Genomic DNA, 1082992 nt, shown 5'->3' with positions numbered 1-1082992 from the left:
ACATTCTACTTTGACTCAGATTATAGCTGTTCCAATATGCAAACAGAACATGATCAGTCATTCTTAAGGCACTTACTTGCATTTTCCACAAACCTTGTCTTTTGTTTTAGTCTGATCTGCTACCCAGGAAGTGCAACTCCCCCAGGCAATGAGGAAGAGTTAAGGAGAGAGTGACACTGAAAATATGGTCTCACTTGATTTCAAACTAACAACAAGATAGTGCTGGGTGTCTGCTGCAGAAATTTCTGATGAGGTCTGCTGCAGAAGTCTCTGATAAAGTCTAACTGGGAGTAATTATAAAGAGTTCCAGTCTCCTTACCCAAAGAAAATGTTTTTTTTTAAACAGAGGGAGTGCAGTAGAAGTTTACCAGATTGACTCGTTGGATAGGGTGGAGAGTGGTGAAGAGTTGCTCTATGAGGAGTAGTTAAGCTGATTGGACACTGTAATCTCTAGAGTTTAGAATAATGAGAAATGAATTCATGAAGGTGTATGATAATTGTACAAAGCTAGATCTTTACCCTGGTTGGGATTTCCAGAACCAGGAGTCAGTCTCAAAATAAGAGTTTGGCCTTTCAACGCTGTGATTAGAAGCAATTTACAACCAGAGTTCAGGGAATCTTCAGAATTCCCCATTCAAGAGAATGACTGAGCCTCATAGAGGAAATTTAAAATGGAAATTGATAGATTTATTTTAGATAAAGGAAGAAAGAAATTTGGGGCCAGTGCAGCAAAGTGAAATTGTGGAGAAGATCAGCCATAAATGGTGGAGGGGCAAAAAGCTAACTAGCCTTTTCCTACTTCTTTTTCCTATGTGATATAAGAAAGGCTTGATACAAAAAATTCTGTTTGTATTGGATGTAAAGAAACTTGAAAGTGCCCAGCACAAAGTTGGCACTATGGCATCCCCACCCTATCCAGGACTGTGATGAATATTCACTTCCTGGAACAGGGGGCCTCTTGGTTTTCCAAGCTTAGCTTTCTAAACACAGCAGTTGTCTCTTCTAAAGAGCAAACAGTTATAAGTTAAACTTGTAACTGTATTCTTTGTTTAACTTCTGGTTGTAAAAGGGAGCTAGTCTTCAGTTCATAATATAAATGGAAAGCAGTAATCAACTTGAAATTTTAAAACACAGCTTTGCAAATAAACTCTGTCTATGGAGCAGCTGCTGGCTCACAGCACCTGTTTTATTACTGAAGAGGTTCAGCAAAAGGCAATGGATTATTTAATTGGGCTTGTTTCAAAATGGACAATGCTGGCTGAGTTGTTCACTTCAAGGAAACTTGACGACCAGATGGAGATAATCACTTGCATATCAATAATGGATCTATTAATAAATTGAAATGATTTATATACTCAAGGAAGTTAGCTTCACAGCACTCAAAGAAGCTTTTAGATCACTTATGCTAAAAGGTAACTCAAAGAATATCACATATGTCTGTAAAGTCACACACACAAGTGGCAATGAAACTGAATAAGTGAAGAGAGCAGTTCAGGTTTATTTGGAATATGGTAAAGAATATCAAGAAGCATAAAGGAAACACCAAGTGAACTAGAATCCATTCCTCAGCCTTTGATTTTTGCAACGGACGACTAGTTCATCTAATTCATTGGTACGTATGTGTTTTTAGCTGATAGGAATTGCACCCTTGTTTTGGAAATACTTTGTGTTTTAGAAATGGTTTATAATATAGAGGTCTTTTATAAAATATAAATTGTCCGTGAGTTTTAAAAGTGTTTTAAGAATGTTATTTGGATTTAAACATGTGTCACTGAAAATAAATTAACTGTGTTTTAAACTATTTTGTTAGCTAGTACGAAGGGGAACCCACTGCTCAAATAGTGGGTATTGGCAGCAAAGTTCACTGTAGAAAATAGACAGGGAAGTGAACTAGTCATTCAAGATTGAGTTGTTACAGTATAATAGCCCTTTAATGAGGGTGCTCGTGGCTATTTATACCATATAGAGCTCAAGGTCTTCATTTGAGTCTAGAACTTCATGGTCAGTAAACCCAATACAGTACTATACAGGACAAACAAGCTAGCCAACTCCATTAATGCACTCCTACACTTAATCAGCATTTAATGGCCCTTTGCAATTTTCTGTTGCAGTTCAAGTAGCTCTGACCAATAGAGTAATAGTACCTGGAAACATGCCTTTTGGCTCAACTTATGGCCATTTAAACTGATACCATTTTTTCACATTTAGTCCATATATCTTTAAACCTTCCCTATCTGTGTATAACACTACAGTGCCATGCTACTGCAGTATTCTGTCCGCTATTACATGACTGATTGCAGAATGGGATCCTGGCGTAAATGACAGCTATTCCACAGCTGCTGATATCTCTGAGAATGTTAGACCCCTGCTTAAGTCCTTGCTTCGTTTCTTGTGATCAGCCAATTGCCTGTCAGTTGGCCAGCCCAGCAGTCTGTCAATTAGTCTATACTAGGTTCAGAGGTTCTTGAAGTCATGCTTCAAGCCATCTACAGTCTCTTCCATTAACAGTTAGTTCTCTTAGACCAGATAATCTGCAGTCACTTTATGGAGCATGTTACATGACTTAAACAGCCACGAGTACAACAAAGCCAGCCACTGCAATGCACAAGAATGCTTAAATGATATGATATTTGATGTGATTTTATTGATAAGGCTGGAATATTTTGTTTATCAACTTTGTTCATACATTATAACCGAGATAGTCCTGCCATGATCAGTGATAGCGGGAAGACAAGGACTATCAGAATGTTGGAGTCATTATGTCATTGAGCAAGTGACAAATCTATAAAAAAAAGGCTCCTGTAGTGGAGGCAGATGATATTGATTTGTTCAAATACAAATTAGATTTATTTCAGAAGTACATTTAAGATACAGCATGTGAGTATTTGAGACAAGACATGGTAAATGTAGATACTAGGGAGGAGAAAGGTGATTTTGAACATATGGATTACTTAGCTCTTCACCAGACTGGTTTTCTCATGAATCATTGGGTCTGCTAAATGATGCTATGGGATGTCAACAACTGCATTATCATTGTATCATGTGACAACCATGATGGTAGAAGGTGAACTTAATAGACATTTATCTATTCTCATCCAGTGCTCCCAATGTTCCTCCTGCCCCCCCGCCGCGCACACACACGCACACACACACACACACACACACACACACACACACAGTGCACACAAAGAAGATATTGTCTCTTCTGTGATCTCCCTTTTAAAAAGAATGGATTTGGGTGAATATTTCTTACAAAACCAATTATAATTTAAAACACAGCGTCAAATATTCTATGTCATATGATTGCAATACCAGTGAAGCCATGAAGCTACCCCTGCATAACTTAGAGTTTAATGATAAATTAAGAATAGCCTATTTTCTAATGTTTCCTCTTAATTCTTTGCTTTTGGTCATGTTATATATATATATATAATCTATTTGATTTCATCTATGTGATTTTGAAAACATGTACCCAGCTGTCTGAAGGTGTATATCAAGTCTTCAAATGTGCAGTAAGTAAGCAGGCAACACTGGATTATATTGATTGCAAACATTACTCTTCAGCATTTGGAATTTTACTCAGAAAGATTTAACTTTCTTGTCAATTTTTTTTAAAAATTGAAATAATTTGGTCTCACAATTACAGAATTGAACAGTTTTGTACACTTAATGTATTTTTATGGAATTTCTTCCTGTGCAGTTTCATCAGTCACTTAACTCAATGAGACAAGTTAATTCCTCTTGAAAGTACAACAAGAAGGAATTGCATACAACTATGTTAATTGCTTGTAAGCTTTTACTTGTGGCACAATTTCCAAAGGAATTGACAGTCTAGCAGGCTGCCTGAGCGCTTATTAAACTGGAATTTGCACCAGTTTTCACTGATGTCCTTTAAGCTCAATTGAAATGCAATATACAGCACAGCTTGTCTGCTGTGAAGGGAAGAAAGAACTTGCATTTATATACACTTATTTCATGCTTTCTCTAACCTCAGGACATCCCAAAATGCTTCAGAGTCAATGATGATGTATCTGTTTTGAAGTAATGAAAATCTGCAATATAAACTACACTGGGTGAAATTTCAGGTTTTCATCTCTGGGACGTTTCACCCATGTTGATTTAGCTTCTTCAGGAGATGAATCAGTTGGGGAAGTGTCCTTGACAGCACAAATCATGAATGGCCTGTTAGGAGAAAAGAGGTTTGACAGCAAAATGACCATTTCTCATTTTATATTAAATTTCTTTTTATCTAAGGCAATCTGAAGCCACCACTTGAAGCTTTAATTTGCTGCGAAATTAATACCCTGTTGAAGGATTTCAAAAATATTTTTGTCTCTGTATGTATAAGTAAATCTTTATATGTTTTATCTGCAAATTATAATTTCTTGTTTTCAGTAGTTCCAGTACATTGAGTGACCTGTGATCCTCAATTACAAGTTATTTCACAAAAACGTAATTGCAACAAAGAAAGAGCAGTCAGTGCATTAGATAAATGTGGTGCACATTGGATTCTGTGTGATAAATGTTATTTCTTAGCCTAATGCTTGAGACTGAAAATGAGGCAATATATAAGAGAAACCAAATTATGTGACTTAAGTAACTGATTATGCAGCCTACTAAATTCAGATAGCCTGGACAAAGAATGAATCCATGAGTAAAAGGATTCAGCTGAGTTCTTGGCAGGAAATAATTACTCTTTTTTTGTCTGATCCCAATCCTTTATGTAAGTAGTCCTGTTAAACTCCAGGTGCAATGCTGACAGAGCATGGTTTGGTTGGTGAATTGCCAAGATTTTATCAGGAAAGGTGGAGGCTTGCAACACAATTCCAAAATGTAAAATATTTTTGACAGGAAGCCAGACATCATGCTAATCCCTTGCTTGGATTCCAATTAAGCTGAGATGACTTTGGAGAAGGAAATAGGGAAGGAACCAAACATTGCTGGGGTTGGGTGGGGAAGATCCATTCTCATAACTTAAGGCCATGGGCAGTGGTTTGAATTCAAAATAATAAATAAACCCAACAATTTCAGATCTGCTTAGAGAATAAATCCAAAAAGTCCTGGGAATCGTATAGTGGCTTGGCAATATGCAATAAATCAGAATCAGAATTAGGTTTAAATCACGAGCATATGTCATGAGATTCCTTAAAAATGCATTAAGTGTAGAGCACTCCGGCAACAGTGCAATGTAATACATGATAAATATGAGAAAAAAGAATTATGGTATATATACACAAATTTATGTATATACATTAAAAATCAATTAAGATAAGTAGTGCAAAAACAGAAATTAACAAAAATTAGTGAGGTAGTGTTCATGGCTTCAACATTCATTTAGAAATCAAAAGGAAGAGGGTAAGAAGTTGTTCCTGAATTGCTGAGTGAGTGCCTTCATGCTTCTATACCACCATCCTGATGGTAACAATGAGAACAGGACACATCCTGGGTGTAGTGGGGGTCCTTGATGATGGAAGTTGCTTTTCTGAGGCACCACTCCTTGAAGGCGTCATGGATACTGTGGGGGCTAATACCCATGATGGAGTTGACAATGTTTGGAGTGATCCTGTGTAGTAGCCCATCCTGCCCCCATTCCAGACAGTGATGTAGCCGGTCAGAATATTCTCCACAGTACATCTGTAGAAGTTTTCAAATGTTTTAAGTGACAAACCAAATCTCCTCAAACTGCTAATGAAATATAGCTGCTTCTTTATAGCTGCATCAATATGTGGGACCAGGTTATTTCCTCAGAGATATTGACATCCAGTAACTTGAAATTGCTTACTCTCTCCACTTCTGATCCCTCTATGATGATTGATTTGTGTTCCCTCATCCTACCCTTTCCACAATCAGCTCTTTGGTCTTGCTGACATTGAGTGCAAGGTTGTTATTGCAACACAACTCAGCTAACTGGTATACCTTCCTCCTGTACGCCCTCTCATCACCATCTGAGATTCTGCCAACAATAGTTGTATCATCAGCAAATTTATAGACAGCATTTGAGCTGTGCCTAGCCACACAGTGCTCTAGCTAGTTTCAGTCCCTCATCTGAATGGTCCCGTTGACCTAAATTTGAACATCATCAAGAAATGGACTGATTGACTAGATAAGTCCTGACAAGAGTATGACAGTTCTTGTTGAAGATGAATCTGGGAGGGGGCTGAATATGAGGCTCTGATATTGGGTGGATCTTTCATGGGACCCCCATTGTGGGAACGGGTTAGCTTGGGTGCTATAGAGAGGACTCCAATGCATTCTAGCTCACATGTGATGCTGTAAATGGAATTAACTCATCCCTGGAAATATTCTAGCTTTATTTTTGTTATTGATTTTTTCCAAGATGTAGGCAATCCACCAGGGTTGTACTAGGAGATAGGTCCTAGATGAGGCACGCAGCTTAAATATAATATTTAAATAAGCCATTCACCTCCTGAGAATGAGTTAATTGTCTTCCCATTCCTCCACTGATTAAAATCAATGGACTGAAGGCAATTCGACTTGGGATGAGATTTAAAAAAAATTAACATTACACCTGACTGCAGCCCAATGATTTTCAGTGGTGAAGGTTAACTAACCTTCTGTTCGATGAGTTAGTTACTCCACAACTTTTCATGCGATCTTTAAAATTAACCATGGGATAAACTTTGCACAAAATAATGAATATCATGGCAGAATGTTATTTGACTTATTTTCTACCAAAATATTATCTGTAGTTAACATTTTTTGATTTCCATTGAATTTAGTCTTATTTCATTCCAGAGCAGTTTCTGTATTAATTCCAATGATGTCCAAACTAAGCCATCGTCAAAGGGGATAAAATAACTTTCTCAATGGTGTAAGTGACCTGAGTAGCCAGCAACAGATCACCAGTCAGTTTCTAGGTTTGATACATTATTGTTCAAGATGAAAGATTACAGATAGAAGCAGATCATATTGCTAAAAATAATAATTTTACATTACACACGGTCACAATTAAGCTCATGTGTTTAACACACTGGAGTTGAGTGATACGCACTTTATTAGCTTACACATGAATAATAACAATTTGCTCGAGTTGCTTCAGAAACAGAATCAGGTTCAATGTATCTGACATAAGTCATGACATTTGTTGCTTCGTGGCAGGCACAACAAAATACTTTAAGTTAAAAGAAAAATCCAAAAGCAATCCAAAAGAGGAATGGCAAGATAGTGTTCATGGACTGTTCAGAAATCTGATGGCAGAGGGGAAGAAGCTTTCCTAAAACTTTGTGTTGTATCTTCAGGCTCCTGACCTCCTTTCTGATGTCAGTAATGAGAACAGGGCATGTCCCAGATGGTGAGGATCCTTAATGATGGACATCATTAAGTCTACAACCCTCTGAAGCCTCTAACGCTGCTGTACATGGGCATCTGTATATCAAATGGTGATGCAACCAGTCAGAGTTCCCTCTATAGTACATCTGTAGAAATTTGCTAGAGTACTCGGAGGCAAATTAAACCTCCTCAAACTTCTAAAGAAGTATAGCCATCAGCAAGCCTTCACTATGAGTGCGTCAATAAAGTGAGGCCAGGACAAATCTCTGAGATGTTGATTCCTGGGAACTTGAAGATTAGTACTGCTTACTCCTCCATTTGGATTGCTGTGTACTCTCCCAACTTCCATTTCCTGAAGTCTACAATCAATTCTTTGGTCTTGTTAAAGTTGAGAGCAAGGTCGTTGTTGTGACACCACTTATCTAGTCAACCTATTTCACTCCTGTACCCCTCCTCGTTGCCAAGTGAGATTCTGCCAACAATAAAGTTCAAAGTAAATTATCAAAGTACATTTGTCAAAAAGACAAAAAAACTGTGCAAATACAAAAAAGGAAAAAACAGTAATAAGTAAATAAGCAATAAATACTGAGAACATGAGATAAATAGTCCTTGAAAGTGGGTCCATAGGTTATGGGAACAGTTCAGTTTTGGGGTGAGTGAAGTTGAGTGAAGTTATCCCCTCTGATGGAAGAGCCTGATGGTTGAGAGGTAATTACTGTTCCTGAACCTGGTGGTGAGGGTTTTCCTTCCTGTTGGCAACAGTGAGAAAAAGAGCAGGCCTGGACAGTGGGGTTCCTTGATGATGGATGCTGCTTTTCTGGACTGCACTCCATGTAGATATGCTCAATGGCAGGGAAGGCTTTATCCACGGTGGACTGGGCCATATCCACTACTTTTTTGTGGGATTTTCCATTTAAGGGCATTGGTGTTTCCATACTAGGCCATGATGCAGCCAGTCAATATACTCTCCACCGCACATCTATAGAACTTTGTAAAAGTTTTAAATGAAAATTTTAAATTTTAAATTCAAAGTTTTAAATGTTGGGCACGTGGCCAAGTGGTTAAGGTATTCGTCTAGTGATCTGAAGGTCGCTAGTTCGAGCCTCAGCTGTGACAGCATGTTTGTGTCCTTGAGCAAGGCACTTAAGCACACATTGCTCTAGTGTCTGTGTGAGGAGTGGCGCCCCACACAGTCTTCCAACCTGCACCTTGTAAGGCATGAAAATGCACAACACAGGCCTCTTATGGTCTGAGTCAACATTCCCTCCCCCCCTCCCCTCCCCTTTAAATGACACGCCGAATTTTCGCAAATTCTAAGAAAGTAGAGCCACTGCCGTGGTTTCTTTCTAATAACACTTATGTGCTCGACCTGGGACAGATCCTCTGAAACAATAACACCGAGAAATTTAAGGTTGCTGACCCTCTGACCTTCTGATCCCACAAAGAGGACTGGTTTCGTGGACCATGGGTTTTTTTACTCCTGAAGTCAATGATCAGCTCATTGGTCTTTCTAACATAGAGTAAGAGATTGCTGTTGTTGCACAACTCAGCCAGGTTTTCATTCTCCCTCCTATGTGCTGATTTGTCACCACTTTTGATTTGGCCAAAGAGTGGTGTCATCAGCAAACTCAGATATGGCATTGGAGCTGCACCTAGCCTCACAGTCATAAGTATAAATTGAGTAGAGCAGGGGGTTAAGCACACAGCCTTGTGGTGCACCTGTACTGATGGTGATTGTGGAGGAGATGTTGTTGCCAATTTGAACTGGCATGTGATGAAATCAAGGATCCAGTTTCACAAGGAGGTATTGAGCACTAGATCTTGAAGTTTATTGGTTAGTTTTGAGGGAGTGGTAGTATTGAACCCTGAGCTGCAGTCAATGAAGAGCATCCTGATATATGCATCTTCACTGTCCAGATGTTCCAGGGTTGAATGAAGAGCCCAAGAAATGCAACCTGCTGTTGACCTGTTCTGAGAGTAAGCAAACTGAACCAGCTCCTCAGGCAGGAGTTGATACATTTCTTCACCAACCCTCTCAAAGCACTTCATCACAGTGGACGTCATCACTAGACAATAGTCATTCAGGCAAGTGACCATGTTCTTCTTAGGCACCGGTATTATTGTAACCTGCTTGAAGCTGATGGGTACCTTAGGCTGATGAAGCAAGAAGTTAAACATCTCAGTGAACACTCCAGCCTGTTGATCAGCACAGGTTTTTAGTACTCAACCATAAATATAAATATCCGTATGTGCAAATAACCATAAATACAAATCATCATTCTAATTTCAAATCACTTCCATTATTCCATCTTCAGAATGGCTGGACCAAACATACTTGCTCATTCCAGCTGACAAGATCAATTCCTCCAAAGGCTGCAGTCCCCACGTTTACATTTCCCACACTTTATTCCCATGTTCCCATTTTCTAGGCATGGGATCAGTTCTTGACAAACCACTAAGGCAGTGTTTTCCAGCTGTACTGTGCTCCTTTGTTGCTATCTTGTCACTTAGGCCCAGGCTATAAGCTTTTGTGATAATTTGTATCTTCCATAAATCCATGGGCCTAGCATTATCATTGTAAACTATTCCTCTGTGCTGTAAGCTAACCTTCAACCAGATTCCGTAGTCTTATTGTGCTGTTCTTTTTACCTTGAACATCTAGTTCCCAGTTTAACCATTTGTATTCTGGATCGTAATTTCACAGCACCAGATCATGATGCAGAAAACAGCAGAAATCTGTGATAGAACAGGTAGAGTGGGGCAGCCTCATCCTGCACTCTTGCTCAGATACATTGAGGCATGCCTAAACTGCATGGCGTTGGCATGGCCTTCAACATGACTTTTATTCTTATGGCAATGATGATGGTGGAGTCTAAAGCTCCAGTTATAGAACACCTCTCCCATCTTACTATCAAGCCTTCGCAGATCTTATATCATTCTGCTCAGATGAGAGGAGATGGCTCCATGAGTTATTGGGAGAACATGAAATAAAATGGTATAAAATTCAAGGAAAAGCAGCTGTCTAAAAACTGGAGTCCACTTCAGAAATGTGGTCTGCAAAAGATCCACAATTCTGGTGATTGCAGCCAAAAGCTGCTTTTCACCCTTCCTGGAAAGATGAGCTCCTCTGAATATGTTTTGGCAAACACTGGACTGATAGGAAAAACTATGCTTTGGGTTAAAATATTGCATTAACAGAGTGCAATATTAACCTTTTAATGAAGGAACTTTTACAAACTGGTTAGGAAATGCCAGAGGCTGATTTTAACTCTCTGCCCACCTTTTCACTCTGTTGTGACTGGGCAGACTGGATTAAATCAGAATTGATTCATCCAAGTCAATGAACAGTTTTAAGCTGTGACCTGTTTCTTACACTTGAACAACAAATCAATTTTGAACTATTTAAATTTCCAATATTTGAAATTGAAATACAGAGCATTTTCTGCAATAAATTGAACTAGAACATTAATCTGTTCTTATTATCATCAGATAGCATTGGTTTCATTTTCAAGCACTTTATCCTATTTTCTTTTATACATTTACATTATCAATTCCCTTCGGGTAGCCAAGCAGAGCTGTGCCAAACCTAGATTAACATTTCCTTGTAGTTAATCTCAGGACCAGGACAACATATGAAAAGTTTTGAACATTAGAATCAATTGTTATCGTAATCATTTTCTTTGAAATAATTTTGCTTTCTTGTTTTCACTTTGCTTTATGAAGTCTTTCATTAAAAAAAAACTTCGGTATTTTATCTAACATTAAAACATCTCTGTATATTTTACCAGAAAAAAGAGCTTGTATAATAATTTAAAACGTATCTTCAATATTGCTCCACTGCTTTCAACGTTTGATTCTTTCTAATTCTGTTCTGTTATTTGGCTGAGTGCTACCATAACAACAACCTCTTACTCAATGTCAGCACATCTAAGGAGAAGGAAACCAAAGGTCCATGAGCCAGTCCTCATCAGGGGATCAGAGGTGGGAGAGGGTCAGCAACTATAAATTCCTCAGTGTTATTATTTTGGTGTACCTGTTCTGGGCTCAGCACGTGAGTGCAATTAGGAAGAAAGCACAACAGTGTCTCTACTTCCTTGGGAGTTTGCAAATACTTGGCATGACATCTAAAACTTAGACAAACTTTTATACATGTACAGTGGAAAGTATATTGACTGGCTGCATTACAGCCTGCTGTGGAAACATCAAAGAACTCTGATGGAAAATCCTACAAAAAGTAATGGAAACGGCCCAGTCCACCACCAGTAAAGCCCTCCCCACAAACAAGCACATCTATATGTAGCAGAAAAGCAACATCCATCATCAGAAACCCTCACCACCTAGGACACATTCTCTTCTCACTGCTGCTATCAAGGAGGAGGTACAGGAGCCTCAGGACTCACACCACCAGGTTCAGGTATAGTTATTACCTGTAAACCATCAGGCTCTTGAACCATAGGGGATAATTTCACTCAACTTCACTTGCCCCATCATTGAAATGTTCCCACAGCCTATGGACTTACTTTCAAGGACACTTGATCTCAGGTTCTCTATATTAACTACTTAATTATTTAGTATTATTATTTATTTGTTTTTGTATTTGCATAGTTTGTTGTCTTTTGCACATTGGTTGAATGCCTAAGTCAAGTTGACCTTTCATTGATTCTATTATGGATTTTTTGAATATTCCCACAAGAAAATGTGGGTTATTTATGGAGACAGATATGCTCTTTGATAATAAATTTACTTTGAACTTTGGAGATATGAACTAACAGTATTAACTTATGTCTCAGGTTACATGATAGAACATGATATAGTCCTGAAGAAGGGTCTCAGCCCAAACTGTCGACTATTCCATGGATGCTGCCCGACCTGATGAATTCCTCCAGCATTTTGTGTACCTTGCTTTGGATTTTTGGTATTTGCAGAATTTCTTGTTTTTATGTTATAGAAGCTAGGCACATAGAAAAATACTACACAGTTAAGGTTACTTCCCAATCTGTTAAACACCTCAAGCATAATTCAAGGAGGATTCTGGTCATATGCTGTTCATAGCTTAATAATCAAGCTCTTGCGTCTTAGTCAGAAACATAAGGACCCAAACTCCATTCCAGTGACTTGCACACAAAGGACAGTGGTGGCTATTCTAGTGCAGAACTGATGAAATGATGCGTTGATACTAGGCCTCGTCCTTCAAGAAGGATATACAAAATCCCTTAGTATTTCTTTTAAGACAATTAGATTTTTTTCAAAGGCTTGGTTAACTTTACCCTCCCTGATCATCATCATTAACTGCATTGTTCAAATGCAGTTCTAGCAACTTACCGCACTCAAATTGAGCTTCAGGCTGCTAACCATCAAGGAAGATACTTAGGAAATATTTTATTGGCTCTGAAGCACTTCAAGGAATTGTAGATTAGAAGGAGGAAAACAGAGACTCCAGCTTGCTTACTTCAGCCACATCACCAATAATCTGGACTTTGAGTGGATAACCTTTCACTTGTCAAGCTGAACTCCACCTGTCATGGCTTTGCTCACTTACTGACTTCATCTGCATCTGTTTTTCAGCTACTCACTGTCACCAATATAACTTTATGCAATTCAGATGCATAGCTCTCAATTCTTTGACCCAGCTTTCAATATATATGTGTTATACGGGGGTTGTTGATGAGCGGACCCAAATGCAAGACACAGACACTGAAGTACTAGGAACAGGACTAGGTTTATTGAGATAGCAAGGTGAGGAAGGAAGAAACGATGCTGGACAATGACACAGGCCCTGGACGAGACTAGGATTCAGGGCCTGGGCTAGGACTTAGACTAGAAACACGAGACCTGGGCGGGGACCTAGGAACGAGGACTCTGGAACCAGAGCCTGGACAAGGACCCGGAACCCGGGTCTAGGCTAAGACTCGGGACTAGGATTTTGGCAAGGACAGGACGTGTACTCCAGCACCAGGCTGGGCGAGGCACTGGAACTAGATGAGGACATGAAGCGCAGATTTGGACAGGGCTGGAACACGGCGCCTGGACTTGGTCTTGGAACACAGGAACACAGAGCCTTGGACTTGGACTGGACATTCAGAGATTTGGACGTGGACTGGACGAGGTACTTCAGTGCAGGACAAGGTACTCCAGGGCAGGACGTGGCTCTTGGACTGGGTTTGGCTCGGATCTTGGACTCGGCTTGGTTAGGATCTTCGGTACGGAGCCAGGACTCCTGTAGGACTCAGGGCCGGGATGACAGCCAAGGACACTTGCCAAGGGAACTTCCGAGGTAAACTGCCAAGGGACTCCTGGACTGGACGAGAACACAAAGCCTTGACTTGGACAGGAATGGAACACGGCGCCTGGAACTTGGAACACAGGAACACAGAACACAGAGCCTGGACCCCTCCTTGGGAACAGGACTTAGGGCCAGGGCTTTACACAGAGTCAGGACTCCTCCTTGGAAACAGGACCTAGAGCCGGGACTCTTCTTTGACACAGACGCTAAACACGGGGACACAAAGAGATAGTTCCAAACTCAATGATAGATAGTTCCTTATCTTCTCATGGCAAGGCTTCGGTCTCACTCCTGTGTTTGAGAGGTATTTATGTGCTAGCCTAAAACGAGAATCAAGTGCATCAATTAAGGCACCCAATGGAACAAGGGAAAACAGGAAAACCCGGAATAAGGATCGATGAACCAGACCGTGAACTGGAATACAGATTTCACGGACCGGACCATGACAATATGGTGGAAAGTCAAGGAACCAGTATACATTGTGAAAAACACCTACTGTTGCAGCTTGCAACCAGAGGTGAACATTTAATCTCTACAGATTGTCTCTAACAATTATCAATCCATGTCAAGTTACCACAAAATCTATGTGCTTTTTTTCCTTCTAAAACAAAACCTCTTGCACGTAGATATCAGTTACCCATATTTTACAGAAATTCAAGTTCTTCTTTAAAACAAAATCACTTCCTCAATAGCATGAACAGAACCAGTCTTATTAGAAAGTGCTTTTGGAAGTTCATTTTGTAAGTAGCTGTAACACTGCAAGGCATTACTATAATTTGAAAGATTTGATAATGAACAGATTTGAAGAAAAATGCAAATCTGCTACAAATGTAAAGGACTGCTAAGAACATTTGGTCTTAAATTTAAATTAGCAGCATGTTGTTCAACTTTATTGAAATGCAAAATGTAATGTCGTCCCAAGCATGCAAGTTGTAGGCTCCAGGCAAACCATTGTTTCATAAAACATGTTAAAAGTGCACTTTGTAATTGTCAGCAGCAAACCGTAAAATTGCATTCTACGAAACATGCTTTGTTTGGCTCTAATAATGATTCAGGGTAATGAATTTGTTTTCATCATTGGCAACGTTCTTTTCGGCAGTTATTCTAGTGTTGTTATGTCAGAAAATGAAGCTTTTCACTGAAGAAGCAAATCACACTTACAGCCTGGCATACAGTTTATTTCTATTTTCTGTAACAAAGTTAGGATTATCTTTGATAGATATTAGTCATGGAAAAAGAGTATTTACAATTGTATTTTACAGTATTTTGCCAGATAACCTCAAACAACTGTTATACAAAGGAAAGTATGAGCATGTATATACATAATACTATTTAATAACCTCAAGGCAATCTGAAGTAGTTTGCAAACAACTTTGGGAATGTTGTGATGATCACTGATATGAGCAACTGCTATAATTCACTTGCATACCCAACACAAGTTTCATTACTCAATAATCCGTATTGGTGTTCCCAGGAGCGGCCAGGATATGGGATAAATTCAAATAACATCATGTTTTTATCTTTGCTGAGACAGATAGATAGAGCTTGATGAGTCAGGTTTGATAATTGTAGAAAAGCAGTGCCTGGAATTATGATCAGAATAAAAGGATGTAAGTAATTGGAGCATGAACAGACCAAATGACATCTTTGGCCTATTCTGCCATTCAACGGGATCACTGCCTTGAAAGTAATTATTGTTTCAACCTCCACAACTTTTCTGTGCAGAGAATTTCAAAGATTCACAACCCTGATTAATCTGCTCCCATTCAACTCATTGCTGACTACATGTCAGATTAGTACTGCCTCCTGGTTCTCATCATTCAGCTAGTGTTAAACACCTTTGCGTCTTTGTGACTGGTTTGCTCCTGTCTAATCCAACTTGCTCATCTTCCAGCCTCCTGCATTTCTTAAAGAGGAGACTGCAACCAATGGTAGAAGTTATGCTGCAAAGTGCAAGGAGTTCTGGAAAAAGCAAGAGTTTGTTCAATGCAGTATCTGTAGTCTTGATCTCTAGGATGGAGAGAAGAAACAAAGTCCTATACCTGTGAAGAACCAGCAAGCTTTTGTGGAAACATTTGTGGAGAACACAAAGTATAGTTCCAATTGATGCAATGCAGTTCCGTATAAAGTTCGAGAGGATCACACATCTGGCTTCAAATATAAATATAAACTTCAAATCATAAGCATCACCAGCTACTTAATTTAAGCATCACCATTAACTTTGGCTACTGCTCAACGTATAGTTCTCTCCATTATTACCATTATAATGTATAGTTCTCTCCATTATACCAGCAACTTGACCATTCAGCATTGGGATTCAAGATTAATTTGCTGCATCACCCCCTCACACACTTATCAGAATTCCAGGGCACAGACCCCTGTGACTGCTCACATTATAGACAACATAACAGTGGCAGTTTACACCTATCATGATATTCAAACTGACTGAGCCTCTGTAAAGGTGTTGAAACAGACAAAAGGCCCATAACAGACTCATAAAACATATGGGTAGTTTGTTGATTTGCAGCTGATATTTGGGATATTTTGATATACTAATCTGCTTTCGAATAATAATCTTTCTAAAAAGTAAGCTTTTGTTTATTATTACAGCCAAACAAATGCTGTGATGTTTAACAATAAAGACAGGGTAAGATATTTCCTTTTGCAGCAAGTCTCACTGGCTAGTCATGTTTATATTCTCCCCTCTCCTCCTCTGCATCAGCATAGGAATTAGTTGCAGTCCAGTGCGAAACAGAGGCAGCAGCATCCTGAGGTAACTAGAGTCAATGTGACCGGATGCATTTGGGAATGTGGCAGTCCTTATGAAGTCAAACAATTGTGTTGTCTCTTGCTGCCTGCCAGAGAACATGAGATGAATTCTGCTCTCCAATGGAAGATTGTAACCTTCCTAGTGTAAGCAAAAAGGTGCAACATGTTGGAGAGAAAAAACATGTTTTCGCTCCTTGATCTGGAAAGACCAGCAAGCACAAAACAAAAATGATGGCCACTCCAACATTTGCAGCCCTAGACAAGCTGTTTCCAACACTACATTGTAACTTTAACTGTGGCCTTGAGAAGCTCCTCATCCCAAGAGCTGCCTCACAAATCTCTCACATAGGAAGGGTTTTGAGTAAAGTTGCCTTCGTGAATAGGACCTTCTAATGTTCATTCCACTTCTCCTTAGCAATAGCTTGCCTACTTCACAGAACCCCTCGTTTTTCTCCTAACCATGCTGTGCTTAGAGCACAATCATAACTAAAGCTTTGTGCTACAAATGAACCCTTAAAAACAGTAATGCTATACCTGTAAGGAAGTACACTTAACCCTTATACCTCTAAAGTCTTTGGGCTTCTGTGACAATGTCCAGTCAATGTCATTGTTCCTCTGAGGCAGCTCCAGCTTATATAATGTCCTGAGAATCATCATAGGTAGATAAGCAGAATAACGTGTCTAGGTTCGAGCTCACTTCCTGCCTGCAGTCTTTGCAAACTGTGGTGCCCTTTGGAAACACCCAGGAACGGTTCAATACCCTGCACTAATTAATTAGCAACAGCACTACAAACACTTTGTTCTGTTAAATATCACAGATGGCATCGGATGAGGGAGGGCAGAAAAGATGAAGAAAGAGGACTGTTTCTACTGTCCAGCGTTTCATCTTCTGACTATGCTGACCATGCATGACTTCAGCTGTATTGTTGATATTCAGTTTGACATCACAGGCATCACATGAACAATGCAAATTCACATCACAATATGTTAACTCCTCAGACTTTTCAGATGCAGGAATATCTTGTAAATTCATTCATTCATTGAGTTGTACAGCAAATAAACAGGTCTTTCAGCCTATCTTGTCTATTCTGACTGAGCTAGTTTCATCTGCCTGTGTTTTATCCATATCCTCTTGAACCTTTCCTATCCACGTAACTTTCCAATGCTGTATTGTATCTGTCCATACAACTTCCTCTCACAGTTTGATCCATATCGACAACAGGTCCCGACAACATCCCTGGACGTGTGCTCAAGGAATGTGCTGATGTATTATCAGATGTCCTGACAGACATTTTCAACATCTCCCTTAGTCAAGCTATTATCCCCAGATGCTTCAAAACCTCCACAATCATCCCTGTAGCAAAGAAATCAGTTGTAGCCTGTCTGAATGATTACCGTCCCATTGCCCTGACCCCCATAGTGATGAAATGGTTTGAACGGCTTGTCAAGCCTCATATCACAGCCAGCCTCCCCTCATCGCTGGATCCTCTGCAGCTTGCTTATCGTCCAAATCGCTCTACGGAGGACGCAGTATCCACCACACTGCACACAGTTCTCTCTCACTTGGACAACAAAGACACTTATGCCAGAATCCTGCACATTGATTTCAGTTCAGCGTTCAGTACCATCATCCCGCAGAGACTTGTGGAGAAACTGTCGCTGCTTGGCCGTAACACTGCCATGTGTCGCTGGAGACACCACAGTCAGTCCGTGTTGGCAGGAACATCTCTGACTCCATCACACTGAGCACTGGATCCCCACAAGGCTGTGTGCTTAGCCCATTGTTGTTTACACTGCTAACACATGACTGTGCAGCCAGATTCCAGGAGAAACTGATCACTAAATTTGCAGATGATACCACAGTGGTGGGACTCATCAGCAAAAATGATGAAACTATGTACAGGGAGGAGGTCAAACACCTAGAGAACTGGTGCAGGGATAACAACTTGATGCTTAATGTCACCAAAACCAAGGAGGTGATTGTTGATTTCAGACAGTCTCAGCCTGAGCACACACCCCTCAGCATCAGCGGCTCCACAGTGGAGAGAGTGGAAAACATCAAGCTCTTTGGGGTGCAGATCTCGAACAATCTCACCTGGTCCAGGAACACCACTGGGATTGTGAAATGGGCCCAGCAGAGATTGCACTTTCTGAGGAAGCTTAAACAAGCATCACTCCCCACTATCTTCTTAACTACATTCTACAGAGGCGTGGTTGAGACTGTGCTGACCTTTTGCATCACAACCTGGTACTCCAGCTGCAGTGCTGTCGACAAAAAAGCCTTGCAGAGGGTGGTTAGGGGAGCAGAGAAGGTTATTGGGGTCTCCCAACCTTCTGTCCAAGATCTCTTTCAGAGTTGATGCCTCCAGAAGACGCGGTACAACATTAAAGACCCCTCACACCCTCTCCATGAACTGTTTGTTGTTCTGCCAAAACTAAAACCACAAGGCTACTAAGCAGTTTCCTCCCACAGGCAGTCAGACTGCTAAATAGCTGCTCCACCTGACTCTGCTTTGGACACTTTTAACTTGCACTGGACACTTATAACTGATTTAACTGACATGTGGCTGTTGTGTTTTACTACTTATTGTTATGTTTATTATTTAGTGTTGCATTTGTTATGTTATGATTGCACTGCCCCTGAGAAACGCTGTCTCATTCTGCCCTGCAGAGCTGATGTATGGTTAGAATGGCAATAAAGTTTTTTGAATCTTGAATCTTTGAATATACTCAGCACCCTCTGTGTAAAGAACCTGGCTTTCATGTCTCTTTAAATCTTTCTCTCATCATATTAATGCTTTGCTCGTTAGTTTTAGGTTCTTATACCTCTATTGACTCTCTATTCTCTCCATGCTTCTCATAATTTGAAACATTCCTATTAGGTCTAACCTCAGTCTTCTTTGCTCCAGGGTAAACAGTCCCAGTCTATCTAGTCATTCCATATAACTCAGTCCTCCAATCCAAGCAAAGTTCCTGTAAATCTTTTCTGCTCTCTCTCTGCCTTAATCATACCCTTCTTATAGTATGGCAACTAAAACTTCTCACAATTTTCTATGTGCGGGCTAACCAACATTTTGTTCAACTGAAACATGGCATTTCAAGTCTAGTACTCTAGCTGATGAAGGTAAACATGCCCTACATTTTCTTCACCTGACTACGTGTCCTGCCACTTTGAAGGAACTATCTATTTCTTACTTCTAGGTCTATCAGTTCCAAAGTGCTCCTCAGGGCCCTGACATTCACTATGTACATCCTGGTCTGATGTAATTTCCCAGACTGCATTACTTCACACTGATTCAAGTTAAATTCCATTGCCCACTTTCTCAGTTGATCAATATTGTGTTGCAACCTCAGATAACCTTCTTGACCATCCACTCTACCACTAAATTAGGTGTCACCTACAGGATTATTAATCACGCCACATACTGTATATTCGCATCTAAATCATTAATTGATGCCAACATGCTAGACATTAATAATGAAAGATCATATTTGATGCAGACATGCTTCAGATATGGTAATAGTGTAATTCAGACCACAAATAGGCACGTGCAGGCCAACTCCCAAGTAAATCAGTATTGATGCTACCACACCAGAGGCATTGATGACTGACACAATCACTACACCTCCAACCTTGTTACATTACCAGCACTCGCTGCTTCATTACTGCACTGCATATGCAAGATCAAAGGTTACTGAATCTGACCATCTGCTAATTCCTGTTACTCACCAGGCTTTTCTTTCCAGGATTGAAAATGGAGATATCAACACAAGATATTATGAGACTCTTTTTAAAATTGTGAATATAGTTTGCTAGCTTATTTCTATCAATAATGAGAAATTCTCCCACTAAATTACATTCTTTAGAACATAAATGACAGACACTCGAGACATGCCTATTGGTTTTATTAACAGTAAACATTTTAACAGCATCAAGGATCCATGCTTTTGTATGCTGCAGCCGTTCTGATTGTGGATCATGGCTCTTCTGGGAAATCAGCTGGGTCAATGATTGTCATGCTGTTCAACAAGATGTATATAGCGTGTATCACTGTCTGTCTGTCTGTCTGAAAATTGCATTTTGTCTTGCAATGCTATTTTATTCTGACTCACAAAAAGAAATCAATAATTTATAATGTTAATATTAGATTTACATTCTTATTTGGAAAATAAGTAACTTTTATCCATATTAAACATCTTAAATCTGACACTTGTGACGCTTCCTGATCAGCCACACTAGATTGTGGGAAGCAGTTAATCTATATTGCAACAGTAACTGGATTTTACCTGTAACCTGCTTTCTTCCAAAGTGGAATGATTGATCAAACACTCAGGCATGATTTAAACTAATCAGCCCTGATTCTGGGCTTGGCCCCAAATTCAACTCTTTATTCCGTTCCATTGATGTTGCCTGACCTGCTAAGTTCCGCCAGCATTTTGTGTGTGTGTAACTCTCAAACTAAATCAGATATTTTCTTACACCATTTAAGTTTATTTTGTAAACATAGGATTGTTTTTGCTTTTGATGCTGTTTAAATTGTTAATGTCAATGGCTGCAGATTGTGACTTTCTTCAGTTTAAAGCTGACTTATACCGCTATTTTACAGAAGTGGTCACTGGAGGGCTTAACATAGAACAGTACAGCAGTTCAGCCCAAAATGTTGTAACGAACCAATTAAATTAGTAACCAAATGGCTAGCTAACCTAATCTTGACATTTTCATCCTATGAAAAAAACTCTGATCTTTCTACCCTTTGTCTTTCATAATCTTCTTATCAGGCCACCACTCAGCTTCCAAAGCTCCACAGAAAACATTCAAGTTTGTTCATCCTCTTCTTATAGTTGATACTGTACTGCCTAATCCAGGAAATAACCTGGTGAATTTCTGCATCCTCACAAAGCCTTCACCAACAGCATGGCACCAAGTACTGAAAACAGTTGTCCAAATGTGGGCAGAATAATGTGTTTTACACTTGCAAGACAACTTCCCAACTTTTATGCTCAAAAGCATGACTGATGACTTCCAAAGCGCAATACCTCGCATGCATCCACATGCTGCCATTTCTCTGCCCATATTTCCAACTGACCGTATCTTGCACAACTGGTCCCGATGAAGGATCTCACCCTGAAACATTGCCTCTTTATTCTTTTCCATAGATGCTGCCTGACCTGCTGAGTTCCTCCAGAATTTTGTAAGTGTGTTACTCATATCTTGTTGAATCTGTTGTCAAGCTGCCACACTATCCACAACTCCACCGATTTCTATGTCATTGATAAATTTCTTAATCATCCCACCTACACTTTCAAATCCGAATCCTTTCTGTCATATATAACAGAGACACCAGCACTGAAACATATGGAACACTATTGGTTGCAGACCTTCAGCTGGAATAACACACTTCCAGCATTACCTCAAGTGCTCCCAGGCCAATGTAATTTTGAATCCAGGTCATTGAACATCTATGTGCCTTAATCTTTTGGATAAGCCCACCACAAAGTACCTTGTCAATTGATTTACCAAATTCAAAGTAGGCAACATCCACTACCATATACTGACTCACCTTCATTATCTCCTCAAAACGTTCAATCACATTTGTAAGACATGAACTTCCACATGCAAAGCCACGTTGGTGATCCAAAATTAGTCGAAATCTTTTTGATACATACACAAGTAGATCCTATCCCCAGGAACCTTCTCCAATAACTTCCCCACCACTGTTGCAAAGTTCAGCAGCCTACAGTTTCTGGGTTTGCCCCTATCGCCCTTCCTCAACAAAGAAAGAACACTGGTTATTATTTGGTTATCTAGGACATTGCCTGAGGTTAGAGAGGAACCAAGGTCACTGTATAATCCTTAACCATTTCCGTTAATAGATCTCCTCAGGACCTGGGGACTTATCCACTTTTCAAGCGACCCAACACCACCTGCTTCTTGCTATCAACATACCCTAGAATATCAACAAACCTATCTCTGATCTTGCTTTTCTCCTTGCTGAGTACTCATGCAGACTATTCATTTTTGTACCTCACCCACCTCATACTGTATGGTTCCATATAATTCTTCCTTTTGTCCTTCAATGGCCCTACCCTTTTCCTGGTTAGATGTTTATTTTTCATATATTAAATGTAAAGGCTTTGGGATTTTTCATAATACTACTCACCAGAGACATGTCATGGCCCTTTTAACATTCCTGATTCCCTACTTTTTCCTTGCTACCTTTATATTCTTCAAGGACCCAGCCAATTTCAACTTACTAAACCTTACCTATATAGGCTTCATTTTTCTTTGATTGAATTTTCAACCTATTTCATCATCCAAAGTTGCCTCTTCTTTCTTCCAACAGGAACAGTAAACGAATGATTCACCCCATGAATCCTGACAATGTCTCTAATATCTACAAGGCTCTAATCAGTTGAAAGATTGACTAATCAATAGTTGTCTGGGGGAAGCTGAGTAACTTGGACCTGTACAAAGTTTCCATCATTAGTAGCCTTACTTTGTCCCTTTGTCCCTTCATGGAACTTGGTATAAACCGAGAATAGCAAAGTTCAGGTTGTTTGAGATCATTACAACCATGGCATTGTACTACTCAAAAGGTTTTCAGTATCATTCAGGTGTAACAAAATAGAAGACAAATGTTCTGTATAAAATTTTACAATTTCATCATACCTGTCACACAGATGAATTATTCCCCTTAAAATTCACCAGATTTTTACCTTCATCTTGTAGGGGAAATCCATCATCATCATCAAGATATTTTAAAAAAAATTAATACTTCGTGAAACAAAACTCTGAATAACTTCTCAATGCCATTGCTATGAACATATAAAAGGTGCCATGATACTAAAGGTTGAATTGGAAGTAATGTGTTATACAATTATTTTAGGAGGTTATTTTGAAGAAATGCTCTGCCCAATTTCATTTTGAAATGTCAGTAACCAAAGCCAATTGTTTTTGATTAACAAGAGAAGTCAAGTCAAGGTTGCAATTACAAAGCAAAATTCTTCATTTGTTGTAAATCTGAATTAATGGTGCTAGAAATACTCAGGTGTGCAGAGGAAATTCAATTAGTGATTCAAGGTCATGAAAACAAATGAGGCATTAATTCAGTTTTTCTCTCCATAGATGCACCCCGATCTACGGAGCATTGCCAAGATAATATTTTTTATTCATCTGCTATTGATCTGAATTATTATGTTAGGGAAATAAGATAACCAAAGGGCTATTTATCCTTGAGGCTGTTACTGTTCTCGTCTGATCATCAACTTGTTAATGTGCTAATATTGATTCTGATCACTTTTCCTCTAATGTTATTGTAAAAATTTGATTTGATTTTGATATCTCTTGCAAACTTCTATCATACTCAATTTTTTGCAGCTCTTTTTGCCTTTTAATATTGGCTTTTCTTTTGATTTTGTTATCTTTACCTCTTCCATCACAAGTGACAGTTCCTTTTCTTTTATTGGTGTTGAAATCTTTCCCTTTGGGGATTTGAGCAGTTTCAGAGTCATCTTAAAATATATCTTGAACTCCTTCCATGTTTTGGCTTTGCATTTACCCAATACTAGATTTGTTCAATTCACCATGGACTTTATTTGTCTCACCCTGAGCAAAGAATCTTAAACAAATGTAGAATCTTAATTGTTCTATGTTTATCCTTTTGAGCACCAATTTGCACTCAATCTTATTATGATAATTGTTGGATGTATGTGCACTCACAAAATGATTATAATACTTGTCCAGACAATGCTTCGATGATGTTGATAGAAACTCAAGAATATTGACTGTGTTTCAAGTGGCTGTTTAGTTTTTGCATGCAACTTGGAAATTATGTTCCCCCCATGATATTGTTATTCCTGTTTACATCAGGTACAGTAGGATTCATATAGATTAAGTAATCTTAGTTAATGCACTTTATTTTGAGAATAAATTTTAATTACACTGTTCTGATGCTAGAAAGCATGGATATTTGGCTTTGCAACAGCATGTGATTTCAGCAGAATGCTTTGTTCTGGACAACAGTTATCGCTTTGTTGCTGAGGTGATGGTTGAAGATGCTCCTATTCAAGTGAATGAAAGGTAGTGAATGTTCATCAGAATCCCCTTCTAGGGCCTTGCAAATCAGACAGGATGAATGGAGACAGGAGGTAAGCCACTCTTGGTGCCATTACAACTCAAGACAGTCCTCTGTAAGAAAGTTTGTATGCCTACTCATGAATCACGTGACCTTCTTCCCACAGTCTGAAGGCATACTGGCTGGTAGATTAACTGGTCATTGTAAATTCTCCTGTGATTAGGCTAGGGTTAAATCAGTATGTTGTTGGGTGGCATGGCATGTTTGGCCAAAAGCTTTTGTTCTACACTAAATAAATAAATAAATTTTTGGCCTTACATTTTGAGTGTGTGACTTGTGATTTATTCAAATGGTTTTTACCAAATTCCATTAACCAAAAGCTTAACAAAAACTTCTGAACACTATTTTTGGTCCTGTGACCTTTTTGGACAATGTGAATTTCTTATCAATATCCATAGATTAAAAGCAGTGTTGAAAAAAAATGGAATTATCAACATGTTGTTGCAATTAGTTGCTTCCTGCACTGTTTTACCTGGTTCTGTTTACCCTGTACATTACTAAAATAATGCTGACGGTATTTTTTTTTAACATCAGATGTTTATGTTTCGCTTTTCCTTTTCTAGTTTGCTTCTTTCACTACCTTATAAACATTCACTACCTTGTTCAGCAGTCAGCAAAGTATAACCTGTTAAAAATTGTGTGTATGTAGGGATAACTATTACAAGACTTTTGATTGATAACCTGGCCTCCTGCATCTTAATGTACTAGTTTTCTTTTCCTAGTTGTGTCCATTATTCCAACTTGGGTAGAGAAGATGTAACAAACCATTATTATGGTAAATATGTCACCATACTTTTCCTTCTCTCTCTTTGATGGAAATCACTTGCCTTTCTGAAAATACCAATTACTGGGATTCAAACTCACAATCTGTAGTTTATATGCATGCTTCTGTCTTTCATCAGAAGGCTGCAAGGGATATTGTCAAATCTTTCAGGATTCAACATAGCTTACAAAATTAAGGTGCTTACCTTACTGAAAATGTACATCTTACAATTTCTATAAGGACAAAATTATTTCAGGATTTTGGTAACTTTGTGCTCCGTCTTATCACTATACATGAACTGCATGAAAAAGAATTGAAACTAACTGCACTCAGAATCTTAAAGGGGATTCAATTGGATCCAGACACTGTGTGTACGGGGAGAACTCTATTGCACATTTTCACCTATAAAATCCATTCTGAGTTTTATTATCTCATCCCCCAAGCCATATGGAAGAATAGGACACAGCTGGCTCCCTTCAGTGGAACTCAACCCAATTTAAAAGAAAATAAATTTCATTAGTTTCCTCATAAAAATGATTTATGTTTTGATCTCCTCAAGTGCATGCTGCTATGGTGTAGATAAATTAGGAGCTTAAAACATTACACCTTATGGACTCCCCTGCCTCCATTTCATCTTGTGTACTCTAGTTAATAAGTGATATTATAATCACGTGTAGCCTAAAATTTTATTTCTTCAATTTTTCCCAATGACATCCATATTAAAACAGCTCAGCATGTCTATCAACTGTAGTAGAATTACCCATTAAAAAACAGCACTCTTATGCTGTGTTCAGATAGAAGCTGCAAATGTTAGTACTGAGAATCACCATGAGAATTGTGACTTTAATCAACAGCAATGTTCATATTATCATAATTTCAGTACCACATACAAATATCATGAAAAAAATGACATTCAAAAATGGAACTTCTTGATAGATTGTTTGCATAAACCAAATATCTTTCAGGTACAAATGATTAAACAGCGTTATCACAAATAGATTGCTTTCAAAGATAGACACCTGGTTTAAAAATAATTGGGCAGTATGATTGATAGACTTTCTCGCATCACCTGCAAGTGATGTTTGATGAAATACTGTTGATCTGAGACAACGAAAGGGAGAGCATTATACTGATTTATGAAGTAGCACTTTTTGATGAATATCTCCCTATTAGGACATTTATGGTTCAATTAACTTTTGCACAGAAGATGTACATAGTGTATTCCAATCAGGCTAAGCTGGTCTTGGTGATCAAGAGGAGTGTTTGATTCTCCTTGAGCTTTGGTTATGTCCTCCAGTGACCTAAGGCCAAAACAAAACTTCAGCTTACTCATACAATACTGAGAGAATCTAGTACTGTGGTGGTAATGTCTTTAGAATATCTCAAGATCCCATGTGCTTATGGAAGATGATATTATATATCCTATAGCATTATTTCAAAAGGAGCAGAGGTATCATCCATGGTGTCTAGCCCAATTAAATTTTTTGGGAGGTTTCAATTATCATATCTGTTAGGCCTTTTTGCAGATTGACTGGTTTGCTAATGTACAACAGTATATTAGGTATTCTGAGGGAACTGAAAGCTGTTATGTAAACATTGCATTAAAGTGTTTCCTCATAGCTTTGAATAAAGTTCCACTGGTTGTATTCTGTTGATTTAACGCAAGCCAAGTAATTTGTAAATCTGAGCTACTCAGGAGCTCACAATGCAACCATCCACCCTATTAAATTCACCTTCTGAACTGAAAATTACTTACAATATTTATCAAAAATATATAGATGGCACTAAACTGATTCAAGTATTTATATACTTGATCTGGTCATTTCGCACTTCATGCTATTCCCAGAATGCTGATGCAACTAGAATTTAGCGATGGTCACGCCATTATCATTAGAATGGAAGGTGGTGGGACCAGATCGGTCGAAGGTGGTTTGCCAATTGTTATGTGGGTGTCACCATCAGCATCTGAGTACATAGAACAGTGCAGCACAGGAACCTTCAGTCCACAACTTCTGTGCTAAACACAATGTTAAATTAAAAGCTAAATCTCATCTGTTTCTTCAATACCATTATCTTATCTGTTTCTACTCCTACTACTACTGACAGCCCATTCCAGACACCTAGCTCTGTGTAAAAACCTTGCTCTGCACATCTCCATTAAACATTCCCCTGCTCATATTCAATGGATATCCTCTAATATTTGATATTTTTACCTTGGGAAAGCGATTTATTATCTACCTGAAACACAAGAGGTTCTTCAGATACTGGAAGTCTTGAGCAACAAACACAAAATCCTGAAGCATCTCAACAAGTCAGACAACATCTTACAGAGGATTAAGCAGCCACCGTTTCAGGCTGAGACCCTTCATCAGGTCTCTAATAAAGGCTCTTGACGCGAAATGTCAACTTTTTATTCCCTTCCATAGAAGCTGAGTTCCTCCTATATTTCATGTGTGCTATTATCAAAACTATTTATGATTCAACTTATTTACTGAGAGATATAGTGCAGGAAAGGCCCTTCTAACCGAACGAGCTATGCTGCACAGTAACCCACCTATTTAACACTAGTTCACTGGACAACTTTACAATAACAAAATAACCTGCTAACCGGTACATCTTTTGACTGTGGGAGGAAACCTACGCAAAGAGCTACAAGTTCTTTACCTACAGCCCTGGAATTGAACTTCAAACTTCATAGCTCCCCGAGCTGCAAAGGCATCACACTAACCACTGAACTACAGTGAAGCCCTAATGACTCTCATCCTCAGTAATGTGAAGGTTTAAAAGAAAACAAGAATGGAGATTGCAGCCATCTTCTATCAAAAGTCAAAATCAAGTTTATTATCACTGACTAACAGTGCCTATAAAAAGTATTCGCCCCCTTTGTAAGTTTTCACGTTTTATTGTTTTACAACATCAAATCACGGTGGATTTAATTTGGCATTTTTGGATAATGATCAACAGAAAAAGACTCTTTTGTGTCAAAGTCAGAACAGATCTCTACAAAGTTATCTAAATTAATTAAAAAGATAAAACACAAGCTAATTGATTGCATAAGTATTCATCCCCTTCAAGTCAGTATTTAGTAGATGCACCTTTGGCAGCAATTACAAACTTCAGTCTGTGTGGATCAGCTTCTATTAGCTTTGCACATCTGGACACTGCAATTTTTCCCCATTGTTCTTTACAGATCTGCTCAAGCTCTGTCAGATTGCATGGGGATCATGAGTGAACAGCCCTTTTCAAGTCCAGCCACAAATTCTCAATTGGATTGAGGTCTGGACTCTGACTTGGCCACTCCAGAACATTAACTTTGGTGTTTTTCAGCCATTCCTGTGTAGCTTTTCTTTATGCCTGTGGTCATTGTCTTGCTGGAAAACAAATCATCTCCCAAGTCTCAGTTCTCCTGCAGAATGCATCAGCTTTTTCTCCAGGATTTCTCTGTATTTTGCTGCAGACATTTTACCCTCCTCCTTCACAAGCCTTCCAGGGCCTGCTGCAGTGAAGCATCCCCACAACATGATGCAGCCACCACCATGCTTCATAATATGGATGGTGTGTTTTTCTTGATGTGTGGTGTTTGGCTTATGCCAAACATAGCGTTTAGTCTGATCGCCAAAAAGCTCAATTTTGGTTTCATCAGTCCATAGAACTTTCTTCTAGCTAACTTCAAAGATACCACAAGCATTCTGTCAAACTCTCTAGCCAAGAGTTAATGTGATTTTTTTCAACAGTGTCTTTCTCTTTGCCACTTTCCCATAAAGCTGTAACTGGTGAAGCCAGGTAACAGTTGTATGTGCAGTCTCTCCCATCTCAGCAGCTAATGCTTGTAACTCCCCCAGAGTTGTCATAAGTTTCTTGGTGGTCTCCCTCACTTGTCCCCTTCTTGAATGGTCACTCAGTTTTTCTGGACAGCCTGCTCTAGACAGATTTACAGTTGTGCCATATTCTTTCCATTTCTTGATGATTGACTTAACTGTACTCCAAGAGATAGTCAATGACTTGGAAACCTTCTTGTATCCATCTTCTGATTTAAGCATTTCATTAACTTTTTTACAGAGTTGCTTGGAGTGTTCTTTTGTCTTCATGGTGTAGTTTTTGCCATGATACTGACTCACCAATAGATGGACTTTCCAGATACAGGAGTATTTTTACTGCAATCAGTCAAGCACCTTGACTGCATGCAGGTCTCCAAAAACAGATTTCTATTTAACTAATTATGTGACTTCTAAAACCAATTGGCTGCACCAGTGATGATTTGGTGTGTCATATTAAATGGGGTGAATACTTCTGCAATAAATTATATTGTGTTTTATATTTGTAATTAATTTAGACCACTTTATGGAGATATGTTTTTACTTTGACATGAAAGAGTCTTTTTCTGTTGATCAGTGTCAAAATAAGACAAATTAAATCTTCTGTGATTCAATGTTGTAAAACAATAAAACAAGAAACATAGAAACATAGAAAATAGGTGCAGGAGTAGGCCATTCGGCCCTTTGAGCCTGCACCGCCATTTATTATGATCATGGCTGATTATCCAACTCAGAACCCTGCACCAGCCTTCCCTCCATACCCCCTGATCCCCGCAGCCACAAGGGCCATATCTAACTCCCTCTTAAATACAGCCAATGAACTGGCCTCAACTGCTTCCTGTGGCAGAGAATTCCACAGATTCACCACTCTCTGTGTGAAGAAGTTTTTCCTAATCTCGGTCCTAAAAGGCTTCCCCTTTATCCTCAAACTGTGACCCCTCGTTCTGGACTTCCCCAACATCGGGAACAATCTTCCTGCATCTAGCCTGTCCAATCCCTTTAGGATTTTATACATTTCAATCAGATCCCCCCTCAATCTTCTAAATTCCAACGAGTACAAGCCCAGTTCATCCAGTCTTTCTTCATATGAAAGTCCTGCCATCCCAGGAATCAATCTGGTGAACCTTCTTTGTACTCCCTCTATGGCAAGGATGTCTTTCCTCAGATTAGGGGACCAAAACTGCACACAATACTCCAGGTGTGGTCTCACCAAGGCCTTGTACAACTGCAGTAGTACCTCCCTGCTCCTGTACTCGAATCCTCTCGCTATAAATGCCAGCATACCATTCGCCTTTTTCACCGCCTGCTATACCTGCATGCCCACTTTCAATGACTGGTGTATAATGACACCCAGGTCTCGTTGCACCTCCCCTTTTCCTAATTGGCCACCATTCAGATAATAATCTGTTTTCCTATTTTTGCCACCAAAGTGGATAACTTCACATTTATCCACATTAAATTGCATCTGCCATGAATTTGCCCATTCACCCAACCTATCCAAGTCACCCTGCATCCTCTTAGCATCCTCCTCACAGCTAACACTGCCGCCCAGCTTCGTGTCATCCGCAAACTTGGAGATGCTGCATTTAATTCTCTCATCCAAGTCATTAATATATATTGTAAACAACTGGGGTCCCAGCACTGAGCCTTGCGGTACCCCACTAGTCACTGCCTGCCATTCTGAAAAGGTCCCGTTTATTCCCACTCTTTGCTTCCTGTCTGCTAACCAATTCTCTATCCACATCAATACCTTACCCCCAATACCGTGTGCCTTAAGTTTGCACACTAATCTCCTGTGTGGGACCTTGTCAAAAGCCTTTTGAAAATCCAAATATACCACATCCACTGGTTCTCCCCTATCCACTCTACTAGTTACATCCTCAAAAAATTCTATGAGATTCGTCAGACATGATTTTCCTTTCACAAATCCATGCTGACTTTGTCCGATCATTTCACCGCTTTCCAAATGTTCTGTTATCACATCTTTGATAACTGACTCCAGCAGTTTCCCCACCACCGACGTTAGGCTAACCGGTCCATAATTCCCCGGTTTCTCTCTCCCTCTTTTTTTAAAAAGTGGGGTTACATTAGCCACCCTCCAATCCTCAGGAACTAGTCCAGAATCTAACGAGTTTTGAAAAATTATCACTAATGCATCCACTATTTCTTGGGCTACTTCCTTAAGCACTCTGGGATGCAGACCATCTGCCCCCTGGGGATTTATCTGCCTTTAATCCCTTCAATTTACCCAACACCACTTCCCTACTAACATGTATTTCGCTCAGTTCCTCCATCTCACTGGACCCTCTGTCCCCTACTATTTCTGGAAGATTATTTATGTCCTCCTTAGTGAAGACAGAACCAAAGTAATTATTCAATTGGTCTGCCATGTCCTTGCTCCCCATAATCAATTCACCTGTTTCTGTCTGTAGGGGACCTACATTTGTCTTTACCAATCTTTTCCTTTTTACATATCTATAAAAGCTTTTACAGTCAGTTTTTATGTTCCCTGCCAGTCTTCTCTCATAATCTTTTTTCCCCTTCCTAATTAAGCCCTTTGTCCTCCTCTGTTGAACTCTGAATTTCTCCCAGTCCTCAGGTGAGCCACTTTTTCTGGCTAATTTGTATGCTTCTTCTTTGGAATTGATACTATCCCTAATTTCTCTTGTCAGCCACGGGTGCACTACCTTCCTTGATTTATTCTTTTGCCAAACTGGGATGAACAATTGTTGTAGTTCATCCATGCAACCTTTAAATGCTTGCCATTGCATATCCACCGTCAATCCTTTAAGTGTCATTTGCCAGTCTATCTTAGCTAATTCACGTCTCATACCTTCAAAGTTACCCCTCTTTAAGCTCAGAACCTTTGTTTCTGAATTAACTATGTCACTTCCAAGTAATGGCAGTGAACACTTTTTATAGACACTGTATGTCATGAACTCTATTGTTTTGCAGCAGCAGTAACATAAAGGATTATTTCATTAACATCAAATCTCTCCTCCATCTCCAGCACTCCAAAGAAAGCGAACCAAGTATTTCGACCTCACCTTACAGCTCATACACTGTTGTCCTTACAGTAGCCTGGTACATCTCCTCTGTGACTTTTCCATAGATTCCAAAGATCCTTCTGTAATGTGATGGCTGGAATTGCACTTAATTTTCTAAGTGCAGCCGAAGTAAAGTTTTGCATGGTGTTGTTATTAGAATGGCCAAATGTTCAGAATAAAGTTGCACTTCGAGACTTATACTGAAAGGAAGGTCAGTGTAGGAGCCATATACTGTACCTATGTATTGCCTGTCTGTATTCCATTTCTGTGTCCCATTCTCTGGGTTAAGGTAATTTGTCATGTGGGTTTGTCTCATGGGTTTTGGCAACAGTTAGCAGGTGGTATGTGAGGTTGGGTGGCGGTTAAAATAAATGAACATAGTCACCTGTTTACTTGCTTAGTGACTTGGTGGGGGGCAGTTGAGCAGGAAGTCATATTTTTCAATGAATGCTCGTCCTTGTTTGAATTTGATCTCATTTTTGACTGTTTGTCTTTGACTACTCATCCTTGTTTGAATTTGATTCAATTATGCCCATTTCACTCATTTTGTTTTACTTGAATTATGGAAGAGTTGAATGATTTTATTGTTGGTTTGTAACAAAGGATTAGATGTACTTTTTTGACTTGGAATTCAGTTTGTTAGAAGCATGTAATACAGTGCGATACTCCCTCACTGAAACTCCCAGTGACTTTTAGTTTGATTTCAAGTAGTTGCTACATATTTGTCCATGAAACAGTTTTTATACTGAGCAAACACCAGTTCATGGCAAAGCTTTCAGCACGAACTATTTCATACAATGTTTCATGTTCTTGGTGAAGAGGATTGCTCAGACCTCTTGGTGGTAAAGGAATTCCAACACAAAGGAATGCAAAGAAAAGCCTCCCAGTTATCTGAGATAACTATGATCACAACACTGAGAAGGTACGTCAGCAATAGGAGCAGTTGAAGCAGCAGGCCTACTGATAGATTTGTGTTGCTTCATGCTGTGTACTTGTGGATTGAACACGGTTTGAGTGGTCAGTGCTGCCGGACCATTGGGACCTGTTGCTCATCTGCCTGATGGTTCATTGTTCTTCTTCTATTGAAGTGCTAAAGGCCCTAGTTTGCTGTTTGATTTGCAAAGTTTGTAAGCACTGAAACATTGTTCTGGTTGTTGTTGCTGTTGTTCCTTCTCATGCCTTGTGGCATATTGGGCAGCATTTTTAATGCGTCCGTAGCATTTGACTGTTTATTATGAGGCCAAGTTGCTCGCTCAGTGCTCAACCCTGCACCGATGGAAAGCATGCAAGGAGCCGGCCAGATCCAAACTCGTGCCCATTTCTCTCAGTCTGTTGCTGATACTACTACACCATCAGCCGGCTATCTGTTTGCTGACGTTTGAATTGAACACAGATCGTTTGGTTTGGCTGGTGCACTGTGGATGCACGAATCGTTTGTTTGTTGCCTGTGTTGATTGAATGGAATACCACCAAGACATGCCTCACCTTCCAATAGGGAATACTTCTGAAGTTCCAATGCATATTGTGAATCTGGCTATAACAGATGTCATATGAGATGGCAGTGTGTCACATCTTGAAACAGAAGAACTACAGAGCTCTGCGGCAGAAACCTTCTGTATCAACTACCTCCTCTGCAAACTTTAAGGAAGAGTCTGATTTAGCCGCATTAATAGCATGTCAACAAATATTGAAGAACAAATATGTGGTGGATGGGCAAGAGGACCAGGTACAGAAAAGGAAGGAACAGCTTAAGTTGGAGGAAATAATTGCCACACATATGGCTAAAGATAATGTGTCGAGTGCTAAAAGTGTTTCAACAGCTCTGTCCAATGGCATGAATTACTTTCTTGAAAAGGCACAAAGAAAAACAAAAATACCCAACATCAGTGCTGATTCATTTGTTCCTCAAGTGTCTGGAAACATGAAAGAAATCCTCAAGTAGTAGTTCAGGGTGTTTACTTTCAGCCTGTACTAATGAGACACACTGAACCTATGTCACATCCAACAGTTCAAAGTGCTCATGGGGACATTCACTGACAGCATGGAAACAGTTTGCTTCAGACGATAGATATCAAAACAACATTTCTGATATTATGAGGAAGTAAAATAAAATAACATCATTATTGGCACAACAACAATGACTTTCATCTTTTGCCTAAAAGAGAAATTCAAATCTGCGGAAATGATCCATTGCAGTATCATGCAGTCATGAAAACCTTTGAAGCAGTGTAGAAAGCAAGACTGACAGCCATAGTGACTGCCTCTATTTCCTTGAGCAGTACACTAGGGATCGTCCGAGGGAACTTGTTAGAAGTTGACCCTAAGGAGGATATGTCAAAGCTAAGGCTTTATAACAGGAACATTTTGAATGAACAGAAAATTGCATTGGCCTACATAGAAAAGGCTCTTTCATCAGTATCTATCAAATCTGAAGATGAGAAAGCTCTTCAAGATATACAGTCTTTTTCTTACAGGCTGTTGCAATGCCATGAAAGAAGTGTAGTACATGTGTGAGCCAGACATGGCTGCTAATATGTTGACAGTTATAAAGAAATTGCCCTATAAGCTTAGGGATAGATGGAGAACAGCAGCCTGTGAACTGCAAGAAAGGCACAATCATGGGGGTACTTTCATTGACATTGATAATTTTATTGAAAGGCAAGTAAAGATTGCAACAGACCCGATGTTTTGGAATATATATAAGTTGCTCCATCACTGGCAATATGCAAAGCTGTGAACAAACTAAGCCATAACTTTGTTCCAGAGCTAAAGGAAGCAGCTTTGCCACTACTGTGGCCACTGTAGGAAGTAAAGCTAAAACTGAACCTGGAACTAAAAGAAGGGAAATGTCTCATCAGCTAAAAAGATTCATCTGTTCTGCGGGGGTGGACACACATTGGATTTCTGCCCTCAGTTGGAGAAAAGGGCTCATAGTGAGAAGATTGTCCTCCTAAAGGGAAATGGTGTCTGCTTTGACTGTCTGTGTACAGGACACATCAGCAAAGATCACAGAAAGGGAGCAGAGTCAGAACAAGCCATGAAGAAATCAGACACAGGAGTGGGAAGTGTTCTGATATCTAGTGGCCTTACAGGGTATTGTGATCATGATTGTAAATTTTCTATACTTCCAGTGCCAGTCAAGTCTAAGAAGGGTAACAAGATAGTGGTTACTTATGCTTTCCTAGATTAAGGAAGATCCAGCAATGTTTTGCACATTAGGCCTCATGAACAAGCTAAATCTAACAGGAAATAGGACACGCATTCTCTTACACACCATGGGTCAAGAAAAGGTTCCGAGTAGCTACATTGTTCCAGGTTTAAAAGTGGCTGGCTTAGATGGTGAAAACTATTGTGAAGTACATAATAACTATACACAGGAAAGTGTGCCTGTCCACAGAAGGAACATTCCACGACAGAGGGATCTCCAGCGATGGTCTCACCTGAAATGCATTCATTTGCCAGTGATCAATTCGAAAATTGAGTTGCTACTAGGAACAAATATGCCTAAAGCACTGGAACTGTTGCAAGTGATTTGCAGTCTTAATGGTGGACCCTATGCCATCAGAACAATGTTGAATTGGACTGTGAATGGACCACTGAAAGGAGACAATGGTGATGGAAGAGACGGTGCACAACCAGAGCTGACAGTTAACAGGATCTCAGTTTTGAACGTGGATAAACTTTGGCAGCAGGAGTTTAAGGCACACTTCCCTGAATGCAGTCAGGTTGAACAATGTGGTCTGTCAAGAGAAGACTACATGTTCAGTGAGCTGGTTGCAAATTCTGCAAAACTTGTGGATTGCCACAACCAGATTGGTTTACTGTACCTTTGAGAAAGAATAAGGTTAACATACCAAATAATAGGAAAATTGCAGAACAGTGTTCTCTAAATCTAAGGAGTAGGTTTAAGAGGGTTTTGTGATTTCACACTGCTTTCATGAAGGATGTCATCTCCAAAGATTATGGTGAGAGTGTACTTGTAGAGGATCTGGAATGCAATGATTGGAAAATCTGATATATTGCACAACATGGTGACCACCACCCCAGAGAAAGGAAACTCCGTGTTGTGTTTGACTATGGAGTGACTTTTCAGGGAACATCACTTAGTAGTCAGTTTTTACAGGGACCAGATTGTATTAGTTCAGATTGAAGTCATGACCAGAGTTAACCAGATTCAGCAAAGAATCAGTGGTGATCACGGCAGATGTTGAATCAATGTTTCATCAGGTTAAAGTATCAGTGGAAGATGCAGATCTGCTGAGGTTTCTTTCTTGGCCTGATAATAATATCAGCCAAGATATGGTAGACTTTAGAATGGTGGCACATTTCTTTGGAGCAACTTCATCACCATGCTGTGCTTAGGAAATGCACAGAAGACAATGGAGAACAGTGCAGCCGTGAGACCGTGGATAAGGTTTTGCATTGTCTCTATGTTGATGTCTGTCTTTTGTCAGTGTCCTCTGAGGAAGAAGCAGTGTCTCTCTATCAAGACTTGTATCCATTCGCACTAATGTTGGCTTTCAACTCACAAAGTGGATAAGCAACAGACACAGTGTGCTAGCTGAGATACCAGAGGAGCAAAGAGAAAAAGATATGAAAAGTTATCTTGATCAAAATATTCGTTCTGTGGAAAGAGTACTGAGTGTGCAATGGTGCATTCAGTCCGATACTTTCAAGTTTACGATCATGATCCAAGAAGGACCACTCTCAGATGAACAGCGCTTTTATCATGGGACAATCTAGAGCAGCTCCATTGAAGTCTGGTTTCATCCCTTGTATGGAGCTCACTGCTACTATGGTGGCAAGCTGTATGGAGATATTGTGGAGGAAGGAGTTGCAAATGCAGTTTCATGACTTAGTGTTTTGGACTGATATTACTTCTATATTGAAGTATATCAAGAATGAAACTTCCAGGTTCCAAACCTTCATTGAAAACAGGGTTTCAGGAATTCTTAAGGTCTCATGGGCATCTCAATGAAGGTATGCAAACACCTCAAACAAATGGGCAGATGTGAGCTCTAGAGGTCTGAAGGTGGAAGCATGCCTATGAATCCCATTTGTTTTGGAAAACACCTGCTAGATGATCCAGAAGTCAAGGGAAGTGTTTCAATGAATGTTGTGTAGGCTGAGATAACATTTATAAACCATCACATTTTGTCTTGGACAAACAAGAGAAAATCTGCAGATGCTGGAAATCCAAGCAACACACAGAAAATGCTGGAGGAGTTCAGCAGCACAGGCAGCATCTATGGAAAAGAGAACAGTTGATGTTTTGGGCCAAGACCCTTCAGCAGGACTTCTTGAGGACCTTATAAGGAAGACAGTGGCCTGGATACTTAGATTTAAGAACCTGATTTTGTCTCTTAGTCAGAAAAGGAAACAATGGATCATGGTACGTGCTCAGTCTGATGGATGAAAAACAACAAAGGTATTCTTCAGAGAGACAGATGGAAAGGGCCAAAGGTCAGATTGGCTGAGTATGTTTCTCAATGGAGGAGTTCAGAAAGGCTGAAATAGAGATCACTGGGTTTTGCCAAAGAGATTTCCAGATGAATTCTCAAGTTTGCAAAAGGAGTAAGTGTGAAAAGTAACAGCCATATTTTCAAGCTCAATCCAGTACTCAAAGATGGTGCCTTGAGAGTTGGTGGACAATACAGTAGATCAGCTATGTCTGAAGAGTCTAAGCACTTGCCCTAGGCCAAAGGAAGAAGCTTTTAATGAGACCTTAGTTGCTTTGTTTGGACCAAACACCAACATTGGCGGAGGGCTAAGCTCTGTTTAAGTGATGAGAATGACTTCTCCTGTGGTGTGTCCCGGATCCAAATATTTCTCTGAGAGAGAGGAGGACACATGGTGGTTTTGCTTTCTCTGCTGGCTTACCATGCCAAGGAAACTGTGGATTTCTGATACATCATAGGTTGTTCTATGTCCCATCATCCCGCCAATTTGTCTGGATCTAGTTGCACTCCCTCTGAGGACATTTGGTAGCTAAGAGCCTCAGCTTCAACTTGCAAATTCGCATTTCTTTCTGTTCTGGGTGATTTCAGCCTGTTTTAGCTTCTCCAAGGCAGCTTCCACTCTTTGTCCATGTGGCAGACTACTCCTTCCAGTCCCTCCAAAATTTGCTTCATCGTCATCTGAAAGAGTACAGGGGCTGAGGAGATGCCAAAAGTGAATTTCTTGAAGGCATTGTGCCAATATGGTGTGATAAAGGTTGTGAGCTTCTGTGACTCAGGAGCTAAATTGAAGTTATGATGGGTCAAGGAGTACTTACCACAAAGTTACAGGAACATCAGAAGTGAGCAGGTATAAAGTGCGCTTTCCTCCCAAAAGACATTGTGCTTATATTTGATGGCACAGCACCTCACAACTCATGCATCATGGGAAGAGCCATTCAAGCCTCTCCAGACAGACGTGTGGCAGATGAGCAGCAAGACCAAGACCAAGTGTCTGGACAGGCCTATAACCAATATCTGTCTTCTACAGGAGGCCGAGGTTTGAAAAGCAACAGCTACAGCTCAAGTGACTTCAATTCATTTGGCTGTTTGACTTCATGACATTGACTTACTGAAGTGACAGAGAGCAGTGTTAAGCATCACTCTGTACAGGGTTAAATTCTTGTAACCTCTGGTCTGGATGACTGTTACATGATTTGTTTTAAACAAGAAAGAAGTAAAAAGACATTTACATAATTGCTAAAATATGTTGATAATATGTAAATGTTTATCCTTGAAGGTTTCATGTCTCCTATTTTGTTCTTTGTATTTGTAATTATTAGTGTGTTGTAGTAATTAGGGGCTGCAATGTAGAAGCCATGTATCTATTTATTGTCTGTCTGTATTGTATTTGTGTTGTGCATCCTCACTTTGGATTAAGGTAATTTGTCACGTGGGCTTGGGCACAGATAGTGGAGAGCGCAATGTTGGATTGTGGCTAAAATAAATGAATAAAGTCACCTGATTAGTGGCATGGAGGGGGTGTGTGTAGGGAGCACATATTTTTAGATGACTGCTATTCCTTGTTTGAATTTGATCCAATTACACTTGTTTTGCTCATTTAGTTCGACATGAATTATAGAAGAGTCAAATGATTTTATTGCTGATTTGTGATAAATAATTAAGCATAGTTTTTTGACTTGGAAGTCAATTACTTTGAAGCACGTCATACAGTTCAATACTCCTTCCCTTGTCTCTCAGTGATTTTTAGTTTATTTTCAATTAGTCGCTACGATCAGTGAGGAAGATAACACTGTTCTATGATGTCACACGGGAGGAACTCCTGAAATATATTATAGAACTCAAATCATTGGAGCCCTCCCGTCATCGGGTCCTTTTTTGAAATGGATGCAACATTAATTCTCAAAAGGCCACTTGAAACCACATTTAGTTGAATGCGGCTAAATTTTAGGAGTGTCACTGTTACTGCAGTTCTTTTATTAAACAGTTTTGTTCAGGGATGATTGATCCTGAACATGGCTGGTTGAACCATAACCCTAACCTATGCATCTGTTAAGAGTGCCATCACTCCTCGTGATATTTTTCTTTATCTTGCTGTTAACTGAAAGCATACAAATTGATTGCATTGAATTTTTCCCGTCATTTGTGAACTTGGTTTTCCCAGGCAATTTTCGCTTCATTCAGTTAATTCCAGTTCTGTCATTTTACTGACATAGCTTGTCAAAGTAATGATGAGTCTGGACCATGTGTTTAACATTGCAGCCAGAAAAGGTGTTGAAGACTTTAGCCTTTGCGCTATCTGCTGCACTCTTTTCTTCACATGGAGCCAAGTTGAACTGGTTGACTGTTGGGGGTCTCTGGAGCATATACAAATGGATCACTTCATGACTACCATCATTACTAATATCAGGGAGGAGGTACAGGAGCCTGAAGGCACACACTCAACATTTCAGGAACAGCTTCTTTCCCTCTGCCATCAGTTTTCTGAACAGTCCATGAATATTACCTCATTACTTTGTTCTGTTTTTGCACTACATTTTTGTATTTCTTATTGTAATTAATAATCATTTTATGTATTGTCCTGTACTGTTGCCAAAAAATAAATCACTACATATGTCAGAGATAATAAACCTGATTCTGACTCCGACTTTTGGCAGAAGATGGCAACAATTTCTTTATTCTTGGCTTTTTGAAAAATCTTTACATTACTGAAGATTAAAGTGTTCACCATGCTTCCTCCATTAATCTTCCCCTCCTCCACTATCACGAAATCTAAAGCAGGTCCAAGAGGAAGTTTTTTTTTAAATTCCTGCAAAGTCACAAAGGCAAACATAATACCCTAGCCGCATATCAACTCAAAAATATTTCATGGATATTTCCTCCATCTTGAGCATTTTCACCTGCCGTATTTAACAGATAATAAATGAGGAAAAATTCAGCACCTGCCCTATAGGCACCAGAAGTGTTCATTCATCATCTATTTTTGTCTCATTTCAACCCATTTGGCATTTCACCCTAATTTGTTTCCCATTTCTTCAACAGACTAGTAAATGCTGGCAGTCTGCAGTCTCCTTGCTTATTGCACTAGGCAGATGTATGAAGGTGCAAAGGGGAGATATTAGCAAAAAGCATTTTATTGCCATATAATGCTCTGTTTAACAGATAATGGAATAGAAGGTCACCATTCACCAGATAATTTGATCAATAGTTCATACCTGATCTTTTCATCTCAGCACAAGAATTCTAATTGAGACGAAGCATTTCAGTAGTAACATATCAGTCTGCATGAAAATAAAGAAATCAAAGGCAAATGATTGAAAGGTGATTGTAAAATTATCTAAAAATGCAAAAAAAAAACAAGTGGAGCAATTAAGATGCTTAGAAATCCTATTTGGGAACTATGCTAAAATTAAATTTTAAAAAATAATTTGTGAAAATCATAACTACTCATCTCCTCCTCACATTAAATGCCAATTGTTGTTTATTCACAACTCCTTCACATTTCTCAGAATACAAACTCCAGTGTACAGACATGCTCTCACTCACTCACACTAAATGCATAACAATTGTTGTTGGGTATTCTACTCCGTTTCCTCAGTTCAGCTTGTTTGAAGTGAATAGAATAGAATTTACGAACCATACACTACAAAGGTATTACTATATTGAGTGCTTAAGAACAAGAATCCAAAAACACCTGCCCATACCTTTAATTGACTCTTCAGCTTTATAGTGCAGTGTACTTTGGTCTGACATCTTTGGATCCACTGATCAAAGCTTTAACTCCATCCTATTTGCTTGTCTCTCCATTGGAGAAAAAGCCTATTACCAACATTTTGGAACTAATTTTGTAAACTTTCTTCTCTCACTTTTGCATCATTCAATTTTCAGTGTATAGCACACCTATTATTATGGATTCAAATCATACATGAGACAAGAGTCGAAAAAACAAGACTGATAAATTAGATCAGCACCAAGAGCAGCTCATCTGTCAGAGGTGTTCTCTTACAGAGATGCAGCAAAATTGAGTGACTGTGTACTCTCTCAGGCAGTTAACAAAAGGCACAGAATGCTATTCACTGCACAGGAACAATGCTAAAATCCTGGCCAATGTTCAGCATTGACCAATATAATTGAAATAAATTATGCAGTCATTATCATGTTAGTTACTTTAGGAGTTGTCCTCTGATAGATATTTTCCAATAACAAAACTATTTTGAAACTATCTCATTTGCTGTGAGGAGGAGAACTTTGGGTTAATGGCATTTTTAAGACATCAGCAGTTATTAAAATTATACAGTACAGAATTAGTCAGTTAGCCATCCATGATCAAGTTGAAAAAGTACCCATCTATACTAATCCCATTTACAATCACTCCAACCATAGCTTTCTATGCCTTGGCAGCTTGATTATTCTATTAAGTGATAAAATTCATGCTCAAGGTACTGCTGAAATACCCAAGGTGAGTTCATGAGCTATAATGTAAACTAATTAGACATAAGTGTATTTATTGCCCAGAACCAATTGCCATTTAGACAAGTGGGCCACCTTGTTGAATTATTGTAATCCCTGTGTTCCTACATGGGAAACACCAAGTTTTCAGGCAAGGAGCCATGTAGGAATGCTGACTCATTAGCAAATCTGGTTGTTTGATTTGATGAAATTTGGACATGCCTTCTAAGATGGTTAAACCCTCACCTCAGTCCATGTACATAGATTCAGATAATCTGCTATCTGACCATTTAGAAATACCAAATGATTGGTCATTTTACTCAACAGATGATGTTTGCCAGATTTCCCCAACACTGACCAGGGCCCAATACCCCTGCTCCTATGAAACTCACTTGGTTCCATTGACCATGTTACTTTGAAACTTATCAGGTTCACCAAAATGCAACAATGAACCACTAAATTAAAGAAAATTAAAAAATGACATCCAATTGTCCAGAAAATCTGCTTGCTCAGCACCTCAGAAGTTCTGAACATGCCAGATTAAAGACACAAGAGATTCTGCAGATGCTGGAAATTTTAAGCAACACACACAAAACATTGGAACTATGCCGGATAATTTTGAAAACGAAGATTTTTCTCTTCATTTTGTCCTCCTGTCCACACTGAGCTGGCGTTTTCAGCCCCCGAAAACGGAGATTTTCGAAAACACTCTCCAGAGTGAATAAATCTGAAAACGCTTAATATCCGTCGTAGTGTGTACGGGGTAACCGGAGACATTTTAAAATGCTGTCATGACAACACCACAACAACAATGCTTTTTTCTGCTTCTGCTTGGTACTGCGCAAGCTGTTATAACGTGCAGTCGGTGTGAACGGCGTGAGAGTTAAATTGTAAAGGGAGCTTTTTTGACTATTTAAAAATGTTGTCATGACGTGCCGGAACAGATGTTCGTTGTTTTAACAACGAAGTGAAGAAGTGAATAAGTATACTCACTTCGCCCTGTTTTCTGTCCTTGCTTGTATGAAGGTGGTTTACCTATTTATGCAAGTACTTCTCTGACAATAGATGTGTAACAGTCTAATGTAACATTGTATGAAATACAAGATAAGGTTGATGCAGATGTTTCATACATTTAACAAGGTGCTTTATTAATGCAACAGAGTTAGTCAGTTTTTCAATGTTCGTCGTCAGCCGGGTCATACTGTCCGTGAACTCCCTGTCGGTTGCCTCCATACGCTCCAGTATTTTTTTTAAGTTTTAAGTCCTCCTGCGCGACAGCCAAGAGCAATTCCTTTTAAGTTTTTCTACTCTGTAACTGGACAAACGCGCACAAAGTATATCGTTTCCTCTTCGCTTGTTTCCTGTGTGTGTCCTGCGCGTGCCCAGTAGGAGGAGATTCGCCCAAATATCCGTCTAATGTGGACGGAGATATTTTGAAAAACGCTTAGTGTGGATGCCTGTCGTTTTTACTCGAAACCGGCGTTTTCAAAATTATCCGGCATAGTGTGGACGTAGCCTCAGATCTGTGGAATGGAAAACACAGTTGGTGTTTCAGGCCAAGATGTCCTGATGAAGACTCTTGGCTCAAAACATCAGCTCTGTATTTCTTTCAATAGGTGCTGCCTGACCTGTTGAGTTCCTCCAGCATTTTGTATGTTGTGCCAAATTAATGGAGTTTTAGTATAGTCTTGTGGCTTAAACCAAAGTGTATGAATATTGCAGCCATAGTCTGTTGTTGGGTGTATATTTAATCCTTTGACAAGGATACCAATCAAGCAAATTTCACCAAAGTTAGAATAGGTCTTTGCTGTAATTTCACAGAATTCTACAGATTGTAGAGAAGATTTAAAGTGGTCAGATGGTGAACCAGTCATGGGAGTGTGTCCATTGCTTTTTTCAGAATAACAGGAGCAGTCATGCAATTCTTTTAATTTGTTGACAAAATATTAATCTTAAACTACATTAATCTTAAATCTAAAGTGTGTTGCCTCAAATCATAAATACCCAGTTAATGAGGACATTATTGTCACAACACATTTTAACAACCAGTCTTTAAAAAGCTAGTTATATCTTTTTTTTCCATTTCAACTAATTTAAAAGGTGACATCTGTTATAGCGTTATCTGCTATGTCTCTCCCTCCCACCCTTGGCTGCCTAGAAGAGCACCCATTTTTTTCCAAATCAATAGCCAAATAGAAATGCAAGGTTCCATTCCTACTCACGCTAGACTGTTACATCCGATCATTGCTTTTCCCTGAGCCACAGCTTTGCTGTTAACAACATTTGATGCATGCTTTATAACAGCACATTGGCTTTTATATTGCAGCTATCTTTTGCCCTTCCACTCACCCCTGCTGTGATGAAAACTCTGCATTTTAAAAGCCTGTAGATGTTATCAGTATCACTGAGAGGAAAAGGCAACCTTTTTGAGAACATAATTTTATCCAATACTGTCAATTTCTATTTATTCTTTGGTCGGAATAAAAGAGATGTAAAATTTTCTTATTCTGTCTAGAGTGGACTTTGTCTGGAGTCAATCCTTGCCCTCAAGCCAATAATTTTTATTGAAATATAAAAACAGCATACTATCACTGAAAGGGAAATAAGGATAGATAACTGATACTGGCCGGAAAGTAGACATTGTGCAAAGATATTACATATTGCCCAGCATGACTATCAACCTTTTAAACATTATCATGTTGGTTTTACATAACAACCAACTGAATGAAATTTCTGCATTTTATAGTAAAATTTCAAAGGTTAAAAGTGCAGATACTAATTAACTGCTCCTGTAGCCCAAGGTAAATTAGATTCAAAGCAATATAGTGCAGATACAGGCCCTTCAGCCTAATCTATCCGTGCTAACCACAGTGCCCACCTAGACAGACCCCTGCATGCACATAGCCAAGTTCTTAAATTATACAATTAGTCTTGCCTCAACCACCATCTGGCAACTTATTCCATATACTCACCGCCTTCTGTGTGAAAATTTTGTCCCTCAGATCCTGTTTAAATCTTTCTCCTCTCACTTTAAATATATGTCCTGGTTTTGACTCCTCTACCATGGGAAAAAGACTGTTGCAGTCCCTCTTATCAATGCCTCAATTTTAAACACTTCTGACGTCAACCCTCATTCTCACATGTTCCAAAGACTAAAGACCCAGCCTAACTGACTTCTCCCAAAAGCACAGAGTCTTCCATACTGGTATCATCCTGAAAAATTCTCTGTACTCTTTCCAGTTGAACCATGTCTTTCCTATAACAGTGTGACCAAAACTGTACAAATTACTCCAAGTGCAACCTCATCCACAATTTATACAATTGCAACATGATAACTATTCCTATACCAGACATCCCACCTCTTCCGGAAGTTCCGGGAGTCTCCTGCATATTAATAGCAGCTCCCTGATGCCCGCAAATTATATTACAATATCCTGGAAATGAGAGGGAGAGCAGGAGCGAGAATGAGAGCGGGAGCAAGCATCCTGATTGGTCTCTCTTTGTGATAAGTAGACCTATCAATCTTCTCTGTAGGCGGGCTTTACAATCGACCTCTATCTCCCCATCAGTTCAGTTTAGTGTCCTGCATCGCCATGGCAGAGTGTTTCAGAAAAAGAAAATATGAAACGCACTTCACCCCAGACTACACTAGAGTGTACCCCTGTCTGATAGTGGTCAAAAATAATGAGAGTGTTGCTCGCTGCACTGTTTGCAACAGTGACTTTTCTATTGCCCATGGTGGGTTAGGACTGTAAAAGACATACTGAGGTGAGTTTAACAATGTGTCATTCATTCATTAGCATAGCTAACGTTATTTAAACTAAGGAGCTGCTCTATTGATGTCCTAAGTGATGAGGCCAAACTCCCTGTAGACGTGCTTAAAGTTGTAATAGAATTAAAAATGACTCCATGATAATATATAAGTACATATTTTAATGTCACATTTTCTGCATATATGCAGTTTGCAGATTACAGATTGGTTTACAGATTAGACAAAATCACTAAACAAAGTATTACATAAGACAACATAATAAGGATACACCTTATGCTTTAATTTCTTTTAGGGACCACAACATGTTAGGGAGACTAATCGCAGGGAAGGCTGCTCAAGTATTTCACAGTTCTTTTCAGCAGAGCCACATCACAGTACAAGGAAAGTTTGCAAAAGAAATAGGAAAGCCATTTGCATTAGAGTTGAGATTGCCAACAAAATACTCAACAAGGAATATATATATGTAAATAGTTTCAATATGTGTCAAATAAACTGTTGTGTTCTTTCATAATCAAATGTCCCATATACATGGGCCCTTGGAGGTCAAACGGGGGGGGTGCAATATATGGGGTTGCGGGGGGCAGGGGTGCTACTTCCCTGAAATGAGTTTTTGCAGGGTGGGATGTCTGCTATATTAAGTGCCCCAATTGAAGGCCAACATGCTAAATGGCTTTCTCACAATGCGATCTACCTGTGCCGCCAGTTCCACTGTTCCATTGCACTCCCTAGTGCTCTACTATTCATAGAAAAAGTTCTACAGTACTTTGACTTTCCTAAATACATATCCTCACACTTTTCTTTTGAATCCATTTACCAATTTTCGGCCCACCTCCTTATCCAACTGATATCCCCTTGGAATGTATGATAACCTTTTTTCACTGTCAACACCTCCTAGTTTCATGTCACGTGCAGACTTACTGATTAAATCTCGTGTATTCACATCCAAATCATTAATATAATTTTTAAAAATACAAACATCCAACACCAACTCCTGTGGTAAACCATTGGTCACTGGGTTCCATTCCAAATAATAACTTTCAACCATTGCCTTCTGCTCCTCACTTATGAGCCAAATTTGAGTCCATCTAATTCTCCCTGGATTCCGTTGGATCTAACATTCCAGACCAGCCTACCATGCAGGATCTTGAAGGTCTTAAAGTCTAAGTATACAAAATCTATTGCTCTACCCTCATCTAACTTTGTTATCCTTTTACAAAATTCTCTAAAGGTTGTCATGCATGACTTTCCATGACAAAGCTATGCTGACTCCTCTTAATCAGACTGTCTATCCAAACACTTGTGGATCCTGTTCCTCACAATTCCCTCCACTAACTTCCTTAGGTACTCCCATCTAGGCTTGCTCAGTCAATCAATATTAACTACCTTCCATTTTTCATGAATTTCATGCGGCTAAAGACAAAGTAGATATGTCTGTAAGAACCTTCACAGTTTCCTCTTTGGCCTTCCATAGAGTCCAGAAATCCACTTGGTCAGGTCCTGGGGATTATGCACCTTAATATGCTGCAAGGATGCAAATACCTCTTCCCTGGTAATGTGAAAGATCTCCAAAATATCTCCACCTGTTTCCCTTATTTCTAAGGCAATCGTATGTTTATCCTTAGGATGCAATAAGGTGTTGACATCTAAGGTGGGTCTACTCTATCCTTAGTACTTTCTTACTCTTAATATATATATTAGAACCTTTGGGATTTTCTTTAACCTTACCTGCCAAATCCATCTCATACCCTCTGTCTCCTGATTTCCTTCTTGATTGTATTCCTGATTATAGAATCCTGACTTACTTAATTCTGTGTATAATTTCTTCTCTCTTGACCAGAACTTCAATATCTCTTCCCTCCGGGAGAAGGCTCAGGAGCTTGAAGACTCGTACAGCCAGATTTGGGAACAGCTTCTTTCCAACTGTGATAAGACTGCTGAACAGATCCTGACCTGGACCTGGGCCGTACCCTCCAAATATCTGGACCTGCCTCTCGTTTTTTTTTGCACTACCTTACTTTCCATTTTTCTATTTTCTATTTATGATTTATAATTTAATTTTTTAATATTTACCAATTTTTAATATTTTTAATATTTGATATTTGTAATCCAGGGAGCGGGAAGCGCAGAATCAAATATCGCTGTGATGATTGTACGTTCTAGTATCAATTGTTTGGCGACAATGAAGTATGAACTATAAAGTATGCGGGGTTCCCTAAACTTGACAATTTTACCCTTCACCCAAATGGGAACATACTACTACTAGACTCTTGATATTCAAGTTTGGAAACTTCCTATTTGTTATTCACTCTTTTCGTTTCAGACAGGCTCACCTAATCATCCTCTGCTGGATCCCATCTATTTCCCCAAAATTAGACCTGCCCAGTTTAGGACGCCAACCTGTGGACCTGACTAATCCCCACACCCCCAGCACTATCTTATGCTAATAGAATTATAGTCACCAGAGCCAAAGAGCTTACTGACTGCCAGTTCCATTACTTGGCCCAACTTATTCCCTAAGAGGAGGTCCAGTACTGTACCCTTCTGAGTAGGGCCCTCTATATATTGACTCAGGAAATTTTCCTGAACACCTTTCAGAAATTTCATCCCACCCAGAGCCTTAACACTCCAGATAGGCTTGTCATACCAGGGAAGTTAAAATCTCCCATTAATGAAATCCTATTATTCTTCCAACTATGACAAATTTTACTACACACCTGCTCCTTGGAAGGGGGGGCATTCTCAAATACATACCCGCCGAGTGATCATTTCCTTCTTGTATCTAAGTTCTACGCGCAAGGCTTTACTTGACGATAGCCCCTAGAACATCATCTTTAAGTGCTGCTGCTACATTGTTCCTTATCAAGAAGGATTCAACCGCTCCTTGCTTACTTGCACCTCTGTCACACCTAAAGCATCTGTATCCTAGAATAATAAATTGCCAACATTGCCCTTCTCCCAGCATATTTCTGTTACGTTTATAACATCCCAGTCGTCAGTGCTAATCCATGCTCAGAGTTTGTCTATCTTACCTGTTAAACCTCAAGTTTTGAAATAAACATAGGTTAACTGAATATTTTCCCTTCTTTTAGCGAGCAACTGGCTCTCCTGATTACAAGACTTATTTTTGGTGACTATTGGTTTATCCCATGAGTTGCATCTGCTCAGAGTCCCACCTTTGCACCCGCAAACCACCCCCCCCCACCAATATTGGGGTAATCGTCTTGCTTAAACTTTCCCATATAGTATCTGCATATTTCCCTGTGAGGATATTGGCCCCACTCCGGTTGAAGTGCACCCCGTCACTCTTGTACAGGTCAACTCTATCCAGAAGAGATCTTAGTGGGCCAAGAACCTAAACCCCTACCCCCTGCACCAATCCTGAGCCAGAAATTCATCTGTCCTATCCTATTTATGACCTCACAGGAAGATGGCAACAGAAATCCAGAGATCACTGGACTCAAGGCACTTTAACATCTTACCCATCTCACTATGCTCACTCTACAGGACCTCATCTCCATTTTCCTGATAATGTTTCTACCAACACGTCCAACAACCTTTGGCTGTTCACCTTCTTCCTTGAGAATTTTCTGCAGCCACTCAAGAGATACCCTTGACCCAGGCACCCAGGATGCCACACACCTGGCATTTCTTTTCCAGCCCCAGGATCTCCTGAATGACCCCTCACCATAGGGTCACCTGTCATTGTTGCCCTGTCTGATTAAACCTTTCCCGTCTGATCCTCAGAACTAATATCAGTTCCAGAGACCTGATTACCACAGCTATCCCTGAAAGATTGTAGCCCTCAACAGTATCCAAAGAGGTATACTAGTTTGTAAGTGGACTGGCTGCAGGGGAACTCTTGGACTACCTACTCCCCTCACTTTTTCCTGGTAGTTATTCATCTATCTGAAGCCTGTACCTTGAGCCCGACCATTTCAGTGAAATTCTCATCCCTAAGGGTCTCACTCTCTGAGTACAATTAACTCAAGCTCTAGTTTCATTTCCTTGATGCATTATGACAGGAGTTGCAGCTCTATGTAGCTCCCACAGATGTAGACCATGAGGTTCCCTGACTTCCCACATTGTGCCAGAAGAGCATTTCACTGCCCGAACTGCCATTCTGCCTGCACTGAATCAAGGACTAAGAGTCAACAGCAAAAATAAAAACTTTATCTGTGCCACTTCACAAAAGCCTCTTTTCCCCATTTTTTTGATTTTTGCTTCAAATTACTGCTCCCCTTAACCTTACCTCATTTTCATTGGATGAAGTGCCTCCGAATGGCCAATCAATGAGACTTGCCTTTTGAAAATTCTTGCTCTCACCCACTTATTCAACCTCTTCACACCAAAGCCTACTCCTACATTGACACAATGGCCAGTGTACTTGACACAGTCTCTTTTCTAGCCCCAGACTTTCCTACCTGTCCCCCCACCACCATAGAGTCACTTATCATTGTAACCCTGTCTGATTAAATCCATCCTGTCTGAACCTGGCTGCTGATAATTAGTTAGTTAGCCAATCACCTATTAACTAACAGTTAGTTGGCTTACCTCTTACAGTTCTGCAAAGTGAAACTCACAAGCAAGCACCAGGACTCAACTCTTAAACTCTCCAAGTCCACATCCTGTAATATGAAACTCAAAAGCAAGCACTAACAGCAATTACTTGTAATGAAAAGCAGTAGAGAATTACAGTTGAAGGAAATCTGTCATAAGCCTAGAGAGTACTCAGCAGGTTGGGCAGCTTGATGGTTTGCAGAAAGAATTGAACTCAGTGGAGTCAATGGTACAGGTCTCCATTTCTCTCCTAATGATCAAAGTAACTCCACTGACAAAATAACTAAAGCCAAAGTGTAAGACACTGCTATGAGAAACTTCTACAGCGATGTCTTAAAAACTGGTTTCCAATAACCATTTTTTTCAATCATGCTACATCTGACTTCAGCCAATGGTGATTCCCTCTTCCTCCTCTCCAATTCTCAGTTTGAAACATACAATGCAATCGTTGGTCAAAACTCCAGGAGTGGGACAGAAGTGGGGTTCTAAAAGGTACCACTTCTGGAGTTCCCCCTCTCCTTTTGACTTTTCAAGCAAGGCTGAGATCTGGAGCCAAACACTCCTGAAAAATTCAAATTAGTAATTTTACAGTAATCAAATTAGTAAACTGTTAATCTCTTGAGATACTGCCCGACCTGCTGATCATTTCTAATATTTTAATTACACATGGAATCATACCTCTTTCCTTAACTGTCTTTAAAGCAATTTTAAGATTGATTTGTCTTCTCCATGAAAAAGTTCACATTTTCCGATCAAATTTCCGGCAGATACACAATTTAGCGCATATCTGATTAAATATTATTGATCTAAAACACTTAACTTCCCCCATTCCTCCCACCCACTGAGATGCTGCTAGACCTTTTAGGAACTATCAGCTCATTTTATTCAGACTTTCAACGTGAACAGCAGTTTGCACTTCGAGAATTGGCGAGGCAACTCATTTACTCTCTGAAGAGATTCTTAGGACATAATATTAATTATAATTCACTTCATTTATTACAGTCAAAACATTTGTCTTAAGCACCTAACTACTGTACTGGGCATAAGCCAAGCTCATAGTTTGATATAAATGATGTTCTTCCAACGTAGCTTCTTATTGTACCGGGCTTCAAAAACAAACAAAATTTTAAAAGAGACAAACACGTACATTTTTATCATCTTGTTGGATTCAATTCTGATAGTTTAAGACTATATGCTTATTTAAATTGATTGGTAAATAGGGATGAAAGATTTCATTTCTCTCTTCATCTCACTGTTAGTTTCAATAATCACTTTACCCTGGGCTATAATTTATAGTAAACAAACCTTTGATGCAGCTTCATAGCATCACATGACCTTTCACATTGCAGCAAATCTTCTGCCCTTACATTACTCCCTGCTGTAATAGAAAACCAATATTTTGATACCCCACAGAAGAGAAGGAGGAAGAACACAATTAGGTTTATTATCACTGACATATATTGTTTTGTGGTACAACAACAGTGTAAGACAAAAATTGCTGTAAATTACAAAAGTAAAGTGCAAAAGGAATAACAAAGGTAGTGTCCATAGTTTCAGAAATAATAAGGTGATGGAGAAGTGGTTCCCAAAATGTTGAGTGAGGGGTCCTCAGATTCCTATACCTTCTCTCTGATAATAGTAGCGAGAAGGGGGCCTGCCCTGAAATGTGAGGGTCCTGATTGATGGATACCACCTTCAAGGCACCACCCCTTGAGGACGTCCTCAATGTTGGGGAGGCTTGAGCCCATGTTGATAGGGGTGCTCCCAACAAATGACACCTGGGTTTGTGTGCAGGCTCAGTGGAAACACTGGACACAGGTTAAACAGTAGGATTCATCTTGTTGCCCTCACATGACAGTGTCATTACAGAGAACCAAATTATGAAACTGCTTCATCACCTCTGACCACACCGGATGGAACAAAATTTGCCTATTCAGGCACCTCCCTTACCATCACTTGGTCTCCTGGCTATGGGAGGACTATCTTCTTTCCCTTTGAATTTCTCTGATCATCAATATGTGGTTGATGTTTTGCTTGGCCCATCAATGCGTTAAACTGATTACAATGGTCCTTCTCATCACCTTTACTGATTTGGCTCCAGTATGTCCTTTCACTTCAATTGATGAACGAAATAAGTATTTTGCATCAGTCTTCACTGTAGAAGACACTAGCAGTATGCCTGATGTTGTGGTGTATGAAGGAAGAGAACTAAATGTAGTTACTATTACAAGAGAGAAGGTGCTCAAAAAGCTGAAAGACCTAAAGGTACATAAGTCACCCAGACCAGATGAACTGCACCCTAGGGTTCTGAAAGAAGTAGTGTTAGAGATTGTGGTGGCATTAGAAATGATCTTTCAAAATCATTGGATTCTGGCATGGTGCCAGAGGACTGGAAAATTACAAATGTCTCTCCACTCTTTAAGAAAGGAGGAAGGCAGCAGAAAGGAAATTACAGGCCAATTAGCCTGACCTCAGTAGTTGGGAAGACATTAGAGTCAATTGTTAAGGGTGAGGTGATGGAGTACTTGGTGACACAAGACAAGATAGTACAAAGTCAGCATGGTTTCCTTCAGGGAAAATCCTGCCTGATGAACCCGATGGAATTATTTGAGAAGATTACAAGTAGGATAAATAAAGGGAAGGCAGTGAATGTTGTATATTTGAACTTTCAGAAGGCCTTTGACAAGGTGCCACACATGAGGCTGCTTACTAAGTTAAAAGACCATGGTATTACAGGAAAGTTAGTAACATGGTTAGAGCATTGGCTGATTGGTAGGAGGCAGTGAGTGGGAATAATAGGATCCTTTTCTGGTTGGTTGCCGGTGACTAGTGGTATTCTGCAGGTGTCAGTATTGGACATGGGACCACTTCTTTTTATGCTGTATATAACTGATTTAGATGATGGAATAAATGGAGATTGGTGGAGGGGCAGGTAGTGTTGGAAAATGCATGGTCATGCACTTTGGTAGTAGAAATAAATGTGCAGACTATTTTCTAAACGGGGAGAAAATCCAGCAATCTAAGATGCAGAGGGGCTTGGGAGTCCTTGTACAAACACCCTGAAGGTTAACTTGCAGGTTGAGTCAGTGGTGCGGAAGGCAAATGCAATATTAGCATTCATTTCAAGAGGTCTAGAATACAAGAGCAAGGATGTGATGCTGAGGTTTTATAAGGCACTTGTGAGGCCTCACCTTGAGTATTGTGAACAGTTTTGGACCACTCATCTTAGAAAAGATGTGCTGGTGTTGGAGAGGATGCAGAGGAGGTTCACAAGGATGTTTCCAGGAATGAAAGGGTTATCATATGAGGAACATTTGATGGCTCTGGGTCTGTACTTGCTGGAATTCAGAAGGATGAGGGGAGGATCTCATTGAAACCTTTCAAATGTTGAAAGGCCTGGACAGAGTAGATATGGAAAGGATGTTTCCCATGGTGGGAGAGTCTAGGACAAGAGGGCATAGCCACAGGATAGAGGGGCATTCTTTCAAAACAGAGATACAGAGAAATTCCTTTAGCCAAAGAGTGCTGAATTTGTGGAATTTGTTGCCACATGCAACTGTGGAGGCCAGGTCGTTGGGTATATTTAAGGCAGAGATTGATAGGTTCTTGACTGGACATGGCATCAAAGATTACAGGGAGAAGGCCGGGAACTGGGGTTGAGGAGGAGATAGAAAAAAGGATCAGCCATGATTGAATGGTGGAGCAGACTCAATGGGCCAGATGGCCTAATTCCACTCATATGTCTTATGGTCTAATTTCTGTTATCTCATGTTCTTCTGCTGCTATCTTTGCCCTTTGACGAGCATGCTCATTACCTATCTTACACAGTGTGTCTATCCCAGAACTGTACCTGTATTGTTTGGGCAACCCAGAAATCTACAGAAAGCTGTACTCCCCCAATCTCAAGTATCTGAAGCTCACTTCTCTCTGCCCTCATTATTTCAGCCCCCACATTGGTAATGTAAATCACCTCCCCATTCCTGGGGAAGGGTATTTCACTTCTCATCCTCCTTCACTTTAAAGAGAAAAACCCTAGAAAGCCTTTTCTTTCCCCCTATTTGAAGATAAACTACCTTTTCTCATAAGCTGTGTTTTTTCTTTATTTGGAGATATAGCATGGAACAGGCCTTTCTCGTCCTTTGGGCCTCCCCGTCCAGGATGCACCTTGGTAAATCTCCTCTGGCTCTTAAGCTCAACCTCCCAACTAATGAAGGACACACCACATGATCCATTTGCCACTTTGCAGCCCAGCTCTGCATCCTGTCAATGTCCTGTTGTAACGTATGACTACTTTTTACATATATATAAAAATATCAAAGAGTAAGGGTTCCAGAACAGATCCTTGCAGAATGCCACTATTAGCTGACCTCCAGATAGAACATCTTCCATCTACTACCTCCCTCTGCCTTGTATGGCCAAGTCAATTCTGGAGCCATGCAGCCAAGTTTACCTGGATCTCGTGCCTTCTGACTTTCTGAATGAGTCTACCATGGAGAACCTTGTTAAACACCTTCCTAAAATCCACAATCACCACATCCACCACACTACATTCAATCTGTTTTATTTTTTCATCAAAAAAGTCACCAAGCTCGTAAGGCATCAACTTAATAATCTCAAACAAAAAAACATTCTCCTAAAGCTACCTAAATATTTGTGACTCTCCATATCTTTCCAATTTACCCTGGACCAGTCATATAGACAATATGCCAAGAAAGCACATAACTATCTCTACTTTCTCCAAAGGCTGATGAAATTCAAGATGACGATTTTTATACAGTAGATGTACTATAGAAAGCATGCCAGCTGGATGCAACCCAGCTTCGTACGTCAATTGCTTTGCTCAAAATTGCAACTAATTGCAGAAGGTGGTGAACACAGCCCACTTTATCACACAAATTTCATTAATTCTGTCTGTACTTCTTGCTGCATCAAGGAAGCAGCCAATGCAATTAAGGACCATTCCTATCCATTCAATTCTCTTTTCTTTGCCCCCATCCTCCCATCAGGTAGAAGGTAGAAAAGCTTGAGCACATATCACCACACACAAGGGCAGCTTCTATCCTACTGACTCTTGAACAGACCTCTCCTACACTAAAAGATGAACTCAATCTCCCCATCCATATTGCTGTGGTCCTGGGACTGTGTACAGAACTTTCTCTGCAACTGCAATACTATGTTCCGCATTCTCCATTTCTTTTTACCTTTGCTAACTTGTGCTACTCGTATATATAATGATGTCTGGAAAACATGTAAACAAAAGCTTTTTGCTGCATTTCAGTACATGTGAGATAAATAAGTACATATCTGCCCACATTCTTTGTATTCTGAAAACTACACACACTGACCATTGCACACTCTTGCTAAGCTTCCTCCAACTGTTGGTAGCTTATGAATTTTTGATTCATTTTTAGAAATGTGCACATGATGAAATTAAATATGGAAAGCAGCTGGAGGAAATTATACCTATATTAGAGCAGATCATGACAATTTCCAAAAGCACACAGCTTCAACAAAACAAAAGGTGCAAACACTTGAAACTTTATGCAAAACAGAATAGGCAAGAAGTGACATGGCACATAATGAACAAACTACCAGAATTGTCAATACCAAAGCTCTGTGATGTTCTTTATAAGTTTATCTAGTGCTCACTAAGAACATGCTCTTTACCCAAGTTTTTGGTTATTTGTTCCACTTTGTGACTTGTATACAAATCTGCATTCTTTAAGCATTTTGGGATATTTCATTACACAAAACATACTGTATAAATGCATTTCTATTCAGGCGCCAAGCAGACCATGATGAATTCTGGATAAAATGGCTGTGGTAGAATTAATTCAAAGTATTGATAAGCAGACTTTTGTTAAGCTACTGTAATTTCCTTCCACCCATCACTTTGCTAATGATTGAAAAGGACCAACAATTGCTTTCTTATATTTTTTCCTTTCACAGGGAGAGTATAGCTAGGAAATTTTGGTATGAATAACAGCACTGTCCTGGAATACCTCAACTGTGAAAACTTAAATGACTGAGTTTTCATCAATGCAAACAAACTGTATATCAATAGGTAGAAAATTAACCTTGCTGTAAAATAGATAAATAGCCAGACAACCAAAATGTACACCTTCTGCAGCTCTATTTGGAACTTCCCTTTAATTATTTACTCCCTAGATTCATTGATCAGTGGATTCCAACTTGAAACTCTATGCTCAGCACCAATCACTGCACAATGATGGTTTAAAGATAATGCTTCACAATTTGAATTGAAATTTAAACTGAATGGAGAGTGATTGATTGGTTAGAGTCCCTGAAATTGATCTTTAATCCAGCTAAGTGAAAGGAAAGTGTAGGGAGTAATTTTTATGAAGTACTCCTATTTTCTGGAGAAAATTACTTTCTCACTGGGATCTCTTAAAATTGCATGAATCTATAGAAAGTTGAGAAGCTTCGCTTTCCCTGCTGGTTGTGACTTCAATTACATGCATTGTCCAATAACTCCAGAAGCAGCTCAACTGAAAACAATTAATTGCAACTTCAAAGCAACCTAAAAATCTCCAAGGCCTACTAATCCTGCTACAATGTAAAATTCACATTCTGGGTTGTCTTTCTTAACTGATTTCACCAGAGTGGATGAGCTCTGAATGACAAAACCTTAGTTTCACCCTGGTGGTATTGAAATTAAGGGGCTGTGATATTGCTTTATTTGTTATGGGAACAACAGCAAAATTTGTGCCTTTCAAACTTTGCAGCTGAAAATCCAAGTATGTCAGAGATTAAAGGAGAGCTGGATTGTGCTATTTTTCATTATATAGTTATTCCTTTAATAGCAAACACTGGAATAAATTCCTGAACAGCACACAATCACAAATAATTATTCTCAATGTATATGACCAGATAATTGTTTTCTTTAAATTAAATTGAGTAAAAGGTAAGAATAACCCAGGATACAAAAAATAAAAAATTCAAAACAATGACACAGAATCTTGCAAACACAAGGGAATCTGCAGATGCTGGAATTTCAAGCAACATGCATAAAAGTTGCTGATGAACGCAGCAGCATCTCTAGGAAGAGGTACAGTCAACGTTTCGGGCCGAGACCCTTCGTCAGGACTAACTGAAAGAAACTGAAAGAAAGAAAAAAAGCTAGCTCTTCTTTCAGTTAGTTCTGACAAAGGGTCTCGGCCCGAAACGTCGACTGTACCTCTTCCTAGAGATGCTGCCTGGCCTGCTGCGTTCACATAGAATCTTGAATAATTTCGTTTAACATCCTAAGTGTAGCCTCTACCAATGGAATATTATTTTACTTGTAGCATTTTCTTGATCTTATTAATTTTATAAAAGAACTTCTGCTTTGTGATCCTCTAAAAACCTTGACCGGTTTTATCCTACCTAGACAGGTTTGGACTGAACTCAGAGACAGGTGCAAGTGAAAATTACTTGCAGTAGATCTTAGCTAATGAATCGGCAAGTGAAAAGCAATTAGCACGAACATACTTTACAATTGTGAAGCGTTTAAATATCCCCTGTAAAATATTACACACCTTTCCACAAACTTATATAAATTTTAGAAAATTTCAGAAGTTTTCATTTGTTATTCAAAACCTTAGCTTTTCAATTGTGAAGTGATCAATGTTATAATGCAAATTTGTAATTTGTTTTTCCTGATTTTCACACGCACCAATGTAAAGTGAAAAACCTGTCTTGCATACAGTCCATATAAAGATTCATCTATTATCGAAGTATACAACTTCGAAATTCTTCAATTCTCTGGGTAGCCATGAAACAAAGAAAGAAAAGAGAGAAAGCACAATCATCAACCCCACCAAGTCCCCCTCCCCACAAAAACTGAACAAAACAAAATGGCAAAACAGGCATATTGACCCCCAAAATCCTCCACCTTCCACAAAATAAATGAGAAGATCAGGCAAAAAAAAACATAGAATATAAAAATTTTAAAACTGAAAAATAGAGTCTGTAGTCCAAAGTTCATATTGAAAACACAGAAGAAGCCTGGACAATACTCTACAGCAGCAAACTCTCCCCTCTCCGGTCAAATGACAGGCAACCGTTCAAATGAAGGGCTGCTGGCGGTCACCCCCTGTACTCACTTCAGTCTCCCTTGTCACTTTAAATGATGAACAATGGAAGCTTTAATTGGAAAAATTGAGCCAATCATCAGCTTGCGTCCCGGCCTGCAACCTGCCTGATATGAGGTTCATGCACGTTGCCTCCCGGAAACTTCTCGGAGACCACAGAGCGCTGGAACACCCAAACAACCTCCAAACTTCAGCACTCATCTTGATGTTTCATTCGCCCTCATCAATTTAATCAATGGACAATGGAAGCTTTAATCAGTGAAATGGGGTCAAACATCGGCTCACGCGCCATCCCGCAGCCTTCTTGCCACGAGGTTCGCTCACGTTGTCTCTGCCTCCCGAAATCCTCTCAGAGACTGCAGAGCGCTGAGCAACAAAATGATCTCCAAACAGCCAGGCATGGGCTCCAACAGTTCCAGGATCACATTCAAGACAAAAAACAAACTTACAAAATGTTGTAGCGTGGATGAAATTACTGGAGAGACAGAGTCACTGGTAGATACAAAGCAGCTTCTTTATTTGATACAACAAGGTACAGAAGGTATCTACGTACCGAGACGCTTTCCATAGAAAGGTCTGCTAGCTAAAATGTGGGCTCAATATTTATATGCTAAACACAAAGGCAATCGCTACTTAAAAGGTTACAGACAATGCTTCCTTTTGAAGTTACATACAAACATCACACCTTCAGATTTCATCCTTTCCTTCCGACGCCAACATGTCTGTGTTGGTATCCACAGCCTTTAGTTCAATCCACAATACATTTATTTGGCATTTTACGTGCTAACATAGAAGACAATTAATATTTATAATGTATAGATAAGACTGTCTTTGAAACTACAGCATCAGGCACAGGAAGCATCTGGTATTTACACCTTTTTAGGAAGCCCATTGTGGTGGACTCAATCCACAGTTCTTTGTCAAACAGTTAAAATAGAAGTCTGGTGGCCAAAGTCATTTAAGTGTTAACAAATCATCTACCCAAAAAGAAATCCACTCTCACAGAAGACATAAAAGTTGTGAAAAAAAAGATTTCATGATCTATCCAGGAGATGTTGACCAAGGGAGTGTTGCATGCAGATGCCATCTTGACCACTGGTGTGACCGTTGGCATAGATTGGGAGTTCCCAACCTTTTTTATGCCATGGACCAATACCATTAAGGGGTCTGTTCGAAACCCTGGATATAGATCAATTCATTACAACAGAGCATAGAGGTGGTACAAGATAAAACAATAACAGAGCACACAATAAAGGGTTTCAATACAGAGAAAGTACAACGTAGATTATGAAGTCAAGAATTCATTTTATCATATTAGGGAAAATTCAATGATCTTACAAAAGCAGTTTAGAATCTGACCTTCAGCCTGGTGGTACATGATTTCAGGCTTTTCTGCTCGATGGGAGCAGGATGGAGAGAAAATGCCTCCAGTGGGATCTTTGATTATGCCAGCTGCTTCACAGAAGCAGTGAGAGTTGTAGACGGAGTCCATGCAGGGGAGGCTGGCTTCTGTAATGTGTGGAGCTGCATCCATAACTCTGCACTTTCTTCCTGCCTTGGCCAGAGAAGCTGCCATTCCAAGCTGTAATGCATCTGGATAAGATACTTTCTGTGGTGCATCGATAAAAATTCACAAGGATCGATGCCAAATTTCTGTAGTCTTCGGAGGCTTCTCAGCAAGCTTTCTCAAATGTGACGTCATCGTGGTTGGATCAGGATATTGGTGATTGGTGAAGTTCACACCGAGGAACTTGAAACTCTCAGCCCTGTCGACCTCAGCATTATTGATGATGTAAACAGGAGCATGTGCACTGACCACCCCCCCAAGTCAATGTTAAATTCCACTGTTTTGCTGACATTGAGGGGAAAAAATAGTTGTTATAATACCATGTTATTAACTCCTATGTTGTGTTCCTGTACTCTGACTCACCATTATCTGAGATATGGCCCACTACTGTGAATTGAATTGAATAGAACTGAATTGACTTTATACATCCTTCACATACATGAGGAATAAAAATGTTTATGTTACATCTCTGTCTGAATGTGCAATATGCAAGTTATAGTTATTTGTAATAGATAGTATTTACAGTAAGATATACAACAGAACAGTCGATATAGCCTAGAAAATACAATTGTGTCAGCATGAATTAATCAGTCTGATGGCCTGGTGGAAAAAGCTGTGGTATCGTATGCAAACCTGTGGATGGAGTCTGAGCAGAATCTGGCCATGCAGTTATGAGAGGGCACAGCCTTCTAGGGTGGTAGTGTTGACAATCATCATGGCCGAGGCATTGTGGCCTATCCTTATTGATTGCAGTCTGCTGGTCAGGAAGTCAAGGATCCATTTGCAAACGGATCTGTTGATTTCCAGGTTTTTGAGCATGGAGAGGATGGTTACTTGGAATAGTAGGATAAAACTGTGTTATTCAACAAATTTCTGGATGTTTAGAAGTGTTACTTAGTTTGATCTATTTTAATAGTTGTATGCTTAATTACAGAGTAATGTCAGAATTTATGATGACATTCCATTCAACAGAACCGATCGAAATTCATTTTTTAATTTAGCTATATTTGTGCACTTACACAGTCAAAATTAAAACCTGTGACATTAACTGCCACCATCTATTCTCTGTTCAACAGAGTAGGTGATATTTTATGTTCTTGAGCTGTTCCACTAAATTGTTTATCTAGGGAATGCCAGTGTGACCGGGCATATTGTGACTTTTGTTCCCAGTGTCACTTGGAAGGATATGGTATTGAGTTTGAATCAGTACTGGGAGGAGAATGATTCATTTCTTCTCAGTAAATAGGACAGCATCCCTTTCACTATCCCACTTGGGAACTGTAAAAATAGACAAACTCTGATCGTTTTAGAGATAAAATATTACCTTGTGTCCCTAATGTTGTAGGTTAATGTCCAGAATAATTACTTTTATAACTTAATTTTCCTGCTCTTTTTTAGCCCCACACAGTGACATGGTATCTCAGTATCATGTGACTGGGCCACAAAGGCAGAGGTTCTCCACACAATGAGATCAAGGAGACAACAAAATATCCCAAGAGGTGACAGGCAGATGTAAGGTTCATTTCAGAGATGGAAGAAATGAGAAGCAATATCAACTAATATTCTGTCAGTGGTAAGAGCCCACAGTCTAACCATGTTTTTACATCAGATATGAAACAAATACTTTTAGATGCTTTAGACACCACAAAACACTTCTCAACCACTCATTGAATCATTTGCCAGATCGGCACACAAGCATTTTGTGCACAGTAAACTGCTACAAAGTGCAAAGAGCAATAGGCTACCTGAAAATTTCAATGACCAGACCAAGTTCTGGTTTAATAATTTCCCCTGAGCTGCCATGTTTCATCAAGAAAAATTGTTGCCATTTTGTTTCTCACTATTTTCTGCCATATTGTTCCAAATATTTCAGGTGCTCCACAGTACCTAGCTTAAATAATTATTGTCTAAGAGACAGGAATGCATTTAACTACACCTAAAGTAAATGAGACCAGGCACTTGGAAAATTAAAGCTGCTTATTGTACAAATACATATCTCAATATCCAAGCCCACACTAAGGAATCAAATAGTTCTGCAATAATTGAGTGTAAAAGATATTATTTCAAATAACCTTAAGATAATTTCTTCACTTTTAAGCTCTACATCTATGTATAAGACACAGGATATTATGTCCCTTTTAAAAAAAATACATTCCTAACATTTCCAACCATCTTCAAGAATTTTCATAATATTTCCCTTTTCAAATCGTAACCTTAGTTTATCTTGCTTAGCTTGAACTTTCCAACAAATTGTATCAAATCATGCTTCCCTACATTAAATTTCAACTATCAAGTACCGATTTCATCACCCTCTCAATGTCCTTTCAAAATTTATCACATTTTCCTTACTGCCAAGGCACATACGGCTTATGAAATTTTAACATGTACACCCAAGTCTAAGTTATTAACTTTGAGGAAAGCACTGCTCCTGCCTTCAACCCATGGGAAATGCTCCTCCAGACTGAGTCCTCCTGTAATCTAAAAAAATATTATTCACCATTATTTGGTTTCCTTCGTCTAACCCAATTCATTACCTGGGACACAAGTGGCCATTTTCTCCCACAGGTATCAATATTCCTTCATCTTATTTAACATCTTTTGCAAGTTGATGCAGAATTAAATAATTGCTCCCCTCAATTATTACTTCACAAATCTCAGTCAATTTAGTTAATTGTAGAATTGCTATCGGCTAATCCTGGGTGGCTTTTCTCTGAATTCACATTAATCAAAATGACTATCGGAGCAGATCTGCAGCAGATGTGCCCATTACAGGACAATTCTAGGTTAGAGGCTGGAGCACAGGCTGCCATGCAGGAGACTTCTGGCCAATGGGCTCCTCATAGAATTCAATGGGGCAGTGCAAGCCTCCACAGATTTCCCAGATTTCCTTAGTTAGTTTTAATCTGCACTTTAATTAAAATTTAGAAGTATATATTATTTAAGTAGTTTTATCTTCAACATTTTAATTTCTCCTATGCCCTGAATAATCGCATCTATTTGTGAATATTAAAGTCATTCAAGCAGGTCTGACAGCTGGTAAAATAGAAAAGGGTATTTGTAACTGCTGCTGACCATTTGCCCTGGGAGACGCTCTACATCACAGCAATGTACTGGGAGCTGAACTCTTACTGGTAACCTGTATCCTGTATCACGGTGGAAGGAGCAGCGTGAAGCAGGTTGCAATGTGTGGAGAACTTTGGGTACAAAAGGCCACCACCGTCAAGGTGAGTCAGGTTGGCCTGTCTTTATAATGTGTTGATGTTTTGGGGTTCTATTTAAAGAAAGAGAATACCCCCGTTATCCACGGATATCAGAAGATAATTGGCAACTTCCACCCTTACTTCTAACAGCAACCTAAAATTCTCCCCAAGTACCCCTAAAGCTTTTCTCGAATCAAAGATTACAGTGTCCATATAGATCAACTATTGCACTCTGGCATTGGCAGCATCAACCATTGGTTACATGGTTATAACCAATGCAAAGTATTTGTTTATGATCTCTTCCATGCCAGCTGTTGCCTTGATTGGATCTCCTTGATATCCAGTCCTCATGATGCCAGCTTCTCAAGCTGCCACTGTGGGGATCAAATTCTGCTCTAAAGGATCAGTTCAGCCTCTGGACAACTGGCTCATGATGCTTCTCCTGTACCCCTACAGAGCATGTAAGTTGTTAGTCACTAACAATTTGTATCCAAGCAAAAAAAAAATCTTAGTGGAATATAGCTTGCTGGTAAGCAGGTTAAACTTCAAAGTTTCAGTCTTTCTCCCAAGTTTCTTTGGCTTGTTTACCAGTTTCCTTTCCCTGAATATTTGAATTGTCAAGTAATATTTTTAAGACAAGACAAATTATGAACTGAATTGACTGTATTACTTAAATCTTTCATATACATGAGGAAAATCTTTACATTACAACATTACATCTCTGTCTAAATGTGCAATGTGCAATTTATAGTAATTTATAATAAATAGTATGAACAACAGGATAGTCAATAAAACATAGAAATACAGATGTGTCAGCATGAGTTAAGCAGTCTGATGGCCTGGTGGAAGAAACTGTCCTGGAGCCTATTGGTCCTGGCTTTTATGCTGCAGTACTGTATCCTGGATGGAGCAGCTGGAACAGTTTATGGTTGGGGTGACTCTGGTCCCCAATGGTCCTTCGGGCCCTTTTTACACACTTGTCTTTATAAATGTCCTGAATAGTGAGGAGTTCACATCTACAGTTGTGCCTCGCTCTCCGCACCACTCTCTGCAGAGTCCTGCAATTGAGGGAAGCACAATTCTATACCAGGCAGTGGTGCAGCCAGTCAGGATGCTCTCAACTGTGCCCCTATAGAAAGTTCTTAGGATTTGGGAGCTCACACCTAACTTCTTCAACTGTCTGAGGTGAAAGAGGCACTGTTGTGCCTTTTTCACCACACAGCCGGAATTTACAGACCATGTGAGATCCCTGGTGATGTTTATACTGAGGAACTTAAGGCTGTTCACCCTCTCAACCCCAGATCCATTGATGTCAATAGGGGCTAGCTTGTCTCCATTCCTCCTGTAGTCCACAACCAGCTCCTTTGTTTTGCGACGTTGAGGGTGAGGTTGTTTTCTTGATACCACTCTGTCAGGGTGATGATTTCCTCTCTGTAGGCTGCCTCATTATTATTTGAGATTAGGCCAATCAGTGTAGTGTTGTCAGCAAATTTAATTAGCAGATTGGAGCTGTGGGTGGCGACACAGTCATGGGTATACAGAGAGTAAAGGAGGGGGCTTAGTACACAGCTCTGAGGGGCACCTGTGTTGAGGGTCAGAGGAGCAGTGGTGAGGGAGCTCACTCTTACCACCTGTCGGCAATCTGACAGGAAGTCCAGGATCCAGCTGCACAATGTAGGTTGAAGACCGAGGTCTCTGAGCTTCTTGTCAAACCTGGAGGGAATTATGGTGTTGAATGCTGAACTGTAGTCCAAGAACAGCATTCTCACATAAGCATCCCTCTTCTCCAGATGTGTAAGTACAGTGTGTAACGCTGTCGATCGGTTGTGTCAGTAGATGAACTGTAGGGGTCCAGTGTGGGTGGTAGCGTGCCGCAGATGTAGTTCTTGAGCAGCCTCTCAAACCATTTGCTTACTATGGAGGTGAGTGCGACAGGACGCCAGTCAATCAGACATGTTACCTTGGTCTTTTTAGGTACTGGAACAATGGTGGATGTTTTGAAGCAGGAGGGCACTCTACACTGGGAGAGGGAGAGATTCAAAATTTCTGTAAACACACCTGCCAGTTGTGCCACACACATCGTAAGTACTCTCTCTGGGATGCCGTCCGGTCCCGTAGCCTTGCAACTGTCCACTCGTTGGAAATACCTGCGTACTTCAGCCTCGGAGATAACTAAGCTGCCAGTTGCATCATCTGCAGGTTTCCTCAGGGGCTCAGTATTGGTGAGATTGAATCAAGCGTAAAAAAGATTTAGTTTGTCTGGGAAAGAGGCAGCGATGTTGGTAACTCCATTGCGTTTAGCTTTGAAGTCTGAGGTGGTGTACAGACCTTGCCACAAGCTGCATGTGTTGTTGGTGGAAAGTTGTGTCTGGTTTTTGTCCCTGCATTGTGTTTCATTGCCCTAATGACTTTATGTAGATCGTAGCTGCATTTCTTGAGTTCCTGTTGGTTACTGGCCATGTAAGCTCTGTGTTGCATGGTAAGCGTTGCTCGCACGGAACTGTTGATCCAGGGTTTCTAGTTTGGATAGACCCTGACCAATTTCTGGGGGACAACGTCCTCAATGCATTTCTGGATGAAACTTGTGACTCCATCTATGAAATCAAAGACATCCTCATCATGGATGACATTCCAGTTGACGTCATCAAAGCAGTCCTGTAGCATAGAGGCTGATTGGTCAAATCAACAGTGGACAGTTTTAACTATGGCCACCTCCTGTTTCAGCTTCTGCCTGTACTTTGGCAGCAGCAAAATGGAGGTGTGATCTGATTTTCCAAATGGGGAGGTAGGGCAAAAGAGCACTTTGTATGTGTTGTGGAAGGGAGAGTTGCAGTGGCCAAGTATGCTATCTCCTCATGTGCTCACCAGGATATGTTGACAAAACTTCGAAGAGACTTTAGCCAGTGATGCTCTATTAAAGTCACTGGCGACGATGAAGGTAGCTTTTGCGTGTGCAGTCTCCAGGGTGCTGATGGTCTTGCACAGTTCCTAGCGAGCCAGCTCCGTATCAGCCTGCAGCTGAGTATACACCGCTGTGATAATAACAGCCGTGAACTCCCTGGGCAGCCAGAAAGGTCTGCACAGCAGCACAAGGTACACCAGATCCAGGGAAAAAGAGGATTTGAGAGCATGCCCATTCTGGGGGTCACACCAAGCATTATTGACCATTAAGCATGCCCCACCTCCTTTACTCTTCCCAAAGAGGTTTTTACACCTGTCCCCCCAGAACAGGGAAAACCCAGAGGGCTTGATGGCGTGATCCAGTATCTCCTCCGTCAGCCAGGTCTCCATGAAGCCCAAAATGTTACACTCATTTGTTTCCCACTGGTAGGAGATTCTGGCTCTCAGTTCGCACAGTTTATTGTCCAGGGACTGAACGTTAGCCGGGAGTATGCTAGGGAGCGGCAGCTGATTAGCACGCTGTCTCAACCTCACCAGGACGCCGGCCCTTCTCCCTCGCGTCCGGCGCCACTTCTGAGGTAGCGGCAGTGTCATAGGTGAGCATCCCATTGATCGCGTAAGCAGGGGGTCCCAGTGTAGAAAAGGCATCATCTAGTGGGTAAATGTCATCTTCCCGATGTTCAGAAGAGTCAGTCTATCATATCTGATGTGACTATCAACTACTTGAACAAGAAATGCGAAGGAAATCACAGAAATTAACAGCATACTGTAAAGTTGGAGTGGCGTCGTATGCAGTGCCGTCTTGTATGGAAATTTTTACGGTGCAACTTCCTGCATGAGCTTCTTTGAAGAGAAAAAAATCTTTTGGTAACAATTTTCTCCTTACAGATCACTTCATCCCTGCAGTTCTGTTTAGTCTTGCTTTACCTTGCACTGTTAACCCTCAGGTTTTGAAACACCACCCTGTCTGCAGCAGTATATTATTGTGTGCTGTTAAAAGAAAAGGAGTTCAGAAGCAGTGTGCTCTGTGCAGCCACTCTACGTGCAAGTCCTCTCCAGGTTATAAAGGCCCGAATTATGGACACTGTAAATAGAAGGATAAGCATTTGGGAGGCTAGCATCATAGCTGGGGATGGATTTGCTATTTTCTGCAGGCATCTTCCACTGGGTGGAATTGGAAATTTCCATTTGAACTATCAATTCACTCCCTCCTCCTAGCCACAACAATAGGAATGTGGTTTCTCACTGATTCCATGTGGCCAGTCTTTCCATGCCTGATCACTTTCCTGTCAGAGACTTGTCTGTGATCCTCTTCCACACTTTGCATTTGTTTATTGCAACTTGCAAACTATATACACTTGTTGTGTTTATGGTTCTACTAATCAAGCTTAAATTCTGAGACTTTGGTTTTAATTATTGTTTTGAATAATTGGGGGATAAAGTCACATTCATTAAATATAGGATTAAATGTAACCCTTTCTTTAAAGCCAAGCTGTTAGATAACAGTTCCTGAGGTGAATAAACAAATGCTGCATTTTACATGAATTAATGTACAAATACTGAAAAGTAATATTAATTACCCTTCAACCATCAAGCTGCCGAACCACCGTGGATCATTTCACTCACCTCAACACTAAATTATTTCCACAACCTAGAACTCACTCTTAAGGACCCTACAACACATTCTCAGTAATTTACTTATTCATTATCATTTGTTTCCTTTAATTTGTATTTACATAACTTGTTTTCTTTTGAACATTGGTTGTGTGCAGTCTTTCCACTGATTCCATTGTATTTTTTGTTCCACTGTGAAGGCCTACAAGAAAATGAATCTGTGTAGTATATGGTGGCATATACATACTTTGATAATAAATTTACCTTAAACTATGAAATTGTCACAATGGCAATTTGACTTCAGGTTATAAACCCTGAGATTCAAATCTCACTCCAAAGATTTAAGCACAAATATTTCAGTTGACTCTCCAGTGTAGAATACTACATTGTTGATCTGCTTGCTTTCAGATGAATTGTTAAAGCAAAACCCCTTTCACTCTCAAGTTAAAAGTAAAATACTTCGTAATTATTTTGAAGAGCAGCATGAATAACCATATTATCTTGACCGTCAGGTTTCTCTAAAACACTAATCACGGAAACAGATTGTTGTCATTGCATTGCACAGTCTGCTCCCACAAGTACTAAAGGTTTTCTGCTGATTTTTCTACATTATAACAGCACCTACACTTAAAGTACTTCATCAAATGTAAAGTACCTTGAGAAATACTGTATTCAGGAAAAGTACCATATAAATGTAAGCTTTTTTAAAAAATAAAACTTGCTGGAACATTCAATTTCAGAATATGCAACTTCACTTGTGATTTAAAAATGATTTCACCAACCTAAAGGAAAGTTCATAAATTTTACAAAACAAGTTGTATATAGCAGAAAAATGTATTTTTTTCCTTTTGCTTACCTTAAGGGCATGTTTGTTACTCCACAGAGGTCTTAAATGGACACAATTCAAACCTTTTAATATTCCAACATGTTATGAATGATTTTGTTTGCAAAATATTCCACCTTCCCTCAGGCATGTATACTGAAACCTTTTAAAATTCTCTTTTAATTGTGAAACATTGAGTTAACCTGCATTTTAAGTGCTAATGAATATCTCTAGGGTGGCATTACAGACTTCTAATAGTCCATCTTCCTTTTGACAGGGCTCATGTTTGCACATGGAGCTTATAAAGAGAGTGATTTGTAAGTGCTACAACATCATAACTTCCTTCAACAGTCAGGGAGAATTGCTCAGACGGTTAGAAGAAATTCAAATTTACTTCTTTAAATCACTAAAACCAATTATTTTTCCTATTGAACATAGCATAACTGGAACATTACATGAATGCGGATGAATCCATGAGGTCAAGGGTCACATGGTAAGAAGTCAGAGATCAGTTTAGAAGTAATTATGAACCTAAAATGATATTGATGAGGTGCAATCAAGGAATAGTGTCCACACCTAAACCTTTCATGCTAAGCTGCATCCCATTTTTATATTGGGAGATCATATGAATCCCATAAAATAATTTAATAATTTCAGTGTCTTTGTATTGGACTTTCAGATAGTGCTTACAATGATAAATGTAGCTTTTAGTTAACAAAATACTGGTGTGGATTTTAGCAACTCCAGGGTTTTCAGTAAGGAATGGAAAGGTGGGGGGGGGCAGGTAAAGTATTTCCCCCCCTTCTTAAAACGTTCCAAGGTTTTAAGGTACCACCCCTCCAGATCAATGGAAAGAAATAAAGATCATTTCAAATTCTAAAATATTCACAAGTGTTCATGCATACTGACAAAGCCAAAAGCAAGTGATATTACTGAACATTTATAATTCAAAGTCTGCAGACACACGTATTATAGCAGTATCACAGTTTCTGACGTTATTAAATCTTCAGTTCATGATTTCATGTTGTAGTTAAATGATGAGTTCTATGTGCTGTTATTAGTTGAACATCCCTATTAGTTAGCATTTCAATGCTACCTATGCCAAACTGCAACAGGCTTTCAGAAAATTGCTCAATAATATTCAAATTTTCTAACTTTCACTATTCATCTTCAGCTGAATAAATCACAATGAATATTGTCATTGGATGGTTCATGTATTTCATTTTAAGTTATGCACTCTGAAGGTATGATGTATGCATCTCACGGCAGTGCATGCATGGATAGACAAATCCGGTTGAATGAGGTTTGTTCTTGGAGCATGTTATTACCCCAAATTAACTTGAATGTGCTGGAAGGGATGGCGGGAGGCAAAATTTGGGGCTTGATATTACTGCAGGAAATCAAGAGATTCAAAAGATCCTGGTAAGATCTTTTTCCAAGGTTTTTATTATTTTGCTTTTGACAGATCCATGTAATTAGGCATGAGGTGAACTTGAAGGAAACTATTTCAGCTCCAGTAATCAAAGGGCTCGTTCAGCGATGGAATCTGGAGGAACTGGTAGCAATGGAGATAATATGGAAATAGGCTACTCAAGGAGGAGGCTCAACATTAGTGCAGTCTCGCTCACTTTCTAGTGTGAAGAAGACCTTCAGAAAGCTATATTCTCCAATAATGGAAGGAACCATGATCAATATAACTGTGTAACAAATACACTATTGTCCTCAAGTTAAAGGAGAGTCAGTATTATAACCATATAACAATTACAGCACGGAAAAAGGCCATCTCGGCCCTTCTAGTCCATGCCAAACTCTTACTCTCACCTAATCCCACCGATCTGCACTCAGTCCATAACCCTCCAATTCCTTTCTTGTCCATATAGCTATCCAATTTAACTTTAAATGACAACATCAAACCTGCCTCAACCACTTCTGCTGGAAGCTCGTTCTACACAGCTACCACTCTCTGAGTAAAGAAGTTCCCCCTCATGTTACCCCTAAACTTTTGCCCTTTAACTCTCAACTCATGTCCTCTTGTTTGAATCTCCCCCATTCTCAATGGACAAAGTTTATCCACGTCAGCTCTGTCTATCCCCCTCATAATTTTAAATACCTCTATCAAGTCCTGCCTCAACCTTCTATGCTCCAAAGAATAAAGACCCAACTTGTTCAACCTCCCTCTGTAACTTAGGAGATGAAACCCAGGTAACATTCTAGTAAATCTTCTCTGTACTTTCTCAATTTTGTTGACATCTTTCCTATAATTTGGTAACCAGAACTGTACACAATACTCCAAATTTGGCCTTACCAATGCCCTGTACAATTTCAACATTACATCCCAACTCCTATACTCAATGCTCTGATTTATAAAGGCAAGTATACCAAAAGCTTTCTTCACCACCCTATCCACATGGGATTCCAGCTTCAGGGAACTATGCACCATTATTCCTAGATCCCTCTGTTCTACTGCATTCTTCAATGCCCTACCATTTACCATGCATGTCCTGTTTTGATTAGTCCTACCAAAATGTAGCACTTCATATTTATCAGCATTAAACTCCATCTGCCATCTTTCAGCCCACTCTTCTAACTGGCCTAAATCTCTCTGCAAGCTTTGAAAACCTACTTCATTATCCACAACTCCACTTATCTTAGTGTCATCTGCATACTTACTAATCCAATTTACCACCCCATCATCCAGATCATTAATATATATGACAAACAACATTGGACCCAGTACAGATCCCTGAAGCACACCACTGGTCACCGGCCTCCAATCTGAAAAACAGTTATCCATCATTACTTTCTGGCGTCTCCCATCCAGCCACTGCTGAATCCATTTTACTACTTCAATATTAATACCTGACGATTGAACCATCCTAACCAACCCTCCATGTGGAACCTTGTCAAAGACCTTACTGAAGTCCATATAGACAACATCCACCACTTTACCCTTGTCAACTTTCCTGGTAACCTCTTCAAAAAATTCAATAAGATTTGTCAAACATGTCTTTCCATGCAGAAATCCATGTTGACTGTTCCTAATCAGACCCTGTCTATCTAGATAATTATATATACCATCTCTAAGAATACTTTCCATCAATTTACCCACCACTGACATCGAACTCACAGGCCGATAATTGCTAGCTTTACACTTAGAGCCCTTTTTAAACAATGGAACAACATGAGCAATACACCAATCTTCTGGCACCATCCCTGTTTCTAATGACACTTGAAATATTTCTGTCAGAGCCCCTGCTATTTCCACACTAACTTCCCTCAAGGTCCAGGGAATATCCTGTCAGGACCTGGAGACTTATCCACTTTTATGTTCCTTAAAAGCACCAGTACTTCCTCTTCTTTAATTATCATAATTTCCGTAACTACCCTACTTGTTTCCCTTACATAGTCATAGTCATAGTCATACTTTATTGATCCCGAGGGAAATTGGTTTTCATTACAGTTGCACCATAAATAAGTAAATAGTAATAAAACCATACATAATTAAATAGTAATATGTAAATTATGCCAGGAAATAAGTCCAGGACTAGCCTATTGGCTCAGGGTGTCTGACCCTCCAAGGGAGGAGTTGTAAAGTTTGATGGCCACAGGAGGAATGACTTCCTATGATGCTCAGTGTTGCATCTCGATGGAATGAGTCTCTGGATGAATGTACTCCTGTGCCCAACCAGTCCATTATGTAGTGGATGGGAGGCAATGTTCAAGATGGCATGCAACTTGGACAGCATCCTCTTTTCAGACACCACCGTCCGAGAGTCCAATTCCATCCCCACAACATCACTGGCCTTACGAATGAGTTTGTTGATTCTGTTGGTGTCTGCTACCCTCAGCCTGCTGCCCCAGTACACAACAGCAAACATGATAGCACTGGCCACCACAGTCTCCTAGAACATCCTCAGCATCGTCTGACAGATGTTAAAGGACCTCAATCTCCTCAGAAAATAGAGATGGCTCTGGCCCTTCTTGTAGACAGCCTCAGCGTTCTTTGACCAGTCCAGTTTATTGTCAATTCATATCCCCAGGTATTTGTAATCCTTCACCATATCCACACTGATCCCCTGGATGGACCTTACACAATTCAATATCCTTCTCCTTGTAAATACCGAAGAAAAGAAATTGTTCAGAATCTCCCCCATCTCTTATGGCTCTGCACATAGCCATCCACTCTGATTCTCTAAAGGACCAATTTTATCCCTCACTACCCTTTTGCTATTAATATAACTGTAGAAAACCTTTGGATTTATTTTCACCTTACTTGCCAAAGCAACCTCATATCTTCTTTTAGCTTTTCTAATTTCTTTCTTAAGATTCTTTTTACATTCTTTATATTCCTCGAGCACCTCATTTACTCCAAGCTGCCCATATTTATTGTAGATCTCTCTCTTTTTCCGAACCAAGTTTCCAATATCCCTTGAAAACCATGGCTCTCTCAAACTTTTAACCATTCCTTTCAACCTAACAGGAATGTAAAGTTTCTATACCCTCAAAATTTCACCTTTAAATGACCTCCATTACTCTATTATATCCTTCCAATAAAACAAATTGGCCCAATCCACTCCTTCTAAATCCTTTCTCATCTCCTCAAAGTTAACCTTTCTCCAATCAAAAATCTGAACCCTGGGTCCAGTCCTACGTTTCTCCATAACTATATTGAAACTAATGGCATTGTGATCACTGGACTTGAAGTACTCCCCAACACATACCTCTGTCACCTGACCTATCTCATTCCCTAACCGGAGATCCAACACTGCCCCTTCTCTAGTTGGTACCTCTATGTATTGCTGCAAAAAACTGTCTTGCACACATTTTACAAACTCCAAACCATCCAGCCCTTTTACAGAATGGGTTTCCCAGTCTATGTGTGGAAAATTAAAATCTCCCACAATCACAACCTTGTGCTTACTACAAATATCTGCTATCTCCTTACAAATTTGCTCCTCCAATTCTCGCTCCCCATTAGGTGGTCTATAATACACCCCTGTAAGCAATACTACACCTTTCCCATTCCTCAATTCCACCCAAATAGACTCCCTAGGTGAGACCTGTAATCTATCCTACCAAAGCACCGCTGTAATATTTTCTCTGACAAGCAATGCAACACCTCCCTCTCTTGCCCCTCCGATTCTATCGCACCTGAAGCAACGAAATCCAGGAATATTTAGTTGCCAGTCACACCCCTCCTGCAACCATGTTTCACTAATAGCTACAACATCATATTTACAGGTATCAATCCATGCTCTAAGCCAGGGGTCCCCAACCTTTTTTGCACCGCGGACCGGTTTATTATTGACAATATTCTTTATTCTTGTGGTCCGGCCGACCGGGGGTGGGGGTAGGGTTGCCAACGGACAAGAGTAGCAATCAAATACGTTGTGTTTATACTGAGAAAGACTACCATGATTATGAATCCTTGCATGGGCACCAGCGCGCATGCGTGTATGTGCCAATTTTTTTCTACAAATCGTTTCTGGTGATTCTGTTCGGGGGGTGGGGTGTTAATCACGACCGGAATATAGGTGATAAGTGGCTAATACACTCAATTTTGTTTGTAAAAGGGTTTATCTAATGAATTTAATATTAAACACACAGCGCATATTTTCCTCGCATGAATATAGTGATAAGTCACTTATAAGTCAATAGCATCATAATATTTTAAGTAACGTCTGGATATTAAACATACAGCACATATTTTCCCCGTATGAACAGATAAAATCGTTGCAACACACCAATATCGCTGAATCAGTGGGAGCCCTGGGCTTGTTTCCCTGCAACAAGATGGTGCCATCGAGGGGTGATGGGAGACAGTGATACTTGAAGGAGGTTCCTTATGTCCAGTCTATTCCGCAATTTAGTTTTCGCTGCATTCATTGCAGAGATATATTGGAAATGGAAGCAACGTTTTCAGTGCTTTCGTGGCTATCTCAGGATATTTAGCCTTGACTTTGATCCACAATGCCAGCAGAGATGTTATGTCAAACATACTCTTCAGCCCACCGTCATTTGCAAGCTCGAGGAGTTGATCTCCTTCCCGCGCTGACCTGGATGACATGCGGGTAATGACCTCGCGTGCGTTCAAGCTCTACAGTGGTCGTGACAGGGAATGACGATAGGTGCAGCTGACTCAGATCGCCAAATCATATTGTTTTCTTGCGGCCCGGTAGCACATGCTTTGCGGCCCGGTGGTTGGGGACTACTGCTCTAAGCTCCTCCACCTTTCTTACAATGCTCCTAGCATTAAAATATTCTTTTCATATACATTAAGATATACTGTTCAAGCCCTCATACTGCTTTCACTTAGGCTATGTCCACACTCTGCTGGACAATTTTGAAACCGAAGCTTTTTCTCTTCATTTTGACCTTCTGTCCACACTGAAACGGCGTTTTCTGCCCCCAAAAACGGAGATTTTCAGAAACGGTCTCCAAGTGAATAAATCTGAAAACGCCTAATATCCGTTGCAGTATGGATGGGGTGACAGGAGCTTTTTAAAACCGCTGTCATAAGGTGCCGGAACGGATGGCGACAGCGCGGCATTTCATTGTTTTCTTATTATTATTCTTATTCTTATTATTACTACTTTATTGTCACCAAAAAGAGCACACAATCATCACAGCGATATTTGGTTCTGCGCTTCGCAAAACCTAACAATTTCAGAACATACGGCAACGAGACTGAAGCCAGAAGAGTTAGAAATGTACTCACCAAGTACCTTGACCCAGAGCTTACTGAATAAATAAGTATGCTCACTTTGCCCTGTTTTCTGTCCTTGCTTGTATGAAAGTGGTTTACCTATTTATGCAAGTACTTCTCTGACAATAGATGTGTAACAGCCTAATGTAACATTGTATGGAAATACAAGATAACACAGATGCAGACATGTTTTATACATTTAACAAGGTGCTTTATTAATGCAACAGAGTTAGTCAGTTTTTCAATGTTCGTCGTCAGCCGGGTCATACTGTCCGTGAACTCCCTGTTGGTTGCCTCCATACGCTCCAGTATTTGTTGTTTTTTTAGTTTTAGGTCCTCCTGAGCGAGAGCCAAGAGCACTTCCCTTTAAGTTTTTCTACTCTGTAACTGGACAAACGCGCACCGCGTATATCGTTTCCTCTTCGCTTGTTTTCTGTGTGTCCTGCGCATGCCCAGTAGGAGGAGATTCGCCCAAATATCCATCTAATGTGGACGGAGATATTTTGAAAAACACTTAGTGTGGACGCCTATGGTTTTTACTCGAAACCGGAGTTTTCAAAATTATCTGGCGTAGTGTAGACGTAGCCTTAGCATATTCTATCACTTTGCTTATAGGCTGACCTAGCACACCCATATATTTTCACGTACTTTCATCTGCCATTCCCTCTCACAATGACAGTTACAATAGGTAAATTGACACCCCATTGTGATAGGCACTGCTTGACCTGTTGAGCTTCTCCAGCATTTTGTATGTTGCATCAAATTGTGATATCCAGTTTAGCACATACCTTCTTTCTCAGGCTATGTCCCACTAGACCGGATAATTTTGAAAACGCCGGTCTCACGTAAAAGTGATAAGCATCCATGCCAGGCGTTTTTGAAAATACCTCCGTCCACATTAAAACGGGTATTTGGGCGAATCTCCTCCTACTGGGCATGCGCAGAACACATCTACAGAAAACAAGCAAAGAGGAAATGGTATACTTGGTGCACGTTTGTCCAGTTACAGACTAGAAAAACTTAAAAGGAAATTGCCAAACGACGGACAGCTGCTGGCTCTCATGCAGGAGGACTTAAAACTGAAAAAACAAATACTGGAGCGTATGGAGGCAACCAACAGGGAGTTCATGGACAGTATGAACCAGCTGACGATGAACATTGAAAAACTGACTAACTCTGTTTGGTCCTGACGAAGGGTCTTGGCCTGAAACGTCGACTGTACCTCTTCCTAGAGATGCTGCCTGGCCTGCTGCGTTCACCAGCAACTTTGATGTGTGTTGCTTAACTCTGTTGCAGAAGGATTTGCAATGATGAGGAATATGATGACTCCCCCCCCCCCAGTACTTTTCACCGCCACAATACCAGACTCACAGCCACTACAATAGCTACACATACGGATACACAGACCCCTGGGTGGCCCCACCAACATCTTCCCCACTCCCACAGAGGAGTCATCCTGGAAACATTTCCTACAGCCATAGTCTCTTCATTGATGAAAGGGATGACAGGTTTTTCAAAACCTCCGGTTACCCCATACTCACTACAACGCCCAGCCGGCGTTTTCAGATTTAAACACTCTGGAGAGCATTTTAGAAAAGCTCTGTTTTCAGGGGAGGAAAACGTTGTTTCAATGTGGACGGAGGGTCAAAACGAATAGAAAAAGCTTTGGTTACGGATTTATCCGGTCTAGTGTGGACGTAGCCGCAGTCACAAGCCTATTGTTTCTATTCCAGTTCCAACAATGAGGGTGTTCAACCGCAAGGCTAAATTGGAGAAGCTGGAGTTGTTCTTCTTGGAGCAAGGACGTTGAGAAGAAATTGCAGAGGTGCTCAAAAGCATGATAGACAGAGTTAGCGGGCAGATGGCAATTCTCATCATGCTGTTTGCCACTAAACTCAGGCCTGCATGAAAGCCTGGACTGTATCATTATAGGAAATGTAAATATAATCATAAATTGTGCAATAACCAGCAAACCTCGCCATAGAGTTTATATGCAGAAAAGGTCATTGAAGAAGGAATTATGTAGAGAGAGGACTCATCACTGACCTAAGGAACTTTTGTCATGATATCCTGGGGCTGGAATAATTTGACTCCAACAACCACGATAATCCAGAGCCAGGCTTCACAGCAAAAGGATGAGCAGAAATGAAAAGGCTGAAAATACTCACACATACTGTCTCCTTCCTTCGAATTCTGCATAATTGTCATTTTCAGATTTCCCACACCTACTTTTTTTTGCGTTTTGATGAGTGAGACAAGAGGTTTCTTCACTCAGAGTGTGATAAATCTTCGGCCATCTCTGCGTAGAAGGCTGTAGAGGCATAGCTGCTGAGTATATTCAGGATAGAAATCCATGTACTTTATGTGTAAAGCATGTAAGGCATAATGTGGTCAGTGTGGGAAAGTAGCATTGACGGGAACGATCAGCCATAATTGTACTGAACAGCAGACCAATTGAATGGCATGCTCCTTTTTTTAGACCATAAGACGTAGGAACAGAATCAGGCCATATGGTCCATCGAGTCTGCTCCACCATTCAATCATGGCTGATCCTTTTTTTCCTCCTCCTCAACCCCAGTTCCCGGCCTTCTCCCTGTAACCGCTGATGCCATGTCGAATCAAGAGCCTATCAATCTCTGCCTTAAACACACCCAATGACCTGGCCTCCACAGCTGCATGTGGCAACAAATTCCATAAATTAACCACCCTTTGGCTAAAGAAATTTCACTGCATCTCTGTTTTGAAAGGGCACCCTTCTGTCCTGAGGCTCTGCCCTCTTGTCCTGCACCCACTTCTCTTCCTTCAAACACGACAATATCAGGTATATGTAGGTGTCTTGTGACTTTCAGCTGTGGTTATCAACTAGGAGACCTCGAACCTGAAGGAGCTGGGTGAATGGGATGTGTCCTCCATTGCACAGTGGTCAGAGTCTTGAGTGGTCAGCAACTGTGACGTTTGTCACTGTAACAGCATTTGGGTGAAATTCTGGGACTTGGGGACCTAAGTGATAGGGAAAGGTTCAAACGGTTAGGGCTTATTCCCTGGAGCATTGGAGCATGAGGGGAAAGTTTGTTAGAGGTATACAAAATTGAAGGGCATTTGTAGGGTAAATGCAAACAAGATTTTTCCCCTGAAGTTGGGTGCAACTAGAAACAGAGGTCATGGGTTAAGAGTGAAAGTTGAAATGTTTAAGGAGATTGTTAGAGTGAGTTTTTGGGTAGATGATTAATTTACACCTAAATGACTCTGGCCACCAGGCTTCTATTTGACAAAGTACTGTGGACTGAGTTCACATCAATGCATTTCCTAAAACCTGTAAATATCAGGATACTAGCCAGACGCTGCGGATGAAAGTGTGAAGTTTACAGGTAGTTTTGAAGACGGTATTATCTATACTTCATAGACATGAGTTGTCTTCTATGTTAGCACGTAAAATGCCAAATAAATGTATTGTGGACTTAACTTGCATTCCTAAAAGCTGTGGATAACAACCCAGACATGTTGGCGTCAGAAGGAAAGGATGTTTGTCTATAACTTTTTAAATAGTGATTGCCCTTTGTGTTTACATATAAATATCGAGCCCACATTGGGCTAGCAGAACTTTCTACCGAAAGCGTCTCCATCCATATGACGCCTGCTGTACCTTATTGTGTTGAATAAAGAAGCTGCTTTGTATCTACCAGTAACTCTGTTTCTCCGGAAATTTCATGTACGCCACAACAGAGAACATGAGGAGAAACTCCTTCACTCAGTGAGTGATGCAAACATGGAATGAGCTGCCAGGTGAAATGGCAACCTTCTTACTGGCTCAGTCTATTTGATTTTAATATTTGTCAACACATACAAAATGTCAAGATATATTTTTTGCAAATATGTCTTGACATTATCAGGAAAGTTGGCTATTGTTCATTCCTTAATACTGATACTGTCATTGCATAAAGGGCCTCCATGTGGTGTGTGCACCGAGAGCCTGTTGTATAGGATACAGCAGTCTCCTCCAATTCACTGCATACAGAAATTCATCACTGTCTTGTTTACTTTACAATTACACAAGAGTCATAGTCCTGACCAGCAGGTTAACAACGGAGCCAAGGTGAGTTAAAAAGCTAGGTGTCAAACAAGGCTGCATAATCTCCATGAACCCTTGTGCAATCTTTCTCATTGCAATGCTGTACTTCACCTGTTACAAAAGTCTTCTGGGAGTAGAGCTAATCTTCAAAACTAATGGGAAACTATTCAACTGTGGTGCCTACATTCTTGAACCATGATCAGTTGTCAAGCTGCAGTATGCAGACAGGTTTTGTATTTACATGCCCTTTGATGGCCAGGGTTCAGCTCATCGTCAACATGTTCACAGACCTTGTGCTCAACATCTATAAACATAGGTCAATCAGTACACAGTTGCCAAGGTACAACTTCCCCCTTACAAAAGAATACATAGCAAGATCTTGGTAAGCACAGAACAATTCTCTAGTCTTCGGACACAAGATTCAGCAGATGTGAGACAATCTTGAACATTACACACAAAATGCTCAGTAGGTCAGGCAGCATCCGTGGAAGGTAATAAACAGTTAATGTTTTGGGCAGAGACTTTTCATCAGGAAGTGTCGGCCCGAAACAGTGACTGTTTATTCCCATTCGTAGGTGCTGTCTGACTTGCTAAGTTCTTCCAGGTTTTTGTATGTGTTGCTATAGTCTTGGAGGCACCTCTTATCAAAGAAGAGCTACGTTATGGACCATGTGCATGCTATACAACAAAAGTAACATGAGTGAACAGTTATCTCATCCCACAGCTAGAAGATCAGCTTTAAGTTATGCAGCCCTGGCATGCCTCGCTGTAAAACGTAATTAACAACATAAAGAGGAGGCTTTTATGAACAACTCAGTTCTTTAAGATCAGTGAGTCCAGACTATGGTTGCACCAAGCTGACGTGGTTACTGCACTCTTCAGTCATCTATGCAGTGTGGAAGATCAAAAGTGGCATCCTTTGCAGTGAAAACTAGTCTATTCCAGTCACTCTAAGAGATGAAAAAGTGTGCCAACTATAGCAAAGGCGATGGATCCTGACAACTTCTTGAGTGTAATGCTGAAGTTTCATACTCATTTGAGTCCCACCAGCCAAGCAGTTCCTGTACATCTATAATATTGGCATCTATTGATGACATACGTTCGGTCTGCAAAGAGCAAGGCAAAATCTTTTGAGCCAATTGTTGCCTGATCAGCATGCTTATAATCATTAGTAATTGAAGGGAGGTTTCATCTACTGCTCTCAATAATGCTTGGTCAAGGAACTACCAAGATCATATACAAAAAAAACTGAATTCCATTGATGTAATTTATATGACTACATCTAATATAATGCATTTTTTCTCAAGATTTTCCCAAATGACCTACATGTTGAAATCTCCCATGACTACCATAGCATTGCCCTTTTGACTTGCCTTTTCTATTTCCTGTTGTAACCTGTGGTCCACCTCCCAGCCACTGTTGGGAGGCCTGGTATAACTGCCATCAACGTCCTTTTACCCTTGCAGTTTCTTAACTCAACCCACAAGGATTTAACATCTTCCAATCCTATATCACATCATTCTACAGATTTGATGCCATTCTTTAACAGTAGAGTCACACAACCCCCTCTGCCTACCTTCCTATCCCTCCAATATAACCTGTGACCTTGGACATTCAGCTCCCAACTACAACCATCCTTCAGCCACGATTCAGTGATGGCCACAACATCATACCTGGCAATCTGTAATATTGCAACAAGATCATCCTCCTTATATCTAATACTACATGCATTTAGATACAACACCTTGAGTACCGTATTTGCTGTTCTTTCTGACTCTGCATCTCTAATGATTTGATACTCAGTTCTTGGCTCCATCCCTCCCCCTCCTGTCTTCTCCTATCATTTTGGATCTCCCCCTCCCCCTCCCACTTTCAAATCTCTTAGTAACTCTTCCTTCAGTTAGTCCTGACGAAGGGTCTCGGCCTGAAACGTCGACTGCACCTATTCCTAGAGATGCTGCCTGGCCTGCTGCGTTCACCAGCAACTTTGATGTGTGTTGATACTCAGCCTGTTGGCTGCAGCTAAATCCCATCACCTGCCTACCCTTCCTGACAGTCTGACTGCACACTATCTTTACTTTTTTTACCATCTGTCCTCCCCTGAGTCCCTTCACTCTGGTTCCCAAACCCTTGCCAAATTAGTTTAAACCCTCCCCAACAGCACTAACAAACATGCCCACAAGAATATTTGTCCCCCTCAGGTTCAGACACAACCCATCACACTTGAACAAGTCATACCTCCCTCAGAAGTGATCCCAATAATCCAAGAATCTGAAGCCCTGCTCCCTGCACCAGCTTCTCAGCCACACATTTAACTGTCAAATCATCCTATTTCTACCCTCTTTTTATTCGAGAGGGTTGTCACTTGGGCTAATTATTAAGACAATGAGTGAAGGGGGGTCTTATTCTCCCTGATTGATTTGAGACACCTAGGTAGGATGGCTGAGCTTCATTCTCTACACCTTCTGATGCAATGCGGCTGCAAGTCTCTGCAGAACGAAGATCAGCGTATTAATTTTTAAAGTCCAGTTTACACTGACCCAAGTGTCTTTTTCTTATATAATTAATACAACTTCTAAAGAAAAAAAAAGTAAAAAAAAAACAGTAGAGCAAAGCCTTTCCTGGGAAAGGGCAAGTAAATGGAACATCGACTTAGACCATGAGAGGCCTACGTCGGGCATTTTCATGCCTTACAAGGCGCAGATTGGAAGTCTGTGTGGGGCATCACTCCTCGCACAGACACTAGAGCAATGTGTGGTAAGGTGCCTTGCTCAAGGACACAAACACACTGCCACAGCTAAGGCTTGAACTAGTGACCTTCAGATCACTAGACAAACACCTTAACCACTTGGCCACGTGCCACACCAAGTAAATAGTTTACATATTTTGGTAGTGTTGTTGTGTACATGGTGCTATTTTTTCAGCACTTTGCTTCATCATTTCTTGATCAACTCCCCTAATCACCATTATGTTCTCTTTAACTTGCAGGTGATGATTTTGAAGAAACTCAGGCAATCTTTTGATGTTCCATTAAAGTTTAAACCACGTTGTATTATAGTTCTAATTGAGCAATTATCATCCATTAATAGAAAAACTGCTGTTATGAGTTTGCACACCAGCGGCTGAAAATGCATGAAGAAAAACAATGGATTGGACATAGATTCCCAAAATGCAGACCTGTTCTGTGGTTTTGTGCTCATTAGATTAAAATCTCCATACAAGACTCTTTGGGAGGGACTTTACAGAAGATTACATTTATTCTTCATCTTAAACTATGAAATTATAATAACTGAGGATGTTCGTGATCGCATTATTAGATGTTTACAACAGTTGAGAAAAAAATAACAGAAATTGCAAAGAAAATAGAGTGTCAAGGAAAGTCAGGTTTAATGAATTGGATGAACAAGGCACATCATTAGTTGAAGAATAAAACGTTCCCTATATTCCGTACATATCTGGATGCAAATACAAGATGTATCATTCGGACATTTGCAGAGAGCATGAAAATTGAACATCAGAAGCATAGTCTAAAGCTACCACACATCATTGATGAGTTGGTAAAATAGGTTGAGTAACAGCAGATGAAATTTATGTTGATAAATGTGATGCAATTCATTTGAGTGGACTACAGATGAGAGGATATACAATGGTAGAGCCTGTAGGAGCATTGAGGAGCAGAGGAACCTTGGGCAACAAATTTCTGTGAAGGTGGCAGCATAGAGGGGTAAGGTAGTGGAAAAGGCATATGAGATGCTTTCCATAAGACCATAAGATATAGATTATGAGAACAGTCAGTCCTCTTTTATTGTCATTTAGAAATGCATACATGCATTAAGAAATCATACAATGTTCCTCCAGAGTGATATCACAGAAAACAGGACAAACCAAAGACTAACACTGACAGAACCACACAATTATAACATATAGTTACAGCAATGCAAAACAATACCATGATTTGATAAAGAACAGACCATGGGCACGGTAAAAAAAAAGTCTCAAGTCCCAATGGACTCCTGAGTCCCTGATAGCAGGCGGAAAAAGGGAGAAACTCCCTGCCATAAACCTCCAGGCACCGACAACTGCCGATGCCTTGGAAGCAGCCGAACACAGCCGATACTGAGTCCGTCCATTTGAAAACTTTGGGCCTTCGACCAGCCCCTCTGATACAGCCTCCCGAGCGCCATCCTCTGCTGAGCACCTTCCACCTCGCCCTGGCCGCCGAAACAAGCAAAGCCGAGGATTCGGGGCCTTCTACTTTGGAGATTCCGGTTACCACACAGTAGCAGCGGCAGAAAAAGGAGCAGAAGTAGGCCATTCAGCCCATCAAGTCTGCACCACCATTCAATCATGGGCTGATCCAATTCTACCAGTTATCTCCACTCCCCTGCCTTCTTCCCATACCCTTTGATGCTCTGGCTAATCAAGAACCTATCTATCTCTGCCTTAAATACACCCAATGACTTGACCTCCAAAGTCGCTAGTGGCAACAGAATTACGACCCTCTGACTAACGTAATTTCTCTGCACCTCTGTTCTAAATGGACGTCCTTCAATCCTGAAGTCATGCCCTCTTGCCCTAGATTCCCCTAGAATGACTTTCCTTAATTAGCCCAGGCCTAGATTATAAGAGGTTACGATACAATTATATAAATCATTGGTTGGACCACAACCCAATTATTGTTTATTTATTTGAGATATAGCATGTAGTAGGCCCTTCCGGCCCTTTGAGAAGCACCATACAGCAACCTGCATGCCCCTGATTTAACCCCAGCCTAGTCACGGGAAATTTCACAATGACCAATTAACCTACCAGTGGGTATGTGGTTGGACTGTGGAAGGAAACCTGAGTATCAGGAGAAAACCTGTGTGGTTGACGGGGAGAATGCACAAACGCCTTGCAGGAGTATGTATGTGGATTGCTATGTCATTATACCTTACCTTTTTCATTCCTCGTGCTTTCTTTAAATAATATAATTTCCATTCTTACAATAGGAAGGCAATTACACGGAAATTCACCAGGAATTTTCCCTGGGATGAAGCATCTCAATCACGGGGAGACAGAATCTCTTGCATTTGCTTTCCTTGGATTAAGAGAGCAGGTCTCATTGAGTAATTAAAATAAAAGAGGGGCCTGGATCATGTAGATAACAAGGAGCTCATCTTCAGATTGGAATTGTCTAAAACCAGATAAAATAGTTTGTAAGCAAGGTTTAGATGAAGAATATTTTCAGTCAAAGTAGAATTGGAATCTGCAACGTATTACCCCAGTAAAGTGGTAGAGGCACAGATTCTCACAACATTAAGTACCTGGGTGAGCATTTCAATTACCAAAGCTAAGCACTGGAAAGTGGAATTGTTTTGAACAACGGTGGGCTGAAGGATCTGTTTATATGCTGTATGACTGGTTTCATGAATTTGCATTCAAATGACTGTACTTGAAATATAGTTCATTGGTTGTGAGATACACTTAATATATCCCTTTTCTTTTCATTTTCAAGGGCTAATTTTTCAGGAAATTGCACTTATATCAGTATTTTTATGGATGCTTCCTAAAGGTTATTAGTACAGACAAAGTTCAAAAATGTGAAGATCAAAGTAAATTTATTACCAAGATATGTACATGTCACCAAAATGCTACTCTGAGATTCATGTTCTTGCAAGCATTCCCAGTACAACAAAGAAATACAATAGAATCATTGGAAAACTACACACAAAGACTGACAAATAACCAATATGCAAAAGACAAACTCTGTAAATACAAAAACAAGAAAACCATAGAACCATGGAAACTACAGCACAGAAACAGGAAACTACAGCACAGAAACAGGCCTTTTGGCCTTTCTTGGCTGTGCCGAACTATTTTCTGCCTAGTCCCACTGACCTGCACATGGACCATATCCCTCCATACACCTCCCATCCATGTATCTGTTCAATTTATTCTTAAATGTTAAAAAAGAACCCGCATTTCCCACCTTGTCTGGCAGCTCATTCCATACTCAGACCACTCTCTGTGTGAAGAAGCCCCCCCTAATGTTCCCTTTAAACTTTTCCCCTGTGACGAAAGAGGGTTACAAAGAGTACACTGAGATTAAGATGTTAACTGTCCTGTGCTGTCACCAGTGGGATCAACAGCTGATCTACCACCTGTCTCCAGGAGAAAGAGAGATAAGGAAGACAATGGAGCAGCATTTGGAAATGTTAATGAAGAGACGGGAGAGTTTAACGGAAGGAGACACGGTCTGAGAGCTGTCAAGATCGGCTCCTTTTTGAACCCTGAACTGTTTGAAGTGTGATGGACAGGTGATACCCCAGCAGGGGGATAAAAAGGGACAGGTTCGCTACGCAGGACACACACGACACCACGAGGTAACGAGACCTTGGAAGCGGTGCGCCTCCCGCAAGTGGGTGGGAGTTTTGGAGGGCTGGTTGCGGGACCAAGCCATAGACCCACAGGGTGGAAAGGTACGATCGGCGGGAACCTGGTGTGTGTCCACCTTTGCCTGGGTGCCAGGTTCACTGCAGAGGAACGATCGTATCTGAAACGGAGGGGTCACAGTCGGTGACCTCAGAAGACATTACAAAGGGCTCGCCCGAAAGCTGACTGCGAGGAATATCGAAGGTCTGTGTGGAAGCCGTTTTGAATATTCATTCGCTTTCTCTCTCTCTTTCCCACGGCAGTGATTGCTGTGAACTGAACTGAACTCAATTGAACTGAACTTTGCGTCACTTTGAAACTGGTCATTTACCCCTAGACGACGATAGAGCTTGATTGATCCTATTATCCTAGTTCTGTGTACATGTGTGTTTATCATTGCTGAACTGTTGTATTTATTATCCTTTTGATTAGAGTACTGTGTTGCTTATTTCTTTAATAAAACTTTCTTAGTTCCAGTAATCCAGACTCCAACTGAGTGATCCATTTCTGCTGGTTTGGCAACCCAGTTACGGGGTACGTAACACCCCCTCACCCTTAACCCATGTCCTCTGATTTTCTTCTCCCCTTGCCTCAGTGGAAAAAGCCTGCTTGCATTCACTCTATCTATACCCATCATAATTTTATATACCTCTATCAAATCTCCCCTCATTCTTCTACGCTCCAGGGAATAAAGTTCTAACCTATTCAACCTTCCTCTGTAACTGAGTTTCTCATGTCCCGGCAACAACCTTGTAAACCTTCTCTGTACTCTTTAAACCTTATTTATATCCTTCCTGTAATTTGGTGACCAAAACTGAACACAATACTCCAGATTCTGCCTCACCAATGCCTTATACAACCTCATCATAACATTCCAGCTCTTATACTCAATACTTCGATTAATAAAGGCCAATGTACCAAAAGCTCGCTTTATGACCCTATCTACCTGTGACGCCACTTTTAGTGAATTTTGTATCTGTATTCCCAGATCCCTCTGTTCCACTGCACTCCTCAGTGCCTTACCATTAACCCTGTATGTTCTACCTTGGTTTGTCCTTCCAACGTGCAATACCTCACACTTGTCTGCATTAAACTCCATCTGCCATTTTTCAGCCCATTTTTCCAGCTGGTCCAAGTCCCTCTGCAGGCTCTGAAAACCTTCCTCGCTGTCTACTACACCTCCAATCTTTGTATCATCAGCAAATTTCCTGATCCAATTTACCACATTATCAAAACAATAATAACAAATAAGCAAATTACAAATAACACGAGCCTTGAAAGTGAGTCCATAGGCTGTGCAATTAGTTCAGTGTTGAGGTGGGTGAAATTATCCATGCTGGATCCAGGGCTTGATGGTTGAAGAGTAATAACTATTCCTGAACCTGGTGTTGTTGGACCTAGAGCTCCTGCTCCTCCTTCCCAATAGCAGCAGTGAGAAAAGAGCATGGCTTTGATGGTGGAGGTCATTAATGATGGATGCTACATTCTTGTGTCAGCCCTCCTTTTACATAAGTGTACTCAGTGAAATGTGTATGCTGAAATTCCTCACTCTGGGTAAGGAGGCATCTGATTTCCATGGTAGTTTGATTATTAACCTCTTAAAAATCAGAGCCAGAAATCAGATAATTTGTGTTTGGTTAGTACATGCATCTGGTGATTAAAGCAAGCAAATATTTTTCATTGAGGGGAAGATTAGATATGTCTGCAGGGTATCAATTACATCCTTCTGGGGGGGGGGGGGGCACTGTTGCCAGTTGCTGCAATATTCAGAAAAACATCACAAATGACATTGGGTTAATTTGACAATGCAATGGGGATTACACACAAGCATAAATACCAACAGGAATGTCTGGCAACATATTAATTCACAGAAGTAAACAAAAATATTGATCAAAAGTACATCCCATCACCAATTTGCATGCTTCATACCATTTGATTCCAAGTGTTTTTAAATAATACATCCAACCATTATAAAATAATTACATCTGATTTATATGCATTAAAACATCTTATTCATTAAACTAACATATTAAATCTCTGGGCCACTTTTTAATAAGGTAGCAAATTGCTTTGAAAATTCCAATTTGGGTAGGTCTAATAGTTTTCCCACACAAGCATATCAAGATTCAAGACTTTTTTTAAAGATGTAATTCCTAGGAATAAGATGAACATTTCCTGAATGCAGTGATATCAATTCAGCGTTTTCATGCTTATCTAGAGACACTGAATAATTGTGTACAAAATGAATCAAATTCAATATCTTTCATGCTGACATCAAAGGCTTAGATGAGAATGACAATAAGGGAGACCTGAGAAGGCTTCTGCAGAGGCTGTTATGCAAAGTTCAAAGTAAATTTTATTATCAAAGTACATATATATCACCATATACAAACCTGAAATCCATCTTCTTATGGGCATACTCAGCAATTCTGTAGAACAGGAACTATAACAGGATCAATGTAAGATCAACAGAGTGCAGAAGGCAACAAACTGCCAAATGCAAATATAAACAAATAGCGATAAATAATGAGAACATGAGATAATAAGATAAAGAGTCTTTGAAACTGAGATCATTGGTTGTGAAAACATTTCAATGATGGGGCAAGTGAAGTTATCCCCCTTTTATCCAAGAGCCTGAAGGTTCAGGGGTAGTAACTGTTTTTGAAGCTGGTGGTGTGAGTCCTGAGGCTCTTGCATCTTCTACTTGATGGCAGCAGCAAAAAGAGAGCATGACCTGGGAGGTGGGGATTTCCGATGATGGATGCTGCTTTCCTATGACAGCGTTTCATTGACATAATGTACAGATGCCAGGATCACAGTGGAATTGGTCCCCAGCCTCTCACAATATGACAATAAAGTGCAGTCCTGATCTTTATCAGAGCAAAAGACCACCCAAGTGCTACACATGCGCTTACACTCCCTCCCTTACCACCATTCAGGGCCCCAAACAGTCCTCCCAGGTGAGGCAACACTTCACCTGTGAGTCGGCTGGGGTGATATACTGCGTCTGGTGCTCCCGATGTGGCCTTTTATATATTGGCGAGACCTGACGCAGACTGGGAGACCGCTTTGCTGAACACCTACGCTCTGTCTGCCAGAGAAAGCAGGATCTCCCAGTGGCCACACATTTTAATTCCACATCCCATTCCCATTCTGACATGTCTATCCACGGCCTCCTCTACTGTAAAGATGAAGCCACACTCAGGTTGGAGGAACAACACCTTATATTCCGTCTGGGTAGCCTCCAACCTGATGGCATGAACATCGACTTCTCTAACTTCTGCTAATGCCCCACCTCCCACTCGTACCCCATCTGTTACTTATTTTTATACGCACATTCTTTCTCTCACTCTCCTTTTTCTCCCTCTGTCCCTCTGAATATACCCCTTGCCCATCCTCTGCGTTCCCCCCCCCCACCTCCTTGTCTTTCTTCCCGGACCTCCTGTCCCATGATCCTCTCGTATCCCTTTTGCCTATCACCTGTCCAGCTCTTGGCTCCATCCCTCCCCCTCCTGTCTTCTCCTATCATTTTGGATCTCCGCCTCCCCCTCCAACTTTCAAATCCCTTACTCACTCTTCCTTCAGTTAGTCCTGACGAAGGGTCTCGGCCTGAAACGTCAACTGCACCTCTTCCTAGAGATGCTGCCTGGCCTGCTGCATTCACCAGCAACTTTTATGTATGTTGCTTGAATTTTCAGCATCTGCAGAATTCCTGTTGTTTACCCAAATCTAGTGGCCAGGTAATGCAAGGGGGTAGTGAGAGAACACATTTTTTTGTGCCAGGGTTTAAGAGCATGCCTGCACTATCATAGCAGAATAAGTTATTTTTCTGTCTCCACAAGGCAGAGGTGAAGGGCATTCAACAAATCACCTTAACCCAGTGGTCCCCAACCACCGGGCCACGGACCAGTACTGGACCGCAAAACATGTGCTACCGGGCCACGAGGAAACGATTTGACTCAGCTGCACCTTTCCTCATTCCCTGTCACGCACTGTTGAACTTGAACATAGGGTTGCCAACTGTCCCATATTAGCCAGGACATCCCATATATTGGGCTTGTCATGTGTGACGCCAAGCAGAGCTACCGAATGGATGATGCTAATAAGAGAGATAATGGAAGACAATGGAGAAACATTCAAAATGCTAATAAGAGAGAAGAGAGAGATTAACAAGAAAGAAACACAATTCAGATATTGACAGACCGTTTGCTTTGAACCTGAACGGTTTGAAGTTTGATGGACAGGTGATACCCCAGCAGGGGGATAAAAAGAGCAGGTTTGCTAAGGCACAACTCCACGAAACCCTGGAAAGAGAAGTGTGCCCCCACAAGTTGGTGCGAGTTTGGAGACCCAGTTCGCGGGAAATCGGTCAGAGGCTCACAGGGTGTAATGGTACAATCGGTGGGAACCTGGGGTGTGTGTCCGCCCTTGCTTCGGTGCTGAGTTCACCGTGGAAGAACGATCGTATCCGGAACAGAGGGGCCACAGTCGGTGACCACAGTGGGATCAGAAGACATCAAAAGGTCTGCCCGAAACTGCATCTCTCACACTCTCTCTCTCTCTCTCTCTCTCTCTCTCTCTCCTCCCCCCAATGGTACAACAGTGATTACTTCGAACAGCACTAAACTGAACTGAACTCTGCTTCAATTAAGACTGATCATTTTACCCCTAGACTGCGATAGAGCTTGGTTGATTCCTATTACCCTGTTTCTGTGTATATGTGTGTATTATCACTGCTAAGCTGTTACATTTATATCCTTGTGATTAGAGTACTGTATTACTTATTTCTTTAATAAAACTTTATTAGTTCCTAGTAATCACAGACTCCAACGAGCGTTCCATTTCTGCTAGTTTGGCAACCCAGTTACGGGGTACGTAACATAAGTGGAGATCTCGTCCGGGATTTTGAACGCCAAAATTGGGACTGGGTAAATTGATTGGGTTAAAATTCCCGAAAGAAAAAAAATGGTACAAACAGCAGAAATGGAGATTGAGGAATTTCTAAAGGTGCCAACCTTGGAGGCATTAGAGGATGCCAGGAAATCAGAATTGGTAACTGTTGCCAAACGGCTGAATCTTTTTAAGGGGAAGCCAACAATGAGGAGAGCAGAGATGCACAGAGCTATCGTTGAGCATTATGTATCTAAAAGTGTGTTTCCTCACAGGGAGCTGGAGGTGTTGTCTATGAGCAAACTTGGTGGAGAGGCAGTGCAGCTGCAGATGGAAACATTAAGAATCGAGCACGAGTTCCGAGTAAAGCAATTAGAACGAGAAAAGAAGCAGCTAGAATGGGAAGAGAGAGAAAAGCAGCTAGAACGGGAAGAGAGAGAGAAGCAGAAGGAAAGGGAGTTTGAGCTGGAGAAGTTAAGGATAGCGCTCGAGAGGAGCCAAATGCCAGACCAAGGTGGAGGGTTCAGGGCGACCCAGAAGGTTAGGTTGGTTCCCCCATTTGAGGAGGCTGATGTTGATCGGTACTTTCTACATTTTGAAAAAATTGCTGCAAGTCAGGACTGGCCGAGGGATAAGTGGGCTGTTTTGCTTCAGAGCGTACTTAAGGGAAAGGCTCAACAAGCTTACTCAGCATTGTCAGCAGAAGATGCCCAGAGGTATGATGTGGTGAAAGAGGCTATAGTCAGGATTTATGAGTTGGTCCCGGAGGCATACCGGCAAAGGTTCCGGAATGTGACAAAGCAGAGGGGCCGCATGTATTTAGAGTTTGCCTGTGAGATGCAGATGTATTGTGAGCGTTGGTGCACCTCGAAAGGGGTCACTGGGAATTATGACAGACCGCTACAGCTAATACTGATTGAACAATTCAAAGGTTGTGTCCCTGAAGGTATGAGGCCCTATCTAGATGAGAAAGAGGCAGAAACCTTAGCCGCAACTGCTAAGTTAGCGGATGAGTATGCGTTAACACACAAAGCAAAGTTTACCCCGAGTAAGAGCTATCAGAAGGGTAGTCGAGAGGGCGGAGAAAGTCCGCTGGAAAAGCCAGAAAGTAAGCCGGAGACTAGTGAGAAGGATAAGGAAGACAGGAACAGTTTGGTAGGAAGTCTCCTGGGGTCATATGCTATAATTGTGGGAAAGCCGGTCACTTTGCGTCCAGATGCTTTGCCCCAAAGAAGGAGACGGGGAAAGGAAAAACAACGACTCTGACTGGCTGTATTAAGCTGGCAAATAAACCGTTAGGGGAGAAGAGGTCTGATAGAGTTCAGGAAGGGCGCGAGAAGTTTATTTCGGCTGGATTGGTGTCAGTGAAGGGGGGGTCAACCCCAGTTCCAGTACGAATCTGTAGAGACACTGGGGCTTGTCAGTCATTGATCTTAAGGAGGGTGTTAGACTTTAGTGCAGAGACCGAGACTGGGGAGGTCAGTGTGATGAAAGGCACACTGAAGTAGTACCTTTGCACCAGATACACCTAAAAAGTGACTTGGTCTCCTGACCGGTCACGATAGGGGTGAGGCCTGAATTACCAATGGAAGACGTGGAGGTCTTACTCGGTAACGACCTTGTAGGTGGAGATGTGTACCCAGCAGTAAAGCTGACGAGCAAGCCTGCCAGGACTGAGGACCCGCCCATGGACTCACAGATTTATCTCGTTTGCACAGTAACTCGGCGCATGTCGAGAAAGGTCAAAGCGGATGTAGATTTAGCTGAGACGTTGTTACCAGCCTTGTACCAGGAGGGGTTAGAAAGTGAGAAGAAGGAGCATAGTGGAGCAGAAGGAATTGAGGGAGTTGAGGTAGATTTATCATTAGCGAGGAAGGAATTCATACAGGCACAGGAACGAGACGAGGAGCTGATGGTTTTGACGGAGACAGCTCTCTCCGAAGTAGAAATAAAAAGGGAACCAGTGGGCTATTATGTGAAGGAGGGAGTACTGATGAGGAAGTGGAGACCAAGTACCGTGCCCGTGGATGAGGAGTGGGGGGGTGGTACACCAGGTGGTAGTGCCGAAAATTTATAGGGACGAGATTTTTAACCTGGCCCACAAGATACCCCTCGGTGGACATTTTGGGTGAGGAAAACAGTCGATAGAATTATGAAAGAGTTTTACTGGCTGAACATGAGGAATGATATTATTGAATATTGTAGATGGTGTCATTCCTGTCAGGTGGTAGGAAAGCCGAACCAGGTCCTGCCTAAAGCGCCCCTGTGACCGATACCCGCTTTCTGGGAACCTTTTTCCTGAATAATTGTGGATTTTGTCGGTTCCCTGCCCAGAACTGCGAGTGGGTGAGAGTATGTGATGACTATGATGTGCGCCGCCACCAGGTCTCCAGAGGATGTGCCCCGGCAAGCGTCAAGGCTCCCGCAGTGGTAAAGGCGCTTGTGAAATTTTTCACTACAGTGGGGCTGCCAAGGGAAATCCAGTCAGATCAGGGGAGTGTCTTCACATCTCACACATTCTGACGGATGTTGGATGAGATGGGAGCAAAGCAGATTTTGACCTCCGCGTACCACCCGGAATCCCAAGGGGCGTTGGAAAGATTCCACGCAACATTAAATACAATGATTAAAATTTATTGTCAAGAGAACGCTAGGGACTGGGATGTTGCCTTGCCTCTCTTCTTATTTGCCGTAAGGGACACGGTTCAGGAGTCATTGGGGTTCAGCCCATTCGAGCTCGTCTTCGGTCATCAGCCCAGAGGACCTCCGACCTTACTGAAAGAGCAATGGTCCAGTCCGACAGTACAAGTCAATTTGATTGATTATGTTTTAAAATTTCATGAGCGGCTTAAAAGGATCTGTGACCTTGCCAAAGAAAATCTACGACACTCCTAAACTAAAATGAAACAGTGGTATGATAGACGTGCCTGCGAACAAGTGATTCAAGTGGGCGATAGGGTCTTAGTTCTGTTTCCAGTGGTAACCAACTCCCTCCAGGCCAGATTCCACAGTCCGTACAAAGTGATTAAAAAGATAGACTCTTTGAATTATGTTATTGAAATGCTGGACAGACGTAAGCCGACCCAATTAGTACATATTAATATGTTAAAAGCTTACCACGATCAGAAAGCAGATCTAGTCAGTGTTATCACAAAAATAAATGAGGCTGGGGTGCCAAATGATAAGAGGAAAACCATTTGGAAAAGATAAATATGGTGCCGAACAGATTGGAGAACTCTATTGTTTTGGCCAACTTTGCTGATAAGATCTCTCACTTAACCCCTGAACAGAGCGAGCCGCTGATAAAGCTAATTAACCGGCATGCAGATGGATGTCCGGATGTCCTGAGGAGATGCAAGGGGATGGTACATGATGTTGCATCAGATCAGCCTATTAAGCAACACCTCTATAGGATGAACTTGGAGAAGGGCAAGCTAGTGGAGAAAGAAATTGAACACATGCTAGCCACAGGTATTATTAGGCCATCCAAATTGGAACGGGCTTCTCCCTGTGTGGTTGTTACGAAAACCGATGGGAGCATACGATTCTGTACAGATTACAGAAAGGTGAATGCCATCACAAAAACTGATGCTTACCCCATCCCAAGGATAGACGATTGCATCGATAAAGTGGGGAGAGCTAAGTACATCACAAAGATCGATTTGCTGAAAGGGTACTGGTGCGTTCCTTTAACCGACCGGGCTAGAGAAATCTCAACATTTGTCACTCCATCCGGGTTATACGAGTATAATTTTTACCTTTTGGCATGAAGAACGCCCCAGGGACCTTCCAAAAGATGATTAATTCAGTGATAAAAAGGTTAAAGAATGCAGAAGTGTATATTTACGATTTAGTGGTCTGGAGTGACACGTGGGAGGAGCGCATTGTGGCAGTAGAGGAACTGTTTAAATGGCTGTCTGAAGCCAACCTGACAGTCAACCTCGCAAAAAGTGAGTTTGGCCACGCTAAGGTCACTTATCTGGGGTATGTGATAGGACAGGGGCAGCTGGCACTGATGCAGGCTAAGGTGCAGGCTATCTCTGAAGTTCCCATCCCGACGGACAAGAGAGCTCTGAGAAGGTTCTTGGGGATGGTGGGGTAATATCGGAAGTTTCGCAAAAACTTTGCGGATATTACCTTCCCTCTTACTAAGCTCTTGCCGAAGAATGCGAAGTTTGTGTGCAACGACCTTTGTCAACAAGCCTTCGAGAGTCTGAAGGCGATTCTGTGTCACCATCCTGTATTGAATGCGCCTGACTTTTCAAAACCCTTCTCCCTAGCAACAGATGCTAGCGACGAAGCGGCAGGGGCAGGGCTGTTGCAGACAGACAAAGAGGAAATTGAACACCCAGTGGCTTATTTTTCTAAGAACTTTAATATCCATCAGAGAAATTATTCCACTGTGGAGAAGGAATCACTGGCAATCATACTGGCATTACAACATTTTAAGGTTTATATTTGTCCGGCACGGAAACCACTGATAATTTACACTGATCACAATCCATTAGTGTTTTTGGCCATAATGAAGGATAAAAACAAACACTTTATTAAGTTGGAGCCTGGTATTACAGGAATTTGATATTAAGATAAAACAGATAAAAGGAACTGACAATGTGATTGCTGATTGTCTGTCAAGGTGTTAAAACTTAAAGTTCTCTGTATGCGCCGAATAGCCAATGACTACCTATGTATCAGTGTGTATCTTATAACGTGCATTCATGTCCATAATTTTTACCCCGGTAAAAATCCTTTTAAGGGTGGGGGTATCATGTGTGATGCCAAGCAGAGCTACCGGACGGATGATGCTAATGAGAGAGATAACGGAAGACAATGGAGAAACATTCAAAATTCTAATAAGAGAAAAGAGAGAGATTAATGAGAAAGAAACACAATTCAGATATTGACAGACCGTTTGCCTTGAACCTGAACTGTTTGAAGTTTGATGGACAGGTGATACCCCAGCAGGGGGTTAAAAAGAGCAGGTTTGCTAAGGCACGACACGCCACAAGACCCTGGAAAGAGCAGTGTGCCCCCACAAGTTGGTGGAAGTTTGGAGGACCGGTTCGCGGGAAATCGATCAGAGGCTCATGGGGAGTAAAGGTACGATCGGTGGGAACCTGGGGTGTGTGTCCGCCCTTGCCTGGGTGCCGGGTTCACCACGGGAGAACGATTGTATCCGGAATGGAGGGGTCACAGTCGGTGACCACAGCGGGATCAGAAGACATCAAAAGGTCTGCCCAAAACCAACTGTATCTCTCTCTCTCTCTCTCTCTCTCTCTTTCTCTTTCTCTCTCTCTCTCTCTAACGGTACAACAACAGCAATTACTTCGAACTGCACTAAACTGAACTGAACTCTGCTTCACTTAAGACTGATCATTTTACCCCTAGACTGCGATAGAGCTTGGTTGATTCCTATTACCCTATTTCTGTGTATATGTGTGTATTATCATTGCTAACCTGTTACATTTATATCCTTGCAATTAGTGTACTGAATAACTTATTTCTTTAATAAAACTTTATTAGTTCCTAGTAATCACAGACCCCAACGAGCGTTCCATTTCTGCTGGTTTGACAACCCAGTTACGGGGTACGTAACAAGCTAAATTGATTTGTCCCATATGGGCCCGCCCTTGTCCCGTATTTCCCTTGCTAAAGTAGACCGTTCCTATGAAACCTTTCGTACAGAAGCAATTACCATTAATTTATATGGGAAAAATTTTTGAGCATTCCCAGACCCAAAAAATAACCTACCAAATATCACATAAAACTTAAAATAATACTAACATATAGTAAAAGCAGGAATGATATGATAAATACACAGCCTATATAAAGTAGAAATAATATATATAGTCGGGAAGATTAAGCCAAAACCGATTTGTGGAAAAAAATCAGCACGTAGCACACGTCACATATGCGCACGTCACGCCTGTTCACACAGGTGCCCGTGCAAGGCTTCATGGTCATAGTAGTCTTTATTGGGGTAAACACACGTGTCCTGGGATTTGACTGCTACCTTTGTCCCTTATTTGGGAGTGAGAAAGTTGGCAACACTAACTGTAAAAGACATGTTGAGGTGAGTTTAACCCTACTTGAACACCACCCCCCTCAGGTCGGCCGGTCCGCAAGAGTATTGCCAATATTGAACCGGTCCGCAGTGCAAAAAGGTTGGGGACCCCTGCCTTAACCCTTTTCTCTATTATTCAGCATCAGATTACTGATGTACAAATACTTGCTGATAAATCCCTCAGAAACAGAGATGCCATCTGCAACAATAAGCGTTGCCCATTATTTATAATAGCAAGAAATTTTTTCAAGGAACAACTATATTTAACTTAGAAATTTATGTATATTAGGAATTTGCTGTGCTAAGTTGGTCATAGCATGACATAAAACAAACAAAACTGTTCAACAATTATAAAAAACTTATATAAAAAATAAAGTTAGATGTTAAGGTACAGATATGGAATAAATGTGCATAAATACATTATTACCAGCATGTACTTAGAATGTAGACAGCATTATAAAAAGTGGTTTAAAGTGCTTCATGCATCGCACTAATTTGTAAACCTGACTACTATAACATGTAACATACATCAAAGTTGCTGGTGAACGCAGCAGGCCAAGCAGCATCTATAGGAAGAGGCGCAGTTCGACGTTTCAGGCCGAGACCGCCTGAAACGTCGACTGCGCCTTTTCCTATAGATGCTGCTTGGCCTGCTGCGTTCACCAGCAACTTTGATGTATGTTGCTTGAATTTCCAGCATCTGCAGAATTCCTGTTGTTTACTATAACATGTATCTGGTATTTTCTACAATGATATCAATCCCTCAATTCTGACAGCATAGGCATCACAAGCAAGAGAAGAAAGCATAGAGGAGGTAGCAGACACAAACATGTTTGAACAACCTATCCCCATACAGACAAAAGGGACATGTATTCATATCTCAATTTCTCAAACACTTGCTCTTCTCCTTGCCTGGGAAAAGTCAGCCAAACTAAAGAAGATGAAGACAAGCCCAAGGAGAGGTAAGCATTAGGTGAACATTAGGCACAACAAATTCTAATCTCCACAGATTACAAAATGACTAGAAGAAAGCTTATTTTTTTGGGGAGATGCAGCCACGAATATCTTCTGGGAATTCTAGTTTCCTCACACAGTCCAAAGAAGTTTCAGTTGATAGGTTAATTGGTCATTGTAAGTTGTCCTATGATTAGGCTAGCATTAAATTGGGGGATTGCTGGGCAGCACAGCTGAGAGGGCCTACGTGCCGCTGTATGTCAATAAACAAATCAAGTAAAATTACTTAATAGCCCTGATATCCTCAGTATTACCTTACCACTTTTTTCACAGCCCAAATTGTATCGATACGGTTAGGCTACAGCAAATGTTCTTCTATAAAGTGAGTAGAATTTTATGGTACGGTCAATACACCCTTCAATTATATTAGATCACATACAATTATGGAAGTGAATTACTGCCTTATAACTGGAAGGGCAAGGTTCAAGCCATCCCATTTGACTGCACATGACTAATAGGAAGACTTCTGTCATACATTTTATTCTCAAAGCTAAAGCAGTTCTTCATAAGTGAAAAATCACAACATTAGGCTTAGCTTTCAAAACTGTTCCATGATGGAAATGGTTTGGCTGAGCATATTTCAATGAAAGAATTTTTAATATGACACAGCAGCTGTCATTATTAGTCCCTCTCCTCCAGAAAGGAGCTTTATCTCAGAGAAATAAACTACTGCCATCAAGGAATCTTTACCTTCTCAATCAATTTAGCTCCCTAATTAACTCTGCAGGAACCTTCATCAGCCAATGTCTGTCACTGCAAACAGGTGTTATAGAATAGTTGTAATGAGGTAGATCAGAAGATCTTCTTGTAGTAATTGCTTGAGCTAATGCCAGTTGAAAACTATAATGGTTACCGATTGATCTAATTTAAAGCCCGATCTCAGCAATAGTCACATCTTTCAAAGCAATAAAATAGAAGCCTGAGTAGCACACTGACCTCTGGTCTGAGGTGTTCATGTTGTGCAAAAATTTGGGAAACATGAGCAGGAGCAGGCTGATCTGCCCGATGAGCCTGCTGTGCCATTCAGTAAGGTCATAACAAATCCAATGTCTCTCCATATGCAGCGTTCTGGGGAGAAAATTCCAGAGATTCATTTCCATATGATGTTTTTATATATATTTCTTATTATAGTTTAAAGCATTTTTACATATTGCACTGTGCTGCTAGCACAAAACAACAAATTTCACAACGCATGTAAGTGAGAATATATTGGATTCTGATTTTGAAAAGTATTTGTCTTCCTTGTTTCAAACAGGCAACAGCTTATTCTGAAACTATCCTCCCTAATTATTGCTATCCCTGCAGTGTGAAATATGCCCCTATCATGTCAATCGCACTAAAAATTTGCTTTGTTGCAGCAAAGACACTTCTTGTTATAGAAACATAGAAACATAGAAAATAGGTGCAGGAGTAGGCCATTCGGCCCTTTGAACCTGCACCGCCATTTATTATGATCATGGCTGATCATCCAACTCAGAACCCTGCACCAGTCTTCCCTCCATACCCCCTGATCCCCATAGCCACAAGGGCCATATCTAACTCCCTCTTAAATATAGCCAATGAACTGGCCTCAACTGTTTCCTGTGGCAGAGAATTCCACAGATTCACCAATCTCTGTGTGAAGAAGTTTTTCCTAATCTCGGTCCTAAAAGGCTTCCCCTTTATCCTCAAACTGTGACCCCTCCTTCTGGACTTCCCCAACATCGGGAACAATCTTCCTGCATCTAGCCTGTCCAATCCCTTTAGGATTTTATACGTTTCAATCAGATCCTCCCTCAATCTTCTAAATTCCAACGAGTACAAGCCCGGTTCATCCAGTCTTTCTTCATATGAAAGTCCTGCCATCCCAGGTATCAATCTGGTGAACCTTCTTTGTACTCCCTCTATAGCAAGGATGTCTTTCCTCAGATTAGGGGACCAAAACTGCACACAATACTCCAGGTGTGGTCTCACCAAGGCCTTGTACAACTGCAGTAGTACCTCCCTGCTCCTGTACTCGAATCCTCTCACTATAAATGCCAGCATACCATTCACCTTTTTCACCGCCTGCTGTACCTGCATGCCCACTTTCAATGACTGGTGAATAATGACACCCAGGTCTCGTTGCACCTCCCCTTTTCCTAATCGGCCACCATTCAGATAATAATCTGTTTTCCTATTTTTGCCACCAAACTGGATAACTTCACATTTATCCACATTAAATTGCATCTGCCATGAATTTGTCCACTCACCCAACCTATCCAAGTCACCCTGCATCCTCTTAGCATCTTCCTCACAGCTAACACTGCCGCCCAGCTTCGTGTCATCCGCAAACTTGGAGATGCTGCATTTCATTCCCTCATCCAAGTCATTAATATATATTGTAAACAACTGGGGTCCCAGCACTGAGCCTTGCGGTACCCCACTAGTCACTGCCTGCCATTCTGAAAAGGTCCCGTTTATTCCCACTCTTTGCTTCCTGTCTGCTAACCAATTCTCTATCCACATCAATACCTTACCCCCAATACTGTGTGCTTTAAGTTTGCACATTAATCTCCTGTGTGGGACCTTGTCAAAAGCCTTTTGAAAATCCAAATATACCACATCCAATGGTTCTCCCCTATCCACTCTACTAGTTACATCCTCAAAAAAATTCTATGAGATTCGTCAGACATGATTTTCCTTTCACAAATCCATGCTGACTTTGTCCGATGATTTCACCGCTTTCCAAATGTGCTGTTATCACATCTTTGATAACTGACTCCAGCAGTTTCCCCACCACCGACATTAGGCTAACCGGTCTACAATTCCCCGGTTTCTCTCTCCCTCCTTTTTTAAAAAGTGGGGTTACATTAGCCACCCTCCAATCCTCAGGAACTAGTCCAGAATCTAACGAGTTTTGAAAAATTATCACTAATATATCCACTATTTCTTGGGCTACTTCCTTAAGCACTCTAGGATGCAGACCATGTGGCCCTGGGGATTTATCTGCCTTTAATCCCTTCAATTTACCCAACACCACTTCCCTACTAACATGTATTTCGCTCAGTTCCTCCATCTCACTGGACCCTCTGTCCCCTACTATTTCTGGAAGATTATTTATGTCCTCCTTAGTGAAGACAGAACCAAAGTAATTATTCAATTGGTCTGCCATGTCCTTGCTCCCCATAATCAATTCACCTGTTTCTGTCTGTAGGGGGCCTACATTTGTCTTTACCAGTCTTTTCCTTTTTACATATCTATAAAAGCTTTTACAGTCAGTTTTTATGTTCCCTGCCAGTTTTCTCTCATAATCTTTATTCCCCTTCCTAATTAAGCCCTTTGCCCTCCTCTGCTGAACTCTGAATTTCTCCCAGTCCTCAAGTGAGCCACTTTTTCTGGCTAATTTATATAGAGTTGTACATGACAAAAACTGGCCATTCAGTCTACCACTATGATGTTGAATGCTTTCCCCATCTGTGCTAATCCCATTTGCCCACATTAGGGCTGTATCCTTCTACACCTTGTCTATTTAAGTCTAAATGTCTATTTGTCTAAATGCCTCTTAAAAGTAGTGTTTATATCTGATTGCACCATCTTTTTACACAGGTCTAGGAATATGCTTCCAAGACTGGCTGTAGTGGCAGAAACATTAGGGGAACTTAAGATACTATTAGATAGGCACATGGATGAAGGACAAAATGGAGGACTATGTGGGAAGGAAGGGCTAGATTGATCTGGAGTAGATTAAAGGGTTGGTGCAACATTGTGGGCTGAAAAGCCTGTATGTGCTGAACAGTATGTTTTATCTTCTCTGGAAGCACATTCCAAATATCTTCTTTGAGTGCAAAACCTGCTTCTTTTATCACCTTCAAATCTCTGCCCCCTCCTCCCTCACTTTTAGCTATGCCCTCTAGTTTTTTGATACTCTACCATGGGGAACGGTATCTACACTGTGTCTCCTCATTTCATAAACCCCCTTCAGATTGACCCTTGGCCTCCTTTGATGTAGGGAAAACAAGACCAGCCTATCCAATCTTTTCCCATAATTCAAGTATTCCAATTCAGGAAACAACTTGGTGAACCAATTCTGCACTCTCCAGTGTCATCACATCACTGCATGGTCCTTTTTAAGTGTAATATATGTTAGACCCAGTTTGTTCAAATCTCTTTATTCATTTACCCCTTCATCCCAGGAATTAATTTAGGGAATCTTTTATGCACTACATTCTCTTCCTTCAATATGAATACCAACGCTATGTTATACTCTGTGTTCATTCTTACGACAACCACATAAAACACTAAAAAAAACTTTCCTACTCTTCTACTCTATGTACCTTGCAATAGAGACTAATTGTTTCCATTCTATATATCTTCAGGGCTTCTTACATTTTGTCTGTTTTCATATCTTCTTATTCTTTACAATGTTTTAGTCAACCTTTGCCAATTTATAAAAAATATCTAATCTTCCATCCTATTACTTAACTTTGCAATAGTGTTGCAGAATTTGATATCAACCTTTAGCCACAGATGGTGCACGTTTTTCCTGAAGCCTCTTTCACGAGAATACAACTTTACTGAGATTTATGAAATATTTTCTCAAACGTCTGCTGCTGCTGCTGATGATGATGCACCACTTTACCCTTTAATCAATTTCCCTTGTCAACTTCAGCCAACTCTGTCCTCATACAATTGTAATTGCCTGTATTTAAGTTCAGCTTACTAGGTTCAGAGCCAAATTTCCCTTCAAACTGAATTTGAAATTCCACCACAAGACGATCTCCCTTTCCTAAACCATTGCTTATTGTGAGATTATTAATTAATCCTGTCTCATTACACAATATCAGATCTATAAACACAAGCAATTTTACAGATGCTGGAGATCTTGCACACCATGCACGACATGCTAGAGAAACTCAGCAAGTCAGGCAAACTCTGGAGGGGGATAAGCAGTTGAGTTTCTGTCCAAGACCTTCAATGGCACTGGAAAGGAATGGGGCAGAAACTGGAATAAGAAGGTGGAGGGAGAAGAAGGAAAAATAGCCTTTAAGAAATTATTCTGAATACACACCGTGAACACATTCTCAAAGCAACCTTTGCCAAATTGATTATTTAAACCATCTAAGACTATTGCAGTAGCTTTCTTATGGCCCTCCCATAAAATAAGCTGAAAAATAGCAGATGGAGTTTAACACAGACAAGCGTGAGGGGTTTCAGTTTGGGAGACAACATGGAACATAGAACATAGAGTAGTACAGCACAGTACAGGACCTTCGGCCCACAATGTTGTGCTGACCCTCAAACCCTGCCTCTCATATAAGCCCCCACTTTAAATTCCTCCATATACCTGTCTAGTAGTCTCTTAAACTTCACTAGTGTATCTGCCTCCACCACTGACTCAGGCAGTGCATTCCATGCACCAACCACTCTCTGAGTAAAAAACCTTCCTCTAATATCCCCCTTGAACTGCCCACCCCTTACCTTAAAGTCATGCCCTCTTGTATTGAGCAGTGGTGCCCTGGGGAAGAGGTGCTGGCTATCCACTCTATCTATTCCTCTTATTATCTTGTACACCTCTATCATGTCTCCTCTCATCCTCCTTCTCTCCAAAGAGCAAAGCCCTAGCTCCCTTAATCTCTGATCATAATGCATACTCTCTAAACCAGGCAACATCCTGGTAAATCTCGTCTGTACCCTTTCCAATGCTTCCACATCCTTCCTATAGTAAGGCAACCAGATCTGGACACAGTACTCCAAGTGTGGCCTAACCAGAGTTTTATAGAGCTGCATCATTACATCGCGACTCTTAAACGCTATCCCTCAACTTATGAAAGCTAACACCCCATAAGCTTTCTTAACTACCCTATCCACCTGTAAGGCAACTTTCAGGGATCTGTGGACATGTACCCCCACATCTCTCTGCTCCTCCACACTACCAAGTATCCTGCCATTTACTTTGTACTCTGCCTTGGAATTTGTCCTTCCAAAGTGTACCACCTCACACTTCTCCAGGTTGAACTCCATCTGCCACTTCTCAGTCCACTTCTGCATCCTATCAATGTCTCTCTGCAATCTTTGACAATCCTTTACACTATCAACAACACCACCAACCTTTGTGTCGTCTGCAAACTTGCCAACCCACCCTTCTACCCCCACATCCAGGTCGTTAATAAAAATCACGAAAAGTAGAGGTCCCAGAACAGATCATTGTGGGACACCACTAGTCACAATCCTCCAGTCTGAATGTACTCCCTCCACCACGACCCTCTGCCTTCTGCAGGCAAGCCAATTCTGAATCCACCTGGCCAAACTTCCCTGGATCCCATGCCTTCTGACTTTCTGAATAAACCTACCGTGTGGAACCTTGTCAAATGCCTTACTAAAATCCATATAGATCACATCCACTGCACTACCCTCATCTATATGCCTGGTCACCTCCTCAAAGAACTCTATCAGGCTTATTAGACACGATCTGCCCTTCACAAAGCCATGCTGACTGTCCCTGATCAGACCATAATTCTCTAAATGTCCAGAAATCCTACCTCTAAGAATCTTTTCCAACAGCTTTCCCACCAGACATAAGGCTCACTGGTCTATAATTACCCGGACTATCCCTACTACCTTTTTTGAACAAGGGGACAACATTTGCCTCCCTCCAATCCTCCGGTACCATTCCCGTGGACAACGAGGACATAAAGACCCTAGCCAGAGGCTCAGCAATCTCTTCCCTCGCCTTGTGGAGCAGCCTGGGGAATAATCCGTCAGGCCCCAGAGAGTTATCCGTCCTAATGTATTTTAACAACTCCAACACCTCCTCTCCCTTAATATCAACATGCTCCAGAACATCAACCTCACTCATGTTGCCCTCACCATCATCAAGTTCCCTCTCATTGGTGAATACCGAAGAGAAGCATTCATTGAGGACCTCACTCACTTCCACAGTCTCCAGGCACATTTTCCCCCCTTTATCTCTAATCAGTCCTACCTTCACTCCTGCCATCCTTTTTTTCTTCACATAATTGAAGAATGCGTTGGGGTTTTCCTTTACCCTACTCGCCAAGACCTTCTCATGCCCCCTTCTTGCTCTTCTCAGCCCCTTCTTAAGCTCCTTTCTTGCTTCCCTATATTCCTCAATAGACCCATCTGATCCCTGCTTCCTAAACCTCATGTATGCTGCCTTCTTCCACCTGCCTAGATCTTCCACCTCACTTGTCACCCATGGTTCCTTCACCCTACCATTCTTTATCTTCCTCACCGGGACAAATTTATCCCTAACATCCTGCAAGAGATCCCTAAACATCGATCACATGTCCATAGTACATTTCCCTGCAAAAACATCATCCCAATTCACACCCGCAAGTTCTAGCCTTATAGCCTCATAATTTGCCCTTCCCCAATTAAAAATTTTTCTGTCCTCTCTGATTCTATCCTTTTCCATGATAATGCTAAAGGCCAGGGAGCAGTGGTCACTGTCCCCCAGATGCTCACCCACTGAGAGATCTGTGACCTGACCCGGTTCATTACCTAGTGACAGATCTAGTATGGCATTCCTCCTAGTCGGCCTGTCCACATACTGTGACAGGAATCCGTCCTGGACACACGTAACAAACTCTGCCCCATCTAAACCCTTGGAACTAATCAGGTGCCAATCAATATTAGGGAAGTTAAAGTCACCCATGATAACAACCCTGTTAAACCAGGGTAAGACTTACACGGTGAGAAGCAGGGCATTGATGAAAGTGGTAGAACAGAGGGATCTGGGAACACAGATCCATACTTCCTTGAAAATGGCATCATAGGTAGTTAGGGTCATAAAGAAAACTTTTGGCAAATTGGCCTTTCTAAGTCAAAGTATTAGCGACAAGGGTTGGGATTGGGAGTATTGCGTGCAGTTTTGGTCACCTCCTTGCAGGAAAGGTGTCAACAATGATGTTGCCAGGACTTGAGGACCTAAGCTGTAGAAAAAGATTGAGTACATTAGGAGTTTATTCCCAAGATTGTGGAAGAATGGGGGAGATTTGATAGAGATATGCAAAATTATAATGGGTATAGATAGAGCAAATGCAAGCAGACTTTTTGCAGTGAGGATGGGTGAGACTAGAACTAGAAGTCACGGGTTAAGGTTGAAAGGTGAAAAGTTTAGGGGTAATGAGGAGGAATTTCTTCACTCAGTGGATGTGGGTTTGATTTCAGCATTTAAGATAAATTTGGATAGATACATGGATGGGAGGAGTATGGACGGCTATGGTCTAGGTGCAGGTTGATGGAACTAGGCAGATTCGAGGTAGATAGATTTATTCTATCTGTATTCGTCACAATTTTGTTTGGCAATGGACTAGATGAGCCAGAGGGCCTGTTTCTGTGCTTTAATGTTCTTTAACTCAATGATTCTATAAGCAGAGAGGACTATATTTTAATATCCTTTTATTTCTCTAGCATGAATAATGGACCTGATAATAACGAGGGAAAATATTTTAAATATTTGGTTGTTCCAAAATGGAGAGCTGGCATTAGTCATCAAGACCCAGCCAACTTGTAATTCACGACATTCATCTAGATGCTCAAACAACATGGATGACTTCTGTCCAAAATGAGAAAATTATTGTGTGCAATATGATGAGAGATTTGAAGACAGCACTAAAAGAACTGGAATGTATTTGTTGAGTTCCAATACCCCTTCCAGTTACGAAGATGAAAAGTGTTCACTCCATGGGACATGCTACTAAAAGACCTTTGAAATATGCCCAAGGGCAATGTCTAAGTCTCATCTTGTCCATAGTAGAGTTTTGATTGAATACTATGGATTGTCACACAATAATTTGCAATACAAATCAAGTCAATTTACTCCTTTAAATATTGCAGATTTGCTGGTAAACATGTATGGAAATCATTCCAGCTGTTTGTTTATACCAACTAATGTGCTTCTAACCAGGAGCAACATTTGTGTAACTCAAGCTTGTGTAAACAAGCCTATTAAGTAAATGGTGCACTGCCTTGAATACCTAATAAAATCCATTGGGATTTCATTATAATAGAGCAACATAGATCCATAAATAAAGTAAATGATGCAAGACTAGCTGTTGAGTTTTCTTCCACATTTTTGGCACTTTGGTGAATACTTAATAAAGTGGATTGTAATCTTGCTTTTCTACAGTAGTGTAATTATCAGTAAGCTTTTGACTGTGTTATTCATGTTATTTAATGAAATGAGGAAAAGTCACATTTCAAGTCAGTTGTAGTGAAAGCCTAGATCCTCCTGACAATACCATCAACTCAGTTCACTGAAATCAGAAGAAACCATCTCTGCTCTTCAAGTTGAAAGCTAAACCTTAAACTTGTCACTCTGCCAAAGAGACGATGAACTTGAGGGGCTGGTACATGGCTTCAGTGACAGAAATGACATTCAAAACTAATTTGCAAGGAGCCGTCCTGACCTAATTAGATTGCTAACAATGTGTTTCATGGAACCTCTAACACACAACACACATTTAAAGGAGGGAGAGCGGGTTTGACGAGATTTGGGAAGAAAAATAAAGATAACTTTTATGTATTCATACCACAAACTTAATCTAACAAAAGCAGTTGAACAACAGTTTGCTGCTGGTCCTTGTTTGCTCCTGTTGATAATCAATGCAAGGCAGGTAAGACAAATAGGGAAAAGGGCCCTGCAGCTTTAGTACAAATTACCAACACGTATTGACAGTGAACATTCTTAACAACGAAGAGGCAGTTGACCAAATATGGCACTAAGGACATTTGCTGTCAATGAGTCAAAGGAAAATTAAATTTACTGTCGGACAGCACTTTAGCGTAGTTGTTGCATAAAGCTTTACAGTGCAGGCAAGTTCAATTCCCGCCACTGCTTGTAAGGAATTTGTACATTCTCCCCACGACCATATGGATTTCCAACCACAATCCAAAGACGTACCAGTTGGTAGGTTAGTTCGTCATTGTAAATTGGCCTGTGATTAGGCTAGGATTAAATTGGTGGATTGCTGGGCGGTGTTATTCGAAGGGCCGGAAGGGCCTATTCTGTGCTGTATCTCAATAAATAAATAAATAAATAAATTCATTAAAATGTATATATCTCACTATATACCACCTTGAGATTCATTTTTTTGCAAGGCCTTTACAAGAAAACAAAGAAATACAATAGAATTTATGAAAAACCATATGTAAACAAAGATTGGCAAATAACCAGTGTGCAAAAGAAAACAAATGGCGGTAATATAAAATGAATAAGACTGGGAACATGGGCTGCAAAGTCCTTGAAAGTGATTCTGTTGATTATGGAATTCGTTCAGAGCTGAAGTTATCCAAGTCAGTGTGGAAGTTGTGGTAAGGCAAGGGTTAAAGATCATAAACAGGCAAGCATTGCCTGAGGCAGCTGTAGTCAAGTGAGACCTCATGTTCTTGTTATTTATTGCTTATTTTTTATTTATTATTATTATTTCTTTCTTTTTGTACTTGCATAGTTTGTTGTCTTTTGCAAATTGGTTGAATGCCCGGTTGGTGCAGTCTTTCATTGATTCTATTATTGATTTATTGAGCATGCATCTGAGGGTTGTATATGGTGACGTGTATGTACTTTGATAATAAATTTACTTTGAACTTTGAACCTTTGAAATGAGACCACTAGAGTCTGGAGACACCTCTGCTTACTGCAGACAAGATAGGCTGGGGTGACTACAGCAATGTGGACTCGCACCAGATGAGTGAGGCCCTCTGTAGTGAGATTTTTCCAGAAAGGCCTTCCTAAAACATAGTGTCAATTTACATAGTAGGGGTGCCTGAGACAGACAACACAGGAATAAGGGATGAATGTGAAACACATCCAACTACTAAGGGGCAATTGCTTTACTAACATCAAAATATCATCAGTTGTCAGCTTGAAGTTTAGGTTGACTTTCAGCACCTCTATTGTGAATAGCAACTGATCTTACAAGTAAGGAATTCAAACTTATGCAACTTACCAAATGGTCAATATCTGTAACTGATAAACCAATTCTGTATAAGAATAACGCAAACAGCAGGAATCCTGACGAAGGGTTTCGGCCTGAAACGTCGACTGCACCTCTTCCTACAGATGCTGCCTGGCCTGCTGCGTTCACCAGCAACTTTGATGTATGTTGTCTGTATAAGAATAGCAGTTTTTTGTCCTGGCTTCAGAACAGTGTGGGTAACAGGGGCCATGCTGATCTCCTTATGCACAAGTAAAATAAAAGGAATGTTTGAGTCGTAAGAGTGTGTCTGTTCTGTACCCAGTTACTTAAGTTATTTTATTATTGCTGACCACTGTTACTTGGAGATCAGACCGAGATGGCTAAGCCTTAACTTAGTTGTATGGGAGAAAGGAATTTAGCCCTGCTAGTCGATCATTCGTAAACCCTACACTGCTCATATTTGAGCAAGGGTCTATGTTTGTTGCTAGAATGCAAATTTCCTTTTGTGTGGAGTAGCAAAGGTACACCAACACCTTATTCGCTGGTGTAGGAAAGCTGCAGCATTAGAAAAAGGCAGCCATGCTCCAAGTTTCCAAAACGTGTGAGTCTGCGTGCGTGCTTGCACCCTGATTGTGTGTGCATGGAAGTTCCCTGTTCCGGACCTCTAAAGGACTCTGGTAGCATGCATGTTTGCACCACAAAGTATGAAGTACGTTGAAGTCCGTGGAATGGACTAAGTGAGTGTCTGCAGACATGTTGTTAGAGAAAGGAAAATGTGAGATTACAGTAAAGTGATCTGTGTTTGTTTAATGTAGATATGAAATTCAAAAACAGTTAGATGAATCCTGTAAAAAGCAGAGCAAGTGAGCCAAATTTAAAGAATTAAAATACATAGAAAGATTAGGCAAAGTATAAAACTACCTCAGTGTTTGAGAATAAACAATTAACACCACAGTTTGTGGATGAACTGGATGCTTCCCCATGCATCTAGGCCCACGCCAAGTGATGTCTCTTGAGAAGTCTGTGAAGTTGGTGTCAGCCGGTACCTTACCATAGGCAGCGGTTTCCAATAGAGTCAGGAAGCGGAAGAATGCAGAGGGGATGGGTGAAATGTTGACTTAATTGTGCCTTGAACTGATCTAGTAGGAGCCCTAAAAAAATGCTTCCCTTGTGCTATAGATTGGCACAAAAAAAGGTGCCAGACAGAAGACAATGATGTCAATGAATATGTGGACCGTGTGTGCAAATCTTTTAAAAATTATCAAGATCAATTCCAGAAGTGGGGGCGCCCATCTTAATTAATGTTAATATAAATAAGTTGCAACTTAGGTTAAAGGGAAAATACTCTGTTACTTGTGAGAGAGTTAAGTAAAATTCCCAGTGTTTTACAATATTGTCAAAAGCAATTACAACATTAAAGCTGTTAAGGGGAATAGGGACAAAACGTACGTGAGACTTTCCGGGCTGCTCCATTCTAGCCCCTGGGCAATACCGTACATTATTTAAAAAGTATTGCGATGGCTGCCCGATACAATTTGAATGGTATTTTAACTTACAGATTTGCTTTGTATTGTAATCAAAATTGCTAGTGACCAAACTTTGTCTAATCAATACCAATAACTAACGCTTAAAAATTTACTGTAAACTTTGGTTTAATATTACCTACATTATACGCATATGGCTCAAGTGACCCACTTGTGGCTGGTAATTGTTGTTTTGAACAGCGGAGATGCTCAGATAATATCATGCTAAATCCGAAATAAATTCTAAATGGGTTTTACAGTTCTTTGATCCAACAAACACGGAAATGGGACGATGGACACGGTAAGGGTTAAACATCGGGATGTCAGCGAGGGGTATATTTTATTTGCAGACAGCTTGGCTACTGGGCTCGAAGATGCCCTCCAGCACCAGCACGATAGACTATGCAGTCTATAAGTAATCCGTCCCCGAACAGCATTTAAGAATTTGGACGATTTTAATTCTGCCCGTTGTAACATGCCACGTGATGTAAACCGGCACGGATTTTTTTCTTTGACAGCTTTTCCTCCCGATCTTATTTCCTGGAAAAATAGTGGGAAATTCTTAGTGGATAGGCGGTTCCTGCACATCATATAACAGCAGAGGCAAAACAGCTACCTTCTCTCCTGTGCTGTTTTTTTTTTGTTTTAACAAAAGCATATGTTCTTGCAGTGGTGCTGTCTGTAACGACGCTGAATTGCGTTATGCTTCAGGACTAGCACATGGCAATGGACAATTAAGGAACAATTAATGGACAATTGGTTTCTCACCTCTTCGGAACTCCGATATAACGCGGTGAACAATGAACCTTCTCCCGTTTTTAGAATGCTTACTGCAATTGCTGTTATAAACTATGCGGCTCATACTAACGAGAAGGATGAAATGACTGAGAGAACAAACGAACGAACAAATGCTAAAGTAACAACAGCAGATCTTTTAGGCCACATAGCAGCCCAGTGTGATCAGGCTGCCTATTCTTTCCAAATTCTTTTAATAAACTGCTACAATTGCAGTGCGTCACTGGCTGAAAAGACTTTCCGGACTAAAGAACAGAATAGGCAAGACTATAAATGATGATAGGTATAATCAAAAATGTTCTCGACCATCACAAGAAAAGTAACAGGAAGAGTATAATTTGCTAGAGACATAATCCTGAAAGACACTGTCAGTATTTGCTGCCGCTGAGCTGTCCCCTTGGAGGATATTTTTGCATCTGAAAATGGACTTCATGCAGTACCTAAATGTATGACTCGTTATTTTGTTTGTTATCTTCGTGGTAAAAGCTGATCAAACTCAGAGAAATGCTGCTGCTAACTTTTGAAAATATTTATTATGAGAATTTATTCCTAGGTTTGGGATCCCTGAGAAAAATCTCGTGAGAACGGCCCTCACTTTACGGTGAAGTTAGATGGGTTGATGAAGCCTTGTAGGGTAAGTAGCATTTCACCTGCCCTTCCCACCATCAATCTTACGGGGTAGTTGAAAAGCAGATCGAGATTGAACTAAAGAGGCCAGCAGTGCTTCTACTGGCCCTCATGTGCGCCAAACTGCATAACAGATCTATCTCCACATGAGATGGTTTTGGGATGCCTCTCTATTTTTAATTAAACAGATGAACATCCATATCATGAGTGAAAGCACATTACAGTATTGTATAGCACTAACACAAGCTCTTAAAGGTTCCCATCTAGAGGTACCTGAAGTGCAGAAGATTGTGCTGGCTGCGGAGTATCAGTCCTATCAGCATTGAGATTAGGTATTGGTGCGAGCCTGCTGACAAAAGAACTGTCTGGATCCCTGCTGGGAAGGTCCATTCCAAGTGTTGCTGACTACATATGCTGCTTTAAGGGTCCAATGAAAGCTGACATGGATGCATGCCTCCACATTGATCCAGTGGTGCCACGACACCAGGGATCAGGTGGCTAGAAGAACATTGATGACAAGGACTGATGGACCGAATTCTTGATCTTTGCTATGTGCCACCTTTAGTAACCTCTGTGCGTTATAAGTTTTGTGTAATCCGAACATCTATTTTCTGCCTAAATGCAGAAGTATCTTACCACATTAATATTCCTGACACTTTTCTTTGCCTTAGATATGAATATGCACCGTCTGGTTGTTGGGTGTGCTCCAGAGAGCATCTATACATTCAGAACATGGCTTGCCAATACTGTTAATACTCCTGAATAATTGTAATTTTGATTCTGTGTCTTACTTTGATAACAAAACTACAATTGTAAGGAAGAACAGGACTGCACGCCCATAGGAATGCCTCTTGCCAATGCAACTGTTTTGAGGGAGAGTAAGAACCTACATAAAACAATCGATTACACTCCCCTCAGCCCCTGCTCCAAAGCTGCTTCATGGGGATATGGTAAAATATGTCACTGTAACCATCAAGGGACAGGACTGGACTTAGGTAACAGTACGTGCAGTGTCGAAACTACTGGTGACACTCCAAATCCCATTAATGACACTTACTGGGTATGTGCCTGATTGGCCTATCAGTGGTACCCCTTCTAAAATGGGATCCCTGGCCTGAACCAAAGCCATGGATGGGTTGTTGTTTCCTGGCCTATGGAATACCACAGATGCACCACCTGTTCACTCCCTCTCTACATTCTACTCTGTTGGGCTGCCACTGGAGGAATATGGAGACTATTTTTGGATTGAGGTATTCCTGTTCTGGGAACCTGCCAGGCTGGTTTGTGAAAGCATTAAAATAACCTCAGCATTGCTGGAGAAACTGGCTACTGGCACTGCCTTAGTACTACATGATATGAGCCAGCACATCAACGACGTTACCACCAAAATGCTGGCAATCCACACTGTGGCCCCCAAAATCAACTCGCACTAGAGTTTCTGTTGCCTGGGAGGCGGCACTTGTGTCATCATTAGCCAGGAGTGTTGCACATACACCCCTGATATCAGCAGCCAACTGTCAAAGAGTTTCAGAGACACTGCGCTATTGGAATTCAGTAAGGTTTATGTTCTCCTCTAAAGGACAAAGTGGAGGGAGTGTGGAACTTGTGGTAAGGCAAGGGTTAAAGACAACGTCCAAGCAAGCATAATCTTGGGCAGTTGTAGTGAAGTGAGACAGCTGGAGACATTTCTGCTCACTACAAACAAGATAGGCTGGGGTGACTGCAGTAGTGAGACCTCTGTAGTGAGACTTTTTCACAAAGGTCTTCCTAAAACCTAGAATTCTTCCTAGCATCCCTTTATACAATAGGGATGCCAGAGACAGACAAGATAGGAATAATGGAAGCGTGAGGAATTCTGCAGATGCTGGAAATTCAAGCAACACACATCAAAGTTGCTGGTGAACGCAGCAGGCCAGGCAGCATAATGGAAGGATGTGAAACAGACCCAACAAATAAGGGACAATTGCTTTACTAACTTCAAAATATCTTCAATCGAAACTTCAAGCTGACAACTGACTTTCAACACCTCAGTTGTGAATGTAAATTGAACTTGCAAATAAGGAATTCAAACATATACAATTTACCTAATGGTTGATACCTGTAACTGAAAAGCTAATTCTGTATAAACAAATAGCAGTTTTCTGTCCTGCCTTCAGAACAGTGCAGGTGTCTCGGGTCATGTGGACAAGTGAAATAAAAAGAATGCTTGAGTCATAAGACTGTGGGTGTCCTGGGCCCAATTAATTTTTTATTATCAGCGACAACACCGGTTCAGTAGCCTAATGGTTGTAGTGTGGCGACCCACTTTCTGGCACACACGAACCGGCTCACAACAGCGCGCGCAGGCAGAGGGCCGGCCCCAAAAAGGGCGCCAGGCCACCTTCACCAGCAGGGGGAAAATCCTGCGCGCAGAAAGGATCTGGGAATATGCATTCCCCACAGCAATCCCGCCCAGGGAGGGTGGGAACGGGAAGGCTTTAAAGCGGGCCGCGAAGTTTGAATAAATCTCTTTCATCGCAACTCTAACTCACCGACTCCGTGTGGTTATTCTAGCGCTGTGTGTATCACACCGCTACAAGTGGTGACCCTGACAGCCCAAATGATATTTGGACCAGAGATGACCGACGCTGCATCTGTTCACACAGTTTCGTTAAAACTGCCAAGCTTCTGGACGCTGCGACTCCAATTATGGTTTGAACAAGCAGAAGCACAATTCCACATTCGGCAGATAACCTTAGAGTCCACTCGCTACTACTATGTGCTGAGCTCTCTCGACCAGGAGACAGCTGCACAAGTTGAGGAGTTTATACAGTCGCCCCTGGAGGACGGCAAATACACAGCATTCAAAGCCCTGCTCATAAGGACTTTCGGACTCACACGGCGCGAACGAGCACGCTGCTTAATGCACCTGGATGGTTTGGGAGACAGGCCGCCGTCAGCATTAATGAATGAGATGCTGGCCCTGGCTGAAGGACACAAACCCTGCCTCTTGTTTGAGCAGGCGTTCCTAGAGCAACTGCCTGAGGACATATGCCTGCTACTGTCCGACGCAGATTTCAGCAACGCCCGGGAGGTGGCGGCCCGAGCAGATGTGCTGTGGAATGCCAGGAAAGAGAGAGGGGCATCCGTCGCACAGATCACCAAGCCGCGTGCCCAACGACAGATCAGACCAGGCCTGGCAGCAGAACCTACAAAACCCGGCGACGGGAGTGAGGAGCCCAACAAACAATGGTGTTTCTATTACCAGCGGTGGGGCACCGAGGCCCGCCGCTGCAAACCACCCTGCAAATTCCCGGGAAATGCCAGGGCCAGTCGCCGCTAATGGCTACGGCGGCTGGCCATCAGGACAGCCTCCTGTATGTCTGGGACAAGCAGTCGGGGCGCCGCTTTTTGGTTGACACCGGAGCGGAGATCAGCGTCTTACCTCCAACGAGTTATGACACCCGCGACAGAGAACCGGGACCCACCCTGAGGGCCGCTAATGGCAGCACAATACGAACCTACGGCACCCGCACTGTGCGGCTACAGTTCAGCTCCAGCCGGTTCACATGGGACTTCACACTGGCCGCCGTGGCCCAACCACTGCTGGGGGCAGATTTTCTATGAGCCCACAGCCTGCTGGTCGACCTGCAAGGGAAGCGATTAGTCCACGCCAAGACTCTTCAAACATTCTCCCTGGGTGAAGCACAGTTGCCAGCCCCACACCTGGACTCCATCACGCTGTCCGACGATGAATTCACCAGGGTCCTGGCGGATTTCCCATCAGTACTGACACCGCAGTTCATGGCAGCCATGCCCAGACACGGAGTACAGCACCACATCCCGACCCAGGGACCACCCCTCCACGCCCATGCTCGAAGGCTTCCCCCGGACATGCTCCGACTGGCGAAGGAGTTCAAGAAGATGGAGGAATTAGGGATCATACGACGGTCCGACAGCCCATGGGCCTCCCCGCTTCACATGGTGCCCAAGGCAACGGGGGGGCTGGAGACCATGCGGTGACTACCGCAGACTGAACGAGGCTACAACGCCAGACCGCTACCCTGTGCCACACATTCAAGACTTTGCAGCAAACGGTGCAAGGATCTTTTCCAAGGTAGACCTCGTCCGGGGATACCATCAAATCCCTGTACATCCGGACGACATCCCCAAAACAGCACTTATCACCCCGTTCGGACTTTTTGAATTCCTCCAAATGCCGTTTGGTCTAAAGAATGCCGCACAGACTTTCCAGCGGCTAATGCTTTGCATTCATCTATTTGGACGACATCCTCATAGCCAGCAGTAGTCGGCAGGAGCATCTGTCCCACCTCCGCCAGCTCTACTCCCGCCTGAGCGAATTGGGCCTTACAATCAACCCAGCCAAATGCCAGTTCGGACTCGACACCATCGACTTCCTGGGCCACAGGATTACTAAAGACGGGGCAACCCCGCTGCCTGCCAAGGTAGACGCGGTCTGCCACTTCTCCCGACCCAACACAATCAAAGGCTTGCAGGAATTCGTGGGTATGGTGAATTTTTACCACCGTTTCCTCCCCTCAGCAGCCCGAACCATGCGCCCCCTGTTCACCCTGATGTCGGGTAAGGGCAAGGACATACCTGGGACGAAGAGGCCGCAACCGCTTTCGTTAAAACCAAAGAAGCCTTAGCAAACGCCGCGATGCTAGTGCACCCCAGAACGGACGTTCCTACTGCCCTCACGGTGGACGCATCCAACACAGCGGTCGGTGGAGTGCTGGAACAACTCATCGAGGGTCGCTGGCAACCCCTGGCGTTCTTTAGCAAACACCTACGACCACCCGAACTCAAATACAGTGCTTTCGACCGGGAGCTATTGGCACTATACCTGGCAATCCGGCATTTCAAGTACTTCTTAGAAGGTAGGCCCTTCACCGCGTTCACAGACCACAAACCGCTTACCTTTGCATTCACTAAGGTGTCCGACCCCTGGTCGTCCCGCCAGCAGCGACATCTGTCCTACATCTCTGAGTACACGACGGGCATCCAGCATGTCTCGGGAAAGGACAACGTCATGGCTGACGCACTTTCCAGACCTACCATACAGGCCCTGTCCCAGGGGGTGGACTATGCAGCGCTGGCAGAGGCACAGCAGGCAGATGCTGAGATCCCCAGTTACAGGACTGCAGTCTCCGGTTTACAGCTTCAAGACCTCCCCGTAGGCCCAAGTGAGAGGACCCTACTATGTGACGTAGTTACCGGCCAACCCCACCCCGTCGTCCCAGCAGCCTGGCGCCGGCGGGTTTTCGAGTCCATTCACAACTTAGCACACCCCTCCATCAGGACAACCGTCCGGCTGGTCGCCAACAGGTTCGTGTGGCATGGGCTGCGTAAACAGGTCAGTGAATGGGCCAAAACGTGCATGCAGTGCCAAATGGCCAAGGTGCAGCGGCACACCAAGGCTCCGCCGCAGCGGTTCGAACCCACCCGCCGGAGGTTCGACCACATCCATGTGGATATCGTGGGGCCCCTGCCAGTGTCGCGAGGAGCGTGGTACCTCCTAACTATGATAGACCGGTTCACCAGATGGCCAGAGGCAGTCCCGCTCAGCGACACCATCTCCGAATCCTGCGCCCGAGCACTGATCGCAACCTGGGTAGCACGCTTTGGGGTACCAGCCCACATTACCTCCGACAGGGGTGCCCAGTTCACCTCCAGCCTGTGGTCGGCTATGGCCAGCCTTTTAGGAACACAGCTACACCACACAACTGCCTACCACCCACAGTCGAACGGACTAGAGGAGCGCTTCCACCGTCACCTAAAATCGGCTCTCATGGCCCGCCTGGAGGGGCCTAACTGGGTGGACGAACTTCCCTGGGTCCTGCTCGGAATCCGTACGGCGCCCAAGGAGGAGCTACACACCTCGTCGGCCGAGTTGGTGTACGGCACGCCCCTGGTCGTCCCAGGAGAGTTCACACCAGCCCTCAGGGGGCAAGAGGAAGAACCCACAGAGGTCCTGGACAGACTACAGGAGAGGCTCGGTAACCTGGCCCCCATCCCCACTTCACAGCACGGACAGAGCACGACCTGTGTACCCAAAGACCTGCAGAACTGTAAGTTTCTTTTTGTACGATGGGGCAGACGCCGGGCACCGCTACAGCGGCCCTACGAGGGACCGTTTAAGGTGATCAGGAACAACAGGTCCACTTTCGTGCTGGACATTGGGGGGAGAGAGGAGGTTTTCACGGTGGACTGACTCAAACCGACCCATGTGGACTTGGCACAGCCGGTCCAGGCTCAGGCACCGCGGCGCAGGGGCAGACCTCCCAAACAGAGGCCGATCCAGACGGTGGACATTGGGGGAGGTATCGCCGGATCTGGCGGGGGGTTATGTGGCGACCCACTTTCTGGCACACACGAACCGGCTCACAACAGTGCGCGCAGGCAGAGGGCCGGCCCCGAAAAGGGCGCCAGGCCATCTTCACCAACAGGGGGAGAATCCCGCGCGCGGAAAGGGTCTGGGAATATGCATTCCCCACAGCAATCCCGCCCAGGGAGGGCGGGAACGGGAAGGCTTTAAAGCGGGCCGCGAAGTTTGAATAAATCTCTTTCATCGCAACTCTAACTCACCAACTCCGTGTGGTTATTCTAGCACTGTGTGTAGCACACCGCTACAGTAGGGCAATAACTGTTCCTGTATATGGACGTGTGGGACCTAAGGCTCCTGTACCTCCTGCCTGATGTTAGTAGCAATACGAGACCGTGTCCTAGATGGTGGGAGTCCAGGGAACCAGGGGGAAAGGGCTGTTGAAGTCATTTCCTAGCACAAAAAATGCAAGTGGGTGCCACAAGGCTGTATTGCTGTCCTCTATTTTCAGTAGCTTCATTAATTCCAGGGAGTGGGAAGCGCAGAATCAAATATCGCTGTGATGATTGTACGTTCTAGTACCAATTGTTTGGCGACAATAAAATATAAAGTGTAAAGTATAATTCCTTTAGTAGTAATGTCAACTTTTGCTGATGGCTATGCAGAATTCAGTCGTGTTCATTGATCACTTTATTACTTGAGATACAATGTTTGTATGTATCAGAACCTGGACTGGCAGAACCTTTCTGCCATGCAAATCCTTGGGAGTGGGAAATATCTTCAACATGAGAGAGTTCAAGCATATCTGGTTGCTATTTAGTGGGGCAATACCAATGTCTTGTGGGAGTTTACCAATGTCCAGAAATTTAAATAAAGCACACACGTAATGCTGTGGCTAAAAGTGAAAATCAGAGCCTGAGTGTCCAGTTTTAAGTGAATTACTTGCACCATTAATAAGCACGTCAGAGCTGCTGCAACATTCATAAAGTTCATTGCCATCTTGGGGGAAATTTCCTCACATGACTGATACCCGATCCACTTCTCCAAACGTTCACCTTTACCTCAAGTAGAAGTATATTGATGACATGAATAAAAAAAGAGATGGAATCAAGAGCAAAATAAAAGAAGACTAGAAGAATTCAATGGGTCAGCCAGTTGCTGTGGAGGTAAAGGTGCATGCCTACATTCCAAGTCAAGATCGTGAATCAGGAGAGGGAGCAAAGAGAAAGACTCTCATTATACAGCAGTATGACAGAGTGATGGGACAGAGCCTGATGGGTGGTAGGTGGAAATGGATGGGGAGAAGAATGATGAGTAGATGGAGCCAGGTGGTGGTGAAGGGGATGTGGGGATGAGTGAGGTGGAAAGGTGAATAAAAGGTTAAGAAGGCTAGTGGATGGGTGAATGTGTGTATTCTCAATGTGTCTGTGATGAACGATAGCTAATAGTGTGAGTAGAAACCAGTTCCATTCATTTAACTATGGGGGCATGGACTAAAATTAGGAGCTAGCTTTTGATGATAAAGCTATATCTTAGCCATGTACTTAGTTATGAAGTGCATTCAAGGGCTAGATGCTCTTTGTATTTATCTTGTCCTGTGAATGAAGACTGTTGTATGATCATTAAAGTAGCTTAATCCTGACTTCTTTAATAAACAACCTGAACCAAGAAACTCTCACCTGCAAGGAGGGGGTAACAAGTGCCTTCAGAACACACTCCACGCTGACTTGGAAATATAGTGCTTTACTTCATAGTCATTGGGTCTAAATAGTGGAGGTCCCAAGCTAACAGCATCATGGGATTACCTTCACACATAACTGCAACAGTTCAAGAAGACAGTACAAAGCTACCTTCTGAAGGTCAGTTAGGGATAGGTAATAATGCTGCTTTTGTCAGGGACATCAGCTTCATGCAAATGACATAAAAATAATCTATGTATCCACCTTGCTATTAGTTTATTTATCGCTGTTTTAAGAGGCTGGCAAAGCACCAACTGCAAAACAATCAGTGAAATGATTACCCTTTAATGCTACTCAGGCCTGGCACTCACTTCAATATGATCCATCCAGTGCCTCCTAGAGTCAACAATTATTTTCAATTAAATGTCATCTGTTATCAGAAAGTGACTTATTGGTTGTTCAATTTAGTCCACACTTCAGCTTCATGACTGAATGTTTTGAACATTTACAGATCTGGGAGAGGTCTTGAACTGGAAATAATAATGGTTTGATATAAAATACATGATATAAAATGGTTTGATTTTACAAATACTGGACCATTTTTATTTACAATCTCAATGGCTCATGACATATGGACTCTTCTAAATCAAAATAATTCATCTGTAGTTAGTTGAAGTCTTTCAGATTTTTATCAAGTAAAGATGATCTGTTAGTTTAATCACTCAGAAGAATATATTCTCAAACAATGTGCATGTCTAAAAAACAAACCATTAGAAAATCTGTCACTAGCATTATGTGATTTTTGAAGCAATCAAAACTTCTATGCATGTAATGAGAATTTTTACTGTGGTCCACCATGCGTGCAATGCCATTATGTACAATGGCCACTAGGCACACAGCAATGATGTCATCTGATATGCAATACATTCTTCATGCTAGTACTGATGCATCTAATCACCCAAAAGTATTTCAAAAGTTACCTGGGCATTGACTAGAGGAATGCATTCTAATAAAGGGTGAATGCTTGCTTAAGCCCAAGTTAAGGTATCATCCTTAATTGAGTGTGCCAATGAAAGGGCCCATTAAATCTCTGATGATATCTCTAAAATTAGAGGAAAAATCTTTTTAATTTCTTTGGCACAGTGGGGTTATGAACCTGGAGCCAATCTCTGATGTTCAATTGTCTCCTAAGGAAATCTGATCCAAGACCATCTTAAAGCTGGTTATTATTCAAGATATGATTTTAATGCATGGTAGACTATGGAGTGCACCCAGTGGATGATGAAGACATGGATAACATAAGTTCTACAACATAGGTTCGGAGGCAGAGACAAAGGAAGGCAATGATTTGAAGGTACTAACATTAAAGGCAGGAAGAGAAATTCAGCCCTCCTTCCTGTTCTACCATTCAACAAGATCACACCTTTTAAGTCACAAAAATCAAGCACTTCTGTACCAGCTAGTCTATTAAAGTAACACACAAAGTGCTGCAGGAACTCAGTAGGTCAGGCAGCATCTATGGAGGGAAATTGACAGTTGATGCTTCAGACTGTGACCCTTCGTCAGCTGGACCTGTCCAGATGAAGGGTGGCAACCTGCAATGTTGGCTGCGAATTCTTTCACCTCTTTGTGTGTTGCTCCAGGTTCCAGCATCTGCAACTTCTGATGTTGTCGTAAAGCTTCCAAAGAATATAGAAAGGCACGCAAAACTTTAGCAATCTGCATGTAGAATATTATATCCACCACTTTTCAAACATTTTTAATCATGCTTTCTATAAATAGCACCTTTGTGTTGTCTAATATCAAGTTCCACTGTGTAAGATAAAGAGATGGCTTAGTTTGGAACCTGAGGTTCCAAAGTTGAAGCACTGACATTAGCTATAGGTTAATTGATAATATGCCCTACTTCTTTGCATGTGGTTAGTGGTAATTAATTTTGTAAATGGCATCCTGTATGTGTCCCATTGGAAGTATACACTCATTATGGATGACATAGAACACAGTCTGAAGCACAGAATAATAATAATAATATTTATTTACTTCTATATTATGTATTGCATTGAACTGCTGCTGCTAAGTTAACAAATTTCATGACACGTGCCGGTGATAATAAACCTGATTCTGATTCTGGAAATGGCATACTGCAGAGCTTAATTTAGCCCCCAGCATGTTTTGGTTTGTACTCCCAACATCCAAGTGGAAGAATTTTCAATTCATTTAGGATGGTATATCCGTCTACAAGACCACGCTGGTGAAGTGGGCTTGAGATGTGGTGTGATGGGTAAACTTGCACCTTATGAATTTTTATTGGCATGAGTTGGCTGGTGAAACAAATAGAAATTCTGCGTCAGAGGCTTATTTACTTTCAGTCAGCTATATTGTCTTTCAAAGGTCCCAGGAGAGCTTTGGCATTTACAGAAAACATCTGGGAGAGTGTCAATCCTTTTATAAGGCCCCCCACTAAAAAACCATGTTTGAATAAAATGGTCCTGCCATAATGTATGTAAATATGAATGTTTGTGCAAATACCAGGAGACATAAAGCATTGTTATTCCATTTTTAATAAGACAAACATCCATGTTCTGAAAGATCACAAGGTCATTTACACAACACGTATTAGTAGCAGAAACATTCCAAAATGACTTAGATAATACAAGAGAGTTACACAGGTAGAAAAGAAGTTTGCAAACCTTACATGGTTCTTTCAATGAAAAGACATGTTTTAATCACCTGAAGGATATATCTGCATTCTTTTGTTGGTGATAGTTAATTTGTTATCAAATAGTATGACAAACAGTTTCTAACTAATACCAGTGACTGCAAGCACCATATATGCACGTTTATTTCATGATAACACCACACCACTACAAAGTTAAATAATTTAACAGCTGTTCCAAGGGGAATTTGCACTATCCAAGTAAGCATAAAAATTAGGAAAAGTTCTCTGTTAAACTTGATACAAGTTTTCAAATTTTCTCTTGAGAGGACTTGAAATGATACGAACACTGATTACGATTAGGTCTACATGGTAATAACTAAGCCGGGTCTAGTGAAAAGGACAGTTTTAAACAGAGACAACAGCTATATTGTAACTTGCAGAATTTAGCTTATAAATAACCTGAAAACTGCAGTCAGTTCTTAATTCATTATACTCTTGTCCTCAATTTTATTTCAAAAGCAACAAACCTGTTCTCATGTTTTTTGCTTCAGTATTATTGGCAATAGAAATTGTTCATATATATACTGGCTTTTCTGCTAATCTTGCAGTATTTCAGTCCAAAGATATTATAAAATGAAATATGCCATACAGAACTAAGGTTAGCCATCAGGTTTTGGTGTGTATAATTTTGGTGTGTGCATAATAGCCATTATACTTTGGTTTATTAACATTCCAAAAATAAAAGTTGGCCAAATTAAGAAGCTACTCCCTTATTACAGAAAATACAAGAAGCGACTTTGCATTAGGAGTAGTTTTATTGAATCAGATAATCATTAGGGCAGGGCTTCTTATAAAGCTTAGCATGATTGAAGTCAGCCTTTTAAAAATATTAAATGGTTCATTTGCAGTCATGATGGTGGCTATACAAATTAACTGATTAATTATCATTGAACATCTTGATAAAGGTAGAATTATATATAGCCGTGTATAAACCAAAGCTCAAAATGTTGTCATATTTTAAAAAGTTGTGTATTTTCTATCTGTACAACTTGCAAAAGACAAATGAAAATAGGTTTGTTCCCAACAAGACTGAATTCCATTTTCTCTAGAAATCAAACTACTGTAGAATATGAATTTAAAACAGATGATGTACTTTTATTCAGATTTTGATTATCATTTACTGGAAGTAGTACTTAAATGTTTACTTCAATAGTTGCAGAAGAATGTCAAAAAACTTTCCAATTGATATAAATATCTTCCCTTTTTACAAAAATGTTGCAAATTGATAAATCTTTCAAATTAAAACTTTGCCAGCACTGTTAAGCAAGAATCAATAATGAGACATATAGGAGCTATCATAATAAAAACTTTAACACAAGTACAATTACTTCACAATTATTCACTGATAAAAAAAATTGAACCTACAGCTTTTCAAAGTATACCAATTTTCTGGGTGGCGACATGTAGTTTATTTAGTTCAACATCACAAATCTATGTTTTACATGTTTTATACACAATATAAATTCACACATGTGGCTACTTCTTAAATACATCTAGTTTGTTAACAAAAAGTAATGCTTCAAGGTTTTCATTCAAAACATGTAGAAGGAATATTCTTCTTAAAACACTGATAATTTGTTGAGAATTATCTTTCAGCAGTCCCTTCTGAAATTCTAAATGAGTCCCTAATTACAAAATGTACATTGTGGTCTTCTGATTTGATAATCATACCATATAATGAATACAGTCATTAAATGCAGAACATTGGGAGAAGAACTCGTGTGAAGAAATACACAAGGGCCTTGTGCAAATCTAATGGTGGCTTAACATGTACAATGACGTATGGTCCTGACACCTCAACTGCACCATAGGTGTCAGCTGATTACTTGAACAGTAGAACTTCATTGTTCCAAGCTTGCCTGCAACAATCATTTGGATTTCCAAATCAGACTCCCACAAATAATTGTCACTTCAAATTGACATGAAAATTTCAGACAGTTGAAAAAGTGCAACTATATTACATTGAAAAGTGTACTACTCAATTAAAAAAAAAACAGGAATACAATTTCTTGTCCCTTCAGCTGCCACATCCTTGCAGTAAGAGGCGTCAACAAAACTGGTGTTGGTCTCTTAAAGTAATTATAGTTCTGCAGGTTCTTAATTTCTGAGTATATAGGATCACACTCCACAAACTAACCACAACAATAAGGACTTAAATCTGGTAATTGCAACAAGGGTTTCTGTCAGCAACTGTGAACCATTTCTGTTATGAACCTACAGATTTATATTTTACATGGACTCTGCACAATATATTTCTCTGAATAAAGAATTTTGCACAATATATCCCTCTGCAACCAATGTGCTCTGCATCTCAAATTTTATCAAATATTGTACATCTGTTAAGCGTTCTTTATGGGCCATGATCATTTTATTCTCTTATCTTAAGCATTTGGCGATCTGAGTTAATTCGAATGTACCAAATATTCAGTTGTATCACAAATATATTAAGAAGGCAAGTGAGGTTCATGAACATGTTATTCATGCTTTAACTGGAGAAGTGGCTATCGAACTTCCATTTCCATCGACATCTTTCTCTTTATTTCCACTATACTGTCCAATGAATGAACCATCTTCATTAAATTCCCCTTCTGACCCACCATCTCCATATTCTGCCAAACTGTCATCACTTCCTGTAGGCTTCACTCCATCATTGAGAGACTGTTGACTTTCTTTCAAAGGTTTATCTTCGTTGTCACTGAGAAAAAAAAACTGCTGTCAGAAAACCAGTGCACAGCATATTGATGACAGTGAGCTATAAATTCTCTTGAGATGCATGGCCTCTTTCAAATGAACTGTTTAACAATCTCTCCACTTTCTGCAGGGATTGCTCCCTCTGTGATTCCCTTGTCTATTTGTCCCTCCTGGCACATAGCCCTACAAGGAACCGAAATGCTACACCTGCCCATTCACCCCATCCCTCTCCTTCATCCAGGGCCCCAAACAGTTCTTCCAGGAAAGGCAACACTTCACCTGCAAATCTGTTGGGGTCATCTACTGTATCCGGTGCTCCTGATGTGGCTTCCTCTAGACTGGTGAGACCCAAAGTAAATCGGGGAACTGTTTTGTTCAGCATCTCCGCTCCATTCACCAAAAATAGAATTTCCTGATGGCTGACCATTTAAATTCCTATCCCCATTCCCATTCCAATATGTTGGTCCATGTCCTCCTATTCTGCCATGACAATGCAACTCTCTGCGTGGAGGGGCAACACTGCATATTCCATCTAGGTAGCCTCCAACCTGATGGAATGAACATTGATTTCTCCTTCTGGTAATCTTTTCCTCTTCCTCTTCCCTCTCTGTCTATTCCCCCCTCTGGCCTCTTACTGCTTCTCCTCACCTGCCTAGGACCTCCTCTTAGTGCCCCTCCTTCTTCCATTTCTCCCATAGTCCACTCTCCTCTCCTGTCAGATCCTTTCTTCTCCAGCCCTTTACTTTCCCCACCCACCTGGCTTCACCTATTACCTTCTGGTAAAGGGGCTCAGCCCGAAGGTTGACTGTTTATTCCTTTTCATAGATTCTACCTGAACTGATCAGTTCCTCTAGCATTTTGTGCTTATTGCTCTGGATTTTCAACATCTGAAGAAACTCTTGTGTTTATCATCTTTCACTCTTTGTTTGAGGCATTAATAATCTTTTATAATAATCCTTCAATACTTCATCAGAGAATACTAATTACTTGGCATCAGAAGCATTTGTAATTTGCCTTCCATGTCAGGCATTTCAAGTCCATGATAATTTCTTTCAAAGGTTAAGTGTATAGCACTAGTATTGATTATATTGATTGGGAAAAAGCAGCTCAACATTTTAACATTTTCATTGTTGATAATTTTATCAAAAGATAGAATTCATTATGTAAAAAAAAAATCACTGTTGGTCTACATTCTTTGTATAGTTTGAACCCCCACTGCAATATTAATTTACCAATATTATATTATGATGGAATAGTATCATAGCAGTTAGTGCAAAGCTATTACAGCTTTTTGTAGATTTCAATTCTGGTGGCATCTATGAGTAGTTCATACGTTCTCCCTGTGAAACACGTGGGTTTCCTCCAGGTGCTTCGGTTTCCTCCCTCAGTCTAAAGACATACTGGTCGTAGGTTAGTTGGTCATTGTAAGTTGTCCAGTGTTTAGGCGAGTGTTACAAAATATAGGTGGGTTGCTGGGCAGCATGGCTTATTGGACTGGAAGGGCCTGTTCTGTGCTATTCCTCTAAGTAAATAAATAAATAAATATTAGAAAATGTTGCCCATAACTGCAGGAAATTGTAGATGAGCCAGAAGATGCTTATTTGGTAGTACCTTCAGTCCCAAATGGTCTAAACTTACCTATACTACGCCACACACTAGTCCCCCTATTCTCATTAATTGCTACCATTTTGTACACTACCATGCATACTGTAAGTCTTCTAATTTTCATTTTCCATTTTATGCATCAGAGCTGCAAAATGCATCAATGCGATCTACTACCAACATTTCACAAGTTTTACGTGTTGAGCACTCCCTTTCAAGGGAACCATTTAAAAAATGTTTCCTTTGATCTGTTAGTGGCTCTCTTATACTTATGTTTTTCTATGATATTGCTTTATGATTTCTCGATTTGAAAACTTGCTTGCATAATTGTATTCATTAGTGATACTCTTGTAGATGGTTTCTGCATACTGTGCGGCTTTGTGTCCAGTGGAGACCAGCCGAGCCCAAACAATGAACACAGTTATTTAGTCAATATTTTTCTGCTGCTTATATCTACCAGCACCATCCTCAGAATTGGCTTTTATTCCAATCTCTTATTTTGATACTTATATTAAGCATCACTATCAATCATTAGCTAAACATTTATGTTTCTATCACTCTCTGGCAATTACTTGTCTTTTCTTCTCTGGTTTATTTCCCATTATGAGATCGAACAATGCCTCTACCTTCTTTGAACATGCATGCTGTGTCAAAACAAACCCTGTACAAATAGTAAAAACTCCAGCTGCATCACTGCTTCTAATTATTCTCTGGACCAAAGGCACATAGTTGAGCATGGTTATATTTTTGTTGACTTTAACTCATTTTATATATTTTCAGCATACTACTTTCTTTACATCTATTGGATGTTAACATTAACTGATGGTGGTCGGTATTGGCAGCTAGATAAGTTTATTTCTATAGCTGGTTACCCTTTCCATCTGTATTTGTAGACACTTCATGAAACAAATCAATGCTGACTCTGAATGAATGGCTGGCAAGCTCCCATCTGCTTTTGAGATAATTTTTTACTTGCACGGAATTACGAAATTTCTGAGTTTTCACCATTACCATCTATCATTTTCCTGCCCACCCACTGGTGCTGTATTGTTGTATTTTTAAAAATTGCTTTCCTTTTTGTCACTGGTGGAATATCGTATTTAAAGAGCAATTCAGGTTATCATCAGGGATGTGATTTCTTATATTAAATATGTCACAAAATTTTTACATCATCTGATTTGCACATTTTTGTTCTGAGTAATATAATCTTATACAAAACATCCCAAAGGTAATGTAAATGCTGTTTCTGTGCAGATCTGAGTAATAACAAATCATCTGGTACAATAAATCATCTCCTCTAATGATAATTTGTGCCCCTTTGTAGGCTCTGTAGGTAGGATATGCAATACACTGTGGAAAATAGCTTAATACATGCCAATAGCATATATTTCACATTATCAGCATTTCTGGGACATAATCTGCTTGTCTGCCAATAATACACAATGCTTTAGGTTTTTACCCCTATTGTCACGTAAAGGGAATTGTGCTCTGCATCACACTGCAGCCAAGCAATTTCTTCAGAACAAGAATCCCTGTGCACAGCCTGCAATGACATTTAATTTCTTGGAACAGTTGCAGAAAGTGAGCAGCCAGAAGGACTGAGGCAGAGTGGAAAGTAGGGAGAGGTGCAAGTATGAATTGAGAGGAGACTAATGGAGCTTACTAAACTGTAACATGTAGCAGGACAGACAACAGATCATGAGGACAATCAAGTCTGCACACAGGATTGTCACAGACGATGTCCAATGTCAAAATACTATATCGATAATTGACTCCTAAAAGGCAAATATCAAAATGACTACCCCGTTCTCCATTTATCTTAATAACCTTTGGTAACATTCTAGCCAGGTACTTATCAAGATCTTTTTTGAAGTGGAATTTGATAGTCTCAACAGGTTTTGCTAGCTCTAGGCATTGTACTCCTTCGACCATATATCCTCTCCATTGCTGTTAAAATCCATGTTAAATACTCATTTTATACGTGTACTTCCATTGCCTCTTATAGTTTTGAACATTTGTATTAATTTTTAGCTTATTTTTCTGTTAAACTGATGACCAAGATGACTGAGCCTGATATAAAATGCTTCTAATGCTTCCACTGTCTCCAACTCTTGGAGACCAACTTTTGGCAGGGAATCTGTTCCATTGAATCTATAAAAGGTGAATAAAAGATTGCAGCATCACTGTTCCCACTGCAGCAACTGTTTCCTACACAGAATTTTTTGAGGATGTAACTAGTAGAGTGGATAGGGGAGAACCAGTGGATGTGGTATATTTGGATTTTCAAAAGGCTTTTGACAAGGTCCCACACAGGAGATTAGTGTGCAAACTTAAAGCACACGGTATTGGGGGTAAGGTATTGGTGTGGGTGGAGAATTGGTTAGCAGACAGGAAGCAAAGGGTGGGAATAAACGGGACCTTTTCAGAATGGCAGGCAGTGACTAGTGGAGTACCGCAAGGCTCAGTGCTGGGACCCCAGTTGTTTACAATATATATTAATGACTTGGATGAGGGAATTAAATGCAGCATCTCCAAGTTTGCGGATGACACGAAGCTGGGTGGCAGTGTTAGCTGTGAGGAGGATGCTAAGAGGATGCAGGGTGACTTGGATAGGTTGGGTGAGTGGGCAAATTCATGGTAGATGCAATTTAATGTGGATAAATGTGAAGTTATCCACTTTGGTGGCAAAAATAGGAAAACAGATTATTACCTGAATGGTGGCCGATTAGGAAAAGGGGAGGTGCAACGAGACCTGGGTGTCATTATACACTGGTCATTGAAAGTGGGCATGCAGGTACAGCAGGCGGTGAAAAAGGCGAATGGTATGCTGGCATTTATAGCGAGAGGATTCGAGTACAGGAGCAGGGAGGTACTACTGCAGTTGTACAAGGCCTTGGTGAGACCACACCTGGAGTATTGTGTGCAGTTTTGGTCCCCTAATCTGAGGAAAGACATCCTTGCCTTAGAGGGAGTACAAAGAAGGTTCACCAGATTGATTCCTGGGATGGCAGGACTTTCATATGAAGAAAGACTGGATGAACCGGGCTTGTACTCGTTGGAATTTAGAAGATTGTGGGGGGGATCTGATTGAAATGTATAAGATCCTAAAGGGATTGGACAGGCTAGATGCAGGAAGATTGTTCCTGATGTTGGGGAAGTCCAGAACGAGGGGCCACAGTTTGAGGATAAAGGGGAAGCCTTTTAGGACCGAGATTAGGAAAAACGTCTTCACACAGAGAGTGGTGAATTTGTGGAATGCTCTGCCACAGGAAACAGTCGAGGCCAGTTCATTGGCTATATTTAAGAGGGAGTTAGATATGGCCCTTGTGGCTATGGGGGTCAGGGGGTATGGAGGGAAGGCTGGGGCGGGGTTCTGAGTTGGATGATCAGCCATGATCATAATAAATGGCGGTGCAGGCTCGAAGGGCCGAATGGCCTACTCCTGCACCTATTTTCTATGTTTCTATGTAAATATCTCAGCTCTTTCTTGTCCCTTAATTTGAAATAAAATAAATAGGTAGTGGATGTGGAGACTATGTTACCATCAGTATTGTTAGCGTCCATTTATATTACCAAACAATACATTATATTATTTGATACAGAAAATAGAATATTGACTGATACAGCATATAAACTGTGGAAAATAGCATATACATTTCAACAGTATATGTTTCACATTATTATCTTTACAGCACATCATAGCTTTAATTTTGTCATCACAAGACAAAACATCCACTAATCACTATGAATAAAACCATTTGTTTAATTCTTAACATTAGCACTGGACAAGTACGGTTCTACCAGCGAAAAAAAAATCTAAAACTTCTCTGTCCATTGTTAGGCATTCTTTTGGCCAGTGGTTTTACAGTTGTTGCATGGATTTCATTTGCTCTAACAACCAAGAGACAGGTCCAGGTTAAATGAGTGCCTTACAACTATGCAGGTTGGTTAGTTTAAAAATGAAGGATTGGGTGTAAAAGTATCACATAGTATAGGTCTTGGCTCATACACTGGCAACTGCTCATTCTTTACGTTATCAACATTCCTAACAATAATCCCAAAAGTAGAGAAATTAACCTCTTCTATCACATTTTCCCCAATGAAAACAATTCTTGTTCCGTAAACAATGTCTCATTAATCAGAGATAACATCCACTGAGCTTTTCTGCTGCAATACATCCAGCTGGTGGTGAAGATAGGGTATTAAGCGTGCACCACATAGAATATATAGCTCTGATACAGGACATTCAACCCATTCTTGCATTTATATCCAACTTGAGGCTCCTCCAGATTTTCCTCAACTAACTCTATAATCACAGCCCTGTATTAATTTGACTGCATATTAAATGCACCTCAAATTTCAAAGTAAATCTATTTTCAAAGTACATATATGTTACCATATAACAACTTGAGATTTATTTTCCTGGAAGCAAATACAGGGAAAAAAGAAATACACTAGAATTTTACAAAAATCTCTATATAAACAGATAAAGACTGAAAAATGCCAATGTGCAAAAGGAGACCAAGTGCGTATATGTAAGTAATATTGAGGATTTGAGTTGTAAAGAGTCCTTGAAATTGAGTCTGTTGATCACAGAATATATAACTTCCTTTGTGGAATTCAATATTCACATCACTCTCCAGGTAGAGATTCGCTTTGAATTCTCTACTTAATTTCTTGGTGACTGTTTTATATTGTTGGCCTTTGATTTTGATTTTCTCACCAGTGAAAACATTCTGTGCTGGTGGGGAATAAAATATTTCATAATTTTGAAATCCACTATTTTCATCTCTCCTCAGGCTTCCCTTTTCCAGAGTAATAAAACTCAGACTGATGATCATCCTTTCCTCACAAGCTTTACCTTGCATTTCTGGAAAATCTTTTGTTTTCCATCCTCTTTATTGCCTTTACAGCCTTGATGAAATGATCAGAATTGTGCTCAATATGCCAAGTGTACCGTAACCAGGATACAATGTAAGCTTCTCCACAATTCATTTTTAAGCCTCTAGATATGATGGTTTACTTTAATATGGCCATAATAAACATATAATGCTATTTTTAGTGTTTAGTGTGTTTGCATTTCATGATCATTTGTTCCATTGATGATGAGTTTGTGTCTTTCACTGATATCCTTATTTTTTTCCTGAACGGCACAGATAATAATCTAGTCAGATACAGTGGGTATCTCTTTTGCTTATTTTATCACTTGGAGCCAAGGGGAGTAGTGTTGGGTCAGAGAGGTGTGGTTCGAGAGGTAGGCTTCATTCCAAATGCTGATATATAGAAAGCTCTTAAACTGATGCAATGTAAATCAGCCTCTACTTCATTTTAATTCCAGATTTCCCAACTAACTTTTTGAATAGTATTTAAAGCCCTGTCCCAAGCATGAGATTTGAAGCAGTTGTGATTTTCCAAAGTAATATTCCAATGGAATCGCAAAGGACAAAGACAGTACTCCCCATTAGCTGAACACCTCTGGATATGATACCGAGAGCTGTGTTAACATGGGGAGGAAACACTGGTACCTATTGCTACCTGTTGAGCAGGGTGTAATGATATTAGGGCCAATGTAGGAAGTGAATCAATGACAAGCAGGGAACCAAAGGTCAGACCAAAGGGTGAGGAACACCACCCAACTTTATGATGGTTTCTTAACAATCAACTGGAGCTAAAGGACTGTGCACTCATTTTGACTGAAAACCTGTAAATTAAAATGGACCAAACTGGCAGCTACAGCAAAGAAGCCATTATCAGCTCTGTGTTAAGACTGTGAGATAGTATAATAGTAGTGCTTTCATTAAATTACCTGACTGGTAAACCACTACACTTAATGACCTGTGCAGACATACCCCAACTTCGCTTTATCTTCCTATCCCTCTGTTTTTTCTGTTATGTGCCTTAATTGATGCTAAAACACCTCCTTCTTAAAGGCAGCTCATTGTTCTGTAACAGTTTTGCATGTCAAACTTTGGTTACAATTTACCCTGGCTGCAACACTAGTAAATCCTATGACATTATGATCACTATTTCATAAATGTTGACCTATCACATCCCCAAGTACAAATCTAGCAATTGGAACAGGAACATACTTCTCTTGAAAATTATATTGCAAATGTTACCACGAGGAAATCTGCAGATGCTGGAATTTCAAGCAACACACATAAAAGTTACTGCCTCTCACTATACCCCTTGCCCATCCTCTGGGCTTTCCCCCCTCCCCCTTTCTTTCTCCCTAGGCCTCCTGTCCCATGATCCTCTCATATCCCTTTTGTCAATCACCTGTCCAGCTCTTGGCTCCATCCCTCCCCCTCCTGTCTTCTCCTATCATTTTGGATCTCCCCCTCCCCCTCCCACTTTCAAATCTCTTACTAGCTCTTCTTTCAGTTAGTCCTGACGAAGGGTCTCGGCTTGAAACGTCGACTGTACCTCTTCCTAGAGATTCTGCCTGGCCTGTTGCAAATGTTACCGAAGTTCTTCATGTTCTCTGAACTTAATGTGCAGGAAAATCACAGAAAATGCAAGAACTGTAGTCCTCCATTATAAACAAGTGAAAATCTACAGGTGCTGGAAATTGAAGCAACACACACAAGATGCTGGAGGAACACAGCAGGCCAGGCAGCATCTATGGAAAAGAGTATAGTCAATGATTCTGACTGAGACCCTTCATCAGGACTGGAGAAAAGAAAAGATGAGGAATCTGAGTTAGAAGGTGGGGGGATGGGAGGAAGAAACACAAGGTGATAAGTGAAACTGGGGGGTTAATTGGTGAAAGAGGTACAAAGCTGGAGAAGGGGGGAATCTGATAGGAGAGGACAGAAGATCATGGAAGAAAGGGGGAGGAGTGCTCCTCTCCCATCACATATCACCTTATGTTTCTTTCTCCTCTCCCCCTACCTTCTAACTCTGACTCCTCATTTTTTTTTCCAGTCCTGAGGAAGAAGGGTCTAGGTCCAAAACACCAGCTATGCTCATTTCCAGAAATGCTGTCTGGCCTGCTGAGTGTCCTCGATTATAATTATTTTTAGTTTTTGCACTTTGTTGTAATTTCTCTGTACATCTCTCCTGCATCTCTGCCACTCACTGGTGGCATCCAGAGTACTGATTTTAGCTCTACCCAACCAGATTCTGTCTCTAACGCCACCGACATCCTTTCTGTGCAGTTCTGTTATACAGTATAGTAAAATTGTGGTAGTTGGCTATCCATGAAATCCCGGTGATTCGGCATCTGGCTAAATAGGTCCCTCTAACACACTGGGACACTGGTTCCCATGCTCCTCCTCACACTCCAGAGTTTCTGTTCCAACACTCTCCACCATGTATCGTGGTCCTAGTTCCTGCACTCTCAGTAACAGACTAGGGCCCAGATACATGCACTCCCTTTAAATTCAATCGAGTCCTGGTTCTTACACTCTCTTGAAACTTACCTGGTTCTGTTCACACTGCTTACTTGAAACTTTGTGGATTCATTGGGTCATACAGATTCCTACTTCACTGTATACCATCTAAATTAAAGGTAAATAAAGATATCTGGAAGTATAATTTGGTTCAATATCCAACAGTCCATCAAGCCTTGGTTGTCTACTGTATATATTAGAGTTTTGAAGGAGGCAGCTTTATAGATTGCGAATGCTTTGTTTGTCATCTTCCAAGTTTTAGTGGTTCTGGAATTGAAGTGTGATCTTAAAAGGTGAGAAAATAGGGAAATTAATGGTCAATTAGCCTAATTTTAGTGCGATAATGCTGGAACTGAAAAAAAATGAAAGTTGTAACAGTAGAAAGCCTTGAAAGGAATCTGTGGTAAACCATGTTTATGGGTTGTAACTGGGTTACCTGTCTGGACATGCCCCTCTGCTGACTGTTCCTGTTGCTCCTCCCACAGACCCCTGAATAAAGGTGATTGTGTCACTGCTCCTCCCTCGGTCCAGAACAGATATTCAGCATGGATGTGGGTCCAGTTTACTGTTAATAAAAGCCTTTCAGTATTTACTCTACTTCCAGTCTTTTGGAGTAATTGATAGTGCATCAGAATCAAAGGGTTAAACAGAGTTAATATGGATTTCTGAAAGTTAAATCATGTTTCATTTATCTATTGGAGTCCTTTGAGTATGTGATTAGTAGAGCAGATAAGTGGGAATCAATGGATGGAGTATTTTGATTTTTGGAAGGTTTGAAATCAACTCTGACAAAGGATGTTGGTTAACAAGGTGAAAGCATATGGCATGCATTGGGAGTGTGGGGCTGAGCGAGTGACATTATAATTTAGATAGAAAGTGTTACCAACCGGAATGCAGACAATGAGAATAGATGGATCTTTTTGTCATGCTCTGCCTAGTCAAGTACCATAGGGTCTGGTGCATGGATCCAGTAATTCATCATTAATATCCACAATTTGACCATACAAGATAAAATGATTGAGTAGAGTCAAAATTTACATAGAGAAAATGGAAACCATATTTGACTAATCTGTTGTGAGAATGTATTTTAGTGGAGTTGCTGAGGGTAATTCAAAGGAGGTGGCATTTGAACTTTCAGTAGCTCTCAATAAAGTCCTGTGCTAAAGGTCCATGTAAACCAGCACATACTGACTGTTGGCTAATAGACAGAACACAAAGGAATTGAGAGGAGAGGAGGTTCTGCCTTGCCAGATGTGACAGGGCTTTGTGATTGGATTCTAATTATCCACAATCTATATGAATACTTTAGCTAAGGGGGCTAAATATCACATTTCCAACTCTGTCAGTGACACATAGCTCAATGGGAATGTAAGAGATGATCAGGATATAAAAAGACATCAAGAAGGTATGGACAAGCTCAGCAAATAAACATCAGCTTGGCAGATATAGTACAATGTGGAAAAATATGAGGGGATTCACTGTGTTTGGAAAAACATAAATACTGAATATTTTATAATGGTGAGATATTAATAATGTCGATGTTAAAAGAGACATTGCTTTGTGTATGTAAGATTCTGACAGCTCATATGCAGGTATAGCTGGCAGGAAGAACAGTAAATGGTATGTTGACCTTTACTGTGAGTAGACGTGGTTACAGGTTTAAGGATGTCTTGGGGCAATTATACTGCAATTTGCTGAGACTGCGACTGAAATACCATATACAATTTTAGTATCCTTACCCAAAAAGTGATATGTTTTTTTTTATTGAGAGAGTGCAGTAAAGATACATCAGACTCGACCTGGGTCTATGAGTCTGTGTCATGAGTCCTACACATTGTTAATTGTTGTCTTATCAAAAGTCGTTAAGGCCTTGTGCTTCCTGTCTAAAATTGTCAAGTTCATTTTGATTGGCACGGGTTTTCCGTGTTCTGTGATTATTTAAAGCGGACTCCCTTTTCCAGCTCTATCGCAGGATCCTTGTGTTTCGAGAATGATTCCCCTTATGGTGTTGCTCAATCAAGCCACCAATGTGCTGTTAAAATTTCCATGAATAAACTCTTGTTTCTGTCTCTAGATGGGAGTCTGTAGTTCCTCCACACCTGGGTTCGGTCTGTCAGCGTACACCGTGAGATTGAATTCCATTGGGGAAGTTGAAGGCCTGTTGTCTACAAGTCCAGAAATCCACTGGAGGCTGTAGGCCAGTCTTGGGGTTTGAGGACTGACCATGCATGTGAGTGGAAGGTAGGAAAGGGGCTTGGTTCTCCTGTTGTTGTTTTGCTGCTGTTGGTGCATTGTTTTCTTCTGAGCATTGTGGGCATGCTATGTTGCTGCTGGAATCTGTGGTGACCCTTGTATGCTGCTCCCAGCACATCCTTGTGTTGTCGTTAATGCAAACAATGCATTTCACTGTATTTTTCAATGTATGTGTGAAAATTAAATGAATCTGAATCTGAGTCTTGCGATGTATAGTCCGTCCCTATGCAGAGAAATTCAGGAGGTTTAGACTTTGCCCTTTTGAATTTATAAGAATAGGTGAATGTATTGAAATGTTGAAATTATCAGAGGATTTAATGGGATAGAAACGGGGAGGCTGATTCTGATAGCTGGGGAATTTAGAATTGGAAGTCACATTATCAAAATAAGGTGTAGGATATTTACAACTGAACTGAGGAAAAATTTCTTCACAGAGGGATGTAAATCTTCAACATTCTCTCACCCAAGAGCTGTGAAGACTTAGTCATTTCCTGCATTCCAACCAGAGATCCATAGATCCATAGATTTCTGGATACTAGAGGAATCAAAGGAAATGTAGAGTGTGTCAGAAAATGGCACAAACCCATAATCTTGTTGAATGACACTGCAGGTTTGAGGGACCTACATCTGGTAATAATTTTCTTAAATATGTATCAGTAAGTATGAGTTATCCTGTACAAATGTACATAAGTCTCTTCAAGGCTACTCTGCTGTTTTGATTCTAATGTACAGTATGTTTCAGGGCAAATATCAATACCTGAGTCAAAGGCGTGTACCATTCTATCATCATTTGGACTGAAACTTAGGCTAATGGAAATACAATGGGGCAACACTTCCAGTTAATGATGAGTATAGTTAGCTTGTCACTGACATTGATGTAAAATACATTTAATTAATGGAATTTCTTCAGCAGAAATATGCAGAGAAAGCTCGTCCACTACAAGACCTGCAATAATTGGGATCTAAGGCCATTAAAACCTATTACATGCACAGTTCAAAACTAGATTTGCAGAAATTAAGATAAAAAACTTCATAGCCAGCTTAATACAGTTCCATGACATGGTATGACCTGCCAAAAAATGAGAGATTCTGAATGCTATAGAGTGAAAAGCATTCAAAAACAAGAATTAAAATATCCAAAAATATCAATTTTCTAAAAGCACACTTATAATTGTAAACAAACGAATGTATTAACACATACAAAACTACTTCAATAAATCTAAATTAACAAAATTAGTCCCTCTAGTTAGTCCTGACGAAGGGTCTCGGCCTGAAACGTCGACTGCGCCTCTTCCTATAGATGCTGCCTGGCCTGCTGCGTTCACCAGCAACTTTGATGTATGTTGCTTGAATTTCCAGCATCTGCAGAATTCCTGTTGTTTTAGTCCCTCTAAGCTATTTTTACTTTCAAAATAATAAAGGTGAACTAGGGGTACATTTTCTGCACTTCAACTTCTCAACATGTGGAGAACCTTTTACTAAATTAACTCCTGGAATAGGTGGTGAATTGCCACAAATTATTAGCATTTCACTGAATTTCAGCTCTGTCTGACAGCAATTTAGGGATTTACATGCTCACATACGAAGGGACAGAAATCCCAAATTTGCCATCCATTATACAGGATAAACCTTGTGTACTGTATGTTGATAGTATTGCCAAGTCTTGATATGTCTGACATATAATTCATATATTGACAAAGAACAGAGAAGAGTACAGAACAAGAATAGGTTCTTCAGCCCATGACGTGTGTGCCAACCATGATACCACATTAAACTAATCCTATCTGCCTGCACATAGTCTATATCCCTCCAATCTCTGCCTGTTCATGTAAATGTCTCTTGAATATCAATTGTATTCTTGCAACACCTCCTCTAATAGCACCTTCCAGATATTTTCCACTCCTTGGTAAAAAAAAAACTTGCCTGGTGAATCTCCCTTAAAGTTTCCTCCTCTTATCTAAATATTGCTGCTAGCATTTAACATTTCCACCACTGGAAAAAAGCCGAGTATCTACCCTAGCTATGCCTTACATAATGTTATATATGTCTACCAGCTCACATCTGAACCTCCAAAGCTCCAACCCTGGAACACAAACCAAGCTATTCAACCTTTCCTTGCAGTTCATACTTTGTAATCCAGGCAACATCCTGGTGAACCTCTTCTGCACCCTTTTCAAAGCCTCCATATCCACCCTGTAAAGCAATGATCAGAACTGCACAGAGTAATTGTAATGTGGTCTGGCCAAAGTTCTATCTGACTAGCTATCTGAATAATAATGAATGCAGTTAAAATTTGTTTTAATCTGGAGGAAATTTCTGAAGTAATTTGAAAAAAAATGTCAGGAATCACTAGCCTTATTGTGGAAATAAAAAGAATAGATTATGACCATTGAAGAATTAAAACGTGTTGATGATATTTTAAATAATCCACCAGCAAATGAATTAAATTAAATTTTTACATCATTATTGCAGAGCTTGCACGGAGGGAAATAGTGTGGAAATTCCTTCAATACCCAAGTATCAGCACATTTGATGAAGAAAAAACTTAGATCAACAAGAAGAACATTTTAAAAGTCATATCAACAACAAGTAAATACTGTTACTTACCTTTCTAAAGATCTGTATCCAATGTAGTTAGCATAAAACAAAAGTACATACTACATTAAACTTAAAGACTTTTCTATGCAAAGAAAATTGTTCAGTCATAAATTATGACAAATTCCAACAAATGAAATAAAATGAAAAGATAATATTGCAAAGTATCATAATTTATATTTATGTAATAATACAGGATGCTTTCCTTGTTAATTATCTCATCAATAAGGGAAGGATTGTTCATCTATTTGCCATAATGAAGGGGATATTTTAAGAGAATTGACTTTCTGTTACCAAATACATTTTTTTTCTCATGAATGCAAGTATAACATAAATTTTATTAGTCAGTAATCTTTGTGCAATTTTCCAGATTTTATTTTTAACCTCCAGAGAGTTACCTAGATGCAAATTGGCCAGAATTTCAGTTTGGAAAAAACATTGTGGTTCCACAATTGCTTATGAATGCTGTTGCAAAGATTTCAAAATACTTCACAACACACAAATTAATTGTGCACATAGCAACATTCTACAGATAGAATTGAGGTTGAATGGTAAATTAATTATATTGGCCATATTGGCCAAGGAAGTAACATGAGATATGAAACAGAGAGAAGCATACGATTCTTTTGAATTCCACTTCAACACCTTGGTTTCCATGTGAATGAATGAAAAAGGCAGAAAGCAATTTACTATCAGATCAGATGGATAATTACTCTGATGTGGCACGATGATCAATTGTAAGAGACATTTCAAACCAAATATATTTCTGTCAATCTTTCTGCTCGTTTTTCCTGATAAGATTGAATGCATAATTAACAATCGCTACAGGTCAGGAGTAGTCACTATCTGACACAATTTAACTGGAAATAACCATAGCTGATTAAGACACAACTCAGGAAATAACCATGATAACCTTTCAGTTGAAAATTGATACACAAGGTGATCAATATTTTTTATTTTACATTTAGATAAAGAATAAAAATAAAAGTTTCAATGACATTGAGAAAAGGAAGCTTTACAACCTAGGCTTTTTATCTAAACAATTTAATCATTGGTCAACTCAAGCGCATGTCTGTGCTCCAACTACTAAATGTTGTGAAATGCGGTTTGACGTTGCAATCTATTTTAGATGCTCAAGGATATTGTTCCATTTCCCTAAAGTAACTCCCAAAGCTAAATAAGCATTTCTTGCACACCAAGTCAAAACTCAGACTAGTTAATCTGCTATTAAATACCTAATGGATTGTAATATTATTACCAAGATAAAACACAACTTTCTCCTTAAACTTCTTTAATATTACATTAATTCTTTAATTTGCTGCAGGTGTACAGGTATCTAGTAAAATGGGAAAATAGAAACAAATTTAAACTTCACATTTTCTGTCATGTGAGTTGGACTGTCCGGTGCAGAGCTTGTTTGGTTATATTGGGAACAATACTGCAGGAGTAAGTCAAATTTAAATTAGCTATCAGTTTTAAGATCTGGGACAAATAAAGATCTTCACAAGCTGTAAAATGAAATAAATTGCCAGTTGTTTCATGTAATGGTAGTTCATACTGGTGTGACAGGGATAACTCAAAATAGTACCAAAAACGTCCTTCCTTTTGGCAAATGTCCATTTAACTGATGCACTGCTTGGATGGGGCTGAAATGCTGGGAGCACTCAGGTACTTCCCGAAGCATGATGAGTTAGGTGGAATGAAGTGGAAGCGGTAGGTAACCATAGGTTAAATAAGAAATTTATTAAAAACATACATTCATCCTTCATGATTCATTTGAAGGGTTATGATTATGGTAGAAAAAAATTAGTAACACATGCTTAACACAAAACTGGGTGAAGTACCCCATCCACAGGTTCTGCTTTTGTTTCCTATTTCACTGCTGTATTGAAACAGGTTCTAAATTCTAACTTACACATAACACAAGTTCCAATTAGGAATCTGGACTTGGCTAGATTTCAAAGAAGATACTGGTGTCTGAAACTAGTACCTCACTCCTGATCTAGGCTGCGGGAATCAAGCAGGGCACATATTACATTTATTTTTTCCTAAGTTCCTTATGCCGGGTACCTTTGTCTAAAAAAAAACACTGCATTCTTTTCTGTGTTAATCAAGTCACCACTGCAAAAGTAGTTTAATGCTTTGAATCAATAAAACTGTATGTGTTGAATCGATTTTCCCTTTTTTGCTACACTGTAACTAAGATGCAGTCATGAAGATAACATCAAAATCAAGATCTATACATGTTAAAGATGTAGCATTTAGTGAGAAATGTCATTTATTTCTGCAGTCATAGATCCAGGCTGTCATGGTAGCAGGAGAATATTGATAAATAGCAAAGATGATCGTGATTATCATTGATCATTGAGAGGTGAAATGTTAGCTTTATTTGATTGAATATTCTGTCCCATGCAGACAGTTTAAAAAATGGTGAAGGAAAATTAAGTGCGATCAAAATGAGGGGCCAAAATTGAATTGGCGTGGAAGCGATGTGGCAGATTAAAACCGTACCTATTCAAATTCGTGAAAGCAATGCACAAAATTTGTGCTGTCCATCCATTTTCTATAATTTTAGCATCCAGCACTGCGAAGTGCACCGTTGATCACCTTGTTGCATCAACAGGGGATGGATATCAGAATGGTTGGTATCAGTGCAAGGCAATTTGTGCTTATTAAAGGCAGCCTTCACCTCTTAAAGCAGAGGCGTCTTGTGCCTGGAACCGGCGGTCATTCCAGAAATCTTTGCAGATTGCTGAAGGAGATGGCAAATTATAATATGCAGCCTGGCACCAATTATCAGGCACAATCTGGAGGCCCTGATGACTTATTCCCATTCAAATCCTCACTCCTTTATTCCACAGCTTGCACAATTCACAAAATGTGGCACTGCTGATGGGAGTAAAATGCATATAATAATAGACCTCACGTTATACAGAATTGAACAGAGGAGCCCACAAGCATGTTTGAAAACTGCTCCATGCCTGGATGGGTCCAGAGAGACCCATCACACAACAGGGCTTTATCTGAGGTGGCCTGGTGCACATTGAGCACCATCATGAGTGAGCAGACTTTGCTGCCAACTCTTCAGAACGTTGCTCAGGAGCAGGAGCACGAGCAGCTGTTAAATGAGATGGAGATCATTCCAGATAAACTGATTCCTAAGCTCCGGAACCTGGGCCTTAGCACTCAGATCTGTAGCTTGATCTTCAACTTACTCACAGACAGGACCCAGGCTATAAAAATAGGGGACAAGCTCTCCTCTACAATCACTCTGAGCACTGGTGCCCCACAAGGCTGTGTACTCAGCCCCCTGCTGTACTCACTGTACACCCATAATTGTGTAGCCAAGTTTCCATCGAACTCAATATATAAGTTTGCTGATGACACAACACTTGTAGGCCAAATCTCGGGTAATGATGAGTTTGAGTACAGAGAGGGAATTAAGAACCTGGTGACGTGGTGCGAAGATAATAACCTATCCCTCAACGTCAGCAAGACGAAGGAATTGGTTGTTGTCTTCAGAAGGAGTAGCGGGCCGCATGACCCCATTTTTATATTTGTAATTTTTATAGATGCACTGTAGAAAGCATTCTTGTAGGGTGCATCACAAACTGGTATGGAAGTTGTCCTGTCCAAGACTGGATGAAGCTTCCAAAGATCGTGACCAGAGCCCAGCACATCACACAAACCAATCTTCCGTCCTTGGACTCAATTTACACCACACGCTGTCCGAGCAGTGCTGCCAGGATAATCAAGGACACGACCCACCCAGCCAACACACTTTTCGTCCTTCTTCCCTCCGGGAGAAGGCTCAGGAGCTTGAAGACTCATACGACCAGATTTGGGAACAGCTTCTTTCCAACTGTGATAAGACTGCTGAATGGAACCTGACCCGGATCTGGGCCGTACCCTCCAAATATCCAGACCTGCCTCTCGGTTTTTTTTTGCACTACCTTACTTTCCCTTTTCTATTTTCTATTTATGATTTATAATTTAAATTTTTAATATTTACTATTGATTTGTACTCCAGGGAGCATGAAACGCAGAGTCAAATATCGCTGTGATGATTGTACGCTCTAGTATCAATTGTTTGGCGACAATAAAGTCAAGTAAAGATAGACAGGAGAGGGAAAATGTTTGTCTAGGCTGCGCATGAAAGAACTTTGTCCATGCAAAATAGCAGCTGAATCCCTACCTCCCCAGACATCAAGAGTCCCACTGTCACTGACCATCCACAGTGCTAAAAGCTATTGTAGATGTTTTTAAAAAAATCTACAAAACATCCATTTTGTCAATACCTTTTACATAACTTTCCTAACTAGTTCTCCAATATCATGCTTCACCTCTCTCTTAGTTGAACACTGCTCACTTTCAAAGGAGGAGACAATTAATGTGATCAAAGGATGACCTCAAACAGCTGTTATCAAAAAAATATTTTCAACTCTGTTCCTCAAATGATCTCCTACTGAAACATTCTCCAATTAATTGCTCAAAATTAGACTGAACATTGCTTCCTTTCTTGTTGTGCTGAAAGTACACAATTCAAGAATCACTCCCACTTCTATCATAAACATTTTTATTAAGCCAGCCTATTTTAGGATCATTAAAGACTTTAACTATCGCTATAGTGTAGTTCTTGCATGTTTTAGTACTTCATTTGCAAAGTTCTTGCTTATTTTCCTTCTTGTTACTTGGTTGCATTTAATGCACTTTGAATCAAATGACTTCATTTCTCCAGAAAAATACTGAAAATATGCAAGTTTTTTAAAAATGTATTTACCAATGCATTTCCCTGAGACCAATTCAGAGACTACTACATCTTAGGTCCTGTTTTTAATGCCAATTCATTGATTCCAAAGTGGACCATGACTTCTGGCTATTCCTGTTCTCCTTCCTGCACACTTTCAGCAGAGTTCACATCAGGTGAGATTAGTGTGAGAATGGACACAAATGCCCATGAGTTGTTTTGTCTACAGAATTATGGTACATTTTTAAAGAGCCAAAGGTATGCTCAAAACCGGATTCCTACAAGGTGATGTTCTTTACCATTATTTTCAGTACAGAAATATAGTGTGCAGCTTCTAGACTCTGGTTCCTCCTGACCTGGCTCAATGTATGCCTCACATGGATTTCAGATACTTCTCAAGTTTAAAGTCCCTAAGTTTGGGTTGCCATATTCTATATTTAGTATATGTGAGTTTACTTGAATTCCTGTTTAGCACAGGGAGAGCAGACATTAGACTTAGCTCTACTACAATGTTGGGAAAAATATCATTCCAATTTAGTTGGTTCCAGCTTCTTCTTCTAGTAATGTTTACTGGCGGTTGGCAGACCAATGTAAGGTGCATTACCGCCACCTACTGAGAATCATTCAAGCACACCTTGCTTCTCGAAAGTCTTCCCCAACCTCACCATCCCTTTCACATTGTGTCACTACAACTCCACATAGAACTATGAGCATTAAAATCCCAAAATCATTAGCTAACAATCTATTAGCATTCTATTGTAAGACTAAAAAGCAGAAAAAAAGAAAAAAAGGAAAAAAAAAACTATCAACCCTTCCTTGAATTCTAAACATTATTTACCCCTTAATCATTAATTCAGAATCAGGCTTATTATCACCAGCATGTGACATGAAATTTGTTAACTGAGCAGCAGCAGTTCAATGTAACACATAATCTATCAGAGAAAACAAATAATAATAATAATAATAATAATACATAAAATAAAAATAATAATAAACAAATAAATCAATTATGTATATTGAATAGACTAAAAAACATGCAAAAACTTCTAGTCAAGTCTTTCATCTCTAGATGATTTTCTTGAGCTTTCAACATAATCTTTCTCTGTCCTGCTTTTACAAACATTTGTAGTTTGTGCTGTATAATTTATCACATCTGCCATGAAAGTGACAAACAATCATGCACTTTACACACTGTCTTTAAACTAGATATTAATAGGTCCCATAGTTGGCGCGTGGCCAAGTGTTTAAGGTGTCGGTCTAGTGATCTGAAGGTTGCTAGTTCGAGCCTCGGCTGAGGCAGCATGTTGTATCCTTGAGCAAGGCACTTAACCACACATTGCTCTGCGATGACACCAGTGCCAAGCTGTATCGGCCCTAGTGCCCTTCCCTTGGACAACAAGAGAGGATTGCAGCATGGCCATCTGTCGGTCTTCCATACAACCTTGCCCAGGCTTGCGCCCTGGAAACCTTCCAAGGCACAAATCCATGGTCTCACGAGACTAATGGATGCCTATAATAAGTCCCATTGACATTGTCGTCTGTACTTTCTCCAGAGCCCTATGCATATGATGTGCCCATTCCCACCTGAACACACTGCACTTCCACAGCTTTATTAGATACAGGATATCCTGCATAAGCAGAGCTATGTTCCTCTCCACAGTTGCTAACTTTATCCAAATGCCTTCTGCACAGTTGCCATAATCATGTTCTCCACCACATCTACATCAGTGTTTTTTACCCTTTCACACCGCTGCTACATGACCAAACTTCTGGCATTGAAAACATCTCAGAGAGGATGGCACATAGACTCGAACATATAACTTAAGTTAATCTAGTCCAGCAACTTTTCCCCATCAAATGTGATCAATTTGAAATACCTCTTTAAATAGATGTCAAGACCGAGAATGAATCAGGGCACAGAAGAACATAATCAGGGCATACCTTTTCGACCTAGGCTAAAATGATAGCAACCATCTCAGACATGAGTACTGATACTTTGCATGATAATCTTTTCTTAATAATTACCTGAACTTTGGAACACAAACAGAAACACCTGAATGAGCTGTCATGGAGCATTTGAGCCATTTGTGCAGATATGTATGAATCTATAATATCTGCCCTGCATATATTGCTGAAATTCCTGTACTGCTGATATACAAAACACAATCTTGATCTTTTCTTGAAGGCTCAAATGAACCACAGGCAAAGGGCAAAACCATGGGGAAGTCCACATTAAACAACCCAAGATTTTGAGCCCATCCAGTTCCCATCCACCTAAAACTGAAGCCCTTATGAATACAGTGCTCCCAACACGCGACTAATGATGATGATAGTGGAAGACCAACTTTATGTCCTCTTATGTTAACCCAATAAACCATTGCTAACTGTAACCTGCATAGATGTAAAGGTACTGCACCCATTTCTACCAGTAATGATGAAATTGGGGATGATTTAATAACACTATAACATAATCTCAAAGCTTGTGCTTGAACTTTATTCACTGACACATAAGCAATACATTCATAATTAAAGACGCATCTGATCAAAGAAATATACATTTTCTTAAGTGACCTCCTACTCACACCCAAGTCACACCCAACTAAGCACCTGAGCCAATTAAGGGCCTTATTTTACACTTCTCTAGATTTTTATTCACATGCACCTTCCATGTTAACCTTGTGCCCATCCACATACCAAGAAACTCTACCACTGACTGAATTTTAAAGAGTTATACCATATAACTTGAGATCAATTGAGGGTGTAATGTTCCTTTAGAAAAACAAATAACTTGAATTTTTACAACAGAAAAGTTGAAAATTTAAACCCCCACTGAGTCCTCATTCCTCCAATTCATTAATAGCTGATAGCATTATCCTAACTATATAAGAGCAGGGATGTGATGTTGAGGCTCTATAAGGCACTCGTGAAACAACACTTGGAGTATTGTGTGCCGTTTTGGGCACCTTATTTTAGAAAGGATATAATGACATTGGAGAGGGTTCGGAGAAGATTCACGAGAATGACTCCAGGAAAGAACGGGTTACTGTATGAGGTACGTCTGGCAGTTCTTGGGCTGTATTCCAGTAGAATGAGGGGGGATCTCGTAGAAACATTCCAAATGTTAAAAGGCCTGAATAGATTAGGTATGGCAAAGTTATTTCCCATGGTAAGGGGGTCTAGGACAAGAGGGCACAACTTCGGGATTGAAGGACGTCCATTTAGAACAGAGATGCAGAGAAATTACTATGGTCAGCAGGTGGTAAATCTGTGGAACTTATTGCCATGAGTGGCTGTGGAAGCCAAGTCATTGGGTGCATTTAAGGCAGAGATAGATAGATTCTTGATTGCCCAGGGCATTGAAGGGTATGGGGAGAAGGCAGGGAAGTGCGGATGACTGGAAGAATTGGATCAGTCCATGATTGAGTGGCGGAGCAGACTCGATGGACCAAATGGCCTACTTCAGTTCCTATATCTTATAGTCTTAATTTATATTCCTGCCTTTTTTCCACACTGCACCATTATCAGCACATTACAATTTGGAAATGTCTGAGCCGACATATAAGAAAATATCATTATTTGTAATACAGGTGCACACTCCCTTATCTGAAATTCTGAAATCCAAAAAGCTACGAAAATCAAAGTTTTATTCGCCGACAGCTGACGTCACTCAGGTGTGACTTACTGAAGAAAATAGTGTCGGAACTACCACTGTATATAATTTAAATAAACAGAAAGACAAGCTACTGAAGTTTTATAGTGACAATGACAGTGACGTTCTACATGTATTCCAGTAAGTCATTTACCATGTGTTTGATTTGGTTCGCTTGAAGGTGTATATTTTTATGTTTTATTGAATGTTTTTGTTGGAAATAAAATTTCTCTTGTCATTATTCTGTAAACAATACAGTATAACAACTATTTACATAGCATTTACATTGTATTAGGTATTATAAGTAATCTAGAGATGATTTAAAGTATACGGGAGGATGTGTGCAGGTTTGGTGTGCCACTGGGTCCTAAAGTCCACTGTACTGAGCCAGGTTAAATAAGGGACTTGAGCATATGTGCTTTTTGGTATGGGGGGGGGGGTCTGAAATCCGAAAAATTCTGAATTCCGAAATGCAACTGGCCCCAAGGATTTTGGATAAGGGTTTGTGGACCTGTATTAAAAAGGAGTGGACTACACACATTCCCCTGTGGAGAACCATTCAAACTCAAACTCCTGAGAGAATGTTGTATCTTCCTATCACTAAAAAAATCGTGAATCCAATTGGACATTCTACCACCTATTCCCATCTTCTCCGGTTTAAGTAGCAATCTTTGTGTCCATAACGTATCAGAAGCTTTCTCTACATCAGAGTAAACTGCTACCACTAATTCTTTATTAACTTGGGCCTTCCAAATATCGTATTCCAAACTTAACACTGAGCCGATGGTCATTCTCTCTACAAAATCCAGATTGGTATGTAGATATTCCTCCACGATTTTCCACAAAATAAGAAAGCTTTTACACAACCATTTGTTCCATTGTCTTACATAGATGTGGTTAGCAATATAGGTCTATACCTGGAAGGATCAGATTGATCTTTACCAGGTTCCAATTTAGGGATAACAACCACTAAATTCCAGGAAGCATGAGGTCACGCTTCAACCCATATTGTGTTAAAGAATTTCAAAACCAACCTAGTTTTGAATCCAATAATTGTGTAAACATATTATAACAAATACCATCTTTTCCAGGTGATGCCTGATCAGCACCATTAATAGTCCTTTTAAGTTTGGACAATGTAATTTCAATATCCAAGCAGGAATTGGAACAATCTTTTTTCTTGGTAATTAGAGGATTGCTTTTCAAAACTGTTTCCCTAGAAGACCTATAATTTTACATAAATTGGCTGAAATATGTATACAGATATATGTTTTTGCTAATAATGCTGCCTTTTCAGAGTCAGTAGCTGCAACCACCTCCCCACCATACAAAGCCAGTAGTATCAAGTTTTCTAAATCCAGCCATTTTCTGTATCATACCGCAAGCCTTCCCCACCTCTTTCCCAATGTTGTCACAGTACATTCTTCAATACATTTTCTTTGACCTTCTCACTATTCTAACTATAGCTTAAGCATTTTTATATTGTATGAAAGTTGAATAGGAGTAACATTGCCTGATTTTCTTAAAAGCTCCTTCACAGCTCTTTTGCATTCATCCATTCACCAAGGAATAGCTTTCCTTTTATTATCTCCCAACAATCTAGGAATTGATTCTTTAGCTATTGAGTTGAGTACAGAGCACAAGATATTATTACTCAACTTGATATCCTCCAAAACCAAATAATCAGGAAATCTAATTCACATAAATCATAAAATACATCCCAATTTACCTTATTAAAATTCCATCTGGGGATATAAGATACTTTCTTCTGATATGCATCTATTCCCATTGTACAGATAATTGGAAATGATGACTCCCCACTGTTGTATCATTATACCATTCCTTGTTACACACATCCACCACATCCTCAGATACCAGCGCAAGGTTTATAGCAGAAACAGTGTTATTAAATGAATTAATCCTTGTATTCGTACCGTCATTCAAGCACACAAAGAGAGCTTCCACAACTTACCCATTCACATTTGTGTCAATACAACCCCACATAGCACGATGAGCATTAAAATCCCCTCACCATATAACCTTATTTTTCCCCATTTCCACCCATGCTTTCCAACATATCAGGTGTTAACCTTTCAGAAGGGTTATAAAAATTATTATTTGTACTTTACAATTCTTTCCTCATATTTTAACCACCATTGACTCAGAAACAACCCAATCACCATAACTCAATGTGCTATCCCATTTTTGACAAGATAGCCACTCTTCTTCCGTTACCTATTTTCTGACTGCATTTTATATCAACAGAACCTTGTATCTTAAAATTTAGATAAGATTATAACTAGAATTTCCCGTACACATATAACATTAAGTGTATTTGGTATATCTTCAATAAATTTCTTAAACTCTTGACCATTAACTAATTGGCTTCTAGCATTTCATTGTAAAATTGGAAGAACAATTACCAACATTCTTGGAAGTCTGAACTTCATTTATTTCTCCTTGTAAGGCATTATTGATAACCTCTACAGTTAAGACTTTTATCTCCAGACATTTTTCTACAGCTTTTAATATAATTTTTAATTTCTTCTGTCCTATTTTTAGTTTGTGCTGTACAATTTCTCACATCTGCCATGAAAGTGACATGCTGCCTTTCCAAGCTTTCTTATATAGAGGACAAATAAGCAGAGCTATGCTCTTCTCCACAGTTGCTACATTTTAGCTTAACGCCTTCTGCACAGTTGTCATAATCATGTTCTCCACCACACCTACCACACTATTATTTACCCTTTCACACGGCTGCTACATGACCAGACTTCTGGCATTGAAAACATCTCAGAGGGGGCAGCACTTGGACTCAAACCAGGTAGCTCATGTAACCTAACTTAACGCTACCTAGCAACTTTTGTTTTCCATCAAAACTGAAAAAGCTGTCTGTTCTTACTCCACCACAAAACCCTTTTAAACATTTAGCATCCACTACATTTCCACTGACTAAATTATTTTCAACTTGTTCCATAGATACATCTAGAGCAGTGATTCCCAACCTTCTTTATGCCATAGACCCCTACTATTAACTGAGGGGTTAAAGGACCCCAGGTTGGGAACCACTGATCTGCAAGCACTCCAGAGATTACTCCTCAAAGCCACTGTCACTCAGTATAATTCCTCTGTATTACTTTCCGTCCTCTCACTGTTTTTTAACTGCAAAGCTTTCTCACACTGCTCCTATCTTTACAAAATACTAAGTGCCCCACCTCTTGAAAGCTTTGCCACCAAAATAACTCCTAATGCTTTTTTTCAGATCCTTAATTTAATCAGATTGATATCAGAAACAGATCCACATTCAAAACTCAACAATAACTTAAACTCTTCCTTCCTTCTTTCATTTAAATCCTGTCTATTGCCTTCATCAGTGGACAACAAAAAGCCACTACAATCCTCAATTGGCTGCTTATTTTCCCAATTCCCAGAAACCTACCATATGCCTTCTCCAATACAGCTCCTATCACCCAAAACCACTTCCTGTTTGCCAGTCTTCTCCATTGCTTCCTGCATTTCTATCCCCTCTCCTGCCTGAGAAAAATCTCCCATCATCAGGCTCAGTCATTTTCTCCAACCCCAATCAACAGCTCAGAGTCCCCTGAGCCAGTCTGCCTCTGCACCTGGGAACAATGCCTACATCTGCCCTCCGCACACTTACCCAAAGCCCTAGTCGGTTCTTTTGTTTACTGCTTTTCCTTGAGCTTTGTGGATCCTTAATTCAATTGTTATTCAATGAAGCATAATTGTTTCTCTCAGGTCTGTATAATTGGCAAGTATCCTTCTGCTTATAACAGTTTAATTAAAACTCAATCAGTCCCATCAATAGCAAGCCACAACTATTAATTCCTGGCCATGCTTACTGACAACTGTTAATTATCACTGACTTATATTTTGAGTTTTACATTAATGAGCTATGTTCAACTCCGGCTCAGCTGACTGCACTTTACAATAATGACGACAATGATGATAACGTTGCTAACTGTTAGAATGCGGTCAATTGCACTGCAAGTTCTGGTATCTACGTCTGTGCAAATAAACAGAAAAGCCCAGAAGTCGATGCAAGAGGTTCCCTATTGCTTCACAGGTGTACTGGTATACTTTTCACTGATATATGTGGCACTGACATCAACGTGACAATGTAAAGCAGAGGTACTTATCCAGTTATTCTTTGCTAAAGTTTGCAGAAATGCTTAGGGATGATGCATTGGAGAGTTTATGATTTTTTTAACTATCAAATAAACAATCTGGAAAATTAATTTTACAAGTATAGGGTATTATTTCCTCAGAAGATCGTCAGTATTGTAGATTTAAATGAAGACTAATGTCAGCAAGGAGTATGATAGTTTTAGTTCACCAGAATGTGGAAAACTAGCTATGCCACTTACCTCTATTTGTCACTCTCACAAGTTCCTGTTTACAGATGCAGCACACCTCTTTGCTATGTAGATTCACAAAGCTCAGGTACTATCCTATCATCACATTCATTTCTGAAACAAAAAGTCTCAGCGAAACAGATGTAGGAATCCTAAATATTGTACCAGTCAGATTGTGGATATTGGATTACTGTTGCTATGTAGCCAAGCTAAAAATGGTCATTTATGATATCTGAGTGGTTTCTGATCTAATTTGATTTGACAGGCAGTTTAAAAATAAATAAAGTTAAAGTGCACGGATTTAGCCGAAATTCTCTAATGAGAAGGGGCTGCAACAATGCTTGCAAAGTGTTTAAACATGCCTGGAATTCAAGTAACAAAGCAAAGTTTAATTAGTCAAAAAGTGATAGAACATAAATGATAAAGGTATTTCAAGTTCTCTAAAAATGTTTACCCATATTCTCCAAAAGTCTCGTTTTTCATTGGCCGTGCTTCTGGATCTGCCCGGGCATCTTCCTTATCTTTAACTGGAGAAGTAAATAAAAATACAAAAGATATCATATATCAAACTTTGACACAAGAGATATGGAGATGCTAGAAATCTGGATCAACACACGCAAAGTGCTGAAGAAACTTAGTGCATCCGGGAGCACCTATAGATAAAAATAAAGTTGATGTTTCAGACTGGGACACTAACAAGGAGGACGGCAGAAAAGTAATGGCTGGTGTTTCCGGGGGAAATTCAGAAGGCAGAAGAAAGATGCACCCCAACGATGAAGAAGTATTCTAAAGGGAGGATGAGGTAACCTGTAATGGACAAACGAAGTCAAAGACAGTGTAAAAGCAAAAGAGAGGGCATGTAATGTCGCAAAAATTTGTGGGAAGGTAGAGGATTGGAAACTTTTAATAACCAATAGAAGGCAACTAAAATGCCATAAAGAGAGAAGATGAAATATGAAGGGGGGCTATCCAATAGTATAAAAGAGGATACAAATATATCTTTAGATACATAAGATGTAAAAGAGAGATGAGTGGGGATATCGAACCAGTGGAAAATGACACTAGTAATGGGGGACAAAGAAATGGTGGAGGAACACAATAAGTTTTACATCAGACTTCACTGTGGAAGACACTTGCAATATGCCATAGATTGGAGATTATCAGAAGACAGAGATGAGTGTAGTTGCTATTACTAAGGAGAAAGTGTGTGGGAAGCCGAAATGTCTGAAGGTGGATCAGATGGAATACATCCCAGGGTTTTGAAAGAAGTAGCTGAAGAGATTATGGAGGCATTAATAATGATCCTAGACACTGGAACGGTTCCTTAGGATTGGAAAATTGCAAATGTAAGTCCACTCTTTAAGAAGGGAGGGAGAAGATAATAAATTATAGGCCAATCAGCCTGACTCAGTGGTTGGTAAGATGTTGGAGTTTGTTATTATGGATGAGGTTTCGAGGTATCTGGAAGCACGTGATAAAGTAGGCCAAAGTCGGCACGGTTGCCTTAAGAGAAAACATTGCCTGAGAAATCTGTTGGAATTCTTTGAGGAAGTAACAGGCAAGATAGTCAAAGGAGAGTCAATGGATACTGCTTATTTGGATTTTCAGAAGGCCTTTGACATGGTGCCACAAGTGAGGCTGTTTAACAAAATAAGAGCTGATGGTATTACGGGAAAGGTACTAGAATGGTTAGAAGATTTGCTGACCAGCAGGTAGCAAAAATTGGGAGCAAATGGGGCCTTTTCTGGTTGGCTGCAAGTGACTAGTGTTGTGCCACAGGGGTTGGTGTTGGGACTGCTTCTTTACACATTGTATCTCAATGATTTAGATGAAGGAATTGATGGCATAGTGGCCAAATTTGGAGACAAGTCGAAACCAGGTGAAAGGGCAGGTAGTGTTAAGGAAGCAGGGTACCTTCAGGAGGACGATAAACAGATTGAGGGAACGGGCAAGGAAGTGGCAGATGGAATATAATGTGGCAAAGTGCATGGTCATGTACTTCGGCAGAACGAACAAAGGTGTCAACTAATTTCTAAACATGGAGAAAATTCAAAAACCAGAAGTGAAGACTGTCACAGTGGCGGGGGATTGGGAGCAACGGTGAACCCAAATGCAAGACACATCTTGTGAGGTTAATTAGATATAGTTTATTGTTCGATACCAGGAGAGCAAGGCAGGAGCAGGAATAGCAAACTGGACAAGGACTCAGGATTATGACTAGGCTGGGACCAAGGGTCTGGGCTTGGACTCGGAATCGGCTCCCAGAATAAGAGGAGACATGAAGAGGCTAGGGTATGGACTCTGAGCCCGAGACTGGGCAAGGACCCAGTACCTGGGTCTTGCCTCAGGCTCGGACCCCAGAACCAGACATGGACATGACATGGGCTAGGGAGAGGAAGAACATGGGAACACAGAGCCTCAGTCTCGGGAGAGCAGGTACATGGAACCATGGACACATACACAGAACACAGAGTCGGGACCCCTCCTTGGGTACAGGACATAGGGCCGGGACTCACACACAGAACAGAGAGCCGGGACCCCTCCCTGGGTACAGGACATAGGGCCGGAACTCATGACCCTCTGCGGGGCAACAGCAAGACAGCCTGACTTACCCCACGGAGGCGAGGCCAAGACAAGACAGAACATGACCCCCCCCCCGCGGGGCAACAGCAAGATGGCCAGACTTATCCCCATGGAGGTGAGGACCAAACAAGACAAAACATGACCCCCGTGGAGCAACAGCAAGATTGCCTGACTTACCCAACGGAGACGGGGACAAGACAAGACAAGACGAACACGAATGAACACCAGACAGTACCTATTTAGCTCCGGTGATGTAACTAGACCAAAGTGCAGGTGGGGGCTGCAGACGAGGGCTAGCGGCGAGAGGGGCAGAGAAGGGATTCAGACAAGGGGGTAGGACAGGAAGCACAGACCGACAGGGCCAGGACTTGACTCAGAACTGGCAAGCCTCCAGGGCCAGGACTGGACTTGGTGCTTGAATGCCGCCAGGATCAGGACTTGACTTGGTGCTTGAATGCCACCCGAGCCAGGACTTGACTTGGTGCTTGAATGCCGCCAGGGCCAGGACTTGACTTGGTGCTTGAATGCCGCCAGGGCCAGGACTTGACTTGGTGCTTGAATGCCACCCGAGCCAGGACTTGACTTGGTGCTTGAATGCCGCCGGAACCAGGACTTGACTTGGAGCCTCCGGGTAGTGGCGAGCTCTCGACTCGGCCCGGGAACAGAAGACAGCAGTTCTTGATTCCCTCCGGTGGGTTAACTGACGGACCCACCTTGATGAGGAAACTTTGCAGGCTCACTTTGGTGAGGTAACTGGACTGGGTTGCTCCGGTGAGGAAGGGCACAAATACCGGCACTCGCTTCGGCAGAGACTAGGCTTGCTCCGGCCAGATGATATTGACACACCGTGACTTTGCAGGCGCTCCCGCACCGAACGGCTGAAAGCTGGAGACTATAAACTACCGGTTCAGCCGAGTGTTAATTGCCTCTAATCACCAAAGTCAAGGGACACGGGAAAACAGGGAACCAACGGTCCAGATCGTAACATAAACAAGCTAAATTTAAATGGACCCCGATCCGGACCATGACAAAGACAGACTCAGGAGTCCTCATGCAGGATTCACTGAAGGTTAACCTCCAGATTGAGTCGCTGGTAAGGAAGGGAAATGGAAGATTAGCATTCTTTTTGTGAGGACTAGAATACAAAAGCAAGGATGTACTGCTGATGCTTTATAAGGCATTGGTCAGACCTCACTTGGAATATTGTGTACGGTTTTGGGTCCTTTTCTAAGAAAGAATGAGATGACATTGAAGAGAGTCCAGAGAAGGTTCACAAGAATCATCCTAGGAATGAAAGGGTTAACACATGAGCAGCGTTTGATGGCTCTGGGCCTGTACTCACTGAAGTTTAGAAGAATGAGGGATAACTCATTGAAACATATCGGATATTGAAAGATTTGGATAGAATGGATTTAGAGAGGATGTTTCCAATAGCGGGGGAATCTAGAACCAAAGAGCACAACCTCAGAAATGAGGGACGTCCATTTAGAGTAGAGATGTGGAAATTTTTTTTTAGCCGGAGCATGGTGAATCTATGGAATTTTTTTGCCACAGATGACTGTGTAGGGGAGCACTTTGGTTCCAGTGATCATAACGCCATTAGTTTCAATTTGATCATGGACAAGGATAGATCTGGTCCTAGGGTTGAGGTTCTGAACTGGAAGAAGGCCAAATTTGAAGAAATGAGAAAGGATCTAAAAAGCGTGGATTGGGATAGGTTGTTCTCTGACAAAGATGTGATTGGTAGGTGGGAAGCCTTCAAAGGGGAAATTTTGAGAGTGCAGAGTTTGTGTGTTCCTGTCAGGATTAAAGGCAAATTGAATAGGAATAAGGAATCTTGGTTCTCAAGGGATATTGCAACTCTGATAAAGAAGAAGAGGGAGTTGTATGAAATGTATAGGAAACAGGGGGTAAATCAGGTGCTTGAGGAGTATAAGAAGTGCAAGCAAATACTTAAGAAAGAAATCAGGAGGGCAAAAAGAAGACATGAGGTTGCCTTGGCAATCAAAGTGAAGGATAATCCAAAGAGCTTTTACTAGTATATTAAGAGCAAAAGGATTGTAAGGGATAAAATTGGTCCTCTTGAAGATCAGAGTGGTCGGCTTTGTGCGGAACCAAAGGAAATGGGGGAGATCTTAAATAGGTTTTTTGCGTCTGTATTTACTAAGGAAGCTGGCATGAAATCTATGGAATTGAGGGAATCAAGTAGTGAGACCATGGCAACTGTACAGATTGAAAAGGAGGAGGTGCTTGCTGTCTTGAGGAAAATTAAAGTGGATAAATCCCCGGGACCTCACAGGGTGTTCCCTCAGACCTTGAAGGAGACTAGTGTTGAAATTGCGGGGGCCCTGGCAGAAATATTTAAAATGTCGCTGTCTACGGGTGAAGTGCCGGAGGATTGGAGAGTGGCTCATGTTGTTCCGTTGTTTAAAAAAGGATTGAAAATTAATCCGGGAAATTATAGGCCGGTGAGTTTAACGTCAGTAGTAGGTAAGTTATTGGAGGGAGTACTAAGAGACAGAATCTACAAGCATTTGGATAGACTGGGGCTTATTAGGGAGAGTCAACATGGCTTTGTGCGTGGTAGGTCATGTTTGACCAATCTGTTGGAGTTTTTTGAGGAGGTTACCAGGAAAGTGGATGAAGGGAAGGCAGTGGATATTGTCTACATGGACTTCAGTAAGGCCTTTGACAAGGTCCCGCATGGGAGGTTAGTTAGGAAAATTCAGTCGCTGGGTATACATGGAGAGGTGGTAAATTGGATTGGACATTGGTTTGATGGAAGAAGCCAGAGAGTGGTGGTAGAGAATTGCTTCTCTGAGTGGAGGCCTGACTAGTGGTGTGCCACAGGGATCAGTGCTGGGTCCATTGTTATTTGTCATCTATATCAATGATCTGGATGATAATGTGGTAAATTGGATCAGCAAATTTGCTGATGATACAAAGATTGGAGGTGTAGTAGACAGTGAGGAAGGTTTTCAGAGCCTGCAGAGGGAATTGGACCAGCTGGAAAAATGGGCTGAAAAATGGCAGATGGAGTTTAATACTGACAAGTGTGAGGTATTGCACGTTGGAAGGACAAACCAAGGTAGAACATACAGGGTTAATGATAAGGCACTGAGGAATGCAGTGGAACAGAGGGATCTGGGAATACAGATACAAAATTCCCTAAAAGTGTCGTCACAGGTAGATAGGGTCGTAAAGAGAGCTTTTGGTACATTGGCCTTTATTAATCGAAGTATTGAGTATAAGACCTGGAATGTTATGATGAGGTTGTATAAGGCATTGGTGAGGCCGAATCTGGAGTATTGTGTTCAGTTTTGGTCACCAAATTACAGGAAGGATATAAATAAGGTTGAAAGAGTGCAGAGAAGGTTTACAAGGATGTTGCCGGGACTTGAGAAACTCAGTTACAGGGAAACGTTGAATAGATTAGGACTTTATTCCCTGGAGCGTAGAAGAATGAGGGGAGATTTGATAGAGGTATATAAAATTATGATGGGTATAGATAGTGAATGCAAGCAGGCTTTTTCCACTGAGGCAAGGGGAGAAAAAAAACAGAGGACATGGGTTAAGGGTGAGGGGGGAAAAGTTTAAAGGGAACATTAGGGGGGGCTTCTTCACACAGAGAGTGGTGGGAGTATGGAATGAGCTGCCAGACGAGGTGGTAAATGCGGGTTCTTTTTTAACATTTAAGAATAAATTGGACAGATACATGGATGGGAAGTGTATGGAGGGATATGGTCCGTGTGCAGGTCAGTGGGACTAGGCAGAAAATGGTTCGGCACAGCCAAGAAGGGCCAAAGGGCCAAAGGCCCTGTTTCTGTGCTGTAGTTTCTATGGTTCTATGCTTCTATGGACTGTGCAGGCCAAGTCATTGGATATATTTAAGGAGGAGGTTGATCAGTTGATCGTTATTCAGGGTGTCAAAGGTTAAGGTGAGAAACGTGTGAGACTGGATGTTAATTACTTGGATTTTCAGAAGGCTTTTGATAGCGGGTCACACATAAACAAGACAGGAGCCCATGGTGTAACAGAAAAGGTACTAGCCTGGATAGAGGATTGGCTGACTTGCGGACAGCAAAGAGCATGAATAAAGGAATAAAATTGCACTCAACTTCAGTAAGACTAAAGAACTGATTGTGGACTTCAGAAAGGGTATGATGAGGTAACAGACACCAGTCCTCGTAGAGGGATCAGAAGTGATGTCAGTGAGCAACTTCAGGTTGCTGGGTGTCAATATCTCTGAGAACCTAACGTGGATCCAGTATATTGATGCAGCTACAAAGCAGGTAAGTGAGCAGCTATATTTCTTTAGGAGTTTGAGGAGATTCGGTATGTCACCAGAAATACTCACAAATTTCCACAGATGTACTGTTGAGAGCACTCTAACTGTCTTCATCAGCTTCTGATACGGGGTGGCGGGGGGCGTCTACTGCACAGGACCGAAGTAAGCTGCACGGAGTTGTAAAATTAGTCAGCTCCATCATGCGCACTAGCCTCCATAGCATCCAGGACATCCTTAAGGACTGGTGCCACAAAGAGGGGGTCATTAAGGACCCCCACCACCCAGGACATGCCCGCTTCTCATTGCTACCATCAGGAAGGAGGTGCAGAAGCATGGAGGCACACAGTCAATAATTCAAGAACAGCTTCTTCCTCTCTGCCATTCAATAATTTTCAGAAGGCCTTTGATAGATGGCATTGAACCATGAATACTACCTCACTACTGGTGTTTTATTTCTATTTTTGCACTACTTACTTAATTTATCTATTTAATATAGAGTTACTGTAATTCAGTTTTATTTATTATTATGTACTGAATTGTACTGCTGCCACAAAGTTAACAAATTTCACGACACCTGCTGGGGATGTTAAACCTGATTCTGATTCTGAAGAGGGATTTTTATGTTTGGTTGCTGGTGACTAGAATACCTGGCGTTCCACAGTGGTTGGAGTTGGATCTGCTACTTTCACATTACACTGTATGTTAATGTTCTGCATGATGGAACTGATGGCTTTCTGGTCAAACTCCATGCAGCTTACTTCAGTCCTGTGCAGTAGCGCCCCCCCCCACCCCCTGACCCTGTATCAGATGGTGAGTGCTCTCAACAGTACATCTGTAGAAATTTGCAAGTATTTTTGGTGACATACCAAACCTCCTCAAGCTCCTAAAGAAATATACCTGCAGATGACGCAAAGATAGGTGGAGGGGCTGCGATTATTCAGGGCAGAGGAATGCAGCATAGGGAAGTGTATGATCATCCTCACTGGCGTAGATTCTTTTCAGAAATTGGAGGTGCAAAGGGACTCAGGAATTCCTGGTGCAGGATTCCCTCAAGGTTAACTTGCAAGTTAAGTCGGCAGTAAGGAGTGCAAATGCAATGTTTGCATTTATCTTGAGAGCACTGGAATATAAAATCAAGGACAAAATGATGAGGCTTAATAGGGCATTGTTTAAACCACATCTGAAGTACTGAGAACAACAGGAATTCTGCAGATGCTGGAAATTCAAGCAACACACATAAAAGTTACTGGTGAACGCAGCAGGCCAGGCAGCATTTCTAGGAAGAGGTGCAGTCGATGTTTCAGGCCGAGACCCTTCGTCAGGACTTGCAGTCGACGTTTCAGGCTGAGACCCTTCGTCAGGACCCTTCGTCCTGACGAAGGTTCTCAGCCTGAAACGTCGACTGCACCTCTTCCTAGAGATGCTGCCTGGCCTGCTGCGTTCACCAGCAACTCTAAAGTACTGAGAGTAGTTTGGGGACCCATAGCCAAGGAAAGACCATAAGACATAAGACATAGGAGCGGAATTAGGCCATTCAACCCATCGAGTCCGCTCCACCATTTCATCATGGCTGATCCCAGATCCCATTCAACCCCATACACATGCCCACTCACCATATCCCTTGATGCCCTGATCAATCAGGAATCTATCAACTTCTGCTTTAAATATGCCTACGGACTTGGCCTCCACTGCAGTCTGTGGCAGAGCATTCTACAGATTCACCACTCTTCGGCTAAGTAAAATCCTCTTTACTTCTGTTCTAAAAGGTTACCCTTCAATTTTGAGGCTGTGTCCTCTAATTCTAGATACTCCCACCAGAGGAAACATCCTCTCCACATCCACCTTATCTATTCCTTATAACATTCGGTAGGTTTCAATGAGATCCCCACGCATTCTTCTAAATTCCAGTGAGTACAGGCTCAAAGCTGCCAGACACTCCTCATATGTTAACCCCTTCACTCCCAGAATCATCCTCATGAACCTCCTCTGGACTCACTCCAATGACAATACATCCTTTCTGAGATAAGGGGCCCAAAAGTGTTGACAATACTCCAAATGTGACCTGATCAGTGTCTTATAAAGCTTCAGCATTATCTCCATGTTCTTGTATTCTGTTCCCCTTGAAATAAATGCTAACATTGCATTTCTCTTCTTTACCACAGACTCAGCCTGTAAATTAACCTTCTGGGAGTCTTGCATGAGGAATCCCAATTCCTTTTGCATTTCTGATGTTTGAATTTTCTCCCCATTTAGATAATAGTCTGCACTTTTGTTCTTTTTACCAAAATACATTATCATACATTTCCCAACACTGTATTCCGTCTTCCCTTTTTTCCCCATTCTTCCAATTTATCTAATCCTATTGCAATCACATTGCTTCCTCAGCACTACCTACCCCTCCACCTATCTTTGCATCATCTGCAGACTTTGTCACAAAGCCATCAATTCCACTATCCAAATCATTGACAAACAATATGAAAAGTAGCGGTCCCAATACTGACAACTGAGGAACACCACTAGTCACCGGCAGACAACCAGAAAGGGTCCCTTTTATTCTCATTCGCTGCCTCCTACCTGTCAGCCATTCCTCAATCCACACCAGTATATTTTCCGTAACACCACAGGATTTTATCTTGTTAAGCTGCCTCATGTGTGGCACCTTATCAAATGCTTCCTGAAAATCCAAATAAATGAGATCCACTGCTTCTCCTGTGTCCAGCCTGCGTGTTACTTCCTTAAAAAATACTAACAGATTTGTCAGGCAAGATTTCCCCTTTTCAGAAACCATGCTGACTTTGTCTTATTTTATCATTAGTCACCAGGTACCCCAAAACCTTGTCCTTAATAACGGACTCCAACACTTTCCCAACCATTGAGGTTAGGCTAACTGGCTATAATGTTCTCTCTTCTGTCTTCCTTCCTTCTTAAAGAATGGAATGACATTTGCAATTTTCTGATCCTCTAGGACCATGCCAGAATCAAGTGATTCTCGAAAGATCATGACCAATGCATCCATTATCTCTTCAGCAACTTCTTTCAGGACTCCCCGATGTAGACCATCTGGTCCAGGTGACTTATCCACCTTAAGACCTTTCAGTTTGCTTAGCATTTGAGTAGATCCAGAAGATTTATAAGAATGATCCCAGGGATGAAAAAGTTAATGTAGGAAGGTGTTTTATGACCTCGGGTCTGTAGCTGCTGAAGATTTAGAAGGTTGAGGGGCAATCTCATTGAAACCTATTGAATACTGAAAGGCCTCGATAGACTGGAGCTGGAGAGGATGTTTCTTATAGTAGGTGAGTCTAAGATCAGAAGGGACAGCCTCAGGATAGAGAAATATTAGATTAGATTAGATCCAACTTTATTGTCATTGTGCTGAGTACAGATACAAAGCCAATGAAATGCATTTAGCATCTGACCAGACAAGCAAAGAATAGTGTTATTTACAAAATAACTGCGAATAAAAAAAGTGCTACAGCACACAAATATAAAAGTACTGAGACAGTACAATACGGATGCAATACTGAATATCGCTTTAGAACAGAGATATGAGGAATGTCTTTAGCCAGAGGGAGGTGAATCTGTGAAATTTATTGCTACAGATGTCTGTGGAGGCCAAGTCATTTGGTATATTTAAAGCAGAGGTGGATAGGTTCTTGATTGGTCAGGGTGTCAAAGGTAACAGGGAGAAGGCAGCAGAATGGTGCAGAGAGGAAAAAAAATCAATCAGACTTGATGGGCAAAATAGCTAATGTTGTTCCAATGTCTAATGGCCTTATGTTCTTAAAATCAGAATAAATCCATGAACTTGAAACATGAACAAAGCACTATGAAACCAGCATCTTATTTCTGTTATCTATGTGCTAATTGACATCATTAATATCACCATTGTTTCTATTAATTTGATCATTTTTTCCAATCGATTACTCAAGTCAAAGACTTAAGTTATTACCATACTGACTAAACAAAAATGTAGGTTAAAAGGAACATCACCATACTGCTTCAATTTGAAATGAACTTTGCCTGTATTCAAGTTAGTTATAAATTCAAGTAACGTTTTGTCTCCCTTAGAAAATCACTTTTTTATTGCATTTTAATAAGCAATTAACAAAGTGTATGAATAATTGATGGCCTTACGTTTTTGTAATGAATTTAGAGATATTTTAGAAAATTCACAACATCACATACTGGACAGTATCTGTAAGTAGGCCATTACAGGGAACCATTAATGTGATGGTTTTCATTCTAAATGTTTACAAAGACACCTTCAACAATAGACTTCTATATAAATGCCTGCTGATATTGAAGGGAAATAGCATGCTCAAGGTCTTTCAGAAGTTGATCTGCAATGATTTTACATAACAGTATCTTGGTTAAGGATAATCTCTTGGTTAAAGGAGATTAGAGGATGAGGTTAATGGTATCATTTTCTCAATTTATTTGTCAAAATAGATTTGGAAATAAAATGGTGATTTTGGAAGCAAGGCCTGTGATGGTGGTGAAAGAGGAGTATCTCTAATGTACCTGCTGAGGAACTTGGGAGCCTCCATTCCAAAGCTGGACACGGTAATTTATTTTAAGAAAGATGCTGCAGAGCTGTTGCACAGATTCTAATTTCATTATCTATGCAAAAGTGATACAATGAAACAACCATTAATTAATTGTAATTAGATGATATTTAATTGTGGACTATTGAAGGGTTAAATCAAATTTTAAAAGGTACTATTTTCATGCCTAACTATCCAGACTAATGTTTAAACCTGTTCTGATGACCTTTTCTTTCCTCTTGGGCCTTACGTTCCCTCAGTTAGAACCAGCATACCTCCTTTATATTTGTAGTCAGTGTTTTTTTGTACAGTCATGCATGCAGAATAATAAAATTTAGTGCATACCTGAATATTTTCCTCCTTTGTTTCTCTTTATGAAGCAAGCAATTAGTAAAATCAAGGTAAGGAGAGCCACAGCACACATTAGGCCAATAAACCATCCTTGTGTAGAAATTCCTCTGTGTATTCCTGCATAAGCTGTGGTGGGCCATATAATTAATCATTAAGAAAAGAAGCATTTAGTAGAATTAAATGATCATTTTAACCATCAGAAAAAAAAGATAAAATGCAAGACAAATTGTTACAACTTTATGCAATTGTTATGTCATCTATCATTTTTACCCATCAGCCTAATCTAAATGTCAGGAATTGTTACATTTTGGAGATTTAAACTTTCATAATAGAAAATGATTATTTATTTTATATATCCATGCAAAATATGTCTAACCTGGCAATGAATTACAAGAATAAAATTTCACATGCTTCAATGGGAAATTATACCCTTGAAATATGTTTTATTGGAACAAACACAATCATTGATGTCATTTGGCACAATGCCCACATTAAAGGGTAAATGAGAAAAAATGCAGGCAAACTCAACTTCGAATTTACTTAAAGAAGAACATAACTCATCTACATTCCAAATATAACCTGACTACCGAGAATGATTCTTGGCCATTGATATCATTACTGCAATGACGTTTAGGCAGTGGACAACCAGCCTTTGGTTCCCTTCTAACTCTATTCTAGATGTCCATGAAGCCACATAAGACCTGAGAAAAGCAAGCTGTCACAGTTACATCCTGAAAATACAATTATGCGTAACATTGTGTGTAATAACCATTTCTTCCCTATTAGATAAGAATTTAAGCAAACTGTTCTTGACATCTGCTTTACAAATACATAAAAATTATTCAGGGAATTGAGAATAGGTTTGAAATTCAAAAGGAATCCTGAATTATACTGTGTGCTTGGATATTCATTAGGTTGATTCATTCACTGCTATCTCATCATGTATGAATTTGGCTTGAAATACCAGTCATGAATGAATTATAAAGCATGGCAGTAAGAACCAGTCAGGGGAGGGGAAGGCTCAGCAGTTCATGCACAACAATGCTCATAAGTTAACAAAAAGCAAGTTAATCTAACAGAAGAGCAGCAAAGCATAAAGAAAGGCAAAGAACTAAACATAATGTGCAGCTGGACCTTTGTCCCAATATAATTCATGCAAATATGTGCTTTCCTGTACCTTGTGCTGACATGGTTATTTTTGTAATCTTAAACATAAATATTTGTTTCCATAGCAACAACAATACTTTTAAATACAAGTTTAGATTTCCCTCAGTGGCGGAGCAAAACTTAGCCAATTGTATTGGGCTGAAAGGGGTTTGAGAGGAGACAATGTTGGAGGGATACAGCAGGAATTCTGCAGATGCTGGAAATTCAAGCAATACACATAAACGTTGCTGGTGAACGCAGCAGGCCAGGCAGCATCTCTAGGAAGCGGTGCAGTCGACGTTTCAGGCCGAGACCCTTCATCAGGACTAACTGAAGGAAGAGTGAGTAAGGGATTTGAAAGTTGGAGAGGGAGGGGGAGATCCAAATTGAAAGGAGAAAACAGGAGGGGGAGGGATGGAGCCAAGAGCTGGACAGGTGATAGGCAAAAGGGATACGAGAGAATCATGGGACAGGAGGTCTGGGAAGAAAGACAAGGGGGGGGGACCCAGAGGATGGGCAAGGGGTATATTCAGAGGGACAGAGGGAGAAAAAGGAGAGTGAGAGAAAGAATGTGTGTATAAAAATAAGTAACAGATAGGGTACGAGGGGGAGGTGGGGCATTAGCGGAAGTTAGAGAAGTCGATGTTCATGCCATCAGGTTGGAGGCTACCCAGACGGAATATAAGGTGTTGTTCCTCCAACCTGAGTGTGGCTTCATCTTTACAGTAGAGGAGGCCGTGGATAGACGTGTCAGAATGGGAATGGGATGTGGAATTAAAATGTGTGGCCACTGGGAGATCCTGTTTTCTCTGGCGGACAGAGCGTAGGTGTTCAGCAAAGCGGTCTCCCAGTCTGCGTTGGGTCTCGCCAATATATAAAAGGCCACATTGGGAGCACCGGACGCAGTATATCACCCCAACTGACTCACAGGTGAAGTGTTGCCTCAATTGGAAGGACTGTTTGGGGCCCTGAATCGTGGTAAGGGAGAAGCCACACTCAGGTTGGAGGAACAACACCTTATATTCAGTCTGGGTAGCCTCCAACCTGATGGCATGAACATCAACTTCTCTAACTTCCGCTAATGCCCCACCTTCCCCTCGTACCCCACCTGTTACTTATTTTTATACACACATTCTTTCTCTCACTCTCCTTTTTCTCCCTCTGTCCCTCTGAATATACCCCTTGCCCATCCTCTGGGTCCCCCCCCCCTTGTCTTTCTTCCCGGATCTCCTGTCCCATGATCCTCTCGTATCCCTTTTGCCTATCACCTGTCCAGCTCTTGGCTCCATCCCTCCCCCTCCTGTCTTCTCCTATCAATTTGGATCTCCCCCTCCTCCTCCAACTTTCAAATCCTTTACTCACTCTTCCTTCAGTTAGTCCTGACGAAGGGTCTCGGCCTGAAACGTCGACTGCACCTCTTCCTACAGATGCTGCCTGGCCTGCTGCGTTCACCAGCAACTTTTATGAATATTGGAAGGATAATGGTTTGCTGCTGGTAATGATCTGCTGGATACCATACAAAAAAAATGTTGCTTTTTCAAGGAGATGGCATAATTGGCAACTGGTCGTGTTTATTGACTGAAGATCAGGCCAGGAAATGCGTACATTTGCCAGCCAAATCTGGAATGCAAAATCGGGTTTTGTAGGTCATCCAAACAAAGAAAGTGTGAGGGATGATGATGGGGAAGTTATTGTGAGTGAGTCTTACACTTCAGTCATTTTGGCCCAAGGCCTCCAACTCCCACCAACACTGTTTCCAATCCCACAATGAGCTCCGCCACTGTTTCTTCATTCTGTTTTGTTTTCGCATCTGAAAAGATAGCTGACTAGATTTTAAATGGGACCAGTGCCTCACCTTTTCCCCTGGTTTCTATAACATCTTCAAAAATGCTAGTGTTATCAAACCAGTTCTTAGCCATAAGTCGGATTGTATATTCAGTTCCAGGTTCTAGCCCTCCTAAGATGTGGAAATTTTGTGAAACATTTACTGCGTCTGAAATCTTCCATTTACCTTTACCTATGGAAATTGCATTAAGAAAATTAACTCCAACACAATGGTCAGGATTTTAAACCCAAAACAACTCAAGAATAGGCAAGTTAAAATATAAAATTTAATGCCACACTTAACACTGCATTCTAATACTTTTTAAAATGCCATCATGGGCATATGTTATTGGTAACTATAACAATACATATTAAAAAGGAAAAATACATTCTTTTAGTTATCATAAAACATAGCCTGTAGCTGCTGCTAATTTGAGAGCAAGTTATAAAGAAGTTAACTGTGTTGATCTGCTTCATTAATCATAGTTAGCAGGGCTAGTAGGAAAGCTACATTAATAGGTCCAGAGGGATCGCTCTACAATTTCTGCAGAATTAGAAATGGAGAACAGCTTACGGTTATTCATGTATGCAACATAAAATTCAGAAGCTGCATGTCCCATTCCTGGAATCCAGCTGATGTTTGCATATGTTGCACTTACAGAAGAACTGATGTTCAGCAAGACAGGAACTATTGAATAAGTAACAAGACAAGCAATATTCCATTAATGCAGCATTGTTATTTGCAGATAGAGGAAAGTGAAGAGGAGAGTTAGATTACAACTTTGTCAATAGCATGCACACTTTAGGGTTTGTAATTAAAGATCAGATAAAGCAGTGCTGGGGAGCTGCTTGAAGCTGATTAGATTCCGGCCTGAAAATCAACAGTAAGTGCTTGTTTGTCATGGCATTTAAATTAATTTTAAACCCTGACATACTGCAGGATGAAACAAAGCAATAACTATGAATCAAAAACAATAAACATTTAATTTTTACAAATTAGTTTCTATTGCTGCCTGACAGATTAATCTTTGAGAAGAATGACAATGCAGGCTGAATTAGAGCTAATTGATACAAGATCAAATTCAAATATTTTCATTTGAAATTTAGAAGCTCCAGAACATCCAACACCACAATATTCCATTCTGCAGTAAAGTGTCAGCATACAGCAAGCTCCATAAAAAGAAAACATGTCACTTTGATCTTATTAGTTGATCAATTGAAAAGGTTTTGCTAAGCCCAAGGGTACAGATTCAAACAAATTGTTATAACCGATGAGATAGTAACTGAATAAAAGGCAGACTCTGCAACGCCAAAATCATAGAATAATACAATGTTTTATATGCCACTATTACAACCATATTACCAGAACAATGTTTGATATTACCAAACTTGTCACTGAGGGCTTTGCAGAACTACCACTGAAGGCTACACAGAGAAAGAATTTTATTGAGTACAAGGAAGTGATTGCTGATAGAAGTGCAATTTAAGCAGTAGTTTAATCCAGGCCATGTTTCTTCAATAACATAAAAAGAAACGTTGTTTACTGGTATCTCAGCCTTCAATATAATTCAATGTTATGTTAAGATAATGCTGTTAAACATAAACTGAATGTCCATTAATGTTTCAACAGTATACCCTTCATGTACATGTATTTAAAGAAGTAAACTATCATATTTTTATGAATATTTTATCTTTCTAAGGTGTGAAAGATCCTACATTTTAGAAGTGTGAATGAGTCACATTGCATTTACGCACATGTAAATGATCTGCTAGGAATTGGTTGTCTAGAGTTACATTTTAAGTTATGAATAACTTTGGCCCGTGGTTTAGGCCATATCCATTTATATATCATTAGATAGAGCATTTTGTAAGTCCTAGTTTGAAAGGGATCTAGTTCTTGCAAGTAGCTTCGTTATTATGGTCTCTATAGTAAATTTCATCTGTGGAAAAAAGATTGACACAGCAGGAACAAATTGCAGATCTCTATATGAAACTTCTTTGGACACTGAAAACAAAATCACAGTGCTTGAGATCATTTCCTGTGTTGTGCCACAAAATTTGGCGCTGCTGAAATGCAAGCTATTATGGTCAGAAGACAGAGAATCATTGGCAATTGGGATGGTGGGGAGAGTGGTAATGGAAAGGCATGTAGAGAGATCAATGACACCACTTGAATAACATACATGTCACTATTCATTTTACCATGTATATATTTTCAAATGCATTTAAGCAGTAAGAACAAAATAATTAATAGTTTATCCTAGGGGTTTCCAGTGTCCAAATATATAAATAGTGAATATTGAAAGTTTTCAAGCTTCTGTGTTGTGACTTGTGTCAATTATGACCTCTACAGCATTTTGTTTTACAGATCACTACTACTAATCAGTAAACAACTATTTAATACCAGTTCTGTGAACCTATCCTATTTAGAAACTGTAATCTTAAGGTAAAATATGACATATAAATACATTATTTGTGAACTTTCTTGACAAGAGCATCAGGTTCCAATTACTGTGGCTAACAAAATGAGCAGTTACAAATCACTTTGATTTTCAAGTAAATTAGAAGATTTCATAACCAACAAAAACTACTTGAAAAATCTTTTGCTGCGCTTATCTCTTTCCTTAGTTGCCACGTCACACCAACTGTAATTCTTGTATTCATTATCTCAGTTCAATCATCATAAAACTATAAGGTGGCTTACATTCGGCTTGTTCGTTTTCTCTGATCATTCCACACTTCTGCAAGTGACTGCTAATTCACTGCTAATGTAACCCAATGCCATGGTCACACTAACTCCTCTGTATTTACTAGGTCTATCCTCACAACTAGATTTGAACAAGGGAATAATATTTGAAATTTTCCTACTTACAGGCACCACTCCTGAATTTGTAGATGTTTCGAAGATTATGGCTTAGGCCCCAGTAATTTCCATCCTCAGCTTCCAGAATGGATGACACACTCAGAACTAAGGGTTTTTGTCTATTTTGTGCATCAAACTTTTCCGGACCTTTTTTAAATCAATTTTCAGCCCAACAAAAATTTCAATATCATCTTCCTTTGTTAAATTAAGTTCCACAAGGTTGCCCAACTACACCAGTTCATGGCCAATTTTGCGATTCTCCATATACATACCGTATAAGTGCTGGAAAAATTTTGGAGAGAAGAACAGGTATACTTTTGGCTGTGCTTTGCACCAGAAGATTCAACTAAGCACAGTCTCTTCACCTTTTCCCAAACCATCAAGGTCATACTTAATTTTGCACTGAATGAGATTCAAGCAATACTTTAAAAAATCTACATGGGGGTAAACCCAGGAACAGTGTGGATACTAGTTTTGATAAAGACTAAATGTTGCCATCAATGTACAAGTTACCTTTTCAAACAGCTTTCAGAGAAGGTCAAGATTTTTAATCATGTTAAGGGAAGCAGAAATTACTGCAATACATGGCTTTGTTGTGAACAATTTTAATTGGACTCTCACACATCATTAACATTGCACATTATTTGAGCCATACATTTCTTTTTTGTGTTAAAGTGACATTAATGTTTTACAGTGATGATATGACAAGCCAGCAATATCCTTATATCTTTTAACATTGAGTGAAAAAAATTGTCATTTTCTTTCATTTGTTGATTATTTATTGCTGCCTGAAGCAAATCATTTCTAATTCCATCAAAGGTTAGTAATTGGTGATTAAGCTTTTTAAACTGCACTTGTACTCCATCACCTGCCTTTTTGTGAATAGGAGGAAATTATCCTCTGAAAGATGGAAAAAAAATGTTAAAAAAAACCTAATTATTAAAAATTTTCATATGAATAGGCGAATTGGAAAGGTCAGGTACAGGCCTAATCAAAGCGGTGGGATGCAGGCCTCAATGCATACCGAAGTGACTAAAACTGATGATGATATAAGTGCTGGGCTGAATCAGAAAGGTTGGGTACAGGCCAAATTGAGATGGCGGGGTCCAGGCCCCAAAACGTACTGAAGCAAATGGACCCAATGTCTGGATGACACTTTAAGCGCCTGGCTGAATTAGAAAGCTTGGGTACAGGCCAAATCGAGGCAGTGGAGCTCAAGCCCCAGAGTGGAAGTGACTAAACCCAATGTTTGAAAGAAAATTTAGGCATCAGGCCAGATTGAAAAGGATAGGGTGTCAGGACTCGAGGCAAGACATGGGCCAGTTCAACTCGCTACTCTGTGAAGTTTACTAGGATCTGCGCTGAACTAAGGATCAGTGAGCAGACGTTCTTTGTGGTATTCAATTCAGAACACTATTCGCTTGCATTTATTCCTTGTATGACTTGTGTTTTTTTCCCTCTGCACAATATGTGTCTGGCGGTCTTTTTTAAAATAGGTTCTTTTGGGTTTCTTTGTTTTGTGGCTGCCTGTTAGGAGACGAATACATTGATAGTGTGTTTTGAACTTTGATAACTTCAGTATTGGTAAATGTTGCACAATACTGTTAAATTCTATAGAATTGAAGACAATCTCTGATTGTTGTTACAAACCAATATAAAAGGAATGCTTAATTCAAATACTTCAAAAAAAATTGGCCTTAAAAAACCTTTAACACAAAAAAACAATCTTTGAACACTGAATAGTTTCATCAGACCTTTTTGTTATTGGATGTTTCAGATAAAATGCAATTTATATTTAAGTCCTGAAGCTGGATATACGTATAGGCCAAAGATGAAAGCTAACTGGAAAATAAACCAGTTTATTTTGAGCAAACTCCTTTAATTTAGATTTGTTTAAATTTTGATGTTAATTGCAGAATTGTAGAACTTGTAGGCCTGATATTTTATTTAACTGACATGGAAAAGAAAATGCAGTAAAATATAACAAAACAAATTCTGAGGTAGAGTTAGTTCAGAATAATTTATTGCAATGATCATTAATCTGTGAGGAAAATCAACAACCAGAGTTCAGCCTCAATAAAACCCAGCTGGATTTACTTTGCTCTGACAATGTTATCTCAAATATAAATTGTACAAACATTTGCAGAACATTTAAGAAAGAATTTAAGATATTAACGCATGTCAACAAGATAATGTTATGACAGGCATGGGGCATTTCAACATGCAGGTAGATTGGGAAAATCAGGTTGGTGCAGATTTTGGATCCCGAGAGACCAAATTTGTAGAATCCCTATGAGATGAGTTTTTATAGGAGATTGTAGTTCAGCACACCGAGGGACCAATTATTCTGGATTGGGTTTAAAAACTCAAACAACAGGAATTCTGCAGATGCTGGAAATTCAAGCAACACACATCAAAGTTGCTGGTGAATGCAGCAGTCCAGGCAGCATCTCTAGGAAGAGGTACAGTCGACGTTTCAGGCTGAGACCCTTCATCGGGACTAATAAGTCCTGGCGAAGGGTCTCAGCCTGAAACGTCGACTGTACCTCTTCCTAGAGATGCTGCCTGGCCTGCTGCATTCACCAGCAACTTTGATGTGTGTTGCTTGATTCTGGATTGAGTGTCGTGTAATGAACTGGATTTTAATAGGGAGCTTAAGGTAAAGAAACCCTTAGGAGTCAGTGTTAAATATATGATAGAATTCACCCTGCAGTTTAAGAGGAAGAAGATAAAGCCAGGTGTGTCAGTATTACAGTGGAGTAACGGGAATTACAGTGGCATGAGAAAGGAGCTGGCCAAAATTGATTGGAAGGGAACACTAGTAGGGATGGTGGTGAAGCAGCAATAGCTGGAGTCTCTGGGAACTGTTTGGAAGGTGCAGGATAGATACATCCCAAAAAAGAATAAGTTTTCTAAAGGCAGGATGCACAACCATGGTTGACAAGGGAACTCAAAGCCAGTATAAATGCAAAAGAAAGGTAATACAATAGAGCAAAAATTAGTGCGGAGTTAGAAGATTGAGAAGCTATGAAAAACTCACAGAGGTCAACTAAAAAAGCCTTAAAGAGCAAAAAGATAAAATATGAAGGTAAACTAGTCGATAATATCAAAGAGGATATCAAAAGATTTTTCAAATGTATAAAAAGTAAAAGAGAGGTGAGAATGGAGATTGGACTGCTGGAAAGTGATGCTGGAGATGTAGTAATGGGGGACAAAGAAATTACAGATGCGCTGAATAAGTATTTTGCATTAGTCTTTATTGTGGAAGACACTAGCAGTATGCTGAAGTTCAAGAGTGTCAGTGGGCAGAAGAGAGTGCAGTTGCTATTACTAGCTAGAATATACTTGAGAAGCAGAACAATCTGAAGGTGAATAAGTCACCTGGACCAGATGGACTACACCTAAGTGTTCTGAAAGACGTAGTTGAATAGATTATGGAGGTATTGGTAATGATCCTTTAAGGATCACTAGATTCCTGCATGGTTCTGGAGGATTGGAAATTGCAAATGTCACTTCACTTTCCAGGAAGGGAGGGAGGCAGAAGAAAGGAAATTATAGCCAGTTGGCCTGACCTTAGTAGTTGGGAAGATGTGGGAGTCAATTGTTATGGATCAAGTTTCAGGGTATTTGGAGGCACATGATAAAATGGGCCAAAAGTCAGTGTAGTTTCCGTAAGGGAAAATCTTGCCTAACAAATCTGCTAGAAGTCTTTGAAGAAATAACAAGCAGGACAGACAAAGGAAAATTGGGGGATGTTATGTACTTGAATTTTCAGAAAGCCTTTGATAAGGTGCCACACATGGAGCTGCACAGCAAGAGCCCATGGTATTACAGTAAAGATTCTAGCATGGATAGATTATTGGCTGATTAGCAGATGGCAAAGAGTGGGAATAAATGGAGTCTTTTTCTATTTGGCTGCCAGTAATTAGGGGTCAGTGTTCAGGTCACTTATTTTTACATTTTATGTCAATGATTTGGATGAAGGAATTGATAGCTTTGTAGCCATGTTTGTGGATGATACGAGCATAGGTCAAGGGGCAAGTAGTGTTCAGGAAGCAGGTAAGCTGCAGAAGGATTCAGGCAGATTAGGAGAATGGGCAAAAATGGCAGATAGAATATAGTGTCCATACCGCATTCTGGTACCGCTCTCAACCCTTCTCTTCTCTCAACCTCTCCATCACATCCCTATTGTGCCCTCCTCCTTCCCTTTCTACCATGGCCCACTGTCCTTTCCAATCAGATTTCTTCTTCTTCAGCCCATTTCTTGTTTGGCCTATCACCTCCCAGTTCCTCTCTTCAACCCCCCTCCATCACCCACTCACGTTCTCCCTCACCAGGTTTCACCTATCATCTGCCAGCTTGCACTCCTTCATATTCTGGCTCTTTCCCCCTGCCTTTCCAATCCTGATGAAGCCCCTTCGGCTGAAATGTCTACTATTTATTCTCCTCCATAGATGCTGCTAAACTTGCTGAGCTCCTCCAGAATAACTTGGAAAACCAATAATTCAACGGTAGAGTTCACATGATGCATAAGATCCCCAATGTGCTGTAAAAATCCACCTGCAATGAATATAAAACATAAAGTGATGATCCCTTGATTCTGTAACTCAAGTGGCTTTCTACAATACCTCTTCATTTCCTGAACAATACCACTTTGCACGCTCCTTGACCTTCGCACAAAATATAATGTCCTGTGATCAATTACACTCAGCAGTTCTGAACATTCATTGAGATCTTCCCATTCTCTAGATTGTTGCTGGACATCAACGGTGGCCTGTCAGCACGCTAAAATTGTTTGAATTAACTTTGATGAACCAAATTCAATGATTGTGTACCACCCTTCACAAACGTTTTCCCACACAATCTAATGCTTTCCCATAAAAGACAAAATGGAGCTTCAGGACAAGGTCAATGCAACACAGATGTTTCATCTCATGTTGTGACCCCCTATCCCTGCCTCATGAGCTTTCAGCCAGAAGTGTCTATGATAGCTCAGATTGTGCTCCTTTTCGTCAAATGGTTCCAGGCAAAAATATCGGCAAACAGAACAACACATCCCTGAACATCATGTTTGTGCAATGACACCTCTGTCACAGACTCAGCATTGAGTCCAATGCAGAGCTCAGTTGTATGAGCTGGGCCCTATATTTCACATTTGGCTTCTTCTGCAAATGATTTTTATATTTACTCCAACAGTTTTTTATAAAACGCTTCTGATTACCAGAAGGAGTTGAAAAGCCTTTTGACAGCCAGCTGCTAGAGCCCGCTGTGGGACCTCGGGATCCTCTGCCTGAAGTCGGCTCACTACTCTGGAACAGCTCTGAATAATTGTTAGCTGTGGCAGCAAGGTCTTGAGTTCAATTGGTCCCATGGAGCCGCAAGAGGTTAACAAAACCACGGGGAAGAGTCACGAGACAATAAACAACTACGCATTGTCGATCATACACAATCATTGGCAGAAAGACATGACAGCCACGGCATGAGTCCTAATTATCTCGCAGTCATGTGGCTGTAATTGTTGAGGCGAAGTATCTCTCAACATCCCTTTGCAATCAAGCATAGTGATTCGATACACATGACATCAGCAAACTTCTGACTGAGGCATGACAGAAAGTACAACAGTACCCAGCCCTGCAGAACCTTCTGTAGAATACTGAGATGGATTCCTTCATATCCCCTGTCATTGCCTTTGTCTGCCTAGGTGGGTCTGACCACATGCTCAGCACCTCAGTGTAATCTGCAGCAGCCTCAGCATGTAAGGTTCCCAGTTGTGGTCTCCTTCGAGGCCCGTTGGGAACATGGAAAACCTTAGATCTTTGCCATGCCAGCTCCTAACTGGCGGCAATGAATGTCTTATGGCTCATCCAAATACTCCCCTCCCTCCAACCAATTCTACTCGTCCTTCAGGTTGTCAGATGCAAAGACATACTTTGGTCATCCACATTATCATCTACTCCTGAACCTATCCTCTATTCCCCCCCTCTGCTCTTGCTGCCTTCACATTCTCTGAACTGTGGGCAGGAGGATGGAGGAGATTTCCCCTGACACAGCAGCACAGGTTGCCCACTCAGATCACATTAAAACATTACCTGGCAGAGTTTATGTAGCCACTGTCTGAGAGGTTGTTTCTACCTCTCTTAGCCTTTGTCCACATGGAGGTGGATTATCTCCTTCAGTCTGGTGGGATACACCAGAAAATAGGAAGAGGAGTAGGCCATCAGGTCCCTGAAGCCTGCTTTATCATTTAATATGATCATGGGTGATCTACTGCTGGGATCAACTCTTCCATGATGCCACATCTCCATTGCCCTCAATCTCACAATCTTTCAAATATTATCTACTGTACCTTCACTTTGATTCAGCCTTTTCAACCCTCTGTGGCAGAGATTTTCAGAGTGTCACCATATTCTCTGAGAAGAAATTTCCGTATATCTGTTTTCAATTTCCCAAATCTCCCCAATTTTGATATCCTCCCACTAGCAAAAACTCCGGAAGTCCTCGGAGCAGAATAAAGCCATTTTACCTACTGATTAAAAAATATCAGCCTATATGATCATGGCTAATTTATTTTACCGCTCAACCCCATTCTCCTGCCTTTTCCCCATAACCTTTAATTCCCTGACTAATCAAGAACCTAACTGCCTTTGCTTTAAATATACCCAATTACGACCTCCACAGCCATCTGTGGAAAAGAATTCCACAGATTCACAACCCTCTGGCTAAATAAACTCCCCATCTCTGTTCTAAGAGACTTCCTTCTATTCTGAAGCTGTGTCCTCTGGTCTAGGCTCTCCAACTATAACATCTTCAACATGTCCACTCTATCTAGGCCCTTTATTACTGAGTGTGTTTGAAATCCCTCCCTACCCCCCGCCCACCCCAATTCTTCTAACTTTCAGCGAGTACAGACCTAGAGCCATCAAGTGCTCCACAGATGTTAAACCTTTCATTCCTAACATCATTCTCTGGACACTCTCCAAAGGCAACTCAAAACTGTTCACAGTTCTCTAAGTGTAGTCTGATCGATGCCTTGTAAAGCCTCAGCATTACACTGTAGCTTTTATATTCTAGCCCACTCAAAATAAATGCTAACATTTGCCTTCCTTACTACCGATTCAACCTGCAAATTACCCTTTAGTGCAGGGGTTTCCATCCCAGGGTCCAAGGACCCCTTGATTAATGGTTAATGGTAGGCATCCATGGCATAATAAAGGTTAGGAACCCCTGCTTTAATGAATCCTGTACAAGGACTCCCAAGTCCCTTTGCACCTCCAATTTCTGATTTTGCTCCCTGTTTAGAAAATAAAGGCTTATGCCTTTATTCCTTCAACAAGAGGCCTGACCATTCACTGCCCTGCACAGTATTTCATCTGCCACTTCTTTTCCCATTCTCATAATCTGTACAAATCCTTCTGCACACTCTCTGCTTTCTTAACCATACCTGCCTCTCCACCTATCCTTGTATCATCCAAAAATTTAGCCGCTAAGTCATCAAATCTGCCATCCAGATCATTCAATTTATAACATGAAAATTAGTGACTGAACACTAACCTTTGTGAAACACCACAAACCAGAAAAGAACTCCTGTATTCCTACTCTTTGCCTCCTGCCAATCAGCTAATCTTCTATCCATGCTAATATCTTTCCTGTAATACCACAGGCTCTTACCTTGTTCAGCAGCAACTTGTCAAAAGCCTTCTGAAAATCTAAGTAAGTAACATCCACTGATGCTCATTTGACTATCATGTCTATTATTTTCTTAAAGAATTCCAACAGATTTGTCAGGCAAGATTTTCCCTTAAGGAAACAATGCTGACCTCACTCTATTTTCTGGTGTACCTCCAAATTTCCCAAAATCACTTCCTTAATAATGGACTCTAACATCTTACCAACCACTAAAGTCAGGCTAACTAACCAATAATTTCCCATCTTTTGCCTCCTCCCTTCTTCAAGAGTTAAGTGACATTTGTGATTTACCAGTCCTCTAAAACCATTCCAGAATTTGTAATTCTTGAATGATCACTAGCAATGCCTCAACAATCTCTAAAGTCGCCTCTTTCCAAACCCTGGGATGTAATTAATCTGGTTCATGTGACTTCAGATTTCAGAATCAGAATCTGGATTTAAATCACTGGCATACATTGTGAAATTTGTTTTGTGGCAGCAGTACCTTGCAAAACATAATTTTAAAAACTGTAAACTACGATAAGAACTATATATATATACAAAATTAAATTAAATACTTAATGTAGAAAGAGAACAAAAAAAAGGGGAAAAAAATGGGTTCATTGTCCATTTAGAAATCTGATGGCAGAGGGGAAGAAGCCATTCCTAAAACGTCGAGTGTGTGTCTTTAGGCTCCTGTACCTCCTCCTGAATTGTAGCAATGGGAAGTGGGCATGTGCTGGGTGATGAGAGAGAGGGGTTCCAAATGACAGATTCTGCCTCCTTGAGGTATCACCTTTTGAAGATGTCCTCGATGCTAGCAAAGCTAGTGCCCATAATGGAGCAGGCTGAGTTTGCAACTTCTTGCAGCTTTTTCCAATCCTGGGCATTGGGTCCTCTATTTCAGATGATGATGCAATTTGATTTGAATGCTCTGTAGAAATTTGTGAGAGCCTTTGATGGCATACCAAGTCTACTCAAACTACTAATGAAATATAGCCACTGTCGTGCCTTCTTTGTAACTGCATCAATAGGTTTGGCCCAGCATAGATCTTCAGAGATGCTGACACACAGGAACTTGAAACTGCTCACCACTTCCACTGCTGACCCCTTGATGAAGACTGGTTTGTGTTCCCTTGACTTTCCCCTCCTGAACTCTACAATCAACTCCTTGGTTTTACTGACATTAAGTGCAAGGCTGCGGCTGTGACACCACTCAACCAGCTGTATGCTTGTATACCTCCTTGTCACCATCTGAAATTCTGCCAAAAATAGTTGTGTGATCTGCAAATTTATATGTAGATGGTGTTTGAGCTGTGCCTAGCCACACATTCATGGGTGTTGAAAGTGTACAGCAGTGGGCTAAGCACACATTCTTGAATTACGCCAGTGGTGATTATCAGCGAAGAGGAGATGTTATTTCTGATCCACATGGACTGTGATCCCAATTGGGGATAGATGTCAGTGTAACTGGGTGATAGTTGTTGAGGCCGCTCACCCAGCTCTTTTTGGTCACTGGTCACTGCCTTTGGAGGCAGGGGAGAACCTCCGACTGCAGCAGTGAGAGATTTAAGATGTCTTTGAACACACCTGTCAGTTAGTTGGCACAGGTTTTCAGTGCCCTACCAGGAACGCCTTCAGGGCCTGTAGCTTTGCAAGGGTTCATCCTCATGAAAGAAGTTCTGACAATAGCTTCTGAAACAAAGATCACAGGATCACCAGATGCTGCAGGGATGCACATAATAATGTTTTTATTCTCTGTTTCAAAGTGCATAAAAGGCATTTAGCTCATCAGGGAGTGAAGCATCAGAGCCATTCACGATGTTACATTAGCTTCCCAATCTTTCACCTTTCCAAGCACTTCCTCCTTAGTAATAGTGACTACAATCACCTCTGTCTCTGCCAGTCTTGAATTTCTGTCATGCTGCTGGTGTTGGAAATAACTCAGAAAATATATAGCTCAGGTGGTTAATGGTTGGGTTGAGTTGCTCTCAGATCTTGGCAATCCATTTGCAAACATCCATACAAGAAGACATCATCAGTGCCCTGTTCACTTGTGCTGTGTCCCCCAAATGCTAGAGTTTTATATACTTATCAATCAGTTGATTGACTGTCATTATGGAAACTCAGTTGTAATGTAGGGAGGAGATCTCGTCGCTGATTGGTTGCGTAGCGAACTCTGTGTTTTGTCTGGAATTTTGCCTGCATTGGCTTATAAATGGGATCAAGGACCCCTCCCTACATCACAATTGAGTTTCCGTAATAGTGATCAATCAACTGATAAGAATATAAAAGCCAAGGCAGGGCTGTGGATAATGAGGGTGATGAAAACCAGCATTTAACAAAATTAACAGATGAATAAAATAAATTAGCCCAAACCCACCTTCAGTAGCTTCTAAACTTTGCAGTCTTTCTGCAGAATGTGCATATGAAATCTTGCAATTAAGTCAGCGTGCTTGCTCTACAAATGGAGACAGGCTATATCACCATCTGTCCAGAAAACAGCCCTTTCAGTTTATGTAAAGCAAAGCAAAGTTATAACTGGTGGAAATCTGAAACTACAAAGAAAACATGGGGAATATTCAGATAGGGCTGAGAACATTGCACTTCATGAAGAAGGGACAGCTTGTGAGCAGGATGTATTCTTATTAGAGTTTTTTTGCTGTTGGGTCTTGTTTCGCCTTGGAGGAAAAATTTCTTCACCATTTCCTGGTACATCCCACAGGAAAGATTGCTTCAGGTAAACTTCAATTTGTTTTGGAAGCTACAGACTGCTAATCATTTTGGCCAATTTGGACAATATTCTTCTATTTCTTTCTACTGGATGATACCAAAACCTTTCAGCTCAGGCCTGGCCCAGAATTAGTTCCATATCCAGATTAGGAATTCAATGGGGAAAAAGGTGTCTCTTACTGGTTCTCCATTTACAGTATTTACTGGACTTGTCATCAAATGTGGGACTGCTGACAACCCAATTCTGCCCTCCCTTCTTTATGGTCACTATCCAAGACAAATTGTTAAAAAATGTGGTTTGATGTTGTGTAATGTTGTGTATAACTGAGTGGAATAATTAGAATTTAATATTCAAAAGCTGAGATGAAAGAAACAAAACATGACAGAAACAAACCAGATAAATACATGTCAAGAATGCAGAATCCAACAATAGCAAAGTCAGAAACAAGTATGTTACTGTTCATGAAAAAAGGAGTGGTTAGTCAATGGAACAAGCATCATGCAGCTTCTGACATTTACCATGGATGCACTCCAAGATCAAGACTTGTATTCCACCCCAAGGTTACACTATGTGTGGCCGCAAATTAAAAGTGGCAACATTGCAGTCATTGTTGGTAACTCAACAGATGAGTAAAACAATATAGCAGAAGTGCAAAGGAGAAAGGGTGATTGGTACAAAACTTGGAATTAGGGTGCAGTTGAATTGATCAGCAGCTAGCATCCTTAATTTCTCCACATCAATGTAAAATGTGACAATGCTTGGATCTTTATAGCTAAGGTGCCTGAGACCTTTGCACAGAATTGTAGTAATTTTATGTAATGCACTGCACTGCTGACACAAAACAAGTATATCATGACATATGTGAGTGATGATAAACCTGATTCTGATATAGGTCTCTATTGTGGACTGTGAATGGGAAGGAGGTAGCGAGAGGGCTATCATGGTTAGTAGAAGGGGAAGGGAGAGGGGAGGGAATGGGAAGCACCCGTTGTGTGGGGGCATGGCGTATTCTGCCTGTCAAAAGTTGCTCTATCGTGATTGGTTGGTTCATACTGCAGCTGCTTTTCCCTGGTGTCCAGTTTCAGACACGCCAGGTATAAAATAGCACGTAGAAGAGTCTTGCTTTCTCTTCTTTTGTTTAAGGCAAGTGGTACACATGACCATTGGGAAGGTATGCTCTAGGCACACTTTTACCTAAGTGCGCCTGTTGAATGCATGTCTGTTGAATATTCAGCTTTGTAGTTTCTGTAACCTGGGGCATGAATGTTGGCTGAATTTTTATTGTTTGTAAGTAAATAATTAATATACATATTGTCAGTCAGTGTTTTCTATCTCACTCACTAGACCCACAAACCTGATTCAACATTATAGCATCAGAGAGATATTTTATGAAGATTAATAAACCAACTGTTTGGAATCAAATGACCTTGCTTGGTGTCTCAGGGTGGGTGTGTCTGTACGCCAGCAGTCCCACTCCCCTCCCCTCCCTGTCCCATTCCCCTCTAAAGGCCCTCCGTCCTTGCCATCTCATGATCCATAACACACTTGTTTCTAACTTTTCTATTATTAAGCTCTGTACTCTTGATATGTATAGTTTCCTGTCATCGTTTGGCCTTTTCACCTCAACTCTTGAAGATCAAACTTACTTTAACAATACCACTCAGTCTATATTACTGCCATTTGAGCTCAGCAGCTTATTAAATAGATCGCCACTTTATGGTTTTCCAATTTTTAGTATGCCACACGCAAACACTGATGCATCAATCATACTAAGCAGGAGTAAAAGTTAACACTGAAGGACTCTGTGGAATTAGTAAATAATATATCTACATACAATATGGAAGGTTTGAACGTGTACAAAGACCTCAAGCAACAGAGTGCCAAATTCAGTAATGAAAAGTCTGTGAATAAATCAAAAATACAAGACAGAATTTGGCAAGAGGAAAAGGCCAGAGAAGATTAAAGACTTACATTAAAATATAAACATTACAATAATGGATGGGATAGGTTAATAAATCATTATTTGTATTGCAAGATGAAGAACACAATTAAAAGAAGGAAGATGATGGTGTGAAACAATTTTTAAAGATTATTTTCAAAGTTGAAAGTTTAAAATAAATATATTATCAAAGTGCACATATGACACCATATTCAACCTTGAGATTCATTTTCTTGTGGGCATTCACAGTATATCCAAGAAATGCAACAGAGTCAATGAAAGACCATACCCAACAGGATGGACAAACAACCAATGTGCAAAAGACAACAAACTATGCAAATACAAAAGGAAAAACTGAATAGCAATAATAAAAAAAACAATAAATTATGAGAACATGAGCTAAAGAATCCTTGAAAGGTTTTGGGAACAGTTCAGTGATGTGGGGAGAGTGAAGTTGAATGAAGTTATCTCCTCTGGTTCAAGAGCCTGATGGTTAAGAGGTAATAACTGTTTCTGAATTTATTGCTGTTATTGATTGATTTTGCTGACCAGAAATATTAGAAGAAAATGTTTGCGAACTGCACGTATATTTGCATTTCGATATTTTATTTGACTAGTTACTTTTTTAGCAAATAAAAATTTTGAGCTAATAAGTACATTTCACAGCCAATGATCATTTCAGACACAACCATACTGTGAGGACATGTCTGACTCACAGGAGATGCAGTGCTTCAATTATATAAGTAGGATGTGAATGTTCAGCTGTGTGTTTATTGGTTTTAAGTGACTGAAATCAAGCAGCTGGTAGCTTTGAGTAGTGCACTTTACACTGATATTAAATATTTAATGTGGCCATAAAAGGCTGAAGCACCTGGATATATGTTTTAAATAAATTTATTTCATGCGTCTTTTAAATTTCGCATCCACAGGCCAAAGGGCGAACAGCACATTGTTGAAGAACAGCTCATTACAGTATTCCCTGCTGGTGAAGGCAGAGTGCATTGTTGAATGTATAGTAATTAGCTTGGGTTCAACAATGTGCTTCAATTCACAGGTAACTTTCCATCTACTGTCTCAAACTGCGGCGTAAATGTAACTGAAAATGGTGACTTGATAGAGACATTTAAAACGTTGTAATGCTTTTTGGAGCACATGCTGCATTAAGACAGCATTTTAAGCAGGTACAGGAGTTGCTGTTAACAACTTCTTAAATTCCCAAGTTAATCTTACAATTCAGGATCAATACCAAACTGTACATTTGCATAATTGTGCCTGACTGTACATCATGACCTGAAATAGTTAGCTTCCTTTGTGACAAATGAAGTGTGCATGCAAGTTTGATTTTACTCAAAATAATTATAACAGCTCTAATGATGTATTAATATTTTAGTAGTAACTCAAAACATTTTCCAAGAGTTTACCATGAAGGCATAGTATTGTAGCGGGGTGGTACAGTAGCATATAGGTAAGCACAATGCTTTATAACGTCACAGATCAGATGATCGGGGTTCAATTCCTGCTGGTGTTTGTAAGGAGTTTGTTTGTTCTCCCTGTAACCCTGTGGGTGACTCTGGGTGCTCTGGTTTCCTCTCACATTCCAAAGACGTATGGTTTAGGGTTAGTACATTGTGGGTATGCAATGCCGGTGCCTGAAACATGACAACACTTGTTTAATGCCCCCAGTACATCTTTGGACTCTGTTGGTCACTGATACAAAACGACACAGTTCCTTGTGCATTTTGATGTACATGTGACAAATGAAGCTAATCTTTATCTTTATTTATTTACTAAGAAATTGGATCTCATTCTTTTTTTGATATAGTAAAGAATTACTATGTTTGATGCCGATGCCCAATCAGTTTATGGAATTGGCTAAGAAGATATCAGAAGTAGTGGTAGTGTGACTTGTGGGACTATTCTGTTCAAAGCATCTTTTGGCATGTCGCTGTGCATCTTTTTAAGAAGAACCCACTTCCTAAGTGTGTACTCCTCCATGGAAGGCAGATAGCAGGAAAACATGTGAGAGCTTCCATGAGGAAACAGGGGAGAGAAAGACAATTCATATTGAAACAGACCCAGTTTTTGACATTAGAAAAGTCAGGCGGATCTTCCTGGGTGCCGGGGTGACTAGACAGTCCTGACAAACTTTAAAGATGAATGTGCAATTACCAATGCAGCAGTTGCAGTCCCCACAGTCCTGGATGCCCCCTCATTATATATAAAGTACATAGATTCTATGAAAATGATGACTTTGCCAAGCACAGTTGTAATTGAAAGTGGACAAGGAAGAAATGTGTTCATCTCCCAGACGTAGGGGAGTGGCATGCATTGTTCCTCTTGAGAAGAAAATGTGAAAGCAGGTGTAAGAAAGATCTCTTGATCGTTATTTAGTTTCAGCAAATGGGGTTTACATCCATAGAGCTCTCAAAGTTGCAGCATAAGTTTATAAGGTTATTAAGAAGGCATGTGATGTGTTGGTTTTTGTTAGTCAGGAGACTGAGTTCAAAAGCCACAACATAATGTTGCAGCTCTATAAAACTCTGGTTAGACCACATTGAGAATATTGTGTTCAGTTCCGGTCACCTCATCATAGGGAGGATGTAGAAGCTTTAGAGAGGGTGCAGAGGGGATTCACCAGGATGCTGCCAGGGATAGAGAGCATGTTTTATCAGGACAGGTCAAATGAGCTGGGACTTTTCTCTTTAAAGCGAACAAGGATGAGAAGTGACTTGACAGAGTTGTACAAGATGATAACAGGCATAAATTGAGTGGATGGCCAGTGTCTTATTCCCAGGGCAGATATGGCTAATGCCGGGGGCATAATTTTAAGGTGACTGAAGTAACGTATAGTGGGATGTCAGAGGTAATTATTTTACACTGAGAATGGTGGATGAATAGAATGCTTGCCAGGGGTGGTGGTAGAAGCAGATACTTTAGGGGAATTTAAGAAGCTCTTAGATAGGCCATAGACATACGCGATACTACAGATGCTGGAAATATAGAGCAATACACAGAATGTGTTGGAGGAGCTTAGCAGGTCAGGCAGCATCCATGGATGGAAATAAACACTGAATGTTTCAGGCTGAGACCCTTCATCAGGAGTTAGGTCAACTGTTTATTCCCATCTGTAGGTGCTGCCTGACCTGCTTTGCTCCTCCAGCACATTGCTCATATTGCTCTTAGATAAGTGCATGGATGATAGAAAAATGGAGGATTATGTAGGAAGGATGGGTAAGATTGTTCTTAGAGTAGGTTAAAAAGTCAGCACAACATCGTGGGCTATAGGGCCTGTATTGTGCTGTAATGTTCTAGATAAAAGTCTTTGGGGCTTCCCTTTCAACTTTAAATTTGTCTCATAAAGTCTACAGGATTTAACTGAGTGCTGACTTTTGATCGTAGCATTCAAATAAACGCTCACTCCAGTCATGCAAGCAACTGCAGTGAACTTGGCAATTTCTCTCAGGTCTCCGGGAAGTAGATGACATCCTAACAGTCAGCTTTCAGCTTCTGGGCTGTGTTAAGATGCTGAAATTGTCCAGCACTTTAGTCTCTGAGGAGAAATAACTGATGTGCTGCTCCTGAATACGTCAATCACCATGCCATGAAGGAAAATCTATAGTTGATCCTCATACAGGGAGTGGAAACCCTTTTTATTGAGGAAAGGTTATTATTGGGTGCTATTTTGGCTGCTGGGATTCCAGTTGCTTCAATTGTATAATCTATTCACAAAATTATTGCCCAGGTAATAGCTCTGATGATGTGGCGAGTAGTGAATCAGGACATGCCAGAGATCTGATGTTGCCATGGGGAAGGTCAATCGTGAAGAAATTGAGAGTCAAAATAGCTTTGACTTCATGAAGAGAGCTGAAAGAGTGTGTGGCCAAAGACAAAAGCTCATTCAGCTTGGAAACAGATCTTTCAGTTCACAGAGTCGACACTGACTACAAAGCACCATATATACTAGTCTCCCAAAATTTCCATCAGCTTCCTTGATCCTCACAAGCATTTACACATGTTAGAAGTTAGAATGGCCATTTAACCCTTTGGATGTCAGAGGAAACTAGAGCACCTATAGGAATCCATGTGGCATGGAGAGAAAGTGCAAACACCACACTGGCAATGTTGGAGTTCAGGACTGCACCCAGGTCTCTGGAGATGTGAAGCTTCAGCTCTACCAGCTGTCCCACTGTGATGACAGGCATGGAACCCCTACATTATTTAATGGAAAGGTCCAGGAATAACTGTACTGCTTCAAAAGACATTGGGAGTAAGCTCTTCACTGGTGGATTTAAATCTGCTTTCCTCCTGAGGCTACCGACCCAAAACAAGCCAGTGCCGCAATCACCCCCTCCATTAATGGATTTCATTCAGTAAAATCTCTTCAGAGGCTCCGGATAAATGCTGGAAAAAACCTCTCGCAATTAGCTACAGCATTTTTGTGTTCTTTTAAGGTACTTAAGCAGTCACTCATTTTACTGTGAACTCTCCTTATGATCTAAAAAAACATAAATGTACCAAGGTAAACCGTTAGATTTACTGAGACTGTTCTTTCATTTTTAAATTGCCCAGAAGAACTCTTTTTTATGCAACTTAGGGTGGAAATAACTGTTGTGCATATCAAGATGTTGTTAAATGTGTGTCTGAGAAATGCAAAAAATGCCAGATGCACTACTGCCATAGTCATAGAAAACTACAGCACAGAAACAGGCCCTTCAGCCCATCTATTCCATGCTGAACCATTTAAACTACCAAATCCCGTCAACCTGCACCAGGACAGAGCCATCCATACCTTTTCCATCCATGTACCTATCCAAATATCTTTTAAGTGTTGAGATTGAAATCGCATCAAATACTTGCACTGGCAGCTCATTCTGCACTCTCACCACCTTCTGAGTGAAGAAATCTCCCCTCATGTTCTTCTAAAGCATTTCTCTTTTCAAGGTGGCTGCACATTTGATCGCAGCGGCTTCTCTGAGGTCAACCAAAGGTGTTATTGTTCTTTTTTAGAAGTTTTTTTTATGATCACAAGACCCCACACCATGTTAACAACTTAAAGTCCTGAAGGCCTACCCCATCAATGAGTTGCTCGTTGGTGGACAAACTGAAGGAGCTGGACGGTGCAGATCATGTTGCTGCCTGTGTCAGAGAGGTGTTGGTGCATGAAGGAGACTAACAGTGAATGATTATCTTCGTTGCTTTTCTTGTGATCACAAGACCATGTTGGACATTGTTAATGCGGAATGCTGCAAGTCTTATTCACTGATTTATTGGTGGATGGCAGGGGCGGTTGCCGGTGGAGGCATGTGATCTCAGTTGTGGCAAGGAGTAGGCCTCAAGCTGTGGTGTCACCTGTTTACAACCTTCAGAGTCAGTACACTCCACTGAAGGTGGTGTCCAAGTGTAGTCAGTGCTGTCCCTTAGTGTTTGCTCAGCTGAAGACAAGCTGTGTTGTGTTCCACTGCAGATTTCTGCAACATTCATGGACTCAGGGTTTTAGACCACATTTTTTTTAATGTGACTGTATTTTACCATTATCTTGTAGGAACTTGCTATCTTATATAAGCCTTGTGCTGTGTCTGACTGTTGGCACTGTGTTTTGCACCTTGGCCCCAGAGTAACACTGTTTCGTATGGCTGTATTCATGGGTATTCATGTATGGTTGAATGGCAATTAAACTTGAACTATGAACTACAAACTAACCCAAAACTTTGATTTGTAGTCTCACCATTCTGAGTGGAAAACGCCTGCTTGCATTTACCCTATCTATACCTCATAATTGTGTATATGTCTGTCAAATCTCCCCACAATCTTTTACATTCAATAGTAGAATCTCAATCTTTCCTTCTAAGTCTGGAAATATCCTTGTAATTTTCTCTGTACTTTTTTCAGTCTTATTTACATCTTTCCTGTAGGTAGGTGACCAAAACTGCACATAATATTCCAAATCAGGCCTCACCAAAGTCTTATGTAACTTAAGCTTAACATCCCACCTCCTGTATTCAATACTTTTGATCTATCAAAGCCAACATCGCAAAAGCTTTCTTTACAACCCTGTCTACCTGTGAAGCCACTTTCATTGAATTATGGACCTGTATCCCCAGTTCCCTTTATTTTACCACACCCCTGATGTTTACTGCAGAAGACCTATCCTGGTTGGTCTTCCCAAAGTGCAACATCACCTCACATTTCTCTGCATTAAATTCCATCTGCCATTTTTCAGCGATTATTCCAGCTGGTCCAAGTCCCGCTGTAAGCCACAATAGTCTTTCCAATTAAGCACATTATCCTCCAGATCATTGATATAGATGATGAACAGCAATGGACCTGGCACCAATCCCTGTGGCACTCCAATAGTCACAGGCCTCAGTCAGAGAGACCCACCACTCACTGGCTTCTCCAATAAAACCAATTTCTAATCTAATTTACTACCTCATCTTGAATGCCAAGCAACTGAACCTTCTTGACTAACCTCCCATGCGGGACCTTGTCAAATGTCTTGCTAAACTCCATGTAGGCAACATCCACTGCCTTGTCCTCATCCACTTTTTTGGTAACTTCCTCGAAAACTCCATAAGATTGGTTAGACATGACCTACCATGCATGAAACCATGCTGACTATCCTTAATTAGTCCATGTTTATCCAAATACTTATATATCTGGTCCCTTAGAAGAGCTTCCAATAACTTTCCCACTAATGATGTCAGGATTACTGGCCTACCAATTCATGGTTTATTCTAAGGGCCTTTCTAAAACAGCAGAACAACATTAGCTATTCTCCAATCCTCTGGTACCTCACTTGCCGCTAAGGGTGATTTAAATATCTCTGCTACGGCCCCTGAAGTTTCAGCACTTGCCCCTCACAGGGTCTGAGGGAAAACCTTGTCAGGCCCATTTGTTCATCTTAATTTGCCTTCAAACAGCAGGAACCCTCTCTTCTATAATCTGTATAGGGTCCATGAGCTTGTTGCTGCTTTGCCTCACTTCTAAAGACTTTGTGTCCATCTCCTGAGAAAGTACAGATGCAAAAAAATCCATTTAAGATCTCCCCATCTCTTTTGGCTCCATGCATAGGTTACCATTCTGATCTTTCAGAGGATCTATCTTATCCCCTGCAATCCTGTTGCTCTTAACATATCTGTAGAAACCCTTAGGATTCTCCTTCACCTTGCCAGAGCAACATCATGCCTTCTTTTAGCCCTCCTGATTTCATTCTTAAGTGTTCTCTTGCATGTTTATACTCATTATGTACCTTGTTTGTTCCTGCTTGCCTATACTTACTATGTACCTCCTTTTTTTCTTAAGTAGGGCTTTAATATTTCTCAAAAACCAAGGTCCCTAAAACTTTTATCCTTGCTTTTTATTCTGACAGGCACATACATGCTTTGTATTCTCAACATTTCATTTTTGAAAGCCTCCCACTTACCAAGTACATCTTTGCCAAACAGTCTGTCCCAATCCATACTTGCAGGATCCTTTTATTTTACCATCAAAATTGGCCTTTCTCCAATTTAGAATCTCAATCCAAGGACCAGACCAATCCTTTTCCATTATTACCTTGAAACTAATGGCATTATGATCACTAGATGCAAAGTGTCCCCTTACACAAATTTCTGTTGCCTGCCCAGCCTCATTCACTAATAGGGGATCAAATATTGCATATTCTCTTGCTGGGATTTCTGTGGACTTTAAAGACACTTTCCTGAACACAGCTGACAAACTCTATCCCAACTAATCCTTTTGCATTATGGGAGTCACAGTCAATATGTGGAAAGTTAAAACCACCTAATATCACAACTTTATGATTCTTGCAACAGTCTAACATTTCTCTACAAATTTGTTCCTCTAAATCCAATGGACTGTTGGGTGGTCTATAATATAGCCCCATAAATATGGTCATACCTTACTTATTCCTGAGTCCCACCCATAAAGCCTTACTGGATGAGTTCTCCAGTCTGTCCTGACTGAGCACTGCCATGACATTTCCCATTACTAGTAATGCCAGCCTTTAATTGTTCCTGCTCTATCACATGTAAAACAACAGAACCCCAGAATACTGAGCTGCCAATCCTGCTCCTCCTGCAATCATACCTCACTAACGGCTACAACATTATAATTCCATGTGTTGATCCGTTCCGTCAGTTCATCTGCCTTTCCTGCAATATTTAGTTCATTGAAATGTACACAACTCAGAACATTAGCCCCACCATGCTCAAACTTTTGATTCCTGACTTCGTCTAAGGTCCTAACAACATCTATCTTTACAATAACTCTAAATCTGTTCAAGCACTCTGGTTTCTATCCTCCCACCATTCTAGTTCAAAACCCTCTCCCCCTTTGCAGAACTAGTTAACCTTCCCTTTAGGATATCAGCGTCCCTCCAGTTTAGGTTCAAACCATTTCTTTTGTAGAAGTCCTATCTTCCCTGAAAGAGAGCCCAATAATCCAAAAATCTGAAGCCCTCCCTTCTACACCACACCCTAGCTATGTCTTAAACTGTATGATCTTCCTATTTCTGGACTTAATAGCAAGTGGCACAGGTAGAAATACTGAGATCACTAAAAACAAAAACAACAGGAATTCTGCAGATGCTGGAATTTCAAGAAACACACATCAAAGTTGCTGGTGAACGCAGCAGGCCAAGCAGCATCTATAGGAAGAGGCGCAGTCGACGTTACAGGCTGAGACCCTTCGTCAGGACTAACTGAAGGAAGAGTGAGTAAGGGATTTGAAAGCTGGAGGGGGAGGGGGAGATGCAAAATGATAGGAGAAGACAGGAGGGGGAGGGATAGAGCCAAGAGCTGGACAGGTGATAGGCAAAAGGGGATACGAGAGGATCATGGGACAGGAGGTCCAGGAAGAAAGACGGGGGGGGGTGACCCAGAGGATGGGCAAGAGGTATATTCAGAGGGACAGAGGGAGAAAAAGGAGAGTGAGAGAAAGAATGTGTGCATAAAAATGAGTAACAGCTGGGGTACGAGGGGGAGGTGGGGCCTAGCGGAAGTTAGAGAAGTCAATGTTCATGCCATCAGGTTGGAGGCTACCCAGACGGAATATAAGGTGTTGTTCCTCCAACCTGAGTGTGGCTTCATCTTTACAGTAGAGGAGGCCGTGGATAGACATGTCAGAATGGGAATGGGATGTGGAATTAAAATGTGTGGCCACTGGGAGATCCTGCTTTCTCTGGCGGACAGAGCGTAGATGTTCAGCAAAGCGGTCTCCCAGTCTGCGTCGGGTCTCACCAATATATAAAAGGCCACATCGGGAGCACCGGACGCAGTATATCACCCCAGTCGACTCACAGGTGAAGTGATGCCTCACCTGGAAGGACTGTTTGGGGCCCTGAATGGTGGTAAGGGAGGAAGTGTAAGGGCATGTGTAGCACTTGTTCCGCTTACACGGATAAGTGCCAGGAGGGAGATCAGTGGGGAGGGATGGGGGGGACAAATGGACAGGGGAGTTGTGTAGGGAGCGATCCCTGCGGAATGCAGAGAGGGGGGGGGGAAAGATGTGCTTAGTGGTGGGATCCCGTTGGAGGTGGCGGAAGTTACGGAGAATAATATGTTGGACCCAGAGGCTGGTGGGGTGGTAGGTGAGGACCAGGGGAACCCTATTCCTAGTGGGGTGGTGGGAGGATGGAGTGAGAGCAGATGTACGTGAAATGGGGGAGATGCGTTTAAGAGCAGAGTTGATAGTGGAGGAAGGGAAGCCCCTTTCTTTAAAAAATGAAGACATCTCCCTCGTCCTAGAATGAAAAGCCTCATCCTGAGAGCAGATGCGGCGGAGACAGAGGAATTGCGAGAAGGGGATGGCGTTTTTGCAAGAGACAGGGTGAGAAGAGGAATAGTCCAGATAGCTGTGAGAGTCAGTAGGCTTATAGTAGACATCAGTGGATAAGCTGTCTCCAGAGACAGAGACAGAAAGATCTAGAAAGGGGAGGGAGGTGTCGGAAATGGACTGAGATCACTACCCTGGACATCCTGTCCTTTAACTTAGCAACTAACTTCCTGAACTCACTTTGCAGAACCTCATCCCTCTTCCTACCTATGTCATTGGTACACGTATGACGAATCTCATAGAATTTTTTGAGGATGTAACTAGTAGAGTGGATAGGGGAGAACCAGTGGATGTGGTATATTTGGATTTTCAAAAGGCTTTTGACAAGGTCCCATGCAGGAGATTAGTGTGAAAACTTAAAGCTCACGGTATTGGGGGTAAGGTATTGATGTGGATAGAGAAATGGTTGGCAGACAGGAAGCAAAGATTGGGAATAAACGGGACCTTTTCAGAATGGCAGGCAGTGACTAGTGGGGTACCGCAAAGCTCAGTGCTGGGACCCCAGTTGTTTACAATATATATTAATGACTTGGATGAGGGAATTAAATGCAGCATCTCCAAGTTTGCAGATGACACAAAGCTGAGCGGCAGTGTTAGCTGTGAGGAGGATGCTAAGAGGATGCAGGGTGACTTAGACAGGATAGGTGAGTAGGAAAATTCATGGCAGATGCAATTTAATGTGGATAAATGTGAGGTTATGCAAGATAATAAGAGGAATAGATAGAGTGGATAGCCAGCGCCTCTTCCCCAAGGCACCACTGCTCAATACAAGAGGACGTGGCTTTAAGGTAAGGGGTGGGAAGTTCAAGGGGGATATTAGAGGAAGGTGTTTTACTCAGAGAGTGGTTGGTGCGTGGAATGCACTGCCTGAGTCAATGGTGGAGGCAGATACACTAAAGAAGTTTAAGAGACTACTAGACAGGTATATGGAGGAATCTAAGGTGGGGGCTTATATGGGAGGCAGGGTTTGAGGGTCGGCACAACATTGTGGGCCGAAGGGCCTGTACTGTGCTGTACTATTCTGTGTTCTATGTTCTATGTTATCCACTTTGGTGGCGAGAACAGGAAAACAGATTATTATCTGAAAGGTGACCAATTAGGAAAAGGGGAGGTGCAATGAGAGCTCGGTGTCATTATACACCAGTCATTGAAAGTGGGCATGCAGGTACAGCAGGTGGTGAAAAAGGAGTAAGGTATGCTGGCATTCATAGCAAGAGGATTTGAGTACAGGAGCAGGGAGGTACTACTGTAGTTGTACAAGGCCTTGGTGAGACCACACCTGGAGTATTGTGTGCAGTTTTGGTCCCCTAATCTAAGGAAAAACATACTTGCCATAGAGGGAGTACAAAGAAGGTTCACCAGATTGATTCCTGGGATGGCAGGACTTTCATATGATGAAAAACTGGATCGACTAGGCTTATACTTGTTGGAATTTAGAAGATTGAGGGGGGATCTTATTGAAACGTATAAAATCCTAAAGGGATTGGACAGGCTAGATGCAGGAAGATTGTTCCCGATGTTGGGGAAGTCCAGAATGAGGGGTCACAGTTTGAGGATAAAGGGGAAGCCTTTTAGGACCGAGATGAGGAAAAACTTCTTCACACAGAGAGTGGTGAATCTGTGGAATTCTCTGCCACAGGAAACAGTTGAGGCCAGTTCATTGGCTATATTTAAGAGGGAGTTAGATATGGCCCTTGTGGCTAAAGGGATCGGGGGTATGGAGAGAAGGCAGGTACAGGGTTCTGAGTTGGATGATCAGCCATGATCATACTGAATGGCGGTACAGGCTCGAAGGGCCGAATGGCCTACTCCTGCACCTATTTTCTATGTTTCTATGTACCTATATGTACCACGATCTCTGGCTGCTCACCCTCCCACTTAATAAAGCTGAGGACTTGATCCAAGATGTCCCAAGCCCCGGCACTTAGGAGGCAACATACCATCCGGAATCTCATTCTTGTCCACTGTACCTCCTTCCTGTTCCCCTAACTAACAAATCCCCTAATACCACAGCTTACCTCTTCTCCCCACCTTCCTTTCCGAGCCACAGAGCCTACTCAGTGCTAGAGACCTGATCGCTATGACTTTCTCCTGCTAGGTTATCCCCCCAACTCTATCCAAAATGGTATTTCTGTTGTTGAGTGGGATGGCCGCTGGCTGTTAAATCCCTTTTACCCTCCTGACTGTCACTCAGTTTCCTTGTACTGCACCTTGGGTGTAACTGCCTCCCTATATGTTCTGTCTATCCCCCACTCAACCTCCCAAATGATCCGGAGTTCATACATTTCCAGCTCCAACTCTTTAAATAGGGGCTGTGGACAATTCTGATTTGATGGAGACAGACGTGAAAGCACAGAGGAACATCTGGAGAAATTTCTGAAATGCTGTTTCGCTGCTGCTATTACTGGGCGATCGAGAATCTCCAGAGGGAAGGCCCCAAAATCCCTGGCTTTGCCTGCTGCTGGTGACCGAGGCTGAGGTTGAATCGATCGAATAGAGATGGTGCTCGGTACTCAGTGTCGGAGGGCTGATCGGAGGCTCGAAGTTTTCGGACGACTCAGAGTCGGACGGTGGTCGGGCATGGCAGGGAGAGTTTTTTCTAGTCTCTCGTCTGCGTGAGAGGTGAGACATTCGAGAGACTGAACTTCTTTACTGTGCAATGGCCTGTTCTTCATCAAGTTATGGTATTGTTGCACTGTTGTAACTATATGTTAGGTGGTTTTTGTTAGTTTTTCAGTCTTGGTCTGTCCTGTGTTTTTGTGATATCACACTGGAGGAATATTGTATCGTTTCTTAATGCATACATTACTAAATGACAATAAAAGAGGACTGCGTGTCCTCATAATCTAATGCGGAGTGGAAGAAGCTGCAGCTGGATGCAGTTCTTGCAGATGGAATCATCAGGGACACTGGAGATCTCCCTGCCTTCCCACAACCTGCAAGAACAGCTATTCAATATCCTGCCTGGCATTCCTGATTTCTTGAACTGTGCAATTATAAGGAGGGAAACTATAAAAATACTGAAAAAAATCTGCTTATAGCTTTTCGGCTTGTTACGTACCCCGTAACTGGGTTGCCAAACCAGCAGAAATGGATCACTCAGTTGGAGTCTGGAGTACTAGAACTAAGAAAGTTTTATTAAAGAAACAAGCAACACAGTAATCGAAAGGATAATAAATGCAACAGTTCAGCGATGATAACCACACATGTGCACAGAATTAAGATAACAGCATCAATCAAGCTCTATCGTTGTCTAGGGGGTAAATGACCAAATTTCAAAATGACTCATTCAGTCCAGTTCAGTTCGCAGTAATCGTTGCCATGGCGATGGACAACGTGGGGGAAGAGAGAGATAGAATAGGAACAACTGATCATTCAGAACACTGCTTCACTCACAGACCAGCGAGATGGCTCACAGACCAGCGAGATGGCTCACAAACAGCTTTTGGGCGGGTCCTTGGTGATGTCACCTGAGGTCACCGACTGTGACCCCTCCTCCAGATGCGGTCGATCCTCTGCAGTGAACCCGGCACCCAGGCAAGGGCGGACACACACCGGGTTCCCGCTGATCGTACCTTTCCACCCTTGTCGTTGTCTGGCACTTCTCACCCACTCGTGAGAGGCGCACCGCTTCCAGGGTCTCGTTACCTCGGGTGGCGTGTGTCCTGCCTTAGCGAACCTGTCCCTTTTTATCCCCCTGCTGGGGTATCGCCTGTCCATCACTTCAAACAGTTCAGGGTTCAAAGGGGGGAGCCGCTCCAGACAGCTCTCCCTCCCACATCCCTTCATTACACATCTCCAGACGCTGCTCCATTGTTCCTTATCTCTCCTTCCCCTGAGGGCAGGTGGCAGACCAACTGCTGATGCCACTGATGCTAGCCCAGGCCAGCAAACATCTTAATTTTATGTGTATTCTCGTAACAGGCTCCTCTCACTCAAGCCTCTCATTGCTGAATCCTTGAAGAAATAAAGCCTCAAATCCCCACTCTAATACTGTCCACTCCAACAAAGGCTGCACTGTTTGCCCCCGGCCTTATTTGACCTTGCTAACGAATCTCAATCTCTAATTGGCCGCCATTCAAATGATGAATCTCCCACAAAGCACTGCTTTTTAACGCACACTCACTGACACGCGAAAGTCACCTCTTCTCTCACTCTCGATCTCTGATTGGCTACTGTTCGCTAATGTGAACAGTGTGAAGAGGGTGCAGATCATGTATCTTGGGCAGTATTTTACCATGAAATAATTGCTTGAAAAATCTTATTCAAACTTCACTCTAATTTATGGTTGGTTTGCACATTTATAATGTTTACGTATGATTTTAAGTTCTGAATATAAGCAGCATAAAATGTATATGTTTTTGAGTATTTCAGAGATACTGAGAGGCATTTGTCATGGTCTTACACACTTCCATGGATTCGGAAACTGTCTCAACTGTTTGGAAGGCAGCAAATTGAACCGTAATTCAAGAAAGAGGAGGAAATTGATGAATGATGAAACTGTTAGTCAGCATCAGTTGTCAGCAAAATGCCTGAATCCATTGTTAAAAATGCTGTAACTGAGCACTTAGAAAATCATAATATGATTAGCCAGAGACAGCATGAATTTTGAAAGGGAAATTTGACAAATGTGAGTGTTTATGTGCATATAAACCGGCAAGATAAATAAAGGAACAACAGAGGATGGAGTCTGTTGTATCTCAACATTGAAAGTGCATCTGGCATGTTCCTGTGAAGAAAGTTGTTACTTAAAATAAGAATTCATGGACTTGGGGATAAAAGTAGAGCTGGTGATTTGGTTCAACAAGGAGAAAGAATAAGTTGGTCTTTTTCAGCTTGACAGACAGCTACGTTCTTCAGTTTAGGCCCTCAACATTATAATAACACTAAAAACTGATAAAAAGGCAGCATGTGTTATTTCCAGATTTGCTGATGATACCGAACTATTCAGAAAAACTGAACTGTAAGCAGGCATGAAGTATTCAAAGGGCGGTGGATAAATTAACTGAAAAAAAATGAGAAAGTGGCAGATGGCACATTTTAAAATGAAAAACTGGTCTGAAAGAAAAAGATACGCATTTGCAGAAGGATCCTGATGCTTTAGTTTATGAGGAGGAGAAAGTAAATGAACAGGTCTAACAAGCAATTTTGAAGGCATATGGCAGGTTGACATTAATTGCAAGGGAGTTCAATTACAAGGGTAAGGACAATTTTCTAAAATTAAACATGGCTTTTATTCTATTGTGATTTGTCAATGCAAAGGTATTATTTATAGTGGCCATTCAAACTATCAGAATGGTTTTATGAAAAGGAAGTGTGGGCCTTGGGAAGAAACAGAGCTCCTGGGGGAAATGGCAGTGTCGCAGGAGAATGTGCAAACTCTGAACAAACAGCATTGAAGGTCAGCAATAAACTAAAGGGAAAAGGATTGAGTGTGTAGAAGGAGTGTAGTGGGAACAGAACAGTGAATACAGATGGAATAGAACATATATAGAACAGTACAGCACAGTACAGGCCCTTCGGCCCACAATATTGTGCCGACCCTCAAACCCTGCCTCCCATATAAGCCCCCACCTTAGATTCCTCCATATCCCTGTCTAGTAGTCTCTTAAACTTCACTAGTGTATCTGCCTCCACCACTGACTCAGGCAGTGCATTCCACCCACCAGCCACTCTCTGAGTAAAAAACCTTCCTCTAATATCCCCCTTGAACTTCCCACCCCTTACCTTAAAGCCATGTCCTCTTGTATTGAGCAGTGGTGCCTTGGGGAAGAGGCGCTGGCTATCCACTCTATCTATTCCTCTTATTATCTTGTACACCTCTATCATGTCTCCTCTCATCCTCCTTCTCTCCAAAGAGTAAAGCCCTAGCTCCCTTAATCTCTGATCATAATGTATACTCTCTAAACCAGGCAGCATCCTGGTAAATCTCCTCTGTACCCTTTCCAATGCTTCCACATCCTTCCTATAGTGAGGTGACCAGAACTGGACACAGTACTCCAAGTGTGGCCTAACCAGAGTTTTATAGAGCTGCATCATTACATCACGACTCTTAAACTCTATCCCTCGACTTATGAAAGCTAACACCCCATAAGCTTTCTTAACTACCCTATCCACCAGTGAGGCAACTTTCAGGGATCTGTGGACATATACCCCAATATCCCTTTGCTCCTCCACACTACCAAGTATCCTGCCATTTACTTTGTACTCTGTCTTCGAGTTTGTCCTTCCAATGAAGTGGGAATGAAGTGGGAATGGGGCTGAGTACTAGGTGGAGTGAGATGGGAATCAGGTTGAGTATTAGATGGAGTGAGGTGGGAATGGGGCTGAATGTACAGATGGAATGAGGTGTACAAATGGAGTGAGGAGGGAATGGGATGAGTATACACAGAATGTGGTGGAGATGGAGCTAGCAGTACAGACAGAGTGTGGTGAGGGCCATCGTTCGGTGTAGCCAGGAGTCAGAGACTGCAGTATAACCAGTGACATGGACAGATGTACCCAAAGAGGGCAGGGGTATAAGATCTGGATGGAAAGGGTTTGAGAGTGGAAGGAACTCACAAGAAAGTGCTGCAGGTGCAGATAGGGTTACAGATCAAGAGGATGGTTGAGAAGAGAGAAAACCTTTTGGAGGTGTCTGTGTAATAGACTGTGTAGTTGGCACAATGTTTCTGTCTGTCTTATAGAAGATGAGACTTTTTATTTTATTTTGTAAACAGATCTTTTTTTAGTGACATGAGTCATTGTAAAATTACATCATTAATGACTAGCAAGCAATGTGTTTAGCTAGTAGTTAATATAGCACTCACTTGTAGCTGTTTATGTAAAGTGCTTCTCTCTGGAAAAATAGCTAAGATCACTGATCTGCAATTTAGAAATCAAGCAGTGAAGATAAAAACTACACGTGTACTTTTCAATGGTCTCTGCTTTTCACAGCTCATTATTTCCACTGCATCTTGTTTTTTTGTTTGTCTCAGTTATTGGTTGGCAATAATTCAGGAGCAAACAGACCACAACAGTTTTGAAATCTGCACTTCCTGATTGATGAAACACTCCTCTGAGCAGCCAATAATCAGCAAAGCTGTTCACCATTACGGATCACCCAACCATTCCACAGGAAACCATTCTTCACTTGAACAAGGACAGAGTAAGCAGATTCACATAAATGCGCTAGAATTTAGAAGAAATAGCGATGATCTCATTGAAAAATGTAGAATTTTTGTGGGACTTCACAGGTTAGATGCAGAGTTGGTGTTTCCCCTGGGAGGAATGTCAATAAAAGGAGTGGTGATTGAGAAAGCAGATCTGGTGATTTCCCTGTTGCAAAGCTACAGGATGGTTGAATTATGTTACCAAGGTGGCTGACATGTGTTTCGTTTTAGGCTCTGATTACACATGTAGCCCTGTCTGAAACAATTTACTGGAAATCATGAGGTAGTTTCCAGTAACTCAGATATTGGTGCTTTGCCTTATATGGGGTTGTTATTCACTTGTAGGGAAGGTAAGGGAGACACTGAACCATACAAAAGAAAAGTCTTTTCACGGGATTTTTGTAGCTTCTTCCTGGGCTGGATTATGACCAGTACCTGGTGACCTTGATAATCATAGAAACCATAGAAACCATAGAAACCATAGAAACTACAGCACAGAAACAGGCCTTTTGGCCCTTCTTGGCTGTGCCGAACCTTCATGTCTTGTCAAAATATTGACACTGCATGGCAAACAGATTCAGAATAACCCATTGTTGATTGCTAATAAGTATTACTATGTATTGCATGCACCATTGAGCTTGAGTTATTTGTGGAGCACCAAATAAGGACATCTGAGTTTCACTCTTTTAGTTGAGGTAATTTGGATTTGAGGCTTCAGTTAAGAGTTAAGTTAGATTTGTAAGTTAGCATTTAAGACCATAAGACCATAAGATCATAAGATATAGGGGCAGAATTAGGCCATTTGGCCCATCAAGTCTGCTCCAGCATTTCATTGTGACTAATCCAATTTTCCTCTCAGCCCCAATCTCCTGCCTTCTCCTCGTATCCCTTCATGCCCTGACCAATCAAGAATCTATTAACATCTACCTTAAATATACATAAGGACTTGGCCTCCACAGTTGCTTGTGGCAAAGAATTCCACAGATTCATCACTCTCTGGTTAAAGAAATTCCTTCTCATCTCCATTCTAAAAGGACGCCCCTCTATTCTGAGGCTGTGTCCTCTGGTCTTAGATTCTCCCACCATAGGAAACATCCTCTTCCATCAAGGTCTTTCACCATTCAATAGGTATCAATGAGGTTACCCTTCATTCTTCTGAATTCCAGCGAATACAGGCCCAGAGACGTCAAATGCTCTTCATATGACAAGCCATTCAATCTTGATATCAGTTTCATGAACCTCCTTTGAACCCTCTCCAGTTTCAACAGAAATTCCAAATAAAACTTGAGATATAAATTCCTTTCTCCTTTTAATTAAGATTTTTGAGACTGTGACTACTGAATAGTTATCTATAAGAAAGATTTTATTTTGTTATTGCCAGCAAAAATATAAATTTGTTCATTTTGAATGTTTCCCTTCAAAAAACCCAAAAAATATTTCTATAAATTATGCTCTGGATATATCACAGAGCACCAGTAATGATACAGAAGAGATTCAAACCAGGAGAACTTTATTTATTATGAATGATTGAAGAAGTTGTAATTATTTTCAGTTTGGAAAGACGAGGCCAAAGGCAAATTTCATTAGTAACTTTGATGTCGAGATTTAAGGTCATTGACTGAGGATTTGCGAGGGAGTTTAGAAAAGCTTAGATTGATCCAAACTGTGATGAGTCTATAACTCACTACTTGAAAGGGAGGCAGCAGCAGAGATCTTAAGTTTTTAAAAAAGTAGCTAACTGAGCACTAGGTGTAGTTTAATGTACAAAGTTGGTCCAACAAGTAGAACTGGTATAATGGGAGATTGCTCTTATTTTTTAGCATGAAATCAAATCAGCCAGACTGCCAGCAATATTACTAAAGCATAGAGATTTGTGACACAGTCTTCTTTGATAATCTTGCTGGTAATTAGGAACTGAGGAAGTCTCTCTAAACTTGTATAACTCTTTTGTTTCGCTGTTGGTTGAAAAGTTACATCAACTAACATAAAGACACGATCCGCTGATAACAGACCATTAACCAAACTGAAAAATTATTATTTTTATTAGTTTGGCATGATTCCATCAAGTGTGATGTATTTTTCCATGTTTCATATCTAAGGAGGCTGACGGACCAAGGCTGCTTTAACTATTGTTCTATCCAGCTCTGCTCCCTACAACTGTACAGTGTGCAGTGAATATATTTGCATAACAGCTATTTATTACTTTTAACATGATCTACTATTTCAAATAATGTCTATGCCTTTGGTTTCATATTTATTTAACTGGAACAATGGTTTAATCTTCAAAATCTCATCTGAAATGTTCTGTGTCATTTATTCCACCATGCAGCAGTAGTTCACGGTGCCAAAGGCAAATGAAACAGTCGCTAGAATTTACGTATCTATAATAAAGATGATAAAAGTGGATTAAATGTTTTATGTTCAGTTCTAAATGAACCGAGAAATCATGGCCTTTTCACTGCAAACGTTCTACATGAAACGCAGCATCCAACTCCCATTAACATAAACTGAAGCAGTGGCATGGAAACAATATCATAGATCACCTTATAGAATTAGATATATGAGCATTTTATATACTTGAACACATGGCATTTGTACTTGCACTGGGGAAAACAGCATATAATCAAATAACCTCTGTTAATATTCTCACAACCAATAATGTATCTTTCACAATTGGTTTGATTTTGCACTAATGCCGAACAAGGCACTCAAAAAAACTAGCATATCAAGTGCTGGAATCCCTTAAGCTGCCTAACCATTTTGCAAAATGTTGTGAAAATTTGTACAGTAAGCAGCAATGTTTCATTCATATCATTGCTATAGGTTACAATTACCCAATTGACATTGTCAAACTAATATGGAATGACAGAAACTCACATAACTCTCTGCTTAATACATGGGATTAGTGTAGATAGGTACAAAGATCCCCATGGAGCTGAAGAGCCTGTTTTCATGGCTCAAATAACATATAGAGTGGTTTTCTAACTATTTTTGAAAGGTTTTAGCATGAAGGATTGCCTTTGTTTCCAGCTATTTTTGTTTTCATTCTTCTTAAGATTGCTGATTTAAATCTATTTAAACTAATGAAATAGTTTTGTGGAAATTTTAAATGAAATTGTTTGTTTTTGTCACTTTATTAGAGTTGAGATGTAGACTTATCCATGCATGCTTTTGCCATTTTGTTTATATTGGATATGGCAATGAATGCCTTAAAGGATCGTATATTCTGTGGTAGCTTTCCTTAAGGGGAAGTTATCACATTGCAAAACACCGTCTCCTAAAATGAAGCTTCAGCATTAAGTAGGCACACAATTTCGAGGTAATGGTGAGCTGCCCATGATTGCTGCTGAACTTATCTTTTGGAGATTCAGTGATGTTAACTTGAGCTCTGAAACAAATCTGCCAATCAATGGGGAGACCATGCAAACGGCAGGACATTGTGTAACATAATGCAATCATGTGTGTATGTTTGTGTGTGCAAGATCAATTATCTCTACAGGAGAAGGAAAGAGGAACACCTGAACAGGTCACATACATGAAACAGCAGCAAAATTACCAAATGATTAAGTCATGGTCCCTGATTTAGCTGGCTGTTGAGATTGTCAAAAATGTTAAATGCTTCTGCATGGATCTGAAATTTAGAAGTACTGGAAAGCATTAAAATAATCAATTAATAGACATCAATACAATTACAAAGCAAAATAAATTTGAGATACAGAAAAACACTTAATTATTTAAAAACATTTGATTATTCAAAAGTTCAAGCTTAGTTATTTAAAAAAAGGACTGTTAATTCCCTAATAAATACCTCGCTCCCATGCATTAGCTCTTCTCCTTGCATATGAATGGGATCAGTGAGCCAATTCCCTAGGATAAGTGCTGGGAAATTGCCACACGTTTAGAATCACCACTGGCTACGGTTAGAGAACCATACACAAGAAACAGCAGACAACTTTAGGACGTGGGTATTCAAGTTTGGGATCCAAACTTGTTGGCATTCATATGTGAGTTGTTTGCAGAACCACTGGCATTTCTCAGAAAGGCCCAGCACATTCTCTTTGATGAACCTGCTATAATTTAATGATGGTTTCACAGAAAATTCACTTAAAGCACTTTAAGAGTCCCAAATAACACACTTTAAAACTGTTCCTGGGACATTTAAAATAATGTGCTCTTCATTATTTTATACTTTCCCTTCCTGAGTGTCAGCAGTTTTGCAATTAACATTTTGTTTCAGTAATAGATTAGTACTATTTTGCTTCCTTTGAAAGACATTTCACCCTAATGCAGTTAAGGAGGCAATTTGGCTCCTCAAGTCCATTCAATTAATTCATGTTTTAGATAAGATTTCATGTGACCTCTTGTATTCATTACAGATGTGAGATTCGGGAGTTATGTTTGTAAATATCTTTCTGGCTCAATTTTAAGATTTTGCCATCACATTCCTATTTATTCAATATGTAAATCATATTGCTAAATTCAGCTGAATATTTGGCTGTCTTTATCTTCACTCAATTTATTATTAAAATGTCAGATCTGACAGCAAAATTCCAGGGCAAAACACAACCTGACAACGAGAGATCAAATCCTTATCCTTCCTCTGTGGCTCCTACCTACTAAACAATTACTAATCCATGTGTAAGTGCCACATGAAATTCTCTTTGCTCTAATGTTTGATAATCTCTTGTGCAATACCTTGTAAAATGCCATCTAAAATAGATACTGAACACATCTGTAGTCACTTCCTCAGTTATCAGACATTCACTCCATTTATTACTGTCTCAAAAACAGTTAGTCAGACATGATCTATCCTTCACAGATCAATGCTGACTCACTGATCAAATGCTCACTCACTCCTTCTTTGATCATAGATGTCAGTAACTTTCCCATAGTTGGTATTAAATAGTCTCAGTCTGTGATTCTGATTCCCTTGTGAAATAATCAAATAACCTTTGCAATTTTCTAATCCAAAGGCACAATTTCCATGAACTCTAGAAAATCCTAATACATGTGTAATTTCTTCATATAGTTCTTTTAAGCTCCTAGGAAACTTTACCCTGGACAATTTATCTGTGTTGAATTCTATTATTTTTATCATTACCATGCCTTTAAATATTAAATGCATGAAAATACTCTCCATGAATAGCTTAGGTTCAGTGACTACTTTCATTTTGTGCTTTTCCACCATTATGAAAGAGGGAACAAAATACTCAGCACTCCACAATCTAATTGCATCTTGTTATTAAGGTTATGGGTCTGTAACACATGCACAGATGAAAGAAAAAGGGTAGACAAAGGAATTAGAGAATATATCCTCTTAATTGAGGTTTTGAATTTAGAATTTTGTATGCCTATTTTTCACATGGTCATGTTTTAGTTAATTGCTATGTCTGTAATTTATCCAATTTCATTTGCCATTTTTATGAAATTATAGACCAAGTAAAATGAATAAAACAGAGAGATTTACTATTCAGAAAACAAAGAAGACATTTTTATAATCATCTGCTCAAAATTATACATAAAGAGTAACACTCAGAAATATTTTAAGTTTTCAATTAGATGATTAAAATACGAACATACATTATGGTAAAAACCCAGCTTGCAAACTTTTCCTACCTCCTTCCATCACTGTTGTTCCCTCTTCTGTGATAAGTTTCCCAGGTCCCGCTCTTGTGTAAGCAGTCAGGTAGAACTTATATCTGCTGCTTGTGTCTAGGTCAGACACTACTATCTTGGTTGTGTTAGCGTCTGTGATATTAATCGTCTTCAAAGTACCAATTTCTTCTGTGTCATTAACTGTAAAATAAACCATTTAATGATCAGCCTTAGCTATCACATAGTTCAGCAGTTCAGTTTGTATCTGGGAAGTGCAAAGAAAAGAATTTCATGTGTTAATTCCCAAACTAATTGGCGTAAATAAATGGCTTCAGGAAGACAGTGCTTTTGTTACCCTGTTTCATTTTCTCATTCTACTTGCATAATGGTTGGATCACCTATGCTTTCCCTCCCCTAGCAGGTTGGTTAATGCTCACCTTTCACTAAAATAGCGAAGTATTGATTAACCTAGTTGCCAAAGAACATCCTCTCTGTTCCTTTCTTACCTTAAAGTGAACTGACTATAAAGTTTCAAAAGAGTACTATGGCAACTGTGAAATGTGATTATAATGTGTCAAAAGATTACTGACTATAATGTGACAAAAGTGGATCAAGTTGTGGTGAGCTGCAATTCAAGTGGCTTTATCCAATGTTACCAAATCATCTTTTTAGGATGCAAATTAATTTAAATAAAATGACACCTTGAATTATTCATAGTTATAATTCAGCAAATGTTTCCAAACAACTTCTCTGATATAATCACTTGAAAAGCTGGTGAAGCATACACCGAACAACGAAGCTGGTATTTTCAGCTTTATAATTAGTGTGTAATGAAGAGCTCGTTTGTGAAGAGATTATGATCACTGCCCAAAATGCTCAAGATGCAGAGTGGTGGCCAAAGTGATCACTGCCGAAGATAGCTCTTTTTGGAAAGTATTGGAGCTTTATTTCAGTTTGCAATGAAGTGAGCAATTATAGCATATCAATGTGCTCTTTCCTTCCCAACTTTGATGTCTGATTTACTTTCAAACATAAATACAACCATGTAAAACAGAAGTCCAGAATTATTAAGTATAACTGGATGCACCAACAGTGGTTTGAAGTGAGAGTGAGGACTAACTATCATCTTGAAAGACACAGAAGATAATAATGCACTCAAGATGTATTTAATATGGACATTGCTCCAGAACTTAATTTAAGAAAGAGATATCCCACGAATTATGATTCCTGCTGATGTGCTCTGCTATTAGTCTCATGAAAATAGGGATTGTTTTGTGAGAAATTAAACCAGGTAAATCAGAATTTACCTCATAATATGGAGGTAACATTATTCCAAATTATTCATCTTTATCACCACCGAAGACATGTTAAACCATAGTTCCTCACGTTTCAAATATCCTACCACTTCCCAATGGTTATCTTTTTCCAGATATATTTGAAAAGTTCATGTGCTTTCACAACGACAGGGACAGCAACATATTGCAACCAAACATGAGTCTGATTATGCAAACATGAGGAAATCGGCAGATGCTGGAATTTCAAGCAACACACATAAAAGTTGCTGGTGAACGCAGCAGGTCAGGCAACGTCTCTAGGAAGAGGTACTGCCAACATTTCAGGCCGAAACCCTTCGTCAGAAGTAACTGAAAGAAGAGCTGGTAAGAGACAGCCCCAGACAGTCCTTCCAGGTGGGGCGACACTTCCCTGTGAGCCGGCTGGGGTGATATACTGTGTCCGGTGCTTACGATGCGGCCTTCTATATATTGGTGAGACCCGACCCAGACTGGGAGATCATTTCGCTGAACACCTATGCACTGTCTGCCAGAGAAAGCAGGATCTCACAGTGGCCACACATTTTAATTCCACGTCCCATTCCCATTCTGATCTGTCTATCCACAGCCTCCTCTACTGTAAAGATGAAGCCACACTCAGGTTGGAGGAATAACACCTTATATTCCGTCTGGGTAGCCTCCAACCTGATGGCATGAACATTGACTTCTCAAACTTCCGATAATGCCCGACCTCCCCCTCGTACCCCAACATTCATTCATTCATTCATTCATTTATTTATTTATTTATTTATTTATATACACACATTCTTTCTCTCTCTCTCTCCTTTTTCTCCCTCTGTCCCTCTCACTATACCCCTTGCCCATCCTCTGGGTTTTTCCCCCACTCCCCCTTTTCCTTCTTCCCGGACCTCCTGTCCCATAATCCTCTCATATCCCTTTTGCCAGTCACCTGTCCAGCTCTTGGCTCCATCCCTCCCTCTCCTGTCTTCTCCTATCATTTTGGATCTCCCCCTCCCCCTCCAACTTTCAAATCCCTTACTCACTCTTCCTTCAGTTAGTCCTGACGAAGGGTCTCGGCCCGAAACGTCGACTGTACCTCTTCCTAGAGATGCTGCCTGGCCTGCTGCGTTCACCAGCAACTTTTATGTGTGTTGCATGAGTCTGATTATTCCCAATCACTACTAATATGCAATAGATGGTGTAGTCCTTTCTGGCCACGGATCCTGAGGCCAAATGGATACATTTTAGATCATTTTGGCTCAGTCCAACCAACACACTACATATTGGAGATTAAAGCTGGAACTTTGTCTTTTTGACACAGTTCTGCACAAGGCTGTACTTTGTTTTAATTTTGCAAAGGGAAAATTGTCTTCAAGTAAAAACACATTGACAAACAAAAAGAGAAACGGCGGAATTACTCAGCAGGTTGGGCTGCATCTGTGAGTAGTAAAACAGAGTAAAGGTTACAGGTTGGAGACCTATACAGTTTAAACCTTTTGGTTCTGATGAAGGATATTCAAGCCAAAACATTAACTCTGCTTCTCCTCTCATCAATGTGCTCATAGCTGCTGGGTGCTTTCAGCCTTTGAGTTTTATTTTAGATTTCTAGCTTCTACAGCATCTTTGAATTTCATATGGCTAAAAGATGCACTTCCTGCATGCATCTTGAAAATTATTCAATTTTCAAGTTACAGCCTCACATTGTGAAACCAGAAATGGGAAAAAGGCTGGAGAATGGGGTTGAGAGGGATAATATATCAGCCATGATTAAATTGCAGAGCAGAATTGATGGGCCACATGGTTTAATTCTGCTCCCATGCCTTACGGTCTTGGGTTTGTGGACTGCAATTCAATACATCATAGGTAACTGTGAAGCTTCATAAAAAGAGAAAATACTGAACCACTTATTCTTAAGTAAAGACTTCACACCTCCTGCAGAATGGATGTTTGAAATTTTGATGAATGAGTCACACGATCTTCCAATAATTAATGTAAAAATTTGGAAATACCGCATCTAACACACACACACACACACACACACACACACACACACACACACCCCCGCGCAAAACCATGAAATCTGCAATCCAGAGCATAAGCTTCAGCTCAAAGCTCCCCAACCATGTACATACAGCAATGAGTTGTGGAGAATTACTAATAACTAATCAGAGCAGCAGCTATCTTAGCCTTTTCCTGAGGTACCCATCATCGTACAACCTGATAGAAAAGTTTATAAGATTGTGAGAGACATAGATAATACCGATAGTTTGTGCTTGTCAAAATATCAAATACTCAAGGGTATGCATTTGAAGTGAGAGGGGATAAGTTTGAAGGAGATGGGTAGGGCAATTTTCGCCTATACTGAGAGTGGTGGATACCTGGAGTGTGCTGCCATGGGTGGCATTAGAGGAAAATATGGTAGAGGCATTTAAGAAACTCTTAAGCATATTTTTAATTGTTTATTTAGATTTTTAAGGATGGTTTTGCAAATGGAGGGGGTGGTTTAGGGTCAGGTTAGAGTTTGGTTAGGGTTTAGGGACAGGGATGTAGGAGAATTAGAGGTCGAGCTAGAGTTTAAGTCACTGTTCCGTTTCTGAAACATAGAGATGGGACATCCGCGGTTGGATGCCGAATGTTGAACCAGCAGAGAATGGACGAGATCCCACCAGGTCAGTGAGTTGTCGGTGAGTTCTGGAGTCACTGTACTGTGCCGGCAGGAGGAATGAGTTCGGATGACCCCTTGGGTTCACAAATCGATGAGACTGGAATTCAAGGAATAGTGTTCAGGTTCCTGTTACTGAAGAGTACGGAGTTCAGTGGCTAGTGTTCATTGATTGGAGTGTCCAGGATCGAATCCTGAGGGTCAACTCAGAAATCTAGATGTTGAGGCCCAGAGGCCCGAACCAAGTCTATGACTCTCTGAGGAGATCGAACCCCAGGGTCTGCAAGCCCAAACCTGCTGGAGCCTGGAAGGCTAACCTTGGTTAGATAACTGAGTCTCTGTGTGGTGGGAAGGAGAAACGAGGCTTGTTTTGTTGTTGCTTATTGTGCTCTGTGTTGTTCTGCCGAGCATTGTGGGCATGTCTTGTTGACACTGGAATATGTGGTGACATCTCAGGGTGCGTTAGTTGTTAATGCAAACAATTGACACATTTCACACTATGTTTTGATGTACATGTGTCTAATAAACATGAATCCTAAATCTTGAAAATACAAAGAATGGGGAGATATGAACATTGAATAGGCAGAAGGGATTAATTTTAGTTAGTATTTAATTACAAATTTAATTAGTTTGGCCAAACATCATGGCTTAAGGGCCTATTCCTGAGCTATGCTGTTCTATGGAGGCCCTCACCGTTCTATGCTCTATCGCAGAAGACTCATCATTCACTTTCATGATATCAGCAAATTTCTGCAATAATGAGTTCAGCAAAAGTTATGATGCCAAAAAAACCTCTGTGGCTCACTTCTGAGAATTAGCCACTGCAGTCTACATTGTTCCAGAATAGCTAAAATACCGGTCATGATTGTGACAATGTGGAATGTTGTCGTGATCACAAAAAGGTGAAATCAAAACTGGCCAATGATAATCCCCTTCTTCCTAACCTGAAAGGTGAGATACAGCATTGTAGGCAGTCCATGCTAGAATCACTCATTTGCCAATAAAATGCACCAACACTCAGTCTGTTTCTGTCAGAATCACTCAGTAGATATCACTTACAGCACTGGTCCAACCAAGGACTAAAGGACTGGGCTCTACAGGTTAGGTTGGTCTATCTGCTTTCCACATCACGGCAGAATTTGAACGGGTTTGACATCAGGGTATTCTGGTAAAACTGGTGTCAATTAAAGTCTGGAGAAAATCCTGCATTCATTTGATTTACACTTGGAGCCTTGGAAGAAGGTTGGGTGGATGAAGGTGAATTATATCATCCTCAGTAAAGTACAACAGAGCTTATGATGTCTTAGGCCAACCAATTTTATAGCTTCAACAGTGACTCTAAGGTCAGCAGTGGCGATATTTATTTTCAGTTCTATTGGTGACACCTTATATAATAAAGCAGTTTGAGAACATAAGCTGCAAGTTTGGAGTACATTCAAAGCTGGGCTACAAAGTAACAGGAACCATTCAGATCACACAAGTCCTAGGCAATCATCATCCACAATAAGAGAAGGGCTAACCGAATCCTTGTGACATTCATCAGTGCTGATGCCATCAAATTCCCCTCAATCGGTATTACTGACCAGAAACTGAACAAGAATAACCATATGAACAATCAAGCTCCCAGTTGATATTCAGAAGGTCGTGGATCATTTTCTGACTGTCGAAGGTCTTTCAATTGCCTGGATTGGAATGGCTTAGGATACACAAGATCATTCTGCATGAGTGTGACTCCAACAACACCAAATAACTCAGTTCCATTCTGTATCAAGCAGCCTGCTTCACTGAAGGCTTCTCCACCCACCTGGCTGCCTCAGTCACTGTGAGTTTGGTGGTTACCTCCTGTGGGATACACTGGTGGCTTTCAAATTTTTTCTCAGTTTCACTCAATTTTATTAGCAAGTTATCTTGTCAAGGGACCAATGTTTAATCAAAGGAGCAGAGACTGTGATCCAATTTTTAACATCACACAACCCATTGTGGCCCTCAATTTAAAATCGCAGATATGATCCACAAAGGCTTCCTAAAAATGTAACATTTAGCATCCTGTGGGCAGCAGGCACTGGGCGACACCACTACCCACCAAATTCCTGTTCAAATCTCACATCATATATTGAACAATTATTACTTCATTATCACTGTGGTAAATTCTTGCCCAATCACCAATCAACTGTGTTACTCTTTTCTGGAAGATCTCTCAAAGGCATTGGAAACGTCAAAACATGCTTGATTGAGACAGCCACATATATACAGGAATATAAATATATATAAATTTCAGAACTCTCAGATGCCTCATTAGGTGTGCAGAAATTCATCTTATGGCTTCAAATGCTTCCTTTTGTCTAGTACCTTGCCACAAAAAGTCAACATGACATGCTCTTCTTCGAGATGGTTGAAATTATTCCGGAATTATGGCAGAATTTTTTTAGCCTCATCAAACAGCTAAACTGCATGCTTATCAAACTATATAGGTAATCTGAGATAATGGCAGAGATGATGAAAGTTTACATAGACATTGTAGTGCTCTCTCTGCTATCCTGCATGAAATTAGCAGAAACAGAAACAAACTTGTTCTTGTTTCTGGAGTCAGATGAAATTACACTTTCAATATTGAATGCATGGATAAAACTTTTCAATATTCCATCAAAAACTGGCTTAAATTGATTGATGTGGTTCAATAACATAAGAAAATCAGTATGTGCAGCACAATTTTTCAGCTGCAATAAAGTACCAGTTTAACTGTGCAACATTTGCCTGAGCTACTAAATTAACAGGACTATATTTTAAACATTCTAGGCAGAGTTAAAACACTCTGCTAGATTAATAACAAAACTGGGATTTGGAAGCAATGAAAGGTCAAAGTTGTGCAGAAGACTTCATCAGATTTCCTGAATCTGAATCATTTCCTCCACCACCCACACAGTTGCTGCAGTGTAGATCATCTACAAAATATACTGCAGCTACTTGTCCCAGCTCCAGCTGCATCTACCAAACACACAAAGTTGACCACCAAAATGGACAAAGGTTTAGAAACAACTTGCAGGTCTCCACCATCCCTAACCATCAGGTTACACACTATGGAAATACATCACTATACCTTCAACATCATGGTGTTTAAATCCTGGAACATCCCACGGCAAGGTACTTTGGGATTCCATTTACCAAAAGAACCACTGCAGTTTAAGAAAGCAGCTCAACACCAGCTTCTCTGTAGTTAAGGATTGGTTAATAAATTATAAGTTGACCAAAACATCCTATGTAGGCAAATGAATAAAGTACAGAACATGAAAACAAAAATCTGTATTTTAAGCAGATTTAAACATCTTCCCTAACATTCTCATTTACAGGGAACTCGATCTTCCAATTACGAAGAGGACAGAATTCCTAATGCATAATAATGTCTCTACGCATGAAGATCAAGAGAGGCACCAATTTGATTGGGTATCAGGGAAAGCCACGGTACAAGTAAACATGCGATATGAAAGAAAATTCCCAAAAGTGTGCTTTTCCACAAACAATTCTGTAAACAAATACGTAGACCTCGATCCTACTTATGAGCTAATGTGGGCAGAATTCCAGACCACAATGAATTAAGTTCACCGCACAACCAATCAGTGACGAAATTTCTTTTCCATATCACAAATGAATTTCCAAAATGACGATCAATCAGCTGATTGATATGTATATAAAGGCAAAGCATTTTGAGGACACACCACTATTAACAGCACACTGACGATGTCTCCTAATATGGTAACAAAATGTTTGCAAGTAAATTGCCAAGATCAGAGAACAAATCAATGCAAGGATAATAATAAGTTAATATTTGCAATGTGACAGTTGAGTGTTCCTGTAGAATATTTTTGACTGAATGCAATCTGATTTCTTCACATAAATTACTAATAAGTGTGAAATTATGCTCTTTTGCATTCTCAGAATGCCCAACTGCTTTATAGGCACTTTCTTAAGAGCAGTTACGATTCTGATATAAGAAATACAGCTTCCTACTTGTCCAATGAAAACTTGCTAGCAGTAATGATAATAATTGGCCGAATTTTCTGTTTTATTGATGTTGACCACAGGATAATTATGTGCCTGAGAGAGCTCTCTGATGTTTTTTGTTATGATGCAGTAGGTTCTGTAACTCCAAACTATAAAATTAATTGAAAGGAAACATGGAGCTGAGAAACCATGTATTAGATTTGTTTTTACTTTAAGGGAGGTGTGCGTGTATGATGTGGTGGTGTGATGACGTATGCCATTCACATACTTTTATGTATAACCCATAATGAATTATTTAAATGAAAAATAATGCTTAATCAAACAATACATTTACAATAACTACTCAAAATTAGTAGTATTAAATGCACAACACGATCTTAAACATTTAAAAGGGAGAACAGATACAGCTTTGGATGAACAATATATTTAAAAGTGGACTACAATAGTCAACCAGGGGAGATGGTAGAAACAGCTACTATAGCAATGTCTAAGAAACATTTAGACAGACACAGGAAGTGAGGAGAAATAAAGGGATACAGACTATTTTACAGGCAAATGGGATTACTTTAGATTCACTTCATAGTTGGCACAGACAGTGTTGGCCGAAGACCTCTCCCTGTGCTGTACTGCTCTATGTAAAGTTAGACTCTGTAGAATTTGCAGCCATTTCACTTCATTCCATTACACCAAAATTATGAAAATATAAAGGCCATTTCTCCAGTGCAAGAAAAGAAGGCTGCTGCAGACCCCTTAACCTTGAGGATCCTTTTCCTACAATCTCTTCATGTCATTGATATCCCTCTGACTGCTGGCCAGTGTTCCAGATTTGTTATTAAGCTGAACTCAGAATAGATTTTAGGAGCTAAATTCACTCCCCACAAGAAATAAATACCTTTCTATTGAATAGTCATACAACATAGAAACAAGTCCTTGGCTTACCAATCATCAAGCAACCATTTATATTAATCTTATGCATTTTATTTTCCTTGCATTTCCACAAGACTGCACCCCACCACCTATACACCCCCACCCCCCCCACACACACACACACACACAAAATCTTCTCTCATTTGTTAGAGTCAAATTACAATGGACAATTATAGAGGCAAATTGGTTTACTATTGTCACATGTACCTAGGCACAGTGAAAAACATCTTGCATACCACCCATACAGACCAATTTATTACAACAACATTGCACAGATCATAGTGGAAGGAAAAATAACAACTCAATGCAGAATAATGTGTTCCAGTTACAGAGGAAATACAGTGCAGGCAAACATAAGGCGTATAGTCAGAGCAAGGTAGACTGAATTGAATTAAATTTACTTTATTTCTTCCATCCTTCACATACATGAGGAATAAAAATCTTTACATTACGACTCTATCTGAATGTGCAACGTGCAATCTACAGTAATTTGTAATAAATAGTATGTACAACAGAATAGTCAATATAGCATTGATGAGCCTGTTGATCCTAGCTTTAATGCTACGGTACCATTTTCCAGATGGTAGCAGCTGGAACAGTTTGTGCTTGGGGTGACTCATGTCCCCAATGATCCTTTGGGCCCTTTTTACGTACCTATCTCTGTAATTGTCCTGAATAGTGAGAAGTTCACATCTACAGATGCACAGGGCTGTCTACACCACTTTCTGCAGAGCCCTGTGATTGAGGGAAGTACAGGTCCCATACAAGGCAGCGATGCAGCCAGTCACGATGCTCTCAATTGTGTCCCTGTAGAAATTCCTTAGGATTTGTGGACTCACGCTAAACTTCTTCAACCTTTTGAAGTGAAAGAGGCGCTGTTGTGCTTTTTTCATCACACAGCCAGTATGTAGAGACCACGTGAGGTCCTCGGTGATGTTTATACCGAGGAACTTAAAGCTGTTCATGCTATCAACCCCAGATCCATTGATGTCAGTAAGGGTGAGCCTGTCTCTGCTCCTCCTGTAATCCACAACCTGAGGTCACGAGTCTATCTTGTCATACTATGGAATCATTCAAGAGAGATAACAGTGCTATAGAAGCTGTCATTGAGCCTGGTGGTATGTGGTTTCAGGCTTTTGTATCTTCTGCTCAGTGGGAGAGGGGTGAAGAGAGAATGTTGGGGTGGATGGAGTCTTTGATTAGGTAGGTGCTTTACTGAGGCAGGGAGAAGTGCAGACAGAGTCCATGGAGGGGAGGTTGGACTCCCTGATGTGCTGATCAGTGTCCATGACTCTGGGGCACTTTGGAAGAGCAGTTGCCATTGCAAGCCATAATCCATCAGGATAGAATGCTTTCGATGGTGCTTCGATATAAATTGGTAAGGGTCAGCCTGCACATCTTTGGGCTGAGGGAGGACATCAAAGTACCCATTGGTTCATAGAGAGAACAAGCAAACTCCATACAGACAGGACTGGAGGAGAGAACCAATCCCAAGTCAATGGAGCTGTGAGCTGTCTCACTGTGCTGTTCCATGTCCACTTTCTGAGTGCAACTAACCACTTATCCCATCAGAGCTCCAGATTTGTGAATAAAATAATCCAAATCAGTGGCTAATTAATGACAACGTGGAACCATTTAAATGTACCTAAGCTTTCTATTGTACTTTGAACACCAATTGATTTAAAAGCAGGACCTGCCTCAGACTTACATAGAATATTACAGTAGTATTCAGGCCCTTCAGCCCACAAAGTTGTGCTGACTTATTAACCTACTTGAGGACCTAAGGTCTTCATGCTGATAAGTGATTCTAGAACTCTTAACACAACAATTTTCAACGTGTATGGTGGCGGGCAAGGAAATCAGATTCAAGATCAGATTCTTTTTGATATTCTGTAAGTACTATTAAGATGTCAGTGGTGAAGTTTTAACATTTTTAATTAGTCAATCCCAACAGCGATAATAATCTGGCAAATAGCATCTATTAGCTCGGCAGTAATTGACTCATAGAACATAGATCTGATTTTAGAAGTTCAGTTATGAAAGGGAATCTGGGATGTTCTTCAGAATAGTGGATTTTATAAGCATATTTTAAAAGGAATCTTGAGTCAATTCAAAATACACCAAACACATGCCATATCTTATACTCCCGTGATTTCTAAACTGGTTTGATAAAGGTCAATTTCTGTCCTTGAGACACTGATAATGCCAGGCAGAAAATGCCATTGTGCATTTTTAACAAATCCACAAATATTAGAAGGATTTTGTATGCCTAATTCATCACATTAAGCTCAATTAATCTGAAGGCATGATGTTAAATCCATGCAAGAAATTTATTTGAGACCTGAAATGTCACTTGAATCAGAAATCCAATTATGATGCAATTACTTCAAAAAAAACTGTTGAAAGATAAATCGATAACCAGTATTGAAGGGAGAATGCAACTGAACAGAAATTAAATGCTTCCAAATATAGAATTTTCACATCAAAACCTGGATCTAAGTGGTTAAACAATGAGATTGACAAGGAGACGAAAGAAGAATGGAGGTCCTATTACTGAAACATTAAATTTAACTAGAGCTAGTTGTGGAACAACATAAACTAATATATTAAGACATTCCTAACAGATCCATAAGTGAAAATCAAAAGATGGGGATATATTGTCATACAATGAACAAAGATGGATCAAGTGCTCATGGGGCTACTTAATGATCAAATGAGTGAGATAAACATATTGTCATATCATTATAGCACTCTCATCTTCACTGTAGAAAAAAAAATGCCTAGAAAACGGATTAGATTTGGTGAAAAAAGTACCAGCCCTTTAATTAGAGAGGAGCAGACTCTTCAGTCCCGTGAGCGTATTTCACCATTTAGTTTGATTGTGGCTGATCTTGCCTCAACTGTACTAAATTATTATTAGAATATTTGAGTGTTTCAGGGCAACCTGGGATGCATAAAGAAAACTAAATTTAAACAGCACAGAAAATATTCAGCCCATCCTGTCCATTGCAGCATTTATGCACCACTCTAGTCTCATCCCATCTCTGCTCATTTAAATCCATTCATGTGGCCCTCTCCCTCATGTTTGCATCGGCTCCTCTCAAATGCATTTATACTAATTATTTCAGTAACTCCCTGTGGCACCAAATTCCATATACTCACTGCTCTTTATATTCCCATAGTTCTGTAAATTAATCTCAGTGTTAACCCATTTCCAGAGTGCAGGTAAATAACATGCAGATGCCAGTCTTTAAAAATTAAACTTAGAAGATGTAGATAAATATAATTCAAATCAGACTTAAGATGTAAGATCTTTATTTCATTCATAGAGATTGTAAGAATATCAACAGTTATTGACCATCTTTATGAGGTCTTGACTTAAGATAGCTGATGAAGTTTAACGGCTTTGGTTGGCTTAGACTCATAGGTAGTTAAGACCTGCATAGGTAGTTAAGACAGTTTCCAAAGGCGAAGGAGGTGAGTGAATCAGATGGACCTTTAGTTGGACCAAAAAAAAAATCACACACTGTAATTCTGAAATCAAAACAGATAAAGGTTGAACTGAACAGATCAGGTAGCATCTGCGGACAGAAACAGAGTTGGTGTTTCACGTCAAGGTCAGAATGCTTAGGTCAGAATTAGAAGACTCTCTAGGTCAGAGTATATATAATCAATTAAGTAGTGCAAAAGTAAAGCAAAAAGTAGTGAGGTAATGTTAAGGGTCCATTGTTCATTCAGAAATCTGATGGTGGAGGGGAAGAAGCTGGTCCTGGAGGCTTCTCCACCTCCTTTTTGATGGTAGCAATGAGAAGACAGCATGTCCTGGGTGATGGGGTCCTTAATGATTGATGCAACCTTCCTAAGGCATTGCTGGGTAGAGTAGTGCCCATGATGAAACTGGCAGAGTTTACAACTTTCTACAGCCTTTTCTGATCCCGTGCAGTGGCCCCCTCATACCAGATGTTGATGTGACCAGTTAGAATGCTTTCCATAGTACGTCTGTAACAATTTGTGAGCATTTTTGGTGATAAAACTAAGTTTCCTCAAACTCTTCATGAAATATAGCCACTGTCGTGCCTCCTTTGTAATTGCATTAACATGTTGCACGCAGGATAGATCTTCAGAGATGTTGAACTTGAAGCTGCCTACCATTTCCATCGCTGATCCCTCGGTGAGGACTGGTATGTGTTCCTTCGACTTCTCCTTCTTGAAGTCCATAACCGATTCCTTGGTCTTACTGACATTGAGTGCAAGGTTGCTATTGCAACACCATTCAACCAATTGATCTATCTCACTCCTGTACACTTCCTCGTCTCCATCTGAAATTCTGTCAAAAGTAGTTGTGTCATCATCAAGTTTATAAATGGTGTTTGAGATGTTCCTAGCCATACTTTTGTAGGTGTAGAGAGTGTAAAGCAAGCAGTGGGCTAAATACACATCCTTGAGGTGCACCAGTGTTGGTTGCCAGTGAGGAGATGTTATTTCTGATCCTCACTGACTGTGGTCTCCTGGTGAGTCTATCAAAGATCCAGTTGCAACGGGAGGTACGGAAGCCCAAGATTTGGAATTGTTGATTAGAATTTAGGGTATGATTTTGTTGAATGCTGAGCTGCAATCAATGAACAGGAGCCTGATGTAACTTTGCTGAATCCAAGGCTGAATAGAGAACCAGTGAGATTGCTTCTGTTGTAGGCCTACTGTGGCAATAGGCAAATTGCAGCAGGTCCAGGTTCTTGATCTGACACGATGCAGTCCAAAGTTATTAAGGTAACTGTTATTTTTCAGCAGTTGAAGACAAAAGAGACAATAAACAAAAGAACAAACTTAAAATTAAGTTAAAAAATCATATTGGTTTCAAGGTTTATTCATTTTATAGCATTCTACAAGAATAAAAATATATCAAAAGAAAAGTACCAACTAATGCCAACGTTTATTGAAATCGTATCATGACTAACCAGTTGGAGGATACAATACAGTTTGCAAAGGATGATAACACAGTGATAATAAGTTGTATCTCCTTTTGGAAGGTATTTGATGAAGTCTTTCACAAGAGACTTATGATGTATATGAAAGTACTTGATAAAAAGCAGGCTGGCTTACATATAACAAAAACTGACTCACAAAAGGAAACAACTGTAATAATAAAAATAGTTCTAAGCAGGAAACTGCAACCAATGAGTACTTTAAGAATCACAAAATTTCAGGAATTAATTTTAGTTTGATGTAAAGCAAATCTTCAGAGTTTCCTTCCCTAGTTAAACATAGAAACATAGAAACATAGAAAATAGGTGCAGGAGTAGGCCATTCGGCCCTTCGAGCCTGCACCGCCATGTATTATGATCATGGCTGATCATCCAACTCAGAACCCCGCCCCAGCCTTCCCTCCATACCCCCTGACCCCCGTAGCCACAAGGGCCATATCTAACTCCCTCTTAAATATAGCCAATGAACTGGCCTCAACTGTTTCCTGTGGCGGAGAATTCCACAGATTCACCACTCTCTGTGTGAAGAAGTTTTTCCTAATCTCGGTCCTAAAAGGCTTCCCCTCTATCCTCAAACTGTGGCCCCTCGTTCTGGACTTCCCCAACATTGGGAACAATCTTCCTGCATCTAGCCTGTCTAATCCCTTTAGGATTTTATATGTTTCAATCAGATCCCCCCTCAATCTTCTAAATTCCAACGAGTACAAGCCCAGTTCATCCAGTCTTTCTTCATATGAAAGTCCTGCCATCCCAGGAATCAATCTGGTGAACCTTCTTTGTACTCCCTCTATGGCAAAGATGTCTTTCCTCAGATTAGGGGACCAAAACTGCACACAATACTCCAGGTGTGGTCTCACCAAGGCCTTGTGCAACTGCAGTAGTACCTCCCTGCTCCTGTACTCGAATCCTCTTGCTATAAATGCCAGCATACCATTCGCCTTTTTCACCACCTGCTGTACCCGCATGCCCACTTTCAATGACTGGTGTATAATGACACCCAGGTCTCGTTGCACCTTCCCTTTTCCTAATCGGTTACCATTCAGATAATAATCTGTTTTCCTATTTTTGCCACCAAAGTGGAAAACTTCACATTTATCCACATTAAATTGCATCTGCCATGAATTTGCCCACTCACCCAACCTATCCAAGTCACCCTGCATCCTCTTAGCATCCTCCTCACAGCTAACACTGCCACCCAGCTTCGTGTCATCCGCAAACTTGGAGATGCTGCATTTAATTCCCTCATCCAAGTCATTAATATATATTGTAAACAACTGGGGTCCCAGCACTGAGCTTTGTGGTACCCCACTAGTCACCGCCTGCCATTCTGAAAAGGTCCCGTTTATTCCCACTCTTTGCTTCCTGTCTGCTAACCAATTCTCCACCCACATCAATACCTTACCCCCAATACCGTGTGCTTTAAGTTTGCACACTAATCTCCTGTGTGGGACCTTGTCAAAAGCCTTTTGAAAATCCAAATATACCACATCCACTGGTTCTCCCCATCCACTCTACTAGTTACATCCTCAAAAAATTCTGTGAGATTCGTCAGACATGATTTTCCTTTCACAAATCCATGCTGACTTTGTCCGATGATTTCACCGCTTTCCAAATGCGCTGTTATCACATCCTTGATAACTGACTCCAGTAGTTTCCCCACTACCGACGTTAGGCTAACTGGTCTATAATTCCCCGGTTTCTCTCTCCCTCCTTTTTTAAAAAGTGGGGTTACATTAGCCACCCTCCAATCCTCAGGAACTAGTCCAGAATCTAACGAGTTTTGAAAAATTATCACTAATGCATCTACTATTTCTTGGGCTACTTCCTTAAGCACTCTAGGATGCAGACCATCTGGCCCTGGGGATTTATCTGCCTTCAATCCCTTCAATTTAACTAACACCACTTCCCTACTAACATGTATTTCACTCAGTTCCTCCATCTCACTGGACCCTCTGTCCCCTACTATTTCTGGAAGATTATTTATGTCCTCCTTAGTGAAGACAGAACCAAAGTAATTATTCAATTGGTCTGCCATGTCCTTGCTCCCCATAATCAATTCACCTGTTTCTGTCTGTAGGGGACCTACATTTGTCTTTACCAGTCTTTTCCTTTTTACATATCTATAAAAGCTTTTACAGTCCGTTTTTATGTTCCCTGCCAGTTTTCTTTCATAATCTTTTTTCCCCTTCCTGATTAAGCCCTTTGTCCTCCTCTGCTGAACTCTGAATTTCTCCCAGTCCTCAGGTGAGCCACTTTTTCTGGCTAATTTGTATGCTTCTTCTTTGGAATTGATACTATCCCTAATTTCTCTTGTCAGCCACGGGTGCACTACCTTCCTTGATTTATTCTTTTGCCAAACTGGGATGAACAATTGTTGTAGTTCATCCATGCAACCTTTAAATGCCTGCCATTGCATATCCACCGTCAACCCTTTAAGTGTCATTTGCCAGTCTATCTTAGCTAATTCACGTCTCATACCTTCAAAGTTACCCTTCTTTAAGTTCAGAACCTTTGTTTCTGAATTAACTATGTCACTCTCCATCTTAATGAAGAATTCCACCATATTATGGTCACTCTTACCCAAGGGGCCTCTCACGACAAGATTGCTAATTAACCCTTCCTCATTGCTCAAAACCCAGTCCAGAATAGCCTGCTTTCTAGTTGGTTCCTTGACATGTTGGTTCAAAAAACCATCCCGCATACATTCCAAGAAATCCTCTTCCTCAGCACCTTTACCAATTTGGTTCACCCAATCTACATGTAGATTGAAGTCACCCATTATAACTGCTGTTCCTTTATTGCACACATTTCTAATTTCCTGTTTAATACCATCTCCGACCTCACTACTACTGTTAGGTGGCCTGTACACAACTCCCACCAGCGTCTTCTGCCCCTTAGTGTTACGCAGCTCTACTCATATCGATTCCACATCTTCCCGGCTTATGTCCTTCCTTTCTATTGCGTTAATTTCTTCTTTAACCAGCAACGCCACCCCACCTCCCCTTCCTTCATGTCTATTCCTCCTGAATATTGAATATCCCTGAACGTTGAGCTCCCATCCCTGGTCACCCTGGAGCCATGTCTCTGTGATCCCAACTATATCATAATCATTAATAACAATCTGCACTTTCAATTCATCCACCTTATTAGGAATGCTCCTTGCATTGACACACAAAGCCTTCAGGCGCTCTTTTACAACTCTCTTAACCCTTATACAATTATGTTGAAAAGTGGCCCTTTTTAATGCTTGCCCTGGATTTGTCGGCCTGCCACTTTTACTTTTCTCCTTTGTACTTTTTGCTTCAACCCTCACTTTACACCTCTCTGTCTCTCTGCTCTGGTTCCCATCCCCCTGTTGTGAACTAACCTCCTCACGCCTAGCCTCTTTAATTTGATTCCCACCCCACAACTATTCTAGTTTAAAGTCACCTCAGTAGCCCCCGCTAATCTCCCTGCCAGGATATTGGTCCCCCTAGGATTCAAGTGTAACCCGTCCTTTTTGTACAGGTCACGCCTGCGCCAAAAGAGGTCCCAACGATCCAAAAACTTGAATCCCTTCCCCCTGCTCCAATCCCTCAGCCACGCATTTATCCTCCACCTCATCGCATTCCTACTCTCACTGTCGCGTGGCACAGGCAGTAATCCCGAGATTACTACCTTTGCGGTCCTTTTTCTCAACTCCCTTCCTAGCTCCCTATATTCTCCTTTCAGGACCTCATCCCTTTTCCTACCTATGTCATTGGTACCTATATGTACCACGACCTCTGGCTCCTCAACCTCCCAGTTCAGGATATCTTGGACACGATCAGAAATATCCCAGACCCTGGCACCAGGGAGGCAAACTACCATCCGGGTCTCTGGACTGCATCCACAGAATCGCCTATCTGATCCCCTTACTATCGAGTCCCCTATCACAACTGCCCTCCTCTTCCTTGCCCTACCCTTCTGAGCTACAGGGCCAGACTCTGTGCTGGAGGCAAGGCCACTGTCGCTTCCCCTGGGTAAGCTGTCCCCCCCAACAGTACTCAAACAGGAGTCAGTAAAGACTGACATCTTTACTTGTTGAAGTCCAAGATACGGAATGGAACTATGGGGACCCTTTCCGAACTATTTAAAAAATCTTTGAATTGTTATTGTTATTAAAATATAGATCTGGGCCATTATTATAAAACACTATATGGTAAAGTACTCTTTTAATTCTCTTGTTTTTTTTTTACCAACCAGCTTTGTCTTGGCAGTGCGTGTAGATTCTTTTATATAATATAATTAACCATATTATTGTATTTTGTAATTCAATTTATCTTATATGATTGATCATGAATACAGGATACCATGATTGTATCAGTGTGATTTATATACAGTGCATTTTGTGCTATCTTATTTTGATTTATAATAAGTATCCTTATGAATGCTGTATTTGTGTATGTGAAATTTAATAAAAATATTGGAATAAGAAAGAACAAAATATGGAATGGAATATATTTGATTAAAATGATCTTACCTATTAATTGTCAAACAGGATAACATAAAATTGTTCCGAGCCATATGCTTTGATGACAACTCTACTCATTACACTATATTTATTCTGGGGTACAATGTTAACTCGACAATAACATTTTCCATCACCTGCCATGTGACTTCCTCAACCTTCCCCTGTCCATCCATATTGGCAATAAAAAATATTTCCCAATTCTGATACTGGTAATTGTGGGCAAAATGCTGACTTGATACTTATTGTTGGTATGTAGTTAGCGTTGACCTGGAGAGAGGACTGTGAATAAGAACCAAAAAAAAAACGCTATTGAGAAGCAGCAGGAACAAGCCACTCAGTTTCTTGAGCTGTTCTGCCATTCAATAAGATCATGGTCTATCTTCAGTGTCACATTCTTGTATTAACTTCACAGCCCTTGATTCCTACAGTATCTAGAAATCCAGTGACTTCTCTTCTTCATTGACTAAGAATCCGTCTCAACATTTGGCTCACCTTGACCATGAGGCCATTTCTGAGCATCAATTACATCAAAATACAAGCCACTGTAGGAAATCAGTGAGTTCTGCAGCATTTGTGGAGGAAAGTGGGAGGATCTTGAAACATTGACTGCCCATTTCCCTCCACAGATCTTCTCTGATCTATTGAGTTTCTCCAGCAGCTCATTTTTTGTTGCTCCAGGTTCCAGCGCCTGCACCTGCCGATGCCTCTGGTCATCAACTGACTTATGAAGGTGACCTCCCTTCATTTTGAGCATCACCTTTGGTAGTTTAACTCAGGGGCTTCACAAAGCAGCTACTCACCAGGCCTCTCAACTATCAATCATAACCAAACCTGTTTCTCTCAGTGCTCCTCCATCTACAGAGATCAAATATCCTATTTTCTTTACCCCATTAGAATAAACCTACCTATCCAAGCTCTCTTGACAATTACAGCCATATTCTCAACCTCTTTGGCACTCTATTGCTTCCGCATCCTTCCTCTAATGCAGATTTGTACATAATAATTGAATATGCACAGCGTAGAATATTTTAACTGGTTGCATCACAGCTTGGGTATTTACATGCCCAGGAATGTAAAAAGCATACAGAAAGTGATGGATGCAGCCCAGTCCATTATAGGCAAAGACCCCTTCAATGCTGAGTACGTTTACATAGAACACTGTTACCAGAAAGCAGCATCCATTATCAAACAATGCTCTCCTCCACCAACACCATTCAAGTCATCTATAATATGAAGAATTTGAAGGTATAAACAATAATCTTGAATGTTACAATTAAAATGATGATTTGGAGGATGTAATCACTGAAACATCATATGACAGAAGTCCATTAACCACACTAGGTGAACACTGATTTACAGTCAATCAAAAGTTCAAGGTAGCGTTTTTTGAATGAATTGTACTAATTCACAGTTTTATATGATTGTATTGGTATCGGCAGTGGTCTAACTTGTTCCACATTTAATTTAAATACATAAATTGTTATGCAGTTAGATGATAATTTGTCTTTCTTACACATTTTTAACTACTTCCATGAAACTTTGATTAATAGTCATAGTCATAGTCATACTTTATTGATCCCGGGGGAAATTGGTTTTCGTTACAGTTGCACCATAAATAATAAATAGTAATAGAACCATAAATAGTTAAATAGTAATATGTAAATTATGCCAGTAAATTATGAAATAAGCCCAGGACCAGCCTATTGACTCAGGGTGTCTGACCATCCAAGGGAGGAGTTGTAAAGTTTGATGGCCACAGGCAGGAATGACTTCCTATAATGCTCTGTGTTGCATCTCGGTGGAATGAGTCTCTGGCTGAATGTACTCCTGTGCCCAACTAGTACATTATGTAGTGGATGGGAGACATTGACCAAGATGGCATGCAACTTGGACAGCATCCTCTTTTCAGACACCACCGCCAGAGAGTCCAGTTCCATCCCCACAACATCACTGGCCTTACGAATGAATTTGTTGATTCTGTTGGTGTCTTTGATCCTCACCCTGCTGCCCCAGCACACAACAGCAAACATGATAGCACTAGCCACCACAGACTCATAGAACATCCTCAGCATCGTCCGGCAGATGCTAAAGGACCTCAGTCTCCTCAGGAAAAAAAGACGGCTCTGTCCCTTCTTGTAGACAGCCTCAGTGTTCTTTGACCAGTCCAGTTTACTGTCAATTCGTATCGCCAGGTATTTGTAATCATCTACCATGTTCACACTGACCCCCCTGGATGGAAACAAGGGTCACCGGTACCTTAGCTCTCCTCAAGTCTACCACCAGCTCCTTAGTCTTTTTCACATTAAGCTGCAGATAATTCTGCTCACACCATGTGACAAAGTTTCCTACCGTAGCCCTGTACTCAGCCTCATCTCCCTTGCTGATGCATCCAACTATGGCAGAGTCATCCGAAAACTTTGGGACAGCTAATTGGGACAGCTGTTTAATGGAGGAAAAATGTATTGATCCAAATGAGTCCCAATTAACTGGAATCCACTCTGCGTGCATGTATGTATTTTCTTTAATGTGTCATTTGCGTTAACAACACAACTGAGGGATGTGCTTGGAAACCCCACAAGTGTTGCCACACATTCCGATGCAACGTAGCATGCCCAGAACACTTGGCAGAACAACATAAATCAAGCAACTAAACAACAACAGCAAAATATGCCCCTTTTCTCCCTCGCACCCACACAGGGAGAGTCCTCCAACTGTAGGACTCTGCAGTCTCCAGGATTCAGCCATCAGGCTGTGACTTCTGGACTTCCGATTGACCTTTGGGCTCTGATCTATGGTCGAGCCCTGGACGAGCCAGTGATGGGATCCTGAACTCCAGACTCAAACTCCGGTTGCCTGACTGACCAACTCTCGTGGCTCCTGCTCGCCTGGACCCACATAATCCTAGGACAGCCTGACGTCTGCAGATGTCCTCCGTCACCTATCTATGTCACTGGCCTTCAAGCGCAAGGGAGCCTGTCCTCAAACTCCTCCACATTCCTGCCCCTAAACCCTAATCTGACCACTAATTTCTGCACATCTATGATCCTAAACCCTAACCTGACTTCTAACTCCTCCCTTTGTCCCCAAACCATCCTTAGAAACATAAAAAAATCGAAGTCTGAGCCATGATCTTGATTGAGACCAAAGCTCAGCACCATCTTGAAAAAAGGACCCAGTACCAATACCTGTCAGAAAACATTCATCCACCTATGCCTTCTATCACTCAAACAATTTTGGTTCCAATTTGCCAGTGCACTTCAGATGCCTTATGTGTTAACTTTATGAAGCAGATCTTTGAGATTCAGGGGATTCTCCGGGTATTTCCAGATGCTTCCGTTTATCCAGGACTGGTTATTTTGCCTTCTAATTTTCCTCAACCAAGAAATCCATGTTCCATTTTACTTCTAAATTGCATGGCTGAAGTGATTGCTTTAGTCGAATCAGTATTCTTGATCCTGGCATGGTATGCCTATATCACTCTAATCCACTACTCTGAAATACTTCAAAATTTAATACATCTTCTGTTCCCACTTTGGCAGCAAAGAGATGTAAATTTATGCACTTAAGTAAATCTGGCATAAAAAATCTTGCTAGATGGACACAAAAAATGCATCAGTTCATATGATATCTCTGAGACCATAAGAGTTAGGAGCATAATTAGGTTGTAGGACCCATCAGGTCTGCTGCACCATTCCATCATGGCTGATTTCAGAATCAGAATCAGAACGGGATTTAATATCATTGGCATATGTTTTTTTTTAGCCCTTAACTCCGAGTGGAGTCATCGGGACGGCGTCATGACAGCGTTTTTTTTTTAGCAGGCTTTCTTATTTTTACGAGGCCGTGTTGCTAGCTCGACGCTCAACCCAGCACAGATGGAAAGCATGCAAGGGAGCCGGCTGGATTCGAACTCGGGAGCCTTCGCGCTGAAGTCCGGTGCTGATGCCACCTACGCCACCAGCCGGCTGGCATATGTTATGAAATTTGTGGCAGCAGTACAATGCAATACATGATAATAAACAAAAAAAAACTAAATTACAGTAAGTATATGTATATAAATAGTAAATTAAGTAAATAGTGCAAGAACAGGAATTAAAAAAATAGTGGGGTAGTGTTCATGGGTTCAATGTCCATTCAGAAATAGGATGACAGGGGAATAAACTATTCCTGAATCGCTAAGTGTGTGCCCCCAGGCTTAGGTACCTCCTTTCTGACGTTAGCAATGAGAAGCAGGCATGTGCTGGGTGGTGGGGTCCTTAATGATGAATTATAATCCCTCTCAACCCCATTCTTCTGCCTCTTCCCCACAACCTTTGAAGCCCTTACTAATCAAGAACCTAACAACCTCCATTTAATGAATGCAAATCTGATGCAGAACTATGGCAACCTGACTTAACTCCTATTGGTTCTCTGAAATGGGTGAATAAGTATTCAGTTCACCGATAACAAGCAATAAACACCGACCTAGCTTGAAACACACACATCTTGTGAATGAATAAGTAAAATATATTGTTACAACGTGATCCTTTCCTTTGCTCATACATTGTTTTATGATTGAAAACTCAAGTGGTTGCAATTGCTAAATCTGAAAATAGCCGTACTATTCAATGTGATAATGACTCTGGAAGAACAATTGCTTAGGATCATAAACCTCTTGTTTTCATTTTGGTATTGTCATTTAGAGAGCTAACCTTGTGCAAAATATTGCACAAAAGACATCATCTCTGAATGACAAGGGAAAAAGCATGAACGAACACACATCATCTCCAAGCAGTTCAAGTGGTAAAATTCAAGAGGTTTTTTCTGTCAGGTACATGTGTGAATGGAATATTACTACTGTATACCTACCACACATTAATCCATGCTTTAGTGCTGCCCACATCATGTGAATCGAGGAGTGAGCTGCTTCATTATCTGAGGTGTTATAAATGGAACTGAACACAGTGGGATGACTGACAAACATCCTAAAGGAGGTCCTTGCTAAAGCAGAAGATAATTGGACCTTGGCTATTGTCCTAGGGAGCACTAAAGGCTGGGATGACTGGTTTCTAACAAACCTCATGTTATTTATGACTCTATTAGTAAGAATGTCTTTGATGCCACAATCACGCCAATGTGCCTTCCTCTCAAGGACAATAATACCATCTCATCTTTTGCTGTCAGTTCATCTGTCCATGCTTCCACCAAGACCGAAATAATAACTGAAGCTAAGTATTCCAGGTAAACCCTAATTGTGCATCAAAAAATGACTATCAGTGAGTGATGGCAAGTGACATCACTGAGCAGTTTCTAGGTACATTTTGAATTTTCAAATAGGGCACATTTGAGCAATTTTCCACACGGGTAGATTTTGATTTTTAAACTATTCTTGATCAACCTAGTTGGAAGTACAGCTAGATCTAGAAAGCAAGCCCTTAACATGCCTGCTGACACACATCAAAGTTGCTGCCTGGCCTGCTGCGTTCGCCAGCAACTTTGATGTGTGTTGCTTGAATTTCCAGCATCTGCAGAATTCCTCATGCCTGCTGAAATGCTTTTGAATGCCTTCGCTGTATATGATGCTCTTAACTATTTGCCTCTGTTGGTACTCTGACTTCCCAGTGTACGCTATCAGCCCCTCACACCCATGAAATGAAAATCCAAAAAAAAAACTACAGATGCTACAGATCTGGATTAAATAATGAAATGCTGGAAATGCTAAGCAGATCAAGCAGCATATGTGAAAGATGTGGGAAGTTAATGTTTAAGAATGAAGACCCTTCGTTAGACATCCCCATCAAAGAAGCATATAGTCAGTCCTTGGCATCATCTTCACTGGCTAATGAGTGATGGTTGTATTGTGGAATGACTCTTTGCAGACTACTTGCACAGATCAAAATTGTGATGAAAAGTGCTGCCATCCAGGAAGTGCAACCCCTAACACTTGCTGCCCTGAAAAAGAGTGACATTTCATTAAAGAAATTGTTGTTATGGAACAGGGACTGACATATGATATTTTATGGGCTTCTAGAAATAACATTAGGGAGATTGCTAACTTTGTTTCCAACCAGAAAAATGCCACTGACAAATTATTTCAATTTCGTTAAATTAATTTCATTTTCAAAAGTAATACTTGCAATGTCGTTAGAATACTGATCCAGCAACGTGCTCCTGTCCCCTTTGCTGGGGATGATGCTGAATCTAAAATACACGGCAAATGTTTCTCTTTAGGATTATGTCACTGTTAATCATCAGACATAATTGGCAGGTTTCTGTGACACACAGACAGTCCTTGGCAGGAAGTATATTTTCATCAATTTACAGATATAATGAATAAATCCCCAGGAATACAGTTTACTGTTAGCAGAAAATACTACGCAGATGGGAAGTGCTCTCTCAAAATCACACAGACTTGTGCAAAACGGAAGCAGAATTGAGTGGTCATGAATTGTTTAAAAATATTTGATAATTGCTTTTTATACCTTAAATACATAATTAATAGAAACTATAACATTATATATCTCATTTTCTCCTAAATAGTTAATTAGTTTTACACTCATACCATATTTTAAGATCGCACTTAACAAATTGAAGAATTCACTGCCAGACACATGAAAACATTACTAATTTTCATCACAATAACAAAAAGAGTTGAACAGATACTGGAAATCCAAAATCTTCAACTTCCCCCATATTTTAAACTCTCCAAGATCTGAGTTTCACACACATGGCTAGTATTTAATATCCATTACAAAAGTTGGTTATGATCTGGATTGTTCCCATGGTTATAACAAATTCACTTCCACAATACAATAGGGAGAATGCCCATACGTAGACTCAGTGATAATGAAAGTTTGTATATTGCTGTCACAACATTGAGAGCCAAAGAATCTGTACTGTTCTGTAATGTTCTATGTTCTCTAAGTCAAAGAATACAGAACATGCAACTTGCTGATGAACCTGAAAGGATGGTGTTCCTGGCCTGCTCTTGCCCTTCTTAGATAAAGAGCCTGTCGGGTTTGGCAGATGCTGGTGAAGAATCCTCAGTGAGTTGTTGCTGGCACACTTTGTGGCCACAGTGCACCAGCAATGAGCTAAACAAAAAGTTAGGGTGAAACACTGAGTGTCAAACAAGAAGACTGCTCTATACTTGTTAAATTTCTAACTACTACCAACTCTGATGAGGCATGTTTTATTTTTCACAGACACTATTTGACCTGCTGCACTTTTCCAATATTTTACTGGCTTTGTCATATGTTTTTGTTATTAGCTGTAGAGGATGGATCCATTTTCATCTGAGAGAGAGTTTAATATAGTGCACTAGCCACATGGAGTCAAAATGACTAATTTCTCATAATGGGGTGTTTGCCATACAATTTACTTCGGAGGTTAAACAATTAATTCAAATGGCTTGAAGGCAAATGCATTGCAATGGTGAAAGTGCATGACAATGTTAATTACAAGGACAAGACTACCCAAAGGCAATGCATGAGTTTCAATGTGCTCAACTCCAAATTATTCTCTTCTAAATGCACCATCATCTTAAACAGTCAGAGGGAGCTTGACATTCTTGCATATACCAAATAAACAATTATACAAATTCTGTATATAGTATAATTGTGAAAGAATTACCGGACACCGCAGGCTACAGCTGAGATTTCACCCATGACTGACAATGATGCAAAGCTGATTATGTCAATTGATTCTGTCATTTTCACACAAGTGAATACTACAGCAACATCTCACATATGGTAACTGACAATATACAAATCTTATTTTTACATAATTGTGCTCTAATATACGGTTTTACCATCTATACATTAAATAATTATAAAGGTGCATTTTCTGGCATGGAAAGACAAATAATCCATTCAGAGTAAACCAGAGACACTCAAAGTGCAAATGAATTTGAATTTAGTTGCTGTTTTACCAATCATAAACTCATTTTATTCCCTCTTTTACAGTAGTCTAATTAGATGATGAATCACTCTGAAACTATGAAAAGGTTTTGGGTCTTTGACTGAATAGCTTAGAAAATCATTCCAGCGGCAAATCTTTTGTAATTTAATCCATGATCACAACAATACATCTTCAGTGCTGAAATTAAATGTTTTCTGAAAATAAATAAAGAAATATATACAGTAGATGGTTTATGTGAATTGAAATACGTTTGCTGCTCTCTGGATGGTTTGCCTCTAGCACTCAAAGAATGCTGGTTAATTAATGAGAATGGGAGAGTTTCATCGTGCAATGCCCAGCAGGGCGAAAAAGAAAAACATTTTACTAAGATGAAACTTAATTTGTGGTTTTTCCCTATTAGTAAAGCTGACAAGAGAATTGTTACTGACATTAATACTTCTCGTGGAAAATAATCTTTATTATATTGTTAAATGGTTTCAATTTCTATTTACAGCTAATAATATAAAATAGACATTGTTGTCATTTATAGCATGTCAGAGTTACAATTACAGCACAGAATTTGATTCTGACTAATCAGCTATGAAGTGACGACACTTCGGGGGTGCTTCAAAGGCTGTATTGCACTTTGGGGTACCCTGCGGGCGATGGAAGATGCAATATTAGATGTAAGAGTTCTACTTTATTCCTAATGAGAACATAGCTTAACAGAAACGTACAAGAATTAGTTTGTACAACAGTTGTTTTTGCTGGAATAGGAACAATGCAGATAATAGCCATTCATTCAAGCTGAAAACAAAGGGTCTCAGCCCAAAAGTTGACTGTTTACTCATTACTATAAATGCTGCCTGGCCTGCTGAGTTCCTTCAGTATTTTGTGTGTGTTGCTTTGGATTTCCAGCATCTGCAGGTTTTCTCATATTTGTAACATAGCTCCATCTTCGTCACTTTGCTTGACACTTATTGAGATATTACCCCTTTATCAAGTATGAACATCATACATCGTAGCAACAATTTCAACTGCATATCTTTCAAATGTTAAATTGAAATATTAATACAAATGTCAATAAGTTACAGGGAAAGGTTGAATAAGTTAGATCCTTATTTCCTGGAGCACAGGCGACTGAGGGGAGATTCAACACAAGTATACAAAATTATGCGTGGTATAGAATGGGTAAATGTAAGCAGACTTTTCTCACTGAGATTCGGTGGACTAGAACTAGAGGATGAAAGCAACACTTTCAGTACGCTGGATGAACTCAGCAGGTCGGGCAGCATCAGTCAGAAATGATGAGTCGACGTTTCAGGCTGGAATCCTTCCTCAGGACTGAAGAATGAAAGATGGGGAAGGATTTGAAGAATGCTTGTAGCGTCAGTTGAAAGACCAGTAATTTGAAAGATAAAGGGGTGGGGGAGGGGAAGCATTGCCGTCATAGCCCTGAAAACAATGGGTAGTAGAAGAAGGAGGCGGAAGGAGCTGGGGGAGGGGGTAGAGTGAAATAAGGATAGAGGAAGGGAGGGGGAGGGAATTACCGGAAGTCGGAGAATTTTATGTTCATACCAAGGGGCTCCAAGTAATTACCAAGTAATAAGATCCCCTCTCATTCTTCCAAACTCCAGAGAACATAGCCCCAGGCGACTCATTCTCTCCTCATAGGTTAACCCCTTCATCCCTAGAATCAACCTGGTGAACCTCCTCTGCACTGCATCCAAAGCCAGTATATCCTTCCTCAAGTATGGAGATCAGAATTGCACACAGTACTCCAGGTGCGGCACCAATAGTACCCCGTATCGTTGCAGCATGACCTCCCTGCTCTTGAATCCAGGTGCCTCACATGTCTGCCCAGGTACCATATCCGGTGTGGACATTGGTGACCATGGTTTTCCATATAGATCTATCCCTCGTTCTTTGGATGATTTCCATTTCCTCGATGTGTAACCACTTGGCTAGGCTTTTGATGTACATAAGCCGAGATCTTCTTCTTGGTTTGCTCCCCTCGATCTTTCCAGAGAGTATGAGTTTTTCTGGTTCATCTTTCTGCATGATGTGTCCTAGGAATCTGAGTTGTCTTTCTCTTACTGTTAGTACGAGTGATCGAACTGCTTGGGCTCTTCTGAGAACTTCTTCATTTGATGTGTGTGTGGTCCATGATATTTTTAACATTCTCCTGTAGAACCATAATTCAGCAGCTTCTAGTCTCTTTTCCATTGCTGGAGAAATAGTCCAGCATTCATTTCCATAATTCAGGATAGAATAAATGTAACACTGCATATTCTGTTTTTAGTGTACATGCTCATCTTTCTGCCTGTTAATATGGTCTTCATTTTTTGGAAAGCTTCTTTCGGCATTGTTATTCTGTATTTGATATCTGTGTCGCACCTGCCATTACTTGTTATTAGGCTGCCAAGATATCTGAATTTATTGACTTGTTTGATGTTTGTATTTCCGATCTTGATCACACATTGTGGGATGTTTGTCTTTCTGGAGATGACCATGCTTTCTGTCTTCTTGGTGTTGATTGAGAGGCCTCTGCGATTACTTTCTGCTGCCACTATAGTGAGTAGTTCTTGAAGTTTTGTTTCTGAGTCAGCTATTAGTACGATGTCATCAGCATATCTGATGTTATTTATATTATGACCTCCAGTTGTGAATCCTTTGATGTCTTTGATACTTCTCAAGATACTTTCATTATACAGGTTGAAAAGGTCTGGCAAAAAGACACAACCTTGCCTGACTTCTCTCATGATATTCACATACTCACTCACTTCTCCTTCTATTCTGATGGATGCTGGCTGGTCCCAGTATAAGTTTCTTAAGAAACATATATCTTTCCATCTATGTCAAGATATTGAAGCATTTCCAGAAGATCTAGGTGTGTGACAGTGTTAAAAGCTTTTGTATAGTCAATAAAAAATAGGTAGGTATCTTTTTGTACCTGGATGGCTCGTTCACAGATCATCCATAGCATGAAAATTGCATTTCTGGTTCCAGTGTTTTTGACAAAGCCACATTCTGGTACCTCACATGAGGCTGCTTAATAAATTAAGAGCCCATAGTATTACAGGAAAGACACTAGCATTGATAAAACAGTGGCTGATTGGCAGGAGGCAAAGAGTGGGAATACAGGGGACCTTTTCCAGTTGACTGCTAGTGACTTGTGGGGTTCCACAGGGGTCTGAATTGAGACAGCTTCTTTTTAAGCTATATGTCAATGACTTCGCTGACAGAATTGATAGCTTTGTGACAAACTGTGCAGACTATACAAAGATAGGTGGAGGGGTAGGTAGTTTTCAGGAAGTAGAGAGGCTACAGAAGGACTTAGACTAGGAGTATGGACAAAGAAATGGCAGATGGAATACAGTGTCAGGAAGTGTATGATCATGCACTTCAGTAGAAGAAATAAAAGGGTAGACTGTTTTCTAATGGAGAGAAAATTCAAAAATCTGAGGTGCAAAGGGACTTGGGAGTCCTTGTGCAGGACTCTCTAAAGGTTCATTTGCAGTGGTGAGCAAGGCAGATACGATGACAGCATTAATTTCAAGAGTACTAGAATATAACAGCAAGGATGTAATGTTGAGTCTTTAAAAAGCACTGGTAAGTATTATGAGCAGTTCTGAGCCCCTTATCTAAGAAAGGATGCGCTGACTTTGGAGATGTTTCAAAGGAGGTTCACACAAATGATTCCAGGATTGAAAGACTTGTTCTATGAATAGTGTTAGATGGCTCTCGGCCTCTATGCACTGGATTCAGAAGAATAAGCACAGTGAAACCTATCAAATGTTGAAGGGCCTTGATAGAGTGGATGTGGTGAGGATGTTTCCTATAGTGGGGGGGACTACTGTCCTAATTCTGCTCCTATATCAAATGGTCTTATGGAATAATAGTTTGCACAGACAAGAATGGGCCAAAAGGCCTTTTTCTGTGCTGTAATGCTCTATGTCTCTATTTTTATGACAAGTAATCTGATGATATTTGAACTTTTAGCCTGCAGAGATATATGAATAGTAAATGCAGAAATATGTGAGTTTTGTTGAATGTAATTCAAAAGTGTAATAAATCTGCTCATATCTATGTCCGAAATGGTGAATTTCAGCTCCTCACAATAATGGGGGTGGAGCCTCACTCATAGTCATAGTCATAGTCATACTTTATTGATCCCAAGGGAAATTTGGTTTTGTTACAGTTACACCAACAAAGAACAGAGTATACATATAGCAATATAAAACCATAAATAATTAAATAATAATATGTAAATTATGCCAGGAAATAAATCCAGGACCAGCCTATTGGCTCAATGCCTCACTCCTGTCAATGCTGGGGGTGGACTTTCACCTCATGTCAATGCTGGTGTAGAGCCTCACTCCTGTCAATGCTGGGGGTGGACCCTCATGTCCTGTAATGTTGGGTGTAGAGCTTCACATCCTGTCAATAATGGGGATGGAACCTCACATCCTTTCAATGTTGTGGGTGAAGCCTAATCTCCTGCCAATTCCGGGGGGGGGGGAGTGGTGTGCAGGTGGAGCCTCATCTCCTGTCAATGCTGGGGTGAGGGTGGAGCTTCTGTTCTTTTTAATACTGAGGACAGAGCACTGCCTCTTGTTAAAATTGAAAACTAAAAGTACATTTAAAATCTTTTACTGTGAATTTAAGTGAACGAAAACAAATTAAAATAAAATGGTCAAAGAATTTGAAAATATGGAATGATATTTCCAAGGGAAAAAAGTAAAAGAAGTGTAAGTTCACCTGCTTCTTCTAATCTCCAAGTCTGACTAGTGTGGTAACTGAAAGGGAAATCTTAGCTTCACTGTCGGATTCCTCATGTGGAGTTCAGCAACAACGAAATGATAAAGACACTGGCATCTGTCACGCAGCATGTCGTAATTTTACACAACTCCACATCAACACAGCTTGTAGCTAAATGCGAAAGGTTAGTTTAGACCACTGACTGCTGCTGGTACAATTTTTTTCAAGGTTTAAATAATATTAGTTATGTTTTATTCTTGTTTTACTTCTGAAGTGGCAGTAATTAGTGGTAAACCCTTTCTCAAGACTACAATATTTATACAGGCATGACCACTTGAAAAACTTGTGCCATTACACTCAGTGGTCACTTTATAAAGTATTTATCTCCTGTACCTAATAAAGTGGCAACTGAGCGTATGTTTGTGGTCTTCTGCTGTAGCCCATCTGGTTCAAAGTTCAACATGTTATGTGTTCAGAGGTGCTCTTCTGCACACCACTATTGCAAAGCATGGTTACTTGAATTACCATCACCTTTCTGTCAGTTTGAAACAGTTGGCTATTCTTCTGTGACCTCTCTCATTAACCCGGTGTTTTCAGCCACAGAAATGCTACTCGCTGGATTTTTTTTTGTTTCTCACACCATTCTCTGTAAGCTCTAGAGACTGTTGTGAGCAAATGTCCCAGGAATCAGCAGTTTCTGAGATACTCAAACCACCCAGTCTGGCACCATCAAATATTCCATGGTCAAAGTTACTTTGGACACATTCCTTCCCTCTTCTAATATTTGGGCTGAACAACAACTGGACCTTTTGATCACATCTGCAACTTTTATGCCTTGAGTTGTTGCGACATAATTGGTTGATTAGATATTTGCATTAATGAGCAGGTGTACAGGTGTACCTAATAAAGTTGTCACTGAGAGTATTTATGCCCATTTAACTCTTGGCAAAAAATAATCAATATTAAGGTGGAAAAGCATACTGGAATAATTACAATCTAAAACAAAAGCTGCAAAAGAATTTGCTGAAGAGTATTTATAAGAAAAGAAAATCAAGGATATGTGTAATGAAACAGGAGAAAATTGAGACTGCTTGTACGAGAAGAATCTAACTCTCAGATAATAATCTGTTCCAGTATTTGCGAGAATGAAGGAAAATGTTGCAGGACCAGTGTTACTGACAGCCTTGAGCTTTAGAGCTGAGTTATGTAAAGAAAAATACATGATTTATAAATAATTGGTTAATGGGATTCATCAGGTATTCCAAAGAACTGACCAACAGAGTGCATCAAATGTGCTGTTGAATAAGAAAGCAATATTGTAACATATCTTGACACTAACTAAATTTGAGCCATTTTATAATCATTAATTCACGACTATTCAGGCTATACTGTCACATTTACATCTTGACATAGCTGAAAGCACTAGAGATGATAATCGTGACTAAACACTGGGAGAAAATAGGAGGCACTGCATGGTAATCTTGACTACAAGAAAATTGGAGTCACAGCCAAAGGCAGGAGCTTTCATTTAGCCATTTTAATTTGTTTGCCAAAATTCAAACCAGGAGGCTTTTTTTCTGAATGAATGCGTGTGTACTTTGTGTTGTGGGATGTCAAAGCCAGTGCACAGAAGACACTTTCATCACTCAGAACCAGCCAGAAGCTTGCCCTTATCAGATAGAACTCAGGCAAGGTGGAAAGATTTTTTTTCTTTCATTGTTCTTGAACCCAAGCCTCAGAAGAAAAGTCCAGCTGCAGTATGAATTTTCACTACCACACTTCAATCAGCTCAGTGGCCTCCCTGAGTGAAAGTTCCAATTAGTGCTGAATTATGGATGGTTAGTGCTGTGAATACAAGCTCACTTGGAAATGGATTGAAATAGCACAATGTCATTTCTTCTGCCATCTCCAGAGGGAGACTTTCAATCCATCAAGCTGGGTACATTTCAGATTTGGACTGCAGAAGGGAAAGAAATATATCACATTTTACCCAGTCATTCAGCTTCACTGGTCAAAGGTTTTTTATGCAATTACTTATGTTGTTTCATAAAGAGTTCTTCACTATCACAACATGCAATTAAAAAGATGAGAAAATCTGCAGATGCTGGAAATCTAAAGCAACACAGAGAAATTGCTGGAGGAACTCAGCAGGTCAGGCTGCATCTATGGAAATGAATGAACAGTCAATGTTTCGGGCCAAGACCCTTCTTCAGGACTGAGAAGGAAGGGGGAAGATGCTAGAATTTAAAAAAAGGTGGGGGGAGGGGAAAGAGGCTAGCTGGAAGTTGATAGGTGAAGCCAAGAGGGTGAGAAAGGTCAAGGGCTGGATGAGAAAGAATTTGATAGGAGAGGAGAGTGGACCATTGGAGAAATGGAAGGAGGAGGGGATCCAGGGGGAAGTAATAGGCAGGTGAGAAGAGGTACAAGGTCAGAGTGGGGAACAGAGAGGGGGAGGAGGATTTGTTTATTAGAAGGAGAAATTGATGTTCATGCCATCAGTTTGGAGGGTACAGTGATGGAATATAAGGTGTCACTCAGCCACCCCGAGGGTGGCCTCATCTTGGCACAAGAGGAGGCCATATATCGACACATTGGAATGGGAATGGGAATTAAAATATTTGGCTACGAGAAGGTCCCGTTAGTAGTGGATGATGCGGAGGTGCTCTTTGAAGTGACCCTTCCCACCCCCCCCCCACCAATTTACTTGGGTTGTATCAGAAACACCAGGCAGCAGACACAATAGACAACCCAGCAGATTCGCAGGTGAAGTATTGCCTCTCACCTGGAGGGGGTGTTTGGGGCACTGAATGGTGGCGAAGGGCAGGTGTACGTGTGTATTATGTGAAAACTGGGATTAAAGACTTCTTTAGAGTTTGACTCTGAATTGCTTATTTTTAAAAAGTTAGGTGTACTCTTTTAGTTCCAATTTCATTTCCAATGCACATACAATAGATGACAAGATTTCTTTCTGGTAAGGAGGTGGATTGGGTTTAACAGCTGTTAGCTATTTCAAAGGGATTGTGAAATCAGTTTGCATATAATACTAATTTAACACCAACTCATGAATGCCCTCCCTTAAATTTGCAGAGGAGAATATCACCTTTCAGTACTCTTGACTCCCACCATATTGTTCAATGGGATTAACAACATTTTCAATTTTGTGCATGTTAATTTTTATTTTCTGTTGCAATGATTCGGTTATTTAGTGAGTATTTAAACTTAATGAAGACTTTGCAGAGTTGTGTATGGATGATGAAAGACTTTGTCTTGACTTTGAGGTTCGTTGACAAGCCAATATCTCCAAGCATAAATGCAGTGGTAGGCAGTTTACTCCTCTTAGCAATCTCTAGCCCATGATTACTGAAAAAAAAACTAGGTAGTTTATGAGGTGGTCTGTCGGATCCACCACATATGATCAGCCTTTGTGAACTCCCGATGCATGGCCTTGAGGTTCTCAGTACCATCCTGAAGGCTAATTCTCTAATACTGGAGAAGATGCATGCAGGATGGTCATACAGCACAGAAACAGGTCATTTGGCCCATCGTTCCATGCTGACCTTTTTACCCATGTACATTAATCCCATTTACTTGGACTAGGAACAAAGTATTCAGAAATTCAAAGCCATGTATCAGGAACTCTCTGGCATATTATCAAAAGGCATTAACAACAATTTTAAGTTGATGCATGTTAGTTTTATTAGCTGCTAAGATATTCTGGTAGTTTCTGGAAATGTTTAAAATTACTAAAGTGTTATAGGGCAGATGCTGAAGGATGTCTTGAATTGAGGTTCCAGGCCAGTGCCTTCCAACAAAAATTCATCGGAAGGAAATTCCACAGGTGGACATGGTGACTGAAAAAAAGTGAGGAGAATGCCCACGGAATAGAACAAGTTGATGCAAGGCAGGATAAATGGCCAAAGGGGTGAAAGCTTCTTCTGGGCGTAATTCTCCTCCGTGAATGGAAGACAAAGACCCGAAGTCTGAGGAAGCCATCACTGAAAACCCTGAAGCACTTGGCAGATTGGGCTTCAGGATTGATGAAAAGTATCTTCGATATGGGGGAATAGCTCTTGCCTCCAACTACCAGACAAGCAACTGCCGCACTGGAGGAGACAGCCAAGTTTGTGCCATATCGACCCTGAAATCTATCCAGCCATACAGACAACAAGCCAACTGATTATTCCCCGATAGTGACCATATTTTCTGACATCTTTCACTGCATTACTGCATTTGCTTGGCCTCAGGAAAAACGAGAACACAAACATTTCAACAAAGTAAATGGAGAGGGAAGATCAGACAGGTAGGTATGGGTTACTCAGTGCAGGTGAATGAATCAGATAAACTGAACAGGCACTTACCTCCTAGATTTGGTAACATCACCTGCTAATACTTAAAAGGTTTTCTGAGACCCAGAATAAAATTAAAAAAAAACTCCACCCTCCAGCATTGACAGGAGCTGAGGTTCACCACTTCAGACGTAGAATTCCTCACCAGGTATGCCTCAGGCGCAGAGTCAACCTAATCAACACTTTGCATGCAGACCCGCGAAAACAATGGCAGGGACCCGAGTGAGTTGACTGGATGTAATTTGTGTAAGCTTCGATTGAGAGTAATCAAATCACCATCCCACTAGCCGTCACATATTGTCTGCAAAAGTTATAAACTAAACTAGCTGTCACCACGCACCACTCTTATTCTCCCTTATGAATTCTTCAGTGCACCTCCAAAGGATTTTGGGATTTCATCTCCTTCATTAGCTTGACATTAGCTGTCCTTTCTCTGGCACAGTGCCATTTAATTACAAACTAATGTACTTTAATTCCATGCACCATCTCTTAAGAATGTAGCTTTTGAAAAGGCAGCAGATGAAATTCACTGGGATTTATGTGAGGAAGAAGTATGGTATAGAGACTAAAAATGCTGTGACTGGATTTCTTAAACCAGGTAAGGTTAAGGAAGACTTAACGCAGGTGTTCGAATACTGTGGCAGGAACAAACACGACCACAGCCAACATTAGTCATATTGAGGGATGACCAAGGCTGTTGCTGGAACAGCATGAGGGTGCACACAGACTGATATTGGGTAGCACTGAGATGATGCCTGGGCCAGCACTGGACATCCACTACCTTTGCACAATGCTCATTTCTTCTATCTCGCCTATTGGTAATTTAGATTGTCAACCCACTGGTAAGTGCTGTCAAATACTGTAGTTAATTTATTTGATTCCATAACCTAGAGTGTTATTATGTGGAAACCAATGTTGACTCACTGACACCTATACACCATTGTCACAGGATAGTAAAGCTTTCACTGTATTTCCCACTGTCAAACTGAGTAACATCTTTCAGAATGTATGCAAGTAAATAAGTTCTGAATAAAATTGTTCATTCATCGACTCTTGAATCTTCCTGGTGAAAAAAAGTTGGAATTGTCCCCAGATGGCCTTGATCAAGTCCAAAACACTGCAAAACTTAGACAATACTGTCAGAAATAGGGAAATAAGGAAAGCAATGAGCAAAATGCTGGAAGATCTCAGGGAAGATTTTTCATTCTCCTTCTCTTTTCATTAATTTTACTGTTTTCTGTTGTCTTTGTCTCCTTAATGTTTGTAGTAATAGACAAACACCTCTTATAATACTGAGTTTAATAAAATAAGAAATTGCTGAAAACAGTCAACAGGTCAGGCAGCATCTGTGGAAAGAGAAACAGAAACAAAGTCCTATCTATTCATCCTGCCATCATTTCTGCAAGTTAGCATTCCATTCCTTCTCGAACTTTTCCAGTTCTGTTGAAGGATCTCAGAACTGAAGCATGAAATGTTTTCCTTTCCATAGATACTGCCTGACCTGCTGAGTATTTCCGGCATTTATTTCAGACTTTTTTCTACATTTTTCTGATTTTCTTTCAAGTTTATCTTTTATTTGTTAATAGTTCTAAAACTTTAAAGGTAAGACATGTTGAGAAGCTTAGCTAAGTTAGTTAAAGGTGGAAGAAGTGTTGTCATACATGTAAATCATACATTTTCTGCTTTTTCTAATAAACGTGATATTTAAACCAAACTTAGATTTAACAATTACCTAAGGAAATGCTGCGAAACACTGGAGAGCAAAGAAGTATGGAAAATTTTCTCCACACCTTTGCTTTGCGCACAAAGTAGCAGAAATAATAAATTGCCTTTTGTCCGCTGCTCGCTGAAATAATTTAATGAAGCACAGTCTGGGTTTTGAATCTTCACTCTTCCTAATGTTAACAGCTCAGCTGCATGCTGAATAAGCTCTTTAAGTTAACATAGAAACTACTTTCATTCTTAATTTAGTGACTAAACCTGTGGTGAATCTTTTTGACAAGAAGAAGTGGAATTTTAAATGATGGCACTGGCTGCTGGTACAGCAATATCAGAGAACAAGTTTGACCATGTGTATATTTGAGGAAGGAGCTTTATTTTTCATTCAATAGAAATCTGTTGAAGTTGGGCAATCACCAACTGGTTTTGAATTTAAGATACACACTGGTAAACTTTCTGTATCTGAGTCACATTTCAAGAAATGAAAATCGGAAACTCGACTACAATGTATGCCTACAAAACCCTGGCCTGACCCTATCACAGATATTCTTTTGGTCCTATCAATCATTCCACCCACCTTCCAACTGGTTTTCTCCCTTTCCCTGTTCTGACAAAGGGTTTGAAGCATTAACTCTATTTCTGTTTCCTCAGATCCTCAGTAGGTCAGACAGCAACAATGGAAGGAGAAACAGTAATTTTCAGGGATGGATAGGACAAAAGGAATATCAGTAAAAAGGTGAGGCCAGTATTGCAATTGTAACAAGCTGTAAATGAGGTAATCTCATCACTGATTTGAATTGTCCTTCTTCAATAAGTTGGCAAAGCTTAGCTGCTAGGGGCAAGGCATTTTTTATACTGTGTATTTAAGTCAGTTTATGTGATTTGTATTGACTTTTACTGTATAAACATCCTTCTCAACATGAGAAAATAAATACATCAGCATTTTAATTTTTAAAACAACATTCTCAAAGTGTTAATGACTGTACCTATCAAAAGCATTCATAATAATTCGGTTGCCTCTATCACATTGCCAGCCCTTGAGTCTGCAGTGTATAAACACATCCACTGGTTGTCAGGGCCATTCTGCATACACAGTAGGCAGGCTACACTGAGATGGTTCCTGTGTTATGTAACTAGATCAGTGCTGGGAGTTAGGTTTCTTCTATAGCATAAAAGGAGGCAAAGGAAGATCTGCCCCACAGTATCCATTCTGTACACATATTTTACTGTTTACGTTCAGAATGGGGTTACCATGGGGGGGGGGGGGAGAATAGAAACATGAGTAGACCACTCAATCTTCAAGCCTGCATCTCCATTCAATATGATCATGGCTGATCCAAGCCTCAACCCACCGCGCCCCCCCCATCAGTTCTCCAAAGGCCTCCACCCCTTCATCTTTCAAGAATTTCTCTATCACATCTATAATTATTTCCAATATTCTAGCCTTCAGGTTCTGGGGTGTAGAATTTCAGAGATTCAGCACTCTCTGTGAGAATAAGATTGAAAACAGGATGATGTGTAAATGCATTTGCCTTGATGGAAGAGAATAAAGCAAACAACTGTACAAATATGAACTTGTGTCATAAGTTCAGAATTCTCATAACTCTGGGCAAAAGGCAAAGTGACAGACTGAATGAGCAAATAAAAACAGGTCTTCACAGGCCGCCTGCAGCAAAATCGACTAAGAAGAATAGAATTCTGTCTCGAAGGAGGTCAGAAGTGGTGCATATTTCTAAACGATGATGTAGGAGCAGAACTTCATCAATAATTCAAGACAGCATGAGTTGAAAAATCTCTTGGAATTTCTGAACAAGTTGTATCAGAAAGGGCCTTAAAATTACAAAAGAAATCATGTTCAGGGATCTCATTTTTAATTTGTGTTAGGATGGAAAGGAGTAGCTGTAATCATTCATAAAAAAAAGCCAGAACTTAAATATGCATAATCTGAAATGAGAAAAACAAATAGTTATCAACTGGCCAAGGGATTAATCTCACTTGCAACATTACGCACATTACTCAGTTGGATAGCAATGAACGTGGATCTGGGAAGCTTCCTTTATTGTCGTTTCCAAATATGAGTAACCAAGATGTTTAAAAAAAAATTGAAGTCCATTCACAGAGGCATTACTTACAATTTTAACACTGCACATGTTTGATACTTTGTCAAAGCATGAAGGAACATCTACTTATAATTCAACTGAAGTTAAACAAGACTGAATAACTTATTTTGTTACATAGCACACTCAGAGTGTAAGTAAAATAAAATGTTTTTTGATGGTTTAACATATTAACAATTCCAACAAGACCTTGTTTAAATGGTTAGAAGGAAAGTTCACCAATTACTTTGGATTGAAAATTTTTGTTCCTGTCAGAGTACAATTGACAGACTAGATTTCCATTCTTTCCCAATACTAAAGGTGATTATTCTGATCTCCTTTTGCCAATTACTCTTAGTTTTCATCTTTCTCACTCACAGTAGTGTTACTCTTGAATATTTATATGAGCTGTGGAATCATTGGGGAGATACAGAAAATAAGCGGGCCTTTTGGCCTGCTGAATCCATGCTACCCACCAATTTTTAAACTAATCCGACCCACAGCTTGTATTATTTTCACCATATCCCCTTCAGCTCCCATCCACAGATTCTACCACTTCCCCTCAGCTTTCCTACATATTAGGGGAATACTTTTTCGATGTGGGAGGATACCAGAACACTCAAAGAAGACGTGTGGACTCAGGAAGAACATGCAAACTCCACGAAGACCACAGCCCAGGTCAGGATCAAGCTGTGAGGCAGTAGCTCCACTAGTTGCGTCACTGTGCCTTTCCTCAATTTCAACTATAAATCCACTATGTTATTTAATCAAGATTCGCATAAAATCAAATCATCATTCTGAATCATTGAGGAAATAGGAAAATTGATTGGAAAAAAACTTCCTCAGACACTTAATTGTTAAAATGTCTGCAAATAGGTAATTGCAGGGGAAATGCATTCACATTAAAATGGCCTAATATAATGTGCTTACATGGATATGATTGTAACAAAAAAGCAACATAATGTATGAAACTTTGGCTAAGAGAGGAAAAGAGAATTGTGATAAAGTGCTCATATTTGAAAAAATGTCAAATTGTAATGCTTAAATAAAATAAAGGTAGATTTGATTTATAATGTGCTAATCCATTAGGATTGTGGACAATGAATTTATCCATTAAAATTTGACTGATAGTACTATTTTATCACAGCTATTGCTCAGCAGCCATATGACCCAATACATAAGCCTTCTTCAATTGGAGAGTGAATGTGTCCTTAAATACACATTAGAACTCTGCTAACCAGCCTCTGCCAGCTGGCTACATTTTTCACGTTCCTGAAGAGCAGATGGAGCTGACATTTCCCAACATAAAATATTGATGGTGTATCAGTAGGTTGCTTCAGAGCAGTTCAGCTTCATTTTGAAGTTTTAAAAGTTCACTTTGCAGGCGTTGCAATTTTTGAGACTTCCTCCTGAAGTTTCTCTCAAAGCAGATTATGAAACCCATATTCATTGTGGTCACTCGGTATTATGGAGAAAAAACAGCAATCAGAATCTATGAGAATTTCATATTCAATTCAAGATGGATGCAATTCAGTCAAAAGATTGTCTCTAAGTAAAACTAATTTCATGTGTACAAAAGCCAAATTGGATTACATAGAGTGGAAAATTAGATTGAAAGGTTTGTCTTCAGATGAACAGCATTTACAAAAATGTTCTATAGTTTTCAAGAATGAGCAGCAAATAAAAAAATGTGATTCAACCACAGAGTTAAGGAGGTTATAAAAATAGTGAAGGTTTACGTTATCAAAAAATATTCCATGTAAATATGAGTATTGGGTAAATTTTAGAAAATAATGATAGGATAATTGATAAAAAATGCGAGTATTAAGTATATGAGCAAAAAATATAAAAGAATTTAAGAGCTTCTGCAACAATGTATAAAGAAACAGAATAGCATAATACATTTGTTTCCCTCTGGAACAGATTGGAGAAATTATACAGGGAAATGTAACAGTGGTTGTAATAGTAAAGAAAATACAATAAATGAACCATAAATACAAACAAACATGAGTGATTAACATTAGTAAAAAGAATATTGGAGAAATGTTAGGGGATTAAAAGGCACAAACTCTCCTCGACTAGATATCCTGCACTCTACAAGAGTTGGTTGCAGAGATGCTGAATGCATTAGTGACATTTGACCAGTCCAGGTTCACTGGAAGGCTGCAATGTAACACCACTATTTAATAAAACCATTTAAAATACGGATTTGCTGAGCAGTTCACCTGACTTCAGCTGTCAGCAAAACGGGGAAGCTATTGTAAGGAAATGTTAGGAGGGCACTTATAAAATGATAGCAGCCAAAAAGTCCTAATATTCAGTCAATCCTAAATTTCATTTAACCAGTGTTTTCTTTTTCATATGAATGGAACCCAGAATTCCATCACAATTGTAGTGTAAAGGTGCATGGTTTATTTGTCAGATTGGTGTTGCTATATGAAAGGACATATGTTTCAACCCCAGTGGAAATGTATCTGCTGATCACTAATGAATGCCTGAAAGGAGGCAGTGAGCATGACGAGGAAGTCACCCATGCCATTCACCACCATCCTCACAGGGGACCTTGCATAAAAAGGTTGAGAAATGCAGCACTATTCTCCATGCCAGCTTCTGGGAGGGGTCCCCGATTCATAAAACATAAGCTGCACGAGATGGAAGCTGTTATCAGTGCCACGGTGAAGCTGCCTGTACCTGGGAGCAGTATAACAAGTGTCAAGTCTTCACTTGATTCGACACGGTTTGTGTTGGGACCAATTCTGTGCAGAGCTGTTAGTTTTTAAGTCGAAAAGTGGTGCAATATGGGTCTGGGTGTGCAGTTTACTGATGGGTGAAAGGCAGAAAAATATGACCTAGTTTCAACGGGCAATATACGTCACATCATGTGTGTGACCTGCCTTGATGTGTGCTACTGCTTTTCCACAGAGTGAAGTGCAAGATTGAATTTCTCCAACCTCAAGTGGAATCCAGTAATACTTGAATAAAATAACGTAACAGTGAAAAGGACTTAATTTCATGTTTAGCTGGAGTCAAAGTGTTTTATATAAAGGGAGTTGTGCTTGGCAATTTATTAGAATATTTAAAGATAAATAAATAGGAATATGTTACTTTCAAAACTCATTTGTTAAGGCATCTGATAGGGTTGCTCAAGATAAGGGTTTGGAAGGTAACATATGTATTACCAGATAGAGATCCTGGTGATAATCTATAGTGCTGTGTATAGATGTGGTCTTCTGACTACAGGAAGGATATACTTACAGTACTTTGGAGTCAAAGCATTTGAGATCATTAGATTAATTCCTGAGATGCTGGAATAGTCCCATTAGGACAATTTGAGAGGAATGAGTCTTATTCTCTGGAGGTTAGAACAGCAAGAAGCAATCTAATTGAAATTTATAAAATTCTTCTGGGGCCTCATAGGATGAATGCTGAGATGGTGTCAGGAGTGCAGTCAAGAGAAATTTCTTCACATAGCTGGTTGTAAAGTGAACATAATCTACAGTGAGACTGATCTACTTTCAGAATCCATGGAATCTGGGGAAATAGGAACAGGGTGGGAGGTCCAGAATCAATTACTACCTTTACAAATGACAGACAAGAAATGAGTGATGGTGTGAGTTTTGCTGAACAACTGCATAACTCCCTGAAAGTGGCATTACAGGGTAGACAGAGTGGAAAAGAAGGTGTATGGTTTGCTTGCCTTTAGCGGCAGAGGTTCTGAGAATAAGAGTTGGTACAACACGTTACAGCTGCAGAAATTATTTATAGTGACTTACTTGGAGAACTGTGTGCATCTCTGGTCTCCGCACTATGGGAAGAATGTGATTAAGCTCGAGATGGTGCAGAAAAGATATACAGGAATGTTGCCTGGACTGGGGGGCTTGAGTTATAAGGAGAGACTGGATATGTTAGGACTGTTTTCTCTGGAGTGTAGGAGGTTGAGGTATGACTTAAGGGAGATTTATAAAATTATGAGTAGCATAGATCAGATAGTTATAGTGTTTTTCCGAGGGTAGGGGAACTAAAACCAGAGGATATTGATTTAAGGGAGAACAAAAATTAAAGGGTATTAATGGGGGAAAAAAATTCACATAGAGAATGGTGAATATATGAAACAAGTTGCCAGTTATAAATGCAGGCATAGTTATTATGATAAAAAGACAGTTCAACATGTTCAAAGATAGCAAAGGTTGGGAAGGATATGGACCAAACACAGGCAAGTGGGATTAGCAGATCTAGGTGATTTAATCAGCAGAGGTGAGTTGGGCCAAAGGGCCTTTTTTGTGTTATATAACTTTAAAAGTCTTTTTGAATCTAACTATGAATATTTCCAGGTATCTTCAAGAGATAAGGGTTATCACCAAGGAGAATGAATATAGAAACATAGAAAAATAGAAAATAGGTGCAGGAGTAGGCCATTCAGCCCTTCGAGCCTGCACCGCCATTTATTATGATCATGGCTGATCATCCAACTCAGAACCCTGCCCCAGCCTTCCCTCCACACCCCCCGACCCCGGTAGCCACAAGGGCCATATCTAACTCCCTCTTAAATATAGCCAATGAACTGGCCTCAACTGTTTCCTGTGGCAGAGAATTCCACAGATTCACCACTCTCTGTGTGAAGAAGTTTTTCCTAATCTCGGTCCTAAAAGGCTTCCGCTCTATCCTCAAACCGTGGCCCCTCGTTCTGGACTTCCCCAACATCAGGAACAATCTTCCTGCATCTAGCCTGTCCAATCCCTTTAGGATCTTATACGTTTCAATCAGATCCCCCCTCAATCTTCTAAATTCCAACGAGTACAAGCCCAGTTCATCCAGTCTTTCTTCATATGAAAGACCTGCCATCCCAGGAATCAATCTGGTGAGCCTTCTTTGTACTCCCTCTAAGGCAAGGATGTCTTTCCTCAGATTAGGAGACCAAAACTGCACACAATACTCCAGGTGTGGTCTCACCAAGGCCTTGTACAACTGCAGTAGTACCTCCCTGCTCCTGTACTCGAATCCTCTTGCTATAAATGCCAGCATACCATTCGCCTTTTTCACCGCCTGCTGTACCTGCATGCCCACTTTCAATGACTGGTGTATAATGACACCCAGGTCTCGTTGCACCTCCCCTTTTCCTAATTGGCCACCATTCAGATAATAATCTGTTTTCCTATTTTTGCCACCAAAGTGGATAACTTCACATTTATCCACATTAAATTGCATCTGCCATGAATTTGCCCACTCACCCAACCTATCCAAGTCACCCTGCATCCTCTTATCATCCTATTCACAGCTAACACTGCCACCCAGCTTTGTGTCATCTGCAAACTTGGAGATGCTGCATTTAATTCCCTCATCCAAGTCATTAATATATATTGTAAACAACTGGGGTCCCAGCACTGAGCCTTGCGGTACCCCACTAGTCACCGCCTGCCATTCTGAAAAGGTCCCGTTTATTCCCACTCTTTGCTTCCTGTCTGCTAACCAATTCTCCACCCACACCAATACCATACCCCCAATACCGTGTGCTTTAAGTTTGCACACTAATCTCCTGTGTGGGACCTTGTCAAAAGCCTTTTGAAAATCCAAATATACCACATCCACTGGTTCTCCCCTATCCACTCTACTAGTTACATCCTCAAAAAATTCTATGAGATTCGTCAGACATGATTTTCCTTTCACAAATCCATGCTGACTTTGTCCAATCATTTCACCGCTTTCCAAATGTGCTGTTATCACATCTTTGATAACTGACTCCAGCAGTTTCCCCACTACCGACGTTAGGCTAACCGGTCTATAATTCCCCGGTTTCTCTCTCCCTCCTTTTTTAAAAAGTGGGGTTACATTAGCCACCCTCCAATCCTCAGGAACTAGTCCAGAATCTAACGAGTTTTGAAAAATTATCACTAATGCATCCACTATTTCTTGGGCTACTTCCTTAAGCACTCTAGGATGCAGACCATCTGGCCCTGGGGATTTATCTGCCTTCAATCCCTTCAATTTACCTAACACCACTTCCCTACTAACATGTATTTCACTCAGTTCCTCCATCTCACTGGACCCTCTGTCCCCTACTATTTCTGGAAGATTATTTATGTCCTCCTTAGTGAAGACAGAACCAAAGTAATTATTCAATTGGTCTGCCATGTCCTTGCTCCCCATAATCAATTCACCTGTTTCTGTCTGCAGGGGACCTACATTTGTCTTTATCAGTCTTTTCCTTTTTACATATCAATAAAAGCTTTTACAGTCTGTTTTTATGTTCCCTGCCAGTTTTCTCTCATAATCTTTTTTCCCCTTCCTAATTAAGCCCTTTGTCCTCCTCTGCTGAACTCTGAATTTCTCCCAGTCCTCAGGTGAGCCACTTTCTCTGGCTAATTTGTATGCTTCTTCTTTGGAATTGATACTATCCCTAATTTCTCTTGTCAGCCACGGGTGCACTACCTTCCTTGATTTATTCTTTTGCCAAACTGGGATGAACAATTGTTGTAGTTCATCCATGCAGCCTTTAAATGCTTGCCATTGCATATCCACCGTCAACCCTTTAAGTGTCATTTGCCAGTCTATCTTAGCTAATTCACGTCTCATACCTTCAAAGTTACCCCTCTTTAAGTTCAGAACCTTTGTTTCTGAATTAACTATGTCACTCTCCATCTTAATGAAGAATTCCACCATATTATGGTCACTCTTACCCAAGGGGCCTCTCACGACAAGATCGCTAATTAACCCTTCCTCATTGCTCAAAACCCAGTCCAGAATAGCCTGCTCTCTAGTTGGTTCCTCGACATGTTGGTTCAAAAAACCATCCCGCATACATTCCAAGAAATCCTCTTCCTCAGCACCTTTACCAATTTGGTTCACCCAATCTACATGTAGACTGAAGTCACCCATTATAACTGCTGTTCCTTTATTGCACACATTTCTAATTTCCTGTTTAATACCATCTCCGACCTCACTACCACTGTTAGGTGGCCTGTACACAACTCCCACCAGCGTCTTCTGCCTCTTAGTGTTACGCAGCTCTACCTATATCGATTCCACATCTTCCCGGCTTATGTCCTTCCTTTCTATTGCGTTAATCTCTTCTTTAACCAGCAACGCCAGCCCACCTCCCCTTCCTTCATGTCTATCCCTCCTGAATATTGAATATCCCTGAACGTTGAGCTCCCATCCCTGGTCACCCTGGAGCCATGTCTCTGTGATCCCAACTATATCATAATCATTAATAACAATCTGCACTTTCAATTCATCCACCTTATTACGAATGCTCCTTGCATTGACACACAAAGCCTTCAGGCGCTCTTTTACAACTCTCTTAGCTCTTATACAATTATGTTGAAAAGTGGTCCTTTTTAATGCTTGCCCTGGATTTGTCAGCCTGCCACTTTTACTTTTCTCCTTAGTACTTTTTGCTTGAACCCTCACTTTACACCCCTCTGTCTGTCTGCACTGGTTCCCATCCCCCTGTTGTGAACTAACCTCCTCACGCCTAGCCTCTTTAATTTGATTCCAACTCCCCAACCATTCTAGTTTAAAGTCACCTCAGTAGCCCCCGCTAATCTCCCTGCCAGGATATTGGTCCCCCTAGGATTCAAGTGTAACCCGTCCTTTTTGTACAGGTCACGCCAAAAGAGGTCCCAATGATCCAAAAACTTGAATCCCTGCCCCCTGCTCCAATCCCTCAGCCACGCATTTATCCTCCACCTCATCGCATTCCTGCTCTCACTGTCGCGTGGCACAGGCAGTAATCCCAAGATTACTACCTTTGCGGTCCTTTTTCTCAACTCTCTTCCTAGCTCCCTATATTCTCCTTTCAGGACCTCATCCCTTTTCCTACCTATGTCATTGGTACCTATATGTACCACGACCTCTGGCTCCTCACCCTCCCAGTTCAGGATATCTTGGACGCGATCAGAAATATCCCGGACCCTGGCACCAGGGAGGCAAACTACCATCCGGGTCTCTGGACTGCGTCCACAGAATCGCCTATCTGACCCCCTTACTATCGAGTCCCCTATCGCAACTGCCCTCCTCTTCCTTGCCCTACCCTTCTGAGCTACAGGGCCAGACTCTGTGCCGGCGGCACGGCCGCTGTCGCTAATATGAAATAGTAGATGGGATAAAGACGGGATAGCAAGATTTGAAACAAAATAGACTTCAGGAGGAGGAAATTGGAAGTCCATGAACCAGTACTCATCAGGAGATCAAAGGTGGAGAGGGGCTGCAACTTTAAATCCTACAAAAAGTAGTGAATATGACCCAGTCACACCAGCATATACATCTACATGGAGCATTGTCTCAGGAAAGCAAATTTATCATTAGGGACCCCATCACCCAGGACATGCTCTCTTCTTACTGCTGCCATCAAAAAGAAGATACAGGAGCCTCAAGACTCACACCAACAGGTTCAGGACCAGTTATGACCTTCAACTATCAGGCTCTTGAACCAGATGGAATAACTTAACTTCATTCAACGTCACTTGCCCCATAACTGAACTGTTCCCATAACCTATGGACTCGCTTTAAGGACTCTTCATGTCTAGTTCTTGATATCTATTGCTCATTTATTTATTATTATTATTCTTTCTTTTTCACTTTCTTTTTATATTTTCACAGTCTGTATTTCTTTGACTCACGCACTGGTTATCTGCCCTTTTGGTGCAGTCTTTCATTGATTATATTATGGTAATTGGATTTATTGAGTATGCCCACAGGAAAATGTACTAAATAGGAAATTTACTTTGATCTTTGAACTTTGAACAAAAATGGGATTACATCCTGTGAAAATAAATAAGTCACTAGAAACCTGGATTAATTGTATCGGGGAAGCAACCCAAGAAAGAACAGAATTTCAGACTGCAGTGTTTCAATCCTGCCTGGCTGCATGAGTTGCAGGAGACTAGAACACTGATAAGTTTATATAATGTTTTACTGGACCCTGGTGAATATTGTTACAGATCAGATCTCTACCCTAAAAAGGATATATCTGCAATAGAGAGAGTGCAACAAAGGTTCATTCCATTTCTGGAATGGAAAGGATTACCTTTTCAGCAGAGATTAAGCAGACAGAGCCAAGAGTTTAGAAGGAAGCAAATCACCTCATTGAAATTTACAAAATTCTTTTGGGTTTTGACAGGATAGATTCAGTGTCAATATTCCTCCCAGCTGGGTATACAGCACAGTCCATCACAGGAAAAGCATTCCCCCATCATCCACTGGTGTGGATACCTCAACAATAAAGGAGGACTGCGTGTCCTCATAATCTAATCTAATCTAATCTGAACTGTTTTCACAACCTTCAGACTCACCTTCACGGACTCTCCAACTCATGTTCTCAGTATCATTTATTATGGACATATACATTTATTGGCACAATTTATCTTATTTTTCACATTGATTGTTGGTCAGTGTTTAATGGTGTAATAGTTTTAAATAAATCCTATTGTATTTCTTTATTTTCCTGTAAATGTTTCTGATTCTGGTTCTGAAATGCCTGCAAGAAAATGAATCGCAGAATAGTATATAGTGCTATATACATACTTTGACCTTGAGGTGTCACAGTCTCAGAATAAGGGAATGATTATTCAGGACTATCGAGAGAAGAAATGTTCATGCAGATGGTGGTATTCTTTTGGAATTTTCTATCCCAGAGGCCACGGAACCCCAGTTACTGTATATTCAAGGCCAAGACCTATTTTTGGATATTAAAGGTAACAAACTATGTGGGATTATTGCAGAAAAGCAGAGCTGAAGTAACATATATAGCAAAAGTTTCCAAACAGAGCTCCAGGCTTACCAAACAGCAGTCACAGGCCTGCAGTTGACTGACATTAAGTTCAGGGAAGTTGGGGTTTCTCTCCTGTCCGGCAATTCAACCCACCCTATTGTGCCCGCAAATTGGAGATGGACAGTTTTCAACTCCATACATGGCCTCTCGCATGCGAGCCCGAATGCCTTACAGAAATTGGTTGCACTTTGTTTGGCAAAAGCGTGATGGTAGCCCCTAACTAGATCAACTTTAGGAAAAAAATGACTTTCCGTCTCAGCATGATGAAAAGTCTTGGACGTGCGGGGCTGGGTAGCAATCGGGGATGGTGTCCGCGTTAAGGTTAGGGACTATACGGAGGGGTGAAACCCAGAGGCTATTCAACTGGCATACAATGCCAAGTCTTTCCATGTTGGAAAACTCTGCCTTCACTCTTGCCAGTTTATCTGAGTCCGGTCTATGCACGCGGGCATTGACTGGTGGGCCAGTTGTGGAAACGTGGTGCTCGACCCCATGTTTTGTGACTAGAGGAGAATGTGTGCTTGTTGATGTTTGGGCATTCACCCAGCAGTCGAGTAAACTCACATTCCGTGATGCATGCTCTTGACAGAGTTGTTGTGGGGAACTTACTGGGGGAGCAGGATAATGATCAAAATCCTTGACATCTACAAGCTGGCAGTTCTTAAGATCGACTAACAGTCCTTGGGCACACAGGACATCTGCACTGAGCAGAAGTCTAGCCACTTTAGCCAGGATGAAGTTAAAGTTAAAGTCTGTCCTGCACCTTATAGGCTCATCAGGCCGGTGCTTACGCCGGTTTCCGTGGCGTGAAGCGACGGGGGTTACGAGACTCCCCCCTCCCACGCCCCCCTGGATAGGACGCCAGTCTATCGCGAGCCAGGATGAAGTCCCATGTGTTACGTCACTCACTGAAGTAGAGCATCACCTGTCATGTCCCATAAGTCTGGATCCTGCTACCGTTGGCACCTCCAGTGAGGTTTTGTCGCTCTTTGCCTTCTCATCAATAGGTGATGCCAGCAGCACACTCACTTGAGCAGCAGTGTCACACAAGAAGCAACACCCTGAAAGGGTGTCTGTAATGAATAGTAAACGACCCGGGCAGCTGAAACCCATGGTGTTCACAGATCTCTGATGTCCTGGTACGCTAGCACTACCAAAGCTGCAAGGCAGTCAGTATTTTCTAGCGTTCGTACCAAAGCGAGTGTGGTAAAAGCACAGACTCAGTGTCGTCTGTTTTGTAGCCATGTCCTTATTTTGGTGGCCTTGCCGATCAGGGTTATTGAGGTAGGAAAAGGAGGAAGAATGTTGCATCGCTGCCTAGTTGAGTGTAGACTATCAGTCATTTTAGCAAGCTCTCCATAGTCCTTCACAAGTGCATTAGCGAGGGCTATGTGAACTCAATCAGGCATTTGCTGCATGAGGAATTCTTTAAAAAATAAAACAAGAATAGTGATTTCCCAGGAGGGACAGCATATGGTCCATTAGCTCTGAAGGCCTAGCATCACCGAGATCGGGTACGGAGAGCAATTGTTTGGCTTGCTCAGACTCCAATAGCCCAAAAGTCTGTAAAAGATGAGTTTTCAGTGATCGGTACGGACTAGAAGGGCCGAGATGGCCTGTTTCCGTGCTGTAATTGTTACGTAGTATTAATCGCGTATATAGGTGGGTGTTCAAGCAGACCAACCACTCCCACAGCCATGGAATTGCTGAGCAACACTACCACGTAGTAGAATTTGATGTCGTCGGCACTGATTTCTCGTGAGCAAGCTGGGCCTGAGCTTGTACAAACCAAGTGAAGGCATTTTGCTCCCAAAACTCCGTGAGTTTCAAAATGACTGTGTTGGCTGACATGTTCAATAACTCTGGAATTGTCCTAGCGCATTGGGGTCACCAATGTAGGTTTTCGCAAATAAAACGGTATGAGGCGTTCTACGTTTAATGATACGCATAACACATTATATTGAACTCCAAAACCTAAACACAAAAGCATGCTAAAAGTCTTTATGTAATAACGTCATCACATCAGAGTAGCCTCTTAAATAAAAACCCCTACTCAATGTCGGTAGTTATGAATTATGTATATTTCTCCCAATTACTTTACCCTACACTATATGTGATATGTGCTGTGTGCTGTGTGTCTGTCCTACACTATATGTGATATGTGCTGTGTGCGGTTTGCGCCTTGGCCCCAGAGGAATGTTGTTTCTTTTGGCTGTTTGCATATATATTGTTGAATGACAATTAAATTTGAACTTGAACTTGAGCATTGAGCTATAATTTTTTCATTTAGTGACCTGATCGCATCAAAACTATACTTGGATATGTCATCAAAGTGCAGTGACTTTGGGTATAGACCAAATGTGATTTGGTTGGGTAGCTCCTTTTCAACTGGCATAGGTAGATTGCACCAAATGAGCTTTGAGTTGAAAAATTTCTCTCATTCCATGGTGATAAGCACAGGTTATTCTGGTCTGCTGATAATGGTATTATTGAGTGTCATGTTGCTGTTCAGATTAATGAACTTTTCATGTGGGAAAGGAGGAGATTAGGAACTAAAATTGATTGAAATTATAGGAGTAATTATGATCTTGTGTCAAGTGCCTGTAAGAATAGTGGAAGTAGATTCAAAGATTTCTGAAGGGAATTGAAAATGTACTTGAAAGCAGGAAAATGCTATAGAGAAGGGACAGGGGAGTGGAAATAATTGAACAGCTCTTTAAAAGAGCCACTGCAGGCGTATTTGACAAATGGCCTCTTTTTGTACTCATTACTCTATGATTCTATAAATAAACAGGAAAGCAAGACTGTTTTTATATCAGCTGTCATAATTTGCATTCCTAATCACATGGCTCCCAATATTTCCATGGCCAAATCATAATGGATTGAGATAAGGGAGGCAAATTTAGTTAAGCATATACTGGGAACTGACTCAGTACACTTGCCTTCCTGTAGCTGAATAACTAAATTAATAAAAGCACCATCAGCAGTAAATTCTTTCACAGGAATTTTTTTGGGCTAATACAGTCTGGATTAAGAAGGCAAAAACTAGCAAGGTGGAACATTGCTGACTCTACGAGAAGAAGGTATGTGTGCATTGAACACAGTTGCAATGTCCTCAACAATTCTAACTGTCACTGTCAAAAGATCATCTAAGAATGGCTCCACATAGAGAAAAGTAGCAAACAGATAGCCAGAGAACATGCAAAAAGCCCTTCTTTGTTGTGAATGGGCAGATAAATGGCTGACAAAGTGGCTTTTAAATCACCCTATTGAATTCTGCAAATATCACAATCCTGAGAAAATCTAGAAAACCCTCTTTCTGTGAGATAAACGAAAGGTCAATGTAAGTGGCAACTGATTCATATTCCTGATAAATGCTATTAAAGGCCACGAGGTAAGGAGCTGTTATCTGGCAGTTTCTCAAGGAAGGGTATTTTTACTTGATGTTTCTATCTTGCAGTATGCTGTAAGGCTGAGAAATGGAATGTATGTTAAGTATTTACCAAATTGTTTGACTTTCAGTAAAACATGAAATCTGCCCATGTTAGGATCTTGCCTCTCAGTCTAAGAAAATAGCACCAAAATGTGAATCTTTGTGTCAAAATGGATCATCTTGATTGGTTATATAAATAAATTACTGGGTCATATTTTAATGCCTTGGAAGGAATTACAGAGTCATAGCGTCCTGGAGCACTACAGCACACAAATAGGCCCTTGAGCCCATCTAGTCTATATCAAACTGTTATTCTGTTATTCTCCCTAGTCCCATAGAGGCACCTCAGACCAAAGCCCTCCACACACCCTCCCGTCCACATACTTATCCAAACTTCTCTTAAATGTTGCATTCAAACATTTCCACTGACAGCTCATTCCACATGTACACCACCTTCTGAGTAAAGAAGTTCCCTCTCAGGCTCCCCTTAAATAATTCACTTTTCACCCTTAATTATGACTTCTAGTTTTAATCTCATCCAGTAATAGTAGACAAAAAAATTGCTTGCATTTACCCTATCTATATTACTCATAATTTTGTATATTTCCAACAAATCTCCCCTCATTCTTGTGCACTGCAGAGGATAAGGTCCTAACCTATTCAATCTTTCCCTATAATTCAGGTCTTCCAAGTCCCAGCCACATCTATGCATATTTTTTCTGTACTCTTTCAATCTTATTGATATCTTTCCTGTAGGTAGGTGACCAAAAGTGCACACAATACTTCAAATTTAGCCTCACCAATGTCTTATACACCTTCAATTTAACATCCCACCTTCTGTACTCAATACTATGATCTATGAAAGTCAATGTGCTAGAATCTCTCTTTACAACCCTAACACGAGCAAATCTGCAGATGCTGGAATTTTAAGCAACATACTTAAAAGTTGCTGGTGAACGCAGCAGGCCAGGCAGCATCTCTAGGAAGAGGTACAGTCAACGTTTCGGGCCGAGATCCTTCATCAGGACTGACGAAGGGTCTCGGCCCGAAACGTCGACTGTACCTCTTTACAACCCTATCTTACCTTTGAATTATGGGTTTGTATTTTTGTGTGGTTCTCTTAAAGAGCTATTCAATTATTTCCACTCCCTTGTTTTTTCCTATCACTTTTTCCCACTTTCCAGTATATATTCAATTCCCCTCAGAAAGCTTTAAACCTATTTCCACTATCCTTCCAGGCACTTGACATAAAAAGATTAGAATTTTTTTTCAAAGATTGACTTTATTTGTCACATGTACATTGAAACATATAGTGAAATGCATTGTTTTCATCAAATCAAATCAGCAAAGCTTGTGTTTAGGATAGGTTGCAAGTGTTGTCATATTTTTGGTGCCTCCTGGAATATTTGAAACCCTCTGGAAGCTTTCAGAGGAGCAGTTCTTAGGTTTGTACATAAAAAGGTGAAAATGAAACAGCCTCCTAAAAGAGACACAGTGATCACCATATACGCTTAATCTGCACTTATTGACTGTATAACAATCTCATTCGCTGCAATGATTTCAAGCAGCACTAAAGTTGATAGCTTCAGTTGAAGCTTGGTTGCATCGATTCAATTAAGAATACAGCTATTGAATGGGAGATGCATTATGCTGAAGTAAATCCTGATCATCATGCAGGAAGTCAATCTGATCAAGAAAATGGTAAAACATGGCATAATGTATGTAAAATGGAAAGAAGCTTTCAGATTGTGTATAACTGCTCAGAAGGGGAGGATATTGGTAATCATCGAGGGGTAAGGAGCTGGAGAGATCACTGCAAAACTTTAAGAGATATCACAAACTTGGTTCACATGGGTGCACCCCCAAATACCATATTCCACTTGTTACACGATTAGCACCAATTTCTTACGACTTTCTTACTACTATTCTTCCAATAATATACATCAGTCATGACCCACATATGCCTTCCATTTCTCCTCTCCTTCTTAGGCAGAACCTTGGTTTTCAGGATGACTTACATCCATATCAGATCTGCAAGTACAGGGGTGGATGATGAAGTCCATACGGGAGCTACAGATATTGGGGCAAGATTTAATTAATGGGGTGTGATGGCAGGTAATATTGCAGGTGGCTCTTTCTGTCTTGACCTTTGGACTTCTGAATTCTCCTGATGGAGAGTTTCAGGGTTACAGTCCTTCTTCACGTGCTGTTTCTTCATTGGAGCATTTATGCTCAAGTATTCTCATGAGTCAGTGAGGATGGTACATTTTTGCAAGCAAGTATTGAGATCATTCTTGAACTATATTTTCTATCCTGGTAATCTTTGTTCTGATGGTGCTTGATTTGTGAATTTAGTCTCAGGGTTGTATGTTCCAAGTTCAAGTTTAAATTTCATTGAATGTCCATGAGTACGGTCAAATGAAACAGCATTACTCAACAGTCAAGGTGCAAAACAGCATGAACAGTCATACACAGCACAAGGCACATATAGCACATATAAGACATCTTTAAAATACAGTCATACAAAGAAAATGACTGCAGTCGACCACAATACAGCTTATCTTCTGCTGAGCGAACACTGTGGGCAGCACCAACTCCAGCTTGGATGTTGCACCACACGGCCTCTGTAGAGCGTACTGACTCCGATACCTCTCTTCTGGTCAGCGGTGAACAGGCGACACCTCGGCCTGAGGCACATTCCTCACTACAACTAAGGCCATGCAGATCCCTTGCTGTCTGCCGCTGCATCTGCCAATAAATCAGTGAATCGGACTTGCAGCATTCCACATTAACAATGTCCAATGTGGTCTTGTGACCACAAGAAAAGTGACTAAGATGACCACTCCTTGTTGGACCGCACTCCAACTCTTCCGACAGCTCATTGACACAGACAGCAGCACGATCAGCACCAAGCCCAGCTCCTTCAGTTTCTCCACCAACAAATAACTCACTGATGAGGTAGACCTGCAGTTCTTCAAGTTCTTAGTATCCAGCCGGGTCTTGTGATTGTACAAAAGTACATTTAAAAAAGGCAATGACACCTTTGGTTGAACTCATAAAAGCTGCTGTGATCAAATGCTCTGCCAACTTATTGGAAGCTTGTAAACTATACAGCTGACTATTTATCTCAGTCTAATTAGAGCTTTGATGCTGGAAGTGTTGACATGGGGGAAAGCAATGATGTTGATTCACAAATCCATGGATATGGAGTATTTTGCCGAGATGGTACTAATCGCACCTCTCCTGTAATTTGTGATCCTGCCATAGGTTGCCATGTCACAGAATCATTCAGCAAGGGTGGAAGTGCATGTGTGGGGATAGGGGGAGGGTGAAGGTAATCACCACTGCCTAGTAGAACTCAAGCTCCCAATTCTATGCTCCATTCTGACCTCACAAATTTAATCTCAGACATTTCACAAGTTGTTCCTGCTGCTGGCTATTCAATCACGAGAGACAAATTGCCCAAATAGATTGTCCAATGATCATTGATAGAAGACTTGGCGCACTTGGCCCCGGCAGAACTTTAGCTATATGGGGGAGAGTTTGTGCTGAACCTTATGGTGTGGGACCCAAAGCCCCCATACACCCTGCCTAATGGCAGCAGTGAGCAGAGAGCATGGCCCTTATGGTGGGGGTCCTTAATGATGGAAGCTGCTTTCTTGTGGCAGCAGTTCTTGTAGATGTGTACAATCACAGGAAGGTTTTTTCCTGTGATGGATTGGGTGGTATCCAAAACTTATTATCGGTTTTTCCATTTTTGGGCATTGGTGTTTCTATATGAAGCTATAATACAGCCAGTAATGGTCCCAGATATTGCAGTAATAGCATTAAAGATACTATCCCTGGCCATCCAATACAGTCTCTGTGCCTGACTTTCTCACTGATGAATATGACAAGAGGAAATTTTCCTGTTTATCCAATAGCAAGTATATACCTTGCATTATTGGTTTGTACAATACTTCAGTTACTACACTAGTAAATATTCATCCAATGCCTTGGCATGAATATTCCCATGGAGTTACACATTTGTCAACCACAATGACTACACTTAGGCTTTTAAGAAAGTAGGGAATAAAATCGGAGCTAACAATTGCCATACAAGAATGTATTGTGATGACCATCAACAATCACCAAGCTGCAACATATTGCCATATTTTATTTACATTGTTTCCAGCACAATGCACAATCTCTCCCTAAAGCTAACATACAGAACGAGGCTACCTCACAGACTGCAGCCAACGGGTGGTCTTTTTTCAGTAAATTATACAGACATTAACTTGACATCCCGTTGGCAATAAAAAGCTTAATCTCAGTTTTACAAGACCATGTAACCCTCTTGCTTCAACACTTTCACCAGGAATTGCTGAATATGTCAATTATCCTCTGTACCAATTTAAATTCAGAACATCCTTTTCATGTTTCAGACTAGGCTTAGTATTTTATGTGCACTCGAATTAGAAAAAAAATACATAAAATTCTGCATCCTTCAGATTCTTAAAATAGCACTAAAATGATCTGACCTACATTTAAAAGCAAACAACCGAGCTACAGTGATCAACATTAAAGGGAAGTATTTTTTTTATACATTAACATCCAACGAGATGTAAGATACATTTATTTTGACATTAAAAATAATGCCTAAATGATTCAATTGTTATATTATTTTACTATTCATGATTAATAGGCTAATCATTTAATTTATTAATAGAGAGAACAAACAAAAGATAAGTTTAATTAAGAAGTAGAAAATGCTGTAAAATTGAAAGATCAGTTATCAGTCTTAAAACAAAAGATGAGCAAAGTGTTCCAACTGTTTACTGATATCCACCAGATTGCTGTGTAGTTTTAGTATTTCCTTACTTCAGCTAAATATTGAGCTTTTTAGTTTCTTGACTTAATTGGCCTTGTATGTTTTAATTTCCACCAATGAGTAATTACAAATTACAGGCATTCACCAGATACGCACAGGTTTTGTTGCATCATTACGGGCAGTTTATCTTTCCTACGTAGGGTCACAGTTTGAGGATAAAGGGGAAGCCTTTTAGGACCGAGATTAGGAAAAACTTCTTCACACAGAGAATGGTGAATCTGTGGAATTCTCTGCCACAGGAAACAGTTGAGGCCAGATCATTGGCTATATTTAAGAGGGAGTTAGATATGGCCCTTGTGGCTAAAGGGATCGGGGGTATGGAGGGAAGGCTGGTACAGGGTTCTGAGTTGGATGATCAGCCATGATCATACTGAATGGTGGTGCAGGCTCAAAGAGCCGAATGGCCTACTCCTGCATCTATTTTCTATGTTTCTATGTTTCTATCTCAGCATATGATAAAATGGTGTAAGGGTTCTAAGATGAAAACTTTTTCTACTTGCATTGAATAATCTCCCAATCGCCTCTGCAGATTATACTCCAATTAGCTTTAATGAGTGAGGATCAAATAACATTCAATTGATTGGCTGAGGTTACAAACTTTGAGAGAATGAGTGTATCAAAATGTATCTATCTCACTTTACTTTCACTGAGACCAGGAACAGTAGGACTCTGATACAAAGTAGTAATAGGTTCAGAATTAGCTTGCATGCAGAAAGCAGAGAGTGGTATCAGATGGGAGTCCTGATGAAGGGTCTTGGTCCGAAGCATTAGGCTTGCACAGATGCTGCCTGGCCAGCTCAGTTCCTCCAGCATTTTGTGTGTGTTGCTCAGATAGAGCATATCCTGCCTGGTGGTTGGTGAGCAGTGATTTTCCACAGGGATCTATTCTAGGACCTGTGCTCATTGTTATTTTCATCAATGACTTGGATGAAAAAGTGGAAGAGTGGGATAATATGTTTGCAGAAAACATAAAGATTGATGGTGTTTTGGGAAGTGTAAAAGGTTGATATAGGTTACAAAGGGGCATTAATAGAATGCAGAGCTGGGCTGAGAAGAGGCAGATGGAGTTCAATCTGGAAAAATATGAGGTAATGACACTTTAGAAGGTCAAACCTGAAGGCAGAATACAGGGTTATTAACATTGTGGAGGAACAGCAGGATCTTGGGGTTTACATCCATTGATCGCTCAAAGTTTCAGCACTAGATGATCTGTGGTTAAGATGGTGAATGGTGTGGTGGCCTTCGTTAGTTGGAAGATTGAGTTCACAAGCCTGTACTGTGCTGTGTTCTATGTTCTATTGTAACTCCAGAGGATGCCCATGAACAGAAGAAAGAAATGGGATAGATTTTAAAATCATAGATTCAAGAATTAGAGGTAAGTTAGGCAAAGGATATAATGGCAAAAATTTATATTTCATGGAAGTGGGATTAACCTATATTTCACATTTTCAGCAGACAAGGAGAGGACAGGTCAAATTGTAAATTTCTGCAGTTCCATGGAATTTGTAACATTACAAGTAACAAAATGATACTTCTTCCCAAAAATATGAATAGTTCCAAAGATGTTTGTGGGATTCAGCTCTGATTCTGACAAGTTCTATATTAAAGGACTTCTCCTCACTTTGCCTGCCTGCAAACATTTGTTTCACAAATCAGTTGTTGCTCCATGTTCTTGATTTTGCATTTAAGCTTGGAATCAGAAGTTTGACCTGTGATTCTTTCCCAGCTCGTTAACTTTGGGCTTGGATTGCAGACTTCCCAATTAAATCATTCCCTGTTGAATTATTCCCTATTTTTGAAATGCACTATCTAAATGAATTTCCAGTGTCTTAAGATTGACGTGTGTGCGGAGCATTTTTCCACAAATCGATTCCTCCAGTTTTCTTGCACAATCTCAAACCCTTCAGAGTCAGAGTTGATAGCATTGACATGCTGAAGTAATTCACAGGAAGTTGCCTCCACTGTGAGGTTTTTCACAAAGTTGCTATGGGCTCAGTCAAAACACTAATCTCTCTGCATCAAGGATTCCCAACCAAGGGTCTACAGACACCTTGCTTCATGGTATTCGTCCATGGTATAAAAAAAAGTTGGGGACCCTCTGCTCTAAGTTAATAAGCTGTGAGTTCAAGTTCCATTACAAAATCTGAGGTGATGACTCCAGAACTGTACTTACAGGAATGCTGGGTTTCACCTGAGAAATACATTAAAGCAGAGAGTTGTTGCATTGTTGCACATGGCATGCAATTCAACAGCCTTCTCTCTCCATTACACAGGTGATTACACTTCAATTGTACTGTAATTTATTGGCTGTAAAACAATTTTGGATGATTTGAGATTGGGAAAGTTGTGATATAAATGCAAGTCTTCCTTGACTTTTGGATGTTAACATTGCATGGGATACAGGCTTTGTTTAAAAAAAAATGCTTTTATGCCAAGTATAAAATTACAGTTCATAGAGATTGGTTGCTGGAAACTTTTCCTTTCCGCTATACTCTACCTGACCACTGACTTACAGCTGGTGCAGCACGGGAAACAAACAGGGGAGAGAGTGGAATCAGTGCAATCTAATGTGAGTTGTTTGTTTACTCATCTGAGACTTAGGAAAAGTTTCCAGTGTTTGAATCTGTTTTACTAGTCTTCTTGTACGGCTTTATGTAAACTGCAATCGAGAAACAAAAGTGCAGCAGGCGTTTAGGAGCACCACTGCTAACATATTCCCCTCCAAATCACATCAACCTGAGTTACAAACACGTGATATGGATGTTCCTTCACTAGTGCTAGAACAGAATTGTGGAGTTCTCTTTACAGGAGTAACACTGTTAGGAATATTGTCACCACATTTATTTTATGAACATTTGGACCTTTATTTCAGCAGTTTTAGAAGCAAGCTCACCAGTGCAGTTAGGACAGGTAGCACTACCAACATCCCAGAAATGAACAGAAGGAACCCGCTGTAAATCTCTCTTCTACTGCATACATTCAGAGAGATGAAGTTTAGTTCATAACAAGGTCCAAAATTTTGCTTTAATTGAGCTGTATCCCTTCCAGTCAACTTTTATTTTATTTGTCGTATACAGTGAAACATACTCTTCTACATCAGCAACCAACAAGGGTGTGCTGGGGGTAGCCCACATTCTAGCATCAACACGGCCCACCCACAGTGCTTGGCAGAACACTCAAAAGGAAAATGCAAACCCTCTTGGTCACCCATTTGTACGACTTCGGCAGTCCACCTGTACTTTCAGAAGGAGCTCCACACACCTTGAAATAGCAGAGTGGCAGTTTTCAGATACAGTCCATCTGCAGATAAATCTACAACCTCTCGTGTCAGTGACAAAGAGTTCCTTCAGTTATACAGTTACTCACCATGCAATCAATTGTGTGAATTTCCCAGAGCGTCAAATAGAAATTATCTTTTATTCTGCTTAACAATATTCGACTGAAGAATTTCAGTGTTTCTCCAGTGCAAATACCAATATTTGCTTTGAATTTTATGGCCCTATTATTTTATTTTCATTTAACATATTCAACAATGCATACAGTGCATCCAATCCTTGTAGTTCAAAATGTTCAAGAGAGACAGAGGATTGTCAGAGGCAGGAAGCTAATGAACTGAATAAGTCCTGTTAGCCAGTTAAGTAAACCCCATAGGCGATCCCACTTTCAGTAATCCACAGCCTTGTAAGTTAATGTACCTCAAATAGCCTCATAAAGTGTACAGCATTCAGCCCAGTCATCCATACTGACCAAGTTGCCCACCTGAATTAGTCCTGTTTTTGGCCCATAACCTACTAAAATTTTCCTCTTCATGTACCTAAGTAGTTCTTAAAATTTTGTAATGCGCCTGCCATTTCCTCATTTCACATATCCACCCAGCCTGTGTGAAAAGGCTGTTCCTCAAATCTCTATTTTTTTCTGCTCTCACCATAAATTTTTGTCCTCTAGTTTGAACCTCCCTTGAGTCACAGCAACATCCTTGTGAATCTTTTCTGCACTCTTTGCAGCTTAATGACATCTTTCTAATAGTTAGGTACAGTTGAAGTCAGAAGTTTACATAGACCTTAAACCGTCACTGACGAAGGGTCTCGGCCTGAAACGTCGACTGCGCCTCTTCCTATACATGCTGCTTGGCCTGCTGCGTTCACCAGCAACTTTGATGTATGTTGCTTGAATTTCCAGCATCTGCAGAATTCCTGTTGTTTGAATTTCACTTAGCTTATTTTTATATCACTTTTGTTTTTGGTTCTCTTATTCTATGTATTGTATTTTCTGCTATCTTTTTCTTTTAGTTTCCACGCCAATATTTTCATAGATTTAGATCCACTTTCATAGTGTCTCTGTTTCAGAAACATTAAATTTTTTCTAATGTCTTCCAAGCTATTAATTTCATTCCTAATTTTAAAAAATTTCCTCTAGTGTATCCTGCGCCAAACTCAATTTGTGTTTTTTTTCTAGTTCCTTCAGCTTATTTTGTAATTCCTCTAATGTTCTATTCCTTATTTTTTTTCTTATATGAAGATATCGCTATAAATTTCCCTCTTAAGACAGCCTTCAGAGTATCCCATAGAATGGGAGGTGAAACCTCTCCATCATCATTGAATTCTAAGTAAAGACCAATTTCTTTTTTAATTTGTTCCTTAAAATAGGGATCATTGAGTAGACTTGAATTTAGTTTCCAAATTGTATTCTTTGGTTGCAGGTCAAAATCAACAGATAAATATATAGGTGCATGGTCACTTACATCTATTGTCCCAATTCCACAGGTGATTATTTTGTCTCTATCTTTTCCAAATGCTATGAAATAGTCTATTCTTGTATATACAGAATGGAGGGCAGAATAATGAGTGTAATCCCTTCTGTCGGGGAAAAGGTCCCTCCATATATCAATTAGACCAACATCCTCAAAAAGAGTGTTAACTTTCTTATGTAAGGACTTTGTTTCAGTTTTTCTATTGGAAGAGTCTAACTTTGGTTGTAATTGTAAGTTTAAATCTCCCCCACATATCAAGAGACCTTCTGTTTTCATTACCATAATATTAGTAATTTTCTGGAAGAAACTAATATCACTTCCTGGGAGTGCGTATATATTCAATATATTCAATAAAGTAACTGGATTTCCATCTACCTTACCACAATATATCTGCCCTTCTTATCTCCCATTTCAATTACTTTTTCAAAATTTAGCTTACTTGAGATGAGAATAGGAACTCCTCTTCTATGTCCTGATTTATATGAGGAGAAAAACAAATAGTGAAGCCCATTCTCTTTTATTTTCCATGCTCATTATCACAAGTGAGTTTTCTGTAAATATACTACATGGGCTTGTTCTTTTTTCATTTTTGATAGAATTTTACTGAGCTTGACTGGATTCAACAGCCATTGACATTAAAAGAAATGAATTTTACTTTGTCCTTAGCCATGTGTATTTGTCTGTTAGTATATCACTGAAATTTGCAGAATATAACTTAATCGATCTACTCCCTGAACAAATAAGAGCCAAGAAACGCGAATAATAAAAAAAAGTAATGAAGGTGTGATTCCAAGGCTGGGGTCTCTAGATGACCCTGGGTTGGGCTAGAAGAAAAGTCTAACCGTGGGGGATAGCCCCTCCTACCTGTGGGTTGAGGGCCCCCCTTGCAGTACCTATAAAAGTAAGTAAAAAAAACTATGTCCATTACACAGAAATGATTTCCCTGTGTATTCCTGCCATGTATATATTCTCATTTAGGTGGGGAAAAAGAAATGAATAAATGAATTTTTAAAAAATTGAGTAATTTAAAATCCACATTATAACACGTATTTCTCGAGATGGGTATATCACCGTCTATTTTTGCTTCCATTTATTTTATCAGCACTTTTAAAGTTAGCCAAACCCTATGGCTCTTCTGGAGGAGGTGAGGGCTGCCCTTGGAGAACTGACAGCCTCTTCCTAATATTCTTCTCTCATCCTGCTCCCATCCCCTGCTTTCTCAGTTCTCTTACTATTTCCCAAGCATATTGGGATAACTGCTCAGCCAGACTTTCCCTTGGTTTGACCACGCTAATGGGGCAGTCCTCTGTTGTTCATGTCTGTAGTCGCCTCTTCCACCGTCTGATATAGTCGTATCCCTTCTTGGTAAAATACCCTCAGTTTAGCAGGGAACGGGGTTTTGAATTTAATCTTTTCTTGCTTTAATATTCATTTCACTTCGGAATACTCCTTCCGTTTCTGTAGGACCGCCGGGGGGTAATCATGATCAAAGTATATTAACTTCCCGTTCCAAAAAACCTCTTCTTACCCCAGGCCATTCATACAATCTCCGCCTTGCTCTTGAATCAAAGGAACTTAAGTACTATTGGGTGCGGTTTACCTTCTCTGTCTCCTGAAAGCCATGGGACGAGCGAATGATGTGCCCTCTCAATTTCAATCTCCATAGTCTGGGGAATCTCCAGCACGTCCTGCAGCAGCTTTTCTACAAAGCCTATCATCGACAATCCCTCCGCTCCTTCGGGAACATTATAGACCCTGATATTTTTCCATCGCAATCTTCCCTCCTGGTCAAGCAAATTACTTTCCTGTTGATTTAATATTTTGTTGTCTTACTTAGTATCTGTTCCACGTTTTACACGCGATCTTCCACCTTCTCAATTCGGGTCTCTGCCACCGGTATTTTCTGATTGACGTTGGCGAGCTCCGACTTTATATCATTGAGTTGCTGCTTTATATATTTTTGGACTTCCCTCATCTCCTCCAGAATCCTTATCATATTTGCCATTTCGCCTGCACGAGGCCCATCGTCAGCTTCACCGCCACGTGCACATGTAGGAGAGCCGCGCGCTGTACCTCTCTCTTCCATAGGCTCCACAGTGCTGCTTTTTTTTTAATCTCCATTCTTTTTCCCCATTCTTGCTCTCCTTATCAATTCAGATATTTTTGCAAGATCTTGTATTTGATGGAGTTATGGGGCAAAATATGCGTTTTTCCGGAGGAGCTGTTGATTTAAGCTGCCATTCCGAATGATGACACCACCGGAACACTCTGCCCACAAATTTTCTATCAGATTGAGGTCAGAAAATGATGTCAAGTCTGTTTCATCCTTGGGAGCAATTTCCAAATGCCAGAAGGTACCACGTTCATCTGTGCAAACAATAGTACGCAAGTATAAACACCATGGGACTACGCAGCCGTCATACCACTCAGGAAGGAGACGCATTCTATCTCCTAGAGATGAACTTATTTTGGCACGAAAAGTGCAAATCAATCCCAGAACAACAGCAAAGGACCTTGTGAAGATGCTGGAGGAAACAGGTAGACAAGTATCTATATCCACAGTAAAACGAGTCCTATATTGACATAAACTAAAAGGCTGCTCAGCAAGGAAGAAGCCACTGCTCCAAAACCACCATAAAAAAGCCAGACAAAAGTTTGCAAGTGCACATGGGGACAAAGATCTTACTTTTTGGAGAAATGTCCTCTGGTCTGATAAAACAAAAATTGAACTGTTTGACTATAATGACCATTGTTAAGTTTGGAGGAAAAAGGGTGAGGCTTGCAAGCTGAAGAACACCATCCCAACTGCGGATATTTGGATATATTGAAGCAACATCTCAAGACATCAGCCAGGAAGTTAAAACTCGGTTGTAAATGAGTCTTCGAAATGGACAATGACCCCAAGCATACCTCCAAAGTTGTGGCAAAATTGCTTAAGGACAACAAAGTCAAGGTATTGGAGTGGCCATCATAAAGCCCTGACCTCAATCCGATAGAAAATTTGTGGGCAGAACTGAAAAAGCGTGTGCGAGCAAGAAGGCCTACAAACCTGACTCAGTTACATCAGTTCTGTCTGGAGGAATGGAATAAAATTCCAGCAACTTACTGTGAGAAGCTTGTGGAAGGCTATCCAAAACGTTTGACCTCAGCTAAACAATTTAAAGGCAATGCTACCAAATACTAACAAAGTGTATGTAAACTTCTGACCCACTGGGAAAGTGATGAAAGAAATAAAAGCTGAAATAAATCATTCTCCCTACTGTTATTCTGACATTTCACATTCTTAAAATAAAGCAGTGATCCTAACTGACCTAAGATGGAGAGTGTTTTTTTAGGATTAAATGTCAGGAATTGTGAAAAACTGAGTTTAAATGTATTTGGCTAAGGTATATGTAAACTTCTAGCTCCAACTGTAATCTCACCTAAGACTTGAACACTTGTAACATGATGTTCTAGCTCTGTACTCAATGCCCCAACAGATGAAGACAAACATGCCAAATAGCTTCTTCACAATCCTGTCCATTGTGTCACCATTTTTGAGCAACTCTGTACTTGTAAAAGCATAGAAGATTCTGCAGAAGCTGGAACTCCAAAGCAACACACACAATGTGTTGGAGGGACTCAGCAGGTCAGGCAGCATCTATGGAAATGAATAAACAGTTGATGTTTTGGGAAAGGACTGTCTCCAGGACTTGTACCTTAGGTTCCTCTGTTATACAGTATGCTCCAGAGCCCTAACATTTATTTGTAAGTTCAGCCCTGGTTTAACTTATCAACACCATACTTTTTCAGGTTAAATCCAATCTGGTATCCCTTGTCCCAGTTTCCTAAGTAGTTCTTAAATCACAATAACTGTTTCCACCTCTGCCAGCATTTTGGGCCAAAATGCTTCTTCCTCCTTTCCCCAGCAAATTGTCTTTCATCTGGTTATGACCTCATTGCCAAAGGAAACAGGATCCACGGATCTTGGCTCATACATTAGAATCACCCCAATTAGGTCTCCATTCAGTTGTCCTTGTTGCAATGAAAACAGCCTAACTTTAGCTGATCTCTTCTGCACGTGACAATGATATCAGCTCAGGATACCCTTTGCTTGTAAGTACTTACTGTGCTCCTGTTCTTGGTTCTGGAATTAGATGAATAGTAATAATGATGGAAGAACAAAATTTGCAATATATAAAGGAATATTTAGTCATTTTCCTGACAAGGCACATAGTTCAAGTGCTAACTTCCACTAGGTAGTATGATGAGGATTTTATTCGGGCTGGCAATTCTCTGCATAACCATGAATATCTTCTGCATGGGTCTTCTGTGAAAGAGAGTGACATCAGCATTCACTTCATGGAGTGAATGTGTCGGACTGGCATTGTTAGAAATGTATTTCCTCAAAGTCAAGTAGTCAATCTACTGTCAACACAGTAAGTAGGTATATAAATCTGAAAGATAAGTGAATCAAAAGGTCTTGATTCATAAGCTCCACGAGGCCTTGAATCATACAGCCACAAGACATTAAGAAATATGAAATAACAAGATCACCTGTTTCTTTCTCGGAGACCAGTGAGACTGGTTCAGTTGACAACGTAAAATTCAGTAAGAAATAGTTTTAGATTTGTAGCTGACTGGAATGTGTAGATTAGAAGAGAAGCACAGGCTTTCTTTATTACATCAAGTGCGAGCAGTGAACAAAATCATTAGATTTTTCCTCAAATCAGAATTGCAATCAGTACCAAGGACTTCTGAGATTCTCCAGAGCAGTAGTAAATTGGAGTCTCCGACTAACAGGAGGGCGTGAGACTTGTTCTTTCATCAATCATTCTAAATTATGTTTTATTGTCTACTGATCAATATCCATCTGCTATGGCGGTGGTAGATGCAGATACATTTAGATAGGTACATGGATGATAGCAAAATGGAGGGCTATAAAGGAGGGAAAGGTTAAATTGATCTTAGAATAGGTTAAAAGTTTGGTGCAACATTGAGGGCAGAGGGAATCAGAATCAAAATCGGGTTTAATGTCACTGGCATATCTCATGAAATCCTATTAGTTAGTTTCCGTGGGCCAACCAGCACTTCAGAAACACCTACACTTCTTTCTAAAGAGATTCTGTGGATATTTAGTTTTAATCAGATCAAATCTTCCAAAAATTCCATCCTTTAATACATTTATTGAATTGTGTAAACTTGCACAAAGAAGTCCAAGATGACCTACTTCTGCATAGCTTTTTGAAAGAAAGATAGAGAGATTATGGTAGAAATACCTTGATACTGCCAAGTCCCTTAAAGCCCTCAGGACATCTCAAATAGACTGACAGCCAATGATATACTTCTCAGCAGTCACTCTTACAATATAGAAAATGGCAGAAACTGTAAAATAGCAATGATCAAATAATCTATTTCAGTGACATGGACTGAGCAATGAATATTGACCAAGATACTGGAAATTCATCTGTTCTTTACTGGAATGGTGTTCTGGGACCTTTTATCTATCCAAGAGCCATGTGGAAATGTGGTTTGACATCTTAACTAAAATACCTCATACTGTACAGTGGGGAACAGGGAGGAGAGATAAGTTCTAAAGTACAAAATAAGTCACAATTTTAAATGTTATTCCATGGGAGAAGTCAGACTGTAGATGTATCAAAATGATCAACTAGAAAATTCAGAACTGAAGTGCATTACCAACTATCCCCCTGAACGACACCATCCCTCCACCCTCGGGCATGCATGCGCATGCACACACGCACGCACATGGACACATAGGCGCGCGCGCGCGCGCACACACACACACACACACACACACACACACACACACTCCTTCCATATAAATACAAAGCATTAATGTATTATGCATGCAGACAGCATATTTTCCTCAGCAACTGTTGACAAACTAAATGTTGAAATCTGCATTTTATTCTTCTCTATAAGAACAGGCACAAAAAAGGACATCACTGTTAAAAATAAGATGACTTGCAAATTTAAATAATCTCAGATTTGTTTAAAGGACATCCTGGAAATGATTAATTTTCAGTAATTTAAACAAAGAAAGTCTTAAAGTATAAATCCATTGAATCCTTTTGCAATGTATGCAGGCCAGTCTACTATTCACCGTAGAAAACATTCTGCTATTCTGAATCCAAAGAGCTCATTATAGTTGAATTACGTAAAGGTAGACTAATATATTCAGATAAGACACTACTGTTTCTAGTGGGAATCTGGTTTCAGAGACTTTGCTGAAAGAAATAAAGATTTTGAATTCTAAGGTATGTGTAACTAAGTGTCATATGGATTTGGCTGATACAAATGTAAACTGAAAAGCACTTTGCAGATATTCAGCTACTTTGGAAATGCCACAGTAATTCAGCCATTGACAACTCTGATGTCTAAATAGCTCTTGCGTTCAACTTTTGGTAATGATCTTTTACAAACAAGTTATATTGCCTTTCTACTGTAAATAACCTTTTGTAAAAATGCTATAGAAGGAGAAAGAAATGCCAGTGCCATTACAGATCAAGAGATTCATAAGTACTCAGAAGAAAAGCAGTATTACAGCTAAAAATATAAATGACCATACAACATGACTTTATATTTGTTCCACTTTGGTAAGGCTTCTAATAGTTTGGATAATTCCATCTTTTCTATGTTACCACTCCATCAATGCAAATCAATATACTACATCAGAGAAAAGAGGATTTTAATAGATAGAAGACTTGCAAGTGAAATTATCTGCTTCATATATAATGTTGCTTGAACACCTTGGCAAGCAAAGTAAATGAAACTTCATTGATAGATGACTTCATAAAGAAAAGTTATTAAAGATACAGTAGTTGATGCTGTCATTCCAGCCCCAGAGCAAAAATCAATCAAATTAGACACTGATCAAGAAACTTGGAAAGGGGAAGTCTGATAGTCAATATAATTAAAAGATCTCAATGATCTAAAATTCACACAGAATTTTCTTTTAAATGTAGGAGACCTCAAAAAAGAGGCAATGTAAATCATCAGAAGCATGACTCACACATCCTTGAATCTGTGGAAATCCAAAGAGGAATGGACCTGCCTTTTAAGTACATTGCAACTTTCAATATTACATCTCGTTGATCTAAATTGTAAGAGCTGTACAATTGCAAAAGGCAATCTTAAGCATTATCGGCAGGTGAAAATTATGTGTGTGCTTGTACTTTCACCTAACTTAGCTACTACCATTTCATTTGCCACGCATTCAATGCAACCTTTGTAATATTTTGCTGACAAGCATCTGTTGGGAATGTGTGACAAAGCCTGACCCAATTTGCCAAGCTGTGCAAAGTAACATTGAGAAATACAGACTGATAGCTTTTCATATGGATGCTATAAATCGACCCAAGTTTCTGTCTGGTTTAATAACATTACTTGAAGATAATGTTTGGTATTCAAGTGACAGCTGGAGAATTAGACTATTTGCTTGCAATTTGTTTTAGCCCTGCAGCCATTCTGCTTTAATTTAGCAAACATCCGTATGCAATCTAAAATCAAATCCAATTATGAGAAGCATTATGAATTTCTGTGAACAGCTCAACATAGTGTCAATTTTCACAATAGCCCATCACGAGGATTTGGAAAGGAATAACTGATGTAACTGTAACAATATATTATTTAATTTCTGAAAATAATTTTTACAATTCTGGTAATAGGTCATTCAGAACATTCTCAATTTCAAGTTGCTAAAACTATTAAATAATGGGCTACTTATTCCAAACTAGTGTGGAAAAGATTAGCAAATGCCATTGTCAATCAAGTTAGGCAATTGTATTGTTGACAATGATTAATATTGAATTGAAGAACAGAATATTTATGACTGTGCTCCACTTACTTCCTTGTTTTAGCAAAATGATCCCGCATTTATTGAGAACAGTTGCAATGGTTTCTTTATAAGTTCCATTTTCTCTATTTAATAAGCTGTTTCTTGTGTAATTCACTGTTGTTTGCGCTACAATCAACTGGTGGTTGCAAGTCCAGTCTTGTGCTCCATGTACATCAAGATCATACACCTATGCAATTCCATGAACAGAGACTCCGTCATTATGGGGTGTTAATGAACTATGGTCTGTAAAACTGAAAACTATAAAAATTATCTTAAACATCCCTGAAGGATACTAGCGAATTAGCTGGATTTATATGACAATTTGGTAGTTTGTAGGCATTAATATTCCTGTTTTTAATTACATTTTGATAATTTAATTTAAATTTATTGTTGCAACAATAGTCTATGAGTTCTAGATTGTTGGTTTAGGTATCTAGATTTCTGTCCGTGAAAGCCACTGACTCTGGCAGGGACGATAATTGAGTCAGAGGAACTAGTAGTGAGTATAACAGCAAAGTTCTAAAGACTGAGTGCGGAAGACAGAAGGAAGAAAGGGTGGGTGTTCTATCTGCCCATAACCACATTTGAGTGCTGATGATGGATCAGTCTCAACATCTGGAGAAGATGCTTTGCATCCCTGACAATACAATAATGTTTCAGACACTACTGTGCTGGTATAGACTGAGAGTGGCAGGATGCCATCTCAAGTGAGTAAGCATCTGCTTTGATCACCTCTGTCTTCAGTATCTTTTGGAGTTTTTGAAAAGAAAAACAAATCCTGGTCTGATCCACAGAGCTTCAGGTTGCACTGAGCCCATTATGTGGTGAGTTGGATGGCAATCCCAGTATTGTTCAGGACTGCCCCTTAAGGAAGTGGTGGGAATTCATATAATGAGCTTCTTGAATTGCAGTGGAAAAACAGATGCAGCAGGGCTTTGCTTTCTGTTGCAATATTCCTCTACTGTCATAAGTACAGAAGGAAATAGAGTTTCTATCTTACTGGCTTCTCTGTCTTTGACACTCCCTGTCACATGTCACTACTCCTGCCATGATCAAAGCCTCCAACATGCAATCCTTGACAATTGGTTGCTCATTAAATCATTTGAGTTTTTCTGATTAGTGATTTAGGAAATGGTGCTGTACTCTCAGATATTCATGGGAATTCTGACCCTGATTTGAAATGACAGACAAGAGAAAGTGTAGAAACAGCTATGCAGCATAATTTGCCATTTAAAGCCTTGGGGAGCAGTTGTAGAAAACTTCGTGGTGAAGACTTATGAATGGATTTGATTAGAATTTATTTCATTGTGTTGATTTCTTACAATAGGACCTTTTTAAAATAACAAGACACATCACCTGCTTTTCAGAATTGTCCTTTTAATTTCAAAATCTTGGACTCTGTAGGATTCATTTCTCATAGTGATTACAAGTTTAAAAGTGAAGTTATTCAAGAATAATTGCCAATTTGGAAAATTATAACAGCTCAGTCTTTACATTTGAAATGATTCCTTGTTTCATGAGAAATACTGTCATTAGCTATTATACTATTAGATGCCACCTTTAAAGTCAATGCATTCGTATTAGTATACTGATCAATTCAAAATGCTTATGCTTTTTAAATTTGCACGTCCATAGATATTCAGTTTAAAAATGCTAGCTGTGAGAAATTACTAAGTCTTTAATTCTAGATTACCACAAAGAAGACATAAATAAGGGTGGATACTCGGCCCACCAAGCAAGTAATCGCAGTCCCACCTCTCTAAACATTTAGCCTTGTCTCAAATAATTCCTGTCATCTGATTCAAGGTCCATTCCAAACACTGCACTGCACTTATAGAGTGAGTCAGGGAGATAATAAGAAATGTACGAGCAGTAACAACTTTATTAGGTACCTCCCGTATCTAATAAAGTGGCCACTGAGTGCATGATTGTTATCTTCTGCTGCTGTAGCCCATCCATTTCAAGGTTTGATGAGTTGTGTGTTCAGAGGTGCTCTTCTACGCACCACCGTTGTAACATATAGTTATTTGAGTTACTGTCACCTTCTGTCACCTTAAACCAGTCTGGCCATTCTCCTCTGATCTCTCTCATTAACAAGGCACTTTGCCCACAGAACTGCTGCTCACTGGATGCTTTTTTTTAAATTTTTCACTCTCTTCTCTGTAAAGTCTAGAGACTGTTGTGAGTGGAAAATCCCAGGAGATCAGCAGTTTCTGAGGTACTCAAACCATTCTGTCTGGCGCCAACAATCATTCCACAGTCACAGTCACAGACACAGTTAGTTAGACCACATTTCTTCCCTGTTCTGATGTTTGGTCGGAACAACAACTGAACCTCTTGACCATGTTTGCATTCTTTTATACACTGAGTGGCTGCCACGTGATTGGCTAATTAGATATTTAGATTAACGAGGTGTATAGCTGTACCTAATAAGGTGAGCACTTAGTGTATATGGTGCTGGAGAGTGGGTAGTTGCAAGGAGACAATTTTCAGCAGTGTTTCTGCTGGAGCCTCTTTGACCCAGTCCCAGCATTAAGCATTCGTCCTGGGTCCGTCCCCCAATTAAACAGCATGGACAAATGAAGGAATGCACAGCAAAATTTCTGCTCTGCTAGTTAAAGACACATTGCAAGCATCAGATTTGATTGATTCTGTAGTTAACTACATGGAGAAAAAGAGCTCAAAATGCACTAAAGCTCACCCAAGGTTCAGTGGCCTCTTTACTGGAAAACAAAATGAAGCTTGAAAGCTGGACATGCTCATTACAATCATTGCCAATGGAAGGAAGAAGCCTGCTCCAGATAACAAAATAGCAGGCTGTCACGAAAGAGTCACGAAAAGCATATGGATTCAGTGCTTGCAAGCAAGTTAAAAATATCATCATATCTGAAAAGCTGTGCATTGTGACATCCAGTGTATTACTCCAGCCTTTCAACTGTCTGCTAATGCTCTCCAAAACGTTGCCCTCACAAATTTTTACCTGGTGATCAAGGAACAGATGGTGAGCATTTGAGAGGCAGTGGGAAGTTCAGATCGGTGGGTATAGAAAGCTTTAGGCCCAGTTGGATCAGTTATTGCACCTTGACAGCCATCAGCAAGCCGAAACATAAGCAGAGAATATATGGTGCCCTGGCAGCTATCAAAGCCCATACTGAGTGATACTTGCAAGAAGATGGAAACAGTTTCTCTCAAGTAAAACAAATGCCTGCTAAAGCATGCACTGCATAAAATATTTCCGATGGCATATATGCTAGTTCTGTTGAGGTAAAGATTGGATAATTGTGCTGTGCATAAATAAAAAGCAATCAAATACAAGACTTCACTGAGGAACTGCACACTCTGCAGACCATCCTAAACAGGATCCACAAAACACTCATTCAGCAACCCCTTGGAATGGCATTCAACAGACCACAGAATGGCTTATATCAATTAATTTTTAGCAGTTACTGGTGGGGTTCTAGTCACCTAGCTATTGGTAGGATGTCAGTAAACTGAAGAGGGTGCAGAAATGATTCACAAAGATATCGCCAGGTGCTGATGCTTGAGTTCCAAGGACAGACTGAAGGAATGGAGGCTGAGAGGTGACCTTATAGATTTTTATAAAATCATGAGGAATGGAGATAAGGTGAGAGGTCAGTCTTTTTGCTCATTGTAAGGGATAGAAAGTATAGGTTTGAGGTCAGTGTAAAAAATTTAAAGGAGACTTGAGGGGATATATTTTCACACAGAGAGCAGTGAATATATGGTACATATATGGTGAATATTGGTAGAAGAAATGAAAGGGTTGACTATTTTTTAAATGGAAAAAATGAGGTGCAAACAGACCCGGGAGTCCTTGTGCAGGATTTCCCTAAAGGTTACTTTGCAGGTTGCGTCTGTAGTGAGGACAGCAAATGCAATATTAGCACTAACTTCAAGAGGATTAGCATATAAATGCAAGGATATAATGTTGAAACTTTATAAAGAACTGGTGAGGCCTCACTTGGAATATTGTGAGCAAGTTTGGGCCCCTTATCTTAGAAAGAGTGTGCTGAAACCGCAGAGGGTTCAAAGGACATTCACGAAAATGATTCTAGGATTGAACCGTTTGTCATATGAAGAGCATTTGATGGCTCTGGGCCTGTATTCATTAGAATTCAAAGAATAAGGGGTTACCTCACTGAGACCTATTGAATAGTGAAAGGCCTTGATAGAGCAGATTTGGAGAGGATGTTTTCTATGGTAGAACTTAAGACCAGAAGACATAGTCTCAGAACAGAGGAGCATCCTTTTAGAACAGACATGAGGATGAATTTCTTCAGCCAGAGTAGTGAACCCGTGGAATTCATTAGCACAGGCAGCTGTGGAGGCCATGTCTTTATGTATATTTAGTGCTGAGATTGGTGGATTTTTGATTGGTCTGGACATGAAGGGATATCTGGAGAAGGCAAGAGATTGAGGCTGGGAGGAAAATTGGATCAGCCATGATGAAATGGCGGAGCAGACTCGACGGGCCAAATGGCCTAATTCTGCTTCTCTCTTATGGTATATGGTCTTATGAAGACAAAGCATTGGTGGTCTTTGCACCCCTAACTTGTGCTAATGATCAAAACTAAACAGAATGTAACTCTCTATCGACCTTCTAGAGTTACCAACGTGTGGACATTAATGAGCATCTCCAGATCTGAAGTGTATCTTCAACAACTGATAACAGGCTCAGTAAGAACTCTGGTCATAACTTGGCTTCCGGCCCTTGATGGCTTGGATAATTCAGGGGAGTTATTAGTCCCTGTGTCAATTCCACTGAATATGATCTACTCTCCCATATTCTTCCTCTCTGAACCACAGGGAGCTTGTTCTTCTCATCACCATCCATCCCACGAGTAACCACATCCAAGAGTTATTCACTGCCATGTCCACCATGTGGAATATGATGCCATTAGCAAGCACACATTAACATTCCCTCTGCTTTCAGCATTTCAAAGGATCCTTTCCTTCTACTGCACAATAGTTTACTCCCCAATCGATCCCAACAATCTGCTTTTTCTGATAGCAGCATCCCGTAGGGGTGAAATCTGCCTTTTAACATTTCTCTCACCTAGATCTCCAAAAATACCTTTCAAATGAAATAAAAATGTCCCTGCTCATCTTTCAAGTGTATTATAATTACTGCTTTTTATGCAAAAAATGTGATGGAAATAGAGTAACCACATGTCAGGACGCTAGAGTCAGTTTGCAGGCAAGACCCAGAGCTTCAGAGAACTTCCCATTTTCATTGCACATTCCACTCCTGTTCTGAACTTTGCTTCACCCTGTTCCAGCAAAGCACAACTTAAGCTCAAAACAAAGCACATCATTTTTCATTGCAACACTTCATGGACTCAACTTGAAGTTCAGCAATTTTACATGATTTTAATTGACCATTATTTTTATTGGACAAGAGTCTTTTTTTTCAACAATTCTGTTATTTTTTTCAATGACTCCTCCTTAAGATCTGCCTTCATTATGTTTCCCTTCCCTTTGCAATCACAACAACAATCAACAACTTTGTCATATAATCTCTTCTGTCTCCCAAGTATTAAATGACATTTGCTTGGATATTGAATCAAGTTTTTGCCCAGTAAATTGAAAACTAAATCAAATGTTTTTCAAATCAAGTGCATTTCTAAATCAAATACATGGAGGAATATCTGGAGAAACTTCTGAAATGTCCGGTTCGCTGCCGCTACTACTGTGCGATCGAGAATCTCCGGAGGGAAGGCCCCAAATCCTCGGCTTTGCCTGCTGCTGCCAGCCGGGGCTGGGGTTGAAGCACTCGGCAGAGATGGTGCTCGGTGCTCGGTGTCGGAGGGCTGGTCGGAGGCGCGAAGTTTTCAGACGACTCAGAGTCGGACTGTGGTCGGGCATGGCAGGGAGAGTTTTCTTCCTTGTCCCATCTGCATGAGATGTGGGACTTCCGGGAGGCTTTGAACTTTTTTTTACCGTGCCCATGGCCTGTTCTTCATCAAGTTACAGTATTGCTTGCACTGTTGTAACTATATGTTATAATTATATGGTTTTTGTCAGTTTTTCAGTCTTGGTCTGCCTGTGTTTCTGTGATATCACACCGGAGGAATATTGTATCATTTCTTAATGCATGCATTACTAAATGACAATAAAAGAAGACTGCGTGTCCTCATAATCTAATACAGTAATCTAAAAATGTTGGGATTTACTGTGGGTTGTACATTGCCTGCAGTTTTTCCGTTGCCTACTCCATCTAGTACACAAATAGGCAAAGGTGCCTGGGAACCCAACGACTAGACATATGACACGAGAGCAAATTAGGTCATTCGGCCAATCAAGTTTGTTTTGCCGTTCCATTGTGGTCAATTTATTATCCCTTGCAATCCCATTTTCCTGCTTCTCCTCGTAACCTTTGACAGCTTGACTAATCAAGAACCTAACAACCACTGTTTAAATATACTCAATTACTTGACCTACATCTGTGGTCATGAATTCCACAGATTCACTACCCTCTGACGAAAGAACTCATCTCTTTCTAAATGGCCGACCCTCTATTCTAAGGCTATGTCTTTTGGTCCTAGACCCACCCATTATTGGGAAGCCACCTTCTCCACATCCACTCTATCTAGGTCTTTCTATAGTCGATAGGTTTCAATGAGAATCCACCTCATTCTTCTAAACTCCAGCAAATACAGGCACAGAGCCATCAAATGCTTCTCATACTGAACTTTAATCCTTTCATTCCCAGGCAACACACACAAAATGCTGCGGGGACTCAGTGGGAAAGTCATCATCTATGGAAATAAGTAAACAGTCGAAGTTACAGGCCCAGACCCATAATCAGGACTGGAAAGGAAGGGGAGAAGTCACAATAAGGTGGGGGGAGCGGAGGAAGGAGTACAAGGTGCCAGGTGATAGTGGAAACTGGGAGGGGGGAGAGGGAGTGTAAAGAGCTAGGTATTTGATTGGAGAAAGCGATGAAGGGCTGGAGAAGAGGGAATCTTATAGAAGAGGATAGAAAACACATGAAGAAAGGGAAGGGGAAGAAGCACCAGAGGTTGGTGATGGGCAGGTAAGAAGTGAAGGTGTGAGAGGGAAACAAGAATGGGGAATAGTGAAGAAAAGGAGGTGGGACACTAACCGGAAGTTCGAGTAATCGATGTTCTGCCATCAGGTTGGAGGCTACCCAGACAGAATATAAGGTGTTTTTTTTAAATTGAGATACAGCTTGGAGTAGGCCCTTCCGGCCCTTCAACCCATGTCGCACAGCAAACCACAAACTTAACGATAGCAAAATAATGGAACCATTTACAACAACCAATTAACCTACCAACTGGTATGTCTTTGGACAGTGGGAGCCAACAGGAGCACCCGGAGGAAATCCTCACAGTGATGGAGACAGCGTCCTTACAGCCAGCGTTGGGAATTGAACCCAAGCTGCCTGTACTGTAAAGCGTTGTGCTGACCACTACACCTCGATGTCGTCCCAACATGAGTGTGGCCTCATTGTGGCAGTACGGGAGGCCCTGGACTGACTTGTTGGAATGGGAATTGGAAGTAGAATTGAAATGAGGGGACACTGGGAAACCCCCCTTTTTATGGCAGATGGAGCAAAGGTGCTTGACGAAACAGTCGTTGTCAGGAGCATTGGATACTATAGATGATGCCAACAGGCTCTCAGATAAAGTGTCGCCCCATCTGGAAAGACTATTTGGGGCTCTGAATGGTAGTAAGGGAGGAGATGTCCCCTCAGAAGCAGTGACAAAACAAAGAAACCCAATAGAACCCATTAAAACAAAAAAAACTTGTGCAGAAAAAAACAAATCGTGTAAACAATAGAAGTAAGCAACAAACATTCATAACTAAAGTTCATGAAAGCAAGTCCACAGCCATAAAGCCAGTCATCAGTGTAGTCTATCCGGGAGCCTATTAGTTGCAGGCCACAGCCTCAGTTAAGCTCAGAGATCAGTAAACCTCGTGGAGCAGTGAGCTGAACTGACCCACCCTTTGCCTCCAGCCCCAACACCCTGACCTTTTCAATTTGGCCCAGCACTTAAATCATCCATCCTTGGGTTGCTACTCGCTCACTGATTCGGGCCTGTCACTTCGATACGCTCTCGGGTCTGGTCCCCACTACCTCAATTTGGCCTGTACCCAACCTTTCCAATTTGGCATGGCTCTTAAGTTGGTCAAACCATGGGTCTTTCCTCACTTTCAAGCCCAAGCCCAAGGCCTGTCATCTCGACTCTGTCCTGCCTCCATTCGCCTTGCCACAGATCTGCAGCATCAAATCACCTCCAAGTCCGCTCCAGCAATGGCCAAACGTTGGCATATTCCTTGCTCTCAGGCCCCTGGCCCGCCACCTCAATTCAGCCTATGCACATCATGCCACAAATATACTGTACCTTTGAGAATTCAGTTCATCCCCCAAAAATGCCAAGTCGTACAGGCAGTTCAAAAGCTCAACTCAGAAAGGGAAGTTACAAGCTATTGATTGCAATGATCGTATCTGAGAAAAAGTGTGATTAATACAGAAGTTTACAGCTTTGTTTGTTTCGATTGTTACCAGCAAATCATCGTTCTGCTTCACCAGCGCTATCTTAAACTTGATGATTTCTTTCAGAACCCGGGGGTGTAATCCATCTGGTCCAGGTGACTTATCTACCTTCAGACCTTTCAGCTTCCCAAGCACCTTCTCCTAAGTAATAATAGCTATACTCACTTCTGCCCCCTGACACCCTCTCATTTTTGCAATATTGCTAGTGTCTTCCACAGTGAAGACCGTTGCAAAATACTTATTGTTCATCCGCCATTGCATTGTCCCCCATAACTACCTCTCCAGCATCATTTTTCAGCAGTCCAAAATCAATTCTCACATCTCTTGTCCAATTTACACCTGCATATGTAAAAAAATCTTTGGTATCCTCTTTTATGTTACTGGCTATCTTACCACCATATTTCAGCTTTTCTCTCCTTATAGCTTTTTAGTTGCCTTCTGTTGGATTTTGAAAGCTTCCCAGTTCTCTAACTTCCCATTAATTTTTGCATTATTATATGCCCTCTCTTTTCCTTTTATGCGGTCATTGACTTTCTTTGTCAGCTATGGTTGTTTTATCCTCCCTTTAGAATACTTCATAATCTATGGGATGTATCTATCCTGTGCATTCCAAATTGCCCCAGAATCTCCAGCCATTGCTGTTCTGCTGTCAACTCTGATAGTTTCCCCTTTCAATCCACTTTGGCCAGCTCCTCTATCAAGTCTCTGTGATTCCCTTTACTCCAATGATCACTGCCTCCTAAGGGTTCCTTTACCTTAAGGTGCTAATCAAATCTGGTTCATTACACAAGACATAATCCTGAATTGCCTTACACCTAGTCGTCTAAACCAGAAGCTGCCATCTTGTAGGCACTTTATAAGTTCCCTTTTTTGGAATCCAGCATCAACCTGATTTTCCCTCTCTACATGTATATTGAATTCCTCATTGACTATCACAACATTGTCCTTTTTATATGCCTTTTCTATCTCCTGTTGAAATTTATATGCCACATCCTGTTTGGAGACTTGTATATAACTCTCATCAGGGTCTTATTATCCTTGCAGTTTCTTAACTCTTAAGATTTTCCATCTTCTGATTACAATATTGATGTTAAGGATACTATCAAAACGAGCTATTCAAGTGCAAAAAGATGTGTTTGTTTGTTTTATCGACAACACAAAAGCATTTGATAAAGTGAAGCACAATAAGTTATTTGAAATATTATAGAAAACTCTAGATCTGGATTCGAAATAGCTCCGCCTAATCAGACATCTGTACTGGGAACAAACTGCTGCTGTAAGAATAGATGGAAAAATGAGTCAGTTTACGAAAATCAAGAGAGGCGTTTGTGGTAAACCATATGAATGTTGTAACTGGGTTAACTGTCTGGACACACCCCTCTGCTGACTGCCCCTGTGGCTCCTGCCACAGATTCCTGTATAAAGGTGTTTTCGCTTTGCCCCTCCCCAACAGTCCGGGGGCAGACACTCACCCTGGAGGGTCATATTGTACAGCGAATAAAAGCCTTTCAGTATTTTACCCAACTTCAGTCTTTTGGAGTTATTGAAGTTGCGCTTCAATTTTATTCGCTGTACATTTTAAAGCATGGAACACGCGCTGAGACCCGACAGGTTAGACCTCAATCCGCAAACGCTTGAAGCTGGAAACGCTTTCGAACTCTGGCTGGCCTGCTTCGAAGCGTACCTAGAGGAGATTAAAGCGACCGACCCCGTAGCGAAGTGCAGAGTTCTACTCTCCAGGGTCAGTCCACGGGTCTATTCGATAATCAGAGACCAGCCGAGCTACGACGGCACGATGAGTGCCCTCAAAGGACAATACCTGCGGCCGATAAACGGCGTCTATGCTCGGCACCGCTTAGCGACAAGGCAACAACGGCCCGGGAAATCAAGTGCTGAGTTCGTCCAGGCCCTATGGACACTCGTGAGAGCCTGCAATTGCCAGGAGCTGATGGCAGCACAGCATGCAGAACTCCTAGTGAGACGCCTTTGTCATGGGGACCAGGTCAGTGAATGTGCGCCAGCAGCTGTTGGAAAAAGCCGATCATACCTTAAGTTCGGCGATCGAGCTGCTGACACACTGGAGGCCGCTCTGCATAACTCTGAGGCTCTCCAGGCACGCGTTCCCCCGATGGCCTCATGGGTGCCACAGACCCCACAACCCGCCGGCGAATCGACCTCGGCTGCCGCCAGTCGCGAGTCCCTGCAACCCGCCGACGAATCGACCTCAGCTGCCGCCAGTCGCAAGTCCACGAAGTGCTACTTCTGCGGATTGGAGAAGCACCCCCGGAAACGCTGCCCGGCCCGAGAAGCTACCTGCTCCAGCTGCGGAAAGAAGGGTCACTTCGCCAAGGTCTGTAAGACCAAACGGTGAGTGGGATCGAGCAGCGCCGCGTGCGAGACGTGGGGGCCGCCATTTTGCCTGCCGCCATCTTCCCTGCACGCCGCCACCACGTGCGAGACATGGTGGTGGCCATCTTGGTCGGCACCCCCTCCCACTGCCTACGACTAACAGGTGCTCACGGGGCACCCCACCGCACTGGACCAAGACAGCGATTCAACCCTGGCTTTCGTGACCCTCGACCAAAGCGCTCCCCACCAGCTCGCAAGGTCAATGATGGACATCCTGGTGGAGGGGCACAGGACAAGCTACCTGTTTGACACAGGCAGCACTGAGAGTTTTATCCACTTGGACACGGTGCGGTATTGCGGACTCGTGATACGGCCGGTAAGTCAGAGGGTCACCATGGCTTCCGGGTCGCATACAACAGACACCCGGGTGGGGGTTGTATAGCGACGCTAGTGGTGCAGGGCACAGAATATCGAGACTTTATGTTACTGGTTATGCCTCAATTGTGTGTGCCCCTGTGCTATTGGGTCTCGACTTCCAGAGCCACCTGAAAAGCGTGACAATGGAGTATGATGGGCCCCTCCCACCAATCACTGTTGTAAATCCCCAGTTTTGTAGGGATACGTCACGTACCCCGCTACTGACCACACACACACACCGACCCGCGCATCCCACCCAACATCATGCCAACTGCCACACTACCGACGCCACTTGCGGCCTCTCCACCCTCAAGATCCCTCCCCCACCGCTATTCACCAACCTGACCCCCGACTGTAAACCTGTGGCAACTAAAAGCAGGAGGTACAGCGCGGGGGGACAGAGCTTTCATTAAGTCGGAGGTGCAGCGGCTGCTCAGGGAGGGGGTCGTTGAGGCAAGCACAAGTCCTTGGAGGGCGCAGGTGGTGGTTGTTCGGAACGGGGAGAAGAATAGGATGGTCATGGACTATAGCCAGACCATCAATAGGTTCACGCAGCTCGACGCATACCCTCTACCCCACATTGTGGATATGGTCAATCAGATAGCACAGTACAAGGTGTACTTGACCATAGACCTAAAATCCACTTACCATCGGCTCCCCATCCGCCGGGTGGACCGCCCTTACACTGCCTTCGAGGCGGATGGCAGACTTTATCAATTCCTGCGCATCCCCTTCAGTGTTACGAATGGTGTATCTGTCTTCCAGAGGGCAATGAACCGGATGGTAGATCAGTGCCAACTGAAGGTCATGTTCCCATATCTGGATAACATCACCATCTGTGGTCACGAGCGGCAGGATCACGACAACAACCTCCAAAAATTTCTCCAAGTGGCCAAAGCCTTCAATCTCACCTATAACAAGGACAAGTGTGTATTCGGGACCACCTGACTTACTATCCTTGGGTGTGACGAGGAGAATGGAGTCATTGGCCCTGACCCCGACCGTATGCGCCCCTTGTTGGAACTCCCTCTTCCCAATACCCTCAGAGACCTCAAAAGGTGCCTGGGCTTCTTTTCATATTACGCCCAATGGGTCTCTAACTACGCAGACAAGGCCCGCCCCCTGGTCAAGTCCACCACATTTCCCCTCTCAGCTGAGGCCCGCGCAGCCTTCAGCCACATAAAAGGGGACATTGCCAAAGCAGCAATGCATGCTGTGGATGAGTCCATTCCCTTCCAAGTAGAGAGTGACACCTCCGACTTTGCGCTAGCTGCGACCCTCAACCAGGCGGGAAGACCAGTGGCGTTCTTCTCCCGTACTCTTCAAGGCCCTGAAATTCGGCACTCTGCAGTGGAGAAAGAGGCCCAGGCCATAGTGGAAGCTATTAGGCACTGGAGGCAATATCTCGCCAGCAAAAGGTTCACCCTGCTAACTGATCAGCGCTCAGTCGCGTTCATGTTTAGTAACCAACAGCGGGGCAAAATCAAAAATGATAAAATTCTGAGGTGGAGAATTGAACTCTCCACCTTCAACTATGACATCATGTACAGGCCTGGGAAGCTCAACGAGCCCTCCGATGCCCTATCCGGGGGAACGTGCGCCAGGGCGCAGATCGACCGGCTATACGCCCTACATGTAGATCTTTGCCACCCGGGGGTCACCCGGCTTTTCCATTTCGTGAAAGCCTGGAACCTGCCTTACTCCCTTGAGGAGATCAGGATGATGACCAGGGAATGCCAAGTCTGCACAGAGTGCAAACTGCACTTCTACCGACCCGAAAAGGCACAACTCATCAAGGCCACCCGCCCCTTTGAGCGATTGAGTGTTGACTTTAAGGGCCCCCTTCCCTCCATCGACTGCAATGTGTACTTTCTTAACCTTATCGACGAGTACTCACTCCATCCGCTCCCTGTCATGCACGGCCACCAATGCCACCCCTCATGAGCGGCTCTTTTCTTTTCCCAGAAAGTCGACCACTGGGACCACCCTACCAACATGGCTGACGTCCCCGGGGCCAATGCTGCTCCGGAAAAATGCAAGGAGCAATAAATACTCCCCGATGGTCAAGAGGGTTCACTTACTTCATGCGAACCCTCAGTATGCCTATGTAGTTTTACCTGATGGGCAGGAGGACACAGTCTCCATCAGCGACTTGGCGCCCGCAGGAGCACTGGGCCCCAACCCTGAACACTCCGTGGTGACTATTGACCCTGTACCCACGAGACACCGCGCACTCCAAGCCCTATACAGACACCACACGACACTCCCATACCAGGCGCGATGCACACGCACGAGGGATTAACAATGCCTAACGTGCTGGCAATTCAAGTCAGGCCGGAGCCAGCACAACCACCATTGCCGATACAATCACCGCCGGTGTTACGTAGATCACAGCGACGGACTCCACTGCCTGATAGACTTGACCTGTAAATACACTTGTTTTAAATATTGTCAGTCACTTCACCCCGCGGGACTCTTTTTTAAAAAAAGGAGGGGTGAATGTGGTAAACCATATACATGTTGTAACTGGGTTAACTGTTTGGACACGTCCCTCTGCTGACTGCCCCTGTGGCTCCTCCCACAGAATCCTGTATAAAGGTGTTTTGCCTTGCCCCTTCCCCTCAGTCCGGGGGCAGACACTCACCATGGAGGTCGTATTGTACAGCAAATAAAAGCCTTTCAGTATTTTACCCAACTTCAGTCTTTTGGAGTTATTGAAGGTGCGCTTCAGCATTAGACAAGGGTGTGTTTTCTCTCCTGATTTATTTGATGTGTATGATGAAACAATATTACGAGAAATAAGAGACATCTTGGGAATCAATCTTAGGACATCTTGGCAGTGAAAACATCAATAATTTCAGATATGCAAATAACACTGTTAATTGCAAGTTCGGAGGAAGAACTACAAAACTTAATTGATATAGTTGTTGAAGAAAGTGCAAAAATGGGTCTATCAGTTGCAAAAAGACAGAATGTATGGTGATATCCAAAAAGAAGGAGAATCCTATCTTCAGGTTGAGAATAAACGGGGAAGACATATAACAAGTACAGAACTTTTGCTACTTAGGAAGCTGGGTGACATCAGATGGCAGGTGCAACATGGACATCAAAAGAAGAATAGGGATGGCAAAAGACACCTTTACAAGAATGAAGAGTATACTGACCAATACTAAACTAGGAATGACAACCCGCCTCAGAGTACTGAAATGTTACGTTTACCCAGTTATGTTATATGGCTCAGAATGTTAGACAATACCTAGTAACATGAGGAAACAAATTGAAGCAGCAGTGATGTGGCTTTTGAGGAGGTTGCAAAGAATATCATGGACAAAACAAATATCCAACGAGGATGTCATGAACAGAGCAAACAGAAAAAGAGAAATAATGTATGAGATCATGAAAAGGCAATGTAACTTAGTCATAGTCATAGTCATAGTCATACTTTATTGATCCCGGGGGAAATTGGTTTTCGTTATAGTTGCACCATAAATAATAAATAGTAGTAAAACCATAAATAGTTAAATAGTAATATGTAAATTATGCCAGGAAATAAGTCCAGGACCAGCCTATTGACTCAGGGTGTCTGACCCTCCAAGGGAGGAGTTGTAAAGTTTGATGGCCATAGGCAGGAATGACTTCCTATGACGCTCTGTGTTGCATCTCGGTGGAATGAGTCTCTGGCTGAATGTACTCCTCTGTCCAACCAGTACATTATGTAGTGGATGGGAGACATTGACCAAGATGGCATGCAACTTGGACAGCATCCTCTTTTCAGACACCACCATGAGAGAGTCCAGTTCCATCCCCACAACATCACTGGCCTTACGAATGAGTTTGTTGATTCTGTTGGTGTCTGCTACCCTCAGCCTGCTGCCCCAGCACACAACAGCAAACATGATAGCACTGGCCACCACAGACTCATAGAACATCCTCAGTATCGTCCGGCAGATGTTAAAGGACCTCAGTCTCCTCAGGAAATAGAGACGGCTCTGACCCTTCTTGTAGACAGCCTCAGTGTTCTTTGACCAGTCCAGTTTATTGTTAATTCGTATCCCCAGGTATTTGTAATCCTCCACCATGTCCTCACTGACCCCCTGGATGGAAACAGGGGTTGCCGGTACCTTAGCTCTCCTCAGGTCTACCACCAGCTCCTTAGTCTTTTTCACATTAAGCTTCATTAGACATATAATTAGGAAAGAGGAGTTAGAATGCATGGTAATTATGGGAAAGATTGAAGGGAAGAAAGCAAGAGGAAGACAAAGACAAATGATGATGGAGACAGCAGCCAGAGACTGGAAATGAATACCAATGAATTGATCCACTTGACCTGAAATAGGAATGTGTGGACCATGGCAGTCAAAGCTCAAACTGGGCACGGTACGTGATGATGATGATGATGATCGTATATCAACTCTTTGTAAGGATTTGATTTCATTTATACCAACAGTCAACCCTTCCCCTTTACCTGCCTGCCTGTCCTTTCAACACAACATGTATTTTTGAATGTTCCAACTATGATCTTCTTTCAGCCGCAAATCACTGATGTCCACAATGTCATACCTGCCAATCTCTAACTGTGCTGCAAGATCACCTATCTTATTTAAATATAATACCTTCAGTCCTGTATTTATCACCCTTTTTGATTTTGTCCCCAAGGTACAATTCAACTCATCTCACTGACTACAATTTTGCCCTATCATTTGCCCATCTTCCCTCACAGTCTCACTACACACTGCATCTATTTTATACCAACTGCCCCATCCTCAGCCCATCACTCTGTTTCCCATTCCCATGCCAAACTGGCTTAAACTCTCCCCAACAGCTCCAACAAACCTGCCCACAAGGATGTTGGTCCCCCTTGGTTCAGGAGTAACCTGTCCCTTTGCAGAGGTCATACCTTCCCCAGAAGAGATCCTAATAATCCAGAAATCTGAAATAATGCCCCCTGCACCAATTCCTCAGTGACATAATCATCTGCCTAATCATCCTATTCTCACCCTCACTCATGCATGGAACAGGCAGCAATCAAGAGGTTACTACCCTAGAGGTCTGGCTTTTCGGCTTCCTACCGAAGTCCCTATACTTTCTTTTCAGAACCTCCATCTTTTTCTTATCTATGTCGTTGTTACCAGAACCTCTGGTAGCTCACCCTTCCCCTATAGAATGCTGTCAACCTGATCTGAGACATAGAAAATAGGTGCAGGAGTAGGTCTTTGAGCCAACCCTGATCCTGGCACCTAGGAGGCAAAATACCATCCAAGTGTCTTTTTCACATCCACAGAACCTCCTGTCTGCTTCTCTAACTCCTCTGAGACACAGAGCAAGGCTCAGGGCCAGAGACATGGTCGCTGCAGCTTCTCTCAGTAGATCCTCCCCCGCAACAGTATCCAAAGTGGCATAGTTATTAGTTGGGGAACAACCACAGGGGCACTCTGCATTGGCTGCCTTTTCCCTTTCCCTCTCCTGGCAGTCACCCGGGTACCTGCCACCTGCCACCTACAAAGAACATACTACTAACTCTGCCGCCATTATTAAGCACAGTAGCTATGTATGAATAGACAAAGAAGCCCGTTGAGCCCAAGCCTCACACTTTAACCCTAGTCCACTCCTACAATGGTCACTCTGCGTACACTTCCCTTGATCTTATTGACTTAAATAAAATTTATTTCTGACGAGACTTATTCCTTCCAAACAGCATCTGCCCTGCAACAAAGAAACATATCTCTCTCTCCTCTTTCTCTCCTCTCTCTGATTATTCCACCATTTTGCATGATATTCCACCACATTCCATGAGTCAAGCAACACTCACGAGATACTAATGCACAAGTTGGCCCTCAAGCCAAGTATACTGCTGAAAACCTGCCTCAGGCAGGTTGTTCCCTTTAAGTAATGCACGTACAGATCTCACCTTTCACCTGCTATTGCCCAACCACACAGAAAGTAATCCTTACAGCCTGTGATCCTTGTCAATCTCTCCAAACAATGATTTGTGCACCCAACTTCTCCTCCTCTGATGATGAACCACATCCCCCCCCGTCCAAGAGCAATACCTTGTCCCACCTCATCAACTAATTAGTTAGCACAGTCCTTAATGGCACTCTGAATATATGGTGCTCTTACCATCTTCCTGGACTGAGCACTACCATCTCATGAAATAACCTCTGCCGATCGCACAAACTCATAACCATGTTTTGAATTCCATTCCCATTGCAGTTGGCTACTCTCCACAGTAATCAATCTCGCCACCCCTAACATGGCCTGAACCTCTGTTTGTTGACTCAGCAGCACTAAAACAAACAAAGGACTGGTTTTTCAGATTGCAAATCCTCATTAGTAACAAAGGTGATCCTTGCATTATGGAATGATTGTGTTCCTAGAAAGCTGTCTCTATCATAGGGATGTTTCTTTCTTATATTAATGGATTTTATCAGTGATGACAAAGGCATCAACACTGTTATTTAACAGCTGAGGCCAACAATAGATCTGAGGGATGAACAAAACTGATACAAAAATAAAACCACATTCTGTCAATTTTCATTTCTAGTCACTCAATTCTGTGAGGCAATAATACTTGGAAATGACATCACTGTGTCTACTGGTTTGTCAGTCACAGGTGAGTCTTTCCTTTGCTACGTGCTTTCCAGTCTGATGACATATGAATAGATGCCTCAGAGTGCAATGCTGTACTCCACATCTTGTGGAAATTGAGGTCGGCAAGGGTTAAAGCCAACACCCAGCCAAGGATGACGGTAACGATGTGTAGTCATCCCCAGACAAGGGAGACCTTTGGAGTGAGTCCCTCAGAGCCAATCTTGCTTGTTGCAGATGGACAGGTGACATTGACTATGGCAGTGCAAAATCAACCTAGAAGAACACAGTTTTCCTTTACACAGTGCCAGAAACATAGAAGACAGGAATAATAGAAGGATATGAAGTACACCCAAAAACTAAGGGACAATTTCTTTACTAACTTCAAAATATCATCGGTTGTCAGCTTGAAGTTTTGATTAACTTTTAACACCACTACTGTGAATGGTGATTGATCTTGCAAGTAAGCAATTCAAACATATATACATCACCAAATGGTCAATATCCATAACTGATAGTCCAATTCTGTATAAAGGTAACAGTTTTCTGTTCAGACTTCAGAACAGTGTGGGTGATGGGGGTGATGTTGTTCTCCTTATGAATAAGTAAGTAAAATATGCTTGAGTTTTAAGACTGCTTGTGTTCTGGGACCAGTTATTTTAGCTATTATATTTTATTAACAGTGATGACAATCTGCAAGGCATTTTCTCTTACAGGCAAGGCTTGTAGATTAGGGAATTGTTCAGTAAGTGGGGATATTAAAGAAAGGGATGGAATTAACTGGACTTCTTGGGAGAAAGGTGGTGTAGAAGGATTTCAAAGGATCATGGATTAAATTGCAGTGACTTGGTAATTGAAGTGCAGTAAAGACTGAGGGATTACATTAAGGACCTGGCCATGGTTACTGTAGTTCCTCACATGGCAAAAAAAAAGGAAGTTTGAATCCTATAAGGAAAAACTTCCCTAACCTAAATGGCTGTAACGTGGGAGTTGCCTATATGTGATACCATGGCCCTGAGTGTGTGTAAACTTATTAAAGGCCTGCCAAGTATTTTCTATAATTACATTTTCTGTATTCTGGTATTTAAAACAAAACAGGGAAAGTTGACTGAATACTGAAATGATAAGGCAGGAATATCTCTTTAATATCAGAGGGCATGAGTTCAAGGGGATGTGAGGGGTAAGATGTTTATTTTGTGAGTTGTGGATGCCTGGAATGTGCTGCCTGGTATTGTGGTGGAGGCAAATACATTTTGAGGCTTTGAAGAGCTATTTGGATAGATACATGGATGTAAGGAAGAAGGAGGGAAATTGACATGGTATAGATAGGAGCAATTAACGTTTGGGTTTTGTTTTTGATTTACTTCTTAGCTGGTTCAGCACAACATTGTGGGCCGAATGGCCTGTTCCTGTTCTGTACTGTTCTAACCGACTGCCTTAATATTAATAACTAATTGTTGTGAGCTATTGCAATGAGGCAAACATTCTTGTCTCTAAGTTTAACAAATCAGTTCAGATGCTACCACCTACAGTCAATGGTCAGAGTACAGTACTGAGAAGCTATTGGGACATTGACGTTCAACCCATTTGTTCCATTAGCTGCAATATTAAGATCAAATTACATTATTTCAAAGAAAAGTTCCAGAAATTATATTAAGCACACAAACTAACTGGCTTCCAGTGGGGGAAAAATGGCTGTGATGTATTTTGGATATCTTGAAATTGAGAAAGGCGATATATAAATGTAAGTTTTTAAATAAAGTTATATTTACATCAATATCTATTTCGTACAATACAATAAAATAAAGCAGATGGAGTTAATTTGTAAAATAGTTCATTTAACTGCATTTTCTACTTACTCAGTTGGTACTTAAGCAAATAGCCAGTCAGAATGCCATTTGGTTTTGCTGGAGGTCCCCACATCAGAGTCACTGAGTTTTTGGCAAAGTTCCCAATTCTCAGAAAAGCTGGCTGTGCAGGGACTGTCAAGGCAAAGCAAAATCATTTTCAATTATAGTTCTAGGTTTCAGTCTCTATTAAGAATAAAGAAAATTAAAGACAAATATTTTCAGAAATGACAAATATCATACTAAGTAATTTTTACCATTTTTCCTAATATTAGGCATATCAATACGTTACATAAAATTCCAATTATTAATTTTTAATTAAACAGAGTTAATTTCTGCTGTGAAAACAGACACACCTTCACTGCTTCATAAATCATGTCATTAATACGGCCCATAAGGCATGCATTATCAGTGCTACACTGATGCTGCTGGATAATTTGGCATTAATGAAGCCAATGTTTCAATTTCATGGGCCACAATAGAAACGGTCGTAACAAGATAGTGATTTCTTGTTTGGTGAGTTTACTGACAGCAATGCAGGTCACCCATCAACTGATGCAGTTTTGGAACTCATAAGTTGCCTTCAACACAAATTGTTCATGATTTTATGCAAATAAAGTGGATGCATTAATGCAATAATAAAGATGTATCTCATTAATTTGCCATGTCTTTTGGAACTCCTCCTGAGCTGATATATATTTAATAAACATGTCTTTCTCGTTGGCCAACATGATAAGATATTAATTCATCAATTACTTACATCAACGGATGCTCACGCATCATGTTCTGGTTTGAAACCTCATTGAAATGGACAGGTGATCTGAAAAGAGCACTTTTCATGGCTGGAGAGAAACAACTCTGACCAAACTGCATTGTTTTATTCATGTGCTTTGAACTATTCAGCAGAAGAAAAAAACTTTCATTCAGTGCAAACACGAGGAAATCTGCAGATGCTGGAAATTCAAGCAACACACATAAAAAACGCTGGTGAACGTAGCAGGCCAGGCAACATCTATAGGAAGAGGTACGGTCAACGTTTCAGGCCGAGACCCTTCCTGATGAAGGGTCTCGGCCCGAAACATCGATTGTACCTCTTCCTATAGATGCTGCCTGGCCTGCTATTTTCACTCAGTGGCCACTTTGTTAGGTACCACGAGTACCTGGTAAAATGACCACTGACTGTACGTTTCTGGTCTTCTGCTGCTGTAACCCACCCACTGCAATGTTTGATGTGTTGTGCATTCAGAGAAGCACTTCTCTGCGCCATTGTTATAACGTGAGGATATTTGAGTTACTGTTGCCTTCCTGTTAGCTTGAACCAGTCTGGCCATCCTCCCTGACCTATCTAATTAACAAGGCATTATATGCAGAGAACTGTCACTCACTGGGCGTTATTTGTTGTTCGCACCATTCTCTGCAATCTCTAGAGACTGGCGTGCATGAAGACCCCAGGAGATCAGCAGTTTCTGAGATACTGAAACCACTCTATCTGGCACCAACAATCATTCTGCGATCAAAGTCATGTAGATCACATTTCTTCCCCATTCTGCTGTTTCATATGAACAATAAATGAACTGCTTGACCCGTGTCTGCATGCATTTATGCATTGAGCTGCTGCCATATGATTGGTTGATTAGATATGTGCATTAACCAGCAGGTGTACAGGTGCACCTAATAAAGTGGCCACTAAGTGTGTATTGCATGATTCAAGATTTAAATTATAGAAACATAGAAACATAGAAAACCTACAGCACAATACGGGCCCTTCGGCCCACAAAGTTGTGCCGAACATGTCCCTACCTTAGTAATTACTAGGGCTTACACATACTCCTCTATTTTTCTAAGCTCCATGTACCTATCCAAAAGTCTCTTTAAAGACCCTATCGTATCCGCCTCCACCACCGTTGCCGGCGGCCCATTCCACGCACTCACCACTCTCTGCATAAAAAAACTTACCCCTGACATCTCCTGTGTACCTACTCCCCAGCATCTTAAACCTGTGTCCTCTTGTGGCAACCATTTCAGCCCTGGGAAAAGCCCCTGACTATCCACACGATCATTGCCTCTCATCATCTTATAGAACGTAGAACATAGAATAGTACAGCACATTACAGGCCCTTCGGCCCACAATGTTGTGCCGACCCTCAAATCCTGCCTCCCATATAACCCCCCCACCTTAATTTCCTCCACATACCTGTCTAGTAATCTCTTAAACTTCACTAGTGTATCTGCCTCCACCACTGACTCAGGCAATGCAGTCCACGCACCAACCACTCTCTGAGTAAAAAACCTTCCTCTAATATCCCCCTTGAACTTCCCACCCCTTACCTTAAAGCCATGTCCTCTTGTATTGAGCAGTGGTGCCCTGGGGAAGAGGTGCTGGCTGTCCACTCTATCTATTCCTCTTAGTATCTTGTATACCTCTATCATGTCTCCTCTCATCCTCCTTCTCTCCAAAGGGTAAAGCCCTAGCTCCCTCTGTCAGGTCATCCTCCTCCGCTACAAGGAGAAAAGGCCGAGTTCACTCAACCTGTTTTCATAAGGCATGCTCCCCAATCCAAGCAACATCCTTGTAAATCTCCTCTGCACCCTTTCTATGGCTTCCACATCTTTCCTGTAGTGAGGCGATCAGAACTGAGCACAGTGCTCCCCAGTACAACAAGATGGACTCTTGACCATTCAATCTACCTTACTATGATCTTGCACTGTACTATCTGTACTGTATTTTCTATGTAGCTGTTATGCTTTTATCCTGCATTTTCACTATTTAGGACCCTGGTCAGACCCCACTTGAGTCGTGGTTTATAACTTTCATTTTTGTGAGTCCCACATTCCCCATACAGGACCTCTGAACTGCAAGCTGTCATGGAAATTTTACTCTTTAGTGGGAGGAGTCCTAACACTGTAAATACCTGCAATTTATAGTAGGAGCTATGATACTGCTCTAGCAGATTATCAACACTGGACTCAAGACAGGAGCAACTTGCTGATCCTGTTCACTATTCCAGATGGTCAAGGACAATCTGCTCCTTTGTAAATGGATGCCGACTGTCCTGGTAAGCACAGCTTCTCTTTTTGTTTTGAATGGGAAAGGGAATGTTAAAAGAAGTGCTCGACAAGGGACTTAATAATCTGCATGATGCCTGCAATATCAGCTATTAGGCAAGGTGTAAGAGTTGCATGGCTTAAATTAACAAGGCAGAAGCTGTACTTGTGTCGTCTGGGCTGCATATTACACTTCGCAAGTTTGGCCAATTCCATTACACTTAGAAAGTTGGAAGCAAAGGCAATGTCAAACTCTCTTCAGCAAAAAGCAAAATGCAGATATTTTACTCGCAATGTTATGTCTAAGATAGCATTTGATAGCTAAGATAGCTAAGAAGCATTCACTGTGCCTGTCATGGTTAACAGAGGTAATTGGCGCAGTAGTATATTGAACACAGGGAGCTATTAAGATTTGTTTTCATTTATTACATATTTATAGAAGGAAACCATAAGGTACATCACGTCCATCCTGGCCAAAAGCAGGCAATTTTGGTGACATTAGGAAACTTATTAATTGTGGCTCCTTCTAGTGATTTATTTATTCCACAGTTTGAGCCAAGAACCAAATGTTACAGAACTCCTTTGCGTACAACATAGCTCCTCCTGACGTAGCTTTCCAAACTGAAGTGGATAAATTTCAATATATGTTTGAACAGTTAAGGTTTCAGCTGTATTTGTAGGTAAATGGGGAAGGCGAGACCAAATGTAGCAGGCACATTCCCAAGCTGGAAGTTAATTTAGATAATAAGCAACAAATTTCTTCTCACAATCTCTTAAAGTTTCTCCTGTTATTTTAAACAGCCACCTGCAGTGTATGGAAACCAACTGCACTTGAGGCTCCTTATTTTTGCTTCCAGTTAACATCCTAAACACAAGAGATTCTGCAGATGCTGGAAATCCAGATAACACAAACAAAATGCTGGATGAACTTAGCAGGTCAGGCAGCATCAGTGGAGAGGAACAAAGAGTCAATGCTTCAGGCCAAACCCATTCATCATGACTGGGTTAAGTAAAATCCTAAAATCTGCATTGATTTTAGCTGGGCTTGGTGCATGGCATTCCCAGGGCTATACATGCCTTATTCATCTATTCTGGTGAAGGAAGACATCTCATTGTATCAATTTTAAAATAATTTGCTTTGGTGTTTCTGCAATATCAGGGTTGAGAGCTCAAGCAGGTAGTTTCCAAATCCCCAAAGTTAAGTGCCTTTATAGGCAACATAACAATGAGGAATCAAAAAAATATTGTGGATTGCTTTAAAAAAGGTTTTCATAACAGGTGCCTTTGATCCACACACTAATTTGCGTCAGCCGGCAAGAGTTGGTTACAAAGAAGCTGAATGCTCATAAAGTGGAATTTAAACGCAAACAACAGGAATTCTGCAGATGCTGGAAATTCAAGCAACACACATCAAAGTTGCTGGTGAACGCAGCAGGCCAGGCAGCATCTGTAGGAAGAGGTGCAGTCGACGTTTCAGGCCGAGACCCTTCGTCAGGACTAACTGAAGGAAGAGTGAATAAGGGATTTGAAAGTTGGAGGGGGAGGGGGAGATCCAAAATGATAGGAGAAGACAGGAGGGGGAGGGATGGAGCCAAGAGCTGGACAGGTGATAGGCAAGAGGAGATACGAGAGGATCATGGGACAGGAGGTCCGGGAAGAAAGACAAGGGGGGGGGGGGAACCCAGAGGATGGGCAAGAGGTATATTCAGAGGGACAGAGGGAGAAAAAGGAGAGTGAGAGAAAGAATGTGTGCATAAAAATAAGTAACAGATGGGGTACGAGGGGGAGGTGGGGCCTTAGCGGAAGTTAGAGAAGTCGATGTTCATGCCATCAGGTTGGAGGCTACCCGGACAGAATATAAGGTGTTGTTCCTCCAACCTGAGGGTGGCTTCATCTTTACAGTAGAGGAGGCCGTGGATAGACATGTCAGAATGGGAATGGGATGTGGAATTAAAATGTGTGGCCACTGGGAGATCCTGCTTTCTCTGGCGGACAGAGCGTAGATGTTCAGCAAAGCGGTCTCCCAGTCTGCGTCGGGTCTCACCAATATATAAAAGGCCACATCGGGAGCACCAGACGCAGTATATCACCCCAGTCGACTCACAGGTGAAGTGTTGCCTCACCTGGAAGGATTGTTTGGGCCCTGAATGGTGGTCAGGGAGGAAGTGTAAGGGCATGTGTAGCACTTGTTCCGCTTACACGGATAAGTGCCAGGAGGGAGATCAGTGGGGAGGGATGGGGGGGACGAATGGACAAGGGAGTTGCGTAGGGAGCGATCCCTGTGGAATGCAGAGAGAGTGGGGGAGGGAAAGATGTGCTTAGTGGTGGGATCCCGTTGGAAGTGGCGGAAGTTACGGAGAATAATATGTTGGACCCGGAGGCTGGTGGGGTGGTAGGTGAGGACCACGGGAACCCTATCCCTAGTGGGGTGGCGGGAGGATGGAGTGAGAGCAGATGTACGTGAAATGGGGGAGATGCGTTTAAGAGCAGAGTTGATAGTGGAGGAAGGGAAGCCCCTTTCTTTAAAAAAGGAAGACATCTCCCTCATCCTAGAATGAAAAGCCTCATCCTGAGAGCAGATGCGGCGGAGACGGAGGAATTGCGAGAAGGGGATGGCGTTTTTGCAAGAGACAGCGTGAGAAGAGGGATAGTCCAGATAGCTGTGAGAGTCAGTAGGCTTATAGCAGACATCAGTGGATAAGCTGTCTCCAGAGACAGAGACAGAAAGATCTAGAAAGGGGAGGGAGGTGTTGGAAATGGACCAGGTAAACTTGAGGGCAGGGTGAAAGTTGGAGGCAAAGTTAATAAAGTCAACGAGTTCTGCATGCATGCAGGAAGCAGCGCCAATGCAGTTGTCGATGTAGCGAAGGAAAAGTGGGGGACAGATATCAGAATAGGCACGGAACATAGATTGTTCCACAAAGCCAACAAAAAGGCAGGCATAGCTAGGACCCATACGGGTGCCCATAGCTACACCTTCAGTTTGGAGGAAGTGGGAGGAGCCAAAGGAGAAATTATTAAGAGTAAGGACTAATTCCGCTAGATGGAGCAGAGTGGTGGTAGAGGGGAACTGATTAGGTCTGGAATCCAAAAAGAAGCGTAGAGCTTTGAGACCTTCCTGATGGGGGATGGAAGTATATAAGGACTGGACATCTATGGTGAAAATAAAGCGGTGGGGGCCAGGGAACTTAAAATCATCGAAAAGTTTAAGAGCGTGAGAAGTGTCACGAACATAGGTCGGAAGGGATTGAACAAGGGGTGATAAAACCGTGTCGAGGTATGCAGAAACGAGTTCGGTGGGGCAGGAGCAAGCTGAGACAATAGGTCGGCCAGGACAGGAAAATGAGTTCGGTGGGGCAGGAGCAAGCTGAGACAACAGGTCGGCCAGGACAGGGAAACGAGTTCGGTGGAATTTGTTCAGATTTATGCAGTGCAGTCATTATGCAAAGGAATCTCAGCAGTTCAGCTGACTACATCCCATTAATTCCTGCACCTTTGGGAATCACAATATTCTGAAAAGCCACATAGTTTTTTTTTCATGTTGATGTCCATTTTCCATGAGGAAGAAGTTAAAATTGGTTTCTGAAGTAAACCTGGATGACTGCACCAACAGTATGCTGACATCTCCAGTTGAGGTAATCAATTTCAATTACAATAAAAGCCATAAAGGGAAGATGCAGATACTAGAAAGAATCTCATTCTCTTCTGTAATACGGGAGCCCTATGCATGTGGTGTGAGCACTGAAGATCATGATTTGAAGAACTTTATCTGTTTTGTTCTGTTTCATAAGAAACCACATTTCATCTTTGGGAATCAAAGTGAAGACTGGGTAGCCCCCAAATTTGCTACTTTTCTTCACAGTAGGAATTAAATTTCATATTGGTGCCAATTAGTCTATTGGTGTTATTGAGAATGAAATAAAAAATGTTTACTTTGCAAAAGATAACAAAACAAATTGAAAGATACAAATATGCTTGTTTTTTTTTCAAATTTTACTTTTGATTCAATTCAGTGGTGTTTATTTGGTCATTTTTATTGAACAGATATTTTCATTGAAACAAGTGTATCACTGTTAGGTTTCAGTAAAAGTAGCACCTGCATTGAAAGTTAAACAAGAAAATCAACATATTCAAAATGATAATCATTGCCACCTGAGTTTTACTATTCTATGACCACCTATGAGTTCCCAAAGAAAGACAATGACTGGTGTACTGTACCCACACAGGAAGACAAACTGTCAGTAGTCTAGGCACAATATCCACAATTCAAATGCTGGTTACTTTAAGGAAAATGAATGGTTGATAGTATTGTAAAAAAATGGTTAAAGTATTATAGGTGTAAAAACAACTTTTTTAGTAAGTATACCTTTAAGTTTCAGATAATCCTCAATTTACATATATTCATTTTATGAATTTTCGCCAGAATGCCATTGAGTCTCTTTTATAATGAAGACTTTCATGGTGTTTTCTGACTATTTGAACACACAGTACAAAACACCTACAATACATTTGGACCAGCCGGTTTAGCTTATGAAATTGTTTCTCAGAGTGTATTCCTTTGCAAAATGAGGAATGGTTGCATTATCAGTTAAAATCACAAAAAAAAGGTGTAGATAGAAGCCAAAGACAGAAGTCAGGGGAGAAGCTGTAGTGTCTCTATATAAACAAAACTGCATAACAAAGTCTTAACAATAAAACAAATCAGATTCTGCCTTGACAAATGCTTTTAAATTGCCTTTAATGCCTATCCCACAGTTAAATCCAGCTGCTGCACCCAATGAGGAACATGGTGCATTGTCACACTTGCTATCCTGTTGTTAACTTAACAATTGGTGTGCTTCTTGCTATTTCAATGATATCTGGGTGTTAACAAGCATCATTTATTTGGTACACCATCGATCTAAAACATAATTAAAGAAGTTTTCTGTTTGCAGTTACAAAACAATCTAATTTTGACTTTGCAATTCCTTTATCTCAGCTGCTGATATAATAGTTGCAAACACGGCCAAATTGTTCCTGAACAATGATATTTGTATCATTAGTTTCCTTACCTTCACTTGACTCAGTCTCAGCACAGAGTCAATTTAAGATGGTCATGGCCATCCCAAAGGAAACCTATGCATTTAACATCCCCCAGGTGAGTCCCAGACTTATTCAGACTTCTAGTAAGTCTGTAATAAGATGAGAGACAGCTGCTGGCACATCTGTGTGCTCCACCAGTACATTCAAATGGGAGCAGAATGATGGGATTCCAAGCTCTGTGCATCAGATGAAAAAGTGGAACTAAATTCACAGAAGTAATAAAGTTATTTTACTTTATATTATATGATTCCCATTTTAAAAATTTTTATTTATTTTTATTTTTTATTATCAAAAGCAATCTCATTATTTTTAAAATCTCTTTCAACATCAGGAAAACTTTAAACTTGTCTAAAATTGAGATAACTTTGCCTGGTGTGGAGTTTCTGTGCCCACCTCTGCATCCTGTCTGGGAATTACCAGAAATGGCCCCTGCAGTACACTGCTTGAGATCTATTTCCTACTGCAACCTTGCCAGATATGTCTAACGGGTCAAGGTGAGCCTTTCTCATTCAGCTTAAGTAATTATGGGTGAATAGAAACCATGGATGGTATGTCTAGGCAGCAGATTAAACCCAGATGGAAGATCATTTTTATTTGCAGCTGCTGTAACCTTTGTTCAAACCTGACCTGCAGGGTGTTGTCTAGGTGAAGTTTGCACATATTCCATGTGACCCTGTGGATTTCCTCAAGATGTCTGGTTTCCTCCCACATTGTAAATATGTGAAGGTTGTTTGATCAACTGGCCTCTGTAAATTACCCCAGTGTGTTAAGGGGGGGTGTGGGGAGAATAAACTGGTTAGGGTAGAATGCTTGATGATTGGCATGCAGTGTTGGGCCAAGGGTTTATTTCAAAGCTGTATCTCTCTATAACTCTATAAACTTAAACTTAAAAATACTTTAGAAATAAGGGGAACCAACAAGCCAACTTTATTTGGTGTATCATGAATATACTCATATACAGAAATCAATTGGAATCAATTTTCAGTCTCAGTCTGCAGGTTATACAGAAAGTGCCATTATTCTGTTTCAGAACTCATTTTAGGAGTATATTCCAAGACCCTTCATTATCTCCTACTTTACATTACAATTGAAAGTAGAATGTTTAACAAGCACCCTCGGGGGACATTATTTATTCAGCAATGTCCTCAATCTTATCCAACATATTTTTCTCCTTTGCACGCAATAAATGCAATTTGCAGTTAAATTCTTAAGGAAAAATATATAAGGGAAATGAATCTGTTTATGCAGTTAACTTGTATTTATTTATGACAATAGAGATTCAACTGCATCCAGATTTTTGAATTACATGTGATTTACAAGAAATCACAACATATTTAAGTTTGGCTCAGCAACAATTAGCAAATGATGAAGAAGATAATTTACCTCCTTCTGGAGTCTTGAAATGGATAGATCCACTTTGTGGCCCATCACCCCTCCTGTTAAAAACCATCACAATCAGACTATATTCACTGTAGGGTTCTAGACCTGGAACCATCCCGTGGCTGCGTGGTCCACTGAAAGTAAGGACGTGCTTTTCAGCGTGTCGCTTCCTTCTTTCCAACAGGCTTCTTATTTTCCAATATACAATCTATTACAGATAAAAAAAATCTATTACCTGTAAATTCTATCAAAAGATGGCACAATATGTGAAGAGTTAACAATATATCCTGCAGAAATGATTTAAGCACCTAGAATACATTTCAGCAAAATACATTATTTCGACATGTTTGTAGTTTACATCTGCAATTTATTTTCATACACTCAGTCACTATTCTTAATATTATATGAATAAGTGATAAGAAAACCAATAACACACACGAGATGACCATCATAAATGTCATACCATTAACATCAAATATTTGATTGCATATATTTTCAATCAGTTGAATTTTCACATATTTAATTATTGTTCTCTTAATAGTCTGGAATTGTATTTATTACATGAAAAACTTATAATTTTACTCTTAATCCAAAGAAAACCAACTTTTAAACAATCAAATTAACTTTAACAAATTGTTTTAAACCATTTATTGATTACACTGATTTATGCAACTTCTTCAAATTAAAGCACTTGCCCGCATAGGAGGTTAGTTAGGAAAATTCATTCGCTAGATATACATGGAGAGGTGGTAAATTGGATGAGACATTGGCTCAATGGAAGAAGCCAAAGAGTGGTAGTAGAGAATTGCTTCTCCGAGTGGAGGCCTGTGACTAGTGGTGTGCCACAGGGATCAGTGCTGGGTCCATTGTTATTTGTCATCTATATCAATGATCTGGATGATAATGTGGTAAATTGGATCAGCAAATTTGCTGATGATACAAAGATTGGAGGTGTAGTAGCCAGTGAGGAAGGTTTTCAGAGCCTGCAGAGGGACTTGGATCAGCTGGAAAAATGGGCTGAAAAATGGCAGATGGAGTTTAATACAGACAAGTGTGAGGTATTGCATGTTGGAAGGACAAACCAAGGTAGAACATACAGGGTTAATGGTAGGGCACTGAGGAGTGCAGTGGAACAGAGGGATCTGGGAATACAGATACAAAATTCCCTTAAAGTAGTGTCACAGGTAAATAGGATCGTAAAGAGAGCTGTTGGTACATTGGCCTTTATTAATCGAAGTATTGAGTATAAGACCTGGAATGTTATGATGAGGTTGTATAAGGCATTGGTGAGGCCGAATCTGGAGTATTGTGTTCAGTTTTGGTCACCAAATTACAGGAAGGATATAAATAAGGTTGAAAGAGTGCAGAGAAGGTTTACAAGGATGTTGCCCGGACTTGCGAAACTCAGTTACAGAGAAAGGTTGAATAGGTTAGGATTTTATTCCCTGGGGCATAGAAGAATGAGGGGAGATTGGATAGAAGTACATAAAATTATAATGGGTATAGATAGAGTGAATGCAAGCAGGCTTTTTCCACTGAGGCAAGGGGAGAAAAAAACCAGAGGACATGGGTTAAGGGTGAGGGGGGAAAAGTTTAAAGGGAACATTAGGGGGGGCTTCTTCACACAGAGAGTGGTGGGAGTATGGAATGAGCTGCCAGACGAGGTGGTAAATGCGGGTTCTTTTTTAACATTTAAGAATAAATTGGACAGATACATGGATAGAAGGTGTATGGAGGGATATGGTCTGTGTGCAGGTCAGTGGGACTAGGCAGAAAATGGTTTGGCACAGCCAAGAAGGGCCAAAAGGCCTTTTTCTGTGCTGTAGTTTCTACGGTTTCTATGGTTTCTCCCGAAGGTGCTTGATTTTAAGAGCCTGTCAAGTGCCCTGTGGTCCTGCGCACCCGTATTTGTTAATTGTTGTCTTATCTAGAGTTGTTAAGTCCTTGTGCATTCTGTTTAAAGTTGTCAAGATTATTTTGATGGGGACAGGTTTTTGGGGACTGTGTTTATTTAAACCAGATCCCCAATTACTCAGATAGTGGAGTCATTGTGTGCTTTGAGAACAATTTGCCTTGTAGCGTCACTTGGTTGAACCACTGATGTTCTGTTAGAATTCCTATGAATGAATTCTTGTTTCTGTCTCAATGTGGGAGTCTGTCATTCCTCCTCCGTACCTGGTTTCAGTCATGTGTCAGAGCACACCATGAAGGACCCACACCACAAATGGACCCAGCAGAGGTTCAACAGCAGCTTGGACACTAGTTGGCTGTAGGCAGAAGTGCCTTCTACCTCCATACTTGTCCCAAGGTTATGTTCTGTGCTGCTCTAGTCTACGTTCAAGGTGGTCAAGGTCTTCAGAGTCTTCCATAGCCCTCCAGACTTTTGAGGATTATGCAAGTTTTTGAGGATTTTTATACTCAAGGACTAACACTGTTCCAGATGTATGTGCAATGATTTCAAGGTTCTTTAGAAGAACCTGACCTGGAGTTACATTCTGACTTCAGTCCTTTGCAAGAATGGGACCCGCTCTCAGAGCCTCACGACTGGCTGCTTTTTGATGTCCCAAGGACGCAGCCTGGAAGGCTTGCATGCCTTCAGGGTGCCAGATTTTCGTGGCTCTGGAGACGGGTTGATTCAAGGCCAGTGCCCTTGACTGAGGTGCCACAAGAGAACAAGGAACATCGGGAGGAGCAGATTTGCTGCTGTGGGCTGTGTGTCCGGAGACCTGAGCTCTCTGGGTGCAGTCCTTGGAAAAAGTGAAGCAGGAGACTCTTAACATCACAAATCAGTGAGTTGTTTGTTATGCCTCCCCTCTCACTCTGAAATAGGGATATCACTTTTTCCCTTATTAGGGAGAGAGAGAGAGCCAGTGGTATGTTGAATTACCGGGTGAATGAGTAGTCCTTGGGGTACTGCAAGCCTGTGTCTTTATTCATGCTTTGCTGCATGTTTTAGTGCTTGGTGGGGGGCGCCCTGCTTTTTTGTTGTGGGGGTGGGGTGTGTCATTGCCTTGATGCTGCTTGTGTGTTGGAGGGGGGAGCTGGTGGATGGGCTTTAGAGTTCTAATGTTTAACTGTTGTTCATTTTTTTGGGGCACTTCTGTGTTTGTGGATGTTTGTCAAGAAAAAGAATTTCAGGGTGTATATTTTATACATTTCTCTGACACTAAATGTACCTATTGAAATCTATTGAAATTTACCAGCCCTGTCTCAACTTCCCCAAGGCTTCTTGGGCTGTTAGCTGCTGGACTTCGGGAGGGAGGTACAGTCATGTGCCTTGCAGGCCTGTGCACCTGTATTTATTAATTGTTGTCATACCTGGAGTAATTATGCCCTCGTGCTTTCTGTTTAATCTTGTTAAGTTTATTTTGAGTGGCACGGGTTTCCAGCATACTGTGCTTATTTAAAGTGGAGTCCCAATCACTACAAATTACGAGATACTTGTGGTTTGAGAATGATTTGTCTTGCAGTGTCACTCATTTGAACCACTGACATTCAGTTGGAATTCCAATGAATAAAGTCTTGTTTCTGTCTCAACATGGGAGTCTGTCGTTCCTCCACACCTGGTTTCAGTCATCTAACAGCGTGCACCATGGTGGAGCCTCCTCAAAGGCTCACAAGTAGTACAGATTAGTAGAATGCTGATCAAATCACTTTGAAGCATAACCAGTTCTGGAAGTCTGTCTGGCTTCCGGCACCGTGATTTACAACTAATAATGAAAGTTAATGAAATGCTGGTGTGTGCTGAGCCTAGTTTCTACCTGAACTTCCTTGATGCTTTGCACGGCTTAAAACAGTGGAAGTAGAAATTCCAGATCACATCCAAAAACACAAATCAAAAATAAAATTGCGCAGATGTTGTAATTTTGATATTAATTTGAAAACACTCAGCAAGCTTGGCAACCTATATGGAGAAGGAATCATGGTTATTTGTCTCTCTCTCTACAAATGTTGCATGACCTGGAGAACATCTTCAGAATCTTTTTTTATTCATAGTAATCTCAACCCCAGATTTCTCCCTATGGACTCTAGTCTGTTGATTGGTCGGATCTTGATAGTACTGGAGATTTTTCCCTTATTTGTTAAAAAAAATATTATTTTCAAGAGATGCAAATTTGTCATATAATCTGCACCATGGTTTTCACAGTGCATTGATGCAGAAAGCATTTGTAAAGAACCCCGCCCCCCCACAACATTCCTTGCCTCTAGCCCTGGGGATTCTGATCACGGTGATGTATACAAACATTCACAACCTTATACTTTTAATGTATATGATGGAGAAGCACACATCTATACCGACATCTGAAAAGAAGCACAGACTGAAATGAAATAAAGATTCTTGCCTTTGCTCTGTCACCAACAAATTGGTTTATTTCTTCTCCTGTGCCAGTAATTTGCTGGACACAATTCCATGGGGTGAAATTAGTTTCACATTAACCTCTGGAATTGAATGTTTCCTCCTACTGTGCACATAATCCTCCAGGGTATTAATTCTATCACTCTAAACCAGCTCGAAGGTTGCAGTAAAAAGGGTGAAGCTTCCACAGTTCACAAATTGAGATGTTCTCAGAGGCTCCACCTGGCATCACCAGGGTGTCAAAGATGGATTCAACAATAAACTAAATGAAGAGCATAAAATTCTGAACTTGACCCATGTGTTTTCCACGAAATTCTGAACTTGACCCATGTGTTATCCGCTGAATACGTGAGAAACACATGAAGCATTCAATATGTATACATTTAACAGTGCAATTAATCTTATTTCACAAATGCAAAGCTGTATTCCTTCAAATTATATCATAACATCATAAGACCTAAGAGTAGAATTAAACCTGTGTTGCCCTTAAGGCATTTATTTGACTTTGTTGGGTCTATGTTTTAAATGATTTGTTTGTAACTATTTTCTAGTTAAAGTTAATGGTTGATAATTATGTTACAGTTTAACAAAGGTAGATTCATTGTCTATGGTATATCGCGGCATGTGATGTCGTCACCTCTGGTTTCGCCGTGTCTTATGTATAACCTCCGGTTCGGAGTAGGTGTGAAGGTGGGTGCCATGTGTGCAGCATGATCGTGAAGAGCTCCGCTTCTACCCACAAAGAAACATTATAGAAGCAACGCTGTAAGTTCATAAGAATGTATTTGAAATGAAAATATTAGAGTGGTTTCTGTTAAGGAAGTGGCGGTTCGGGTGGTGCGCGTGCCAGCTTTTCAATTCCAAACGCAGGGTCGGCTCGAGCCCAATGGCGGTTTGACGCCACCCCCTCGCCCGCTACTTGAGGTGGCTGGAGACACTCGCTAAAAGAAGAGAGCGTGCGTGGTCTCCAGAAGGAAACAGACGCTGTATATGTTTGTATTTTTTTATCAACAGTTTTCACCATACTATGTTAATGTGGAAGAGTGAACAGTAAATGGTTAACCTTACTACGACTCTGTCTTCATTGGCTCCGGTTTAACTTGGTGTTTAGTCAGAGTTTCGACAGACTGCACGAGAACACTACAGTCAAAAAGGCGGAATCATTAGATCTTTCAACAAGTGGTACGACGGCTTCGCGATCAAGCATCAAGTTGCTTGCACTCAGTGCCAAGAGCAGTAGGACGTCGACAAGTGTGGCTGCCCTCGCAAGAGCTAAAGCAGAAGCCGCCAAGGTGCGAGCGTCATACATTAACCAAGAAGCAAAACTGAAAATGGAAAAAGCTGCCAGCGAAGTGGAAAACTAGAAGGAAAAGGCTGCCAGAGAAGCGGAAAACCAGTTGGAAAAGTCAAGGATAGATACAGAGTTAGAAGTATTGACGCTACAACGAGAAGCTGATGCGGCCACGGTAGAAGCACAAGTGTTGGAAAACACTGAGGAAATGCACGTTCTAGACGAAACAAGAAAATCTGTGTTAGAAAGGGCCAAATTGGAATGCATCAGCGAATATGTCCAATCTCAAATGGACCTGCAGATTCATTCCCTTTCTCCATACTTGCCTGTTGGCATCCCATCTCATGTGAAATCACAGGGAAGCTTCGTTGCATCGTGTCTACCTGGGGAAGACAACTCACAGTATGAAAGGGCTGACTATAAATACTTCCAGACACCAAACTTACCAGATCCGGCAAGATCAGAGAGAAAGGCTGAAGTCAGAACATCAAATTACATCATGAACATACATGCTCAGTCATATGTTTCCCGACATATTCCCCCAACTAGCACGCCACCTGCAGCAGAACCCTTGGCACAGTATTTAGCGAGATGAGACCTCGTCAATTCAGGACTGTACCAGTTTGACGATAAGCCTTAAAGTTACCGTGCGCGGTACTCCACATTCACCAGTGCCACCGGCGGAGTCCGGCTCACAGCAATCCAAGAGTGGGACCTTATGACTAAATGGCAGGGAAAGGGATCAAGTGAACAAGTGAAACGCATACGCTCAATGTACGTCAACAACACCAAGCTAGCCTTACACAAAGCATGGGAGAGACTTTTGGACTGCTATGCAGCCCCTGAAGTTATTGAGAGGGCGCTATTTTATTGGCTGGACAATTTTCCTAGGGTGTCAGCCAAGGACCACACTAAATTACGAGAACTTGGGGATTCAAGGTGCTAAAGAAGACGGCTATTTAACTGGCCTGTTGTATCTGGATACTTCACATGGAGTTGGACCAATTGTGGACAAACTTCTATTTGGGCTGCAGGAAAGATGGGTGTCTATTGGCTCAGAGTACAAGGAAGAGAACGGTGGTCGATTCTCTCCCTTTGAGTATTTAGTAGATTTGTGTGCAAGGAGGTGAAGAGGTGAAACAACCCTAGCTTCATGAATCAAGGCAGCACCACAACTCACACCAACCCAGTCAAACCCATTTTAAACAATTTTGTCATCAATAAACCCATCTCAGTGCATAAAACCGAAGTCTCCACAATCAACGATGACCCTAGCACAACAAACCCCATCCCCTCAAAAAATGCAGAATGTTTCGAAACAAACCCTTTGATGAAAGAAAGGCCCTTCTCAAGAAAAACAGAATATGTTTTAAATGCTGTTCTTCTACCTCCCACCTCGCTAAAGAGTGTATGTACCCCGTAAAGTGCTCGGAATGTAACAGCACTAATAAAGATGGAGCCATGCATCCCGGCCCGTCACCACAAACTGCCAAGGCTCCTCCACTCCCACAAGAGGATGGCGGGGAGGGAGAGCATTACTCTGATACAACTATTATCAGTTCGAGCTGCACAGAAGTTTGCGGTCCAGGTCAGTCAAGCCGTTCATGCTCAAAGATCTGCCTCACTAAGGAACACCCTAAGAGAGCCAAAGAGAAGGCCATCAAAGCCTATGTAATTCTGGACGACCAGAGGAACCGCTCACTAGCGAGACCAGAGCTCTTCGAGTTGTTCAGTGTATAGGGTAATCCATTCCCATACTACCTCAGAACTTGCTCTGGCATCAAAGAACCATCTGGCAGGAAGGCAGAAGGCTTCTAGCTCGAGTCGCTGGACGGCAAAGTCGTCATCTGTCTCCCTCCACTCTTAGAGTGCAATGAGATCTTAAATAACCAATCCGAGATTGCAACGTCAAGCACAGTGCCACAGCAGCCCCATCTCCACCACATTACCAAGCACATCCCAGAACTGGATACGGAAGCAGAAATACTCCTGCTACTCGGAAGAGATGTTCTTAGGGTGCACAAAGTCAGGCAGCAGATCAATGGACCACACAACACCCCCTTCGCCCAACGTGTGGATCTGGGCTGGGTGGTGATAGGAGAGGTGTGCCCTGGCAACGTACACAAACCGACAGTTAACACGCTCAAGACTAACGTGCTAGAGAGTGGCCGCCATTCAATTTCTCAGCCCTCCACAAGTGTTGTGTGTATCAAGGAAGCACAACAAAGGCACGAGCATAGTAATAAGTAATTGAGAAGACATTGAGACAGTCAGTCTTCGCTCAAACTAAGCACGATAATAAACTTGCTCCAACGGTGGAAGACGCCATCTCCTTAAAAATAATGGACACAAAGGTCTTTAGAAATGAAGCGAACAACTGGGTCACCCCACTACCATTCAGAGAACCATGCCAGCACTTGCCAAACAACAAAGAGCAGGCAGTCAACCGGTTCACATCTTTACAACGAACCCTGAAAAGGAAACCTGAGGCCAGTTACAGAGGTCATTCTACTTCCACCTAAAGACTGAGCTAGAGACTAAAGTTCTATAACATGTTTATAGTGACCTTACAAAGGTCAGGCAGGGAGTGTGTTGCCCTTAAGGCATTTATTTGACTTTGTTTGGTCTACATTTTAAATGATTTGTCTGTAACTATTTTCTAGTTAAAGTTAAAGGTTGATAATTAAGTTACAGTATAACAAAGGTAAATTCATTGCCTATGGTATATTGTGGCATGTGATGATGTCAGCTTCAGTTTCGCCACATCTTATGTGTAACCTCTGGTTCGGGAAGGTGTGAATGCGGGTGCCATGCGTGCAGCATGATCATGAAGAGCTCCGTTTCTACCCACAAAGAAACATTATAGAAGCAACGCCGTAAGTTCATAAGAATGTATTTGAATTAAAAATATTAACGCGGTTTCTGTTAAGGAAGCGGCGGTTGGGGCGGTGCACGTGCCGGCTTTTCAATTTCAAACACGGGGTCTGCTCGAGCCCGATGGCAGTTTGACGCGATCCCCTCGCCCGCTACTCGGGGCGGCTGGAGACACTCGCTAAAGGAAGAGAGCACGCATGGTCTCCAGAATGAAACAGACACTGTATATGTTTGTATTTTTTTATCAACAGTTTTCACCATACGACGTTAATGTGGAAGAGCGAACAGTAAATGGTTAACCTTACTACGACTCTGTCTTCATTGGCTCCGGTTTAACTTGGTGTTTAGTCAGAGTTTCAACACACTGCATGAGAACACTACATGGCCATTCAGCCCATTGAGTCTGCTCCGCCATTCCATCATGGCTGATTTATTAATCCTCATTCCCCTATCTTCTCACCGTAACCTTAGATGCCCTTACTAATCAAAAAACTATCAATCTGCTTTAAATATATTCAATAACTTGGCCTCCACAGAATTCTGCAGCAATGAAATCCACAGATTCACCATCATCTAGGTAAAGTAGTTCCACCGCATCTATATTCTAAAGGGGCATAATTGTATTCTGTGGCCGTGTCCTCTGTTCCTATATTCCCTCACTAAATGAAACATTCTCTTCATGTCCACTCTATCTAGATCTTTCAATATTCAGTTGGTGTCAATTAGACACGCGAACCCCCTCCCCCACCCACTTTGTTAAATTCCTGTGAGTACAAGCCTACAGCCATCTGGATTGAATTTCATCTATATCTATAACATAAGTGATCCTGCAATTATGCTTCTACTTTAAAAGTTAAATAAAATGATTTCATTGGAAGGATTTAAAAAATCGAAACCGGTCTGGTGCAATGAATTCCCTTTTACTCTTTGTGTTGTCCTTTCAACTCTAAACCAGGCTTGTTTTTGCAGCTCAGATTATTTCAAGTATAGACCTGTTTAAGTTCTACTTAAAAAGAAACATTCTCAATTGCTCGCACAAAATGCTGGGGGAATTCAGCAGGTCAGGCAGGATCTATGGACAAGAGTACAGTCAACATTTCGGGCCGAGACCCATCAGCAGAACATCCAGCATTTGCAGATTTTCTCTTGTTTGTGATTCTCAGTTGCTAATGGCTTTAAGACTAAGTACAAAGCCATTGATAACCTTACACAGAGCAAGCATGGATGGTTTGTGAAATGAAAAATATTACAGTTTTCAGGTTATTGTCATTTAGTTGTCTTTGGTGATCTGCTGTACAGATATGCAAATATTTTGGAATAACAATTAATTGGATACTATTCACCCTAATATTAAATTAGAAATTATAGCTCCTGCTTAAGGAAATCTCACAAAGTAAATACGCATTGATATATTCTGTAGCATTGAATAATGATTTTGAAAATTTAGTTCCACTCCATAGGTTGTCTGTTTCACCTCAATACCTAACATCACCTGTCCCTTCATTCTTTAAATTCTATGTTTTTGTTTGTTGCCCATGACAATATATGCAGAATTTAATATCCTAACCCATACTTCCTCCTCTAGACTCAAGGCAGCTCAATATGGATTTTGCGATCTGGCTGAAGTGCTGTGGTATCACTTATTCTGATAGTGAAGGGTAGAAAATGCTGTACTAAACGACATCTCTGAATTCCATTAGTATCACCTCAATGCTAGAAAACATTCTGTGACCTGCTATAAACATAATGAACAGTGGAAGCTGCTCCTAAATCACTGAAAGCTAAATCTGGGTCATTAACCCTTACTGCATTTTAGCCAATATTTATTTCTGTCTTTATATTCTCCCATGCTGCATTCATGAAAGTACATGAACATGAGTAAATCACAAATGGTGCAATTCTGAAACAGAGACAGGCTATGTTGGAAGCACACAGTATGCCAAACAGCCTGAAGGCCATATGAACTTTCTCAGCAGCTGGCAGTGAGTTGTGTGGTGTGCACCACCCCTTCACTACAGGTGCACGGTTGAACCATTATCAGTGGTTAACCCATTAAAATGGATTGATTCAGAAAATACCCAAAATTATACTGAATTAATATAATAGTTGTTTCTTTGACTAATGAATCTCTTTGCTGTCAACAGATAATTTGAAGCAATAATCCTTGTATTTACTGTTGCTTTTTTATCTCATTTTTTTCTCCCCATCAAGAAAATGAAGCAGTTGTAAGAAGCATTAGAGAATAGTAAATGTACTTATACTGTACTGTATGTGAGAGACTTTTAATATTTAATGTAAGCATTATAGATTATTGTTAAAACAGTAAGACAAAAGATTTCTGCAATGCTAGAACCTAGAGCAAAAACAATAAACTGCTGGAAGAACTCAGCATGTCAGCAGCATATGTAGAGACAAAGGGATGGTTGATGTTTTCAGCTTATTCCCAAACGTCAGGACTCAAAATACTAACAATTCCCCTGCCTTCCCAGAAGCTGCCTGACCTACTGAGTTCTACTACTGATAAAACACTTGCTGAATTAATTTGATCAGTCAAATAAATGAATAGAAACTTTATTTAGTTATGCATATGATCAATACATCTTTATACGGACTTCTTTGTTGAAAGTGTGGATTCAGGGATCAGCCCAACCTGGTAATCAATGTACCTTCCACAGTTAGGGCAGATGCCTTTATTTGTCTCCCCCAGAAACTCCCTTTCACTGCTGGTCATGTCTTTAATGGTCTATTTCTACATAATCTTGCCAAGCAAATGTTACAAGTTGATATATCCCCTTCAGAATTAGGTTGTGAGCAAAGAAAGATAATTGAAGATTCAGGAAGGTTCCGTGTTAAGCATAAGCAATATGTAGAGTGGTCCATGAAGCTGCAGGTCCAGTAACTAAATAGTATAGTTTAATAGAAAACATGATACGTTAAATCTAGTTATTTGTGAGTACAGCAGGTCCATCAGAGAAGGTTAAACATCATGCTGTGGGTTAATATTGGGTGCTGTAGTTTTGGTGATGTCTTTAGGGGAATCTTTACACCAGTTGTTCATGTTATCGAATATTCCATTTGAAAGACAGAGGTTGAATCTGGAACTAGCTCTCAAGAAGCCCAGATAGGGAACCACTGATGCTGTCCTCTGTCAAACCTCTTTTCAACAGCACAGCACTCTTTTCCTGGCCAAATGAGAAAGAATTTCTGGGAGAGAGACACCACTGGTGGAATAATTAAAACCAGAATGGATAAACAGCCAAAGCTAGAGGAACAACAAAATGTCAAATACTTGTAACCAGATGATCATTGAATATCATTTTTTTATTGTTAAAGTGCACTTATGTATTCACCTTAGTAATGCTAAAATAGCTGTCTGTGCCTTTAAGAGAAAACGGTGATGTCATTTTGCATGGGTGAAGTCGAACGAAGAGTTGCCATGTTCTAGAAAGGACGACATTCGAATACTTTTCCCAGGTTTGGTGAGGAAAGATTTTCACAAGTAAGTTGATCAGTGCTGGATTGTGTAATTGCGAAGTTCCTTAATCGACCTACTAGGGTGAGTGAGGAGAACTCATTTCAAGGTTTAGCCTATATATGTTTGGAAATTAAGCATGTATGTGCCACATAATTGTCACTAGCATATTGGTTTTGTATATTTTGTTTCATTTATTTTCATACTGCATACATTACAAGGGTGTGGCCCAAAGTTAAACTGAGATTGTCATAGTGGGAACTGTTCTGTTTTAAATTTATTTCGTAATTTTTATTTTGATACCCTCCTTCTGCAATAAAACATCTAAAACAGATGAAGGAACTTAAGACTCGAAAAAGTATTTGTTGTCCTGTGTGTGTATTTTTCCCCCGGCTACAAAATACTTGTAGAGGAGGAATTAATCTCAGAGATTAAGTATTAGAAGTGGCATTAAAAATAAATTTTAAAATGGAGGTACTTCTGGACTGGAAGTCAGTGCAGACCCTAATCACAGGATATGATTTGGATGAGCCAGGCTGTAGACTGCTGTAATTTTGTTGACTTCAATTTATGAAAATGCATTGGAATACTCAACTCTGGATGGAACAAAAAATTAATGAACAATTCAACAGAAATCTGCTAGGACAAGTTGCTGTTGGACAATATTTTTGGAGTGAAAAGAGTTATGAATGGCATAGTGGTGTAGCTTCTAGAGCTACTGTCTCACAACACAGGAAACCAGGTTCAAAACTGACCTCAGGTGCTCTTTCTACATTCCTCTGTGTCTGTGTGGCTTTCCTCTTGGTGTTGTGGTTTTCTCCCACACCCCATATACATGCATGTTGGGAGGTTAACAGACTATTATAGGTGTGTGGTAGTATCTGGGGCTGGGGGAATTGATGAGAATGTGGGAAAATAAAATACACTGGGATTTAATATAGGATTATTGTAAAAGAGCAGTGTTTTCTCAGTGGTATTGGATTGGCCAAAGGACCCCTGGTTCTATACTGAATTTCTTCAATTCTATGACAAAATATAAACACAAATTGATGCCAAATGCAGTTTCATGTTTGTGTATAGTCTGGTCCATCTAATACGAGGGGTGATTGATGATAAGTTCGTAGCCTACAGTAGAAGGAGTCAATTTTACAAAACCTAGCACATGTATTTTTCAACATAGTCCCCTCCTACATTTACACACTTAGTCCAGCAGTCCTGGAGCATATGGATCTTGGACCTCCAGAAAGTGCCCACAGCAGGGGTGATTGATAATTTTGTAGCCTAAGGTAGAAGGACTTACATGCACATGCAGTTCAACCCTTTGAGTGATTATACAGAAAGTTTGAAGTTAATAACTCATCGCCTTCTTCCTTAGGCCACAAGCTTATGAGTTATTAACTGATGAGTTATTAACCTCAAACTTTCTGCATAATCACTCAAAGAGTTGAACTGCATGTGCATGTAACGAAAACTGTATAATTCACCTCTTTCTAACTTAGGCCACAAACATATCAATCACCCCTGCTGTGGGCACTTTCTGGAGGTCCAAGATCCATATGCTCCACGACCACTAGACTAAGTGTGTAAATGTAAGAGGGGACTATGCTGAAAAATAAATGTGCTAGGTTTTCTAAAATTGACTCCTTTCTACCTTAGGCCACAAATTTATCAATCACCCTTTGTATAATTGTCAAGGAGGTGGAGACTGCAGGACAGAGTTTGATGTGCATGGCATCAATGTCCCAGTACTAACTAAGAAGAAATTTAAATCATTCAGCACTGAATGCCTGACAAGTAGTGTGACAGATCAGATAATGCTGAGAGGCTGCTAGAAGTAGTGCAAACTTGGCACTGGGTGTCCTCCATTTACTTGTGAAGGCTAACATATTTACATATGTCAGGTCAGAGTGTAGATGAGATATTTGCAGGAAGCCAAGGAGAATTCCTTGCAAAGCATGAAAGAGAACAGAGCAAGATGTAGCATTGGAGTGATTCTCTGGCTATGACTACTTAGAAAATAATGGGGCTGAGTGAGTCAATCCCACCCAACTATCTGGTAGAGAGCAGGCATTGGAGGAGGACAGTGAGGTAAAATTTTGCAGAATATTGCATTATATGTGGGTAATGTCATTGTGCATAAATGGTACTATCCTCAAAACAGTCTGGTCGCTGTCTCACCAAAAATGTTTGACGCTTTCCATGAATTCAGTACCTTCTGTAATAACATTCTGCATCATCATTGATTAATTGCTCCCTCTTTCCCTGAAGGTTTCTTCTTTCGCAGTGTTCATTCTGTTCTGTGACCATCATTGTCTGAGGCTCGGTAATTCACATTCCCTGCCTCAATACTTTTACCGCTACTTTACTCCAATTGTTTATTTGGACAAAAAAAAATTCTGATGTCACTTCTTCAGAAAAAGAAAAAAAAAGAAAATCAATTGTTTTGTTTCCCTTAAGTAGCTCATTTAGATTAAATTTTAAATCAAAAAGGAGTTGGAGAAATAATTTACCAGGTAAAATAATTGGCTCAATCATAGGATTTTCCATTGCACTGTTAATTAGCTTAAACATAACTGATCAGTCCTCAGGCTTAACTAAATGAATGTAGTTCATAAAGCAACTGATATACTGTTCAAAGTATTCTTTACTATTCACAATATTCCCAAACCACTTAGTTCAAATTTCTGTTTTCAGGTAATTGTGATGCAGTTGAAAGGATGTCTGGAGGTATAAAATGTCTGTACAAGGGGAAGTTGAAGGGGAATTATTCTAGTTAAAATGCAAGGTTGATAATTTATGCAGTAACATTCAGCAATTTAACAAAACAAAATTTTGTAAAGGAAGTTCAGCTATTTACTTAGTGCAATCTTTAGAATGTAATTTGCATAATGAGGCAAGCAAAAGATTTAGTGATGTCAATGACCAGGCCTCTGTGGAAACTCCACCTCACTTTCCCAATATATCTTCTGGCAACCTGAGACAGGGCCTTGGCTGCATATCTCATTGCAATTTAGCACAGAGCAGACTAGATTTGCTCAATGCTCCACTAGAGAATTAGCTGGGGTTATGTCCTGAAACAGGATTAAAAGAAAGGGTGAATGACAACTTTTTTTTCCACTTGTTACATAATGCTGTAGTAAAATAAAGAAGACACGCACAAATGCATCATGTGCAGTTTTGAATCAAGGATAATTTAAAATATGTGACTACAAAAGAAAGAGAGAAATATCTCATTCAAATAGTAGTCATGGAAAAGATCCAAGGAAGTCGGATTTGTTTTTTCTCTGAGGGAAAATATGTATTTATTTTATTTGGAATAGTGGATGAACCAGAGTGCATAAAAAGGTGACAAAATCAGATTAAGTTCAATATTATACACTCAGGAGATTCTGCAGATGCTGTAAATCCAGAGTAACACACACAGACTGCTGGGTGGGGGGGGGGGGACTCAGCAGTTCAGGCAACATCTATGGAGAGGAATAAACAATTGACATTTTGGGCTGAGAAATCTAATATTTAATATTAGACCGACCAAAGAGCTGGTGTGGTTGCAATTGTCTGTCTTTGCAGTGCTGCATTTCATTTACTAGAAATAATAACTGAACTTGTACTGAGCTGTGGTCTTGGGGAAAATATTACAAAGGACTAGTTAATCTACATGCCATTCTGTAATAGCACCATGCAAGACAAAAGTACATTTCTCTCTCATCACATAAGCCAGACACAGTTCATGCAGCTGCCTTGTAGATTCAGTAGAACCCTCTTAACATAGAAAGCTACAAGACCAGGCTGCCTTTGTGTCAGCATATGTACGGATGAAGGACCTTGTTCCAGAGATGCTCTCTTTGATGACAGGGATAACTCCAGAATAGCCTCCAAAGATATCTCTGATAACTAGGGCTTTGAGTTAGGACCAAATGCCCTGACACTGACACCTTGAAGGATGCATATAGAACCAACACATTTTAAGAGCAACGATGGATACTTGTTATCTTATCCAAATGCTGACAATGAGGGTAGTTGCTAGTACAGCATGAGACAGGATGTACGAGAAGATCCCTGGAAGAAAGTTACCACTGGAGGTAATGTAACCAAGACATTATCTGAACAAACAAGAGTTTTAGACATGAAACCACTGGGCCCATGTGACAACGCAGGGACAGAGTCGCCAAAGGTGACTTCTCATGTGCCTTTGTCTCTTAAAATGGCAAGAAGTGATAACCAAATGTCTATACACTGCTGGAGATATTCTAAATAGTTATATAAGTAGCATAAAGTAAATAGATCTTTAATTAGGCATAAAATACATGTTGCTCAACTAGAAAGAGCTTTTGTATTCTCCGCCCTTGAGATCAGTCCGCTCCCTGCTGCAGCAGATAACAAAATACTTCACTGTTCAACCTGAGTGTACTCTTATAATTTATTCTATTGTTCTACAACATGATAGATTAGAATAGAAATCAATGCAATCATAATTTTTTCAAACGTTTTAGAAAAGTTTCGCAAACATTTTCCCAGAAACATGAAATAAAAGTTTTTTTTTCACACATCTAAAAGGTAAAGCTGAGTATTGGGGAATTATGAAAGTGTATAAACGTATGAGATATAATATTTCACATCCTAATCTATCTATTTAGATAATATCAAGGGCATAAGTTATTCAAGTAAACTTCTGCTACCCAAAATATGTTGGGTCAAAGTGACACGTTGTGTCTCAGTACAAATTTTAACCTTTGAAACAACAGGTTGGATCAAGGTTGCCTTTAACCAGCAGTCTGAAGAGAGCACCGGCTAACTGGATGAGAGCTGAAAATCAGTTCCAGTACATTTGACATCACTCTCTACTGATGGATTGCCATCAGAAACATAATACGTATGAGCAAGAGCAGACCAACCAGATTTTCCAGTCTGTTCCACCGTTCGTTAAAGGCAAGGCTTATCTGCTCCCTCCCACCATATCACTGGTTCCACTGATATCCAGTAATCTAGTAACCTCCTGTTTGAATGGACTGAATTGCATGCCATCCAGTGAAGAGAATTCCAAACATTAATCATGCACTGAATGAAGGTATTTTTCCTCATGAGTCTATTAAACTGAGCAGTTGAGGTTAGGGATGGGGTGTTACATCTGGCTCCTCAGCATGACAGCACGGCTGGCTAGAGTAAGAACCACAGTACTATTTTTGGAAATGGAGTTTTCACCTTCACAAAGAAGGGGAATGAATATCAGTTAGATAGCTTTATATTATTTTGTCAAATTCCAATATTTCTAATGACTTGTTAATATTTTAAGATGTTTAAATTGAGCTTATATTTAATTACGTAAATTTTTACTTAAATGCATTGGAACTGTTTTGAAATATCTCCAATGTTACGCATTTTAAACAGTATCAAAAGCATTTGATAGTGGGGGATCTTTCCCTTCAGGCCAATCCAAAATCACCTGGCCCCTTCTTGCTGTAGCCAGCCATACAGTGCGTGCAGAGGGTCAGCTGGCATTTCCAGATGAGATGTATACAGGTGAGTGAGCAAGTGTCAATGAGTTTGGGCAATTGGCCAAACCAAGGGCAACCTGACCTAATGTGCTATTTGTTACAGATTACTGAGCAGTCCAGGCCTATCTGGAAACTAACTATCGACTATGATTAATTAATAAATAATAACAACAACAACAACAATAATAATATAATAATTACTATTATTGTTATACTATAATAATTATTATTATTATTTATAATTAATTATTAATTACGCTCTAGTATCAATTGTTTGGTGACAATAAAGTAAAGCAAAGTAACTCCCGGCTACTAAATGAAAGCCAACATAGTGGAGACACAAATGACTGCAAGTACTAGAATCTAAAGCAACACCCTGCTGGAGAATTGTGGATTAAAAAATATTTATACAGGAAAAGAAATAGTCAATATTTTGAGTCAAAACTGTGTATCAGGACTGAAAGTGGAGAGGGATCGTAATTAATTATAAAGAGAAGGGAGTGGGTTGAAACAGGGACCAGTAGGTATTTGGTAAACTGAGGAGGGGAGCAGCATGATGGACAGATGGAAAAATGTGGGGGTTATGGATTAATGGAGGTGGTATTAATCCATAATGAGATTGGTGGAATTAATGGGCATAAAGGGAGACACCTTTACGGAATACATAAAGCTGTTGGATTGATGGGAGAAGGAATTACGTAAGAAGAGAAGAGAAGGAATTATATTGACTCGACTTAGAATTGAGCATACAATGCTTAATTATACCTTATATCTTGTTGGAAAACATCGCTCTAGGGTGTGTAGGTGTTGTTATCATTATGAAACAGTTGAACAAATTCTTTTACAATGTAAAGCATACAAGGTTGAAAGAAAGCAAATGCAGGCTGCGCTACTCACTTTGGGGGTTGACAGTTTTCATTTAAAAAACTTTACTAAGTTATGATAGTGACTTTAATTCACAATATTGTCTTTCATTATTTAAAATCTGTACTGCTTTTTGGGGTAATTTAGTTTTCAGTGGATCGAGAATTAGTAGGGATTTCATTTCCCAACTCTCTACACCAGTCCAGTCGACGGTGGTAATGCCCCTTAAGTTGGACTGCCAACCACCATTAAAAGTCAGAAGAAGAAGATTGGTGGAAGCAGACAAGCAAACAAAGACAGATGGAGCCAGGTGGTGGAAAGGGAAGGTGAACATCAGAGGGTTAGAAGAGAAAACACAAAGCTTACCAATGCTGGAATTTACAGAACGTGATAATGTGAGACATTGTGGGAGAGGTGAAGGACAAATGGAACCAACTGCAGAAGGGTATACAGTGGATGAAATGTTTTGGTTCTGGGTAGATGAAATCAGGAGAGTAAGAGGACAAATATAGTTAATAGAGGGCTGGAGTCTGGGAGGGTTTTGTGGAGGGGCATAGGTAGATTGGAAGGACAAAAATGGGACTGGGGGGGCAGGAAACAGGATTTAAGTGTCATCTGAAGTTAGTGAAATCAGTGCTCGTACCATTGGGTAGTAGACTGCCCGGGAGACGTGCTGCTCCTCCAGCTTGTGTCGGGCCTCATCCCGGCAATTGGGCAAACCAGACAGATCATTATGGGAATAGGAAGTGGAGTTGAAATGGCATGCAGGCAGGAACTCAGGATAGCCACTGCAGATAGAGCGAAGATGCTAAGCGGCCAATGTGTAGAGCACCTGCACTATGTCCACAGTGGCCATCCCAGGTTCCTGGTTACATGCCACTTTAAAACCCCTTCCCATTTCCACAGCAACCTGTCCTTACTGCTGCGGTAAAGATGCTGCCTGAAACTCATAATCAGATGCAGAGATTAAGGAGATAGCATTCAGCTGCGTCTCAGTAAAAATAAGATGATAGATCTAATGATTGAGCTCCAAGCAGCTCTCTCCATTGCCTTCTGCATTAGGATAACAGACAGTCAGAACATCTCTTGGAATGTCTCTCACTGCTCAGAACATGACTCTTGCTTTACCCGTATGACACACAGTAAGTAATTCAAGTCTCAATAAATTTCAAAAGAGAAGCAGCAGGATACAATCTAATCTAGAAAGTCCTGATTCTGGATTGATTTATACTCCTCTTACATTGTAATTGCAGAATTTCTGACATTAAATTCTCTCTTACAGACACTGAATGTAATTGAATGCACTCCAGGAACTGGAAAAATAATGTCTTCCACAATTCTCCTAAAAGACCAACTGATGTGTGAAAAAACATCACAATTATATTGCTCAAGTCATTTAGAGAATGTTTTCAAGTTGTTTACAGTAAATCTCATTATTTACTCATATTCACTAGTTATTCATGAAATAAAATTGAGCAGTACATAATCTACAAAGTGTTGAACATCAATGATCTGCAAAGAAAAGTGACTTTAATGTCACAACTGTCTCTTCAAAGTGGAATTTTATTGCAATGCTAACTGAGATACTATGAAAATTTGCAGCTGGATCGATCCCCACAGGATTAATTATATTGTTGTATGAGAATCCCAAATCAAGTGTTCTTCTGTCCATTCAAGGTCAGAGGAAGTGTCAGGCAGAAACATGAACTTAGTCCTATTTATTGATTCCTATTCTACAGTTGTCAACCATTATTATGAAAGTTTTCTCTCCTTGAGAAATAGATCATCAATCACTACATAGCACAAATCAACTGGAAAATAAATGATTTTGTTTTTCTTCAGTTTTACTTTCAGCAATTTGATGAACTATTTTATCTGTTAATTTCATTAAACATTAGCATACTGACAACTATAACTGATCAATGGGAGGGGTAGACTGGCAGGATAATTTCAAGTATTCGTGTCAGTAATTTTTTATTACATCTTTGTGGGAGTTGTGAGGTAAACTTTTAAAAAGTGGATACTGAGAGATAACTTGCAGCAAACTCAATGCTGCCTGGATGACTGGAAAGAGCACACTGAGTTTTATAGAGGTATCGGAGGCACAGACTCCCTCTTAACTCTGGTGCTTGAGCAGACGACCACTGACGCACTGGCAGTACTGCTGCCAGGAAATTCAATAATGTAATGTCTATTTTTACGTGATTCAATGTATGTTCAAAATCAATCGTTTCTGAATGTCCATAGTGCACAGCAAAACTCCAATCCTATGGTAATGTGCACATATCAAATCTACAAATAGAAGCTGCTCCTCATAGCTCAAGCAACATCAGTTCAATCCTGACCTCGGGCACTGACTGAATGGCAGTTGCACATTTTCATTGTGACTACAGGGGTTTCATTCATGAGTGCTGGTTTTCTGCTGTAATCAAAGACATAGTGGGAATACTGTTCTGAGCTGCATCTATTTCACCGCAAGGAGTGTTGTAGGAAAGGTGGATGAGTTAGAGTATGGATCAGCATGTGGAATTATGACAGAATAGTCATTAGTAAGACTTGTTTTCAGGAGGAACAGGACTGGCAGCACAGTGTTCTGGAGTTCAGTTGCTTAAGACATGATAGAGTGGGATGGATTAAAGGGGGAGGGGTGGCATGGCTTGACAAGGAAAATGTCAAGGCGGTGCACAGACAGAACAGATTGGAGAGCTCGTCTACTGAGGCTATATGGGTGGAAATGAGGAATAAGACAGGGACGACCACATTAACAGCATTATATTATAGAGTACCCAATAGTCAGCAGGATTTAGAGGAGCAAATTTACAGAGGGTTTGCAGACTGTTGCAAGAAACATATAGTTGAGATAGCAGGTGATTTTAACTTTCCACATATTGACTGGGACTCCCATACTGTAAAAGACTTAATGGCATAGTTTTTGTCAATGGGTTTAAGAAAGTTTTAGGCATAATATGATTAGCAATAGTCAGCATGTCTTCGTCAAAGGCAGGTCGTGCCTTACGAGCCTGATTGAATTTTTTGAGGATGTGACTAAAAACCTTGATGATGGTAGAGCAGTAGATGTAGTGTATATGGATTACAGCAAGACATTTGATAAGGTACCCCATGCAAGGCTTATTGAGAAAGTAAGGAGGCATGTGATCTAAGGGGACATCACTTTGTGGATCCAGAACTAGTTTTCCCACAGAAGGCAAAGAGTGGTTGTAGATGGGTCATATTCTGCATGGAAGTCAGTCACCAGTGGTGTACATCAAGGATCTGTTCTAGGACCACTACTCTTTGTGATTTTTATAAATGACATGGGTGAGGAATTGGAGGGATGGGTTAGTAAATTTGATGATGACACAAAGGTTGGGGGTGTGGTGGAAAGTGTGGAGGGCTGTCAGAGGTTACAGCGGGACATTAATAGGATGCAGAACTGGGCTGAGAAATGGCAGATGGAGTTCAACCCAGATAACTCTGAGGTGGTTCATTTTGGTAGGTCAAGTATGATGACATAATATAGTATTAATGGTAAGACTCTTGGCAGTGTGGAGGATCAGAGGGATCTTGGAGTCCGAGTCCATAAGACACTCAAAGCTGCTGTGCAGGTTGACTCTGTGGTTTAGAAGGCATACGGTGCATTAGCCTTCATCAATCGTAGGATTGAGTTTAAGAACTGAGAGGTAATGTTGCAGCTATATAGGACCCTATCAGACCCCACTTGGAGTACTGTGCTCAAGTCTGGTCACCTCACTACAGGAAGGATGTGGAAACCATAGAAAGGGTGCAGAGGAGATTTACAAGGATGTTGCCTGGATTGGGGAGCATGCCTTATGAGAGTAGGTTGAGTGAACTCGGCCTTTTCTCCTTGGAGCGACGGAGGATGAGAGGTAACCTGATAATTCATTGTGTGGATAGTCAGAGGCTTTTTCCCGGGACTGAAATGGCTAGAATGAGAGGGCACAGTTTTAAGGTGCTTGGAAGTAGGTACAGAGGAAATGTCAGTGGTGAAGTTTTTTACACAGGAAGTGGTGAGTGCGTGGAATGGGCCGCCAGCGACAGTGGTGGAGGCGGATATGATAGGGTCTTTTGAGAGACTCCTGGATAGGTACATGGAGCTTAGAAAAATAGAGGGCTGTGGGCAACCCTAGATAATGTCTAAGGTAAGGACATGTTCGGCACAGTTTGTGGGCCGAAGGGCCTGTATGTGCTGTAGGTTTTCTATGTTTCTATGTTTCTAATGTATAATAGATTCCAGTTTATTGAGGCACAGCAGAACCAATACATTTGTCCCAATAAAGTGCTTGCTCAATTACTCGTAGTTTCATGGAAATAGTTAAATAGGTATAAGAAAAAGATGAACTACCGTTTAACTGAGTAACAAATAATGTATTTAAATGAAATACAGAATAAATTAGAACACTAGAAGTTAGAGGACTGGAAAGCTGTTAAAAACCAACAGAAGACAACTAAATAAAATCATAAAGAGAGAAAAGATGAAATATGAAGGTAAGCTGGCCAATAGTATCAAAGAGGATACCAACATTTTTATCAGATATATTTAAAGAATAAAAGAGAGGAGAGAGTGGATATTGGGCTGCTGGAGAATGGTATTGGAGAGGTAATAATGGGGGACACAGAAATGGCAGATGAATTTATTAAGTATTTTGTGTCCGTCTTCACTGTGGAAGACACTAGTGGTGTTCCACTAATTCTAGAGTATCAAGGGGCAGAAGAGAGTGTAGTTGATATTACAAAAGAGAATGTTTCTCGAGAGCTGAAAGGTCTGAAGTTAGATAAGTCACCTGGACTTGATGGACTACATTCCAGAGTTCATAAGAATGGTAGCTGAAGAGAACTTGGAGGCATTAGTAATGATCTTTGAAAAATTCTGAGATTATGGAATAGGTCAGGAGGACTATAAAATTGCAAGTGTAACTCTAGTCTTTAAGAAAGGAGTGAGGTAGAAGAAAGGAAATTATAAGTTGGTTAGCCTGATTTCAGTGATTGGGAAGATACTGTATGCATTATTAAGCATGAGGTTTCAGTATACTTGGAGGCACATGCTGATGCAGGCCAAAGTTAGCATGGTTTCTTTAAATGGAAATCTTTCTTGACAGATCTGTTGGAATTCTCTGAAGAACATATTTCTTCAGCGGTATGATCGGGGTATGACTGTGCAAGTGCGTAGACGTCAGCCAGTCAGAACAGTGAGAAGAGATTAAAGGGAGATGGCTATTTCTTCAGTGGTTTGATTCGGGCACGACTGCGCAAGCGCATGGATGTCAGCCAGTGAGAACAGCGAAAAGAGTTTAAAAGAAGACACCTTATAGTGCGGGTGCCAGAGAAGCGGGCGATGGAGTAGAGGGAGACAGAGTAGGAAGATTTTTAATCAAGGGGGCTTAGGCGTTCATGGGTCGAGGCAAGGTAGGTTGCCTGAGTGGAATACAGACAGGAAGTATGTGTGTGAGGCTGGTTTTCTGTGCTCAGTGTCATATGTGGGAGGTCTGGGAGACTTTCAGTCTCCCGGATAGCCACATCTGCGCCAGGTACGCTGAGCTGCAGCTCCTTAGGGACTGTGTTAGGAAACTGGAGATGCAGCTCGATGACCTTCGTCTGGTCAGGGAGAGTGAGGAGGTGACAGAGAGGGGCTACAGGCAAGTAGTAACACTGGGGCCTGGGGAGACAGATAAGTGGGTAACAGTCAGGAGAGGGAAAGGCAGGAGTCAGAGGCTAGAGAGCACCCCTGTGGCTGTACCCCTTGATAATAAGTACTCCTGCTTTAATACTGTTGGGGGAGACGGCCTACCTGGGGGAAGCAACAGTGGCTGCGTCTCTGGCACAGCGTCTGGCCCTGTGGCACAGAGGGTTAGGGAAAGGAAGAGGATGGCAGCAGTGAACGGTGACTCTATAGTTAGTGGCTCAGACAGGCGATTCTGTGGACGCAGGAAAGAACCACAGATGGTAGTTTGCCTCCCAGGTGCCAGGGTCCGGGATGTTTCTGATCACGTCCGAGATATCCTGAAGGGGGAAGGAGAACAGTCAGAAGTCGTGGTACATAGTGATACCAACAACATAGGCAGGAAAATGGAGGAAGTCCTGAAAGCAGACTACAGGGAGTTAGGAAGGAAGGTGAGAAGCAGGACCACAAAGGTACTCATCTCGGGATTACTGCCTGTGCCAGGTGACAGTGAGTATGAGAACAGAGTGATAAATGTGTGGCTGAGGGATTGGAGCAGGGAGCAAGGATTCAGATTTCTGGATCATTGGGACCTCTTTTGGGGCAGGAGTGACCTGTACAAAAAGGATAGGTTGCACTTGAATCCCAGGGGGACCAATATCCTGGCAGGGAGGTTTGCTAAGGCTATTGGGGAGAGTTTAAACTAGGATTGCTGGGGTGTGGGAGCCATACTGATGAGACGGAGGAAGAGGCAGTTAGTCATAGTCATAGTCATATTCATAGTCATAGTCATACTTTATGAAACCCGGGGGAAATTGGTTTTCGTTACAGTTGCTTCATAAATAATAAATAATAATAGAACCATAAATAGTTAAATAGTAATACGTAAATTATGCCAGTAAATTATGAAATAAGTCCAGGACCAGCCTATTGGCTCAGGATGTCTAACCCTCCAAGGGAGGAGTTGTAAAGTTTGATGGCCACAAGCAGGAGTGACTTCCTATGACACTCTGTGTTGCATCTTGGTGGAATGAGTCTCTGGCCGAATGTACTCCCGTGCCCACCCAGTACATTATGTAGTGGATGGGAGACATTGACCAAGATGGCATGCAACTTGGACAGCATCCTCTCTTCAGACACCACCGTGAGAGAGTCCAGTTCCATCCCAACAACATCACTGGCCTTATGAATGAGTTTGTTGATTCTGTTGGTGTCTGCCACCCTCAGCCTGCTGCCTCAGCACACAACAGCAAACATGATAGCACTGGCCACCACAGACTCGTAGAACATCCTCGGCATTGTCCGGCAGATGTTAAAGGACTTTGGTCTCCTCAGGAAATAGAGACAGCTCTGGCCCTTCTTGTAGAGAGCCTCAGTGTTCTTTGACCAGTCCAGTTTATTGTTAATTCGTATCCCCAGGTATTTTTAATCCTCCACCATGTCCACACTGACCCCCTGGATGGAGACAGGGGTCACCGGTACCTTAGCCCTCCTCAGGTCTACCACCAGCTTCTTAGTCTTTTTCACATTAAGCTGCAGATAATTCTGCTCACACCATGTGACAAAGTTTCCTATCGTAGCCCTGTACTCAGCCTCATCTCCCTTGCTGATGCATCCAACTATGGCAGAGTCATCAGAAAACTTCTGAAGATGACAAGACTCTGTGCAGTAGTTGAAGTCTGAGGTGTAAATGGTGAAGAGAAAGGGAGACAAGACAGTCCCCTGTGGAGCCCCAGTGCTGCTGATCACTCTGTCGGACACACAGTGTTGCAAGCACACGTACTGTGGTCTGCCAGTCAGATAATCAAGAATCCATGACACCAGGAAAGCATCCACCTGCATCGCTGTCAGCTTCTCCCCCAGCAGAGCAGGGTGGATGGTGTTGAATGCACTGGAGAAGTCAAAAAACATGACCCTCACGGTGCTCGCTGGCTTGTCCAGGTGGGCGTAGACACGGTTCAGCAGGAAGACGATGGCATCCTCAACTCCTAGTCGGGGCTGGTAGGCAAACTGGAGGGGATCTAAGTGTGGCCTGACCATAGGCTGGAGCAGCTCCAGAACAAGTCTCTCCAGAGAGAGATTTGTGTTAGCTCACAAATAGAGAAAGCTTGGAGACAGTGTGAGAGGGAGAATAGGCAGATGATAGAGAAGGGATGCGCTCAGACCGATGGTTTGAGATGTGTCTATCTTAATGCAAGGAGTAGTGTGAACAAAGTGGATCAGCTTAGAGCGTGGATCAGTACTTGGAGCTATAATGTTGTGGCCATTACAGAGACTTGGATGGCGCAGGGGAAGGAATGGCTACTTCAAGTGTCAGGCTTTAGATGTTTCAGAAAGGACAGGGAGGGAGGCAAAAGAGGTGGGGGTGTGGCACTGTTGATCAGAGATGGTGTCAATGAACTACCCCTTATATCCCATCTGGGTAGCCTCCAACCTGATGGCATGAACATTGACTTCTCTAACTTCCGCTAATGACCCCCCCCCCGTACCCCATCCGTTATTTATTTTTATACACACATTCTTTCTCTCACTCTCCTTTTTCTCCCTCTGTCCCTCTGACTATACCCCTTGCCCATTCTCTGGGAACCCCCCTCCCTTTGACTTTCTCCCCGGGCCTCCTGTCCCATGATCTTCTCATATCCCCTTTGCCAATTACCTGTCCAGCTCTTGGCTCCATCCCTCCTCCCCCTGTCTTCTCCTATCATTTTGGATCTCCCCCTCCCCCTCCCACTTTTAAATCTCTTACTAACTCTTCCTTCAGTTAGTCCTGACGAAGGGTCTCGGCCTGAGACGTCGACTGTACCTCTTCCTAGAGATGCTGTCTGGCCTGCTGCGTTCACCAGCAACTTTGATGTGAGGCTGTACTTGATCTGGTATTGGGAAATGAATCTGGTCATGCATCAGATCTCTCAGTGGGAGAGCGTTTTGCAGATCGTGATCACAATTCCATCTCCATTGGAGAGGAATAGGAACAGACAAGTTAGGAAAGTGTTTAATTGGAGTAAGGGGAAATATGAGGCTATCAGGCAGGAACTTGGAAGCGTAAATTGGAAACAGATGTTCTCAGGGAAATGTACAGAAGAAATGTGGCAAATGTTCAGGGGATATTTGCGTGGGGTTCTGCATAGGTATGTTCCAATGAGACAGGGAAAGGATGGTAGGGTACAGGAACAGTGGTGTACAAAGTCTGTTGAAAAGCTAGTCAAGAAGAAAAGTGGGGCTTACGAAAGTTTCAAAAAGCTAGGTAATGATAGAGAGCTAGAAGATTATAAGGCTAGCAGGAAGGAGCTCAAGAAAGAAATTAGGAGAGCCTGAAGGGGCCATGAGAAAGCCTTGGTGGACAGGATTAAGGAAAACCCCAAAGCATTCTACAAGTATGTGAAGAGCAAAAGGATAAGACATGAGAGAATAGGACCAATCCAGTGTGACACTGGAGAAGTGTGTATGCAACTGGAGGAGATAGCAGAGGTACTTAATGAGTACTTTGCTCCAGTATTCAATGCAGAAAAGGATCTTGGCAATTGTATGGTTGACTTACAGTGGAATGAAAAGCTTGAGCATGTAGATATTAAGAAAGAGGATGTGTAGGAACTTTTGGAAAGCAACAAATTGGATAAGTTACCGGGACTGAACGAGATGCACCCCAGGCTACTGTGGGAGGTGAGGGAGGAGATTGCTGAGCCTCTGGCGATGATCTTTGCATCATCAATAGAGACGGGAGAGGTTCTGGAGGATTGCAGGGTTGCGGATGTTATTCCATTATTCAAGAAAGGGAGTAGAGATAGCCCAGGAAATCATAGACCAGTGAGTCTTACATCAGTAGTTGGTAAGTTGACTGAGAAGATCCTGAGAGGCAAATTTATGAACATCTGGAGAGGTATAATATGATTAGGAACAGTCAGCATGGCTTTGTCAAAGGCAGGTCATGCCTTATGAGCCTGATTGAATTTATTGAGGATGTGACTAAACACATTGATGATAGTAGAGCAGTAGATATAGTGTATATGGATTTCAGCAAGGCACTTGACAAGGTACCCCATGCAAAGCTTATTGAGTAAGTAAGGAGACAGAGGATCCAAGGGGAAATTGCTTTGTGGATCCAGAACTGGCTTGCCCACAGAAGGTAAAGAGTGGTTGTAGAGGGGTCATATTCTGCATGGAGGTCACTCAACAGATGTGTGCCTCAGGGATCTGTTCTGGGACCCCTACTCTTTGTGATTTTTATAAATGACCTGGATGAAGAAGTGGATGGATGGGTTAGTAAATTTGCTGATGACACAAAGGTTGGAGGTGTTGTGGATAGTGTGGAAGGCTGTCAGAGGTTACAACGGGACATTGATAGGATGCAAAACTGGGCTAAGAAGTGGCACATGAGTTCAACCCAGATAAGTGTGAGGTAGTTCATTTTGGTAGGTCAAATATGATGGCAGAATATAGTATTAATGGTAAGACTCGTAGTAGTGTGGAGGATCAGAGGGATCTTGGGGTCCAAGTCCATAGGACACTCAAAGCTGCTGTGCAGGTTGAGAAAGCATACAGTGCATCAGCCTTCATCAATTGTGGGATTGAGTTTAGGAGCCGAGAACTAATATTGCAACTACAAACGTATATAGGACCCTGGTCAGACCCCGTTTGGAGTACTGTGCTCAGTTCTGGTCACCTCACTATAGGAAGGATGTGCAAACCATAGCAAGAGTACAGAGGAGATTTACAAGGTTGTTGCCTGGATTGGGGAGCATGCCTTATGAGAATAGGTTTAATGAACTTGGCCTTGTTTCCTTGGAGCAACGGAGGATAAGAGGTGACCTGATAGAGGTGTATAAGACGATGAGAGGCATTGATCGTGTGGATAGTCAGAGGCTTTTTCCCAGGGCTGAAATGGCTAGTACGAGAGGGAACAGTTTTAAGGTGCTTGGAAATAGGTACAGAGGAGATATCAGGGATATGATTTTTATGCAGAGATTGGTGAGCGCGTGAAATGGGCTGCTGGCGACAGTGGTTGATACAGATACGATAGGGTCTTTTAAGAGACTCCTGGACAGATATATGGAGCTCAGAAAAATAGAGGGCTATGGGTAACCATAGGTAATTTCTCAGGTAAGGACATGTTCGGCACAGCTTTGTGGTCCGAAGGGCATGTATTGTGCTGCAGGTTTTCTGTTCTCTATGTTTCTAACAGGCAGGATAGACAAAGGAGAGCCAGTGGATATTGTTTACTTAGGTTTTCTGAAGTCCTTTGACAAGGTGCCACATATGAGGCTGCTTAAGAGCCCATGGTATTGCAGAAATGATACTAGTTTCTGATTTGATAGAGGTATACAAAATTATCTGTATAGATATACAAGCAGGTTTTTTCCACTGAGGTTGAGTGAGACTAGAAGTAGAGAACATAGGTTAAGAATGAAAGGTGAAATGTTTAAGAGGAGCATGATGAGGAATTTATAACAAGCTTGGGGCTGGTTGCTTATTTATCTTTATATATACTGGAAAATTTGATGATTGTGAATGGCCTACTGTGATTCTTGGTTTACTAGTTAAAATTTTGAATTACCATAGCAACTAGCCTTGTTTTATTTCAGCTGCCTTCATATTGAGATAAAATGTTGATTGTAAGATTGTGAAAATATCACACAATTTAAAATCCAGTTCAGGTAATAGACATAAAAATCTATTATACTTTCTGGAATATTTCAGCATATTCCTGAAAAAGGCTATTTAAAATCTGTTTTAACTAAGTCTGTTTTTGTACCATTTGGGGTGAATTTTCGTCAGTATACGTTCAAGTAACAGCTTGTGATGACTGATGAATTTAGCAAAGTTCAAAAAACAATCATTTCACCAGGAAGGGAAGAGCAATGCATCAAAAATGTCTGTGGAGAAGCAGCTGGACACACCTGTGTGCGACAAACTGAAAACATGTTCACTTCACACATTAATCAGAAAGATATATTTAAATTAATAAAATTAAATTTGTCACAAATTCAGAATGATGAAAATGCCCAGAAGATGCAGATGTTTGATCTATGAACCAACAAGTAATGATAAGGATGATTAAAATTCATATTTGGTCAGTGGAGCTAATTGCACACAAGTCCTCTTCTCATTACTACAATCAGTGGGGAGGTGGAGGAGCCAAAAGATCCAAACTCAATGTTTTAGGAACAGTTTCTTCCCCTCTGCCATTAGATGTCTGAATGGTCGATGATTACTGCTTCGTTATTCCTCTTTTGCGATCTATCCACCTACATCGATATCTCATTTTAACTTATAGTAACTCTTTCTATCTTCATCTGTGCTGCTTCCACAAAACAATTAATTGCCTAACATATGTCAATGAAATAGGGACCCTATTCCGATTCTGATTCAAGTCTATCAGCCACATGCTGCACTCACCTCTCGCTTGTTTGGTTCTATTTAAGGCAACGGAACTGAATGTGTAAGAATCCGTGCAACCTCCTCACAGACATTCTGGGCCAGCAACCAGATAACTTTTCCATTGATTTTCCCTTGACATGAACTGCAAATAAACATGCAAGCAATTTCCTGAAAACCCTAATGCCCCCCCGGTTGAATCTTTTATTCCAACTGTAGGAAAGCCAGACTAAACTGTTATAGGATAAGGTTAGTCAAGGTGAGATTAGACTGGTACATGACAAGGGCAAAAATAGCTTCCACTTAGATATCTCTTATTTGCATCAGGTCCTGGAAGCCATCCTGCAGAGCTGAAACAAAAATATCAGCCAAGAAACATTCCCCAAGTAACACATACAAAATGCTAGAGGAATTCATCAGGTCAGTAGCATCTATGGAGAGGAATAAACAACTGACACTTAGGGTCGAGACCCTTCATCAAGTAGGGCAGAGAGGAATTTTTAAAAATCAGTGAAGTTTGCTTAAAAAATGGGAGATTGTAAAATCTTCTGGATGCGAAGGCGAGGAATTGACACTACACATACATTTTGTGATTGCTGCTTTAAGGAAAGCTTCCATGCCTTTCCCCTCTGAAGTCAAAGACCTAAGCATGTCGTTCTATGGATAGCAATGACCAACCAAGGCTACAGCCAAGGGCACATTTTGAATCTGAAAAATTGCCGTTTAAAACTTGCTGATTGTCATTGCTTATCTTTACACGTACACCCAACTTCCTTTTTATAAAAAATCTTAATTTTACAAAATAACCACTTACTAACATTTCAATATAAAATTTGAATATTAATACGCTAGGAAACATTAGGTCAAAGTCATTAATAAATAGAATGACAGACAATGCTTTTGGAGAGCTGAAAGATGAGGACAAACACTTACTAAAGTTTGCATATTTGCATAATTCAACATAATTTGAAAGAATCATGCAAAATAGTGTTTTGATCTTTAGGTTTTCTTGCTTGTCTGTAGATAGAAATTCTAATATGATTTGCTCCGAGCCAACATTGTATATTCAACTAGAGTCATAGAGTCAGAGGAATATAGCATGGAAACAGGGCCTTTGGCCAAACTTGTCCAAGTTAGTCCCATTTGCCCTATATCCCTCGACAGTCATCTAATTCAAATGTCTTTTAATGCCGTTTAAAACAGAATAATGAATTTGAAAGCCGTTCGAATTGCTAACATGGCTTGTAAACAGAAATAAAAATTCAGGAGATATTTATTCTGCAGTGTTTACAAAATTGTGTTAACTAAGAAAATTAAACTTTATTATTTCCTGTGGATAATAACAATTTAAATTGTCATTTTCACAGATTATTAATATCCATAGGGAAAACATTTATTTAATGCTATTATATCTTCTTGAATATTAGTATCAAGTAATTTTCTTTTAAAAAAGAGATCCATCAAAAACACTTGGTGATGTGCCTCTTATGTGGACAACAAAAGAAAATTACAATTCCATGAACTAATTAAGCAACGATGAAAAAAATGCTAATTCATCCACAGTTAAACTAAATTTTTTGTGAACTCTCCTCCACCTATCTTCATTCTTGAAGTAAAGGCCTACATAAGATTTCCCTGACTCTCTGAGACTTCGGAAGCTAAAACCAAACAGATAAAGTGAGTAAGCAGCCACTGCAGGGTTCCCTAGTAACAAGTATAACCCTTTGGATACGACTGGAGGGCAAGGGGACGACTTGTCAGGGCAAACTAGCAGCTGCTAGGCCAGCGGCACTACAGCCGTCTCTGAGGTGCAGCAGGGAAGGGTAAATTCAGGAAAAGTGGCAATAATAGTTAGAACATAGAACATAGAATAGTACAGCACAGTACAGGCCCTTCGGCCCACAATGTTGTGCTGACCCTCAAACCCTGCCTCCCATATAAGCCCCCAACTTAAGTTCCTCCATATACCTGTCCAGTAGTCTCCTAAACTTCACTAGTGTATCTGCCTCCACCACTGACTCAGGCAGTGCATTCCACGCACCAACCACTCTCTGAGTAAAAAACCTTCCTCTAATATCCCCCTTGAACTTCCCACCCCTTACCTTAAAGCCATGTCCACTTGTACTGAGCAGTGGTGCCCTGGGGAAGAGGTGCTGGCTCCCCACTCTATCTATTCCTTTTATTACCTTGTACACCTCTATCATGTCTCCTCTCATCCTGCTTCTCTCCAAAGAGTAAAGCCCTGGCTCCCTTAATCTCTGATCATAATGCATACTCTCTAAACCAGGCAGCATCCTGGTAAATCTCCTCTGTACCCTTTCCAGCACTTCCACATCCTTCCTATAGAGAGGCAACCAGAACTGGACACAGTACTTCAAGTGTGGCCTAACCAGAGTTTTATAGCGCTGCATCATTACATCGCGACTCTTAAACTCTATCCCTCGACTTATGAAAGCTAACACCCCATAAGCTTTCTTAACTACCCTATCCACCTGTGAGACAACTTTCAGGGATCTGTGGACATGTACCCTCAGATCCCTCTGCTCCTCCACACTATCAAGTATCCTGCCATTTACTTTGTACTCTGCCTTGGAGTTTGTCCTTCCAAAGTGTACCACCTCAAACTTCTCCGGGTTGAACTCCATCTGCCACTTCTCAGCCCACCTCTGCATCCTATCAATGTCTCTCTGCAATCTTTGACAATCCCCTACACTATCCACACCACCAACCTTTGTGTCGTCTGCAAACTTGCCAACCACCCCCTTCTACCCTCACATCCAGGTCGTTAATAAAAATCACGAAAAGTAGAGGTCCCAGAACAGATCCTTGTGGGACACCACTAGTCACAATCCTCCAATCTGAATGTACTCCCTCCACCACCACCCTCTGCCTTCTGCAGGCAAGCCAATTCTGAATCCACCTGGCCAAACTTCCCTGGATCCCATGTCTTCTGACTTTCTGAATAAGCCTACCATGTGGAACCTTGTCAAATGCCTTACTAAAATCTATATAGACCACATCCACTGCACTACCCTCATCTATATGCCTGGTCACCTCCTCAAAGAACTCTATCAGGCTTGTTAGACACGATCTGCCCTTTACAAAGCCATGCTGACTGTCCCTGATCAGACCATGATTCTCTAAATGCCCATAGATCCTATCTCTAAGAATCTTTTCCAACAGCTTTCCCACCACAGACGTAAGGCTCACTGGTCTATAATTACCTGGACTATCCCTACTACCTTTTTTGAACAAGGGGACAACATTTGCCTCCCTCCAATCCTCTGGTACCATTCCCGTGGACAACGAGGACATAAAGATTCTAGCCAGAGGCTCAGCAATCTCTTCCCTCGCCTCGTGGAGCAACCTGGGGAATATTCCATCAGGCCCCAGGGACTTATCTGTCCTAATGTATTTTAACAACTCCAACACCTCCTCTCCTCCTCTTCTGGAGAATATCAACATTCTCCAGAACATCAACCTCACTCATATTGTCCTCATCATCATCAAGTTCCCTCTCATTGGTGAATACTGAAGAGAAGTATTCATTGAGGACCTCGCTCACTTCCACAGCCTCCAGGCACATCTTCCCCCCTTTATCTCTAATCAGTCCTACCTTCACTCCTGTCATCCTTTTTTTCTTCACATAATTGAAGAATGCCTTGGGGTTTTCCTTTACCCTACTCGTCAAGGCATGATTGAATGATGGAACAGACTCGATGGGCCAGATGGCCGAATTCTGCTCCTATGTCTTATGGTATGGTCTTATGATAGCAGACTCGATAGTTCGGGGGATGGATAGGAGAAATTGTGGCCGCTAAAGAGACATCATGATGGTGTGTTGCCACCAAGGTGTTAGGGTCAAAGTTGTTTCAGAGTGGCTGCAGAAGATTCTCAAGAGAGAAGGTGAGCAGCCAGAGGTGGTGGTGCACATTAGCACCGGTAACACAGATACATAAAAAGGGGAAGTTGTCCTGCACAGCGAGTATAGGGAGTTTTGGAAAAGGCTAAAGAACAGGACATCCAAAGGTAGTAATCTCGGGACTACCCCCAGTGCCACGTGTTAGTTAGGGCAGGAATAGGATAATGCTACAGAAGACTGAATGGCTGAGGGGCAGGGATTCAGATTTTTGGATGTTTGGGTTCACTTCTGGAGAAGGTACAATCTGTACAAAAGCGAGAGGTTACGTCTGAAATCGAGCAGACCAATATCCTTGTGGGCAGGTTTGCTAAAGCTGTTGGGGAGGGTTTAAACTATGTTTTCAGGGTGATGGGAACCACAGTGAAAGGGCGGAGGATGGAGCGGTTGGTACACAAGTCAATGTAGTGTGTAGTGAGACTGTGAGAATGGAGAGGCAGATGATAAGGCAACATTGCAGTCAGTTGGTTGAGGTGAAGTGTAACATGGGGGGAAAATGGAAAAAAGGTGATGAAGTTGTTATATTTGAATGCATGCGGTATATGGAATAAGGTAGATGATCTTGTATGGCGGTTAGAGATTGCCAGGGACGACATTGTGGGCATCACTGAGATGTGGCTGTAAGAAGATCATAGTTGAGAGCTGAACATCCAAGGATACATATTGTTTCGAAAGGACAGGCAGGTAGGCAGAGGGGTTGGGTAGCTCAGTTGGTAAAAAAATGGAATCAAATCCTTATTAGAGGTGACATAGGATTGGAAGATGTAGAAACCCTGTGGGTAAAAGCTAAAAAAAAACTGCAAGGAAGGGTAAAAAGACCCTGATGGTAGTTATATACAGGCCCAAACAGTAGCCAGGATGTGGGATATAATTTCAAGGGGAAATCGAAAAGGCAGGTAAAAAGCGCAATGTTATGATTGTGATGGGGATTTCAATATGCAGGTAAATTGGGAAAATCAGGTTGGCGCTGGATTCCAAGGGAAGGAATTTGTAGAACGCCTGTGAGATGACTTGTTTGAGGAGCTTGTTTGAGCTCACTAGAGGAAAGGCAATTTTGGATTGGCTGTTGTGTTGTGAACCAGATTTTATTAGGGAGCTTATGGTAAAGGAGACTTTTGAAAGCAGTGATCAAAGTATGATAGAATTCACCCTACAGTTAGAGAGGGAGAAAACAAAGTCAGATGTATCAGTACTACAGTGGAGTAAAGGGAACAACTACAGAGGCATGAGAGATGAACTGGAGATTTTGGGAGCAATTCAGAATAGATACATCCCAAACATGAAGAAGTATTATAATGGGAGGATGAGGCAACTGTGTGTCAGGGGAAATTAAAGACAGCATAAAGGCAAAAGAGGGAGTATCAAAAATAGCAAAAATTAGCGGGATGGTAGAGGATTTGAAAGCTTTCAAAAACTAACAGAAGGCAACTAAAAAAAAGAAGCGATGAAACATGAATTAAGCTTGCCAAAGGGGCACCAATTTTTTTTTTCTGATTTATAACAAGTAAAAGAGAGGTGAGAGTAGATATTGGATCATTGGAAAATTATGCTGGAGAGTTAAAAATGGGGCTGAAGAAATTGCAGATGAACTTCATAAGTATTTTGCATCAGTCTTCCCTGTGGAAGACACTAGCGTATTCCAGAAATTTGAGAGTGTTGGGGCAGAATTGAGCGTAGTTGCTATTACTAAGGAGAAGGTGCTTGGGGAGCTGAAAGATCTGAAGGTAGATAAGTCACCTGGATCAGATGGTCTATACACAGAATTCTGAAAGATGTAGCGGAAGAGATTGTGAAGACATAACTAATGATCTTTCAAGAATCACTAGGTTCTCGAATAGTTCTGGAGGACTGGAAAATTGCAAATGTCACTCCATTCTTTAAGAAGGGAGGGGGACAGAAGAAAGGAGATTATAGGTCAGTAAGCCTGACTTCAGTGGTTGGAAAGATATAGGAGTCCATTATTAAGCACGAGGTTTTGGGGTACATGGATGCTATGATAAAGTAGGCCAAAATCAGCATGATTTCCTGAAGGGGAAATCTTGCCTGACACATCTGTTGGAATATGTTGAGGACAAAGGAGAGTCAGTAAGTGGATGTTGCTATTTGGATTTTCAGAAGGCATTTGACAAGGTTCTGCACATGAGGCTGCTTAACAAGGTAAGACCCCATGGTATTGCATGAAGGATACTAGCCTGGGTAGAAGATTGGCTGATTGGCAGGATGCAGAGTCAGAATAAAGTGGTTGGTATTGTGACTGCTTCTTTTCATGTTATATGTCAATGACTTGGATAACAGAATTGATAGCTCTGTGGCCATGTGTGCAGACGATACAAAGATAGGTGGAAGGCCAAGTAGTGATAAGGAAGCAAAGAGTCTACAGAAGGACTTGTACAGACTGGGAGAACAGTCCAGGAAATGGCAGATGGAATATAGTGTAGGGAAGTGTGTAGTCATGTACATAGGTAGAAGGAATAATAGCACAAACTATTTTCTAAGTGGGGAGAGAATTCAAATATCAGAGGTGCAAAGGGACTTGGGAGTCCTTGTGTAGGTTTCCCGAAGGTTAATTTTCAGTTGAGTTGGTGGTAAGGACGGCAAATGCAATGTCAACTTTCATTTCGAGTGAACTAGAATATAAAAGCAAGGATGTGAAACTGAGGCTTTATAAGACATTGTTCAGACAAAGTTTGATGTCAGAGGTGAGTAAATTGATGGAAAGTATTCTTAGAGATGGCATATATAATTATCTGGACAGACAGGGTCTGATTAGGAACAGTCAACATGGATTTGTGCGTGGAAGGTCATGTTTGACAAATCTTATTGAATTTTTTGATGAGGTTACTAGGAAAGTTGACGAGGGTAAAGCAGTGGATGTTGTCTATATGACTTCAGTAAGGCCTTTGACAAGGTTCCACCCGGAAGGTTAGTTAGGAAGGTTCAATCATTAGGTATTAATATCAAAGTAGTGAAATGGATTCAGCAGTGGCTGGATGGGAGACGCCAGAGAGTAGTGGTGGATAACTGTGTGTCAGGTTGGAGGACCATGTCTAGTGGTGTGCCTTAGGGATCTGTACAGGGTCCAATGTTATTTGTCATACACATTAATGATCTGGATGATGGGGTGGTAAATTGGATTAGTAAGTATGCAGATGATACTAAGATAGGTGGAGTTGTGGATAATGAAATAGGTTTTCAAAGCTTGCAGAGAGATTTAGACCACTTAGAAGAGTGGGCTGAAAGATGGCAGATGGAGTGCCTGGGTTTCATCTCCTAAGTTACAGAGAAAGGTTGAACAAGTTGGGTCTTTATTCTTTGGAGCGTAGAAGGTTGAGGGGGGACTTGATAGAAGTATTTAAAATTATGAGGGGAATAGATAGAGTTGACGTGGATAGGTTTTTTCCTTTGAGAGTGGGGGAGATTCAAACAAGATGACATGAGTTGAGAGTTAAAGGGCAAAAGTTAAGGGGTAACATGAGGGGTAACTTCTTTACTCAGAGAGTGGTAGCTGTGTGGAACGAGCTTCCAGCAGAAGTGGTTGAGGCAGGTTCGATGTTGTCATTTAAAGTTAAACTGGACAGCTATATGGACAGGAAAGGAATGAAGGGTTATGGGCTGAGTGCAGGTCGGTGGGACTAGGTGAGAGTAAGAGTTCGGCATGGACTAGAAGGGCCGAGATAGCCTGTTTCCCTACTGTAATTGTTATATGGTTATATGGTTCACACTTGGTGTATGGTACGCAGTTTTAGACCCCTCATCTCAGAAATGATTTGCCGGCATTGGCGAGGGTTCAGAGGATTTTCACGAGCATGATTCTGTGAATGAAAGTGTTAATGTATGAGGAACTTTTGATGGATCTGAGATTGTTCTTGCTGGAGATTAGGAGAATGCAGTGGGGGGGGGTGGAGGGAGATCTCATTGAAAGACTACATACAGAGTGGATATGGAGAGGATGTTTCCTATTATGGGTGAGTCTAGGACCATAGGGCACAGTTTCAGAAGAGCGTGATGTCCATTTAGAACAGAGATGAGAAGGAATTTCATTAGTTTGATGGTGGTAAGTCTGTGGAATTCCTTGCAACAGACGGCTGTGGAGGATAAGTCATCGAGTATATTTAAAGCAGAGGTTGATAGGTTCATGGTTAGTCAGGGTGTCAAAGGTAAGGGAGAGGGCAGGAGAGAAGGGTTGAGAAGGATAATAAATCAGCAATGATGAAATAGTGGAGATTAACAATGTGCTGAGTGGACTAATTCTGCTCTTATGTCTTTTGATCTTATATTTTGGTTCCAGTACATTTTCCAAATTATGGACAAAATTGACTTTGAGGCCTCTGTTAAAATAGACCCCGTTCATTGCAGCTTGTGTTCTGTTTTGGCTGAGTTAATCTTGTGCTTTATATCCTTCATGTTATTTCTTGACTTTAGTAATTTAATTTTATAAACTGCAGCATCATATACTGTATACTTTATTATGTTTTTTATCATCTATGTTACCTTCAAACATTAGTGCACAAGCATCCCAGATATCTCTACTTTAAAGCATATTTTGTATAGTCTCTCCTCATAGTTTGTACTAAAGTATACTTTCTGTATTAAAATTCAACTCTTATGTGCCTATCTTTTCCACCATCCTCTCTTGAAGCCAATTGCTATTCTTGTTAATGTTCACTGAATTTCCTGGTTTGACATATTCTTCTGCTTTTGAAGTACTGTAGACGCGCCTCACAATGTCCAAACTAATCAAGGAAAATTCAGCAGTTTCTCATTTAGGCTTGGCTAGTTGGATCAGCAGACAATGCTTTCCCCTCCTTTCTGCTCTAGCATTACTGAGCCCATCATTTCCAATTATTCAGTTTCCCAATTATTTAATGTGCTCTGTTGGAGAGTGCTAAATAATACAATATGAACTCTCTCTGTCAGTATTCAATGGGGAAATAATTCTTAAATTTAGAGTCTAGTTAATTTTTACCTTTGGTATTCATTTTGTTGCATTAGATCAAAAAAAATGCTTCCTTTTGCATTTACACTGTTCTGCAACAAAACATTTTTTCATTCCATATACATCATTACACAATTTTTTATGCCTTGACTTATTTACATTTTATCTTATTGAAATACAGTCTTTCGGCCCTTTGAGCCACACTGTCCAACAATCTCCCAATTTAAACTGAACCTAATCATGGGACAATTTACAATGATTAATTAACATCCCAACCCGTACGTCTTTAGACTGTGGCAGGAAACCAGAGCACTTGGAAGAAATGCATGTGGTCAGAGGGAAAACATACAAACTCCTTACAGGCGGAAGCAGGAATTGAACCTGCGTCGCGTGTACTGTAAAGCATTGTGCTAACCACTATACTACAAGTTCAGCAAATTATTTTATTTGTTGATGAATGTATTTTGAAGGCACAGCTTTCAAGAATGCAAAAACATTAAAAAAAAATTAAACCCCACTGGAGATACATTGAGAAATTAGAATGAATTTACTCAGAATCGGGTTTATTATCACTGGCATGTGACATGAATTTTGTTAACTTAGCAGCAGCAGTTCAATGCAATACATAATCTAGCAGAGAAAAAGGTAATAACAAATAAAATAAAAATAATAATAATAAATAAATAAACAAATAAATTACTGTGAACGTATATTGAATAGAGTTTTAAAAAAAGGTGCAAAAACAGAAATACTGTATATTTAAAAAAATTGAGGTAGTGTCCAAAGATTCAATGTCCATTTAGGAATCGGATGGCCAAAGGGAAGAAGCTGTTCCTGAGTCACTGACTGTGTGCCTTCAGGCTTCTGTATCTCCTACCTGATAGTAACAGTGAGAAAAGGGCATGCCCTGGGTGCTGGAGGTCCTTAATAATGGAAGCTGCTTTTCTGAGATGCCACTCCCTGAAGATGCTATGGGTACTTTGTAGGCTAGTACCCACAATGGTGTTGACTAGATTTACAACCTTCTGTGGCTTCTTTCGGTCCTCTGTAGTAGCCCCTCCATCCCAGACAGTGATGCAGCCCGTCAGAATGCTCTCCACAGTACAAATATAGAAGTTTTTGAGTGTATTTGTTGACATGCCAAATCGCTTCAAACTCCTAGCCACTGACTTGCCTTCTTTATAACTACATTGATAGGTTTAGACCAGGTTTGATCCTCAGAGATCATGACACCAAAGATCTTGAAACTGCTCACTCTCTCCAATTCGGATCCCTCTACGAGGATTGGTATGTGTTCCTTCATCTTACCCTTCTTAAAGTCCACAATCAGCTCCTTCGTCTTACTGACATTGAGTGCCAGGTTGTTGCTACGGCACCACTCCACTAGTTGGCATATCTCACTCCTGCACGCCCTCTCATCACCACCTCGGATTCTACCAACAATGGTTGTATCGTCAGCAAATAGAATGATGGTATTTGAGCTATGCCTAGCCGCACAGTCATGTGTATATAGAGAGTAGAGCAGTGGGCTAAGCACACACCCCTGAGGTGCGCCAGTGTAGATCGTCAGCGAGGAGGAGATGTTATCACCAATCCGCACAGATTGTGGTCTTCTGGTTAGGAAGTCAAGGATCCAGTTGTAGAGGGAGGTACAGAGGCCGAGGTTCTGTAACTTCTCAGTCAGGATTGTGGGAATGATGGTATTAAATACTGAGCTATGGTCGATGAACAGCATCCTGACGTAGGTATTTGAGTTGTCCAGGTGGTCTAAAGCCGTGTGGACAACCATCGAGATTGCATCTGCCATTGACCTATTGTGGTGAAATTGCAAATTGCAATGGGTCCAGGTCCTTACTGAGGCAGGGGTTCAGTCTAGTCATGACCAACCTTTCAAAGCATTTCACCACTGTAGATGTGAGTGCTACTGGGCGATAGTCATTAAGGCAGACCACATTATTCTTCGTAGGCACTGGTATAATTGTTGCCTTTTTGAAGCAAGTGGGAACTTCCGCCCATAGCAGTGAAAGGTTGAAAATGTCCTTGAATACTCCCGCTTGTTGGTTGGCACAGGTTTTCAGATCCTTCTCAGGTACTCATTGGGACCCCCCGCCTTGCGAGGGTTCACTCCCTTTAAAGACAGCCTAACATCGGCCTCTGAGATGGAGATCACAGGGTCATCAGGTACAGCAGGGATCTTCACAGCTGTAGTTGTGTTCTCCCTTTCAAATCGTGCATAGGAGATATTGAGTTCATCTGGATGTGAAGCATCGCTGCCATTCATGCTACTGATTTTAAAGTTCATGGCTTTCAATCTCCATCCATGGATTTATCTTGGTTATTGAAGAAGTTATGTTCCAGGTACCACAGATACTATGTTTGGGGTGGGTAAATAGGTCAGATTTTGCCCGGAACTGCCACAGTCCATATTAATCTACACAACCTTGCTGCAATCTTGTTAACCCAAGACATCCAATGTGAAGCACATTGAGGAACCCTTTGCCATAAATGCCCCGAAAACATTGAAGTGGGCAAAACCCGACCTCCTGCTTTGCTGAACCACTGATTAGTCTTGGATGGTTTGTAGTGTAATGTGCCAAACATAATTGAGCTTCCAGTGCTTAAGTCTGAGGTGAGAGTACACAAATTAGGATTGTATTCTTTGACATTCAAATGGTTAAATATTGTTTTGATTGAATATTCCAAGAAATTGCACAGAGCTGACAAGAAAATATTTCCACTGTTCGGACAATCCTCGGCAAGGGGCAAAATAAGAGCTGGGATTCTTTGGAGTAAAGTTAAGATGAGATCTCTTTTCAAAATGGTGGAAATATTTAAGTCTTTTCTGCAAAGGTACACTGATGCTAAATTATTGTTATTTTTAAGTATGAAATTGATGGAGTTTTTTGTTAATCAATGGCTGTACTGGTGATAGAGACAAAAGTATGACATTAGGTTAATGATCCGCCATGATCACTTAAAAGAGCAAGGGTCAAATAGCTTGTCATTCCAACATTCTTTGGACCTTTCTATTTATTTACCGTGTAGTCCTCTACGTTTGTACGAATGGAGAGCTTGACTTAGTATCATTGAGTGATACAGCATGGAAAGAGGACTTCAGTCCGACTTGTCTTTGCTGACCATGCTGTCCACCAAGCTAGTTCCATCTGCCACATTTGACCCATATCCCTCTAATCCCAAGCTATCGATGTACTTACCCAAATTTCTTTTCAATGCTGTTATTTCCAATAACAGGATGCCCAAATCAGTACACAGTAGACCAATTGTGGTTTCACCAATGTCTTGAGCAACTGCACCATAACGTCCCAACTCCAGTATGCATTGCACTTCCTGATGAATGCCAGCATGTCAAATGCCTTCCTCATAACCCAGACCACCCGTGACACCGCTTTCAGTGAACTGTGTACTTTTCATCTTTGGTCCTTCTGTTCCACAACTCTCCCAGGGCTCAATCATTCACTGTATAAGATTACCCCGGCTAAACTTCCCAAAATGCACTTTGCACTTATCTGAACTGAAAGCCATTTGCCAGTCTTCAGCTTCTCTTGCCTACCTGATCATGACCCCCCTGTAGTTTTCCACTATCTACGATATTATTTATTTTATCACATAAATTTACTATCCATGCCTTGAACATTTGCATCCAATTCATTTAAATAAAGAATGAACAGCAAAGGTCACATCACCAATCCCTGTGGCACACCATTAGTCAAAGGCCTGCAGTTGGAGAAACATTTAATTATTACTTGCTATTTTCTACCATCGAGCCAGTTATGAATCCAGTCGGCTATCTCTGCCTTAGCTCAATATCAAAGAAGACCAACAACATATTATCATATTATTCTAGCAACTTCAAGCATTATTGCATAAAACTCTTTTACCCATCTTTTTTAGGGCCAATATCACCAAGTTATCTAAACTCATGGAAATAAGATTCTCAACAATGGACAGCCTATGGCAACTGGAAATTGCATTTGTGAGTACTCCACTGAAAAATTCTACATCATATGAGGATCTATATCAATGGTAGATCCAGGTATGAACTGCAGGGTGGATAGGGTGGGGAAAGTGTTGACTGGCGTGGAACCTGAGCTGTGAAAACCAACTGACTGAGTTCAGCCAACACATTAGCGGGGGGTTAGGTAGTGTTGAAAGAGTGAAGTACCAACAGAAAAATAAAACTGAAAAAAAGTGGGGGAAGGTGCTGGAATCAGCAATCAGATCATTTGACATAAAGTTGATTTATGGCTTGGCTGACAGAGCAATGGGAAGTATGGGCTGAAGAATTGATTGGTGAGGTTGGTTATAGGCCACCGCTGTAAGATGGCATGAGTAAAGCTCTGTAGGGGAGTAGATGGTAAAGTTGGAGCCCAAGGTACAAAAAGGTCAGGATAACAAGGCCAGATTCCAAGAGAAGGCCTCTGTTAAGAAAATGAAGTGGGTCACTTTCCACTTGAGGAAATCAGTGGGTCATGCTTGTGTGATACAATGGTGAGAAATGGAATCTAAGTGTGCATTGTAGGCCAGTGGATGCCACTGCACATGTTAAGTGTTTGTTGGGTACTGTGAAGACACCAGGGCTGCAAGTTGGATCATTTGATGGTCCACTTGTATACTGTATCATTTTGCTTTAATAAAAAGGAAATCACAATTTCCTCTTGATTCACTTGTTATTAAAACTCCATAATACAGCATACAAGTGGACCTCTAAATGAACCAATTTGTGGACCTGGTGTCTTCACTCCCAACGTGCAGTATCACAATCAACAAATAATTTAAACATACTCCAGGTAGAATTGTTGACTTCCTACCCACTGCAAAGAACCACTTCATTCTTTGCTATACAGGAGTCTTCAAAGGTCTAACAGTTGCATCAATGCATCCACTGAAGAACTACTCATAATGCATAACACAGGGGGAATTAGTTGTGGTTTGCTAATAGGAAGTAAGATTAATAGAAATTGCTAGTAAATAAGCAACAGCAGAGAGAGGTAAGAGTTCAGCAAAGAAATGAAGCTTGGTTTGAAATGGAAGCTTTTTGAGGCTTCATTCTGCAATACCCTTAAATAATAAGTAAATGCTTTAAGCATGGATGCTGTTCTGAGCACTCTGAAGAAAACAGCTACAATGGTGGCACTGCAGCAACACCAGACACTGCAGATGACGTACAACTGAAAGCAAGACAGAATCATCTAGAAATACATCACGATTGAAGAAAGAAGCAGGGTTACCTGCTTTGAGGAAGGACACCAACCTAAAACACTGCTTCTCTCTCCACAGATTCTGCCCAACCTGTAGAGTATCTCCAGCAAAGTTCCATTATATTCTTTATTTCAATAGCTGTCTCAGCAGTTCAGTTAGTTGAAATTTGAGAATTTGGACAGCTCTGTGAAGTGAAGCAGTTTCAATATTCAGGTAGAGACAAGTACCTAACTTTACCTTCAGTCAATGTCAAGGCGGCCATTCCAAGGATGAGATGCTTTGGCATCTTAGGCAACTGGTTGCCCATTTAGTTTTCTCCTTCATATGATACCATTGACAGAAACAAAAGTGGTAGCGTTGTAGTTGGTGCCTTATGGACATCTGAAATATTTGCGTAGAGTTTTCTTACACCATCTGTCAGTTTTCAAAATAAATTACTTTTCAATTCAAATACACTAACTTGATGGCAACTTAGGTGTCAAAGTGAGGTCTTGCACTTTTGGGAACCACAGCACCTGGCATAAGTCATGGGTTCAATCCACTGAAAGTAAAACATTACAGCTGTTCCTGGCAAACTAAACTCCAGGCACCTGATGGCAACGTCAGTGGAGAGATGACTACCTTATCTGACATATGTTACCGGCAATGGTTTGCAATCAGCCTGCAGCATAAAAATTCAATGTAGTGGAGATTTTAACCTCAATGGACAAGTTGGTCTCTCTGCTGAATGTCATTTGAAGTTCTGCTTCGGAAGATGTATCTCTCTCAGGTGAAGTACAGAGAGCAAAGAAAGATTCCTTATCGAAGTAATTGTACCTAGGTCGATTTATAAAAATTCTTTGAGTGCCTGTCAGGTCCCTGTCATTTAAGCATGGCACCATGTGAAAAATGTTCCTTTGACAAATTCTGGTCAGCTAATTGCAGGAGCAAAATAATCTTTATGTTGAGAAGTGCTTGTGCGGGATTTTGGTACATAATTGATAAACACAAGAGATTCTGCAGACGCTGGATATTCAGAGTAAACAGAATAAACCATTTTATTTCCCCTCCCCATTCTCATTCCAACGTGTTGGCCTGTGGCTTCCTTTACTGCCATGATGAGACCACTCTCATCACCTCATATTCCGTTTGGGTAGCCTCCAACCTAATAGCATGAACACCAATTTCTCCAAATTCCAATAATTTCTCCCCCATTTCTCTTCTCCCCATTTTTATTCCCCATTCTGGCTCCCCTTTTACCCGTTCTCTTCGCCTCACCTACTTGTCACCCCTCCCTGGTGCCCTTTCTCCTTCCATTTCTCTCTTGGTGTACTCTCCTCTCCTATCAGATTCCTTCTTCATCAATCCTTTGTGTTTTCCACCTATCATTACCCAGCTTCTTACTTCATCCCTTCCCCCACTCACCTACCTTCCCCCTCACCTGGCTTCACCTATCACTTTCTAGCTTGCATTCTTCCCTCTACACCCACCTTCTTATTCTGGCTATTTCCCTCTTCCTCTCCAGTCCCATTGAAGGGTCTCAGCCCAAAATGTCGACTCTTTATTTCTCTCCATAAAAGCTACCTGACCTGTTGAGCTCCTGCAGCATCTTGTATGTTTTACATTGGTACCAGAAGAAATTTGTATACCAGAAAGAATGCTGAATTAACAGAAAAATAAATCAAATATTCTGACTATTGGAAGACATTGTAATTTGGATTAAAATTGCTTGTGATACTCTGCAGATGAGGCGGTTTATATATGGGGAGAGGAAGATTTCATGTTTCAAGTCACTGAGCTCTGTTCCTCTCTGTAACGATGCTGCCCGATTTGATATGTATTTCCAGCAATTTATACATTTAATTTCAGATTTCCAGCACTTACTGTTCTTTGTCATGGAAATCAGGATAACTGGTGTGCAAACAGAGCCAACAGAAGCTAAATGACAGAAGGATATAACGACATCAACGTAGCCCCACAGGAAAGAGATCATTTGCTCTCACTGAGGCTATTACCAAGAATGTCATCATGGTGAGGTCGAAACTGCACAAGGTGAGAGTTTTCTTTGTCCTTTCATATCCTAGTTTCTGCTGTCTTCTATTTCACAACCCCCTTTAATTTATACAGTATGTTCCCCCACCTCTTTATTTCTTCATTCATTTATTGAGATACAGCGCGGAATAGGCCCTTCCGGCCTTTCAAGCCATGCCGCCCAGCAATCTCCGATTTAATATTGGCTTAATCACAGGACAATTTACAATGACCAACTAACCTACCAACTGGTGAGAGGAAACCAGAGGCAATCCACGTAGTCACCGGGAGAATGTACAAACTGCTTACGGGCAGTGGCGGGAATTGAACCTGGGTTTCTGCTACCGTAAAGCACTGTGCTAACCACTACACTACCGTGCCACACCACACCTCTTCTTTCCCTTCTTCCTCTCATTAGCACTCTGCCCTGTATTTCTTCTCGACAACCAAGGAGAGTAACCTGGCTGGGCATTAATAGCGGAACGATAAAAATGAAGACATGCTGCTGCTTAATTAAACACTCCCGGCTACCCACTTGGGTACTGACACTGCAGATGGGAAAAAAAAATCAAATAGCAAGTGATGGAATCTGCAGCTGGCAACTTACCAGGCAGGAGTGGCCTGGAGCCAGGGTGGGCAGGAAGGATGTTACAGGTGCCAGCTGGCTGTAGAACAAGGTCATGCACAAGTTTTGTCGCGCTGCACTGACAGGAGCATTTCAATGAGGCAGCTTATGGTTACTGTTAGATTTTTAAATTGCTTACAGCGCAAACCAACATGATTCATTTATTATGAGATCTGCAGAACAAGACTGTTCAACAAGTCAGACACATGATCCATGGCATGCATAACATTACTAGAGCACATGAGACAACAGAGCCAACATCTGTGTATCGCTGCAATCTCCTCTCTACAGAGCTGATTCTTCCAGCTCACCTCAGCACACTGAGTATCCTCCAATATTAAGAAGTAACCAGAGACTTATTGAAATATTTATGTACCTTAAAGATACAGTTTTGGGCCACTTTGATCCATTTGACTCCACATCTTTTAATCATGAACCTGTGGACTATCAAACTAACCTGTGCCATCACGTTGCTACCTGGGTGTACAGTAAGTTTACTGAGTTCAGAGAAAGGATCCATAATTTGAAACATTAATGCTGTTTCACAATGTCTCAGACACATGATCCAGGAGAAACCCTAAGTAGTAATAAGTATAATGGTCCAGGGGAGACAATGAGAGACCGAAGGACGTGGTGCAGGCGAGACAATGAATAAGGCCTCAGACAAGTTTGGCATTACTTGTGCTTAACCATCATCTTACCTCCCTCATTCAGCAGCACTGGTGTGCCAAATCTGTGGAGAATTCAGCATCCAAGCACGGAGTCCTGATCAACATGAGCCATTAAAGTGCACCAATTTCCTTTGCCTGAACAAGCCAAACTGGTAGGTCCCAACACTTATCAGCTTGGCTTGTTCGGGCAAAAGGCAAAAAATCCAGGCTGGAATCTTGTGCCTCACTGCATAGAAGCCTCATGTTTCATGTCTATGGATTTTGTCAACAGACAAGTATTTCTTCTTACCTAAGTTCTTTATCTGACAACTGAAATGCTTTTTACTGCAATTGCTTCTCGACCAGTATAGTGCAAGCTATACTTACCCAATCTTTTAATTAAATCGTGACACTGGTATTGATCATGCACTGGCAGTAATGACAAATGCAACTTGATGACCTATTATTAACAAACAGCTCAGCAAAGGTATATCCTCAACATACGCTCAAACAGACCGCAAATTATTGGGGTTGTCTCTTGCCTTTCTTTTCCCCTTCTTTCCCTCCTCCACCACTGCTACAGTGCAGTCGGTGCCAAGCTCTGTACTCCTATAATGGTCAGCTAGAGCAGCAGACATCCATGGGCCTTCAAACCTTCTCTGCCCAGTACTGCAGGTCCCTTCCAGTGTAATTTGGGCAGCAGAATAATTGGTCTGATCTCCTGTTTACCATATGCTGTTTCTACTCACCTATAGGGGTTGCACACCAAAGTTAATAGCCTTATCACCAAATGCCCAGCCATGTCACCCAACAACTGCCATTTGTTTTGAAAGAGAGGTTCAAATATTAAATCCAGACAGGTCAAACAGATTAACAGTCGGGGAACTGGGTACCGAATGCTGTATTGATCTGTGTATGTGCACACACACACACACACACACACACACACACACACACACACACACACAACACACACACACACACACAGAGTTAAACAATGAGGAAACAGAAACCCCTCTGACCACACTGCTCATGAAGTGATGTAGACTTAACATGCAGAAGTATGCAATTCTGTTAATGCTCAGTCCATTGCTGCTCCGTTGGAAATAGAAATTGAAACATCATAACCAGTGTTGAAGTAGTAAGGGTCATTGAGATATGGGGAGAACAGACTGTCCTGGGCTACAAATGGTTTGTGTTTTTACAGATGTCCATAAGTCAAGTTTGTCTGTAAGTCAGAAAATATGGTAACCACATCTCCACAATATTGTAATGATTTACGTTGATAAGGGCCAATTACCATGAGCATATATTTATTGTCTTTCCTGACCTAGTAATAATGGGACTGAACCAGGATTTTCCCGTGCTCAGTGACTGGTTTCGATGGGTTTTGAAGTATCAGTGCATGTTAGATTATTTAATAAGAGCACTGTTGCTCAAGTATCAACAGAGGCGATCACTTGTCAGTTTCCAAAGCAACTCTCTTAAGAGGCTTCAGAACACATATTTTTCAGAAGTATGTGTTCTAAAAAGACAATGGTGTTTGATTACTATGGGGAGGTTATATGCAAATAGTTTTTTTCCCCAAGTCTGCAACTCGTTTGAATTTAGTAAAGTCTATGAGAGCTCATTTATATGCACCAGGGTACTATAGTCAAGGGCCTGTTGTGAATGGCAAATTGCAAGACATCAAAAATACCTTCAGCTGTAGACTGGAGGAGCTGGATGCTTGCAATTTAAAGTCATGATAAATCTCTGGAGTACATGCCAAATATCAGTGATGACACTTTAAACAACATGCAGCTACTTTGCATATTGCTCCTCCCTTAAATATACAAAATTGCTTATTCAATATAGGACTAGATATGACCTCCCACTGTGAGGCTTTCTTCCCTTCCCCTTCTCCTGTATGCACTAAAATGATGGGAGAAGTGGCTCTTTCTACCCTGGGTTTTTCCTTCCCATCCCAGGCATTATGAAACAACCAGTCTCTTACCAATGCTTACATTTGTTGCTTCTTTTTCTTCTTGACCATTTTATATTTTATGCAGAAATTCCCCAATATAGTTATTCACAGGTGAATCTCACTCTTAGTAATTCATCCCTTATCTCTGCTCTTTGATCGCACATAATCGAAATTCTGGATCCCATAAAATGATTAACACCAGCAGTCATACAATATCATAGAATCCTTACCCAGCATTAAAAAAACAATATACCCACACGTGCCCAGAATTAGAGAGGAGATTTAGCACAGATTATTCCCTTGTATGTCTGCCTCCAACTTTAGAGATTGATTGTCTTATATTTCTCTCCACCTTTTACAGTTGCCTTGCAATTCTCGGAACTGGTCTCCCTCTAAATACATTCTGAAATACTGCAATCGATAGCACTGTTGTTGTTCCAAAAAGGCACCAAATGGAGATATATCCCTTTATTTTTGAAGCTCAAATTCATGACCATTCACTGGAAAGTATAATTAATTATGGATCTTTGGCAGAGGACTTTTCACAACTGCCAATGAGATTATGTTGGCAAGCAACTGTAGAGTACTGTCAAGTCTAGAGTTTACAGTGTTCTGGGAATATTTTTAGCATCTTTTTTTAATATTTTTATTGTACTATCTTTTCTGTTGATAGGATGAGTGGTCACAAAATTGGTATGCTACAGCAGGAGTTGCTCAGTGAAAAGAATCTTTAAATACTCGTTAATATCTGTGATATGGCTTTTTTTACTGTAGAGGCAAATACCCAAGGCAAGATGAATTTTGAACTGGGTTTGCAATGGGCAGAGAGTGAGGTAACCACAGAGAATGATATGCATTGGGTTTATTATGTTGAGAAACCATTAGCATTTTGATGTAAAAAGAGAATCTTATTTACCTACACTAGGAATAGAGATGCAAATGAAGCAAGTATGATGACAAAAATAATTAAAATCAGTTTTGTTTTCTCTTTGCTCTGACTTTTGCAAACCAGATGCTACACTCTATTTATTTTTCTGATTGCAAAGGAAAGTGGAATACTTTCGGTTCTGGGAGAGTGACATTGAAAGGAAAGTTTTGATTATAGTTTTATTCCCTGTTTCAAATAGGGACATCACTGGCAAGACCAGAATTTATTGTTCATCACCAGTTGCCCTTGAGATGAAGGTGAGTCAATGTTTCAAGATAATTTGATTTTCATTTGTGTTTTTTTTTCAAAGACTTAAAGCAACTTTAATCATGTTTAAATTCTTCTGGATTAATGTCTCTGATTATCACTGACATTTTAATACCCCTGTTAAATACTTAGACAGTAGATGAGACTCCTTCTCAGGGCTGGTTGATACAGACATCCCACCCTGCAAAAACCCATTTCAGGGAGGTAGCAGCATCAATTTGCGGGAGACTCCCGGGAGAGGTGGGATGTCTGCAATAGAGTAGCTCCTTAGCAGCTGGCCAGCTAGTTTAAATAATGCTAATGAATGAATGACACCTGATAAACTCACCTCAACATGTCTTTTACAGTCTTAACCCACCACGGGCAATAGAAAAGTCACTGTTGCAAACAGTGCAGCGAGCAACACTGTCATTATTTTGACCCCTATTAGGCAGGGGTACGCTTTAGTGTAGTCTGGGGTGATGTACGTTTTATATTTTTTTTGGAACACTCTGCCATGGCGCGCTCTCTCTCTCTCTCGTGGTCGCTCGCGCGCTCTCTCTTGTTTTTCTCTCGCTCGCTCTCAAAAAAATTGATTTCCGTGATATTGTATATAGTTTGTGGGCATCAGGGAGCCACTATTAATATGCGGGAGACTCCTGGAAGTTCCGAGAGAGGTGAGATGTCTGTTGATATTGCAGAGGTAGGGCTTCAGTGGTAGACTGCCTGGGGCCCAGTTGTCAGTGAAGCATTACTGCTCCTTATTGCCTGACTCCAGGAATGAAAGGGTGAAGGCGAACCTCACTGTGGCTCTACACATCCATATTAATTCAGCATGAGCTAGACTGAGTACAGGGTTTTTGTGATTCAGCCGAATTTTGTGTATCTCTGACCCAGTATCATCAGTTAACAATCAATATTCCATAAAATGTCCATTGCCCAAGGAGTTGACTTTTGTAGGATAATAATTGGCTCTTTAGTTTCTCAAAGTTGATCTCCAATTACACCAATACTTCCATAAAAACAAAACCAGGATTAAAATCATCATTGCCAAGATAATTAAAGGCAGTGGAAATATTTGTAAGTAAATGCAAACTAAAATGAATTTCCTTAATGTTTCAACAACATCTAAAGAGAGCCTAGAAAGTAGGCAGCTTGCAGATCTTATCACTGTAAATTTTTATGATACTTATCACAAAGCCAAACCATTACAGCAATTAAGTGGAGACAAAATCTGTTCTGATAGTACATAGTTTATTTCCACATGACAAGAGGAAACAACATTGCTTTATTTTCTTTTACTTTCAAATAAACAGTACTCTATTGAGAAACACTTTTATTTCAGTTCCCCAAATAGTTTGACTCTATGAATGAAAAGGCAATAAAGAAGGGATATTTCTGTGGCTGCAGCCAGCTATCAAACACAGATATAAAGACAGTTTATGTAAAAATGTCAATTGATTTGATTTGAAATGCCAATCATCACATCAAATGCTAATTTACTTTTACGCACAATTGCAATTGTCCTATTTTTTTTGAATTTTCTTTGGTGCTTCTCAGCTGCAAAATAAAATTATACACCTGCTCAGTACATTATTTTTCTCTCTGTCTACGGTGACAGACTGTAATTCATAGCTGTAAAATAGCCAGGAATTACTGAATTCTTTGTATTGGAACACACTGTCATCGGCTGGCAATGACAGTCTGGCAGTTTGTTCTTTTCTTGTTATCAAAACATCATACAGGTTTGTGTAGGTCAGCATAACCCACTGATTGCAGGCGTAAATCCAAAAGACATGCCATGTTGTTTCTGCCAATGCTCTCAAAAAGTATTTTCTCACCCAAGCAAAATTATTACCTCAATATTGCAGTAAATGAAAATGGCAACAGCATATCAGACAAACTGACAACGTGGCTTCTAACAGGTTGCTAAATAAGGAGGTCACCTTCCTCAGATAATATGAAGATTCTTCAGCAGAGACAGCAGAATCAGTTACATTGTTTCAATGCTGTTTCAATTAATATCATTAGCTGATGTAGAAAATATATAAGCACAAATGGAATCTTCACATATCACTGTGTATGTCTGCTGCTGTGAATTATGATTAGAGATTTGCCTGTGAAGGATATTATCCCTTTACTCATTTCTCACTGTACAGCAAAAGAGTAACCTGTCATTGCAGAAGATTGAATTTATATTTTAATTTATAAACTGCCTGTTCATGAAAGTAAGTATTTACCATGTATAGTAATAATGACAAAATGTGTCTAAACTATGTTAGAAAATTCAATGCAGATATTTACACTGGAAGTAATTTTTACACTTCTAATGTTGGACACCACCTATTCTTATCTCCATAATATTGTCTGTCTGTTTCTGAAACTCTCATATAAATGTCTGTTACATTTACTTTTGGTATACCAATGAAAGCAACCCCATCTCTCTAGTCCTGCTCTCAATAAACTTGAAGTCATTCAAAATACAGTTGTTCATATCCTATTTTAGAATAAGTGTTGTTCATCAGTGCCACGTGTACTTACTGACCTTCAGTGGTCAATGTGTCAATTTTAAAACTCACAGCCTTGTTTTCAAATCTGTGCCCTTCAAAATCTAGCCTCTTACTCATCCCCAAATTTAATCATGACACAAATGGTGAGAGTGTCATCAGTGACAAAGGTCTAAAATTCAAGGGATATGCACAAATATATGAACTGGGAGAAGACTGCTTGGTCCTCAGCATTTCATAAGATCATGGCAAATTTGATTGTGATTTTATATTTGCAACCTCATCTGCCTACACTCACCTTTCACTTTTAAATTCAAATGTCTGTACATTATAATGGAGTCATAAGGCAAAGATTTTTACTCCCTCACTTGGTGGGATGGATGTAAGATTTAAATAAATTCTAATTCTAATTCTTGTTTATAAAGAGTCTGTCTACAACTACCTTAATGATATATAAAAAATAATTTTTCTCACCCCTTAAAGAACAGATTTCCAAGGAACTTAACATTTTCTGAGTGAAAAACAGCTTCATATTAGTCGTAAATAAGTGACCCTTTATTTGAAACTGTTATATCCCTTCTCCACCTCCACTTCAAAACTATCTACCAACAGGAAACATCCTACACTTACCCATCCTCCCAAGACCCTTATGATTCAATCAAGTCCTTCACACTGATATCACCAAGAAAACCCACACTTATTTTCTAATCTACTCATGTCAGTCAGCTACAATTCTAAAATTAATTGTTTCTTAATGATTAGGTTACAGGGAGGATTTTGCCTTTCCACAGAACTAATCTTGCTTGTTACTGAAAATCTTATCAGTCATGACTTTACTTTGCCAACCAAAATGGTTTTCCTCATCTTTGAAGGAGAAAACAAGAAAGTAAGCCTTAATGGCTTACATCTGCACTGTCCAAGTTCTCATGGATCTTATGCTTTATCTATTTTTGAACTAACAGGTTTACACATTACGAATATTCTGAATGGACAACGCCATTCCAAGTAAAAAGTTCTATCTTTAATCCTCTCATTTCATGTACTTCTCTAAACTTCAATAAATCTCACTTATCCTATCTCTCCTTGTGAGGTGACTTGTCCATTCTTATCAGTCAAGGAAATCTCTCCATTGTTTCTAAAAGATTTACATCTTTTCGTAGATGGGATGACCAACATTGTGATCAGCATGCCAGGTGAGCTTTCACCAGTGCCATATAATACTGAAGCAGAATGTTCTACTTTTGTCCTCAGTACCCTTCATATTATCAGATGCCAGTCAGTTAGTATTCCTAATTACCTTTAGTAGCTGCATGTTGGCCTCTTGTGAATCTTGCTCTATGAGGCCTCTATTAGGGTCGACCATGTCTACAGTTGTTGGCACAATGCCGCCAGTATGCAATATAAGGCAGTATGATATGGAGGGTAAACTGCTGCTCCTGCAGCAGGATCTCCCACTCCATGCAGCTGAAGAATCCAAAGGAACATCACAGACGGATACAGTTTGGCACCAGCGGCATTACAGCTGTCGCCAGTCAAAATTCAACTCAATATAGGACTGCCTTAGGGACTCCAACTCTGGATTTTTCCACCAGGATTTACTCCTGAATCCTTCCCCAGGAGTGAGTATAGTGGCAAGACAGTGGAGCTTTGAGATCACAGTTTTCTTTCTCCTAGGTGAGTTGCCAACCAGAGCTGACAAGCCCATCTGCCTAAAGCGATTGGTTTTAAGGTGCCAGTAACCCGCTTTTTCCCCTTCTCCTTTCAGTAGAAATGGTTCTACCAGGCTTCATAGCTAAGCCACACATGAAGGCCAAGAGCTGGACCTTGTTGTCAATCTTACTCGATAATTCCCAGATTCCTCTGCTTCCCTGACTCCGTAATCTCTCGCCATTGACATATTATGCTTTTTCATGCTACTGTGGATAATTTCACACTTTCCAACCTAACACTCCATCTGCCAGGCCTTTGTCCACTCACTTAAATTTTCTATATCCCGTCATAGCCTCTCATGCTCTTCTTACAATTTATTTCCATTGACGTATTGACAGATTTTGCAATCAGCAAAATCATTTATATAAACTGTAGAATGCTGAGGCCCAAACACATTGATCTCATAGAACATAATATGCTTATCAGAACAAAAAAATTGCCTTTTCTCTTTTTATTGTGAGTCAGTCTACTTTCCAATCCAACTTATTACCTCTTTCACAGGGTTTTATCTTCCACAATAACATTTGTTCTGGCATGTTTATTAAATGCCTCCAGAAATCTTATTCCATCAACCACTTCTAGTTTATCCATCAAAACTTATTCCTACAATAAATTGATCAAACATGATTTCTCTCTCATGAAACTACCTTGACTTTGCATGATAGCTCTGTTTATTTTCAAAGTGTTGCTCTATGTTTTTTTGATAATAACTTTAACATTTTCCCACTATCAGATGTTAACGCGCATGGATCTTGCTTTCTCTCTACATTATTGAATCAGTTACATCTTTTATTTCCAATCTATTGGAACCTTCTCAAAATTTTGGGAACTTTGGAAACGTAAAACTAGTATATGAAATATTTCACCAACCGTAAATATCATAATTTAGTATTTGAAGTTGAAGTAACTTGAAGTTAGTAATTTTCCGAGTTTATTTTCTCCCTTCTAATTCATGGAGTACAGCTATTTCTGGGATGATAAAGAGATGGGTGATGCAAAATGCTTGTTTATTTATCATTTCCTTGTGTTTATAAACAATACTCTAGATCCACTTTCTACAGGTCCAACACTCACATTGACAATTATTTCCTTTTCAAAATATCTATAAAAACTTCTGATTTGTTATCTCACATCTTAAGATCTGAAAATTTACATTTCTTTTCCAGATTTATCTTATACTGACATTTTAATCATTAATTTTTTAGTCACTCTTCATTGTTTTCATCTTCTATTCACTCTACAGACTAAATAACTGTCTCTGCACAATTTATCCTTTCCTTTTAAGTTTTACAAAGATGAAAAACCACACAGAATTTCAAATTTACAGATTTGAAATACGTTCAAATTTGGCTGGTTAACCTAATAGCCTTGATAAAAATTCTGAAACTTTTTGATCATCTATTGATAAACTGTTAACTGTTCTCTCATTTTACATTCCGGTTAGTTAAAAGTTTTTGCATTTTTTCCCAGGCACATTTCAGATTTAGTCTTAGAAAAGAAGGATAATTCTTGTAACCAGTGTTCACCAAGCCGACAACTCTTTGCTTTGCATCATCACTGTTCTGATTGAAGTGTCAAACCTTCTACTTTTAACAAGCTCCAAATTAAACATGCCGTCATTGATCACATGCCAGAATCTTTAATCAGTACTGTGATCAGAGCAAAACAGGAGAAAAATTAACCAGTTTCCCAATCCACTAGATACAATTGACATTGTCTGTGAACTACAGAGCACGATTTATGATAACTAACATACCACATCCTACATATTCCAGACACATAATACTTTGGATGGAAGGAAATAAAGAAACTGAAGTACCATGACAACGAGCTAAGAATAACATTTGAAAAATAGTTTGAAATGCCTTCAGAATTAAGTTTCCATTCCATGATGGAAACTACATTTGAAAATTCCAATCCACAGAATTAGGTCTGCTAGATTTTAGAATGTTAGACGCCTAATTTATACACAACACCACCACATGGCAAACTCTAACTCATGAGATGGAAATCATCAATCAATTCAGGCCAAAGTCTCACAAATCCCCTGACAGAGAGAAATATTCAAAGTCAGTTGTAATGGCTCTGGAAAAATGGCACAATAGAAGCACCTAACTGATAACTTTCCTACTTTATATTGCTCTGGAGTGGCTCAAGGAAACAAAGATAGCCAAGGACTAATAAGTCAAGTTTATGTAAAACTTTTCAATAAAACATGAATCTGGAGTTCATTTATTGTTCACAAGTTGCAAATTCCATTGCTTCTGACAGAAAGTGCATCCAATTTATTAAGAATCTGCATATGATATTCAGTGTCGGTCCAGCCATAATTACAAAAGATGTTGAAAGATAACAGTTATTCTGCAATTCCAGTATGCTTCTTTTCCTTCCCTCACAGTGGCAAGGTAGGTTTTCCCTAGAAAACAGAAATTGTTCTACCAGCAAGAGGGTATTATTGAAATGGATGGCAGGAATAGAATTAACATTTTGCAGCTATGCATCTCCCCTGAGTATTCCCCAGGTGCCAGTGACAGATTCTGTTTGGATACATTTAACCCCTTTTTATTGGATGAATGCAAGTTACTAAAGATATTGCATGATGTAACAAATACATTTCGAAACACTCTATGAGGCTGAATGGGGTGTATGGGGTGTCTATGGAGGGGTAGCACCTCTGGTGTGGCGGGAGGGGTCCTGCTGTGTCCTTTTTTAGGACAGCTCATCCACCTTTGGTCCCCACCTGGCGCTCAGCTCTCACCTGTGGCTCCAAGTAGCTGTAACAGGCGCAGCAGCCACACCCCGGTAAACTGTCTCGGCAGACGGGCCAAACCAGGTGAGGGTAGCCGACGGGTCTTTGATCCTCGGTGAGGTAGGGGATCTGTCTATCCCAGCATGTGAAGTCTGGCCCTGGCAGATTGAGCGGAGGAGATCGATTAATGGTCCAACGGTCAAGAAGTCAGGCCCAGCAGGCGTTGCGGAGCGCTAAGAGCACGACAAGACACTTAGACATCCTGGTCATCCACTGCAGCAGGAGAGGTCTCCAGCCGTAATGGTTGCCTTTGCCACTGGATCTTCTGCCAAGAGAGTGGGATTGCCCCTGTGCAACGGCTGTTCCACTTAAAACTCCAACACGCACAGGTGTCTGTTGTGTGATTCATCTCAGCCCAAACTCAACTCGCCAAGCAAGCCCTGTGGTGATGGGGGAGTGGCGAAGCAACAGGTGGAGATGACCACGGGCAGTTGTAGTCACAAACCTGCACGTAGGTGGCCTTTGGACCAGTGGTCATTCGTCTCTGTACCCGGGGCAGCAGAGATGTCCAGTAGCATCCAGGGCGACCGGGCAGCCCTTTTAAGGACAGCACTGTCCATCCTCGCATGAGGGAGAGGGTTAGAAAACGTACCCTAAACATTGCCTGCCCCACAACATCTGGCTAGCTAAACGCAGCTGGTGGATCATCTCCTTAGCGGTCAACATGCATCAGGAAAAACAAATCAAAGAAATCTCATCTCTGGAGCCTGGAACATCAGTACCTTGCTGGATAGAGACAAGGTGGCAAGGCCTGAAAGACGAACAGCACTCATAGTGGCCGAACTTCGCCGTTATTGCATTGACGTCGCTGCACTCAGTGAGACCAGGCTTGTGGACCAGGGGAGTAGGTTTTGTAATCAAAACTGCTCTGCTGAAGAACATCCCTACTCTACCCACTGGAATAAATGAACGTATCATGAAGTTCTGCTTTCCTCTCAGCAAGTCCCGGTACATCACCATTGTCAGTGTCTATGCACCAACTCTCATGAGACCAGACGAAGACAAGGAAAGTTTCTACGAGGATCTGGACCAGACTATTCGGACAACCCCCGCCAGCGACAAACTCCTCATCTTGGGCAACTTTAATGCCAGGGTGGGGACAGACAGTGACAACTGGGACGGAATCCTTGGGAGACATGGGGTGGGAAAACTAAACAGTAACGGCCTGCTGCTTCTGAGCAAGTGTGCCGAGCACAATGTGTGCATCACTATCACGATGTTCAGACTTGCAAACAAGTACAAAACAACCTGGATGCATCCCAGGTCCACACACGAGCACCTATTCAACTATGTCATAGTATGCCAGCGTGACCTTCAAGACGTCACCATCACCTGGGACATGTGAGGTGCTGAGTGTTGGACAGGTCACAGGCTGGTTCGGTCAGTCCTCAACCTGCACACAGCCCCTTTGCATCGTATGCAACCAAAGATTGTCAGAGTGTCATTCAACATCGGCAGACTGCAAGACCCAGGTCAAGTCTAACAACGTACTTAATGAAGAACTCTCTGGCAATTCACCGCTTGTGGGAACCTGTTCTGAAAAGTGGATGCAGTTCAAAGATGTCATCACGCAGACTGCAACAACTGTACTCGGACTGAAAACCCAAGTGCCGGTTTGATAAAAACCATGAGACCATTTCAGCAGCCCTTCAGGCCAAGAGCAAGGCCAATGCAGACTGGCAGAATGACCCGTCATCTGTCTCGAGAAATGCAGGGCGAGTGGTGGCAGAGAAAGGCTGAGCAGGTGGAATGCTATGCAGACATGCATGGCACCAGGGAGTTTTTCAGAGCCATAAAGTCAGTTTATGGTCCTTCTAAATCAGGATGCCCTCCCTGGCTGTCATCTGATGGGTTGAGCCTGATCAAAGACCAGGAAGGACTGAAAGACCGCTGGGCTGAACACCTTTCCGACCTGCTCAATAGGCCGTCCACAGCTGATCCTGATGTCTTACAGCAGATCCCTTAGCTGCCAGTTCTGGATGACCTAGACCCGCCGCCCTCTACTGATGAGATTAAGAAAGCGATCTCACAGATGAACTCAAATAAAGCAACAGGGCAGGATGGCATTCCTGCCGAGATCTACAAAGCATTAGGCCCAAATGCCTTACAGGCGTTCCAAGACATCCTGGAAGACATCTGGATCACAGAGGAGATGCCTGATGACTTGCGCGATGCCCGCATCGTGTGTGGCTCTCTACAAAAACAAGGGAAACGAATCAGACTGTGGAAACTACAGGGGTATCTCACTACTGTCCATCGCAGGCAAGACTTTTGCCTGGATTCTCCAGAACAGACTTGTCACTGTCTCGGAAAGGAACCTCCCGGAGGCACAGTGTGGCTTTCGGCCAGAACGGAGTACAGTAGACATGATACTTGCTGTGAGGCAAGTCCAGGAGAAATGCATCGAGCAGAACAAACCTCTTTACTCTGTCTTCATTGACCTGACAAAGGCATTTGACACTGTAAACAGGGAGGCTCTCTGGATCATCCTGAGACGTTATGGATGCCCGAGGAAATTTGTGATGATGATTCAGCTGCTCCACGACGGAATGACAGGACAGGTCCTTTGCAGTGGTGATACGTCAGCTGTATTTGCCATTTCCAATGGGGTGAAGCAGGGCTGTGTACTAGCCCCAGTCCTGTTCAATCTGTTCTTCACTTGCATGTTGTCACATGCTGTCCAAGGTCTGAGGGAGGGAGTGTACATCAGGTACCAATTGGACGGCTCTCTCTTTGACCTTTGCCGCTTGAACGCACAGATGAATTGCCTCCATACAGTCATTCAAGAAACCCTCTTCGCTGATGACTGTGCGCTCCTGGCGCACAAAGACAGTGATCTGCAGTTGATGCTGAACAAATTCTCAGACGCTGCTACGCCCTTTGGCCTATCAGCCTGAACAAGACTGGAGTACTTCACCAGCCCGTGCCAAACACCAACCCCATAGTACCAAAAATCACTGTTGACTACACCCAGCTGACAAATGTAAACAGCTTCAAATACTTGGGAAGCATCATCTTGAGTGATGGGTCTTTGGACAAAGAAATTGACTCCAGGATCAGCAAGGCCAGCCAGGCTCTGGGGAGGCTGTGTACCGGAGTGCTCAATCAACACAACGTCCGCATCTCCACAAAGCTGAAAGTCTACAGAGCTGTGGTCATCCCTTCTCTCCTATATGGATGTGAGATGTGGACTCTGTACCGACGACACATCAAACAACTGGAGAAATTTCACATGCGTGCCCTCTGCTCTATCCTTAGCATTCGCTGGCAAGACCGTGTCTCCAACTTGGAGGTCTTGGATTGCGCGGAGTCCACCAGCATTGAGTCCCCGATCATCAGAGCCTGGATGTGGTGGGTGAGACACGTCATCAGAATGGACGACCACTGTTTGCCTCGCCAGCTACTCTATGGTGAACTGGAGACCGGAAAGAGGCTGCAAGGTCGTCCACGCAAGCACTACAAAGACGCTGTGAAGGAAATCCTATGCTACTGTGACATCTCACCAAGGGAACTGGAAGCTGTGGCTGCTGACAGAACCTGCTGGCGAGTCCTATGCTATGAAGCCTACACCAGTTTTGAAGACAGGCACTGCCAAAAGCTGATGGAAAACCGTGAGGGGCGTCACAGAACAGCAGCCACAATTATTACAACAACAGACTTCCAGTGCCCCCATTGTGCTAGACTCTGCGCTTCCAGACTGGGACTGCAGAGCCACCTCCGTGTCCACAGATGAACTGCACCGCCGCGTGTCTTCTTCCAATCCGAAGGATTACCACACGAGTCTGAATCACATTTGTTATTTTATCACCTGAGTCATACTGTATAAATTAAGGCAAAGCCGGGCGGCATCACCAACTACAACTCATCCCTTCCTGATGAACAATGCATTCTATGCATGTTTTGAACAGATGGAGACTGGTATATCACCACCCACCCCATCATCCTCTAATGCAGCTGGGCCCACAATTACCGTTGTGGACATAAAATCAGAATTAGGTTTAATATCACCAACATGTGTGGTGAAATTTGTTGTCTTTGTAGCAGCAGCACAATGTACCACATATTAATAGAGAGAAAAAAAATCAAGAACTGCAATAAGTATATATCAAGCAGGAAACCTCATCCTGTAAATTTCATTGAATAGGTAAGTTAAGTAAGTACTGAGAAAATAAAAATAAAAAGTAGTGAAGTAATGTTCTTGGGTTCAATGTCCATTCAGAAATCAGATGGCAAAGGGGAAGAAGCTGTTCCTAAATTGGTGGATATGTGCCTTCAGGCTCCTATACCTCCTTCCTGATGGTAGCAATGAGAAGAGGGCATGTTCTGAGTGATGAAGGTCCTTAATGATGCCTTTAACATCCTTGGAGATGTGCTGGATACTATGAAGGCTTGTCCCCATGATAGAGCTGACTAAGTTCACAACTTTCTGCAGCTTCTTTTGATCCTGTGCAGTAGCCATCCCCCCACCCTCCATACCAGGCATTAATGCAGCCAGTTAGAATGCTTTCCACGATATATCTGTAGAAATTTGTGAGCATCTTTGGTGACATACCAAATCTCCTCAAATTCCAAATGAGGTATAGCCGCTGTCGTGCCTTCTCTGTAGCTGCATCGATATGTTTGGCCCAGGATAGATCCTCAGAGATATTGACACCCAAAAACTTGAAATTGCTCACTTTCTTCACTTCTGATCTCTCTATGAGGACTGATGTGTTTTCCCTCATCTTATCCTTTCTGAAGTCCATGGTCAATTTTTTGGTCTTACCGACGTTAAGTGTAACGTTGTTGCTGTGACACGACTCAGCTAGCTAATATATCTCACTCCTATGTGCCCTCTCGTCACCATCTGAAACTCTGCCAGCAATAGTTGTATCTTCAGCAAATTTATAATTGGCATTTGAGCTGTGCCTAGCCAGATAGTCATGGATGTAAAGAGAGTAGAGCAGTGGGATAAGCACACATCCCTGAAGTGCGCCAGTGTTGATGGTCAGTGAGGTGGAGAAGTTGTTTCTGATCTGCACAGATTGTGGTCTTCTGATGAGGAAGTCAAGGATCCAGTTGTAGAGGGAGGTAACAGACCCATGTTCTGGAGCTCAAAATTGTAGGAATGATTGTGGTAAACGCTGAGCAGTAGTCAATAACTGCATCCTGATAAAGGTATTTATATTTTCCAGGTGATCCAAATTCGCGTGAAGAGCCAATGAAATTGTATCCACTGTAGATCTAATGTGGAGATAGGCAAATTGCAATGGGTCCAAGTCCTTGCTGAGACAGGAGTTAATCCTAGCCATCACCAACCCCTTTTATGTATGTACGTATGTATGCATTTATTTATTTATTTGGAGATGCAGCACAGAATAACCCTTCTGGCCGACTGAGCCGTGCTGCCCAGTAATCTACTGATTTAACCCAAAACTAATTATAGGACAAATTACAATGACCAATTAATCAACTAACCAGTACATCTTTGGACTGTGGGAGGAAACCGGAACACCTGAAGGAAACCCACTTGCACACACGAGAAACGTACAAGCTTTCTTATAGAGGATACTGGAATTGAACTGCAAACTTCAGAGAGTTAACCAGTGGAAAGCATCTGGCCTGGATTTTGTACCTGGTCATGTCTCAGATGCTGTGTAGATTAGCTGGCAGGTGTACTGTAGACTACTGCCCAGTGGTTCTGATATCTACTGTCATGAAGTGCTTTTAAAAGCTGTTTATACTACATATTAACTCCAGCCTCCCAGACATCATTGACCCATTGCACTTCATCTACCACTAAAAAAGATCTATAATAGACATGATCTCCCTGGCCCTGCGCTCATCTCTGAAGCATATGGATAACATAGACACCTACATTAAACTATAGTTTATTGACTACAGCTCCACCTTCAAAACTAAAGTTCCAAGCAAACTCATCCCAAAACTCTGAGACCTGAGAGTCAAAACCTCCTTCTACAATTGGATCCTTGACTTCCTGACCAATAGACCACAATTAATAACGCAGCCACACATCCACCACAATTGTTCTCAACGCTGGTGCTCCACAATGTTGTGTCCTCAGACCCTTTGTCTATTTCCTGTAGACTCATGACAGGGTGGTCAGATTCTGCTCTAACTCCATCTACAAGTTTGCAGATGATACCACTCTTGTGAGCCATACCTCGAATAATGATGAGTTGTAGTACAGGAAGGGAAGAGAGAGCTTAGTAACATGGTGTCTTATTAACAATCAATGTCACCAAAACAGGGGAGCTGATCATTAACTTCAGGAAGGGGAGCAGTTCAAATGTTCCTGTCATCATCAATAGTGCTAAGGCTGAGAAGTTTGAGAGCTCTTACTTTATAGGAGTGAACATCACCAACAGCCCGTCCTGGTCAAACTATGTATATTCTATGACCAAGAAAGCTCAGTAATGTCTCCACTTCCTCAGAAGGCTACAAAACAATGGCATGACCCTCCCAAACCTTGCCAAATTTTGCTCAACCACTATGGAACACATGCTTGGTGTGGTAACTGCTCTGCCTGTGACTGTGAGAAACTTTTGAGGGATATGGACATAACTCAGCACATCACAGAAACAAGATTCCCCTCTGTGGACTGTTTTTATTTCTCACTGTCTCAGTAATCAGCCAGCATATTCAAAGACAACACTCAACCTGAATATTCCCCTTTCTCCACTCTCCCATTGGGTAAAAGACACAAAAACCATAAGACCATAAAGGACTGGAGTGGAATTAGGCTATTGGGCCTATCGGGTCTGCTCCACCATTCAATAATGGCTGATTTATTTTCCCTCTCAACCCCACTCTCCTGCCTTCTCCATATAACTTCTGACACCCTTACTAATCAAGAACCTATCAACCTCCACTTTAAGCATACCCAATAATTTGGCCTCAACAGATGAACAAAGCTGAAGGCACATTCCACCAGGTTCAAGGACAACTTCTTACCTGCTACTTTAAGACCATTTAATTGTTCCCTAGTATTATAAGATGGACTTCTGACTTCACAATCTACCTTTTTATGATCTTGCACCTTATTGAAGACCTGCAGTGCACTTTCTCTGTAGCAGTTACACTTAATTGATCATTCTGAAATTGTTTAATCTTGTACTACCTCAGTGCACTGTATAAATTGACCTGTATGGGCAGAGAAGAAGACCTCAGCGCATACGACAATAATAAATCAATTCACATTCCAATTTTTCACATTATCAATTTGTACAGCTACTTAATGCAAAATCAACAGTTGGTGTACTATTTAAAATATTTCCTATTTTCTGAACAAATTCAGTAAACTTGCTAAAGAACACTAACAATTAACAAAAAATAATTTATAACGTTTGTTTATAAAAGGAGCAGGGTGGAACAGCGTAAGTATGCCGGACTTTTAGCCTGGAGGTCAATGGATTGAAACCATCTTCTGCTACATGCCTTAGCATTCAGACACCACCTGACCTGCCGAGTGTTTCAAGCAATCTTTCTTTTTTTCCCAGTTTTCCTGCTTTGCAGTTTTTTTTTTGATTTTATTTTGTTCTGCAGAGAGTGATTCATTTGAAATTAGTTTGGTATGCTGGAGCATTCTTTTAGCAAAGGCACTGCTTAAGAACTGAGACTGTGAAGAAAAGATGCCTTTGGAATATATATGCATCTGATATGAGATCTGCAAGCAACTGAATGGATTTTATGTATATGTTTGGAATTACATTTGCAAGCTATTGAAAGTATTCTTCTTGTGAAATGGAGAAATGTTGCAAAGAGGTAATTTGCATTAATAGAAAACAGTAATGAATCCTGTCCCAATATTAATAAATACATGATAATAACCCAAGATGAGATTTGGTGGAATGAGAAGGGACAAAATCCTTCCTGTGAAAATGTAATCTTTTTCTTCAATTTGGTGAGTTATCTGATTGTATGATGGCTTATCCAAGAGTCAACAAAAATAGATATTTTGTTACACTTCTACAATTTACATATTCTATCATGACCAAAATTATGATATATCAAATATACCTTCTGGCCATGTCAAGTTTCCTCTTTACTGGTATTAACCGTAAATTGTCTCAGTGTGATGATTAAATTAGTATTTCCCTATATTACAATTCTTTAGTTTGGTATAACATCTTACATTTAGCATTTCATTAAAGGTTATGAGATATTTCTATTTACCCATTTGATGCAGATAACCTTGAGCCAATCAGCATATATTACATATCCTTATTGCATCTCCAAAGGTGCTGATGCAACACTGGCTCCATATGGCCCAAGTGTACCCACAGTGTTGTTGAATTTGGGAGTCCCATGACTTTGACCCAAGGAAGTTAAAGATAGTGATACATTTTCAGGACAGAATGGTGTTTGAATCGGAGATGAACTTCTATTATTGTACCGTGGAGAACATTCTGGCAGGCTACATCACTGCACAGGACCGAAAGAAGCTGCAGAAGGTTGTAAATCTAGTCAGCTCCATCTTGGGCACTAGCCTACAAAGTACCCAGGACATCTTTAATGAGCAGTGTCTCAGAAAGGCAGCATCCATTATTAAGGACCTCCAGCACCCAGGGCATGCCCTTTTCTCACTGTTACCATCAGGTAGAAGGTATAGAAGCCTGAAGGCACACACACAGCAATTCAGGAAGAGCTTCTTCCCCTCTGCCATCCAATTCGTAAATGGACATTGAGTCTTTAGACACTACCTCACTTTTTCAAATAAACAGTATTCCTGTTTTTAAAAATCTATTCAATATACGTAATTGATTAACTTATTTATTTATTATTATTATTATTTGAATTTAATTTTTTTCTTCTGCTAGATTGTGTATTGCATTGAACTGCTGCTGCTAAGTTTCACATGCCGGTGAAAATAAACCTGATTCTGATTCTGACGTGCAACTCAGAGAGGAAACTGCTTGCAGGCATTTCCATGAGTTTACTGGTTGTTGTGGAAGAAGTTCTGATGATCTACATGCAGTGCATTTTGTACATGGACAGGCTAAAGCCACCGTACACTGGCCATGGAGGGAGATTAGGTGCCAATCAACTGAGCTGCTTTCTTCTGAAATGTTTTGAGTGTTGGAGCTGCACTAGCATTCTATAACACTCGTAACTTATTTATGGTAGAAAGGCTTCAGAGTTTCAGGTGTCAGTAAATAACCAGGGGCACCCAGCCTGATAAAGTATTTATAATTATAAATTCTAAGTGGGCCCTTCTTTATACCTCAATGAATAAAAGCTTGCATTGATTTGCCCTGTGTCAGCTGGAGGAAATACAACGCCTTTTGCATTACTTATCAAACAAGCATGTGATATAAATAATGCTACAGCAGGGCTTAAAAATTCTTTAGGGTATATAGTGTGTAATTCTTGCTCAGCAAAGCATGGTTTGCAATCATCAAAGCTTGTGACTTATCAATCTTCTTCCACTCTCAAATGCATTATTGTAACATTTTTGTATTACATTTAAGCAGGAAATTGCATGGAAATGATAGAAGAATGGACTATTATTACTGGAATTGTATGTGTAAACCAAATACATCAGTAGCAAAGTGTAATCATGATTACTTAATATTTTTCCCCTTCAATCTATCTTATCTTCCCCACCTAAAAAGAATCAAAAGTTCAAAGTTATAACAAATTTTATTGTCAAAGTACATATATGTTACCATATATAACCCTGAGATTGATTTTCTTGTGAGCATATTTAACAAATCTATAGAATAGTAATTATAACAGAATCAATGAAAGATCAACCAGAGTGCAGAAAATAACAAACTGTGCAAATATAAATATAAATAAATCGCAAGAAATATGGAGAACATGGCATAATGAAATAAAGAGTCCTTAAAGTGAGATAATTGGTTGTAGGAACATTTCAATGATGGGGCAAGTGAATGTAGTTATCACCCTTTTATTCAAGAGCATGATCGTTGAGGGCTAATAACTGCTCCTAAACCTGGTGATGCAAGTCCTGAGGCCCTTGTTCCTTCTACTTGATGACAGCAACAAAAAGAGTGCATGACCTGGGTTATGGGGATCTCTGATGATGGATGCTGCTTTCCTATGACAGCATTTCATGCACAGATGCTCAGTGGTTGGGAGGGCTTTACCCATGACATACTGGGTCAAATCTACTATATTTTGTAGGATATTCCATTCAGAGCCATGCCAGGCCATGAAGCAGACAGTCAATAAACTCTCCACTACACATCTGTAGAAGTTTCTCAAAGTTGTAGATGTTATGCTGTACTCCAAAGGAATTAGAGGTGCTGCCGTGCTTTCTTTGCAATTGCACTTATGTGCTGAGTCCAGGACTGGTCCTCTGAAATAGTAACACAGATAAATTTGAAGTTACTGACCCTCTGCACCACTGATCCTCCAATGAGGACTGGCTCATGGACCTCTGGTTTCACCCACCTGATACCTATACTCAGCTCCTTGGTATTACTGACATTGAATTAGAGACTGTGGTTACACCAATCAGCCAAATTTTCAGTCTCCGTCCTGTGTGCAGATTCATCACCACCTTTGATTTGGCCCACAGCAGCAAACTTGAATATGGCATTGGAGCTGTGCTTGGCCACAGAGTAAAGTGAGAGAACAGGGGGTTATGCACACAGTCCTGTGGTGCACCTATGTTAATGGATATCATAGAGGAGATGTAGTTGCTAACCCTAACTGACTGGGATCTACAAGTGAGGAAATCCAGGATCCAATTGCATAAGGAGGCATTGAGAACAAGGTCTTTAAGCTTATTGATTAGTTTTGAGGGGATGATGGTATTGAATGCTGAGCTGTAGTCAATAAAGAGCTCCCTGATGTATGCATCTTTGCTGTCCAAATGTTCCAGGATTGAGCGAAAAGCCAATGAGATGGCACCTGCTATGGACCTGTTGCTCTGGTAGACAAATTGGAGGGGATCCAAGTTGCTTCTCATGCAGGAATTGATATGTTTCATCACCAAACTATCAAAGCACTTCAGCACTGTGGATGTAAGTGCAACTGGCTGTTAGTCATTGAGGCAGGTCACCATGCTCTTCTTGGTCACCGGTATAATTGAAGCAAATGGGTACCACAAACAGCCGAAGCGAGAGGTTAAAGTTTTCAGTGAACACACCAGTCAGTTGATCTGTAGGTCATTGGTACATTGCCAGGTACCCCAACTAGGCCAGATTCTCTCTGTGGATTTATCCTCCTGAAGGTGGCCTGCACATCAGCTTCAGAGATTGACATCATTGGATCATTGGAGGAAGCGGGGTTTTGCGACGGTTTCTCCATGTTCTGATGGTCAAAAAGAGCATCAACGGCATTGAGCTCACCTGGGAATGAAGCCCTGCAGTCTCCCATGTTGCTTGATCAAGCTTTGCAGGAGGTGATAGCATTCAAGACCTGCCATGGCTGTCGAGCATCCCTCATTGATTCAAGCTGAGTCCGGAATTTCCATTTCACCTGTGAGAAGGATTTCCTGCACCTCTTGTAGCTTTCTTGGTCTCCAGACTTGAACGCCTCTGATCTGGCTCTCAGCAGAACTACTTTATATCTGCAACATTTCACTACTAACCCAAGGATAATGAGGTCAATAGTAACATATTGAAAGCCATGTCAGCAAAGATGAAAACAAATATCTTTTAAAAAATAGTAATTTTAAATCTGTTCAGGTGAATGATTTGCCTTGATAGCCTTTCTGGTCATCTCAGGTTTCTGAGGTCAATAATGCCATTGGAAATTGACTCTATCTTCAATCCTAGTTGTAATGCTATTATCCCAGTCCCACCACCCTTTCATAAAATCTTCTGATTTACAAGCTGAAGACAGCCTAACTGTGCAATGATTACTTTCTACAACCCCTCACCACTATTTTTCTTTTGTCACTCTCTTTTTAAGTAGCGACTGTAACCTAATCAGTATGGTGTAGAAAGAGCTACGGGACATTGCAGAGGTAGATACACACACTCACTCAGATTGGCATTCAGAACCACCGATGCAGATACCAGCATTGCATTGCTTATAGACTATTATACAGTCAGGATTTGTTGTCCATATGGTGAGTCACCAGCCATGAGTGACTCACAGCCAAATTCCCCAAAACATATATGCAGCTGCTATTTTATTTGACTGTTCGGCAGCAAAGGACACAGATTAGGATTCTGATCAAGCAGGCCAGATGCAAAGGCTGATGTACATCCACAATAAGATGTCTGGATCACTGGGATGCCTGCCAGAGCAGCTATCTGCAACTTCATTAAAGATCTAACAGACTAGCTCAGATACTAACAAGCAGAAGACAGGTACTAAAGGTATACACCAAGGTGATCAGGTGACATTTATATGGTATTTAAGATGGTTTGGAAGAATGTATTCTGTTGGCTTTTCCTTTGATGTTGTTGTAAAGAAGAGAAAACGGTGTTCATCAGCAATGAAAGGATGTGATGGGAATGATTACTGAAAGAGGAATTGGGATTCTCTTTACTGCAAACACCGTCTGATTATGTTGGTTACAATATCCCAGCCAAAGAGAAATTACTTGTGATATTTCTTTACTTCTTTTTTTCTCCTCCTCCTTCCTCAGGGTTGCTCTCTCTGACCGAAAAGCTTCGTAGCGTTAAGCAGACCATGAATATTCATGGAGCACAAGGCACTTTGAGTGTCGGCCAAGCAGCAGAATGATTAACTGAACAGAGTGGATAAGATAGAAGGGTGTGCACATTTGTTTCACTCTGGTGTCAAGATTCTTATTGCTCACTGATAGTCCTTTACACCCAGAGGTCAGAGCAGTCAGTCAAAGAATGAATAACTAGGACTGATGACAAGGTACTGTGCATTATGTGCTGTGCTTAGCAACATATCAGCTAAACAGTGAGAGAGTGTAATTTCTCCTGGCTGAGGTATATCTGAAAGTAAGACAGATTGTATCAGCAGCACAATGTGCATGCAGTCATTGGCAATCTGCACCATGGGGGAACAATTCTACTTGATGCACCGGCTGCTCTCTATTGAGCAAGAATGATATGTATTCATCTCTGTTGAAATACAGCATCAATAATATTTCTTATGCAAAATAATTGCTCAGATATCAACAAGTCCAGCCTTGAAAAGATCCAAATTTAACACTCATCATGACCTTAGCACCTAGAGGCAACACAATCTGCATGTGAAACAATGGTTGGAATTGTGACTGGAATATTGTGGTGTGTAATAGTGAGGATATCTTCAATCATTGTTCTTTGGACCAGTTTGGCTGGAGAAGTGCTTTGTCTGTCCTTGATAGACATGTGTAAAAAATTCTCTCATCTTCTCCCTCTCCAAGCAGATTGTCCAACTTTATCTGCCTTTTGTTTATTTTGTCATATCCAGATGCAAGTAGCTTTTGGAGATTTTGGAGTATTATTGAGATTTCAGCCTTTAAAGTGAGCTGGACCCAGCAATACAATTTAAAACTTGGCAACATTCAGTGGAAAACAACTGGCAAATAACCTTCAAGTAGTTGAATGTCATTAAAAAAAAAACAATAGTACCTCTGGATATAGGTTTAACAGTACAAAGTTATACATAGTATGAGATTGAAAACGGAGTTTCTACACTATTTTACAGATTAAGTCTTGGTAATCACCTGCAATATCTTTCTGGCCCAATATCAAGTTGATTATGTGATCTGAATATGATTGCACTTTAAAGTTTTCTGAAATCAAAATAACTCTAGTTTCAAGACCCTAAGACCATAAGACACAGGAACAGAATTAGGCCATTTGGCTCATCGAGTCTTCTCTGCCATTCAATCACGGCTGATCCTTTTTTCCCCTACTCAGCCCCACTCCCCGGCCTTCTCCCTGTCACCTTTGATGCTGTGTCCAAGAACCTATCAAGCTCTGCCTTAAATACATTCAACAACCTGGCCTCCACCACTGTCTGTGGTAATAAATTCCACAAATTCACCACCTTTTGGCTAAATAAATTTCTCTGCATCTCTGTTTTAAATCAATGCCCCTCTATCCCGAGTTTGTGCCCTCTTGTCCTAGACTCCCCTACCACGGGAAACATACTTTTCACATCTACTCTGTCTCGGCCTTCCAACATCTGAAAGATTTTAATGAGATTCCCCTTCTTTCTTCTACATTCCAGCAAGTACAGATCCAGAGCTATCCAACGTCCTCATATGATAACCCATTTGTTCCCAGAATCATCCTTGTGAACCCTCTCCATTGGCAGCACATCTTTTCTTAGATGAGGTACCCAAAACTGTTCACAATATTCAAGGAGCGGGCTCACTGGTGCCTTATAAAGCCTCAGCTTCACATCCCTGCTCTTCTATTCTGGATCTTTTGAATTGAATGCTAACATTGCATTTACTTTCCTCACCAACGACTCTACCTGCAAGTTAAACTTTAGGTTGTTCTGCACAAGGACTCCCACATCCCTTTGCATCTCAGATTTTTGAATTTTCTTCCTGCTTAGTAAATAATCTGTACAACTATTTCTGCCACCAAAGTACATGACTATGCATTTTCTACCATTGTAATTAATTTGCCACTCTCTTGCCCATTCCCCTAATCTGTCTAAGTTCTTCTGCAGCCTACCTGTTTTCTCAACACTACCTGCCCCTCCACCAATCTTTGTATCATCTGCAAGCTTGGCAAGCAAGCCATCTATTCCATCATATAAATCATTGATGTAAAGAATAAAAAGAAGCGATCCTAATACCGACCCCTGCAGAACACCATTAGTTACTGGCAGCCAACCAGAAAAGGATCTTTTTATTCCTACTCACTGCCTCCTACCGATCAGCCAATGCTCTAACCATGCCAATAACTTTCCTGTAATACCATGGACTCTTAACTTGGTAAGCAGCCTCATGTGTGGCACCTTGTCAAAGGGCTACTGAAAATCCAAATATACAACATCCACTGCATCCCATTTATCTATCCAACTTGTAATCTCCTCAAAGAATTCCAACAGGTTCGTCCTGCAAGATTTTCCCTGAAGGAAACCATGCTAACACTGTCGTATCTTGTCCTATGTCACCAAGTACTCCATAACCTCATCCTTAATAATTGACTCCAACATCTTCCCAACCAATCTGGTCAGGCTAACTGATCTGGTCTATAATTTCCGTTTTGCTGCCTTCCTCCTTTCTTAAAGAGTAGTGTGCCATTTGCAATTTTCCAGACCTCTGACACCATGCCAGAGTCCAATGATTTTTGAAGGATCCTTATTAAAGCCTCCATAATCTCTACCACTACCTCTTTTGGAACCTTAGGGTACAGTTCATCGGATCTGGGTGACTTATGCATCCTTAAGGTCCTACAGCTTTTTGAGCACTGCTCACTTCTCTTCCCTCACATCCTTGAACATCTGGCACACTGCAGTTTCTTCCACAGTGAAGACTGATGCAAATTAATTATTTAGTTCATCTATCTCCTTTATTATTTCTCCAAACTCATTTTCTAGCAGTCCTATATCTACTCTCATCTCGCTTTTATTTTTTACATACTTGAAAAGGCTTTTACTATATACTTTGATATTGTTTGCTAGCTTGCTTTCATATTTCATCTTTTCCCCACTAATGATTATTTTAGTTTCTGTTTTTAGGGTTTTAAAAGCTTCCCAATCCTGTGTCTTCCCACTAATTTTTGCTTTGTTGCTCTTTTGTTTTTACGTTAGCTTTGACTTCCTTTGTCAGCCACTGTTATAGTATTTTGCCATTTAAGTATTTCTTCATTTTTGGAATACATCTATCCGGCACCTTCCTCATTTTTCACAGAGACACATGCCATGGCTGCTCTGTTGTCATTCCTGCCAGCATTTCTTCCAATTTACTTTGACCAACTCCTCTTTCATTCCACTGCAACTTCCTTTACTCCACTGAAATTGTGCTACGTCACACTTTACTTTCTCCCTAGTTGAACTCAATCATATTGCGATCACTGCCTCCAAAGGGTTCTTTTACCTTAAGCTCCCTAATCACCTCTGGTTCATTACATAACACTCAATCCAGTAGATCTCCTAGTAGGCTCAATGACAAACAGCTCTATAAAGCCATCTCATAGGCATTCAACAAACTCACTTGCCTGAGATCCATTTCCAACCTAATTTTCCCAATCAACCTGAACGTTGAAATCCTCCATAACTTAACCCTTTTGACACTCCTTTTCTACTTCCTGTTGTAATCTGTGGTCCACATCCCAGCTCTGTTTGGAGGCCTGTATACAACTGCCACCAGGGTCCTTTTATGCTTGCAATTTCTTAATTCAACCCACAAGGATTCAGCATCCTCTGATCCTATGTCACATCTTTCTATTGATTTGATACCATTCTTTACCAGCAAAGCCACGCCAACCCCTCTGACCAACCTTCCTATCCTTCCAATACAATGAGTAACCTTGTACAAGTCTTACGGGTTCACCTCCTAATAGGTCAGCTGGTGGCGCAGTGACATCAGCGCCAAACTCCGGAACGGAGGTTCCAGGGTTCGAAGCCAGTCGGGCCGCTCCCAAGAACGCTTTCCATCTGTGCCGGGTTGAGTGTTGAGCTCACAACTTGGCCTCGTAAAATAAAGAAAAATACTGCGAAATGTCTGTGTGAGGAGTGGTGCCCCACACAGCCTTCCAATCTGCGCCTTGTAAGGCATGAAAAGGCCTGAAGCTGGCCTCTCAGGACTGAGTCAACGTCATCATCATCATCATCATCATCATCATGCTAATATCTGGTTCAGGACTATCATCAGTTCAGGGAGCAAAGTGTAGCATTAAACGCAGGGCAAGATTTTGCAGATGAACCAAGCCTTTCATCCCATATTACCAAGAACAGAATAGTCTTGTATACCCTGTATTAGACACAAAGTACTGAAAAGTCATATGACATTTTGCACAACTAGGAATGAGGTTCAAACAATTGTATAGGGTTTCTTTTTCATGTAACTGCTAAGGCTAATAAAATGGCTTCTTTGTAATATTAACTGCTGATGTAAGGTGTTCTCTATAGCAGCATATTTGGGTTATGATCATAGATTACTTGACTTTGGAATGCCATTGCTAAGCAACAGAATAGATGTTATTCTTTCTTGTGTGTGAAAGCTATTGTTTTTCGCAGGCTTTGGTCAGAAGGCGCGATGGGGACGGAAAGAGGAGATGTGATGCTGTAAGCTGGGCGATGGAACAGACCCCGAGCGGGAGTCCGAGGCCCAGGGTCATCGGCGAGGAGAGGAGACGAGGACAGACTCGTTTGGAGCATTTGTTCGACCACCAAGGGTGGTCCCATTCGTGGGTCGACGGAGTTCGGAGGACATCGACTGGAGGAAAGGATACCTGATTTGTGAGATCCAACAAATTATTTGTGCACAGAACTGATAGAGTTACTGATTTGGTGCCTTTATTGTACGTTTGTATTTGTTTCTACTAACCCATCACCGAGAAATACTTATAAAGTGTAATCATTTAATCGCATATGGTGTACTGTCTGTTACTTGGCGGTGTGGGGTACATCAGACAGCATCCACACAAACTTGATTACCCAGTTTGGCAGGGTCAAAGGCTGCTCCCCCTATGTGAAAGTGAGCTGAGCAAGCCTGAGGCTTCCCAGGAGGCTACAACGTGGGTTGTTCGTCCGAGGATTTGATTCCGTTCGATGCTGTGTTCTCGCCTTGTTTAAATTATGCATGCTGTGGGGGCAGAAAGCTGGCGTGCCTCTGTGGGATTACTGGTTATTACTGCATGTGTGTTGGGTGGGGTGGCTGTTGGTCTTTGTTTGAGTTCAGACTAGCGATGATGAAATTGCGGTGGGACTGCCAGTGTCTATTGGTGCCCCAGGTGAGGCGGGCCATGGGCTGTCCATACTGTTAGGAGAGAGAGGAAAGAGTGGTCTGATTCGGAGGTAGTGTCTGCGAATAAATGTTCCAGCTATGGCAGGCTCCGCCTGGTTTTTAGGATAATGTCCACCCCTAAAGGGGCGGAGGCGTAGGCGGAACAGACCTCCCGGTTGTTAGATGAGTGGCAGTGCTCAGCTGAGGGAGAGCGACAGGGACTGGTTGGAAGTTTGGATAGGCGGGCTGTTGATGTTGTCAGAACTGTCAGGTTCAATTACCCTGTAGTGACAGCTGCCAGTTATCTGCAAGCGTGGGAAAATGCGTTTGGTTCGACTGGTAGTAAAATGCAGCACCTGGGGGGATTTCAAAACATGTATCAGGAGATTAGCTAAAAGCTTGCAGTGTATCTTTTTTGGCTAGAGAAACAGCTAAATTGGTTGCAGTGCGGGGGGTGGGGTCATTCAGCTGATCAGAGAGGTGTCAGGAAACTTAGAGGAGATTCATTGGGGGAGCTGCCTGGTTTCTCTTGGGGGAACACATTACCAAGGAACTCCCAGAAGATAAACACCCTGTTTCTGAAGGCCTAGTGGGACCGCATTCCCGTGGGTCATTACGGATAAATGGAAGCTATGTTAAAGCCATACTCGACACCAAGTCACCGGTCGAGTTGCTGTACAGTTCGTTTTACAACCGGTTTCTGAAACATTTACCCTTCATAACCTTCAGGGCACTGGAGATTTAGAGTACCAGTGCTGGTAATTATCCAGACGACAGTTATTGGTCAGTCAAACTGGAGTTCTTGGAGGACAAGGTGGGGGTGTCTGAGGTTCGTGAATTGTTAGTGCTGGTGTGTCTGGACACTGTTGAGATGGGCAGCATTTCGATTCTGAGTGAGGAGGCGCAAGGGGGCCTGCCAGGAGGAGGCGGGTGAGAGCTGTTTGGAGGCATTATCTGTGCACCCAGTGTTTCGAGCTGCTTGTGAGGTTGTGTGTAGCAGCATTGGGCCTGTACCGAATTTAAACAAGAGCCGATGGTGGTACGGCCCAGAAGAAGTATCTGAGGGTGAGACCCTCTTAGTGGACGCTTCGATGTACCACGAGGTGGGGGGTGGAGTTGACCGCTGAAGAAACCTCGGTGAGAGAGAGGTTGCGGCAACTGGCCCCTGCAGAGGTGGAGGACGCAAGCAGCGTGTGTGTGGGTTATAGGACCCTGAACAGGCGCACTGTCCCTGACCAGTATGCAGTCCCGAGGGTCGAAGACGTGCTGGTCTGTCTGAGTGGTGCGAAGTGGTTAAATGTGCTGGATCTGAGGAGTTGATGGTGCTAGATCCCAATGAGTGAGGCCGACAAGGAGAAGACGGCTGTTATAGGTCCCCTGGGATTCTTCCAGTCCAAAAAGATGCCCCAGGGCATATCCGGAGCCCTTGTGACCTTCCCGCAGGGCATGGGGAAGACCATGGGGGATGTGGACTTGTTTGGAGTTTTGGTGTATTTGGATAATCTCCTAGCACTGGGATTCGCCTTGGACGACTATGAAGCGAGGCGAGTGAGGGATCCCGGACGACTAGGGGTTAATGAAATAAAACTTTCTTTGGATGAGTGCCAGGTCTGGAGAAGGATGCAGCTCGTGAGTGTTCTGCTGAGAGAGGAGATTTGCATCGCTGAACTGAACGCCCAGAGATGCAGGCTGGAGACTGAATGCCGGAATTTTAGGACAAAGATTGAAGAATTGGAGTCCACACTCGTCAAAGTGGAGATGGGGAAATGGAATTCCGAGCTGAAACCGTGGTCATTTACTGATGAAGTAATCCAGAGAGATAAAACAATGACCAACCTTCTAAAGGGTCAGCAGAAACTGGAGAAATTGATCCAGAACAGCTTGGAAGCTGGGCGACGGAATGGACCCTGAGCGGGAGTCCGAGGCCCAGGGTCTTCGGCGGGGAGAGGAGACGAGGACAGACTTGTTTGGAGTGTTTGGTTGACCACTGAGGGTGGTCCCATTCGAGGGTCAGCGGAGTTCGGAGGACATCGACTGGAGGAAGGGATACCTGACTCGTGAGCTCCAACGAATTATTTGTGCACAGAACTGATAGAGTTACTGACTTGGCACCTTTATTGTATTTGTTTCTACTAACCCGTCACCAAGAAATACTTATAAAGTGTAATCATTTAATCGCATATGGTGCACTGTCTGTTATTTGGCAGGGTGGGGTACATCACACAGCATCCACACAAACTTGATTACAGTTTGCTGGGGCCGAAGGCTGCTCCCCGTAGACGAAAGCGACCTGAGCGAGCCTAAGGCTTACCAGGAGGCTACACAATGAACAAAGATTTGTCTTGGGTCACTAACACCAGCAATCTGCTCATTTCCACATACTGTATGCACCTCTATCCGCTGAAGACAAGAAACTAGAAGTGCAAATGAGAATATAACAAGTGCTTTAAAGACTAGAGAGCCAAGATTATTTTCTCTCCTATACAGCCTTGATTAAGGTATATGTCATTGTGTGATAAATGGACTGTTCATGGAGCATTTGGTCAGTCTGTAAAGAAGATAAAGGAATTTATTGTGATGTATTTGTACTGCCTATTGATCCCATTATGAAAGCTTGCTAAACTGAACTATTAAGTATTAATACATGCTTTGTGGAGTTATTAAAACTAAATTGCTGAAGCTGCATAGATCTGTCTTGGCAGGAGGAAAGAGTTCAGTCTGCAGAACTATATCTCTACACATAACTTTACATTTACTTCTCTTTGAAACAAATGCAGCACCATTTTCATAATAAATATAAATCAGTGCAGAAATTATGACAATAAAGAGTGAAGAATAATTCGCATTTACGGAAATCAATATGTTTGCTTTTGTGATTAATACACAACAATAATACTTTTATCAGTTGATCAACTGAACATGCTTGGTGTCTGGACTCACCCTCTTTTCATCCATACTAACTTCCTGCAGATTAATTGTTCATTTATTTCAGTTGTTAATTTACAACACACCAGGAGGCTACTTAGCTTATTAAATCTATGCTAGGTGTCAGAGATTACCTGCCCTGATCCCCTCATTTTATTTTCCCAAAAATTCTGTATCACATGTCTATCAACTCCCTTGTGATTCGTCCGTTACTCATCTACACTTGGGGAGTTTACACATACTAATACATTTATCAACCAGTGTGTATTTGAGATGTGGGAGAACACCGAGTACATGTTGCAGGAAAATCATGCAAACCCCACACTGCCAACTGGGAGGTCAGGAGTGAATACTGGTCAATGGTGTGTGGCAACCTTTCGCCTTTAGTGGATTCACATAAAATGAGATAAGCTCATCTCCGGTCAAATTCTATAGGAATTGGTCTGAGGTTTTAATGATATGTCACTGTATCATTATTGATATTCAAAGACTTTTTAAAACCATTAAAATCACCACAAAAAATTTTAAAAACTAATTTTAAAATGATGTGAAATTTATTGGAAAAATTAAAACTCCTAATACGCAGATTAAAATAACAAAATAGGTTAATGATAATCTAAACCTATGATCCTCTCTGAAACTCCACATTGATAAATCTTCATTCAAATGATTGGGACCTCTCAGCCCAACACAGGATAGCACAGAATTTCAGAGGTTAATTCCCCAGTGCAAAGATGAGAAATCTACTTCAATTAGATTAATCTGGACACCACCTAGAATCTACCAAGAGAGTATGGTAGCAGATGGAGTGACATAGCTCACCCTGGACTCACAGTAGACCTACATAGATGCAGCTGTACGTAACTATGAGCTGTTGAGCACTGGCAATTCCATTTGCCTGCCACAACCATTTGATTCAGCCCAATATTCTTCTCAACCAAGCAAGTTATTTCTAGCAACTGCAAAGGTATGTTGTAATTTATTTCTTCTGTGCTGTAGAACCTCATGTTGGATATGGTTTAGAAGGTGTGGGGAGAATGGGACCGGTTGTTATGGAAATATCTCCAATTATTTCCATGATATATCCCCAGCAGCCATGCTCACATTCTCCTTTCGCTAGTCGGAGGCATCTCAAATGCTAATCCCCTTTCCATTGGACATTTCCCAAGTGTTTGTCATTCATCTGGAGATAGTGTTATCTATTATCCTACAAAACAGTAACATGTTGGCACTGGTGCTATACACACAAAATGATGGAGGATTCAGCAGGTCACCCAGAATCTATGGAAGTCAATGAACAGTTCATGTTTCAGGCTGGAACCCTTTTTCAAGACTGGAAAAGAAGGGGGAAGAAGCCAGAATAAGCAGGTGGGGTGATGAAGGAGTACAAGCTGGGTGATGATAGCCCAAGCCTGCTACCTGATATTTAGAGGCATGATTCAAATCTGGCTTTAAACAAGTCCCATTTGTTTATTATTCTACTTCATTCACCATACTGGAAAGTCCTCTCTAAACATAACAACTTGCGCATATAGCTCCTTCCTGGACAGACAAAACAAGGCTATTTTTCAGAGGTACCAATGGCAATTTATTTGTGGGTTATTGAATTCTGAAAAAGCAAAACTAAATTTCACTGTTCCTTTTACAATGTTTCTCTGCTATTTCATCAAAAGCAATGCGAGCAAGGCTCTTTTAATAAGAAGAGAATTACTCTTTCAATGACTACCTTATTTTTCATTTGTGATTAAATGGGCCTTGGTCACACATTATGTCCTGTGATGTTGAAAATGATATATTACTCAGATTGCACTTACAACTTACTTAACATTAACAACTAGCGATTTCTTACTGTAAACTCTGTGGATTATGCATGTATATTGCCGCCTAAATTCAAGAAGCAATTTATTAAAGATAATGAATAAACATTTTTATCTGCAACACCTCCATAATAATGCAGAAACACATTAACAATTAAAAATGATGAAGTAGAGAATTTACCTTATAACCTCCCAGGTGACCATGAATTGTTTCCTTTGGTACTTCTGACCAAGTGACTTTAATTAAAGTACTGTTCATGATTTCAACAGCAACATTCAAAGGAGCCGCTTCAGGGACTGTTGAAACAAAGGCAGAATCTCAAGATTATTTTGGATCTCTGTGAAATAACATGACATTTTATATCTATATTATGTTATCATTTCTGCATTTTTAGTACAAATTGTACTAATTAGTACAACCTTATAATAGATTCCTTAAGAATAGAATTTTCAAGTAAAATTTTATTGTTGCATAAACACGAGGAAATCTGCAGACGCTGGAAATTCAAGCAACACACATCAAAGTTGCTGGTGAACGCAGCAGGCCAGGCAGCATCTCTAGGAAGACGTACAGTCGACGTTTTGGGCCAAGAACCTTCGTCAGGACTAACTGAAAGAAGAGGTAGTAAGAGATTTGAAAGTGGGAAGGGGAGGGGGTGATCCAAAATGATAGGAGAAGACAGGAGGGGGAGGGATGGACCTAAGAGCTGGAAAGTTGATTGGCAAGAAGATACAAGGCTGGAGAAGGGAGAGGATCATGGGCGGGAGGCCTAGGGAGAAAGAAAAGGGGAGGGGAGCATCAGAGGAAGATATAGTGAAAGGGACAGAGGGAGAAAAAAGAAAGAGAAAGAAAGGGTGAAAAATAATAAATAAATAAATAAATAAATAAATAAGGGATGGTGTGGGTAAGAAGGGGAGGAGGGGCATTAACGGAAGTTAGAGGAGTCAATGTTCATGCCATCAGGTTGGAGGCTACCCAGGTGGAATGTAAGGTATTGTTCCTCCAACCTGAGTGTGGCTTCATCTTGACAATAGAGGAGGCCATGGACGGACATATCAGGATGGGAATGGGACGTGGAATAGAAATGTATGGCCATTGGGAGATCCTGCTTTCTCTGGCGGACAGAGCGTAGGTGTTCAGCAAAATGGTCTCCCAGTCTGCGTCGGGTCTCGCCAATATATAGAAGGCCACACCGGGAGCACCAGACGCAGTATATCACCCCAGCCGACTCACAGGTGAAGTGTCGCCTCACCTGGAAGGACTATCTGGGGCCCTGAATGGTGGTGACTGGAGGAAGTGTAAGGACAGGTGTAGCACTTGTTCTGCTTACAAGGATAAGTGCCGCGAGGGAGATCAGTGGGAAGGGATGGGGGGACAAATGGACAAAGGAGTCACGTAGGGAGTGATCCCTGTGGAAAGTAGAAAGAGAGGGGAGGGAAAGATGTGCTTGGTGGTGGGATCCCATTGGAGGTGGCGGAAGTTACGGAGAATTATATGTTGGACCTTGAGGCTGGTGGGGTGGTAGTTGAGGACAAGGGGAACCCTATCCTTAGTAGGGTGGTGGGAGGATGGGGTGAGAACAGATGTGCGTGGAATGGATTCACTGTATCTTGAAGGAGACTTTCTTGAAAACACATTACAATGACAGTTGAGAATATGCAAAAGGCAAACATAACTTGTATTTGGTCAAGCAATATGATTGATATAAATTATTGCTTAAGATCTCTTAACTGCATCTCACGAAGGATTGAAACTTTGCCCAATTGATCAGAAGCTCAGATGAAGTGAAATAAATTCAAATTTGTTGCCAGTCATAATGAGTCATGTTAGAAGATAGCAAGTGTTATATTTTAAAATGTATCTGACCATTTTAAACTGAAGTTTTATTCATTTTCTACAATTACTTGCCTCCTGGGAAATATTAGTACATAAACTAGCAATTGAAGAGCTACTGAGGGGTTAAGAGCAGCTTTTCATCAGATTAACACAACTGCCTACTCACACTCTGGCCTTAGAATTAGGAATTAATAAAATTTGTTTAACTGATCAACTGTGCAGTGTGTCACTATGATTATTTTCATGAGCCTTCCACGAAGCTCTAAAGGAAAGCCAGGAGAAGGGAAGTCCATTACAGTAGGTTATATTTATAGGAAAAGTTGTTTGTGACCAACAGATTCTTCGTCAGGAGATGCATTCATAGCATGACTTAAAATTTTAGTTGGGTTGTTACACTGTCAGAAAAAAAGTCATTTTTGTCATCTCTGAAAAATGCCTCATTTTGCTTGAGAGAGAATATTTTCAAATTTTAAGGGGCAGGAAGTGTTGAGGAAGGAGAGAGTCTTGAATGACTTGAACAGATCAGGTATACAGGCAAAGAAATGACAGATGAAATGCAGTGTAGGGAAGAATATTGTCATGCACTTTGGTAGAAGGAATAAAGACACAGACCATTTTCTAAATGGGGAACAAATTCATAAATTGGAGATGCAAAGGGACTTGAGAGTCCTACTGCAGGATTTCCTAAAAGTAAACTTGCAAGCAGTAACAAGGAAAGCAAATGGAATGGTAGCATTCATTTCAGGGGTCTAGCATATAAAAATACAAGGATGTAATGCTGAGGCTTTATAAAGCATTGGTCAGACTGCATTTGAAATATTGTAAGCAATTCTGGGCTCCATATCTCTGGGCCCATACTCATTCGAGTCTATTCGAGTGAGGGGGGAATCTCGTTGAAACCTACCAAATATTGAATGGTCTGAATAGAGAGGACATGCTGAGGAGATTTGTAATAGGGCAGGAGTCTAGATAGCCTCAGAATAGAGGGATGCCCCTTTAGAACAGAGATAAGGAGCAATTTCTTCAGCCAACGTGTGGTGAATCTATGGTATTCATTGTCACAGACAGCTGCGGTGGCTAATTTATTGTGTATATTTAAAGTGGAGACTTACAGGTTTATGTTTAGTAAAGCCATCACGGGTTATGGGGAAAAGGCAGGAGAACCGGGTTAAGAGAGAAAATAAAACTAACATGGTTGAATGGCAGAGCAGCCTCAATGGGCTGAATGAAATAATTCTGCTCTATGTCTATTGGTCTTACATTCTGAGCCTGAAATAATCTATTACTTACCCATTAAAATATCATTTCATCAGGTCTATGCTTGTCCATATCAGACCCATTTCACCTTATGCTTGCTGTAGACCAACAACTTATTCTTTCCCACTCTCTTTGTCAAACGTGCTGATCAATTTGTTGACTCTTTAGGCTCTGACTGGCTCCAAGGTGAAAACGTTCTAAGGGATAGAAGCTTTACTAGAAATGCAGTTGCTTCTGGGTGCAGGTGTTCAGGAGCGATATCTTCCTGTCTTGCATTTTTTTGCAACCTCTAGTGCTCCCACGGGCGAAGGACTAGCTCCTTCATTACGTCCTCACAGGAGAAAGCCAAGCTGGATCATTTCCTCAGACTGAACATATATGTAAATATCAGCCTTTTCATCAGAGGTTGGGCATTGTAATTTTTCAAGAGAGAGATATGTGTTTGAAGTTCCCTCCTCCATTCTCTAGTTAGCTGTTAAATTATCTATCTTCATTCATAGGTAGGAGTGGCAAGTGATCTTCTACATCAGGAATCTGCATACATCAAGGCGCACTTCATTGTATCATCACAACTGTAGTGCAATCCACCTTGAAAGGAAGTTATAAATATATGCTTTCCTCTTGCAAAGAGAAATGTACAGTTCAACATTCCAGATCCTGCAACCTTATTGAAGAATGAACATACTTAACTACACCAAAGGTTAGTTATTTTTTGTCATGAAAAATGTGAATAATCAGAGAGCCACATATTGATTTCAAATTAAACTGATTAAATGATTTGCAGCTATTATTGCAATCAGAATAGTTTATTTTCAATTTCTGGTGTTTGATTTTCCTGTGAACAGAAAACCTCTGCATCAATTTTCACTCAGCAAGTCCAAAAGAGAAATTCCCCTAACAGAATATAGAAACATAGAAAACCTACAGCACAATACAGGCCCTTCGGCCCACAAAGTTGTGCCAAACATGTCCCTACCTTAGAAATTACTAGGTTTACCTATCTCCCCCTATTTTTCTAAGCTCCTTGTATGTATCCAAAAGTCCTTTAAAAGACCCTGTCGTATCTGCCTCCACCACTGTTGCCAGCAGCCCATTCCACACACTCACCACTCTCTCAGTAAAAAACTTACCCCTGACATCTCCTCTGTACCTACTCCCCAGCACCTTAAACCTGTGTTCTCTTGTGGCAACCATTTCAGCCCTGGGAAAAAGCTGCTGACTATCCACACAATCAACGCCTCTCATAATCTTATACACCTCTATCAGGTCACCTCTCATCCTCCGACACTCCGAGGAGAAAAGGCCGAGTTCACTCAACCTATTCTCATAAGGCATGCTCCCCAATCGAGGCAACATCCTCGTAATAGGGAATTTATATCCAACAATGTACTGTAACCTGATAACAGAAAGTGCTGAGAGAGAGTGTTGTTTAAGAAACTCTGAGATAGGCACATAGATGATAGAAAAATGGAGAGCTATGTTGGAGGGAAGAGTTGCATTGATCTTAGAGAAGGTTAAAATGTCAGCACAACATGGTGATCCAAAAAGGCTGCATTGATCTATGTTCTGTAAGTTTTATTTCGTCTAACCTCACCTTCCTACGGCATAGAGGTATTGCTTGCAGCACAGCTGTTCAATCTAATCACTTTTAAGACTCCTTGAAAATACTGAATCTTTCCTGTGGTCTCCTATAAATACTGATTTCTGCAAAAATAAAGCTATAAGCCAAAAATCCTGCTTCCAAAAATCATGCCCATGAGACAAAAATGTGTTGCAATTGTATAACTCTTTATCAGTGCACATCATGAGAGAAACAACTCACAATAAACCACTGACAGGAGAACAGAAAGAAAATGACTTTTGAGGTGATTCTCAAATCTCAGGTAAAGTCTACAAGTCACCTAATTGAACTAAGAGGCACTTCTGAGGTAAAGGATCAAGAAAGGTTTTCTTAATTTGTTTAGGAAAGCATAACTGAAAGAAAAAATAACAGGTGAACCAAATTATTGTTTTCTGATCTTTCTGTGAACAGATAAAAAAGTCAATCCTCCTTTTCATTATGGTAATCCCTATCTTTAGATAAGAAAGACTTTATGTCGTACATTTCAGTACCCGAGGGCATTTAACAGCACATTTCAGTCAAAGAAGTACTTTTGTAGTTGCTGAGGTAATATCAGAAACAGTTAAAAACCGAAAACTGAGTTAATAAACTTAAACTGAATCATTATTTAAACTACTGCAATTAAAAAAACTGGCATTTCTTTTTTGCAACACATGTGAAATTAAATTGTTAAAAATCAGAAACTGATAAAGAGGAGGGGAATGTTTCCTTAAATGCTGAGAAAGTCAATTAAATGCTTTACTAAACCTAATTATGGATTGCTTAGATCATACTGATCCAAGTCATTTCAATTTACCTCAAATATCTCCAGGAAGTGTTATCTATGTTAATACTCCCAGGACAATGATGGATATCCACCAAGAAAATAATAGGAAATTTATTTATTAGCCAAGTTAGATAGGCCAAAATTTAATTTGGGCATTCATAAATTAACTGATTGTTACATGTTTGGACTTTGATCTCTGAGAACTACCATTAGAGAGATTAGTGGATGGAATAACATTATACATTATACAATTATTGCTGATAAGACCATTCCTAATTTCCACTACAAAGGTGACATAAACTATAGCAGTCCTTTTTGTGAGGGAAACCCCATTGTGTTGTTAATTACAGAGTTCCCATCTTTCCCTCCACTTCTCTACGAGAATTTGACTTGATTTTCATTTCCAATTACATATTCTGGTGAAAATCAACTTCACTTTTGATGATGTGTCTACAACACATCACGTTTGCCTAGTTTTCCTCTGCCAGACCACACAGCACAAAGAAGGACATCCTCAATGCAAAGATGCACTTTTTTTTCCCAGAAGGTCTGGTGGTGGTTCTGCCTCTTGGTATATCAGGTATGGATTTTTTTGTAGCAGATGAGAATGAGTTTAAATAGATTTGCCCCTTTCTCGATTCACTCTTGACTCTTGTGTTCCCTGACAGCCAGCTAATAGTGGTACTAGTTAGTCAATTTTGATGGAGGGCATCGAGCATCTCATCCGTTGTACGTACAATGCCTTTGCAACGCTTGTTGTATCTTTAATTATGCTGTGGCTCTCATATAATGGAGGGCAGGAAATGAGGATAAACAGGGGTTTGCTTTGTCCAAGTTGAAGCTTCTGGATTCAATATTTTAGTAATCATGCTCATTCCTTACTGAACGTCACCATGCTACCAGCTTTGGCAAGGCTACCTTGTGTGTATTCAAGGACTGTTGTAGAAACACCAAAAATAGGATCAAGAGTGGGCTAATCAGCCCTTTGCATCAACTCCACCATTCAGCTCAATCTGTCGGCCGTGCAGCAGATATGACAATTGAGCTCGTGGATACACATATGTCCACTAATTATTATTTCATTGTGATGGCATTTAACTCCATTCTTTTCGTCGTAGTACTTGTTGAGACTTGCACAAAGCACAGCAACGTTTTGCTGCCTGCTTGCATTCAGCCTTGCTAGAGAAATTGGACTTTCGAGTCAACTGACTCTGAAGAGTAGTAGTGTTCTTTTTATATTTAGATAGTCCTTTCAGCCATAGTGTTGGCTCTGTTTTCCATTTGAGAGTTTTAATTAACGGCCCTGTTTGGTCTAGCGTTTATTGTTTTCTTTTCCCTCTAACTCTGTTTGCATTAAAGTCTGTGAACTGTCGACCTGCTTCAGAGTCTCTCATTCTGCACTTGGGCCATATCCGAACGTTGTGACACCATCATGGCTTATCATCCATTCAGTACCCTCTCCCCAACTGTTGCCATCTCCTTAAATCCCCTTAGAATTAAGAAATGTACCTACTTGCTTCTTCAATATATTTAATAACTTGGCATCCACAACCTCCATGTTGGAGAATCTTACAAAATCACTATGTGCTGGGTCACTACATTACCTCCCATTTTATTCCTCCATTCTACCTGTGAAAATGGGCTTAAATGACCCAAACCCTCTGAGCATCTCAGTTATTTAAGACTTCCAGACTTCATCAGATACAGAAACAAAAACTGCATTCAAAACCCCAGATGGTATCTCATCAAGGCCTTGTAAGGCCTCTTACATCTGTAATAAATGATTCTGGGATGCTATTTGAAGATGCAATACTGTGTATACAATTGTCAGAATGTTTCTTGATCTATCTGTCGAGCAACTCTTCCAGTTCACTCACAGGCTCACAGAGAACTTTGAAAGGATTACAGAGTTGGAAATAACTTTGCTGCATCCCATTCCTATCACCTATGACAGGTGTTCACTGTGGATTCATTCTTGTTTTGTTTAAGTCGAGCTTGCTAGGGCATTAAACATTGATCACAGGTCTGGAGACATTCAAGACCAGGGAAGGATAAAAAGACAGATTTCCTTGCCAAGAAGAACAGCACATTAGAAGATTAATTAATTATTTCCTTGATGAGCCTTTTATATAGCATGCACTTTATCTGGTGCCTTGATCACAGGTGAAAACAGTACAAGATTCTTCAAGAGATATATTCCTTTGTGATTTTTGGCCACATTAGGACACTCACTAGTAGTGCAATAGGAGCCCGCAATGTTACAAAAAAAAAAACATTTTATGAGGAGTGCATCAATCAGCACACCCTTGGGCAGTTTAGAATTGTAAGCTTTCCAAATGCACATCTGTATAATGTTAAAGATTTTCATCAGCAATGGCTTCAAGAGTATCACAAGAAAACCATGAATTATTCTCCAAATAAACTAGGTTAGTAACTAGTCTCCCATTAAGATGAACTTTAAAGGTTCCGCAAGATGGTACCGGGGCACCACGGTGACATTTTGTGGGCTACAGATAATACTTCTAAATATACCTTTACAGCATGTCATTTCCCTTTAAGCAGTGTACTTTCAAATCAACTTAATGATCTACAGGTTTCATGATCTTCTGAAGTACAGAGCGGACCAGCAGGTGTGTCACCTTTAAATGGAAGAACATTCGTTGCCATGGCTGGAAGTAGGGTGGAAGTGAGATTCCAAGCAAGGCTACGGTGCAGAGGGATGAGCCCAAGATTGTCCTCACCTGCGCTGATCAACTGGCTGGAGTATTCACTGAGATCTTTAAACTCTCACTTCGGCTGTGTGAGGTACCCACCTGCTTCAAGCAGGCCTCATTTATACCGCTGCCCAAAAGGAGAGTGATGATCTGCATCAATGACTGTTGCCCAGTAGCATTTACATCCATAGCGATGAAGTGTTTTCAGAGGTTGGGGACGAAACATGTCAATTCCTGCCTGAGAATTGAGTTCAATTTGCCTACCGGAGCAAAGGTCCACAGCAAATGTCATCTCATTGGCTCTTAATCCTGAACAAGTGGATATAATAAATGCATTTATCAGGATGCTCTTTATTGACTACAGAGATCCTTAATCTTGTGCTTCGGCAGTCTGAGATACCCTCTTACTTCAAGCAGGCTTCAATTATACCGGTGCCTCAGAATAACCTGGTAATCTGCCTCAAAGACTATTGTCCAGTGGCACTTACATCCACTGTGATGAAGTGTTTTGAGAGGCTGGTGATGAAACATATCAACTCCTGCCTGAGAAGCGACTTGGATCCACTCCAATTTGCCTATGACAGCAATAGGTCCATAGCAGATGCTATCTCATTTGCTCTTCACTCAACCATGGAACATCTGGACAGCAAAGATGCATGGTAGCATTGTGGTTAGCACAATGCTTTACAGCACAGGTGACCCTGGTTCAATTCCCACCACTGCCTGTGAGCAGTTTATTCATTCATTCGCCCCGTGACCGCATCGATTTCCTTCGGATGCTCCAGTTTCCTCCCACAGTCTAAAGACCTACTGGTTGGTTGGTTAATTGGCCCTTGTAAATTGTCCTATGATGAGACTAGGATTAAATTAGCAGCTTGCTGGTCAGCCCGCCTTTAAGGGCTGGAAGGGTCTCTCTTTTTTTTAATATAATTTTTATTGAATTTTCAAAGTAAATACATAAGAAAATAATATCTACCCTCCCCCTCCCCTTAACCCTCCCCCCGATATATACTCCTACCTAAAGAGAAAAGAAAAAGAGAAGAAAAAGAAGAGAACCGCCTGAATATTGGAAGGTTTGCACATGCTCCATGGGATTAAAAACAAATATTATATATATTTGTTACTTTCCCCAAGGAACCAAGATCTTTATCATCAGAGCTGTAAATAAGGGCTCCAAACATTCAAAAATGTTTCATATTTATCTCTTAAAATCTAAAACATTACTTAGCTTCTCAACTCTCATAGTTCCCTGGGGAATCTCTTTGAACTTCACCATGTTGCTATGTGTTTCCCTCCCAATCATCCAGGCAAAAAGAAAAAAAAAGATAGATAAGATACAAAAAAAGAAAAAACAAAATACCCCCCCCACTAATGTTGTGAGTGAAAAGGTACACAACACTACCCCCCCCCATTGTGCGGGTCGTGGCTATTGCCATACTTGCACACATGAATAACGTAGCGATTGGTCAGTATTTCATCCAGCTCCCCGTAACAAAAAATTGTATATATATATATTAAAAAAATTAATGTCATTATTCCCAGCTAATATTCCTCAAATTTTAACCTTTCTTCCCCTCCCTCATATAATTAATAATATATTTATATATTCATCAGCCTAAAAATCCAATAGGCCTAATCCTTGATTAAGTCTTCATCTTCAATCCATCTCACTCCCCTGGGTTTGTTCTTGTATCTGGTGAATATTCAAAGAATCTCGCACAAACTTCTCCGCTTTCTGGTAATCGTCAAAAAATCTTTTTTCTCCACCAGCCAAAAAAATCTTCAAGGTTGCAGGATAACGCAATATAAATTGATAACTGTGATCCCATAGGGCTTTTTACACTGGATTAAATTTCTTCTTTCTCTTCAAAAGTTCATAACTTATATCAGGGTAGAAAAAAATTTTCTTCCCTTCTATCATCAGTGGCCCTTTTCTCTTCTTGGCAGCTTGGGCAGCCACCTGTAGAATCCTTTCTTTGTCTTGAAATCTTAATAATTTTATTAAAATTGATCGTGGATATTGGTCATCTTGTGGTTTTGGTCTTAGAGCTCTATGTACCCGCTCAATTTCAATTGATCGGTCTTCCTCTTTCATTTGCAAGGTTTTCGGGATCCATTTTTGAAAAAATTCTATTGGATTATCTCCCTCTATACCTTCTTTAAGACCAACAATTTTAATATTATTACGTCTACTAAAATTTTCCAACACGTCCACTTTCTCCAAGAGTCGATTTCTTTCCGTGTTCCAGACAATCAAATCATTTTCTGTTTTTTCCAGTCTATTGTTAATATGCTCCATTGTTCTTTCCATCTTCTGAAGTTTCTTATCCATTTTATCCTGTCTTTTCATAGCTTTATCACAGCACATCTTCACATCTCTAAGCTCTGTTCTTAATTTTCTTAGTTCAGCCATTAATTGCAATAAAGCCTCTCTTATGTCTCCGTCGTCTCCTTTAATTCCAGTCTCTTCCAATTCTTCCTCCTCCTCTTCATCTGTATTCTCTGCGGTATCCAATTCTGACTCTGAGTCACTTTCAGTTGCAGTGGCCGTCGGTTCCTGTAGTTTAAGTTGTGTCGATTTGCGCATGCGTACTTCTTTGCGCATGCACATTTCCGGCATCTTCTTCCGAGAGACCACTACCGCGGCCATTGCTCCCTGTTCTTCTACGCCAGAGATAAAATGCGTCTCCTCCGAAGGAGATCCAACCTGAATCCGAGGTTCCATCGTTGCAGTAGGCCCTTTTTCCTTCCCATCTCGTGGCGACTTCACAACAACAGACTTCTTCTGTTGCGGTTTACGAGGCATATCGTAGAGTAGTCTTACGAAGTTTATAAGTAGTTTTCGGGAAGTATTTATTAACTTTACTTTGTTTAAACGGTACTTTGCTGATTTTTTACCGGAGAGCTGGAATTACACGTCTCAATCCCACGTCATCGTATGGTGCCCCCCCCCCCGGAAGGGTCTCTCTGCACTGTATCTCAATAAAATGAAATAAAAACATCAGGATTCTTTTTATTGACTACAGCTCAGCATTCAATACTGTCATCCTCTCAAAACTAATCAATAAGCTCCAAGACCTTGTGCAATTGGATCCTTGATTTCTACACTTGCAGACCCAAGTCAGTTTGGATGGTAACATCTCCTCCATGATCTCCATCAGCACAATTGCATGAAAAGGCTGTGTGCTTAGTCCCACTTGCTTTACACTTATGACTATGTGGTTAAACAGAGCTCAAATACCATATTCAAGTTTGCTGTTGAGGGCTGAATCAAAGGTGGTGATTAATCAGCACATAGGAGGAAGATTGAAAATCAAGCCGAGTGGTTTCACAACAACCTCTCGCTCAATGTCAGTAAGACCAAGGAGCTGATTATTGACTTCAGGAGAAGAAAATTAGAGTCCATGAGCCAGTCTCCATCAGAGGATCAGAGATGGAGAGCGTCAACAACTTTAAGTTCTTTGGTGATATTATTTCAGAGGACATGTCCTGGGCCCAGCACATAAAAAGCACAGCAGCACCTCTACTTCCTTAGAAGTTTGCAAAGATTTGGCATAACAAAACTTTGATAAACGTCTATGGATGTGTAGTGGAGAGCATATTGACTGGCTGTATCACAGCCTGGCATTGAAACACCATTGCCCTTGAATGGAAAATCCTACAAAAATTGTGGATATGGCCCAATCCATCACGGGTAAAGCCCTCCCCACCATTGAGCACATTTACACAAAATGCTGTTGCAGGAAAGCAGCACTCATTATCAGGGACCCCCACCACCCAGGACATGCTCTCTTCTCACTGCTGAGGTACAGGAGCTTCATGATTCACACCACCAGGTTCAGAAACAATTATTACCCCTCCACCATCAGGCCCTTTTATCAAATGGGATAATTTCACTCAACTTAACTAGCCCCTTCATTGGAATGTTCTCACAACTCATGGACTCACTTTGAAAGACTCTTCATCTCATGTCCTTGATATTTATTGCTTCTTTCTTTTTGTGTGTTGTCTTTTCCATACTGGTTGAATGCCCAAGTTCGTGTGGTCTTTCATTGATTCAGTTATGGATATTATTCCATTATGGATTTTTTGAGCAGACCGCAAGGAACTGAATCTCAGGTTTGTATATGGTAATATATAGTTACCTCGAAAATAAATTTAATTTGAACTTTGAACTTTAATGGTGGATTCAGTGCTAAATTTAATAAGCAGCATATATTGGAAAAACTGTTTTCATTATCAATAATTTTCTTTGACTGGATGGATTTCATTTCTGCTTTCATCTAAACAACTGGACCTGTAATTATATCTTAACATGTAATTTAAAACAGAAAAATAAAGCAATCCACTCAGGTAGATGCAATTCGTTGATACGGAACTCTTGCTCGAGATCTCTATCATGTCTGGGGTAACATCACCAGTAAGTCTCAAGGTATAAACTAATTATTTTCATAGTCATCCTGAAATTAGCTTTTACATTTCATTTTCTCTAAACTTTCATTTGTTCAGGTGCTCTGAAAGTTTGAATAGACTGAAGAAGCATTTTGCATGTAGCTATTTTTAATTGTTTGGAGTTGCTGATTTGTCCATTGCTAAGGATATCCTACAAATACATAAATGAATGATGCTGTTATTTCAAAGTTAGGACAAAAAAGGCACACCTTCAAAATTCTGTCCCAAGAAAAGACACATTGAGCTGCTCTGTGTCTAATTTGGCCCCAGCCCTAACAATACTGCAAGGATTATTGGGTTCAATTGCATTGCGCCTCTTGCTTCTGAACTTGACCAGTGGGTTAAAGAAAAGTCTCTGTTGAGTAGACATTAGCCACTGTACACTCAAGATTCTGCTCTGAAATACGCTGACAAAAGACAAGGAAAAAGGTAGAAACCTGCCACCGATTGAAGTTGTCAGGGTGATGTGATGTGATTTGAGACTTTATCCTCAATCTTAAGAGTCCAGTTGGTGTGAATAGCCTCAGCATCACTTGATCTATCCCTCAGATTCTCATTTGTCTCAATGAGGTCATCTCTCATTTTTCTAAACTCCATTGAATATTTGTTAATCCGACATATTTTCTTCTCACAGAACAACCCACTAATTTATATGGTAATTTGGCCAAATCTATGCCACACTTACTCCAAGTACATTCTTCCTTAAGTTCAGAGCTACAAGCTTCTCCATATAAGGCCTCAACACAAGCAACCATTTGCCTTCTCAGCTGCTTGCTTTCTCATGAACCACACACCAAGTTCCTTCTAGTAGATTGAAATCTGTAAGACTTTGTTATAGTTTAAAGGGAATGTTCTGTTCTTCTCATCACCAACTTTTCAGCACCTCATCCCTCTTTGTATGCAATTTGATGATGTATGGCTGCTTTTCTAAATTCTCCTGATGATTGATACATTTTGGCAAAATTATAAACCTCTTTAATGTTAAAGCTTCTTAACTGACCACACCTTGCACAGCTGTTTTATTTCTATTTCGCCCTAGGGTGGATATTTGTAAAAAAAATGTTACTATATTTCTTTAAATTCTTGCCATTGTTAATCTATGGAAACCATTCAATATTACTTCCTAAAACATTTTAACCAATTCTGTATTTGTAATTGACTTTATTTGAAGACTAATTTTCAACACATCTTTCTCTCTTGAATGGCACATAAATTTCTGTGATATTTTCATTAATATCCCTTAATGGACACCTTTTTCACAAGTTTTGCTTACTTCACAATTATTTCACCTTCCTGCTTTGCTGTATCCATTAAAGGGAGAATATGAGACCTTCTCAAAACAATTTTTCCTGTCCTTTGCAATCAATTATCTCAGCCCACAATAGTTTCACTTCCTTTCCATTTCCACATAATTTGTTTGAAGTACATTCATTATGCATCTATCAAGTAAACTTTATATTCCCTGAGATTGAAGCATTGCAAAGAAGTTTGTGAAGATGTGTTTCAAGATGGTGCCAAATGTCTGTAGTTTCCTGCTGACAGTTCACAAAACTACTTCTTTTACTTCATCTTTCAAATATGATTCTACAGCTTAGCTGCGTGTGGTTGGGAACTGTGTTTTACTTTGTGATGGTGTGTTTTTGGGCTGATTGAGTGATCTGGTGTTTTGCTGTCTCCAAGGAAGTTCAGCGAGGTTAGTGTTGTGTCCGATATCGAGGGAGAGTGCATGACACACGAGGATGACAGCCTTGCAGGAAATTCAACTAATTTTATTGATAATACTGCTTGTGGGAGAGGCTAACTGAGTGGTATTGAAATAAGCTATTAATTACCACAACATCTCCCCCCTTGAAAAAAAAAGAAAAGCTACAAATTTACTTCTTGTCCACAGAACTGCATTGAAATTACTGTCACTGAAATTGACCCACTTTACTCAGAGCACGTAAATCATGCTCCTTACATAAACATAAAAAAGATTGCCAACATTACAACTATCTTTCTCTTTGTTTTTAATGGTCTCTCTCTCTCTCTCTCTCTCTCTTCATTTTTAGCAAATTATTCTTTCAGAACAGTTGGGAGTGAAGTGTGCGTACTATTGGCCTGTAAGCCTGGACACGAGGCACGAACCCATGATCAACTCCATTCCTTCCTTCCTATTGAGATGGCAAGCAAAGTTGAAGTTAAAAAAGATGAAAGTGGAGTGTGAGCGGGTGTTTGGCACCTTCTGCCTGCATTCAACCTGTCCTCCTCTCCCTCTTGCTAGCTACTGTTGAAGGAAGTTGCAGGAAACTTGGGTTATGTGTTACAAGAATTGATTGGCAAGGCTGTAGATTCATTTTGGGGGACTTTGAGGTCATTATTGCATGAGTTTCTGGACTCTTTTTTTGTTGGTCATCAATGGTCTGATTGCAGCGATTGATGTAGACTGGGGCGCATCATTGAAGAACGGCCTTGCAGTCTGCAGTAATGTAGAGGCTCACACTGAACTGAACTAAACTGAATACCACTGGACTCCTGGTTTGATGTTCAATATTCTATATGTTGTTCACTTCCTTTTTGTTGTTTACATAATTTGTTCTTTTTTGATATGTTAGTGTTTGTTGTTTTCTTGAACAGGTTCCATGGTGTTTCTTGGCTGCCTGAGTGAGGATGAATCTCAGAGTTGTATTCTGTATAAGTACTTTGATAATAAAAGTACTTTGAATTTTGAAACTTCATATCTTTGAATCTTTGAAGTTCATCTGATTAAACACATCAAAACCATACCAAAGTTCAAAATTCAAATAAAATTTAATATCAAAGTACATTTATATACAAACCTGAGATTCGTTTTATTCCAGGCATACATGGTAATTCAAGAAACATAACAGAATCAAAGAAAGACCGTACCCAACAGGACGAATAAGCAATGTGCAAAAGACAATGAACTGTGCAAACACAAAAGATAAAGAGAAACAATAATAATAATAGTAATAATCGAATAAATAATAAACATCAAGAACATGAGATGAGGTGTTCTTCAAACTGAGTCCATAAGTTGTGGAAACAGTTCTGCGATGGGGCAAGTGAACTTGAATGAAGTTTTGCCCGCTGGTTCAAGAGTCTGATGGTTGGGGTAGTGTGGAACCTGAGGCTCCTGTAATTTAGAAACATAGAAACATTCGTCACCACCTTTAATTTGGCCTTCAGCAGCAATCTTAAATATTGTATTGGAGCTGTGTTTCACCTCAGAGTCATAAATATAAAGTGAGTACAGCAGAGGGCTAAGCAAACAGCCTTGTGGTGCACCCATGCTGATAGAGATGGTGAGAGTGATGTTGTTGCCAATCCAAACTTACTGGAGTCTACAGGTGAGGAAATCAGGAATCCAATTGCACAAGCTGGTATAGAGGCCAAGGTTTTGAAACTATTGATTAACTTTGAGGGGAATATGGTATTGAATACTGAGCCCCAGTCTATAAAAAGCACCCTGATGTACATATCTTTGCAGTCCAGATGTGCAAGGGTTGAGTAAAGAGCCAGTGAAATGACATCTGCTGTGGACCTGTTGTCCCAGTAGGCAAGTTGGAGTGGATCCAAGTCGCTTCTCAAGTGATAAGATATACACTGGTGGTGGAGACTGGCCAACCCTAAAATTATAGTGTGACTATTTAAGAGTGAAAATAGGAAATGGTGTTAGAACCAGGAACTTCATCTGTAATGATTCATTACAACAACTGATTTTTTTACAAGGCAAGTGATTAATTTTTGAGTAGACGTGCACTTAAAAGGTTAGGAGCACTAGGAAATGCCTGCAGGATTATGTATATGAATTCAATGATTAATATTATCAAGAAACTTTACTTCATGCATTTTTGAACTAATTGGGTGCTATGTTTCATGACATACGGCCTTCTGAAAATCCAAAGCCACTATGTCCACTAGTTCTCCTTTATTTATTCTACTAGCTATGTCCTCAAAAAGGTCCAGGAGGCTTGTCAAATAAGATTTCCATTTCATAAATCTATGCTGACACTTTTTTACCCCTTGATGTTTTTTCAAAGTCTGTTTTAACAAGCTTTATTATGGACTATGTTGTTTTCCCTATTACTCATGTCATCTTAACCAGTCTGTAGTTCCATGCCTTCCCTTTCCCTACATTTTTAAATAGTGGGGATATGTTTGCCACCTGCTAATATGCTAGAACTGTCCCTTAATCTACAGAAGTCTGGAAGATGACTACCACTACATCCATTATTTCTGCAGCTTACATTGTCCATTACTCTGCGATGCAGATTTATTAACTTTTGGTACCATTAGTTATTCCAGTACTATTAGTTTATTCTTGCAAATTTCCCTTTCTATTTCCTTTTCATTGGAGCCTTGATCCCACCAGCATTTCTGAGAAGTTATTTATGTCCCCTTCCATGAACATAGAACAAAAGTATTTGATTAATTGCTCTGTCATTTCTTTATTCTCCACTATAAATTTCGTAGTTTCTAATTGTAAGGAACTCACATTTGTCTTCACTAATCTTTGCCTTTATTAATGAATTATAAAATCATAAAAATCAGTGAGTCAAATTGAAGTAACTTAATGGAACTGTTAAATGAACATTTATTTTAGGAATACAAATGAACTGGACTGAATGTGGTTGTCAAAGACAGTTGTGAAAAGTGAGAAAGAGTGATGTAACATTGTAGAGACGATATTTCACTTGCATGTACGTGAAAGAAGCCTAAAGAATGCACAATGAACACGCATGGTGGAGCATCAGAGATTTGCCAGACTTGTCCTGTATATTCGAAACACTTTGGATAGTATCCAACAGCACTCAGTAACAGTTCATGTAATGGTAGTCACCTATCCAACAGCTGCTCCAACATAGGAATTTGCTCTATAGTTCATTTACCTTCCACCATCCTCGTTTGATGGGCTGACACAATATACAGAGCTGAAGATTAGTCTTAGCAATTAGATCCTATTCATTACTCCTCATAAACCAAAAAAGAATATAGCATAACATTATTGAGAACTAAAAGTCCACAATTCCCTTGTTCCTCTTAGTTACTCCTTTTTTTATATATTATTTCAATGGACTCTCATGCTCATTTCTAAAATGTTACTAAGTGTGGCTTGCCTGGCAAGTTGAAGTTGTGGAGCTTGCAGTATGGACTGATGCCACGGATAATGTGGCCGCTAACTGTCTATGAAGTGGCAATGTCCCACGTTGACGCAATGGAACGGAAGATCAACAAGTATGTGAAGAAGTGGCTTGGAGTACCGAGCAGCCTCACCAATGTTACAATCCACAGCAGCCAGACAAAGCTTACCAGCCCAGTGCAATCCCTTGTTGAGGAAGTCAAGGTAGCCAAGGTAAGATCATTCTTGATGCTTCGAGACTCAAAAGACCCTGTCATCAAGAACACCCAGCCAGATGTGAGATCAGGCAGGAAGTGGTCAGCCCGTGTAGCAGTTGATGAGGCAGAGTCTAGATTGAAGCACAAGGAGACGGTTGGGGCTATCCAGCTAGGCCGCCAGGGACTTGGATGGACAACCCACAAGTGGTGGTCATCTTCTATAGGTAAGGAGCGCCGTGAACTTGTAACACAAGAAATACGAGCGGTAGAAGAGGAGAAGAGGTTAACTAAAACAGCTGGCCTGGCCAAACAAGGGGCTTGGACCCGGTGGGAAAGTGTTGAACAACGACATCTATCTTGGAATGTTCTGTGGCAGATGGAACTGCTCCGCATTTCTTTTCTATGCAGAGCAGTGTACAATCTGCTCCCAACACCTGCCAACCTCAGCACCTGGTATGAAGATAAGACAGACAGGTGTGCTGCTTGTGGCGAGAAGGGAACACTTCAACATATTTTGAGTGCATGCAGAGTCAATCTTTCCAGCGGCACGTACACTTGGAGACATAACAACATTCTCAAAGTTGTAACAGAAGTGGTTGATCAGAGAGTACTGCAGCACAACTTATCTCATGCCCCATGCTGCACAGAACATCGCATATCGTTTGTGAAAGAAGGCTCCAAGTCAAGGGTGTACAGCGCAGGCTCACGATCAAGCATACTTTCTTCAGCCAGTGATTGGTGTGTCAAGGCTGACCTGGACGGGAAAGGCAGTTTCCCGGAGCAAATAGCTTTCACAACATTGCGTCCAGATATAATCGTATGGTCTGACAGCAGTAGAGAAGCGGATATTGGTGAACTCACAGTCCCCTGGGAAGACAACATCGATGAAGCCCATGAGCACAAGTTAACCAAGTATGCAGAGTTAAGATCAGAGTGCAGAGACAGAGGGTGGAAGGTCTCATGCTATCGATTTGAAGTAGGCTGCCGTGGGTTTATTGTATTCACTCTCCAGAAGTGGCTGCGTGACCTTGGCTTCATTAGAAGACAGATCAAGTCAACCAGCAGGGCTGTATCTGAGGCAGCAGAGAAAGGATCAGCATGGGTGTGGACCAAGTATGTCCAGAGGGGCAGATAGTCAGACAGTGTATACATATCTTGCAAACCCTTCAGTAGTTGCATAGACACCTGAAGAGCAGACTATCTGTTGGATGGAAGTGACCAACAACTCTGATAGAGGCAGATGCCAAGTTTTTAAGCTTACCAGTGGGAGGTGGTGCTTTAGCACTGCTGGCCCACCACCTCGAGGGAGCCTTGATCATAAGCGGGCCGAAACTCCTGAAGACAGGTGGCAGATCAACTGATGATCCCACTGGTGATAGCACAGGACAGTTAACATCTTAGTCCATGTGTATTTTGTAACTCTTAAGAACTAATGGTTTCTATCTAGGGTGCATGCTCAGTAGCGTGCCCCCTTGTTCCTTCACTGCAATGGTTGACAAGCATGGAATTATTATATTTCAGATTTCTCTAGAAAATAGATACATCAAGTCCTAGAGTTGCATAACACAAAATTGACTCTCCCCACCCCATATCCAGCATGTCCATTTGTCTATCTACACTTATCCCACTTGCCAGCACGAGGGTGATTGTCCTTCTCCGCCTTGTTTATTTAAGTCCCAGTCTAAATATCTTTTAAATACATAACTTATATCTGAATCCCCCCCCCCCACCTCCCTTGCCAGGTAATTTCTGATACCAACAACTATATCTGTCAAAAAAAAATTACCGCTGAGATTCTTTTAAAAATTCCTTCCTTTCATGTAAAACTTGTTCCTTCTTGTTTTTGATAACCCCCACCAGGGGAAAACATTCTGACTATTTAACCTCTTTATGTGTTTTGTAAACTTGTACATTTATGTCAGGTCACTCCTCAACCTTTTTTCTCCATAGAAAGTAAGACCAACCTTTCATCTCTCTTCCTTTAACTAAAGTCCTCTAATCCAGGCAATATCCCAGCCAATCTCCAGTGCAATTTCTTCAGCACAATCCCATCCTTCGTATCATGTGGTGAACAGAATTAGACACAATACTCTCATGCGGCCTCACTAGTGTTCGGTAAAAAGGCAACATCACAACTTAACTATTTTATTTTTGTCTCTCTCTCTCCCTCTCAAAATTATTTAGTGCATCAGACGTATCATACTCCTATTTGATTTCCCAAAGTGTATTGCTTTGCAGTTTGGTCTTTGTAAATAAACTACAAATTGCCAACATTTGTGATTTATTTTCTGGGCAGAATGAATGTGATGCTGTTGACTACAAATGAGGTCATCTTTGCAAATGGAACAGGTGCCATACCTGCCCCTACACCTCTTCCCTCACCAACATTCAGGGCCACAAACAGTCCTTCCAGGTGAGGTGACACTTCACCTGTGAGCCTGTTGGGGTGGCCTACTGTATCTGTGGCCTCCTGTATATCAGTGAGACCTGACTCGCTTCACAGAGCAGCTACGCTCCGCCTGCCAGAAAAAGTGGGATCTCCCGCTGGCCACCCATTTCAATTCTACTTCCCATTCACATTCTGCCATGTCAATCCATAGTCTTCTCTACTGCTGCGATGAGGCCACACTCAGGTTGAAAGAGCAACACCTTATATTCAGCCTGGGTAGCCTCCAACCTGATGGCACGTACATCGATTTCTCAAACTTCCGCTAATTGCTCCCCCACCCACACCTTCACCATTTCCCACTCGTGTTTCCTGTTCATCACTTCCCTCTGGTGCTCCTTCCCTTTTCCTTTCTTCTATGGTCTTCTACCCTCTCCTATCAGATTCCTCCTTCTCCACCCCTTCATCTCTTTCAGCTATCAGCTGAAGTCTTTACTTCACCCTTCCCCCCTCCCAGTTTCACCTATCACCTACCACCTTGTACTTCTTCCTCCCCTCTCTCCAACTTCTTGCTCTAACTTCTCATCTTTTTTTCCAGTCCTGATGAATGGTCTCCACCTGAAATGTCAACTGTTAACTTTGTTCATAGATAGTTCCTCCAGCACTTTGTACGTGTTGCCAGCACAAGTTGCAAGGGGTTTTCCCTATGGATTCACCAATGTTGTTGTAAGTATATTATGCTCTTATGCAGGAGCAGCAATTTTTATTTTGAATGATTATAGCAGTTACATTTCTGAGTTATATTTCTGTAATTTCTCTTCAGCTTTCTTTAACTTTGTAAAACTGACCTTGCAATCACATGTAATTTTTACTCAGACAAAGTCGTTGTTGCCATTCAAGGTGAGTGACAAGATATCACTATGTAAATTTGTATCTGATTTAAATGGACAAAATAGTTCTGAAGAAATTGTGCCAACATATCAATGAATCACATACAAATTCCACAGATCAGTGTAAGGACTAACGGTTTCAGCAATTGACCTTTGATTTTTCTTACTGTAATGTTAGCATACCAATGTTCACAGGAAGATGGTAACAAACATAAATATAAACCAACCTGGTCCCTTCTGGTTTTAATAGCTGGAAGCAAGTGATCAATTTGCCTCGGGGATGATAGGCCTCATTCCTAAATATAATTTATCTTTTATTGTTTGAAAGGCTGAATCCAACAGAGCATTACACCAGTGCACGGGGGCAGCATGAGCCCTTTCCTTGTCCCTTAGCAATCCCACTCTGCTAACTTTCTCAGCTTGTTACACTCAGCTCTGCAGGCAGTCACTCTTGGACTACCCATCTCTCCAATGGAGCAAGACAATTGTGACCTGTTGAAATGCTAACCTACACTATCTGAGTCCAACTTCTAATCTGGAGTTGGATGCTGTTCGGGGACAGGCGGAGAAGGGCTTGGATGTGAGTGATCAGTGTTTCTGTAGCTTATACTTGACAGGACTCTTCCCCATTCCGCCACTACCCTTCCACACTTAGTGTCCTTCTTGGCTTATCTCTGGATGTCTTTGTGACCAAAGTTCAGCCAGATCATGGCTGTAGTTGAGAAAAAAAAAATCTGAAACAATTGCTACAGTTAATTTGTCAGGACCCGAATGAAAAGCAGAAAGAACTCAACTAGTCAAGTAGCATCTGTGGAAAGAGAAACCAGTCAACATTTTAGGTCAGTAACCTTTTTCTTATATATTATTCATTCTCTTATGTTGTCTCCCACATTTTTCTCCCACCTGGTGGTTACCACCAGTTCCAAAAGAAATTTTAAAAACAGGCAAAACAATGTTTGATGTTCTTGGGTGTTCATGTTTCTACATTATAGAGCACACTTAAATCTTAATTGTGAACTTAATACTGAAAACAGTACCAAATGTTATTTATTGCTGGACTGTGGATGAAGTTGTCAAACCTATGTATATGACCCGTCCCTCATTCCCAAGAAGACAATTAAGAGTTAAGGACATTATGTTTAACTGGAGTTGCATATGGATGGCTGTCTTCTTTCATAATAAACTAGTTGGAATTTTAGTAATGTTGAGCCTTTTCAGGGTCAGATTAGTCATTGTGCTAGCCTAATAATGGCCAGATTATTGAATTTAATTGCATAACATGCCTCAAAATCATTTCTGGTATCCTGCTCGAATATCACCAGAACACTGTAATCATATGTTAATGGAAACACAAGAAATTCTGGATATGCTGGAAATCCAGAATAATACACTGTCAGTACCTTCAGCTGAACTTTGTCTTTTTGTGTGTTTTTACCCTAGCCGTCAGTCTGTGGTTTGTATTGCCATGTGCTCCTGCTCTACTCCGGCCCCTGTATTACTGAGTACTCCGCCTCTCACCTGTTTCTCATTATTACCTGTATTGCTGCCACTTCTGTCTCATTGTGCTCCACCTATCATCTGCCTCTCTGTTTATTGCTCAGTGTATTTCAGTCCTGTGTTTTCACCTGTTTGTTGTCAGATTGTGCCAATGAGCTTTCCTGAGCCTTTCCAGCATTCGTATCTGTACTCTGTCTGTCTGAATATCGACTCTGCCTGTTTCTTTATTCTGGTTTTTGGATTTCTCTGGATGTTTTGATCTCTGCCTGAACTTTGATGCCAACTTTGTTTGCACCTCAGGATATGTTACTCAATTAATATCACTGTGTGCACAGTACTGGGTCTGCGATTGGATCCCTGCTCCAGCGTCCTGACATATAAACAAAATGCTGGATGAACTCAGCAGTGCAGGCAACATCAATGGAAAGGAGTAAAGAGTCAATCACCTCTCTCTGGTGTCCCACCTCCTTCCCTTTCTCCCATGGTCCACTCTCTTCTCCTATCAGATTACTTCTTCTGCAGACTGTTATCTTTTCTAAGTTTCACCTCCCCGCTACTCATTTCACCCCCCCCACACCTACTTTCCCCTTCACTTGTCATCAACTAACACCCTTCCGTTTGTACTCCTTCCCCTACACCCCCCAACCTTCTTATTCTGGCTTCTTCCTGCTTCCTTTCCAGTCCTGATGAAGGGTCTCAGCCCGAAACATCGACTCTTTTATTTCTTTCTGTAGCTGCTGCCTGACCTGCTGAGTTACTCCATTATTTTTGTGTGCGTTATTCTACATGTTCATGTATAAATGGTTCTAAAATAGCTCTTATTTTACACAGTCAGAAGGCATTTCTAATGAAAAAATCTTGCAAATTAATGTAGATATGAACTAAATAGGAACACATTTTTCAAAACTGATTGGAATTTTGCAGTACTTTTTAAATATACAGATGCTTAAAAGCACAAATGAAGTAAAAAAAAGATACTTACAGTCCTCTCCTGAATATCCTGTGACAATCTTTGGATGAGGACCCAGTCCAATATCATTCAAGGATTGTACCTTGATGTCATAAGGTACAAATGTCGGGGTATTCTCGACAAGGTGGTGATGCTTACTGCTTACATATTCATGCCAATTTGTGTCAACACCTTGTCGCCTCCAACTAACTTTGTATTTCAGTCCGGGTCCATTCCAATCAATGCGTTTCAGTGGCTGCAAATCAGGCACAGAGAAAGTGTTAGTGGCTTATGAGCAAACTATGGAAGAGTCTCACCTATTTAAAAACATAGGTTCACTTCCAAGCAAAGCTTGTTTCAATATCAAAGCTTAAAGAAAAACAAGCATAAGTAGAATAAAGGATTTTATTAGCAATATAAGAAATATACATGGGAAATAAGGAAAACAGTATTTTGTATTTGTCAGGAATAATAGCATTTTGTAAACATTGTAAACACGTTGGGTAGCAAGAATAAATACATGGTTGGTTCAAATATATATGGACTGAAATAATTTCAGTGTACACAAGCACCAGCTTCTATGAGTGTTTGATTGAGAATGCAATCCCCATAATCGATTAAAGTTCCAATACCAAAAACTGATGAAATTATTGTAAGAAAACCTCTTCTTAATTTCAAGTTCAAGTTTAATTGCCATTCAGCCATACATGTGTACAGAAACAGTGTTCCTCCGTGTGCCAAGGTGCAAAACTCAATACCAACACTCACAAAATACACAGTTATGATAGCTGAAAAAACATACAGTCACAAAAATGTTAATAGTATAGCCCAAGTCCCTGAGTGCAAGGTACATGGGATGTTGTCCTGGAGAATGTCTCTACAAGAGCAAGCACACAACAGTTCCTCATCATGCAATTTATTTGATAAATTATCAATTTTTTTGTAATGTGCATAATTGATGTAATAGAATTGTGTGATACATAAACTCTGTAAGCAATTTCAATTTCAGTCTATGAGGCCTAAATGTGCTGGGTGACTCTGATTGGAACTGCTGGCCTTTAGCCACTCAGTTAAGTTAATCATGGACTGGTGGGCACATCCTGTGGTTTTGAGACATTCTAATAGATTATTATTAATGTTAATACTATTTTTTGCAGCCAAGGCTTCAATGTTGGAAAAGACAGATTAATTGCCTAGTACGACAATATTGAATGAGATCGTACATCTTCTTTGGGTATAAAAAGACTGGTCTGATCCTGGAAATGTATCAAAGACTCAGAATATACTGTAAATTGTAAATTAAATCAAACTATAATCCTAGATGCTGAAATAACTGTGATGTTGTTATTAAACAGATCCCAGCTGGTGCAGAGAAATTGTAATATTTGGAAACCAGAGTAATGTTTGTGCTGTACCAGGTTCTGCCAAATTAATTATACATATCCTATTACCTGCAGTAAACCTCATTGCTCAATCTTTAATGGTGTTAACAGCATAGATGTTGTTAACACCAAGCAGTTTCTGATAATGCATCTCTGGTCTCACTTCATCTTCAATGATTCTGGCAAGCGGGAGTTAATTACAATTCACTCTGTCTTATACAGAGTGACACCATGATGATTTATTTGGCTTAGGCAACTATCAGTATAACTTGTACAGGTTTCCTGTGGAAATCAAAATCTGCAGCTACTGGAAATCTGAATTATAAACAGAAAATGCCGGCATCACTCAGCATGCGGAAACCGAAACAGAGTTCACATTCCAGATCAAAGACCCTTTGTCAGAACTGGGGAAGGTAGAAAATAAGCTTGTGCCAAGTTAGAAAGAGGGTGAGGGATGGATGTTTTTATATAATTGCCCAAAATCCAGGTAACCTATAAATATTTTTCAGCAGGGATGGATGAGAGTTCAACTTTTTCTCATGTACATAAATTAACCGTTGAAAGAGGAGCAAGGTTTCTGAGGATCTGTACGATATTTTGAAAGCTACTATTTTGCTGCTGGGGTTTCTAGGTGAATTGAATACCCTTGCTTTTGAAGGGTTTGCAGTTACTTTCAATTTCTAATGCCTGTCAATACGACTAACCTGCTCCCATTATCTATGAAGATCAGTAAACTCTCCTTCACTGAATTTGGAAGAGAAGAAAGCAACAAATTATAAAAGATACCTTACATTTACAACTGCGGACTCTGTGATGTCAGAGAAGAGTGGCCTTGCGTGTGCCCCAGCAACAAGTGCGGCTGCATGCTCAGATATATCAGTACAGTGCTCTTGCCAGAAAGCAGGAAAAACATTTCATCCTTTCAAGGCTGAAGAGAACAAGAAGCCTCCAGAAGGACAAAGTAGTCCTACTGGACAGAAGTGGCAGAGTCTAAAATTTTCAGGATGCTTGGAGAGAGAGTAAACCTTGAATTTCAGTACATTTTGCTTTGTTCCTTTTGATCTGAAAATCGTGTTGTCTGCTTCATTTCCTCCTCCCTCCCATAATATCCTGATCACTTCTGATCCCTTCCCACTACCTTCTTCACGTTCCAGAAGCAGCAATAGTTGCTAACCAGAACACAACATGAAATCAATCTGGACCTGCAGCTGAAGTCTTACTAGAGTGTTGGTGTGGACTTAACTAGCCAGCAAGTGGGAAACTGAAGGATAAGTATTATCTACACCGTAATATTGTTTACAGCGGGATAGACTCATTAAATACATTATCGTTATCCATCTGTGGAAGCTGCAATGATGTCATCAGTGAATAGACAGTTCTTGACACCTAAGCCTCCCAAAATTTTAGCCTTCAGCCATACAGGGTGTATTTGGCAGTGTGTTGGGAGATCCAAAAATGACATGCAATATCAGGCAATCAGTGCAGCACACCAGTTGTAAATTTGACGGAAAGTCAGTTTTTTACTTCATTAGGAATGTGAGGGAGAATCTCGTCCATCAATTATTTCCTTGCATTGCTAGAGGGAGCCAACCAAATGATAATGCTCTTTCATTTATCATATTCTTTGTTTCCCTAAATCCAATGTAAGAAAATGTACTGTGAAGCCCACTCGTACATAAGAAGATAGGAGCAGGAGTAGGCCAGGCAGTCCTTCATGTCTGACCCCGTAATTCAATACGATCAGGGTCAATCTGCTTCAGATCTCATCTCTTCTGGGCCAGTTCCCCACAGCCCTCAACTTCCTGAGCTCCCAGAAATGTTCGTAATTTCCCTTTTAATACCTTCAATGATCTGGCCGGAATGACACTGGAATAAAGGATTCTGGAGATTCTTCACTTCAAAGTGTAAAAGTAAGAGGAAGATCTCCATTCTAAAACAGTCCGGTCATCCTGTAATAATGACCCATCATTTGAGATTTCCCCATTCAAGGAAATGTTTCCACATCTCTAACTTACCATATCACATCAGGAATTTAATTGTTTCACTAAGATTTCCCCTCATTCTTCTGAAAGCCAAAGAACATGCATAAAATTTCTCAATTCCTAAGATCTAACCGTGAAAAACCTCCCTGTTACCAGAGCCTAACCAAACAGAGCTCACTCCTACCTCATAGTCTGATTGAGACAATGGCCTTCCACCGTTTCAACCAAACAATATTATCACTGCCTGTGATTCGTACCAAGGGCCACTTGCAGATGAAGGACTTGATAATAAAACAAGCTATTAGTCTTTATGCCCACAAAACTACTAGATTTTCATGGTTCACTCATATCTTTCAGGGAGGAAAATCCTCCTCCATACTTTGTCAGATCTAGATGCAAGCCAGACTCCCCAGTATGGTTGACTTTTAATGACCTCCAAAATGGCCAGCCATAACAGAATTGCTACCTTGAAATAAAGAAAGGAAAAAAAAAGCAGATGGACTAACTGGCATCAATTCAGGCACAGATTTTTGATGCACCAAAGTCATTCCCATCCCACTTGGCTTTGTGAAGTCATCCTTCACAAACATCTCGGAACTGCAGTTTAAATTAGCAGGTTTCCCTGCAGACAGGTCAAACAATAGCCTGACATTGCTGAACTCAGAGGATTAGAAAATTGACACGAGTACCAGACACCTTTGTCACAGTCCCTGCTTAGATATTGCCTCACTGGCTGGAAAGATGAGTCAGAGTGTCGAAGTAGTGATACAAAGGCTGGGATGGGTAACCTTTTGAGTACTTAACATCAGCCCAGAGCTAATGAAGTCCCATGACAACTGAATCAACATTGCAGGCAAACTGCTTCTGAATTATCACACACTGTCGTTCTTTAGTGGATAGACCAGTGCTATTCCATGTTAAATAACACTTGGAAGAAGCACTGAAGGAAGCCTGAGCCACATGGGAATTTAAACTACAAGCTGACAACCAGAACTGTAGGCATCTTGACATGATAATTCAGGGATGACAAGGGTAGGAGATCTCAGGGGCAACTGAGTTATTATTGCAGAAACATAATTGTGTGTATTTATTTATTTACACCATTACAGTATAAAACTTCATTTGTGTAAATAGTTGATGGGTCTGGCAGTTTTACTTCCTTTATCAAAGTGGAAGCAGTGCAGTATACAGAAGCTTGCATTTAAGAACTGGGATGTACTCTGTGATCTGACCTTCATTCTTTGTTCCTGCTGCTGCTTAATTGATAGCTAATGCCTTTAGTAAAAGATGTTCTGTTCATAGCTACATCTGTCTAATTGCCCGTGTAGCAACATAAATGCAGACACTGCACAGGTGTGGGTAATTTTTTTATACATATATATCACAAAGATTAAGATTACAATTCAGCTGCTTTAGCACTTCTCCTTCCTTTCCCTCAAACACAGCTAAAATTCCTGAATCTCTGTTGTGCTTTTTCTGAAATTGCTTTTTCTGCAGGTCCAAGCCTATTTGTTTTCCTAATGTTTCCAAACCCATCCACTCTCCATGCAAGTCAATTCCTGTTTGATCTAATACCATCAAAGCCGTTGACCACTCCAGTAAAACAATCTTCAACAAAGTTGCCACTTACAGTTTTGCCACCTTTGGGGCATTGTCTCTCTCTTTATAAACATTGATCCATCTGCATTCTTCAAAAAAATTAACTGTTCCAATTTCCAGCATTTCTCCTCTGATATCCAGAATGGTGGAATTGTATCTGTTATGTTCCAGTCTCACTTAATCAAATTGTATTCAGATTTTGAATTGCTTTTTCCAACTCCTACATGCAGAAATCTCCTGGTGATTTATCTTTGGACCTATTTTTCCTCACCTACATGTTCAGTATTGTGTGTCACGTATTCTGAAGGTACATCAAATGTAAACACTCAGCTATAACTCACCAGCACGTCTTGGGCCACATGACTGACTAACAATTGCCGCAGCATTTACCTGACATACACCATTGGTTGAACACAAATTTCCTACAGTGTATGAAGCTTTAGACTATGAAACCTATTCATGCAATTACTGCCTCTGGCAGTTAATAGAACTAATGTAATACTGTTTGCAAATTTAATGCTGTGTTCAAGTCATGTAAGACCATAACACAAAGGAGCAGAATTGAACCACATTGCTCATCAAACCAGCTCCACAATTCCATCATGGCTGATTTATTATCTCTCTCAAACCCATTCTCCTGCCTTCTCCCTGCAATCTTTGATGCCCTGTCTAACCAAGAACCTATCAACCTCCACTTTAAATATACTCAATGATCTAGCCTCCACATCCACTTATGACAATGAATTCCACGATTCACCACCCTCTGGCTAAAGAAATTCTTTCTCATCTCTGATCTAAATGGATGTCCCATTATTCTGAGGCTGTGCCTTCAGGTCCTTGACTCCTCCATGACAAGAAACATTCTCTCCACATCCACTCTATCTGGGTCTTTCAATATTCGATAGGTTTGAATGAGATCCTCCCTCATTCTTCTAAACTCCAGCAAGTACAAACTTAGAGCCATCAAACACTCCTCGTACATTAACCCTTTCATTTCCAGAATTATTCTTGTGAACCTCCTCTGGATCCTCTCCAATGCCAACACATCTTTTCTGAGGTAAGAGGATCTGTCCTAGGACCAGCATGTAAGTGCAATTATGAAGAAAGCATGGGAGTGCCTCTATTCCCTTTGAAGTTTGTGAAGATTCGACATCACATCTAAAACTTTAATAAACTTTTATAGATGTGTGGTGGCGAGTATATTGACTCTTTGCATCATGGCCTAGAATAGATACACCAACTCCCTTGAACAGAAAACCCTACAGAGAGCCATGGATATGGCCCAGTCCATCATGGGTAAAACCCTCCCCACCATTGAACACATCTACAAAGGGCACTGTCACAGGAAAAGCAGCATGCACCATCAAGGACCCCCTCCATTCAGGCCAGGAACTCTTCACGCTGCTGCCAACAGAAAGAAGGTACAGGAGTCTTAAGACTCACGCTGCCAGATTCAGAAACAGTTATTAACCCCTCAACCATCAGGCTTTTGAACCAGTGGGGTTAACTTCACTCAATCTCACTTGCTCCATCCCTCTTCTCACAACCTGTGGACTCACTTCAAGGACTCTTCATCCCATTTTCTCAATATTTATTATTTATTTATTATTGTTTCTTTTTTTTTTCCCTTGTACTTGCATTTTGTTGTCTTGTATGCATTAGTCGTTTGTACATTTTATATGGTGTGTCCTTTCATTTAATTCCTTGTATTTACTGAGTATGCCCACAAGAAAACAAATCTCAGGATTGTAAATGGTGACATACGAACTTTGATAATAAATTTACTTTGAACTTTGACATTTGTAACTTGGTTACAATACTACAAGTGCAGTCTGTTCAATGCATTATTAAGCCTCAGCATCACTTTCTTGCTCTTAGTCTCTATATCTGATTTTCTTGTTCATAAATCCAGTCCATCACCATTTTCATCTCTATGACGTTACTTGTCCATTGTCCTGTCTCAGCTGATCTCCCTCTGAAACCTTCACATGCATTCAGCACATAACTACATGTTAGTCAATCTCCCATCATCTACACTGCATAAACAGCGCTTATCCAAAAATCTACTACCTTTATCTTCAGTCACCAGAGCATCTTCATTCCTCATACCTGTGCTTGCTGATGCTGCCTTCTGGTCTCATGACATCTCAATTTTAAAATTCTTTCCCTGCTGAAGGCCTAAATGTCCTGATTTATAGCTTTGAATAACATCAGTGCAATGTTTTTCAGGTACACAAACCTTATAGATCTCTGTGCTCCCTAACTTCTAATCACTGACATAATCCTGATTTTAAATCCTTCTTCTCCCTCTGAGGTGCTCCCTCAGGGAAAAGGATACATGTTCCCAATCCAACTTGGAGGTGGTTGATGAGGTCAACGTGGGACCTGCAGACAAACATGTATTGGGCAGAAAGGGATCAATGGGCTTGGTTGGTGATAATATATCCTCCTCGTTGACGATCAACACTGGTGTACCTCAGGGGTATGTGCTTAGCCCACTGCACTACTCTCTATATACACATAACTGTGTGGCTAGGCAAAGCTCAAATACCATCTATAAATTTGCTGATGATACAACCATTGTTGGTAGATTCCCAGGTGGTGATGAGAGGGCATACAGGAATGAGATATGCCAACTAGTGGAGTGGTGCTGCAGCAACAACCTGGCACTCAACGTCAGTAAGAAGAAAGAGCTGATTGTGGACTTCAGGAAGGGTAAGATGAAGGAACACATACCAATCCTCATGGAGGGATCAGAAGTGGAGAGAGTGAGCAGTTTCAGGTTCCTCGGTGTCAAGATCTCTGAGGATCTAATCTGGTCCCAACATATTGATGTAATCGCAAAGAAGGCAAGGCAGCGGCTATACTTTATTAGGAGTTTGAAGAGATTTGGCATGTCAACAAATACACTCAAAAACTTCTATAGTTGTACTGTGGAGAGCATTCTGACAGGCTGCATCACTGTCTGGTATGGAGGGGCTACTGCACAGGACCAAAAGAAGCTTCAGAAGGATTAATCTAGTCTGCTCCATCTTGGGTACTGGACTACAAAGTACCCAGGACATTTTCAAGGTGTCTCAGAAAGGCAGGGTTTATTATTAAGGACGTCCAGCACCCAAGGCATGTCCTTTTCTCACTGTTACCATCAGGTAGGAGATACAGAAGCCTGAGGGCATACACTCAGTGATTCAGGAACAGCTTCTGCCCCTCTGCCATCTGATTCCTGAATGGACATTGAATCTTTGTACTCTATCGCTTATTTTTTAATATACAGTATTTCTGTTTATGCACTTTTTAAAAAAATCTATTCAATATATGTAATTGATTTACTTGTTTACTTATTATTATTATTATTTTATTTATTTTTTTTCTCTCTTCTATATTATGTATTGTATTGAACTGCTGCTGCTAAGCTGACAAATTTCATGTCACATGCCGGTGATTCTGATTCAGTATGGCATTCTCCTTTCACTGATTGTGCTTAGCCTACAGGTGTTTCTGTCAGAGAGACTTCAGGTATTCAGCGCCTTCCATTCTACTCTTCCACCACCTCAAAGAATATTAGGTCAGAACTTCCCATTGGTCAGTGAGTATTTCTTCAAGGAGACTTGAAGAACATTCTTGAATTATTTCACTGCCCACCAGGGAATGGCTTGCTGTGATGGAGTTCATGGTGGAGTGATAATTCTGGGAGTCTAACAGATGACATAGCTGAATATCAGACTGGCTGAGCTTGGTCCAAGTGTTCATGCTTGTCCAGGTACATTTATCCAGCCAATGGGTGTAGATGATTCTCTGGATGTAGATATTGTGCTATGATGTGCCAGCTGTGGATTGTCTATGAAACCCCTTTTTACTGGGCATCCATAGAAACCTAGTTCGTTACCCCCTCGCTAACAGCCACTGGAGTCAGCATTGAGAAAACGACCTTTCTTGTACTTCATGCACGTAGGGTCAGTATGACATGGATCCCACCAAAATCAGGGAGTTGGGATGTTTCAACCACTCACATCCCGGTCTGAATGAATACTGTGCAAATACTGCCCACTTGCAATTATCCATCACCAAGAAATAACAGATTATACACAGCATACAATTATAAAGAAGGTGGATTTATGAATGTCGACTTAATCAAATTGCCTTAAAGAAGAAAGAAAGCGAAAGAAAAAAAACAGTCAAATATGCACAAGGTTGGAGCTCAGATGTTCCAAAAGCTGGATGTGTCTGTTTTACTCAGGGCGCCAACTCCTATTCACCGATCACTGGTAAAATTTCCCATCTTAGGACTCCATCGAATCACGCATTCCAGTTGCCTTGAATCCTCTGGCTGGTTCTCTCGAGCCTCTTCTCTCTCCATCTCCCACCGAAAAGACTTCAACCCACCCCAGTGTTTGTCATAAAACCTCTTTGCCCAGCTTGCTCTAGAACCTTCTCTCAATTCCACCATTCTAATTTGCTGACTCAACATTCCTAAGCTGAACATCACAACCCCTTATCTTTAATGGTAACCTAAATATTACCTGAAGAACACGCTGCTTCTACAGAAATCCATAAATGAACCAGACACATTACCAGTAAAAGCAGTAACACCAGGGCATTATTCTAGGAGTCTAATAGATGATATGGCTGAATAACAGGCTGGTTGAGCTTGATCCAAGTGTTCATGCTTGCCCGGGTACATTTGTCCAGCCAGTGGGTGTGGATAATTTTTTGGATGTGGATTTTGTGCTTTGAGGTGCCGGTCTGCGGATAGCCTACATCTTCTATGTGTACAGTAAGGGGCAAACTAGTGCTCAGCAGGGGAACAATGCTTGCTACCAGCTTTTGAGTTCTTGGCCTTCCAACTTTTTGTTCCCTGGACTGCTAAAGGTGGCAACACTGGAATTTAGGTCGTCCAGTAGCCCTAATTTGTGCTGCCTAGATCCCAAGTTCTGAGATCACCTACACAAAGCTCTTTGTCTTTTCGTCTCATCCTTCAGGAAGCTCTTTAAATTCTGCCTCATTAACCAGGTTTTTTGGTAATCTCTTCTGGTCATTTTTTTTTCTTTAAATGGCTCAGTGTATAACTTCTGTTTGATAATTCTCCTGTTAAGCATTCTGGGCCCTCTCAGTGTGGAAAACACTATATAATGGCAAGCTCTTGCGGGAAAGCATAACCTGCAAATTGTCAAGACTTATCTCATTACATATTTAACAAAAGAAGGAGAAATCAAGGTTAATCTACTTTGAATACACCTGGAAGCTATTGAAAAAAAACTTTTGTTGTGAAATGATATGATTTTAAAATTTATATAACTTGGCAAAGCTGTTTCTATTTCTTGTGAAAAACTTTAACTTATATTATGATCAACTAGATTTTACTCCCTAGTTAATTCTTTAAAAAATAACATTTTAATACTATTTTGCAAAGTTGGTGCTCAGAATAATCTTAAAAATCTTAATTTATAATGTACAATTGAATGGGTAACAAATGAAACATTTATGGAATGTTACACAAAGAATCTTTCACAGTATGTACATATCAAAGTAGATTTATTATCCAAGTATAATACCATATAAAACCTTGAGATTCATCTTTTTGCTGACATTCACAAAAGAAAGAAACACAATCAAATCCATGAAAAACCCCACACAACAAAGACCGTCAAACATGCACTGGGTGAAAAAAGAACAAATCATACAAACAGGGAAAAAGTAAACAAACAATAAGCAGAACATGAACTCCAGAGGCCCTGAAAATGAGTTCACACCCATGGAGCCAGTCCGCCGTTGAGGCGAGTACAGCCCATGGCCGCTGAGAAAGAGTCAGTTCAGCGCTGACAGGACAGGCTCAGGTGGGATATCCCGGCTGACACGGAGTAGTGAGCTGAACAACAAGTTGTCCCCTGTCCTCGGCCTTGACGCCTAAATCTTTTTAATCTGGCTCAGCACTTTATTTATTTGTTACTTTACGCATTAAACTACGGCTTATATTCAATTAAAGCAGACTACTTCTTTTACAGTGATATTATTGGATTATTAACATCGTGAAATTATCATCAGTTTGTGCTACAAATGCTACATTACTGATAACATTTCAACAAGAAATGTCATCTATTCCAGCACTGCAAAGAAATCGGCTCTCTAAAGTACCCTCATATTTTCTTTGCTTTTGTTCCACTTTAGTACAATCAACACATTTTTTGCAAAGTAAATTTTAGTTTAGAGTTAATAGATGAATATGACAAAGTACAAAGTACAGATCCAATATTTCCATTCATGAAATGCCTATGCAATATTGTCCTCAAGGATTTGTCTTTTATGCTGAACTAATAGATGGGACATTTTCTACCTTATCTTTTTTCCATTCCATCTGTCACTGCATCAGTAATTAGTGCAGGGCAGAGAGCTAAGCTATACAGATCTTACATCAAACAGATCAAGCAAACCTAACTTTATTTACCTAACTTTGGAATATACGGCTAATCAGACAGAGGTTTTATTTTATTTATTATTACATGTTTGACATCAGTAGTTTCAATACCCAATTTCTCTCATTCAAGTTGCATCTGGCAGATTGAGTTTTCAAGGGAAACTCAAACCACTTCAAATTACATCACCTTTTGATCAGTTATTCCTGCGCATATCATAGTTACATCTTGCCAGCTGTCCTGCAGATCTGCTCCATGCAGATCATTTCAGCAACTGCATCACTGAACTCTTCAGTGACAGAATGCTGATCCACCAAGTTTTGGAAGTGGGCTGAACATGGTGTCTGGCCCTGCAGTTTTTTCAGCAACTACAAACATTAGAACATGAGGAATAGCAGCAGGAGAAGGCCATTTGGCCTGTCAAACCTGCTCCGTTATTCAATAAAATTATGGCTGATCTGGCCATGGACTCAAAGCTATCTGCCTGCCTTTTCCTTAAAACCCTTAACCTATAACCCAATAAAGTGAGAATAAGGCAAAAGTGAAGGCGAGTGCAGAAGGTTACCAGATTCTCCAGAATAAATAAAAAGACGGAAAGTTTAGAAAAGGATAAGAACTAAACTTCCAGTAACATGGGGCAAAATTGAATAGATTGATGAATATAGGACTGAAAGTGTTACATTTGAATGCATGCAGTATACGGAATAAGGCAAATGATCTTGTTGCACCGTTAGAAATTGGCAGGTATGACGTAACGAGCAACAGTAAGTTGTGGCTGAAAGAAGATTATTGTTGGAAGATCATTGTTCTGAGGATACAAATTGTATCGACAGGACAGGCAGATAGGCAGAGGGGATGGGATGGCTATGTTGGTGAAAAATGAAATCAAATCCTTAGAAAGAGGTAACAAAGTTAGGAGAATCCTTGTGGGTAGAGTTAAGAAACTGCAAGGGTAAATAAAAGACCCTGATGTGAGTTATATACAGGCCTCCTAACAGTTGCCAAGATGTGGGATGTAATTTACAACAGAAGATGGAAAAGGCATATCAAATGGGCAATGTTATGATAGTGATGGGGGGTTTCATTATGACAGTAGATTGGGAAAATCAGATTAGTACTGTATCCCAAGAGAGGGAATACGTAGAATACCTACGAGATGGCTTTTTGAACAGTTGTAGTTGAGCCCACTAAGTGAATGGCAATTCTAGATTGGGTGTTCTGTAATGAACCAGATTTGATTAGGGAGCTTACGGTAAAGGAAGCCTTCAGAGGCAGTGTTGAGAGAATTCACCCTGCAGCTTGAGAGGAAAATGATAAAATCAAATGCACCAGTATTACAGTGGAGTAAGGGGAATTACAGGGACATGAGAGGGAGGCTGACTAAAGTTGGTTGGAAGGGGACACTAGCAGAGATAATGGCTGGTCTTTCTGGGAGCAATATGGAAGGCAAAATATAGATACATCCCAAAGAAAAAGTATTCTAAAGAGAGGATGAGAGAACTGAGGCTCTCAAGCAAATTTAAAGAAAGTATTAAAAGAAAAGGGAGGGCATAGAATATGGCAAAAATTAGTTGGAAGCTAGAAGATTGGGAAACTTTTAAAAACCAGCAGAAAGCAACTATAAAAGCAATAAGGAGACAAAAGATGAAATATGAAAGTAACATAGCCAACAATATAAAGAAGGGTACAAAAAGCTTTTTCAGAGATACAAAGAGAGACAAGAGTAAACATTGGACAACAGGAAAATAGTCAGTCTTCACTGAAGAAGACAACAGCCGTACGCCAGAAATTTGAGAGTGTTAGGGGGCAGAAGTGAATGTAGTTCCTATTACTCAGTGTTCTGTAAGAGGCAGCTGAAGTGATTGGTGAGGCACTAGTAATGATCTTTAAGGAAATAATTAGATTCTGGAATGGTTCTGGAGGAATGGAAAATTGCAAATGTCACTCCAGTCTTTAATAGGGAGGGAGGCAAAAAAGGAAATTATAGGCCAGTTAGCCTGACTTCAGTGATTAAGAAAATGCTTGAATTCATTATTAAGGATGATATTCAGGTGACTTGGAGGCATATCATAAAATAGTACGAAGTTGGAATGGTTTCCTGAAGGGGAAATCTTGCCTGACAAATCCATTGGAATTCATTTGAGGAAATAGCAGCCAGGATGGATAAGAGTGAGATTATGCTAGTGGTGTTCCGCAGGGGCTTGTGTTGGGACTTCTTCTTTTAATGTTACATGTCAATGATTTGGATGATGGCATTGCAGCAAAGTTTGCAGATGATACAAAGATTGATGGGGAGCCAGGTAGTGTTGAGAAGGCAGGGTGTTTTCAGAAGGGCTTAGACAGATCAGGAGAATTGGGAGTGTAGGGAATTATGTAGTCAGAACTTTGTAAGAAGGAATAAAAGCGTAGACTATTTTCTAAACGATGAGAAAATTCTGAAATTAGAGTTGCAAAGGGACTTGGGTGTTCTTGTGCAGGATTCCCTAAAGCTTCCATAAAGATTGGAGAAGCAACATCTCATTCCATCTAGGTAGCTCACCTGATGGCATGAACATTAATTTCTCCAACTTCCATTTTTCCATCTCCTTCCCCACTTATTCTATTCCCCACTCTAGACTATTACTGCTTCTCCTCACTTATCGATTACTATTCTCTGGTGTCCCTCGTCCTTCCTTTTCTCCCATGGTCCACTCTCCTCTCCAGTCAGATTTCTTTTTCTCCAGCCCTTTGCCTTTTCCACCTATCAACTCCCAGCTTCTTATGTCATTTCCCCTCCCCCACCCACCTGTCTTCACCTATCACATTTAGCTTTCCCTCCTTCCCCTCATTTTACCATATTCTGCTAACTTTTCCCTTACTACTTAGTCCTGAAGTGTCCCTGTCCAAAACACAGACTGTTTACCTATTTCCATAGATGCTGCCTGACCTGCTGAGTTCCTCCAGCATTTTCTGTGTGTTGCTCTGGTTTTCCAGTATCAACAGAATTTATTGTGTTTATTTAATAAGGTAGCCTCTAATGATTCCCTGCACAGGCAATTCCACAGATTTACTACACTTAGAAAAGCAGTTTCTCCTCATTGTCCTTCATCTATCCCAGTGAATCTTGAGGCTATGTCCCCGAGTTCTAGTTTCATTTATCAGTGGAAACTATTTTCCTGCCTCTATCTTCTCTGAGTATAGTCCCCAAGTGATTCAGTCTCTCCTCATTAGCAAACTTCTCATCTCTGGAATCAACCTTGTGAACCACTTCCAAAGCCAGTATATCTTCCCTCAAATAAATAGATCAAAACTGCACACAGAATTCCAGGTGCAGCCTCAGCAATACCCTGTACTACTACAGCATAACCTCCTTGCTTTTAAATTTCATCCCTCTAGCAATTAAGGTCAAAATTCCATTTGCCTTTATGATAATCTGTTGCGCCTGTAAGCTGATCTTTTTCTGATTCAGGCAAAAGTACTCCCAAATGCTTCTGCACAACAGCATGCTGCAATCTTTCACCTGTTAAATATAAATCTGACCTTTTGTACTGTTATTCTTTCCAAAGTGAGTGAGCTCAGATTTACCACCACTCTACTCCATCTGCTGGACCCCTGCCCACTCACTTAACCTATCTATATCTCTTTGCAGATTCTTCGCATCCTCTGTGGAATTTGCTTTTCCTCTCAAATTAATGTTATCAGCAAACTTAGATAGGCTACACTTGATCCCCTCTTCCAAATTTTTAACGAATATTGCCCAGCACTGACCCCTGTAGCAGTCCACTCACCACTGGCTTCCAACCAAAGTAACACTCATTTATCTAAACACTCTGCTTCCTATTGGTTACACTCATGTCCCCATCTACGTTAATGGAGTTGTCGTGGAGCAGGTATCAAGCTTCAAATTCCTTGGTGTCCACATTTCCGAGGATTTCACTTGGTCCCTGAACTCCTCCAACCTGATCAAAAAGGCACAACAGCGCCTTTATTTCCTGCGGAGCATGAAGAAAGCTCACCTCTGTCCCAGGATACTGATGTACTTTTACCGCTGTACCATTGAAAGTATAATCACCAACTGCATCTCAGTGTGGTATGGCAATTGTCCCGTATTGGACCACAAAGCACTCCAGTGTGTGGTGAAAACTGCCCAGTGGATTATCAGCACCCAATTGCCCACCATTGAGAACATTTACCATAAATGGTGCCTGGGCAGGGCGAAAAGCATTATCAAGGATGCATCTCACCCTAACTATGGACTTTTTAACTCTCCTCCCATCCCGTAGGCACTACAGGAGCCTCTGCTCCCGCACCAGCAGGCATAGGAAGAGGTTCTTCCCTGAGGCTGTGACCCTGCTGAACCTCACGTCACAGCGCTAAGCAGTATTGCACCCATATTATACTGTCTCAGTACTTTTATATTTGTGTGCTATAGCACTTATTTTTTATTCGCAGTTATTTTGTAAATAACACTATTCTTTGCATTTCTGGTTAGATGCTAACTGCTGTTCATTGGCGTTGTATCTGTACTCGGCACAATGACAATAAAGTAGAATCTGATCTAATCTAATCTAATCTAATTCTCTATCCATGCCAATACCTTATCCCCAAATCCATACATCCTTATCTTATGGATAAATCTTTTTGTGGCACTTTATCCTTCTGGAAATCCAATATCTACCTGTAACCACTCTATCCACAATGCTAATTATATCCTTAAAGATCTCCAATAAGTTTGTTTAACAAGACTTGCCCTTTGTGAATCCATGCTGTGTCTGCCAGATGGAGCCTCTTCCATCCAGATGACTCAATATTTCTTCCTTAATGATAGCTTCAAGTATTTTATGGACTACAGATGTTAAGCAAACTGACCTACAGTTAACTGCTTTTTGCTTACACCATTTATTAAACAGTGGCATGATGTTCACCATCTTCCTTACTGCTAGGACCTGCTCAGAGTCCAGAGAAATTTGGTAAGTTATCACAAACGTGTCTACTATAACTTCCACAATGTCCTTCAATACAATAGGATGTGCCCTATCAGGAGCTGGGGACTTGTCCACATTCCGGCCCACTAGTTTCTTTCATCTTGGCCTCTTTCGTGACAAAAATTTTATTAAGGTCCTCACCTCCCTATGACAACTTATGTTGCCCCCCACCCCACCCTGCCTCCCAAGGTTCCAGATTTTTCCAATCTCCTTTATTTTTTGGCTGGGCTGCTAATTAACCATTGTATATTGCCCAGATGAAGAGATGAAGACAGTTGATAGGAGAATCAAGGAGAATAGTGGACATATGAGAAACAGTACACTTCAGGGTTAGCGAGGGTGGTTGGGCGATGCAGGTGATGTTTTTGGGTGGTGGAGCAGTCCAGTTTGTGTGTGCTTCAATTGTAAAAGGAAAAAGCTATTTGAAAAGGTAATATTTTTATTGTGTCAGCAATTCCAATGAACTAAAAGTTCAATGCACATCTTGGTATTTCAGTTACTCATTTGAAAAAGCCATTGCTAAAGTGTATATTCAAGCACTTTATTAATCAAAACAAACATCAAAAATACAGAGAGCTATGTTAGTTCTTTTGGTCTCCCTGACTATTCAAGTTGCACGCTCTCTAAAATGTATTGGGAACCTTTGAATCTCAGAAAGGTTCTGAAAGATAAATCATCATATTATGTCTTCTAAAGATCTTTTCAACAAAAAGAGGTTCCTAGAGTTATTATAAACTAATTGGATTTGCAGCCTGCTGCATGCCTTTGAAATCACTTTGGAGAACTCTTGAGAAACAGTGAGCAGTCTGTTTTTGCAATATTGGGATGTTGCTTCTTTAATTGGTTTGTCATCTCTCGCTATACCTCTATCAGTCCTCTTGGTAAAATAAAATTCGAATGTTCTTTAGTGGCCTTCCCTGTGACTCATTCACCAGTTATAAGTGAAAAAGGACAGTGGTTATTTTGCTTTTAAATATCTTCCCAGACTTTAGGGCATTTCTAATTACAATTATTTCTCTCTGAATAATTTTCCAAATTGTTTAAGCTCAGTTGAACTTCTACTTAAATGTCTGCATTGTTTGATATTATGTAACATTTATTTAAATTAAATTTGCAATACTTCAAAGGCATTTGACAGCAATGAGTAGTCAAAAGTTTATCATGGTCTTCCAGGGGCAGAATCTTGGGATTTGCCCCCCGAGACTAGTCACCATTCAGTGTCCTCTCTGATTCCCTGTCACAATCTAAGGTAAGAGAGTTAGCTTGCCAGTCCTCCATACCTGCATCAGGCTGATGCGGTAGAAGGCCGCTATAGTGGTGAGTTGGGATAGCAGTATGATTATTCACCCATTATTGTTCTCCATCAAATAAATCAAAAGCTTCTAACTTTCATAAATACGAAGAACTTTTCAAAACTACTCTACATATTTAAACTAAATGAGTAATTAATCTTCATCTATGAAATGCTTCTTCCAGAATGAAAGTTTCCCATTAGATTCTTTTTCTGGGCCAGAGATGGCAATGTACCTGGCGCATTACATCAGTCAGTTTCAGCTCCTATCCCGGAATGAAGAGGCAATCCAGTGCCAGGGGATGTTGACAGATGCACCATCAATTACATACCTGAGACTAAAGGTAGTACAGCACCCCTTGAAATTTCAAGCATTGTCATTTGAACAGCTAGATGCCAGTGGTTCTGTTCACAGCCACCAGTATGTCCCAGTGAGATCCATTCTGCCTTGAAGTTTCAATTTTACTATAGCTAAGTTTGTGACCTTTTAATTATTTATCATCCGTTAATTTTTTGGTACCTGGGTAAAACTTCATCCTTACTTCTCTGTCCTCTCTATTAACATAATAATGTTCTAGTCAACAGAAAATGTCTTATTTAAGACAGATCAATACTGTTGACTAAGTTATTAAAATATTTTAAATCTTTCTGGAAAGCAAAAAGTTGCAGATGCTTGAAATACGATTTAAAGGGGAAATGCTGAAAATGTTCAGCAGGCCAGGCAGCATAAGAGGAGAGGGGAACAAAGCTGGATTTCATCAGCTTTTCATCATTTATAATAAGCAAGAGATATTCATCTCCAATTAAAGATTATTGACTAAAGTGTTACAGATTCTGCCTGGCATGTAGAGTATGATCAGCACTTTCGCTGTTCGTTTTAAATTCCTTTGAATTTGCATGAATAAATTTCCACTTTTCCCTGCCTGCTGTTCTGTTATCTGCAAATCTGAAGTCTTCGAGAATCTGCAGAGGCCCATCTGTGGGGAGGTTGCACCTTCACCTCACAATTGCATTTTTTCTTCCCAGTGATCTGGTATCTTCCCACATCTTAAAGAGGTTAATTGGGCATTGTAATTTTCCCCTCAGGTGCAGCTGGGTGATAGAGACTAGAGAGAACCAGACCATGTGCATCATCTCCTCTGTTTAAGCTCTATCCTCTATTCTTTTGCTTTAAGTCCTTTAAATGCAAGTTATCTTCCTTGCTTCATTGCTTCAGGATTTTATGGTCATCATCAAGTAACCTGCGAAAGATGGCAACTCACTACCTTGTGGTAAGTACTTGCAGAGCGTAAAGGTTTTCTCTCGTGAATTGGAATCTCCGTAGATGAGGAAGGAGAAGATACGTTTGTAGAAAGAATAAGCCTCACTGACTAAAAAGCTGGAAAAAAAAGTCTTTGGCAACCATTATGGCATGCCCCTGGACTTGGTCACAGCTCTGAATGCTTCTGACATTCAAATACATTCAGAAATTATTAACACAATTAAAAGAATCATTCTCTGAAAAATAAAAGCATTGAAAGAATATAACACAATATTTTAAAAAATAATCTCTCAAAGAGCTAACAACTAAAAAGAAACTATTATATTTACTGAAACTACTTGTGGTTTCCCCCTTTATTAAAATCAGTGAGAAAGCTTTCCTATTCCTTTCTTACACATGGAACAGATTTTTATGACAATTTTTCCATGTAATTGCAGCACAAATTTACCTAATATTCTCAATCACTGCAAACAAATTACCACTTAACAAGTACTCTTCTGCTAAATCACATCATTTGACAGCCAGCAATGATTTCAATTATTGGTAAATAATGTATAAAATATTTTTCAACATTTTTTGAAATTGTTGCATTATTTGTCACTCTCATGCAGTGTCAGCTCTTTTAATTGATTAAGAGAGATGACACTGCATCAGAGATTGAGAAATTAGCTTTGCCAGTACTTCAAGAGAAGTAGGTTTAAATCAACTGTGAATGCTAATGGACGAGTACTCCAGTCATACCAATCAAGGGTTTTCTAAAATAATTTGGTGTACTGGATTACTGAGAGGTATAAGCCTCAGACTGACTGAGAGCACAGGAAGAGGCAGGACTTCTGGGTCAGGTTAGAACCATTCAGGGTGACAAGGGTAGAATGGGGAGGTTGGATGGCAGGGAACTTTACTATAAGGCCTGATATCACAGAAAAATAACCTTAAATGTATTATTTTACAAAAGAAAGGAAATAAAAGCAGATATTTCCAAATCCAATACACACAAAATGCTGGGGAAACTCATTAAGTCTGGCAGCATCTATGGAGGGGATTAAACAGTTGATGTTTTGGGCTGAAACTCTTCATCACAACATGCCACCTGATTATTCCACTCCATAGACGCTGTCTGACTTGCTGAGTTCCTGCAGCATTGCACAATGCACAAGACATCATTTACACTAACATACAATGCCTATAAAGGAGTCCGTTGACCCCAGTTTGGACTCTCAGATCACTCATCTGTAATGTTAATTTCAGCATACAAAGCAGTGATCAAATGGGTCAAACCAGTTCTAAAGTGGTGAAAGCGTGGCCTGAGGGGGCAATCTCTGCACTGCAGGACCGCTTTGGTAATAACAAACTGGAGAATGTTCAAAAGGCTGCTACCTATGGCAACCATGGTAACATCGAGGAATATGTGGATATTATATGTGGATATATGCGGATATACCAGCTACATCGAGAAGTGTACTGAGGATGTTACCTCAGAAAGCACATCCAGGTGAGTGCAAATCTGAAGCCATGGCTTCCTGCAGAGGGCAGTGCCAGGCTGAGTGATTGTGATGCTGCTTTTAGATCAGGAGAAGCAAGTGCTGTGCTTTTGCACTCCATTCAGGAAGGCAAAATAGGAGCATTCTCTGAGAACTTACAGTCACTTCTGTGATTCCAGAGACACAAGGTGCATGTGGCAGGGAATTCAGAGGATTACAGACTACAAGTCTACCCTGCGCGTCAGTGACCAGGATACTTCGCTCCCTGGGAGGCTGAATGTCTTCTACGCCCAGTTTGATGTGAAGAACAAAGTGCCGGCGAGGAAAGCAACTCTTCCCCTAGAGGAGCAGACACTCCAACTGGCTGAAAAATCTGTTGTTCTGGTTAACAACAGATGGTGCAATCCGGGTCATATTACGATCGAGGAACGTGTTTGTAGACCGGATATTGAACTTTTTACTGTTGGACTTCGGCCATATTCCACCGAGATACAACACTGGGCGGCACGGGAGGTCGTTCCTGCCTGTGGCCATCGAACTTGCAGCTCCTCCCGTGGAGGATCAGACACCCTGAGCCAATAGACTGGTCCCGGACTTATTTTTTATCTGGCATAGTTTGCATTTTGTTGTTTGATTGTTTGTGGTTTTTCGTATTGCTATATGTATGCTCTCTTCTTGGTTGGTGCGGCTGTAATGAAACCCAATTTCCCTCGGGATCAATGAAGTATATCTATCTATCTATCTGAAGCTGATGTGAGGGAGACCCTGGCCAGAGTCAACCCATGCAAAGATGCAGGGCCTGATAATATACCAGGTCGGGTTCTGAAAGACTGTGCACCCCATCTGATGGAGGTGCTGATGGATATATTCATCATCTCTCTGGAACGATCCATTGTCCCCTCTGTTTTCAAGGTAGAAGAAGAAAGGTGACAGTAACCTGCTTAAATGATTGTTGTCCAGTGGCATTAACATCAATCATTGTGAAATATTTTGAGCGGCCAGTCATGGAGCACATTAAAGCCTTTCTCCTGGCTACACTGGTCCCTTTCCAGTACACTTACTGCTCAAATTGATCCTCTGTTGATGCAGTAGCCTCTGCCCTCCACTCTCTCCTGTCTCACCTGGAAAATGGGGTCTCATATGCCAGATTACTGTTTATAGACTTCAGTTCAGCATTCAACACCATCATACCCCAGAAACTGGTGGAGAAACTGTCCTCGCTGGGTCTCAACTACTTCCTCTGCAATTGGATACTGGACTTATTAAGAGTAACGCCACAATCAGTCCCTGTGGGAAGCAATGTTCCTCATCCCATTACACTGAGCACTGGCGTTCCCCAAGGCTGTGTGCTCTGCCTGCTGCTGTTCAGACTGCTGACGCATGACTGTGTCACAGGGTCCAGCTCAAACTGTGCCATCAAGTCTGCAGGTAACACAACTGTGTTTGGCCTTGTCAAGAAAGATGATGAGATGGATTATAAAGAGGAAGTGGAGCGGACGGTGGATTAGTTGAGAAGTACAACCTAAGCTTGAACGTGGAGAAGACGAAATCATTGTGAACTTCAGGAAGGTGCAGACAAATCATCTGCGAATACATGTCTCCTCCATAGAGAGAATTAAGTGCACCAAGTTCCTGAGAGTTCACATCATGGATGACCTCACCTGGTCCTTTAATATCACCTCCCTGAACAAGAAGGCACAGCAGCACCTCCATTTCCTAAGAAGATTGAGTTAAGTGAGACTCCCACCAACCCCTCCCCCCATCTTAATTGTGCTTTACAGGAGCACCATTGAGAGCATCCTGACAAGTTGCATCTTCATCTGGTATGGCAGCAGCTGAGCATTGGACCAGGAGGCCCTACAAAGGACTGACAGAATAACTGAGAGGATAATAGAGGTCTCACCCCATCCACTGGGGACATTTATCAGGTGTGCTGCATATCCAGGGCCCTTAGTATTACTAAGGATCTCACCCATCCATCCAGCACCCTTTGGACATTCTACCATCAGGCAGGAGACTACGATGCATAAAAACAAGAACAGTCATGATGAGAAATAGTTTCTTCCCCCAGACCATTAGGCTTCTGAACTCCCAGCCGCATCACATTCGAGGTGGCACTTGTAAATCTGTTCAGTACCTTACAATATTTAATACTAATGCACTTTAGTTTGTTATTTATGTGTGATTCATCTGTAGATTTTAGCCTTACCTTCAAAAGTTATCATGAATTATGTGTACTACAGGCTTTACAACCTAGTTTGAAGAAATTTGTCTCATTTCTATATCCATTATATAGTTATATACGTTACGTATATGTATGTAGTTAAATGACAATAAACCTGACTTGACACTTGACAAATTATTTTCTCTAACTTTTATCACCCAATCACATCCCAGGGAAAGAGATGATTTCTTTCATATTGGCTCTACATTGGACATTAAATTTTCTTTCATAAAAGGAATTAACCTCATGGGCCTACACAGCACCTGAAAGAGCAACCAGAGAAAAGTTTTATTCTTTTACACTGAATTGATTGGACACTTCAAACACAGCTTTACAACAGGTATCTGACCAAAAACATCAAAGAGAGGGAAGTCATAAAGGGAGGATCCTGTGCCAACAAGATAGTTTATCCAAAATCATGTATGCTCAGTGGAGATAAAAATTGGATGGATTGATGGAGTATGACCATTCAGTAGATCAAACGTAGCAAAAGCAGTGATAAAAATGTGTTGCCTGTCACCATGTAAATGAACAGTACTCAGTCACTGCACTCCTTAAAGAAGAGAAATGGTTTACTTACTTTGTGGAACAGACTCAGAATGAGAAAGGGACCATAAAGAGAATTATAGAAGAACAGGTAGTTCAGAAGGGGAATTAGAACAATTGTTAGGGAGGAAGACAGCAACTTACACAGTCTTAGAGTGCTTTTCCTCCTTCGTAGGTCCACTGATCCAGATTGGTTCCTAACTTCGGGTGTTGTCTCTGTGGTGTATACCTGTCTCCTAGGTGCTCCACCCTTCTTCCAAAGGTATGCTGACAGGTTAGTTGACTGGTTCTGTTAGTTACCTCTGGTACAGATGGGTGGTTAGCGATTCAGGGTGGGGCTGATGGGATGTGAGAGAGATTGCAAGGAAAATAAGAGGAAAAGTGGGATTGCTGGGATTGTTCTGTTAGCCGGCATGGATTGTGGAGATGAATGACTTCCTTCTCCGTTGTATTAAGATATGAGAAAATGAAATAGGGTATGAGAATAAACATAACAAATGGATCAGGTTAACAACAGGAATTCTGCAGATGCTGGAAATTCAAGCAACACACATCAAAGTTGCTGGTGAACGCAGCAGGCCAGGCAGCATCTCTAGGAAGAGGTACAGTCGACGTTTCAGGCCGAGACCCTTCATCAGGACTAACTGGAGGAAGAGTTAGTAAGAGATTTGAAAGTGGGAGGAGGAGGGGGAGATCCAAAATGATAGGAGAAGATTGGATCAGGTTGTTGGGATTAGTAGTCTGGCAGACACAGGTGGACTGGAGACAGGAGTCCTCCAACTGAGTTGACTCAGGAATAATGGGGTAATGGAGGGGATAAGGGGGCTGTTGCAGAAGCAGAGACAGTATGAGAAGCCAAGTATTTATTTCCAATGCAGATTCAGATACAGTCAAGGTTCTTAAACCATTTATTGATCTGGGACATTTGTAGATGTGATATGCCAATTACTCTGCATAAAGAAAATGGCTGTTTAGGTTTCAGTCTCGGCCGTTGCGCCAGTTGCTGTTTTCGCTGGGTCTCGACAGCACCTGACACAATAAACCAGAATAACTCCTGAATGTTTTGGGACCTTCATAGGATGGATGTTGCAGCTTAGTTGCGATGGTTCTGAATTGATTGTGTGCGAGCTATGAAACGCAGAATTTCCAGATTTGCTCATGGATTTGGCACACTGAATATGTCAGCTCCCTCCATTCCTGAGGTCCAGCAGGATTCCAATGGGAGATCCTGGTCTTGCTGAGGTTCTCGTGCATTACACTGGGTTAAACGTGGCACTGCATCTAAGATCTCGTTGATTGGGCAGATGTTGAAGTAATTTGGATTAGAAGACAAACATCTGTCCACTGTTTCCAATTGTTTAATGTTTTTAACATTTGTACCATCTTTTTTACTGAGTCAAATTTCAATAGATTTTAAATGTCACAGTCAGGGATAAATAAAGTTCTTTGAAAGTCAATTTCTGCTTTTACAGCAATAAAAAATAGGAGGGGGTGAAGATGGGGTGGGGTGGGATGCTTTCTAACATTGCCTCACCCTGCCATATGAAATATCCTGTGCGCATGCGCCGGTCGTGCATGCAGCCTGTTACAGCCGTTCCAATCGGATTCTTACTTTTTTCTTCTTACTTTTTAACTTACGTTATTTTTTGTATTTTTTTTCACGGTAACACGTCTAAGCTGCACCCTCTCTAACATGCTAGTAGAGAGCGTTTTATTTGGATTTTTAGCGCTGGAAATAGTTACATCCCGACACGCGGAACAGAAGCATGGTTGCGTTGTTCATTCCAGGGACCAGCTGCTTGCGCTAATGCCGGCCGGTTTAGTGAGCAGAGCGGCGGACACCCCTGCTGAAATCTGGAGGAAAACACACAGAGGATGCAGAGGGGGATCACAAAGTCGAGGAAAGAGGACCGGGTCGAGGCAACAGAGACTTATGGAGAAGAGGAGTTCAGTGGGTAATAAAATGGACGAGTTCACGGCACTAGCCAGGCATCAGAGAACATTTCGGGAGTGCAGTGTTATGTGTTTCACTGGAACGGTGCTGCTCGAGGACATACCCGATCAAAACTTCTCCACGAACGGCTTCCAGACCATTCCGGCTGACCGGAAGTGCACTGAGAGTGGTAAGCGTAAGGGAGTTGGGTGCTTACTTTTCTGGTTAACAACAGATGGTGCAATCCGGGTCATATTATGATCGAGGAACGTGTTTGTAGACCGGATAGTGAACTTTTTACTGTTGGATTTCGGCCACATTCCACCGAGATTCAACACTGGGTGGCACGGGAGGTCGTTCTTGCCTGTGGCCATCGAATTTGCAGCTCCTTCCGTGGAGGATCAGACACCCTGAGCCAATAGACTGGTCCTGGACTTTTTTCCAACTGGCATAGTTTGCATTTTGTTGTTTGATTGTTTGAGGTTTTTGTATTGTTATATTTATGCTCTATTCTTGGTTGGTGCGGCTGTAAAGAAACCCAATTTCCCTCGGGATCAATAAAGTATATCTATCTATCTATCTTACTTGTGCTTCTGTACTCAAGCCAGGTCATGGCACATGGAGAGACAAGGACAGTGCGTCTGAGCACAATGTGACTCCTTATGTTTGACCTCAGTACTTTTGTAACCAGTACCTAGTTACTATGCAGCTTGACAAAACATTTGTTCAAAAAATGTAGAGAACAAGGAAAGAAACAAAAGGCCATTACAGTTTATGATCACTCTCATATACTTTCAAGGCTTTTGCAAGTATGTGCAAGATACATCATGATCATGGCAGCCTTGGACAGTCTGGAAGTATTATCCAGCAGCTGTGAAAAGGCTTTGTGTAGTGTAAAAGATCCATAAAAAAACAATTATTTTTATTTCCTGGTTTACTTACAAATGACATTGTAATCATTTAACATTATCTGGAAGTTAAATGCTGTCTGAGCCTCAAAGGATTACAGAACAAAGATCCCATTGATCTTAAAGTTTGAGCTTCATTTCCCTTTTCTTGGTCTATGTGTTAACATCTCCCTGCAAGCCAAATAAACCAGGCATACCAAACATCATTCAACGGAATGATAAGTGCAGGCTCTTGCAATAAAGGTATTTTTTTGATTATTACATTAATTGTTTTGTGTGTGACATGATTGTGCTTCACAGATTTTGAACATCTAAAGAAGGTTTTCTTTCATTTTAATTATTTGTTGCATTTGGGCAACAACTCAAGCGGAGTTAAGAGGGTGACAAGTTGCTGTCTCTTTGAGATAATCTGTGGAAACAGCTTAAATTCCTATCTTTAATGTCTTTTTTTTCTTTTTCAAGGTGGTTGAGGTTCTATCAAGGTCTGGTCTGTAACGGCACTAAAAATGCATTTTTTATAATTGCAGATGAGTTCCCACTCCTGGAGCTTGCCGGCTGGGTGTTTTTCAACATTCTTCAGCCGTGGCTTGGAAGAAGGCGCCTCTGGGGTGCGGCCCACACGGCCCTGTGAACAACACAATTCCAGGCCGATGTTACCAACTGAGGCGTCATGGGAGAAGGAGCATCAAGATTTTGCTGCGGCGGATATATGGATGGAGGTCTCTGTAGCTGAGTGATTGCACACTCTCTCTCCTTCTCTCGATGAAGGGGAGAGCTTGTTGCCAATTCTCAGGCTGGAGAATCTCAGAATAATAAGTGGCGGGTCAACTGTAGCACAGTAACAGCAACTGTTAGTCTCCCCTCTCGCTGTGAAATGGGTGACCTCTCTCTGTCTCTTGCTGGTGATAGAGAGAGCCTGAGGCATGTTGAACTGTCGGGTAACAATAGTTGTTGTTGACTGCAGATCAAGGCCTCTCTTGGAGTGCTTTGCTATTGCTTGGTGGGTGGTGGGCACTGACACTTTTTGCTGAAACAAGTGGTGAGGGGGGAGGTTGATGCATTGATGCTTTTCTGCTGCTTGCATGGGTGAATAGGGAGAGAGAGCTTTGTGGTTCTAATGTTTTTCTTTGAATGTTCTTCCGTTTCTCGTGAATGTCTGTGAAACTAAGTATTTCAGGTTGTACACTGTATACATTCTCTGATAATAAACACAACCATTTGTTAAGAACCTGGACCTGTTGCAGTTTGCCTATTGCCACAATAGGTCTACAGCAGATGCAATCTCAATGTCTCTTCACACGGCCTTAGATCACCTGGACAATATAAACATCTTTGTCAGGATGTTGTTCGTTGACTAGAGCTCAGTATTTAACACTACCATTCCCACAATCCTGATCAATAAGTTACAGAACCTGGGCCTCTGTACCTCTCTCTGCAGTTGGATCCTCAACTTTTACAGGAATGTGTGCTTAGCCCACTGCTCTACTTTCTCTATACTCATGACTATGTGGCTAGGTATAGCTCAAATACCATCTATAAATTTGCTGGTGTTCTACCATTGTTGGTCGAATCTCAGATGGCGCTGAAAAGCATACAGGAACAAGATCTCCCAGATAGCTGAGTAATGTCACAGCAACAACCTGGCTCTCAATGTCAGTAAGATTAAAGAGTTGATTGTGGACTTAGGAACATTGAACCAATACTCATAAGGGGCTCAGAAGCGGAAAAAGTGAGCAATTCTAAGTTCCTGGGTGTCAAGATCTTTGAGGATCTAACCATGGTCCCAACATATCGATGCACCTATAAGGAAGGCAAGACAGTGGCTATATTATATTAGAAATTTGAGGAGATTTGGTTTGTAAACTAAAACATACAAAAAATACAGAGGTACTGTGGAGAACATTCTGACAGGATGCATCACTGTCTGGTTTGGGGGTGGGGTAGCTACTGCACAGGACTGAAAGAAGCTACAGAAAATTGTAAAATTAGTCAACTCCATCTTGGGTACTAGCCTCCGTAGTAACAAGATATCTTCAAGTAGTGGTGCCTCAGAAAGGCGACATCCATCATGCAGTACATGCTCACTTCTCATTGTTACCGTCAGGAAGAAGGTACAGAAGCCTGAAGGCACAAACTCAGTGATTCAGGAACAGTTTCTTCCCCTCTGCCATACGATTCCTAAATGGACATTGAACCCATGAACACTACCTCACTTTTTAAAATACATAATTATCTCTGTTTTTGCACTATTTTTAATCTTTTCAATTTATACTTACTGTAATTTATTTTTTGTTTCCTTCTTTCTATATTATCATGTATTGCTTTGAACTGCTGCTACTAAGTTTACAAATCTCACGACACGTGCCAGTGATAATAAACCTGATTTTGATTCTGATAGATGTTTGTGGATGTCACAGCGCTTCACAAACATTTATTAGTCCTGATCATGCTCCCAATTTGGCAACCAATGTTGGGAAAGAGTTTCACCAACTGGCAAAGCTATCTTGTGAGTGCAACTGCTGACTTTACTGTGGGAGACTCTATGCTGTTCTCAACCACATCAAAGGGCTCCCAGTGGAAGAGAGCACCAGGGTGGGCACATTGAACAAATAACCTGGCACATGGTAGAGAGCCAACAAATCTGGGGCATTGGAAGGACTTCCCCAATATTACCTAGTTTTGAAAATAGAAGTTTGAATATTCAAAATCTTGGCACGTAAGCTGTGCTTTCATTGTAAATATATAACGGCCAAACTACTCATTCACTCATCCATCCCCCAAAATATTGAGGTAAACCATGCTTAGTAACAACTAAAATTGTTTTTTTTTTAAATTTGTTTATTGAGATTCAACATTGAATAGGACCTTCAGGGTCTTCGAGCCACGCCACCCAGAAATCCCCCAGTTTAATCTGAGCGTAGACATGGGACAACTTACAATGACCAATTAGCCTATCAATTGGTACGTCTTTGAACAGTGGGAGGAAACTGAAGCACCCAGAGGAAACCCAACCAATCATGGAGAGAATATACAAACTCCTTACAGGCAGCGGCGGGAATTGAACCTGAGTCGTCTGTACTGTAAAGCGTTGTGCTAACCACTATGCTACCGTGCCACCCACATTCTCTTTGATCACCTCATATTATCTTTGAACCCACTGGCAATATGTCAGTTGTGTAGGAAATGAATGATTGGGCCTCTGAGAGAGTAATGATCTAGAGGGCTACGTTGCACTCATTAAGGTAGTCTTTTGGACTTTCATAAGGTCTTCAATAAGATGCTAGATGAGAGATTACCGAGGAAAATTGTAGACAGTAAGATTGGGGCTATATGGTGGTATTCATTAATATGGATAGGCTAATGGACAGAAATAAGAATAGGAATAATGGTCATCTTCAGGTTGGGACATTATGACTAGTAGGTTACCACAGAAATTGGAGCTGGGACCCCATCAATTCACAAGATCTGGATGGCACTATGGATTGTGAAAAGGGCACAAGGAAGTGAAAGAAGGATTGGCATGCTACATGGATGAAAAATGACACAGCAGATAGAATATAATGTGGGAAAGCTAAAGAAGAAAAGTGGAGCACTTTTATTAATGGTGAGAGAATGAATGATTTTGGTGTTCAGAAGAATCTGGACATCGTTGTGCATGAAACAGTGAATAAACAATTGGGAAGACAAAGGATAAGCTGTTTTTTATGTTAAAAAAAGACTGAGTACAAGAGTAAATATTGCAATGATGTAAGAATATGCCTGTAATACTGTGTGCTGGTTACCCTACTGCATTAGTGTTCTGAAGCACGGAAGTCTGTTATATTATGGAAATGACTATCCAGTGTTCAAAATTGAAACTTTTAAAGCTTTGTCAAATGATACAGGAACAACTTATGAAAAAGTGGAACAAAGTAGAGATCATAGACAGTGAGTCAAAACATCAGTTGTGCTTGACAATCCAAAAAATAGGCTCTGTTTTCAATAAAAGTAAATGTTTGACAGGTTGATTACTGAGATGGAGGCAAAATGCTACCCCATGAGGAGAATGAGAAAACTGGACCTATATCCTCCTGTATAGAAGAATGATTAATTATCTCCTCAAAATAAATAACATTCACTCAGGGCTTGGCAAGGAAGATGTAGAAATTATGTAAGGGGTTTCTTCTTTTATGTTACTGTTATATTAGAATAAAATGGCTTCTTTGTTATATTAACTGCTGAGAAAGTGCTTCTCTCTCGCAGCTTGTTTGGGTTATATTACTGATAAGAGCATTGTATTCATTTGTTAACCAATTGGGATAGATGTTATTCTTTCTTGTGTGTCTGTAAGCTATTGTTTTGCAGCCTTTGGGGCAGACGGCAATGGGGACAGAGAGAGGAGACGCGATGCTGTAAGCTGGGCGGTGGGACGGACCCCAGGCGAGGAGAGGAGATGAAGACAGACTAGTGTGGAGCATCTGATCTACCACCATGGTTGGTCCCAGGCGGTGGGTCGAGGAGGTTGGAGGGGATCGAAGGGTGGAAAGAAGACTCCATTAATTGAGCTCCAATGGTTGTGCACGAAGTGGCTGAACTTTGATAAGTTTGGTGCCTTTTACTTTCCTTTTATATTTTATCTCTATTAGTTACATAGTTCCAATAAGATCTATAAAGTGTGACCAATTAATCGCATATCGTGTATTGTTTGTTTTTGGCGGGGTGGGGTACATTACACAGCATCCACACAAACTTGATTACCCAGTTTGGCGGGGCCGAAGGCTGTTCCCCCTAGACGGAAGCGAGCTGAGCGAGCCCGAGGCTTACCAAGGGGCTACAATTATATTTCCAATGGTGGGATAACTAGAAAGAATCATAGACTCAAAATAGTCAGTTATTCAGGACAGAGATTACAGGGGACTTTGTTGCTCATCAAACCTATTTGGAACTTTCTTCTTCAAGAGGGCTGTGGAGTTTCAATTTTCTGGGATATTCAAGAGTTCCAGGTATTAAGGGAATCAAAGAAAATAAAGGGTTAATGCAGGAAAGAAGCACAAAGGTCCAAGATCAACCACAATTTTATGAAATTGTGAAGAAAGCATAAAGGATTATTGCTTTCAGTCCTTGGATTCTATTTCTTAAACAGCATCTGTGAAGTACTGAGGATCCAAACAACTATGTTACTTCTTAACCAAACTGACAGAAGGATTGTGGAATGAGCAACTCAGATGTCTGAAAGTGATGCAAATTTTATTGATGAATTCAAAGGCAATTTAAGAAAAAAAAGGCAGAGCAAGAAAATTGATTGAAGAGAAAAAAGAGAACATAATATTTCCAACAATTTAAAACTGAGGAATGAGACTCCATACCTTCAAGCATTAGTTTCTAAAACCAAAGGGTGCCCAGCAGAAACTACTGTTGTAAAATTGCTATGCAAACCAACTTTCTTCCCTATGTTTATTTAGCATGTGTGTAGAGGAATTTCATCTGATAACATATTCATATTATCTCCCACAGCTCACAGAGGAATAAACCCATGAGTTCCATTCCTCCTCTTCTTATATTCCTGCAACAATGTATTTTACACATACATCCAGCAATAAGGGAAAATTTGTAAAATGTGTCCAGCATTGTTTCCAGGGTCAATATATAGAAGACCCTACTCTGGAAGGTACAATACCGGACATCCTCTTAGGGAACGAGACGGGGAAAGTAGGGGAAGTGGCAATCAGGCAGGGCTTTGATTCTCATGACCCAGCTTACTTTAGCTTTAAAACGGTGATGATAAGGACGGGATAGGTCCCCAGATTAGGGTCCAAAACTGAAGCAGGGTTAATTTTAAGCAAATTAGGCAGGATCTTGCAGAGGTTGCTTAGGTGAGCCTGTTTGAAGTGAAGGCAATGAAGAGAAGTGGGAGACTTTTAAGGCTTTGCTATCAAAAGTCCAAGAGCAGCATTTTCTTGTTTGGGCAAAGGGTAAACCTTGAATGTTTAGGGAATCTTGGCTAATGAGGGATACTGAGGCTCTGGTGAAGGAAACAAAGTATGAGGTCAGAGGTGAGTGAGAACTATGAAAAGATTAAGAATACTCTTAAGATGGAAATCAGCAGGATAAAGAAATGATGTGAGGTAGAGTTGATAGGTAAGATTTTAAAAAATCCCAATGGGTTCTACAGCCATATGAAAAGTAGAAGGATGGCCAGAGAGAGAGAGTAGGTCCCATTAGAGATCACCAGGCCTATCCATGTCTCGAGTTGTAGGAGATAGATGAGTTTTTAAAGAATAGTTTTCCTCCTTGTAGTGTACTGAGGAGAAAATCATGTTTGCTCAGGCAATTAAGGAAACCCATGGAGCTGTAGGGACAAAATTCCCATCACCTGGGAGGAAGTATTTGTAGCCTTACAGCACATTTATGATGGGCAAATTCTCTAGTCCTGACCATGAGCAGCCTTGGATTTTAAGTGAGGCTAGTGAAGATATTGAAGATAGATTCTAAGCTGCAATATGGGTTTATTGAAGATAAAGGAACTAGGAATGCAATTTTCTTACTACAAATGCTTTCAGAAAGGGCAATTGAATATCAAAATGATGTCTTTTTTATTGATTTCACTAAAGCATTGGACAAAATGCAACATGAAAATTTATTTCAAATTCTCGTGAAACTAAACACTGATGGAAGGGACCAACAGCTGCTTCAAAATTTATATTGGAAAAATTGTTGGTAATATAAGCAGTTGGACTAAAATCAAAGAGGAGTTAGACAAGGACGTGTTGCCTCACCGGAATTATTTAATATCTATAGTGAAATGATTCTCAGAGAAATAGAAGACCTCGATGGGATAAAAATTGGAGGTGTTAACATCAACGATATAACATATGCAGATGATACCACCCTAAAAGCAAGTGCTGCAGAAGACCTACAAATCTTTTTTCCCAGATAAAGTAGTACAAACAAGTGCAGATTTTGGTGAAACCATCAACTGTAAAAAAAACCAAATGTATGGTAATATCAAAACAGCAGGATACACCCAACTGCCAATTGTACGTCAGTAACCAAGAGATTGAACAAAAGACCAGCTTTAATTGCCTTGGTAGCTTTATATCACAAGATGCTAGAAGTAAAGTAGAAATAGAAAGAAGAATTACCATTGCCAAACCAACTTCCAAAAAATGAAACCCATTTTTACCAAAAGATACATTTCTATGACAACAAGGCTAAGGCTACTAAAACGTTACATCTGGTCAATCTTGCTATATGTTTCCGAAACATGGACTATAACACCAGAACTCCAAAGAAACTTAGAAGCAACAGAAATGTGGCTTCTTAGAAGAATGCTGAAAATATCATATAGAGATGGGCAACTAAGGAGAGAGTACTCCAACATGCCCGTACAAAAAGATCTTTAATGACAACATTAAATGAGAGGAAACTTAAATTCCTGGGCCATGTCATCAGAAAGGGAGAAATAGATTGCCTTACATTACAAGGTCGTATGCATGACAACCTGCCTCAGAATACTGAAATGTTACGTTTATCCAGTTATGTTATATGGCTCAGAATGTTAGACAATATCTAGTAACATGAGGAAATGAATTGAAGCAGCAGAGATGTGTTTTTTGAGGAGGATGCAAAGAATATCATGGATGAAATGAATATCTAATGATATGTCATGAACAGAGCAAACAGAAAAAGAGAAATAATGTATGAGATCATGAAAAGGCAACGTAACTTCATTGGACACGTGATTAGGAAAAAAGAGTTAGAATGCAGGGTAATTATGGGAACGATTGAAGGGAAGAAAGCAAGAGACAAATGATGATGGAGACAGCAGCCAGAAAACTGGAAATGAATACCAATGAATTGACCCACTTGACCCGAAAAGGAGTGTGTGGGCCATGGCAGTCAAAGCTCAAACTGGGCACGGCACCTGATGATGATGCCTGGGAAACGTGGAAGAGGAAGGCAAAGAAGAAAATATATGGACACTAACAGATCTAAGTGTGCGAGATAGCATTGACGCTGCGAGGGATTGTTCGATGTGGAGAGCCATGATCGCCCAAGTGTGTAACATGCAAGGCACATGAAGAAGAAGAAGTGAAGAAATTGTGGAACTCTTTGTGGAAATATTAGCTTCATTGTTAGCCACCGGAGTAATTTACTAAAGAAGGGAAGTTGGCTGATGTTGTTTCATTGTTCATGAAATGTAGCAAGGGCAAGCCAGTGAACTACAGGCCAATCAGCCTGACAACAGTAATGGGGAAGTTCCTGGAAGAAATTCTGTGATACAAGATCTAACAGTATTTGAACAGACAGAGTCTGATTAGGAAGAGTCAGCATGGTGTTGTGCATGGAAAGTTGTGGTTGAGTAACCTTCAAACTTTTTGAAAAGTAACCAAAATTGAGATGACAGTAGAAGTGTATGCTGTTGATTTGAACATGAGCAAGGCTTCAACAAGGTCCCACAAGGTAGCCTGCTCTAGAAGGATAGATCCAATAGAATCCAGGGAGAGCTAGTGAAGTGGATTCAAATTTGGCTTGGATGTAGGAATCAGAAGTTGGTGGTTGAAGACATTTTTCCTCCTGGATTAGAGGCAGGAGACTAGTGGTGTGCTAAGAGGGGGAGAGGTGGTGGTCAGTGCTCAGACCTTTCTTATTCAATGTTTATGTGATTGATTAGGATTTCTTATGTTCTTATGTGAATGCACAAGGCTTGATCAGTAAGTCTGTGGACAATCGAAAATTAGGTGCTGTTGATAGTGAAGAAAGTTATCTTAGATTACAGGGAGATCTTAATCAGTTAGGAAAGTGGGCCAAGGAGTGGCAAATGAATTTCAATATAGATAAGTGTAAGGTGATGCATTTTGGAAAGTCAAACAAGCATAGGACTTATACTATGAATAGTGATACTAAAGAGACTAATGGAACAGAGGGAGCCAGAAGTACAAGTACATAAACAAGTGAAAATCTACAGATGCGGAAATCAAGGTAATGCACACAAAATGCTGGAGGAACTCAACGGGCCAAGCAGCCTCTATGGACGTTTCGGGCCAAGACCCTTCATCAGGATGATTCTCCTTTGTCTATTCAGCTTGTTTTTTCTTCAAAGAATTCTAACAGATTTGCCAGGCAAGACTTTCCCTCAGGAAGCCAGGCTGACGAGGGCCTATTTTATCGTGTGCCTCCAAGTACCCGGAAAACACATCCTTAACAATAGACTCCAACATCTTCCCTACCACTGAGGTCAGATTAAGTGGTCCATAATTTCCTTTCTTCTGCCTCTCTCCCTTCTTGAAGAACGTAGTGATATTTGTAATTTTCTATTCCTCCACAACCACGTCAGAATCAATTGATTTTTGAAAGATCATTACTAATGCCTCCACAATGTCTTCTGCCTCCCCTTTCAAAAATTTCTTTTCACAGGGGTTGGCGACCCTCTGCAATTCTCTGCCTCCAAGAAAGAATTGTGCAATCTAGGCCTTTAAAATGGAGGTAGATAAATTTTTAAACGAACAAGGATTGAGGTCGATGGGAAATTGATATAGAAGAGGAGCTGAGGTCTGAGGTAGATCAGCCATGGTCATATTAACTAACAGAGCAGGCTTAAAGGGCTGGGTAACATTCTCCTGCACCTTTATTTCTGTGTGTTCTTGTCTATATCCACTCAATCTCTCCCACATGAGCCTCTGAGTGAAATTGCAATGACATTTGCACATAAAGGTGAGCACCATTAGCATTGCTGCTATTTTGACAGCAATTTTTGACTCACTGTTCATGATCTCCACTTTGTTCTACTTCTTTCATTACTTGTTCCTGTATCATAATGTATCATTTGACAAGACTTCAAAAGTTTCAATTTTAAACCCCGGGCATTGATTTACATAATGCAGCAATCTTTCGTGCTTCAGAACACTAATGTAGCGGTGTAATAAGCCAAAGCACACACAGTAGTCAATTAGACATGCGGACGAGAAGATAATGTTCAAAACAAGTTAAGCTTATACACCCAAGGCAGCTGGGTCCTTACGCACAAATGAACAATAACCAAGACACTAACTGAGCTTAAATTACAGCATTCTGATTCTAAATCTTAGCTTGTTCCTCTCTCACCTCAAGTATTTAACTTTCCAGACAGGAAATATTTTTCTGATTGACTTCAAAGATTTGTTAAATGTATACCTTCTTGTTTTGCTTGTCCTGATTTTATATGATTTACTGAAACTGTGTAACAATGGAACTACCCCAGGCTTATATTTCTCTTTCTGTTTTTTTTTACAGTATCTTTCTAAATGCTATAACAACAGCAGATATCAAAGTAACATGACACAAAATGCTGGAGGAACTTAGCAGGCCAGGTAGCATCTATGGGAAAGAATAAACAAATCAATGTTTTGGACTGTGACCCTTCATCAGGATGAAGGGTCTCAGCCTGAAACGTCGACTGTTTATTCCTTTCCATAGATACAGCCTAGCCTACGGCATTTCTCCAGAGTTTTGTGTGGAGCCTCGGTTCAAAACATCGCCTGTTTATTCCTTTCCATCGTTGCTCTCTGGCATGTTGAGTTCCTCCAGTGCTTTGTGTGTGTTACCTTGGATTTCCAGCAGCTGCAGATTTTCTTCTGTTTGTGAACGTAACACAACTTGTTTTTTCCATTATCAATTCACTCAATACAGTGATTTTTGGGATTAGGACATATACATTTAACAATTGACTTTGGCTACCAGTCTGAATATATATTCTGAGTTTAATTTGGAGTGCGGCTCTGAACAATGGGCTCCTCTGTGGTGGCCAGTGCGATCATGTTTGCTGTTGTGTGCTGGGGCAGCAGGCTGAGGGTAACAGACACCAGCAGAATCAACAAGCTCATTCGTAAGGCCAGTGATTTGTGGGGATGGAACTGGAGTCTCTCACGGTGGTGTCTGAAAAGAGGATGCTGTCTAAGTTGCATGCCATCTTGGACAATGTCTCCCATCCACTACATAATGAACTGGTTTGGCACAGGAGTACATTCAGCCAGAGACTCATTCCACCGAGATGCAGCACTGAGCGTCATAGGAAGTCATTCCTGCCTGTGGCCATCAAACTTTACAACTCATCCCTTGGAGGGTCAGACACCCTGAGCCAATAGGCTGGTCCTGGGTTTATTTCATAATTTACTGGCATAATTTACATATTACTATTTAACTATTTATGGTTTTATTACTATTTATTATTTATAGTGCAACTGTAATGAAAACCAATTTCCCCTGGGATCAATAAAGTATGACTATGACTATGACTAAAAGCCTTGAATCCCAGTCCAGACAATGATGATAAAAATTCATTGAGATTTATCTGCGGTGTCGATGTGAATCAGGAGGTGTGAAGGCTGTATGTGGTTTCAAAGAAAGCATCGTTCATACTTTGTAAATATGGACATCCTATGATGCTTGGCACATAAAATATCAAGCCTTACGTTGTGCCAACAGACCTTTCCACTGAAAGCATCTCCATATGATGCCTGCTGTACCTTGTTTTGTCGAATAAAGAAGCTGCTTTGTATCTATCAGCAATTTTCTCATGCAACAACAAAAATGTCAGTTCAGGTTCAACTGGAAGTACAGAATCATAGATGTTGGGTTCTAGAGATATGACTACATCTGGTCTGACACTACTTAAGTAAAGTGCTTGACCATAAGAGGTGGCATCTTTCAAATATGGCATTGAACCAAGCTTCAATCTTGTCTATGCTGTCAAGCCTTGGGGGAATTATTAATATTATGACACTCTTAAAAAGGTGTCATGCCTCACACCAACTGCATGAGAACTTCACTTTTAAGGTTCATGGGATCTCACTGTCACACTGTGAAAGACTGTGTTGAAAACAACAGTGTCAGAATTACTCTATTGACATGTTCTCACAGCCATCAACATTTAGCTCTGTTGGTTTGATCTTGGAAGCAGCAGTTAATGGGATAAGCGAGTCATCAAGCCGCTATGGAGTGTTGCTGCTGCATGCATGCATTGTCAGAATGATGGGGGTTGGTATTAGAGAATGCGCCGAACTGGTCGGTGGGTCTGGACAAGGTATTTTGCTTGTGCAGGTGCACCAGGAGAGCTTCTAGTCTGCAGCTGGATGTCCCTGCTGAGGAAGCTTCCGTAAAGACACGTCTACACTCTCTGAACATTCACTGTTTTGGGGAAACTTGCAATATAAGCAAAGGCCTGAGCCAGTCCGATGAGCTGAAGGGGAAGTGAGGGTGGGATACAATGGTCAGTGAGGGCATGATGGGGTGAACTGTGCTGCACTGTCCATGTACTTCAGACTTTGGGTGACCTCCCTATTACAATAAAGAATCAGAATCAGGCTTATTATCGCCGGCATGTGACGTGAAATTTGTTAACTTAGCAGCAACAATTCAACACAATACATAATCTACCAGAGAGAATAATAATAATAATAAATAATAATAAATAAACAAATAAATCAATTACATATATTGAATAGATTTTTTTAAATGTGCAAAAACAGAAATACTGTATATTAAAAACATGAGGTAGTGTCCAAAGTTTCAAAGTCCATTCAGGAATCGGATGTCAGAGGGGAAAAAGCTGTTCCTGAATTGCTGAGTGTGTGCCTTCAGGTTTCTGTACCTCCTACCTGATGGTAACAGTGAGAAAAGGGCATGCCCTGGGTGCTGGAGGTCCTTAATAATGGACGCTGCCTTTCTGAGACACCGTTCCTTGAACATGTCCTGGGTACTTTGTAGGCTAGTGCCCAAGATGGAGCTGATTAGATTTACAACCTTCTGCAGCTTCTTTCAGTCCTGTGCAGTAGCTCTTCCATACCAGACAGTGATACAGCCTGTCAGAATGCTCTCCATGGTACAACTATAGAAGTTTTTGAGTGTATTTGTTGACATGCCAAATCTCTTCAAACTCCTAACAAATTATAGCCACTGTCTTGCCTTCTTTATGACTACATCAATATGTTGGGACCAGGTTAGATCCTCAGAGATCTTGACACCCAGGAACTTGAAGCTGCTCACTCTCTCCACCTCTGATCCCTCTATGAAGATTGGTATGTGTTCCTTCGGCTTATCCTTCCTGAAGTCTACAATCAGCTCTTTTGTCTTACTGACGTTGAGTGCCAGGTTGTTGCTACAGCACCATCCCACTAGTTGGCATATCTCACTCCTGTATGCCCTCTCGTCACCATCTAAGATCCTACCAACAATGGATGTATCATCAGCAGATTTGTAGATGGTATTTGAGCTATGCCTAGCCACATAGTCACGTGTATATAGAGAGCAGAGCAGTGGGCTAAGCACACAACCCTGAGGTGTACCAGTACTGATTGTCAGCAGTGAGGATATGTTATCACCAATCTGCACAGAGTGTGGTCTTCCGGTTAGGCAGTCAAGGATCCAATTGTAGAGGGAAGTACAGAGGCCCAGGTACTAAAACCTCTTAATCAGGATTGTGGGACTGATGTTCCTACAACTAATGCTCTTACTTTAAAAAACTCTTTATCTCATTATCTCACGTTCTCGTTATTTATTGCTTTTTTTTATATTTGCATTTCCACAGTTTGTTGTCTTCTGCACTCTGGTTGATCTTTCATTGAATTTCCTATTATAGTAACTGTTCCATAGATTTGCTGCCCATAGGAAAATAGAATACAGGGTTTTATATGGGGACATATATGATAATTATATAATATGATATGAATATAATAAAACTTACTTTGAATGTTTGAATGATGCTAAAGCTGGGAAGCTGAGGGAGGTTATGACGGACAGAAAATTCCAGGAATTTGTCACAGGAGGTTCAAGAATGAAGTTGGATCTTCAAGCAGCACAGTTTCAAAGAAAATGGCATGGATAAAACCAAATTATTCTGTGAGCAAATCAGAATTGCTGCTTTTCAGATCAGCTGGACTGAACCTCTCATCTGTAGATGAATTCATAGTGTTACATGTGATTGAGTGACGTTTGAAATTGGAATACAATAGCAGCTCAGGGAAAAGAAAATCTTATGAACATGTCAGGAGTTAAATTTCACGATGGAAGCTAGGAAACTCAGAAATGTGTGCAAAATTGCTTCATCTCGTGTTGCAGTCAGAAGACTCAGAAAAAAAGTTGCTGAGACAAAAATTCATCAAAACATTGACTGCATTTCATATCCAAAGGTATTATGTCAGAGCTGAACTTTTTGAGCAGGATATACTCTAAAAGAGAAATCCAGAAATAGTTGTATATGCAACACAAGCTTTTCTTCTAGATCCCTGTATATTACAATAAGTCAAGTCAAGTCACTTTTTTAATTGTCATTTCGACCATAAACTGCTGGTACAGTACATAGTAAAAACGAAACAACGTTCCTCCAGGACCATGGTGCTACTTGAAACAACACAAAACTACACTAGACTAAGTGAGACAACACAAGGCTATACTACACAAAAGACAACACAAAAACTACACTAGACTACAGACCTACACAGGACTACATAAAGTGCAAAAAACAGTGCAATTCCCAAACCAGGAATAACACTAAACTACCAATTTATCACAGAAATATCAAGAAAACTTTGATGTGTCTGGCTTTGTAGTGGCGAACATCAGGGGAAATACTCCCAAACAGTTTTTAGTCTGGTGATGAGCTCAAACCTTTTTCCATCAAAAAGTTGTTGTACAAATAGTTAGCCATCAAACATTAATATATCAGACAAACAGCGTGAAGATGGAACAATCAAAAGGAAAGGCTGAATCAATGGAATTACCATGGGTTTAATTCTGGATGACAAAGAGGGTTCAGCGAGAAAGGGCAACTTACAAGAAGATATGGGTAGAACAAGAGTGTCTAACAAAATAAATCTGCCTGAAATCAGCTTGAGCTAAAGATTAAGGAATGTTCAGAGTTAAAATGACAGTTCGCAAGGCAGCTAAGAAATAGGTAGAGAGGAAGAAATGCCAGGAGCTGTGGTTAAAGATTAAAAGGGACAGAATACAACAGTTCTAGTAGAAATATTTTACTTCACACCTTCAGTAATTTCATCTAACATCTTATGTCATATTTGTGTTTGTTACTTTGTGGCATGCAATCAGATTCTAATAAGCTTTCACAATAGGTGGAATTCACAGGAGAAGCTACTTACGTGTAAAGCAATTTTCAACTGTAAAGCAGTGTGTTTTTGGGAATTGTGTGAACCCTGAGCCAACTCCCTCTTGTCCAGACTTTGGTAAATCAAAATACCAGTCTGTGCTCCTTCTTTCTTCATGCAAACAGAAGCTGAAATGGGAGAATCCAGCATACGAAGATAAAAACTGTGGGGCTTCTATGCGACTGCATTATGTCAGCAGACTGTCCATGTTCAAAGGCTTGTTCGGTTTAAGATGGTGCCAGTGAAGAATAGCAACAACTTGCTGGTAGCAAGCAAAACAAATATACAAATTTCTTTATTAATCACATTTTTTTCTGGTAAACGGTCACTGCCATCAGGCTGAGTATCGGCTGAATCGAAGTGGCTGGGCCGAGGCCTAAGAGTGGGGAATAAGCCTTTGCTGGAGTGGACTTAGAGGCGATTTGATGCGGCAGAACAGAGTCAAGGTGAGCAGAGGAGAAGCACAGTCAAGGTGATGGGGCCCGGGCCTGGGCCCGGGCTCAAGAATGAGGGATGATTGATTTAAGTGCCAGGCTAAATTGGAGAGGTCGGTTACAGGCCAGGTCGGGGCAGTGGAGCCCGAGACTGACAGCATATCTAGTGGCAGAGTCCAGGTCCGAGAGTGAGGAACAGCCCAAGGTTTGGATGATTTAAGTGCTGGGGCTGATTAAAAAGGTTAGTGTGTCAGGGCTGGAGTCGAGAGACAGGCTGGTTCAGCTCACTGCTCCACAAGGTTTACTCATCTCTGCACTGAACTGAGGGTGTGGCCTGTGACTAATGGGCTCCTGGACCATCTGCAGTGATGACTGTCTATGTGGCTGTGGACTCACTTTCGTGAACTTCAGTTCTGAATGTTAACTGCTTACTTTTATTGTTTGCAGAATTTGTTTTTTTTCTGTACATTGGGTGTTTGATAGTCTTCTGTTTTAATTGGTTGTACTGGGTTTCTTTGTCTTGTGGCTGCCTGTAAGGAGACAAATCTCAAGGTTGTAGACGAGTATACATACTTCAATAATAAATGTACTTTGTAAAGACTCAAAGATCAATCTAGATGAGTATGTCGTCGCCACCATGTACTTTATCAGCAAGAGTGTTGAGGACAATGCAGGTGTTCCCACTGGAACTGCAGCATTCAAATTAGGTGACTCTGACCTTTACAAGAAATCTAGATCTGACCTCCATAAAGCTGAACACATCCTATTGTTACCTTGATCAGGTAAGGCCCAAGTGTGGAGTGAGAAATATTGAAGCAGGTCGATAGTTCACAGACTTTAGTATGAACAGTGTTAAAGGGAAAATAAAAGAATAAATGCTAGGCCAAACAGGGCTGTTAACTAAAACTCTCAAAAGAAAAACGAAGCCAACATTGCGGCTGAAAAGAACATCTAAACATCTAACGTATACCGCTAGTCTTTAGAGTCAGTTGATTTGAAAGTCCAATAGCTCAGGGATGGCCGAATGCAAAACAACAGTGAAGCTTTGTTATGCTCTGTCCAAGTCTCGACAAACACTACGACGACAAGAATGGAGTTATATACTATCACGATTAAATAATAATTACCAGACACATTGCAAATTCACAAGTGCAATTGCCGTATCTACTGCACTGACGAATCCGTGGTTGTGACAGGGCCCCCAACTCTAGGCGCAGCCCCTGAGGCGCCACAGACTTGTGTCTGCTGGAAGTCCCGGATCAGCGAATAGTGCAAGATGTCCTTCGCTGGGATCCAAGTACGTTCTTCTGGGCCATACCCTTCCCAGTCTACAAGGTACTGGACCTTACCACGTACCAGGTGAGATGCCAGGAGGTGCTGCACAGTATAGACAAGGGAACCGTCTACCGGGTGGGAATGAGTGGGAGGTTGGGTGACTGGGGCCAGGGGAGAGGTAATAACCGGCTTGAGCTAGGAAACATGGGATACTGGGTGGATCTCCAGTGATACTAGCAGATACAATCTATAGGATAGGGCACCTTGTTGACAGACTTTTCCATTACAAACGGTCCCACGTAGTGTGGTGCCAATTTCCGGTTCTCGACTTTCAGGGGAAGATCCCTTGATGCCAACCAGACCTCCTCTCCTGGCCTGAATGGCCTTACCTGTCGATGGAGTCGATCAGCCTGCGGGGAATGCTGTTTCTGGGTACACAGCAGAGAAGCTGTGGCTTGTCTACAGGTGTGCTTGTAGCGCTGGATCAGCTGTTCAGCTACATCAGTCTCCTGATCAGGGAAGAGCAGGGGCTAGAATCCCTTCTGGTATTCAAATGGAGACATACCAGTGGAAGACAACTGGAGGTTATTGTGGGCAGTCTCTGCCCAAACCAGTTGGGAGCTCCAGGACGTGGGGTTGGAAGAGACAAGACAGTGCAGGGTTGTCTCCAACTCCTGGTTCACTCTCTGAGTCTGGCCATTAGATTGGGAGTGGAAGCCTGACGAGAGGGTGGCCATGGCTCCTACAAGAGAGCAGAAAGCCTTGCAAAAGTGGGAAGTGAACTGTGGTCCACGATCAGACGCTATGTCTTGAGGAAAACCATGGAGCTGATGGGAACTTGGGGAGCGCAATGAAGTGGACAGCCTTGGAAAATTGATCCACAATGAGCAAATTGGTGGTGTTTCCATTAGACGGGGGCAGACCAGCGATGAAATCTACTGAGAGGTGGGACCAGGGGCGGTGGGGCACAGGCAGTGGACATAACAGACGCAGGACACTGGCGTGATGTCTTGTTCCGAGTGCAGGTGGGACAGGCAGATACAAAGTAGTGGACATCCTGGGACATAGATGGCCACCAAAATTATCTCTTTATAAACTCCTGAGTCCATTGAATTCCCGGATGTCCAGCCAGATGGGAGGAGTGACCCCATTCCAACACTCTCACAACACAGACAAACAGCCAGTTGGGAGGAACTCCATCCGGGCCTGGATCTGATTGTTGGGCGGCCCTCACCCTTGCCTCTATTCCCCAGATTAGCGGAGCAGCAATATACGAGCGAGGAAGAATGGGCTCTGGATTGGCATTGTCCTCAGATCCGTCGAACAGCTGGGAGAGCGCGTCGGCCTTTGTATTCTTGCTGCCAGGACGATAAGTGAGGATGAAATTGAACCGTGTGAAGAAGGGAGCCCATCGGGCTTGACAAGAGTTGTGTCTCTTAGCATCCTGAATATAGGAGAGGTTCTTGTGATCTGTCCAGACCAAGAATGGATGCTCTACCCCCTCCAGCCAGTGCAGCCATTCCTCCAGGGCCTCCTTGACAGCCAGAAGCTCCTGGTTCCCAACGTCGTAATTCCTCTCGGCCAGAGCCAAGCAATGGGAAAGAAAGGCACAAGGGTGCAGCCGGCTATCCGCAGACGTGCGCTGAGAGAGGACAGCCCCAATGCCTACATCGGAAGTACCCACCTCGACAATGAATGGCTGAGATAGGTTTGGGTGTTTCAGCAGCAGGGCGGCGGTGAAACATCACTTTAGCTCTGAAAACGCTGGGTCGGCATCGTCCCTCCAGTGGAATCCTGCCGAGATCTTCTTGGTGAGTGCATTAATTAGAGCTGTGATACAGCCGAAATTCTGGATGAAGCGGCGATAAAAGTTCGCAAACCCCATGAAGCAGCATACCTGTTTGACTGTAGATGGTTTGGGCCACTCTGCAACTGCCTGAACTTCAGCAGGTCCATTTGAACACTGGATGGGGTAAGTATATAGCCCAAAAACAACACCTGGTATTTATGGGATTCAAATTTTTCAGGCTTGGCATACAGGTTATTTTCAAGAAGGCGTCTCAGTACTCTCCAGACATGCTGGACGTGCTCTTGATGAGAGCGGGAATAGCGGGAATCTAAATACACAAGCACAAACTGGATCAACATATCCTTGAGCGCATCGTTAACCAAGGCCTGGAATACAGTGGAGGCATTGGCCAGACCAAAAGGCATCACCAGATATTCATAGTGGCCATTAGAGGTGCTGATAGCCATTTTCCACTCATCCCCTTCTCTTATGCAAATCAGATTGTAGGCATTGTGCAGATCAATTTTGGAAAACATTGTTGCTCCCTGGAGATGTTCAAATGCAGACGCCAGCAAGGGAAGAGGGTAGCGGTTCTTCACAGTGATGCTGTTCAGGGACCGATAATCGATGTGGGGATGGAGCCTGCCATCCTTCTTGCTCACAAAAAAGAAGCCAGCTCCTGCCGGTGAGGTTGACCAACAGATAAACCCCATGCTCAATGCCTCATTAATGTATTCCTTCATGGCCACCATTTCAGGATGAGAGAGGGAAAAGAGTCGGCCCTGGGAAGGACTAGTGCCAGGTAGGAGATCTATGGCATAGTCGTATGTCCAGTGTGGGGGCAGGGTGGTGGCCTTTCTTTTATTGAAAACACCAAGGAGATCCGCATATTCAGCTGGAATCCCAGACAGGTCCACATCCTTAGCTGACACAGGAGGGGATTCATGGGATGGAGCTTGAGATGGACCCAGACAGGTAGACAGGCATGCCGGTCCCCACTCTTGATCTCTGAAGGTACTCCAATCGATCCATGGGTTATGTCAGGATAACGAGGGGAGACCAAGTACCAGTGGCAGTTCAGGTGAATTAACCACATAGAAAGATATTTCTTCATGATGGTTGTCTTCAAGTACCAGTTGGAGGGGTTGGGTGGAAAGGTGGATCTGTCTGGTTCCCAGAGCCCGACCGTCCAGCGCCTTAACATTGATCTTTTCTCTTAATTCCAGAGTTGGAACTCCCCATCTTTAAGCAAGAGAGATGTCCATAAGATTCCCGGCTGCACCGGAGTCAATAAATGCCTGAAGTTCATGGGTCTGAGACCTTCACGACAAGGAAGCTGCGAGCATTACAGAATTAGGGGAAGCTGACTGAAGAGAGAACCGACCCGTCAGGATTCCCCTCCCTGCTGACGGGTATTCTCTTTTACTGGGTGCTTGGAACATGCCGCCTGGAAGTGTCCTGGATCACCACAGTAGAGGTAGGAACCTGTTCTCCGGCTCCGCTCTCGTTCCATCTAAGGCAGGCGCATGTGCCCCACTTGCATATGCTCCTCCATGGGCTGGGTGCTGGGTGGTGAGGGAGGGGGAGAGGACAAGGAAAGAAGGTGATCTGGCAGCACGTAGGAAGTTTGAAACATTCTTTCCCTGCGCCACTCAGTTACCCAGTTGTCAACTCAAATAGCCCGATTAATCAAGTCATCCGGACTATCCTGCTCGTCCCGGATAGTGATCTCATGCCAGACCCCTGCGTTCAGTCCATGCTGGAAGGCAGTGATGAGAGATCTCTCATTCCATCCCGGCCCTACTGCAAGAGTACGGAATTTGACTGCATTTGAATGGCTCTCACCATTCCCCTACCTTGGCGCAGGTCCAAGAGTCAGTGGGCAGCCTCCTGACTTCATACTGGAAGACCAAAACCCTCCTTAACTCTGCCACAAAATGGCGGAACGACTGGACCGTGGGGTTTCCTTGCTCCTGTAAAGCGTTGAACAGGCTGAGTGGAGGTCCGTCAAGAAGATTGACCATGTCTGCCAATTTTCGTGCATCATCACCAAAATGACCAGGCTGGGCTTGGAATGCCAACTCGCATTGGGTAATAAAATTCCTGCAAACATCGGGATCACCAGAATATCTGCCTGGTGGTGGAATGCTCGGTTCGTGAACGGTCGTGGGAGTCGGCTCTGGTCCAGGCGCGGGAGCAGGAGCATTAGTAGCAGAGATTGTTGGGCAGCAAAAACGGAGGATCTGCGAGATGCTGGGAGTGGGACTTAGGCGGCCTGGAGCTGCTGAATTGAGCTAGCGAGAACGTTAATGGCTGTCCACTGATGCTGGCTGTTCACAGTAAGTTCGTGACCGGCAGCCGTGAGTGCGGAAATCGCAGACACCTGAGTCCGACTGTCTGTGGTGAGCTGTTGAATAGCTGCGGCTCGGGACAATAGCTGTTCCTCTAAGTAAGACTGGGCTTGTCGGCACGAGGTTATCTGCCTCATTGCCTCTGTAACCTCACTGAGAACAGATTCCTACCTGACCAATGAATCTCATGGCCAAGGTCAGCTGCTGTCTCTCTGCTGGGTTGATCTTTGTGGTCGAGACTTGCTGTTAACGTGTAATGGCCCAAGTGCGGAGTGAGAGACACTGAAGCAGGTCGATAGTTCACAAACTTTAATACGAACAGTGTCAAGGGGAAAATAGAACAATAAATGCTAGGCCAAACAGGGCTGTTAACTAAAACTCTTAAGAGGAAAACAAAACCTACACTGCGGCTGAAAAGAACATCTAAACATTAAACAAATACTGCTAGTCTTCAGAGTCAGTTGATTTGAAAGTCCAATAGCTCAGGGAAGGCCGAATGCAAACAGCAGCGAAGCGTTTCTATGCTCTGTCCTGGTCTCGACAAGCACTACGACAACAAGAATGGAGTTAAGTACTACCATGATTAAATAATAATTACCTGACATGTGCAAATTCACAAGCGCAATTGCCGTATCTACTGTGCTGCCGAATCCGTAGTTGTGACACCTATGCTTGCTTTAAACAGAAGGGGACTGATGTGTCACCAACCACCCCAACAGCCTCCAAAGTATCTGAACCAACAGTTAGCATTGCAGATTAGTCTTCCAGAGAGTGAACTCATGGAAAGTATCTTGCCCAGATCACACCACTGGCCATATCCTTAAATCCTATGCAGATCAGTTGGCAGGGATGGTTACAGGCTTTTTTAACCCCCACCTACTTCAACATGTGGTTCCCACTTGCTTTCGGAAGACCACCATCATTTCATTACCTAAAAAAAATGAGGTACTGTCTTAATGACTACCACCTAGTAGCTCCTACATCCACCATCATGAAGTACCTTAAGAGGCTGGTCATGGCATGGATTAACTCCAGCCTTCAAGAAAAACTCCACCCATTGCAATCTGTCTACCATTGAAACAGATCTACACTAGTTTGGGCAGTAAATACACCTGCATAAGACTACAGCTCCACCTTCAAACTGTAATTCCAAGCAAACACATCACCAAACTCTAAAACCTGTGAGTCCACATCTCCTGCTGTAAATAGACCCTTGACTTGCAGAGCAACAGACTGAAATCAGTAAAGATAGGCAGCTACACCTTTAGCAAAATTATTCTCATCTCTGCTGCTCCAGCCCCCTATTCTACTCCCTGTACACTTGTGACTGTGTGTTCAGAATCTGCTTTCTCTACAAGTTTGCAGGTGATAGCACCTTAGTGAGCCATATTTCAAATAATGATGTCAGAGTGCGGGGAGGACAACTTTTCCTTCAATGTCAAAGAAACAAACCAAGTGGTCCTTGATTTTAGGAAGTGGGTGCAGTGAACATGCTCCTATCCTCCTCAAAGTATTGAGGTCAAGAGGGTTGACAGCTTCAAGTTCCTAGAAAAGAACACCACCTATGGCTTGTTCTTGTCCAACAATGTAGACACCAAGAAAGCTCACTAACGCATCTATTTCCCCAGGTGGCTAAGGATAAGGATGGGGTATGTCCAACATCAACCCTTATCAATTTTTATCAATGCCTCATAGAAAGCATCCCATCTGGATGCATCATGGTTTGGTGTGGCAACTGTTCCATCTGTGATTGCATGTACATAGAAACATACAGTAAAATGCATCATTTGCAGCAATGGCCAACATAGCCCAAGGATATGCTAGTGCCAGCATAGCGTGTCCCCAACTCACTAACTGTAAATCTATGTCTTTGGAATGTGGGAGGAAACCACAGCCACCAAGAGGAAATCCAAACGGTGAGAGGGAGAAAGTACAAAATGCCTTACAGACAGCGGTGGGAAATGAACCTGGGTCGCTGGTGCTGTAAAGCATTATGCTAACAACTACACTAACACGCCAGCCCTGCTCAGCTTACAGAGAAGCACATCACAGAAACAAGCTTCCCCTCCATGAAATCTGTCTCTATTTTTCACTGCCTGAGTAAAGCAGCCAGCTTTATAGCCAAGAGACCTCAGACATTTCCCTGCAGTCAGAGGATACAAAGGCCTGAAAGCTAGTACCATCAGGCTTAAGGCAGCTTCTACCCTGCTGTTATAACACTACTAAATGGCCCCCTAGTATTGACTCATGACCTTACAATCTACCTCATCATGATTTGCACCTCATTGTCTGCCTGCGCTGTAGTTTCTCTGCTGCTGTTGTATTTATACAGCATTCTGTTATTGTTTTACTACCCTATGCTACCTCAATCCACTATGTAATGAATTAATCTATATGAGCAGTATGCAAGACAGGCTTTTCACTGTAATAATGCCTTTCATGTGACAATAATAAATCAATTCTAATTCCAATGTTTATCCCCAGGACCCTTACACACTAATGTTTGAAGCAGCTTGCCAAGTGAAGAGTATCTCTCAAACTTCCAAAAGTATTGCACTGGCTGTAGAACACTTCGAGATACCTTGAAGCCTTTTGGCAACAGCAAAAAAATATATAGTTTTAACTATGTGGGAGAGAAGGGAAGTGGGTTTCATTTAAAATATGTCCTCAAAGAACAAAGTCCTCAAAAGTCAAGGATGTTATATCAGTCACTCCACTCTGCTATCATCTTGCAATTGGCACAGGTCATTTTACACATGTCTTTAGGAGGGAATAAACACTCCATGTTTTGGACTGAGACTCTCATCAGGACCTAGCAAAAGGTTTCATCTGAAATGTTGATATGTTTATTCCCTTCCATTGTTACTGCCCGACCTACTGAGTTCCTCCAGCATTTTGTCTGCTACTCTGGATTTCCAGCATCTGCAGAATCTATTGCAGTTACATTTGTCTTTGAAATCTGAAGTATTTCCACAAGGCCAATTTAATAATCTTATTTTTCAAAATGCTTACATGTTCTTAAACCCACAAATATCAGTCAGTTGGCTGAAGTGTTAACTGATTTTTCTTGAATGTTTGCTATTTTCCACATACCACTGTCATGCTGGGAAGGATGGCAGATGCATTTGAGTTGCTGAATAATAAATTCTATTTTTATTCTTCAGAACCTACAAAGCCAGCCCAACTGAATTTCCAAAGAAGCAATTATTTTAAGGTCACTCTATTCCTTCCACAAGAACAACCATGCAGCTTCAGCCTTTCGGGACTGCTTTTGCATGAAAAAGGACAGTCAGCACCATCTGGCCAAAGGGAATGAAATTCTACAATAGATAGAAAGGCATCTGTAAGAATGGAACCAAATCCTCAATCAAAAAAAGTGAGCAGTAGCTGAAGACCATATGATATAATTATATCCAGCAGGAATCAAGCCACATTAAAACGCATTGAACAAGAACATGACTTGCATCATGTATTAAGAAATACATTTCACAATACACCGCTTGAATTACTCACAAGTTTCACATTTTTTCTCTGATAATGGAAAAACAGAATCCACTCTTTCTTATTGGATTCCTCCTTCAGTCCTTCTTTGATCTATCATCCTCCATCCATCTTTTAACTTCACCCCCCCCACTTCCCCAGACACCTACAGTATCTCCCGCCTCACTTGGCTTCACCTATTACCTTAAACCTTAGAACATAGAAATAGAAAAGTACAGCATAGGAACGGGCCCTTTGACTCAAAATGTTGTGCCGATTGGATTAAATTAGTTATCAAATGGCCGACTAAGCTAATCACTTCTCCCTACACCAATCTCCATATCCTTACACTTTCTTCACATTCATGTGCCTATCTGAACATTTCTTAAATGTCCTTAATGTTTCTTCCTCTACCATCATCCCAGGCAGGGTGTTGCGGGCACCCACTACTCTCTGTGTAATAAACTTGCCCCTCACATCTACCTTGAATTTACCCCTTTTCACTTTAAAAGCATGCCCGCTGGTATTGGAAATTTCATCCCTTGTAAAAACATATTGTCTGTCTAATACCCTATTTATGCCTCTTATAATCTTATAACCCTCAATCGGATCTCCCTTCAGCTTTTGCCACTCCAGAGAAATCACGCCAACTTCTTAGTCATAGTCATAGTCATACTCTATTGATCCCGGGGGATATTGGTTTTTGTTACAGTTGCACCATAAATAATTAGATAGTAATAAAACCATAAATAATTAAATAGCAATATGTAAATTATGCCAGGAAATAAGTCCAGGACCAGCCTATTGACTCAGGGTGTCTGACCCTCCAAGGGAAGAGTTGTAAAGTTTGATGGCCACAGGCAGGAATGACTTCGTATGACGCTCTGTGTTGCATCTCGGTGGAATGAGTCTCTGGCTGAATGTACTCCTGTGCCCAACCAGTTCATTATGTAGTGGATGGGAGACATTGTCCAAGATGGCATGCAACTTAGACAGCATCCTCTTTTCAGACACCACTGTGAGAGAGTCCATTTCCATCCCCACAACATCACTGGCCTTACAAATGAGTTTGTTGATTCTGCTGGTGTCTGCTACCCTCAGCCTGCTGTCCCAGCACACAACAGCAAACACGATCGCACTGGCTACCACAGACTCGTAGAACATCCTCAGCATTGTCCGACAGATGTTAAAGGACCTCAGTCTCCTCACCCTTCTTGTAGACAGCCTCAGTGTTCTTTGACCAGTCCAGTTTATTGTCAATTCGTATCCCCATGTATTTGTAATCTTCCACCATGTCCACACTGACCCCCTAGATGGAAACAGGGGTCACCGGTGCCTTAGCCCTCCTCAGGTCTACCACCAGCTCCTTAGTCTTTTTCACATTAAGCTGCAGGTAATTCTGCTCACACCATGTGACAAAGTTTCCTACCGTAGCCCTGTACTCAGCCTCATCTCCCTTGCTGATGCATCCAACTATGGCAGAGTCATCGGAAAACTTCTGAAGATGACAAGACTCTGTGCAGTAGTTGAAGTCCAAGGTGTAAATGGTGAGGAGAAAGGGAGACAAGACAGTTCCCTGTGGAGCCCCAGTGCTGCTGATCACTCTGTCGGACACACAGTGTTGCAAGCACACATACTGTGGTCTGCCAGTCAGGTAATCAAGAATCCATGACACCAGGAAAGCATCCACATGCACTGCTGTCAGCTTCTCCCCCAGCAGAGCAGGACGGATGGTGTTGAATGCACCAGAGAAATAAAAAAACATGACCCTCACGGTGCTCGCTGGCTTGTCAAGGTGGGCGTAGACACGGTTCAGCAGGTAGACGATGGTATCCTCAACTCCTAGTCGGGGCTGGTAGGTGAACTGGAGGGGATCTAAGTGTGGCCTAACCATAGGCCGGAGCAACTCCAGAACAAGTCTCTCTAGGGTCTTCATGATGTGGGAGGTCAATGCCACCGGTCTGTAGTCATTGAGGCCACTGGGGCGCGGCGTCTTCGGCACAGGGACGAGGCAGGACATTTTCCACAGCATAGGAACCCTCCGGAGCCTCAGGCTCAGGTTGAAGACATGGCAAAGTACTCCACATAGCTGAAGGGCACAGGCTTTGAGCACCCTGGTACTGACACCATCCGGTCCTGCAGCCTTGCTTGGGTTGAGACATTTCAGCTGTCTTCTCACCTGTTCAGCTGTGAAGCCCACCGAGGTGGTTTCATGTGGGGAAGGGGTATAGTCATGAGAGCAGGGTGGGGGACTGTGAGGAGGGGTAGGAGGGGAGAGTGGAATATGTGTTGGTTGGGGGCCGACAACAGATGACTCATGTGGGGGATGGGCAGGGGCCACAATGTCAAATCTGTTAAAGAACAGTTTAAGTTCGTTGGCCTATGCCCTCTAATCCAAACAACGTTCTGGTAAACCTCTTCTGCACCCTTCATCTTTCTTCCTATAATGGGGCAACCAGAACTATATGCAGTACTCCAGATTCAGCCTAACTAGAATTGTATAAATAATGATACTGTGTAACTTGCTGACTTTAGAACTCACTACCTTGACTAATAAGGGCAAGCATGCCATAAGCCTTCTTAACCATCCTGTCAACCTGTGTAGCCATTTTCAGGGAGCTATGAAGTTGGACCCCAAGATCCCTCTACCCATCAACAATGTTAAGGGTTTTAATCGTGTACTATTTACTTTTGACCTACCAAAGTGTAACACTTCACACTTGTCCAGGGTAAATCCCATCTACCATTTCTGTAACTGATCTACTGTATATCCTGATGTATTCTTTGCCAGTCCTCTACACTAACCACACCACCACCAATCTTCATATCATCTGCAAACTCACTAACCCACCCATCTACATTTTCATTTTAGGTCATTTATATGTATCACAAGCAGCAGAGGTCCCAGTTTAGATCCCTGTAGAACATTGCTAATCACAGACCTCTAGCTAGAGTAAGTCCATTCAACCATTACCCTTTGTCTTCCATTAGAAATCAGGTTCTAAATGCAATTTGCCAATTCACCATGCATCTTAATCTTCTAGATGAGCCTCCCATAAGGGACTTTGTCAAATACCTTACAAAAATCCATATAGGTAATATTCACACCTCTACCCTCATCATCACCCTTGTCACCTCATGAAAGAACTCAGTCAAGTTACAAAGGCACTAAGCCATGCAAGCTCTCCCCAATTAGGCCACCGTTTTCCAAAAGCTCATAAATCCTATCCCTAAGAATTCTCTCCAGTAACTTCCCCACCACTGGCATGAGACTCTCCAGTCTCTGGTTTCCAGGATTATCCCTGGCTCCCTTCTTGAATAATGGAGCAATATTAGCTACTCACCATTCCTCCGGGACCTCACCTGTGGCTAGAAGGTATTGGTCAAGGCCCCAGCAATCTCTTCTCTTGCCTCATCAATAACCCGGGATATATCCCATCAGGCCCTGGGGACTTATACACCTCAATGCTCTTTAAGAAACCCAACATCACATGCTTTACCTCAAAATGCCCTATCATATCAAAACGTTCAGCACAGATCTCCCTATCCTCCACAGCTTGTACTCCTTGTCCTCAATCCACCTTTTTATTCTGGTTTCTTCCCCCTTCCTTTTCAGTCCTGATGAAGGGTCTTGGCCAGACACATTGATTGTTTGTTTCTCTCCATTAACACTGCTGGACCTGCTGAGTTCCTCCAGCAGTTTTTGTGTGTTACTCTGGATTCCCAGCATCTGCAGAATTTCTTGTGTTTATTACAAAGCATAGCTGAATCTCTTACGGGTATGATACGCCATTGTAATTTAAGCTCTTTCTCATTGTGGGAGTAAAGGGGGCCTGTGTCTGGATCATTTACCTAGCTGTTCGTGTCCAGCAGAGAAATAACTTACTCTAAAAGCATCTTCATCTAATCTGAGATGTAATGTCTGCAGATTAGAAGAGTGGAAAAGAAATGCCGCTTTGGAAAATGGAAAAAAATAAATCTGATTTTCCTCCTTCTTTACTCCAAGCATCATCTGCACTGATAACATTAGATGCATGAGTTTGAGCTGAGACAATCTATTAGTTGATTTGTATAGTATTCCTACAACAGAAAAGATAATCAATATAACGAACTAATAGCATCAGGCTTCAGGCAACAAGAAAATTGATTCCAATATATAGAAACAAGGAGAAAACAAACCACTCAATGAAAATAAATAGAAAAAATACAAAATGGGGCTTCACGAAGAAAAGGAGTCATCCAGTCACAGAAAATGATACATTAGATATGTTTTATCATGTATTCCCCACTAAGCATATAACTTAAGCTTTTTACCAGTGTCAAACCTCTTCAGGAAATGAGCTATCAGATAAAATCTTCATTTTCTATGGGAAAGCTGGTGGAGAATGCAGAACACCAAGTGGGTGTTACAAGGGCTAGGTTTTCCCCACTGTAACGGTCCAGATTCACTTACTTCCAAATGGCCAAATGGCCAACGAAGATGATTGTCAAGAGATGGTTGAATTGTAGAAGGTGGAAAGGATCCAAAAGCTATCAGGATATGGGTCGGATAAATCACTGGAAGGTACTTGGAGGGTCCAATGAAGTTGAAACGTATACTGTAGCTTGAAGCTGGTTCACCGAAGTTTTCGGGTAGTGACAGTTTACCAAGCAGTGATTGGGTAACTCATGAAAATTTAAAAAAATATATGTTTCCAGAGCACCATACACAAAATGATGGAGGAGCTCAGCAGGTCAGGCAGCCTCTAGGAAATTAATAAACAGTCAAAGTTTCAGGCCTAGAACCTTCTTCAGGACTGAAAAGAAAAGGGGAAGATGCTAGAATAAGAAGGCTGGAGGTAGGAGGTGAAGTAGGACCAGTTCAAAGGTGATAGGTGAAGTCAGGTGGGTGGGAAAAGTAAGAGGCTGGAGAAGAAGGAATCTGATAGGAGAGAAGAGTGGAACATAGGAGAAAAGGAAGAGGCTAATAGGCAGGTGAGGAGAAGAAGTAAGAGGCTGAAGTGGGGAATAGAAGAGGACGGAAAATGGCGTGAAAAAGTTACCAGAAGGAGAAATCAATTTTCATGTCATCAGGTGGAGGCTACCTAGATAGAATATAATGTTTTACTTCTCCATCCTGAGAGTAGCCTCATCATGGCAGAAAAGAAAACCATGGACCAACATATCAGAACAGGAATGGGGGTGGAGTGGAGGTGCTCGACAAGGCAATCCCCCAATCTATGTCAGTTCTCATCAATGTAGAGTAGGCTGCACATTATTCTTAGCATTATTCCTAAGGCATGATGACCCTATCGCACATTTTGGGAATAATGAACTGAACAATTATGCCAGGTGAGAACTAACCAAGGCTTTATAATGGATTAGCACAATTTTATTGCTTTTGTGTTTATTCCCCTGTTAATACAGTTTGGTAACATTTTTCTAAGCTTGTCGAGCCACCTTCAAAGAGCTATGTGCAAACAAAACCAGAAGACATAACAGCAGAAATAGGTCATTCAACCCATCGAGTCTGTTCCATTATTTGACCAAGGCTGATCTATTTCCCTCTCAACTGCATTCTCCTGCCTTCTCTCCATAACCTTTGATGCCCTTACTATATCAAGAACTTATCACCCTCAGCTTTAAATATACACAATGACTTGACCTCCAGAGCCACCTGTGGTAACGAATTCTACAGATTTACCACCCCCTAGCTAAGGACATTCCTCCTCATCTCTGTCCTAAAGCGATGCCCTTCCATTCTGAGGCTGGGCTCTCTGGTCCAAGACCCTCCCACTTTAGGAAACATTCTCTCCATGTCCACTCTATCCAGGGCTTTCAATATTTGATAGGTTTCAGTGAAATTCCCCCTCATTCTTCTAAACTCCAGTGAGTACAGGCTCAGAGCCTTCAAGCTTCAATACTTCTTGTTCATTATAGCAATACCATTAAGCTCACATTACTTTTTTTCTCTTCTCGACAACTTGTGGCGTTTTTTTTCCCTACAGAGATATTTCAAATAAAAGTAAGAATGCTTGATTTTCACTGATTTTCTTAGAATTTGTGTTCCCTCCTAACTTAATTTTTTTTTATTTGTGGCTGAAATAAACAATGGATCTGGGGGGGGGGGAAAGCTCTACAAAAGTGATATTATAAAAGTATTTATCTATCTGTTGCTTCATTTTGCAGGGACTAATATGTGAGTCCAGTGGAACATCACTGTGACAGCACCCTATTACACAGGCTGAAAAATGCAATCACCAGCTCAGGTATATCCACAAGGGTGTTTATTTAATGAGCTGCAGAATAATACACCAGTGACATATAGGGAACAGATGGCCAGAAGCAGGTGGTGACTGTGAATGAGGAAATGCTGTGGCATCCATCTTTCCTATTGAGAGAAGATATCTGGACTTCATTAGTTCTGCTTCTAAATGAACCACGCTTGAAAGTATAAATAATTGCTCCAGATATTGCAGTCTTCTTACGCTGCAACAGCTGATGAATCCTGTGTATATATGATGGATGGGACTTCAAAACTATGGGTCGCTGAATAGTTCACGGTTAGTCCTTAGATATTTGAGGAGCAACCTGTGCTGGCAGAGGCCCTCTGACAAGTGAATGGAACAAAAGCAAAATGACATTTCTTTCCTCAGTGCTTATTTTAACTAACAAACAGGTTTCAAAAGTTAGCATTTGGCTGATTTCAAAAGCTAGCATTCCGTTTACTTGGCCTGACTGCATCGCCAAACCCCCATTTCTGTGCCACAATATTTAAATGGGCTGCACTTCAGGTCAAAATGTTGGCAGAACTCTGAAGTATGGAGTATGGTTTAATAATGAATTCAGTTCATGTTGTTAAGTCCTATTCCACAAATCATACTTTCCTCTGGAATTTGCTTCATCCTCTGCCTTATGCTCACCCACAGCGCTTTGTCTATCAGACTTGATCTCTGTTCTTATTCCTATGGAACTAGTGTTAACAAAATCTCTCATCTTCGGCCTCATCTTATTTTAATATTTCCCCACAACAGGAGGCCATTTAGTCTGTCAAAGCTGTTAACATACAGAAGAAACCCCATTTTCTCCATATGCCCATCAACTCTACCACCCACTGACACTCAGGGCAATTTATAGTGGCCAAAAAACCAACCAACCTGCATGTCTTTGGGATGTGGAAGGAGACTAGTGAAATCTAAAGTACAGCTACAAGTACTGTCCACTCTACTCACTTCAAACATAAATTATTTGCAAGTTCCTGGAAAAGACCTTAACTTCCCTGCTACACTTCTGTTTTGCTGTGATTCCCATGACTATGTCCAAATTCTCCACAGCTCCATGTTTAAATCACGTAAAACGCTGGAGAAACTCAGATGATCAGGTAGCATCTAAAATGGACAGTTGACCACAGCCATGATTCTTCATCAGTACTGATGAACTGCTGGGTTCCTCCAGCATTTTGCGCGTGTTGCTCAAGTCTTCTAGCATCTGCAAAGTCTCTTGTGTGTCCATGTTTAAATGCCTCCTTTTGGTTCTCTAGCCCTACTGTTCCAGGCTCCGCTAAAGTCACAAGAAACATTCTAGTGTCAGTGAACACAATAAACTAATCCTCCTTATCCTAAACAATATGGCTACAGTTCAGCCCAGTTAGTTACATCATCTGCTTCTAAGTTATTATCTGTTTTCTGTCTGGCAGGAATTGTTCTTGTTCAGGGAAGTTTTATCCATTGAAGGCCATCTATGATGTGTTCTTTCCACACCCGCATCATTACCTTTGGAGGCTTTGCAAGATGCTTTACAATGTTTCATCCATTTACTCATGAATGGCATCAGCCAAAAACTGATCAAATTCCACTCAGATAGCAATGATATTCAGGAGCAACTCAGCATCAACTTCCTTTTCAACACATTCTCTCTGATGTGTCACTGGGCTGCTTGGCAATGCAATATTAAATGGGCAATCATTTTCTGACTAAGCGGTGAAAACACTGAAGCCACTGAGAAAATCTTCACTTATGGTGGCTGTTTCCAACTTGGTGATGAGAAAGAGAGCTTACAGCCTTAACAACAATGAAATTCCATCATAAACCACTGCATTACCGAGATAAACATCATCCTTGTACCAGCACTCTACACTCCCTACTCTTCAGCTTGTCAACTGTTAAAAACCCTCAACCATCAAATTGTTTGCCAGCTGTTGGTATAGTAGCATTCATGGCGAGTGGTTCCATGTTCAAATCCAGCTGGCTCCTTGCATGCTTTCCATCTGTGCTGGGTTGAGTGTAGAGCTAGCAATTCAGCCTTGTAAAAACAGACAAATGCCAAAGAAATGGCAAGGTTGCCACTCGATGTGCCACAAGGCATGGAGAGGGTAAACAACATCAAAATGTTATCTTGATCTTTCTACCCAAAATTCCCTGACTAATCTTCCATCTTCCAAAAGATCTAAATTTGTAATTCATATCTTTTCTGCCCATATCATAACTTGTGTTCATCCATTACCTCTGTTGTTTCTAAACACTCCCTGCTCAAAGTCTGACAACAAAACAATTTTAAAATAGATGTCCTTGTTATTTAGTCTTCCTAAGCGCTTTAACTCATTCACCTTCTCCAGCACCATTGACTTCTGAGATCTCTGTACTTCTAAAATTCTAACTCATGTATGTCTATGTAGTTTCCTTTTCCAGATTCCAATTGCTGCTTGGAGTCCAACAGTTATGATATCATGTCAGCCAAACGGTCAAATATATAAAAATATTCCTGCAGTCCAACTGTCACAGATACCAAACCAGGAGGCAACAAAATACAATTCTTCGTTAACTTTTAGAAGTCTTTTCCTGAATGCTGATTAAGTGGGAATAATTTACGGTGGAACCAGAGAAATTTATCAAACTAGGCAAAAATATAAATATTTATATGAAAATCCATTATATTTTGCATTATTTATGTGAAGGAATCACAACTCACATTCATTAAAATCAATGCAAGAGCCAGAGATTTTGATCAACAGTAATTATGGCTTTGTAAACCTTAAGGTTCTTACAGTGCAACTTGAAATATATCAAATTAAGCTCTTGCTTGAATTTGAGAGAGCAACATAGATTCTGGAGAGAAGCTGGTTCACTGACAGCAGCATCAGGTATTCTGTGTTAAATTGTGCATGCACAAACATCTCAAAGTTGCTGTCAGCTTAATGGTGCAATGATGGCAAACATCGATGGTTTTGCTGTCAATTCAGTATGAAATCCAGGCCAAAATTAATGATACAATGAAAAGATGAAGCATTACCTTCATTCTCTTTCCCACAGCAAATACCATAACTGTTCTTTAATATCTTGAAAATGTTAACAATTATGAATGCTCCCATCTCTCAAACTATCAATAACTGGATGACAACAAAGATTCAGATTTCTGAGCATGGATGACAAACAAAACATTCGAGATGTCAGGGACTGGACAAGACAAATTCATTTTAAAACTATTCCAAAAGACAAAGGCTATATGGTATATGCAAGTGAGGTGGTATAGATAGTGTCTAACAATCACATAATCACTGAGTTCAATGTTGTGATATGCATACAAAGACAACTTGAAGGCAAGGCTCTTTTCATATGAGCAACAGATCAACAATTTTCATGATATTTTCCATATATATTCAAAGGTACTTATTCTCATACTGAGAATGTTTGTAGAAGTCTCTTGGTATTCTGGAAGTTTGTTCATTTCATATGGCAGTGTAAGTGGTCCTGATGTTTGAAATTGTTCTATGCGGAGTGTGTTGATTATTTTAGTTTATGAATTGACCCCAAGATCGTGACTGAAGCATACCATGGAAACTGACTGAGCACGTAGTTCAATAATATCAGTTTCTTGAGAGGATCTGAAAACAAAAGGCTTCAGTGGTTTTCTAAGGAAAAATAAAGCAGGATTCTGCGTGGCAATACAGATACCCAACACAATTGATACACACCCACTTCTTAATGCAACGTCATCCCTGATTACAAGGTGGTTGACAGAAACTTTTTCCCAGGACATAAATGGCTAATAAGAGAGGGCATAATTTTAAGGTGACATGTCAGAGGCAACATTTTTACACAGAGAATGTTGGGTGCATGGAATACACTGCCTGGGTGCTGGTAGAGGAAGCTACATTAGGGACATCTAAATAACATGGATGATAGGAAAATGGAGGGCTATGTAGGAGGGAAGTGATAGGTTGATTTTAGAGTAGGCTAAAAGGTCAGCACAACATCGTGGGCTGAAGGTTCTGTACTGTGATGTAATGTTTTCACCATCACTCAGAGAGCATTTGTTGGGAGTTGTCTACAGTCAGTGGATTTTCAAAGGATATGAGTTGATCTCAAGGAGAAATACATGATTCTGACAAGGATTAAATGAGTTAACGTTGAGTGGTTGTTTCTTCCAGTGGGAGAGTTCAGAACAAGAGACAAAGTTTAGGACAAAGTGTTGGCAATTTATAGTTCTAGAAGTATTGTCTTGGAGATTTTTGGAACTCTCAGTTTCAGGCAGTTGTGGATGCTCAGCTGCATATATTCAAGCAGAAATCCACATGTTTTTTCATGCTCAAAGAATAGTGGATATGGGATTTGGTGGTAAAGTGGCTAAAGTACAGAATCAGTCATGATATTGAGCAGTACAGCAGGTTTGAGGAGACAAGTGTCCAACTTTGGCTATTATTTAAGGTCTCCTTACATTCTTTTAAACACAGGCCCTTACTCTCACACTTACTTTTCTTTTTCTTTTGCAAAAGACATTGGAGAGAAAATAAGACTCTGTTGTAATTTGCAATTAATTTCTTAAGAATTGGGTAATTAGGAGATCAGCAGAAGTCTCATTATGTCTGGCCACTGGGAACAGGGAGATGTTTCTTGCAAGCTAACCAGCATCTGGCAAGAAAACACAGAGTATACAGAACTCAGATAAAGCACTACTTTAGGTAGCCACAACTAGAGAGCAAAATAGGAGTTGATTGGACTTTCACTCACATTTCTCAGACCAACATGAACAATGGGCAACATAACAATATAGACTCTCAAGAAAAGTAATCTGCACAGAAAAAAAACACTCTGGAGAAATAAAAGAGGCAAAGGAAGAAGATAATGAAGAAAGACAGAGTGATGCAGAGGCCAGTGGACCCTAAACTATTTTGGAGACTCTGGCTGGCACTTACGAAGATGATCTCCTGAACTGTATCTTCAGTTTATCTTGAAGTGATAAGCCTGAAGTTTATTAGCATAAAATTGTAAGGAAATATTCTTCACCTCTGGGTTACTAGCTGGTAATATTCAGATGCAAAGAGATCTGTAAAGTGGGCTGCTACAAGAGGGAGGCAACAGGAAACTTTTACATGTCAATACTTGCATATAATGAGCGGTGTGCCTCAGGGACTGGTGTTGCAGTTCAACTACATACAAGGCTTTTTAATCACTTTAATTAGGGAACAAATAATTGCTTATTTTACTAATGACAGGGAGGAAAGTAAATTGTTAAGAAGACAGCATTAGACTACTAAGGGGTATAGGTAAGTTATGTGAGTATGTTTATTTGTGTTTTTAAGTACTTCATCAATATTTGGATTCAGAGCACATATCAGTCAACTGTCAAGCCTGCTTCACTATTGAAGATCATGGCTGATCCAAGTACAACACCAACAGCTCTTTCTCACCAATCTTCAATAAAATTGCACCCCTTGCATATCAAGGCTCCATATATCTCTGCCTTGAACATATTCAGAAACTCTTCTTCTGCACCCTGCACCGCCTCCTTTGAAGAAGTGAACTCTAAAGACTCACAACTTTCTAAGAGAAAAAGAAAATACTGTTGCTTCAACATTGACTTGAAACCCTATGAAGTCCCATGGCATCAGGTCAAACATGAGCAAGACCAGGTCTGATGATTATCTATCATTCTTCCTCAGTCTCATCCATGTAGAGCAAACATTGGTAGAAGGTACTTGGTCACAAGAATGGTAGATTTCATTGTCCTTCCCCTTCCAATGACCAAACATTGATTATGCAGAAGATAAACACATCTGATGATATAGAAATGAAGCAAAAAAGGAAAAATCATGAACTCTGCACCTAGGGAAGTCAGTCAGAGTAGCAAGTCTCATTCTCAATGTTGTCACTGCAGGCTAGCAAAATTGGTGACCCTTGCAAAGAAGTTATCAATCAATAGCTTCATATTTGTTTGTCACAAATGGAAAATCACTTCAACAGTATCCTGGAGGAATCAAAACATCTAAATGTTGAGAGCACATAGGGAAAGAACTTCCAGACTAGGGTGGCATATAACTTGGAATCACACATGTTCAATCTCTGTATGTGACATGTCTTGATGATGGCTTGCAAAAACAGCGTCCAGGTAATTTGTTCTCTTGTAATGGGTGACGGAAGCATTGTTCAAAGGAAGTTCTTCTGTGATAGTATCACCTCTTCTGGCAAAAAGATTTTGCCTTTGGGCTCTGCCTTCCTTCTCTTAGTTGTTCTTGAAACCTGGTAGGTCTTCTATTGTGGCATCCATATTGAATATAACAGTCAAACTCTCATAAGTAACAAAATATTTTTGATTCTGACATAGCTAAAATACATTAACAGAATACAATGACCTGCTCCCTACATCCACCCATTACCAAGACAAATTTATAAATAACTAAGGTCCTATTAAATGGAATTGCAATTCAGATCTGGTTGCTTCTGGGTTATCATACTGTATATTAAATGCGTGCTTTCCAGATTAGCCGCACTAATGACAAATGACCTTTACAAAGAGAATGATTTCATAACCATGTATAAATAAACAAAAATTGTAACTTAATGTCAAAGTAACACATAAATGCTATGATTGTGAATCGTGATCAAAATCGCCCACTACTATGGACCTGCAGTTTAAAGAAAACATGCACTGCACAACTGCATTTCATGTCCAAAACTTACAGTGTTGAAGAAATCTCAATAATATATAAAGTAATCTCACAGAAGACCAACTGTGAACAAGTCCCAAGAGTAGGTAAGAACCCAGCAAAGTTTATTTATTGATACATACTGTATTCCAGAGAAATGCAAGAGCTTGTTGCCAAAGCTAGAGAATATTTGTAATGATAAAAGATCAGAGAGGAGGTGTTTTATTCAACACTAAAATGGCCAAGGAGATGTTCAACGGAAGCAGACAACATTATGAGCAGTGGAAAAACAATTTCCTTTTGCAGAGCTAACTTGCTGATGCAGATTTAAGCCACACACAGAAAAATTGCTGGTGAACGCAACAGGCCAGCAGCATCTATAGGAAGGGGTACAGTCGATGTTTTGGGCCAAGACCCTTCGTCAGGACTAACTGAAAGAAGAGATAGTAAGAGGTTTGAAAGTGGGAGGGGGAGGGGGAGATCTGAAATGATAGGAGAAGACAGGAGGGGGAGGGATGGAGCTAAGAGCTGGAAAGTTAATTGGCAAAAGGGATATGAGGCTGGAGAAGGGAGAGAATCATGGGACGGGAAGCCTAAGGAGAAAGAAGGGGGGAGGGGGGAAGCCCAGAGGATGGGCAAGGAGTATAGTGAGAGGGACAGAGGGAGAAAAAGGAGAGAGAGAGAGGGAGAAAAAGGAGAGAGAGAGAGAGGGAGAAATTAATAATAAATAAATAAATAACGGATGGGGTACGAAGGGGAAGTGGGGCATTAACGGAAGTTAGAGAAGTCAATGTTCATGCCTTCAGGTTGGAGGCTACGCAGACAGAATATAAAGTGTTGTTCCTCCAACCTGAGTGTGGCTTCATCTTGACAGTAGAGGAGGTCGTGGTTAGACATATCAGAATAGGAATGGGATGTGAAATTAAAATGTGTGGCCACTGGGAGATAGCTGGGTAGCCTCCAACCTGATGGCATAAATACTGACTTCCCTAACTTCCAGTAATGCTCCACCGTACCCCATCCATTATTTATTTATTAATTATTATTATTAATTTTTTTCTCTCTCCTTTTTCTCCCTCTGTCCCTCTCACTATACTCCTTGCCCATCCTCTGGGCTTCCCCCCACCCCCTTTCTTTCTCCCTAGGCCTCCAGTCCCATGATCCTCTCCCTTCTCCAGCCTCGTATCCCTTTTGCCAATCAACTTTCCAGCTCTTAGCTCCATCCCTTCCCCTCCTGGCATCTCCTATCATTTCAGATCTCCCACTCCCCCTCCCACTTTCAAATCTCTTACTATCTCTTCTTTCAGTTAGTCCTGATGAAGGATATCAGCCCGAAATGTCGACTGTACCTCTTCCTATAGATGCTGCCTGCTCTGCTGCGTTCACCAGCAATTTTGCTGCGCGTTGCTTGAAATTCCAGCATCTGCAGATTTCCTCGTGCTTACAGATTTAAGCCAATTGGTTGGAGGATTAGTGGGAAACTGAGAATTTGTTTCTTGTCTAAGAGTGGAGGGGACCTGGAACTCACAGCCTGAAAGGAGGGAGGAAGATACAAAAGCATATTTGAAAAGTAATTTGTTAAACAGCAGTGTCAGTACCATAACTAGGTAGCATATTTAGTGCTATTGATGCAGCCCTGATCTTGGGTGATACCCTTAGGGCTTACACGTTCTTCCACTGATGATGTGGATTTCCACCAGGTACTGTGTTCATACGTCACCTTCCTGAATACTAGGGTCAAAATCTTCAGCCAATGAAACATAAATCCCAACAAATAAACTGAGAAATAACTGGAAATCAGAGTGAATAAATCAATTTCACATCATATACAGAAAGGCAAAACCTTTATTCCTGATTCAGTATCAGAACGAAAAAGACTCTGCAGTTCAACTTAACGTACAAACCAGAGAAGTTGATTGGCAGTTATAACCAATTATCACACTGTTAACAAGGTTAATAACAGGACTAATTTTCCTGTGACTGGTTTTAATGAGCAATTAGTTTGCAAGTCAAACAAGATGTTATAAATAGAAACACTTGGTGGGTTGGAACTTCAGGCATTTCAAGTAGTCAAGAAAGTGTGACATTGACGTTAACTTGTATTTTGTGGAACTTGGCTGTGAACAGAGCACCAACTGAAGAAAAAGCAGCCGCTGAGATTTAGTAAGGACATCAAAGATTATGGAGAAAAACCAGGAGAATGCAGTTGAGAAGAAAAATAAATCAGCCATGATTGAATGGTGGAGCAGACTGGCCTGATTCTGCCCCTATCTCTTCTTGTCTAAATATAAGATGCAGAAGATCACTTGAACCATAATGCCCTTGCTAGGGAAAAAAAAATGTTATGAACTAATCCCACATCCTGACACTTGGCCTGGTTCCTTAATTTTCATATTTTGCATGAAGAAAGAAGAGGCCATTTAGCCTATCAAACCCAAATCTGTTCCTTTCCCACCACCGCATAATCAGTTCTCTCTCACACGTCCATCATCTTCCCACAAATTGCTTGCCCACTCTTACCCTCTGAGACACTTACAGACACTAATTGGTCACTGAGCATCACTTTGGGAAACATCCCAAAGCATTGTACATAAATGTTAACAAGCTGCAACACTATAATTCTTCCTTCAGGGGTATACTTCCTCAGTACCACACTTACTCTAGGAATCTTGTGTGAGAAACAGAACCAGTTTCAGGACATTCAACTCCTTGTGGTTCATTAGGATCACCATCAATCTTCTGCCTGAGAAACACTTGCTTGCATTAATCTCATGTACTTATTATTAAAGGAGTCAAGAATGTTAGACAAAATAAATATATATTAGTCTTAAATGAGGCAGCCATATGGAAAGCATTGGGGAATGACTTTGAGAGCTCAGGGCCAAGAGCATTGTTAGGGTGATTATATTCAAGAATGAATCCAGTATTGGTAGAGGGTGGATATTTTGGAGGGTAGTGAGTCTAGAGGAAATTATGGGAGGTAAGTGAGGGTAGGAAGGTATTGAAATCAGTTGTATTTGAGGGATTGCTCAGCCAAGAAGATAATGGGTGTGCCCACTTCGCACCGAGATGATACTTTAAAGTTGGAACATAAGCTTCAAAGTTGTTAATGGCAATATTTTGGAAGAGAAATGGTGCAAAGCACTCTGACATATTCAGGATGACAATTTGAGCTGCAGATGGTTGCCCAGGGGCAGATTCAGACCAAATTGGCGTGATAGAAAGATGCAATTTGATTGATCTAGTTCTGAGTTATCACAGGTTCTAATGATGAATGCAAAGGAATATCAATCAACCTTTCTAACACATGTGTAAAGTCTTGTTTCTTTAAGCTTTGAACATTTTGAAGACTTTAAAAGTAGTGAACATTGAATTTCTTTTTATTTACTTTGCCTTTCTGTCTTTTCATCCTTCTCCTATTCTTTCTTTCTCTTTTCCTTTTTGTATGATCTGTTTCCCATTTCCACCCCTCCTCTTCCTTAATTTGGCTCAATCTGTATGTCATCCCTCACCTCTGCTCAGTCAATCAATCACTTTACTCACCACACCCCTCTTTAAACTGTTTTTATGCCCCCCAGTCCTGGCGCAGAATTTTGGCCAAAACATTAACAATTCACTCCCAGCACCCATTGATACTACTTGACGTGTTGAGTTCCTCCAGCATATTGCTTGTTGCTCCGGATTCCAGCAACTGTCACCTCTTGTGTCTGCAGTGAATTTATCTGTTTTTATTCGCTTTCCGACTCAACGCTTTTTGCATTTATTTCCCAATCCCTAAACCTCTTAGGTTAAGGAAATCCTCTACTCACTTGCTTGTTTTCTCAGATTTCACATGCCTTTTGCTTCCTTATTGTGCTATTACCTTCTTGCATTCCCTGTAGAAGTATTGTGAGGTGAAGTGTGAAAGGAAAAAAGTCTAACTGTGAGCAATCTTGCTAGATGGCTAGCCAAATCAAAATATGACCAATTATTCTTGTGCATATGCCAGGTCAGGATTGGAGATGCTTACTGGTGTTCACAATGCCAATCCAATTCGCAATTCTTCATCAGATTAAATCCATGTTCGTCTGCTGCAAGACCCAAACAGCATTCCAGGAATACAATGGTAAATGAAAGCGATCTTCATGCACAAATATGACAGGCAATGGCTATCTTCAACAAGACAGGATGTATTCACCTACTCCTGGCATTACTGTCACCAAGGTTCCCACCATTACCATTAGAGACTCACCTGCATCAGACACTTAAATACTGCAGCTACAAGAGTAAGTTAGAAAGAGGGTATCTTTTGATAAGTGACTCATTACTAACACTCCAAAGCACTTCGACCATCTACAAACTACGTCAGGAGAGTGATAGAATACTCTCCACTTTCCTGAACAACTGTAGCTCAAACAAGATGAATACTATTGGGACATTTAAAAGACTCTTAGCTAGGCACATTGATTTTTTTTTAAAGTGGGTTGTGTAGGAAGAAAGGGTTAGGTTGATTGTGGAGTATTTTATGTAGATCAGCACAGCCTAATGGGCTGAAGGACCCATATAGCATTGTAAAATTCTACATATATTCTATGTAATACTCAAGAAGCTTAGCACCATGGAGCACAAAACAGCCTATGTTATTGGTTCCGCATCCATGACCGGAAACAGTCTCTCCTCCACCACCAGCACACAGTAGCTGCAGTATTTACCATTTACAAAATGAACAAAATTATTTAGCCAGGCTACTCTGTCAGCAGCTCCCAAACCTGTGGGCTTTTATCAGCAACAGGACAAAAAAATGCTAGATAACTAGGAACACCACCACAATGATATCCTTCAATCACTCACTGTTCTTACTTGAAAATATTAAAAACAAACAATGCTGCTAGGTCTAAATCCTGGAATTCAATCCCAAGTATTACTATGACTCTTCAGGGAAATAGTCCACCATGACTTCCTGAAGGTAATTTAAGGATGGACGTTGCTTTGTCAATAATCCCTAAAATTTAATAAAAATATTCTCCCTTAGAACAAATTGCTTATCAATAGATGTTCTTGAATTTATACAATTTTTAGTTCATATTTTGGCACTGTATTCCTTTTGAGAATTTAATCACTCTAATTCCAGCCCAAAAGATATTCCAGCTAAGGGCATTTTTATTATGTACTCTTTGCTGAGACTTATAATTCCTCAACATGAGCATTATCAATTATTTTAATGTACCAAATAAACCAGTGTTATCCAGGTTAAACTACAGTCTACAATTAGTGGATTTCATGAATCAAGGACAGGGAAATCAGACAAATCAATTGTCTTTGACCCCCCCCCCCCCCATTTTGTGAACTCTAAACTGATTTTTGCTCTGGCAGAAAATAATCAGATCAATTGATTGTGGACACAAGGAACTTCAGGTAATGACCTGCTAAACTTGAGACCATTCTCAGATGTTTATTATGTAAAATATCAGACCTACCAAAGAAGCAATCTGTAATCTTGTTAAACTCTGTCTGGGTTGCCTCATTTTATTGGTTTGGACCAGTCAGATTTGAAGGCACAAATAAACAATGCTGGGGTGGCAGAACCATGAAACAATGTTGGTTGTAGCCCTGGACTAGAACCAGTAAGAAAGTGACCCTGGTAGGTCAGGTGACCTTCAGCCAATGGGATGGAGATCCACTATTTCAAATAATAATGAACACTATAAACGTCAGGAGCTCCGAATATGTAGGGGTGATATCTCTCCAGCAACCAGAGATCAACCATTGTAGAAAAGGAGGACCCCATGGTCATGTGGATATATTAGAACCACAATGAAAGCCTGGCTAGTGTAGACTCCTTTCCCGCAATAATACCTTTTCTTTTCATTGAGTGTTCATGGAAGGTCAGAGATTCTAATGGGGTGCACACAGATAGTTAGTTCGTGAACCCACGTGCTTTTTAGTTGAGACAATAGAAGTTACTCGTCAGTAAATACAGATAATTACTTCAAAGGGTGATTCTTGTAACACCACCAATAGTAAACATTGTGGGAGGCCATTTGGCCCTTTGTGCCTGATCTTTCACCTTGGTGCAAATTTCATCCATGTACAGCTATCAATGTGATTGGTCAAACCACAGAAAGTAGGAAAAAGTGAAAACAGTAAAGAAATCTGAGACAAATCATTAAGCAGAAAGCACTTTAAGGGCCTGGAATTCTCAGATATTCTCTTATTTTGCCTGTAAATGAAAAATCAAGGAGGAGTTCACTGGGAAATAACACAATCCGATTTACTATAGCACATTGAAAATGGAGGCAAGATTGAGAGTAATATTCAGAATGTCTGCATTGGAGTGATAGGAATTGTTCAGTAATTGAAACTAATGAACTGCTGAGAAATCAACTAACCTATTTTCAAGAAAGTTTAGCAATGGAGGCGTTACTCAAGTTGCATATGAAAAGAGAGGTAAAAGGTCAAGGATCTCAAAAGAATAAAGACATAAATTGAACTCTGCAATTTGTTAACTGACCTTGCAAGAACAGCCTTCTTCAAATTGTATTGTGTCCCATGCTTGTAAAAAGAAACATTTCTAACCTCTGGTAACATAAAGATTAAAGGAATGTATAGTGAGCTAATCCACAGCATTCTCTTCAAGATACTAGACTTTGCTAGACCACTCAGTCATTCACATGGTGAGTTCCTGATACAGGCAGCATTTTGTCCATGATTTCCACTGATGAGATTCTAATCTCACTGCTTTACTTGGGTGACTTCACTGATTGACAGTGAATATGATTCGTGAGAGGCAGAGTAAAGGTAGCTAACCAATATCTATCCCAAGGAATATTTTTTAAAGAAGAGTTTTGGCAAAAAAAACTTCCTTTAGGCGGTCTCTAATTTCTGCACTGACATGGAGTGAGATTCATGAAAAAAAAGAAAATAAATATTAATATGGAAAAAATTCTTTTAAACATATCTAACAAATTTAATATTAATTATTAAATTTATCTTGCATCATACCATATTCTTTTACAGTCTGTAAGTGTATCCTTTTGTATACCACTACCTCTGTTATTCATATAACTTTACACGCATATATCACAAGACTCCAGTTTCACTGTGGAAGCTTATTCAAATCAAACATGGAACTTCGAAGTGGGTGCATCGATCTCCACAGTTAATTCAAAATATTTTATCCTGATATTTTTTTCCATGAATAGAAATTATGATTTGAAACAGATTGTAAAAAATCTAACTTTAAAGTAATCATTTGCAATTTTGGATAATGATCAATGAACTGAAAAGGTAACATAAAGTATTATCAATCTGCTGTAATACATATTGTTATATTTATATAAATGTCTGCTGATTTTCTTTATTGGATTTGCAGAAATTCAATTGGAAGATACTGCATATTTCACAATACTGTGCAGAGATGATAAAGAAACTTCAATATATTTTATATTCTGATACCTGTACTTGAAGGTGGTATTGAAGAATTTCAATGTAAGTAATAAATGCATTACAACAAGAACATTTTCTTACCTCCCATGAAATTTTCATATTGTCGATATTTGTTCCTTCTCCTTTGACGTTTTTTGGATTCTTCTCAGGAACTAAATAAAACATAATCAATTAAATAAAGAAATTCAATCTCCATAAAATGGAAAAATGTCTATTATATGTAGGTTTATTTAACATTTGGACAAATTTCAGACATTTAAAAACTTAACATTGACTATTGATAAATATAATTGTTCTGTTTTTTTTTTAAAAAGGAATCCACTGTTGCTTTCACCTATATTAAATTGAATAAAAGGTAGAAGCATTGATATAGTGTTTAAAGATCTACTCTAATATGATGGATTGCTTAATGCAATAATAGTTTGGATCCCGCTGGAAAAATAATGGTATGTTAATGATGTATGCCGTTACTAACTCAAAAGCACATTCAGGGAATGAGAGATATATCATGAATTATTAATCTCTCAAATGAAAGTTGCCAGTTTACGTTCCACCATTTGCTTTGCATAAATGGCATCTCACCCATAACTTCCCTGTTAATTTTCAGAACTTGTGAGTTACACCTCAATCACTGACTAGACTACCTACTTAAAATTGGCGATTAAGAGTGTAAATACCCTTTTAATAACACATTGATTGTTCACATAAAGCCAAGTGAACCTTCAGACATAGTTTAGTATCAATATCATAATTCTGTTTGCAAATTAAATAATCCTGAATTTCAACATAGTTCCTTATTTTCCTTTTATGTTTATTTTCACCTTTTAATAACTGAATCTTTTTTTCCCTCTCTCTATTTCTCTTTCTACGAAGGTAGGACAGCAATGGTGCTTGGTTGCTACCTGTAGGTAATCAAATTAAACCTTGAGTTTCTGCTGTCAGAAGTTACAGGGAAAAATCAAAATCTGGTGACATAGGTTGTGAATTTTGTTGTTTTGTGGAGAGTAGAGCATTGGGCAAAGCATGGATCCTAAAGACGTGCCTGTGTTGATTGTCAGTGAGGAGAAATGCTATTTCTGATCCTCACCGGCTGAGGTCTCCTGCGGAGGTAGTCAAGGATCGAGTTGCAGAGGGAAGTACAGAAGCTCAAGTCTGGAAATTGTTAGAGGCAGGCAACACAGTTCAACCTTCTGCTGAGCCTTGAGAGGCTTCAATCCAGAAATAAGCTGACTACCATCAGAACACATCTGAGATATGACAATGGTCAGATTTAGTCCCTTAGCAGTGAGTGATGTAAGGGGGTGTAGCTAAGACCACCAGGGCAGAGATGGACAACCTGTTGGAAAATAACTTACTATGGCAGAACAGAACATTCCATCCTTTCCATACAGGAACTTCAGACCCTGGTGTAGGTAGGAAGAACAGGGCACAGGGTGACCCTATAGAGCTAGGGCTGTTTACAAACTCATACTTACTTGGATCAGTGTTGAGTGTTCAGTATATTTGAAAGTTAGGATGATGTACTGTTTCTATTAAGTCTAAAAATACCATGCTCTATGTGTTCTGTAGTGAGTTAGGTGAATAGGCTGCAAGTACAAGATCAATGTAAATTAATGTACTATTGTTTGACCTGAGAATGGTAGTCTAAGTTTTTGTTCCACAAGGGGATGGTCCTTTACACTTAACGTCGACAAAAGGCCCACTGCAAATGTGCCCCTATGTTACCACATTACCCATGATGCTAGAATTGTCATGGAGAGACAGAGAAAAATCCAAGATTCAAGATTGTTTAATGTAATTTCCAGTACACAAGTGTAAAGGAGAACAAAAAAATTATTACTCTGGATCTGATGGAGCACAAAAATAGCACAATAAGATAAAGTATATAATCATAAATAACACAATAAATCTAGATCCATAAGACAATTCATATACACAAATTGATTGTATGGCAATCAAGTGCCGCTACATACAGGAATATCTGTACACAAGGTGACTCTTGTCAGGAAATGATAAAATAGTGGTGATGGGGGTGGGTGATGGGTGGAGATGTGAATCAGCCTTACTACCTGGGGAAAGTAACGGGTTTTCAGAAAACACAAAAGGACTTTTCATATCTTTTCACAAAAGGAGTGAATGGGTTACCATATGAGGAACGTCTGGCAGCCCTTGGGCTGTATTCCCTGGAGTTCAGGAGAATGAGGGTGGATCTCATAGAAACATTCCGAATGTTAAAAGGCCTGAACAGGTTAGATATGGCAAAGTTATTTCCCATGGTAGGGGATTCTAGGACAAGAGAGCACGACTTTTAGAAGAAGGACGTCCTTTTAGAACTGAGATGCAGAGAAATTACTTTAGTCAGAGGGTCGTAAATCTGTGGAATTTGTTGCCATGAGCAGCCGTGAAGGCCAAGTCATTGGGTGTATTTAAGGCAGTGATGGACAAGTTCTTGATTAGCCAGGACATCAAAGGGTATGGGGTGAAAGCAGGGGAGTGGAGATGACTGGAAGAATTGGATTAGCCCATGATTGAATGGTGGAGCAGACTCGATTGGCTGAATGGCCTACTTCTGCTCCTATATCTTATGATCTTATCTTGATAGGCATTTCATGGTGAAGGCAGGCATTGACGATGAAATTCACTGCTGCCTTTTGTGCACTGGAGAGTCCTTCATTAATTGGGCAAATGGGTGTTTGAAGGTTAAGTCCTCAGAATGACATACCCCACATGGTCTATTGGTCAGTGATGCTAACCTCCCTATGTTTCTGACAGTAGGCATTTCACTGTACTGGAAAGGTATCAATGGAGCTGCACAAAACTCTTCAAATTCACTGGATGGATAAGCAAACCAATGCCATTCACTGCTAATGGAACAACATTCACAATACTGAGGTTCCTCTAACACTTGATCAGCTACTTTAGGCAGCTATATCTCTTACATGCCAGAACACCAGATTTCTAAAATGTTTTTTGAAATGTGTTATGCTTCAAGAATGTAGTCAAAGCCTTAAAAAATGCAATACCAGTTCCTGGGAACCCCTGGGAAGTGACTGCTCAAAGGAGAAGCATCAGGGATGGTGTTGAGAACTCACTATCAGGAGCACACAGAATTATTGAATAAGAAGACCATGACCTCTCAAACTACCCACTATCCTGCCCTGCTTTTAGAAGGGACTGCACTTCTTGCAATGGCCTGATCAGTCATATCAGAACACCCAGCCCCAAAACAGATGGAAAACAAGTTATACTTGATCGAAAGGGACTGCCAAAGGAGAAAAGATTAAGTACCACGGGATCTTCTCCCTCCACTTGTTAGAAGGATTAAAGTTTAATTTCCCTTCTGATTGTCAAGACTACATTTTGTGCACTCATTTCTGGAATAATACATCAAACATACTTCTCTAATACAAGACATATGTCGTAAGCAAATTTTAAAGACCATCCTTAGCTAGCTCAATTTTTATGATCCTATTCAACACTGACACTTCAAACTAACTCCACCTTCCACAGGATTGTTCTTTGGAAAGGCACTCAAGTCAACCTATTGAGGTGGATGAGTGATATGGTATCAGTCCAGCTGCTTTGTGACAATTAAACCAGAGATGGTATTTCTTTTCCTGCAGTGAAACCAGAAAACAATGTTTGAAGCTTATGGGATGATGGACATTGAGGGGTTGGTGTGTGTGGGGCAGGAGGTGGCAGTGGAGGGGGTTGGCAAGAGAGGAAATGTGTGAATTTTGTTCGATAGTCTTTTAGAACTTGAGTTTAGGGATGCATGGTGCCCAATTTTCTAGCACAGCTTTAACTGGCATCAGAGAAAATTTCATATGTTTGCATCCCATTTTTTTCTCATGACCCTCATCTTCTATATCACACAGATTCATTAGTTGAAAAAGCTACACATGATCGAAGCATACACATCTAGTTTGCAGTCCGCCCCTACCATGACCCCTCTCTACTACCTTCAGAGGGTCAAGTATTCCCACTTACTCAGACAGCTGAATTCATTGTTAAGTCAATGCTGTTCACCCAGTCACCCATGGGCACCAGCTCAGATGGTGATCCTTGCTGCCTTCTTTAACACTAGCTCAGCTGCATGTATACGTTAGAGCTTTTTTGTATACTGTTGAAGGTGGTACGGGTGCAAGCAGAGAGATTACAGATATAAGTGACAGTGAGATTCCAGCTTCCAAGAGAACAAGTCACCAGGGGCTTTCCTTTCAATTATTTGATAGAGAATTACAGTGAGGTAGTTACAAATACAAGACGTTGGGCAGATATAATGGAATACTTGGTTCATGGGCAGGTTTGCTTGAAAGGTCAAAAGCTATGGGCAAATTCAATTCCAACATTGCCCACTCCTGTGCTAGATCTCATTCTTTTTGGCAAGGGAATTGGAGGCTATTCCATAACACACTGGAACATTCACCATCCACCTTTTTAATAGGTGACATGGTAGTGTAGCGGTTAGTGTAACATTTTACGGTGCCAGTGATCCAGGTTCAATTCCCGCTGCTGTCCCTAAGGAGCTTGCACATTCTCCGCATGACCATTTAGGTTTTCTCTGGGTGCTCTGACTTTCTCTAAATTCCAGAGGTTAGGGTTAGTAAGTCGTGGGCATGCTATGTTGGTACCAGAAGCATAGCAACACTTGCCGGCTGCTCCCATTCTTGGAGCGTGCTGATCATTGATGCAAATGACTGTATATTTTAGTATTTCGATGTATAAAACTAATTTTAATCCTATACGATGTCTCAGTCTGCATGGCAGTAGGGGTAGAAAGCCACCCAAAGACTGACTGCTCCTACAGAAGCTCTGGCATGTAATGTCAAGATGCCACCATCGCGGCTCTGGATCCCATTGCTGATAGGGTTGCTTAGTTTGAGATGGTTGCTGGGCAACCCATTCCTCAATAGGATTGAGAACCAAACAAACTCCTGATGCTAGGAATCAGAAATAAAAACTCAAAATAGTGTAGTGTCTTGGATCTGAACTTTATTCCTTATTATACAGATGTTGCGCAACATGATATTTTCAGCATTTCATGTGTTTACTTCAACGGGACCTACTGTTATTGCCTCAAGGGTCTGGAAATGATTTGATGTTCTGATGAAGGGTCTCCACCTGCAATGTCGACTGTTTATTCCTATTCATCGATGCTACTTGACCTGCTGAGTTCCTCCAGCATTTTGGTAGTGCTACTCATGAGAAAAGCAATTGAAAATCCAGCACTGTCTTCCCACCTTTGCAGTTGCAGCTAGCCAACCCAGTCTGCTTTGAAAAGACTGGGAATAATAATGCAGTCTGGAGCCGGGCTTTGGCAGAGAGCTACCCTTCAAGGTTATCTGTAGCCTCCAGCCGTTCATCAGTTATGTTGGAGCCTCTGAATAATACTGATTGGGAGCAGCAAGACAAGAAAAGGCTTTTGCAAGACAGATACCATCAGCACTGTATGTATAAAGTAACTCATTTTGCTTAGGTTGGATGCTTATATGGTTTAGAATTTGATATGGCTTGGTCTCATTTTGAAGAATTGTGACATGCTGAATGTAAGGAATATCAGCAAAGGAAAGAAACATTCTAAGATGTAACCCAAAAATGGAGGGACATTGAGACGTGGCCTAGTCAGTACGTTGAGCAACTCAGGGTTGAATCTGAAAGTGCTATCCTTGACCCTTGTAGCAAAGGCTCTGCAATTGGCAGCTGCTTTTGAATAAGTCTTATTTGTTGTATTAATGCATTTCATCTTTGACTCTTGGTTCCTGTTCTGCGGTTATTAAAAGCTTAAGACACAAGAGGAATCAGACAGTTGATGTCTTGAGTCTGTTCTGACAGACAATTGTGTTCCTGATCCTTCTCTTTCTTATCCACTTAACTCATTTGTAGATTAAATTTCTGCAATGTTGGTGTTTATTTTTACAACAGATAGTCATCAGAATTATTTACAATTTTATGCAAGTTTGCTCTTACTTCTCCAAAACAATTTGCCTTGTAAAATTAAAATATAATTTTCTTACTTAAGAAGAGAGAGAGAGAAAGGAGGCTGGAGGCAGTAGACCCTTCTGACAAATATCAGTTGTTGAAAGTTACTGAAATTCATTATCAGAGACAGAGACTGGGAACGTTGACAATGCAAGCTAACGAAGCCAGCACTTGAAGAGTGAGTCATACCCGACTAACTGCTGAACCTTCTGCAGTGTTCACTAGTCTGCATGAGGAAGTACCTATGTATTACATATATAGACTTCTTTAGGGCTTTTGATGCTGAAAGCACACAAAATATTTGTGATATGGTTGATAATTGGCTCTGAGGTGGGCAAAACAGAGAGTCGAGGTCAACAGTGTATTCTATGACTGCTGAGATGTGGCAAGTGAATGTAATGAACAGCAGCATTTCATTACACTGTGACAGAAAGAATAAAATCCCATTATACATTCCAGTCAAAAAGACTCCTTTTTAGTCAACCAATTAGATTTTCAAAACACATTTGACAAAGTTCTGTGCTTGATATTGGTGGGTGGAGTCGACTGGCAATCATGAGAAATGAAATTCACTTGGAACAATTTGATTGAGGGATAAAATGGTTAGTATTTTCAGATTTTCAGTACAATGGCAAGTTATATTTAAGTGTTTGGTAGACAAAGGCAATTGAATTTAATTGTAATAAATATCAGATGGGAATTAAGTCACAGGGGTGGACCAATTAGATAGAATTTGGAACTCAAGCACCATTCATCCAAAACACTCTCACAAGAGCAAAAAAAAATCAAAAACTTATTTTCTTTATATAAATCAGTCAAACGCAACCTCATCTCAGGGATTATTGGCTAGATACAGAAGAAGCTTTATGATGACTCACCAGAATTAAAGAACATAACTAGCTAAGAATGAAGAAACTTGATTTTTTCCCCCAGCTAATGTTGTGCATAAGGGATATGAGCCAAAATGAAGCATACTTGTTCTTTTGGGTTTATGCCTAGCTTATGCATTATTAGCTATAGAACAGACAGGCTGAGAGTAATTCCTAATTAATTCTGTAAGGCACCAGAATATGTTTTAAATGGGGAAGGTGAAAGACAAGTAATTTTGTCTAAATTATGATTCTTGTTGCATAGTTATGTTAACTATCTAATTGGAGAAGCCTCTTATTTCAAAACCACCAAACTACTTATGTTCCAGGCTTGGTCGCTGTGCTTGAATATGGTAACCGATTTATCCAATTGGAAGCATTTCTGTTATTTCATATAGGACCATGAGACAAAGAAGCACAATTAGGCCATTCAGCCCATCAAGTCTGCTCTGCCATTTCATCCTGCATGATCCATTTCCCATTCAACCCCATTCTTCTGTCTTCTCCCTGTAACCTTTCACTTCCTGACCCAATGACCTGGCCTCCACAGCTGACCGTAGCAATGAATTACACAGATTCACTGCCTTCTGGCTAAAGAACTTCCTCCTCATTTCTGTTCTGAATGGACACCCATGTATCCGAGACCACCCCCCCCCCCCCACTTCCCCAATATTAGAAACATCCACTCTATCTAGGACTTTCAATGTTCAATAAGTTTCAATTACCTCAACCCTCAGGCTTCTAAATTCCAATGAGTACTAGCACAGAGCCATCAAATGTTCCTCATATGATAACCCTTTAATTCCTGGAATAACTTTCATGAACCCCCTTTGAACCCTCTCCAATGTCAGCACATCCTTTACCATAGCATTGGAGATGGATAGGAACAGACAAGTAAGGAAAGTGTTTAATTGCAGTAAGGGGAAATATGAGGCTATCAGGCAGGAGCTTGGAAGCATAAATTGGGAACAGATGTTCTCAGGGAAATACACAGAAGAAATGTGGCAAATGTTCAGGGGATATTTGCATGGAGTTCTGCATAGGTACGTTCCAATAAGACAGGGAAAGGATGGTAGGGTACAGGAACCGTGGTGTACAAAGGCAGTTTAAATCTAGTCCAGAAGAAAAGAAAACCTACAAAAGGTTCAAAAACCTAGGTAATGATAGAGATCTGGAAGATTATAAGGCTAGCAGGAAGGAGCTTAAGGAAGAAATTAGGAGAGCTAGAAGGGGTCATGAGAAGGCCTTGGCGGATAGGATTAAGGAAAGCCCCAAGGCATTCTACAAGTATGTAAGAGCAAGAGGATAAGACATGAGAGAAAAGGACCAATCAAGTGTGACAGTGGAAAAGTGTGTATGGAACTGAAGGAGATAGCAAAGGTACTTAATGAGTACTTTGCTTCAGTATTCACTACGGAAAAGGATCTTGGCAATTGTAGGGATGACTTACAGCGGACTGAAAAGCTTGAGCATGTAGATATTAAGAAAAAAGATGTGCTGGAGCTTTTGGAAAGCATCAAGTTGGATAAGTCACCGGGACCGGACGAAACGTACCCCAGGCTATTGTGGGAAGCGAGGGAAGAGATTGCTGAGCCTCTGGCGATGATCTTCGCATCATCAATGGGGACGGGAGAGGTTCCAGTGAATTGGATGTTTGGGGGTGTTGTTTCATTATTCAAGAAAGGGAGTAGAGGTAGCCCAGGAAATTATGGACCAGTGATTCTTACTTCAGTGTTTGGTAAGTTGATGGAGAAGATCCTGAGAGGCAAGATTTGTGAACATTTGGAGAGGTATAATATGATTAGGAATAGTCAGCATGGCTTTGTGAAAGGCAGGTCATGTGTTACAAGCCTGACTGAATTTTTTGAGGATGTGAGTAAACACAATGATGATGGTAGAGTAGTATATGGATATCAGCAAGGCATTTGACAAGGTACCCCATGCGAGGCTTCTTGAGAAAGTAAGGAGGCATGGGACCCAAAGGGATATTGCTTTGTGGGTCCAGAACTAGTTTGCCCACAGAAGGTAAAGATTGGTTGTAGACAGGTCATATTCTGCATGGAGGTCGGTCACCAGTGGTGTGCCTCAAGGATCTGTTCTGGTACCCCTACTCTTTGTGAATTTTATAAATGACCTGGATGAGGAAGTGGAGGGATGGGTTAGTAAATTTGCTGATGACATAAAGGTTGGGGGTGTTGTGAATAGTGTGGAGGGCTGTCAAAGGTTACAGTGGGACATTGATAGGATGCAAAACTGGTCTGAGTAGTGGCAGACGAAGTTCAACCCAGATAAGTGTGAGGTGGTTCATTTTGGTAGGTCAAGTATGATGACATAATATAGTATTAATGGTAAGACTCTTGGCAGTGTGGAGGATCAGAGGGATCTTGGGATCCAAGTCCATAGGACACTCAAAGCTGCTACACAGGTTGACTCTGTGGTTAAGAAGGCATACGGTGTATTGGCCTTCATCACTCATGGGATGGGATTGAGTTTTAGAGCCTAGAGGAAATGTTGCAGCTATATAGGACCCTGGTCAGACCCCACTTGGAGTACTGTGCTCAGTTCTTGTCGCCTCACTACAGGAAGGATGTGGAAACCATAGAAAGGGTGCAGAGGAGATTTACAAGGATGTTGCCTGGATTGGGGAGCATGCCTTATGAGAATAGGTTGAGTGAAATCGTAGGTCACCTCTCATCCCGCGTAGGATGAGAGGTGACCTCATAGAGGTGTATAAGATGATGAGAGGCATTGATTATGTGGATAGTCAGAGGCTTTTTCCCAGGGCTAAAATGGCTAACACGAGAGGGCACAGTCTTAAGGTGCTTGGAAATAAATACAGAGGAGATGTCAGGGGTAATTTTTACACAGAGAGTGGTGAGTGCGTGGGATGAGCTGCCGGCGACGGCGGTGGAGGCGAATACAATAGGGTCTTTTAAGGGACTCCTGGACAGGTATATGGAGCTCAGAAAAATACAGGGCTATTGGTAACCCTAGGTAATTTTTCAAGTAAGGACATGTTTGGCACATCTTCGTGGGCCGTAGGGCCTATTGTGTTGTAAGTTTTCTATGTTTCTATCCTTTCTTAGATAAGGGGTCCAAAACTGCTCACAATACTCGAAGCTAAATCTTGCCAGTGCCTTATAAGGCCTTAGCATTACATCCTTATTTTTATATTCTAGTCCTCTCAAGGAGGAGAAGATGGCGGCACGACGCAGCTTGGAGCGACCACTCCAGTGGTGATGTCTGTTAGGGTACTGTGCACAATCCTGATTTGATGGAGATGGACATGAGAGCATGGAGGAACGTCTGGTGAAACTTCTGAAATGCCTCCTTCACTGCTGCTGCTACTGTGTGGTCCAGAATCTCCGGAGGAGAAGGCCCCAAGTCCTTGGCTTTGCTTGCTGCTCGGTGGCTGGGGCAGGGTCGAAGCGCTCAGCAGAGGATGGTGCTCGGAGAGGCTGTGTCGGAGGGACTGGTTGGAGGCTCGAAGTTTTTGAACGGACTCAGAATCCGCTGCGGTCGGGTGCTTCCAATGGTGCTGAATCGACAAGTTGGCGGCGCTTGGAGGTTCATGGCAGGGAGAGTTCCTCCTTTCTGCCACCTGCGTGAGATGATGAGTCTATCAGGACTTTGGACTTTTTTTTTACCATGCCCATGGTCTGCTCTTTATCAAATTATGGTATTGCTTTGCACTGTTGTAACTATATGTTATAATTATGTGGTGTTGTCAGTTTTAGTCTTGGTTTGTCCTGCATATTTCTTGTGATATCATTCTGGAGGAACGTTGTATCATTTTTTAATGCATGCATTTTTAAATGACAATAAACAAGGACTGAGTGTCCTCATAATCTAAAATGAATGCTTACATTGTAGTCGCCTTCCTCATCATTGACTCGACTTGCAAGTTAACCTTAGGGAATCCCTGCACAAGTATACCCTAGACCCTTTGCAACTCAGAGTTTTTAAATTTTTCTTCCTGTTTAGACAATAGTCCTTGCTGTTATTCCTTCTACCAAAGTGCATGACCAAGATCTTTCTGACACTGTTTTCCATTGTCATTTCTTTGCACATTCTCCTAATCTGTTTAAATCCTTCTGTAGCCTCCCAGATTCCTCAACATTACCCGCCCCTCATATCAATGACAATCTTGGTCACAAAGCCATCGTCTCCATCATCCAAATCACTGACATGCAACATAAAAAGAAGCGGTCCCACCACAGATCCCTTGGAACACCACTAATCACTGGCAACTAACCAGAAAAGGTTCTCTCTATTCCTACACCTTGCCTCCTTCCAATCAACCAGTGCTCTATCTATTCTAGTATCTTTCCTATAATACCATGGGGTCTTACCTTGCTAAGCTGCCTCATGTGCAGCACCTTGTTAAAGGCCTTCTGAAAATTCAATTACACAACATCCACCAATTGTCTTTTGTCTATCTTTCTTATTATTTCCTCAAAGAATTTCAGCAGATTTGTCAGGAAAGATTTTGCCTTAAGGAAACCATGCTGACATTGGCTTATTTTAACATGTGAATACAAGAACCTGGAAATATCATCCTTAACAATCAACATCAACATCTTCCCGAACACTGAGGTCAGCCTAACTTGTCAATAATTTCCTTTCTTTTGTCTCCCCCCTCCCCCTTCTTGAGGAGTGGAGTGACATTTGCAACTTTCCAGTCCTCCAGAACCATGCCAGAATCTATTGACTCTTGGAAAGTCATTACTAAAGCCTCCATGGTCCCTTCAGCTACCTCTTGGAGTGTAGTCCATCTGACCCAGGTGATTTATCTACCTTCAGACCTTTTCTGCTTCCCATGTGCCCTTTCCCTAGTAATGCAACTGCAGCCACTTTTGCCAACAGACAGTCTTGAACTTCTAGCATCCTACTAGTGTCTCCTATAGCAAAGATTGATGCAAACTACTGATTCAATTCATCTGCCATTTCCTTGTTCCCCATAACTACCTCTCCAGTGTAATTTTTCAGTAATACAATATCTACTTTTGACTCTTTTTTCTTTATATACAATATCTGAAAAAATATATACTTTCTTCTGACAGCTCTTTGCAGTGTCTTAAGTCAGCTTGGTGAAATTGTATGAAAGCATCAAATATTGAAGTACAGAGGTTTTGATTGATTGCTATGCTGAGATTTGTAAAAATGTGCAGAGTTACTGACTGATCACAGGTCCTTCATGGTCTGCTAGGTGGTCAGACATCCTCCATCAGGGATTATTTGCAATTATCCAGCCACAGTTGGTGAATCTAGGACTCACAGTGAGCATAAAGAATGGAACAGTTTGATTACTGACAGTGTTCTGCCTTGCATGCAATGAACAATTATTTTCTGAGATCCAGTCGTGCTGAAATACAGCTCAAGTAACATGTCATTATTGGTCCTACATATTATGAAAGTAAGTTAAATTTATAAGGAATCCTGCACTATTTTTGAAGCAATACACACTTACCAATTCAGTGCAAAGCAAATCGTTGGTTTAAATCTATTTATTTAATCTACCTGTCAAAAATGAGGAAAAATATTTGCCAGCATGTAATACATTCGGATAATATACATACAACTGCAAGAATTCTCCTTTCCTCCTTGGTGCTTTTATTTAGAAAGATATTTTCAGGAAAAATACTCAGTCTTTTTTGTCTGACATTATTTACCGGAATGACCAATTTAAATCTGGGTGGAATTTTCAATTGAATTTTAGATTTTAAGTCAGTAAGGATCAAGAGTTATTTTAGAAATTAACTGACAGGAAGGTAGGAATGATTTCCTTCCATTATTAAGCAATCAAATTCTCCCCCTCCCCCCCCCACACACACACATAAAAAAACACACAAAGGATTGAGACTATAAATCAATTAACATATTCTTAAAGGAAGGGCAATATTTACTTGGCAATTAAATGAAAAAGGCAGAAACAGAAGATTTTATATATATATTAGAACTGACAAGCCAATACCCATTAGGATGAATGACATTCTTGTTTCTGTATTTCAAATAAACAATGTTTTTTAAATTACTTAGTGTTTATTTTTTTTTAAATATCTTCCATATGGAATGGTAGGTTACAGGATGGTTTACCTTTGACAAAATGATATTGGTCCATAAGACATAGGAGGAGAATTTGGCCATCCGGCCTAACAAGTCTAATTCACCATTCCATCATGATTGATTTATGATCCCTCTCGACCCACTCTTCTGCCTACTCTCTGTAGGGTTTGATGCCCTTAGTAATTAAGAACCATCAACCTTCTCTGAAATTAGCCCCCACTGTCATCTGTGGCAATAGATTGCACAGATTTAACACCCACTGACTAAGAAATCCCTCCTCATCTTTGTTCTAAAGCAGGTGTTCCCAACCTATTTTATACCATGGACCAAAACCATTAATCGAGGAGCCTGCAGACCCCAAGTTGGGAACCCCAGTTCTAATATGATGTCCTTCTCTTCTGAGGCTGTGCCTACTGATTGTAGTCTCCCCCACTATAAGAAACATCCTCTCCATGTCCACTCTGTCTAGGTATTCCAGTTTCAATGAAATGCCCATTCATTCTTCTAAACTCCAGTCAGTACAAATCAAAAGCTTTCAAACGCTGCTCACATATTAACCCTTGCATTTCTGGGATCATTGTCATGAACCTTCTCTGGACCCTTTCCAATGCTAGCACATCTTTTTGTAGATAAGGGCCCCATAATTGCTCACAATACTCCAAGTGTGGCCTGATCAATACCTAATAAAACCTTAGCATTATATCATTGCTTTTATATTCTTGTCCTTACTAAATGAATGCTAACATTGCACTTGCCTTCTTTATTACCGACCCAAACTGCAATTAAACCTGTTGGAAATCCTGCAAGAGAACTCCCAAATCTCTTTGCACTTCTATTTTCTGAAATTTCTCCCCACTTAGAAAATAGTCTATGCCCCTATTCCTTCTATGAAAGTAGATGACAATACAATTCCCTACTCTGTATTCCATCTTTTACTTCTGCGCCAATTCTCCTAATCTGTCTGAATCCTTCTGCAGAATCCCTCATTCCTCAATACTACCTGCCCCACCATCTATATTTTTTTATTGTCTACAAACTTGGCCATAAATCATCCATCATCCGTTATCCAAATCACTGGCATATGACATGAAAAAAAAGCAGTCCCAACCCCAATATCTGCAGAACATCACCAGTCAACTAGAAAAGGTCACCTCTATCCCTCCGGCCAGTCAGCCATAATCCAAGACATTCTTGGAGGTTATGAAAATTAACAAATAACATTACTGGCATTGAGTTAAAAACTAAAACCATTTTTATCTAGTACTAAGTCACAGGGATGTTTTCAGCAACTAATGAAATTTACAATGTAGCCACACTTGCATCTGCAAAATAAACAAATGAGTGATATGAACAGAAACAAAAGAAGCAGTAGATGCTGGAATTGGGAGCAAAGGGAAAACTGCTGGAAAAACTGAGTGGGTCAAGTAGTACACACAAAATGCTGGAGGAACTCAGCAGGCCAGGCAATATCTATCGAAAAGAGTAAACTGTCAGCATTTCAGGCTGTCTCTTCATCAGCACTGGAGAAAAAAAGATGAGAAGTCAGTGTAGGAAGGTTAGGGGAGTGGAACAAAAAGTACAAGGTGGTAATGATAGGTAAAATCAGGAGGTGGGAGGAAGTGAAGTAAAGAGCTGGGAAATTAATTGGTGAAAGAGATAAAGGACTGGATGAGGGGGGAATCTGATAAGAGAGGGTAGACGACCATGGGAGAAAAGGAATGAGGAGGAGCACCAGAGGGAGGTGGTGGGCAGGTCAGGTGATAAGGTGAAAGAGGGAAACAGGAATTGGGAAGTTCAAGAAATCAATGTCCATGCCATCAGTTTGGAAGCTTCCCAGACAGAATATAAGGTGTTGCTCCTCCAAGATGAGTATCAGATACAGCTGATGGCCCCAAATGACTCACAGGTTCTCATTCCAGAAGTAATCAGATATCCTCCTCCTTCAAAGAAAGGTGCTTCCCTTCCTCCACTGCCAATGATGCCGTCACCCGCATCTCCTCCATTTCGTGAATGTTTGCCCTCACCCCACCCTCCTGACGCCACACTCGGGATACGGTTCCTCTTGTCCTCACCTACCACCTTGCTAGTTTCCGCATCCAGCACATATTTCTCCGTAACTTCAGCCATCTGCAATAAGATCACACCACCAAGCACCTCTTTCCCTCCTCCCCCCCCCGACAACTTTCTGCAGGGATCGCTCCCTTGTCCACTCAGCCTACCCCACTTATCCCTCTCCTGGTACTCATCTTTGCAAGCGGGACACCTGCTACACCTTCCCCTATACATCCTCCCTCACTACCACTAAGGCCCCCAAATAGTCTTTCCCAGTGAGGCGACACTTCACCTGTGAGTTTGTTGGGGTCATATACTGAATCCGGTGCTCCTGGTGTGGCCTCCTGTATACCAGTGAGACCTGATGTAGATTGGGAGACCACTTTGCCTCGCACCTATGATCTGTCTGGCAGAAAATGCAGGATCTCCGGGTAGCCAATCATTTTAATTCTACTTCCCATTTCTATTCCAACATATCATCCATGGCCTCCTCTACTGCCACAATGAGGGCACACTCATGGTGGAGGAGAAACGTCTTATATTCTGCCTGGGTAGCCTCCAACCTGATGGCATGAACATTGATTTCTCAAACTTCCAGTAAATAACCCTCCCTCCACACTCCTTTACCATTCCCCATTCCTGTTTCCCTCTCTCACCTTATCTCCTTACCTTCCCATTGCCTCCCTCTGGTGCTCCTCCTTCCCTTTCCTTCATGATCTTCTACCCTCTCCGATCACATTCCCCTAACACCCGCCCTCTGTCCCTTTCACTAATTAATGTCCCAGCTCTTTACTTCATCCCTCCCCGCTCCCGGTTTCACCTATTACCTACCAACTTGTACTTCTTCCTCTCCTCCCCCCATCTTCTTGCTCTGTTTTCACATCTTTTACTCCAGTCCAGATGTAGGGTCCTGGCCTGAAACATTGATGGTTTACTCTTTTTCTTAGAAGCTGCCTGGCCAGCTGAGTTCCTCCAGCATTTTGTGTGCTTTGCTTTGGATTTCCAGCATCTGCAGATTTTCTTGTGTTTGTAGGTCAAGTTGTGTTTGTGCAGTTAAGTGGATTTGGGTTGAGATTCTGTAGCAACCAAGTGAAGTACAATACGTGACAAGGTTTCACTCCCAGATAAACTCAACACCTTTTATGCTTGCTTTGACTGACAGAACACCCTCACTAGCTCCCACAGCCCCTGGTAACCCAGTGAGTTCAGTCTCTGAGGCTGACATGAGAGAAACCTTTAGGAGGGTGAATCTACAGAAAACATCCTGTCCAGTTGTTGTGCCAGGCTAAGCACTGAAGACTTGTGCTAATAAAGTGGTGGGAGTATTTACTGATTCCTTAAATCTCTGGCTTTTGGCAGTCTGTGATTCCCACCTGGTTCAAGCAGGCTTCAATCATACCAGTGCCCGAGAAGAACATGGTAACCTGTCTGAAACACTATTGCCCAGTAGCACTTACATCCACTGTGATGAAGTGCTTTGAGAGATTGTTGATGAAATATATCAACTCCTGCCTTAGAAGTTTGACTTGGATCCATTCTAATTTGCCCAGGTCAACAGCCGATGTCACCTTGGCTTTCATTTAGCTCTAGAACATCTGAGCAAGGAAGATACACATACCTAGATGAACTTCATTAACTACAGCTCTGCATTCAAGACTATCATCTCCTCAAAACCAGTGGTCCCCAACTTCTGGGCTGTGGACTGAGACATTGCCGCGAAGAATGCAGCGTTACAGTGGTAGCCGGAACGCACCCAGCACATCTTTAAGAAAAAAGCCAAAATAAACAAGCTAATTAATTAGGTGCCACCCGGCACATAAATGTCGGCCCAGATCAGAGGCGATGCAATCGGCAGTACCGCTGCATTCTTCGCGGTAATGTATCGGTCTGTGGCCCAGAGGTTGGGGACCACTGCTCAAAACTAATCAAGTAGCTCCAAGATATACCCCTCAATACCTCCTTGTGCAACTGGATCCTCATTTTCCTCACTTGCAGACCCTAGTTAGTTCAGATTGTCAATAATATCTCCTCCACAATCACCATCAGCACAGGTGCACTACAAGGCTGTATGCTTAGCATGCTGCTCTGCTCACTGTATACTTATGACTTTGAGGCTAAGCACAGCTCCAATGTCACATTCAAGTTTACTAATGACACCAAAGGTGGTGATGAATCAGCATACAGGAGGGAGACTGAAAATCGGTTGAATAGTGCCACAACAACTTCTCACTCAAAATCAGGAAAACAGAAGAGCTGGTTATTGACTATAGGAGGAGGAAACCGGAAACCCATGAGCAAGTCCTCATCACGGGATCGGAGGTAAAGAGTGTCAGTAACTTTAAATTCCTTGGCATTATCATTTCAGAGGATCTGTCCTGGGACCAGCACATAGGTGCCATTACAAAGAAGGTATAGCAGTGTCTCTACTTCCTTAGAAGTTTTCACAGATTGTTGTGTCATCTAAAACTTTGACAAATAGCAATGGATGCACAGTGGAAGTATCCAGTCTGGTTGCATTACGGTATAGCATGGAAACACCAATGCTGAAAAATAGAAAAGCCTGCAAAAGGTAGTAGACACAGGCCACTCCATCACAAGAAAAACCCTCCTCAATGTGGAGCACATCTACAAGGAGCGACATCACAAGAAAGCAGCATCCATCATCAATGACACCCCCCACTATTCAAGCCATGCTGTATTCTTGCTGCTGCTTTAAGAAGCCAGTACAGGACCATTGGGTCACACACCACCAGGTTCAGGGACATTTATTACACTAGAACCATCAGATTCTTGAACCAGCGCAAACAACTTAACTTGTTTCAATACTGAACTGATTCCACAACCTGTGCTCTCAGTTTCATGGACTCTTTGTGAAAGGAAAATCATGTCTGACGAATCTCATAGAATATTTTGAGGATGTAACTAGCAGAGTGGATAGGGGAGAACCAGTGGATGTGGTATATTTGGATTTTCAAAAGGCTTTTGACAAGGTCCCACACAGGAGATTAGTGTGCAAACTTAAAGCACACGGTATTGGGGGTAAGGTATTGATGTGGGTGGAGAATTGGTTAGCAGACAGGAAGCAAAGAGTGGGAATAAACGGGACCTTTTCAGAATGGCAGGCGGTGACTAGTGGGGTACCGCAAGGCTCAGTGCTGGGACCCCAGTTGTTTACAATATATATTAATGACTTGGATGAGGGAATTCATTGCAGCATCTCCAAGTTTGCAGATGACACGAAGCTGGGTGGCAGTGTTAGCTGTGAGGAGGATGCTAAGAGGATGCAGGGTGACTTGGATAGGTTGGGTGAGTGGGCAAATTCATGGTAGATGCAATTTAATGTGGATAAATGTGAAGTTATCCACTTTGGTGGCAAAAATAGGAAAACAGATTATTATCTGAATGGTGGCCGATTAGGAAAAGGGGAGGTGCAACGAGACCTGGGTGTCATTATACACCAGTCATTGAAAGTGGGCATGCAGGTACAGCAGGCAGTGAAAAAGGCGAATGGTATGCTGGCATTTATAGCAAGAGGATTCGAGTACAGGAGCAGGGAGGTACTACTGCAGTTGTACAAGGCCTTGGTGAGACCACACCTGGAGTATTGTGTGCAGTTTTGGACCCCTAATCTGTGGAAAGACATCCTTGCCATAGAGGGAGTACAAAGAAGGTTCACCAGATTGATTCCTGGGATGGCAGGACTTTCATATGAAGAAAGACTGGATGAACTGGGCTTGTACTCGTTGGAATTTAGAAGATTGAGGGGGGATCTGATTGAAACGTATAAAATCCTAAAGGGATTGGACAGGCTAGATGCAGGAAGATTGTTCCCGATGTTGGGGAAGTCCAGAACGAGGGGTCACAGTTTGAGAATAAAGGGGAAGCCTTTTAGGACCAAGATTAGGAAAAACTTCACACAGAGAGTGGTGAATCTGTGGAATTCTCTGCCACAGGAAACAGTTGAGGCCAGTTCATTGGCTATATTTAAGAGGGAGTTAGATATGGCCCTTGTGGCTACGGGAATCAGGGGGTATGGAGGGAAGGCTGGGGCGGGGTTCTGAGTTGGATGATCAGCCATGATCATAATAAATGGTGGTGCAGGCTCGAAGGGCCGAATGGCCTACTCCTGCACCTATTTTCTATGTTTCTATGTTAATTCATGTTCTTCATATTATTTATTCCTTATTTATTTATTGTTATTATTTGTGTTTTTTTGTATTGCAGTTTGTCCTCTCTTGCACATTGGTTGTTTGACAATCTTTGTGTGTAGTTCTCAATTGATTCCGTTATATTTCTTTATATCTACTGTGAATACCCACAAGAGCATGAATCTCAGGATAGTATGTGGTGACATATGTGTACTTTGATAATAGATTCTCTTTGAACTTTGAACTGTATCAGTCCTGAAGAATAGAAGCAGTTCTGTTCCTCCTGACATCCTTATTTATACAATTCTGTATTCGTCAAGATAATGAAAGGTGACATTTTTGACTCTGGGCACAAAGTAAGTGGATTAAGCATTCTCACAAAGACAACAAGAATAATAAATCCGTAATGAGTTTATTGATCAGTTAAATGATCAATCAACTGATAATTAATCTTGGACTTTCTTCCTTGTCAATTATCTTCATCTGTTTTGTGATAACATTTCCACTTCTGAAACCTCGCTGGAATGATTCACACTTACTCCAAGTAAATATTATTCATGTGTAAATCCTGACAAAGACCAATGAGTCTCATTTAATTCCAGTGAATTCTATATTTTTGGGAAGAAAATGAATGTGACAAATGAACTACCTACTCTGCAAAATAGTTATTTTCCTTGCAATGTCTCATACCATTAGTGAACACACGACTTAACTTAAGTTGTTTTAAATTATTATAAAAGTAAGAACATTTCTTCATTTTATAAAGGAACTGAGTTGTTATTTTTAGATAACAAGTTGTCGATTATTTAGAGTCCATTTCAACATAATGAAATTTCATAGACAGATTTTGCCAGAAAATGTATTGTCCTCTATTTTAACCCTTCTCATGTTAGGTAACCCAATTACTTGATCTTAAATTGCTACTCCAATATAAAGAATAATATGTCTTTATATTGGTCATTAAACAACTAACTGTAGAGAAATTTCAATTTGTTTCTAGATTAAGAAGATTTTCATTCTTTATAGGCAACCTTTACAAAGCTAAAAATCTGTATGGTAAGCACTAAACAATCTGTAAAAATCCAGACTGCATATTGAGGAGGGGAGATGAAGAAATGTAGAGAGGTGCATTACTTAACAAAGGCCAGGAGAAAGGCAAAAAGTAAAAACAGAGAATCAGAATGAAAAATCAACAACAGAATGAGATACGAAGCTACTAATATAGATCAGCTAGGTTAATGAATATGAATCAGAGAAAACTAATTGAGCACAAACACATCTGGTCTTTTCAAAAAAGTCAGAAGTTGAAATACCCTCATAAACAATGATTAAATTTTCTCAATGTACAATCTGAAAATTTTCCAAAATCTTAGCTGAGAGAATAAATACTTTATATTGCTAATCTTTGTTTTTATGGTTGTAACGCATTGTATTTTTCAAGTTTTACTTTAATGAAAGAGGATTAAGCAACTATTTGTCTTTACATACCTGCAGACTCTGTTGTGTGGTTTTCTGAAGGCACACTCGGATGACTTTTGCCCACTTTATTTACAGATAATACATGGAACTGGTAGGTTACATAAGGGGAGAGTTGCAACACTACTGAAGTTTGATTTCCATTAACTCTAGTCTTTTCATGCCATCTTCCAGGTTCAAATGTATTTTCCTCCACAATAAATTCTATAAAAATAATGTTTCACAGGTGAAGAAACCCAGTAAGTAACATGCAAGTCAGCAATATATAAATAAAATGGTGCAGCTGTTAAAAATCTAAAATAAAAAATACTGCTATAAATACTCAGCTAATGAAACACCTCCTGGAGAAAGGAACAAGATAAAATTACAATTTGCTGAGCTTTCATTGTAATTCAATTATTATGAGAAATAAATCAATGATAGTTTGCTTGAAATTGTATACCTTGATAACTAGTCTATTTTGGGTCACAGGTGAAAATTTTATTCTGAGACAGCAATTCATGATAAAAGCAGTATTCCCCAGAAACTTGCTGGACTAACACTTCACATAATGGAGATCTGTCATTCTTAATTTGAAGCTGTCATATTTGCTTACTGTTGAATGAAAACTTAAGTTACAAAATTATGCACATTCCATTTTAATCTGTTTGCATATTGTAATGAAATTCAATCATATGTTAAGCACAATAGAAATATGTTTTCCATCAAAAATACATGTAAAAGTTAAATAATTCTGACTGGCATGTGATATTTGCCTCAATCTATTTCTGCAGCAGAAAATATGTTAACAACCAAATTTGGTGTAGATGAAAATTATTACAAATGACTTTTAGCACACACCTCTGATGGTATTGTCAATAGTGAAAGGTAACTATTTCCTCCTTTTGCAGGTAGCAACGTCAACAAAGACTTTCTTCTCACTGTTGAACCTTCGTAAAAATCCAATGCATCTACCAAATAACCTTACTCCAAAGGGGATCCTTTGCTCTTGTTCAATTCTATCCCCTTCAGGCTTAGCTTTTGCTACTTTATACAAAGCTAGGAAATTGTTGTATAACCAAAATAGTCCTGTGCAATGCATTCTGCTCCATTCTTTCATTACTTCATCTGCAAACCCAATGTCATCTAAACTAGAAGAATTCATATCCATTTACTGAGCATCAGATCCAAATCTGAGCTTCCTATATTTACCATGATCTTTCTCTGAGCATCACTTAAAAAAAGAAAAATGTATATCAAATATTAAGCTTTACCTACCTGTTATAGGAGTATTGTGGCTATAACCAGGCTCCCATGTTAATCGTATACTCCGGTTTTGCAGAATAGATAACTTCAAATCTTCTGGTTGCTCTGGAACATCTGTCAGAAATAGTGTTTTTAAATGCCAATAATATTTGTAAAAGCAGTTCATACTTAATATTGAAATCCAAATGTATTAAATATTCTATGAGTTTTGCTCAAGGATAAATTTACTTTTTCGTTTTTGCTTTGAGATAATAATAAAGCCTTCCAGATAATCTATAAATAATGAAGCAAAAATGCATAATAATGAAAAAAAATCAATCCTTATACATCTTCTGTTTGCTTCATGTAGTTATACCTGTGGTACTAATTATGTCATGTTGTTACCAACTTCCTGAGATTAACAAAAATCAATACTTTGCCTTGAGTTGAAATGGATTTATTTGTGGTGTCACAAGCTACCAGCAGGGAATGAAAAAAAAATCTGAGGAAAAGAAATCAGGATAATTGTCTTGTTTGTAAATAACAGAACAATTTGTTACATTCAAGTTCCAGACGTAATGAACAGTTATACGATGATGAACTACAATAGATTTCTCAATAAAACTGCTAAATAGAAAAAAAACTGACAGCTAATAACTTGCCTGTTCGAAAATATATTATTTATGACTTCCATATTTATTTAGAGATCTGGCATGGCCACATCACCGAATATGTAACATCAATTTTGCATGTTTTATATTGTTAAAATCCTCTTACATATACATACATCCACCAAACTTTCTGCTTAGGCAGTTTACAGCAGCCTGTTAACCTACTCATGTGCCTTTAAGATAGGAAGAAACCAGATCACCTGAAGTAAACATGCTCTGTCACAAGGAGAAGCACAAGCCGCAGACAGACAGCATCCAAGATCAGTATTCACTAGAGCTGTGGGCTGGCAGCACTTGCTTCTCTGCTACTGTGTCATTGAAATCAACACGGGAAGAGAGCATAAGTGGGCTCTATACCAGATGGTTGATATAGTCCATCCAGAAAGGTAAGTGAATCTAGAGTTAGGATCCATGATTTCTACCATACATGGACAAGACTTGCTTTTGCCATTGTTGGAGATGTTTCATGCTTGGTCTCAGCTAGACAAAAGGCAATCATCACACAACATTGAAGCAGATAGGTGATGCAATGATCAACCAGATGTTAAATAAACTGGCATCTTTGAGAAGATTAGAAGTTTCCAAGATACAAGAACAACATTTAAAAAAACCATTTGTGAAGTAAAACTAATGAAAGATATCTATTGATTTTATTGGAACAGAAAGAAGTGAAGTCACATACAGCCAGTGAGGCATGAGTAATGTTAGGACAGTTGAGATGTATGATATGGCCAAAGATGTCGAAAATCATTGAAGGATCTTGAGAAACAGTAAGTTCTGTATTTAATGGCGACTGCAATGAATTAATCTCAGTAGTTACTGAATACACTGATTTAGAATGAGTCAACATAAATAGTAGCTGTGTAACTCAAAAAATGATTGAGTTATAAACAGGTCAAATAGTATATGTGGATTAAAATTAGGTTAGTGTTTCAAGATATTGACCTTTCACAGAAGAATTAACAATTATTTGGTGAGTGTGGGTCAGTGTGGCTATGTTCTTAGAAATGCATTCAGGAGCTTAATGATCTAGAAACATCAGTTCAAATTTTTGGTAGCTGGGGAATTTAATTTTGAGTAAATAAATCTGGAATGATAGGTCACCATCAGTTATGGTACTGGATCAATAAACAGCCATCAGGTTCACCAACATCCCTCACGGAAGTTAATCGGCCATTTTTACCGAATCTAGGCTGTAACCAGCTTCAGATCAACCAATGTGATAGACTCTCAGCCATTCCCTAAAGTGGTCTAGCAAGCCATATATTACATTCCCTACACAAACATGTCAATAACTAAGAAAAAGAGATCTGACTTTTAAACATTGGTAGGAATTCCAAATCTTGCTTTCAAATTTTCTATGCACACAGAAGTAATATTCTTTCATTACACTAAACCTTGGCTTCTTGAAAGTAGAATTTATGTGTGATTGACATTAAAGTAATGGAGCTTAGTATTTCACTAAAACACTTGTGCCAGAGATTTTACGAACTCAGACCCTGGATTAACAAAAGCCATGTAGACTTCTGATGAACTGTTTAACTTGCTTAATAAAGCAGATATAACTCCCTGTATTATCATTACTTGCTATACATGTTTAATATATTACATACAGAATACAAGTAATGAGCACACAATACAGAAAATGAAGAGTTGTTTATTTCTCAAGATATGCATTGTTATTTACAATGTTCTGAAAGATATGCAAGTTTTCATTATTTCCACTCTTGAAAAATTCCGCAATATTTTCAAGAAAAGGTATAAAAGCACCTCTGCTGAATTTGCTGATCTAACTTATTAAGACATTTGGAATATCTGTCTTTAAAATCCCCTGGTAATACATTAAAAACTTGGCCAGAACTCCCCAACTGCTTGCAAGTGTTCTCTGCTGTAATTGGGATATTTGAACTTTGGTTGAAAGAGCTTCATTTGTAGAGCTGATATCTTTGGGAGCTGGATAAGTCATATTTACCATGAACACTGCAAGAACACAAGAAAACAAGAATGAGAGTAGGCCATTAGGCCCTTCAAGCCTGCCCCACTGTTAAGTGTGATCATGGTTGTTCTACGCTATTCAATATGATCATGGTTTCTCTTTTCAAGCAACACACATAAAAGTTTCCGGTGAACGCAGCAGGCCAGGCAGCATCTCTAGGAAGAGGTGCAGTCGACGTTTCAGGCCGAGACCCTTCGTCAGGACTAACTGAAGGAAGAGTGAGTAAGGGATTTGAAAGTTGGAGGGGGAAGGGGAGATCCAAAATGATAGGAGAAGACAGGAGGGGGAGGGATGGAGCCAAGAGCTGGACAGGTGATAGGCAAAAGGGATATGAGAGGATCATGGGACAGGAGGCCCGGGGAGAAAGACAAGGAGGGGGAACCCAGAGGATGGGCAAGGGGTATATTCAGAGGGACAGAGGGAGAAAAAGGAGAGTGAGAGAAAGAATGTGTGTATAAAAATAAGTAACAGATGGGGTACGAGGGGGAGGTGGGGCATTAGCGGAAGTTAGAGAAGTCGATGTTCATGCCATCCGGTTGGAGGCTACCCAGGCGGAATATAAGGTGTTGTTCCTCCAACCTGAGTGTGGCTTCATCTTTACAGTAGAGGAGGCCGTGGATAGACATGTCAGAATGGGAATGGGATGTGGAATTAAAATGTGTGGCCTCGTTTCTGCATACCTCGACACAGTTTTATCCCCCCTTGTTCAATCCCTTCCTACCTATGTTCGTGACACTTCTCACGCTCTTAAACTTTTCGATAATTTTAAGTTCCCTGGCCCCCACCGCTTTATTTTCACCATGGATGTCCAGTCCCTATATACTTCCATTCCCCCATCAGGAAGGTCTCAAAGCTCTACGCTTCTTTTTGGATTCCAGACCTAATCAGTTCCCCTCTACCACCACTCTGCTCCGTCTAGCGGAATTAGTCCTTACTCTTAATAATTTCTCCTTTGGCTCCTCCCACTTCCTCCAAACTAAAGGTGTAGCTATGGGCACCCGTATGGGTCCTAGCTATGCCCGCCTTTTTGTTGGCTTTGTGGAACAATCTATGTTCCGTGCCTATTCTGGTACCTGTCCCCCACTTTTCCTTCGCTACATCGACGACTCATTGGCACTGCTTCCTGCAGGAATGCAGAGCTCGTTGACTTCATTAACTTTGCCTCCAACTTTCACCCTGCCCTCAAGTTTACCTGGTCCATTTCCGACACCTCCCTCCCCTTTCTTGATCTTTCTGTCTCTGTCTCTGGAGACAGCTTATCCACTGATGTCTACTATAAGCCTACTGACTCTCACAGCTATCTGGACTATTCCTCTTCTCACCCTGTCTCTTGCAAAAACGCCATCCCCTTCTCGCAATTCCTCCGTCTCCGCCGCATCTGCTCTCAGGATGAGGCTTTTCCTTCTAGGACGATGGAGATGTCTTCCTTTTTTAAAGAAAGGGGCTTCCCTTCCTCCACTATCAACTCTGCTCTTAAACACATCTCCCCCATTTCACGTACATCTGCTCTCACTCCATCCTCCTGCCACCCCACTAGGAATAGGGTTCCCCTGGTCCTCACCTACCACCCCACCAGCCTCCGGGTCCAACATATTATTCTCCGTAACTTCCGCCACCTCCAACAGGATCCCACCACTAAGCACATCTTTCCCTCCCCCCCCACTGCATTCCGCAGGGATTGCTCCCTACACGACTCCCTTGTCCATTCGTCCCCCCAATCCCTCCCACTGATCTCCCTCCTGGCACTTATCTGTGTAAGCGGAACAAGTGCTACACATGCCCTTACACTTCCTCCCTTACCACCATTCAGGGCCCCAAACAGTCCTTCCAGGTGAGGCAACACTTCACCTGTGAGTCGGCTGGGGTGATATACTGCGTCCGGTGCTCCCGATGTGGCCTTTTATATATTGGCGAGACCCAACGCAGACTGGGAGACCGCTTTGCTGAACACCTACGCTCTGTCCGCCAGAGAAAGCAGGTTCTCCCAGTGGCCACACATTTTAATTCCACATTCCATTCCCATTCTGACATTTCTATCCACGGCCTCCTCTACTGTAAAGATGAAGCCACACTCAAGTTGGAGGAACAACACCTTATATTCCGTCTGGGTAGCCTCCAACCTGATGGCATGAACATCGACTTCTCTAACTTTCGCTAATGCCCCACCTCCCCCTCGTACCCCATTTGTTACTTATTTTTATACACACATTCTTTCTCTCACTCTCCTTTTTCTCCCTCTGTCCCTCTGAATATACCCCTTGCCCATCCTCTGGGTTCCCCCCGCCATCTTTCTCCCCGGGCCTCCTGTCCCATGATCCTCTCATATCCCTTTTGCCTATCACCTGTCCAGCTCTTAGCTCCATCCCTCCCCCTCCTGTCTTCTCCTATCATTTTGGATCTCCGCCTCCCCCTCCAACTTTCAAATCCCTTACTCACTCTTCCTTCAGTTAGTCCTGACGAAGGGTCTTGGCCTGAACCGTCGACTGCACCTCTTCCTAGAGATGCTGCCTGGCCTGCTGCATTCACCAGCAACTTTTATGTGTGTTGCTTGAATTTCTAGCATCTGCAGAATTCCTGTTGTTATGGTTTCTCTTTTGTACTCTTTCTCCATATCCTCTATTCCTCAATATAATGAATATTTATCCACCTCCATTACAAATACTTCTACCAGTCATGCAGCACGGAAGCAGACACATCAGCCCAAACAGTCCATGCCTACTAATTTGCCCATCTAGGCTTGTCCCATTTGCCCTCATTTGGCCAATATCCCTTTGAACCTTTTCTATCTGTGTACCTGTCCAAGTGTCTTTCAAATGTTGTTCATTTACCCTTCTCAATCACTTCCTCTTCCATCACCTACTGTAGCAGAGAATTCCAGAGATTCACCATACTCTGCCAGCCCCTTGTCTTGTAGCAATGTCTCCTTCTTCAATATTGTCCCACTATTGAAAACATCTTAATATATAACCTGCCAGGCCCCTTAGGGTCTTCCATGTTTAAATAAAGTTACTCATCATTCTTCTAAACAGCAAGGAATACAGGCCCAAATGATTAAGCTTCTCTTTGTAGGACAGCCCTTTCCTTCCAGGATTTAGTCTAATGAATCTCCTTTGTACTGCCTCCAATGTTACTATAAATTTCCCCTATTTGACTGTATCTGGTTGTTTCTCAGCAGAGCCTTCAGTTTCCTAATTTTGTCTTCTTAAAAAGTTTTTGTCTTGTTGAGCTCACTTTTTTATACATTTGCCTCAGCTAAGAGGACCCGGCTTTTCTTCCAATCCTATGTAGCCCACTCATCTTCAATATCCATCAATCAAATTGAAATTCTTTTCTGACTTCTTCCTCACCCTGGATATGGTCATTTGTGTGACAAGAGGCACCTCTGCTCATCTTTGCTTATCAGTCCATTTCTGGACTTTGCCGCAAGTCCTTCACCTGAATCCAAACTGAAGATAATGTAATAACTGCAAAGTCTGTGCTGTTATCTTTGAGCACTAGTATCTACTTAATGGAGGTTGATTGACAGGTATATAGCATCCATGTACCAACTATGTGCTATGCATTCTCTTCTACATATCTACAAACACCACTATCACCAGAATTTTCTCTCTGCTTCTGAAAATCTTTTCTCCAAAGCCACTCCTAAAAATCTTCTCTCCGAAATAATCAGCTTCAAAAATTCTGAACACTTCAGTCGTCCTGGTGAAGGCATTCCCACAATGGCATACAATAATGAAGGATGGTTGATTCCAAATCAGATGTTATGGTACTTGAACATGGTGTTTTATGACAGGGAGATGGAATGGATAAATTGTGGGCACAGGGACTTTATATATAGGTTTTGCCGATTGGGCTAGAATTGTCAAAACAGAGAAATGTCAGACGAGAACACACAAGTAAATAAATTAGATGGGTCTTCTTACCAAGCCAGTGCTTCATAAATTGTTTCCAATTATGAGAAGCTGGTTGACAAGACAGAACAGCGTGCTTCAGAATAAAGTGAACTAATTTCTCTTGGCATACAGAAATGCATCATTACTGATGTCTCTGATGCAGAAAATAGCTGATCCTCACAAATGTGATTTAAAGGGGAAATGACCAATCAAAGATTCTGAGTGACCTGATTCCAGCTGGAAATTAGCATTATTACACTCCACTCAAGGGAAAGAAAAACAATTTCCATATGCACAGCTCTGATTAAAAAAAACACAACTCTGCGATTGGATTTGTAGGTCAATCAATTTTAAAATAAAACATTGAAAATTCAACAATCTTAATCTTATGTATAAAATAATCTAGTCCCAAGTTTAGTTTGCAATCAATAAACAGTTCAAACATTTATTTAAGACTTGGGCGTTTTTTTAGGTGTGTGACAATAAATCATAAATATCAGTGATTCTGTTGGATTTGCTTACAGACTGCTTCATCCAAGGCTGCATATAAAGCATAGACCTGGGTAATGTGTGACTAATGCTTCAGCTGTTAATTGCGAGCCATTCCATTCAGCATCCAAAGCTGCCACGCTGCAGACTTTAAATGAGGATTCATCTTCTACAACTGATCCTCTTTGAATGATACAGTGATGCTTACATTTTGCTGAGAGGATCATTCTCACAACGTATGCTAGTTCACACCACACACATGGCAAGATTGAAGAGGATTTGCTCATTGTAGCAGGCACAGATCTGGAAAAAGGTGCCCACCTTAGCAACCATGAAACGTTTGTTTTATACTATTTAATCAATCAAGTTATATTATTTATTAGTCAATAGCTGTGTTATTTTTATCCAGCAGAATAGTGAGAAATCATTTGATAAATGAGAAAAACAAACATTCCAAAGTTGGTTATTCATATGTCATCAAAGGTTTGGGGGAGTAAGGACTTTTAATGTAGAGCAGAGAGCCCAGATCAATTAACAGTGGCATTATATATAATAACTTGGCGTCTGTTGCTCTGTCAATCAATAGTTTACGATACCACCCCTGAGTGTGGAGTAACGTGGATGAATCTTGACCTACTGGAAATAAGGATGTTGAGAGTTCAGCTGACAGACCGTCTCAGGGTTCAGCTGCCGGCACAGAGGATGGGCTGCAGTAACCCATGGTGACATGGCTCGTACTGCGCGGATACCAATGTTGGGAATGCAGAATTACTGTGTGACATTTCACTTCTTTCCAGTGGAGAGAATTTTATCACAGTTAAAAAAAAGCTATGTCAAAGGGTATGTGTTGGAACTGAATGTGGATTGATGCAGGGCTTTAATTTGGAAAAGAACTGAATACACTTTGGCAAGTTTAAACTATTGACATCCAGAGCTTATGGAGGAAGGACAAGGGGATGTTATTGGTAATCAGTCCATTCGGTTGAAGGCATCCGATCAGGCCATTTGATTGAAGGCTGTTGTGATAATTACCAACTCCCTTTTAATGCCCTGGCATCAATGAATATTCTCCAATTGATAGACCCCTCTATATTTCTCTTCCACTTTGATAGTGATGATTGAAAGAGCCCATTTCAAACCATGGATATATGAACTGATTTGTCTACTCAACTCTGGCCCAGTTTGTTCTCTTGTGCCAAATGCCATCTGGTTTAAGCCTCTCAAAGGAAAAATAATCCTTCTTAAATTTGAAGGGTATTTTAAAGATTTTTTAAAAATACTCTGCTCTGAATTCATAAAAGATACACACATCCTCACATTTCCTAAAATATACATAATTGCCTTGTGAGCACACTTAGAAAGAGTCAATTCTATTTATTAAAAAAAAAAATAACTGGCTCCCTTCATTGTTTTAAGATTAAAACCACCTAATCCTAATATGGCCTCCTGCCAGTATTGCCAATAACTGATCAGGCACAAAGCAAATTGTTGATAATATCTTGCAATTACTTCTCTGGTTTGCAATGTGATTTACAGGAAGATGCTTGGCATTACTGTCTGCACACCTCCAACAGTGCCCTTAAGTCAGCTACAGGGTCATCAGCCAGGAACAACCATTCACTGATGTTTTGCTCCTTTAACCCTGGTACACCTCCTGGTGGTGGAGCAGTGGCAGGAATGTCTCCCTGCCACTCTTCAGCTCTCAATGGGGTTAGTCAGTCCCCCAATTTGTGTCTTTCCTCCTCAGCCACAGCCAAAAGCTGCCCTTTTTTGCCTCTTCAGCCAACTCTCCGGTGGCCCTCCTGAGTCTCGCTCCAGTCATGGCCATATCATGGAGTAACCTTGTCGTCGATGTGCTGATGAAGCCCCAGTATCCTACCTCCAAAGGATAGGTGATGGTCCTCCAGCTATCTTCCTTACACTTAACTGTCAGGTCTGAGAACTTCAGCCTTTTCCACTCGCAGGCAGCCTCCATACCTTCCTCGCATAGGATGGTTAACTCAATGAAGAGGACTGTTTTGGGCAGACAAGGACCACAGCACTATGTCTGGGCAGAGAGATGTGGTGGTGATCTCCGTGGGGAACTGTAGCTGTCTGCCGAGATCAGCCCTCATGTTCCACTCCTTATCTGTGGAGAGGAGACTTGAAGGAGCTCTTGAGTGGTTACATTCAGTGCTTTTACCAGCATTAACAAGTGGGATGAGTTATCATCCCATTGGGGAAAGGCAGTTTCTTGCATCCTGCCTGCAGGTCTCTAGGATCTCTGCCAGCTTCTTTAGGATCTGGTCAGCCACCATCTGTAATGCCCTTGGGACAGCCCAGACTTGCATCCTGCCAGGATGTGTTGGAGGTTAGCATTGGTAGCATCACATAGGGGGCACCTGTCTTCACTGCCGAATTACTGGTGAAGATTTCGGGGGCAGGTCAAGGTATCATAAGTTGCCCTGATGAGAAAGCTGAGTCTGGCTTGTGGGGCCTTCCATAGGTCAGACCAGCTGTATGACCTGTTGATGATGCCCTCCCATGTTAGTCATCTTTTCTGGCGGCCCTGTGCCACTGCCATCACCCTGTATCACTCCTGCTCTGTCCTTGTCACCTCCTTTACTACCATGGCTTTCCTCTCTTTCTTCCACACCTTGGACCAGAAACGTGCTGCCTTCCCCCAGCCAAGTTCTGCATGTCCAGCCTGTACTCTACCAACAACCTCCTGGTGTTGCAGCCTGCTGATGGCCTGGTTTATTTCAGCTTGAGCTCTCCATTTATGCAAGGTATGGATTGCGGCATTGGCACTCTTCATGAGCGGGTCGGTGGACTCACTCAGCTCAATGACCAGTCGAGTTTTCTCCTGCTTGCACCTCAGGCTGACAGATCTAAGTGGCAGATGCAACATATTCCTCCCAAAGAGGCCAGTGTCCAAGAAACACCAAGGTAGCCTCAGCCACCTCCAAATGTACAAGTTGGTCATCCCATCCATCCTATTGTCTGTTGATGAGGGAATTTTACACATTTTCAGGTGCCACATCACCCCTTGGTACAGTGTGAACTGTTAGCACCACACTTTTTACTTTCTGGGTAGCTGGGTCTGGTTGAATTAGGCCAGACCCTCTGCAAGCTGTTTCTGTGCTACTTTTCCCATTTGCCCATCAGAATGCACATCAAAATACTTCAGCAACGTAGAACTACACAATTCTCAGGATTTATCTTTGAAGTATGGCCTCAAATACCCTTTTCTAATCTCTATCGTCTTTAATTACTGGCAGTAACAAAGGCTTTGGCTTTGTTATCTGTTCAGCACCCAGCCAGGAAAGTGGTTGTATCACAGGATTCAGTCATGACTATGGGCAGTTCTCAGGGTTTACATAACTAAACTCAAACGATGACAGATCTTTTTGTTCTCAATACCAGTTAGGTTGGAAGTACTTCAGAATTCAGTATCTAAATGAATGGTTGAGAAAGCAGTGAGTCAAAAACCATTATACCGACATTGCTGATTTACAGGTTATATAATGCTCAGTGCATTCTATTGTTTTAAAATACTTGAAGTGAAGATTAATCTGTGTTTGTTCTATATTATTGGCAACTGACCCCCATGATTTATCCAGTACTATAACAGAAGTGGCATCACACAATCCAACTGATTCAGAGTTGCCTTTTTTATGTGCTTCTTTCACTGTAAGAACATCACTAAATATCAGCATTACTTTTTTGTTGTCACACCGTTAAAATAAGTACTGGCAGGAATTAAACAGATTAGGGTAATTGTTATAAACAACAAAACTAGCATATTTAAGTTATACTGTCTTCTACATTCACACAATGGCTTGCGCTGTGAAAGTTGATTTGAGAGGATTTGACAGGATGCTCACAAGGTTGCAATTCTAGAGGGATTGATGTCTTCTCCCATTGAAAGTGCAGCTCTTTGCAGCAGTCATTGTGTTTACATTGACAAGTGTTAAATATAAGGTCCAGGTTTTCCATGGGTTTGCTTTTTGTTCCAGTGCAACTATCTTGAAATTACTTGCTGATGGAAGAGAGCATAAAAGGAACTAAGAAGTGAAGGATCAGAGAGAGTGAGAGATAACAGCCAAAAACTAATGGAAATGGCTGAGGATTTTAAAACTGACTTTGATACTGATAATTTAAGTTGCAAAAACCTTTAATGCTGATTAATAAAATATGCACTGGAAGCTAGTCCTGATTACTAAAATGTCCATGCTCCAAATAAAATAAATATTTTAAGCACACATATTATCAGCACAATTTTTTTTAAAGAAATTTACTTAGAATCTGAAAACATTGCAGGAATGAAACAGGTAAATAATTCTCTATTGTAGATTTCAAAGTTAAAAGTTCAAAATATATTTATTATCAAAGTCGGTATACATTATCCAACCTTGAAATTCATCGCCTTACAGGCAGCCACAAAACCAGGGAACCCAGAGAACCCATATAAAAAGAAGATTGTTAGAAAAAGCAATATGCAGAAAGAACAAAAAAACAAATCATGTAAACAATAAAGGGAAGCAAATAGCACTTAGAACAAAAGTGAGCCATCAGACATGAAGCCCGAAGCAGCTGGACCAGGCCGTAGCTTCAGCCACAGTACAACGCAGAGTGGAGTAAAACACTGCAGGGCAGGAAGCAGAACCAACCAGACCACTGCCTCTGGTCCCGACCCCCTGCCTTTTCAATCCATCCGGCCCTGCATTTAAATCTTCCAAAGATCGGGTCATTCCTCACTCTAAGACCTGGGCCCTGTTGCATCGATGACGTAAAGTCATCTCAGTAATTTTATAACAGATTACCAGCAGATGCTGATGTGGACTCAGAAATAGGGAGCAAAAAACCAATAGTAACAAAATACAACCAGTTCACTGATATCCTTCAAGGAAATACCCATCATCATTATCTATTCTAGCTTATACTTGACTACAGGAGTACATGCTCTAGCGAGTCAATGAGTAGTATCAAAACAGTGAAATTAACAGCAAAAGTAGAGCATCTGGCATAAATTTCAGCACAGAAATCAGACAAGGGTCAAGAAAGGATAAAGAGAACAAGAGCATAGAAACACCAACATCAACTTGGGGCATCACAGTAGCGTAGCAGATTGCTCAACTCTTTTACAGCTTGGGGCATCAGAATTCAGTGTCCAATTCCAGCATTCTCCGTATGAAATTCTATACGTTCTTCCCATGAGCACTTAAGTTTCCTCCAGGTGCTCCAGTTTCCTCCCACAGTCCAAAGACATACCAGACAGTAGGTCAATTGGACATTGTAAATTGTCCTGTCATTAGACTCGGGTCAAATAGGTGGGATGCTGGGCAGCACGGTTTGTTGGACCAGGAGGGCTGTTCCACACTATATCTATAAATAACTAAACAAATATTCCCCTTGAAGTTGTATCACCTCTAGTTGGAAAGAAACTGCCACTTCTTCATTGCTTTTGAAACTAAAATCCCTAGTTCAGCAACCCCAGAAATGAATTTTGGACCTCAGGAAACTATCATAATGCCAGTCTATCACTAACACGTCTGATTTTGTCTCAATAGATTTACAGGTACAGATATGCTGTCACCCATTGTAAACTATTTACTGAAGTAAATAGTGAAATTGCAAACAAAATTCATAAAGATAAGCAAAGCCATCATTCATTGGGACAATGTATTCTGGATCTCTTGCCAGTATGAACCTTACTGCCTTAAAATCTGTCCCTTTTAAGAATTTAAATGCTTGTTTAATTACCTTGGCACATCATCGTGAGCTGAAGGCCCTGTTCCTGAGCTGTATTTTTCTCTGCTTTATGTTTCTTTTTGCAAAAACATCTGCCTGAAATGCCTGTCTGCACAATTTTGATTGAGGATTGTGGCAGGATATTACCGCATTCATTCCACAGCTTAATATTTGAGTACTTCCTGATGAATTTAATAGAAAGACCATCCTAGGAGGTGATTGTTGTGATCAAGTGTTATATAGAGGATCACAGTGCAGCAGTGGTTTACCACATGAGATGAATGTAAACTTGAGACAACAGACAATGGTGTTTTGTGTATCATTTGCTATTTGTCAATGCTCAGATGCTGTTCTTCTTTTCATACTCAATTCCACCTGCAGTTGTACTCAACAGATTCGAACAGTGTCAGTGCTGCTCCCCAGTTTTCACAGACTATCTTTCTCTGCAGCAACGAGAATTGAGACAGAAAGGGGTTGGTTTCCTGCTTTACATGCTTCAGCACTAAAGATAACTAAAATATTTATGTCATTCCTCATTTTTAAAGCTTATGACAGGGTGGGTAAATGTGTATAGAGAAATATAAAGGAACTGTTGGCACTGAAAATCTGAAAGTGAAAAGAAGAATGCTGTAAGCAGCATCCAGGGAAAGAAAAATAGAGGTTATGCTTTGCACAGATGCCCTTCATCAACATTGTGAAAAAGAATGAAAAACAAAAGTGGTCTTAATTTACAATTAATGTGGCAGAAGAGATGGATAGGTCAAAGAGAATATCAGTGATAAGCTGAGGCCAAATCAAATGGTTAACAGAGCAGGTACAGGATGATGGTCTGTATTGGTCCATTGTATATTTTCAACCCTGCTTTAAGTATCACCGTTGAAACAAATGTCTCAGAGACTGAGAGATTGGGAGAATGGAATCCAGTTCTGACAGGAGGTAGGGTGGGAGGCAGCACAGTCAAGGTAGATGTGGGAGGCTAGCTTTACAAACACCCATTAGAAGTCGACAAAGGCTGCCAAACCTCCACTATATTTCCAATGTTTTTATTTTAACTGCAGACATTGATTGAGAATAAGTACTAGAACTGAAGAAGAACAGAAGACTCAGCTTTTGCAGAACAAACTCTGCCGAGGACTGTAACCTGCATCAGCTCCTGTTCTGGCAGAGAATAACAAGGAGAAAGTACAGCTATTGGAAGTTCAGTTGAATATTGTGTGTTGATGGAATAAAACTGCAAGGACGAACAAGATGAATGAAAGGATAAGAGTTGAAAAGAAACGTGATTGATCATAAAGAGAAGAGAACGGATGAAAGGAAATAAACTGTGCAAGTCAGTTTTTCAACAAAATAGTGTGAAGCAAAGCAGCAGAAGTAGAACGCTTCAACAAAATTATGACCTCATGGCACAACGGATCCCTTATTTCATCACCACCATCAAATTAGGCTATCAACCCTGTTTCAGTGAGCTGTTTACAAGTTCATGGGTGTGAACTGGGTGAAGCTGCAGTCTAGGACGATTACAAAAGAACAGCAGCATCACAGTACAGTTAAAGTTCAGTGATTCCACAACCAACCAAATTTATGAAGGCCTGCCATAAATACTTCCAATAATAGAGGACAATAAAACAGCTAATAACAGGAGGAGGTTCCATGAAGGTAAGACGCAGCTAGCAGGATCACTTATACAAGTCACTGAACTTCTTGCAACACGGCTTTACCAGGTATGGTGTACCTGGCTGGGTAGTTAAGTGGCTGTAGTGTTCAAGGACATCTTCACCTCCCACTGCTGCGATCTGAGGTTCTCACCTGCTTCAACCATCATACAGGTGTCCAACAAGGATGAGTTGCCTCAATGGCTTTTGACTGGCTTGATTCACTTCTATTATAATGAAGTGCTATGGGTAGAATTAACTCCTGCCAGAGCAAGGAGCTGGATCCACTGCAACTCACCTACCACTTCAACAGGTCTACAGTGTATCCAGTCTCACTGGCTCTCCGCTCTGCTTTGGAGCATCTAGACAACAGCAAAGCATATGGCAGACTGCTGTTCATCATTTATTGCTTGGCGTTCTATACCATTACCCTCTCAGTATTAATCACTAAGCTTCTAAAGCTGGGCTTCTGTACTTCCCACTGCAACTGGATTCCTGACTTCCTCATCAGGAGACCACAGTCTTTACAGATTAGTGATAACATCTCGTCCTCGCTGACAGTCAACACAGGTCCAATTCAAGGATGCATGCTTAGCCCATTGCTCTACTCTCCCTACACTCATAGCTGTCTGGCTAAGCAGATCTCTTTCTTTTTTTTTCTTTTTAAATCTTTTTATTGAGTAAGTATACAAAAAAGGTAAGCCATATAAACATTAATACAATGTTAAAGTATAATAAAATTCCAAAAGATAACAATACCAAAAAGAAACTACTACAAACAATGTAATTTAAGCATAAGAAACCAAGATAACATAATAGTATACTAAATTTTATATATATCAATGGAAAAAAAGAAAAAAAACCCCCCAAAAAAAACCCACCGTGCAGCTAACTAAAAGCAAGGCAAAGCAATGGGCTAACTTGAAACCAAACAGAGTTAAACTTAACATCACGTCCTCAATCCCGACCTCCATTAAAACAGTGAAAAAAAAAACAAGAAGGGTAAATATTACATTAAATGAAAATATCGAATAAAAGGTCCCCAAATCTGTTCAAATTTAAATGAAGAATCATAAAGGTTACTTCTAATTTTCTCCAAATTCAAACATAAAATCGTCTGAGAAAACCAAAAAAAGGTAGTTGGAGCATTAAGCTCTTTCCAGTGTTGTAAAATACATCTTTTCGCCATTAAAGTAAGAAATGCAATCATTCTACGGGCTGAAGGGGAAAGATTACTAGAAATTTTAGGTAGTCCAAAGATAGCAGTAATAGGGTGAGGAGAGATATCTATATTTAATACCTTAGAAATAATATTGAAAATATCTCTCCAAAAAGTTTCCAAAGTAGGGCAAGACCAAAACATATGAGTTAAAGAGGCTATCTGCCCCGAACATCTATCACAGAAAGGATTAATATGCGAGTAAAAACGCGCTAACTTATCTTTGGACATATGTGCTCTATGAACCACTTTAAATTGAATTAGGGAATGTTTAGCACAAATAGAGGAAGTATTAACTAATTGTAAAATCTGCCCCCAATCATCCACAGAAATGGTAAGCCCCAATTCCTGTTCCCAATCTACCCTAATCTTATCAAATGGAGCTTTCCTAAGTTTCATAATAATATTATAAATCATAGCCGATGCACCTTTCTGACATGGATTAAGGTTAATTATCGAATCTAAAATATATATAGGAGGAAGCATTGGAAAGGAAGAAAGTATAGTACTTAGGAAATTTCTAACTTGTAAATATCTAAAAAAATGTATTCTTGATAAGTTATATTTATTAGATAATTGTTCAAAAGACATAAGGGAACCATCTAAAAATAAATCCAAAAACCGTAAAATACCCTTAGTCTTCCAAGTTTGAAAAGCGCGATCCGTAAAAGAGGGAGGAAAAAATATGTTACCTAAAATAGGAATCGCTAACCCGAATTGATTAAGATCAAAAAATTTTCTGAATTGAAACCAAATACGCAAAGCATATTTAACTATCGGGTTAGAGACCTGCTTAAGGCGTTTCAAATCAAAAGGAAGAGAGGAACCTAAAATAGAACCAAGTGTATAATTATCCCTGAACAGATTGTAATTCCAATGCTACCCATTTAGGAATAGATAATATGTCCCGGTCAAGTAACCAAAATTTCATATGTCGAATATTAATAGCCCAATAGCAGATCTCAAACACCATCTATAAGTTTGCAGATGACACCATTGTTGTACCAAAATCTCAGATGGCAACGAGGAGGTGTACAAGAGTGAGAAAGATCGGCTGGTTGAGTGGTATCACGACAGTATCACAGTAACGTCAGCAAGATCAAGGAATTGATATTGGACTTCAGAAAGGGGAAGTTGGGAGAATACACATTAGTCCTCATTTGCAGGTCAGCAGTGGAAACAGTGAGCAGTATCAAGTTCACCGTTGATGGTATCAACATCACAGAGGACCTGTCCTGGGCACCACACATTGATATAATCATGGAGGAGGCATGCCAGTGGTTATGCTTTGTTAGGAGCTTGAGGAGTCACCAAAGACTCTTGCAAATTTCCATAGATGTACAGTGGAGAGCATTCTGACTGCCTGCATCACAGCTTGGTATTGAGCGACAACGCAAAGGATCACAAGAAGCCTCAGATGGATGTGGACTCAGCCATCTCCATCATGTAGGAGATACAGGAGACTGAAGATCCACACTCAATGAAACAGCTTCATCCCCTCCAGTATCATATTTCTGAATGGTCCACAAACTGATGAAACTGGTGATAACATGCTCCAGGCATAACACACCACTCTCTTGAGTGCAACAATGCTTCAAACAGTGGAAGATGCTACACATTTAAAGGTGCCCTTTTATTCCTTATTTGTTTTGTTTATTTATCTTGTAATGTAAGTAATTGATGTCTTTGCACTGTACTGTTGCCACAAACTAATAAATTTCACATCACCTAAGACAGTGATAAAAACCTCATTTTGATTCTGATCAGGCTTGACCCCAGACAGCTATTTATCTGCAAGGCTATCTTCTTGTAGTAACTAGTCAGCATGTGTCTCAAGGGCCTCCTGGACTCTTGTGCATTTGGGACGTACCTACTCCTTTTCATTTCTTCTACAAAGGCCTACAGGGTAAAATCTTGCAATTCAACCTTTTCCATGTTTTTGCTAGAAAACATTAATTGGCAGGTCAATTTGAATGATGTTCTGATAGAGATAACATGCTCCAATCACAATGTAACACTCTCTTGAGGTATAACAATGCTTCAAGCAGTGGATACAAGAATTAATTGATGCTGCACATTTATTACATGGGACCCTGCTTAAGTGTTCAGCCAATGAACAAATTAGTATTGACTTGCTGGCTTAGTCGTGATCATGACAATTAAAAGGTAGCCCAAAGAGGGCGTGTAGACTTTATTGCACATATAGTCATTGCACATGCATTCACTGTGTTCATTATGGGTCTCACACAAATTCTAACCATTGCCCCTCACACCCAACCTAGGTGATCATTTGTTCAACCAGCTACCTTTCTGCATAGGTAGTGCTTAATACCAGTAATTGTTACTCTTGTATGAGATTTCTAAGTTTGCAAACTTGGTACAAATTATTTTTTCATTATGAATGAACTTGCATTATTTTCCTCTTCAACTCTGTCTCAGGGTTCCAAATGAACTCAGCACATATGAGTGAAAATTGGCCTGATCCTGGGTTTCAATGATGAGTTAACATCTGCCAAAGCAGCACAACACAAATCTTTAAGTATGCCTTTCTATCACAACTCCTCTCCTTTTAACTATGACCTTAGCAGCATTGTGAACCTTAGCCTTATGCCAGTATGGTACTACTCACACTCTCCGAGCATCCAGTTCAAGGAAAGGTTTTGCAATGTGCCATAGCATTAACAATGAGCAATTAGCTTCTTCGTTTTAACCAGAATAAGTGTTAAACTAAGCAACCAAGCAGATTTGAATAAAATTACAATTGGGTGTGGCCTGTGACATTTTCAGCTGAAGAGCAGCTGTTGCTTTTGAGAACTCGGGGGGTGGGGGTGGGGGAAATCCACATTGCCCAAGTTAGTACAGAGCAATAATTGAGAGAATAATTTGCAAAATACAAGCAATAAACATCCAATATTTGTTCACAGTGCAATACAGTGGTAGGTGTGCCCAAGAATAATATTCACTTATAGCTCAATTTTAGTCACATTTGACTGTAACTTCAGGGGAAGTTGTTCCCAAAGAGCTGGTGAAACAACAACAGATGTTTGTAGAAATACTCCTGAAACTAATAAGGTAAACAGCACATCTGGGAAATAAGATAAGGACAAAGGGTGTTGTAATAACAGCTGGCAATAAAAACATACTAAATTAATGATGATTTGTAATATGTTTAGATTATTTCAGCTGATGGATTAAAAATATCAAGTTTGAGAAGTGACAACACTTGATGGAGACCATCTAATTAAAACACTGTTTATCGAGCCACATAGACAAAAGTTTTAGCAATTAACGTCATATGTATTTTTCGTTCTGAACAAAAAGTGAATGACCATTAATCAAGAACACAAGAGATTCTGCAGATGGTGGAAATCCAGAGCGACACAAACAAAATGCTGGAGAAACTCAACAGATCAGGCAGAAACTATGCAAGTGAATAAACAGATTGATGTTTAGGGCTGAGATCCTTCGTCAAGACAGGAAAGGAACGAGTAGGATGTAAGAATAAGAAGCTGAGGGGAGGAACTGGAGGACAATCTTGAAGGTGATAGCTAAACACAGGAGGGTGGGGGACAAGGGTCAAGTGAGAAACTGGGAGGTAATAACTGGAAAAGGCAAAGGGCTAGAGAAGAAGGAATCTGATAGGAGAGGAAGTTTGAGCATGGGAGAAAGGAAGTTAGAGGGGTACCAGGGCTAGGTGATAGGCAGCTGAGGAGAAGAGGTGAGCGGCCAGAGTGGGGAATAGAAAAAGAGGGAAGGGGAGGGGAAAATAACCTCTAGGAGAAATCAATGCCATGCCATCAGGTAGGAGAATACCTACAGTATATGAGATGTTGCTCCTCCAAGTTGAAAGTGGCCTCATCCTGGCAGAAGAGGAGGCCATAAACCAAAAAGGGCGAATAAGAATGGGGATAGGAATTAATATAGTTGGCCACCAGGAAATTCTGCTTTTTGTGGATGCAGGAGGTGCTCAACAAAGCAGTCCCCCAATTTATGTCGGGTCTCAACAATATAGATAAGGTTTCATCAAGATACAGTAGATGACCTCAACAGATTTGTAGGTGAAGAGTTGCCCCACATCAAAGAACTTCTTAGGGCCCTGAATGGAAGTAAGGGAGGAGGTGAATTGGCAGGTGTAGCGTTTTTGTCGTTTGCCATGGTAAGTACCTAGAGGGAAATTAGTGGAGAGGGATGAATAGACAATAGACAATAGGTGCAGGAGTAGGCCATTCAGCCCTTCAAGCCAGCACTGCCATTCACTGTGATCATGGCTGATCATCCACAATCAGTACCCTTTCCTGCCTTCTCCCCATATCCCTTGACTCCGCTATCTTTAAGAGCTCTATCTAACTCTTTCTTGAAAGAATCCAGAGAATTGGCCTCCACTGCCTTCTGAGGCAGAGCATTCCACAGAACCACAACCCTCTGTGTGAAAAAGTTTTTCCTCAACTCCGTTCTAAATGGTCTACCCCTTATTCTTAAACTGTGGTCTCTGGTTCTGGACTCCCCTGACATCGGGAACATGTTTCCTGCCTCTAGCATGTCCAATCCCTTAATAATCTTACATATTTCAATCAGATCCCCCCAGTGTATACAAGAGGATCTCAGAAGGAGCAATCCCTGTGGAAAGCTGAGAGTGAAGGTGGGGTAGGGGAGGTAAACATGTGTTTGGTAACATTAATCATTACATGCAGCTCTCAAACCTGCTGAAAACACTGTGAGATTTTAGTTTTGTTTCAATTTTTCTAGTTAAACTACAAACCTAAGAAATGGCTGCCAGAGGAAGGAACATTTCCCAAAAGACTTTCAGTAAAAATTGTAAACAAGGTCAATGTCAAAGGTTATCTTTTTCCCAAAACTCAATCCCCTGCCAGCACTTCTCCTGCAGCATTGGTGTGACACTTCTATTACCTCCAGTTTCTAAAACTGACTAAAACTGACAATCATAATTGAAATCTAAGAAACATCAGAAACTATCTTTCCTGAAAAAAAATCTGCACTGTCAGCAAACTTTCCATGTCAGCTCTTCCTCATCGAGTCCCAGGGGTGGGGTTTTAGTTTACCACTAGAGCAAAGCTTCAACCCATGGAAAGGTATATTAGGTATTCTTATTGGGTGCCCTTCTCAAAGTGTTGGTTTTGCACACCAATACTAGAATGAATGTAATTTCTTGTGGTCAGATTCTCAACACAGGAGACCCTCAGGGCTGTGTACTAAGTCCTCTCCTTTACTCACTGTATACCCATGACTGTGTTGCCACCCACAGCTCTAACCTGCTAATTAAATTTGCCGATGACACTACATTGATTAGCCTTACTCAAACAATGATTAGATGGCCTACAGGGAAGCAGTCATTTCTCTTATACAGTGGCGTCAAGAAAACAACTTCTCCCTCAATGTCCCGAAAACAAAGGAGCTGGTTGTGAATTACAGGAGGAATGGAGACAGGCTAACCTCTATTGAAATCAATGGATCTGGGATTGTGAGGGAAAACAGCTTTAAGTTCCTCGGCATCCACATCACCAAGGACCTCACGTGGTCTGTACACACCAGCTGTGTGGTGAAAAATGCACAACAGTGCCTCTTTCACCTCAGACGGTTGAGGAAGTATGGTATGGACCCCCAAATCCGAAGAACTTTCTACAGGGACACAACTGAGAGCATTTTGGCTGGCTGCATCACTGCCTGGTATGGGAACTGTACCTTCCCTAATCGCAGAGCTCTGCAGAGAGTGGTGTGGACAGCCCAGCACATCCGTAGTTGTGAACTTCTCATGATCCAGGACATTTACAAAGACAGGTGTGTAAAAAGGGCTTGTAGGTCACTCCAACCACAATCTATTCCAACTATTCCAGGAAACGGTACTGCAGCAGAAAAGCCAAGACCAACAGGCTCCGGGACAGCTTCTTCCACCAGGCCATCAGATTGACTAACTCTGAGCTGATTTGAGTGTACTCTATGTTACATGACTGTTCTATTTATTATAAATTATTATAAATTACTATGATTGCTCATTGTACATTTAGACGGAGGTGTAACGTAAAGATTTTTACTCCTCATGTATGTGAAGGATTTAAGAAATACAGTCAATTCATTCAATTCAGTATTGTTTATTTATTGGTCTGTCATCATTTTGAAATGCAGGCAAATCATCAAGTATAACTGCATATAACGATAAAGAAAGCTAGCAGAAGCTAAGCATCAGATCATAAGTGCTGGCAGGGCAATGGATATGCTCAGAAACCTGTAGAATATGAAAGTAACTGGTCCATATAGATTGTTATGTAAATCATAGGTGCACACCATTGGATGGAAGGTCTGCAGTGGGAAATACAGACATGATCGTCTTTCACATTAGTATATATGGAAATAAGCACTCCTAAAACATTTTAAATTTCTACACTTAAAATACACCTTGATTAATATAAGCTCATCTACAAAATGCTATTAATAGATTTTTAACTTCGAAGAGGAAAATAGTAACATACAGCATGTCAATTCAGAAAAAAAATGTTTTTTGGATCAACTCCATCATTTGACTTTCATTCTATTCACCCAACCCAATCACAATGGAAAGTTCTGTAGCCCATCTATTTCTCCACTTTTTGATAAAGACTCGTTTTCTATTTTAGTCTCCCCTGTTCTTTGATTTAACCTGACACTGTTCATTCAGTTGAACCTACTTTCTTTGGAATCCAGCTTACATGTTCACCATTAGCCAACCTACTGTCTCTCTTCTTCCTCCTCTTAGAGTTATACAGTCATACCAGCATGGAAACAGGCTGCTCGACTCAACTGGTTTATAAAAGATTCCCATCTAAGCTACCCGATTCGGGAGTGAGTAACCCTCACTAGGAGAGAGTCATAATTTGAAGTAGCAAGTGAGAGAGAGAGAGAGAGAGATCATTGCAGGACCGGACCCATTTGAAAAGAACAAATCTCATCGGGAATGAGTTTTATTTGAGTCAATAAAAAGAAGGGTGTTGTAAGCAAGCGGATATTGTTGGAGTGGTCCACTGTCAGAGTGGGAGGCTTTGGCTCAACAGGACAGTCTTGGGCAAGCACAGGCAGAGGTTCTAAGTAACTTTCCAGCAAGTTAATTTTTTTTCTTTATTTCAAAGTTTAAAAGTATATTTATTATCAAAGTATGTATAGTGTATACAACTTTGACATTTGTCTTCCTGCAGGCAGTCACTAACAAAGAAACACAACAAAAAAACACGGAAATAGGGAAAATAGGAAATTTGGCATAGGAAAATGACAGGCTGCACACTGCAGCAATCGCAGTTCAGAAGAAGTATACCTAAAGATGAAGAGTGCCTTGTAGTTTTGTGAGCAGTCTGCAACACATCACCATTGGTCACTGTCACCATCTTTTTTTCTCTATTAGTACATAGCTAGTGCACTGAGAATGGGACCAGAATTAGGGGTATGTTCTTTTTGTGCAATGTGGGAACTCCTGGAGACCTTTAACCTCCCTGATAGCTACAGATACATGAAGTACATCAGGCTGCAGCTCCTTAGAAACTGTATTAAGGGCTCATACAGGAGAATGAGTAGATGATAGATATGAGTTACAGGGAGGTAGTCACACCAAAGGTACAGAAGGCAGGTAGCTTGGTGACATTTACGAGAGGGAAAGGGAAGAGGCAACCAGTGTAGAGTACCCCTATGGAAGGTCCCTTCAATAATAGCTATACCACTTCAGATACTGTTGGGGGGGGAGTGGTATGACCTACCAGGGAGAAACTGCAGTGGGTAGGTTTCTGCCACTGAATCCGGCCCCGTGGCTCAGAAGGTAAGTGGGAGGAAGAGGAGTGTAGTAGTGATGGGGGATTCCGTAGTTAGAGGAGCAGACAGGAGATTCAGCAGATGAGAAAAAGAAACCTGGATAGTATTTCACATCCCAGAGGCCAGGGCCAGAGATGCCCCAATCAGGTCGACAGCATTCTGAAGGGAGGGGTTGGGAAGCTAGATGTTGGAGTACATATTTGTACCAATCACATAGGTAGGAAAAGGGAGGTGGTCCAGAAGAGAGAGTATATAGAGTTAGGTAGAAAGCTGTAAACCAGGACCTCCAAAGTAGTGATATCTGGATTGCTGCCTATGCCATGTGCTAGTAAGGGTAAAAATAGGATGATTTGGCAGATGAATGTGCGGCTGAAGAATTGGTGCAGGGGACAGGGTTTTAGATTTCCAGATCATCGGAATCTCTTCTGGGGAAGGTATGACCTTGGCAAAAATGATGGATTATCCCTGAATCCGAAAGGGACCAATATTCCTGCGGGCAGGTTTGCTAGAGCTGTTGGGGAAGGCTTAACTAATTTGGCAGGGGAATGGGAATGGGAATGTTAGAGCTAAGGATGGGGTAGTTGGTATACAAATAGATGCAGTGTGCAATGAGACTGTGAGGAAGAACAGGAGATGTTAGGGCAAAAACAAAGTCAGTGGGCTGAGTTGCAGTGTTACATAAGGACAAATTTGAAAAAGGGTGATGAATACAGGACTGAAGACGTTATAATTGAATACACACAGTATAGAGATTAAGGCAGATGATCTTATAGCACAGTTAGAGATTGGCAAGTATGACATTATAGGCATCACTGAGTTGTGGCTGATCGAAGATCATACAAGGATACACGTTGCATCAAAAGAGCGGGCAGGTAGGCAGAGTGGGTGGGGTGGCTCAGTTGGTTAAAAAAATGAAACCAAATCCTTAGAAAGAGGTGACATAGGATTGGAAAATGTAGAATCATTGTGGGTAAAATTAAGAAACTGGAAGGGTAAATATACCCTGATGGGAGTTATATACAATCCTTCGAATAGTAGCTAGAAATTACAATTACGATTGTGGGATACAAATTACAATGGGAGATACAAAAGGCATATAAAAAGTGCAATGTTACGATTGTTATGGGATATTTCAATGTGCAGGTAGATTGCGAAAAGCAGGCTGGTACTGTAACCCAAGAGAAGGAAATTGTAGAATGTCTATGAGATGGATTTTAAGAGCAGCTTGTTGTTGAGCAAACAAGGGGAAAGGCAATGTGTGTTGTTCCATAAATCAGAATTTTTTAGGGAGCTTAAGGTAAATGAACCCTCAGGAGGCAGTCATTGTATTATAATAGAATTCACCTTGGGAGGGAGAAGATTAAGTCAGATGTATCAGTATTACAATGGAGGAAAGGGATTAACAGCAGCATGAGAGAGGAGCTGCGGAAAGTTGATTGGAAAGAGCCACTATCAGGGATTATGGCAGAACAGCAAGGGCTGGAGTTTCCTGGGTAAATCTGGAAAGCACAGGGTGGATACACCCTAAAGATGAAGCAGCATTCTAAAAGGGTGATGAAGCAACCGTGAGTGACAAGGGAAGTCAAGGACAGCATAAAGAAGAGAGGGCATATAATATAGCAAAAATCAGTGCAAAAGTAGAGGATTGGGAAGCTTTTAAAAATGAACAGAAGAGAACTTAACAAGCCATAAGGAGAGAAAAGATGAAAAGATGAAATATGGAAGTGAGTTAGTTAGGAAAATTCAGTCGCTAGGTATACATGGAGAGGTGGTAAATTGGATTGGACATTGGCTCGATGGAAGAAGCCAGAGAGTGGTGGTAGAAAATTGCTTCTCTGAGTGGAGGCCTGTGACTAGTGATGTGCCACAGGGATCAGTGATGGCTCCATTGTTATTTGTCATCTATATCAATGATCTGGATGATAATGTGGTAAATTGGATCAGCAAGTTTGCTGATGATACAAAGATTGGAGGTGTAGTAGACAGTGAGGAAGGTTTTCAGAGCCTGCAGAGGGACTTGGACCAGCTGGAAAAATGGGCTGAAAAATGGCAGATGGAGTTTAATACTGACAAGTGTGAGGTATTGCACGTTGGAAGGACAAACCAACGTAGAACATACAGGGTTAATGGTAAGGCACTGAGGAGTGCAGTGGAACAGAGGGATCTGGGAATACAGATACAAAATTCCCTAAAAGTGTCGTCACAGGTAGATAGGGTCGTAAAGAGAGCTTTTGGTACATTGGCCTTTATTAATCGTAGTATTGAGTATAAGAGCTGGAATGTTATGATGAGGTTGTATAAGGCATTGGTGAGGCCGAATCTGGAGTATTGTGTTCAGTTTTGGTCACCAAATTACAGGAAGGATATAAATAAGGTTGAAAGAGTGCAGAGAAGGTTTACAAGGATGTTGCCGGGACTTGAGAAACTCAGTTACAGAGAAAGGTTGAATAGGTTGGGACTTTATTCCCTGGAGCGTAGAAGAATGAGGGGAGATTTGATAGAGGTATATAAAATTATGATGGGTATAGATAGAGTGAATGCAAGCAGGCTTTTTCCACTGAGGCAAGGGGAGAAAAAAACCAGAGGACATGGGTTAAGGGTGAGGGGGGAAAAGTTTAAAGGGAACATTAAGGGGGTCTTCCTCACACAGAGAGTGGTGGGAGTATGGAATGAGCTGCCAGATGAGGTGGCAAATGAGGGTTCTTTTTTAACATTTAAGAATAAATTGGACAGATACATGGATGGGAGGTGTATGGAGGGATATGGTCCGTGTGCAGGTCGGTGGGACTAGGCAGAAAATGGTTTGGCACAGCCAAGAAGGGCCAAAGGGCCTGTTTCTGTGCTGTAGTTTCTATGGTTCTATGCTTCTAGTCAAAATAATTTTCAGATACATAAAGCATAAGAGAGAGCTGAGAGTGAGTATCAAACCACTGGAAAGTGACGCTCGAGAGGCAATAATAGGGGAATAAAGAAATGGTTGCTGAACTTAATAAGTATTTTGTGTTCACCATGGAAGACGTAAGCAGTATGCCAGAAATTCAAGAATGTCGGGGGCAGAAGTCAACAAAGTTGCCATTACTAGGAAGAAGGTGCTTTGGAATCTGAAAGGTCTGAAGTAGATAAGTCAGCTGGACCTGATGGACTACACCTCAGGGTTCTGAAAGAGGTAGTTGGAGAGATTGTGGAGGCATTGGTAAAGATCTTTCAAAAATTACTAGATTCTGGATTCTTGAGAGAAAAATCTGTTGGAATTCTTTGAGAAAATAAGAACCAAGATAGACAAAGGAGAGTCTGTGGGTATGTCTACTTGTGACCAGTGATGCTCCACAGGGGTTAGTATTGGGACCGATGTTTGATGGTTCTGTGGTCAAGTTTTCAAATGATCCAAAGATAAGTGGAAGGACAGTTAGTGTTGAGGAAGCAGGGAGTCTGCAGAAGGACTTAGACAGATTGGGAGAATGGGCAAGTAAGTAGCAGATGGAGTATAGTGCAGGGAAGTGTATGATCATGCACTTTGGTAGAAGGAGTAAAGCTGTAGTCTATTTTCTATACAGGGAAGTAATTCAAAAAATTCAGAGGTGTAAAGAAACTTGGGAGTTCCTGTGCAGGTTTCCCTAATGATTAATTTGCTGGTTGAGTCAGTGGTAAGGAAGGCAAATGCAATGTTATCATTCATTTTGATAGGACTAGAATATAGGAGTAAGGATGTAATGCTGAGGCTTTATTGAGCTTTAGTCAGACCACTTTTGGAGTTTTGTGCCCCTTATCTAAGAAAAGATCCGCTGGAATTAGAGAAGATCCAGAGGAGGTTCACGAGAATGATTCCAAGAATGAAAGGATTAACATACGAGTTGCATTTGATGGCTCTGGGCCCATTCTCACTGGAGATAAGAAGAATGAAGGGGAATCTGAAAAAGAATCTATTGCTTTCCCAGTGTATATGACAGATAAGCTCTTCTTGGGCTTCCAGCTGGGTATAGGTATTGATTATAACTGACGTTTTGATGACAAACTCTGCCAGCTTCATTGATGGTGGTGTTTGTCATCAAACATAGGTTATAATCAATACTTGTACGCGGCTGGAAGCCTGAGAAGAGTTTATTCAAAGCGGGGTCTCATTGAAACCTATTGAATATTGAAATCCTGGATACAGTGGATGTGAGGATGATGTTTTCTATAGTGGGTGAGTCTAAGACCAGAAGTCACAGCCTCAGAATAACGAGATGTCCATTTAGAATAGGGGGTAAGGAAATTTCTTTAGCCAGAGGGTAGTGAAATCGATGACTGTGGAGGCCGTGCCATTGATTATATTTGAAGCAGAGGTTGATAGGTTCTTGATTGGACAGAGTGTCAAAGGTTATGGGGAGAAGTCAGGAGAATGGGATTGAAAATAATAAATTATCAGCCATGAGAGGCTGGTGGAGCAGACTTGATGGGCTGAATGGCCTAATTTTTCTCCAATATCTTATGGTCTATTATCTTATTTACTGGCATTTGACCCATATCCCTCTATCTCTTTTCTATCAATATACTTACCTCAGTATCTTTTAAATGTTGTAATGGATCTGCCTCAACCCCTTCCTTTGGAAGCTCATTCCATATACTGACCAATTTCTCGGTGGACAAGTTAACCATTAAGTAACTCCCCTCTCACCTTAAACCTCTAGTTATTGAATCCCCACACCTCAAAGAAAGACTATTTGTGTTTACCCTATCTGTCGTCTATCTCATCATCCTGTTTTTCCTCGGCAGTCCTTCAGATGGAGAGGACATGGTTCTACTCCTGCTCCAGGGGTTCTGATATGGTTGATGAGGCCAATGTGGAAATCACAGACTCTGCCATAGGTGAGGCAGAAGGTCCTTGACTAGATGCGTGAGTGAGGCATCTTAGATATTATGTGCTCCTCTGCCAAATTCTGCAGCTCTCCAGTGAAGAAGATGGAGGATCAAGGAGAATATGGAAGGCGAGCAAGAGTTCTATATTGACTGCTTTCCTTTTGATTGCAGCCAGAAGAGAAGTCTGTGAGAGGCCTGTTGCTGTGTGGCTCGCTGTGGCAGGTGGGTAGGCCTCTCTGCCTCGTGCGGTGTCCTCTCTTTCGATAAATATCGGTGATATTGTAGGACAGTATCGTGGTGGTCCTGCGTTTATGGATTGGACTAATGCGTTTTTGGACTGTGGACATTTTCAGACTTATGGTTTTTTTATTCTGTGTTTTTTATTGCCTGTTCCTTTTCTGTTTTGTTGAGCAAGTGAAGGGTGCTTGGCGTTTGATGCTATGTTACGTACTGTTTTTTTGTGCGGGAGAGGGGTTGTTTGAGGATCGATGTTCTTATTTGGTTTTGTGCAGGGGAGGGAGGGTTTTGGTGGGGATACCAAAATGATCAGGATCAGTTCTTTTTTGCATGTGTGTGTGTGTGTGTGTGTGGGGGGGGGGAAGGGGGGCGGGGGGGCGGTTGGGTTTGATGTTTCTCTCTGAATGACTTTCCTGTTCTTTTTTTGTTTTGTGGCTATCTGAAGAAGACAAATTTTAGAGTTGTTTGGATACATACTTTGATAATAAATGAACCTTTGAAGAAACATTACCCTCCCATATCTTTCCCCACCATTCTGAGTGGGCAATTCCATTGAATTCCCTTGAGCTGGAATGATATTACATTTTTTCGAGAAAGTTTTGAGAACATCCTAACCAACTCTTAATGTGATAGACCTTGGGAGAGTTGCTGTTTTGGAGATTCACACATCAAAGCCGGCTAAGCATGATTGGAGCATTAGTGAAGGGTCTGTTTGTCTGGAAGATCTTGATATCAGCTCATAATTCTGACAATGGATTCATGTCTGCCACCTCCTACACCCATTTTAACCTGCATCTTTCGCTGATAACTCTTCACCTGGAGAGGAGCTGCCCAGTTAAAAAAGAACAGGAAGACAATGCAAGTGGTTAATAGTTTTAAAAGGAAAATCCAATTATTCATACTTACACCAAGCAAACACAGAACAAAACAGTGAGGAAGCAAAGCAACAAAAAATATAAATGCTTGTACTTTCTAAGTCAAATTGTCATGCATTAACAAATTAAAAAGTAACTTGTGTGGATAACTAATAAATTATCTTTGAGATTTGCTTTTCTCCGTATATTGAGCCATCAAACAAATGATAGGAAGAGTGATACACACTCTCTCCATCCACTGTCCCCACACTGACAGGGTCCTCAAATATCCTTCCTTTCAATTTTTTATTAACCTTCCTCTGCATGCAATGAATCAGCTCTGGGGAATGAAGTCTGAGAAAAGGTTCCTTTCCCTATTTATCTTGATCTCTAAAGGCTATATAGCTGCAGTAGCAGCAACGAAGAGCAGTCACTAGCCTCCAGCCAACCAGCAGTGGCCGACCAACCAAGGCAAGAGGAGGGGATTCATGTCCCTCAAGTTGTAGAAGCAGATTATCAAGTGGGAAAGGGAGAGTTGGCAGGATCCAGAGCAAATATATTAACATGAGTGTATGAAAGAGTAACAAATCAAAACTCTAATATTAACTCAAAAACCACAAGAAAATTCATTGATATAATGCTGCTGCTTTAGTTCTTCAATCTGTTAGCAACCATCGGTAGGACTTCTCCATTCATCCTGGGGTAGCCCTACCACTGTTATTCCAACAGTGAGGCACAATGGGTCTGCAGTTGTACATAATTTCTTACCATCACCCTCCAGCATAAAAAGTATGTTAAAATGTCCTACTTTTCCTTTTGAATCTCAGAATAGCAAATTGAATTCCTCAGATGATAATACCAGAGTTCCACCTGAATCTCCATTATGTCTCAATACATTTTCGAATCTGTAGGATTTGGTATTTTATATTGATGGATGTTTAAAGCAAGCACATTTTGAAATGCATCGGCTCACCTCCAAGTTAAATGTGATATTTTTGGATATCTCTGAGTAGCTTACATGCCTAGGTTATGGCTACAGTGTGCAGGTGGGTGAGAATCGCTAATTCCCTAAGATGTTAAATGAATTTACCTCATATTTAACACCCGCATGGGCTTGGAAAACTGGCAGCAGAATGATCCAAGAAGAACCACATTTTCACAGCAGTAGCTTTACTGCAATGTTTGAATGCCAGAGTAAGAAAATGTGCTTGATGCTCCAAATCAAAAATCAGAATCAGGTTTACTATCGTTGACATATGTCATGAAATCTGTTGTTTTCGACGGCAATACAGTGCAATACATAAAAAATCTGATAAATTGCAAAAAGATATATGTGTGTGTGTGTATATATATACACACACACATACATACATATATACATAATACCTTTGCAATAATTTTGCAATATTTTCCATTAATTCCATTAATACTTTTACATCGGTTTGTTAATGCAAATATCCAGACAGCCAATTACATGGCAGCAACTCAATGCTTAAAAGCAGACAGACATGGTCAAGAGGTTCAGTTGTTCTTCAGATTTAACATCAGAATGGGGAAGAAATGTGATCTAAGTGAGCTGACCACGGAATAATTGTTGGTGAAATAAACGATGGATGTTGCCTTCTAGATGCGCAGCCTTTTGAAGATGCCCTTGGTGCTGAGGAGGCTAACTCCATGATGAAGTTTATAATGCTCTGCAGTTTTTTCCTATCTTGTGCAGTGGCTGCTCCATACCAGGTGGTGGTGCTACCAGTTAGAATGCTCTCCATGGTACATCTGTAAACATTTGCGAGAGTCTCTGATGACATACCAAATGTCCTCAAGCTCCTAATGAAATATAGCCACTGGTATGCCTTCTTCGAAATTTCGTCAATATGTTGGGCTCAGGACAGATATTCAGAGATTTATCCTTCAGAGATGTTGACACACAGGAACAATTTAGCTCATCATAACAGCTAACTAGTACAGCATCTTCCTTGATCTATCTGATTTTCCCTATGATCTGTCCAATGATCTCTGATTCATTGCCTGAGAATAAATAATCCCTTCTGAAGTCTAACACTCCCTTGAAATGAATTTCACCAACAAACATTTATCATATGAGATCACTTAACCTCACATTCCCTTTCCCTTTCCCAATATCTGACCTACAAGTGAATTCTGGGCTCTTGTTGATCTATTCCCCACGGACAAAAGCTCTCCTGGAGAATCAGATGGATCTCTGGGGTGTAGTTTGGTGGTCTGGGGCTATTTTAGCATTTTATTTCACACCAAATGAATTTAGAAGAAGCTCCAAGAAATAACCACTATCTTTTACTTTCAATGTGCTTTACAGAAATGCGCTAAACAAAATCTGTTCCCTGGCCATGCATGGTGTTATTAGGATGGGATAGGAAAATGCATGAGCTAGTCCTCATCAACGGATCAGAAGCAGAGAGGGTCAGTAACTTTAAATTCCTTGGCCATTATTTTTTCAAAGCATGTGTCCTGGATACAACATGCAAGTGTCATTACAAAGAAGGCATGGCAGCCCTTAAAAGCTTACAAAAGTTCGGTATGTCATTGAAAACTGTGACAACTTCTATAGACGGACTGTGGAGAGTATATTGACTGGTTGCATTACAGCTTGGTATGGAAGCACCAATGCCCTTGTGTGGAAAAGATTACAAAAGGTAGCTGATGCAGCCCAGTCCATCACAGGTAAAGCTCTCTCCACTATTGAACATATCTATAAAGAGTGCTGACGCAGCAAAGAAGCATCCATCATCAAGGACCACCAGCATCCAAGCCATGCTCTCTTCTCACTGCTGCCATCAGGAAGGAGGTGCAGGAGCCTTAGGTCCCACACCATCAGGTTCAGGAACAGTTATTACCCTTCAACCATCAGGCTCCTGAACCACAGTGAATAACTTCCCTCACCGCAACACTGAGTTCTCAACTGATTTCACAACCATAGACTCACTTTCAAGGACTTGACAACTCCTGTTCTCAGTATTATTTGCATATTGGTTATTTTACTGTCTTTGTGTGCAGTTCTTCATTGTTTCCACTGAGTTTCTATGTATGTATTGTGAATGCTCACAAGAAAATGCATCTCAGGATGGTATATACTGACATAAATGTACTTTGATAATAAATCTACTTTGAACTTTAAATGCTCCTTTCTCGCCCTAAAGCTGTGCCGTCTCATATTTGAGATGTCTACACAAAGCAAAAGATTCAAGCTGCCTATCCCAGCTATAATCTATATACTACTAAAACTTTCATGCTCTGTCTGTCTGTTTGTCATGTCCAATTAGCGCAAACGGTGCATTACAGCGGCACTTTTTTTGGCTAAATCGAATTAAAATGCGCTAACTTACAAAATGCAGGCAAAGTTCAGGGTTATATATTCGTATAAAATTGCTCATTCACCAAAATAAACAGGCTCCCTTTTAACCCAAGACCTGATCAGCTGTCATGGAAATCGGGACGCGACAGCATGGGCACACCCAGTCTCAGCAGCGACACCTACCAGAGCAAAAGTGCAGGGCAGCTCTATTTCACGGGGTCACATTCTGCTAATCACCACCATCAGCATGTGCAGGATTGGGACAGATCTAACTGCCACCCATCAGTAAGAGATAATAAAATCTTATTGTAATTACATACTTTGAGACACCCATAAAACCCTTTGCTGCAGTCAAAAGACAGCAGTGAGTATATTACATCCATTTAGGAGAGCGCCAACCACATCATCAAGAATAATCAGCATCCTTTGGTGTTACTGCTTCATATCTTCTATCCAGCATTAGGGTAAAAAAAATAGTCAGCCTAAATTATGGCACGTGAAAAGGGAAGGGGGACATTATGGTCAAGAGATGGCGCAAACATCGTCGGATGCGGTAAGGAGAACAAGAATTGAATGAGGCCAGGGCCGCACGACTCCAGGATCAAACAGTCAGGACAAAAAAAGATGAGAGAAGAAGAGACAGAGGAGGAGAGGCATGCACGTCTCCAGGATCAGAGACAAACAACAAACAGCAGAAGAGATGAAGAGATGGGGGATGAAAGGGCTGCATGTCTCCAGAATGACAACGACAGGCATAAGCGTAGCAGATAAACCGGAAATAATGCCATCAAGTGTCCGTTGTTAAATGAGGAGCAGCTATATTTGTTTTGCTATGCATCGTTCTTCTTTAATGAACTAAGGTATTCTACTTCTGTTTCCAAAGAAAAGCGATACCAATAGCATTCAGGAAAATTTAATGTTCATTCTGGTCACATTAGACTGCACTACTCTTCTCTCAAAGGGTGCCCCAACAGGTAACCCCGTTGTCTAGTGGTTCTTATCATTTTAATTGTTCTGACCTTTCATTTTATAATTATACATTATAAAAATTGTTACAACTTTATTGAACACAAGTCACACCTCATCTGGAGTACTATGTGCTTTTCTGGTCACTACAATGTGGGAAGTATATGATTGCACTGGAGAGAGTGCAGGGGATTTTCACCAGGATGTTGCCTGGATTGGAATATTTCAGTTACAAAGAGTGATCAGATGGGCTGAGGTTATTTTCTCTAGATGGGTGGAAGCTGACGAGTGACGTAAGGATATATGAAAAATATGAGTGGATACAATCATCTTCCACCCAATAGCAGGCTAACTACTGGAACAGAATTATGATGGGTGTCTTAATATTTTTATATATGTAAATGAGCATGCTTTGGCAAACAGCATTTTCATGGAAAGCTGCAGCTTGAATGCAGAGCAGGGATTACAGGACAATGAGGTATAAATTTTGTGACTGAGTTTCAATACAACTCTGGATACGGAATGTTACTTGCAGTTTGACTGTGGAAAGATATCATTTTACAACAGCTGCCATTCTGTGGCTTCAGTTCTCAGTTATATCTGTGGTATGATGGAGGTTCCTAATCCTACGTTGCTCTTTCCTCAGAAAAAATACTTACGAGTTCCTTCATGAACTTCTGCATGCCAGTCACCTGCCAGCTCATAATAACTCCTGGGTATCGATCCTGACTTACAAATAGCAAAACAGACTGAAAATTGACTAACCACTTTTAACTGCTATAGTTTGCGATGTGCTAGTTATGGAGTGATGATTCTGTTTTAGCAATAATAACTTAAAGCTGCTGGAATGTACTTCATCAGGAACACTGCCTGTCTTTTCTATTGATTTTCCTTTTACTATAGGCTGTCTTCAAAGATAAGCTCCAAAGATAGTCCAGGACAACAAACTAACAGAATAAGGTCTGAATTTTAACCATATGTAGCCCCCCTGGCCATCCTCAGGGTGGCTCGGCTCGCTGTCGTCTAGGGAAACAGCCCTCGGCCCCGGCAAACTGGGTAATTAGTTTGTGTGGATGCTGTGTGATGTACCCCACCCCGCCCAAATAATAGACAATACACCAGATACGATTAAATGCTTTACAGTTTATAGATATTACTGGAACTATATAATTAATAGAGAATAAAATATAAAAGGAAAATAAAAGGCACCACACTTATCAAAGTTCAATCTCTTCGTGCACAAAACAGTTGGAGCTCAAGAACCTTCTTCTTCACCCTGCGACCCCTCGGACCACCTCGACCGGCTGCCTGGGACCAACAACGGTGGTCGACCAGACGCTCCACACGAGTCCGTCTCCGTCTCCTCGCCGAACGCCCTCCTCGGGGTCCGACCCCGTTAGCAGACATCACAGCACCTGGTCCATCATCTGTCTCGCTCTCCCGCCTTCTGCCCCACAACCCCGCGCATACAAATCTCCGAGATACACCAAAATCATAACAACTATCCCAATTGGTTCGTACATCCTCTTATCACCCCCTAACCCATAACAAGCTGCTAGCGCAATGCGTTCTCAGCGTTTAACATTACAAAGAAGCATTCCCGAGTATAACATAACAAAGAAGCCATTTTAATTAGCCTCCGCAGTAACCTAAAAGACGAAACCCCCTTACACTCTCCCCCCACCAAATAAATTCATGTCCTCATGACTTCTAAATAACTCGCCAACCAGTCTTGCAGTCACACAACACACACATACACAGATACACACAGTGACAGTGCTCCCCAAACAGTGGACCTTATGCCCGTCCCACGGGCGCTACATAGGCCAACCTATCTGGGAGCTTCTTAACCCTCCGAGACCTCCGTACCCCCTCACCTAAACCCAAAAGGCTCAGACACTACTAGGGATACCTTGGGCCTGCTTGCCAACTCCTCTCTCACTCAGGCCACCATTACAGCTGAGAGCCCCCTGTCCCGTTCCGGGGCCCCGCTTCTTTTCCTTCCTGGTCCTGCCGTAACTCAGACTGCCCACAGCTAGCCCTCTCGACTACACCTGACTCAGTGGGAGAAGGGCCAAAGGTCTCGTCCTCAATCATGGGGAAGGTAGAGAAAGGCAGCATGTACCACATGTGCAGCACATCATCCTTCGAATCTGTATTCTTCCTCATTCCCTCAATCGGTAGCTGCTGTTTGAGTTTCTCCAAACTGGAACATTTAGCCGGGGCTACCCCTTCAGCCTCCTGCAGTCGAGACGTCAGCTTCAGGTTCCTTTCAGGCATCCGCCTCCCTTTTCCGAGATCTGTCCTCCATTTCTTCACCTCCTCGGGAGTGTAGTCAAACTCCCCTCCCTGGGCTCTTGGTTTTCTGTTGGCCTTAGTCAGAACACTTCCTTGATCTTCCCCAACTTGTAAGTCTTCCAATCTTTTCTGAATCGATGTCTTGAGTTTCTGCTGATCCCTTTGAAGGCGGGTCATTGTTTCTGCCCGCTGGATTAATTCATCAGTACATGACTGCAGTGTCGGCTCGGAATTCCGTTTCTCCTTCTCCACGCTGATGAGGGTGACTTCCAAGTCTGCAATGGTCGTCCCACAAGTGTGGCACTCCGTCTCCGGCCGGCATTTCTGAGCACTCAGTTCAGCGGTGCAAATCCCCTCTCTCCCCTGTGTCTCATTCAGATTGACGACCTGGGTTTCCTGAAGGCTTAGAGGGGCCACTCCTGAGGAGTGGATGTTGCCAGATCCCGAGGAGTGCAGCTGTCGATATTAATAACAGCCGTTATTAATTCCCTAGGATTCTTCCGATCTGAAAAGATGCCCAAGGGTATATCCGGAGCCCCTGCATCCTTCCCGCGGGACATGAGGAAGACCATGGGGGAAGTGAAGGTGTGTGGAGTTTTGGCGTATGTGGATGACTGCCTAGAGCTCGGATTCGCCTGAGGGGACTATGAGGCGAGGCGAGGCGAGTGGCTGAGCCCGGGCGACAGAAGAGAAGTGTCACATGTGGAGGAGTTTTTCGCCAGAGGAGATTGGTGCAATGTGAGAAAAATGACCCGACATACCAGTTGAACTTCCTGGTGTTGGAACAGACGGTGGTGGACCTGGGGATGGAAACCTAAGCCTTCAGGAATAGGGTCTTTTCCTTGTGGAAGTTCATTGGTACATTGCTGGGAACGTGCTTCCCCAGAGAGCCCAAGCCGTTCCCCCACTGGGCCTCCACTAAGTTTCCCGACACCTCTCTGATCAGCTGAACAACTGAAGGAGGGGCTGATCCCCTGAAATGATCCCCCTGGCACTGCAAGCAATTTAGCTGCCCTCCTAGCCAGAGAAGACACACTGAAAACTTTCCCCTTTCTTTTAAATAACTGACAGCTGACACTACGGTGTAGGTGAACCTGACAGCTCTAACACTGTCACCAGCCCGCCTACTTAAACTTTCAACCAATCCCTGTCGCTCTCCCTCAACCGAGCACTGCCACTCACAACTGAGAGATCCGCTCCGACCACATCTTGCACGTCTCCGCCCATCTTGGGGTGGAAACTATCCCAAGTGCCAGGTGAAGCCTGCCAGAGCTAGAACATTTATTCGCAGACCCTACCTCCAAATCAGACCACTCTTTCCTCTCTCTCCCAACCGCATGGACAGCCCCGAGTGCCACCTCCAATTCGTCAATGCCTGCCTGAACTTGAACAAAGGCAATACAGCATACAGCAATCACCAGCAAATAACCCACAGAGACACACATTACAGATTTAAACAGGGCACCCACACAGCATACCAGCAGACTCAATCCCGGACAAAGTCCCCACAATGTAGCCCTGGCCACCCTCAGGGTCACTCAGCTCGCTGTCGTCCAGGGAAACAGTCCTCAGCCCCGCCAAACTGGGTAATAGTTTGTGTGGATGCTGTGTGATGTACCCCACCCCGCCCAAATAACAGACAATACACCAGATACGATTAAATGATTTACAGTTTATAGATATTACTGGAACTATATAATTAATAGAGAATAAAATATAAAAGGAAAATTAAAGCCGCCACACTTATCAAAGTTCAATCTCTTCGTGCACAAAACAGTTGGAGCTCAAGAACCTTCTTCTTCACCCTGCGACCCCTCGGACCACTTCGACCGGCCGCCTGGGACCAACAATGGTGGTCGACCAGACGCTCCACACGAGTCTGTCTCCGTCTCCTCGCCGAACGCCCTCCTCGGGGTCCGATCTCGTTAGCAGACATCAGAGCACCTGGTCCATCATCTGTCTCGCTCTCCCGCCTTCTGCCCCACAACCCCGCGCATACAAATCTCCGAGATACACCAAAATCATAACGACTATCCCAATTGGTTCATAACATCCTCTTATCACCCCCTAATCCACAACAAGCTGCTAGTGCAAAGCTTTCTCAGCGTTTAACATTACAAAGAAGCACTCCCGAGTATAACATAACAAAGAAGCCATTTAAATTAGCCTCCGCAGTAACCTAAAAGACGAAACCCCCTTACACATATATGCTTCTGGAGCTTTAATTTTACTAAAAAACTTCCATCAGATTTGCTAGAATCCATCTGATAAACAGAAACGTTTACTTCATGATTAAAAGTCGCATTTTGCTGCAGGGTAAACGCAAATATTTTCTAGTTAATAACTCATCTTTTGAAGTTTGAAGTTAATAACACATCTTCTATCTTAGGACACAAATTTATCTTTCTTCCTTTTCAAATCTTTTTATTTTTTTTTCCCAAAATAAACACGAGTACATTGAAGTAAACAACGCTTACAATGCCTCAAGAAAAAAAAATTATATAAAGATTCAAAAAAATTTTGTGATGAAAAAACCCCTACTAAGCAAGAAAAGTGGGACCTTAGGACACAAACTTATCAATCACCCCTGATGAGTTATTAACTGATGAGTTATTAATCTCAAACTTTCTGCATAATCACTGAAAGAGTTGAACTGCACATGGATGTAACAAGAGCTGTATAACTCATCTCCTTCTACCTTAGGCCACAAACTTATCAATCACCCCTGCTGTGGACACTTTCCTGGAGGTCCAAGATCCGTATGCTCCACGACTACTGGACTAAGTGTGTAAATGTAGGAGGGGACTATGTTGAAAAATAAATGTGCTAGATTTTCTAAAATTGACTCCTTCTACCCTAGGCCACAAACTTATCAATCAGCCCTCGTATGTAGTGCAGAGCATTCTGACTGCTGGCATTGGTGCAGAGGCAGAGGGCTGTAGGCTTAGTCAGCTCCATCAGGCCACAACCATCTGGACATCTTCCGGACAGGGTGCCTCAAAAAGGCAACACCCAACTTTAAGGACCTTCACAATCCAAGACATGTCATTTTCTCATTACTACCATTAGGGAGAAGGTATAGGAGCCTGAAGGCCCACACTCAACAATTTAGAAACAGCTTCTTCCCATCACCATCAAATTGCTGAACCCATGACATGCCTCAGTAATCCTTACCCTCCCAATTAATTATAGTCTAATTTATAGTAATTTTATGTCATTGCATTATACTGCTGTCACAAAACAGCAAATTTTACATCATATAAGACTGCCATAATAAAAAATAATTCTGATAAGACTATGAGGCATAAATAGAGTAGACAGCCAGTATCTTCCCTGCAGAGTTGGAATGTCTAATGCCAGAGGGCATGCTTTTCAAGTGAGAGGGAATAAATTCAAAGGAGATGTGTGGGGCAAGGTTTCTTTTTCACACAGAGTAGTGTGTGCCTGAAATGCATTACCAAGACCGAAGGCAAATATGAAACGTCACTCAAGAGGCTCTTAGTAGGCACATGAATGTATAGGAAATGGGAGGCTATGGATATTGTACACACAGAAGGGATTAATTTAGTTGGTATATGATTACAAATTTAATTAGTTTGGCACAACACAGTGGCCAAAAGGACCTGCTCCTGCTTTGTACTGCTCTATATTGGAGAATCAGAGCCATGTTTGTTATCAATGTCATGAATGGCAAGAAATTCATTGTTTAGCAGCTTCAGCGTCATACAAAGGCAAACAGTAAAATTGCTATAAATTACAAAATAAATACCAAATGCAACAAAAAGGAACGGCGAGATAGTTCATGGGTTGCGATCTTTCAGAAAACTGATGATGGAGGGGAAGATGCTGAATTGTTGCGTTTGGTGGACAGCCTTCAAGAAAAATTGGGGGAAAGACTGAAGTGCTGTCTAGGAGCTGAGCGAGAGCCCTGGGTCAGGGGAGCTGAGCGAGGAGCCCTGGGTCAGGGGTCCAATCAAGCAAATGGCTGGGATGGGAAGAAAGGCAGAATCACCAGGGCAAACACATGAGGTTATGCATATACTGGATCCAGTAGGAGAGGACAGTGGATCATGGGAAAAGTGGAAAGGAGGACAGGAACCAGAGGGAGGTGATAGTCAGCTGAGAAGGTAACCAGAATGGAGATTAGAAAAAGGTGAGAAGGGGGAAGAGGGAGAAATTAGCAGTAATCGATGTTCATGTTATAAGATTGGAGGCTAACTTGACAGTGTTGCTTCTCGAACCATGGCATTAGAGGTCACGCACCAAAATGCTGGAATGGGAAGGAGAAGATGAATTGAAATGGGTAGCCACTCATCTTTTATGGTGGACAGAGCTAAGGTGATTGATGAAGCAGTTCCCCAACCTATGTCGGGTGTCACTAATGTAGAGGAAGGGGCATCTTTCCTCACTTAGATCAGAAATAATATTCCATTTACAGAAATGCACTGAAATGCAGCCGTAACATAGATGCCTTAATGCAATGCAATCTATGCATTTCATTCAGAGGCACTAGCTTTCTGCTGTCCAAAAGAATTTTGTTTGACAATGCATACTCACTTACAGATGCAGGGATATTATTAACTCCAATGGGAACTTTAAGGGCTTACTGAATTGGTAGTCTGAGACAATAGAATAAATGGAAACTGACAACGGACAACTGCAGGAAACATAAAGTTGTGGGTGGTAGGGGATTTTAACTTTCCATATATAGATTGGCACTCCCATACTGTTAGGGGTGTAGATGGTTTGGAGTTTGTAAAATGTGTTCAGGAAAGTTTTCTAAATCAATATATAGAGGGACCAGCTGGAAGGGATGCAATATTGGATCTCCTGTTAGGAAACGAGTTAGGACAAGTGACGGAAGTGTGTGTAGGGGAGCACTTTGGTTCCAGTGATCATAACACCAATAGTTTCAACTTGATCATGGACAAGGATAGATCTGGTCCTAGGGTTGAGGTTCTGAACTGGAAGAAGGCCAAATTTGAAGAAATGAGAAAGGATCTAAAAAGCGTGGATTGGGATAGGTTGTTCTCTGGCAAAGATGTGATCGGTAAGTGGGAAGCCTTCAAAGGGGAAAGTTTGAGAGTGCAGAGTTTGTATGTTCCTGTCAGGATTAAAGGCAAAGTGAATAGGAATAAGGAACCTTGGTTCTCAAGGGATATTGCAACTCTGATAAAGAAGAGAGAGTTGTATGACATGAATAGGAAACAGGGAGTAAATAAGGTGCCTGAGGAGTATAAAAAGTGCAAGAAAATACTTAAGAAAGAAATCAGGAGGGCTAAAAGCAGACATGAGGTTGCCTTGGCAGTCAAAGTGAAGGATAATCCAAAAGGCTTTTACAGGTATATTAAGAGTAAAAGGATTTTAAGGGATAAAATTGGTCCTCTTGAAGATCAGAGTGGTCGGCTATGTGCCGAACCAAAAGAAATAGGGGAGATCTTAAATGGTTTTTTTGCGTCTGGAAACTGGCATGAAGTCTATGGAATTAAGGGAAACAGGTAGTGAGATCATAGAAACTGTACAGATTGAAAAGGAGGAGGTGCTTGCTACCTTGAGGCAAATTAAAGTGGATAGATCCTCAGGACCTGACAGGGTATTCCCTCGGACCTTGAAGGAGCCTAGTGTTGAGATTGCAGGGGTCCTGGCAGATATATTTAAAATGTCGGTGTCTACGGGTGAGGTGCTGGAGGATTAGAGAGTAGCTCATGTTGTTCCATTGTTTAAAAAAGGATCAAAAAGTAATCCAGGAAATTATAGGCTGGTAAATTTGACATCGGTAGTGGGTAGGTTATTGAAGGGAGTACTAAGAGACAGAATCTACAAGCATTTGGATAGACAGGGACTTATTAGGGAGAGTCAACATGGCTTTGTGCGTGGTAGGTCATGTTTGACCAATCTGTTGGAGTTTTTCGAGGAGGTTACCAGGAAAGTGGATGAAGGGAAGGCAGTGGATGTTGTCTACATGGACTTCAGTAAGGCCTTTGACAGGGTCCCGCGTGGGAGGTTAGTTTGGAAAATTCAGTCACTAGGTATACATGGAGAGGTGGTAAATTGGATTATACATTGGCTCAATGGAAGAAGCCAAAGAGTGGTAGTAGAGAATTGCTTCTCAGATTGGAGGCCTGTGACTAGTGATGTGCCACAGGGATCAGTGCTGGGTCCATTGTTATTTAACATCTATATAAATGATCTGGATGATAATGTGGTAAATTGGATCAGCAAATTTGCTGATGATACAAAGATTGGAGGTGTAGTGGACAGTGAGGAAGGTTTTCAGAGCCTGCAGAGGGACTTGGACCAGCTGGAAAAATGGGCTGAAAAATGGCAGATGGAGATTAATACAGCCAAGTGTGAGGTATTGCACTTTGGAAGGACAAACCAAGGTAGAACATACAGGGTAAATGGTAAGGCGCTGAGGAGTGCAGTAGAACAGAGGGATCGGGAAATACAGATACAAAATTCCCTAAAAATGGCGTCACAGGTAGATAGGGTCGTAAAGAGAGCTTTTGGTACATTGGCCTTTATTAATCAAAATATTGAGTATAAGAGCTGGAATGTTATGATGAGGTTGTATAAGGCATTGGTGAGGCCGAATCTGGAATATTGTGTCCAGTTTTAGTCGCCAAATTACAGGAAGGATATTAATAAGGTTGAAAGAGTGCAGAGAAGGTTTACAAGGATGTTGCCGGGACTTGAGAAGCTCAGTTACAGAGAAAGGTTGAATAGGTTAGGACTTTATTCCCTGGAGCGTAGAAGAATGAGGGGAGATTTGATAGAGATATATAAAATTATGATGGGTATAGATAGAGTGAATGCAAGCAGGCTTTTTCCACTGAGGCAAGGGGAGAAAAAAAACAGAGGACATAGGTTAAGGGTTTGGGGGAAAAAGTTTAAAGGGAACATTGGGGGGGGGCTTCTTCACACAGAGAGTGGTGGGAGTATGGAATGAGCTGCCAGACGAGGTGGTAAATGCGGGTTCTTTTTTTAACATTTAAGAATAAATTGGACAGATACATGGATGAGAGGTGTATGGAGGGATTTGGTCCATGTGCAGGTCAGTGGGACTAGGCAGAAAATAGTTCGGCACAGCTAAGAAGGGCCAAAAGGCTTGTTTCTGTACTGTAGTTTTTCTATGGTTTCTGACATTGGTCTCAGGCAATAAGGCCAGGGAGTCAGAGATTGCGCCTCTGAAGCTTGGGAAATCAGGGAAAGGCTTGGAAACATTGGAGGATACAGTTTTTTAAATTTTGAAGTAACTGAGTCCTGCTCATATACTGGGTTAGCAACCATGATACAGTATCTGGTTTTATTTCCATCAGAGCAAAAGGCATAGGAGACGAATTAAGCTATTCAGCCCATCAAGTCTGCTCCACCGTTCAATCATGGCTGATTTTTTTTTTCTCCAACTCATTCTTCTCCCTTTTCCTGTAACCCTTTGCCCCCATATCAATCAAGAACCAATCATTCTCTGGCTTAAATACACCCAATGATTTGGCCTCCAAAGACCTCTCTGATAACCACCTCCACAGGTTCAGAAATGACTCACTTAAGAAATTCCTCCTCATCTCAGTTCCAAAAGGACATCCCTTTCTGCTCAATATGTTTTACGCGTATTCTCTTGCAATGCAATTGCTATGCCCTTACTGGTATTATCTCTTAAAACATTTCTTGCATTCCTGGTCTTTCATTTATAGAGTTTGGCTCCCAGTCATAGCTTACTTTCTGACCCTTTATCCTTTTCAGAGCACAATCACTGTTGAATAAATAGGCTCTCTTTGATCAGACAACAATCTGGTTCAAAGGAAAAAAGTGAACAATCGTATGAGAAATTATTTCTGTGTACAAGCTTCCAGACTGCCAGTTAAAAGCACTTATTCTGAATTTATCCAACTGGCAGATACAAAGCCTTAATGCAACATGTAGACATTTCCAATTGCAGGCAAACCACAGAAAGTACAGGATCCTTTGGAAGAATTCTGAATCCTGTAACAACAATGGTTGAACATGTTTGCATAAAAGACTAATGTATTACAAACAGAAAGCAATCCAGGATCACATGCAAGTTCTATGAATGGTATGTACAGGGTTAAATGAGACATTAATGTACCAGCCAATGCAGAGCAGCAGAGTGTAAAGCCAAAGACACTGAACCACATATCCAGACCTGCTGATAATTATCAGACTTCATAATGTTCTCTTCAGTCTATGTCTTCAGAATGTGAACATATACCAGAGAATAGTACAGAACAGGAAGAGGGCTTTTGGCCCACAAAGTCTCCGGTGACCAAGATGCCAATCTGAGCTTATCCCATCTGCGCAATGTCTATATCCCTCTATTCACTGTCATTTATGTGTCTGAGTTAATGCTTCTTAAATTTCATTTTATATCCTTCTTCTATCAGCTCATCTTGTGGTCATAACTTGTTTCTCCGGAGGTAATCAAGAACAAAGGACAAACTAATAAGGGACTGCTATTATGAAAAAAAGTTATGGTAGAAAATGGAATCATTCTGAAAAATTGACATTGGAATTGTGATATATACTGTAATTAATCAACTCCAATTTAATAGAGTGCAAGGTGCACATTTTATTTTGATGAGCTGATTCCCATGATTTCAGTGACTGATCTGCTTCAACCATGCTTGGGTTAACATCAGTTCAAATCAGCCAGCAATACTTAAGTGCAACTTGAATCTCTGAAAGCAAAGGTGCGTCCTCTGGAAGTCATTTTTCTGATGGTTGCAGCTTGCAGGATGGCTTACACAAACACTGGTGGTAATAGACCCTCGAATGATGTGAAGGTCTTGGTGGATCAGGAAGAGAAGAAAGAGAAGTCCTCATCCAGAGGGGCCAATCAATCTTCTAAAGAGAATTTAGAGGATACCTCGGGCCAAGCCACAAAGGCATAAATATTCTGTTGCAATAAGTCTAATAGTCTTGCATATGTCATTGAATTCATTTCCCACCTCCAGTCAAGTACTCCACCAGCCTCATACACTGCTCCATGCAATGTGTTCTATCACTTGCCTACAGATCAGAGCCAGAGCCAAACAGCCATGCACTTCATTATATCACAATGCTTAATATTATTGCAAGCATTTCAACCCCGGAGGTGGTTGAAGATATTTGTCCTTAATCCTTTATCTCCCAGCCTATCCTGTAATCACATTTGATTGCCAGATGTTAATAGCAGGAGAGGGGAAGAGCTGCTTCCATGGCCCCCACCACCACTACAACTCCAAACTGCCTTCATCCCTCAGGCAGCAAACAGTGTCCAAGCAGCACAAAACTGATGAAAGTGCCACCTTGTGAATAGATCTATCAATTGCAGCACCAACTTGGAATGTGACTCTGGGCTTGGAGGTCAGTTTACAGGTGAAAACTTAACCTGAAGATAAGAATACCCCAACAGCTAACACAAGCTAAAGGAATGAACTGAGTGGACTAAAGGTGAGAATAACCCAGCAGACAGAACAGCTACAGGCAAGAAATCAGCTCTGCTGCAAATGTGTTATCCAGCTCATCTACGAGATACTCCTTCATGGCATGTGTGAAACATCATCCTGCTGGAGCCCAGAGCTGTCAACAGGACCAGGATAAACATATTTGGGAAGGTTTCTAATATACTGAGAAATCAGGAGAAGGTATTGGAACCTGTTCCAACGTTCAGTAAAATCAAGGCTGATCTGATTTTCATCTTAACCGTTATTGTCGACAACCAGGAAATGTTTAGCCACCATTATCAAAAACTACTTGATCCTGAATTTTTAAAATATCTATATGCAGAACTCTTTAAGGAAGATAGTTACAAATTTCTCAAAGGGAAAAGAATATTTGCTCCTTCTCTGTTTTAAGTGGATGATCCCTATTTAGATTAGATTAGATTAGATTCAGCTTTATTGTCATTGTGCTGCGTACAGATACAAAGCCAATGAAATGCATTTAGCATCTGACCAGAAATGCAAAGAATAGTGTTATTTACAAAATAACTGCGAATAAAAAAAGTGCTACAGCACACAAATATAAAAGTACTGAGACAGTACAATACGGATGCAATACTGCTTAGCACTGTGATGAGAGGTTCAGCAGTGTCACAGCCTTAGGGAAGAAGCTCTTCCTGTGCCTGCTGGTGCGGGAGCGGAGGCTCCTGTAGCGCCTACCGGATGGAAGAAGAGTAAAAAGTCCATGGTTAGGGTGAGATGCATCCCTGATAATGATTTTCACCCTGTCCAGGCACCATTCATGGTAGATGTTCTCAATGGTGGGCAATTGGGTGCCGATAATCCGCTGGGCAGTTTTCACCACATGCTGGAGTGCTTTGCGGACCGATATGGGACAATTGCCATCCCACACTGAGATGCAGTTGGTGAGTATGCTCTCAATGGTACAGCGGTAAAAGTCTGTCAGTATCCAGGGACAGAGGTGAGCTTTCTTCATGCTCCGCAGTTAATAAAGGCGCTGTTGTGCCTTTTTGATCAGGATGGAGGCATTCAGGGACCAGGTGAGATCCTCGGAAATGTGGACACCAAGGAATTTGAAGCTTGATACACGCTCCACTACAGTTCCGTTGATGTAGATGGGGACGTGACTGTGACTCCTGGCATGCCTGAAGTCCACAATGATCTCCTTGGTCTTCTGGGTGTTAAGGGCCAGATTGTTGTCGGCACACCACGCAGCCAGGTGCTGGACCTCATCCCTGTAGGCTGTCTCGTCATCCCCTCTGATCAGGCCAACCACCGTGGTGTCGTCTGCGAACTTGATTATGGACTTAGAACCATGGACAGGAACGCAGTCATAGGTGAAAAGGGAGTACAGAAGAGGGCTCAGCACACAGCCTTGAGGCACGCCGGTGTTCAGGGTGAGAGTGGAGGAGGACAGGTTGTCTAACTTAACTGATTGGGGTCTGTTAGTCAGAAAGTCCAAGGTTCGATTGCCAAGGGATAAGCTGATACCAAGCTGGCCAAATTTGGTGATCAGCTTGGAGGGGATCACAGTATTGAAAGTAGTGATTAGTGATACGCACAATACTAGATATGTACATTCCTAGACTCATAACTATACCTGAAACATGAGAAGGGAGGGAGTCAGAAGCCAGGCTCAGCTTTCCACGTGGATTTGCTCAGACCATGGAAGAAGTGACCAACTCCATTTTAACATACAGAGCTCAACTATTTTATAGCATCTTACGGCCACTGTCTCAGCACAGATGGAAACCATTCAGTGTAAGTGCTGTAATGTGAAGCTCTGTACTAATGTCAGTCATCTTGGCCTTTGGGACAAGACTTCATGAGATTTTAAAGACCCCATCTCAGCAATTTATCAATCTGCCCAACAACTTGACAGGTATGCTGGGCTGTCACCCTAAGGGAGAGACAGTAAGTTGTTGGGCACATATCTGTTGCCTTCTCTCAGCTTGATATCATCATCATAAATAATGTAGATTCAGAATTAGAGAGTAAGCATTTTTATTTATTAAATGATCGGATGGCTATAAAACTCTATCTAGTTCACTTATGTTCTTCAGATAACGAAATCTGCCATCTTTTCCCAGTCTGGTTTGTACACATTGCAAAATAATAAGTATGCAGTTAACTTTTCTACCCTTCCTGATGGGCTTAGAAATTAGTTTGAGGGCCACTATATGTGAGCCTTACCTTGGTACCAATAACCCACAGTCTCTAAAACCGACACATAAAGCACTGAAAGAGTGTGATAGTTGTCTAGAAGTAAAAGTAAATATCCCGGAGTCTCTGAAGTAAGAACTGGATGTTTAAAATGGGTTATGTTCTGATCTTTCTGGATGTATGAATTCAAGTGTCAAGTTGTCTTTTTCAGCAGTAATTATCTTGTATGCAATAGAGTACAGCATTTTTCACAGCATCCAACAACTCAAGAAGCACAATACCTGGAAAGAAATACCTACCACAAATTAACTTTGTGATCTATTTCTCAGTTATATGTTAAAATGGACTAAATGTTAAATCCAAGTCATTCAGGAGGACCATGGATTAAATTATTGGTTGTGAATGCAGCTTTGTTGTCACTGCTCATTACCACAGACATCAACAACCCAAGATTTTAATAAAAGCAAAGCAAAACTTTGAAGTGCGGCATTTCAGAGGGTGGAAGGGATCAACAGGAGAGTCTTCACTAGATGTTCATATCGCATTGCTAAATCATTGAAAATCCACCTTTTCATCCATAATCTGAATCTGCAGATTGATTAGATTGCTCTAGTTTATACAGCATGAGTGATTGTGGAGTGAGTTTTGAACTACAACATAGCAGGGAATTCAAGTGTTAACTGATCTTAAGGTTCAAAGTTCAAAGTAAATTTATTATTCAGGTACATATATGTCACCATATATAACCCTGAGATTCATTTTCTCGTGAGCATACTCCGTAAATCCAAGAACCACAATAGAATCAATAAAGGACAGCACCCAACAGAATGGACAAATTATCAATATGCAAATGACTACAAATTGCGCAAATACAAAAGGAAAAAAAAGTAATAAATAAGCAATAAATATTGAGAACAAGAGATGAAGAGTCCTTGAAATTTAGTCCATAGGTTGTGGGGACAGTTCAGTAATGGGGCAACTGAATTTGAGTGAAATCATCCCCACTGGTTCAAGAGCAGTGATGATTGAGGGGTAATAACTGCTCCTGAACGTGGTTGTATGAGTCCTGAGTCTCCTGTTCCTTCTTCCTCATGAGAACAGTGAGAAGAGAGCATGACCTGGGTGGTGAGGATCCCTAATGCTGGATGCTGCTTTTCTATGACAGTGCTCCACATAGATGTGCTCTGTGGTGGGGAGGCACATTTCAAAATCTGTGCTAAATGCAGTGACATTTGGCAGCGAAGCTAACTCTAACCCACTGCAAATATCAAAGAACTGGGCCCCAAGATATTTGAAAAAGCAGTTGACTGTTTTTCCATAATACCATAAGACACATTAGCAGAATTAGGCCATTTGGCCCATCAGGTCTAATCCACCGTTTTATTATGGCTGATCCATTTCCCTCTCAACCCCATTCTCCTGCCTTCTCCCCATAACCTTGCATGCCCTGACTAATAAGAATCTATCAACCTCCTCCTTAAATACACCGAATGACCAAGCCTCTGCAGCTACCTGTGGCAATGAATTCCACAGGTTCACCACCCTCTGGCTAAAGAAATTAATCCTCCAAATGGATGTCCCTCTATTCTGAGATGGTGCCCTCGGGTTCTAGACTCCCCTGTCATAGTAAACATCCCCTGCATGTCCACTCTATTTAGGGCTTTCAATATTTAATGTTTCGATGAGATCCCCCCCTCATTTTTCTATATTCCTGCAAGTACAAGCTCAGAGCCATCAATCACTCCTCATACGATAAGCCTTTCATTCCCAGAATCATTCTTGTGAACCCTTTCCAATGACAGCACATCTTTTCTAAAATAAGGGCCTAAAACTGCTCACAATACTCCAAGTGAGGCCTCTCCAGTGCCTTATAAAGCCTTAGCATTACATCCTTGCTTTTATATTCTAGTCCTCTTGAAATGAATGCTAACATTGCATTTGCCTTCCTCACCATCGACTCAACTTGCAAATTAACCTTCAGGGAATCCTGCACAAGAACTCCCAAGTCCCTTTGCACCTTGGATTTTTGAATTTTCTCCCGGTTTGGAAAATAGTCCATGCCTTTATTCCTTCTACCACAGTGAATCACCATTCACTTCCTGACACTGTATTCCATCTTCCACTTCTTTGCCCATTCTCTTAATTTGTTTTAAGTCCTCCTGCAGCCTTGCTGTTTCCTCAAAATTACCTGCTCCTCTTACCTATCTTTGTATCATCCAGAAATCTGGCTCCAAAGCCAACAATTCTGTCATTCAAATCTTTAACATACAACGTATAATAAAGTGACCGCAACACTGATCCCTGTGGAACACCACTAGCCACCGGCAGCCAATCAGAAAAGTCTTCCTCTACTCCCACTCTTTGCCTCCTACCAATCAGCCTATGTTCTATCCTCGGTTCATCCAGAATGAAGCTGTCGAATGAAGGTCATCTGAGTTCCAATGAGACCTCATTTGGTTTGACTCATCTCCCGCCTCAACCAGGGAAAGGCATCAGCCCTTAACGACGTACTCACCACAGCAGCCGTTCATAGCAACACACCAAATTGTCTACCATGGAGGAGTCAGAGGTTGTGGTCGGGAGGTGGTGATGTTGGACATTCCTCACGTACACCCAGAGGGACGTGTAACCACTCTTTAATAAGATGTCAGCCAGGAGGGAGGATGTGTATTGAGGCTAACTTGTCAGGCCCACTCTAAGAAGAACTTGGCAAGAGATGGCATGTTCTATCCCGACAGCGACAACTCCTGTATCTTGCAGCAATACAAGATAATTTGTGTGATATCACTCTGGAGGAACATTGTATCATTTCTTAATGCATGTATGCATTTCTAAATGACAATAAACGAGGACTGAGTGTCCTCATAATCTAATCTAATATGGAAAGAAATTTCAGGTCTTCTCAAGAAATATTAGAGTGATCTGTATACCACTGTTTACATTTGCATAGTGCAGAACCTCGTAGGGGAATGTACTTAATGTGAGGATTGAGTTCTTTAAATTACGTATCAATCAAGAGGAATGATAAAGGTGTAGCAAGCCAGTTACACAACTGGAACAAGGATTCATTCATTCAGGTATTACATTCAGTACAGGCAGCCCTGTGAAGCAAAATTCTTGTGTATTTTTGTATTTTTGTGTGTCGTTTGTGTAGGCCCATCTGATTATTGGTGCACACCACTGATACTAACCATCAAGCTGCAGATGCTGGAAAGTGGATCAAAAGCAAATTGCTGGAGAATCTCAGCAGATGGAGCAGCATCTTTGAAGGCAAAGGGATAGTCTCTATGCAAGGTCTCAAGCTGTAAAGTCATCTACAATCATCCTCAGGTACAACAGGGATCTGTTCCTGTGATTTTTTTATAACCCAGTCAGATAGTAAGTCAAAAATGTGGCGGCAAACCCAGGTCCCACTCGACAGAAGAGCCTGTAGCTCTGCCACAGCTGGCTGATCCATCCTTCCCATCTCTGATTCATATATAGAGGCTGTACCCATGTCAGGCGTTGGCAACTGTAGGGGGTGGGGGGAGACCAGTATCAATTTGCTTCCACAGATGCTGTTTGACCTGTTAAGTTCCTGTCCTTCCTCCAATAGGTTGTTCTTTGCTCTACGCAGACATCCCACCCGGCAAAAACTCATTTCAGGGAGTTCTGAACCTCATTCAGGGAGGTCTCAACTGGAAGTCTCAACCTCACAGCAGTCTGTGTCAATGAATTTGTTAATTTTGCAAGACATCAGATTCACAAATGTTTTGTGAGACAGCTGACTTCTGAATTCCATCTTAATGTGGCACACATGCTCACATTGTTGAGTTAGTTGAGATGCGGCTGGTTGGCATATGTGAACTAACTCAGCTAATTAGGTTAGTTGAGACGTAATCCAGGACTCACCTCAACATGTCTTTTACAGTCATTTAACGCACCATGGGCAATAAAAATGTCACTGTTGCAAACAGTGCAGCGAGCAACACTGTCATTATTTTTGACCCCTGTTAGGCCGGGGTACACTTTAGTGTAGTCTGGGGTGAAGTACGTTTTATATTTTCTTTTTTTGGAACACTCTGCCATGGCACTGCAGGACACTAAACTGAACTGATGGACAATGAAATAGAGAGAGAGGCCGACTGTAAAGCCCGCCCACAGAGAAAACTGATAGGTCTACTTAGCACAAAGAGGGACCAATCCGGATGCTCTCTCTGTCACTCTCTCGTTACATCTGTCACTCTCTCTCTCTCTCTCTCTTTCGCTCACTCGCTCTCAAAAAAATCGATTTCCGAGATATTGTATATAATTTGCGGGTGTCAGGGAGCCGCTATCAATATGCGGGAGAATCCCGGAACTTCTGGGAGAGGTGGGATGTCGGTCTATGTCTATACGTTGTCCAGCTTTTCTGCTATATAGGCATGGTCTTTGGAGGATGGAGTAACCTGCAGTCAATACTGGAGCACTTTAAATAATGAAAAAAGAACTAAACTAGGACAATATGCTAATAGTTCCCAGGCATTTTCTTGAGAGCCAAAAAAAAATCTACACCACATTGAGAGCCAATATAAAACACAGGAAAAATTACACCAGTGTTAAGTCCCCTGAAGGCTCAGCATATTTATTCAGTGAATAAGTTAATCATGTCAGCCAGGCAGATTCCAGGACTGATTCCCCAGTCTGCGCTTCATTGTGTCAATTTCGCTCAATGTGAAATATTTTTGCCTTTGAATTAGGATATGCTTTCCTCCCTGCTGTATACATCTGTGGACAGAGCAACAGTGACAGCACTTCACAAAATAATTAATTGCATGAAAAGTGTTTCAAGACATCTTGCAGATGTTATGCTACATATATTAGACAACTGAACTTAATAACTTTTGCTGCATTCAAACCACAACCTCTGCTCCGACAGACTACTTACCCTTCCTCTCCCACTGCTCTGTTTGTCTACTGCTTGATTCCTCTACCAATAACTATTTCAACAAATGATTCCCATCAACCTACAGCTCTTAGGCTACTACTCCATCCTCTTTCAGCTTTCCCTCTGCCTTAATTTCTCTTTCCTCCTAAGCTCTCTCTCTAACTTGTCCCCAAAATCTTCAACATCTCACAACCTTAATTCAAGGACATGCTGAGCATGAGATCTGCATAGATACCTCAGTGACCTCAGATAGGTTCATAATACACTTAAGTTGCAATGTTGCACATCATTCAAGTTTAATTTATGCAAGCAAATTGCTGATGTTAAAAAGAGACATTTTGCATACCTTAAAGCCAAAAAAACCTATTTTTAAAAACTCATCTGTTTCATACCTGCTGCTGATGAAGTGCTCTTTGCAGTCTTCACCGCTAATACTTGCAGTTGCTGCTTAGCACTGGTAAGTTTTACCAGGCAGTCTCATTCATATTGTAACTGTGTTTGTAGGCAAGTTGAGTCAGAATATAAGACCATAAGACAAAGGAGAAGTCGGCCTTTCGGCCTATCGGGTCTGCTCCGCCATTTTATCATGAGCTGATCCATTCTCCCATTTAGTACCACTCCCCCGCCTTCTCACCATAACCTTTGATGCCCTGGCTTCTCAGACACCTATCAATCTCTGCCTTAAATACACCCAATGACTTGGCCTCCACTGCTGCCCATGGCAACAAATTCCCTAGATTCACCACCCTCTGACGAAAAAAATTTCTTCGCATTTCTGTTCTGAATGGGCGCCCTTCAATCCTTAAGTCATGCCCTCTCGTACTAGACTGCCCCATCATGGAAAACAACTTTGCCACTCTGTCCATGCCTTTCAACATTCGAAGTGTTTCTATGAGGTCTCTCCTCATTCTTCTAAACTCCAAGGAATACAGTCCAAGAGCGGACAAATGTTCCTCATATGTTAACCCTCTCATTCCCGGAATCATTCTTGTGAATCTTCTCTGTACCCTCTCCAACATCAGCACATCGTTTCTTAAATAAGGAGACCAAAGCTGCCCACAGTACTCCAAGTGAGGTCTTACCAGCGCCTTACAGAGCCTCAACATCATATCCCTGCTCCTATACTCTATTCCTCCAGAAATGAATGCCAATATTGCATTCGCCTTCTTTACTACTGACTCAACCAGGAGGTTAAACTTAAGGGTACCCTGTACAAGGACTCCCAAGTCCCGTTGCATCTCAGAACTTTGAATTCTTTCCCTATTTAAATAATAGTCTGCCCGTTTATTTCTTCTGCCAAAGTGCAATAACCATACACTTTCCAACATTGTATTTCATTTGCCACTTCTTTGCCCATTCTTCCAATCTATCCAAGTCTCTCTGCAGACTCCCCGTTTCCTCAGCACTACCAGCCCCTCCACCTATCTTCGTATCGTCAGCAAACTTAGCCACAAAGCCATCTATTCCATAATCCAAATCATTGATGTACAATGTAAAAAGAAGCGGCCCCAACGCGGACCCCTGTGGAACACCACTGGTAACCGGCAGCCCACCGGAATAGGATCCCTTTATTCCCACTCTCTGTTTCCTGCCAATCAGCTAACACCCTATCCATGTATGTAACTTTCCCGTAATTCCATGGGCTCTTATCTTGTTGAGTAGCCTCATGTGTGGCACCTTGTCAAAGGCCTTCTGAAAATCCAAATATACAACATCCACTGCATCTCCCTTGTCTAGCCTACTGGTAATTTCCTCAAAAAATTGTAATAGGTTTGTCAGGCAGGATTTTCCTTTAAGGAATCCATGCTGAGTTCTGCCTATCTTGTCATATGCCTCCAGGTACTCTGTAACCTCATCCATGACAATCGACTCCAACAACTTCCCAACCACCACTGTCAAACTAACAGGTCTATAATTTCCTTTTTGCTTCCTTGCCTCCTTCTTAAATAGCGGAGTGACATTTGCAATCTTCCAGTCCTCCAGAACCATGCCAGGATCTATCGACTTTTGAAAGATCATCGCTAATGCCTCCGCAATCTCCACAGCTACTTCCTTCAGAACACAAGGGTGCATTCCATCTGGTCCCGGGGACTTATCTACCTGTAGACTATTCAGCTTCCTGAATACTTTCTCTGTCGTAATTGTGACTGCGCACACTTCTCTTCTCTGCCACCCTTGAGTGTCCGGTATACTGCTGATGTCTTCCTCAGTGAAGACTGATGCAAAGTACTCATTCAGTTCCTCCACCATCTCTTTATCTCCCATTACAATTTCTCCAGCATCATTTTCTATCGGTCCTATATCTACTCTCACCTGTCTTTTACTCTTTATATACTTGAAAAAGCTTATAAAGGGTAAAAGACAGGTGAGAGTAGATATAGGACCAATAGTTTCATAGTTAATCTTTTCCCTCTTAATGACCTTCTTAGTTTCCTTTTGTGAGCTTTTAAAAACTTCCCAATCCTCTGTCTTCCCACTAATTTTTGCTTCCTTGTATACCCTCTCCTTTGCTTTAACTTTGACCTTGACTTCTCTTGTCAACCACGGTTGCATCCTTTTTCCATTCGAAAATTTCTTCTTTTTTTGAATATACCTGTCTTGCACCTTCCTCACTTCACACATAAACTCCAGCCACTGCTGCTGTGCCGTCTTTCCCGCCAGTGTCTCTTTCCAGTCAACTTTGGCCAGTTCCTCTCTCATGCCACTGTAATTTCCTTTACTCCACTGAAATACTGACACATCAGATTTCGGCTTCTCTTTTTCAAATTTCACAGTGAACTCAATCATGTTATGATCACTGCCTCCTATGGGTCCCTTCACCTCAATCTCTCTAATCACCTCCGGTTCATTACACAATACCCAATCCAGTACAGCTGATCCCCTAGTGGGCTCAACAACAAGCTTGTTCTAAAAAGCCATCTCGCAGACATTCTACAAATTCTCTCTCTTGAGATCCAGTGCCGACCTGATTTTCCCAATCCACTCGCATGTTAAAATCCCCCACAATTATCATAACACTGCCCTTCTGACAAGCCTTTTCTATTTCCTGTTGTAATTTGTAGTCAACATCACTGCAGCTGTTTGGAGGCCTGTATATAACTGCCATCAGGGTTCTTTTACCCCTGCGATTTTTTAGCTCAACCCATAAAGATTCTGCACCTTCCGATCCTATGTCACCTCTTTCTAATGATTTAATATCATTTCTTACCAATAAAGCCACGCCTCCCCCTCTGCTTACCTTCCTATCCTTCCGATACACCGTGTATCCTTGGACGTTCAGCTCCCAGAGACATGCATCCTTTAGCCATGTCTCAGTGATGGCCACAATATCATACCTGCCAATCTGTAGCTGTACGACAAGATCATCCAAATTATTCCTTACGCTGCGTGCAAGTACAACACATAAAGACCAGTATTCGGTACTTCTCACTTTGATTTCACTGTAACTTTATTGCACTGCAACTCATCCCAATGGCTACAAATTTGCCCTATCACCTGCCTGTCTTTCCTGACATCTTTACTGCTCACTATCTTAGATTTATTTCTATTTTCCTCTTCCTCTGCTCTGTCATTCCGGTTCCCACCCCCCTGCCAAATTAGTTTAAACCCTCCCTAACAGCTCTATTAAACTTTCCCGCCAGGATATTGGTCCCCTTCGGGTTCAGGTGTAACCTGTCCTTTTTGAACAGGTCATACTTCCCCCAGAAGAGATCCCAATTATCCAAGAATCTGAAGCCCTGCCCCCTGCACCAGTCTCTCAGCCACGCATTCATCTGCCTGATCCGATTATTCTTGCCCTTGCTAGCACATGGCACAGGTAGCAATCCCAAGATTACTACCCTGGAGGTCCTGCTTCTCAGCTTCCTTCCTAACTCCCAGAAATCTCTCTTCAGGACCTCCTCCTTTGTCCTATCTATGTCATTGGTACCAACATGTACCAAGACAACTGGCTGCTCACCCTCCCCCTTCAGAATATTCTGGACCCGATCTGAGACATCCCGTACCCTGGCACCTGGGAGGCAACACACCATGTGGGTATCTCTATCAGGCTCACAAAATCTCCTGTCCGTTCCCCTGACTACGGAATCACCTATGACTACCACATTCCTCTTCTCCCTCCTTCTTTCCTGCACAACAGTGCCAGGCTCAGTGCTAGAGACCCAGTCACCGTGGGCGTCCCCTGTCAGGTCATCCCCCCTCAACAGCATCCAGAACAAGATATTTGTTGCTGAGGGGGACAGCCACAGGTGTGCTCTCCACTATCCAGGCATTTCCCTTCCCTCTCTTGACAGTGACCCAGTTTTCTGACCCCTGTTGCCTAGGCATGACTACCTCCCTGTAGCTCCTGTATATCATCTCTTCACTTTCCCTGATAAGTAGTAGGTCATCAAGCTGCAGCTCCAGATCCCTAACACGGTCTCTGAGGAGCTGCATCTCGGTGCACCTGGCACAGATGTGGCCATCAGGGAGGCTGGAGGTCTCCCAGGATTCCCACATCTGACACCCTGAATAAAGCACTAACCCTGCAGGCATGCTATCTAATTCTACAGGAATGAAATAGGAAAAATAAGTCTACTCACCCACTTACCTCACCAAACAGACAAACTTTTTAAACCATTAGCTCATACCGTTAGCTGTGAGAGAACTGATGTTCCAGTCTGTCCGGGCCAATTTGCGAAAGGCAGGGGGGGAGAAAAAAATTGGTGCTTCGCTCTCGCCTCTTCCCGTTTACTGCCGAAGCCCATTGAAGCCAAAGCCCTACACTCTGCTACCGCTCACTCTGCTGCCTGCTCCAACAGCTGCCCGCTGTATAGGGTGATCTCCTTTTTAAACTCTCCACGCTGTCCTGTTACATCACGCGCCTGCGCAGTCTCGTCCTTCTTGCACTTGAAGAAGTTTTTTAAAAAACTGCCTTCCTTCAGAATTCAGCTCCACGATGCTCTGTAGTCCCGATCCAAAAGAGAGCCGTTGGTAGCAACCTTCCTTTTTAAACTCTCTGCACTGTATGTGACAATAATATTTTGCTGATGCAAGAGGGGTAGAAAGCTATCATTAACCGTAAGGAATGAAAAGTTATAGAATTACTGTAGGCATAGCAGAGTTTATGCTAATATGGTAGTAAGTATGTTTTCTTAATAGCCAGTGAATATCTGAATCAAACAGGATATTGACGGAAACAAGACTGAGCTTGCAGGTATATTCAGCTCACTGGCATTGATATCATATTGCCTTTGAAACAACCATGGGGATCTTTATGTGTATTTTACTGGTGTTCACAGCTTCAGACACTGTGCTACCAAGCTAATTTACAAGACAGCTGCACTCAGCCTGCAGTAATAATACAGTTGAGCGGCTGGACAACGATATTATGAATGGCAAGTACCATTCAAAGTTAGGTTGCACCCATGAAATGGAGATTGTACTGCGGCTGTAGTATTAGCTGTTGCCAGGAGCATTTTGGCCTGAAAAAACAACAATTCAACAGGTGAGACAACAAGCTTGTGATTTTGTGACCCGCACTAGTAGAGAATTGTGCTCTCTTCACAGGTGGTTGGAATGGCCTCCGGAGAAAGTCAGTGGGACAGATAGTTGCAGCAGTCAAGGCCAGCACATAAGGGTTGAGGATCTGGATGTAATACCATAACATGTTCAATGAACTTACAGGAGATAACATAATTAGTGAATGCACCTTCACATTGAAGTTTCCATATGATGATTTCCAGTCACTTCTCTATGCATTCATGTACAGACTCCTTACAGGTGATGCTGGAATTAAACTCCGAACTATGACAGCCCAAGCCGCAACAGCATCAAGTTAACCACTCTGCTACTGTGGTGCCTAAAGGTTAAATTTTTCTGCAAGGTTAACTCTGCCTCCTGCTTCACAGATTCTAACGGAGTTGCTGAGCATCTCCGGAATTTTCTGTTTTTATTTCAGATTTCTGGCATCCACAGTATTTTCCATTTTTTCTCAGGAATGACTATGTCTTTCAAAAATATAGATTATTCCTGCTGAGCACAATCAACCCTACACTAGTCTGTTCATATTCCCTGTTATGAAATTCCTAGCGTAAACCATGTTTTCATTTTCACACGACCTCACAACCAGCTGTTTTAATCTGTTTCTAGTACCAGATTCCTCAAAAAGTAGATGGTTTTTGATCTGCCCCTCACCTCTGTCAGCAGTAGATAACCAACTGCTGGCAGGTGACAAAGTATAAATCCTGCTCCAGCAGACCAGTATTATTGAAGAGATTTGTTAAGATTTAGGCTGAACTGAACTTCCTTTTGAAGGCACTTCAATATCTCACTACCGTGCCGAAGAAACATTGTGTTGTAAAGATACCAACGTGATACTAACAATTGTCAAAAAAATGAATCAAATGTTGGCTGTTTTTACAAGCGAGCAAATATTATGAAACAGTGCAAGGGTGTTAGCATAAGCAACAGATTAAATGACTGCAGATCAATGATGTTACCTTTACAACTTTGAGAAATGAACATGATTCAGTTTGATATAAAAATGCTCCTTGTTTTAGTCCCTTGTAAAGTATCACTGGACTTGCTGATGTGAAATTACTATCGATACACAGCAATTCAAATGGTTTCAGAATAATCAGAACTGACAAATCAACATGCATGGAAGACTGCACTATTCAATATCGAGGACAATCAGACCTAGCTAACGCATAATTCATTATCAGTGCAGCTAACAAATGCATTGAATGCAGCCAAAGCTGTTTCTTCAGTGATACTTACCAAGGATGAAAAGCTTTGCATCTGCCATATCAACATCCAGCGATGTCCTTGCAACGCAAGTGTAAGTCCCCTCATCGTCTTCACTTACATCATTAATTTGAAGAATATCACCATCCATTAGTATTCTAGAAGGGAACAAATTACAAATCCTCTATTGTTAATGGTAGAATTGATTTTCATATTTTTTTATATTAGAAAATATTCTACCAATAGCTACATGGATGCATGTTTAATAGCATAATTTACAACATATAAATTATTCTCAGTCCACTTGTACTAAATCATAAGATCCTGACATTTGAACTGTAAGGAGTATGGGGTTTATTTTCATTACAGCTAAGTTCCAGATCAAAATTACACCATTCTGGCAAGATGCAGACCAGGATAACAAGAGCTATTATTGAATTGCAGTGAAGCAACCTCCACAGCTAATTTTAATCAAGACCTCTCTAGTCTTGGTCTCCTACATTCCTCAACAATACCCCACGTAATCTCAAAGGACTGCATCTCATCTTCATAGTTACGAGCCTCAGTACTTAATATTGACTTTAACAATTGTAGGTATCTCCACTTTTCTTTTCTTCCTGCCAGTCATGGGTCTATTTTTTCTTCAATTTGTTATGTTTCAATTTATTTGCATATCATTTTGCTCCGAATGCTTATTTTTAAAGTAGTAGCTGTCTTGATGACATGGGACTGCAGTTTACCACAGACATGGTCTCTGTTTTCTCCACGTCTCCCCTCTCTCCACTTATCACTTTTCCAGTTCTGATGAAGTGCCCCTAACCCAAGGCATTCTCTCTGTTTCTCTCTGCATTGTCTTGTTAAAACTTTCCAGCATGTTTCCAAAATCAACACGGGTGCACCTCAAGGAAACATGCTTAGCCCACTGCTCTACTCTCTTTACATTCATGACTGTGGGGCACGGCACAGATCAAACGACAATCAAAATTGACACCACTGTTGTTGGTAGAACCTCAGATGGTAACAAAAAGGTATACTGTACAGGAAGAAGGAAGTTCAGCTGGATGAGTGGTTTGGAAACAACAACTTTGGAGTCAACATCAGCAAGACCAAATGACTGATTGTGGACTTCAGAAAGGGGAAGTCAGGCGAACACACACACACACCAGTCCTTATCGAGGGTTAGCAGTGGAAAGTGTGAGCAGCTTCAAGTTCCTGGGCATCAACATCTTAGAGGGTCTATCATGGGCACAACATATTGATGTTATCATTAACGAAGCATGCCAACGGTTGTACTTCATTAAGTGTTTGAGGAGATACCTATGTCATCAAAGGCTTGAGCAAATTTCTTCAGGTGTACTGTGGACAGCATTCTAACTGGCTGCATGGTATGGAGGTTCTAATGCGCAAGATCAAAAGAGGTTTGTAGACACAGCCACTTCACCACGGTTACAACCCTCCCCACCATTGTTAACCTCAAAAGTTGGTGCCTCAAGAAGGTAATGTCCCTCATTAAGGACCCTCCCCAACAGGGGCATGCCCTTTTCTCAATACAACAATACTAACTAGCTTGAAGATGTACACTCAGGGTTTTATGAATAGCCTCTTCCCCTCCAGTATCATATTTCCAAACAGTCCATAAATCCATAAACATGACAGCACTAATCCTCTTCCCTACTATTTATTTTTATACTGTAAATTATTATAAGTTACTTATTGTAACTTATGTAATTTTATGTTTCGTACTGTACTGTTGCCACATAAACAACAAAATTCATGACCTACATTAGTGATAGTAAACCTGATTCTGATTCAACCAATAGCCTGTGAGCTGTACTGCTGGCTAAGTATAAGCAGGAAAAGTGACGATGCAATAAGGGAGCATTTAAAAATGTCCAGATGCACCTTCAAGGAAAAGGTACTGTACGAGTCAGAATTAATTTATTCATAGGTCAATTCTTAAAGCTAATATTGAAAGTATTCACAAAAAAAACTTGCAGGTGAACCACTACCTTTATTAAATAAAAACTATTTCTAAATTTTTTTTTTCTAAAATTAGACTAAGAAAATTTGCTGGAATATGTAAAAGGTATTTTCAGTAATTAAACTGTATGCATATATCCAACATAGAGGAAATGTTTGCACACAAAACAAAATCTTAATATCTATCCCTCAGATTAGATCATGAAACACAATCAGTATATCTACAGCCAATTGACCTAACGAAGAAATACCTATTGATTTGGCACCATTCACTTTATCTGATGCTGTTGGGAATAAATTGATATTAGCTATAATGGTGTCTGAAATAGAAGTGTACTTGTCCATTCTACAAAATATTACCTGTCATTCTCTGTTTGGTCACTGTAAATTTCAAATCCATCCTTTCTCCATGATAACTCAAAGTCATTTTCGAAAGCCAAATCGTATTCAGCATGACATTTAAACTGTGCAGTTGCATCCTTCTGTATCATTAAATCCTCTGGGGGAAGCACTATTTCTGTTGCAACTGAAAGAAAGTTAGAGGACCAAAAATGCAGTGAGCACAGTTTTCATGATAGTAATATGCAAAAACTGAGCAGAATCATTTAAAACGTATTAACATTGTACGTGACAGCATTAGGACATTTTGATTAACACATGGCTACAATTAATGTCATTGGTTGTTCCATGAATTCTGTGCCTGAGGAAGCAGCTTCCTAAATCTTCCTTAACAAATTTTTAAACTGTTGTTTAAAGTTACAAAACAGTAAACAAAGAACTTATTATGGTTATGACATTCACAAAAGAATATAAAAACAAAAAGCAGGATAGACTGCACACTGCAATTCAGTAGGCATACGTAAAAAGATCTTCACCTGTAGCCAAGAAAAGTTACTTAGTTATTTAATGAGAAGGCACCTGCAGCTTGAATAACATGTTTTTCTTAATGTCAAATGTTGCAACATTTAAGGCAGAAACATACTTAGACCCTTACAATCATCTTCATGGCAGAACATTGTGTCAAAATCTAACTCAGCATAGTTCTTGATTTGTGTTAAGGATCTGAAGCATGGCAGTCTTTCACTCAGCATAATGTCCCAGTACACTCTGTCAGAGTGAAATCTTAATGACCAAAAGCTTTGATGGTGAAGCAGACTATAAGGTATCTTAAAGGTGGAGAGAGAGAGTTAGTGAGCTGGAGATGCTTTGAATAGGAATTTCAATGTTTAAAGTCCTGAAAACTGGTGGCACATTCCCCAACAACAGAGAAACTAAATTTGGGAAAAGTCTAGAGGCTGATTTTGAAAGAGTGCAGCTAAGACCAAAAGAAGCTGCATAAGGCTGTAAATCTAGTCAGCTCCATCTTGGGCACTAGCCTACAAAGTACCCAGCACAACGTTAGGTAGCGGTGTCTCAGAAAGGCAGCGTCCATTATTAAGGACCTCCAGCACCCAGGGCATGCCCTTTTCTCACTGTTACCATCAGGTAGGAGGTACAGAAGCCTGAAGGCACACACTCAGCAATTCAGGAACAGCTTCTTCCCCTCTGCCATCTGATTCCTAAATGGACATTGAATCTTTGGACACTACCTGACTTTTTTAACATACAGTATTTCTGTTTTTGCATGTATTTAAAAAATCTTTTCAATATACATAATTGATATACCTGTTTATATATTATTATTATTTTTATTTTATTCATTATTATTACTATTTTCTCTGCTTGATTATGTATTTCATTGAACCGCTGCTGCTGTTAACAAATTTCACGTCACGTGCTGGGACCGCAGCTGTTTACAATATACATTAATGATTTAGATGAAGGGATTAAAAGTAACATTAGCAAATTTGCCGATGACACAAAGCTGGGTGGCAGTGTGAAATGTGAGGAGGATGTTATGAGAATGCAGGGTGACTTGGACAGGCTGGGTGAGTGGGCAGATGCATGGCAGATGCAGTTTAACGTGGATAAGTGTGAGGTTATCCGCTTTGGTGGTAAGAACAGGAAGGCAGATTATTATCTAAATCGAGTCAAGTTAGGAAAAGTAGAAGTACGAGATCTAGGTGTTCTTGTACATCAGTCACTGAAAGCAAACATGCAGGTACAGCAGGCAGTGAAGAAAGCTAATGGCATGCTGACCTTCATAACAAGGGGAATTGAGTATAAGAGCAAAGAGGTTCTTCTGCAGCTGTACACGGCCCTGGTGAGACCACACCTGGAGTACTGTGTGCAGTTTTGGTCTCCAAATTTGAGGAAGGACATTCTTGCTATTGACGGAGTGCAGCGTAGGTTCACGAGGTTAATTCCCGGGATGGCGAGACTATCATATGTTGAAAGATTGAAGTGACTGGGCTTGTATACACTGGAATTTAGAAGGATGAGAGGGGATCTGATTGAAACATATAAGGTTATTAAGGGATTGGACACGCTGGAGGCAGGAAGCATGTTCCCGCTGATGGATGAGTCCAGAACCAGAGGCCACAGTTTAAGAATAAGGGGTAGGCCATTTAGAACGGAGTTGAGGAAAAACTTTTTCATCCAGAGAGTGGTGAATATGTGGAATGCTCTGCCCCAGAAGGCAGTGGAGGCCAAGTCTCTGGATGTTTTCAAGAAAGAGATGGAGAGAGCTCTTAAAGATTGTGAAATCAAAGGTTATGGGGATAAGGCAGGAACTGGATACTGATTGTGGATGATCAGCCATGATCACAGTGAATGGCGGTGCTGGCTCAAAGGGCCAAATGGCCTACTCCTGCACCTATTGTCTATTGTCTATGCTGGTGATAATAAACCTGATTCTGATTCTGATTATTCGCCTGGAAAAGATTGGAGATTTGAATGGATTAGGCCACAGCAGAATCTGAAAGCAACAGTCAGAAATATAAATTAATTGCATTGCTTAATAGTACCCAGTGTAGGTCAGAGAACCCCAGTCAATAGGTGAATTGGACTGAGACTGTGACATGGGCAGGAAAGAGTTGTTTGGTGTTGTGTTCATCAGCTGTAAACTAAGGAAAGCTGATCAGGAGAGAACAGAATAGTAAACTGAAAGGTTAACAAAGCTTTTGTGGTTTCCTGCTGTGAATGAGTTGAGGTGGAAGTGGAATGTTTAGTGATGACATAATCATTTTGGGATCAAATATAATACACAGTTTGCAAACTTTATGGTTCAGATTCAAACGGTTGCCTGGGAGAGAACGAGCTGACATCTCAGAAACGGTTTGGAGTTGGAACTGTAAGCAACAGTTCTGGTCACTCCCATTTATGATAACATTTCTGTTCATTCAGTGCGCAATGTCAGCAAGCAATTTGACAATTTATAGACAGAGGAGAAGTCATGGAAGGTTCAATGCATATTGGCATAAAGAGGGAAGCTGGATCTCAGCAGGATCTAAATTAGAAAGTACAATAGTAAAGATAATGAAACATTATATAAAAATAATGATTTATTATAAGCCGAATGCAAAACTTTCAGCTGTCAATAGCACTAAATATTGATTGGTTTAACAAAGACTTGACCAAATGTAATGTCATTAAGTGAAAAAGTAACAGATCAATGAATTGTTGTTAACTCACAGGTTGCATTAATACGCACATATGGCAAAACTTAGTTTCACTAACTATATTGTATCACACTGTGAGCTAGGTGATTTGTTTTGAGCAGATTGTTGGGAAGTGTCTTTTACCAAACATGACGACTTAATGAAGTCTCTATTTTGAACTGGAAGTCCACAACATGTAGTTTTAGTTGATCTAGTAATTGAGATAAAAGCAAATGAAAAATGACCAATGCAAGTCTCAACCCACTAATACCCTGAAGCACCCAAGATTCAATTGCCGGTTATTTGCCCCCAATTTGTCAATAGAATTCACTGCACTATTCCAGAGAACACCTAATAAACACACGTCCAGTTGATCAGGTTTTCTGGCTGAATTGCAAAGCCCACTCACAGAGAAAGCCTGCTGTTTCTGTGTTCTACCTGGTGATCTGTGATGCATTCTCTTGAAAGAAGAGGTATATTATTTTTTAAATGGACGTATTATGGACAAATGGATGCTTGAAATACAAATAATAATGATTAATTATTTACTGAATATAAAACTGTCACTGCCCACAGCACTAAATATTGATTGATTCAGCAGAGATATGTCCAAATGAAATGCACTGAAATGGGAAAGCAACATATCCAATGAATCAGTTAGCTCACAGGTTGTGTTTGCACACACACAAACATACTCTCTCTCAAATGTTTGTATACTTTCATGTAGCAAGGGTGCCTAAGAATTTTGCACAGTACTGCAGTAATTTTATGTATTATACTGTACTGCTGCCGCAAAAAAACAACAAATTTCATATGTATATGAGTGATGATAAACCTGATTCTAATATGGGTCTCTTCTGTGGACTGAGAGTGGGAAGGGGGCAGAGAGAGGAGAATTATGATTGAAAAACAGGAACGAGAGAGGGCAAGAGAGCGAAAGGTACCGTAGAGACATCCTGTAATGATCAACAGACTAATTTTTTGGAATCTTAATGACCTCATCTGGTGTCTCAGGGCTGGGTGTGTCTGCACCCACGTCCTTGGCATTCCTTCTTTGCCACCCATCCGAAACATCTCCCGTGGTGCTCCACCCTCACGATTCCCAACATCCTTTTACTCCCACCAGATTTACAGACTCACTCCCAGCTCTACATTGACAAATATAGTTTTGTGCAAAAGGCTTTGGCACCCTAGCTCTATATATATCTACTTATATTTATATGTCCAAGCCTTTTGCATACAGTACTGTATATGCTTCCACTCAGTGCTGCAGATTAATTTATCATTAGGCGGAATGTTGGTAAGTATCTCCACCAGGCCAATGATCTATAAACACCATCCTGCCCACAGTACTGCTTTCCAACTCCACTTAAATTCTTCAAGAACTGTACTGCTGACATGCTGCAATGGATTCATCTAATTGAATGCTGTTTTATACATAGAATATAAAAGAATAGAGCAGTCTCCGGGATAGTAAAACCTCTCGTGCCTTACAGTTCTGACAAAAATATATATATTGTTATGTTCATAAGTACTGACGAAGCCCAGTTGCTAAAAAATGCATCCCCAGTGCCATCCATTATGAATGGACATGAGTATCAGAGCTGCTGGATTCTGTTTTTTCGCCCGGGGTCCCTGCCAATCAAGTAGGTGGAAACCAATACAAAGAACACAGGTCAGAAGCAGACAGGCAAAACCAGGTGCTTTTGAAATTGACCGCTTGAGAAAAGCCACTTTCAAAGCAAACATACCCAGATAATGCTATCTCCAGTATGTATCAAAATCAGCTCTGTATCCTATCTGTACTTTGGCGTGTGAAGGAAACATAGTTTTAAGTTACTCATTTATACACAAAACTAAGTTTTAGAATTAAAAAAACGCAATGCAGCAGCAAGCTGTGCTAGTGGGTCAAAAGAATAATTTTTTACGACCTTTTTCAATGTAATTGTATTGTAACACAATGTAACATCTGTTCATTGTAAGAACTTGTTCAAAAAATGCATGCATGCAAGCATGCTAATCATCTCATTATCAGACAGCTCCTGTAGCATTGTACCACAGCAAGTAATCAGCAATTCATAGGCAACACATGAGGCAAGAAAACCGGCAAGAAGGAACCAAATAACTGAAGGATATCAGTTATTGTTTACCGGCAGGATAAGGCCATTAAACCCAATTTGTCCAAATTATGGATAGATCAGTCCCAGCCCCTCTCTGTGATCTTTCCTTCCATTGTTCTCTGAGAACTATTTGAGTGCCAACTCTAGCATCCTGTTCCCCAGATGTATCGCTTACGAAGGCAATGTTCAGCCTTGTGTTCCTGATAATGCTTTTGAACTTGCTCCTAATGCTTGTTCCCAACCTGAAAGTGTCTTAATCACTGTAATAATCTTGAAAACTACGGAGAGATAGCAATCCAAAAGTCCTTGATGTTTCCACAAATCTGTAAAGACCTCTTGAGCTTGTTTCTGCATCCCCTCAAAAGAGATTAGTTGCATTTATCATATTAGGGCACCTGAACTATATGTATCTTCCCTGGTACAATGAAATCAGTTTCATTCTTTCTTGCCCTGTGGCTAATGTCAAGTACAGGCACTTTTGCCTTTCCATTACAAATTAGCACAGGCATATACATTAGCACAGAGCTGCGATGGCGCTAGACAGCAACTTCTTGGAGCTCATCTGTAGAAACAGCTTAATTTCTAAAAATGCCAACCCATTCTCTCAAGTCCTGCATCTGCTCTCAGGATGAAGCTTTTCAATCTAGAATGAAGAAGATGTCCTCCTTTTTCAAAGATCCCTTCCTCCACCATCAACACTGCCCTCAACCACATCTCTTCCTTTTCACTCACATCTGCTCTTACCCATCCTCCTGCCAGCCATGGATAGGGTTCCTCTTGTCATCACCTTCCACCCCACCCGCCTCCGCATCCAGCACCTAATGCTTCAGAACTTCTGCCATCTTCAATGGTATCCCACCACCAAGTACACCTTTCCTTCCCCCCCAATTTCTGCTTTCCACAGGGATCGTTCCCTAAGTGACTCCCTTGTCCATTCATCCCTCTCCACTGATTTCCCTCCTGGCACTTATATTTGCAAGTGGAACAGGTATTACACCTGCCCCAACACCTCCTCCCTCACCACCATTCAGGGTCCCAAACAGTCCTTCCGGGTCAGGCAACACTTCATGTGTCACTCTGTTGGGGTGATATATTGTGCCTGTTGCTCCCGGTGTGGCATCCTGCATATCGGTGAGACCTGACGTAGACTGGGAGACCGATTCGCCGAGCACCTATGCTCCATTCACCAGAAGAAGTGGGATCTCCCAGTATCCACCCATTTTAATTCCAATTCCCAATCCCATTTGGATATCTCAATACATGGCCTCCTCTACTGTCGTGATGAGGCCACACTCAGGTTGGAGGAAGAACACCTTATATTCTGTCTGGGTAGCCTCCAACCTGATGGAATGAACATCGATTTCTCAAACTTAAGGTAATGCCCCTCCCAATATCTCCTTGCCTACCCATTGCCTCTCTTTGGTGCTCTTCACCCCTTTTATTTCTTCCATGGCCTACTATCTTCATTTATCAGACTGCCCCTTCTCTAGCCCTGTAGCTCTTTCACCAATCAACTTCCCAGTTATTTATTTCATCGCTCACCACTCCCCCACCTATCACCTTGTCCTTCTCTCTTCCCTCCCCCACCTTTTAAATTTACTCATCTTTTTCTCTCCAGTCCTGCTGAAGAGTCCCAGGCCAAAATGTTGACTGTACTTTTTCGCATAGAAGCTGCCTGGTCTGCTGAGTTCCTCCAGCATTTTGTGTGCTTTGCTTGGATTTCCAGCATTTGCAGATTTTCTCTTGTTTGTAATTTCTACCTTTAATGTCTTTCTTTTTTTTTCCTTTCAAGGTGGATGGGGTCCTGTCAAAGATCCCGACCTAGAGCTACGCTCAAATTTCAGTTCTTTGCGGCAATGGGAACCGCTCCTGGGGCTCATCGGCCACTCATTTTTCAATACCCCAAGGATGCGGCCTCAGAAACGAGTGCACCTTCGGGATTCTGAGGCTTTGCTGCCCTGGAGATGAGCCATTTCTATGCTTCTTCCACCGACTGAAGCATTGCAAGAGAAAACAGAATATCAGCAGCAGCGGATCAGCTGTCGGAGGGCTCTGTACTCAGTGAACCACTAACTCTCTCTGTCTCTCTCTCTCATTGGTCGGGAAGAGTTTGTTGCCAGTTTTCGAGTCGGAGAACTTGGAAAAATAAGTGATATGACAGACTTTAAAATTGTAAATCAACAAGTGTTTTTGTTTGTCCTGTTAGTCTCCCCTCCAACTGTGTGACACCTCTCTGTCCCTTTATTGGGGGAGAGAGAACCTGTGGTATGTCGAATTGTCAGGTGAATGATTAGATTTTGCTATACTGCTAATCATGGTCTTTCTTGGGGGCTTTGCTACTGCATGCTTGATGGGTGGAGGGTGCTGAAGATTTTTGCTGAATTAAGTGGGGGGAAAGGATGGGTCATTGTTCTGCAGCTGCTTCTGTGTGGGTGGGGGAGTAGGGGGCTTTGTAGTTCTAACATTTTTACTGTCATTCATTCTTTGGGGCATTCTTCTACTTTCATTGATGTCTATGAAAAACAAGAATTTCAGGGTATATGTTGTATACATTCACTGATAAAAAAAATGGAACTATTGAACTAGCCAACTAGAGATCAGTCACAATAAGCCTTGAAGAACTGGCTGGCAAAGAATGGTTGTTCAAGAAATTTACAAGTCACTTTATTGAAAAGGAGATCATTTTGCATATTCTGGAAGATTTTGAGATAAAGTGTCACATAATCATGTGACAATTATGACACCTCTTTTTTCACCTCCAGTCTATATGAGAGTGCTTCGTAATAAGTTTATGCTTTTCTGATTCTTCTGATGATGATGGCTAGATCTTCACTTGCGAAGATCAGGAAGGAAGTAAAGTCCTCAGAAGCGACTGCCACAAGCCAACAGCTGCCAAATTTTGACCTAGATATTTGCTTAAGTTGGTCTTGTACCTCTTGCACAGGGCACCAGGATCTCCCTTGCCCTGAGAGAGTTCTCTGTAGAGTACTGCTTCTGATAACCAGAAGTTGTCCATGTGAGACATGTGGTCTGACCAGTGGAGCTGCTTCAGTGTTTGAAAGTTAAGCCTTCTCCAGCACCTCGTCGTGGAGACACGATGCTGCCAGCTGATACACATGATGAAGTGGAGGTAGCGCTGATTGAAGTGCTCGAGCTTGCGCTACTAGACCCAGGCTTCAGAACTGCACAGCAGTGTTGTGATGACGGCAGCCCTGTACACCTGGATTTTTGTGGACAGATGCAGCTGGTGTTTCTTCCACAGACATTTATTGAGGCGCCCAAAGGCACAGCTGGCTCCGGTGAGTTGATCGTCAATGTCCCTTACTACCGCAGCATCACTGGAGATGATACTGCCCAGGTAAGTGAACTGCTCAAATGTAGTGAGAGGGTGGTAGTCAATGGTGATCTGAGGTGGGTTGGAAACACCACGAGGGTGCTTCTGATGGGGGGGGGGGGTCATTATTTTCTTCAGATTGACCGTTTTCCCAAAAGCCCTTGCAGCCTCAGTGAACTGAGTGATTCTTCCAAAGAACTGATTATTGACTACAGGACAAAGAAACTGGAAGTTCATGAGCCAGTCCTTATCAGGGGATCAGGGGTGAAGAGGGTCAGCAACTCTGCTGTCCTTGGTGTTATCATATCGGAGGATCTCCCCTAGGTCCAGCATGTAACTGCCATTACATCAAAGAGACAAAAGTGTCTCTATTTGCTTATAAGTTTGCAAAGATTGACACGTCATTGAAAACTGACAAACTTATATAGATGTGTGGTGGAGGTTATATTGACTGGTTGCATCACAGTCTGATATGGAAACCCCAATGCCCTTGACTGGAAGATCCTATAAAAAGTATTATATGTAGCTCAATCCATCACAGAAAAGCCATTCCACCTTTGAGCACATCTACCAGTAATGCCGTCGCAGGAAAGTAGCATCCATCATTAAGGACCCCCCCACCATCTAGGCCATGTTCTCTTCTCACTGCTGCCATCAGGAAGGTACAGGAGCCTCAGGATCCACAACACTAGGTTCAGGAACAGTTATAACCCCTCAAACATCAGGCTCTTGAACCAGAGGGGATAATGTCATACAACTTCACTCACACCAACACTATACCATTCCCACAACGTATGGGCTTACTTTCAAGTACCCTTCATCTCATGTTCTCAATGCTTATTGCTTATTTAATAACTGTTATTATTTTCATTTTTGTTTCTTTTTGTATTACACAGTTTGTTGTCTTTTGCAGATTGTTTGTTTGTCCATCTTGTTTGCACGCATTTTTTCATTGATTCTTTTTTTTGTATTTACTGTGAATAACCACAAGAAAATGAATCTCAGGGTAGTACCTGGTGACATATATGTACATTTAATAAATTTATAATAATAAATTTACTTTGAACTTTTGAACTTCTCTTGCTTTATTTTCCACATTGCTCCATATTTTGGTGCATTTGACCCACCCTGAACTCTATCCACAACCATAGAATCCTGCCTGTACCATGCTCCCTCCTAATTTACTGAAAGATATTAAAGATTATTGATGGGAGAGGGGAGGTTGGAGTGTTTGTGTGAGAGGATGTTAGAGGTGGAATGTACATTCAACATGTAAATGGACTTCAATGCCCAACTTGAAGTTTGTTGTTACATTGTACAGAATAGAATATGCCTAATTACTCTACAGTCTGATGAAATATTTGAACATGAGCAGCTGAAGCAGGAGAAAGCCATCTGATTCCTTGCTCCTTCTCTACCTTGAAGTTCACAGCTACGGTATATTTTCTTTTACATCAGTCTCACTTTCTTAACCCAATACAGCTTGATTCTTTTAATAGCTAAAATTCTATCAATGTCGCAAACATACTCAGTGATTGAACCACCATGGCCTATTTTAGTAGAGGGTTCCAAACATTCACAACATACTTGGTGAAATGTCCTCTCATCTCTGCCTTGAATGGTTATTTTGAGGTTGAGATGGTTTGGGTCCCCCAAGCCAATGGAAACATCAACATCTTAACTCTCCTGACAAGCTCATTAACAATTTAATACTTCAATGAGATCTGATGAGAGGGCTTCTTTTTAAGAAGGCAGGATTATATCTTGTTTTTCAAAGAGCATATAGTGTTAATACAATTTTGATGCTTCCTGCACATTACTAAATACATCTGCTTAACTCAGTATGATTATTGAATAAAATTAATCAATACTGTTAAAAACACTAGAAATGCATTTTTCTTTCAAAATAACAGCATAGTTATTGTAATTAGCATTAACTTATACTTTAAAATAATTAATGCAAAATAAAACTATAAATAAAATCATTTAATATTTATAAAGAACAGTGTTAAGAAACTATCTTAATATCAGAAACTGCAGTCCAAAATAACATTTTAAGAATTAGTGTAATCAAACCATTAACCTAACAGTTACAGCAAAGGAAGTTACTGAAATACAAAACCACAATACCACAAACTTGTAATTGTTGCGCGATTTTAAGCTTCTCTATGGACCAGTGGCTCAAGATTTGCTCCACCAACAACTGCCATGACAATGAGCTGATCTTGTGGGCTCTCTAACCTCGCTCTCCTCTTGCTTACAATGACAGCCCAGAGAAGCTGGTACACAACCCTGCCCTTCTTGGGTCGAAGGACCAAGGGGATGCACAGCAACAGAATTCAGCAAGTTCTTGAAAGTGTTAGTGCTAGCTGACAGCAAGAAATGTCCTGCTTTTAAGCACGTTTAAATAATTCTTTCCTAGTACAAGCACCTGCAAGTGTGTGATTAAAAAACAATGATGCAAACAAGCCTGCCTACTGAAGTCTAGCTTGGCGGGTAAATAGAGAAAATGGCAAGGGCCAGATCTAAATCTCCCAATCAAACAGCATATTCTGGTAAACTGGTTTATTATCACCATATGTGCTGAGGTGCAGTGTAAAACCTCGTTTTGCATGCTATCCATGCAGATCATTTCATTCTATCAGTATACTGAGGTAGTACAATGAAAAAGCAGTAACAGAATGTAGGCGTAATGTTACAGATAGAGAGAAGCTGCCGTGTAGATAGATAGTAAGGTGCAAGGAAGCCACGAAGAGGTAAATTATGAGGTAGAGTCCATTTTACAAGACCATTCAATAGCCTTATAACGGCAGGATAGAAGTTGTTCATGATCTTTGTAGTATGTGTTTATAAGAGGCACTGACAAGCCATATTTTGCCAAAATAACTTGTCACACAATAATGGAATACTGCAATTCATATTAATATAAATTACCAATATTCAAGCAATACTGGCATTAACATCATGTAATTTACCATAAAAGTCAAATACTGGGACTGATGAACATAAACATTCTGACGATGGGCATTTAAATACTGCAGGGCTGGACATATGGGTACGGTGCAAAATTTATCCTTGTTTTATTGGCTCTGTGTCATTTCAAAGTGTGTTGCAAATTCATTTCCATTAAAGTGTGAATATCTATTTAGATTTGCTGAGCGAAAGGTCAAGCAGAGTGATTCAAGACTATTCATCATTTACTTAGAGACACAGCACAGTTACAGGCCATCCAGCCCAATGAGCCTTCACTGCCCAATTACACTCATTAACCAAGTAACCTGCTAACCTGCACATCTTTGAAATGTGGAAGGAAAACAAAACACCCGAAGGAAACGCTCGTGGTCATTGACAGAGCATACAAACTCGTTCCAGACAATGGCAGAATTGAATGCAGGGTCTTTGGCGTTGTAATAGCATTACACTACCATACCACTCTGGCCACAAGGTGGGTATGATTTTCAGTTCCATTTGAAAATTACATAAAATACACATTTAATTAATGCAATGGGTATATATATTTTTTTTTAAATCATAAAACTCACATTTGAACAAGACATTCAAGATAGTTTGGACAACAGTGCTCACTGGTGGCCGCACAGCTGAATCACAGTTTTCTTCATTGTTTTCACATTTCAAACAATTTATTTTGCCAGAATAATGCAAGAAGCTCAGTTTCAATTAGGCATTTAGACAAAGAGCTGATTTGAAAAAGGAATGAGAGCACCATTGCGAGCCATGGGCTACTTTACCACATGGTCCTTATTCAAAGTCATCAATATTTGCATCTATTTAAAATTCAGAAATTAAATTAAACACTGAGGGAGATGGAGCAGGCTCACTTGGAGGCTAGAAGTGTGGACAGTTAATCAAGGGACACTATGAAAACTCTTCACTACAATTACAGTTGTGCCTACCAGGCAAGTCCTTCACACACCACATTCCCCATTGACCATTGATTCACTCTGTCTGTGTGTGTGTTCAGTAATGTAAGTGTTGGCTGGCTTAGTGCCAACTTCCCTTAAATGCATATTGCAAAGGATGCAACAAGATTCAGAAAATAAATATCACAAATTAAATCTGGGGATTCTTAATTGCTGAGATGTGTTGATGAAAGTTAATGACCCAAATTTTAAAAGGCAAGAATATAATATATTTAATACTGGACTATATCAGTAGCATAAATACAAAGCCACACACAAAATGCTGAAGGAACTCTGCAGGCAAGGCAGCATCAATGGAAGGAAATAAACAGCTGATGTTTCAGGCAGGGAACCATGATGCCAGCTTGATGGCAAGCAGGAGTAAATTTCTGCTATACTGAGCAACGAATTGAAAGTTCAAAAGCCCATTGGTAGCCGGGTTAGTAATTGTTGGAAACACAGGATTAATTGACATGGAAATAATAGGCCTCTTTCTATACAGAACATTTCTAAGACTCTGACTGTCACATAAGACTGCTAATGGGACAAGGAGAAATAAATAGTCAGTGGGAGTGATGATGTTTTGCTGCAAAACGAGAAAGCTGCACTTCAGAATAATTGCACTTAAGATTTTAGAATGTTCAAAACTCACTTTATCAAACACGCTTCTCTTCAAATACATCCAGCAATTTTGAATAACATTTGACATTGTAACTGTTTGGTCTACCATTCCGATTTTGATAAAGCAGATAAAATCATTTTATCTTGAACACATAATACAATATAAAAGACAAATATTAAAAAAAAATATAAAAAGGATACCAAGTTTTTTCAGATATATAAAGAATAAATGAGAGGCAAAAGTGGATATCGGCCCACTGGAAAATGTCAGTAGAGAGTAGTAAAGGGAGACAAAGAAATGGATGATGAACCTAATTAGTATTTTGCATCAGTCTTCACCTTGGAAGACACTAAGGGCATGCCCGAAAGTCAAGAGTATCAGGGGGCAGATGTGAGTGCAAGTGCAGTTGCTAATTCTACGGAAAAGGTGCTTGGGAAGCTGAAAGGTCTGGCGGTAGATAAGTCTATTAGACCAGGTGCAATACACTCCAGGGTTTTGAAAGAGTTAGCTGAAGAGATTGTGGAGGCATTAGTAATGATTTTTCAAGGATCACTAGATTTTTGAATAGTTCCCGAGGACGGGAAAATTGCAAATGCCACTTTGCTCTTTAAGAAGGGAGAGAAGTAGAAGGAAGTTAGCCTGACTTCGGTGGTTGGGACAATGTTGGAGTCCATTATTAATGCTGAAGTTTTGTGGGTACTTGGAAGCACATGATGGAATATACCAAAGTTAGCATGGTGTCCTTTAGGGGAAATCTTACCTGACAAATCTATTGGAATTCTTTGAAGAAATAACAGGCAGGACGGACAAAAGAGAGTCAGTGGATGTTGTATACTTGGATTTTGAGAAGGCCTTTGACATGGTGATGCACCTAAGGTTGCTTAACAAGTTAAGACCCCATGGTATTACAGGAAAGATATTAGCATGGACAGAAGATTGGCTGACTGGCAGGAGGTAAGGAGTGGGAATAAAGGGGGCCTATTCTGGTTGGCTGTTGGTGACTGGTAGGGATCCACAGGGATTGGTGTGGGGACTGCTTCTTTTCACGGTATATCAATGATTTGAATGATGGAATTGATGGCTCTGTGGAGGTGTTTGTGGATGGTATGAAGATAGGTGAAGGGTAAGGTGTTGTTGAGGAAGCAGGGAGTCTGCAGAAGGTATTATATAGATTGGGAGAATGGGCAAAGTCGAGGCAGATGGAATATAGTGTAGGGAGGAGTATGGTAGATGGAATAAAGACGTATTTTAAAGACGTAAATTTTCTAAATTGGGAGAAAATTTGAAAATCAGAGGTGCAAAGGGACTTGAGAGTCCTCATGCTGGATTGCCTAAACTTAACTTGCAGGTTAAGTTGGTGGTAAGGAAGGCAAATGCAATGTTCACATTAATTTGAGGACTAGAATATAAAAGTAAGGATGTAATGCTAAGGTTTTATACGGCATTCGGCAGACCATCTTTGAGTCTTGTGAGCAGCTTTGGGCCTCCTACCTAAGAAAAGATTGGCTGGCATTAAGAAGGCCCAGAGGAGGTTCATGAGAATGATTCCAGGAATGAAAGGGTTAATGAATGAGGCGTGTTGATGGCTCTGGGCCTATAATTACTGCAGTTTAGAAGAATGAGGGGTAAAGCTCATTCAAAGCTACTGGATATTGAACGTCCAAAATAAGAGTGGACGTGAAGAGGATGCTTCCTACAGTGGGGGATCCTAGCATCAGAATAGAGGGGCGTCCCTTTAGAACGGAGATCAGGAGGAATTTCTTTAGTCAGAGGGGAGTGGATCTGTGTAATTTATTGACAGAGGCAGTGGAGGTCAAGTCTTTGGGTATATTTAAAGTGGAGGTTGATAGGTTTTTTTTAATCAGCGTGTCAAAGGTTAAGGGCAGAAGGCGGGAGAATAGGGTTGAGAGGGATAATAAATCAGCCATGATGGAATGGCAGAGCAGATTCAATGGGCCGAATGGCCCAATTCTACTCCTATGTATTGCGGTTTTATGGTCTAAATATTTTGTGACTCCCAGCAAGCAGAATGAAAATGTAAAAAAAATTCTTATTTTAATGGTTTACAAAAACATATTTTCAACATATTTGATATTTGGAATATTTTATAAATTCCCTAATAATGTTCTTGCAGCAAATAAAATCCAAGTTTAGAAACATTCATAAAGGTGTCCAAAAAGACTATTAAGTCCTGACAGATTTGGTGTCACGGCATAGCTCAGATTCTGTTATGTATTTTTTAAAGTCACTGCAATATGACATGAAACTCAAATTATGTTCAATGCAAACTTGTCTAAAGTTCTGCGATTATTAATGATAAATGGCTGATCTTGAACAAGTGGGCAGGACCCTTTCCAAATGAAGCCCTCTCCTACAATGTGATATTTGATTGTGTGTTGGAAAACAGAGGAGGTACAATTGTTTTCTCTGGAATTCTTTCAGCACAAGCCAAGCATGAAAGGCGGATGAGACTGATAAGAAAATCGAAGATCTTAGCAACAGGCCGGTTATATGTTACAAGAACCACAAAGTGAATTAGAAGCTATTTTCTAAACTTAAGTAGCTGGTACAGGATCGACAGGCCATGACTAAATTGTGTCAGAGTTAGCTAGCTCATGAAAACAATGAGATAACTTCTGAAAGTGGTTTACATTCAGTGGGAGGATGACAGATGCTATCAAGTGATAGATTTGTAAGCAATATCTCATGAGATGGTCTTTCCTGTTAGCTAGACATAAAGATGAAAAAAACAATGATTACAAGGGCAAGTGGTGTAATGGGGTGGTGCTAGTGTAGACCAAATATTTGTTGGCTGAAATAAGGGCATTCTGTTGGCAACGTTGGTACAGAATTCACAAGTGCTACGGGTGGCTATCGTATAGAATTTGTTGCATACACACAGACCAAAATTAGTTTAAGTTAATTAGTAATTTATCCTTATTTATTTATTTTGAGATACAGCGAGGAACAGACCCTTCCGGCCCAATAACTTGCATTGCCTAGCAACACACCTTATCACAGGACAATTTACAATGAACAATTAACCTACTAACTGGTATGTCTTTGGATTGCAGGAGGAAAGTGGAGCACCTGGAGGAAAATTATGAGTTTACAGGGAGAATGTACAAACTCCTTACAGATAGCACTGGAATTGAACCCTGAAGTCCGAACGTCTCGAACTGTAAAGGCATTGCGTTAACCGCTACACTATTCTTAATCTTTTGTGAAGGAATATTGTAACTTTATAGTGATGAATCCAGAGCAACAGGGAATATGAATATAATCCAGATTTGGAATTTATTCTGGCCCAGAATAAATTGTGAATGTTTGAATGCTAGTTCTTCAGTGGAGAAATGGACTGCGAATTCCTACATGATAGTAGAGCTGCTTTTTTTTTACCCCCAATGTTAAATGGAAAGTAACATTTATCTGTCACATCAGCTGAAAGCAGTATAATGAAGGTTGATGTCTTAAAATAAGCACTAGATTCTACTGAGCAGACTGCTCCTTTGAAGAATTGCTCTCTCAGTTAAGATTCATGTTTTATAGACAAGAAATGGCAAACAATTAACACAGCAGCCCCAGATATCTTGCCATCTAATTTGACTTTCTGTGATTCAGTTAAGCAAGCTCTTAATTTTTTTCTAGCCATATTACCATCACCAATATCCAATTTAATCTTAACTCATTGTGACACATTAGGGTATTATAAAAGATGAAATCAAATAGATTGAATCATTTCCAACAATGAAGTTGTATCTGTATAGCACCTGTAATATAGTTATACATCCCAAGACATTTTACAAAGAACCATAAAAAATCTGGCTCTGCTCCAATGACTCTAAGATGTTAATACAAATGATAAAAAGTTTAGTCAAAGGAGTGGTTCTAAAGAGAGTCACTTAGGAAGAATGATGGGAAGGAATTCTGAAAGTGATGGCCAAGTGATGTAGTAACTAAATAGAGGTTTGAGAAGTGCCAGAGTCTAGAGTGATAGGGCAGATTGAGGCCATGACTGATTTGAAAACACCAATAGGAATTTAAAAATTGAGGCACTGCCTCACCAGAAGCCGAAGTAGACAACAAACATAGGTAATGACAAGATTACACTTGCTTTGACTTGGAACATAAGCAGCAGAGGTTTAGATGACCTGAAGTGAGAGATCAGACATTTAGTGTATTTGAGCAGCAACACCTTGTTTGACTGCAACCTGACAGCATCAACATTGATTACTCTAACTTTTAGTGACCACTCCTCTCTGTTCACTTATCCCCTTTTTGTTTTCCCTTATCCCTCTGGCACCTTTACCCTTTCTCTTACCCTCCCTCACTCTTTTGACATGTTAATCACCCACATCTTCCTCCTTCTGGTTCTCTATCTTCTCCCCTTATTCCATGGTCTACTGTCCTTTCCTTTCTGATTCCTTCTTCTTCAACCACTTGCCTCTTCCACCTATCACCTCACAGCTTGTTATGACATCCTTTCCTTCCTCCTGTCCTCCAACTTCCTACCTACCGTCTCTCACCTGTATTCACATATCAGCAGCCAGTGCATGCCCTTTCCCTTCCTCCTAGCCTTGCATTCTGAATTCCACCTTCTCCTTCCAGTGCTAATGAGGGGTCTTGACCCAAAACACTGACTGTTCATTTCTTTCCATAGATGCTGTCTGACCTGTTGAGTACCTCCAGCATTTTGTGTGCTGATACCAATAGCCAGGTGCTTTAGAGACAATGGAAGGGTCAAGGAAGGTAGGGCTGGCAGAAGGAGGAGGTAGAGAAGCATTGTCATCGGTCTAGATGGAGAACATACTATGCTGTTGAAGAAATGAAAAATATGCAGGGCCGAAGGAAGATCCTTGGGGATATCAGAGTTTATGGAGTTTGTCTGGGATAAAGAGCTTTCTCAGGTGGTTTTTTGACTATGGATGGATGTTTAAGGATGTGACTAAGTGTGCTGAGCTGAAAAAAGGACAAGCAGGAGGAGGAAGGAGATGTCATTGGCAAGCTTGGTAAGAGAAGTTGTAGTATATTAACAACACCACAAACTTGACTGAAGGGATCCAAAAATCCATTCTAGGGAACATAGATTTATGAGGGAACACTAAATTAAAAGACTAGGAGTAAAAAATTAGAATAAATTATACCTTACAAGGACAGAGTACTCAAAGATAATTTTTAAATTGTTACTGTTAGCAGATTTCCTAGGTGAGGCGGAAAATGCTTCCGAAAAAAAAGCATTATTAGTATTAGTTGACGTGTGATAAGGGAAGTTAGCTGATCACATATGTAGAGGAAAGAGGACTGACTGAACAAATAGTGGATCTCATGGACTGGATGTCTGACACGAGCATTAGGGAAGGTAATAGAAATAGAAAAGAGAAATGAGTTTGGAGCTAGGGTCACAGGAAGTTTTACCCGTGGACAAGGGAAGAGATGGAAACCTGCAGACTGGGTAGTTTCAAGCGATATAAAAAGCTTGAGTTCCTAATCTTATTGCCAGAAATCATGGTAGAGGACACCAAAGGGAGAGAGCTACTGTTCATTATCTAAGCTTATGCTAAACTCTGTTAAATTGCTCTTTACATGTGCCAGTGTTAAACAGTGATATTCTTGTACAATTATTTTATGATGTCTATGACCATCAGTTCCTTGTGCCATTGCTCCTGACAGGAATGTGACACTGAAATAGATTACTCTCCACTTTCTTTTCGGCAAAGTGCAGCCTGGAATGCCATGCTAAAAATGTCACAGCCATTAAGGTTTAGAAGCAGGCAGAATGTTGCAATAATCCTAACCTATACGGGCAACACATCACTAAACTGTGCAGTGAAATAATTTTTCTGTTGCTAAGATATTGAGAGAGCTGAAAAGTTCATATATCTTGAATGACATGTACGATAAATATTCTGCAGTGGGAAAGGAAAGATTCCTTGGAGTTCAGATGAATGAGAGGTGATTCTATTGAAACATAAAATTCTCAGTGGACTTGATAGGATGAATGCTGAGAGGCTGCTTCAGAATGTGTTACATGCAGAGGCACGGGTCAAATTTTCAGCTGAGGGGTTGGCATGTTAGTGGAATAACTTCTTCACTCAGAAGACTTTTGAACTTTTATAACTCTCCACCCCTGGATGGTTATGTTGCTTAGACATATGGTATGTTCTTGCAATTCTTGTTAGGTACTGTTTCCCTGCAGGTTGCTTTGAAGAGCTTACTTTGCAGATAATAGGAGTACTTTGATGATGCATCTTATACATAACTAAATACGGAAATCATCAGTATTTAGTTGGTCTGAAACATTTTCGTCCACGTGTATAACTATAGGAAGGGTGCAGAGGAGATTTGCAAGGATATTGCTGGATTTGGGAGCATGCCTTATGAGATTAGGTTGAGTGAACTCGGCCTTTTTTCCTTGGAGTGATGGAGGATAAGAGATGACCTGATAGAGGTGTTCAAGATGATGAGGGGCATTGATCATGTGGATAGTCAGAGGCTTTTTCCCAGGGCTGAAATGGCTAACATGAGAGGGCAAAGTTTTAAGGTGCAGTCTCAGGAACAAATTGTTCAATAATATAGCATTTATAATCCTCATTCACAGTGCTTGGAAGTTGGTACGGAGGAGATATCAGGAGTAAGTTTTTTTTACACACAGAGTGGTGAGTGCGTGGAATGGGCTGCTGGTGATGGAGGTGGAGGCAGATGCGATAGGGTCTTTTAAGAGACTCCTGGATAGGTATATGGAGCTCAGAAAAATAGAGGGCTATGGGTAATCCTAGGTAATTTCTAAGGTAAGGAAACGTTCAGCGCAGCTTTGAGGGCTGAAGGGCCTGTATTGTGCTGTAGGTTTTCTATGTTACTCTGTTTCTATGAAGGGGTTAACATTTGAGAAACATTTGATGGCTCTAAGCCTGTACTCACTGGTGTTTGGAACAACGAGGGGAAATCTCATTGAAATATTGAAAGGCCTAGACAGAGTAGACATGGGCAGGATATTTCCTGCAGTAGGGGAGTCTGGTACCAGAGGACACAACCTCAGCTTAGATGGGTGCCCCTATACTACAGAGATGAGGAAGAATTTCTTTAGGCAGGCTGGTGAATCTGCGGAATTAATTGCCACAGATAGCTGTGGAGGCCAAGTCATTGGGTATATTTAAAGTGGAGGTTAGCATGGGCATCAAAGGTTACGAGAAAACAGGAGAATGGGATTAATCAGGATAATAAATCAGCCATGATGGGATTGTGGAACAGACTTGATGGGCCAAATGGCCTAATTCTGCTCCTATGTTTTATGGTCTCTCAATTCCCAATCCTTCCTGCAAAACGTCTCTCCCTGAACTGGAAAGGGCCCTAGCATCAAGTTTGTTCAACATCATACAAGATGCCTTGGGCCTCATGAAGTATTGAAATCTCCAGTTGCAGTCCTTCCAAGGTTAAATTTATTGACCCCTCACATAGTGATAGATGAACACACTTAGCATGCATAATGCATTTTCTGTGGACTTATCTTTAAGTTGCTGCCAATACAGTCATCATAATGCAAATTATGCCTTTTAGACCTAAACTACACAACACACTGATTTTCACCTCAGGGTAGAAACTACAAATAACTGCTCTTCAGAGATTCAGGTGAGTTTTTGAAGACACATCTGAGAGAGAGAACAAAATTATGCCAAAATGACTATCATGGGACTTTTTGACTTTAGTCATTGAGAATCCTTGAAGTGAAAATATAGTTTTGGAATACACAATTAGTTACCAATTAACACATGTGTAGACAAAAGTAAGGGATAACTTTCTGTTGTACACACACCATTTTTTGTACACTGCCCACTGTGTGCTAATTGTAGACATATGGAACAATTTGACAGGGTAGATATCAGATACGGATGGCAAAGCACACTGCATCATCATTGCAAGCAAAGAGTGGGAATAAACGGGACCTTTTCAGAATGGCAGGCAGTGACTAGTGGGGTACCGCAAGGCTCAGTGCTGGGACCCCAGTTGTTTACAATATATATTAATGACATGGATGAGGGAATTAATTGCAGCATCTCCAAGTTTGCGGATGACACGAAGCTGGGCGGCAGTGTTAGCTGTGAGGAGGATGCTAAGAGGATGCAGGGTGACTTGGATAGGTTGGGTGAGTGGGCAAATTCATGGCAGATACAATTTAATATGGATAAATGTGAAGTTATCCACTTTGGTGGCAAAAATAGGAAAACAGATTATTATCTGAACAGTGGCCGATTAGGAAAAGGGGAGGTGCAACAAGACCTGGGTGTCATTATACACCAGTCATTGAAAGTGGGCATGCAGGTACAGCAGGCGGTGAAAAAGGCGAATGGTATGCTGGCATTTATAGCAAGAGGATTCGAGTACAGGAGCAGGGAGGTACTACTGCGGTCGTACAAGGCCTTGGTGAGACCACACCTGGAGTATTGTGTGCAGTTTTGGTCCCCTAATCTGAGGAAAGACATCCTTGCCATAGAGGGAGTACAAAGAAGGTTCACCAGATTGATTTCTGGGATGGCAGGACTTTCATATGAAGAAAGACTGGATGAACTAGGCTTGTACTCGTTGGAATTTAGAAGATTGAGGGGGGATCTGATTGAAACATATAAAATCCTAAAGGGATTGGACAGGCTAGATGCAGGAAGATTGTTCCCGATGTTGGGGAAGTCCAGAATGAGGGGTCACAGTTTGAGGATAAAGGGGAAGCCTTTTAGGACTGAGATTAGGAAAAACTTCTTCACACAGAGAGCGGTGAATCTGTGGAATTCTCTGCCACAGGAAACAGTTGAGGCCAGTTCATTGGCTATATTTAAGAGGGAGTTAGATATGGCCCTTGTGGCTACCGGGATCAGGGGGTATGGAGGGAAGGCTGGTGCAGGGTTCTGAGTTGGATGATCAGCCATGATCATAATAAATGGCGGTGCAGGCTCAAAGGGCCGAATGGCCTACTCCTGCACCTATTTTCTATGTTTCTATGTTTCTATTGCATGATCTGTGTTTCTGTTGTATGCCTAGGATTTGCATGGGACCATGAAATTGAACATATCATGAGGTCTGGATATAAAGAATCTTGAATTAGTACTAAAGTATAATGGAAGGTAATCCCTGGTTAGTCCTAAACTGCTTAAAAGGAGTAGTTGTTGATGTCAATACGAAGCTTGCGCTGATGAGTGGAAATGTTGTTAAGCTTTAGTCCACCACCACCTCTCCATCTTGCCCACCCCAACCACCCTCTGCCCAGGCCACTGGATACCAAATGTTCACAGACAGTGTTATTTCAGAATGTAGCATCCGTTCATAACTTGGGGTATAGAAACTCTATGCCTGCAGAACCAGATCTATGAACTATTGGCTTTTAGTAAAAAAAAATCTCGATTTATTTTTGGCTATTTTTCTGAATGCCCTGGAGTTCTGCTTTCCAAGTTTAATGATCTGATTTCAAGAACAGAATACTAACATTCCTGTGTTTATTTGCTTTCTTCACTTATTTTATATATTTCAGACATTGCCCACAGCAAGAGGAGATTGGCCCAAGGGGCCCTTCTACTTGTGGGATCTTAAGGCTCCACACTTACTTATCTTACTTTTTGAAATATGACATTAACGCCACTTAAGAATAACTATCACTTGTGAATAGTATTGGGGATGCAAAACTGGTAAAGAGACAAAATGAATGGAGTTAATATAGGATCAGTTTAAATGGATGGGTTCACCGTCATTGCAGACTCTGCATTGAAGGAACTGCTTTTGTGTTGTATGGCACTTGATCAAGAGATATGAAGGGTATTGGACCTAAAATATTAATTCTTCTTCCTACAAATACTTTCTGACTAGCTGAGTAGTTCCAGCCTTTTCTGTTTTCTAAAAAAACAAAATGTGCAATGTAATTTAATTTCTGGTCCATACCTTTCATCCTTCCTTCCTTCCTTCCTTGACTTCCAATTGTTACATTCAAACAAAACTTTAAATTATTGAACAGGAAGTATTCCTAACTGTCTGTCTCAGTCTAGGGCGAACAGAGAATTGCAGGCTTAGGAACAGAGTATTTGTTGAGATGTTGAGATGCTGAGCACAAGTCACATTCCCAGCCAGGTGGAATTATTAGCACAAGTGGTTCTGGTGAGCGCTCGTCTGCTGGCATCTCCACTGAGTTTAGAAATGTGTAACCAAGGTTATTCCTCTGTCGCATTCACCAGTTTGATTTCTAGCTGTGGGAAAAGGAGAAGGGCTGCACAGTTCCTCTTAGTTACTGAGTGTATCAAGGAGTGCTGAGACTGCCAGCTTTCTTCATTAAAGTTAACCCTTTGAAGCATTCTTCCTGCATGCTCTGCAGCCTAAAATAAAATTTGGATTCTTTTCTGAAACTAAATCCTCCTCTTTCAAAGCACCACAGAGACCTTCTTCTCTTCAGTGGAAGAATCTTATTCTGACTAGCCTTGAAGAAAATAAATAAAACATTAAAATGGTTGCTTTCTTGAACTGAATCCAGCAATATTAAATGTGCAAGAAAGACTCAGTAAAAACCATGTTTTATGAAGGAAGTAATTGTCAATGGGAAGGGATATGGGTAAGAAACAGTTTAAGGTTATTAAACTTATTTTGCAACAGCAATAGTAAAGAATCTCTTCAAGTCATATGGGAAGTTTAATAAATGATTTCAGAGTTCATAGAATATTTACAGACTGGGGTTATTTTGGAGACTAAAGTGGATATGTTTCATCTGTTTTCCCTGTTGATGATGTCTACAGGAACTCCATTATCATGCCGAGGCACTATTATTACCAATTTTTGATATCTAGATAAATAAGTTGATCACAGTTAGGAATCCGATAGCTGGGCTGATTCAGCTATTGAGCTTAGCAGCACTTAGCCGAAAGAAATGAAGGAATTATTTTCTGTGTCATTACTTCACATATTTAATTGCTCTTTGAAATCTGACTGGTGGAAAGCTTATTTGATTTGAAAATTGAAACAGGAGTAAAAATCCAATCATCCTAATCACACCCCAGGAGGTCCAGCAGCTCTTGCTGATTAGAAAATATTGTAAGGAGTATTCTTTCAAGACTTTGTCAATTACTAGCTATTCCCAATATAGCTTTCCAGAACAGGTTCTGCCTCACTGACCTGAGTGAGTTATTTGGTATAAATTACTTACACCAGTTCAGAGACAGTCTTTAATGCAGTATCATTTGAACAACCATGAATACAGGCAGGTGGCATTATCAGTGAGAGCTGATTTCAATAGACACAGGAGAAGTATGGATCTACAGAGGAGCTATCAGTGTACCTTACCTGCAGTAACTGGTTAGATAAAAGCATTTATGAAATAACCATCAAATTTGCAGCTGGTTTAAAAAAAAAAGTGAGCAAATTATAGTCAGTGGGTTGCGACAGTGTGGGAAAATAGATTTCATCAAGGAATACTGCATCCTGCAGATTAGGGAGACACGAGGCATCTGTGTACTAGACAGGAATAACTGCTGATGTTATAAAGTAGTGAGGGACATGGAGGTCTGCTGAAGAATTACTGAAGGAACCGAAGTAAATTAGTGAGCCCTGTGGAAACTGTACAGCATCACAATTTAAAACCAGGAACACAACATGAAACTGCACATAACTCTTAGCAGAGGTATATGTTTGAGGCTTTTTCACAAGAGAAACAAAATCTAAGAATGGAGATGTAATTTGCGGTTCTTAATATAATCAAGTGAATAGAATCTATCCAATCCATAAAGTAATTATGGATTATAAAGTAATGAGTACAGGTTAAATTAAATGAACAATGAAATTGGTTAATATTGATTCTCATCAAGTTCTAAAGGTAGCTAGAACAGCACAGAAGTGTAGCAAATTTTCTGAAGTTTTTCACCCAATGTCCCCCTAAAGCGCTTTCATATTTGCCAATGCCCCTCTTAGACACAATATGCTTTCCGGAGCCCCCAGTGTAAAAAAATGACTACCAAATGCCAACATGAAAAAAATTATTCTCCTTTAAATTTTTTATTTTTCTTTGAGGAATAGCGAGCATGTCGGTAGGGTTAGTATTTTGCTCTGGGTGTCGGATGTGGGAATCCTGGGAATCTTTTAGTCTCCCAGATGGCCACATCTGCACCAAGTGCACTGAGATGCAGCACCTGAGAGACCATGTTAGGGATCTGGAGCTGCAGTTCGATGACCTACAGCTTATTAGGGAGATTGTACAGGAGATAGAGAGGAGCTACAGGGAATTAGTCACCCCAAGACTGCAGAAGTTAGATAAGTGGGAGACGGTTAGGGAAGCAAGGGAAAGAGCTTAGATAGCAGAGAGCACCCCTGTGGCCATCCTCCTCAGGAATCGTTATCTTGTTTTGGATGTGGTTGAGGGGGATGACCTGACAGAGGATGACCACGAAGATTGGATCTCTGGCACTGAGCCTGGTTCCGTGGTGCAGAAGGGAAAGAGGAAAACGAGGAATGTGGTAGTCAAAGGGGATTCCATCATGAGGGGAACAGACAGGAGGTTCTGTCAGCCTGATACAGATACCCGCATGGTGTGTTGCCTCTCAGGTGCCAGGGTACAGGAATTCTCAGATCAGGTGCAGAGTATTCTGAGGGGAGAGGGTGAACAGCCAGAAGTCTTGGTACACGTTGGTACCAATGACATAGGTAGAAAAAGGGAGGATGTCCTGGAGAGAGAATACAGGGAGTTGGATAGGAAGTTGAAAGGCAGAACCTCTGGGTTAGTAATCTCAGGACTGCTGCCTATGCACGTGCTTGCGAGTGCGCAATCAGGCGTATTAATGTGTGGCTCAGAGACTGGTGTAGGGGGCAGGGATTCAGATTTCTGGATCACCGGGGCCTCTTCTGGGGGAGGTACAACCTGTACAAAAAGGACAGGTTACACTTGAACCCAAAAGAGTCCAATATCCTAGAGGGCACATTTAATAGAGCTGTTAGGGAGGGTTTAAACTAATTTGGCAGGGGGATGGGAACCAGGGTGATAGGACTGAGGAAGGGGAAAACAGAAATAAATCAAAGACAGTGTGCAACAGAGATTATAGAAAGAACAGGCAGGAAATGATGCTTAATCATAGCCAGTGGCATGAGTTACAGGGCAATAGAAGTGTAGTGCAGTTAAATCAGAAAGCAACAAATACTGGACTGAGAATGTTGTATTTGAAAGCATGCAGCAGAAGGAATAAAATAGACGATCTTGAAATTCAGCTACAGATTGGCAAATATGACGTTGTGCCATCTCCGAAATTTGGCTAAAGGATGGCTGCCATTGGGAGTTGAACATCCAAGGATATACGGTATATTGGAAAGATAGGTTAGTAGGCAGAGGGGGTAGTGTGGCTCTGTGTATAAGAAATAATACTAAATTATTGGAAAGAGATGACATAGGATTGGAAGGTGTAGAGTCTCTATGGGTTGAGTTAAGAAATGGCAAGGGTGAAAGGACACTAATGGCAGTTGTATACAGGCCTCCAAACATCATCTGGGGTGTGGATTAAAAATTACAGCAGGAGATAGAAAAGGCATGTCAGAAAGGCAATGTCATGATAATCGTTGGGGATTTTAACATGAAGGTGGATTGGGAAAACCAGGTCAGTACTGGACCTCTAGAGAGAGAATTTGTAGAATGTCTAAGGGTTGGCTTTTTAGAACAGCTTGTTGTTGAGCCCACTAGGGGATTGGCTGTGCTGGACTGGGTGTTGTGCAATGATCCGGCGGTGATAAGAGAGTTTAAGGTTAAGGAACCCTTAGGAATCAGTGATCACAATATGAAATTTGAGAGGAAAAAATAAAATCCAATGTGTCGATATTTCAGTGGAATAAAGGAAATTACAATGGCATGAGAGGGGAATTGGCCGACGTTGACTGGAAAGGGACATTTGCAGGAAAGACAGCAGAGCAGCAATGGCTGGAGTTTCTGTGAAAAATGGGGGAAGTGTAAGACAGATATATTCCAAATAAGAAGAAATTTTCAAAGGGAAGAAGAACACTACTGTAGCTGACAAGTGAAGTCAGAGACAAAGTAAAAGTAAAAGAGAGAGCATACAAGGAAGCCAGAGCTAGTGGGAAGAGAGAGGATTGGGGAGCTTTTAAAAACTTGCAAAAGGAAACTAAGAAGATTATTTAGAAGTAAAAAATGAATTATGAGAGGAAGCTGGCGACTAATATGAAAGAAGATAATAAAAGCTTTTTTAAGTATGTAAAGAGTAAAACAGGGTCAACGGTAGATATAGGACCAATACAAAATGATGCTGGAGATATTGTAATGAGAGATGCAGAGATGGCAGAGGAACTGAATGCGTATTTTGCATCAGTCTTCACAGTGGAAGACATCTGAAGTACACTGGACATTCAAGAGTGTCAGGGAAATGAGGTTTGTGCAGTGAAAATTACGACTGAGAAGGTGCTCAGCAAGTTTAATGGTCTGAGGGTGGATAAATCTCCTGGACCTGATGGAATGCACCCTCGGGTTCTGAAGGAAGTAGCTAGTGAGACTGCAGAGGTGTTAACGATAATCTTTCAAGAATCAATAGTTTCTGGCATTATACTAGATGACTGGAAAATTGTAAATGTTACTCCGCTATTTAAGGAGGGTGGGAAGCAGCAGAAAGGAAACTATAGACCTGTTAGCCTGACATCAGTAGTTGGGAAGTTGTTGGAATCGATTACTAGGGATGAGATTATGAAGTAGCTAGAGGCACATAAGATAGGCCAAAGCCAGCATGGTTTCCTGAAAGGAAAATCCTGCCTGACAAACCTACTGCAATTCTTTGAGGAAATTACAAGCAGGTAAACAAAAGAGATACAGTAGATGTGGTGTATGTACTTGGACTTTCAGAAGGCCTTTGACAACGTGCTGCACATGAGGCTGCCTAGCAAGATAAGAGCCCATAGAATTACAGGGAAGTTACTAGCATAGATGGAGCATTGGCTGGTCGGCAGAAAAGAAGGAGTGGGAATAAAGGGATCCTATTCTGGCTGACTGCCGGTTACCAGTGGGGTTCCACAGGGGTCAGTGTTGGGACCGCTGCTTTTTACAATGTATGTCAATGATTTGGACTACGATATTAATGGATTTGTGGCTAAATTTGCTGATGATACAAGGATAGGTGGAGGAGGAGCAGGTAGTGTTGAGGAAACAGAGAGCCTGCAGAGAGACTTAGCTAGCTTAGGGGAATGGGCAAAGAAGTGGCAAATGAAATACAATGTTGGAAAGTGTATGGTCATGTACTTTGGTGGAGGAAATAAAATGGGCAGACTATTATTTAGATGGGGAGAGAATTCAAAATGCAGAGATGCAAAGGGACTTGGGAGTCCTTGTGTAAGATACCCTAAAGGTTAACCTCCAAGTTGAGCTGGTTGTGAAGAAGACAAACGTAATGTTGGTGTTTGTTTCTAGAGATATAGAATGTAAGAGCAGGGATGTGATGTTGAGGCTCTATAAGGCACTCGTGAGACCAAACTTGGAGTATTGTGTGCAGTTTTGGGTTCCTTATTTTAGAAAGAATATACTGACATTGGAGAAGGTTCAGAGAAGATTCACAAGAATGATTCCAGGAATGAAAGGGTTACCGTATGATGAAAGTCTGACAGCCCTTGTACCGTATTCCCTGGAGTTCAGGAGAATGAGGGGGGATCTCATAGAAACATTCGGAATGTTAAAAGGCCTGAACTGATTAGATATGGCAAAGTTATTTCCCGTGGTAGGGGATTCTAGGGCAAGAGGACATGACTTCAGGATTGAAGGATGTCCTTTTAGAACTGAGATGTGGAGGAATTACTTTAGTCAGAGGGTGATAAATCTGTGAAATTTGTTGCCATGAGTGGCTGTGGTGGCCAAGTCATTGGGTGTATTTAAGGCAGAGATAGATAGTTTCTTGATTAGCCAGGGCATCAAAGGGTATGGGGTGAAAGCAGGGGAGTGGGGATGATAGGAAGAATTGGATCAGCCCATAATTGAATGGTGGAGCCGACTCAAGGGGCTGAATGGCCTACTTCTGCTCCTACATCTTACGGTCTTAAACTTAGCTTACACAGTAACTGTGTGCTGTACAGCAGCTTCGATATCAATGTGATCCTTAAGCTTGATAGTATTTAGCAGGAGTTGAAATATCTGGTTCAAGTTGTGGCAGCAAAAGCCCTAAGTCCCCACACACAGCATTGTCCAAGTGTTTTCTGTTTTTTGTGAGTATGTGGCTCACTGTACTGAAGCCTCTTTCAACAAGGTAGGAGGATAGAAACGCAATGAAGAGCAGTTTATATAACAGTGCAGCCACATACCACAAAAGTCGACATTTTTGAAAAGCATTTTTGCTTCTTCATCATTCTGAAATTTGATAATTTATTCTTGCAAGCTCTCTTCTGGTTTTCCACCTCCCAAAGAAGTGGGTTAATTAGCCAGTCTGGAATTTCCAGATCATTCAAATCCTTGAATCGATTCTGAAAATCCTTCTTCAGTTACTGCAGGTGAAAGCAGTACTCTTGCAAATCACCATCTGTGAAAAATAGTGCCATAATTTCCATGCAGGGAAACTGTGAGAACATTCTTCTCCCAACGTTTTGTTTATATATTTCCAAATTTTCCAATAAAAATGGACACTGAACTTCTTGCTTGGATTGCATTGAATTTTTCCCCCTGCAGTTTCATATTTAGAATGTTCATTTTACATACAGATCAGCTAGGTATGCCACATCTCCACGTAGAACTTCAGTCTTATTTTCCAAGCTCTTGTTGACTTTGAGCAAAAATTCAATCAGCGTCGAAAAAAAATCAAAGAAACTTTTTAAGCAGCAGCCTTTTGACAGCCAATGCACTAGTGTTCAACCTCTTCATTGTTATCTTGGTATAACTGAAGATATATTCTGCTATTTAATGGATGAGCTTTAATTTTGTTGATAACAGATATTGCAAAAGTCATTCTTGAAAAAAATCACTGGCTGAGGATTTTGATAATGAATTAGACAATGAACTACACAATGGATTGTAAGCAGACTTAGAATTTCTTTATTCATAAATGCTGCTAGACCAGCATGGCGACCTGTCATACATGGTGCTCCATTTGTTGCACAAGAAATCATGTTCCTAATTGAAATACTTTTAACTGTCACAGATTGATTCTCTGATGATATTTGTTTTTAACTTCTTACAAAAGAGCATCTCTTCGTAAATTTTTCCATTTTTGATAAACCGTACATACGACATTAGCAATGCCTCATTGTCTCACAAACTTGATTCACCCAGTCGTATCCCAAATTCTGTTTTTTGTAGCTCTGTGCATAGTTGATATTCAACGCCTTCACTCATTTCATCAATATGACAAGCTACTGCGCTATTACTCAGAGGAAATGATTTTAAAATACTAGCATCCATTTTGAGAACAGTGGAGAGCACTTCTAATACGGCAGGCATTATGAATCTTTCACCAATTGTATGAGAATTTCCACACTTTGCCATCACGTTGGAAATGTTATAAGAAGCAATGAGACCACTATCATTTTTAGCTTTCTTGGCAAATTTCTCGAATGTGCAACGCTTTCCAAATGCTTCTTTCATCTTCTGGAACTGAGTAATACTATAAACCGCCTTTTCAGGGTGTCTTTTACAGAAGCGTCCCTGCAATCTCGATGGTTTCATGGCTTCATTAGTCAGTACAGTGTTACAAATAAGACACACGGTCAAGTATGTTACATTGTATTGATGCACCTTCTACAGGTTCTGTTTCTTAGCAGGATTAGAAATCAAGGCTTCACTGCCTTCAGGCTCAGAGTTCTGCATGTGTGTATTTATCCATCATTAACGGGGCTAAATTAAAATAAAAAAATAACACAAACTGGGAATGCCTATCGGATGCTGAATATGGCAACGTGCTGACATGGATAGAATGACAGTAGCAGCACACAAAGAAATGGCGAGAAGTGGAAGATGAAGACGATCACAACAGCAAAAATCATGTTGACAAGGATTCAGATTGGAATCTGAATGTTAGTCAGGATATAGTTGGTATTCAACAAGCTACCCTTATACTATTTGAGCTAGCACGATTGATCAATCACATAAGGTCTCATATAATACCCAAAGATTGTTCTTGATGCACCTATGAAGCTGAAGTCACTTTGAACACCTCAGGAGGAATGCTTGGAGTAAGCAGGTTCACTAATTGGCTCTATTTCACAGTTTCGATGTCCCAGTTAGCACTGTATTGTTGCATAAGCTGGTTCTTTTTGTAGATTTGTAGAGAAAGTTGAGAGGCTGTACTTGACTTACCAACTGTTAAATTGCATGAACTCATTTCATGCCGCATGTCAAGGAGAATTGTGGGGCACCCTAGCTGCTAATTTATGCATTCTCAATAATGTCTGTTTGGTTGGTCAGGTCGGATGAGATTGTTGAGTTTCAGATGTGTTGCGATGACGAGTGTTACTGTTCTTCCCGTGTTCCAGTCCTTCATCCATTCTTTTGGAAGTGCCTGCTCTACTAACAGTCGGTCAGGTCTCATGCCTAAAGTTAGGGTGCCTCTTACCAACCGTCCAAGAATCTTGAACACTCCCTAACGACTTCTATTTCCCCTAATGCCCACGCAGGACATGTAACCACTCCCACTATGAATCACAGAGTTAGCATAACGTTACTATAGTGCGAGCTATAAATTTGGATTCAATTTCCGCTGCTGTCTGTAAGGAGCTTGTATGTTCTCCCTGTGACCCTGTGGGTATTCCTCCTCCTCCTCCATATTCCAAAGATGTTAGGTTAGGGTTAGAGAATTTGACCATGCTGTGTTGGTGTCAGAAGCATGGCAGCACTTGTAGGCCGATCAGTACAATCTTCTCTATTTTGATTTGATGTAAAACGATACATTTGCGGCATGATTTGATGTACATGTGACAAATAAAGCTAATATTAAACAAACTAGAGAGGCAAAAGACCAGTAGCCAATTAGGACCACCATAAAGACAACTGTATAGTCAACATATTGCACCCTTGTAATCTTAAAATCAAATCTTAACTTACTTTTCGATAATTTAACTGTTTTCAGTTCCATCTCCTAGCTGCATAATCCGTGATAATAAGTAACTTGCCCGCTTCTAGCACTTTATTTGTGGACATTGTCTATTTCAATTACTCCCCTTTTGTTCATTTCTCACTCCACATAAATTCAAGAAGTCCAAAATTTATTTACCTTATTACTGCCTTTTACTTGGTTCAGTTTGCCACCTCCTACAGTGGCTTCTGGTCATCACGGTGCAGTTATTTAAAACTGGAGTACTGTGTCCAGTTCTAGTCACCTCACTATAGGAAGGATGTGGAAGCATTGGAAAGGGTACAGAGGAGATTTACCAGGATGCTGCCTGGTTTAGAGAGTATGCATTATGATCAGAGATTAAGGGAGCTAGGGCTTTACTCTTTGGAGAAAAGGAGGATGAGAGGAGACATGATAGAGGTGTACAAGATAATAAGAGGAATAGATAGAGTGGATAGCCAGTGCCTCTTCCCCAGGGCACCACTGCTCAATACAAGAGGACATGGCTTTAAGGTAAGGGGTAGGAAGTTCAAGGGAGATATTAGAGGAAGGTTTTTCACTCAGAGAGTTGTTGGTGTGTGGAATGCACTGCCTGAGTCAGTGGTGGAGGCAGATACACTAGTGAAGTTTAAGAGACTACTAGACAGGTACATGGAGGAATTTAAGGTGGGGGCTAACATGGGAGGCAGGGTTTGAGGGTCGGCACAACATTGTGGGCTGAAGGGCCTGTACTGTGCTGTACTATTCTATGTTCTAAGTTCTATGCATGATTTCATCTTTCACTCTCTCCAGAACTTTGCTGTAATTCACTTCTGGAAATGCTTCTCACCTCCACCCCTTTCCATCAATGACTGGTGTCCTCAAGCTCGGATGACTTTTTCTCTTAATTGTCTATTTCCCTTTTTAAGAATCTTTGCCACACCAATCTTTTCAACTAAGCTTTTAATTAACACTAACTAATGAGATTTTTCCATTCAAAAACACATTGTGCTTTGTTAAAACTTCTTAAAGGTTATGTCTCTCTTTATAAACCAAGTCTTTATTTGTATCTAGTAGTCCATTACTTTTGCCATCTGCAACAGAATCCTACCACTAAGCACATATTTCCCTTCCCCCAAATAGTATCCAGTGCTCTGGGTGCAGCCTCCTCTGCATCAGGTGTGACCCCACGTAGATTGGGAGACCACTTTGTTGAACACCCTCACTTCATTGACCACAAAAGGTGGGCTTTCCCAGTGGCAACCTATTTCAATTTGACTTCACATTCCATTCCCACATGTCAGTCCATGGTGGCTTCCTCTACTGTCAGAGTGAGACCTCTCTCAGGTTGGAGGAGCAATGGCTCACATACTCTTTCTGGGTAGCCTGAAACCTAATAGCCTGAATAACAAATTTTGAACTTCCAGTAATTATTTCCCCTTTCTTCTCCTTGTTTTCTTTCCATCTGCCCATTACCTCCCATTGGTACCCCTCCTCCTCCCCATTCTTCCATGGTCCACTCTCCTCTCCTATCAAGTTCCTCCTTCTTCAGCTCTTTATCTCTTCCCCCTATCACCATCTTAGTTTCTTACTTCATTCCCATACCACACCCACCCATCTCCCCCCTCATCTGCCTCCACACATCATCTGCCACCTTGCAATCCTCCCTCTTCTCTGCCACCTTCCTTGCTAGTCTTGATGAAATGCCTAGACCCAAAATGTTGACCGTTCATTCCCTTCCATAGACTTGCTGAACTCCCCCAGCATTTTCTCTGTGCGGCTCAGGATCTTCAGCATCTTCAGAATTGTTTATGTTTTATTGGCCTCTGTTATTTTTCATAACTTTGCGTTTCCCTTCATCGGTATCTTAAACACAAGCACATCATAGGCTTGGTTAATTAAGATACGTAAGAATCACCATTGGAGTATGGACTGTGGAACTGAATAATGATTAAATGATGAGGTTGTTGATAGTCCACAATATCAAATATTCAGCTGAAAAGATCAAGGAGGCATGAATCACTCTAATCGCATTATTCTTTCAAATAATTTCCCACCCCACCTCCCCAGCCCCAGCCACCATACACCTAACTCCAGTTTTTCTCATTCATCTTAATTTTGGCCTTTCATCTTTCTGTTCAGCTGCTTTTGGTCCTTTGCGAAATAACTCAAGCATTGGTTCAGTGTCCTTTCAAATCCTGGCAAAATATCTTTTAATCATTTCCTTCCTTTGTGCAGTCTGTCGTGCAGAAACCAGGAGCACAGTCTCCACAGTGTGAATGTCAGGGGGAGCAAAGTTATTTGTTTCCAATTCTTTTCACAGATTCTTCTCACTTGTCACAGAATTCATTTCTTTCCTTGACCACCCACTTCTTTAAGCTAAAGTGGATCATTTGAAACTTTGGCAGCCTGTTCAACACCAATCTGAATGTTTAATCACCAATCCAATCCATCACGGGCAGTCAGACAGTTTACTTTCACTGCTGAAATATCACCTTTCTCACTGTAATTTCTGTCAATCCCTCATTAATTTGTCTAACAACATCTTTCTTTGGCATCTCATCTTCCCTTAATCTTCTTCAAAATTCAGCATCCATATCTTATCTCGCATTCTGTTCAACGTTATGGGTAGAAATGTGAACTACCCAAACTTGGGTTTCAGAAATTATTTCCCTTAACCCAATTCACTTCCATTAAAGATTGCAAAAAATGCTCAAATAATTCAAGATTCAAGTGTATTTATTATCAAAGAATGTATAAATTATACAACCTTGAGATTTGCCTGCTTATAGGCAGCAACAAAGCAAGAAAACTAAAAGAAACCAATTTTAAAAAAGACCAACCCCCAAAGCACTGACCCAAAGAGAAAAAAAGCACACAAATCATACAAACAATAGAAGCAAGCAACAACAGCATTCCGAACCAAATTGATTCCTTAGATCTAAATCCACGAAGCAGTCCAGAGTAGGCCCAAGCCTCAGTATTCAGTTCATCATATTAGCAAGGCAAATTGTCACAAAGTTCTCAGACACAAAGCACAGCAACAGGGGTGGTCTCACAGCCTTAGCGGGGTGTTTAGATAATTGTTAGCCAGTTAGGACCGTCATGTCATACACAACAGAAATGGGTCCTTCAGGCCACCACTTGTTTGCTGACTTACACTAATTCCTTTTGCCAGCATCGTCTATAAATCTCTACTAACGCAAACTCATGATCTGAATCATAAACTCATGATTTACTTCTATACATTCTAACTCCAGGCCATTTTGTAGTGCACTGTAATCTCATTATTCATTTTGCATCTCTTTCTTGTTACATACTCGTTTAATTCTTTACCCTCATCTGTACCTAGATGAGTGAAGTGTTGAAGATGTGCCTTCACGGACATCTTCACCACTTCACTCATCCAGACTGCTGTCCACACGTTTCAAATCAGCCTCCATCATCGCTGTACCAAGAACTCTGCACCTTCAGAACTAAATGACTATCACCCAGTGGCACTAATGCCATTCATTGTCAATTGCTTAGAATAATGGCAATGGAAATTGCAAGCAGTTTCAAACTCCTGGGAGTGCACATCACACAACCTCTCATGGTCCCAGAACACATGCTACATAGTCAGAAAAGCTCACCACTACCTCTCCTTTCTGAGAAAGCTGAAGAGAGCTGGACTTTGCACTGCCATAAATTTTATTCTACAGAAGCACAGTAGAGAGGATCCTAATAAGCTGCATCACTGTTTGCTATGGAAACCGCACTGTGGCAGACAGGAAGGCTCTACAATGGGAAGTCAAAACTGATCAATGCATCACCAGCATCAGCCTACTCTCCATCAAGTACGTATATACAGAAAGCTGCCAGAAAAGGACCAATAACATCATGAAGGATTCTACTCACCCTGTTCATGGACTACCTGTTCCACTCCCTTCAGGGTGGAGGTTGCGTAGAATCCACACCAGGAACACCAGACTCAAAGACAGTTACTTTCCCCAAGCAGTAAGACTGATCAACACCTCCACCTAACTCCACCATTATTACTTCCTATCAGTCACCTTATGTAGAGTCTAGCATCACTTAATGGACATACGATCAATGTATATAAGCTTTCTTGTGTATTTATATTTATTGTGTGTGTGTTTTAGTATTAATATTGTGTTCTTTATCTTTTGTGTTTTTTTTTGTGCTGCATCAGATCTGGAGTAACAATTAATTTGTTCTCCTTACACGTGTGTGCAGGAAATAACATTAAGCAATCTTGAATCTTTTTCCATACTTTACATTTAACTTGAAAGGCTGAAAGATTAGTTCTGTTCCTCACTGCGTTGACGCTGCCTGACCTGTGTGGCCTAATCATGTGTATGACTATGTTTTAAAATGTTTTCTGGAAATTAAGTGTTTATGTTCACTGGGCTCTTTTAATCTGACTGATTTGTTGGAGCATTACTGAGAAATAACAGGTATACTGCCTGCCATTACTGCATTACGACCTCTTTCAAGATGTCCTCTTATGCTTAACCTTCCACAAAGGCTTGATCACCAAGCCACCCACCGGATTATCTTTTAATCTCTTTACACAAAGTGCCAATTTATTTGTGCACAATTTATTTCATGTTCATGCGGTCTCTTGTGATTTATGCTTTCTAAGAATAATTTTCTCCCTGCTAGCATAGCGGGTATGGGTAGCCATGCAGATAATTGTGAAATATATAGAATTTATGTCTCACTTTTCAATTAACATCAATAATTGATTTGAAATTATTTCTAAATCTTTAAAATCAGGGGGAGAAGATGGTGGCGCGATGCAGCTCACAGCGGCCACTCCGGTGGTGATGTCTGGTATTTGTCAAATAGGGTGCCATGCACAATCCTGATTTGATGGAGACAGCCATGAGATCACAGAGGAACATCTGGTGAAACTTCTGAAATGCCTGCTTCGCTGCTGCTGCTACTGTGTGGTCCGAAATCTCCGGAGGGGAAGGCCCCGAGTCCTCGGCTTTGCTTGTTGCTCGGTGGCCGGGGCAGGGTCGAAGCGCTCGGCAGAGGATGGTGCTCGGTGTCGGAGGGCTGGTCGGAGGCTCCAAGTTTTCGGACAGACTCAGAGTCCGCTGCGGTCGGGTGCTTCCAATGGTGCAGCATCGGCAAGTTTGCGGCGCTTGGAGGTTCATGGCAGGGAGAGTTTCTCCCTTCTACCGTCTGCGTGAGATGATGAGGCTATCGGGACTTTGAGACTTTTTTTATACCGTGCCCATGGTCTGCTCTTTATCAAATTACGGTATTGCTTTGCACTGTTGTACCTGTATGTTAAAATTCTGTGGTTTCGTCAGTTTTCGTCTTCGATTGTCTTGTGTTTCTTCTGATATCATTCTGGAGGAACATTGTATCATTTTTTAATGCATGCATTTCTAAATGACAATAAATGGGGACTGAGTGTCCTCATAATAATCTAAATCATACATCAAGCAAACAGCTATTATTGACTAATTGAGATTTTTATTCAATGTCAAGCAAAATGGGATTGGGATGAGATGAATAATATCTTTTAGCACCAGCCTTCAAAGAGCACCAGACAATAAGCAAGGATTCACCCTGGGAGGTCACACACGACCCAGCAGCCAAAAGACTGCAATGGGTATCACCAGTCAGCGAGAAAGGAAAGGTTAATCGAGTCTAGAGTAGCAGCTCTCCATCCTGGGCACTTAAGTCAGACACGGGTTCATATGCTATATCGCACATATCCAGGATTGGTATGCTCAGCACAGCCCGTGATTGGAGCAATGTGTGAGGATCTGCTGGCAAAGAAATTGTCAGTGCTGCTGAATATTTAGCAAATGAAATGAGTTACTGCATCATTCGTGCAGTGGATCGATGATGGTTGATTCCCTTACGATGCAGTCAATAAGGCTGAGTGATACGCAAGCAAGGTGAAGGAATGAAATGATTGCCGAGTCCTCTCAGAAAACTGAATCAGAATCAGAATCAGGTTATTAGCTCTGTCTCAAATGACGTGAATTTTTTGTTTTGTGGCAGCAGTACAAAGCAAAGACATAATATTACTCTAAATTACAAAATACATAAATAATACAGAAAAGAATAATGGGGGAAGAGTCCTTGGACTCTTCAGAAATCTGATGGTGAGGGAGCTCCTAAAACATTGAGCATGGGGCTACCTTTTCCCTGATGGTAGTATTGCGAAAACAGCATGTCCCAGATGGTGAGGGTCCTTAGTGATGGATGCTGCCTTCTTGAAGCACTGCTTCATGAAGATATCCTTGATGGTGGAGCATTTTGACCGTGATGAAGCTGGCTGAGACTACAACCCTCCACAATCTTCTACGATTCTGTGCACTGGATCCTGTCTTAGACCTGTTACCCGGACCTGGAATATCTGGTGGTCAAGTGCCATCCATTCTATGTGTCAAGGGAGTTTTTCCGTCATTTTCTCAGTTGCAGTATACGTTCCACTATTGGCAAATGTCAAGCTGGCGCTGGTGGAGCTGAGCACCCATGTTCAACAATCACAGAACATCACACCCTGAGGCCTTCCTAATCAACCTCACCAACCTGATGAAGTCTCTGACAAACTACCACCAACATACGATTTGTGAACCAGAGGAGCCAACACGGTCTGTCACTATCAGGAATGCTTACCATGCCAACCCATGCTCGCATTTTGACGAGTCCAATCACTTGGCTGGATTTCTACTCCTGGGAAACAGTCTGAGATTGAAGACTCCAGCACCAGTGTTAAGACCATGAGGATATGGTCAAGGAAGGCAGTGGATGGGTTTGAATTAGTGGATTGCATTCATCTTCAGATCTGTATGAATATGCCACAGTCATCACTTACTTCATCAAGACCTATGTGAACAAGGATGTGTCCTTAAGAAAATACTGAACATACCCAACCCAGAAGCTCTGTATAGACTTGAAGATTCACAGTCAACTGAGGGATAGACCTGTGGTGTTTAAGTCTGGCGATCCAGAATCAGGTACAGAAGGTTATTATGAGAGCAAAAAGGCAATTGCGTGTGAATTTAGAAATGGATGCTCAACAGATGTGATAAGTTGTGCAGGCTATTACTTCCTACAAGGTGAAACTTAACAGCATAAACGGCAGTGATGCTTCACTCCTCAGATAAACTCAAAACCTTTTATACACGCTTTGAAAGAAAGAAAAATAAACTGCACCTGTGTAAGTCCCCACAGCATCTGGTGACCCCGTGATCTCTGTCTTGGAGACTGACATCAAAATGTTCTTCAAGAGGGTGAACACACACAAGACATCAGGCCCCACTTATGTACTTGACAGGCTACTAAAAGCCTGTGATGAAGTGCTTTGAGAGGCTGGTCAAGGCCAGAATTAGTTCCGGCCTGAGCATGAAACTGGAACCACTATAATTTGCCTACCAACACACCAGGTCTGCAGCAGACATGATCTCAATGGTTCTCCACTAGGACTTGGCTGACCTGAACAATAGCAATACACACAGCCTACTGTTAATCAATTACAGCATAGCATTCAACACCATCATCCCCTCACTACTAATCAACAAGTTTCAAAACCTGGGCCTTTTTACGTCCCTCTGCACTGGATCAGTGACTCTCTCATCGGGAGACCACAGGCAGTGTGGATCATCGAACATAGATAGCCTACAGCACAATACATGCCCTTTGGCTCACAATGCTGTGCTAAACATGTACTTACTTTAGAAATTACCTAGTGTTGTAATGTGAGCATTATTAAAAGTAAGTTAATACTAATTAGGATATGGGGGTTTTTACTTCCATTCTTTTTACCTCCGGTGTGCTTTGTATATAGTGTTCCCGCCATTCTGTACAGGTTGTGAAAGTCTTTGTATATACATAACGGTTTTGACATTCGAGATAAAGTTGTTTCTTTGGTCATGAAGTTGTCAAGTGTGCCTTTTTCAAAGTAGAAGTTACCACGTATTTTTGGCGACAAGGTAAACTGGTTTTGTGGACATGTGGGCGCATTTCGAACGGGAGCAGCAGCGCCGATAAGGAGCCTTATGTTCAGATGTCTACGTTTGGGACTATCGTTGAATTTGTGGAGGTTATGGAGGACTGGCCGGAGTATGAGGAAAGGTTGCGACACTTTTTCTGTGCTAATGGAATTACTGAGGCGGCTAAGAAGCTCTCTATTCTCCTGAGTGTGTGTGGGGCGAAGACTTACAAGCTAATAAGGAATTTAGCCACACCACGGAAACCAGAGGACATTCCATATGACAAACTGGTCAAGCTCGTGCAGAACTACTACAATCCGAAAATTTCCGTGATAGTCCAATGGTGTAAGTTTCACAGCCATTTCAGGAAGCCAGGTCAGTCTGTGGCCAATTTTGTGGCCGAGTTTCGGCAGCTGTCAGAGCATTGTGATTTCGGAACGGTCTTGGATATCATGCTCCGGGATAGGTTGGTAGGCGGCATTAATAATGATGGCATACAATGCCGCCTGTTAGGGGAAACCCCACCGTTGACTTTCAAGAAAGCCTTAGAGATTGCCCAAGGCATACAAATGATTGCAAATTCAAAGGCACTGTCTGCCATGCTTGTAGCAAAAAGGGACATTTAGCTAAAAGATGCAGAAGTTCAAAGGGTAAGATTAAGCCTGGGCCGGGGAATGCTCAACAGGATCAGGCAGCCACACACCATCTAGAAGAAGCGGATGAAGAGGCAGCGTGTGCCTACAACATGTTTGGAGTGGAAACAGATGAGGAACCACCTGAACCATATTATGCCACAGTCATTGTCAGGGGGAAGGACATTAGGTTTGAGATTGATTGAGGGGCTACTGCATCGGTCATTAGTGAGAGACCTACAGAAGGACATGGGGGTCCAGCCTGCCTCCCATTAGACCGTCAAAGCTCAAACTTAGGACCTATACGGGGCAGCCCATACCTCATTTACGGGTGTTATATGTGGATATTTCAGCCGGGGATCAGAAGGCTGAAGCCAGGCTAGTGATAGATAAGGGCAGGGCGTCCAGTCTTTAGGGTCGCGATTGGCTTAGCAAAATCCGGCTAAACTGGCATGAAATTAAATATGCACACACGACGGAGGACATTGAAGTAGTACAGTGACGTTTTCAAGGACGAGCTGGACACACTGAAGTGAATTGACAGTGAAACTCCATGTCGACCCTGAGGCTACAACACGTTTTTTTAAGCCCAGGTCGGTACCCTATGCCATGAAAGGCAAAGTCGAGGAGGAACTGGAACGTTTACAGAGGTTGGGTATTATTGAGCCTGTCCAGTTTTCAAGGTGGGCGGCTCCCATTGTTCCAGTTTTGAAGGCAGACAAAACGGTGAGGATATATGGTGATTATAAGCTTACGGTGAATCAGATCTCTAAGCTGGAGAAGTACACATTGCTACAGGTGGATGACCTGTTTGCGACCCTGTCAGGGAGTAAGCTGTTCACAAAGCTGGACATGAGCCACTCCTACCAACAGCTGCTGCTCGACGAGGATTCAAAGGAGTACGTCACAATTAATACCCATAAGGGATTATTCAAGTACAATCACCTGGTGTTTGGAGTGGCGTCCAGCTCTGCCATTTTCCAAAGGACAATGGACACTTTTCTGCAGGGGATTCCGCACGTAGCTGTGAACCTTGATGATATTTTGATCACGGGGGCTACGGAGGCGGAGCATCTGGCTAATTTAGAACGGGTGCTGAAGAGGGTCTCAAACGCAGGGCTGCATTTGAAGCGTGGAAAATGTGTGTTCCTAGCATCGAGTGTGACTTGCCTGGGGACAAGATCACAGCTGAGGGGCTTTGCCCTGTGGAGGACAGAGTGAGAGCTATTAAGGAGGCCCCAAGCCCTAAGACTGTTATGGAACTCAGATCATTTTTGGGCATAGTGAATTATTATGGCAAGTTTCTTCCTGACCTCTCAAGGGTTTTGACCCCACTGTATAAGTGGCAACGGGGTGAAGAGCAGGAGAAAGCTTTCAAGGAAGTGAAAGAATTCCTCCACTCAGCGAAGCTGCTTGTTCACTATAACCCAGACAAGGAGATCACCCTTGCATGCAATGCCTCACCCTATGGAGTCGGGGCAGTTCTCTCACGTGTAATGGAGGACAGCTCAGAGAGGCCTATTGGTTTTGCTTCACGTACCCTGACAACTGCTGAGAAGGGATATTCACAATTAGAGAAAGAAGGTCTCGCCATTGTTTTTGCAGTCAAATGCTTTCATCAGTACCTTTATGGACGCGTATTTACAGTTTATACAGACCATAAACCACTGATGAGCATGTTCAGTGAGACTAGATGCATTCTGCTATTTGCCTCAGCCAGGATATAGCGTTGGGCTCTTACATTGTCAGCCTACCGGTACACTATAGTTTACAGAGCGGGTGGGGATAATGCAAACGCCAACGCACTGAGTCGACTATCTTTACCTGAGACACCTGTTACTACATATGTGCCTCGAGAGACTGTGTTTTCATTGGAGAGGCTGTCAGAGACACCTGTAAAGGTGACCCAGATCAGGCAGTGGACAGAGAGGGACCCATTCCTGTCCCAAGTCAAGACTTTTCTTTTACAAGGTTGGCCCACAGTCGTGGAAAGAGAAGAACTGAGGCCTTATGGCAAACGCAAGACAGAACTCAGTCTGCAGAATGGCTGCATTTTCTGGGGGGGGCGGGGTCATTGTGCCTCCCCCTGGCCATTCACAGATTGTGGAGGAAATTCATGAGGCTCACCCAGGAATGTCTGGAATGAAAAGCCTTGCTAGATCCTACGTTTGGTGGCCAAGAATGGATCAGGATCTGGAGAGCAAGGTAAAATCATGCACGCAATGTCAGACTAATCAATATATGCCACCACCAACTCCTTTGCACCCATGGGAGTGGCCAGACCACCCCTGGTGTAGGCTACATTTGGACTTTGCTGGCCCTTTTATGGGGCAGATGTTTCTTGTAATGGTAGATGCGCATTCTGAATGGATCGAAGCTCACATCATGAGCAACATCACAGCCCCCTCAACCATAGACAAACTCAGGAAAGTGTTTGTAGTCCACGGGTTGCCTGACACTCTGGTCACTGATAATGGCCCGACGTTCACCAGTGAACTGTTCAGTGCGTTCATGCAGCAGAATGGCATTCATCACATTCGGATGGCCCCTTTCCAACCAGCCTCCAATGGTTTGGCTGAGCGGGCTGTTCAGACAGTGAAGGAAGGCCTGAACAGATGATGGGGACTCTCTTAGCATTCAGCTTTCATGTTTCCGTTTTAAGTACTGCCTCACGCCACAGACTACGACTGCCCGCACTCCAGCAGAGATGCTGATGGGGCGTAGGCTCAAGTCAAGATTGGACCTGCTGCGCCCGGACATGAAGGCAAAAGCGAGACAGACTACGGTGGAAGCATGTCCACCAGTGACTTTGCCAGAGGGAGAGATGCTGGCAGAGGGGTGGGATCCCCTCACACAGACACACAGACCCCTCTCATGCCCCCAAAACCAGATCCACCCAAAACACCCTCACCAGCGGTGCCTGGGGGTAGTGTGTAGATCACAGCGCACTCGTAAACCTCCTGAGAGGCTGAATCTTTGATGGGACAGTTCTTTTTTTGTTGTTGTTAGAGTGAATGTTGAATCTGTCATGTTTTCCAGATGTTTTCTATGATAAACTGTTGCTGAGATAGTAGTATAAGTTTTCAGGGGTACGCAAGTTAATAACACCACTGTTTTTATTTCCTAGTTTTTGCACTTGGGGAATGTTGGATTTTAAAGGGGGAGAAATGCTGTAATGTGAGCATTATTAAAAGTAAGTTAATACTAATTAGGATAATGGAGGTTTTTACTTCCGTTCTTTTTTACTTCCAGTGTGCTTTGTATATAGTGTTCCTGCCATGTTGTACAGGTTGTGAAAGCCTTTGTATATACATAACGGTTTTGACATTGGAGATAAAGTTGTTTCTTTGGGCATGAAGTTGTCGAGTGTACCTTTTTCAAAGTAGAAGTTACCACCATACCTAGGGTTCCCTATAGTCCTATATGGGTACTGCTGCCACAAAACCAGAGATTTCACAATATATCAGTGATAATCAAGACATTCGCAATGCAACCATCAGGATGTTCTTCACTGTGCATCTGTGGAGGTCTACAAGTTTCTTTTTGGTGACATACCAAATCTCCTCGAACTCCTAATCAGTAATAATATCTCCTCCTCAATGACAATCAGTACAATTACACCTCAAAGATGCATGCTAAGTCTAGAGTTCTTCTCACTCATGACAGTTCAAAAAATGCACAGCCATCTATAGTTAGCCATTTATTAATTCACCAATGGTACCACTGTGTTTGGTAGAATCTCAGATAATGATGAGGAGGCATATTGGATTGGCTGGTTGAGTGGTGTCACAACAACCTTGCACTTAATGACACCAAGATAAAGGAGTGGATTGTAAAATGCTCAGAGTCATTGTTTGTTGGGTTCAGGAAGTGGAAGTTGGGACATCACATATGAGTCCTCATTGAGGGGTCGGGGGTGGAAAGGGGAAGCAGCTTCAATTTCCTGGGCCTCAACATATTGATGCAATCAGGAAGAAGGTTTACTTCATCAGGAGTTTGAAGAGATTTGGTATTTCACCAAAGACTCCAGCAAATTTCTATAGGTATATGGTAGACTCCATTCTGACTGGTTGCACCACTGAATGGTACAGAGCCTCGAATATACAGGATTGAAAGAGATTCCAGAGGGATGTAGACTTAGCCATATCCATCAGGGTGCAACCCTCCCCATTATCGAGGACATACTCAAATGCCAGTGCCTCAAAAAAAGGTGCCATTCATCACTAAGGACCCTCACTATCCAGAACATGTCCTTTTCTGATTAGTACCATTGGTGTGGAGCTACAAGAGCTTGCCAAACCATATTTAATGTTTCAGGAACAGCTTCTTCCTCTCTCCCATCAGATTTCTGAACAGACTGTGATCACCATCTTGCTGTTCCACTTTTGTGCTTTTTTTTGTAAATTAGTGATTTTTAAACCTTGCACTGTACTGCTGCCACAAAACAACAGATTTCATAATCTATCAGTGATGATCAAAACAATTCTGATGCAACCAGTCAGAATGTTTTTCACTGTGCATCTGTAGAGATTTGTAAGTGTCTTTGGTGACATACCAAATCTCCTCAAACTCTTAATGAAGTAGAGCTACTGGCATGCCTTCTTTGAGATTGCTTGCTGCTTTTATTATTCTAGCCTTGACATAAAATTTTACTCAATTCAGCAAAATGATTATTGTTAAGGTTTCATTTAGTTTAATTTACTGTAGCAGTAAGAAAAATCTCCAGTGCTAAAAGGTAGTTCATCCACTTATACTAAAATCTGATTTCTACAAGCTCAATTAGCATTGTGCTTAAATGCTCCACACTCTGGAATAGTCAGTGTGGGTGATGGAAGAGAAAACACAGAGGAGTTGAACAAAAACAGATTCCACCTATCACAATCCATCCTAGTTGCCCACTCTACATTATAATAAATGCACAGGGTGTCCCATGTGAATGAAAACCGTATAATTGAACAAAAATAATGTGAATATAACTGCAATCAATCTCCTCATGTTATCCAACACTAAAGTTCTCTTTCATGGTAAGCAGAATTCTGCTTTAATGTATCATCTATTTTTAATGAGCCCAACTGTTCTGGTATAATTATACTCCATAGAGCCAACTACATGAAAATGGCTGAAAACTTTTTTTTGTCAGAAAAGTGAAATATATATTCAGAGTTTCTTTCTCAATTTAAGTAGGAAGCACAATAAGAAGTTGCAGATAGAAATAATTTTGGTCATTGCAATTGTCTGACACAAATTAAGCTTCATTGTGGTATTGTGCACTGGATAATGAAACAAAGCATAGGATTAGAAATCAATCTTAATGACTGGCAAGATGGGTTAAATCTGACTTTCATCTTTCGCGCTTCTAAAAGAATGGGCCTGCAACAATAAATCCCCGGCTAAAGAATGCCACTGTTGTCAAGCCGGAGGACTTCAGCAACAAAAATTAAACTATAAAATAACTGGATCCTTGAATATAATTGTATTGAATCTGTCCAGTCAGTAATCCTCCTCAAGTGTTAATTGTTGGGGAAAACAGACACGATTCTTTGTGATGTTCACTATGGTGATCTGTGTACATACATCTATTGATGCTTCTGGACACATCTTCAGTGATGTTCCTGGAATCATCCGGTGTTTCAGGTCTTTCAACATCATACAACCTCCTCCAGGTGACCCAGCCAGGGCTGATCAGACCCCAGCTTGTGTCCAGATGGCTAGCTACTTATGACTCCATGGCTCCCCTCTTTTGAGCCACAGCCATCTTGAGGCCCTCTCTGCCACATCGGTGGTACTGCGGATGGCTCTGCTCTTCCTCTCTCCCTCAATGCCCAAAATGCTGAAGGCTCTAACTAAAGAACGGGCTACGAAGCCCCTAAAACCAACCTCCACTGGGAGACACCTCGCTCTCCATCCAGCCTGCTGACAGTTGCTGACCAGTCCTGCGTACTTGGAGAGCTTCCTTTCAAAGGCCTCCTCCAAGCTATCTTCCCATGGGACTGTCAGCTCCAGCAGCACCACTTGCTTTATACACTCAGACACTAGGACAATGTCTGGTCGCAGGATTAGACAGACTTTCAGTCAATGAAAACAAAGATGAACCAAATGTTGGCCAAGCAATTTAATCACTGGCCTAAAAATACTGTATAAGAACTTAAAAGGTCTCTGAACAACGTCTGCTTTGAGCTATCTTGGTTACCTAATTTAACATTGCAGATCATTCATCAAAAAATTTTGCATTGGCTAATAACAAGGGGCATTTGTCACCCAAAGCATTACTGATTTTTTTTCTATCATCATCCTTGGTGCAATTAGGGAAGCATAGAATTGTTGCAGCACAGAGACCATTCAGCATGTTCAACTTATACAAGCTCTCTGCAAAATCATTTGCATCAATCATATGCCATTTTACTTTCCTTGCTGTGCAGTGCAGCATTTATTCAACTTTCAAATATCTAATGAGTTCTTTTATGAAAGGAACAATTGGTTTTCCCCATACCAACTTGTCAGGCACTGAATTTCAGGTGATGATTAATCACTCTTTGAAAGTGTTTTTATTTTCCCTTGTGTTGCCTGAACTCTTATTTTTGCCAGTCATTTTTGTTCTATCATTTTTCAAGATCTGAGCATTGCTGGCAAGACCAGTATTTATTTGGCCTTGACAGGAGATGCAGAAATATTTTCAAGTTTTGATGGCATGCAGCTTGATGGGAATCCCAGAGAAGGTGGTGTTCTCATCCACATTACAACCCTTGTTATTCTTAAATGTAGTGTGCAATGGCAATGAGTATTTATGCTGTTTTGCAAAGAATTGAGAAGGCAAACAAATGAGCTTACCTTTTCTCATCTAATCTTGGGGACTGTAAACCTTTATTGAAGTCTATCTATGGGCAGTCATGCACCCGGCTCACATAAGAGGGGAAAAGCAAATTCTCTGGAGCATTGTTGGAGAGTCTGAGGACAATTTGACTATACTATTGCACCCCATATCAGGACATATTTGCTATAGCCTGGTGCCAACATCATAGGAAATTAAAGTAATATTTATCTTTCTCCTGGTAAAGAGCATATACTTGTCTCTAAAATGGAGGCAAATTGGGGCAAGGCAGAATTTATGTATACTTGCATTTTCCTTTTCCATGACCTCCAATTCTGACAAAGGACTTCAGCAATTTAAAGGCAGCACCTTCTCAGGGCAATAAAGCTACTTCTTCTTAGGAAGACACTCTGAAGCGAGAGTGACTTGCTTCAGTAGTGTAGGCATATGTGGGACCCATAAATTCTGTGACTGGTGGTGCAGGTGGCACTTGAGTTGTCTGGGATGCTGTATGCTCCTCAGCTTCTCGCTCCCATCATAAAGACTTGACAGGCTGGATGCACTCTCTTCATTTTGGGCACTCACTGGCTAGTTAGCGAGGATATAATATTTTCATGTGGACATTGAGAAAAATATTTTCAGCCAGCAAATCTCTTGCGGCAACAGAGATCAATACAGACAGCTGGTCCTGAAGTTAGTTTTGAAGGACTGGAAAAGATTGCTCAGAGATGTGATGATGGCTCAGGAGAAGAGACTGACATTTATTTGTCCATGTGCTGATTCGTCAGGAACATCTGCATCCCACAGGTTGATCTAGACACCCTTCACCAACACCCAGACCTTGTGTGGAGTTCCTGCACAATCCAGCATCCTGTCAAGTAGTGTGCATCTCTGCAGGAAAGTGAGGCCCTCTCCTGGACTACCTACTTTCACTCCTGCTTTTGGCCACTAACTTCCAGCTGATAGTGCTTTTGAGTTTATCTGATCTATTTAATACGACAGCACCACCTGCAGGCTTGCATTAAAGATTCAGCATTTTATCTCGTGAACAACAGAAAGGCTGTACATTTCCTTTGCCAACATCATGCCAGGAGTACACCGAGATTCTGATGCACCTCTTGGAAAATCTAATTTTGTTTAACTTTGAATCTCATTCTCTACCTTCTCCCATTTCCCACTGTTGCCTCAGAAAAAAAAATCTTTGTACTGTTGTAGGGAAACATATGGAAAATAGCTGTAGAACTTCTCAGGATTTTCTGCAGCATGCAATATTGTAGCACATCATTTGTGTTTTTTCTAACCACATCTAGATCAAGGTCTAAAGCAATGATGTAATTTGTTGCTAAAATTCTTTCAAAAATAGAAACAATATAATACAATTCTTGATTCGTCACATTATTATCTCCATCAAATCCTCACGGGGAAGTAAAATTTGCATAATTTTTAATCTAAGTAAAACTTATTAATCTATATTCTAAACACAGAGACATTGATAATTACTGTCCTATTACTGCCAGTATATGATTTTAAATGGCTTTAAAGGTCAAATTATAATGTGTCATCAAATATTAAAATATAAAAGCTGGAAAAGCAGACAGTTTTCTTCTGAAAAAGATAGCTATGACTAGAAATGCCACTTCCATAATCTGAAATTACATCCAAGAAAAGGTACACTTATGCTGAAATATTATACAACAATTGCATGTGGTTATAATCTGAGATCCAGTCCAATAGTACTACTGCCTAATTACAGTGTGTCGTGTACTAAAGTACAGACTAGAGTTTAATAGGGGTTAATGCAGAAACATTAGCTATAAAGTGCAGCGTCTGCATATTCAAAACATTAATTTTCAAACTAAAAATTTCTCTTCCAATTTGCTTTTGAGTGCTGAGGTAAACTCTTATGGATCATTAACATTGTACATGGTAATTTAAATACAGGGAAAATGCAGGTAATGAATTGGGATTAAATTTTCTGGAAATATAAAATTAAAGAGCATGAAAGGCCAGTCAGCTGATTTTAAGTGTGGTCGTTCACTGTGAAAGAACTATCTGAATAGTCTATTCAACTACTCTGACACTATAACCCTGAAAACCTTCTCTTTTTCAAGTATTTATACAATTCCTTTTTGAAAGACATTACTGAACCTGCTTCACTTTACAGAGTCTGGAATATCATAGTCTGCTGTGCCAAAATAAGTATGTGCTCTCACTTATTGTTCTTTTGCCAATGACCTTAAAACTGAACAAACCAAGTGCAGAGGAACAGACCCCAAAAAATTAAGCATGCAAGTTCAAACCAATCCTCATACTCATCTGACTACTGGACCACCAGCAAACACCCCTCCCCACAACACCATCTCCATCTTTCTTATCATCCACACAAGCACCCTCCACCATTGAATTTCTATGACACTTGTCACCCTTTGTCATCAGCAGCACAATACCATCTCCCATGGCCAGTGAACAGCAATAATAAACCTTCTTATCACTGTTACCTCTACTAAATCTGCTGGTGTTGCAGCTACAACCTTGTGCTGAAGTCATCTCCGCTCACTAGCAGCAAAGCTTCCAGTTAACCTGATCATAACACAGAATCGCCATTTGCCCAATCCATAGCTTAAAACCTTTGCCAATTAGGACAAGGACGCTGTTTACAAAACTCTCAGAGACTTTCTTTAAAACTTCTCAGCCTGCCAAGCTGTACCCACAACTTTGTCTTCTGTCAAGGGGCAGAGACACTTCACTGCACCACCTGATGCCAAATCGCCACCTGGATCCAGAGGGTTTAGAGCAGGCGTCTCCAACCTGAGGTCCACTGTCCCTTGGTTAATGGTAGGAGTCCATGACATAAAAAAGGTTGGGAATCCCTGCTTTAAGACTCATCAAGGTCAGAACTTTGAATTCATTCCGGTTAAAAGGTAGCATGCCAGCTTACCTGAAGGCCCCTAGTTTCGGGCATTGTCAGTCGGGGTACAGCTAAATAGAAAGCAAGTTGGCCTAAGAATAACAAGCAGTAAGTAATATTCAAGTAGTTACTCAATGATATGGTAAGTATTCCATGGAGGCTGATGCCAGAATCACTTTTATTCATAATGTGGATTATGATTTGGATATACTAGCAAGTAACTGAATATTAAAAAAATACATTTATTCCCAAATTAGTGGGAGAGAATGGAGCATTACCCAAGGAGGTATTAGAAAACTCACAGACAGGGCAGGTAAATTGTAAATTAATACTCAAACAGGGGTATTGTGATAAGGAAGAAAGTGAAATAAAAACTGACTGGGGAAGCAAAGCAAAGAAATTTTTCAATACAAGTAGCAAGCCATTTGTTATTAGTAGTTTAAGAAGCAGTGTATTGGGGTATATGTCAAGGTGTATAGAAACAAAAGGAAGGAGGTTGAATGTACAAAGTGGTAGTGAAGCCACAGTTGATGAACTGAACACTACCTGGTCTCCATTGTACAAGGTGAAGCAGTGAAGAATGCACAAAAAGGCTAGAGAGATTCCAGCTAACAGGAAAAGCTGAATAAGTCTGTTCTCTATTCTTCATGAGAAAATTCTTGGCAATGACTGATTCAAGTTCTTCTAAACTCATGAATGAGTTTTATAAGGCAGATATCCCACCTCTCCCGGAAGTTCCGGGAGTCTCCCGCATATTAATAGTGGCTCCCTGATGCCCGCAAATTATATACAATGTCCCAGAAATCTTTTTTTTGAGAGCAAGTGCACGAGAGAGAAGTGGGCGCGAGAGCGAGAGAGAGCATGCGCGAGAACGAGACAGAGCGCAAGAGAGAGGGAGAGAGCACTTAAGAGAGAGGGAGAGAGCGCGCACGAGAGAGAGAACGCGCATGAAAGAACGCACACGAGAGCAACCACTAGAGAGAGAGCGCGTGCGTCATGGGAGAGCGTTCCAAAAAAAAAATAAAACGTACATCACCCCAGACTACACTAAAGTGTACCCCTGCCTAATAGGGGTCAAAAATAATGACAGTGTTGCTCCCTGCACTGTTTGCAACAGTGACTTTTCTATTGCCCATGGTGGGTTAAGTCTGTAAAAGACATGTTGAGGTGAGTTTGACAGGTGTCATTCGTTCATTGGCATTGCTATCGTTATTTAAACTAGCTGGCTCGCTGCTAAGGAGCTACTCTATTGCAGACATCCCACCTCTCCCAGAAGTTCCGGAGTCTCCCACAAATTTATGTTGCTACCTCCCTGAAATGAGATTTTGCAGCACAAAATAATCTGCAGATGCTGGGGTCAAAGCAACACTCACAACATGCTGGAGGAACTCAGCAGGTCGGGCAGCATCCGTGAAAAAGGGCTCCTTTTCCACGGATGCTGCCGGATCTGCTGAGTTCCTCCAGCGTGTTATGAGTTTTTGCAGGGCGGGATGTATGATAAGGTAACCTTGAATATAACCAAGGACCAGAAATACAGGATAAATACATCTTACAAATGCAGCGAGGAAGGGGAAATTAAAAGAAGCATCTTTCAAATGGTTTGAATGTGGAAATCGTTACCAGTAGAAAGTCACTAAGGCAAACAGATGTAATAAGGAAAATTTCCAATACATTGAAACACTGATTTGCTTAGGTACAGAATGCTTAACAGAGTTAGTGTGTCAACTATAAACAGACGAGATTAACAGCATTGTGCTTCAGTGTGAACTTCTCACAAAAAAACAACTTTGAACAACTCGCATTCAATATGTATCACTCAGCCTAGACTTTCAGATGGACGTTCCAATCAAAGGAAGTAGCCCACAAAATGTTTGCAGAATCTTTTGAAATGATAGCAACACACACATGAAATGCTGGATGAACTCTGCAGGCCAGGCAGCATCTATGGAAAAAAGAACGGTCAACATTTTGTGCTGAGACCTGGCCCAAAACGTCAACTGTATTCTTTTCCATAGATGCTGCCTGGCCTGCTGAGTTCCTCCAGCACTTTGTGCATGTTGCTTGGATTTTGAGCATCTGCAGATTTTCTCTTGCTCACTCTTGAAATGATAGGCCATTTCTGACGTGAGCTGCAATCTGGCACATTCTGTTGGGACCTGTGATACTGAGATATATTGGAATTAGAAAGGGAATTGGTTTGTTATTATCACATGTACCGAGGTACAGTGAAAAGCTAGTCTTGCATACTGTTCATACAGATCAGATCATTGCACAATGCATTGAGGTAGAACAAAGTAGAACGATAACAATGTAGAATAAAATATAACAGTTACAGGGAAATTGCAGTGCAGATAAACAATAAAGTGCAAGATCACATGGATTATGAGTCAAACTGTCAAGTCATAGAGCAGGCTGCAATCCAATCAGTCTGAACAATTCTTACAACTAGATAACCACATGGTTATAAAGTACTACTGCCACTTCTCAGAGAACAAAATAAAGATCGAACCATTTATGTGGGACTTAGAGGCCAGAGAATAATGAATATACATGAACAAATAACTATTTTAAAAATAAATGGATTTTTTAAATCTAGAAATTGAGCAGTTGACATACTGCACAGAATTTTTTTTGAAGATCATGATGTTGCTCAATATATTATTGTGAAATTATAAGTCATTCAACAAGATGTAACATTTCAATCTCTTTCATCGTGAACATTTAGATTAAGTTTTTATTAAATAACTAATTCTGTATTAGTAACATCTTTGAATGCTATAAAAGTGCACCCTGCTGTGAGCACAATATCACTAACACCAATTAGCAGATTTCCATCATTAACCGTACATGTACAGATATGCTGTTGGCTTCACACAGTATGGACAATATTTGCAAATAATTTTGTCATCACAATTGCATTTTGCGGAATATCATTGTTGCTGAGCCCAACAAAAAATGCAATCACATCTATTTTTTGATTCACCGTTAGAAAGTCTTACCAACACCGAGCCACAAAATGAATGTACTTGCACAACACGGCAAAGTTGGATTACAAATGTAAATGGGTACCAAACACTGAAGTTGGAAGTTGCAGGGTTTTTTTTTTAAATATATCAATGACTGCTATTATTGATAATCTTATACATTGCTTATTAAAACATCCAATTCATGAAGTGGTTACATTCTAATAAATATTTAAATTAATTAAACCAAAAGGTGCAAATTAAAACGGTTTTAGCCCCATTACCATTGATGTGAAAACTCTGTTTGAGACTCAGAGCTCATTAATTTCAGTCAAAAATATCTGAACACTTACAAACCACTAATGCAAATAACTGAAATATTATTTTATTAACAAAACTTTAAAATGGGATAATAAACAATATGTAATGCAGCTTTTCAGGGTACTAACCGAGCAATTGATATATACACATATATACAAACCAACATTCGTCTCATATTAATTCTACTATGGATTTTGCCTTCCCCCCCACCCCTCTCCATCCTCTCTCTCGCCACCTCTTTCCCACAACCACTCTCCACTTCATATTCACTCAAGGATAATTGTAGGTAGTGCTGATTGTGATTTTTGTTCACATAACAAGCTGGGACTTAAATTGCCATTTATTGCTAACACTAAGCATCATTTGTCATAGTTAAAAAGGCTTGTAAATTGAGGGTAGAGTCAATTGCAGTGTAGTGACAGGTCACAAGAGAACATACTTAAATTGAGGTGAAAAATAATCTATTATTATCACTGAATTAGAATTAATCCCTATGCAAAGTCCTATTATTCTTTTAATATTCATAAAGAGAAGATAAATTAAAATTATTCCACTATATTTTAAAGTACTTTAGGTATAAATTTGCAATTTTATAAATCAGATATTTTAAAAAACCACAGCTAAATAGATTTAATTAACTTACCCCTGACTTCTAACATGCAGGTAGTGGTGTCATTTCCTAATACATTACTTGCCCAACAGGTATAGAATCCAGCATCTTCCCTCTGAACATCCTTTATTTCTAAAGTACCATTTGTATGCTTAAAGTAATTAGGGCCCTCAATTTCTGTTTCCATGTCTTCCTTCAACCTAGGAAAAACAGTGGAAAAGCCATATTAATTTAAAATGAACAAACAGTATAACCATAACAAAACAATATTTCTCCTCTCCACGCCTTGTGGCACATTGGGAGCAACCTTGCCGTTCCTTTAGGATTTTGTCTGTGTTTTTTTTTCTTTACAAAGCCGTGTTGCTAGCTCAATGCTCAGCCCAGAACAGATGGAAAACGTTCAAGGAACCAATTGGATTGGAACCCAGGACCGCTCACCTCGAATTCTGGTGCTGACTAAAATATTTCAGGGGCTATATTTTAAAGTGGAATTATTTTTTGATCGAAACTAATCCTTATTATAAACTTAAAGCAATATCTAATGGGATTCTAACACTGATTTGGCAGGACAGTCCTAAAACTGATGTGATATGGCTACTGGACCTTAGACCAAGCCAATTCTCAGCACTTGATCATGGACATGATCTGGAAGGTCAGTGAGTTCTTGGCAGATTAGAGGATGTCTTTCACTATGTTTGAAGGCATTCCAGCAGCAGATAACATTAGTCAGACGTGTTTCCATAGCAACTGACTCTATTGCACAGAACCTTCTGTTATCCAGCTGCTTGGATCAAAATCTCAACAAAGACCTATGTTGCATCTTATCCCACACCTTCCTGTCAAAGTCTCAGTCACTAAGGAAGTGAATTGCAGTGTAGCCATCATGACATGAACATGCGGTATGGTAGATATGCTGATCATACCTGAAAGACCAGATGGACAAGGCCTTTCTCAACCACACTAATATTGGTGTTCGTTGGAAAACACTGATGATGATGCATTTTGCATGGTCAGGGAATCACCTGGCTAGATTCCCTGCTTCCATTGATAGCAGAATTGTAAAAGATGGATTAAACAAAACAATATCTTACCAACGTATAGTAGGAGAAGGAGAGCCAAAGACTTTACAGTAAAGGTAAGCTGTTTTTCCTTCGATTGCAATATATCTCTGGTCATCAGGAGTAAGCATCATTGGTGCAAGATCTGTTGGTATTAGTAAGAAAAAAAATCAGTACAAAGGCCTATTTCCTGCAGATTTTGAGTACAACACAATTCTTTGAAGATACATGATATTTTAAGCATATGCTATTTACTAGCTACCATTCTAGAGTTTGTTAGAACTCAGTTAGCCCAGATTGATGCGTGTTGACACAGCCAATTCACCTGACAAATTATATACAAGAAGAAATCTACTGAGACTAGAAGTTGTTTTACTTCTGCCAAAGGTAGCTTAGAAGCCTGCAAGCAATGCAGTTGAAAGATCTGAACTAGCTAATGATCAACAAAGAGGACAGTGTTTGTAAAAGTAGCAATGTGAGGTTCATGATTGTGCACAATGATGAATGCATTAATCTGATTTTACTATCAGCTGAATCAGTTGAAGGTTCTGATATCAATATAAATAATTCTTATTCTTATAGGCATCTGTTAGTTTCATGAGACCGTGGATTTGCGCCTTGGAGGTTTCCAGGGCGCAGTCCTGGGCAAGTTTGTATGGAAGACCAGCAGTTGCCCATGCTGCAAGTCTCCCTTCTCCACACCACTGATGTTGTCCAAGGGAAGGGCATTAAGACCCATACAGCTTGGCACCGGTGTCATTGCAGAGCAATGTGTGGTTAAGTGCCTTGCTCAAGGACACACACGCTGCCTCAGCCAAGACTTGAACCAGCGACCTTCAAATCACTAGACGAACACCTTAACCACTTGGCCACATGCCAACACAAATAATTAGAGATCAGGGAAACAGTTTTTAAATACTGCATTCGTCGAACTAACTGAAGATGTGAGTTCAAATCCCACCATTCCACATGGGTAATTTAAATTCAATTAACTGAACAATAAAGAATAACATAGAATCAATAATAATGTGTGAAACTCCAGGATAGTATAAAAATTATTCAATTCACCAATCAATGATGGAAAACTCTGGTCTTAATCCAATTACGTCTTTGTGTTACTACAGCACAGCAGTAATAATTGTTAACTGTCATCTGAAATGGTCCAACAACCCAATCAGACATTCTTACAGTCAGAGTAAAACCTGATAGATCATGCAGTACTGCTGAAGAACACACCCAGTCCCATCAATATGCCAAAGTCCTTAGGAACATTCAATGGCATTATCTAAACAATGGGAGCTATCCCAACAACTTGTCAAACAACAATCTGATCAGTCATATTTACAAAATCACACCTTTCATTAAGTCATTCTGAATAAAGTACTGCAGACCCTTTGGCCCATTCAGTCCATGCTGATCTCATCTTTTGCCTTGTCCCATCTACGTGCACCCAGAACATATCCCTCCAAACCCCTCCCATTCACGTATCTATCCAAACTCTGATGAGGTGTTACAATTAAACCCAAATCTACCACTTCTGCTGGCACTCACACCACCCTCTGAGTGAAGAAGCTCTCTCTCAGATTCTTCCTGAATATTTAACTTTTCACACTAAACCTATGACTTCTAGTTCCAGTTTCTAGTCAACTGGAGGCGAAAAAGCCTACATGTAGAGACTCTATCTATGCCCTGATAATTTTATATACCATATTCTCCTGTGCTCCTGGGAATTAAGTCCTAACCGATTCAACCTTTCCCTGTAAATCAGGTCCCTAAGTCCCAGCAACATCCTTGTAATTTTTCTTTGCATTCCTTCAAGCTTCATGATACATTTCCTGCAGATAGGTGACCAGAACTGTACATAATGCTCTAAATTAGCCCTCACCATGTCTTGTACAACTTCAACATAACATCCAACTCCTGCTGATGTTGATTTATGAAGGCCAATATGCTAAAAGCTCTTTTATAATAAACTGCCATATCTACCTGTGATGCTATTTTTCAAGGAATTATGATCTATATTCCCAAGTCCATTTGTTAAGTAGAGCAATGCCAAAGAAATGGCACTATATCTCATCTGAGGGATTTGAGAAAGCATTAAATGAGGACAATTTAAGGACAGACTCTGCTCTGTTGGAGACAAAATCTTAGTCCCAGGATTAAGTTGGTAGCCCTACCAATGACCAGAATCACCAAGTCCTGAAAAGCATGGCTATCAGGCTAGGTCAGCTGCAGCTGGTGAAAGAAGTATGCAGAGGAAGATTCCTGCCTGATCCTTGTGAAATGAGCTGTCACCGCTGCATCTGCTTTTGTACTATTGGATGCTGTAACTGAAGCATGGTCCCTTAAATCAGAGTGTCATGGTACCAAGTAGATCACATTGTGCAGAAAGGGATAAAGCATCGGACATTGCAGATATTTTGGTCACAGTGCTGTGACAAACTTTTAACCTACTCCAATATCAATCTAACCATTCCCTTCCTCCATTTTCCTTTTGTTCATATGCTTGACTATGAGTTAGATTTTGCTGATTTATCTACCTCTCCTATCACCACTGGTAGGCAGCATTTTCCATGCATACAGCACTCAATGCAGAAAACCTAACTCTAACATCTCCCCTATATTTTCCTCCAATGACCATCAATTATGTCCTCTCGTATTAGCTACTGCCACGCTGGGAAAAAGACAACAGCTGACAACTCTATCTATACCTTTTATCATCTTGTGCAGCTCTATGAGTTGGAAGCAAGTGGCACATAACTCCTGTTAGCTGTGTGGAAATTGGGAGGTGCCTGCTTGTGCCAACAACAACCCTGTTATTTTTGCACCTGTTTAAAATCTGCCTCTCGATCTGTTCCTCAGTGTATCTGTTGTTGAATATACTTTCACAGCCTTTTTTTTGTAGGACACAATTATTGGCGAGTCTATAGAATACACCCAAATAAAATGATTTCTCCCTTACATTTCTGACTTGCAACCACACTGACTCTGTAGACAATCTTTCCATAATGTCCTCTCTTTCTGCAGCTGTAATACTATCCTTGATTAGGGCTATCCCACCTGTTTTACCTTCTTCCCTGTCCATATTGAAACATCTAAACCCTGGAACATCCAGCAGTCATTCCTACTCTTGTTACAACCAAGTATCTGTAATTTCCACAACATTGTAGCTCGATATACAGACCCATGTTCTCAGTTCATCAGCCTTGTTCCTGATAGTTCTTTTTTTCATTGAAAAAGACTATTTCAACCCATCCAACTGACTGCAATTAGGTCTGTTCCAATGCCTAACCTTCCTCACTGCCTCACTACATAATGCATCTGCCTTTACACCAACTGCCTCATCCTCTGATCTATCACTTTGACAACCTAGTTTGAACCCTCCCTACTAATTCTAGCAAACCTGCCCACAGGAGTATTGGTCCCTTTCCTGTTCAGGTGTAACCCGTCACTTTTGTACAGATCACACCTTCCCCAGAAGAGATCCCAATGATCCATAAATCTCAAGCACTGCCCGCTGAACCAATTCTTCAGTCACACATTCATCAGCCAAATCATCCTAATCATGCTGCATGGCACAGGCAACAATCCGGAGATTACTACCCTTGAAGTTCTGCTTTTTTAGTTTCCTTCCTAGCTGCCTATATTCACTCTTCAGAACCTTTTCCTTCCTATGCTGTTGGTAGCAATATGTACCATGACTTTTGGCTGCTTGCCTTCCCCCTTTAGATTGCTGCAGACTTGATCTGAGATGTACTTGACCCTGGCATCTGGAGGTAAAATACCATCTGGTTATCTTTCACATGCACAGAATCTCCTGTCTGTTCTCCGAATGACTGGATCTCCTGTAACTATTGCTTTCCTCTTCTCTCTGCTTCCCTTCTGAGCTACAGAGTCAGACTTAGAGTCAGAGAGCTGGTCGCTGTGGCTTTCCCTCGCCTCCAGGTTCAAAATTAGCAGCTTAACAATGAACACCCATTAGAATTTGCTGGGCATGAACTGTGCAGATTGCTGATGCGCCAGCAAACAGCTTTGCAGTCCTGCAGTGTTCTGTTATGAAAGGTGGTGGAGAATTTAACAGCTACCAGTCAGATTAAGTGCTATCAGCACGCTTCTTTATTGTTGCTGGAACAAAATCTTGTGATTACTTAATTAAAATTAGTGCAGCACACCTTCGCCACAAGAACCATGACATCTTCTCAAGGATAACTTGGGATTATCTCTGCTACCTTTCCAGCAGTGTTCACACCCTTGGAGAATAAAATATGATGCATTGCTGCCAACAGCTACTGAGCTTCTCTCCATCAATCCGCTCATTGCTTTTCCTTTTCAGCCAGTGAATTTAGGAAGCTTACAGTCACTGAAATAAATGTTACTGAAGTAACAATTCAGTCTCCTGACAACTATACTGTGATTTATGCCTCAGTCATTTCATATGCATTCATTATATGGAGCAAATGCACAAACTGATTTACCTTAACTGTTTAAATGGTTTCTGAGTTGAAATATTAACCCCATCTTACTCTCATAATATTGAACAATTCTGATTTCTACTTTCTTTCAATTTTCAATTAGCTTGCTTAAACTCACTGCATTCAGAGTTCTAAATTATTTAATGCACTTTTAATTGGCTGAAAATATCCTTCAAGATATATCATATTAAATCAAATGCTATTTAAATTGTATTGCATGTTGAAGCCACAATTTTTACTTAGCAATTAACTGAATAAAACACAATTCACATGAGAGATAACCTTTAGACAGACCTATTCACTCAAATTATTATTAGCATCAGCAACATTTGAAGATTTGAATTATTGGTGAAAATGTATGCATGTATGCAAATTAAGACCATGAAACATAATCCGATTTAGACATTTATCAAACATTAGCTAACACAGAAGGCAAAAATATTACTGAAAAATTTAATATTGCATATATCCACCTTTTGAATTTGTTAAAAATAAAAAAAAAAGGAAAATTTCATGGCCTCCCATATTGATTTTGTAGGTTATAACTAAAACGTGCTCTCTGGGTAATCTGTCAATTCCAAATGTTTCATCCATTTTGATAAACCTTTAGACAAATGAATGCAGCCTTCTGGGATAAGAATGGAGAAAAGTTCATTGGGATTAGAGCTCATTCAAAAAGAAATAGATCAATATCCTTCATATAAAAGGGCTGATTGTGCTGATGGTTGGCTGTTGGGTCAATATACAACTGCCTGTTAGCTGCAGCGTACACAGCTGCATGCCGCAGACTTCTGTATGTGAATGCCCCACAGTGACACTGTAGGTAGTGCTGTTAACCCACAGCTCCAGCAGCCCAGACTCAATCCTGATGCCGTTGGTCAGGAACTTGCAGATTCTGCAAGTGAACCATATAGCATTCCCCTGGGAAGCTCTTGTCACCTCCCACATCCCAATGACATTCTGGTCTGAAAACCGAACTGCTAGAGAGGGTAGATAGCCGGAGAATCAGGAAGCGAGGACGGTGGCAAGTTGAGAGCAGATTACTGGGAATCGTGTGGGATTGATAAGAATGTTTTGAGAGCTGGCATATATGCTGATGTAGCAAAATAAAATAAGTCTGAGAATATGAACTTGTAAAAAATGCTAACATCACTCTGTAGGTCAGAGGATACCTGCATTTGACACCCCCTTCCCTTCCCATTCTGTTCTTGTGTATGTTCCAAGAAACAGGATACAGTTTATAATTATCTCTTCAGTATTATGCCAGAAATAGTTAATGCATTCAGCATGGTCCCAGTCTCATGAACAAAGCTGCTGATCATTAATTACGATGCAAACACAAGAGATTCCTCAGTGCCTAAAATCTTGAGCAACACACGGAAAATCCTGGAGGAACTCAGCATGTCAGGAAGCATCTATGGAGGGGAATAAACAGTCGACATTTGGTCTGGGCCCAAAGCACCAACTGTTTATGGCTCTTCAAAGATACTGCCTGACTTGCTGAGTTCCTCCAGCATTTTGTGTGTGCTGCTCAGTAATAAAAATGTAACAGATTTTGTTATTTTTTTTGTTTTGCTTCAATTAAATTTAGTGAATTGATTGTGCTCTTTTAAATTACTATTTTTTTATTATTTTTTGTTTTAATCAATGAAACTTCTTTTCTTAAGATGGCGGCGCGTCCAGATGCGGTGGCTACTCAGGCTCCAACTAGTGGTTCATCCTTTACGTCTTTCTTATGATCGCAGGACACTGATGGATATTGAGAACATGAAGTACTGCAATTCTAGCTCAGCTGAAAGTTGTTGGATGGCCAAGGAGCTCCAGAGTATGAGCTTACGCACGCTGTGTTGCCGCCTGCTACAACCACCCAGGGAAGACACCATCGGAAGTGGTGCAAAAGGAAGCAAGTGCAAGGAAAGTGTGCTGGTGTTCATGTGAAACTAAAGGCAAAATCCTTCAAGCAACATACATCAAAGTTGCTGGTGAACGCAGCAGGCCAGGCAGCATCTATAGGAAGATCCTTCAGCAAAATCCTTCAGGCTAGTTCTCCTGTTGATTCTGCTTTCAAGTGTTCAATCATTCGAAAATAAACTGGACTACCCTAGTCTGAGACTGAATCAGCATGAGATGAAGGACAGCTGTGTGCTCATTCTGATGGAAATGTGGCTAAAGGTACCATGTAGCAGCCGTCCAGCCAGATGCTAGAGGTTTCTATCCTTTTTTCAGTCCAACAGAATCCCTGCGATCTCTGGCAAGACCCGCGGTAGAGGTGTATGTACCAACGTTAATAAGAACTGGTGTGTGACCCACTATTCGCCCATGGTAGAGTTCTTAATGGTGAAGTACAAGCCCTCTATTTACCGAGGGAGTTCACTGCCATTGTGATTGTGGCTGTATATATACACTCCAACTGTGAAATGTTGGTGAAGCACTACCTGAGCTCTATGGCACCATCAGGGACTTGCAAACCACACACCCCATTATTGCCGCTGGTGACTTCAACCATGCTTACTTAAAAACAATCCTGCCTAAGTTCTATCAACATGTTGCCTTTGCAACCAGATGTGAGAAACATTAGACCTGGTTTATACCAACATCACTGCTGCATACAAAATTGCTCTTCGTCCTGATATTAGATTCTCTGACCACTTCCCTGTTATGCTAATTCCTGCATAGGGACCACTGATTAAATATGTCAAACCAGTTCAAAGAGTGATAGAAACCTGGCCAGAAGGAACAACCTCAGCATCACAGGACTGTTTTGAAAACACAGCCTAGACATGTTCAGAGAGGCAGCTATGTACAACCATCACATTAGCATCAATAATATGCAAGATCTGTGACTGGCTACGTAAAGAAGTGCATTGACATCCACGTTGCTGGCCTTCAAATATGGAGCAAAAGATCTAAACCCTAATTGACCCCTAACTTCCCTCTCTGTCCCCAAAACCATCTCAATGAACTTAAAAGGGAAACAACTAAATCTGAGCCACACTGTCGGTGGAAACCAAAGCTTGACACCATTTGAAAGCAAGAGCACGAGAGAACTATTCCTAAATCATTGAAGAGCAAATGAAATAGTAAGAAAAAAGCTATTCTGATTTGTCTGCAATCATTGTAATCTTCCTTTGCTGTAGTAATAGTACTGTCATCTGTCCAATTATCATCTCATTGCAGAGTATAGTTTGCATTTTTCACACTAAGATGAAATTATATGAACTTATGTAGACATAATTAAATATTATTTTCAATTTTAGTTATGTTGTAGTTTCCTGTCATCTTCCAGTAAATGAACTATGAGGGTTTGAAACTCAAGAATGTCATTATACACTTCAGAATTACTTTTGGTAAAATAAACTGCCGATGTATTGAAGAATATGCAAAGCTTAAGTGGAGTACTTTCCTAATGGTTTGCTTTTACAGTTATGAACTGAACTTACAAGTATAAATTGAGTAAGTAGCTTGACAAATCCTCTCTCAGTGGGTTACAGTGCACAATAAAAAAAATAATTCAACATTAGCACTTACTCAGGATATTGACAACTGCATTGGCAAGAATGGATCCATGCTTATTAGAAGCTTCACACTGATAGACTGCACTGTCATTCAGTTGTAGATTTGTGAGAATGATAACATTTTGAGTAATCTTGCGATTTATTGCAGGCTGTGTTTCTGTAATACATAAAAATTTATTTCTGATTAAGGGTCATCAATTCTGTTGCAGAGCAATTTTCATTTCATACTACTATTGATTTGTGGTAACAAATAATGGTGAAGAAACACTCAATGCAGCTGCTTCAATTAATTCAAGGAGATGTTACAACTCAAATGTGATAACTCCTTCTTGGCCCATCAATTTGAATCTACTAAAGCCAACACTGCAGCTTTTTTATTATTGTAGTCATTTATTTGCTGAACAACTTTTCTACCAACTTTCAAAGAATTTCCTCCTTGCTTTGTGATAGAAATCGACACTGACAATTCATTGGAAACAGATCATTCTTAAAATCAAATAACTCAGAAACAAAAAACACTGTCTTTACATCATCTCTAACCTTCTCACAACCTTGAACCAACCCACAGTCTCTCTCCTCTCATCTTCACCTAAGGAATGGACTAAAATCTAAAAATATGAAAAAAATCAAAAATAAAAATTCACCTGCAGGCAATGGAAACCAAAAGAAAAAAAACAAACATTCAATAGAATTGGCAGCATCATGGGAGGAGAAACAGCATTAACACTTCACAGAACTGGGAAAGAAAGAAGAAAAAGTGTAACACACAGAAAATGCTGGAGATTCTTAGGAGTTCAGGCAGCATCAATGAAGAGGAATAAACAGTCCAGTCCTGATGACGTTCTGCAAATGACTGAAATCCAGAGTAACACATACACACAAACTGCTAGAGGAACTCAAAAGGTCAGGAGAAAGATTAGTTGTGAAGGGTAAATTGACAAGGGAATCACAAAGGGAGCAATCCCTATGGAAAACAGAGAGTGGGGGAGGCGTGGTAAAGATGTTGGTGGTAGGACACTTGAAGATGGCAAAAGTTATGGGAAGTGATGTGCTGGATATAGAGACTCATGGAGCAGTATGTGAGGGCAGGAAGAGTTCTATCCCCATTAAGACAGCAGGAAGATGGGGTGAGGATGGATGTCCTTTAAATGGAGGAGATACAGGTGAGGGCAGCATCATTGGCGCAGGAAGGGAAAGAAAGCTTCTTCCTGGGAAAAGGTGCAGCGGATATGAAGGAACTGAGAAAATAGAATGGCACTTTTGCAGGAAACAGGGTGGGAAGAGTTATAGTCGAAATAGCAGTGGGAGCCACTAGGTTTATAACAGACATCATTAGACAGTTTGTTTGCAGAGAGATCGACAAAGGGGAGAGAAGTGTCAGAGATGTCAGAAAGTGTCAGAGGTCAGAAGTGTGAAAAGTATCAGAACGTGTCAGAAATGTGAACTTAAGGGCAGGGTAAAAGTTGGAGACAAAGTTGATGAGTTCAGCAAGGATGCATGAATTGGCACAGCTGCAGTGGTCAATGTAGCGCAGAAAGAATTGTGGAGCATTACCTGGGAGGTTTGAAACATGGACTGTTCCACATAACCAACGTATAGCTGGGGCCCATGTGGCAGCCCACGGCTACACCTTGAGTTTAGGTAAAGTGGGAGGAGATGAAAGAGAAATTGTTGAGTGTGAGGACTAGTTCCACCAGAGTGGTGGTGAAGAAGAATATTTCCTGTTCTGATTTGAGTTCAATTTTTCTTTCTCAACCAGTACAGCCTATCCTGTTGGCTATGCCCCTAGTGTTGCTATTAGCAACATGTAACACAGTCAAAGCAGCAAAAATCACCCCATAGGTGCTCCAATTATCCACTTAACCTGACCTCATCCGATCACAGATTTTCCCTTTGTTTTGTCTATTACTCCACCTTCTTTTCTGCAACTTAAAATTACCTTTCTTTATCTCTCTTTCCCCGTTCCAATAAAGAGTCTCAGATTGGAAATATTAACTCTGTATGACCTGCTGGATGTTTCCAGTATTATAGGTTTTCAGTACAGACTGAAACATCCTCTGTTCATAGCTAGAATTCAGCACATTAACCTGGTTCTTTATAATAGTACAAGAACACCGAAAATAAATCATATTAACCTCTGTTTGACCTCATTTCTACTGGAATCTTTCTTTAAAGATAAGGCTGTGGAAACTTGCAGAACAAATAACATTAGCCTACCCAGCCTATCTTTTATTCGATTATGGAGACAGCATCAATCTCAATCACAGTAATGGTCATTAATAATAGGCTGTAACAGCAACAATTTGGAGGTAACCCATTGTCCTGCTCTATGTTACTAAACGGGAAAAATACAAGTCACTACACAATTTGATGTTGTACAAAATAAATCCTAGTAATTTGTAGAAAAGAGAACACACTAATACACTACATTTTTAGACAATTGAAATAGAGAGGAGGAAGAGACAAAGCGAAAGAGAGGAAGATGTGGAAAGAGCAGAAAGGGAAGATGAGGAGATTCAAAATATAAATCACTTCCGTACTGTCATGTAGCATCTTTTTTCATGTCTTGTAAAGCAGTTAAACCTTGCTTTCTCCTTCAGGTCCTTAAGTATCAGATCCATTCATGTGTAATTGAAGACAATTAGTCAAATCAACTGGGTACATTTGGTGGGGGGGGGGTTGGGTGGGAAAGATGGTCGATGTCCTCCTGCAGAGCCTGAAAAATTAGCAGGGACACAAGATACAAAGGAGTATATCCTGGAGCAGCCAAAGCAAGTCGTGTCTGTGAAAAAGGTGCTAAAAACCTCAAGAGGCAGCTGAGCTATGCTCCTTGACAGATCTGAAAATGTCAAAAGATTCACCCAAAGCCTGAAAAATAAAACACTTATAAACTTAAATATTTTCAAAGCCATCAAAGCACCAGGGAAAATCCAAATAAATAAAACTTACAAGAGGTTTCCCTCTTCAACTGAATCATTGCAGAGTAATGCTTACATCACTTCCAACCTTGAAAAGGTTCATCATGACAGTTCCGAATTCAGAGTGACAGGAAATATCACCAACATCCCACCCACATGCTTAATTCTACCGCCAGGTTGCAGCTCCCTTCACAAAGGCCGACCACTGTTGCCAACTCTTACATTTTCAGATTTACATACATTTGTGCAGAACCGCAGTGTTACTGTTTGTTCATGTTGGTGAACTATTGCAATTACTCTAATGTTACCCTGAAATTCAAGGCCAATACCTTCTGTGCATTATCTTTTCTCATTTCCACATTCTGAAACTAGACTGCATTTAAGAGTGATATTAAGCTTCTAAAAGTCTGCTAGAATGTGTAATAAGATGCAGGTAGAAAATTTCATTAACAGTACTCTGCCTAATATTAATTAATTGGGTGTGTGTATATATGTCAGTGGGAAATAAATAGCAGAACAAAGACTATGTATAACTATATAGATTGCTTGTACTGAACTATAAAGCTACCCTGGAAACAAGGGGAATAAAATAGAACAAAAATTAGTGGGAAGCTAGAGGATTGGGAAGATTTTAAAAACCAAACAGAAGGCAATTAAAAAAGTAATAAGGAGAGAAATAGTGAAATATGAAATTAAGCCAGCCAATAATATAAAAAATTATACCAAAAGTTTATTTTTAGATTTAGAAAGTAAAATTATTGAGTGGATATATGGAATGCTAAAGCAGACACAGTTGACCAAATGGCCTAATTCTGTGATGGATGTTCACTGTGTTCAGGCCAGAGGGCCTTATGTTTGCCAAGCTCAGCTTTTCAAATACAGCATTTAACACTTGCAAAGATCAAACAGCTGTTTTTGATTAAGTTCAACTAAAATCAACTAAAATTAAGTTCAACTAAGATCAAACTAAAATTCTTCCTTTAGCTGCTTGTCGTAAACAAGAGCCAATCTTCTGTTCTTAATGTAAATGGAAAGCAATACTCAGTTTGAAAGAGCAGCTGGGGGCACCAGTGTGCATGCATATGGATTAGACGTGTTTGGTCAATGCTGCTCTCCGAGGCCTTGATAAAATTACTATTATACCGTGTTTTATTCATTCATAGGCCAACAGTGTATGTCTAAACTAAGTGTCTGGAAAAGCCAAGACTGCCGACTGCCAAACTACCGAAGTTGGTGCTAACAACGGGTCTGTAAAGAACTTCTCCGCGTCTGAGATACCACCGGATAAAACTTACGCCATGTGCAAGGAATTAAGTCAGGAGATTTCTGAGTCAGTTCTGCGCGGCCTTAATGACTGCTTTGATGTCTTTGAGACCAAGTTTGAGGCGCGTGTGGCCTCACAGGCTGACTTACAGGCCCGTGTGGCTAATCAAGAACTGAACGCTAGTGACCTTGAAGCAGGCATGCAAGAGCTTGAAGCTAAGTACTCAGAGCTAATGAGACAAAATAGCCAGCTTGAAGCTGAAGTGCATGACTTTGAGGCTCGTTCCCGGAGACATAATATTAAGATTGTAGGGTTACAAGAGGGCGAGGAGGATGGTAAACCTACTGAATTTGTTTCCAGACTGATTCCCAAGTTGATTGGGGAAGAGCATTTCCCATAGCCGGTTAAAGTTGATCGTGCGCATCACTCTCTCCAGCCGAAGCCAGCTGACGGCGCTAAACCGCACACCATGTTGGCACGTATCCATCACTTTCAAGTGAAAGAGCTGATCCTGCACCGCAGCAGACTACAACCCATGGAGTACAAGGGAAACAAGGTCTTGAACTTCCCGGATTATACTAATGAGGTGATGACTCAACATCGGGCCTTTCGTGAGGTACTGCAAACTCTGCGTGACGGAGGAATCAAGCACACCCTGCGGTATCCAGTTAGGCTCTATATTTATCATTAAGATGGAAGAGCGCCTAAAGTATACGGCGATCCGATAGAAGCAGCACGATTCTTGGAAAGGAATAATGCACGCAAAAGGGAGTAGATATATTGACACTGCTTATTCAGCTTATATTTGTGCCGGTTTCCATGTTGGGAAAAGGGGAGGGACCTGCTTGTTATATGTAGTTTTACAATGCTGTATGCCACACTGGGATTTAATTGCGGAGAATGATCTAAATATTTCTGTTATAATAGCATCTGTTTAATGGTATTATATAATTTGTATTATAAATTTTCTCGGAGAGGGGGTTTGTGATAATTGTGTAATGTTAGTTACCTGCCCAGCAGCTGCTTTTGGGATGGAAATGGGGAACTATGTGTCTGGTTTAGGGAGACACAAAGCGGGGAGGATTAGGGTGTGTGTTGTTCCTGTTTATAGCTCAGACATGTTTTTTTTGTATATGTTGTGCTTCTATGAGGCTGCCAGCTATTTTGCATTGTTTACTATGTTTGTGCTCAACTCTAATAATCTCTTTTTTATTCTCATATGCAGAGGCCTTGCGGTAGAATGCAGCTGCGGGGTAAAGATATTACAATAGTCTCATGGAATGTTAAGGGCCTTGGTCATGTTGTTAAGAGGGATAAAGTTTTTGAGACATCTCAAATCTCTATCTGCAGATGTGATTCTTCTACAGGAAACCCATGTCAAAGTAACTGAGCAACGCAGATTGAGATCTAGCTGGATATCGCAAGTTTACCAGTCACCATTTACTTCTCATGCATGTGGTGTGGCTATCCTCTTCAGGAAAAATATTCCATTTCAACTCACTTCCATAACCACAGATCCTCTCAGCAGGTTTATTATGATTTCGGGTACCATTAATTTGTTTCTGCTAATTTTCCCTAATATTTATGGTCCAAACAGAGATGAGCCAAATTTTTTTAGGAAAGTTTTTGATTTACTTCCGGATGCCAGTAATTCAAATATAATAATTGGTGGTGACTTGAATTGCTACCTGGATCTATATTTAGATACATTGTCCTCCTGCTCACCCTCAAAGGTTGTGTCAGTGCAGGTCCTAAATAATTTGATTAGATCTAGGAATTTAGTAGATATTTAGCGAGTTCAACATCCCACCGAGAAGGACTATTCTTATTATTCTCATGTACACAGATCTTATAGTAGAATAGACTATTTTTTGGTTGACTCTCATTTAATATCTCGTGTTACCAATACAAAATATCATAATAGATTAATTTCTGACCATAGCCCCTTGATAATCGCCCTAAATTTCTCCCTTTCCAAACAAATCTATTCCTGGCATTTTAACCCCTCCCTACTCGCCAATAAGAAATTTATAGAATATATCACCACCAGATGAAAAGATTTTATAGAAATTAACGATAACGGTGAGGTGTCAGATTCCACACTTTGGGAGACATTAAAAGTTGTAATTCGTGGGTATATAATTTCATATGAATCTGCTGTTAAGAGGGAGAGAGAAGGCCGATTATTAGAGATCGAGAATACTCTCCCAACACTCGAAGTGACATACCAGGCTTTGAAATCCTCTGAAGATTATAATAAAATAATGACATTTACATATGAGTACAATTGTATCTTGGGTAGTCAAATAAATAACCTCCTCTTAAAATTAAGACAAAAGCATTTCGAAATGGGAGACAAACCTGAGGGGCTCCTGGTGCGGCAGCTCAGGGGCACCCAGGCCCTAAGGTCAATTCATTGCATTAGATCGAGGCCGGGTACCCTGTTAACTAACCCCAAGGAGATAAATGACTGTTTTAAAGAATTTTACAGTGAACCCTACACCTCTAAATGCAATGCCACTCAATCTGATTTGAATGACTTCTTTGATTCTTTTGTAATGTCGAAACTTAGTGACGCTGCTAGGGAGGACTTAGATTCTGACTTCACATTGGAAGAAATAACTTATGCTATTAAGTCATTTCTATCCAGCAAGGCTGCTGGGCTGGCTGTATTTGGCTGTGAATTTTATAAGAAATTCTGTGATATCCTTGCCCCATTTCTCCTCAGAATGATATCTTGCTCTAAGAGAGACAAAGCCCTGCCTAAAACATTGTACGAGGCTAAAATTTCCCTCATTTTAAAGAAAGGTAAAGAGGAAACAGACCCAGCCAGCTATAGGCCCATTGCTCTTCAGAATTTCAATAGAAAGGTAATTACTAAAATGCTGGTTAACCGACTAAATAGGTATTTGTCATCTATCATTCATCCTGATCAGACAGGATTTGTCCCGGGTAGGTTCTCTTTTTCCAATGTCAGATGCCTCCTTAATACTATATATGCTGATCATGGGAAAGCTAATGGGGCAGCAATTTGGTCCCTTGATGCACAGAAGGCTTTTAACCAGATTGTTTGAATCACTGTATAGGTTTGGGTTCGGGGAGTCATTTGTACCTTGGGTAAAACTGATATACGCCAACCCAATGTGCTCTATTATAACTAATGGTGACAATTCAACTCTGTTTCCCCTGCACCATTCAGTCCAGCAGGGGTGCCTTCTCTCGCCGGCCCTTTTTGCCGTCGTGGTAGAGCCCCTTGCCTTAAAAATAAGAAGTCACCCAAGTATTCTGGGTTTGAAAGTGGGAGGTATTGAAACACTTATTAGTTTATATGCTGACGATATAATACTCTACTTACAAAACTCAGAAAAGTCAGTCCCTCTTCTTCTAGATTTAATCTCCTCTTTTGGCAGATTATCGGGATGCTCAATCAATTGGACAAAAAGTGACTTCGTGCCCCTCTCCAACGACTACACATGGGGTTTTTTGGAAAGTGTCCCGTTCAAAGTAGTTAAAGATCACTTTACTTATCTTGGCTTGACAATCCCCAAAGATCCTAAATTAATATTCAAATTAAACTTTGCGGAGTTTATTTCAAAACTTAAACAGAATATAGAAAGTTGGAAAACACTACCTCTGTCCATGATTGGTCATATAAATTCAATTAAAATGGTTTCCCTTCCTAGCTTTCTCTATCTTTGTCAAAATCTCCCCATTTTTCTTACATCAGCTTTCTTTAAAGAATTGGACATAATATTATCTTATATCTGTAATTATAAGAGTCACAGGATTTCAAAAATTCATTTACAAAAGCCCAAGTCTGAAGGAAGGCTGGGATTACCTGTATATAGACACTATTATCGGGCTGTCAATACTAGGGCTTTACTGTTTTGGCAACAGGGAGCTCTGGATAACCTAGCTCCTGGGGCTCCCTTGTGGCTATGTATGGAGTCTAACTCTGTTGTCAATTCCTCCTTGCCAGCCATGCTGTTCTCTAAGTTAGAGAAGCCTGGGACTTCAAAAAGTTTGAGTTTTGTTTTGAAAAATTCCATCAGAATTCTAATTTAGATTAGGAGCGTTCTGAATTTACCGGAGACCTCTGCACATACACCAATCTGTTTCAATCAACAGGAATTCTGCAGATGCTGGAAATTCAAGCAACACACATAAAAGTTGCTGGTGAACGCAGCAGGCCAGGCAGCATCTCTAGGAAGAGGTACAGTCGACGTTTCAGGCTGAGACCCTTCGTCAGGACACTGTTTCAATCACTCCTTTCTACCCTCATGATCAGATAAAACCTACCATGCTTGGAGGGAGAAGGATCTAGTTTCTATTGAAGACCTGTACATAGAGGGATGGTTTACAACATTTAGTCTGCTGAAAGAGAAATTTGAGCTGCCTCACTCGCACTTTTTTCATTACTTACAAATTAGACACTACATTCAATCCAAGATTTATAATTTTGAAATCCTTCCAGGGAAACAAATTTTTTTTCATATTTTAAAGAACCCTCCTGACTCCAGGCATCTCGTCTCTAAGTTTGTATGTTTGTTTGATAATTGCACTGTAGTGTTTACTGTGAAGATTAGAGACACCTGGAGAGAGGAGTTGGGCATTGAATTATCTGAAGCAGCCTGGGATAAGTGTTTGTCTATGATACAGGCTTGCTCTGTTAACAGCAGGCACCAATTGATCCAGTTTAAAGTTGTCCACTGTCTCCACTACTCTAAACTTAGATTGCACAGGATTTACCCTTCTGTTTTGCCAATGTGTGATAGATGCCAAGGGACGGAAGCCACGTTGTCACACACCTTTTGGTTTTACCCATTACTGACTGGATTTTGGTCCAAAATATTCGACTGGTACTCAAAGGCCTATAAAAGATCCTTCCCCTTGGAAGCTGGTCTTGCCATATTTGGCTGCTCACAATCTACAGTTTGTTTCCCTGCAGCCATACAACAGTCTCTGATGCTGGGGATGATTGTTGCCAAAAGACTTAACTTGAGGGAATGGAAATCACCTTCTCCCCTTTCCTTTCTGAGATGGATGGCTGATATGATCTCAGTCATACAGATGGAGAAACTTAGGTTCTTGAGAACCAATGCAATTAAAAAATTTTTGGCTATCTGGGATCCATTTCTTGCCTACCTGGATGAGTCTGGGGGCGGATGAGCAATTTCCCCCCAGCTGATTTCTCACGGCCCTCATTTGAGATTCAATGTTTAGTATTTTTGACCACTTTGTACTATAGGCATCCCTCTAATGTTATGTCTCTTTCTTTTTTTTTGCTTATTTCATCTTTATACATGTCTGAGCTGGTATGTTCTTGTTGATTTCATTTCTTTTGTTTGAAAATTTTGAAAATAAAGTATTAAAAAAAAAGAAAAAGAAGCTGAATAGGCACACTGTTTATAGAGCCACAGATTTGATAACCCCACATCATCTTTGCTCACTGCTGAAGGGTGAATTATAAGGAAGTGGATTATTAATTTGACTTGTTTCAAAACAGAAAATGGTGGCTAAGTTGTTTAGTTCAAGGAAGCTTGCAGGCCAAATTGATACTATAATTTAGCATAAAATTAGCTGATCTATTAATAAGTTGCAAGGTTTACGTACTCAGGGAAGTCAGCTTCACGGCATTAATTGTGGATAACTAGTAACTACGTCTCCCGAAGTTTTTAGACTGTTTGTGTTAAAAGGTATCTGGAAAAATATCATATGAGTGTGAAGTTGCCCAAATTGCAAAGAAATAGTATAAATAGACAATTTCAGCTTTATTAGGAATGGTCCAGAAGCATCAAGAAACATGACAGGAACATGGGTGAATTAGGATCCATTCCTCTGCCTTCAATTTCTGTGACTGATGACTAGTTTGTTTGCTGTTCATGGGTATACCTATTTACCTCATAGGAACTGTACTGTGGTTTGGAAATCCTTCATGCTTTAGAAATTGTTTGTACCTTGGTAGTCTTTTATAAGATAGAATTCTTTTGTAAGTTTTAAATGTGTTTTAAGAATGTTGTTTGGGTTTAAATGTACATTATCAAAAACAAATGAACTGCAGGGAGGGGGTGACCCACCATTCAAATAGTAGGTATTGACAGCTAGAGTTATCATACAGGATAAACAGAAAATTAAACTATTCTTTGAAGATTGGGTAGCTACAGTATAGCCTCCCTTTAGTGAGTATTCTCATGACTATCAATATCAGATAGAGCTTAAGGACTCCATTTAAGTTTAGAACTTCATAGTCAGCAATTCCAATATAAGCACAATTCTGTTCCTATGTCATATGGTCTTAAGTGCTGATTCCTAAGTATTAGATATAGTCACTTTGCACTGGTATGCCACATTTACAATAATAGAAGCATAAAAGTTGGCTAATGTGAACTGGACAAAAGTTTGAAGAACATTCTGAATGGTTGCATCACCGCCTGGTATGAAGGCCCCAATGTACAAGATTGAAAGCTGAAAAGGATTGTAGACTTAGTCAGCTCCATCACAGGCACAACCCTCTTCACCAAAGACATCTTCAAAAGGCAGTGCCTCAAGAATGCAGTGGACATCAGCATCCTGGACATGCCATCTTCTCAGTACACCCATTAGGAGAAGTAGTACAGGAGCCTGAAGTTCCACACTCAAAGTTTTAGGAACAGCTTCTTCCCATTCACAATCAGATTTCTGAATGCTCCATGTACACTTCCTCTATTCATCTTTTGCGCTATTTATTTTTATTGTAATTTACAGTAATTTTTGCCTTGGACTGTACTACTGCAACAAAACTAATTTCAAAACAAGTGTCAGTGAAAATAAACATGATTCTAATTCTGATTAAACACTTATCCTGAGAGGAATAAGACAAGCAAGTGCCAAGATTCAGATAAAGTTCTGAGAAGATCCGGCAACGGACACATACCAAGCAATCAGGATCAGAATTCAGTGAGAATATTCCAACTTTTTGAAAAAAAGCTGGTTGCAGGTATGATTCCAATCAATACAACAATCCTATACAAAGAAATAATTGGTTTCCACCACCCTCTCTTTACCAGATCTAATTTTATTGTCCACAAATTTTCCTTACCATTCAAAGGCTTCCCATTCACTTTCCATTCAACTGCAGGTTGTGGGTTACCATCTACCTCACATTCCAATTCAGCATTTTCTTCAGAAAAATATACCTTACTTTGGGGTTTTTTGATCCAGTAAGGAGCAGCTGTAAAAAGACCATATTAAAAACATTAAAGAAATACAATACTGATATATAAAATTGCAACTTGCATCATAATCACAGATAAGAGTATCTCATGCACATTACAATATTCACTACAATGATTCTAATTTACTGTAATGTCCTCTCTTGCTGATGGGTCTTCTTTTAATTGAACTTCCATAGAAATACTACAACTGTTCAAGAAACACTGCATCATCCAAGGCAAGCCGTGCACTACTCTAAACATTCATCCCCTCTGCCACAGGCAGATAGTTCTCTTTTGTGTACCATCTCCAAAATGTGTAGATTACTTCAAAAGCACCTCCCAAATCATAGGAAAGGAAAGGGCCACAGGAACATGGAAACGTCACCATATGCAAGTTCACCTCTAAGTCATACATTGTCCTAGAAATGAATCAGCTATCCTTTGTCATTGCTGGATCCTGATCCAGTTCCTAGAATCCATTGCCAAGCACACTGCAGAACTGCCACAGTGAAAGAAAGAACTTAATCCTGTCCATTGACCAACTGTTAGACCTGCACAGGCAGGCACCTCCTAGTATCCACCCAGCTCACAGGAGTCACCTGACACTCATTTCCAACTCATCACCTGCAGCCTTCTTAAACCCACACAGTCCTTGCTTACCTTTGAATCAGCAGCCTCAATCAGTCACTCCTAGTCTTCAGTTACCTTATTGCCTGTGGTGCTTAGTGTCTATACCCTGTTGTTTTGTGACCCCTCATGGTTTGCTATTTTGCAGTTTATTATTAACGCTATTGTTCCTCACTGAATTGTCTTTCCTTCTCTGCTTTTGGGTCAAGTCTCCTCTACATTTCCTTACACCAGTCAGGGATGGACAATAAGTACAGACCTTTGCAACTCAATGATATTCCACTGGATTGGGGAACTTGTCTTGGAATATTTAGCAGAGTCATCAAATATTTTTAAAAGGCGATAAATACTTGACAATCAAGGCGATAATAGTTACCAAGAATAGTTGGGAACATAGAATCGAAGCTATGTCATAAGGAGGTATCTGGGAACAGACCCAAGTGCAAGACATAGACACTGAAGTACTAGGGACAGGACTAAGACACGGACAGGAAAACCCAGAACCTGGAACAGGACTGGACAAAAGAGCTAGGAGTCCGGGCTTGGACTCCGAGCCAGAGACTCGATGAGGACCCAGTACCTGGGTCTTGCCTCTGGCTCGGACCCCAGAACTAGGCAAGGATGAGGCTTGGCTGGCAGGCAGGATGAGGCTGGAGGCTTAGAGACTAGAGGCGAGGCTTGCAGGAGGCAGGAGGCTGGAGTCCAGGCTAGAGGCTAGAGACCTGAGGCAAGGCTTGGCAGGAGGCTGGAGTCTTCAGACTTGATGAGAACTTCAGGCGAGGTGAGAATTACCGGCAAGACAAGGCAAGGGTTCTGGCAAAGCAGGGCGAGACGAGAACTTCAGGCGAGGCAAGAGTTACTGGCAAGACAAGGCAGGGATTCAGGCGAGGGAACAGAAGGCAGAGGCAGGGACACAAGGAGTAAGGACAAGAACAATCCAGCAACCACGCCCTGGTCTCTGGAGGTATTTATGCAGCCAGCCCCAATGAGCATCAGCTGCCTCAACTAGAGCTAAACAAGAGCAAAAACAGGGTAAACAGGAAAACCTGGAGCAAGGGTCGATGGACCGGACCTTGAACCAGAATACAGACTTCACAGACCGGACCATGACAAGCTATGCTTAGTTCAATCATGATGTCATTAAGTGACAATATACTGTTCAGGGGCTGCTCTGAATTCACATTCCTATTAAAAAAACAAATAAAAAGTAATTGGTTTCAATTCCTTAGCAGACTATATCATTTAGCATAGTGCTATTACAGCACCAGTGACATAGGTTCAATTCTCGCCGCTGCCTGTAAGGAATTTGTATGTTCTCCCCGTGACCATATGGGTTTCCTCCAGGTGCTCTGGTTTCTTCCCAGATTCCAAAGATGTGCAGGTTAGTAGGTTAATTAGTAACGTGGGTGTAATTGGGTGGTGTGCGCTCATTGAGCTGGAAGATCATAAAGACCGTAAGAAATGTGAGCAGAAGTAAACCATTCAGCCCATTGATTCTGATCCACCATTCACATCATGGCTGATTTATTTATGTTATCAACCCCATTATCCTACTTCCTCCTCATAATCTTTGACACACTGACTCATCAAGAACCTACCAATCTCTTCTTTAAATATATTCAATGATTTTGCCACCACAATCATCTGTGGCAATGAATTCCACAGATTCATCACCCTCTGGTCGAACAAAATTCTTCCTCATCTCTGTTATACATGGACATCCCTCTAATTTGAGGCTGTGCTCGGTGGTCCTAGACTCCCCCACTATATCCTCTCCATCTCCACTCTATCTAGGCTTTTCAAACTTCAATAGGTTTCAATGAGATCCCCCCTCATTCTTCTGAATTCCAACAAGTACAGCTGCTGAGCCATCGAATACTCCTCATATGTTAACCCTTTCATTCGTAGAAACATTCTCGTTAAGCTCTTCTGGGCCCTCTCCAATTCCAGGACATCCTTTCTTAGATAAGGGCCACAAAACAGCTCTCAATACTCCAAGTGTAGCCTTATAAATTCTCCACATTACATCCTCACTCTTGTATTCTAGTCCTCTTGAAATGCATGCTAACATTGCATTTACCTTCCTTACCACCGGCTCAACCTGCAAGTTAACCCTTAGGGAATTCTGCACGAGGACTACCAAGTTCAGTTGCAACTCTCCTTTTAGACAATAGTCTACAGCTTTACTCCTTCTACCGAAGTGCATGACCAAATACTTCCTGACACTATTTTCCATCTTCTTTGTGCCTTGTCCTAATCTAAGTACTTCTTCAGTCTCCTTGCTTCCTCAACATGATTTTCTCCTCCTCCTATTTTCATATCATCCACAAACTTGGCCACAAAGCTATCAAATATATCATTCATATCACTGACATATGATGCGAAAAGAAGCAATCCCAATAGCAAACCTGGAGAACACCACTACCCTTCAATGGCAGTCAACCAGAATAACACCCTCTATTCTCACTATTTGCCTTCTGCCAGTCAACCAGACTTCTATTCATGCTACTATCTTTTCTATATTACTTACCTTTCATAGCAGCATCATGTACAGCACTCTGTCAAAAGCATTCTGAAAATTCAAGTAAACAGCAGCTAATCACTCTCCCTTGACTATCTTGCCTGTTATTTCTTCAGAAAATTCCAACAGACTTGACAGGCAAGATATCCCCTCAAAGAAACCATGTTGACTTTGGCCTACTTTATCACATGCATCCAAATACTTCAAACACTCATCCATAATAATGGATTCCAACATCTTCCCAACTACTAAAGTCAGGCTAACTGGCCTATAATTTCCTATCTTCTCCCTCCCTTCTTAAAGAGTGGACATACACTTACAATTTTTCATTCCCAAGGAACGAACTCAAAATCCAGTAATTCTTGAAAGATCATTACTAACACCTCCACAATCTCTTCAGCTACCTCTTTTTTAGAGCCCCTGGGGTGTAGTCCATCTAGTCCAGTTAACATCTACCTTCAGACCCTTCAGCTTCCCACACACCTTCTCCTTAGTAATAGCAACTAAAATCACTACTGTCCCCTGAAACTCTGAAATTTATGACATACTGCAAGTGTCTTCCACAGTGAACACTGATACAAAATACTAATTGAATTCCTCTGCCATTTCTTTGTCCTCCATTACTGCTTCTCCAGTGTCATTTTCCAGCAGGCCAATAACCTCTATCACTGTTCTCTTACTCTTTATATGTCTGAAAAAAAATTGGTGTCCTCTTTTATATCCTCCCTTAGAATACTTAATCTTTGGGATGTACCTATCCTTCCAAATTGCCCCCAGAAACTCCAGCCATTGTCCTGCTGTCATCCCTGATAATGTCCCCTTCCAAACAGCTTTGGCCAGCTCCTCTCTCATGTCTCAGTAATTCCTTTTACTCCACTGTAATACTGATACATCTGATTCTAACTTCTCCCTCTCAAATTTCAAGGTGAATTCTATCATATTATGATTATTGCCTCCAAAGGTTCCTTTACCTTAAGCTTTGTAGTCAAATCTGGTTCATTACACAACACCCAATCCTGAAAGATCTTTTCCCTAGTGGCTTGACTGCAAGTTGCTCTATAAAGCCATTTCATGGGCATTCTACAAATTCCTTCTCTTGAGATCCAGCACCAACCTGAGTTTTTCCAATCAATCTGCATATTGAAATGCCTCTAGACTATAATAGCATTGCCCGTTTTACATGCCTTTTCTATATCCCATTATAATTTATATCCTACATCCAGGCTACTGATCAGAGACCTACATATAACTCCCACCAGGGTCTTTCTATCCTTGCTATTTCTTAACTCTACCCACGAGGATTCTACATCTTCCAATCCTATGTCTACTTTTTCTAAAGCTTTGAATTCATTGCTAACCAACAGAGCTACCCCACCCCCTCTACTTACCTGCCAGTCCTCCTTTTGATATAATGTGCATCCTTGGATGTTAATCTACCAACTATGATCTTCTTTCAGCCACAACTCAGTGACGTACACATCATGCATGCCAATCTCTGTGTTACAAGATCATCCACCTTATTCTGTATCATGCATGTAGTCAAATATAACATCTTCAGTGCTGTAGTCATCACCCTTTTCAATTCTGCCCCCATGTAACACTCTAACTCATCCCACTGACTGTAATTTTGCCCTATCACATGCTTGTCATTCCTCACAGCCTCACTACACATGCCTCGACTTAGATACCACCTGCCTCATCCTCCACCCTATCAGTCCTGTTCCCAACCCCCTGTCAAATGAATTTAGACCCTCCCCAAAGCTCTGGCAAACCTGTTTGCAAGAGTATTAGTCCCCGTGAGAGGGACCTATTACTGTGATGTATCTAAATAATATAAATTTTAAAATCAGCTTAGATTCTACCGCTCACATCCGCACACTAAAGGCAATTCAAAGTGGCCATTTAACCCAGCAACCCAAATCTCAGAGATGTGGGAAGCAACCAGAACACCGGAGTGTGTGCAAACTCCATACAGACAGCACCAGTGGTCAGCATCGAAACCATGTCACCAGAGCTGCAAGACAGCGGCTCTGCATTCTGCTACACTGTTACTGTCCTCGTTCCTGTTACTACGATTCCTTTGATATAAATGGATATGTTGTCAGCATGCATCAGTCTAAAACCTCTTCAAGACCAGCTCTCATCCACAACGAGAGATTAAAATTTTGATACTACAGAACTTACTTCTGACGACCAGTCTCTGCACTGTAGTCCCATGATGCTGTGACAACATTACCGGAATCAAAAGGATTAACTTAACTTCTATGGAGCTAGATTCTGGCTCCAGCAGAACTTAATTTCCTCAGTATGACACCAGACACTCCAGAAGGGAAGTCCAATGATAAATTGTAAAAATTGTGATATTTTGTTAAGGCTCCACTCCTTAAAAAAATGGGACAGACCTCCAGTCTTGCTTTTGTGAATGCATTAGAAATTTAAAGCATCTTGCAAACCCATTAAAAGTTGACCACGCTAAAACCTATTAATTTCAATATCACTGTATCCTTGGAGCAATATAGACTATCAGTGTCAGGAATGATTTGCTTCATGCTTATTAAACCAATAATACCAATAAATGCTTTGTAAATCTACAAAAAGAAACTCGATTCTTAGGTCAATGTTCCAATCATCATTGGGGGATTTCAATATGCAGGTAGACTGGGAAAATCAGGTTGGTACTGTATCCTAAGAGGGGGAATTTCTGGAAAGCCTATGAGATTGCTTTTTAGGGTAGCTCGTGATTGAGTCGACTTGGGGGGGTCAACTATTCTGGATTTGGTGCTGTGCAATGAACCAAAATTGATTACAGAGCTTAAGGTAAAAGAACCCTTAAGGGATAGTGAATCATAATATGATCAAATTTGCCCTGCAGTTTGAAAGGGAGAAGCTAAAGATAGATGCATCAGTATTACGCAAACAACAGGAATTCTGCAGATGCTGGAAATTCAAGCAACATACATCAAAGTTGCTGGTGAACGCAGCAGGCCAAGCAGCATCTATAGGAAGAGGTGCAGTCGACGTTTCAGGCTGAGACCCTTCATCAGGACTAACTGAAGGAAGAGTGAGTAAGGGATTTGAAAGTTGGAGGGGGAGGGGGAGATCCAAAATGATAGGAGAAGACAGGAGGGGGAGGGATAGAGCTGAGAGCTGGACAGGTGATGGGCAAAAGGGGATACGAGAGGATCATGGGACAGGAGGTCTGGGAAGAAAGACAAGGGGGGGGGTGACCCAGAGGATGGGCAAGAGGTATATTCAGAGGGACAGAGGGAGAAAAAGGAGAGTGAGAGAAAGAATGTGTGCATAAAAATGAGTAACAGATGGGGTACGAGGGGGAGGTGGGGCCTTAGCGGAAGTTAGAAAAATCGATGTTCATGCCATCAGGTTGGAGGCTACCCAGACGGAATATAAGGTGTTGTTCCTCCAACCTGAGTGTGGCTTCATCTTTACAGTAGAGGAGGCCGTGGACAGACATGTCAGAATGGGAATGGGATGTGGAATTAAAATGTGTGGCCACTGGGAGATCCTGCTTTCTCTGGCGGACAGAGCGTAGATATTCAGCAAAGCGGTCTCCCAGTCTGCGTCGGGTCTCACCAATATATAAAAGGCCACATCGGGAGCACCGGACGCAGTATATCACCCCAGTCAACTCACAGGTGAAATGATGCCTCACCTGGAAGGACTGTTTGGGGCCCTGAATGGTGGTAAGGGAGGAAGTGTAAGGGCATATGTAGCACTTGTTCCGCTTACACAGATAAGTGCCAGGAGGGAGATCAGTGGGGAGGGATGGGGGGGACGAATGGATAAGGGAGTTGTGTAGGGAGCAATCCCTGCGGAATGCAGGGGGGGGAGGGAAAGATGTGCTTAGTGGTGGGATCCCGTTGGAGGTGGCGGAAGTTACGGAGAATAATATGTTGGACCCGGAGGCTGGTGGGGTGGTAGGTGAGGACCAGGGGAACCCTATTCCTAGTGGGGTGGTGGGAGGATGGAGCGAGAGCAGATGTACGTGAAATGGGGGAGATGCGTTTAAGAGCAGAGTTGATAGTGGAGGAAGGAAATCCCCTTTCTTTAAAAAAGGAAGACATCTCCCTCGTCCTGGAATGAAAAGCCTCATCCTGAGAGCAGATGCGGCGGAGACGGAGGAATTGCGAGAAGGGGATGGCGTTTTTGCAAGAGACAGGGTGAGAAGAGGACACATGTACATCATATACATCTTCTTGAGATACATTCCAAAGAGGGCGTATTTAGAATGCAAGATGACACAACCATAGATAACAAGAGAAGTCAAAGACAACACAAAAGCCAAAGAGAGGGCATATAATAAAGCAAAGATTAGGGGAAAGTTAGAGGATTAGGAAGCTTTTAAAAAGCCACAGAAGTCAACTGAAAAAGAAGGAAAAGATGGAATACGAAAGTAAGCTAGCCAATAAATTTAAAGAGGATACCAGAAGTTTCTTCAGTTACGTAAAGTGTAAAAGAGAGGTGAGAGCAGATATTGGACCACTGGAAAGTGATGCTGGAGAGGTAGTAATGGGGGACAAGGAAATGGCAGACAAACTGAATAGGCCTTTTGCATCAGTTTTCACTGTGGAAGACACAAGTGGTATGGTAGAAGTTCCAGAGTGTCAGTGGACAAAAGTGTCTTGGCTGCCATTATTAGGGAAAAGGTTCTTGGAAAACTGAAAGGTCTGAAGGTAAATATGTCAACTGGACCAGATGGTGTACTGCTGTACTCACTAGGGTTTTGAAACAGGTTGCTGAAAAGATTGTGCAAGCATTAATGATCTTTCAATAATCACTAGATACTGGAATGGTTTCAGAAGACTGGAAAATTGCAAATGTCACTTGACTCCATAAAAAGAGAGAGAAGCGGAAGAAAGGAAATTATAGGCCAGTTAGTCTGACCTTAGTGGTTTGGAAGATGTTGGAATCGGTTGTTAAGGATGGGGTTTTGAGGTATTTGGAGGCATATGATAAAAGAGGCTGCAGTCAGCATTGTTTCCTCAAGGGAAAATCTTGCCTAACAAATTTGTTGAAATTCATTGAAGAAATAACATGCAGAAGAAACAAAGGAAAACCTGTTGATGTTGTATACTTGGATTTTCAGAAGGCTTTTTGAAAAAGTGCCACACATGAGGCTGCTTATCAAGTGAAGAGCCCATGATATTACAGGAAAGATGCAAGCATGAGTAAAACAGTGGCTGATTGGCAGAGGCAAAGAGTGGGAATAAGGGGAGCCTTTTCTGGTTAGATACCGGTGATTAGTGGTGTTTCACAGGGGTCTGTTTTGGGACCACTTCTTTTTACGTTACATGTCAGTGAGTTGGATAATGGAATTGCTGGCTATATTGCAAAGTTTTCACAAGATACAAAGATAGGTGGAGAGGCAGGTAGTTCTGAGGAAGTAGAGGGGCTACAGGAGGACTTAGACCGATAAGGAGAATGGGCAAAGTGGCAGATGGAATACACCCAGCGGGAAGTATATGGTCATGCACTTTAGTAGAAGAAATAAAAGTGTAGACTATTTTCTAAATGGAGAGAAAATTCAAAAATCTGAGGTGCAAAGGGACTTGGGAGTTCTTCTGCAGGATTCCCTGAATGTTAATTTGCAGGTTGTGCCTGGTGAGGAAGGCAAATGTGATGTTAGCATTCATTTCAGTAAGACTAGAATATAAAAGCAAGGATGTAACGTTGAGGCTTTATAAAACACTGTTGAGGCCTCACCTGGAACAATATGAACAGTTTTGGGCCCCTTATCTTAGAAAGCATGTGCAGACGGTGGAGAGGGTTCTAAAGAAATTCACGAAAATGACTCTAGGATTGATCAGCATGTCATATGAAGAGCATTTGATGGCTCTGGTCCTATATTCACTAAAGTTCAGAACAATGATGGATGGCCTAATTGAAACCTATCAAATGATGAAAGGCCTCGACTGAGTAGATTTGGAGAGGATGGTGGGAGAGTCTAGGACCAGAGGACACGGCCTCAGAATTGAGGAATATCCATTTAGAATGGAGATGAGGAGAAATTTCTTTAGTCAGAGTGTGGTGAATCTGTGGAATTCTTTGCCACAGGCAGCAATGGAGGCCATGTTTTATGTATATTTAGGGCAGAGGTTGATAGATTCTTGACTGGTCAGGACATGAAGGAATATGGGGAGAAGGCAGGAGATTGGAGCTGAGAGGAAAATGGTTCAACCATGATGAAATTGCGAAGCATGCTTGATGGGCTAAATTGCTTAATTCTGCTCCTATATCTTATGGTCTTATGAACACAATGAGAATATCCTACAGCCCCAACATCAATGTAAAATCAAGAACACAATCCATTTTGTGGATCCAAGAACAGGAAGGTATTGGATTTTTTTAAATAATAAATGCCAAGTAGAAAAATAACCTTATGCAAAGAAATAATAACAAAAAAACATGTTTCTATCATAGAGAAGCTACTTTGCACTAAAGAACTGTGCTGATGTAATGGAATTTGATTTCAGAAAATTGTCAAGATTGTGATTAAGGTTCAAGCAATTTAAATTGGTTAAATTGGCTTCTTTGTTTTCATAAAATCTTTCCTGGGATTCGTGCATTGCTGATTAAGCCAGTACTAATTGTCCACGCCTTGTTTCTCCTAAGTAGTTTTCTTCCTCATGAAACACTGTGTTCAAGTAGTCAAGATATTCCCATAACACGGCATTATTTCCTCTGAACTATCATCAAGTAACCCAATCACAAACAAGAGAAAGTCTGAAGATGCTGGAAATCCAAGCACCACACACAAAATGCTGGAGGAACTCAGCAGGCCAGGAAGCAAGCATCTGTGGAAAAGAGAACAGTCAACATTGACAGTATTCTTTTCCATAGATGTTGTCTGGCCTGCTGAGTTCCTCCAGCATTTTGTGTGCATTGCTATCATCAGTTTTCAATACCACTTTTCAGTAATTGTTTAATCTAAAAGTAGATATTCAAAAAATTGTCGACAACCCAGGCGGGTGGAGGGGTTTTGGCAGGAGGGCACAAAGGGCTGACAGATACAGGTTTCAATTGGGAGACGTGGAACATGGGATGAATGCACAAGGATCTGGGTAGCTTGAGTTTTATGTTGTCGACTTTTGCGTTCTGGACTTGCTTCTTTTTTACACCCTTGTTTAACCACAGGAGATGGTTGATTTCTTGATGTTGTAACTGATACTGGTGCTGGAGATTTTCTCGACTTTAAATCAGTTGTTGGTTTCTCTTTTGTGGAAGTCAGTGAACACTTTTCTTGCTCAGTTACCAACAAATGCTCAGGACTGCTTACTTTCTTGGCTGCACGAGTGGTTGGTTTATTCTGGCTACTTACGTCACTGGTCAGGTTTCTTGCTTTACCTTCAACCTTTGTGGTCTTTTCTTGCGATTGTGTTGGACTTCCCTCCTCTTGTGCTTGAACTGGTATGGCTTCAACAGGTTCATCCACTACAGCCGATTTCTCCTCTAATTTGTCTTCAGATTTTGTCAAATTTTCAATTTGCACCATGTTTCCTGGAGAAGCGTGTGCAATTTCCTTAGTATCCAGTCTGCTTTCTTTTATATGTAACTGGGAATTTTCTATATCAGTTCCTTCATTATTAGACTGACCATTTTCAAATTTTTCACTAGACTTTGAGAATGTATTTTCAGATTTTTCTTCTGTACTATTTGTTTCATTTTCTCCTAAATGCCATTCCTTTAACTCAAAATGTACAATATCTTTTTTTCCCTCCTACAATTTCTTCATTTTTGATATCTGTATGCTGGTCAGCTTTAGATCCTGACTGATCATACTCTGCTGGGGGAAGGGCTGATTGCAGGCAAGAGGAATGGCAGAACGAGCTCCCGCTGACTATCTTCCCGGTGGACCAGTGGATGTTGGGGTTATGACGGGCTTAGCGACGGGTGGCCGAGAACCGAGAACTAAAGGGGCCTGAGAAGGGGAGATTAGATTGAACTGTATCTGTTCCCGATGGTTTCTGGAGAGAAGGAGAAGCAGGGGTTCCGTGCAGTGCGTGACACGTGCCAGGAGTCTACTGTCTTGCGTATTGGCATCCAGGGGGGGTATACAGAGGCTCACGAGAAATACCGGCTTGGAGGGCTAGGCTTTCGTCCAGGAAATTCCCCTCTGCATCGGAGTCCACTAGTGCTAGTAGAGGCAAGGACTGTTGATTATGACACAGAGTGGCTTGAAGCTGCAGTCAGGGTCGGGGGATGACAGGGAAGGTTGTCTGGCTCACCAGGGTCCCCACTGCTACTGGTGAGCCCCCCTCTTTTGGCTGAAGGGGACAGGAGGCAAGGAAGTGGCCGGACTGACTACAATATAGACACTCGCCCACTCTCGTTCTCCGGAAACGTTCAGCGGGAGAATGGCAGGCCTGCTCCAGCTGCATCTGTTCCTCTCCCGGGGCAGTCAAAACAGCACAGCTGAGAGCTGCTCGGGGTGCAGGAAGGGGAGAGAGGCTTGTTCTGGCGAGAGGTGGTAAAGGGAGCCAGGAAGTGTCCAAAGGTGGTTGAGGACCGGTTCTCTCTCTATGGCGCTCCCGGAGGCGATTGTCCAACCTGGTGGCCAGGGAGATCAGGGAATCCAGGCTGTCGGAATCGTCTCTCACCGCCAACTCATCCTTCACCAGGTCGCTGAGTCCATTCTGAAAAACCCTCTGGAGTGACTCATCGTTCCACCCCAAGTTGGCTGCTAATGTCCAGAACTCCACTGAACATTCAGCAACACTGCGGGAGCCCTGGCGGGTAGTGAGTAGGCGCTTAGCGGCGTCTTTACCCCGGAATGGGTGATCGAAGACCTTTCTCATCTCCACAATGAAACTGGCGAAAGAGGAGCAGATATCAAGTTGGTTGTCCCAAACTGCTGTGTCCCATGCTAATGCGTTCCCCCTTAGCAGCCCCATGACATAAGCAACTTTAGACTTATCTGTGGAGTAGGTCAAACACCAGGGAGCTTTGAAGGAGGAAACCCTAGCACTTCCCCAGGTCTCCAGCATAGTGCTCCGGCTTTCTGGGTGGGGGTGTTGGTGAAGCTTGGGGGGTTACCGCTACAGGCTGTCTGGGCTGGCTAGGCTGGGTTCCAGGTGTGGGTTGAGTGATATGCGTGGAGACATGATCCACCTGGTTACTGATCTGTGTGACGTGAACAGACAGGGAATGGAGGTTCTCCATGACCTTCCGGAGGAGTTAGTCATGCTGTCCCAGTAGGGCTGGTGAGGGCTTGTTGGATGGTGTTTGTGTCTGCTGGGTCCACGTACGCCAGATCGTTCTGTTGCGAAGAATGAGTGAACCCAAACGCAGGGCACCGACACGGAGGAAGAATAATCTTAACTACTAAGATTAACTAATAATCTTAACTACTAACTAATAAGCGTGTTTATTAATGGTTGCAGGGAAGGCTGGGGAGTGAGGATTAGGCTGAGGAAAGCAAAGGAGAGAGGAGGCTTGACTGGGGGACGAACCCGGGTCACTGCGGTGAGAGCGCGGCGTTTAACCTCTGAGCCAGTGGAGAGTGTAGGTGGGCGGCGGGACGAGGCAGAGCAGGAATGCAGACAAGGGTGTGAGCGTGGCTGGAGGAGAACGGCAGGCAGGAGGGTGAATGGAAAGGCAGGCTGCATGCAATGCTCCTGTTAACACAGAAAGACAAAGTTAACACAGGCAAACAACAGCACGGAAACAAAACTTAGTATGCGCAATTCTAAGCGGGCTAGAACGTGAACTGCCACACTGGCTGAAGCAACGATCTGGCGATGAGTGGATGGAAAGCCGGGGTATTTATGCTGCAGGTTAGATGAGATTCAGGTGTGCTGCAATCAGGAGGCCCAGGAGAACAAATGGAACGCCACGCCCAACACGCCCACACACACACACACACACACACACACACAAACAGAGAGAGAAACAGACAGGGGAGCAGGAGAAACACGGGGAAAAGGGAATTAGGAGAACCTGAGGAATAAACGGGAGGGACGGCTGGGACCATGACAGATTGATTATAAAAGATCTCCACTAGGTGGAGCACATTAGCTTAAAAAGGAGAGGAAACAATTTGAGAACTCTTGGTCACTATTCAAATTCCTTATGGTAAACATATCACATTGTATGTTGTGTATTTCTAACCAATAGCTCTAAGAAGTACTGAAATGTCTCCTCAGGCTTCATTTCATCCCCTAACAGCAATACTTGAAATGTGTCACATTTCAAATCAGTTATCAAATTCACAAAAATCTCTTCGAGGACATTTTGTAAATCAAGGAAAGGCAGTACAGGAAACCCTTGGGGCCAGATATTCATTTCAAATAGGTTTCCTTTTCCCTTCAGTCATTTTCTTTTTTTTCAAGCCTCTATAGTTTCCCTGCTTATTTTCAAACCATCATAACAGGATAATGAGGATTGCTTCACTCTCCAGCCTATGTGCTAAACAGCATTAGTCTCCACTCGAAGTCAGCTTGCTCTGGTAAAAAGCAGACTGATCAAGTCTATTTCCCCAACTCCAGCAACAACTCCACCCAGTAAGAGCACAAGAACTAGGTTAAAAAAAAATTAGACCATCAGCCTCCTCATCCCTCCTTGTTCATACAACAAAATAATTTCAGATTTATTTTTTATCTCTGTGACCCATTCCTGAACTAAGTCACCCTTTAATATCCAAAACTTTGTCTTGGAGATACTTAGCAACTAATTCTCTCAGTTTCCTTGGAAACAGATTTCTAAAACATCACTATCACTTAGTGAAGAAATAACTTCTTGTCCCAGTTCTGAATTTCTAACCTCTTTTTTTTAATGGCTGAATCTGGTTCTGGACACCCCAATCAGGAAAATGTCAATTCTGCATTTGCCCTATCAAGTTCCTTCAGATTTGTGTATGCTTGATGAATCTCTGATTGGCCAATCTTGTGGTCCAAGAATCAATCTGGTGAACCAAAGGTTACTCACCTATAAAATGGGATCAAGTCATTGTTTCCATCAAGTCATTAAATGGCTGAGAATGCTAATGAGGCTAAGCTTGCACTACTCCTCACTATCTTCCACGCAGGACGTAGAGTTACAAATGTATAGGTAGGTAGAGTTACCTATAGGCAGTTATACATGCATTGAAATACTTATAGCCAATTTCTCAAGCTTGGGTGTATCAAGTCTTTTGATAAGTAATTGAGTAAGTGGATGAGAAAACTTCTTATGAAATTCCTCATGTGACCCAAGCACTTGACTATAAAGCTCAAAGGAGCAGAGTGTTGCTAATGTCTCCTGAAGTCACCACTGGATTCAGCTGCTCTCTGTTAAGTACTCCCACACTTACAGTAGACTGCCTTACTTTTACTCTGGGAAATGTTAAATTTTGCTTATCAGTGATAGCAACACAACTGCAGAAAGGGAAGATATTGTGAAGGCTGTGTGAACATAGTCAGTGTGGGGGGGAAGTCAGAAACAGGAAGGGAACAATCTCTTTACTGGGAGGATTGTGTAGAGCTGGCGGAGGGGGGCAATGGTGCACCAACAGGGACACTGAAGAGTGGATAAGTAGTTAAGATTTTAGAAAGATGCTAAACCTGGTCAGGTGAGACATTTTGGTGTGCAAATATTTTGGAGACAGTGACCACAACCACCTGACCTTTCGTACATCCATGGATAATAGTAGGAGAAGACGCTATGGGTAAGTATTTAATTGGGGAAGACCAGTTATGATGGTATTAGGCAGGAAATTGGGAGCATAAATTGGGGATAGATGTTCTCAGGGAAATGAACAGCAGAGATGTCGAGGTTGTTCAGGAACAACTTGAATGGGGTTCAGGATAGGTTTATCCCACTAAGACCAGGATAGGATGGTGGGGTAAAAAAAACCACGATTGGCAAGAGAGGTAGAATATTTAGTACAGAGAACATAGAAATCTACAGCACATTACAGGCCCTTTGGCCCACAATGTTGACCATGTAACCTATTCTAGAAACTGCCTAGAATTTAGTCAAAAGGAACAAAGAAGCATACTTAAGGTATAGGAAGCAAGAATCAGACAGGGCAAATTAGGAGGACAATTATAAGTTAGCCAGGAAAGAGCTTAATAAGAGATTGAGTAAGGAAAACCTCAAGGCATTGGAAACACACATGAAGTACAGGAAGATGCCTAGAGTGAGGGTAGGATCTCTCTAGTATAAAGGGGGGAACATGTGCCTGGAGCTGGAGGAGGAAGGGGAAGTCCCTGTCCTATTTTTGAGGCGGTGATGAAACAAATTGATGAAGGTAAAGCTGTTGCAGTCGTGTGTTAGATTGGACTGCTAATTGGTATTTTCTTTCCAGTATTGCAACTAATTATCTGCTAGTATTTTTTCTAAGTAGTAACTGTTTAATATGCTTCCTAGTGCCACAGTATGTATATGTAATTGTTCAGTGTGCGACCTGGTGGTTACATTTGTGTGAGTCTGGCAGCTTCTCTGCTGCTGCATTATTTGAATAGGAGCTATCTGACTGGCTGATCCTTATCTGCAAATTTGAATGGAATGTCTCTTATCTATGGGTGTAAAATGAGCTGATCACATGGTGACAGGATCTTCTCTTTTCTTCTTTTGTTTCTTCTTTCTCTCCTGCTTCTAGCATCTGCCCTGTCCCTGTCTGTTTTCAATTCTCTTTGTTCTATTAATGCTTAATAAAATATTATGATTGTGAAACAATAAGTTTTGTGCCTTTTACCTGACTTCCAAAAGAACCTTGGATTAAAGCATCAGAATTAATCAATTTGGCGCAGTCAGACAAGATGATTGTGAAGGTTTAAGGATTTGGAAGAATTGCAGGCAAAGTGGAAAGGGATAAGAGCTTCCTCTGATTCCAATTTGTCTGAGAGAAAAACTAGTTTTGGCTTCAATACATCATCAGCTTGAAAATAGGAGTGAGAAACACTACTACTTACAAAGAGTCAGATCTGTAAAAATCAGGGGTGAGCACTGAAATTAATATCAGACTCAGCTGTACAATTCGGGAGGGCACAGGAGAATATTTCAGTTGCAGGATAATCTAGTGAAATTTTGGTTGCATGGCAATCGATTAAAATTTTGATTACAAAATCTATTGGTTGCACTCTTTTTATTTGGTTGTTGGACAATCTATTTAAACGTCGGTTGCAATCTGTTAATATTTTGAGATTGGGGTCAATGTAATAAAAAACACATAAAAATTAAGATCAGATCAAAACAATGGCCAAAGTCATGAGCTACTATGAGCAGCTCTTACCTAAATAACACATCATAGTTTGATAAGATTAATCAAAAAACTCCGGATGAAAAACACCATAAATGTTAAATTTATAAAGTATAAGAAGACATGAGATAAGAACCAGGGAATGTCCGAGGGATGAGGGAAAACCTGGAATGTGTGTGTTATAGATAAGACCACGTGGACGGTTTGATCAAATGTGTAAGTGATTGAAAAAGTTAACAGGGTAAGTTAAAAACTTCTACAAGTTGATTAAGAAAGATACATGAAACATGTGATAGACTACAAAACAGTCTGATATAGTAAAAAAAAACTAAAGAGCGTTTCTCTGCATTAACCGAGAACAAGCAAAAAACATGATAAATGTATTCAACTTGACTTAAGGTGGACAGAACTCCAAGGTAGATAGAGTCAATAAGAGGAAGTGCAGCTTGGCCTTTTAGTGAGCGGTCCTGCCAGTAACACTTCCAGTGATGCTTCCAGTCACGTTGCAGGTGATGCTGCCAAGTGATGCTACTTCTGGTTCTCCTCCTTGGGAAACACCTGCCGTCTCTGACCAACATCCCCGCCCCCCCCCCAACCAATGTCAGACAGACTCTGGGGACAGCGACACCATCTGAACTCCGAAGAATTACAAGATGACATGACATGGACTCTGCAATGGCTCACAGTGACTCAAGTGAGGATGGCAGTGATGAAACAGTAAGATTGACAGTTATGTCACTTCTTGCTCCACTGAAGACCAAGGGAGTGAAGACATGCATGACTGAAGATGAAACCATTGATAAACAATGAATTGACAAGCTAAACCCTCTAGCAGTAGTTCCATCAACTATTGTTCAACCACTCAACAACCTACTGAAAGTCAGCAAATGGTTAGATAACCCAGTGACTCTTAATGAAGAACCCCTGAAAGCATTTCAAACCTTATAGGTGAAATCATGTACTGTACCTGCATTACAAGTAAACAATTTACTCCACATGTCAGCGAGAAACACATGATAGCAGTCTTAAGAATGTGGAGACCAACAGCAACCTGCGGGTCATTGCTCGGTCAAAGGTGTGTACGCTGATGGTTCCTCAATGATTGAGAGGAGAATTTGAATGCTTTTCTTCTGGAACTGAAATGCTGGCATCAGGAAGCATGGTTACTGGCACCTCTATGCAACAGGCAAAACAAAAAGCTCTGATAGAAGCCTATAGGTTGGCAAAAAGAAGATCAGCTAGTATCTCCACTGATTCTCGATATGCTCTCGGAGTTGTTCATGATTTTGGAAACTTATGGAGACCAAGATCATTTCTTACAGCAGTAGGAACCCAAATCGAGAATGGCCAATAAGGACAAGCACTTATGGATGTCATACAAATGCTGTCAGAAGTTGCTGTATTAAAACGTAAAAGCCGCTCCAAAACGACTACAATGGCAAGCTGTGGAAACGTATTCACAGATTAAACTGCAAAAAGAGCAGCACATGAAGGAGTAAAAGAAGTAACAGAATAGAGTTCTGACCAGTGACCAATCTGGACATCAGAAATTTGGAGGGGAGGGGAATTCAATCAGGTCCACTGTCCGAAGATAAAAAGGCAGGAGCAGGACGCGACAGTGTAATAGAGCCTTGACCAGTGGCCAATCTGGACATCAGACGTTTGGAGAAGAAGAGAAGAAGGGACTTCAATCAGGTCCATTGCCTGAGGATAAAAGACAGCATGGGGCATGACCAGCAACCAACTGGCATCTGGGATTAACCAGAAAGAGAAAATTAAAGGATGCCGGGGGAAAGCACAGCGGCCGTCATCTGAGTGGACATAGTCAGAGTGGTGATCTTAAGGCTTCTGCAAAGAGTGGCTTCACTTAGATAAAGCAAAGGAAAGAAAAGCTCATTTTTCCCTGCTTTTCTTTATATCTGCTCAGCTCGGTCAGTAGAAATAACAGGTAGAAGTGTGAAATGCTCCTCTTGCGGGATGTGGGAAGGCAGGGAGACCTCCAGTATCCCTGATGATTACCAATGCAAGAAGTATATCTAACTGCATTTCCTAACAAACGGCATTAAGGAGTTGGAGCTGGAACTGGATGAACTCCAGATCATTCGGGAGGCTGAAGGGGCCACAGATAGAGCATATAGAGAGGTAGTTACAGCCAAGGTGCAGGACACAGGAAACTGGGTGACAGTCAGGAAGGGGAAAGGGGTTAAGCAGCCAGTGCAGAGTAACCCTGTGGCCATCCCCCTCAACAACAGGTGTATCACTTTGGATACTGTTGGGGAGGGGGGATGACCTAACAGAGGAAAGTCTCAGTGGTCGGGTCTCTGGCACTCAGTCTGCCTATGTGACTGAAAAGAGAAAGGTGGAGAAAAGGCACGCTGTGGTGATAGGGGATTTGTCAAGGGAATGGACAGGATGTCTGTGGGTGAGAACGAGATTCCCAGATGGTACGTCGCCTCCTGGGCACCAGGGTCCGGGATATCTCAGATCCAGTTGTCAGCATTCTTAAGTGGGAGGGTAGAGAGCCACAAGTTATGGTCCATGTAGGTACCAATGACATAGGTAGGATGAGTGACAAGGTTCTCTATAGGGAGTTCGGGGAGTTAGATACCAAGATAAAGGCTAGGGCATTCAGGGTTGTGATCTCAGGATTGCTACACATGCCGTGTGCTGGTGAGGCTAGAACTAGGAAGATTTTACTGTTTAATATGTGGCTAAGGAGTTAGTGGAGAGGTTGTCGATGCAGATGTTGGTAAGACTTCAGACAATGTTAGGAATCAAAGGGTTGAACGTGGTGCAACCAGAGTCCTGAGCTGCCTATATTTCAATACAAGAAGCATCATAGGAAAGGCAGATAATAGTGCTGAAGATGAGATAAATGGTAGACAAACACAGGCAATGTGTGGTGAGGAGAAGCTGTTGATAGGACAAAACGGCAGTCAGCAGGACGGGTTGCAATGTAAAAGGCTGACAAAATCCGAAAGAATGAATACAGGACTGAAGGTGTTGTATCTGAATGCACGCTGTATATGGAATAAGATAGATGAACTTGCAGCACAGTTGCAGATCGGCAGGTATGATGTTGTATGGCTGAATGATTAATGTGAAAGGATACACATTGATTGAAAGGATAGGCAGGAAGGCAGAGGGGACGGCATTTCCCTGTTTGTAAAAAAATAAAAGCAAGTCATTCAAATCATTAGAAAGACATGACATAGGGTCAGAAAGTGTTGAATCATTGTGGCTAGAGCTAAGGAACTGCAAGGGTAATATGTCCCAGATGGGTATTGTATACAGACCCCCAAATAGTAGTAAGGATGTGGCCTACAAATTACAACGGGAGATAGAAAGTGCATGCTAAAAGGGAAATATTACAATAGCCATGGGGGACTTCAATATGCAGGTTGATTGGGGAAATCAGCTGGATTACAGGAGGGGGAATTTTCTAGAGTGCTTACAAAATGACTTTTTAGAGCTGCTCGTGATTAAGCCCACTATTTTGTTCAATGAACCAGAATTGATCTACAGGTAAAAGAACTCTTAGGGGCAAGTAAACATAATATGAATGCATTCACACTGAAATTAGAGAGGGAGAAGCTGAAGTCAGATGTATCCGTATTAGAGTGAGTAAAGGGAATTACAGAGCATGAGAAAGGAGCAGGCCAGGATTGGTTGGAAAAGAACACTGGCAGGGATGACAGCAGAGCAGCAATGACTGGAATTTGTAGAAGCATTTTGGAAGGAAAAGGATATACAGTATACATCCCAAAGAGGAAGTAGTATTCTAAAGTAACAATGACACAACTGTGGCTACCAAGAAAAGTCAAAACCAACTCAAAAGGCAAAGAGAGGGCATATAATAACACAAAGATTAGTGGGAAGTTAGAGAATTGGAAAGCTATTGAAAACCAACTGGAGGCAACTTAAAAAAGTGATTAAGAAGGTAAAGAAGGAATACAAAAGTAAGTTAGCCAATAATATTGAAGAGGATGACAAAAGTTTCTTCAGAAACATAAAGTAAAGTGTAAAAGAAAGGCAAGATTGGATATCGGACTGCTGGAAAACAATGCTGGAGAGGTAGTAATGGGGTCAACAAAATAGCGGACAAACTGAATAAGTACTTTGCACAGTATTCACTGTGAAAGACACTAGCAAAATGGCAGGAGTTCCAAGTATTAGGGGGCATAAATGTGTGAAATTACCATAACTAGAGAGAAGATTCCTGGAAAACAGAAAGATCTGGAGATAGATAAGTTACTTGAACCAGACGGTGATCACCCCAGGGTTCTGAAGGAGGTGGCTGAAGAGATTATGGAGGCATTAGTGATGATCTTTCTAGAATCACTAGATTCAGGAATGGCTTCAGAAGATGGGAATTTGCAAATGTAACACCACCTTTCAAGAAGGGAGAGAGGCAGAAGAAACACAACTATAGGCCACTTGGTCAGACCTCAGTGGTTGGGAAAATGTTGGAGTCAATTATTAAGGATGATGTCTCAGAGTATTTGGAGGTACTTGACAAAATAGGCTGTAGTTAGCATGGTTTCCTCAAGGGAAAATCTTGCCTAAGGATATTTCCTATGGTAGGAGAGTCTAATTCCAGAGGGCACAGCCTCTTAATGGAGGAGGGTCCTTTTATAATGGAGATGAGGAGGAATTTCTTTTGCCAGAGAGTGGTGAATCTGTGGAATTCTTTGTCACTGGCATCTGTGAAGGACAAGTCTTTATGTATATATAAGGCAGCAGTTGATAGATTCTTGATTGGTCAGGGTATGAGGGAGTACCAGGGGAAGGGATGAGATTGGGGCTGACGGAAAAAACTTAATGGGTCAAATGGTCTAATCCTGCTTCTCTATCTTATGGTCTTATGGTTTTGTGGTCGAATTGGAAGAAATAGACAATAGACAATAGACAATAGGTGCAGAAGTAGACCATTTGGCCCTTTGAGCCTGCACCGCCATTCTGAGATCATAACTGATCATCTACTATCAATACCCGGTTCCTGCCTTGTCCCCATAACCCTTGATTCCCCTATCCATAAGATACCTATCTAGCTCCATCTTGAAAGCATCCAGAGAATTGGCCTCCACTGCCTTCTGAGGCAGCGCGTTCCACACCTCCACAACTCTCTGGGAGAAGAAGTTCCTCCTCAACTCTGTCCTAAATGACCTACCCCTTATTCTTAAACCATGCCCTCTGGTACTGGACTCTCCCAGCATCTGGAACATATTTCCTGCCTCTATCTTGTCCAATCTCTTAATAATCTTATATGTCTCAATCAGATCCCCCCTCAATCTCCTTAATTCCAGCGTGTACAAGCCCAGTCTCTCTAACCCCTCTGCGTAACCCCTCTGTGTCCGGACATCCCAGGAATTAACCTAGTGAACCTACACTGTACCCCCTCCGCAGCCAGGATGTCCTTCCTTAACCCTGGAGACCAAAACTGCACACAATACTCCAGGTGTGGTCTCACCAGGGCCCTGTACAAATGCAAAAGGATTTCCTTGCTCTTGTACTCAATTCCCTTTGTAATAAAGTGCAAAATTCCATTAGCTTTCTTCACTGCCTGCTGCACTTGCTCATTCACCTTCAGAGACTGATGAACTAGTACTCCTAGATCTCTTTGTATTTCACCCTTACCTAACTCCACACCATTCAGATAATAATCTGCCTTCCTGTTCTTGCTCCCAAAGTGAATAACCTCACACTTATTCATATTAAACGCCATCTGCCAAGTTTCTGCCCACTCACCCAGCCTATCCAAGTCACCTTGAATTCTCCTAACATCCTCATCACATGTCACACTGCCACCCAGCTTAGTATCATCAGCAAACTTGCTGATGTTATTCACAATGCCTTCCTCTAAATCACTGACGTAAATCGTAAATAGCTGTGGTCCCAATACCGAGCCCTGTGGTACCCCACTAGTCACTACCTGCCATTCCGAGAAACACCCATTCACTGCTACCCTTTGCTTTCTATCTGCCAACCAGTTCTCTATCCATGTCAATATCCTCCCCCCAATGCCATGAGCTCTGATGTTACCCACCAATCTCCTATGTGGTACCTTATCGAATGCCTTCTGAAAGTCAAGGTACACCACATCCACTGGATCTCCCGCGTCTATCTTCCTGGTTACATCCTCGAAAAACTCCAATAGATTAGTCAAGCATGATTTGCTCTTGGTAAATCCATGCTGGCTCGGCCCAATCCTATCACTGCTATCAAGATATGCCGCTATTTCATCTTTAATAATGGACTCTAGCATCTTCCCCACTACTGATGTTAGGCTAACAGGGTGATAGTTCTCTGTTTTCTCCCTCCCTCCTTTCTTAAAAAGTGGGATAACATTAGCCATTCGCCAATCCTCAGGAACTGATCCTGAATCTAAGGAACATTGGAAAATGATCACCAATGCATCCGCAATTTCCAGAGCCACCTCCTTTAGTACCCTAGGATGCAGACCATCTGGACCTGGGGATTTGTTAGCTTTCAGTCCCATCAGTCTACTCATCACCGTTTCCTTCCTAATGTCAATCTGTTTCAATTCCTCTGTTACCCTATGTCCTTGGCCCATCCATACATCTGGGAGATTGCTTGTGTCTTCCCTAGTGAAGACAGATCCAAAGTACTTATTAAATTTGTCTGCCATTTCTCTGTTTCCCATAACAATTTCTCCCAATTCATTCTTCAAGGGCCCAACATTGTTCTTAACTATCTTTCTTCTCTTCACATACCTAAAAAAAACTTTTGCTATCCTCCTTTATATTCCTAGCTAGCTTGCGTACATACCTCATTTTTTCTCCCCGTATTGCCTTTTTAGTTAAGTTCTGTTGCTCTTTAAAAATTTCCCAATCATCCGTCTTCCTACTCACCTTAGCTCTGTTATACTTCTTTTTTAATGCTATGCTATCTCTGACCTCCTTTGTCAACCACTGTGGCCATTTTCTCCCTTTTGAATCCTTCCTTCTCCGGGGGATGAACTGATTTTGCACCTTGTGCATTATTCCCAAGAATACCTGCCATTGCTGTTCCATTGTCTTTTCTGCTAGGATATCCGACCAGTCAACTTTGGCCAGCTCCTCCCTCATGGCTCCATAGTCTCCTTTGTTCAACTGCAATATTGACATTTCTGATCTGCCCTTATCCCTCTCAACTTGCAGATAAAAACTTATCATATTATGGTCACTACCTCCTAATGGCTCCTTTACTTCAAGATCACTTATCAAATCCTGTTCATTGCACAACACTAAATCCAGAATAGCCTTATCCCTGGTCGGCTCTCGTACAAGCTGCTCCAAAAATGCATCCCGTAGGCACTCTACAAACTCCCTATCCTGGGGTCCAGTACCAACCTGATTTTCTCAGTTCACCTGCATGTTGAAATCCCCCATAACTACTGCGACATTTCCTTTGCCACATGCCATTGTTAACTCCCTATTCAACTTGCACCCAATATCCATGCTACTGTTTGGGGGCCTGTAGATAACATCTATTAGGGTCTTTTTGCCCTTACTGTTCCTCAGTTCTATCCACACTGACTCTACTTCTCCTGATTCTATGTCCCCCCTTGCAAGGGACTGAATCTCATTCCTCACCAACAGGGCCACCCCACCCTCTCTGCCCACCTTTCTGCCCTTCGATAGTACATACACCCTTGTACATTCAATTCCCAGGTCTGATCCCCCCCTGCAGCCATGTCTCCGTTATCCCAACAACATCATAGTTACCCATTCGCACCTGAGCTTCAAGATCATCCACCTTATTTCTGACACTTCGTGCATTCAGATATAGAATTTTTAACCCATTTCTCCTCTCTCTGTTTAAATCGCTGCCTATTGTGCATAAACCAGCTCCCCGAACTCTCACCAGGCTATACGCCCCTTGAAATATCGAGAACATTTTCAGTGAACCTGACAAATGGAATTATGGAAACAAAGTTCAACTCTCTATTAGAGATGAACATACAAGATATTCAAGAGCTGAAGCTCAATGCTGAGACTCGGAAAAGTGGTTCTGGATGGAGAATGTTGTGAAGTTAAGCAGTGATGGATTATGGAGATAAGACAATAGTCACACACTGGTAGCTCCAACTACATTGTTTCCTTATCTGTCACAATAGATAACTTTCTAAGACACATGGATGTGGAAAGGTTGATCGCCAGATTCTCCCAATAGTGATGGAATTCAAAGTTTAACAGACAAGCTCAACAAATGCTTGAAAGATGCAGGACAGGCAGAAAGAAAATCCTGAAGCAGTGGAAAAGCTATCACAAAAGCTTCCCTATCTGCTCCCTTTTTACACTTTCGAGTGGACTACATTATTTTGCCAAAGAGTCAAGGATACTCAGATGTCTGGGAAAGAGTGGACAAGATGTATGTTTCAAGATGCTGTTCCAACAAGGAAGGCAGCTGCCACACACTCAGCAATACTTTGATCATGGACTGTATTCCTGGATGGGATTGCCACGCCACATCGACTGGAGTGTTTGTTAGGAATTATGTTGACTGATGAACATTGAATGGTCTTTTCATTGTCCACAACACCCAGAGCCATTAGGACAAGTCAAATGAATGAATGGAATCATCAAACAATGAAGAAGGCGTACCATGGCCTGCGGCTCTTCCTATGATCTTGCGTAGCATCACAGCAACCCCAAACAAGGAAACTAAATTAAGTCCTTTCAAGGTGGTAACTTGGTATGCTAAGTCCCTGCAGTGAACCCATGACATAAGAGAGGTTTATATACACATTATGTCGAACAGTTTAGTTAATTATTATGTGAAATTAAATAAAGCTGTCCAGTCTGCTTCTTAACAGTTTTCTGCTGTTTGTGATGATACAACAGAAGAGGGATGCACACTGATTCCTGGTGAGTGGATCCTGATTAAGAAACTGCCTAATGATCCACTGGGAGCTCAATGGGAAGGTCCTTATCAAGTGCTAATTACCAACTCAGCGGTGAAGGTTGAAGGCAAAACTAAGTGGATACATAGCAGCCACTGCAGACGAGCTAATGTGGTATCTAACAAGGACAGCCAGTGCTGTCGTTAATATGTCAGTAACCTCTGACATACACCTACACTACTTGGCTACCATGAACAAATCACTGACCATCCAGAAGACTTTGAACAAAGTCGACAATGACTGGACTTTAGTCCAATATTAGTTGTTGCTATATTTCTGCCAGTTATTCCTACTTACAATGAGTAGTAAAATGCCTTATCATAGTTTACATCTATTTTACTTATATAGGGGTAATGATTAATAAAATGAAGGGGGGAATTGTTGAATTAAACTGTTCAATTATTATTCTCTTTGCAGTATGTCAATTAAACACCTTCAGGTATTTTTTTGTAACTACTTATATATATGTCACTGTTCAGCATATTGTCTGGTAGCCATAGTATGTTTATGCAGTTGTTCAGTGTGTACCCTGGTGGTTACAATTATGTGAATCTGGAAAGCTCTGGAAGCTTCTCTGGTGCTGCGTTATTTGAATAGGGTCCAACTGAGATTGGGTGGGACTACAACCAGAGGTTATGGGTTAAGGGTGAAAGGTGAGAAGTTTAAGGGGAACACGGGGGAAATCTCTTCCCTCACAGAGGGTTGTGAGATTGTGGAATGAGCTGCCAGCACAAGTGGTGCATGCAAGCTCAATTTCAACATTTAAGAGAAGATTAGATAGGCACATGGATAGTAGAGATATGGAGGACCATGGTCCCGGTGCAGGTTGATGGGACTGGGCAGTTTAAATGGTTTTGACGCGAACTAGATGAGCCAAAGAGCCTGCCTCTGTATGTACTTCTCTACGACTCTATCTGATTGGCTGACTCTTATCTGTAAATTTGAATGCCATGTTTCTTATTTCAGCTGGCAATGCTACTGCGACACTGTATTCTCCTTTGAGATCAATAAAGTATCTATCTATCTTACCTATGGATATAAAAAGAGCTAACCACATGGCAACTTCATCTTCTTTCCCTTCTTTTGCTTCTTCTCTCTCTCCTGTTACTAGCATCTGTTCCTGTACTGTCTATTTTCAGGTTTCTTTGTTCAATTAATGCTTAATAAAATGATCATGAAGCCACAAGTGCTGTGCGTCTTTCCTGACTTCTGAAAGAACCTTGGATTAAAACCATTCGAATCCAACTGGTGTATATGGAACTTAGTCAGATATCCCCCATGATAAGCTCATTGAGAATATCAGGCGGCAGGGAACTTGTCTGTGTGGATTTTGTATTGCCTTGCTCACAGCTGGAACATATTCTACCTGGAGGTTGGTGACCAGTTATGTTCTGCAGGGTTTGTTCTGGAACCCCAACTCTTTGTGATTTTATAAATGACTTGGTTGAGCAAGTAGAAGGGGGGGTTAGTAGGTTTGCAGATGACACAAAGATTGGTGATGTTGAAGGTAGTATAGAAGTTCGTTGTACATTATAAAAGGATGCAAAACTGGACAGAGAACTGGTAGTTGGAGTTCAATCAGCAAAAATGTGAAGTGAAGCGCTGGAAGGTCAAACATGAAGACAGAGTACAATATTCATGACAGGATTCTCAGCAGTGTAGAGGAACAGAGGGAACTTAGGGTGCATGTCCATCAATCTCTCCAAATTGTTGCACAAGTTGATAGGGTTGTTAAGAAGTTGTATGATGAACTGGTCTTATTAATTGGGGCATTTGAGTTAAAGAGCCATGAGGTAATGTTGTAACTCTATAAAACTCTGGTTAGGTCACTGGTGGAAGAGGTTGATACAACAGTGACATTTATCAGACCTCTGGATAGGTACAGGGAAGTAAGAAAAATAGGGGAGTTGTGGGCTGTGAAGGAGGGAAGGGTTAGATTGATCATGGAGTAGATTTTATAGGTTAGCACTTCATCATGAACCATAGGGCCGGTACTGTTCTATGTTCTATGTTCCCTGGAACTGAATCTAAATAACTGGATTTAACTTAATTTACATTATAATCAGTTTCTCTGGTTTATTCATCAAACATTGAAAATATTTCTGTTTTGCTCTTTATGTTAAAATTATCTTCCACTGTTATAGAGAAAATGTTAAAACAGATCTGACAAAGCAAGGACATTACCTTCCACTGTTACAGAGAAAGCATGCTTCACAATACCAAAAGCATTTTCGGCCTTGCACTGATATTTTCCATTATCAAGTTCAGTCACATTAACTATCTTCAATGTTTTATTGAAATTCTCTTCTGTTGCTCGATGTTTGGGCATATCACCATCGACCTTAGACCATGAGATTTGAGGTGTGGGACTACAAAAGAAACAAATGATGGTTGGGAAATAATTTGATCCTGCCAATTAAAATTCACAATATAAATCATAAAAAGTGCAAAATTAACAAATTTTCCACAAAATAATTACACATTTAATGTTAGTTACAGTACCATTGTTCAAAATATAACTTAATGGAATGTATGCAAACCTGTAGCACAGCTGGTAATTCTGGAAATGAAGGACACTATGTATGTTACAAAAGTCACAACTTAATGATGAAAAATTGCTAAAGAAAGATGAATATCTGTGAGTACACCATCATTTGTTGGAGCAAGACTAACATTATTTAGAGGGCAAATTTACACAGCTTCTTCATACAGAAAAAATGGTCATTAATTGTTTCAAGGTTTACTTTGATTTTACTTACAGCCCTTCAGCAATACACTCCAGTTGAAGTGTTCCTCCTCGCAGTGCAGTTATCTGTGAACTGCTACCAGAAGGTGTCAGAAAACTCGGGGATCGATCCTTTATTGAATTTGCTGCAAGTTAAAGAAATTCAATTTTAACGTGACTTTAGGTGAACAAATGATCATTTTCAGGAATGGCAGTTTCAATATTGTTAACGAGCTTGGTTAGTGGCACAGCAGTTAAAGAAAGCAAAATTAAGATTCAAGCTACTTATGAAAATTTGGTTAGCGTTCAGCGAAAGATTTCAAACGACCAGACAGAAGTAAAATAAAAAATCTGCACCAGAGACCATAAAAGCCAGAAACACCAATATTTCCCAAGAGTCAAGGAGTTCATGATTTAATGAATATACTCGTAGTAAGCCCCTGTAATATAAAATCTAAATGTTCACAGTAGGAATTTTGCAGTTGCCCAGTGTCTTAAGTAAGACGTCATTATCATAACAAACTTGAGCGCTGAGGGGTTGCTTGAATCAAGGTTACTGAGCGAAGCTGGACTCCACACAAGTAACAACTTATTACTCGGGTGTCACATTGCCTAGTGGTCAGTGGATGTAATTACAGCACAGGGCAGTCGAATTCGGAGTTCAATCCCGACATCCTCTGTAAGGAGTTCTAGTGCCTTCTCGCCATGGAATGTTTCCTCCCACAGTCTAAAGGCATATTTGGTAGGTTAATTGGCCATTATACATTGTCTTATGATGAGGTTCAGCTTAAATCGCGATTGTCAGGGGTGCTGGGCAGTGCAGCTCGAAGGACCAGAAAGGCCTATTCCCCCCTGTATCTCTAAAAAAAAACAACTGGGCCATTAGTTAACACATAAACATAAGCTACCTTAAAGTAAAATTACTATAGATTTCAGTGAGTTGTTACACTGATATGAACTTTTCCTGGAATACCCCAAAATAATACATGATTTTTTGACCACATACAGAATTACATCATTCTGATAAAATAATTACCCTAATTAATTATCAAAGCTACCACTATGCATTCAAATATATTAATCAATAAGCAATAAATTTTATATTTGGTTAGCTCTGAAGTTTTGCAGAGTCTAAAGCAAATGTGTGTACCTATCAATTAACTTGTAGGTGTATGAAAAGAATCATGAAACTTTCACAAGCTCTCCTCAGTAAATAATTCATTGTGCAATTTGCATTGAAGGAAGAGTTAAATGTATAACAAGCTGCAAATTTTTGATTATTTTATTCAAGTGCCACATTTTAAGACCAAGAAATCATAATGACCCTACATGTCAGGATGTCTTCATTGTTAATCTGTACTCTTGGAAACAATGGACAAGGTCATAGTTTGAAGCCATATGTTCAGCACATAGGATACACATGAGCCCACTCAGTCTCTCTGGCCTGCTCTCCCATTATGGCTGATCACTACCTGCATTCCTTTTGTTGTTCTACATCCTTTTATTCCTTCCTAAATATGCCAATTTTGATCCTAAGAGTTTCTGTTATCACTGTCTCCAAGAGAGGCTGAAACTATGTCTTACATTTTCGCGAAAGAAAGAATATACCTTCCAAATTTGTTTTTCAAAAAGTGATCAGATTTAAATAGCTGTACCTGGCTTTGTCTTGTAACATTCATTGTTTGAACTACAAACTCTTTCTTCTATTAATTGTTCAAGTTATTGTTTTCATTTTTATTTTGATATGTAAAGCTTGTTTCTTCCTTGTAATGCTAACATGATAATAAGCTATCAGCATTCTGTTATGAATCCATCTCCTTGTTGAACTTGCAGAAGCATGAAATTTTGAGATAATAAAACAGAACAATAATTCCAGATAATGTTCTGGATTCCCCCAGTGGAGGAAATAGATTGTGCTAAACATGATTTCAATATTTATGAACAATTCACTCAGGTCCCACTTCAATTTTCAATAATTTTAATATTTTCTCCAAAGATGCTGTCTTTCCTGCTGAGTATTTCTGAGTTGCTCTTATTTTTACTTCAAATTTCTTCCATAGGCAACATTTTCTTCAGAAATTCTCTGATGACTCAACAATAGTTGGGTCTATAAAGAGAGGACAGGAGGAGGAATACAGGGTGCAGGTGGAGGACTTTGTCAAATGGTGCAAGCTGAATTATCTGCATCTCAACATTAGTAAGACAAAGGAGATGGTGATGGACTTTGGGAAGACTAAGCCTACATTGCTCCATTATTATTGATGGTGAGGACCTACAGGTACCTAGGGGTGCACCTGGATGACTGACTTGAGTGCAGCACCAACACAGAGGCTGTGTACAAGAAAGGCCAGAGTTGTCTCTACTTCCTGAGGAGGCTGAGGTCCTTTGAAGTCTTTTGCAGGCCTCTTCTTCATAGTCATAGTCATAGTCATACTTTATTGATCCCGGGGGAAATTGGTTAAACGTTTTACCAGTTTGTTGTTGCCAGTACAATCTTCCGTGTGGTGGTGCGCTCGGGCAATGGCATCAACACAAGTGATGCCAACAGACTCAATAAATGGATTAGAAAGATGGATCTGTTATAGGAGTTAAACTGGACACACTGGAGACTGGTAGAACAAAGGACCCTATGGAAATTTTGGACAATATTTCTCACACACTGCATGCCACTTTAGCTGAACAGAGGAGCACTTTTAGTAATAATAATAATAATAATAAGAATAAGAAAGCCCTTAACTCCGAGTGGAGTCATTGGGATGCCATCATGACGGCACTTTTTTTAGCAGGCTTTCTTATTTTTATGAGCTCGCTAGCTTGACACTCAACCCAGCATGGATGGAAAGCATGCAAGGGAGCCGGCTGGATTCGAACTCAGGAGCCTTCACTGCAAAGTCCGGCACTGATGCCACTATGCCACCAGCTGGCTACTTTTAGACTAAGACAACTGTGTTGCTCCAAAGAGCGCTATATGAGGTCATTCTTACCCTTGGCCGTTAGGCTCTATAATGAGTCACCCTATAGCCAGGGAAGTGATGAGCCCCTCCTGTATGTTTGTAGTAACTTATTTTTTTATTCTTTCTACTGCTCTTCAAATATTTATATCTCTGCACTTGTAATGCTACCTTGACACCATAATTTCCTTTGGGATCAATAAAGCATCTATCTATCTATTTTATTTCTTGTATTTTTTCCCTCGCTTATTTCTCTCTCTTCATTGCACGGTTAAGACACATTCTTTGTCCTGTATTCGGTGAAAAATAAAACTTTCATTCTATTATCAAAGTATTAGCCTGGATCTCAAGGCAGCTACTTGAATCTGATGGGATGAAGTTGCTTGGCCACAGATTCACAATAGAGGGCACTCTGTTCAAACAGACTACATGTCTTTGCCAGCAGGGCTGCTGAAAATCGTTGGGTATTTCTTCCACAACTAGCAGCAAGCTCAATGCATCAATGCTGATTTTGTATTATAATCTGCAAATTTAGAGCCTCTGAGAGTTATGCAAGTTATTTCACAACAAAATGCTGAAAAGCTCATGATCATATTGTGATTCATCTGATTATGAAGAAACAAGGTTTACATATCCATGTAAGGAAATGAAAACAAAGTAAACTGAGCAAATGATAAAGGAAAGGGTTGATAGCTTAAATAATAAAATGTAAGAACAGAAACCCAAGCACAGCTATTTAAATCTAACCACTTTTAGGGAAACATTTTAAAAAGGCATATCATATATGTGCATTGTATATGCATGTGCTGTTAATGCACTTAATACCTAAGGAGGTAGGAGGGCAGGGGTAGAATAATACAGATGGAAATAAACCAGGGTACCTTCTCAAACCAAGTAGCCTGTAGAATAAGCCATATACATGACATTAAAGCAGCACATAATGCCTATCTGATTAATGTTGCAAGGCTTCTCCCACACTGTCTCAATACTCTTCCATTACATTCTCCCTGTGCCTTGAGTTTCATTTCTGGTCCATATTTATGGGGTGTTACCCAGGGTGGAAGAATAACAATGAAAACGGCCAGGACCAGGCCAGTTCCTTTACAGTACAACACCCATCAGCTGATCATAAAAAGAGAAATGGATAATCCTACACCATTCAATTTTCAACATAAAATATGAGGACAAGAAAGGACAACAATCACATCCAGTTACTTTTAGTTACTGGTATCCTATGGCATGAAAAACACACTACACATGATCTTCGTCCACGGACAACATTGGATTCACATGTGGGTCATAACCAAAATGTTTTTGTTGGGTAAGTGAATATTTTATTGAATAATAATGGTAACAATGGAGGTGGGAAGCTATAAGTTTTAGATGTGACAATATTTCAAAAACTCTCCGCAATAACAGCACAAAGAAATGAACGTCTTTTAAAAAAGGCAAATGAAGACCTTGCATGTTTCAAATATGAAATAGATTTGGTGAAATTAATTTGCGCTTCAAGTGGAGCTTATCAGAAACTGTATTATTTTCCTTCCAGTACCCGAGCAAGCTATCACTTATTTGTTAACAAGGTAAAAAACAGGATAATCTTAAGTCAGTTTGAATCTGACCCAGATGCACTAAAGCAAGGTTAGCTCCGACTTCAGAGATGTTATTTCTCAATGAACTCCCATGTTAGATAGTTAATTGTGTAAACAATCCCTCACAGGTTTTAATCTAATTTTCATGGTAACTTATTTCAGTTATGAAGCACACAATAATTCTCTTTTCCTACACTGTTGCAGTGCGGGAAGCATTTTAAATCATCTATTTCTCGGCCCGAAACGTCGACTGTACCTCTTCCTAGAGATGCTGCCTGGCCTGTTGTGTTCACCAGCAACTTTTATGTGTATTGTCATAAGGTATTTGATTTTAAGTGAAAATAAATGAAACATAAGTAGTTTCTGTTTCTTTGCTAATTCGAATGCATAACTTAAAAAATATGCTACGACAGTTAAAACATTTACTTTTGAATCTTTCACAATGGAAGTCCTATACAACAGCAGTATTGATATTGAATCAGTAGTTCACCATTAATATTTATATTGCACAATGATGTCAGGAGGTTTCTTTGAAATTCAATTGTGGCTTCACCCTACTATGTGGAATGCTTTTTTAAAGATGATGTAATTTCTGAATTTTTGAAACAGACAGGTAATCACTAATGAATACCTCAATTTACTTGAAGTTAGAGAATACCAGTAAATTGACTTTGCCTTTTATTTGGATATTTTAGGAGTTGGCTCATTAAGAGGAGAAGGTAAATATGAACAGCAGAACAACTGAGCAGAAATATAATTGCATGGAGGTTATCACAAAGGTTTTACCAAATTATGATCATTTTGATTTCTTTCCCCATATCCAGAGTAATTTCAACACAAGACAGTATAATTTAAATTAAGTATAATTAAATGTAATTTAAATTACTTCACTTCAAGAATTAGGTAAACCTTTTTATCGTATTGTTATAACATTTTTGTTTACACCAAAGATGAACCACAGCATTTAATAATCGTTATTATGCTTCAAATTGTAAACAAAGTCAAAGCACCTAGAGCAACATAACAAACAAACCTTATACTGTACACATATTTTAAAGAATGCACTAAAGAAATATGACTGGGGGCTCTTTTGAAGTGTCCCTTGCACAAAGCCTTGTAATAGGCAAATGCAAGCGTGATCCATAAAGTTAACAGAAAAAAAACACACGCTATTCATAAACCCAGGAGAGTTTGCAGATGTTGAAAATCCAGGGCAACATACACAAAATGCTGAAGGAACTCAGCAGGTCAGGCAGCATCTGTGGAAATGAATAAACAGTTGACATTCAGACCGAGGCCCTTCATCAGGATTGGAAAGGGTGGTGGAAGATGCCAGAATATGAAGTGGGGGAAGGGGAGGGAGGGATAAAGTCAGAAGCTGGCTAATAGGGAAAGTCTGGTATACATTCATACTTACATACATTGTTTTTAAATATCTCATTATTTTTCCCAAAATATCCCCTACACCAAGCAGAAACCTAAAAGCTAAATGCTAATTCCCAAAGAAAAGTTGAACTCATGTGCATGACCTAGTGTTCCTCCATGGGCAGCAGAAATATACACACTGATAATTTTTATGTTGATCTCCTTAGACAGCTCTGAAATATTGTGCTCTTAACCCTTCTATTTAAAAGTCTTAGTTGCAAGCTGACTAAATGCAAAGTAGTTTTGAAGTGTACTTCATTTGTAAGTAACATAAAAGAACCAATAAACTCCATAGCATCAATAATTCAGACCTAAAAATGTCTCATCTTTGACAATGAGTGGTGCTAACATGTTTCTGAATATAGATGTTTAGAACAGGTTTACACCACTGTGCAAATGCAAGTCCCATGCACGATAGTGTATTTTGGATAGTGTACTTCGTTTTATTCATTCAGAATCTAAAAGTCGCTGGCCTGCTAGCAATCATTGATCAGCCAACTGCTCTTGAGCTGAATTGCTTGCTAGGATAGTTCGGAGTGCATTTCAGAGATACCCACAAGAATAAGGACAGCAAATCTTCTTCACTGGAGGAACTAATTGGATTTTGTGAAAATCTAATGGTTTTGTGTCATGATTATAAAATTCTGGATCATCCAATGAATTTAAATTCCACCATGGTGAACTCAGATCTCTGGACTATTAGAAAATATCTTTGGCATTCTCATCATTTTCCATAATGAGTGCACCATCATCCCATCAGCTTTCTAACATACTGCATTCTCCCTGTGGAAGAATTTCCACATCCAGATTTGGTAATAACAAAAAAATAGACATATTGCTGTAATAATTTCTCAAAATGTGAAAATATCCATTGAGAATAAGGATATTTGGAAAGAGGTATCCACTCGCAACTTCAACTTTTATTATACGGTGGAGAAACAGAGCAATAGGAATTGACAGAAACACACTCCAATTACAAAAATATAAAACACTGGGAATACTCAGGTCAAACTGCATCTATGGAAGGAGAAACAGAGTTAACATTTTAGATTGGACATACTTCCACATAACTGAAAATGAGATGAAAGAAACTTGTTAAGTTGCAAATCATAAACCCAAGAGATTCTGCAGTTGCTGGAAATCCAGAACAACCCACTCTAAATGCTGGAGGAACTAAGCAGGTTAGACGGCATCTGTGGAGAGGAATAAACAGTTAATGCTCCAGGCCAAGAAACCTTCATCAGAATTTGATTCAGTCTTAGTTTTCTCTCTTTATTCCTTTTTATTCTCTCGGAATAAAGGACATGCCCAGTCTAACCAGCAGTGCATGATCTCCTATTCTGCATTTCCAATCTCCCCCATTCTCTTGTCAATGTTCTCACTCTCTGACTGCTCCCATTCACTCATTGACCTGTTAGCTTTGTTAACAGTTTATCTCCATGATCACCACAGCCTATCCTCCTGTGCATTCTCAGTATTTTCTGGTTTTATCTTGGATTTCCAGAACCTGCAGGTTTTTTTTAATTTCCATGCACTCCAATTAGATTAGTAATAGGATCACAATAAGTCCCCTGAAACACAACTCCCCTGGACTGCTTCAGATTTATAATCCATACATACATCATGTCCTTTTTTAAAAAAAATGCAAGTATTAGCAAACATGGCATCTTAAATCAGTTTCAAAGCCAAACACAAGTGATGTCCCTGAAAGCATTAAAGATTTTAAGTCACAAATTATTAGCTGCTGGATTAATGCCAAATGTTAAGATTTGCATCACTACGCTGGAAGCATAAGCAGCTGTTAGTGTGCAGTAATTCTAAATGAGTGGCCTTACTCAGCACTTGATTGGACTCACCAGCAGACAGGTCAATATCTATAACAGGTGACTCTGTGTCATTGGGATGTGCAACTGGAACAAACAAGAGCAGTCAAGAAAAATGGGGAAAAACAGATGAGAGGCATCAGGTAAAACAAATTACAATGCACATTTGTTAGGGGTTGCTGATTTTCTGATGAACAAAATAATTAATTGTATGCATAACTGAGGACAAACTTTATCACGAACCTGCTGTAAAATAATTCAGGCTTCAGAAACCATAGAAACCATAGAAAAACTACAGCACAGAAACAGGCCTTTTGGCCCTTCTTGGCTGTGCCGAACCATTTTCTGCCTAGTCCCACTGACTTGCACACGGACCATATCCCTCCATACACCTCCCATCCAAGTATCTGTTCAATTTATTCTTAAATGTTAAAAAAGAACCTGCATTTACCACCTCGTCTGGCAGCTCATTCCACAGTCCCACCACTCTCTGTGTGAAGAAGCTCCCCCTAATTTTCCCTTTAAACTTTTCCCCCTTCACCTTTAACCCATGTCCTCTGGTTTTTTTCTCCCCTTGCCTCAGTGGAAAAAGCCTGCTTGTATTCACTCTATCTGTACCCATCATAATTTTATATACCTCTATCAAATCTCCCCTCATTCTTCTACACTCCAGGGAATAAAGTCCTAACCTATTCAACCTTTCTCTGTAACTGAGTTTCTCAAGTCCTGGCAACATCCTTGTAAACCTTCTCTGCACTCTTTCAACCTTATTTATATCCTTCCTGTAACTTGGTGACCAAAACTGAACACAATACTCCAGATTCGACCTCACCAATGCCTTATACAACCTCATCATAACATTCTGGCTCTTATACTCAATATTTTGATTAATAAAGGCCAAAGTACTAAAAGCTCTCTGTGACACCACTTTTAGGGAATTTTGTATCTGTATTCCCAGATCCCTCTGTTCTGCTGCACTCCTCAGTGATAACAAATAACAATTATAATATTTTTGGTTGTTCAATGCATTACCAACATTGGGCAGGAGGTACAGGAGTCTGAAGGCACACATTCAATGATTTAGGAACAGCTTTTTCTCTGCTGCCCTCACATTTCTGAATGGTCCATGACTCAGTTAACACTACTTTCTTATTCTATTCTTTCACAGCTTATTTTATTGTCTTTGCACTGCACTGCTGCTGTAAAACTACCAATTCACCAACATGCAAGTCAATGATAATAAACCTGATTCTCAATTTGCTTTGCCTATGGAGCCAGGTCGAGTATACTTTTATTAAAGACCCTTAGCTTATTGTTCAAGCAGCCTTCCTTCATCCACGCTTACAGATGGGAATATATATCAGCAAATGTACAGTGAGAGCAATATAACTACTGGCCTGATCATTGCAAATTTATGTTTCTGTTGGATGATTAATATTCTGCTTTTTTAAATCAATCAATATCAGTCAGATTTTGGACTCTGAACTTATTTTCATTTCCTTCATTACTTTAATGCCGAAGTCACTTCTGCCTCCATCACAGGAATATTGAAGAAAACTGCACAGACTCACTCACAACTTTTCTGTCTGAAAATCTGACACTTCAAACCTGCTTGCAACCAAGTTTTTTACAAAATGATAAACAATATTTACTGATTGCTCTGTTCATTTTTTTTACATATAATGCTGAAGAACTAGTGCCCAAAAGGAAGGAGTATTTTCTCAAATATAGAAAATTGAAGGAACGAAGAACAAACAGGTTGAGGAAAAGAGGCAACACCAGAGATCCATTATAGGGCAACCAGTAGCCACCTTCCCACATTTTCAATCACCCTCACAATAAGCAGCTGAGACAGTGTAGGTGAACAGAGTTCACAAGCAGGGTAGCTCTTTTATGACATGCAAAGCAAGGGACAGTGAAAATAAAAGTGAAAACTCTGGAAATGGAAGCAAAGGAGGGCTGATCATCATTTGGACTCCAATGTCAGGGGTCCCTTGATGAAAAGGAGGGTGCCAGCAAAGTGTCAAACTTACTTGTGGTTTTTCCAAGCCTCCCCAAAATGATCCCCAGATTTCACATAGTTCTGGGATCTCATACCAACCTTTAATAGTAAATTAGAGAAGATTTCACCTCAATAAAGAGCTGTCAGAACCTCAATATGCATACTTCGACTCAGTCAGGCCTCGGACAATATAAGAGGAAGTTTTCCAGAGCCACACCCTGGAGAATTTGCAGAATATTCAAATTTATTCCTCTGTGATTAGAAGCTACCAGAAATTCCAGAAGGATTTCCATTCCCTTAAAGCAGGGAAAGTAAATGTCATTATCACGCATCGAGAAAATTTTGATGGTTTTGCCTGGATCACACAACAGGAAAGTATAAGTGGTTCTGCTTGAAGGAGCAGATGCAGAGAATTCTCTTTTCAGTTTCTTCAAGTTTTCTCTTAAATGAGAGATAAAATATAGACCAATGCCATGGTCATTCCAGGTCCAGAAAAAAATCCAGATTCATGATGTTGATTCATGAAATTGGTCAAAGATTCATGAGGCTGATATTGACAGCAAGCATTCACCCACATCTCAAATTCCACATCCATAGCTTTCACTTAGTTGTGAACGAGAAACAAAGGTAGACTCTTAATTCTGTGTTGCAAACCTGATGCAGTATGAGAAGAGAAAAGGTGTTAAGATTGTAATACAAGTGTACTGTAAAGAGAGATGACCAACGTGTCTCTTCACTGATATTCCTGGTTTCATTATTGTTGACTGGAAGCGAATGCCATTTGTTAAGCAATATTCAACAGCCTTAAAAATGTGCAGATTATCTATACTGAAAAATTAAAGAGCCACTGGTGTTAATGAAGAGCTTCAAGTGGCAGAGGCTTTAAGCTCCTGAGGTAATGAGATTGGTCACACAAAAGTGGTAGAAGCCCTGAAGATTGTAATAGAATCATATGCATACATACACACTGGGAGCAATTTACAGTCTCCAATTAACCTACCAACCTGTATGTCTTTGTTAGATCTCTCTGCAAAGTGTGAAAGCAAGTATCAGACCTTGAAATATGCTTAGTGTTTTGGATCTCTCAAATACTCCATTTCCACTCCTTGCATTAAGGAGTGGAGTAACTGCATCTTTTGTGGAGCACTGGAAGCACAGGCAGTACTCTGTTTCAAGGAACAAAGGAAAGGGGTTGAGGAACGCTATGCCAATGTTACTTAGGGGCACTGACACAGCTGGAATAGGAACGCACTCTGACGAAACTTGACGAAGTTCCAGCAGGGATTTAAATTCTACTGATTTAATTAAAGCGTCAAATCTCCAAACATGGTTGACCAAATAGTTCATAGACTGAATCAGAATATTTTCTCTACTGATCAGACTGATCATGAGATTGATCAATTTTCCTCATTCATGTTGCCAGGATAAACATCTGTAATCACACTGACTAAATGGAAAAGCCCACATATTTTTTGGACCAACACATTTCATATTTATGAGGTAATTCTGTTCAGACTGTGGGAGGAGATTAACACTCTGAGTCGCAAGCTTTCTCTCTCTCTCTCTCTCTTTCTCGCTCTATCTCATGAGAGAATGCCTTAAGGGTCTAAGTTAATATGTTGTCGAGCAGAAAAGGGGTGAACAGCACAGGATGCTGATAGGATGAAGATAATTAATTTACAGATATGTTGCTTCATTATAATCATCTAAGGGAAATATTAGGAATTATTGCCAACAGCGGTGTTTGATTGTCATAATGATTATTTAATTGGTTGGGCAGAAAATGATACACTTTGCAGCACTGAAACCCAATTCTGTTCAGAAATGCACTAATTTTTTGGATTGAGGTAGCAACTCTGCAGCTTACAACTAGAATATAGAATAAAATATTCAAAAATTAATGCTCTAAGTTTTGATAGAAGATTTTGTTCGGTTCATTCAAAGGGAAATTCAGGGGAAACTGCCTGTTAAAATGAGAGGCAAATGATGTTAATGAGGTTGTGCTGTTTAATTTAGACTATAAATGCAAAACTAGATGAAAGACAGCAAATGATTTTTATGAAAAAAAACTCTTCAAACAAAATGAAAGCAATAATTTCTGGACAGACTATTAAATGTGAAGCTCTGAGTGTGCAAAACCAGTTACATCGCTATTAATAAATTAATTTCAATAAAGTGCAACATAATAGAAACCCTAATAGCAGATCATTCATAATGATCCATTTAATATGTGGAAATGTCATCTGTAAATCAAAACTAACCAATGTCAAACAACAGGGACATTAGAATGAGTACGTAGTCAAAAATCTGCTGGAAATCTTCAAGACTCAGACACTGCTCTTCTGATAAGTACATGGTTGTGTAAAGCTGTCTGAATACGCCTTTGTTATTTGACCGGAAGTCAGCTTTCATGTGCCTCAATGTATAGCATTTCTCTGTTGCTTTAATTCCCAAAGATATGTGTGAGCTCCCAGTGCATACTGAGTCTCCTCTGAACTGGGAGGTAAACAGTAACCCCACAGTAAAACAAAAGATGGAAGTTGGCAGTATCACGCTCAACCCAATACACAGCTTGGGTTTGCACTTAAAGCTGGCCCTACTGTCACACCCATTACCTTTACTCTCATTCCAAAACTCTTGAGACTTTCATTCTGCAATGATTCCACAAGTGGATCAGACTGCTGAATCCTGACATCCTGCCTCTAGCAGCAACTAACAGCCTCAGAGACTTCGTCATACAAGACCAGTCCCTACGATATCTGATAAACAGGGGTATAATAGAAGTGGATACAATAGGGTCTTTTAAGAGCCTCTTAGATAGGTACATGGAGTTTAGAAAAATAGAAGCCTATGTGCTTTGGAAATTCTAGGCATTTTCTAGAGTAGGTTATATGATCGGCATAACATTGCGGCCGAACTTCCATGTTCTATTTAAAGCTTTGAAATTAACTTTTAAAAACATTAAAGAATAATTTAAATTACTGTCTTAAATTAAGTAGAAATATAAATATAAAGTTTAAAATAACAAAAGGTTTGCTAAATTTTCCTTTTTAAGAAAAGCTCTGTGATCTATTGAAATGAATAGAACCCTACTAAATATCCTAGCAGTGACTGGCACTGAGCTGACAGACAAGGTCAGCACACTGCGAACTTCCTTCTGCCGAGTTGTGGGTGTCTAGAAGATACTGATTGAGCTGGTTAGCAGCTGTGATTTCATCAGCACAATCATGCTCTGTAATAACTGCAAATATTTAGTCAGAAGTGTGAGTGATTAAAACCACAGATATTCACAGTCATTAGGAAAGTGGCTCAAGTACACCGAGATGTTTTTTGGCACATCAGGGAAGGTGGGTTGACATTGCCCTTTGGTAATTGGCCAATTACAGGAACATTAACCAGGATTTTGCAGTTTATCAATCCACTGACATGCCAAGATTCCTGGAGCTCTTCAATTACGATAAGGAACAGCACAGAGACAATTGAAGGACATTGAAAATATGACATCAGGTCATTATAAGTGAACTTCAATGGCCAACTATGATGACATTCCAGTGAGGTTAAGTGCCTTCCCCACTCCAGTCATAATGTAACTGATGGCAAGAAAGCCAGCCCCAGCTCTGTGTCTCTTTTGCTTTCTTCTCCTTCAAGAAGGAAGCTTGCAGCCAGCGAAGAAGGGACAGTGCTTCAAGTTAAGTCAATGTGAAGAGTGACGTGTTAGAGTAAGCATAACAAGGTATCATGAGGTGATATACTTATCATGACATAGGTCAACATGTCACTCACATCCTGTTGGGTCATTAATCTCTTTCATCATTACATCTCCTGACATGGGAAAGTCTCCACCCTGCTTCCATGCAAGTGACATGCTTCCTTTATGTCACTGGCAGTCTACTGTTTCTTGTTGTTAGGGAAAATACTCTCTTACAGCCCCTGCAAGCTTCCAGTGCCCAAGGGAACAAATGATCACCAAGCTGGATTGTCTCAGAAATTATTTTCACCCCAAAATTTGAATAGAGAGCATCTGAATGTGCAGTTTGATGGATTATGATTGGCGGAATAGCAGAAGGAAATGGTAGAAGAGAGAACTGCAAGGCTGCACCTTTGTTTTCGTGAAAGCTGGAAATAATATTATATTAGAACATTAGAAAGTTTTTGACAAGAACAGGTCATTCAGCCTAACAAACTTGCCAAATTCCTATTCACATATTGTGTTGAAATAACTATCAAGTTTAGATTTGAAAAGGCTGTAAGGTACTACTCTCAACGACACAAATAGGTAGTTTGTTCCATGTATCCACAACCTGCCATGTAAAGAAATGTTTCCTGATGTTTGTCTGAAATCTTCCCTAACCACTCTCCTCATGTCCTCGTTGATAGATTAACTTTCAAGTAACAGCTGGCATCCACCTTCCTTATACCCTTCATAATTGTGAACATTTCTATCATGTCTCCTCTTATTCTACATGTACTTAGGCTAAAAAGATTTAATTCTTTCAATCTTTCTTCATAGCTTATACCCTGCAGACCTGCATTGATGCTCGTCACCCTTCTCTTAACTCTCTCCAGTGCCTTGACATCCCTCACAAGATATGGAGAACAAAATTGTATGCAGTACTCAAGGTGTGGCCTCACAAACACATTATACAGCTTAAGGAGAGCATCTCGAGACTTGAATTCCACTGAGCGCATTATATAGCCCAATATTCTATCAGCCTTCCTAATCGCTTCTGTACATTGTCCAGATGTTGATAGCGATGAGTCTATCAGGACACCCAAATCCTTCTCATACAGAGCACTTTGTAACTCAAGATCCCCCATTGTCTATCACATATTTCTACTTCCTGTATATAATATTTTACATTTACTTAATTAAATTTCACCTACCCACATCTGGATATTGTTTAGATCTAACTGTACTGCCTGAATGTTATCAACCCTTTTGCCTATCTGCAAATTTTACTACTTTATATGTTACATGCTTATCCACATCATTAATGTAAAAAAACAGCAGCAGCCCCAAAATTTATCCCTGAAAAAGTCCACTTTTAACATCTTCTAGGTGTGAAAATGATCCTCTCACCATAACTTTCTGTTTTTGATCCAATTCTGCATGCATTCGCACACCTTATACTGAATCCATACCTACTGTAATTTGGATTATTGATCTCTCATAGAACATAGAATAGTACAGCACAGTACAGGCCCTTCCGCCCAAAATGTTGTGCCGACCCTCAAACCCTGCCTCCTATATAAGCCCCCACCTTAAATTCCTCCATATACCTGTCTAGTAGTCTCTTAAACTTCACTAGTGTATCTGCCTCCACCACTGACTCAGGCAGTGCATTCCACACACCAACCACTCTGAGTTAAAAACCTTCCTCTAATATCCCCCTTGAACTTCCCACCCCTTACCTTAAAGCCATATCCTCTTGTACTGAGCAGTGGAGCCCTGGGGAAGAGGCGCTGGCTATCCACTCTATTTATTCCTCTTATCATCTTGTACACCTCTATCATGTCTCCTCTCATCCTCCTTCTCTCCAAAGAGTAAAGCCCTAGCTCCCTTAATCTCTGATCATAATGCATGGCAGCATCCTGGTAAATCTCCTCTGTACCCTTTCCAATGCTTCCACATCCTTCCTATAGTGAGGTGACCAGAACTGGACACAGTACTCCAAGTGTGGCCTAACCAGAGTTTTATAGAGCTGCATCATTACATCGCGACTCTTAAACTCTATCCCTCGACTTATGAAAGCTAACACCCCATAAGCTTTCTTAACTACCCTATCCACCTGTGAGAGTACCTCTCGTGAGGTACTTTGTCAAAAGCCTTCTGAAAGTCCAAGTAAATGATATCAACTGCTCTATTTTTATCATAAATTTTAGTTGCCTCTTCATAGAACTAGAGCATATTAGCAAACATGATTCCCTCCTTTCTGAACCCATGCAGGCTTTCTTGCTAACATGCCTGTTCTTATCAGCTGGTTTTCCATCGATTTCTTTATTAATGTTTCCATTATCTTACCTACCATACATGTTAAGCTTACTAATCTATAGCTACCAGGGTCAGTACGGTCACCCTTATTATATACTGGGACAACATTTCCAGTCCTTCGGAATTTCACCGGTCTTCACTGACTTTTGAAAAATACATATTAGGGGTTTGTATATATAATCACAGACCACTTTAAGTACCATTGGACATATGTTGTCTGGCCTTTTATATTTATTAACTTCCAGCCTTTTCTGCTGAAACAAGACTTAATTTTCTAAGATCTCTAAGACACTTAAAGCAACCTTATTTTTCTCTACACTTCCTGGCATATTGCTAATATCTTCACAGGTAAATACTTTAAGAAAACATGAGTTAAGAGTATCTGTTATGTCTTTCTCTGCATAATTTATCATCCCATTATTATTCCTAATACACTTAAATTCCTCCCTGACTATTCCTTTACTACTAAAGTATTAAATCTCTTGGGGGTTAATCTTAGCATTATCAGCAATATCCTTCCCAAACTGCCTTTTTTGCAATCTGAATTTTCCTCTTGACTTTAGCTCTCATGTATAGCTCTTTTACTGTGGAAGACATTAGCAATGTAGTGGAAGTTCCAGGTCTCAACGGGCATGATGTGTATGAAGTATATTTTCATATGCCCAACAGTTAACATTATCATTTTTTTTCTATATCCCTTATATAGCCGTCTTTTTTCAATAATTTTTACATATCTTTATTAATCCGTGTAGTTGATCTATTATAGTTATTGCATCTCCTGACCTTGTGTTTGGACATTTCCTTCACTGTGTGTATTGCCTCTTTAAATTGACCCCATTGTTGCTTAACTGACTCAAAGTCAAGCAGTTCCTTCCAGTTTACCTTCTTAAGTCTTTGCCACATCTACACAAACTTTGTCTTTCTGAAATTCAATTTAATGGCTTTGGTTTTTACTGTAACACTCTCCCAGAAAACTCTGAGACTAACAATGTTATGATCGCTTGTTCCAAAAGGCTCAACAACTTCCAGACACAAAATTCTGTTCTGATTTTTACAGAATATCAAAGCTAGACAGGACTCCCCTTTTGTTGGTGCATTTACATACTGGGGCAAACAACAATCATTCAATAACTCAATGAATTCATTTTCCTGTAATCCATCAGTCACTGGGTTCAATATTTGGGAAACTAAAGTCTCCCATAACTTTAACAACAACCTCGGAAATTCATTTTTTAATATTCTGATTGAGTTGTTTATTAAAATCACTATCAGCATTAGGGAGTTTATAACATACACTCAATATTAGTCCTTTATACTTATCGCTTTCAATTCTCACTCAGATATCTTCACTAAGCCTTGATTCATCTCCTATCTGTCTCGCTGGTTTTACATTTGTCTCCATGTATATTAAAAAAAATGCAGGAAAAGATTAACAGGCAACTCAGGTGGATAGTCCCATCTTGACATCTTGGAGAAGTAATGAAGTATGAAAGAGCAAAGTGCTGATGCCAGTAGAAGATAACTGACAATTTTAATATTGAATGATGCAATATTCCACATGCATTATTGTGATAGGAAAGTATTCTGGTTGACATAACATGCTCAAGTATAAGTGCAAATCATTCTTGAATGTACTTGGGCATTGTTAAAAATTGGCAGAACTCTCTTGTATTCTGGATAGGATGTAAAGATTATTGGCCAAGCTAAAGCAGGCCGGTAGAGAAAGTTATATCATAATGGTTAATTTGTTTTCTCTGGAACTGGGACTGGAGAGGAAAGCATTGGTTTAAACTGCATTTATTTCATTGTAAGAGGCTTGACAGGGTAGGTTGGTGAACTCAGGACAGGAGTTGCTCATGAGGACTGGATATAGTAATAACAGAAACATGGATGAGGGAAGGGCGAGACTGGCAGCTCTGTGTTCCAAGATACAGATTCTACAGGTGTGCTCGAGATGCAGGTAAGAGAGGAGAGGGAGTTGCCTCCTTGATGAAAGAAAATACTTGTAATATCCTCACAGAGGATATTCTTGGGGAAATTTCAGTGAGGCCACATAGGTGGAACTTAGAAACAAGAAGGGGATGGTCACTCAGATAGGATTGCATTATATTGTAGGCCTCTCAATGGTTAGTAGGGGTGAGATTGCAGCCCACTGTAAACACAATAGAGTATTATTAGTAAGAGATTTTAACTTCCATAATATTGACTCAGCCAACCATAGTGTTAAAGGCATGGAAATTGTGAAATGTGATCAAGAAAGTTTCCTTGATTAATAAATAGAAGAAACAGCTAGAGGGGATGAAACATTGTGCCTCCTCTGGGAAATGAAGTAGGACAAGTGGCAACGTGGTGATTACTTTGGGTCCAGTAACAAGAAGTCTATTAGTTTGAAAATAGTAATGGAGAAAGTATAGCCAGGTCCAGAACTGAGCAGAGCAAATTTTGGAGCTATCAGGTGGGATCTTGTGGTGGTTGATTGGATGAGATTGTTGCAGCGAAGGGAGTGTCTGCCAAGTGGGAGGCCTTTAAAAAGTGTGATGTTAAGAGTTCAGTGCCTGCATGTTCCTGTTAGGGCAGGGGTTGCCAAATTGGGGTCCATGGACCCCTTGCTTAATGGCATTGGTCCATGGCATAAAGGCAGCTAGGAACCTCTGTGTCTGGGTGAAGTTCAAGGCTGGCAGGTTTCAGGAACCCTGGTTGACAAGAGATATTTTGGCTCTGGTTAAGAAAATGAAGGCAACATACATGGCTAAGCAATTGAGAACTAATAAATCTCTTGATAACTCAAAAGAAGAGTAGGAGGGCACTGAAATACAAAATATTAACCAGGACGCTTTCTCGATTTGGGGGCTTGAGTTAAAAAGAGAGATTGCATTAACTACGACTTTAATGTAGGAGACTGAGGCAAGAGAATAAAAAGGACATTATGAGCAGCTTCTTCATGCTAAGGGTAGTGCATATTCAGAATGAACTGCCAGAAACAGAGGTTGAAGCTGGCACAGTGGTAACATAGATATGTATGTAGACAGGAGATATTTGGAGGGCTGGGGGCCCAATGTGGGCAAATGGAACTAGCTTCTGGGAAACACAATCAGAACAAAGAGGGCCTGTTTCTACGCTGTACGATTCTATGATACTTTGACTCTATGAACTGGGAGAGTCCATTGAACACAGCTTTGAGTAATAAAGGTTAGAAGTACTTTGTTAGGTGAAAAGGCAAGAGAAAACAGAGCTTCGTATGAACTTCAAAAAATGCGTTTTTATCAGATTCATCAAGATGTGTCCTGGAATTGTATTCAGGTCAGCCACAATTGATTCTACACATGTGAAATCAGCTACAAGAGAAGCTAATGACATAAAGCTTAAACCTCACATATCTATCCCAAAATCAAAAGGCTTAGTGGTGAATAAAATTGACAGAACATAGAAAGTCTGAGAGAAACCATATAATGAGCCATTCTTCACTTCCTGGGATTCTACCGAGGCATTACTTAGATGAAAGAGATAACTTTCATGTTCTAAAAGAAATTTTAAAAAGAACAACTAATTCCCTGAACTCAGTCACAGATGGATAAGATCTTCAGTATGTGAAGACAAATAACTAAAGTTGTTAAGCCTAAGATTTTGTTCAATACGTTCTGAATTCTAATTATAACGTAGATTGATACTGGGGCTATAGTGTCAGGAATATTTTCCACATGTTATAGGATTCTCTTTCTTTCTCTTATGTTTGGAATATACAGCTTGGAAATGATTGCTGAAGTAGGCATTTGGAGTCAAAGTCTAGCTGAATTTAAAAACTATTTCTATTAAAATTTTAACTTTACCAGGCAAAAGTTCATTCCAGCTGAAAGAAATAATTTTCATTAATGAAAATGCATTCCAGCAATTCCAAAGTGACCAGCTAGGAGTAAATATTTTTCATAACACTGGTCAGTGGGAAGGAAAGGTTCGAATATAACTGTTGATTCATGACGAAGGGGCCAAATGGGAAAGAAGTAATGATTCAAGAAAGGTAATTTAACCATTCAACTAGATGTCAGCAACGAAGAGAGAAGCCCACAAGTTAATAGAAGTTACAAACAGGCAACCTCCATGGGATGGGGGACGGGGGGGTGGAAATTGTGTTCCAAGGAAATGGTCCATATCTCTGCATCCCTATTTTCCATAATGCAAAACTTCTTCATCTAGCATTTATTTATTTATAATAGCAAATTATGATTGTATATGCCAGATATTTTAGTGATTTCTGAATTCTGTAAGGCAAATTTCTGTTACTGTATATTAACGTCCTCCATCTTTATTCCACCAAGTTGACCCAGCTACCAACGTCCACTTGAATCTTGTTTGTTGCTATTCATTTCATCAAAATATCATGTAGTACATTGAGATCTTACTTATTTTTGTCCAGTTACAAGAATTAAAACTTACAGGATTTAACAATCAGGCTGATGGGCTCCTTCTGGGCAATTGTTCTTGTTCTGGAAAAATGGGCGAAACAAATGTAATCATCCCGACTATCACTTGACTGCACATTTGAAAAGTAAAGGTCTCCATTGAGTCCTTGGGAAGCTCTGCTGTTCTGCTGGATACGTCGAATCTCTGAAAAATAAAATATGCTTTTATTACAATGTAATTTTATGGAATATATTGATTTCCTAACTGAACCTTACCAACTACTGGACATTAACTCTGCTCCACCTTCCATAGCTGCTGCCTAATCTGCTAAAAATTTCCACAATTTCATGTTTTTATGTCATATTCCCAACATCTGTCACAATTTATAATTTTAGACTGATTGCATAAATAATAACATCCATAATATCAACACAATTAATGGTCTTCTGGTTTAAGATGGCACTACTGAAGCTGGGCGATACCTTACTGGTGGTTCAAAAGGCAAAAAGTACAACTAAATGCTTTATTAAGAACACTGGTAAATTGCAGCAAACTATCACTGCAAACAAGGAAGAGGCGAGCAAAGGTGAGGCTGACTCGAGGGTTGAGCTGTGGAGGTGTGATGCAAAGTCAGAGCGCGGCATCTGGAAGTAGTCAGAGCAAGGTCGAGGCATGGTTGAGATAGAGAGAGTGAATCAGAGAAGAGAAGGTACAGAGGAGTTCGGAGCCCGTCCACTTAAACTGGGAGTGAAGTTGGATCGATCTAAGCTTCGAGCCAATTTGGAAAGATTGAGTATGGCCTCGATGTACAGACCCATATCATATTGCTGCGGTGGGGCACCGGTCCTAATGCAGAGGACAATCCGGTGTTTGGATGATTTAAACGCCGGCCCTGATAGACCAATAAGGCAGGGTGTCGGGACTAGAGGTGAAATTCCGGCTGATTCCGCTTGCATTTCTGCAACGTTTATTCCTCTCCCCACAGCACTGAGTCTGTGAGGCTGCTCCAGTTGCTACACGGTTATTATATGTAAGCTTTGCGGTGATTTGCCCTATTGTGTGATGAACTGAGACTGAGGCTTTGGGCCTACTCTGGCTGCTCTGGGCTCCAGCTTTATGGACTCAATTAGGTTATGAATGTTATTGTATCCTTTTACTGCTTGCATGATTTATGTTTTTTTTCCTCTCACTTTTTTTTTGGTCCTTTTTTTAGAAATTGGGTTCTTTAGGGTTTCTTGCTCTGTGGCTGCCTGTAAGCAGATGAATCTTAAGATTGTATATTTTATATATACTTCGATAATAAATGTATTTTGAACTTCTGAACTTTGTGAGTCATAACTTCTATCCTTTATCTTTCCTTAATGCCTTTATTTTCATCGATCTAACAAAGTCAATTTAATAGATTGTTTACTTAGAAATTTAAGAAAAGAAGCAATAAGGCTAAATATTCAAATTCCCTCAATCTTTTGGCATACTTACCACCTCATCAATGCAGACAACCACACAAAACAATCAGATGGATTTTGTTAGTACAGTTCCAATAGGAATTTTGTTATTAAAATAATTTGCTTTATATTTGCAGTGGGCAAGAACACCAAAACAGTAAATAATCTTTTTTTTTGAAGAAGTAAATAACACTGAAGAAATCCCTTTCCTAATTGCAGTCAGTTGGTTTGAGAATCTCATCACTAAGGTAGCTACCATACTAAATTACAAAGTGCGAGCATGTAACTGATGCTGTTTGAAAAGCTATCTTTGCTTGAAATCAGCAGAGGCTTTTAAATTGTGGATGTAATTACTTTTAAGCCTTCAAGATGTTCCTTGTGCATCTTGGGACTTAACGTTCTGACAGGCTGCACACACTTGCTGTTGACCTCTCTCAGTGTGACCTGCAGTGAATTCACTCCCAACCCTACATGTCAAGGACTCTCACTGCAGCAGGATTTGTACCATGTAATGTCGTCTTGTGGGGGCTAAGAGGCACAGAAGCTAATTGTCAAGCTATCAAACCGAGAATGCTCCTGACATTCGTAGATATTCAAAATCATTGAAGGATATTGAAAAGGAAAGCATAAACAATTAAATGGAATTAACATTGAATAAGTATACTTTCAAAGATTAAAAACATTAACAAATGAGAAAATCTGAAGATACCGGAAATCCAAGTAACATGCACAAAATCCTGGAGGAACTCAGCAGGCCTGAAACGTCGACTGTTCACTCTTTTCCATAGATGCTGCCTGGACTGCTAAGTTCCTCCAGCATTTTGTGCAGTTACTTAAAAATATTTAATTGATATTATTTAGAAGTGAAAGTTAACATGTTTATCCTTATCCAAAGTTGGAGTACTGTTAATAAAAGCTTAGCGACAATTTCAGGAGATCTGCGAGCATTCAACCTGAGCTTGTCAGCATTCACGGTAAAAAAAATAACAGCAGTTCATTCCCACCAGTTTCACATTTTACTGAGTGAGGCAGCTACCCACATGAAGCATAAGATGTTACTTTGAGGACTGCTGGATATGTATTTCCATATATTCATGACTCTTTCATTTTACCTTCAAATCACATTAATTTCCATTGTGTCCTCGTGATTTATTTCAAATTAATAACCTGACTTTACCCTATGCCTACATTGGAATATTTTATCCACTTCATAAGTGTATGTAATTGTATAATGACACATTTTATTTCATTTATTGCAGAATGATTGTGAAATGAAAACCAATTAGACTTCTGACCTTTCCTTTTTATATGTTACAATTTTATTTTATTCCTGACAGTTGTGAAAATTTCACAATGCGGAAAATATCCATTAGGCCAACAACCTAAAGAAATGCAATTGCAAGATGGCATGCAAGTAAAATGTAACAACTTAGTTGAAGGACTGGCTAGAATATGTTATAGGAATGAAAGGTAGTACTTACTGCTGGTCATCCAATAAATATTTAACGGAGGCGGCCCACTGGGAGGGTTACATGGTAACACCACAGGCTCCCCTTCCTCTACCTCAATAGGTTTCATACTCTCCTTTGGGAATCTAGGGATAGCTGAGAAAACAAAATTATGATTCTGTTGTTATTCAATATTATTTCAAACAGTAATGAAAAATGTAAACACCAAATATGTAAGAGCAGAAACCAAACAACAAACTCAGCAGGAAGCTACAAAATAGAAAGTAATGAAAAAAACAAGACATGCAGCTGAACACATGTCATTGGCTAATTGTTCTAAATTTTTCAATTCACTCTTCTACACAGGAAAGTTATAGCTAACTGCCTCCAAACATTTTTATTTCAAGCAGAGTTTGACGTCACAATGGAAATGACTGATGCCCAACAGTTTCTTGTTCTTTGTAATTACTGTGCACCATAATTAAAAAGCTAAAAATGAAAAGCACAGAACATCTTGCCTAATTATCCATTTTGAAATGTTCAGTAATTTACCATCCTAAAAGCGACATTGTATATTAGAAAACGGTTTAGGACAATTTGCAGAAAAAAGGAGTAATTAAACTTTGATTTGCAAATTGACTACTGCTTTATGTGTAACCTTTTGAAGAAATCCTCTTCAAGCCACAGGATCTTAAAAAAAGTAAATGGTAGCTGCAGGTTCAATGTTAATGAAATCCATTGAAACAAAGCTTTGATGATTTTTTGTAGTCCTTTATGCACTACTTGTAAAATCAATCTATTTTTAGTCCTATGAACTGCACATAGGCAGAAGCCAGGGAGATACAAGGGAATTTATTCTTATGCAAATTGCTATAATACAGCAAACAACTTGCATTTGTATAGTGCTCCTGAATCATATAGTGTATTTTTATCAGTACTTAGAGCATTGCTGCAATGCAGCGTTTTCTTTTACTTCAGCTGATATGTTGCACCAAAACTTGCTTGTTAAGGATCCTGACAACAGTGAAAGAGGAAAGTAAGGAGGAAGGGAAAGAGGTGAGGAGGAGGAAATGAGGAAGGGAGGGAGGTTTGGATTTTCCTGAGTTCACTGAGTTTCAATGCTGCACACTATTTTATTTTAAAAGCAGGATCTTTGTTACGCTGTCAGCAATGGCTTCTTGACAAACAGAAAAGATCCCAGTGTTACCTGCAGCTTTAGATAAGAGGCCTTCTGCTGCTGGTGGAAATGCGGAGAAGTACCTGACCTCCATGAGATGGGTCCTGGGGTGGAGATCCCATTTTTGGGGATGTCCTTATTAATAGACTCGGATTCAATGGAAGAATCAGGCTGGCGGACTTGAGTCACCAAAGCAAAGCAATGCAATTCCTCATGACGTGCAAATAATTCTGCAAAGCTATCTACTGGCTCTTTGATTTAGAATCCTTGAGCTATGGGCCACAAATAGACTAGGAAAACCTACAACCTATAGAAGTATCTCAGTAAAGGAAGCAAACCCTATCATAATATTACAGTACCTGAGAATAGGCAAGTTGCTCACTCTTTGTTCCACTTCTGCTAGGTCCTCAGGTGGGCAAGTTGAAGTTGAGAATGATTTATTTGTATTATAGCAGCCCAACTAATTCCAAGCCTCATAAGTGGTGGTTTTAAATTTCAGATTGAAGAGCAACCCAACTGTATTTTCTGATGGACATTGCCATTATTGTTCAGTCGCAGGAAAGCCAACAGGTGTCCTGGCTAAGAAATAGATAATGTCCTCCAAAATCCCAAGCCACAGTGAAACCAACCCCTTCATATGTAAAACATAATATCGAAATGCCATAGAGTTACAGTTTCATGACAGCACTGTGGGCATTGCACGGGGAGGGGGATGAAGGGGAACCAGTCCATTCTGGAGAACATAAGCTACTTCAAAAGTAAGTCATCATTCTGTACTATATTTTTACCAACAGTATTGTTGAAGCCAAAAGGGATACCAAGTTCACCAGTTCCAAAGTACTGATTAGAAAGGGTGGCTCTGTTACAGGAGTCAAGCTGGAGACACTGAAGGCTGTGGTAGAACAAAGGGCCCTACGGAAAATTCTGGCAATTCTGGACAATGTTTCTCACCCTCTGCATGCCTCCTTGGCTGAACAAAGGGACACTTTCAGTAATAGACTAAGACAACTGTGCTGCTCCAAAGTGTGTTATATGAGGTCATTCTTACCCTCGGCAATTAGGCTCTATAATGAGTCAATCTATAGCCGGAGAAGTGATGACCCCCCACCCCGACCCCGCTGGTTAGACTGTTGGAAGTAACCTATTTTTTATTCTTTTTTACTTCTTTTCTAATATTTGTACATTTTTATACTTGTGCACCTGTAATGCTACTGTGACACTGTAATTTCCTTTGGGACCAATAAAGTATCTATCTATATATCCATCTAATTTTGAGCCTGTGTTTTGCACTGCAAGGGAATATTGGACTACTTAAAAGAATTAGAATCTCTGTGGCAGTGCGTTTAAACTCAATACTCTCAGTTTTGTTACTTGTTAAATCCTGGCCAAACATGTTTCTTTTTTTATTACAAAGCTCTCTGAGAAACTGTTCATAGAAATTTTCATCCGTTTCCCAGTGGGTGTGAGACAATTGGATATGATTCGCCATAATCTGCCACAGTTCTGCCTAATTCACACTGAGACATCAGAAGGATAGATGATGTGGAAATGGAAGAAAATTATCTTGGTGTCATGCAAGCCAAGTCAGAATAAAATTCTTTGGGAGGTGGAAAAAGGTTAAGTTTTCCTGCTAACATAAAATACTGTTACTGTCAAACAAAAACTTAAAAGCATCTAATTTTAAACACAAGAGATTCTGCAGAAGCTGGAAATCTTAAGCAATACACAAAAAGTGCTGTAAGGCGACCCTTCAATTGTAAGTCAGTCAGGATCATTTACTATATCCGACATTCCCGGTGCTGCTTCCTCTACACCTGTACATGTGTGCCGAGTTCGGATACTGCCAGTAAAGAACCATGAAACTTAGCTCCCATCTCCAGCGTTTTTATTAATAGCTTTGTCATGTAACCTGGCCACATACACAACAAATTGGTGACAAGGTTAATAAACCTACATCTTATCGGAACACTATGTTTTAGTTGATAACGACACTTGGAGGAAGAGCGCAAGGAACGAGCCAAGAAGTGGGAGAAGGAGGCAGTGCAAGGCCACGAATCTGAAAGGAAGGAGGAGCACAGCGGGGGTTGGGAACGTCGGGATACCAACAGACACAGTCGGAGCCACAGCACGTCCAGGCAAGGCAACAACTGGCGCTGACCCCCAGGGGCTGAGGGTCTGCCTGCCCCAGAAGGGAGATAAAAAGGGATCGACACACACATCTAGATGGAGTGCGCTCGTGGCGCTAGCAAGAAGGACACGTGAGTCAAAAAGAAAACAAGGGCAAAATGTGGCTAAATTAACATAACAAAGATGGCGATGATTGGAATCATTACAGCATTTGATAGTGGCATTGAAGACTGGGCAACATACATTGAGACAGTGGAGTTATATTGTGAGGCTAACTGTGTTAATGATGAAAAGAAAGCCAGCGTCTTACTCAGTATTATGGGAGCAGAAACATACGGGCTGCTACGCAGCTTGTTAACCCCTGAAAAGCCAGCTGACAAAACGTTCAAGCAAATAGTAGTCATTCCCTAACAGCATTTAAACCCCAAACCACTGGTAATTGCTGAAAGATTTGAATTTCACAAACGGAATCAGAGCAGAAATGAAAGCATTTCTGAATATTGTGCTGAATTTCGCAAATCATCAGAACATTGTCAATTTGGAGCTGGTCCATCAGACGCATTGAGGGACAGGTTAGTGTGTGGCATGCACTGTGAAACCACCCAGAAGAAGCTTCTGTGTGAAAGAGACCTTAAATTAGAGAAGGCGCTGAACATTGCAATACCAACGGAAACAGCAGCACAGGTCCTTCAGAGATACAACAACAATCTCTGGAATATGCTACAAATAAAATGTCACTGAACAGAAATGAAGGAAAGAAATGTTACCGTTGTGGGAACAGGTCACATGACCCTGATAACAGTTGGTTTAAAGACAAAGAATGCAGAAACTGTGGCAAACAGGGCCACACTGGCAGAGTATGCAAAGCTAGTAAACAGCAGAAAAAAGAACGAAATACAGAGAAACAGAAACCCCAGAAAGGAAAACACAACAATGTACACAAAATGGAAGAAAACAGTTCTGAAGAAAACGACTCAGATGAAAGTGAATTGTCTTGTCTGCAACTTCCCAGCGTGAAAGAGACAGATGATCGAAGAGTAATATGGATCACTCCACAAGTGGCAGGCGTGAGACTGAAAATGGAGTTGGGCACAGGCTTAGCTTTTATAGTGATCTATTTCTGATCTAAATAAATATTTTCTCACGTACCTCTGAGACAAACTAAACTACTGCTAAAGACTTAGACAGGACAGAAAGTCTGTCCCAAAGGTAAAATTAAAGTGACAGTGACCTATGGAGACAAAACACAGCAACTGAACCTCAATGTACTGAAAAATGGAGGACCACTGTTGCTGGGATGTGAATGGCTCAGGAAAATCCTGTTGGATGGCGCACCATCAAGGCGCTAAATGTGTCAACAAAGGAGGGGCAGCTTAGCGCGGCAGCTCCAGCTCTCTTCTCACCCATTGTCGACTATTACAATGACGAGAAGGAGCTAGACAGCGTCGACGATGAGGACGAACGCAGTATCCGTGGTCTCAACTCGGATGAAGATACAGAGGATGGAAGGGATACAGATATTGCCAATAAGCAGGATGATGAAGACAACCTGGAAGTAAAAGAGTAGAAGTACCAGGAGAAATCAACATCTCTCAAAAGACAGCTACAACAGTTACTGGAAGGCACTTTGCAGGGGTAGCAGAAAAAGATGAAGAAACTAGATCAACAATACAAGGAAAGAATACAAAATGCCGTGCTTTTTCTGCAACTGGAGACTGAACAAGTGGAAAGGAATTATATTAAAGAGCAAAAAGCAGCAGTGAAGGAATTCGAAGATAAAAAGATTGAGTTAGAAGAAAACAAAAAGATGATTGAGAATGAGAGGCTAACAATGGAACTCTCAGGAGATTCTATGGAGGTAAAGCCAATAATGATTAGGAAACTAAGGAGGAGAAGTAATGACCCTGTTCCAATTACAGACAAAAGATGAAAACCTGCACCTGCACAGTTAAATTACTTGTTAACAGATGAACAGATAATGGAAGATCTGCAAACTCTCAATAAGCTTAAATCTCCGAAAAGACCAGCATTTCCATCTTCCCCTGAGCATCTTCCCAGCACAAAGATATGAAGCACGAATAGAAGATGGGAAGTTATATTATGATAAGACATGGTATCATAAAGGTCAGGCTATCTATTTAGAATCTAAGGAGAATACGAAGATTGGCTGTGTAATTAGCTCAGTTGGAACGAATGAGATATCGGTAAGGAAGACAAGTGATAGCACAAAGATGCATATATATCTAGGACAGCTGCACAGAGGAGTCTTCATTATACGGATGCGATTCGCTGCCTAGAACTCTTAGCAAGTTGGAGGCGCACATCTTCTTAACTCCCTGTGCTCAGGTCAACTTTTCACGAATTTTATATGTAAATCTGTATTAAAACAAACAAGTTTATTGACAGACGTTACCCGGAGAGACAGAAAGACTCCCCAAGAGACTTGAGTTATAAATGGGTCTTAGACCAAAAGAAAAAAAAGCGTGTTATAATTTGATATTACCATATTACTTTGTTATAATTTGAAATTATTAAGTTACTAAGCAAACAAATGGTAGGCGTTTGTATGTCGAGGGTAAACGTATTTGTTTAGCATAGTGCCCCAGTAAAAAAAACAGTTGATACACTATTAAAATAAAAGGGGAGGAGTATACCGTATAGCCTACAGTATAATAGGGACCACTTTATGTTTTAGTAACACGTCATTGAATGCGCTATTAGGCGTATATTGATCTATATGCTTGTGCCGAGTTCGGATTCTGCGAGTAAAGAACCATGAAACTTAGCTCCCATCTCTAGCATTTTTATTAATAGCATTGTTGTGTAACCATGCCACATACACAACACATATCATTGGTGAATACTGAGCCAAAGTATTCAGTAAGGTCCTCCACTACTTCCTCCAACTCCAGGCACATTCCACTTTTATAACCGATCAGTGCTATGCTCACTCTAGCAATCCTCCTGTTCTTCACGTATATGTAGAACGCTTTGGGGTTTTCCTTAATCCCACTGGCCAAGGCCTTCTCAAGTTTCCTTCCAGCTCTTGAAAGACTATTGTTAAGCTCATTTTTTTTTGCCATTTCTTTCTATTTTTGCAATAATCTGTGACCAATTCTAGGAAAATGATGTTTTCCTGCATCTAGTTCTGAGTGCTGGCAGTCATTGAACACTTTCATCTAAAAATGTTTAGTGCTTCAATCTCTCATTTGTAAATCCATTTTGGTGAATTGCTAATCACTCTTACCAGCAATCGGAGGTCAGCTACTTTCCATTCACTGACAGGAAAAGTAATTTTATGACATTCGTATATTTATCAGATAATTACACCATCAGCAGAGGTCTGGGGAAATAGAGTTTCCATCTGCTTCCTTGGATGGGAATAGGGAGAATCACGGGAAGCCAAAGCAGAACTTTACGATAAAAACAAATATATACCAAACTTTCAGTTAACCGCCTTTTAATGTGATCGCCTTAAAAAATAGATGACTGAGAATATAGTAACATGTAATATACCTTACAACCAAAATCTTTTTCTGACAACCATACTGCACTGAAGGTGATTCAGTCCACCATGTTGATGTTTGCTCTTTGGTAAAACTACTCATTAAGTTCAATATCTACCTACGTCTAGTTTTGTACATCAATCAGAAATATAATTTTGGATCTATTTTCCATATTGCGGTGATGAAATCAGTTATAAGGAAAATAACATTGCTTTGCACCAGTTCATCACATTAACTTCAAAAAGAATTTAAAGTTTAAGTGAATAAGACTAACTGTACCAAGGATCAATGTTTTTGGATATTATTTTTGGATATCATAAACACATGTAACAATTGAATCAGGTCAATATGTTATTTCATACAATGCTAGAATTCATTCATGATAAAGAACAGCAGCTCACACAATTTAAGTGCCTGCAGCAGACCAGAGCTATGATGCCAACTAGAACACCACACAACAGCCAAGTTGCATTGACATGCTTACATGAACACACAAATCTCCCCCACTATTGGTTAGGTTGTAGCTTCAACCTTTGAGATGGCTGGTTGTCTGCTGGCACCAGTCACAGTGCCATCAACAGAAATCCATCTCAAAGTTTGGCCCTGAGTGCTTCCAGATGGTTTGCTGGAGTGTCTATTGATATACAAGACATTGCTGAGGCATATTGGATACACAATGCAATATTTCAAGCTGAATCCATTCTACTTTAGAATTGCAAAAAAAAAGTACAACTCATGCAGTTTGATTAAACAGATCATTTGAATCAGTATGTTTCTGCTTTCAATATAATCATACACAAGAGTGGCGTACAATTATTTTTCAGGAAGATTTCTACATATCTGATTCATGCCTGTTTAATGCTGATACATTAGTACATACAAATAGCATTAGCTGCTTCTACAGAGTAATTGATAACATACACCAAGACCCTCTCCTACTCATTTACAACGTCAGGTTCAATATGTGAAAGATCAGCATACGCATGTTTCCCAGATTCAGTGGACCTTCTATCCAATGTCAACACATCCAAAATCAATTTTTGCATTCCTCTCATGCATGCTCACAAAGAATCTGCAGTTTGAATATCCTTTCGTCTGTGTTCTAGTTATTTTGAAAAAGTAGAGGAAAATGAGAGGTTCCAAGAAGGATGGCATAAATCAACATCTCACCACAGTGTTTCTACTTATTTCATTACAGTCTTTACTTTTCAGTATGGGAAAAGCAACTCCATAGGGCAGGGATTCCTAACCTGGGGTCCACAGATCCCTTGCTTAAGGATATTGGGCCTTGGCATAAAGAAAGTTGAGAACCCCTGCCATAGAAACTATTGGCATACATTTCTGTTAGCCATTATCAGCTTAAAAACAGGGATAATCATTCATATGTTTCGTGCAAGTACAATTGAGCATTTTTCTATTTCCATAAAGACAATTCTATTTTTATTTTGGGTGCAATGGCAATAGAAAGCACAGACAAGATGTTCATAATGAACAAATAATTAGCATTCACGCGGTCTATCTTGCATTGATTAGTGGGTAGTTCACACCTCAGTGGAGAGAAGTTACATGGAGATTCTTTTTGAACTGAACACTCTCATCCAATGGGGATAATTCTGATTCTCAAATCCAGAAAACTTGATCATGAATTAGCAAGTCCAAAGCTTGGAAACTACTTCAGTAAGCAGGAATAATAAATCAGACATGATGGAATGGTAGAGCAGACTTGATGGGACAGGTGTCCTAATTCTGCTGCTATGTCTTTTGGTCTAATGGTCTAACACATATGTATTTTAAATCACAAAAACTAAATAGCTTACCCTAACTGCTACCCTTTGTTTCATTAGCTGGTACTATCCCACGTAACATTTCTTTGAAGTCAAACTGAGTGTTTTAAGTTAATTAATGAGTCCTATTGACCTGTCAAACAGTAGTGACCGACATGACCACAAACAACTAACTATTGGCAAAACAGTTGGCCTGAATGTGATGGGATGGATTTATAGAAACATAGAAACATGGAAAACTTACAGCACACTACAGGCCCTTTGGCCCACAAAGCTGTGCCGAATATGGCCTTACCTTAGAAATTACCTAGGGTTACACATAGCCCTCTATCTTTCTAAGCTCCATGTACCTATCCAGGAGTCTCTTAAAAGACCCTATCGTATCCACCTCCACCACCATCGCCAGCAGCCCATTCCATGCACTCACCACTCTCTGCATAAAAAAAACTTACCCGTGACATCTTCTCTGTACCTACTTACAAACACCTTAAAACTGTGCCCTCTCGTGCTAGCCATTTCAGCCTTGGGAAAAATCCTCTGACTATCCATAAGATCAATGCCTCTCATCATCTTATACACCTCTATCAGGTCACCTCTCATCCTCCGTCACTCCAAGGCAACATCCTTGTAAATCTCCTCTGCACTGTTTCTATGGTTTACATATCCTTGAGGCGACCAGAACTGAGCACAGTACTCCAAGTGGGGTCTGACCAGGGTCCTATATAGCTACAACATTACCTCTCAGCTCCTTAACTCAATACCACGATTGATGCAAGGCTAATGCACCGTATGCCTTCTTAACCACAGAGTCAACCTGTGCAGCAGCTTTGAGTGTCCCATAGACTGGGACCCCAAGATTCCTCTGATCCTCCACACTGCTAAGAGTCTTACCATTAATACTATATTCTGCCATCATATTTGACCTACCAAAATGAACCACCTCACACTTACCTGGGTTGAAATCCATCTGCCACTTCTCATCCCAGCTTTACATCCTATCAATGTCCCACTGTAATATCCACAACACCCCCAAATTTCGTGTCATCAGCAAATTCACTAAGCCATCCCTCCACTTCCTCATCCAGGTCATTTATAAAAATCACGAAGATTAGGGGTCCCAGAACAGATCCCTGAGGCACACCACTGGTGACCGACCTCCATGCAGAATATGACCCAACTACGACTACTCTTTGCCTTCTGTGGGCAAGCCAGTTTCTGGATCTACAAAATGTCCCCATGCCTCCTTACTTTCTCAATAAGCCTTGCATGGGGTACCTTATCAAATGCCTTGCTGAAATCCATATACACTACATCTACTGCTCTACCTTCATCAATGTGTTTAGTCACATCCTCAAAAAATTCAAAGGTTCAACCTGCCTTTGACAAAGCCATGCTGAGTATTCCTAATCATATTATGCCTCTCCAAATGCTCATAAATCCTGCCTCTTAGAATCTTCTTCATCAGCTTACCACCACCAAAGTAAGACTAACTGGTCTATAATTTCCTGGGCTATCTCTTGTCCCTTTCTTGAAAAAGAGAACAACATCCACAACCCTCCGATCCTTAGGAACCTTTCAAATCCCCAAAGGCTCAGCAATCTCCCTCGCCTCCCACAGTAGCCTGGGGTAATGTGCTGTGCAACGCTGTGACTACCTCTGCAACAAAATATTCATTGACTTTGAAGATTCTATTGCGTGATGTTCTAGTTTGGAGCTGCTTTGTTCACAAGATGCTTCATAGATTGTCAACTAATATTGAAAACTAAACTAATATTGTCATCTAAATTATGCTAAGACTAAGTTCAAAATTAATGCATTCAATTCTGAGATTTCTTTTAAACAAAACTGGATATTGAAACTAAGATGAACTTACATGCGGTTGTAAAAACGATTTCCTCAGATATTGCTGTCCCCAGTTCATTGCTCGCATAACAACGATATTTTCCCTGAAATGTCTTCAAATTGCCATTGTTGTTTTTAATGATGAATGTCCCTGAGTTTGAAGCTGGAATCACTCTGTGATCCTGTGATGGATCATATTCTTTGCCGTCCTTGGTCCACCAAAAACTACGATATAAACAAGGATTAATTTACTATATTTTCTGATGTATACTCTCGGCACTTGAATTACAGATTCATTCAATTAAAATTCAGATCAGATTGGCCATATAGAAAATTGACAAGGCTGACCACCTGAAAATGCTTTAAACAAGTGAAGAATCACAATGTTAAAAATAGTAGTTCCAACAGTAAATAAAGCCACCCCAAACACCATCGCTCTGTTTATTTCCAAAGCAAGCGTGCAAAGAAAAATAATTTGAGCATAAATATGATACAAATAATTCAGCAAAAAAATGTGTATACAATTTTAAGTCCTCATTGAGCAAAGGGGACACATGTTGATAACAATCAATAAACTATGCTTATCATGCATTTTTGAAAATAATGGTGTTATTCTTGCAGCATTAATATAAAAAGGTTGAAATACAATGTGGGTTGAAAATAAACTTAAGTTCCAAATACTTTATATTTGCTTTACCTATACCAGTGTTTCATTTCCAACCAAAATGAACACTTGTCAGTATAGCACACTATCTGTAGCAGACCTGAAGTGAAATCTGGACAGCTGATACTTTATCTGACTGAATGGATTCACCTTAACAATAATTTCTCTTTATTGCCCATTGTCAGAAATCCTGCCAACTTGGGACATTTGTTCTTGTTCTACAGTTAAAAAGTAATGTGAATACAGTTAGTTCTCTGAGTTATCTGAACATAAGTGAGCTTGAGCACTTACTCAGCTGTAGTTTTCTTGGAGGATTCAGGTACATTGAGAGTTATGTGCATTCAGACTCCATTCAAGCTACCCCACACATACTCCAGGACAATCATACAAGTTATTAGTAAAATATTTGAATTCTGAAAGTCGGTGATCATTTGCACTGTTGTCAACTGCAGGTGTGCCAGAACCTAGGTTTTAACTATTTCACAATGCATTCCATTCGAATCCGAATGCTGTGGAAAACCAATGCAATTCTCCTGGACTTAAGGAAATAATGCATTGATGGTGATATGTGATCGTAAATCAGAAGCAACACAAACTCTTTATTGATTATTCAAATAAAATCCTTATAATATTATGACACTTTTTCTGATAATGTTTTATGTCTTTTTGCTGAATATTCGCATTTACTAAACTCAATGCATTTGTTTTTTGAAACAACAACTCCCTATCCAGGACTAAGCAGTTGCAAAGCCCTTCACAGCTACATTCTGTTATTCCAATTGGCAACACTTGGTTAGTGCCAAGTTTATGTTCTGAAATAGGCAAATTACACCATCACTAAATTTCAATGCAAATTTTCATCACTGCAGGGACTGGCAAAGACTTATGCATAGTTTCTTTGTGATCATGATGCAGGAAACAAAGCCTAAAGTTAGCTACATTACTGAGGAAAATTAGATTCCTTGGAGACGTTAATTGAGTGGATGCCAGCACTTTACATGGTCCTGCTTCACAGAGATGAGCAACAATCTGTCTTTCATCTGTAATGATGATCATTCTTTCCAAATCTCCAATTACTTTTGGAGCTATCCACAACCTACTGTGCAGCTTTAGTTATTTTATAACCATTCTTCTTCTTGCTAGTACAGACATTTATACTTGACTTTGGAACATCTCTCAGTTTTCCCCATTTCTTTTTTTCTGAATTTTGTCCAGTTTCTCATTCTGCCTTTCTTCTGTGAATTCAAATTTTTAGGTACATAAAATTTGACTATCTATCTCTTATCATTCTTATGTAACATACCTTCAAGGTCAAGAGAAGGGGTTCATCTTCATGGCACTTTCATCTGTTCTCCCCTACAATAAGTGAATGTCTGACATGACCATGATCTCAGCTGCATTCGCCTGCCCATTTTCCATAACCCTTTACTACACTATAAACCAAAACTTTAGCCTAGAAATGAGTATATTTAGTAATTCATCTTCTGCAATTCTTTCACATAAAGATTCATGAGCTTCTCAAAGTCCAGCCCTATGTTTCCATCATGAGAGATGGAAATGGGTAAGGCCAGCCAACAGGGCTCTGGCAAAGCTGTATAGGCCAATCTCCTGTACAATGGATTACAGAAATGTTGATGAACTTTAACCATACCATTGACTTTGTGAGAAGAGGCTCATCATTGACTGAGCACATAATGCAGCACAGGGAAAGTCAACAGGATCCTGCACTGCCAACAGCCCTTTTGTCTTCAAAGACCTTAGGTACCTGAAATGTGAGAACCATGTACCAGACAAGAAAATCTACAATTATAGCAAATTAGATGAAAAGGTACAAAATGTCAATTCTTGGACTGAATGAGATAGGATGGTGGTCATCTGGAGAGACTCGACTGACAGCTGAGGTAAGTATCATCGACTCAGACCATCAGAGCAATGATGCACCACATACAGAGGGTGTATCCTTTGTGATGATAACAGAAGCACATAGAGCCATGATTGCACTGGAGGTCATCAGTTTCAGAACTATCATTGCTAACTTTAAAACCAAGCACAACAAGATAAAAGCTCCAGTTATCCAACGTCATGCACCAAGAAACTACACAAATGAAGACGACAAAAACCAGTTCTACAACACACTCGGTGGAGTCATCAGAGGGAAGAAAAAAGACCCGACTATTGTCATGGGTGATCTTAATGCCAAAAACAGCAGGGATAATGCAGGATATGAACAGATGAAGGGGAAACGGTCTCGGATAAGTGCATGAAAATGGGGAATGATTTGCTGAAACTTGTACTAACTTCAAACTAGTTATCAGAGGAAGCTTATTTCCACACACATGTACACAAAGGAAACATGGATGTCACCAAACAAGGTAACAGAGAACCAATCGACCATGTAAGCATCTCAAAGTAGTTTTGAAGATCACTTCATGAGATAAAAGTGAAACATGGTGCAGATGCGGTATTAGACCACCATCTTCTGACCAGCAAGATACAGATGAAGCTAAAAAGAAGCTACGCATCACCCAATTGGTGACTGACGTACAATGTGAGCTACCTGCAAGACAAAGAAACAGATCAGAGATCTGCCCTCAGCAGGAGCTGGGCTCTTAAAAACCTTGGTATCAAAGACAAATGGATTGTTGTCAAAGAGGCAATAAATGAAATGTGATGAAGTGTTGGGAAAAAAGATATTTGAGCAGAAGGAGTGGATTAAATCAGGAGTGATGGAAACAATCATCAGGAGGAGAACACTCAAAGAAAAATGCATTAGAAGCAGAACTAGGAACAAGAAAGTGGAGGAACAGAGGGCACAAGGAAGTATTAAGAAGGACACGAAAGAGTACATCAACAACATTGCGTCACAAACAGAAGTCGTCTCAGGAAATGGAAATATGAAAGAACAAAACGATACTACCAAGAAACTAGCTGGTAAATTCAACCAGACCAGCACCCAAATAAAGGATAAAGATGAAAATATCCTAACTAAAGAAGACAAACAGCTCCAACATTGGGCATGATACCTCGATGAACTTCTGAACATACCACTTCCTCCGGAATCTCCTTTTATTCCCGAAACACCAACAGACTTGAATGTCAACTAAACAATTTACTTAATCAAGTGTTACGTACCCCGTAACTGGGTTGCCAAACCAGCAGAAATGGACCACTTAGTTGGAGTCTGGATTACTGGAACTAAGAAAGTTTTATTAAAGAAATAAGCAACACAGTACTCTAATAGTAAGAATATAAATGCAACAGGTTAGCAATGAATAAACACACGTACACAGAACTAGGATAATAGGATCAATAAAGCTCTATTGCAGTCTAGGGGTAAAATGATCAATCACAAGTGACAGAGTTCAGTTTAGTTCAGTTCGCAGTAATCGCCGTCGTGCCATTGGAGAGGAGAGAGAGAACGAATGAATATGCAAATCGGATTCCAAACAGACCTTCGATATTCCTCGCAGTTAGCTTTCGGGCGAGCCCTTTGTAATGTCTTCTGAGGTCACCGACTGTGACCCCTCCGTTCCAGATACGATCGTTCTTCTGCGGTGAACCCAGCACCCAGGCAAGGGCGGACACACACACCAGGTTCCCGCCGACCGTATCTTTCCACCCTGTGCGTCTATGGCTAGTCCCGCGAGCAGACCTCCAAAACTCCACCGACTTGTGGGGGCACACTGCTTCCAGGGTCTCGTTACCTCGTGGTGTCATGTGTGGTGTCTTCTCCCTTAGCAAACCTGTCCCTTTTTATCCTCCTGCTGGGGTATCGCCTGTCCATCAAACTTCAAACAGTTCAGGGTTCAAAGCAGCCGGTCTTGACAATACTCAGACCGGTGTCTCCTTCCGTTAATCTCTTTTGTCTCTTCATTAACATTTCCAAATGCTGCTCCATTGTCTTACTTATCTCTCTCCTGAAGACAGGTGGCAGATCAACTGATGATCCCACTGGTGATAGCACAGGACAGTTAACATCTTAGTCTATGTGTACTTTTGTCACACAAGCTTCCAAAGAAGGGTGACCTACAAGACTGTAAAAACTTCAAAGATATATCCTTAATATTTGCGGTGGGAAAGATGCTAAGCAGAATAATTTTGGAATGCTTTCAACAAGCCATTGACACAACACTAAAGGACCAGCAAGTAGGCTTTAGGAAAGATCGCTCCTCAATAGACCAGATAGCTACCTTAAGAATAATCACAGAACAATCAATTGCAAGGAATATTTCAACTTCATCGATTGTGAGAAAGCCTTCAATAGCTTAGACGAAATACCCTATGGAAAATTATGAACCATTATGAAATACCACAGGAATTTATCAATATCATCAGGACCTCCTACAACAACGTCATGCGAAGTCATACATGCAGGAAAACTGTCAAAAAGCTTCAATACCAACAATGGAGCGAAGCAGGGATTTTTGGCTGACTCCTTCCCTATTCTTGTTGGCAATAGACTGGTTTATGAAGCAGACAACTAGTGAAAGACGAAGTGAAATCTAGTGGACTATGTGGTGGCAACTTGACGATCTAGAGTTTGCAGATGACATCGCTCAATTGTCTAGCTCTAACCAATCGATGCAAGAGAAATCAACACCCTTGACTGCTAACTCCACCATGCTGGGTCTAAGACCAAATGTAGATAAAATGAAAGTGATGAAGATAAACTGCACTAGCAATAGACCAATAGTGATGAAAGATACAACCCTGGAAGAAGTGACTTTCTTTATCTGTCTTTGAAGCATTTTGAATATATATTGTGGAACGGATGAAAATGTCAAAGTCAAGATCCACAAGGCCAGAGTAGTTTTCAATATCTTGAAGAAAATGTGGATATCCAGGGACTTAGCAAGGAAAATCAAAATCAGAATTTTCAATTCACAAGTTAAAACAATGCTCCAAATGGCTCTGAAACTTGAAGAACAACAAAGAAGATATGACAAAAACTGCAGGTTTTCATCAACCAGTGCCTGAGAAGAATCCTAAAAATCAGACGGACTGACAAAGTAACCAATCAGTCACTGTGGAAAAACACCAACAAGGAATCCAAAATGACAAAAAGATGCAAATGGGAATGAAGGTGGATTGACCACACCTTGAGGAAGCCTACCAACATCATCAGACAGGCATTAAAATGGAATCCTCAAGGAAAGAGGGAAAAGCAATGTCCAAAGAACACATGAAGGAGAGACGTCGAGGCCGAAATTAGACAATGGGGACACTCCTCGCCAATGTTCCCTCTAATCTGTAAAGAACAGTGTGTGCAAAAACCTTGTGCTGAGCTATTTTTTTGCTCAGTGACAACATGTGTGCACTGAATTTTATATATAGAGGTATTCATTTTAACAGTTAGCAAAACAGAGTCAATAAGAACTTCGATCTCCTCGGCTTTGATCATTTTCACTCTTCTGCACTCTTACAAAACGTATGTAGCAGGCCTATAGCGGGCAATGAAGGATTTTCTACCCGTAACTTTTGCACACCGTGCATATGTGATTTGTTTGCTTAATGATGCTTTAAAAAGTCAAATTTCCAAATATCACTCCACTTTTTCCTATCTGCAAATTCTCCCAGCAACTTTTGCATCGCAACAATACACGCAGATAACACCAGTTTCTCTATTGTGCATAAATATTACTCGTAGCTGCACATTCCTGACTTCATGAGTGTTCAGTGTAGCAGTTTCCACTGTTTCATTAAGCCATTCCACTTTAAATGAACTAGCAGTTCTTTTGCGCTTCATCCCCTTTGCTTCTTTAAAATTCAACATATTGAATCAATAATTTCTTCAATAAAATGAGTATAAATGAGCCAGTTCTAAAATCTGCAAATCATCGCAAACTCCATGTGGTCAACAATGCCCATATCAGAAACAGGAAAAGGAACTGTGATTGTGTACCATCGTGAAATATATTTAACATGCCAACGACGTAGAGTGACAAACTTTTGTGTGCGGTTTAAATTCCTTTGGGCATGAGTAGCAAAAGATATGTGTGTGTGCAGATGTGCACACCTTAGAGTGAGTATTACTCCTTGTTTACCCTCAAGAAACTGGCTCAGAACCAAGGGCGATGGAGATGGGAGGTCATCGATGGCCCATGCTCCAATGAGTGCTAAGGGCCCAAGAAGAAGAAAGATTCATGGCTGTGTGCAAGAAGAAATCTTCCCCATTTCTATTATAAAAGGATTATCCCTTATTGTGAAACCATATCCATAGCTCTGGATTTTCCTATGGGAGGGAATATCTTCTCAGCATTCAGCCTTACCTGACCACTCAGAATCTAAAAGGTTTCAGTAAATTCTCCTGACTTTCATTATTAAAGGTCTAATCTGCCCAACCTTTCCTATTTTGGCCATTATTCATCTTAGAGGTCAGCCTGGTGAAATTTCGTTGAAACATTTGTGACATCTTCTGCAGGTTGTCTATCTCTTGCCATGTTAATATATTTCAAAACACAGTAAGCTCTTAGCATATGTTTTTGGTCCAAATGTCTTCTGGAAACCTAAATATACTGTATTTATGACTCTCCTTTGTCCACTCTATTTACTGCATTCTCAAAGACCACAAATAAAATCAATTAAACAATACTTCACTATCATAATATTTAGCCAAAGCTGTTTGGTTCTCTTTCTTTATAAAAGTTCTGCTACAGTTATTGAAATAATATTAGAAATAACAATTTTTCCAGGACTTCCTTAATGATCTTGTCAAGACAATTGGCCTATAGATCCTTGCTTCTGTCTCTCTCCTTTCTTGCATGGATCAGTTGCTTTTGTGATTTTCAAATCTATTGTGATCTTTAAAGAATGTGCAGGATTTTGGAAGATCACAAGGATCAGTCACTTTTAATCAACAATTTAGTAAGCCATCACCAGATCCAAGGGACATTCAGACTTGAGTCCCATAACTTTACATGTTATCTTTTGTCCAGTAAGTATTTAAAGATCTTTTCATCATTTTTATCCCCAGGTATTCCACTCTCGTTGCAATGTTTTAGGAGCTTCTACAATTGAGTCAGAAACAAAGTCTTTGCTGTTTTGTTAGCTGTAAACTTATCCTCTGAAGGGTTCCTTTTTTTAATATATTTGTAGAATCGGCTGCTTGTTTACTTTTTACTGGCTAGTTTATTATTAATCTGTTTTCACTTTTTATGTCATGCTTTACTGGTTCTAAACTTTTTGAATCCTCCACCGATTTTTACAATATTGTATGCCAATGGTCCCCAACCTCCAGGCCGCGGACCGATACATTGCCGCGAAGAATGCAGCCGTGCACCGGTGGCCAGGATGCACCCAGCACATCTTTAAGAAAAAAGCCAAAATAAACAAGCTAATTAATTAGGTGCCACCCAGGCTGACATTTACGTGTCATTTATATTACGTTAAATTGGTATTTAACAGCCTTGGTCTCAATATTGGCAGCACATGTAAAATGCTGGAGGAACACAGCAGGCCAGGCAGCATCTATGGAAAAGAGTAAACAGTCAATGTTTCAGGCCAAGACCCCTCATCAGGGTCCTGATGTTTGTCAATACTGGCAGTGCTGGCTATGGACACTGGCAATTTCACAATGGTCTTCCATTGATTGTGAAGACTTGCCAGAGGAGGTGCTGAATGGATCAGCTCCAAGATCTTTTCTTAATCTATCTTTTTTTTAATTTTAGACAATCTTAGCTTCAAAAATTTTTAATGGAAATTATTAAAATTTAAGGCCTAAGTTTCTTATTCTCCAATTGAATATGATGTCTATAGCAGACATCCCACCCTGCAAAAACTCATTTCAGGGAGGTAGCACCATCAATTTGCGGGAGACTTTCGGGAGAGGTGGGATATCTGCAATAGAGTAGCTCCTTAGCAGCTGGCCAGCTAGTTTAAATAACGGTAGATATGCTAATGAATGAATGACACCTGTTAAACTCATCTCAACATGTTTTTTACGGTCTTAACCCACCATGGGCAGTAGAAAAGTATTGGTGCAAACAGTGCAGCGAGCAACACTGTCATTATTTTGACCCTTATTAGGCAGGGGTACACTTTAGTGTAGTCTGGGGTGACGTACGTTTTATATATTTTTTGGAACACTCTACCATGGCGCGCCCTCGCTCGTGCTCTCTCTCTCGTGGGCGTTCGCACGCTCTCAAGCGCTCTCGCTTGCTTTCTCTCTCGCTCGCTCTCTCTCCCTTTCTCGCTCGCTCGCTCTCTCTCGCTCTCTCTCGTGGTCGCTCTCGCGCTCTCTCGCTTTTCTCTCGCTTGCTCTCAAAAAAATTGATTTCCGTGATATTGTATATAATTTGCGGGCATCACGGAGCCACTATTAATATGCGAGAGAATCCCGGAAGTTCTGGGAGAGGTGGGATATCTGCTATAGTGTTACCACCACTCTTCCCCAGGGGACACATTACGCTGTTTACGTCTGTTTCTGATCAGAAAACAAAGTTATTGACTTGTATAAATACTGAACATAGTGGAATTATGCTTTTCTTTAGCCAGTAATGAAAGGAAGAGAGAACTTTCAACATTGAAAGGGTTGGCAGCAGAGAGGTCATATTGCAAATAGAGAATTATCAATAGAGCACAAGCTTACGGTTAATTGGAATAAATGATATTAATTTTAATTAATGGGCATGGAATTTTAACTCATTATGAAATCATATCTTTAAATTCTTAAGCTTCAAAAGTGTTTGACAGGAATATAGGACAATATTTCAATTACTAAATCTTTGAATCAATAAATACTCTAATCTTGGCAAAACTTGAGAATAGTGCCTTTCCTTTCCTTGCAATCCCTTTCAAGAATTAGGACTATTTGCGGTTCAAATACTGGAACATTTGTCACGCATGTTGTCCAAAGCTTGGCTTGTTTGTTGATTTTCTATTTTTCTTCATTTTCTCTTTTTCAATAAGCAGTATCTAAGAGAGGCAAATGTCTTTGAAATGGGAGAATTCTTTATACAAAACTTACTTGAAAACTTCCCAGCTATCGGTATCAATACTAAATTTCTTCAGACAGGAAAGTTTTCAGGTGATCCTCCTGACACTTCTTTTGAGCTCCATAAATGGTTTGGCCTCAAATGTACTGGGCGTGGGAATGGTGAACATTCATCTATTATGCACACAACATGAATGACCCCATACAACTGTTTTTTAACAACTCTGCTTTCTATACCTGGGATGCTGACTGTGGAAAGAACACCAGCATTTGTGCAGTGCTCTTCCCATTTGATTCTAAGGATTAATTGGAGTTTGTGCTGATGGTACTGAACGAAGTATGCCCTGTGGTTTTACAATGATAAGGATTGGCATGACTATGGTATTGTATGCAGAGGGGTGGGGTTGATGGAGTTTGGGTTGGGATCCAAAGATGATCACCTATGTCATTATTTGCTTCCTTGGTAAGTAAAGTGTTCCATTTTATCTAGAACTCCTAATTCAACCTTGATATACGTAGATGTCCAGGGACTGGCAGTGGTAACGCCTTCCCTTTCTCAGCATTGGTGGCAAGTTCCAGGTATTTGCACAGAACTTGGAAGATGTTTAGAATGATCTGGACATCTTCTTGAGGGTGCAGGATTGCCAGTGTACATCTGTCTAATGACTCATAGCTCCCAGGTTTTGGACTTGGAATTCAGATAGGTAGAACTGAAAAGTTTTCCATTTATTTGTTCCTGGTGGAGTTTTAGAAGCAGAATAGCTGCAAGTAAAATGGAGAGAAGGATTTGTCTGTAATATACAGCTGTGCTCAACTCCGGCACTAATGACAAAAGAATCTATTTCGCAATCACTACATGGGACAATGGTGTTCATATGATTATAAACAAGAGACTTGTGATATTAATGGACTTCCAAGATAAGTCAAAATTAAGAATTGTGCAGGGTTTCATAGTCAATAGTGTCAAAGACCTAAAAGAATGAAAGTCATTCCTTAACATCGTCTTAGATTTGCCTGGCCAATATGTTTTCTTTTGCTGATGTAAATTCACACTGAATCCAGCAGGACTTGTTTAGACAGAGGAAGGAATCAATCCATGGTAATTTAAACATAAACTCCATGTTGAAAAGGAAAAAAGGTGCCACTTTCCCTTGTTCAACCTCTCCTCCTTCTCAAAAAAATGCTGATTCAATCATATCCACATATCAGCAGAAATTTCTTCCAGATCTTAATGTGAGATAGCTGGTCAAAGCTTGTACTACAGTATTGAAGGTCCCTGCTGGAATGCCATCTGGACCAGGGGCATTGAATTTTCTCATCACCTGATGACAGTGCAGGTTGCAAAGCTGATCTCTTCAAACTATTTGGGAATGATCCTGCCGGAAGTTGTTCATGTCTGTGAGATCAATTGTTATAGCACCTTTGCCACATAGGGTGATTACAGGGAATCCTGAGGATATATCAGTCACTGTTCCTCTGCCTCATACTTTCATGCATGGTGTTTATCAGGAGAACTACTGGTGTGGATTTAACCTGGGTGTCAGGAAATGTAGAAGAGGGTTGACCCAAATGCAGGGCAGTCAAGATGACTTAGCAGTGAGTGACCACATTAATAAATTGCAAAATAACAAGTCATAAGGGGCCACAAAACAAAAGAGAAAATGGATACTTAACGACAAGGTAACAAGGGGACTGAAGGCTAGGAGCAACTGGTTGAGGATGGCTGGTTCAATCGATGAACGAGGACTGTGGGTGAGAGCTGGGTTTAAATAGGTTGTACGTGATGAGGTGGAAACGAGCGGCTGGTGACTCCTGTTAGCTGAATCGAGACTGGGAGGCGCATGCCTGTACAGGGCTGAGCCCCGAGACTGCCGGTGATAGCCTCACCTGTTCCAATCACCCCTTGTCTATTGCTACATGGAAGGGTCTGGCACATGGTTTATTTTAGCATATACCAATCCTTGATCCTTTGTAGAAAATTAATACGTCCAATGGCAATGGTATACCACAACAATCAAATATGAATCCTCCAGCACTACCTTCATTCATCAATGTGGTTCTTCAACCATCTGCTTTCCTGTTCAGAGAGTAGAGTCAGATCATCTTCTGTCTTGTACCTTTTGACCTGATCTCCTTGGTCAAGAAGAAATGTCAGACTGAAGACTACATGACACTCAAGCTTCATTGGTAAAACACATCTCTATTCAAAACTACACAGCCTAGGTATTGCCATGGATTTGTGTGGTAGGGAAGCTTGCATTATTCGATTAAACATAAGTGTAATGCAGTCTACAGTACAAGATGCTAGGCTGGGTCATCCATTACAGTGAGGACAAATACAAGTTACCAGGTAAAAAGATGCTTTACAGATATTATTAAGCACCATTTTGTTCAGTAGATAATCAATGCTTCTTATAGCATCTGTGCTATATGGTACAAATGTAAATACTTACAATGGTGCTGGGTTTCCTCTAGCTTCACACTTGATAACAAAATCATCGGTTGGATATACAACATGCTTCTTGGGGGAATGCTGTGTTATAGTTGGAGGCTGCTGAACTGGAAAAATATTTTCAAGTAAAACATTAATTAAATTGCAATAATGAAATGGAAGGGTGAAATATAATTCCAAATCAATTAATCACTCACTCTCACAGTTAACTAATTCTACTGTTAAAGGCTTATGAGAGCTAAATTCAAATACCATATGAAATACTGAAGCATTAGAGGTCAAGTTGTTGAAGCAGTTCTCATAACTGAACACAGTAATGAAGTCGTAATGAATATTTTTAATAATCCATTTCCCAGAGTTATCACTTCTAGCTGTATGAAAATAATTTGAAAAATCTGCTTGTGATATTATGATCAGTACATTCTCAGAAACATTCTCTGCACTGCATGTAGAATTTAAATTGCCGCAATTCATTTGCGTTTATTTTTTTTTAATATCCAGGATTATGGTCGAGAAGATTCATGGAAACATTTAATTGTAATGCCTGCTTATCCAAAGATACTTGCATCACTGTGGGATAAATAGAAACACTCGATAGGATTTGTTAAGAGTAGAGGAAGTATCACACAACAGTACATTCTTTCAAATGAAATATAGAGCAGGAGTAGAACATTTCACCATTCAAGCCTGTTCTGACATTAAATATCAATAGGGCTTGTTATTCTAATTCAGTACCTAGTTCCTTCTTTCTCCTATGTTCCTTGTTCCCTCCAGCTCCCGCCCCCCCCAAGAAATACACGACACCTTTTTGCATATATTTAATGAGTTGGCCTCAAATGCTTTCTGTAATGGAAGATTTCACAGGGGTTCACAACTTTCTAGGAAAGAACAAAAGTTTCTCAACACAGACTTAACTGGCTAGCCGCTTATCATTCGGCTGTAACTCTATGTCCACCATCACCAGGAAATTTCTTCCTGTATCTACTCTGTCCAGTCCTGTTAGAATGCAGTACATTTCTCGGAGATTCCTCGATCATCTTCTAAAATTGAGTGAACATAAGCCCAACTGAGCTAGTCAGTCCCCATACATCAGCTTCCCATCCCAGGCAACAGTTTTGTCACAAGAGGTAAATATTAATTGCAACAAAATTAATATGGCAAATTTCTTTCAAGTTCTAATGTCTTCATTATTATGCTTGATGAATATACACATTTGTAATTTGTACTGTCAAGATTAGTCCACCAGGCAATTATATGAGGGATAACACACAAAATGCTGAAGGAACTCAGCAGACCAGGCAGCATCTTTGGAAAAGAGTACAGTCAACATTTCGGGCTGAAACACATCATCAGGACTGGAGAAAAATAGATGAGGAGTCAGAGTTAGACTGGGGAGGGGAGGAAGAAACACAAGATGAGAGGTGAAACTGGGAGGGGGAGGAGTGAAGTAAAGAGCTGTAAAGTTGATTGGCGAAAGAAATACAGGGCTGGATAGGGAGGAAACTGACAGGAGAGGACAGAAGGTCCCGATGCCACTCCTTTGTCCAATTGTCCCTCCCCACTGACCTCGCTCCTGACACTGATCATTACAAGCTACACCCACCCCTACACCTCCTTCCTCACTACCATTCAGGTCCCCAAATAGTCCTTTCAGGTAAGGCAACATTTCACCTTTGAGTCTGTTGGAGTCATCTACTGTACCCAGTGCTCCCTGTGTGACGTCACGTACATTGGTGAGACTGAATGTAGATTGGGAGACCACTTCGGCGAGCACCCACACGCTGTCCACCAGAAAAACTGGGATCTCCCAGTGGCCACCCATTTTAATTCCACTTCCCTTTTCCAACAATCCATGCCCTCCTCTATTGCTGCTATGAGGCCACGCTCAGGTTGGAGAAGTAACACCTTATATCCCATCTGGGTAGCCTCCAACCTGAGGACATGAACATCAATTTCTCGAACTTCTGATCATTTCCCCCCACCCCCACCATTCCCCATTCCCTTTTTCCTGTCTCACCTCATCTCCTTACCTGTCTATTACCTCCCTCTGATGCTCCTCCCCCTTTTCTTTCTTCCATAGCCTTCTTTCCTCTCCTGTCAGGTTCCTGCTTCTCCAGCCCTGTATCTCTTTCACCAATCAACCCCAGCTCTTTACTTCAAACCCCCCTCCCGATTACACTGATCACCTTGTGCTTTTTCCCTCTCCCCCCGCCTTCTAACTCTGACTCCTCATTTTTCTTTCTCCAGTCCTGCTGAAGGGTCGAGCCCAAACCGTAGACTGTTTACTCTTCTCCATAGATGACAGATGCTGCCTGGTCTGCTGATTTCCTCCAACATTTTATATGTAAATTGCTTGGATTGCCAGCATCTGCAGATTTTCTCTTGTTTGTAATTATATGAGGGAGCTTGGTGAATTCTAAGCCATTGATACAGAGGTGATAACAAAATGTTGCTATCTTTCACATTTTGTGGATTTTAGTCTCCAGACCTAAAATCTGCTGACCTATTTTTATCTGGAAAGAAGTTCCCAATGACTATCCTAACTGCACTATTGGGTCTATTATTCATTCCAGTATGAGACATCAGTGGTAAGTAAAGTCAGTATTTAGTTCATTTTCATCCATTCCTTAATAATTTGTTCACACTCGTACAGAATCATCAGGATTTGTTAACTTCCAGTTTAAAAAACGCACCTTCTTCCTATTTCTCAGCACAATCTGTATTCCTGATATATGACTCCCCACAGCTCTCATACACAATCAATCAACAAATGACTGTTAGGATACTTTATTCTATTTACACTCTAACATGAGCACTATAAAGATTTTCTTTTTTAACTTTTGTAAATTTATCTGCCATGGCCTAGAAATTTGCCTCAGTTAGTAATGCTAAATGGGCTGGCATCCAAAGTTCTTTCCACTGACTTAAAATAAACACAATGATATGGAATTAATCTGTTTTCCACCAATTACTGTCAGTTGTCTTGTCATTGTTTATCTCAGATAATGAACTATTTCAAATGTTATGTTCAGCCATTGCTATTTTTACCAATTATAAGTTTGATAGCAAACCTCTAATAATAATTTCAATAACATAATTATGAGATGGAACTGTGCATTTGCACTGTATATCATTTGGTATAGTTACAGTAATTTTAACCTGGCTTTGTGACAGTGTTCTGTGAGCTTGAGAAAATTATGTTGCAAGGCAGCTAGTCACAAAAATACAACTGCCAGCAGGAACAGAAAACTTAGATGAGCACAAACTCATCTCTATTGACTTAGATAATAATTCTACACTTTCTACTCATCTCACAATATGGTGTGAATGATTGAAGCCTTCACCTCAGCCTTGCCCCTTCCCTTCACCATGACCCCATACCCTTAATCCAGTGTACACTCCCCACCTTCCCGGGTTCCATTTGCTGACAGTTAAAGAAGCCCTGCTTGGATACTATCACTCTGCAGTTGAAGAAAGGGCTTATACATGGTGAGCCATTAAGGCCTGGTGCAGCTAATGCAGTGTGATAGGGTAAATAGACCGTTAAATATTTCACCGCATTGGATCCCCCCTGCACACCCTCCAAGCTGATAGTTCTCCATCCCTGCACTGCCAGCTTTTGTCTCATACCCATAATACACAAATAGATTTTCCTGGAAAGCCAACCGTTTTCTTTCCTGCTTCTTCTCCACTGAGCTTATCTTCTCGTACCTTGGCTCTATCCTGCATCACCTGGTCCAGTTCCTTCACACCTGCATCCAGGACTCCTCTCGTGCCCTCTGACTTTTTTACAACATTCAGTTCCCTGATGTCAACTGCCTCACCTAAGAAGCAAAAGTTCCTCTCTACTAAAACGTCCATCCGCATGATTGACGTGTACTTACCTCCGAATAACTTACTATTTGTACAAACGAAGAGTGTAGCCATGGCACTCATAAAGGCTGTGCCTGCCTTTTTGTTGTTTATGTGGGACAGTCCATATTCCAAGCTGACTCTAGTATTCCTTCCCAACACTTCCTCTGATATCTCTATATCTGTAATGGTGCTGCTTCGTAAACTCTTATGGAACTCATCAATTTTACCACCAACTTCTCCTGGACTCTTTCTGACACTGCTCTCCCTCTTTTCAGCATTTCTTTTTCCATCTCAGAGGACAAATTAGCCACTGATGACTACTATTCATCTATAGACTCCTGCCACTACTCTCCAAAATCTCCTCCTGACCTGTCTCTTACAAGGACACTATCTTCTTTTCTCAGATTTTCCACTTCTATTCTCCCTCTTTAAGATGAGAGCTTTCATTCAGGACATCTGAAATACCCTTCTTCTTCAGGAAACATGTCTTCCCCTCTGGTGTGATTAATAGAGTCCTCTCAGATAAATCCGTTTCCTACATACCTGATCTGATACCCTCTCTCTCCAATCAGAACAGAGAGTTCCTCTGATCCTCAACTTTCACCTCAGTAGGCCCTTCATCCAGCACATCATCCTTCACTACTTCTTCCAGTTACAACATGATCCCACCACAAATCACATCTTTCCCTCCCTCCCCCTACCCAGCCCAGTTACCTCTTCCACAGGGTTCACACTACTCATAACTCCTGGTCCACTCATCCCTTCCCACTGTAGGAGATGCAACACTTGACCCTATATGTTCTATCTCACCACCATCCAGGGACCAAACCAGCCCTTCCTAGTGAAGCAGAGATTCACAAGCATTTCTTCCAGCCTCTCCATTCTATTCAGTGCTCTTGATGTGACTCATCTACACACACGAGACAAAGCATAGACTAGGCAACCATATTGCAGAATACCTGCAGTCCATTCACAATGTCCACCTTGAGATTCCCGTTGTATGCTATTTCGTCTTGTCTTCCTATTCCTACCAAGCTCTGTCCTTGACCTCTCCATTGTCACAGCAAGGTCAAGCGTAAACCAAAAGGACACTAGGAAGCCTACAGCATAATAGTCTGAAAATTAAGTTTTCCAATTTTAGGTAAATCACACTCTCTGTGTTCCTTTCCTATTATCATCAGACCATTCATGATCTCTCTCTCATTGTTCACCTTTTTCATAACTCCCTCCTCCATTACTTAAACTCATCACCCTCCTCCACTTTGTTCCATTTGCCCATCACCCATATATATACCTGCAGTTCTTTTCCCTCAGTTCACCTTTCCCATCTCTTGTTCCATTTGGCTCCACCTGCCCATCGTCACACTCTCATCTAATTCAACATCATCTCCAAGCATCTGTCTTGTCTCTCCCTTTCATGTCCATACACTGGCTATATCCACTTTATACTCTCAGTCCTGAAGCTCGACATTGACCTGAAACGACAATTATCCCCTTGTCTCCACAATGATGTTTGATCTGTTGAGCTCTTCCAGTAGCTTGTTTTCTGCTCTGGATTTCAGCATCTGCAGTCTCTCCAGACAATTCAGAAAAAATTTTAAGCAGATGAAGACCAATGAGAGTTAGTGGTGCCAAAAACTTCACAAAAACACGGATTTCACAACACCACAAACTGGGTAAGTTACACCGAGCAGCAGGTTCAGATTAAATAGTCACAAAACATCAGCTCGGGTTAAATTCACAATTTCTCAACACTTCATTCAATGCTGCTGCTCCAGATGAAATGTTATTTTTTTCTGCTAGCCATGCTGACTGCGTGAAATAAAGTGAACTACAACCCTAAAATCATCTCGGTTGAAACATTCTGAAGAAAATTGTACTGAAATTTCATGCCTGCACAGACATAAATGATTGGAGGAGAGATAGCACACTGGTTAAATTGAGGTGTTCCAGCCTTCCAAAATTCTATAGTCTAAAAATACATCAGAACAGCAATCCCCCACTTCTGCTATTAGGCAGCCATTTAACTAGAAAAAGTCTGTCATTTTATTTGGTCAGATGGGAAGATAACCAATAATTGCAGTATTCGACCATAAAAATGAAGCTCAGCATATTTTGTTAGAAATATATGTCAATGTAAATTTAAAGGAAATTAGCTAATCTCTTATTTCATAATCACATTGAAATGTTGCTGAATAGATGGTCATGCTCCAGAAATCCTCTCGCACATCCCCACTCTGAGAAGAATTTCTTGACAGGTTCCACACAGTGAGGAAGGCGTCATTGTACATTTGGCAGACTTTGGAAATTTTCACAGATGCTCCTGCTTAAAGCTATCCAGGAGACTGCAGCCTGACAACACTGAGCACTTCGTTCTGAATGTTTTCACAAGGTTCAATGTAGTTGTTTCAGTAGGAATGAGCCATTTCTGGGATGCAACTTCGAAGTAAGGGTTTGTACAGTGAAACATTGGGCACTTAGGGGAAATGTAAATACAATTACCTTGTCCTGGGAAAAACATTTTTACATTGATCTCAAACTGGGCCTCCATAACCAAGCTATTAATGAAGACTGAAGGTCCATTCACATGACTCTCTCTGTCTCAGCTACAATCACACAGACTCTTGCAGTCACTTGCATTCTATTTGTTTTGCACATCCTATGTAATCCTATATAATTCATAGCATAGCACCATTACTGCAGCTCTGCACCTTTGTCTCCAGAGAGCTGGAGACTGCTGGGTGGTTCCATGAACATGAACATGACTTTGAACATGAACAACAACCTAGCCGCAGCAAAATTTATTATTAAGTTAGAACTTTTTGTACAGCTTATCAAATTTGTTAATACATCTTCGTTCCAGGATTAAGTATGCTACTATCACCAAACAGTAAAACTCTTTCAATTTTTTGATTAATTTTGACTATGTATTTTGTGATCAGCACTACAGAGATGCATGCTGTCAATCATCCGGCATGAAGGTCATGCATTTGCATTCAGTAGTGTGACTTATTCTTGATGTTTGGCATTCATCGAGGTAAACACAATTCTCCAATGTTGATGAATGAGAATACAGGACCCTCAGAGATTTTACATCACAAGGAGCTGCAAGAACATGACTGCCTTTGGCAGCTAATTTATATGACAGGTATTCCTACTTCAGCCTGGTTTCTTCCAGCATCCACATTACTTCTTTAATAACCTTGCTGACCTATTCCAGGGATTACAAGAGTCAATGCTGACAGAAAAATTCTATCCACCTGAAAATCTTTGCTGAGCATTCTTTATAAGGCAAATTTTCGAATCTGTAGGGTTATTGCTTTAAATTATTTACTACTCAAAAAGATTTATTATATGATCGTTAAACATACAGTGATTGCTTAACAGTTGCTTATCAGTGTTGGGTGTAATGAATGCTGGAATTGCTGTTTAGTAATCCACCACAATCCTCATTGCTGGTTCACCTTTATAAAATGAAGGAATTGACTGCAGTGTAAAGTGCGTGATGTCCTAATGCTTAAAACTGTTTGAAGATGCTGTGACCTAGGGTCATGATTATATAAAACCATATTTGTGTTTTAAAAATTTTAGAGAGGAAATGGAGGCTAATTTAAGTTCTCCATTACAATGCTCTTTGGAAAGAACTCGTTAGATTTGTAATGGACCTTGATTTCAATCTACTGATGATGAAGAAAATAAAACTGAGTGGGAGAGCAAGGTGTAAGAAATAAGTGGTGAGTGAAGGATGAATTATTGTTAAACATCTTATTGCATTGTTCAAACACAATAGTCAGTCAATTTGTATTGAAAATCTATAAACTGTACATTGACTTAAAGGTCGTGGTTTCATGCCTTTGGTTGAGCTTAACTCCTCTTATTTACTTCTTCTGATCCTGGATTCAGAAATTTTCATTAAGTTTTCAATGGAAGGTGAGCACTGGTGTGGAAATTTTGTCAGAAACAATTCTGAGTTGGAGTAAATAAAGAAATAAGATGCAATCCATGCACAGATTGTTTGTGAAGTACTACATAAAACGAACCTCAAGAAACAGATAAGTAGGCTTTACTTATAATAGGAAAACTTACTTCTTTCTTGAATGAAAGCTTTAGATCCAAGGAAAGGCAAATGAAAAATGAAAACAGCAGTTACTACTTTTTAGGTTCCTTTAATCAGAGAATGTATACAGTAAACAACCTGAAATTCATACTCTTCACAGTCATCCACGAAACAAGAGACCTCATAGAATGAATGATGGAACATCAAAGTCCCAAACCACATCCTTTTCAGAAGCAGCATTAAAAGCATCAACAACCAACACCCCCCCCCCGCCAACACACACACACACTCTCTATATTATCCAGTCTTTTCTTTAGTATTTTTGTAACCTGAGCATGAAAACTGAGTGGAACATTCAAAAAAACAATTACTTACTTGCTTGGTCATCTATGAGCTTAAAATTAATGCAAAATTACCTATTTGTAGATAATGACAGACATTTTTATCACCTCCAATGGTGCTTACTTTTCCAAGTTTGGGTTAAAAATTTTTTTACATAAAGTTTTGCACCGTTTAGATTGGCATATTTAAGAGCATAATTTTAAGCGTACCTTGATTGTTAAGTTTCTTTCAATTATTTCATTCATTGGTTTGAAACAGTCTGGTGAAATTTAAGTTTAGACTCGTGTTCATCTGCCTTATTGTGCATAATTCCACTGATAGGTTAATTCGAATGGTTTTAGCAGAGTAAATAGAGGAAGCTAGTACTTCCCAGCTGAGACAAAACAGACAGCAACATAAAAATATATTGCTACTAGCAGAATTGGTTGTCCTGGTGCCAACAGTCTGGCTTTTGATAAAATCCCAGCTTTAAATTCTACTTGGATAACATATTGCGTTGGAGTCTAAATCCCTGCTTTCTATCATAGAAGGCAGCAGGATCAGGATCTACTGAAGTATAGGTTACCAGTTCAATCTCATCTGAAAATTTAACAGCCAACAGTTAATTTAATTTCCTCTAATTACACTGTAATAAAACCACACAAATATTAGATTAATCAGACCCAAAATTGCAACCAATTCAACAATTAATCAACTTAACATCCTCAAAAGATTTGCCAGTCATTTCAGGCATACATTTCTTATGAAAATTTAGAATGTAAATTATTGGAAATTTTTGATCGTCTTAATCATACTGTACCTTCTGATATTTATATGCACTTATGAATCAAATTGTTTTCAATTATATACTTGTATAACTTAATAATTAAAAAGAAAACCATAAACATTATTAGCAACAAATCCGTCAACTAGTGTGTAAAACACTGGATAACATAGCTATAACATTACATTTATTAAACCACAATGACAGCTACTTCATTAATTGTTCAATTATCTTTCTTATTATAAGTAGCTAGTTCTTTTTTATACTGCACATATAAGACATCCTGGTAATGAACATTTATGCTGCCATGCCCAGCAGCCACATTAAAAGCCTGAATAATAGATCAAGTCTCATCAATAATTTATTGCACGTCAGTAGCTGGTTGCAACTGGATCAGAAAATTACAAAAGCTTGATAGGATTCTGCTGCAGATTTCTTGGCAATAAAAGGGATTATTTTTTACTACTTCAACTCCTTAATATTAAATTCACTTTTTGGAAACACTGATTTTTCCAAATATCCGGAGTGCTTCATTTTTCATCAAAATGAGAGACAAGAAGATTGCTGACATTGATAGCAAATTTATACATATTATTTCGAACTGGACTGTTCAAAATCACAATACCAGAGGTACAACTGTAGCATTCTAATTAATGAGGACTTCCTAAAATTCATTAGCTTATATGGATAAGATGGGAAAAGAACTAATACCAATATAGACACTTAAAACTAGATATTCAGACCAATGAAAGTGATATAGAAAGCAAATATTTAATTCATTTTGTCTTACCCTCTTCTGGAATCTCCATGGATGAACTCCACTTAGACCAGCACAGCAAACATAATAGGAAACTTCTTGTGCTCAGTAGCATCTTCAACAATTGGGAGATTAGACAAGATCCAAAAGAAAATGTGAAGATTTCTCCTGTGATTCCACTGAGTTGCAGTTCAGCCTAGCGTATAGCCATGAGTCACACTGACCAGAATCTAGAGAGGTACAAAGGGTGAAAATTAATCAGCATTAATCTACATGCAGTCCAGGACTTAAACTGAAGTAAACCCTAATAGATTGCAAGGTATAATACATCTTACCATCAATGTAATTTAGTCCTTTTTTCCTCGCTGTGAATGCAAGATTTTTGCATTAAAATAAGATGCCTTTTTCTTATATCCACTTTCTCCCACAGGAGAGGCGTAAGTGCAAGTCTACTTTTCTCAGTTTGTTCTGATTTCACACAGATAAACAGAACATTGAACTTTATGCAATCAGATTACTATGACAGCAGCGATAGGGTAAAGGAAGTAATTCACACCGCTCCTTTTGGGATTTGTTGTGACTGCTAGAGGGGATCCCACTTTACAGATATTCCAAAACCACTTTACAGATATTCCAAAAAAAAGATTCAAAATATTATTTAGACATGAATGAAAATAAAGCCTTTGAAAATAGTTTCTTCGAAAATATGTACCATACATTAGAATCTCGATACCTTCAGTTAACTTCAGCAAAATATCACCAAGAAAATTTAAATTTAGTAAATGGTATTTTCTCTTCTGTGGGATAATGATATCATAGATTAGCAAGCAAAATCGATTTTTTTGCAAAATCAATTAGCTTTTGCTAATATATTATAAAAAGCATGAATACTGCATCTTCGTTTCAGGTATGAAAGAAACTTGCTTACTACGTAAGGTATTCTGTCCACCAGTCACAAAGAGTTGCTAAACTAAAGGAAAGGAATTTAAGTGGTACTTGAAACCCCTCTACACCTCTCAAAAGCTGCTGCTAAGGTAGATTATGATACAGCACATTGTCAAACTAAGAAGCTCATTAGGGAGATAAACAAGATCAGTGGGTTCATTCACAACACAAAGCAATTACAGAAAAAAATGATTCTAAATCAATTTTCAGTTGGGTGAAAATTGCAGTCGGTCATGGTCAAAAGAGTGCCTTAGGCCTAATACCAATGACTGACAAGTCGGGTGCTCCTGGACAAGTCCATGAGGGTTTGCTTGGGCTCTGGAGAGACTATCATAATGAGCTGGTGTCAGACCTGTCAGATTATGGCATGCGGCTATATGCATGGTGGTCGCGAAGCTTGCTTGGAATATTCATGCTTGTGCACATATCGGCAGAAGCATGGCAAATCAAATCATACTGAAATGCAGAATACTCAGGAAATTACAAGAAACGTCTCAAATATTGCGCCCAACTCAATGGCAAAAGTTAACCAAAAAATTAAAAGATAAAATTGGGCTGAACGGTGGAATTAAATATGGGACAGGACATCTTGTTGTTACATCCTCACCCCTCACAATGCTACATCAATTTTTCTCTTCCTTGTCCACTGGGTGACCAACCCTCCCATGCCTTGCTGATTTTGCTTGGTTTAAATGCTGTCAAAGGAGGAGTCCTGTCACTGTCCCCACCTGCTGTTTGGGGAAAACATTTTAATTGTGGATGTTATTCCTTTGTTGAAGTATTTTAAATATATTAGAAGAGACTGGCTCACTGAGAACACCTTATTTTAAAGCAAACCCTTACACACAGAATTATAGAGAAGGTGCAACATACAATCAGGTCTTTCAGGACAATTGCTCCATGCCAGTGATTATCCCCATCTAGCCACTTCACCTGAAGCTTCTACATCTTTCTTGTTTGTGGTTATCAAGATCCCCAGAAATGCATTTAAATTGCTCACAACAGCTGTTTCCTGTGGGAGTTAATTCCACATTCTGCAAACTCTCAGGGCAAAATGTTTACAGGAATTCCCCAGTGAAATAATTAGTAAATATATTATATTTATGGTTCCTAGTCTTGACTTTACCCGCAAGCAGAACAAGACCAATTCTATCTTTTTTGGAGTGGATTCTTCTTTGCTTAGTTGCCCTCCTGCAGCACAAATCACAAAGAGTTGTTAACCTAAAGAAAAGGATGCCTAAATAGTACTTGAAGCCACATTACACTAATAAAAAGCTGCTGCTATGAAAGATTATGATGCATTGCGTTGTCAAACTTGGTCTCTATTTTGTCTTTTGATGAAAGCAAAGTCATGCTTCAGGTTATGCTTTATCCATTCCTGAGAGGAGACTGCAATGGTTCAGATCTCCTCGATATACAATGGGAGGTCATTCCTCTGCTTGTTTGATGTCTAGCATCAAGCAGTGAAGAGCACTTCTAAAGCCAAAATAGTTCTAGGAAAGGGAACTGCAGCCTGCAGCAAATAAGCATTCCTTAGAAAATCCAGGTTATATCTTTGGCAGACTTGCATCCTCTCGAAGTTCCTTACATGAGGACATGAAGCAGTCGACGATAGAGAGACTTCATGAGTTACCTTTCTGACAGGAGATGTTTGTTGTACCACAGATATATAAAAAAGTCAGTTGCTGCTGAAATCCAAAGATCATATACTGAGAAATTAATATTTAACACATGTCAAAGTTGACATTGGAAATTAATTCTAGTTTAGTGCATCTAACTGTTATCATGTGCCAATATGCCATATTCATTAACATCACGTCAATGGCTTTTATTCTTAAACTGTTCTGTTGATCAGAATGGTTGGGAAGAGACTCTGCTACCTTCTGTCTTGTAATTGTCTTTCTTCAAGGGACTCGAAATTACAATCAGTGTTTTCATTGATTCAGTTCTAATTATCTTAAATATCAAGTCCAGATGCAAGATAGAACTTTTTTTGTGCAATATTTTAGAGAGTTGCTATAATATATCTCCTTCATTTTTACAAGGCTGCTTCTTAAAGACACAAATGTTACACCAATCTTTCAATTTCAACAACTGCTCAGGACTTCAATTCATTAGAATGGTAATTTATTAACAGAGCAACACATGTAACTAAAGTAAGAGTTTTATTCTTTGTTTGAGACTATATTGGCTATACAATCCTCAGAATGATTGAACATAAAAGATTCCAATCAAACTTGAATTCCCACTAGCAATCAGATAATCACATGTCAATTTGTAGACACAAGTACTCTGCAGGTGCTGGAAAGCTTGAATTACACAAATAATATGCCGAGGAACTCAGCAAGTCAGGCAACATCTATGGCGGGAAATAAACATCGTCATTTCAGGCCAAGACCCTTCATCAGGACTGAAAAGGAAGGGGTGTGGAAGCCAGAGCAAGGTGGTAGAGGGAGGAGGGGGAGTACAAACATTTACACCTCACCCCTTTTCCTATTCACCATTCTGGTTACACTCTCACACATTCTCCTCTCCTCCCCTACTCTCATGTTATCTGTTTGGTTCCCTTTATTCTTAGGTCACCTGCCCTCTCCTACTGGTTTCCTCCTTCCTCTTCAGCCTTTTACTTCTTCTGTCAATCACTTTGCAGCTTCTGACATCATCCCTGCTCACCCCGTTACCACCTACGCTCTCATTTTCCTCATTTCACCTATCACTTGCTAGCGTATACATCCCCTCACTCCATCTTCTTATTCTGAGTCCTGCACTCCTCCTTTCCAGTCCTGATGAAGGATCTCAGTCCAAAACAGTGACTGTTTATTTGCGTCCATGTATTCTGCCTGGCTTGCAAAGTTCCTCTAGCATTTTGTATGTGCTACATGTCAATTTGCTCCCCACTCAGCAAAATATAACTGGAAGATCCATACTTCTCCCTTCCTGAACATGCAAACATCTATTTCAAGACACCCTACTCTGTGGTGATAGAGGACTGCGAGAGCTCATTTATCTGGCAGACTTCATTCTGGGTCATAAACCATCAAAGCAATTGCAATAAATTTATGAGCTCAGATCTTTTCTGAAGGCACATTATTGCTCCACGTCCAAGATTTAATACCTACAGTATTTTTTTCTGTTGTGACAAAGAACCAACTCCTGAAACATAATCGTTTCCATTCTCAGATGTGTCTGACCAGTTGGGAGATCCAGCATTGTCTTTGCTTTATTCTAACCTTTTTCTAATATTTTATATCTCCATACACAGATTATAAACTGTTCTTTTTCTATGTTGGAGGAATTTATATTAAATGAGGCAAAAACTGAACAGCAGGGAAGCAAAAACCAAATACATCTCTTACTGAGCCACAAGATATCCCTCGGCCCTTTATTAGGTGTTGAATAATAAAATTATTAAACATAGTCTGTTGTTTTAATATTGCAAACTGTGTCATGTTTCAGAAGTCAGGAATATAGACATTAAATCCAAAAATAATTCAAATCTCATGAGAAAGACCTTTATCAAAAACTAATTTTCACAACAACCTATATTATTATTCCATTGCGCTTATTTTTTCATCTCTTTGTGATAATAGTCTCTTGTCTGACTGGCGTCAGTTTGCAAAGCCAACTGCCAGAACCTGCTGTCCTTCTGAACTCAAACTTCGAACTTTCCAGAGTATGGATAGCTGGCACAGCCCCTCTAATAGTTCGGGACAATCCCACTAATTCACAGTCATGTTTTGGGAACAAAGAATTGAGTATTTAAAGAGCACCTGAATGGAACCTCAGTGTTCAATCATAAGGCCGACCAGAGATATCGTCTAGCATTTTGTTTTATGCTCAGTTCTCGATTCAGTTTGAAACAATGTCTCGATCCTAGCCTCAGATACCCCAGCATTTGGATCTAAGCAATCCTCGTCAAGGACTCTAGTCACAGTACATTGGCCACTATGGACCCATAGAGTCTATTATTAGAGTATTAGAGTCTATCATCTGCTGTGACCAGCCACGGCAAGAAGATTTCCAGACAGAGCTTCGAGATACATGACATCCGGGTAGCCATTTGTCAATTATCACGAGGAGGAAGCCAGTACATCTTCCAGTCCTAGAGGGGATTTGACAGTGACCTGGGCTCATTCAATACTCATTAATGTTTGAAATCCAGCCACCCTGGTTTCCTCTGGAGCACAGGAAGGTGGCCTTCATTATCTCTTTTCTGACTGGAAGATCCCTGGCCTGGGACTCCGCGCATTGTGAATGAAGGTCGGAGGTTTACTCAGATACAGAGGAATTCATGGCCGGCACATGGAAGTTGTTCTATCACCCAGCTGAAGCCTGCCGAGCCTTAGACAGTCTGAAGAAGATACAACAGGGTGCATGGTCAGCAGACAACTACACTATTTAAAGTCTTGGACATTGGCCCAAGAGAGATGCTGAAACAGGGAGCCTTGGTCACTCTATACTGCCACGGGCTCAAAGGATATCCTCACCTTGGGAGAGCCAGCAGATGACTTAGAGCTTCTGATCAACCAATCCATTCGAATCAATAATCATCTGGCAGAGCATAAATGGGACTATATCAAGAGATCAAAGAGGGCTAGCCTGAGCCTGACCTCAACACATCATAGTTCCACACCCAGCCTTAGACCATGACCTGTCTGTCCCCTGTTCAGGAGTCAGTCGACTCCATGCGGATCGGCTTTCAAGATGCTCCAAGGGGTTAGAGCATTCAGGGAGTTAGACTTGCAGAATACATACAATCTGGTCCGTATAAAGGAGGGTGATGAATGGAAGACCACATTCAGTACACTGACAGAGCACTCTGAGTACCTAGTTATGCTTTTCAGTCTTGTGAAAGCTCCAGCAGTCTTTTAGGCCTTTATTAATGATGTGCTCTGGGACACTCTCCATATGTACACCTTTGTCTACTTGGACAATATACTAATCTTCTCGAAGTCCATGGAGGAGCACATGGCAAACATTTTAAAGAGGCTTCTGGACCATGGACTTTATGTCAAGTCCGAGAAGTCCGAGTTTCGTGCAACAACCATTTCATTTTTGGGTTTCATATTCTACAGTGGCAATCTGAAGATGAACTCTACAAAGAACCAAGCAATCAGAGACTGGGCACAACTATTCAGTGTCAAACAAGTCCAACGATTCCTGGGCTTCACAAAATTTTACCAAAAGCTCATCAGGGGCTTCAGCTCTGTGGCAGCTCTGCTGACGGTGTCAGCTAGGAAATCCACAAGCTCTTTTGTCTGCACTACCGAAGCAAAGGCTGCTTTTGCAGAGCTCAAACAGCAGCTCACATCAGCTCCCATCTTGTTTTCTCCTAACCCGGACCTTTCCTTCATGATGGAGGTGGATGCCTTAGATAATGGAGTGGGTGCAGTGTTTTCTCATCAGCCACTTCTGATGGTTAACTGCACCTGTGTGCATACTTGTTCAGACAGCTATCCCCAGCAGAGAGAAACTATGACATCCGGAATTAGGAGCTTCTTGTGGTTAAGTTAGCCTTGGAGGAATGGCGTTACTGGCTAGAGCGGGCCAAGAACCCTTTTGTCATTCGAACTGACCATAAGAACCTGACTTATATTCAGGAGGTCAAGCAACTGAATTCCAGGCAGGCCAGGTAGTCTTTGTTCTTTAACTTCCTTGATTTCACCCTGGAAGCTGGCGCGATTGGGTTCATCATGTCCCCTACGGCCGAAGATCTCATCTGACGCTGCAGGCCAAAATGGATTAAGGCAAGAGAGATTTTGCTGGCCCTTACCTGGAAGGCAGAGACCAAGGTATACTGAAGGAGAAGACAGGGACCGGCTTTGCAGCCTAGGCAACACGTCTTGCTGTCCATTCATGATTTGCCTCTCTGGGTGGAGTTGAGAAAGTTGGCACACAAGTTCATTGGACTCTTCAAAGTCCCGAGGGAAATAATCCCAGTGGTTTACACCTTGCAGATCCCCAAGATGCTAAATATCATTTCCACCTTCCACATCTCTAAATTAAAATCTGTCAGACCCAGCCCCTTAGCCCCACCATCATCAGCTCCATGGCCACCCAGGTTTACCAATGGGGAACAGGTCTTCACAGTGTGAAGACTTTTGGACTCAGAAACGCTTCCGGGTGTTCAGCAATACCTAATAGACTGGGAGGGATTCGGACCAGCGGAAAGATGCTGTGTGCCTGAAATAGACATCTAGCATCCAGTTTTCCCCCATGACCGCCATCACCAAACCTCTGAGCAGACAGGGCCATCAGGAATCAGCATAGGGGACAAGACACACCCAATCGCGCCAGCTTCCAGGGATTAGGCACTCCAACTCTCTGGAGTACGGATTGCTAGCACGACCATTTTAAGGGTTCAGGATCATCCTGCTGACTGGCAATCATTTTTTGGGTGCCAATAATTGAATAATTAAAGAGCACCAGAATGGAGCCTCAGTGCTCAATTGTAAGCCCAACCAGAGATCTCTGCCTTGTGCTCAGTTCTCAATCCAGTTGTATTCCATGTCACAATCCTAGCCTCGGATACACCAGTAGTTGGGCCCAAACCATCCTTGTCAAGGACTCTCATCACAGCATCATGGTCAGGGTGGAGATGTTAGGCTGAAGTGTCCATTTTTGTACAGCACAACTCTACATTTTTATAACCTCTAACAGAAATGCCCAGTTCTGATGGAATTAGAGAATGCAAACTATTTGAAATTGTTGAATTTGATATTGATTCCAAAGGGTGCAATATATTCAGATAAAAGATGAGGTGCACTTCCTCAAGATTATGTTTGCCTTTGCTGGGATAATGCAGAAGACACAGATAGGTCAGAATAGGAAGAGAGTGAAGAATTAAAATGACAGGCACTTGGTAACAGTGGGTCAGCCCTAGAGATCAAATATAGGTGCTCCACCATGCAGTTACCCAATCTGCCTTTTGTTATCTCCAGTGTGGAGGCAGCCACATGAGCAGTGTCAAATGCTGGACACTAGACCGGAACAAGGGCTGGCTGGTGGTACAGTGGCATCAGCACTGGACTTCAAGGCCGGTGGTACTGAGTTCAAACCCAGTGGTTCCACACCTGGGCAGCAGCAGCATCTGCGCAAAAGAAAGGCCTGGCAACCTACTTCCGTATCTTGCCATGAAAATCCTCTGGACCCTATGGTTCATGAGGCCACAAAGAGTCGGGCTCAATTAAAACAACTGAACAACAACAAAGACTGGACAAAACAAGTGAATTGCTGTTATCTCCAAAATGATTACTTTGCCATTAGATGGTGGTAGAGAATGGGGCAAAATAAGAATGCCGCATGAATAAATTTTAATGCTAAGCAAAAAATATGTAAATGACTGTGCTCCAATTAATGTTTTCTTGCCAATTGGTCTTAATGGGCTTTCCTGTTCTACATTATGCTCTTCTACCTCTCTCCTTCTTATCCTATCATCACTTTTCTTCATGTACCACTTTAACTTTCTTGCGTGTATTAGTAATCTCAAGTATCGCTGTCAGACTATTCTGTATACATTCTGAACTCACTATTGTATTCACTATAGATGTCCTATTTTTGAACTCACCATTTAATTTATTATGACTATCCTATTTTTGAACTCCCTCTTGGATTAATTGAGGCTATTCTATTTTTGAAGTAGCCCACAAGCGAAAATATTTTCTCCATGTTTACTCTTCTGTAATTTTAAAGATTTCAAATCTATCACCCCCTTAGTTCTCTCCTGTCAAGAAACAGAAGCTGCCCAAATTTTTCCGACCTTTCTGGATAGGTACACTAAGGCAACTAAGTAAACCTTCCCTCACACTTTGGTTTTATAAACCAGATTTTCAGATTACAGCAATTTCTCTTTCACATTCTGCCCAAGTATAATCACACTTTATAGGTACTTATTTGGTATTGAACATTCTTTTCCTCCAGGTGTTCTGGTTCCTTTCCACATCCCAAAGAAATGCTGGGTTATATATTAATTGGCCACTGTAAATTGCCCCCAATGGTAGAATCTACAAAGAGTTGATGGGAGTGTAGAGGGAAAAAATGAGATTACTGCAGCTTTAGTGTAAATGAGTGCTTGATGGTTGGTGCAGGTCAATGGGCCAAAGGGCCTGTTTCTGTGCTCTTTCTCTCCCTGTGAATCTGAGACACATAAGCACAGCCCAAGGTCAAAAATGGCTGTTTATTGGTCTGTTTTCTTCAGAGCCCAACTTGTTTCCGATGTTTAGTGAGACTCCGTGGGAGACAAGACATGCTATATGTGCAGTGTCAAAATTAATTCACAAACCTTTCAGTATCAGGACTCTGAAGCTTGTTTTGCCTCAAGTTTAAAATTTAATGAAATAGATTAGTCCCACTTTCCAAACATTTAAATTCCTAATGGAGTCTCTGTGGCTCTGTTTATTCAAAAACAGAACAGTTGACGTTGCAGTTAAACCAGAAGCAAATCTTTACTATAACGCTATTCTGCCTGGCTGAGCTCAAGCTGTGGTTATGACCTTAAAGGCCATCAAAACTTGTGAAATTTAATCATATAGAACAGTTATTTGACCAAGTCACAGAGACAGTTGTCCAAGACAATACCCGATGTTGCCACAAAAAAACCAAAATTGCGGTTCATTAGCTGTAACATAAAGTCATACCCACTCTAGTCATTTCCCTGTTCTCCAAAGATGCAGATCTGCAAGTTGTTAATTCCCAGAACCATAGAACATTGAACAGTATAGACATGTTCTGTAATCCAGGCAGTATCCTGATAAATCTCCTTTGCACCCTCTGCAAACTTTCACATCCTTCCTATAATGAGCTGAACAGAACTGAACACAATACAAAATACCAGTGCAGTAATTAGGGCAGGAAGTAAAGGAGGTCAATTGGTTTGCAAACCAGATTACACTCTTTTCTTGCCTGTGCACATTGTCACTGGGCTTCTGACCAAGTCTATTATACACATTTATTTTTCACATGTACCACTCTACACAGGGTGGAATACATCTAAAGCCAGGGAACAGAATAATGTCAGTTGCAGTAACTTGGCAAGGTGTCAGCTGACTCCACTACTTCCGCCACCAAACCACCCCCCCCCCCCCCAGTATTCCAATCAAATTTTCATTGTCATACATTTTAAATGACATCAACCATTTTGAGCAAGCCAGTGGACTCAGGCAATGAGAGTAGAACACCCATATTTTTAAGACAATGCCAAAATTTCTGGAAATACAATGAAATAGTGACAATTATTTCATTTTCAATCAAGAAGAAATTAGTCAATTAATTTTTAGATACAATTCGAATAACTTCATCAAATTACTGTACAACTTTAAAAAATGTTAACAGGAGTAAATTAAAACTCAGGAAAAACTGTGCCTTGCTGCCAATTACATTACTAAAATTACTCTGATGCATTCAGCAAACCATATACAATACCATATATGGGCTACCCCAGCACATCCTCAGACTGCGTTGGTTGCTAACGTAATGACAGATACATTTCACTGTACGTTTCAATATATGTGTGATGAATAAATAAATCTAATCCAATAATGATAAATGCCACAAAATCAAATTTTTCTGCAGTAAATCATGGTTTTTTTTGTTATCTCCTAAATGGGTCTCCAGCAAATAATCATGAAGTTGGCCAACAAGATGCTTGAAATGTCATATCCTGGTTCTGTACAGTTCTTGGCTGGATGAGACTCGATTGAACACAGCTGCCAAAACTGTTCCCTGAACTTTCTGAGTGGGCATTAAAATCTCTTGATGCTGAAAACCATAGGACTAGAAAGCAGAATGACACCACTCATCCACCAAAGTGTCAAACACTTTCATTGACTTGTACTTATTTATCCTGAGGGGCCAACTACTACTCTTCCCTGTTTCCCCACATAGAACTTGCTACGTTCCTGAAATGAAGAAGTTGAGTGCCTCGGAGTTCAACAAAGTGGTACATATCTCAATGCCAGGAAACACAGAGCTTGGAAATACCTCCTGCATCAGGAAGATCAGAGCATGTGGTGTCTTAGAGGACTCTTTGGAAGTGGATGAATCACACTGGGCACATATGTGCTTCTTGTCCCAAGGATCCTCTCCCTACTCTGCATAGCCAGCTCTTATTGTGACAACAGTGGACTGGTGTCAGTTCTATTACTGACACACCCATTGATTGTGTATCCCAGTAGCTTAACACTATTTGTTTTAGCATACCCTGCGGACTTCCCAGAGCAGCTGAGCAGCCTGCACCGAGTTCTGAAGTTGACAAGTCTCTGTGTTGGCAGGGTGGCTTCTTAAGGACTCTACAATTTCTGTTGACAATATTTATTGCTTGCTTATTTCTTTATTTGAATTTGCACAGTGTGTTGTTTTTTGCATATTGTTTGCTTGTCATGTGTGGTTTTTCATTGATTCTATTGTGTTATTTGCATCTATTGTGAATGCCCACAAGAAAATGAATCTCAGAGTAGTACATGGTAACATAAGGCCATAAGATATAGAAGTACAATTAGGCTATTTGGCCCATAGAATCTGCTCTGCTATTCCCTGGTGGCTGATAAGAGATAATAATCTCTCTCAACTCCATTCTCTACCTTTTCTCTGTAACCTTTGATGTGCTAACTAATCAAGAACCTATCAATCTCTGCTTTAAATATACTCAATGATTTAGCCTCTAAAGCCATCTTCGGCAATGAATTCCACAGACCCGCTACCGTCTGGCTAAAGAAATTCCTCCTCATCTCTGTTCTAAATGGACATCCCTCTATTCTGAGGCTGAGCCATCTGGACCTAGACTCACCCATTCGAGGAAACATCCCCTCCACAACCACTCCATCTAGGCTTTTCAATATTTGATGTTTGAATGAGATCCCACCCCCTCATTCTGCTGAACTCCAGCAAGTACAGGCCCAGAGTCATCAAATTCTCTTCATACCTTAACCCTTTACTTCCAAGAATCATTCTCGTGAACCTCCACTGGATCCTCTCCAATGTTAACACGGTTTTCCTGAGATAAGGGGCCCAAAACTGCTCACAATATTTCAACTGCAGACTGAGTAATGCCTTATAAAGCCTCAGCATTACAGCTTTGTACTTACATTCTAGCCCTCTCGAATTGAACGCTAACATTGCATTTGTCTTCCTTAACACTGACTCAACCTGCAAATTAACCCTTAGGGAGTTCTGCAACTTATATGTACTTCTTTGATGATAAATTTACTTTGAACTTTGAACATAACAGGCTTTATGGTAGGAGGCAGAAGCCGTTTTTTTGGACTAGAGGCCTGTGACCACTGGTGTGCTGCAGTGCTCAGTGCTGGGCCCATTGTTGTATGCAGACATCCCACCTCTCCCGGATGTTCCGGGAGTCTCCCGCGTATTAATAGTGGCTCCCTGATGTCCGCAAATTATATACAATGTCACGGAAATCAATTTTTTTGACAGCGAGCGAGAGAAAGCAGGAGAGAGCACGCGCAAGAGCGAGAGAGAGCGAGAGATAGAAAGCAAGCGAGAGCGCTTGAAAGCGCGGGAGCGACCACGAGAGAGAGAGCGCGCCATGGCAGAGTGTTCCAAAAAATATATAAAACGTACATCACCCCAGACTACACTAAAGTGTACCCCTGCCAAATAGGGGTCAAAATAATGACTGCTGCTCGCTGCACTGTTTGCAACAGTGACTTTTCTATTGCCCATGGTGGGTTAAGACTGTAAAAGACATGTTGAGGTGAGTTTAACAGGTGTCATTCGTTCATTAGCATAGCTAACGTTATTTAAACTAGCTGGCCAGCTGCTCAGGAGCTACTCTATTGCAGACATCCCACCTCTCCCGGAAGTCTCCCGCAAATTGATGGTGCTACTTCCCTGAAATGAGTTTTTGCAGGGTGGGATGTCTGTGTATGTCATTCATATAAATGGTTTGTATGAGACTACACAAGGCATGGTTAGCAAGCTTGCAGATTACACTAAAAACAGAGAGCTGGGAATATGAGTCTAACTCTGTGTTTATTTTAAGTGAGGCAGGCACATATTATGTGGCAGAGTGATGACGTATGGCATTCACATACAATTACATACTGTTAGCCCACCTTTGGTCCCCATCTGGCACTCAGCTCTCACCTGTGGCTCCCCGTAGCTGTTTGCATGCAACAGCGGCCACACCCCGGGCAACAGCTTCGACAAGCCCGCTAAACCAGGTGAGGGTAGCCAATGGGTCTCAAACCCTCGGTGTGATAGGGAGTTGTCTATCCCAGCATGTGAAGACAGACTCTGGCGGATTGAGCGGACAAGATCTATGGAAGGTCCAACGGCCAAGAAGGAGGTCTCTGCAAGCGTCGTGCAACGTGTAGAGCAGGACAAGACACAGAAGACATCCTGGTCATCCACTGCGCCTAGACCCATCTCCAGCCATCTCGACTCTGTCTTGCCACTGGATCCAGATGGGAATTGGGAAGAGAGAGTGAGGCTGACGCTGCGCAACTCTCCCTCACTTAAATCCAAATCACGCGCTAGTCTCGACACCATCATAATGGTGTCGAGGTCCTCATTGACATCAACGATGGACAAACAACATACTGTATACTCTAACTCATAATCAATTAGTTAAACAAAGAATGCTTAATCAAACAAAATATTTACAATATTACTCAAATATTACAGAAATATTATATACACTACATTGTGGTGTTTTAGACAGTGAAGGTAGTTATCAAAAATTACAGGGATATCTTGATCAGCTTGGTAAGTGTGCTGGGGATTTTCAGATTGCATTCAAAATAGTAACGCCCCACCCCAGAAAAGATCATGGCAATTGCAAAATTGGACCAGATCACAATCCATGCAAGCATGTTTTGTATTTTCTTGGTCATAATGACAGTACTATTTCCACAAAACATATTTCTGTCCAGATCGATTTGAACTCAACGTTCCAGGCTGAAACCATCATGGAATAATGTGATTCAAAATACATTGAATAGTTTATCTTACTCTTGAAAGGCAAGGCCTTCTGACATCAGCAGGCGAGATTGAGCGGCTTCAGATTTCATTAGATTGCTCATGGTTGAGAGTAATTTCTACACCATTTAAACTGCTAAGATAATCATTCCACAGCAGCCTCAGTGATGGCAGCACTTTAAGGTCTCCACCAATGAGTTACATCAGACTGGACTTTCCTGGCCACACAGTATGGTTCAGGTACCTCAGGTCAAAAGTCAAAGATGTCAACCAGTGAGGAACTTACTCCCACAAAGCCTCCAGAGATGGTTTTACCTACTTGGATCCCACTGATGGAGAGTGCTCTGATTTCCCAAGACATTCTTCATTAAAATATGTGAAATATTACAGGGAGTACTCTGGTTAGGCTCTTGTGTTGGAAGTTCTCTCTATGGAGGTCAATATAACTCTGACTCTGAACGTCATTACTACATAATCATATTTCTTCTAATTTGCTGCTTACCACAGAATCAATGAGGTCATCCAATCATTGTTTCATTGAGTTTGATTTCAGTGAGAAGAAAGTAGGAGCTCAGAATTTGGCAACGTTGCTGGCTTCCCTCAAGTATGGGTCACCATTGACTCCACTCAAGTGCCATAAGATCTCCCCTTAAAAACTTGGACCTTTTGGATGGATAAGATTTCAACTCTCTCATGAACTTATTAGGAATAGTCAGCAATGGCAATGTGTAGGTAACATCCTGTCTTACAGATTTCATTGAGTTTTTGTCCATCATGTAGTTCCTTGAGTTCAGATGGAGGCACTGCCTCAAAGGACTGTCCAATGTGGGCTGTAATTCCTCAGAGCTTGGATGGCTTTGTTGACTCTGGGGACTATTCGATACAGGGGGTGTTTCCCAGGGCGGAACTCCAGCAGTCACATCACTGACAATGTCACTGGCAGGGCCACCCACTTGAAGTTGCATCTGCATCATCTCTCCAAACTTTTTCAGTTCGCTTTGAAACTTCGAATACTGCATACTGCACTTCAATTTTATCATTTTTTTTGCTTGTTCAGTTAATGCAGATTTCCTCTTAAGACATTTCACTGTCTCTATCATGCTGTTGTAGTTTATTGCATATTTTGCATTTTTTTTGATTAGTAAGTATCTTTACTCACCTTGTCAACTCTAATTTGCTTGCTCATTCAATCAGACCGACCACGTAGTGTTATCTCTAAATCAGTAGCAGCCATTCCGGGATTTTTGTTTTCCTCAGGCATTTTCTGGATCTTAATAAACCTAACATTGTAGGTATTTTTTGTCTGGACTTCTTCATTAATGTTATCAAATAGAGATGCTTTATTCGGGTAATAGCTCTTAGTAGGTATCGTGGTTTTGGCCATTGTTTTGATTTGATATTAATACGTACATATTTTATATGGACTTCCAGAAAGATTGTAGTGCACTCAGACACAGCAGCTTCTAGGGGACCAACCAAAGGTGATAGTGTCTTCTTTAAACTTACCTCTTTTGCTCCTACTTGTCTTTACCTGCCATGCACCTCCTTTTCTTAACAATATCTCTCAAACCAAGGTTTCCTCAACCTGTTATCCTTGCCTTTAATTCTGACAGGAACGTTCAAACTCTGTACTCTCAAAATTTCACTTTGACAGCCACTTCACCAAAAAAACCACCACACTTGCCAGATCCTTTCTGATACCATCAAAATTGGCCTTTCTCCAATTTCAAATCTCAACCCAAGGACCAGACCTCTCCTTTTCCATAATTATATTGAAACTAGTGGGATTATGATCATTGGATGCCTAGTGCTCCCTTACACAAACCTCTGGCAACTGCCCTATCTCATTCCTGAACATGAGATCTAGTATCACACTTTCTAGTTGGGAATTCAATGTACTAATTCAGGAAACATTCCTGAACACATTTGACAGACAATCCCATCCAGCACTTTTATAGTATGGGAGTTTCAGTCAATATGTGGAAAGTTAAAATCACTTGCTATCACAAGCTTATGTTTCTTACAATCATTACACATTTGCTCCTCTAAATCCCATGGACTGTTAAGTGGTCTATAATATAATTTCAATAATGTGCTCATTCCTTTCTCATTCCTCAATTCCACCCATTTCGTCTCATTAAATGAGTTTTCCAGTCTGTCCTGTCTGAGCACTGAACACCAGTAATGCCTTCTTTCCCTCTGTAATCCATCCAGCTCTAACACGTCTAAGACGGTGGTGCCCTGGAGCATTGAGCTGCCAATCCTGCCCCTCCTGCAAACAAGTCTTATTAACAGCTACTTTGTCATAATTCCCCATGCCGCTCCAAGCCCCAAGATCATCCGCAGAACGTTAGTCCCACCGTGCTCAACTTTCCAATTCCTGACTTTGCGTGTAGGTTTAACAACATCTCTCCCCACAACCACACCACTATTTGCACTGGCAGTCTAGATCCCATCCTCCTTTAACTCCATTATAAATCACCACCCCATTCCTATACAGTTCTAGCAATCCCTTCCGAAAAGATATGAGTTCCCTTTTAGTTTGGGTGCAAACCATCCCTTCTGTATAGGTCCCACCTTTCCTGGAAGAAAGCCTGATAATCCAAACATCTGAATCCCTCTGTCCTGAACCATCTCCTTAGTCAAGTGTTAAACAATATGTTCTTTCTATTTCTGCCTCACTAGCATTTGACATGTGTAGCATTCCTGAGTTCCTGTTCTTTAACTTAGAACCTAACTCCCTGAACTCACTTTGCAGGACCTCCTCACCCTTCCTACCCATGTCATTGGTACAGACATGTACCACAACCTCTGGCTGCTCAGCCTTCCCCTTCCCAAAACTTAAGAAAACTCTAGACTTGATACAAGATATCCCAGACCCTGGCACTCGAGGCAACACACAATCTGGGAATATTGTTCTCATCCACAGAACCTCTTTTATGTTTCCCCAATCACAGAATCCCCTATCGTTACCGTACATCTCTTCTCTCCCTTCCTTGCTAAGCCACAGAACTAATCTCGCTGCCGGGGACCTGACCACTGTGGCTTTCCTCTGCTAGGTCCTCTCCCTCAACAGAATCCAAAGCTGAAGCGAACAGCAACAGGGTACTCTGCGTTGGCCGCCTTGCACTTTTTCCCCTCTTGACAGTCACCCAGTTATCTGTGTCCTGAACCCTGGGTGTATTTACTTCCCTATATGTCCTGTCAATTAACCCCTCAGTCTCCCAAATGATCTGGAGTTTATCCAGTTCCAGCCCTAATCCCTTAACATAGTTGGAGAGAAGCTGCAGCTGGATGCACTTCTTGCTGGTGTAGTCATCAGGGACACTGGAGATCTCCCTGCCTTCCTACATACTGCAAGCGGAACATTCAATTATCCTTCCTGGTACCTCCAGTGCTCTAGCTGTGCATTTAAAAAGAAACAAAGAAAGAAAATCTGAACATTAAAATATCTGCCTGCCATCTCCGCCCCTATGAGCCAAACTTTGAACTCCTCACTCTAACACTAGCCCAAGCCCACAGTGGCTGTGCTGCTTAAACCAATCATGTTACTGGCCCTTGCCAAGTGCCTAATTATGTACAATCTTTCTTTCAATAGAATTCAGAGTTCACACATGAGCGGAGACTATTTACCTCTGTCCCATTAGAAAGTTAGCAACAGGGCATGCTTTCAAATTTCAAAGTAAATTTACTATCGAATTAAATATATGTCACCATATATGACCTTGAGATACATTTTCCTGCAGGAATTCACAGTAGAACAAAGAAATAGAATAAAATCAATGAAAAACTACACTTAAGCAAATTCTGATAAAGAATGTGCAAAAGAAAAACTATGCAAGTACAAATAAATTTATAAATAAATAATACTGAGAACATGAGCTGTAAGGTCCTTGAAAGTGAGCCCATAGGTTGTGGAATCAGTTCAGTGTTGAGGTGAGTGAAGTTTTCCATGCTGGTTCCGGACCCTGATGGCTCCTGGGGAATAATTGCTCTTGAACCTGTTGGTGCGGGACCTAAGGTTCCTGTACCTCCTTCTTGATGGCAGCAGTGAGAGAGAACATGGCCTGGATGTTTGGAGTCCTTGATGGTGGATACTGCTGTCTTATGACAGCACTCCTTGTAGATGTTTTCAATGGTTGGGAATGCTTTGTCTGTGATGGATTGGACTATATCCATTTTTCAGCTTTTCTCTTCTTTGGCATTGGTGTTTCCATACCAGTCAGGATACTCTCCACTGTGCATCTGTAGAAGTTTTCTGGCACGCTTCCCAACAGAACGTCTGCTGTGAATTGCACTACAAATAGGACAGCATGGGGAATTGGGAGCAAATTAATACTGAAAATGGCCAAACTGCCTCAGTAAAGTCAGAATCATTGTTAGAAGCTTTAAACCTCAGTGCCTTCTTCAGTCACAATCTAACTTCAATTTCTGTTCCTCAGCAAAGGATTTCAAACTCATAGTCATCTCTTAACAATTGGAATTCATAGTCTGTAGTCCACTAAATTCTCATGGATAACAATCTTAATGTTTCTTAGCTGCTGTTTGCAAATTTAGGACGTTGATCAAGGCCAAGGAAGAACCTTGGTGACGATAACTTCTCACAGAATAATAGGATTGGACTAATTTCACGAACTTTTACTATTGTATTCAAAGTCTTCCAAAGTATCTAGTCTGGAGAATTTCTTTAGGTTCAATTATCAGACGAAGCCCTGCAGCAATTGGTTCAGCTGTCTAAAAATCTGATACTAATGTACAAGGATCTGTCAACAGCAGAAAATCTCCACAAATCTCCACTGAATCAATTTAAGCATTCAGAATTTTACAATAAAAAGTCTAAGGCCTGTACTAGGAATGAACGTGTAGGACAGCTTAGATTTACAATGAACGTTGGGAAATGTTGCAAACAAGTTATTGATGGGTAATGCACACTTCATCACCTGAATAAAGTATCTTCTGCCATTCAGTAACTTAAAGTACTAATGAAACACCAAGAGCCTTGATTCTGTTAAAATAACAAATAATAGAAGATTTTCAAACCAGATAAATACTATTGATCTTAAATTAATCCAGACAAACTGTTTAGTTATGCCAGCATGGGACATGGACGTCATATCTGTTACCCACAGGTGAACTGAGGAGACAAGAATAAACTTCATTTGCAGGCTTAGAATCACATAAAAGCCAAAGCAGGGCATAATGACTCATCTCCCTTTTTAAAAATGATAAAATAGGACTTTATGGTTATCATATTTGAGATTTGCTTTACCTCTCTTTTCATTTAATTGTTGAATTTCCTGAACTATCATTTGTGGGATACAACTCATGTGTCTCCATCAACACTGGATGCTCAATTATTACTTTCTTGTGCTTGGTCTTTAATTGAAAATTATTCAGATGAAGGATAAAAGAAATTTTTGACCAATGTTAGACAGCTGACTGGAATCCTGCTACTTCCCTTAATATGAAGGGGATTTGAAAGGATAGGCTTGACCTTAAAGCTTCAAAGGTTCATTTATTACCAAAATATGTCTCCATATATAACTCTGAAATTTGTCTTCTCCAGATAGCCATGAAACAAGGAAAGAACATGAAAGTCATTCAGAGAGAAACATCAAACCCACCCCCAGTACAGAAAAGAATGGCATCCTGATAGTCAACCCCCCTGTGGTGATATCACGTGTCAGAACGTGATTGGACAGAGCTCGGAGCATGCGCAGAAATGACAGGATGATCGAGAAACTTATATGGTGAGAATATGGTTGCTGCCTGCTGTTGTAAATAAAAGTTCTAGTTCTCTTATTCTTCCAGAATATGGTTTGTTCTTAGTAACCCATGATATGTATAAAGAACTCAACACCCCCCAAAATCCCCCGCCCCCGGAACAAAATGGAAATGGAACATTGACTCCCATAAACAAGCCCTTCCCTGCACAAAAACTATCAGATTGCAACAGAACATCAAACCCCAAATACCCTCCCTTCACACAACAAAACAGAAAAGGAGTGGCTATAGAAAAACACAGAATATAAAAACAATAATTCTGAAAGACTCCACATTCCATAAACGGAATAGTCTAATCCATAAATGCAGAACCATGTCGATATCTCCGACATTCATCAAAAGAGAGGGACACCATGTGAAGCGGAGAGGCCGACCCGCCTGCCGAGGCGAGCCACTCAGCGATAGGGGGCTCACAGACTCCTTCTCCGGCAGCGACCAAGAGACAGGCAGCAGCACCAAGACTCTCACTCGCCCTCTGCAATCCCCTCGATGCCTCAGTCTTCCTCTACGTTTTTAATTGGTGAACAATGGACGCTTTAAACGACAAAGCAAAGTTGAATATCAGCTCACGCTCCGTCTCAAAGTTTCTTTGCACCGAGGCCGCCCAAGTACAAGCTCGCCTCTCATAATCTTCTCGGAGCCAGCAAAGCGCTGGATCACTCCAGCGATCTCTGAGCTGTAAATTATAGATTCTAATAGTCCCAAAAACACACTTAAGGTGAAAAGCAGATGTAAAAAAGCTATATCATTTGCTATCTGGAAGATGTCAACTGAGGGAGCGTTGTGAGCTAGCATTATCTGGATGCCATCTGAAATCGCTTGCATTTTCATAAATAGCAGTGTGGGTGGCCTCTATAAGGGTTCAAGTGCAATCTACAAATGCTTTCATTTTGGAAACACCTCCAAGGTAGGTCAATGCAACGACCAATCTGCTGGAAGATCTCAGCAGGTTGAGCAGTACTTGCAGCAGAAAAGGAACTGTCAATGTTTCAGTCAAAACCTGCATCAAAACAGGTAAAAGCTTGTGCCTGTTTTGCATGCTTCACGAGAAGATAATTAATAGTCCCAGGTTTTATTAATGAGAATGTTAGACGCAATCTTTATACTTTTATACTTCATACTTTATTGTCACCAAACAATTGGTACTAGAACATACAATCATCACAGCAATATTTAATTCTGCGCTACACACTCCCTGAATTACAAATATTAAATATTAAAAATAGTTAAAATTAGTAAATATTAAAAATTTAAATTATAAATCATAAATAGAAAATAGAAAAATGGGAAGTAAGGTAGTGCAAAAAAAACCAAGAGGCAGGTCCGGATATTTGGAGAGTACGGCCCAGATCCAATCTTAAGATAAATGTGCATCAATGTGTCAAATTTATATTTCACGCAAATATCTATGTAATAAGCATTAAATTATTGTTGAAAAATATGGCACATATCAGGTTATTTAGTTGTAATATGTACAGGTTTACTGAAAGGCATTGGAATACAGTTTTCAATATCAGCAACGGACCAAGGAGAGGTCAATTCCTTTCCAAGGAAATAAGGGAATCAGCAGTAAATTATTTCCTAGTACCTCACGGTGGTTGGTCCTATCTGATTTTGGTAGTGATCTGAATACTGTATATTGCCTCACTATTAGCTAAAAGAAATTCATAAGAGAAACTGTAGATCTGCAGGGCTTGTCAATTAAGGAAGCGATGCATTAAACATCACTGGCAGATAAATATCATTCAAGTAAAAGAAAAGTCACTACAAATAATAAGTAACCCTATAATTTGTCCAAACAATGTGTGCACATTGCAGAAACATTCAAGCGTCAAACTGACAAAGGTATTATTAACCTTCCTTTACTGAATGCACCATCACAGCTGTTCAGTATTCGTTTACACAACTCCCTAAGTTAAAATGTTAAAGCAAATCAATCACAGCAGTATTAATATTTCATGAGAATCATTGGAACACACTCTTAATGGATCAGCAGGCTGCAATGATTTAAAAGACCAACACATTCTGTCAGTCAGTAGCTGATTAACAAGTTAAAGTCCTCAGCTAAATATTACCTCCATTGAATTAATAAAGAGTTGCTGATCACTTTAAAATAATGATATGCAAAGATGTATCACATTATATTACACCTCACACTTTCAGCTTTACTCTGTACTGGTTCATTACATCTTCAATCATAATCCATGTATGGATGAGGACACTGCTGAACACAATGCATTTAATACGTCACACAGCTGAGTTGAAGTTCAAGGTCAATTATAAAATGCAGTCAGTCTTTCCTGCATCTGCGTGCGCAACTAATTGGAAGGCAGTTCATTGTATATTGCATTCCCATATATGCAGACCAACCACTATGTGTGGAATTGAGCCAATCAACATGTAAAATGTTTCTTGTTGTGGTGCGGCAACAGTTGAGTGTATATATAGGTCTTAAGTGTAGTACCAATCACTTCTAGGAAGGAAGCCTGCTTGGCTGTTGGTTAAATGAATTATCCTTGTATGAGTCACCTTTGGAAGTATACCAAAGACATCTGTTCAATTTCAGTGCCCTAATATCGCATGCAACGCAGTTCCTTTTTGGTGGGGGAGAATTCTGGTGCTTGCTCTCAATCCCATTTCCGGATGGGAACATGCCTCATTTATCCATCAAAGACAACTGAAGATCCATCCCATTTCTGAACTGTAACCAGTGGAATATTAAATTAAGTTTCTTGCTGGTATGTTCAAATTTCTTACTGGTATAATCATATTGCTAGCATACTGCATCTCCAGATACATTCCAACCAGAACACCCACTTTCACCTCTGCATACAACTCAAAGCAGTCTGCCTCAAATTCATCCCACCAAATGATGCAGAAGATTGCAGTGAAAGGTGTCACTTTTCATAGCTCTCACTTTGAAAGATAATGCCTTTATGTCTATGTGGTATTGCACTGTGCATGGAAGAGTATTGCTCTACCACAGCCCTTGTGAAACTACCACAACTCTTGTGCACTGCATTCATTTACTTTGAAGGGTACAAAAATATCTTTCACAACATAGATGATACCTTTCTACTTTCTAATATATATATTGCATGCTTCTTTTTAATTAAGTTCATTCCTTCTTCCACAAAATAAGCTCTTAATCTCTTATTTTACCAGCAATATTTAATTCTTGCAAACATTAAATTGCCAACAAGATTGGCAATTCTGTAAAAAGTATGCACTAACTTACCCATGTACAGGGGCAGTCTATTCCATTGCATCTCGCACATGAACTCCTTGCACCACCATTATTTAACGATTTGAAATTCTCCACTTCAGTAGACAATAGAGGGGTCCAGCAGAAGACCCATATTCATTAACTGCTCAAAGTTGTACTTTCAACTCTTGAGAGAAGAGATGGTCATTGCCTACAGCCACTGCTGAAAGTCAGTGCAGAGCCTGGGGAGCAATTTATGCATTCCTATCAAGCCAAAGATAAGTACACTACTTTTCAGACACTGCTGATAAATCCTCGTTGAAGATTGGTGGTTTCTCAATTGGTCAAATAGTCCCATTTCTACATCATAGCAGATCAAAAGGTGTCATTATTACACTTTAAGTTGTGATGGGATTTCTGAGAGCAGGTGTTAGTCAGCGCATCGAATGCTCCCTATGTCACAATTAAATCCAAACAAATATTGTGAAATGATATGAAACCATGTTCACTCATTGAACAACTGTAATCAATATGCAACCTACCAAAAGAATAAACAAAAATAGTGAAGCAAGAGATCAATTGTCAAGTGTAGAGCAGTTTTACTAGAAAATACCTGCAGGTTTTCCATCCAGTTCTCTTCACGAAGACAGAGAACATTCAAATCACTGAGACTTTGAAGCAAGAGTAGCAGAATACTAAATCAGTATGAGCTTCTTAACATTAAAAGAAAATGATTCAAATAAGCAGAAAGATACAAATTTATACATGCCATGGCTGATATATCATTAACTTGGAGAAAATATGTAATGTGTATATACTAAAAATGGTGTCAAAACAGATCACAATAAATCAGTCAGAGTAATAGCACATGGACACAGACTCAAATGATCCACAGCTTTCTCCCTCATAGTCCTAGTTGTCCTCCGACCCCTTACCTTCTCTTCCAGATACCTATCCAAATGACTTTTAAATGTTGCAATTTTACCTTCCTTGACCACTTTCTCTGGCAGCCCATTCCAGATTCTCACTTCTCTCTGTGTAAAATAGTTAACTCTCAGGTTCCTTTCAAATCTCTCCTCTTATATTATATCTGTGCCTCCTTGTTGTGGATTCTCCAACCCATCTCCATCTAAGCTTTTATGAGATCATTTCTCATTCCCCAATGCTCGAAAGAACAAACATCGAGTGCAGGCAACTCCTCCTTGTAATTCTGGCCCTGTAGTCCAGCACCATCCTCAAATCTCTTCTGCAGCCTCTCCAGCTTGACAATTTCTTTCCTATAACAAGCTGAGCAAAATTGTACACAACGCTCTAAGTGTGGTCTCACCAACAGCTATGTAACTGCAATATGATGTCACTATTTCTAAATTCAACACATTCCTCTTTTAAACTCTTGTGAATCTCACACAAAGTCCTGTCTCCAATCAGTGAAACGTACAGCAATTCCCATGGATTTCCTCTTTTACACAGTTGCACCTCTCCCAGTCCTATCTCCTGATCAGTGAAACTCCAATCACAAACAAGAGAACATCTGCATTTCCTGGACATCCAAGCAACATACACAAAATGCTGAAGGGACTCAGCAGGCCAGGTAGCATCTATGGAAAAAAGTACTTTATTTAGAGTCCTGCCCAAGGGTCACGGCTAAAAACATGACTGTACATTTTTTCCATAGATGCTGCCTGGCCTGCTGAGATCCTCCCGCATTTTGTGTGTGTTGGGTGAAACTCCAATTGCTGAAGGCAGCTAATCAATTAAACCATAGAGTTGAAACATCAAAATAGAAGGCTGAGAAGTTTAAGTTTAAGCTTAATAATGATCTAATATGATGACATTTTGATTTATTTTTGTAATTCTGATCAATCATAAGACCTGTCAACTCTGGAGAGATTGTAGTGAGGAGCAGCAACATGCATTAGTAACTTGACAGAAATGAGTTATGAAGATTGACTGGTAAAGCTTTTTTAATTTGAGTAGAATTACCTTCTAATGATTTTAAAACATTTTACACATTAAAATTACATCATGATTCATTATCTAACCACAAAATTTAAAAGTATGCAGAAGTTATCAAAATAAAGGCATACACTTTCTGGTACCTCAGCAGTGTGAATACACTGGAATGATTGAAATGTCAATGCAATCCTGTGACAAAGAGTACACAAAGGTGAACGTTTGCACGACACTCAGAATTGAATGCAGTATGATCATCTTCATTTCTATCTATCCAGTGAATATAACTTCCCCAAACTGTAACTCCTTCTATTTCAAATATCAGCATTCTGATCAGTTTAATCCATTCTAATTTAAAGGCTTTTTTTTTACAAAAGACTCCCATATATTGAAGTCAACCATTACTCAGGATATTTTTGCCTGCACACAATTGTTTTTCCTTTGTTCTCCAAACCATTGTTAGATGTGAATGCTTCAATCATTTAGCAGAAACATTTCAGGCAGGCAGATCAAACATTCTCCTCCCCAGTGAAGTCTCTGATGCCAGGGTCTGCATTTTGAATAACCTGGGGCTTCAGCAGAAAACCTGTTCTAGTGTCTTGGATAATATCATTCTTAGAACATTATCACACTCATGTAAATCACACATAGCCGAAGGAAGAACACTTTCTAAAGGATGATTTTATCTTGTGCGGAAGTGTGCTGATCTGTATTCAACCTTTAGGACCTTCATCTATGGAAATTTGATTACTTGTTGCACACATATCACTCAGAAGAATAGAAGGTACAACTGGTCATTTTAGCTCTATTATCACTGCTGGGGGAAAGGAGAAAATAAAGCAATTGTAGGGTGAAAAAATTGTTAATTTTCAAACTTTCAAGATATGACAATAAGAATAGGATGGATCTGTAGTCAATCCTGAATATGATCAAATTATTAGCAAATTTAATTTATCCACGCTTTGGTAGTCCATCGTATTGAACAAAGTGACAGTACCGCAAAAACAGAAATATGAAGGAAGTCCATGGAAGCTGAGCCTGATGGGAGAGTAGAATAAACAGTAAAGATAATGTCTGTGGATTTTAATTGAATACTTGAATATTTCTAGTTGGACAATTGTAATATTGAATAATCTATACCGCTAGAAGTTGTGAATATGATTAAAACCCATCATCTTAAAATTGTTGAGCTGGTTGAGTAACTTCTGTGGAGGGGAATTGTCAATGTTTCTGGTTGAAATATCAGCATGCAATATATTTTAAATCGTCAGCACATTTTGCAATATACTGTGCAGTTCAACAACTCATCAAATTATTATATTGTTAATTAGTGTTATATCCAACCTATGTAGTGTTCTATAGCCCCATTTCAGAGCTTGCATCCTTCAGAAGCTTCAAGACCTGGGCCTCTGTACCTCCTCTGCAATGAGTTATTCATCTTGCTTGTTTGCAGACCTCAATCGGTGAGGATTAACAACAACATCCTTGCTGATTGTTGACACAGGCACACCTCAAGGCTATGCACTTAGCTCCCAAGCACAGCCCCAATGTCACCTTCAAATTCACTGATGCCAGTGCTGTTGATGGATGAATCACAGGTGGCATTGAGTCATTTTACTGGAGCGACATAGGACATCTGTTTGAGTAGTGCAACAACAACATCTTGTCAGCAAAACTAAAGAACTGGTTGTTAACTTCAGGGCAATCATGTGCCCACGTACACTGGGAAATGGCAATGGACACAGTTTTCCCTCCTTGAAATTCCGGGTCATTAACATATCAGATTACCTGTCCTGGGCCCAGCACGTAGATGCAATCATAAGGAAAGTGTGGCAGCGTCTTGATTTTCTTAGGAAGTTAAGGAAGCTTGACTTCTCATGGAGTACTCTAACAAACTTCTACAGATGTACTGTTGAGTGTATCCTGACTGGTTGCATCATAATCTGATAATGGCAATTCAAATAAACAGGAACACAAGAAGCGCCAGAGTGTAGTGTATTTTGCCCAATATCTCAGAATTACATCCCTCGTGTGGGCATGTGGCCAAGTGGTTAAGGCATTGGACTAGCAACCTGAAGGTCGTGAGTTTGAGCCCCAGCCGAGGCAACATGTTGTGTCCTTGAGCAAGGCACTTCATCACACATTGCTCTGCAACGACACTGGTGCCAAGCTGTATGGGTCCTAATGCCCTTCCCTTGGACTGCATTGGTGTCATGGAGAGGGGAAACTTGCAGCATGTGCAACTGCTGGCCTTCCATACAATCTTGCCCAGGCCTGCGCCCTGGAGAGTGAAGACTTTCCAGGTGCAGATCCATGGTCTCGCATGACTAACGGATGCCTTTACTTACTTACTTTTACATCCCTCCCCACCATTGGCAATATCTACAAAAGACACTGCCTCAAGAAGGCAACATCTATCATCAGAGATCCAATTTTGTTCCAATTGTACTTTCTTGTGGAAATAGTCTATAATTTATGTATGATTGATGTTCTACTTCTGAATGCTGATCATATGATGCTATGTGTGTGATGCTGCTGCAAGTTAAGTTTTTCATTTCATAAGTATATATGTACTTATCCATATGACAATAAATTCAACGTTTAATTTAGCCTCTCTCTTTTCTCCCTAGTGCGCCCTCTCTGAGCTCACACGTTCTCGTCACACACTCTCTGCTCCCTATTACCACAAAACTATTGACCACCCATCTCTGCTTCTTGCTCCATGATAGCTGATAATGCCAACTCTATTCTCTCCTCAATTACTCTGCCACCTCTCTGCAAATCTCTTACAAACAAGCATCTCCTTAAATAAAAATCCCTTGAACCTACCTTTTCTTTCAACCTTCTTGAAAATCAACATCCCTTTCCTCTCTTGTCCTTGAATGAGGACTTCCAAACCTATATTGAAATGTTCCAAAATTTAAATCATGTTTCTATACTTGCATGGTGCTGAAACAGCTTGCAGAGTCACTGGTTAAACCCAATGCTATTGTAAGTGGGAGGAGAGAGAGCAGCGCGCCACGCGTGCGCAGCCCTCCAGTGAAAAATGATATTGTATCCGTTATATAGGGGCCGTGGACAATTCTGATTTGATGGAGATAGATGTGAAAGTACAGAAGAACATCTGAAGAAATTTCTGAAACGCCAGTTCGCTGCTGTCGTTACTGCGCGGTCGGGAATCTTTCGGAGGGAAGGCCTCAAAATCCCCGGCTTTGCCTGCTGTTGGCAACCGAGATTGAGGTCAAATCGTTCAGACAGAGATGGCGCTCAGTACTCGGTGTCGGAGAGCTGATCGGAGGCTCAAAGTTTTTGGATGACTCAGATTCGGACCGTGGTCGGGCATGTCAGGGCGAGTTTTTCTTCCTTCTCCCGTCTGCGTGAGATGTGGGACATTTGAGAGACTTTGAACTTTTTACTGTGCTCATGGACTTCTTCATCAAGATATGGTATTGTTGCACTGTTGTAACTATATGTTATAATTATGTGGTTTTGTTAGTTTTTCAGTCTTGGTCTGTCCTGTGTTTTGTGATATCACACCGGAGGAAATATTGTATCATTTCTTAATGCATGCATTACTAAATGACAATAAAAGAGGACTGCGTGTCTCCATAATCTAAATCTATCTAAAGCTAATCATCTGTCTTCATCTTTCTCAACTCGTCTATAGCTTTTGGCACAGATGAATACACTATTTGTCTCTGCAATCTATCCATGTCAGCAGGCAAGATGTATGGGATGTGCATTGGGTAATGAAGGACCATACTTGACCACTGGTTAGTCACAACCAAAGAGTCACATGTAATGGTTTCTCCTGACCCTTACACTGTTACCTCAAATATTTCTCAATGATTCCCCAATCTGCTAGTCAGTAGCAGCATCATCTGAAAACACTGTCAATTTTTATATGTATACTCATAGGTGTACTTATCAAAAGATATCTCGAAGATATCCAAATCTTATCAAGACTTCTCTTGACATTTTCAGCATCTAAGAGTTAATAAATATTGAACAGTAAGTGAATGATTAAAGAATCTGTCAACTAAATATTGAGAATACCTAAGCTATGGCCATTGTTCTTGCACTAACTCCCTTTCCCTGGCACCAATTACACTGTTTGCTTTGCTACCCGAAAGAGATCCAGATTGTTTGCAGCTTTCACATCACATCTGAACCTGCAAACAACATCCAACATCACAAGCACAGTCTCTTTCAATGTTGTTAACATCACTTTGTCATGGTCTCGTCTGGCATTTCCCCACCTTGCTCTTACCTCAATAATTGTGCCTCATTCCCCTTATCTAATTTCCAATCATTCCCACTTCCACTAATTACAAACACCTGCCTTCCATCAGTAAATGCAGGACAAAAACCCTGTAATCACAACAAGGAGCTGCCAGTTTGTTGGTTGACTCTAGTGTGAGTAAACCTTGTTTCCTGATTCCTGATTCCTGATTCCTGATTCCTGATTCCTGATTCCTGATTCCTGATTCCTGATTCCTGTCAGTTCTAAGTTCCCCATCGTTTCCTGGATAACCTATGTGAACCTCGTCTGTGTAAAGACTCTCCTGGATACCGGTTCCCCATTTGTGGAGGTGCTAATGCCTAATGACTTTGCCTCAGCGCCTGTGTCCTGCACTTGGGTTTGTCCCCAGCCACGTCCTTGCAACAGAACGAACTGGTCAAGCATGAACCCAGTGGACACGGACTCTGTGCAACAGGCCCTCACCAGCCAGGGCTACATACTGGGCGCCCATGACCAGCTGCTCAGGAAGGTCACAGAAAAGCTTCGTATGCTATCCACGAATGTGAGGAAGGTCAGTGAACAAGTGGACAGGGCATCCGCTTCCTTTACTCCGTCCCCTCCAAGAACCCTGACTGCCCAAACCGCACAGCCAGGGATGGCTACGCCCCTGGGATTGGCAACACAATCCCCTCGAGAGCCGTACGTACCCGAGCTGGAACCCTACGATGGGGACCTAGGGAGGTGCTGGGCCGCCTTATTACAATGCTCCCTGGTCTTTGAACTACAGCCACATACGTATACTTCGGATAGATCAAAGATCGCGTACATCATGGGGCTGTTATGAGGGGATGCCTTGGCATGAGCCACCGCGATATGGGATAACCGACTAGCGGTACGTTCCTCCTTTCCCTCCTTCATCTCTGAAATGAGAAAGGTCTTCGAACAGCCCATTCACGGTAAGGACGCCGCAAGGCGCTTGCTGACTCTTTGTAAAGGTTTGCGGAGCGTAGCAAAGTACCCCATCGAGTTTCGAACCTGAGAGGCCGACTCAGGGTGAAATGATGAGACCCTACGGGAGGTGTTCTGACAAGGCCTCTCAGATAAGATAAAAGATGAATTGGCAGCAAGGGATGACACGGACAGCCTGGACTCTCTGATCTCTCTAGCCACCAGGCTAGATAATCGACTTCGAGAGCATCTGAGAGGAAAAAAAACAGTCGCCCCACTCCTCATGTCAGCCCATGTCCCACCTTACCATCTTCTACCAGCATTAAATTCTCTCTTCCCTCTGTTCCTCGGAGAGCTCCCGCTCCTACTGTTCTAGTGAGTCAGACGACACTCCCTTCTGTTCCCCAAAGCCGGATGCAGATCCCGGCTACCATGAATTATCAACAACAGTCCCTGTCCCTATCCGCCTTGGTGGATTCCGGTGCCAAGGGCAATCTGCTAGACGAAGACGTAGCCTCCCAGGCTGGAATACATCATGAGCCGCTAAATACCCCACTGGAGGCCCGGGCACTGGTTGGAAAACTGCTGGCTCGGGTGACCCACGGTATGCCATCCCTGACCTTGATTCTCTCCGGAAACCATCGAGAGGAGGCATGGTTCAATCGCATCCATTCTCCTCAAGCCCCTATAGTTCTAGGATGCTCATGGCTGAACCACCACAATCCCCACATCAACTGGTCTACCAGGAGGATAGCCAGCTGGAGCCTATTTTGCCATGCCAACTGTCTGTGGTCAGCCCATCTCCCAGGGAGACTACAGCGACCCCACCTTTCTTGAAACCCCTCGACTTTTCCAGATTCCCCACAGAATACCATGACCTGGAACAGGTATTCAGTAAACAATGGGCTCTTTCCCTGCCTCCGCATCACCCGTATGATTGTGCCATTGACCTTCTCCCTGGGGCCTCACTACCCACCAGTCATCTTTATAACCTATCCCGACCGGAGAGAGAGGCCATGGAGAAATACATTAGCGAGTCCCTCGCAGCGGGCATTATTAGACCTTCATCCTCCCCAGTAGGCGCCGGTTTCTTCTTTGTAGAAAAGAAGGATGGGTCGCTTCGTCCTTGTATTGATTAACGAGGCCTAAACAATATAACAGTTAAAAAATAAGTACCCACTACCCCTCATTAGTTCAGCATTTGAACCACTGCATGGAGCCACCATCTTTTCAAAGTTGGACTTTCGTAATGCCTACCATCTAGTCAGGATGAGGGAGGGGGCCGAATGGAAGATGGCCTTTAATACTGGGCCACTTTGAATACCTGGTTATGCCATTTGGCTTCACCAATGCTCCCGCTGTTTTTCAAGCCCTAATCAATGATGTGCTGAGGGACTTCATTAATTGCTTCATGTTCGTTTACTTCAATGATATCTTGATATTTTCTAGCAGCCCCCAGGAACACGTTCACCATGTCTGTTTAGTCCTCCAGAGACTGTGGGAAAACCAGTTATTTGTGAAGGCGGAAAAACGCAAGTTCCACGTTCCTTTGGTCAGCTTCCTGGGCTATATCATTGAGAGTGGGCAGGTGAGAACAGACCCCGAGAAAATCCAGGTGGTGGAAGAATGGCCTAGGCCCACGACCCACAAGCAACTTCTTGGGGTTTGCGAACTTTTACCAGGGACTACAGTCAAGTGGTGGCCCCCCCTTACCGGGCTTACCTCGCCTACCACACCCTTTTTGTTGGGACTCCGAAGCTGACTGGCCTGAAGAGGTGTTTCACAACCGCTCCCATCCTGGTTCATCCAGACCCTTCCCGCCAATTCATTGTTGAGGTGGACGCCTCTGACTCCGTGATAGGAGCAGTCCTGTCCCAACGATCAAGTTCGGATCAAAAACTTTACCCCGTGCCTTCTTTTCTCGCCGACTATCCCCCGCCGAGTGGAATTACGACATGGGGAATTGGGAACTACTGGCAGTCAAACTAGCATTGGAATAATGGAGGCACTGGCTGGAGGGGGTGGAGCACCCATTTGTTGTGTGGACTGATCATAAGAACTTGGGTTATATTCAGACTGCCAAACATTTGAACTCCCACCGTTGGGCATTATTTTTTGGACGGTTCAAGTTTTCCCTCGCATACCGTCCAGGGTCCAAGAACGGGAAGCCGGACTCGCTTTCCCACTAATACGACTCCAAGGAGGACACTTCCAGCCCAGAGACTATCCTCCCACCAGCCTGCGTAGTGGCAAGCCTCACTTGGGAGATCGAGTCCAAAGTAAAGGAAGCTCAACTCTGGCAATGGAACCGGTGATCGCCTGTATGTGCCTGATTCTGTCAGATCCCAGGTTCTCCAGTGGGGGCACACATCTCGGTTCAGATGGTACTGTCATAGTCCTGTCTGGCAATTCCCCACCTTGCTTTTTCCTCAGTAATTGGGCCTCATTCTCCTCATCTAATTTCCAATCATTCCCAATTCCACTAATAACACACACCTGCCTTCCATCAGTAAATGCAGGGTAAAAATCCTGTAATCACAACAAGGAGCTGCAAGTTCGTTGATCAAATCCAGTGTGGGTAAACCTTGTTTCCTGATTCCTGAGAATTGTCAGTTCTAAGTTCCGCATCATTTCCTGGATACTCTATGTGAACCTCGTCTCTGTAAAGACTCTCCTGGATACCAGTTCCCCTTTCACGGTGGTGCTAACGCCTTACGACTCTGCCTCAGTACCTGTGTCCTGCACTTGAGTTCGTGTCCAGTCATGTCCTTGCAACACATTTGGCTCTGTAACTGCACACCTTATCTTTGCCTTCGCTAATTACAAGTTTTAAGCTGCTTCAATTTTAATTTTTCTCCTCCAAATCTAAAAACAGAAAGTGCTGGAAAACTCAGCAAGTCATTGACCTGAAAGTTCTCCCCCTTCCTCTCTTCATGGACTCTACCTGAGTATTTTCAGTATTTATTGATTTGATTTCAGACTTCAACCATCAGTCTGAATGACTGACTGTGGTGCATGGATTAGGGAATATGCGATGGGTGGTATTACCAGGGGAATGGGGAGCAGTCTGTCTAAATACCCGGTAACTAACCAGGGGTGAGTGAGTTTGTGTTTCCCTACATTTCATGAAAATGGAGCGTCTAGGGAGGGGTTGTATCTCTCTTGTCCAGCTTCTCGGGTTTTGGCATTTTGTTTTGGGGAAAGCTGGGAGGCCATTCCATGCAACCTCACCCCACAGTATGGGAACGACCTAAAAGAACTTGAGTCTCAGTAACCCCTGGTGGAGTAAGTGCTTTACAGACTGGTCCAACCAGTCACTGGAATACAGTGACTGTGAGCGGGAGCAGTATGCTGGGATGACTGTGTGGTGTGAAAGTGGCGCTCCCTGGATGCTAAACAGTACATACTGGATACGTGGCACCCAACCCTACCCTGGCTTCCTGTGGGATGCTACGGCTCCTGCTATCTGGAGTGCATGGTACCATACATACACTACCTTAATAGACTGGATGAGCACTCAGCCCATGAGGATCGACGCAGTAAGAGGCTATCACAGAGGCCAGGCTGACCCAGGGACTGATGCACATGGCATCCATGATGGAGCACTGGCCCACAAGATGACGTTCAAGTATACAGCGGTTGCATTGACCAGAGTGTTAGCTGAGATGATGGCTATTTGGATGGCGGCCTTGCAAAATCAGATGGCCTTGGTCTACCTGTTCACAGAGAAAGGTGGCACCTGAGCTGTGATTGTTCAGGAATGCCACACCTACATTCACGATGAGCCTGGGAACATTACTCACTTGGCTGATCAGATCCAGCAGTCAGTAAATAAGATCAGAAACATAGGGGGCCAACTCCATAGCTGCTATACTCCGTGAGAAGCTGGTGGTCTTTTGGGGAATTGGGAGGCTGGTGGACTACAGTAGTACACTGGTTAGTAATTGATGGGCTGATAATTCTATGTATATTATTTATGTTTTATGTGTAGCATAGTGGGGCTTCCACAAGGCTTATACGAGCCTGCGGGCCAAGAGTTACAGCGTCATGTCTTTTGAGGGGTGAAATGTTGTAGTGAACGTCAAGCTTACCTGCTCATCAAAAGACACTCTCCTTTGGGAGGCGAGGATTGGCCCATGTATGGCATATTACAACCCCTAACTCTACCTGCCATTTAGCTCATGATGCCAGTAGAGTGTAAATCTAGCACACGGAAATCATATGGCTTCTTTTCACTCAGTTTAGATGAGTAATTGTAGCAGAGTGTAATTTGCAGGTTTTACTGAATATTTTGTGTCTGTCTTGTACTGTAAATAAATAGTTAACCTTTAATGGTTGAATGTTTTCTGTCCCCATTCATCAAACCCGCAAACTTGAGTTCACAAAACAGCAATGAACCAGATTTGATTAGGGACTTAAGGTAAGGGAACCCATAGGAGGGAGTGATCATAATATGATAGAATTTGCCCTGTAGTTTTGAGTCAGTATTAAAGTGGAGCAAAGGGAGTTACAAAGGCATGAGAGAGGCACTATCCAAAGTTGATTGGAAGGGAACACTGTCAGAGGTGATAGCAGAACAGCAATGGCTGGAGTTTCTGGGAGCAATTCAGAAGGTGGAAGATAAATACATCCCAAATATGAAGGATTCTAAAGGGAAGATGATATAACCATAGCTGACAAAGAAAGTCGAAGGTGGAATAAATCAAAAGAGAGAGCATATAATATAGCAAAAGTTTGCGGAAAATTAAAGGATGGGGAAGACTTTAAAAATCACAGAAGAAAACTTTAAAAAAAACCATAAGGAGAAAAAGTTGAAATTGAAGATAAGCTAGCCAATAATATAAATGAGAATACAAAAAGCTTTTTCAGATATAGAAATCTTAAAAGAGAGGCTAGAGTAAGCATCAGACAACTGGGAAACAAATCTGGAGAGGTCATAATGGGGAATAATGAAACAGCAGATGAAATTAATAAGTGTTTTGCGCTAGTCTTCACTGTGGAAGACACTATCGGTATGCCAGAATTTGAGAGTGTGAGGGAGTAGAAGTGAGTGTAGTCGCCATTACTAAACAGAAGGTATGTGGGAAGCTGAAAGTTCTGAAAGTAGATAAGTCACCTGGATCAGATGGACCAGTGGAGGAATTAGTAATGACCTTTCAAGAATCGTTAGCTTCTGGAATAGTTCCGGAGGAGTGGAAATTTTCAAATGTCACTCCACTCTTTACTAAGGGAGGGAGACAGAAGAAAGGAAATTATAGGTCAGTTAGCCTGACTTCGGAGGTCGGGAAGATGTTGGAGTCCGTTTTTAAGGATGAGGTTTTGGGATACTTAGAGGCGTATGATAAAATACACCAGAGTTAGCATGGTTTCCTTAAGGAGATTTCTTTCCTGGCAATTCTGATGCATTTCTTTGAGGATATAACAGACAGGATAGATAAAGGTGAGTCAGTTGGTGGCGTATACTTGAATTTTCAGAAGGCCTTTGACAAGGTACTTCACATGAGGCTGATTTACAAGATAACAGCCCATGCTATTACAGGAAAGATACTAGCATGGATAGAAGAAAGGCTGACTGGCAGAAGGCAAAGAGTGAGAATAAAGGGGGCCAATTCTGGATGGCTGCTGGTTTTCAGCAGGATCAGTTTTGGGCTCACTTCTTTTCACATTATATGTCAATCATGTGGATGATAGAATTGTTGGCTTTGTGGCTAAATTTGTGAATGATACAAAGAAAGGTGGAGAGGCAGGTAGTGCTGTGGAAGCAAGGAGCCTAGATGAATTGGGAGAATGGGCAAAGAAGTGGCATATGGAGTATACTGTACAGTCATACAATTTGCAGAACAGAGGTGTAGACTATTTTCTAAATAGGGAAAAAATTCCCCATTGGAAGTCCTCATATAAAAGTAAAGGCATCCGTTAGTCTTGCGAGACCATGGAACTGTGCCTGGAAAATCAGGGCACAAGCCTGGGCAAGGTTGTATGGAAGATCAGCAGTTGCCCATGCTGCAAGTCTCCCCTCTCCATGACACCAATGTTGTCCAAGGGAAGGGCATTAGGACCCATACAGCTTGGCACCAGTGTCGTCACAGAGCAATGTGAGATTAAGTGCCTTGCTCAAGGACACACACGTTGCCTCGGCTGGGGCTCAAACTCAGGACCTGCAGGTCACTAGTCCAATGCCTTAACCACTTGGCCACATGCCCACACTTTGTCATATAGGATTCCGTAAAGGTTAACTTGCAGGTTGAATCAGTGGTAAGGAAGGCAAATGTAATGTTAGTATTTATTTCAAGAGGACGAGAATATAAGGATGTAATGCTGAAGCTTTATAAGGCTGTAATTGGAGTACTGAGAGGATTTTTGAGCCCCTTATCTAAGAAAGGATGTGATAACATTGGAAAGGGTCCAGGGGAGGTTCATGAGAATGATTCTGTGAATAAAAGGGTTAAGGTATGAGGAACATTTGATGGCTCTGGGCCTGCAGAAAATGGAGTTTAGAAGAATGAAACCTGTTGAATACTGAAAGGCCTAGAGAGAGTGGATGTGGAGAGGACGTTCTCTATAGTCGGTAAGTCTAGGACCAGAGGACACAGCCTCTGAACAGAGGGACATTCCTTTAAATAGAGGTGAGGAGGAATCTCTTTAGACAGAGGGTAGTGAATATGTGGAATTCATTGCCAGAGACAGCTGTGGAGGCCAAGTCAGAGGGTATATTTAAAGCAGAGATTGGTGGGTTCTTGATTAGTCAAGCTGTCAAAGGTTATGGGGAGAAGGCAGAAGAATGTGGTTGAGAGGGATAATATATCAGGTATGATAGAATGATGGAGCAGAATGGTCTTTTTCTGTTCCCATGTCATCTGCTCTGACCTTACTTGCAATATTTCTGTCGCAATCGATGCTTCATACTCACAGAGTGTTTAGGAGTGTTTGAGTCTCCAGATGCTGCTTCTTTTTTTCTGTTCTGAAGCCTACCACCCTGGGCCATTCCCTTTTCACACTTCTACCTTCTGAGAGAAGAAATTAAAGTTTGAAAGCCCAAACAACCAGACTCAAGAACAGCCTTTTCCCCTCTACTGTCAGCGTTTTAAACCAATCACCTCCTTCATTTCTCCTTCCAGGTGGCGCTGCAACATTCTCAGACACTTAATTCTACTTCTCTCAGTTATTAAATGATTACCACTCTGGCATTTCTTTCTGCACTCCTATCTGCATCAATTCCATTTTTTTTTGTTTTTGTTGCTGTAGTTATTGTATTTATGATTTGCAATGAAATCTGTTTATACTGTGTGCTTCCAAACAAGCAAAGAATTCCATTACACACTGCTGTATATGACAATAAACTAATCTAGGATCCAGAATGCAACAACCTGCTTCCATTGTCAAACATCCATCTCATGATCCAAAGTGCAAAATATCTAAGGGCATGGACTACAAAGTAAATCATTATATTTCCTTCCCAGGAACACTGCTGAAAATCATGTTGAAAATCTAAACATATCTGTCTATTTGCCTCTTTGGGCTCGATACACAACACAAGTAAAAGCAATTCCGAACCAGCCTATATGGTGTTCTGGTAAAAAAAAAGCAGTTATATTACTGTATCCAAATAGAAATCCAACAAGATTTGTTTTGTCCTCTAATTTTCTACTTTAAAAACAATTTGATCCTTTTACTTTTATAAAAAGAAATCTTCCAGCAATGTACTTGCAGCCAGCATTTCTGAATAATCTATAACAATATAATGTTGTACTTGATTTGTATTCCTCTCACCAATTTTCTATTAACTTCCTACTTGAACCAATTATAGGTGCACTAATACTTTTAGTTTAAGACTTTAGCGATCCTGGACCCTCACCCCTTCTCTTCACCAGTGCTTTTATTTTTGATGATGTTTTTTCTTGCTAAACATCAATCACACATGTATGATTTTGCTGCATCCTTATGAGATCATCGTGTACACTTTGCTTTCTTTTTAAATCTTTTTATTGAATAAGTATACCAAAAGGTAAGCCATATAAACATTAATACAATGTTAAAATATAATAAAATTACAGAAGGTATCAATACCAAAAAAAATACTACAAACAATGTAATTTAAATATAAGAAACCAAGATAACATAATAGTATACTAAATTTTATATATATATCAATAGAAAAAAAGAAAAAAAAAACCCAAAAAAAAACCCACCGTGCAACTAACTAAAAGCAAAGCAAAGCAATGGGCTAACATGAAACCAAACAGAGTTAAACTTAAAATCACGTCCTCAATCCCGACCTCCATTAAAAACAGTGAAAAAAAACAAGAAGGGTATATATTACATTAAGTGAAAATATCAAATAAAAGATCCCCAAATCTGTTCAAATTTAAATGAAGAATCATAAAGGTTACTTCTAATTTTCTCCAGATTCAAACATAATATCGTCTGGGAGAACCAAAAAAAAGGTAGTTGGAGCATTAAGCTCTTTCCAATGTTGTAAAATACATCTTTTCGCCATTAAAGTAAGAAATGCAATCATTCTACGGGCTGAAGGGGAAAGATTACTAGAAATTTTAGGTAGTCCAAAGATAGCAGTAATAGGGTGAGGAGAGATATCTATATTTAATACCTTAGAAATAATATTAAAAATGTCTCTCCATATTAAAAATGTCTCTCCATATTAAAAATGTCTCTCCTATCGTGTACACTTTGCTAAGCCTTGATGCTTTAACTTCACTTCCATATCCTGATTTCTATCCTTGCTGACAGACAAAATGCTAGAGGACACTTTCCTCTATTCTTATAGAATTTGTTCTGTATTTGAGACTTTTAAGAGATGCTGAAATAGGCACATTAATATAAGGAAAATGGAAGGACATGCACATTGTGTAGGCAGAGAGAATTAGTTAGGTTGCCCATTTGACTACTAATGTAATTGGCTCAGCACTACAATGTGGGCCAAAGCAACTTTTCCAGTATTCAATGTTTCCCAACAAATTGGGAAATTTATTAGAATTTAAAACCAGATCATACACTTTATTATTGTCCATGTCTTAACCAACATATTATGCTTCATTCAAAATATACTCCTCAAAAGTCTACACATTCAATCAAAGGTTTCTGTAGCATTTCAAGATTATATCCACTTGGTCTGGAGGAACTGTTTTAATTTAGCTTACTGATATTGTACCATATTCATTTAACAAGTAGCTGAGTGGCAGTAATTGAGTTTGATTGCTAATCTGCATTGTCCTTGGGTGGAATATCATGTTGGTAGCACTTACAAAACACTTAGATTACCCTCAAACAGTAGGTAAGTAACCTCAACAATATTTGATGTTACAACACCTATCGTCAACTTTCAATCAGTCACTAAATATTAATGTGAAATTCCCTTTGATTTTCAATTGTAATTCTATTGTCATAAAATATTCAGTTGTCGCAGCCAAAATTGGTCAAAAACCCAGGTTTCAAGTGAGCAACACCACATGACAAGTCAATAGGGATGGAATTCAATCAGGTAACAGATGTTCTCTGCAAGCCGCTAGCCTAATGAAAGCAAGTTATACCCCTGACAATCACAGCAAAGAAGAAACATCAGACAGCTATTCAAGTGATTCACTTTTTAAAAGAAATCAACCATCTACATTGACACATTGGATGGAATGCCCTTCCATTTGAATGTAATGTGTGTACTTGCGGTGAAATCACATTGCAATACACATACTTCAAGAAAAATAGCAGTCCTGCAAGGAGAAAGTAATGACTGGGAATATGTTACTCAATGTGCTCAAGTATTACAAAGAGCACACTGATGTGATGTAAGATGTGAGTGATTTACACTGACACCCAACACTAGAATGATGAGTTCATGATTCAGATTTTTTTCCCGATGCAATCTACTTTCTCTTGAGATTTTTTTGGTACTTTCCTGTGGCAATTTTACTGTGAGAATCGTATTGTCTGTTCAGATCCACTGAAAATGAGAAATCCTATTCTGAAAGAAGGAGCAACATGGGAAATATGTTTTAATGTTATGGCTCAGTTAGAGTAACAATAATTTTGTGCATTGTGCAAAATTAGTCTCAATATTTTATACAACTGATTTTCCCTTCAATTGAAAGCAATGGCTGAAAACCAAGCAGAGATTTTAAGTGGGCATTCAACTTGATATTTCTATTATCACACAATGTTAAGATTATCCCCAGTGAGGTTAACCTATATTGGTAAACCACATTCAATTCCCACTCCTGTGATATATTAGTAACCAGCCAGAACCATTTTGAGGTTCTATAAATAGCAGCACTCAGATTTATTTTTATCGTACTCACTCCTTAACAGTACAAACTTTCTGTGAATTGAGGGATATGGACCAGTGATCCAAATTGCCCAGCAAGCACAACTGGATGCACTGGATTCACAGTAAAACAAACTACCAATAAGTTGCACCTGTCTGGTACTGCTATATTGCTGGTTTCATCGTTAGTGATTACGCCAAGTCTATACCACCTAGTCTAATCAAAGCATTAACTCTGTATATTAACACAGAGGTCAAACAAGTAGAATTCTGAAAGAAAATCTCAAAAAGCCACAGAATACAAAAATAGCAGCATGTGGAATATGTGTCAAGTACTGGGTTATAGGATCTGAGTATTTTTTTAGAAAATTGTTCATTCAACTTACCTAAACAATCTTCATGTCTCCCATGGATACCAATGTTAAATATTTATTGCACTGCAAAATTTGCCATGGAGAACACTTATGCTCTTTGACTAAACATCACACAGAAGTACTTCAGAGAGGAGGCTAAGATAGTAGCACATATAAACTTTGTTCAGTCTTTCATCAGACCTCTACTGAAAATATTAATAGGAAACAGTACAGACTGTGTGAATGGCAAGCGGTTTTAAATAAACTTTCCCTAATAGAAATCAGATTTGTCTTTGTGGATTTTAAATTGTAACTTCCATTGTTTATCTGGCACCCTTCTACTGAAATTATTGTTTTATTTGGTTTATCCTTATTTGGACAAAGCCTACACTCAGAAGCAAAATTGCTAACATTTCTTGCCACCTTTCTTTGTTGATGTTCTTGATTTCTCCTTCAAAGGCACTTGACCCTTGCTACCCACAGTAGATGATGCAACTATTCATGTAGCTGTTGTTCAGGAATGAGCCATGCTAGTGATTGTCAGCAGGTTCCCCAATCACATCAGACAATACCGCAACGTTAACCTCATTATTCAACCTCAGCAGGGGTTGCTGTCTAACCATTAACAACAGGGAAACAGATTAATTTACACTTTCCTTAACCAAGACCGCATCTATCATTACCCAAGACTAAGATCAAACCCTGGAAATTCCAGCTCAGTACCACTAGGAAAATGAAGCAGCAGCTTATTCTTTGAACCACTAAAAGAAAGTACTTATGGACTGCACAGCATTCTTGTAACTCATCTTGCAGTAAATGTACACCATGAATGTAACAATACATTAGAATTGTATAGTATGATTAGTGAAAAAAAACAATTATTATCCAAGTTCTGCTTAATCTTTCAATGATTTCTGCCAATTCAGTGTTAAAGTTTCAAATAATGTAACTACAATGGAAATAATATATCTATTACAAAAGTATTTTTTGCGTCTGCCTGCATGTGTGCAAATCTGTGCCTCTGTGTGTACGTGATGATGGATTTTCCGTGGCTTTTTTACAAGGCGCGGAGCGAGAGAGAGAGAGAGAGAGAGAGAGACTGTGTGGCACGCCACACCCCACACACATTTTTCGCAGCATTTTCCCTTTGTTTTACGAAGTCGAGTTGCGCCTCGACACTCAACCCGGCACGGATGGAAAGCATACTCGGGGGCGGACCCGACTAGTTTTGAACTCGGGAACCTCTGCTCCCAGGTCTGCGCCAATGTCGTTACGTCACCAGCCGGCCCACAGAAGTTTTTTTTTCCTTACAATTAAACATCACAGCCAAGTAAAGAAATAAATGCTTGACCTATTTTTTACCTTTGAATTCAGAATACAAAACTTTCCAATTCTTTTTGCAGCCACTCTTAAGAAAATAGGTATTTTGGTCTTTTATCCTGAGCTTGCTAGTTCCAGTCAGGATTGGTAAATTGTGATCATTCAAGTTAAATAAAGGGGCGGACTGATTCAACATAATTGCAAATCTGAGTCTTTTGCCACAATTCTATGCCATAAATTCACACTTGTAAATCTCCTGCTGCATGATTACACCTGAAAGTATATACAAAAATAGTACAATGAAAAACTTTTTGCAGCAGCTTTATGGGCACATCATGATGTTTCTACTCTCCAACAATTATTTCCTGGTTTAAAAGATAGCCTATCTTCTCTATGTCTTCATCACCCCTTTCCTTTCAATAGTTGATAAACAAAAATTAATTTCACCTCAATTCTGTTCACTTTATAAACTAGTTTGCAGTACCAACTAGTTGGTGGTCGAATGTTGTGAGTCATGATATATTTGATTGAAAAACCCTTTATCATCATGTCTTCAATATTTTCCACTTTCTCTTTCATGCCAATTGGAATCTCTCCTAGCCTCCACTTGGAATTTTGTGAAGAGTTCTATTCTTACAAGTTTCTCTAACAACTCATCTGATTGAATTTTCATTATTGTTCCGTCTGTTTGCTGCTCATAGACATAATTTTAAATCTCAATTTCAACTTCTACAGAAATGGATATTAAAGTTTTTTAACCTGATCCAAACAGGTTTTCAATGAAGAGAATCCTTCCATAACATCTTGTAAGGAAGTTGAGAACCTTCAGCAAATCATATAGTGATATATGGATACGGGCCCTTCAGCACAATGAATTTAAGAATTTTATTTGTAGCTTTGAGAGATTTGAGAGTAGGGGTCTTTTTTTTAGGATGAACAAGTTTGCTTGCACACAGAGTACTGTACCAGACTGGTCAACAATCTCCACTCTTTAGATTATGCTCCAAACAGCTCCTTTATATAATATGCTACCCCAGAGAAGTGTGGCAACTTGGTTATTCATTCAGAATATGATCACTTGAATTCTATGGATTAAGGAGTAGTGATGAAAACAGGTGCTGAGATTGAAGAACAGATATGATTCTTAGCTAATGATGGATAAACTAGAAGTGAGGTTGTCTAGTTGCATTGACATTTTCTCCTCCCTGTGCCCACCCCTAAAACCCACTGAGCAATGTAGAGTTACCCAACTTGCACTTCCTGATTGTTCAGTCACTTAGAAAAATAGAAAACCTACAGCACAATAAAGGCCCTTCGGCCCACAATGCTGTGCCAAACATGTCCTTACCTTAGAAATTACCTAGGGTTACCCATAGCCCTCTGTTTTTCTTAGCTCCATGTACCTATCCAAGAGTCTCTTAAAAGACCCTATCATTTCCGCCTCCACCGCCACTGCTGGCAGCCCATTCCATGCTCTCACCATTCTGTGTAAAAAAAAACTTACCCCTGACATCTCCTCTGTACCTCCTTCCAAGCACCTTAAAACTGTGCCCTCTCATGTTAGCCATTTCAGCCCTGAGAAAAAGCCTCTGACTATCCACACGATCAATACCTCTCATCGTCTTATACACCCCTATCAGGTCACCTCTCATCCTCCGCCGCTCCAAGGGAAAAAGGCTAAGTTCACTCAACCTATTCTCATAAAACATGCTCCCCAATCCAGGCAACATCCTTGTAAATCTCCTCTGCACCCTTTCTATAGTTTCCACATCCTTCCTATAAAGAGGTGACTAGTACTGAGCACAGTACTCCAAGGGGGGTCTGACCAGGGTCCCATAAAGCTGTAACATTACCTCTCGACTCTTGAACTCAATCCCACAGTTGATGAAGGCCAATACACCGTATGTCTTCTTAACCACACAGTCAACCTGTGCAGCAGCTTTGAGTGTCCCATAGACTGGGACCCCAAGAGCACTCTGGTCTTCCACACTGCCAAGAGTCTTACCATTAATACTATATTCTGCCATCATATTTGAACTACCAAAATGAACCACCTCACACTTACCTGAGTTAAACTCCATCTGCCACTTCTCAGCCCAGTTTTGCATCCTATCAATGTCCTGCCGTAACCTATGACAGCCCTCCACACTATCCACAACACCCCCAACCTTTGTGTCATCAGCAAATTTATTAACCCATCCCTCCACTTCTTCATCCAGGTCATATATAAAAATCATAAAGAGAAGGGGTTCCAGAACAGATCCCTGAGGCACACCACTGGTCACCGGCCTCCATGCAGGATATGACCCATCTACAACCACTCTTTGCCTTCTGTGGGCAAGCCAGCTCTGGATCCACAAAGCAATGACCCCTTGGATCCCATGCCTCCTAACTTTCTCAATAAGCCTTGCATGGGGCACCTTATCAAATGCCTTGCTGAAATCCATACACACTGCATCTACTGCTCTACCTTTATCAACATATTAAGTTGCATCCTCAAATAATTCAATCAGGCTCGTAGGGCACGACTTGCCTTTCACAAAGCCATGCTGACTATTCTTAATCATATTATGCCTCTCCTAATATTCATAAATCCTGCCTCTCAGGATCTTTTCCATCAACTTACCAACCACTGAGGTAAGGCTTGCTGGTCTATAATTTCCTGGGCTATCTCTACTCCCTTTCTTGAATAAGAGAACAATATCTGTAATCCTCAAATCATCCGGAATGTCTCCTGACCCCATTGATGATGCAAAGATCATTGCCAGAGGCTCAGCAATCTCCTCCCTTGCCTCCCACTGTAGCCTGGAGTACATCTCATCTGGTCCCGAAGACTTACTCAACTTGATGCTTTCCAAAAGCTCCAGCACATCCTCTTTCTTAATGTCTATATGCTCAAGCTTTTCAATCCACTGTAAGTCATCTCTACAATTGCCAAGATCCTTTTCAGTACTGAATACTGAAGCAAAGTATTCATTAAGTACCTCTGCTGTCTGCTCCGGTTCCATATATATTTTTCCACTGTCACACTTGATTGGTCCTATTTTCTCATGAATTATCCTCTTGCTCTTCACGTACCTGTAGAATGCATTGGGGTTTTCCTTAATCCTGCTTGCCAAGGCCTCCTCATGGCCCCTTCTGGTTCTCCTAATTTCATTCCTAAACTCCTTCCTACAAGCCTTATAATCTTCTAGATCTCTGTCATTACCTAGTTTTTTGAACCTTTCATAAGCTTTTCTTTTCCTCTTGACTAGAGTTTCAACAGCCTTTGTACACCATGGTTCCTGTACCCTACCTTGCTTTCCCTGTCTCATTGGAATGTACCTATGCAGATTGTCTTGCAAATATCCCCTAAACATTTGCCACATTTCTGCCGTACATTACTCTGACAACATCTGCTCTCAATTTAAGCTTCCAAGTTCCTGCCTGATAGCTTCATATTCCCTTACTCCAATTAAACATTTTCCTAACTTGTCTGCTCCTATCCTTCTCCAATGCTATGATAAAGGAGATAGAATTGTGATCACTATCTCCAAAATGCTCTCCTACTGAGAGATCTGACACCTGACCAGGTTCATTTCCCAATACCAGATCAAGTACAGCCTCTCCTCTTGTAGGCTTATCAACATATTGTGTCAGAAACCTTCCTGAACACACCTGACAAACTCCACCCCATCTAAACCCCTTGCTCCAGGGAGATGCCAATCAATATTGGGGAAATTAAAATCTCCCGTCACGACAATCCTGTTATTATTGCACCGTTTCAGAATCTGTCTCCCCATCTGCTCCTCGATGTCCCTGTTACTATTGGGTAGTCTATAAAAAATACCCAGTAGATTTATTGACCGCTTCCTGTGCCTAACTTCCACCTACAGAGACTCAGTAGACAATCCCTCCATGACTTCTTGCTTTTCTGCAGCTATGACACTATCTCTGATAGAGCGCCATGCCCCCAGCTGTTTTGCCCCCCCCGTCCTATCTGAAACATCTATAGCTTGTCATTCACAAAGTCCAAAACTCTTCCAGCCCAAGCTGCAGTCATTTCAAGCCTGAATAAAATTTAAAGGTGAAGTACTCTGGCATTGCAAAAAATATTTTGCTGGATCCATCTTTATTTATTTCACTAATTTATTTCATAGTAATGTTTTAACTTCTTCATATCTACTTTTTAAATACAACTTCTTTATTACCTAGTATGTATTTGTATTGACCTTAAAATTAAAACAATAATGGTAAGATCCCAAAAGTCAACTTATTCCAAGTTGTCTCATCACTCCCACTTCAATTATTAAAAGTAACTTTGATCTTTTTTAGGGGTACCCACATCATCAGGTTAAGAAGCAATTTCCATAAGTACTTCAAAAAAAATTCCCTGGTGCTTACTGATTGCCAACATTAAAAGACCCCAGCCCATGCCTGGAAGATTACAATTACCCATAATTACAACCAACTTCTGAACACTAATCTTCATGACCTCTAATTTCTGTCTTCCTCCTTCACCTTTATAAATATTATTGACTGAGCATTTATTTTACATGAGGATAATTAGTGTACTCTGCAAAATTAATCTGATGTGTTGCAGATACTTCTGACAGTTGCTGAGAAATACCACTCTGTTTTTTTGATATTTAATTCACATATAAAAGCTTCATCTTAATTTGCTTGGCTAATTCTAATTTTCATTCTAATTTTTGCACATGGCTGTATTAATTAGATCAGAATCAACATCCTGTATTCCAAAATCAGATAAAAATGCAAAGTGATGCTTCCACGGGTTTAAAGATAAAGGCTAGTGTCTAAATCTACAACACAATCTATTTGTTCTTTGATTCAAAAATATTCTTGCTTTTGTGGTCATTCAAATGTGGTTAAAAGAAATGATGCTGCTTATAAAAGCAACCTAAAATGTGTAATGAAGGATGATAAGAATCCGATGATGCATCTTAGCCATCTCCGTTAAGGTGACCAGGTATCAACAATTAGGGTGATGTCATAACAGCACATGCATAATGTAACATTGACACATGTCAGATGTGCAAAGGACACACTGTCAATTAAAAATTGTTGTCATAGAAACAATTCCAACCTGGCATTGGAATAAGACTTCGCAGTTTTTCTTCATTAATTATCTTTGATAATCTTACAAGAAAAATTCAGATTTTTGTATCTTTAATTAAAAGAGAGGAAAAGAAAAACATTGAATGTATGACCAAATGACCAAACTGAGACTGCTCTTTGTGCTATAGTGGCGGCCCCATTTATTAACAAAAAATATCCTCTTTGCTTTCTAAAGATAGCAACCAGTTTGCAATCATTGAATACCTTTTTAAATAATAAAGATAAATAGTTTCAGTTTCTCTTCATGCCTATTGAGAATATAATCAATGGAAGCTTTGATTCTGGCATACTTTCCCTCAGACTCCCATTAAATATAGAGTGGGATTATTTGAAATAGTACCTACTATTTTAAGACTTCTACACTGGGTTCCTATCAATCTTTAACCACTTCCAGAATTCTCGGGAGCTATCTTCCTCACACACAGAAAATTGCCAAGGATATATATCAAATCAAAATGTAGTTCCTTTATAAAAAATACGTGATGAAGTTCAACAGACTAGTTTAAACTGGAATATGACAATACTGTACCTCAGAATGTGGCTCTGCCTCATTCAAGATTAAACACAATCCTATTTGATCTTCAGTTGAGACTGTTACATTTATCATTAGTTTTCAGAGTTCATCACACCCCTATTGTCAGGCAGCAATTATGCTTTTCATTCTTTGTCTCCACACTATCTTATCTCGCTGTTCTTGTCATCCTCATCATCTCCGACCTTTATCACTCAAAGCTCAAAAAGACGTATTCATGGACCTTACTGGCTTCCAGTCTCTGTCAATATCTAAATCCTCAGTTCTGTTCTGCTCTTCATGGTGCAGCATCATCTTGTTGTACAATATGTTGGTCCCAGGTTTTAGGCGACACTCTTATGTCTAACTCAGGAGGTCACACATTCAAGATTTATATTTGCTTTTGAGTGCCAGGGTATTAACCTCAAACTGCCAGCATTGTTTATAAAGCTTTTGCAAAACAAAAACAACTAATGAAATAAATGCCCTGTAAACACTTTGCAATCTCTTGAACATGTGATCGGTATAATATAAATGAACTAATCCATTTTCCTTGTGTTTGCTTCCTTAAAATTCCCAGTTTAAGGCTTCTTATTGATTTATTTCTATTTCCTGAGCACATTCTTATTCATTAGACCATTGGCAGCATCAACTTCACTTAATCCCCCTGGTAGTGTTTGGAGCTCTCTCGGTGAACCTCATCACCATACGATTTCTCTCTTGCCTTCGCAGGTCTCATCAAATCTGTCTTTTTAAGCAGACTTTGATTAGAATGCTTAACTTTTCTGTTGCATCTGGCATCCATTTATCTGGTGTGAATAACCTTACATTTACAGGTGTTTACAGCATATTGTAGAAATTTGAATTTTTTAGTTGTTTTAGTCACTTTTCAGCAAATTAAATTGCTATCCTTAACCAAGGATTTCACAATCATTGCAGCATGGTTAAAACTAAAATAGTTTTGATAAAATATAAGCAAAATTATAATAACAAATTACTGAAATTTAAATGTGTGGGGTGTGTGGAAATTATTTAAACTTCTATTGAAGGATGGGTTTTGGTTTTGCTAGTCCCAAATGGATCACTCAAGAGAAATGAATACACATGACAATGTGATGTTCCCTCACAAATTCTGAGCATCTTTCATAGCAACATGATCAAAATATGGTCTGATGGAAGCTTTTCAGCTGTCCCTGGGTTAGAAGATCTCATTTTTAAATCATAATGATGAAGAATAAGAATAGCAATTATGAGAAGAGGAGTGAAGAAAGTTCGAAATAAATGGATTAAGAAAAACTGCAAATACTTCATACATCTCAATGCAATTCTACTAACCTTGTTTTACATTCGTTATGTTAATATTTGTTTTGCCGTCTTATTTACCAAGTAGTAAAATATGTGGTGTGTAGGAGAATCAGTTAATATAAAAAGCTAAGCTGAATCTATTGTACCAGCCTATTTCTCACGGTTTTGTCAAATTATATTGGTAGCATCATAGAATACTCAACTTCAGCAGTGACAAACACTGAATAATCTTCACCTCCACATTTTATTGCCTTCAGACATTAAAGCAGACGCTGCATAATTCCAGTTGTGTTGCCTGATGCTGCTTTGGTGCAGACATAGTGGGAGATGACAAAGTGGAAGAACAGGATATTTCTATAGTTGCTCACTCCTGCCAGCCTGTAAAGATTGTATTTGTAGTTTTATCAACTACAGATCAGATATTAGAAATGCACTCCAGGAATATCATAAGACATCTCAGTTTTTCCTCATCTTTAACCTATATTTCCCCAAGGACAATTGACTCATTTTAGACAGTTCACACATTGCAGCTTCTAATCCATTCAGTTTTGGATGGGAATTAGAAAATTTGTCATTGCTAACCTTTCCCTTGACTGGGATCAACTTCCAATAAAGGTCAACAGCAACATTTAAAAATCTGCTCACAGACTACAGTACAACTCTTAAAGATACTTTCCAGTGATAGATCAACATGTTTCATAGAGTTTCTATTCCAAGAAGCCAACATATTTTAACAACGAATGTTTCTATTTAAAATGAAAACATCAGATGGTTAAAATACTCTAGATAAATGCACTGTTATAAATTGGATTGACTAATTGCTTGGCATTGAATGTTATTTAAATGTATTTAAAATGAAAAACCTTAGTAAAATCATTCACACGAGAGTGAACAAATCATTAATCATTGACAATGTGATAGAGTATAGAATATTTTCCCCCATTATGAAGGAGATTTTTCTTGCAAACTCTGGATTGTGACTTGAAATAAAAGAATGAAGATTTTGAATGAAGAATAAGTCTTTGGAAATGTAAGTTGTTTGAGATAAAAGAATGCAAGATTCTTATCACTCTGTCTTCCAGCCTCATTAACACAAACACACACATGTATACATGAATAATTTATCTTTCTTTAAATTTGGGAACTGTTGGCTCTGCATCTCCTGTTTAACAACATTAGGATGTATTGTTAAATTACAATTAGCAAGTCAAATGGACAATTAAAAGATCATTTAAATGCTCAGAACAAATCAATTCTCTCTGAAAGGTCCCTCTGATCTTGAAGTTGTATTTATATCTTGGAAATTCAGACATGCAGTGCTGTTTTTCCCAGCCATTATGTGAAAGATAATCTGGAACATGATTATAATGCTTTCTTGGTCACTATTCAACTTTAGCAGTGGCACTGAATAATTTTCCTCTTCGGATTTTATTGCTTTAAGACTTATGAAAGAGACACTGCATAATTCCTGTAATGTTGTCTTGTTCTCTCTGGTGCAGACATAGTGGCAGGTGGCAGATGACAGAACTGAAGAGCAGGTTATTTCCATGCCTTCTCAATGTGCTTGGCTTTTAACTTTATCAATTACAAATCAAATATTAGGATACACGGATTAACAGATCAATTTTTTTCTCATTTTTGACTGTAGCTCCCTAAGAATCACATTGAAGGAAATACATAAATTAATTGATAGAAAGGGCCTCAAGGGGTATAAGGAGAGAGCAGGTGTTGAGACAGAAGTTTATTTCACTGAATGGTGAACTAGACGAGAGGGGCCAAATGACTTATTCCTGAGTGTTACCCTCTAAAATTCAAGCAAGAAATTTTTGTCATGAGTTATGCCTGCAATTGTGATTTATATTGAGAACTCCCAAAGACACTGTTATCCTACCAAGGTGCCTTTACTGTGCCAATGTGGCAATACATGTGTGTTAACCCTTTGCTCAACATACTTTATACAACTAGATACTCACAGCATTGTTTTCTTTTCAGCAAAGCAGCAGAGTTCGTTCCACAAGCATTACCCAGTATATTTACTTCACTACCCTCTTCAAACTCTCAGCAATATCCTCCACCTGCCTTGCCCATGGTGATAAGCCTTCTCTTCCTCCCAAGATAATTACTCCCAAGCAACTGTTTGCCTGTCGCACCAGACACATATCATTTTGTTGAAATGTGTCTTGCCTTAATCCAACCCAGGCCCCTGATTCTCTTGTGCACCCCCATCATCCTAAGCAAATGGAGGTGCTGGCCCTTTTTTAACTGGCAATCTCCCAGATTCAGATGCAGCAGATATTACCTTTTTTGTGAGCCCTAATATGTATAAATAGCACCCAACAACTTAAACTTCATGTGTTACTGAACTTCTCCATAGAGAAACACTAACTGGAAGAGTCACTGGGCTGCCACACCAAGAATGCTTGCCACTCATTCATCCATCGTAGCCATGTGGGTTGTGAGGGAGAATTAAGACAGGCACATAAAAAACAGGGTTACCTCACATATTAAAATTGCTAGCGTGATTAAGAATAGGTTCTGCACAAGAGAACGCCTGAAGAAAGGGTACATCCTGATGAAGGGTCTCAGTCCAGAATGTCGACTGTTTACTCTTTTCCATAGATGCTTCCTGGCCTGATTGGTCCCTTCAGCATTTTGTGTGTGTTGCTTTGGAACTCCTGAAGAACTCTGACCACCAGTCCCAAGACCCTGACTACTTACAACTAAATGCTACCCTCAAAATAGTTCAAGGTTTTATTTTTTTTTTACTTATTTAACGAATTAATTCACTTTGTAGAGGATGACATTTCAAACTGCATCTCTCCTGTACACATTTCTTGCAGGCTGCACCCTGCAGCCACAGTTACCAGCAGTATGGTCCATTAACCATCTGACTGTTATCCAGCACAACCTGTTTGTTTGTTTTCTACTTTTTAAAATGTACCAGCAGCATATTACGAATAAAAACATGGCTGTACCTTCATTTTAATCTCACCAGTTACACTGTGGAATCATAGTAATTTACTGCAGGTGCCATTCACCCATCTTAGCACTGCAGTGCAAAATGTAACTATGCAAGTTAATCCAACATTCCAGCTTTGCAGACAATTGCTGCTCAGGTGTTCATGGATTTTTACCACCACCATCCTTTCAGCTAGTATGTTTCAGAAGCCCACGGGCTACTTAGATTAAAACATTTTTTCCCTGAATTCCCTATAATGCTTGTATCAATTAACTATGTGCCCCACTTACTCTCTGCTAAAGGAAATGAGCCATTCTTTTTGTCCAGTTGTAGGTTTCTCATAATTCAATCTCACACAGCATCCTTTGGTCTCTAGAAAGTGACCAATGTTTCTCCTTGTAATGACATAGTTCAGTTCTGACAACATGGTCACACATCTGCTTTGCCCCTTCTTTGGTGGTATCATGTGCATTCTGTAGTGTTGAAACCAGAACTAGAAACGATGCTCCAATTGTGGACTCATTTGTGTTACATAGCATCATAATCATTGAGATGGAGCACAGAAATTGGCCCTTTGGCCCATCAAATCGATACTAATCAAGTAACTACTTCTAAACTAATCCTACCCTAACCCTAAGCTAGACCTATTCTCTTCACATTCCCATCAATATCTCCCATATTTCATCACGCACCAACAAACCAGGGGCAAATCACCTATTAGCCCATACATTTTTAGAATATGAAAGGAAACCCACATGGTGCTCATGGAGACATTGCATGCAACTTCAGACATTCAGCTCCTGAGGTCAGTGCCGGGGCAAGGACTTTCTGTTAATGTGGCCATCCGGTACAGCTGGAAGCTTTCATTAGCTTGATGCCCAGTTCGTTCTCCTGGTAACAGCAGAGAAACAATGATTGTGCTGACACTGTTCCAGAATGAGCTGCACCTTTGAGCTGCATTCTTTGTTGGTGATGACAGGAATGGGTATTATGAATTTATAAATATCATAAGGTAAGCATTTGTTTCCAGAAATAGAAAATGTAAGAGTGCATTAATGCATTAATAGTGCATGGAAGGGCAGCGTTTCACAAAGAAATGATCACTGCCACATTCTAACCTGAGACAAACTGATTTTTGCAGGATTTGTGGATTAACTTTCTAAAAGTAAATTAATTCTGTATGGACCTAATTAACCCATCAACCCATTTTTTTTTTTGAGTATCAAAGGCAACCCACCCTCTGGCATTGACACACGCCATTCCGTTTCTCAGCCACTTCTCAAACTCCACTTCGAGACATCTGACCTTCACAGCTCCAGTCTTTCCATCACACATCAGCTCCACACACAACCTTGCTCCACTCCTCTCCAACTGCCTGTCATGCTCACCAATACTACTCCAGGGCCTAATCTTTGACCAAAGTTGTCAGCCCGCCACAACCCTGATCACAGACTTTATCTCAAAAACTGAAAGTATATAATGCTTTTTAAACTAAGATTCACTCTGAACTTTGCAGACCCAGAAATGAAATGGCTAATAGCACTCCCCTCCAATAAGCATCAATAACTGCTAAATGGTCCACAACTTTGTGAACATCAGCAGCATTCACAGAAACAAACAGGTTACAGACATCAAAGTGGAAAGGTCACCAAATTTATAGCTGGTGGTTTTATTCCTCACATCATCTTGTCAATCATGCCAGAACTGCACAATGCACCAACAAATTGAACAAACAAATTAAACCTCCACACGCCAGCCCTTCAAATAGAAACACGGCTCATTAGTCACTCTGCTAACAAGCCAATGGACTCAGCAGTAAGAAACACACATAAAAGTTGCTGGTGAACACAGCAGGCCAGGCAGCATCTCTAGGAAGAGGCGCAGTCGACGTTTCAGGCCGAGACCCTTCGTCAGGACTAACTGAAGGAAGAGTGAGTAAGGGATTTGAAAGTTGGAGGGGGAGGGGGAGATCCAAAATGATAGGAGAAGACAGGAGGGGGAGGGATAGAGCCGAGAGCTGGACAGGTGATTGGCAAAAGGGATATGAGAGGATCATGGGACAGGAGGTCCGGGAAGAAAGACGGGGGGGGGGTGGATCCAGAGGATGGGCAAGGGGTATATTCAGAGGGACAGAGGGAGAAAAAGGAGAGTGAGAGAAAGAATATGTGTATAAAAATAAGTAACAGATGGGGTACGAGGGGGAGGTGGGGCATTAGCAGAAGTTAGAGAAGTCGATGTTCATGCCATCAGGATGGAGGCTACCCAGACGGAATATAAGGTGTTGTTCCTCCAACCTGAGTGTGGCTTCATCTTTACAGTGGAGGAGGCCGTGGACAGACATGTCAGAATGGGAATGGGACATGGAATTAAAATGTGTGGCCACTGGGAGATCCTGCTTTCTCTGGCAGACAGAGCGTAGGTGTTCAGCAAAACGATCTCCCAGTCTGTGTCGGGTCTTGCCAATATATAGAAGGCCACATCGGGAGCACCAGACGCAGTATATCACCCCAGCCGACTCACAGGTGAAGTGTTGCCTCACCTGGAAGGACTGTTTGGGGCCCTGAATGGTGGTAAGGGAGGAAGTGTAAGAGCATGTGTAGCACTTGTTCCGCTTACACGGATAAGTGCCAGGAGCCAAAGAAAGCAGGATCTCCCAGTGGCCACACATTTTAATTCCACATCCCATTCCCATTCTGACATGTCTATCCACGGCCTCCTCTACTGTAAAGATGAAGCCACAGTCAGGTTGGAGGAACAACATCTTATATTCCGTCTGGGTAGCCTCCAACCTGATGGCATGAACATCGACTTCTCTAACTTCCGCTAATGCCCCACCTCCCCCTCGTACCCCATCTGTTATTTATTTTTATACACACATTCTTTCTCTCACTCTCCTTTTTCTCCCTCTGTTCCTCTGAATATACCCCTTGCCCATCCTCTGGGTGCCCCCCCCCGTCTTTCTTCCCGGACCTCCTGTCCCATGATCCTCTCGTATCCTTTTTGCCAATCACCTGTCCAGCTCTTGGCTCCATCCCTCCCCCTCCTGTCTTCTCCTATCATTTTGGATCTCCCCCTCCCCCTCCCACTTTCAAATCCCTTACTCACTCTTCCTTCAGTTAGTTAGTCCTGACGAAGGGTCTCGGCCTGAAACGTCGACTGCGCCTCTTCCTAGAGATGCTGCCTGGCCTGCTGCGTTCACCAGCAACTTTTATGTGTGTTGCTTGAAATTCCAGCATCTGCAGAATTCCTGTTGTTCAGCAGTAAGAAAGCCAACTTTCTTGAACTCCTTACGTCTCAGGTCGGTATGACTTAGGTCCCACCAAACCAGAAAGCCCGGATGTTTCAACCACCTAAACCCCGATCTGAGTGAATACAGTGCAAATACTGCCCACTTTCTATTATCTGTCAGCAAGAAATAACAGATCGTACACTGCATACAATTAGAAAGAAGGCATATTTATGAATGTCAGCTTAATCGAATAATTATTAAAAGAAGTAAACGAAAAGAAAGAAAATAAAAGGTTTATAATTAAACAAGTCTAAATGTGCACAATTTTGAAGCTCCTATTTTCCAATTGCTGGATGTATCCCCTTTCTACAGCATTGATTCCTCATCACCGACCACTGGTAGAACTTCCCATCTTGGACTCCATTGAGTCACACATTCCAGTTGGATCAAATCGTAAAGTGATCTCTCCTGAACTTCTTCTCTCTCCATCTCTCTGCAGAAGACCACCAACCCCCACCAGTGTACATCACAAAACCCTCTCCGCTCAGCTTTCTCTAGAACCTTCTCCCAATTCCATCATCCTGATTAGCTGACCCAGCATTCATAAGTTGAACATTACAGCCACTTATCTGTTTGTGAAGCCCAAACACTAACAGCAGAACACACTGATTCTACAGAAAGCTACTAAATGAAATACTCTATAGCATTAGCAGAAAAATTCTTAACCAGGACATTACACAAACAAAGCCGAGAGCTACTTTACCATTAGGCAAGAGTTCCCAATATTTTTTATGCTATGGGCCCTATCATTAACTAAGGGGTTCATGAACCCCAGATTGGGAACGCCTGCCATTGAGGACATCTGTATTTGTATATGGCTGTGTCATACTATTTAAATGCTGTTGCTGACAATTATGAAGTAACATAATTTTACTTTAATTTTGCATGCCTGTTGATTAATGAAATGTGTTACATGCATTTTAATATGAGAAATTGCATTGCATGCATATATAGTATCCATTATTTTCCAAAAATTTCTCTTAATTAGTTTCCAGGTTGATATGCTAATGTGAAATATGTTTGATATTTAATAGCAATCCAAGCTCTGTTTTTGCAGTAGTTCAGCGGGTGATGTGCATGCATACAGACTGTGCCTACGTTTTTTCCATCAAAGTAGTAAAATTGCAAATTACCTGCAAAATATCGAATTTCCCTTGGGCAAGGAATTGTAACATTGGTATATGCCTCAAGGCTTTCTTCTCTCTATTGCACATATTAAAAAAATACATGCTTATTGCTATTTTTATTCTGGCATCAAATAAAATGAAAAAAAGGCCTGACAATTCCCAAGATATGCATACACTTAGCTTGCATTTTTCTACAGATGCTCAGCGCCAAGGAATAGACAAGAAGTATCCAGTGCATATTAACTCACATCTGTTGGCGTCAATGCAGATTTGGGAATTTTTTTTTTTCAGATTCATGCTGGCCCTGACATATTTGCTGAGAGACAAATATTCATATAGAGACTAGTTCAAATGCATCCGGCGCAGGGACCTTCATGTGATGCTTGCACAAGCAAGCTGTAATACTTCACGATTGCTATAAATACCATTCCAAGTTAATTTTCCCTCTTGCTGAAACCTGCTGGGGTAGCCTATTGTGTCCAGTGCTCCCGATGCAGCCTCCTCTACGTTGGTGAGACCCATTGTAAATTGGGGAATTGTTCTGTTGAGCACCTCTGCTCCATCCGCCAAAAGCGGAACTTCCCATGGCCAAACATATTAATTCCTATTTCCGATCCAATATGCCGGTCCATGGCCTCCACTTGTGCCGTGCTGAGGCCACCCTCAAAGCGGAGGAACAACACCTTACATTCTGTCTGGGTAGCCTCCAAACTAATGGTATGAATATTGATTTCTCTTTCTGGCAAAAAAAAGTTTCCCTCCCTCCTCCCTCTATTTCCCACTCTGATCTCTTACCTCTTCCCACCTGCCTATCACCACCCCTGGTTCCCTCCTCCTTCCCTTTCTCCTATGGTCCACTCTCCTCTCCCAGCAGATCCCTTCCCCTCCCCCTTTACCTTTCCTACCCACCTGGCTTTACCTATCACCTTCTAGATATCCTTCGTCCCTTCCCCCCTTTTTATAGTCATGTCTTCCCCCTTCTTTTCCTGAAGAAGGGTCTCAGCCTGATATGTTGACTCTTTATTCCCCTCCATAGATACTGCCTGACCTAAGTTCCTCCAGCATTTTATCTGTGTTGCTTTGGATTTCCAGCATCTGCAGACTTTCTCCTGTTTGTGATATCTAGTGTTCTTGTTTTTCTATTCAGTAGTATTACATAATAGCATTTTCTACACTTGCTACAATCTTTGCATTAACCTCATTCTCATAATTACAGGTAAATAATAAATACTTAAAAATATACATATGGTAGAGTAGAATGGCTAATATTGTAGGCTAATATTCACAGATTTCTGGCAAAGTTTGCAGATGATACAAAGATAGGTGGAGGTGTAGGTAGTGCTGAGGAAGCAACGTGATTACAGAAGGACTTAGACAAATTGGAAGAATGGGCAGAACAGTGGCAGATGAAATACAGTGTTGGGAAATGTATAATAATACATTTTGGTAAAAGGAACAAGAATACAGACTATTATCTAATGGGAAGAAAATTCAAACATCAAAGGTGCAAAGGGACTGAGGAGTCCTCGTGCAAGGCTCCCAGAAGGTTAATTTACAAGTTGAGTCTATGGTAAAGAAGGCAAATACAATGTTGGCATTCATTTCAAGGAGAATAGAAAACAAGGTGATAATGCTGAGGCTTTATAAGACACCAGTCATGCCACAATTGAGTATTAACAATAGTTTTGGGACTCATATCTGAGAAAGGATGTGTTGTCATTGGAAAGAGTCCAGAGGAGGCTCACGAGGATGATTCTGGGAATAAAGGGATCAACATATGAGGGGCATTTAACAACTTTGGGACTGTACTCACTGGAATTTAAAAAAAATGTGGGGGATTTCATTGAAACCTACCAACTGTTGAAAGGATTAGATAAGGTGGATGTGGAGAGGATGTTTCCTGTGGTAGGGTGTCCAGAACTAGAGGACACAGCCTCAAAATTGAGGGGTGACCATTTAGAACAGTGACAAGGAGTAATTTTTTTAGACAGAGAGCAGTGAATCTGTGGAATGCGTTACCACAGAGAGCTGTGAAGGTCAAGACCGTGTGTATATTTAAAGTGAAAACTGATAGTTTCCTGGTTAGTCAGGGTATCAAAGGATATGGCGAGAAGGCAGGTGCAGGGGGTTGAGTGGGATCTTGGATCAGCCATGATGGTCTGAATTGCCTAATTCTGTTCCTATATCTTATTGTCTTACAATTGTGTGAACTGCACTCACATTAAATATCCCAGCAAAATAAATACACACTTTTCCTGATGCTTTCTCAATTTGCGACAGGAAACTGCAGTAAAAGAGGAAAACTATTATTTCACTTCTGTAGTTTCCTAATTAATGCTCATTTACACAAATCATGTCTACTAGTTCTCAAAATAATATCATTAATTGCAGCAAAAACTGCAGATGAGGAAATTCCCTAAAAAAAAACGGAGTTCTCAGTGGTGGCGGGGGGCGGGGGCGGGAAGATCCAGAATCTAAGTTTTGGATCAAGTACCCTTCGTCAAAACAGGAGAAGTGAGAAGACCAGCATGATTTATGTCATAGAGTAGGAGAAGGTGCAGTGAACAGAGGGAATGTTTGTGAAAGGGTGCAGACCCAAATTTTGAAAATAATAATTATTTGATTAAACTGGCAGTAGGAGAGGCTGGAAAGAAAGACCAAACAACTTGAAACAGAGTGATTAATCCACATCTGTGAAAAGAGAAGGGAAAAAAAAGGATTATTTGCCATTGTTAAATTTAATATTGACTTTACAAAATATTCCACAGTGTTACCTGAACTTACATTAGGTCTCATTGGAGCAAAGATGGAGAGGTCAGATTGGGACTGGAATAGAGAAGTCAATACACAGGCAACTAGAAGGGCAGGCCATTCTAGCAGACTGAATGGAGGCATTTTACCAAGGCATCATGCAAACTGCATTCAGCTTCTCCAGGTAGACAAGAACCACATCATGAGCATCTCACTAAATTCGAAGTGCAGGTAGTTGTTGCTTCATTTATCAGTGTTGTTTGGCTTCCTACTGGGAACGGAAGACATGTTGCATCTCTTGTGGTTATAACCAAAAACTTTGTGAGATGGGGAATGGTTGGTTAAGATGAAACAGTGGGCCGGGCTATCATGATGAAAGTGGAGTGAAAGGGAAGATGTATCTATTGGTGGAATCCCATTGGATACGATGAACTGAGTATGGCAGATCACTCATAAAAGTTGCTGGTGAACGCAGCAGACCAGGCAGCATCTCTAGGAAGAGGTACAGTCGACGTTTTGGGCTGAGAGCCTTCGTCAGGACTCAGCCTGAAACGTAGACTGTACCTCTTCCTGGAGATGCTGCCTGGCCTGCTGCGTTCACCAGCAACTTTTATGTGTGTTGCTTGAAATTCCCGCACCTGCAGATTTCCTCGTGATGGCAGATCACTCATTGGATGTGACAGATATTATGAAGGACAATCCATCAAATGTGATTAAGCTTGGTTTACGAGAATATCTTCTCATATTAGTTAGGCTCATTGAAAAGCAAAATTAGTCTACGGAAATCAAAGTCCTGCCCTTTAAATTGCCCTCCTTTTTGGGTATTTTTGTGGATAACGATTCTTGGTTCTCATATCTTTCCCAACACCTGGACAGCAGATGTGCCTTTCCGGAAAATTAACAAATGCATTCCAGCTCCTATTAACGCACATCTGTTAGCTTTGCAGCAGATTTTAAATTTCACTACAAATGTCTTTACATGTCCTGACACATTTGTTGACGAGCTCATATTCTTTTTAATGAGAATTAGACCATAACCATCTGATTCCAAAACCTTATAATATGATGGTACACTGAGACTATGAAAAGATATGGGGCAGTCAAGGAAGATGTGGGCAGAGAAATCCAGGGGCACCCCTGAACTTTGTGGTAACACCCAGTGATGCCAATACACTACTAACAGCAATTGCAAGTAGGTGCCTACCTCAGCATCAGAGGGATTGACCGCTCTTAAATTTAACACTTAACTACAAGATACCTTCTCCATAAAATCTTGCAGTAATTTATTTCTTTAACCCACAGACTGTGTCTCCGTCATTCTAACTGGAATGGGTGGCCCTGTCAAGATAACAATCCTGAGCCTAAGACCAAGAAACAAGGAACATTTCTGTACAGTCATAACTGCTGTTACACATGGTAGCTACCAAAATGATTTATCATCACATATTTATCAGATTAGATGTTAAAATAAAGCCTCATTTATTGAATGGTCTTCAGGATTTCTCTCAGTATTCTCTATATATTCTCTCAGGATTTTTAAAAATATCAAAATAAGCTTTATTCATAATATTTTAAATATTTACAAGAACAAACTGTGCATAAACCTTTTCATTCTTACATTCATTGTCGATGCTTTCAGTACTGTTCTATTACATTCCTACCCACCCATAGCACTTCTGCCACTTGCACGTTACTACAATAATTGAGGGACTTCTTCACTCAGGAAGCTATTAAAATTCTTTCAAAGAGCAGAGGAGACTAACTTTATCAAAATGGTTTATCTAGTCAGCATCATATTATAGCCAGTAGGTGATAGCAAATTGGCTGCCATGTTTGCTGCATTTTGTGTACAATTCAAGAGTTTGATATGAGCTCTAAAACACTTTGGGTCATCCTTAAGGAATTATGAAAAGTATTATAAAATACTTCAGCTGGAACGATGCAGAAAAGATTCATGGGGACATTACCAGCAATGGGGGGCTTAAGTTGAAGAATGGATAGGCTGAGGCTTTTTCCTCTGGAGCACAGAGTCTTATGAAGATATCTAAAATCTTAACAAGCATAGAATAAACTTATCGATTGTATGGTCACAGTCTTTTCCCTCATATAGGGGAGTCGTAAACTAGAGGACATACACTCGACACTTTATTTGGTACCTCCTGTAGCTAATAAAGTGGCCACATAGTGAATGTTCATGGTCTTCTGCTGTAGTAGCCCATCCACTTCATGGTCCGATGTGTTGTGTGTTCAGAGATGTTCTTCTGCACACCCCTGTCATAATGCATGGCCTTTTGAGTTACAGTCTCCTTCCTGTCAGTCTGGCCATTCTCTTCTGACCCCTCTCATTAACAAGGCATTTTCACCCACAGAACTGTTACTCACTGGATTTTTGTTTTTGTTTCCTGCACCGTTTTCAGTAAACTCTAGAGACTGTTGTGCATGGAAATCCAAGGAGATCAGCATTTTCTGAGTTACTCAAACCACCCATTATGGCACCAACAATCATTCCATGGTCAAAATCACTTAGATTTCATTTTTTCTCCATTCTGGTGTTTGGTCTGAAAAGCAACTGAACCTCTTGACCATGCTTTTATGCATTGTGTTGCTGCTACATGAATGGTTGATTAGATATTTGCATTAATAATCAGGTGCAAAGGTGTACCTAGTTAAGTGGCCATGAGAACGCATTTTAAGATGAGTAAAAAGAGACCTTATATAAATGCAATATTTCTTTCCTTTCTTAAATCAAAAGTGGTATTATAATAATACCTTAGCAAAGATTCTTCAGATTAAAATTTACACACAGCATTTCCATGAATTCTTTTAACAAGATAGCTGCTCTATTCAGAATCATTAAATTAATTTTGAGACTTCCAGACCGAGTGATGGTCAAATAACCCACCAGCAGATGGAGCTAATCAAGATTAGAATCCTTTGGTTCAGAAAAATGCAAAGAAAAGCATTTAATTTTTTAAATGATTACTCTTGAAAACATCATCTGGCAGGGCTATACTGGGATAACAAGTGTTTACTGTAAATTTTAACAAAATTGTTCATTTGTAATTACAAATCATAACAGTTAATCAAACGCAACAGTTTTATCCAAAGTTACAAGAAGAAATAATTCCAGTCTAACCTGAGCATTCACTTTCATTTCCACAATTCAGTACTACATGTTTCTGATCTGTAGTAACCGAGTAATTGAATACTAAGCGAGTACCCAAGCTCTAAAAAAGCTGTTTTATTTGTTTAGATGTCAGCATGGAACTGGTAATCTTAAGAGGCAACTTCCATTCTGCATGGCTGAATAAAGCTCAATATGATAGCTCTGTAAACTGGAATTTGAATTGATTTATTATTGTCACATGGTATATGTACCAGAGGCACTTCAGTCTCTGAGGCCGACCTGAGAGCATCTTTCAGGAGGGTGAGCTCATGGAGAACATCAGGACCAGATGGGGTACCTGGCCAAATACTAAACACCTGCTCTAATTAGCTGGCTTAAGTGTTCACCCATATCTTTAACCACACCCTTTGGCAGTCTGAGGTACCCACCTGCTTCAAGCAGGCTGCAATTATATCAGTGCCTATGAAGAATGTGGTAACCTGCCTCAGTGACCATCATGGAGTGGCATTTACATCCTCTCTGATAGAGTGCTTTGAGAAGTTGATGATGAAACATTTCAACTCCTGCCTGATAAGCGACCTGCATCTGCTCCAACTTGCCGACCAGCACAACAGATCCACAGCTGAAGCCGTTTCATTGCCTTTTCACTCAAGCTGGAACATCTCCACAGTAAAGATAAATTTGGCAGGATGCTCTTCATCAACTACACCTCAGCATTCAATACCATCATCCCGTCAAAACTGACCAATAAGCCTCAATACCTCCGTGTGTAATCCAGTCAGTACAGATTGGCAACAAAATCTCCTCCAGAATCTCCATCAGCACAGATGCACCACAAAGCTGTGTGCTTAGCCCCCTGCTCTACTTGCTTTATACTTATGACTGTGAGGCTAAGCACAGCTCCAATGGCATATTTAAATTTGGTGATGACCCGACTATAGTAGGCCAAATCAAAGGTGCTGGTGAATCATCGTGTAGGAGGGAGATTGAAATTCTGGTTGAGTGGTGCCACAACAACAACCTCTTGCTGAATGTCGGCAAGACCAAGGAGCTGATTATTGGCCTCAGAAAGAAGAACCCAGAAGTTCATGTGCCAGTCCTCCTCGGGGGAATCAGAGGTGTAGAGGGTCAGCAACTTGAAATTAATCAGTGCTTTTATTTCGAAGGATCTGTCCTGGGCCCAACACATAAGTGCAATTACAAAGCAAGCATGACAGCACCTCTGCTTCCTTAGGAGTTTGCAAAAGACTCAGCATGACATCTAAAACTTTGACAAACTTCTATAGATGTATGGTGGACAGTATATTGACTGGATACTTCACAGCCAAATACAGAAACACCAATGCCTTTGAATGGAAATCTCTATAAAATGTAGTGAATATGGCCCAGTCCATCATGGGTAAAACCCTCCCCACCACTAAGCACCTGTACATGGAGCATTGTCACAGGAAATCAGCGTCCATTATAAGACCATAAGACAAAGGAGCAGAAGTCAGCCATTCGGCCCATCGAGTCTGCTCCGCCATTTTATCATGAGCTGATCCATTCTCCCATTTAGTCCCATTCCCCCACCTTCTCACCATAACCTTTGATGCCCTGGCTACTCAGATACCTATCAATCTCTGTCTTAAATACACCCAATGACTTGGCCTCCACTGCTGCCCATGGCAGCAAATTCCATAGATTCACCATTCTCTGACTAAAAAATTTTCTTCGCATTTCTGTTCTGAATGGGCGCCCTTCAATCCTTAGGTCATGCCCTCTCGTACTAGACTCCCCCAACATGGGAAACAACTTTGCCACATCCACTCCGTCCATGCCTTTCAACATTCGAACTGTTTCTATAAGGTCTCCCCTCATTCCTCTAAACTCCAAGGAATACAGTCCAAGAGCGAACAAGCGTTCCTCATATGTTAACCCTCTCATTCCCAGAATCATTCTAGTGAATCTTCTCTGTACCCTCTCCAACGTCAGCACATCCTTTCTTAAATAAGGAGACCAAAACTGCCCACAGTACTCCAAGTGAGGTCTCACCAGCGCCTTATAGAGCCTCAACATCACATCCCTGCTCCGATACTCTATTCCTCTAGATATGAATGCCAACATTGCATTCACCTTCTTCTCTACCGACTCAACCTGGAGGTTAACTTTAAGGGTATCCTGTACGAGGACTCCCAAGTCCCGTTGCATCTCAGAACTTTGAATTCTTTCCCCATTTAAATAATAGTTTGCCCGTTTATTTCTTCTGCCAAAGTGCATTACCATACACTTTCCAACATTGTACTTCATTTGCCACTTCTTTGCCCATTTTTTCCAATCTATCCGAGTCTCTCTGCAGACTCTCCGTTTCCTCAGCACTACCGGCCCATCCACCTATCTTCGTATCGTCAGCAAACTTAGCCACAAAGCCATCTATTCCATAATCCAAATCGTTGATGTACAATGTAAAAAGAAGCGGCCCCAACACGGACCCCTGTGGAACACCACTGGTAACCAGGAGCCAACCAGAATAGGATCCCTTTATTCCCACTCTCTGTTTCCTGCCAATCAGCCAACGCCCTATCCACGTATGTAACTTTCCTGTAATTCCATGGGCTCTTACCTTGTTAAGTAGCCTCATGTGTGGCACCTTGTCAATGGCCTTCTGAAAATCCAAATAGACAACATCCACTGCATCTCCCTTGTCTATCCTACTGGTAATTTCCTCAAAAGATTGTAATAGGTTTGTCAGGCAGGATTTTCCTTTAAGGAATCCAAGCTGAGTTCTGCCTATCTTGTCATATGCCTCCAGGTACTCTGTAACCTCATCCATGACAATCGACTCCAACTACTTCCAAACACCGATGTCAAGCTAACAGGTCTATAATTTCCTTTTTGCTTCCTTGCCCCCTTCTTAAATAGCGGAGTGACATTTGCAATCTTCCAGTCCTCCGGAACCATGCCAGAATCTATCGACTTTTGAAAGATCATCGCTAATGCCTCCACAATCTCCACAGCTACTTCCTTCAGAACACGCGGGTGGATTCCATCAGGTCCGGGAGATTTATCTACCTTTAGACTATTCATCTTCCTGAGTACTTTCTCTGTCGTAATTGTGACTGCGCACACTTCTCTTCCCTGCCACCCTTGAGTGTCTGGTATACTACTGATGTCTTCCTCAGTGAAGACTGATGCAAAATACTCGTTCAGTTCTTCTGCCGTCTCCTTATCTCCCATTACAATTTCTCCAGCATGATTTTCTATCGGTCCTATATCTACTCTTACCTGTCTTTTGCTCTTTATATACTTGAAAAAGCTTTTAGTATCCTCTCTGATATTATTTGCTAGCTTCCTTTCATAGTTAATTTTTCCCTCTTAATGACCTTCTTAGTTTCCTTTTGTACGCTTTTAAAAACTTCCCAATCCTCTGTCTTCCCACCAATTTTTGCTTCCTTGTATACCCTCTCCTTTGCTTTAACTTTGGCTTTGACTTCTCTTGTCAACCACAGTTGCATCCTTTTTCCATTCAAAAATTTCTTCTTTTTTGGAATATACCTGTCTTGCACCTTCCTCACTTCTCACATAAACTCCAGCCACTGCTGCTCTGCCGTCTTTCCGGCCAGTGTCCCTTTCCAGTCAACTTTGACCAGTTCCTCTCTCATGCCACTGTAATTTCCTTTACTCCACTGAAATACTGACACATCAGATTTCGGCTTCTCTGTTTCAAATTTCACAGTGAACTCAATCATGTTATGATCACTGTCTCCTGAGGGTTCCTTCACCTCAATCTCTCTAATCACCTCCAGTTCATTACACAATACCCAATCCAGTACAGCCGATCCCCTAGTGGGCTCAACAACAAGCTGTTCTAAAAAGCCATCTCGCAGACATTCTACAAATTCTCTCTCTTGAGATCCAGTGCTGACCTGATTTTCCCAATCCACTCGCATGTTAAAATCCCCCACAATTATCATAACACTACCCTTCAGACAAGCCTTTTCTATTTCCTGTTGTAATTTGTAGTCCACATCCCTGCAGCTGTTTGGAGGCCTATAAATAACTGCCATCAGGGTCCTTTTACCCCTGCGATTTCTTAGCTCAACCCATAAAGATTCTGTACCTTCCGATCCTATGTCACCTCTTTCTAATGATTTAATATCATTTCTTACCAATAAAGCCATGCCTCCCCCTCTGCCTACCTTCCTATCCTTCCAATACACCGTGTATCCTCGTTCGTTCAGCTCCCAGAGACATGCATCCTTTAGCCGCGTCTCAGTGATGGACACAGTGTCATACCTGCCAATCCATAGCTGTATGACAAGTTCATCCACCTTATTCCTTATGCTGTGTGCATTTGAGTATAACACCTTAAGACCAGTACAGGTGTCCCCCGCTTTTCAAACGTTCGCTTGTCGAAACCTCACTGTTACGAAAGACCTACATTAGTACCCATTTCACTTTCAGAAGGTGTTTTCACTGTTACGAAGAAAGACAGCGCGCGATAAAAGGCAGCGCGCGCCCCGAGCAGCCGCTCTGCCCCGGATTCAGAACGGCATTGCTGAAGCACGTTGCATTGAGCAGCCGTTAGCAATATGAGTTCTAAGGTGTTGGAAAAGCCTGAAAGAGTAAGGATGTTACACTTAGTGTAAAACTAGACATAATTAAGCGTTTCGATCATGGTGAACGAAGTAAGGACAAAGTGAGTTTGGTTTGTGGAAGTTGACGAAGATGATGTTGAAGAGGTTTTGGCATCCCATGACCAAGAACTGATAGATGAAGAGCTGAGGCAATTGGAAGAGGAAAGGATAACAATCGAAACCAACTGCAACCGAATGCAGAAAGTGAAGCAACTGCGTGAGATTTTCGCTGCAATGATAAAGTACGACTTTAACTTTGAAAGAGTACGTAGGTTTAGGAGATATTTGCAGGATAGTTTGAGTGTTTACAATCAGCTGTATGATAGAAAAATGCGCGAGGCTCAGCAGTCAAGCAAGCCTTCCACATCAGCCACAGCAGATGACGAACCTCAACCTTTGACATCGAGGCGGGCAGTCATAAGAGAAGATGAGCTGCCTGCCCTGATCGACAAGGAGATGACACCCCCGTGTCCCACCACCCCAACACCCGGGCCCCGAACAGATACTGTACCAATTCGCGAAGATCGCAGCGGTAGCCAGGAGGCACACAGCCCATCTTTAAGAAAAAAGCCGAAATAAACATGCTAATTAATTAGGTGCCGCCTAGCACATAATTGTCGGCCCAGACCAGAGGCGATGCAATTGGTGCCGGGCAGCACCTAATTAATTAGCATGTTTATTTCGGCTTTTTTCTTAACGATGTGCTGTGTGCCTCCCGGCTACCGCTGCATTCTTCACGGCAATGTATCGGGTCGGCGGCCCAGAGGGTGGGGGCCACTGCACCACCCAGCCTGCGACGACTCAGTCTAACACACTACCATCAGTGTGCTCGGCGCTGTTTTCCCAATTCCGGTAAGTAATACCACACTGTATACGCATTATTTCTACTTTATATAGGCTGTGTATTTTTATGTGTTATTTGGTAGATTTGGCAGCTTCATGGTTTAAAGGTTACTGGAGAGAGTGTTTATGCCAACAGCGCTTGCGTGAGATTTTCTGCCGAGAGTGCTTGTGTGAGATTTTCGCTACGGAGATCTATGCAGGCAATCGTTGTAGAGAAGTATTTCTGCTTTATATAGGCTGTGTGTTTGTCATATCATTCCTGCTTTTACTATATGTTACTGTTATTTTAGGTTTTATGTGTTATTTGGCATGATTCAGTAGGTTATTTTTGGGTCTGTGAATGCACACAAAATTTTCCCATATAAATAAATGGTAATTGCTTCTTCGCTTTACGACATTTAGGCTTACGAACCGTTTCATAGGAACGCTGTACCTTCGGATGGCGGGGGAAACCTGTATTTGGTATTTTTCGCTTTGATTTCACTGTAACTTTATTGCACTACAACTCATCCCAATGGCTACAAATTTGCCCCATCACCTGCCTGTCTTTCCTGACATCTTTAGTGCTCACTATCTTAGCTATATTTCTGTTTTCCCCTTCCTCCGCTCTGTCATTCTGGTTCCAATCCCCCTGCCAAATTAGTTTAAACCCTCCCTAACAGCTCTATTAAACTTTCCCGCCAGGATATTGGTCCCCTTCAGGTTCAGGTGTAACCTGTCCTTTTTGAACAGGTCATACTTCCCCCAGAAGAGATCCCAATTATCCAAGAATCTGAAGCCCTGCCCCCTGCACCAGTCTCTCAGCCACGCATTCATCTGCCTAATCGACTATTCTTGCCCTCGCTAGCACGTGGCACAGGTAGCAATCCCGAGATTACTACCCTCGAGGTCCTGCTTCTCAGCTTCCTTCCTAACTCCCAGAAATCTCTCTTCAGAACCTCCTCCTTTGTCCTATCTATGTCATTGGTACCAACATGTACCAAGACAACTGGCTGCTCACCCTCCCCCTTCAGAATATTCAGGACCTGATCTGAGACATCCCGTACCCTGGCACCTGGGAGGCAACACACCATGCGGGTATCTCTATCAGGCTCACAGAATCTCCTGTCCGTTCCCCTGACTATGAAATCCCCTATGACTACAGCATTCCTCGTCTCCCTCCTTCTCTCCTGCACAACAGCGCCAGGCTCAGTGCCAGAGACCCAGTCACCGTGGGCGTCCCCTGTCAGGTCATCCCCCTCAACCTGCATCCAGAACAAGATACTTGTTGCTGAAGGGGACAGTCACAGGTGTGCTCTCCACTATCCGGGTATTTCCCTTCCCTCTCTTGACAGTGACCCAGTTTTCTGACCCCTGTAGCCTAGGAACGACTACCTCCCTGTAGCTCCTGTCTATCACCTCTTCACTTTCCCTAATAAGCAGTAGGTCATCAAGCTGCAGCTCCAGATCCCTAACACGGTCTCTGAGGAGCTGCATCTCGGTGCACCTGGCGCAGCTGTGGCCATCAGGGAGGCTGGAGGTCTCCCAGGATTCCCACATCTGACACCCTGAATAAAGCACTAACCCCGCAGGCATGCTATCTAATTATCAAGGACTCCGACCACCCAGGATGCTATCCTTTCTCACAGCTGCCTTCAGGGAGAAGGTACAGGAGCCTTAGGAGCCATTCAACCAGGTTCGGTAACAGTTATCACTTCTCAATTTTTCGGCTCCTGAACCTTTGGGGATAACTTCACTCCACTCGCCCCATCACTGAACTGTTCCCACATCCTATGGATTCACTTTCAAGTACTCTTCATCTCAGGTTCTTGATATTTATTGATTATCCGTGGCTGACAAGAGAAATTAGGGATAGTATCAATTCCAAAGAAGTAGCATACAAATTAGCCAGAGAAAGTGGCTCACCTGAGGACTGGGAGAAATTCAGAGTTCAGCAGAGGAGGACAAAGGGCTTAATTAGGAAGGGGAAAAAAGATTATGAGAGAAAACTGGCAGAGAACATAAAAACGGACTGTAAAAGCTTTTATAGATATGTAAAAAGGAAAAGACTGGTAAAGACAAATGTAGGTCCCCTGCAGACAGAAACAGGTGAATTGATTATGGGGAGCAAGGACATGGCAGACCAATTGAATAATTACTTTGGTTCTGTCTTCACTAAGGAGGATGTAAATAATCTTCCAGAAATAGTAAGGGACAGAGGGTCCAGTGAGATGGAGGAACTGAGTGAAATACATGTTAGTAGGGAAGTGGTGTTAGGTAAATTGAAGGGATTGAAGGCAGATAAATCCCCAGGGCCAGATGGTCTGCATCCTAGAGTGCTTAAGGAAGTAGCCCAAGAAATAGTGGATGCATTAGTGATAATTTTTCAAAACTCGTTATATTCTGCACTAGTTCCTGAGGATTGGAGGGTGGCTACTGTAACCCCAATTTTTAAAAAAGGAAGGAGAGAGAAACCGGGGAATTATAGACCGGTTAGCCTAACATCGGTGGTGGGGAAACTGCTGGAGTCAGTTATCAAGGATGTGATAACAGCACATTTGGAAAGCGGAGAAATGATCGGACAAAGTCAACATGGATTTGTGAAAGGAAAATCATGTCTGACGAATCTCATAGAATTTTTTGAGGATGTAACTAGTAGAGTGGATAGGGGAGAACCAGTGGATGTGGTATATTTGGATTTTCAAAAGGCTTTTGACAAGGTCCCACACAGGAGATTAGTGTGCAAACTTAAAGCACACGGTATTGGGGGTAAGGAAAACAGATTATTATCTGAATGGTGGCCGATTAGGAAAAGGGGAGGTGCAACGAGACCTGGGTGTCATTATACACCAGTCATTGAAAGTGGGCATGCAGGTACAGCAGGCGGTGAAAAAGGCGAATGGTATGCTGCCATTTATAGCGAGAGGATTTGAGTACAGGAGCAGGGAGGTACTACTGCAGTTGTACAAGGCCTTGGTGAGACCACACCTGGAGTATTGTGTGCAGTTTTGGTCCCCTAATCTGAGGAAAGACATCTTTGCCATAGAGGGAGTACAAAGAAGGTTCACCAGATTGATTCCTGGGATGGCAGGACTTTCATATGAAGAAAGACTGGATGAACTGGCTTGTATTCGTTGGAATTTAGAAGATTGAGGGGGGATCTGATTGAAACGTATAAGATCCTAAAGGGATTGGACAGGCTAGATGCAGGAAGATTGTTCCCGATGTTGGGGAAGTCCAGAACGAGGGGTCACAGTTTGAGGATAGAGGGGAAGCCTTTTAGGACCGAGATTAGGAAAAACTTCTTCACACAGAGAGTGGTGAATCTGTGGAATTCTCTGCCACAGCAAACTGTTGAGGCCAGTTCATTGGCTATGTTTAAGAGGGAGTTAGATATGGCCCTAGTGGCTACAGGGGTCAGGGGGTATGGAGGGAAGGCTGGGGCGGGGTTCTGAGTTGGATGATCAGCCATGATCATAATAAATGGCGGTGCAGGCTCGAAGGGCCGAATGGCCTACTCCTGCACCTATTTTCTATGTTTCTATGTTTCTATTTATTATTATTATTATTATTATTTCTTTTTTCTTTTGTACTTGCAGTTCATTGTCTTTTGCACATTTGTTGTTTTGTGTATCTGTTAGGTGCAGTCTTTCACTGATTCCATTGTGTTTCTTGGATTTACAGTGTATGTCCACAATGAAGCAAATCTCAGGATTGTATCTGCTGACATATATATACTTTGATGATATACTTACTTTGAATGTACGATGAAAAGCTTGTCATACTGTACACCACAGGAAAAAAATCATTACACAGTGCACTGAAGCAGAACAAGGTAAAATGCAGTACAGGTAGACAATATGATGCAAGATTATAACAATGTAGGATGTGAGGTCTTAAATCCATCTATTGTACTATGAACCATTCAATAGTCTTATAACAGTGGAGTCGAAGTTGTCCTTGAGCCTGATGGACAATGTTTTCATGTTTTTCTATTTTCTCCCCAGTAGAAGAGCAAAGAAGAGAGGATAAATAGGTAGGGTGGAGTTTTTGATTTTGTCTAGGCAGCTTTTCTGCAGTAGCAAGAAGTATTGACAGAGTCCACGGAAAGGTGGCTGTTTCCATGATGTGCTGAGCTGTGTTTACAACCCTCTGCAGTTTCTTGCAGTTATGGGAAGAGCAATTGTCATACTAAGTGACGGTGCTTCCCGGTGGACTGCTTTCTATGGTGCATCAATAAAATTGGTAGCAGTTGATGCAGACATGGTGAATTTCTTTAGTCTCCTAAGAAAGTAAGGGAGTTGGTGAGCTTTCTTAGACATGGCATTCATGTGGTTGAACCAGGACAGTGATGTTCAAACCTCAGAACTTGAATCCCTATACCCACTCAACCTCAGCACCACTGATGAAAAGAGGAGCATGTGCACTGCCTCTTCCTGAAGTCATTGGCCAGCTCTTTTGTTTCGCTAACATTGAAGGAATGGTTGTTGTCATGACACCATCCAAGATATAGGGGTAGGAATGCACAATAGTCCTCATACCACATGTAAGAAAGAATTAGTGAAATCTCAGTGAAGAAATCGTGAAATTAACGAAGAATTAGTGCCATCTACATCCAGATGACTGTGACTACCAGCTCATGTTTACCATCTTCTTCACTGACTGGATTCTTTAGCAGGTGGAAGTGGGAAGGGATGGAGTTGTAAATATTTAGAGTTGGACTGACTTGCAGCCAGGATGAAGGGAAAGTTTACCGTAGGTGCTAACTTGACAGAAGCTAAGGTTGTGCCAAAAAAAATGATGGTTATGGGGCAATTTTGCATTCAGTATCAAAGGGTATGGATGAGTATCAGATCAGCTGGCACTAGTTGTCACAGAGTTTGTTGAATGGATTATCTATCTAATCTATGCATCCATCCATGATATGCAATGTGACTGCCTCCTGTAATACAGCCCAAGCAATGGCCACCCAGTATCAATGCTGACCCTGTGGTTGTGGAAAAAGGGTATAAAATAAGACTTACAAAGTATTAAAACAGTGCAGGAATCTCTCCCCATAATGGTGAACAGACAATATTTCAGTGGGCAAACTTGTATCACCTCGTCCTCCACCCCTTATTGCACTACACTTCTTCCTTTGAGTTTGCTTGCAGTCCAGACTATTGACATCTTTTAGGAAAATGGTGCATTTTCTTCTGGACATTTGAAGCTGAAAGTTGCTTCAGGTAATCCATCCTCCAAAGCCATCTCCAGTCTTCTCCATGTTAAATTAGCATCCTTCCACAGATATGCTACAATCCCTATTAGAACAATGAACAAGGGGCACACAAGGCCAATACAGAAAGATATGCAAATGATTTATTTACAAATTTGCGTCTTTTGGATATGACATGCTTTGATTTACAAGTTTCCTTTGGTTCCTCTTTTATTCTCGTTTAATTCTGTAGCTTAGCAGATCAACAAACAAGGGAAAGCACAGGCTGTGGGCGATTGGGGAACTGAGACTGTAATTTTTAAAAACTATGTTCATAGGCACAGAAACTGCTTTTCATGGTTTTGTTTTTCCAAACCTTTCTCCTGCTCCTCAACTATACTAAATGAAGGTGGAGACGGCTGTGACCTTAAGAAGTTGACATCTGCTATGTCAATTACAGCAAGCCTCCTTTAGAGTGACCCAGGCATTGGAAGCATTGCAAGCAATAACAGAACATTATAAATAAAGTTATAAAGATTAACTTTATTTGTCAAGTGTATATCAAAACATAGCGTGAAATGCTTTTTTTTTAATAATTAATTTGCAACTTCTCTTCTCCTTGTAGAAGATACAAGGTCAAGTTTTGTATTACCTGTGATGATGCTAATTATGCTTCCTTTCTACAAGTATAAGTTATTGATACAGCACAATTCTGAAATCACAAGCACAGGCTAACGATCTTTCCTCTGCTTTTCCAGCCTTCGAATATTCCATGGGAACATTTACAACCTGGATATATTTTCTTATATCTGTTCCATTCTCTTAACCTCAATTCCTCTTATTTCCACCAATTTTCATATACTTGCCCACATTTTCCCAACCATTCCCTTTTCTCTAGTTCTGTACAAAATCAGTCCTTCTCTAATAGACTCCAGTTCTGATAAGGTTATCAAACTAAATTATTGTCTGCATAGAAAATTCCTTATATTCTGAGCGTTTCCATCATATTTATAGAATATAAAAATGCAGAGAGAAAGTATATTAATTCTTCTCATGTGTCTGGATTCTGGAAGTAGTTCAGGGAATAATTTTCCTTTCTTTTCCAAGCTGTCAATCACATTGTCATGTGCAGTCATATCAACAACTGTAAATGAAAATACTTAGGAGATCAAGAAAATTCTATTTTTCTTAATTGTCAAAAAGATGTCAAAATCTAAAGGACACCCATTTTTACCCAGGATAGAAATATCAGATACTAGCAGGCAGAGCTTTGAGGTGAAAGAGGGAATTATTAAAGAAGATAAGTGGCCAACTTTTTTTATAACTCAGAGAGGGTAGGTACCTGGAATATGGTACTGGTGTGCTGGTGGAAGCAGAAATGATAATGGTTTCTTAGATGGCAACTGAATAAGCGAGGAATGAAGGGATATATATCATGGGTATACATCTCCCGCTTTTTAAAAAGGAGGGAGAGAGAAACCTGGGAATTATAGACCGGTTAGCCTGACATCAGTGGTGGGGAAAATGCTAGAGTCAGTTATCAAAGATGTGATAACAGCACATTTGGAAAGCAGTGAAATCATTGGACAAAGTCAGCATGGATTTGTGAATGGAAAATTATGTCTGACGAAGCTTATAGAATTTTTTGAAGATGTAACTAGTAGAGTGGATAGGGGAGAACCAGTGGATGTGGTATATTTGGATTTTCAAAAGGCTTTTGACAAGGTCCCACACAGGAGATAAGTATGCAAACTTAAAGCACACGGTATTGGGGGTAAGGTATTGATGTGCATAGAGAATTGGTTGGCAGACAGGAAGCAAAGAGTGGGAATAAACGGGACCTTTTCAGAATGGCAGGCAGTGACTAGTGGGGTACCGCAAGGCTCAGTGCTGGGACCCCAGTTGTTTACAATATATATTAATGACTTAGACGAGGGAATTAAATGCAGCATCGCCAAGTTTGTGGATGACACGAAGCTGGGTGGCAGTGTTAGCTGTGAGGAGGATGCTAAGAGGATGCAGGGTGACTTGGATAGGTTAGGTGAGTGGGAAAATTAATGGCAGATGCAATTTAATGTGGATAAATGTGAGGTTATCCACTTTGGTTGCAAAAACAGGAAAACAGATTATTATCTGAATGGTGGCCGATCAGGGAAAGGGGAGGTGCAACGAGACCTGGGTGTCATTGTACACCAGTCATTGAAAGTGGGCATGCAGGTACAGCAGGCGGTGAAAAAGGCGAATGGTATGCTGGCATTCATAGCAAGAGGATTCGAGTACAGGAGCAGGGAGGTTCCACTGCAGTTGTACAAGGCCTTGGTGAGACCACACCTGGAGTATTGTGTGCAGTTTTGGTCCCCTAATCTGAGGAAAGACATTCTTTCCATAGAGGGAGTACAAAGAAGGTTCACCAGATTGATTCCTGGGATGGCAGGACTTTCATATGAAGAAAGACTGGATCAACTAGGCTTATACTCACCGGAATTTAGAACATTGAGGGGGGATCTTATTGAAACATATGAAATTCTAAAGCGATTGGACAGGCTAGATGCAGGAAGACTGTTCCCAATGTTGGGGAAGTCCAGAACAAGGGGTCACAGTTTAAGGATAAAGGGGAAGCCTTTTAGGTCCGAGATGAGGAAAAACTTCATCTGGAGTGTGAATCTGTGTGAGTATGAGAGAGTGAGAGAGTGAGAGAGTGTGAGAGAGTGGTGAATCTGTGGAATTCTCCGCCACAGGAAACAGTTGAGGCCAGTTCATTGACTATATTTAAGAGGGAGTTAGATATGGCCCTTGTGGCTAAAGGGATCAAGGGGTATGGAGAGAAGGCAGGTACAGGGTTCTGAGTTGGATGATCAGCCATGATCATACTGAAAGGCGGTGCAGGTTCGAAGGGCTGAATGGCCTACTCCTGCACCTATTTTCTATGTTTCTGTGTGCAGGCTGCAAGGAATAGTTTAATTTAATGTCTTTTTTTTTGGACATAGACATTGTGGCCCAATTTACCTTTTACTGTGTAACTTGTCATGTTGTATGTTGTGCCACACTCTAAAACAGAAGGAATATATTCCCTTTTTATATCGACTGTTTAAGTCTGGTACTTTTCAACAAAACCTGAATGTCTTTGATACATCAAAATCCATCTAAGCCAGGAGTTTCCAACCTGGGCTCCATGGATCCTTGCTTAATGGTGTTGATCCGTGGCACAACAAAGTTTGGGAACCTCTGATCTGAGCTATCATTGAGTTATAATATTCCATTCATTTTCCAGTCTCTCTGCACTAACTACCATCTTCTCGAAGCAAACTAACCAACCTTTCAAGAGAAGTGCGGTGAAACTGCAGGAGCAAAACACTTTCCATTTTCATTTGCATGATCATCATTTAACTCTAAACTAGTCAAATCAGAATCCAAAATTAAATGTATTTCACCAAAATTGTAAGTTAGTGTTATAGATACAGCACTGATGCTAATATTTATCATTCTTGTTCATATTACATGATCAAATTTTTGCATAAAGAGATATTAGCTAAAATTCTATGTGTTTTAAAACGAAAAACTTAAAGCCACACCTCAAATGTAGATGTCTCACAAAAATGAACATTAAACATAGTATTGGACAGGATGTTCAGCTGATCTTGGTGCCGATTTATATTAAATGTCCTATTTGTATCATCCATATTTCTCCACTTCCTTCATATTCATGTGTCTGGCTAAAAGCCTGTTAAACTCCAACATGCTATCTACTTCCACTGCTAACCCAGGTAATCTATTCTAGGCACCTACTACTCTATATCAAAACTTAGCCATCACATTTCACTTACACTCCCCCCCTAACCTTAAAAGTATGTCATCTTGTGTTTGACATTACCACCTTGGGGAAATGATTCTGACCGTCTAAACTATCATTGCCTGCCATAATGTTAAAAAAACATCTATCAGGTCTCCCTTTAGCCTCCAACATTCCAGCTGGAACAACCCAAGTTTGTCCAAACTCTCCTCATAGTTCTTGCTCTCTAATCCAGGCAGAATCCTAGTAAGCCTCTTCTGCACCCTCGTCACATCTTTCTTATAATGTGGCAACCAGTACTGCACTCAATACAGCAAGTGCAGTCTGACTAAAGTTTTATATAGCAGCAGTATTATTTCCTTAATCTTACACTCAACATTTCTTCCCAATGAAGGCAAACATGTCAAATGTCTTCTTTATTACCTCATCCATACATAGCCACTTCCAGTGAACTATGCACCTGTACCTAATGATCCCTCTGTACCTTAGTGCTCTTAAGGAGTCTACCATATTATCCACTTTCTCCTTTCATTTGACTTCTCAGGGTGCAACATCTCACACTTGTACAGATTAAACTGTATCTGCTAGCTCTCAGCCTATATCTGTAATTGACCTATATCTCGCTTTGAAGCCTTTGCACTGTCCACAAATCCACCAATCTTAGTGTCTGCAAACTTTCTAATCTACTCATTTACATTTTATATTATTTGATATATGTAATTTGACATATTACAAACAACCGAGGTCCTAGCACCAATCCTCACAGAACACCAGTGTTCATGGACTTATAGCCAGACTAACAGCCTTCCATCCATACTTTCTGTCTTCTATTGACAAGCTAATTCTGAATATAAACTTGCATTTCACCTTGGATATCATGAATCTTTATCTTTTGAATTAACTTACCATGTGGGACTTCATCAAATGCCTTACTAAAGTTCATGTTGATAACATTCATTCCCTTATCCTCATCAAGCTCCTTTGTCATCTCCTCAAAAAATGTAATCAAGTGTATAAGGTATAACTTGTCCCAAACAAAGCCATCCTGACTGTCCCTAAGTAGGCCATGCCTTTCCAAATGTGCATATCTCTCAATATTTTCTCCAGAAACTTCCCGACCTACTGACATGAGGCTCACTGCTTTATAATTACCTGGAATATCCCTATTTTCATTCATGAACAAGGAGGCAACATTTGTTACTCTCCAGTCCTCTGGAATTTCACTTGAAGTTACTGAGGACACAACAAGATGTGAAATCTCCTCACATGCTTCTTTCAGTATCCTGAGATATATGCCATCAGGCCTTGAAGACTTATTCAGTTTAACATTTTTTGGAAGACATGATACTACCTCCTCCTTAATCTTAAAACTTCCCAGCACATTAGCATGTTTCAGAATTCACAAATTAATTCACCTCAGTAAATGCCGATGCAAAATACGTACTTAGTACAGCCACTTGCTCAGACTCCATCACAACTTCACTCCTTTAGCCTTGAGAGAAAATATCCTCCTTAGATATCCTCTTTTTCTTAATAAAAGTATGAAATGCCTTGGGATTCCCTTTGATCCTGCTTACCATGGATATTTCATGGCTTCTTTTGGCCTTCCTAATCACCTGCTCTCATACTTTCCTTTATATTCCACAATGCTCCAGTCTAATTTTAGACTTCTTAAACCTGGTATTCATGTCCCTTTTCTTACTGACTAAATTTAGAACCTCTTGGGTAATCCAAGATTCCCTTACTTTACTATCCTTGTCCTTACCAGAACATGTCAACTCTAAACTCTGATCACCTGGTCTTTAAACAATTCCCACATGTCATACATGCACGTGTTTGACTGCAGCTGCTCCCAATCAATTCCCCTTGGCTCTTGTAATTTTCCCACCCAATACTTTCCCACAAGATCTGACTTGATCCGTACCCATAACTACCTTAAAACATAATGAGTTGTGGTTATTAATTCTAAAATATTCTCCCTCTATCATAGCTGTCACCTGGCTTGGCTTATTTCCCAAACTAGGTCAAGTATGTTTTCTCCTCTCCTTGAACATACTGTTTCAAGAACCTCTCTTGAATGCATTGAAGAAATACCACCCCATCTAAGCTTCTTGGATTAAGAAATTCTAATCAATATTGGGGAAGTTAATGTCCCCCACAATGACAATCTTGTTGTTACTATACCTTTCATTAATCTATCTACATATCTGTTCCACCACCCCTCACTGCCTATGGGAGGCTATGGTATAAGCCATTAGCAAAATTGAACTTTCTTATTTCTAAGCTGCACCTAAGTTGTCTCTGTGAATGAGTCCTCTAATGTGATATTACTGAATGCCACTGTGAGATTCTCCTTGATCAGTAGCACCTCCTTTACCCAACCCTACCATGTCTAAAACAACAAAACAACATTAAGCTGCTAGTCTTGTTCCTCGCAGGACCAGGTTTCTGTAATGGCATCAACAATGTTATTCCATGTACTAATTCATATAATTGTCTAAACCTTCAATCAGTCCTTTACAAACTTGTCTGAATTTTATCATGTTTAGCAGACATTGAAAAGCATAGCTGATTAAATTCTAAATATGACCACACAAACATATTATTTATCATAACGTACTCTGCAAATGGAGGTGCATACTGAAATAGTCTTGTTGATACAGCCACCTATTCATAGAAAATTTTTGGTTAATAGTAATAATCACATTCACATCTTTCTTGAGCCTTGACATTGGAGGTCCATTGACTGGAGCTGATTTTCCTTTGCTTCATACTGTGAGACACACGTTTCCTGAATACTAAACAGAGGGAAAAAAGCAGGGTTTCTGTGCTGCGAGCTGCCAGCTTCTTTCAGGTGCCCTTGCACTAAAGAATGCCTCTTGTGCTTGCATCTTGGAACATAATGCAAATGAAGAAACAAGAGGTGAAATTAATAATGAAGGGTTCTGTTTCCTCTTCCCCTTGCATCAGGACAGACTGCAGCTTGGAGCAGACATACAAATTATAAATAAGAATTTCCGGTCAACCAGAGCTGAGACAGTTTGAGAAAGGAAGGCAGCAAAGGCACAGGGTGATGTCACCTTCAAATGAGAATGAGCAGGTGCTCTATTGGGACTGGAGGTCTTCCTATTATTTTGAACAATTGTCAGAAGGATGCACACTTGATGAACATTACTAGTGCTGCAAGTCTTTATATCGTTCTGTACTACAGGTACATTAACTCAAAGCTGATAACGTGTACATGCAAGTTCAGGTTTGCTCAATGTACATAACTGCGTCTGACACTTACTAATACATATGATGGATGGATTACTGAAAACAAGTCCCATTATCATATTTTCTATACCATGTTATCATAGTTATTTCCCATTCCTCAGCTCCTTTGATTATTATCTGTATCAATTTAATGTTGTAAGTCTGCCTCACACAGATGGTCTGTCAAGACAGCTTGATATCCATAGCAGACCTCAATATATCATTATATTACCAGGTACGATTTCCACCACTTATTAATGGAATTAATAGCCCAATAGTCCCTGTGACAAACTGAACTGGGTTTTACCATTTATATTGTGCATTTTAACATCCTTATGAGTTAAGTCTTCAGTAAAAAAAAATGAAGCTGGTTAAACAATTAACCAAATTAATGTAGTTTTTTTCATGTGATGAATCATTGAAAAGTAGAGAATAGGCACAGGCCCTTTGGCCCACAGCATTGTGCTGAACTAATTAAACTAGTAATTAAAAGCTCTCTGCGCTAATTCCTTTTGCCTACAAAATATCCACAACCTTCCACTTCCTGCACATTCAGGTGCCTACCAGGAGTCTCTTCAATAGCTCTATCATATTTACCTCTACTTTCACCCCAGCCAGTACATTCCAGACACCCACCACTCTCCACATAAAAGACTCGCCTCAGATATCTCCTTTGAAATCACCCCTCTCGCCTTAAAGGCATGCCTTCTTTCTTGTCACAGATACCTTGATCCTTGGGAAAAGATAGAGTGTCTTCTCTATCTATGCCCCTCATAATCTTTTAAACTTCCAACAGTTATCAGCTCCAGATGAACAACACGATTTGCCCAGCCGCTCCTCATAGCACTTATCCTCTGATCCAGGCAGCAACCTGGTAAACCTCTTCTGCACCCACTCCTAATCCGTCATAACCATCCTATAAGGAGGCAACCAGAAATAAATGCAATACTCCAGATGCGGCCTAACCATGGTTTAACACAGTTGCAACATGACATCCTGACTTGTTAACTTTCAAATGCCTCAACTAATAAAGGCAAGCATGCCATATGTATTCTCAACTATCCTATCAACCTGTGTAGCCGTTTTCATGGAACTATCTCTCGCACCGCAGCACTGTTACAGGTCTTGTCATTAACTGTGTACCATTCCTTTACATTTGATCACCAAAAGAGCAGAACTTCACAGTTGTTTAAGTTAAATTTCATCTAACATTTCTCTCCCATATCTGTAATTGATCTATATCCTTTGGCACATTTCTGCACAATCTTTGTTACATCTCGCACAACAGGGCCATTTCATTGCCTCTTCAATTTTGGGACATTTGGACAGCAAAGGTGCATACATCAGCATACTCTTTATCAACTATGGCTCAACAATCAATACCATCATCCCCTCAAAACTAATCAATAAGCTTCAAGACCTTGTGCTCAATACCTCTTTGTGCAATTGGATCCTCAATTTCTTTGCTTGCAAACCCCAGTCATTTCAGACTGGCAACATCTCCTCCACAATCTCCATCACCATACATGCACCACAAGGCTGTGTGCTTACCCCCTGATCTACTTGCATTACTCTTATGACTGTGTGGCTACTCACAGCTCCAAAGCCAAATTTAAGTTTGATGATGACATCACTGTCATTGGCTGAATCAAAAGTGGTGATGAATCAATAGATAGAAGGGAGATTGAAAATCTAGCTGAATGATACCACAACAACAATCTCTCACTCAATTTCAGCAAAACCAGGAGTTGATTATTGACTTGAGGAGGAGGAAACCGGAGGTTCATGAGCCAGTCCTCAATGAGGGAATAAGAGATGGAGACAGTCAGCAACTTTAAATTCCGTTGTGTTATCATTTCAGAGGATCTGTCCTTGACCAAGCATGTAAGTACAAGTATGAAGAAAGCACAGCAGTGCCTCTACTTCTGTAGAATTTTGCAAAGATTCAGCGTGATACCTTAAACTTTGACAAATCTATAGATGTGCGGTGGAGAGTATATTGGCTGGCTGCATCACAGCCTGGCATTGAAGCACCACTTCCTTTGAATGGAAAACCCTACAAAAAGTAGCAGATACAGCCCAGTCCATCATGGTAAAGCCTTCTCCACTATTGAGGATGTCTGCATAGAGCGTTATCTCAGGAAATCAGCATCCATCGTCAGGGACCTCCACTACCCACACCATGCTGTCTTCTCACTGCTGCCATCAAGAAGAAGGTACAGGAGCCTCAGCACTCACCCCACCAGGTTCAGGAACAGTTATTACCCCTCAAACATCAGGCTTGTGAACCAATGGGGTTAACTTCACTCAACTTCATTTTCCCCATTACTGAAGAGTTCCTACAACATATGGACTCACTTTCGAGGACTCTTCATCTCATGTTCTCGATATTTATTGCTTATTTATTTATTTATTTATTTATTGTATTTGAAAAGTTTGTTGTCTTTTGCACACAGATTGTTCACCCTGTTGGGTACAGACTTTCATTGATTCTACTATGGTTATTGGATTTACTGAGTATGCCCGCAAGTAAACGAATCTCAGGGTTGTAATTGGTGACGTAAATATACTTTGATAATAAATTTACTTTGTATTTTATTTTTGAACTCCAAAACGCATCAACGCACCCTTTTACATTTTCATCCAATCCATTTATCTCTACCTTCATCACAATCACCTGTGATACTTCTTAATAAACTAAATGAAATTAGTAAGACATGACTTACCCTTGTACAAAGCCATGCTGACAGTCCCTAATTAGGCCATGGCTCTCAAAATGTTTAGAAATCACATCCTTAAGAATCCTCTTCTGTAGTTTCCCTATCATTGATGTGACACTCACCTGTGTATAATTACAGAGATTATTCCAACATCCCTTCTTAAACAACTGAACATCCTCAGGAATTAAATGTTTTTCAAGACATTTAACACTGCCTCCTTCATAATCTCAAAATACCCTATCATATGAACATACTCCACGTGCTCCACAATGATCTCTACTTCCTCCTCCCTGGTAAATGCTGATGAAAGATACTGATTTTGGACCTCACCCAAATCCTCTGCCTCCAAGCACATATTCCCTCCTTTATTCATGAGAAGTTCTATCCTCTCCCTGCTTATCCTCTTGCTCTTAATGTAGGTGTAGAATAATTAACAACTAAATGAGTGCTTTCTAATTTACACTTCAAAATCAGTTAGTAAAAATAATTATATTCAAGGACGATTAAGCCAAATGTTTTCTTGTGAGGATAACAAGGTCTCTGTTTAAATGATACATCAACATCAATGTTACTTTAAAATTTATTCCCTGGATTCATTATCTACATCAATGCAGCTATAAAATTTATTCTCAGGTAAATTTCCATGTACTTCTGGAATTATGACATTTATATTATACATTTCTCTTTTCCATTTTTCTTCTGTCAGACCAACTACTCCATTATAGAAACCACATATATTACTTTGTGGTATTTCTGCAACTGAAATTAATGCTGATACTTAATCAATACTAAGTACAGTGGGGAAAACCAAAGGAACATAAATCCCTTTAGCTGAATTAACTTCATCATACTGCTTTATGAATTAATAAGGAGGAATTTCTTTATCCTGAGGGTGGTGAATCTGTGGAATTCGTGACTGCAGGTGGCTGCAGAGCCCAAGTTACTGGGTATATTTAAAGTGGAGATTTTAGGTTCTTGATTAGTAAGGGCATCAAAGATCACAGAGAGAAGGCGGGAGAATGAAGATAAGAGAGAAAATAAATCAGCCGTGACCGAATTGTGGAACAGACTGGACGGGCCAAGTGCCTAATTCTGCTCCTCTGTCTTATGATCTTAAGTGAGTTTATTAAGGTTAGTGACCCTGACAAAGGCTACGAACAGAAATGCATTATATGCTTCCCAAATATGTACTATTCTGAAATAATTACAGAATAACTGTGGGGAGATGGTAAGCATATTTGGCTCTGAACAATTGATTTAAGAAAATTATTGGCCAATTCTTAATTTAATACTTTAAGTTCATTTTCTGGATTTTCATGATATTATTCACTGTTGACATTTCTTGCATGTACACATCAACAGGAATAACAACACAAGGTCATTTTGCTCATTCCAGTGCTCACACAAAAAGTAAATTGCTTTCTATTTCAAACCAGTCCTTTCCATAACGCATTCCTTTATTTTTCCCAGAACAGTGATGAGGAGGCCTACAGAAGTGAGATGGATTACTAATGGCATTTCGAGAATAACTGTGCAGTCAATGCTATTAAGACGAAGGAATTGATTGTGGAGAACAGGAAGGAATATCAGAAGAACACACACCAGTCCTCACTGAGGAGTCAGCAGTGGGAAAGGTGAGCAAGCACATGTCCCTAGGTGTCAACATCTATGAAGCTCTATCCCAAGCCCAACCTGCTATTACAAAGAAGGCACACTAGCAGCCATATTTCATTAGGAGTTTGAGAAGATTTGGTATGTCACCAAAAGCTCTAGCAATTTTTTTTACAGATGCACCATGGACAGCATTTTGACCAGTTTCATCACTACCTGATGTGGGGGCACGAATGCACAGGATCAAATTAGGCTGCAATCATAGGTACTAGCCTCCCCACCATTGAGGACACCTTCAAAAGGTGATGCTTCAAAAATGCGGCATCCAGCATGCAGGGCCCTCACCAACCAGGAAGTGCCCTCTTTTCATTTCTACTATCAAGGAAGAGGCAAAGGAGCCTGAAGACACACAGTCCCGGTTTTAGAAACAACTTCTTCCCCTCTGCCATCATATTCTGAATGATCCATGAAGCTGTGAACACTACTTCACTATTTTGTTCTCTTTTTACCCCACTCATTTATTTTTGATATATTTCTTATTGCAATTTAGAGTAATTTTTATGCATTATAATCTACTGTTGCTGCAGAATAACAAATTTCATGACATAGGTCAGGGATAATAAACATGATTCTGACTCAGTTTCATTTCAAACAATATTAATCCATCTTCAACAAACATTTTAATCTAGTTCACTCACAAACTTCTCTCCTAACTTCTCAAGAAATAACTAATACTATCCACAGATGATTAAAAGTAAGTTTCATCACTTCCTTTTCCAAGATTATTGGATACTTACACCAGTTTCATTCACCAATTTTTTTTTAGGTCAATGGAATACAGTTCAGCTGTATATATTTCCATATGTTGGGGACTGCAGTCATTTGCACACACTCATTGATTCAGGAACAGCTTCTTCCCCTCTGCCGTCCAATTCCCAAATGGATATTGAACCCATGAATATTACCTCACGTTTTTATTATTTCTGTTTTTGCACTATTTAAAATGTAACTATTTAATATACATATATATGCTTACTGTAACTGAGTTACTTTTTTTCTATATTACCATATATTCCATTGTATTGTTGCTGCTACATTAACAAATTTCATACTATATGCCAGTGATATTGAACATGATTCTGATTTCTCTCGTCGCCAATTGCCCTGAGAAATTACCTTCTCATCTCACACTCACTTATTGTTGCTCAATGTTATTACCAATGATTCAACATTTATTAATTCCATGCTCAGGATAATGGATTTCTGGAGTGACCAGAAGAACTGCAATATTTCCAGAAATGTGGCATACGCTCCTTGAACTACTGCAGTCCTTATGACCACTTTAACTCTTATATTACTGGGACGTCTCCACCAAGTTAAGATAGAGAATTCATAAATCTTGATTCAGCAACAAAGAAAGAATGCTAAAACAAGTCAGTGTGGGCAATAAAGCCCTCGAGGCATAGCTGCTCTTGTATACCGCAACAGTAGAGACCTGTGTTATCCATATTGAATTAGGGTAGTCAGTTCTTAAATGTATCGTACTTTTTTTTTCCCCAATGGCTTTACCCTGTACTCCTTCTTCTATTTTCATGGTGTACTTTAAAGTAGTGTTCTCAGTTATAATTTATTTACATTCATTCATAAATCATTTCCTTTCACAGCTAATAAGTCTGATCATTCACTTCTTTAGGGATTGGAGAGCAACTTCATAAATCTTCTATCATCACAAAGATTACTTCACTTACTTTGGGTTGGTCAAAAATGCTGACCAAGTTAGTTTCAGTCAGTATGAATCTTAGATTAGCTTTCTAATTTTTCCATGACATTAGCCATTGTATTCTACATTGACAATATATTCTGTTCCTATGTTTTTTTTTTGGTTTAATACCATTTTGTTTGTTTAATTCTGCTTCACCATAAGTCTCTGTGCTAAATGTAAAAATTACCACCATGTCACAGATGAGTTTCCATTTCATCTCCAGCTGATAACAACTCTGATTAAGTGACCAACAACTCTGATAGAGGCAGATGCCAAGTTTTTAAGCTCACCAGTGGGAGGTGGTGCTTTAGCACTGCTGGCCCACCACCTCAAGGGAGTCTTGATCATAATCGGGCCGAAACTCCTGAAGCCAGGTGGTAGATCAACTGATAATCCCACTGGTGATAGCAAAGGACAGTTAACATCTTAGTCCATGTGTATTTTCAATTCAATTCTGCATCTCACCAGCATAAATCTGATGTTATTTAATCTACAACCTTTCTCATTACAGTTATTTGTCATTGATTTGTCCAGTTACAGACGTCATCAAGTTCTTTTAATAACCCCTATCCAATTATCCAAACCATTTCCATTAGCTTAACATATTCTGGAACCAGAGGAGTACACAGGATGGAAATAAGGAACTAATGTGTAGATCTGTAGGCAATCTGGAAGTGATTGAGATCCCATGACATGCCAAATGCTCTTTCACAGTGATACAAGTATTAGGGAAGAAGCCTTTTTGTAAAAATAACCTGGTTGATTTAAATGCAGTAGACGGCATTTGGGGTGTATGGGGTGTCAGGGAGGGGTAGCACCTCTGGTGGGGTAACATGTCGCATCCTTTTCAAGGCAGTTAGTCCACCTTTGGTCCCCACCTGGCACTCAGCTCTCACCTGTGGCTCCCTGTAGCTGTTTGCATGCGACAGCGGCCACACCCCGGGCAACGGCTTCGACAAGCCGGCTAAACCAGGTGAGGGTAGCTGACGGGTCTCAAACCCTCGGTGAGATAGGGAGTTGTCTATCCCAGCATATGAAGACAGACTCCGGCGGATTGAGCGGACGAGACTAATGGAAGGTCCAACGGTCAAGAAGGCGGTCTCTGCAAGCGTCGTGGAACGTGTAGAGCAGGACAAGACACAGAAGACGTCCTGGTCATCCACTGCGCCTAGACCCATCTCCAGCCGTCTCGACTCTGTCTTGCCACTGGATCCAGATGGGAATTGGGAAGAGAGAGTGAGGCTGATGCTGCGCAACTCTTCCTCACTTAAATCCAAGTCATGCGCTAGTCTCGACACCATCAATAATGGTGTCGAGGTCCTCATCGACGTCAACGATGGACAAAAAACAACAACAGACGGCATATACGGCAGTTATATATTTATCTCACAGCTTGGGTAAAATGCAAAGATTTCATACCTTTTCTTGAATGCAAGTGCTGAGGACTTTTATTATTACTAAATATTCATCACCATTCATGAATAAATGTTCTAACCAGAGTTCTGCTCTCATGTATTTACTTCGGAACTATTTCACTCCTTTCTAGCTTCCTCTGATATCTTTTTGTATAGAATCCAAGTCCTAATTTCCCTTTGCTTTGACCTCATTCTAACATAAGCATGGCATTTCTCCTGATGTGTACGTGAACTAAGAGTTTCTCTCTGGCTTGCTAGTAATGTGCTTATCCAGTCTGCCTCAACTGGATCACATCTTCTGCAGCTTCACGCCAAGGAAACAGTTTACACCACCCCTTGTTGATTCCTTCAAAATTCCTTCCATTGCGAGATGCCTTAAAGCAAATGTTGTATGTAAAGTATGGAACAATGTCAACCAATGATTTATAGCTTTGGAAATTTTATTCAGGAAAGGGAAATCTATGACAAGTAGCAGCTGCACTGACAGAGAATATGCTGTTAGAACAGATATTTGACATTGCTGGTTTCCATTGAAGTTGAGCTTTGTTTGGCAAACATTCACACATGCATCCAATGAATTTTTGAAAGCCAATTTAACTCCAGATGGCTATGGACCAAGAAGTGTGACCCGTAGACCAATGCTGCTGGGACACAAGCCAGGACCTGTACAACCCTGGCTGGGTGCCTGGGTGAGGCGAGAATATCTGATGTTGAAAGACCCAAAACACCCAATAACACCAGGTTACATCACTGAAGATGTGTCCTAGGATGTACCTCAGCATCAACTGATAACAAGCTGTATCAGTGCAGATCTTCCAACAGCAACAGCTGGGGTTAAGAGCCTTTTGTTATTTCCAACAATTTTCAACTTAACTCCACTAATATAAAGCTGGAATTTTCCCTATATGATTTGCATCTGATCCACTTTAGATTTCATTTTAAAAAGAATTCATGCTAAATTGATTGGAAGCAGAATAGACAAATATTAACTAATTCCCCATTCTACAGCATACAATGCACACATTAAAATAAATAACTTTAATTACAATTGATAGAAGGTGAACAATTTTCAAAATGCATAATGATCATAGAACAATTTTTAACATGGTTGATTTAAGTAAAACACATATAGTATTATAAAATTCAGTGAATCACAAATTAATTACACCTCTGCTATCAGGTTGAAAAAGATGGTCAGTAGTAATTATGATTATTGTCAGATAATGAAAGCATAAAAGATTTCCTATACTCAATGATCACTGAATGAATTGACAGTAATGAACAACAATACAGTCAGTCAAAACCATTCCATCAAATGGCTGAAAAGACAAGTCAAGGCTTAACACTCTCACAAACTGCAATACTGCTGATTACCAGTCTACTTCTAGGCATTCATCACCCCATAAGGACACCAACATTTCAAGACAGAAGTTAAATTTGTGCTACTTTTCTAGCTTAATATCATGGTCAGGGATCTACTATTTATGTATAACAGCTTTCTTGAACATTTGTAACCAAACTGGATCCACTTTCAAACCAAGATTGAAAGAGGAGGGGCAACAGGTCATGGTGAAAAACAGCAGAGTGGTCACCTAAACTGTGATTGCACAACTGAACATGTAAACATGACAAAAGCAAAAGGGAGTAGATATGGATCACCTGCATAAGAGAGCAAAGTGAAACAACAGGGTGCTTTAAAAAAACAGGTATAGAGGCAAAAATGTGAATGCTTGCATTATTGAGCAACGTGAAGAAAATATTTTCTAGATGGCTGCATGAAGTACATCAAACAGTCATAATCATTTTAGGGACAGTTAATCAATCCAGCACATTTCATTCCTGGACTTCCAATACACCCAAGCTTGACTGAGCTGAATGAGCTAATGCCTTCAAGGCCATGGTGCCGTGCCTCTTAAACGCCCTACAATCTTAAACAGAAGGTAAGATGCAGGACCTCCAATAACAGCTTTAACATAGCTCAGATTTTCAAGTCCTTAAAAATTGCTTCAAAAATAATGTTCTTAAAATGTAATTGAAAACATCAAATATATAAACCATTAAAATAAAGTTAAATTAGTAAATAATGAAGTAAACTCACACTATCCATCCTTCCTCGCCAATTCCCAAAACCCAGGGATCTCATTCATGGGAGACATCTCAGGAAGAATCCCCAAGAATTGAGGACAACTCATTTTCACTGCAATATTGTGTAGTCTGTCCAGATTAACAAGGTTAATATATGATCCTACCTGCTCTGTATTAGGTGTCAGAATTTGTGATTGGCATTATTGGCCTCAGTGATGCCCAATTCAGAGAGCTTTTAGAACTTTAAATCAATCTTAGGTTAATTGAAGTAGCAATATATCTACAAGCAATTACATTTATTTCCATCAACTGGTCAGCTGGGAAGTGAATGATTATTTCATGAACTCTTTACCAAATTCAAACCTAACAAAACCCAGTTGTTAATCTTTAAATGTTGACTTCCCAGTAGGATACATCTGATTATTCAGCTATTTCAGGCCATGACCCTTTTATAAAATTACAAATCTTCACACATCGTCCCAGGAGTTAGCCAAGCTCCTTGCAGACCAGACAACAGATGCAGACTAAATGCTCAGAGGCTGCTAACGAACATCAAAGAAAAGTCCTTCAAAATTAACCTAAACGTGTTCATTAAACATGTCAATGTAATTATATCTCTTTAAAGTTTCATCTGATACTGCTCAATAGGATCAATGCATATAATTTAAATTATGCTAGTCCAAGCCCCTTCTTGCTCCACTGAGCTTCTTCAAGTTCTCACTTATAACTTCTATTTTTCTGCAATATTGTATTCACCAGATAGTAATTAGGACCAAATCCCAGACAAGCATAGCATATTATTACTGTCGGAATGTGTAATTAAGGTAAATTCTTCTGAAGTGGAATGCTGGAGGAAAATAATCTTATAAAAAAACTAGGTTAAAATGCTGACACAGTTGAGGAATGCTTTCCCTAAGGAAGCTACAGACAAAAAAAAAGTAGTTTCACAGGCAGAAGACACAAAAAAATTCTGGTGCACTTAAATGAGCTGAATGGATATTGCAGTGGGGAGCCGATAACCATTTCAGTGTGGACCTCCTTTTTCAAATTTTTGTTCCATAATTTTAACAATTTTCAGTTGCATTGTGACAGAAACTTCTCATCCTCTCATATAACCTTCCCCTTGCCACCAAGCATAGTGCAACTGAATTCCAAGGCACAACTTTGCAGAATGAGTGAAAATAAAATTATTGATAGATGTGATCAGCCAAACCTACAGTTCTGCAGCTAAAATTTTTTGTATTTCAAAGTAAAGATTCAGTGTAAATCAGAGGCAAAAACACTTTTTATTTGTGGCTGAGAAATAAGCAATGCACTAAGAATTGAGGGAACTGCTGAAGTGAATTATAGCCTTACTACCCTTTCGGGTCTCCTTGTCAAAATACAGTGCATAACCCATCCCTGGTTTAACATCCTTCTGCCTCTCAATAGAATAGGTAATGTGCCTGAGGATACATTTCAGAATTGCCAAGCGTAATTTTAATAGTGTGCGTTACTGGGACATGTAATATAGAAGAGAGCAGAGCAGAACAAGAACAAGTTCTTCAGCCCACCATGCCCGCACCAACCATAATGCTGAATTAAACTAATCACAATTACTGTTTAGGATTTCAAAATCACCCAGTGACTCTTGTTACGTACCCCGTAACTGGGTTGCCAAACCAGCAGAAATGGATCACTCAGTTGGAGTCTGGAGTACTAGAACTAAGAAAGTTTTATTAAAGAAACAAGCAACACAGTAATCGAAAGGATAATAAATGCAACAGTTCAACAATGATAACCACACATGTGCACAGAATTAAGATAACTGCATCAATCAAGCTCTATCGTTGTCTAGGGGTAAATGACCAAATTTCAAAGTGACTCAAAGTTCAGTCCAGTTCAGTAGTTCAGTTCGCAGTAATCGTTGCCATGGCGATGGACAACGTGCGGGGAGAGAGAGAGAGAACAGGAACAACTATTCATACACGGCTTCACTCACAGACCGGCGAGATGGCTCACAAGCAACTTTTGGGCAGGTCCTTGGTGATGTCACCTGAGGTCACCGACTGTGACCCCTCCTCCAGATGCGGTCGATCCTCTGCAGTGAACCCGGCACCCAGGCAAGGGCGGACACACACCGGGTTCCCGCTGATTGTACCTTTCCACCCCGGGCGTTGTCTGGTACTTCTCACCAAATCGTGAGAGGCGTACCGCTTCCAGGGTCTCGTTACCTCGGGTGTCGTGTGTGATGCCTTAGCGAACCGGTCCCTTTTTATCCCCCTGCTGGGGTATCACCTGTCCATCACTTCAAACAGTTCAAGGTTCAAAGGGGGGAGCCGCTCCAGACAGCTCTCTCTCCCCCGTTCCTTCATTACACATCTCCAGACGCTGCTCCATTGTTCCTTATCTCTCCTTCCCCTGAGGGCAGGTGGCAGACCACTTGCTGATGTCACTGACGCTAACCCAGGCCAGCAAACATCTTAATTTTATGTGTATTCTCGTCACACTCTGTATCCAGCTTCAGCTGGTCGCTTAGAGGCCTTACTTAAGGCTGTCTGACACTCTTGACCCAGCTGTAGGTGGTCACTCTGTTCAACTTGGGCTGGCCACTTGATAAATAAAACTTATAGCTCTTGGTCTTATCAGTCATTGGCTGAATTTATTGGGTGACTTCTTCAACTTCACCATTCCTGCAGCAATTGAGATTAGCTAATTTAGCAATAAGAAATGAGCCTGTCTTCATGTCATGACATCCATCACTCTGTGCCATTATTGCTGGACTATCCCTGAACAAGGAGCACCTCATTTTAATAATTCACACAAGTGCTGCTGTGGAGATACTTGTCTGAGCTTCTTATCATGTATATTCTGCACTGCATTTTATTGCCATATTTTAATGATTTCTGTCACAAGTGCAATTATGCATAAACAGCCTTGTTAGATAAATTGATAACATAAGGTGAACAGTAAAAAAAAGGGACAATAAATGTAAATTCATTCTTTAGTCACTGACAATATAATACAAACTATTGCATGCCTGACAGTAAAATACCATTCATTATCCCTTGTGATCATTGCTAAGAAAACAAACAGGTCTTCAATAATTGCAAAGAAAAATGAGCATTGTCTCAACTTATGATAATTTCAATAACATTATAATAGTTTGTTTTTATATCATAAACAGTGATGTGTGAAATGATCATGGTAAGAATGTTCTGCTCCAAAATTTGCAGCATCTTGTTTTATTGATTTGAGGCAGTGGAAATCCTTAGATGGAGTCATAGAGTCATAAAGCACAGTAAAGGGCCAATTGGTTCACTTTTTCTGTGCTAGCCTGGTCCCATTTACCTGCACCTGGACCATAGCCCTCCATAACTCTCTCATCCATGTACTAATCCAAATTTCTCTTAAATATTACAACTGAACCTGCATCTACCACTTGGCTGGCAGCTCAGTCTCCACTTTCTTCACTCTCTCCACCCTCGAGTGAAATAGTTTCCATTCAGGTTCCCCTTAAATATTTCACTTTTCACACTACACCTATGACCTTTCATTCTAATCTCAACCAACCTGAGGGGGAAAAGACACCATCTATACACCTCATAATTTTATATATCTCTACAAGATCGCCCCTTTCCTCCCTGCTCTCCAGGGAAGTCCTAAACTATTCAACTTATCCCTGTAACTCAGGTACCCAAATCCAGGCAACATCTGTGTGAATTTTCTCTGCACTCTTTGAAACTTCTTGATATCTCTCCTGTAGGTAGGTGACCAGAACTCCACCGAATACTTCAAATTCAGTCTAACCAACATCTGTAACATAACACCCAACTCCTTTAAGATAAATATAGTTACACATTTTGAGGCAAGGTCATGTTTGCCTAAGCCATTCCACTGCCTCAGATTAATGCTACGTTAAGAAATACTGTATATGCCAGGATGCTGTTGAGGCCAATATGCTACAATTCATAGATACTGTATTTTCAGGCCATTCACCACTCACAAGCATCAATGACCATATACTCATTTTATCCCATGGTACCTTCAGAACATTCCTCTCAGATTTTGGAATGTAACCAATGAGCTGAAGATCCCGCAGGATGCCCTGTAGTTTCAGTCTTGTCAAGAAATGCAGCCTCAAAATACGTAATGAATTTGAAGAAAACTCTAGAAAATTTCTAATTTTCCTTCGGTGAGTTTGATTACTAACTATTATTTGAAGTGCATTAGTCACCACTGCCAGATGAGGTTAACAATAGCACATTCAGTGTTCAACTTTGAGCTCGCTTCAATTCATTTTGAGGCTTAGTGTAATGTGAACTTTGAAGGGTTTTCTCTGCAGGAACATATGGGGGTGTGGATGGGGCTGGACAGGGATTATTCCTGTTGGGCCAGGGTGGCTTCTCAATGATTGTTTAAGCACATGAAGAATAGTGTATTTGTATGTATTGTATATGCAAATTCAGTGTTTAACAACCTCTTCATTGTTCAGAAATTATGCAACTTCTATGATAGACATTAATGAAAATTAATTTCCTACTAAACTAAAAGTACATAAACCTGAAAGTGACCTGATTATGCACAGAATAAAAAACAGTAGACCTAAAAAAGTAAACTAATTTTTTTGTACTCTAGTGCTGAAAAATATTCAGATGAAAAAAATACAAATTGATCAATTCTTCAAAGAATGTATTTGTTTACATCTTAAAACTCTGTAGTTTTAAGACATACTTTGCTCCACATATCTGAGGCCTGCATATGTCTTGAAACCCTCTAAAATTACAAATGTGTCACAGAGATGTTTGTGATTTTCCAAGATTGAGAGAAAAAAACACTCACAATTGAAGTGAAGAGCTATCCCATTAATTTCAGTCACTAATAAAGCGGAAAAATGCTGCCGGTAAATAATCTTTGAAAGCAATTTGAGATCAAATTAGACACACTGAAAAAGTTCACTCAATCATTTCCCATCTAATATAGGAGGGCTTTCTATAATTTGCATACATTGAGCTGAAGAGTTACCCTAGAATCCTATCAGAAAATGGCAACAAGCTCTCGGATGTCCAGCTGGCAAAATTTCCTTCTCCATTTACATCTGCTGATATCTTATCACAATAGTGTGGTAGCATTCAACCCTGAGTTCAAATCAATAACTGAAATGGCAAATTGAATATCAATGCCTCTGGTTGTGGTTAAACTTAATTCATTTTATCAGAATGACTTATCTCAGGATGAAACAGCAACTGAAAAAATACTGCTGACAAATCTATTTCCACAAGGAAGCACTGTTCACAACTGTAAGAAGGTAGAAGCAGAAAGTGAAAATGGCGCCAATCCCTGTTGAAAATAAGTCTATTACTGCTGCAGCTGGTGGTTGGGGAATCCATGGGAAATTATTTCAGGCTTTATTAAAATCTTAAAGAAGGCAAGTTCTTTGATTAAAATGATTCATGGAACATGACATGAAATTATGAACCTAAACCTTCATGAAATTGAATGATAGAAGGAACTCATTACTCAGACTTCGTAAGGAAATATGGATGATCATTAAACTCAAGTCAAATTTCATTTGATATGCAGATTCGAACAATAAGTAGTGTCAATAGGTAGAAACTCACGTAAGTAATCCAAGTGATCACTTCGATTCAGCTTCGTATTTATTTGTCACAGGTACATTGAGACATACAGTGAAATGGGAGCAGCCCACAAGTGTCACCACACATTCCAGCACCAACATAGCAACTTAGTCGGGGTACACAGTAAGTACGTGGGAGCATGAAGGTGATAGAGGAAGGGTGATCTTTGGAGGAAATACTTTTTCTCTGTTAGTAGGTGTTGTTTCCTAATAAGACCACATATGCTTTGACTCTATCAAATATTAACGACAAAATATGTACTAATTCCAGCTAACAGATAAATACACTATACCAGATTTTGTGTACAGCAGCAAATCAATTCTATCATAGAGTCATCTTAATACAGATTAAGGATATGAATTTGTTAAACTCATATGTTTTGCAAATCACCTATGTGGCTTGTGATACCACATGTATTGTTCATACTTCACAAGGATAATGTCGAACTTGATTTATAAAAAAGGCTCTTGTTTCATACCAACCTCTTCACACTAACACACACTGCAGATATATCTTATTAAATTTCTGTTTATCTCTACCTTTAACAACCATTCCTTTCATGTCAGACAAAGCAGGTTGGTTGATTGAAAAGAACTGATAGATACCTGATTCGCATTGCTGCAACAATTTTGCCTAAACCTCTGAAATAAAGTGCATGCATGAATGATAGTTTCACACCATGGATTTTCATCACTCAGTCCTATATCTGTGGGTCCATTCATTATGTGGCAGGTTGTATGATGTGACCAGTCCTAGTTTTTCCATGATTGCTAGTCCATGATTGCTCTTGACAAATGCTTCAACAGAAGTAGTTTGCCATTGCCTTCTTCTGGGCAGTGTCTTTGCAAGCCAGGTGATCCCAGCCATTATCAATACCCTTCAGAGATTGTCTGCCTGGCATCAGTGGTCACATAACCAGGACTTGTGATATGCACCAGGTGTTCATATGACCATCTATCACCTGCTCCCATGGCTTCACGTGACCTTGATTTGGAGGGGGGATGCTAAGCAGATGCTACCTCTAGCCCAAGGGTGACCTGCAGGCTAGCAGAGGGAAGGAGCGCCTTACACTTCCACCCCACCAGCCCTGGTGGTAGTGTTCACAACACATCATCTGAGAAAGCAGACCACAGTTTGGAAAAACTGAACAGAGTCATTTGCCAAATCAGAGTGGTAGGTGAGATGGTGAGAATGCAGTGTGGGGATAAAAAAGATCATGATGGGAAAGGAATGGGGTAGGAGAGAAGATTGATAGCAAAGGAAATGGAGAAAACCAAGGGAATTGGGGACTCATAGATTGTAGGGAACCAAAGCATGAAAAGCAACTCCAAAGCTGAAAGGAATTCTAAGCAGGGATAAAAAAAAGATGAATGTGTAAGAGAGGAAAAGATGCAGAAGATTAGAGACTGAAAGGAAAGTGTAGATTAAATGGACAGGGTTGCAGCAAGGTAAACAGAACAAAATATCGAAGGGCAGGAGAGAAATTCAAGGTACTGGAGGACAAGAGATCAGAGACGAGTGGGTAAGTTTGGAAGAGAGCAGCATTCATGATGTCACAGGATCTCCACGTTTCACTGCAGCAAGCACCAATCAGACAGACACCACGGAATTTATAGGAAAGTTTGGGGTTTCTGCATGCAAGCATAAGGAAGGGAGAAATACTGACCCAGAAATTACCTCTTGTACTGAACAGAAAAGGAAATCAAGGACACAGTTTACATTAAACAGTGCATTGGACAGCCAGCTGATAATTTTCATATGTTTCCCATCAAGCACAAGAAAGGTCAACCTCAGATAATTAGGAGTTATCCAAAACATCATTCAGTCTATGGAAAACTTAAACTCTGTAAACAGCATAATTATGACACATGAGAATATATAATTATATAATCGAAGAATCATTCGCATTGTGACTGTCGACTGCTCCGGTTTGCTCATGGTTTGAGTCATCCAGTAATTTATTCAAGAAGCCTTGTGGTTCATTTGTGACTCTCATTAAATCATTAGATCTCCTTGAATATCCAGTTAATAAATACTTGTGCTTTTCTTTCTTTCATTTTTAATTAGAGATACAGTAACAGGTCATTCCAGCCCAATTGCAGCAATGTGACCAATTAACATACTAACCTGTACATCTTCATAATGTGGGAGGAAACCAGAGCACCCAAAGGAAACCCATATTGATCATGGGGAGAACATACGAAGTCCTTACAGGCAGTAGTGGAAATAAACTCAGGTCACTGGCGCTGTATTAGTGTTACATTAACAGTTTTTTCTCCGAAGTGACTAACATAATATTTTTCCACATTATATTCCATTTGCATTGCTCTTGCCCATTTACTCAGATTGTCCCATTTCCCTTGAAACCTCTTGACATCTTCCTGTTTACTCTCAATCCTATCTAGTTTATCAACAACATGATGCAAATAAAACCAATCCCTGCTCTACCTCACCAAATATAGCTTTCTAAGCTAAGAATTATTAATTTATCCCAAGTCTTGCATCTTGCCCTTCTGTCCAGTAACCAATACTTAATTAATGTCAGTATAATTTCTCAGTTCAACACGCTCTAACCTTGTTGATCAATATCCTGTTGCAGGACCTTATAAATGTCTTCCAGAAATCCAAAGACACCAAATGCACTGGATCCTCCTGATCTATACTTTCAATCACATCTGCATATAACTCCAACAGGCTAGTGAAACTTAATTTTCCTCTCGAAAAATCCATATAGGTTCTGGTTAATCCTATTTTCAAAAATCTTCTGCCACTTACATTAGCTTAACAGTCCAGTTGTTTTGTTTTCCTCTCTCCTTTCCTTCTAAACAGATGGTGACAAAGAGGTGTACAATTTTGAGATAAATCAGCTGGCTGAGTGGCATCACGACAATAACCTTGCATTAAACATCAGTGGACCAAGGAATTGATTGTAGACTTCAGGAAGGGAAAGTCAGCAGAACACATGCCAATCCTCATCTAGGGATCAGCAGTGGAAACGGTGAGCAGCTTTAAGTTCTAGAGTGTCTACTTGTCTGAAGATCTCTCCTGGATCCAAAATATTGATGCAATTACAAAGAATGCATGACAATAGCTATATTTCATGAGCAGTTTGAGGAGATGTGTTATGTCTCCAAAGACTTTAATAAATTTCTACAGATGTATAGCGAAGAACATTCTTTCTGGTTTCATCACTATCTGATATGGAAGGGCACAACATAGGATCGGAAAAAGCTACAGAGAATTTCAAACTGATCAGCTCCATCATGGGCTCTAGCCTCCTCAGCATCGAGAACATTTTCATTATTGTAGTCGCTCATCACCCAGGACATGCTCTCTCCTTAATACTACTATTAGTGTATAGGGTGTATGGGGTGTCAGGGAGGGGTAGCACCTCTGGTGGGGGAACATGTCACATCCTTTTTAAGGCAGTTTGTCCACCCTTGGTCCCCACCTGGCACTCAGCTCTCACCTGTGGCTCCCCGCAGCTGTTTGCATGCGACAGCGACCACACCCCAGGCAATGGTTTTGACAAGCTGGCTAAACCAGGTGAGGGTAGCCGATGGGTCTCAAACCTTTGGTGAGATAGGGAGTTGTCTACTCCAGCATGTGAAGACAGGCTCCAGCGGATTGAGCGGACGAGACCTATGGAAGGTCCATTGGTCAAGAAGGCGGTCTCTGCAAGCGTCATGGAACATATAGAGCAGAACAAGACACAGAAGATGTCGTGGTCATCCACTGTGCCTCGTACCATCTCCAGCCGTCTCAGCTTTTGTCTTGCCACTGGATCCAGATGGGAATTGGGAAGAGAGAGTGAGGCTGACGCTGCGCAACTCTCCCTCACTTAAATCCAAATCAAGCGCTAGTCTCAAAACCATCATAAGCCAGCTGGTGGCACAGTGACATCAGCGCTGGACTTCAGGGCAAGAGGTCCCGAGTTCGAATCCGGCCGGTGCCCTTGCACGCTCTCCATCCGTGCTGGGTTGAGTGTCGAGCTAGCAACTCGACCTCGTAAAAAGTACTAATGGTGTCGAGGTCTTCATCGACGACAATGAACAAACATTTACTAGCAGAATGGAAGTATATATGCTTGAAGACACAGACTCAACATTTTAGAAACAGCTTCTTCCCCTCTGCCATCAGATTTCTGAATGAGTAATGAACCAACCCATGAATGTTATTGAACCTTCACTGTTTTAGCTTTCTTTTTACCACTACTAATTTAATTTAATTTTATATACTGGACTCTGGTTAATTGGGACAGCCGTTTACATGGGACATCTCTTAAAGAACAAAAACTAAATTGAGAAAATAGTTACCATTCCCGTCATTTATTTGGGACACAAAGCCACTTTACTAGGGTAGTAAGCTGTTGCTGAACAGTTTCTAATGAGTGTAGATATGCACTTCAGTGGCTGTGAGACACTATTCCATGCGTAGAGCAATCAGTTTTTAAATAGCATCAGTGTGTGTGTCCGTGTTCAAAAAGGAATAACTTTTTCACTGATAGCTAGTGAAAAATAAGCAGCAAGACAATTTGGACAACACACATCAAAGTTGCTTGAATTTCCAGCATCTGCAGAATTCCTGTTGTTTGCAAGACAATTTGGAACTGTTTTGCTCATTGCAGGTTCAAGTATTCAGGCTTGAAGATGCTAGAAATGGCCGGGAGTGAAAATGAATTATTTCACTACTTCAACAAGTTAGGAAAAATGAAAAAAGTGAAGGCATCTTGAATGTTGTAATGAAAATGAAAATTTGGAGGCTGCAATCATTGAAAGCATTGTATGAAAGCAGTCCATTACCTGCACTAGGTATTGCTCATTTACAGTCAATCAAAAGAGCACGGCAGATGAATTCCTCCATTGATAACTATTAGGAACTAATACACAGTTATATAATATTGGAGAAGTATTGCTAGTGTTCTAATTTGTGTTACGTACCCGGTAACAGGGTTGCCAAACCAGCAGGAATGGACCACTTAGTTGGAGTCTGGATTACTGGAACTAAGAAAGTTTTATTAAAGAAATAAGTAACACAGTACTCTAATAGTAAGAATATAAATGCAACAGGTTAGCAATGATAAAACACACATGTACACAGAACTAGGATAATAGGAACAATCAAGCTCTATCGCAGTCTAGGGGTAAAATGATCAGTCTCAAGTGACGCAGAGTTCAGTTCAGTTTAGTTCAGTTCGCAGTAATCGCTGTTGTGCCGTTGGGGAGAGAGAGAGAGAGAGAGAGAGAGAGAATGATGATATTCAAATCGGATTCAAACAGACCTTTGATATTCCTCGCAGTTAGCTTTCGGGCCAGCCCTTTGTAATGTCTTCTGAGGTCACCGACTGTGACCCCTCCGTTCCAGATACGATCGTTCTTCTGCGGTGAACCCGGCACCCAGGCAAGGGCGGACACACACACCAGGTTCCCGCCGATCATACCTTTTCACCCTGTGCGTCTATGGTCAGTCCTGTGACCAGACCTCCAAAACTCCCACCAACTTGTGGGGGGGGGGGGGCACACCGCGCTTCCAGGGTCTCGTTACCTCGTGATCTCGTGGTGTGTCTTGCCTTAGCGAACCTGTTCCTTTTATCCCCCTGCTGGGGTATCGCCTGTCCATCAAACTTCAAACAGTTCAGGTTCAAAGCAACCGGTCTGACAATACTCGGAACTGTGTCTCTTTTCGTTAATATCTCTCGTCTCTCATATTAGCGTTTTGAATGTTTCCCCATTGTCTCTCTTATCGGCATCAATCTTCTGATAACTTGGTCTTTTGTCACACCCCTACCCTTCAAAGGATTTTTACCGGGGTAAAAATTATAGGCCTGAATACACTATTAGATACACACAAATATACATGTTCATCAGCTATTTGGCTAAGACAGAGAACTTTAAGTTGTCAACGCCTTGACAGACAGTCAGCAATCACATTTTCCGTTCCTTTTATGTGTGTTATTTTAATAATCCTCTAAGACCAGGCTCCAACTTAGCAAACTTCATAGTGGCCAAAAACACTAATGAGTTGTGATCAGTGTAACTTCTCAGTGGTTTTCGTCCCAGACACAGATAACAAGGTCATCCCACATCAACTTAGCATTCTTTGGCAAGGGCTTAGTAAGAGGGTGGGTAATATCCGCAAAGTTTTTTTTTGCAAAACTTCCGATAGTACCCCACCATCTCCAAGAACCTTGTCAGGGCTCTCTTGTCGGTCGGGGTGGGGACTTCAGAGATAGCCCGCACCTTAGCTTGCATCGGAGCCAGCTGCCCCTGTCCTACCACAAATCCCATATAAGTGACCTTCGTGTGGCCGAATTCACTTATTGCGAGGTTCACTGTCAGGCTGGCTTCAAACAGCCGTTTAAACAGTGCCACACTGTGCTCCTCCCACATGTCACTCCAGACTACTACATCGCCAATATACGCTTCTGTGTTCTTTAGCCCTTTTCTCACTGAATTAATCATCCTATAGGGGTGTTGCTCACTAGGCTGACCTGATGTGACAACAACACCATGTCCCGGCTCTTTGCATCGCCTCGGGACATCCGGATATACGTGTGCGTGCCGTTTAATTAGCTCTCTTAGCGGGTCGCTTTGTTCGGGGATTAAGGGAGAGACCTTATCAGCAAAGTTGGCCAAAACAATAGACTTCTCCCATCTGGTCGGCACCATACTTATCTTTTCAAAATGGGTTTTCCCCTCATCAGGTGGCACACTAGCCTCATTAATTTTCATGATAACACCGACTAGGTCTGTTCGCCTATCGTGGCAAGCTGTTAGCATATCAATAAGCTGTGTCGGCTCACGTCTACAATAGTCAATAGCATCCTTCCTCCTGTGCTGCCAGTAAAACTCTTTCATGATTCCGCCGACTGTTTTCCTCCCCCCAAAATGTCCACCGAGGGGTATCTTGTGGGCCAGGTTAAGAATCTCATCCCCATAAATTTTCGGCACCACCCCCCATTCCTCATCTGCGGGCACGGTACTTGGTCTCCATTTCTTCCTTAGCACTCCCTCCTCCACATAATAGCCCACTGGCTCCCTTTTTAATGCTGCTTCGGAGAGAGCTGTCTCCGTCAAAACCATCAGCTCCTCGTCTTGCTCCTGTGCCCGTACAAATTCCTTCCTTGCTAATGATAAATCCACCTTAATTTCCGTTTCACTACGCTGCTCCTCAAACGTCTCAGCCAAAGCTATATTTACTTCGGCAGCCTTTCTAGACATGCCCCGAGTCACTGCGCAAACAGGATAAACCTGTGAGTCCATGGGCGGGGCCTCAATTCTGGCAGGCTGGCTTGTCAATCTTACTGCTGGGTACACCTCTCCGCCGGCGAGGTCATTACCGACTAAGACCTCCACATCTTTCATCGGTAGTTCGGGCCTCACCCCAATCGTGACCGGTCCAGAGACCAAGTCGCTTTTTAGGTGTATCTGGTGCAAAGGTACTGCTTCAGTCCCTTTCCCAATGCCTTTTATCACCCTGACCTCCCCAGTCTCAGTCTCTGAACTAAAGTCTAAAACACTCCTTAAGATCAGTGACTGACAAGCTCCCGTGTCTCTCCAGATCCGTACTGGAACTGGGTTTAACCCCTCCTTCACTGACACCAATCCGGCCGAGATAAACCTCTCGCGCCCTTCCTGAACTTTATCAGACCTCTTCTCCCCCAGCGGTTTGTTTACCAGCACAATACAGCCAGTCGGAACCGCTGTTCTTCCTTTCCCCATCTCCTTCTTTGGGGCAAAGCACCTGGACGCAAAGTGACCGGCTTTCCCACAATTATAGTGTACGACCCCAGGAGACTTCCTACCAAATTGCTCCCGGTCTACCTTATCCTTCTCACTAGTCCCCGGCTTACTTACTGACTTTTCTGGCGGACTCTTCCCGCCATCCTGACTACCCTTCTGGTAGCCTTTACTCAGGGCAAACTTCATTTTATGTGTCAACGCGTACTCATCCGCTAACTTAGCAGTTGTGGCTAAAGTGTCTGCCTCTTTCTCATCTAGGTAGGGTCTCGTACCTTCAAGGACACAACCTTTAAACTGCTCAATCAGGATTAGCTGTAGCAGTCTGTCATAATCCCCATTGACCCCTTTCGAGGCGCACCAATGCTCACAATATGTCTGCAGCTCATGGGCAAACTCTAAATACGTGCAGCCCCACTGCTTCCTCACATTCCAGAAACTCTGCCGGTATGCCTCCGGGACCAACTCATAAATCCTGAGGATGGCCTCTTTCACCACCTCATACCTCTGGGCATCTTCTGCGGACAAAGCCGAGTAAACTTGTTGGGCTTTTCCTTTAAGTACACTCTGAAACAAAACAGCCCACTTATCCCTCGGCCAGTCCTGACTTGCAGCAACTTTTTCAAAATGGAGAAAGTACCGATCAACATCAGTCTCATCAAACGGGGGAACCAGCCTAACCTCCTGGGTCGCCCTGAACCCTCCACCTTGGTTTGGCATGGGCCACTGCGCTGCTGTCATCTTTAACCTCTCCAGCTCAAATTCCCTTGCCCTCTGTTTCTCCAACTGCCTCTCTTCTCGCTCCAACTGCCCCTCTCTCTCTTGCCATTCTAACTGTTTCTCTTCGTGTTCCAGCTGCCTTACCCGGAACTCATGCTTGAGTCTCAATTTTTCAATCTGCACCTGTGCTGTGTCTCCACCAGGTTTTCCAATAGATATCACCTCCAGCTCCCCTTGGGGAAACACACCTTTAGACACATAATGCTCTATGATAGCTCTGTGCATCTCCTCTCTCCTCATTGTCGACTTCCCCTTAAAAAGATTCAACCGTTTGGCCACAGCTGCCAATTCTGCTTTCCTGGCATCCTGTAATGCCTCCAAGGTCGGCGCCTTTAGAAATTCCTCAATCTCCATTTCTGCTGTTTGCCTTTTCTTTCTTTCGGGAATTTTAACCCAATCAATTTACCCCGTCCCAATTTTAGCATTCAAAATCCCGGACGAGAACCCCACTTAAGTTACATACCCCATAACTGGGTTGCCAAACCAGCAGAAATGGATCACTCAGTTGGAGTCTGGATTACTGGAACTAAGAAAGTTTTATTAAAGAAATAAGTAACACAGTACTCTAATAGTAAGGATATAAATGCAACAGGTTAGCAATGATAAAACACACATGTACACAGAACCAGAATAATAGGAACAATCAAGCTCCATCGCAGTCTAGGGGTAAAATGATCAGTCTCAAGTGACGCAGAGTTCAGTTCAGTTTGCAGTAATCGCTGTTGTGCCGCTGGGGAGAGAGAGAGAGCGAATGATGATATTCAAATTGGATTCAAACAGACCTTTGATATTCCTCGCAGTTAGCTTTCGGGCCAGCCCTTTGTAATGTCTTCTGAGGTCACCGACTGTGACCCCTCCGTTCCAGATACGATCGTTCTTCTGCGGTGAACCCGGCACCCAGGCAAGGGCGGACACACACACCAGGTTCCCGCCGATCGTACCTTTTCACCCTGTGCGTCTATGGTCAGTCCTGTGACCAGACCTCCAAAACTCCCACCAACTTGTGGGGGGGGCACACCGCACTTCCAGGGTCTCGTTACCTCGTGATCTCGTGGTGTGTCTTGCCTTAGCGAACCTGTTCCTTTTATCCCCCTGCTGGGGTATCGCCTGTCCATCAAACTTCAAACAGTTCAGGTTCAAAGCAACCGGTCTGACAATACTCGGAACTGTGTCTCTTTTCGTTAATATCTCTCGTCTCTCATATTAGTGTTTTGAATGTTTCCCCATTGTCTCTCTTATCGGCATCAATCTTCTGATAACTTGGTCACATTTTGGTCACATAACTTTTGTCACATTTGTTATGTATTTAATTTGTTACTTGGTTAAATGGTAGTTTGTCTTTTTTTATGCCTTTTAACTATTTCCATGAAACTTCGGCTAATTAGGGCAGCTGCTTAACTGGGCCGGTGTACTGGCCCCGATGTGTCCCAATTAACCTGAACTATATATGTGCAAAAGTCTCAGACAGATATAGGTAGTTAGGGTACCTAAGACTTTTGCAAAGTACTGTGGCAATTTTGTGTATTGCACTGTACTGCTGCCAAATTTCATGACATATGGGAGTGATGATTTTGTTATGGGTCTCCAATATAGAGCGAGAGTGGGAAGGGTGAAGGGAGAGGGGAATCTTGGTTGGGCAAAGGAAAAAGGAGAGGGAAGCACTAGGAAGACATCCCGTAATGATCAATAAACTAGTTGTTTGGAATCAAATTACCTTGCCTGTTGTCGCAGGGCTGGGTGTGTCTGCACCCGCACCCCCAACCCAATACTTCTTCTCTGCCACCCGTCCGAAACCCCTCTCACGGTGCTCCACCCTCATCGCTTCCAACTTCCTTTTCTCCCATCACTTTACAAACACACTCTATTTGCTTTGTAATGGAGCAAATTACATACAGTATCTGGCAGATTTGACACATTTTAAGTGTTAATTACTCTGCCGTTTCCTTATTCATCACTGACCTGTGTCTGACTGTTAAATGGCAACACATGCCTAGTGATTCTTAGTGATACAGACCAATAATAGCTTCTCCAGTTTTATACAGCACAGAAGCAGGCTCTTTGAACCAACTCACCCATGCCCATCTAGGCTAGTCCTATTTGCTACATCTGACCATATTTCTCAAACTCTTTCCTATTCATATACCTGTTCAAATGTCGTTTAAATGTTGTTATTGTAACTGGCTCAACTATTTCCTCGGGTTGTCTATTCAATATACATATCATATAATGTTTTAAAAACGTGCCCCACATATTAATATTAAATCTTTACCCTAACATTTTAAGCCTATGTCCTCTTGCTTTAGATTCTGCAAAAATACTGCATAGATTCACCCAATCTACATCTGTCATTAATTTATGTACCTCCATAAACAATCCCTCAGTGTCCTACACTTCAAGGAATGAAGTACTAGTATAAACAGCCTATCCCTTTAACTCAGACCCTTGAATTCTGGCAATATTTTTGTAAACTCTGACATACCTCAACATTCCATTCCAAAAATCCATTTCTTCATAAATATTTTGGCCCTCTTTTATTGAATTATGAAATGCCAACAATCTTCTGACCTATTTTTGAGAACTTTAATTACATACTTAAATTTCTCTCTGGTTTAATGAAACTAGGTATGACTGAGAGACTGTCAGTTTTGATCATTATCCCAGAATGATTCTGGAACAATAACCCTCCGACCTCTTTTGTACTTTTCAAACCATCTTAAAACATAGAACACAGAACTGTAGAGCACAGTAAGGGTCCTTTGGCCCACAATGTTGTGCTGATTTATGTAATCCTAATCCACTGTCAATCAAACACTTCTCTCCTACACAGCCCAAAGCCCTCTATTTTTTCCATCCACATGCCTCCCTAGCAGTCTGCTAAGTGTTCCTATTTTATTGCCTTCTACCATCGCACCCGGCATCTAACACTCTGTGCAAAAACGCTGCTTCTGACATCTTTTCTATTCATTCCTGATCTTCCTTTAAACTTTTTACCCTTTACTCTACTATCAGCAGCAATTGCAAGATTCTGACTTAGAATGAGATCTTCCACTCAAACATATCTGCTAATTCCTTCTTCTTCCTTAGTGCAGAGGGTCAGTCTGAAACAATTCCCTTATAGTCACACCCTCAAACTTGCATTTTTCCTCATTTTCTCAACCCTTTCTCCGAAGGGCTTCACCAACCTCGTCCTGTCCACATAAGCAATTTTCTTCTCCATAAATCTCACCTGATGATTCACCATCTGGCTCACTGGGTCCTGCTTCTCATGCTCTCTTGAACTTACTGATACCCATCACCCACCTTTTCCCTTTAAGCCCACCGAGTTCCAGTTACCTGGTCTCCCTATAAATTACACAAGTTCAGTGGAAAGTGTATTATACGACTATGCCATCTTTAAAAATGGATTCAAAGTATGCTGGGGTTTTAAACGGAATGGGATTAAGAAGTCCAGAAAATCTGCTGATAGACCAAAATACTGAGGGTGCTGAATCATCAGGGTTTATCAATGGCCTCTTTTTCTCTCATCTGTTCTATAGCTATCACTACTCTGTTTGGGATACATCCACCCTACACCAGAATACAACTTTCAAACCTCCATTTTACTGCAAAAATCTGAAAGATAGCACAATCCCTTGCATGTGACCATCTTTTCTGCAACTCCTTGTCTGAAACTAAAAGTTGATTTCAATTATACCATGACACTGCAAGAGCTCCTATTAAGGAGTATTGAAATATTAATAGCGTATGGAGATAGGTCCCTCAACCTACCAAATCCATGTTGACTATCCTGCAACCATTGGGAGGGGAGGAGAAGATGGCGGCGCGACGCAGCACGTGTGGCCGCTCTGGAATGATATTGGTATTTGTTAAGTAGGTACTATGCACAATCCTGATTTGATGGAGGCAGATGTGAGATGCACGGAGGAACATCTGGAGAAACTTCTGAAATGCCCGCTTCGCTGCCGCTGCAACTGTGCGATCGAGGATCTCCAGAAGGGAAGGCCCAAATCCTCGACTTTGCCTATTGCTTGGTGGCTGGGGCTGGGGTCGAAACGCTCGGCAGAGATGGTGCTCGGTGCTCGGTGTCAGAGGGCTGGTCGGAGGCTCTAAGTTTTCGGACGGACTCAAGAGTTGGCTGTGGTCGGGTGCTTCCAGGGTGCTGCATTGGCAACTTTACGGCACTGGAGGTTCATGGCAGGGAGAGTTTTTCTTCCTTCTACCGTCTGCGTGAGATGATGAGACTTTCGAGAGACTTTGAGACTTTTTTTTACCATGCCCATGGTCTGTTCTTTATCAAATTTCGGTATTGCTTTGCACTGTTGTAACTATATGTTATAATTATGCGGTTTTTGTCAGTTTTTCCAGTCTTGGTTTGTCTTGTGATATCATACTGGAGGAACATTGTATCATTTCTTCATGCATGCATTACTAAATGACAATAAAAGAGGACTGTGTGTCCTCATAATCTAATCTAATCTAAACCATTTACACCAATTCTGTTTTACAGATCTTACCACTCACCTGTATATGAGATGCAATTCATAGTGGCCAATTAAACTCCCAACTAACTGTCATAATCTTAACATGTAGGAAATCGTTCTGTCACAGAGAGAATATATATAAACAAACAGCACTGGAGGTCAGGATTAACTCTGGATTATCAGAGTTGTGAAGCAGCAGCTCTAATGGATGTGTCACTAAATAAAGAACATGTTATCCAGGGTGTTTGGATTGTGAAGAATTGGAGAAGAGAACATAGTCTTCTCTTCGCATAATAGCAACTTGTCAGAGAAGTCCCCAAAAAGTTCATGAAACAGTTTATTTCTTTGCTTTCAAAGTTCTTTTCCTGTGATTAACATGCAAATAGGTTTGGTTGCAAATTGAAGGCGACCTCACCTGACACCAGTAACAGGTATATATTTTCCAAATGGGTGTACCTTCTCTATAACAATATAAATGAAGCCTGTAGTAATCCTGACAGAAATAAAATATTCCTCTTCATCCTTACCAGGCTCAAAAGATGAGGTGCATCATGGCAATCTTCAAAAAGGATCTTACCTTGACAGATCTAATTTATGTTTTATACCTTCCAGTATACCACAGGATATGTAGACTGGTGACTCTATCTCAAAGGAAGTTGCTTTTTCTTTAGGTACACCTTAGATGCCTACATTCATGCCTACCAGACACTAGTTTAGATGTTTCTGTGTCATCCTGCTTTCTTTCCTTCCATCTGCCCAACATTCAAACATTCCTCTCAATTGTTTCCCTCACCAATACTTCCACTGACCCTTCTCACTTCCTCCCTCCCTTCACTCCAAGCTCCACCCTCTTCTTCTGTCAGATCGCAGTCGTTCATTACATCCACCTATCACCTCCCAGCTTTTTGCATTATCTTTACTCTCCCCTCTCCCATATGCCTATCACCCCTCCTCACTTGAACGCACCTATTACCTGATGGCCCTTTACTCTATCTTTTTATACGGTCTATCTCCCTTCTTCCTTTCAGTCCAGGTGAAGGGTGTTGACCTGAAACTGTCCATTTCTCTCCACAGATGCTGCCTGAAAATTTGAGTTCCTCCAATTTGCTGTGTGTTGCTCCAGATTCCAGCAACTGCAGTCTTTTGTGTCTCCAGATTACAGACTCTTGTTGGAGTGAGATAATTAGGTCGACCTGGTGACTTGCAAAACTATGCAGAAGCATGAAAGTCAAGTAAATTGCAGATACTAGAAATAAGAAATGTTTTGCTTCTGGATTCTTTATGAAAACCAAAACAAATAGTAGAGGAAAGGACAGAAATAAAAATACCCAGGCAGAAAGTGCAGGATACATTAAATTCTGTCTGACCAGAACCAGGTACTGCACCTCAAGGCTAATCATACTTCTGAAGCAACACAAAGAACATGCAAGGTTCCAGGTAGCATCACCAAACACTTCCAGAATGGCAGGATCGATCTCAACAGTTTCTCATGACCGAGGAGGATGCCTGGTCTCAGCAGATCTCAAATGATTCTCATCAACCTCAGTCCTCCACTAATTTCTGTGCAACTGCTCTCTCTTACATACTTACAAACTGCACTCTCCTGCCACCCACTATTCTATGTGCAATTTACTGCGGCCAATTAACCTAAGGGCATTCCTTTGGAATGTGGAAGAAAACCGAAACAGTCACAAGGAAAAAATTTCAAACTCTGCAAATGACAGAATCAGAGTTCAGGATTGAACCCAGGTCTACAGCTTTAACTGGCCACAAAATGCCATTGCATTAACATGCAAACATGCATTCAAGCTGCAGACCACTTCATAATGCATCAAGACAATTGCTCTTGGTGACAGCACCTACAAAATGAACTCTAACACTCCTCATATTTTATATTAGGGTAAATAGAATATTCACTGTAAAGAAATAGTTAGCGAGTGAAGCTGCCCACTGTACTAAATATGAAAACAGGCCAGCTTCTATAGAAATAGATTGAGGAAATTCAACCAGGCACTTCTAAATCCACATCCTCATACAGTGTTGGAAACATATGGCCTTCCACTGGCATAACAGAGTACAATATGCAAATCTTCACTGATCAGATTCAAAGCCAGTCTACGGCAAACACATATCATTGTTAAGTCCCAAATATGCAATTCTGTGGCTTCAAAGTTAAAACATGAACCCCTACCTCAGCAACACACACAAAATGCTGGAGAAGCTCAGCAGGTCAGACAGCGTCTATGGAAATGAATAGAGAGTTGACGTTTTGAGCCGAGACCCTTCTTCAGGGCTAAGAATGAAGGGAGAAGATGCTAGAATAAAATGGTGGGGGAAGGGGAAGGGGCTAGATGGAAGGTGAAACCAGGTGGAAGGAAAGGTCAAAGGCTAGAGAAGAAGGAATCTGATGGGAGAGGACAGTGGATCATTGGAGAAAGGAAAGGATGAGGGAACCGTGAGGGAAGTATTAGGCAGGTAACAAGTAGGAAAAGGTCAGAGTGGGGAATAGAGGAAGTGTGGGGTGGAATTTGTTTACCGGAAGGAGAAATTGGTGTTCATTCCATCAGGTTGGAACCTATCCAGATGGAACACAAGGTGGTATTCCTCCACCCTGAGGGTGGCCTCACCTTGGCACAAGAGGAGGCCATGGACCGACATTGGAACAGCAAAGGGAATGGGAATTGAAATGTTTGGCCACTGTGAAATCCTGCATGTGGCACATGGAGCGGAGGTGCGCAACGAAGCTGCCCCCAATTTACGACGGGCTTCACCAGTGTAGAGGAGGCCGCATTGAGAGTACCGGACACAATCAACAACCCTAGTAGATTTGCAGGTGAAGTGTTACTTCACCTGGTAGGACTGCCTGGGGCTCTGAATGGAGGTGAGGGAGGAGGTGTATTTGACAGGTGTAGCACTTAGGCCACTTGCAAGGATAAGTGCTGGGAAGGAGATTAGTGGGGAATAACGAATGAATAAGGGAATCGCAGAGGGAGCGATCCCTGTGGAAAGCAGAGAGGTGGGTGAGGGGAAGGTAAACATATGTTTAGTGATAAGATCCCTTTGGAGTTGGCAGGAGTTGTGCAAGATAATATGTTAGATGCTGAAGCTGATGTTAGGCAAAGAACTCTATCACTGTTAAGGGGGCAGGAAGATGGGGTGAGCGTGGATGCTTGGGAAATGGAGGACACACGGGAGAGGGCAGCATCAATAGTGGAGGGAGGGAAACCCTGTTCTTTAAAGAAGGAGGACATCTCAGATGTTCTGGAATGAAAAGCTACATCCTGGGAACAGATGCGGTGGAAGAGAAGAAACTGAGAAAGGGAAATAGTATTTTTACAGGTGATAGAGTGGGAAGAGTATAGTTATAGTCAAGATAACCAAGGGAATTAGTAGGTTTATAAAAGATGTCAGCTGACTTCTAACTCAGGATGACTTTCTGATCAATGTGAGGAGTTTAAAGGAGAACTCCACTGCAGAAGCTCTTTTATGGCCACTGCATGTTGGAAGTGAAAAATACATAAAATCTGGTGAATGAGGAATTTTCAGTAACTGTGCCAAAAAAGGTAAGACCCAGAAATGTGTAGTGTTGAAAATGGTTAATGATCACACAAAAGATTGTCAGAACTTGATGCATGTTCAGGTGGAAACTAAAATTGTTCCACAGTTTTCAGATTGAGCAAGTTGGATTATCCAACAGTAGGAACTACTAGTTTGGTAGAAAATATTGTGATTAAACTCCATACTGAATGCATAGGAATTGTCAGGTTGAAAGGAAGAGCAACAGCTTTATTCATTGGTCTTGTTTGGACAAAGACTTTGAATCAGGGGTATATTCAGTATTTTCCAAATCTTGTCAGAACAAGCCAATAAAACTGTGTCTTCAGCCTTGCTCAAAGCCTATGGCCTATTCAATCTTTTCATGGAGTTCATGCATACTCAGTGAATCTTGACAAACCCTTCAGGTTTGTTCAGGTGTCAAGTTCAGCCTCATGACACAAATGAAAAGGAATGTAACTTCAAGCTAAACAAGTGTGTTTGGGTTCTTAGTTCACGTGTCAAGACAATTTCACACAAAAGCAATGAAGGAACTACCACAGAAGTTTCCGGAATCGAGGCATTGGCAGTTCCAAAATGAAAAGTACTGATGCAGATCAAAGAGTCTCTATGGGAGATCAATCATGTCAGGATAGAATACAACTCAGACACAAAATATGTCCAATCTTGAACCAGTACAAACTTCAGGAAGAAAAACACCAAATCCAAGCATGACTGAACAATAACCATAAAAGAATCATTGAAAGATCACATCAAATTGGGTGTTCAACCAGTATGCAAAAGAGAATAAACTGTGAACATACAAAAGAAATAAAGAATAATAATAAATAAATAAACAAAAATATCAAAAACATGAGATGAAAGATCTGGCCGATCTAGATGTTTGAATACACGAAAGTAGCTGCTTGGGACTCTTGTGCACAGCAGGGAAACGTTCTTTCTATGCATTTATCACGAAACATTTCACTCTACAAACATACTAAGTAATTAGTATTGGCCTGAGAGCCACTTCCATGCAGTCAATAATTCTCTGCACTTGAGGTTAACCAGTCAGAGCTAAAAACACAAAAGGCTACATTCACTCTGACTACCTTCATTAATTGAAGACAATTGATTTCATCATCAGCTCTTGTAAACAAAACATCAGCAGTTTCCTGACTCATATATGGATATTTGTTTGCAAGATCCCCTACGTGCAACTCCAGCAGAACCCTAGAAGGATTCTGAGGCATGAAAATAGACATCTTTACAATCACTTGTAAATCATGTCCACTTGGTCTAACAGGCATTATTTGAATTTTTAAGGATGCTCCCTCCTGAAGCTCTACAGACAATGACCTTCATTAATTTCCAGATGTATCAACTTCATCCAAAGTACTTTCTGGGCTTTGGCCTCTTTGAGCTGCTCCTCTTGAGCCCTTATCTTGTGTGAAACGGTGAGGAAAAAATAGCAGCCTGCTATTGTTCCTGTTTCTCCCTAACTGCCCACTGTGATTCTCTGCTGCATCCCACTGGATAATCACGTGACCTCTGGCCATTGTAATAGGCTGTAGAGAGCACCAAAGTGCAATGACCCACATAGACAGGTACAAAAAGCACTAAAACTGAACTATAATGCAGAAAAAAGTCAATGCAAATCTTTAGAATCTTTTTTTTTGTAACTGCCCTAGGAAATCAAAACAACTGCTGTGGAAATAACACTCTTTCACAGAGTGGCACAGCAGTATTTATAGGCAGACTTAGTTGCCAACTGCCTCGGTCCCATTCAGTGTTGCTGCGCTCTCTCCATGGTGAGTTCCGGTGAGCTTGGGAAATCCATGCACTCAGAGTTAAATTCAGAAGCGCTCCTAATTAATTATCCGGAGTGGTGTTAACATATTTAAGTTGACAACTCACTCCTCCTGTGGGGTCTTTCTAATTGCAACTTTATGCGCTTGAATTTTAATCTGAAAATCAGCCCGTATACATCAGGATTCTGATGCCCCATCAATTTTTATCCCATTAGTCACTTTCAAAACCCAACTCAGGGTGATTAAAGCTCCAACTAAATGTCTGGGAAAAAGTCTAAAACTGGACACAGTCTTTCAGGTTTAAATCTTAGAACTCTTGTAGTGAACATCACAGTTATCCTCACTAACCGTTTAATATAAACTCAACAATGTATCAGAGTGAATTTCCTACAAGTGAGAAATTTTAATGCATCTTAAACACAAGAGATTCTGTAGATGCTGGAAAAGTAAAGGTCTTGGCCTGACACACCAACTGTTTATTCCTCTCCATAAATGCTGCCTGTCTTGCTGAATTCCTCCAGCATTTTGTGTATGTATTAACATATCTAACATGATTCATTGATAATCTAAAATAATTTTAATTCTTATTATTGCTCATTTAATATTTGAATGCTTAGTTACATTTCATGGCAGATTTGTAATTGACAGATTTTAACTTATGCCAGTGTTCTCAGACTCTACAATTTGCTCTTTATCACCACTTCATTTGATGGCTCTGAATGGATTGGTTAATTGAATTGCAATCAAAATTTTTATCATTCTGAAGTAACCTTACAGTGATTACCTTTGTGATGTGGTGACCTGTATACACATCATGGAAATACTTCCAAGGCAAGTTCACCCTATTTTATTTTTCGATTTAGAATAAATACAACACTTCAGATAAGGACCACTTATAGAACAATTGAATTACAATGCTTTTTGAAAATAACTATTTGCAATGCATGTAGTAGTTTCAAGATACTCCATGATTCTACGCAAAAGGCACAATTCCATTTCCTGTCATGTGACTCTGCTCTACTATAAAAGGAAATTCCAGTCTTTTTCAGAGGTAGTACCTCAGGATCAAAGCTTCATCCCTCCCCCTCCTGTCTTCTCCTATCATTTTCGTTCTCCACCTCCCCCTCCCATTTCCAAATTTCTTACTATCTCTTCTTTCAGTTAGTCCTGACAAAGGGTCTTGGCCCGAAACATCGACTGTACTTCTTCCTGTAGATGCTGCCTGGCCTGCTGCATTCCACCAGCATTTTGTGTGTGTAGCTCAAGGGTGATTAGTAGTTTTGTGGCTTCTGACGTGATGGTTGTAGCAAATGTGGGAACTGCAGACCTCTCCATGTGTGGAAAGGAGGTGTTGGATTGGGGAGTTTACAAGACTATAAAATATAGGAGCAGAATTAGGCAATTTGGCCCAACGAGTCTACTCCATCATTTCATTATGACTAATCCAATTTTCCTCTCAGCCCCAACATCCTGTTTGCTCCCCATATCCCTTCATGCCCTGACCAATCAAGAATCTATCAAGCTCTGCCTTAAATATACATAGACTTGGCCTCCACAGCTGCCCATGGTAAAGATTTCATACATTCATCACCCTCTGGCTAAAGAAATTCCTCCTCATCTCTGTTCTAAACGGATGCCCCTCTATTCAGAGGCTGTGTCCTCTGGACTTAGACCTCTCCACATCCACTCTATCAAGGCCTTTCAACATTTGATAGGTTTCAATGAGGTCATCCCTCATTCTTCTGAATTGTAGTGAATACAGGCCCAGAGCCAGCAAATGCTCCTCATATGACAAGCATACAATCTTTCTGCCACTTACTCAGGACCTGATGCACAAACTCAGGGTTCTCAATGCCATCCCAAATGCTCCTCCATTTTCAGTGATCCTTGGCTAGAGATTCCCAGAAGTCAATGGAAATGTTGCAAGGAAACTCTGGACATATTCTTGAACCTTTTCCTCTGCCTACCTATTAATCCTTCTTAAGATACAACTTGAAATGGAGTATCTATTTTTGGAGCTTGATTCAGGTTGCCTGAATGACCTGGCCTATTCAAAAGAGTTGAATAAATGTAACCAAGGACTTAATGCTCGTAATATTGGCCTGGCAGTTTACCCTAACACTGGTTCACATATTCCTTCAGCAAACATGAAGTATTTTGCAAAAAGGACATAAGTAACATCTTTCCAGTGTCTCGAGATGTCTGCTGTGGGTACCTTAGATCTCAGAACCATATATGTACAGTACTTGGGCACAGATTGCTGATACCCTACAGATCCAGTGGATTTTTACAAGGTTTGGCATTTAGATCCTCAAGAATCTTTTTCTCAATCATGTTAAAGATGATGGCGCATTTCAGTTCTATTCTTGGTTCTTGGTGGAAAGGATCCTTGGGCATTTAGTGTGTACATGGCCTTAACAACTCTGAGGAAGCTGATCATGTTATGTCTGTCAGCAATTTGCTGAGTTTCCTGAGACTTTGCATCCATGAAGGGTTTCTGGACTGGGGATGGCATGATGGAACAATGGCACGCTCTTCTCTTGGGGCTATGTTAGTTAGGTCAATCCAGGCCCAGGATGGTGGGAATACAAGCACAAGATCCCAGCATTGCTTGAGAATGAGAAGGAGAAAGGAATTTGAGAACAATCATGATTGGGAGAAATCAGGGAGGCCAGGCTTATGCCCAGGTGAAGTAGGAGATGGCAGCATCAGAGCAGTGATGGATATTTGGTGGGGAGGTGGGTAATGATGGGTGTTTGGTAGGAGCAGTAGTCTATTGTTAGGCCAATTGTTCCTGGAGATACCACACTGTCCTGGGAATGTTATATGCTGGGCACATCCAGAACAACATGTGAAAGTTGCCTTGGAATGCTCCAAATGGGGACCACATAATGAACATCACCATTTTATGTAGGACTGGAGTAGAAATCATCTAATGATTATAAGAGTAGCTTGAGACCAAAAGTGCTTGGTTGCATTACCTGACTAGCATGACTAAACCCAGAAATTGCCATAAATGTAACTTTCTCAGACTTCATTTCATTTCTGCTCATCAGACATTGGAACCTTCTTTCTACTAGGCTGAAAACTAATATGTACTGAGATAACGTATGCGGCATCAGAATTTTGAGAGAAAGAACACAAGTTAGTGGAGTTTACAATGCTGGAGAGAGGGGCTGGAGTGGAAGTGCACACTGAAGAAAAAGCAGCAGATCCTAGTCAGAGGTACAAAGGCAGAATAAAATGACCACAGAAAGAAGAACATGCCTGCCTCTTTGTACTATATCCCAAAAACCTACAGTTTATGCTTTGCACTCCTTCCAGAGACCTAAGCACAAAAGAACATCATTAATACGATTATTTTCTTTCCTATGATTATTTTCGCCATTGCAATTTAAGGGGCCATTGTCTCAATGAATAAATGTTTACAAAATCATGTTGTAAAACTGCAGAATTCATAGCACGATATGTTACTAACACCTAATATCATGGTTTCTTATATTAAATGTTTTTTTTTTCCTTTCCAGTCAGCAAGCAAGTTTTCATCATGTAGTGGCCAGAAGGTCTAATGTCATTAGACAGGTTGAAAATTCATTTCTTTGAAGCAGTTATGATAATATAGGCAGCTGCTGAAGGAGCATAAATTGTAAACGAAAATCCAAAGTGGTTTGAACTTGACCCTTTTGAATTTATTCATGAATTTCAAAATTGCCCTTATATGGATAATTTTAAGTTCAGCTAAAAACCGATAAAACTAATTTTCTTTCCTAATAGCATTTACTGAAATGCCTTATACAATGAAGCAGTTAATTAAGGTACACAAAAGCAATACATTTTATGTATTTATTTTTCAAGGTATGGACATTGCTGGCAAGGCCAACATTCAGTCTCATCACTAATTAATCTTAGGGAGGTGATGCCAATCCATCTTCCTGAACTACTGAAGCCCTTCTGGCGAAGTTATTCCCATAAATCTGCTGGACAGGAGCTACTAAGATTTAGAGTCAGAAATAAGTTTAGGCAGTGGCACAGTAGCATAATGGTTAGCATATTGCTGTTACAGATTAAATTCCTGCTACTGTCTGTAAGGAGTTTGCACAGAGTCCCCACAATCGCATGGGTTTCCTCCAGGTGCTCCAGTTTCCTCCCACATTCCAAGACAAATGGTTTAGCAGGTTAATTGCTCACATGTGTGCAATTAGATAGTATAGGCTCATTGGGCTGGAAGGGTCTATTACCGTGTCTATCTCTAAATAAAATATCTTTAGAGAACCAGTGGTGATAGATTTCAAGTCTGAATGGTGTCCATTATGGAGAAGAACAAGCAAGTGTGTTTGAAACCTAGGTGAAGGGGTCACAAATCTGAGAGATATTGCCAGAGGAGCTTTGTGCAGGCAATAGTAAGCAGTCTGTAAGCAATAGTACGCATTGTGCCAGAGGTGGAGAGAGTGAATGTTTAGAGTGGAAGATGGCGTGCCAACCAATTGGGCTGCTTTATTCTTGATGTGGTTCAGCGTCTATGCTGCAGCTCAAGTTAAGCTCATCCATTGTGCATTCTAGATGATGGGAAGACTTTGAGTACTAAGAAGTGGGTCACTTGCCACAGATTACCCAGACTCCAGTAATACCCTAAGATTAGCTGGTTAGAATCTGCCTTGTTTAAAATGGTCACTATTTGAAACTCTGTGGCATTCGTGTGACTTGGTATTTATCAGCTCATACCTGAAAGTTGTCCAAATTTGAAAATATTGACTAAATTGCTAAGGAATTGCAAATTGAATTGGGCACTGTGCAGTCCTCACTTGGAGCATCTTCTATGCAGCAGAATAAAGTAGAAGACTTAAGATCCCTTAAATAATGGGGTGACAGCCAAATACAAGCTGAAAGCACCTATATCCCACAGTTGAGGAGTCAAAGACTATAAGGAACTTGTTTAAATAATTCGTTGAAAGATGAGAGAGAAGATAAGGAATTGTATTTTTTTCCACCCAGAAAATGAGAAGGGCTTGAACACGCCTGAAATGGTAGGAGAGGAAGTAATCTCAAAATATTTTAAAACGTACTTGTAAGCATCCTTGAACAGCTATGATTATTGGGACTGATGATTTAGTGATAGAAAATGGAAGTAGTTTGGTTGACTTTGTTTCAACTGGCAGCGATACAATGGAATGAATCGTCTCCTTCTGATCTGTAAATATTCTAAATTCTGATGGAAAAGATATCATTGACAGATGCTCAATCAATTCCCTTACACTACCTCCCTCCTTACCCAGCTGAGAAAATTTTCATCTTGAAGAACTTCTCCACATGCAATTATCAGTGAATAAATTCCTCCTTTGAGGAAATGAAATAGCTGAAGATGGTTGGAATGAGGTTACTATCCCGAGGAATGACTGCAACATTGCACTAAACTGAGATGATTGATTTCCAATAAAGACAACCTACTTCCTTGGTACAAAAAATGATCCTTGCCGCTGGCCTGGTCCCTCCTTGATGCCCTTGAATTTCAGCTTGAGCAAAACTCCATGATGCCACACTCAAATGCTGCCTTGACATCTAGAGAAGCCAATCTCACTTTATCTCTGAAACTCATATCTTTGGTTTGAGCCAAAGAGGTCCGGAGTGGACCTGATGAAACCTAAACTACACTATCAGTGACCCAGGTTATGAATATGCTGCTTCCTTGTTCTATCAATTTCAACTTTCATCAATATGCAGAATCATCAATTAACTAGCCATTTGTTTTAAACTGCACTGATCTCAAAATGATGAAAGTTGGGTTTAGTGCCTTATGTGCAAGTTGATGCATACAGGGGTGCAATGAGAAATTTACTTGCTGCAGCATCACAGGCACATAGTATCATTTAAGCAGCATTCATAAGGAAAACAACAATTAAACTTGGATTATACCCAATTTTTCCAAGAAGAAAACAGAATTAGAACTAAGAAAAACTAAGTCTATTAAAGTGCAAAGTGATCAGTGAGGTCATGGTATTGCTAAACTATAGTGGTGACTAGAACTTTGCCGATTGGTTGAAGAACAAATGGTTGAAGTTGCTATTCTTGAACCTGGTGGTGTGGGATTTCAGGCTTCTATACATCCTACTCAATGGTATCTATAAGAAGATGGCACGGGTTGGATGGTGGGGATCTTTGATGGTGTATGTTCCTCCCTCTCACAATGCCTCCTGTAGATACTACCAATGTTTGGGAGCAATGTGCTCATGACATATTGAGCAGAGTCCACTACTCTCTACAGCTTCTTACATTCTAGCACATTTGAATTTCCATACCGGACCATGATGCAAACAGTCAGGGTAATTTCAACAGTACATCTTTCGAGGCTTGTTTGGGTGCTCCAGGAGAAGCCAAACCTCATTAACTTCCTAAGAAAGTAAAGTTCTTTTTGATTACATATATGTGCTGAACATAGCACAGGTCATCCAATATGTTAACACTGCCAATCCCCCAAATGTAGACTGGCATATGCTAACTCTCTTTTCCCTTCCTGAAGTCAGCAATCAGCTCTTTAGTTTTGCTGCAACTGAGCAAGAGGTTGTTACTGTGGTACCATTCAACCAGGTGTCCTACTTTCTCCACTATGCTGACTCATTACCATCTGTGATTCATCCAACAACGATTGTGATGAGATGCTCATTTTGTAAAGCACATGAATCCCATAGAGGGAGTGGGAAAATATAAAAATAAGCTGTTTACGTCAATTTTAAGTCTATCACCTGCCATTTCATGTAAATGATGCTACATGGATGATTATGTAAATGCTCGCAAGCTGATGAAATGTGCAAAAGAAACAAGAAAGAGACAAGTATGTGCTTGTAAAGTGGGTGAGAACAGACACAGTGCAATACCAGGCTTGCTCTCACCTAAGTCCAATACAATGACAGCAAGTCTGTCATTCTTGTCTTTAGTCCTTTTGTAATTAAGGTAATCATTCCATTAACTTTCTACTTCCTGTCCCTATGTGTTAAGATCATGCTTCTGAAACAAAAATCCACATCTTTCTGAATGCCAACATATAACAAACTCTCACAAATTCATTAATACCTTGTTTTTGTTTAATATTCCTATCAGACTGGAATTACCTATACCTTCCCAGGTTAAATTCCATCTGCCATTTTGCCCATCCAACATATTTAAGATGCTTTGTTTCACAGCTTACTTTCCCCACTATCTGACTGGCAAAAACTCCCAACTGTCTAAGCCTTAGATTCATAGATACACATAGGTGTACATAGATACACCCTCGGCAAAGATCTCGTGCTTCCCGACCACAGCCAACTCTTGAGTCCTTTCGAAAACTTCGAGCCTCCAACCAGCCCTCCGACATCGAGCACCATCTCTGCCGAGCGCTTCAACCCAGGGCCCAGCCCTGGCAACAGGCAAAGCCAAGGATTTGGGGCCTTCCCCTCCGGAGATTCTCGATCGCACAGTAGCAGCGGCAGCGAAGCGGGCATTTCAGAAGTTTCTCAAGATGTTCCTCTGTGCTTCTCACGTCCGTCTCCATCAAATCAGGATTGTGAACGGTACCTACTTACAAACTTACAAATACGATATCATTTCGGAGCGGCTGCACACGCTGCATCACGCCGCCATCTTCTCCTCCTCTCCTACATGCCCAACAAACTACTAGAGAGTTAAGATTATCTCTTAAATGATATTTATCTTGTGGACTATTTGCTTATGCTTAAAGAGAAGATCTTCAATCATCGTAATGATAACAATGTCACACCAGCAGTATGAATTAGTAAGGCAAGATAGATTTAACCTCTTTTTACAAAAATTATAAATCACCACAAGTTTTTCATGGCCTTTACCTCTGGAATACAGCAATGGCTCATTCTCCTCAACTTTTTCCAAACAATCTTTACACCATGCCACTTAATAAAGTACAGTTGCTGCTTTTGGCAACACTTTTTTTTAAAAAAGAGCATCATTTGAAAATTTTGAACAGAATAGCAAAGAGTGAACAAAAATCACTAATAGGAATCTGAGCATCGCAAATAATATTTAGCACTGTAGGAATTTTTTCTATTCCCTACAAAGCAATGTAAAGGATTAGTTCTTGCGGGTGAGCCAGGACTGATTCCTTTAAAAATGTTGAAGACTATCTGACAAGCATATTGCTTCCTCAATAGTCTGTTAGAATCCAGCAACTTGAAATCTTCCTTTTTTTTGTAAGCCACAAAGCCATTAGAAAAAGCTTTCCACAAACTAACACAGACGACAGGCTGCATTAGCTAATTCAATGATTCCATTAGTTCCTGATCATAAAAGGCACTACATGCACGTAACAATCTATAGGAACTTATTGTTCCAATAACCTGGCTCTTTAGGTGGAGAATTTTTTTGATGTGTCAAGCATAGTTTCCTCTAAGCTGTGCGCGTGTGCGCGCGCACACAAATTTTTCAACCAGCGCACAAAAGGTTTGTTACCTAAAATAATGTAGTAATTAATAATTATACTTATTGAAAATAATCTTTTAGCTAACTCTTTCTGTTAACTAGTTAGTCGGTTTTTCAAATACCACAATGCACGTCACTAATTTACGTCACTTCACCTACCCTGTTCCGGTTTGTACAGCTGCGTCACAGCGGCAGGCATGTTTGGCGGACAGTGTTCATATCGTAAAGTTTACAAAGATCTGTTTCAAATCGTGTAGATAGCTTACTAAGTTTTTATTTGAAAAAAATATTGATTCACTATGTCGAATTCAAAAGAAGCGAAGGGCGTGAAGTGCAAAAGAACTGCAAATTTGCTTAAAGTTGAATGGCTTAACAAAATAGTAGAAACTGTTACACTGAAAGCTCATGAGGTCATGAACGTTCAGCTACGAGAAATATTTATGTATGATTCGGAAACTGGAGTTATCCGTTTGTACTGTCGTGATGCAAAAGTTGCTGGAGAATTTGCTAGTGGAAAGAAGTGGGATGATATTTGGAAACTTGACTTTTTGAAGCATCATTTGGCAAGTAAATTGCATTTGGACGGTGTACAAAAGCTCAGGCAACAGAACCCATCATTACCTGTTACCAGAGTGCTATGCATGTTACGGTTGAGTGCAGAGGAGCAAGAATGAAAACAATCAAACCCAGAGGAGGTCAAAGTTGAGGTACAAGAATGGTCAGCTTTTGATTTCTCCGCAACTGCAGATTGTGACTTCACTTTTGGCGATGAACAAGTTAATGCTTTATGTCTAAGATATCATAATTTTCGAGCTGAAAATATTGTAATAGTTAGACAGTTTAAAGATTTCAAATTTTCTGTGCAAGAAAAATTAAATCCAAACCGATTTCAAACTTTGCTCAAATGGTGCCATTTGTACTTCAAAATGAACAGTTTTGCGACCTTGCACAGTTGACGAATATTGGTAGAACCTTTCTTGCGTCTAGTGAGGACTGTGAGTGAGGTTTTAGCCTAATGAATCAACTCAAAAACAAGCTGAGAAACCATTTATGTGAATGTCATTTGGATATGTTAATGAGAATCAAAAGCTATCAATTGGATGGAAGTTCTATTCGTCTATATAGAGTTTACAAAGAATGGGTAAATGTCAAAGACAGGAGAGAGAAAAAATACCTGAGTGACTAAATATGTATGTTATTTTGTTGTTATTCTGTGCAGTTTTACGTCAAATATTTTGTAAACCTACATAAACTGTGCCATGTGTGCATTCAGTGTGCACACACTTTTGTCACAGGAAAAAAATTTCCACAACATAATATTTTTGCGCGCACTGACTACTAAAAATTAGAGGGAACATTGGTGTCAAGTTCCAAGGCTTGTGTATGACCAGCATACCAAAAAGAATGTTGTACCTGTATCTCTTGAACTATTACACAATGAGTTCCCTCAGTTCAAAAGTTGTAAGCAAATGACCGTCCTTATTATGCAAAGAGTAACATCAGAATCATCTACAGCCAAGAATAATGAAGTCAGAAAACCAAACCAAAAAAATACAAAAGCATTAAGAAAAGCCTGTTGAAAAAAAATGGCTAGAAAAAAAACATATTTAAGTGCAAAATGATGGTTTCTACCTCATGTTAAGTCTGGTCTAGTACACCTGGTTCTATGCTTCTTACAGACTCTACAGGCTGGACTCACAGTTTACATGTAAATTTCAACAGCTGAGAAAAGGGATGTGAAATGATGACACACATGCTTCCTAGCCAGTTGTGGAACCCTAACTTAAATCCCCTGCTGCATGCCGTGGAAATCAGCTGCAAGTAGTTAGGCTTGGCAGCTCTGGGAAATCACAGAATGTACTTTCACTATACAGTACTTATATTTTAACATTATGACCTAATCCATGTCATTGCTTTTAATCTGTGTTTGATTGTATGCATTAAGCTGCTTGTGTTTTATATCTAACACATACGCAATCTAATCAGGTGGTAACAAGCAAAGGGTAACTAGTTTATGTAGACTGTACTTATTATCTAAAATACAGAAGCAGAGCGTTGTGGATGTTGGAAATGCGAAACCAACACTCAGAAAACACAAGGAATATTCAGCTGATTGCAGGGTAAAATGAATCATAGGTGCCAGCTCAAAGGAAGCATGACAGCACCTCTACTTTCATAGAAGTTTGCTTAGCTTTGGCATGTCATCTAAAACTTTGACAAACTTCAATAGATACACAGTAGAGTGCACCCCAATAGGTAGCATCACCACCTGGCATGGAAACATCAATGCCCAGAAAATGTCTACAAAATGTGGTGAATACAGCCCAGTTCATCACAGACAAAACCCTTTTTACAATTGAGCACACATACAAGGAGCAATGCCACAAAAATTAGAAGAACCCCATCTTTCAGGCCATGTCCTCTTCTTGCTATTAACAATTAGTATATAAAGGGTAAAAGAGAGTCGAGGGTAGATAAAGGACAAATACAAAATGTTGCTGGAGATATTGTAATGAGAGATGCAGAGATGGCAGAGGAACTGAATGCATATTTTGCATCAGTCTTCACAGTGGAAGACATCTGCAGTATACTGGACATTCAAGAGTGTCAGGGAAGTGAAGTTAGTGCAGTGAAAATTATGACTGTGAAGGTGCTCAGGAAGGGTGGATAAGTCTCCTGGACCTGATGGAGTGCACCCTCGGGTTCTGAAGGAAGTAGCTGGAGAGATTGCAGAGGCGTTAACAATGATCTTTCAATAATCGGTAGATTCTACCATTGTACCGGATCACTGGAAAATTGCAAATGTTACTCTGCTACTTAAGAAGGGTGGGAGGCAGCAGAAAAGAAACTATAGACCTGTTAGCCTGACATCAGTGGTTGGGAAGTTGTTGGAATCGATATTTAGGGATGAGATTACACAGTACCTGGAGGCACCTGACAAGATAGGCAAAGCCAGCATGGTTTCCTGAAAGGAAAATCCTGCCTGACAAACCTACTGCAATTTTTTGAGGAAATTACAAGCAGAGTAGACAAAAGAGATGCAGTAGACATGGTGTAATTACCTTAGTCAGAGGGTCGTAAATCCGTGGAATTTCTTGCCACGAGTGTCTGTGGAGGCCAAGTTATTGGGTGCATTTAAGGCAGGGATAGATAAGTTATTGATTAGCCAGGGCATCAAGGGTATGGGGTGAAAACTGGTGAGTGGGGATGACTGGAAGAACTGGATCAGCCCATGATTGAATGGCAGAGCAGAACTGATGGGCCAAATGGCCTACTTCTGCTCCTATATCTTATGGTCTTATTAACAATAGGCAAGAGGCACAGGAGCCTTCAGTCCCACACCACCAGGTTCATGAACAGTTTTTATCCTACAACCATCAGGTTCCCAAGCCAACATGGCTAACTTCTCACCCCAATGCTGAAGTGATTCCACAAACTACAACCTCATTTTCTACAGTGAGGACTCTACAACCAATGTTTTGGTTTTATTTATTTAATTTTAAAATTATTTTTTGCATGATTTGTCTTCTTTTGCATATTGATTGTTTGCCAGTCTTGGTTTAAATAAAGATTTTATTAATTCTATAGTATTTTTCATTTTCCTGTAAATGCCTGCAAGAAAATGAATCTCTGGTTAGTATGTGGTGGCATATATGTACTTTGATAATAAATTTACTTCAACTTTGAAAAAGAAAAAAAGACCTCTTGAAAGTGTGCTGGTTAAAACAGAATTGAGTTCCTTTTTCAATCTCATTTATAGTGAACTCCTGTGTTTTTTTGTTCCAGGCAGTGAGTACAATACATGCATGAGTGAGATTGATTGAAAATCTTTTTCAAATCATTTCAATTATAAAAATATAGTAAAACCTGTTCAACCAGGTCTACCAGCATCAATCACCCAGCATTTGAGAAATGTTAATAAAGGAAATAACAATACATGGATTTTATATAAACAGTACTTATCTCCACTTTTGCTTCAAAGAAATTACATAGAATATACGACATAGGCTTTAACTATAACATTAATTACAGTTTTGAGAAAAGCTTTTGTTGGCATGCCATTTTAAATTCTTTTTGCGTAACAGTCTGCACTACCTAAAAAGGTTTCATCTTCTTGGAACTGCTATCACAAAGTTTCCTTGTTCCTGCAGACTGCAGCTACATAAAAAGCATTTGCCATGTCAGCTGAACATGAGACAGAAAAAAAGTTGAATTTAACCTTATTCAGAATAAGCTGTTGTGGAAAAGATTATAACAGTCAAACCCCTGTACTGGAAGCGCACTCGTGGGAATGAAAGAGGACAGATAAAGACAGCCTTAGCACAAGTCGAAGACATAGTATGCAGCTGCTTTTGTTGCCAAGTGTACTTGCATCCAGCTGTAGAACATCCCAGAGCATTCATTTTCATTACTCAGTTCCAGAGAGATGAAGGTTTTCACAAGAACCACGCAATTATTCCGAATATTGGCCTTTTACACAACATGTATCCTGGCATCTGCTTCTCTCATTTGCTAAGTCACGCTTTGACATATTTTATGAAACAATCTTCCCAAAACAAAGTAAAATAGACAGAACCATTTTGCAATATTGAAGAGACAAGTTGTAGGACCTAAATTATTTTTCCCCATTTTAAAAACATTAAAATAGTACCTGTTGTCCATGCAAAGGTTCAACAAATTGCTTTAACAAATCAATATACTTAAGGAAACTGATAAAATATGTATATCCTAAAACAACTAATAAAGTGTCGTAGTTATATATTACAGAAATTTTCAAATAATCAACTCTTCAACAGACAAAATATGCAATTTCTTTACGAGAATAAATCTCACTTCCTCTGCTAGTAACAAATGTAAAATACAGGTGTTACAGGTGTGATTATATTTTTCTGAATGTCAATTCTCAATCGTAGCATTATGATAGGCTCTGATCAGCTTTCTATCAAAGAAAATAGGTTAGGATGATGAGGGGAATTTTTAGAGGGAGAATTTTAAGATCAACACATATTAATAACATTGTACACAATACAGCAGTGAAGGATAGTGATATTTGGGGAGAAAGAAACAGAGCAACATACAGCTGGCCGGCTGAGACTCCACAAGGAGTCTCTAATCACTGCTAAAAACTTCCAAGTAGTAAAAGCTGTCTGTGACAACCTTAATTAATGCACCAGAATCACTGGTCACACCTGGATTCAAGATAGATGAGACTGCTATTAACATAGTTAAACAGAGTAAAGTATATCAAACAAAAGTTACCTTAGTAGAGCAGTAAAATCAATTTTCTTTTGTCCTGATGTACAAGGAAAAAAGACCAGAAGATCGAAAGGCCAAACTGCTTCGCTGCTCACAACTCTGCTCCTCCTGTTACGTTGAATTTTAAACCTCCACGGAAAGAAAATCCATCTGAAGCCTGCAATACACTTTGCAACTGAGATTCATGCCTCCACATTAGAAACCATTTCCGCATGAATGAAGTCATTATGTTAGGAAACGGGTGTTGGCAATACTACGAATCTGCAATTGGGCAGATGTGTAGATGGGTGTAGTGAGGATGATTAACCTTTGAATAACCAGCCAAAGCTTCACTTGAGGTAAGGAAATCAAATGTACTTTTATTTGACAAAGAAATGGGCTGTGCATGTTCAAATGAAAACTGGGAAAAAGACTAATTCTCTGTATCACGGCCAAAACCTTAAGTAGTCCTGTCAATCAACACCCACTCTAATTGGGACAACTTGGCACTTTCTTTCCAGATCGTATTGATCTCCCTGCAATACCTGACATGGCTCTTGCATGGTTACACTATAATACTGAACTGATTTTACAGCCCATGGATTCTTTTTCACCATGTTTACAACTCATATTCACGGTATCATTTATTTATCTATTTAATATTGGCGTTTTTTTTGTAATTACACAGTTTGTCTTCTTTTGCACATTGATTGTCAGTCTCTATGTGTAATTTTACACTGATTCGGTCGTATTTCTTTGCTGTACAGTGAAGGTCTGCAAGAAAATAAATTTTGAGGCAGTATATGGTGACATATACAAAGTTCAAAGTAAACTTGTTATCAAAGTACATATGTCTCTATATACAACCCTGAGATTCATTTTCTTGCAGGCATACTCATAACCATAATGGAATCAATAAAAGACTGAATCCAACAGGGCTGGCAACCAGTGAAGTCCACCCCAGTGTTGATAACCTAACTCATTGTTCTTCATTACAGCTGCATAACAATTCAGGAGTGGGGAAATAAAGGAGTGGTGAGGGGTGTATGAGTCCCTAATAGTTATTGACAGAAGAATTCATCGCTGTTGTGCTCTTTTGATTGACTGTAAATGAACAAAATCCACAAAGACACCTAGTGCAGATAATGGACTACCTTCAGTGCCTTTGTGCATAAACTCAAAACAACAAAAAAATGATCAAAAATCACTGCTTTTTGTATCGGTGTTTGTCAGCCCAAATAGATAACATAACACAAGCACCTATAACTGACACTATATAAAAAACTGTTCGCTCCGTAATGACTAATGGTTGCTTCTGGCACCTCCAAGCCTGAATGCTTGAAACCACAGCGAGCAAACTAGTTCTGAATTGTCTTACTGCTCATTTCTCACCAACTATCAGTGACAAAAATCACTGTTCTTTCAACAGAAATGCATGCAACTGACGCTATTTAAAAACTGTTTGCTCTAGTTAGAATTTTTTCAGCAACAGTCTTCTGTCCCAGTTAGGTGACATAGTATCCAAAATAAATGAAGGGAATTCCGGCTATTTTCTCAATTAGTTTTTGTTCTTTAAGAGTTGTCTCAAATAAGTAGCTGCCTCGATTAACTGATAGCCCAATTAACTGGAATCCACTGTACCTCTTCTGTGCTAATTATTTTTCAAGGTTAAGGTATCTTAAGTTTTAAGTTTGGACAAGCAGTATAGGTTTGTATGTATTTGTGGCTTTGTATTGTTAATTGATTTATGAACTAAAATGAAAACAAGAATTTCAAACATTGACTTTCATTGACAGTTCTTATAAACTGTGAGAAATGCTGCTATGCTATTTTAGCATCTGCAATATCTGTGTCTCTGTAAATGCAGTGTGTATTTTTATATATCATCTGCATAAGCACCAACCTAGACTATTTCCAAAGAAATCAAACCATCTCCAAAACCAGCAACTAATATCATTAGAGGGCAATAAGTGGAATGAACACCACCATTAACAGATTTGTCTCCATGGTGCAAATGATCATGTGTTAGAAACACATTACCATTCCTTCACTAGTATTGGATCAAAGTACTGAAACTCCCTCACTAGGAAAACACAACAGCACTTGAACTGGATCCACACTACCTTCATCCTCAAGGCTAAGGGGTAAACATTATCACTTGAAATGTATTGAAAAGTTATTGATTTTATGATAATACAGTTAAATATTTGTGACTGTAATTCACAGCACTTACATTACTTCATAAATTAATCTTTGACAATTCCCTTAAGCAATTGAAAAATGAAGAATAAAAGGATTTTTTGATGTTAATAAAACATGGGGCCTATACACCAGCTACAACCTCACAGTCAGCACAGTAACTACTTCTCTAGCTACTTTGGAGTTTCACTGTCAGTAATCTGATTGTTTATTAGCACAATTGTGTGGTCGGCTACAGAAATGGCAAAAAGTGAAACTAGATGATTTCACGTGCTGGCCAAATAATCTTCAAAGGAATGCATGATATACAAAAGCCTTCCAAACACTGCCCTTATTCAAAGAAACTTCAGTAACTTTGACTTCGACTAGAGCCCTTTTGAAAATGCAGATGAAAGTTAACATCAGAAAGCTCTGACTATGTAGTACTGTATGTGCATTGGCATTCTTCAGAGTAAAATTGTGAACATGATCATTGGATTATGTGAGCACTTGTGCACTGATTTGACTTTACACATACTGACGAGGCATTTTAAAATTGCAGATAGTGTTGGAATGTCATAGGATCAAGGAAAGTGCGGTATCCTCTAATACATCTAACACAGTCAGATAAACGGCGGCTGTTTGAAAGCACAGAGTATTTTAAAGTCAGAAAGGTTTTCAAAGACTACTGCAGAGCAATTGATTAGATAGTTAAGGTACAACACAATACAGTACCAGTATATTGAACAAAAGAATTTGGGGACCACATGAGTGATGTTCAGAATAAGAAGACAGAACATGAGCAGCTCTCTGGAGGATAAGACAATAAATCAAGATAGTTATGAAGCAACTGTATTCATATTGCTTTCCATGAATGCTTGGCCAGACTCCTGGCTTCCCCCATAACCATCAACATGTTTAAAGCTGCAAATGTTTTTTTTTCCCCATCAGAAGGAAAAAAAATGCCAAAACTGAATAGGATCAAACAACATTGCAATCTGTGGACTAGAGTAGACCAAGAAGAAATGCAGAGAGGCAAAGAAAGTAGAAACAATTGGAAAGAAAAGAGAGGGATAACCACAATTAAACAACTATACATGCAGCAGAGTCTTCCTAACTAAGATTATTGGTTGAATGGAATGCATTGTTCATTGAGCAGGCCTAGAGATTCATCCTCAGGTGATTGTGCTAAATGCACGATGACTTAGTGTTAGTACATTGTGCGATGTTCTGAAATTCAGCTGCACGGATCTCCAAGGCAAAGCACCTTCATTTCCTCTATATTATTTAAAGCCTATTAAGTCTTCTCTTCCATACTTATGATTATTTCCCAACCTTTCCAAGTATGACAAGTCCTTTAACATACTATCACAGTCTTATAGCACTCAGCAGGATCTATAATGCAAGTTGCTTTTCTTACACAAATGGCCAAATGAGAAAGCTTTTCAAAAGTTTTAAAGCAATAGTCTTGATTTATTTTTCATTGAAACTTTACTAAATATATAAGGCAATTTTAATATACATCTTTCACTAATGTTTTTTCTTCCAAATTCTCAGATTGTTTTGAAAAAACATGTTAAATCTCATGATCTATCCATTGTTTCAAAGTCCATTCCTTCACGACAAAGATTATAAGATGAGACAGTCTTGCAGAATTGGCATACTGAACATTTTAGTATGCAAGTCCATTTGTAAGACTATTGAGGATATTTTTATCAAAATATATCCCAGATGTTAATTTTTTGCTCTATTATATCAATAAGTTGAAGGCATTATTTCTCATGTAATTTTACATAAATTATTTCATTTATCTACAAACACAATAAGTATTTGCACAAAAAAAATAGAAATTGCTGGAGGCACTCAGCAAGTCAGATAATATCTGTGATTGGAGATATGAAGTTAATATTTCAGGTTGATGATCTCTCATCATTGGTATATTTGTACAGCAGCTTTAACACAACAAGATGTCCCAATACTCTTTACAGAAATATTATAATCAGACAATACATTAATAAAACCCACATGGAGATATTGGGGCAGACAATTAAAAACTTGGCTTAAGAGATAGCTCTTAGGGAACATCTTAAAAACTGAAAAAAATTAAATGAAATGGAGTAGTTTAGGGAAGGAAGTCCAGAGTTTCGAGCCTGGTAGTCATAGGCAAGGTTACCATTACCGTATATATTATTGATCAAAGGACAAGTAATAGAGGAATGCAGAAATCTCAGGGAGTTACATGGATGAGGAGATTCAGAGAAAGTGACAGACCAGGCCATGGAGGAATTTCAATAAAGTTTCAAAATATTAAAATTATGACTTTACTTATTGCAGCAAAGTAAATGAGCACAAAAAGGGAATGGGTTATGTGGAACATTTAATGAAACAGACTAACCAAGGGAACATTGGTGAAGTCTTAAGGAAACAAAAGTATTGAAGGGGACTTTTGAAACAGTTACTCTGAGTTGAGGAGTTCCAGCGATATTACAGAACATTAGGTTATTCTAGTGATGGCACAGGTTTGAAATCTGAATTACATCTCAGGGTCATATATGATGCCAGGTTTATTTTGTAATCACGCCACCGCTGTTGATGATATTTTGTGCTATGTGAGCCTAAAGCTAGTCTCCCTAAATGTCCCCCTGCATGGCTTGATGTAAATTTTTTGTTTTACAATGGCCTACAAAGCACAGAAGACATTTTATTATGTCAAACACACAAAATAAATCTAAATTGTTATTCCAGCCTGTAAAATTTTAAGATCTATATAAAACGGTGGACAAAAGGGAATAGTATAAAGAGTGAATACAAAGACTAAATATGACTGGAAAGCAGAAGAACTGCATTGTCTTATACATAATTTTAGTGATGAAGTCATAGTATGGATGCTTCAACTTTCTTGTTTTCTTCATCAACAGACTGTATTTTCAATTGGAAAGACTGCTTTGTCTGATCTTGTTCTGAATAATAAAGCAGCACATGTAAATTATTGGAAGCAAGATCTGCTCTGTAATAATGGCCATAAGCTAATTAGGTCTGCATTGAAAATAAATGAAGTTAACTGTCTTTGGACTACCAATTAGCTAATTTAAGTGACACGGTCATGGACAGAATCCAGATTAATTAGTCAAGAAAATGGCATATCATTCAGCATTCTAGTGGTGACAGATGCATAAATATAAGTTTGATCAACTATAGATAAAATGAAAAGCAGAACCAAAACAAAGAAAATGATAAGCACAAGTAAAAACTATGCATATTGTAGCAGGTTCAAAAGAAGGCAAAGAGAGAACGTAAAATAAGATTGGTTATCAAAATAAGGAGTGAGCAAATGGTCTTTGGTGTAGGCCCACCCAGAAAAGGAGGGGGTCTAACTTCATTCACAACAGAGGTACATAAGATGTAGTTTAATCAGTTTATGTAGCAGATAAAATTGAAGTAGGATTTTTGTATCACTCTGAAACAAAAACAGTAAATGCTACAAGCAATGAGCTGGTCAGGCAGCATTGGTGGAAATAGAAATAGAGCTATCATTTCAAGTCAAAGACCCTTCCTTGGAACTGGGAAAGAGAAAAAATACATCGATTTGAAGTTGAAAATAAGGCAGAGGATGTTTTTCCTGAATTTTCTGTTTGTAATTTCACAGGTATAGCATTAGCAGGTTTCTGTTTTTTTTTAATTTTAGGGTCACAGAACCAACTTTCAAGTGCTCATCGATTCAGCCTTCTATGACTTGGCGATCAAATTGCTCATCCACATACTGACTAACTTTTGTAAGAGTATCTGCCTCTACCACCAGCTTCAACTGTATCTCACAATGCAACCACACTCTGGGTAAAAAGAGTTCCTTTCAGATCTTCTATAAATTTTTTATAACTATGGATGCTACATAGCCTCCACCCTGAAAAGAGTGGGACAAACAGTCCATGAGCAGGGTGTGTGAGATACTTCATGAAGTTACTGGCCCTTTTCCAGCACGTTTCTGTATATGTGTCCTTGATGGTGGGTAGGCTGATGCTGCTGATGTTGATGTATTGTGTAGTTTTAAGTACCCATTGTAGAGCTTGTTGTCTGCCAGAGTGCAGTTTCCATACCAAGCAGTGATGTAGTTTATCAGGGTGCTCTCCACTGTTGTAGAATGATGTGAGTATGGATGTACAAAGTCCAGTTCTCTTCAGCCTTCTCAGGAAGCAGAAGCATTGGTGAGCTTTCTTGATCAAGTAGAATGAGTTCTGGGACCAGGAGAGATTGTGCATGATATGCACTCCGAGAAGTTTGAAACTTCTTGCAGTTTCCACTGCTGTGCCACTGATATAAGGGGAGATATGAGTGGTTCAAGTTCTCCGGAAATCAATAACCATCTCCTTTGCCTTGTTGACATTAAGGATTCTTCAATACTCTACTAGCTCTATTAGATGCACCACTATTCTACGTTTATTTTATGAAATATTCTTATAGCCAGGCACAACAGTAACTATGGGCAAATGCCAAACAATTAATTCAACACTAAGATTTCCTTAAAAAATGTGTCAGTGTGAGAGCCTTGGCCTGCATGATGTGGGGTGCCTGGACCTGATTCTTAGATTTTAAAATTAAATATTGTTTTCTTCAGATGTAGGAAGAGTTCTTTCAATTTATCTACAAACATAAATGGAACAGAATTATTGGTGCAAGTTAAAAAAAAACTACTTTAGATGAATATAAATAAAATATATTACTTATAATTACACTGCCTGACTCTTTCTAATAAAATGCCGCTAACTTAAGAATTTGCATAAAAGGAATCTGGGGCAGACAAGTTGGATCTTGCATCAGTTACAAACACAAAACAGAAAATACTTTTTTCAACACTGGATTTCTCATTGCCACTCTTCCATAAAGCTGCAGCTGATGAAGCACCTGGGCAACAGTTGTTGTCCTGTGCAGTCTCTCCCATCTCAGCCACTGAAGCTTATAGGTCCTCTAGAGTTGTCATAGGTCTCTAGGTGGCCTCCCTCACTAGCCATCTTCTTGCATGGTCACTGAGTTTTTGAGGATGGTCTGTTCTAGACAGATCTACAGTTGTGCCATGTTCATTCCATTTCTTTACTACAATCAATTGAAACACCTTGACTGCACACAGTACTCCAAAACCAGATCTCCATTTAACTAATTACATGACTTCTAAAACCAATTGGCTGCAGCAGTGATGATTTGGTGTGTCATACTATAAGAGGGTCAATACTTATGAAATGAATTGTTTTGTGCTTTATCTTTGTAATTAATTTAGATCATTTTGTACATAACTTTTCTCACTTTGAGACAAAAGACTCTTTTTCTGTTGATCAGTGCCAAAAAGGCCAAATTAAATGCATTGTGATTCAATTTTGTAAAACAATAAAACATGAAAACTTCCAAGGAAAAAACTTCCAAAAGAATACTTTTTATAGGCACTGTATTTTCAGAAAATAGAATGTTAACTACATGTTTAATCATCTGGAACAAGCAAACAAGTAGAATGTAAATTAGCATGTCCTTCAATTATTTGAGGTTTCTAAAGTTAGGCTTACTGTGACCACATACTCAAAAAATAAACTAGAAATAGCATTAAAAGATCATTGTGTGGTTATTATACAAAATACTGAATGAGTGAAGTGCTCAAAGCTTCTGAGACAAAAAGACATCTCCACTGGAAAGTTAGTTTCTTTGTTTATTCATTTGTTTCTTCATTCTTTGTTTCAAAGTGGAAATCCTTGGATAATTACAGATGAATACCATCACTTCAATGGAATGCAAGGTAATTTATCATGACCACAATATTCAGCAGCTATTTACATTAAGTGGATGCAAAATTTGTTGCACAGTACAACTAATACATGAAAGTATGCACACTTGCAGTGTACACCAGGATGGCTACCCACATTTGGTACCATAATGGTGCTGCAACGTATGAAGAACCAACTGAAGTGTGTAGAGGTAGCACAAACAGCTTCATAAGACAACATTACAAATTTGACAATGATAAGATCACTTATCAGTAGTCCCTTATCACAAGTCTTGGGTTTGAGACCAATCAATCATATTACCACTGTGTTTCTTGAGAAAGAATTACGTTGACATCTATGGAATGTCATCAACATTGTTCTTTGTACACAGTGTTACTCCAGATAAACCAATGGAGAAGAAAGAGATTGCACAGGACATAGTTGTCCAAATGAAACAAGAATCCGTGGGCATGAGCATGGATTCTGCACAACATTGCACAATACATAGATTCCCCCTTTGGTATGAGTAGTTTTCTACTCATCTCAGATATGCTACTTATAAGAAGGAATACAAAAAAAAAGGATTGTTCACTGATTTATTTATGTGCTATTCCAGAGGACACTAAATGGAAACTGGAGAGCAGTTCACCAAATATTCAATTACTACAATGTGCTGACACCCTCAAGGAAGGAATTGAGAGAGCAGAAACTAGACATTAACTTGCTTTCAGCCAGTTAGTTAAAGATTTAAGATGGCGCTGACAAGTGGTGACTCTTAAGTAATTGGAAGTGGAGAAGGCATGCTGGACTACAGGTTCGATTGGAATGCAGGTACCTTAGATCCTCCCTTCCAAATTTCCTGATGTCAAATGTGCAGTCTCTGGAAAATAAAATTGAAGACCTCAGAGCAATCAGAGTGACATCAGAGTTTGCTGTGTTCTTTGCTTCAAGGCATTTCGAATGCAGCGCTGGAATCCGATGGCTTCACCATTCACCGTAAAGACAGGTCAGTAGAGTCTTTCAATGACAGCATACGTGGAGTATGCTTCGTGATTAACTCATCATGGTGTGCAGTTCTCAGTCGTGCTCACCTGACCTGGTACATCAAACAGTCAAGTGTCGTCCATTTTAACTGTCGAAGGAGTTCTTCAACATCATCATGGTAGTGGTGTACATTCCACCTCAAGCCAACATCAGGCACTGGAGGAGCTGAGCATTGTGATCAGTGATCACAAAATAATGCACCCTGATGCCTTCCCTACCATTGTGGGGGATTTTAACCAGGCCAACTTGAAGAAGTCTTTGAACAACTACCACCAACTTATTACCTGTGAAACCAAAGGAGCCAACACACTTGAACACTGTTATACTACCATCAAGAGTGCTTACCATGACATCCCACACCCTCACTTTGAAAATTCTGATCACTTGGTTATTCTTCTATTCCCAACATATAGGCAGTGACTGAAGACTGCAGCACCAGAATAATGACCACATACCAAGAAGGTATGGTCCAGGGAGGCAGAGGAACACTTACAGGACTGTTTTGAGTCGGTGGACTGGACAATATTCAGTGATTCATCTTGGAATCTGAAAGAATATGCCACAATTGTCAGCAACTTCATCAAGATCTGTGTGATGAGTGTTAGCCTTTGTGAACATACTGGCCATAGTGAAAACAAACACCACGGATGAACCAGGAGATTCGTAGTCTGCTGTGGGCTAGACCCGTGACATTCAAAACCAGTGATCCAGAACTCTACAAATAATCCAGGTATGACCTAAAGAAGGTATCTTAAGAGTGAAAAAGTAATTCTGATTGAAGTTAGAGACAGATTCAGATGCACATCAGTTCTGGAAGGGTTTGAAATTCCTACAAAGTGAAACCTAACATCATGAATAGTTGTGATTGTATACTCCCATATTAATTAAATATCTTCCATGCATGCTTTGAAAGGGAGAATTAAACTACACCTGTGTGAAACATGGCAGCATCTGGTGACCCTGTGATCCAGGATTCTCAACCTTTTCTGTCATGGACCCTTATCATTAACTGAGGGGTCTGTGGACCCCAGGTTGGGAACCCCTGGTGTAATCTCTGCCTTGGTGGCTGATGTCAGAATATCTTCCATGAGGATGCACCCTAGTAATGCATCATGCCCTGACAGTGTATCTGGTACAGCACTAAAAAACTGTGCCAGCAGAAATGTCCAAGGACATCTTCAATCTTTCACTGCTAAAGTCAGAGGTTCCAACCTGCTTCAAAAGGCCGACAATAAATACCAGTGACTAAGAAAAGGCAAGGTGAGCAGCCTCAATGACTATTGCCCGTCACTCAAACTCACTGTCATGATGTGCTTTGAGAGGTTGGTCATAGCAAGAATCAACTGCTGCCTAAGCAAAGACCACATTAGGTCTGCAGCGAATGCAACCTCACTGGCTCTTCACTTGGCCTTGGATCACCTGGACAACGGCAACACCTACTTCAGCCCACTGCTTATTATTTACAGCTCAGTATTCAACAACATAACACCCTCAGTACTAATTAACAAGTTCCAAAACCTGGTCCTCTGACCTCCCTCTGCAACTGGATCCTTTACTTCCTCATCAGGAGACCACAGTTAGCACTGATGGAAAATAACATTTCCTACTTACTGACAATCAGCACTGGTGCATCTCAAGGATACACGCTTAGCCCACTGATCTACTCTAAATGGCCATGACTGTGTGGCGAGGCATAGCTCAAACAGCATCTGTAAATTTGCCGATGACATAGCTATTGTTGGCAGAAATTTGGATGGTGATGAGGAGGCGTATAGAAATGAGATAGATCTATTGGTTGAGTGCTGTCACAACAACAACATCAGTAAGACCAAGGAACTGATAGTGAACATCTGGAAGAGGAAGTCAATGGAACACACGCCAGTCCTCATCGAGGGATCAGCAATGGAAAGGGTGAGCAGTTTCAAGATTCTGGATGTCAGCATCTTTGAGGATCTATCTGGAGCCCAACATATTGATGGAACTACAAAGGAGGAAAGGCAGTGGTTGTATTTCATTAGTAGTCTGAGGACATTTACTATGCCTCCAATTCTCTCTCTTATTTCGATAAATGTATTGTGAAGAATATTCTCATTGGTTATATCACCATTTGGTGAGGAAGGGGCACTGCAGAGCATTGGAAGAAGCTGCAGAAACTCAGCCAGCTCCATCATTGTCACTAGCCTCCCCAGTATTGAGGATATCTTTATAAAGTGAAGCCTCAAAAAGGCAGCATTCATTATTAAGGACTCCCTTCACTCAGTGCATGCTCTCTTCTCATTGCTACCATCAAGGAGGAAATACAGAGGTCAGAAGACACATACTCAACATTTTAGGAACTGTTTCTTCTGCACCACCACCAGATTTCTGAATTGACAATGTACCTATGAACAGTGCCTCACCACCATTGCCGTTCTTGATGAAGGGTCTTGGTCCAAAATGTTGACTGTTTATTCTTTTCCATAGATGCTGCCTGGCCTGCTAGTTCCTCCAGCATTGATGACTCTGGGCCTGTATTTATCAGAATTCAGAAGAATGGTGAAAGGCATTGATAAAGTGAATGAGGAGAGGTTGTTTCCTATGGTGGTAGAGTCTAAGACCAGATAACACAATCTCGGAATAGAGGGGAGTCCTTTTAGAATGAAGAAGAGGAGGCATTACTTTAGCCAGAGAGTGGTGAGTCAACCTATGGAATTCTTTGCCACAGGCAGCTGAGGACACCAAGTCTTTACATATATTTAAGGCAGAGGTTGATAGATTCTTGATTGTTCAGGGCATAAAGGGATATGGACAAAAGGCAGGAGATTGGGGCTGAGAGGAAAATTGGATTAGCCATGATGAAATGGCAGAGCAGACTAGATGAGCCAAATGGCCTAATTCTGCTCCTATATCTTATGGTCTTATTATCACAAGCACCACCTTAAGCAGCAACAAGGACTTGGAAAGCTCAGGACTTTTTTGTTAGCAGAAAATAGTAGAGAGAACAGGTCTTTAGTACTCAATCAGCTACCCGTATAAGCCAGATGCTTTCTGTAGATTTACCCTCCTGAAAGGATGCTCTTACATCAGCCTCAGAAATTACAGAGTTATCAGTTACTGTGGGAGTTGTGAAAGTTCCTCCATGTTTTGATGGACAATGTGTGCATAAAAGCCACTGAGGTTATCTAGCAGTGAAGCCTGATGTCACCTATATTGCTTGGATCCACTTTTTAGGAGGCATTCAAGCCCTGCCACAGCCTTCATCCATCCTTCAGTGATTCAAGTTTGGTCTGGGATTACTATAATCAGTTTAACACAGAGGAGAACTCTCTTGGTAAGTAGAATGGTTGGCACTTAATCATTACATGTTTCAGGTCGCAGGAACAAGAGTGCAACAAGATTGCCATATCTGACCACCACAAACAGCTTATCATAACAATGTAAAAACATAAGAAATAGGAGCACGAGTAGGCCGTCTGGCCCGTCAAGCCTGCTCCGCCATTCAATAAGATCATGGCTGATCTGGACATGATCTCATCTCCACTGACTTGCCTTTTTTCCCCATAACCCTTAATTCCCCTGCTATGCAAAAATCTATCCAACCATTTTTTAAATATACTTACTGAGGTAATGTCCACTGCTTCATTGGGCAGAGAATTCCACAGATGCACCTCCCTCTGGAAAAAGTAGTTCTTCCTTACCTCCATCCTAAATCAACTCTCCCAAATCTTGAGCCCATGTCCCCTAGTTCTAGTGAATCATGAAACACAAACCCACATCTTTTGCCTTCTCTAAATCAGCAGTCTGATCCATCCTGTGTAATCAGAAACCCTCGACTCTTACCAATATACCTGGCACGTCCATAGTGAGCCACGTCTCCATGAAACAGATAATGCAGAGTATTCTCATTTCCCTCCAATACAGCAAACTTGCCCTTTGGTCCTCAGTCTTGTTTTCCGATGACTGTACACTTGGTAACAAGTTGCTGGATAGAGAAATTTCATAGCCCAGCATTTCAGTCTCGCTTGGAATCCTCCCTTCCTCCCTTTCCTTCTACGATGGCAATGTACCTTTGTCAGCTTATAGGTGTCATACCTGAAATGGACAGGTCATTAAGATGGTTCAAAAGTTTCTTACTTAAAGGGAGATTACAGATTGCAGATTGCGGTGACAACAGTTCAGAAGAAATATATTTAAAACTTTTGTAAACTGCGGTTTACAAGTGCCATCTTGACCATGTCTGCCTTTCAAGCTGAGTGGTAGTTTAAAATTTACACTTCAGAAATTCTTTTTGACTAGCTACCACAATTATAGTTTGAGGCAGGAAATACATTCACTGTCAAGATTAGCCTGGATTTGGATACATGAAAGAAAGTGGTTGAGGAGATATGGAAACAGGATGGGTAAATAAATTAGAACTATTTGCTTTCCCTTAATAAATACTGACAGGAACTAGTTGGCCCAGAAACCTCATTCAGTGCTGTGAATTTGTTGCAGTTAAATTGACTTCAAGGAAGATCGCTGAAATCTACTTAGCCAGAAGAAAGAAAACTTCAATCAGTCTGACATATCATTCACCATATTGAAAATCATAAGTTTACAAGTATGGGTGGGGTGGGCTTCACAATATCGCATCTATAATAGACACACTACAGAGAGGAGGAAAATCTGCATTTTTAGCCCTTTTTTTGACACCAGAAACAATCACACAGACAGCCAGGTTTAAAATTGAAAATAGTCAATTCTGGTGAATAGGGACACATCGGGAACAGTACATTTTGGTCCAATTAAGCTATTGCTCCAATTACCCAAAGTTACAAGGAAATGGTTAAAAATGTATAAAGAAGACAAACTGCCGCTTAACTGAATATCAAGTTGTGTATTTAAATAAAATACAGAACAAATTAGAACACTGCCAATACTACTACAGTACTGTAAAACTGTAAAACTAAATTATCTTGCTGCCTATTTCTCGCCAAATATCAGTGACAAAAATTATTGCTTTTTACCAGAAACACACTCAACTGACACTATTTAAAAACTGTTTACTCTAAGCAAGATGCAGTCACCAATGACTGCACAAATTCATACCACTGACACTAGTAAGAAACTGTTCAGTGCTTCTCTCCCAATTAAGTCACATAGTGTCCTAAATAAATGAATTAAATCCTGGCTGTTTTCTCTATTTTTTTGTTCTTTAAGAGTTGTGAATAAAAAAAAGTTAAGTAATTCCATAGCTTATGTGTTTTTCGTTCTGGCTTACCGTTATTTGCAAATGCTTTATTGTTAATCTGCCCATATCTGCCCGTACAACTGCTCGTTAATGCTAAAATCTAAGTATGCGGCAGCAACGCAATACATAAAAGCATGCAGACATGGTCAAGAGTTTACTTGTTATTCAGATCATATATCAGAATGGGGAAGATATGTGATTAAGTGACATTTCCATGAAATTATTGTTGGTGCCAGATGGGGTGATTTGACTATCTCAGAAATTGATGATCTGTGATTTTCACACATAGCAGTTTCTAGACTTCCCAGAAAATGATGTGAAAAATTAAAAAAAAACATCCAGTGACTAGCAGTTCTGTGGCTAAAAATGCTTGTTAATGAGAGAGGTCGGAGGACAATGGCCAGACTGGTACAAACTGACAGGAAGGCAACAGTAATTCCAATAACCACATGTTACAACAGTAACATGTGGAAGAGCATCTCTGAATACACAACTTTTCAAACCTTCATGTAGATTGGAAATAGCAGCAGAAGACCACAAACATATTCTCAGTGACCACTTTATTAGGTATTTAATAAATTGGTCACTGAGTGTACATAATATCACTTTATAGTAAACTCAATTAAAGCCACACAGCAATTTTCTTTCTCTATGCTAAACAGTCTGTAAGCATTAATTTCAAATTACTTGTATTATAAATAACCAAATAAATAATTTGCAGCATAAACACAAAAAAAACCTGACAAAAGCAGAAAATACAGGAAACAGTGACCAAGTCAGGCAGCACCACTGGAAAGAGAAAAAAAGTTAAATTTCGGCTTGAAGACCCTTTGTCAGAACAGGGGAGCCGGCAAACAAGTTAGTTTTAAGTTGCAAAGGTGCATGATGGATGAAAAGGTCAAAGGAGTTGTTTGTGACAGGTCGTGACCAGTGTTGCCATGAGGATAAGTTGTGAAGATCATCCACTTGATAGATCTATGGAAACCATTGGAGAGCTAGAATACAATCAAAGAAACATACGAAGTCTCAAATTCATGGCTGTTGGACATGCTCAGCACTTCTCTCTCTGGAGAGGGACAGGCTAAGAAAATATTATAATATCAGAAATAGTCAGTTCTGCAGATCGTTGTAAAATTTAATCACAAGTACAGAAAGCTGCAACTTACCCAGTTAGAATGTGAGATATTTGTTCCTTGTCCTAACAGTACTGGAGACTACAGACTGATGGGTAAATTGGCCAACAGTTTGATAATTAATCCAGCTCCTAATTGCAAAATAAGTTTGTCTGAGTTTGGTTTCTCTGTTGTACTGAAGACCGCATTCTAAACACTACAGACAGTGAGCAAGTGGCCCAATTAACCCATCAACTGGATGATCTCTACAGTACAATCTAGCACCATAGCAACTCTGACATCAGCTAACCCTCTCTGATTTTCCCTGTAACATAAAGCAAAACTTGTTTTATCTTTCCCAGTCCTGACAAAGGGTCTATAACCTACACATTCTACTCGTCTCTTTTTCCAAAGATGTCAACTTACTTGTTGAATGCTTCTACCACTTACCCTTTTTAGTTCAGATCTCCAGCATCTGTATTACTTCCTTTGCAATTAAAAAATTAACATTCAAAGAAACAATCTGATAAGCTTGTGTTGGCTTCAAGGCAGACAACCATGGACTAAAAAAAACTATTCAGTATATTCATGATAGTTAGATGGAACAACTATATTCAGAACCCCTAGGGTTCTGAAAGAGGTAGCGTTAGAGATTGTGGTGGCATTAGAAATGATCTTTCAAAAGTCATTGGACTTTGGCATGGTGCCAGAGGACTGGAAATTGCAAACATTACTCCACTCTTTAAGAAAGTAGGAAGGCAGCAAAAAATATATATATATATAGACCAGTTAGCCTGACCTCAGTGGTTGGGAAGATGTTAGAGTCAAATGTTAAGGATGAGGTGATGGAGTACTTGGTGACACAGGACAAGATAATACAAAGTCAGCATGGTTTCCTTCAGTGAAAATCCTGCCTGACGACTCTGTTGGAATTCATTAAAGAGATTACAAGTAAGATGGATAAAGGGGATGCAGAGGGTGTTATATATTTGGACTTTCAGAAGGCCTTTGACAAGGTGCTACACATGAGGCTGCTTACCAAGTTAAGAGCCCATGGTATTACAGGAAAGTTAATAAAATGGTTAGAGCGTTGGCTGCGAGGAGGCAGCGAGTGGGAATAAAAGGATCCTTTTCTGGTTGGCTGCCAGTGACTGGGGGTCAGTGTTGGGACCACTTCTTTTTATGCTGTATATAAATGATTTAGATGATGGAGTAGATGGCTTTGTTGCCAAGTTTGCATATGATACGAAGATTGATGGAGAAGCAGGTAGTGTTGAGGGAACAGGTAGGATGCAGAAGGACTTAGACAGATTAGGAGAATGGGCAAGAAGGTGGCAAATGAAATACAATGTTGGAAAATGCATTGTTATGCTCTTTGGTAGTAGAAACTATTTTCTAAATGGGGAGAAAATCCAAGAATCTCAGATGCAGAGGGACTTGGGAGTCCTTGTGCAGACCACCCTGAAGGTTCACTTGCAGGTTGAGTCGGTGGTGAGGAAGGCAATGCCATGTTAGTATTCATTTCGAGAGGTCTAGAATACAAGAACAAGGATGTGATGCCGAGGCTTTATAAGGCACTGGTGAGGCCTCACTTTGAGTATTGTGAACAGCTTTGGGCCCCTCATCTTAAAAAAGATGTGCTGGCATTGGAGATGGTCCAGGGGAGGTTCACAAAGATGATTGCAGGAATGAAAGGGTTATTATACAAGGAACATTTGATGGCTCTGGGTCTGTACTCGCTGGAATTCAGAAGGATGGGGGGTGGGGGCGGATCTCATCCAAACCTTTCAAATGTTGAAAGGCCGAGACAGAATAGATGTGGAAAGGATGTTTCCCATGGTGGGACAGTCTAGGACAAGAGGACACAGCCTCAGGATACAGGGGCACCATTTCAAAACAGAAATTCAGAGCAATTTCTTAAGCCAAAAGGTGGTGAATTTGTGGAATTTGTTGCCACATTCAGCTATGGAGGCCAGGTCTCTGGGTGTATTTAAGGCAGAGATTGATAGATTCTTGATTGGACATGGCAGCAAAGATTATGGGGAGAAGGCCGGGATCTGCAGTTGAGGAGGAGGTAGAAAAAAGGATCAGCCATGATTGAATGGTAGAGCAGACTCGGTGGGCCAGACAGCTAATTCTGCTCCTATTTCTTATGGTCTTATTTTTGAACATGTAAATGTAAACCTATCAAAAAAAAACTGAAATCTCACACATTCCAAAAGATAGCCATATGGGTCATTTTTCATGCTGATTTGTCTCAGCCAGCACCATTGACCAAAAGATCCTGTCTTCAATAAAGAAAAGCTTATGGATTCCTGTGTGCATTATCAAGATAAAAACAGTTTATCTGCCCAGCTTAATTCTTCTTTGCAATATTAAGAGAATGTATTCATTACTTCAGACACAGGTAGTGTATTTGCACTTTGTGGATTTTGTACTCATCATTGATATAGATATGATCTTAGACATTTCCATGAGATGAGAGCTGCATTTTCTATTTAAAGCTTAGCCCTAAGAATCCTCCAGTGAAACCATATTTATCGGATCCTAGTGAGCATTTCTGTGCATGTAGAGAGACCCCACAACTACATTTTTCCTCAAACATATTGCATGGAATATTTTATGAGCCTATAACTATTCAATTTTTAATGCAGGCTAAACTTAATCAGTGTAAGAATTACAGAACTAACATTATTATTGATATTTTATGAATTGCTACACAATCTAAATAATTGAAAACTAATTTACACTTGGTAAATTAGTTCATTATTGTCACGTGCATCACAGTACAATAAAAGACTTGTCTTGCATACCATCCATACAGATCAATTCATTACAATAGTGCATTAAAATAGTACAAGGAAAGACAATAGTACATGAGTCTTAGGACTCGCACCACGAGCTTCAGGAACAGTTATTACCCTTCAAACAGCAGGTTCTTGAACAAAAAGGATAACTTCACTCAACTTCACTTGTCCCAACATTGAAATGCTCACACGACCAATGGACTCACTTTCAAGGATTCTTCATCTCATTTTCTCGATATTTCTTGATTATTTATTTCCATTATTTTTTTCTTCTTTTTGCATTTGCAGAGTTTGTTTTCTTCTGCCCTCTGGCTGAATGTCCTAGTTTGGCAGTCATTCATTGATTCTGTTATAGTTGCTATTCTACAGATTTGTTGAGGTATGCCCACAAGAAAATGAATCTTAGTGTTGTATATGATGACATATAATATGTATTTTGATAATAAAATTCACTTTGAAGTTTGAACAACAGTAGAATGCAATAGAGTGCAGACTCAAGTAGCAGCTGAGGAAGTAGAAGCTCTGGGGTTTGATCAGAATCTGGCCATGCAGTGATCTGTGCATGGGAGCAAGTTGAGTAGGAAGCTGAGGACACAGCTTTCTGGGGCGCCAGTATTAAGAATACTGTGTGGTACAGTAGCTAAAAGACATTGGACCACAAGACCCTATAGAGGATAGTAAAATCTACCAAGAAGAAGATCAACACCCTCCCCCGACCCACCACATTTGTGACATCTATTAGGAGCGTTGTATACAAAGTGCACAAAGCATTGTTGAGGATCCCTTCCAACCATCCCACAATCCCTTTAAACCACGACCATCAGGAGGAGATGCAGGAGCATCAGAACTAGCATTGCTAATCTGGGTAACAGCTTCTTCCCTCAGTTTGGAGACTAATGAATACCCTGCTACTACTGAGGTCTTGTCACTAGGATAGCGAGGGGCTTATTGTTTACTGTTTACATAGGCTGCACACTACACGCACTTTGAATTATATTTTATTAACTTAGTTTTGGTAATATTTTGACTTCTGTGCTGTGTGTGATTTAGGTTTTGTGGGTGCACTGTGGTCTGGAGTTGTTTCATTCTGTTGTCCTGTATATATGTTCAGTCAGATAGCAATAATAGCTATTGCTATATAGCTATATGGACAGGAAAGGAATGGATGGTTATGGGCTGAGTGCAGATCGGTGGGACTAGGTGAGGGTAAGAGTTTGGCACGGACTAGAAGGGCCGAGATAGCCTGTTTCCGTGCTGTAATTGTTATATAGTTATATGGTTATAATAAGCTTAAACGAACTTAAATAATCATGGAAGAGCTGTTGCTGCCCATCCTTACTAGACTCGAAGCCCGAGTGTTGGGTACGGAGGCGAGGATTGGGCTAATTTTTCTTGCTTTTTCGCAAATGGTTATACCTTTCTCTGCAGCACTGAGGCTATGAACTGATCCGGCTGCTGTGCATTGCTAACCTGCTGGTGTGATGAACTGGGGAACATTCCATCTGCAGGTCTGGGAATCAGTCTGGTTCAGGATGCTGTTGCGTTGCTTCTATTGTTTGCATGTTGTGTGTTTTGTTTTCTTTCTCTTTCTCTGTACAGTGGTTTTTGGTCTTTTTTTTTAGTTGAGTTATTTAGGTTTCTTGCTTTGTGGCTGCCTGTAAGCAGATAAAGTTCAAAGGTGTATGGTTTATATATTCTTCAACAATAAACGTGCTTTGAATCTTTGATTCTGGTCTGTAGGTGAGGAAGTCAAGGATCCAGTTGCAAAGGGAGGCATTGAGTATCACGTTTAGGAGTTTTGAGATTAGCTTTCTGTAGTCAACAAGCAATAGTCTAACATACATTAGGTGCCTTTACTGTTTAGATGCTCCAGAGACAAGTGTAGGTGCAGGGTAATGGAGTCTGCCATGGACGTGTTTTGGTAGAAAGTGAATTACAGTGCATCACAATTGTCCCTGAAGCTGGAGTTAAGTACATTCTCTACATATTGGTACTCTTTTGACAACACAAACAATCAGAAATCTCATGATGCAACATTATGCTTCTGGCTGCAAACCAACATTAAAATTTTAACTACTGAAATTATGACATAGCTGAAAGCTAGAATTTGGATCTGAACAGCAAACAAAGAGCATGAGGAAAGGCAATATTTGGGCCTCTTCAGCTGAATCTAATGTAACCTGCTGAAAAAAAGCAATTATGTTAAAAGCCAGTTTCACTTTCCAGATTGAATAGAAACCTTTGGCTTCATTTCTGCTTACCATGTGTTGCACTTGAAGTAGGCAAATTTTGAGAACAACCATAGACAATTTGATAGTGTGAATCATCAATAAACAATAAAGGGAAGCAATCAATGACACTGTTTAGATGCAGGTAATAAACCTCAGCCATTTGTGACACAGAGCCACAAAAATCTCTCTTTGGCTTTACAGCTTTAAAAATCTGAAATAATTACCAAGAATAAAATTAGATATTCTTGACTTTAACATTAAGGTAATGCTACCAGTCACGACAAAGTTCGTGACTGCAACATTGGTCAGCTAACCTTTGAAGTGCTATTATGAGATAAAGGCACATCTTGAATATCACTGGCTAGTACATTGTACAGCCATGGCAAATAACCAAATTTTTTTTATAACAAGTACAGCACAACAGAACATAATTTAGAATGTATTATTATGCTGATGAAGTCCAGCTGTGCTAAACTCTGTGAGCATTTACCATCTGTGAGAAATGGTAGATTTTTCACATTGTCAGATGTAGTTTTTGTTGTATATTTTGTAATGTGCTGCTCAATATCAATTGTAATGTATTTCCTATCGTTGGGAAAATTGTTCTCTATCTTCAACATTATTTTTCTCCTTTATTTATGTTTTTCAACCTAATAATTTAAATATTTAATCCTGATGTGTGATTGTTATTTTCACAAATATTCTTGCTGCGGACCTGTAGGCAAGCAGTGCCTCTTCAGATCAAATGTGTGTTTTTTTTAACTGGACAAAACATAATTTTCATTCTCTCCAGGCATAGGTCATTCACTTCATATAATTTTTGGGTACAACACAGGAAAGGAATTGGTTTATATTGATTTTGTTCAGTAATGTGTGATAATGTTCCACAAAGTAACAAAATTTGTAATTATGATCATTTGCATTACTTTCACACATCCTCAAACAATCCATCTTACTACACCAGAATCTTAATGTTATAGACAAGGAGCTCTGGGCTTCCACTTTAACAAATATGCCAGTATCATATGAACAAACCATTTTCAAATAATATTTTCATTTATCTGGTTAGATATCAAAATGTACTTCTGATATATGCTATACACGAACACTGCACAGATTATAAATTATCATTTGTTAAATTCATATCAGATTAATGCAAAAATTATAATAAAATACAAATTTGGACCAGAATTGTCATGATCAGTTACGATGTCCTGCATGCTATGACAGGCTTTAAAGCAAAATTAGGCTGTATCACTAGCAGCAAGGTGTCCCTCATCACTGAGCTCAATGTCTTCTTTGCACATTTCGAGCAGAGGTTTAGTGAAATGATACCACCCATCCCAATAGACTTTGAAGCATCTGTACCAACAATTACCATCACAGACATTAGATCGGCCTTCCTAAGTGAAACTGTGGAAAACATCTGATCTGGATGGAGTCCCCATCCGCATCTTCAGCTCTTGCATGGATCTACGGGTTGGAGTATTTGCAGACAGCTTTAGACTCTCCCTGCTCAAATCTGGTGTTCCCTCTTTCTTTGAGTAACACTCCAGTGCTGAAGAAAGATAAGGTGATAGCATGCCTTGGAGGCTTCTGCATGGGTGGCATCCACCGTCATTGGTCATGGCATACATCAATTCCAGCTTCGCAGAAAATCTCGACCCACTTCAATTCACCTACAGCAATAACAGATAGATGCCATCTCATTGGCGTTACAATCATCACAAGAACATTTGAGTAAAAAAAATACACCTACTTCAGAGTCCTCTAACGCCTTTAATAGCAAAATTCTGAACAAACTCTCCTCCAAACTCGGAGACCTAGGACTCAGAATCCCTTTGCAACTGGATTCTTGTCTTCTGACCAAAAAACCGCAATCAATAATGATAGGCAACAACAAATATCTTCAACACTAGTACTCTCTACAAAGGTGCATCCTCATCCCTTTGCAATGCTCCCTATGCATTCATGACTGTGTGGTTAAATCTTGCTTCAACTCCATTTGTAATTATGTAGGTGACACCACCATAATGCACAGGATCTCAAACAACAATGAGATAGAGAAATGGCAACGGGAGTTCTTATTTATCACTTAGCTGATGAAGTATTATTCCTCCACACTGCTCACCGCTTGTAGGAAACCTAGAATGAGGAACGAGCTGGCTCTATTTTAGGTACCTGAAGTTCAGTATTGATCACCAAGTGTTAGATAAGGTTATTACTCAGTAGTCCAACCACAGACTAGCACTACCAAGTCCCAACATACTTTGATGGCAAATGAGGTTTACAAGAGATGGTGATAGGACCAGCATTAGGAAATAAATCACTCAGCTAAATCATTTGCCTATCATAGATACATCTGCTCTTTAGAGTACCAGTAGGAATGGCCATTGCAAGTCCTTATTGTGACTAAGCTTATTCTGAATGTTTCAGGTACTTGTGGCTTTCGGCAATTCCTTCATGTGAAGCAGAACAAAAGGATCCAGGAGTACAAAACGTGAGATCAAAAAAATTGTGTTTGAGTGGAATTCTGCTGTTGAAGTGGAATAAACTGAAACCTCACACTAAACACCTGAAAGTGCTATGTCAAACTGGCACAGTAACAATAACATTGGCATACTATGGACAAGGACATTGACAAATGTCCCACAATATCTGGGGCAGGGGGGGACACTGAGTACAAACTGAACAGGCACGGTCATGTATATTGCAAGTGTGCAGAAGATCAGAGCTGGACCCTGCAGCAAATGGCTCACCTGTGATTTCAGCACACTGTGGCTACAGATACATGAGCTACAAGATGCACTGTAACTATTTGCCAAGGCTTCTCCAACAACACAGTCTCAACTTGCAATCTCCATCATTTAGGAGGGAGAGAGCGGCAGATGCACTGGAACACTATCGTTGGCAGGTCTCCCAAGTCATTCACCCTGCTGATTGAAAACATATGGCGATGTCCTCGCTGCGGCTGGATCAAAATCCTGGCACATCCCACACAACGCCACAGGAACATTTGGCCCACATGCAAGGAGTTCAAGAAGAAAAGCCACTAGCCCATTTTCTAGGGCAACAAAGGATGATCAGCAAGTGCCAGCTTTGGCGAAGATGCCAAAATATAGAAACTGATTAAGAAAAAATGCTGAGCAATGATTTCTCAAATGATAAAACCTACCATACAAACTTCCACTGGTGGTATTTTCCATTCTTCACATTTATAATTAAATGAACAATGCTCTGTTTGTAAATCTTAATTGCTAGTAAGATGCAAATTCAAATGTTCATTGGGTTTAATTTCTGTTTTTCAGCTCCCACTCTATAACAGGGTCTTGTTTTTTTTTTCCAAATGATTATGTCCCCCAGGACTATATAAACATTGCTGTCATGTGAATGTTAAGAACAGCACAAGGCAAACATAACTGGGCCTCAATTTTACGCTGTACAAGAAAGGGAAACTAGCTTGGCACCATTGTTAACACTGAAATCCTCAAATCTGACTTCATTGGAGATTTGTAAACTGGGATTTTCTTAAAATTAGACTGAGAATTACTGCTAAAAAGAGAAGATCAGATAAGAGAAGGGAAAATGAATTATCATTGTTTGATTATACTGTACCTATATCCAAAACCTACTCAAGGTCTACTTTCTAAAGATAAATTCCTTTCTATTGATGAAATCTAGTTGTATATTTACCAAACAAGTTCTTTACAGAATTGCAAATAACAGAAAGCAATATACACAGCTCTGTTCATTATAACAGTTTTAATCTCTACTCATTATTCACCCAGATATTCTCCGCAGGAGAGCTAGTTTTTAATTAAAGCATAAAATATCAAATCAAAAGAGTCCCACATAAGTTTGACATAAAAATACGTTTGGGGTATTAAAAATGCAAAGTTTAAAGCAGAATTTAGACTTCCTCTGTGAACGATTTGTAGTTTACATGTTTAATGTTGAACATTTATACAATTTCTTATGGAAGGCATATACCCTCAAGTCCAAATTATGAAGAATTAAATAGGATTGCATGGAAGTACAAGTACAAAATTATTATGCTGAAAATAAATAGTAATATGGGAAAAACTCCACTTGCTTAAATGGACAAAACTACTGGCACTTTTAGTGATAGTTTTGTGCTTGTGTTATACATGTACTGACTTGCATTCCCTTTACCCACTTATAAATTAACCTCAAGCATTCTTAAAATATCATAGTATATTTAACATTTTTGAAGTAATTTTCCTATTACTTGTCAAGAAAAGCAAAAATGAAAGACATATTTTGCTCTAAAATATATTAAATCTAAACAGGGTTTGTTCATAACCTAGAAAAAGTAAAATTGCAGACTTATTTATATTTCAATATTGAATAACAATTTGAAGAAACATTTAAATTTGCATCAATAAATTAAGTAAGACAAGAATATTTTTAGCAGCAATTTTAAAAAAATGTTCATTTACTTTAAGTTTCTTAGGGAAATTCTTAATGTTTTTGCTGGATTATGAGCACAGTTTTAATTATCTGAAGGACAAATAATAAGAAAGTAGAATGGAACAAGTAGCTTTCTTGTCCAACATATTTTATTCCTCCCAATGATCAATAATTGATATACTTAGAAGCAGAAAATACTATATATTGGAAGTCTGAAAGAAAAGAAATAATCAGTAAGTTGAGCCAAACAAGTTGACAATTCAGGTCAACAGCTTTTCATCAGAACTAAGCAAAGTTAAAAAGCTAACGTGCTTTATGATGCAGACACAGACGTAGGGAATGAGGGCAATGACTGTGGTCGGGAGATGGGGAAACCAAGGTAAATTGCATTGCAGATCATGGTGATACCAGCTGAAAGACAATGGTATGAACTGTTTAATGACATAGGATTTCTCTGGAGCAAATGAAAGGATGGAAGGGAAAACAGTGACAGAACTATGAGATACATGTGGATAAAGTATGAAGATAGCATTAGGCATACTTGTCCTAAAAGGCCAATACAATAAATATAGAAGCTGGATGTTTTGATGCAGCTGAATAAAACATTGCTCAGGTAGCAAGTGAAGCATTTTTTTTTATAGTTTTAGTTACCACACTATAGGAGGAACGTGGAAGTTTAAGAGAGTGTGCGGAAGAGATGCACCAGGAAGTTGGCTAGAATGAAGGAGTGTGGTTATGAGGTTGAATAGCCTGAGCTTATTCTCACTGAAATGTAGCAGATAAATGGGGTGTCCCTTCAGAGATCTATAAATAGGGCATAGACTGAGTAGACAGCTCTGAGGTTGAGTGAGTCTAAAAACTATAGGGCGGTGCTTTAAGGGGAATATTTTTTGAGAGTGCTGAGGATAGTGGTTACATAGGATCAGCTGTAGAGGAAGTAGTAGAGCCAGCCAGTTACAGCAGTTTGGATAGTAACCTGGATCAAAAGGGAGTAGAAGAATACAGGATTAATGGGATTAGCACAAATTGGCATGATAGTCATAATGGAGAAATTGAGCCAAAAAGCCTGTTTCTGTGGAACGCTATGACTCTCAATCTCAGTATTTCAAAGATCCTACCAAGTTCTGGCCTTGCTCTCAATATGTAAATGAAACAAGTAAATGCATAATCTAGATCAGTCATAGCTGCACAGTCCCAAAAATGTCAGAGTCACCACACTGCACTGAACATTTCACCGGTACCTCTTGAGGGTTCAAACTATGGCTTTTGTCTACGGCTGTACATGAGCCAGTTCAGGCTGAAGTATAAGCCGATTCCACAATTTATAATACTTAGTTCTCTCAAGAGCCTGAAGCTACTGAGTTGTCTTCTTTCACCCCTGCATCTTCATTGCTGAGTCTCTGATGACCACATCGACAGGCATGTGCTGCCTCTAGCGACTGGAGATTGGTGCACATTGCCAAATGTTCATTTCAATATCACAGTGGCCCCTGGAAATCCAAAGACCTGCATAAAGGTAAATTTGCTTTACATTAGTGCAGCCTTTGCTCAAACTAACAATCATAAACCTGCTCCTATCAGATCATGTTTTTTGATTTTTAAGATGCAACTTGCACATTCATAGTGAATGGAAATATTCATTCTGGTTTAAGGTGTTGCTTTTTTTTTTCAATGAAGGAACAGAGATATAATGTTAATTTGGAATGGTGTACCACTGGAAGTAGTGTTCCTTTACACCTGCTGTGCTTGTCCTTATTGCAGGTACTCAGTGAGTTAAGAAGAAGCTGTCAGAGTAGCCAATGTGGCTAAATATTTTTTATTGAACTGGCAGTATGGTGGTGAAGAATTTAGTGAAACAGGTTTGATCCTGACCTCCGGTGCTGCTGGTGTGGAGTTTGCATGTGATTCCTGTGAGTGAATGGGTTTCCATTACGTGCTCCAGTTTCTTCCAAAGTGTACTGCTAGACTGACCGTCAACAGTAAAGTCAACCTGAGTGTGGGTAAGTGGCAAAAGAACCCAAGGGTAGTTGATGGGTTTATGAGGGAGAATTGTTTGCAAGGCTTCAGGGAAATAGTGTGAAGGCAATGGTACAGATAGGATTGGATTGCTGGAAGTTTATTTGTTATCAGGTTTATTATCACCAGCATGTGACGTGAAATTTGTTAACTTAGTAGCAGCAGTTCAATGCATTACGTAATCTAGCAGAGAATAAATAAATAAACAAACAAGTAAATCAATTACGTATATTGAATAGATTAAAAAATGTGTAGAAACAGAAATACTATATATTAAAAAATGTGAGGTAGCATCCAAAGTTTCAATGTCCATTTAGAAATCGGATGGCAGAGGGAAAGAAGCTATTCCTCCAACTTTCAAATCCCTTACTCACTCTTCCTTCAGTTAGTCCTGACGAAGGGTCTCGGCCTGAAACGTCGACTGTACCTCTTCCTAGAGATGCTGCCTGGCCTGCTGCGTTCACCAGCAACTTTGATGTGTGTTCCTGAATCACAGAGTGTGTGCCTTCAGGCTTCTGTACCACCTACCTGATGGTATCAGTGAGAAAAGGGCATGCCCTGGGTGCTGGAGATCCTTAATAATGGACACTACCTTTCTGAGACACTGCTCCCTAGAGGTGTCCTGGGTAAGTAGCATGGATGATATTATAATGTATGACTTGTGAATCCTAAAATATTATCTCTGTGCCACAATGGTCCAGATCATTTGACCCACATCTGCGCCTGGGTCTCTGACTTCTCTCTCAACTGCTCCCGAGGTTTCTGATCACCTTCTCAGCTGTTGGCACAACTTGTTCCAGACCCAGGTTCATCTGCTTCAGTAGCAGATGCTGAAAATGAGTCCAATTGTTCCCCTGGCCTAAGGCAATAAACTTCAATATGTAGTGAAAAAAAATGATAGTTAATAAAGTACAACACACCAGAATCATTTAATGGCTTGGTTTTTGTTTTAAATGCACTCCACCTAAGAAATAGAACGTCAACTAAAGTATAGCTGAACTAATTGTAACCTCAATTCTATATTCTGATCTACCACATAGTAACTTTTCACCTACTTGCTCACAAAGAACCTATTTGCCTTAAAAACATTCAAAGGCTCTGATCAAACTTTCCTCTGAGGAAGAGACTTCCAAAGATTCATGACCTTCTACGAGAAGGAAACATTGATGTTACCTCTATTTTAAATGAGTATCCACTTACTCTGTTTTAAACTGACTCCTGTTCTGTTTTCTCTCACATCCTCTCCAAATCCAATGGAAATGATGGAAATAATCAGCAGGGCAGAGTCATCAGAGGAAGGGTTTACTACCTGAAATGTTTACTGTGACCATCCAGTGTTTTCTGTTTTTTATGCAGATTTCTAGCATCTGTTATTTTGTTTTCTTTTGAATTTCACACTCTACATCCACCCTGACCAGACACTTCAGGATCTTAAAAATTTCTGTCAGCCTTCTAAGTTCCTATCAATATGGATAAAAGGAAGGAGTGGAATTACCCTAAAGATCATTTGTGGCCAGTGATGGCACAATAGGGCTTAAAGGTCTTTTCTGTGCTGTAAATTACCATTACTCTATGATCGTTATAGAGATAGGAACCAGTTGGCTGTGTTAGAAAAATTAAAAGATGGAGAAATAGCTCAAGGAAAGCATTATTATTACCTTATGGTATTCCTCCCACACATTTCTAGTAGTTCAGTGTAATCATGCTTTATCTCAATATTTCATAACTCATTTCCCACACATCTCTTGCCGCCATACTAGTCTGGATATATACCACAGCTCATTTATTTTTCACCCACACTATTCTAAAGTTTAATTTGTTAATCAGTTCTGAACTATAAAGCAAAATTAATGATGCAAACAAAACTTAAAGGCTTGGTTATGGGGAAACTGGAGTACTTGTGAGCTGCTAATCTTCAAAGATGAATGAACTAACTTCCAATTAGGTCATCTCAAATTCATCTGTTCGGGTCATACTGAATACTGGTTGTGAAAGGATATCCAAACAGGAATTATTTCACCTACACTACCAGAAGTATATTTGGCCTGTTGCCAAATTTAAATAGCACTACTTATTGAATAAATGAAAGGTACTCTAAGAAGCTGCTTTACATGAGCCGAGCAATTTTACTGAGAACCTAGAGGCCATGCACTGGGAAAGCAGCAGAACCCTGGAATACATCAGAAATACATCATCTCATGCATTGCCCATCCACTTGCTTCATCAGCCACCTCAGAACCAACAGATCTTGAAAGGCTGCAAGTAATCCTCAAACCCAAGGTTGAATAAATTAGTTCTTTTTTTTCCTGGAGTGTAGGAGAATAAGGGAGATTTGATAGATGTGTACAAAATTGTGAGGGGTATAGACAGGTTAAATGCAAGCAGGTTTTTCCCAGTGAGGTTGGGCGAGACTGAAACTAGAGGTCATATGTTAAAGGTGAAAGGTGAAATATTTAAGGGGAAAACTGAAGGGGATCTTCTTTACTCAGAGGGGGGTGTGAGCATGGAACGAGCTATTTGCAGAAGTGGTAGATACAGGTTTAATTTAACAGTTATGAGAAGTTTGGATAAGTACATGGAAGGAGGGGGGGAAGGAGGGCACTGGTCCAAGTGTGGATCAATGGAACCAGGCAGAGTAGCTGTTTGTCACTTCCAGATAGGCCGAGCGGCCTGTTTCTGTGCTGTAGTTCACTGTAATTAAAACAGTGAAGCAAGAAAGGAAACAATATACTGTACTCAGAACTTTACAATATTTTGTGAATATTGTAAAAAAAGGAGTAAAATAGAATTAACCTTTACATTTAGTGATATGAGACTGGCAACCCTGGATTTACTGGATTAATTGTTCCTTTATCATTCATACAATTTTCAAATACACTTTCTGATTCAAAAGGTATAGCAAAAAGACAGGCCAACTAAATTAAAGTTTCCCTTGACACAAAGTAATTGCTAAAAAAAAACAATGTCACTTACTATGCCAGCCATACTGTACTGTTTAGTGAAAATACAAAACAGATTTTTAAAAAAATTGACATAAAGTAGATAATATGGAATACAATTACAGCATGATGGAAAATTACGTTTAAAAAGTGATCAAGCTCTGACATGGCTACTTAAAAGAACAGTGTAACTTACTCCTCAAACATTTTGCAATAGCAAATCCTAGTATCCACATTCAAGATATGTGACCACAGCCCTCATGGAGAATACCAAGTATAAATATAGAGCAACCTATTATTAGATGCCTACTACAATTATTGTCATGTAATTAATAAATAGGCAACAAAAGAATCGAAATATGAAAATAATGCTTTATGAATTAAATTATAGAAAGCGTATTTCCAGCCAGAAGAACAACACTATGCGCTATAACCAATATGTAGTATGAATCCACCCACCCAGTACTCAGAATCATGACAGTCTTTTCATCTCTGCTGAAGCCAGACCTTGACGGCCATTTTGTTAAAGTGGAAGAATACATTGGCTCCCACTTTGTCACAATGGTTCTCTCAAGTGTTGCTATGTCTTAGTTTGGAGAAAATTATAAGTCGAACCTTTGAACCTATGTTTGATTTTGAGAAAAGATGGGGTTCATTTGCTCGTTACTATCATTTGAGTTAATTGATAGTTTTCCTCCACAATCTAATTGTAAATATTTGGTACGTTTTTTTTCTTGCTGGCAGTTTGATGTTTATCTTTAGAAGCTTTTTGTATGATGCATGGCTCCGAGGTTGAACACCTAATGGGGGTTTTTCCCCCACTTTTTCTTGCTTAGTAAGGTTTTTTTTCTCTTTTTTATGTCACCAAAGGTTTTTCAATCTTTAAAATAATGTTTTTTTTCCTGGAGACATTGTAAGTGTTGCTTACTTCGAAGTACTCTTGTTAATTTTGGATAATAATAATAATAAAAAGATTTGAAAAGAAAGAAGCCAGACCTTGGAACGCTAGCCTAACCTCAGGTTCACCCTGTACCAGGGACCCAACTCTACATCCAGGTTGATTGAACCGGTGGGCATGTGTCTGCTGTAGCAAAACACTCTATGACACAAGCATCATGGTACTGGTGGGCACACATCTAACACTGTATAGCATTAAGATACAATATTGGACACAGATAAGGCTTTGCAAATTATTTGACCCAGTAGTGAGACTGTGTGACACTGGTGCACATTACTGGTGGGCTTAGGTCTGTCACTGTATAACAATGAGATCAAGTTCTGGGGAAACAAGTATTCCATTATATGGCACCTGAACATGATATTGGTGGACACAGGTCTGCCACTGTGGAACATTTGAGCACAGAGCAAAATATCATGTATCTACATTGATTCAAATAAAAGATGTTTTTGAGTGGTCCTGGAAGTGCTTTGGATTGTACATTTTGGCCCTCTCCACAAAATTGTTGTGCATCATTGATCCATCTTTATTATCAAAATATTTAATTCCTTTCAAAAAGGAAGATCACATCAGAACAGCTTGTAACTGAGATCAACATTTTCTTTGTCCAGGTGAATTCACTAATAATATTATGTGCAGTATCACAGAAAAGTCTAACACGTTGTCAGGGGTATTGATTGACTTGATGTGAATGGATTAAAGCAACTGACAAAGAAAACTTAACACAATGTGACAACATTACAATACCTAACATGTAATTTCTTTTGTACATAATATCTTACATACCAAATAATAAAGTTTCATTCACAGTGATGGATTCTTAATGTGCACCCATTAAGGCTATCTAAAACAGTATCACAATAACCAATAGACTGATTTACACGAGTAACGATATCTTCATTTTATTTTGAAATCAACTCCATTCAGACCCAGAGGAAAAACATTTTCCTCGGAGGAATAAAATGAAGTTAGTAACACCTAAATGAACAAAATGAGCTGGAGTCTGTAAACTGTCAAAATGTTAACATGAATAATGGTTACAAATCTATTTACTGAGAAACATGTGCCAGATTGCAATGTGTGATTAGCACAAAAAGCATGTCATTAATTTTCTTCTGAAATATTAGCAATAACCAATCTACAACCAGATGGATTCGACAGGGGACAAGAAAACTGAAGCAAGCATATTGATGACAATACCCAGCTTTTTATGTAATATTGAAATTAAGTCAGAAATCACGTCAACCAAAATGAAACCACAACATAGAAATATTTATTTCATTATTTCCAGAAAATGATTATCTAACCTCTTACAACATCCATAATTTACTGAGTATAAATTTAGTGTGGGCAAGGATAACTAACCATTTACTCTGATAATACAACAGTTGATGGTTATCAAAACAGCTAACCCAATGATATCTAATATTCCCAATTTATGTGTGTTAGAACATCAATGGCCTACTGTATTCTGGTGTGTAGAGATCAATCTTTATCTAATTTTTAATATTCCAATGAGCAACTATTGAACTCATTCCTTTGTGTTTATAACACCCTCAAACTGATGTTGCTCACCAATTTTGAAAGTATTTTTCATATTTCAAAGCCAAAATGTGATAACGGCTGTCACAGTCCCAATACATACAACCTCCCATGTTCCAGCTTATATCAGTTTATTGCTACTGATAACTGTTTCTGTTTAGTCAACATCTTATCAGACACTCTGCTACATGAAATGTTGATTATACATGTTCTGACTTTTACAAATGAACATAATATATCAAAGGCCTTTCAAAAGTTATACTGACTATGCAGTTAAGAAAGTGGTTACGTGGCCCAACCCCTTCACATGGTATTTTTGTTCTACAAGCTGGATTCAACTTATTCACCTTAGTCACACTCAATTATAAAAGTTCAATATTCCCTTTCTTCTCTTGTTAAAATATATTTTATCTTATTACTGTACTTGCTTTAATTTCACTGGTGTCTGGTTTTGCTCCTCTCATAACACTGAAAGACATCCTCACATGGGCTATCAGAAACAGGGGATTTCAAAAATTAATTAGAAGGCCTCTCTTAGATCACGCCTTAGCGTTTCATATGAGAAAACAGACACAATTAATTTCCCAATGGATAAACCTACAGGTTTAGCATGTCCTTGTACTATTTTCCCAGAGCTTCAGAAACACCCTTCAGTAATATGGTAAACTTTATCAATATTTCTCATTTTAATTTTCTTTTAAGCAGCAAACTCTGTCATTTGGTTTGCCTTAAAAATATTTAAAATTGTGTTTCTATTTTATGTGATTATTGATTTTATTTAGGGATACAACACAGTAACGGGCCCTTCTAGCCCAATGAATCTGTGCTGCCTAATTACACCCATGTGACAATTAACATAGTAATCCGTCTTTGGAGTGTGGGAGGAAATAGGAGCACCTGGAGGAAAACCATATGATCATGGGGAGAATGTACAAATGCCTTATAGAAAACAGTAGAACTGAGTCTGGCTCACTCTTGCTGTAAACACTATCAGCGACACTACTGAACCACCCTATGGATTTGAATGCTAAGATGACTTTTTTGTATTTTGTACTACAAAGTCCTATTGCTTCCTTCCTCCCTCTTACTAACTACTTTATACAAAGTTGTTATTTTTCTTAAAATATAATCTCATATTTATCCCAGCTGCAATTTATGAGTGAATTATATGTCTATAATAATTGTATATTTGTGCTTTGCAACACCCCATCTCCTCCTCCATTTACTGACCCCAGCAGGCTCATACCACATACAAGACAGAGTAACAGATAACAAGTGCGACTAGCGTTAAATTAATAGGTGAACATATGAAACATTCAATAATTTCGATTTTCAGATATGTTTAGAAGATAAAATTTGATTTACTATCTAAGCCACAGAATGTGGTATTTATTTTGCTGACACACTGAGAATTAATTTGAAAGCGTACTGATAAAGGAGTACAGGAGGTCAAAGTTTACAAAAATGATAAATCATTGTTCTTAAGCATGGATGTTAAATGACAATTCTGCCAAAACAGCATGTCAAATTGCTTGAGAAAAAATAACTCACCCGAATATCATCTGGATAAACGGACTCAATCTTCAATCATTTCATTGAAATACTGCAAGATATAAAGAAAGTTTAAACACTTAACAGAAGGAGATATGTGTAAAAGGAAAAGAAAACATCAGGAGTACAAAAACAAAGATTCGAATATCACTTTCAGATATGTATGTAATTAGTCAAAATTTTTCCATATGCATTTGTTGAAGTTAGCAAAATATTTCAAATAAACATTCGTTTGCATTAAGTCTGGATTCTCTACTAAGTTCCTGGCAAAATATTTGGGCATTTGAAATGGCGTCAAATTAAATATTTTAGTGTTAGCATAAATTATTTAACAATATTAAACATCAAATTTTCAGCTTAATCTCTACGGTTGGTTTATTTATATGAAAATATCTTGAAAGCAGAGTAAAATTCAGATACATTCATATCATAACCATAGTTTTGGAAATGGATATTAGTTCAGCAAGTATAAATGTTTCAAGCTAAAATTGACGGGTTTCAATGTCAGAGTTGTCAAAGAGTTATACAAGAGTTCACAGAAAAATTTTGCAAATGTGGAAGAAATTTCACCATTGTGTTCAAGTAAATAGATGTAGCAGAAAATAAGTACCTTTTCTAACTTGCAGGGCAGCTGATGAAGAAAGTTACAGCTTCTTCAACAACAATAATATTGCTTCTACAATGGCATTTTGAACGCACTCAAATTTTGCTGGGTTGGTACGAACACACTCTCTCCAAATTTGCTGACTAGAATTTGTAACCGTTATTGAACTTGGATATGGGTCAAAAGTTCAGAGGTAGGAGCCCAGAAATGGGATTGTGCACTGCTGTGTATTATGCAATTTATTTTCGGTGAGAGACCTACTGTAATGATAAACAAGGAGCTTATATTTTGGGTTTTGATGAACAAACATGTGAAAATGCCTGGAAATGAGTTCAACATATGCACTTGGGATAGGGCACCGTGGCAGCTAGTGCAACTCTATTACAGCCTGGGACATCAGAGGTCAGAGTTCAATCAAGACATCCTCTGTAAGGAGCTTGTACATCCTCCCTGTGGAATGCCTGTGCTTTCTCTGGGTCATCTGGTTTCCTCCCACAGTCCAATGACCTACTGAGTAGGTTAACTGGTCAATGTAAATTGTCTGGTGATGAGGTTAGGGTTAAATTGGGGTTGTTGGTGGGGGCGGGGGGGGACTGCTGGGCAGTACAGCTTGAAAAGCCATAGGGGCTTATTTCGCACTGGATCTCTAAATAAATTTGAAATTAAATGAAACATTGGTCCTTCTCTCATTGTTCTACCCTGTCTGCAGTGTTGAAGCAGGTTCTCATGAAACTGTAGCAAGTGCACACATCTGAGACTCTTCACTACTACTTCATATAGGTTTGCTGAGCAGGAGGCAGATTATAGATTCTGAGCACTGTCAACACATCTTAGGAGCTACTTAAGTACTTACTCTGACATGGCAATTTTCCAGAATTCAGAATGTGGCCTCTTCTCTACTCCCTACTGATACGCAAGCCTCCTCATCAACTAGTCCATCTGTTGCTTAATCCCCCTTCCATCCCACCTATCAGTCCATCGGCCACTTGACCCCTCATCCCCAAAGAAAACTCTAGAAGTCTTTACAGGGTAAAGATGTTCTCATATTGAAATCTCTTTATTCCCATTCGAATTTATGATGCTCATGTTATAAAACAACATGAAATCTCCCACATTGAACCTGTGGAAACAAATTATGTAACCTTTCCTAATTTATTTGCCCATTATGAAACAATGATTTTTCCTTATTCATAGGTTGAAGGAATCTTACTGAGATATTTGTTACGAGAAATTAGTCAGAATTTATAATAAACCACACAAAGTTCAGGCCCCATTGTTGACTAAAGAGCAAACATTAACTTCTCGATTTCTAAAGAAAGGCTTTATTTCCCACAAGCAGATACTTATTTTCTATTAACCAAGATTTCTAACCAGCCTGTGACTCACTGATAAAGGAGTGGAAACAAGTCACCTTTGACCTTGAGAGACTAATATTGGAGAAAAAAAGAAATGCAAATTGAATTGTATTTTATAAAGTCTTGAGTGTGTGTTTGAGCCATGCCTCAAAGGGAAGGAAAACAACCAAAATAGGATTTTAAATTAAATCTGACCACTCTTACAATGGATCAAAACTTGGCCAATGTAGAGAAAATATTTGTTTTTTTTTCCCCTATACCATACCTCATGCAAAACAGTTTAACTACAGAAATAGTTTGTGTTTTTGAAATTCTCAGCTTTTGACTTAGAAACATGGATGAAATCACAGAAAATGTCAAGTGTGTATCAACAATTAGATGATTACACTATCTGAAGCTATTGAGCTCAGTGCAGCAGTGTATTCAGTTAATTGAGAAACAAGTTGGTACAGATACTTCCCGAAGATGACTAATGACACAATTTAAACTCAAAATTTCCCATAAAACACAAGATTAGAAAGATTCTCAGATACTTGGGCTTGATGCCTATGTACCGGCACAGCATAAAATTTTCTAGAATCAGTAGCGTAGCAGTTAGTGCTATGCTAATACAGCTTGGTGCATTGGAGTTTGGAGCTCAATTCCAGAGCCATCTGTAAGGAGTTTGTACGTTCTCCACGTGACCGTGTGGGTGTCCTCTGGGTTCCTCTCACAGTCCAAAGACCGTGCTAGTATGTTCATTGGTCATTGAAAATTGTGATTAGGTTAGGGGTAAATCGGTGGGTTGTTGGACATTGTGGCCCATTGGGCCAGGAGGGCATGTTGATGGATGGATGGATGGATAATTTATTTCTGTACTGATTTCAGAGCCCATTATGATGAGTCCTCTCAGGGTTCTGTTGGTAAGGCATTGTGTATCCTGATAATCAAATTTTGGGTCTTTTAAGATGCTGTGTTAAGAGAATGTAGCATCAAGAGGAGGCTGTAGTCTGGAGAGTCTCAGGTATTACATTATTAAAGGTCTAAAGTAAAACTCAACTTGTCCCCACAGTCACTCCAAACCCTTCCTGCACTTAAGGACACTCGCGTGCAGAGAAAATTTGCAAGGAATATACCAGAACTGAGAACCTGAGTTATTGGTTAAGGTAGAATAGGTTAGGACTTTATTTCCTATAGCATAGTAGAATGAGAGGAGATTTGACGGGTGTGGACAAAATTTTGAAGGGTATAGATAAGGTAAATGCAAGCAGGTATTCCCACTGAATTTGGGTGAGACTATAACAAAGAGGTCATAGGTTAAGGGTGAAGGATGAAATGTTTAAGGGAAACATGAGTGGGATCTTCTTCACTCAGAGGGTGGCCACAATGTGAGATAAGCTGCCAATGGAATTGATCGATGTGGGGTTAATTTCAATATTTAAGAGAAATTTGGGTAGGTACGTAGATGGGAGGGGTATGGAGGGCTATGATCCAGGTGCAGGTCGATGAGACTAGACAGATTAATAGTTCGGCATTGACTAGATGGGCCAAAGGGCACATTTCTGAGCTATGGTGTTCTATGATTCTATGACATTTTGACTGCAACCTGAATCGATGCACACAACTGGGTCCCACTGAGCTCTTGTTCAACTGGAAATGCTTCAGTGAAGCCTTATGTTGAAACATAGGCAGGGCTCCCTGTGCTCCATACACCCTCCAGGATGTATGAAGATGTTCAGCCTTATCACAACCCCCAGTACCAAGCTTTCATGTATTTACAGCACCTACACAAGGTGGCTGGGCTCAATCCAACCCAAGCCAAGCCTGAGAATCTATAGTGTGTTTTGATGCCTGACTTGGCCCCAGTAGATATAATCTGTGCTATTGAGCTTATGTCAAGTTGGCAGACTTTAATATAACATGATTTTTAAATAAAGCATGGCTTTAAATGGTAAAATTGCTGCATAATACAGTACTGAAACGTGCATTACAAATTGAATAGATTTAAATAAATCCGCATTGTGATTTTTTTCTTAGCCGTGGCACCTGTCAAATCACAATAATCTTGGGTGAATAACTCTAAGACACTCTAAAGAACAGTTTCTCACCAATGACTCCTGGATGGAAGGACTTCTAAAAAGGCTCGAAAGATCATGTCCTCATCCACATCAAACATCTTGTCAATAATCACTCTACACACACACACACGCACACACACACACACAAAGTATTATTTGCTATAGAGCATCAAGAATGCTTGCTGCTTAAGAGTTATTGCAAGCATAAGTTGGCATCTTCAAAACAAGAGGGAGGAAGATAAAGATATAAATGCATGAAAAAGAACCATATGATTCAAAACTGGGGAAGTTTGAGGCATGCAATCCAAAGTTATTTCACAATTCTAAATTCAAAGTAGATAGATCATAAGGACAATAGACAATAAACAATAGACAATACATGCAGGAGTAGGCCATTCGGCCCTTCGAGCCAGCACCGCCATTTACTGTGATCATGGCTGATCATCCACAATCAATATCCAGTTCCTGCCTTATCCCCATAACCTTTGATTCCACTATCTTTAAGAGCTCTATCCATCTCTTTTTTGAAAGCATCCACAAACTTGGCCTCCACAGCCTTCTGGGGCAGAGCATTCCATATATCCACCACTCTCTGGGTGAAAAAGTTTTTCCTCGGCTCCGTTCTAAATGGTCTACGCCTTATTCTTAAACTGTGGCCTCTGATTCTGGACTCACCCATCAGCAGGAACATGTTTCCTGCCTGCAGCGTGTCCAATCCCTTAATAATCTTATATGTTTCAATAAGATCCCCTCTCAGCCTTCTAAATTCCAGAGCATATAAGCCCAGTTGCTCCAATCTTTCGACATATGACAGTCCCACCATCCCAGGAATTAACCTTGTGAACCTACGCTGCACTCCCTCTATAGCAGGAATGTCCTTCCTCAAATTTGAAGACCAAAACTGCACAGAGTACTCCAGGTGTGGAGTCACCAGGGCCCTGTACAAGTGCAGAAGGACCTCTTTGCTCTTATACTCAATTCCCCTTGTTATGAAGGCCAGCATGCCATTAGCTTTCTTCACTGCCTGCTATACTTGCATGCTTGCTTTCAGTGTCTGATGTACAAGAACACCTAGATCTCATTGTACTTCCCCTTTTCCTAACTTGACTCCATTTAGATAATAATCTGCCTTCCTGTTCTTACCACCAAAGTGGATAACCTCACATTTATCCACATTAAACTGCATCTGCCATGCATCTGCCCACTCACCCAGCCTGTCCAAGTCACCCTGCATTCTCATAACATCCTCCTCACATTTCACACTGCCACCCAGCTTTGTGTCATTGGCAAATTTGCTAATGTTACTTTTAATTCCCTCATCTAAATCATTAATATATATTGTAAACAGCTGCAGTCCCAGCACTGAACCCTGCGGTCCCCACTGGTCACCGCCTGCCATTCCGAAAGGGACCCGTTAATCACTACTCTTTGTTTTCTGTCAGCCAGCCAATTTTCAATCCATGTCAGTACTCTGCCCTCTATACCATGTGCCCTAATTTTGCCCACTAATCTCCTATGTGGGACTTTATCAAAGGTTTTCTGAAAGTCCAGGTACACTACAGCCATTGGCTCTCCCTTGTCCATTTTCATAGTTACATCCTCAAAAAATTCCAGAAGATTAGACAAGCATGATTTCCCCTTCGTAAATCCATGCTGACTCAGACCGATCCTGTTACTGCTATCTAGATGTGTCGTAATTTCATCTTTTATAATTGACTCCAGCATTTTTCCCACCACCAACGTCAGGCTAACCGGTCTATAATTCCCTGTTTTCTCTCTTCCTCCCTTCTTGAAGAGAGGGACAACATTAGCCACCCTCCAATCCACAGGAACTGATCCTGAATCTATAGAGCATTGGAAATTGATTACCAATGCATCCACGATTTCTAAAGCCTCCTCCTTAAGTACCCTGGGATGCAGACCATCAGGTCTCAGGGACTTATCAGCCTTCAGACCCAACAGTCTATCCAACACCATTTCCTGCCTAATATAAATTTCCTTCAATTCATCCATTACCCTAGGTCCTTTGGCCACTATTATATCTGGGAGGTTGTTTGTGTCTTCCCTAGTGAAGACAGATCCAAAGTACCTGTTCAACTCGTCTGCCATTTCCCCATAATAAATTCACCCGTTTCTGTCTTCAAGGGCCCAATTTTGGTCTTAACTATTTTTTTCCTTTTCACATACCTAAAGAACCTTTTACTATCCTCTTTTATATTCTTGGCTAGTTTACCTTCGTACCTCATTTTTTCTCCACGTATTGCCTTTTTAGTTACCTTCTGTTGCTCTTTAAAAGTTTCCCAATCCTCCGGCTTCCCACTCACCTTTGCTATGTTATACTTCTTCCCTTTTATTTTTATACTGTCCATTACTTCTAATGAAGTAAGGGGAGGCCATCCTTATCAGCCACAGCCTCCCCTTACTCCCCTTAGGATCTTTCTTCCTCTTTGGAATGAACTGATCCTGCACCATCCGCATTATTCCCAGAAACACTTGCCACTGCTGTTCCACTGTCATCCCTGCGAGGGAATTGTTCCATTGAACTTTGGCCAGCTCCTCCCTCATAGCACCATAATTCCCTTTGTTCAACTGTAATACTGACACTTCCCAGTTTCCCTTCTCCCTCTCAAATTGTAGATTAAAACTTATCATATTATGGTCACTACCTCCTAATGGCTCCTTTACCTTGAGGTCCCTGATCAAACCCGGTTCATTGCACAACACTAAATCTAGAATTGCGTTCTCTCTGGTAGCCTCCTGTACAAGCTGTTCTAAGAATCCATCTCGGAGGGACTCCACAAACTCCCTTTCTTGGGGTCCAGTACCAACCTGATTCCTCCAGTCTTACCTGCATGTTGAAATCCCCCATAACAACTGTAGCGTTACCTTTGCGACATGCCAATTTTAACTCTTGATTCAACTTACACCCTACATCCAGACTACTGTTTGGGGGCCTGTAGATAACTCCCATTAGGGTCTTTCTACCCTTAGAATTTCTCAGTTCTATCCATACTGACTCTACGTCTCCTGATTCTATGTCCCCCCCTTGCAAAGGACTGAATGTCATTCCTCACCAACAGAGCCACCCCACCCGCTCTGCTCATCAGTCTGTCCTTTTGATAGGACGTATAACCTTGAATATTCATTTCCCAGGCCCGATCCACTTGAAGCCATGTCTCTGTTATTCCCACAACATCATACTTACCAATTTCCAACTGTGCCTCAAGTTCATCCACCTTATTTCTTATACTCTGGTATAGGTAAAGGAGAGCAAGTTATTCAGAAGGAAAACAATTTTCCAGATTTAAAAGATTGATCATTGAGACTAACACATACTGTGCAATTTTAAAACTTCAATCAAAAATTTTTTAAATTTATTACTTTCTTACTTCTCCACGAAACACATTTTAAATACACATGTTTGTATATACATGGACATACATGGTAAATTTCTAATTGGTGAACAAGTGGCTATCACGTCCTTTTTTGCTTGTTTCACTTTTGATCACAACACAAGGAAAAGTCTGTTGTTGAGAAATAGGAAATCAGCTGTAATGTAGATTATAGCATATCTGTGCTTTTATTTGATTTTTAAATCAAAATGAATGTTAAAACAGCAGGCAGAGTTCTGAGTCTAAAGATTATGGAGCAGGCAAGATTGATTGATGAGCATGCATAGAAACAGTGGGGATGACTACCTGAACCACAAGATTTGCAACAATTAAATTTAGTCACCACAAAGAGTGACTTCAAAGCTCAACAGCTGATGCTTGCTATATACTTGGAATTTTGGTACTTTTGCTACTAAATAAAGGAATTTGTAAACCAAACAGGAACACACAGAGATCCTAAGAGGAGTATGGCAAATTGATGTAACATTTCCTTTGTTCCTTTGTTGCAAGTTTGCAAAATCCAATCTCAAAAGCACAAGAAACCTTCAGGACAACAAATACTTACGTTCACCCTCCCCAAAAGTAAGCAACTATAATGGAACCGCTATACTTGCTCATGCTGTGACAAGTCAGTGCAAAGTTGCGACACTTTAGTCAAGTCACGTAACCTAGCTACAGAAGCATAAATAAAATTGATCAACTCACTGAACAAGATCTTCAACAAAGTTTGCACAATGGGAATAAATGAACAAAAAGAAACAGCATCAGAGGGTTGTTGCCACCCTATACAGTTGAAGACAATATCCCTGGCCCTATTTTTTTAAATATATTTTTGACAAATGTAAACATTATGTACAAGTACTTAAAATGTTCCAAGACTGCTTTGGTTTAGGTACATTATTATAGTATGGGGAAGGAAATCCAATTAATGCTCTTGCATGACCAGTTAATTTATTATCTACTAATTAATCCCTTAATTGAGTAACTGTAACTGGATTCTGTTCTACTCCTCATGCATATTTATTAAATATTAGGCACTCTATGAATATGAAATATATTAGGACAACTATATTTGATAGCTACAAGGATGGACGTACACTAAATGACAAAGCTCAGTTCAGCCTTTTGTTACTTCAACCATTCACAGTTCTTCATTCAGTTCCATCCGCTTCAAAGTTGCTGCGCCTCCCCGAAAGTTGTGAAGTGATGCTAATCCGGCATACTGACCTATTTTCCTGACACCCACGAAAAATGTGAAATGATTAAGATCGCTTAATCTTCATGTGTCATTAATTCAAAACTACAATGCTATGATTGATAAAAAAAATGTGCTCTTTTGTTCTCTTCCTGTTGCACATTTTAACCATGTCAAATTGTATTTTGCTGAGGCAATCCTCATTTGATGAACAGATTATTTAAAACCAGCATGCATAAATAATATGTAATAATATCTAAACAACCATACACATCAGCTTCTCTCTCTCTGAACATTTCTAACACAGCACCGGATAGAATTTTTAACATTACAGTTTACAGAATGAAGTTCACAATAAGCCTTTGTTTTCTGTATTTGCACAATGATACACCAATTACTCATTCAAGATCCAATATTATTAATTATCTTATACATAAATTTTATACAAAAACTGCTGTATCTGGAAAGTAAAACTTAAACATTGTCACGTTTTAAATTTGTACTTTATATTAGGTTGTACAAATATCACTCGTACTCTAAAATGTAAGGGACATACAGAAATGCCTCACAGTGTCCCTCCCCTTTCAACTCCAACTCATCTTTTTTTTCCAGTCCTGCTGAAGGGCCTCAGCCCGAAGCGTCAACTGTTTATTCTTTTCCATAGATGCTGCCTGGCCTGCTGAATTCCTCCGGCACTTTGTCTGTATTGTCATGGTGTCAAATTTTGTTTTACTGATGTGTTGCCTAAAACATCTCTGGTCAAAATTGTGCTTCACCTAGATCGTTCAACATCATTTAAGCTGTCTAAGTCAATGCAAAGGTCCATGTTGATTAATGTTTAGCCTGTACAGTATAATGAATGGTTCAATGTCTCTAATCCATTCTCAGCATCAGCGTATCGAGTTCTGAAAGGAGCTATTGTCTATTAAACTTCTTTTTGGCACTGCAGGTGGACAAAAAGGACAGTGCATATTTTTAACTTGACCTACACTAATTCACAAATTCTAGTAGCACTATAGCATGGGTGTTGCAAATACATGTGGGATATAAATGAGTAAGGAATTAGTATCAATCCTTTTACTAAATTGATTCTAGGCTAGTGTTAAAGAAACAAGCCACATCATCCTATTTACAGAGTGCTATACATGAAGTTAAGAGGCTCTCTGCTCAAGGAGAAACAGGTTCTTCCTTTCCCTTTAGGTGCAGAGCAGCACTGAACAATAGCTGCACAAATCTATTTGCAATGGAAGATAAGAGTGTTCCCTTTATACATCTGAAGAGTACAATGCAATGAAGTGGATTGGATAGATTGGCGTATATGTTGGAAATCCAATATATTTCTGGTGCAGAACTGATATGGTGTCTGAAAGCAATCAATTGAACTGATTTGCATTCAGACATGTTCCATCCCAGATCAAGTTATTCTGTTTGAATGCGCAAGCACGTGCAACTAACATGACTTCATGGCTTCAGAAGTATACAAATCCACTTATTGACAAATATTCTTTCAGGAAAAACTCTGCTGGCTTGTGCATGATAAAACACAAGTCTGCTCTTTCAGACAACAAAATCACGCATTGCAACAACAGTTAATACAAAAGAAAATACATACACGTGAATAGTGAACTCAAGTCATTCTGTTAGTAGATATGAACATCACTGAGACTGTTCTTATGTAAACACATCAAAATAGACCATCATTTCCACAGTCCGAGTCGTAACTTGACAGTTCAGATCATTCTCCTTTGGGGAACATTCTTACCTTATTCCTTTAATAAATGTCATAAATATACTGAGTGGCCCACTCTAGATTACTCAGTGGAGTCTTGCTCTCATGTATGGACAATCTAATTATGGTAGAAATAATTTACCTAGTGTACAGCAATCATATATTCAAGCACTGTTGTAATCGATTGGGCACCTTATCCACAGAGTGGGACATGCTGTTCTAATTGAAAGGCTCTTGTTTTGAGGAGCACGCCTGATCTGACAGACCAATTCAAAATCCCAAAACCTTCAACCCAGTGCTAATTGATTGACTGTTTATTCTCCAAACAGGACTTTCAATTTCCTGACTGCCAATCCTTTGACTCTACCACCTTCTTACCAACAAACTGTTTATCACCACATTGTAACTCCCTATTCTAAAAGACCAAATTCTTTCTCAATCTCAGTCCAAATTGATGAAAATCTAATCCCAAAACTGTGAATAGCAGCTCTAACTAACCTAGTCCCTAATCCCTGGACTGTACCTCGTAATTCGCAATGACTGAATCCTAATCCCTGAACTATTACTGATGTACTAAGTAAAGAAAAACATTTACCCTAATTGGACCCCATATATATAATTTAGAGGCGGTCACCCAGTCCTAACTGACTGGTTGCATATTTCAAACTAAAGTACATCCCATGCATGTTTAGTATCGATACACCTGAATCCTACCAGTCACGAAGAAACTATCTTCCAGTGAAACAAGATCTGTGTAAACCAAGGTGACGTTAAGCAAGCTAAAACTGCGTGCCCTGCTATTAAAGTTGAGGGGTGATTGGATCAAGGAATTTTAAAGGATAGCTAGGAATACTAATAGAGAGAGCGAGAAAAACTATTCCTACTGTTTGTGGAGTTAGGGATTTAAAAACATAGACAAAAAAGCTAGGCTCTTCAGAAATGAAATAATAAACAGGCAAAACACAATAGAAACTGAGCTTTCTCCTGTATGAACAGCTAAAGGAAGGTTAAAAGGCACGCCATTTAAGCACTAAAACTTTACAATGTGAATCATGCAGCATGTGAATGATGCTCTTTTTTGCAGTTCTGGCCTATTTATGTGATGTAGAACTGAAATACTGTCTGAAGAGAACCTATGAAAGGACTGAAAAATTGCTGAAGTAGAGAAATAATTAATTGATAAAAATGATAAAAATGTATTATCATTTTCATTAACCAAAGATTTTAGGGGAAAGATGACAAAGGACTGAGGTTATATATCAGCCACAATCTTGTTGAGTAGCTAAAGAAGCTAAAGATCCGTTCCTATGTGCTATGTAAATATCTCCATGCACCATAATCCGTTTTTTGTCTACTGTATCTTTGATGCACGACATAATAAATTGCCTGCAGCACTAGCCACAGTCCTTTCAAAGATACAACTCTTTCTTTTATTTGCCAGTTGGCAACAGAATCGTGAGAGACTTTTAGCTTGGGGAAATTTGCTTTTCTGGGTAATCTGGTAATCAAAACATGAAACATTTTGTGACAATAGGCATGTTAAAGCATGAATGATAATTTTGGGAGAACATACCCTGGTAATGTTGACAAAGAAATATAAATACAAAGCAATTATCAAAATATTGCGACAGCAGGGATTTGGATGTCAATAAATAAGCAATCCAACTCAATTGTGAATGACAAGTTGATTAACCAAAATCAAATTTATCACTCTCTTACGTGACATGAAATACATTGTTTTGTGGAAGCCGTACAGTGCAAAGACAGAAAATTACTATAAATTACAAAATCAACCGGATTAAAAAAGGAATAATGAGGTGGTATTCATGGGATTATGGACCATTCAAAAATCTGATGACAGAAGGGAGGAAGCTGTTTCTAAATCAGTGAGTATATGTCTTCTGGCACATGTACCTCCTCCGTAATGGAAGTAACAAGAAGAGGGCGTGTCCCAGAATGTGAGTGTTTTTAATGATGGATGTCACCTTCTTGAGGCACTGCCTCTCGAAGATGTCCTCAATGGGGAGAAAGGTTGTGCCTGTTATGGTGTTTGTTGGTTGTGTCTACAGTCCACTGCAGCCTCTTGCAGAGCTTAAGAGTAGAGATGGAATATATTCCTGTGCAATTGAAAACAGGAGAAGCTAAAAGCTAAAAGCAGGTTCATAAAATCAGATTCATCACTGAATCACCATTCTCTTAAAAGTGTGTACCTAGCATAGAATCATACTCATATAAAATGAAAACAATACAAATATAATTAAAGGTAAAGGCTGCAGATCATTTCTTTTTCATTGGTTTCAGCTATAGAAAGTAAATGTCAATTTTTCATTTGATCTTTTTCTCTTCACCTCATAGCATGTTGTATATTACTAATTTGCCTTGAAATAACACAAAAATTTTACAGTTTTGTTGTTCACACGAGGCTTAAGAAAAATGTTTTCTGGGTCAGATTGCATCAGAGATCATTCCAAGATAAACATCACCCTGGTATTCCCAAACAAAATCCATCTGAATGTGGGACATCATCTTTCATTAGGAAATCACTCCATTGGGAATGTTCTATGCGAATCCACCCCCCCCCCCTTAGCAACAGGGGCACTGAGGAGCTGATCGGTAGGCATATGTTGGAAAGGTTAAAAAATAACAGGGTTGTTGTCATGGGTGACTTCAACTTCCCAAATACTGATTGGAATTTTTTTAGTGCAAGGGGATTAGATTTTGGGGCAGAATTTCTTAGGTGTGTCCAGGAAGGATCTCTGACACAATATGTAGAGAGGCCAACCAGATGAGAGGCCATAGTGGATCTAGTACAAGACATGAACCTGGTCAGAAGACAGATGTCCCTGAGAATTAACATTTCAGAGATGGCCACCACATCTCCTTGACCTTTACAATAGCCTAGGGCAGACAGTATGGAAAAGCATTTGATTGGGGGAGAGCTAATTATGATAATTTTAGGCAGGAATTTAGGAGAATAAATTGGGAACAAATATTCTTGGAAAATGCATAGACTGGAGATTGCTCTGTTATCTCAACTCAGACGCTTTCTTGCACCATCATTGCAGCCATGGAAGGTCTTTGAGGTTTGATAGCCTCCCTCTCCAGTTAAGAGCAGGGTGTTGATATGGAATTTCAAGTTCTATAAAGTCAATCCAACAGCAATCACATGGGTAAAATTTTGACGAATTTTGTCATTGTCTTGACAGATATCATTGCATTTTATGCACCTTCGAAGAGCGAAAAGCAGATTCTGGGCAACGATGATCTTATTATCCAAGCAGCATAACATCTTTAACTACAACAACTTCATCATACATATGAGGGGCGATTGATAAGTTCGTGGCCTAAGGTAGAAGGAGATGAGTTATACAGCTCTTGTTACATGCACGTGCAGTTCAAGTCTTTGAGTGAAAATGCAGAAAGTTTGAAGTTAATAACTCATCTCCTTCTACCTTGGGCCATGAACTTATCAATCACCCCTGCTGTGGACCACTCCTGGAGGTCCAAGACACCAACTTCTACAAAGAAGGGATCCGTATGCTCCATGACCGCTGGACTAAGTGTGTAAATATAGGAAAAATAAATGTGCCTAGGTTTTCTAAGATTGACTCCTTCCACCTTAGGCCACGAACTTATCAATCACCCCTCGTAGCAATTTTAACACTGCAAAATGCTGCAAGATATCCCACCAGGTATTGCATAAAAAAAAATTGAGACATCAAGAAATATTAAAGGTGGATCAAAAGCAGGGTCAAAATGGTAATTGTGAAGAATGCCATTTAAAAAAAAAGCCCGGGATGAAGAGATTGCTAAAGTTTCATGACTTCCTATCTTATTGGTGTAGAGATCAAGAGGCCAGGTTGGGGTTATGAAGATTGTAGAACCATATGAAAGTTAGAGAGGAGCAAGGCCATTGAGATATTTGACAGTTAATACAAGAAAAAAAATAAACACTGCACTATTGCTTAACTGAAGTTAATTTAGGTCAAGCAGACAGAGAGTTGAATGAAAGGATTTAAGATATTATCATACTGGCAACAGTTAACTTTGTGAAAATTAACAGGCAGATTGCACTGAGGTATTCCAGTATGTTCTTTTGGCATATAATGCATTGATATCATTGATCATCAACTAATTATCATGCATAGCCACTCTGGATAATTATGTTATATAATCCACTTGGAATAAAGCAGCAACTGTAGCAGAGCTCTCTGCAATACCCCACACAGCAACACCACGCATTAACAGCTGCCCTTCATTGTCACTGGATCCATTGGGGAACATGGACAAATGTCATGATTTCTTAGGAAAGTTTGAATGAACAGTGTTCAACTGAAAAATTTTAGATGTATAATCACAGGAGGACTACTTCATAAAGAGAGTTACAAATTCACTCCCCAAGCTCAAGGAGAGTAACGTTGCTAAGGTGTTAAACACTGTGGGGATGGAGCCAAATCATTTAGCAAGTTGATTTCTGTGAGGTCTGATTAATCAAGCTTCACCCAAACAAATCAATAAATGGCTTGGAATATTTAATGATCTTTACTCTTACATATATTCTTTTTTCTATCAGAGGAGAGCTTAAAGTTCTATCAATTTACTGTATGGTTAGGAGCACTTTTTTGAATTGCTATTTCAAGATGTGAGTATTGTTGGCAAAGCCAACAGCTGTTGCTCATTGCTAATTACTTTGTGAAGGTGACAGTGAATCACCTTTTTCAGTTACGGCATTCCTTCAGGTAAAAGCATTCAGTGTTGAAAAATGAAGAAAGTTCCAGGATGTTGATTGATGTACCCCTTGAAGGGGAAACTGTGGGCAGCATTCCCTTAGTCCTGCAGCTGTAGTGCTTCTTGATTGGGATTGTTGATTTGGGAAATGTTGTTATAGAGTACCTTTGTGTGACTGCCATATATTTTGGCAATGTGGCCCATTTTTCCAGTGGTGAGGGAATAAACATGCAAGATGACAGATGAATGCCAATCAAGAGTGTTTCTTTGACCAAGATAATGAAGAGCATAGAGTCAGGAGTCCAAGAGAAATATAGCAGAGAAACAGGCTCTTTGGCCTAACAAGCCTACACTAGACATCAGAATCCTGTTTATATTAGCCCGACATTAATTCCTTTCTTTTATTCTTTCCTGCATCCTTTCTGATGCTCTCATATTGTACCATGCACAAGAGGCAACTTAAAGTGATTAATTAACTTACCGATTTGCACATCTTTGGCATGTGAGAGGAAACTCACACAGCCATGAGGAGAATGTAAAGCCTCCACACAAACAGAACACGAGAGGTCAGGATTGAACTTGGGTCTCTCGCACTCAGAGGTAGCAGTTCCACCATCTGCACCATTGTGCTGTCCATCTTGAGTATTAATGGGACTGGCCTAATCAGTACAATGTGCCAAGTATTCAGTCACAATCCAGAGTATACCATTTACTGTAGGTAGTGCAAAGACTTGGGAGCGAACCACTCGACACAAAATCAGCAGTCCAGCTCCTGTAAACTTGTGATTTTTCTGACTAGTCAATACCACCCCCTGCCCCCACCACAAAGTGTTGATGATGTGGAACCTGGCTATGATAATGCTTCTGATTGCCAAGGGAAGGTAGTTGCACTCCCTCTTGATAGAGATTGCCTGGCATTTCTAGCTTGATTGTTCGCTGAAAATTATTTCCATATTCCTTACAACGTAGGAGGTATTTGAGCACTTTGAGTCTACGCTAACTCATATAGCAATCCCATTCTTCCACTAATTGTCCAATAAACCCTTTCACTCTACATTCCCTTGCACAGGAGTAATTCTTAGTGGATGATTAACTGCCAGGTCACACATCTTTGGCCAGTACGAAGAACCCGTTGCACCCAGAGGGAATCCAAACAGACATAAGAACTACATTACAACTCCACATAGACAGCACTTGGAGGTAAGGATTGAGTCATGGTCATCCTTTCTCTTCCTACACATAGACAGAGACCTTTTTCATTTTCTGAGGAGTTGTGAATGCAATTGATTTTAACCAAACATTCTCAATTTCAACAGAATGAACGTGCAGATTGAAACTTTCATTTTAAATATCGCCAGATATTCAATTATGAGTCTGGAGATTGTTGAAAACACAGTCTTTGAAAATTCTGACTTTGCAATGTCAGCAGACACCTGTCCAAGGTCTATAGCATTGACTGCATGGACCCTGCTAATTTCAGTGGTACCTGTCAGGAAGGAAATTACCTCCAATGCCCTTTGACTTTCTCCAATAAATTTCTGAATTGGGGTGTGATGCTACTATATCCATCTTACACTGCCCTTCAACTTCACTGGACATACAAACGTAAAACATTCATAGTGAGGTGGGACTATTATCATGGACTACTGTATATAGAGAGTGTATGATTCTCTGTGTTCACAATTCATCAGATTTAGGTATTGGTAACCCTAACTTTATCCTCAAGGATGGCTCTGACATTATCAGAATCAGATTCAACATCACCAGCATATGTTGTGAAACTTGTTAACTTTACAGCAGTAGTACAATGAAATACATGATAAATAGAGAAAAATATTGAGTTACAATAAATATATATGTCTATGAAATAATTAAGTTAAAATAGGTAGTGTAAGAAACAGAAATAAAAAAGTAGTGTGGTAATGCTCTGAGGTAGTGAAAAGGATGAGAGTGTTTGCATTCGAAAAGCAGTGATTTATGTCACTAATAGTTGGCAATAAATAAGCAGTAAGACAATTTAGATCTGTTTTTCACACTGTGGTTTCAAGCATTCAGACTTGGAGATGCTAGAAATGGCATGGAGTGAAAATAAAACAATTTCATAACTTCGACAAGTTAGGAACTACAATAAATTTGAAGGAATCGACAATTAACTTGAATGTTAAAATGAAAATGAAGATTTGGAGGATGCAATCATCGAAAGGTTTGTATGAAGGTAGTCTATCATCTGCACTAGTGTCTTTGTTGATTTTTCTCATTTACAATCAATTAAAAGAACAGTGTACACTGGAGGAATTCCTCCATTGAAACTATTAGGAACTATTACAGTTTTACAGTACTGTAATATTACCAGTATTGCTCTCATTTGTGCTATATTTCATTCAGATACATAATTTGTTCAACCAACACAACTCAAAGTTGCTGGTGAATGCAGCAGGGCCAGGCAGCATCTTTAGGAAGAGGTACAGTCGATGTTTCGGGTCGAGACCCTTCGTCAGGACTAACTGAAAGAAGAGCTAGAAAGAGATTTGAAAGTGGGAGGAGGAGGGGGAGATCCAAAATGATAGGAGAAGACAGGAGGGGGAGGGATGGAGCCAAGAGCCGGACAGTTGATTGGCAAAAGGGATACGAGAGGATCATGGGACAGGAGGTCCAGGAAGAAAGAAAAGGGGGAGGGGGGGAAAAGCCCAGACGATGGGCAAGGGGTATAGTCAGAGGGACAGAGGGAGAAAAAGGAGAGAGAGAGAAAGAATGTGTGTATATAAATAGTTAACGGATGGAGTACGAGGGGGAGGTGGGGCATTAGCGGAAGTTTGAGAAGTCAATGTCCATGCCATCAGGTTGGAGGCTACCCAGACGGAATATAAGGTGTTGTTCCTCCAACCTGAGTGTGGCTTCATCTTTACAGTAGAGGAGGCCGTGGATAGACATATCAGAATGGGAATGGGATATGGAATTAAAATGTGTGACCACTGGGAGATCCTGCTTTCTCTGGCGGACAGAGCGTAGGTGTTCAGTCAAATGATCTCCCAGTCTGCGTCGGGTCTCACCGATATATAGAAGACCACATCGGGAGCACCGGACGCAATACATCAGCCCAGCTGACTCACAAGTGAAGTGTGGCCTCACCTGGAAGCCATGAACATTGACTTCTCAAACTTCTGCTAATGTCCCACCTCCCCCTCATACCCCATCTGTTATTTATTTATATACACACATTCTTTCTCTCTCTCCTTTTCTCCCTCTGTCCCTCTGACTATAACCACTGCCCATCCTCTGGGTTTCCCCCCTCCCTCTTTTCTTTCTCCCTGGGCCTCCTGTCCCATGATCCTCTCATATCCCTTTTGCCAATCAACTGTCCGGCTCTTGGCTCCATCCCTCCCCCTCCTGTCTTCTCCTATCATTTTGGATCTCCCCCTCCCCCTCCCACTTTCAAATCTCTTACTAGCTCTTCTGTCAGTTAGTCCTGACGAAGGGTCTCGGCCTGAAACGTCGACTGTATTTCTTCCTAGAGATGCTGCCTGGCCTGCTGCATTCACCAGCAACTTTGAGTTGTGTTGCTTGAATTTCCAGCATCTGCAAAATTCCTCGTGATTACATAATTTGTTATCCAATTTGCCTTTTTTAAAAAAATATTTCCATGAATCTTCAGCTGATTGGGCAGACAGTTAATTGGTACAAAATGTACAGGTCCTGATGTGTCCCAATTAATCTGAATCACTGTATTATATAAAATTAGAAGTACAAAAAGAGAACAAAAAATAGTGAGGTTGTGTGCATGGGTTCATCGTCCATTCAGAAATCTAATGACAGTGGGGAAGAAGCTGTTCCTAAAACCTAGAGATTGTGTCTTAAGGCTGCTGTACCTCCTCCCTGATGGTAGTAATGAGAAGAGGGCATGTCTGAGGTGATAGAGGTCCTTAATGACAACTGACACCTTTATGAGGCATCGCCATTTGAAGATGTCTTCGATGATGGGGGGGTGGGGGGGTTGGAGCTACTGACCATGATAGAATTGGCTGAGGTTGCAATGTTCAGCAGCTTTTTCTGATCCTGTGCAGTGGCTCTTCCATATCCAGTAGTGATGCAACCAGTTAGATGGCTCTCCGTGGTGCATCTATAGACGTCGGTGACATACCAAAATTCCTCAAATACCTGATGAAATGAATTGAATCAAATTGCTTTTATTTCTTACATCCTTCACATACATGAGAAGTAAAAATCTTTACATTACATCTCTGTCTAAATGTGCAATGTGCAATTTATAGTCATTTGTAATAAATAGTATGTACAGCAGGACAGTCAATATAGCATAAAAATACAATTGTATCAGCATGAATTAATCAGTCTGATGGCCTGGTGGAAGAAGCAGTCCCAGAGCCTGTTGGTCCTGACTTTTATGCTGTGGTACCATTTCCCGGATGGTAGCAGATGGAACAGTTTGTGGTTGGGGTGACTCGGGTCCCCAATGATCCTTCAGGTCCTTTTTATACACCTTACTTTGTAAATGGCCTGAATAGTGGGAAGTTCACATCTACAGATGCGCTGGGCTGTCTGCACCACTCTCTGCAGAGTCCTGCGATTGAGGGAAGTACAGGTAGTGATGCAGCCAGTCAGGATGCTCTCAATTGTGCCCCTGTAGAAAGTCCTTAGGACCTAGGGACTCGTACCAAATTTCTTCAACCATCTGAGGTTAAAGAGGCACTGTTGTGCCTTTTTCACCACACAGTGGTATGTACAGGCCACATGAGGTCCTCGGTAATGTGCATAGTGAGGATCTTAAAGCTGTTCACCCTCTCAACCCCAGATCCATTGATGTCAATAGGGGTTAGCCCATCTCCATTCCTCGTGTAATCCACGAGCAGCTCCTTTGTTTTCGTGACATTGAGGGAGAGGTTGTTTCCTTGACATCACTGTGTCAGGGTGATGACTTCTTCACTGTAGGCTGCCTTGTTATTACTTGAGATAAGGCTCAAACAAAGCTGATATTATGTTTTCTTTGTAATTGCATCAATATGTTGAACTTATGACAACCAGGAACTTGAAATTGCTCATCCTTTCCACTGCTGACCCCCTCATTGAGGATTGGTATGTGTTACCTCAACTTCCGCTTCCTGAAGTCCAGAATCAATTCCTTGGTCTTACCAATGTTGAGCGCAAGGTCTTTGTTGCGACATCACACAACCTGCTGATCTATCTCACTACTTTCCACCCCCCTGTCACCATCTGAAATTCTGCAAACAATCGCTGTGTAATACGCAATTTTATATCAGTATGGAAGCTTGTGAAATACTGCTTGTGCTATTTGTCCAACTCATGAAGGAGAGTCTGCTTAAAGAATACTGCAGAGGTGGCTGCAATTGTAGATCCAAGTAGCACAAACACTCAGTTGGGCTGTACGGTAGCACAGCCATTAGCACATCGCTTTACAGCACCAGTGACCGTGGTTCAATTACCACACTGTGTGTGAGGAGTATGTACTTTCTCTCCACAATCACATTCCTAAGATGAACGGGTATAGTTAATTGCTCATGTGTATAATTTGTTGACGCGGGTCTCCTGGGCCAGAAGGGCCTGTTACCATCCTCTATCTCTACATTATTATTATTTTTTAAAAACTCAGTTACCACCGATGATCATATTCAAGATTCCAAATGACTTGCATCCAGGCCTTTAAGTCTATCAGTGAAAAATCACAATGCTTCAAGTCTAGGCCAAGTTTTTCTTAGAAATCTTATATAGTGGAATTATAACAATAAAAACACACTAGATAAAACTCCCCCTTTGGCTCTTAAACATCGAAGTATGCTTGCAGGCACCACACAAGGTAAATTGGCTTGGCCACCCTTATAGTATTGCCATTGTGGTGACCCTCAAGCTCCTATCATGTGACCTGAGCTGTGTGAGAACTGTCACACAACACAGATGTCAATGATAAAATTAGGAATGATAGCAGTAGAATAAGTAAAAATCTAGCAGCTACATTTATCGTACAAACTAGTTCACTTGTATGAACCTTTCAACATCATTCCACTCTTCATATGCTGTATTTGAATTACCTTGGATTAGTTTTCCTGTATGCTGGTTTATCAGAAAAATTACATCCAACTCACATATTACATTGCCTTCCCAAATGGTAAAGGCTCCAGGCATTTAAACTACTTTTTCATGAAGATACTTGGGAAATACAGAGAAAACAAAGGAAAGAGAGGGACAAGGCATACACAAGAAAAGCTAAACTTAAATTATCATGAGAACAAGTGGCTAAGCCAAAAGAAAAACACATTTAAAGTGAAGTCTGTGCTACATTTGATTTGAAAGTAATACCCTTAATAGGTTAAGCATTTTAACTATTATAAATTGTATAGTTTGGCTCCATGAGATTTGGCTTTATCTTACTCACTGACTGTACTGTATAGCCTACATTCTAATTAGGGTCCAGTTTATGTTTTTAGTAACGCGTCATTGCATGCGCTATTAGGCGCATATTGATCTGTATGTGTGTACCAAGTTCGGTTTCTGCTAGTAAAGAAGGACGAAACTTAGCTCCCATCTTCAGTGTTTTTATTAATAGCACTGTTGTGTAACCAGGCCACATGCACAACAAATTGGCAATGAGAATTATGAACCTACATCATATTGGAACACTGTGTTTCAGTTGATAACGACACTTGAAGAGAGAGAATCTAGACACATCTAGACGGAGTGCGCTCGTTGCACAAGCAAAAAGGACAGGTGAGTCAAAAAGAAAACAAGGGGAAAATAGGGCTAAATTAACATAATAAAGATGGCGATGATTGGAACCATTACAGCATTTGATAGTGGCATTGAAAACTGAGAAACTTACATTGAAAGAGTGGAGTTATATTGTGAGGCTAACGGTGTTAATGATGAAAAGAAAGCTAGCGTCTTACTCAGTATTATGGGAGCAAAAACATAGGGGCTGCTATGGAGCTTGTTAACCCCTGAAAAGCCAGCTGACAAAACGTTCAAGCAAATAGTAGACACTCTCCAACAGCATTTAAACCCCAAAACACTGTTCATTGCTGAAAGATGTAAATTTCACAAACAGAATCAGAGCAAAAATGAAAGCATTTCTGAATATTATGCTGAATTGCACAAATTATCAGAACATTGTCAATTTGGAGCTGGTCTATCGGACACATTGAGGGACAGGTTGGTGTGTGGCATGCACTGTGAAACCACCCAGAAGAAGCTTCTGTGTGAAAGAGACCTTAAATTAGAGAAGGCGCTGAACATTGCAATATCAACGGAAACAGCAGCACGTGGTGCTTCAGAGATACAGCAAAAATCTTTGGAATATGCTACAAATAAAATGTCACTGAACAGAAATGAAGGAAAGAAATGTTACCATTGTGGGAACAGGTCACATGACCCTGATGACTGTTGGTTTAAAGACAAAGAATGTAGAAACTGTGGCAAACAGGGCCACATTGGCAGAGTATGCAAAGCTAGCAAACAGCAGGAAAAGGACAAAATACAGAGAAACAAGAAATTCCAGAAAGAAAAATGCAACTATGTACACAAAATGAAAGAAAGCATTTCTGATGAAAATGACTCCAATGAAAGTGAATTGTCCTGTCTGCAACTTCACAGCATGAAAGAGACAGATGATCGAAGAGTAATATGGATCACTGCACAAGTGGCAGGCGCGAGGTTGAAAATGGAGTTGGACACAGGCTCAGCTTTAACAGTGATCTCTATACATGACTACAAATGACTGTTTCCTCACATACCTCTGAAACGAACTGAAGTACTGCTAAAGACTTACACAGGACAGAAAGTGCATCCCAAAGGCAAAAATAAAGTGACAGTGACCTATGGAGACAAAACACAGCATCTGAACCTCTATGTACTGAGAAATGGAGGACCATCATTGCTGGGACATGAATCGCTCAGGAAAATCCAGTTGGATTGGCACACCATCAAGGCACTAGATGTGTCAGCAAAGGAGGGCAGCAAGGCTACATCTGAGAGACTGTCACAAATACTTGCTGACTCTGAGGAAGTGTTTATGAAAAGGATAGGAGCACTTCAGGGCATGAAGGCAAGGATTGAGATTGAGGAAAATGCATGTCCAAAATTTCACAAAGCCAGACCAGTGCCATATGCAATCCATCCAACAAGTAGAGGCAGAGCTGAAAAATCTGGAGCAGACTGGGGTCCTATCAAAGGTGGGCCATGCCTATTGTTCCAGTGATGAAGAAAACCTCCAGCACAAAACCTGGAAAATCAAACAAGGTGCACATATGTGGTGACTTTAAAGCGACTGTTAACCCAATTCTCTGCACAGTACAGTATCCTCTACCTCATATTGAGGACATCTTTGCTTCCCTGTCAGGAGCGGAACATTTCACAAAAATTGATTTGACCCAGGCTTATCTTCAAATGGAAATTGATGAAGCATCCAAGAAATACCTGACAATAAATACACACAAAGGACTTTACCAGTACAACAGGTTGGTGTTTGGGATAGCATCAGCTCCTGCAATCTGGCAGAGGGCAATGGACCAGGTCCTGCAGGGGATTCCAGGGACTCAGTGTTACCTGGATATCATCATTGTCACCGGCAAAGATGATGACGAACATCTTTCTAACCTTGAACAAGTGCTCACCAGGTTATGAGAATATGGGCTCAGAGCTAATTGACAGAAATGTGAGTTTTTCAAAAAGGAAATCTCATACTGTGGACATGTGATCAACAAGGATGGCTTACACATGTCTCGACAAGACAGAAGCGATGCTTACGGCACCACCACCTGAAAATGTGTCTCAGCTGAGAGCCATCTCAGACTAGTGAACTATTACTGCAAGTTCTTGCCTTACCTATCCACAGTCCTACACCTACTTAATGCACTATTACAGACAGGGACACCATAAGACATAGGGGCAGAATTAGGCCATCTGGCCCACCTAGTCTGCTCCACCATTCAATCATGGCTAATCCTTTTTTTTAATCTCCTTCTCAACCCCAGTTCCCAGCCTTCTCCCCGAGATTACTTGGATAGTTGTTAGTTTCCAATCAGTAACTTTAAAGTAAAAATTTCCTAAGCTTGTGAATTTATTGCTGCATCTTGTTATTAGCATTACAGTTCGGGTGGGACAGTTTTCAGAATTAGGTTTATTATCACCAACATGTAATTGAAATTTGCTAACTTAGCAGCACCAGATAAATGCAATACATAATATTTTTTAAAAATAAAATAATAATAAATAACTCAATTACAGTGTACATATAGATTAAAAAACATGCAAAAACAGAAATACTGTATATTTAAAAAAAGTGAGGTAGTGTCCAAGGGTTCAATGTCCATTTAGGAATTGGATAGCAGAAGGAAAGAAGCTGTTCCTGAATCACTGAGTGTGTGCCTTCAGGCTTCTGTATCCTACCTGATGGTATCAGTGAGAAAAGGGCATGCCCTGGGTGCTGGAGGTCCTTAATAATGGATGCTGCCTTTCTGGGACACCACTCTCTGAAGGTGTCCTGGGTACTTTGTAGGCTAGTACCCAAGATGGAGCCGATTAGAATTACAACCCTCTGCAGCTTCTTTCAGTCCTGTGCAGTAGCAGCCCCCACCCCCCATACCAGACAGTGATGCAGCCTGTCAGAATGCTCTCCACAGTACAACTATAGAAGTTTTGAGTGTATTTGTTGACATGCCAAATCTCTTCAAATTCCTAATGAAGTATAGCCGCTGACTTGCCTTGTTTATAACTACATTGATATGTTGGGACCAGGTTAGATCCTCGGAGATCCTGACACCCAGGAACTTGAAACTGCTCACTCTCTCCACTTCTGATCCCTCTATGAGGATTAGTATGTGTTCCTTCATCTTACCCTTCCTGAAGTCCACAATCAGCTTTTGTCTTACTGACATTGCGTGCCGTTATTGCAATTAAGAATATTATGGTTCTTAATTGTGTGGGTCGAATTAACTAAATATTCCTGTAATTATTTTATTTCTTCAGCATTCAGGGTTTGAGCATTCCAAGCATACATTTGATATCTCTTGTTGCTGTTTAACAGATAGCTTGCTGCGATTGTTAAGAAGCATATAAGAGCCAGCTACATTAATAGATCTCCAACCATATTCTGACCAAACTGCATAAGATTAAGGGATTTCTTCCTGTGAAGAAAATTAATGAACAAGGTGGGTTTTCACAAGATCAAGTCATTTTGAGGTTGCAACTGCAAACTACCAACGTTATAATTTTTAGGTTGCTATAAGTAAAATTATTTTAATCTGGCACTCTCAAGAGTTTGGTGGTATCATTCAAGCAGATTTTCAGGACTATTCCATGGCAAATGGATCCAATACACTTTTCTGTTCATCTTTCAGATGTTGCACTGTACAAATGAAAAATGAGAACACGGAAAGTTTTAAGGGAGCTTGGGAAATGGAACTAAGTGAGTTTGAAAGCAGCACGGGAACTGGGGTCCCAGTGAGTCAAAAGAGAGTACAGCAGCTAGGACCCCTGTGTGTCAGAAGAAGTGCAGAACTTGGAGACTGAGTAGATAGGGAGGGAGAACTGGAACCGGGGCCCAATGGAGAGGGAAGGGAGTGGCACAAACATCACCAGTGAGCAAATGGGATTTCAGATAGATCATAAATTGTCAGAGTTTTACTAAATTGCATATTTAAATGGCACCACTGCCGTGGTGGGAGTTGAATCCAGCTGTGCAGATTGTTAATCCAAGTCTCCAGATTTCTATCCTGTATTTTAAACACTGTCTCACCCATTCCCAGTACATTATCTGTTTTTTCTCTCAGTCCTCCAGCTTTCCAAATCACACACCAGCTCCAGCTGACAGGACAAGTTGAAATTCACATCCTTATATCTTGATGCAGAAAGATATCCAAAACAAGACCCAAATCCATCCAGCAATTCTGTCTAACTTTTGACTTTGTAATAAAGTCAAGAACACTTAACAATAAGGGGATTAATGACGAAGTTTTTTAATTGCTCTCACAACTGCCACCATTATTGTTAACTGGGAGTTTGAAACCTAGCACCTGCATTGACTCAAGTTGTGTTTTCAACTTCTCCTGGCACCAGGCCTGAAATTCTTCAGGAGCCTTTCACAGCAACCTTCAGGTAGAATGCCGCATAATTTTCCCCTTCTCTCAAAACTTAGTTCTCCTGCTGTTTTGCTCCCAAGGATGTCACTAACAGCACACGTCTGAGAGAGTTGTTCAATCGAACCTTCCTCCGTGCTTCTAAATTCAGTAAACACCTTCCCTAACGCCTTTACGCAGGGCCACCACCAGCCCATGCTTGCACTTTCCAAATTTCCCCATCTCTGGCACACTCAGAAACTGCTCCCATAGGACAGGACTTCTTCCTTTCTTCTTGCTATTTCTTAACATCTTTCCCATTTTTCCACCAGGGAGCTGACATGCTCTAAACTATCAGAAATAGTGCAAAATTTCTTCTGTCTCTCAGATTTCACACCCAGCTCTGGCTCCCATAGCTATCAAACTCTGCTTACAAACCCCAGAATCAGCCTTCCACCCAGCACGCCTCCTCCCATTCAATATTGTTCCAACAACCTATCAACGTGGTTCCCGCCATTTCCTTCTCTGCCTTGGAGGCTAATAAGAGATTAAACAAATGCTTAATAGCATGACAATCAAATATACTGATTTATGATTTTGATACAACCACCAACATAATTACAGGATTAAATGTGGATATATCCATCACTTCAATGGTAGGTGCTGTTTGATTTTTGCAATCACTGTAAGGTGCCTTGATAATATATTATACATTGTGCAGCATATCCAATGATTCAAAAGTGATGACGTTGATCCGTGCTGCTAAATTTACTCCTGGAACTGACTTCATTCTTCCATCCTATAAATAGTGATGTAAATTTGCTACCATTTTAAGCAGTCGTAAATAAATAACTAATTCAAATTCCCAGAGTCCTAATGTTAGTGCACGACATTCTCATGCTTATGCAAATCAACTGGAAACTACTATATCTTGGTCCCTTTTGCAAATTCTTTTTTCGGAGAACTGTCTGAAATATAGGAAGGATTTGTGAACCTATTATCAGTAATTAGTCTTGAAATGAGCTTCAAGGACAACTTGGCTTTGTTAAGTGTCATTTTATTTAAACCGACTGAACAGGTACATTTTGCTGCAGTATAATTTTCTTACTAATTCATGAGGCTGGTTCCAATTAATTCATATCTGTATGTTTTTAATACTCCAAACTTGAGGTCATGACATTTCGAATAATAATTTTTGAATTGAATAATAATAATGACGAATGTGAAACATAACTCATTAATTCCTCATTACTTAATGATTTATACATGATAGTTATGAAACATGACTGTCTGCTTGAAATCTATACTCATGATAACTAATTCCCATGTATAACATGACAAGGTGAAATTCAAATAGATCATTTACTGGGGTTATGAGCACTATTCATCACATGTAAACCATTTTTTTTTGATCAAGAAAATCCTCTCACAAATTCACAATAATTTTCAAATTAAGTCTTTAATATACTAATACTGCAAACTAAGGCAAAAAAAAAAATCCCTTGAGCCTTCTCTGCCGTACATGAGATTATGACCATCTTTATCCAGCCTGCCTTCCCCACTTCCTTTAGTACCAAACAGAAAATGATCAGTTTCATATTTAAAATTATTAACAACTCACCCGTAACAATTGCATTTATTGTATAAACAAATTTTCCAAAACCTCTCCACATTGAAGAACTGCCCAGTTGTTCCCACTTACCATCAAAACAACATAATAATATGCTGACTTTATCTCCACACACTCAGGAACTCAAATTTCTCAAGTGGAAAAAAAGATAACAAGTGACACATGAAGAGCCAGGTTTTAGTTCTCATCCTCTCACTGCCATTCTCAGGTCAAAGCTGTTGGCTATCAAAGCTGGGAAGACAAAACATCTTGCACAATATCATGGGCTGAAGGGCTTGTTCCTGTGAGGGTCTGCTTTCTGTTCTATGTTCCACAGCAAATTACGATGGATATTTCCAAACTTCCTACAGAACCCAGAAACATGATAAATTGTTGCTTATAAATTGCAACAGTTCTCACTGATATTTTATCAGCAGAGCAGAAGTCCAAGGTCTTCTTCAAACCTGGAAAGAGTCTGGTGGCTCAATATCTCCAGTCAAGAATACTCATTAGTTCTGTTGCAAGGTCATGGTGCATATCCTCCAAGTAAGGATTAGACCTGTCATCTCAAAAGAGCATGCCAACTTAATAAATGAATATTTGTTGGTACTGGCAAGTCAACAGAAGCTGAATATCAATGTAATTTAAAAGCTTGTTGAACATGCATTAATCATTCCTCTGTGAGGCGGAAAATGATACCGAAGCTATCCAGGCCTTTGACTCTCAAGCTCTCAGCAATCCAATTACAATGTGTCACCCAGAAATTTTCACATTCTACCTAGCAGGTAAAACCAGCCATGTGAATAACAAACCGTTACAGAGTTCAGCTTTGGTACTAATCCTTATTAATCTTTACAGCAGTGATATTCCTGAGACCAGACCACACAATTTCAAGGATGTATATATCACACTCCTCAAAATAGCGTGCAAATCCATGAAACCAAGACTATGATCTCCACCTTCCACCCTAAATCTGAGATCACTAAATCCCTCAGCAGGAGTTTTGTGATGTTCCTCCTGACAGTGCTCACACTTTTTGGGTGATGATACATGCACTGTCCTGGCATCACTGTAATTATACATTCTGGTTCAGAGGCAAACCTCAGGTGTAGGGAAAATCCAATGCTACCATAAGAATGGAATCAGAATTAGGTTTAATATCACTGGCATATGTCATGAAATTTGTTACTTTGCAGCAGCAGTGCACTTCAATTAACTAAATTACAATAAGTTTACTGTATATAATAAGTTAACTAGTAGTGCAAAAAGAAAGGAGCTTAGGAGGGATAATAACGCATAACAGCAACTCCTTTGTTTGCATCTTCAGAAACAGCTCTATTTCCACCTTTAATATCTTTATTTTTCCCTTTCAGGTTTCCTTTGAAGACCCTGACCTGGAGTTACACGCAGGCTTCGGTTCTTTGCGGGAATGGGACCCATTCTTGGGGTTCCACGACTGGGCGTTTTTCGACATGCCTAGGGTTTGGCCGAAGAGTCTCGATCGTGTTCAGAAGCCTAAGATGTCGGGACTCTGGAGACGGGCGGATCGAGGGTCGGTGTCACGGCAGGAGACTCGCGCATCATCGGGGAGGCCAGAAAATCTTTCGCTGTTGGCCTCAAGACCCGAGGTCTTTGCAATCTTTGGACACAGAGCTAAAAAAAAATGCGACGAAACGGACTTTTATCATTGTAAACCAGTGGGCTGTTGTTATGTCTCCTGCTCACTGTGAAAATGGGGGACACCTCCCTCTCCCTTGCCAGGGAGAGAGAGAACCTGCGGTTTGCTGAATGTTGGATGAAATGCGAAGCCTTTTGGGTAACTTTGGCCTGTGTCTTTGCTATTGTTTAGCTCACGCTTGTGCTCAGTAGCGGGTGTGCTTTTTGTTTTGCAGTGGGGGGAGGGGGGGATTGTTGCTTGCCACCACTTACATGCGGGAGACGGGAGCTGGGGGGGCACTTTGGGGTTCTCACGTTTAACTGTCATTCATTTTTTGGGGCACTTCTCTGTTTTCATGGATGTTTGCAGAGAAAAAGCATTTCAGGATGCATACTGTATTGTATACATTTCTCTGACATTAAATTCAACCTTTGAACCTTTGAAAAATTACTGAGGAAGTGTTTATGGGTTCATTGTCCTTACAGAACTCTGATGATGGAGGAGAAGAAGCTGTTCCTGGAATATTGAGTGAGAGTCTTCGGGCCAGTGTACTTCCTCCTCAAAACTATTCAATAAGCTTCAAGACCTTAGCCTCAATAACCCCTTGTGCAATTAGATCCTCAATTCCCTCACTTGCAGACCCCCGGCAATTTGTATGGGCAACAACATCTCCTCCACAGTTTCTATCAGCGCAGGAGTACCACAAGGCTGTGTGCTTAGCCTTCTGCTTTACTCGCTTTACACTTATGACTGCATGGTTAAGCACAGCTCCAATGCCGTATTTAAGTTTGCTGATGACACCACTGTCATTGGCTGAATCCGAGGTGGTAATGACTCAGCAAATGGAAGGGAGACTGAAAATCTGGCTGAGTGTGCCACAGCAACAACCTCCTGCTCAATAATCAGCAAGACCAAGGAGCTGATTGTTGACTTCAGGAGGAGGAAACCAGAGGGGCATGAGACTGTCTTCATTGGGAGATCAAAGGTGAGGAGGATCAGCAATTTTAAGTTCCTTGGTGTCTTCATTTCAGAAGACCTATCCTGGGCCCAGCACACAAGTGCAATTACAATAAAAGCACAGAGGGCCGGCTGGTGGCCCAATGACATCGGCGCCGGACCCAGGAGCGGAGGTTCCCGGGTTCGAAACTAGTTGGGTCCGCTCCCGAGTACGCTTTCCATCCGTGCCGGGTTGAGTGTCCAGATTGCAACTCGGCTTCGTAAACTAAAGGAAAAAAATACTGCAAAAATGTCTGTGAGAGTGGCACACCACACAGTATCTTTCTCGCTCCGCGCCTTATAAAAGCTATGAAAAAGACATCATCATGGACGCACGCACGCAGGCACACGCCTAAAACAAAAAGCACGGCAGCACCTCTACTTCCTTTGAAGTTTGTGAAAATTCAGCATGACATCTAAAACTTTGACAAACCTCTAAAGATGTGCAGTGGAGAGTACATTGACTAGTTGTACCACAACCTGGTATAGAGACACCAATGCCCTTGAATGGGAAGCCCTACAAAAAGTAGTGGATATGGCCCAACCCTTTATGGGTAAAGCCATTCCCACCATTGAGTCCCACGCGGAAGGTTAGTTAGGAAGTTTCAATCGTTAGGTATTAATATTGAAGTAGTAAAATGGATTCAACAGTGGCTGGATGGGAGACGCCAGAGAGTAGTGGTGGATAACTGTTTGTCAGGTTGGAGGCCAGTGACTAGTGGTGTGCTCAGGGATCTGTACTGGGTCCAGTTTTGTTTGGCATATTGATTAATGATCTGGATGATGGGGTAGTGAATTGGATTAGTAAGTATGCAGATGATACTAAGATAGGTGGCATTCTGGATAATGAAGTAGGTTTTCAAAGCTTGCAGAGAGATTTAGGCCAGTTAGAGAGTGGGCTGAAAGATGGCAGATGAAGTTTAATGCTGATAAGTGTGAGGTGCTACATTTTGGTAGGACTAATCAAAATAGGACATACATGATAAATGGTAGGGCATTGAAGAATGCAGTAGAACGGAGGGATCTAGGAATAAAGGTGTATAGTTCCCTGAAGGTGGAATCTCTTGTGTACAGGGTGGTGAAGAAAGCTTTTGGTATGCTGATCTTTATAAATCAGAGCATTGAGTATAGGAGTTGGGATAGAATGTTTAAATTGTACAAGGCATTGGTAAGGCCAAATTTTGGAGTATTGTGTACAGTTCTGGTCACCGAATTATAGGAAAGATGTCAACAAAATTGAGAGAGTACAGAGAAGATTTACTAGAATGTTACCTGGGTTTCATCTCCTAAGTTACAGAGAAAGGTTGAACAAGTTAGGTCTTTATTCTGTGGAGCGTAGAAGGTTGAGGGGGGACTTGTTAGATATATTTAAAATTATGAGGGGGATAGGTAGAGTTGACGTGGATAGGCTTTTTCTATTGAGAGTGGGGGAGATTCAAACAAGAGGACGTGAGTTGAGTGTTAAAGGGCAAAGTTTAGGGGTAACATGAGGGGGAACTTCTTTACTTCGAGAGTGTAGCTGTGTAGAACGAGCTTCCAGTAGAAATGGTTGAGGCAGGTTCGGTGTTGTCATTTAAAGTAAAATTGGATAGCTATATGGACAGGAAAGGAATGGAGGGTTATGGGCTGAGTGCAGGTCAGTGGGACTAGGTGAGAGTAAGCATTCGGCATGGACTAGAAGGGCTGAGATGGCCTGTTTCCATGCTGTAATTGTTATATGGTTATATGGTTATGTTAAGCACATCTATACAGAACGCTGTCACAGGAAAGCAGCATCCATCATTAAGGGCCTCCACCATCCAAGCCATGCTCTCTTCTCACTGCTGCCATCAGGAAGGAGGTACAGGAGCCTCAGGGCTCCCACCACTAGGTTCAGGAACAGTTATTACATCTCAACCATCACGCTCTAGAACCAATGGTGATAACTTCACTAGCCCCATCAGTGAGATATTCCCACAACCCATGAACTCACTTTCAAGTACTCTTCATCCCATGTTCTCAATATTCTTTGTTATTTATTATTATTTCTTTTTTATTCTATATTTCCATAATTTGTTATCTTTTGCACATTGCTTGTTTGTCCGCCCAGTTGGATGTAGTCTTTCATTGATTCTGTTGTGGTTCTTGGATTGAGTACTGTATGCCTGTAAGAAAATGAATCTCATAGTATATGGTGACAAATATGTACTTCAATAATAAATTTACTTTGAACTCTGAAGTTAGCAATAAGAAGAGGGCATGTCCTGGGTGATGGGGGTCCCTAATGACAAATGCCGCCTTTTTGAGGCATCACCTGGATGTTGGGGTGCTTTATGCCCATGATGGAGCTGTTCAAATTGACAACTTTCTGCAGCTTTTTCCAATCCTGTGCATTGGCCCTTCCATATCAGACGGTGATGCAACCAGTCAGAATACTCTTCATGGTACATCTGTAGAAAAATGCAAGTGTCTTGGTGACTTACCAGTTCTCCTCTATCTTCTAATGAACTGAAGGCAATGTTATGCCTTCTCTATAATTGCCTCAATATGTTGGTCCCAAGATAGGTCCTGAGAGATGTTGACCCTCAGGAACTTGAAACTGATCACCTTTTTCACTTTGTTCCCTCAATGAGGTCTGGGGTGCATTCCCTTGATTTCTCCGTCCTGAAGTCCACAATTATTTCCTTGGCCTGACTGACATTGAGTGCAAGGTTGTTGCTGTAACACCACTCAATCAGCTGATCTATCTCACTCCTGTACGCCTCATTGTCAGCATCTGAAATTCTGCCAACAATAGTTGTACCACTGGAAAATTTATACATGATGTTCAAGCAGTGCCTAGCCCCGATTGTGGATATAGAGAGTGTAGAACAGTGCACACTATTGAGGTGCACCACTGTCGATTGTTAGTGGGGGGGGATGTTATTTCTGATCCGCACAGACTGTTGTCTCCTGGTGAGGAAGTCAAGGATCCAGTTGCAGAGGGAACTACAGAGGGCCAAGCTTTGGAGCTTTTTGATTAGAACTGAGGGCATGATTGTGTTGACCACCGCACTGCAGTCCATAATGCCAGAAGACATAGGAGCAGAATTAGGCCATTCAGCCCAGCGAGTCCACTCCGCCATTTCAACATGGCTGATCCCGGATCCTGTTCAACCCACACACCTGCCCTCTGACCATATCCCTTGATGCCCCAACCAATTAGGAATTTGTCAACCTGCCTTAAGTATACCCATGAACTTGACCTCAACCGCAGTCTGTGGCAGAGCATTCTACAGATTCACCAGTCTTCGACTAAAAAAAAAAATCCTCCTTTCTTCTGTTCAAAAAAGTCACCCCTCAATTTTGAGGCTGTTCCCTCTAGTTCTGGATACCCCCACCAGAGGAAACATCCTCTCCACATCTACCTTATCTAGCCCTTTCAACATTCGGTAGGTTTCAATGAGATCCCCACACACTCTTCTAAATTCCAGTGAGTGCAGGCCCAAAGCCGTCAAATGCTCCTCATATGATAACTCCTTCATTCCCAGAATCATCCTTGTCAACCTCCTCTGGACTCTCTCCAATGACAATACATCTTTTCTGAGATAAGGGGCCCAAAACTGTTAGCATATAACTTGACTAGTGCCTTATAAAGCTTTATTATCTCCTTGTTTTTATATTCTATTCCCTTGAAATAAATGGCAACATTGCATTTGTCTTCTTTACCACAGACTCAACCTGCGAATTAACCTTCTAAAAGTCTTGCATGAGAACTCCCAAGTCCCTTTACACCTCTGATATTTGAATTTTCTCCCCATTTAGATAATAGTAACACTGTTGTTCAATAATCTGCAGTCTGACATAGATAATACTGTTGTTGAGGTGATCCAAGACCGAGTGGAGAGCCAGTGAGATTGCATCTGCTATCGACCCACTGTGGTGATAGGCAACTTGTAACAAACCTAGTCCTTGCTTAGGCACAAGTTGATTCTAGCACTGTACCCAAGTGCACATGAGAGCCACTGGGTGTGACAGTTATTGAGACAGCTCATGCTACTCATCTCGGCTCTGGTATGAATTCACTCCTTTTGATCAGTAAAAGACTCAATTCCACCATTGCTTCTTTCTCCATAATCTTACTAACACATAACTGGCACGACAGAGCTGTATTCAAGAACACTATAGAAAGGATGTTGAGACTTTGCAGAGGGTATAGAAGAGGATCTGATAGAAGCATATAAGATTACCAGAGGCACAGACAGAGTGGACAGAGAGCATCTGTTTCCCAGGGATAAAATGTCTAACACTAGAGGGTATTGAAGGTTCAAGGGGGATGTGAGGAGTAAGTTGTTTTTACTCAGAGAGTCATGCATGCCTGGAATGCGCTGCCTGGTAAGGTGGTAGAGGCAAATGCATAAGAGGCTTTTAAGAGACATTTGGATAGGCACATGGATGTAAGGAAGATGGAGGGATATGGACATAATAAAATTCGGATGGATTAGTGTTTGGGTGTTTTTGATTTGCCTTTTAGCTAGTTCTGCACAACACTGTAGGCCGAATGGCCTGTTCCTGTGCTGTACTCTTCTATCAAAACACCATAAAACCCTGGTTATCCTTAAGTAGCATTAACCAGTACTTATTTATATGTTGAGATGCTGCAAACTGGAATTAGGTGAAAAAACTTCTGTTGATCTAATTGGCCTGGAAAATCACAATTGAGCATTCAACTGAAGACTCTATATGGGATCTGCCTGGATTCAAACTGTACAGAAGATTATGGGTTGCACTGAATTAAAAAATAAACAATGTAGGAGGGCCATCTTCAGAAAACTAAACACAGAGAGTAGATGTGAAATACCGCTTATGCATCATGTAGTCAACTATTGCTTTGAATACATTTGAAGAAGCAGCACCAACACCAAGGAAATTCATACATCAAGAAAATTCTGATGACAATTAATGGACCATCAAGCCCAATAAAAGGCTTTGCTTAAAATTTCAAGTCCAAATCTCTTGTATGGATTCATCAGTGTAAACTGCTTCTCTTTATCCATCATATCAGATTCCCTTAATATCTTCAAATCGTCATCCAATCTTACCTGACCCTTATAAGTTACAAAAATACAAGCTCTCTCCTCCTAAGTTAATTCTTGGAGCTTTTTTTGGTATTCTGATCAATCTAATCTGGACTCCACTAGTCTGTCTATGGTCTAATGAGAGCTTCACATTATGCACTAATAATTGTTGGCATACAGGTTCTGAGCAACATTCATTACTTTCGAGAAAGAGGAGTTATTTTTTGATGTCCTGTATCTGGTGACAACTTTCAAACATAAGCATGCTGGGATCATTAGGGTTGGTGAAAGAGCAATACTTCTAATCCTGCAGTCGAATGGTCTCCTCTCCAAACATTGGTCTCTTTCAATTCATGAACACAAAAATTCATACAAAAAAGTCATTGACAACTGCCTCACTGTAGAATGGGAAGCTTCCAAGTTAATGAACCACAAAAAATTAATTGAGATAGAATCATGTTTTTGAGGGGTGTTCTGCACAAGGACCATCCAGTTTTAGGCCACTAACCTTCTTCCATAAATCTGGTGCAATAGCATCTCCTGAATAATCTGAACTTCTACCTGTCATCATTTTCCTTTTTGTAAAATACTCAGCCCTGAGGAGCAATTTCAATTACATATAAATTATCTTTAGAAAGTAATCTTTTCAAAGTAAAAGCTGCAACCAATGTTACAAAAAGTCCTTTTTTTTGTGACAACAGAAAAATATTTAATGAAAATTAAAGTAAAATCCATGATGGAAGAAATCTGATGAAAACAGACAGAGGAAATATGCAACAGTGCAGGCTACCTTTGTGGAAACAGAAACTGAGATAATATTTAATCAGAAATGGAAATGTTAGAAATCTTATTTTTCCATTTACAGAGAAGTGGAAGTGATGTAGCAAATATCAGTGATGAGATGGAGACCAAGACAAATTAAATGATGGTGGTACCAGCTGAGAAAAGGTGGGGAAGGCTTGTGAGTTACATCTGGACTGTGTGGAAGACATACAAGTAGGAAGAAATAGAGTCATAGAATGCTACACCATAAAAGCAGACCCTTTGGCCCATCTAGTCCATGCTGATCTATTAAACTGCCTCGTCCCATTGACCTGCACATGGACCAGCTCTTCATACCCCTCCCATCCATGTATCTATTTAAATTTCCTTTAAATGTTGAAATCGAACCCACATCCACCACTTCCACTGGCAACTCATTCCACACTCTGAATGAAGAAATTCCCACTCATGTCCCCTTTCAACATTTCACCTTTCACTCTTAACCAATGACCTCTAGTTCCAGTATCTCCCAACCCCAGAAAGAAAACACAGACATGAGAAAATCTGCAGATGCTGGAAATCCAAAGCAACACGTGCAAAATACCAGAGGAATTCAGCAGCATTTTGTGTATGCTGCCTCAAAGGAAAAAGCAAGCGTGCATTTACCCTATCTGTACCCCCTCATAAATTTGTATACCTCTAACAAATCTCTCATCATTCTTCTATGCGCGAGGGCAGAGGTTTCCAACCTTTTTTATGCCATGGAGCTGCACCAATAAACGAGGGGTTGGTGGATCCCCGATTGGGAACCATGCTCTTGGGAATAAAGTTCTAATTTGTTGAAGCTTTGCCTATAACTCGTGTCCTCAAGTCCTGACAACATCCTTGTAAATTTTCTCTACAGTTTTTCAATACTATTGACATCTTTTCTATAGGTAGGTGACCAAAAATGCACACAACACTCTAAATTAGGCCACACCACATCTTATACAATTTCATTATAACATCCTTACTTCTGTACTCAATACTTTGATTTATGAAGAACATGGAGGAGAAGACGGCAGTGCATGCGGCCACTTCAATGGCGATGTCTGTTATCTGTCAAGTAGGGGACCATGCACAATTCTGATTTGATGGAGACGGACGTGAGAGTACGGAGGAGCATCTGGAAAACTTCTGAAATGCCCGCTTCGCTGCTGCTGCTACTGTGTGGTAACCGGAATCTCCGGAGCAGAAGGCCCCAAAATCCTCGGCTTTGCATGTTTCAGTGGCCGGGGCGAAGTTGAAGGTGCTCGGCAGAGGATGGCGCTCGGGAGGCTGTATCGGGGAGGCTGGTCAGAAGCTCAAAGTATTCGGGTGGATGGACTCAGTGTCGGCTGTGGTCGGCTGCTTCCAAGGCATCGGCAAGTTGGCGGTACCTGGAGGTTTATGGCAGGGAGTTTCTCCCTTTTGCCACCTGCTAATCGGGGACTCGGGGACTTTTGACACTTTATTTACCGTGCCCATGGTTTATTCTTCATCAAATTATGGTATTGCTTTGCACTGCTGTAACTATATGTTATAATTATGTGGTTCCGTCAGTGTTAGTCTTTGGTCTGTCCTGTTTTCTGTGATATCACTCTGGAGAAACATTGCATCATTTCTTAATGTGTGTGCATTTCTAAATGACAATAAAAGAGGAATGAGTGTTCGCATAATCTAATCCTTCCTCAAGTATGGAGACCAGAACTGCACACAGTACTCCAGGTGCGGCCTCACCAGTACCCTGTATAGTTGCAGCGTGACCTCCCTGCTCTTGAATTCAATCCCACTAGCAATGAAGGCCAACATTCCGTTTGCCTTCTTAATAATCTGGTGTACCTGCAAGCCAACTGTTTACGATTCATGCACAAGCACGCCCAAGTCCCTCTGCACAACAGCATGCAGCAATCTTTCATCATTTAAATAATAATCTGCTCTTCTATTATTCCTTCCAAAGTGGATGATCTCGCATTTACCAATGTTGTATTCCGTCTGCCAGAGCTTGGTCCACTCACTTAACCTATCTGTATCCCTCTGCAGACTCTCGCATCCTCTGTACAATTTGTTCATTCCATCCCCTCAAGACAAAAGGATGCCACTGTATCCAATTTGTCCTACTACACTTACAAATGAAAGCATGCGGCCACGTAAGCTGCGGAAGCACTTGGAGACAGCGCACTAGGACAAGACGGTCAAGATAGGATTACTTCAAAAACTATGTGATAATTTTCAATCAAGGCCGACAGTAAAGAAAATGTTTAGTGAAAAAAGCAGCAAAGATGGTCAAAGTTTACTTGCATCCTATGAGATTTCAAACTTAATTGCAGAAGCTGGCAAGCCACATAATACAGGTGAATCACTGATTCTGTTATAATTTCTACTGTTATGAAAAAGAGCGCATATGAACTATTCAAGCCATCTCCCAGAGCAACTCATCAGTTTCAAGGCAATATTGATGAAATGTCAGATCATGTGGATCAACTACTCATTGCACAAGTTAAGAAGTTTGCCCTGCAAATCGATGAAAGCACATTACATGATAATGAAGCCCTTCTGATGACATATGTTGAGTTTTTGAATGATGATCAGGCCAGTAAAGAAATGCTTTTTGCCTGAGAGCTTAAGACAGATACAAAAGGTAAAAGTATTTTTGAAGAAGTCAAGACTATTTCTTGGAAAACAATATTCCACTGGCAAATATAATGGCTTGTGCTGCTGGAAAGTATAATGATACAGTTTTGACAGTAAGATGATACAGAGGATTCTTGCTCATTAAAAAATGCCGTGCCTGATATTTCTTGCATGCACTATATCATTCACTGTCGGCATTAGGTTACCAAAATGTTTGCATGACACAGAGGCCGCTGTAATAGTGGCTGTCAATTTCATCAAATCTAATGTACTTTAAAATCGTCATTTTTGCCAACTTTGTGAGGAAAACGAAGATTATGAATGGCTACTAATGCATTTGATGGTTTTCAAAAGGTAATTATTGTTTTGCTGCACTCTGGGATGGTATTATAGCATTTCTAAGTGATAAGCAGCTTGAAGAACAAATTGTGGCTGCTAAGTCTGACAAATTTTACCCGTCAGATATATTTAAAAAAACTGAATTTATTAAACAAACAGTTGCAAGGATAAAACTGCAATCTCATATCATGCAAAGAGGCTATTACTGCTTTCCTTGGAAAACTCAAAATTTTCAGCATCAATGTTTGACATTGCGAATTTATGCAATTTCCTTCACTGGCCACACTTAAAACAGAATTGCAAAGTGATGATAGATTGTATATCTTAATCATTTGAAACAACTGCACACTGATATCGAATTTCAGATCAGGGACCTATTCCAGATTGGGAGGTGGGTTCAATTGGGGTGAATGTAATTGATGTGGACACCACATTGCAAGAATGTCTTCTTGAAGTGCAGAGTAATATAACAGCTCAAACTAAACTCAACTGCAGCAAGCAAAATTTCTGGATAACTAGTGATATTCAAAATAAAAAAGTTTCCACAGCTCTGGGAGAAAGTAAAGTTGTTTTTCATTGGATTTCCCACCTCTTATCTAGTTGAATGTGGTTTTAGTCAGGTCTTCACCTGCTCTCAAAAGCTTGTAACCTTCTTGATTTTTTGAAAAGTTGCAAACAGATATTCAGAAACTTGCTAATTTGTATCCATCAGAAAGATCTCACTAAATACTCAAAATAATATTAAACTCTTTTCATTTCTGGTTGGAAGAACATCATATATATTATAATAAAGTATCCTATTCGGAGCTTAGAAATATTTTTATTTTTCATATGCAGCTGTAATATTTAACATATAATACCTATAACCTGTTAAAACATAAATATTGTCTGTACATTAGAATAATTAGCACAGTTCACCAAAAACAAAGTAGCAACTAATGGAGACTATGGAGGGTGAGGCCGGCTGAGGTAAAGACAGTCACAGGTGGGCCATGAGCAGAGAAGTTTGAGAACCTCTGTGCTGGAGCAACCTCATGCTTTCTTTTAGCCTTCCTGATTTCCTTCCTAAGAGTTCTCTTGCATTTCTTATACTCTTCACGTAACTTATTTGCTCCTTCTTGCCTATACCTGCTGTGCACCTCCTCCTTCTTCTTAATCCGGTCTCAATAAACCAAGGTTCTATAAACCTGTTATCCTTGCCTTTTATTCTGACAGAAACAGACAAACCCTGTGCTTGCAAAATTTCACTTTTGAAGTAAACACAAAATATTCTGCAGATGCTGGGGTCACCTCCTCTACTGTCATGATGAGGCTGAACTCAGGTTGGAGAAGCAACACCTCATATACCGTCTAGGTAGTCTCCGGCCCCTTGGTATGAACATAGAATTCTCCAACTTCCGGGAATTCCCTCCCTCTCCCTTCCCCTATCCCTATTTCACTCTGCTCCCTCCCCCAGCTGCCTATCACCTTCATGGTTCTGCCTCCTTCCACTACCCATTGTTTTCTCCCCTATTTCTTCTTCACCTTTCCTGCTTATCACCTCCCTGCTTCCCCTCCCCCACCCCCTTATCTCTCCCCTTACTGGTTTTTCACCTGGAACCAATCAGCCTTCTCCTTCCCACCCTCCCCCCACCTTTTTTATAGGGCCTCTGCCCCTTCTCTCTTCAGTCCTGATGAAGGGTTCCGGCCCAAAACGTTGACTGATCATTTCCACGGATGCTGCCCGACCTGCTGAGTTCCTCCAGCGTGTTGTGAGTGTTGCTTCACTTTTGAAGGCCTCCCACTTGCCAAATACACCTTTGCCAGAAAACAACCTATTCCAATCCACACCTGCCAGATCTTTTATGATACCATCAAAATTGGCCTTTCTCCAATTTAGAATCTCAACCCAAGAACCAGACTGACCCTTCTCCATATTTATTTTGAAACTAATGTCATTATGATCAATACATGCAAAGTGTTTTCCTTCATGGATTTCTGTCACTTCCCCTGTCTCATTCCATAATAAGAGATCTAGTATATTACTCTCTGTAGTTGGGACCACTATGTACTGATTAAGAACACTTTCCTGAACACATTTGTCAAACTCTATCTCATTGAGCCCTTTTCTGTATGGGAAATGTGGTAAGTTAAAATCACTTACTATTACAGTCTTATGTTCTTGCAACAGTCTGTGATCTCTCTGCAAATTTGCTCCTCTAAATCCCGCTGGCTGTTGAGTTGTCTATAAGATACAGTGCTGGGCCATTGGTTAATGGGGGCAGCCGATTTCTTTTCAGCATTCAAAGATGGATCAATCCCTCTGGGATTTTTGCATCTTCACCAACACACAACTGTTCGTGGAGCTACATGGGAAGACACCATCAAATGCACCAACTGCCTTTTAACTCTTCACTTTCCACTGTCTATGGAAGCTCAAACAGTCCTTCTGGGTGAAGCAGTAACTCACTTGTAATTTTCTAATTTAGAGTACTGCAGTTGGAATTTATGATGCTAGTATCTTCACAATGGAGAAACCAAATGTGGATGAGAAAATCACTTTGTAGAAGACCGCTATTCAGTCGATAGGTTCACTTGTGCTTCCAAATGCCTGTCATTTTTGTCCATTTACATAGTCCCAATGAAGCCAAAGATTGTGACATAGCATTTCACCTTCCAAGTTCACTTATTACAACCTTTGGGACTCAGCGCTGAATTCAACAATTTCATATGACCAAACTTTCCAGATTGTTTCAGCAACCACAGCACATTGTATCTTCCAGTTCCTTTTGAGTTTAACTTGGTAACCTTGAATGTTCACTGTTACAACAGACAAATGTAAATGATAGCAGGAAATGTCACTGGCAACTAGCATATAAAAAATTCCTGCATTCATCACATTCCTTGTCTGGTAGTATTTTTGCACCTAATAACTATAGATTAAGCTTTATAATTTCCACTACAGATTGTTAACCATTAGGTACTCATGCTCTGAAAATTAAAGTAATCATGATAATACATTTGTAAGCACCTGATTTGTTAGATTTCCAATCAACCTTTCATGTTACCTAACTAATCAAAATCATCTTTTCAGCTCAAATCCAGTGCAATACTCTTTATATAGATTCAGAAAAAAGAGGGGAAAAGCTATTGCCTTGATATTCAAGATTTCATAATTTAAGAACATTGTGATCTGTCTAAAACATTTGCTTCATTCCACATTTCTCCTTATTTGGTAAGAACAACATTTGCAAGTGTATTTACAAATCCATGCTCTCGAGGCTTAATGCTAGGTAATCCATTTGGGACTAATAACGTTTTAATTCCTTAAGCCTCTGAAATCTGATCCCATCTCATTGGCTCCAGGAAGAAAAGGAGACAGAAGATAGGTTAGAATCTCCTGTGGGACAGACAGTGTGCCTTGACTGATAAAGAGTGGCGGAATCCTTGCTCAGAGATAGAAGACAATTAGTAAGGAGATTAGCACTAACAACTAAAACAAAATTAAAGGCTTTCAACAGCACCTAGAAAAATAAACTAAACAGAAACTGTTCAGTCCATCTGCTTTTTGTGCCATCAATGCCAAAGATAAACTAAAACATTCTATCAGAATTAAGCTGCGATCAGCTACAGACAACTATGAGATGGTTTCTGTTCTGTTCATTAGCATCAATAGCACAGTTTCTTAGAATGTGTGCTGATATGGATATCAGCACTGCCTAACCAAATTTGCATTGTGGCAGAAATCCGGACAGTGTTCTGAATGACAAATGCTTTCACATCACTTTTTTGTCACTCATGCGCACAATTATGCAGTCACATTCAAAATAACATTCAGCAATTCAGCAATAACATTCAAAAATCTAAGTGGAGACCATTCATTTTACGACAGCTCTTGGGTCATTAAAATAGTTCTTAGAGCACCACTGCTGAAAATTATTAGTACTAGTAGAAAGATGCAGGAGGACACAATTAAATGTGATCATAGAAATATAATTTTAATAATTTATGACTATGGAGTTCAGGTCATAAATGTTTTCTTGATAATTACTATGGTTGTGCAGCTAAATTAAAGGATACAAAGTACATTTATTATCGAAGTATGTATGCAGAAACCCTGAAATTTGTCTTCCCCACAGACAAAGAAGCACCATCAGACATCCCACCCTGCAAAAACTCATTTCAGGGAGGTAGCACCATCAATTTGTAGGAGACTTCCGGGAGAGGTGGGATGTCAGTAATAGAGTAGCTCCTTAGCAGCTAGCCAGCTAGTTTAAATAACGTTAGCTATGCTATTGAACGAATGACACCTGTTAAACTCACCTCAACATGTCTTTTACCAGTCTTAACCCACCATGGGCAATAGAAAAGTCACTGTTGCAAACTGTGCAGCGAGCAACACTGTCATTATTTTGACCCCTATTAGGCAGGGATACACTTTAGTGTAGTCTGGGGCAACGTACGATTTATATATATTTTTTTGGAACACTCTCCCATGGCACGCGCTCTCTCTCTCGCTTGCTTTCTCTCTCGTTCACGCACTCTTGCTTGCTTGCTCTCGCGCTCTCTCTCGCTCTCTCCCTCTCTCTCTCTCTCTCTCTCCCCCTCTCTCGGTTGCTTGCTCTCGCTCTCTCTCGTGGTCGCTCTCGCGCTTTCTCTTTTGCTTTCTCTCTCACTTTTCTCTCACTCACTCTCAAAAAAATTGATTTCCGTGACATTGTATATAATTTGCGGGCATCAGGGAGCCACTATTAATATGTGGGAGACTCCCGGAATTTCTGGGAGAGGTGGGATGTCTGCACCATGGAACCAGTTCAAAGAATAAAAACATCACCCCCTCCCTGGGCAAAAAACAAAGAAATCGCACAAGTGGGAACAAAAAAAAAAGCAAAAACATAGAATAAAAACACAAAATCAGAAGGCATATTTCGGTTCAGCTCAGCATTCGATAGTCTGCCCCAATTCAAAAATCGTCCAAAAAAAGCACCAAAAAGTGACCAGAAACTAGAACACATCATAAACACGAATAAGTGTCTACAATCCACAAACAGCATTGATTAGACCTTGCTCCAGCACCATCTTCCAACAGCATCAAGGAAGAGAGAGATTACTCATCGCAAAATGTAAAAAGCAACAGAGCTGAGTATATGAAATGGTGCACGTTTAGACCAACTACATGACATTAGAAGGACCTGAACTTTGAGATTGGGAGAGTCTATTTCAAATCATAAAATAAGAATTCAGGTCATCCCAGCTCCCACTACCCATGCACCACCACCACCCCCCACCACATCATTGCCATTGTATCAAGCTACTTGGATTTCACTTTTGAAGGTAAAGTGAATTTTCCATGCATAAGAAGCAGAACGTGGGGAGAATAAAATAGAATTTGTATAGGATTGGTGTAAATATGTGCCAGCTGATTAGTGCAACTTAACCAGCTAAAAGAGCTATTTTGGTGCCATTTGAGTTAAAAGCTTTATAATAGCAGGAGCTGAAACAACCAAATAGCTAATTGATCCTATTCTAAAATCCAATAAGATCATGACTAATCTGATCTTGGCCTCATTTCTACTTTGTAATCCAATCCCCATAAACCTCAAATCTTCCATACTCCCAAAATCTATCCCAGACTTAGTAATACACTAGATTCTGGTTAATTGGGACACCTCAGGACCAGTACATTTTAGCTCAATTAGTCAAGGTTTCATGGAATTAGTTTAAAAGGTATAAAAAAAGACAAACTATCATTTAACTGGGTCTCAAATTATGTACTTAAATGAAGTACAAAACAAATTAGAACACTACCAATACTATATCAATAATATACGAAAATACTAGAAAATTGTATTAGTTCTGTGACGAGAATACACATAGATTAAGATGTTAGCTGTCCTGTGCTGGCACCAGTGGGATCAGCAGTTGGTCTGCCACCTGTCTTCAGGAGAAAGAGAGATAAGGAAAACAATGGAGCAGCATTTGGAGATGTTAATGAAGGGACGGGAGAGTTTAACGGAAGGAGAGCTGTCAAGATCGGCTCCCCCTTTGAACCCTGAACTGTTTGAAGTGATGGACAGGTGATACCCCAGCAGGGGGATAAAAAGGGACAGGTTCGCTAAGGCAGGACACCCGACACCCCAAGGTAACGAGACCTTGGAAGCGGTGCGTTTCCCACAAGTTGGTGGGAAGTTTTGGAAGGCTGGTCGCGGGACCAAGCCATAGACGTACAGGGTGGAAAGGCACAATCAGCGGGAACCTGGTGTTTGTCCGCCCTTGCCTGGCTGCCAGGTTCACCGCAGAGAAACGATCGAATCTGGAAGCGGAGGGGTCACGGTCAGTGACCTCAGATGACATCACAAAGGGCTCGCCCGAAAGCTGACTGCGAAGAATATCGAAGGTCTGTGTGGAAGCCGTTTGAATATTCATTCATTTTGCTCTCTCTCTCCTTCCCCCCACTGTCCATCTCCCACGGCAGCGGTTACTGCGAACTGAACTGAACCAAATTGAACTGAACTTTGCGTCACTTTGAAACTGGTCATTTACCCCTAGACAACGATAGTGCTTGATTGATCCTGTTATCTTAATTCTGTGTACATGTGTGTTTATCATTGCTGAACTGTTGCATTTATTATCCTTTCGATTACTGTGTTGCTTGTTTCTTTAATAAATCTTTCTTAGTTCTAGTAATCCAGACTCCAACTGAGTGATCCATTTCTGCTGGTTTGGCAACCCAGTTACGGGGTACGTAACAGTTCCTAATGGAAGAATTCATTCGGAGTAAGCTGCCATGCTTTTGATCTACCTTGTCTCACCTCACTATCAAGTGTGAGTAAGCGTGCCCGACGAGGGTCACTATTTAGAAAAAAAACACCAGATGATAAGCCGCAACCGCAAATCAGTGCAAGGGGTTTTACTTAGTGCCAGGTGAAAGGAGTGCGAAAGCTGCCCCAAAAGTTGTGAAGAAGTATTTACAAATAGACAAATGAAATCAAACTTGTGTGTAAAAATTTTCAAGGATACAGAGGCTTTCTCCACAACACGCTTGGTCTTTAATTTTCCAATATATTCACCAGCCGTCAAATCCACCCTCCACACCTCCTTCGCAAAGCCAAACTGAGGGTTTAAATCTGCCTCCATCTGGCCTAGAAGGACTAAGAAATTCTACTGTTGGTCTGAGGGGAGGAGGGGGGAAAAATCACATTACCAGACCATAATAATTATTTCAGATGCAGAATTGGAACATTTTAAACAGGAATTCTAACATCCTACAGTTTTATTCCACAACAAATCCATTAGTTAGACCCATAAATCAGTGTCCACATGCTCAGGTGAATATAAAAGAATTATGCCTCCCCACCAGTGGTGTTGCCTGCGTAGGGTGTAGTGCATCCGCTCCCACTGACCCAGGCATTATTTTTGGATGCCCCAAACTGTCCCTCAGGTCTTTTGGGGTCATTCTGCTCTCTACAAACCGATATAACGGTGTGAGTAGAAATAAATGGAACTGTTTGGAATGCCTGTGTCTAGAATCCTTATTTTATGAGTTATAAACCAGTAGAGCATGTTAACTGAAGGGATTGTTTTGATTTGCCAAGCTAACGATTATTTTACTGTTGGGGTGTGTAAATGGTGAATTCCCAAGAACTACAGAATGGGAGGGCAAAGTGTGTGAACTACTGGGGAAACTAGACCAGGAACAGAACGAGGAGGAGTGACTAACCTGGCAAAGGAGCAAGGCTAACGGAAGAATTATTATCACCAACCTGATCTGTCATATCTGTAAAAGAACAAAATCAGTGCAGACACCTAGTGCAGATGATGAACTGCCTTCCTACACTGCTTTCAATGATTGCATCCTCCAAATCTTCATTTTCACTGTAACATTCAAAATGATTGTTGATACCTTCAAACTCTTCATACTTCATAACTTGCTGAAGTTCATTTTCACTCCCAGCCTTTTCTAGCATCTATAAGCCGGAATGCTTGAAACCACACTGAGCAAAACAGTTCTGAATTCGTTTAGTGCTTACATCTTGCCAACTATCGGTGCAAAAATGACTGCTTTTTGAACAAAACATACAAAACTGATGCTATTTAAAAACTTTGTTCTATACATGGCATAGTGTTTAATGGCCACACAAGTGCAACATCTGACACTAGTTAGAAACTGTTCAGCAACCATCTCCTGTTCCAATTAAGCAGCATAATGTCTCAAGTAAACAACCAGAATCCCAGCTATTTTCCCAAATATTTTTTGTCCTTTAAGAGTTGTCCCAAATAAGCCCAGTACTGTAGCACTTAGCATACACTATTACAATGCCAGCTATCCAGATTCAATCTGTCGCTATCTATAATGAGTTTGTACTTTCTCCCGATAACCACATTCATTTCCTCTTGTGCTCCGGTTTCCTCTCACATTCCAAATGGTTAGGAGGTTATTTGGAGACATGGGTGTAATTGGGCAGCACAGTCTCATTGGATCAAAAGGGCTTGTTACTGTGCTGAATCTCAAAATAAATAAATCTCTAAATTGCAGACAGGTTCAAACAGCAAATGAACTTTTACGTGGAAGCTACGTCCACAGATGCTGTAGGATTATTAGACATCAAGGAATTGAAAACCCATCTGCCAAATTTAATCATGTCACAAAGATAGGGGGGAAACCAAGTTGTGAGGGAGATGCAATGAAACTGCAAGTATATAGAGGTAAGTAAGTATCAGCTGAACATAAAGTGAGAAATATGGTATTCTCTATTTTCATAGGAATACATAAAAGAAAAACAGAATGTTGTACAGAGGCAGCTGCCTGTCTGGAATACCAAGAGTATAATCTTGTACAGCAAAGTAATTAAGATGATAAGTGGAAGCCATTATCACAAATGCTGTACTATAAATGTAGGAAAATTTCCAAAAACTTTCAAATTCTGCTGAGACAAGACCAGAATATTGTGCAGTTCTCGCCTCTCCCTTTTTAAAAGGGAATTAACTTGCACTGAATACTTTGCAGGGAAGGTTCACCAGGATGATTTCAGAACGGAAGAGGTTATGAGTTAAGGCCAGGTTTTGTCCATTCTTATTTGAACTTAGAATGAGATGCAACCTTAAAAAAAACACTTAACATTCTGAGCACATTAGATAGGTTAGATGCTGAGCATATGCTCCTCCTTTGGGATGATACTTCTTTCAAATGGTCAGGGATCTTGTGGTTTTTCTATCCTAGAAAGCTGTGGAGGCCCAGACAATTTTTTTGGGTTGATAACAGAATCAAGTTCTTTAGAGATAAGGAGAAATGAAGCCTTGATGAAATCAGAGCAGCTACAATGTCATGAATGGTGGAGAAGGTGCAAAAAATATGGGCTATTCTTGCTTCTGTTACTTTGATTGTTCTAGTTGGTCAAACAGTCCTTTGCATCTGTCCTGCTATTCAACTTGCAATGCTATCTCTTAGGCCCTTAATTCTCATAATAGTCCCAACTTTATCCTTTATTCTATCTTGAATACACTGAGAATAATTATTGATCATCAGTAGCCTTCAGAATTAGAGACTAATCAAGAATCCATCAACCTTTGCTTCCAATATACTCAATGAATTCCACAAAGTCACCACCCTCTAGCTAAAGAAATTCATGCTCATCTTTCTTCTAAATGGATGTCCCTCTATTCCTGGGGATCCCAAACCGGGGACAACGGACACTTCGGTTAAATTCATTCCCGGAATCATTCTGGTGAACTTCCTCTGGACACTCTCCAGTGCCAGCTCATCTTTTCTTAAAACTACTAGCATGGTCTGATCAATGCTTTAAAAAAAAGCCTCTGCATTACATCCTTGCTCATATATTCTAATGCTCTTGAAATGAATGCTGACATTCTATTTGCCTTCCTTATCACTAATTCACCCTACAAGTTAATCTATAGGAAATCCAGCACAATGACTCTTCTCCCCTTTAAATTATGAATGATCTCCATTCAGAAAATAGTCTACACCTTTATTACTTCTACCAAAGTGCATGACCACACACTTTCCCGTACTACATTCCATTTGTGACTTCTTTACCCATTTTCCCAATCTGTCAAAGTTGTTCTGCAGAAACCCTGCTTCCTCAACACTATCTGCTCCTCCACCTTACTTTGTATCATCCAGGCAAAACACATACAAAATGATGCAGGAACTCAGTAAACAGTCTGTTTACTCTTTTACACAGATGATACCTGGCCTGCTGAGTTCCTCTAGTATTTTGTGTGTGTTAACACAAAATAATCTGCAAATTCTGGGATCAAAGCAACACTCACAATACGCTGGAGGAACTCAGCAGGTCGGGCAGCATCCGTGGAAATGATGAGTCGACGTTTCGGGCTGGAACCCTTCATCAGGACTGTACAGGGAAGGGGCAGAGGCCCTATAAAGAAGATGGGGGTAGGGTGGGAAGAAGGCTCGTAGGTTCCAGGTGAAAAACCAGTAAGGGGAAAGACAAAGGGGTGGGGGAGGGGAAGCAGGGAGGTGATAGGCAGGAAAGGTGAAGAAGGAATAGGGGAAAACACAATAGGTAGTAGAAGGAGTTGTTGCTTGGATTTCCAGCATCCGCAGGTTTTCTTTTGTGCCTTCTTAAAGACTGGAGTAATATTTGCAATTTTCAATCCTCCGGAAGCATTCTGGAACCTAGTGATAATTGAAAGATCACTACGAATGTCTCCACAATCTCTTCAGCTACCTCTTTCTAAACCATGATGTGCAGTCCATATGGTCCAGGTGACTTTATCTACCTTCAGATCTTTCAGCTTCCATAGCACCTTCTCTTTGGTAATAGCAACTACATTTTACTTCTGCCCCTGGACACTCAAATTTTTGGCATACTGCTAATGTATAAACTGATGCAAAATACTTAAGTTCATCCTCCATTTCCTTTTGCCCCATTACTACTGCTTCAGCATAATTTTCCAGTGGTCTGATTTATGAAGAGTAAAAGAGAGTGAGAGTAGCTTTCTCTTTATACCATCATGATATGGTTTGACGCAATTCAATATACTGTAAGCTTTCATCAACTCAAGGTTTCGAATAAATGTTACTGCATGAACCTACAGATTATTAATGAAAAATGGCCTGTTGTTTCATAGCAATGGACTGTGAAATTTTACTGCTTTCTTTGCTCAGCTTGTAGATTCAGCTGAATTGCAAATATTTGGAAATGATTTGCATATTTTTAAAAATAAGTCTCAAACACAATATTTAACATTGAAAAGTGTATTTTTTTTAAGCTTTATGACCAGCTGTATGGTAACATAAGATTTTCTGCTGGTAAGATGGCAACACTTATACCTGCAGCTGCCTCTTGAGAGCCAACCAATGATGTTTTTCCCTGTTAAACGTGTTTTCATACATGATAAGACTATTCTCGAGTCCAATAACTATGCATAGAGCAGGTCCATTCATCAGTGAGCTGCTCCTTGCCAAAGTAGTTAGCCGGGGTGTCGTAAGAGCCAGCCAGCAGTTCAGAGCAGGCAAGTTGGGCCATCAGGCCTGGGGATATCGCGTCAGGCCACTGGGCCGCAGGAAGTGCTGAACTGGGTTCAGAAGAGCTGACCTGTGTGCAGACCATGCTGCTGTGTGCTACTTGGAGACACTGGAGTTGGTGTCTTCAAATTGGTGCGAAGGCAGCGTGCAGTGAAACTGTGAGTGACTCTCTTGAATGTTTTTTTTGCCATTGGACATTGATTGCCGCAGGCCTGCTTCCCTTGTTTGGTAGCGAGACAGGTGGCGAGGCAGCAATGTTGCCTCAATTGTAATGTGGACCAGGCCTCAATTCTCGGTCTTGCATTGTAGTGCACAGTCCAAGCTTGGCTGCGGGGGGGGGGGGTCTCCTTTCGGTGCTGCCCTCCACTGTTGGATCAGCCTGAACTGCTGGGAACCATCAATTTGCAGGACTTGTCGCTCAGGGACTTGGTCTAAAAATGTGTTTTCTTACATGATTGTTCATTTTTTTCCCTTTCTGAATATTTTGAATGCCCGTGTATTTATTTTGCACCTTGGGCCCAGGGGAACACCATCTCATTTGGTTTGAGTGACAATTAAACTTGATTTGATTTGATTTGATCTGATCCATTGTGTAGATGGGTTTTACAGACCAAGCAGATCCCAGCTTCAATTCTCAACAGGATATTTTAAGTTATGTAGAGAGCAATGTCCATAGAGGAGTGAGGGACAAGATTGTCAGTGTTCCACTCCTAACCACCATTTTGTTACACCCAACAAACAGAAGTCTATTAGGCTATTAAGTAAAACCCCAACTTGCATCCAACCTGATACACCTGAACTGAACCTCACCAGCTCTTTCTATAACTATCTCAGACACAGTACATTTAACAGATAAGCAAATCATCTCAACCTGATCAATGTACAAGTTAAACCAGCATTGCATGGCATGACCCAGCACAGACGCAGAGGCAGATCTGTCCACTGTTCATTCTGCTGCCCTGGCAAGGAAATATGCTGCTGTTATTAATCACACATAAATGATATCATCAGTCATCATGAAAATGGATTAGTAGAGGTGTGTGCAGAAGTTACAAAGCAGAAACATGACTTGCTTGCTAATATGCAAACAACTCTAATCGCATTTGCAGAAATGATGCCTTCTGACATAAATGACTTCAATCTTATTTGTAAAGGATAAATGAGACCAGATCTTACAAAACCAGATTTAGGTAAGTGTGACCCCAGGGACAATGATCCACAGTGAACAGTCAAATCTGTTCATGGATAAAAGGGCAGTCAAACAATGAAACTTGCCAAAAATAATGTTTCATATGATCGAGATTCAGGTTACATTCCCAAAACTTGAGCTCTACCCACCTAAAGATAGCCAGGTACAACTAAAAAAAAGAGTAACTCAATAGTAATAGAGAATAGCATGCAGCCAAGACACTACTGTAGGTCAGATCTTTGTGATGGAGAAAGATTCAGAGGCATCAAATTTAATATAAGATTAGAAAAACTGGAGTATGAAAAGTGAGTTGCAAGGGATGTCAATATTATCACAGAAATATTTAAATTTACTTTAGCAAAAATACATTGTTCACTGTGCATGGTCTCATTTACACCCTGCTGAACCCAACTTTACATAAAACAAGATTTGTTTCCTGCCTCTTCCTCTAAAACACAGCACTGAACTTGATCCCTTATTACATATTTTTTCCATATTTCTCACGTCTTGGGAGGCCATTTGACCTGTTGAGTATATGTCAACTCCAGACATTCCTATCAATTACATTACTCATTTATTTCCCAGCAATCTTTTCTTTCACATGCCTATCAATACTCACTGAATCTCCCACTCCCACCGATGTTAGGAGCAACTTACTGTAGCTAATTAACATACCAGTAACAACAATGGTATGTGAGGGGAAAGAATGGTGCAAAGTGGATGCCTACGTGGTCACTGGGAAAATGTGTCAACTTCAAATGGACAGCATCTGAGGTCAGAATTGAACTTGTATCCCTGCAGCTGTGAGGCAGCAGCAATAACTGCTGTGTAACCACGCCCCATTTGTTACCCTTTTAACTCAATTAACTTCATTATAATATTGAATATAGTCTGCCTGCAATTTTGGTTCATAGTCATTTTGATGAAAAATAACTATCCTGGATACATCCAAAAAATTCATTGCCATAGACATCTAGCTCATTGTCAGAAAGGCAATCTATATGCAAATCAAACTTCTCCATTAAAATCAATCTGGCTTTTCTACATATTAGCCTACTTTTGGCATTTATACATTATCTCTTTATAGCAGCTATCAAGAGACCTTTAGACAAATCCCACTATCATCTCAAATCCTTTCCTAATTCTTAATTCCACTCATTTAGTTCCCTCTGCCCACTTTTTTTTTTAAAAAACATTTTTAATTTTTCTCATCATTCAAAGCTGCTCTTCCACTTCCTTCATTTTTTAATATATCTTTCCCATACATTTTAGCATGTGCTATGTTTAATCCCGTCCTGCCCTCTAGCTATATCTTAGTAATGACACGTATGTTACTGCTGGCTGAGTTTTCCCAGATTTACCAAGGAACAAGCCCCTTCAAGGAAAGACAAAATCAACTGGTGATGAAAAGCTGCAAAATTTACAACTTTCTTATTAGTATTTTATATATTACTAAACAAAGGGTCTCTTCTCTCCCCTGCATCTTTTACCATTCTATGATCCAACACTAAATTCTTCAAAGTCAAAGATAACGTACATTTATTCTCAAAGTACAATATGTTGCCATACAATACCTTAAGATTCATTTTCTTGAAGGTATTTACAGGAAAGAAAATAAATAGAGTACAATAGAATTTATTAAAATCGAGATATAAAAAAGATTGACAAACAAACAATATGCAAAAGACAAACTGTGTAAATAATAAATAAAGAGACAAATCAGATCAGTGTTAGAGTACTTTACAAGTGAAAAATAACGATCGTAGCTGCATAAAATTAAGATAATCTCCCAATTTGTTGTTGTGTATACCTATTTTTAGCAACAGTATTATGGTCAAGTTCTTGGATTTCATCAAAATTGGCTCTAGGATTTTATGTTATCTGACAGTAGATGAGGTAATTATAGGGATTGGAATTGTAATAACAAAGTAGTCTCAATCCCCATAGATGAATAAATTATTCAAATTAGATCATAACACAATAGCAATCTTCCAGTCAAAACACATGATTTTGGCACTAGGTGTTTGAAACCGTCATTATATCCCACATCTGAAATATCTTGTGAAGCATACAGTGTCATGGCAACAAATCTTTTGCTCACAGAAGGTGGAAGAAGGGTAGAATAATTTAAAAAAAAATTGCTGAAAAAAAAACTAAAAACAACCCTGAGCATATAATTTGGATTTCACTATTTGGGTATGTATAGGAGGTAAAATTTAGCAGGAAAAGCAACAGCAAAACAAAACTTGATCGACCTTAAATAAGAGTCAGCATAAAATGGACAAAAGCATCCCTTCCTTATTACTTCTAAATTTTGACTAGCTCTTCTATGGATTGGAATTCAAGAAATAAAAACAAGCTGCCTTCTCAATTTTGCCATTAGCTATCCTCAGTTCAGCAGCAGCATTCCTTTCATCAAAAGGGCTGTTTGGTAACGTAAGCACAATATTATCATCCATTTTCAATTCCTCTGATAATGAAGCTTTCTATGCCTGTAAGCAATAAGATCAGGGCTTATCAGTCGCAACGCCAGGTAATGACCAACTCAGTGAAAGATTCTAACGTGCTCATTGTAACATTTAATGGCATTATTTTTACTTGGTCTTTTGGCCATTATTCAGGAGGTAACTATTGACCAAGTTCAAGCATAACAAGTATACAGAGAAGATATAGGAGATATTGGAAGGAGGTACAGAGGAGATGTCCGGGATAAGTTGTTTTTTTTTTAAAAAACGCAGAGAGTGGTGAGTGCGTGGAATGGGCTGCCGGCGACGGTGGTAGAGGCAGATATGATAGAGTCTTTTAAGAGACTCCTGGACAGGTACATGGAGCTCAGAAAAACAGGACTATGGGTAACCCAACTTCTAAGGTAAGGACATGTTCGGCACAGCTTTGTGGGCCAAAGGGCCTGTATTGTGCTGTAGGTTTTCTATGTTTCTATGTTCTATGTTATACAACTATTCAGTTTTGGTTCCGTGTATTCCCCAGTAATATACTACAATTGCAGGGCCTCTTTAAATTTTGTGACAGATGCTGTGAGCTGGACTTTGTGCCTCTTACACTGGGGCCTCTAATTGTTCAGGGAATGAGTGTCGAGGAGCAGCATGCTCACAAATCTAGGACCCTGAAGGGTCTCTGTTGAGCATATTCAAATAATTGCATGTGATACCAAACCAATTATAGTGCTTCAGGAGCTGGGTATTCCATCTGGTGTGGACTACCACCTGCCATTCGAGATTCCTTTTCATTAGAGAAATCTCTCTTTAAAGAAATAAGCAATATGATCTGTGCTGTTCTCTATTTTTCTACATAGATATTGCTACAGTAGCATTTAAGATGATTAGCAGCACTCAGGACAAAGCCTTCACGTCCAACACAACATTCTTTATGATTTCTAACAGCTACGATGAGACCCCACTGCCAAGCACATCCTCCCCACCTCTCTTCCACATTTTGCAGGGATCACTCTCTCATTGACTCCCTGGTCTGTTTAACAATCCCCACCGTGCCCTCCATCCAACACTCTTCCCTGTAACCGCAAGAGATGTAACACCTGTTCCCAGACCTCCTCTCTCATCACCAAGCAAGGCTCTTAACAGCTCTTCCAACTGTGGCAGTCTGTGGCAAAACCCTTGGAATGACTTATTGCATCCAGTGTTCCTCATGTGTCTCCTATACATAAGTGAAACAAAATGCAAACTGGACAACCGCTCTGCCAAGCACCTTCACTCCATCCACTGTCTGGATCTCCCATTTACCAACCATTTTAATTCCCACACTAGCTTGTCTGTCTTTGGCCTTTGTCACTGCCAGGTTGAGGCTAAATGCAAACTAGAGGAATAGAATTTCATATTCCACCTGGGTAGACTACAACCTAATGGCATTAACACTGATTTCTTCAACTTCCAGTAACTGCTCCTCTACTATCTCTGATCCATCTGGCCCCCTTCACCATGTCTCCTTGCCCTCCACTGCCTGAGCAACTGCACATCACCCACATATTCTTCCCACTGTTTCCCCTCCCCACTTCTCTCCTCTGCCCTCCATACCTCCCTCCCAGTATTCTATACATCACCTTCCCTTCCTATCGGGTTGAATATCTGTAGTACTATGTCACTTCCATCCATCTCCTCCCAGTTCCTGGTGTCATTCTTGCTCCACCCCTTCTCTCCACCTTTTCTGGCCATCTTCCCTCCATCCTTCAGTGCAGATGAAGGATCTTGATTTAAAATGACAATTTCCCTCCATAGAGCTGCCTTACTCGTTGAACTCCTTCAGCATTCTGTGTGTTGTACCAGGTTATAGCAGCACAATTCCCCATCAGCTTTTCCCAATTACTCCATCTTCTTTGTATCTATTCCACGACTGAGACTTTCCACACCAGTGACTCTGAAGTATCTCTTTCTCCTGAACCATGGCTTTCCATCTACCAAACTTTACCATGTCTCATCTACAGTATCTTTCACACCTCTGCTCTCATTTCATCTCCTCTCAGCCAGAGTAAGGATATTGCTCCCTAGGACACACTCTTTGTCCCATCAGCCTCTGCATTCAATAGCAAATTCTTCACAATTTCTGCCACTTTCACTGAGGTTCCACCACCAAAAACCTTCCTTTTCAGCATTTCCAAAGAGATGTTTGCTGTTCAGTCCATAGGATCAACCGGAGCTTCCAGCTATCTGTTATTTCCAAGCTGACCTCCCGTCTGTGTCTTCCTGTATTATTTTAAAAAAGGCCTAGAGTGCGCTTGAGGAATAGCATATCGACTTCTAATAATATTGAGCATGTTCCAGTCTTCAAGACTCAGTACTGAATGCAGCCTTTTCAGGTAATTTACCCTACATTCCACAAGACTGCAAGTCCATAAGACATAGGAGTAGAATTAGGCCATTCAGCCCATCGAGTCTGCTCTGACATTTTATTATGGCTGATCCGTTTCCCTCTCAACCCCATTCTCCTGCCTTCTCCTCATAACGTCCTCACTAATCAAGAATCTATCAACCTTCGTCTTAAATACACCCGATGACCTAGTCTCCACAGTTGCCTGTGGCAACAAATTCCACCGATTCACCACCCTGTGGTGAAGGAAATTCCTCCTCTTCTCTGTTCTAAATGAACGTCCCTCTATTCTGAGGCCATGCCCTCTGGTCCTACACATTCCCACCATAGGAAACATCCCCTCCACATCCACTCTATCTTGGCCTTCCAATATTTGATAGGTTTCTCTCCCCCCCCCTCATTGTTCTAAATTCCAGTGAGTGCAGGCCCAGAGCCATCAATCACTTCTCATTCCTGGGATCATCCTTGTGATCCACTTCCGAACCCTGTCAAATGTCAGCACATCCTTTCTTAAAAAGCAGCCAAAAACTGCTCACAATACTCCAAGTGAGGCATCACTAGTGCCTAATAAAGCCTCAGCATTACATACTTGCTTTTATATTCTAGTTCTCTCAAAAATGCTTACATTGCCTTTGCCTTCCTCATCACTGACTCAACCCGCAAATTATTCCCAGCATATTCATTATTTTCTTAAAATTATATGTGGCCACCAGCAGCTTCACAAGCTGCTTGTACATAAAGTGTTCACCTCTGCCAGTCCGAGATGTATTTCAAGGTGATTGATGCCAATTGAAAGCTGTAACTAAAGCATCCCTAATTCAGGAAAAAAAAAATACACAATGTTCTCAAGTTATCCAAGACTAAACATAACATCTCTAAATTCAGCAAAACTGAGTTAATGCAATTGATAATCTCCCCTATTTGTTCATATATCTTAATTCATCGGGCATGTATTCTTCAGAACACTGAAAGCTCCTAATTCAATCCAATTATAAATTGACTGCAGGAAAAGAACTTTAATAAAACCATATAGCATTCACAGAACAAGACAGGGAAGCTACTGTTTTTATTCAATAAACATGAGATTGGCTTCACCAGAAAAATGGTCCTAACATATTAAGGAGGAACGTTTAGCATCTTGGCCACCAGTAATCAAAGAAAATTATTACAGTAGCGCTACAAAGTTTTGAACCTTGTAGAATTTTCTCTATTTCTGTATAAATATGGCCTAAAATGTGATCAGCTCTTCATACAAGTCCTAAAACTAGATAAAGAGAACCCAATTAAATAAATAACATGAAAACATTATATTTGTTCATATATTTATTGAGAAACATTATCCAATATGTGAAAAAGTATGTGAACCTTTGCTTTCAGTAACTGGTGTGACCCCCTTGTACAGCAATAACTTCAACCAAATGTTTCCAGTAACTGTTTTCCTCATCGGCTTGGAGGAATTTTAGGCCGTTCCCCCTTACAAAACTGCTTAAATTCTGGGCTGTTGACCTGCTAGGTTCAGGTCCTCCCATAACATTTCTATAGAACTGAGATCAGGACTTTGACTCGGGCATTCCAAAACACAATTTTTTTTCTTTTTAAACCATTCTGTCATTGAGTTACTCTTGACTTTCGGATCATTGTCTTGTTGTATTATCCAACTTCTATTAACCTTCAGGTGACGGACTGCTACCCTGTCAATCTTCTGGAAAATGTATTGATAAGATTTTGAATTCATTGTTCCCTCAATGATTGCAAGCTGTCCAGGCCCTGAGGCAGCAATGCTGTCCCAAACCGTGATGCTTCTTCCATGATGCTTCACAGTTGAGATGAGGTTTTGATGTTGGTGTGCAGGGCCCTTTTTCCTCCAAATATAACCATGTATATTTCTGCCAAAATGTTCAATTTTGTCTCATCTGTCCACAGAACATTGTCCCAGAAGTGTTGCAGAGCATCCAGGTGGCCTTTGGCAAACATGAGATTTGCGGCACACACATCAAAGTTGCTGGTGAATGCAGCAGGCCAGGCAGCATCTCTAGGAAGAGGTACAGTCGACGATTCAGGCCAAGACCCTTCGTCAGGACTAACTGAAGGAAGAGTGAGTAAGAGATTTAAAAGTGGGAGGGGGATGGGGAGATGCAAAATGATAGGCAAAGACAGGAGGGGGAGGGATGGAGCCAAGAGTTGGACAGGTGATTGGCAAAAGGGATACGAGAGGATCGTGGGACAGGAGGCCCAGGGAGAAGGAAAAGTGAGAGCGGGGGAAAGCCCAGAGGATGGGCAAGGGGTATAGTCAGAGGGACAGAGGGAGAAAAAGGAGAGTGAGAGAAAGAATGTGTGTATATAAATAACGGATGGGGTACGAGGGGGAGGTGGGGCATTAGCGGAAGTTAGAGAAGTCAATGTTCATGCCATCAGGTTGGAGGCTACCCATACGGAATATTAAAATGTGTGGCCACTGGGAGATCCTGCTTTTTCTGGCGGACAGAGCGTAGGTGTTCAGCAAAACGATCTCCCAGTCTGCGTCGGGTCTCGCCAGTATATAGAAGGCCACATCGTGAACACCGGTCGCAGTATATCACCCCAGCCGACTCACAGGTGAAGTGTCGCCTCACCTGGAAGGACTGTCTGGGGCCCTGAATGGTGGTAAGGGAGGAAGTGTAAGGGCATGTGTAGCACTTGTTCCACTTACAAGGATAAGTACACCTACGCTCTGTCCACCAGAGAAAGCAGGATCTCCCAGTGGCCACACATCTTAATTCCACATCCCATTCCTATTCTGACATGTCTATCCACAGCCTCCTCTGCTGTAAAGATGAAGCCACACTCAGGTTGGAGGAACAACACATTTATTCCGTCTGGGTAGCCTCCAACCTGATGGCATAAACATTGACTTCTCAAACTTCTGCTAATGCCCCACCTCCCCCTCGTACCCCATCTGTTATTTATATACACACATTCTTTCTCCCTCTCTCCTTTTTCTCCCTTTGTCCCTCTGACTATACCCCTTGCCCATCCTCAGGGCTTTTTCCCCCCCTCCCCCTTTTCCTTCTCCCTGGGCCTCCTGTCCCATGATCCTCTCGTATCCCCTTTTGCCAATCACCTGTCCAGTTCTTGGCTCCATCCCTCCCCCTCCTGTCTTCTCATATCATTTTGGATCTCCCCCTCCCCCTCCCACTTTAAAATCTCTTACTAGCTCTTTCTTCAGTCAGTCCTGACGAAGGGTCTCGGCCTGAAACGTCGACTGTACCTCTTCCTAGAGATGCTGCTTGGCCTGCTGCGTTCACCAGCAACTTTTATGTGTGTTTTTCCAGCATCTGCAGAATTCCTCGTGTATGAGATTTGCAGCAATGTTTTTCTTGGAAAGCAGCAATTTCCTTCATTGTGTCTTTCCATGTACACCATTCTTGTTCAGTGTTTTTCTAATAGTGGACACATAAACAGAGACTTTAGCAAGTTCTAGAGATTTCTGCAGGTCTTTTGCTGTTACCCTTGGTTTCTTTTTCACCTCCCTCAGCATTGCACATTGTACTTTTGATGTGCACTTTGCAGGATGTCCACACTCTTAGAGCGAGCAGCAACCATACTGAGTTTCCTTCATTTGAAGACAATTTCTCTTACTGTGGACTAACGTACACTCAGGTCTTTAGAAATGCTTCTGCAGCCTTTTCTAGCTTCATGCAATTCTACAGTTCTTCTTCTAAGGTCCTCTGAAAGTTGTTTCAATTGAGGCACGGTGCACATAAGCATATCTTTCTTGAGAAGATCAGGCTCTGTCAGTAACCTGGCTTTGTGCATCTTTTTTTATAGGGCAGAGGACCTCTACAACCCATACCTCCCATCTCATCTCATTGATTGGAACACCTGACTCCAAATAGCTTTTGTATAAGGCAATACACCAGAGGTTCACATATTTTTCCAACAAATACATGCAACATTGGATCATTTTTCTCAATAAATAAATGAACAAGTATATTGATTTTGTGTTATTTATTTCATTGGGTTCTTTTCATCTAGTTTTATACTTACATGAAAATCTGATCACATTTTTGGTCATATTTATGCAAAAATACAGAAAATTCTACAAGACTCACAAACTTTCTAGCACCACTGTTCTTCCAAAGCAGGATGGTGAATGAGTTGGAGAGGAGCTTGGAGTTGGTGAGGTTTCTTTCTGGCTTTCACCCTTACCCTAAAAGGTGATGACTGGATTGTGACAGAAGTCTGTGTAAAATCACACAGGGTATCTTTTTGCTATATCACACCCTGCAGCTTTTGTGTACTTGTGGAAGAAACAGTTGAGCTTTAAGGTAGTACATGGATGCAATCATTTATTCTGTATAATGATGAGCTTCTTGAATGAGAGAGACCAGTTCCTAACTTGTGGCACAGCTTTACGGGATTTGAAAATGAGAAATTTGGTAACTCTGAAAATATTCAAGCATGGCAAATATCTGATAATTAATTTTTACAATAATATGCAAAGTGAGCAAAATTCAGTGAGTCACTTTATGTTCTGAAACATTCAGCTGTCTACATTTGAACTGATACATTTTTGTGCATAAGGTAGAACAAACTTTATCTACGTTGTACGACATAACAATCCTCAAAGGCTGTTGGCAAAGGCAGAATATTACCAAGTACATTATGGCCCAATGAAGTTTACACTGAGCACACTACAGTTGTTCTCCTTTGGGAGAAACAGTTAAAAATAATAAATACCTGCATCAAAATCCAAGGATGTGAATGGAGACGATCAGATTCAGCTGTTATACTGTATCATGTATACTGAATTCACTGCCACACTCCTACAGATTTATCCATAAATTACCCAAATACAGTAAGCTGGTTTTATTTACTTTTAATGAACAATTAACTTTCTATTAACAAGTCAAATAAATGGTGTGTGAAGGGCTTCACAAATGCGTCTGAAGCTCATCTTGAGAAAGACATTTGTGAAGTCTTTCATGTGTTAATATTGGTAATATATCCACTACTAATTTCCCTGTAATTCTTGTGTCCTTTGTGATTTATAATTTTGGAAAGTAAAGATGTTCTGCATCAGAGGTCAGTATCTTAGCCCGATGCTATTACAGCTCGGGGCACTCCAGAGTCCGGAACTGAATTCTGGCACCATTCTGTATGTCCTCCCGTGAAAGCTCTGGGTTATCATCAGGTCCTCCAGCTTCCTCCCTCTGTCCAAAGACACACATAGAACAAAGAAAACCTACAGCACAATACAGGCGCTTCAGCCCACAATGCTGTGCTGAATATGTACTTACTTTAGAAATTACCTAGGGTTACCCATAGCCCTCTATTTTTCTAAGCTCCGTGTACCCATCCAAGAGTCTCTTAAAAGACACTATTGTATCCACATACACCACTGTTGCCAGCAGCCCATTCCATGCACTCACCGATCTCTGCACAAAAAAAAACTTACCCCTGACATCTCCTCTGTACCTACTTCCAAGCACCTTAAAACTGTGCCTTCTCATGTTAGCCATTTCAGCCCTGGGAAAAAGCCTCTGACTATCCACACAATCAATACAATCAATGCCTGTCATCATCTTATACACCTCTATCAGGTCACCTCTCATCCTCCGTCACTCCAAGGAGAAGAGGCCAAGTTCACTCAACCTATTCTCATAAGGCATGCTACCCAGTCCAGACAACATCCTTGTAAATCTCCTCTGCACCCTTTCTATGGTGTCCACATCCTTCCTGTAGTGAGGTGACCAGAACTAAGCACAGTACTGCAAGTGGGGTCTGAACAAGGTCCTATATAGCTGTAACATTACCTCTTAGCTCTTGAACTCAATCCCACGGTTGATGAAGGCCAATGCACCATATGCCTTCTTAACCACACAGTCAATCTGTGCAGCAGCTTTGTGTATCCTATGGACTTGGACCCCAAGATCCCGCTAATCCTCCACACCACCAAGAGTTTTACCATTAATACTATATTCTGCCATCATATTTGAACTACCAAAATGAACCACCTCACACTTATCTGGGATGAACTCCATCTGTCACTTCTCAGCCCAGTTTTGTATCGTATCAAAGTCTCGCTGTAACCTCTGACAGCCCTCCACACTATCTACAACACCCCCAACCTTTGTGTCATCAGCAAATTTATTAATACATCCCTCCACTTCCTTATCCAGGTAATTTATAAAAATCACAAAGAGAAGGGGTCCTAGAACAGGTCTCCAAGGCACACCACTGGTCACTGACCTCCATGCAGAATATAACCCATCGACAACCACTCTTGTAATGCAAGCCATTTCTGGATCCACAAAGCAACGTCCTCTTGGATCCCATGCCTACTTACTTTCTGAATAAGCTTTGCATGGGGTACCTTATCAAATGCTGTGCTGAAATCCATATACACTGTATCTATTGCTCACATCCTCAAAAAATTCAATCAGGCTCGTAAGGCATGACTTGCCTTTGACGAAGCCATACTGACTATTCCTAATCCTATCATGCCTCTCCAAATATTCATAAATCCTGCCACTCAGAATCTTCTCCATCAACTTACCAACCAGTGAAGTAAGACTCACAGGTCTATAATTTCCTGGGTTATCTCTACTCCCTTGCTTGAATAAGGGAACAACATTTGCAACCCTCCAATCCTCTGGAACCTCTCCCATCCCCACTGATGATGCAAAGATTATTGCCAGAGGCTCAGCAATCTCCTCCTTCAGCTCCCATAATAGCCTGGGTTATATCTCGTCCGGTCCCGGTGACTTATCCAACTTGATGCTTTCCAAAAGCTCCAGCACATCCTCTTTCTTAATGTTTATATGCTCAAGCTTTTCAGTCCACTGTAAGTCATCCCTACAATCGCCAAGGTCCTTTTCCATAGTGAATACTGAAGCAAAGTATTCATTTAGTACCTTCATTACCTCTTCCAGTTCCATATATACTTTTCCACTGTTACACTTGATTGGTCCTATTCTCTCACGTCTTATCTTCTTTCTCTTCACATACTTGTAGAATGCTTTGGGGTTTTCCTTAATCCTGCTTGCCAAGGCCTTCTCATGGCCCCTTCTGGCTCTCCTAATTTCATTCTTAAGCTCCTTTCTGCTAGCCTTATAACTTTCTAGATCTCTTATCATGACCTAGTTTTTTGAACCTTTCGTAAGCTTTTCATTTCTTCTTGACTAGATTTTCAACAGCCTTTGTACACTATGTGTGATGTGTGGCCAAGTGGTTAGGGCGTTGGGCTCATGATCTGAAGGTCGTGGGTTCGAGTCTCAGCCAAGGCAGCGTGTTGTGTCCAGCCAGCTGAAAATGGGTACCGGCAAATGCTGGGGGTTAACCTTGCGATAGACTGGTGTCCTATCCCGGGGGGCGGGGGGAGGGGGAGGGGGGAGAGTCTTGTACTCTCGGTCACTTCATCCCACAGAAACCGGCATAAGCACTGGCCTGATGGGCCACAAAGGCTCAAGACAGACTTTGACTTTGTACACTATAGTTGCCGTACCCTACCATCCTTTCCTTGTCTCATTGGAACGTACCTATGCAGAATGCCACACAAATATCCCCTGAACATTTACAACATTTCTGCAGTACATTTCCCCGAGGTGTATGCATCCTGCCTGATAGCTTCAAATTTTCCCTTTCTCCAATTAAACAATTAAACTTGTCCAATTAAGTGGCAAAGGGAATCCTGAGTAATTTTTCAATTAGTTTTTGCTTTGTAAGAGCTGGCCCAAATAAGCAGCTGCCCATGGCCCAATAAGCCAGAATTGTGATCACTATCTCCAAGATGCTCTCCCACTGAGAGACCTGACACCTGACCAGGTTCATTTCTCAATACCAGATCAAGTACAGCCTATCCTCTTATAGGCTTATTTACATACTGGGTCAGGCAACCTTCCTGAACACACCTAAGAAACTCCATCCCATCTAAACCCTTTGCTCTAGGGAGATGTCAATCATTACTGGGGAAAAAAAAATCTCCCATCATGACAATCCTGTTATGATTGCACCAAGTACCGGGTCAGTTAACTGGTCATTGTAAATTGTCCCATGAATAGATTAGGTTGTGGATTGCTGGAGCAGCATGCCTCAAAGGGACAGAGGGGCCTTCTCTGGACCATATCAGAACCTCAAAGAGCTCATCAGCAGTTAGATTTTATATCTCTTTTTCCTTTTTAAACTTAGTACTTCATTTCTAGGCTTGTTAAGATCAAGAACGTTATATTCTCAATTGAACCATGTAGAAAAGAATGACTATATGCACAATCAGACTCTTCCATAGATAGCACAGATGGTGACCGATGGCTTCCCCATATCAACCTCTTTAGTCACCTCAGACTCCTCAAGATCAGATTGGAAATACATATCCTTAATCCCAACAGGCTATTTATGAATTCACAAAGAAAAATAATGAGATGCTGTGGTAAACAGATTTCCAACATTTTCTTTAGTTATAATACTTAAATAGATTTGGTTTGGGGTAGGGGAGGGAAAAATCACTAGTTGGTCGCTGCATCTCTAGTGTCCAACATCAAATTCGGTTCAGTATGGCCTTGGTTTCCCTGGCTGTTATCATCACATGAAATAAATGGGACTCTTAATTTGACATCTTTCACACACTAATGAGCATCAACATACTGCGGATTCCGGTTAATTGGAACACATTAGGACCAGTGCATTTTGGTCCAATTAAGTGGCTGCCCCAATCAGCCAAAATTTCTTGGAAATTGTTAAAGATGTATAAAGATGACAAACTACCATCAAACTGAGTAATAAATTATGTACTTAAATGAAAAACGAAAACAAATTAGAATGCTATCAATACTTAGCTCCCAATAATTATCGACAGAGCAATTAATCCAGTGCACACTGCCATGTTCCTTTGATGAGACTGTCAATGAACAAAATCAGTGCATATACCCAGTGTAGATAATGGACTGCCTTTATATAATCCTCTCAACGAATAGATCCTCCAAATCTTCATTTCCATTGTCATATTCAAGATGATTGCCGATACCTTCAAATCCTTCGTAGTTTCTAACTTGAAGTGGAGAAATCATTTCTAGCATCTCCAAGCCTGAATGCTTGAAACCACTGTGAGCAAGACGGTTCTAAATTGTCATAATGCTTATTTCTCACCAACAATCAGTGACAAAACTCACTGCCTTTTGAACACAAGCACACGTACCTGACATTATTTAAAAACTGTTCAGCAAGTCTCCTGCCCCAATTAAGTGGCATAGTATCGCCAATAAACAAAGGGAGCACATGGCCAAGTGGTTAAGACATTGGACTAGCTACCTGAAGGTCGTGAGTTCAAGCCCCAGCCGAGGGAATATGTTGTATCCTTGAGCAAGGCACTTAATCACACATTGCTCTGTGACAACACTGGTGCCAAGCTGTATGGATCCTAATGCTCTTCCCTTGGACAACATTGGTGTCGTGGAGAGGGGAGACTTGCAGCATGGGCCACTGCTGGTCTTCCATACAACCTTGCCCAGGCCTGCACCCTGGAGAGTGAAGACTTTCCAGGCGCAGATCCATGGTCTCGCAAGACTAACGGATGCCTTTACTTTAAACAAAGGGAATCCTGAGCAATTTTTCAATTAGTTTTTGTTCTTTAAGAACTGGCCCAAAAAAGCAGCTGCCCCCATTAACCAATGGCCCAATAAACCAGAATCCACTATTATCATCATTCAGAAATATCACAAACTCTACCTAATAAAAAAAAATCTGTATTTTAGATGCTGGGGGAAACCTGAGGAAATTAATTTTTAAAATAGGCACTAAAAGATAAGCACATCAGAAGTTTATTCATTCAGTAAAACATCCCTACTCTCAGACAAAAGTTCAACAATTTTGAATCACGATCCATGGGGGAAAGAGGATATGCTCTCCAAAGTGTACCTGAATCTCTTCAAAAATTTATCCAAAGCAAACCAATACTGATGGTTAGGCAATTCCCGACTCTGTCACATCAAACTTTTTTTTTGCAAAGATTATCCAGTCATGAACTAGGTTTTAAGCTAGTTGCAATTTTTCACTTTTATTATGTGACAGCTCATCTTGCCTCAAAAATTTAAATCAGCTTGAGTTACCTTTATCTGATATTTTTCAAAAAGAATATAATTATAAGGACCCATGTTATTAAGTCTCAAGAGTACTAGATAATGATAATTATTGTTAATATGCCAAGGGGCAATACCAATTACCCAGTTGTAAAATAAAGTTGACTGCCTTTCAGTAGCTAAAATGAGGCTCAGTTCATATGAGTTATTCAGTGAAAAAAAACAACGTAGTCTTATCAATTCAAAATGTATGCAAGGAAAAGTCACTCACATAACTCTTGTTGAAAGCATATTTTAGCTTTCTATACAAGGACAGAGCAATGGGGTCATCCCTTGGTGCTTCCAAGAATTTTCTTTGAACTTAGTTGCATCAATTCAAATTGAACACCTAGAGTGCAGGGACTCAGACATGAAAATAGTAATATGACACTAATTAATTAGAAATTCAAAGGATTCCCAGTACGAGAAATGTAAAATGTTATGGAAACATGAATAGCATGTTAATTAAGATAATTCATTGTAAAATCATACACAAAGTTGATTTGAGCTTCACTTCTAAATTGGAAAAATGGTGTGATCAATCAACTTTCCAATGCACAATGATATTCTGTCCCTTTAGCACAATGAAATTCTGTGCAGAAGCAACACTCCTGCATTGCCGGTCTTCCTTTAAATTGCCGCCAACTGTGTTACAGGAGGTTGTGTGAATGTGGAGAAGTTCTGTAAAAATCGACACACTGCACGTACACAATAATTGCTTCACGGCAGCAATAGATGCTGTTCCGGTACAGAAAATGCCCTGAGCTTTTTTCAGCAAGATTAGCATCAGGCACCAAAATCTAATGAAGCAAAGGCAATAACAGCTAACAAGAGGGAATTGGATGAAGGCTTTGACAGGAAAACAGCCTGGCCGTGGCAAAAGGATAGGGGAGTGGGATAAATTGGATAGCCCGTTCAGAGGGCCTGCCTAGACACAATGACATAAAGAGTCGCCTATAATTTATAATCTGGAAATCTAAACCATTTGTTTTTCAGCAATTCAGGTGTAGGATCCAGGGATTATGTTGTTCTAAAAGGAATGTTTTTCCTGTAAAATAACAACTGTGTCTGCTTCCACGGCCACTGCATTCCAATTAGTTTTATGTCAAAGGGAGCAGTCAATCTATTGGGAGTATTCTATTAGCCCCTCCTCCCCAATAGCAACAGGGACAATGAGGAGCAGATTGGTTGGCAAATTTTAGAAGTGCAAAAATAACAGGGTTTTGTTACTATGTGTGACTTCAACTTCCCGAATATTGACTGGCATTTTCTTACTGCAAGAGGTTTAGGATAGGACAGATTTTGTTAGGTATGTCCAGAAAGGATTCTTGACACAATATGTGGACAGTCCGATGAGATGAGAGGCCATAGTAGGTCTAGCACCTGGTAATGAACCTAGTCAGATGAAAGATCTCTTTGTGAGTGAGCATTTCAGGGACAGTGACCACAACTCCCTGACCTTTAGCATGGCTTTGGACAAGGATAGGAGCAGACGGTATGGGAAAATATTTATTCAGGGCAGGACTAATTATGATGCTAAGAAACAGGGACTTGGGAGCATACATTGGAAACAAATATGTTCTCTGAGAAATGCATCGGATATGTGGAGGCTGGTTAGGGTACACTTGCATGGGGATCTGGAGAGGGTTGTTTGACTGAAGCAAGGTAGAATGGTAGAGTGAAGGAACCAAGGCTGGCAAGAGAATTACAAACATTTTGTCATGAGAAAGAAGGAAGCATACTTAAGGTTTAGGAAGTAGAGTTCAAGCAGGGCTTTTGAGAGTTACAAGCAGTCAGGAAGCAACTTATGAAGGGACCTACCATAGCCAGAAGGGGACATAAGAAGGCCTTGCCAAGTAGAATTAAAGAGAAACACCAGATGTTCTACAGGTATGTGAAGAACAGGAGTGAGGCTCATGATGATCAGAGATGAAAGAGGAAACATGTACCTGGAATAAGAGGAGGCAGGGGGGTCTCTTATTCAATACTTGCTTCAGTTTTCAATAGTGAGAAGGTCCTTGATGAATATGAGGACAGCGTAAAACAAGCCGGTATACTGGAACATGTCAATGATAAGAAAGACAATGGGCTAGAAATACAATAAGATAGGTGAGCCCTGCAGACAAATGTGATACAACTAGGTTACTACAGAAAACAAGAGAATTGACTGTTGAACCCTTAGTGATGATTTTTGTGTCCTCACTGGCCAAAGAGTAGTAACAGGAGATTGGAGGGAGGCAAATATAATTCCTTCGTTCAAGAAAGGTAATAGAGATAACTCTGGGAATTTTTGACCAGTGAGCCTTGCATCAGTGATGGGCAAACAATTGGAGAGGATTCTTAGTGACGGGGTTTACAAGCATTTGGAGCAGTATAGTCCAATTAGGGTTTGTGAGGGGCACGTTGTGCCTAATGAGCCTGATCAATCTTTTCAAGGAAGTGACTAAAAAGCTAATGAAGGTACAGCAGAGTATGTGGCGTAATTTGATTTAATCAATACACTGTTGTGAGGGGAAGTTGCTCTGTGCAAAAAAACTAGCATTCCCCCTGCCCTCTAAATGTCTCCAATGTTTATCTAATAGATACGTTGAAAATATTTAAAAGACTCCTATATGTGAATAATGGAAGGAGTTTGGAGTGAAGTAAGAGTTTGATTGACCCTAGAGTTGGATAAAATGTCGGCACAACATTGAGGGATGAAGGGCCTGTACTGTGCTGTAATATAATATGCTCTAGTCAGGCATTTGACAAGTTTTTTAGTACGCTCTTTCAGAAAGTCAGGAGACAGGGGATCCAGGAAAACTTGGCTGCATGGACTCTGAAATGGCTTGCTCATGGAAGGTAGAGGGTGGTTGTAGATGGATCATATTCTACCTGGAGATTGATGACAGGGATGTTCCACAGGGATCTGTTCTGGGGCAGAGAAGTGGCAGGTGGTGTTCAATAAGGAAAGTGAAAAGATACTATTTGGAAGATCAAACTTGAAGGCAGAATACAAGGTCAATGGCAGGATTCTGATAAGTGGGAGGAAAATCCACAGATTCCTCAAAGTAGTCTAGTTCATAGGGTGTTCAAGAAACTGTATGTTGTGATAGTCTTCATTAGTTGAAGGATTGAGTTCAAGAGCGACAAGGTATTTTTGCAGCTCCACAAAACTCTAGGTAAATTATACTTGGAGTATTGTTTTCATTTCTGGTTGCTACTTTATAGGAAAGATGTGGAAACTTTGAAGAGGGTGCAGAGGTCTACCAGGATGCTACCTAGATGGAATACATGTCTTATGAGGATAGATTGAATGCGCTCAGTCTATACTCCTTGGAGTGAAAGAGGATGACAGGAGACTTGACAGAGATGTATAGATGATAAAAGATGTATAAGTTACAGGTGATAGAAATATAGTGGACAGCCAATGCCGTTTTCTCACGGCAGCAAAGGCTAATATGGAAGGACATAACTTTAAGGTAATTGAAGGAAAGTATACATAGAAAAATATGTATACTACATATGTAAACCTATAGCACAATACAGGCCCTTCATCCCACAATGCTGTGCTGAATGTGTACTTACTTTAGAAATTACCTAGGGTTACCCATAGCCTTCTATATAGGGAGAAGGTTAGAGGGTTTTTTTTTTAAAAAAAACATAGAATGGTAACAGCATGGAACACACTGCCGGGTGTGGTGGTAGGGCTATTTAAGGGACTCTTAAATAGATACATGGATGAAAGTAAAATAGAGCTTTATGTGTGAGGAAAGGGTTAGATTGATCTTGGAGCAACACACATCAAAGTTGCTGGTGAACGCAGCAGGCCAGGCAGCATCTCTAGGAAGAGGTACAGTCGACATTTCGGGCTGAGCCCCTTCGTCAGGATTGATCTTGGAGTAGCTTAAATGGTTGGCACAACATTGTAGGCTGAAATTGGACAAAAGCACCAAAAGGAAGCATCACTATCCTGATCTGACCTCTGAAATTCACCCATCAACTTGAGTTTCGGAGCCAGTATACTCCACTGTAATGCTGATAAATAAGTGTGTTCAACAATGTGGAAATTAGTGGGTAATTACTGTCTTTATGAAAAACAGTTAGGCAAATCTCTCCCACATTTGGCATATATTACAAAACTATCAGATATTACATGCATGAACAAACATGATCATATTCTATAAATATCACTGATTCTTCTGCCCATCATGAAAATGCTAACTACTTTGCTATTCATTAACCAGGAAAAATAATCCCTGCAACCTTTCTTTCATCGCATTGTTAATATCAACAGATGACTAAAGACTGGAATTTTTCAAGGTCCTTTATATAATTATGCACGTGTCAGCATATACGCTCTCAAATATTGATGTGTACAAATCAGGAAGTTTAAAACTGCACCAACACAGCAAGAGGGGTTTCAGTTTTGGGTGGCATCAAGAATCCTGAAACTAACAGCTAAATTCACAGTTCCCGATCTGAAATGTGTCACAATTCTAAGATCAGTAATGACGTAATATGTCTAAGCAGTTTCACAGTTTTGAAAAAGAAATGAGTAGTTCTTAAATATTCTCTCTGAAGGATTAGAAAGACACACATTCTCTGGTACACAACTACCAATCTCGTGCCCAAAGTTCAGACTATTTCTGTTCTGTTCATCTGCAATACAATATGCAAAAGATATTTACATACTGGATCCCTTTGTGCAGTCTTTGTGAGGATCTTTTCTATAAAGAGATTGAGAGATTCACATTTCTGAAAGTGTATGATACCAACATATGAACAATCAATCCACTTGGTAAACTAGAATTGTTCATATTCAATCATTTGAAACTATATTTGAGACTCATTCTAAAAATTATTTCATAAGCTAGCCTCGAAGTGAATTCTGTGGAAACAAAGAGAATGTTTTGGGCACTAATTGATAGTTGTTCTTTAGACACACTTTGAGGAGGTGTATTTTGTACAAGCCCCTTCATAAATGCAAGTTGCTGTTGCGGAGGGGTTTGGTAGATTAGTAGTAAATAAACGTTCTTTTTTCCTGTTCAAAACAATCCATGGAAATTGGAAGGACTGTTCAGCCAGAAAAGCAGGCATGTAAGTATTAGCCCCGTCTCCTAATAGTCTGCCTCAATTTTCTTTCAAAGGTCAAAGCACAGTGGACTGCTAGTAAATAAATGAATATTGGCTGCACTTTGGATTATGTTTTTCAAATGCACAATGATGTTTCCATGCCTAAATACTACTAAAACAAGTGAAAAGATCTTCCCATTCATGAACTCAATGCCAAATGCGAGTAACCTAATGACATTTTGTATGCCATCTATGTCAGTGGATCTGTACGCCTCACAGCCATTTACAGTTTGAAACACTATCAGCTGTTCCCTGCTTTCCATGCTTATTGACAATGAAGCTATTGTCCTTGCTATTTGTTTCAGTTATAAACTACAGACTTGGTGATGGAACAAAATATTCACCAGAATTTAAAATAGCATTTGAAATTAAAGTTCCCAATGTGGTACTTCAGTATAAATTTTACTAAAGAAAATAAAACTCAACGCTAACACACACAATGTGAAGGCAGATAAGATCTCAAGGTTTATCCTGAAAAACAGATATAAACAATGAGAATCTGGATAAATATTAATATATTATTACTTACTACCCTTTTCCATACAGACTAGTTTTGGAGCTGGAAATAATCAAACAGACAATTCGCTCTTTATATTGTGCTTGCAAGCTCAGATTTTTAACAGTAAGGCTTTAGAATTCTTCCAGGTAGGTAACAGTTTCCATTAGCAATGGAAAGAAAACAATATTCACCAGATTAGTTAGGAAAACTGCAAAACAGCTACACAAGAAGCCAACTCTCATCACACGAGAATGACTTGAGTTTGTTAAAATGATCATTGTGAGCGTCCAGAGTTGGAAAAATAGCATCAATTTTCCTTCACAGTTTGCACAGGGAAGGAAAAGTGTAGGATTGTGAACCCAGCAGATTATAGTCAGGTTATCAGATTATTCACCCAACAAGAAAAGCAGAGAAATAACATTTATTTTTTGTGTTTCATTCAAGGTCAGTCTCAAGAAAGTTTGTTTGTTGCAAATATTGTATCGAGTCTGAGAACCTCACCTTACAGTTGTCAAGTACAGTTGCTGCTTGATTAGCTCCATCCATCTTCAACACCTATGTGATAGGAATCTTTCATTACCTTGAGCTAAAAGCCCTTACTTCATAACTCCTCCATCATCTTCAAACTAGTTTAACCTAAATTTCATCACCCTTATACTCCAGAGAGTGGGTCTCATATCAAGTGCCCTTATTACACCAAGAAAATAGTAAAGATCCTTCAAGAGGACCGCAACCTTGTGGCGGTTTGGATGCTTGTATGCCTTAGTGACCCAGAGAGCTATACTGGCTAGAATCAGGGCCTTATGCTTTGGCTGTTGGTATGGTCAGTATGCCAGGCAAGTCAAAGGGTAGAGGCCAGACTAAGAGTGGTCTACCAGGTTTCCACATTCAGAGGTTCAGCTCAGGGCTAACAACTCTGACTGGTCAAACAAAGCTGTTACAAAAACAGAAGAATACTTCTGGGTCTGTGTGCAACATTCCCCAGTTCCTGCTCAGGACTTGCATGGCTCACGTCGTGAAAACTGAGAGCAAGCTATTGGCATGATGAAAGGTACCCTGTATCCAAGGACAGACAGAGATGGAAGACCTTCGTTGCTGCTCAAAATGCCAGCAGGTGTATTGAGCAGTAAGCAAGGAAAAAGATGATCCATGAACACACCGATACAACTACAGTAACTTTTTTGACCAAGTTCAATGCATTCTTGTAGATCTGAACTGACTTATAACTAAGAACATAGAGCAGTACAGCACAGTACAGGCCCTTTGACCCATACTCTTGTATGGACCTTTCAGCCTACTCTAAGATCAATTGAATCATTCCCTCCTGTATAACCTTCAATTTTTCTTTCATTTATATGCCTATCTAAGGGTCTCTTAAATGTCCCTAATGTGTCTTCCTCTACTATCACCCTTGCAATGTGTCCTATGCCCCAACCACTCTGTAAAATAACATTCTCTGACATTTCCCTATACATTCCTCCAAGTTAAAATTCTGCCCCTCGTATCAGCCTTTCCACTCTAGGAAAAAGATGTTGGCTGTTCACTCCAACTATGTCTCTTACCGTCTTATATTCCTCTTATAATCATATTACTGCACAATTTTTCCTCATAAGTCATGCTGTCTAATCCAGGCAGCAGTCTGGTAAAACTCCTCTGCACCCTCTCTAAAGCTCCTATATCCTTCCTATAATGAGGTGACCAGAATTGAACAAAATACTCCAAATGTGGGCTAGCAAGAGCTTTAGAGAACTGCAACATTACCTTGCCACTTTTGAACTACATCCCCCAATTGATTAAGGCTAACACGTTGGATGACTTCTTAACCACTTTATCAACTTGGGGTCAATTTTGAGCAATCTACATACATGGACCCCAGGATTCCTCTGTTCCTCTACACTCCTGAGAACCCCACCATTAATCTTGTACTCTGCCTTCAAGTTTAATCTTCCAAAGAGCATCACTTCACACTTCTCATGGATGGAATTCTATCGGCCACTTCTTGGCTTTGCTCTGTGTACTTTCAATATCCCTTTATAACCTATAAAAATCTGCACCTTCTACAACTCTGCCAACCTTTATGGCATATGCAGACCTGTTCCTTATTCATGTCATTTATAAAAATTACAAAGTGCAGGGTTCCCAGAACAATCCCTGAAGAACATCACTGTTCACCAGTCTCCAGGCAGAATATGCTCTATCTAACATACTCAGCCTCTGTGGGCATGAAGCTCTGAAACCATGCAGCCAAGTTTCCCTGTCATGCCTTCTGACTGAGTGAGACGACCACAGGGAACCTTGTCAAGTGCCTTACTAAGATGCATATACACTACATCTACTGGTCTACCTCCATCAATGTGTTTTGTCACTTCCTCAAATAATTCAATCAGACTTGCAAGGCACGGCCTGCCGTTCACAAATTCTCGCTGACTAATTCCTAATCGGACAATGCTCCTCTAAATCCCTGTTATTCCTGTTTCTACGGATCCCCTCCAATACTTTGCCCATCATTGACATAAGATTGATTAGGCTATAATTCCCAGAGTTATCTCTATTATCTTCTGCCTGCTCTGGAACACCCCGCTCTGGTCTTCTGCCTGCTCTGGAACACCCTGCTCTGGTCTTCTGCCTGCTCTGGATCATTTTATCGCTAACTGCCGACGGGACATCAACCGTCTCGACTTCACCGCACCTTGTCCCCATTCCAACCTCACTCCTTCGGAATGCTCTGCTCTCCACTTCCTCTGCACTAATCCTAACCTTATTATTAAACCCGCCGATAAGGGAGGTGCTGTTGTAGTCTGGCGTACTGACCTCTACCTTGCCGAGGCACAATGACAACTCGCGGATACCTCCTCTTATTTACCCCTCGATCGTGACCCCACTAAGGAGCACCAGGCTATTGTCTCCCACACCATCACCGACTTTATCCACTCAGGGGATCTCCCATCCACTGCTACCACCTTATAGTTCCCACACCTCGCACTTCCCTTTTCTACCTCCTACCCAAGATCCACAAACCTGCCTGTCCTGGCCGACCTATTGTCTCAGCTTGCTCCTACCCCACCGAACTCATTTCTGCATACCTCGACACTGTTTTATCCCCCCTTGTTCAATCCCTTCCTACCTATGTTCGTGACACTTCTCATGCTCTTAAACTTTTCGATGATTTTAAGTTCCCTAGCCCCCACCGCTTTATTTTCACCATGGATGTCCAGTCCCTATATACTTCCATCCCCCATCAGGAAGGTCTCAAAGCTCTAGGCTTCTTTTTGGATTCCAGACCTAATCAGTTCCCCTCTACCACCACTCTGCTCCGTCTAGTGGAATTAGTCCTTACTCTTAATAATTTCTCCTTTGGCTCCTCCCACTTCCTCCAAATTAAAGGTGTAGCTATGGGCACCCGTATGGGTCCTAGCTATGCCTGCCTTTTTGTTGGCTTTGTGGAACAATCTATGTTCCGTACCTATTCTGGTATCTGTCCCCCACTTTCCCTTCCCTACATCAACGACTGCATTGGCACTGCTTCCTGCACGCATGCAGTGCTCATTGACTTTATTAACTTTACCTCCAACTTTCACCCTGCCCTCAAGTTTACCTGGTCCATTTCCGACACCTCCCTCCTCTTTCTAGATCTTTCTGTCTCTGTCTCTGGAGACAGCTTATCCACTGATGTCTACTGTAAGCCTACTGACTCTCACAGCTATCTGGACTATTCCTCTTCTCACCCTGTCTCTTGCAAAAACGCCATCCCCATCTTGCAATTCCTCCGTCTCCGCCGCATCTGCTCTCAGGATGAGGCTTTTCATTCTAGGACGAGGGAGATGTCTTTCCTTTTTAAAGAAAGGGGCTTCCCTTCCTCCACTATCAACTCTGCTCTTAAACGCATCTCCCCCATTTCACGTACATCTGCTCTCACTCCATCCTCCCGCCACCCCGCTAGGAATAGGGTTCCCCTGGTCCTCACCTACCACCCCACCAGCCTCCGGGTCCAACATATTATTTTCCGTAACTTCCGCCACCTCCAACGGGATCCCACCACTAAGCACATCTTTCCCTCCATCCCTCTTTCTGCATTCCACAGGGATCGCTCCCTACGCGACTCCCTTGTCCATTCGTCCCCCTCATCCCTCCCCACTGATCTCCCTCCTGGCACTTATCCATGTAAGCGGAACAAGTGCTACACATGCCCTTACACTTCCTCCCTTACCACCATTCAGGGCCCCAAACAGTCCTTCCAGGTGAGGCAACACTTCACCTGTGAGTCGGCTGGGGTGATATACTGCGTCCTGTGCTCCCGATGTGGCCTTTTATATATTGGCGAGACCCGACGCAGACTGGGAGACCGCTTTGCTGAACACCTACGCTCTGTCCGCCAGAGAAAGCAGGATCTCCCAGTGGCCACACATTTTAATTCCACATCCCGTTCCCATTCTGACATGTCTATCCACGGCCTCCTCTACTGTAAAGATGAAGCCACACTCAGGTTGGAGGAACAACACCTTATATTCCGTCTGGGTAGCCTCCAACCTGATGGCATGAACATCGACTTCTCTACCTTCTGCTAATGCCCCACCTCCCCCTCGTACCCCATCTGTTACTTATTTTTATACACACATTCTTTCTCTCACTCTCCTTTTTCTCTCTCTGTCCCTCTGAATATACCCCTTGCCCATCCTCTGGGACCCCCCCCCCCCACCACTTTGTCTTTCTTCCCAGACCTCCTGTCCCATGATCCTCTCATATCCCTTTTGCCAATCACCTGTCCAGCTCTTGGCTCCATCCCTCCCCCTCCTGTCTTCTCCTATCATTTTGCATCTCCCCCTCCAACTTTCAAATCCCTTACTCACTCTTCCTTCAGTTAGTCCTGACGAAGGGTCTCGGCCTGAAACGTCGACTGCACCTCTTCCTGGAGATGCTGCCTGGCCTGTTGCGTTCACCAGCAACTTTTATGTGTGTTGTTATCTCTATTACCTTTCTTGGACAAAGAAATTACATTTGCCACCCTCCAATCTTCTGGTATTACTGCTGTGGCCAGTGAGGATGCAAAGATCACCACTAAAAGTGCAGCAACCTTGCTTTCTGCAGTACCCTGGGGTATTTCCCATCCAGCCCCAGGACTTATCTACATCATATTTTTCAGAAGTTTCAGCACATCTTCTTTCTTAAAGTCAACTATTCTATACTGTCCTCACATTCATCAAGCTCCCTCTCCCTGGAGAATACTGAAGTAAATTATTCATTAAGGATATGCTCTATCTTCTCCAACTTGAGGCAAATGTCTCCTCTTTTGAAGAAGAAATTGACTGGTCCAGATTTCAGTCTTGTCATTCTCCTGTTCTTCATATACATGCAGAATACATTGGGGTTTTCCTTAATCCTACTCGCCAAAGCCTTTTCATGACCCTTCTACCTCTCTTAAGTTTATTCTTAAGCTTCCTTCTGGTTACCCCGTAACTTTCTGGAGCCATGTCTGATCTTTGCTTCCTATACCTTAGGTACGCTTCTTTCTTGCTCTTGATTGGATGTTCCACATTTCTTCTCAAGCATGGTTCCCTCACCCTGCTATGCTTTCCTTGCCTAAAAAGGACAAACATATCCAGTATACAACACAAGTGTTTTCTAAACAACCTCCACATTTCTATGTACATCTCTGAATACATCTACAGGTGTCCCCCGCTTTTCGAACATTCGCTTTATGAAACCTCACTGTTACGAAAGACCTACATTAGTTCCCTGTTTTCGCTAACAGAAGGTGTTTGAACTGTTACGATAAAAGGCAGCGCGCGGGAAAAGCAGCGCGCGAAAAAAATCAGCGCGCCGCGTGCCCCGAGCAGCCACTGTCCCCTGGATTCAGAACAGCATTCTCGCCAGCATTGCTTAAACACGTGACTGTGAGCAGCTGTTAGCAAGATGGTATCGGAAAAGCCTAAAAGAGCTCGAAAGGGTGTTACACTTAGCGTAAAACCAGACATAATTAAACGTTTCGATCGTGGTGAACGAAGTAAGGACAAAGTGAGTTTGGCTTGTGAAAGTTGACAAAGATGATGTTGAAGAGGTTTTGGCATCCCATGACCAAGAACTGATAGATGAAGAGCTGATGCAATTGGAAGAGGAAAGGATCAAAACCGAATGCAGTAGCGAACGAACCGAAAGTGACTGCGTGAGATTTTCGCTGCAATGATAAAGTATGACGTTAATTTTGAACGGGTACGTCCATTTAGGGCATATTTACAAGATGGTTTGAGTGCTTACAAAGAATTGTATGATCTAAAAATGCGTGAAGCTAGGCAAGCCTTCCACAGCAGCCACAGCAGAAGACGAATCTCGAACTTTGACATCAAGGCAGGCAGTCGTAGAAGATGACCTGCCTGCCCTAATGGAAACAGATGACAGTGAGATGACACCCCAGTGTCCCACCACCCCAACCCCCAGCCACGGACAGATACCGATTCGCGGAGTATGCGGCAGTAGCCGGGAGGCACCCAGCACATCTTTAAGAAAACAGCCGAAATAAACAAGCTAATTAATTAGGTGCTGCCCGACACATATATGTCGGCCCAGATCAGAGGCAATTACTGAATGCATCGCCTCTGATCTGGGCTGACATTTACGTGCCGGGTGGCACCTAATTAATTAGCTTGTTTTTTTCGGCTTTTTTCTTAAAGGTGTGCTGGGTGCCTCCCAGCTACTGCTGGACCGCTGCATTCTTCGCGGATCGGTATCGGGTTGCTGCCTGGGGCCACTGCACCACCCCAACCTCCAATGACTGAGTCTAAAACACCATCATCAGTGTGCTCGGCAAGCTGTCTTCCCGATTCCGATAAGTGATGCTACACTGTACATACATTATTTCTACTTTATATAGGCTGTGTATTCTTATGTGTTATTTGGTAGATTTGGTAGCTTCATAGCTTAAAGGTCACTGGAGAGAGTGTTTTTACCAACTGCACTTGCGTGAGATTTTCTGCCGAGAGCGCTTCCGCCTTGTTTCTACCGACGGCGCTTGTGTCAGGTTTTCGCTAAATAATTGTGTAAAAGTACTTCTACTTTATATAGGCTGTGTATTTATCATATCATTCCTGCGTTTACTATATGTTACTGTTATTTTAGGTTTTATGTGTTATTTGGCATGATTTGGTAGGTTATTTTTGGGTCTGCAAATGCTCACAAAATTTTCCCATATAAATAGATGGTATTTGCTTCTTCACTTTACGACATTCCGGCTTACGAACCATTTCATCGGAACGCTCTACCTTCGGATGGTGGGGGAAACCTGTATTCCCAATTTAACTCCCAACTTCCAGCCTAATAGCATCATATTTTGCCCTCCCCCAATTAAATACTTTGCTATAAAGTTGACTCCTACCCCTGTCCAAGGTTATGGTAAAGGTCAGGGGGTTGTGGTCACTGTCATTAAAGTGCTCTGTCACTTGACTAGGTTCATTGCCAGATCCGGTACTCCTCGAGTTTGCCTGTCTACAAACTGAGTCAGGAAACCTTCCTGGTCTCACCTCACAAAGTTCAGCTCATCTAAATCTCTTGCACTAATGAGATGTCAATTAATATTAGAGAATTTGAATTTACCCTCAACAACCCTGTTATTTTTGCCCCTTTCCAAAGTCTGCCTCCTAATCTGCTCCTCAGTGTCTATGTGAGGGCGCAGGGTGAGGGAAGAGCCCGCTGCAAAGAAAACGGGGCCGGTCCCCACCTCGAGAAGGGATACGTCATCGGAAGATGATGATTCGGATGTGTGGTACCTGCTTCCGTTTGCTGATTCCCCGGTGCCGGGAGAAGAGACTCTTGGTCCTTCCATCACTGAGTCAGGGGAACCGAGGGAGGGTGTTGCAGAGCCGCCTGTATTACAGCCGGGATTGGGGGAGGAGAGGGTGGAGGCAGACCCCGAGCCAGAGGGCTCACAGGGGCAGAGGGATCCCGGTGAAGGGGAAGGTCCGACAGATAGGCCCGAGAGGTCAACTGGGGTGTCTGAACAGGGAGAGTCAGCAGAGGAAGTACAGAGGCCTCAGAGGAGTAGGCATCCCCCGGAAAGACTAACTTATATAGCGCCGGGAGAGCAGGGTGTGATCTCTACTGCCCTGCAAAGTTATGTCACTGCTTTATGCACCTGGGTTGGGTTTTGTGTTTTACAAGGAGCACTGGTGAACTCTGTTAACGTCATGAGGGCATGACTTTTTGTGGTGGGGGGAGAGTGTACGGGGTCTTTCTTTTGTTACATTTAAAATGGCGACTTTGTTATCTTAATCTGGGGAATGCGGCTTTGTAGTGCTTTAACGCTGAAGAGAGTTTGCGCTAGCAGTTTGTTTTACTTTAAATTGAGATAGCAGGTTTCTATTAGCCAATGGGTGGTTATGTATCGTTTTGTTTTCGGATACCATGCTGTATGATATGCCTGTGGACGGAGTTTTGGCGGGGAGTCGGAGGAGAGACAGGGAGGACGGCAGACGGGCAGAGAGGCTCCGGTCGATCACTCCGGGTGGTCCCGAGCCATGAGTCGACGGGATTCGGGTGGTCATCAGGAATCGATTGAGCTCCAACGGTAGCGCGCAAAGAACTTGGACTTTGATAAGCGTTGGCGCCTTTTTTTCATTACTTTCCTCTCTGTATCAAATGTATATTAATATCATAGAATTAGTAATATCTATGAAGTGTATTTGTTAAAATTTACTGGCTGTGCTGGCTGATGATTGATGTTTGTGATTGATTCGGGCGGTGACCAACCCTGTAGGGAGTGTTGAGGCGGGTGCTGGGCGGGATTTCCCCTAGACATACATGAGCCAATATAACGGAATGTTACATAATATTAGAGAATTTGAATTTACCCTTAACAACAACTCTGTTATTTTTGCCCCTTTCCAAAGTCTGCCTCCTAATCTGCTCCTCAGTGTCTCTATTGCTATATGGGCATTGGGGTCGAGAGAATACTCTCAATAGAGTTATTGCTCCCTTCCTGTTTTTCTCTTTCACCCACACTGGCTCAGTAGATGATCCCTCCACAACATCCTCCCTTTCTGCAGCTGTGATACTATCCCTGATTAGCAATGCTGCTCCTCTACCTTTTTAACTTCCTTCCCTGTTGCTTTAGAAACAAGTCATTCCCAGAACATCTGGCAGCCATTCCTGCCTTTGTGACAGCCAGGGCTCTGTAATGACCACACTGTTGCAGTTCCATGTACTGATCCATCTCTTAAGTTTATCACCCTTTTTCCTGATGCCGCTCGAATACAAGTCAGAATTCAACCCAAACAGCTGACAACAATTATGCCCTGTCCACTGAATATCCTTCCTCATAGTCTCTCTCTGCATACTGCATCTAATTTGACATCAGCTGCACCATCCTCTGCCCTATCACTCTGGCTCCCATCCCCCTGTCAAACTAGTTTAAATCATCTCCAACAGGTCTAGGGAACCAGCCCACAAAGATACTGGTCCCACTTGAGTTCAGGTGTAACCCATCCCTTTTGTATAGGTCATACCTTCCTCAGAAGAGAATTGTTGGCACATTGCAAATATTACTTGCCTGACTGAGGATTCTGCTAACATAGCTGTTTAAGTACAAAAAGGAGTCAGGAATAAAAGTAAGTTTGTCAAGATAAACTGCTCCTAGCAGACAGATCTAGTCAGTTTTCACATTGTGGTTATTTCCAATTAAGCATGAAAGTCATTCTTGCTCCAGATGCTGTCTCTAGGTCACCTGGCAGCAGATGGAGCGACACATGGGGTGGAGGCATTAAGGACAAATGGCATGTCACGTATGTGGGAGAGCATCTGTAAATTAATGCAGTGATGGATACAGGATGAACACCTGAACTACTGCAGAAATTTTGCTTAATGCTCTCTCAACAAAGCAGCTTCATGCAGCATCACACAGAACCAGCAAAGCAATTCCCAATCTCTCATCAATGACTCTGGTACTATTTATATGTCAACCACAATCAAAAATAATATGGGACGGTATTGAACAAAAAATCAGTGAAGGAAAAATACAGTGCACAAAATCAAACAGTGCAATTGCCAAAGCAGGCATTTACCCAGATCAGGAGTTCTCAGCCTGGGGTCCATGGGTCCCTTGGTTAATGGTAGGAATCCATGGTATACAAAAATTTGGGAACCACTGAACTAGAGAATGAAAACATGTATCAAATTTAGTCAGGCCATTGAGCTATCATAGTAGTTTTATGTTCCAGAATGCATGCATGGGAAAATTCCTAATAATATAGTGTAACTGAGGCACTTAACATCATTATTTCCTGGTAATTTCAATACTAAATCATGTTTTAGATATTCCTTCTCATGTGCCTCCTACTTTTTTTAATACAAGGCTAAATAAAGAACTACTTCAATGAGTAACGTCCACAGATTACCAAGCCGCCTTGTTTGACACAAAGAATGTGAATAGCTGAAATGATACCTACTTCCTTCCTCCAAAAAACATTCCAATTTTCCTGTCTTTTTCACACACTGCCAAATGTTTTAGATTTTGGATTCCTTTTTAGACAACTTTTAACTATAAAAACAGACTTTTGGCTGGTGAACATACAAGTTCATTGCTGGGAAGACTGCCAGGAAGGAACAGATGATTTTTGCAAGTTCAACATCCCGTCAGTTTGGAGAGAACCATTCTGCCTCAAAGGAAAGTGAGGTCCAATGAGGTCCAAACTGCCTTTCAGGTGGAGAGTAGAAGGAATCTGCCAGAAAAGTTCATGAACGATTTCATTGTGATAATTATATTTTCATTGATCTCATCTACATTCAATGCCATCATTGTATTTGTGCAACAGTATTACCGTAATCTGTGCTCACCATGCCTGCAAGTGCAACTACCTTTTTTCTAGTCTTTGCAACGTGACAAGACAGACACATTTTCTCTCCTAACAAAGTGACTATTCAAAGTAAGAGGCAAGAATGGAGGAAGGGAATGATAATGCTTCCACCACACCACCATCTTGGGTGAGTATCATGAAAGATAAGCAATTTAGATCAGAAGGTCATATGTCACAAAGAGAAACATATTCTAATGGACTACAGTCTGACACCAAGAGTTTTGAATCTGACACAATAGCATGCTGGACAGTTGATACACAAAACTGTGCTGCCACCAAGGACTCTGACCAGGAATACATTGGGGATGCCTTGATGACCTTATTGATGCAAAGGTGCAATGAGATGCCAGGTCTTTCTGGTTGAAAGCAGATGGGGTAGATGAGTTTATCTGCAAGCATTGAAAGGAAGTTATGCAGTGCCAGCCTCACACCCACCATACAGGATGTGATGTTCCCTTCACTCTAGTGGATCAACAGCAAGCCCTCACACAGTGCTTGTACCTCCAGGTCGTGAGTGCATTTGGAAGCACAGACAAAGGCCATGCAAAGTCTCCCAGATTCTGTACAGTTTTATCATTATCCATTTGGAAGTTTGATGTCTTTCATGTGGGAGCAGTTTGATTTCCACAATGAACAGCAAGATACCACATATAACCAGCTTGCTATTCTCAATGCACACATGAACTCAACCCATGATCGGTTCTTCACGAGTTTACGGATGCTGCACAAATATTGTTCATGAACAGAATGATGCCACATTACAAAAACAGGTTTTCTGAATGAGCAGGACAATGCCCCTTGAAGTTGTCTCTTTCGTACTGCAGCAGGAAATGTCACATAGCTGAAAATGGATAACATTTCACCAGGTTAAAGGCATACCTTGATTGTGATTGTAGGACATGGGCCATGGAATATCACTACACATTTCTCAGGGCAGTGTTTCATCAATGAAACTTTTTCCATTATCATCAGATATTCACCGATGATTGCACAAGGTTTAATTCCGTTCACACTCCATTGCTAATGAAACAGCCAATGCTTGCATGCAACACAATCTGGGCAACATTTAGGCAGAGGACATTAATAACAAGTAACATTTGTGCAACTGTGCACTTCCAACATGAGATAATCTACCCACTAGCTTTGGCATTCATTGTCATTTCTGTCACTAAGTCCCTCACCATTATCTTAGGATATATCACTAACCATAAACCCAGCTACATAAATAATAGATCATGTGCTGGAGGATATACTATGGCATACAAGTCACTTCCTGACACCACAAGGCCTTCCCATACTCTACTGTCAATGATGCACAAGACAAATCTCTAAGGAATACTCTTTACTTGACTTGACTCACAGAAACAGCCCCAGTTACTTCCCATCAACATCACACAGGGTTGCAAATATATCACCACTCGTTCAGGCTTCGAGAATTGTTGGCATTATCCTAGTCAGATCAGCCTGCTTGACTGACACCACATAAACCAGTCTAACTTTCATTCCCACTAACACCATTGCACAGTGTAGTGTTACGGAGAGATTAGTTACAAAATGCACTGCAGTTAGTTATCTGGGCTACACAGGCAATACAGTCTAACCCATAACTTCTACCAGCAAAAACACAGGGCAGCTGACTGACAGAAAACACCATCAGTTGGTTTGCATCTACATCACACAGACTTGAAAATACAGTGGATTCCAGTTAACTGGGCCATTGGTTAATCAGGACAGCTGCTATTTGGGTCATCTCTTATAGAATAAAAACTAATGGAAAAAGTAGCCAGGACTCCCTTCATATATTTGGGACGCTATGTAATTTAATTGGTACAGGTGACGATTGCCAAACAGTTTCTAACTAGTGTCAGTCACGTGCACTTGTGTGGCCATTAGACACTACATCATGCTTAGAGAGAGCAGTTTTTAAATAGCTTATCTCGTGTGTGTTTGTGTTCAAAAATCGGTGATTATCATCACTGATATTTGGCATGAAATAAGCAAGGAGACAATTCATAACTGTTTTGCTCACTGCAGTTTCAAGCATTTGGGCTTGGAGATACCGGAAAAGGTTGGGAGCTAAAATGAAACAACTTCACTACTTCAACAAGTTAAGGACTACAAAGAATTTGAAGATACTGACAATCATCTTGAATGTTACATTGAGAATGAAGATTTGTTGGATGTAATTGTTGAAATCATTCTATGAAGGCAGTACATTATCTACACTAGCTGTCTACACTGATTTTGTTGATTTACAATAAATCAAATGAACACAGTTGTGAAATCTAGATGAATTCCTCTATCAAAAACTATTAGGAACTAAACAGTTTTATGGTACTTTATTGGTAGTGCTCTAATTTGTTCTGTATTTCATTTAAACACATTTTTTTATTTGCTAAAGCAGTAGCTTGTTTTTTTTAAAAAATATACCTTTTTAACTAGTTCCATGAAACCTTAGCTAACTGTGGCAGCTGCTTAATTGGGCTAAAATGTCCTGGTGCTGATGTGTCCTGGAATCAACTGTACTTCACTTTCTTTGTTGCTTAATCCAAATTCTGTAACTCCCTCCCTAACAGAACAGTGGAACTCCCTTCATCAGAAGGACTGCAGGAGTTCAGGAAGGCAACTGGCCACCACCTCTCAATAGCAATTAGACATCATCAATAAAGGCTAGTCTTGCCAGTGATGCCCAGATCCCAAAGATGAATAAAAAGAAAAGTATATTAATGAGAGCACTGACGTAGACCCTCTACCCTTAATCCAGATTTTCTCTCATCTTCATCATGAGTAGCGACCTAGCTTAAGGATATAGACAACTGACTTAGAGGGGAAGAAAGAAACCAGACAACTGTCATGCAGGCTCTACCAGTCAGGTCACTTATGATTTGGAGATGGAAAAATAGTGTGGTGGTTTACATACCAGCAGATCATTGCATACTTGTCTACTCATGTCCTCAGATGTCTGAGTTTAATACAATGAGATAATCAAGATTTTCCAAGCCAAACAATTTACTTTCCTTCTTTGCAAACTGGCAAGCCAAACATAATGTCCAGGCAAGGATGGTTGCAGACAGCCAATGGAAGAAAGGTGTTTGAAGAGCATAGCAGGGGTGGGGAAGGGCAGAGCCATAGTGTTTACGGAGATGAGATCCTTAATTCAAGGAACACATACCAACCATGGATCAATAAATCTTCTAATTTCAAGGTATCAGTGAAGGAGCAGCACCTTAAATCCTATCTGGGTAGCCTCCAAACTGTTGGCCTGAATATCGATTTCTCCTTCTGGTAAACAAATCCCCCCCCCCCAACTCTTCCCCAATCTGACCTTTTGCCTCTCCTCACCTGCCTATTAATCCCCCTTGGGTCCCCTCCTCCTTCCTTTTCTCCTATAGTCCCCTCTCCTCTCTGATTAAATTCCTTCTTTTCCCATCTTTGGCCTTTCCCACACACCTGGCTTCACTTATCACCTTTCAACCAGCCTCCTTCCCCTCTCCCCTATCTTTTTGTTTGGCCATCTTCCCCCCGCCCCTCTCAGTCCAGAGTAAGAGGCTTGGCCCAAAACATTGACTATCTACTCAAATACTTCCTGATCTGCTGAGTTCCTCCAGCATTTTGTGTGCATTGCCTCAGTTGTTAGCTTGTAGTTTCTATTGACTTAGTGATTGATCTTCCAGCTAAGGAATTCAAACATACAGTTTACCAAATGTTCAATATCCATAACTGCTAGTCAATACTGCATAAAAATGGCATTTCTCCATTCTGAATTTAGAACAGTGTGGCAGCATGGGTCATGCTGTTCTACTTGTGCTTGAAACAATTGAAGCACGATTGAGGAACGAGTGTGAGTTTTCAGAATGCAGTTAATCAGCAATGACACTTCTTCCTGAAAATGCTGATCTTTTGTTTCAAATGAAATCACATGACCAACCTATATGTGGCTCAACTTCTTTCCTATTTATTTTTATCATAGCAGTGGCTTTCACAATGGGATTTGACCCCCCAACCAGGTTCCCAAATTAATTTGCAGTTCACATATTGGATTAAGCGAGTTTTCTCCTTACTCTGCTCAAGACTTACTGATCGTAGATTCAATGGTGTTTATTTTCTATAACAGAGCAGGTTTCTAGTTACTCATTTGGTTTGGCAGGCTTTGGTGTTGGAAGGGTACCGAAACCATCATGTAATTGATTAAACAGATAAAAGTTAGGTCCTTCTCAACAAATACTTATATCAATTTTTATTAACCATTTTCATCACAAGTCAATATCATTGAAATTAATAATGTTTCACAACATAGTTTTAAAAAACTAAGCTCGAAAGGCAGTTTGAATTATTTTGATAAGTAACACCTTCCTGTTACTTCCACTTACTTCAAGAAATAGACCTCAAGTCCCCTATGTAAATATGCTACTCATATCCAGTAATTGACATGGCCTTGATGTGTATTCTGGGTAATCCACATACTTCTCAGTTTCAGTAGGACAGCTGAGAAATTATTCATGCAAGAAAGACATGACTGCAAAGCAAATGTGATTATCCTACACGAGAATAGAAAGCTAAATGAATACAGTTTTCACACCATAGTTCATCAATTCCCAAATGAACCTCATACAAATGAAAAAGTTAAAACATTCAGCTCTGCTCTGTTCTGTGCAGACCACCTACATATGAAGTGGTTCTCACTTAGCTAATGAGTTGTCCATTTCTACGACGCAGACCTCACTCACATACTTGGAACTTAGCCTACAGTCTCCGCTTAGAGAATGACAAGAAAGAGCTCACTATTACTTTGGTCTGTGAAATACAGTAATCCTTTTCCGATTCCACGAGGACGCAGTCTTTTTCTCCCCCTGAACATAAAGAATACGTTCAAATTTGCACTTGAAGACGCTTCTTACCTGTTATTTGATACCATAAGACACAAGAGCAGATTTAGGTAATTTGATCCATCATGTCTGCTCCTCAGATACCTGTCAACTTGTTGACTAATGTGTTTATAAACTAATTAATGTTTTAAAATACTAAAATACTAGATGATACCAAAATGAATGGAAAAGCAAATTGTGCAGAAGATACAAAGAGTCTCCAGAGAGATAGAGATAGGTTAAGTGCGTGGGCAAGCTTCTGGCAGATGGTATGCAATGTTGGTAAATGCAAGGTCATCCACTTTGGAAGGAAAAGCAAAAGAACAGCTTATTATTTAAAGGGTAAAACATTGCAGCACGCTTCTATGTGGAGGGACTTGGGAGTGCTTGTGCATGAATCACAAAAGGTTGTTTTGCAGGTGCAGCAGGGTATCAAGAAGGCAAGTGGGATGTTGGCCTTCATTGTTAGAGGGATTGAATTTAAGAGCAAGGAGATTATGCTGCAATTGTACAGGGTACAAGTGAGGTTGCACCTGGAGTACTCCATGCAATTCTGGTCCCTCTACTTGAGGAAGGATATACTGGCTTTGAAGGAGCTGCATAGGAGGTTCACTAGGTTGATTCCAAAGATGAGAGTGTTAGACTATGAGGAGCGATTGAGTCGCCTGGGACTGTACTCACTAGAATTCAGAAGAATGAGAGGAGACAGATCTTATAGAAACATATACAATTATGAAAGGGTTAGATAAGACAGAGGCAGGAAAATAGTTTCCACTGGTAGGTGAGATTAGAACCAGGAAACATAGCCTCAGGGGATTCAGGGGAGCAGATTTAGGATGAAGATAAAGAGGAACTGCTTTTCCCAGAGTTTGGTACATCTGTGGAATTCTCTGCCCAATGAAGCCATGGAGGCTACCTCAGTAAATTTAAGACGTTTGGATAGATTTTTGCATAGTAGGAGAATTAAGGGTTATGGGGAAAAAGGCAGGCAGATAGAGATGAGTCTATGGCCAGATCAGTCATGATTTTATGGCGGAGTAGGCTCGATGGGCCTGATGGCCTACTCCTGCTCCTATTTCTTATGTTCTTATGTTAAAATGAACATTGGTGTATCTGAGAAGCTTACTGGTCCTTGCCTTAAACAGTGTCTACACTTATAAAAATTCTGGATGTGGATGCCAACCTTCACACGACCAAACAATGTCATTCAAACTGGTTATCTAGTCACTGGCTTGCACTTTATGATTACGAGCAAAGTAATTATGCTGGTAGCTGAACAGAGAGGAAGAATGCTAAGATTGCTCTCTCTCTCTCTGTCACATACCTATTCCTTATCTAATTCCTAGGTTGCTCACATAATTTCAAGATGACTAAAAACATATCACACACAGCAAACCAGAAATGAAAAAAAAACAATTTTCCAATTGGCTTAAAGAGTGCCAATCATAGATTGGAACATACCAACAAGATTCAAGTAGAAGTTAACGTACAATGAACAATCATCAAATTAAAATTTCAAAGCTAGTTTGAAGCATTTGAAGGAATTTTCATTAACTTACAGTATATAAAAGTTTAATTTCTAAGCAACTATAGATTATTCTTCCATTAAAATCTCATTTAAGTCTCATATACCAAGCAGCATCATATTCAAAGTAATAATGGGATATTTCAAGGAGTAATAACAGCAAAAAGTGAAAGGTTTTGCCAATGTTACAACACTGGAATCTGGGCCATTTGCACAAATATGTTTTGTGAAAGCTCATTCTGCGAAAGTTGACAAACAAGCTTTATTTTAAAATTGCAACAATTCTCCACTTCAAAATTTACTTCAGTGAGTGTTTTGTAACATTATAAGATCATATGTAAATGCATATTATTCATTCATATAGAAAGAATAAAACGCCCCCAGGTGAATTTTAAACTTGCCACCATCATAGTAGAATTTTAATAAATCAAGTCTAAACTAAAGAAATTTAGATTCTTTAGCATATCAAAGTTGAGTTTAATGACATACGGAGGAAGACTTGTTATGGACAGGTGTAATGAAAACATTCTTGCAGTAGCATCACAGGCATATGACTTCAGAGACACTATATTCATAAGAAATACCAGCACAAAGCAATATTTTTGGATGATGGCAAACAAAGGAAAACTGAAAAATCTCCGTACAAAATCTGTTTGCTAACTCAAGTTTGTTATTCTGCATTTGCACACCTGCTATGCTTTTGTTAACAGCACTATCTGTCAATTCAGGCCTAACACAATATTAGTAATCTGACTTAACAATGAATGAAACCAGCGGGGACACTTTGCAGTGACAATGCTATCAACTATCAGTTAGACTCTCTTTTGTTGGAGATGTTCAGTGACTGGCACTTCGGCAGCACAAATATTCTCTCCTCCCTTCCAATTGTCCTCGTGGCTGCATCTAATCCTGCCTTGATCACCTCACAACTCCTCACACTTTTCATCCGTTCCTACTTTCTGGAAAAGTTTAAAAGAAGTGAGTGGGGCAGTCAGGACATTTTGTATGCCACAGTTCACAATGTGACATTGGATTGTACATAATTAGACACTTGGCAAGCACCAACAGAAAGAAGTGAGGTTTAAGTGAAGTGGCCATTGTGGGACCGACCCAGTGTTAGAGTGGGAGACTCAGGTTTTGGCTCAGAAGCTTTGGCGAGGAGAGGCAGAGGCCAGAGGTTGATTTTTTTCATTTAATATTTCTTTCTTATTGCACAGATAGAGCTGTGGGGATGCTGGGCAGGATGCTCCTTTTGCAGGATGTGGGAAAGCAGGGAGACCTCCAGTGTCCCTAATGACTACAGCTGCAAGAATTGCATCCAGCTGCAGCTTCTAACAGACTAAGATAAGGAACTGAAGCTGGAACTGGATGAACTCTGGATCATTTGGGAGGCTAAGTAATGTGTCAGAACATACAGGTAGGCAGTTACACCCAGAACACAGGACACAGGTGACCATCAGGAGGGGGAAAGGGGGACAGGCAGCCAGTACAGATTTTCCCCATGGCCATTCCCCTCAACAACAGGTAAACCACTTTGGATAATGTTGGAGGTGGGTGGAATAAGCTCGTAGAGGAAAGCTCGACTGGTCAAGTCTCTGGCACTGGGTCTGGTTCTGTGACACAGTAGGGGAGGGAGGGAGAAGAGAAGAGCTGTAGTGATGGAGGATTCCATAGTTCCAGAAGCAGATAAGAGATTCTGTGTATGTTGCCTCACAGATGCCAGGGCCAGGGATGTCTTGGACTGAGTCCACAGCATTTTAAATGGGGAGAGTTGGCAGCCCGAAGTAGTGGTACATTCTGCTACAAACAACATATGGAAGAAAAGGGAGGAGCTGAAGAGTGAATATAGGGAGTTTGGCAGAAAACTAGAAAGTAGGACCTCGGGGTGATATACTGCGTTCAGTGCTCCTGATGCGGCCTTCCATATATTGGCGAGACCCGACGCAGGCTGGGAGACCGTTTCACTGAACACCTATGCTTTGACTGCCAGAGTAAGCAGGATCTCCCAGTGGCCACATATTTTTAATTCCACGTCCCATTCCCATTTTCATATGTCTATCCACAGCCTCCTCTACTGTCAAGATGAAGCCACACTCAGGTTGGAGGAACAACACCTTATATTCCGTCTGGGTAGCCTCCAACCTGATAGCGTAAACATTGACTTCTCAAGCTTCCGCTAATGCCCCACGTCCCCCTCGTACCCCATCCCTTATTTATTTATCTATTTATTTATTAATTATTTTCTCTCTTTTTTTCTCCCTCTGTCCCTCTCACTATACTCCTTGCCCATCCTCTGGGCTTTCCCCCCCCCCTTTCTTTCTCCCTAGGCCTCTCGTCCCATGATCCTCTCCCTTCTCCAGCCTCATAACCCTTTTGCCAATCAACTTTCCAGCTCTTAGCTCCATCTCTCCCCCTCCTGTCTTCTCCTATCATTTCAGATCTCCCCCTCCCATTCCCACTCCCAAATCTCTTATTATCTCTTCTTTCAGTTAGTCCTGACGAAGGGTCTCAGCCCGAAACATCGACTGTACTGCTTCCTTTAGATGTTGCCTGGCCTGCTGCGTTCACCAGCATTTTTTAATGTGTGCTCCTCCAAGGTGGTAATCTGTATTGCAGTCTGTGCCGTGCACCAGAAAGGAGCAGAATATGATGATTTTCCAGATGAATGTTTGGCTAAGGAATTGGTGCAGTGGGTAGTGTTTCAAATTTATGGATCACTAGGATCTCTTTTGGAGAAGGTATGATCTATACATAAAGGACAGATTACACCTGGACCCAAGGGAGACCAATATCCTTTTTAGGCAGTATTGTGAAACCTTTTGGAGAGGGTTTAAACTAATTTGGCAGTGGGATGGGAACTGGTGTATTAGGGCCAAGGGTGGTGAAGTTGGTATACAAGTAGATGCAGTGTGTAGTGAGACTGTGAGGAAGGACCAGCAGACGATAGGGCAATATAGCAATTAGTGGGATGAGGTGAAGTGTAACAATGGGAAAAATTGTGAAAAAGGTGATGAATTAAGTAGGCATACGGTGCATTGGCCTTCATCAATCGCGGGATTGAATTTAAGAACCGAGAGGTAACGTTGCAGCTATATTGGACCCTGGTCAGTGGTGAGTGCGTGGAATGGGCTGCCGGCAGTGGTGGTTGAGGCAGAAACAATAGGGTCTTTTAAGAAACTCCTGGGTGGATACATGGAGCTTAGAAAAATAGAGGGCTTTGGGTGAGCCTAGGTAGTGCTAAGGTATGGACATGTTCAGCACAGCTTTGTAGGCCGAAGGGCCTGTATTGTGCTGTAGGTTTTCTATGTTTCTAATACAGGACTGAACAGGCTATATTTGAATGCACGTAGTATATGGAATAAGGTAGATGATCTGGAAGCACAGTTAGAGATTGACAGGAATGATATTGCAGTCTTCTCTGAGTCATGGCTGAAAGAAGATCATAGTTGGGAGCTTAACATGCAAGGATAGACATTGTATTCAAAGGGCAGGTAGGCAGGCAAAGGGAGTAGAGTAGCTTATTTGGTAAAAAATGAAATCAAATCCTTAGAAAGAGATGATGCAGAATTAGAAGATGTGGAATCCTTGTGGGCAGAATTAAGAAACTGCAAGGGTAAAAAGACCCTGATGGGACTTATATACAGGCCTCCAAACAGTAGCCTGATTTGGGGTACAAATTAAAATGGGAAATAGAAAAGTCATGTAAAAAGGGCAATGTTACAATTGTCATGGGGGATTTCAATATGCAAGTAGATTGGGAAAAAGCAGGCTTGTGCTGGATCCCAAGAGGGGTAGTTTGTAGATTGCCTACAAGATTGCTTTTAGAGCAGTTTGTGGTTGAGCCACAAGAGGAAAGGCAATTCTGGATTGGACGTTGTGCAATGAAACAGATTTGATTCGGTAGTTTAAGGTAAAAGAACCTCTAGGAAGCAGTGATCATAATGTGATAAGGATGCACCCTACAATTTGAGAGGGAGAAGCTAAACTCAGATACATCAGTATTACAGTAAAGGGAATTACAAAAACATGAGAGAAGAGCTGGCCAAAGTTAATTGGAAGGTAAAAGAAACAGGGATGATGGCAGAACACTCAATCGCTGGAGTTTCTGGGAGCAATGTTGAAGGCGCAGGACAGATATACATCAAGGATGAAGAAGTATTCTAAAGGTAGGATAATGTAACCATGGCCAACAAGGAAAGTTAAAGACAGCATAAAAGCCAAAGAGAGAGCACATAATAGAGCAAAATTAGAGGATCAGGAAGCTTTTACAAACCAACAGAAGGCAACTAAAAAAAAACTTAATGAGAGAAAAGATAAAACATGAAAGTAAGCTAACCAATAATATAAAGAGGATGCAAAAGTTTTTTTTTCCCCCAGATATGTAAAGGGTAAAGGAAAGACAAGAGTGGATATTGGACCACTGGGAAATGATGCTGGAGAGATAGTAATGTACTTAAAGAAATGGCAAACAAACTTAATGTATTGTGCGTCAGTCTTCACTGTGGGAGAATAGCCGCATGCCAAAAATTTGAGAATGTCAGGGAGCAGAAGTAAGTGTAATTGCTATTACAAAGGAGAAGGTGCTTGGGAAGCTGAAAGATCTGAAAGTAGATAAGTTAACTGGACCAGCTTGAATTTATCTCAGGGTTCTGATGGAGGAAGCCAAAGAGATTGGAGAGGCATTAGTAAAGATCTTTGAAGAATCACTAGGCTCTAGCATGATAGAGGATTGGAAAATTGTAAATGTCATACTGCTTTTTCAAGAAAGGAGGAAGGAAACCATAGGATAGTTAGCCAAACTTCAGTGGTTGGTAGGACGTTGGAGTCCATTATTAAGGATGAAATTTCAGGCTTGGAGACACGTGATAAATTAGGCCAAAGTCAGCATGGTTTCCTGAAGGGGAAATCTTGCTTGCCAAATTTGTTGGAATTTTTTGAGGAAATAACAAGCAGCATAGACAAAGGATGATGTTGTATACTTAGAATTTCAGAAGGCCTTTAACAAGGTGCTGCATACAAGTCTGCTTAACCATGGTATTAAAGGAAGATACTAACATTGATAGAAGATTGGCTGACTGGCAGGAGGCAAAGAGTGGAAATAAAGCAGGCCTTTTCTGGTTGGCAGCTGGTGACTAGTAATGTTCTCCAGGGATCAATGTTGGGTGTCTCTTTTCACATTATAAATCATTGATTTGGATGACAGAATTGATGACTGTGGCCAAGTTTGTAGATGATACAAACACTGGTGCAGGGGCAAGTAGAATCAAGAAAGCAGGGAGTCTGCAGAAGGACTTAGACAAATTGGGAGAAGTGGCAGATGGAATATAGTGTTGGGAAGAGTATGGTCGGGCACATTGGTAAAAGGAATAAAAGTGTAGGCTATTTTCTAAATGGGGAGAAAATTCAGAAATCAGAGGTACAAAGGGACTTGGGAGTCCATGTGCAGGATTCCCTACAAGTTAATTTGCAGGTTGAGTCCATGGTAAGGAAGGCAAATGCAATATCGTCACTCATTTCAAGAGAACTAGTATATAAAGGCAAGAATGTAATGCCGAGGCTTCATGAAGCATTGCTCACAATACTCCAAGTGCAGTCTGACCAGTTCTGGGCCTTTTATCTAAGAAAATATGTGCAGGCATTGGACAGGGTACAAAAGAGATTCACCATAGGAAACATTCATTCCACATCCAGTCTATCTAGTCCTTTCAATATTTGATAGGTTTCAATGAGATAAGCCCCCTCCTTCTTCTAAATGCCAGCATGTACAGGCTCAAAGCCATCAAACACTTCTCATATGTTAACCCTTTAACTGCAAAGACTTACTGTATTGATTTCAGGGATGAAGAATTTGACGTCAAATGAGAGGTTGAACACGCAAATTCTAATTGCATTGGAATTTATAAGACCGAGGAGTGAACTCATTGAAACATAATATTAAGGGGACTGAAAGGGTGGAAGCTGGGAGAATGTTCTTGCTCAGTGAATGGCAGAGCAGGCTTGAGGAACTGCCTGGCCTACTGTGTGCTATTTCTTCTGTTCACATTCAGTGATGCAGTCCACCGGGGAGATCAAAGCCCAATGTCTGAAGGTCTGATTCCATGTCTAATGGAGCAGGAGGCCTGTCTCTGGGTTAAAAGAGTGTGTATGTGCATAGGTGGGAGAGAGGAATGGGGCTAGATTTTTGCTGCTGTTTTATTGCTTGTTGTGTTCTATGTTATTCTGCTGAGCATTTTGGACGAGCTATGTTGGTAGTGAAGTGTTTGGTGCAATTTGTGGGCTGCCCATAGCACAGGCTCGGGTGGACTGGCCGTCAACGTGAACTGTGTATTTCACTGTACATGTGACAAATGATCCTGAATCTTGAATTAGCAAACATAAATCAATCAATAGCAGATAGAACACTAACGACTAACTTAGAAGCAAATGCAATTTACAGGAAACTTCTACCTCTCTGTATGTTGAAATGTTTCTAAGTCATTTCAAAAGATCTTCCATGAGCAGAAACAGTTTCTCTTCTACTCTATCCCTTCTTTGAAATAATTTAAAGGTTTTCTTCAGATTGCACCTCAAGCTTCTAATTTTTTTCTCATAATTTTGCTGCTGCAGTTAAAGGTATCATTTTCGTAAATCAATACTATGCATGCACCATGTTCAATATGCTGCTGTATGTATGGGTTCACCACGTGCTCAAACAATAGTCCAGTCAAGGCTTTTAACATCTATAGTTTAACTCTGACATCCTAAGGGAAGTTCCCTAGAAACAAAAGGCAGAATTGCACGGTCTTTATTTTCAGTAACTTCTCATGCCATTTGGCTCATTGGTAATTTACTGCTGTTATCTCTTTAAAATATTCCCTTTGCAACATCAGCAAATAGATTTTTAAAATTATTTTCTATTCTTTCATTCATAGTGATAACAACAATACAATGATAAAACAAACTAAATTCTAATCCACACAGAATGCTATCAGTCCACATACCTGTCATTCTTACAATTATTACAATTCCACCAACTTTCTAATCAAGCCAATAACTTGACTGCAGCTCCATTAAAATTCGATTGCCTCTGATGAAGGATAATTATCAGATGCCCCCTGGGCTCTACAAATATAAAATGCACGGACATTCTTCTGACAACCATAGTCCTCTCTTAGAATGTTCAATCTGATTTGTCAGATATCAACAACACTTTCAAATGCTTACTGGCTCATATTAACTCAAAATGCACCTTGAGATTTCCCAACAACAGATGTTAAGCTAACTGGTCGGTAATTCCCAGTTTCCCTCATCCACCTTTCTTAAAAGGGTATAATAACATGCATAATTCTGAAAATTGTATCAAGAGAACCCTGCAATACAATAGGTAGTACAACTCTAGAGCTTTTACCAGCTTCCTTTGAAACCCTGGGATAGAAATGTTTTGCCTTGGGGATTCACCAATTTTGCATGCCAAGATTTTTCTTTGAAATTTTCTTTTGATAATCCATTTTTATGGCTCTCACCATCTGCTTTGTCATGTTTTGTTATCTTTGGATATCTGCCAGTCGCTAGATTCGCTAATTGTTTTTGCCCTTTTGGACCTTTATTTTAATATTTTTTGTTGTTCAATTCTATAATTTTATTTGTATTTTTTTTTGCAAGTAGATCTCTTACTCTTTTAGGATATAAATTTACTCTGTTATAAATGTGTTTTTGACAACTCCCTCTCTGCATATCTTCTGCTATGTTACCCATGAACAGATTTACCCACATAAATGTTCATGCCTTGTTACACTGTTAACTAAATCTGACTCACTGTAAGTGCGCAAATTAAACAAGTCACACACATATTATTGAAAAAAGTCATGAAGACACTTGAGTAATTCACAATCTTTCAGATACGAGTTAGTCTGTTATCCCATCCTAAAGTTAAAATTTCACCTTCAAATCATTTTACCTTTAACCACACACTTGTCTCATTTCTGCATTTATTGTCTGCTCTCAAAGGGCTTTATATATCTCCCCTTTAAGTCCTAAAACCTTTTTAATAGAATTTTATGCATGAATTCTGCTGTCGACTAACTCCTTTGACATATATATGCTACTTAACAAAATAATGCAAACATGAGGAAATCTGCAGATGCTGGAATTTCCTGACGAAGGGTCTCGGCCTGAAACGTCGACTGTACCTCTTCCTAGAGATGCTTCCTGGCCTGCTGCATTCACCAGTAACTTTTGTGTGTGTTGCTTAACAATGTTTTTTTTCCATCACCAAGGTCATTGGTCCCATACTATCTGCTTCCTTCCTTTTCTGTAGTCTAGACAACCTGTCTATTTGTAAACTCTGATGGTCTTGCAGCCCTGGCTCAGGAATGGCTGATCCTCTGCACCGAGTATGTATTAAACCTCAGTTAACTGGACCAAGCACTTTTACCTGACTTTCTAATGTTTTACATATTTTGTTTTCCTTATCTGCAATGACTTCCTTATAATTGATCTCTTTTGTTGTTATAGAACACTTTTTAATACTACTCCGTCACTGAATTTAACACTTTTTTTTAAACCAGTTTAAGATCCTACATTTGCTTCTCTCTGATCCTAAACTAGCCTGTTTCCCATAGAGTTCTTAAAAAGTACAGAGAAAGTCATCCCTCCTAGGTAGCACAAAATGAAATGGGTGGTACCACTGGTTGATCTCTGACTTAGAATTTCTAAACAATTCCCTCTTACTCCACTTCCAATGTCAGTACTCCAAGAAATTGAATTCCCCAAATATCCAACTCTCTTATTTGCTTATACTTATGTCAATTTGCAAATGGTCAGGGGTTATAACTTAAGAGTTATAAACACTGAGGTCCTGTTTCTTATTTTTTTCCTACCACATGACAGGAAGCCCGAAACAAGAACCATCATCTACTTTTAGCCGTATTGTTAGTCGTGACATGAAACATAGTGATTGGATCTTCTCCCCACACACCACACCTTTCCACTATCCAAGCAGACCAATTTAACATGTCCTTAAGTGGGCAACAGGTAAGTAAAATATTTCCAAAGGCCTCAAGTCAGGAAATGTACAGGAGGAATGACCCAGACGCAGAGCAGTGGACACAATTTAGCAGTGAGTGGTCACATTAATAGTAAACTGCAAAATAACAAACCACTAAGGGCCACAAAGCACAAACGAACAGGTTCTTTAGATGACAAGGCAAAAAGGTAACTGAAAGCTAGTAGAAACTGGTTGAGGCTGACTGATACATATGAGTCAACAAGAAATGTTCTTCTTCTTGTAAAGTTTAATGGCAGTAGGTAGACGAACATAAGGTGCGTTACCGCCACCTACTGAGCTGGAGTGTGCAGCAAAGAGACAGAAAGTATACCCATTAAAAAATACCCCCCACCAAAAAAAAACTTCAAATAATATCAAAAAGTCTAAGCTTTCTAGAAAGTCAAATGTTCACTTATATACATTACAATGGCAGTGATACCCGAACAAACTTTCCATGTCAAACTGTGTCTGAAACCAAAGGTCTCAATTTAGCAATTAGATGTTACCGTTGCACCGCATACAATGCATTCAGACAATATATGCTGCGCCAATTCTTGACAAATGCACTCCCTACAAATGCTGATATCATGCAAATAATTCTGAACGAGTATTCAGCCCAGTACGTTCAATTCGTAAACATGTATGAAAATCATCTTCCTTTCTTTTATACCCATCTCCTCGTTGAGTTCCCACCATCTTCTGAATTTTATATAGATGTCGCCCTTCAATTCCTTATCCCAACCTTGTTGCCATGGTGATTTAGTAGACTTTTTTTAAACTATGGCTTTCACCTTCCCTAATGCAAAGGCACCAGTACATTTATATCACAGGGAAGAGAAAATCTGCAGATGCTGGAAGTCTGAGCAACACACACAAAATGCTGGAGGAACTCAGCAGGCCAGGCAGCATCTACGGAAAAAAGTACAATCAACATTTCAGGCAGAGACCCTTCAGCAGGACTGCAGAAAAAATGCTGAGGAGTAGATTTGAAAGGTGGGTGGAGGAAAGAGAGAAACACCAGGCGAGAGGTGAAACTTGCAGGAGTAGGGATGAAACAAAGAGCTAGGAAGTTGATTGGTGAATGAGACAGAAAGCCATGGAAGAAAGGAAAAGGAGGGGGGAGGAGCACCAGAGGGAGGTCATGGGTGGGCAAGCAGATAACATGAGAGGGGAACAAGGAGATGGGAAACGGTGAAGTCGGGGGGGGGGGAGGCATTACTGGAAGTTTGAGAAATCGATGTTCATCCCATCAGGTTGGAGGCTACACTGATAATTGATATCCTCAATTTAAAGTCATTGCTTGACTAGAATGCCTGCCACCTCATTTCCTTCATCCAAACATGTGCAGGGTTCTAACAGAAATGTATACACAAGCCTAGATCCTCCATCTTCAAAAGGTGAGGTCAACTGAGGTTGCAGGTAGGTGCGTCCCCAAGTCACCAGTGAACAGGATGACCAGGTGAAGTGAGGGTTGTGAATGGAGTGTCAGAAATAACCCAAGATGAGGTGAGTTTTGGGTGATTCCATCAGGAGATATTGGATGGACTGTGATCTTCATGTGCAAGTTATTCTCTGCACACAAATTTGCAGAAAACATTACATAACAAAAGTACGATGTACAAAGTAAATTAATTATCAAAGTACATACATAACCCTGAGATTTGTACTGTTGCGGGCATACACGGTAAATCCAAGAAGCACAACGGAATCAATTAAAGACCACACCCAACACAAACAACTAATGTGCAAAAGGCAACAAACTGCAAATACAAAAGCAAAAAACTGACAATAATAAATAATAAGCAATAAATATCAAGAACATGAGATGAAGAGTCCCTGAAAGTGAACCCCTTGATTATGGGAACAGTTCAGGGATGGGGCGAATGAATTTAACCTCTCTGGTTCATGAGCCTGAGAGTTGAAAGGTAATAACTGTTCCTGAACCTGGTGTGTGGACTCTAAGGCTCCTGTACCTTCTTCCTGATGGCAGCAGCAAGAAGATGACATTGCCTGGGTGGAAGGAGTCGTTGATGATGGATGCTGATTTCCTGCAACAGCACTCCATGTAGATGTGCTCAATGGTGGGGAGGGCTTTACCCAGTGGACTGCACCCACTACTTTCGTAGGATTTTCCATTCCGGGTTATTGGTGTTTCTAAACCAGGAGTTAATATACTCTGCACCACACATCTGTAGAAGTTTGTTGAAGTTTTAGATCTCATACCAAAGCTTCACAAACTTCTAAGAAAAAAGAGGCACTGCCATTCCTGCTTCATAATTGGACTTGCGTGCTGGGCCCAGGGCAGGTCTTCCAAAATAATGAAACAATGAGGAATTTAACGTTATAGACCCTCTCCACCTCTGATCTCCAGATGAAGATTGGCTCATGGACCAATGGTTTCCTCCTTCCAAAGTCAATAATCAGCTCCTTGGTCTTGCTGACATTGAGTGAGAGGTGGTTGTTGTGGCACCACTCAGCCAAATCTCCAATCTCCCTCTTAAATGTCGATTCATCACCACCTTTGATTCAGTCAACAACAGTGGAGCCTTCAGCAAACTTAAATATGGCATTGCAGCTGTGCTTTGCCTTGCAGTCACAAGTATAAAGTGAGTAGAGCATATGCTAAACATACAGCCTTGTGGTGCACCAGTGCTGATGGAGATTGAAGACGAGATGATGCTCCCCATCCAAACTGACTGCAGTCTGCAAGTGAGAACATCAAAGATCCAATTGCACAAGGAGATATTGAGGCCTAGTCCTGAGGGGATGGTAGTATTGAATGCCAAGCTGTAGTCAATAAAAAGCATCCTGATTTATACATCTTTGCTGTCCAGATATTCCAAAAAGACCAAATCTTGATCAGAACCAACTACAATATTTTAACAATACTCAGAACCAACTAGAAGTTGGTAAGGATTGGTGATAACATATCCTCCTCGCTGACGATCAACACTGGCTTAGCCCACTGCTCTACTCTCTATATACACATGACTGTGACTAAGCGTAGCTCAAATACCATCTATAAATTTGCTGACAATACAACCATTGTTAGTAGAATCTCAGGTGGTGACGAGGGGGCGTACAGGAGTGAGATATGCCAACTTGTGGAGTGGTGCTGTAGCAACAACCTGCCACTCAGTCAGTAAGATGAAAGAGCTGATTGTGGACTTCAGGAAGGGTAAGACAAAGGAACACATACCAATCCTCAGAGGGATCAGAAGTGGAGAGAGAGAGCAGCTTCTGATCAGGAAAAAGAGAAAATGAAAAATCTTAATGTGTATAACATTTGGCTCATTTATGTTACAGATCTAATTTGGTAATAAAGTACAGCCAGATTTCTATTTACAAGAGGACACGATAACCACCTTTCAAAAATCATTGAAACAATGAGAAAACCTGCACTTGAAATCAATTCTAATAGCAAAATGTGTTGAAAGACAAAGGTGGTTAAATGGATTGATACAAGGATAAATAAAGACAGCTTGAAAGCTTTATTCATTTGAGGTTTGCAGCTTACCACAGGAACATTTCCTTTAATATACTTAGGTGCACAAAGACACATGACAGTAATATAAAGAAGTTACTCTTTGAACTGCAATTCTAAACGCAAACATACAATATAAATTCAGCTAGGGGATTTGCAAGAGACTGTCCAAGAATTTCACATTTTTCAGGTGAACTGACAAAGGACATAATAGGAAAAATAAGTAACAGCAAACACAGATTGCAGTTACTTAAAAGTAACTACATCTGCTCAGTGGAATGCATTCTAATGGAAAATAACAAAATTTCAGGATCATCATGCCTCTGTAAGGGTGAAAGCCAACTGTAACAATTATAGGTAACCATGGGTGTCAAGAGATGGGGATTGGATAAAGATTTAAAATGAAACAAATAACAGGGAAAGAGAAAGGAGGCCTATCGAGAGTATAAAAAGTACAGGTATCCCCCGCTTTTTGAAAGTTCGCTTTACGCCACTTCACTTTTACAAAAGACCTACATTAGTACCTGTTTTCGCTAACCAAAGGAAATCCAAACAGGATTTTCGCTTTTATGAAAAAAGGCGAAAAGCGAAAACAGCGTTCAGTGTTTGTTTTGCAGCGAGCTGTAATAGGAGGCAGCGAGCACCGCAGGCAGCGAGAGTGGCGAAAAACGAAAATAGCGTTCAGCGTTTGATTTGCAGCAAGCTGTTATAGGAGGCAGTGCACACCTCGGGCAGCGAGAGTGGCGCCGCCAAACTCCTTCCCCAGGAACTACACTCAACATCAAGCTGCCATAGCTTTGAACTGCATGAGATATTCGCTACGATTGACAGTGCTGCAATGATTGCAGAAAAGTATAACTTTAATTTTGAAAGGGCATGTTTGCAGGATGTCTTGAGTGCTTACAAAGAACTGTATGATAGAAAAATGCATGAGCCTTCCAGTGTGCTCACTGTCTTCCCAATTCTGGAAAGTGAAACTACATTGTACATACATTATTTCTACTTTATATAGGCTGTGTATTTATCATATCATTCCTGTTTTTACTCTATGTTAGTGTTATTTTAGGTTTTATGTAATATTTGGTATGATTTTGGAGATTATTTTTTTGGGTCTGGGAACGCTCAAAAATTTTTCCCATATAAATTAATGATAATTGCTTCTCGCTTTACACCATTTTGGCTTACGAAAGGTTTCCTAGGAACGTTCCACTTTCGGATAGCGGGGGAAACCTGTACAGGGAATAGCATGACTTGCAAGTTGTTTGCAGCCTTTTAAAAGGTGGTAGTTGCCATACTAATTGACTTTATAAACTCTTACATCCTGAAGATGAGTGTAAAGAAAATTCTTGTGAGCAATAAATTTAATATTTGATTTTTTTAGCTGGAAGAAAGTAAATTTAAAAAAGAGAATGTGGGAAGATTATGTTTATTATGTCAGATATATCCAAAGTGGAATAAGATTGGACATATGATGGGTAGAGACTGGTGACTGACTGAGCAAATCTGATGGTATGCTGAGGAAACCGACTGTGAAAATGCTCATAATGTTCTGTTACATTGCACCACTTTTCAACTTGTTTCTACAAAATCCTTCATTGCAGTCAATTGCCTAAATAAGAAGCATATGAAATGATTTCATTTGTTCATTCATCTACTTATGATAAAGTGCAACCACAAATATTGTGCAAATGTTATACTAATACATAAGAACTGCAGGAACATTGTAGTACAGGAGCAGGTTCTTCAGCCAACCAGGTCTGCACGGACCATGATGTCAATCTAAACTAATTCCATCTGCCTGCACATACTCTATAGCCCTCTCTTCCATGTTTGTTCCTGTCTTTCTTAATATACCACCTCTCCTGGCAGTGCATTTCAGGCACCTACTACACTCTGTGTAAAATAAAAACTTAACTCAAATTGCCCTTAATGCACCCCTCCCCCCCCAATTTAGATCTGTGCCATTTAATATTTGTCACTTCCACGTTGAGATAAAAGGCAGACTGACTGCGCTATCTGTGTCTCTTATCATTTTACATACATCTACCAGGTCACCCCTCAGCCTCAGATGCTCCAGAGAAACTATCCGTGTTTGTCCAATCTCTCCTTGAAGCCAATGCATTCTAATCCAGGTAACATCCTAGACAAGGCTCTTCTGCACCGTCTCCAGATCTCCTAATCTTTCCTCTAGTGCAGTGACCAGAAAAGTACACAGTACTCCAAATGTAGCCTAACTGAAGCTTTATGTATCTGCAACTTGCTACTTTTATACTCAATTGACACAAATGCAAAGAAAGCATGACGGAGGATATATTTTATTTGGAGTTTAAGGAGTTTTAGTATGTCATAGAAACATAGAAAATGTACAGCACAGTACAGACCCTTCGGCCCATAAAACTGTGCTGAACATGTCCTTACCTTAGAGATTACCAAGGGTTACCCATAGTCCTCTATATTTCTAAGCTCCATGTACCTATCCAGGAGTCTCTTAAAAGGCCCTATCGTATCTGCCTCTGCCTCCTTCGCCAGCAGCCCATTCCACGCACTCACCACTCTCTGCCTAAAAACTCACCAAAGACCCCCACAAATTTCTACAGAAGTACCACGGCAAGCATTCTAACTGTCACTCCGCAGGATCGGAAAAGCAGACCCAGCCTGCTCCACCATTGGCTCTGGCCTCCCCAACATCATTTCTTCTACCAAAGTGCATGACCATACACTTCCCAACACTGTATTCCAATTGCCACTTATTTGCCCATCCTCTTAATCTGTCGAAGTTCTTCTGCAGCCAACATGCTTCCTCAACACTGCCTGCCCCTCCCTCTATCATTGTATCATCCACCAACTTGCCACAAAGCCATCAATAACATCATCCAAATCACTGACATACAATACAAAAAGTGGTCCCAGCACTGACCCCTGCGAAACAGCACGTTAACTGAAACCAATCAGAATAGATTCCCTTTATTCCCACTTCTTGCCCCCTTCCATAGCCAATGCTCTAGCTATGCTAGTATCTTTCCTTTCTTTTGCCTCTCTCCTTTCTTGAAGAGCACAGTGACAATTGCTATTTTCCAGTCCTCCAGAACCTCGCCAGAATCCATTGATTCTTGAAAGGTCATGACAACTGCTTCCACAGTCTCTTCAGTCATCTCTTTCAGAACCCTGGAGTGTAGTCCATCTGGTGCAGGTAACTTACCTACCTTCAGAACTTTCAGTTTCCCAAGCACCATCTCCCTGGTAATAGCAACTGCACTCAATTATGCCACTTGACACTTCCACAATCCTGCTAGTGTTTTTCACCATGAAGACTAATGCTATTTACTATTTCAGTTCATCCACCATTTTCTTGTCCCCCCCCCACTACTATCTCTCCAGCATCATTTGCCAGCTGCCCAATATCTACTCTCGCCTCTCTTTTACTCTTTATATATCTGAAAAAAACTTTGATATTATTGGCCAGCTTACCTTCATATTTCAATTTCACGATTGACTCTTTTTTAGCTGTCTCCTATGGGTTTTCAAAAGTTTCCAAATCCTCTAACTTTCTACTAATTTTTATTCTACTTTCTGCCCTCTTTTGCTTTAATGTTGGCTTTATTTCCCTTGTCAACCATGGTTGCATCATACTGCCTTTAGAATACTTCTTCTTTGGAACGGATCTGTCCTGTGCCTTCTGAACTGCTCCCAGGAACTCCAGCCACTGCTGCTCTGCCTGCACTGTCCCCTTCCAATCAACCTTGATCGATCTGGCAATTGTTTCTCCACAGACCCCTTCCAATCAACAAACAGTCAGGTAATCGTACCGTCATCGTATCATAATGAAAGGCAGAAGATTGATAGGAACAATTAGAGTAGAGAGAGAGAATTAGAGTAGGGAGAGAGTATTAGTTCTGCCATGCGTGGCAACGTACATTGGACTTTTAAAATTTAATAACACTATGGGAGATTAAGTGTACTTTAATTAGGGATTCTTAACCACTAGGCAAGAAAGTGCATATAACAATAAGTTCTGCCCCAGGTCTGAGGTCTTGAATCTTCAAACAACATTTTCCTTTGTTACCTAATCGCTATTGGTGCACTGATGATGACAGTGAAACTCTTTAGGATGGCTATCTTTTTTGAGAGACACCTGAACATTTTCGAGAGCTTTGCCCTTACTGTTGGAAGGTGTTGTTGTGAAAGGGGCAGGTCGATAGAGGACATTTGTCCTGTAGACATTAAACTGTAAGGCTCATCCTCAAGTATTCTTCAGTGAACAAGTCAACCTAGAACTTGACCTCTGTGTGCCATCTACATACTGCAACTCAATAAACAACATTAAGACAATCTTGATTCTGGAGTATATTTTCTGTAGAGTATATTCCATTAGTTTTAAGATGAGCTTCATTCCTGCAGAAATTTTGAGAGAAAGTATGAAGAAGGATTGATAAAAATCTTGGGACAGTAACAGTTTGACAGCCACCTAAATGGGATTGGCTCTGCTGCAGTTGCATTCATTAGGATTATGGTTTGCATGCCATCCTGAAGTAGTTGAAAGATGAGACATCATTCTGTTGCCAGAAAAATTTAGAGGAAGTACACTGCCATCTTTCTGCATCTTCAGCATCTCTGCTCATCAGGCAAACAGCTACTCTCCAGCAGTGTATATTCAATTCCTCAAATGGCACAGTGGATGTATTCTTCACAATACAACAACTCCAACAGAAATAGATCGAGTAGAACCAATCACCACATATGATCTTTCTCAATCTTCCTGAAGTCTTCGACTTCATGAATAGTAAATATATTATTTGGTTAAAACAACTATCTATGGTATTATTCAATGTGCCATGAAATAAAACAGCATGATTTTTTAAAAACTCAGTCTATAGTACTGTGCCTCACCCACCACTGACTACCTCTGCGCGCAGCTAAAAAGTGTTAACTCAGCATGTTGCTATTACAGCAGGAGGAAAATCTAATTTGCCTCACTGTCTTTCTCATCTCCATTTTCTTTTTTGCATCTCATGTTGTTTTCCCCTCATCTATAAATTGACTTGGGTAATATATTTTACAAAGCTATCCAATTTTCAACAGTATTTTTCCTTCCATTTGTTGTCCTCTTAAACACAAACAGAAAATAGACCTATTAGAGAGCACTGTCCAATCAACTGATTTAGGCAGCCTATTCCATCAGTGTAAATGTAGGGAGCTAATACCTTGCATTTAATATTCTGAGTGTCTTTATTAAACTGTGCTGCCTAAGCTAAAACAGAACATTTACACAAATGGGAATGAGCAAACCTAGCTTTATATAACCAATTTCAGATTGAAGAAATTCATTCTGTATGAAAGGGCTGGCTGAGAATGTTAACCAGTACTTTGGAACTTGAATTTATATTACCTCGTTAAGAGCACAACACAGTTCAGCTTTCTGTGGTCAAGCTTTCTGCCTGTCTGAAATATATAACAGGGCATTAACCCTTCTTTTTCCTCAACAATTTAATCAAAGTTTTGCCAATTCCTAAAATTGAAGTTGAGGCTGTAGGTCCTCTCTGCATTACTTTTCAATTGCCAATGTTTCTGAATCTTTCTTACTCTTGTTTATGCGGAGGCCAAAAGCTAAAAGCAAGCCCAAGTCTCACTTGTCCTGGGCCACACTGCAATTCCTGGTGGACTGTGTTCACAGGCTCCTGAGAAAGGACAACTATGTTGAGCAGGTGCGTGCCAGAGCCCTGGTTTATCTGGCTGATGTGCTCAAGTTCAAAAATGACTGAGATCCTCAAGCTGGCCAGCAACATGACTCAGTACAACAAAAAGACGCCATTAACCCCGGCTGGTGGCGTAGTGGCATCAGCGTCGGACTTCAGGACAAAAGGTCTCGGGTTTGAATCCAGCCAGCCAGCTCCCCTGCATGCTTTCCATCCGTGCTGGATTATGAGCTGGTGATCTCTTTGGAAATTCACACAGCAGAAGGCAATGGCAAACCACTGCTGTAACTTGCCTCATATGCGATTCCCCACTACGTCAGAGAGGCGTGGAGGGAAATCGTCTGCTAACTGGAGAAACTCCGGATGCGACGTACCATCTATATCAATGATCTAGATGATAATATGGTTAACTGGTTCAGCAAATTTGCAGATGGCACCAAGATTGGGGGTGGAGTGGACAGTGAGGAAGGCTCTCCTGGCTTACAGCAGGATCTGGTTCAGCTGGAAAAATGAGCTGAAAATTGTCAGGTGGAATTTAATGCAGACAAGTGCAAGGTGTTGCACTTCAGTAGGATCAGACAGGACAGGTCTTATACAGTGAGCGGAAGGGCACTGAGGAGCGTGGTAGAACAAAGCGATCTGGGAAAACAAGTCCATAATTCATTGAAACTGGCATCAGAGGTAGATAGGGTCATAAAGAAAGCTTTTGGCACATTGGCCTTCATAAATCAAGTTATTGAATACAGGAGATGGGATATTGTTGAAGTTGTTTAAGAAGTTGGCGAGGCCTAATTTGGAGTATTGTGTGCAGTTGTGGTCACCTGCCTACAGAAAAACATAAATAAGGTTGAAAGAGTACAGAGAAAATTTACAAGGATGTTGCCAGGTCTGGAGGACCTGAGTTACAAGGCAAGATTGAATAGGTTAGGACTTCATTCTTTGGAACGTAGAAGATTGAGAGATTTGATTGAGGAATAGAAAATTATGAGGGATATTGACAGGGTAGATGCAAGCAGGCTTTTACCACTGTGGTTGGGTGAGACTACAATCACAGGTCATGGGCTAAAGGTGAAAGATGAAAAGTTTAAGGGGAACATGAGGGGAAACTTCTGCACAGAGAGGGTCATGAGAGTGTGGAACGAGTTGCCAGCACAAGCTGTGCATGCCAGTTTTACTTCAATGTTTAAGTTGGGATTAATACATGGATGGTAGAGGTATGGAAAGAACTATTTTCTGCACTGTACTTTTCTATGACTCTATGGAGCAAAGCTGCAATAGTCAGTATAACTTCAGACATACATATGGATACATTACCACATAAAGATACAATATCTGGAATTATCAAGTTTCTTTGAGAAGTATATCTATAATTTTGCAAAGTACATGAATGTCTTCAAATGTAAAGAAATAGAAAAGTGGGACCAGATTGTGCATTTGGAAAGGGTAGAAGTGGCAGCGTCTGCTTCATGATAGGCTCATCATGGTGCTTGAACATAGTGGTCTTGTCACACATGTTCTCCCAATCTGGAACATCTAAGGATCGTCCCCACCTTTCTACTTACAAAGGGAGTTCTCTGCCGTGGTCCTGACTGCAGTTTACACACCGCCAAAGGCAGATGTTAATAAGTACTTGATGTATTGAATGCCATGTAACAATCAAGAAACAGCCTGCCATGATGCCTTTCACATTCTTGCCAGGGAGTTCAGTCAGGCTAGCTTGAAGAAATCTCTACCCAACTATAATCAGCACATCACCTGCAGGACCAGTGGATCGATCACACTCAATTACTGTTACACCACCATCAACGTCACTTTGGGAAATCTGACTATCTGGTTGTCCCCTTACCTGTATATAGGCATAGGCTTAAAAAGCAAGGCACAAAAGGGAAGGACAACGAAGAGGTGGTTTGGGAGGCAGAGGAGCTGATGTGGGACTGTTTCAAGTCAGTAGACTGGGCCATGTTCAAGGACTCAGAATTTCTGAATGTATACGCCACAGTTGTTACGAATTTTATAATGACACACATGGATGATGTGCATCTACAAAATCATTCAGAAGTTTCCCCAACCAGATACCCTGGATGAACCAAGAGATCTGCTGAGGACCAGATTGGTGGCACTCAGGACTAGGAATCTTGGAAAGTACAAAGGTATCACATCCACATATAACGTGACAATTCCGACTGAGCTGGAATCACTGAAGGATGTCAACAAGAGTGGCAGGACTGTGACATTGCCTCCTACAAAGCAAAGCCAAGCATCATAAATGACAAAAAGGTTCGTTCCCGGATGAAGTCAATACCTTTTATGCTTGTTTGGACTGACTGAACATGAAGACACTTTCACAATTCTCCACAGCCCCCAGCGAGACTGTGATTTCAGTCTCTAAAGTTGGTGTGAGAGTACCTTTCAGCTGGGTGAAGCCAAGGAAAGCACCTGGCCCAGACAGAGTACCTGGGTAAGTACTGAAGTCCAGTGCTAATCAACAAGCTGGAGTATTCAGAGATTTTCAACCTCTCACTTTAGTAGTCTCAGGTACCCACCTGCTTCAAGCAGACTTCAATCACTCCAGTGCCCAAGATGAACGTGGTAACCTTGCACAATGACTACTCTCCAGTAGCACTTACGTACACTGTGATGAAGTACCTTTGAGAAGTTGGTCGTGAAGCAAATGAACACCTGCCTGACAATTGACTTGGATCCACTCCAATTTGCCTACCGTCATAACAGATCCACATCAGATCCATTTCATTAGCTCCTCACTCAGCTCTGGAACTGGACAATGAAGATGCATACATCAGGATGCTCTTCATTGACTACAACTCAGTATTCAACATGGCCACCCCCCTGAAATTAATCACTAAGCCCCCAGACCTAGGTCCCTATACTTCCCTGTGCAACTGGATCCTCAATTTCCTCACTTTCAGACCTTATTCACTATAGTTTGGCAACAACAACTCCTCCACAAACAGCATCAGCACCGGTGTACCTCAACAATGTGTCCTTAGCCAACTGCTCTATTCACTTTATACATATGATGGAGTGGCTAAGTATACCACTCCAATGCCAAATTTAAGTTTGCTGATGACGTCACTGGTGGAGAGTATCCTAACTGGTTGAATCATAGCCTGGTATGGAAACACCAGTGGATATAGCCCAGTCCATCACGTGCAAAGCTCTCCCCACCATTGAATACATTTACAAAGAGCTCTGCTGCAAAAAGTAGCACTGATCAACAAAAACCCCCACCATCCAGGCCACGCTCTCTTCTCACTGAAACCATCAAGCAGGAGGTACTGAAGTTTCAGGTTTCTCAACACCGGATTCAGGAAATCATTACCCTACGACCGTCAGGTTCCTGAACCAGCGTGGATAACTTCACTCCACACTAAACTGACTCAACAACATATCGACTCACTTTCCAGGGCTCGACAATTCATGGTCTCAGTATTATTTACCTTTTTTAAAAATTATTTCCACACTCATTTTCTTTTGCATACTGGCTTTTGTCAGTCTTTGTTATTTATAGTTTTTCATAAATTCTATTTAGTTATTTTCCTGTAAATACCTGCCAAGAAAATGGATCTCAAGATAGTATATGGTGACAGATATGTCTATAGAACATAGAACAGTACAGCACAGGAACAGGCCCTATGGACTACAATCTTGTATTGAACCAATTAAATTAGTAATCAAATGGCTAACTAAAACTAATCACTTCTGCCTACACAATGTCCATATCCTTCCATTTTCCTCAGATTCACATCCCTCTATAAATGTCTCTTAAGAGTCTCTAATGTTTCTTCTTCCACCACCACCTGAGACAGCACATTCCAGGCTCCCACAACTCTGAAAATAATGTGCCCCTCACATCTTCTTTGAAATTACACCCCTCACCTTAACTGCATGTCCTTTGGTATTAAGCATTTCAACTCTTCAAAAAAGATACTGCCTATCTACTGTATCTGTGCCTCTCAAACACTGATAAGCCTCTACCAGATCTCCCCTCAGCCTCCGTCACTCAAGAGAAAGTAATCTGAGTTTGTCCAACCTCTTATTATAGCAATGCCCTCTAGGTCAGGCAACATCCTGATAAACCTCTCCTCTACTCTCTCCAAAGTCTCAGCATCCTTTCTTCATGGGGCAATCAGAACTGTATGCAATACTCCACATGCGGCCCAAGTAGAGTTTTATAAAGCTTCAACATAACTTCCTGAGTTTTTGAACTCTGTGCTTCAACTCATAAAGGCAAGCATGCCATATGCGTTCTTAACCACCCTATCAACCTGTATAACTACTTTCAGGGAGAAATGAACTTGGACCTCATGATCCCTCTGCTCATCAACACTGTTAAAGGTCTTATGCTTTACAGTGTACTCTCTTTGCATTTGACTATACCAAGATGCAACTCTTCACATTTGGCCAGCTAAACTCCATCTGCAATTTCTCCACACTTAACTGTAACTGACCTAAATCCCACCTCATTCTTTGCCAATCTTCTACACTGTCCACAACACCAACGATCTTCATATTATCTGCAAACTTATTAACCCACTTATCTCCATCCAACTACATTTTGATTAAAGTCATTTGTATACATCACAAAATGCAGAGATCCTAGTGCAGACCCCTGTGGAACATCACTTCTCATCAAACTCCAACTAGAATAATTCCCTTCGACCACTACCCTCTGTCTTCTATGGGCAAGCCAGCTCTGAATCCAAATGGTCAATTCACCATGTCTCCATACATCTTAATCTTCTGGAAAAGCTTTCCGTGAGGTTTAGTAACACCTTACTAAAAGCCACGTAGACAACACCCACAGGTCTACCTTCATCAATCACCCTTGTCACTTCATCAAAACACTCAGTCAACTAGTAAGTCACAATTTGCCCCACACAAAGCTGTGTTGAGTCCTCTGCTATACAGTCTGCTCACACAGCACTGCATGGTCAAACACTCGAGCAATTGCATTGCCAAGTTCACCGATGACATAACAGTGATGGGGCTCGTCACTAACCATGATGAGATGGCCTATAGAGCAGAGGTGGAAGAGCTCAAGGCCTGGTGCCAGGAAATTAAACTTTTCCTCAATGTCAACAAGACAAAGGAGATGGTTATTGACTTCAGAAAAACCCACACCACTCACACCCCTCTTTACATTGACAGCACAGCAGGACACAGTAAGCAGTTTCAAACTCCTGGGAGTGCACATCTTGTACAACCTCTCACAGCCCCAGAAAACATTCTCCACAGTCAAGACAGCTCAACAATGCCTCTACTGTTTGAGGAGGCTGAAGAGAGCTGGTGTATGCACATCAATACTCACAATGTTCTAGAGATGCACAGTTGAGAGCATCCTATTATGCTGCATTACTGTGGTATGGAATCTGCTCTATGGTGGACAGAAGAGCCCTACAACAGGTAGTTAAAATGCCTAATGGATCACCGGCACCAACCAACCCACCTCCAAAGACACATATACAGAAAGGTGATGAAAAAAGGCCAGCACCAGCATGAAGGATACCACCCACCTTGCTTATGGACTGTTTGACCCACTCCCATCAGGGGAGAGGCTATATACTATCCACACCAGGACTACCAGACTCAGACACACCAGCTCTCCCTGAATCCCTGCCATGTGGACCTCAAAGGACTTGCAAAGTCCATTCAGATAACATCTCTGCCCCACTTCATCTATATTAAACTAAAAGAAAATATGCAGTTTCTAATCAATGAATGCCTTGAAACATTTTCTTATTACTAGCTGACAAATATTTGAAAAAACACAATTTGCACATGTCAGATCATTCATAACCCAGGGTGCCCCTGTATTTGATTCTTCTTTATCATTCAACATAATTGTGGACAGTTCTTGCAAATTATACCTTGAAGATGACTTAAAATGCTTAATATTTAGATCTAGTATGATTTAGCTGTTCATAAGTTATGATGTAATCAGTAAACAATCACCACAGAATAATCCTGACCTGGCAAATGCACAGGGGGATATGAAGTAACACAACAAAAGCCTGGATCTAGAAATTCAATCAAATTGTGCATTTTTTTTTATTATTAAGTCCTCCAGGCTGAAGTGCAACTCCAAATCAATCATTGAATGTGATCACATACACATATACACACACACACACTATGAGAATATATAAAGTACAAGCAATACACAATTCAGACCCTTAAGTTGTTCCTTATTCTACAAGGCCATGGCCGATTGATACCAAATAACATTGCCTTATGCCATATCCCAAGCAATCCTACCAATCTCTGTTTGAATGCAATTAAACACCTGAAACTCAATCACCTTGCAGGATAGATATTACTGAAAAATATTATAATTCTCTAAGTGAAGAAATGTAGGTCCTAAATAGCCCTTTCCTTATTTGGAGACTGTGGCCTCCAGTTCTAGAGTTCTTAGACATTGGAGACATCATCCCTGCACCAAGCCTGTTTAATCACATAAGAAGTTTTCCTATATCAATTATGTAATTTCCATTCTCCTTATTTCTAGTGAAGAGTGGCCTAGCCTATGTAATCTGTTATCATTTCACAGACATACCATCCAAGAAACCTGTCTGAGGAGTCTTCACTCTTCTCCCTCTTTAGTAAGCATCTTGTTTTTAAAGAGACCAACATTTCAGAGTGGTCTTACCAAGTTCCCTTATAATTGTGCAAGAACATCATCATTCTTGTCTTCAAATCCACTTGCAATAAAGGCCAAGGAAAAGTCACTACATAACTTACTAATTGTCTGCATGTTAACTTGCAGTGATGTCAACAAACATATCCTAGTTACTTTGAACATCAGCAATTCCCAATTTCCTGTCATTTAAAAAGATACACAGCCATTTTGAAATTTCTACAATGGTGGTGTCATGATGTGCTCACAAAGGACTGGACCCAGGTGTGGGGAAATGGCAGGAATGCCAGGAGGACACAGAATCAAGATGCTGGACACCAAAACACCCACAGAGCCTCAGAGGAACAGCTGAGCAACACCACAAGCCAATTTCTTCTCTCCAACACAATGACCCCACCAAGGCACTGTCTGTCTGTATCTTGTTTTACGGCGGTTGGCATCCAGCTTAATGGTGCATTACCGCCACCCTCTGCTCCAGAATGTGCACTAGACATACATTCTAAATCCCTTCACCCAACCGCGCGCGCGCACACACACACACACCTACACTTCACCCTCCCATGACCATCCTAGTATCCTATTCCTGTTTATTTGTCATATTCTATAAAACCCCTGTACCCCTTAAAAACGCTAAAAATACCCAGACTTGTGCTCTCTCACCCATGCCCAGCAACCCTTTAATGTGAATTCCTGCATCCCCAACTCCCTTAATTTATTTCTCATCATCTCTCTCTGTATCCCATACTTCCTGCAACTCAGAACTACATGTTCTACTGACTCCTCTTCCTGACATTCCTCACACAATCCTGTCTGGTGTTTCCCTATCATTTTCAATGATTTGTTTAATGCACAATGCCCCAGCCTTAACCTAGTCCACACAATTTCCTCTCTTCTGTTTCCATTACCTACCCTAGTAACTGCAACACTCTTTTGTATTTGATATAAATGCCTCCCTTTCCCCTCCCTGTCCCATCTTTCTTGCCACATTCGGTTGACTTTTTCCCAGATTACACACTTAACCTCTGCTTTACTGATACTAATGTGCATTTCCACATTTTCTTTCTTTAACGACCTCTTTAACAACTCATCCACCCTCTCATTCCCCTTCACCCCTACATATGCTGGAACCCATAGAAATTTTACCTGACCTCCCTGATTTGCAATTCTTGTAACTAACTGAAGGACTTCATAAAGTACATCTTGCCGGCTGTTTGTGTGAAAAGACCTTAAACTTGCTAGAACTGAGGATGAAACTGAACATATCAATGCTTTGGCTTGTCTGGCTTTCTGCACCCATTGCAACGCAACCAACACTGCCAGCATCTCCACTGTAAACACCCCTAACTTATTAGATGTTCTTCTGCTGATTCCAATTTCTTTTGCTGGTATTACCACCCCAAACCCTGTCACTCCTGTTTCAGGTTCCTTCGCACCATCTGTATAAATGTGAGTATAATCACTATACTTTTCCATCACATGACAGTTAAATGCATTTACCAAATCTGTTTTATATCTTTCTTTCCTTTTTACCTCTAACAAATGCCAGTCTATGTCAGGCCATACAAGCTTCCATGGAGCTACAACCAGATAAACTACTGAAGGACTTATCCTCAGATCAAATACTCCACATTCTTTCGCGATATCATTCCCTACCCGACTAAAGGTATCCCTCTGAAACCTCCCATTTTCCCAGCACTCCTGCAACACTCCTTTAGTAGGGTGAGAATCATTGTGCCCCTGCAAATTAACCCAGTAGTTTGCCATCAGTTGCATCCTTCTCAGTTCCAAAGGCATTATTCCCATTTCTACCTGTAGGGCTGACACTGGTGACGTTTTAAAAGCCCCACTGCACACTCTCAAGGCCTGAGCCTGAATCACATCCAGTTTCCTTATAAGAGACCTAGCTGCTGATCCATATACTATATTTCCATAATCCAATACAGATCTTACTAAAGCCACATACATTCTCTTCAAAGCTGAACAACTTGTTCCCCATTCCCTACCAGTCAAACATCTCATCACATTTATTACTTTTTTACATTTCTCCTCAACTTTCCTGATATGGTCTGCCCATGTTAATCGTGAATCAAATATAACTCCCAGAAATTTAAATGATGCAACCCTTTCTAATTCAACCCCATACATTCTTAACTTCTTCCCTACCTCAACCCTTTTCCTGGTAAAAAATACAGTTTGAGTTTTATCTACTGAAAATCTACATCCCCAATCATAACCCCACTCCACCATTTCATCAATTGCTTCTTGTAGTTTCCTGATTATATGGTCCATGTTCCTGCCTCTTTTCCACAAGGCCCCATCATCTGCAAACAGTGACCTACCTATATCCACTGGTACCTTTGTGAAGACATATTGATCATAATAATGAAAAGTAACAGGCTAATCACACTACCTTGAGGTGTGCCATTTTCCACTATGTACTGTTTTGATAATTCTGATCCAATCCAAACTTGACTTTTTCTACCAAAAAAAAAATCTTTAATCCAATTAAAAACTCTCCCACCAACACCCATCTTGTGCAGTTTAATTAATAATCCTTCCTTCCACATCATATCATAGGCTTTTTCAATGTCAAAGAACACTGCCACTACTGACTCTCTATTTGCCTGGGCCTTCCTTATTTCAGTCTCTAACATAATCACTGAGTCCATGGAATTCCTTCCCTTTCTAAAACCACTCTGATAACTTGCCAGCATTCCCCTTTTCTCAAGCTCATATAACCTTTCTGTTATCATCCTTTCCATTATCTTGCATATACTTGATGTTAATGCAATTGGTCTGTAACTAGTGGGTTTTGACAGATCCTTGCCAGGCTTCCTTATTGGAATTACTACTGCTTCTTTCCATGCACTTGGTAATCTTCCCTCCTCCCACACTCTGTTATAAAAATGCAGCAACTTCAAGAGCACTCCTTCTCCTAGATTTTTTAGCATCACAGAGCATATCAGATCTTTCCCTGGGGAGGTTGGTCTCGATCTCTTTATTGCTCTCACCATTTTTGCTAATGTAAATGGTTCATCAAATTATATCATCTGTTCCTTCCCTCCTGCTTAACACACCTGGGTGTTGGCTCATTATTCTTTCCCTTCTTCAGACAAATTTTCCAAACTGTGTATCTGTACAAATGACTTGGCTATGACCTCAGCCTTATCCCTACTGGAGACTGCAGTTTCCTCCTCAGATATCATTACTGGATATTCCCATTCCCTTCTATCTCCTCCCATCCTCTTAATCATTCCCCATATCTCTCCCAGTTGTTGTTCTTCCTACCTTGTCACAAAAACTCCTCCAACTTGCCCTTTTAGCTTGACATATAGTTCTTCTCACCACTGCCTGTGCTTTCTTATATTGAACCAAATGCTGCATATTATGGGTTCTTTTAACTAGCCTGAATGCTCTATTTCTGTTTTTTTCCAGCCTGACAACATTCCTCTGTCCACCATGGTACCAGTTTTCTATTCATCCTATTTTTACTCCTAGGTATAGATCCTTCTGCTGCCATGATAATTGCTGAAGTCACCTGACTGTTTAATTCATCTACATTTCCAGAAATATCAATCTTTGTTAACCCTTCTTCACTCAATTTCTGGAACTTACCCCAATCAGCTTTTTCAAACACCCACTTTGGGGTCCACCAAGGCACTGACTGAGAGTCCTCTTTAAATAATCATAGAATGTAGGCAGCATGTGCCAGCTACAATTAACTTAAAATTAAACTGAAAACAAAAGGGCTTAACAATTCTAATTAAGATATTGATTAGTAAATACAGCTGCTCAAAAACACTAGAAGATCAATGCTCTATGGCAAGCCGCAGGACTCAGGACAAGTGGATAATGTCAACTTTTTCTATATCTAATTCCATCTGCCTTGTAATCCACTCAGTTAGCTTGCCCTTAAACTCTTGTTGTCTCTTTGAATTCCCATTTCCAATCATCATTCACATTTACCTTTGTACCATTAGCAAATAGTGGGCACCATGGCAATGCAGCAGTTAGCTTGGGACATCCAATGTTTAGAGTTTAATTCTGGTGCCATCTTTAAGGAGCATATGCATTCTCCCCGTGAACCGACCAGGTTTCCTCTGGGTGCTCTGGTTTCTTCCCTCAGTCCAAAGATGTACCAGTTAGTGGGTTAATTGGTCATTGTAAACTGACCTGTGATTAAACAGTTGGGTTGCTAGTCAATGCAACTTCTTGGGCCAGAAGGGCCTGTTCTGCACTGCACGACTAAATAAGTAAAATTAACTTTAAAAGTTACGGTTGCTTTGAGACCTCTTCATCAAATCATTGCTAAAAATTGTGGATAGTTAGAACTCAAGCATCTCCTCCAGAAAACTCCCATAAACCACTGCATGCCAAGCCAATAAGGACCTATTTATTCCCATTTGTTGTTTCTGACTTATTGATCAATTCTCAGTTCATATTACTATATCATCTCCAATTTTGTGAGCTTCAATCATGTTCAGTAGTTTCTACTGTGAGACCTTATTAAAAGTCTTCTGAAGATCCAGATGCATCATATTCACCTGTTTCCTCCCGTTCTGCTCGACTAGAATTTCCTAAGAATTCAAATGGATAAGTCAAACATAAGTCAGTGTTGACTCTGCTCATTCATGTTATTATTTTCTAAATGTTCTGATAATATGTATGTTACAAAGGATGAAGTTGTTCATGCTGCTTATTTATGATTGCACTGCTGGATTCATTTCAAACCACATCAAGTTCACTGATGATACTATAGTGGGTGGCCTCATCAGCAACTCTGAGGAGTCAGCATACAGTGAGAGGGTAGAGAAGCTTGTCAAATGGTACAAGAACAACAGCCTGAGTCCCAATGTAGACAAAACAAATGAGATAATTGAGAACTTCAGGAAGGCACAGGTTGACCTCTCTTCATTGCTGTGAAGAAAGGTAAGAGCACAAAATTCCTTCATGTGCACATAATGAACCATCTAACTGGATCCACAATACTTCCTCACTAGTCAAGAAGGCACAGCAGCATCTACACTTTCTGAGGAGACTGAGGCCTGCAAGGCTTCGTGCTCCCATTCCAACAACTTTCTACAGGAGCACCATTGAGATCGTCCTGTCTAGCTGCATCATTGTGTGGTATGCACGCAGCAAGGCATCGAACCACAAAACCCTACAGACCCGTCAGGTCTCGGCCTGAAACGTCAACTGTACCTCTTCCTAGAGATGCTGCCTGACCTGCTGCGTTCACCAGCAACTTTGATGTGTGTTGCTTGAATTTCCAGCATCTGCAGAATTCCAGTTGTTTGCGAGAAGACAGTAGAAACCACTTAGAGGATCACTGGGGTCTCCCTTCCCCCTATTTGTGACATTTACCGGGAGCGTTACAGCCAAATTACAAAAGCTGCTTTCCCTTCCTTCTCAATTTCTTGATCATGCTTTCTGAAGTTCAAGTTCCAGTTGATTGTCATTCAATCGTGTACACGTACACTGCCAAACAAGGCAAAGGTGTTTAACATAGTACATATAACTCACACACAGCACATAAAGTATATTACCCCAAATAAATTAACAAATAATAAAAAAAGACTCCTGAAGGTTAACATTTACGACACAAATTAAAACGTAAACAGCATAACAATACTGAAGCTTGAAGATACTATTTTCTTTATTGACAAAAGAGATACCGTTGAGGGACCAGGTGAACTCTAAAATGCTTCCAGTCTTCATGGATATTCCTGGTTATTCTTAAGTTTTTCTCCGTTGATTTATTGCTATATTTAATGTCTTCCGTTATGAATCATTAGTCAACTTGCTGTTGTGCTTCGGTATTTTAAGAGAATATATGTAACCAGGTGACGATTGAATATCATTTTTTATTGTTAAAGTGCACTTATGTTTTCACCTTGGTAACACTGAAATAGCTGTCTGTGCCTTTAAGAGAAAACGGTGATGTCATTTTGCATGAGTGGAGTAGAACGAAGAGTTGTCATGTTCTATAAAGGATGATGTTCGAATGTTTTGCCAAGGTTTAGTGAGGAAAGGTGAATAATATTTGATAATATCTATGTAAATTGATTTATACTTGTTTGTAAATCTAGAATATCAGTAATTTGACATGTTTTACATGTGGATGCTTTAGATTTTCATAAGTAAATTGATTAGTGCTGGGTAGCCTGATTGCAAAGTTCCTTAATAGGCCTACCAGGTTAGTCTTTTTAGTAATTCAACTACAAGGCAATATATTGTAAAAGTTTATTTGTCTTTCTTTATTGTTTCATGACTGAATGTGAATGTAACAGAATAATGTGAATGTATTAATCTCTGTTCACATAGTATGAGCGAGGAGAACTCATTTCATGGTCTAGCCTATATGTGTTTGGAAGTTAGGCACATGCATGCCAAATGTGAGTATATCTCTTAGTTGAGATGAGATGTATTTATTCATGTTTTCGATGTTGTGTATAAGGTACAGAGTTGGTGGAATTTTAACATTGTTATTTTTTAGAATTGCCAATTGCCACTATTGTATTGGTTTTGTATATTTTGTTTTAGTTATTTTCATTCTACATACGTAACAAGGGTGTGGTCTGAAGTTAAACTGCGATTGTAATGGCGGGAACTGTTTTTTAAAATTTACTTTGTTGTTTTTATTTTGATACCCTCTTTCTGCAATAAAACATCTAAAACAGATGAAGGAACTTAAGACCCTAAAAAGTATTTGTTGCCCTGCATATGTATTTTTCCCCAGGCTACAAAATATATTTATAGTAAATTATATCTTATTTCCACAAATGCAAACCATTACACCTCTTCAGTGTCATTCTGTCCAATGTATTTCCAAGTAGTCCTTCTCACAGAGTTTCATTTATTTAGATTTTACCTACAAATCGTCAACTCTTGCCTAAACCAGAATTGGAGAGTACGACACCATGTCATCCAATGACATTTGACACATCTCCCCTGGAAATGTTTCAGGTATATGCAAACAATATTCATTGTGGAGGAAAGGAAATCAAAAGCAGGAACAAGCCCAGTACCTGTGTTGTTTAAGAGGATCATTCCTTCATTTAATATTTGTTGAGAATAGTTAGAATCAGCAGAGCACGGGTTTGAGCGACAGCAGTCTGAAATTATTTCTGAGTTGAAGACTTCCATTTGTTAAGGGTGAAATAATGAAATAGTAGTTGCACTGTTGGACCACCAGGAGGAGGATAGCAGCCAAACTTAGGTCTCATTCAGAGCAGGAATGATGGAGGAAGATGATTAGATAAAAAAGACCTCTACCCAGCATGGCCTGTATCTCAGTAAGTGAAACATCTCCACTTGTAGAGATCAAACTATCCACAGGCATATATGTTCAATGGGTATAGCATCTCCTGCAGGGAAGATCTATTCATGACAGGTTGGGGGGAGCAAACAAATCTCTGGAAGTGAACTCGAGGAAATCTGCAGATGCTGGAATTTCAAGCAACACACATAAAAATTGCTGGTAGTGAAGGTCACTTGTTACCTTTAACTCATCCGCTCCACTCCACCACCACCCCCCCATCATTTCAGACAGTGACTGATGCTATTAGCTATATCTCATAGCTACACACACACACAAACTAAATCATCTTGGCTCTTGGCAAGCGCAATTTATCTCCTCATCATTTAAACTGGCCAGGTCATGGGCCTTGCACACATCTGGAGAGTGGTAAAACAGCAACAACCCAAAATGTAGCGCCAGCTTCACTTTTCAGCACCAAGTGCTTCATCAGTCACAAATCCTGTCACAGTTTGTACAAGGCACAAACTCTGTGACCACTGACAATAAGTCTTTCTGTCTCTTCCTTGCAGCACAGCTCTTTCAGCTAGAAGGAATCTGTTGTGTCCATTGTACTTCAGCTACCAAGCCAGAAAAATGCCCACGCCTCCATCTGTTGTTCCCCTTTTCTCTCTGAGCTTCTCTTGGAAGACCACAAGGCCACACAGACCACAACTGAAAGAGCTATCATGATCCTCATGGCACTTCAGAATTATGACCAGGCTTATTAGGCTTGACGTATGTCATAAAATTCATTGTTTAGTGGCAGCAGTACGGTGCAAGACTTCAAAAAATTATTATAACTTAGTTTGTTATCTGCAGTCTGTTGGGGTCACCTATTGTATCTGATGTTCCCAGTCTGGCCTCCTGTATATCGGTGAGATCTGACATAGATTGGGAAACCGCTTCATCGAGCACTTTCACTCCATCCGCCACGAAGAGCAGGAGCTCCCAGTGACCACCCATTTCAATTCTACCTCCCATTCCAACATGTTAGTTTGTGATCTCCTCTACTCCCACGATGAGGCCTCACTCAGGTTGGAAGAGCAACAGCTTATATTCCGTTTAGGTCGCCTCCAACCTGATAGCTTGAACATCAATTTTTTAAACTTCCGTTAATTGCACCCCCCCTTCAACATTCCCCATTCTTGTTTCCCTCTCATACCTTCTCAAATTACCTGCCCGTCACCTCCCTCTGGCACTGCTCCTCTCCTCTTCCCTTTCTTCCATGGTATCTGTCCTCTCCTATCAGATTCTCCCTTTTTCCAGCCCCTTAACTCTTTCACCAATCAACTTCCCAGTTCTTTACTTCACAACTCCTCCTCTCCTGGTTTCACCTATCACCTGCCACCTTGTACTTCTTCCTCCCCTCCCCCCACCTTCTTATTCTGACTTCCCTGCTTCTTTTCCAGTCCTGATGAAGAGTCTCAGCCTGAATTGTCAACTGGTTACTCTTCCCCATAGATGCTGCCTGGTCTGTTAATTTCCTTCATAATGTTGTGTATGCTTCTATAACTTACAATATCTACAATAAAATAAATAAAAAGTGCATAAGTTAAACAATGAGGACCATTCAGAAATCTGATGGCAGATGGGAAGAAGCTATTCATAAAACATTAAGTGTGGGTCTTCAGGCTACTGTACCTCCTCCCCAGTGGTAGTAATGAGAAGAAGGCACATCTAAGATAGTGAAAATGATGAATGCCATCTTCCTGAGGTGAAGCCCTTTAAAGATGTCCTTGATAGTAAGGAGGCTTGTGCTTGTGGGGAACTGGCAGAGTTTATAACACTCTGCAGCCCCTTTTGATTCTGTGCATTGGAGCCACCAAAGCAGGCAGTGATGCAACCACTCAAAATGCTCTCCACTGAATGCTCTCCTCAAACTCCTAATGAAGTATAGCCGCTAGCATTAGGGTTGCATTAAGATATTGGGTCCAGGATTGATCCTTGAAATGTTGATGCCCAAGAACTTGAGACTGCTTACTCTTTCCACAGTTAACCCCTTCAAAGAGAACGAGTGTGGGTTCTCCCGACTTCCCTTCCTAAAGCCCACAATCAATTCCTTAGTCTTACTAACTTTCAGTGCAAGGTTATTGCTTCTATACTACTCAGCTAAACAATCAATCCCTGTCTTGCATGCCTTCTTGTCACCAACTAAGCTTCTGCCTTCATCAATGGTGTCACTGGTAAATTTGTAGCTGGTGTTCGAGCTGTGCCTATCCACAAAGTTATAGTTGTAGAGAGAGTAGATCAGTGGGTCAAGAATGCATTCTTGAGGTGCACCTGTGTAGATTGTCAGTGAGGTGGAAATGTTATTACCAGCCTTCATTGACTGTGATACCCTGATGAGGAAGTCAAGGATCCAGTTGCTGAGGGAGATAGAGAGGCCCAGGTTTTGAAGCATTTTATTGAGGACGTGATGGGGTTGAATACTGAGCTTTGAACAGCCGCCTAACAAAGGCATTTCTTTTGTCTAGCTGGTCCAAGGGCAAGTAGAGAGCCAGTGAAATTGCTCCCACTGTCAACTGTTGTGGTGGTAAGCAAATTGCAGTGTGTCCAAGGTCCTTGTTCAGGCAGGAGTTGATTCTAGCCATGTCCAAACTCTCAAAGCACTTCATCACAGCAATGTATGTGCTACTGAATGAAGCGCACCCTGCTTTTCTTAGGAACTGGTGTGATTAATGCCACTTTGAAGCAGGTGGAAACCTTCAACTGCAGCACTGATTGGTTGAAGATTTCCTTAAACACTCAAGCCAGTTGGCTTACAGATTTTCAGTGCCCTGCCAGGTACACCATCAAGGTCTGATGTTCTTAAGACTCTAAGACATAGGAGCAAAATTAGGCCATTTGACCCATGAAATTCTATCATAACTGATTTATTTTCCTTCTTAACCCCATTCTTCTGCCTTCTCCCTGTAACCTTCATTAATCAAGAACACACCAATCTCCTCATTAAACACACACCATGACTTAGCCTCCACAGCCATCTGTGGCAATGAACTACACAGATACACCACCTCTGGCTAAAAAAAATTCCTCCTCATCTTTGTTCTGAAGGAAGATCTCTCTATTTGGAGGCCATGCCCTGTGTTCCAAGACTCTCCCACTATTGGAAGCATCCTCTCCACATTTGCACTATATAGACTTTTCAATATCTGGTTCAAGTCACTGAAATCCCGCCCCCCCCCCCATTCTTCTGAACTCCAGTGAGTACAGACCCAGTGTCATCATACACTCCTCATACATTAACCCTTATAGTCCTGGGATCATTGTTGTGAATGTCCTCCAGACCTTCTCCAATGCAAGCACAACCTTTCTGAGATATGGGCCCACAACTGCTCACAATACTCCAACTGGGTTGCATTGTACATACAGTTCCACAATAAGAGCACAGCACTTTCTACCATATGGTAGTATCAGGGAAAGAATAAAGAGGAATAAGTGGAAAATATATAGGTGAGGAGCATGCTAGTGGCTGCCTATGATGTACCAAGCGTCTCCACTCCTGTTTTCACAAAACAGTCCATCCTCTTCAAAGTAAAGAATGCTCATTTTTGTCTCCATATTTGCAGCTCCAACCGCAGCGAAGAATCTTTACCTCAGTCAGAAGAGAACAACTAGCGCAATACAATGACTTCTTTCTGCATTGCTTCCAAAGAGCATGGTTGACATGTGTCAGAATTTCCTCCTGATTCGAAGGAACAAATCACCATTTTCCCTTCTAGAGACACAAGGGCAGCTGCCAGTTGAATTGTATCATGCCTGCAAGGCAGAGAACATCAAACAACATCATCATGTCAGTTTTCTCCCCTGCTTAATTCACTATATTGAGCTATCCCCAGAGAAATAAAGTTCAAAGCTGCCCAACCACAAACACTGCAGAATGTTGAGAAGGCAGCTTCTCACTGCTGTTAGTATTGACTTCCCGGTGACACTGACTGGTCATGTGAAAACCAATAATAAAAAAAACAAATCTCCAGACAGACAAACCAATCATTTCAGTGACCCCTTTCGGCATAATTCATGGAAGTCACAATTGAGCAAATCAACATGGCAAGTATTTTCATCTATCATGTCAGGAGCAAACATGGATTAAGTAAACCTGTGTGTGTACTCAGCAACTGAATTCAATGTGCCTCTGCCTGCTCTATTACTTCTGCACAGTGTTTTCCCAGTGGTTAAAGTCACAGGTTGGTCACTTTGATGGAGGAGTTTGCATATACCATTGAAATAAGCAATGCTATGCCATCTGATATATGGGTCATTGTGAGCTCAGCTTTGATTTTACAGTCTAAGCTTGTGCAGTGTAGCCAATTTTGCTGGATGTACCCAGACACATTACAATAGTATCAATTACAATTACTAAGGGTACCATGGAGAGTAGCAGTTAGCGTGATGCTATTACAGCTCGTGGCATTCCAGAGTTTGGAGCTCAATTCCGGTGCTGTTCTGTAAGGAGTCTCTGTACGTCTTCCCTGTGGAATGTGTGGACTTTCCCCAGGTGCTCCACTTCCCTCCCACAGCCCAATGACATACCGGGTAGGTTAACTGATCATTGTAAATTGTCCCATGATTATGTGGGAGCTAATCAGGGTAATAGGGATGCTGGGATGGCGTCTTGAAGGGCCAGAAGGGCCTACTCCACACTGTATTGCAAAATGAAATTATTGACACTACTCCTTCAAGTAGTTCTGAGCAATAGGGTGAACTTTATTGGAATTATAGAGGTAATCCTTATATCAAGCTTTATTGCTTTAGGTTACTGCAACCACAAACACATGGAAATCTGGAAATGTACCAACATTTTCATACAAGGCCTGTTGTAGGCTTTGTTTAGTCTTTTATAGTCTTTGTGAATGTACTCTGCAGAGGGAGAAAGAAAGACAAACAAAATTATCTGACTTTATCTAACTTTAACTAATCCTCTGCCTTGTCAGCTTAAAATATGTAATGAAGTGGTAAGGAGTCAGTAAAGGGAGAGAAACCAAAATGGAGTACACAAGCCTGAGTGTGTCCATGTGAAAATACAAATGGGTTGTTGTGATTGATGACTTGAACCTAGTTACCAAGTATTAGACATATTTATAACTGCCATGGGAGCTTTAAATAGAAGCAGCTGAAAATCTCTCTATCTGAAATAAAACCAGAAAATTCCACAGAAACTCAGGAAGCCTGCTGAGCTTCTCTAGTATTTTCTGTTTACATTTCAGATTTCCACTGACTGCTATTTTCGACATTTTTATCTGGTTCTGTGAGTCTTCATGGTTGAAAAATTCATATTTTTAATATTCAAGTGCATTTTAGCAACACTGTAATATTTTGCTTTATTCATGTGAATTTAAAGTATCACCATCATTGAGTATGATTCCTTCACAATGTTTGTATTTTATCTTTTCCACAGAAAGCCAACGAGGTACTTTCCCATTTTCAAATGCAATGAGTTCAAAGCAAAATGTTCATTAAGTAAATGGCTCTCTCCTATTCAGGCAAGAAAACAGTAATTTCATCTAATTCATCATAGACTTTGAAAAAGGATGTAGTCAGCATTTCCAATCAGAGTAAAAAAGGTTACTTTTATTCTACCATTGATAAAATCAGAGTTCACCATTTCTAATTTAATACATTTAATTAAGGGGTTTTCCTAGTTGGTCTCAGTAATTTTCTTAGCCTTCCTATCAGAGGATGCTTTCCGTACAAACTTCAATTCCAGATAAATCTCAGCTGTCTGAAGGGAAATTACCTCTCCCCAATACCTTCAATCATGACGTGCCTCAATACCGCAAATAAAACTTTGAAAGGATTCAGAAAACCAATTCAGCAATTTTATTTTTTATGCCTACCTTCATAGAGACTTATTTGTTACTGCTCCCAACCAGCCCTACTCCAACTCTAAAGCCGGAAAAAAATATTTAATTGTTTAAATAATCTCTCTCCCTAACATTACTAGGCCCCTCAATCAAAAGGGCCACTCCCCCATTTGACAACCTAGGATCAAGAGCACATAGTTAAGGAGATTTACACCTTCTCTTTGCGTTTTGTCACAAGTATTGCTTTTGTTATTTAACCTCCCAGATTATTCCATTTCTGATCTGACCTGGATTCCTGATCTTTTGAGCATCTCAAAGATTTCTTTTTAATCAGAATCTTCAATATTGACCGGGAGCTACAGTCCAACAGTCTTATCATTGCAAGATCAAGTCAGAGACAACAACCGGCTCGATTCATTACCCAACTACCCACTTATGATTTGTGAAACACAAATGAGGTATGGAATAGAATACTCAACAGTGAACAGTAATAATTCAGTTGGCTTTTCACTTTTAACAGGATGCCCACTCCCGAGCAGTCCCCGGTCCTTCTCACCACATGCTCAAATCAGTTCACCTTGTTTCTCAAAAGGTAATGTTGGTAGAACTGTGCTGGATTCTCAACTGTGTGCAGTGTGAATTCCAATTGTTTGAGGAGTTTCAAAGTCAAGTATACTTCTGGATGACCAATGCCTTTTCACCAAACAGTTCAAGAAAATACACAACATTAGTAACTACAAATTACCTGAAATTGTATTGTCAAATGGTAAAATTCTTCATGTAATCCTGTGAATTTTGATTTCTTCAAGCTAACTTTAGCAACCATATTTATTAACTTATTTAATATAATAAATTATTGACCCTCAAAAATATATGATCTACAAAATATTGTAGTTTACCTGGACGCTAAGATTGTAAGCTGAAGATAGTTTTGAAGTAAAAGTAACAGTTGCCATCAAGTAAAACATTTTCTCATACTGTTTTTGATCATTTAGCATTTTTCATATTTGTATCAACACATTCATTAATGTTCTTCAGGAAAAAAATATCTGCTGTCCTTATTTGGTCTGTAATGTATGTGACTCCAGACCCACCAGTATAGTTGTGTCTTAACTGCCCTTGAAGTGACTCATCATGCAGGTCAGGTACTGCCAAAACAAGCATAAAAAATGCCAGCTTGCCTACAAGGTCGAACCCTGATACACAGAGCTGAATCATGCTATGACTGGAATTCATCCTGCTTCGCTACATTCCCCTAATTCTAGGACCATCACAATCCTGCTGTAATCTGGACCCAAGCACTAACCACACTGGTCCACTACATAGAGTCCCCTGGAGAAAATGAAGGAACACCTGAGTTCCTCCAGGTTTTCCGTATGTTGCTCAACATTTCCAGCATCTACAGAATATATTGCACCTCATTTACCTGAATGTGGATTCCTGGCTGAAAGATTGGGAGCAAACTGCTGAGCTTTTTTTTCATTCTTTATTAAGTTTTATTATTTATTGTGTTTATATTTTTATTTTATATCTTCGTGCTTTATAGAAACATAGAAACATAGAAAATAGGTGAAGGAGTAGGCCATTCGTCCCTTCGAGCCTGCACCGCCATTTATTATGATCATGGCTGATCATCCAACTCAGAACCCCGCCCCAGCCTTCCCTCCATACCCCCTGATCCCCGTAGCCACAAGGGCCATATCTAACTCCCTCTTAAATATAGCCAATGAACTGGCCTCAACTGTTTCCTGTGGCAGAGAATTCCACAGATTCACCACTCTCTGTGTGAAGAAGTCTTTCCTAATCTCGGTCCTAAAACGCTTCCCCTTTATCCTCAAACTGTGACCCCTCGTTCTGGACTTCCCCAACATCGGGAACAATCTTCCTGCATCTAGCCTGTCCAATCCCTTTAGGATTTTATATGTTTCAATCAGATCCCCCCTCAATCTTCTAAATTCCAACAAGTACAAGCCCAGTTCATCCAGTCTTTCTTCATATGAAAGTCCTGCCATCCCAGGAATCAATCTGGTGAACCTTCTTTGTACTCCCTCTATGGCAAGGATGTCTTTCCTCAGATTAGGGGACCAAAACTGCACACAATACTCCAGGTGTGGTCTCACCAAGGCCTTGTACAACTGCAGTAGTACCTCCCTGCTCCTGTACTCGAATCCTCTCGCTATAAATGCCAGCATACCATTTGCCTTTTTCACCGCCTGCTGTACCTGCATGCCCACTTTCAATGACTGGTGTATAATCACACCCAGGTCTCGTTACACCTCCCCTTTTCCTAATCAGCCACCATTCAGATAATAATCTGTTTTCCTATTTTTGCCACCAAAGTGGATAACTTCACATTTATCCACATTAAATTGCATCTGCCATGAATTTGCCCACTCACCCAACCTATCCAAGTCACTCTGCATCCTCTTAGCATCCTCCTCACAGCTAACACTGCCACCCAGCTTCATGTCATCCGCAAACTTGGAGATGCTGCATTTAATTCCCTCATCCAAGTCATTAATATATATTGTAAACAACTGGGGTCCCAGCACTGAGCCTTACGGTACCCCACTAGTCACCGCCTGCCATTCTGAAAAGGTTCCGTTTATTCCCACTCTTTGCTTCCTGTCTGCTAACCAATTTTCTATCCACATCAATACCTTACCCCCAATACTGTGTGCTTTAAGTTTGCACACTAATCTCCTGTGTGGGACCTTGTCAAAAGCCTTTTGAAAATCCAAATATACCACATCCACTGGCTCTCCCCTATCCACTCTACTAGTTACATCCTCAAAAAATTCTGAGATTCGTCAGACATGATTTTCCTTTCACAAATCCATGCTGACTTTGTCCGATGATTTCACCGCTTTCCAAATGTGCTTTAATCTATCTTTTGATATACTTTGTTCAAATAATCATGTTTTTAAATATGAGCTACAACTATAATTGTTTTAATGTTTCTGGAATAGTTTCCCAGCTTTGGCAGAAGACACCTCATCCATCCCTCATGTCAAAGGTAGCTAAGGTGATCGAGGGCCAGGGTCCAAGCAAATTCTATGTCATTACCTCCTGGTGATAAACGGTCAGCTCTTCATCTGGCCTGGTAAGTGCAGAAGGGTTGGGACCATGAGCAGTGACTCAAGTCAGACCCAGCTTGATATAATCCTTGGTCTAACTCTTGCTGACCACTGACAGCAGTTCCGGACAGAAGCACCTGCAGTCAACCACTAAAACTGTAGTGCTGCCCAGGATTTCACCTACATGCTGTCAAATTCAACAGCTCTCAGTTCATGAACAAACGTCGGAAGTCAAATCAGTCACCTCACTTCACCACAAATTCAACAATGGGTTCTGGAATCCCATTATCACGGTGGGGCAATTCACCCCTATATGCTGCACTGTCCAGGAGCTTAACTTCAAGAGAGCTAATGGTACAAAGAATTAGAAGGCAAATAAGAAAGCAAGTTACTTTTTCTTAATTATTTCACGTTTAGTTCATATTTTTTATTCATTTGTGTGTTGTTCATCAACTGAGGAAGCGAAGGGCTGAGAAACTCATTGGAAAATATTCTGAGGGGCAGCACTAATCTTCATTTCAAAGAGCATGAAATCAAGGTCAGATTGCATGGTTTGTTCTGCAAAGGTCACATCTGACTAATTTTTAGAACCAGAAACAAAGGAGAATCAATGAAGATGGTGAATTTGATGCAACCCAGAATAGATTTTAAGCAAGATTATTGACAAGGTTGTAAAAGACAAGCTGGCTAGAAAAAGTGACATGGGAAAGTGATAAGTAGCAGAAGGCAAAGGATAATGGTTGACAGCTGTCCTACTGGCAGGCAGGCTGAAGGTAGCTTCTTGTTGGGTTCCACAGAACTTAAAATCAGGCCCAATGCTTTGCATTCATCAATAATTTAAACATAATTAATAAGTTTGTAGATGATACAGATGTCAATCCTGTGCTTGACTGTGAAGGAAAAAAATGTTTGAATCAGGATGATATCAGAGGGTGCCAGATGGATATGAAGATAACAAAGTGAATTCAGTTCAGTGTGGTGTGAGGTAATGTCCCTGGGGAGGGCTAAACAAAGCTTGATAAATGGCAGAAAGATGAGATATGCAGAGGAACAGAAGGATTTGTAAGTGTATTTGCATGGATCTCTGAACTCAACAGGACAGATAAAGAAATTAAGACACATAGGATGCTTTATTCTTCATGTCAGAGAATGTAAGAGCCAGGAGGTTCTGTTACAACAAGCTTATAATAACACATCATAGAGTTCTGCTCATCAGATTGCAAGGAGAATGCTTGAACATGAGAAAAGGCACAGCAGAGATTTAAGAGAAAGTGGCTAGGTCTAGAAATTATAAACCGGCTAGCCTGGAGTTATTTACCTTTGAACCAAAAAGGTTGAGGTAATTTTACAAGAGGTGAGTAAAATTACCAGCTGCACAGAGAGACTTCCATATTTTCCAACATTGATAAGTTGGGGTGAATTACCTCACTCTTTGCTAAAAAAAATATTCATGACTTACTAAAATTGTAGAGCACAATTATTTACGTAAATGGTCAAATTGCAATAGACACTGCTGAACTGATAGATGTTGTATCGCACACACACACACATTTAAAAAGGAAGTGTGAGAACAGGTCTCTGTGAGCTAGATACCAATTCAGCAGTATTTTCAAGTAATGGGAAAGCAAGTACTGGAATTTTCCTGCATTTGGTACTACAGTGAGTTTCCTTTCTTAATTACTTCTTTCAGGGGGCTGGAATTTTCTATGTCAGAAAGGCAGAGTCATTGAATATTTTCAAAACAAAGACTGACAAGCAATTGAACTTCAAGAGAATCAATGGATATGCAAAGTGGGTGAAGTGGTGTTAAGGCCAAAACTAGACCAATTGCGACTTTATTCAATAAACACAGCAAGTTTGAGAAGGCAATTGGCCTAATCCTAATTCCGCTTTTTTTTATTTCACCACTACCACAGCGTGAGGGTTCAAACTGTAAATACTGAAAAACAAAAAAAAAGCTTTCCTTGTTCCAAAGTTGAAAAAAAGAAAAATAAATTGCTGGGTATAATCAGCAGGTTAGACAACATTCACAGAAAGAAAAACAGAGTTCCTCAAGTATCTTGTTTGCTGCTGAAGGTTACAGGAACTGACCTTGCATCAGAACTAGATTGCTCTGAGAGAATCAGCAAAGACTGTTTTCCAGAAATTGTTGAATTTATTAAGTATCAAGGGCTACAAAATGCTTGCAAAAATAAAAATGTCCTGTTCCTTGAGTTTATATTGGGAAAATGGATCAGCATAAGAGTCCAAAAAGATGATAGAGGTTGTGTTCTGTATCCCTCAGTTCCAGCAGGGAACATGGTTCTCTCTATAATTTTTCCGCACATAGCAATTGTGATTAAGGTGAAATAATTTCCCTCTTTTAGTCACATGGACAAGCTTGGTCTCCATCCTATCACAGGTATTCCCTTTGTTCTCTCCACCCATGCCACTCTCTGCAAATTAAAACATGCTTATTTTCACTCTCTTCTAGTTCTGATGAAGGCTCATTGCATTAAACATTGACACTACCTTTTCTCTGTATTATCTACTGAGTATCCCCAGGATTTCTAAATTTCTATTTATGCTTTATTTGAACTAGTTATTGCTTGATCCAAATCTTGGTTTTCCAATCTGAAGAAGACATTTATTATTACATCACATACACTGAGGTACAAAGACGAAATGGCAGCAGTAAAATTGGAATCACACTTCCTCATATTACTGTCGTAGATGTGTCCTTCAGTTTAAGAGGAGGAGCACGGGATAAAGTTGCTACCATGTTGCATGGTGTTGTCGATTTTGAGGATTCATTCAAACAGAAAAGTATTCACAAAAATGTTGCAATTTCTATGTGAAGTGGATGAAGTCCAAAAGAAAATAATTGCATAATCTGAGGAAAGAACTTTCTTATTGGTTAAGTTGTTCATGGTTGGTTTATTATTTTATGCCAATTATTCATTTTGAATGTTTCTTGGAAAGGAACAGTGCTGCACTGAGAGAAATTCCTGGCATTGGCATTTTCAGCTCATTGGCCAAAAGTGGACAAATAATCTGTTAAAGATTAAGTGTTCTTTGAGAGATTTTGTTGAAAGACTGAATTCTTTGAATTGGATACTCACTGTCAGTTCCAGTTATGCAATACAATGCGACTATGGTGCGTGATTAAGTGAAAAGAAACTGAAACACAGACCAAATAGGTTTCATTATTATTCAGTTGTCTAAGTAAAATCAAGCTGCTAAAATAATCATGCACTCAATGCTCATTAATTTTAGTTAAATGTGCAAATTATTGTGCTCACTTTCATAATCATTTTATTGCACCCATATCTAGGCATTTCCCTTTGTTATTGATGTTAAATCAGTTTGCAGTCTTCAACCTTCTAACAACATTACCTATCAAAAAGTAAAAGCAAGTAAGTATAACCGTATTAAATCCCAAATCCTTTCCCAGTCGCACAAATTGGGGAAAATGAATACAGGAAGCTGCCAGGTGGTCCTTGCTCTCTGTGCTGAATTTTCCTCCACCTTACGGTTCAGAGACTTCACTTCTTTTTTGGAAACATAAAGTAATTCAATAACGTAATTTTCTCTTCTCTAATGCTCTTTGCACAATATCATAAGAGTAAAGTGCACACCAGTGGTGTGGCCGAAAGCTGATGCTGTTGCAATGAATGAGGCGGACCCAAGTGCACTACACAGGCATGGAGATTTGGTTAGGATGCAGACGTGAACAGCAAACAGGAGGGAGAGCAGGTAGGCTGGAGACAGACAGAATTTATCTTGACTCGGAGCATAAAGAAAGGAACGGTGAACAAAACTCTTCTTAGTACAGAGAGACAGAGTTACACCGAAGTAAACTTTAGAAGACTTGTCTTGGCGTGGAGAGGCCGGATTTCACAGATAAACCTCTGAACTGGAATTGAGCTTAGGAAGCTGATCTTGACACAAAGACACAGAGTTTTACAGGTAATTCTCGATACTGGAGCAAAACTTAGAACATACAGTCCTAAGTGGTCGGGAAACGTTAATTACCACACAGGCAAAACTAACGATCTGGCAACTAGTGGTTGTAACACCGGGGTTCTTATGCTGCAGGTCCTAATGGAAACCAGGTGTGCTGTCATCAAACAGAACTAGGAGCAAATGGGAAATTAACGGTCCGAACCGTGGCACAAAGGAAATTAGGAGAAAATAAGGAATTAATGATTGGGAGCGTGACAGATCCAGTGTTCTGAAATTTTCCTTTCAGATATAAAACAGCATAGTGCAACTATAAAGCAGTTGTTTCACCTGAACAATTGCAGTATTATTCACTTTCGGTAACGGGAGATCAGGTAATTGCAGATTCAGTTTCAAAGCAAGTGAATGTTCATAGAGCAACTAATGAAGAAATACCTCAAAAGGGAATAATTGTTCCTTGGAAGAAAATAAAACAGCTAAGATCAAAATGCAGCTAAATTGCAGAGTGTACATTACAGAGTACATTAAAAAATATTGATCCAAAGAGAATGATTCCAGAATGCATATTACCTGATACAAATTTCTCCTAATATTTCTAAGTTCTCTGAGGAAGTCATCTACTTTTTTTGAGTGTTCAGAGAAAATTTTATATCATAGATGACATTTTTATTAAAAATAGTTAGTGCTCAAATAAATTTGGTGTTATTAACAGTAAGGGGTTTTTGTTACCACGACTACACAAGTTAAAAATGTCAATGTCTAGCTTGCTCTACTCATACAGACCATCTAGCAAACATAGGGCAAGTAAAAATCTAGTAACATGTGATTTAACAAAACAGAAAAATAAATATCTTGAAACTAAAACACTGGAAAATATTGGAAAAAAAGAAGTCCCAATAATTTCTGGAACACTACCATAAAACGTATTTTCTTTTATTTAACAACACAGACCACCAATTTGTCCAGCACAGTGCAGTATCAACAGATATTATTGTTCAGTACACTGGCCTGTATTCGTGCAAGTCCTAAAACACAGCTGGTAAAGGTCAAATACGCCCTGGAAAATGTTCATGTCAGTGCTTCTAGTATCTCAACAGATCTGCCAATGGGAAAATAGCTTACACATTTACAGAATCCCTCAGAGAATCCAACTATCAAAAGGGTTCAACGTGCAATTTAAAAGCAGCATCCTGCAACATTATTACTCCTTTACAGAAATGCACAGCTGGGTGGGCAACTTCATCAGCTAGATTATCAGAACTCCACAAAGGTCAGGATGTCAAAGTCCAGTTTATTGTCACGGGCACATATATGCACAGGTACAGTGAAAGACATAGTTCCTGGAACATAGCATCATATATGCAGCATTCACAAGAAAAACATACACTTTTTGTTTTACTAGAAAGAACGCAATTGGAATTTTAATAAGTGAGGTCCATGTTGGAGCAAAGTGATCAAAATCATTGTTTTCGTTGTGGTCACGGTGTTGCTCAATTCAGGCGATTAGGGTTGGTTCAATAGTTTGAAAGGAAGTAGGGATGTCTAAACAAAATAACACTTTCAGGAAAAACAAAGCTAGTGTCTTCATTCTGTATGTTTACAGGAAGAAAGGTTTTTATCTGCTTCATACTACCAAAATAAAAGATTGGGTTACAATTTTAATTATATGGCAACATAAATTTTTCCAAGGGTTCAGACTGCCGAACACATATCCTTGGAATATATTATCCCTTCACTCTGAACAGAGAAAATCCACTAAGGGAGAGAGGAAGTCAGGTGCATCAAGCAAGGACTCCAAATTAATTACAAGAAACCCATCTTCTTCAACCACTGGTCTTCAGCCACTTCTCCTCTCCACTCCACACAAGCAATCCTGGTCCCCAACGAGGAAGAGCAATCACCAAAATCTCTTTTTAATGATGTTGATAGAGACAATGCGAAACAACAACTGTCACATTTGTCAATGATAATAAACCTAATTCTGACTTTGAATTGTTTCCTCGTGAAGAGAAGAGCGCAAATAGAGTTCATCAATAGAAGAACTTCAATTGGGAATTCAGAAGAAACTACCAAAGCAGTAAAGGCAGTGTGTAACTCACTATCACATGGAGTGGTTCAAGTGGTACAGCTGGGTTAAATAAGAGGCTGGTCAAGTGTAAAAGTTGAAGGAAAACAGGGTTATCGCAATAGATTTGAAAGAAAAAGCCCGAGGGAGGTTTGAGCGCAGCAGTGAACTGCTTGGTGAATCACCTGTTTTTGTGCCACCTTCTGACAGGTCAGCCAGTGGGAATCCTGGAATTAGCAGTCCCAAACCCCAAACTCTCGGCTGGTTGTGTTCCACACCAAAATCATTCAGAGAATCACATACAATACAGGACTGCTGTAGCCCTATTATACTAAATGAAATCAGAATATATGCTGAACTCTATTTCTCAATTTCTCAGTTAGTTTCACTTTAATAAGTCCAAACTTCATAAAGAAATTACAATGCACAAGATGAATCTCTACTGCAAAGAGCTTAATATGTTAATTAAGTTCTGAAATGCATTTTGCTAGTTTCAGTAAAATTGACTAAACAAGTAAAAGGAATAGACAAAAAGTTGATGGGCTGGATCATGCTAGCAAAGAATTGAACGCAGCAATTCTACTGCAAGTTCTCTGAGGTTGAGTTAATCTTTCATGATGCTGCAGCTCCAAGCACTCTACCAGCCTCTACTGGAACATTTCAGGAGGCAGGACATTCTGCATGTGGCAATGAAGCTACAGCTCATTGCTGTACACCAAGGCTTCCATCCACAAACATTATACATGACTTATGACAGCTCATCATCATGTGAAAAGACTATGCTGCTTCTAAACATCTTTGATGTCCAAAAAAAACTTAGTTGAAAAACAGAAGAAATAATATAAACTTAAAATAATATAAAATTATAAGTCAAGATTCTTCTTATTGTAAACACCAATATTAAATTTCAACATAAAACAAAATATTAAGTATTACTTCTATTGTGAAGGGTCAGCAGCCCTATTCAAAAGAAAGAGTAAGAAAATGAAATAGAGGAATGGAGTGAAGCTAGAAGAAAAGGATCTAAAAAAATATTTTAAACATGTAGATACACTGGCTTTAGTGATATAAGAAGCAGAATATGAAGTGTATCAGTTCCTTCGGGGGACAATGGTAAGCATTGAGGGAAACCAAGAGATCAGTGTATAGATGTGGAAGTCCAAACTCACCAACATACACTGCAATTTGAGGAAGTTTTATATGGATTCATTGTTTGGCCCAAGCAAGCACCAATATTTTTCCAGGTTCAATAATAATGGTGGGGATACAAAATTTTCAAAATATCATCTACGAGTGGTGATTGATAAGTTTGCAGCCTAAGGTAAAATGAGTCAATTTTAGAAAACCTAGCGCATTTATTTTTCAACATACTCCCCTCCTACATGTACACACTTAGTCCAGCGGTCATTGAGCATACGGATCCCTTCTTTGCAGAAGTGGTCCACAGCAGGGGTGATTGATAAGTTTGTGGCCTAAGATAGAAGGAGATGAGTTATTAACTTAAAACTTTCTGCATTATCACTTAAAGAGTTGAACTGCACATGCATATAACGAGAGTGTCTTGGACCTCCAGGTGGTCCACAGCAGAGGTGATCTACAGGTTCGTGGTCTAAGGTAGAAGGAGATGAGTTATACAGCTCTCGTTATATGCACGTGCAGTTCAACTCTAAGCGAAAATGCAGAAAGTTTGAAGTTTCTCTTCATCTCCTTCTACTTTAGGCCACGAACTTATCAATCACCCCTACTGTGGACCACTTTCTGGAGGTCCAAGACGCCGACTTCTACAAAGAAGGGATCCGTATGCTCTACGACTGCTGGACTAAGTATGTAAGTGTAGGAAAAATAAATGTGCTAGGTTTTCTAAAATTGACTCCTTAGGCCACGAACTTATCAATTACCCCTCGGATACATGACTCGATTTGATTGTTTGTAGAAATTAAAGAGGTTCTTCGAGGAAGAAAAGCTTCCCAAATTATGCTAATTTGCAGTAATTTGATTGATGCTGTTGTTCTGGAATTGTTTATGAATAATGTAACTTTTCCTAAATGCATGACCTGAGTGAAAAGGCAAGGGATGCTTCACCATTCTGGAGCTCAGCAGGGGAAAGCAGATGTGATACTGATGCGCTGTCACAATCTGTCAGCATCACTGGTTTCTGCAGTATGAAAGGCTGACAATTAAGTTTAGGCGGCAAAGTATGTGGGAAAGAGCAAGTGAGAGACAAAAGGGGCGGGATGCAGCAAATTATAAGAGAAAGCCAGAGATAAAGAAAATGGGGGTGGAAAGGAAGACAACATGTGAAAAACAGAGATGACAATCAAATTTAAAGTCACATAATTAGGGAAAATGACAAAAAAAAATTAGTGAAAAGCAAAGATAAACCAAACAGAATGAGACAAAAAGAGGATTGAGAGAGGAAAGAATGGGACAGTGAAGAGCAAAACGTGGAAATTAAGATAGATGAAATGATTAGATAGCAATAAAGGGACATGGAAGTGGGGATACAGTTATGGATAGCTTTGAGGACGTAAAATAAATTCTTCACTCTCCCATTGGACAAGGTCTCTTTTTTCCTTGATCATTTCATTGATTAAGAAAGACAATGCATTCTGTTGGAATTCAGATTATGTCAATTAAAAATATATCCCAGTTCCAGGCTGCATTTCCCAGTATCTCAGAATAAGGACAAATTTTTTGAAGTGAAGGAAGGAGAAATGTCTCTCTTCACAGAATGGAGGGTTTTGGGAGGTCAATCATTGATTGTATTTAAAACAGAAGACTGACAGATTGCTGGATATTACTGGAATTAAAGACACAGAACAGAAAGGAAAATGGAGTTGAGGTAGAAAGATCAGCTGTGGTCTCGTTGAATAATGGACATGGCTCAAGGTATGAGTGGCATACTCCTCCTTCAATTCCTTATTCAGCCAGAGCATTCACAACACTGAATCAAATCAAATTTAATTATCATTCAAACTATACATGGATACGGTTGAAAGAGACAGTGTTCCTCTGGGGCTAAGTTGCATAACATACATTCAAAATAGCGAGAGAAAAAGAAACACATTGTTATGCAAAAAAAAGGACAAGTATAGTCCAAGACCCTGAGCGACATGTAAGTTGATGGTACAGCTCCTGGCAATCCAGCCTGTCATTCCACTGGCTGAACAATTGCAGGCAGCTCCCAACCGAGCATGGACGCCATGCTACACTGGCTCTGGCGTCTCTTCACCTGGATCGCAGCAGCAGGCAAGCCCGGGGCTTGAGGTTTAGTCTTTGCTATAACCAAGGCCACGCTGCTGTCTTGTCACCTGTCTTTCCACTGAATAAGGGAAACAGGCCTGGGGCATCTTACATTATCAATGTCCAACAGGGTCTTTCAATTGCAACAGAAACATCCAGGACAGTTGCTCACAGTTACACTGTGTGCTGCTTTCGTGCAAAACTCTGATGTCTTCAAGTCGTAGGCAGCAACATAGTCCGCACCCAGGCCAACACCTCAGAACCCTCTGCAACCCATCCACCAGCTTCCCCTTCTCTGGCCCATCCTGTGGCTTCTTCTGCTCCAGACCATCCACTGGTTGCTCCTTCTCCAACTCACCCACCAGTTCCTTCAAACCCCAGCCAGCTGCTCCAAACAACGAGCAAATCACTAATGCGATAAACCTGCTGTACCCATAGTTCTTGGAGTCCAGTATTGTCTTACAATCATAAAAAAAACATATTTTACAAAGAAGCATGCACCTTTGTTTGGCATTGAAAGGTCACTGCATTTGAATGTGCCGCCATCTTATCAGAAGAATGCACACTTCTTTTAAGTGTTTAGCAGCTTCTCTCTCACAAGATAGTGCAGAAACAGAGGAAGCAATAGCCTACCAAGATGCTGCATTCCCCTACTGTATGCAATATTGCCAGCAAAGTTCAAAGTACATTATCAATGTATGCATACTTTATAAAACCCTGAGATTCGTCTTCTACAGGCAGCCCCGAAACAACCAAAAGGACCCATGCACAAAAAGACCGTCAAACACCCAACATGCAGAGAGAGAGAGAGAAAAAAAAATCATGCAAACAATAAAAGTAAGCAATTAGCAGTCAGAATGAAAGTAAGTCCACAGATACCATTAGCAACTCAGTGACCATTAGGGAACACACTGTCAATAGCAAGTCTGAGATCATACATGATGACTGTATCCACACACCTAAATCTGTCTCTGATGTTACATCTCTCTCTCGTCTTACATCTCTTCTGATCAACAAATTGCATTATCTAACTGTGCCTCTTGAACGTTCCTTCACTTCACTCACAAGGACAGGGGTATAAGCTTATCAAGTAATGGGGAAAACAACGAGAAGACAGAGAATCTTTAGATTTAACAACCCCAGACAGCAGCCTAGATATTGCTACAACTCATAATTTAACTTGGGTGCAAAAGGTATATGGCTATAAGTTACAGTGAACATGAGATTGATAAGGCAGAGGATGCAAAGGGCAAGGAAGGTGACATGGAAATCAGATACCAGCATGGACAAGAAAGGACCAATGACCTACTTCAGGGATAATAAATTATATGTAACTCAAATACATTCATTCTCCTTGACATCATACTCCTCCAAAAAACAAGAGAGAATTCAGGAAGTAGCAGCAGGGGATTGGTGAAACAAACATCAGGGCTTGGATACCTCAAAGCAATTACTGATCAGATAAAGCAAAAGCCTCCACATAGTTATATTTCAGCCTGGAGGAAATAAATTTGCTAATGTGCCCGTCAAAAGCACACAGACAATCTCAGCTTGATGTGGGCAGACAAGAAATTTAAATATATATCTTGAAGATCAACTTGTGTTTCTTTCCATAAAGGATATGTATTTACCCAACTGATTCCATTCATAATTCTGCTCAGAATTTTTTTTCTTGTAATAATGAAGATATTGGTAAAGGAAATGCATTGTTGTTGAGAGTGTACCTGTCACCTGTTAGATTTTTCTTTGTTTAGTTAATAGTCCCGTGGTTATGTACTGGGAGTGTACACTGATAATATTAAGGTAAATTAAAAAGAGTATCTGAGCAAACAGAGGAAGCAATTCATCCTCGTCAAATCAAAAAAAATTAAAATTAACAAAGCAAAATGAACAAGTATATTAGTGAGAGAAAATTCCATGATAAATCAGGTAGAAAAAACAAAGGGAAACCCACTAAAGAGAGAGAAGTTGAAAAGAAATGCTGAATATTTGTAAGTTCTTAATTTTGAATGATTTTAAAAATATCACCAACATGAAAACAGTTGTTTAACTTTTCATTGCCAGGGAGATTATACAGCTACAGATTTCAATATGCAGCTAGGTTGGATATCATTATGCTGGTAGATTGGGAAAATCAAGATGGCGCAGGATCCCAAGAGAAGGGATTTGTAGAATGCCTATGAGATCAAAGTTACTCAGGGAGGTATACAGGCTGATGTCTTGGAGCTTATTGATTAGTTTTGGGGTGATGACAGCATCAAATACTGAGCTGTAGACAATAAAGAACATCCGGATGTATGTACCTTCACTATCCATATGTTCCAGGGTTGAGTGAAGAGCCGATAAAACGGCACCTGTTGTGAGAGGATCCAAGTCGCTTCTCAGGCAACAGTTGATGTTTCATCAGCGACTTCTTAGAACACTTCATCATAGTGGATGTAAGTCCTATTGGAAGATGGCTTTTTAGAGCAGCTTGAGGTTGAGCCCACTAGAGAAAAGGCAATTCTGGACTGGGTGTTTTATAATGAAACAGGCTTGATTAGGGAACTTAAGATAAATGAATCTTAAGGAGGCAGTGATCACAATATAATAGAATTCACCTTGCAGTTTGAGAGAAAGAAACTAAAATCAGATCTACTATAGTGAAGTAAATGGAACTACAGATGCAGGAGAGAGGAGCTGGTCAAAATTGATTGGTAGGGGACCCTGTTGTATATTTAATAGTTCAGCCATATTTGAGTAAAGCTGCGTATATATTGGTTGATTAAGTATTCTTGTTTGTTTAAATAATTATGAGTTATCTGTATAAATATGTTAATTACATATATCATCACAATACCACATGATACATGCATGCCTTGCTTAAAGTAAACTAGAAGTATACACCTGTACTTTTGGACTCCCATGAGTTTTCATTGAATTAGTTTAATGTTTTGAAGTTACAAAATGCAACATCGGAAATGAGATATTTTAAAACAAACCCAAGACAGCTATTGACCTGTTAAACATAGCGAGACATTCAAAATAAAATAATGCATAGCGGAAGCATCGGTGAGTAAAAAGGGCATCCCAGCACATGGAAAGATCGTAAAGCTTAAAACAAAAGAAGCCAGCACATGTTCTTCAGAAGGGAAGATACAATCGAGTTTTTTTTTAAAGGCAGTAAACTGAGGAATCCAGGGTTCATAAGCTGTGAGCACCAGGTGATACTAAACATCAAAAAAATCAAAATGGTTGGATATATGAGTATGAGGAGTTTGATTACACAACAGATAGTTGACCATAGACCATAAAACCATAAGATATCAGAGCAGAATTACGCCATTTGGCCCATCGAGTCTTCTCTGCCATTTCATCATGGCTGATCCAATTTTCCTCTCAGCCCCAATCTCCTGCCTTCCCCCCATATCCTTTCATACCCTGACCAAACAAGAACCTATCAACCTCTGCTTTAAATAAACATGAAGACCTGGCTTCCACAGCTGCCTGTGGCAAAGAATTCCACAGATTCACCATTCTGTGGATGAAGAAATTCCTCATCTCCATTCTAAAAGGAAGCCCCTCTATTCTGAGGCTGTGTTGTGGTCTTAGACTCTCCCACCATAGGAAACATTCTCTTCACATCCACTGTGTCAAGGCCTTTCACCATGCAATAGGTTTCAATGAGGTCACCCCTCATTCTTCCGAATCTTAGTGAACACAAGCCCAGAACCATCAGATGCTGTTCCACTGAAACCCAGATCATTTTTCTGAACCTCATTTGAATCCTCCCCAGTCTCAGCACATTCTTTCTATGATAAGGGGCTCAAAACTGCCCAAAGTACTCCAAGTGATGTGTCACCAATGCTTTATAAAGTTTCAACATTACATCTTTGCCTTTATATTCTAGTCCTCTTCAAATGAATGCTATTTGCCTTCCTCAACAGACTCAACCTGCAAATTAACCTTTAAGGAATCCTGCACAAGGACTACTGAGCTTCTATGCATCTCAGTGTTTTGTATTTTCTCCCCATTTAGAAAATGGTCATCCCTTTCATTTCTTCTACCAAAGTGCGTGACCATACATTTCCTGACACTGTATTCCATCTGCCATTGCTTTGCCCATTCTCCTAAACTAAGTCCTTCTGTAGCCTCTCTACTTCCTCAAAACTACCTGCCCCTCCACCTATCTTTGTATTGTCTGCAAACTTTGCAACAAAGTCATCAATTCCATTATCCAAATCATTGATATATAATGTAAAACTAATTGGTCCCAAAACAAACCCATGTGGAACACTACGAGTCACCAGCAGACAGCCAGAAAAGGCTCCCCTTATTCCTACTCTTTGCTTCCTACCAATCAGCCACTGCTTTTTCCATGCTAGCATCTTTCCTGTATTCCATGGGCACATAGCTTGTTAAGCAGTCTCATGTGTGGCACTTGTCAAAGGCCTTCTAAAAATCCAAGTACACAACATCAACCAATTTTCCTTTGTCTATTCCGTTTATTACTTCTTCAAAGAATTCCAACAGATTTTTCAGGCAAGATTTTCCCTTGAGGAAACCATGATGACTTCGGCCTATTGTAAAATGTGCCTCCAAGTACCCTAAGAGAATCCTCCCTCTAGTCAAGGTAACTTCACAGATTTCATGCCCTGACACAATTATGTTAATATCTTTCACAGTGAGGGCTGATGCAAAATATTTATTAATCTACTATTTTGTTGTCCTCCATTACTGCCTCTCTAGCATTGTTTTCCAATGGTCCAATATCCACTCTCGCCTCTCTTTTATATTTTATGTACATGAAGAAGATTTTAGTATCCTGTTTAAGAGTATTGGCTAGCTTACTTTTGCATTCCATCTTTACCTTCTTAATTATTGTTTTAGTTGCCTTCTGTTGGTTTTTAAAAGTTTCCCAATCCTCTAACTTCCCACTAATTTTTGCTCTATAATATGCTCTCTCTTTGGCTTTTATGTTGACTTTGACCTCTTTTGTTAGGCACGGTTGTATCATCTTGCCTTTAGGATACTTCTTCCTCTTTGGATGTATATATCCTGTGCCTTCCGAATTGCTTCCAGAAACTCCAGCCATTGCTGCTCTGCTGTCATCCCTGCCAGTGTTCTTTTCCAATCAATTCTGGCCAACTCCTCTTTCTTGCCTCTGTAATTCTCTTTACTCCACTCTAATACTGACACATCAGATTTTTGCTTCTCCTTCCCAAATGTCAGTGTGAATTTGTTCATATTTTGATTACTCACCCCTAAGGGTTCTTTTACCTTAAGCTCTCAAATCAATTCTTGTTCATTGCACAACACCCAATTCAGAATAGCTGATCCTCTAGTGGGTTCAACCATGAGCTGCTCTAAAAAGCCATCTTGTAGTTACCTAGAAATTCCCCATCCTGTAATCCAGCACCAACCTGATTTTCCCAATCTACCCGCATATTGAAGTTCCTCATGACTATTGTAACATTACCCTTTTGGCATGCATTTTCTTTCTCCCATTGTAATTTGTATGTAGCAACCTTACTGCTATCTGGGTGTCTGTATACAACTCCCATCAGGGTCTTTATACCCTTGCAGTTCCTTAGCTGTATCCACAATGATTCAACACCTTCTGATCCTCTAGTCATCACTTTCTAATAATTTGATTTAATTTTTTACCAACAGAGCAATGCTGTCCCCTCTGCCTTCCTGCCTATCCTTTCGATACAACATGAATCCTTGAACATTATGCTACAACCTTTCAGCCATGATTCCATGATGCCTACAACATCATACCTGCCAATCTGCAACTGTGCTACAAGTTCATCTACTTTAATACTGTGCACATTCAGATATAACACCTTCAGTCCTGTGTTCACCCTTCTCGATTCCCAACTTTGTTTGCGGTCTGACCAACATCTGCCTCCACAACCTTTCCACTAACTGTTCTGGCACTTTGGTTCCCATCTCCCTGCAACACTAGTTTAACCCCACCATGCACAGTTAACAAACTTTCCCGCTAGGATATTAGACCCCTCCAGTTCAGGTGCAAACCATTCTTTATGTACAGATCCCAATTTCCCTGGAAGAGAGACCAATGATCCAAAAATTTTATGCCCTCCCTCCTACATCAACCCCTTAGCCACGTATTAAACTGTATAATCTTCCTAGTTCTAGCCTCATTAGCATGTGGTGTGGGTAGCAATCCTGAGATCATAACCCTGGAGGTCATGCCCTTTCACTTAACATCAAACTCCCTGAACTCTCTATGCAGAATCTCATCACTTGTCCTACCCATATCATTGGTACCTACATGGACCATGACTTTGGGCTGTTCACCCTCCCAGTTCAGAATGCTGAGGACTCGATCTGAGATATCCCAGACCCTTGCACCCGGGACCAAAAAACCATCAGGAATTGTATTCTCGCCCACAGAACCTTCTGTCCATTCTCCTAACAAATCCCCTTTCACCACAGCGTGCTTCTTCTTCCCCCTTCCTGTCTGTGTCGCACAGGCAGACTCAGTGCCAGAGACCTGACCACTGTGACTTCCCTCTGGTCATCCCCCTCAACAATATCCAAAGTGATATAGCTGTTGTTGAGGGGGATGGTCACAGGGATACTCTGCACTGGCTCCTTAACCTACCTTCCCTTCCTGACTGATATCCAGTTTCCTGTGCCCTACACCTTGGGGGTAACTACTTCTCTACATGTCCTTATCTATCACACTTTCAACTGCCCGAATGATCTGGAGTTCATCCAGTTCCAGCTCCAGATCCTTAATATGCTTCATTAGAAGCTGCAGCTGGATGCAATTCTTGTAGATGTATTGGCCAGGGATACTGGAGGTCTCCTTGCCTTCCCATATTCCGCAAGAGGAGCATTGTACTATCCTGCCAATCATCTCTACCTAGCTGAGCAGACATAAAGAAGAAGGAAAAAAAAAGTAGTTTTCTTTCCCTAAGTGAAGCTTCTCTTTGCTGAAGCCTCGAACAGCTAAAGCCTTAAGGTCACCATTCTGACTATGTTCATTTAGATGACAGCCACTATTTTTGCCCCTGCCTACTTTAATTTGCTCTTACTGATTAATCCCAAATGCTGATTGGCTGCTGATCAAAGCTCTATATTATGGAACAGTACTTTGAAGCAAATAAAATAACCAACCAGAAGCCAGTGCCAATTTTCATAAGTGCCTTAGGGTTAATGGCAAATCATTTGCTTTGAAGTTTGACTGTTCAAACCAACCCATCAGAAATTAACTTTGCTACTGTTGCCAAAGTAATGCAGGAACACAGAATCAAAGCCACTGTTAATTGCAGAATGCTTTAGGTTTCGTAAGCAGAATCAAAAAGAACGAGAGTCCATTTCAGTATACGTGGTTGCATTGATGAGATTATGTGAGCATTATCAGTTCAGAAATACGCTTAGTGATACACTACAAGATCATTTAGTTTGTGGAATCTTATAAAAAAGCATTTTGAAACAGCTCCTAACTGAAGCTCAGCTTACATTTAAAAGAGCAGCGGAAATCACCATTTCAATGGAAGCCGCAGACAGAGACGCAATTGAGTAGCAGTCAGAAGCGAATGTGAACATGAACAAAATTGTCTAAACAGAAACCAGCCTGGCTGAGCAAATTGTGTTATCTTTGAGGCAGGGGCTCACATACACTAAACAAGAGCAGATTTAAAAGCAATACTTGCAGAAAATGCAACAAAGTAGATCATATCCAAAAAGCATATCGGACAGACAAAAATAAGTGGTCTGAACAGTGACAAGGAAATGCTAAAATGTCAAGTTGCAGTTTCAAAAAGGGCACTAATCTGTATGCTGTTGCTGAAAAATATGATAATGATGAGAATGACTCAGGACTGTGTAGCCTTGAAAGTTAGTGTGAAAATTAACAATGGACAAGCAATATGGCTTATGCCAGAAGTGAATGGCAAATTAACTAAAATGGAATTGGACACTGGTTCAGCTGTTTCAGTCATTTCTCAAAATGAGTCTGAATGGCACTTCAAAAATAGCAAACTGAAACCTGCAGTTATTCAACCACGTAGTTATACTGAAGAAAAGATAACTCCTGTGGGAATGACATTTTTAAAAGTGAAGTACAACAACCAACAAGCCACACTGAGTTTATTTGTGGTAAAAACAGAAGGACCAGCATTGTGAGGCTGTGATTGGCTGAGACAACTGCAACTTGATTTGAGATCTGTCCACAATTTGCACGCCACATCTCCTACAATGAAGCCAATCTGAAAGCAAGTTAAAAGTTCAAAGTTTGAAGTAAAGTTTATTATCTGAGTATATACATGTCACCACATACAACCCTGAGATTCTTTTTCTGCAGGGATACTTAGCAAATCTATAGAACAGTAACTGTATACTGCTATCAGGAACTATAAACAAACTGTGCAAATGCAATAAATAATGAGCATGAAATAACAATATAACAGAGCCGTTAAATGAGTTCTTAAATGAGTGTAGCTATCCCCTTTTGTTTGAGAGCCTGATGGTTGAAGGGCAGGAACTGTTCTCGAGCCTGGTGATGAAAATCCTGAGGCACTTGTACCTTCTACCTGATGGCAGCAGCAAGAAAAGAGCATGGCCTGAGTGCTGAGGATTGCTGTTGATGGAAGCAGCTTTTCTATGGCAATGCTTCATGTAGATGTGCTCAGTGATTAGGAGGATTTTACCCATGATATACCGGGCCGAATCCACTACCTTTTGTAGTAATTACTGCTCAAAGGTATTATAAAAGAATTAAGAAAGCTACTGGAGGATGCCACAACTGTCTCTATGCTGCGCAATGGAAATATCGTGAATCATTCCCCAGTGGCAACATTGGTGCCAACCTTTGTACCTCTGGTTGGAAAGCATATTGGACCAAGGAAAGGCCATGCTGCTCAGAAGATTTGGGGAAGTGACAAAAGAACTAATCTGACTATAACAGTTTTTGTAGGCAACATATCTGAGAAAGCTTCTGATATGTTATTCAGGCAGCTATTGCATAATGTGGCTTGGTGTTAACCTGGAAGAGTTCAAGAAGCTTCAGGAAAGTTGCAAGCATTCGTCTTTTGTGAGTATAAAGAACCAGAATCTGCTTTTTGTGCATTATTGCATGAACCTCAAGTGGGAGACAAAATGTTGCTTGGACAAGCAGATGCAAAGATCAAAGCCCAGCTGGATGATTGGAAGACAAAAAACAATGGTATCAATGGAGATACAAAAATAGAGGATTCATTAGAGGATGTTGTGGATGCAGAAACCAAGAGGAGATATCAGATTGAAAAGGGAGCAATAGAAGGATTATTAAGAGCACTTCTGCAAGGAGAATTAAGGGTTATGGGGAAAAGGCAGGTAGGTGGAGATGAGTCCATGGCCAGATTAGCCTTGACCTTATAAAATGGCGCAGCAGGCTTGACAGGCCAGATGGCCTACTTCCTGTTCCTACTTCTTATGTTCTTATGTTTAGGCATGACAGGAAGGCTCTAAAGCAGGTAGTTAGTGAACTAAATGGACTTTCCCCAAGATCAAGATGCACAAACTAGAAGAAAAGTGAGGAAAGAGACAGAGAAAATGATCCCAAAGAGGAAAGAAAGAATAAAGGTGTTTAGAACAGTCCAAATCACTTCCCGCAGCCTCAGAGTCAATTACTACAATCATCATGGAGGAAGCCTCAGAAACTGAGATTCTTTCACAGCCACGAGTCTCACCTGCCAAGCAGAGTAACCTCCCTTGTCAGGAACGACGTTATCCCACAAGAGTAAGAAAGCCATCACAGCGACGCAATCTTTTGTCTTGAATGGGACAATTTAAAATGTTCTGTGCTGTGGATGTCTATATATAGTAGTCATATAATATATTGCATATATAGTTGGAATGCATTTTATATCATTTGGAGTTAATAAGCAAGCAAGGAGGAGTGTTATGTATTTAATATTTCAGTTAAATTTGAGCAATCTTGTACTACATATTGGTTGATAAAGCATTCTTATTTGCTTAAATAATTAATTCTGAGTTATATGTTTAAATAGATAATTGCATAGGTCATCACTCTACGGTGTGATACGTGCATACCTTGCTTAAAGTATACACCTATATTTTCAGACTCCCGTGAGTTTCATTTGAATTAGTTTAATGTATTGAAGTTACAAAACATTACAAACATGGCAGAAATGATGGCAGGACACCAATGGCTGGAGGTTCTGGGAGCAATTTGGAAGGTGCAGGATAGATACATCCAAAAGATGAAGAAGTATTCTAAATGGAAGATGACGCAACCATGGCTGACAAGGGAAGTCAAAGACAGTGTAAAAGCAAAAGGGAGGGCATACAATATAGAAAGACTTAGTGGAAAGCTAGAGGATTGGGAAGCTTCTAAAAACCATCAGAAGCCAACTATAAAGACAATAAGGTGAGAAAGGATGAACTATGAATACAAATTAGCTAATAATATTCAAGACAATACCAAAAGTTTTTTTTTTAAGATACATAAAGAGTAAATGAAAAGTGAGAGTGGATATCGGACTCCTCTGCTGAAAAATGACGCTGGAGGAACAGGTAGTTACAGGAGACAAAGAAACGGTTGATGGACTCAATAAATATTTTGCATCAGTCTTCACTATTGAAAGCACCAACAGTATGCCAAAAATTCCAGACTGTAAGGCAAAAGAAGTGAGTGCACTTGCTATCACTGAAGAGAAGGTACATGAAGCTGAAAGGTCTGCAGGTAGATAAGTCACCACGATCAGACAGACAACGTCCCAGAGTTCTGAAAGAGGTAGCTGAGGAGATTGTGGAAGTAGTGGTGAGTACACAGAAGCATTAGCACTGAGCTTTCAAGAATCACAAAATATTGGGCTGGACTCCAGAGTAATGGAAAATTGCAAAAGTCACTCCACTCTTTCAAAGGGAGGGAGGCAAAAGACAGGAAATTATAGGCCAGTTAACCTGACTTCTGTGGCTGGGAAGATGTTGGAGTTCATTATTAAAGATGAGGTTTCGAAGTACATATTAAAAATAGTCTGAGATCAGCATGGTTTCCTTTCAAGGAATCTTAGTTTACAAATCTGTTGGAATATTTTGAGGAAATAATGGGCAGGATAGACAAAGGAGAGAGAGCAGATGTTGTTTACTTGGATTTTCAGAAGGTACCACACATGAGGCTGCTTAAACAAGATAAGAGCCCATGGTAATACAGGAAAGATACTAGGATGGATAGAAGATTGGCTGACTAGCAGGAGGCAGAGTCAGAATAAAGGGGGTCTTTTCTGGTTGGCTGCCAGTGACTAGTGGTGTTCTGCAACAGTTGATGTTGGGACTGCTTCTTTTCATGTTATATGTCAATGATTTGGATGAAAAAATAGTGTAGGAAAGTGTTGGTTATGCACTTTGGCAGAAGGATTAAAAGTGTAGATTATTTTCTAAACAGGGAGAAAATTCAGAATTTGGAGGTGGAAAGGGACTTGGGATCCCTTGTGTAGGATTTCCTAAAGGTTATCTAGTATATTTAGTTGGTGGTAAGGAAGGCAAATGCAATATTAGCATTCATTTTGAGAGGACTAGAATATAAAAGCAAGCAACGCTGAGGCTTTATAAGGCACTGGCTTAATTCTGCTCCTATGTCTCAACCAAATCAGGTCTTAATGATTTAGACCAGGCAAGGATGAAAGAATGTGATATAGTTTCTAATTAGACTGAGGTGTGACCTGGAGGAGAACCTTAAAATGCTGGAGTTCCTCTGTGCCTACTGACTTATCCGACTTGACATTACAGCGAAGAGGTTTGTGATATACTATAGATGCTGCAGTAGATTTTGTATACACTGTAGTACAGTTGCTGCTTTGTTGAAATGGTAATTAAAAAGCAATACAGAAGATTGAAAGGAACATCATTACCACCACAGTTGTTCTGACTGAAAATCAGAGCCAATATTTTCTAAACAAAACATTTAAAAGTGTGAAATTGCATAATTCAGAGCAAAATAACAACTGCCTTTGAAAAGGATTTGAGCAAAAATATTTAACGATGGAAATATCCAAATTACTGCAAAATGCACATAATTAATCATGAGAAGTCAAACCCATCAGTAAACTATTTCTGCAAGATTACTGCACGCATGATGAAACAGCAGTAGATCGAAAACTGTACACCTTAATGAGTACCTCTGGGACTTTCATTACAGGCAGCACAGAGAGAATATTTACCAGTATAGAATTTCCATGCATTTTCTAATGCCTTTTTGATGTGTATGTATGTAAGCTAAAAAAAAAGCATTACACTAAATAAAATTAATCGGAATTGGTATGACTCATGTTACTTTGGGAGACACTTCAAATATATTACAAATTATAAAATTAAATAATTTTTTGAAAAATATTTAAAGTATAAAGTATGATCTTTCAGATAGAGTTTTGGAAAGAGAGCAAAACATCCTTCTATTTTATATTTTCACAGCTTTTTTATTGGTCTTCACCAACAAGCACTCAAATCTATCCCAAGTCAGTTGATAACTAAAAGTCAAGGCTATTTATTAACTAAGCAGTCAATTCTAATTAAATCACCAGAAACTGGCTTGGAAGAATTGCTGCTTGGTGGTATTACAGTGCTGAATTAACTTTCAGATTTGAAGTGATATGATTATTGAACCACATACTGAAGATTAATCACTGCATTTACACTTATGTTAATTTACATCTTTCACACAATTGAACTCAGCAACTTCGCTACCTCAGTTCCCTAGGGAGATAATTATATTCACATTTGAAGCAAAAGAGTTGCACAGATATTAAAACATCCGGAACAGAAAAATACTGTAAGTACAAAGGAGATTATTAATAGAGAAAGGAAAGTTAGCCTTCTACATATAACTTGTTATTAGACTAGAGTTTCCTACTCTTGTCAATGCTTTTATTTCAAACTATCAGCAATGATTTTTAATTAAATCTTCTCCACCTCCAGTAATTTTACTACTCTAGTTCAGCTCAATCCTAAAACAAATACCAGATTTATTATAGATTACAATTCATCTTAATTGAAGTTGGACAAATCATGTGATCCAAAAGCATGAGATTGCACATGAGAACAAATCACAATCATAAACTACTGCATATCCAAATGCTGACAACTAGAAAATTCAGTCATTTCCAAAGTATCTAGCATACACCACACCAGACATTTTTTCTGAAATATTTAACTAGTTTGGATGTTGGTGAAGCAGCCAGAAGGTACATTATTGCTAATTGTCTTTGCCAAATTCACACATCAATATTGTGATTTTTCACTTCCACCATGCCATTTCCAAAAAAAGCACAAGTTGTATACGCCTTGGATAAAAAGATTGACACACCAAATATTCCAATTGGAAACCACGGTTATTTAACACAATGACTCAGACAGAGACGGTTGAAGTTTTGGTACGAGACAGGTGACATGTTAGTATTAGAATGAGGACATTTATAAAATTATGAGAGGGTTAGGCAGAGTAGACAGCCAGTATCTTTCACCCAGCGTTGAGATATCTAATACCTGAGGGCATGCATTTAAAGTGAGGGGGGTAGGTTCAAAGAGAATGTGCAGGGCAGGGACTTTTTTTTAAAAAACAGACTGGTAGGTGCTTGGGTTGGTTATGGAGGCAAATATGATAGGGGCATTCAAGATAAGCACATGAATTTATGAGAAATAAAAGGATATGGATATTGCGTAGGGAGAAGATATTAGGTTAGTTGGACATTTGATTCTTATTTTAATTAGTTTGGCACAAGATGTGGCTGAAGGGTCTATTTCTGTGCTATACTGTACTATTTTCGATGTTCTAAACTAAATCATAGCTTTAAAAATTGCAGGAACACATTACAAGTTTTTCAGTACAAATGATTTCAAAGCTAATAGGACTTTGACAACAAAAATGTGGGGGGAATCTCGGCAGATCAGGAACAAGAAATAGGTAATATTTCAGGTCAAAAACATTTTATCAAAACTGATGCTGCATGACCTGAGCTTTTGCAGCATTTTCTGGTTTTATTTCAGTTTGCCAGCATCTACAGATTCTTCTTTTTTTTTGATTTTTCATTTAAAACATTGAGAAGAGTGTTTAACATATATGTAGTCTTCCTTCACTTTGTGTTCAAAACCATGACAGTTGTTCATGCTGGAGAGGCTGTTGCCACTGGCAATTGTTTGGGAGGCACATGGTACATATTTAAGAACACTCCTGAAAACAGAGGTGAGATCTGGAAAATTCTTTTTCGCAAGCAGTGATTATCTGAAATACTTCAACTATTCATTTAAATGGGATCAGATTCAGAAACAATATTTTAAACCTAATTGAATACATACTGGGAGAGAAATTACAGGGAAAAATGTGAGGATATGTGTATAGTTATTTCAAAGAGCTGTTTCAGGATCAACAGCCTCACAATGAGTTGTATTATTCCCTAATTCTATTTGCTATCCATCCAGATTTGAAACCATCCTTGAAACACATTTCAAAATAAAAATTCAAAACTCCAAGCATTCAAAGTTTGAAACATAGAGTTGATCAATGGGAAAATAATTGCTCTGCCTCTGTAATTAGTTTAGGCTCAAATATTCTCATTCAGGAATTTAGCAAGCCAAGTGCATAGATCAAATCTCTGGCAATTACAAAGTAGATTTTTTTGTTTCTCTCTCAATGTCTCCCTTCGCGTATAGGAATGATTATCTTCTAGTTTATTGTGTCAATTTTCTAACAAAAGCAATAATTAAAATTCAATGTTTATGCAATACAGCCTTAAGTAAAATTTTAATATGCAAGAATTAAGTGTAAGTCAATCAATCTTAATCAGTCCCATTGTGGACAATTTTTTTGCCACTGTCGAGACTTAGCCCTGCCAATTTCAAGACTGAAGCAGCCATATTGGTATTGCCACCAAGCTTATGGAAAACAAAATGGGTAGAAATGGAGTCTTTACTTTTCATTTGTAATGTTCTTAAGATACTACATTTAATTAACCCCTTGTTTGTCTTCTCACTAGTATGTCACCAAAGTATTACTGAAATGCAATTTCCAGATCCAATTCAATTTTGAAGAACGTGAATTAAAAGTGGTGTCCTTGACAATTCGAGGGAGCATGACTTCATGTTATATAGCAATATGATTAAATTTTAGCTTGTAATGCCTCTGCATGTGCAACCATTTTCAAAGGGCTTTTGTTGCCCAATTCATAGGGAAACTAATTGGGTTTATGTGTCACTTAGGATCTATCAACTATGTTGGTTTGATGTTCAGAAGTATCAGTTATCAATACAAAAGTCAGACTAGGGCAGTCTAAAAATGCAACATCAACTATTTATATTTCTATGTCATTCACTGTCTTGGATTTTTTTTTGGCTGACTTGATGGTGCTGAAGTATAAATGGCCACAAAAACAGTGGGGAGAGGGTGATATTTCAGAGAAGAAAAGTTCAGAAGGAGGTGACAAATCAATAGAAAATTAAAATTAATGAATGGGGTGCCAAGTCTTGACTAAAAAAGTCCATTGCATGCTGTAATGTTTATCCCACAATAAACAGAGTTAGAATTGCAAACTATCTGTCCATTATTGCTGTATGTAGGGAATTGTTGTGTGAAAACAGGCTAACATGTTTCCTATATTACAACAGTGGTTCCAGTTCAGCAAAATCCACTGACTGTCAAGTGCTTTATGACAACATGAAGATTATGAAAGGCAGTTTATCAGTGGAGGGAGGCCAAAGTAACTCGAAAACTACAGTAATATTCAGACACTTTGGCTTTCAAATGGGATATGACACTGCTATGAATTACAAAGGCTCTGTCTTCTCTTTCCCTATATGCTCAGCATTCATTTCTGCCATCTGAAGGAGACTGGCAAAAAATGCAAATGAATGTTTGACAATATCTATCAAGTGTTCCTCATAACAATATGCAATCTTTTACCTTAATTGATTATAGAGTAGTGTCTGCATCCATTATATGTGAATAATTATAGCCTCACATTGACAGCAGAACTACTCAACTGGAGCAGCGTCATGACAGGCTTGTAAAAATAGTGGAGCATGTGGTGTGTGAACACTGACAGAATGTGATAGGCTCCTATAAGGCTCTAACACAATTGCATTGGCAGAAAGATTAAGTACAAAGAAAAAAGGAAAAAAATGACATCAATTTATAATAACTGTGCCATGTTGAAAGGGAAAATTGATTAAGATCAATGATATGATTGCAAATCATTACACAAAAATATAAACAAATTTCTGTCTGATGGCAAATATTTCAGAATCACATTTTGAAGACTCTTAAGACAGATATTAATGGAACTGTTTGCAGAGACAAAGGCATTAGCAAGCAGCACAAAATAATTTTAGCTTCAACGATTGTTTACAGCACTGCAGAGTGTCTTGTGCTCCAGAGGTGGGTGGAACTGCAGAAATCGTACCCCGTCAGCCTCCAACCTTATGCCATGAGCATCAGTTTATCCAACTTCCGGTAATTTTTCTCCCTTCACCCTTCGCTATGTTCCAAATCTCCACTCTGGCCTCTCATCTCTTCTCCTCAGCTGTCTATCACCTCCCCTGCTGCCTTTCCTCCTTCCCTTTCTCTCACGGTTCACTCGCCTCTCCTATCAGAATCCTTCTTCTCCAGCCCTTTACCTTTCCCACCTATCACCTTCACAATTAGAATCAGAAGCAAGTTTAATATCACTGGCATAGGTTGTGAAATTTGTTGTCTTGTAACAGCAGTACATTGCAACATTGCAATACATAATAAAAACTTTAATTACAATAGGAAGTATACATATACTGCATAAAAATTAAATTAATTAAGTAGTGCAAAAAGAGAGGGAAGAATTGTGAGGTAGTGTTCGTGGATTCATAATCCACTCAGAAAACTGATGGGAGAGAGAAAGAAGCTGTTCCTGAAACATTGAGTGTGTTTCTTCAGGCTGCTTTACCTCCTCCTTGATGGTAGCAATGAGAAGAAGGCAGCATATCCTAGATGATGGTGATCCTTAATGATGGATGCTGCCTTTTTGAGGCTTGGCCTTTTGAACTTAGTGGTGGGGATGGTGGTGCCCATGATGGAGCTGGCTGAGTTTCCGACTTTCCACAGCTTTTTCCGATCCTGTCCAGTGGCTACTCCATACCAGATGGTAATGCAACCAGTTAGAACAGTCTCCACGGTATATCTGTAGAAATCTACAAGTGTCTTTGGTGAAATTCCAAGTCTCCTCAAACTACAAATGAAATCTAGTCACTGTCCCCCCTTCTTTGTAATTGCAGCAATGTGTTGGGCCGAGTAGATCTTCAGAGATGTTGACGCCCAGAAGCTTAAAACTGCTCACCCCTTCCACTGCTGATCCCTTGATGAGGACTGGTGTGCATTCCCTGACTTCACATTCCTGAAGCCCACAACTAATTCCTTGGTCTTACTGACACTGAGTTGCTGTTATCACACTACTAAACCTGCTGATCTATCTCACTTCTGAATGCCCCTTCTTCACCATCTGAAATTGTGCCAATAATAACTGTGTCATCAGCAAATTTATAGATGGCATTTGAGTTGTGCCTAGCAACAAGGTTGTGGTGGTAGAGAGATCAGCAGTAGGCTAAGCATGCATCCTTGAGTCGCGCCAGTGACTGTCAGCAAGGAAGAGATGTTATTTCTGATCCGCACGGATCTCCTGGTGAGGAAGTCAAGGATCCAATTGCAAAGGAAGCTCCAGAGGCCCAGGTTTTGGAGCTTGCTGATGAGAATGGAAGATATAATTGCATTGAATGCCAAACTGTAATCAATAAAGAGAAGCTTGACATAACTATTACTAATATCCAGGTGATCCAAGGCCAAGTGGAGAGCCAGTGAGATTGCATCTGCTGTAGACCTATTGTAGCAACAGGCAAATTGCAGTGGATCCAGGTCCTTGCTTAGGCAGGAGTTGATTCCAGCCATGATCAGCATCTCGAAGCACTTCAACACAGTAGATGTGAATGCCCCGGGCGATAGTCATTGAGGCAAGTCACCCTGCTTTTCTTGGGCACTGGTATGACTCTCACCTTTTTGAAGCAAGTGGGAGCCTCTGACTGCATCAGTGAGAGATTGAAGATATCCTTGACACCCCTGCACAGGTTTTCAGAGCCCTACAAGGTACACCATCAGGGCCTGCCACCTTATTTCATCCTCCCTCCCCACCATCCTTCAGCTTCTTACTTCATCCTCCCTCCCCACCACCTGACTTCACCTATCGCCTGTTTGCTTGTCCTCCTTCCCCTCCCCCTATCTTTTTATTCTGACATCTTTCCCCTTCCTTTCCAGTCCTGATGAAGATTCTTGGGTGGAGTTGTTCATTCATTTCCATGGATGCTGCCTGACCTGCTGAGTTCCTCCAGCATTTTGTGTATGTTGCTCTGGATTTCAGTATTTGCAGAATTTCTTGGGTTCGTGATACTTTGTCAACCCACTTCTGTAACCCAGCAAGCAGCTTTGACTTATCAGATCCCATTCGTACACTGGGAGATAGCTTGTAAGTGATAAGAGGCATTGCTATAAAAAGTTTCCATTGACGTGATGCCATCAGACACATCACCTCTCTCCTCTCCTTTCAGCATTCTAAATTTACTGTTCCCTCTGGGGCACTCCATCTCCATTATTACTTACCAATCTTCATACAACACATCTCAAACAACCACTGGAAAGATAACACTTGCTCTTTCTCATCATACAAGGAACTAAACACTCATTCTGGGTGAATCAGAGACTTGTTTCCAATTTGGTGTGCTGTGTTTAGAGCTTACAACCTGCTCCCCTTCATATTGATCACATTACAACATTTCCTTTTGTTAGTCATTGGCATTTCCTACTATCTTTCATATTTAATTATGCATATGCCACTCACTTGAATTTGCTTTATCATCAAAGCATAAATAGTTGAGCTTGCAGTAATTCTAAAACCAATATCTAACCCATGATTTCAGTTAACACTGAATTGAATTACCAGACTTGGCAAATAGAAATTAACCCTTAAATTAATCCTGTAAATGGATACTTGGTTTAATAGTTTCATAATCAGACCTGGTTAAGTCCTAGAATCTATTTAATCAATATTATAAATGAATTAACAAATTAACAATGGAATAGGAAAGGAAAGGTACGTTGCATCCGGAGTTTCTCTGGTTAGCGGATGATTTCCCTCCACGCCTCTCTGACGTAATGGGGAACCGCGTACGAGGCAAGTTACAGCAGTGGTTTGCTATCATCAGCTCATAACCCAGCACAGATGGAAAGCGTGCAGGGGAGGTGGCTGGATTCGAACTCGGGACCTTTCGTCCCAACGTCCGACGCTGATGCCATTACGCCACCAGAAGGGTCTAACAATGGAATAAGGAAGGAAAATAACCTCTACAATTGTTTGAGGGATGAAAGGAGAAGGTATTCTGGGATCCATTAAAGAAAGGTCAATGCAGCAACATAAATTTATCATCACCTTGCCTTGTTGAAAAACTATCATAGCATGACTCAGAGAAAAGCTGAGTCTAGTATGAATGCCACTTGGTTCTAACCTGAAGACAAGCTCAGAAAGAAGTCTGAGGTATCACAATAAAACCAGGAACATGCTCAATTTAAATTCGAACACTTTTAGAGGTCACAGATTTGTTCATATTTATCTCACATTTTTATAATAAAGAGGAAGGATTTTTCACCTATTCAACCCAAGCCATGTCTTAGAGCAATCCTAACTGCACTCCCTTCAGCATTGGGGCTAATTTACTGTCATCAATTTAACCTATGAACTAGCATATCATTAGGACATAGGAGAAACATATGGAGTCACTCTCATATTTAGAGGGATAATGAATAAGTCGATATAGACAACAACAGAGAGCAGGATTGAACCCGGGTTACTGGAGCTGAGAGGCTGCAGTACTACCTGCCACACTTCAGTGCCACCCTATCTACAATGGTGCTGGCCAACAATTGTAATCAGAATCCCCATCAAGACCTACACTTCCAAGCACGTACCATGAAAAGCACAAATTACTGGCAGTTCCAGAGAAACTAATCTATTTGTTCACATAATTGCTGGGCCCAGTGTGGTATGGTAGTGAGAAACAGATTTCCTGGGATTTCCCAAGATTACTCTGGCAAAATCACAATTTGGACCTTGTATATGGTATGCGCAGAAAGTTTTAATTTGTATTTCAGTGTTGTCCATATGGCACAGATTTACAAGAAGAAATAAGGTGCTTTCAAAAATATTTTGGTTCTCTTAAATGTTTTTAATGATGTCCAAGTGGTTCATGCACTTTAGTTAACAAGTTTTGTTCTAAAATGTTCTTTTTTCCCATAATTATTAACTTTAAATTGCTCCTGGCAAGGTTCTGGCTTAGCACCACCTGGCTCTAAGCTCATCTGAAAATATTAAGGATTGCCAATTGTGTGAAGTTTTAACAATGTGGTAAGCACAAAATGCTGCTAACCATCTATCAAAGCACCAAAAACAACTTCTTTAAGTGTGAAGTCCTATTCCTTCCCAGTGTTGCTGGAGACATAAAAAATACATGATTGTAATTAGATTTTCTTAACCTTTGTCTCTTATTTCTGCATGATTTGACACTGAATTAAATACTACACTTGCTTGGGATTCACAATTAATACCCTTCAATCTAAATAGTTTAAAAATCTATAATTATTTATTTTTGTTATGCACAACAGTCCTATTTACCTTAAAAAGGGCATCATGTTGAGATCAAATACAATAGGTTTCAGTATAGTAGCACACATGACATATGAAGAAGTGACCAAGAGGATAAATGACCATCGAGTATTAATGTTGTCGACGTGGACTATAGCAAGGCCTTTGACGAGGTCCTGCATGGTGGGCTGATCCAGAAGTTAGATCACATCAGATCCAGGGCAGGCTAGCCATTGAGATACTAAATTCACTTGGTGGTTGGAGACAGAGAGTGGTAGAGGAAGGTCACTATTCAGATTGGAGGACTGTGACCAGTGGTTTGTCATAGGGATCAATGTCTGTCCTCTATCGTTCAACATTATATTAACCATTTGAATGAGAATGTAGTCAGCATGGTTAATAGGTAGACAGGTGACATCAAGATAAGTGCTATAGTGGACAATGAAGAAAGCTATCCAAGATTTTAACAGGATCTAGAATCTAGACTCCAGATCAAGTGGGAAAGTGGGCCAAGGAATGGCAGATGGAATTAAACTTGGATAAATGTGAAGTGCTGCATTTTGCTAAGATAAACCAGGACAGGACTTGCACAGTAAATGGAAGGGCCCTGGAGAGTGTTATAGAACTGAGGTACCAAAGAGCACATCATTAATACCAGAGGGCACATACATAATTCCCTGAAAGTGTCAAAACAGGTAGACAGGGTGTTGAAGGAAACAGCTGGCACACTTGGCTTCATCAGTTAGAGCGTTAAGTACAACAGTTGGGATATCATGATACACTGTGCGGGATGTTAGTGAGACCAAACTTGGTGGACTTCATGCATTTCTAGTCTCCTAACTACAGGAAGGGTGAAGTTCACTTGGAAAGTGTTCAGGAATGATTCACAAGGCTGTTATTGGGATTGGAGGCTGAGGAATCATCTTATGGTGGCATATAAAATCTCAATGAGCACAGATAAGGTGAATGGTCTTTCCCCAAAATAAGGTCATCTAAAATGTGTGGCATAGGTTTAAGGTAAGAGGAGGAAGATTTGAAGGGGACTTGAGGGGCATGTATTTCACACATAGTGTGGTGGGTATGTGGGACGAGCCGCCAGCGGAAGTGGTAAAACTACAATATTTAAAAGACATTGGCTGTGAATAGGAATGGCTTAGAAGAATATGAGCAAAACACGGTAAAATAGACAATAGATGCAGGAGTTGGCCATTCGGCCCTTTGAGCCAGCACCGCCATTCACTGTGATCAAGGCTGATCATCCACAATTAGTACCCCGTTCCTGCCTTCTCCCCATATCCCTTCACTCCGCTATCATTAAGAGCTCTATCTAACTCTTTCTTGAAAGCATCCAGAGAATTGGCCTTCACTGCCTTCTGGGGCAGAGCATTCCACAGATCCACAACTCTCTGGGTGAAAAAGTTTTTCCTCAACTCCGTTCTAAATGGCCTACCCCTTATTCTCAAATTGTGGGCTCTGGTTCTGGACTCCCCCAACATCGGAAACATGTTTTCTGCCTCTAGCGTGTCCAATCTCTTAATAATCTTATATGTTTCAATAAGATCCCCTCTCAGCCTTCTAAATTCCAGTGTATACAAGCCCAGTCTCTCTAATCTTTCAGCATATGACAGTCCCACCATCCCGGGAACTAACCTTGTGAACCAATGCTGCACACCCTCAATAGCAAGAATGTCCTTCCTGAAATTTGTAGACCAAAACTGTACGCAATACTCCAGGTGTGGTCTCACCAGGGCCCTGTACAACTGCAGAAGGACCTCTTTGCTCCTGCACTCAACTCCTCTTTTTATGAAGGCCAACATGTCATTAGCTTTCTTCACTGCCTGCTGTACCTGCATGTTTACTTTCAGTGACTGATGAATAAGGACACCTAGATCTCATTGTACTTCCCCTTTTCCTAACTTGCCACCATTCAAATAGTAATCTGCCTTCCTATTCTTGCCACCAAAGTGGATAACCTCACATTTATCCACATTAAACTGCATCTGCCATGCATTTGCCCACTCACCCAACCTGTCCAAGTCATCCTGCATTATCTCAACATCCTCCACACATTTCACACTGCCACCCAGCTTTGTGTCATCTGCAAATTTGCTAATGTTACTTTTAATCCCTTCATCTAAATCATTAATGTATATTGTAAATAGCTGCGGTCCGAGCACCGAGTCTTGCTGTACCCCACTAGTCACTGCCTGCCATTGTGAAATGGACCCATTAATCCCTACTCTTTGTTTCCTGTCTGCCAACCAATTTTCTATCCATGTCAGTACCCTACCCCCAAATCCATGTGCTCTAATTTTGCCCACTAATCTCCTCTGTGGGACCTTATCAAAGGCTTTCTGAAAGTCCAGGTACACTACATCCACTGGCTCTCCCATGTCCATTTTCATAGTTACATCCTCAAAAAATTCCAGAAGATTAGTCAAGCATGATTTCCCCTTTGTAAATCCATGCTGACTCAGACCGATCCTGTTACTGCTATCCAAATGTGCCGCTATTTCATCCTTTATAATTGACCCCAGCATCTTCCCCACCACTGATGTCAGGTTAACTGATCTATAATTCCCTGTTTTCTCTCTCCCTCCTTTCTTAAAAAGTGGGATAACATTAGCTACCCTCCAGTCCTTAGGAACTGATCCTGAATCTATAGAACATTGGAAAATAAGTACCAACGCATCCATGATTTCTAGAGCCACCTGTACCCTGGGGTGCAGACCATCGGGCTCTGGGGATTTATCGGCCTTCAGTCCCATCAGTCTATCCAACACCATTTTCTGCCTAATGTGAATTTCCTTCAGTTCCTCTGTTACCCTAAGGTTCACTAGCCACTATTTCATCTGGGAGATTATTTGTGTCTTCCCTAGTGAAGACAGATCCAAAGTACCTTGTCTGCCATTTCCTTGTTCCCCATAATAAATTCATCCATTTCTGTAGTCAAGGGCCCAACTTTGGTCTTAACTATTTTTTTTCCTCTTCACATACCTAAGGAAGCTTTTACTATCCTCCTTTATATTCTTGGCTAGCTTGCCTTCGTATCTCATCTTTTCTCCCTGTATTGCCTTTTTAGTTATCCTCTGTTGCTCTTTAAAAGTTTCCTAATCCTCTGGCTTCCCGCTCATCTTTGCCATGTTACACTTCTTCTCTTTTATTTTTATACTGCCCTTGACTTCCCTTGTCAGCCACAGTCACCCCTTACTCCCCTTAGAATCTTTCTTCCTCTTTGGAATGAACTGATCCTGCACCTTCTGTATTATTCCCAGAAATACCTGGCATTGGAACTGACACTGCGAAATGAACGAGCTGGCCATGGTTAAGCTGTGCTGAAGGGCCTGTTTCCACATCTTATCACTTTAAGTGAAATTCACAGTCCGTACTACTACATCAAAGAAAACCAAAATAAATAGAACTTTGAAATATTCTGAACGATTACTCCAAATATTCATTGAGTAGGAACACAAACAACAGAGCATCCCTCAGGTAAAATACAGAACATTGATATAAATGACATTGAAATTGCATGCCAATTTAGAGGGGAAAATATATATTTTTGAGTAACATAAACTAGGTAAATATTTCATGAACAATCATTGTTAACATGGATGCACAGGAAAATTACAAATAGCCAAATGTGGAACCCACTTTTAATAATGTGATCAGAGATATAGGCACTTGCACACATTTGAGAGTGAATTTTAGTCATCAGGATAACCTTGAGTTAGAAAATGATGGAGACATTCAGCAAACAGATCAGGGAAAAGAAATAAGAGTTTAAGTTTCAGCTTGAGACCAGATGACAGATTGATAACCTCATGAAAGGTGATCAATCTGTCATCTTGTCTCAACCTGAAACTAAAATATAAAATGTGCTTCAATCTTCACAATTCTGCCCAATCCACTGAGTACCTCCAGTACTTGATTTTCTTTATTTCACATTTCCAGCACATGTAATTTTTCTTTTGCTTGGAGGTTAATTTTGAGGATTATTTACCCAACAATCTATGAACAGCAAAGAGCTAGGAATTTAATCTAATGGTTGAACATAGAGAAATTTTGCACACATTTTTGATGTATTTGTGTCACCTGTCTATCACTGAAATTTTCATGTTCTCTAAGCAATTTTTTTCCAGTGTAGAACCTGCCCATAGCACTTCTAAAGCAGTGCAATACTCCAAATTTGTCGCAGCCATATTTTCAACCAGAACAGTCTGACAACTGACCAATAGTTTTCATACAAAGGATCATGCTCAAAAACAATTGTCAGAAGTCGCCATTGGGAAAAAGAACATCACAGAAATATCAGCACAGAAATGCGCAAGTGGGCCTATTGCAAGCTGGAGTATTGTCATGTATTATCTTATAAAATGGAAAATGGATTGGTATTATGGGATTTGATCATAAACCATTTCTGTGGTCTCACAGGCAGAACCAGCTAGTTTAATCTCTTTACATTAATACTAAGTGACTCCATCCTGGATGTACAATATAAGGTCACTGAACAATAAGAGGGTTAAACTTCCCTTTATTCCATTTTAAATACCTGGTAGAGTAAATAATCAACTGGTGGTCTATAACCAACAGGTGATGAACTCCGGGGCCCTAGCAGAGACACTTAAAACATCCTTAATGACAGGCAATAAGTGAAACTTGGATTGGCGGGGGCGGGGGGATGAAGCAAAGAATTAGGAAGTTGATTGGTGAAAGATACAGAACACCATGGAAGAAAGAAAAAAGGGTGGGAGCACCAGAGGGAGGCGATGGGTGGGCAAGGAGATGACATGAGAGAGGGACAAGGGGTTGGGAAATGGTGAAGGTGGGGGGTGGGGAGACAGTACTGGAAGTTTGAGAAATCAATATTCATGCCATCAGGTTGGAGACTACTCAAACGGAATATAAGGTGCTTCGCTGAGCATCTATGCTCCGTCTGCCAGAACAAGTGGGATCTCCCAGTGGCCACCCATTTTAATTCCACTTCCCATTCCAATATGTCCATCCATGGCCTCCTCTATTGTTGGGATAAGATCACACTTAGGTTGGAGGAACAACATCTTATATTCCATTTGGGTAGCCTCCAACCTGGTGGCATGAACATCAATTTCTCAAACTTCCAGCCATGCACCCCCTCCCCTTCAGCATTTCCCAACCCCTTGTCCCCCTCTCATGTTATCTCCTTGCCCGACCATCATCTCCCTCTGGTGCTCCTCCCCCTCCCTTTCTTCCATGGCCTTCCATTTCTTTCACCAATCAACTTCCTTGCTATTTGCTTCATCCCTCCCCCTCCAAGTTTCACCTACTGCCTGGCATTTCTCTCTCCCCCCTCTCCTCACCTTTCAAGTCTACTCTTCAGCTTTTATCCTCCAGTCCTGTCAAAGGGTTTCAGTCCAAAACGTTGACTGTACTTTTTTCCATAGATGCTGCCTGGCCTGCTGAGTTCCCCCAGCAATTTATGATTAAGAAGAGTCAGGATGGCTTTATGTTTGGGAGGTCATGTCTAACCAATCTTATAGAGCTTTTCAAGAAAGGTACCAGGACAGTGGATAAAGGCATGGGGATGGATATTATCTACATAGACTTCAAGGCATTAGATAAGTCCCACATGGAAGGCTGGTCAAGAAAGTTCAGTCGCTCGGCATTCAAGGTGAGGTAGTAAATTAGATTAGACGATTGGTAGTAGAGGGTTGCCTCTCTGACTGGAGGCCTGTGACAAATGGTGTGCCGCAGGGATCAGTGCCGGGTCCTTTGTTTTTTGTCATCTATATCAATGATCTGTATGATAATGTGATTAACTGAATCAGCAAATTTGCAGATGACACCAAGATTGACGATGTAGCGGACAGTGAGGAAAGCTATCATGGCCTGCAGCAGAATCTGCATCAGCTGGAAAAATGGGCTGAAAAATAGCAGGTGGAATTTAATGCAGACAAGTTTAAGGTTTTGCACTTCGGTAGGACCAGCCAGCGTAGGACTTACACAGTGAACAATAGGGCACTGAGGAGTGTGGTAGAACAAAGGGATCTGGGAATACAGGTCCATAGTTCATTGAAAGTAGTGTCACAGGTAGATAGGGTCATAAATAAAGCCTTTGGCACATTGGCCTTCATAAATTAATGTATTGAATATAGGAGATGGGATGTTAAGTTGAAGCTGTATAAAACATTGGTGAGTCCTAATTTGGAGTTTTGTAGCGCAGTTTTGGTCACCCACCTACAAGAAAGATGTAAACAAGGTTGAAAGAGTACAGGCAAGATTTACAAGGATGTTGTTGGGACTGGAGGACCTGAGTTATGAGGAAAGATTTAATAGATTAAGTCTCTATTCTTTAGAACGTAGAAGAAAGAGAGGAGATTTGATAGAGGTATACAAAATTATGAGGGGTATAGATAGGGTAAATGCAAACAGGCTTTTTCCCTCCCCCACAGAGATTGGGTGGGACTACAACCAGAGGTCATGGGTTAAGGGGGAAAGGTGAGAAGTTTAAGGGGAACATGAGGTGAAACTTCTTCACTCAGAAGGTCATAAGAGTGTGGAAAAAGCTGCCAGCACAAGTGATGCATGTGAGCTTGATTTCAATGTTTTAGAGAAGTTTGGATAGGCACATGGGTGTTAGAGGTATGGAAGGCTATGGTCCAGGTCCAGGTCCTTGGGAGGAGGCAGTTTAAATGGTTTCAGCATAGACTAAATGCGCAAAAGGGCCTGTTTCTGTGCTGCATTTCTCTATGACTCTATAATTGGGAAAAAAAGGAGCGACAGCAGATGTTTCTCTTTGTCCTATGGAACACACATGTATTTTCTTCATGGGTGATAAATAATACATTTTTGATGCTTGGAATAGACCTGGGACTTGAATTATTCAACTTCTTCCTCACAAATGTCACTTCAAATGTCTCAGACTATAAACCTAAGTTCATAGTCAAACTGCTGTACACGATAATGCAGTCCCTCAAATTATTCTACACATATCTCACGCTGTTGATGAGTCTTCCTTGCGAAATCTTTCCTGAAAACAAAACCAATTGATGTTCACGGCTTTGTCTAACCTTCTTCTCTTGATGGACACCATGGACATGCAACACAGGTTCCCCAAGTACCCTTTCAATTTGCAGGAACAATATTGCAGGAAACATGATAAAACTCATCACCCAAGAGTTTATTCATGCAGACTTCACTAGGAGCAATGTTCTGATCCAACATCCTCAAGGGAACAAAGTCTTACAATGCTTCCAGAAGTCATTCTCATGTATCTGTGACCTCAGGTACAAGCTCATTCAGGTGACGTTACTCTATTCACAGTGGATATCAAGAACCCCATCACTCCCATCTTACTAAGTACATCATTATTCCTGCCTTAGCTGCTAGTATCATTTATCATCATTTTCTGCTCATCATTGTATTAGGAAAATCAATAATACTCTGATCTCAAAGACTCCACCTCCTTTTTAAGCAGACAGATCAAGAACAATAATTCTCTACCACTGGAGGACAATGCTAACTGCAGGCAATAAGCTGCACTCCTGTGACCAAGCAAATTCCTTTTGATATTGCAAACATTATACTACAACAAAAGGGCCATTTAACACAAACTTATGCTGCTTGCATTATCTAGTGGTAATCTCAATATATTCCTTTATCTTGTGAATTTACCACCTCTTGTGAATTCAGTAACTAGGGTCTTTCTCCTGCGTTCTGGTCTCTTGTGCTCTTCATAATTCAGGTATTAGCTGAGTTCAGCCATTGCCTGTTGACATGGAGCAAAGGAAGGACCAAGATAACAAAGCCATAGGGGTGAAGAAACATACTGGGATAGTAATGGTTTGCTGAAGGAGGAGGAAAATAATGATGAGAAGAGCATTAGCAGCCCCACACCAGACTTCCTTATAGAAGATCTGACATCTTGTAAGGCAACATTTGATTCAGAAGGAAAAAAGCTATCCAATTCTTCTTGCAACTTTCCACTCATTCTTAAAGCATTCATACAAGGTCATTTGAAGCAACACAATACTTAATAATAGTCTTCATTTAACAAGTTCAGTCAATCACTTCCCTTGCATACAAGGTACTCCCTTGAATACCATATTGGAATTAATAATGATTTTATGAAGTTCCTTTCAAGTTCGAGGTCAAGTGTATTGTCATCTGACTATACGAGGGGTGATTGATAAGTTTGTGGCCTAAGGTAGAAGGAGTCAATTTTAGAAAACCTAGCACATTTATTTTTCAACATCGTCCCCTCCTACATTTACACACTTAGTCCAGCGGTCGTGGAGCATACGGATCTTGGACCTCCAGAAAGTGCCCACATCATGGGTGATTGACAAGTTGGTGGCCTAAGGTAGAAGGAGATGAGTTATACAGCTCTCGTATAACTCATCTCCTTCTGCCTTAGGCCACCAACTTGTCAATCACCCATGATGTGGGCTTCGTATATAATGCTTCTGGTAATTGTCACAAGTAGGGGGAGGAAGACCCCGACGACCCTCTCGGTGGTTCTTACTGTCCTCTGTAGAGTCTTGCAGTCCGCTGCTTTGCAGCTTCTGTACCACACAATGACGCAGCCAGACAGGAGGTTCTCCATGGTGCTCCTACAGAAAGTTGTTTGTACGGGGCGGGGAACCTTGCATGTCTCAATCTCAACAAGACACTGCTGTGCCTTCTTAACTACTGAGGAGGTCTGGTGGGTCCAGGTTAGATCATCCATTACGTACACACCAAGGAACTTTGTGCTCTTCACTCTCTCCGTGGCAGAGCTATTGATGCGCAATGGGAAGAGATCGACCTACACCTTCCTGAAGTCTGCAATCATCCTTTTCGCCTTGTCTATGTTGAGACTCAAGTTGTTCTTCTCACACCGTTTGACAAGCCTCACTACCTCATCAATGTATGCCGAATCATTATGGTTGCTGATGAGGCCAACCACTGCTGTATCATCAGTGAACTTGATGCCATTTGAGATGGGTCTGGCAGTGCAGTCGTGAGTCAGCAGAATGAACAGTAGCAGACTGAGTGTACAGCCCTGGGGATCACCGGTTCTCAGTGTGATAGAACTTGAGATGTTGCTGCCAACTCAGACTGACTGGGGTTTTTTTGTCAGTAAGTCCAAGATCTAGTTACAACAAGGGGTGTTGAGTGCCATTGAGGAGTTTACCCACCAGCCTCTGAGAGATGATTGTATTAAACACAAAGCTGAAGTCAATGAACAACATCCTGGCATATGAGGCATCATTTTCCAGGTGGGTCAGGATGGGGTGCAGGGCCAAGGCCAAGGCATAATCAGTGTTCCAGTGTGAGTGATAGGGAAACTGGAAAGGGTCCAATGTAGCTAGATGGTGGGATTTTATACAATTCATTAAACTTAGTACTTCACAATTGCTGAAGTAAGTGCTACTGAGAGGTAATCATTTCGGCCAGTTACTGTCACTCTCTGGGGTGAGATGATGCCTTGTAGCCTGCAGGGATAGTGGACTGTTTCAAAATGATATTAAAGATGGCTATTAAGATCTGTTTGCTGGGCTGCGCAATCCCTCAGCACCCCACCAGATATGTTGTCCAGCCCCACAGCTTTGCCTGGGTATACCCTGGCTAGGACCCTCCTCACCTCGACTACGGCCAGACACAGGGTGCCTCGGGGAGGGGGGCGCGGGGGAGGGAGCTTTCCTCGATGTCACATTATTCATTGCGCCAAACCATGCATAGAAGACATTCAGCTTAAGGGAGGTGTCACTGCCAATGATGTGCAGGGTGGACTTGCAACCTGTTGTGATTTGTATACCCTGCCACATGCACCACATATCCCTGGTGTCACAAAGATGTGAATTTCCTGTGAGTAGTCTCGCTTTGTCTTCCTGATGGCATACAAGAGCATGGCTCTTGCCGACTTAATCACCATATCCTCTAATCTGAAGGCAGCATCCCAGTCCCTAAAGTCCTGCACAAACTTCTGCAGTCAACGATAGCTTCTGGTTTGCCCTGGCAGTGCAGTGTTTAGCATGGTAATGTCAATGAATTTTCCTGTCTAGCCAGCCTCTGATCCAGCATATTCATCACTTAGCAGAACTTTCTCTCCTATAAACAACAGGTTGAATTTCACAGTTCAGATTCAGATTTATTTATTACACGTACAAGTTAAGACAATATAATGCATCATTTGCATCAACAACCAACACTCCTGAGGATATATTGGGGCAGGCCCACTAGCGTGGCCACACATCCCAGCACCAACATAGTGTGCTCACAATGCTCAGCAGAACAACACAGAACATATGTTCAAGTTCACGTTGAATTGGCATTCAACCATACATGAATACCAAATGAAACAGCATTACTCCTGGGCAATGGTGCAAAACACAGTACCAAAAGTCACAAACAATCCAAGCCATATATAGCATATATCACATATAAGATAGCATGCACATGTAAAATATCAGTAAAATACAGTCACACACTCAAAAAAAAATATAATCCAAGACCCTGAGTCCATGAATGTTGCAGCAGTCTGCAGTCAAATATAATACAGGTTGTGTTTGGCTGAATGAACACTAGGAGGCAGCACCAACTCCAGTAGAGGCCTCTCTCCTGGACGGCTGTAAGCAGGCGTCACCATTGCTTGATGCCCAGTCCTTGCTACGACTGAGGCCGCGCAGCTCCCCTGCCGTCCGCCAATAAATTGGTCAATTGGATTTGCAGCATTTCACGTTAGCAATGTACAACAGGGTCCTGTGATCATAAGAAAAGCAACTAAAACAATTACTTGCTGTTAGACTGCACACTACCTTTGTGTACTGACTCCTCCAACACCTCTCTGATGCAGGCAGCCTCACGATCTGCACCAAGTCCAACTCCTTCAGTTTCTCCATCAATGAGCAACTCATTGATGGGGTAGACTTGCAGTACTTTAGGTTCTTAATGTCCACCAAGGTCTTGAGGTCATAAAAAATGTTTAAAACCATAAACTTTTGGTTGACCCTGTAGAAACCACTGCGATTGAATGCACCACCATCTTACTGGAACAAAACAGAAGGAAACAACAATAGCGAAACAAGCCCCTTTCTTTCCCCCTCCCCATTGCTCCCACATACATGGACAGTCCTCCAACTCCAGGGCAGGCTTCTAGCTTCCAGTCTTTGGCCATTGGACTTTGAATTCCGCACTTTCAATCTTCCTGGACCAGTGGATGAAAAGGCCCAAACTCCAGCTGTACTGACTCGTTAGCCCTTCGGCCTCCTTGTGCCTCCTGTTCACACAGACATTCAATCCACAGACCTGCAACAGTACGAAATGCACGAACATCCTTTGCCACCTCCGTCCGTGTCACTGAGCTTCCAGTGCAGAGTGGAACAGTGATGCCCACATCATTGGCCTTTGAGCACAGAGTGGAGACTTGGATTGTGGATGTCCTTTGACAGTTCTCATTTACCAATACAAAGCAAAAAGAGGACTTTCAGAAAAGACTGATTATTTAAGAAAATACTATTACCATCTTTGATTGATACAAACATCAATAATTATTCCTTATTATCCAGAAACCTCCCGATGTATTTACGCATTATGCTTGCTGTATCATGACTAATCAAATTAAGGACGGATACCATTATGACAAATAATGGCTCATTTAAATTTTTTTCTCTGCTTACGAACTGTAAACTTGGGATCAAGACAATACAAACGAACATGGCTGCTCAATGAGATCACTTACCAATCTCCAGCTGATTCAATGAAGTACATCAAGTGCAAGTATTCATCATTTCATTTGATCTAGGAATAAATTCCTATTCTAAGAATAAAGGTCATGCTTCCTCTTGTGGATGACTCTATAGTTGTTCAAGGAACAAAGAAACAACTTCATATGCTTGCAGAACTTATGTGGCAACAGGATGCAAGATGTACCCACTTTTTTTGGTCGCAGTAGAAAGTCATGCTATGGTGATTCACACATCAGAGGCTAAGCTATTAACTAGTGAGTTAATATGGCTTTGGAAGTATTAGGATAATGTCATTTTTATGTTTGTGATACAAGAAGACACTCCCTGCTTCATATCTTCTTTCCTTTCTATCTTTCAAAGGTCTTTACTATCAGAAAAACTGCAATGAGATTTTTGTGCTTTGCACTGAGACATATTAATTGGGAAATCAGGACATAAAGATTCAATGATTGCACAGGGATGGCACAGATGTAATACACAGTGTCTTGGTCAATACAGACATACAATTTATCTAGAACACACACAAAATGCTGGTGGATCTCAGCAAGTCAGGCAACATCTATGGAAAGGAATAAACAGTCGACATTTTGGGTTGAGACCCTTCTTTAGAACTGAAAAGGAAGTGGGAAGGTATCAGAATAAAAAGGTGGAGGGGGGAGGGAAACAGGATAGCTAACTGATTAGATGAAGTCAGGTGGGCTGGAAAGATAAAAGGCTTGAGAGGAGTGAACTTGATAGGAGAGAACAGTGAACCATAGGAGAAAGGGAAGGAGGAGGGGAACCAGAGGGAGGCGACAGGCAGGTGAAAAGAGTAAAAAGTCAAACTGGGTAAGAGAAGAAGAGTGGAGGGGGAGGGATTTTTTTTAACGGAAGGAGAAATTATTTTATCTTGATTAAGGAAGCAAAGGATGAAAAGTAAGATAGCCTTTTATTGTCAGTTAAATATCATAAACAGGTGCTAGAAGGCAGGTATTCTATAGATCCTGATGTCTTCTCAGGATGCCCATGATGGGTAGATTTAGGCTGCAAGGTGCCATCTTAAGCTGCAAGATTTCATGCTTTCTCACCACTGCCTTCAAAAGCCTGCAAGGCTAGAATATAGATCCTGGAACATGGCTGAGTGCTTCTTGACAGCTACACTGATGTCAGCAGACAAAAATCTGCAGTCCCTGTGAATCTGTTTGCTGTTTATCCTTAAGAAGGAAACTGTACTTCAACTGAAGCAAAAGCTCACTTCTTAGTATTCCTTCTGCCTGGCACAGAGGGCAGATCACTTCCAAACTGAGATTCTCCTAGCTCTGCTCCATAGTGAATATGGACTCCTCTCACAAAGCCACTCTGACTGGCTACCCTCAGCTCCAAATGTTTCTAAGGGCACAGCTAAAAGTCACTCATTCATGGAGCTCATCACTTCTATAAGATGAGGCAGCATTTCCCTTTCCCCTCCAGCAGTCTCAGGTTGTTGTCTATAATCCATTCCCTTTCCCCTCCATGTCCAGATCTGAGTTAGTTCTCTGCAGCAACAGGCATATTGGCACGATATGAAGGAAAGCTCTTCTATTGAGCATGTCCTTATCTCCTCCTGCTGTCAAGCCAGCAGAGACAGGCATCTACCAGTCTCCACTCAGCTAACAGGAGTTACCTGCCACTCATTTCCAATTCATCACCTGCAACCTATTTAAACCCAGCTCTCATCCACAATTCTTATTTACTCATCAAACCAGCCAGCCTCAACCAGTTGCTTCTAGCCTTCAGTTACCCTGCTGTCTTGTCGAGTTGAGTAACTGTTCCCTTTCATTTTGTAGCTACTCGTGGCTTGTTATTTTGCAGTTTATTATTAAGGTTATTGCTCACCACTAAATCGTCTCTGCTGATCTACATATGGGTCAAGTCTCCTCAACAGATCCTGAGGATGGGTGAACCAGCAGTTTGCTCACCTAAAGGAAGTCATCTGCCGACACAAGGACATGATTCAGGAGCAGCAGGAAACCACTGATGCTCTGCTTGCCACTCCCAACCAACTGTGCATGTTGTTACAGCAAACCCACGCCAGTCAACCTCCCGGAGCCCCAGATTCCAGTGCCCGAACGGTTCGACAAATCCCCAACACAATGCAGCAACTTTCTGTCCCAGTTACACTTTGGGCTCTAGCCATCTCTGTATTCTATGGATCAAGCCAAGATTGCCTTCATCGCCTCTCTCTTGACTGGGTGAGCTTTAACCTGGACCGCCACTAACTGGGACAATAAAAACCAGCATTTGCAATAAGTATGAGGAATTCACCTCTGCGATATGCCGGGTTTTCAACAATCCAGGAAGTGAAAGGGAGGCAGTGGACTGGATAATTCACCTGCTTCAAGACTCAGCTCCCTGATAGTTTATACCATAGAACTCAGGGCCCTCGTAGCGGAGTGCAGTTGGAATGTGGAAGAGCTGTAAGCCCATTACTATTACAACCTCTCGAGGTGGTTGAAAGATAACCTGCCTACCTGGGAGATGCTCACCGACCTGGAAAGCCTCATCACTTTTGCCCTCCATGTTGACAAGCATCTTATGGAACTATGTTTCCTTTCCCAGAACCATCATTCTGTTCCTAGAACCATGTCAGGCTGCAGATTGCTCATCAGCAATGCCTCCAAAACCCATGCAGATAGGGAGAGCTCCGTTAACCTCCCAAGAGCATGAGCATCGATGGAGAAACAACTTGTGTACTTACTGTGGATCAGCCGATCATTCACGTATCAGATGCCCACTGCATTCAGAAAATGGCACCCAAGGTAGAAACTAGTGGCTTTCTATCTGGTAAGCTCCCCTGGACCCTTATTCTAGCACCACAGCCCTAACTCTCTCTGTCTATCCTCCTCCACACCCTGATGGTTCTACGCACACTGGAAGCTTTAGTGGATTTCAGTGCAGCAGGCAACTGGCTGGACCAGACTCCCCAACAAGCCTATCTCTCACCCCTTCCACATAATGACCATTGACAGATGACCCCTGGGGTCTGGGATGGTCAGAGTGCACACATCAGCATCAGAGCACACCGCAAGTCCATTCAATTCCTTCTTATCGACTCACCTAACATTCCACTTGTCTTGGGTTATCCTCTAGCTTTCCACACACGACCCTCATTTCACCTGGTCAATTGTTTCACCGTCGAGTTGGAGAACCACTTACCGGACCAGCTACCAGCAAACTTAATTGACTTTTCCCAGGAAATCTGTGGAGACGGAAATAATCCTTGACTTCACCAAACTGCCACAGGAATACCATGACTTGGCCATTGCCCTCAGTAAAATGGAAGCCGGTTTTCTGCTGCTTCACAGACCACACAGCTAGGCAATCAACTTCTTCCCAGGCACTACCCCCACCTGAGGTTGTCCGTTCTTCCTCTCCCCTCCAGAGGCCTAGGTCATGACTGAAAACATTGCCAAAGTGCTACAGCATGGTTTAATACAACCATCCGAGTTCCCATCTATTGCAGGATTCTTCCTTGTCAAAAAGAATGATGGGGATCTCCATCTCTCCATCAACTACCATGGACTCAGAAAAATCAACATTAAGAACTGCTACCCTCTCCCTTTAGTAGATAGCACATTCAAAACACTCCACGAGGCCCAGATCTTCACCAAGCTGGTTCTACGGAGCACCTACAACCTTATCCCCATCTGCCAAGAGGATGAGTGGAAGATGGCAACATAACACCAATTGGCCATTATGACTACATGGTGATAACTTTTGAACCTTCCAGTAGTCCGGCCGTCTTCCAAGCCTGCATTAACAAGATCATCAGAGACATGATACACAAGCATGTGTTCATCTACCTCAACAAAACCTTCATCTTCTCCAAGGACTCCCAAGATCATATGTTTCATGTGTGTTCAGTCCTTCAGCATCTCCTCAAAATCCAACTCTACTGCAAGTTAGAAAATTGCCAGTTCCAGAATACAGTTATTTCCTTCCTGGGTTATGTCATTTCACACTAAGGCATAACCATGTATGGAGAAAAAATGTGTACTGTCGTTGAATGGCCAGGATCATGCTCCCTCAACACCCACAATGCTTCTTGGGCTTCTCCTAACTTCTATCGATGTTTCATCAGGAGCACAGCCACTCTTCTCACCTCCCCCACCAAATCACCTACCTCACAAATACCGTGGTCTGCCACCACGCTTTAGGAGCTTAACAGAAACTTCGCCACCATTCCTATTCTCTGTTATCTGAACCCCTCTGACCTTTTGTCGTAAAGGTGTCAAATCTGACATGGGCACCGGGGCCATCTCCACTCAGTGAGGACCAGGTAGGAAGACACTGGTGTCTTCTCGTGGAAGTTCAGCCAGACACAGCACTGTTATGGAACTGGAGACAGGGAGCTAATCACCATTAAATGAACTTCAGAAGAACGGAGACATTGCCTGATGGAAAACATCCACTCCTTCGTGATCTGGACCAGCCACTAGAACCTTATATCCATGTAACAGACCTGTCAACTCAACTTACATCAAACTGGGCCCTCTTCTTCGAGCAATTCAACTTCGTCTCCTACCAACCTGGCTCCAAGAACATATAAGCAGATGTCCGGTTATGACAGTTCAATCCAAATGAAAAGGGGATTGACCCTCAGCTGATCATTCCATCCTCACAGATCCTTGACTTGATCTGCCAGGTGCTACAGCACAAGCCCACTCCAGCCATCACACCTGACAACCACACGTACGTGTGGGTGGCCATGCAGTCTAAGGCACTCCAGTGGGCCCACTACTCTCTAACCATTTGCGTGCAAGACAGAGTCTAAGTTTTCTGCAATGATTGTTCTGGTGGTCCACTATGATCACAGATGTATGTCAGTTCATTGCTACCAGCCCTCAATTTGCCCAGTATAATTTCTCCAACCAGCGGCCCTATGGGCTCCTGCAGCCCTTAACATCTTCCTTAACATCTGTCCTTAACATCTGTCCTTAACATCTGTTCCTTAACATCTGTCGTCCCATATCACCATGGATTTCATCATGGGCTTGCCACCTTCTGATGGGGCAGTGATGATCATGACATTGGTCGACTGGTTCTCTAAGGTGCCCACTTCATTGCCCTCACCAAATTTCCAGCAGTCACTGATTTCCAACTCATCACCTGCAGCCTATTTAAACCCACCTCTCATCCACAGTCCCCTGTTCACCCATTGGACCAGCCAGCCTCAACCAGTTATTCCTAGCCTTCTGCTACCTTGATGCATTGAGGATCAGTTCTCTCTTGTTTTGTGGTCCCTCATGGCTTGTTAGTTTGCAGCTTATTATTAAAGTTGTCACTCCCAGTAAATCTTCTCTGGTGCTCTGCGCCTGGGTCAAGCCTCCTCTCCAGTTCCTGACGTCTGCTCTGTAAAATTTCCCACAACTCCCCTGGGCCAGGAAGTTGTCATTCATTGTTTTCTTCCCCTGTGTGAAAGTGTGAAAATCCTTTACCAGGTGGTTCTTTGCTAATGTGGTAATGTTCATGCACAGGCCTGGACTCTGGAATTCACCTGCCCTCAAACTCTCCCAAACAAAGGCATCAAGCTAGTCTCCCAAAGTAGGCCCTTACACAGGCTGCTGCTCCTGATAAACATTGCTTACGGTCAAAAGGATTGCAAAAGCTTATTATGAATACTCAACACCTGAGAGCTTCTGGGACAATTTTTATGAAACAGAAAAAGGTGCGAGAATGAGGATTTAGTATGGGAGGGGAGAGAGCGAAGGGAGTAAAGAGAGACAGAGAATTAAGTGCTGAGTCTGCAATGGAAAAATAGACCATAAGATAAGGTCCTCCATTGGTCGGGATCGACAAAGGATGTTGTGTCCCAGCTGTCTGCACAAAGTTGATACGCAAGCCAGGGCAGTATGATATGGAGTGCAATCTGTTGCCCATGAACCAGCCTCCCCCTCTCTATGAGCTGATGAATCCAAAGGAACGGCAGACACTGATACAGTTTGGCACCAATGGCATCGCAGGAGTTGCCAGTCAGCACTGAAGTCAACATAGGACAGCCTTAGGAATCGGGCTCTGGATATTTACTCGAGATTTATTCCCAAAGCCTTCCCCATGAGTGGATATAGCCACAAGGAGCAGAGGTTTGAGAACAGTTTTAATTCTCCTAGATCAGCTGCTCACCATTGCCAAAGCAACAGGTTTTAAGGCACCAGTAATCAGCCTTTGCCCCTTTTTCTGTCAGAAGAAACAGTTGGCTGGGCTTAATAGCTAAGTCACACATAAAGGCAAGGAGAAGGACGGCTGCAGACAATTTCAGACACACGTTATTGGGGGCATTTAAGAGGTTGTGAGAGCTTCTCCCCAAACCAGCTATGATAACCTTAGGAACCAGAAACCATCAGATAAAATAGTATCACTGGGCCACTCAGTCCATCGATGCTAGTTCCTGCTCAATCATGGCTCATTGTTTTCAAACAACACACACAGTGCTGGAGGAACACTGCAAATCAGGCAGCAACCATAGAGGGAAAGAAACTTTTTGACCAAGATGCTTCATCAAGACTAGAAAAGAAAGGGGCAGGAGCCAGAATAAGATAGTGGGTGGGGGAAGGAGTTCAAGATGGCAGGTAATAAGTGAGACTGAGTGAGGGGCAGATGGGTGGATAGGAAAAAGGGACATTTTTTCAACCCCATTTTCAGCCTTCTCCCAGTAACCCTCCCACCCCCAATGAGTCAAGAACCTTTCAATTTCTGCACAAAATGCACCCAATAACTTGGCCTCCACTGCCTTCTGTGGCAACTCACAGATTACCACTCTCTGGCTCACTCTCGTGATCAATACATGTGCCTGTCTGAATAGGACAAGTGTAAGACAAGGAAACAGCTGCACCAACCTCCCCAGCAACCTCTCACTCTGGGACCATGCTCCCTATCCCCTAGAACTGGTGCAGTCATCTAAAAGCAATCAGCAGCTCTCAGTATTGTGTCATAGACTCACAGTTGATGAAAACAGACCCCTTAAGCCCAACTGATCTATGAAAACCAAGACACCCATCTATGATACTTCCCTTTCACTATGCTTGGCACTCTGAAACTTTCCTTTACTGTCCAAGTTCCTTTTAAATATTGTTAATATACCCACGTCAACAATTTTCTCCAACTGATAATTCCATATACTGTACTAAACAACTCTGGGTGAAAAAAAAATGCCTGTTCAGTTCCTTTCAAACTTATGCCCTCTAGTTTTTGATTCCCAAACCCTGGAAAAAGACTGTATGTATCCTATTGATGCCCATTATGATTTTATGCACCTCCATAAGACCACCCCAGCTCCGAAGAATAGACTCCTAACTTGGTCAGCCTCTCTCCATAGTACAGTCTCTCAAATCCTGGCAATACTCCTGTAAACATTTTCTGCACTCCTTCTAGTTTAATGGCATTTTTCCTATTGCAGGGAGAGACGATGAAAACTGAGCACAATATTCTACATGTGCTCTCACCAAACACTTGTACAACTTCAACATAACATCCCACCTTCTATACTCTTGACTGATGATGGTCAGCATGCCGAAAAGTCTTCTCTATCACCCTTCCTGCAATGTCACTTGCAGTGAACAATGTACTTATATACTCTGTTCTACTTCACCCCCCAGAGCCTGACTGTTCACTATAGAAGTCCTGCCCTCATTCATTTTCCCAAAATACAGCACTGCACACATACTCAAACTAAATTCCATTTGCCATTTCTCGACTCACTAACCCGGCTGATCACAATCCCTGTGTAACACCTGAGAACCATCATAACGGTCTGACAGCATCTAACTTAGTGTCATCTGCAAACTTGCTAACTGGGTCTTATACCTTCACATCCAAATCATTGACGTACAGACTTAAGTGAGCCTAGCCTTAACCCCTGGGAAATATTACTAGTCACAGGTCTCCAGGTCAAAAAGCAACATTTCACCATCACTCTTTTTCCTACTATCAAACCAATGGTTCATCCAAATAGTTAGCTCTCCCTTGATCCCACACAACTTACCGAAGCCCTATGTTTATCACCCCGCCCTCAATGACCTTCTTAGTTACATCTTCAAAAAACTCAATCGAATTCCTGAGACATGATCTCCTATCTCAAAGCCATGCTTAGTATCCCAAATCAATCTATCTTTGCAAATGCATGTATATCATACCCCTCAGAATCTTCTCCAGTAATATACCTTCATAGAAGTTAGGTTTATTGCTTTACAGTTCTCAGGTTTTTCCTTGCAGTCCTCTTAAATAAAGACACGGCATTCACTACCCTCCATTCTTCTGGCACTTCATCCATTGCAAATGGGTGAATGCCATGTAATGAATGCAGCTGGAAGAGAATTGGTAGTGCTGCTGTGTGGGCCTTTAAGGGCAGGCTGATGAGATATTTGTTATGTGGCTTAGTGCCAGTTCTGCAAGAAGATGAACTTCTTGGTAATACCCACTGGTTCTGAATCAGTATGGCATTGTACCAGGGACCCTGGCAATGCCATTTTATTTAAATGCTCTGTAGAATGACAAGATCTGTGTTAAGCTTTTAAATCAGCATTAGGGAGATGCACAATGCCAACTCAAAAGATTACAAAAGAAAACGCACTGCACATTTTTTTTGGCAGAGATCCTCCTGTTTGGGCAATTCTTGAGAAAGTGGCAATTTAATTAATAGTGGGAAACCTCCTTGCCTTTGTGGATTTAGACATCCACAGGGCAGAATGAAATTCTAAGGAAAAGACAATGAACAAAGCTGAAAACTGAGGGATTTCAGTTGGCTCAGGATAAGAAATTAACATCAGGAAATAAAAGATTAAAATCAGGATGAGCAGGATGATTGAAGTAGCAGTGGGAAGCTTTGGGCAATACAGTGGCACTGCATCTAGTTCTGCTGCCTCACAGCTGTGGCATCGAGGTTGACGCTAACCCCGAGTGAAATCTGTGGGGAGTTTACACATTCACTCAGTTAACTGTGTAGATTACTCCCAGGTGCTCTGGTTTACACCCACATTGCAAATATGAACTGGTTTTTAAATTGACTTTCTCCAGCTGAGAGGATCGAAGGTAGAGAGGACAACGTGTGTCATTATTTTATTTAGAGATACAGCATGGAAATAAGCCCTTCTGGCCAACTAACCAGTACTGCCCAATTCCACCCATGTGGCCAAATCATCCACTAACCCATACTTTAATGGATATATACAAGAGAAACAGGGGGAAAGAAAAATGGTACGATTGCTTTGTGAACTTGGTGGGCTAAAGAACCTCCTCCTATATTACCAGTAAGTAGAATAAACTCAGTTCTATGTTTTTCATTCCTGGTTTGAAATCTGAAACACTGTTTAAATCTGTTACTTACTGCCAAATGGCACCTCACACAGAGTTGGTGGAGTTGAACAAACAGCTCAGAAATCACAGAACAAGCTAAACAAAAGATGTAAATTAGATAAATAAATGATGCATCTAATAACAGATTAAATTTAATTCAGAATACATTAGGTATTACATATTCTCAAAGATAGAAAAAATAACGTGCATACTATATATGAAGTATTGAAATAGCTCTGAGCAAATTTGAAAAAGATCCAGAAGTCTTGTAAACTTGAAGAACTTGTATAAACCAATGCAGAGCTGCAATCAATAAAGCTAATAGTTATTGAAATAAAAGTCAAAACAATAGAGTAAATGTCAGAGTCTTCATCAGATTGTGGTGTATTATGCAGACCGTACACTGAATGCTGGGTCAAGTCCCAGTTGGCAAGAAACAAGACACGTATTCTAATCTTAGAGGCACTAAAGAAAAAACCAAAAGTCTAGAGTTGGATGTCAAAATTATGAAGAAACAATGGAGTTCCTCAGCCCTTAAGCAAAGCATTTTGGAGAAATGGAAATATTTGTAACTGTAGGTCAATAATTTCAGTCTAAGGATACTGCTGAAGAGTACCTCAGAGCTGTGTACCTGATGCAACAATCTTTGGCTATTTCATCAAAACTCCTCTTCAATTATAAATTCAGAAGCACAATCTTCAGTTCCATTCTCAACTCAGAAGATACAATAGCTCTTGCCTGCAGATATGAAGATCTGGGCAACATCCAGGCATGACTTGATCAGTGTCACACGAGCACTAAGCATTGACCAAATCCAACAGGAACAAGTTTAACTAACTATTACTAACAATAGCTGGTATTGCCATTACCAAGTCACCTTCTAAATATCACCATTGATCAGAAATCTAAGTGGACTAATTACATAAATACAACAGATAAAACATGTCCAGAAGCTGGTTCTCCTGTGATGAGTGACTCATCTCTTGGCCTTTCTATCACATTACAAGTGGGATGCAATACTCTTTGCTGCCTAAACAAACAGAGCTCTAGGAATACTCTAAAAGAACAATGCCAACTTGTCTGAAATCACATCCATAGAGTAGTTATTCCTTCTCCCTACCGCCAGCACAAACCACAAAGCTCCTAAAATCTTATCTCCCATCTGGAAGTAGTAGTGCAGGAGGCGAATGGAAGACAACCATCAACAAATCCCTCTCTAACTCACACATCATCCTGACACTGTCACTGGGAAACGCTATTTAAAGGCACCGTGGAAGTGTTATCACCAGCAGCACTGCAACAGATGAGGAAGCTGACTCATCACACAACATTCGCGAGGGTAAACAGGGAAATGCAGTTTACAATTCTGCAGTGTTAACAGTTCAAGTTCAAAGTTCATTATCAAAATATGTATATTATATACAACCCTGTGATTCACTCCTTACAGGCAATCTCAAAACAAAGAAACCCAATAGAACCCATTAAAAAGACTCAAACACCCAATGGACAAAAAAAAGGAACAAATCGTGCAAACAATAACAAGTAAGCAAATAACATACAGAACTAAAGTTCACAAAAGTGAGTTCACAGCCACAAAGTCAGTCACAGCCTATCCAGGAGCATGTTAGTTTCAGGCCATAGCCTCAGCCCAGCGCACAGTCGAGTAAACTTCGTCAAGCCGCAAGCTGAACACCAGCCTGTCCCTCACCTCCGGCCCCAACACCCTGACCTTTTCAATCTGGTGCAGCGCTTAAATTGCTCAGCCCTCGGCTTGTTCCATGCTCATGGACTCGAACCCTGCTGCTTTGATACCCTCTCAGGCCTGGGCCCCATCGCATTGATTCGGCCTGTACCTGACCCTTCCAATCTTGCTTGGCGCTCAAATCAGTCAAGCATCAACTTGTTCCTTGCTCTCAGGCGCAGGACCTGCTGCCTCGACTCTGCCTCAGTTCAGCTTGCCTCGCCTCGGATCCGCCTCTTCAATTCAGCTCCAAGTCATGCCATGCGAAATGATGCTCAGCTAATTTTTATCAAGTAAAGGTTTGTCACGTGTTTATTTACTGGGTGTCTTCCTGTTCCTAAACAATGATCCTCAAATGTAGCTAGGGAGTTTGCACATGCAATTCAACATCATATGGTGACTGTAAGAGCCATGCTCAGAATTATTATCACAGACATATAACTTAAATTTGCTGTTTTAATGCAGCTTAACCTGCTAGGTGTTTCCAGTATTCCTTTGTTTTATTTCCTATTTCCACTATCTGTATTTTATTGCTCCAATTTGATTAAAATTCTTGTCATGAGAACTTGCACTGATAAACTGTCACAAATTCCTAAATCATCAAGATTATCATGCCATTAAGTAGACAGGCTTTTGAACTCTGAGAGATCAAGGATAATGGGGAATAGGGAGGAATACAGAGTTAAGGCCAAGGTCAGATCAGGTGTGATTTTCTTGTACAGTGAACCATACGTACTTGACGGTCCACATGACTTGCTCCTGCAGGACATGACAAATCAATTTCAACAAAAAAAAAACTAGAACTTAATGCACATTGTAAGGTATACATACAAAGTTAATATGTAAATCCAAATTAGAATCAGTATATTTCGAGCATCTGTCATTGCCTGCTTCAGCTGCATATCAATTGTGAAGTTTTCATCTTTGCTCTCTGGTCTAGAGCTTGAGGCTTTTTTCTACCTGTAGGTGTAGTGTTAAATTCTCATAATAATTTAAGAAAATAAAAGTAGGATAAATAACAAGCACACCGGAATACCATCCACTTACAGATAGAAAACCTATTCACAGAAACAGAAATCACAAGCTGGAAGTCAAATTCTATGTTGCTATTTTAACATTACCGTGCACAAACCATTCATGCCAACCTGCAATTTAAAAACCCTTCAGAACAAACGATTACTGTTTTAGGCCATACTTTACAAATTCTCACACTGAGAATATTGCAAAAGCAGTAGAAAAGCACATTATGATGAAATGCTGTTTCAACCCCTTCAGTTACAACTGTTTAATCAATTGCAGCACCTGTTTTATATATCTTACTATATTGGGGCCAGCGCTGGAAATAACCAACTGGGAGTAGGTTTAGTAGATGTATAGCAGTAGGTTATCCATTTTCTAAATATGTAAAATAATATTTTAACTTGTAGTATATTGCACAATGATTGTTTCTGAGTGATATGCACCCCTCATGGATTTGGACTGAGTGACCCAGGAGCAAAATAACTCTCATTCATCTAACTTTTCCTGACACATCCAAAATGGCCTAATCATACAATGCCCATTTCTGCCCTACCCAACATAAAGTGGTGTTCAAAGGCCCAACCTAGGATCACTGCGGAACAGCTTCAGTCAAACTAGGAGCACAGTCTGCAGCCTTATTACTTTTCAAAGACACACTGATGAGATCAGAAGCAAATGAAAATCTGCAGATGCTGGAAATCCAAGCAACACACACACAAAGTGCTGGAGGAACTCAGCAGACCAGGCAGCATCTATGGAAAGGAGTATAGTCAGTGTTTCGAGCTGGGACAATCCCTTCATCAGGTGAAGGGTCCCAGCACAAAACATCGACTGTTTACTCTTTTCCATAGTTGCTGCCTGGCCTGCTGAGTTCCTCCAGCATTTTGTGGGTGTTGCTGATGAGATCAGGCTATGACTGGTTAACTTCAGAACCAACTGCAGTCTGTTCAGACCGAGTGTGCTACAACTAGTAGTACTTTCGTCAGCTCTTAGCTGCTTAAGTATTTCTTCAATGGAAGACTCAATAGAGTAACTGGAATCAGGAAGAATGGCAAGACAAGTCAGACGAACAGAGGCAGCTACACAAGCCATGGAAGAAGCAGTTTGCTAGGAGGAGGTTCCTATTTAGCATCCACTGCCTTATCTATCGAGTAAGCCAAGGATATGAGACTGCACACGAAAGAAATGCTTTAGTCTGCAAACCTTTGTCCCTAAGCGAACCTCTCCATACTCTATTGATCACCAAAAATAATCAGGCAGAGATAACAAGATGTGAAACATTTCTTGACGTGACATTCATCTAACACAGGACCCTCATCTTGGCAGTTAACTCATTTGCGAGCTTCTCTACATCTTGGCTCACTAAACTGAGGGGATTTCTCCTTCACTCGAGCAGCTTTTCACTCCCCCGTGGCAGCTTTCATGCTGCCAAGGAGGGCACACCTTTAGAGCTGATTTCTCACTCAGACTGGAGAACAGAAAACTGCTGTATTCATACTAAAAGCCCCACTTTAGCACTGGTTTGTAGGTGTAAACCACCCTCATTATGTCCTGGACAATTACTCAATATTTTCAAAGAACCAAGAATTGCTTTAGATCTCTGAGAATAGGAGAGACCAATTTTTTACATAAAGATGTCACTTTATTAAATTTCTATCTTTACTGAAATAAAATGATCCTGAATTATATAGTATATTAATTTGAGCACTTTCCTTCCATCAAAATGATTTTTTTCTTAAATCATTTCTACCTTTCTTTTTCTACTTGCCACCGGTCCCATGGATATGTTTCACAAGCACTACATCATTCAAAATGCAGGCCTCAGGCATGAGCAGGCAGCAGTTTTTTTTCCCTGTGGTTGCTTCATAGCTGCAGCTTCTCACATATAATTTGAAAATTGCCTAACTTCGGCAATAAGGAACAGAAAGACACTCAACATAGTCTGGCCCTGCCCTGGGGTTTCAAAAACTGAATGAGGTTGGAGCAGGATTGAAGCATTTTTAACCACAAGTGCCAAATCATCAGCCAGTTTCATTCATTGCACCTGATGTGGCAACTGAAGTTTGAATCTCTCATGAAGTAAGCAATGACCATTTCAAACAACAACAGAATTACTCTCACTGAATCCACAACTATCATGATCCTGAGAGTTACCAAACACATAGTTAGATCAGACAAACAAATACCATGGCTACCAAACTAGATTAAAGACTGAGTATTCCACAGAAGAGACTCATCTGCTGTCTCCCAAACCATTCCTTTACCTACATGTTAAGAATGCAACCAAATATCCGCCACCTCAGAATCTGAATCAGATTTATTATCACTGACCTATAATGTGAAATTTGCTGCTTTGTAGCCGCAGGTCATTAATACTGTTGATGACTGGTACACAATTCTGCAAAGAGTAGCAAAAGAAGTGAGTTATAGATTTAATTAAAAGACATTCAAAAATCAAAGTATCAAAGATGCTTTAAAACTTATACCACTAACACTACCAAGTATTTGACAAGATACCAAATCAAAAGCATTATTATGTGAAATGGAGCTGCATCAGGTATAAAGGTTAGAATTGAGCAGCACATAGGTGTTCAAATTGTCAATTAACCTTGTTGGTCTTATTTCCTCTCCAGAAACTGGCAGTAATCTCAAATTAATCCTTAATCAAAGACCAAATAAGAATGTACTTATCAAATGATGTAACTGTTACATTGAGGGTTGGAGTCGGGATGTAAAGGGATACTTTAGTTCAAACTTTAATATTATAACGCAGTAGAGCTAGACCTGTATCTAACATCATTAACATGGATAATGCCCCCTATTCCCACATAAACCTTCATGTGTGTTTCAGGAGACAAAAGATCCAGTTTTTAATCAAAGAGAACAAATGCATTTATCTGACTGACATTTCAGATAGCATCATTGACATCACATCAATTTTGTTGCCACTAAAAAAAATCTTCAATGCAATGAGATCACTGACACAGAGCGTCTCATAGTATTGCAAAATCCTTGCTGTGGCACAGCATAAAATCAAATGGATTTTGTAGTCAGTTGAGAAAGTTTCATCTTTGAAAACTAATTTGAAGTCCAACCTGCAATTTTCAAATATTGCTGTACAATTCAATGAGGAAAACTCAACAGTTATAAAATTCGCAATTTCCCAAATGTTTGAGCAAATCCTTTCAGTTTAGCAACATAAAATCCTTCAAATTGCATTTCTTTTTAACTATTCATGGTCCTGAATTTCATATTCAATTCCACACCACATGGAGATAAAGCAAGTATTCTAGCTCCAATGTGAGGTGCTGTGTAGATGTAGCCCAAGATAAATCAATTCCATATTTTTACGCTACCCTGAAAGAAATGGAAAATGATATGAAGGATTGCTGAGAGAGAATTCAAAAGAAATAGTTTTTCCATTGCTACTTCAAGTCAGCTTCCAACTTCATCCATTTTATAGTCTTCAGCAAGTGCAGGATTTTTATACTGTAGTATAAAGACTTATATTTTGAGATGAAAAAGAACAATAATCAGCCCAACTATAGAGAGTGAGTAGCTTTTTTGCCTTCTGTGTCTTTTAAGCTCTCTGTAGAACAATTGACAGCCATGCTCAGTTAAATGTCAAATTTCCCCAGATTACACACTACAGACTGCAGTTAAATTCTCATGATATTTCTATTTCGAAATCCTTTGAAGCTAATCTCTTCATGTAAACAGTTCTGATTATTAACTCCAAAATTACTTTTGTCAAACATGACTACCTAAGGTAACATCTGTTTAAGACAAGCTTTATTAAACGTTTTGCTTCTGTATTGGAGTCAGTAAAATCTCTACTTCTGTTTAATACCCGGGCCACAATTGTAACATTCCAATTGCTTGAGGTTGATGTCATAAATGTCACTTCATTCTACTGCAACATAAATTCCTGTTTATTTTGGAAACATATTTTCTCCATGAAACCAACTAGTTCTGTAAGTAACCAACAACTTCTTGAAGCTCAATGCCTATCGCATGTTATAGAGTCATGGTCACGGAACATTACCGCACAGAAGTAGGCCCTTCAACCCACCTAGACAATGCCAAACTATTATTCTGCCTAGTCCCATTGACCTGCAGCTGGACCATAGCCCTCCATACCCCTCCTATCCAGATTTCTCTTAAATATTGAAATCTAACCCATATCTACCACTTCCATTGGCAGCTCATTCCACACACACTATCCACTGAGTGAAAATGTTCCCCACCATGTTAAATTTAGTCCACAGGACAATGACTTCAAAACTTGCTTTTTACTGCAATTCAACACAGATAACTTCAAGATCCTTATTTTCACATCACATTCACATAACATCAGATCTATTTTGTTTCCCGGACATTTACTTGCAGGAGCAAATCAAGAACTGTTGAATTGACTAAGAACATAGCCACAGAAACAGGAAACTTTTTAAAAAGTTCTCTTCTATATTCTGTAGCACTTGTAAAAGGTACATGCATAAAGGTAACATCAAAAGCACCGTAATACTTCGATTGTACAGAACAATACACTCGCCAACTTGTAGAACAGTGATAGCAATGTGCAGTATTTATAAATACACTTTAATGCCCAATACCATTTGGCTTGGGTATTTTTGTCAGATCTCTGCCAGATGTAACTCCTGACATTCCGTAACCAATAATTTAGGAGTCGACTGGAGTGCAGCCATTCAAGGAGTCATCATACAATGACCTTCTCAACTGGAATAAGGGATCGCAGAGAAAAGGAAGTAGTTCCAGTTACACTTACATTCAGTAAAAGAATGAAACAAAATCATTTGGTTTTGCTTTTACATATTTATGCTTGCTAATGTCTGTATTATTATTGCACAGAGCAAGTTTGGTTCACTAAACATTTAATTAACAGCCACAGTTGCAGAATCTGTCCCATTTTAAGCAACACCTTTAGACTGGATTCTACCACACTTCAATACACTATGACTATTGTTTTTACTACACCTGCAGTCATAATTTGACACCTCCCACAAAAGTATCCAAGCTCTGTATAGTACTCACTTGCGATAAATCCACTGTGTTGGAGATGCAATAACCAAGATTATCTGAGGTGGTCACTGCAGTTTGTGACCTGGCAAATGTAGTTTTCTTTAATTTTCAAGCCACTGAAGTCAGCATTTCATAAATGTAGTGGAATGCACAACTAATTGGGGGGCAAAAAGCACAAGAACCCTGTTTCCATACCTAATTCTTCAAAATGCAATTGTGTGCATGCGCAGGCACACACCAGATGTGCATGTCCCAGGTCTGGGGAGCAGGGTGCAAAGCTCTTGTTTGTGGGAAATCAGTCCTTCAGGTGCAGCAACTAAAAGCTTGCCCTAAAGTTGACATAATATAAGTCCAATATAGAAAATTGCCAGATATGCTTTTCTCTTTGCAAATAACATGTGCCGTCATTTTATTTTTCATTGCATTTATGGAATATAGTTTCCCACTCGTCATTAAAGTTAATGGTCAGAAGTTCTGCAGTCAGTAACACTTACATGATGTTCACTGTTCATGGGGCTTACACTTCCTCATAGAATTCCTGTGTGCTTATACATAGCAACCTGTTGAAGCAGGTGGTATATACTGTATGAGATGTGGAACTAGATGACCACAGCATTAGCTAAGAATCTCTTTAACCTATCCCAGTGAGGAGAAGAGTGAAGTTGAAGCTAGAAAGTAAGGTTATAGTAGAGAATTAATTTAGTGCCAAATGATATCCACAAAGCTAAATAAGAATTCCAGAAGATGGGAGACAGACAGAAAGAAAAAAAAGTTTCAAAATATCCACCAAAAATACATCTGAGAGGTTGAGACTCTACACATGCTGAAATAAATTTTAATGGAGTGAGTTTGCTTGGTAATAAGTGAAATTCATCATACCATTAAAATACACTCACATGCAATCAATATTTTTTTAAATTGGAACTATATGTGCACAGACATCCCACCCTGCAAAAACTCATTTCAGGGAGGTAGCGCCATCAGTTTGCAGGAGACTTCCGGGAGAGGTGGGATGTCTGCAATAGAGTAGCTCCTGAGCAGCTAGCCAGCTAGTTTAAATAACGTTAGCTATGCTAATGAACGAATGACACCTGTTAAACTCATCTCAACATGTCTTTCACAGTCTTAACCCACCATGGGCAATAGAAAAGTCATTGTTGCAAACAGTGCAGCGAGAGACACTGTCATTATTTTGACCCCTATTAGGCAGGGGTACACTTTAGTGTAGTCTGGGGTGACGTACATTTTATATTTTTTTTGGAACACTCCGCCATGGCGCTCTCTCGCTCTCTCTCTCTCTCTCTCTCGTGGTCGCTCGCGTGCTCTCTCTCTCTCCCTCTCTCTCTCGCTCTCTCTCACGTGGTCGCTCGCGCGCGCTCTCTCTCTCTCTCGCTCTCTCTCTCTCGTGGTCGCTCGCGCACGCTCTCTCTCTCTCTCTCTCGCTCTCTCTCTCTCGTGGTCGCTCGCGCGCGCTCTCTCTCTCTCTCTCTCTCCCTCGTGGTCGCTCGCGCGCTCTCAAGCGCTCTCGCTCGCTTGCCTTCGCTCTCGCTTGCTTTCTCTCGCTCGCTCTCAAAAAAATTCATTTTCGTGATATTGTATATAATTTGCGGGCATCGGGGAGCCACTATTAATATGCGGGAGACTCCAGGAAGTTCCGGGAGAGGTGGGATGTCTGTGTGCGTTCACAGGCCTGAATGTCAAGCATTGAAGATATTATTAACTGGTGGATAGAAGAGTAATACAATTCAAATGGACAAAGGATTTAGACACGGAAATTTTAAAAATTCAATGTCTAATTGCCCTATGCAAACACTGACAGATGACAAATGAGATTTTAACACCTATTAACACGTACTAATGTTGAATTGTGATACCTTCGTCATTCTTCTCATCGAACTATTTCTGCTGCAATTACCTTATGATGGAATTCATTAACTAAATGCATTGTGACACACGCCCTTTAAATACTGCAAACCTTTGTGACAATGACACCTTAAAAGTGAAAATAGAGCTGCATGTCATAACACACAACTCTTAAAATCATTGTTAGTGTATCTAAATTTCTGAATTATCTGGAAAGCTTTCAAAGCATTTCACCATGTAATTTATCAAAGGTCTGTTCAAAATCATCAGGACAGAATGGTGAGGGTCTTCCTTAATCAAATGCAATCTGTAGTAAAAAAATTCTTTTGGAATGTAGAAGCTTCAGTTTTCTCTTTGCAATTTGATATTTAAAATGATTCAACAACTTGAAAGGGTCCAACCAGAATAACCTGATAATGAGGTGAATGAAAATATTAGAACAATCACTGTCAGTGGCAAAAGACAGGAACAGTCACAGCTAGACAATATTATTGCAAGTTGATTCTTCAGAAATACCAGGTTATCTCATTGCAATCCAGTCATAGTAGAGGCACCAGTGAAATCCAAAATCATTTTGCCAAATTGTTAGAATGTGACATCAACATAGAACAACTTCATTTCCTATCAATTTGAGTTCAAATAATTGAACCTTTGGGTAATGTTTCAACGTACATGTTGACTTTCAACTATCAGAAGCCTATAAAATTAATGCCATGTCACTTAAAGCACCAAAATGTATTTACCTAATCTATGAGAATAAATATTATATGTATTAGGAATGAAGATCAATTTAAAGGAAAAGCACATAAAAGTAATTGAAGTGGTAAGGTCTTGCTGAAAATGATTTTTGAACTGGAAAACAATGGCTCTAGAGTTAGGGTACACTATGCACATGGTTTTACTCTGCAACAAGCAATCCAAGGTTACTGGCTGCACTTTGAGCTGCAGCCAAGTATCATGTTATTACTGCTCAACTTCTGTCTGGCTAGAACATCAATGACGCAGCTCTGAGGAGAGCTGTGTGAAAACCTGGAATGACTTCGGCGGGATTACCTTCAAAAAGAAAATTAACGGTTTAGACAGCATAAATGGAAAAATGCCTTTGCCAAATTTTTAAATTACTGTAATGACTCTTCAACACTTTGTAACGATGGCCAAAAAGAGGAATACTAGAATCTGCTTTTACCTAATACCTTACACTTACCTAATACCTAGTCAGTAGTGAAGAAGGCGAATGCAATGTTGGCATTCATTTCTAGAGGAATAGAGTATAGGAGCAGGGATGTGATGTTGAGGCTCTATAAGGTGCTGGTGAGACCTCACTTGGAGTACTGTGGGCAGTTTTGGTCTCCTTATTTAAGAAAGGATGTGCTGACGTTGAAGAGGGTACAGAGAAGATTCACTAGAATGATTCCGGGAATGAGGGGGTTAACATATGAGGAACATTTGTCCGCTCTTCGACTGTATTCCTTGGAGTTTAGAAGAATGAGGGGAGACCTCATAGAAACATTTCGAATGTCAAAAGGCATGGACAGAGTGGATGTGACAAAGTTGTTTCCCATGATGGGGAAGTCTAGTACAAGAGGGCATGACTTAAGGACTGAAGGGCGGCCATTCAGAACAGAAATGCGAAGAAATTTTTTTAGTCAGAGGGTGGTGAATCTATGGAATTTGTTGCCACGGGCAGCAGTGGAGGCCAAGTCATTGGGTGTATTTAAGGCAGAGATTGATAGGTATCTGAGTAGCCGGGGCATCAAAGGTTATGGTGAGAAGGCAGGGGAGTGGGACTAAATAGGAGAATGGATCAGCTCATGATAAAATGGCGGACCAGACTCGATGGGCCAAATGGCCTACTTCTGCTCCTTTGTCTTATGGTCTTTTGGTCTTACACAAAGTCAGACCAAAATTGTATGACATCTCTACCCCTCGAGACACAGTCACGTCTCAATCCAGGTTCACATTGGAAGCTTGAGGTTCATTAACAATTCGAACTAACTCACACTGATGCCATGCATAATTATTATATAGTTGTCTGTGGTTGTTGTGTTTAATGATTGAACATAGGGTGGTGATCTTCAGGCTTCATCAAAGAGAGGCTTCAGTCAGAGAAAGCAAAGGAAAGAAAAGTTCAAGTCTTTTTCCCTTCTGTTATTTATATCTGCTCAGCTCGGACAGTAGAATTGCCAGGAAGGTTAGTGAAATGCTTCTCTTGTGGCAAGGCAAGGAGACCTCTAGTGTCACTGATGACTACGGTTACAACTGCAAGAAGTGCATCCAGATGCAGCTTCTAACAGACCACGTTAAGGAGTTGGATGAGCTCCAGGTCATTCGGAGGGCTGAGGGGGTGATAGATAGGGCATATAGAGAGGCAGTTACACCCAAGGTGCAGGACAGAGGAAACTGGGTGACAGTCAGGAAGGGGAAAGGGGTTAAGGAGCCAGTGCAGAGTACCCTTTGTGGTTCCCCTTCTCAACAACAGGTATATCACTTTGGATATTGTCCAGAGGGGTGACCTAATAGAGCGACGTGACAGTGGTCGGGTCTCTGGCACAGGGACTGCCTCTGAGACTTGGAAGGGGGGTAGAAAAGGCATGCTGTGGTGATAAACTATATGTTATGTAGGGGAACAGACAGGAGGTTTCGTGGGCGAGAGCAAGTTTTCCGAATGGTGTTACCTCCTGCATGCCAAGGTCCTGGATCGAGTCCTCAGCATTCTTAAGTGGGAGGGTAAACAGCCTGAAGTCGTGGATCCATGTAGGTACCAACGATAGGGGTAGAACGAGTGACGAGGTTCTGCATGGGGAGTTCAGGGAGTTAGATATTAAGTTAAAGGGCAGGACCTCCAGAGTTGTGATCTCAGGACTGATACCTGTGCTGCGTGCTAGTGAGGCCAAAATCAGGAAGGTTATGCAGTTAAATACATGGCTATGGAATTGGTGTAGCAGGGAGACTTTTGGATCATTGGGCTCTCTTCCAGGGAAGGTAGGACCTGTACAGAAGGGACAGTTTGCACCTGAACTGGAGGGGACCTAATATCCTAGCGAGGAGTTTTGTTAATGTTGCAGGGTGGGGTTTAAACTAGAGTTGGAGGGGAATAGGAACCAGAGTGCCAGAACAATTAGTGGAAAGGTTATGTTGGCAGATGTTGGTAAGACTTCTCAGTTAGGAATCAAACGGTTGACCATGGTTTGACTAGTGTCCTGAGCTGAGTGTATTCCAATGAAAGTGGTATCATAGGATAGTGCTGAAGATGAGGTAGCTGGTTTATAATTAGAGGCAATGTGTAGTGAGGAGAGGCTGTTGATAGGGAAAAATTGCAGTCAACAGAATAAGTTGCAATGTAAAAGGTGGATAAAATTGGAAAAGGTGAATGCAGGTCTGAAGGTGTTGAATTTAGATAGGCAGGTATGATGCTGTATGATGTATGATGATAGGTTGTAGATAGGCAGGTATGATGCTGTAGGCATCACTGAATCATGGCTGAAAGATTATAGCTGGGAGTTTAAAGTCCAAGACACATTGTATCAAAAGGATAGGCAGGAAGGCTGATGGGGCGCATTGCTCTGGGTGTAAAAAATGAAATCAAATCATTAGAAAGAAGAGATATAAGGTTGTGGACAGAGCTAAGGGACTGCAAGGGTAAAAAGACCCTGATATGAGTTGTATGCAGACCCCCAAACAGAAGTAAAGATAGGGCTTACAAATTACAATGGGAGATAGAAAATGCATGCCAAAAGGGCAATGTTACAATAGTCAGAGGGGAATTCAATACACAGGTAGATTTGGAAAATCAGGTTGGTGCAGGATTACGGGGGGATTTCTAGATTTCCTACGAGATGGTTTTTTAGAGCAGATTATGGTTGAGCCCGCTAGAGCCCAATTCTGGATTGGGTGTTGTGCAATGAACCAGAACTGATTAGAGAGATAAAGGACAAACTTAACCTTTTGGGGCAAGTGTTCATAGTATGATCGAATTCACCCTGGAATTTGAGAAGGAGAAGCTACAGTCAGATGTATCAATATTACTGTGGATTAAAGGGAATTACAGCGGCATGAGAGAGGAGCTGGCCAGAATTGATTGGAAAAGAACACTGGCAGAGATGACAGCAGAGCAGCAATGGCTGGAATTTATGGAAGCAATTCAGAAGACAAAGGATGTATACACCCCAAAGAGGAAGAAGTATTCTAAAGGAAAGAAGACAGAACAAGAGAAGTCAAAGCCAATGTAAAAGCCAAAGAGTGAGCATATCATAGAGCAAAAATTAGTGGGAAATTAATGGACTGGGAAAAATTTAAAAACTAACAGAGGACAACAAAAAAAGTTATTAAGAAGCTAAAGATGGAATACAGAAATAAGTTAATCAATAATATTAAAGAAGATACCAAAACGTTCCTCAGATACATAAAGTGTAAAGAGAGGCAAGAGTGGATTTTACATTGTTGTAAAACAGTGCTGGAGAGGTACTAATGGAAGACAATGAAATGGCAGGTGAACTAAATAAGCACTTTGCATCAGTCTTCATTGTGGAAGATACAAGCAGTATGTTGGAAGTTCCAAGTGTCTGTGGTATTGAGATATGTGAAGTTACTATAACTAGAGAGAAGGTTCTTGGGAAACTGGATGATCCAAAGGTAGAAAAGTCACCTAGTCTAGATGATGTACACCTCAGAGTTCTGAAAGAGGTGGCTGAAGAGATCGTGGAGGCATTAGTAACGATCTTTCCAGAAGACTGGAAAATTGCAAATGTCACTCTATTTGAGAGAGGCAGAAGGTGAGGAAACAATAGGCCAGTTAGCCTGACGTCAGTGGTTGGGAAGATGTTAGAGTCAATTATTAAGGATGAGGTCTCAGGGTACTTGGAGGCACATGATAAGATAGGCTGTAGTCAGCACGGACTCAAGAGAAAATTTTGTCTGACAAATCTGCTGGAATTCTTTGAAGAAATAACAAGCGGGATAGACAGAGGAGAATTGGTTGATGTTGTGTACTTAGATTTTCCGAAGGCCTTTGACAAAGTACCACACATGAGGCTGCTTAACAAGCAACGAGCCCATGGTATTACAAGAAAGATTCTAGCATGGATAAGGTAGTGGCTGATTGGCAGGAGGCAAAGAGTGAGAATAAAAGGAGCTGGATGGCTGGCTGCCAGAAACTAGTGGTGTTCCACAGGAGTCTGTGGTGGGACTGATTCTTTTTACGCTAGATGTCAATGATTTAGATGATGGAATTAATGGCTTTGTTGCAAATTTTGTAGATGATATGAAGATAGGTGGAGGGGCAGGTAGTTTTGAGAATATAGAGAGACTACAGAAGGACTTAAGACAGATTCAGAGAATGGGCAAAGAAATAGCAGGTGGAATACAGTGTCGGGAAGTGTATGGCCATGCTCTTGGGTAGAAGAAATGAAAGGGTTGTGTCACACTGGAGGGGCATTGGGAGCAAGGGTGGACCCAAATGCAAGACACATCTTGTGAGGTTACTTAGATTTAGTTTATTGTTCGATATCAGGAGAGTTAGGCAGGAGCAGGAGTAGCGAACTGGACAAGGACTGAGGACCACGACTAGGCTGGGACCAAGGGTCTGGGCTAGGACTCGGAATAGGCTCCCAGAACTAGAGGAGACAGGAAGTGGCTAGGGTATGGACTCCGAGCCAGAGGCTGGGCAAGGACCCAATACCTGGGTCTTGCCTCGGGCTCGGACCCCAGAACCAGCCATGGACATGACATGGGCTAGGGAGAGGAGGAACATGGAACACAGAGCCTCGGTCTCGGCAGAGCAGGTACATGGAACCATGGACACATACACAGAACAGAGAGCCGGGACCCCTCCTTGGGTATAGGACATAGGGCCGGGACTCATGACCCTCTGCAGGGCAACGGAAATCGGCCTGACTTACCCCACGGAGGCAAGGACAAGACAAGACAAGCCATGACTCCCCGCGGGGCAACGGCAAGATGGCCAGACTTACCCCCACGGAGGCGAGGACCAGACAAGACAAGACATGACCCCCCCGCGGAGCAACGGCAAGACGGCCAGACTTACCCAATGGAGGCGAGGACAAGACAAGACAAGACAAACACGAATAAGCACCAGACAGTACCTATCTAGCTCCGGTGATGGAACTAGACCGAAGTGCAGGCGGGGGCTGCAGATGAGGGCTAGAGGCGAGAGGGGCAGAGAAGGGATTCAGACAAGGGGGCAGGACAGGAATCACAGACCACCAGGGCCAGGACCTGATTCAGAACTGGGAAGCCGCTAGGGACAGGACTTGACCTGGTGCTTGAATGCCGCCAGGACCAGGACTTGACTTGGTACTTGAATGCCGCCAGGACCAGGACTTGACTTGGTGCTTGAATGCCGCCAGGACCAGGACTTGACTTGATGCTAGAATGCTGCCAGGGCCAGGACTTGACTTGGTGCATGGATGGATGCATGAATTCCTTGAAGGAAAATCCTGCCTGACAAATCTATTACAATTTTTTGAGGAAATTACCAGTAGGCTAGACAAGGGAGATGCAGTGGATGTTGTATATTTGGATTTTCAGAAGGCCTTTGACAGGGCGCCACACATGAGGCTGCTTAACAAGATAAGAGCCCATGGAATTATGGGAAAGTTACATACGTGGATAGAGCATTGGCTGATTGGCAGGAAACAGAGAGTGGGAATAAAGGGATCCTATTCTGGTTGGCTGCCGGTTACCAGTGGTGTTCCACAGGGGTCAGTGTTGGGGCCGCTTCTTTTTACATTGTACATCCACGATTTGAATTATGGAATAGATGGCTTTGTGGCTAAGTTTGCTGATGATACAAAGATAGGTGGAGGGGCCGGTAGTGCTGAGGAAATGGACAGTCTGCAGAGAGACTTGGATAGATTGGAAGAATGGGCAGAGAAGTGGCAAATGAAGTACAATGTTGGAAAGTGTATGGTTATGCACTTTGGCAGAAAAAATAAATGGGCAGACTGTTATTTAAATGGGGAAAGAATTCAAAGTTCTGAGATGCAACGGGACTTGCGAGTCCTCGTACAGGATACCCTTAAAGTTAACCTCCAGGTTGAGTCAATAGTGAAGAAAACGAATGCAATATTGGCATTCATTTCTAGAGGAATAGAGTATAGGAGCAGGGATGTGATGTTGAGGCTCTATAAGGCACTGGTGAGACCTCACTTGGAGTACTGTGGGCAGTTTTGGTCTCCTTATTTAAGAAAGGATGTGCTGACGTTGGAGAGGGTACAGAGAAGATTCACTGGAATGATTCTGGGAATGAGAGGGTTAACATATGAGGAACGTTTGTCCGCTCTTGGACTATATTCCTTGGAGTTTAAAAGAATGAGGGGAGACCTCATAGAAACATTTCGAATGTTGAAAGTCATGGACAGAGTGGATGTGGCAAAGTTGTTTCCCATTACGGGGGAGTCTAGTACGAGAGGGCATGACTTAAGGATTGAAGGACGCCCATTCAGAACAGAAATGCAAAGATTTTTTTTAGTCAGAGGGTGGTAAATCTATGGAATTTGTTGCCACGGGCAGCAGTGGAGGCCAAGTCATTGGGTGTATTTAAGGCAGAGATTGAGAGTAGAAAAGGACGTGGATAGACATATCAGAATGGGAATAGGACGTGGAATTAAAATGTGTGGCCACTGGGAGATCCTGCTTTCTCTGGCAGACAGAGCGTAGGTGTTCAGCGAAATGGTCTCCCAGACCGCGTTGGGTCTCACCAAAATATAGAAGGCCGCACCGTGAGCACCGGACGCAGTATATCACCCCAGTCGACTCACAGCTGATGTGTCGCCTCACCTGGAAGGACTGTCTCAGGTCCTGAATGGTGGTGAGGGAGGAAGTGTAAGGGCATGTGTAGCACTTGTTCCACTTACACGGATAAGTGCTGGGGGGGAGATCGGTGGGAAGGGATGGGGGGGACGAATGGACAAGGGAGTCACATAGGGAGCGATCCCTGTGGAAAGCAGAAAGCAGAGGGACGGAAAGATGTGCTTGGTGGTGGGTTCCGTTGGAGGCGGCGGAGGTTACGAAGAATTATATGTTGGACCCGAAGGCTGGTGAGGCGATAGGTGAGGACAAGGGGAACCCTATTCCTAGTGGGGTGGTGGGAGGATGGGGTGAGAGCAGATGTGCGTGAAGTGGGGGAGATGTGTTTGAGAGCAGAGTTGATGGTGGAGGAAGGGAAGCCCCTTTCTTTAAAAAAGGAAGACATCTCCTTCGTCCTGGAATGAAAAGGCTCATTCTGAGAGCAGATGTGGCGGAGACGGAGGAATTGTGAGGAGGGGATGGCATTTTTGCAAGAGACAGGGTGAGAAGAGGAATAGTCCAGTTAGCTGTGAGAGTCCATAGGCGTATAGTAGACATCAGTAGATAAGCTGTCTCCAGAGACAGAGACAGAAAGATCAAGAAAGGGAGGATGGTGTCGGAAATGGATCAAGTAAACTTGAGGGCAGGGTGAAAGTTGGAGGCAAAGTTAATGAAGTCAACGAGCTCAGCATGCGTGCAGGAAGCAGCGCCAATGCAGTCGTTGATGTAGCGAAGGAAAAGTAGGGGACAGGTATCAGTATAGGCTTGGAACATGGATTGTTCGACAAAGCCAACAAAAAGGTAGGCATAGCTGGGACCCATACAGGTGCCCATAGCTACACCTTTAGTTTGGAGGAAGTGGGAGGAGCCAAAGGAGAAATTATTAAGAGTAAGCACTAATTCTGCTAGACGGAGGAGAGTGGTGGTAGAAAGGAACTGGTTAGGTCTGGAATCCAAAAAGAAGTGGAGAGCTTTGAGACCTTCGTGGTGGGGGATGGAGGTACATAGGGACTGGACATCCATGGCGAAAATAAAGCGGTGGGGACCAGGCAACTTAAAATCATTGAAAACACTCAGAGAATGAGAAGTGTCACAAACATAGGTGGAAAGGGATTGAACAAGGGGGGATAAAACAGTGCCGAGGTTTGCAGAAATTAGTTCGGTGGGGCAGGAGCAAGCTGAGACAATGGGTCTACCTGGACAGGCAGGTTTATGCTAATCAGATAATTGGTAGCCGCAAGTTCTGTAGGTAAGCAGGTGATTGTTTAAATTACAACAGGGTGAGGAAATCACAAAATAAACCGAGGCAAGAAGAACACGTTAACAGATTAATGTGTTTGCTTAAGTAATAAAAACAAAAGAACTAAGAGCAGGAATATTCCAATTTGTCCTAGAGTACCTGCTCCCACCACTGATCAAGACTTTTCATCTCAGTCCCATCCTATAACCCTTGCTTTCTTTGTTATGCAGAAATCTATCAAACTCAGTTAACGATGAATTTAGTGATCAATTCCTCCAAGGTAGAGATTCGCCACCCTCTGTATAAATAAATCCACCAACCCAGAGTTAAGTAGCTCAACTCTTACTCTGAGACTGAGCCTCATCAGCCAGAGACAACATCCTCCTTCATCCCCTTGTCAAGCTGTATACGGATTTTGAGTTTAAATGAGATTCTCAGTCTTCTATAGAAAATCAATGAAACTAATACTCTTTTTTTTTAAACAATTGTATTTTGTTTCCCATAGCTTTGGCTACAAAGTGATGAACAGTCAGCTGAACTCTGACTTTCAAGTACTAACATACACCAAAAAATGGGATCCTAACGTTATCGAACTTACTTCCCCTTCCCCCCACAAATTCAATATTAAATGCTAATAGCGGCCTGAGCAAAGACCTTCAAATTCTCCCTAGAACGGAATTCAAATGAGCACTTTAGATTAATAGCGAAAGAGCAGTATGATGTCAGCTTTACAACTGTGAAGACTTACACTAGATTAACTGTGTGGACAATCAGCTACAGTCAGGTTAATGCCTGCTTTTATTTTCATGATAAATTGGATTTTCCACTTAAAGCACGCAATAATTCAAAATTTAAGACAAAATTTTCATCAGGACGCAGAACCCGTGTTTCAATTTTTCACCAATTCATGTGATACATCACTTAGGGAACAGAAATGGCTTTGTAGTACTATGTCTGACCTCTGCGGATATTTTCATTGATTACAAGATTGCTTGTCCAATTTCAGACTCATAAACATAATTATTTAGAAACTGGAGCCTCCTTTGTTCATGCACTAAACATGAGCTGTGTTTAAGTGTTGTTACTCACTTAGATCTCACAAAAAAATTGAAAATTGGGCAAAGGTAACTTAGATGTAGTGCACACCGATCACTGTATACCAATTCATGTAAAACATAGGAACTGTGAAGTTTCTGTCAGAAGCTGTATGCAGCACACTCATTTGCTGTACCGCCCACTAGGAAGGTGGTTAGACTATAAAGATCTTGCTCCATGGCAGCCAGAAGAACAGCTGCAAACAAAAAGTTAGCCATGGAAGGAAGGTTTGGGAGAGTGTCAGGGTATGAGGGAACCGCCTTCTTCAGTGAGCATGGCTCTTCCCAATGCAAACCAATATTCCACATCACTGCAAAGTTTAAACTCATCAGTTTGGTCAACATCACAGGATCAGACACAGAGCCCCACAACATGATGCTTTTGTATATATACAATAGACAATAGGTGCAGGAGTAGGCCATTCAGCCCTTCAAGCCAGCACCGCCATTCACTGTGATCATGGCTGATCATCCACAATCAGTACCCTTTTCCTGCCTTCTTCCCATATTCCTTGACTCTGCTATCTTTAAGAGCTCTATCTAACTCTTTCTTGAAAAAATCCAGAGAATTTGCCTCCACTGCCTTCTGAGGCAGAGCATTCCACAGAACCACAACCCTCTGTGTGAAAAAGTTTTTCCTCAACTCCGTTCAAAATGGTCTACCCCTTATTCTTAAACTATGGGCTCTGGTTCTGGACTCCCCCAACATCGGGAACATGTTTCCTGCCTCTATACAGATCAATGACAAATAAATATGACAGAGTCAAAGAGTTAAAGATCACTGTCGCTTCAAAGATGTGTCAATGCATATACTTTTGCCTATAGAATTGGCTCCTTGCTTCTTGAGTCTAATAAACAGATCACAGATTGCACCTTAATTCACCAGTATGGTTTGGGTATCACAGAAAATCCCATATCATTAACTACCCAACTGATTACTGGCAAATATCGGCTGTAATAATGAGAATTGCAGGGCTAACACAATTTAACCCATGAAGAAGTGATCTCACAAACACGCACGAACGAATTTTGTTTCTCAGTTTATTGTCTTTCAGAAGTATGCAGGATTAAGAATATCTCCAGACAATTTACAAAAAGCACTGCAGATGATATGAGAATAGTTAGGAAGATAAAATTATTTGGCAACATGAAGAACAGTATTGTGTTCTTCTTCATTATGAAATATGTCTTTGAATACAGTCCAGAAAAAATTTC

The 1082992-nt window shown here is 40.8% G+C and overlaps 1 protein-coding gene across 2 annotated transcripts; it reads right to left on the bottom strand.

The window, feature by feature from the left end:
• Positions 1-122090: 122090 nt before the first annotated feature.
• Positions 122091-1067096, bottom strand: chl1b (cell adhesion molecule L1-like b). 2 transcript variants are annotated; one of them, XM_063067890.1, is made up of 31 exons: positions 888876-888926; positions 887592-887637; positions 880371-880422; positions 719603-719799; positions 717737-717754; positions 709797-709902; positions 697779-697972; positions 687345-687467; positions 684452-684622; positions 672060-672113; positions 664270-664381; positions 663695-663879; positions 636148-636279; positions 624901-625044; positions 616934-617045; positions 615876-616042; positions 561458-561623; positions 559151-559275; positions 499932-500033; positions 498687-498878; positions 478163-478233; positions 407363-407585; positions 383802-383917; positions 303157-303361; positions 293659-293781; positions 204109-204288; positions 166881-166994; positions 166338-166499; positions 163331-163462; positions 152022-152094; positions 122091-124955 (listed from the first exon to the last, which is right to left on the bottom strand). In XM_063067890.1, exons 4-31 carry the CDS (start codon positions 719682-719684, stop codon positions 124739-124741), a joined length of 3801 nt encoding a protein of 1266 aa, XP_062923960.1. In that variant the 5' UTR covers positions 719685-719799; positions 880371-880422; positions 887592-887637; positions 888876-888926; the 3' UTR covers positions 122091-124738. The 2 variants fall into 2 exon arrangements, with proteins under 2 accessions (XP_062923960.1, XP_062923961.1); XM_063067891.1 differs by lacking the exons at positions 887592-887637; positions 888876-888926 and adding an exon at positions 1067066-1067096.
• Between the last annotated feature and the right edge of the window lie 15896 nt (positions 1067097-1082992).

Source organism: Mobula hypostoma, chromosome 15, assembly GCF_963921235.1.
Source record: "Mobula hypostoma chromosome 15, sMobHyp1.1, whole genome shotgun sequence".
Taxonomy (NCBI): Eukaryota; Metazoa; Chordata; class Chondrichthyes; order Myliobatiformes; family Myliobatidae; genus Mobula; species Mobula hypostoma.
This window is presented reverse-complemented; position numbering and strand designations above follow the sequence as displayed.

Excerpts from the sequence above, each read along its gene's own strand:
- chl1b (XM_063067891.1), bottom strand. The coding sequence starts at position 719,684 with ATGCTACTGAGCACAAGAAGTTTCCTATTATGTTTGCTGTGCTGGTCT. Across the intron at positions 687,468-697,778 it reads AATCGTTTTTACAACCGCAT|CTATCCCTAGATTCCCAAAG; the intron begins GTAAGTTCATCT and ends TTGTTTTCTCAG. Across the intron at positions 559,276-561,457 it reads GACCAAACAGAGAATGACAG|AATACTAATGGATGGTGATA; the intron begins GTAATATTTTGT and ends GTTCCCTTCTAG.